This window comes from Oryctolagus cuniculus, chromosome 5, assembly GCF_051225735.1.
Source record: "Oryctolagus cuniculus isolate XC-2025 breed Fujian yellow rabbit chromosome 5, ASM5122573v1, whole genome shotgun sequence".
Taxonomy (NCBI): domain Eukaryota; kingdom Metazoa; phylum Chordata; class Mammalia; order Lagomorpha; family Leporidae; genus Oryctolagus; species Oryctolagus cuniculus.
This window is the reverse complement of record NC_142871.1, coordinates 40,596,459-41,438,277: the sequence shown is the minus strand read 5'-3', so window position 1 is coordinate 41,438,277 and position 841,819 is coordinate 40,596,459. Positions and strand designations below refer to the sequence as shown.

The following is an 841,819-nucleotide window of genomic DNA, read 5'->3' as shown; positions in this document are numbered from 1 at the left end:
GATATTTACTAAAAATACAAAAACTCAGTACGTTTATTACCAGTGGAACCACGCTGAAATAAATACTAAATATGATCTTCAGGCAAAAGTAAAATGACTCAGACATAAAATCAGAACTTCAGGAAACCATGAAGACAATGAATTTAATATATATTGACTGAACAGAACAATGCTTGTAGTTGTTTGTGGGGCTTAATACATTCATGTGAGCTATATAGTTCATGCAACACTGCAACATATAATGGTAATGCAGGACTCTAGCCTTCAAAGGAAGTTATAAGATCAAACATTAACACTAGACTGAGATAAGTAAGAATATATGTTGGGGCCAGCACTGTGGCATAGTGGGTAAAGTCACCACGTACAGTGTCTGCATCCCTTATGGGAGCCAGTTTGAATCCCGGTTGCTCCACTTCCAGTTCAGCTCTCTGCTATAGGCTGGGAAGGCAGTGGGTCCCTGTACGCATGAGGGAGACCCAAAGAAGTCCTGACTCCTGGCTTCAGATCTGCTCAGCTTTGAAGTGAACCAGCAGATGAAAGACCTCTCTCCCTCACTCTGCCTCTCTGTAACTTTGCCTTTCAAATAAATAAATAAATCTTTTAAAAAAGAAGAATATATGTTGTAATTTCTAGGAAAATTATTAAAAGATTAAATGAAATAATAAAATTAATTTATTAACCACAAAACAGGCAGTGAAAGTAAGTTAAAGAATTCCCAAATAGCAAATAGTAAACTAGTAGACATAAACGCAGTTATATTATTATGTGATTTAACTTAAATATACAAACATTAATTTAAAAGTCCAAATAATAAAAGAGATGTTTTAAAATATATATTTGTTGCTTAAAAATAGATGTTTTTGAAAGTTCACAAGAAGTCTAAAGTTGAAATAATGGGAAAAGATCTACAATGAAACATTAAATATAACAAAGCTCTTGAAATAATACAAATATCAAATAAAGTGTTCAAAAGCAAGAAGCGTTATTAGAGAAAACAGGGTGATTTAACAATGAAACAGTGATCAATACTCATGAAGAAAATTTTGCAGCTGCAAACAGCATAGCTTCAAAATAGCTAAGGAAAAACTAAACAAATGAAGAGAATCTACCATCACAGTAAGACATTGACACACTCGCTCAGCTGTTGGCAAAACAAGCAAATATTTAATTCATAAAATCCATACTGCTGAGGATGCAGGATTTAGTCACATAGATTGTAGCTGGTATGATCTGACTTAAAACAATTTGGTCTCACAATTTCATATTTAGACATAATCAGATATACACAAAGATTTATTTATATCAGTTGTAGCATTGATTACTTTAATGGCCAAAAGAGAAAACAGAAAAAAACTGTTCCATATTGTTCCATCAATTCAATCATGCTTGGAAAGTTCTTGCTGAAAAAAATCTTGTTAACACATTGGGCTTCCTCCTCAAGACTTCTACCACAAACATCTCATACAATTTCTCCTCAATACTTCTCAATACTTCCACCAAGGAGCAGAAATGGATGTGCCCATCAAACAGTGCATCAAGCAGTGGTGGAATATTGTTGAAGTCATCATTGCCAATGATTTCTACCCTGGGATGCATTTTTGGAAGAAAAAAATTAAAAGGGAACGCTTAAAACAAACTTTACACCAGGAGCCAGCTCCTTTGCTAAGTTCTCTGAAACTGCTTTCCTAAAAACTGAGTAAAACTGACTGAATTTCTTCAATCATCTCAGAGAACTAAATTACAAGTGGCAAGTGTTAGAACCAATATTATACTATCTGAATATGATAGAATAATCCTTTGAGTAAAGAATAAAATTTACAGATCATTCTAACTGATATCTAAATTGTTGTATTTTTTGAAACCTTCTCTCATTCTTTAATTCTAGAGAAGCAAAAATTAGCATTGCCTGGAAAGCATATTCATCTCCTGACTTCAGCTTAATAAAAGCATGGCAATTATTGGTTCAAGCCATAGAAGGTTTATGAAGCACTTCTAGCTACAGACTAAGCTGGTTCTGGGGAATGATACAACATCACCACGGCATCAGGTTCAGATTGCTTCTGTGTGGGTTGCATTTCAGGGAGATCATGCCCCTGTGGTGATTCCTGGCAGCTGAAGACGTATCCTCACAGATTCAGTGCAAGGGCAGAGACTACCTTCTCCTGGTTATACCAAGGAAAGTCCCAGGATAATCTCTCATTGGTCCAACTTAAACCACATGTCCAAGTCTCACCCAATCACTATCTCCAAGGAAATGCTCATGTCTAGGGTCAGGCTCATGTGTTCTACTTTGGCTTTTTTTAAACAGTTGCCTCAGTGGAATTACAAAAACAGAGTTAGGAGAAGAGAGGTCTCAAAGGAAAATTAGTAAGCTATAACCCCTCAAGAAAGAATCAGTATTTGATAAGCAAAATTATAGTGTACCTACTATAACTCTTGCCAGTTAAAACTTTATCACCATGCTTGTCTGTCTCCAAATGTATGTATAATAATTTATGATAATGAATATGGGGTGAGCATTTCACCTAATGGTTAAGATGACAGTGTCCCACATAGGAGTAGCTGGGTTTGATACTCAATTCCTGACTCCAGATGCCTGCTAATGCAGACTCTTATTGAAAGTGATGGGGGTTCTTCTCACTGGATCCTGCCACCCACATCAGAGGCTTGGATTGTGTTCCCAGCTGCTGGCTTTGGTGCCAGCCCAGCCCTGGTTACCTCCGGGTTTGGGGAGTAAGACCTTTCTCTTTCTCTATCTCCTTCTCTTTCTGCCTCTGTCTCTCGAATAAATAAATAATATTGAAAAAGAATGAACATGAGACTTTTAAGAATCCAAAAGGAGGCCAGCGCCGTGGCTCACTAGGCTAATCCTCCACCTGCAGCGCCAGCACCCCGGGCTCTAGTCCCGGTCGGGGTACCGGATGCTGTCCCGGTTGCTCCTCTTCCAGGCCAGCTCTCTGCTGTGACCCAGGAGTGCAGTGGAGGATGGCCCAACTGCTTGGGCCCTGCACCCCATGGGAGACCAGGAGAAGCACCTGGCTCCTGGCTTCGGATCAACACAGTGCGCCGGCCACAGTGCGCCAGCCTCAGCAGCCATTGGAGGGTGAACCAACATAAAGGAAGATTTTTCTCTTTGTCTCTCTCTCTCTCTTTCACTGTCCACTCTGCCTGTCAAAAAAAAAAAAAGAAAAGAAAAAAAGAATCCAAAAGGAAATACATACTTGTTGTAAAATGACTTACTCATCTTGGCAAAATTCAACATAGTTGCAAACAAGAGTATTTCATAAAGTTTGTGGGAAAATCAAATTAAAAGATGTTTATTTTTTGGGGCCAGCACCGTGGCTCATTTGGTTAATCCTCCGCCTCTGGTGCTGGCATCCCATATGGGCTCCAGATTCTAGTCCCGGCTGCTCCTCTTCCAGTCCAGCTCTCTGCTGTGGCCGAGGAAGGCAGTGGAGGATGGGCCAAGTGCTTGGGCCCTGCACCCACATGGGAGACCAGAAGAAAGCACCTGGCTCCTGGCTTCAGAGTGGCCCAGCGCTGGCTGTGGCGGCCATTTGGAGAGTGAACCAATGGAAGGAAGACCTTTCTCTCTGTCTCTCTCTCTCACTGTCTATAACTCTACCTGTCAAATAACTTTTAAAAAAGATGTTTATTTTGATGCAAAAAATCTGAAATTCATAATTTTTTCATAATTTGCATTAGATCTTTTGGAGGACCCCAAATCCTTAAAAGGAATGCTAAATCAAAACCTTTCACCATCCCCAGTGACTCTATGTATCTCACAACCTATGAGTACGCCCATTTATCATCTCATTTTTAAAGACACTTCTGCTTCCCTAAATTGCTTTTAGTCTCCCTTTGAATGAAACTCTATACAGGATTCATGTTTGTTCCTGAGTAGGTTTATTTTTCTGATCAACTTCTTTTCTAACAACAATGGAACCCTTCCGCCAACAACTGTTGTCTTAATGGCACTGGGAACATAAATCAATCTTGAGATCTCCTTTTCAGAGACCACACACAGAAGTTCAGCCACAACCCAATGTGCAGGTTCACTACAGAGATGAGTGAACTTGCCTACTTTATGAGAACATATCAAAAACATGGCCAACTCAAAAACAGTAAGAATCAGGAAGGGGCTTCCCTAGGAAGAGTGTTCCTGGGGTTAATCTTTTTGTTGTTGTTGGTGGTGGTGGTGGTAATTTTTATTAATCTGTTTCAGATGCGTAGAGACAGAAAGAAATACTCTTACCCACTGTTGCACTCCTAAAATGTGTGCAAAAGCCCCATCTTGAGCCAAAGCCAGAAGCCAAGAACCCAGTTAATTCAGGCCTCCCACAAGCGTAGCAGGAACCCAACCTTTGAAACATCACTGATGCCCCCCAGGATCTATCTGCATCAGTGAGAAGCTGGAGTGAGGAACGGAACCAGATATTGAATATACGCACTCCAACGAGGGATGAAAGCATCCTAACTAGTGTCTAAATCTCTTGGACAAACACCCACCCACAAAAGTTGATCTTACAGTTAATCAAGCAGTTAAATAGATAAGCCTGCCCACCTTGTAGTCACTTGATTTAGATGGATAGGTCTGTATGGGGAGCAGGGCCCGTCTCCTGTAACATGGCGGGGTGCCCGGGAGACAAATAAGTACTGAGACTATGGACAAATAAGTACTGAAACTACCGAGACTGGACTAGACCACTGAGATGATTGAGACTAACTCTATGCATCTGATCTCCCACCATATGGCGCTGAGAGGGAGTAAACAACTTCTACACAGCTGCCTCACCAATTCGACTAACAAGCTGCAGGAGCTGATCCTGCCCCTGATGGAGGAGAGCAGCGTTCAGCGCCTAGGGAGAGAACACCAGCAGAGTTGGGATTGGTGAAAGAGGACTATAAAGGAGGAGAGTGACAACATGCAGGAGGAACATCTGAGGAGCCCCTGAGAGAGCTGGCCGGCAGTGTGCCGCCCCTCTGCGGAGGTGGGGGAGGGAGCAGCAGCAAACCTGGGAAGGGCCAGGCAAAGAGAACAGTGCAGGGTCCTGTGTCATTCCTCCGCGAGTGGGGGAGCGACAGGTCTGTATGTTTTATCATGTGTGGAGCTCTGCCTATTACTGGATGCATCAGAACAGAACAGGTTGAAATGTTCCTCTTGGGACAGGCATGTGGCACAGTGATTAAGCCACGTCTTGAGCCTCCACATGCCATATCAGAGTGTCTTGTGTGAGTTCTGGCTGCTCTGCTTCCAATCCAGCTTCCCACTGATGGCACCCAAGGAGGCAGCAGATCATGGCCCAGGTAGTTGGGTCCCTGTCCCTGATGTAGAAGACTCAGACTGAGTTCTGGCTCCTGGCCTTGGCTTGATCTGTCCCTGACTGTTGTAGGCATTTGGTGTAAAGAACGATTCTCTCTCTCTCCCTTTCTCTCTCTCTCTCTCTCTCTCTCTCTGTCTCTCTTTTTCTTCCCCCACCCTGTCTTTCCTTTTGTTTCAAATAAAAATAAATAATTAAAAATAAAAACAAATGTGTATCTTGCAAAGCAGAATACAGAATAATGTGAATTCTCATGTTAACATATTTAGCTTGCCCCGATACTTTCCCTTGCCGAAGGACTCAAACCTTCCTCAGAACCATAATGACTTATCGAAAACAATGTCCCTTCACTCTCATTTCTCTCCCCCAAAGCTTGAGTCTCTGTGATAAAACTCTGATATTTTCCTCTTATTTTCATACAGAATTTTAAAAGTTTTTTGCCTTTAGAATGGAGATCCCCAGTTTAACAATTCTTATGTCTTTCTTACACATTTGTTTACCTTATATTGGAAAAAAAGTCAAGGATGTCATTTGCATTTAAGTGTGACATATCTTTTTTTTTAACTTTTATTTAATGAATATAAATTTCCAAAGTACAGTTTATGGATTACAATAGCTTCCCCCCCCATAACTTCCCTCCCACCCGCAACCCTCCCATTTCCCACTCCCTCTCCTCTTCCATTCACATCAAGATTCATTTTCAATTCTCTTTATATACAGAAGATCAATTTAGCATATATTAAGTAAAGATTTCAACAGTTTGCACCCACATAGAAACACAAAGTGAAAAATACTGTTTGAGTACTAGTTATAGCATTAAATCACAATGTACAGCACATTAAGGACCGAAGTCCTACATGAGGAGTCAGTGCACAGTGACTCCTGTTGTTGACTTAACAAATTGACATTCTTGTTTATGGCATCAGTAATCACCCTAGGCTCTTGTCATGAGTTGCCAAGGCTGTGGAAGTCTTTTGAGTTCACCAACTCTGATCATATTTCGAAAAGACCATAGTCAAAGTGGAAGTTCTCTCCTCCCTTCAGAGAAAGGTACCTCCTTCTTTGATGACCTGTTCTTTCCACTGGGATCTCACTCGCGGAGATCTTTCATTTAGGTTTTGTTTGTTTGTTTTGTTTTGTTTGTTTGTTTGTTTTGGCCAGAGTGTCTTGGCTTTCCATGCCTGAAATACTCTCATGGGCTTTTCAGCCCTATCCACATGCCTTAAGGGCTGATTCTGAGGCCAGAGTGCTGTTTAGGACATCTGCCATTCTGAGTCTGCTGTGTATCTCGCTTCCCATGTCATTTGCATTTCAGTGTGACATATCTTAAGACAAAACATTCAGCTCTAAGCATTACCAAAAATAGACTTCAGAACTTTAAAAATGATTTCCTATTGCAAACCAAACACTGATATGTCACCAAGCCCTTAAAAATTCAGAATTTCCTTTTATTCAGAGCTAAAAATAAAATAAGTACAAAATGTATTATGAAAATAAAATTTTTAAATGTATAATAAATATAAACTATTTCATTAGGTGAATTCAGCTGATGATATCTCTGTCTATCTAAGTCTGTTTATTAGGCCTTAGAACATTTGCTTAACCTGACAAATATATATATGAAACAGTTGATTGCAAGCAATTTTTCTCCAGCTGATGCCACCCAACTGAGTCAGACAGGGAGGTAGCTATCCGGTAACCAAAGCTCTGTACTATTAACAGCATTAATTAATATTCAACTGTGTTTGTTAAATTAATTATGGGGAAGATGATAGAGTTAGCAACAACCCCACACACACTAGCAGGAGAGTGGTAAATCAGGGAGACTTGGAAGAAACTCCTGGCTCCTGGCTTCAGATTGGCCCAGCTCTGGCTGTTGCAACCTCTGGGGAAGTGAACCAATGGATGGAAGATCTTGCTCTCACTCACTCTCTCTCTCTCTCTTTTTCCCTCCCTCTCTAACTCTGCCGCTCAAATACATAAATAAATAAATATTTTTTCTTAAAAAAAAAGCATCCCTGATGTGGCTGGTGTTGTGGTGCAACAAGTTAAGCTGCTGTCTACAATATTAGCACCCCATATAAGCACTGGTTCAAGCCCTGACTGCTCTGCTTCAGATTCTGTGCCCTGCTAACGTGTCTGGGAAAGCAGTGGATGATGGCCCAAGTATCTGGGCTGCTGCCACCCACACAGGAAACCCAGATGGAGTTCTTGGCTTTGGTCTTTGTGGGCATTTGGGGAGTGAACCAGCAGATAGATAATCTCTTTCTCTCCCTCCCTCTCTCTCTCTCTCTCTCCCTTTCTCTTTCCTCCTTCTCTTACTCTCTAACTCTGCCTTTCATATAAATAAATCTTTTTAAAAAGTGTTCCTGTTTTATAATCTAAGCACAGGACAAACAATTTGTGCAAATTTTCAAAGTTGAAAAAGCCATAAATCCCATGGCAAGAAACCTGGATGAGGAATTATTTAAAAAAAAAAAAAAAAAAAAGCTCAATCTATTGGGAAACTCCCCCTAAATAAAAAGTTCAAAGAAATGGAAAGCAATATGGGAGATTTACAGATTTACTTCATAGAAAGGAATGAGTTTAGATTTCATTAGTTTCTAGGTGTATCCAATTTTCTTTTTTTTTTTTGTATGCATGAAATAGCTAAAAATAAATGAAGTAAACAGCTTGCTATAGATGAAGTTTTTCACAAAGATTTATAGTCATAGTTCAAATTGTCATCTCAATGACTATGTTTTCCAATTAAACGTGGAGAATATTGCAACAAACCTCATCATTTTGAGAGCGCATTGTTTTAGAAGATGTATTTATTTCATTTTTAGGAATCATGAATTTATTTGCAAGAGTTTTTTTTTAATCAGGGAAGAAAATTCTTGATATAAACAATCATAATCACATTTAATTTAATTTAATATTTCAATCCATTTTCCACATATTATTTCCATAATAAGATTCCAAATAGAGGAAGGTACTGGGGAACTCACTCTTACCATCACCTTGCCTTGGGGAAGACAATTAGAGTTCACATTTCAAGTGGAGTTGTGTAGTAGAGCTGCCATCATTTTTAAAACTGCTTCAACAATTACCAAATTTTAGAATAAGCTGTGGATTCATAGAAAAATTACAGATATAGTGCAGAAATTTCCTATATGCTCATGTCCATATTTATTTCCCTTATTTTAACACATCCATTACTGTGATGCATTTGTCACAACTTAGAGAAATCAATATTGAAATATTATTTACAAAAAGCTATGCCTTGGAGTTTAATTAATTATTTCCCAAATGGCCTTTTTCTTTTTGAGGATTCTATCCAGGGCACCCCATCACATTTAGTCATCAAGGTTCCCTAGGCTCCTCTACTCTGTGACAGCTGTTCAGACACTCCTTGTTTTTGATGACCTTGACAATATAAGGCCAGGTATTTGGAGAATGCCCTACAGTTTGGATTTGTCTGATGTTTCTAGTGGTTAGAATGGAGTTACCCCAGAGGCGAAGTGATATGCTCATTCCATCATTATCAGGAGTTTATGCTGTCAGCATGACTGATCACTGATGATGTTAACTTTGATTATGTGACCGCTGAGGTCTGAACAGAATTCAGGATTTACGTGTAACCCCCAAGGGGTCATGTATTACAAACCTGGTCCCCAGAATGGCAACGCAGGTGGCGAGGAAACTTAAGAAATGGGTCCTACTGTGTGTTAATAAGGTCCTGGAATGGGAACTGCTCCCAGAAGACGTTAATGCTGGTTTTTCTCATGGAGTGAGCTAGCTCTCGAAAGAGCAAGTTATTCTAAAACGAGCAAGGCTGCCCCACCCACTGTTCCCTGGCTTCCAGTCTCATTAGATGCACATTTCCACCATGGTAGGACCACTCACAATGAGGCTTTCACCAGAGCCGAACAGCAGGCAGTGCCATGCCCTTGGGCCTTCAGAACTGGGAAGTAAACAAGCCTCTGTTTTATTAATTACCCAGATTTGGAGATTTTGTTACAGCAACAGCAAATGCACTAATGCACTGCCCAAGGTAGTGTTCGCCAGGTTTCTTCACAGTAGTGCTACTTTCCCCCTCTTTGTACCATTCTCTGTGGAAGCAAGTCATTCAGCACGCCCCACACACAAGGGGAGAGAATTCACAATCCAGCTTCTTGAGGGAGGAGTATTTGCATAAATAGCTTGGAGCTCTGGTTGAGACATTTATCTTTTCTCCACCATTTGCTGTTTACATCAGCATAGGTTCATAGATATTTATTTTATACTTCAGGTTATAATCTAATATTGTCTTTTTATTTTGCACCTCAAATCATTCCAGTGTTGACCCTGTATACTCACATAGCCATAAATATTTTATATGCATCCATCTGCATTTATATTATAAACTAAAAATAAATTCATATTGATATATCCTACTTTAGCCATTACTACATGCTTCATTCTAGCCTTCTTCCTTTCTTTGTTGCTAACCTTCCACTCTAGTGGTTCCCATCTCTACAATTCAATTTCAAATTTGTTTGGTACAGGCATACACATACAGATATTCAGAGGTGCTAAAAAGAAAAAAAAATCATGTGAGAAACATCACCAAGGAGAGGTTTTTTGGCTTATTCTGGTCCCTTTTATCTTTATTCTATAGTTTTTTCAGTCATTTCCAAATACGTTTAGATCAGCACTTTTTGAAGAAGGACTACCTCCTGCAAAAGGATTATGTCATATACTCTAACGCAAGTGCTAGTCTGAACTCCATGCTGAGATTCCTTAGAAGCCATCACTTTTACAAGTGCTGTGTCATTGAGTAGTGAGATTCTTAATTCTCATTTCTACAATACATAAGATAGACTGAGAAGGATATGTGAATATTAAATTCAAAGTGAAGAATTATGTTCTGCAGTATGGAAATATTTAAATGAAGGTTAAAATATGAATGTGTATGAAATCTTAAAAACTAAAGATAGGACAAATCAAGTGGAATATGGATTACTACTACTTTGGAATACTGTACAGAGTGAAAAATGAGTGGTATACAAGTATACACATGCAACATAAGAGCATTTCAAAAATAAGAATAAGAGATGTTGCAAAATAATACAGACAGCATGATTACATTTAGTAGCCAATTGGATTTCAATTTATATATAACATATATTATGATATATGAGATATATTAATATAATTTCAATTAATATAGAAATATATGCATTTCTATGGTAGAGCCTGGACATAACTGTATGATCCCTATGAAATTTATTCAAATGTTGTTTTAAACAAAGTAATGTTAATATATAATGTCAAGTACAATATTGTATATACATGATTTAATTATTAGAAGAGAAATCAGCTAGAAAGTTTGTCTTTAATATATATACTATCAGTTTACTAGAAAAGCTGCTACTTTTGTTGATATTGAATCACTTTTTAAATTAAATCCATATAACTTTTTATGTGCTTTATTTAAAAAAAAAAGATTTATTTATATTTATTTGAAAGTCAGAGTTACACAGAAGGAGAGGCAGAGAGAGAGAAAGGTCTTCCATCCGATGGTTCACTCCCCAATTGGCCACAGTGGCCGGAGCTGCGAAGATCCAAAGGCGGGAGCCAGGAGCTTCTTCTGGGTTTCCCATGTGGGTGCAGGGGCCCAGGGACTTGCGCCATCTTCTACTGCTTTCCCAAGCCCTAGCAGAGAGCTGGATCGGAAGAGAGAGATCAAAGTTCTGTCTGCTGGTTCACTCCCCGAAATGGCCACAATGGCCAGTGCTGAGCCAGACCAAAGCCAGGAAACTGGAACTCCATCCAGGGTCTCCACATGAGTGGCAGGGGCCCAAGTATTTGGGCCATGTTATGCTGCTTTCCCAGGCATATTAGAAGGAAGCTGGATCAGAAGTTGAGCAGCTGGGACTCCAACTGGCACTCCATTGATGCTGGTGTTGTTGGCAACAGCTTAACATGATGAGCCACAACACCAGGCTCCACACTATTAAATTGTAAATTTGATATCCATGTTCTAGTAGAGCTAATGAACTCTTCAATACTCATAAAATAGATTTCCATTTTGCTTAAACCAGTCAATTTCTGTTGTTGTGGCCAAAATCTCAAACAAAATAGTATTATTTTGGGTGAAACATCAGCAGAGAGAATATTATCACCTTGGTTTTTTGTCTCAGATGGAAGAAGAATTTCCAAGTGGACAAGCAAAGAGATTTAAAAGCAAGATTTATTAGCATCAAAGACCTCCAGCCAGAGCAGCATGGAGGGGGGCTTCCAAGAGAGGAGAAAACTCAAACTGCTAGTGGTAATGAAGGTTTTTAAGCACAGTCTTGGGGAAGAAACTGTCAATCAATATAAGGTGGGGACAAACCCAAAAAATGGCCTGGTTTACAATCCTGTATCCTGTCTGGCTTGCTCATGATAAAACAAAAAAGCCATCCAGAAGGTTGGGATAGGTAACTTGCTTTCAAAATCAACTGAGAGCTCAGGAGCATAGAACCACCACTCCCTTGCTATTCTGATGGTAAATTGGAAGATTCTTAAGAAAGGAGGGTGGGCATTTTGACCTTGCTAAAAATAAGCTTTTTGGGAAGAAGCAAGAACTCTATACCTCAAATTCCACTGGGACCACCCTGACTGCCTATTAACCCATCTGACTCCCCATATTACCAGGTAATTTTTTCAGATAGTCCCAAGTCATAGGACGAAATAGAGACCATTAAGTCAATGAACAGATCAGAATACCTAGGTTCAAGTGTACTGATAGAAATACAACTCCAGTCGCCAGTGTTGTGGTACAGCAGGTTAAACCACTGCCTGTGACAGCGGTGTTTCATAACAGCACCAGTCGGAGTCCTGGTTACTCTGCTTCTGAAGTAACTCCCTGCCAATGCACCTGGGAAGGCTGCATATGATGGCTTAAGTGCTTGAGCCTGGATGGTGTTCCAGACTCCTGGTTTCAGCCTCGTCCAGCCTTGGCCATCATGGCCAGTTGGGGAGTGAGGCAGCAGATGGAGGATCTCTCTCTCTCTCTCACTTTATGTCTCTCCCTGTCTCTTGGTTGCTATGCCTTGCAAATAAATAAAAGAAATAGAACTCCAAGACCAAGATTAGGAACTGGATTCTGCAAGAGTATTACTTTAAAAAAAAAAGATTTTTTTATTTTAAAGCCAGAGTTACACAGAGAGAGAAGGAGAGGCAGAGAGAGAGAGAGAGAGAGAGAGAGAGAGAGAGAAAGGTCTTCCATCCACTGGTTCACTCCCCCATTGACTGCAATGGCCAGAGCTGCACTGATCTGAAGCCAGGAGCCAGGAGCTTCTTCCGGGTCTCCCACATGGGTGCAGGGGCCCAAGGACTTGGGCCAACTTCTGCTGCTTTCCCAGGCCACAGCAGACAGCTGGATTGGAAGTAGAGCAGCCGGGCCTTGAACCGGCACCCATATGGGATGCCAGCACTGCAGACGGCAGCTTTGCCCACTACACCATAGCTCCGGCCCCAAGAGTATTACTTCTGAAATCTAGTCCACAGTGTCTAAGAAATAGAAATGGACAAAAGCAAACAAAAGAATTAAGAATCGTAATTTCAGAGTAAACAAAGCCTCTCAAAGAGAAAGTAGTAGATTATTCAACTTTTAAAGGAATCCCAAATCTCACAAACTGTAAGAGAAATGTTACAAAAATAGGGAGAATCTAAAGCACTCCAGATGTGGTCTGGAATTTAAAGTCAAGAGAGCAGAATGGAGTCAAGTCCTCCAACTATAGTTTGGTCATAGCATAGGAGAATGTTTCCTGTATCAATTTCTGTATTCATCTTCTCATTTGCAAGTATTGTGTCCTGGACCGCCAGATAGAAAGAACCAGCAAGACTCACCATAATGCAAAGAACAAAGGGACTTTATTATGGGACCAGCATGCTGGGGCCTGGCCTCCTGTGCAATGCAGTGCTGGGAAACCAGGACCCCCTTTCTTTGTCCCCGGGGTTTTTATAGTTCCTGGGCAAACAAGTATTACGCATTCCTTTTTTCCCCATATGGCCACATATCGAGCCCCCGCCCCACCTCATTGGTTGCCCCCACATGGCCCTGTGGGACCAAGGACAGCCCAGTGTCAGGTTTCGTCTTCCAGAAACAGGCCCATCCTGGGCCTAGTCAGTTCCTTTGTCTTGTGAGAAGCCTGTCATGGCATGGCTCTGGCCTCTCACACAAGGAACATCAACCAATGCTAATTATAGCAATACACAAGGCTTATTAGAAGGATAAATGCACACAGTTGCTATCATGCTGAAAATAGAACAGGAACTGGGACGCCCACATTGTTATATCTTAATGTTAGCCGTCGCAAAGCACACCGGACACCGGAGTAAGGGAAAGGGTTTATTGGGGAACACCCTACAGACCGGAGTGAAGGGGCAGCGAAGGAAAAAGAGAGAAGGAGACTGTAAGAGAGAGAGACAGAGGAGGGAGAAGAGAGATGAGAGGAGGAGAGAAGCCGAGAGTGCAGGAGAGAAGGACCAAGAGCCAAGAAACCAGAGGAGGAGGCTGGAGAGAGGAACCGAGAGAGAGAGCAGGAGAGAACGGGCAAGAGAGCAGGGAGCAGAGCTGAGAGAGAGCAGGAGAGAAGGGCCAAGAGAGCACGTGTTCAGGAACAGGCCCTTTTAAAACTTTGCCTGAGGGCGGGCAGGGAAGCAGGAGCAGCCAATCCCATTAGGATGGGGGTGGAGCCTGGCTCAGGTAGCTGGGCCATGCGGCCAACTGCGCCAGTTTCCTAACACACATCCCCTATCAGGTGCTGGGATTTGAGTCCCGCCTTCAGATCTGTTTTCCTGCTAATTCACATTCTGATAGGGAGCAGGTGGTAGCTCAGGTACTTAAGTCCCTGCCACCCAGGGGAGTCTCAGATTGAGTTCCAGGCTTCCAGATTCAGCCTGTGGGCATCTGGGAAATAAACTAGTAGATGGAAGATCTCCTCTCCCTCCTGTCCTCTCCCCCTCTTACCTCCCTCTCTCTCTCCTCTTCCTCTTCCCCTGCTCCCTTCCCCCTCCCCCTCCCTCTCCCCTTCTCTCTCTCTCCTCCTCTCCTCTCCTCCTCTCCCTCTCTTCTCTTTCCTCCTCTCCCTTTCCTGCCCCTCTGCCTTTCAAATAAATAAAAATGAATAAATGAAGAAATATTTAAAAATTGAGAAACCTTTTGAAGAACAAGCCACAAAGTCCCACTGAGTATTTCTTATTTCCCCACTCTAAACACTTAGTGGTTCAACATTTCATTGGATTCCATGAGATATTGTAATAGGTTTCATGTAAATCTCACCTCTCTACTTAAGGTGGCATGAGTCAGCTCATCTCACTGATATCTGAGAGAATCCTAAGCAGCACACTTTCTAGTCAAAGTCCTCATTGTAAGAATCAATGTTGATTTTCAGGAAATATGCATGGTTCAACTAACTTTGAAAGTTGTGCTTTTTTTAGCCATATTTTTAGACAGATTCTGATCTCACTAGCTGGAGGAACCCATCAATCACTCCAAACTGAGGACTTAAGATTCCCAATATTGGGGCCAGCACCGTGGCTCACTTGATTAATCCTCTACCTGCAGTGCAGGCATCCCATATGGGCACTGGGTTCTGTCCTGGTTGCTCCTCTTCCAGTCCAGCTCTCTGCTGTGGCCCAGGAAGGCAGTGCAGGATGGCCCAAGTGCTTGGGCCCCTGCACCTGCATGGGAGACCAGGAGGAAGCACCTAGCTCCTGGCTTCAGATCGGCACAGCTCTGACCATAGCACTCATTTGGGGGGTGAACCAACAGAAGGAAGACCTTTCTCTCTGTCTCTCTCTCTCACTGTCTATAACTCTGTCAAATAAAAAATAAACAAATAAACCCAGATATAACACATGTCCTATGAGTAGCATTTTAATAGTAATGAAAGAGAATTTAAGGATATTTCAGCCTCACTTTGCAAATAACACTAAGACTTTTAGAGAGTTTTTGCTAATCTACTAGGTCTCTGTAACTGAGAGTAGATATGTAACCAGTGATAACTATTGCCCATGAAGTCATACTGGAGAATTATTATCCCACAAAGAGCCATACTTACCTTTGATCAGAGAGGATGACATTAAGGATCATTATCTGCAAAGAACACTTGGGAGCAGCCCATATCTTCTCTTCCCCTGAAGAGAAAAAAAATGACCCAGGAAGGCCTCTCACCTCCGCCCACCAGCCAAAGGGACTGATAGAAATATAAACCTTGACCTGACTGTCGAGGGACAGTTTATCATTGCTACTTTTTATTTTGTATATCCTTTCTGGTTTTTTTTTTTTTTTTGCTCTTTCTTTTTCTTTTCTCTTCTTTATACTATATGCTGAACTCCTCATGTGACATAGAGTTAACCATATGTATTTTAAGTCAATTGGAAAAAGATCCCAGTTAAAAATAAGACAGGGAATAAGAGATGGAGGAGGTAGTCTGTAACCGTAAAGCAGCACAATTCTGCATACAGTCCTACAGACTGACCTCTAAGGGTACAGCCTAAAATCTTGTCACAGGACTCCAAACCCATAAAAATCAGTGGTTTAAATGCCATCTTAACTGCTAAAATGATCGTATTAAGTGTCAAAGTCAACATATAGATGGGTTTAAGTGTATAAGTGATCATATAAATAACATCAAGTGCCTGGTAATAAAACTAGAATTAAAAAGGAAGGAAAGTCCAACATGGGAAGCAGTCCATGCAGCAGACTCCTAGAATGACATTCATTGTAAATAACACTCTGACCTCAGAATCAGCCCTTGAGGCTTCCTGGTCTGGCTGAAAGGTCTGTGAGAGCATTTCAGGCATGGAAAGCCAAGACTGTGGCGAAAAAACATCCAACATGGAGGATCTCTGTGAGACCTCAATGGAAACAAAGGGCCATCAAAGAAGAAGGTACTCTTCTCTGAAGGGAAGAGAGAACATCCACTTTGCTTATGGCCATGTCCAAGTACCGTTGGAGTCTATGGTCACAAAAGGCTTCCATAGCCTTGGCAGCCCATGGCAAGAGCCTCGAGTGATCACTGACATCACAAATAAGAGTGTTAATTGTTAAAGGAACAACAGAAGTCACTGTGTACTTACTCCCCATATAGGACCTCCATACATAATGAGTTGTACAAAAAAAAAAAAAAAGAAGAAGAAAATATAAACCTTGATTTGTGAACCTGATGTCTACAAAGAGGGTGGAGATCTTAAATCTTGTGATTAAATCCAGCATGGGCCACACTAAGTGTTTCCTGCTATGTTACCTGGAAGTAATAGCAATCATTCAAATAAACCAAAATATTAAAATTATTATAAGTTTTCAGAATTCTTTAAAGAAATAAAAACTGAGACCACAACATAGATAGCATGTGGAATAGTGGGGTAGGCTACCACCTGCCAACATGGGCATCACATATAGTAGCCGATTTGAGTCCTGGCTGCTCCACTTCCAATCCAGCTCCCTGCTACTGGCCTGGGAAAGCAACAGAAGATGTCCCACATTTTTGGGCCCCTGCCACCCACATGGGAGACCCAGATGAAGCTCCTGGCTTTGGCCTGGCTCAGCCCTGGCCACTGTGGCCAGTTGGGGAGTGAACCAGCAACTGGAAGATACATCTGTCTCCCTACCTCTGTAACTGCTTTTCAAACATACAAATAAATCTAGAGGAAAAAAAAAAAAACAACAACAACAACAAAACCTGGGACCTCAAATTGAAACCTTTGTGGACCATAAGGTGTTCTCTCTGCATTTTTCCTTTTTTTTTTTTCCTCTGTATGCCGTGAAAGGTTCTAAATAGCATATCCACAGTCACTCAAGTCATTTATAGTAGAGGTAGAATCTAACCAAGCCTTTTAACTCTGGATTTGAGCAATTTTTATTCTACTTTACTCTCTGCCTTAAGAGCAACAAAATGAGCTATACAAACATAACTCCTTTCATGTTTTACCAAATAGTAAGTTGCACTAGAAGAAAAGGCATTAATTGAGGTTGATAAAGAGTTGCACAAAGCCTAGTCTATTTCTACATTCCCTCTCATCTGTTTCTTTTCCAGTGGTATAGTGGGTAAAGTCAGAGGCCAGGAAGTTGTATTTGTCCTGCTCTACACCCCATGGGCAAGACATAAAGAAAATCACTAATCTCTACCAACTCTTTCCTTTCTTATCTTTAATAAGAATATATAATTGTATCTCACACTAGGTATCTCTGTGACAGTTAAATGAACACACAAGGCACACATAGCGTGTCAGTACTTGGTAAATCTTTGGATGCTGCCAGCTCTTAGTACTGCTGTTTCCATGTCAATTCTCCAACTAGCTTTGCCATCTCATTTGTAATTTGAAACACAGCTACTGTTGCCTTGAGAATTCTTGAGGATGAGATATTCATAGTGATAAAGGCAATAAATAGTTCAGTGTTTTTGTAGTGGAGGAGGTGAGGTGAACAGCTGAATTGACACCCATTTGTGTCCTCGTCCAAGTGTTAAAGCGTGGTTTTCCAAAAAGAATGGCCAGTATTTCCGGACAAAACTGTCAAACCTCCCCAATTTACACAGACACAGCAGCACCTGCTGGATTAACCTGTGGCATTTACCAAAGTCAACCCCTGCCAAAAACAAATCTCTCTCCTCCTGGCATACTGAATAAGAGATAGCGATGCATTAAACATTCACTGAGACACTTCAAGATAGTCTCAGGTAACAGGAAGTGTTTTGAGATTGATTTGTCATACTTTAAGTGCACAGAAGACTACGAGAGACACATAGGGAATGTTCCTGCTTTTTTTTTTTTCTTTTCAATCAGCCTCATCTGTGACTTTTACACTGTAATTTATTTTTAAAGAGGGATCATAGTATTCTGAGTGCCATAACAAAATCTAAAATAAATGTTTTTTCCCAGATAAACACTATTAAAAGGAAAGGATGCTGAATTCATTTAAATACATTGCAAAAGATTGATTTTTCTAAGGGAGCGTACATGTCCTATTTCTTTAATTATTCTTGAAATTTTGCCTATCAACTGACAATTTCTTACAGAAGGGAAGCAAAACAATCTGGCTTTCCTGACAGCAAAGAGTTATAATAATACTAGAATGAAAACACGTTTGTCACTTTCCTTATCTCTTCTAATGTCTGACTTAAGGAGAGTCAGAAATGTAATATCTCCCACTCAAGTGAACACAGTTGCTCAGAATATATTAAACCAAAAGGTAAATTGAAAGTCAACTTTCTCTGGTTTTTAAAGAGCAAGGTACTCATTCCTCAGTATGGGTAACCAATACGGTGAGTTATACAAAATTAGAGTAAAATATGGTCATATCTGCTTTATTTTTCCAACTGATCCCATCATCGACTGTACAGCAGTCCATTTTCTTCCACCTGAGTTGCTACCCAGCAACAAACTGTTTCCTTAGCATTAGGAGGACTGATCTTTATACCAAGAAAGAACTGGCAAGTTCAAACAGCCTGCTGTCTTTATTGCTTTGGCCTCTGCTACAGACAGAGTGTTGCTGTGGAAAATTGTTCTCAGTCAGCTCAGCCAATGCTTTTCAACTGCGTAGGCATGGTCTTGCGATGTCATGCCATTGTGCCTGCTAACAGGGTTTCTCCACAATGCATAAGCACCAGCGTGTGCCCTCCCACAGCCTGTAATAAAAGTAGATCAGCGGTCTGAAATTTCCTTTCTATCTTATCCCAGTTCTTCTTTTGGAGCTGTGGTTTCTTTCTTGTCATTGATCATGATTCAGATCTTCCTAAACTTGATCTTCCCTAAAAGTAATTGTGTGTCTCTCTGCTGGAGAGTGGTAAGGGTTGTGCAGCATTTACACTTAAACATCATCGAATTGTATACTTAAAAATGATTAAAATGGTAAACTTTGTTATGTATATTAAATAACAAAAAGTAATTATCTCTAACTTGTATTCCAAGGTAGCAGAGATGATCCCTTCGCAGAAGCCCTGCAGCTTATCTTTTCAATAGATCTACCATCTTTGTATCTTTTCATACCAATGGCAAAGACTTCTTGTGCTAATGACAGATTGCATTATTTTCAGTATTACCACAAACACCTGACACAGGCTACTTAGAAAAGAATGCAGTTTATTTAATGATTTTGAGGGCTCACAGTTCAAGTTCAGATGGCCTCAATGGTCTGGTGCCTGATGATGACAGCAAATGGTAGAACAGGTGAAGAAGAAGGATCACATAGCAAGGACAGGAGGCAGAAAGAGAGAACAGCTGGGCTGACTCAGACTCATATAACCAAGCTTCCCATAAGTTCTACCTTCCAAGAGAATGCCTCTTATGACCTATGGATCTCCCACCAGTCCCACCTCCTCAACACCATAACTGGATCATGTCTCCACCCTATTAGGACTATCAATTCATGATGTTGGGACTTGACGTCTCTGCATAAGTTGGGTAGCCAAATTGTTTCAAAACAAGCTATGGCTATCATTTGATCCATAAATGTATTATGCAGCAATAGATAACTAGAAGCTAATTTGGTGTCTGAATGTGGAACACCTTAATATATCCCAATAACAAGAGTTATTTAGCGTCAAGTAGAAGCTGGAATAGTCTTGTGGAGACTGTTGAGAAAAGGACAAAGGCCTAAAGAAATTTTTAGCAGAATCATGAAAGATCTCAAGGAGATTGTCAGGAAAAACCCAGAGGAAAGTAAGTTTTTTAAGTAATTAATTTTAAGTTTAAATAAAAGATATCCTTTCACTCAGTAATAGAAAATTAAGCACAACCATCATCTGAGGTAGCATAGAAAATACAAAGTGTACCTAGTGAATTTGGTGATTTATCTAAGGAGATTTCCAGTCAGTGTTGAGAGTGCTGCTTGGTTTCTTTGAATTACCTATGATAAAATGAGAAGAAAGATATGAACTAAACAAAAAATCACTCAGAATTGTTCATTCAACTTGAACAATTTGCAAAGATCAACAGAATGGTATTTTCAGGTAGCAAATTCTTCTAAAATTGGAAAGTATCTTAGATCAAATATCAAATCCAAAATGTGACTATGAGGTTTCCAGAAAATCCTGTGGTGGAGCATCAGGGCACCTTTTAGACAGGCGGAAAGACCTCACAGCACCTCAAGGACATGCTGCATAGGTACTTTGAATTAGATAAGAGTTTCTAAGAATCTCAAGTGTATTGCCCTTCACCATTTCCACAGGTATACGCATATTAAAATACAGCTTATCCTCAAAGGATATATGTGTGTGAATTTTGTCTAATGAGGTAATTTATAAGTCAATACATAAAAAGTCTACAAAATTTTAAAAGCAGCTGTGTCAGAGGAAATTCAAGACTAAAAGAGATATCTGGACTCTAAAAAGCAGACAGCAGAATGAAATCAGTTAATTGCAAAAACATAAGAGACTTTTAGAAGGAGAAAAAGATGACTTAGAAGATAGAAACAGAGGTTCAAGTAGAGGAGCCAAGACAAATAGAGAACAACTCCCAGAAAGCAGGAATAAGAGAGTTAAACAAATTCCTGTGCCTGGGTAGATTTCAGAATTGCACTGAGCCTTGACAGTGTTGTGCCTTCCTGCCTCCCCTTTTTGAGTGGGTGTGCCTATTGCAGACACCGTATGCTGCTCTATCATTGTACATTGGGTATACATGGGGCAGATAAGATGCATCATCAGACAGAGAGCAAAATCCACCCAACCAACCACTAAGCTGAAGCTTGATGCTGTAATGATTTTGCTGGGCCTTTGGAGGGAATAAAACGTATTTTGCATGCAGGAAGGATATAAATAGAGGTCAGAGGACAGGCTGTGGCAGATTGTGTTTTTCAAAGGGACTGCAAAGATACCTTCTGTTAGTATTTCTGTTAGGCAGTCACAAAACATACCAAACACCGGAGTAACACAAAGGGTTTATTGAGGAAAACCCAGCAGACTGCAGGGAAGGGGCGAAGAGGGAAAAGGAGAGTAAGAGAGAAAGAGGAGAGAGGGGAGTGAGAGAGAAGAGGAGGCTAGAGAAGAGAGAAGCCAAGAGAAGAGAGACGAGAGGAGAGGAGAGCAAACGAGAGGAGCCAAGAGAGAGGAGAGAGCAGAGAGCAGAGAGAGTGAGCAGGAGAGAAGAGAGGAGAGAAGAGCCAAGAGAGCCTGTTCAGGAACAGGCCCTTTTAAAACTTTGCCAGAGGGTGGGCAGGGAAGCAGGAATAGCCAATCCCATTAGGTTGGGGGTGGAGCTTGGCACCAGTGGTTGGGCCATGTTGCTACCTGACTTTCAGCAATGGCAGCAGGAGCCAGGGCATAGGATGTAAACCAGGTGTAGATCGCGCCACAGATAAAACTGCGCCATTTTCCTAACACCTTCCATCTCCTTTGTTCCTCCACAATCCTGTCACTCTCCCGTCAAGATGCCTGATTTCCCTTCTCATGAACATAGGCAGGCTTGTGACTCACATACTAACAATAGACCAATGCAGGCATGACATTGAATGTCATTTGTGTGTAGACGTTACAAGTTGTGAGCTTGAACCTCGTTCTTGGAAGCCCATAAGATGCCATGTGAGCAGGTTTATGACAGAGGTTGCCATATCAAGAGCAAGCCCAAATTAGACCAGATGAGACTAGATCAGACCAGCCCAAACAGAGAGATCATATGTAGAACCCCTAAGATTACATAGGGCGGAGGTGGGAGAGGGAGGGAGGGGGAGAGTCTCCGTCAACACTCAACTACTTCAGTTCCAACCACCATTTGACTGCATGCAACCACATGAAAGATCCTGAGCCACAATAGCCCTATCAAGCCCTTTATAGTTTCTGTCCCACAGAAAGAGTGAGAAATAATAAAGCGATAGAACAAAGATACACTTTCGAGTGATTTGCTACACAGCAACAGATACTCAGACTGTCCAGTCTCCCTTATCTCAGTAACTTTTCAAACTAAAGACTCTGCATATGCAAAGTTTCAGAAAACACAGCCCATTCAACTTCTAAATATAAGCTGAATCACAGCGTTTCTCATTGTTCCTACTTCAGCAGACCAAATCTCTGATATCTTTTATCTGGCTACTCCAGGAACCTTCTGTCTTTCTCCAAACTTCCACCCCTACTTTCTTGAAATACATGCTTCATACAACAAAGTAAGCAGTTTACAACGTAAATTATATCACTTAATTTTCTGACATAAAACTTTCCATTTTTTTTTCCCCTCACAGCTAAAATAAAATATTCACCCTTCCTCATTGGCTAAAGGTTTTACCTGTCCTGGCTCTGCATACCACTGCTGCCTCATATCAAGTTGCTCCCTCCCTTCTCCCTTGTTCATTCTCATCTAGCCTCCCTCAACCACTTTCTGCTTTTGGGAAAAGCTAAGCTTTTCCCTAGCTAAGGGATTTTCATTCATCTTCACAGCACTTATGATAGTTTAAAATTATTGATTCCCACACTTGAATTTTAACTCCTAAATCAGAATGTATGTACCACAAAAGAACAATTCATTTTCTGTTATATCTATCACCTAGAATAGTGCCCACCATTGAGTCGGGACACGGTATTGATTCAGCAAAAGCACAAGTAAATGTCATCCTGTGACATCTACTTTTGTTAGAGTGAGTATAGCAGACACCACTGACTGACTGACCTTAAAATAATTAACAAAACTATGCCTATCTTTCAATGATTTCTTTACATATAGACATATGGCTCAGTTCTATGCAATGAGATGTAAATGGAAAATACTGGAGAGCAATTCTTAAAAATCTTTTTTAAATATCAAGCTTCTTTGACATGACCTTTTGATATCTTACCCTTACTTCTCCTTCTTGACAAAAATAACTAATATAAGACTGGAAAGTAGAACAACCATCTTGCAACCAAAAGGACAAACCTTCATGTTATGGATGGCAAAATTGGGTGATAGTTTAAAAAGTGTCAATGGGGGCCGGTGCCGTGGCACACTAGACCATGGCAGCCGGCATCCCATATGGGCACCAGTTTTAGTCCCAGTTGCTCCTATTCCAATCCAGCTCTACTATGGCCTCAGAAGGCAGTGGAGGATGGCCCAAGTGCTTGGGCCCCTGCACCCGCAAGGGAGACCGGGAGGAAGCATCTGACTCCTGGCTTCGGATCGGCGCAGCACCGGCCGTTGCGGCCATTTGGGGAGTAAACCAATGGAAGGAAGACGTTTCTCTCTGTCTCTTTCTCTTACTGTCTGTAACTCTACCTCTCAAATAAGTAAATAAAAAGATCTTTTAAAAAAAAGTATCAATGAAGTTGGAAAAGTACCAACAAGAAGTAATTTTAGAAATGAGTAGAATTTATAAGAGTACATTAATCAGCTTTTCATTTCCTTAATTAAAATATATGAGAGGAGCTTCTTAGTAAGGAAAAAGTTGATTTCACATTACAGTTTGGGAGCTCAGAGTTCAAGATCAGGGAGCCCCTTGAGTCTGGCTTTTGATCGAGGCTGGCAATGGCAGAGCAGGTGCAGACCTATATAACCAACCCTCTCATGAGAACTACTTTCCATGGGCACACCTCCCAATGACCTAAAGATAGCTCCTTGAGCCTCACCTTCTAGATACCATAATTAGATCAAATCTCCACCTTTGGGCCGGCGCCGTGGCTCAACAGGCTAATCCTCCGTCTAGCGGCGCTGGCACACCGGGTTCTAGTCCCGGTTGGGGCACCGGATTCTGTCCCGGTTGCCCCTCTTCCAGGCCAGCTCTCTGCTGTGGCCCGGGAGTGCAGTGGAGGATGGCCCAAGTCCTTGGGCCCTGCACCCCATGGGAGACCAGGAGAAGCACCTGGCTCCTGCCATCCGATCAGTGCGGTGCGCCGGCTGCAGCGCGCCAGCCGCGGCGGCCATTGGAGGGTGAACCAATGGCAAAGGAAGACCTTTCTCTCTGTCTCTGTCTCTCTCACTATCCACTCTGCCTGTCAAAAAAAATAAAAATTAAAAAAAATTTAAAAAAATCTCCACCTTAACCCATCAACTAATTTTTTTTAAGATTTATTTATTTGAAAGCTAGAATTACAGAGATAGAGGGAGAGACTTAGAGAAAGGTCTCCCATCCACTGGTTCACTACACAAATGGCTGCAATGGCTGGAGCTGAGCCAGGAGCTCAGAGCTTCTTCTGGTCTCCCATGTGGATGCTGGGGCACAAGCACTTGGGCCATCCTCTGCTGCTTTCCCAGGTACATTAGTAGGGAGCTGAATCAGAAGTGGAGCAGCCAAAACTGGAACTGGCACCCAAATGGGATGCTGCCACTGCAAGTGATGGCTTTACTGGCTACCCAACAATGCCAGCCCCTAATCCATTAATTATTAACAGAAGAGTTTGAGATCTAAATATCTGCCTGAGTTTGGGGAGTCAAATTCTGCTCAATTCATAACATGTCTCTGATTTCCCAAAACTTATTTTCATTATATCCCCTAAGGCCCCAAAGTCTTCATTCAGTCCGACATAAATTCAAAAGACCAAGTCTTACTTGAACCTCAAGATAAACTGCTCTACAATCAAAAAACAAGTGATAAAGTTCTAAGATAAAGTGGCAGTACAGGCACAGGGTAAACATTTCCATTTGAAAAGGGGACCTGATGAAATTGAAAGGATTAATAGGACCAAAGCAAATACAAAAACCAGCTGGGCAGACTTCAGTCCTACTGTTGCATGTCAGGCATCCTGGGCACATTATGTTGGGAGCTGAACCTCCAACAGTTTTGACAGCCCCATCCCTACAGAGGCAGGAGAAATAGACAGCTGGTTAAGTGAGACAAGGTAGACAAATAACTGTCCCAGGGTGGGCGACTTGCTATGTGCTAAACATTAAGGATGTTGCAACTATCTTTTGATAAGAAAGAGGCTCTGACCAATCATGATTAAGCAGCCAGATCCCAACTACCTCCTGGCACTGAGAAGATAAGCAAATACTAGATTTTACCAGAACAAGCAGCCATCTTAACCACTGACCAATTTTGCTTCATTAAAACAATAAAAAGCACACCCCTTAGAAGAGATGTAAGATGCCAACAGAACACACAATATATTTCACAGCATATTATCTCATTTTCACATGTGTGAACAAAGACCCTCCCTGAATATGGTGAAGGAACCTCCCATCAGTAAAGGGTGCTGGAGAAACCGGATCAGACAATCTACTGCAGCTCCTGGGCATGCCACGGCTCATTTGTTGAGCCTGCCCACACTCAACTTTTGCTCTTTCAATAAACCCCATATTCCTACTGATTTTGTTTGCGTCCTATCCTGAAAATTCTTTCCTGTCTCAGAGATAAGAACATGGAGCCCTCAGCCCTCCAACACTCTGACTTTGCTTGTTGCAGCCCTTGGTCTTTGCTACATTTGGACAGATGTTTGGAGTCTCATCTCTGCCACTCTACCAGGCATTGCCTTGGCAAGGACTCTCCCAGGAGCTCCAATCCCTGTGTTTCTGTTTGTCGTTGCTCTAGCGGAGATTCTTTGCAGTAACTTCACCCTGTGACTGATCCTCTCTGGACCCCCCACCCCCACTTTGTCTGAAACATCCTTGGGAGTACAGGTGTATGCTTCTGTGAGGAGTCAGATGGGTTAATAGGTAGTCAGGGTGGTGCCAATGGAAATTGGGGTGTAGAATATTAGAACAGACAGGTCACCCTCCTTCCTCTGGAATCTCCAAATTTACTATGAGAATAACAAGGGAGTGGTGATCACAGTTTATTGTAAAAACAAGTTACCTATCCCACCCTTCCATTTGGTTTCTTATTTTATCTCAGCAGGCCAGATAGGATAAAGAATTGCAAATCAGGTCTTTTGATGGTTTTTGTCCTCCCTGGTAACTGAATGCCAATTTGATTGTCAAGTTTTTTTTTTTTTTTTTTCCTTCAAAATTATACTTAAAAACCCCAGTCCCACGGGGCCATTTGGGTTTTTTTTCCTCTCTCAGAAGTCATCCTCCAGGTTGCTCTGGCTGGAGATCTTTGACTCTAACAAATCTTTTTAAATCTCTCTGCTTGTCTGCTTGGGAATTCTTCTTCCATGTGAGACAAAGAACCAAGGTAATAATAATTTCTCTGCCACTGTTTTCCTGTAACATTTCCATGGCTCTATTAGTCTCTGTCCATGTGGCTATTCTCTGAGGCTGCACCTTGGTCTCTGCAGCTTTCTCAGCCTTGAGTATCACACTGATTGCGGCTTTCTTCATCAGGTGTCTCAAGTTGCTGGCACCTCTATTTTTCTGGGGTCTCTTCTGAAGCTCCATTTTCAGAGCTTCACTACGCATTGCTCCACGCAAAGACTCCAACCCAGAAGCAAAGTCTGTCTGATCTCCCAAGCTTTTCTTTGAAATCTCAGAGGAAACCATCATGACCTCTTACCTGTTGCATTCTGCACACCTGTAAAACCAGCATCAGGATAATAATACCACCAGCAGGAGCCACTCCAGGACCAGGCAAGCCAGAATCCAGCAGTCCTCCTGGGCAAGCAGGGTGCCCTGGCCACATCCTGGAAAGAATTCTATCTTGGAAGAGCTTTGAAATAATGGGATTGTGATAGGAGGGTCTGTCTGGAAGATCTGTTAAATGTCTTTGAGGTCTTTCTTCCATTAGCACATGGCTCCCTTTCACTTGTGCTACCTTTTTAAGGAAGCCATTTCTTTATGATATTCTCCTGTCTCGACTATGCTTCTTTCTCTTTATTCCTTCCCTGTTCAAGCTGAAAATTTTAAAAACATTTCTTCTCTCTTACTTTTTGCTTCCAATTCTCACTGTATAACTTAGAGCAGCCGTTAACACCTATGCTGCAGTCTGAATACTTTGCTGCCTTAAAATCTCTTCTTCCAAACAAACTGCTATATTCAGTTTTCCACAAAATCTCTGGACATGGATACAAAACAACCAGATTTTTTGTCATCATGTAACATGGGTTGCTCTTAGTCTGGTTCCCAAAAAAACCTTCATTTCCACCTGAAAATGCATCAGCATGGCCTTTACCAACCAGATTTCTACCAGTATTCCAGTCTTCTTAAGCCCTCATTAAAATTACCCATAATGCTGAGTTTATAACATTTTAGGCTTTCTCTAGCCTGCTCCCCCAACATTTACCCATAAACCAATTCCAAAGACTTATATCTCTGTAGATATACTTAATGGCATTGTCCACACTCTTCTGGGACCAGTATTCTGTGTTGGTCTGCTTTTCATTACTTTAACTATGATACCTGAGAGGAGCTTCTCATAAAAGAGTTTATTTTGCTTACAGTTTGAAGATTAACAGTTCAAGATTGGATGGCTCCATTAGCCTGGTGTCTGATGAAAGCTGGCAATGGCAGAGCATATGTGTAGGAAAAAGTCACATGGAGGGCCATGAAGTGGAGAGACAGGGAGAATGCTGGACATACAACAAACTGTTTTATGGGAACTATTATCCAAAGGTACACACCCAATGACCTAAAGACCTCCTGCTAGTCCTGCCTCCCAGATACCATAGCTAGATCAAGTCCCTTTCCTTAATCCATTAACTGTTGATATTAAATCTCTCTGCTTGTCTGCTTGGAAATTCTTCTTCCATGTGAACAAAGAACCAAGGTCATAGTAATAACAATTTCTCTGCCACTATTTTCCCATAACACTACTAGACTGCCTCAAATCATGGAAGGAGTGCATTTGCATCTCAGTGTCCATGTGGTCTCTCTCCCTTTCCTTATAAAGCCACCAGGATTCAGTCTTGGGGATTCCACACTAATGACCTAATCTAATCTAATCACTTCCTAGGAGTCCCACCTCTAAGCACAATAGTTAGAGTAAGATTCCAAACTCTTGATATCATTAATTTACAACTCTCAGGTCTTAACTCCAGCAAGAGTTTGGGGTAATAAATTATATTCAAACCGTACTAGGCAGAAAATGTACAAGCTAAGCCTGGAGAATTTTGTAATGCCAAAAAAGAAATAAAGACATTTTCCCATTTATGATGATTCAATCTGTGAGTTTCAAAATTTTATGATGGTACAAAAGACTTGCATTCAATAGAAGCTATTCTTTGACTTTTTATCTTTTTCCAGATAGCAATATATAGTAGGATACTTGTGAAACTATGTAGCAACAGTGAGTCACAGCTCCCAGTCAGCCATGCAATCAAAAGGGCAAACAAAAGAGACTCCGCTGTGTACTGTGTTGCTAAACTAAGTTAGGTGCATTAAATGAAATTTCAGTTTCTGATGTTTTCAGTTTAGGAGCTTATTTGGCTGTAACTTCATCATAAATCAAGGAGTGTTTGTATTTGAAAGAAAAAACAGGGGGCCGGCACTGTGGCATAGTGAGTAAAGCCGCTGCCTGCAGTGCTGGCTTCCCATATGGGCACCGGTTCAAGTCCCAGCTGCTCCACTTCCAATCCAGCTCTCTGCTATGGCCTAGGAAGCAGTAGAAGATAGACCAAGTCCTTGGGCCACTGCACCCATGTGGGAGACTCCTGGCTTCAGATCGCATGAGCTCCGGCCCTTGCAGCCAGCCATCTGGGGAGTGAATTAGCGGATGGAAGACCTCTCTTTCTCTGCTTCTGCTTCTGCCTCTCTGTAACTCTGCCTTTCAAATAAATAAATTAATCTTTAAAAAAAAAAGAGAGAGAGAGAGAGAAAGAGAGAAAACAAATGAAATAAGATACAAAAGCACTCAATGATAGACTATGTCAGTGGGACACAGTACCTAATGTAAGACCCTCTATGGCTAAATATGAAAACCAATAGTATTGTATTATAAACCCAAGCACAAAATAAATATTCATGAGTTCATAGTGCTATTATAAGGAGCCAGATGGGTTAATAGGCAGTTAGGTTGGTTCTGGTGGAAATGAGGAAAGGGAAACCTCTTTGAGATGGCACAAAGTGCTTGTTTCTCCCTAAAAGTTTCTTTACCAAGATAAAGGTGCCAAATCCCACTGCATGTTTCTCCCCAAAAGTTTCCCATCCCACCCTTCTGAGTTTCTAGTTTTATCATAAGAATAGAAAGAAGTTAGCTATCCCACCCTTTGGATGGCTCATTTGTTTTATCATAAGCAAGCCAGTCAGGGCAAGTAAGATTACAAATCAGTCTTATGATTGCTTTTTCTCTGCCCTCTAACTGGTTGCTAGCTGATTGTTATTTTTGTCCCCAAAATTTTGCTTAAAAACCCCACTTCCACCAGCTTCTTTGGTCTGCCCCCCTCAGGACCCCGCTCCAGGGGGCTTCATCAGGAGGTTCCTGACTTAAATGAATCTTGCTTTTCTTTCTGCCTTGTCACAATTCTTATTTCATGTGAGACAAAGAACTGAGGTCGTTTTTTCTCCATCACCATTTCACCCATAAGAATTTGAACAAATGATTGAATAAATAAATAAATGGGAAAATGGACAAATATCCTCGGCAAAAATATTCCAAATGCTTTAGCTTCTGTTACTCTCCTGGAAGAGGTGAAGCCTAACTCTTCAAACTGCAAGTGTGGCATGAGCCTAGGGATTTCCCTCAAGAGGGTACAGTATGGAAAGTGGAGACAAGGTTGACTTTCCAGTTGATAAACTGGACAAAACTTACCTTAAGCAGGTAATCAAAATCAATGTCAAACAGTGATGTCATGTCAATAACACACATGTTTGCTTGAGATAATGTGATGTGAGTAACACTTGACCTCTGCATCTTCCTTTCCAAATTCCATAATTCCAGGCTAACAGTGAGAACAACAAACAAATCACTTCAGAAGCATTGTATAAAATTCCTAAGTAGTACTCCTCAAAAAAAAAAAAAAAAAAAACTGTCCACAGCATTTTGGTGTAGCAGGAAAGGCTGTAGCCTATGACACTGGCACCCCATATGTGTGCAAGTTTGACTCCCATCTGCTCCACCCCTGATCCAGCTCCCTGCTAATGGCCTGGAAAAAGCAGCAGAAGACAGCCCAAGTGTTTGTGCCCCTGCAACCCACATAGCACACCCAGATGAAGCTCCTGGCTCTAGGCTTTGTCCTGACCCAGCACTGGCCATTGAGGCCATTTAGAGAGTGAACTACTGGCTGGAAGACCTCTCTGTTCCTCTGTCTCTCTCTCTGTAACTCTGACTTTCTAATAAATAAATAAATCTAAAAAAAAAAAAAAAACTGTCAAGGTCCTAAAAAATAAAGCAAGTCTAAAAAAATGACTACAGCCGAGAGGAGCCAAATGAGATATAACAAGTAAATGTAATGTAGTATCTTGGATACTTGATACTTGATACTACCTTACTAATGTTATGTAGTATCTTGGATTATCCTTCTAAGAGACATCAGGTAGCACCTAAGAAAATCTGAATAAAATACAAAGGTTAGTTAATAATAATGTTTCAGGGGCCGGCACTGTGGCACAGCGGGTTAAAGCCCTGGCCTGAAGCGCCGGCATCCCTTGTGGGCACTGGTTCTAGTCCTGGCTGCTCCTCTTCTGATCCAGCTCTCTGCTATGGCCTGGGAAAGCAGTAGAAGATGGCCCAAGTCCTTGGGCCCCTGCACCCACATGGGAGATCCAGAAGAAGCTCATGGCTCCTGGCTTCGGATCAGTGTAGCTTCGGCTGTTGTGGCCATCTGGGGAGTGAACCAGCAGATGGACGACCTCTCTCTGTCTCTACCTCTCTCTGTAACTATGTCTTTCAAACAAATATAATAGATCTTTTTTTAAAAAAAATAATGTTTCAGTATTTGTTATTTGTGTGACAAAAGTGCATACTACGATGTTATTAATGGGAAATTAGGTATGAGGTATGTATGTATTCTCTGTATTTTTTTTGTAATTGATTTTTCTGTAAATCTAAACTTACTCTGAAATGAAAGGTTTATTTAAAGCAAAAGGAATTATGGAAGGAATTGGGTCTTAATGACATTACAGAGTTGCTATACCTAACCTTGGATTACCTCTCACTAGCCTCTGCAAACTTCTATGTTGTTAAATTACTCTCGATATAACTTTCTAATTCTGTCAGACCAAGCTAATGATAAGTGATCATTCTGGGTCTCACAGGTTTCAGAGAAAAATGGCAGCCTGACAAAAGGAGGCGGTATTCAAGAACTGAGTTCCCTCAGAAGCGGGGCCAGTATCCCACACACCCAGATTCTAATATCATAATCATGACTGAACTAGCCGCATCCCATCCCACAACCACCTTCTTTTTTTTAAAACTGAACTACTCACTTTCCACAGTTGGAAAAAAAAAACCTGTAATTGCTGTTGTGGGTTGTTAAAAAAAAAAAAAAAACACATTTTAAAAACATAGAGATTTGCAACCAGAGGGCCTCAGAGGCCTGAAACGGAGTCTGCTTGAGACAAGGGGAAGGAACCAAGCAGATAAAGCAATCAGGAAAAATGTTCCAGGTTTGGTATGGAAGGAGGATAATTGTAAGTAAAAATTCCTGTCACCATAATCAAGAATATGTGTGTTCCCTGTAATACTCTGAGAATTATCCTGTCTGCCAGGTTTGAAGCTCTGACTGTCTGCAAGACAAAGGAGGTGATAAACCTAAGTGTTCCTTGTTTGCCTTTGAGATGTCCCACATCTCTGAATAGGAGCCATAAAGGCCAAGTTCATGGGTGAATGTCTCATGAGAATCCTCAGGGGCCTTCTTGTTAACTGTTTAGATGGTTCAATCAAGGTCAAGGGTACCACATCCAATCCGTTAGTTAATGGGCCAGAGAATTGGATTGAGGTTAGAAACCCATACACCTGCATTTGAGGGAAGGTAAAATGAGCAAAAGAGAAATACAATGAGATCAGAAATAGAAAAGCAGAATGTGGTAACCAAGCAAAGCCCAAGGTAACCGTAGCTGAGAGGGTGAGCAGAGGTAGAGGGAAGATCATGCGATTCCTGGACTACAAAGGAGCACTCGAAAGCAGATCACAGAAGCAAGGAGTTAACATCTGTTTGCTTTCAGTTATGATTGCCCCCTAGGAGCCTGTGAAGGTCATACCCACATTTCCCACAGGGCTTTAATGGCGTAGATTGGAAGGGGAAATTGTGATCCCAAACTTTGGCACACTAGAACTGGAAAGGGTTTCGCAAACTTTGCATTTGACTCCTTTATCAGAAAGCTTCATGTCTTGTTTCATAAATTAAAAACTTGGCATGATATATTTAATTGTAATTTCTTCCTCGGCCTATGTAAAGTTCAATCTGAAACAATTTCAGAGCATTTCATTTTAATGACTGAAATGTGTATTCAATTCCTATAAAAATCCAAAGCTCCATTGCAAATGCAGCTGACATTCTCCAGCACATCATTTAAATTTCTCTTAGTAATTTTCTGCCTTCTGTGAGACAGTGATATTACATTGCCTCAAGGCATTTTGCATATTTTGTGGATTTTAACATTTAAAGTCCTGGTGGTTTTTACTCTCTCATTATGCCCCTGTTCAGGTCCCATATTTCCCAGCTATTCCTCTCCAGGAAAGAGTGAGAAAGTTTAAATAATTTGCATGATTTTAAAAGGCAATTTCTCTCAAACCTTCACATAAGGGTTTGAGACAGAAGCATTCATATACTTGTATATATTAGGAGCCACAAAAGCTTGCTCTAGTTAGTTTGGCTATGAGGGCAAAATAATAGAATTTTTCTACCTACTATGTGAAGTCCTTAAACTAAAATAGAAGTTGAGGACCAACATCACTTTAGGCATTCAGGGAAACAAAAAATGAAAAATATGTCAACTTATAAAACCACAGTATTATTTGAAATCTCTAAGTAAAAGAACAAGAAAAATACAGGGTGAAAATGATAAAGCTTTCTAAATCTCTGATTTTTTTAAGATAAATTCAATGAATGGAAAAGAAACACTTGAATAAAAACAGGAAAAGAATGAGGTAATATTATGAAAAAGCAGTGCCAAGAGCCACTATGCATATTAAGTTCCTCTTGAGAGCTCCATTCCAATGTACTAGAATGAAGAGGAACAGCCTGACTCATAGCTACTACTTATTATTATATATTATCTAGTTTGCTTATATAATTTATATCAAGTGTATAGATTATGACACACATTTTTAGATACTTTTAAACCTTAACTAGTAATATTCCCTAATTTTTCCACTTATAATGTTTACCCCTAATTTTCTCACATCTGTCTGCTTTCTTTGGCTTGGATATTTTTATTTATTCATCCTTCCATCCATCCAAAGCTTACTGAGAAATACTAATATGGTAGATTAAAAATGGCCACAATTTTTTACTTTTAAAGCTACAAATATAATTTTACTCCTCATCAATCTAGGTGAGCTTTACAGTTGTTCTAAACAATTAGAACAATTGACCAAGCAGAATTAATGTTTAATTTCTTGAGCCAGACTTTAAAAGCTTCTACTTCCTCTCTCTTGAAATGTTTGCTCCAGGGGAAGACAGCCACTGTACAATAAGTACAATGACCTTGGGTGTCTACCTAGGTGTGAGGAAGCTCTGGCTAGCCACATGCAGAGTCCCTGTGAAGAGAGGCCACCAACAAGCCTTGGAGATAGACATTTAAGAAGCCATTTGATGACTGCAATAACATGTCATTTGACTGCAGCCACTGGTGACCCTAAGAAAGAGCCAACCACTTAGCCTGTCAACAACCAGGAAAGATAAAAAAAATAAAAAAGTATTGTTTTTTAAGCAGCTAAGTTTTGAGGTAGACTGTTAGAAAGCAACAGAAAGAACAAGCACACTGAATGTAGAGTGCAGGAAGAATACATAGAAAATTAAAACAAGACTTCTCCCTGTCCCACCTCTAGCACCCACACTCCAAGAAATGCAGAAAAGAGATTTAACTAACATTGTGAAAAGCATTTAAAAACTGAGATGAACCAAGTATACACACATAGAAAGAAATATGGGATTATTTATTATTCAAGTCAGCCTTTAAACCACATCTAGCTGATTCCAAATCTCATTCCTTTTCTGCGGTGTCATTGTTTCTTCCAAAACAATAAAATGAAATTTAAACAGAAATGACACACATTCTGCTTTATTAGAATTGTCATTTTTAGCAAGTAAAAATGAAAATTATTTGAAATTCAAATTTAGCTGGGCATCTTATTTAATCGGGAAGACCTATATTTTATATCTTCTTAGATGTTAAACCTAATAGTAATTTTGTTTTAACTATTGAAAACCAGAGATCTTATCTTTTGACACGTATGCATCATTCATCAGAAGAAATTTAGTTAAGGAAGAGATCATATTCTTATTTTAGACATCTCCCACCCATAGACTTACAGAGTAATACCAATAGATTGAAAGTGCTCCTTTGAGAAACAGACTTTGTCTCATTCATGTTTATGTCTTCTGTTATACGGGCACTCAAAAATGCTTGTGGAATGAACTCCACAATGTAGTATTCTTTTTTTTTTTTCTTTTTAACAGGCAGAGCGGACAGTGAGAGAGAGAGAGAGACAGAGAGAAAGGTCTTCCTTTGCCGTTGGTTCACCCTCCAATGGCCGCCGCGGCCGGCGCGCTGCGGCCAGCGCACCGCGCTGATCCGATGGCAGGAGCCAGGAGCCAGGCGCTTTTCCTGGTCTCCCATGGGGTGCAGGGCCCAAGGACCTGGGCCATCCTCCACTGCACTCCCTGGCCACAGCAGAGAGCTGGCCTGGAAGAGGGGCAACCGGGACAGAATCCGGCGCCCCGACCGGGACTGGAACCTGGTGTGCTGGCGCTGCAGGCGGAGGATTAGCCTATTGAGCCTCGGCGCCAGCCACAATGTAGTATTCTTAAGAACCCTCCAGCAGAGAAGATTCCAGTTGCAAGAAAATGGTTAGTGAATGGTGTGTGCAGCAAGTAAGAAGCAGTAACGACTTCATGCAGCTCTTCATGAACTTCAAAATTAATCCTTTTCTTTCTTCTACAACTGGAAGAGACTTTAAATCCGCTCACCCAAGCCTCATTAAAGTTGACCTTTCCTTTATTCATAGTGAAGCTCTAAACTGACACAATTAGATTGATACGCGCTTATCTAAAATGTTAAATACTATGGTCCAAGGTCTCATACAAAGCTGCACTGTAACAGGAACAATTTCATCTTTGGCATCATTGTTTCTGTATTGTCATCATGTATGTCCCTTTGCACACTGCATCATCTTCAGAATTCATTCAATGAGAAAATCATAAAATTGAGGAAACTTTTTAGGGAGGACCCTGGAAGCCCTGTCTAAGGACTAATCACAGGGAAAAGCAATGGAGTCTATGAAATAAACTTTTCAAGAGAGAGGAGCACTGGGCTTTTGGCATAGAATAAAAGGAAGGAAAACAGCTATTGATCTTTGATCTGGAAATACTGGATGGAAAGCAGACCCAAAACTGATGAGCTCTTTGGGGAACCCAATTTATCTAAAGCGATATTTCTCTGAACGCCAGTTTTTGTCTGGGGCTCTCTTTAACAGAGTAGTAATCCTCTCAGTGCAGTGATCCTGACCACACCAGGAATGGGAAAAGAAAGTGAGTTAACCCAATCAAATGTCTGTGAACTTGAATATCTGTGATACCACTTCCTTTGGAGAAATCCTCTGTCTTGTGTGACCTTATGCCATTTATTTTACATCTCTACTGTCTTATTTTCTCCTCCGTGAAATGGGGTTGCTAATGGAAGTTATGTCATGTCTGTTGGACAAGCTAAGATATAAATAAATGTTTACTGTTGGTATTACCTATTTTTTACTGAAGACACTGTATTATGCAATAGGAATTTTTTATTATAATAAAAGAAACTTTAGTTTGGGGAACCCCAAACAGTTTTGACCTTGAACTTTCCTAACTCCATGCTAAGAGAGTGAAGATGGGTCCCTTCTTTGAAATCCCATGTGTCTTAAGCAATAGGAGGAAAGACACAATCCTTCAAACATTGCTTCCTATTTCTGATCCTAATTGTTAGGGTTGGTGGTCTAGCAGAGTGCCAAAGGGCCTCATAAAGCTGACAAGACAGGTGCAGCACATTCTCCAGTCTCACAGTGCACAGCTGTGGGATCAACACCAACTCTGAGATCCATGTGTGAACAGAACAGGCTACTCTGGCTGATGTTAAACTCCCAGAATTCTTGGACATGTAAAGGGATGAGGGAGTCCTTGATGGGGGCAGACACCTGTTTGACCTTTATACTTAGTCGAACCTCAAAATGTGATATTCCTCACCCAATGACACAGGCATGGGAAAAAAACAGTAGCATCAAGTTTGTTTGTTTGTTTTTCTGGATGAGAGGGAGCAAAAATTGAGCTTTGCTTGGGTAAAGAGGGAGAAAAATGGCCTACGTGAATAATCTCTGTGAGTGAGATCCCAGTGGAAAGAAGGTACTATCAAAGAAGGAGGTACCTTTCTCTGAAGGGAGGAAAGAACTTCCACTATATTTATGGCCTTGTCTAAATAATGTCAGAGTTTATGGACTCAAGAGGCTTCCATAGCCTTGGCAACTCATGATAAGAGCCTCGAGTGATGACTGACGTCATAAATAAGAGTGTCAATTGTTAAATCAACAACAGGAGTCACTGTGCACTTGCTCCCCATGTAGGACCTTTGTCCTTAATGAGTTGTACTATAAGAATTAATGGTAAAACTTGTCTTCAAACAGTACTTTATGCTTTGTGTGTCTGTGTGGGTGCAAGTGTTGTGATGTTTACTTAGTATAGAGTTGATCTTCTGTATATAAAGATAATTAAAAATGAATCTCAATGAAGAATAGGATGGGAGAGGGAGTAAGGAGATGGGTCAGGAGTGGGGTGGGAGGGCGGGTATGGAGGGAATACTGCTATGTTCCAAAAGCTGTACATATGAAATTTATACTTATTAAATAAAAGCTTTCTAAAAGAGAGAGAGAGAGAACAACACAGCACATATTACCATGTGGACCACTCATAACAAATGCCTCCCATGTTTTTCACTGTGATAAAGAAGAACACAACCACTGCATCTCTTTTCTAAGGCTAAATCTAGATTATTTTAGCTTTTCATTCATACAGGATAACATGTTTTAAATTTTCAACAACTCCTAGATATGATTGAAGGTAAGAATTTGATAACAGGGGCCAGCATTGTGGCACAGAGGGCAAAGCTGCTGTCTACAGTTCGGGCATGCCATATGGGCACTGGCTTGTGTCCTGGCTGCTCCACTTCTAGTCCAGTTCCCTGCTAATGGCCCAGGGAAAGCAGCAAAAGATGTCTTGGCGCCTGTCACCCAAATGGGAGACCTGGATAAAGCTCTTGGCTCCTGGTTCAGGCCTGGCTCAGCTTTGGCTCTTGTAGCCATCTGGGGAGTGAACTATCAAATAGAAAAGTTCTCCTTCTGTCTCTCCATCTTTCTGTAACTCTTTCAAATTAATAAATAAACCTTAAAAAAAGAATGTGATAATAGCAGTGTGTGACACATGATTGTAAAAAAATTACAGAATATTTCTTTACCATCTCAGTAGATTTTGTTTAAGTTCCAAAGAATTTATTTGGGAGAAAAGTGCAAAATCAGAACAGAAATAATTCTGTGTGCATTCTTCATCAGTGTCTTCCTTCTGGTGAGTCATCTTGTTTTTCATTTTGCTGACTCATGGTTTCTGTGAGTGTGGTGACCTAAGGCAACTAAATATTTGTTCTTTTTTTTTTTTTTTGGTAAGATGATAACCTCTGGGTTAAATCATACATACAGCTGTTTCTTTTCTTCTTTTCCTTCTTCAGTTCTCAATACAAAACAGTCGTTAAAATCCATAAAATGACAGTATGCGTTGCTCTTTTCAACACTTTAAAAATATATTTGTGGTATATTTCTGTGGATGGCAAAACGATGTCAACACTTTTATCCATCTGTTTTTCTACTAAACTGTAGATGAACTCAGAGTATTTGATGTATGCCGTGGATTATAAGTGCTGTCCTCAACACTTCTGAAAATGGGTTATACCAAAAGCTATAAACATCAATTCACGACACTTTATATAGAATGGGAAAACTACACATTTCAGAATCACTTAATTCTATATTGATTCTTATGTGCAAGAGAGATAATCTTTGAGGATTATTATAGCTAGAATTTTCTCTATATAAAAAAAGCAGGCTAGCAAATTATCAAAAAGTTTCAGAGAAATCTTTGCAAGTTTTCCTAGGGACAAATAATTAAGAGCTCATCAATTAATATTTCTATGCTCACTTCTGTGTATGCTAGTATAGGTTAGGGCAGACTAACCTTTCAAGGGAGGACAGTTAAAACAGACTAGACTGAACAAATAAATAACTAAAGGAAATATGCTTTTGAAGGTATTGGAGAACTGCTGAAGCACACACAACTTGAAGATCCAAAATACTAGAAGAGGGGGAAACAAATATTCCTTTCAGTGTGTTGGCCAAGTTTCAGAGCACAATAAGAAAACAACTGGAAAGAGGCAGAAAACCTACGGGCTCATAAATGTCAAGATGCTGGAGAGATAAAACTTGAAATTCAGGACTGCCAAGCATGCAATAGGTATAATTAATGATGAGTTTTGAATTTAATCAGCTGTTACTCCATCACCATGGCTAAATTGAAAAAGACTAACAGTACCAGGATGGACAAGCATATGGAGTGACTGAGAGTTTCATAGGCTGCTAAGGAGGATTTGAAGTGTTACGGCCACTTTGCAAATATGTCTGGTCTTCAGTGTATACTAATGGCTCATGTATATACTCTACTGTTAGTATACACTCAGTGACTGCTTAGCTAAATTGACGACACACGAGTCTGACGTTGTGTCACAGAGGTTACCCTAACTTACCTTGCTGCATGTGATGCTGTCATCCCAGATCAGAGTGCCAGTTCGAGTCCTGGCTGCTGCATTTCTGATCCAGCTTCCTGCTCATGTGACTGGGAGGGCAGAAGATGATGGTGCAAGTGAGAGACTCGGAAGTTGTTCCTGCCTCCTGGCTTCAGCCTGGCCCAACCTGGGCTATTGTGGCCACTGGGGGTAAACCAGCAGATGGAAGATCTCTCCCTTTCTGTGTCTTTCCCTCTCTACATACGCTCATGAAAATACATGTACTCTAGCGCATAGCAGCAGTTTTCCTAGTAGAGCAAAACAGGAAATACCCCAAATGTTCATCTTAGGAGAATGGATAAATTATGTTGGAATCATACAATGCTGTATCATGTTAATGAGGATGAATGAGCTACTTCTTCATGCCTTAGTGATCTTAATCTCAGAAACATTATTACATTGATTGGAAGAAATCAGATACAAAACTTACCCTCCCCTTCCCTCCCTCCCTCCCCACCCCCCACCCACTTAAGCTCAAAAACAGGTGAAAGTAGCCTGTGCTATTAGAAATGATGCAGTCACCTGGAAGATGCTAGTGGCTAGACTAGCCGTGAATAGAGGGGAGTTCTGGATTCTACCATTACCTATTTCTTCATTAGGTTGCTCATTACATGGGATTTTCTCTTTATGAAAAGTAATCAATCATCTCTGCATATAAGTTATATTTTAACTAATAATTATTTTAAAATTTAATCTTATCCAATACTTTCAGGATATCTCCCTAACTCCACCAGGTTTTCATAGTGAAATTCCAAGAAATAGCCTATCCTGATTCTAATGGGAGATGGCCAAAGTAACTATGTGAAATACATTAAGCATTCTCCAAAACAAATATGTACTTTCCAGAGCCTTATTCCAGCTCAGAGAATGGAAATTTACTCAACTCCAACTCACACTAGCCTTCCTATCTCATCTGAAAGCAAAGAACATAAAGAAATACCTGTGAAGGTCAAAGCCCAGAGACACAGGCTAGCTCAAGGACATTTAATCATAAGACTGCCTATTACTTTCCCTCCCCAACAGCTTACCGCCACACTAGCCGGGCTCCAGTAAAGTACCAATAGATTACAGCTTAAAAGAGCTGTGTAGTCTCTAAGGAAGAGTTTTCAGGGAAGCTGGAAACAGCAGGGGAATTTCAGGCCAAAGATTCTACTGGCAATAACAACCATTAAGCATAGCCCAGCTCCTAGCCAGATTAATACAAGCACAGGACTTCACACTAAAGGCCTGTTTAACTCAGTCCGTGTTACCTCATGTCAGCAACACCAAAAATCAAAGGGCATGGTAAAAGGCAAGGAGAAAGATCTGCAGGCTAGACCAATACAAAGTTTTATTATTTTATTTTATTTATTTATTTTTTTGACAGGCAGAGCTAGACAGTGAGAGAGAGAGACAGAGAGAAAGGTCTTCCTTTTGCCATTGGTTCACCCCCCAAATGGCCGCTATGGCCGGTGCTGCGCCGATCCAAAGCCAGGAGCCAGGTGCTTCTTCCTGGTCTCTCATGGGGTGCAGGGCCCAAACACTTGGGCCATCCTCCACTGCCTTCGCAGGCCACAGCAGAGAGCTGGACTGGAAGAGGAGCAACCGGGACAGAATCTGGCGCCCCAACCGGGACTAGAACCTGGGGTGCTGGTGCCGTAGGCGGAGGATTAGCCAAGTGGGCAGCGGTACTGGCCAAAGTTTTAATATTTAGTACAAACTGTCTTCTTAATTCAGAAAAGCTGAATTAATCTACCCAGTTTAATGTAACTTCTTCATTGAGTATAAGGCTTAGTTACCTGTTTGAGTTAAAAATAGGGAGATTATAATATGGAATTTAATTAATACATTTTCTGTCACGAGATGAAATTCTCCTATCTCTGCACTTAAAATAGCATGCACTGGGGCCGGCGCCGTGGCTCACTAGGCTAATCCTCCGCCTTGCGGTGCCGGCACACCGGGTTCTAGTCCCAGTCAGGGTGCTGGATTCTGTCCCGATTGCCCCTCTTCCAGGCCAGCTCTCTGCTGTGGCCAGGGAGTGCAGTGGAGGATGGCCCAAGTGCTTGGGCCCTGCAACCCAGGGGAGACCAGGAGAAGTACCTGGCTCCTGCCATCGGATCAGCGCGGTGTGCCGGCCGCAGCGCGCCAGCCGCGGCGGCCATTGGAGGGTGAACCAACGGCAAAGGAAGACCTTTCTCTCTCTCTCTCTCTCACTGTCCACTCTGCCTGTCAAAAAATAAAAAAATAATAAATTACAAAAAAATAGCATGCACTGGTTCACTCCCCAAATGCAGAGTTACAGAGGGAGAGAGATAAAGAGGGAAAAAGAGAGAGGGAAAGAGAGAAAGAGAGAGGGAAAGAGAGAGAGAGAAAGACAGATCTCCCATCCACTGGTTCATTTCCACAATGGTCCCAACAGCTGCACCTAGGTCAGACCAAATCCAGGAGCCTGGAAATCTAGTTAGGTCTCCCCTGTGGCTGCAGGGGACCCAGGACCTGGGCCAGCCTCTGCGTCTTTCTCAGGCACATTATCAGAGCTGAATCAGAAATAGAGCAGCTGGGACCCAAACTGGCACCCAGATGGGATGCAGATGTCAGCAACGCAGGAGGCAGTGTAACCTGCTTCAGCACTTGCCAGCCCGCGGATTGAATTCTTACTATGCACGGAGAACCGTGCTCATCACCCAGGGGTCACACATTGATTGCTGTAGTTAAGCTTCACAGCAGCTTTAGAGGTGAGTACTAGAATGTTTCACTCTTCTTGGAAATGAGAAAACTGAAGAACAAAGAGATGAAGCAAATTAGCGAGTATCTCTCACAGATAAATGAAACTTTTCTTGATCTCTTAGAATTCTGGAAAAATTATCCACATTATAAATAATTTTAGAACCAAATATTATTCTTGTTTTCTCCACATTATAAATTATACATGATCGAATTCTATTCAGTCTGAAGAAAGGCCAACCTACATATCTCTGCATATTTTTACAACATGTGTCACACAGAACTACCATCCTCAAACCATGATCTGTGTCCAATGTCTACAAAGGCCAGACTAGAAATTTAGAAGGTGTTGCTTGGAAATAAAGTCATTGTCATTTCATGTAGGTATTAGTAGATTGCTGGACAGAGCTATGGTGTTTTTTTTTTTTTTTTCCCACCCTCTCTCCTCTTTCTCAAATTCCTACAAGGTTTAAGCTGCCCAAGAGAATAATCTAAAGATGATCATCTCACACCCGTACCTGCTGAGCTCCACAAACTCACATATGCTCTCTAGCTCATTGCATCTAATTCAACTGATAGTTGAAGCAGCCTTGGAGGGCAGAGCCTGAAGATAAAACCAACATACGCAGCCACCACTCCCAGCAGTTTACACGACAGAGCCAGGGTTGTTCTGTAGTGAAGCTCCCCGTTTACGAAGGTGGATAGCAAGCCAGCAGAGGGTCAGCAGATAGGGATCATGGGATAAATCCACCAGAGGTAGGATCCAAGTTGGACATGGCCAGAAGCCAGGCAGAGAAGAAATCACCCAAATCAGAAAACTGTGGTAAAAGAGACCCCACATGTTCTCCAAGGCACCAAATACAATACAAGCTAGCATAAAAATAGTGATAGTATACCTTACCAGTAATATCAAAGAGAAAATAAAATTGTAGGATCAAAGAAGTAAAGGATAAATAAATAAAATGTTTACACTCTTGTCTCTAATCTCTTCTTTCCTTCATTACACTACTTCAGAATTCTGTTATACAGATACGATGGAAAAAAGTAAATGAATAGACCTGACTACCGGTGTAAGGCCACCAGTTTCACAGTGAGCATGAGCTCAGATAGGGATGTGAGGTTCTTTTAGTCAGAGTAAGATTTAAAGCATATTGTTATCTGTTCTGGAATTACATAATTATTTGTAAAATTGTTTCTCTTAATTGAAAGTTAACAGAAATCTTTGGGCTCTGTCTTCCTTTGATACCATTAAGGGATAAAGAAGGCAATATCAGATCAAATATATTCACATCAAAGGCAGAAAAAAATTAAGATGTCCTACCTATACAATACCAAGATTATATTTTTCTATAAGCAATTTATAATCATAATTTCCATTCTATATAAAGCCTTAAGATGTGAGAAATAAAAATTTAAGAAGGAATGTAAAATAATCAATGTGATTTCCAAACACACTGAAATACAGCAAAATCTAGGATGGGGATCCCAATTTTATAGTTTAATACCAAGGGTCTAGGTTTCTTATTTGTAGCATAAATAAGTTATTTTTGACACCAACTCCATACCCAATTTTAATTATCCATCTTGCACCTGTTCCAATGGCCATATGTGGAATCTGAAATACTCAGCAAAGAATAATTCAGCTAATACAATAGAAAAGACACAGTTAATGCCATGTTCATCTGCTAAGAGGTCATAGATTGTCAAGATTGTACATGAAGGGACAACAAAACATCTTTTTTAGATGACAGAATACACTCACCTATTAATAATTGAGTTTTGCAAGTCACTGTACAAATTACTTTCCTGGGTTCCTATAGTTCTCACAAACAACACTTGAGATATATTCATTATCATCCCTACCTTACAGATGAAGAAACTGAGGCACAGAAAGATTAGAAAATTTGTCACTCAGATAGTAGATGGCAATCAGGACTCCAGCTCAAGCAGTTTGGATTCCATCCATGCTTCCTCTGACATTTATGCTAAGGAAATGTCTCAAGCAGCAAAACAGAGCTAGTCAAGATTCTTCAAAAATAGTCGAGATGAAATTACTAGACTTGCTCCCCTGTGTTTTCTTAAGAACTCAGACCTCCTAATGCCAGAGGTGTCAGTTTTGAAAAATATCCTCTGCCCAAAGTTGATCATAGCTTTATTATAAAATTCTCAGTGTCTCTCTCTTCTTGGTCTTCAAACTCAGTATGGTGGGCAGGGATTTCTTTAAAGTCAAATTTAGCTGGAGGGGAAATATTAATCATTAAAGGTGGATGAGCCCCAAAGGCTTAATGTTTCTGTTCTTTTTATACTGGCACTTTTTTCTTGTAATACAAATATTACAAGATTATATATTTCTGCACATTTTTCTTTCTTTAAAAGCCTGAATATATATATTGGCTTCATACTTTTGGTTAACACCTTGGCTGAATAACTGTTAATTGTGCAGGACTAGTGAATTAGCTCCCTTGGCAGCTTAGAGTGTTACGCCCAGGCTCCCAGCTGAGTTTGATCTCTAGGATTTGTCCTTGGCTGGAGAAAGTTCCTGTGGTCACGATGAAGATGCTTTCTTGAAGGCTGCTGGAATTGAATGAACAGTCAAAGCTGTCGTACAAAAATATCAGTCTATGCACTCAAGTGAGTCAATCCTAAAGGGCTGAAACCCTAGTTACAGAAGCCTTCATAAGATCCGGTGAAGCCTCTGCTTCATCCTGGTTTAATTTCGCCCTTTTCCCTATTTTGCTTCCCTGATTCCTGTCTTGTAATGCCCCTAATAAAGGCACTCCCAGGGAGCTGCATAGAAATCCCAAGAGTCTTAGAGTCTGTTCTTTGGGGAATCCACCCTAAGAGAACTGGTAGTGGGAGTGTTGAGAACTGGTCTGTTCAGAAATGAGATTTTAAAACTAGATCTCCTACTAGCCATGTGGCAATAAGACATCATTAGCAGTGCTCAGTGAAACTCTCACTCCTAGTCCCTGGCATGTGGCACAAGTCTTGAAAATTTTACCACTGGTGAACTTAGATAGCAGTAAAAGGCAGTGCGACCGTAGGTGCATTATGTTAGGATCTGAGAAAGCTGAAGGAATTCATCATTATAAGGATATAATGGAAAGAGTGAAAAGCTCAGGTGCTCAATCTCCAACTCAAAATGGTAACGCCAGAGTCTCCTTGACAACATAGAGAGACTCTGGTTTTCAGCTGAACAGAAAAGGCTGAGGATCAGACCCAGGGTTTAATTATAAGAGAACCTGCTATGTAGTGAATTTCATTCTTGACCTTGGACTGTTGATATGCCAAGAACAAGGCACTAATTGAGGACGAGTGAGACCCTGAGATACAAAATGGGACAATGTACCCAAGGATTCTGAATCCCAAGAGTCCTCTGAAACCCTGGGCTACAGAAATATCTCATTCCTCACTCTTTTGTACTGAAATCATCTGTAGTGGGAACTGTGTCAAATGGCATTATAGATGCCTCCAAACAGAAGGGTCACAGCATGGGTTTGGGAGCAATGCTGTGCTATCAGCCGCAGACATCAAGCATCATTGTAAAAACAGCCCTTTGAATGCCACTGGTCCTGTAGAAATTGAGCATCTGATCACAGACATGAAATGACAAAGAGAATAGAACCACCCACCTTGATTAGAGATCTTATAACCAAGTTATAAGGTCAGGCAGCCCTAGCAGTGATCAGTCTATTGTAAGATGAATATGTCATCACCAGTAGAAAGCAAAAGCAGACAAGTAAACTACACAATTAGATGGTTCAGATCACCATGTCACCCACTAGTGCTGTGCCTTCTCTCATAAAGTAGCTTTGCCTAAATAAGATACCTTTTATAACCAGCTGACACAGGAAAGAAAAGGCCAAGCAAGGCTGTGTTGGTTCAGTATAGGAGACAAGTTGAAGATGGACTATTATTCTACTGCAGTTTCACCTGGTGGTGATCTTCAAAGACAGTGGCTACAGAACATCACACTTGGACATTTTGCATAAGGAAAGTTTCAGGCATTGCTGCTCATCATCTACTTTATGTTGGAAAGAAGTAGTCATGGATGAATAAATGGATTGTGACACGTGGTTTGGCTCTTGGTTTGGGATTCTAGAGTAAGAAAAATGGGGAAATTTCAGATAAGGAGATTTGGAGAAAATAAACATGGCTAATCTATAAGAGAATGTATGGAGTCTGCCAATCTTTGTATTGAGTATCAGTACTAGAGAATATCTACCACAAGCAAGTGGACAGAATTTCACAGCTAATTAATGATCACAGCCTCTGTCCTTAGTCACTGCCAAACATTCAGCCTGACAAGTCAAGCACATTGCATACTGTCTTTGCTGGAATAACCATTGATTTACCTTGATTGGAATAAAGAGTTATTATAGGCATTAGTTACTTTTTTTTCGCTCATAGAGCCTCAACCAGTAGCCAAAAATTTAGGGAGGATGGATCCACCAGCATGGGTTCCACATAAAAACAGAATGAAGGGAATCATTTTAGAGAAAAGGATGTTAGGTAGTGGGCACAATATCGTGGTGTCCACTGGTCATGCTACATTCAACACTATCCAGAAATTCCCTATTTGATGGGGTGAGGGAACAGCTTGTTGAATGAGCATATTAAGCACCAACCTGGATATTGAGACACAGTTCCTCATGATATGACACAGACTCCAAATCAATATCTATGATATTGTGAGTCTTAAAGTATAAATCCATGGCTAGAGGAAGCAACGGGTTGTGGTAAGAGGACCCCAATAATCATTAAGCTCAGTGACCTATTGTGGATTTTGCTTCCCATAATGTCAACTCTTGGCTTTGTGGCTCTAGGGATTCTGGTTCCCAGAAATGGTACATTTCCACCAGATACCATAGTGAAAAGCTTCTTAAATTGAAAGCCAAAGTTGACCACCGGTCAATTCAGATTCACATCTACATCTTAGCAGGCGAAGAATGGTGTCATCATCCTGTGTGATTATAATTGACCTTGATCTTTGGGAGAGGATAAGGCTGATGGGAGAGGCATCATGGCATCTCTTTGTCCTCCAATGGCCATTATTTACAGTAAACAGTCAAATATGGCAGCTATGATTTGGGAAACACATGAGGACTAAGGGCTCTCACTCCTCATGGATGAGGATCTTTATGCCAATGTAAGATAATCCTTTAAGACCAGCAGAGGAGCTAGCCAAGGGTGAAACGAATCTAGAATGGGTAGTAAAGCAAAAGATGATGCATATTCTTGAACATAGCCATAGCCCTATGGTCTGACCTTTGAGCATTAATCTTCCTCTTGAATGTTTCCTGGCAATAAATAGCAACCAGAACCCTGAGTCAAGTCAAAATGCAGTGACTTTATCATATGAAGTAAATGGATCCCAGATACACATGGGAGTGAATGACTTTGTGTACTGTAGTGTAGCACCCAGATCTCCGCAGGATCAATGCACCCATCACTCAGCTGCCAGACGTGTTGACTGTGGACAACCCACTTGAATGCCTTACCAGGTATCACCTTTGGTTTGTATAAGCTTCCTCCTCAAAGGGGATGGCCTTTGCCTCTAGATAGCCTGCTACCAGTGATTGGTCAATGCAGGGATACAAAGGCCAGGCATCTTTGCTTCATCTGGGACAAACCTGAAAGACCATCTCAGCTCTCATTACTCTTTTTCATGTGTGAACTTCTCCCTCTGCCCAAGCCTTTCCTTACCCTTCAAGTCTGTAGTTCTCAGAAGCAATCCCCACTACATTGTCTGCATGCTGATCTCCATTTCCTGGTCTCTTTTCATACAAAATTACCTGCAATATTTTCCATTTCTTAAGAATCATACTTTTTTCATACTTCCCCATTATAAATGTAAATATATTTATTTAGTTGTTCTTTCTAAGACAGAGAATAAACTTTTAAACTTAGATGCCAATGTACAGCATAGCTTCTGTTGGGATGTGGTATCTGATCACATAGCCCCCTTTCTCTTGCCTTCTTCATCTGGTAAGATTGCCAGAGCAGAGCAAACAGCATGCACAGCCTGGTAGATCTGGCTTTTACTTATCTACTGTTCAAAAGTGCCGTCATGCATTTCCCTCTATGGCTAGAGCAATGGTATACAGAAAAACCTTGCAACAGTTTCTCATAATATGAAACAACTTACTTTTACTTTACCAAGCCACCAATTTCCTGTAACTGTGAGCCTCTGTCTCACTTCAAGAACCACAAGACACTATAATTAACAAAAACCAACATTATTTCTCAACTTTAATTCAAATTCAGAGTTTTTAGTTATGTTGTACCACCAAGAAATCATCCAAAAATGCCTTATTGGCTTCCTGAATAATTTTGGACATCAAAATAAATTGCAAATTTCTACCATGTCAGGTCCTCCACACATTGTCTTTAAATTAATTTTCATTATGCTCCAGCTTAACTGATAAGAAAGTCACTAAGAATCTTTTCCATCTTTGTCATGCCTTCCTCCCTCAGAACTCTCCTACACACTGGGCAGGTCCCATTTCTTACATCATTAGTGGTAAAATTTTCATGACCAACAGAGGAAAAACACAGCAATGGTCTTCCATTGGTCATGGGAGAAAGACCACAATCTGTAACACAGCTCAGAAGGTCCTGCATTGTATAGCCTCTCCAGCTTTATCTAACAGTTTGCTTTTTGAGTTTCAGTTCCACTGGAATTTTTCTCTTTATAGTAATCATCTTAGTCAATTTTATACTGCTAAGGTTGGGAAGTTTGTAAAGAACAGAACTTTACAGTCCTTAAGTCTGGGAAGTCCAAGATCAAGGTTCTGGTACCTGGTGAGTCACACCCAGAGCGTGGCAGGCAGGGAATGGTCTCACCATCCTGTGTGGCTATAATTGATCCTGATCTTTGAGAAGAGACAAGGCTGATGATACACAATGGGCCAGGGAAGAATTCCTTCAGCATCTGGGCAATGCATCTTTTTATTCTCCAGTGGCCATTATGTACATAAACAGTCAAGTATAGCAGCTATGATTTGGGAAATACATGAGAACTAGAGACTTTTGCTCCTCATGGACCCTGCATTATCACACGGTGGAAAGAGAGAGAGCAGGAGGGAGAGAGGAGGAGAGGGAGCTGACTTCACCCTTTTCTAACGAACCCGCTCCCATGATAATAGCATTATCAGAAGGGCAGTGCCCTCATGAGCCCACTGCTTCTCAAAGATTCTACCTCCTAATGTTGTCTGTCTAGCAATCAAATTAAATATGAGTTTCAGAAGCTACACACATTTCAAACCACAGCGGATTTGTTCTTCCTACTGAACTAATTCTCAGTACTAATTCTTCTGCCCTGAAAGCTTCTTGCCTAGTTGCCTATAATTCTTTCGCATGAAGATCAGTTTCCATTTTCTCAGTGAAATGTTATCTTACTTCCAGGATAGGTAAGAGTTTCTTTAGCATATGCACTCATAGAACACAGAATTCTCCATGTCGCTGAAGCTGGGTAACTATGTACTAGTTACCCTGTTCGTTCTTATCAAGTCAATGCTTTTTTTATTGGCCCATTGAAGACTTGTGTAGAAAATCAGAAATACCCACTTTAGGTTTGTCCAGGAGGAAGCCCAGCAGCTGAGACACAGGTTTCCATATCAGGGTACCTGGCTTTGATTTCTGGCTTTGGCTCCTGATCTCAGCTTCCTGCTAATGTGGATCCTTGGAAGCAGCAGTTATTGCTCAAATAATTGGGCTCCTGCCACCCATGTGGGAAACCTAGACTACATTCTTGCCTCCTCACTTCAGCCCCATCTCAGCCCTGGCTGTTTGAGTGTTTGGGGAGTGAGCCAACAGATTGGTGCGCTCCCTCTCCCTCTCCCTCTCTCTCTCTCTCTCTCTCTGCTTCTCTCATTAATTAATTGATTTTAGAAAAATAATTCAGGAGATCATAATGTACAGGAGTCACTTGTGATCTGGACTGGGTCTATGTAGCTAATTCCCAAGAATATGCCTGGAGGTGCTGGCTCTGCAGTGTAGTGGGCTAAGCCTCCTCATGCAGCACTGGCATCCCATATGGGACCAGTTCATGTCCCCACTGCTCCTCTTCCAATCCAGCTCTTTGCTTACAGCCTGGGAAAGCAGTGGAAGTTGGCTCAAGCATTTGGGCCCCTGCACCCCTGTGGGAGACCCAGACAAAGCTCTTGGGTTTTGGCTTTAGATCGGCTCAGCCATTTGAGGAGTGAACCAGTGGATGGAAGACCTTTCTCTCTGTCTCTCCTCTCTCTGTCTGCAACTCTACCTCTGAAACAAATAAATAAAATCTTTTAAAAAATTTTTTAAAAATAATAATATGTCTGGAAACTGCTGGCAGAACCTCCTACCAGAGGTTTACCCAAGCCCATGTAGTTTCCTTCAGCCCTCTCAGGGGTACTGCCTTCTGCTTCTCTTCTTCCTTTTCAATCTGCTGCAAGCCACTTTCACTACTGTGATCTGATTTGCTGGCAGGAATCCTGGGCAACATAATCCCAGGCTTCTAGGTCAAGGTCAACACACAGTTTCTATAAAAAGTCAGAAAATTAATATTTTAGCCTTTGCCATTGAAACATGGAAAGCACCCACAGACACTGAAATTTGAATCTCAGATAATGTTGGCATGTTACAAACTCATTTTTCTTTTCACTTTTTCATCAACAATTTAAAAATGTAAAACCTGCTCTTAGCGCGAGCAATACAAAGCAGGTGGCAGATTGGATTGGGCCCACAGGCATTTGTTTGCCAATCCTTGTTCTAGAGCCTGCAAAACAAGAAGAGTGGAAGTAGCGCTGACATGCCCACTGACAATCTGGTCCCCAACTAGAAAAATCACAATTATTTTAGCAGCAACAGGCCATAGGTATGTGTTAGGGGAGAGGCAGGGAAGAGCAGGCCAGATGCCCGAGGAATCTGAGTCAGTATTATAGAAATTTCCTTGTGGTCTCTTGAACTGCTCAGTCTCAGCCATATATGTGTGGGCACTTCAATGAGATCATGGAGAAATGAAACTAAAACGTAAGTTTGAGGTTGGTGTTTGGCCTTAGCAATAAAGATGCCTGTATCTTATATCAAAGTGACTGAGTTTGAGGCCTGCTCCACTCCCAACCCCGACTTCCTGAAGTAGAGGTGATGGCTCAAGTACTTGGGTCCTTGCCTCCCACACTGGAGTTCTGGATTGTCTCCCTGGATCCTGGCTTCCCCTGCAGGCATTTGGGTAGTGAACAAGCAGACGGGCATGCTCTGTCTCTGTGTCTCTCTGTCTCTGCCTCTCAAGTAAAGAGGTTTTTGCTTTGTTTTGTTTTTAAAGATTTTATTTATTTTTTAAGATTAATTAATTTATTTTTAATTTGAAAGTCAGTTACAGGAAAGGCAGAGAGAGAGAGAGAGAGAGAGGTCTTCCATCCGATGGTTCACTCCCCAGTGGGCCGCAATGGCCAGAGCTGCACCAATCCGAAGCCAGGAGCCAGGAGCTTCTTCTGGGTCTCCCACAAGGGTGCAAGGGCCCAAGAACTTGGGCCATCTTCCACTGCCTTCCCAGGCCATAGCAGAGAGCTGGATCAGAAGTGGAGCAGCTAGGACTAGAACTGGTGTCCATATGGGATGCTGGCACTTCAGGCCAGGGCGTTAACCCGCTGCACCACAGCGTCGGTCTTCCTTTTTGCCTTTGGTTCACCCTCCAATGGCTGCCGCGGCTGGCACACTGTGGCCAGCGCACCGCGCTGATCCGAAGCCAGGAGCCAGGTGCTTCTCCCGGTCTCCCATGCGGGTGCAGGGCCCAAGCACTTGGGCCATCCTCCACTGCACTCCCTGGCCACAGCAGAGAGCTGGCCTGGAAGAGGGGCAACCGGGACAGAATCCGGAACCCCGACCAGGACTAGAACCCGATGTGCTGGCGCTGCAAGGTGGAGGATTAGCCTAGTGAGCCGCGGCACCGGACGCAAAATAAACTTTTTAAAAAACCTCTTTATGGCCGGCACCGCAGCTCACTAGCTAATCCTCTGCCTTGTGGTGCCGGCACACCGGGTTCTAGTCCCGGTCGAGGCGCCGGATTCTGTCCCGGTTGCCCCTCTTCCAGGCCAGCTCTATGCTGTGGCCAGGGAGTGCAGTGGAGGATGGCCCAAGTGCTTGGGCTCTGCATCCGCATGGGAGACCAGGAGAAGCACCTGGCTCCTGCCTTCGGATCAGCGCGGTGCGCCTGCCGCAGTGCACTGGCCGCGGCTGCCATTGGAGGGTGAACCAATGGCAAAGGAAGACCTTTCTCTCTCTCTCTCTCTCACTGTCCACTCTGCCTGTCAAAAAAAAATTTTATTTTGCTGCAAAAAATTTTTGAAATCCATGCAGTTTTTTAATAATACATTTTTCCATGAATATTTTGAAAATTCCTCATAATGCAGAAATTTCAACTTTTTTGCAACTAAATATACTTGTCTTTAAATCCCACTTTCCAAGCTTTTTGAAGTACTTTCATATGCCATTTACATTTAATAGTGAAACATTGTTGCAAAAATCCAATTTCATGTCAGTTCTTTATGGTGGCTCCAATTCTTACAGTCACTTAGTCTTCCACACCACAGTCAACCATTCTTTTTATAGAAGGGGTAAGTAGTTAACTAAAGCAGACTTATCAATGAAGAATAGTAATCAGAAGGTGAAGTTTATTGCAAAACCTCAGAGATCTGCATTATGCTATTACTGTTGTTGGCAACCAATTTTATCCTTTTCTGCAGTGTGTACTTCAAGTAACACAAAGACGTTAGGCTGTAGATCCAATCGTTGTACAAACCCCAGACCTGCCGAAGAACTTTCTTCTGCTCAAGACACCTCTTGGAGCAGATGTCCTTATGCATTGTCTGGTACATGGGACAGAAGAGCATAACCAAATAGCGTATTTGCTGCCTCCTGATTTCAATGAGATGCATTTAATTCTGTGGCTCTTTCTTCCATCAGCTGGGCAAAGTGAAGCAACTTGTAAGTCATCTGAGAATGAATAGCTCAACATTTTCATCTCACTGTTCCCCCAGGAACTTCACAATATCAAGTGCCTGTGAATTTGTTTCCCTACCTCTATCAAGAGTCTTCCTGAGGGATCTGGTTGTTTGCTTATTCATTATAACATGGTTGAATTAACATGCTCTGATACAGTATTCTGTTGGATATCCATATGATTAGAAAGGAACTATTCAAAGCACCTGTCTACTAAATGAAATAAGGAGTTTGTACCAGCACTGTACAAATCAATGTACAGAAACTTCATAAAAAAACTTTCTAGGGAAAAAATTTCAGCTGAAAAAATCTTCACCAGGCTTGGTGACATCATTCACATTCTGGCACAAACTTCCCAATTCATTGGGGACAAGTAAGAAACATGGACCAGAATCAGTTCACAGATGACACTTTGAGGATCACTGCTCTAGTCTCGACCTCAACATGACAGAGATCAGAAATAGCTTTGATAAAAGACAGCAAAGTTGCACTGCTGAACCTCTGGGCAAAGGTGAGGTGTTGTAGGTTACTTTTACTGGAAGAAACTAAAAAGAAAGCATTTGCTAGGTTAGTAGGTTCATATGGCATGCCAGAGGCAGAGGTGTTCAGCCAAGATACCAGCTATTGCCTGTCTCAGGTGACCAGGGCTCCATATTCCCCTGGCACACAGCCTGTCCAGGCAATCATCATATGTGTGCAAGACCTGACCCCACCATCAATCTGATGAACTGTGTCCCTGGGTTATTTTTGGAACCAACTGCAGGGTCTAATTCAATATTCTGGCAGGACAATGGTGGCATATTCAAAGAGTTAATTGAGGGATTTTTTTGTTTTGTTTTGGTTTGTTTTTAGGACTTTGAACAGTGGTTCTAGCTAGGTTAAGGAAACAAAGAGGTAATGTACAAAACATCCAGGAAGTGGAAAAAACTGGAAGTCATTGTCATCCCTGGACCTGAAGGGTAGAAGGATGAAGCAGTGTCCTGGAATCTGGGGATGTGAAGACACAAGGGGTTCTTCAACAAATTCACAGAGGATGCATATTAAAACATACACCTGGGGCCAGTGCTATGGCATAGTGAATGGGCTAAGCCTCCAACTGTGGTGCTGGCATCCCATATGGGCGCCGGTTCATGTCCCGGCTGCTCCACTTCCGATGCAGCTCTCTGCTATGGCCTGGGAAAGCAGTAGAAGATGGCCCAAGTCCTTGGGCCCCTGCACCTGCATGGGAGGCCTGGAATAAGCTCCTGGCTCCTGGACCCTTGTTCCCAGCTCCTGACTTCAGATAGGCCCAGCTGCAGACATTTTGGGCATTTGGGGAGTGAACCAGCAGATGGAAGACCTCGCTCTCTATTTTTCCCTGCCTGTGTCTGTAACGATACCTCTCAAATAAACAAATAAAATCTTTTTTTAAAAAATAAACCCATGCATGGATTTAAAAATATTTTTACTAAAATAATCTTTTTTAAAAGATTTATATGTTTATTTGAAAGACAGAGTAACAGAGAGAAAGGGAGAGGCAGAGAGTGGTCCTCCATTTGCTGGTTCACACTCCAAATGGTCCGCAACAGCTGGAACTGGGCTAATCTGAAGCCTGGAGTCAGGAACTTCTTCCAAGTATTCCACATGGGTGCAAGGGCCCAAGCACTTGAACGATCTTCTGCTGCTTTCCCAGGGACATTAGCAAGAAGCTAGATTGGAAGTGGAGCAGCCAGGAGTTGAACTGGTGCCCATATGGGATGCCAGAGTTACTATGCCACAACACCAGCCCCATAAACTTCTTTTCTTTTTATTTTTCCATCAACATTTTGAAGTCCTCTTGTGTAGGATGAATGGTTGCCTCCCAGAATGTTGAGAGAACAATTGAAGCGACTCTAAAAACCGTGGACCAGAAAGAAGAATGAACCCCTTCCCTCTCCTGCTAATATTTGATCTGCCGGTGCCATAGGTTGGCCAAGCCCTCATCTAAGTCAGAGCAAGGGAGCCAGGGCTGATGCAGTCCCAGTGGGTCAGCCTCCTGTGACACAAAAACAGGGAAATCAGGGCAGAGATTGCCTTAGGAAGAAAATAGGGGAAAATACGCACTCTTGATCAGCAAATTCATTCACAGGTGAAATGTCTGTATAACCAAATATAGCAATTAAAAAAAAAAACACTGAACTAACTTTCCAATGTAACTAAATCTCAAAAATATGATAAGTGCAAAACGGCAAGGAGCAGCAAGATACGGTATAACATCCATATAACATTTAAAACCTAGTAAAACCATATTTTACGGAAACATAAATATGTAGGAAAAAGATTTTATAATAGTAACTGCTGGGGATGATGTTCCTGCATACATGATTGCTATGGGTTGAATATGTCTGAAAATATCTTCATTCTACCCCCACACTTGAATAATTTGGCTGGGTATGTTAGTTACCTCTTGCTGTGGGTTGTGGTTCACTTGTTTCCTCCCAAAAGATGTGTTGAAGTTTTAATCCTCAGTACCTCAAAATGTGACCCAGTTTGGAAATGGGGTTTTTGGAGATAAAGTAGTTATGCTAAAATGAGGTCATACTGGTAGTGTGGGCCCTTAATCAAGTAGGACTAGTGCTCTAAGATCAGAAGAGACACGGTGAAATAACCACGTAAGGATGGAGGCAGACAGGAGTGGTGCAGGTGCAAGCCAGGAATGCCAAGAATTTCTGGCAAACCACCTGAAGCTAGGAAGAGGCAAGGAAGGTCTCTCCCACTGAAGGTTTTAGGGAGAAGTGTGACCATGCCAGCACCTTGATTTTAGATTTCCAGCCTCTAGAACTGGGAAAATTGATTCCCGTTGTTTTAAGCCACTCAGGCAATGGTACTTTGTGTGGCAGATCTAGGAATCTAAGTCTCTGGATGTTTAGCCAGGGCAGGTGACGGGTTTCAGGGCTCTTAGGCCCCATTAGTACAGGTGGGTGACGCCATCTTTCCACCAGTGGCATCTTTTCTTTCATGCCTGGAATGGGTCCGGTCCCAGCTTCACAGACAGCGTGGCTCTGGGTGCATCCATCTCCCCTGACACCTCAAGGTTACACGGCTTCAGTCCCACTCGCTGCTGTGGCTTTCTGTTTCATTTTTAGGAAAGCTTCTCTATTTCTGATGTATGAGGTTTCTCTTTCTAATGTTCACCCTGGAATCTATGTTTATAAAGTGTTTATATGTTGCTATCATTTATGAATTTGGACTGGAATGAATATTTTGTTTGTATTCAATCAGTATATTGAACTGGATGGATGCCATTGTCTCCTTAGACCCAGATTTATTTTTTTGTTTCTCATGGTCCTGAGTCAAATTGCTTACGAAAGAGCTCATTGAATCCATGAATACTATAAATGAAGTGCCAAAGTACTAAAAGGAATGAGCTGCCCAGTGTACTCAAATGATAGTCTTGGACAGAGCCCAGGAGCAGATGCCCTTGGGTTTCATTTGTTTGCTTTTTTATAAGCAGAGACACTGTTTGATGTAGTAGGGAAAACAGAGGAGAAGAAAGAAGCCTGGATTCCAGGTCTGTCTTAAATTATATCTAATAAACATTTAGTGAAATCTACTACGTGAAATGCAGCACATGAAGCTCTGGATCATGCAGTGTGAGAATGGAGAGAATGGAAGACAGCAATGAATGAATCAGATGTATTTAGATTCTCTCACTGTCCATAATTTGTCTGCACTCACTGGCCACTTCTTCTTGTCCACATCTGGTTTCTTTCTTTCTCAATTCTTATTTATCTTATTTATCTATTTATAGGGTGGGGAGAGAAATGGAGAGAGGGGACAGAGATCCCATTACAACAGTTGGGGCTGGGTAACACCAAAGGTGGGAACTGGAAACCCAACCCAGGTCCTGCACTTGGGTGGTGGGAACTGAACCATCTGAGCCGTCACAGCAGCCTTCCAGGGTGTGCGTCAGCAGGGAGCTGGAATTGGGAGCTGAAGCCAAGTCCAGGCACTCTGATATGGAATACAGACATCTTAATTGGTATTTTAACATCTAGGCCAAATATCCGTCTGTTAGGACCACTGCAGGGCTGTGGATTGAAAGGATCCTGTTTCTCATTATATTCAGCTATCCGGGTCACATGGCAGCACATAACCCTATTATAGTCATTCTGTATAGTACATACACAGGGCCTGCAACAACTTCCTGGGACTATGTATTATTTTAAAAAAAAAACTATGCATGGGTTGTAATATTTTTTTTGCAATAAAATAAATATGTATTTTAATTAGATTTTCAGTTAGTTTTTTGGAGATCCCTCATATCACTATTCAACATTTGCTTTGTTTATTTTCTCTATGTATTCGCTGGTCTTTCTGCCTTCCCCATATGGTCTCATTTCCTTGGACATCATTTTGGATAAACACAAGATTTTGATTAAAATCCTGTTCCATATTCCCTGTCTTTGGATGCTATCCCTCTAACAGTAAACAAAGGAATATGCTGCCAAAGGGTCTGTTTTTCATATGTAAAAGAGGTTATGGATTCAGGTGTTAATGATGGCATTATAATTTTTTTTCCTCTCAATTAATTAAAGGGGAAGGTAACTTTGGCTTATCTGCCAGCGTGGAGTAATTGAAGAATGTTCTAGTTGTATATCAAATATATTTGGATTATCTGATAGGTCATATATGTAGCAGGGCATATCTCTGGAAACACGTGAGAAACATGGGTGAGAATGCACATGTATATGTGCGTGTGCATCCCAGGCATGGTAGAAGTGGTGGCTTCCAGGATCCAGAGAGTTCCTTTATGTACTTGCCGCTGTGCTTCCTTTCCTGGTTGACGAGACCAGGTTTGGAGGCAACTGAACCAGGAAGTGAAAATAGAAACAAGTCTTCAAAATTTTACATGCAATAAAGCAATCACAATTCTCCAGATTCCATCCCTGAAACCCAGGTCTTTATAGTCTTATAAACCTAGAGGCCATAACAATGCTTTCCGTGAGCTGGAAGCTGAATCTGCTACTTGACCCCCTCGGCCTTTCAGGACTTCAATAATAAGGTGGTCCAAGAACACAGCTGAATATCCATCACCTGTTAAGAGGTCTTATTTGGGGAGGGTGAGGGGATCTTTGCAGATTTAATCTAGCTAAGGATCTTGAGGTAAGATCATCCTGGATTATCAGGGTGAGCGCTATCCAACGACAAGTGGCTGTACATGAAAAGAAGACAGAGAGAGAAGAGGAACTCACAGAGAAGGTCATGTGCAGATGGAAACAGTTGGAGTGATATGTTCACAAGTCAAGGAATGCTAAGGATCACTGCTGTTACCAAAAGCTTGGAGAGAGGCCTACATCGGATTTCCACCAGAGTGTCAAAGAAAAATCAACCCTGCTAACACCTTGATTTCAGACTTCTGCCCTCGAGAACTGTGAGTGGATGCATTTCTGTTGTTTGTAATCACAATGGTTGCAGTCACTTATTAATGTAGCTCTAGAAGAATCCCCATGTTCCCAAATTTGTATATATTAAATGCATGGAGTTTGTATTCCTTAAATAAAATTTAACAAAAAGATATCCCTGTAATAAAAAATTTAGAATACAAAAAAAGAAAACTAATACAAAATCCATACGCCTGTGTAATACAATACAATTCGTAGCAAATGAAAGCTACCCAATGAAATCAGTACAAACAAGGTTTCCGACATTCAGAAATTAAGATTTGGTTACTCTGCACTGAGGTGCACTGACTGAGAACAATAGAGCATGGAATAGGCTTCAATCCCATGAACAGGAAACCATGGCTTTATGAGTAATTATATAAATGAGGAGTGTAGTATTTATGAATATAAGCTTTCTTCTTTATTCATAATATATATGAGGGTACTTTAAAAATTGATGAAAAGTAGATTTACAAGATAAGTTTATTTTGGTTCAAAAATTTGTGAAATTCATATATATAAGGTATCCTCAAAAAGTTCACGAAAAATGCCTATTATGAACAAACTGTTCATGGATTTTAACATTTTGAACCAAAATAAGCTTATCTTTTAATAGTAATTCATGTAAACTTGTTGAAATGCCTTCATATATGAATATGCATTATATTTTGCTTTTCCTCCACTTACATTATATTTCTATGCAAATTCACCGAAGACACAACATAACATGCGTTTATTATCTCACAGCTTCCATGCACCAGACATTTGAGCATGACTTGAATGGAAGCTCTGTAAAGCTTCCCTTTTGGAACTTGAGGTCCTTTTCCAAACACATGTGGTTTTTGGATTAATCTAGTTCCTTGTGGTTGTAGGACTAAAGTCCCTCCTGAGGCTACTTTCAGCTCCTGGAGAACCTTGCAGACTTTGAAGATAAAAGCTGCCATTGTAAAATGCTTGCCTGGAAGCTTACTTCTTCAGGGAGCACAGGAATCTCTTGCTTTGAATCTCATCTTTCAGAGAAGCCTGGACTGCCTGACTCTCTCACTCTCTCTCTCCCTCTCATACAATCCATCACTACTGCACAGAATTACACAGCTGTACTTTTATTTATTTGTATGCATGTATAGTTCTACACATTGTTGTCACATGTGTTGGTCTGTTCATCAAACAGGACATTTAAGGTGTTTCTGTCATAACGGGGAGCCCTTGGGTTGTCTTTTTTAAACCACACCCACATCCTGTCTGTGCACTCCAGCCCCATTCTTCTGGCAATAAATTATTTTCTATTTTTTAGCATTTGTCATTTCAAAAGTGTTTTATAGAATGAAATCATACAGCAATACCCTTTTGAGATTAGGTTTTTCACTCAATCTAACTTCCCGGGGAGTTATCCAAGTTGTATATTCCTTTTTATTACTGGTAGTTTTTCATATTGTGGATGTATCATGGTTTGTTTAACTATTCACCCTTGGGCTGTTCTCAGTGTTTGGCTGTTATGAATAATGCTCCTATAAATATTAATATGCAAGTTTTCAAGTGAATAAAAATACCAGGATATTTCAAAATGTTCACTGAAAATCGAATTGAAAGATAATTTTATTTTGGTGCAAAAATTTAGGATATAGGAATACGAGATTATCAAAAAGTTCTTAGAAAATGCATAGTATGAGCAAGTAAGGCATGGTTTTCATTTTTTTGCATCCAAATACATTTACCTTTTAATTCTATTTTTATAGAAACGTTTTGAAGTACCCTTAGATGTGCAGAAGGTTCCCTTGCAGTGGGTCTAGAAGATGAGGTGACAGCCCCAGTGGCTCTGGAGAGGAAAGCATCACGCTGGAGGGAATTATTCTTCAGCCTTACGGTTATGAAGTAGCTCAGGGCCTCTCATTCCCTTCTTCTTTCCTATTTCTCCTTCTGGGTATGGGGATGTCGGTCCTGAGCCTGTCTCACTATTGTCTGACTTCACAGGCTACTGCTCAAGGGAAATTTGCCTCAGAATAAAGTGTACCTTAAGTCTCATCCACATCTGATTTAGATTTTATGTATATATAAATGCAGATTCTGGACTTGAGACTTCTGAGCTGACGTTGGTATATGGTAAGCCTTTTGGGCTGTTTGGATGGAATAAATGTGTTTTGCGTGTGAAAAGGAAATGAGTTCTGAAAGATTCGGAGGGAATGCAGTGGATTATTTATGTCCCCTCAAAAATTCATACATGGAAACCCTAACCTTTAAGGTCGCGGTCTTAGGAGGTGGGGCCTTTGGGTACTGAGTAGTTTGTGATGATGGAGCCCTGGTAGACGAATTGCATTAGCTCTTATGCTAGAGACCCCAGAGTGATCCCTCCACCCCTTCCAGTATGTGAGAACACGGTGAAAAGATGGTGTTGCAGGAACCAGGAAGTGGGCCCCCAGTCCCAAATCTATCTGTGCCTTGATCTTGTACTTCCCATCCCCAGAACTGTGAGAAATAAATCTCTGTTGTTTTACCTGCAACCTCGCCCATGATATTTGTTATAGAAGCTCAAGGTGATTAAGAGAGTAAATTTACATTTTTTTCCTGGGATAAATGTTCAGGAATGCAATAGCTGAGTTGAATGTTGTATGTGCAGTGAGAATCTGTCACACTGTTATTCAGAATGACTCTAACATTTTATATTCCCATCGGCACTATAAGCGTGATCCAGTCTATGTCACAAAATACTCAACTGTGTTTCCTCTACTCTTTCAACACAAAAATCAACACGGAAGACTCTGTGATCCCCAAATGTATGGAGATGTCTCTTCACCAGGAAGCAAGGAGGCAATCAATCATGCAGCAGTCAACACCTGATGAACAACCTCTGGTTTGAGTTCATTCTGACACTATCCACCTGGAAATAATGTTAGATGCCATGGCTGGGGACCAGCCCACCTCCTCCACAACTTCAGTTGACAATTGTAAGATGCAGGAAGTTTTAATCTGTGCTTCCAATTGCTTCTAATCAGTGTTTCCCAACTCCCTCATTGGGTTTCATTAATCGGCTCCAGTGGCTCACTGAACTCAAGCAGCATGTTTACCGGTTTATTACAATGGATATTACAGATGAAGAAGTGCATAGGAATAGGCACAGAAGGAACATGGAGCTTCCATTCCACTATTGGATGTGCGATGTCCAGGAACCCCCAGAGAGTGTTCGGCTACCTGTAAGCCCCTCAGACTGTTCATGGAGACTTCATTGCATAGGCACAACCGCTAACAGAATAGGTGTGGGAACCCAACAAGGTCTGACAAGTTTCTTCCACTGTGCTTCTCCAGCGTACCGGGCAGGGCCCCTCTTACCATGTAGTCTTTTGAGTTTCAATGGCCTGCTTTGGGAAAGGAGGTGAACCAAGGACCAATAAGAACCAAAGTATATGTAATATCACACGCTTTGCATTATTTACATCCTCAGAAGCACTTGGTGTTCGATGATGTCACTAGTTTTTATTTTAGCTCTTTTTTAATAGTACCTTATTGTCGTTTTAATTTGTGTTTCTGTAATGGATAAAAAGGTTGAACATTTTTCATGTGTGTATTTTGCATCCGTATATACTCTTCTTTGTGATATCTTTTTATGTCCTTCTTTCATTTTCTAATTGAAATTTTTAACAGTTGAGTTTAGAGAGTTCTTTATATGTCCTAGATACAACTCCTTTTATCAGATATTCAAGTTGCCAATATTATCTTCTAATCATATCCTTTATCCTATTCACATGGAATTTCTCAGGGTAAAAAGTTCTTAATTGTGGTGAGGTTCAGTTGATCAATTTTTTTTTTTTTTTTTTTTTGACAGGCAGAGTGGACAGTGAGAGAGAGAAAGAGGCAGAAAGGTCTTCCTTTTGCCGTTGGTTCACCCTGCAGCCGGCGCACCGCGCTGATCCGAAGCCAGGAGCCAGGTGCTTCTCCTGGTCTCCCATGCGGGTGCAGGGCCCAAGCACTTGGGCCATCCTCCACTGCACTCCCTGGCCACAGCAGAGAGCTGGCCTGGAAGAGGGGCAACCGGGACAGAATCCGGCGCCCCGACCGGGACTAGAACCTGGTGTGCCAGCGCCACAAGGCGGAGGATTAGCCTATTGAGCCACGGCGCCGGCCCAGTTGATCAATTTTTAATTTTAGAGATCATGCTTTAAGAGCCAAGTCGAAGAAATCTGCCTCACATTCATTCTAGAAAATTATCTACTTTTTTAGTTTTCTAAAATCAGTATCCCAGTGCCAGTTCTATGGTGTAGGTTAAGTCTCTGCCTGTGGTGCCAGCATCCCATATGGGCATTTGCTCAACTCCTGGCTGCTCCACTTCCGATCCAGCTCCTTGCTAACAGCCTGGGAGGGCAATGGAGGATGGCCCAAGTGCTTGGGCCCCTGTACACACGCAGAAGACCTGAAGGAAGCTCATGGCTCTTGGTTTCAGATTGAAAGGCGGAAATACAGAGAGACAGAGGCAGAGAGAGAAGGAGAGAGGTCTTCCATCCACTGGTTCACTCCCCAGATGGCCACAATGGCTGGAGCTGCGCCAGTCCTAAGCTAGGAGCGAGGAGCTTCTTCTGGGTCCCCATGTGGGTGCAGGGGCCCACACAGTTGGGCCATCTTCCACTGCTTTCTCAGGCCATAGCAGAGAGTTGGATCGGAAGTGGAGCAGCAGTGCCCATATAGGATGCTGGCGCTTCAGGCCAGGGCGTTAACCTGCTGCGCCACAGCACTGGCCCCCAGTATTATGTTGAATAAAGTGTTGAGAGAGGAGGGTATCTTTTACCTTATTCCCATTTTGGGAGGAAAAGTATTCAATCTTTCACCGTTAAATACGAAGTTACATGCATGCTTTTATAGATGTTCTTTATCTAGTTGAGAAAGCTCTGCTCTATTCTTGGTAACTTTTATAAGAATAGGTGTTGGGTTTATCAAATGTGGGTTTTCAGTCAATTAATATGTTCCTATGCTTTTTTTCTCCTTTAATTTGCTCATATATGGTGGATTACACGGGCTTATTTTCAAATGTTGGAAGTATCTCAGTTATGCACATACTTCTTTTTTAACCTTGTTCAATTTGATTTCTAATATTTCATTGAGGATTCTTATGTAAAATTCATGATATGTATTTATTTATTTAATAAACAGTTTCAATGTTTATGTGGTCTTTGTCTTGTAATAGTATATGTTAGCCTCATAAAATTCTTTCAAAATGGTGTTATGTATTTTCTGGAACAGATAAAATTGATATTAAAGAGTTTCAGCAACTTGTGGTTTTTCAGGATTTGGCCTGTTGTTTCTAGATTGTAACTTATTTTGCATTTTTTGCATTGTTCCTTTATTATCTTTTTAATGGCTACAGTATCTGTAGTGATACTATATATGTTTTGAATTTTATATTGCTGAAAGGTTTATCATTTTTACTGATTTTTTAAAAGTAGAGTTTTGTTTCACTGATGATCTGTTTTTTTTTCATTTCCATAGATTTCTGCTCATTTATAGTTTTTATATTCTCTGCTTTTGGTTTGTCTCTTCTATATTCCTGAGAGTTTTAATAACTGATTTGAAACCTTTTTATTTAGTGCTATAAATTTCCCTTCCATCACTGCTTTTGTTGTATCGCGCATATTGATGTTTTACTCATTGTCTTCTGAGTTCTCTAAAAAAATTTTGAACTTCTTCCCAGTCTCATTATGTAGTGGCATGTAGTTTAATTTCCATACATTTAGATATTCTTCCTGTTGTTTTCTGTTACTGAATTCTAGTTTGGTACTCTATGGTGTAAGAACATACTCCATAGAATTCTTTTAAATATTTTCACATCTATTGAGTCTTATCTTATGGATCAGGATGAAATCTATCTTGTTGAATGTTCCACTGGATCTTGAAAAAGTGTAGTCTGCTGCAACTGGGAAGATTGTCCTATGTGCTCCAATTAGGTCGTTTTGGTTGACTGTGGCTCACATCTTTCATCCTGGCTGATTTTCTGTCTAGTAGTGGCTGAGGGGAATGAGGTTTCCAAACATAATCATGGGTTTATCCTTATGTAGTGTCCATCTACCTCTCTAATAATTTCATTTGTTTAAATGTCTACTTTTGGGGTTGACACTGTGGCATAGCAGGTAAAGCCACCGCCTGTAGTGCTGGCATCCCATATGGGCGCTGATTCGAGTCCCGGCTGCTCCACTTTCCATCCGGCTCTTGGCTATGGCCTGGGAAAGCAGTGGAAGATGGCCCAAGTTCTTGGGCCCCTGCACCCGCTTGGGAGATCCAGAGGAGGCTCCTGGCTCCTGACTTCAAATAGGTGCAGCTCAGACCATCGTGGCCAATTGGGGAGTGAACCAGTGGATGGAAGACCTACCCTTTCTCTCTCTCTCTCTCTCTGCAACTCTTTCACATAAATAAATGAATCTTAAAAAAAAGTCTACTTTATAGGATGTTAATATGTTGATGTTAATATATGTTTGCATAGTATACATTTTTCAGCTCTTTCATTTTCATCCTACTCTCTTCACTGGATATGAGATTTATAAAAAATATTAATTTATTTTAAAATCAGAGTTAGAAAGAGAAGGAAAGACAGAAACAGAGAGGTTTTCCATCTACTGGTTCACTTCCCAGATGGCTACAATGGACACAGCTGAGCCTATCCGAAGCCAGGAGCCAGGAGCTTCTTCAATGTCCCCCATGTGGGTGGCAGGGGCCCAAACAACTGGGCAATCCTCTGCTGCTTTTCCCAGGCAGGGAGCTGGATTGGAAGTGAAGCAGACAGGACATGAGCCAGCTCCAGCGCTACCTACTATGCCACAATGCCAGCCCCAAAGTTAATTTCTTTTGCATACTCTATACATAGATGTGCCATTTTGAAAGCCAATTTTCCAATCCATGACTTTTTATTGGTATATTTAGACAATTTTAGGCAACTTTTTTTTTTTTTTATCCTTCTCATTCTTTTCCACTGTTCCTCTTTTCAATCTTCCTTTGGGTCTTGTAAGTAAGTTTCAGGATGCCATCTTGATTCACTTGTAGTATTTTTCAGTGTATATTTCATTAAACTTTTCTCTGATTTCTCTGAGCATTATAATACACAAGAATATTTCCAACTGTTCATAGAAAATGCACATTATCTTTTCATTCCATTTCCCTGTGAGCTGTTTGAAGTATCCTGGTATATAGGTCACATATTCCAAACTATTGGTATTAATATTTTACTACTTCAAGCAAAGTATAGAAATCTTTTTTCTTTTCTAGATTTAATATCTTGAGTAGCAGAGTGTGTTATAATTTTTGTTTCAATCATTAGGTATGAGGCCGGCGCCGCGGCTCACTAGGCTAATCCTCCGCCTAGCGGCGCCGGCACACCGGGTTCTAGTCCCGGTTGGGGCACCGGATTCTGTCCCGGTTGCCCCTCTTCCAGGCCAGCCCTCTGCTGTGGCCCGGGAGTGCAGTGGAGGATGGCCCAGGTGCTTGGGCCCTGCACCCCATGGGAGACCAGGAAAAGCACCTGGCTCCTGGCTCCTGCCATCGGATCAGCGCGGTGCGCCGGCCGCAGCGCGCTGGCCGCGGCGGCCATTGGAGGGTGAACCAACGGCAAAGGAAGACCTTTCTCTCTGTCTCTCTCTCTCACTGTCCACTCTGCCTGTCAAAAAAAAAAAAAAAAAAAAAAGAAACAGAAAATCATTAGGTATGATTTATAAAACAAATACACAAGACAAAGGATGTTTTATTGTACAGACCCATAATTCTGTTCTTTCCATTGCAGTTTCTTTCTTCCTAATGCTTGCAAATCCCTTCTTTTATCATCTCCTTTCCATTTAGAGAACCTCCTTTAGCCAGTTTTAAGGGGAGGTCTGTTAGCCATGTATTGGAGATCAGAGTAGGCAAACATTAAAATATATCTGGTCATTTACAGATAGATTTTAAAAACAAAGACACTGCACTGATACAATCTCAGGTTCTTCTAAGAGTCTACCATCTCATAGGAAATGTCCATCTTCTGATTTCCCATGTGAAAGTGGATTTCTCTTTCCTCAATGACCACCTCTGACCTCAGGCAATAAAAAAAATTTGACTTTGGAAAATTAGTAATTAACAAATATTCACTTTAAGATGCCAAGAATATAACATGACGGTGAAAAGAAACCAATCTAAGTCTGCTGACTGTGTTGTAGGTAATCAGGTTTATATACAGAATGAGAGTTCAGGTGTACATGGTGGGCTGGCATAAGCCCACACAGCGTTGCACCTGCCATGGTAGTCAGAAGGCACCACCACAATTCGCAAATGTGGCGGTTTCACAGATGCTGTTTTGCACTTGCGACTGAAACAGTTCAGGATCACAGAACACGTGCTCTCCTTCTGAATTCTCAGTACTATTATTTACAGAAGAATCACTTTCTAGCCAGCATTTTGGGGATGCTTACAAAGTGAAACGTATGAATTATTTTCTAAAAAAAATGTTTTTCTGAATTCAATCCAGGTACAAGAGAACAGAGAGAGAGTTTGGCCTTCTTTGTTTGCTCTTTTTTTTTTTTTTCCAAATCTTAAGAGCTGAGATTCATCTACACATATTTAAAAGTGAGAAAATAAGGTAGATCAGAAAAAGGAGTATTCAAATGCCAAATATTTGAGCCATCATCTACTCCTTCCCATGCATATCGCTATGAGGCTGGACTGGAAGCAGAGATGGGACTCGACCCCAGGCATTCCAATATGAGAGTGGCTGTATGATTTTCTCTGATTTTTAAATTTCATTGGTTGCAGCCTTCAAAAAAAAAACCTTTAAAATTAATCTAAAATTTTTGATTTTTTTACACTCTTTAGAAATGCAACACTTCTGGGAGCCATGTGCTATTCTCTTCAAGCATTCAATGTGCTTTTGAGTTCAAGTAGGACTCAGCCACCCCACATAATTCTCTGGGATCGCTGTGTCAAAGAGCTGTTGTCATTTACCATCACTCAGGCTTTTGTGCTTTTTATAATAGAGCTGAAGATGACAGAGTACTTACTATCTACTCTTCAATCATGAGAAAACGCCAGATGGACCAAGAGGAACATGTGTTTTAATGCAAATGGGAGGCAGAATATTTATTTGTAGATATTAAAAATATTCATAGAAGTGAAAACACAGAAGCTGAGGATGTTTGTTGCAATAATACAACTTGAGCTACCATTCTTCAACTTACAAGGGCCTGCTTCACTTATGCACAGTACCCGCTGGCCTACAAGCATAAGGATGTTGGTCTCTTCTCAAGAAATGACAAGTGGACAGCCTCACAACTGTATTTCTCTACTTTTCCTGTTTTGTTTCCAGGACCATGCAGCATTCTTTAAATGCACTGCCTTTGCCTGCCTGTTCATTCCAGGTTTTATTGAAGAAAAAACTTTTGGTGACATAAGACATTCCTGTTTGCCATATTCTATATCTGAATAGATTCCATAAATTGTGTCTGAAGGTCATCGTCATTTGTCCCTCACTGAATCAAGACTGAGAAAACTTAAACAACTAACAAGGCTGTGTTGAGACCAATACAACCACATTAGAATAAATCACTCAATTTTCTGTGTTAGATTTCAAGGGTGGAGGAGTATTTTCTACCACTGGCAAGTGTATCATAAGAGATGTTATCTGTCATAAAACTTCTCCCCTTCCCTCGGAAGATTTTCATATTAAAGAAAGAGCTTTCAGATATTCTATAGGGACCTTACGTTTGCTTCAGTGGTTTGGAAATCTCTCCATTGATTTATTTTGGGATTTGACAACAGTGTCTCTGTGGTGTTTGTTATCTTCCAGGTTAGCATTGCAATTCACTTTGGAGGAACTGGAAGTTGAGAAGTGTTATATATCTACCACATGTCCATTGATTTCTGGACAATTTATATTCTAGAAGCCACTAATGGCTTACTTAAAATAGATCCCAAGACAGTGCTTTTGCTTTTAGTTTTAGAGATAATATTCTAAAACTCTACAGACCATTTGAATAGACCAGAATTGTGAACTAATTCATATAGTATCACTCTGACTTTAAGCTTCCCTAAGCTGTGCACAGACTTAGTGAAATAATATATCTATAAGTAGAATTATTGAGGAAGGTAAAGGCAGCTGTCTCCTATCTTGCCTAAGTATAATGTTGAGTAAAACAGAATATTGACCCTACACAAAACAGGGTTGTTTACTAAAAACAAAACAAAAAACTGGAATGAGTCCAGGGTGGTTGTGGATTTCTATGTATGGAAACATTTTATAAGGTTAATATTCCATATTACACTGGAGCATATAATATTGATTTCTGGCTATTTTATTATGAGAAAAGGATGCTTACATAAGCTCACAGAAATTAAATATAAGCATACAATTTGTCATTCTTCTACAAAATTTAGGCAAATCTCAAAGGGGGGATTTCCAAAGAAATTAGACTACTTTGTATTTCCAGACAGTTATTGTTTTCATGCTTTCTAGCATTTATGAGTGTTCAGTTCAGTTTTCAGGGTGCTAGGAATCTCTTTACCACATTTTCTGAGGACATAGCAAATCTGAGTAGCTGCTGGTGTCTGACTCTTTATAAGCTGGAACCCGAGAAATTCTTGGTAAGATGCGTACTGAGTGAACACAGTGGCACAGCATTGCAGTGGCGAACGCGTCTGCTCCATGTCCAGGCAAAAACATCTTCCTGTTTGTTTCTCTCTCAAAAATAACCAGGGATTATTTGGTAGGAACATCTTTACCCAACGCCCTTTCCTCTCTCAGCCTTGCATAGCTCAGATATTTTCCTAGCGATAATAAATAGGAAGGGGGTCTACATAACTCATTTTTCATCGTAACCCCTTAAGGAATAAATGGAATAGGAAGCCCTTAACTATGAAAAGCATGGTCACCTTCTAGGGTGTTGCCAGGACATCTGCCTAGAGGAACATGGTTGGGTAAGACACGGCCATGCCCAGGCTACGCAGGGAGCTCCTCTAGGATATGAAGAGTGAGATTTTGAACGAGGTATTAGGAAAACATGTTTTAGGCCCCTTCTCCAGTTGTTTTTGGATGATTTGGCCTTCGTGGTAGCAAACAAAGCAAGCATGTTATTTTTATTTCCTAGTACTAAAAGGATTCTTTGTTCTTTGCTTGAAATTTGGAGGCCAATGGATGGCTTATCTTTGAGTTGATTTTGATGACTTATTTTGGGAAAGTGTTAGCTATTGGAGAAACCTTGTCTTTTTGTTTGTTTGTTTTTCTTTTTTGCAAGTGCCTCCTTGCACTTTCCATGTCAACCATGAGATACAGCAGCATGAAACCCAAACCAGAAGCTGAGCAGGTGGTCATGGACATTGCTTCCCACAGAACCACAAGACAAAATAAATTTTTCTTTATAAATTACCCAGCAACCAAAAACAAAGATAGACTACTTGTTTAATTGTTAACTGCCTTCATGTTGAAAAGGAAATCAGTCTTCCTAAGAAAAGAGAAGGCTGTTCTATCTGAATTTTCACTAGTGAAAGTCACCCATGTAATAACGTATAAAGCAAAAGAGAGCTTGAAGATGCCCACAATGATAATGCTTTATTAGAAAGGCAATTATTAAGAAGAAAAATGTGCCAATATTTCCCCCCTCCTTTGTAAACATCAGGGAGGCAGTGTGCCTGGTGTAAAAGAGAGAGCTGCTAAGTCAGACTCAGATTTGAATTTCTTGACAAATCATTCATCTTCTCACTAGCTTTAATTCCATCAAATGTAAAATAGGCATGATAAATACTATTTCTCAAGTTTGATTAAAGTAAGAAGAAAATGTGTATTACACAAATGGATAGTGACATATAAATATAGAAGCTAAAAAACAAAACAAAAAAGGTCAAACTGACATCAAATCCCTGGCTGTTTCTTCTCCACTCACCTGGACTTTTTGATTGTCAATTTAGAGAATAAAAATAAAAGAAACTACAGCTTGAACTTTGGTCTTGCTTTTCATAGAATTTTCGTGGCTTACTGGTGTCAGTGTAAGAATACATTATTTATTTGGGAGTGGAGGCATGAAAATTAAGCAGAAAAAATGATGTGCAAACAACAATTGCTGTAATTATAAAAACTTTATTTCACTCTTACTTTAATTAAATCTCTATAAGCACCATGTCATGAACTGGCAATCTAGAAAGAGGACACTGGAATGCTTCAGTCAATAACAAACTGCAAGCTGATGATGTGAAGGTACAGCTACATGGAGCATGTGAACAAGACTACATTTAGCAAGGTTCATTTGAGAGTCCCCTGACAATGCACAAAAACAGAAACCTGGCATTGATTTGTTCACACTTACTACGGTCAGAACCGAAAGTCTGTGCATGTAAACATCACAAGAAACATTCTATCACCTTGACTGTTTTACAGTTTGCTAAAACTTGACCCTGAAAGCATAAACGTTGCCACTTCGATTTCTTGACCAGTGCTTGGCCACAGGCTGAAAGGATCGATTCCTTTAAAATTTAAATGATGCTTAAAGGATATTTTCAAAACTCCGCAAGTCATCAGCAGGACCTTTTAGTATGTGCATTTCTCATAAATGATCACCAGAACCCTTGTTGGCCTCATGAAGTTGTGAAAAAGCTTACATTTTTCAACAAAATGTTTTCATTTGGTCCTATATTCGAAGACCCACTTGCCAAGATGTTTTACATAAATTTAATTCACAAGCATGTACACAAGAGAAATCACTCTAAAGAACATTGCTTCCTGGTTTATGAATAAAAAGATTATCCTCTACTTACACTAGAACATACAAAAAATAAACTACAAAATCGTTTACAATTGATTTTAGCTAAATTAAAAGCTTTCTTCAGAAAAAAAAAATGATTGTGTGGTGGTAGTATTTTAGCCATCAAAAAAAGGAATGTCAGTAACCAATAAATATAATGTGCTTTCTCCATATAGACATATTTACACTTGAGTCTTTGGCTTATGTTATTTTCTAAAAAGAATTTTAAATGATCCAGCCATCATTGCACATTAAAAGAAAATAAGCCAGTTATATATATTTATATATTTATATAGAGATCTGCTACACCTGAAACATATAAAAATGACTTTACTATGAATTTGCACAGCTTTGCTTTTCTTCCTTTAAAGATTCAACAGCTTTTATCTTAAAAAAAGGAGAGAAATTCGCCACATAGAAAGTATCAAGTCATGCAACACGTGGTGGCTGCTCTACTGAAACCAGGAGAGAAAAGGCTGCATATTCACTGTCCAAACACTCCTAAGTTCTCACCTGAATATGGTTCTTATTAAATATAATTTATGTGGCACGAAGTGTTGATGCTTTAATACAGTAATAGAAACTAATTCAGTCCTTTTTTAAATTTAGATACACAACTTCATAAGAAAAATACTTTTACCTCTCAAATGTAAAAGTCTCCCACCCCCCACATCAAAATCTTTCTGCGCAGGCGTAACAGGTACAACAGCTGCTGGCTCGACAGATGACGGCGTTTCTGTCTGGGCGTACTTTAGAGTCTCACCCGACTAAGACGATTCCAGATACTCCAGAGCTACGTCATAGCAGAAACGGTACTGCTCCTGAAAGGTGTTACAACAAAGGATTGAGGGAATTAAGGAAAAGACTAACAGAGAATAACAGCTACCAAACGAAGACTTGCCAATCCGTTTACCCAGGGACTCATACTTTTTTTCTATACACAAGATTAATGTCTGAGCACACACGTATTTTACACTTGAGTCTACTGATGCTTTTCCTTTAAGGAAAAGGAACTGGATGTTAAAAAGACAATTTATCTTTTCTCTATATCACTTATTGGACTTTTTTTAAGGCTCAGTTTTTAAATCTGATCATAATAGTAATATCCGATCATTATAGAAAAATTTCTCAACACAGAAAAATATAAAGAATCAGAAAAGGAGCTACAATTCTATGAAAACACTGCCGTAATTTGAAGCATCCCTTTTTCATGCATATTTGAAATAGTAATTATTTTAGAATATGATTGCATATATATGACAGTATAACCATTTTACTTTAAAAAATTTAACATTGTTATGAGTGTTTTTCCATGTTATTGAACATATCATTTAACACTACATAAAGTATAATACATGGATTACTTATTAGCTTATTTTTATTTTTTTCAGTATCTTAACATGCTACAGTAAACATATGCTAATATTTTTGTTGTGTTTAACATTATTTCCTTAGGAGTTAAAAAGTCCTATCATATTAAACTGTGTTTTGCAATTTAAAGTTGAATTATAAGCTGTCAAAAGTTAACAAACTAGGCAATAAAACCTTCCCCAAGAAGTTTTTATCATTCCTCTCCTAATTACCAAGTACGTATGATTTAAATTAGCCTACCAATGGGGAAAGCACACCCAAAGAACCAAACAGTGCTGGAAACAGTTCTCTCATGTAGTCTCTAGCAATTTCTTTATACTCTGAGTTTCCTTACCACACTTGCTAGCTCAACTCCATGGCACACTGAGCTCATTATTAACTCAGTCATGATTCGTGTGATATGAATGTAAAGGAAAACAGTCAAGGATTTTGAAGATTCTAAAATAGAAGACATTAACCATTAACTCATTTTTTTATAAGTGGATAATCAGAGTTCAAGTTGAAATTTTTTTTTTAAGATTTATTTTATTTATTTGAAAGAGTTACAGAGAGAGGTAGAGACAGAGAGAGATAGGTCTTCTATCTGCTGGTTCACTCCCCAATTGGCCGCAACAGCCAGAGTTGTGCCAATCCAAAGCCAGGAGTCTCTTCCAGACCTCCCACGCAGGTGCAGGGGCCCAAGGATTTGGGCCATCTTCCACTGCCTTCCCAGGCCACAGCAGAGAGCTGGATCAGAAGAGGAGCAGCCGGGACTAGACGCCGGTGCTTAAGGCCAGGGCGTTAAGCCGCTGCACCACAGCGCCGGCCCCTCAAGTTGAAATTTTAAGCCCACAATGATTCCACTGATGATTTTAAGATTTGATCTGAGAGATGGAGGCAGAGTTTATATCAAGGCATCTTCATACTTCAGATGCAAGAATTTAAAGATGTAACCCATCTATTTTGCAAGCAGATCTGAGAGTTCTACCTCAAAATTATCTCAAATCCATCCACCTTTTTCCATTTCCATTGCTAACACCAGTCACAACCAAAATCCGCTTATCTAAACAGCTGCAAAAAACCTAGTCAGAAGGCATGGACCAGATCGGGTTTGAGGACTTGTATAAAAGTCTGCTAGCACTTGTAAAAGTGAAACAGTAGAAACCCAACTGTTCAGATTTTGTCAGGAAGCAATGTACTTTGGTGTGAGCAATCCATGAGCAGGAAGTGGTGAAAATACTTCAAAGTTTACTGAATTTCTCATTTTAGTTATCTGATCATCTTGATACATATAGGGCAAGCAATGATGATGCCTTGGTTTCTATGGTTTACTTTTCTGTGAGTATAAACCATACAGTCTCTCACAGCCTAGAGCTTCCTCCAGATGAACCCCCCAGGCCGCACACTCACACCTAAAGGATCTTGTATTGCATGCTGTGTTCTGATTGTAGGAGCTTTGGAAACTCAGATGATATCATACTGTCATTTATATACAATCATATTTATTCTAAAATAAAATTGCCATCATGATAGTTTAACAATTTATAATCTGATCAGAAAATGAACACTAATGGATAATGCCTATGAAAAAATAAATTTCAGTTGCATTTTTAGAACATTGGATGTCTAAGGTACTGATGTACTAGGAAGTAAAACCTTCAGATGAATATTTTACTTTCAATGAAATCATTATGTTTTAAAAATAACCAAGAATACAGCCTGGGTAGCAAGATTTATTCTTACTATAGTAGCATTCACTATAGTTTACTGCAGAAAATAACTATTGGCTATAATAGAAAAAAATTTACACATTGCCCAAATTAAATGAAAATATGTTTTTTTCATTTTTAGCAATCTTTGTGATATGTGATTAAGCTTCTGTCAGTAGAGGAAGGTAATTAGCCAACTATCAACTGGGCAGGAAAGTCCCCAGAATGACTCATTTTACATCTGATTCCCTGTGTGCATAAAGTCAAATCAGTAAGTTTGTGTGAGACTACCCAATCTCTAAGACCCCTTTTAAGCCAAAGATTCCCTGACTCACCGGGGCTTCCACCATGTTGGGCTTGCTGTTCCTTAGTGTCTTCACTGCATGGAAGACATCAACAACATTTTGCCGTTTCACCATTTCAACCACGATGCCTATGGCACAGAACATGCCACTTCGTCCGCCACCATTTCTGAAAGCAAGCAAAGCAAAGGCATTGCAGATAGGAACTTTGAGAGTCACGGGTCACATCCACTTGTTCAGGGTAATGTTCGAAAGAATTTCCATCATATAAAAACGATCTGGTAATCTGTATTTACGAACAAATAAAAACTATGAGACAGAAAGATCTTTTTTTTTTTTTAAGATTTTTATTTATTTATTTGATAGAGTTATAGAGAGTGAGAGAGAGAGACAGAGAGAAAGGTCTTCCCTCCATTGGTTCACTCCCTAAATGGCCGCAACAGCCGGAGCTGTGCCAATCCAAAGCCAGGAGCCAGGTGCTTCTTCCTGGTCTCCCATGTGGTTGCAGGGTCCCAAGTACTTGGGCCATCCTCCACTGCTATCCCAGGCCACAGCAGAGAGCTGGACTGGAAGAGGAGCAACCAGGACTAGAACCCGGCGCCCATATGGGATGCCGGCTCCGCAGGTGGAGGATTAACCTAGTGCGCCACCGCGCCAGCCCCAGAAAGATCGTTTTAAAACAGCCTCTGCAGGAGGTCTCTAAGATGTGAGTCAGAAATTCTTTTAATAAAGAAAATGCAAAGGCCAATGAGAAGATAAGCACCAAGGCCGCGCGCAGGGCCGGGCCTGGCTGTTGGACTCACAGGCAGTGGATGATCGTCCGACCTTCCCCTTCCTCGCATTCCTCTTGCCACTTTTCCACCTGCAGTATCAGCTTCAAAAACGAACGTTTGGAGCCAGGCACTTCTCGATGAGAAGCCCACCCTAGATACTGAAACTGCTGCACCATCAGATAGCCTTCCTGGGGCTGTAGAGGAAAAAGGATTTTCGTGAACATCAGTTGGGACAGCACTTCGTACTCAAAAGTGCAACGTGCATGTCATTCACAATGCAAATAAAACTTGCAGTGGGTTGAGTGCAGCTGATGTACAAGGGGTCTTCATAAAGTTTGTGGGAAGTGCATATCATGGAGAAAGTATGCATGCACTTCAAAAATTGTTTGCACCAAAATAAACTTACCTTCTAATTCCATTTTTTCTATGAACTTTTTGAAGGGCCCTTGTACACGAGAAATATTCTAAGTTATGGCAGGAGAAATATGGAAACTATCCTTTGTACTTGCTTTTCCTTCTCATATCTACAGCAGTTAGTTCCTATGATTACACTTCCTAAATAACTCAAGTTCATCTCCTTCTCTCTACTGACACCACTGCTCTCCTAATCACGAGTTATGATAATTAATTTCCTGTTCGATTTCCCTGAATAAACTTCGGTCTGTTTGCAATGCATTCTTACTTCAGGCATCATGATTATTTTCAAATGCAAATTTGATCCTGTCATTCCTTGCTTTCATGGCTTTGAAATATCTTAGCAAAAACCCAAATCACAGTCATGACTTAAAAATCCTTACAAGATCTGGCTCCACCCCCTTCTTCAACTTCCCTTTTTCTTTAACACGCTCTTCAAGTTCTAGACACAGTGGCCTTATTAGTTCATTTTTCAAATCATTTCCTGCCTTGGGGAGTTTGCGTGTGGGGTCCTCTTGGCCTAGAAACTTTCTTGCCTGTGCTTCTCAATCCAAAAAATAGTAATCAGTTTGTCTTGAGTTTGCCTTGGACATTCTTGTTTTAGTACTGAAGTGCATGTGTTGTGGGAACAATTCTTCAAATTCTGACTTTAATACCAACATCTCAAACTCTCCTTTGATCACTCAGCTATCAGCTATGGCAGTCTGTATTCTGTACATCTTTTCTGAAAAAATGGATCATAGTTGTCATAAAGACTATACACTTGTTTGTTTAATGTTTTTTTTTCCTGATCAAATATAAGTATGTTAAGAAAAAGGGAAATCTCTCTGTCCCCTTCATCTCTGTTATCATTAGAAATTTGTACAATATTTTCCAAAGAGTAGAATTGTTCAAAGAATGACTCAAAATTTCAAACTCTGCAATAAAAATATGAGCAAGAATATGAATAAAATATAAAACAGGCATTAATTTGAAGTGCCAATTGCAAGGGTGTCTTCTGCCAGGCCATGGGCCCTACTTGGTACAACACCCAACTTGTCATCGATGTATACTCAACACTTGGTCAGTGATAATAAATGACATTGGAAATAGAAAAAAAAATCATGCACTAGTAAGGACCAGGATCATCAAATGTAGAGGAAGAAAAACTAACCAAGAAATAAATATGCTAACAAAAAATGTAATATAGACTTCAGTTCCTAGAATAATTTTCATGTAACCAGCTCAATTCACAGACAAGTCTTTGTTTGGTAGCAATGGTTTCTCAGCTAAAATATTACTGGAACCATAATGTAACAGATGTGCAGACATAATGAGATTCCATTTAAATTAACATCTAAGCTATGCATGAATATTATGACGTGACTGAAGTTATCTTTTTTCTCTTTACTGAAATGAACAGCAGAACTGAATATAACTTTATCCCTTACTCATATATATATATCATATATATATATAATATATATATATAGATTTATTAGGCCCACATATAGTCATTTTGATAGACAAAATAATGAAACATGAAAATCCTGATTTATAGTCAAAATAGCACATACACAAAAAGATGGTGTTTTGAGAAACAGAGCTATCTTTCCCTTTAAATGATGCATAATTCCATGGAAGCTATTAATGTGTTCCTTTCAAATTCTACTTGCTATCTGGTTACATGATCTCAACAGCTTTTATTAGTACTTGATTTCTTTTGAAGGAGAGAAAAGCCAAGTGTTAGTTATTTAGTACGTAGCACATGAAGAGTCAGGAAAAAGACTTCCCAGGGACCCAGCTGTTCACTTTGCTCCTAGGGAAAGGCATAGCAGTGGCAACACTGACTCTCCCTTTAGGTCTGGGCAGACCCAGAGGTTGGGAATTTAGAAAGATGAAACTGGGGAACAAAAGAGAGTCAATGTTGCCCTGATTGACCTCTCTTTCAGGAGGGGATTCCTCTCTTGTACACAGGACTTGCAAAAGCGATGCGGAACCCCCCTACAATGGCGGATCGATACTCCTGTCTGTCATTATGATGGTGCGCTTATTTTTCAATCAGAGGACTCTTCTGATTGGATGTCAGTTCTAACAAGACATCCTAAAAATGAGTCTACATATGCTCAGGGGCCAGGCTCAGACTATCAAACTTGACTGAACGAGTGCATCGGAATCTGCATTTCCAGATGGAATATGTTGTCTAGTAACTGACCAGAAAACCAAGCTTGCAGCATTTCTACTTTCCTGCATTTGGAATGCGTTTTTGTTCTACTACTAAGACAAAAGATGATCACGTGCTTTGAGATGGGTTATGCAGTGCTTATTAATTCCACTCTCCCTGTTGTCTGAATGGAATTATACCCCATCATAGTTACAATCTCCTGGTTTGGAATCAGTTCAGTTAGAAAGACCCCAAAATGACTTACTCTCGTTAAATTGCATATCCTAAAAATCCGGTTGATAACATCACAATCCATTGAACAAGACATACATTCCACTTGGATAGGGCCATATCGTAGCATCCCTTCTTCTGGCCAGTACTGAGGGCAGCCCTAGATGATGATCAATGTTTTTCAAGAAAAAGAAAACAAGCATTATTTTCTTTTTAATTAGGTACTATAAAGCAGATTTTAGCCTTTTATTATTACTTTATTTCGTTGTGTGCAAGAACACAAAAGCAAAAATCACAGTTATTAACCTGGGACAAGTCGACTTCATTTAACATCACAATGGAGGTACAGCCATAATCATACACTAATCTCCAGAAGTCTTTCACAGTGTTCGGCAGAGGGTATTGTGTGACGATGAAAGCAGCTGGTTGCCTGTAGCTCTGTGGAGAAGCCAAATAGATGGAGAGACATAAGAACTTCAATGCATGATCAGTTATACGAACAGATTTAATAACACTTCAGCAGAGGATCGGTAAGAGATGGAGCCAGAATGCTGCTTAGCCATGGAGTAATAGATTTTGAATGTGCTGGAATTAAAAATGAGTCAGATTGGTGGGGAGACTTAGATGCCACCAAAGCAATTTGAGGAAAGATTGAGTTTTTATCTTACTGAGAAAACACCGGGTAAACACAATAGAAGAAATGAAAGAATTTCTTGAGGTTAAGATCCACCACGAGGCGCCTGCTGGGCTGTTTCAATTTTCCAAAGGCAATGAATGAGCTCTGAGAGACTAAAGATAAAGTAAGCACAACATCCCCAGCACATCTGGCTCCTTGTTTACCAAGTGCCTCTTGATTGGGACACAATCAATGTATTATTTCTTTGCAGAGGGATGAGTGGTAAAAGCAAAGTTTATCTCACCTGGGCAATCTGTCATTTTGTTAACTGCTGGACTACTCTAAAATAGAACCATATAATTCTACACAGTGATTACAACTATTTGTAAAAATAAAAATAACTAGACAGTTGCCAGGGATAAGTTTCTCTATGCAGAGAAAAACTGTCAATGATATCCTAACTCATTTGTGTCATACTAATAACAGGTGTTTGGCCGGCGTCGCAGCTCACTAGGCTAATCCTCCACCTTGCGGCACCGGCACACAAGCTTCTGGTCCCGGTCGGGGCGCCAGATTCTGTCCCGGTTGCCCCTCTTCCAGGCCAGCTCTCTGCTGTGGCCCGGGAGTGCAGTGGAGGATGGCCCAAGTGCTTGGGCCCTGCACCCCAGGGGAGACCAGGAGAAGCACTTGGCTCCTGCCATCGGATCAGCACGGTGCGCCGGCCACAGCGAGCAGGCCGCGGTGGCCATTGGAGGGTGAACCAACGGCAAAGGAAGACCTCTCTGTCTCTCTCTCTCACTGTCCACTCTGCCCGTAAAACAAAACAAAACAAAACAAAACAAGTGTCTTCCCATTGTTAAGGAAACTGATCCTTGGACTTCACTGATGCTACCTCCACTGGAGAATGGCTATTAACCATGTCATTCCATTCCATGGAAGCCTGCAGGAAAAATATGAGTAGAAGGTAATTCACCTTCTACTTATAAATGACCTCCAAAACCTTACAAGTTACACCTGGGAATGGGATGAGTCTCTCCGAAGAAAGGTATGAAGGTTCATGAGAAATTATCAGAACAGTGTTTTTCTTCCATTTAGATAGCAGGGTAGGCTGACAGATATTGACTCAGTTTTGGAGTCACAGGGAGATGTATGGTGATGAGATGAGAAGGGAGGGCCCTCGAGTTTTCCTCTCTCCTCTGTAAATGCAAGAGCACATATAATGTTTTGCAATCACAGAATATTTGGCATTCTCTCCTAAAACATCACAGGCCTGCCTAACAGGTTTTTAACACGAATGCTGGGGGCAAGAGGCAAGGCGAAGTGTAGTGTTGAGCAATAGCCCTATTCTTGTACATCAAACCATTCTTACTTCTCCGAAGACTTAGTTACATTAACAAACCCACAACGCAGCTTCGGCTATGAAACCTGTCTCTGTGGAATCTTGGGGCATTAAGCAAACAGAGGGAAGGAGTAGAAAATAAGGTTTCAGTATTTATATGCAAAAGAAGACAAACTGGAAATTGAGAAACAAGTTGACCAAGATGATGAAGATGAAAAATTCAAACCTATCAATACTTTTTCCAATAATATTTTTTTTCTTTTTCTTTTTCACACATCCTTTTTCATTCCATATCCACACTCAGAAATGAAAGGGTGTCTGCCTCTCAAGACAACTAGCATGAGAAGGATAAAATTAGCATCCAGTGTGACTTCAGTGGCAGGGAGTAGTGGTCAGCAAGACTCCATCACAGCAAGGCCGGAAGCTGTTCATTTGAGCTTGCTTTGACACGCGTCTCTGCTCCACAGCACAAAAGAGAGCACAGTACCTGGCTAGGACCAGAAGTGAAATGTGGGCTCTTCTAAGTCTCCACTAGTAGCTTACAATTTACAGATGACAGTTCTATCAAACAGAACAGGAGCAACAGCCTAGCTTCATCACAGTAGGGAAGGAATGACCCCTGACTCCTCCTCTCACCCTGCTAAGCTTTTTTTTCCCCTCGGTAAGGGAAAAGGTAAAAGTGAGAAACGAAGGTGATATATTGTTTAAAAGAATTCTGAACAATAACAGCCTTCTTGTTTCTTCCCAAGGAAATCAAAGTCAGGAAGCTAAAGACTTAATTTAAAACCCTCTTTCCATGTTGTGCTGTCTGCAGCAGCTAACATCCTGAGTATATGTGGGGGCGTCTGTAGTTTATGAAGATTAGAATGGGGCTAAATAGTTCTTTCATTATGATAGGTGTGTTAACAAGATATCTTCCGTGCCTTCCCTAGTTACTTACAAATAGCCTTTGTTATAAAATACTTTGTAGTTGAAAACAAGTTAGCTGTGAATTCCTGGAACATTAAATGTCAGAGATAAAAGTTTCCAAAATTTACAACTTTGGTAGGACATGGCATTTTGTAATTTTTGAAAATTAATTGCTGACTACATCCAAAATAGGTAGGCTATAATTTTCTTTTCTGAAAGAAATTGATATGAGAAACATAACTTTAATCACTTCTTAAACAGGAACTGAAAGTCAAGCCCCACATCTATCCTAAAGCTATAAAAATAATTGTTCCTAAAATTCTTGTAGGGAAAATTGCAAATTCTTCTCCAGAAAAGTATATATTTCAAAAAAGAAAGTTCCCAATTTTCTCTTTTAGGCTATTTTAATTTCCTAGGAAAGAAAACTAGCTACTGTTCGGTTGCCTTAAGTAGATTTTCATGGCACTTTACGCTAACAAAGAGGGCAGTCTCTTACGTCCATAAGAGCAGCATTGATGTAGTTACTGCTCTCCCCATCAATTGTAATTAAAAAAGGCAGACATCTGTCAGGTGGCAGCATGTCCATGAAACGGTTCTTGTCATGGTTCCTTGGCAGGCACGCTATACTGCAGTCTTCAGCTTGTAGTCGAGGGGTGACTGAATTCAAAGTCTAAAAAGAAAAGAGACCCCAGGTTAAAAGACGGTGACCCATTTAATAGCATAACGTGGATCCATTAAGTATTCAGGAGGCCAAGTGGAAAGTGAAGGATCTGTGTAAGGCAAAGGGCATTTGCCCCTATGACAGACAGGCTGATAGCCCTTGTAGTTAAAGCTAATGAAGAAACAAGACACACAGTGCTCAGTGTGCCTCTTCTTAAAGGAAAGAGGAAGTCACATGACACAGCTACCTGCAGAATGCAATGCCTGACCAAACACAATACAATCTGGACCATGTACGATGAGGCTGGCACTTCCGGGTTGGACACTGTGTCACGTGTGCTCACGTTCTGCCATACCATGTTTGAAGACAGACTGTGGCATGCCAGAAAGAGCCCTAGACTGTGGCGTGTCAGAAAGAGCCCTACACCAAGAATCAAAACATTAGTTTTCTAAAGCTATCCTTGACTTCATTTTCGCCCTCCTTCAGGGATGTTTTAAGGCCAGTGAAAACATTTGGGGCTATTTAGAGACAAAATTAAATGCAAACTTCAGTTAATATTATTAATGTGCTTGATCTCTTCATATTGTGACTGACATGGAAGGTCAAAATCCATAAAGCTGCATGAAAAAAGGCTATAAATACACAGAAATCTCCACCAAATCTGACTTTTATGATATCTTTTCCCCATTCTCTTCCCTGAGCCTGAACTCATTTGCCCTTCAGGGTACAACAGATAAGAGCTCATTAATACAAAAGTGACTCCATAATACATATAATGAAAGAGACAGGCATTATATTATACTTAAAATAGGGTAAAAGGTTATAAATTTGACTTGAAAGCCCTTCCTTGAAAGAACTGTTAGTTCCTTGAAGAAATTATAGTAAGTCACAAAAGAGGCTTTAGAAATAGTCAATACCTGAAATTCATCTTTGAGATGTGAAGAGTTGGTCTGGGAGTCTATTCTAATCATATCAAAATATGCAGCTTTAAATTCACAGACAGGTATGGCAGTTTCTCCACATAAGCAGGCTTCCAAAATTGCATCATGAATAAAAATGTACTGTTCCTATTCAAAGAAAGAAAATGTCACGCTATTTTAACAAAACTTTTTTTCAAAGTTAGAGAAACAAATAATTGTCTTTTTTTAAAAATATTTATTTATTTGGCAGTTGGAGTTATACAGACCAAGAAAGAGAGGCAGAGAGAGAGAGAAAGAGAGAGAGAGAAAGAGAGAGAGAGGTCCTGCATCTGCTGGTTCACTCCCCAAATGGCCACAATGGCCAGAGCTGCGCTGATCCAAAGTCAGGAGCCAGGAGCTTCTTCTGGGTCAACTACATGGGTACAGGGGCCCAAGCACTTGGGCCATCTTCTACTGCTTTCCCAGGCCATAGCAGAGAGCTGGATTGGAAGTAGAGCAGGCAGGACTTGAACTGACGCCCATATGGGATGCCGGCACTCAAAGCGGCGGCTTTACCTACTATGCCACAGTGCTGGCCCCACAAATAATTTTATATCTATGAACTGTTAATTAAAATACATGGGCCGGGCATTCAGCCTAGCAGTTAAAATGCCACCCCCCGTATTGGGGGCACTGGATTCAACACCAGGTTCCAGTTCATGACTGCTGCTTTCTGCTAACGCAGTCTCTTGAGATGCAGCACTAGTGACTCAGGTCATTGGGTTCTTGCCTCCTCTGAGAATGTTCTGGAAAGCCTTCCCAGCTCCTGATTCCTGCCTCAACAAAGCCCTGACCCTTGCAGGCAGCTGAGTGAACCAATGGATGGGACCTTTCTGGCTGTTTGCTGTCTCTGACTCTGCACTCAAATAAATACAAATATTTTCCTACACAATTTAGTTGGCTAAAATTGATTATATATGAAAAACATCTACCCTTGTTTGATAAATGTTGGAAGTCCTCCCCCCACACCACCACCAAGAAAACAAAACAAAACAAAACAAAGTCGACTAGAGGTGAACTAGAGGTGAATCAACCTACCTCTGTCTGGACCATGTTGATGCGACGAGATCGTAAGGCTTTGACGCAGTTGTAGATGTCAACAACACCTTCTCTTTCAGCCATGTCCAACATGATGTCAATCACAATGTAACAGCCAGTTCGTCCAGCACCCGCACTGAAAAACAATGAAATTCAACAAACTTTAAGAAGTATATTTCTCTTTGTAACTTGAATTAAGATTTCTTCTATAGTCAGATAGGTGGACTCAACCGATTTTAACAACATGAAAACATGAAATTTGTCATGCTGTGTAAAAACACTGATTAAACAAAGGCTTTCACACAGAGCATCTGTTTTGTGTAAACTGAAGATAAGGAGGAAGGGTTTCAATCATTGCCACATGGAAAATGATACATAAATGTTATTCCAGTTCCACACCTCCTTCATAGACTCTTCATTTAATGTAAATTTAATACACATATTTTTGACTCTTAGAATTAAGGCAGACTCCTGCTTTTGCAACAGACATACAGAATGAAAAAACTGCCACCCTCCATGATGCAAAAATACCAGTGCATTCTCTTAGAAACCCTTGTAAGATGCTGAGGTGCAATAATTTTTAGAACCTTTAAGTTGGAAATCTGAAAAGCTGTAATTCAGAGGAAATGTGATGGTGTGGGTGGGAAAGAGAATGGTGATTATCAAAGGGAGGAGGGCTGATAGTAGAATGAATATTTGAATTGTCACCTGAAGGGAAAAATGAAAATGAGTTATTACATTCCTAACAGGTCACAAAGATAGCCACTGTCTCACTGCATTTAATTCACAATGCTGAACAATAACATACTTTGATAATAATTTTACTCTTTTAGAATGTTTATGCAATTTTATATACAGATGTCATTGAAGCAAACAAGATAATGTTTTTTGGAGAAGTCACTTTGTATTCAGCATCTTCTTTTCCAAAAATTTAGAGATTCCTCAGAGAAAAATGTCACTCCTGTTTCTAGAGAGTATCTGAGAAACCTGAAGCACTCCTGAAGCAAGAAATTCCTAAGAAAATAAGCTTGTATGATAAATTAAGAAATCCCTGAATTGAAAACCTATCTGTCTCATCTTCCAAGTTCACAGATGGGCTGCTAATGTTATTTCTTTGTTTTCCAGATTTGGTCACTTCCCTTACACTCACTGTTCTTTTAGAAATTTAAGCAAAAGATATTGTGGCTGTCTACGTTTTCCTCCTCACATCTTCTCAATCACTGTTCCCAGGCTTGGAGACAGGTAAAGTAATTGAAGAGAACATCAGATTTCTCGAGGAGGCTTGAAATGAGGATTTTTTTTAAGGTATATAGAATCTTGTCCTTCTGGGATGTCTTAAGTTTATTTCATTCTCTGCTATCTGCCTCCCTCCACCCCAGCTTTTCTTATACATGGTCATCTAAGTCCCACATAGGTTGGAAAAAATGCTTAAGTACAACTTATTATGGAGGAGATAATATTTGAGAAGAGTGTGCAGCCTTAAAAGAAACCTTTTCTGAATACTTACTTTTCTGGTCACATCTCAAAATGAGACCATGTAAATTGCTTTTAGTGTCTCTGAAAGTGTGTTTTAACAGAAGTTTCTAATCAGAGCAAAGTCTGGATGCAATGTTCATGTTTTCTGCTTATATTTGCTGAATCCCACTGATGCAGTTTTCAAGGTCTTCTAATGGATGGCATTTAAAATTTTTTTTTTAAATTAGCTGTGTTGCAGCACAAATTCTTGCATTTAAGCCATTTAGTAAGTCTGTATATCTCAAATTTAGATTTAAAAGCTGGGATTCTATTGAGAATTTACTAGATTGGCAAAAAATCTCTACTTTAACCATCTATTCCATACAATATGGGATTTGCAAGAGTGATAAAAACAAAAACAAAAAATACAAATATTGTCACTAAAAGGCAGAGTTTCTACACTTGCACTTGAATATATCATTATACCCATCAGGATGAATATGTGTATTTTGAACATTTCCATTTTATAACTTACTAACAGGTAAGTTTTATTTCTGTTTCACATGATCTAGTACGTGGAAAGTGGAATTTTATAAGTATACATTAATTTTTCTGCTTAAATACCTTGTCTTGATACGCTTAAAAAAAAAAAAAAGCAGCTGACAGCATATAGCCAACAACATTAACACATCTCACCTGCAATGCACAACAATAGGGCCAGCACTAGGAGGGTTGGACAGCTTGACCCGCCGGATGAAGGACAGCAGCCCTGTAGCGTGGTATGGCACCCCATGGTCAGGCCAGCCCGTGAAATGGAACTGCTTAACTTCCCGGATTTCACTGTACCCTCTCTGCACGGACGGAAAGAAGAGTTTTTAAAAGGATGAAAATAAAGCCATTAAACACAATTACTGGTATTAGACTCGAATTACAATAGCAAAAATGATAAAGTTACCAAAGATCACACCTTTTCTAAAAGAGGGTGCTGTCCTCACATGGCCTAAGAATTACCTTAATGGTGAGGCAACTGTCAAAGAAAGAAAATGTGAAGTCTTTCTACATTATATAAGTCTGAGTAAATTTTATTGACCTTGACAATCTGTTTCTAACTGGGAGTGACAAAATCATTAGGGGAAAAGGAGGAAATGGAAAAGCTACAATGCTGCCCTGTTGACCCAAGGCACTGAGTTCTTCAGTGGTGTATAAAAGCAGCCTTCCAGCATCTCACCTCACAAAGAGATTTTCATGCCTTGCTTATCCAGGTTGAAAATGGTTTTAAAGCACAGCGTGTAGGGATTTTCCGGGAGAGTGCTACTCTAGATTGGTTTGTGAAAATACACAGACAGCTAAACTGTTCTATAGGCAAACTATTTTTCTTAGCTCTGTGAAAGAATTCAGTACATAGAGTATTATTTGTAATAACAAAAACAGCAGAATGAAAGACGCAAGGCATCCACTGTGCTTCTCTCCTGCTGGGTTAGTTTAAGAGAATCCTTACCGCACAGGTTAAAGCTCTTTCCTTCCTTTTTGTTAAGTCTATAGATTGGGGTAGCTTGGAGAGCATACATGAAATACTGAAGAATTCATTTTTAAAAATTCACATTTGTTGCAAAAAAACCCACAACCTATATGATTTTTACTCTACTGTTAGCTATCTATGCTATCTCAATCTCACATGTTCGGTCAGAAAAGGAAAAAAGCATTACACAAAGTAAACTAAATTGAAAACTGAATTTAGATTCTATCTTATGCAGACCAATAACAGCAAAATCTTGGAAGAAGGAGTTATGTTTTATAATTCTTTTAAGGTCCAGTTCCTAGCTCAACAGCCTATACAAAGCAGGGCAACAAATAATTAGAGTAGTCACAATGATAAACATTATCATGAAATTATACAAATGAAAAAAAAATCACATTTGTTATTTTTCATGTCAACCTCAGTGAAAAGGATCATAAATTATTTTAAGACTTGATTTTACACTTCACCATCCCTGTTTCATGGACTTTATAGCCTTTTTCTTTCTCTTACATTACTGGTTTTGCTCTTTACACTAAATTTTCATATCAGGCAGTACATGTACAACTACCATTTTTAATTAAATTTTCCTGAGTAATTTTCTAATATGTGGTTCCTCAAAAAATTAAGAAAATAGAAATCAATATTGTTCTAATTAAGATTATGCTAATTCTTATAATGATAGTAACATCAGTACTCCCCATTTTCTAGCATACTGCATGTCTTCAATTTTGATCTCATTTTATGTTCTCAATACACTTTTTTGTTTTTATTCAAGTAGGACTTACATCTTTTCTATTAAAAATATTCCAGTCAAATTTAGAATGCTATTGTGAAGGATTTTAATGTTATTTCCATTTATTGCTATATAAGGAAAAGCTATGATTTATGAATTTTACAGTCATTTAAATGCAGTTTTATTAGTTCCATTTCAAAATATTTTCTCATTTTTTGGTATTAAAGCATTTCAAGTCAAATAATTTTGTGTTATCTAATGGTTCATACAGTTTCTTCCTTTGGCGGTGGTATTTCATTCTAAAACCTCCAAAAATGTTTAATACTTGTCGCTCCCCGTCTTCGTGGAGGAGCAACACTGAACCCTGCCTAGGCTTCATATCCGAGTCACGGCACCATTATGTCGCTCCCCGTCTTCGTGGAGGAATGACACAGGACCCTGCGCTGTTCTTTCGTCTGCTCGGCCCTTCCCGGGTTTGCTGCTGGTTCTTCCCGGGTTGGCTACTGTCCATTCCACCTCTGTGGAAGGGTGGTTCCCCCTGGCCACTTTCCCCACTTCCGCAGGGGAGTGGCACACCGCCGGCCGGCTCTCTCGGGGGCTGCACAGGTGTTCCCCTTAGATGTTCCCGTTTGATGTTCCTGGTGCATGCCGTCTCTCTCCTCCTTTATAGTCCTCCTCCGCCAATCCCAACTCGGCTGCCCACACGCTGAGTACGCTGCTCTCCTCCAATCAGGAGCAGGATCAGCTCCTGGAGGTCAGCACTCAAGTTGGCAAGAGGCAGCTGCGTAGAAGCTGTTTTCTCCTCTCCCAGCGCCATATTGTGGGAGAGCAGATGCATAGAATAAGTCTTAATTCCAGTAACTCAGTCCAGTCCGGGTTGCTCCTCACAATACTAGTTACTATGATTACCCACACCACATTACTGATTATAAAAATGACAATAGTCTATATTAGTTTATTGTAGTAAATTAATAATCTTTAGTTTTTCACTCCTTAACATGTGTGCTACCAGTTATTATTGAATCATATTCATCATGTTTGGGAAGTCTTCATTTTCCTAATTACAGGATGACCATAAATGTATTTAAATAAATAAATTTAACTGCATTAATCTATCAATAAAATAACAATGTTGCTACTTTGGTATACCAACATAAAATATCCTGTTAGAATTACCACTATAGTTGAAATATCTTCGCATTCTTAGAAAAAAAAACCCATGACTTATCATTTTGTCATTATTTCCTAAATTCATTGCAGGACTCAACTTACTCTTTCCAGGGTGAATGTCCTAACTACATATTCAGCAAGTGGTTCCATTTCTACACAAGTTACTTTGAAGTCACCATAAACTTCAGTATCATCAGGCCAATATTTATAGCATTTAACCTACATGAAAAAAGAATACAAAGGTAAACTGAATACATCATAACGCACATTAACCAAGATGATTTAATTCCGGGAATAACTCTTTTTTTTTTTTCTTTTTGACAGGCAGAGTGGACAGTGAGAGAGAGAGACAGAGAGAAAGGTGTTCCTTTTCCGTTGGTTCACCCCACAATGGCCGCTGTGGCCGGCGTGCTGCAGCCAGCGCACCGCACTGATCTGAAGCCAGGAGCCAGGTGCTTCTTCTGGTCTCCCATGCTGTTGCAGGGCCCAAGGACTTGGGCCATTCTCCACTGCACTCCGGGCCACAGCAGAGAGCTGGACTGGAAGAGGAGCAACCGGGACAGAACCCAGAGCCCCAACAGGGACTAGAACCCGGCGCCCCGATTGGGACTAGAACCCAGTGTGCCGGCGCCACAGGTGGAGGATTAACCTATTGAGCCGTGGCGCTGGCCCAGGAATAACTCTTTAAATTGCAGTTATAACACAGTTTTAACAAATGTATAAATAAGAAAAAAAATCGATTACATGATAAAGACTTCCATAGTCTCTTATACAACCCTAATCAATTAAATTTTAGTATAAAATCAAAGCTTATTTTATTACTCAATAAGAATCAAATAATTTCTCAGACATTAGATGTCCACTTAGAAACACACAATGGAAATACTGTATCTATAACAAATTTAAACAATTAGATAGCATTATATTTTAAGTGTACTACATGTTGCTTCCTGAATTTTCATGCATAGGACTATGTTGTATGTGTATATGTATGTGTGTGTTTGTATGTGTATTTTTTTTTCTCTTACCCGGCCAACTTCAACTAAATTTGTAACCATTACAATGCAGGCAGACTGTTCTTGCCATATCATTCTCCAGAAATCATACACAGTTTCATGAACTGGGCCTATAAAATATTAATTTTGATATTATGTTGTCAGAGAAATTTCATAGTTAGTAATAAGTTTAGATAAGATAAAAAGCAGAAAAAATGAAAAAATATAAATATAAATAATAGTCACTGAAAATACTTAAATTTTGTTCATATCTAAGTACACTTCACAGCATGAATATAGATATATAACATGATTTCTCTTTTTGTTTGTTTTTTCAATTTATGTCCTGTACTTTCCAATTTAGAAGAAGATATCACTTGTTTCTAGAGTTTTTTTTGTTAATAAGTCACATCAGTTCATCTTCAAAACATATGTGAAAAAAAACAACATAAATTATCAATTCGTCATCCATCATTATAAATCATGTGTTTAGCCATTATGAAGAAGCATCCTTACATCCAAGAAACATTCTTATCTTATCATAGAATTTCAACTCCATACAGCTAAAGTATGTACTGGGCCACACTTACTCAATATCATAAAATGAGTATGTTTGATACTATGGCTGCTCATCCTATCATTACTGAGTATACAATAAACTCAGTTACTAAAAGGATATGTGAAAACAAAAAATGACCTCTGTCAAAGGAGCAAATATAGTTTTTGTTTCACTTTTCTTTTGTAAAAAATAGATGTGCAAGTTTCTTTTCCAATGGCCAGTTGTCAGTTTGGAAAGACAACTAAGGAGTTTTGCTGTTGCTGTTGTTTATTTGGATACTTTTGTTCCCCAGACAATTACTGTAAGAAAACTCCCCTATTTTCTTCTTATTTTCCTTGAAGAATTAACCTGACTAAATTCCTTCCAGCTCTGTTTTGTCTTAGTCTTCATTTGTCAAAACAATGCTGGAAGACAGCATAACAACTCATATAACAATATTACATTCCAGGCTGATAAACTACCCTACAAGAAGACAGGTGGGGGGGCCAGCGCTGTGGCACAAAAGGTAAAGCCACCACCCGAGATGCTGGCATCCCATGTGGGTGCCAGTTCGTGTCCTGGCTTCTCCACTTCTGATTCACCTTCCTGCTAGTGGCCTGGGAAAAGCAATGGAAGATGGCCCAAGAGCTTGATCCTTTGCCACCTGCATGGGAGATCCAGATGAAGCTCCTGACCCTTGGTTTCTGCCTGGCCCAGCCACTGCCATTGCAGCCATCTGGGGAGTGAACCAGCAGATGGAAGACCTCTCTCTTTCATTCTCTCTCTCTCTCTGCATGTAATGCTGATGTTCAAATAAATACATAAATATTTAAAAAAAGACAAGCACCTTATATAGGAGGAGACCTCTCTTCTCTTTAATCAAAAATAGTATTTCCTCAGGAGAGGCATTTGGCAGGGTGTCTAAGATGCCTGTGTCCCACACTGGAGTGTGCGGGTTGGATTCCTGCTTCCAGTTCCTAACTCCAGCTTCCTGCCAAGTCAGGCCCTTGGAGGCAGCATGTTAACTGGGTTGCTGCTACTCACATAACAGACCTGGAACTGCCTTCTTTGTTCCTGTCTTCTACCTGGCCAGGGCCAGGTCCAACCTCGGTTAGTGTGGGCATTTTATGGATGAACCAGCTCCTGGGAGCTCTGTCTACCTCACAAATAACAAATACTTTCCAAAAGTTTACAAAACAAGTAATTTTTTTTTTGCTTAACACTATTCACTAGTGCTCTGAGACCTTGATTATCAGTACACAAATTTTTAGAAAAACTACCAGCAGCTTCTCTTTCACATTAATTAGAAAATAAATCAAGCTTAAATTTATGTCTTACATAGATTAAAAAATATGCTATATAAATGAGTTAAAAACACTATTAGAATAAACATTTTTCTTTTTTTAAATTAATTCAAATAAAATTACAAAAAGCTTGTCTGGATAAATACACAAGTTAATTTAATCTACAATATTTAAAATGACAAAGTTTTACCTTGAGTGGCAATATAGTGGCTTGGTCTTTGGTAGCCCTAAAATAGGGAGACAAATTTGTTATTATTTTACACCAGTATCAGAAATAAATGAATGAAGGCATAAAAAGATGAAGACAACCACCTGTTAAGGTTAAGTTATAGTAAAAATCCAGAAATGAGTAGAGAACAAATTGTTCACTACTCAAACCTATGTTATCTGCAAGGTAAACATAAAGCAAACATTAAATATTTTAAAAGCTCTGATTAGAATATATATTTTATAATTGAGTCTTGTTTGCTAATGAATAACCTTAAAGATTTTGTTTGGTTTCATTAAAACGTTTATGCCTTCATGTTAATCTTCAGTCATTCTTTCTTGGCAAAATTGTGTGTAAAATATCAATTCTCATTTTATCATTCAAAAGTACAACACACTGCATTACAAATGGACAAGGACATATTAGAACCATACAAAATAACAGAACATTCCAATGTTAGAGCTGGACAATGCATGTGTGCATCAAATCAAAGTCCTGCTGAGACTTTTTGTTGTTGTTCTAGAATATGCTCAGGAATCTACAACTATTTTGTGTGTGCTGACAATGTTAATGCACACAAACATAATTATAGGTACACACATATATAGGGAAAGAAGATTTTCTAAGACTGAATCTTATGCTGAACAAAAAGTTTAGTCCTTTTAATTTCAGTATGCCATAAGCTCTTTGTATTTAAACACTTAATGTTGTTTCAACAAGCATATTATTTCTAATAAGGGATGCATTCTTAGTTGATCTCAGTTGGTTTAATTACAACAGATTATGAGTTGCAAAAACGATGATGATACAATAGGATTCATTTTTGAATATGTTGTGCATTTATCAAACAGCTTTGATAAATGTCAGTGGTGAAATTCATACAGACTTTGGTGTGGACAATTTAACATACATGTAAATGCATGTCAACTTGGATCTTCAAACTAAAATTTAATACAATGAGCACTACACTGGTGCAAATTTGGGAGATTTCTGTTTCGTAATATACCAACATGCTGCTTAGTGCAATGTTATATGGAGATTTTTTTCCCAAGCTTTATAAGCATTTCATTTCCTGTTCTTTTTGACAAATGTACCAATTTCAGGAAGTGTCTTTTTAGTACAATAAGCTAATGGGAGAGGAAAAATTATGAAATTGTATAGTAACCAGCCAAAATACACAGGGGTCTTAATAGAAAGACTAGATAAAAAACCTAATTTAGAACATAGCCCTACTATAGGAACCATGGAATAGCATTACAATAAGACTCCAGTGAATCTGTCTTGGCAGGAAACTAACATAGGACAAAATAGGTAAGAAAAATGAAAAAACGTCTTTGTGAACAATTGATTTTTTTTTAATTATAAAGGATGGACCATTAGTTTCCATGACATGTCTGATAAATTTAAGTACTAAATAAGAATATGGTCACGATTATAAATATTGCCAATATGCTTATATTATAACTAATAAATATATTTCTTCAAATAATTATAATTCATGACATAAGTGTAAGATATGAACTTAATAAATGCAATTAAATGTGATAAAATTATTTCTTAGGCAATTAGAAAAAGTTGGGACCTAAACTTCATATTTTTAATGTATATAATTGTATTATATACTGCAATTCTGTACTTTGACCTTTTGTCATATGTTTATATATATTTTGAATCCATTACTTTCAGCACACTTAGATTTTAACTGTTAAAAACTGGCTGAAGTATAGTGATGCTAAACATGTCTGCACACTGTGCTAAATGCTCACCATGCATTACTTCATTTAATTCTCACAATAAAGTGATGGTGTTAGCACTAATACTAGTGTCCCACCATAAAGATGGGGAAACTGAGGCACAGGGGGAGAAGTGACATTTCTGAAATCTTCAATGTGATACATGACTCAAGAGCCTTATCCCATATATATGTAATGTAATAGATTGCCTCCTTAATAATATTTCTTATTTTATTTGATAACTAATTTCCTTCAAATTAAGAACTTGCAAGTAGATACGTATGTAACCATAACATTCAACAGTGGAATATATGACCAGAGCAAACTTTTTCATTTGTATGGTTCAATATATATGTGTGATATGCATATTTTACAATTGCAATTTAATAATTATTTTGCTTGAGTAATTTATCACTTTGTAAGCCAATCCCACACACCACAAAATAGTCTTATACTCATTTTTAATGTCAGAAGGCAAATATAAAGAGTAAAATTTCATAAAGCTAATACACATCATACTATCCAGCGTCTCACATATGTTGGGGGAAGGGTAAGAAGAAAAAAGCCAGAAACAGAAACCATTAACAAATAAAACTTGAGGACATAATACACTGTTGAAGCTAAAAATGCTCCTGTTTTTCTAGACAAGAAAAGGGAAGGAGGTCAAATACATCTTTACACATGTAAAAGAACTACAGAAAATGAACATAGAGATACTGTATGGAGCTAATTAGGTGAAGCATGCAGAGTTAACTAGTAGTAAGCATTAGTAATAACTGGAATTAAGAGTATTTATATTAAATATTTATAGTAGGTGCTGTTATTTACATATAGTGGTACTTACATCCCTGTACAGCCAAATCTACAGCCCAAACCAAAGTCAGGTGTGAAAGAAAGCACAACAGCGTCAGTAAGAACTAGGACGTAGAACAAGGAAAAGTGTACAGTTTGTTCTTTAAAAAGGCAGCAATCACTTAATATGTCATATCAAAAAGGTTCACATATATAAGTCAATAAAGTAGATCTGGGGAAATACAAAGAACTTACATCTATATAGTTGGCATTAATGTAATCTGAAGAAGGATCATCCTCAACAGGTTGCAAAATTACTCTGGAGTGATCATCTAAAATTTTAAGACAATAAAATTAAAGTTATGAAATTGCTTCTCTGTTCTGAGGCAGTGCCATTGTAGAGGCTTCATTCAGGGTTGCCAATATTCTATCCACAGTATACTGCTATCAAATCAGTCATCTGACAAAATAAAGAACTTTAATGAGCTCATTAATTATTGCAGTTATAATACTCTGTGATTAAGGCTTCAATGACTTGCATCTTCACAGTTAGGAAATACAATAATGTCTGATGAATCAATTGATTCATCCACTTGACTGAAGAGCCAAACTTGCTAACTTGGAATTTCATTTGTAGGCTTGATTTTCAATGGGTAGAATAATTTCCTGTTCACTTTACAGCAAATGGGCCACACAACTAGACAGTAAATTTTCAACCTTGCTTCAACTTATTACTTGAGATTCAAGGTTAAATTTTGATGTTTTAAGACACTTTTAACTTATTTAAATTCAGAAGTGAGTTGTCTAAGTAAATCAGTATCTAGTTCCAAGTTTAATGGCGGCTGCTTTCTTTGCTGCTCCTGTGGTTTCATATGATAATGACTTTATTTATTCAACATATATATCTTGAAAACTTAATCAGGAGGGAGTTCCTAATGATGAAAATTCAGAGCTACTAGAGTTTACATTCTAGTGTATAGGTCTGTGGAAAAAATAACACTCCAATCTTGAGTATTTGGTGGGGTTTTATAAGAATCTATAACTAAAAATACCTTTTTCATTATCCAGATATTCTTAGCTGTTTGAAAACACTGCATGCATTTATGCGCAAACATGACATCAAGCAGCTAGTTATCTCCACTGGGTAAGAATCAGAGTCAACTTAATTATTGAGGATGATGACAATTTCAGAATCACTGTTAACAACCAATGCTCTTTTAATATTAAATAGATTACTGTATAAACAGATATGCCACCATCAGGGATTTTCTTAAACTTTAAAAGCATATAAGGAGGATTTGCAACTCACTGTTTATCTTTGAACAAACAATATTTACATTCACCAAGAATTTTAAGGGCACTTACATGCAATAATGTTTCCATATCGGTTTTTTGCTCTATTTTGATCTTTTTTAGCTACATCCCAAGATGCTGACTGTCCTTCAAAGAAGCTCTGAAGGAAAAAAAAAATTAATAGACTGATTTTAATTCCTTTCTTTGAAACAGGTTTATCAGTTCTGAAGACTAAAATAGTAAAAGTTACTTTCTCAGCAAGGAAGAAATTCTTATAGTAGTAAACAAATTTTTCTCTCAGACCTGAAAGTGGATTTGTTGGACTTAAACTTGCTTACCTAGGACTAGACTGAGTTCAAATTAAGGACAAGAAATAATTTCAGAGGGAAAAAAAGGACTCTGAAAGAAGTTCAAATTTCAGATCACTATTAACTCTGAGATGGAAGCAGACAAAGCATCATTCTTTTCAAAATGTACTGAATAATAATGCACCAAAACCTGCAAAAATACTTTGGAGTACATTTCAAATATGCATCCTTTAGCATTTGTAACAGAAAAAAAAAATCCTGCTTCCTTCCATAATTACTCATTAAATCACATGCAACACACCCATCACATTTTGGCTTCTTTGAAGATCATGAAAAGGACTGACTCTCTACAACAAGGCATCATATTGAAATGGAAAAGAATCCCCTGCTCTAAGAATCTGGGAACAGATGAATTTGTTGACTGGTTTAATTACCATATGCAGCAATTTAAAATATGGATACAGATTTCTTTTTGCAGAAAAACTTCAACTTTGCTCAACACAGGAAGTGGGGTCTTCAAAGAGCCAATGGTTTTTGAAGCGAAGTACACAGGAATACACATGAAATGAACAAAAAGAACCAGCTCTGGCAGAAAGCGCCAATTCTTTGCACTTATTTTGTGTCTATAGCAGAGTGTTTCCGGCATAGACCTAAAACCAACTTTTAGTATTCAAAGATAATTTTATTCCCTCACAAGTTAAGGTATAACAGTAATCTGTAGGTACAATATGGAGTTTAAAAGATTTTTCATGACACGGGATGGATTTGGGATGATCTTTCAAAGCAAAACATGGACTGAATTCTTTCATTTTAAACATGTGTGTGAACTGTGGTATCTGAATGGGTGGCTGACAGGCTTCCTCCCATGTTCCAGGCTGACACTGCTCAGGAACCGAAGGGTAGCAAAGGAACTTTGTCCTTTTTGCTATGTTTACTGGAATGTTCAGTCTAAATAAGTCTCTTCGTAAGATGAGTTCTGGTATTTTGGTTAGAATTGGAAGGGGAAATAAGATTGGAAGAAGAATTTCCCGCATCCTTCTTTTGGCTTTTTAAATGTTGTTTACTGATTTCCAGGGCTCTGCTTTTTCCTCCCTTCCACTTTTAACAAATAATTCACAAGATTAAACAGACGGTGGCACTTACATCACAAAGTTTTCTCCTTTTGGATCAGAGGGTCAAGGAGCAAAGAGCAAAAAAAGTAACTGCTACTTTAGTCATTCAAATGCTAGAATTTAAAATGGGACTCAAAGTGTCTTGTCACTTGATTTTTGAGTTGGGAAACATGAAGTTCTAACAAAGTGTGCTTTAACTGCATTGTAGAATATATAAAGAAATACAACATTAAAAACTGTCATAATGAATTCAGACCCAGGTATGTCCCTGGGAAGTGCTCCTTTCCCTCAATTTTTCCAGTCACACTACTGGATTAGGGTACCTGTGGAGCACTGCTCTCCTTGTTACATTAAAGGCAGGCAAAAATGTTCAATTCCACTCACTGTCAGGTTAAAAATCATAGTGAATACAGTATTAAAGCTTTCACCTCATATTCCTCTTTGAACCCATAGCTGTCTGATGTCTTCATGAGATTAATGTGTTGCAGTAAGTCGGCTACCCTGATGGCTGGGTGAAGCTGTCCCGTCTGGTAAGGAGATTCTGTCCCTTCGCACAGGTAGCGAGGGACGTCCAGAAGGCGGCTGGATTCTGCTGTGGCGCTGTGGTTTTCGTCTGGCATTTTTTCAGATCCCATAAGATTAAAAAAAGACAAAGTTATCTTGTTTAATATGCATTTATTCAAAGAAGACTTCAGAGGTTAAGATCTTTCTGATGACAGGAGACAGGGAAAGAACTGTCAGACAGTAGAAGCCTAGGGCAGCATCCCTATAAGGACACAGCTTTAGCCTTTTAGTGCATCTTAAGATTTTGAGGCCAGAGTACATTGTGTGTATATCAGCAAGACCACAGATGCTGTGAGATGCAGGGAGACATTTGATTCATTTTTAAAAAGCACAAGTGGGAGATTTAGCTGAGCTTTTACTTTTTCTTGCATCTGCAGTCATAGCAATATAAAGGGAGATCTGAGGATCAAGGTGTCAATAGGAAAGGTGTTTTCATTGTGCATTAAGTTGAACAAAACTCTTTCCCATTCATATCCCAACCTCCCTCAGAGAAACCACGTAGGCAACCCATCCTCTCTTCTTCATGCCCTTGTGCACCTACAGTGCCCTAATACCTGGAGCTTTTTAGTACAACACACTCCAGACTAGGAAACGTGGATATTCTCATCACCCAAACCCCATGCTGTCTTCTAGCTAGGCCACAGGTGCACTCACATTCAATCTTTGCCATCTGAGTTTATTATTATTGTTGTTGTCTTTAATTGCTAACTTATTTTGATTCTCCTAGCATTTGTGTGAGAGAGATAAGGGTGTGCTTCTGGAGCAAAATATGAGTGCCTCCTTTGGAATTCTTCCTTCATTCAGGCTGAGTACAAAGTTCCTATTTGATGTTCCCATGGCTTCCTGTTATTTTATAGGTCATTTCACTTACCCTATATTTTCATCATTCATTTGTCTCTTTTCCTCTCTAAGTCCTGAATGGTTAGAGTATATAGACAGTCATATTTTTCTTTTTATTTCTAGCACCTGGTGCATGGCAGTCATTCAATAAACATTTCAATGAATCAATGAGTTAAAATCAATTGAATCCCTCACCACCCACATTTTAAGTGTAAGTCGCATCCCAGTTGTGTTATCAGCTTAAAATGAAGAGAGGCTTAATTCTCTTTCTCTCATAAGAAGGAAGAAAAGAACAAGAACATTTTGCCTATGAAGAATAAACAGGATTTTAATGACCGAAGTACTCATCATTACAATGAGAAGCATGCTCATATTTATCACATTAAAACTTACCACTTTAAAAAATAAAAACAAATGTTTTAGGGGTGGTACTTTGTAAAGCATTATACTGTCATACTCATTAACAGAAGAGAAAGTACACTCTTAGGGGAACTTTTGCTTTTAATGATAATGCATACTGTAAAGAACGATATTTAATTAACAGTTAAACATAGTTCAAGTGCTGGTACATTTGCCTGTTCTATCACCAACTCTACAAATAGGATATGGCAAAAAATGAATTGTTGTCCCCATGATAAACACTTTTTCTTCCTGGAGAAGGGAAAAAAAAGAACCCTACAATCAGATTTGTGTGCCTCTATAATTTAGCATGATTGCATTCATTTTTACCCCCTCCTACTAAGCTGAATGCCTTTTTTTTTTTTTTTTTTGATTCATTCCTAAAAATACCACATTGAACTGAAGAAAACTCCTGGTGGTTTCCGTGTGATTTAATCACCCAAGTGAATTACTGCTTTTTGCTCAGGTTTTGCCCACCCTTCTACATATAGACATGTGCTAGTAAACATGATTCAGGAGAGTTTCCTCCTCTTACTATGAGACTACCCTCAACTCATCTGTCTTTGCTAAAGTTTTATAATCAATAGACTGACATTAAGCATGCATACATGTCCCTAGTAAAATTAAGTTCAGAAGCAACTGATCTGGGTACTATCACAGAATACACAGTTTGGGACGAGAAGTTGAGAGAACATCTAAAGTCATGAGGCCAAATGCAATCACCCAAGCTAGTAAATAAGGCAGCCAGGGCTCCACAGAACAGCCCAAGGCTCACACTGCACCTGCTGGAGCAGCACAATATTTACAATGTAAGAGGTTCAGTGAGAAACACAGAATTCATCCATATTCCAAATCTTACAGATGATTGTGTTCCAATATGAAATACACAGTGCCTTTTGTTTTGCATTAAGCTTTAATACAGTAGTACAAAGAGTAGTACCATCTTTAAAATAATCACATATGAATTATTAATCTCAATACATTTCCACTTCATTAAACTACCTAATAGTGTGACTACTAGTGAGGGTACATATACTAATCAACTTCCTTATTACACATTTAAGAATAATAACTTCAAATCTATCCTTGATTGAAAGGTTTTTCTAGAGTTCATTGCAATACACTTACCAGTTATAGGGACTTAAACCCAATGAAGCAGTAAAATACAAAAAACAAAAAAAATATGAATCAATATGAAAAGTTTCTAAGCCTTTTTAAGACAATAAGTAGATCTTAATATTAAGCAATATTTGAGGTGATTTCAAAAATTGCCTATAAATACAAAATCAATTGGATGCAAAACTGTAAACAGCATGATTCCAAGAATGATGAAAAACACAACAAATCATTTCTAGATCTAATACGATTAATGAGAGATTTAACTTTTAAAGAATGCCAATATTGAAAAAAAATCAACCAGCTTGACTTCTGAAATGAAATAAAATGCATAATGAATGTTTATATGAACAGATTTTTATGACCTTTTCTGTTAAATCTAGGCTTTCTTAAACATAAATATCCCTTTTAACCAGGAAAATTACTACAATCATTGTTTAAATATTAGAAAACTAACAGGCATTATCTCATTTTTCTCTTACCAAAACTCTATGAAAAATGTATGCTGGAAATTATTATTTTAAAAATGGGGAAGCAAAGACATGAGGTGTTGCTATTAGTTCATAGTGGAAATCCACATGGGGACTGAGACTTGAACCTATTAGAAAACTACTGTAATGAAAAGGAAACTAATTTTTCCCGAAGAGTTTCTTACTATTTTAATTGAACTACATTTTATAATTTGATATGACAATCTGCAGTGCTCAACAGAAGATGATATGTTCAGAGGCATTTGGTGCCTCCTCAGTGATCCTTGGTTATGGCTCCTCCCTACAACATCAAGCCACTCCCTTAGGGAAAATGCCCAGTTCACGTCCTTGTCACAGTTGATGTGAACTTCAAAGGCAAAGGCAGTCAGAGATGGAGAACTCTAACTTTTGGATTATCTTAGAATACATTTTCCTTATATTAGTTATAAACTGTGTAATTTTAAATAATCAACTTCGTGTATAGCAGACGTATTTTTACTTAACTAATTGTACTGATCCAAAAATATTTTTACAATCAATGAAACTTAGAATATACAAATAACAAAATGCCTGCATAGGATGTAAGTGAACATTATATGTTCATAAGAAATATTAACTACACATAGCAAATATGACATTTGGGAATTTTTATGATACATTCAAAACATATGGTAAAACTGATATGAAACTTGTGAATACATGCAAGCTGGTCGTGAATCACTGGTGTATAGTTAGTAAAAAAAAATAGCCTACAACTTTAAGAGAAAACCATTCCACTCTGAAATATATAACTAGCTAAAAATATTAATTTAATTATACATCTGCAAAGACCTTATCATCACTAGCAATATCAGTTGTCTTGGGTGGTATATGAGGGCACTACAAAAACTTCCTGGAAAAATAGAATTAATAGGTAAGTTTATTTTGGTCAATTTTCCACGAACTTTTGAAGACCCTTCACTGAGTGATCAGCAAAGAGGCTTGTTCTAAATTTCTTGAAGGGGCAACCCTGAACTATTTATGTAAGGTTCACATGGAATGCCAAGTCTCACAGACCTAGCAAAGTTACCTCCATTTATAAACTCTTATTACAGACAAATCAAAAGCAAATTGTACACAGCCATAATGGTGATTTATAAATGCGTTCTTTTGTGCTATAAAATTAGGAGGATTTAGAAAATTCAGTTCCATCTGGTAGACACTACTTTTTTTTGCAGCACTGGCCCCTGAAATCTGTGCATTTGGATTCATCATACTAACGTGGGTATGTTAACATTGTTTATATATTAGGGGTCATACTAATTTGAAATCCACTAGGTCCAACTGGCTTGAAAAACTGCTCTCTTTGATAAGCCTATGGCTGTCTGTTTTCAAAATTAAGTTACTTCCTGCACTATAAATAATTATTGTGTAGAAAAAGATATAACCCATGCAAGGAAGCATGATCCATGCAAAAAAAAAATGATGATAAAGATTTAGAGCCTCACCTAACACAGCAGTCGGCACAAGTGGATCATTGGGCACTGTAGGAAAACAAAGCTCATGAGGGAATATGTTGCTCTAAAGTTGTATTCTAAAGTTGCTTCTTTAAAATAGATTTATGCTTTCCTAAGAAATACAATGATTAAGCCTGTTCTGATTGCTTTATTCTGAAAAGGTTTAAGTTCTTTCTTGCAGCTTAGGTTATCTCAGTACTTTGTTGAATTTAAAAAGAAATTGATGTGGGTATTATGAAGTTTATAAATTGGGGGTAAAGCAACCATTTATTAGCTCTATTATGTATAAGGTACTTAGAGAAATACTTATGTTTATTCCACATTCATTTGTTTCATTATATATAGGAAATAGATTTAATCCTTTCTCTAATTTCATAAGTGAACATTTAATAATTGAATTGAACTAAAACTTCTTACTAAGGTACTATGATAGGCAATATATAGAAAAATTTGGGGAACAGAAATGTTTGCAAGTCCTTAATCTACTAAACATTAAATCAAATGATTAGAGAGATGGTATATCTACATTTTTAGAAAAACCTACTTTCAGGAGTCATAGTATTTTATGTTTTACATTCATTTATTTTATCATGAAATAAAAACATATAGATCAGAAAGGCCCTATTTTGATTATATCTAAATTCCAAAATGATTCATTTATAATTACTAATTAGGTACAGGTATGTATCACAGAAAATGACGGCCCGCATTTGGGGCCAATAATTACTGAATAATTTCACCAAACTGAATGTTCCCAAAAAACTTCCTTCTGAAAAGACACATATAAACTATAAATACTGGGGCTAGTGCTGTGGCGTAGTGGGTAAAGCCACCACCTTCAGTACTGGCATCCCATATAAGCGCCGGTTCGAGTCCCGGCTGCTCCACATCCAATCCAGCTCTCTGCTATGGCCTAGGAAAGCAGTAGAAGATGGCCCAAATCCACGGGCCCCTGCGCCCACGTGGGAGACCTGGAAGAAACTCCTGTCTCCTGGTTTCAGATCAGCACAGCTCTGGCCATTGTGGCCAACTGAGGAGTGAACCAGTGGAAGAAGACCGCCACCCCCCTTCTCTCTCTGTGTAACTCTTTCAAATAAATAAATAAATATTTTTAAAAAACTATAAATATTTTACTTTCCACCTTCACATTATAGATATTTCTTACCAAATAAGAAATAATACTGTTTATTTCTTCCCTTGTACCTATGTTTTCCAAGCTGGGGTAAGCATATCATTTGCAAAATGCCTCTATGTCTACAAGGCCAAAGGTAGAACTGATTTGCCTAGATCAAGCATCAATTTTACTTGAGGATTTGAGTTAAAATAAATGTAAGTACTATAGAACAAAATATAAAATTTTGGGGAAGTTTGAAGATTAATAGTATTGTTCCTGAGATTATGGCTTGAACACCTGGCATTAGATAATATTTCAGTACAAATATTTTAAAAGAAGTTCCTTTAGAGACCAGTGCTGTGGTATAGCAGGTTAAGCTGCCATCTGCAGCACTGGAATCCCATATGGCCACCAGTTTGAAACCTGGCTGCTCCATTTCTGATCCAGCCCTCTCCTAATATGTACAGGCAATCAGCGGAAAATGCTCCGTGTCCTTGGGCCTTTGCACACATATGTGGGACCTGGAAGAAGCTCCAGGTTCCTGGCATTTGCTTTTCCCTGTCCAGGCCACTGCAGCCATTGTGGGAATGAACCAGTGGATAGAAGACCTTTCTCTCTCTGTCTTTCCCTCTCCTCTCTGCATCTCTTTCAAATAAATAATTTTTTTTTTAAAAAAGCAGTTCCTTTAGAGATTAGCATCATGAATTCTTAAGTTGGATGGGTGTGTAGATTTAACCTTAAATTCTTGCAAATCTGCCGGCGCCGTGGCTCAATAGGCTAATCCTCCACCTTGCGGCGCCGGCACACCGGGTTCTAGTCCCGGTTGGGGCGCCGGATTCTGTCCCGGTTGCCCCTCTTCCAGGCCAGCTCTCTGCTATGGCCAGGGAGTGCAGTGGAGGATGGCCCAGGTGCTTGGGCCCTGCACCCCATGGGAGACCAGGAAAAGCACCTGTCTCCTGGCTCCTGCCAGGATCAGCGCGGTGCGCCGGCTGCAGCGGCGGCCATTGGAGGGTGAACCAACGGCAAAGGAAGACCTTTCTCTCTGTCTCTCTCTCTCACTGTCCACTCTGCCTGTCAAAAAAAAAAAAAAAAAAAAAAAAAAAAAAAAAAAATTCTTGCAAATCTTCCAAATCAAGTACAGTCTTGGACTTCATGTTAGATACTTATTGCATGTAAGAGTCATCTTTTCTCTAGTTAACTTTTTAGTGTTGAAATTATCCAGGATTCCTTAGTAAGCTAAATAATTTTATCTATAACACCAATTTCCCAAAAGAATTACTGTTATATCTTAACCTAAAATTATCTTATATAAAAGAAGAAAGCAAATGGTAAAATAATAAATTTGAGATTGATTTTATATAGGCAATCGTTTATTTAATTTTTTTAAAAAAGTGCATTTTAAAAAGTTAATGAATTTACTGAAAGGCAGAGTTACAGAGAGGCAGAGGCAGAGATAGAGAATCTTCCACCCACTGGTTCAAACTGCAAATGGCTGCAGTGGCTGAGGCCAGGTTGATCCAAAGCCAGCGAGGAGCCAAGAGCTTCATCCTGGTCTCCCATGTGGGTGCAGGGGCCCAAGGACTTAGACAATCTTCTGCTATTTTCCCAGGTGCATTAGCAGGGAGCTGGATCAGAAGTGGAGCAGTGGGGATTCAAATCGGAGCCTACACAAGCTGTTGGCCGTGCAGGCATTTTTGGCCTTACCCACCATACCACAACGCTGGTCTTGGCAATCATTAGGTTATCTTACAGCATTGACACATGATATGGTCTTTGTGGTGTATGTTTGGAATGTTGCTATGATACAGTCATTAAATTCATATAGTTTAAACGAAATCCATGGTAAAGTCTGCACCTAAGTCATTTTTTAGATCCCATAATATTCTACTTATTTCTATTTCTGTTTCTTCCCTCTTTCTTAATCTCTCTGATTATTCAAAAGGTAATGTATAGACTTCAACGGTAACAATATGCTTCAACAAAATCACTTATTAAAATGTTAATGAAGAACTTACATCTTGGACTAAAATTATGTTGGTCCATGAAGGTGATGGAAAGAGGATCTTCCGCGTGCAGAGTGCTCTGATCTGCATAACTTCGATCCATAGCATTCACCATGTGAGTCATCTCCTGCCGGGTGTTCCCCATAGCATCCTTGCGTTTTTTAGCAAGTTTGCTGCCAAGGCAAACACAAAAGGGATCCCTTAGTGTGAAGCCTGAAGAACTGACATCAGCAACAAGTAGTTCAAGTAAGCTTGTAGGCAAAGTTAGAGATGTGGTTTAGAAAACCTAAGAACTGATCATAATTTCAGGAATTAAGTTTGACATTCAAATACATTTGTTGGTTGCTATAAACAATGTTATGTGTCACATTGATATGTCAATATTCAAGCTGTCAACCCAAACTTGTCTCATGGTTTCCTATATTTTATTCAGCAAAAAAATCCAAAGAATGCAGCTATATTTTATTTAAAGTATAAATAAATACTTCCTAATTAGAGTAGTTCAAGGAAACTAAGCTAAATGGTAAGTTTTGGTCTTCCTTCTGGGCGATGAATACTCAATCAACGTTTAGAAGTTCTTGTGAACAACTACACTTATTTTTTTTAAGTTTATTGTACTACAGCCACCCAACTAAAACACACAAGATCAGCTACACTCTTCATTCTCTGCACTATTACTAGGTAAAAATGCAACATCTATAGTATTAACATATTTAGCGACATAGTTGTATACAAACAATCATATCTAAACCATAGTCTTTTAGAATCAAGCGCATATAGATAAAATGCATATATACATATTTATGAATTAAATATAAATCATGTAAGAAACAAACAGAAAAGTTTGAAAAATTCTATGCAAAAGTATAATGTGACTTATCATCAATTTGCATTACGGAATGGTCAAATCCTAAAAACGTGATTTAGAAACTCATTGCAAAGACTCCTGCCTCAGAATCAACCCTTGGGACATTCGGATCTGGCTAAAAGGTGCATGAGAGTCTCACAGGCATGGGAAGCCATGACACGGTGGCAAAAACGATCTAAATGAAAGATCCTGGTGAACAAGACACCAGCAGAAGGAACAGGCCATCAAGGAGGAAGGCACCTTTCTCTGAAGGGAGGAAGGAACCCCCACTGTGATAAGGCTTTGACTAAACAAGTTCAGAGTTGGTGAACTCAAGGGGCTTCCATAGCCTAGACAGCTCATAGCAAGAGTCTCGGGTGATTGCTGATGTCATAAATAAGAGTGCCAATTGTTAAATCAACAACGGGAGTCACTGAGTACAAGCTCCCCACGTAGGATCTCTGTCCTTAATGTGTTTTACTATGAAACTTAAAAACAACACTACTAGTCGAACAATGCCCTATACCTTGTGCGGTTGTGTGAGTGCAGCCTGTTGAAATCCTTGCTTAGTGTATACTAAGTTGATCTTCTGTATATGAAGGTAATTGAAAATGAAACTCGATGAAGGGTGGGATGGGAGAGAGAGTGGGAGAGGGGAGGGCCACGGGAGGGAGGGAGGTTGGGGGGGGGAGCCACAACAATACAAAAGTTGCACTTTGTAAATTCACATTTATTAAATAAAAAAAATAAAAAATAAAAAATAAAACACACACACACAAAAATAAATTCTAAAAAAAAAAAAGAAACTCATTGCAAAGAAGTCACACTACAGAAATGTCTTTAATATAAATCAGGGTTAAGTGATTTGGGGTATTTGGAAACTACCAGAGTTTTAGAATTTTGAGTGAGTCAAATACTGATACCTTTATCATACACATCAAGGATATAACATACATTTTGGCTCTTTGTGAATGTTATATATGAAGCATTCAAGGAGAAGATGACTAAAAGTGTGTAAAGATTTAAATCAAATTAACAAGGCATTTTATATATGATACAAAACACTCTAAAAGGCTATACCAGAAAAATGATGCTACCAAGTTTATGGCAGCAGTTTAAGCTGCCTTGGAAATACTACGTAACTGTTTTTTTCTTCTGATTCTCATTAGTATCTGTATCAGAGTAAATGTATTTCAAACACTATAAAGTTTTTACTTTATAGATTGAATTTATGTACAAAGACTTTCCTTGACAAAGTTAATCTAGCAATTTGAGGGCTGCTATGGTGTGGAATTTTTTTCCTCTAAAATTACCGTATTTGTCCTTAGTAGGTATATACCCAACACATAAACACATTGACACAGCAGATTTGACACCGAAATAAGACAGCCATAAGCTAAGATTTGAGGATGGATATGTCCTTATTATAGAAATCACAATTATGATGATCATAGAGCTGGTAATAATAGTGACATAGGCATAAGAAGTACCATCACCACCACCACCATTACCACTGCTACTACCCCATCAATACTATCACCACCATCATTTTTAGAGATATTGGTTCCATTCATGGAATGAGCTATTGTCACATTTTTCTAGGCTTTGGGGAAAAGACCATGCACAAACGTATAGTTTTCAAGTAAATGACTCCAGTTGCCAATAGTAAGCATCATACGGCTGGGTGGATGACTTTGAAGAACCATGGAGCTGACTAGGGCAACTTACTTAAGTGACCACTAGCATTTTATACCATGTTGAAGTTCCAACTTCATTTCTTATTTGTTTTAAAGACAAGCCATACATCTGATTGTTTATATTCTTTTTATCATAGTTTGCAGATAGTCCAAGGGCCTAGTTAAACATATTCAGGTCATATCAGCCTACAGAATTCCCTCCCCAAACTTTCCTCTAGGCTAGCATATAGGATGCATGCTCTTTGACCCACAAGATTCTTTTGCCTCTAATATTTGGATAACTTCCATCAGTTCTGTCTGAACTTAAAAGACACTTTTCCATGGAAGCTTTCTAGTACTGATTCCATTACAACCGGTTTCAGGACAGGTTTCCCTGCTAGGTGTTTTTTTTATAGCACTGCGTTCTCAATCTGTGAACACATTCATCCCATCACATGCCATGTACCTTTTGACTGTTTCCCCCCGCTGTGTGTTCCATGATGAAAAGGATCATCTGTATCTCTTTGGCACTTGCAGCAGTACCTGGCACATAGCAGGCACTCAATATATACTTGCTGAATAGAAAAATTAGGCCTGTTCTGTGCTTGGCATTTCTCATTTGTTAACTCCATTAATTCTCAGATCAATCCACCGAATAGACATGGGGTTCTAATTGTATGGAGGACTTCACTGAGGCTCAGAGGAATTAAATAATTTGCCCTAGGTCGTTTATCTAATAAGCAATGAAGAATGACCAGATTCTAAGACCTAAGCGTTTATATTTTGTTGCTTATGTTTTGTTTATTGCCACATTACAGAGCGTATATGACACAAAACACTACTTATTCTAGGAATTAGGAACTGGTTGCTATACGTTTGTGAATAATAATATGAATACTGCCCAAATGTTTTGCCACTTATACATTTGAAAACACCAAGAAATAGCTTAAGAAATAATATCCTATATTTGTTTCTTGGGCAAGAAAAAAAGAATGAATTCCTTCTTCAAAAAATTTGGGAGACTAAATTGTATGAAAATAGTACAAGCTGAAATTTGGTTTCAGAACAATGTTAACATTTTGAAGATGGGCAGCTCAAAGAGAAAACAAGTTTAAGCTTTTAGGTTTTACTTTACAACATTCATAATTTATTTATATTTCATGATTAAGGAGAAATAAGAAGTAGCGAACTGTATCCAATGCATGACTGGTAAAATTTTCAGTCAATAAGGAACTTTTGCTGTTCACATTCACAAGCCTAGATTATTTGATAAATTACAGTGGAGATAACCCTTGTTAATATGCCAGAGCTGAATTGCTAGCTTGGTCCTAAAACTTGATCCTCACAACAACCCTGTGAGGTAGGCGCAGGTTATTACAAAATAAAGAAAACCTAACATCAATCTTTTGATCAAAAACTGACAATTATCATGACAATATCAATGGATATTGCTTACATATCATACTGGTTTTAAGTTTTACTCTAATTTATTTGTACTTTTATAAAAAAATCTCTAATTCAGACGAGCATCACTAGCTAAGTTTAAGTATCATTTCAAAGTATATTTTGGTGACATTCTTTATAGTTATTGCTAGAAATGTCAGGAGGGCTAAGTCATACAGTAAGTTTTGCATAACCTGCTATATTGTCTAGAACATAGAAAAGTCGCCTCTCCAACCAAAAGAAAATCCTATTCTAATATTTCAAATTCTTTACACTAGTGGCTAATGGTAAGCTTACTGACATTCTCATAATTAAATACTTATTGATTTCAGCATGCTTGATGCTTTGTCTCCCCCTGAGCAACCAGCAAATATAACGTGTACTTCAGGACAGTGAAGCAATTCATTTTTCAGCTACTTGAGTTTGACAGATGCGCAAACGACTTTCATTCTCAAAGCAGCCAACAGCATAAACTTCTGCAGGTGGATATACGGGTGGGCCATAAAGAGGAAAAGCGTTCCATCATTGTATGAAATGATACAGTTAATTACCTTTGGCTTCATCAAACATGATTTAACAAGGATATTATGATTTATCACAACAAGCTAGGAGCACTGTTACTTTACACCTGCTTGTTTTAGCAGGATTTTAGGATGCCAAATGTTTATAATATTTGAGATGTTGGCAGAAATGTGTGATAGTTATTGAATGTCATAAAATTTTGTTGTAATGCTAGCTTAAATTTAGCTGGTGATAACAATGCTATGGGATGTATGTCCCAAACATACTTCATCACAATCCTTAAGTCTTGAAAGCTGATGGATCAAACACTGCTCAAGCAGAGCCATGAATGCTCTGTTGTATCTTTCCTTTGGACCAGAGAATAACTACTCTGGCATGTAAGATGATAGATTGAAAATGTTACAGGAAATAGAATGGACAATGTTTTCAATCCTTATGCAACTGAGCATCCTATACCTAAACCTAGGATGAGTCATGGTCCATGGGGATAGAAAAGGAGATATGTGACTCCTGTGCTTGTTCTCAGGTCGGTTGGTAAGAGGTTCTTTTGATCTTAGTTGCACAAAATCTGTGTCCTATTTAAGGTATTAAAGAAAATTCAATTTTTTCTTCTCTAAAAAAGAATTTTTATTTATTTGTCCCTGCAGCATTATGATTTTACCCACTTATTTTTACAAGAGCATATTTATTGCCTTAATGGTCAGAGAAAAGGTGATCTGAAGTTATAACCCATCCTGGATTCCTGAAATGCGGAGAGATGTTATCACACGCAGACCTGCAAGCATTTCAGACTTTCTTTTAGGAATATTATTGACTCATTTACTCAAATATAACAGTTAATAAAAATAGAGATTAGTGAGTTACAACCACTATGTCTACTATACCAGATGAATAAAGTATCATCTTGCTCAGATAAGGTACAAGTTTGATGTAAGCAAGTAAATGATGATTTTTGGCTGTAGGCTTAAGCTACTTATGGAAAATTATAAAGAAAAATTAAAAGTAGCTGAACATACAAAAATACAATATCCCTTTTAAAAAAGATTAGCAAAATAGATAACAGATTAAAAGTTCATAGTTTTAGTGTCCAGGAAAACATGTTTGAAATATCATCAAAATTACATTCTGGTTTTTCTTTGTTTATTTTATTTATTTATTTATTTTTTTTGAAAAGGGATACTGCATCTTTAACACATGTAAAGTTGTACATCACCCGTTTTCTACTTACAGGTAGTAGGAGTAAGAATAGTAGCTCCTCCTGGCAAGCAAATCACAGACAGTGGAAAAAGAGAAGCAATGGTGAATGAAAAGCGTGACTCTGTCACATTCAATAAAGCAGAAAATGTGTGTTAAAAAAAGAAAATGAAACAAAATAAAATTCATGTTTTCTTTGCTTTGCATTTCAATTTGCTCATGCACTGTTAGATTTCCTTTGCCATGCAATTAAACAGACAGATATGCAATAGAAAAATAAAATTTAAAATACATAATTTGGAAAAAAATAACATGCTGACATTTCTTTTATTGCCAAAAATTTGAAAAATTAAATGGGTTGTGTATTTTCATCATGCAGTTAAGCGTAGAATCATCCATTACCATCTAAATGTCATGACAGATGGAACAGCTGTGTATAGAACTTGTGTACTAACAGACAATTTTTCTTTTGATATAAAACATAAAGAAAATCTATTATATAATATGTATGTATAATATAGAATAGTACCCACATTTCTACAGATGTCATTATATTTCAATGGTACATAGGCATATACACAGGTTATGTGAATATACATATATACCATGCAAGTATATATAAACATATTTCTATAGTGGATATAAGTGCAGTTAACACACAAAAACATTTGCTGCATTAACATAATTTCAAGTTTATGTTTGTTTGAAATTATTGATGTGTCCATGCTGTGCATTTAAAATATAATACAAAACTAATGAAAAAATGGCATACATTTGGAAATAATTCAACAGCGATTAAATTAAAAATGACATTGCGTTTTGAAAGATGCAATATCCCTTTTCTTAGCCTAAAACTTACTTTATAAATACTCTCAGCTGTAAAATTTTACTCAATTGAATTCCCAACCATTCCTTTACAAAACAACAAAACCACATGGAACTTATTTCAGTACGAGAAATATACCTACATATATTATTGCCAATGAGGGATAATGTCTGGAGAAAGTTAAAATTTCCCTTAAAGCTGCAGCTAAAATGAGGCTAAAACAGTTTGTATTTCCAATATTTTATTATACATTTATATATGTTAAAGGGGAAGCTACATTATATATTATTTTTAAGATTAATTTGAAAATATCCAATAGTATTATAATATCTATTCTTTTAAGATTAAGTCATACAAGATCCATGTGTGGCACACTATGAGTAAAAGTAATGACAAAGTTGCTTAGGTGAGGAAGTGAGTAAATTATGATACATATAGGAAGTTAATGTATGGAAATTTATAATGTTGTAACTTTTCCTAGTCAGAAGCACACTTTCTATCAAAAACAATCAATTAAAGCAGACTGATGAAAACTCATATCATACATTTTTATAGAGAAGCTGATTTATTCAACCATTTAAAATATGAACCAGAAAAGAACTTCTTCCATTATGCAAGTTTAGAGAGCTGTGAGAGCATTTTACTACCACTCCTCGCCCAAGTCTTGCTTAGTGACTGAGTGTATGCTAGTTAATTTTCAATATTTTAATGTTATTCTAAGAGAAAGAACCATGGGTAAGAAAGGGTAATTAAAAATAAATATTTACAAATAAGTAAGAAATACAAGTGATAACTTTCACCCAATAATAAATGAGTGACATAATAAGAAGCCATTTCTGTGACTAGAATTAATCTGAGTGAGCAGCATAATTTTAATGGTGTAACAAAGATTGGTCCAGTCTTTAACCTATACAGCTTATTTAAGTCTCCACACATATTAAATTTAAACTAAACAGAGACATAAGATCTGAAGGTTATAGTCAATGAACTTATTGATCTTTATTGGCAAATTTGTATTTCTTAAAATACTTAAATCTTCTTGCCTCATATATAGTTATTTTCCAACCACAGAGGTAGACAACAGCAAAAGGAGAAAAGCACTATTTTGGGAAAGCACGTATGTAGCTAATTTAACACAAAACACTATAATGCATACCTAATGTTTCTAATGCAGATGTGTCTTCTCCAACATATATATCTCCAGGGGATAATTGTAAAGAGGCAATATATTAAAATAAACTCTGATGGAATTGTTAAAACATGTAAGTATGAGTCTTATCTATAATGGTCATGCCTTATTTCAAGCATAAAATAATTATAATAGTACATATAGGATTTAATGTAATATAAGCAACATCATTTATTATGCTAGTCAATAGAATGCATAAAGTCCACACTCTTCTACACACAAAGTATTTTAGGATTGCATTATGCATGTAAATAGTTTCTAAAAGTTCTTCCAAACTGTAGCATTAACCAAAAATATGTTACTGAAAGGATTGGAGCATTGCATTTCTTTTTATGACAATGCTTTATGACATTTTAAATAATGGTCAGAAGCTCAAATTATAGAAACTTGACCTGAGGAAATGTTTTTCAGCAGAAGTATGCTTTATACTATAAGTATACTTAATAATAACTCAGAATAGAGCTCAGTTTAAGTTCCAGTAAATCTTATGTCTTCATATAATTCCAGAAGATGGCGATATTGGTTGATGTAGTATTAAGGACTAATCCCCAATTAAAAACAATTTATTCTTCATTTTAAAAGGTGGACATTTTTACCCCAGTGAATATTTAATATACGATTTCATGAAATAATGTTTATATTATTATCATATTTGCAGCAAGGTTTAGAAAAATGCAGAGTAAGAGCACAAAACTATTCAGAGGCCACAGCTCAGGTACCACAATAAACTCTTGATTTTGCCATTGTGGATAACATTGCAAATATAAAATAAGCTAACACCCGCCTCCTTAGCGCAGTAGGCAGTATGTCAGTCTCATAAAATAAGCTAACATCTCATGAATCTTTGCATTTCAGAAATTCAAATTCTAACATTAATTTCAAGGCTAACAATGCAAATGTTTATGTTTATACCCCAAATTAAACTGTAAATAACCAAATAAGAATTCAGCTAAAAAGTATAAGCAATACACTCAGGTGCTGGCCACACTTGATTTTTCTTGTTGTTTTTTTTCTGACTTTAAAACACCTGAGGAGAAAAACCAGTGTTTGAAAACAAGTGACATAAATGGTGAGTGGCACAAGGCTGTCTCAGTCTTACCTCTTTTTGACAACTAATACAACAACTAGGAGGAGGAGGATGAACACCAAAATTCCAGCACTAATTCCGGCTATTTTCACCACTCTGTCTGTCTGCTTGGCAGGGTCTGGTATTACTTCTGGCTCTTCTGTTGCTGCTGCTAAATGAATCAGAGAAATAAGTTACTAAATTAGCTGATTATCACAGAAAGAAAACGATCCCCAGACAATATGACCACACAAGACAACTGTGTTACTGCCTTTGAATAAAAATAACCTAAAAATATAAACAACAAAAAAAGCATCCTAAATTGCAGGATGAGAGACTCAGGGTCAAAATCAGGAAAAAGCTTTTTGACTACAAGTTTTGTTAACATAAAAATAAACAAAAATCCAGAAATAACCATTAAATGGGATGGTGAACTATTTTTTTCCTCCAAATGTCCTTAAAATTCAGAATGCAAGTTTTTAGCAAACACAACACAGGAAGGACAGTGGGGTCATATTTAGAGGTTCATTTATGTCAGTTCATTCAGCAAATGCCTGTTAACTCAAAGGCAAGGTACTGTGCTTGGTGCTTTTAGGTAGTGACTCTTTGCCGAGGAACCAGGGTTTGGATTGAATAAATGCCTACTTGAACTGCTAGGGCCATGAGTTCATCATTTAATATACAAGGTTTGGGATGAATAATTTGTTTGGCAGAAGAATAAACAAAGCACAACTGATACATGAAGGAATATTCTCACATTCATGTACCAAATAAAGTCCAGATAAAAAATATGGGACAGAGAATTTTCAAAAGATGGTTTTTAAAAACTTGTTTGAATACCCTCATTTCCTTTCTTAATCAAAATCACTCCACTCTCATACACACACAATTAAAATCATAACTTTAATCAATTTGCAAGCCCCAGTAACTCTGGGCATTTCCAATTTTCCTCATGTACCTTGAAAACTGGCAAAGAAAGTAATATCCACACCCACAGATAGAGAGAAAAAAACTGGAGCTTAGAGAGTTAAGGGTGGATTATATATTGCTCTAGGGCAGTGACAAAATCTTATATATCTTCTATCTTCCAATGCAGCATTTCTCAATGTTTCCTGATCTAGGGACCCTGTGGCTAAGAATCTGTGTGATAAGAGTACAAGTGATTCTTAGGATTTAGCATACTTGGGAACCTGCCTTATAGTATCCATTACAGTGCCTTGCAGGTGGCATCAAGAGATGGTAGCTGAATGGATACACACACAAACACATCTTTAAATCTAACCTCATCTTTCAATGGACTTCAAAGTTTTATTTATAAAATTATCTATTCTTCACTACATTTCAAGCTTATCTTTTTAGCTTCTCCTTTTGGCTTCCATACCCAAAATCCCAATTACTGATGACTTTGCACCAGCCAGTTTCTGTCAAAAGGGGACTGATACATTTACCTTTTAATTTGCCCATGAAATGTAAAACAACAAATATATCTAATATTAGTATCATTTCATACAATGCTAATTTAAAGTTAAACTAATGGGAAAGACATAGCTTGAAAAATGTTAAAAAGAACATCATTAACTAGGTAAAATAACTCACCACAACTGTTTTATTTCAATTGCATAAGATAAAATTTTCCCCATAGACCAGTATTTGGTAATCATTATTCTCCAGCAGGAATAGCAAGTGTTTAGCTTGTATATTCTGGTAAGCAAAGAGTGTTTTTCTCTGACATGACACTTTCCATATATCCTGGCTACAGGGAAATTTCCCCCCATTCATAATTATGAATAGATGTAGTTCAATGCTTTTCACATTACAAACTAATTTATGGTTCAATTCATCAAAACATGTAGCAAATATGTTGGCAATTTATTCCTTTCAAGGGACAAATTTAGACATGGCTCTATGTCTATTTATAGATATGGGAATAAACACTAAAAATAAGTGGGGTATATTCCTAAGTTGGCTATAAAATCTAAAAAGAAAATATTTATTGTTTGCAACTTTTAAATTGGATTGGCTTGATACAGGTCCTGCTCCAAAAAGGAAGAGAAAGAATGTTTGATGTTGAAATCCCTAGGAAAATAACCTTTAGTTCATGCAATAACTCTCATTAGTCACTAACTGAAGCCTACTAACTTCAGGTTCCATGAGCATATTACACTTTGTCTTTTAGACAGTAATCATAAGAATCCATTTGTGATTTTCTTAACATATCTGACTTACAGAATTAAATGCTTCTGAAAATTCTCTGTAAGATCAGTTCTTATATGAAGAGGTCAATATTTTTTCAAATGGCATTAACTCAGTAAAACATATGCTGCTATAGGATGATTGTTTAAGGACAGTACACATGAGTAGCATTGTTCTAGTCTGTAAGAATTTTCAGGAGTGCTGGCACTGTGATGTAGCCGGTAAAGCCACTGCCTGCAGTTCCGACATCTCATATGGGCACCAGTTCAAGTTGGTCCTCCATTTCTGATCCAGCTCCTTGCGAATGTGCCTGGGAAAGCAGCAGAAGATGGCCTAACTGCTTGGGCCCCTGCACCTGTGTGGGAGACCTGGAGAAAGCTCCTGGCTTCTGGTTCCCGGCTTCGGATCGGCTCAGCTCCAGCCTTTGTGACCATTTAGAGAGTGAACTAGTGGATGGAAGACCTCTCTCTCTCTCTCTCTCTCTGCCTCTACCTCTCTGTAACTCTGCCTTTCAAATAAACAAATGAATCTTAAAAAAAAAAATAACAACAGTGACACAAGGGTAATGGATCAAAACTTTCAAATCCATAGGAAGAATTTTTTATAGGTGTATTGAGACTGCAAAGAAGTGAGATTTTCATAATGTATTATGCAAATGAATGTTATGATTTTAAAGTAATAACTTTAATGCCTTTGTTAAAGATTGAACTTCAATCATATTTAAGTGGCTAAAAAAGAAAAAAAGCTACCAAATTAATTTATTTGAGTTGGGAAAGAGTGTCTGCCATAATTACAATTCTTTTTTTTTATTTTTATTTTTATTTTTTTTTTATTTTTTGACAGGCAGAGTGGACAGTGAGAGAGAGACAGAGAGAAAGGTATTCCTTTTGCCGTTGGTTCACCTTGGGCAAGGAGTTGTTGATCAGTCTTTAACATAATTATTGAACTTGAGCAGAGAAATCTAATCAAATTCTCCAAGTAGATGTGATTTGGAGATTGCTTCTTCTCAATTGTGAGGCCTTTTCAATTGTGACATTTATCATTACTACTATTACTGCCATCACTACTACTACTATTACTATTACTACTAGTACTACTGCCACCATCATCAACAGTACTGTTTACAAAATGTTGGTATACATTTATTACATTTGAAGCTTTAATCACATGCATTTCATTTGTGTAAGGTCTTGACCTACTAGAACCAATGAACAGAAATATCCTATTTAAAACCATTCAAGCTTAGAAGATTCATTGATGAGAATACATATACCAGTCCCTATGTGAGCATTTTCTATTTTCTACAACGAGAGCAAAAAGCTATTATAGCGGCTGCACCCCTGAGCCCTGTTTATAATTTATGCACATATACAAAGACAATGTGGAGCACCTTTTTAGAAATACTTCCCTTTGCCATAAATCTTTACAGTTTTTATCTGCCAAAGAACACTCAGTGAATCCCTAGTGTTCAGAAGCCAAGAGCAGCACAGCGAGGAAAAAAAAAAAAAAACACAAAACAACAACAACAACAAAAAAAAACACAAAAAACCAAAGGCAGTATTTCATTTTTATTCAGCAAATTTATGAGATGCATTTTGGGAGAAAAAAACAGCAAAAGTAACTTTATAAATTGTATCCTTGTTCCCACTACTGAAAAGTAAAACAATTTTAAAGTCATACAAACTTGTCTAAAATTAGAACTGATCTAATAGCTATGATCATTTAAAACCAATCTTCTACTTTCATGATGGATATTAGAGATGGGAGCCTCTAAGACAAAACGTATTAAGTGATTTTATAGCATCTTCAGAGACATTATTGTCACACAAATTCTACAAATCCTTCTGGCATTTCACTAGTGCTTTCCTCCTTTCTTGGTAATAGGTATGGAAAATTGTCCACATTAACATCTCAATCATTCCTTAGAATCTTACAATCAGGCATATGACCCCAGTCCCTCCATCCGACCCCCATCAATGTCTCCAATGACTTACTGTTTATTGGATTCTATGTGCACTTCCCTCATATTATTTTATATAACCTAATAGCATTTGACATTTCCTATCCTCTCTCTCCTTGCAACCTTCTTTGCATCATTTGGGCATCTCACAGTTTCCCTAAGACTCTGGCTCGTCCATTTTAGGTCTCCTTTGTGAGTTCCTCCTCTATTAAAAGCAGATACCCTTTAAGCATCTCCAAAACCTAGGCCTATTTTTTAAGATGTATTTTATTTATTTATTTGAAAGGCAGAGTGACAGAGAGAGATGGTGGGGGTAGGAACAGAAAGATCTGCCTGGTTCATTCCCCAAATGAGCACAAAATCAGGTCTGCGCCAAACCAAAATCAGAAGCCAGGAACTCCATCCTGGTTTCCCTCCTTCATGCCAGGGGTCCAAGCACTTGGGCTACCTTCCACTTCTTTCCCAGGCACATCAGCAGGAAGCAGGATAGGAAGCAAAGTACCCAGGACTTGAACCAGCACTCTGATACGGGCTGGGATTGCAAGTGGTGGCTTAGCCTGCTGCATCACAACACCAGCCTCAAATCTAAGCCTCTGATGCTATTTCTCACCTTTCTGGCTTGATATTCTTCTCCATTTCCATCACTTCAGTTACCATCCATGCTGATAACTCCCAAAAAAACATATTTCTAAACAAGAGCTCCTATCTGCACTACTGACCAATGGTCATCTGATTATTCTATGTTCACTTCAATGTATGACAGTTACCTTAAACAAACCATGTGCAAAGCTGAACTCATATTCTTATCTCATCCCAGCCCCTTTTCTATTTCTTTCTCTTTCATTAATGGTACAGCTGTCTACACAGACAGCAAGAACTATGTTAATTTTGCTTACTACTGTATTTCTACTAAGGCCTGAAAAGGAGCAAGAATGCAAAAAAGTGCCTGTTGAATAAATCAAAGCATGATAACAATTGTAGATTCACCACTACATAGAATATCAGTTGCCATCGTCATAAAGCTCAGATAGTTGATCAGATACAGATCTTGTTGTGGGGATGTTAGCAGAAGATGAACTTGGTACATACATTTCTTTTATTTCCTTAAAATTTATTTATTTATTTGAAAGGTAGAGTTACTGAGGGAGAGAGAGACTCCCCAAATGGCTGCAACAGCCAGGGCTGGTCCAGGCCACAGACAGAAACTTCATCTGGGTCTCCGGCCTGTGTGGCCAAGGACCAAACACTTGAGCCATATTTCGCTGCTTTCCCAGGCTCATGCTTAGCAGGAAGCTGGATGAGAAGTACAGCAGTTGAGACTTGAACCAGTGACCACTTGGGACGCTGGTGTTGTAGGCAGCGGCTTAACCTGCTGCACCACAATGGCAGCCCCAGTACATACATTTCTAAGTTGTCTATGGAAATATCAAATCCCTGTGCTAGCTGTTCCTACACAGGACTAACCATTTCTACCATCTGCCACAACCTATCCACAGACCACAGTGTTGGGACATACCAACATCATGGGAAAGCACATAGAATTTGTTATCACCAATACCTTGTTTTGATTTTTAGCACTTCCTTTTAGTTGTTGTGCCAGAATGAGCAAGAATTAATGCATTCATTGCTAAAATTTAAAAAATTGTTATCTATATTATGTATCCTTTAGGAAAATCAACTGAAATAATGATGTGAAAGTATTTTATAAACTGAAAACACTTGTGATAGTAGAAGCAGTAGTAGAATCTGCTGAGTAGATTATGACCTAGATGTTTGCCTTTTGGGTCCTTCACATAAAAATGAAAAACTATGAATAGGGGAACTGACATTACTGAAAAATAGCTTTAAAATCTTAGCAGAATATCATATAAATATATAATGATGGGTTTTGTAAAGTACATGTTATTAATTAAACAGTCTGCCACAGTGGACGTCTAAGCCTTATGGGCATCTTGAAATATGTATTATTTAACTCAATGATCCTTTGAAGTCATTTTGCTTCATCATCTAATATGATCTTATAAAACTTGTCTAGCCTTTTATAGTCTTGATAACTATAAAAATAGGGTCTATTGGGTTATTATTGGTGAAAAAAGGAAAGTTATATAATTCATATTTTGTTTTTAGCATACCTGAAAAAAATTCTTATTTAATAAAGACATGACTATTACCGGAACACTTCTGATGTGGAAAATAATGGTGTAGACCTTTATCACAATTTTACACAATTTTATGAACTAAAAGTATAGATTAATATTATAAATATTTGAATTAGTTTCACATTCTAAAACATTTTCTCCTAGTTTTCAATTCTTTATGTTGGTTTTAAAATGGCATTTCTTTTTTTTTTTAAGATTTATTTATTTATTTGAAAGTCAGAGTTACACAGAGAGGGGAGGAGAGGCAGAGACAGTGAGAGGGAGGTCTTCATCTGCTGGTTCACTCCCCAGTTGGCTATGCCGATCTAAAGCCAGGAGCCAGGAGCTTCCCGGGTCTCCCACACTTGTAAGGACTTGGGCCATCTTCTACTGCTTTCCCAGGCCACAGCAGAGAGCTGGATCAGAATTGGAGCAGTCGGGTCCCTAACTGGTGCCCATATGGGATGCCGGCACTGCAGGCGGCGGCTTTACCCACTATGCTACAGCACCAGCCTTAAAATGGCATTTCAAAATCATATACAAAATTATGAACAAAATGTCAGAATATTTCTTGGTAAAGCATTAAGTGGGATTGGCACTGTGGTATAGCAGGTTAATTCTCCACCTGCGACATCAGCAACCCATATGGGCTCCGGTTGGAGACTCAGGTGCTCCACTTCCAATGCAGCTCCCTGCTAATGTGCCTGCGAATGGATGATCTTTCTCTCTTTCTCTCTCTCCTTTTTTTCCTCTCTCTCTAACTCTGCCTTTCAAATAAATAAAAATAAATAAATCTTTAAGAAAAAAGCTATAAGTAACATATTTCAGGTAAACAATTTGTAATGCAGTATTTTACTTTATACTAACTTAAGGGAAAATACGTTATTGTACACATAAAGTTTTGAAGCTTCACATTTAAATTAATTCAATTGGGTAAAAGAGACAATTGAGTCTATTTATTAAGCTATCTTTGAACCTGTCCTAGATTTTCCATTCCAACTTTTACTGCCTCAAGACCCAATCATTTTCACTTTTCACTAATCCTGTTGCTTGCCATATTGGTCTCTTCAGATTTAGTCTCTATATTGCTACCAGGATGAACTTTCTAAAATGGAAACATGATTAAATTATTCTTAAACCTGCTTTAAATTCAAGAGGAAAGGCAAAAGTTATAACACACAAGGCCTTTGAAAACCAGGCTGCAATCAACATTTCCAACTTCATTTACTAACAATTCTTGAGGTTATTTTACACCTTATCATAGAAAAATAAACACCAATCTCTACATACTAAAAACTCTTCATGTAATTTCATTTCGAAAACTGTAGCCCATGTTGACTTTGGCTCACTTTTGACTGCAACAAAGATTACAGACATTTAACTTTATAAGACAATGATAAATTATTAGCATTTTACATATCTAACCACAATGTGTGTAAAATCCTTTTAAAATTACTTCTTAGCACTTGTATTCCCAAATTTCATAATTTTTGTCAATATGGTAGAAAATATCTAAGATGGACTTGATTACTAGCTAACTGATTTGTCTTGAGATACTTTGTTAAAATATTTATACCTAATTCTTAAAAATGTTCAGTATACAATGTTGTTTTTACTTGATTGTCTTTTTCTTGTCAGTTTGTAGAAATATTTCATACATGGATCCCAGTCCTTTGTCAGCTATGTCACAAACTCCTTCTCATACTGGATGGTATGTGGGAGGAATGACATTTTTTCCCTTTAACCCCTAAGTGAATGGCTAGGATCTCTACAACAAAAGTTTGATTAACAAGAAACAAAGCATACAAATTTATTTAACGTAAGTTTTATGAGACAAGGGAGCCTTCATAACATAATGAAGACCCAAAGTCTTAGGTAAACCACAGTGTTTTTCATTGCATGCTTGATGAAGGGCAGTCACAGAGAAGTATGACAGAGCAAAGAGAATGAGGTAAGTATGATAAATGGAGAAAAATGGCAAGGCCCATTTAAAACATCTTTCCTAGATTTTATAACCTGCTTTAGGAGAAAGGGATAGGAAAGGTCAGAGATACCCTTTCTGCCACTGTCATTTCCAAACTCTTTTCAGCTTAAAAACTTCAGTATGTTAAGGTGCCATTTTGGAGGTTATTTTTGCCTACTTTATTACAGTTTTTTCTTCTATTTTATTTATGGCATCTTGATAAAAGGCAGCTTTTCATTTTATTGAACATAATTTTGTCAATCATTTTTTGGTGGGCCAGCATTTATTAAGAAGTCTTTTCAATCTTAATTAAAAAAAAAAAAAAACTTTTTTTCTCTAAAAGTTTTAGCACTGTGTGTTTCTTGTTTAACCTTAGACTGACATGGATTTGCTTTCTCAGTATGAAGTATGGTAGGAAAATATTTCAAGACCCCCACCCTCACACAACTACCCAGTTGTTTGTGTACAGTTTTCAAATGATTTACTAACACACTTAATCAATTCTGTCATATATCAAAATTACATAAGCACATGAATCACTGCCTGGATTTTCTACTATTTTCTAAGAGGCAACAAGTTTATTCTGTGCAGATAGCATATGCTGTTACTTACTACAGCTCTATATAATATGTTTTAGCATATAAAGGGCATGCTCCATGCCTCCGTTCTTTTCTTCAAGAACGTCCTAGCCGTTCTTTGTAGTTTGCTTGACCTCTTCAGATCTAAATTCTAGCTAAAATTTTCCTAAATGTTTTTGTCAAACCAGCTATTAATTCCATTCAAACAACTATTTTAAAATTTGGACAATTATGCCCTTGCTCCTGACAAATTCCCTTTAGTTCTTAGCAAATGTTTCTTTTTTCAGTTGTTTCTGATAGCATCAAGCTAATGTGTATGATTTGCTCGTAATTTCTTTAAGTGTTTTACATATTGCTATTTTTTCTTTTGTACTTGACAATCCTGCTATGTGCAGTCTTTTGAGGATTTTGATCTGCTTCTTTTTTTTTTTTTTTTTCTGAGAACTCACAGTGAGTTCCTTTCAAGAATGCTTAGTGACCTTTGATGGTAAGTTAATTGCTTTATGTTAGTCTGTGGGAATCCTGCAGGCCTAAATTGATTATCTTTCATGGAAAACAGAATTTGCATATCTTTCTACCAATAGCCATGGGGCACTACAGGACTCAGATCACCTCTGTCAAATCTATACGGGGCTCCCAGGTTAAGCAACCCCATTATTTCCAGCTTGTCCAACCTGAAGATCAGTGTCTCCAGGAAAATAAAGTGTGAGCATTAGGGACTTCAGGCCCTCTTTCTGCCTGTTGCCCACTCTTCACAGCCTCAGTCACATGACATTTTGGATTCTAATTTAAAAAATATGAAATATAAAAATTGTTCATACTTATGTGATACCATATGATGTTTCAATACATTTACGCACTGTCCAATTAGGGTAAACCTATCTAGCTCTTCAAACATATACCATTTCTTCATTGCAGAAAGTTTTAAGTTTATTTTTTAGAGAAATATACAGTACATTGTCCTTATCTACAGTCACTATACCATGCAACAGACCACCAGAACTTTTTAGTCCTATCTAATTACAACATATTACCCATTAATTAACCTTTTTCCATCTCTTCATCAGTATCTGGTAAACACCTTTATATTGCTATCTTCCATGATGACAAACTTTTTTTAAAAAAAAGATTTATTTGTATTTATTTGAAAGGCAGAGTTACAGAGACACAGAGGCAGAGAGAGAGAGAGAGGGAGAGAGGGAGAGAGAGGGAGAGAGAGGGAGAGGGAGAGGGGGGAGAGAGAGGGAGAGAGAGGGAGAGAGGGAGAGAGGGAGAGAGGGAGAGAGGGAGAGAGGGAGAGAGGGAGAGAGAGAGGGAGAGGGAGAGGGAGAGGGAGAGGGAGAGGGAGAGGGAGAGGGAGAGGGAGAGGGAGAGGGAGAGGGAGAGGGGGGAGAGAGAGGGAGGGAGAGAGGTCTTCCATCTGCTGGTTTACTTCCTATATGACTACAATGGACAGAGCTGTGCTGATCTGAAGCCATGAGCCAGGAGCCTCCTCCAGGTCTCCCACACGGGTGCAGGGGCCCAAGGACATGGGCCATCTTTTACCACTTTCCCAGGCCATAGCAGAGAGCTGGATCAGAGTTCATATGGGATGCCGGCACTGCAGGCAGCGGCTTTACCCACTACACCACAGTACCAGCCACAGATGATCAACTTTGATTCCACACCTGTGATTAGATGGTACTCATCCTTCTGTGCTTCATTTATTTTATTTAACAATATGACCTTCAGTTCTATCCATTATTGCAAATGATAAGATTGCAACACTGTTATGGCTGAATAGTATTCCACTGTGTACATGTACTGCATTTTCTTGAATGACTGATGGATATTTTAGGTATCTCCCTTCCTCAGCTAATGTGAATAGAGCTGCAATAAACAGAACTATGGATGTGTCTTGGTAGACTGATTTCATTTCCCTTTGATATATGCACAGTAGTGGGACTGATGGATCATAAGATAATTTATGTTTAGTTTTTTGAGGAAACTAGGTACAATTTTCTACAAATGGCTACACTAATTTACATTCCACACCAACAGCGTTTAAGGGTTCCCCTTTCTCCACACCTTCTTGGACACTTGTTATATTTTGTCTTCTTGATAACAGCTAATTTAAATGGAATGATATGATATCCCACTATGCTTTTGATTTGCTTATTCTTGATGATTAGTGATTATAAGCATTTTTAAATGTAACTATTTGGCCATCTGTACATTTTCCATAAGGAAATTTTTGTTTATATCTATTTTCCATTTTTTAAAGATTTATTTATTTATTTGAGAGGCAGAGTTACAGATATAGAGAAGGAGAGACAGAGAAAGTGGTCTTCCATCTACTGGTTCACTTCCCAAATGGCGCAATGGCCAGAGCTGGGCTGATCCGAAGCCAGGAGCCAGGAGCCTTTTCTGGGTATCCTATAATAATGCAGGGGCCCAATCACTTGGATCATCTTATATTTCCAGGCCATTAGCAGAGAGCTGGATCTGAAGAGGAGCAGCTGGGACATGAATTGGTGTCCACATGGGATGCCAGTGACACAGGAGGAGTCTTAACCTATTATGCCACAACACCAGCCCCTCTACTATCCATTTTTAAATTAGATTGCTTGTTGTTTTGCTACTGAATTGTTTGGGTTCCTACTGTATTCTGATTATTAATCCACTGTCACATGTATAACTTGCAAATATTTTCTCCCACTCCATAGATTGTTTCTTCATCTGTTAATTGTTTCTTCTGCTTTGCAAAAACACTTGAGTTTGATGCATCCCACTTGTCTATATTTTTGTTGTTGTTGTTTATTTTTGCTTTCAGTTTCTGTACTTTTGGGATCTGACCTCCAAATCTTCACCCAATTCAATATCCTGACGCATTTTCCCCATGTTTTCTTCCTCATTTCAAAATTTTAAGTTGATTTTTATATACAGAGAGAGGTAGAGATCAAGTTTAATTCTGCAATCTCTACTTATTTCTTATAGCACTAATTATTAAAGAGACTAGACTTTTCCCAGTACATGTTCTTTTCATCTTTGTCAGAGACCAGTAGGCTGTAGATGTGCAGGTTACTTCTTTTTAAAAAATTTTTTAAATTTTAATTTGTAATGTTTTTAACAGATCCAATGTGCTTTGTAGACCCAATTCTAAGAACATAATGTTACTCCCTTCCTCCCTCCCTCTCTCCTTCTCTCTCACCCTGTTTTCTTAACCCTGTTTTTATAGTTTTTGAGATAACATATTTTAAATTTATATTACAGTAAAAAGGCTTAATGCTTCACAGAAGAAGAAGATTTAAAGAGTGAAAAGCAAAAAAGACCCTAGTTTAGTGGGAATGTAGACAACAGCTATAAACAATAATTGAATGAAAAAATTACCACTTCACCCACATACAGTAAATTTTAAAGTAATCACAGATCATTAAAACTATAGTAGTAGAACATTCTTAACCACCGAGTTTGTATTCTGTTGCATTGGTCTATGTGTTTTTATACCAAGAACACACTGATTTAATTACTTTAGCTTTTCAATAGATTTCAAAGTCAGGCAGTATAATGTCTCCTGCTTTTATCTTTATCTTTTTGCTCATGATTATTTTGGCTACTTGAGGTATTTTGTGATTCCATACAAATTTTAATAGTGTTTTTTCCAGTTCAGTAAAAAAGAAAAACAACATTGGTATATTCATAGGGTTACACTGAATCTGCAACTGCTTTAAGTAGCATAGACACTTTAATATTTATTATTTAAATCATGAACATGAGAGGTCTTTCTATTTCCATGTGTCCATCTCAACATCATTCATCAATGTATTATAGTTTTCATTGTAAGTATCTTTTGTTTTTTTGGTTAAATTTATTCTTAGATACTTTATTATATCTGTAGCATTTTATTCTTGATTTCTTTTCCATATCATTTGCTATTGGTGTACAACAGTGCTACTGATTTTTGTACGCTGACTTGGTATCTTACAACTTTTTTGAATATACTTCTTAGTTCTAATAGCATTTTTAGGTGCTGTCTTTTAAATTTTCTGTATGGATGATGATATGACTTCTCCAAACAGGAATAATTTGACTTCTTTCTTTCCAATTTGTTTATCCTTTATTTCTTCCTCTTGCCTAGCAGCTTTGGTTAGGACTTCCAGTAATATGCTGGATAGAAGTGGTGAAACTGGGTAACCTTGTCTTGCTCTCGATTTTACAGAGAAAGCCTTTAGCTTTTCTCTGTTCAGGACAATGTCAGGTGCTGACTTGTAATATGTGCCCTTTATTAGGTTGAGGTACATTCCTTCCATACTTAATTAGTTCAGAGTTTTTGTCATGAAGCATTGTGGGATTTTATTAAGCGCATTTTCTGTATCTACTGAGATTATCATACTTTTTTTTCATTCTGTTGATGTGGTGTATCATGTTTATCATTTTGCATATGTTGAACAATCCTGGCATCCCTGGGATGAATCCCACTTGATCATAGCGGATAATCTTTATAATGAGCTGTTGGATTCTGTTTGCTAATATTCCGCTGAGAGTTTCTGCATCTTATGCTTATCAAGGATACTGTCTTATAAAGATTTCTTTTCCCCTCCTCCTTTTTTTTTTATGTTGTATCATTGTCTGGTTTTGGTACCAAGGTAAAATCAGCCTTATGAAATGAGCTTGAAAAAACTCCTTTCTCTTCTAGTTTTTGGAATAATTTAAGAATTGCTACTTCTTTTAATGTTTGGTTGAATTCAGCAGTGAATTCACCTCATCAAAAATAAAAAAAAAAGTCAGAATACTGATCCCATAGAGATCGCCCCCAGCTGGGAGTCCAGCAACATATACACAGAGGTCTACAGTCCAGGACAGAATTGTTTTGGAGATGCCCTAAGAGAACCTAACCTGCCAGGATTCCAGAATTAGAAATCAGATGATACGATTTTATGTGAGAATGTGTGTGTTTATATATTTGAAGATTCATTTATTTACTTATTTGAAAAGCAGAGCAACACAGAGAGAGCAAGGGAGGGAGGGAAGGAAAGAGATTATCTTCCATTCACTGGCCCACTCCACAAATGACTGCAACAGCAGGTTTGGGGCAGGTTGAAACCAGGAGCCAGGAACTCCATCCTGGTCTCCTACACTGGTGGCCTGGGCCCAAGTACATGGGCCATGTTCCACTGCCTTCCCAGGCACATTAGCAGAAAGCTGGACTAGAAGAGGAGTAGATGTGGACTTGAACTGGCACGTTAATGTGGGCCACTAGTGTTGTAAGCTGTGGCATATATCTGTGCTATAATGCCTGCCTGATTATATGTTCTTTATTTTCCCCATACTTATCCTTTACTACCCTCTCATGTCTAAATAGCAGTTAATTATTGTCCCATAGCTTACACATACAATTGTGTTGTAAATATTTTGTAGTAACACTCAACATATAGTAGATTGAGAGCTAACTGAGGGCAAAGATATACTCTCATTCATTTTATTATATCTAATGATTTATGCAAGAAACAACACACTGTGAACAACTGGTCTATATCTGTCCAGTGAATAAATAACAAAGGAAAACTGCTCATAATTTTTCATGGTAAGTTTCTTATATAAAAGCATACATGAGCTACACTGTACTGTTTAAAGTTTTCAAATTTTTGAAATAAATTACTATTGAAGTTAACTGAACCATGAAGTAAATAAGATACAATTATTGAAATTAATAACTATTCTTTAAGAAAAATATTTTTTTACATATTACCAATTGTTAAAGAATGTCAATATATCTAGAAATACACTACTAAGGAATATTCCAATGAGGTGTCATTAAAATATTTTTCCTGAACAAAACCAAGGGTTTTGATATAAATTGCAGCTTTGCCACTTACTAGCTAGTTGACTTTGGATAAGTTATGTAACTAACTGTTCCTCATTATTCTCACCAATAAAACTGAGATGATAAAAATATACATCATCTAGGCTGATCTAAACAGAAAGATTTAATTTGTTAAAAAATAAAATGCTTAGGACAATAACACCTGCTACTTAATACAACCTCAGTAAAGGTTAGGCGATATGTAGGAATTAAAAGAAGATTATTTTTTCAAATTTAGATTTCTGAACCATAGAAGTTATCATTTCTTTTTTTTTTTTTTTTTGACAGGCAGAGTGGACAGTGAGCGAGAGAGACAGAGAGAAAGGTCTTCCTTTGCCGTTGGTTCACCCTCCAATGGCTGCCGTGGCCAGTGCGCTGCAGCCGGCGTACCACCCTGATCCCATGGCAGGAGCTAGGTGCTTCTCCTGGTCTCCCATGGGGTGCAGGGCCCAAGTACTTGGGCCATCCTCCACTGCACTCCCTGGCCACAGCAGAGAGCTGGCCTGGAAGAGGGGCAACCGGGACAGAATCCGGCACCCTGACCGGGACTAGAACCCGGTGTGCCGGCGCCACAAGGCGGAGGATTAGCCTAGTGAGCCGCAGCGCTGGCCTGAAGTTATCATTTCAAATAACAGCATTAAAGTCTAATTTCTTGGCCGGTGCCGCGGCTCACTTGGCTAATCCTCTGCCTGTGGTGCTGGCACCCCGGGTTCTAGTACCAGTCGGGGCGCCAGATTCTGTCCCGGTTGCTCCTCTTCCAGTTCAGCTCTCTGCTGTGGCCGGAAAGGGAGTGGAGGATGGCCCAAGTCCTTGGGCCCTGCACCCACATGGGAGACCAGGAGGAAGCACCTGGCTCCTGGCTTCGGATCAGCGCAGTGTGCCAGCCGTAGCGGCCATTTTGGGGGGTGAACCAATGGCAAAGGAAGACCTTTCTCTCTGTCTCTCTCTCTCTCTCTCACTGTCTAACTCTGCCTGTCAAAAAAAAAAAAAAGAGTCTAATTTCTTAAAGTACAGAGGTATGAATTTGTTTTTGTTCATCATTAAGCACAAATTTGTTCAATATCTGTTTCTAAGACAGAAAAAAAAAAACCCAGAAAGATTAATAAGTACTCTTCTATAAGACAGTGTGTAAACCTGAAGTGGAGATCTAAGTATTCAGATGACTATACTTGTTAGCAGAATATCGCCAAGTACTATCACAATACCTCTGTTTATCAGAGATACTATATCTCATTCATTGCATCCTAAAAGATTTGTTAGAACCATTCAACATAAAATTACAACTCTGATTTTCAGATAGAGAAAAAAAAGTCTCCAAGGAGGTAATTGGATTTTTCATATTCAAAGTATTAGTTTTTGATAATATTAAAAGTACTTCTGATGTTTCCTGACCACCATCTGTTCAATGGACTTGGGAGAAGTGTGATTAGTCACTTGTTCAAGTATTTTTTACTACTTTTTTTTTTTTTTTGACAGGTAGAATTATAGACAGTGAGAGAGAGAGAGACAGAGAGAAAGTCTTCCTTCCGTTGGTTCACTCCCCAAATGGCCGCCATGGCCGGTGCTGTGCCAATCCGAAACCAGGATCCAGTTGCTTCTTCCTGGCCTCCCATTTGGGTACAGGGCCCAAGCACTTGGGTCACCCTCCGCTGTCCTCCCAGGCCACAGCAGAGAGCTGGACTGGAAGAGGAGCAACTGGGACTAGAACTGGCACCCATTTGGGATGCCGGCGCCCCAGGCGGAGGATTAATCAAGCAAGCCATGGTGCCAGCCCCTACTACTTTCTTAAAAGCAGAATTAAAGAGGAAGTGGACAATAGAGATCTCATCCTCAACCACTACCCTCACTGGAAGAGGAAAAGTTGAAGACATAGTGATAAATTTAAACAGTCACATCAAATCTTTTCTGGTTAAAAAAAAAAAAAAGGAAAAGCAGACTTCGATGGTTGGATGGAAGAATGGATAGAATCTGGGAGCTTCCCACATCATAAGAAAGAAAGGAAGAAAGAGAGAAAGAGAGAGAGAGAGAGAGAGGGAGGGAGGGAGGGAGAGGGAGTGAGGGAGGGAGGGAGGGAGACAGACATATTCCATAGCCCATCTTCATTTAACCAAGGCTTCCTTTTTGTTTCTTTTGTGTCCTTAATTAAATCATTCATCTCTTCCTGGCCATCAAGAATCATCACCGACGATGACAAAGATCTCTGATCAATGCAGCTGACATCCCTGTTGTGTCTCTAATGATATGCAAGTAAAGATGCATCACCTGATAATGAGTTCTGAAGCAAGAATTAGAAATTAGGAACAAAGTAACACATTTCGGGGAGCATGTTCGAAGTGATGCCAAAGGACACCTTCCTGAAGAAGACATGGAGGTGGATTATTGGCTTTTTCTGTGACAAGGAAGAATGGATCATGTCAACAGCAAAAGCACTTTACAGTGCCCTACAGTACCAGGTAAAGGGAGTTTAGAGATTGTGGGGCCACTTAGTTAATAAAAAGATACAACCCCTACCTCCCTTCTCAAGTAATAAAGGAGATCAACCGATAAAGACAGAACAGCAGAACGACAAATTAATGCAACTTCTGTGTTTTGGGGAGGCCAAAAACATTGAAACCAAATAATATAATATTGTAGCCCTGGGTATTAATGAGCTAGTTCACATCTATCACAAAGGTAAAGAAAGGGGAAAGGGTAGTAAAAAGTTAAGAAACTACATCTCCCATGCACTGATTGTTTCAAAGAGAGAAATAGATTCAGCTGAACATTACTGGGAAAATAGTTAAATGATGCTGAATCACGTATCGGCACACAGAGTTTTTAGCAAAGCAGGCTAGGGAACAACTAAAGCTAAACCTTAAAGTGAAAAGTTTATAAAATGATAAATATGGGTATCTGGAGAAGGTAGGGCAAAACAGCTTTGTGCTAATGTCAGTGATATTTTTCCACCCACAAACCATAGGATATGAAGAGTCTCTTCTTCAGGGAAAAATTTGGAATATTAAAATCTAGGCACTGTGTGTAATTAAAAGGCAAATGCACTTGACATTTTTGTTGGCACAAATTCAGAATGCAAGATATGGGCCAGTCATCCAAACATGCCATTCAAAGCACAAATGGGAAAATGGCACATACGAATGCAATATAATTTGGACATTAGAGAAATAAATATAAATCTAATAGAACCTTTAAGATTGCTCAAATGATAAGCATGTGATCTAAGATGATGGGATGTCTTACCTTTTAACCTATTCTTACTGTTCTTATTTGTAAAGTGAAGGGTTAAGACTGGCTGCTTTTTTGGCTGCTTTTAGTTATGAATTCTACTTTCATTTTCAACAGGTCATTTTCCACCAAGGCTTGGATAATTCATTAATCTGGCATATCTCAAGAGAACACACAACATGGTTTAAATCATATTAATGGAGGTTGCACTGCAATTTTCACAGGTGTTTATTTACTAAATTAGAGGTTGTCTTAATATTGGATAGAGGAGCCAGATCAGAAAATGGTTTTATTTGAGTTCTAGCTTATCCAATATAATTTAGTATATAGGCTAAATTATGATTAAATGTTTTAGAATTTGAGCTTGGTTTTTAATCCTAGTATATCCTTTGGCTTCCAGTGAATAAATAGACAAGAACCACATTTTAAATGGCTCTTGAATGTCAAAAAATATCTAATGGCTGTATGTCACACACTCACACACACTAATTCTCCAAATATCTAACCAATATTTATATACAAGATAATTTTTTAAAGATTTATTTATTTATTTGTTTGAAAGAGTTACAGAGAGAGAGTGGGGGGAGAGAGAGAGAGAGCAATTTTTTTTAAATAATTGTTTATTTGAAAGGCAGAGTTACAAAGAGAGAGAGAGAAAGAGAGAGAGAGAGAGAGATAGCGAGAGAGAGAGAAAGTCTACCACCCACTGGTTCACTCCCCAGAAGGCCCCAACAGCTGGAGCTGCACTTATCCGAGGCCAGGAGCCAGGAGCTTTGTTGAAGTCTCCCATGTGTGTTCAGGAGCCCAGGGACTTGGGCCATCTTCCTCGGCTTTCCCTGGCCATAGCACAGAGCCGGATCAAAAATGGAGCAGCTGGGACTGGAACCAGTGCCTATGTGGAATGCCAGCACTGCAAGCAGCGGCTTTACCCACTTAAGCCACAGTGCCGGCACTGAGAGAGCAACCTTATTCCCCAGGTGGCCACAACAGCCAATCCTGGGCCAGGCCAGAGCCAGGAGCCAGGAGCTTCATCCAGGTCTTCCACTTGGGTGGCAGGGGCCCAAACACTTGGGTCACCTTCTGCTGCTTTCACCAGACCAATAGTGGGGAGCACGATGGGAAGCAGAACAGTTGGGACAGGAACTGGTGCCATTATGGGATGCCAGTGTCGCAGGTGGTAGCTTTATCCACTGCACCATAATATCCATCATACTTTAATGGACGGCATATTTCTGCTTCTAGAAAATAAACCTTCTCTTTTATTTAAGTTGCCTTCCCCCACCCTGGCCATGGTGGAAATAGGTGCCTTTCAATAAGAAAATTCCATCTTTCCCATGCAACTTTCTCAACCTTTCAGTCTCCCTGTGGTTTTTTAATTCCTAAGCACTGGTTGGCTCTATTTCTTTAACTTAAGGAAGAAAAAACAACAACTGTTATTTATTTGAGAGGCAGAGAGTTACACAGACAGGAAGACTCCATCTGTTGGTTTACTTCTGGAATACTCACAACAGTTCCTGATTAGGGGCTGAAGCTGGGAGATGAAAACTCAGCCCAGGTCCCCCACATGGTGGGCAGGAACCCAACTACTTGAGCCATGACCACTGCCTCCCAGGGAATGACTTAGCAGGAAGTTCGAGTCAAGAAGAGACCTTGATACTGAATTAATGCACTATGATATTGGATATAGACACTAACAACTACCTTAAATGCTAGGCCAATTGCCTGCCCCTTTTCATTCTGTTTCTTATTTGCACTCTAAATTATGGATTGATATAGGGTAGGGTAAAGTTTTAGAAGGAGCAAGGGTTTTCAAGTCACTATCTATTGTTACGTAGACTTGGTGATGTTACATAACTTCTCTGAATTTCTTTTCTTCACATATAAAGTAGGGCAATAATATTCTATTATTTGAATTGTCAGGATTAAGAAATAATGTTCAAGAAAGCTCCAAACAGCTTGTTCCTTGTATATGTCTAACATATCTTTGAACCAACATCCTCACAACATAGCAAAGAGTAGGGATTCAGGAAATAATTGATGACCAAATCCCTCACTTCCATTTGATACTTAACCATCGAACACAGTGTTTTACAGTGTAAATGCAAATAGGCTATTCACCTTTGGCCTACTGTTCCAAAAGTGAGGGTGTCTGGTACACATGAGTCTCAGGAGAATATAAATGCCTGTCAGGAAAACCTTCAACCCTCTCATGTTATGAGCAATATCCTTTTCTCCTGTCTCACTGCTTCAGAAAATGCAGTGAAAGTTTTTGTTTGGTCTTTTAACTTTTTTGCAATCCAATATTTTTGCTCTTGTACTTTTCTTCCCTTAAAATCTAGTTCCAGTAAGTCTTCAAACAAGAGACATCATTTTTGTTTGACTTTGGTATATGTTTTTGCTTTTCCAATTACTTTCTTTTTTTTTATTATTTATTTATTTATTTATTTTTTAAACTTTTATTTAATGCATATAAATTTCCAAAGTACGACTTATGGATTACAATGGCTTCCCCCCATACCGTCCCTCCCACCCACAACCCTCCCCTTTCCCACTCCCTCTCCCCTTCCATTCACATCAAGATTCATTTTCGATTATCTTAATATACAGAAGATCAGCTTAGTATACATTAAGTATGGATTTCAACAGTTTGCTCCCACACAGAAACATAAAGTGAAAAATAATAGATGATTTTTTTAAATGATGATGAAATCAGATCAGACCTATTGTCATGTTTAATCCCAGTGAGAGTCAAGTTGGGAATTGATAATTTCTTTTTTTTTTTTTTTCTTTTTTTTTTTTTAACAGAGGATCAGTTTAGTATGCATTAAGTAAGGATTTCAACAGTTTGCACCCCCATAGAAACACAAAGTGAAATATATTGTTTGAGTACTCGTTATAGCATTAAATCTCAATGTACAGCACATTAAGGATAGAGATCCTACATGAGGAGTAAGTGCACAGTGACTCCTGTTGTTGACTTTACCAATTGACACTCCTGTCTATGGCATCAGTAATCTCCCTATGCTCCAGTCATGAGTTTCCAAGGCTATGGAAGCCCTCTGAGTTCTCCGACTCTTATCTTGTTTAGACAAGGTCATAGTCAAAGTGGAGGTTCTCTCCTCCCTTCAGAGAAAGGTACCTCCTTCTTTGATGACCTGTTCTTTCCACTGGGATCTCACTCGCAGAGATCTTTTGCCAGAGTGTCTTGGCTTTCCATGCCTGAAATACTCTCATGAGCTTTTCAGCCAGCTCCGAATGCCTTTAGGGCTGATTCTGAGGCCAGAGTGCTATTTAGGACATCTGCCATTCTATGAGTCTGCTGAGTATCTCACTTCCCATGTTGGATCACTCTCCCCTTTATTTACTCCATCAGTTAGCGTTAGCAGGTACTAGACTTGTCTATGTGCTCCCTTTGACTCCCAGTCCCTTCACCATGACCAACTGTGAACTGAAATTGATCACCTGGAACAGTGAGATGGCATTGGTACATGCCACCTCGATGGCATTGAATTGGAATCCCCTGGTAGGCTTCCAACTCCACCACTTGGGGCAAGTCAGCCTGAGCATGTCCCAAATTATACATCTCTTCCCTCTCCCATTCCCACCACCATGTTCAACAGGGATCACATTTCAGTTAATTTTCAACACTTAAGAATAACTGTGCATCAATTACAGATCTAAACCAGTCATATTAAGTAGAACAGATAAAAAAACTACTAAGAGGGATAATGTATTTAGTTGTTCATTAACAGTCAGGGCTATGCTGATCAAGCCACCATTTTCAAACACACTGAATCCACTGATCACACACTTCTTCCACTTACTGGTTGAATTCTTACAGTCAGTTTCCAGGTATTCACTCCCTGTGCTACTGCTGACGATTCCTGCCTCAAGGAGAATAGGACACATCTGCCCTTCTTCTGAACATATCTCTGAGGCACTGATCATCAGATTAGATAGCTGGCTCAGAGTCCTCAGTACTCCCTGCAGAGTCTGCCATTCCTGGATCATGTTAATTGCTATTCTTCCATTACCCTAAGTGTGAATTTGTTCCTTTCCATGGACTGTATTCAACCATATATACATACATACATACATACACACACACACACACACATACACACACACACACACATATATATATATATATATATTTGGACAGGCAGAGTTAGACAGTGAGAGAGAAAGAGACAGAGAGAAAGGTCTTCCTTTTCCGTTGGTTCACCCCCCAAATGGCTGCTACGGCTGGCGCTGTGCTGATCCAAAGCCAGAAGCCAGGTGCTTCCTCCTGGTCTCCCATGCGGGTGCAGGGCCCAAGCACTTGGGCCCTCCTCCACTGCCTTCCCAGGCCACAGCAGAGAGCTGGACTGGAAGAGGAGCAACTGGGAAAGAATCCGGCACCCCAACCGGGGCTAGAACCTGGAGTACCAGTGCTGCAGGTGGAAGATTAGCCTAGTGAGCCACGGTGCTGGCCTCAACCTTATATTTTATGAGCATATTTGTATTGGTCTACAAAGCTTACCCGTACCTAATAGATTTGGCACAGGATTCTGCCTAACCTTAGTTACTTGGCATCACTGCCTAAACCCAAATGCTCTAACACCAAGATAACAAACTTAAATTATAAAACTTCATTCTCACTATGCTTTAAAAATGTAGAACTTCTCTGACCATTAGTGGTCTGAACAATGGGACTTGAAGAAGCAAGGAAATGGGTAAAAGAAGAGCTAAAGCAAAGGCTGAAATCTGAAAAAAATTATAAGTTGAGAGGCAAAAATCCATATACTTAAAATTATGACTAAAGTAAGATATGAATATCAACAATTATTTCAAAATTCTTAGCTGAAGACTGATTTCTAATTGCCTTGGCAAGAAACAAGATGAAGTTACAAGGGAAGAATTTGGTGAAATCATAGACTGTGTTTGTCTTGTTTTGAAGAAAATAACTTCTTTAGTTTTATAAAAATGAAGGTCTGTTTGTATTCTAATGTAATCATTTCCTCCTTTCACCTTCTTTTCCTTTTATTTTCTCTAGGGAGTATACAGTTGTTTGCTCTATAGTTCCTTCCTGAACCCTATCAGCTCCGCAAGATGTCAGCACAGAGTCTGGGGTCTGCAGAAAACAAGAGCAGTAGCGTGGAGAGGTGCCCCCTACAGACTCCCCTCTCTGATGTGCTCATCTATGAGCACTTGCTATTTCCACACTGCACCTATGGTAGGAGGAACTGGAAACATTCCCCATGCCTTGCTTCCATCAGAAGTAGCTCCAAAGTCAAGGGAATTCAATCCAAATTGGCACATGATAGCCGGCCCTGTCCATCCCTGATAGCAAAATGAATGAGCACTGATGGCCAGTGTGATTTCTCTTGTGAACAGGCAGGTCTCATACAGAGCAAACTGAGCTCAATGTTTCTTTGCATAATAGTGCGCACATTTACCTACCAATGAACAATGGGAACAGACAGATGAGTGAAGTGCTGAGGCCAAAATCATGCTAATAGGTGAAAGATCCTATGCTGGGTTTCCATCCTATTTTATTCCAAGAAAAAAATACCCTAATCTTTGCAAGATATCTGTCTCCACAGGCAATTTACTAAGGGGGACAAGTACACCACAACTGCTCCTGGGAAGTAAATTGTATGAACTAGGATTCCTTATCCTGAAGTTATGACTCACTTCAGCCTGTCTTTGTAACATGTCCTAACCTCGCCACCCCACCCCGGACCTGAGAAATGGAACATCTGGCCCGCATCCGAGAGCTCCAGGTTGCAGCATAAAACAAAGATCCAAAACGTGAAATACTGAGGAGATACTTGCTGTTTTCTACAAGAAGGCATGAGACTCTCCACAGCTTCAAGGTAGCCTAAGAAGGGAAGGATGGGTCCTAAAGGAAATCTCTTATGTAAGACTTAAGCATAGAAAGATAATGTTAAAGCAGTAAAAGTCATAGGACATACTTAAGTGAGCTCAAATTCCCATATTTGGTCTTTCTTCACTTTCATGTGCTTCTAGAGTCTTTCTTATAGACAGGATAGGACCTTACATAACTATGTTGCAGGTTGAACTGCTTGGTCTGGTCGAGGAAAATGGAGAGGGTCCACAGCTGGCAAGAGATGGGCCTGATCTTTTCTAAGAACTTCAAACCATGATCTTATGAATCCTTTTGTTTCTCATATACATTTTTACAGATAAAGAAAAGATTAATGCTTCTTTATTATATATTTGCTTTTACAATAAATTTATAAATTTCACTCAGATATAAAAGAAATAATTTCATATTTTATAGTATATGAAACTAGAACTACATTGTTAAACTAATTTATGAAAATGACTAGAATCTCCTAGTACATTTACGGACATTTCTGGGCAGTGCAATTCAAGTATAAAGGTCTCTGCTTATTCTGAAATGGAACTACTTCTGGATAGGAATAAAAGTGCCTAGACACATTAATGTTTCAACTGTGAGCTGAAAGGGAAATAGAGAACTTACTTTTGTCTGAGATCAGTGGACACCAACCTCTTGGGAATGTGTATGGCCGAAAAATCAACATTGAAACCAGCACTCACTCTGCATTGGAGAGTGGCCGACATCAGACACCCCCTGGTGTGGTTCGAATGTCCCCATGAAAACCCATGCTGAAATTTAATTCCTGTTCTGAGGTATTAAGAATGTGGAAAATTAATCTAACTATGATATTTGGAGGCGCAAATTTTGGGGAATAGTTAGGATTAGGTGAGTTCACAAGGGTTGGGCCCGCTGATTGCATTACTAGTTTTGTTAGAACAGGAACAGAGATGGGGCTGGCACTGTAGCGTAACTGAAAGCTGCCACCTGCAGTGCTAACATTCCATTTGGAGGCCAATGCAAGTCCTGGCTGCTCCACTTCTGACCCAGCTCTCTGCTATGGCCTGGTAAAGCAGTAAAAGATGGGCCTGCATCCACGTGGGAGACCCAGAAGAAGCTCCTGGCTCATGACTTCAGATTGGCCCAGCTCTGGCCGTTGTGGCCATCTGGGGAGTGAACCAATGGATGGAAGGCCTCTCTCTCTCTCTCTCTCTGCCTTTGCCTCTCTGTAACTCTGCCTTTCAAATTAATAAATAAATCTTAAAAAAACAAAAAGGAACAGGAATAGAGATCCAAATTATCAGGCTTGCTCTGCCTCATCATGTGATGCCTTCAGCTGCTGCTTTGGGGCGCTACAGAATCTCCACCAGCAAGAAGACCTTCATCACATGAAGCCCTTGGCCTAGAACCTTAAGAACTGTGAGCTGAATAAATCACCAATCTGTGCTGTTCAGATACAGGGATAGAAAACAGATTAAGATATCGCCCGCTTGTGTTTTTGATGTAAAGTCCTTCTCTACATGTACTAACTTCTGACCTTGAATTCACACTTTCATGAAGCCAAATATTGCTCATCAAGCCTATCTGGAAGCTGGATTCCTACTCTCAGTCCCTCCCAACTTTCTCCCTCCTTCAGCCATGGATCCTGGATTTACCCATCTCCTTCCACCATTCATTTTATTTTTCTAACCACTGAAATCCCCCCCAGCATATTTCTTACTTTGTGATGGCCTCTCAGTGAAACTCTGCTATGAAGAATCCTTTTCAAAAATACGGTAAAACTAATCACTTCTCATCTAATATATATATATATATATATATATTTGACAGGCAGAGTGGGCAGTGAGAGAGAGAGACAGAGAGAAAGGTCTTCCTTTTGCTGTTGGTTCACCTTCCAATGGCCGCTACGGCTGGCGCGCTGCGGCCGGCGCACCGCGCTGATCCGATGGCAGGAGCCAGGTGCTTCTCCTGGTCTTCCATGGGGTGCAGGGCCCAAGCACTTGGGCCATCCTCCACTGCCCACCCTGGCCACAGCAGAGAGCTGGCCTGGAAGAGGGGCAACCGGGACAGAATCCGGCACCCCGACCGGGACTAGAACCTGGTGTGCAGGCGCCACTAGGTGGAGGATTAGCCTATTGAGCCGCGGCACCGGCCCTCATCTAGTATATTTTAAAACAAAACTATGTGAGCTATGATTTTTACTTTAGATAGAAAACATCTCTAGGACGATGAGATAATTCACAGATTTTAGTCTGCCCATTCACATTATTTTTCCTTTCCAAATAAGTATTTAGTTACTTCTGGAGTTAAGAGCTACTTAAATATTCCTAGTCACAACAGTACTCAATCCTTTAAGCACATAACATTTCAACCCAAAAGAACGGACTGAAATAATTCCTTGTAAGAGCTGGGTAAACATCTGGACAAATCTTATCCTATATCATCACCATGTACTTTGGTAACTGCAAGCCTATTCTAAGTACACGACCATAACTACTTGCATTGTAACAGATGATGTTCCCAGTATAAGATTATGTTGCTATGGCATCAGCAAACCAATATTTTATGCATTCTCCTGTTTACCAGGAACATATTGGACAAAGAAAAGATTAATGGTTCCTTTTTATTTATAATAAATGTATATTTATAATAAATGTAAATTCAACATCAACCATGAAAACCAATAATTTAATATTTTCTTAGTGTATAAAACCAGTACTACATTTTAAGTAGTATCTGCTAATTTCCAGAAATTTTTACTAGACTGCAGAATCAGCACAATGGTTTTGTAATTCATCAACGTGTACCAACAGAATGAATATGAGAAGGAAAATGTACAATTAATACTTAATTTTTCAACTTTAGTCACACAGTGTTACTTTATTTTACAGTATAGTATCTGTAACACATGTGGAATAAAATGTACAAGGCTAGAAGAATTTGCTTGTTCTTTTAAATTAGATTATCTCAATCTATTTTTAATCTCCAAACAGTGAAACATAGTTTTGTATTCTGCATGTATGAACTTGGCTGACAACAAAGATTTGCATAAGATACTTTCTCCCTATGAGGCCAACTTTTGATATCCTTCATTAGTTTGTATGAATTCATATTGCAAAGTCTCTGATTCAGACATATTGTTTTCTCAAACTTTCATTCTATCAAAGTCATTTAAGTTGAACCTCAAAGGACAAAACAACACATTCTTAACAAATCTTTTGCTAAACTGCCTTACATTACAGAGGAAGATGCAGTGAACATATCTAAAGGAAGATGAAAATAAGTAGTTTGTTGGCTAGAAATCCCTGATTTATCCCAGCTCCATCGATAACATGCTGACTGAATAACTATTCCTGAGATAAAAGGTCATAAAGGAATTTTCTATGCATATATTTGTTTCTCACAGCCATTGCAAATAATTACCACAAGCTTGGAGGGTGAATACAACATACACTTACACTCTAACAGTTTAGAAACACAAAGTCCAAACACAGTATCACTAGGACAAAACCAAGGCAGGGCTGTGCTCCTTCCTGAAGCTCTGTGGGAGAATCACTTGCTTGCCTCCTGAAGCAACTGGAGGCCTTTGCATTCATTCATTCTTTTTTTTTTTAAGATTTATTTTATTTATTTGAAAGAGTTACAGAGAGATGTAGAGACAGAGAGGTCTTCCATCTGCTGGTTCACTCCCCAGATGGCCACAGATGCGCTGATCTGAAGCCAGGAGCCTGGAACTTCTTCCAGGTCTCCCATGTGGGTGCAGGGGACCAAGGACCTGGGCCATCTTCTACTTCTTTCCCAGGCCATAGCAGAGAGCTGGATTAGAAGTGGAGCAGCCGGGACATGAACTAGCGTCCATATGGGATGCAGCGCTTCAGGCCAGGGCTTTAACCCGCTGAGCCACAGCACTGGCCCCGGCATTCATTCTTTAACTTGGGGCCATATCACTCCAATCTGTGCTCCTGTAGTCACACTGTCCTTTTCCTCGTGTGTCAATCTTCCTCTGTTTCACTTTTTCTAAAAGACTTATTTATTTGAAAGTCAGAGAGAGAGAGAGAGAGAGAGAGAGAGAAAGAGAGAGAATATCTTCTATCTGCTGGTTCAGTCCCCTAGATGGCTGCAAAGGCCAGGGCTGGGCCAGGCCAAAGGCAGGAGGCAGGAGCTTCATCCAGATCTCCCATGTGGTTGGCAATGACCCAAGAACTGAAGCCATCTTCCACTGCTTTCCCAGGTGCATTGTCAGAGAGCTGGGTGATAAGTGGAGCAGCAGGAGCATGAACCAGTGCCCATATAGGATGCTGGCATTGCAGGTGGTAGCACCTGCTTCACTCTTACAGGAATAATGACAGGGACAATGTCCCTAGACAAAATCCTTCACTTAATTATATCTGCAAAGACCACTTTTTTAAGAAAGGTAATGTTTATGAGTTTGTGGCTTTAGGATCTGGTATCTTTGAGTAATCATTATTCTCCCTACTAAAACCTAAATGCTTTCCAACATGTTTTATTTTTTTTTTTATTATTATTTTTTTTTGGCGGTGATCATTGACTTTATTTTTTTTTATTTATTTATTTATTTATTTTTTTAATCTTTTATTTAATGAATATAAATTTCCAAAGTACGACTCATGTGTTACAATGGCTTCCCCCCCATACCGTCCCTCCCACCCACAACCCTCCCCTTTCCCACTCCCTCTCCCCTTCCATTCACATCAAGATTCATTTTCGATTATCTTAATATACAGAAGATCAGCTTAGTATACCTTAAGTAAGTATTTCAACAGTTTGCTCCCACACAGAAACATAAAGTAAAAAATAATAGATGATTTTTTTTAAATGATGATGAAATCAGATCAGACCTATTGTCATGTTTAATCCCAGTGAGAGTCAAGTTGGGAATTGATAATTTCTTTCTTTTTTTTTTTTTTTTTTTTTTTTTACAGAGGATCAGTTTAGTGTACATTAAGTAAAGATTTCAGTCGTTTGCACCCCCATAGAAACACAAAGTGAAATATACTGTTTGAGTACTCGTTATAGCATTAAGCCTCAGTGTACAGCACGTTAAGGACAGAGATCCTACATGAGGAGTAAGTGCACAGTGACTCCTGTTGTTGACTTTACCAATTGACACTCCTGTTTATGGCATCAGTAATCTCCCTATGCACCAGTTATGAGTTTCCAAGGCTATGGAAGCCCCTTGAGTTCTCCGACTCTTATCTTGTTTAGACACGGTCATAGTCAAAGTGGAGGTTCTCTCCTCCCTTCAGAGAAAGGCACCTCCCTCTTTGAAGACCTGTTCTTTCCACTGGGATCTCACTCACAGAGATCTTTTTGCCAGAGTGTCTTGGCTTTCCATGCCTGAAATACTCTCATGGGCTTTTCAGCCAGATCCGAGTGCCTTTAGGGCTGATTCTGAGGCCAGAGTGCTATTTAGGACATCCGCCATTCTATGAGTCTGCTGAGTATCTCACTTCCCATGTTGGATCACTCTCCCCTTTATTTATTCTATCGGTTGGTGTTAGCAGATACTAGACTTGTTTATGTGCTCCCTTTGACTCTTAGTCCTTTCATTATGATCAATTGTGAACTGAAATTGATCACTTGCAGTAGTGAGATGGCATTGGCACATGCCACCTTGATGGGATTGAATTGGAAACCCCTGGTATGTTTCCAACTCTACCAATTGGGGCAAGTCAGCCCGAGCATGCCCCAAATTATACATCTCTTCCCTCTCTTATTCCCACTCTTATGTTTAACAGGGATCACATTTCAGTTAATTTTCAACACTTAAGAATAACTGTGTGATAATTACAGAATTAAACCAGTCATATTAAGTAGAACAGACAAAAAAAAATACTATGAGGGATAATGTATTAAGTTGTCCATTAGCAGTCAGGGCTATGCTGATCAAGTCACCATTTCTCATAGTGTCCATTTCACTTCAGGAGGTTTCCTTTTTGGTGTTCAGTCAGTTGTCACCGATCAGGGAGAACATATGGTATTTGTCCCTTTGGGATTGGCTTACTTCACTCAGCATGATGTGTTCCAAATTCCTCCATTTTGTTGCAAATGACTGGATTTCGTTGTTTCTTACTGCGGTATAGTACTCTAAAGAATACATATCCCATAATTTCTTTATCCAGTCTACCGTTGATGGGCATTTAGGTTGGTTCCAGGTCTTGGCTATTGTGAATTGTGCTGCAATAAACATTAGGGTGCAGACCGCTTTTTTGTTTATCAATTTAAACTCCTTTGGGTAAATTCCAAGGAGTGGGATGGCTGGGTCGAACGGTAGGGTTATATTCAGGTTTCTGAGGAATCTCCAGACTGATTTCCATAGTGGCTTGACCAGTTTGCATTCCCACCAACAGTGGGTTAGTGTCCCTTTTTCCCCACATCCTCGCCAGCATCTGTTGTCCAACATGTTTTAAAGGGTACTTTACAAGATATATGTTTGCTATGGTTAGGACAGTTTGAATGCCCTCAAGAGTTCATATGTTGAAATTTAATCCTCACTGGGAGATATTAAGAAGGCAAAAATGTAATCCAACTATGGAGTTCAGAGGTGGGGCTTTTGGAAAGTGATAAGCATTAGGATAGAGCCCCATGATGGAATTCTGGTCCTTTATAAGCAGGAAGGGACAGAAAGACATGTAAACCATACATGGGCACGTCTTCTCTCTTGCCATGCAGCGTGCTGTGCACTGAATCCCTGCCGGCAATGAGACTAGCACCAGATGTGGCCCCTCTCCCTTGCACTGTCAGAACTGTGATTCAATAGACCTCTTGTCCTTACCTAGCCTCGGGCATTTTGTTACATTAATAAAAATGGATCACTGAATGTCTCAAGTATCAAGAATAATGCTATGAGGTCCAAGTGATGGAAAGAGTGGTGGAGGAGAGGAGGTTGGAAGAGAGGAAGGGAAGAAGGAGGGAAAGAGAAAAAGAGAGAGAGCAAGAGGGGGGTGCTGACTCTGGCACAGTAGGTTAGGCCTCTGCCTACAGTGCCAGCATCCCACATGAGCACCGATTTGAGTTCCAGCTGCTCCACTTCGATCCAACAACCTGGTGATAGCTGGGGAAAACTGCAAGATAACTCAGGGTGCTTGGGCTCCTACACTTTCATGGTAAACCTGGAAGAAGCTCCTGGCTCCTGGCTTCAGATCAGCCAAGCTCCAGCTGTTGTGGCCATTTGGGGGAGTGAACCAGCAGACGGAAGACCTTTCTCTCTGTCTCTCCCTCTCGCTGTCTGTAACTCATTGTCATTGCCTCTCAAATAAATAAAGAAATCTTTTTTAAAAGAGAGAGAGAGAGAGATAAAAAGAAAGACAAAGAGATCTAACTGATGGTACTGCATGGTATGAACAAGGAAAAACAAAGTGCACTGTGTCCTGTGTCACAGATCTTGGAAGAGTGGCCTAGGCTCTTTTCAAGTTTTACTGCTATTTCTTTTTACTGCTAACAGAATCCCTGGTCATTCTCTATGGACTCATACAAACAGTAGCTTTAGAGCACCTTGGAACTTGCTTTAAAAGTTTGCATTTCTCCTATTTTTATATGTGTCAGATGATCCTTCCTGTACATCAGGTAAAATAACACCGTCCAGATACACAAGCTGTTTCTCAATAGCTGAAAGGCTGTGTCTGGGAAAGGGATGAGAGTTCTCCCTGAGCCAGGGAAAATGTGAGCCAGGAAAAGCTCCCTGTGTGACCCGGGACAAGTTATTCTGCTCTTTTTGAGACTCATTTTTTTTTTTCAGCTTCAAAAGGAGATGAATAATTCCTACTTTCTAGGTATGTTTTGAAGATTAACGTGGAAGTGTTTGGCAGATAGCAGAAACTTAATATATAGTTATTAGTATTACATTAGGGAATAAGAAATTATTAGATGTAACACATCGCATTTTAAAAAGATTACAAACCTTTTTAAAATATAATGTCTTTGTACACTGTGTCTCAAGCAATAGTCCATTTTGTTTATTTGCTTTTAATGGAATAGGGTTTCAGTAGTAGAGTAGCGTATATTCATTTTATATCATTTTCCTTCCTACTGGAATAAGCACATTAAGCAGAACATGTCAACACTGTTATGTGGTTAACCCAACACACAAACCAATGTCCGATTTCACTTATATAGTATTTGTTTATTCATTTAACAAATATGTTTGGAGCAGCTGTTGAGAGAGGTTTAAGTCTGAACAAATCTTTCTCTCTTGGAGTCTGTAATCTAGAATGGGAGGTAGAGATTAAACAAACTATTATGATTAATTTCAATGCTTCATAGGTAAAAGACAATTTACCCATTTTTCAGACTTGACTCATATTTCACAATTTCCTAAGAATCTTCAAGATTCTTGATGGACCTCATAACTTATAATTTCTAACAATCATTTATTTGTATCTATCAATGTACACAAATAACACACTTTCACTGGCAAAAGAATCAAGCACCTGGGGCCAGTGCTGCGGCATAGCTTGTAAAGCCACCACCAGCAGCACTGACATCCCATATGGATGCTGGTTCAAGTCCTGGCTGCTCCACTTCCGATCCAGTTCTTGCTGCAGCCTGGGAAAGCAGTGGAGGATAGCCCAAGTCCTTGGGCCCCTGGACCTGCGTGGGAGACCCAGAGGAAGCTCCTGGCTCTTAGCTTTGGATTGGCCCAGCTCCAGCCACTGCAGCCATTTGGGGAGTGAACCAGCAGATAGAAGAACTCTCTCTCTCTCCCAGCCTCATTCTCTCTCTGTGTAACTCTGACTTTCAAATAAATAGAATGAATCTTTGGAAAAAAAAAAAATAAGCAAGTGCCTGTCACCTTGTGATCGCTGAAGTATTTTTACTTACTGATGATTTCTTGGAATAATGCATATATCAGCCCTATTAAAAGCAGATTCCACCAGTGTGTCTCCCATGGTTTGCCCATCTAACCAACAGGGTTTCATTGCCTGGCCACTCATTAGCTGAAATACGTGTCGGGCAATTAGGTTAAGTCTGGCAGTGGTAGTCATCACATAAAAAAAAATACAATAGTACCCACATTCCGAGAGCTCACAGTTTCTAGGCCTAAAAGTCAACGTGACCTTTTCAAAACTTTTTTTCATAGCTTCCTCTGTTGGATGAATGATCATTTAAGAATTTCATAAATGCCAAGTTCTTTTAATATATTATTTCAATTAACTTTCACAAGCACCTATGAGGCTTATTGTACCTCCTTTTATACATAGGGATGGGAGGTCAGCATGATCACCTCTTTCCAGACCTATGCTGGGGCAATTCTCTTATTGCATGTTCTGACTGCAAGCCCTACTCATCCCAATGTAACTGTGGCTTGAAAGTGCTGCTTTTCTAATACCCAAAATGATCCTATCACTGCCCTTTTTGATAGCTTGCAAAGCTTTCAGAGAAAATGAAAATAGGGAATCTAAATTATAGTAAACTATTTATGGAACTATTCAGCCATTAAAACACACAATAATGGGGGAAAAGCTCATGATAAAATAGTAATTATAAATAATTGCAAATCACAATCACTGCATTTATGAAACATATCCACATAACATTTAATAAAAGAAAGTGAATGAAAATAAAATAAATACTAATAGTTTTTAGGGTATTTTTATAGAACACTTGACTTCCTATATTGACTGAAGAATTTTTAAAGCAGAGACTAATCTCTAAACCATCATGATAGCTGTCTCTCAGATGTCAAGACAAAGTCAATGCTGAGTCTTACAGTCCTTTCCTAATTCTGTAACCACAAAACTTTAGCCTTAATTTCTTACCAACTCCTATATAAATTCTTCCTGAACACTCCACAGCTTGCATTTCCATAGACATTTGCTCATGCTGTTCCCTATATAGACAGGGCTTCTGGGCCTTTTCAACAACTCATCTTAAGTGCCTTTTTTATAAGGAATTTATGTTTCAAGGGTAAATACATGGCATGGCATTATTTGCTTACCTATCTGGTTCCCCCATGAGTCACAATTTCTTAAAAGCACAAACCACATATTGCATATTTTATATATTTTGTCCCTGCCCAGCAAGCACATGCTGACAGAGAGTAAGGTGCACAGAAAAATTATGCTAATTAAATATTCTCTTAAACTTTCACGAGAACTTTTTTGATATGATGCTTTGATGGTTTTTGATTTGCAGCTAGAATGTTAAATGGATTCCATTTTGACAGTACTCTAATTCTGCTCTCCGATTCCACCATGTTTCCAATTCTCAATGGGCCAAGAATTCAGATTCAAATAAGGCTAGGATTGCAGGAGAGTGCTTGGGATTTCAATTACGCATCCCCTACCTTTAGCACTTGGCCAAATGAAAGTCACATTTCTTACTTTGCCCTCTCTTCAAAATACTTGTGAGCACCGTATTCCAGATGTTGTGAAGGATGAGGATGAAAGACGAAAGAAGGTAGGAGCTATACTTTCACAATAATCACTGTTTTAGGGTAGTGCTGCTAGCAGCTGAGCCTGAGACAAGGATTAGGATGTACATGATTCATTGATGGAGCGCTCCACAGTATAAAGGACAGAAGGAAACAAGGTACAAGAGTGTTGGGAGCTAAGTAGGAATGTGATCTCTACTAGCGTCTAAATTCAGTTTGATCAACCTAGGAGCTCTGGAGCTAGACTTGCTCCAGAGTTGACCTCAACTTGAAACAACTGAACCGGCCTTTTGTACACCCTATGCCAGTTAGTCATTGGTTGTGGATGATAGGATTGGGAGGTAGGCACGGTAGCCCTAAACACAGCAAGTGCTCTTCAGCTGTGAGTGATTCCAAGAAGGGGAGACTGCGAGCCATGAACAGAAACTAGGGTTTACAAGCTGTGTAAAAGTGATCTAGCCAGAGCATCTAAAGCAACTAATGTCACCCAAAAGTACAATCCCCAAGTGACAACATAATTGGCTCTTTAAAAAGAATATAAAGCAGCAGGAAAGAGACACATTTTGAAAGATAAAAAAATCATAAATTTCTAACTTAACCAGCAGTGCTTCTAGCTCAACCAGCAGCTGTTCATATTTATCTGTATATACTGACACTATCTGAAGAACGTCCTTACAACCTGATTCTTCCATTAAGTGACTATCATGTGAGACATGGTTGTTTCTCAGTTTTTATTTCTAGCTGTGCATCTTGAAATTGCTTCCTCGGATTATTTTAATCTTATCAAAGCCTTCACATGTGTGACTTAAACTGAAAATGGAGAGCTTCTTCATTTCCAAAGAATCAGTCCTACATGGCTGATCAGATAGCAGATGGATTATTCTTTTTAAAAGTAGCTCATTTTCTGTACAAAGAAACATGCACATATCAGGTTTCAATTTTATTGTCCTAGATGAGAAATCAAGTTCAAGAAGAATTTTAAGCTGACATAAAAATAATTCTCCTCAAAAATCTAAAATGATATATCATATGGGCAACCTTGACCTTTTCACATGTAAACTGTGATGAACATGTGAAAATTCAATGATTGCATCATAGCATGCATTGACCCTGCCCCCAACACAAGTCCTATTAGCCACTGCTTCAAAGAAGTATGCAAATAATACAAGTGAAATGTTGGAATGAAATTAAACTAAGTTTGGAAGGCATGTTGGGCCAGTGCTACAGCTCAACAGGCTAATCCTCTGCCTGCGGCGGCGGCACACCAGGTTCTAGTCCCGGTTGGGGTGCCAGTTCTGTCCCAGTTGCCCCTCTTCCAGGCCAGCTCTCTGCTGTGGCCCGGGAGTGAAGTGGAGGATGGCCCAGGTCCTAGGGCCCTGCACCTGCATGGGAGACCAGGAAAAGCACCTGGCTCCTGGCTTTGGATCAGCACAGTGCACTGGCCGCAACGCCCAGCCATAGTGGCCACTTGGGGGGTGAACCAACGGAAGACCTTTCTCTCTGTCTCTCTCTAACCCTGCCTGTAAAAAAAAAAAAAAAAAAAAAAGAAAAGAAAAGAAAAGAAAAGAAAAAAAAAAGAAAGAAAAAGGAAGGCATATTGGACAACATCATCAATGAAAATACTAGCAGTGGAGATAAAAAACAAAAAGCCCAATATATGAAATAAGTGAGAGCACAGACATAGCAGGTCAAGCAGAGATAAGGAAATCATGTCTTCTGTGTTTTGACTTCATCTTGTACCACATCCTTGAGAAGTTTTCATTCAACTGGATTTATAGGCAGGCAATCTAAACTAAGACATGTGACTGGGCTAAGGTCATGCAACTTGTTTGTTGAACCCAGGTCATTTGATTTCAAGCCTGATCACTTTCTTCAAATGACAGCTAAAGATACGGTTTTTGCCGTTTGAAACTGCACTTTGTTGGGAAAGAAAATAAATGTACAATAATGTAGTTGTGTGACACTAATGCTATAAATTCTTCAGGGGAAATGTTAGGAATTCAAAATAGGGGCAGATGGGAAATGAAACTCGTTGAATCATTCTCAGAAATTGATGAAGAACAGGCACATCTCAGAGATATTGCAGGTTCAGTTCCAGACCATTGCAACAGAGCAAATATGAGCACTGCAATAGCCTAAGTCACATTAACATTTCGGTTTCTCAGTGCAGTGTTATGTTTATACTCTGTAGTCAATTAGGCATGCGATATTATTTCATCTAAAATTACAATGCACAGACCTTAATTAAAAATACCTTACTGCAGGGGCCAGCAATGTGGGGCAGTGGGTTAGGACACCATTCACAATGCCTGCATCCCACATTAGAGTACAAATTTAAGTCCTGGCTTCTCTGCTTCTGATCCAGCTTGCCACTAATGAACCTGGGAGGAAGCAGATGATGGCCTAAGGACTTGTGCCCCTGTTACCCGTGTGAGAGACCAGAATAGAGTTACTGGCTCCTGGTTTCAGATGGCCCAGATGTAGCTGCTGTGGCCACTTCGGGATTGAAACAGCAGTTGGAAGTGTTTTTGCTCTCTATCTCTCTCCTTTTCAAATCAATAAATAAATCTTGGTGTTTTTTTTTTGTTTTGTTTTTGTTTGTTTTTTTTTTTTGGAAGTGGAGTAGCCAGAATTCAAACTGGTAACTATATGGGATGCTGGTACTACAGGCAGAGGCTTTACCAACTCTGCCACAGTACAGGTCCCATTAAATAAATTTTTTTTTTTGACAGGCAGAGTGGACAGTGAGAGAGAGAGACAGAGAGAAAGGTCCTCCTTTTGCCGTTGGTTCACCCTCCAATGGCCGCCGCGGACAGCACGCTACGGCCGGCGTACCACGCTGATCCGATGGCAGGAGCCAGGAGCCAGGTGCTTTTCCTGGTCTCCCATGGGGTGCAGGGCCCAAGCACCTGGGCCATCCTCCACTGCACTCCCTGGCCACAGCAGAGAGCTGGCCTGGAAGAGGGGCAACCGGGACAGAATCCGGTGCCCCAACCGGGACTAGAACCTGGTGTGCAAGCGCCGCAAGGCGGAGGATTAGCCTAGTGAGCCACGGCGCCGGCTATAAATAAATATTTTAAAAAGCACTTAATTGCTAAAAATGCTAACAACCACATGAGCCTACAGAGTGTTAAAATCGTTTTGCTAGAGGAAGGTGTTGCCTCAATGATGACAACTGTTGACTGATCAGGCCAGTGGTTGCTGAAGGTTAGGTGGCTGTGGCAATTTATTAAAATAAGAACACAGGAGTGGGCGGTTAGCCTAGTGTTTGAGATGCACATGTCACACACCAATTCCAGACTACAGTGCCAGACCCCAACTTCCCACCAGTGTAGACCCTGGGAGGCAATGGTGGTACTTCCAATAACCATGTTCCTGCACCCAGGTGGGAGACCTGGATTGCATTCTCAGCTCCTGGCTGTGGCATCTGCCCCATTTCAGCCCCAGCCATTGTGGGTATGTGGGGAATGAACTAGTAAATGAGAGCAATCTCCAAATCAAAAACAGAAAATAACATAAAAATGAAGCTGACCACTTCAACTACTCTATAGCATGTGATGGTGTGGAAAGTATTTTACCCACATGAAAACTTATTTCAAAATTAGAGTCAATCTACTTAAACTCTGCTACTGATTATCAGTGCAATTTATGTATTATTACAAAACTTTTACTATCATTCAACACATTCTTAGCATCTTCACAAGGAGCAGAGTCCATCTCAAGAAATTACTTCTTTCCTCATCCAGAAGAAACAATTCCTATTCATTCGCATAGTTACCATGAGATTGCAGCAATCCAGTCCCATCTTCAGTCCTCATTGCTATTCTAGTTCTCATTCTGTTTCCACCAAATCTGCAGCTACTTCCACCAATGAAGTACTGGACCCAGCAAAGTCCTTAAGGTGGCTGGAATCAATCAACTTCTTATAACCTCTCTTTTTTTTTCATCTAGGAGAGCTTTCTATTTGTATGGAATGGTTTTAAAAATACAGAATAAAATAGCTTTATCTCTACTAATATTCACAACATCTGATCCAAATATTACATATCTTTAGAATACTTAAACATTTAATGAAGCAAAGAACTCCATAAAAGAATCACACATATCACACATCTCAAAAAACAACCCCACCCCAAATACCCTCGGTATACAAAATAAAAATAGAAAACAAATGAACAAATGCCCAGGAAGGTATGTGGCCAAAGTCAATCACAAAGCCTCAAGGAAAATGGAGGCAGCTCCACTTCTGCACAGGGAAGGGGTGGTCATCTGGGTGGTCAGTGGGTGGTGACGCTGGGGACGCGAGGACCCTGGATATAAGTGTCCAGGTGACAGGGTTCAGAGGCCCCTCCCCTCCTCGCCAGAAGCCTGGAGCCGTTAGGGACCTGCTAGCATGGTTGATGCTCCCATGGGTGGAAATGGACCACCCCGGGGGGGTATCTGTGGGGAGCAATCCGGACTGGACTGAGTTACTGGAATTAAGACTTATTCTATGCATCTGCTCTCCCACAATATGGCGCTGGGAGAGAAGTAAACAGCTTCCGCACAGCTGCCTCCAGTTCAACCAATAAACTGTAGGACTTGCTCCTGATTGGAGAGCAGCATACTCGGTGTGTGGGCAGCCGAGTTAGGATTGGCGGAGGAGGACTATAAAGGAGGAGAGAGACGGCATGCACCAGGAACATCTATGGGGAACATCTATGGGGAACATCTAAGGGGAACGCCTGTGCAGCCCCCGAGAAGAGCCGGCCGGCGGTGTGCCGCTCCCCTGCGGAAGTGGGGAATGTGGCCAGGGGGAACTGCCCTTCCACGGAGGTGGAAGGGATAGTAGCCAACCCGGGAAGAACCAGCAGCAAACCCGGGGAGGGCCGAGCAGACGAAAGAACAGCGCAGGGTCCTGTGTCGTTCCTCCACGAAGAGGGGGAGCGACATAATGGTGCCGTGACTCGGATAGGAAACCTAGGACGGATAGGAAACCTAGGACGGATATGAAACTTAGGAGGGAAGAAACGGGAAGAACTGGGAAAATATCGGAGAGAGAAACTAGCAAACAGCCTAGGGAAAATATCGGAGAGAGAGACTAGCAAACAGCCTAGGGAAAAGCCGGACGAAAGAGGTGCCGGAGGAAGCTGTTGAAAGCCTAGGCATAGACTCAGATACGGACTACGGGGGGAAGCTGGGAGAAATCTCTAAGGTCGAAAGCGAAAGTGAAAGCTAGAACAAACAGACTCGGACGCGGACTGTGGGGAGAGGCCAGGAGAAATGAGGGAGGAATATTGTTGGAGGAAAGCTTGGGGAAACATACCGGGTAGAGAAAAGTGTTAGGGAAATTGAAGCCGCGGGGGGCAGGCCGAGGCTGAAACGAAAGCCACTTTGGGATTCTCAAGTTAGCCCGGGAATAGGGGGCGAAAAGTTGAAACCAGAAGCTGAAACGTAAGCCAGGTTGGGATCCGTCTGATTAGCCCGGGGAGCAAAGGACGGGAAGCCAAACCGTGGGGCGGAGACGTATGCTGGGTTGAATTCGCCAGGCTAGCCCGGGGAACTTAGATTGAATGCTAGTGGCGGACACGTAAGCTACGCTGTGTGACTCGCGGAGGCTGCCGCGCGCAGACAGAGCGTGCGGGGCTCAAGTACATAGGGAACGGGGCTGGCGCAAGGCCGTGGTTCAGACGCGAAAGGGTTAAGTGTGAGACCGCGGAGTGTGTGCGCGCAAAGCCGAGCCGCGCAGATGAGGCGCGGGCTGAAGCGGCACAGAGCCGGGAACCCGCCGGCGGGGCGAGGCGCCGGAAAGCCGCAGGGATAAGAGAAACAGAAGTTTAGAAGTAAAAGAGAAATAGGAATGCTGGAAGATAGAAGTAAAATGGGAGAAATAGGAATGCCCGGAGATAGAGAAATAGAGAAATAGAAAGGCCTCCCTACAACACTGCAATGTGAGAGCTTGGATTCGGTCTGCCTGATTAAGTGAGGCGATGAGCACGATGAGCACCTGCGGCGGCTAGCAGCTTATGCGCCGCAGGTCACTGAAGACAGGCACGAATTAACATCAGTAAGGCCTCCCCACAAAAAGGCAATGAGAAGGCTTGGATTCGGTTTGCCTGATAGGGCTTGTAAGCCCCTGCAGGCAGAGCAGAGCATGTGCTGCAGGGCACCGAACACAGGCACGCATCAGCGCCTAAAAACCTCCTCACAACATGGCCAAGAGAGGACCCGGATTCGGTTTGCCTGATTGTTAGGGCTTGTAAGCCCCTGCAGGCAGAGCAGAGCATGCGCTGCAGGGCACCGAATACAGGCACGCATCAGCGCCTAAAAACCTCCTCACAACATGGCCAAGAGAGGACCCGGATTCGGTTTGCCTGATTGATAGGACTTGTAAGAGCCTGTGGCAACTCTAGCAAGTAGAGCAGAGTGTGTGCCGCGGGACACCGAAGACAGGCGCGTATCAACGCCAAAAAATAAAAAGAAAGGGGGATCTGTGGGGAGCAATCCGGACTGGACTGAGTTACTGGAATTAAGACTTATTCTATGCATCTGCTCTCCCACAATATGGCGCTGGGAGAGAAGTAAACAGCTTCCGCACAGCTGCCTCCAGTTCAACCAATAAACTGTAGGACTTGCTCCTGATTGGAGAGCAGCATACTCGGCGTGTGGGCAGCCGAGTTAGGATTGGCGGAGGAGGACTATAAAGGAGGAGAGAGACGGCATGCACCAGGAACATCTATGGGGAACATCTATGGGGAACATCTAAGGGGAACGCCTGTGCAGCCCCCGAGAAGAGCCGGCCGGCGGTGTGCCGCTCCCCTGCGGAAGTGGGGAATGTGGCCAGGGGGAACTGCCCTTCCACGGAGGTGGAAGGGATAGTAGCCAATCCGGGAAGAACCAGCAGCAAACCCGGGGAGGGCCGAGCAGACAGAAAGAACAGCGCAGGGTCCTGTGTCGTTCCTCCACGAAGAGGGGGAGCGACATAGTGGTGCCGTGACTCGGATAGGAAACCTAGCTCGGATAGGAAACCTAGGACGGATATGAAGCCTAGGCAGGGCTTAGTGTCGTTCCCCCACGAAGACGGGGAGCGACAGGTATCCTGGGACCAGCAGGGTTCTGACTGCAGGAGGGTGGTGGGTGGGTGCTGTCCTGTCCTCTATGTCCAAAGCATAAGGTGACAGAAGACAACATGCAGCACATAATACCCAAACCTGTCCCCTGAAAAGCCAGTCGGTGCCCTCCTGGAGAAGTGAGTTCAGTGGAGGCCCAGGCACGGGCCTGATATGGTGCACAGTTAGGACGGCTGAGTGCGCACAGTTGACGACCGGCGACAGCTGGGCGTGAAGGCCCTCAGGGCAGCCACATTGCCTGTGCCCAGGGTGCACGCCACGTGCACAGCCCCTTGCATTGGCTGCCTTTGTTGCAGCCACAGGAGTTCTACAATGAACTTCTGCCACATCTCTTTCTGCACCTTCCGTTTGACCTGAATAATCTCTTGTTAATTTTGATATTTTGATTTCCTCTCATGAATCAAAAATGTTCTTTATGGTATCTATATTGGTTTCTTTCCAGAAGATTTTCTATTTACTTGACCCAGATCCATGAGAGCTATCCATGGTAGCTCTAGCCTTAGCAAATGCCTTCCTTTTCTTAAATTTTAATTGATTTTATAAATTTTTAATTAACATGTAATATCTGTATATTTTTGGGGGGTACAGTGCAATATTTCAACACATGTATATAGCATTAGCCAATCAAATCAGGCAATTAGTACTTCCATTTTCTTTTCTTTATATTTGGGAACTACTAGTTCCTGTTCTACAATTCCATATAATCCATTATTGGGAACTACAGTCCACTCCACTGTGTTATGGAACACTAGAATCCATTATTTCTATTTAACTGTGTGTTTCATATCTGTTACCAGAAAATAACATTTCTTAAACAGCAAAACTGGAAGGTCAAAATTACTCCTGGACCCATGGGCTGTAGAATGGATGTTGTGTTAGCAGGCATGAAAACAACATTCATCTCCTTGTGCATCTCTATCAGCACTCTTGGGTGACCAGGCACATTATCACTGAACGGTAGTATTTTGAAGGAAATATTGTTTCCCTTTCTGAGTAGCAGGTTTCAACAGTGGGCTTAACATATTCAGTAAGCCATGTTGTAAACGGGTGTGCTGTCATCTAGGTTTGGTTGTTCCACTTACAGAGTGCAGAGTGGACTTAGTATAATTTCTATGGGCCTTAGGTATTTGGAATGGTAAATAAGCACTGGCTTCAACTTAAGGTCTTCATTTGAGTTAGTACCTTACAAGGAGAGTCAGCTCATCCTCTGAAGCTGTAAGGCCTGGCACTGATTTCTCCTCTCTAGCTATGAAAGTCTGAAATGGCATCTTCTTCCAAGAGAAGGCTATTTTGTCTACAGGAAATATTTTTTGTTTCATGTAGCCAACATCAATGACCTTAGCTAGACTTTCTGGATAACTTGCTATAGCTTCTACAGCAACTTCTGGTGTTTCACTTTGGACTTTCATTTTATGGGGAGACCTTTTTCCTTAAACCTTATTACTCAACCTATGACAGCATCAAACTTTTCTCATGAGCTTCTCCATCTCTCTCAGCTTTCATGGAATTGAGGAGAGTTGGGGCTTTGCTTTGGGTTAGCCTCTATTTTAAGGAAAATAGCTGCTTTGATCTTCGTAAACCACTAAAAATTTCTCCACATCAGCAGTGAGTTTGTTTTGCTTTCTTAGCATCTGTGTGTTCACTGTAGCAGCACTTTTAATTTCTTTCAGGAACTTTTCATTCACAATTTGGCCGAACGTTTAGTGCAACAGACCTGGCTTTTGGCCTAGCTTGACTTTCGACATGCCTTCCTCATTGAGTAAAATCACTTCTGGCTTTTGATTTAAAGTGAGAGTCATGTAATTCCTCCATTCTTTTGAGCACCTAAAGGTTACTACATGATTTTTAAAATTTTTTTTAAAGATTTGTTATTTATTTGTTTGACAGGCAGAGTTACAGACAGTGAAAGAGACAGAGAGAAAGGTCTTCCTTCAGTTGGTTCACTCCCCAAGTGGCCGCAATGCCAGAGCTGCGGCGATCTGAAGTCAGGAGCCAGGTGCTTCTCCTGGTCTCCCATGCGGGTGCAGGGGCCCAACCACTTGGGCCATCCTCCACTGCCTTCCAGGCCCTAGCAGAGAGCTGGCCTGGAAGAGGAGCAACGGGGACTAGAACCAGTGCCCATAAGGGATGCCAGCACCGCAGGTGGAGGATTAACCTAGTGCACCATGGCGCCGGCCCCAGTTACTACATTATTAATTGGCCTAAATTTAATATCCCTGTGTTTCAGGGAATAAGGAGTCCTTAGGAAAATGAAGTAAGATGGGACTACATTATATGAGTTAGTGGCACCTCAAACAATTACACTAATAACATCAAAGACCCCTGATCATAGATCACCTTAACAGATATTATAATGAAAAAGTCTAAAATACTGCAAGAATTATCAACATTTAATGAGGACACAAAGTGAACCCATACTGTTGAAAAAAGTGATACTGAAAAAATATGCTGAACCAAGGGTGATTACAATCCTATAAAACATGAAATATCTATGGAGCACAATAAAACAATGCATCCTTGTAATTTTGATATCTTTGTAAAATTTCTGAATGTTCTGTGTAAGAAAAGACTATGGTAATTGTCTTCTGTTGCTGTAGAGGGGCTCACAGCTAGTGAGAAAATGCAAGGTAACCAAAACTCCAATTTTATTTTTAAAAATTAACCCTGCCCCTGTCTTCCCTAACAGCTCCACCCACAAATGTTTCTGCAATCAAAACTGCTTGAAGTTGGACTGGTTTTCTCTTCCCAACATTTCAATTTGTAGATCTTACACCAACTTGAGACAGTTTAAAGGACACTAAATTTTAAACTGAAAAAGATGTACCACCTACTACTTTCTCTTCCCAAAGGGAAGGCATCAGAGTAGTTCAGAGTCCCGTCTGAATTAGCATCCGGGTCTCATGTCTTGTCTGCATCTATGCCCTCACACAGGTTCTCCAGGTGTGACTAATGACCAAGGTGCAAGCAGCATACACTGTAATAGGCCAGTGCAGTAGCAGTCACAACAAGGTCTTGCTGTGGAAGGCAGACATTATTTGGAAAGTTCAAGTATTTCTGGGTTGTTGGGCCTGCTCTTGTATCAGAAGCTTTTCTGACTTAAGACCTATGACCTGTTCCTAATTTCTGGCTCCTATATAATGCAGACAGCTGGGGCTTCTGCTGGCTGTTGCTTCAGTCCTCTAGGCTCCCTGTAAGCCCTGACTCCTGATTTTCCCTTTCCTTCTACTTCACTTCAGTTGGTTGCTTTTTATTTTTTTTAACTTTTATTTAATAAATATAAATTTCCAAAGTACAACTTTTGAATTATAGCAGCTTTTCCTCCCATAACCTCCCTCCCACCCGCAACCATCCCATCTCCCACTCCCTCTCCCACGCCATTCTTCATCATGATTCATTTTCAATTATCTTTATATACAGAAGATCAACTTAGTATATATTAAGTAAAGATTTCAACAGACTACACCCACAAAGACACACAAATTATAGAATACTGTTTGAGTACAGTTTTACTGTTAATTCGCATAGTACAATACATTAAGGACAGAGGTCCTACCTGGGGAGTAAGTGCACAGTGACTCCCGTTGTTGATTTAACAACTGACACTCTAATTTATGACATCAGTAATCACCTGAGGCTGTTGTCATGAGCTGCCAAGGCTATGGAAGCCTCTTGAGTTCACCAACTCTGATCTTGTTTAGACAAGGCCATATTCAAACAGGAAGTTCTCTCCTCCCTTCAGAGAAAGGTACTGACTTCTTTGATGGCCTGTTCTTTCCGCTGGGGTCTCACACACAGAGATCTTTCATTTAGGTTTTTTTTTTTTTTTTTTTTTTTGCCAGAGTGTCTTGGCTTTCCATGCCTGCGAACTCTCATGGACTTTTTAGCCAGATCCGAATGTCTAAAGGGCTGATTCTGAGGCCAGAGTGCTGTTCAGGGCATTTGCCATTCTATGATCCTGCTGTGTATCCTGCTTCCCATGTAGGATCATTCTCTCCTTTTTAATTCTATCAATTATTTTTTGCAGACACTGGTCTTATTTATGTAATCCCTTTGACACTTAATCCTATTTTTTTGATCAATTATGAACTTAAACTGATCACTTTAACAACTAAGATGGCATTGGTACATGCCACCTTGATGGGACTGAATTGTGCTCCAAGCACCCCTCCTACTCCTGGGCTCTATGCTTTGTTTCCAGCCGCCTGTGGTTTTCCTCCTTAAGGCTTCAGGTTTTGTGTGAAAGATCATGCTCTTTGGCTTCTACCCACTAGTTTAGCCTGTCCTAAAATTCAGATTAGTAACAGGGACTGGCTAGTTTATTAAAAGTTTATAAAGGCCACAACTCTAATAGCTCCCTCCAGTCACACTTCTAGGAGAGCAATTCTAAACTCTATTCACAGACAATCCAAGAAATTCTCAATAAATATATGGGTCGTTACTTATAATGTCTTTTTTTTTTTTTTTGACAGGGCAGAGTGGACAGTGAGAGAGAGAGACAGAGGAGACAGAGAGAAAGGTCTTCCTTTCCCGTTGGTTCACCCCTCAATGGCCGCTCCGGCCGGCACATTGTGGCCAGCACACTGTGCTGATCCGAAGCCAGGAGCCAGGAGCCAGGAGCCAGGAGCCAGGTGCTTCTCCTGGTCTCCCACGCGGGTGCAGGGCACAAGGACTTGGGCCATCCTCCACTGCACTCCTGGGCCACAGCAGAGAGCTGGACTGGAAGAGGAGCAACCGGGACAGAATCCGGCGCCCCGACTGGGACTAAAACCTGGGGTGCTGGCACCGCAGGCAGAGGATTAGCCTATTGAGCCACAGAGCTGGCCTATAATGTCTTAATAGCCTCTATATTGGTTGCAGGTAGATTTAAAAAGTGAAGTAAACATCAGAAATGAACAGTTATTTAACTATAAATGTGAAAATATTCCCCTTTTGAAGGATGAAAAATGCAATAATTCAACTTTCCAAAGGCTGAAAGATCTCCAAGGTTTGGTAGGTTCTACTTTTTTAATACTATTAATCAATACAATGAGTAAAGTAGTCAATTACTTCCATCACAGATATAGATTGGGTTCCTGAAGGAACAGAAGCACAGTATAGTGTATGTTAGTTAAGGATTATCAGTCATGTGAAGAGTTAAAGCATCCAAGACAGTATTTCTTGGATTGGGCTACAGATCTTATTCCTTTGTGTGATAAATGCAATTTTTTAAGGGTAGGCATCTGGCCTAGGAGGTAAGATGTCACTTGGGAGGCCAGAGTTCCTGGGTTTGAGTTCTAGGTCTGCTCCCTAATGAAGCGTTCTATGAATTCACACTCTGGGAGGCAGCAGGTCTTAGATAAAAGTTAGGTCACTTTCACCCATATGGCAGACCTGGATTGAGTTCCTGGCTCCTGGCTTCACACTGGCCTAGTCTTGGCTATTGTGAGCATTTGGGAAATGAACCAGCAAATGGGAGATATGTATGTGTATGTGTCCGTGTGCACCTCCCCAAAATAAATAAATTTATATACATATATATATGTGTATATATGTATGAATGTATGTGTATGTATACCTCTGAGTATACACACACACACATACACACACACATTTTAGGCCACTGTTGCAATACTCAGAGGTACACTCTGACCCAGTGCTACACTATGTCATTGTCCAAGGAAAAAAGCAGCTATTTCACTTTGGATAGCAGACAACAAGGTAAAGGAAGATAAAAGGGGGCTGTTTGGAATGGAGGGGGTGGTCGATGAGGAGAAACAAGGAAAGGAACACATTTTTAGTATTTGTAAGTGGCTCCTGTTGTCACATTCCCTAATGAATAACTTGAAAAAACACTACTGATTTTGGAATATAAGGGTAGCAACTTAGGCCTGGCATAGTTGCCAGAAGTATGCTTTTAATTTGACGGTGGATTTTGTTGGAGGAAAATCAGGAAATACTAAGGTAAAACTGATAAATTGTGGTAGAAGGTGGCAGTTATTGAAGTCAGATTTAGAGCGTGAAAAGCCAGCTGACAAAGCTCTCTTTCCAAACAGTTTAGGACTATGTCCAAATTTCATGAGATCATAGCTGTCTTCGGAGCTTTCACCTTGTTCAATTTCTGAGGAATTCAGTATAGCATATGACTGCTATTACTGCATGAAGATGCAGTTTTGCTTTATTTTATTGACACACAGATTTAGAATTTAAATGAAATGGCAATTTAAAGATAATGGAAAAATTTTACAATAAAAGGTAAAATTGATGATTAAGGGTTAATTTCATAAGTCAGGAATGCTTTAGTATACAGAACTGGATCTGACAAGGGGCATATGAATGCCAAAGATTCTTTGAACTTCGCAGAGACCTACCTTTATATAATAAAGCATACTCTTTATATGGATACTCATGGATTTGAAACATTTTGCACCCAAATTAGCATATCTTTGAATTTCATTTTCTAGGAACTTTGTGAGGTATCCTTTTACTTAGGACCAGTTCCTTGACTCCAAACTGGTCTGTAACATCTGTCACGGATATATATATATATATATATATATATATATATATATATATATCAGTGCATCTGGTCTTGGTCTGCAAACCTATGATATGCTTTTTATACAAAGGGAAGTGCATTTTTTAAAAATTGACAGAAAGATGATGCCTTACTATAGAAAAAGGCAGTTAATGCAGACCTAGTCAACATCTCTGTTATATTCAAAAATAATCTCACAACATGATAAAAAAGTTATGACATGCATTCAAACTGAAGATCAATTTTTGATCACCACCATTTCAACCATCAAAGCATTTAACAGAAGCTTCCTTTTGGTAAAAGGAGAGAATAATAAGATCTTCATTTAAGAAAAAAAATGTAGGTTTAAAATACAAGTTTGATTCACTCATGTAATTGTAAACTCACTCATTCATGTAGTCAGTACAGGATTATTAACATTTTAGAGTACTGTAAAATATATACTCAGATTTAGAGACTAATGAAAAGAAAAATGATAGTTCAACATTTGTGAAACTTAAAACTCTCATTAGATTTTATTCACTTATTTTATTTATTTTAAAGGCAGAGGTACAAGGAAAGTGATATGGAGAGAGGGAGAGGGAGAGGGAGAGGGAGAGGGAGAGGGAGAGGGAGAGGGAGAGAGAGAGAGAGAGATAATACATGCTTCCATTGCTGGTTTACTCCCAAATTGGTCGCAACAGCCAGGGCTGGAGCTAGAAGCTTTATCCACATCTAGCATGTTGGTACAGGGGCCCAAGTACTTGGGCCATCTTCCACGGTTTTCCCAGGTGCAACAGCAGGGAGCTGGATTGGAAGTGGAGCAGCCAGGACACGAAAAGGCATCCGTATGGGATGCTGGCATCATAGGTGGTGGCTTAACCCACTATGCCACAACACTGGCTCCTTCCTTTAGATTTTTGAATGCATCATGAGGAGGAAAAATAAAACCCTGAAAGTTTTAGAATTCACAGCTCCCCTCTGGAGAATGGAGTAGTTCTGCCAGACACTAATTTTGTTTCATTTTTAACTTGAAGAAAAAGGATTGACAATAATAATTAGATATGCAAAATCTGATTTGGAGTTATATAAAGTATGTTAAGTCCTTAATAAATACTTGTGGATTAACTGAATGAAATGTTTAAATCAAAGTGAGAAAAATTAAAGAAGTAAGTATCTGAGATAATATTAGGTATTTCATAGTGATGTCAGAAAAGCATATTAGTTAGGAGAAGGATGCAAGAGAAACAGATATGAAAATTTTGAAACGCCTATTTTTAAAGGTTGTTTCTGGTGGTTAAAATCTGAGCATGCTCATTTTCTACTGTTTGTAATGTTATTATTCTACTCAAAATATGTTGTCTTTTAAAAACAATTATATTAATTCTCTTTTTGTCAAAAGCATTACCAAATCCTTTCTGCAAATATCATCTGGACACAAGATAATAACATGGTAACCTTGTTCTAAAAACAGGGGCAAACATCAGTGTTACTTATCTTTCCTAGTGTGATTGTTCATTTAGGCAATAAGTATATATTACTTTATTTCCTTTTCTTCTTCTTTATATCAAAAAAAAAGGAAAGTTTGGTTTTCTTTTGAAGATATGTATGCTGAAGGATGGAATAGATATTGCTTCATGATATATAGAATGTTATAAAATGGTAGTTGTATTTTGGGTCTGGTCAAAGGTTGGGGAACGTCTGTTTTATAAGCATGGGTCAAAACATGAAGAGAGTCACATGTTGCCTAGGCCTGCCCAAGGGCTGTAAAAGCATGAGTCCATTAAAACCACAAGTTTTACAGCTCTAGGTGGCTACACTATGCTCCTGGGAGCAGCTACCCTCAGAAAATGCTTCAGGAACAAATACTCAGCCTCACAGATAAACTAAATGGAAGATGATTACTAGACACCAAGTTGAAAAAAGAATAGTAACTTTATAGGCAAGATGATAACAGAGATAGGCATTTGGCTAGCAATTAAGATCCCAGGCAGCACAGCCATGTCATAGATCAGAGTGCCTGAGTTTGAGTCCTGGCTCTGTTTCTGATTCCAGTTTTTTGCTAATGTGGTAACCTGGGAGGCATCAGGTGATGACTCAAGTAGTTGAGTCCCTGTCACTCATGTGGGAGACCTGGATTAAGTTGCCAGCTCCTGGCTTTGTCCTGGCTCAGCCCTAGCTATTGCAGACATTTGGGGGCATGGAGAGGTTTCTCTCTCTCTTTCTCTCCATAAACACATGATTTTCTTTTAAAGATTTTATTTATTTGAGTGGTAGAGTTACAGACAGTGAGAGGAAGAGACAGAGAGAAAGGTCTCCCATCCACTGGTTCATTCTCCAAATGGCCACAATGGCTGGAGCTATGCCGATCCAAAGCCAGGAGCCAGGTGCCTCCTCCTGGTCTCCCATGTGAGTGCAGGGGCCCAGGGAGTTGGGCCATCTTCTACTGCATTCCCAGGCCATAGCAGAGAGCTGGATTGGAAGAGGAGCAGCTGAGACTAGAACCGGTGCCCAAATGGGATGCCGACTAACCTACAGCGCCACGGCACTGGCACCACATGATTTTTAAAAAAGGGATTTGTTAAGACAAGTGAAATTTATTAGCCATGAACAAGAGAGAAGAGCCTTTTGTAGATGCAAAAGGCAAGAAGAGAAAGAATATCAAAAAGTAACAGGGATGTGAGAGTCTAAAATCCAATATGGATTACACATGTTTGTACTTTCATTCTCCTGAGCCTCTATACTCAATGCATGGCAATCCACATACTTAATAGAAGGGATACAGCAATATATAGAAACTAAAAACATGAATAAAGGTGGCCAAAAATTAGATATATAACAAAATTATGAAGAATCCTTGAAAAGGATTACCAATTATCCCTATTTTTTTGAAAGCAAATGACCTGATTTCTCTGTCTTCTCTGGAACTCATCTTTTCAGTCGTGCTTGGAAGGAAGACTGTTCACTGTTCACGGTGCTGCCTCTCACCTCTCTCTGCCCTTTCATTCTGGACTAATCAGATTTATCTGACTCTACTTAGTAAGTAGGCCTGTACATTTGATCTCTAGACCTAGGTCCCTGTCACTGTTAGATTCTCTTCGGGAGAGATATTATGTACTAAGTCATTTAAGTCTTCCCAGATTTAGACTGAATTAATTTATATCTCAAGGGAAATTTGAATCTGGAATATTCTATCCTGAGGTCCCTATACTTCCCACAGAAAAGTTAATTTAGGTCATTTTCTGATATCCTGCATGATGAGTTCCTGTGCATGGAACCAAACAAAAGCAGGATGCAAATGAGGGGCAGGCCAGTCCTCTGAGTTAGCCAAATAAACTCTCTTAGAGACTCTGAGAGCATTTGCTTATCAAGGTCTGAGAACGTGTATTTAAAATAACATTTAGAAAATTGAATTTAGGGTTTACTATTCATTTAGCACTAATATATTCAGGCAATAAGTCTAGCATAATTAGGATTTTGCTATATACTTATTTCAGTGAAGTCTTGAGCTGGGAAAGAAAAATATAGAGAATGTCAGTAAGATTTACAGATCTACAGAAAGCATTTTAGCATCATTTAGGTAAAGAAATACTTTGCTCATGGCAATAGATTAAGAAAATGCACACATTACTGGTTATGTGGTCAATTAAAAAACTGAAAATAAAAGCAATCAATACACAGTTTAGCAATGTGAAATATTTCTCTATTTCAGTAAAACTGAAATTTTGGCTTTACAAAGAAAATTTCCATGCAGTTTTAACAATGATTTTTTTTCAAAACCGTATGTTCTTCATCAACCAACAGGATATATAGCTTAGATATTTCATAGCAATTGGAGACCCAGACATCATTATATTGAACAGTGAAAAAGACTTCCATTAAAACATCTGGTAAACAGAAGTCAAACTGAACGTAGCTATTGATATACATATTTTTCCTTTTTTTTTTCTCCAACCTGGTTATATATCTTGAAAGAGATGCAGCTTTTTTAAAAGGGGAAATTTAAAAGCCATGTATTTTATGCATTTTTATTACTATTATGACATTCATTTTGTCATTCCTTAAAATACTGTACAAATTCTCAAATAGTGACTTTGAGGTAGATTTTTTTTGAAAGTTTATCTTTGTAGTGAATTAAAAAAATACTGTACCAACCACTGCCAGCTGGCCTATTTAATGAACCCAACTTATATGGGTGGCTACTCAGGCGTACTTCCACTTTGATTGGCTTTTTGGACACATTTTACATTTTTTTTTTTTTTAATTTGACAGGTAGAGTTATAGACAGTGAGAGAGAGAGACAGAGAAAGGTCTTCCTTCTATTGGTTCACTCCCCCAATTGCCACCACGGCCACTGCTGCACCAATCCGAAGCCAAGAGCTGGGTGCTTCCTCCCGGTCTCCCATGCGGGTGCAGGGACCCAAGCACTTGGGCCAACCTCCGCTGCCCTCCCGGGCCACAGCAGCGAGCTGGATTGGAAGAGAAGCAACTGGGACCAGAACCTGCGGTGCGGCACCGCAGGCGGAGGATTAGCCAAGTGAGCCAAGGCGCTGGCCACATTTTACATTTTTTAAAAAATAAAAATACAGTTCTCACAAGTTCTAGGGATTCTGAGACTGTCTGAAGAACCTGGAAATCACACACTGTCAATGAGTAATAACAGATAACACAAAATAAAGATGATTTAGAACCTACTGTAGCTCAGGAAATGTGATAGGACCACTATGCACTTGAAGATACTCCAGAGCGAACTGAGGTTAGAGGAGATACCAAAGTTTGTGGAAAAATGAATTAAAAGATAAATTTTTATGCAAAAAATTGTAAAATCTATGCATATTTTTCATACTAACCATTTTCTATGATCTTTTTGAAGGCTCTTTGTGTTTCCAAGCTTTCCCTATGGAGCAGCATTCAATAAAAGAACTTTGAATGCATATTGATTTTGTTTTCATTATCAACTTGAAACAAAATGCAACATATACAATGGATAGTTAACCCTGTTCATGTAATCATTTCTTTATTCTTTACGGGGAAGTCTAGAACAAATAGCGGTGTCATTACCTAATTATTTAACAATGAAACATCATAAAATGTTGGTCATATCTACTCATCAAAACAGCAAAATTTACCAGACCAGTAATAATTAGTATTGATAAGGATGTGGAGAAATAAGCATTTTAGACTGTTTGGATAGTAAACATAATTTTTGAGGGTAATTTGAGTGCAATTATTAAAATGATAGAAATATCATATGACTTAGTAGTTAGTGTCTAGGAATTTATCCTGTGACAGAGAATGTAAAGAAATCCACCAAGGATGTTTACTGTAATATTGCACATAATGGCAAGCAACATGAGTATCCTAAATGTCTGTCAGTATAGGAAGGATTAAACATACATTCATGTGATGAAACATCTATATTTTCCTACTTCAAAATTTTAGATTAAAAAATGCATGCTTCAGAACACCACGGTAATATGATAAAGACAACACACTGCATATTTTTCTGTTTACACATATATATGGGAATATACATAGGACTCTACAATCTTAAGTCTAACACAGAAAACATCAAGTGAATAGATAACATATGAATATATATTATGTGGAAATATGTAAAATTTTGTACTAATAACACAACATGGGATTGGTGGTTTGGTTTATAAAATTGGAACTGAAAGAGCCACTATGCATTCCAGACAAAAACAGATGTGATTATCAATGGTGATTATCAAATTCTGAAATCTAGGGAAGCACTAACATAACCTTTAAATATCCTACCAAAATGAAAAGAGAGACACTGGATTTCCAAGAACAGACCTTGATTGAGTTGCTTATAACTTTTTTTTTTTTTAAGCCAAATGCAGCCAATGTCTACTTTTAGCTCACTGCTGCTCTTCTACTTATTACTTACAGATGCCACGTCTCCTCTCCTACAACCATCTTCTTTTGAGCTCAGTACTTGGTTTAGTGCTTGGCAGACAGGAAGCACACAGTAAGTACTTTCTGAATGGATGACCAACTTCCTCATGTTTAGTGGCTAGTGGAATATTTAGGGGCAGGGAATTAAGCAGAATGTAATAAAAACAGTTACCACGATGATGTGAGGTTTAAATAAGAAATATGCACCACTTCTAAGACGTGATGCATTGGAAAAGCCTGAAGTCTGAGATACATACTTCTATGGCCTTCAATATTTTTCTTCCTTTTCCTTACCTTTCTGCTAAAATTTTATTTGCTCCAGTTTCTAGTATACCATTAAACTATCAAAATGACATAGTTACTTTAAACTATCTCCCCTAGTGGTTGAACTTGTCAGGAAAATATTAACTGGACAATACAAAGCCACTTTCTGTAGAGTCAGGACTGAGAAAATGGTTATCACGGTGAACAGAGAATAGTTGCACTGGTCCAGTAAAACTACTGCAAAAGTATGGCTCACTTGGGTTTTCATCTGGAAAATAAAATCAGTAAACAGTCCAAAAAAGCAGGAAGTATATAAGAAATGGGTGATTTCCTCACAAAAACCAAGACTGGAATCTTACGCGGCACAGATGCAAAGCTAGGTGTTGTGACTATCGAGAAATTAAAACGTCATCCTTTGGAGCTGACAATATAGAAAGCATGCCTGCAAACACAAATACCTAGCAGGAGGAGCAGCATCATGTTTGAAAAGGATAACTTATATTTTTACTGAAGGATCAGCAATACTCAAAATGTAGTTTCTTTCTGCCACTGCCAGAGACAGACAAAATATGAGGAGGATTACTTTATCACCTCAACCACTGAATTTGCAAACACCTGAATTTCTACATCTCCTTAAACGGCAAAGAATAAGTATACAGACTTTCTGCAGGAACCAAGCAGAAATGCCAACCTCTAACAGCAAATCCAGCAGGAGCTCTTAAATAACAGGTAAAAGAGCAAGTAGAGCAAGATTCCAAAATTTGAGGCTCGGTTGAGAACTATGTCAAAAGTAGGAGGCGATAAACATATAATAGGATGTTGGCAATAATACTAATTCTCTCTTTCAAACAAAACACACTAAACTTACATGTATTCCAGTATGCAGTGTTTCATATAGCACTTTCAAAATAATTACACAAATTTTATTTTAAAATTAATTAGAATTGCTCCGTAACTTCTGTAAGTGTAAGGGGATATATAGTATATTGGAGAAAATTAATCACACTAAATAATTTTCTAACGTCAATTAGTTTTAAACACATAAAATGAACTCAAAAATATATCATCTACTATCTTTTCCTTCCATCAATCACACACAGTGGTCACTGTTCATTCAAGAAAGATCCAATTAACTTTCTACTCTAAAGACACTTATTAAATCAGAGAGATAATCTTTAAAGTAATCCACATTTCATTAAAAACTGAATAGAATTCATAATTTCAGACACTAGACTGAGAGAGGATTAAAAATACTTTGTTTGTCTATAATAGAGCAATAATCATAAACCAATGCTCTATAACATTCTGCAAATGTGTTCCAATGAGGCCAAATGGGATTTTAATTTTTTCCTCTACAATAGGATAAATATAGAAAAAAGAGGCCGCCATATTATCATAACATAGCAATAAAACTAATGTAATCTTTTTGATATCAGGATTCACTCCTAAGACCTGTTTTCATTTGCTAAGAATCAAAAATACCTAAACTTCTCTGTAATTTAGCATTTGCCTTCTTCAAACTCAAAAGATTAAAATTGAAAATGTGAATTGCCACTATGTAAAGATAATAATATCAATAAATCATATGTGTATGTGGAAAGGCTGTACCTTTGACATTGTTTGAAAATCTCCACACCTCAAATCCAAGTTCATCCTTTATAAATTTTCTTCCCACAAACATAGCTCAGTGAGGCTGTGTTCAGCTAATGTCTGCCATGTAACAAAAGTGACCTTTCCTCCAGTTTTCAAGAACCCGTTCTTCAATTTTATGTGCGCCTTTGCCATGGAAGCTTTAACACTCACGTTTCTTCTAGCAGCCTGGTGAGGGTGATGCAGTCTTTTCCTATTATGTTCCTTGAAATTCTTCCAAGCTACTGCCTGTCACCCAATTCCAGTGATGCCTTATTTTTAGTAATTTATGAGAATAGGGTACTATTTCCAGGTGCCAAATTCTGCATTAGTTTTCTATTAGTGCTATACATTAGAGCTATGCCAGTTACTATGCATTTGTGGGCTACAGTAACAAAGTTATTATTTTCCAAAGCTGGAGGGCAGACGTCCTAAATGAATTTTATGGAATTGGAATCAAGGGGACGGCTGGGCTTTGTTTTGCTGGAGTCTGCAGAAGGAGAATCTGTTTCTTTGCCTTCCTCAGCTTGTGGAGCTTACCTGCATGCCTTGGCTCATGGCCTTGCTCTTCTAAGCACATCTCTCTAACCTTTGCTTCTATCATCACGTTTCTGACTTTAATCTTGTCACCTCCCTATTAAGAACTATTTTGATTACATGCAGTCCACTGGGGAAATTCAGGATACTTCTCACCTTGGAATATCCTTAATTTAATCACAACTGCAAAGCCCTTTGCCATGGTGGTGACATACAGGTAGGTATACACTACATCTGGGGACTAGAAAGTAGACAACTTGGGGGTAAGGGGTGTGGTCATTATTTGGTTACCACAGGGCCCAAATCAGGAACTCATGATTACAAATAATTTTTTTTTCTATTTAATACTATATGATTCCCTAGAAATGCTAACTGCCCCAGCTTTGATTAACAGCTTTAAAAAGGAGACTGGAGGAGAGGTATAATCCCATCACCAACAGTTTGCCATCTTTGCTCTGCCATAAATGTCTCTGAAAATGTTACGTGAGTAATGAAGCTATTTCAGTCTTGTTATTCACAGAAGGCAACATTTCTAGGATTAAAGGCAGTAAGTAATTTAGACTTTACTGTTGATATTATTTGAATGAAACTCTAAGTTGTAAAATTTTTGAAAAAAAAAATGGCATCCTCAATTTGGTGCTATCATACTATCCCTTACCAAATAAAAATCTCCAGATTGTTCTTTAATCACATTAGAGAAATGATTACTATAATGAACCGCTGGTAATTACACTGCTCTGGTTTACATGAAAATTAGGCTTGAACATATATTAGCATTTAAACTGGAGATACTAAATAGGCAGTGTGGAACCAATGTGGGACATTGTTAAAAGCATAGAGAATTGTTTCTGGTGCCATTGTGTCAATTGTGTGTTCTGTTTCCAAAATAAATCATTGGTGAATATCAGCATTATTATTCATAAGAAGAAGGCATTGACAGAAGGTCAAGGGTTCCAAACTTTTTACCACAGAATCATTTTGTAAAAGAAATACTACATGAAACCCAGGTATTTTTATTAATAAGTTTGTAAGTTCAAATTTTCTTATTATCACATACCAATCCCTTTTCTTTTATAAAGCCAATCTGTGAAACCATTAAGGGCTGTTAAATGGTAAATTTGAAATCAGGGGTAAGGGTGATAGCTGCAATATTACAGGGACTATGTAATTTAATATTTTATTTGGCTGTGCATTATCAATAAATTTAATTGCGAATGATACTATCAGTCCAGTAACTCACTTTGCAATTTCAAGATTTTCTTTCAAATAGACTTGGAAGGAAATAAAGAAACTCCTCAGAAATAAAAAAAAACTTTATGATAACCTTATGGGAAGATATTTGTTAATATTCTGTGTATAACAGATTTGTATATTTAAGCAGTGCTTTCAGTCTTAGAAACAGCTTATGACAAGTGCTCTTCAAATCCCTAAAATATCTGTAAAACAAACAAAGAAAATCTTTGGAATTTATAGTTGCTAAATAACTTTTCAGCTTGAAAATTCTGATTCTATTTTCCAATGATGACTGATTTTCTACTATATCAAATCCTGCATTTTCAATCCTCATCTGTCCAAACAGTACTGAAATTACCTATGAATTTCAATTTTAACTTTCTTGGATCTGAAAAAATGCACTTCTCTGCAATATCACACAACCAAATGAAATGGCGAACTCATCTGCTCAGTGACACAGCCAAAAACCCATCAATCACCCTTGATTTCACTTTCCTACATGTGTTACACTGAATCTATAAACAAGTCCTTTTGATTTACCTCTAAAATTAAATATGCCCATTTCTCTCATTTATATTTCCATGAGCTGGGAATACAATCCAGGTCTTCCATTTAGGTGACAAGAATTCTAAGTACTTGAGCTATACCTGCTGCCTCCCAAAGTCTGTGCTGATAGAAGTTGAAGTCAGGAACTGGGGCAGATATTGAACCCAGATACTCCTTGATGGGACACAGAAATCTTAATTGGCATCTTACTCATTAGGCTAAATGCTCACCCCCAACCCACTGATTTAAAATTTTATTAAAATTAAACTTGTCCCTGGCTTTGTTTCACTTATTCTTTCATTTCCTTTGGGCTGTAGTCCATTACTCTATTACTAATATTTTTTTTTTTTTTGTAATTTCCTTCCTTCTGTGTTCAAGAAAAATGAAACCCCAAAATCAGATTAATTTTTGAAAAAGCAGTGCACAGATCCAATAAGAAGGAAGTTGATGCACAAGTGTTCACTTGGAGGAGAAAAAAGCATGAGAACCAGCAAGAGCATGTAGGCATTCAGAGGAAAAAAATACAGTTATTTATATCAGTGATGACAAGTTTTCAGAAGAGCTGGCAGCCTTTTCAAAGTGAATCCCTTTTAGGGACCAGAAAAAGGCACACCCTTACCCAAAGTTTCTTAAAGCCAGGCAAATCTATCATACTTGACCAGAGTTTCCATCATTTTAAAAATGCAGTACCAAAAATAATCAAGAGATTTCTCCCTGATGTTTTCTTATTTTCTTTAACATGTAGCAGGCTAAGTATAGATCATCTTAGTATAATTTAGGAAGTCAAGGTTAGAGTTGTAGGCAACCAAGCCTACTTGAAAACATATTTTTTCTTTAGACAAATGCACTCAGCTTTTAAGCCACCCTCTCACTACTGTAAGCTTTGTAAATAAAAGTTGTATGTAAAAGCATACAACTGAATTTTAGGCCAGAGAATGTAGACTTGTACTCAGGTTGATGTTCAAGTTCACCCATGATAACTGTGGTAGAATGAAATCATCAGTTTCTATACACATGAAGCCACAACAAAAGGAAGCTTCCTTGTTTTAACTCTTAACTTCTTGGCAGATTAAGTGTTAGCTTTCTTCTCATCTCTGTCATTTTTGAATGTCTGTCACTTAAAAAGGCATTTTTATCCATCTGAACATTCAAGGAAAAGGGCATCAATGAAAGATTTGACAAAAGCAGCATGAGAAAAAATTAAGATTAAGAAGAAAAGGCTTTGAAAAAAATCTACTCTGTTTTAAGTAATTAGGGAATAGGCGGCAAAGGAGAGAAGTGTTGATACAGGAAATAAAATACTACCAACATTTGTATGTTTTATCATATATTTTTGTATAAAGTCTCCCATGCACACTACTTTTTAATGACAAGTGATTTTACTCTTATCTTGGAATATACAGTTAAATACGTGTTAGCACACAATTCAAGATTTTTTTGAGGAGGTGGGGAAGGACCTATATCGTCTTTGTTTAACACAAGCAAATTTCTTGAAAAACAACAATTGGACGCAAACCATTGCCAGGATGAGATATGCATAATGAAGAATTAAACTGCAATCAAAAGTCACCTTTGGTAATCTAATGTCCCTTTAGGCTATCAAAATATTTTTAAAAAAACCTGTTATTGAATGAATAAATGAATGAATGCTGATATATGTGCCTTAATTTTTTTACATGGCTTCCAAGGAAACTTTTGAGTCCTTGCTTTTCAGTCTTCACTGCAGCCCACTGACTACAAATCCCAGGTACATACCTATAGCAAGGCAGCAAATCTGTTTTTCCTATTCTATACTGACACCATCAAAGGGATTCCCTAATTTCTTTTTTTTAATTTTATTTATTTATTTATTTTGACAGGCAGAGTTAGTGAGAGAGAGAGAGACAGAGAGAAAGGTCTTCCTTCCATTGGTTCACCCCCCCAAATGGCCTCTACGGCCGGCGCTGCGCCAATCCAAAGCCAGGAGCCAGGTGCTTCCTCCTGGTCTCCCATGCGGGTGCAGGGCCCGAGCACCTGGGTCATCTTCCACTGCCTTCTCGGGCCACAGCAGAGAGCTGGACTGGAAGAGGGGCCACCAGGACAGAATCCAGAGCCCCAAACGGGACTAGAACCTGGTGTGTGGTGCCGCAAGGCGGAGGATTAGCCTAGTAAGCCGTGGCGCCAGCCATGATTCCCTGATTTCAAAAATGTCATTTACAGAGGGCCAGCATTGTGGCAGGGTGGGTTATACCACCACCTGCCACACCAGCATCCAACACCCAGCCGACTCCCTGCTAATGTGCCCAGTAAAGAAGAGAAAGATGGCACAAATACTTGTGCCTCTGCTACCTACATTGGAGACTGGATAGAGTTTCTGGCTCCTGGCTTCTGGCTGGCGCAGCCCTGGCCATTGTGGCCATTTGGGGAGTGAACTGGCAGATGGAAGTTCGACCTCTCTCTTTTCTTTCTCTCCCTCTGATTGTAACTCTGCCTTTCAAACAAATAAAATAAATATTTTTAAAAAGTCATTGATAGTGATTAGGTTGCCTGGACTTCAAATGCTTACAAATAATCATTTTGTGAAATACTTGGAACTTAATACTTCGTATGTTTTTACTATTATTCCCAGCAGAAAACAGAAACCTTTCATCAGTTCAGACATTTTGCAGTAGTTTATTTTATGGGGTCTTTATTATTTCAAACACAGACTCTGGAATTAAAGAGATCTAGCAATAGGTAGCTCAGAAGCTTACAGTCATTAGTGCTCTGAGTTGGCATATGTTTTGTTCTCCTGATGTTGTCCTCTATTTAGCCAACGTGGCTCAACTGTAAAATACCACATCATCATAAAACAATGGCCTGAGGTTAAAAAGGGGGGGGGGGGCTGTGTGTGGGATGTCCTTGCTATCTCTGTTTCTAAATCAGCAGGGAAAACATTTCCTACAAAATTTGATAGAGAATGTATCCCTAGATCTCCCTGGACAAAACTGAATCACACACAAGCCTAAACCAATCCTTGGTAGAGGTGAATGGGATTTGTTTATCCCATATACTCATACACTTCAGCACGTGTGGTCACCTGACCAGCATCATCAACAGTTAACTTATTAGAAATGTGAATTACTGGACCTCTCTGCAGGGCTGCAATTTAGGAACCGTGCAGTTGAGACCCAGCAACATACCTGAGAGAGACAACAAGCAATTCTGACTCAAGCCTAGCCTTGAGAACAGCTAATTAAGGCCAAATTCATTCTCCTGTCAAGGGTGTACTTTCCCTAGCACCTGAGGACATATTCTACTCAGTTTCTGAACTTTTCCCTCTGCTTGATTGCTCTGCCATCTCCCACATGGGGGACTCCTTCACTTCCTCCAGGTTGCTATTCAAACATCAACTTGGCAGAGTCTTTCTCAGATAACTGTATACAAATTGGTAATTCCCCAGACCAATTTGTCCTGCAACATTGCCTCTCAATTACTGCTTTAGTTACTTGCCCTCCTCACGGTCTTAGTTTTCTTCAAAGGCTTTATCACCATTTGAAATACTTACTTGTTTGTGTCTGGACAATTCCCTCTAACCTAAGTTCCAGGAGAGCGAAGAGTTTGTTGTATTTATTCACAACTGTATCCCCAGGCCCTTGATCATTGTCTGGAGTATAATGGGCTTGAATAAATATTCTCTAAATGAATGATTACAAAATTGATACCCAAATGAAACTGGAAGGCATTATAAGAATGGCTCATGGGTAGACAAACAATAGTCATTGCCAAAACAAACCATTTGCCAGTGGAGTACTGGAATGAAATCCATTCATGCCTTCACAAAATCAGGATGTGAGGGTAGTATAAAATATAGTCATAGTTCATTAACTTAAAAAAAAAAAACCTCTCTTTCACCTTAAGTGTTATGTTCAAATAAATTTATGTATATAATAAATTTTTTCATTTTATCAAATTTGATAGTTTTTATTGATGGAAATATCAGTTATGTTTTTATTTATTTTTGGTAAAATGAAGAGATTTGACCAACATAGAAACCCTGATGGAAACGAAGTGCTAGCGCTGGCATTCTGGCGTAGCAAGCAAAGCCACCACTTGTGATGCTGACATCCCATATGTGTGCGGTTTGTGTCCTGGCTGCTGTGCTTTCAATGCAGCTCCCTGCCAATGGCTTGGGAAAAACAGCAATAGGTGGCCCAAGTCTGTGGGTCCCTGCCACCCATGTGGGAGATCCTGATGGGCTCCCAGGCTCCCGAATTCTGCCTGGCCTGGCCAAGGCCGTTGCAGCCATTTGCAGAATGAACCAGCAATGGAAGATGCATGTCTCCCTCTGTCTCTCCCTCCCTTTGTCTAACTCTGTCTTTCAAATGAATGAATAGATCTTTAAAAAAACATTTTCAAAAGGATCATGATATTCTAGTATGTATGTTAATAGTTCTTGGCTTTTAAATTCTTTTGCATTCTGCCACAATAATTTTAGAACCTTTTTAATTTTCTTCCTCCCACATCCATATTCTCATTCTTTAAATTAATATCTAATCTCTATTTTAGTGTAACAGCTATAAAATTTTTATTTTTGAAAAAAAGCTTAACAATTTTGTAAAATCAATATGCAATATTTTTTCACTGTAAAATTTTTCACTCCCTGTGGGGAGCAACTCAGACTAGACTAAGTTACTCGAATTAAGACTTATTCTATGCATCTGCTCTCCCACAATATGGCGCTGGGAGAGGAGGAAACAGCTTCTACACAGCTGCCTCCAGTTCAACCAATAAACTGTAGGACCTGCTCCTGATTGGAGGAGAGCAGCGTACTCGGCGTGTGGGTAGCAGAGTTGGGATTGGTGGAAGAGGACTATAAAGGAGGAGAGACAACATGCACCAGGAACATCTATCTGAAGGAACACCTGAGCAGCCCCCGAGAGAGCCGGCCGGCGGTGTGCCGCTCCCCCGCGGAAGTGGGGAAAGTGGCAGGGGGAACCGCCCTTCCATGGAGGTGGAAGGGTCGGTAGCCAACCCGGGAAGAACCAGCAGCAAACCCGGGGAGGGCCGAGCAGACAAAAGAACAGTGCAGGGTCCTGTGTCGTTCCTCCACGAAGACGGGGAACGACAACTCCCTCCATTTTCCTTTTTACTTTCATGAATATTTCCCACTACAAACAACTACCAAACCGAATAAAATGCCACTGATACATCAAGATTGTTTAAACTTCAGAGCTCATTCAAGTTCTCAATTGTTAATGATGTGTTTTACATCAAAATGATTAGATTCAGACTGGTGGACTGTATTTGACATGTGCCTTTGGTATCTATAAGCCTGGAACAATTCAGTTCACTTTAATGGGCTTAATGCTTTTGAAGACTGTAGGTTTATTGTGATATAGAATTCCTCAATACGGATTTGTTTGGTGTTTCCTCGTGATTAGGTTAAAAGTTATGCATCTTTGGCAGGAATATTACAAGGTGATGTTGTGTCGTCACAGCACCCTGATGACGAACCATACTGACCTTTCCATTATTAGTGCTGTTCACTTTGATCATTTGGTTAAAGCATCTGCCATGCTTTTCCACTGCGAATTAACCTTGATGACTAATATGTCTCGTGGGGAGATATGTATAGAACCTATTTCTCATCTACTTTTCTATTTATATTTATTTCTGTCTATAAGAACTCATGATGTCCTATTTTTGTCAGCATTATAATCCATTATTATCATTTGCTGATTATGATCATTTTTTTTTCCACTGTTACCTCCTCCCAGGAAGGTTGTGTGCCTCATTCCACTGATTCTCAGGACACCTCTCACATGGCCAAACCCTTGTGTGGCAGTTCATCTGCCTGGACTGACTGGACTCTGACACCTGGCATAGCTTTCCTTCTTTGTTGACATTCTGTTCAGTCTCTCAGAAGTTGAGCCCCTCTCCCAGGATTTCAACCTTGTTTGAGCTGACATCACACACTTGGCTGATTTGTCCACATGGACCCTGTTTTCCCGATGTTTGAGCTCAGATTCCCCATGATGCAATGCCCACTGTGGCTCTTTCACTCACCCTGCATCAGCCATGTCGCCATGTTGATAATCTTACGAATCCACTGCTACCTTCCCTGCTCAGGCTCTGACTGGCTTTGAGGACCACAGCTGCTTCTCCCCTCTCCTGCTGGGGTGGAGACTGCCTTGCTCTGCTTTGCTTCCACAGTTTTAGAAGGAATTGTTCAGGAATTGAAAAGAATGAGAAAGAGGACGATAAAGAGGTGTACTAGGCTTTTATTTATTTTCTTTATTTCTTCAATATTATTACATTAATCTAACATACAAGCTGATAAAAATTTTTTTAAATTTAAATTTGAAATATTACATACAGATGGAATTCTCTTCTAAAGCTTCCAATGTTGTCTTTGCAATGAGTTTTGAAATCAAGGATGTGTTAATTATGAACATAAACTTTCTACCTTTTTTCCTCTGTATTCATACATATGAAGAATTAGTAAGTTATTATTCTTTTCATGTGAAATACATTTTCCGGTCTTATAGTTTTTATTCTATTTAATTACTTCTACCTTGATTTACCGTCCATCACATTTCTAACTTTCTAAATAATATCCGTCTTAAAAGTATAATTTAATATGTTCCCCCATGAAATTCTTAACTTTCCCAACCATAAATATGAATAATATTAATAATGACTATAACAGCAATGAATTATAAAAGACATTTGTTGAAAATGTTTTACATGAAATATTTTAATAGGAAATTCATGTCTATTATTGCAACTCTTACATCAACCCTTTTGCTCTCTCTTTTTTTTTTTTTTTTTTTGACAGGCAGAGTGGACAGTGAGAAAGAGAGACAGAGAGAAAGGTCTTCCTTTTGCCGTTGGTTCACCCTCCAATGGCTGCCACGGCCGGCGCACCGCGCTGATCCGATGGCAGGAGCCAGGTACTTGTCCTGGTCTCCCATGGGGTGCAGGGCCCAAGCACTTGGGCCATCCTCCACTGCACTCCCTGGCCACAGCAGAGAGCTGGCCTGGAAGAGGGGCAACCGGGACAGAATCCGGCACCCTGACCGGGACTAGAACTCGGTGTGCCGGCGCCGCAAGGTGAAGGATTAGGCTACTAGTGAGCTGCGGTGCCGGCTAACATCAACCCTTAAAATTATTTTCAATTCTACTTTGTTGAACACACACAAAAATTTAGGCACAGAAAGGTCTGGTTATCTGCTAAAGGCCTAACAACTATTAACTCACACAGTAAGTGTTTGAGTCTAGAACTGCCTGAATTTACAGCTAATGCTGTTTGCCCTGAGCTGCCAACATTGCTCGTTTCATGTGCTTTCAGCAAGCCTGCCTTTTTTGTTGAGCATGGTATATTTTGTGTTATATTTTATTTAAATTTCACACGTTACTCAGGAGAGTAAAAGTTCCTAGAAGACAAGGACCGTTTATTTTAATTTCTACCTCCACTACCAGATACTGGCCATTGAAGTACGAATGGAATAATAAAGTCTATATTCTTTTGTGTCTGGCTTCTAATATACAAATGATGTTAGTTTCATTCATGAATATGAGGGATCTTCAAAAAGTTCATGAAAAATACATATCATGATAAACCCAATAATTTCATACATTTTTTATTAACAGCTTTTAAAATTCTATTTCTACAAACTTTTTGAAGGCCCCTTCTATTATTATGTATACTGATGGACTGTATATATTCTTTACTTTAGAATATTGCATTATGTGACTACATATGATTTATTTATTCAGTTTACCACTTATTATGGTTGGACTTTTTCCTGTTTATGGTATTCACAGTGTCGCTATAAGCCCTGTAATATAGGTTACTTTTGCATCCATATCTTTTTATTTTTAAAAATTTATTTACTTGAAAGGGAGAGAGAGAAAATCGATTTTCCACCTAACCCAGGAACACCATCTGAATCTCCCACAAGGGTGGCGGGAACCCAAGTACTGGGTCATGATCTGCTGCCTACCAGGTACATTAGCAGGAAACTAGATAAGAAGAGGTGGGATTCAATTCTAGGCACTCTGATAAGAGATGTATACCTCCTAAGCGGTGGCTAACCAGCTGTGCCACAATGCCCACACCAACATACGTATTTCTTTTTGGAATGTTCCTAGGAATGGAATTTTTGGGCTTTAAGTTAGTACATCTTCAGTACATACAACAAGGTAAATTTTTTCTAAAGTGATTGCCTAAAATTTTAACCCTATAAGGAGGGTATTAAGCAGAGATACAAGTTTTCCCAACACCATTTGTTGTTCCACTTATACATATGTCTATTCTTGTGCCAGTACTAGCTCTCTTGATTATAACTGCCCTGTAGTATGTGTTGAAACTGGTATGTGATACCACCAGCATTATTTTTATTGTTTAGGATTGTTTAGCCATTTAGGGTTTCTTATGATTCCATATGAATTTCAAGGCCATTTTTTTCTAGATCTGAAAAGAATTTCTTTGGTATTTTGATTGTGATTCCCTGAATTTCTAAATTTTTAAATCTCTATATTTCTTTGGTGGTATGCACATTTGGATGACATTAATTCTTCCAATCCATGATCTTGAAAGATTTTTCCATTTTTTTTTTTTGTGACTTCTTCTCTTTCCTTAATGTTTTACAATCTTCATTGTAGAGATCTTTTACATCCTTGGTTAATTTATTCCAAGGTATTTAAATTGTTTTAAATAATTGTGAAAAGGACTGATAGCAGAAGTTATTTCTCAGCTATGGCATTATTTATACAAAAGCCACTGATTTTTTGTGTCTTAATTTTATATCCTGCAACTTTGCCAAACTCTCTTATGGGTTTCAGTCATCTCTTGGCTCTTTTATTTGGTTCACTTATGTAAAGGATAATCTCCTCTGTATACAGGGATAATTTGACATCTTCCTTTCCAATTTATATCCTTTTGATTTCTTTTTTATGTCTAATGGCTCTAAAACTTCCAGAACGATATTGAACAGCAATTGAGAATGTGGGCATCCTTGTCGGGTTCCAGATCTTAGCGGAAATGCATCCAGCGTTCCCCATTCAGTATAATGCTGTCAGTTTGTCATATATTGTCTTCATCGTGTTGAGGTATGATCCATCTATACCCAGTTTGCTTAAGGTTTTTATCACAAATCTTCTAATCCATGAATTTGATGTATTTCACTTGTTTATAATACTTTGTACTTTTCAATTTAGAGGAAATCAATATCAAGTAAACTCTGAGTCCACATTAACTCTATTTTCCTGATACCCTAGTTTCATCTGCTGTGTACTATGTGAACCATTCACTACTATTGTTTCCATTTATCCTTGTATCTTAGAATACTTGTCACTATCATTCTATCAGATATCCCATTCAGAAACAATAATTAACCTACCTAATTTTAAAGTAAACAAATACTTAATAGCTAGCTTTGAGTAGAAAGCATGCTTTTTTAAGGTTCTCAGCTCATTATCTTTTCTTTTCAATGACTTACATATTTTTCTGGAAATATGGTAGGAAATAAGTCTAGTTAGCACAGAAAAGGAGGTGGCAAATTATGAAGAAACTGATAGGTACAGGGTAATTCCAGATATGTAGAAATTATTGGAGAACTGCTAACAACTTTAAGAATTATTCAGGAAAGGGAAGATGTCAAAAATACCATATCCTTTTACAATTTCTAGTTCTAATCTTATGTTTGAGAGCCATAAAGAATACTTATTTTTACTTTGACTGTAAAATTTAAAGACATCTAATGAAGTCAAAGAGTTTCTCATTAGAAAAGTATGATGTACTCATGTGTCACTGAGTTATGTTCACACTAATGACATTTAATAGAATTTTAATCTCTTATCCTAATGGCCTACCATCCAGAAATCTAAGTAATAAGAGGTAATAGCTAGATTTCCTTTGGAACCTCTGCTCCAATACATCATATTATTTAATTCTGATTAAATCTCAAGAATTTCTTCTGCACATTAAAATGTGCACACTAGGAGAGCAAAGCAATGATAGAATAGCAGTGATTAAGTTGAGGGAGAACTTCAGCTAAGCCATATTTATTTATTTACTTTTTCTTATTTTGGGCCATCATTCTATTTACCCAAACATGTAGTCATCTTGAATGAAAAAACAATTGATTGTCACAGAATTTAGCATAGAGAAGGAACTGTTTTGAATAAAAGTGACACAGAGATAGAATAGAATTTAATCAATTCACAAAACTTTGGGTATTATTTGACTAACTGTACTCTAATAAAAATCAAATAGAGTATCAGTTTTTGGAAAAAGTACTTTAAATGTTAAAGTGAAAAATATATTGAAATAAAATATACATTTAAATAAACATCAAAGGAACAACTCTAGTTATATGCTAAATTGGTCTTAGGATGTAGGTGTTTGGCACAGTGGTTACACTGCTTCTTGGTATGCCCACATCCCATACTAGGGTGTCTGCTTTGACTTCCTGCTCCTCTGCCTCTGGTTGGGCATCCTGCTAATGTGTATTCTTTGAGGCAGCTGATGCTAGTTCAAGTACTTGGGTCCCTTGCTACCCACTTGGAAGAACTGAATTGAGTTCTATACTCCAGGTTTTGGCCTGGTTCTGTCCAGTTATTGCTGGAATTAGGGGAGTAACTAGCAGATGAAATATTTCTTTTTGCCTATCTCTCTACCTTTCAAATAAAATGAAAATTAATACATTTTAAATACATTTTAAAAAGTGTCTTCAACCCATGTATAAACTGCTCTTATACCTTTCAGAATTGCACACAATACTGTAACTAGTTTGAATAGTCAAGCTGAAATATCTACTTTAAATTTACTTTAAGTCCAATTAACAATTAAAATAAATACTTTATGTGCTTAATATGACTCTAGCTCTGAACTTCTTTCTGGCATATAATGATGCACAAGACTATTAAATCACAGCTGCAAACCTGGCTAAATATTAATTTTAAATAGAGGAGGCAGGGGGAGAGACAGAGAGAGAAAGAGAGAATAATACAAACACATGCCAAAGACTGTTACGTATGGCCTGAACAGAAAATATATGTGATAAAAACCACTGTAAACTGAACTCCAGGTGAACGCCAGGTTTTCCAGAGAATCTCATTCTTTTCAACAAAGTTGATCTGAAGAGGAAGGAGCTCAGACTGTGTTATTGGTGATCAGGGAGAGTCTGAGTGACAGGTGGATCACAGACTTGCCCGTGTGAGCTACCCATGTTCTTCTCAGATTGGTTCCATTCAGCCGAAAGATTCTTGGGTAGGATCATTCTGCTCACCAGAAGTGCTTTGTTGGGTGAAGATGCTGTGATGAAGCCAGCCTGGGCTGCCTTCCAAATCCATAACTCCCCTGTACACTCACTGTTATTCATACTCATGGTGATGCAAATTTTAATGTTTTATTCATCACTGCTTTTTAAATTGAGAAATACCTTACCTTCCTAGGTACTAACACACAAAAAAAATTAATAAAGTATACATCCAATGAAAAGATAACACATACTTCCCATGAACTTTTTGAAGCCCCCTCACGTAGTTTGACAGATTTTCTATGTATACATCTGTGAAATACTGAACCATTCCTTCACCAGAAAGTTCCTTCATGCCCCTTCCCAGTCAACACGTTTAGACCATTTTGCCTAGTATGTCTTCAAAACACGTTGTCAGAAATCTATGTTCTTCCTCGAAAACTTCATAGCAAAGCAAATCATACTTGTCAGGTGCTAAATTAAAATGTAGTCAGGCAGATGTTATATTAAGTGTGGTTTTTCATTTTTGGAAAAATGTTAAATGTCCAGAGGAGGAAATACACTAGATCTGGACAGAAATTTTTTGTAAACACACAAAACAAAATGAGTCAATCCCAGTCAATCTCTATCACGAAAATTTAGTTTTGTTTTTATATTCTTTCCTTTTGTAATTTAGTAATATCAATTATGCCCTTGTAGGGTAATATGAAAAATTATTACTGTAATTATGATGGTGATAAGACAGAGTCAACACTTAAGTAATATTTACAAGAAGCTAGGGCTGGTGTCGCGGTTCACTAGGCTAATCCTCTGCCTTGCGGCGCCGGCACACCGGGTTCTAGTCCCAGTCGGGGCGCCGGATTCTGTCCCGGTTGCCCCTCTTCCAGGCCAGCTCTCTGCTGTGGCCAGGGAGTGCAGTGGAGGATGGCCCAAGTGCTTGGGCCCTGCACCCGCATGGGAGACCAGGATAAGTACCTGGCTCCTGCCATCAGATCAGCGTGGTGCGCCAGCCACGACGGCCATTGGAGGGTGAACCAATGGCAAAAGGAAGACCTTTTTCTCTGTCTCTCTCTCTCTCACTGTCCACTCTGCCTGTCAAAAATAAAATAAAAAAAAGAAGCTAGGGACGATTCAAGCACTTCATATGTACAATAGTCTTCATTTGCTCAAGGAGTAGGTTGCAAGACCCCCAGTGGAGGTTGAAACTGAATAAAGCCAGTGCCTATTTATACTGTTTTTTCTTATACATAAGTACCTATAAGTAAATCTAATTCACATAAATTGGCATGGTAAGAGATGAATGATAAACACTGATAAAAAGGGGGTGGGCTTTTAAGGCAGTGGTTAAGGTGTCCACATTCTACCTCAATGTGGTTAGGTTTGATTCCTACTTCTGGCTCCTTACTACAGCTTCCTGTCAATGCAGACGCTGGGAGACAGTAGGGCTGAAGTAACCAGATCCCTGCTACTCACAGGTGAGACCTGGATTGTGGTTTCTAGCTCCAGCTTTGGCTCAGCCTTGGCCACTGCTGGTAGCTGTGGTATGAACCATAGGATGGAAGCACTCTCACTCTCTTCCCCACCTCCATTCTGACCTTCAAATAAATAAATAAAATTGTTTATAAAATGATTTTAAAATAATAAAAATTCGATAATTACAAGAATATACTGTAAGAAAATTGCCAGAATTACTACTGTTGTACTTCAAGGGTCATTATTAAGTAAATAAAGTTTATTTAAATAGTAAATACCATAATAGTAGAGCTTATGAGATAGCTGCTTAGTGACCCATGGGCGGCAGTGTATATAGCATGGAGACATTAAACAAAGAGAGGATTCAAATTCTGTGTAGGGCAGAGTGGGATGACACAAGATTTCATCACACTATTCAGAATAGCACATAACTTACTATTTACTTTTGGAATTTTCATTTAACATTTTTGGACAGCAGTTGACACAGGTAAATGAAACTGCATAAAGCAAAACCACAGATAAGGGGGAATTATTATATAAATATTTTACTCCTCACAATAATGAATAGGTTTTCTATTATTCTTATTTGGGGGTGAGAACTTAATTTTGCTGAAAAGTAAAGAATAAGTAAAAGTCAGGGTCTGAATCTAGATAGTGGAAAGCCAGAATCCTCTCCTATATGCTACCCGACGTGGGCAACAGGATGCAGAAGCACATGAGGGCTAGATTACTAGACTGCGAGGAACTACTACAAATGGGCTCATTCTCACTCTTTCTGAGTTTCTGGCAACTACTGCAAGCAATATACTAAGATCCATTTCCATGACCTCAATCCTCCTGTGATTTAGATAGCATAGATCTGACATCAGAATTTTATGTGTATTGAGGGAGGGACAAAATGACACAAAGTTCAGACAAGGACAAATAGCTAAGAAAGTCTTAAATGTTAGCATCATATAGCTGGCTTTTCTCAGTTATAGAAATGCAGCATGATCATATCTAAAGAGGCTTCTTAAAGGCTGCCCTGAAGAGTCTTTCACATTCCGAGCTCTATTTTAAATCTGGAAAAGCATAGGTGATATACACCTAAATGTCTCTGCAACCATCTTCTACAATTCCAAAACTAACTCCAAATGCGTGTAATCTTTTTAAAATAAAGTAAATGCTTATACATTGCATGCATCTGCATATATTTTCTCATTGTCTTCATTGGAATTGCTGTATTTTTCAACTACCACAGGAATGTTAATATTTGAATCGAACAAGCACGTTTCTTTTCTTCTGCAAAGATTATTACTCTCATGAGTCAAGGGAAAAGTCTTTATTGCCTTTACAAATCAAGAGTAAAACAAAAATGCTAATTGAGCAGATTGATGATTAGATGGAGGAAAATGATGAAAGGAAGGACGCCAGCACAATCACAATACGGCCATTCATTTTTAACCCAACAGAATCAACTACTTCTCATGAATGTGCACCTAACACTAATTCTAGCAGCCAATCAACCAGAGCGCCAACCCTCTGAGGAGGCCCCGTGTCTGCACACAGACAGATTTTTCTTGTTTCTTTTGCTAGAATGCACCACACAGCTAAAAGGAGGATTATTAACACAGACAATGAGGGCGATTCCCACCCACTATGAACTCTAAGTACTTACTCAAAGATGAAAATGTTTTCTCCTCTCAGCGAAATGAAGTAACTAAGCCATCATGCGAGCGGTCAGCAAGAGTCACCCTGGGTATTAGCTATTATGGATTTAACTTCTTGGCATTAGTAAAATTAAACAAAAAGAGTAAACTATATTCTATGAAATTACACTACTGATGATGATCTGGACCCATTTCCACATGTATCTTCTTAGAGAAACATGAGCTAGTTTGGTTTTTGGTGTGTTTGTCTACCAGGACAAGAAAACAGAAGGTTTTTAAACAAGCAACTTGCTACTGCTGAGCCTCTGCTAACACCCTAGCTGATCAGCAGCACAAACTTTCCAGACACTAAAAGGCAGAAATAAGACCTTCTATGGTTCTCTAAAACCTGCCTATTCTTATAACAATCTTCCTTCAGTCAAGTAGTAGAGGCTGGAAAGCAGCACCCTATTATGTGTTAAAGACACCCAAGTGAGTCCGAGAACTTGGCTTGCAGTTTAACTGGACCTTACTACAAATACTCTGTAATGGAAACTTTGCACTTAATTAGCCATGAAGAAGGGAACAAAGCTATTTCATTCCCCAAAAGGGGAAGCAGAATTTAAAAAAAAAATAAAAAAGCAAACCACTCACCTTTTGTGGCAATTCGTACACATTGTGTTTTAGTTTCCTGATGGGGGAGAAATGAAAGAAAACAGTAACTATATAGATAATACCTCCTGTTTTATACATTCTAACTACTATGAAGTTCAATCTGGGGTCATCAAATAGGATTATAAACATTAGAATGACAGTATTAAGTGTACCTTCTATATTTTAATAGGTATGCTCAGAGAAGTTATTTTAAAAATCAAAAGTAAAAACTTTAAAAAAAATCCTATTATTTCTAAAGATGTTGGTATCTGTTTTCACCTTGAAATGAAACAGGAAAGTTTGGGATGAGGAATGCAGCATTCTATGTGCATTTAATTTTATTTCTCAAACTATCAGTATGAAGAAATGTCCAAAGCTAATATAAATCAGATCCAAATTTGCATTTAATTTTCACCTGATAGCTGTAGACTCAGACAAACGCCAAACATTACATACTCTTACTTGGGCCTGAGGGTGAGTACAGAGCTAAATGACAGTCATTAGATCATCAAAACACAGCATTGCAGTGTCAGAGTACATGATGTGTTTTTTCTTTCCTTTAAGTTAGCTGGTAGGAGTGAAATGTTCTTAGCATTGACTATCTTCCTCTTTTTTGCTACACAGAGGGAACAGAGGAAGTAGAAGCAGAGATAGGAAAGGATAAGAAGTATTAGTGCTATTTTTCTTTAATGTTGTAGAATAGTAGTAGGCAACACATGTCCCTGCCAGCAACTGCTGGGCCCATGCCTTACTCTTGCAGGAATTAGTTCATTTACTGTGTATCCATGAATACCCAACAGATTGAAATGAGTCAAGGCCAATGAACAAAAATAGAGGCTATCTGTCATCAGGATTCATTTATAACTATCTTGCGTTGTTCTATATATTGATAGACTGGACTTCTTAATTTCCTCTGAAACATTTATCTTAAATTAAACAAAATAAAATGTAGTAAGGGAATAGTAAAAAAAAAAAAAAAACAAAAAAAAATTCTGCACTTCTGTTACTTATCTGCTTCAAGAGAGTATTTCACATTCTGTTAAAGGTCCAAAGGGATGTTAACTCCCTAAGTGTGATCACTGTTAACTATCTCTATACGCATAAGCAAGTTCTGCTGGTGCTGGTCGTGTAAGGTTTTAAGTCTTTGCTAAGAAAGCTGTGAAGCATATTGTTTTTTGAAACATTGAACTTTTATTAAGCCACAGTGTAGTTATATTAACAATCAGAACAGAAAATTCATATTAAGTCTTCTAAAAAGAGCCAAAGAAAATCCTTTATATGTAAGACCTTCAGTAACAACCCTTTCATTCAATTGACCAAATAACAAAAATTAATCTGGAAATCCTCACCTTTCTTGAGAAAAAAAGCCCAAACACAGAACTATGTTTTCTGCCTCTACGTCACTGTAAACCCAGAGCAGTTTAAGAACTCCAGTGTTCTCTTCCTTGAGCAGCCCAGTAGTACCAGTGTAATGGAAGAATGTGTAAGTAGGAAGTGGGCATTGGACTTTAGTGAGAACTACATACTCCAAGCTATGCAGAAACACTCCCAGCTATTTAGAAAGAAACTAGGAGAACAGCATCTTCAAACTTCAGCTCTGCAGTACACCTTAGAAGATGCTGTGCCATTTGTCTTTGCCATAGCCTGTGAGCCAACTGTACAGGTGAGCAGAAAGACAAAGCTGTCATTCAAAAGCAGCTAACCAATACCCAAGTTCTCATGGCCCCTGCAGAAATGCAAATAGATTGTTATGCTTTCCAATTAAATGACAGCAGGATATAATATAAGTGACACAATTATATATCACATATCTCACATCAGCTCCCCAGTGCCCACCTTAGGGACTCAATTACACAAACCCAGCAATTGCTTACATAGCTACACGTCCATAAACATGACATTATTCTATTGGATTTTAAATTGTGGAAGTTTGTTTGTTCAACATTTCTTTTTCCTGTCTCCCTCTGCCATTAAGTAAATAAATAAATAAGTTAGCTTTAGAAAACAAAATCTTTCAAAGAGAACAGCGTGAGGCACGGAAGGCCAGGTTGTTTCCCCACACACAGAACTCCTGGTAGTTTCCAATGTCCTGTTGTGTTTCCTCTTCAATATTCATCTGGGATCAGCAGCAGCGTTCAAGAACAACTGTGTCCAAAATGGGAAAAGGAGGGGCATCCAGGGAGATGGAAGGCAGACTTCTATAAAGGCACAGCAACCAGCCATGGCCCAGCAGACTTCTGCGCGGGTTCTGACAGGTATACCACAGGCGCCCTATTACTTCGTAATCAGAGGATTGGTCCTTGTTATTTACTATGTGGCTTGTACCCCCTGAAAAGTGTATAAGGGCTTACCAGCCTGCTGTGGAACACGCATTCTGTTTATCCTGTAGAAAATTTAATCTTCTGGAGCGTGCCACTACTGAGAAGGCAGAACGCAACAATGCCTGATATTTACTGGGGGTGGAGCTGGGCAGCAGCACGCACACCCTTTCAACTCATTGTACTCACAACTGTGTTGTGGACTTCCCTGAAGAAGGCTGGGCTTAGAGCAGTTACTAGGAAACAGGAATCCTGTGAAATGAAACTGGCACAGAGCATCAGCCCTACAAAAAGGCTCCCAGCCGCACACTGTTGGGAACAGAAACAATACTGCCTCCACACCCACTTTTTTAAAATTTCTTTTTTTCGGATTTTTCTTCACAAATGCTGCTATTATTTATACAATTTGACTCCTGTTTTTTCCTAAGGGCAATAGAAAAGGCAAATTGTGAAGGAAGAAGCTCACCTTCTCCACGCTGCTCATTGCCTGGAAATAGATGTTGTATCCTTTGCGGGGAGCCAGAGGAGGGTTCCAGAAGCCTTGATAGGTCCTGTTGTCCCCCACCGTGAAAGGCGCAGGCTCAGGAAGATTCCCAGGGAGGAGTTCCGCTGCAAAGTAGTAGGGCGCACCCCCGCTCATGGCACTCTGGTAGGTGACGGGAATCTGGTAGCACTCCATGGCCCCAGCTTCTCTCTTGGTTCGGTGTGGGTGCAGCTCCTCCACAACGATCTGATATGCACTTTTGGGCAAAAGAGGAAAAAAAAGGCACACACTTAGAGATCACGGACACTAAGACTTTAATGGGAAAAAAACAAAAAACAAAAAACAGGAACAAAGGGTTAAATGGGAACATGCTCCACACAAAAGTGTTTCAACTCAACCCACCACACTCTTGTTTGCAGCTATCTTGCAATAAAATAGAATTTCACAAGGATTCTGCTTCCTGTAACATCAACCAAGTCCCTGAGGAATTGGAACAAGGAAGAAAAATCCCCGCAGAACTCTTCTCATTTTCAAGCGTGGAGAAAGAAGCCACTGGAACATGGACCCTGACTTTAACCGGAGCCATGGCATGGATTACGTTCTTTGATATTTTAAAATGTTGAACCTGAACATTTCCCCCTGAAATGATAGGAGGGAAGGCCCCGCTCCAAGGCCCAGCAGAACGGCTGCCCCGGGGCAGTGCTGGAAGCCGGGTTTGCGGCTGTCACAGCCTTTGAGACAGAATGCACTGACAGGCGCCTCCACCTCTTGACCTTGCCACGGAGTCCGCGCTGGCTCCGAGCTGTGCAGATCTAAAGTACAAGTGACATGCGGCAACACGGGCACAGATGGACAGAAATCTGTCCTCGCCACGGAAATAGATCACTCTTTCTTCTGGAGTTGTTAATAATAAAATGTTACAAATTGCAGAAACAGATGGCATCGGCCTATTAAAGCTCTAACCTACACCATCTAGTACCTTCCTTAAAAGTCTGAAAACTTTTCTACAATAGCTATTATTCCTTTGTGGAAAAGAGGCAAGAAGAACAAAAGCCACTTTAAAACAAAGATTTCCCTGTCCCTTAGTAATTCTTTTTCTTACCAGTTCCTAAAATTGCTATATTAATAATATTCTTTGGAGGAAATGACAGATAAAAAAATTTATGTACAGCACACAAGTTGGTATTAATGTAGCTTATATATTATTGTATTTAAAAGGAATATGATTCAAATTTTCTGAAAACTATGAGAAAAATGCATTGTGGAAACATAGAAACTGAACACAAATAAGCTGTGTAGGGGCTGCATGTTGATTCTTGAGTCTTTAAGCAAATATGATCCTTTTATATGAAGAAAGCAGTCACTATTCAAAGGATTTCCAGCAGGAATTGAGTATTTTATTTAATAGATTTCCACAAAAATGGTTGTGGAGAGAGGGAGATGGGGTGGAAGAAACTGAACTTCCATCTAAGAAAATTAAATAGCTTGGTACAAAATTCCAACTTAATATAAATTCCTGCTATATCTACATATAAAAGACCTTCATGGGCTGAAAGGAAGGAGATTAAAAGAAAGAACAGATTCATTGGTGAAAAGATTACATTATAATTAATTTTTATAAGCTAAAGCTTCTTTTATTTCCCTCTAACTTTTCTGGTTCCAATTTTCCATAAACACATTGCTAAGAAACTAGTAAGTTGGTATTTGCCTTCTTTCCTCTAAACAGAGGAAAGAAATATTAGTTTTGGAAATAGCAATTTGAGCAGGAAGCTAAGGTAGAATTCTGCATTATTTCAAATTATGTACAGTACATCATTCCTCTATACCTCTGCCAAGGTGGGTCACTAAGCGTCTAAGAATGCTACTGACAAGATGCATAATCTCTGATACCCACAGAGCAGACACTTGTCAATTTTAAAATACTGAAAATATATAAGCAAAGCCCTAGAGAAAGAAGAAAAGAACGATCCTAGTTGCAAATGTCACGGTCAGTAAACATAGCCATTTCATGTTTTATTTTAATATAAAAATTTCTATTTTTATGTTAACCATTTCACTATCCTGTGGATACACCCACATATGCAATGAGTTCACACATGTTCTACAACAAACCAAATCTTATATTTTTTCCCCTAATGAAAAATGATAATTAAGCATCCTATTAACCAAATACTTAAAAGGAAGCTCCTTGTTAATTATCCCATTCCTCTAAATAAAAACTGGAAAACCCAGTGAACAGTCAGTGTTAACTAATCCTATTAAACTGACATGGATTCTGTACAAGTTAAGGGTACTTCAAGCAAGACCGCTTGACTCTGCAGATCTATTAGGAGCAAAGCAAACTGCTAGTGCTGGAGAGGAGTGAAGGAAGAAAAAAGGTGCTCTTTGAGAAAAGCTGAGTATGATTCCATAGAAGATAAAAATCAACACCTGGTATTGAGCTTTCAGATTTAGCACCATTCATAATGGAATGAACAATAAATGGTCTCAAGTTTATAATCTGAGGATGTTTTCATAAGGAATATAATTTTTAAGAAAAGAATTTCTGTATATATACAGAAAATTTATCCCCCTTCATTTTAATCATCTAAGACATCTTTGTTTTACTAATATTATTAATTTATCCTTTGGATGGGCATGGAAACTGATGTTTTATATTTTGGCTACAATTATTGAGAAACTGAGGTTAAGGCAAAGGGATCCCCTATGAGCCATGAGCCTCACTTTCTTCTATGTCTATTTTTATTATATTGTTATACACTAGCTGTCTGTTTCTCCCTAAGATACACATGTTAAAACTCTAACTCCAATGTGAAGATATTTGAAGATGTGGCCTTTGGAAAGTAAACAGATAAGAAGAGGGATCCTCACTAGGAACAAATCCTGCCAGCACTTTGACCTTGGACTTCTTTGCCTCTGTGAAATCTAAATGTTTGTTTAAGGCACCTAGTATTTTGTTTCAGCAGCCTGAGCAGACTAAAATACATGAATGCATATGAAGACTTCTGAAAACTGGCTTCCAGATGTGCTTTCTGGATTCTGGTCTGCAGTTAAGACATTGCTTGTGATGACTGCATCCCATTTTGCAGTGTGTGGTTTAAGCCCCAGTTCCTCACTCAGCTTCACATTTCTGCAGACACCAGCCACAAAGGGCAGCAGGTGATGGCTCAGGTGGTTAGGTCTTGTCACCCAATCCACAGGGGACTGGGATTGAGTTCCTGGCTCCTGGCTTTGGTCTGGCCCACCCTCAGTCATTGCAGACATTTGGGGAATGAATCAGTGGATGGGAAACTTCTCTGACATTTCAATAAATAAATAAACGTTAAAATAAAAATATAACATTGTTTCTGCAGTGACTGACATCAGATAGAAAGCTCGATGGAGACAGTGAGTGAAATCTCCACACTCCAGGCTCCTCATTCCACCACTACCTTCTGTCTGGAGGAGCCTCGTGATGTAATACTCATCCCAGTTTCTGGACATATTTCAACTCTTACTGATACAGCAGCCATCAGTTTTATCATCACGTGTGGTTTCAAATAACACAATGGGCATTTAAATAAGCATTTGTAGAATAAATAAAACAAAACACTGTCATTTCTACTGATGCTTTTGCTTAGTTAGGACACAAAAAGTATTCTTTTCCTTTATCCCCAAAGTACTGTTACAAACTAAAAAGTCCTGAACACTATTTGAAAAATGAGGATGTTCTCAATTAGCTTTGTTTCTGTTACTTTGAATCCATTCATTGACTCATTATCATTCAACAATTTTGCAATGAGTAGGTTCAGAGTGCAGGGAGATGAAGAGTTCCACCTCTCATGGGCCTTCCATTTACCTTTCATTTGTCAAATTTCCAGTGTTCTACTATTGTTAGAATGCTTTCTGTCCTTCTCACATTGGATCTAGTTTAATATAACAAGAAAAACCAAAATATCTCTTTACTCCGTTTATGGGCCTCCATTTATGGACCTGTGATTGTCTATGGCAAATGCTTAAAAGTGACAGGAACAGCCATCCAAAGGTAGATTTTCAGTTAATTAAAATTCTCTCTTACATTTCCTTTTGCCCTAACAGCCAAACCAAGCTCGAATTGTACTGTCACTCTTCCATGATATGTAAGCAGGGAAGTACCCTTTGCAGCTTAAAATCTTGACTCACACTTGCCTGCTCTTTTGCCATCTTTTATTTTAGGACCTCCTCAGCATGCTACCTTTCCAACTTACTGAAATAGAAACGTTATCTGTCCACATAATGATACCATTCAAAGTCCCAAACAGTGGCACTGCGCTGTCATTAGTTGGGCTCAGTCTTCAATCAGCACCTTTCAGGACACACCTCTCTGTGTATCTATTTCTACCTTTTTCATGTGCTTTGAGAAGGCCTGTGTATAATCTACACTGTGGTGAGTGAAAGCATGGCGAGCCCTCCTGAGGGTTTGCACTTAGTGAAAAGTGGCTACACAAATAACCAAATGTCAATTTAAGGAGAGATCTCAAACTAGAGTTGGAAATGCAATTATCTACAAAGTTCATGATTAAAAAAAAAAAATCTTTCCTACATAGTTCCATGTGAGAGTTTTCTCCAAACACATTTCCACTTCGAGCAGTCTGTCTTTATCCTTGTTACAGTCTTATTTATCAATGCAGATTTTAAAAAGGACAGAAAGCAAGAAATGAAAATTCAAATGAGGAATGATTTGCCTGGTTATATACAACGGGCCTGTGCTTTTCCATCCTTATGCTTGTCTAATTCTCTATTGGCACTTAACCCTACGAGACCTAGACCTTATTTGAGCTTAGTACTCCAACAATTAAAAAATTCGAAGCTACCTTAAGATTTTTTTTTATTGTAGAGCTATTTTATATTCCTTTTTCATTTTAATTAAATTAAAACATTTATACAATTAAGTTAAAACCAATACACTAACACACTGTCATCATGCATCTTCATTCAGTATTCAAAATATGATTCCTTAGGTGTTAAAAATTAAAAAGGGCATATTCCACTTACTATAATCTAACATCACTAAACAATGCTATGGGCTCACTTTGAGTTTTTTGGAAGTCAAATGATGACTCCTCATCCTACAATTTCCCCTCAACTATGACTATAAGAAAAACATTTAAGGGGATTATACCATTAGCTCAAAAAGGGATTATAAGGTTAAATTACATATATATATATATATATATATATATATATATATATATATATAGTCTTCCTGATTTGATGCTTACAAATGTTGAGGCTGAACCTAAAATTCCTCTCCAAGGATTTTTAAACCTGTTACTAAGTAAATCCTCTGAATCTGATTATAGTTTTAGCTTGCATGAGCTATTGGTGACAGCAAACTAACAAATTATACGATGGCATATAAACTTCCTCATATTTTAATTAAAATGTCTCCTTAACGGCTTTAGGAGGAATTCCCAAGCTAGCTCCATATTTAACTATTCCTCCCTTTGCACAGAAGTACAAGATCCCATAGCCACCGTTTCTAGTAACACCAGAAGATTCCAGTGGGGTCCATGTTGCATCAGAATCCCTGCTGTGTGCCTCTTTACTATTTAACCACAATAAAAAAAAATTCTCTCATGACTTTCCTATTTATTATAAGAGGAACTATCAGTTTCTGAATCAACATAGCTTAGTATCCTGGCATTAATTTTAACAAGGTCTATCTCCTTGTAATTTCTCATCATAATAAATTTTATAAACCATTTCTTTCTATTCCTATTGCTTCTCTTCCATCATTCTGTAAGTCAAACTCTATCCTATTTACAATGGGGTTACTATCGTACCATATCCCTTGACATATATGTGTCTCCATTCTAGCTCTCAGTACTTCCTGGTATCTATTATCCATATGAAAATGTTACAACCATTGTTATATAAACACATTATACATATACCTTTTCTCCCTACCCCTACTATAAAATCTATTCTGACTAGGATACCCTAACCATCTGACATAAATAATGAAAACACTGAAATGGAAGATAAAATAACTGCAAGTACATCTGAAGGGAAGGATAGGAGTCCAATCAAAGATTTAGATTCCAAACCATCCATCAGTAACATAAAAATGATTACATCAAATTAGGTCCTTCTTTAAAAAAAAATTATGGTACTGTATGATATAGCCTCAAGATAAGGCTCCAATTACTAGTAGAGAGATCAGAGTTAGGAAAGTAGTCAGAAGATGGGGGATAACACAACCCAGCATGGAATTCAAACAAAGGCCTGGTTCACCTGAGGCTAAGCCTCCTGACTAGACCAGTCTGGTTTTGCTGCCTGGTTTGCACAGGTGAGCCAGGAAAGTTATCACAGAATTCTGAAGATGGACTTGGTGAGATTAGAGTATCAGTCAGGAAACAGATATTTTTTTTTCCTGGTAGTGCTATCAATTTTTAAAAATTGTTTTTTAAATACTATAAATAAATTATTTCTCATAATAAATCAATAAATAACCAAATAAAATCAATAAATCGATAAGTATAAATAAATAAAACAAATCAATAAAAACTTTTTAAAAATATTATCAATAAATCATTTCTCTTATAGTATTCCAGGATTTAAATTTGAGATTTTGAGCACTAATTTCCTCTAGTGTGTAATTTGGAATCTTTAGCTACTGGGCTCAATTCTAAGGTCAAATGCATTGCCAAAGAATACAAATAGGTAGGTTTTTGTGTCAAAAAAGAGAATATAGTGCTATGATGGATTGCTTCTGCACAGACTACATGAATTCTTAATAAGTAGAAATTACATGGTACATAAAGGTGACAAAAATAGAAGAAAGGGTTTTTATTTTTTATTTTATTTTAATTTAATTTAATTTAATTTTTTTGGACACTCAGAGTGGACAGTGAGAGAGAGAGACAGAAAGAAAGGTCTTCCTTTGCTGTTGGTTCACCCCAATGGCCGCTGCGGCCCGTACACTGCAGCTGGTGCACCGCGCTGATCCGAAGCCAGGAGCCAGGTGCTTTTCCTTGTCTCCCATGCAGGTGCAGGGCCCAAGGACTTGGGCCATCCTCCACTGCACTCCCAGGACACAGAAGAGAGCTGGACTGGAAGAGGAGCAACCGGGACAGAATCTGGCGCCCCGACCGGGACTAGAACCCGGGTGCCGTTGCTGCAGGCGGAGGATTAGCCTATTGTGCCGCAGTGCAGGCCAGGGTTTTTATTGTTTTTCTTTTTTTTTTTTTAAAGTGTCATTGATGGCATGTTCACTATGTCAACAACGTTTCTGAAATCAGCTATGACATTATTTTCAAGGATGTGTGCACCTCTGATGGTCTTAGTACAATTTGGACATGGGCTCTCAGCTCTATGCTTGTGGTCATTTTCATCTCTGGTTGTAATGCCTAGAACAGTGTCCTTCTCTTTATAGACAGTCAAAATTTGTGGGAAAAGTTGATTAAATGAAGAAGGGTTTACTATAATTTATGCTACAGAGATATACAATAACAATAAAACACATAGTGTTTGCAACTTAGGTAAAGTAAAGCTGAATTCATTCAAATCTCTCTCTTAAAAGATAAACGTACGGGCCTGGTAGCTCATTTAAACAGGAGGAGCAGAACTGAACACCTACAGAGCAAATTTTATCACAGATAGGCACATGTGAATGACCCTGATTACCTGTCAATAGAAATAGATGTTGAGTGCAGGCGTTTTCTTCTTCTCCGCTGGATTAGCAATCAGATTCACTCACAGATCCCTGATTCATGAATAGCACTATATATACTTTGAATTTTCAAGTGGCCAGTGCCTCACAAGTGTTTATATTACAAGTACACTCAGCCATCTCTTCTTCTGTAGTGTAGTGCACCTCTAATTTATATTCAGAGGTCTCAACCACTTGCTTTATGACTGATGTTGTTCTATCAATATGTTCTTTTTAAATTAAGAAGAACATTTCTTGCTTTCTAGTGATATAGGACTCCCTAAGTGGTTAATTCATTTGCATAAGGTCAAATGTGTTCGCTTTACACACAAAGATCAATTTTTTTTGATAAACACATCAACAATTTGAGATGACTCAATCATTAAACACCTGCACTGATTTCTACACTTTAACTTACTTTCAGCAGAAGCTTGATATCAAAATTTCCACAAAATCTACAAATTTCAAATGAAAAATGTGCTTGAGTTTTGAACATTCATCTAATTGTAGATGTGATGAATTGATATGGTCGTAATAATTTGATTCAATCTATACACATATCATAGGTCAGAATTTTCTGAAAGATGAGGAATATTAGGTAATATAAGAGATTTTAAAATTGGAAAGATAAAGGAAATGACAAATTGACTTTTAATATTTATATGGAATTTCTGATAAAGACCAATTCAAGACTTAAAAGGCCACATAGGCTTCATTCATTATAACCATTCTGCTTTTATTTCCTTAAAGCCTCCTATTTTTTAATCACTCGTGAAATTATTCATAACTGACTTACTGCTTTGGACAGGAGTTATTTTCTCATCAAATTCATGACAAATATCTGCAAATCTTTTATACCCACAGATACCAACAGAGGATGTGAAATAAAAAGGGACTAAGGAAAAAAAAGCAAACCTCTAAAATCAAATAATACATAGGTGAATGGTTCAGTTCATGAATATCTCAAAGTTTTGTGTAATGCATTCAGGCTATAGGTCTACTTGTAGGCTTTCTCCAAATGACAAACACACAAAATTAAACCTTTTTGATGGTAACTGTCAAATGAATGTCTCAAAGAAATGAACCCCGTGTTTGGCTGCTAAGCAATCATGAGATAACAGTCCTTCTTTCAGCTGCTTTTTCCTTCACATACTATTTCCCTCATGCTTACCTGATGGGTGCACCTTTGGCTTGTGCTGGTCTCAACAATACAGTTATTGTGGTGGCAGTTTCATTGAGAGAGGCATCAACTCCTTCATAGTCAGGTAAAGTTGGAGCTGAAAAGAGATTAATGAGACCAAGAAGAAAGGTTCAATCAATTCATGGTAATATACCAAGGGTCAGGATGAACAAATGATTTTTACATAAGGAAAAATCAATTAAATATCTAGTTAGGTACAACGTACATTATTTTGTAGCCCATCTGCCATTGAACATTAACCCCAGGAATCTAAAATGTAAGACACTGTCAAGCTAAGATTTGTTGCTGAAATTTCAGTATTACAGCCATTTCTGACATATATCTCAGTTTTTGAAGATGTGCTTGTTTTTAGTTTCCTGAGACCTTTAAAAGAGCAATGATGGAAAGGGAGGAACGTGGTGCAGAGTAGAAGCTGGGGAGTATCAGTAATGGAGTCACCAAAAAATGGAAATCTGAAGCTATGGTTGGTACAAAGTGAGTTATGGGACTGCCGGATGAGTGCCTTTAATGATCTCAGGCTGTGAATAGGGATGAGAGCCTTAATTTTTATTCACCAAGAACTTTTCTTTCCTAAAAGAAAGAAAAGCATCCATTTCCACAATATTGGATGATGTCTGATTTGGGTGGGAAGGGGGAGAGCTTCTTCATCTGAAGCGACTTAAAAGGGTAAGCTCCTAGGACGTTTGATTACTTACATGCAGAAAGAAGTTTAAAGAGTATACACTCAGTGAACCATGTGCATTATCAACAAGTAACAAGGTAGATGACATGTAATAAATTTTTTAAGGATTTCATTCTTTTGTTCAACTTTTACTAGATATGGTAGTATGTGCCGAGTTTTGTAAGTCCTATAAATATAAAGACAAAGTACTGTCTCTAATGTTTTTAGAATTAAAAAGCAGGAATTCACCTTTAAGGAGAGCATCTTAAAAAAAAAAAAACACAAAAAAATGAAAAAAAAAGGTTAGGTGGCTAAAAGACAGTAAATTTGCCAAAACAATGGTGGTCAGGCTAGTAAAATCAGAAGCACCAGTAGGTATTCTTAAAATCAAGACTGATATCCCTCTTCCCTAGAGTCTCTGATTTAGTAGATCCAGAAAGGGACCTAATGGTGTGCATTTCTACCATGTTCCCAGATGCTGCTGTTAGCGTGGAGATCACAATTTTTAAATGTAGGGAGATGGGACAATGACTTGTTTCTAAAACTCTTGCAAATGTTTAAACTGTGATATCTTTTTTGTTATTATTATTTAATTTTATTTAAGGTATACAAGCTTCATGTATCCACATATATACAGATTTAGGAACATAGTGATACTTCCCACCTTACCCTTCCTTGTGCCCAGCTCCAACCCTTCCTTCTCCTCCCTCTCCTATTACCACTCTTAATTTTTAGGAAGATCTATTTTCAGTTTACTTAACACTCAGAAGGTTAACGCTATATTAAGTAAAGAGTTCAACAAATAGTATGAAGAAAAAACACTGTTCCTCAACAGTAGGGGCAGGGGTTGTAAATAATCATTGAATCTCAAAATGTCCATTTCACTGCAATACATTTTAAGTACTCTGGCAGTTACCACAGATCAGGGAAAACATATGGTATTTGTCTTTTGGGACTGGCTTATTTCACGAAGCATAATGGTTTCCAGTTAAACTCATTTTGTTTTAAAAGACAGGATTTTATTTATTTATTTATTTATGTATTTATTTGTTTTTATAGCTGAGTAGTACTCTATAGTGCATATATACTATAATTTAAACTGTACTATTGGCCGGCGCCGTGGCTCACCAGGCTAATCCTCCGCCTTGCGTCACCGGCACACCGGGTTCTAGTCCTGGTCGGGGCGCAGGATTCTGTCCCGGTTGCCCCTCTTCCAGGCCAGCTCTCTGCTGTGGCCTGAGAGTGCAGTGGAGGATGGCCCAAGTGCTTGGGCCCTGCACCCCATGGGAGACCAGGAGAAGCACCTGGCTCCTGCCTTCGGATCAGCGCGGTGCGCCGGCCGCAGCACACCAGCTGTGGCGGCCATTGGAGGGTGAACCAACGGCAAAGGAAGACCTTTCTCTCTGTCTCTCTCTTTCACTGTCCACTCTGCCTGTCAAAAAAATAAATTAATTAATCAAAAAAACTAAACTGTACTATTTAAAACGGTTGGTGAATTAAGGGTACAGACTTGATCTAATTATGACATCTGAAAGGTGGGTCTCGTGAGAGGTGTTTCGATCATCGGGGTGTATCCTCAGAGGGTAATTCTTGAAGAGTGCTAATTATTTGAATTCAAGTTTGGCCTAGCCTCTCTGCTTCATGAATCACTATGTGAACGGCCCTCCATACCTACCGTGACCAGCCTTATCAGATGCTGGGCCATGCAACTGGGCAATCCTGAACTGTACCCTCCAAACCATAAGCTGAAATAAACCTTGTTCACAAGCAGCTCCTCTCAAGTATTTTAGTGAAAGTAACAAAAAGCAGATTAACACAGCTGGAAGAATTCAATGCTTAGGCACTATTTGAACCAATTTTTTTTTAATAAAGTGAAAACATCATCAGCAAGAGAAAAGCAGGGACTAAAATTCCAGAGAGAGGAAATACAGTGTCTGAAGATAAGACAACATGAAAAAAGTGTGTTCTAACCACTACCAGCAACTTGCTGTTCCTACACCTTCAGGTTCACGTGGAGAAATGGAGGAAAGAGCCACACGAGGAAGGACCATGGATGCAAATCACGAGTGGGTGCTTGAACTTGATCCTACTGGCATATTATTTTTTTGACAATAAAAAAGGAAATATATGTTATATGAAGATGGATAGGAAATAAATTGCAGAAAAGTAAGTCTGAATGTAGATATACCATTTAGATATTTTAATGACCTGTCCAGATACAGAGAATGGAACTGTAATATTAAAAGCAGACAGACTGTTATATAGAGTTATTTAAGAAGCCCACTCAACAAATACTCAGCATGATACTTGCCTATGTGTATGTGTATTATGCGTATGTATATAAAAATGCCTCCAATCATTTCACCCTCAATAACCTGATCTTAGCTTTATTTAAATTGCTTTTAAAATGGTGCTAAGTATAATTATTGGGACTAAGGGAGAAAAAACAATAAATTATCTTAAATTTCAAGTCATGCTGAGAATCACCCTAAGTATAAATTTCATCAGCCTTAGCCATGATCACTAGTAGGTCCCAATGCATTTGAATTCAACTGAATTTATCAAGTATAATCAAGTACTCACCATACTTAGGTTGATACAAATGAAACTAAAAAATTCAAAGAAAATTCTATCTGTGTTCTGATCTTTAATTATAAATTTTTATTGTTCAACACAAATATGGTATCTCAGACTTAAGAAATTTACATATATGTATGTTCATGACTCTCAAGAATATACATTTGTTCAATTATTAAATTTTATATATTAACATTCACAGCTATACTTGTGAATGATTTCAGCTACGGCACTATTGAGAATTCTAGAGGGTAGGAAACACGTCTCAGATCGTAACGTTGCCAATATGTTATGATACAATAGATTTTAAATTTCCATATCAGCAGGAAGCTGGAATTGGGAGCAGAACCAGGGCTTGAACCCAGGGTGATGCAATGGGCTCCAGAACTGCTATTAATCTTTTTTTAAAAATAAGATTCATTTATTTATTTGAAAGGGAGAGTGACAGATAGAGGAAGTGATACACAGAGATCTTCTATCTGCTGGTTCACTGCCCAAATAGCTTCAACAGCTAGAACCAGTGCAGGCCAAAGCCAGGAGCCTGGAATTCCAGCTGGTTCTCCCACATGGGTGGCAGAGGCCCAAGTACTTGAGCTATTTTCTGTTGCTTTCCTAGGAGCACTGGCAGGGAGGGAGTTGGACTGGAAGAAGTGCAGTTGGAACTTAAACCAGAAGTCTGGTATGGAATGTGGAGCTTCTTGGCAGTGACTTAGACCTCTGTACCACATTGTCAGCCTTAACACGGGCAATTTTAATACACTATTATTTTCAAATGTAATAGATGATATTTTTAAAAACATAATTCAAATATTAAGGTAAATAAAACATTTTGCAAACTTCACATTGGAATAACTAATTTGTGACATAAATTTCTGAAGTTTGCATTATAATCAACATACTTCTGTAAGTAGCACGTGGCCTCATAGTTAAGATGCTTATTAGGCTGGTGCCATGGCTCAATAGGCTAATCCTCCACCTGTGGCACTGGCACCCTGGGTTCTAGTCCCGGTCGGGGTGCCAGATTCTGTCCCGGTTGCTCCTCTTCCAGTCCAGCTATCTTCTGTGGCCTGGGAGTGCAGTGGAGGATGGCCCAAGTCCTTGGTCCCTGCACCCACATGGGAGACGAGGAGAAGCACCTGGCTCCTGGCTTTGGATCAGCGCAGTACGCTGGCTGCAGTGCACCAGCCACAGTGGCCATTGTGGGGTGAACCAACGGAAAAAGGAAGACCTTTCTCTCTGTTTCTCTCTCACTGTCCAGTCTACCTGTCAAAAAAAAAAATGCTTATTAAGATGTCTATGTCTATACTGGATTACTGGTGAGCTTGCTGGCTCTGGCTTTCAATTGTAACTTCCCTTCAAAGCATACACTAGGAGACAGCAGAAACCTCAACAGTTGGGTTCCTGCTAACTCCATCCAGCTCCCAATTTCACTCCCTTGCCACTGTGGCTATTTGGGGAGTGAACCAGTAGATGGGAAGTGCTCTCCCTCTCTCTCCCTCTCTCTCTCTCTCTGCCTCTCAAGTAAAAAAAGAAAATTAAAAGATAAATAATTAGGACATTATATACCTTCCTTTTGATGGATATGTTATACATCATGACAGTGGTAGAAAAATTTAATGAGTATTATGATGAAACAGCAGCAAGATGGTAGAATAGGAAGGGAGCACACTGATAGCCCGGGAAGAGACAGTTTAATAAAAGTGGAGATACTGCAGGTTCAAGGAAGAGTAGGGGAGGAAACAGCAGAGAAAACTCTTCCGGAACTAGTGATTCACAGTGGACCTGCGTGGAAGGCATGGGAGCCCATGGCTCGGGACACCAGCTGCGGAATCTATGCACCAGCACTAGAACATGAGGTGAGTCGAACCTCAGTAGCCCGAGACACCGGCGGGAAAGTGGAAGGAGGAGCCTAGAGGGAACGAGGCTTGAAGCCCTGCTGGGGAAAGTTCACCAGGCTTACTAGAGGAGAGAGGAAAAAAAAAGGACCGGTACAGACACGAGTTTCTCTCCCTCCGTTCACCTCTCAAAGGCGAGCAAGACAAAGAGCAGGCGCCATTTTGGACATACGTAAAAGGTGCGCAACCTCAGGACTGCGCCTGCCCTCAGCCAACCAGAAAAACCTGACTCTGGGGACGGGGGTTGGGGGTGAAATGACAGGTGATTAGGACCTAGTGAATGTGTGGAGCTAATGAACTGAGACTATGAAAAAAGGGATGGTGGGTGAGAGAACTCATGGAGTTCATGTGAGTATTCTCCAGAGACACTACAATTTGGTAACCCTGGCAACCCAGTGGGAGACTGCAGGAGAATCTGAGCCCACAATGAGGGCAGAACAGATTCCCTGTGTGGTCCTTGGAAAAGAGCAGGCGAATGTTATACCCACAGGAGCCAGAGATCGGAAGCTGACTACCTTCAATTCTGCTCAGCGGTGCAGAATTACTTCCCTTCCGAATCAAAAAAAAAAAAAAAAAAAAAAAAAAAAAAAAAAAAAAAAAAAGAGAGAGAGAGAGAGAGAGAGAGAGAGATTTACTATGCCTAACCTGGGAGTGTCACCTTTGGCACACACTTAACCCTGAGGAACCAAACAAAGCTCTCTGGCCACACCCATCTAAAGTCTCTAAGGCTCCATCAAAAGCAGACAGTCCACTTAAAACAGTCATAGTATAACAAGAAAAAAACACCACAGCAAGGGAAGAAGAATCCAAAGAATATGTCCACAATGCCAAGCAAGAAACACAGAAACCGAGGAAACAAGAACAAGGAAGACATTATGACGCCCCCCAAATGAACAAGACACCCCAAGCCAAGATTATGAAGATGATGAGATGGAAGAAATGCAAGATATGGATTTCAAAAAATCTATGACAAGAACATTTAGAAGTTTTCAAAAACAAATGCTTGAGCTATGGAAATCCTTACTGGACAGGATAGAAAATCTCTCTCATGAAAATGAAATCTTAAGGAGGAATCAAAATGAAACACAGAAAATAGTAGAACAGGAAAGTGTGATAGTAAAGAGAAATCAAAATGAAATGAAGAACTCAATAGATCAAATGACAAACACATTAGAGAGCCTTAAAAACAGAGTCAATAAAGCAGAAGAGAGAATATCGGACTTAAAAGACAGACCACAGGAAAGTATACAGTCAAACCCAAGAAAAGAAGAGGAAATTAGAAATCAAAAAAATATTGTTGGGAATCTACAGAATACTACTAAAAAAACCAACATTCGGGTTCTAGGAGTTCCTGAAGGCATGGAGAGAGAGAGAAAGGATTAGAAGGCCTTTTTAGTGAGATATTAGCAGAGAACTTCCCAGGTTTGGAGAAGGACAGAGACATCTTAGTACAGGAAGCTCATAAAACCCCTAGTAAACATGACCAAAAGAGATCCTCACCAGGACACGTTGTAATCAAACTCACCACAGTGAAACATAAAGAAAAGATTCTAAAATGTGGAAGAGGGAAACGCCAGATTACTCTCAGAGGATCTCCAATTAGACTCACAGCAGACTTCTCATCAGAAACCCTATAGGCTAAGAGGGAATGGCGAGACATAGCCCAGGTACTAAGAGAGAAAAACTGCCAGCCCAGAATATTATATCCTGCAAAGCTCTCATTTGTGAATGAAGGTGAAATAAAGACCTTTCATAGTAAACAGAAATTGAAAGAATTTGTCGCCACTCTTCCAGCCCTGCAAAAGATGCTTAAAGATGTGTTACACACAGAAATACAGAAACATGGTCATCAATATGAAAGAAGGTAAAGGAAGGAAATCTCACAGCAAGATCACAGGAAGTTCAAAGTATATATTAGAAAATATCTTTGGGAAATGGCAGGGCAAAGTTACTACTTATCAATAGTCATATTGAACATTAATGGCCTCAACTCTCCAGTTAAAAGACATAGATCGAAGGCCGGTGCCGAGGCTCAATAGGCTAATCCTCCCCTGTGGCTCTGGCACACCAGTTGGGGCACTGGATTCTGTCCCGGTTTCCCCTCTTCCAGGCCAGCTCTCTGCTATGGCCCGGGAATGCAGTGGAGGATGGCCGAAGTCCTTGGGCCCTGCACCCGCATGGGAGACCAGGAGAATCACCTGGCTCCTGGCTTTGGATCAATGCGATGCGCGGAACTCAAAAGGCTTCCTTGGCAACTCATGACTAGAGCCTAGGGAGATTGCTGACGCCATAAACAAGAGTGTCAAATTGTTAAGTCAACAATAGGTGTCACTGTGTACTTACTCCTCATGTAGGATCTCTGTCCTTAATGTGTTGTTCAATGTGAATTAATGCTATAATTAGTACTGAAACAGTATTTTACACTTTGTGTTCTGTGTGGGTGCAACTGATGAGGTCCTTACTTAATATATAGTAAACTGATCTTCTGTATATAAAGAGAATTGAAAATGAATCTTGATGTGAATGGAATGGGAGAGGGAGCGGGAGAGGGGAGGGGTGCAGGTGGGAGGGAAGTTATGGGGGGGAAGAAGCCATTGTAATCCATAAACTGTACTTTGGAAGTTTATATTTACTAAATAAAAGTTTAAAAAAAAAGAAAAAAAGAAGATAAGATGTTATATAAACTGGCAGATTTATGGCACATCATAATGCCAATTTCTAGGAAGAATTTAATCAGGTTTCACTTGTGATTTGACTGAGGCTGAAATAACATCTGTAAACAATCTTGTCAAACAAACTATAAAATTCTGAACATAATAGAATGTGAAATTTAATTATATTTGTTTATCAACCTAAAATTATCCTGTATGTTCCCATTCTGAAATTTAGATTCATTTATATGAGATTTCTAAGAGACAGGAAAGCTCACATTTACATATAATTTTATCAGAACATCAAGGAAAATGGAGCAGAGTCCAAGTATCTTCTCCCATTCCTGTGGTAAAATCCATTTAATGTAAAGCTGATACTAAAATAATTACTAACTCCTTAAAAATATAATATGGTGTATTACCAGTTATAATGAACATGGAAAGATTTTTATTAAAGATGGAAATAATTTTCAGAAGACCACTGTAAATTAAAAGTGACTATTTGAGTTGCTTGGCTTTGGACAAATAACCAATAATAATTTGTATTTCATTAATTCATTAAGGTGCCTTCAATCACACTTAACTGTATTAAAGATCAATAAGCAAGGTATAGTCATTGTATACATGATTCTCCAGAATGGGGCTATTACAAACCTAGAGCATGAGCCATCTTATTTGCGCTTTATTCATTTCATACCTGAGATATTGGTGGTCACATTGATGGCTGTGGCTGGCCCAAAGCCTTTGACAGTGCTGGCTCTTATGAAAAACTGATAAGTGGTTCCAGGATGGAGATGCATGAAGACATGGTGGGTGCTGTTCCATAAATTTGAAACAGTCTGGGGAGGTCCTGCTACTAGAACTGCAGGATCAAATGATCTGATGCTGCTATAGCTGACCTGTTTGAAGAAATATATTTTCCATTATGCATCCGATATAAGTCACAATAAACTGTTAGTACAGCTCTAGTCCTGTCAAATAAGGTGATGTGCAAGGGCATTCTTGTGCAGTTGATCATAATTTTTTTTCCCACTGACTTTCCTTCTCTCTTTGATATGGTTATTTCTGTTATTCTGGCTTTGCCTATCTACCAACTATCTATGTGAAACTATCTATGTGTATCTAGAATTATGTATTTATGATACACTAGGATTATGTCTAAATACACAAAATACATTTTATTCAAAGAAACTAATATATGTACCTATGCATATATATAAAACCATATGGTTATATACTGTAATGTTCATGAGACAGAAAGTATTCACCATAAGTTTATAAGCTGTCCACATTACATAACAAATTTCATATAAATAGTATTCAAGCACCATGACATAATTACCAAATCAAAGATTCACTCATGGTTCTCACTTCCATGATTCATTCTGTAGCCACCAGAATTTAAACTTTTACGCTGTAGTCAACGCTGACTATGCAGAAATGGAACTGGGCATTTTTTGCCATTTGAATTATCTTTCATTTCTCTTTTTTCTTTCTTATGTCTAAGAAAGAAATTTCTTATATTTAAAAATATGATTCATATTAAAAGCTGACATGAATCTCTAAAATACTCAGACTTATAATCTATCTTATTTCTTGGGTATTAATTTCTTACTTTTAAATCACAGCACGATATGAGTTTCCTAATTTTATAAAAAAGGAAAGCAAGGGATTTCATGTTTGATTATTCATTACAACCATCAGTAAAACTGTCTGACAAGGACAATCCCTTTGTATCTACTTTAAATTCTACATGTTATCAATATTTGATATTCAATTTTAGAATCATAGAAAAATGAAAGCAAAGAATTCACACTGATTTTAATCCCATATTCCTCATGAACTTATTTTCCATTATTTCCCTTCAGTTGATTACTTTATTTATTTATTTTGCTCCTCTTAGTCCTTCAATTCAATTAACATTCTTTTCTCCCATTACCTCATACTGAGTGATGATTCCATTCGGTTCCAAAGGTTCTTTCCAGTTCAAGAAGATCTTATTTTCAAAGGATGTTCCTTGAAGAGATTTGACAGGTACAGGACCTGGCACTACAAATACATGAAATTTTGTTTATAAGCATCCTTACATTAAAAACATAAAATATCTAGCTTGTAAGTGAGGTAGACAAAATTAAAAATCAACATGAAGTAACAAAAATGTGTTTGTACGAAGAAAATAAGTTATCTAAGTTTAATATTTGGGAACTTAAAGTAAGTCTATAAGGTTCTAAAACAAATAAATGCAAAAATGTAAAATTATTTTAACTCAAAAGAATATTCATCACCTCAGAGAGTTGCATACATTATATAGTCTAGTTTTCTCTGTTGTTTTATCTATAATAATATGAAGTTCTTATTTGTAATTTGTTTCAAGAACAAGAGCTGTATTTCACTAAGAGATTTTTGAAAATTGGGATAATCCTCTAAAGAGTCTGTACAAACAAGTCCTTAAAACAATGATTTACTATAATAATTAACACTCCTTGGACTCACAAAGCCAAATCACATGGCACAGAATTGAAATGTTCATTAACAGTTAATCTATTATTGCTATATATACTAGATTTTGTATAATTTTAAAAACAGCATTATTACTTTTTTAAAAACTTGCTAAAGTTGAAAAGTTTAAGTATCACTGCTTCATTATTTTAAATAAAATTCAATCTTTAAAGCTATGACTCAAACACTTACAAATATCAGTGTTGTTTATAGCTCAACAATCTACAAACTACTTTGAAGTGACCCCAGATACGATCATTTTTGAGGTGCCTTTACTCCAGTCCTTACTTGATATCATTTAACTGTGATAATCCGTAGCAGCGTTTAATGATGGCTTACCTTCTGTTGGCAAAATATGATATTCCTGCTACCCTATATTTTCCTTCTATATATTTTATTTAAATATCTAACTGCTATTGCGTTACAAAAATCTAGCTTCAACTTCTGATGTTTTTAAAATATATACTATTTATCATACTTGGCTTAAAAATGTATTTCCTTTTGAAAATTTCAACCTAACATTAGGCAAGTATGGTTTTTAATTAATATTTTCCCTTAATCTCATGTTTCAGTGAACTTCACACATGACATTATCTAGAAATGTCATTTCAAAGTATAGAGCAATTTTGTGAGGATTGAAATAAATTAAAAATCACTGGATCAAAGGAATGCATTGCATTGTGGCTAGCAGCATCAAGAAATTCTGAATGATATGTCAAGAGTAAGATTTATTTCAATCTACAAGGAGACTATAAATGATATTATGACCTCTGAGACAGGCAACATGATTTGGCACATTAATTATAAATGTATAAAGGAAAGAAACCCATGGTAAACAGAAAAGAGGCCAGCACTAAACTTCAGAAGCCGTGTTCATGCATCCGTCAGCTGGAGGCTTAGGGAAAGGTTAACCAAAGGCATCCAGGCCCCTCTCCCACCTGCAATCCATCTACAAGCACAGGCAGCCTATCAAATCAAATGGCAGTGGCAGCCTGATTGCACAATCCATGGCAGTCCCTGAGGTTGCTATGGGCGTTGATTTGTTTTCCAAGGGAGTACCTGTTACTTCTATTCCACTGAGATGACTTACGTTGACTGTAATTAAGGAAAGCATACTATTATATCTGTCCGTACTTCCCACAGAAAGGGGTACGGGGGGCTGGTATGGTAGGGAGAGACTATTCAGTGAGTAAATGTTCAGTTCCCGGCATTAGAATTTTAAAAACTGCATATGATCATTCACCACAGTTTGGTCAACAAATACTATCAAATGTCAACTTTTCAAAAATAGGGATGGTATGAAATGTTTGCAAAATTCTGCACTGAAAATTGGGTAGAACTGGAAAGTAACTTCCCTGGAATTTTTGTATTTCTAGGCTCTTTGTACACATGTTCATTTTTTTCAAAAAAATTTACTTCAAATAGCTACAGTCACATTTATAAGAAGGAAGGTGTGTAGGGAAAAGCGTGTACAAGAGAATGTCATAGTACGACCTTGTAGTTGGGCTAGTATAGGGGCTGAGAAAAACTACAAATAGGTGAACTACAAAACACACACACATGAACAGGCCTGAGCATGATGAGGCACAGACCAAGTATATTCCATAATGTTCTGCATTAGAAGGAAGATGGTATCTACATAAATAGCATCTCTATGTACTTATGATTTGTGTAAATACAACATGAAGCTACTGAAGCTGTTTTCATGGCGGGCTGCAGGTCACAAGAAATGTCACATCACATTTCCACATCAACAACTTTTAATGGAGACAGAATGCTGACTTTTTCCCCTGCTTGTGATTTATATGAGAGCTGTTTCAGCTAATTTTTTGTGAGTACAGAAAGTACTTTACTATCCAAGTCTCAAAATCTAAAAGAGGAAAAATGATATGTGGGTGGGGCAGGATTATATTTTTAATAAGCATCATAGCCTTTAAAATATAATAGGTGTACTTTTAAAAATAGCTTTGTATTCTCCAAAAGTGTCCTTAAACCAGGTTTTTCTGCTGAGCTAACTCCATAATATTGATTTTCATGAATGCTGGAATAAAAAATGAAAACAAAACCTCATATAAAAATTCTGCCCATGCATTAAAAAATGTCTGCAATAAATTAAATATAAATTCTACCTTAGGGTTCTGGAGGGAAATCATTCCAGCTTTGCTCTCATGATTTATGGATGTCCCAAGAATTCTTTTCATAAAATTATGTCCTTTTATTAGATGGTTGATAATTCATTCTTTTTCTATGTATATAGGGTGGCAATAATTTAGTAAGACTGACTTAATCAGATCATCATATTCCATCGATCTTTTCAACAATAGATTATGATTTAGATATTCTTTCCCCCCTCAGGAGCACTAAGATACATCAAGTACTCTGTGTGGAAATAGAAGCTTACATGGACAGATCTGAAAACAGAGTTACCTGCAAATACTTCACAAAAGTTTGTATATCAATCCTTCTATGATATTTATAAAATAAAAACTAAAGGATACTCATAGCAGACTGGATTAGTTTGTGACTACACTGTTAAATAACTATAACTTAACATCAGTAAGAAAGTCTCTAAAACAGGCTCAACTAAAACTGAGACTGAATATAATGCTAAAATTAGAACAGATGTTTAATATCAATTTACTTTTATATGATGATTTGTGGACCAAATAAATTCTAAGTCATGAATTTTGTTTAACTTAGGACATAGTTTAAAATTCCACAGCCATTCATTCCCTCATCATTAATCTAATCATACAGACACAAAAATGCATTTAAAAATTTAATGCTAGATTATATAAGCCTGACCGCATTCTTTTGTTTGTGAGAAAGAAAGGCAATCTCACAAACTATCAAAAAATAATAGCATCAAATTTGATTTGTATTCTTGGATGGTGACTGATTAAAAAAAGTGCAAGCTCAACGAAATGAGTCTAACGTTACCAGTTAAGAAATCATGGCCTTTAAAATCTTAGATGCAAATAATAAAATATTGTGTATAGTTACTAATCAAAACATAGGTTGCATAATGTGTAATATGACACAGACATTGTAACATTTATCCCACTTTATAAAAATGAGATATAAATTTTTGAGTTTTTCAATCCATGCATAGATAGGCTCTCATTTCTATCATCTGCCTATGTAACAACTACTGCTAACCTCCTAGCATTAAAAATATTGAGTTTGTATATGCGTGCGTTTGTGTGTGTGTGTGTACATGGCAGAGTTGTTTAAATATTGTTGTCCTTTCAATTAGATCCAAGTACAATGATGATAGCTGAGGAAATCACATTTGATTACCTCAAACATGAACAAAGTAGACTGATCCTAAATAAACCTAAATCTGAGGTTTATTCTCTGGAGCTTTAGGGACTACATTTAATTGTAGGATTATAAAATTTGGCTTCTTCAACGCTGGACTGACACGAGGATACCTGAGCTCTCACTTCTCTTTATTACAACAATGCAACAGAGTAGGAAGGTATGCAGTGATAAGGAAGATCTCTAGAAAGCACAGAGCATTAACATACTACTCGGCAGTCTCGTAGTTGGTAGGCACCAAAAGATACATCTGAGACAAAAATTCAGAACTGAGGGAAGGTGGAAACATCTAGTTATAAAACAGTCCTGCAGTCCAACTGTGTAGTTACCCAAGAATTTTAGAAGGGAATGTAACCTTAGAGATCACCTAATATCAATCCCTCATTTAGAGATGAGAAATGGAGAGTTAGAGTGGTGAGGGAATTTGCTAAGGTTATGGTGGTACAAAAGCCGGATGCAGGGGCTGGTGCTGTGGCGTAGTGGGTAAAGCCACGGCCTGCAGTCTTGCATCCCACACAGGTGCTGCTTGGATCAAGCTCTCTGCTATGGCCTGGGAAAGCAGTGGAAGATGGCCTAAGTTCTTGGGTCCCTGCACTCATGTGGGAGGCCCAGAAGAAGCTCCTAACTCCTGGATTTGGATAGGCCGAACTCCAGCCATTGAGACCATCTGGGGAGTGAACCAGTGGATGAAAGGCCCCACTCCCCTACCCCACTCCCGCCTCTGCCTCTCTGTAACTCTAAAATAAATAAATCTTAAAAAAAATCCAGATGCAAAGCTGATGATTCCCAACTCCCATCTTAGCTTTGCCTCAGGTCGCTACACAGCACACTTTCTCCCTCACAGGCCTGTATTCAGGAAAACAAAATAATTCAGTTACTTGGATAATAATTTGATCTATCAAAGATGGTAGCTTGTTAAAATCATACAAGGATCAGAATTAAACATATGAACTATTAGCATCTTTTACATTTAGACTCACATAAAGTCATTTCAGAGTGAATACAAAGGATAAACAGCATTGTCTTCAAATGTTAGGAAAATAAAAGCAGCTAGTATTGGTACCTATATGATATAAAAATCTAAAATTAATATTCAAGTGTATTTAACTAATTGGTAAATTGAAATAAGTAACATGGGGAAATATTGAAAATTATTTTTGAATGCTTTACTCTAAAGAATTTAGTTAAGCTTTTAGTGTAATTGCCACTTTTATATCACTGTCTCAAAGAGAAGCCACTAGAGGTACATTTCATTTAGGATGTTTCTCTTTAAGTTTTGCTAAAGGTACACTCTTTGCAAAGTAAACATCATTAGGAAAACTGGCCAAGAATCAGGGTCCAGTTTGCTGCTTGGTAAGCTATGGAAAATTTTAAGGCATTATATTACTCTTGCTAACAAAAGAAGTAAGGGTTTCTGGGCATACCATCTTCATCAGTCTGAATAACTGTCTCCTCACTCTCCTTCCTTCCTTCTGGATTGGTTAGGATCATCTTGAGGCTGACGTTGGTGTAAGGCGGCAGATGGTTCACAACATGCTGAGGGGCTTTTGGGTCCATGTCCAAACAATCAGCCTTGCTCTCGTTGTGGCCACGAAAGTAATGGTAGCAGATCGTGACATTAAAAGTGTGGCAGCGAGTAATGTTGTAACCCAGGGACTCCCAGTCCACAGCAATGCGTCTTGCTTGTATTTCAGCGATTTTTAACGTCTTTGGGGTTCGCATGGGTTCTGAAAAATAAGACAGGGTTTCAGACAGCTGTTAACTTAACCATGAACCATCTTAGAAACACAGAGCATAATATAGAATAAGTAAATCCTGAAAAACGTGAAGTCATCTTTTTCTTTTCCTTTTATAATTGCTTATAATCTCTTTGAAAAGTATCAAAGACTATGCTTTACAAATAGAGAAAGAAATGAAATGAAAAATGTCAATGATCCATAGCATTGATGAATCTGGCAGAAAAATTAAAGCCTGGAATTGTGGCCACAATGCCTTCACAGTTGTTACTGCCCAATTCCCCATACCCCTTTTCTTTTGTCATTATTGAGCAGGTGAATTAGCTAATATATCATAATGGATAACAGTCAACATACTCTGCTCTATGATTTGTCATGTCACCAAGCTATGCTGTATACTAATTAGTCTAGCTGTAACACTGAACTACCATTTACAAAAAATGGTGCAGATATGAATTAACATTAATTACTTCAGTAATGATGCTGTTCATCAAAGCAAAAAAAAATCTGAGAAAAATTACAAGAACGCATGTGGATGTTCACAATGTCTTCTTTTCTTCTTGATCTCTGTTTTTTTCTAGAAAACATTCAGGTCTGACAATCCATTCACTGTCATCCAAACCAAACTGGGAAGGCAATTTCCATTCAACTGTAAAATGTTGGCAGAACTAAACGCTCCAAAGACTGGTATCCATCCATCACTACTTCCCAAGTGTATTCTTCCTCATGCGAGACTAACATTAATTGTCTAATTTAATCAACATAATTTCTTCATGAATGTCACGACCATCACAAAGTCTACACAGTAAAAAACTAACATAGAGCAAAACGTTAATACACTGATTTGACAAAAAGAAAAAGTCAAGAATTTGCTGGTGCCTCCTTTTATTCACTAAAGGTATGCAACACTCCTGTTAAGCACAAATCATTGAGGAAAAAGAAGAAAAATAAATTATACAAAAGTGTCCAACTTAGGTATAATTATAGATTTTTTATTTTTGAGATTAAAAACTCTTATTTGTAAAAATAATCAGCAAGTTAAACAGATGACAAACCCAAATTAAGATTCCAGTTTCATGCATTTAATGTGCAACTGGAAATAAACTATGGTGGCCATTCAATTTTCAACCTTGAAACTACAAAAAAAAAATCTATCTATGTATGTATCTATCTATATGAAAATAAATCTTTGGTGGAATCTAATGCTTAGTTAATAAATATTATTTGCCAATTTTATGGTTCTTTATATTATTGTACTCTCCTATTTTACCACTTTTGTTTTATGTTTCACCTTATGAACACAGATAGGCTAGAAGACAATTTTTTAATTATCTTTTTAAAAAGCTTTATTTGTTGAGCTCTATGCTAACATTTTACCACCCAGATATAACAATGAATTGATGATACTTCAATTCAGTCTCGTTATACTGAAAACAGTGTTGAACACAACCATTTTTGATGCCACCGCCTGCCAGCTGAGCAGGCACTTATTGCTAAGACACCTTAAAAATTCCCAGGTAATGGTGGACAACTGGCCTAGCACTAAAGATGCTGGTTAAGATATTCAGGTTCAAATGCAAATTCCAAATTCTGATTCCAGTCTCCTCCAAATGCAGACCCTGATAGCTCATGTAGTTGTGTTGCTGTCATCCATGTAAATAACTCAGACTGAGTTCCTTGCTTTTGGCTTTTGCTCTGGAGCCTTGATGGGCTATGGGGATGTGATCTAGCAGATGAGAGCTCACTCGCTCTCTCTTTTTTCCTGGCTCATTGTCTGTCTCTAGAATAAGTAAATTAAAAAAAAAAGATATTTTCTAAAAAATTCTGAGATAAACTGTGATTTTGCTTCCTGCTGGGCAGCTGCCAGATACTATTTAGGGGCCATGTTCAGATTAGTGTACACTTGGTTATAAAGGTATTCAAAGGACAGAATAAGATTTCCCATGAAAATATGTGGAGTATATGAATGAACAACTCTCATACAGCAATGAGAGAAAAAAAAATAAAAATTTACTCCTTTATTTTTTTTTAGGTCTAGCACGTGCATGTGTGCACACATACACGCACACACAGATGAAAGGAACTAGTAAGTTGCTTAAAGAAAAGTAGTAATAATTCAGGAGAGTTAAAATACTATTTGGTAGAATCCATTAACATGACATCTTCATTTTGTATGATAATTCTGAGCTAGAAAATAGACAATGGTTGTGGGGAGCAAACCGGACTAGACTGAGTTACTGGAATTAAGACTTATTCTATGCATCTGCTCTCCCACAATATGGCGCTGGGAGAGAAGTAAACAGCTTCCGCACAGCTGCCTCCAGTTCAACCAATAAACTGTAGGACTTGCTACTGATTGGAGGAGAGCAGCGTACTCGGCGTGTGGGCAGCCGAGTTAGGATTGGCGGAGGAGGACTATAAAGGAGGAGAGAGACGGCATGCACCAGGAACATCTATGGGGAACATCTAAGGGGAACGCCTGTGCAGCCCCCGAGAAGAGCCGGCCGGCGGTGTGCCGCTCCCCTGCGGAAGTGGGGAATGCGGCCAGGGGGAACTGCCCTTCCACGGAGGTGGAAGGGATAATAGCCAACCCGGGAAGAACCAGCAGCAAACCCGGGGAGGGCCGAGCAGACGAAAGAACAGCGCAGGGTCCTGTGTCGTTCCTCCACGAAGAGGGGGAGCGACAAATGGTAACTTCAGTTTGAAAATTAGTAAGTCAGGAATAGCCAGAAGTTAGGGTGATAGAAGAAACACCATGAAATCAAACTTCTAGAATCACTCATCCAAACCCTCCCCCTAAATCATCAATCAGCAACCAGGGGTTCAGACTAGGTATTATCCATGAAATAAGGACTGAGTAAGGGAATTAGGAAACCATAAGGTCACATGCATTTTAGTATACTATACTTGGAGAAAAGGGCGAGGTGACAGAAGAGCAGTAAGAATGATGTTAAACAATTCAAACAGTAAATAAAAATCCAGTTCTCTCCCCATTCTACACTTCAGTTGATAAATCTCAACTTCCTACTGTGTTCTCTGTGGGTAGATGCACAAACAAACCAGCATTAAGCTAACCTTCATTCTTACATTTTCAGTAAATCCTAGGAAATTATTACCTAATCAATTAAATATATACAAAAGTATTTTTGAATATTCATGGAAGTATGGAATTGAGAGATAAGTCTATTTTTGTTACAAAAGTTTTGACATCCATGCATAGTTTTTTCATGATAGCCACTTTTTAAAAACTGTAACGTGAGTGTGTATGTATTTATACAATGAGAATATCAGTATTAACTGATTAACTGCCTTTTTTTGGTCTGTTATTGTCTACCTATATCTTCACTGTTACAATGAGAAAGACCATGTGAAATCAAAATGAAATAAAAACAAATGGCAGAAAATTTACAGGTCAAATCTATGGCCAGTAAATTAGTAAATTAGCAGGTAAATAAGGAAGTATAATCATTGCCCTCATTTAAATTCTAAATAGCACTGAATGTATACCTGTAATAATTTATGTGTCAAATATTTAACCTAACTTCAAAGCACAGAATTCAGAACTACTTACTAATTCTCTAAAGGTTAATAAAAGTAAAGGGAACATGGACAGAGTCTGTTGATGTTGAGTCACCATTCAAAAGAAAGATGAATTAATAAGTGGTTCTAGGTAAGAGTTAAAAGGGAATTAAATTTTTGAAGCACTTGCTAAACGCCATGTGACATGGCAGGTCGATAACCGTGTCCTTTTGTAGTGATCATCTCTAGTTACTCTCAAAGAGTTGTGAAAACAAAAGCTTCAGCAGCTACAAGAGGATGCAAGGCAGGGATCGTATTTTCCTAGAACCAGTTTTTAATGATAAAACTTATTATCCAGCTGTCAGTCAGAGAAAAATAAAGGATGTCCCAAAGCTCATGCCAAGGAAAAAGGGAAGATCTTGTCAAAGATGTACACAAACTCAGAACACTGAAGCATGACAGGAGCTTCGTGCTCCTGGCTGTCTTTTCATCAGAAATGTTAGAAGCTGACTGCAAAACACAATTTCCATTCCATTTATTGAAGCAAATACAAGGAAAGCGCCTTTTCTGACTGCCAGAAAAAATATTGTTCATGTGAAACACGAAAGTATTAAGATGGAATTTCTGAACACAAGTGAATTAAAAATAAATAAGTAAAAGAGAAGAAAACAGTGCCACACCTCGGGGGAAGAAAATTTAAGAGCTTTTGGAAGATTATTGCCTTTACTCTGTTCTTTGTATTTTGATTCTTTCCCTCTGTAAGGATTGAGGATAATCAAGTTTTTACATTTCACATCTTTTCAATGTTAGGGCATCATTAGTCTTGCCAAAAAGATTTCATCTCTGCTCCTATGGGTCAAATTGAGTTAATGATAAGTTAGAGAGATGACTTGATTAGTACTGTAACATGAGGGAGCCTCAGGTCCAGGAATAATCACAAGCCAACTGTCAGTTCTTTTGGCTTTCTGGCTGTGTTGTTGCTGAAGTGACATGCTTGAGCTCCAGGGATCCGGAGTGACAGAGGGTGCAAGGCTCATTCAGCTCTCCTGCAGGGTCACAGTAATATTTACCCAGTGCCATCAGCACCATACTAAGAACTTCATCATATTAAACCAAAACAAGTCATCGCTACTGCTCTCCAGAGTCTTTCTTAAGCTTTTCAGACAATTCTAATAAAATTAACATTAAATCCTCTCTACAATCATACCAAAGAAGTAATTTGATTTCTAAAGAGCAGTACTACCACAAAACCTGGAAAAAAAGACAAAAATAATTCATTTTCCAATAGAATTCCCATTGAATATCTTGCAATGAGACCTAATTTTCACAATGTGGGTAGTTGAAATTTGGGAAACTTTTACTGCTTTTTTTACTTAATACTTTCATATTACCACATTAGACAGTGTTGGAATAAATATGCACAATCAATGAACCAAAACTTATTCATATCTGATACTGCATATCATACTTACGCATCATTTGAGTTTTTACTTTTCCTATAGGTAACTGTCTATACATGGAGCAAATAGAACAAAGAAGCCTTATAGGGTAAAATAAAATAATATCTATTTCATAAGTGATAAGTTTTACATTTCACGAAACCTTTTAACAACAGCATGAATCACAGACACAAAAAGACAGAGTGATTATAACCCTTAAAAATGTAATACGGAAAACATTGCTTCATAATATGCAGTGCAAAAATCAAGATGACTTTACAGAAGCGGTATTTAGCAATAGCAAAATTCTAAACAGGGTCTTCTTTCTGTCTTTTTTTTAAAGATTTATTTGAAAAGCAGTTACAGAAAGCCAGTGGCAGAGAGAGAGAGAGAGAGAGAGAGAGAGAGAGAGAGAGAGAAAGTCTTCCATCTGTTGATTCCCTCCCCAAACAGCTGCAGCCGCCAAAGCTGGGCCGATCTGAAGCCAGGAGCCAGGAGCTACTTCTGGGTCTTCACGTGGGTGCAGGGGCCCAAGGACTTGTGCCATCTTGTACTGTTTTTCTAGGCCATAGCAGGGAGCTGGATCGAAAGTGGAGTAGCTAGGCCTCGAACCAGTGCACACATGGGATAATGGCACTGCAGATGGTGGCTTTACCCACTACACCACAGTGCCGGCCCCTACCCAGAGTTTTCTATGCCTTCTTTACTCCTTAAAAGAAAAATAACCTACTTCTTAGACTCTTCTTCTGAGTGAGATAAATGTATAGTGTACCCAGCACAGTGGTTACCGCATAGTATATGCTTGGGACCTTTCATTTTTCTGAATAATAAAATGCATAACTTAAACATATTTAAGCTCAGGAGCTAAGGGAAAAAAAGTTCCCAGTTCTCCCTTGTGGTAGTTGCAATGATGATTGTAATTCTTCATACTTCCTTCTATTCACATTGATTGCCATGTTACTTTGTAATTCCTCACACCTAAGCAAATCCTTTGATGTTAGCCTCACCTTGGTCAAGAGGCAAACCTGTGGTTATCATGGTTTTCAGACTATGTCTCATTAAGCCTTATGTTTTAGGGGTGGGGAATGTCTGGCCTGTGGGCCCGAAAGGCTTGCAAAATCACTTGGGCTGGCCCTGCCAAGACAACCACAAACAGGTTAATTTTGAAGTTGTTGATTTTGCATGGCTTGTGAATGATGTTATGAACATCCAAGTGGCCCTTGGCAGGGCCATTTTCCACTGCTTTCCTTAGCACATTAGCAGGGAGCTGGATTGGAAGTGCAGCAGCCAGGACTTGAACTGGCGCTCTGATATGAGATGCCAGTGTCTGCAGGCAGTGGCTTCACCCACTGTGCCATGACAGTGGCAGCAAGACTTATCTTTTGTTTCCATTAAGGCATAGGAAGTCCCTTTGTATTAGCTAATGAAATACTAACACCACCCTATTTCTGTGAGGCTATCTAATGGCACTGAATATTCCTCCAAAATAATAAACCATAGGATTCACATATGATGATATCCCAAGTATTTACTATATATTTTGTTCTTTCTTTAATAAGATTATGATTCTAATATATCAACTTAGGTCCTTCTTTCATTCCTTCTAGAAACTTATTAAAGAGACTAATTTGTTATTGATCACATAAATGGAAAAAGAAGCAAAAACTCCTAAATTATAAGAGAAATGAGTTACAGTATACAAGTTTCAAAAGTAACCATAGCTACTGATACACTTTAATACGTCATTTGATTTTGTAAAATACAAGTGCATAGCAACACACTTGCTTTGGAGGCGGAATGGAAATACAGATAAGAATTGCAGTTTTGATGATTATTTGTCCATTTCCTTTTCTGAAGTCATCATTTATTCTATGCTTTCATGCATGATTAACAGCTTGCAGATCCTGCACATATAATCAATACTTGTGAAGTTTTATATTAGGTTTAGGGATTATACAGCCTTGATTATAAATTTTATCGATTTGTACAACTCAATTGCAGAAATCCCTGTACATTTTCAGAGATTAAATTAAAAGGAGATATATGGCCTGCACACACTAGAAATGCTAGTGTGATTATAAGGTGTGACCTCTTTATACTCATTCCTCTAGATGAATAAAACCTACCTAGTACACTAAAACATGAATCAGCATGTCAACAAGCATCAAGCTGAGATAGTAAACAGGGAAAATGTGACAAAAAGAATTACAAAACTGCAAGGAAACCTGTCTAAGACTATAATTAATACAGGCAACTTGCAAGGATTAATTGCTTCAGCTCATTTGTAAATTAGGAATTTGACACAGATAAGAATAATGAATTCCTTAACTTCTACCTAGAAAATCTGAACCCATATTGACACTGAAGATTCATGAATTCTTTTGAGATAATGGGATGGTGATTTATTTTTAATTACTAGAAACATAACTATGGCCATTCTGAAGCTAGTGAATAACCTAGTGACTATTAAATTTATGAACAAACATGCTTTATGAATAATCTCACCTTAAAAACTACTACCATGCTATTAAATATATGTGTCTACAATTTCACATCCTGAGGTTGTACAGAAACAGAATAATGAACCTCTATATACTCAATTACATGAGATTAATATTTTCCAACTTCAAAATCGTACTTTTCCTTTTTCATGTTCTATTAGAGCTTTCTGAACATTATTTTACCAATGTTTACTGTGAAATATTCAGCATTCTACCTGATTATATTTTTGACCTGTATATGTCCTTTATGTTGACACATAACGCAGAAATAAATTAAAGGCAATTCACTTTGATAGGTATCCTGAAAGATTCATTACCTTACTTTTGAGCAGGTACCAACAATAATGTCAAAAGCATGGACAGCCTCAAGCCGCTCTGCAGGCTCAGTCAAATGTTCTACTGCATTTTATAGTGGCTTTGAAAGTAAATAAAAATCCCTTTAAACTGTGTAAGTAAAAGTATAATTCATGCATCATTAAATATTTCATGCAAGATAGTTGGTGAAGATATTTTCTATTGGAATCTGCTAATATCTTCAAATGTTTCTACAGGAGGACATAAAATGCTGAAAACAGGTTGAAATGACCACCTAGAACACTGCTGCTTCTCTTTGTTTCCACAACTGAGTCCTGGTAAGTCTACATTTTGAAGTAGTATGTCAAAGTTCTTCATAAATATTCACAGAAGAATACCAAACAAAGAGGAAATTGCGTACAAGTGAAAAGCACTAGGGGACTATTTTATGTTTGTTCTATGCATATGCTTCTGTGGTGCTTTCCATATCCAAATCTACATCATCAACTCCAAACCAACTCTTGGATTTTGGCTCAGAATTTCCAACAGCTTGTATATTTCCATCTGGATGCTAACATACAACATTTAAAACAAAACCTACTATCATCCTTTCATGAATGCCTCTTACTAATCCCCCAGCTTTTATCAAAGGCTTTAGACTCCAGGCTAAAACCTTGAAGACATCATTGGATTCTCTGTTCTCCACATAGTCCCTTATCTGTTACCAAATCTTTTTAATATATCATTTCCTAAGATAGCTAGCCTTTCTCTGCCCTGTTCTTTAAATCAAGCCTAATTTTCTCTGAAGAAAACTATTACTAATTCTTTCTACTCCCCAAATTCCTAGTGCATTCTCATTCAAACCTTCCAAAGTGATTTCTGACTACCTAACAGAGCCATCTAACAAATATGTGTGGGTTCCCTGGGCTGAACAATCACAGTAAAACCCTCTTGTCTAAAAACTCACAGATTGCCGGCGCCACGGCTCATTAGGCTAATCCTCCGCCTTGCGGCACCGGCACACGGGGTGCTAGTCCCGGTCAGGGCGCCGGATTCTGTCCTGGTTGCCCCTCTTCCAGGCCAGCTCTCTGCTGTGGCCAGGGAGTGCAGTGGAGGATGGCCCAAGTCCTTGGGTCCTGCACCCCATGGGAGACCTGGATAAGTACCTGGCTCCTGCCATTGGATCAGCGCGGTGTGCCGGCCGCAGCGCGCAGGCCGCAGCGGCCACTGGAGGGTGAACCAACGGCAAAGGAAGACCTTTCTCTCTGTCTCTCTCTCTCTCACTGTCCACTCTGCCTGTCAAAAAATAAATAAATAAATAAATACTAACTCACAGATTTCCCAATATATACTGCAAACTTTGTTTCATGTACTCTTTTCTCAATGCCCTGCACACCTGCCAATCTCTTCATCAGATATCAAAGCTTATGTAGACTTGACCTATATTAACATGTAAAATTGAAATGAGAAACTAGGCCCTTTGCACCGATAAGTAAAGGTGGTAAGTGAAGTATTAAAATATTTTATTTGGGGTTGGCACTGTGGCATAGCAGGTAAAGCTGCCTCCTGCAGTGTCGACATCCCATATGAGTGCCGGTTCGAGTCCTGGCTGCTCCATTTCTTATCCAGCTCTCTGCTATGGCCTGGGAAAGCAGTAGATGGCCCAAGTCCTTGGGTCCCTGCACCCATGTGGGAGCCCAGGAAGAAACTCCTGGCCCCTGGCTTCAGATCAGCACAGCTCCTTCTGTCGTGGTCATCTGGAGAGTGAAACAGCGTATAGAAGACCTCTCTCTGCCTCTGCGTCTCTGTTATCTGCCTTTCAAATAAATAAATCAATCTTAAAAAAATTCTATAAGCAAATATATACTTGAAATATATACAGATTTTTAAGAGTCAGTATAAGCTCCAAGATCAGTTCCTACAAGATATTAAAATATCGAGGATAGTTATCTTTATCAAATAATTACCAAGTACAAGTGGGCCATTTGGTTAGGAATTCAAAAATGTATGAGATATGGCTCCTTTTCTTGCACCACTCACAAAGTGATGAAGGTACAGATATATGAACAGGTAAACAGTACTTCAATGTGGAAAGACCAAACCACTACTGGAACAAAGAGGTATGTGAACTTTAACATCTCTTGTGATGGAAAAATCAGACGTTTCACCATAGAAGAGTCAAGCTCTTTGCTAAAGAGTGACTTGCATTTGCACGGCTAAGATAATGTTTATAAAGGAATTTCCGAAATAGCATGGTTGCAGGGAATACTAACTGCCATATTAGACTGAGAAGGGTTTCCCCAGTAGCTATGTGTATACTCATTTGTTCTGGGTGCAACAAAGAATGTATGGTGAAAGTAAACATTTTTGGATATCAGTCTCTGGTTGGACCTTTCCCTGGACTCCCAAGCATCTTGGTTTGCTAGGTATCTCAAACGAAAAATCTCCACCTCTGAGCTAATGCTATTCTATAGCACCAGCATTCCATATAGGGGATGGTTCAAGTCTCAGCTGCTCCACTTCCAATTGAGTTTCCTGCTAATCTGCCTGAGAAATCAGCAGAAGATGGCCCAAATGCTTGGACCCCTGCACCCATGTGGAAGATGTTGATGAAGCTACTGGCTCCTGCCTGACCCAGCCCTGACTGTTGTAGCCATTTGGGGAGTGAACTAGCAGGATGGAAGATCTCTCGCTCTCTTTCTCACTCTGTAATTCTGACTTTCAAATAAACAAATAAAGATTTATTTATTTGAAAGTCAGAACTATGCGGGGGGAGGGGAGAGAAAGGAGAAAGGAGAGAAAGAGGGGAGAGAGGGGGGGGGGTTCTTTCGGATCTTTCATCTTCTGGTTCACTCTCCAGAGGGCTGCAATGGCCAGGGCTGGGCCAGGCAAAAGCCAGGAACCAGAAGCCTCCTATGGGTCTCCTATGCAGTGGCAGGGCCCAAGCACTTGGCCCATCTTCTGCTGCTTTTCTTGGGCCATTAGCGGGAACTGATCAGAAGTGGAGCAGCTGGGTTATGAACCTGGGTCCCTATGGGATGCTGGTATCTCAAGTGGTAGCTTATTGGCTATACCGCAATGTCAGCCCCTGGAAGTTACTCTTTAAAAACAGTAAAGCCACCAATTAAATTGTGTCTGAATTTCCTTATGAGATTTAAATAATTGACCTGATTCATCCACTAGAAAACCTCTGACATGATTTAATGCTTAAGAAGCAAAGTAAAATTTCAATTTGAATAACAAGAATGTCAAATTACCCTGTAAAATCAATTGAGAAGAGCAGAAAAAGCTATTTATTGCAGACCATTCAAAAACTAAGGGGAAAATCTTTGAGAGAAGTATACGTTTTAGGATGGAATCCTGAAGAGTACTTGAAAAATTTTCTTCAGCAGGCATAGCAGACTATTTTAACGATACTCATTTTGAACTGCCTTTTATTGTTTTTTGATTTTTCAGGAAGTTTTTTTTCTTTATTTTCTCAACTAGAGCAAGTTTCTCTAGGGCAAGGAACATATTTACCACTTCACTTATTTCTATAGTGCTAAGCATAGTGTAGAAAGCAGTGAATATAAAAACTTCAAGTAATTTTACCCTAAAGGAGGTGTTATGAAATCAAAGGGCTTTAAACATAAAATTTCAAAATAAATCTCATTAGGAGACAAAAAAAATCCTTGAAGTCAATGGATGCTATTTTCATAGCAATGGAAGAAAAGACCTATGGTGTCTTAATTATTTCATAGTCCAGCTAAAAAACCTAATGCTCTACATGAATTAAATTCATAAACAATTGATTTTGTTTTATGTTACACTGTATAAAGATGATATCATTACATACTCATTAAACTTCTTTTTCATTTACATAGAGACCCAAAAATTTAGTTCTTTAATTATTGCCTGAGTCACTACTGTTTACCAATAGTTTAATGTCAATCATGTTCTCTTGTTCCTGGAGTCAGGTCCTTTGTGCACTGCTTTTAATTTCTGACTGACTATTATGATGGTCCGTAACAGGCTTCCTGACCCCTGTATGTTTCTATATGTGATATATGTCTTAAATTACCCAGTATAGCCACAATGGGAGGCCTTACATGTTGAAGATGCTATATATGTGTGTGTGTGTGTGCGTGTGTGTGTGTGTGTGTGTGTGTGAGAGAGAGAGAGAGAGAGAGAGAGAAAGAGAGAGAAGAGAGAGACAGTTGGGATGAGATTGTGGGAAACTCAAGCTCAAGTTACTTAACATCCTTACACATCATTCCCAAATCCATAAAAATAAGTAAAATATAAGACCTGCCTCACAGAACTGTAGTATGGAAAAGTAAGATACCACATGAAATTCTTAGAACAGTCCTGGACCTTATGAATGCAATGTGGCTACTGACTCTACTGCAGTTAGATGGTAGTGTCTGGTAGTATCTTCTCTTCTGAGAATACAATCCTGTCAAGGTTTGGGAAAAGTTGTTTGCTATTTTCATTTTTCAAAGTCAATTAAGTCTCACCTGTGGGTATTTATCCATCTTCTACTTCCCTCATAGACAGTAAAAATGTCAGGATGTTATTCTAAGTAATTTTGTAAAAAAAAAAAATTGGTTTCCAGATTATTTGGCCCATTTCAAGTCCTTCAAGAAATGTGTATTAAGGAACTTGGGAGAAATCTGACTTGAAATAAAAACAGTATTAAACCTAACATAAATCTAACAAACAGAAAAACTTAACAAAAGAATAGATAAAGCAATAGAACACAAAGCTTTTCTATTAAACTAAATCCCATGGGCCTACCCACTCATTTTCATAGATGAGTGCAAACTGTCTTTTTCCCTACAAGTGAAGTTCTCAATATATCATTAAACACTAGCACTGAATGTTTCAAGAATTCTTGTTTGAAAGCTACAGGGAGAATTTCTAAAAAGGTTTTGCTGTTTATTTATCTTCTACATGGACAGGAGATCAAGGACATTTACAGACCCAAATGTTATGATCTAACTTAATCATTTTAAATTTTCCATATTCTCTAATGTCTAAGAATACTTCAGTATATTTTCTGCAAAAGAAAAAAATAATTTGCTGTTGCTAAACACAAATGAACTGAGTGCCTGCCAATAGGTACATTAAAATTATTTCTTCAAAATTGGATTTAACTAGAAGAAATACCCATGTAGTAAATTTTTTTATTTGGCTTGAATATTGGGTATTTGACCAATATAGTCTATGAAATAAACTAAACAACTCATGTAATATACTTTATACTTGAACAACTATAGTTATTAATAGTTCACTAGCAAGTAAATTATGTTTATTTAGTTTTAGAAAAATATATATATACACAAATATAAGGGCAGGCATTACTGACCTAGCAGTTAAGTAGCTGGTGGGGCCCTAGGCTCAAGTCCTAGCTCTGTTCCCATCTCAGGCTTCCTGTAACGCATACCTCTGGAACAGTCCATGATGGCTCAAGTACTTGGGTCCGCAACTGAGCTCTGGGTTTTGGCTTTGGCCCAGCCCTAGCAGTTTATGGAATTTGCGCTCTGACTCTCAAGTAAGTTTTAAAGAAAGATATTAAGAAACAGGAGAACTTGAAGAAAATCAGGAAAATGAAATTAGCAATTAGAGTAAGAGAGTTCCAGTTCCTTCCTCTATTTGTGTTAGGTAGTTTGAGAATGCACATTTTGTATTTATTTTGTATTTGTTTCCCCTCAAGGAACAGGCATTCTATTTTTACATTTTAGAATAGTTAAAAATTTACAAAACAAAAATTGTAAGATAGTAATACAAATTGTTAGAAAATGTATCCTTCACCCATTCCCCTGCAAACATGTCCTACCGATATCTTCATTACAGATAATGAACCACACCCAGTTCTCCTACTTTTGTTTCAGCTAGACTTCTTTCTCTTCATTTTCTAGGAAAAATGTGTAATTCATTTCCCTGGTAATGAAGCCAAATACCAGAAATACAGATCTGGAAAACATTTTTAAACATTACCCCTACAATAAAGGTTAAATTATATCTTCTTATCTCAGCGAGTGAGATCCCAGTGGAAAGAACGGGGCCATCAAAGAAAGAGGTACCTTTCTCTGAAGGGAGGAGAGAACTTCCACTTTGACTATGACCTTGTCTAAATATGATCAGAGTTGGTGAACTCAAAAGGCTTCCACAGCCTTGGCAACTCATGACTAGAGCCTAGGGAGATTACTGATGCCATAAACAAGAGTGTCAAATTGTTAAGTCAACAACAGGAGTCACTGTGTACTTACTTCTCATGTGGGATCTGTCCTTAGTGTGTTGTCCAATGTGAAGTAATGCTATAACTAATACTGAAACAGTATTTTACACTTTGTGTTTCTGTGTGGGTGCAAACTGATGAAATCTTTACTTAATATATACTGAATTGATCTTCTGTATATAAAGATAATTGACAATGAATCTTGATGTGAATGGAATGGGAGAGGGAGCGGGAGATGGGAGGGGTGCGGGTTGGAGGGAAATTATGGCGGGGGGAAGCCACTGTAATCCATTAACTGTACTTTGAAAATTTATATTTACTAAATAAAAAAAATTATATCTTCTTACCTCAAGTCTCTGTAATACAAAAAGTAATGGAAAAATAAATAGTATTGATTCCATATCTTCAAACATTATTTACATTCAAGCAAGACATATACATAACTTTAAATAATTTGTAGTTATTTTATCAAAAAATTGAAATGAAAATTTCTTAATAATATTATAGACTTAAAAAATTTCATCACATTTCTTTCAAAAGGTAGTAACAATATCTGCGTTGAAATCATAATACTTGTGTGGATGTGGGAAAGGGAGATTTTCCAGCTTCTGCCAGGGTCATCCTGACTCCCTCACTGTGAAGCTGCATCACTGGACGGGCCTCACACTGAGGGCACCATCAGTGTGGCAGCTACTGCTGAGCACGGCAGCAGTGCCTTCGCAAGCACATGACTGGCACAGGGCCGCAAGAGGCCTCTGCGTTCCTTTTCACACAATAATATTTCTGTCTATTTCTCAGACATTTCATTTTTGTGATCTTCTTGTAATTTTACACAGATCTGAAAACGATCGCTCCATTGCTTCCTTATATCATCAGGCCATGCCAAAGCCAACCAATGAAAGAAAAAAAAAAAAAAACACCATAGAAATGCCACAAAAACTTTACTCAAAATCATTTATTTCTGAGCACATCCTAAAGGGCCAATATTGTTCCAGCATCAATACTGACTGAGAGAAAACTGTATATCTAGTATATTTTCCATATGATGTTAATTTAGTCACTGTAGGGAATCCAAATAGCAAACTATTTAAACATTATCAATGAAAGTTCAATAAAATAAGAAAGACAAAATTACAACTTTCTGATGTGATTATCTATTTCAGAACACACAAAGAGTAATCTACATCATGTAGTATATACTATGGAAACAGCTTTAAGGGTCCTGCTCCATGTCTAGTTCCCTCTCAGAGATTCCACCACCAGATGGTATCACACTGATGTGAATTGGGGGTGGGGGCAGGGCACAAACAGTCAGCTCAAGACCACAGGATTAAGATTTACCAGAACAATAAAAATATCAAAATACTAATGTGTCAGTAGCGATATTTTATCTGTTTCATATCAGATATGAATGTGTGACAATATCAGAGTAACTGAATCCAAATGAGCAGCCACAGCATCCCTTCTAAATGAGCTCCATGCCTCCCATTCTTGCCCTTTTTCACATGTTTCAGATGTTTGATATGTAAGATTAACTGTGATGGTACATGTAACCCAGTAGTATTCTTAATAATGACATTATTAATGGCCTGCACCTGCCACAAGGATAATGCTGGTCCAGATGTCACATCTACCTCATTTCTAAGTTGTGTGTGTTGATGACATTTGTTGCTATATAACTATTTAAAAATGTGATCAATGCCTCAGAATTGGTTCATGAAACCCTAAACATAATGATGAACACAGCCAGGTCCTTAATAAAATGGTTGCACAGGACTCATAAGTCAAAAGATAATATGAATCTCTCTGTTTTAGGACAAGCTGTGATAAAAAGGAAACGAAAATGGAAGTACAACTTAAGTACTTGAAACTAGGATTTCCTTACAAAGACGATTCATTCATCTGTGGATCTCATTGTGCTATTATAAATCAAGCACATTCTCACAAAACAAGAGCAAAATAATGTTTTACATGATGAAATTAGTAACTGTAGATGCCAAAGACAAAAATAAGTGTATTCATACTGCTTCTCAGAGGTTTGTGATATCACTGAGAAAATTAATGGTAACTATTATGAACTTAAAAAAATCAGGAAAAGCTATTGGTAAAATTTCAGCATCAATGAACAATGTTCAACATTGCATAATGTCAACGCGGAGAAGCTACACAATGTTGAAATGCAATCCCTATCTCTTGGAAGTCGTCACAGATATTTCATCTGACACTTGAACAAACCACTGATGTGTATAGACTATCCTTTTGATACATGTATGGAATAAACATGTGAGAAAAGGACTTCCTAATTTAACTACCAGTCATTCCATAAAAACAGGACTACTCATTGCTGGAAAAAGATGTGGTGGATTCAACAGATATGTAAGCAGAAGTGAAAACTGGCACTATGAGAAAGAATTAAGTAAAACTTAAATGGTAATACACACATTTTATTCCCTTGAAAACAGCCAAGAATCCAGCACAATACCAACTGATCGTGATACAATGTTGAAGGAAATAATAAAAACCAAGTATAATCATTGTGTATTTTCAATATACAGAGTGAAGGAATGGCCAGTCAATACAAGACTGTCTTTTTGCTCTGAAGTATGCTGACTACCAAGGGAAAACAAGTTCACATGGGTTTTCAAAATGAGAGTTGAGATCACTGTATTTTTTGCTGACACTGATCATGCTATTAACGACCTTTTCAATGATGTCAAATGGTGTGCTCAAATAGTCTGATTTCAGCAATATATTCCATTTATTGAACACCCTAATTCTATCACATCAATACAAAAGCGTTACTGTATTTAATTTGGAGGATCAGAAAGATTTAAGATGACTGAATAGTGTACAAAGGATACAACTGCTAGAAGTTAAATATAGTTCAGCATAATGGTTTTCTGTATTTTAAAAAAATGAGTAGGCATATTTTAAAGCCAATTCAGTGAAACTACAAAACATAAAAAAATAATTTCTACTCTTGAGTGCAGAGTACATAGAAACTGATGTTCTGCTATGTCCTCGTTTAAAACATTTAACACTCTAACTTCTGAGTATTAGGACAAGCTTGCTTGCCAACTCAGATTCTAACAGTTCACAAAAAGTAATTTCTAGTAAAATATGTCATGACATTTTAAGTTTCATATGAGATACAGATATATACACTTGCCTGTCTCTCTCTGACCTATATTATGTGTTACTTCTTACTAAGTTAAAGGCTAGAAGAAAATACAGACTAGACCTAGAATTAAGCTATATTTCAGAATATTCATCTTAAATTTTCAAATGAAAATTGCTGTTAATGGCATCACTTTTCTGATGTCAAATATGGAAATTTGAAGTACTTTTACATATATTTTAAAATGTACTGTTTTTCAAGTTTCATTTTTAAGATTTGTTTGTTTGAAAGTTAGAGTTACAGAGAGAGAAAGAAAGAGATCAGAGAGAGAAAGGGAGATCTTCCATCTGCCGGTTCACTCCCCAGACGACCACAATGGCTAAGACTGTGCAAGCCAGGAGCCTGGAGTTTCATCCTGGTCTCCTACATAGGTAACAGGAGCCCAAACACTTGGGCCATCCTCTGCTGCTTTTCCCAGGCTTGTAGCAGGGAGCTGGATCAGAAGTGGAGCAGCTAGGACACGAACTGGAGCCCATGTGATGCCAGTGTTGAAGGCAGTGGCTTTACTCACTACGACACAATGACGCACTCCCCCTTCCCATTAAACTGTTTCATGTCATCAGCGGCTAAAAAAAATTGTGAAAAACACTGCCCTTCTGGGTACAGAATAAACACCTTAGCAAAGCACATCATAACCTCAGCAATCCAGCTCAATTTAGCTCTTCACTCAACTGTTCAACACTGCCTACCTCTTGTATCTGGAATACTACACTACCCATCGCTCTCCACATTAACATGTATTTTTTCTTTCCTTCATAATTGTTTTCTAGTCGTTTTCTCTGATATGAAACCCTTCCTTCCATGACAGCTCCTCCCTTACCTAACCATCTCATCTGGCTAATTCTTCCTAATCATTCTTTAATCGCACTTAGCTCAGATGTTCTGATCGCCCCATCTTCCCTTGCTCTGGCAGATGTCTTTATAATGCTTTGTGTTATCAGTATCAGAGATCTGATTTCAAAAATTAGCAGCTTATACGTATTTCTCTACTGCTGAAGTGTGAACATGTTTCACTTCTTTTTCACTGTTTTATTCCCAGAATCTAGCATAATAGCTAATGCACTTAAGAGGTATACCCATAAAGGACTTAAGAGTTGAAGGCCTCCTCGGTTTACCCGTGAAGATGGAGGGGAGAGTGTTGGTGAAGGTTTTACAGCATTAAAATGTGACCCTACTCTCACTGTGTCTCAGTGTGAATGGTAAACTAGCTGGCTGTGAGGGTAATTACGGATTTGCTCAACGAAGAAGTTACTTTTAGGACTTACTTTACTTTCCAAACTTTTAATATCATCATTAATGTGTATTCTATTTTTATGTCATGAGTACTTGCTATCAGAACTTAATTTGGTTCATACTGAAGAGAACCTTGATAAAGAGAATGGGAAATTATGGAAAAATTACTAGTACATATGATAGTTTGATTTTGTGATGGAGAGAAAGTATTGCAGTAAATCACAATGAATTCTTATCAGCTTAACAAAGGGGACATGTTTGTTGATGAGTACTGTGGTATACTCAGCACATGTGAGTCCATGTAAGAGGAAGTTCATCCCAAGTCCAGGGCTCTGTGAGAGTCTCCACAGGTCATCTGGGCTGGCAACTGCTGCGCCAAGGCAAGATCATTTTCAAATCACAGCAGACAACTGCTTCTGTGTGCTTAAAGTTCCCTCCTGGGAAGAGGAGGCATCAGCTCCCTTAATAATTCACTAGGCCTTTCCTAACACAGAAACTAAATTCAGTTTAGCACGTAGAGTTCAGAGGCCATTTTCTTTTGCCTTCGCTTTATTGGTAAACTGCAATAGCCTCATTCTCTAAGTGCAGTTTGATTCCTTAAAGGCAACTCCAACTCATGCCACTAACTGAATTCATCCTTTCTACCTCCCTTTTCAAACTGGTTCCTCCTTCTGGAGTCACCCACTCTTGCTGAGACCTTAGAGTCATGATGGGTATACCCATTGTTTCCCCCCCACCCCATTCCCATAAACTTACATCACATCTCAGTCCGAAGCATAATGTTTTTCACTCTGAAATCACCCTTCCCTAATCCCCCAGGGCCTCACTTAGAAGAGTGAAACAGCTTCCTCACCAGCCTCCTGCCCTCTACTTCCATCTGCCTTCACTTGATTTCTAATTACATGTAAAAATATTCTCAAAGTGTAGCAGTCATTCCAAGATCACCACAAAATTAAACTGCAAGCAGATACAAGGCACATTGGTCCACACAGACAGCAGGATAAAAATGGGAAAGAATTAGATCACGGTAAGAACTGGCCTGCTTTATATACATAAAATTGTGTGTGTGTGTTTGTGTGTGTGTATTCTCTTGCCTTAGCAAGGTCATTTTGAAATCCCAGTAGACAAATGCTTCTGTGTTCTGTGTACTTTAAAAAAAGAAACCTGCAGAGGAAAGAGTCTAATCTCCTGCATCTATGCATAAGCACATGTACACCTATAGTCATAAATGCACACACATGTACACATCATATCCATAACTTCTCTTAGCAGTGTCATATATGGATGGATTTACTCCTTGGATTATAACAACATTCATGGGAGCTGTGATGGAAAGCAAGGCTTCTCTGAAGAAATATCCTGTGAGTTACACTGTGAAGGATGATATGAGGCGCTGGTTTCTCAGAGGAGTTGGGGAGGATCCCATGTAGACAGCTCATTGTGAAGTCCCAGAGGCAGAGCAGAGGGTTGCCCAAAGGAGCCACTGAAACCAATGCAGGGGTGGCCAGAGCAGAGAGATAGGAATGTACACGCCGTGTCCATGTCAAGATGTATAAAACATGTAAGAGGGAACTTCAGAAAGATTGTGGAAAAATGGCATTTTTAGAAAGATAAGCTTATTCTGGTTAAGAATCTGAGCAGATTTTTTTCATAATGTGTATTTTTCACGAAGTTTTTGATGTTCTCTTATGTACATGGATTTCAAAAAAATTTAATACAAAACACTTATTCCTTAATTCCATTTTCTATGAACATTCTTTAGTATCCTTGTATAAGCATCACAGCCTTTTTGCCCATTAATCAGCCCTCCATTATGTGTGTCTCAATTTATTATTGAAATGATAGAATCCTCAGGAAGATATTCCTAAAATTCAATCCCGCAATGTCACTCTTCCGCTTGCTATCACATTTAGGGAGAAAAGTTAAAAACCCTGGGATGTGCACATTCTGGCCATTTTCTGGATACCGGTCTGCCCCTTGCATGATACACACATATTCATTCTAGGCACCAGTTTACTTGAATGGTTCAGTGTGCCTCAGTGGGCAGTTATTCTCGGGACCTAAGTCAGACACATTTGTGGATATGCTGGCTCAGGAGTGCACGGCATTCAGAAGTAAGGTCTGAGTTCCTACAGCAGGGCCTCCAGGCAAGATATATGCTGTGCTCATTTACAAAGCTAGCTATATCTACCCTGCTTCCACTTTTCCATGTGTGCTGGCTGGGTACACATGACACACACATGTAGGTAAGAATGTGAAGAATGGAAAAAAATACAGAAAAACATTGATGCCACACTTCATTGTATCACTGAACTTTCTTATAAAAATGACAAATTACCTACTATATAATAAAAGCTATTGAAGATGAATTAAAGGAGTGAAGACAAATTTCACAAAAATTTTTAAAGAAATCTTTTTCTGCCTATGAAATGGGGACTCTAATACCTAGTTTACAACAGCTCTTACACACACACGTGCACACACACATATAATAGCTATATATGTATATATATATTTTATATATAAATATTTTCTTACTATTTTTGAGTTTAGAATTTAAAATGTCAGTGTGGTGGGCATTTGGCTTAGCAGTTAAGATTATGGTCCAGTCTTCTGTATCCTATATGGCAGTGAGTAGGTTCAATACCCACCTCTGTCTCCTGACTGCAGCTTCCTGCTAATTCAGATGCTGTGAGGCAGTGGTGATGCCTCATGTAATTGGGTTCCTGCCACCCATACAGGAGATGTGGACTGAGTTCCTTACTGCCAGTTTTGGCCCTAGACCACTCTGGCTGTTCCAGGCTTTAGGCCTGCACCACCAAATAAAAATTCTCTTTTTCTGCCTCACAAATAAATAACTTAAAAATATAATTCATACTATTCATATGCTATTTTTTTGATCAAGTCTAATGATAAGATTTTACAGTTGGGAAGTGAGTGAATTTGCTATGCAAAATGCTTATCTTCTTTGAAAAAAACTGAGAAATATTTTTAAAAGTTCACGAAAAACAGAATTAACAGAAAACTTTAAGGGGGATATAAATTTTGAAATCCATGCATACACAGGGTCACCAAAACTTTATATGGAAGATATGTATTATGAAAAAATTATGAATGGATTTCAAACATTTTTCTGTACAAAATTGTTTTAAATCCATTTTTTCTAAAAAAATTTTGAAATCTCCTTACGTTTGAAGAGATAAAGTTGTTACAATTAAAATCTAATTCAAAGTCTCACATTTGTAATACTGACTTCATATTATAAACTGGAAGGGCAACCACTGAGGTGTAGTGGATTAAGCATGGCTTGCAATTCAAACATCCCATATTGCAATGCATTCGAGTACCAGCTACTGCATTTCTGAAACAGCTTCCTGCTAAGGCACTGGGAAGGCAGTCAAAGATGACCCAAGTATTTAGTTCTGTGCCATCCATGTTGGAGACCCAGACCAAATTCCTGGTTCAAGGCTTCTTCCTGGCCTGGCTCTGGGTTGTACCGACATTTGGGTAGAGAATCAGGGGCTGAAAAACTCTGTCTCTCCTTCCCTCTCCCTCTGTCACTCTTTCAAAAGTAACCTTGAATGTAAATGGCCTAAACTCTCCAGTTAAAAGATACAGACTGGCTTAATGGATTAAAAAACACGACTTCTCTAATTGCTGCCACAAGAAACACATCTCACCAACAAAAGTACAGACAGACTAAAAGTGAAAGGATGGAAAAAGATATCCCATGTTATCAGAAACCAAAAAAAAAAATAGACTTTAATCTAAAAAACTGTTAAAAGAGACAAAGGATTCTAGATGATGATTAAAGGATTAATTCAACACCAAATGTCACTACAATAAATGAATATGCAACCAATTACAGGGCTCCTGACTATTTAAAAAATGCTAATGGATCTAAAGGGAGATATAGACTATAATATAATGGTAACAGGGGACTTCAATACCCCACTTTCAATAACGGATAGAGCAACTAGACAGAAAATAAAAAAGAAACAACAGAGCCAAATGATACTATGAACTAAATGTAACTAACTGATATCTACAGAACTTTCCATTCCAAAGTTGCAGAATAAACATTCTTCTCATCAGTGCATGGAACTTTTTCTAGGATAGACTACATGCAAGCCAATAAAGCAAGTATCAGAAAATTCAATAAAATCAAAATCATATCATGCATATTCACTGAACACAATAAATTGAAGCTGGAAATCAACAGCTGAAGAATATCCTGATCACATGCAAACACATGGAGACTGAACAACATGCTCTTGAATGAACAATGGGTCATAGAAAAAAAAATCAAAGGAGAAATAAAAAAAATTGTGGAAACAAATGAAGACAACGATATATTATATCAAAACTTACAGGATACAGAAAAAGCAGTGTCAAGAGGGAAGTTTATAGCAATTGGTGACTACATGAATAAATTGGAAAGGCACCAAATAAATAAGCTATCAATGCATCTCACGGGCCTAGAAAAACAACAACAAATCAAGCCCCAAACAGTAAGAGGAAAGAAAAATAAAATTAGAGAAGAAATAAACAAAATTGAAAAAAAAAAAAACACAATCCAAAAGATCAGTGAAATGAAGAGCTGGTTTTTTGAAAAAAAAAAATAAATAAATAAACAAAATTGATACACCTTTGTCCCAATTAATCAAAAAAGCACACACACAAAAAAACAATAAACAAAAGAGGGACAAGACTCAAAACAATAAAACTAGAGATGAAAAATGAAATATAACATTGGATACAACACAGATAAAATTATTGCAAAGAGCTATATGCCAACAAATTGAAAAATCCAGAAGAAATAGGTAGATTCCTGGACACATGCAATCTACCAAAATTGAGTCATGAAGACATAGAAAACCTAAACCAAGAACCTAGATCAATAACCATGAAGAAGATTGAGTCAGTAACAAAGAACCTCCCAACAAAGAAAAGCTCAGAATTCAGATGGCTTCACTGCTGAATTCTACCAGATATTTAAACAATTATTTCCAATTCTTCTCAAGCTATTCGAAACAACTGAAAGGGTATGAATCTTCCCAAACTCCTTCTATGAAGGCAGCACCATCTTATTTCCTAAACCAGAAAAAGAAACAACAGAGAAAGAGAACTACTGACCAATATCCATGATGAACACAGATTCAAAAATCCTCAATAAAACACTAGCTAATTGAATCCAACATCAGAAAGATCATTCCCCAGACCAAGTGAAATTTATCCTTAGTGTGCAGGGATGGTTCAACATTTGCAAATAAAGGTGAAACATACATTAACAAACTGAAGAACAAAAACCATATGATTATCTCATTAGATGCAGAGAAAATATCTGATAAATACAACTTCCTTTCATGAGGAAAACTTCAAGCAAATTGGGTATCAATACAACGAAGGAAAATATATTAATCTCTCTCACTCTCACACACATACACACACATGCACACACATTAATAAATTAATGGGAACAGAAAACATTTTGATGAACAAGGACATCTGAATTTCAGGGTTATGGATGACAACATTTATGAGCCCCTAAGCCTCCTCCAGGGTGACATGCAACTCTGTAAAATGAAGTTGGAAAACCATTTTCCTACATGAAGATTCATGTGATTGTAACCTGGGATGCTAACTGAATAACAGTCGATCAAAACAAATTGATTGCATAATACTGCAACAGAGAGTGTTCTAGTTGCACAGACTTAAAATCTTTAGAACAATCTCTATTATACTGCATTGCTTACAGAAATCGATGTTTCTTATATTTAAATATGACATTTTAATTTGTTATATTTAAATTCTGCAGCATTTTTCAGAACTCCAGTCTAATTTATTTCTATCTATTGAGGTTGCTGCATGTTTAAAAATGTCTAGTTTTTATTTATAAATGCTCAAATTGTATTAAAGAATTTTATAATAAAGTTACAACTGATGACTTGTGGCAGGGCAAATAAAACCCAAGAGCTAGAGAGTGTACAAACTTCATGAGAAGGTAGTCTCAGTGTGAAAAGCAGAAGGAACCCACCCATAATCCATTGGTTTTTTGATTATAAAATGTTCATATTAAAATAATGATATCTATAAATAATAACCAGTGATCAGTGAATCAAATAATGCCACTTACTCTTCTATCCATCAGAATTTTCAGTAAAGGGATCTACAGGATGATATGCTTTTAATGAACAAATCTTGGAAACCAAGGACCTGCACTGTGTTGTGTTTCTATGACACAAATAACAGCATTAGCCTGCGTTCTCCAGTTGCAATTCTACTCATCAAATACTTCTGCTTGAAGTGAAACTTTGGTATATATACATCTAAGGGCATCTATTTTTTCTCTGTTATGGTGATTCTGTTTTATGAATATAGGATAAGAATTCAGAAATACAATAATGCTGTATTTCACACAACTCCCTGTTTGAAGTGAATAATAAATCTTCAATTATTTCTCCGTAACTATATTCACTGAACTATTATTATGTCAATATAGGATAACCAAAACTTTGGAAATGATTTGATTTTTTTGGGTATTATGACTTCTGAATGTACATTTTCTTTTATCTGTATCCCTAATTCTTCTGTTTTTACCATGATAATTAAAATGATGGCTTCAGCAAAATAAAGTGATGATAATATCTTATGTTTTAAATCACTAACAGATTTAGATCATATCTTCAGCACTAAAACTGGTCCTGGTAGCCTTAACATTTTCTCTACTTGATCAATTCACCACATATTTCTTAGTTGCTTTCTATTCATCGTACAGTTTTAAATATGAGAAGGAAATTTTCCGTAGTTCTTAGTAATGGGCTTTTCCTTAGCATTATTGTGTAAAAAACTTCCTCAGAAATTCTGAACCACAGTAGCATTTCCTTTCCCATATAACACCTGTAAATCCACCTCATTTACTAGATTTCTGTCAGGTAAGCCAGGGGAACAAATCAAGTGACATGTGTAAATTTAAAATTTCATAATCTGGTAGAACAATGCATAATACATTAATTAAATGAAATCTAAACCAGTAACGCATACTACAGGTTTGATTACATCAAGAACTAAAAACATACTTCACAAAATATTAGCATAAAAACATAACTATGGGGCCAGCCCTGTGGCATAGTGAGTAAAGCCGCTGCCTGTAGTGCTGGCATCCCATATGGGCATTGGTTCGAGTCCCAGCTCTCTGTTATGGCCTGGGAAAACAACAGAAGATGGCCCAAGTACTTCGGCCCCTGCAGCGGCATGGGAGATCCAGAAGAAGCTCCTGGCTCCTGGCTTTGGATCAGTGCAGCTCGGGCTGCTGCAACCATTTGGGGAGTGAACCAGCAGAAGGAAGACTCTTGCTCTCTCTCTGCCTCTGCCTCTCTGTAACTCTGCCTTTCAAATAAATAAATCTGTTTTTAAAAAAAACTAAGAATAGAAAAAATCATACATGCAATGAATGTGTTAAAAAATTACACTTCTTTGATTGCTATTCTCTTAAATTCAGTTTCAAAAACAAAATATCATTCTGTTACCAAAATCCGAAATGTAATCTCGAATGAAGAATGCAAACTCTCGTAAACGTAAAATGTTCTGAATATTAACCTTCTTGCTAAAAATATACTTCACAAACTTCCTTTGGAATAATGAAAAAATTCAGAACTATATAATAGAAGCTTGAAATATTTTCTCAAGGGATTTATTTCTAATACGGCTGCTGAGTTTGGCAGTTATTTCCTGAAGTACAGTAAAGCTGTCTATAAGAAAATAATAGCTAGAAAAGTAAATTTACTCAAGGACCAAATTGACTTTATCCCAAAAGAGAAAGATTGCAGTTTTATATAGTTCTCTGTCCTGGTTATTCCCTCTTCCACATTAATCCTGTGATATCATGATGGGGTTAAGTATAATGAAAAATCAGCAATGACAAAATGCCCATGAGAACAGCTTCCAAAGCACTTATGTGAAATACTCTGTTTTCAGTGGAGTTAATGGGCATGTATTGAAAATTAATTAATGACAGCATAAACAATGAATATAGATCAGACAATTATTTAGGTGTTTTTATGCTATTTCCTTTCTTAAAATAACCATACAAGATTGTTAAGAGAGCTGTTCCAAAGTCTCATGTTGTAGGAAGAAGTCTAATTTTTAATACAACGATTTAATGTCATTGGAAAAATTTTAAATGAAATACATCTTCTTAACTAATTTATGCATAACACTTCATTTTGATAATATTTTGTTCTCATAATATCATTTTAGACATTCCACAGTCTAAGTACACTCCACAGTTCAAGGAAGCAACTTTTTTTTTTCTTTTTTCGTTTTTTGGTAAAACAATTCTAGTCCTTTGCTTTACAAATATATTTTTATTATTATGGCTAAAAATTCTTATTACACTCCTAATAATGATGGTGGCTATTTTTTTCTATTAAGAAATATTTGAAAATATTATTCCTAAAAGTATTAATTGTAGAAAAGGAATATTTTTCTTTAAAAAATTCCATTTTATAAATTTCTAAGCTCTTTTAACTCTAAAACAAAATAATCAATGCACATGTATTTTTATTTCATTTTTAAACTTTTTATTTTGGATCCAGTATTCCCACTACTGAAGAACTATCAAAAAGACAATGCATAAATGTTGCCATGTGGCAATTTGAGACGAACATTCAAGACTCATGGATTATCAAACTCCTAATTTACAAATCAGGAAAGCAGGAAGGAGTAAACTGATGATTGTATTTTATATATGTAATGCTTGTGAGAAAGCTTATTTACTTTTTGAATATTCACCATGATCAGGGGATAAAAGTGTAATATTCTTAATTGCAGAATAAAAAGTCAATACTAACGCATCAGGTTTATTGGAGAATATCTTGAACATCAGAGGATATTTTGAGGTACCATTCAATAATTTAATAGTGACTTTGAAAAAAATAAATAAGATTATATTACAATAAATACGTTTTAACCTACTAAGCTAATCAATGGAACTGTCCCCCTAATCTTTTGAGGAAAAAAAAGTCAACTTCTTTTGCTTGTAAACAATTGGAATAGAAAAATATTTTAGGAAATTGTTATTTAGAATAGGTTCTCCTCAACCAATCAATAAAATATTTCAGCAATAAGTATTGTCCAGCCATAAATAAGATACTGAAGAAGAGTTATTATCAGTGTTTAAGAACTTTTCAAAATAGTTGTGAACCTATTATTTGACAAATCAATAAAGTTTATTTGGAAGCATAACACAGAAAAATGCAAGATAACAACATAAGTAAGCCTTAAATTATGGTGCATAACAGGGCTCAAACTCAAAGTTTCAGAATTGACTTGAAGGGAGGAAATCTCCGATTTTAACCTGACAATATCATTCCCAGGGAATGAGATATAGTTAATACCTCCTTGGACAGACAGCTGTAACATATGCAATTCTAAACAGAGGTATCAAATAGAGACTCTTCAGAGTACAAAAACAAACTTAAACAATGCCTGAATGACCTAGTTTGTGTCCTTGTGTGCATAACATATTTTTGCTCAAAATGATTAAAACAATAATAAAAATCACATTAAAAATTATAACTTCTCAATCTAGTATAATACTGTTTAAGGCAAACAAATTTCATGTGTTTCATATATGCAGGTTTAGGAACATAGTGATAATCCTCCCCACCTTCCATCCTGCCCACACTCCCACCCTTCCTTTTTCTTCATCTCCTATTTCTGCTCTTAATTTTTACAATGATCTACATTCAGCTTTCTTTATATTCATTAGATTAACCCTACACTAAGTAAAGAGTATCAAAAATGTAATGTATAGGAGCGAAACTGACATTTTGAGGTTCAATGATAATTTACAGCCCTTGTCTCTACTGTTGGCAGAACAGTGTTTTTCACTTGTTAGTATTTGCTGAACTCTGTTAGTGGTATAATACTTTTAAGGCTATAAAGAAGTAAGAAACTTATCTACATATTAACCTTTTTGATGTTTTTTGGAAAATAGCATGATAATACAATTTTGCATATGAAACTGATAATTTAAAGACACTCAAAGGAATAAGTCTCATCAGCTGCTTCCTTTTCCCTAAATGACTGCCTTTTTGGACTTTGTACCTTACAAACGTTGAGTGAATGCTAAATGTCTTTTAATGTGCAGGCTTTTCCCACCCCAGCAATCAACGTGAAGATTATACCACACCTGTTCTCCTATTTAAGTCTCACTTTTTCTGAACTTAGTACTCGACTTCATGAACTGAATTTAGCTTTCTGATTCATGTCTGAAAAATGAGCCAATAGAATTTTAGCTAATTTGTGACCATCAGTCATTTAATGGTGCCTCTCTAGTGTTTGGAGATGTCTCATTCCATGATAGAAGGGAAGTTAACACCTGTAAGGTAATTATATCTACCAAATGGTGTTGGCCACACTTATGAATATGTAATTGTTCCTGCCATCTGTTAATTGTTTTATTCGAATCACTTACTTCATCAGGTACATTTGCTTGGTTTCTACACATTTTTAATAGCCTCCAGAAATATTACATTTGCTTATAGCAGAGTCTGTAAGTCTTCATATTATTAAGAAGGAACTTTTAAGTCTTTGGAGGAAGGCAAACACTAAAGGATAAAAAAAAAAGCACCTGTATTCCTGTGCAGAGGTGTGGGTGAGGGTTATTTTACTGAGAGGAAAGTTGGAGAACACAGATCATTTTCAGAGGAAATCAGAAATTTAATAGAGGAAGTTAAGAGTAGATTGGAAAACAGAGGTGAAATCTTACATGAAATTCTATGACTTCAAAATGCAGTACTGATTTCTGTCACAAGGGTCCCCAGGCACAAAAGACTGATAAATATTCACACCAAGAAGTAGGGAACACATTCAATGCAAACATGATTCCCCATGGCTTTCACTCCTCCTCAAGTTCCATAGGATTCAGAACTTCTACAAACACTGGATACACCTTTTACTTGCTGTGTTTTAACTACAACACATATGAGTAACATTGGTTTGAGATTTACCAGTAAAGTGACATTAGGCAAGTTTCTTCCTTTTCACTGCTTTAATTTCAGGACCAACAAATCTAGGGTAATTGCAATGTGAAGATTAAAGAGATACAGGAATGACCCTCACTTACATAAACAGCATACATGAGATGTCAGTAACTATTACCTATTATTATTGTAATTATCAGTAAGGCAATTGTAACACTTGGTAGATCACAACTATGTTCACTGTCCTACAAACTAATTTATTTGTCTGCAGGTTTCTTTTATGATGCTTATGCTCATGTTTGAGTATATTGTGGAGACAGTTATGATGTTACGTAAGTTTACTGAATAATAAGTCTACATAACAGATTCTGACATCTTAAATTCAGAATGGGACTTTATTGGCAGTAAGGTTCTTTGTGATTGTGAATAAGATAAGGATCTTAAGATGTGATCTTCCTACATTAGTGTGTGCCCTGAATTCAAGAATGGATGCCCTTTTTAAAGACTAAAGAGAAAACAGAGAAAGACAGGGAAAGCAGCAATGTGAAGACAAGAGCCCAGATTAAAATTGTTGCCTCTGGAAGCAAAAAATTTCAAGAAAGGATAGGAATCATCAAATTCTAGAAGAGCCAAGGAAAGATTATCCCCTAGATGAGAGTTTTTGAGAGGGAGGCCAGAAAGGCAAAGTGTTATTTGCATCATATCATTCAAGGATCAATATCAACATGACTTAGTACTACTGGTGCTGTCATTAACTATCTAACACAGGGTTTCAGGTTCACCAAGACAATCCCAAATAGTCTCTCCATTGATCCTTAACCACCTGTCTGTAGTCCTCAATCACATCTGTTAAAAACTCTACTTCACACATCAGTTATCATATAAGGCAATACTCACTCTTTTGCAATCTAAGATACCATTTCTATGTCCTAGAGATTTAGAATGGGTACACATTTTTTTTTCTTTTTGGTTTGGGTGGGAGGAAGGAGTGTGGGGGATTTATATTGAACAGATTACATCACAACTACAGAATCATTGTTTAATTGCCCAAAAACGTATCGAGTTTGAATATGCAGCACATGTTCAAACTTCTTCCCCCAGCATTAAGAAATCCCTAATTTCCAGATGGCTAATGTTAGATGTCAATGGAGAGGGTGTTTGCAGATGAGATTAACATTGAAACTTTTGAGAAAGCATATTTCTCTGCCACATCTAATCAGTTGGAGACCTGAATAGACCAGAAAGACCAGTGGACTGCCTCCAGAATTCATATGCAGGATTGCCTCTTCAAACTTGAACTGCATCATAGGCTTCCCTGGAGACAAACTGGAGAAGCACCGCTGGCACTCCTGGTTCTCAGGACTGCGGGCTGAAAATGCAGATGTTGGACTTGGTAGCCACCATACTTCTGTGAGACAATTCTTTAAAATAAATCTCTATAAAAGCATACACTGCTGATTGTAATTTTCTATACAAACTTAATACACTCTCTCTATAATTTTAATCTGTATAGGATTTAGCCTTTTCAGACAGACTTCTTTCACCAAACAATATGTATTTAATATTTAGCCATGTCTAGCTGTGGCTTGAAACAGCTAATTCATTTTCACTGGAGAAGAGTATTCCAACACATACATACAGAGCAGTTTATTTATTTATTCAAGTATTCAAGAGCATCTTTTTGGTTTCAAATTTTTGGTAGTTATATAAAGCTGCTAAAATATTTTTATGAGGTAGTTTTATGCAGATGACATATGCAGGTTGTGTTTTGCAACACAACTGGGAAAGGGCACAATTGCAGAATGGTGTGTAAGACTGATTACTTTTGTAACAAATATCAAACTGTCTTCCAAAATAGCTATGTCGATATATATTATCACTGGCAATGAATGAAAATCTCTATTTGTGCTACATCCTTGCTAGCAGTGATCACTCACTCGCTTAAAAAGTATTAGGGGCCTGTACTGTGGTGTAGTGTGTAGAGTCCTGTTTGCAATGCCGGCCTCCCACGTGGACGTCGGTTCAAGTCCCAGCTGCTCCACCTCCTATCTAGCTCTCTGCAAAGGCTGGGGAATGCAGTATAAGATAGCCCAAGACCTTGGGCCCCTGTACCCATGTGGGAGACCCAGAAGAAGCTCCTGGTTCCTGGCTTTGGATCAGTGCAGCTCTGGCCATTGCAGTCAATTGGGGAGTGAACCAGCAAATGGAAGACTTCTCTCTCTCTTTGCCTCTCCTCTCTGAGTGTAACTCTGACTTTCAAATAAATAAACTCAAAATAAATAAATAAATAAATCTTTAAAAAAACTATTATTCATTTTAATACTTTCAGCTGTACAGAATCACATTGTACTGATTTGCAATGCTGAAGTCTATATTACTTCTCCATTGAACCATCTTGGACCGAGGTCAAAAGGCATAAATTTAATGTTTGGATGGGTTTATTCAGGATTCTCTAGCATATTCCTTGTGTGTGTGTGTGTGTGTGTGTGTGTGTATTAGCCAGCACAATGCTGAAGACGAACAGTGAGAGAAAGTATTATTTTTCTTATTCTCAATGTTAGGGTGTGATACCATTTATATATATTAAATGCACTCAGTTCAATTTCAAGCCAAGTTAAAGCAGATACTTTTGGCTGATGTTCTTATCTTGAAAATACTTTGCTTACCTTCTAGCTTAAAAATGGGCTTATTTATAATTGTTTCCTTTTTATAATTGTTTACTCTTTTATAATTGTTTTACAACTGTTTACTCTTTATTTCTTCATTTTGGCAATAAGCCACCAAAGAAAAAAATTATTCTTTTGTTCACCAATGGGTTCAAAGCACCATGAATCCCTGACTGATAAATATTAGGGATTCAATAAGTACTTGTAGAATGAATCAAATTATCAGATTCAATATTTACTGTATGTTGAAAATATTTCATTTAGATTTTAGCACTAAGATATTTCAAATGAGTTGAAAGAAATAATTTACTATTATCTGATGAAATTTAATGGAAGAGTAAAGTTAAGGACCAGTGGTAACAACCAGTAAAAATCATGTGGTTTTTCAGTCTGTGTAAACAATATTGACAAAAGCATGAAAGCAATATATCCAAAATTCTCTCTTCTAACATGGGAAATCTTACAATTGCCTCCTTCCATTTAGGTTCCTTATTTATGGCACTAAAGCATCTGGGACCTAGTTGTATAAAATGCTTTGAAAGCCTGAAAAATTATTTCTTGGAGAGATGAAATAACATGACCAACTAAAAAATAATGAACCTAAACACAAAATTCATATTTGCCTCAGAATATATTCAATAAGTTATTAATGCTATTAAAAACAAAAAAAGTCTAGCATTAAATGAGTACTTTGTTTCAATAAAAGCTCAGATAATATTACTATAATGTATTGATTTCTCATTGTATTACTTTCCCAATTGTAGAAGTCTAAAACGATGGTGTTGACAGGGCAGTTCTTTCTGGAGGCTCTCAGGGAGGAAATGCCCCTGTCTCTCTCCCAGCTTCTGAGGGTTTCTGCCAATCCTTTGAGTACCTTGGCTTGAAGTAAAATGACTTTATTCTCTGCCTCAGTTTCCACATCATTGCCTGGCATCTTATAAGTATATTTTTAATTGTATTTGAGATCTACCAAATCAAGTATGAAGTCATCTTAATTTTCATTAAAAAATATGTATTTTTCAAGACACACAGAGAGACAGAACGAGACAATGAGAAAGAAGAGACATGTAGACATGTATCTATCACCCACTGGTTCACCACACAAATACCCAAAGTCAAGGGTAGGTCAGCCAGAGCCAGGAGCCCAGAATTCAATCAGAGCCCTACATATGGGTGGCAGGGACTGAACTATTTGAGCAATCTCCTGCTACTTCCCAGCATTTACATCAGCTGGCATTGGAGGCCGAGCCAGGACTCAAACATAGGCACTCCAATATGGGATGCTGCATTCCCAAGTGGCATCCTAACCACTGCACCAAATGACCACCCTGAACATCTTAATTACAACTGCAAACATCTCACTTCCAAATAGGTCTCGTTTATAGGTACTGGGCCTTAAGATTTAAATCTAGCTTTTTGGAGACACAATTCAACCTATTACATTTATTACTATCCAAGCACTACGTTAAGCTGTTTAAAGGTATTTGCTCTTTTAATCTTCACTACACAACATCATTGTACAGGACTATATTTTTCCTATTATCAACTGATTAGCAAAATCTGAGGCACTGAAGGATACAATGGTGAAGTTTCTTGTGAGAGAAACACACTGCTATGGCAGTGGTGGGAGAAACTATAGTAGAATCTTACATCAAACTGAGGGCTGAAGTTTACTCCAGGAGCTGTTACATGCTGAAATACTAAGCACTTGTCAAATAGTAGGTACAAAGTCTTCTGAAATAGCATAAAATACTGTCTTGTAACTCTTTAAATTATAGAGGTTATTTTAGAATGTACTGTAACAAATTAAAATTCACTCTTGGTCTTGGGGAAAGTTGCTAATGCACTATTGGAAATAAGAACAATTACTTTTATACTTTTGCTGCTAAAGCAATCTTACATATAAATATCTCCACTAGAGTACAGATGCAATGACTTAGCTTGCTTATGAGCTAGGATTTTATTTAGCTGATCGAGTTCATCTTCTTATCTGAAGGCCACAAAGTTATCTGCAGGGACAGGACAATTTCTTTGATGAAAATAAAACTTGCTGTTTAGAGTCAACATTATAAAGTAAGGTAAAATGTGTGGGGAGCAATCCGGACTGGACTAAGTTACTGGAATTAAGACTTATTCTATGCATCTGCTCTCCCACAATATGGCGCTGGGAGAGAAGTAAACAGCTTCCGCACAGCTGCCTCCAGTTCAACCAATAAACTGTAGGACTTGCTACTGATTGGAGGAGAGCAGCGTACTCGGCGTGTGGGCAGCCGAGTTAGGATTGGCGGAGGAGGACTATAAAGGAGGAGAGAGACGGCATGCACCAGGAACATCTATGGGGAACATCTAAGGGAACCCGTGCAGCCCCCGAGAAAGCCGGCCGGCGGTGTGCCGCTCCCCTGCGGAAGTGGGGAATGCGGCCAGGGGGAACTGCCCTTCCACGGAGGTGGAAGGGACAGTAGCCAACCCGGGAAGAACCAGCAGCAAACCCGGGGAGGGCCGAGCAGACGAAAGAACAGCGCAGGGTCCTGTGTTGCTCCTCCACGAAGAGGGGGAGCGACAAAAATGAGTATTTATTCACTCTCAATATCTGACTAAGCAAAACATTGACATGTTTGTGATTATTTTCATATGGTATCATACAATAATTTAGCTTGCCCCACCAAAATTAAATGCTTAGTTAATAAGCATTTAGAAAAATAGTTAAATTCTTAGTGATTCAGAATTAAAATAGCAATTTCCAATTACTACTCATTCAAATTTATCAATCTAAGAGATTATCCTTGGGTTACTAATGAACAATTAATACACATTTTTATGACGCTATTAATACTCATTCTGTACAAATATCAGTATGGGGCCGGTGCCGTGGCTCACTTGTTTATTCCTCCGCCTGCGGTGCCGGCATCCCATATGGGCACTGGGTTCTAGTCCCGGTTGCTCCTCTTCCAGTCCAGCTCTCTGCTGTGGCCAGGGAAGGCTGTGGGGGATGGCCCAAGTGCTTGGGCCCCTGCACCTGCATGGGAGACCAGGAAGAAGCACCTGGCTTCTGGCTTTGGATCGGCATAGCTTTGGCTGTAGCGGCCATTTGGGGGGGTAAACCAACGGAAGGAAGACCTTTTTCTCTGTCTTTCTCTCTCACTGTCTAACTCTGTCAAATAAAATAAAACAAAAACAATATCAGTATGAATCAGGAGTTTCCTAATACTATGGAACCAAAATAAAATACAGAAATCTACTTCATCTTGAGGCCAATATAAGATGGCAGCTATCAACTCAAACCCATGAAGTTCATCTTGTCTATTTATCAAAATAAATACTTTTTTTTTTACTGGTTTGTCCACATAAAACTTTACAAAGGTCTGAAATTATTACTCATTCCCGGAATTATTTAATGGAATTTCACACAGATTTCCTTTAAAAAATGGCTTTCATTGCTAAAGCATCATGAATACATAACCTAAGGACCCAATCCTTAGCTAGCAGAGTAAGCCAAAAAAACTGCTTCTATTTCCATTTTTATCTTTAGACATCTTCACCCCAGTCTCTGACCACATTGGTTATGCAGGAAAAGATACCAGTCTTCCCACTGGAAGGTCCTCCTCCTCTCTTTTATTCAGTCTATTAAAAGAACTCCCACCTATCAAGTCTTAGCTGAAATTGTCCTTCACTAGGGACAAGGTACAGACATCAATTCCCCTCCTTTCACTCCTTTTGTAATCTGGGTGAACAACATTTTAACACCTCACAGTGAGATTCTTTGAGATCAACATCTGCAAGATCCTTGTTCCTCAAATGAGACTGGAGAAACCACTAGATCACTATGGCTAAGCTTTATGGTCACTAAGAATTTGGGGCAGAAACTACATTAAGATGCTAGAAAAAGAAGAATAAAATATTCACAGAATTTAAGAGGCAGCAAAACCTTTCAGAAATTGTCCTGCTGGAGATAAAGAAATTAGGCTATACCTTCGACTCTCCCAGAGGTAGTTGGTCATTTTCCTTTAATGCTAGAGTTATATGATTGGAAATTCTGTCAGATAAGTTGCTTTTGGGCGTTCCCAAGATATAAAATACACTGTGGAACAGACAACAAATGAGCACTAAGTGAGGCACAGAAATAACATGAATCAACAGAACAAGATGATGGTAGCACACTGAAAAGTGAAGCTTATAAGGGCCTTTTGGTTTGGTTAGGATATATTTCTACTAAGTGCACATATTGCTTTTATGAATCATAATTTATACCGAGATCTTGACTAGCTTTTTTTTCAAGATTTATTTATGTATTTTAAAGGCAGAGTTACAGAGAGGCACAGAGAGAGAGAGTGAGAGAGAGAGTGTGTGAGCCTTCCATCCACTGGTTCACTTCTCAAATGGCTGCAATGGCCAAAGCTATGTCAGTCCAAAGCCAGGAGCCATGTGCTTCTTTCAGGTCTCTCATGTGGGTGTAGGGGCCCAAGGACTTAGCCCATTTTCTACTGTTTTCCCAGGCTATAGCAGAGAGCTGAATCGGAAGTGAAGCAGCTGGTACCCAAACTGGCACCCATATGGGCTACTGGCACTGTAGGTGGCAGCTTTACATGTTATGCCACAGCACTGGCCCTTTGACTAACTCTTACAAGACTAAAGATTGGGTCTCCTCTCTTGTTTAGAACTTACAAAATTTGCCTTAATTTATTATTTTCTCTTTAAGTTGACTTGTAAATCTAATTACATATATTTCTTTTTATTCTGATTATTACCAATTTAAGGTCAATGTCTCTGCAAAAGATTTTTCCATACCTCTCAGGGTAAGCTATCTTATCATGGCTATTCAAGAAAGACTTATAGCCACCAATATTATTCACATATGATACGTTTTCATTAATAATTTGCCCAACTGAACCTAAATCAACCGCACTGTGATGCTTCTAGACTTTTTAAAAAGTTAATCACCAATTATCTTCAATCACCAGGAATTAAGTATTCAGCTAAACTGAACACATAACTTCTCTGTTAAATTCACATAAGAAACTTTTTGCACAGTACCTTAAACAGAGAAATTACTCAGTATACATTTGGAAAATGGAACTGAAAAAAAGAAGGAATATCATTCTTTTCTCAGACACTGAATTCAATGCGAAAGTGGGATGATCTATCACTTTGAACAAAAACAGTGTACACACATAAAAGTATAAACATAATGGCATATGCAACACATTTATAAGCTGAACATCATTACCTTCAGAATGATCTCAAATAGTATTTAGAAAAAAATTATGGTAGTGCATTTTATTAGGCATGTCCCTACCCCCATTTTTGTATATACTATATTATCATTTCATGGCTAGATGTGTCATTATGTCAGTTGAGAACATTAATCTTGCTTAGACTCAATGGAAAAAATGTCATCCAAGGAAAGCAATGAAGCATTTCTCTATATCTTTTATGTTTAAAGGCTTTCTGAGTGTCATCAGATAATGTCACATTCAGACAATCATCTTACCAGTCCTGAATGTACAACCCTCTCATGTTGCTTGGCAAGAAGATACATGGATATAATAAGAGTTATGATACGGTATATGTTTCACTAAATCACAGACTGTTTTCATATGACAATAATGGAAAAATTAAATAATTACTTAAGTCAAAAAGATTTAGGTAACCTTAGTGTGGGATGCAATTTGTTCTAATTATTCTGGTTATAATGCTTTTATCTCCTAATTTCAAGTTCTATTTCCTCACATAAATAGAATACTAAATCTATTTTTTGCAAGCATTACGCTTCCTCAAAGGATGTTTTCTCAATAATAAATCTTAAAGATTGGCCCAATTTTCCCCAAATCAAGAATACTGGCCACTTTTTATTGATCAGGCATAGAGTTGGTTCTGTTTATCTGTGGGTTCCACATCCATGAATGCAATCAATCTACATCAAAGATATCTGGGGGAAAAGTGCATCTGTTATAAACATGAACAGCCTTCTTTTCATGTTACTATTCCCTAAACAAATACAGTACAGCAACTATTTATATAGAATTTATGTTTCATTAAGCATTGTAAGTAAATCAGAGGTGATTTAAAGAGTATGAGGAGTGGGCATCTGGCCAAGTAGTTTAGCCCCTAGTAAAGATGCTCACATCTCATACTGGAGTGCCTGGATTAGAGTTCTGGCTCTGGTTCTTGACTTTAGCTTCCTGCTAATATACAGCACGGAAGACAGCAGGAGTGGCTCAAGCCTGCCTGCCTGCTTGTCTGTCTGTCTCTCTCCTTTTCTCTCTCTCTCTCTTTCAACAAAGAAATTCCCCCAAGATCCAATCACAGGTCAAACAATGCATTTGGTTTGTGATGGTTCTATTGGGCAAGTGATTGACAAAGTCATTAATACACCACTTAGGATATCCTATATCTAAGTGCTCAGGTATAAGCCCAGACTCTATCGCTGATTCCATTTTCCAATTAATGCATACCCTGAGAGGCAGCAGGTGATGGCTCAACAAGTTGGGTCCCTACCATCCACATTGAAAACCTGGATTGGGTCCCTTGCCCCTGATTCTGACTTGGCCTCGCCATATCTTTTGCAGGTATTTACAGAGGGAACCAGCTGATAGGAGATCTGTCTGTCTGTCTCTGTGTGTTTCTGCTTTTCATATAAATTCACTTTACAAGACTTTTTAAAGTATATGAAGAGTTTTAGTAGATTACATAGAAATAATATGCTAATTTATATAAGGGACTTCAACAATCATAGATTTTGCTATGGGGGTGGTGGTGGTCCAGGAACCAATCTTCTGTGAATACTAAGGGACAATGACATCAGAAAGTCATAATAAATCTAGTGTCCATCTAAGTGAATGGCTTATCAACCACTGAGACATAGATCAGAAACCTGGCAGCCCTACTCACCTTCACCACACTGCCTAACCTGCGTCTCATTAATTTTGTTAATCTCTCTTTTGAATCTGCATTTCTTTTATCTATACATTAAAGAAAGATAGCAAGATGAAGAGTTTTATTTAGGAAATGCTGTATTAAACTTACTGAACAAGTCTAATAGCATATACTTACAGAGGCCTGAACATGTTTATCTTCACTGTAACACTCCAAAGCACATTTTGAAAATTCACTTGGCAGTCGTATTAAATATCTCAGGACTATCTGTTCAGACAATCAAGAAAATTTCCACAAACAGAGGATGGTATCGGCGTGAGAAAGAAGAGATTTCACCTTCAATTTAGATGCTCAAGAGCAAAAATGGACACATTAAGGAATAAAGAAATTCCCGAGATGAAACATTTGAACACTGGAAAACTGCATTGCATTATAGGAATTTGCTTTGAAATTGGTAAAGTTCCTCCACTCCAAAATCATTTGGGTTTGGAAGAGTGAGTGATGGTTGTCTTCCATGTTATAATTTTCATCCATTTCACATCCTCGTGAGATTGTGAATGTTTCTACTTTTCGCTCTACTTTCCAAACACCTTTTGTTCACTGTTTGATTTTGTGGTTTTTCATTTGCCCTCCAATTTGAAGGGGAGAGAACTGAAGGAATGGTAGTATGCTACAAAGAACTATCAATGCCCAAAGACGCAATCAAAGGCATAACTGAAAAAATGTACTACAGATTGTGCAGGGACAGAGCTTAGAGCATTCAATTCATGTCATGGCTTTCTAATAAAAATCACTGGAAGAAAAAGAACAATTGTGACTTTGGCAATTTTCCAAATGTCAGTTGTGTGCTGCTTGAAAAACTACCTTCTTTGATGGCAAAACATAGGTGATCAGGAGTAGGGAATGGGATGGGAGAACCAAAGATGACTGACCTAATAAAAATCTATGGGAAATCACATCAGACAAGAAACTATCACCATGTATGTTCTACTCTGTATCTCTTTCTATACAGATGGCAGGTGTGCATATAGGCACAGGTAGCCTATTAACCACTGTTCAATGGTAAAATGAACTGTGTTTTGTTCCTACCCTTCTTGGCATCACAGTATCTAACAGAAATCCATCTCTCACTGTAGTACTGACTGAAAACCTTCCAGTAACCCTGCAGCCAGAAATACAATTTGGATCCCCACAGAATGAAATGCCTTCCCCTTCAAATCAGATAGAATTGAATAATAGTACCTTTTATGGAAAAAAAGAGACAGCTTTAAAGGGGATATGGCATAACCTACCAACTTCTTGTTTATTAAAATGCATGTGTAAGTTTTCAAAAATTATTTGTCACTGTATTTATATAATCTCAAATTTGAGAGAACTAATTCTGTGACAATGTTTTAGAACATAATCAAAAAGTTGGAAACTGAATCGTTAGTAGATTATTTTTAATTTCTTCTTCTTCTTTTTTTTTTTGACAGGCAGAGTTAGATAGTGAGAGAGAGAGAGAGAGAGAGAGAGAGAGAGAGAAAGGTCTTCCTTCCATTGGTTCACCCCCCAAATGGCCACTACAGCCTGCACGCTGTGGCCGGCGCGCTACACCAATGCGAAGCCAGGAGCCAGGTGCCTCCTCCTGGTCTCCCATGTGGGTGCAGGGTCCAAGGACTTGGGCCATCCTCCACTGCCCTCCCGGGCCACAGCAGAGAGCTGGACTGGAAGAAGAGCAACCGGGACAGAAGCCGGTGCCCCAACTGGGACTAGAACCTGGTGTGCCGGTGCCGCAGGTGGAGGATTAGCCAAGTGAGCCTTGGAGCCGGCCTATTTTTAACTCCCCCCGCCTCCATTTCTATATTTTTTTCTTTCTTTTCTTTTTGAGATAAAATAATTTTATTTACATTACAGTCAGGGGCTTAATGCTCCACTAAATAGGGTTCAGCAAGAAAAAGTAAGAAAACCCTAGTTCAGTAGGAACACATGCAAGGTCTACTAACAGTAATCAAATGCAAAGAGGACAATTTCACTAACATTCAGTAAATTTTAAAATAATCACAGATCATTAAATTACAGCAGTATAACATTCTGTCTTTTTTTTTTTTTTTTTTTTTTGGACAGGCAGAGTGGACAGTGAAGAGAGAGACAGAGAGAAAGGTCTTCCTTTTTCCATTGGTTCACCCCCCCAATGGCCGCTGTGGCCGGGGTGCTGTGGCCAGCGCACCACGCTGATCCAAAGCCAGGAGCCAGGTGCTTCTCCTGGTCTCCCATACGGGTGCAGGGTCCAAGGACTTGGGCCATCCTCCACTACCCTCCTGGGCCACAGCAGAGAGCTGGACTGGAAGAGGAGCAATTAGGACAGAATCTGGCGCCCCGATCGGGACTAGAACCTGGGGTGCCGGCGCTGCAGGCGGAGTATTAGCCTAGTGAGCTGCGGCGCGGGGCTGTCCAGTAGTATAACATTCTTAATCATTGGTTTGACAAAGAGATAAAACAAAGTTTGACATAACTATTTTTGCAGCAATACTGATATTTACAGGCATTTCTTTATTTCTTTGTTTTGGTTTTAGATTTTTAATTTTTTAAAATTTTATTTATTTATTTTTAAAAGCTGTATTTATTTGTTTGAAAGTCAGAGTTCCAGAGAGGTAGAGCTGTCACACACACACACACACACACACAAACACACACACACACACAGATCTTCCATTCACTTTTCACTCCCCAGAAGGCCTCAAGGACCTGGGCTAGGCCAGGCCAAAGCCAGGAGGCAGGAGCTGCTTCTGGGTCTCCCCCACAGGTAGCAGGGGCCCAAGTACTTGGGTCATATTCCACTGCTTTTCCCAGGGAGCTGGATGGCAAGTGGAGCAGTGGCTACTGGAACCTGTATCCACTGGGATGCTGATGAAGCAGGTGGCAGCTTTATCTCAGAAGAAGCAATGCTTGCTCCAAATGTGTAATATTTTAGCTTCCATATATAAGGTAGAGCATGTGGTAGTTGTCTTTCTGTGGCCAGCTTAGTTCACTCAACATGACGTCCTCCAGTTTCAACACTATGCTTGATACTGCACTGAAGTGTTGTATGCTTCATTATTTAAATTCAGAAATATTACATAGTCACTGGTGACAGTTAGTTTTACATGTCAACATGGCTAGGCTATGGTGTCCCATCTCTGGTCAATACCAGTCTAGATGTTGCTGTGAAGAAATTTATTAGATGTTATTAACATCTATTCAGTAGACTTTGAGGAAGGCAAATGAGATTGAGGTGGGGGAAGGAAAGGCACATTCAATCAATTTAAGGTCTTGAACGACTGACATTCTCCACCTCCATATATATTGTAATGGTTTTGTTCTGTTTTTCTGTGATGCCTAATATATCATCACCACATTTTGTTAACTTCTAAATTGAATCCTAGATGAGGCAAGATCTAACCATGACAGCTGTTTGTTCCCAAACCCAGCATGTGGAGTCTGCTCAATTCTGCTTCCTGTCATGATGGACGGTGCGTGGACGGAAAGAACTGGATTCAGTGCTGTGGCGCTCTTCCCTACTGGGTTGGAAAACCCACTGGGGCATCATTCATCTTTCAGTTTGGTTTGGCTTCCCTAGGTGTAAGGAGTTGCTGCCTCTAAGCAATATTTTGCTGTATCTTCAACCAAAAAAGACTTGTTGACTTTTTGCTTCTCATCAGATACATGTAAACCTTGAGGTTTTCTAGAGCTGCTTTCCCATGCCACCAATCTTCAACCTAGGAAGTGATCCTGAGTGGTGTGGTGCCTACCCGCCCTGCTGCATCCTCACTGGCTGTCAAAGGGAACACTGTCTGTGGGGGTGCAGTAGAGAAGCTGCATTTTCTCTATTTCAAGAGCAACACTCTCTTAGATAACGGCTATGGTCTCGATTTGTCCTGAAAATCCACATGTTGGAATATAAACCTAATGTAATGGGACTTTTAGGAGGACATTGAGTCATGATGGCAGAACCCTGATGTATGAGCGCACTTCAAAACACCAGTGGAAAAATGGGATTAAAAGATAAGTTTATGTTGGTACAAAATAAGTTTTGAAATGCATGCATAGCTCTTTCACAATACGAATTTTCATGAACTTTTGGAAGACCTCCTTGAACAAAATTAGCAGTCTTATAAAGGGGCGAGAGGGAACCAGCTGGGATCGTTTTGCCCTTCCATTTTTCTGTCCTCTGAGGACACAGTGTCTGTTACCTCTAGAGGACACAGCAACAAAGTGTCACCTGAGAAGAAGAGACAAGGCCCTTACCACACAATAAATCTTTGGGTGCTCAATCTTTTTTTTTATGATTATAAATCTCTTTAGTTAAATATATACACATAACATTAATTTTAAAAAAGAAGGGAAATGAATAACGTTTTTCAGGCAAATCTAATACACAAACACACCACCTTTCAGAGTAATATATATCAGTTTAACAATCTTTAACAGCTGTGTCAGACAATGGCTCTGCTTTGTGCAAAACATGATAAGCAAAATTAAGGAAAATTCAGCAAAATTATTTAGTTCCCCAAGAAAATTACTATAAAAGAAAATAGTGGAAAAAAAATGCTGTACAATCAAGTTTGATTGTATAGAGTGGCTAGAATGACCAGCACTGATGTGACCCCCATATTGACTAAATGAGTCATTGGTTAGCTTTAGTCTGAAGTAAAAAGTAGAAGTCCTAGCAATTGTGCTTTTATGCAGCAACATGGCCAATAAGGTAGATATTGTCATAAAGGTGCCCTACAAAATCCTCACTAATGTTTTGAGCAGCACGGTGTGTATTTCGAATAAATTCTTTTTGACATTTTATTCTTCACATGAGGGCTAGTGAGGTCAATGGAAAGTAGAATCAAAGAGTAGCAGAGTACTTGCTAGCCTCAAGAATTCTGAGAAAATTTAATTCCTGTTTTTTATAAATTAGTCAGCCTCAAAAATTTTATTAGAGCAGCACAAGCAGACTAAGGCACTGACTGCATGACTATATTCCTGTGTTTTGTGAGCCATTCATGCTGTTAGTTCCAAATAGTATTGATTTGAAACAGTGAGACCAAATCTAGACATGTGCTCTGGGTTGTCCTTCAGTGGTACAACCAGTGATCTTTGTTATCAAGCACTTCAAAAACAGCATCTGCTTGAGTTTTAAGAGGTCAGCAGACAGACCAATGAGTATGGGGTTATAGGCTGAATAGTATCCCTCCCAAATGCTGGATGAAACCCTAATCTTCAGCATCTCAAAATGAGATTGCATTTGGAGATAGGTTTTTCAAAGGGTTAATTACGTGAAAATGAGGCATTAGGGTGACTCCCAACCAAAGTAACTAGAATCATTATGAGGTGTGAATTTGGACACACAGAAAGATATGGGAGTTATTCCTGCACAAACAGAAGACCACGAGAAGGTCACAGAGAAAAGGTGTTCATCTTTAAGCCAAGGAGAAAGACTTCAGGCAAAATCAAACCTGCTGACACCTTGACGTTGGACCTCTAGTGTGCTGATCAGTGAGAGAAGACATTTCAGTCATTCAATCCATCCATTCAGATATATTTTATTATAAAGACTAATATACATGGTAGCAGAAATGAGAAAATAGTAGAATAACTGAGAAAAGCATTAAAGACAAGGCCTCAGGATCTTTTCCTGGCTATACAATCTACCTATCAAGCAATATCCCATCTATTTCCTTGAGCTCTGTTGACCTAAACATACAAGGGAAGATGCCTAACCCACTTATTAACATGGCCTCCTCAGGATCTTACTATAGATTCCTGAAGTGACAACTGAGTACACATACTAAAAACTCCAACTGAATAAAAATGCCTTTTTCGACATTGTCATGTGAAGACTAATTTTATCAGGTGTAAAGTTCTTGACTCAGTACTTTCCTCAAAAAAACATTTTTCTTAACACATTAGAAAATTCTGAAGTAATTTTCTTTTTAAATGCTCCTACATTATTTCCTTCATTTACATATTTTTGGACAAAGTTAGCACTCTAATGAATGTGGGGGGCAGCTACCAAAGGCAATGCATCATTCGCCCTACTCCACGTACTTTTTTTTTTTTTTTTTTTTTTTTTTTTTTAACAGGCAGAGTGGACAGTGAGAGAGAGACAGAGAGAAAGGTCTTCCTTTGCCGTTGGTTCACCCTCCAATGGCCACCACGGCTGGCGCGCTGCAGCCGGCGCACCGCGCTGATCCGATGGAAGGAGCCAGGTACTTATCCTGGTCTCCGGTGGGGTGCAGAGCCCAAGCACTTGGGCCATCCTCCACTGCACTCCCTGGCCACAGCAGAGAGCTGGCCTGAAAGGGGGCAACCGGGACAGAATCCGGCGCCCTGACCGGACTAGGACCCGTTGTGCTGGCGCCGCAAGGCGGAGGATTAGCCTAGTGAGCTGCGGCACCGGCCCTCCACGTACTCTTATGTAGTGAATGAACCAGTTTCTTAGGTGGAGAGCTCAATGGCTGGTTGACGTGCATGTTTCCTAGCATATTCCAGAAGCCAGCAGACTATACTGTCCAGTGAAGTTCCCGAGTTCAGGGGTGGGCCTTCATTCTTCTCCCACTGTCAGTGCTCTCAAGTTCAGAGTAAACAGACTATGTATAAAAGTAAAAGCTTCTGTATAAGTTGATGTCTCTTGGTATTCCACCAATGGGAATTACACTCTGCAGGGAACAATACAAAACTGTCTCCCCTGTCCCTGTTTTACATTGAGTTAATACATGAATGTATTTTGAAACAAATAGGAATGGGGAAAGAGGCAGAAAGTGGCCCAAAATACTTGGGCCTTGCACTCACGTGGGAGACCAGGAAGAAGCTCCTGTCTCCTGGCTTCAGACTGGCCCAGCTCCGGCCATTGTGGCCATTTGGGGAGTGAACCAGTGGACTGAAGGCCCTCTCTCTGTTTCTCCCTCTCTGTGTCTATAACTCTGCCTATTAAGTAAATAGATATATCTTTAAAAATTAAATAAATAAAACAAACAGGCACTTGCACAAGGAGTTTGCTTTGATAAACAAACTACATAATACATAAACTGTTGCCCAGTATTCAACATTTAAGACATCTTTTGAGTCATCTCCCATTTAGTTCTTCTTCTTGCTTTTTAAAAATATTTATTTACTTATTTATTTATTTTAAAGACAGAGTGACCCACATACAGAGAGCTGGTTCATTCCCCAAATGGTTGCAATGATTGAGGTGGGGGAAACCTAAGCCAGGAGCCAGGAATTCCATGCAGCTCTCCCATATGTGTGTCAGGGGCACAAGCACTTGGGCCATCATGGACTGTCTTCCCAGGCACATTGGCAAGGAGCTGGATCAGAAGTGGATCAGCCAGGACTTGAACTAGCACCATAATAGGGAATACCAGCATCGTAAACAGCCGCTTAACCCACTGAGCCACAATGCTGGTGCTTTACTTCTTACTTTAGGGAAAGCTTAGCTCTATTTCCAGTAGTATGGCAAAAGGAAGCCATCAGTTGCATTTTAAATTGGAGTTCCATTAATTAGAGAGATATTTGTATATACACACAAACACACATATATACAAATATGAGTAGAGCAAAATTATTATAGTAAAATCTAGGTGATAATTATATATGGTTCTGCTACTAGATTGTTTCAATTGCTGTTTTTATTAATTCTGTTATTAAATGCAGGAAAAACAATTCCAGAATAGCTTTCAAGTTCTGTTAGCAAGCTGCCCATCAGGACTTGTTTTCCATATTATAAATTAACATCTTCTTTCTGCATTTTTATAATGAATTTTTGGGAAATTTAGGTAAGCTGTTTCTAAGGGCAAAAAGCCTTTAAAATTGGAGTCTCAGTACTAATGATTATGAATACTCATTTACTGAACCCTCACAGCATCCAAAAATCTCCTAGAAGCAAAATCTAATGAACAGCTGGGTACTTATATTCAATGTTCCAACGAGCTAAGAGGACATACATAAGGTAATGCAAAATGTTGTGGATCATACGAAACTTTGTGAGTAGTAAATACAGAGATGGGGTTGGAGGGGGACAATGAAGACTCATGCGGTACTAACAACTTTTTGTTCTTAATTTGGGTGTTTCAGTGTGATTAAAGGACAAAAACTCATCTGTACACTGCTGTGCATTTCTTGGTATGTATAATGTATTTCAATAAAATGTTTTTAAAATGCAGATATTATATTTTATGAATTATTTCAAAGAATACCAAGAATTGATCCAGAAAAAAGGGAATCATTCCACAAATTTAGGGTCCCCAACTTCAGGTCTGTTTTTTGCTGATTTAAATTATAAACCCCTATGAAATATGTATAATTACACAGATATCTAGTTGTAAAAATATATAGCTTTATGAAAATAAAAGCTTATTGTTATCAAATAATGCGGGGGTCTTCAGAAAATTCATGGAAAATACATATTATGAAAAAAATAATGCCCCTAGATTTTAAATTTTTCTTTGCATCAAAATAAGCTTATCTTTCTTTTCCATTTCCCATGAACTTTTTGACATATCCTCATAAATCAAGTCCCCAAATGGAAGATGCAAATAATGAGTTCTTGTTTAGATATTACAAAACAAAAAATAGATGTTGAACATGTACTATAACTGTAAATGCCAGAGGGAGGTCAGAATAATTTTATCTTGTTCAGTAGAGATGTCCGTCTGCCTAGCCAGCCCCACATAAATGTGTACAAACCATAATTCGATTATATGTCTCACTCAGTTTCTTGATGACTTACCTACCTATCAATACATAAGAACAGATGTGCAATCGGGGTTAAGGAGCAGTTTCTGATGAGGATTTAGGTAGCCTCATGAAGTGTCATTTACCTGTGTGGCAATTCCATAATTTCATTCCTTATTCAAGAAACTTCAATGTTTCTGCTACCCTTAGAGATTATTCTCCTATTGATTTATCTCGAGTTTCCTCTTACATATTCCTTGATACTTGTAGCATGTTGATTTTTACTTTTTTTTTCTTCAAAAACAACTTTGGTTTGTCTTACCACTTTTCCTTCTATTAAGTGACTCATTCCCACTTTTAACAATTTCCATTTGAATTTACATTAACACAATAATTTTTTTCCACGCATCACTTGGGACTCCAGGGAACTAGATACCCTGTCTTTGGGGAATCAGCAATACTGAGCCTTTCAGAACCTCTGTTCAGTTTTTGGAGTGGCAGCATAATAGGAAATAAATAAGGGTCTTATGCTTGGGAGACTTAATGGACATATTCTATAATCACTTGAGTGCTTTCTCTACAGACAGCACTCCTCATCACACAAGGCATGTGGGAAATACAAAAGAAATGGCAAGGCCTCCTGCTCCCCAAGAGCCTTCAATTAAATGGGGTATGGGGTAGGCAGTTAAGCACCACCTGCAGGGCTATCTATCAATGAACACTCAGAGATGGGAGAGTAATGTCAGTTAGAGAAGCAGAAAGTAAATAGCAGGCAGTGGGGGAATAAAGAATAGGCACCTAGTAGAAGTTTAGGGTCTGGTCAGAGAATAATAGGAGGCAAAATGAGAACAAAGAATAGCCATACTACAGATGAAGAATTTGGACTTTTGCAAGCAGCAACAAGCCTTTTGCAGCTCTGAGCTCAGGAATCAAACATGTTAAAAGCAGTTTAAGAGGGGCTGGTGTTGTGATGTAGCGAGTGAAGATGCTGCTTGTGACACTGGCATCCTGTATTGGAGTAAGGGCACTGAGTCCAGGGTATCCCACATTCAATCTAGCTCCTTGCTAATGTGCCTGGCAAGGCAGAGGAAGATGGACCAAGCAATTGGGCCCCTGTCACCCACATAGGAGACTTGCATGGCATTTCTGGCTCTTAGCTTCAGGCTGGTGCAACCCTGACTCTTGAGGCCATCTGTGGAGTGAATCAATAGATGGTAAATCTCTCTCTCTCCTCTCTCTCTTCTTCCCTCCGTACCTCTATCCTTCCCTCTATTTCTCCCTCTGTCTCTGTCACTATGCCTTTCAAATAAATAAATATTTTAAAAGCAGTGCAGGAAAATTAATTCTGCTGGTATACAAAAATAGTTTTAAAGAGTTTACTCATTTATTTGAAAAGCAAGTGACAGAGACAGAGGGGGAGGGAGGAGGAGACAGGGAGAGCGAGAGCGAGAGAGAGGGAGTGCATTAGCAGGAAGCTGGGTCAGAAGCTGAGTTAGGACTCAATGGCAGGCCCCTGATATGGGTTGCAGGCATCCCCAGCAGTGGCTTAACTCACTGTACCGCATTACTTGCCCCAGAATAGCTGTCTGTTGTTGTTCCAGAAAAACTTGAAAAGAAAGGGTAACCTGGAAGCAGCAGCCACAGACTCACCTGTGAAATGACAGCCTGGTAGGTATAAAGCCATCTCACATTTCAAGGATAAACTGCACCACCCGCCATCACCCCCCAGTCACTAAAATGTATATGAATAGAATGTAATGAAACTATAGGTTAAAGGACTCCTGTGTTCTTTTTGCTAAATGTCTCCTACTAGATCATCATGAGGAACTCTGAAACATGAAATTCTGAGGTAAAGTCTTGAATGATTAGAGCTCCTTGCATTGAAAAATGATTTAATACATTTCTCTTCTCCCCCTCCTGTCTCGCTAACACCTTTCCTAATAAGCAAACATATCTAAATCTAAGTCACCCTTCTGTGATGGCTTATGATGAATGATCTAGACTTCAGAATCAATAGCTAGGAGTTCTGAGTAAAACAACAAGGTATTCAAGAGTTAATTACAGTGTATCTTCTATACATCCACAAATTCAACTGATGTCAAATGACAATGGCTTGATTTTCACTCATACTAGAGCACACTATTGTTTTTCTTTTATTTCTCTTGCAACAATATATTTAACTCAAATAAATTGGCATTGAATAATGAAAAGTAAATGTAATACCAGAAAACACAATGCCAAGGAAACTGTTAGAAATCCAGCCACTGTCATGCCATTCTTAACTGCAGAGAAAGAAGGCAAGTCATTGACTCCTGGATATAACACTGGAAATAACAATTTTGTCTTGCATTTAGAAGCACAAAGTGCAGCATTTCTCTCTGCCTCGTTAATGCTGGCAATATGTAGGACTCATTGTACCTGACAACACAGATGAGTAACATAATTGACATCTAGACATATGACTTCACACCACTTCGAAGAACGATCCTACATCCAAGGCATTGCTTATAGCTGGAAATAAAATTAGGGAGGTTTATTGAAATCTAATAGGGTTGAGATATAATTTGTATAAGTGGCTTTTGAGATTGGTAAAATAAGAAATACACAAGCAATGATATTTTCCTGTAATTTGAAACATTACCTTTGAAATAAGTACCTTAAAGTACCTGTTTCGCAGTAGTCAAACATTCTATAATGAATTTCAAGAGCTTGTCCAAGACATCTCTAATTTACCAGTCCCACATTCAACTGCAAATACTGTGATACTATCTTTTGGTTCCTTGATTCTTGTAATCAAACTGATTCAGAACATTGGCCACAGGGTTATATACTCCTACCTGTAATTTCTCAACAATTTGTAGGAAAAAAAAATGTCCCCCAGAAGTAAATTATTTATTTGAATTACTGGATAAGCTCTCAGAATTATTGATCATATCATCATCATCATCATTATTACAATGCCCATTTTTATACATAAGCATTTTCTGAAAAAGTGATCAGATTAAAATGAAGTAGGCAGATAAACAGAACTGGCTGTACAGATTTAATTTCTTACTTGGTTTCTATGCCAGAAAACACTTTTAATTTAACACAAAAGCTTACTTGTCATGTTAAAGAAATAGAGTTACATTGGTAGAAATGATTTTCTAGCCTTTAAGTATGGGGATTAGAAATTCAAAAACAAAGGAGGAACACAGCATTTTACTTTGACCAGAGAGGAGACTCTATTCAGAAGTAAGTGTGATAAAGGAGAACTGTTTCTATGGCTTCGGTTCTATCTCTATGTCTGTCTCTTTTACAGAGTTCCAATAAGCCTACATATTTGTACTTTTACACTTAAAACGTCTGATCACCTATTAAATACAACTTGATTTCTAGATTGGTGAGAAAAAATTAAACACATAAAAGGCTAACTCTTGATGAAATTAACTGCAAGAAAAGAATAAGTTATTTTATTTAATTTGATATTACATACTTCTCTTTCTTTTTTTTTTAATTTTTTTTACAGGCAGAGTGGACAGTGAGAGAGAGAGAGAGAGAGAGAGAGAGATCTTCCTTTGCTGTTGGTTCACCCTCCAATGGGTGCTGCAGCCAGCGCACCACGCTGATCCGAAGGCAGGAGCCAGGTGCTTTTCCTGGTCTCCCATGGGCTGCAGGGCTCAAGGACTTGGGCCATCCTCCACTGCACTCCTGGGCTACAGCAGAGAGCTGGCCTGGAAGAGGGGCAACCAGGACAGAATCTGGTACCCTGACCAGGACTAGAACCCGGTGTGCTGATGCCGCTAGGTGGAGGATTAGCGTATTGAGCCGTGGCACCGGCCCGATATTACATACTTTTCAAAATCATTGTATCATATGTGTAACTTTGATAAAGTATAACTATCATTTCACTGGTATCATAATAAAAATTTCCTTATAGCCTGAGGAAGAAATTTAAAATACCAAAATTACCTGTAAACATTGTCATATATCTGAAGTTAAAATAAAGTCTGTTTACATATATTTCAAAAGCAATAGGACATAAGTTAACATGGGACAGATCTTCACTTATACCTGCAATTACTTTCATAAAACTTGCAAATAACATAGTAAAATAAGCTCTTTCAAAAGAAATAAATGTGTGAGGATATTTTAATATATTTTTCTCATCCATACACATCTTAGAAAAAAAAACTAAAAGTATAAAAAAACAAAACTCTGTGAGTAGTATTCTGTGGAGATTTGGAGTTTGGAATCCTTTAACAGCAAAAGGAGTATCAAAACTATATTGATATGGGGCCAGCATTGTAGCATAGTAGGTTAAACCTCTGCCTGCAGAGTTGGCATCCCATATGGATGCTGGTTTGAGTCCTAGCTACTGCACTTCCAATACAGTTCCTGCTAATGGCCTGGGAAAACAGTGGAAAATGGCCCAAGAGCTTGGGTCCCTGCACCTGAAGTGGAAGACCTAGAAGAAGCTCCTGGCTCTTGGCTTTAGATTGGCTCAGCTCCAGCCATTAAGGCAATTTGAGGAGTGAACCAGCAGATGGAAGATATTTCTCTCTGTCTCTCCCTCTCTCTGTAATTTGCCTCTCAAATAAACAAATAAATCTTTAAAAAGAAGTATATTGACCCAAGTGCCAATCTGCTGTATAGCATTTTGACAACCTTTTAAACACTTTATTATTTGCTAAAGCCACTGTTTTACGTGGCTAGAGATGCATTAATCAATTCTGACTGCAAAAGCATTTTATATTTATTCACTTTGATTACAAAATTGGTCCATTTAATCTTGGCCTCGGGTGTCTGAACTCCAGTCTTTTGATGTGGTAGGATGACTTGTTAAAAATTAATACTTATTTCTTTTCCATTTTGTTTCTGATATTTTATTCCTCTTCAATTAAAGAGATAATCATATAAAGAGTTCCCATACACCTCACACCATGTTTCCCCCCATTAACATCTCATATTAGTATGTTTGTCACAATTAGTTAACCACAATCAGATTCCCCTATTTTTCAATCCAAAAACCTTTTATCCCTTCCAACCTTCCCAGCCTCCAGTAATCAACATTTTGTATTCTGAACAAGTTGTTATTGCTCTTTAGCTCCCACATATAAGGGAGAACTTGTGGTATTTTTCATTCTTAGTCTAGCTTATTTCACTCTAGTTTTAATTTTATTTGAAAGGCAGAGAGATAGAGAAAGACAGACAGGGAGAGAACTTTCATCTGCTGGTTCACTTCCCAAATGCCCCCAACAACTTGGGCTGGACCCAGGCTGAAGTCAAGAGCTGGGAAGTCCATCTGAGTCTCCCATGTGGGTGCCTACTACGATGCACATTAGCTAGAACCTGGATCAGAAGACGCGTCACACGCACTTAAACCAGGCACTTCAGTATCGGAAATGAACGTCTCATGCTGGGACTTAAGCCTCTATACCAAACCTCCACCTACAGGATCAGTCTCATAATGTTCAATCCTTATTTCATATAAAAGCCAGATGAAAAAAAAACTTTAAATGATTTTATAGTTTGACTTTCAATTCCATAATTTTAATAGCATATATAATATATTGCCCAATCAAATTAAAGTAAATCATTCTTCCTTTCCAAGATCAAATTCATTCTGAAATCAATAACTAGCTCTTCTCTTTTACACCCTCCACACACATAAACATTAAATATAAATGTGAACCTGTATAGTTATATAGTACAAATGTGTGTACCTACACACCTATGCATATACACACAAGTGTGCGTATATATCTGCGCCTATATTTAATTACATATATAAAGATGATATAGATATAATGCAGGCATTGTAAATGACAACCCATGAACTTGCTTTCCATTCTCTAGCTATCATCCCTGAACCAGAGAGAAGTCGTTCAGAACATGGGCTCCACATGCAACACAAATTCATTCATTTTTATTTTAAAATTCAAATTGAGAAGCCTGCAGAGAAGCTGATAAGCTGTCTAGGAGAGTATAAAGTCTATACAGGATATAAGATCCAGCACAGGTGGATTATGTGTAATGAAGTAAGAGGAATAAATATCATATAAAATGAACAAATCCATCGCAGCTCTCACCTTAGCAAGTCAAACACTGGGACCACATAGAAAATTATGTACATAACATTTCATTGGAAGTGAAGAGGATGAATATTGCACAATGAGTGCATACATAGACATGTGCATATATATTGCTTTCAAAGACATGTGTCTTCCAAATGCAAATACATTTATTATACATGAAATAGTGTATAAAGGAAAATTTTTAAGTATTTTATTTTTTATAAAAAGTAAATTCAGTAAAATTAGAGTGCATATGAGGGTACTTCAGAAAGTTAAGATAAGCTTATTGGGGTTTAAAATTCTGAATCCATTCGTATTTTTCTTAAGTATTTTCATAAATGTTTTGTAGAAATCATGAAACAAAAGGAAAAAATTAGCTTCAAAATCAAAAGTAATTTTAACAATCTGTGAATATAATGCTTTACCATGTGAGCATTCTAGTATCATGCATGTAAAATATATTATTTACATATGAAAGGAAAGCTACACTGTCATCTATAGGGCATGCTATATTTTAAGCCATAGCAAAATGGAGACAATTTGGAACACTGCTTAATATAATTAAACATTATTATAGTTATCCAAGATAATATAGATAATTCTGATCTAAGAAAATGACTTCTCAAGTAATTTTTAAAACATAACCTCATTGGAAAGGGTGTTGTGGTGTAACAGGTTAGGCTGCCACTTGGGATACCCGCACCCAGTAGGAGTGCCTGATTTGAGTCCTGGCTACTCCATGATTCCAATCCAGCTTTCTTCTAACATGCCTAAAAGGCCAAAGATGATTGCTCATGTTCTCGGATTCCTGCCACCCATATGGGAGATATGGATGGAATTTCTGGCTCCCAGCTTCGACTGGCCCAGCTCTGGCTGTTGCAGGAATTTGGGGAGTATTCCAGTAGATGGAAGCCCTTGTCACTCTGCCTTTCAAATAAATAAATAAATCTTTTAAAAAAAGAAACTCATGCACATTAAAGGAATCAGAATATTAAATAATGTTCCAAAGCTAATTGGTCCTGAAGTTTATTACATCCTCTCCTTTAACTCCTACAATGCAGATCTCTCCAGTATAAATGTTTCTCTTCCACCCTTAGACTCCTGAGCTAAATGGAACAAGAGAGTAATTTAGCCACATAATAGCAGACGGGTATAATAACTCAGCACTTCAGACTCTCATTCTTTCTACCAGTACTTCAACTCATCACCATGCATCCTCTGCAAATGGATTCATCTCTCACCGGATACAGAGACGATATTCAAGGCAACTGTCTATTTACTTAACAAAAGTATCTGATGAAGTCTTTTTAATTAACTGACTTGAAATGTTGAATGTCATCAATACAGATAAATGTTTTTTCAATGGTAACTGACTTCACCTAAAACATGATCTTTTAATGCCTCCCTGTCCTATACAAGTCTGAAAATGAGGCTCTTTATTAGTATGTGCGAATATTACCACAATGAGGTGACCTCTCTCCCACCTTAGTCATTATCAGTAATTGCTCTATTTCCAAAACACCCATTTGGGCATCCTTCTTATTGACTTACTGCCCTTACCTTACAGTTCATGGTCTCTAGTGCTCCCAATCTTTCACCTCACCGGCTCTTCCAGTCCATCGATTTTTCATTGCCCCCATCCCTTTTGCCCTCACAGTTCTGTTTACCTGGCTTAGAGTCCAAGCATATCATATAATCACATCCTTTCACAAGCTTTCAATTCTTTTTTCTCTTACTATTTGCCAGAGAAACCTCCATGCATCGTTAAACCTACCCTCTGCCTAATTAGCACCTTCAATAAAGTAGCTGAAAGTGGCTCAATAATAATAATTCTGATGACTAATTTCCCAGACCTGAGGTGGGTCTTCAGCACAGCCAAGCTGGTCTACTGCTTCCCTGATCTAGTTCTGCCGCTTTTGGCCAGTTTCACATCACTTCCTATCCTTGCATCACTGCTATTCGTGCTCTCACTCTGAGACTCTCAGCTGGGTTCTTTCTGCACTCAGAGATTCTATACCTCACAAGGCAACCATTTTTATTTTTAGGCAACAACAACCTTTGGAATTCTCCTGGCATAGCCAGTTACACAGCCTCTTGGGACACCTGCATCCCATATTGGAATGGCTGGATTCTTGGCTACTCTGCTTTTGAACCAGCTCCCTGCTAATGCATCCTGGGATGCAGCAAATGATAGCTCAAGTGTTTGGGCCACTACCACCCATGTGGGAGACCTGGATGGAGCCCTGGTCTCCTGGCTTTGGCCTGTAAAGCACAGCAGCTCTGGCTGTTGTGGGCATTTGGAAAAGGACAGAAGTCTCTTCTCCCCCTCACCCCCATTTCCAGTTGACAAAAATTAATGAATAGGATTTATATATCCTATTATATATATATATAAATTCTATTATATATATATATATATATATATATATATATATATATATAAAAAGAGAGACATAGAACATCGTTATTGTTTCAAACTTCAGCTAAGTGATTCAAGGAATTCTCTTCATGACCCCAGCCAGTGGCCCTGTTCTATTCCTGTAACACCATGCTTCTCAAACTTTGTGTGATGATGACCAATATACCCTAAAATCTAGGGTGAACAAATACTATTAAAGCATACGGTAAATAATGAAATGAAAAATAAAGACTTGCAACCCTTATCAACTATCAGCGCCAACACACACAAGGACTATGTCCAACTGCTATTAAAAGCTTACTGTCAATTTTGTCTTATTGCATGCTTATAATAAATAACCAGCTGAGCGGGCACATTTTGCACTGCTCCAAACACAGCAGGCAAAGCCGATTTCAGGTCCAGCTCTTGTCATTCACTCAGCTGGGACACTCCCTCCCAGAGAGTCACAGGGCTGGCTCTGGATCTGTTTCACCAATATAAATGTCACCACCTCAGAGAGGTCCCTGACCGTTTTATCTTATTTTAAAATAAGATCATGGCATCACTTTCCACTCCCTCATCCAGCATTATTTTTCCTCATACTACAGATAATTTACTTGGTTGGTATGCTTATATAATTATTTTTGTCCTCCCAATATAATTTGTTTCATAAAGATAATGATTTTATTCTTTTTTTCTATTGAGTTATCATGTACATACTGGCAAAACCCTGTTTATTCTTCTGTATTTTAAACTGAAAATAGGACATAAGAGACCATGGTAATGTATGTAATTAATACAGGCTCTTGAGAACTGAAGTGTGAACATTTCTCCTACCCCAAACTGCTTTGTTCATTTTTCCACCTCGTTTGCTCGCCTGTTTTAGTCGGAAGTACTGTCTTTATATAAAATGAAAACTATTTCCATTTTTAATTGTTTGCTAAAGCAGTATATATATTGTTCCTTAAATATATATAAATATGTATAAAATAAGACATTCATATAGGGTTTATATAAATGAATATGAGAATTTTTTTTTTTTTTTTTTTGACAGGGAGAGTGGACAGTGAGAGAGAGAGACAGAGAGAAAGGTCTTCCTTTGCCGCTGGTTCACCCTCCAATGGCCGCCGTACTGCGCTGATCCTATGGCAGGAGCCAGGTGCTTATCCTGGTCTCCCATGGGGTACGGGGCCCAAGCACTTGGGCCATCCTCCACTGCACTCCCTGGGCACAGCAAAGAGCTGGCCTGGAAGAGGGGCAACCGGGACAGAACCCGGCGCCCCAACCGGGACTAGAACCCGGTGTGCCGGCGCCGCAAGGCAGAGGATTAGCCTAGTGAGCCGCAGCTCCTGCCTATGAGAAATGTTCATGAATTATATTTAGCAATATTCAAACATTTTAGCAAGGTAATAATCTGTTTCAGATTAAATTGCCACAATAACTTTTTCTTTATGTTTTATATGTAAAACTGTACAAAATCGAGGCACTGTATGATTTCAAGGAATCTATTCATCAATGTTTGGTAATAAATAGAAAAACTTTGGCTTGCCTTCCAGTATGGACCTTCACATGTTGGTCATCTTAACACCTTCAACAATGTCTCTCTTTAATGAGAAAAGCCATTTCCAAGTCACCATGAATTTTGTTCAATATTAAGACTACATAATTTATAAAACATACTATGAGGAATAAAATAAAAATTTAAAAAGAAAATTGATCTGATATGTACTTAATAATTTCCAACACTCATACAAAGAAATATTTCTTTGAGCAACATGCTACTGACTGGTTTGATCACTGTTTGCTACACATGTATAAAGAATTCTCTCATACAATTAATTGTGTAGGTACCAGGACTCAATGATAGTTAAAAATAACACTGAATAAAAGAAAATGAAAGAAATCAATAAAACCTGAGAAGTGAGAAAGTGCCTTATATCTGTTGAATTCTTTATTTGGTGAAGGGTTTAGCTCGTGATTATAAAGAAAATTGAAAGTATGTCATTGCAAAAATTAAAAGAAAAATAAGAAAAGATGTATGGAGGATGGAGAGAGAGTGGGAATTGTCCGTATGCTTTTAAAACTTATATATAAAACAATGAAATTTATTTCTTTTTATAAATACAAAAAATTTAAAAATCTGATGCATTAAAAAATCATTACTATAAGATTACAGGTGCCTTCCTTCCTTCTCTCCACCTACCCACTAAAGCAAAGATTTTTTTCCTGCTTGCTCAATTTCCTTCATTTCCCTACTTTATTGTGAATATTCTTCTATTTAAGAAGGTTAAAAGGTCAATTTAGATAATAATAGCAATATTATGATGTGAGATAAACTAAAAGTAAAACAAAAACCCGTGACAATTTTAGTTTACTGTCTAATTCGAGCTGAGAAAAGGCTGCCAACGATTACACTAGAATCCTAATGACCAGAGAAAAAGAGTAGAAATCCCACTATATCCATATTGGTTGCCATTAGGAGTTCAGTTCTCCACAGGGACACTTGTTTGGTTGAGGGACCTCCATTGGGCCAGGGTGAAAGCAGAATTAGGGTTTCAATATTTAGTGCCTGGACGATGATGACAACACATTTTTCTCACACAAGTGGACACTCTAAAAATGAAAAGGGTTGCTTTGTGAGGTAGACAATGTCGGATTCCTGATATTTTAAAATATTCATTGGATATTTTTAAAGTATGTACTATATAAAAGGGAAGAATGAGAAATTATGAAATTATAAACACACTAATAATAATAATAATAATAATAATAATACAAAATTTTCTCTCAAAGAATTACCTCCACAGCCTAAGTCTAGAAGCTACCTGTGAATGTTGGTTGGAATTACTGTAGAAGGTGATCCTCCCTGGATGGGGGAGAGGACACATATGTTCCTCTACAATCCCTTCCAATTCAAGTGGGTAATGCATGGTATTATACCATTCCTGAAGACTCTTGATATTCCTTAAGAGGTTACAGATATATTATTAACATTTCATCAATGTACCAATCAGAGCAGAAAGTTAAGAATTGGCTGTTTGTGCAAAAGGAATATATTAGCCTTTCATTTCTTAACTTTGCAAATTTTCCCATTTAAGAGTTATGAAAAAATATAAAAAGTTCTACTTAAAAATAATGTGCCCAGCTACACTGATTTACTTAGAATAACCACTAGTGTGTGGTAAATTTATTTGTATACTAATTAACTTTGGGAGAATGAGATCTGGTTTACTTTAAGATTATATAATGTCTCTCCAGAAAAGAACAAAGCTAACATGTGGTAAAATGACAGAATTTAATGACTTGCTTCCACAATTTCAAGGGCAATTCAAGGATCATATCTTACATAAATGACTGATGCATTTTAATAAAAGGGAGCTACGAATTGAATGAGCCAGTTTATATGATGACGTAGACTGTCCCTGAAAATCAAACAAGATCTTTATGACATAACAAAATTAACGAGATGATAAGAATAATAACATTGATAATTTTAAAACAGCATAGACATACTAAACATTAAAGATGTTACAGTAGTATTTTAGATTTTTCTGATTTAAGAACAGTATTTTTACCTTTGACAGCTGCTATATTGCAGTAGCAATATATTGTTACATTCACACAAAGCAGATAACATTTGAATCAAAGAGACAAATATAATACAATTCCGAATAGTATTTTCGCTGTGATACTTCCCTAATGTAAGGTTTCTTCACTTATCTTAAAGAAAGTTAGTAAAACATACATGTTTGGGTACTTGTGAGAACTAAAATAGTTAAGACATGCACACAAAGTATTTGGTAAAGAACTCAGCCCTTGGTAAAGTCTCAATCAATGAAATCTGTATGTACCATTTATAGTATAATTCTCTATTTTGAGACACAGAAATCCATTTGTACTATTCTTATCACTCCTTTCTTCATTTTTATTCCTGCCAAACTAATTCAGCTTTAGATTTGTGTACATATATAAATCATAGGTAAGGGAAGAAGCTGTCAGTAGTGAAAACCTTTAAAACAGAGATCATATCTAACTCACTATGGGGTATGGTTTCCTGGGAGGCATGGCATGCCAGAACTTTATAAGAATTTGGGGAATTTGCTCAGCAACCATATGTAAATCTTATTTCACTGGATGGTGAAGACAGAATGTTTGCTCAGGAGCTAGATAGAAGCAGTACACAATCTTAAAACATTCAGAATCTTCAATTCAGTTTACATGTAATGATGCAAAAGTTCAGTGAATCTGAGGTTTTTTTTTTTTTTTTTTTTTTTTTGGCTATGATCAATATGGCATCAAGGCAAAAAATAAAAGCCCAAGGTTTGGGGTGGTGATGGTATAACAGATCTATAATTATTGCATTGGGCTTAGTATTGCTTCTCTAAGCTTTTATTATCACATGAAATCATTTCTGATTTTTTAAAATTATTTGACAGGTAGAGTTACAGACAGTGAGAGAGAGAGAGAAAGGTCTTCCTTCAGTTGGTTCACTCCCTAAATGGCCGCTACAGCCAGTGCTGTGCCAATCCAAAGCCAGGAGCCAGGTGTCTCTTCCTGGTCTCCCATGCGGGTGCAGGGGCTCAAGCACTTGGGCCATCCTCATTTCTGATTTTACACATTCTGACTTACACAAATACACATTGGATGTAGGGAATAAGCTATATTACATTGCAGCTGTTTATAAAATACATAATTAAAACCAAAACAATTTTCATGTTTTTCATAGTCCAGCTTCATGGGATACTGAAGGATCGGAACTTCATTGCTCCCTCTCTAGGGAATATGTCCCCTTTCCCTCCCCTGCTTGCTTACTACATCTTTCTGGAGGCTCTCCAAATGCTATCCCTTCTGTGTCATATTCCCTGCTTCACTGCAACTTTCAAACACTTGACTGATATGGATGCCTTGGAAATGTACCCTGTCATCCCATTACATAAGCATCTGTTTTATGTGTCCTTTTCTCCTGGGTGTCACATTTTCCGTAAGGAGTTACAAATACATAATGAATATACAAATATGCGGGGAGGGAATTGAAGGCTATGAAAAAAGAGAGATTCAAGATCAGTCCTGGATGTATCTATGACCTGGGGGAATTTCAACTTTCTATATTTACTCATCATTACATGAGAATGAAAACAAATATTTTAGGTGTATACTGAGAATAATACATAAGAAGCTAAGTGATTAATGCAGTATTCGGAAAAGAGAATTGCATTTGAAAATGCTGATTGTGAGAACTAACATGATTATTGTTATGACTATTGCCAATAACTCAAATCTGTATTTGAGTTATAATTTTTAGAAGAGTAGGAAAAAGGCTAAACCAATGGAGGGTAAGTAAGTAATTTTGGCTGATATGTAAGAAATATGAGGCCTGCCATTTAGGAAATCAAAGAATCCTTAAATGGACTTAAATGTCCACATCTATTGTGGGTATAATTGGGAGTTAGAAGAATGATAGAATTATCAATTCAAAATAGGGAGAACTTTTCCTATCTTGTGAATTTGAGCTTTCTTCCTATTCATTCGCAAGGTATTCTGTTAAAAAGAAACTCATGAAAATCTTATTGTCTGCTATATTTCATTTTCTTAATGAATAGAGTCATCAAAATATGCCAAGAGTACAAAGAGAACAAATTAAGGCATTCTTTAAAAAGACTTCCCTTTGGGGTCAGCGCTCTCTCTGCCTCTAGCTCTGTCTCTGTAACTCTGCCTTTCAAATAAGCAAACAAATCTTTAAAAAATAAATTAAAATTTTACTGATTTAAAAATAATTTTAAAAAGATACCCATTCATCCCAACATGTGTCTTTAACAATTCTTCAGTTTATTTCATTATATTAGATATGAGAAGGGTATATAATGCACAACCAATCCACAAAGATCAATACACAAGTAACGAGGTGATATCCAGTAACAAATAAGAACACTGGAAGTTCTTCACACTTGAAAACTTAGATGAAACAGCTTAAAGAAAAGCACACACAAACACACATGCACACATGCAGTATATATTCTATAAGTCTATGCTTACTGTGCTTTACACATAACTTCTGCAGTAAAGAGGGAGGTAAATAAGAATGAACTACAATTACAATTGTAATTACAATTACAATTGCTTTTTAAGTGTTGACAGATTACTGAAAGAAGGTTTACTCTAGTGAAGAAATAGAATAACAAGTAACTAAGAAATGAGTAAAAACTAAAATCAGAGAAAAAAGAGGGAAAACTGGGATCAAAATAAAAGTTACTTTTTTTGGATGAGGAGCTGTAAGAATCTGCATACTTGTGTGCTGATTTGACGAACTGGCATCATTTATGAAGAGAAACATGTGAGGTTAATTGATGGAGAGATGAGTAGCTAAGATTTACTTGATCTGAGTGGGTGGATATAGGACCACAGGATATACTTGCTAAAGAGCAAGGCACAAGGGAGTATATTCTGAAAAATGCTTTGTCGAGGAAAAACAGAAAGAGTCAATGCAAAAAAAGTAATTGTGGAGTTGAGTCAGATGGCTTTTGTTTTGCTTGCTGAAATCAAAGGTAAAAGTAATTAGCTGAGAAGAGAGAACTTGGGTGCATCAAAGAGAAGGGGATCTTAGGGGTCACTAGCTGCTCCCAGAACTGAGTTGACTACAGGCCAATCAGAACACTGATGATCAACTGGACCTGTGCTAGAGTCAACCAACACAACATTTTTTTCCTCACACACATGAAGCCATTCTGTGGGGTCTATTTGAAGATGAGGTCTGGCAGGAAGAGGGAGATGCAACCTACTCCAATGAGTACACTGGTCAGACAGTCAAGTACCATCATCCAACAGTGCGGTGACTGAAAATTTTGCTGAGCGTAGGGACATCATGACATGATGGGGCATCTATTTGATATGACCCACCAAGAAGGAGCAATTCAGAGAAGAGACCCAGTGGCACAAGTGTCAGGAGACATTGGCTATGTCCGAGGGTCACTTATATGGAGCGAAACACCAGGGACAGGTTAAAAGTCAAACTATTTACCAACAGAAAAGACCTTGTCACTCTACTGGCTCTTTCTGTAAATTACAGAACTCAAACTAGAATTTACCACTTTTCCTTCTTTCTAAAACTGAATACAGTATGGAAAACGATGAGGAAACCATAGGATAGTTTTGCCTTTAAAGAGAACAGAATGTGTTGGGGGAAAAGTAAAATAGATGGAGAAATTAGTTGCCTAACAAGACAAAATATAAGTATTGTGCTTTACATGTGAGATCAAAGTCAAAACAAGATCAAAGACATGAGAAAAACAGGATTTCAAAAATTTAAAGTGGTAATGTTGAAGACCACTTGACAGACAAATTTCTTGGTAAATATAAAACACTAACTTATAATCACTGGGACATAACTGAGAACATGGTAAAGGCAAATAACGTCTATTTAATCATGTTCATCATTCTCTAGCATATGGGTTTCCTGTTAAAACATATTATGTATTTGCTATCAGATAAAAGAAAATATATTTTCCAGGATTTGATTTCAACCACTTGGGTTTAAAAGTAAACTATCGAAAGGTAACTGCACAATTTTTCACCACAGAACCATAGTCTAAAATCCATCTTATATATTACAGTAAGAGAAAACATATTATTCTCCCATAATTTTTAAATCAACTAGTTTATAGAGAATTTAAGATAAAGGCATTATAATACTGTTCTGACAGACAATGCTGACATTTAAGATACAATACCTACTAAATAAAAAATATAAAATTCAGCAAAATCTTGTTAATCATTTCATTGGTGGAAATTTATTCATTCAATATTCCCACGGAAAAATGGCCTTTTCCTCTGAAATATTAAGATAGCTAAAAAGAATTTATGATATGCAGCATAAAGGTGTAGTTAGAGCCCCCATTTATCAAAATTAGCTCCATTCTCCGTGGTCCTGAGAGAAAAGTGAAATTCCACAAGTGCTATCAATAACGATGATGGAGACTTGCAAATTCATAAGCAGGTATTCTTTAGTGAAGAACTGACTTCTGATTGAAGCAGAGCATGAGTGAGATATAATTCCATAAAGGTAGAGAAAGTCTACTCAGGTTTACTTGCTAAGGTTTAATACAAGGGTCATATTTTTTATGTATAATTTAGTGCTCTCATTTGAATGGCACATCTAATGTAGGTAATTTCATAAATAATTGATATTAAAATGCATTTTGAGATATTAACAAGAGAAAATTCAATTCATAATGAAGGTATAATAACCATGAGTTTCTACTAGTGCATATAGCACCACAATGTAAAAAAGAAAAATATTAGAATAAAAAGGAGAAATTCAGCAAAATTTTTATTGGTCTATAATTAGCACCTCTAAAAGATCATTACAATCAAAAATGACCTAGCTGACAGTAATAATATAATGGCAAAAGAAGGTTTTTAGGGCCAGCGCGGTGGCGCACTAGGTTAATCCTCCACCTGCGGCACCGGCATCCCAAATGGGCACTGGGTTCTAGTCCCGGTTGCTCCTCTTCCAGTCCAGCTCTCTGCTATGGCCTGGGATAGCAGTAGAAGATGGCCCAAGTGCTTGGGCCCCTGTAACCACATGGGAGACCAGGAGGAGGCACCTGGCTCCTGGCTTCAGATCAGCGCAGCGCTGGCTGTAGCGGCCATTTGGGGAGTGAACCAACGGAAGGAAGACCTTTCTCTCTGTCTCTCTCTCTCTTTCACTGTCTGTAACTCTGCCTGTCAAATAAATAAATAAAAATCTTTAAAAAATGTTTATTGATGCTAAGTTAACCACACTTTAGAGTATTAACTCTTTCAGAGTTCACATACCTTTTTTTAAAAAAATCAAATTTACCTGGTAAATGAAGAAAAGTTTTTAAACTTCTACAAAGGCATAAATTGTACCACCTCATCTCGTAAGCACAATGTAATACAAATAATTAAAGCTAACTAAATATGTAAATAAATAAATGGTCCAACTAAGTGATTACTTCAACAAGGAGGAAATAAGAATGAAATTAGAGATAATTTCAAAAATAATGAAAATGATAACCCAATTTCCAGTTGTTTCAAATTCTCATAATTTGTTAATTACAGAGTGATACAAAATGAAAGTACAATCAATGCAGTAAATTATATGTCATTTTTATGTTGTTAAGGACTGATAAACATACACAGAAGAGTGAGTGGAATCATGAAATAAATTCTCATGCACTTAGCTTCAATATTAGGTTTGATTTGGATAGTTGATTTAGATAACATAGATCTGAACCAAGTCTATCTGCTCTTCGATTTTATTTATTTGAAAATCAGAGATAAGGGAGAGAGCCAAATAGAAGACATCATCTACTAGTTCAATCCCCCAAAAACCTGAAACAGCCAGGCATGGGGAGGGGCTGTCCAAAGTCATTTTCTGTTGCCCCTCCCAGGGTATGTACTAGCAGGAACTTGGAATTTTGAAGCAGAACTGGGCACTGCAATATGGGATACAGTGCCAAATGCAGTCCCTTAAGTTCCTTTTCATCTGTAATTCCTCTCTTTGTTTTCCCCATCTGTCACAATGCACTTCAGTCAATAAATACATAACATTTTTTTCCAACACATTTTCCTACATTCTAGGCTTTTCTACATCTCTACACATCACATTATTTATATATGTCTCAAGGATCAGAATTTCCTGTATACTGATGGTTAGCTATAGAAACTCAATCAGATTTAGACTTGAATTTTTTGGTTAGAACATTTCGTAGGTGTGGCAGACTTCTCTCAGGAGGCACAGAATATTCCTTAATTCAGTCCCCAGTCCCGCCCTCTGCTCGGCATTGCTGGATCCCATCTCCATTCTGTCTTTGGGGGTGTTAACAGATAGTAACACCAGTAAGACCATCCTTTTATTATGTTTTATAAAGTGGAAATATTGTAATTCTATTATTATCTTTATTCATTGGTTGAAATACCTCTATAAAGGCAGCTTTCCTTCTTCAGCTATTTAGTTACTTTGAATTATACTTAATTTAGGAAAGTAGGTTAAATGTCTGATTATTTCCCTAAAGGTTTTCAGAATACACTGGTTTTATAGCATTATTCAAAGATTATCAAGGATATAAATGGTGTACCTATTATGTATGTTTAACATATATATTTAACATATATGTTTAACATGTATGTATGTTCAACATTTTATGTTTTAATCCTTTTTTTTTTCATTTTCCTCTCTCCCATCCTTCCTTTTTCCTTTTTTTTTTTTTTTTAATCCAGGATATCCCATTTTTGGCTATTTAGAATAACTTCAGGCTGGCACTTAAATCCTTAAGAACCTTTGATACTTCCTTATTTTCTGGTGTTTCTGGATATTTCAGGAACCTGTGTGTCTCCCGCTACAGAAAGAATATTAGTTATTTCTTTAAAAATCAGCAAAACTTTTTGCAAAATTAAAACTTAGGGCAAGCATTTCGTTTAGCAATTTTGGGTGGGTGTTTGGCCTACAAGTTAAAATGCCCGTATGACATATTGGGGTGTGTGGGTTTAAGTCTTGGCTCTACTTCTGATTCCAGCTTTTGGCTATTGTGCTCCTGCAAGTAAACGCTCAAGCAGGTGGATTCCTGCCACTCATGTGGGAGACCCAGACTGAGTTCCTTGACTGCTGGCTTGGGCCTAGCCCAGACCTTGCTGTTGTGGGCATTTAGGCAATGAACCAGAGATGAGGATTTCTCGTCAGATTCTCCCTCCCTCTCTCTAAAAATAATCACTTTAAAAAAACGTTAATTTTCAAACCAGGTTATAAAAAAGTCTCACATCAGAGTACTAAGGTTGAAGAGCTAGCACAACTCCTGAATGTAGCTTCCTGTAGGGCAGATCCTAGAACATAGCAGTGACAGCAGAGGTGGTTGCGGTCCTGCCACCCATGAAGGAGATCCAGATTATGTTCCTGGCTCCCAGCTTTGGCTTAACCTTGGTAGATCCAGGCATTTTTGGAGTGAACCAGGATGGAAGGTCTGTCTAATTCTCTCTTACTCTCCTCTTTCTCTCTGCTTCTTGAGTAAATAAATGAATAAAGCTTTCTTAAAATGTCAAGATGAGTAGTTATCAGAAACCATATGAATAATAGCAAGCATTCTTACTGCTGAGGTTGACATCAGACAACAATTGTTTTATGAGTGTATATATCCCAGGGCCCCGATCCTAGGTTTAAGAACTGCATGTTCCATGCCTGGGTAGCAATTATTGGACATTTTCATAGTTTAATGCTTTGATATTTTTATAGTTTTGAGTATATTATTTCTTGTGATTTATCATGAATACTCGTGTTTGCTCATGGAAGTATTTTCTGTAATCAATCTGTCATGTAGATGTAATTCCTAATACAACCTTAATACTGTATAAATGAAGCAAAGTCATTATATATGGAATTCCTTTAAAAATCAAACAAATTAAGTATGAGATATATACAAACGTTGATAATAGAAAATTTGAAACATAGAAAACAACTAGTATATATGGGCAATAAAAAGGTAAACCTAATATAAAATTATGAGAGAATAATCTTTACTTAAAAAACCATGTGAATATACAGGATTTCCATATCATTTCTAAATGGTTCTTAGTTACGTGTTCATGAATGCAGGTGTCTGTAAGTGTGTATGCTTATGTGTATGTATGTTTGGCACAGTGGCAGTATGGCACCCTGTTAGGTAAGAACATAAAGGCGGGCTTCATGATCCTTGTTTTAATAACTACATGGTTCAAACAATTTACTTAACTCTTCCTTGTTTGATTTTCTATGCCTTTAAAATGGGCCTTATTAATAAGTCATCCTGTTATTGTGAGAATATAAATGAAATCCATAATCATTTATCCAAAAAAGAAAAAAGAGCCCTGGGCACCAGAAGTTTATTCAAATGCAGGACTCTGATGAGTCAGTTTATACACTTTAATTATCCTCTCTGTTTTGCCTGCAAAGGTTATAGTATGGCTGATCACAGGATGCTGCTGGTGACCTGGCTGGAGAATTATTATATGTTCATGCTGGAACACAGGCTATTGATTTTCACAAGGTCTCTTTAAGCTCCCAGAATATTAAAGCATCCTCTCAAACATACCTTCATTATCACTTATTTTTTTAATGTGAAAGATACTTCAAAACTTATCAAGATTATGTCATTTCTTAAAACACACAAGTGACACTTTTATTATCATTTATGGATATGCATCACATAAGTATATGAATGGTATATCACATTTGAATAGATAAACACAAGCATTATAGAGAATGACATTCCTCTAAGTGCTGAATGACCTGATACTTGTTTAGGATTACTATAGCAGCTTGTGAATGGGCAAAAACATTTTATAACCACATGATCTCTAATTTTACATCACTTTCAAAAGCATTAACTATAAATACTCAGAAAATCATTTTTTATGGTATTCATGACGAAATGACAACTCACTAAATGGATGGTCTCTCTCTGGTTGTACTGAGTGAGGTTTACTGCAGGAAGGGCACCAAGCATAACACAGTAGAGGAGCAAAAGCGATGCTGCATCCACACAGCATACATAGTTTAAAATAAGTTGGCAGAAGTTAAATTGATGTCGGTCTATTTACACTTCCTGGTTGCTATTTCCTATTCCCATTTTCTTCCCTTCATCGAAAGCTAAAGCTCCATAAAGCGTTATGGCTATCAAATAAGAAGACTCTTTAAGTCACTCAAAACACATTCATGGTGGCCACTTCAGGTTTTTCTTTTCCTCTTCCCAAAGCTTTATCAAATAGTTCATTATTAGAGTTTTCATTTTTCTCTTCATTTGAACTGGAGGCCTGTTAAACTCTTCCACTTCATTCAGTTAGATATATATTATCCTTTTGTACAGGTACCTGGAAAATGTAATAGGTGGCATATGACCTTCTCACAAGTAATAATTTTTGAAATTCCTCTTAATTCTTCAAGACTCAAATGCAGGAAAATAATTTTGGATGTAAAATGTCTGGCTCCAGCCAGCACTATGGTGTAGTGGGTAAATTCGCGGTCTCTGATGCCAGCACCTCATATGGATGCCAGTTTGAGTCCCAGCTGCCCCTCTTCAGATCCAGCTCCCTGCTAATGCCCTGAGAAAGCAGAAGAAGATAGTCCAAGTGCTTGGGCCCCTCCCACATCCATGGGTGACCCGAACAATGCTCCTGTCTCTTTGTCTTTAGAATGGCCCAACTCTAGCCATTGTTGGCTATTTGGGGAGTGAACCAGAGGATGGAAGGACTCTCTGTCTCTTCCTCTCTCTGTGTGTGTAACTCTGCCTTTCAAATAAATTAATAAACTTTTTAAAAGTCTGGCTCCTGTTTTACTTCATAGTACTCTCTTTTATTTGTGAGTGCATTCTCAGTAAACAATGAGGTCAGAATTAGTTTGAGTGACCAAAGACACTACTAAAACGCCTCTCTTGGATATAAAAGGTTATACAATTCAGGATAGAACATAACAATATTCTATAAAAAGTAAGAGGGAGCCACTATAGAAGAAAGAGATTCTAAAACATATGTCATCAGTTCCATCTATGTAAATAATTGAATATTGGGTATAATTCCAAAAAAGGTATGAAAATGTTTTTAGTTATAATTTATCATGTTTTGGATCCAAGGAAATAGATCAAAGCCCCAGACTAGGACCCTTCCACAGTCAATAGATAAAAACTCTCAATTTTCATCATTTTCTGGCTTTTTCATAGTATAGAACCTACCAATGAGGTTTACACTTAAGCGCTGTATTTTTTGAAGACATCACAGTACTGGACATGTTTAGCCACCACTGTTGCTAGGACACTGACTGCAAAGTAATTGTATACTTGAAGTATAAAATAAAAATCATGAAAAATCTACCACTTGAATTATTTATAGAGCATCATAATCCAATATGGTTTTTGAAAGAAATTACAAAACAGAAAGCAAAGTTTCAAAACGTATCAATTTGCAACTCTTGCATTTTAAAAATGGAGATGGCAGAATCAGCCCTCGGATCTGGCTGAAAAACCCATGACAGCATTTCAGGAATGGAAAGGCAAGACACTGTGGCAAAAAAATGCCTTACATGAAGATCTTTGTGAGTGAGAACCTAGTAGAAAGAAGTGGTCATCAAAGAAGGAGGTACTTTTCTCTGAAGGGAGGAGAGAATTTCCACTTTGATTATGGCCCTGTTTAAATATTGACAGAGTTTGTGGACTCAAAAGGCTTCCATAGCCTTGGCAGCTCATGACAAGAGCCTCAGGGGATAACTGACGTCATAAATAAGAGCGTCAACTGTTAAATCAACAGGAGTCACTGTGCACTTGTTCCCACTGTAGGATCTCTGTCCTTAAGGAGTTGTACTATGAGATATAACTGTAAAACTTGTCTTCAAACAGTACTTTATATTTTGTGTGCCTGTGTGGGTGCAAACTGATAAAATCTTTACTTAGTATAGAGTCGGTCTTCTGTATATAAAGTTAATTAAAAAAGGAATCTTAAGGAAGAATGAGATAGGAGAGGCAATAGGAGGTGGGACAGGAGTGGGGCTGGGATGGCAGGTCTGGAGGGAAGAACTGCTATATTCCTAAAGCTGTACCCATAAAATTTGTGCTCATTAAATAAAAACTTTCTTTAAAAAAAAACAGAGATGGACATAAAAACACATAAATTGTCTTTAAAAATCCACTAGTGCCAATAAAGTAATTTTTTTCTTGATAATACTTTTGAAACTGCTAAGAAGATATGAAGGTTATTAAGCATTTCCATGGCAACAGATTGTGATATCAAAGTAGGAATGCAGATTTATAATAAGAATGGGTTTTCTGGGGATGTAGAAAATTTGAAATAAAGTCTAAAGTATATCAAAAATAAGCTAGATAATGTTTACTTATATGTTGTTATTTTTCAAAATCTCAAACTATGTATTTTCTTTTAAGATTTTATTTATTTATTTGACAAGTAGAGTTATAGACAGTGAGAGGGAGAGACATAGAGAAAGGTCTTCTATCCGCTGGTTCACTCCCCAAACAGCTGCAACAGCTGGAGCTGGGCCAATTGAAAGTCAGAGCCAGGAGATTCCTCTGGCTCCCCAACACGGGTACAGGGTCTCAAGTGCTTAGGCCATCCTCCACTGCTTTCCCAGGCCATTGCAGGGAGCTGGAGAGGAAGAGGAACAGCTGGGGCTACAACTGGCACTCATGGGATGCCAGCGCTGCAGGCAGAGGATTAACCTAATGCACCACAGAGCTGGTCCCTGCATTGCTAAACAAGTATTAAAATTTACTCATAGCCTGATGTTTATATAGTTCTTCAAAATTATTCTTATTTAAGGGTATTAAGCTTGCAGAATTAAGAAAGTTGCTGATTATTCCTGACTTTTTAATATTCCTCATATCCTACTATATTAACATGCCATCCACACTATGCAATGGATGTGTTCTTATGTAACCAAAAGGTACAGTAGTAAGAGTCATGCCACAAGCATGGGGAGCATGCTTCAACAGTGGGAGCAACATTATCTCCCAATAAGAATGAGATTGGTTCTTTTTTACATGATACCTAATATATCTGTGGTATTAAAACTTCACCAAGAGAAATTAAAGGAATTCTAAAATGGTTTAGGGAGGTGATAATTAAAAAAAAAAATTGAGTACACAAGATACAACACCTTTAAGTGTGTAAAGAGGACTGTAAGATGATATAAAGTTAGGAAACTTAGAAGTCGTGGAAACTTGGCCCAAGAGGGAAGGAGTTTGGGCTCTACCCAACACTGAGAAGGTAGTTCAGTGGGAGAGCTGAGTTAGATAAATTTGGATTAATGTTGGAAGAACTCTTTTCACTGGTTATGTGAGGTGGCCACATTACTTATCTTTGCTGCACTGTGATTTCCTAACTGTATAATGGAGATAACAAAAGCTAAGCCCGATCTGGTTGTTGAACTGAAAGGAACAATGCAGCTGAATTCTTAGTGTAGCATCCAACGCACTGAACAGAATCAGTAGGTGACATGACATAAACATTATGAAGTACCTATGTTACTAATAAACTTTTACTGACCAATTGAAACTCTGAGGGTAGTCCTCAAAGGTGCCCCCAAAATGAGGGTAGAAGATGGATTTAAACAAAATAATGTGACGACAAAGTAGAACCCCTTAATAGAATAATCAAATAAATAAAAGTTACTGAATGGAGCTTTAGCTCTATTTCTATAAAATTTTAGGTGACTATATGTCCATCTGTTCAGCTTGATTTAAAGATTCATGAGCCTTAAGGAGAGGGGCTAGACCAGATGGTCTTAAATTCTCTTCCCCCTCTTTTAATTTAAAACCTCAAACAGTTTGTGCTAAACAAATATGTCTGCTCCAAATCACATATAATGGACATAATTGAAAGGTTAAGACTTGTAAAGTACACAATGGCTTACATTTGGAACGATTTGTTTATCATGTGAAATTCAGTCAAAAATAATAAATTATGGGTACATTTATAATTAGCAATTCCATGGCTTTCTTGAATATAAATTAGAAAGAAACAATATTTGATTAATGCATTTCTGAAAGTTCATGTTCTAGTAGCCCTATGTGAATTGCCAGAGTGTATTCCATAGCTCGTTATGATTTATCTTCATCAGCCATAGGCCAAAATTACCAGACTGCAATTACTTTGCTTCCCAGTTTCAAGAGAGAAAGAAAGAGAAATTATGTCAGTCCTACCACAGAAGATGGTTTAAAATGCCTGAGGTAAAGAAAGTAATCTACTGTTCTCTGACATTCCCTGCCTGAAAGTCATTCGCATTAGCAACCATTCAAACTTGTTTAGTGCAAGCCAATTGCTTCTGTTTCCCTCTTGTCAGTTACATTAGTTTCAATTCAAATTTAACTCTTATAAAATTAAAAAAAAATAGAACTGCCCCAAAACCTGACAAGATTATATATGGAACCTGACAGAATATAATGTTACTGAATTTACCAAAATTAACATAGTACTTTTCAAATTTTTATTTTGAAAAAGAACACTCTACCCTTAGGAGTGAATGTAGACTTGTTTTCCCTTTCCCTCCCGTCCTACAATGACTTGTAATGATGGGCAAAACAATATGTTTGTCCAAAGTTCAAGAAAAAAACAGGAATTCTTCACTTATCCTACAAACAGCAACCACAGAAAACAACGGATGTTCCTAATTGCAGCCAAGACTATATCATTATCCATGATTATGAGGTAGAGATCAAGTTACACTTCTAACCACATAACATAATCTAATATTCTTTCACTAAGAACTATTAAATTCATATAACAGACCATTAACTTCCAGACAATTTAGAGCTTACAAGGTTAGCATCAGCACTACAAAAAGGAAATAGGCATGACATTTAAATAACAGCAAGCACCAATATACCATCACACACTAATGAGGACAGAGTTTTGATGTTGATCTATGATGTTGGAGGGCAAGACGTTGATGTTTTACAAGCTGGTTAGCTGATTTTTTATTTCATCCCAGACATAAATCTTAAAAACATAGCTAAAAATGTATGATTTATAATACAACTACCAATGAACTGAATCTTACATTTTGCATATAATTCCACTGTATCTCATTTTAATCCTTTGTGTGTTTGAGTGTGTTTAAGAGCTTGCGTGTGAAAAACAGGAAAGACATGGGACTCTTTCTAGACTTTATCATGTCTGTATCTGGAGGGAAAGTCACAAAGTGGGCCCAGCTTATACATTCTCAACAACTGCCTGAACACTTTTCACATCTACAGAAAGAGCTAGAGGCAAAAGCAATATACCCACATATATTTAGAAACAATCAATTGTCAAATCCCTGGAAAGGCTGCATTTCAACTCAAATAATTCATGCACACAATTAATGAAAGAGTAGACCTATCCAGCTAACTCGATGGGAAAGTTCCATTAATGTTGAAAATTGAACAGTAAATTGCAGGAAGCTATAGGTGTTGACACAGTCTGCACAGAACCCTGCTCAGTAATGGTGCTCAAGCCCTCACTCAATGAAAATGGTAATGTGGACGTCAATGCTGACAAGCTACTTGGCCTTCTGCCTTCCTTCTCATGTGATAAACACAATTTTTCGTGCCACGTAATATGTTATTACTTGTATCAGTTATTCTCCTTAAAATTATTACAGATGATCAAAGCTAAACTTTTTCTATTGGAGAATATAATATGTAATGCTTCTGTAACATCACTGTGGAGGACAAAATACTTTTTTTTTCCTACTGAGGCATTTTTGGACATGTACTGACCATCCCACTTTGTCTTCATTATGACACTGGGAATGTCTTTGCTTAGAAAAATCTAAAAGAAGTATCTAATTTTTCTTTTTACCCACTACCTTGGGCATATTCATTCCAAAATAGCAAGAGAATAGCAAGATGAAACAGCATGGTAGAAATATATTTTCCATTTCACTTTTATCTTCAGCTGGATGGCAGATGGAATGGAGAGGGGTTACCACATTTTGGAATTGACTAGAAGGAAGGTTAAAAGCCAGCTGAATTAGCTGACCTCAGCAGAAGTACTTCCACACTGATATGCCATGGCTCCCTTTTACAGTCTACTGAAGCTTATTTCTCTTGTGAAACTAAGACTTGAAAATGCATAACATCGGGCGGAGCCAAGATGGCGGAATAGTGAGGGCGCGCACCGATAGTCCGGGAAAATTTAGTTTAATAAAAGGGGAGTTACGGTAGCCGCAGAAAAAAGAACCAGGAAAAAATTGCACAGGAATCGTGAATCGGAGGACCTACTGGGAGAACAAGGTCGCCCACCGCGCGGAAGCCAAGTTGCGGGACGGAGCTGCAGAAGCCCCAGTGCTCCAAGGGGAGTGCATGCCACACAGACAACAGCGGGGAGACTTGGGACGCTCAGGGCTCCGAGTCCACACATCAGCGCTGGAAGGGGAGGTGAGCTCAATAACCCGAGACATTGGTGGGGAAACGGGGGTCAGAATCTAGAGGGGGGCCGGAAAGTGCAGCAAACTCACTACCGGAAAGAAGGAAAAAAAAAAAGCTTCTGGGTTTCTCTTCCCCCTAACCTTGCAAAGGTTACAAGGCTGCAAGGCTAGATTTCCCAAGAGACAAAGAGCAGGCCTGCGCTCTGGATTTACATATCAATGGGGGAGAGCTAAGGAACTGAGTCACTACAATTCAGTAGCCTAGGCAACCCAGTGGGAGTCCAGAGGAGCCAAAGACTGGAAGCTAAATACCATCAATTCTGCACAGCCATGCCCTGCGGTGTTACTTACCCCCTGAATAAATAAAATAAATAAATAAATAAAAAGAGAGAGATTTACCACGCATAACCTGAGGGTGTCACCTTTGCACACCCTTAACCTGGAAGAACCAGGCAGAGCTCTCAGGCCGCACCCATCTCAAGCCTCCAAGGCTCCTCCAACAGCAGGCAGTCCACTTAACACGGACACAGTATAAATAAAAAAAAAAAAAAAAGAAAAAAAAAACGCACAGTGACGCAAGAAGAATTAACTATGCCGAGTAACAAACACAGAAATAGAGGGAGCAAGATCAACGATGACACTATGATGCCCCCAAATAAGCAAAACACCCCAAGCCAAGAGTATGAAGATGATGAGATAGAAGAAATGCAAGATACGGATTTCAAAAAATTTATGATAAGAACATTTAGAAGTTTTCAAAAGCAAATCCTTGAACTACAGAAATCCTTAATGGACAAGATTGAAAATCTCTCTCGTGAAAACGAAATTTTAAGGAAGAGTCAAAATGAAACTCAGAAACTAGTAGAACAGGAAAGTGTTATAGTGAAGAGAAATCAAAATGAAATGAAGAGCTCAATAGATCAAATGACAAACACATTAGAAAGCCTTAAAAACAGAATGGGTGAAGCAGAAGAGAGAATATCGGACTTAGAAGATAGAGCACAGGAAAACATACAGTCAAACCAAAGAAAAGAAGAGGAAATTAGAAACCTAAAAAATATTGTTGGGAATCTACAGGATACTATCAAAAAAACCAACATTCGAGTTCTAGGAGTTCCTGAAGGCATGGAGAGAGAGAAAGGATTGGAAGGCCTTTTTAGTGAGATACTAGCAGAGAACTTTCCAGGTTTGGAGAAGGACAGAGATATCCTAGTACAGGAAGCTCATAGAACCCCCAATAAACATGACCAAAAGAGATCCTCACCACGACACGTGGTAATTAAACTTACCACAGTGAAACATAAAGAAAAGATCCTAAAATGTGCAAGAGAGAAACGTCAGATTACTCTCAGAGGATCTCCAATCAGACTCACAGCTGACTTCTCATCAGAAACCCTACAAGCTAGGAGGGAATGGCGAGACATAGCACAGGTGCTAAGAGAGAAAAATTGCCAGCCCAGAATATTATATCCTGCCAAGCTCTCATTTGTGAATGAAGGTGAAATAAAGACCTTTCATAGCAAACAGAAATTGAAAGACTTTGTGGCCACTCGTCCGGCCCTGCAAAAGATACTTAAAGATGTGCTACACTCAGAAACACAGAAACACGGCCATCAATATGAAAGAAGGGAAAGGAAGAACACCTACCAGTAAAAGAGCATGGGAAGCTCAAAGCATATACTAGAAAATATTTCCGGGAAAATGGCAGGGCAAAGTCACTACGTATCAATAGTCACATTGAACATTAATGGTCTGAATTCTTCAGTTAAAAGACACCGTTTAGCTGACTGGCTCACAGAACACAACCCAACTATTTGTTGCCTACAAGAAACACATCTCTCTAACAAAGAGGCATGCAGACTGAAAGTGAAAGGTTGGAAAAAGATATTCCATGCCAACAGAAACCAAAAAAAAGCAGGTGTAGCCATATTAATATCAGACAAAATAAACTTTAATACAAAAACTGTTAAGAGAGACAAAGAGGGACACTATATAATGATTAAGGGTTCAATTCAACAGGAAGATGTAACTATTATAAATGTATATGCACCTAATTACAGGGCACCGGTCTATTTAAAAGATATGTTAAGGGACTTAAAGGGAGATTTAGATTCCAATACAATAGTACTGGGGGACTTCAATACTCCACTCTCAGAAATAGACAGATCATCCGGACAGAAGATCAACAAGGAAACAGCAGATTTAAATGACACTATAGCCCAAATGGATCTAACAGATATATACAGAACTTTCAACCCTACATCTACAGACTTCACATTCTTCTCAGCAGCGCATGGAACCTTCTCTAGGATTGACCACATACTAGGCCATAAAGCAAGTCTCAGCAAATTTAAAAGAATTAGAATCATACCATGCAGCTTCTCAGACCACAGCGGGATGAAGCTGGAAATTAGCAACTCAGGAAACCCCAGAAAGTATGCAAACACATGGAGAATGAACAACATGCTCCTGAATGAACACTGGGTCATTCAAGAAATCAAAAGAGAAATCAAAAACTTTCTGGAAGTAAATGAAGACAACAACACAACATATCAAAATTTATGGGATACAGCAAAAGCAGTATTGAGAGGCAAATTTATAGCAATAGGTGCCTATACCAAGAAATTGGAAAGGTACCAAATAAATGAGCTTTCAGCGCACCTCAAGGACCTAGAAAAACTGCAGCAAACCAAACCCAAATCTAGTAGGAGAAGAGAAATAATTAAAACCAGAGAAGAAATTAATAGGATTGAATCCAAAAAAACATTACAAAAAATCAGCCAAGCGAGAAGCTGGTTTTTTGAAAAAATAAACAAAATTGACACCCCATTGGCCCAACTAACTAAAAAAAGAAGAGAAAAGACCCAAATCAATAAAATCAGAGATGAAAAAGGAAACGTAACAACAGACACCACAGAAATAAAAAGAATCATCAGAAATTACTACAAGGACCTGTACGCCAGCAAACAGGAAAACCTATCAGAAATGGATAGATTCCTGGACACATGCAACCTACCTAAATTGAACCATGAAGACATCGAAAACCTAAATAGACCCATAACTGAAACAGAAATTGAAACAGTAATAAAGGCCCTCCCAACAAAGAAAAGCCCAGGACCAGATGGATTCACCGCTGAATTCTACCAGACATTTAAAGAAGAACTAATCCCATTTCTTCTCAAACTATTCAGAACAATCGAAAAAGAGGGAATCCTCCCAAATTCTTTCTATGAAGCCAGCATCACCTTAATCCCTAAGCCAGAGAAAGATGCAGCACTGAAAGAAAATTACAGACCAATATCCCTGATGAACATAGACGCAAAAATCCTCAATAAAATTCTGGCCAATAGAATACAACAACACATCAGGAAAATCATCCACCCAGACCAAGTGGGATTCATCCCTGGTATGCAGGGATGGTTCAACATTCGCAAATCAATCAATGTGATTCACCACATTAACAGACTGCAGAAGAAAAACCATATGATTATCTCAATTGATGCAGAGAAAGCATTTGATAAAATTCAACACCCTTTCATGATGAAAACTCTAAGCAAATTGGGTATAGAAGGAACATTCCTCAATATAATCAAAGCAATTTATAAAAAACCCACAGCGAGCATCCTATTGAATGGGGAAAAGTTGGAAGCATTTCCACTGAAATCTGGCACCAGGCAGGGATGCCCACTCTCACCACTGCTATTTAACATAGTTCTGGAAGTTTTAGCCAGAGCCATCAGACAAGAAAAAGAAATCAAAGGAATACAAATCAAGAAGGAAGAAGTCAAACTATCCCTCTTTGCAGACGATATGATTCTGTACTTAGAGGATCCAAAGAACTCTACTAAGAGACTATTGGAACTCATAGAGGAGTTTGGCAAAGTGGCAGGATATAAAATCAATGCACAAAAATCAACAGCCTTTGTATACACAAGCAATGCCATGACTGAGAAAGAGCTGCTAAGGTCAATTCCATTCACAATAGCTACAAAAACAATCAAATACCTTGGAATAAACTTAACCAAGGACGTTAAAGATCTCTACGATGAAAATTACAAAACCTTAAAGAAAGAAATAGAAGAGGATACCAAAAAATGGAAAAATCTTCCATGCTCATGGATTGGAAGAATCAACATCATCAAAATGTCCATTCTCCCAAAAGCAATTTATAGATTCAATGCAATCCCAATCAAGATACCAAAGACATTCTTCGCAGATCTAGAAAAAATGATGCTGAAATTCATATGGAGGCACAAGAGACCTCGAATAGCTAAAGCAATCTTGTACAACAAAAACAAAGCCGGAGGCATCACAATACCAGACTTCAGGACATACTACAGGGCAGTTGTAATCAAAACAGCATGGTACTGGTACAGAAACAGATGGATAGACCAATGGAACAGAATTGAAACACCAGAAATCAACCCAAACATCTACAGCCAACTTATATTTGATCAAGGATCTAAAACTAATTCCTGGAGCAAGGACAGTCTATTCAATAAATGGTGCTGGGAAAACTGGATTTCCACGTGCAGAATCATGAAGCAAGACCCCTACCTTACACCTTACACAAAAATCCACTCAACGTGGATTAAAGACCTAAATCTTCGTCCTGACACCATTAAGTTATTAGAGAACATTGGAGAAACCCTTCAAGATATTGGCACAGGCAAAGAATTTCTGGAAAAGACCCGGGAGGCACAGACAGTCAAAGCCAAAATCAACTATTGGGATTGCATCAAATTGAGAAGTTTCTGTACTGCAAAAGAAACAGTCAGGAGAGTGAAGAGACAACCGACAGAATGGGAAAAAATATTTGCAAACTATGCAACAGATAAAGGGTTAATAACCAGAATCTACAAAGAGATCAAGAAACTCCACAAAAACAAAACCAACAACCCACTTAAGAGATGGGCCAAGGACTTCAATAGACATTTTTCAAAAGAGGAAATCCAAATGGCCAACAGGCACATGAAAAAATGTTCAAGGTCACTAGCAATCAGGGAAATGCAAATCAAAACCACAATGAGGTTTCACCTCACCCCGGTTAGAATGGCTCACATACAGAAATCTACCAACAACAGATGCTGGCGAGGATGTGGGGAAAAAGGGACACTAACCCACTGTTGGTGGGAATGCAAACTGGTCAAGCCACTATGGAAATCAGTCTGGAGATTCCTCAGAAACCTGAATATAACCCTACCATTCGACCCAGCCATCCCACTCCTTGGAATTTACCCAAAGGAGTTTAAATTGATAAACAAAAAAGCGGTCTGCACCCTAATGTTTATTGCAGCACAATTCACAATAGCCAAGACCTGGAACCAACCTAAATGCCCATCAACGGTAGACTGGATAAAGAAATTATGGGATATGTATTCTTTAGAGTACTATACCGCAGTAAGAAACAACGAAATCCAGTCATTTGCAACAAAATGGAGGAATCTGGAACACATCATGCTGAGTGAAGTAAGCCAGTCCCAAAGGGACAAATACCATATGTTCTCCCTGATCGGTGACAACTGACTCAACACCAAAAAGGAAACCTCCTGAAGTGAAATGGACACTATGAGAAATGGTGACTTGATCAGCATAGCTCTGACTGCTAATGGACAACTTAATACATTATCCCTCATAGTATTTTTTTTGTCTGTTCTACTTAATACGACTGGTTTAATTCTGTAATTATCACACAGTTATTCTTAAGTGTTGAAAATTAACTGAAATGTGATCCCTGTTAAACGTAAGAGTGGGAATAAGAGAGGGAAGAGATGTATAATGTGGGACATGCTCGGGCTGACTTGCCCCAATTGGTAGAGTTGGAAACATACCAGGGGATTCCAATTCAATCCCATCAAGGTGGCATGTGCCAATGCCATCTCACTACTCCAAGTGATCAATTTCAGTTCACAATTGATCATAATGAAAGGACTAAGAGTCAAAGGGAGCACATAAACAAGTCTAGTATCTGCTAACACCAACCGATAGAATAAATAAAGGGGAGAGTGATCCAACATGGGAAGTGAGATACTCAGCAGACTCATAGAATGGCGGATGTCCTAAATAGCACTCTGGCCTCAGAATCAGCCCTAAAGGCACTCGGATCTGGCTGAAAAGCCCATGAGAGTATTTCAGGCATGGAAAGCCAAGACACTCTGGCAAAAGATCTCTGTGAGTGAGATCCCAGTGGAAAGAACAGGTCTTCAAAGAGGGAGGTGCCTTTCTCTGAAGGGAGGAGAGAACCTCCACTTTGACTATGACCGTGTCTGAACAAGATAAGAGTCGGAGAACTCAAGGGGCTTCCATAGCCTTGGAAACTCATAACTGGTGCATAGGGAGATTACTGATGCCATAAACAGGAGTGTCAATTGGTAAAGTCAACAACAGGAGTCACTGTGCACTTACTCCTCATGTAGGATCTCGGTCCTTAACGTGCTGTACACTGAGGCTTAATGCTATAACGAGTACTCAAACAGTATATTTCACTTTGTGTTTCTATGGGGGTGCAAACGACTGAAATCTTTACTTAATGTACACTAAACTGATCTTCTGTAAAAAAAAAAAAAAAAAGAAAGAAATTTTCAATTCCCAACTTGACTCTCACTGGGATTAAACATGACAATAGGTCTGATCTGATTTCATCATCATTTAAAAAAAAATCATCTATTATTTTTCACTTTATGTTTCTGTGTGGGAGCAAACTGTTGAAATACTTACTTAAGGTATACTAAGCTGATCTTCTGTATATTAAGATAATCGAAAATGAATCTTGATGTGAATGGAAGGGGAGAGGGAGTGGGAAAGGGGAGGGTTGTTGGTGGGAGGGACGGTATGGGGGGGGAAGCCATTGTAACCCATGAGTCATACTTTGGAAATTTATATTCATTAAATAAAATAAAAAAAAAAAAAAAAAAAGAAAATGCATAACATCAAACACTGAGAATTACACCACAAACTAATTATAGTGAAACACAATTACTAAAGTTTAACTTCAATAAGTGAGAAAGCAGCAAGTTTATTACTTTCCTAACCTGCTGCACAACACTACTCACCAGACTACATTGCATTACATAGAGGCAGGTGGGGCAGTGCTATGGAATAATAGGCTAAGCCTCCGTCTGTGCCACTGGCATCCCATAGGGCGCCAGTTCCTGTCCTGGCTGATCCTCTTTCAATCCAGCTCTCTGCTTAAGACCTGAGAAAGCATCCACATGGGAGACCAGGAAGAAGCTCCTGGCACCTGGCTTCAGATTGGTTCAGCTCCAACTACTGTGGCCATTTGGGGAATAAACCAACAGATAAAGACCTCTCTCTCTCTCTCTCTCTCTCTTTCTCTCTTTCTCTCTTCCTCTCTCCTCCCTGACTCCAAAGTAAAACAATAAATTCTATTAAAAACAAAACAGAAGCAGGCCCCAATTATTGAACTCTCACAGTAGTGGTAATAGGGGAGAATATATGACTCTGCAGTTAAGATGATGCTTGGGATGCCCCCATCCCATATCTCAATGTCTAGGTTTGAGCCCCAGCTCTGCTCTTTAATCCAGGTTCCTGATAATGCACACCCTAGGAAGCAGTAGATGGCTGGTCAAGTACTTGGGCCCCTGCCACCCAGAGACCAGGATTCAGTACTTGGCTCTTGATTTCTGCCAGGTATTGGAGGAGTGAACCAGCAGATGCAATTACTCTCTCATTCTCTCTCTGTCTCTCTCATACTCTCTCCTCCTCCCTCACAAGTATTTGTTAAAAATGTAGTGGGTAAGCATAAAGAATATTCCAAGATACATGCAACATTTATAATGTGATATGAAATTACATGTGATGATACTTGGAGAAAAAAGTCTTTGTACTACTAACAGTTGGCATAATTGTACTTTGCGGACTATTCATAATTAAAGGAAATGCTGATTCCGAGTTGGAGATGAAAGGAAATTGCACACCTTTTTTTTCAACTACAAGTTCTCCAATGTCCTAAATACATGGACACCCAGATAAAGAACCTGTTTTACAAAAGGGAAAGAAATGCCTGTGTGTATCAGTATTGCCGCAAATACAGTTTTGTCAAACTTTGTTTTATACCTTTGTCAAACAAATGGTTAAAAATATAATTTTAATGATCTGTTATCACTTTGAAACTTACTGTATAAGGGTAAAACAATCATGTTTCCATTTGATTATTATTCATATTCCTTGCTTATATTTCTCCTAGAGTCTTTTTGCTTATCACCTGTTACACTGTTTATTTATTGGAGCAGTAAGCCCTTGACCACTCTGTAACTTAAAGATATGATATCTCAAAAGTTAAGGAGAGAAGAGGGAGAGGGAGTAGGAGGAAGTGGGGAAGGGAATATCATTATATTCTCAGAACTATATCTATGAAATACATAAAGTCTGTTAGAAATTAAAAAAATAAAATAAAGAAAGACCTGTTTTAGAGGAGTACTTTCTAGCCCTTTCTATCATCTTCCCTTGACACACAAATCCCTCACTGCCTCTCATCTTCTTCTGAGGGACACCCCATAACCAACCCTATACATCATGCAGTAATGGCTTAATCTGAAGCGACTGTCTAATAATGTTTACATTTATGAGAACTATTCATATAAAAACAATAATATGTGAAAGGAACATTAGTGATGAACCAGAGAAGGCTACCACTCAAAAATGGAGAAAACTGGTTTTCTACTGATCTACTGGTTTTGAATAATGCTTGATACTAGAATTCCAGTTCACACAACTTATGAACCTATGTTGATTCCCAGTACCACATCCCTAACAGCTTCACATTTTCATTGGGTAGCATATATGTTATTACATGTGAGTTGGCTGCCAGCCCTCTTATAGTTTATTGTAGGAAGCTACAACATTTCTTTTTTTTAAAGTTTTCTTTTTCTTTTTAAAATTTTTATCTTTATTTGAGAGGTAGAGTTACAGACAGTAAGAGGGAAAGACAGAGAGAGAAAGGTCTTCCTTCCATTGGTTCACTCCCCAAATGACTGCAACAGCTAGAGCTATGCCGATCTGAAGCCAGGAGCCAGGTGTCTCTTCCCGATCTCCCACGCAGGTCCAGGGGCCCAAGCACCTGGGCCATCTTCCACTGCTTTCCCAGGCCACAGCAGAGAACCAGATTGGAAGAGGAGCTGCCAGGACTAGAACCAGTGTCCATATGGGATGCCAGCACCACAGGTGGAAGATTAACCCACTGCGCCATGGCGCTGGCCCCAGCTGCAACATTTCAATACTTCTAACAATAAAGACCTACACAATATGAGTGTGCTGCACGATCATTCTTAGAGCATGAGCAGCTTTACAAAATAAAGAACTAAATCTTAAGCTTATTTCTGCTTTATTTTCATCTTTAGTTGGAATGACCTGATTTGTTCATATGCATCTGATAAATTCTGTTTTCAGAAAGCATACAAAATATAAGTGAGGATGAAGGAAAACTAACAATGTTCATCAAATAGTTGAAGGTAGAGGAAAGCCAGAGGAAAGGAAAGTATGCAAAATGATAAAGAAAATACATGAAAATGACATTAGCTGCAGTAAAACAAGAAAATATTCGAGTATTTTGAAGTATATGTTTCAAAAACTTTTCAGCCAATACAAACTTTAAATAATCAGGGAGAAAGTTCAAGGAAAAGAGTATAAACAAAGGAAGGTAAAATTCACCAAGAAGGAAATGTAAACAACCAAAGAAAGATGTTCCCACTTTGAGTAACTGGTGTATAATTTAAATAAATATCAATAAAGAAGTTGTACATTCAGCTTCAGCATTACACTCAGTCTATCAAAAGTTAGTCTGACAACACTAAATACTAGTGAAGTATCCAAAGAGGTACTCTTGTTTTAAAAGACATTAAAAAGGATGTTCATTACAGCATTATTTATATTTTTAAAAAACTAGAATGAATTTAAATATACTTAAATGGTAAGTCACAAAGTAGGATAATTCTTCTGTAATAAAACTAATAAACTAATTGTACATATTTCCATATATACAAGCATACAAATAGTGAAAATAAAAGGGTAATTTAAGTAGTTTATGTCTTTTAAAAAAATGTTCTACACAATATATTCTTCAAAACAACTGGAACATCTCCAGTTAAAAGGGACATAAAAAATAACATCAAATCATCACAAAATGTATAATTTTAAATATTAGATGTGTTATTAGGATGAGAGAGCAGTTAGAACTATGGCTGTAAGGTAGAAGACAAATATAATATACTGATGTAAAATAACAAATATAAGACAGTATTAATTATTAATTAAATGGATGTAAACTAGGATGTTCTTCTTTCTACCAAAAAATCAAGTATTTCCATCCAAAGGAAAACCTGAATTTCAACACATAACAATTTTGAGTCATTAATATTTTTGTACAGCCCATTGTAAATGAGCTCACTGATTAAATTAGCTTCCCAATAGTATAACAAACATACGTAGTCCTTCATAAAAATGAGAGTCTCACTTTTACACATGTTTGTATGGACTCATGGGTACACACTGCCTATAAATTCCATGCCTGCAACTTGCAATGCTCAAATTGCTATCCAATCAGAGTGTTTTAGGACGTCACAAAAAGTTTAATTAATTAAGGAAAGAACGAAAGAATGAAATGAATAAAAATACTTGTGATATGAAATTTTTATCTGACAGTAATTTATTAGCATTATTTTAAATTCATATTTTGTGAAATGAAAAATATTTTGCATGTGTACATGAAAAAATTTTGCACATTTCTTTATCCATCCTAACTAGCCACCTGTTCCTGTTTTCCTGTTTACACACACAGACATGCACACTTGAAAAGACTTATTAAGGGGCCGGCGCTGTGGCACAGTGGGTTAAAACCCTGGCCTGAAGAGCCCACATCCCATATGGGCACTGGTTCTAGTCCCTGCTGCTCCTGTTCTGATCCAGCTCTGTGCTATGGCCTGGGAAAACAGTGGAAGATGGCCCAAGTCCTTGGGTCCCTGTGCCCACATGGGAGACCTGGAAGAAGCTCCTGGCTGTTGACTTTGGATTGGCTCAGCTCCAGCCATTGCAGCCAACTGGGGAGTGAACCAGTGGATGGAAGACCTCTCTTTCGGTCTCTACCTCTCTCTGTAACTCTGTCTTTCAAATAAATAAATGAAATGAATCTTAAAAAAGAAAAGACTTATTAAAAGGAATTTCTCCACAAGGTAATGGTAAGGGCATGCATTTCAATTTGCAGTTAAAATGACTGTATCTAGTATCGGAGTACTGGAGTTCAATATCTGACTTCAGTTCCTGATTCCAGCTTCCTGTTAACTCAGACTCTGGTTACAGTGGTGACAGCTCAAGTAGTTGAGTTCCTGTCACCCAAATGAGAGACCTGGATTGAGTTCCCAGCTCCTGGCTTTGGCCCCTGCCCAAACCAGAGTTTTGCTGGCATTTGTGGAATGAACCAGTCTGTCTCCTCTCTTTTCAAATTAAAACAAAGAAATTAATGGTAAGTTGTTGTTTTTTTTTTCAAGATAGGACTATTGATTTTTCTTTCTTTTGCTAGATAAGGAGAAGGGAAGCATTCTCTAGTACTATGATTACTTTTCATTCTTGGTTAGTCTGTGACTCGGGACTCCGAAGTTTATGGGGCTTCTCAGTCCAACTCTTAGCCCTCTCCGGTTTTAAAATAATTGCTTTCTTTTCTTTGTATGCTTGTTTTAAAAATTTTAAAATAATGACAGAAATGCAATAGAAAATTCACAGGTCCTGATAACAATTGTAGACATGAACTTTATTCTTAAGTACATTTGTAATATATAGAAGTAATGTAATGCAGAATCAAAATGGACACACATTTAGGAAAGTAAAATGAGTAACATTTTTTTTTGACAGGTAGAGTTATATACAGTGAGAGAGAGAGACAGAGAGAAAGGTCTTCTTTCCATTGGTTCACTTTCCAAATGGCTGCTACGGCCAGTGCTGCGCCAATCCGAAGCCAGAAGCCAGGTGCTTCTTCCTGGCCTCCCATGCTGGTGCAGGGGCCCAAGCACTTGGGCCATCCTCCACTGCCCTCCCGGGCTACAGCAAAGAGCTGGACTGGAAGAGGAGCAACTGGGACTAGAACCCGGTACCCATATGGGATGCCAGCACCACAAGGCGGAGGATTAACCAAGTGAGCCATGGTGCCGGCCCCCCATGAGTGACATTTTCATTACTTTAGAGATGCTTTTTCTCCTCATTGCCTTCATTAAGACAAATTTGCAAATATATCTCTACCTGAATACAATTAGTAATAAACTTTATTATAAATTCATAGGGTACTATAAATGAACATTTAACTATTTATGAAAATTTTCTGAAACTAAAACCTAGTGTCTCCTCATTGCAATATTTTGTATCTTTGAAAAACTGGCATTCCATAGTTAGGAAAAGATGAAAGGAAAGTAAAACACATGTGCAAAATACTTAAAATTATTTTAAAATAGCACAGAATATTTATCAAAATTCTGTCTGACAGATGAATCACCAGATTTATGTCTCAATTATACAGTGTTTTTTTTTAGATCTTGATGAAATAAGGACAAAGTTACTAAAACTCTGACCAACAAGTTTTCTCCTTGGCTTTAATATTAACTGTTCATAGGAGACACAGCTTTAAGAAAATCAATTTGCTCATAGCCTGAAGACTAAATAATTTGGTTCCAACAAAGACCAAAGAGATATTCATTCAAGGATTGCCTGCAGGATCTACATTGCACACTTTCTTCTGCACAGGCTTCCTTTTCTCCCTGAACCAAGTCTTAGCACCATGTGAGATCCTTATTTTCTTCTCTTCAGTATAAGACAAGGGATATTTTTCTAATTTACTTTAGAACTAACTCTACTTGCTGCCTCTGACCTAGCATTTTGCAAAGATCTGTCAAGGATGTAATGCTACCAACAATTTACATTTAAAAAGAAACTTAGGTTCTAGGCTGGGGCCACATATTTCCATTTTTGAAGAAATATAAAAATTTAAAACAATATTTTAATACCAGAGTAAAATATCTTCTCAATCTGAAAACAGGAAATGGCACTCGCAAGTTGAAATCTGTAATATAAGTCACTGGAATGACAATCATTCTAGATCAGCAGCAAATGCTAGAAATGTGTTCTCAGAACAAAAATTCTTAGGAAGTAAATCTTATGACATCTCCCAAATAAGTAACTGTTCATCTCCCTTTTGAATACTAACTTACTTAAAGTAAAAAAGATTGTGTTCAAAATAAAAACAGCCTCGTGTTGGCAAGGTTTTGGGCAAAAAAGAACCCTGGCACACTCTTGGTGGGCATGTTAATTGGCACAGCCAGTATACTACAGAAAACAGCCTTATGGATGTTCTTAAAAAAGATAAAAATTACCATATGACCCAGCAACCCCTAATCTGGGTTGATACCCAAAGATAAAGAAATTAGTACTTTGTGGAAATAGCTGTACTCCCAACTTCAATATAGCATTATTTGCAATCATATGTATGAAAGTTATTTTGATCTAAAGTAGGAGATTCTGCCACTTTTGATAATTTGGGTGAATATAGAGAACATTTTGCTAAATGAAACAAGCTAATCACAGAAAAATGTTGTATAGTCTCATTCATACACAGACCTTAGCAAAAAAGGTTTAAATAAATTAAAACAGAGAGTAGAATGGGAATAGCAAAACAGGGAGGGAGAGAAATAAAGAAAAGTTGATAGTGTGTCAATGGGTAAAAATTTACAGTAAGGTAAGATGATCAAGGCCAGCAATTTAAAAACTGATGACTCCAGCTAATAACATTGTATTGTGTAGTGAGAAATTGTTAGAATAGGTTTCAGGTGCTCTCACCTGTCAATAAAAGGGTAAATATGGAAGGTGATCAATGCTAATTTGCTTGACTCTGGTGATCACTTCACCATGTATTTGTGCTTCAAAACATGTTGAAATACCTTATATACAATAAAAAATAAATGTTACCTGAAGCTCAAGTTAGTCATGTAGTTTAAAGTATATGCTTTTATAAACCTCTCAATCATACTGATTAACCAAAAAGTATGTTCTGAACTCAGTGCTCAATATTGATATGTGATATCATTAGCACATTTTTTTCATAAATGGATCCTTACTGTACTATCATCAGCCTAATTCAAAAGAGAAAACAAGCCAGAAAGCTTCTGTGAATCACACTTCATTAAATTCAAGCCTACTGTTTTTATAGCCCTGCCTATATTCCTCTTGAATTATGGTGCTCTTTTTTTATTGAACTCTTTATTTACTGGAGTACTAAGCCTTTGACAATCATGTAAATTAAAAATGTAACCTCAGGGCCAACACAGTGAAATAGTGGGTAAAGGCATAGCCTGGTAGCACTGGCATCCCATATGGGGGCTGGTTTGAGTCCTGCCTGTTCAGCTTCTGATCCAACCCCCTGCTAATGCTTCGGGGACAGCAAAGGAGGACAGCTCAAGTGTTTGGAGCCCTGCACTCCCGTAGGAGACCAGGAAGACGCTCCTGGCTTCAGTCTGGCCCAGCTCTGACCATTGCAGCCATTTGGAGAGTAAACCAGTGGATGGAAGATCTGTCTCTCTCCCTCTCTAACTCTGCCTTTCAAATAAAATAATTAAATCTTTAAAAAAGTTACATCAAAAGTAATATACAGTATATTAAATTTAAAAATATGGATATGTATTACTTTAAGATGACACAATTGAGACAAATAATAAACATCGTAAATCTTCTAGAACAATGTGTAAAAATATACTTTACCTTCTATTTGAAAAGCAAAATATAAATTACTAGTGACAAAACAGATGTTTAAATTCTAGTGGGGCCGGCGCCGCGGCTCAATAGGCTAATCCTCTACCTAGCGTCACCGGCATACCGGCTTCTAGTCCCGGTCTGGGCGCCGGATTCTGTCCCGGTTGCCCCTCTTCCAGTCCAGCTCTCTGCTGTGGCCAGGGAGTGCAGTGGAGGATGGCCCAAGTGCTAGGGCCCTGCACCCCATGGGAGACCAGGAGAAGCACCTGGCCCCTGCCTTCGGATCAGCACGGTGTGCCCGCCGCAGCATGCCAGCCATGGCGGCCATTGGAGTGTGAACCAACGGCAAAAGGAAGACCTTTCTCTCTGTCTCTCTCTCTCACTATCCACTCTGCCTGTCAAAAAAAAAAAAAAAAAAAAAAAAATTCTAGTGGGAGGACATTTGCAAACTGCAATAAATGTTTTCTAATTTTTTATAACTTTTTTACTCAAATTTTATTAAAACTAGATTGTAAAGAAATCTTAATGATGGCACTATGAATGTCCTGAGCTGTCATAGTAAATTTTCAATTTGGAATAACACAAAGTTTAATATAATCTGAAACATTATAAAATAGGCCAAGGCAGATCATCAGTACTGCCTGTAGTGTGTGTGTGTGTGTGTGTGTGTGTGTGTGAATAATAGGAATGAGCTAAACTCCTTTAAAGACCACAGAGAAGTGAGTGGAAAAAAGTGAGTGGAAAGACATCGAAGTCTCTGTATCTATATGTACACTTAATTTACAGCTACCCATATCTATATAAATACAAAACGATTCCTATGTTTTTGCTAAGCATAGCCTACTGTACTAGGAGACAACAAACAATAGGAAAATATGGGTAATTCCTTTGCAACCTTATTTGGAGACTTAAAAGAACTAACAGTGTAGTTTGCATTTTCTAAAGAATATTTCTTAAGTATAGAAATACTTATTACCTGGCACATTAATTTACATGCAAAACCTCTCAAGAGTGTCATTTCAGAGTTTAACACTCAGAATTCACAAGCTATCTTTTAAAGTAATAATATTGTTACCTAACATCTCCTTCCAGATGAGATGCAGATGACGTTACTAAACAAAACAAAACAAAAAATAAAATTGCAACTATTTCTAAACCTTCGTGATTGCAAAGGAAATTTTAGTATAAAACATAATCATTTATTCATAAAAGCAAAAAAGCAGAATGTTCATATATCACACCAACTGACAGATGATGAATAAACTCAAGAGGCTGAGATTACAGACCATGTATAACTGATCTTTCTAGGAATTGAAACCTGGCAAAAAGTTAAAAAAAATTACACACCCTTTAGATTATGCATTGCTGTGTATGGACACACGAGTACACAATTGGGAAAATAAGAAAGGAACGAATTACATATTTCCATGGAACACCTCCTTGGGTTTCACTCTAAGACATAACAGAGGTGGGGAACCTTTTTTCTATCAATGGTCATTTGGATATGTAAAACATCATTCAAAAGTGTCTAGTTAAAAGTTAGTCCACTATAGATTTACTGGATTTTGAGTCCCACCTGGGTAGGGAAAGCCCATATGACTTTGTGAGCATTATATAGCCCATGGGCTGGATGTCGTCCACTACTGTAAAGAACAAGGATGTAGGATAATTTTGAATTTGGGAAAGGAGTGAGGGGAGGGTTGGAGAAGAAGAAAGAGAAATGAATGGAAAAGTAACAATCCAGGTAAAATTTTGTCTTCCTCAATAGAGTTAATCCCAAGTCATTACATCCAGTGTGTCACAACCTACTTACACATCAACTGGGTTTGAGTGACAAAAATTTGCTAAGCCAGAAATGATGCAGTATTTGTCAAAAAGATTGAATTGCACTTTCATATTAAGTACAAAACCTGACAGTGCATGATTATTGCCACAAGCATGAGGTTGTTTAGGGGATAATGTGTGCACCTTAACAGTAGGTAGTAATGGAAACGTCTTTATTTCCTTTCAAGCCAGTCACTTGTAATATTCCTTGTTATACTGCCAAACCATTTCTTACTCCAAAATCCTTAAATGCCACCTGTCCAAGCTGTGAATATATTTTAAGTGAAGACATATGCAATATTCCATGCTAAAAACTTCAATGTAATAAATGCTTTACTAGTCCTAGGAAAATTAAATTATTATGTGCTGTTCGTAATATTCGAGAGCAGGCCTGTTTCCCTGTTTTGCTGCATGCAGGTAGTCATTTGTTTCTCGATTATTCAAGACCTTTGATGATTTGTGTATTAAAATGCTATAACCTTCTTGTTTTACAGAAGAATATTTTAAATTCTGGAATAATTTCTTCATCAGATGAATTCTTGACCATAAATTTAAGATAAAAGTAACATTATCCCATTTTTATTTTATTGTTATAAGAGTATATACATGTACACATATATACAAGATTCTTTAAAAAACATATTTCCAGGAGGTCACTAGACTGTCAAATTTAACTTCTTTTAGAATCAGTTCCATAATAATGGTGACATTAATTTCTTTAAAATATAATAATGGGGGGCAGCATTGAGGCACAATGGGTTAAGCTGCTGCTTCCCACGCTAGCACACCAGATGGGCATCAGTTCAAGTCCTTGGCTGCTCAAATTCCAATCCTGCTCCCTGCTAATGTGATGTGCCTGCAAAAGGAGCAGAAGATGACCAAGTCCTTGTGTGCCTGAACCCACACTGGAACCCTAGATGGAACTGCAGGTTCCTGGCTTTGGCCTGCCCAGCCCAGGCCTTATGGCCACTTGGGTAGTGAACCGGATGATGGAACGTATCTGTCTCTGTCTCTCCCTCTCTCTCTGTAACCCTACCTTTCATATAAATAAATAAACAAACAAATCTTCAAAAATATAATAAAGGAATTAACCTTTGAATGCATTTTGAGAACCATTTCACTAAAATGGTGTGCAAATAGATGATCTGACTAGTCTTTAATAAAGACTTACTGATTATTTGTAAAACTCTAACTGTGTTACCACTGAGAGGAAGAGATCAACAACAAAAGTAGGATCAAATTAACCTATCCAATATAAATAATTTTATCTTGTAAGCCTGGAACAGCTTAAGAAATGAATCACTAAATATTTTCCCTACCTTTAAAAAAAAGGCAACTATGGAATCATTTTTTAATATGCTATTTGAACTGCTGTTCCTGTAATAAATAACTCAGTCTTGATGACCTACTTTTTAGTTTAGAAGAACATGTCACTAAAATATGACAGTAGAAATAATTATTTCTGCTCTTCATCGAAACATAAAAAGGTGATTTCCTTTGCTCTAGTGACAATCCTTATGGAAGTCTAAATATTTAGGTTTGCCTTACAAAAGCTTCTGATTTGAAGATTTAAATAATCAGGCTAATTATTTCAGTTCATTATCAAAGCACTCAAATGTAGAATATGATACAAACTTCAAAAAATAAGTTGCTATAACGGTCTATTTGTTCAATATTAGAATCACAAATGTGCACAGCAGTGATACTGTTAATCACTGGTTCATATGTTCATGCCCCTCTCCTTTCATCCTGTGGAGATAAGTAAAGAACATCTGTGTGGCATATGAGCACCATGAATCTTTGAGATGAGAAAGGCAGAATGTGCATATTTCAATAGGAGGTAAGACAGCAAAATGGGCAAGAAGATAGAAGTGAACCCAGCACACATCAGGTACCTTGCAGGTATGCCAAAGATTGACAAAGAGCTCAGTATTGAAAAAACAACACTAAATCCCATGTTGATTGTGTCCTTAGCATAGTAGTACTCTAAGCTGCACATTATAGGGAATACTTACAGTACACTTATAGGTGACAATTGAACAATACAATCTAATGAATCTACAGGAAGCATGATGCTGTAGTTTTGAATATGTTTTGCCTCCCGTCCATCCCTGCACTCAGGCAGGAGATTAATCCTTAAAGTCATTGTTAATAGCAATGCATGGAGACAAAACCCAACTGTGGTGTTCAGGAGTGGAGACACTGAAAAGTGCATAGGATTCGATCATATCATTAGAAGGGAACCTTTCTGATTGATTCGCAGTGGCTTTCTAAGAAGAGGCACTGTTATCTTCCTCTTGCCATGTGATGCCAGGGCCATCTCCGGACTTCATTGGCAAGAAGGCCATCATCAGAACTGAATGATTACCTGTGCCATGACCCTAAACCTCCAAAACTATGAGCTGAATAAACCTCTTTTCTTTAAGAATTTATCCTGCCTCACATAATCTGAACACTTTAAGTATTTTGTAAACATACAACAAACTACTGAGTATTTTCAAGTTATTTCTATATAAAATCATTAACATCTTCCCCTTGTAAGGAGGAAAGCTTCAGTAATCAGAATAGTTCATGCAATAAGATTCTCAAGTATACAATATAATTTCCTCTAAAGTAGAATATAATTTTGCAAAAAAATAAGCTTGAAAGCCACTTCAATTTTCAATTCAAAGTAATTATAACATACAAATGACCCGCACACCAGGAAAAAACAGCAATGACACTTACAATTGTCCATTCTGTTCTCTGCCCTCTCTATTGAAACACTGCCTACCCACACTCTCATGGATCAAAATAAACACTGAGACTCTTCTAAGACTTCCCAAGCGTCTTACCTCTCCGACTCAGAACCTGTCACTATACTTTAACTTTCCAAACCAGAATTCTCAGTGCGTCACCAAGTTTTCCTGACGGCATCTCTCAAATCCCTTTTAACCCTGCGTCCTCACGGAAATTTTTACTCCACTTACTCAGTTCAGGCACTGATCAATTTTTGTCTACACTGAAGTAACAGCCTTCTAATTTCCCTGAAATCTCCTTTCAATCATTTTCTTTTTTTTTCTTTTTTATTTTTTTGACAGCAGAGTGAATAGTGAGAGAGAGAGAGAGAGAGAGACAGACAGACAGACAGAGAAAGGTCTTCCTTTACCGTTGGTTCACCCTCCAATGGCCACCGTGGCCAGCGCGCTGCGGCCAGCACACCACGCTGATCCGAAGCCAGAAGCCAGGTGCTTCTCCTGGTCTCCCATGTGGGTGCAGGGCCCAAGGACTTGGGCCATCCTCCACTGCACTCCTGGGCCACAGCAGAGAGCTGGCCTGGAAGAGGAACAACCGGGACAGGACCGGCGCCCTGACCAGGACTAGAACCTGGTGTGCTGGCACTGCAGGCAGAGGATTAGCCTATTGAGCCATGGCGCCAGCCTAGTCATTTTCTTAAATGACCACTACAGATATATTTCTTTAAAATCATTTTAAGCTTACTAATAAAAATTTAAATTAATTCTTTAAAAAACTCTTCCTTTCATAAAACACTTTAATGTATGAATTTAAAATATGAAGAGAGACTGATAGGTGAATACAAATGTGATATTACAAATACAACAAACAGTAAATTGGAGCACTATGTGTTTACCTCACAATACCTTCAGATTTTCTGCATGTCTGTAATTGTTAAAGTATCAGAGAAATTATTTTTAATAAAATGACTTTTAATAATAAAATGACTTTTAATATAGCAACGGCTGATATTTACCAAGGGTATCTTATGTATCATGCACAGATCTAATATAAGCAGTTTGAAGCTATCTGTAGTGATATGCATGAAGTATTTAATATTTACACATTTTGGGCTCTGTAAAATAAAGAGTTGTAGGAGGTGAGAGAAATCCCTGACATGCAGGACTAGCTAACTTCAACACTGTGGCACTGCTATCATTTTAACTTCCCAAGGCAGAATTGGGAAGAGATAGGAACTAGAGTAACAAATAATTAGTCCCTAGGATATGGATAAAATAGATATAAACAGCCTCAAGAACATAGATAATGGGGCAATCTATTAAAATAGGAACATGAGTTCATATCCCTTTGTGTAACATATAATTAACATATTTATAAGTTTATGTCATTTATGTTTAAAAATCATTTTATGACCATCTGGCAAAAGAGCAGAAAATTTTACAATCTTAGTTTTAGCACTTCTCTGATTAGCTCTCAAATATCAAATTGGGCAGGTTCAATTACTGATTCTTACAGATGAAGAAATGCAACACTAGAGATCAATTTACTTCCCTGATAGTATTCAAGCCTGGTTTGAATGTTTTAACAGCTCCCAACTTTAACTCACAACCACTAAGTCTCATTTGCTCCTTGATGAAATTCTATTCTTACTTCAGGTTTCTGTTGAACAACTGCAGACTACAAGCTTATCTATCATACAACTTGTTGGAATAATTATTTATTTGTATGTTTATTATTTAACTTTTGTAGACAGTTAAAAAGGAAATATACTCATGGAGTCCCAATGTATTTTGAGGAATCTATATTAGTGCCTGGCATACAACAAGGACTCAGAGCACATGAGTGCCACGTTTATAAGTCACTAGACATCCAGTGACTACAAGCAATCTTTATCTTAGACTGTCTGGCACCTCAGACAGTGTCTAGTATACAGGAGGTACTCATGTGTAAATAGATAAGAAAATGCAACATGAAGAGTAGTCTTTGTTTTCTCAACAAGGGGCTGTTTGTTATGGATCAAATCACTTCACTATTGAGTCCAACTGCCCAGAAATGGTGATCAATAGGGGAAATGGTCTTGATTAATCATAAAGTACTTTCTCTGATTAAAACTGTATGACTACATTCATTGTTGTTGTTTTAAAATGCAATGATAATATACTTTGAGAAAGTAGTTGAGGCCGGCGCCGCAGCTCACTAGGCTAATCCTCCGCCTTGCGGCGCCGGCACACCGGGTTCTAGTCGCGGTCGGGGCGCCGGATTCTGTCCTGGTTGCCCCTCTTCCAGGCCAGCTCTCTGCTGTGGCCCGGGAGTGCAGTGGAGGATGGCCCAAGTCCTTGGGCCCTGCACCCCATGGGAGACCAGGATAAGTACCTGGCTCCTGCCATCGGATCAGCGTGGTGCATCGGCGACAGAGCGCCAGCCATGGCGGCCATTGGAGGGTGAACCAACGGCAAAGGAAGACCTTTCTCTCTGTCTCTCTCTCTCACTGTCCACTCTGCCTGTAGAAAGAAGAGAAGAGAAGAGAAGAGAAGAGAAGAGAAGAGAAGAGAAGAGAAGAGAAGAGAAGAGAGAAGAGAGGAGAGAGGAGAGAGGAGAGAGGAGAGAAGAGAGAAGAGAGAAGAGAGAAGAGAGAAGAGAGAAGAGAGAAGAGAGAAGAGAGAAGAGAGAAGAGAGAAGAGAGAAGAGAGAAGAGAGAAGAGAGAAGAGAAGAGAAGAGAAGAAAAGAAAAAAGAAAAAGAAAAAGAAAAGAAAGTAGTGTGTGTTTTAATGTGTAAAAAACAATGGGGGTCGGTGTTGTGACATAGTGGGTTAAGCTGCCCCCTGTGATACAAGCATCCCATATGAGCACTTGTTTATGACCCAGCTGATTCTCATGTGATCCAGTTCCCTCCTAATGTTGCTCCTGGGAAAGCAGTAGGTGATAGCCCAAATGTTGGGTCCCGACCACTCACACACTCACATGGAGATATGGATGGAGTTCCTGGTTCCTGACTTCAGTGAGGGTTGTAGCCAGCTAGGGAGTGAAACAGCAGACCAAAGATTTGCCCCTGTCCCCTTTCTCCCATAACTGTGACTTTCAACTATATAAAATAAATCTTTTTTTATTAAAGATTTTTATTTATTTATTTGACAGGTAGAGTTGCAGACAGTGAGAGAGACAGAGAGATAGGTCTTCCTTCTGTTGGTTCACTCTCCAAATGGCCACAATGGCTGGAGCTGCGCCAATCTGAAGCCAGGAGCCAGGTGCCTCTTCCTGGTCTCCCATGTGGATGCAAGGGCCCAAGCACCTAGGCCATCTTCCACCGCTATCCCAGGCCATAGCAGAGAGCTGGACTGGAAGAGCAGCAGCCGGGACTAGAATCAGCGCCCATATGGGATGCCGGCACCGCAGGCAGAGGATTAACCTAGTGCACCACAGCTCTGGCCCCACATAAAATAAATCTTTTTAAAAAATGTATGCATGTTCCTAACTGCAGCACTAAAAATAACTCAGTAATAGAAGATTTACAAAAATTCAAACATATACAGCCAATAGAACATCAAGCAGTCATTAAATGTAATAAAATATCCTGTAGAAACACACATACAAAAAAAAACCAGGTTGAAATGATGGCAGGTAAAATAAACAGAGCCTTAAAACGTGTGTGTGTGTGTGTATAAATATATATATACACATACTGCGTATGTATTATACTCAAAATCCACAGGTATGGAGAAAAATAAATATGATAATGTCTCAACAAAAATAAAAGTTATGTAAATATTGCAGCATTATGCATGTATTTTAAGTTTTGCTATATAGTTATAACTTTCTTTTCACTTAATTATATCCTTACATAATAATATAGCCTTCTTTCCTCATTTTATGATCTTTGTCATGAATCCTATCTTATATGTAATTACTATATACAGCCCTGCTCGTTAAAAATAGTGTGCATGTACATATGCACAATGTTTACAGATGAAGTGAACATGACAAATATTAGAAACTATTGATGCTAAGCAAAAATGCAAAAAAGCTCAATTTAAATAAAAGGCCTACCTGCAAAATTTGGTGTTTTTATTAAATAATTTGTAAAACAATTTGTGTATATGAATCCCATGCAATTTCATAAACTCTGAGACCTCCAATAACATCAAGCTTAAGAACAGGTATGTTACTCCTGTCGTATTTTCTCTATGTAAGGAGCATAGAGGTTGTTTTAGAGAGCTGCCACGTGTATAATGAACATATACATACTTACATATGGTGCAGGGATCACTAGAAGAGAAGAGATGTGGAAGTTTATAAAGGGATCTCTGTAACCATGATTATCCCATAAAAATTTTTTAGGCGATGTTCAAATTTGTAAAACTAATTTCCTTAACTGGAAAGTCAATTTTATAAACAAATACTTTGGCAACAAAGTATTAAAAGTTCACATGTAGCATTAGTTCAAACTCAAAACAATTTAATAAATAAAAATCACTGCTTTAGGAATCGCTTTTTCATTTTTTTTGTAGAAAAGGATTATGTAGTGGTGTAAAATCATAACATGGCAAAAAAATGAAAGATGAATTATTTAAACTCAACTTCATTGAAACTATTTAACTAACACAAATAAATGGACATGACTCGATGATTTCTAGGCCGTATCATATGTAGTGACAGCTGAATTTTCAGTGATTTTACTTACAGTGACATAAAAGGCAAACATATCTGCAATTTGAAGTTCATTTTCTATTGGGTTCATGATATATAACTTTCAAGAATCAAAATTAGAATTTAGTCACTATCTCTTTCCTTCAATTTTCCTTCAGTTCACATGAAGGTTTGTGGAGAGGAAAAAGGAAGGAAGAAGTAACCCTACAACAATTATTAGCTATAATAAGGCTGTAAATTGTATAAAGAATGGATGACCAGAAAGAGAGATCCTAAGCTCAAGATCTTAGGTTCAAATTTAGGTAAAATTCAAATTATGCAATGAAAATCATTAGACACAATCAAGCAATGTCATTTTTTTCCATCCAAAACTACACAGAATGACCAACAGTCTCCTAAGATCCTAATTATCACTAGGATGGATCTGGATAAGTGAATTCCAAAAATAAATGACAACTGAAAGCCGAGGCTGATTCTTTGAGTAGAGGTGAAGGACATCAGTATCAAGTCTGTTAATTATTGTGACTACACTGGCACCAGCAAGGGAATGTCTAAGCCCAGAGGCTGGGTCTCTTAATCTCATCTTCTTTTTAGAGGAAAAAAAAAAAAAAAGATTTTATTTATTTGAAAGAGTTATAGAGAGAGATAGAGACAGAGGGAGAGGTCTTCCATCCGCTGGTTCACTCCCCAGATGGCCACAACAGTTGGCGCTGAGCCAACCTGACGCCATGAGCCAGAAGCTTATTCCAGGTCTCCCACGTGGGTGCAGGGACCCAAGGACTTGGGCCATCTTCCACTGCTTTCCCAGGCCATAGCAGAGAGCTGGATTGGAAGAGGAATACCAGGACCAGAACTGGCGCCCATATGGGATGCCAGCACTTCAGGCCAGGGCTTTAACCATTGTGCCACAGTGCCGGCCCTAAACTCATCTTCATAAGGAATATATCCTTGAAGGATTGCTTTTGTGACCCAAGTTCTTCTAATTCTATCTAGGTCATTTGCTTTGCCAAGCCCTCCTGTGTCATTTCATTTCGATCATTTATTAACACATCATTTTATTTATAAAGCCTTTCCATTACTTGATAGCAAGTAAAAGTCATAGGACTTCAGGGGAAACCGAAGACACTTCATAAGACTAATACTGTTATTCAAATCATTTCCACCTGTCGGCTTTATTGTACTCTGCAAAATTCAATAAAAACAAATGAAGCCAATAAAAAGACTACTTAATGATACAGTTAACAGCTCAACATGTGGTAAAGTACTATGGAAGAATAAATATAGTGTCGTTTTCACTGGTTAGCAAATGCTTATCCACAGGAAAGTTAGTCAGATGAGGCCATTTTAAGCTGAAAACCAACCAATTCTATTTAGTAAAGTTAATTACATTGCAACCGATGATATAATATCACCTACAAGGAAATGTGCCCTGAACTGAGGTATGAGTAGCTCCTGAGGTAAAAATTTTAAAATGGTAGTGACTGAGATGGTTTCATATTTGTTTAACTTTCACAACTCTTATGCTGGGGAACTCCTAGCATTATAGATCATTTGTAGACTATACAGATATTGATTCCTTGATAAGTCTCTATCTCTCTCTCCCTCTCTCCATGGAATTTAGAATATATTTTATGATCCCTATATCACAGATATTAAGAAAACATGCAATTAGTTTGAAGACATAAATTAGGACATGAATTGTATCTTCTTTTTAATCTCTCCATCTGTCTGCACAGATTTCTGTAGTGTGGTTCAAAAGAAAGCAAGAAGGCAAATCAACCTGCAGTGACTACTGGCAGGAAAGTGTTTTATACAGGATTTCACAGGAATTAGGGATGAGGCCATAGGCTCTTTATTTATCACAGGAACTAATCCAGCTCTATCAAGAAAAGTCAACAATGAGTGAGAAACAATATTTTTTATCAGAAATTCTCCCTCACTTCTCAAGATTTCTGGGGTATTCTGTAGTTTTATAGTATCACTATATGTTAATTTTTATTGCAGTTCTAACACTGGACTGCCAGGTGCTTAAGTGTAGACTTAATTACACTGAAAATGGCAATGTGTACATCTCAGACCCTCCATAAAATTGTTAAATGAACAGATGTCCCTTCCAATACACACCACCTCCTGAACCTCCTTCCACTATTCTAAGATATTCCCCTGTAAAATAATGTATTATATGGCGAGGCCAAGGCAACTTCAGCTGGCTGACAAGGTCACAGCAGAAGGTGTCTCAGCAAGGCGTGAGAAGGACAGCTGAGGTCTATTGGTGGTTTTAGGTTTGTTGGGAACTAGACCCTGCATAAGAAAGCCGGAGCTTCCTGGTGGTCCCACTAATGATTGCTAATCATTATTCCTATTTTAGGAAGTACTCCTATTTCATTATCCCCCAAATGCCCATTGCTTTGTAAATTCTAATCAAATCAAATGCTAACATAGGAGAACGGTTAATGCTTTAAAAGTTGAGCTGTTTGTGGAAAAGAGTCAAAAGATATTTCCCACTAGAATAAAGATAAATGTTACTAAAGCTTTAATTCAATATGTACTACAAATATAGCAATGGTTAGGATGTCAAAACTATAGAATAGATCTAAGTGAACCTTCAAATAAGTGCAATAAAGAAATTAGAGTTATAGAAAGAACTGCAAAGAGGGGATGCATTTATAAAAGGCCTGCTTTGAACTTGGGGCTTCCTATAAAGATTAGATTAGGAAAGTAATATTCTAGCTTATGTAGCCAATTTCTGCATAGCTCGACAGCACTCCGGGCCTTGGCATATGTGGGCAGCCCATTATCTCGCACCTGTCTGTGACTGTAACCCATGCTCTGAATATGCCCTTGGAAATCAAAGAAATTGTAATTAGAAAAAAATGGACAACAGACTTGTTATTGTGAGAAAAAAGAATCATTATTTGACTTATGATATAAAAATAAAGTCTGGTGCTCGAGAGCCAGAGCCCTGCCATCAGCCTTGCTGTGAGTTTGTCGCTCATTTCTTTGAGCCCCAACACTTGTCACACATTGGGGCACCTGGACTGGCTGGAGCTGGTCTCAGGCAATTATAGCATGTGATTTGCATGAGAATTAATGATATAGGACAATGTACATATTTGGAAAGGAAAGTAATTCAAAAGCAATAAAGTAAGTTAGATCACTTACAATTAATAACATCTCTGTTGAAAAAAAACTTTCTTGATTACTAGGAATGATAGTATTTTCCAGGAACTTAATTAATTTCATAATACTAATCTATTCTTAGATCAGTAAAGAAGAGTGTAAACAACACATATTTATCTGTGTAGAGTTTTTGATAATACACATTCCACAAACTTTATGGAGGCCACTCATACATATATATTTCAATTTTTTTGCAACAAAATTAATTTATCCTTTAACTCCATTTTTCCAGGTAATTTTTGAAGTTCCCTCATGTGTGTGTGTATGTGTATGTATGTGTTTGTGTGTGTAGTGTGTGTATTATTAAAGGCATGTTTTCATGGTCTCTCTGCCTACAGTCCTTCCTTAACTCGAACTCCTCTTCCACAGAGAAGGGGTGATCTTTCTAAAAGCAAATCCATTAGTCTCAGGCTGCATCATAAAACCAGCTAGATAACAGCTGAATCATGTCAGAACTAACCATGGCTTATCTGCCAGCTTTTATCCTACCACAAGTCCAGAGTTAGCCAATGATTCACTGAACCCATCTATATTCAGAAGCCAAAAAACATCAGTAATGTTTACAACTGGGTTAAACATGCAGTCTCCTCTGTTTTTACTTCTATTCATTTTAGTTTTTATTTATATGTCTATCCCTCCTGAGGACCAGTGGCGTATTTGCAAAGCAATGCCTGTAGAGCTTTGAAGACCTAATCCAACACTGTAAACAAAAAAAGAAGTCAACAAAAGATTTTCTGAATAGATAAATATATTTAACACAAATATTCTCTGCACAATATGAAAAACTAAATCAGATAACTACTCAATAAAAAGAAAGGAATCTCAGTCAAGATTTTAGTCTTTTAGATCTCTAAGAAATTAAGAACTATTTTCCTGTACTTCTCTTATGACTTTTTACTATTAGTTTTCTTAACTTTAATTAGGATAGCATTGCCTAAATTTTGAAACATGTACTGATATAAGCCTTAGTTTGACATCAAATTGTAACTAATTCTTCTATGGTTAAACTAAACAATTCAGAAGAGATGTTTGTTTTAACCTCTAGGCTTAGTGTCAATGGCAGTAAGTCTTTGTGATTAATAACTATCTTGGACAAAAGTAACAGTATGTGTTACCATGTTGTTGATGAAGCTACAACATAAAAACCAAAATTTCATTTCTGACCAGTGGCTTTTCTGTTGTTGTTGTGTTGTTGTTGTTGTTCCAGTTTTGGATTTAGGACTGAAAAAAAAGCATTTTAAGTATTTGCTTACATGTAAAACTGCTACTTTCTTTTTCATTGCATTATAGTCCTGCATGTTCCACTGAAAACCGCCACTGCCAAGAGTGTTGAACTTCAGTGTAAGTGTGCAGAGTAGTTTCCCCAACTATGTAAATACATTACGTTCTGGACACTCTGAACTATTGACCCACCTTATGAGGGAGATGTTTCTAAAATGTCATTTAATCATAAAACTGCTCCACAATGGCTTACCCAGCAGCAGAAGGTAATGTAAAAGAGCAACGTTAACATGCAATTGTCAGAACATCCAATGCAGACGATTTCTGATGATGGCATATTTTATTTCCATTTAATAAGAGAAAGGGAAACTTTATTTTCTTAGCTTCTGTACCAGATGGCATACCCAGAGGAAATAGACACACAGAAAAAAAAAAAAAGCTCACTTTCTCTGATTGTTCAATAGAGTTTTTGAATTACTTCCCATTTAATATCCCTTTTTAAAAATTTGTAAAATACCATAAGAAACATTGTCTAAACAATAACATGTGTGAGATATAAACTAACAGGTGAAAATCATACCCCTCAGGTTCACAGAAGAGCATGAGGCAAGCGTAGGTGGCTTCACTCACCAGAGGCTGTAATTACTACCTCTCCTAACTTAAGAGTTCCTGAAGCAGGTAATTGCCTTACCAAATGGTTTTAATGTACTTTAGAAAGAAAACCAAACAACAACAACAACAAAAACATAGCTTTGGCAACCATGCAGGACATTTTTAGAAAATAATAAAGTAAGGCACTTTTTGACACTTCTTTAACTGTTTGAAGTATTTAAAACACAGCATATATTGGAGTGTTCAGAAGAATTTATCGTGTTTTCAAGAAAAGTAAAGTTGTAAACATTAAGGCATGCTTTCTCAGGGTCTCATTTAGCCACACAGACTCCATTTTTTAAATTGTACATGCCTCCCAGATTTTGCTGTTCTTTAATCTATTCATAATACACCATCGCAAAAGGCAGTGGATCACAATGGTAGCATTAAAATGGAAAAGATCCAAGGTTTTTAAAGTACTGGAAAAAATGGGGTTAGGCCCTTGCTACCTGGCATTCTTGCACTGGACAAGCCATTGATTATCATGTTTTTCTCCCCAAGTCTTAAATTCACAAGCTACAAAATTAGAATCATACTATTTCAAACTTACAGTTTGATGTGAATACAAGATATCATGATAGCTGCACTTCCAATGTTGGTTCTAGAATAGCATCAATTGATATTTAACTATAAAAATATTTTTTATTTTATTAAAATGAAAAAAATATATTTTTCATTTAAAAATAACAGATGTATTCATTTAAATACATAAATAAAATCAATGAATAAATTTTACAGAAAACTATTCACAAACTTCTCCAAGTAAACAATATTTGCTATTGGGACAGCGCTGTGGCACAGTGGGTTAATGCCCTGGCCTGGAGCACTGGCATCCCATAAGGGCGCTGGTTCTAGTCCCTGCTGCTCCTCTTCCAATCCAGCTTTCTGCTGTGGCCTGGGAAAGCAGTGGAAGACGGCCCAAGTGCTTGGGCCCCTGTGCCACGTGGGACACCCGGAAGAAGCTCCTGGCTTCAGATCGGTACAGCTCTGTCCATTGTGGCCATCTGGGGAGTGAACCAATGCACAGAAGACCTCTCTCTCTGCCTCTCCTCTCTCTGTGTAATTCTGATTTTCAAATAAATAAATAAATCTTAAAAAAAAATTTGCTATTGACATAAGTGTCAATCACTAAAATACATCAAAATGAAATTTTAAATATAGTAAACAGTAACTAATTCACTCTTTTATTAATACCTAGTAAAACTGTGACTTTGTGGTGTGAAATGAAATGAGAATTTCTGGAAGGTAGAAAATAATCATTGTTCCTTTATAACTGATACTTATGTGAAATGAGTATCTCACACAAACATGTGGTTACAAAGTATTTATAATTATTCTTAAGGTTCCATGTGGTCTCACAATTCAGAAAGATACAATGCAAAAGAGAAAAGAAAAAGCAAAGCTCATAGAAGGTTTTGCTTTCTTTTGCCAGTTTACATGAAAAATGAATTTTTCTAGATTAAAAAAATAGTTAAGTGTTACACTATAACTGTTAATTAGATGGACTTTGCTTTAATTGTAGATCAGCATTCTTAGTGACTAGCCTAACAGTATTACAAATTATGAACAGATGTTCAAAAACAAAAGCTATTTTACAGGTACTTATGTTAGCATAGATTCCCCCACAATTTTAATTTTCATTTTCATAAACTAACACATTAAGTATTCAAGAATAAACATGTACTCAATAAAAAGGAAGACATATAGGTCCATGTAAAGTGACAGATACTTCAATATAATGCTGGATAGATACACAATGCATCTTTAAACAACAAAAATATTTTCAATAATAAACAATGTAATAAAAAAGAAATCAACTTAGATGAAATTATTTAGTTACTTTTAATAAATAGCTAACCATTCTTTCCATTATAATAATATGGCATAGTAAATAGCTAGGATATATGACTATACATTACTTTTTATTTTAGTTTATCCTTTTGTGCTCTCCATATGCTTCTATTTTAATCATTTTGTGTCAGGCATAGGGAGGACAATGACAAATCTTAAAGATGAAAGGGAAAAAAAATGTAAGGAAAACTTCTCTGTTTTACAGCTGATGTCACTGAGCTAATCCTCAACAACAGGATTTACTAAATAGAATAGTAATATCATCAAGGTATTGTCCAGAGTAACTTTTCCTATCTATGTTATAAGGTCTGGCCTCTGACTGTAACAAAATTATTAAGGAATACAATTTCCACATAGTAAAAAGGCAATCAGTATTTGCTTTAACTCAAAAAGTCTTCTCTCTCAATCATACTTTCACCTACACCTGAGTTTCCAGGACCCAGCACGTTCATCAAAATTACAATATAAGAAAAGAATTTTGAGTCATAACTATACCAAAATAACAATACGGAAGCATTCACATTGCTCTGTAATATGTCAAATGACACAATCAAGATAATGACTTACCTAATTCAGGAATTCTTTCACAAGTATGACTATATCATACTTTAAATAAAGAGAACTTTTAATATTAGGCATCCTCTGTGAGGTTCTTCACATGTCAGGAGGGCCTGCCATTCAGTCTTACCTGCACATTTGGTTCTGGTGATCAGCGGAGGTCCCGGGAGCCCTGTCCCTCCTTCACCAGGTCTTGTAAGCAGGACACGGATTTCATACTCAGTATCTGGATCTAAATGCCATAATTTGTAAGTTGGAGCATTGACTGCATGGGTTTCTGTCCAGGATCCGGATGTCATTCGGTACTCCACTTCTTTCAGGATAATGGGACCATCGCCAATGATGGAGTTGGCATTTAGTTGAATCAGCAAATAGGTGGGCCCAACACCGAGCAGCTGGGGAGGAGCAATGGGTCTTGGTGGTTCTACAAGAGAAGAGTATGAACTCCAATTACTTAAAACTCTAAAGCCTCATAATATACCAATATATGAATATCTCCCAGAGTCTAAAGTCTTAATGACTGATTTATTTAGGATCACATGATAAATATTTGAAAGAATACCAGGACATGAGTGGTCTGGCAACTGCACTTTTAAAGAGAAGATAATGTGTGAGAGGTTGGTTTAAGAACATTTTAACTTAGCACAAGATTCATTTTATTAAAAACATTCCTCTCCAGGAGACAAACTTGTAAAGACACAGTGAACAAGGAAAATAAAGAAAAAATGTTTAGAGCTAGATAGCTCTGATTAGCAATCTGGACAGAATAGAGCTGATCTTTGATACTGATTTCATTCATGAAATACAGCCAACTGTTTATTTTGGTTTTGTTTTGTATTGCTCTTTAAAATTTTCCAGAGTTCAGAAAGGTGTATAAAAGAAGACAATATAGCAAAAGCTGAACTGGAAGCTGATGCTAGGTCCTGACTAGTTCCCACATACCCACCTCAGAGTGTAAAAAACAGAAATTCACACCTGGGCAAAATCACAAATCACCACACATCACTGGCCTTTGGGAATTGCACAGGGTAAGGCAATGCATAGGACATTCAACTCACATGTGGAAGGACTTAATTTTGGATAGCTTAAGATATTTTGTTTGGAAGATACTTTGGTAAACATTATTTTAGTGTTTCAAGGATGCCTCAGAGCATTTCTTTACCCATTCACAACAATGTACCCAAAGTAAGACACTTCATACAACTCACAGACCTAGCTCTGTGGGTAGGGTCTGTTCACCGGGAATGATATGCAATGAAGTTCTAATCAGTACATTGTGATCAAGTTAGGTTTTCTTTGAATTTCTAGAACATTTCTCACACTTCTCAGGGAAGTTAAAAGACTTTAAATGAAAATGTTAATAATGGTGTAATTGCTAAAAATTTATTTAAATACAATTTTAAGAGAGCACTGCACACTTATTAACTGCAACCACTCAATACTGCCTCACCCTGATCTACCATAGGTAGTGGGGACTGGAGAAAATGCACTCACAGGCAAGTTAGGAACACACAGTAACTTTCAAACTAGATTTTACATTTTAATAATAATACATTGAACAGAAAGATACAATGCAAAAGAGAAAAGAAAAAGCAAAGCTCATAGAAGGTTTTGCTTTCTTTTGCCAGTTTACATGAAAAACGAATTTTTCACTGAAGCCTCTAGTATGCTTTTTAAGTCTGGCTGATTACAACTCTAGTTTCCACCTAAAAAGCCTCTGAATTATAAGCATCCCTAGTAAGTGGTAAGACTAGCTGGTCTAGATTTCTGCAGGGTGCGGTCCTCTTCAAGAATATGGCCTCAAAGGTCACATGACAAATATTTATTGAGTACAAACTGCTAGAAAGTTCTACATACTGGCTACACATGCAATATTGTGAAGGAGACACAGTAACAGCATATCAATAAAATCCTTATTTTAAACTGAGAGTTATGGAAAAATCAAACAGAATATTATGATGAAGAATAACAGGTCAAGCTAACATTTTTTTTTTCTATCTCAAACCACTTGAATAATGTAAGGTACTCCCCTCAAATACAGCTCTTTATGGCAATAGCTTTCAAACGAGTTTACAGTAGAACCATATGATCTTGTGATTCTCCTGTGTAAAATCCAAATAAAACTCACATGTTCTATAAACTGTACTAGTATACATTTAAATTTTTTTTTACTTCTATAGAAAAGTAATTCTCCATAGGACCTTTGTAAAATGTAAACATAAAACTGTTTTCTACTTGCTGCTTTGTAATAAAGAGTCAAAATTGTGTAACCAGTCAACTATTTCAATTTCACAACTGAATTCAATACAGAATTATTCTCAAAGGAAAAAGTTTAAATAAAAACAATCTAAGCTTCGTTTTCACTTATCAGCAAAAATAGGATAGAACTAAGCATTTCACACCACAAATTCCACAAACTTATTTAATACTTATTTAATACCATTTAAATTGAGAATTTTTAAAAGTTTTGGTAGAAAAGGAAAATTAAACTAGTCCCTAAAACTAAGCTGAAATGCAACTGAAAAGAAAAATGAATGTAATAGGAAAAATGCAAATCTCTTTCCAGTCTATCTAAAAGTTACATATACTTTAAGAAGCATTCTGTGTGTTGTGGATAAACTGAGTTGCCACATTTGTCCAACATTTGTTCTCCTTCCAGACGGCTCATATATCAACTAATTTAAATGGGAAACAATCCTGAATTCCCAGCTCACTAAATTAGTCATCTGAGAGTAGCAATGCTTCACTCGTTTTTTTTAAAGATTTATTTTATTTATTTGAAAGACAGAGTGACAGAGAGAGAGAGAGACAGAGACAGAAACAAAGAGAGAGAGAGGGAACTTCCATCTGGTGGTTCACTCCCCAAATGGCTTCAATGGCCAGAGCAGAGCTGAGCTGATCTGAAGCCAAGAGCCAGGAGCTTCTTCCAGGTCTCCCACGTGGGTACAGGGGTCCAAGGACTTGGGCCTTCTTCCACTGCCTTCCCAGGTGCATTAGCAGGGAGCTAGATGGGAAGTGGAGCAGCTGGGATTTGAGACAACGCTCACATGGGACATTGGTGCTGTAGGCTGGGATTTTAACCTGCTGCACCACAGTGCTGGCCCTACTTTGCTTATTTTACAACACAACAATGACCTGAAGAGATCGGCTATTTGACATGAAGTACAAACAGAAATGATTTTCAAATAAAATATAAGTCACAAACCTTGGCTATAGGTATTCTGAAACCTTACTTTATATGTATGTGTTTCACATGTTAAATCCATTCTACCAAAACCCCACATACTCTTGCCATGAAAAATAAACAGGAAACAAGAGAGCAGAAGATGGAATGGAGAAAAATACCAGGAAAAGTCTATAACAATGCACAAGTATTAGAAATAAGAATATAATAAAGCATACTGTTTCTCCCATGATTTATATGTTCAAGGAAGCTACATATAAAAAATGAAATTTGGAATCAACAGGCCTAGTTTTCAAGCAAAAAATACACAGTAATATCGGAGTAAATCAGAATCTATAACTTAACTTTGCATTACAAATTCTTTGTTGGTTAACTATGCACTGTTTGAAGAATTTTAAAAGACTACAGTTCTAAATACATCAACGCCCTGTGATAGTATTTTTCTTTGTTTTCCAAGAGAACATACATATTTTAAAATCAGAAATTAATATTCAACACTAGTAGTATATGTAAGTGAAGAAAACAGTATGATATAACAGGTTCTTAGCATAAAGAAGGACAGCAATACACTCTAATCGCTTTCACATCTCACTCCCTGTGGTCACGCAAAAGAAGGGGTAAGAGACAGTCCAACAATCAAAGCAATAGCTCAATTTTGGAACTATGGCAATGTGAAGAGTGTCTTAGATGTATATACATTGATTAACAGCAAGTGTAAAAAGTAAAGCCTTGCACTGAGACTAATATACTGATACAGACTAAATGTTCTACACTGGAGGTAAAAAGTAGCCTTAGATTAGCATACATATTTTGTTTTCAGGCCCTTGAGAAATGGAGTCTTATTTACAAAAATCTCTATTCATTTCAATAAATTATGCATGAATTTTAATCAGGTAGCAAATGAACAAGTAATTGTTCTGCAGCAATATTAATATTTTCCATAACTTAATACATTTTCAGACCTAGAGCCACTATGCCAATAAATCCCAACTGCATACTCGGTATCAGCTGAAGCATGCAATCCTCAAAATACAAGATAAACGTTGCTGGTGTTACCAATTAATTTTCAATTAATGACTTACTTTCATTATTCTAGAACTGAACCTACTATAAAATTCCAATTATATATTCAAATTGCTTTATTTGTTTTTATTTTTCAAATAATTCTTAAAGGTGTCTTGAAATTAAGTGGATCATTATGGAAGTAGATTCTTATCCAATTTCTCCCATATTCACAAACATGTATGGCTTAGGAGATACAGTTAATCTACAAACACATGTGTCAGTTAGATGATCCAGTTAATTAATAAAATGCAAAATGAGAAAAAGAAGCCATAAAGACAGAAAAAGTCAGTAACAAAGTAAATGCAAGGCAAATAACATTTATTCATTTTTCCAAACAGATACTAAACAAGCTTCAGTCCTACTTCATCATGGCTGTTTTACTTATTGTCAATGAGGACTTGACATAAAGTATCATTAGTTTAACCCTCCTATTGCAGATGTAGGCAATGCTATTTCATTAGACTTTGATGGCTGCTGTGAAAAATAACACAAACTTGCAGCTCAACCCCACAGAAACTTAGTCTCTCACAGTCTAGGAAGCCAGAAATCTGAAGGCAGTAACACTGGATCATAGTGAAGGTGTCCGAAGGCCATCCTTGCCCCAAAGCTTCTAAGGAAATTCATTCTTTGCCTCTTCCACTCTCAGCAACTCCTGGTATTATTTGTCTTGTGGTCTTATTATTTTCTGCCTCATTACTCACTTTGCCTACTCTTCTGACTGGACTCAAATCTCTCTCCTTTCCATGTATTTTGATACTTATGGTTGCATTTAGGGCCCATATGAGAAATTCAGGACATATTATTTAAAATTATTTAATCACCTATATAAATATTTTTCCATATAAGGCAATACTCAGAAATTCCATAGAACAGTACATTTGGAACACATCACTTACGAACAGAAAGTAATTCACCTAAAACTCACAGCAGTGGAAATTACAAAAGAGCAAATAATTTATTTGCTGTAAAAAGAAATGAAAATAGAAATGATAAATTGACTACCAGAGAAACCATTCCTAGTTACCACGTCTAAATTCTCAAAAATATTCACCTTAGAATATTTACATGTTGGAAACAATTTTTAATTCTTATTTTGATGCCATTTGGGTAAAAGAATGGATCACTTCAAATTTTAATTTATTGTATTTCGTTATTATCCTTCTCACTGAAATACTAATCCAGTTCTGGCTCTTTGTTAAATAACAAATGCACTAACTTCATACTTCTCGCTTAAGTTTCATTGCTATAATCTGGTGGATGTTCCAATAAAGAGAATGGACATAAAAAAGACTGAGAGAAGGAAGTTTGAAACATTGTATGATACAGTTAACATATTTATGTGGCAAGCTACCCGGTAATAATTTTTAAATGATTGTAAATTATACTTCAATGGTATAACAAAGTAATTTAATGGCACTTGAGTGAGTCAAGAATCCTGAAACAATATCACTGATGAACATGAAAATAACCTTCGATCACATAAGAAATGGAGATCAGATTTTTCATGATTCATTTTCCATAGATATATATTGTCATATATGTGACAATATGAGTTACAATTTTCTTTAGATGTTAAAATACAAAATATGCATTTGAAAGTTTCAGATTTATTCAACAATGTTTCTCCAGCGGTTGCAGTTTATGAGCTGTAACCCAGACATATTTATAACAATGTTCTTTCATGATTTGCATTCTATTATCTTTTGATACTTAAATTTATATTCCTAACAAGTTCCTTAGGGAGCCAAATAGGTTTCTGTTCACTTTCATGGATATTGTGTCATGATTTTTGCTCATATCAATGATAAAGTCAGCAATTTCTAAAAATTTTGTTTAAATAGACTTTTTATATAAAATTTCTTTATAAGTTGGTATTGTTATATTTAATATCTATGCAATGACACAATTAAAACATAGTTTTTTTAATTGATACATACACAATAATTGTGATTTTAATATATTTTAGTCTAAAATTACAATAAAATTCCTATCAAAATCAATCAATCCGATTTTTTCCAATCATATCAGTCAGGTGACTCATCAGCTTACACTAATCAAAGTTATGGCTAAGACATTGGGTGAAAACTGTTCAAATCTTTACTTAGTATAGAGTTGACCTTCTGTATATAAAGATAATTAAAAATGAATTTTTTGACAGTCTGAGTTAGACAGTGAGAGAGAGAGAGAGAGAGAGAGAGAGACAGAGAGAAAGGTCTTCCTTTTCCTTTGGTTCACGCCTCAAATGGCCACTGTGGCTGGTGCGTGCGCTACACGCTGCACCTATCCAAAGCCAGGAGCCAGGTACTTCCTCCTGGTCTCCCATGTGAGTGCAGGGCCCAAGCATTTGGGCCATCCTCCACTGCCTTCCCGGGCCACAGCAGAGAGCTGGACTGGAAGAGGAGCAACCAGAAGAGAATCCGGCGCCCCAACCGGGACAAGAACCCGGGGTACCCCAGTGCTGCAGGTGGAAGACTAGACAAGTGAGCTGTGGCGCGGGCCTAAAAATGAATCTTAATGAAGAATGGGATGGGAGAGGGAGTAGGAGATGGGATGGTTTGCTGTTAGGAGGGTGATTATGGGGCGAAGAACTGCTATATCCAAAAGTTGTACTGTCAAAATTTATATTTATTAAATAAATAAAAGTTTTCTATAAAAAAGACATTGCAAAGTTTAGATGTTGTCAAACCTAAGGCCCCTATGTCAGTCCCTAGGAGATATTTTTATCTTTTATGTTTATTTTTAATCATCACTATAAAAATAAATGCTGCCAGGATGAGATTACAATGAATTGTAGAAAAAGTGGACGTGTTTCTCACTGCCTACACTCACACTATGTCACAACTTCTGAAAACCAGGACATAAGTAGAGGCACATGATTTCATAGGGGTAAGTAGGTAACCAGGTAGAAAATATTAAATCCACGGCCTATGCTTACTCATCATGTTATCATTCCTATTTCCATCAGTCAAACAGCAATGGCACAGATTGGTCAGCAAGAGAGTGTTACTCCTGTATAGGTGATCGTTTATTGAAACAGGTTTGACCAGTGTCCAGGAGTACACACTTTGTTCATAAGCAAGTGAACTTGTAACAATGACCTTTGCAAACAAAACATCAATATTTCCTAAGCAATAATAATGTGTACATTACTTTATATGTGTTCATAATAATTCCATTTCTAAGAATTTAGGGCAGAAACACAATAAAAACATTCAACAAGAAACTGGTGAAGCATGTAATGATATATCTATTAAATCTCATTCCAAAGAAGCTTTAAGAATGCAAATTATGAATATTAGTAATTTTCACTAAAAAAAGACAAATTATATACCCTTGTGGGGAGGATCAAAAACCACCACAAAAAGAAGAAAATACACAAAAAGCTAACAGTGGTGGAACTGTGAGTTCACGAACGAGTAAGCTTTTTCTTTTATATCTGTTTTCCAATAAAATTTGTAATGTAATATAACTGTGAACGTTTTTCACCATTACATTCCCAGTACTTCCTGCTGTGTCTGAAAATATCCAGTACTATGCTTATGGAATGAATGAACAGCTGAACAATGCATTGAAGAAAAAAGCTACTTGTGACACTATAGGAAAAAACTATCTACATACATTGAACCTGTTCTAACCAAGAAAATGTATGCTGCAACTTCAATGTGAGAATTATCATCTGAAGACGGCAACACTAAAATGTTGTGTATTTTTTATTTAACTTATTTTCAGATGCTGAAATTAACTACTCAAAAAAGATTTACTCTGGCATAGTTTGAACCAGAGAGCTAGCCAACTGCTGTGACATTGATACACAGTACCCACAAAATGTTACTATTTAATTAAAGGAGTTAGTTGAGTGGAACAAAAGAACACTTTCTAAGCAACTGCTTAGTGACCAAGTGACACGGAATGATTTATCTAGCTTCTAAAAGGGACACAGCTAAAAAACTAGCAATAATTCTTTTTTGTCTTTCAGCCAAATCAGGTCAATGAAAATATTTTCAAAAAGTATTTTACATGTAAAGAAAAAAAAATCTCCACAGTGAATTTTAAAGGGATTTAAATAAGTAATAATGATCAGGATTTATAAGAAAACATATACTTGTACATATACAAGAATGAATGAATATTTGTTAATCAATCTATATACACATTCATGACTATATGTGGGAGTTTTTCAAAAAGTTCATGGAAAATGAAATTAAAACTATTTTGGTACAAGAAAACTCTTTTTCAAACTTTTATTTAGTAAATATAATTTCCAAAGTACAGTTTATGGGTTACAATGGCTTCCCCCCAATAACTTCCCTCCAACTCACACCCCTCCCATCTCCCACTCCCTCTCCCATCCCATTCACATCAAGATTCATTTTCAATTGCATTTATATACAGAAGATCAATTTAGCATATATTAAGTAAAGATTTCATCAGTTTGCACCCACACAGATATACAAAGTGTAAAATACTGTTTCAGTACTAGTTATAGCATTACTTCACACTGGACAACACATTAAGGACAGAGATCCCACATGAACAGTAAGTACACAGTGACTCCTGTTGTTGACTTAACAATTTGACACTCTTGTTTATGGCGTCAGTAATCTCCCTAGGCTCTAGTCATGAGTTGCCAAGGCTATGGAAGCCTCTTGAGTTCGCTGACTTTGATCTTATTTAGACAAGGTCATAGTCAAAGTGGAAGTTCTCTCCTTCCTTCAGAGAAAGGTACCTCCTTCTTTGATGTCCCATTCTTTCCACTGGGATCTCACTCGCAGAGGTCTTTCATTTAGGTCATTTTTTTTTTTTCCCAGAGTGTCTTGACTTTACATGCCTAAAATACTCTCATGGGCTCTTCAGCCACATCCAAATGCCTTAAGGGCTGATTCTGAGGCCAGAGTGCTGTTTAGGACATCCACCATTCTATGAGTCTGCTGTGTATCCCGCTTCCCATGTTGGATCGTTCTCTCCCTTTTTTATTCTATCAGTTAGTATTCGCAGACACTAGTCTTGTTTGTGTGATCCCTTTGGCTCTTAGACCTATCAGTGTGATCAACTGTGAACTGAAATTGATCACTTGGACTAGTGAGATGGCATTGGTACATGCAATCTTGATGGGACTGCACTGGAATCCCCTGGCACATTTCTATCTCCACCATTTGGGGCAAGTCCAATTGAGCATGTCCCAAATTGTACATCTCCTCCCTCTCTTATTCCCACTCTTATATAGAACAGGGATCACTTTTCAGTTAAATTTCAACACCTAAGAATAAATGTGTGTTAATTATAGAGTTCAACCAATAGTATTAACTAGAACAAAAAGAAATACTAAAAGGGATAAAGTATTAAATTGTACATCAACAGTTAGGACAAGGGCTGATCAAGTCACTGTTTCTCATAGTGTCCCTTTTACTTCAACAGGTTTCCTTTTTTGTGGTTGGTTAGTTGTCACCAAGAAAATTTTGAAATTGTATATACAAGGGGTCTTCTGGAAGTTCATGGAAAACCGGGTACTTTGGAAAAAAAAGTACATTGATGTCTAAATAACTTTATACCAAAGTAAAAATTCTGTTTCTCCCAAACCTTCTGAGAAATCTTCATATTTCCAGAACAAAGTTTAATTCAAGAGAAAAATCTGATGCCAAATATGCAACGCCTCATGTTGCAAGAACTATTATTTTAATCTCATATCCCTGTATGATTCATCTGTTTTTCTAAACTTCAAGATAATGTGGAATCACAGAATTTTCTCTCTGTAATATTTTTATTTCTTACTGCCAAACATGTTGAAGTAAGGATAATAATTTCAGCAATGAAACTGCAAATTCTGCATACTGAATTTTACATCCCATGCATTATTGTGGCATTTTATTTACCTTGATTTGAAAACACTGCAGCAATAATTTTATCAATGGCTTGAAATAAAAAGGCAGAGCAGTAATGAACTATTTTAGTTTTGTCAGCAGAAATGAAAAACAAGGTCAGGGTCATATGAAGGATATATAAAAAGGTGGAGGGTTTTTAAAAGTATACTATATGATAATTATGAATCTGTATCTCATTTCCTCATTAGTATCTATGCAACAGATTGGTTACAAATTATGAATTAGTGCACTACTTTAACAATTTTAGAAAAGCTTCTCTAAGTAGTACAAACCACATATGATGAAAATTATGAATACCTGTGAATGAATCATAAGCTAATAAACACAGAAGAGTGTTTTTATGGTTGTTTAATCTCTCTTTCAGCTTTGTTAGAGCTCAAAGTGTTCAAAACATTTCAAAGAAAGAACATTCAGTTTATTCTAGAAATAACAATCAACTCTGTAGTAAAACTAAGAAAGTTCCAACTGTGTTCAGTTCTCTCAAGTCTAGAGTCATAAACTGAAAATCACATAACCACCGCATCAGTCACCTTTAGAGGAGAGGAGATAAAACATGGAGGGAGAAAAAAAAGAAATATGTTTACAAATGACAATATATGCCCATGTTCCAACATTTTTAAATATGTCTAAGTTATATAGTTTTGGCTTCTGTTCCATTCCAGTTTATAAGCAGGAAGATTTGAAAAGCTATAGCACCATTCATATGAATCACTCATATTAAGACACAAGGGAAAAATCCAGTGAACAAAGAAATACCAATTAAAAGATAAAAACTCTAGTAAGCAGTTTCTACAATGAGATTATAATCTCTCTCTCTCCATATATATAAACATACATTTACATATTTGTGTATGTTTAATAAGAAAAAAACATTAAAAATACACTAAGTATTTCACAGATAGAAAATAAGCAAATTTTAAGAATGCATGAGGCTAAATTCCAAATTTTAATGAATTTTAAAACCATGAAATTAGGAGAATTTCTAGCATTTAATTGTAACTAAATAAAATTGACCTTTGTTAGCTTGTCCTCTGGCCCAAACACTCCATTGTGTTGACTCCTTCTAATATGACACACGGTAAATATCTTTATTACAAATACTTTATGATCATTCCAAGCTCAGTATAATGAACTCATGAGAAACTAAATGCTCCCTCCACGCAGGGTCCTTGGTTTCCAGGCAGGTAAAATCCAGGATTTCATTGACTCCAAGGAAACCAGGTAAATGATTATTTACCTGTTATTTCTACAAGACTCTGGAGGAAACAGAGCTGTTGTTGTTTGACACAGCATATTCTTCTAGACACTAAGTAATACATTTACTTCTTTGTGAAAAAGAATTTATGATGGCTTAATACAACCAGTAGATAGAACCTCAGCCATATGCATAATTCCTCTACATAATAGGGTTTATGGGTGCACTACTAACTGGAGTGCAGTCATAATTTTAATTGTTTTCAGCTGAAAAATATCAATCTTCAGTGCCTCTAAAAATCTTCATAGCAGAGAAAATGCATCATTAGCTTATAAGGACCAAACAGTTTCATGGCATAAAGATTCCCAATATACATTAATTTAAGCAAATGATAAAATGAGCAATTACAGAATAGCTCCTGAATTCGATTATTAAACCAAAACAATAATGTATTCTGTTGGGTTAAATACCTTGTACTAAATCAGGAGACAGAGAACTTTTATTGACAAATGATTTCAGCAGATGCAGCCATTGCCTCCAGAAACCCTATTCATGATGGCAACAATATAAAAATCTAGAGATTTGAACCAATGAACCAGAGGACAGATTTCTGAGCACTCTAACTTAGTTCAAGTCCTTTAACTAAGAGGTTTTATGGGTAACTGGAGAGTGCATTGGTAGCACCATGAATAAAAGGGCAATGCCATAAAAATAGAGCCATCACTATGGTGCCCATAATGATAAGGACTTCTGCATAATTATTTTAATCATGCAGTTCTATTAGAATTCCTCTAGGGACCAAAAATACCCACAACTAATAGTCAAAGTGTCATCAAAAAGAAAATCACCACACCTAGTTTTATAATCAGATGGAAACTGATTTCAACTTCAAATTTCCCAGGAGGTGGACAAGAATAATTATAGGCCTATCTGAGAAAATAATAACTTACTGACATTTTAAAGATATTTAAGCATGTAAGCATGTATCTGCCCAGGACATTTTGTACTAGCGTGACAGTTCAACCAGCAAAAGACCTTTTATTTCCATTCTTTGTGAACAGTCCCACTTCTACACCAAAAAAAGGTAACCTATACACTGACAGCAGAAAATATCAAAATAAATCATATCACCTAAAACATAAAATATTGGAAAGCAATCCCAATTCTGTGATCCATCCGTACAAAGCAGTGGAAAGTCTCTCAGTAAGTTAGACAAAGGGTTTCTACATTGTAAGCAATGCAACTACACAGCTAAGGAGTTAGGCTCATCTTTTTACAGTTATTGCCCTTCCTGAATGTCAAAAACTTCCCTGTTCTACTTTTATAAATATCATGGTTTCTAAATGTAAGGGCACACAATGAATACCAACTTATATCATATATTCGTTTGTGTTAACTTCAAATTTCCTATCATCTTCCAACGTTATCCACATCAATTAAAAATTTGATAGGAAACCATAACAAAACAAAATGTATTAATATATGTATTTTCATGAAAGATCTAGTAAACAGCAGTTCAGTCATAAGTTTTATAAAGAATTGGGCAAGGAAGCCTAATTTTGCAAGTATTAAAAAGATGGAAAAACAAGTACTATGCATTTTGACATTGTTTTGGAAAATGACATACTTATATAAGTTGATACCTGATAGAATTCCTTATTGAAAGAAAAGGATAACACTTCTTCATCCAAAGCAATAGTTATCCACTTAATGTTTTTAAATGTGGACTTGTATGACTTTCTTCAGTTTTTTTTTTTAAAGATTTATTTATTTATTTGAAAGTCACAGTTACACAGAGAGAGAAGGAAAGGGAGAGAAAAAGGTTTTCCACCTGCTGGTTCACTCCCTATTGGCACAACGGCTAGAGCTGCACCGATCTGAAGCCAGAAGCCAGGAGCTTCCTCTGAATCTCCAACGTGAGTGCAGGAGCCCAAGCACTTGGGCCATTTTCCACTGCTTTCCCAGGCCATAGCAGAGAGCTGGATCGGAAGTGGAGCAGCTGGGACTTGAACTGGCACACATATGGGATGCCAGCACTTCAGGCGGTGGCTTTACCCGCTACACCACAGCACTGGCCCCTGTTCAAGTTTTTTTTTTTAACTTTTATTTAGTAAATATAATTTCCAAAGTACAGTTTATGGATTACAATGGCTCCCCCCCATAACTTCCTTCCAACTCGCACCCCTCCCATCTCCCACTCCCTCTCCCATCCCATTCACATCAAGATTCATTTTCAATTGTATTTATATACAGAAGATCAATTTAGTATATATTAAGTAAAGATTTCATCAGTTTGCACCCACACAGAAACACAAAGTGTAAAATACTGTTTCAGTACTAGTTATAGCCTTAAGGGCTGATTCTGAGGCCAGAGTGCTGTTTAGGACTTATTAAGAGTCTGACAGATGGAAAATGTTGACAGTAAGTTTAGAAATTAATCATAAATGTATACCATAAGTACAATTACTATAAAGCATATCAATTTGTTTAACATGTAAAGTCCTTAATTTGTAGCTCAATATTTTTAATCTTTTGGAAGTTATTTTATAGGGCTCATATTGCAGTAAAACTCATTAAGTTGATGACATAGGCATCCCATATCAGAGTGCCAATTCAAGTCCTGGTTGCTCCACTTCCAATCCAGCTCAGCTCCTTGCAATGTGCAGGGAAGCAGCCGATGGTAGCAGATGACAGCAGATGATAGTACTGGGCCCCTGCTACCCATGTGCAAGATCTGGATAGTGTTAATGGCTCCTGGATCTGGCCTGGCCCAGACCTGGCTGATTAGGTCATTTGGGGAGTGAATCAGTAGATGGAAGATATTTCTCTCTCTCTCTCTCTCTCTCTCTCTCTCTCTCTCTCTCTCTTTCTATCTCTCTAACTGCCTTTCAAATAGATCTTTAAAAAGTTATTTTATTTGAACATATGAATGTACACCATGTTATGTGGATAAACAAATATACTCATTGCAAACTTCTTTTTCCTCCTCATAAAACATGAAAATTAAATAGTAAAGAAGATATCAGTGACAAAGACTCAACACCATAAAGAGATTCAAATTACAGGCAAAATGGTAAGGAAAAAAAATGAAACCAGAATCTATGCTGGCTCAAGAGTATATGTGATTATTACAGCATTATACATAACACACATAAAATGAAACAATGTCATAAAACAACATAATCACTATTGTGGTCTAAAAACATGCTCACAAATTGTTTGATGTCTCTCCTATTGAGAGGTCAGGTCCATGATACTATCCCTTAAATGTGAGAGCCCTGATGCCTGCCTCAACAAGTAGAGCACAGAGGAAGGCAGGGAATGAGATTCCTGAGGCTAGATGATGAAGCTTTCCCACTTTTCCCTAGAACCTGGTTTGCCTGATCTTGGAGCCCAGAGTCAACATGTAAAATCTGCAGCAGGCTGGAGGAACTGATCCCAGACCAAGTGTCAGGTATAGGCATGAACAAGCAAGCCCTAAGAGGATCTGAGCCACCATCAAGCTGCTCAATTTAAAACTTCTTGCCTCAGGACCCAAAAGTCCTGTGACAGAGATAAACCATTCCTGGTATGTGTTTTCAAATTTCAACAAAATTGTGAACATTATAAGATGCTGATTGCTTTATGCCACTAAGTTGTATGCACACATTTATGTTATAACAGCAGAATCTAGGAAGATGTATGGTGGTCATACATAGTTTTAAAAATACTCAATACTTGATTACAGAGACATATTTCCTGCTACTCTATATAGGTCAGTGCTATAACATGGTAGATTACAACCATAATGTTTTTCATCGGGACAGGATACAGTTAGAAACAACAGTCAAGTGATTTAAAATAAACATAATATATCTAAAGTGATGGATGAGAATCTTAGTATCTGTAGTTGGAGTCATTAAATTTTAAGGGCAACATCTCATATCTATTTCCTATTCACATTTTAAAAATCTTGTCTTAAGTAGCATTTTTCTATAAATTTTGGTTTTGTGTAACCTGATGTTACCATGGCCAAGTATAAAGAATAAGAGCAATGGGGTGAGATTTGGGTTACAATGTGGAGCTAGTCCATCAGGGCCCTATGAATGGAATTCCTTTACCTATCAGACTCACATTCCCTGAAAGTAAAATGGAATATTCAGAATAGTTGCCTTCAAATTAGAGAAATGGTGTGAGTAAAGGACCTATAATACTCTCTTGAACACAACAATTTTTTTTCTAAAGCATTTGTTTTATGAAATGTACATTGCTGGAAAGAAGAATAAATGGCTAGATCAAGATCCTCACTGTGTTGTATCACTAAGTTTCTAAAGCAACCTTACCAATTGGAGCTAACATACCTTCATCACCAATGGATATGGAAGAAAAACAAAGTTCTAAGGACTTTCCCAATTTATTGACATATCTCACTCAAACTCCAATAATTTTTAAAGTCCAATAAATTTTAAAATTTTCATATATTTGTTGGTAACTAAATCTGGAATAGATTTTTTTTTTTTTTTGCAGTTGGACATAAAAAGTAGCAGGATTAAGAGATGTTTTATAAACTTATCAAATCTCACAAAAAGAAGCCATAGAGGAAAAAGGAAATCTGGAACAAGGTTTAAAAAGGATATTGGATTTTAAATTGAAAACTAGATACTCTGATAGCTACATTTGTAACAATAAGAGACTAAAGACTGTATCTGGGGTAGGGGTTTAGAGCAGCAGTTAAGTCACAGCTTGGGACATCTGCAGTCCATGTAGGAGTACCTGGTTCAAATCCCAGCTACTCGGCTTTCAAACCAGCTTCCTGGGAAGCAGCAGGGATTGGCTCATGTACTTAGTTCCTTGCCAAATGAATAACCAGTGCTAATTGCTCAAAAAGATTAACCAAATCAATCAATAAGTTGTTTCACGATTATACTAATTTTTTATTTAGAATCAATGAAAGAGAAGGGAAGGAGAATGACCAAAGTCTGAGAATATTTAAAACAAACTCTAAATGGAAAGATAAAAAAACTGTCTTATCCTAGCACTTCAGAAACATCCTCTTCTAAGAAACACCTTCAGCACACACATTCATCATTGCCAGAAAGATGTGTGCAGATAATGACAATGTATTCATAAAAACATTCTCATGGTATCTTGTACTCTTCCTACACCATTCCATTGTTAACAGCAAAACATTACATTTTCAGTATAAAAATAAGATTATTTGTATTAATTGCTTAGACTCATTATAGCTCAGCATGATACTCTAAAAATATGTGGGAGGATAAGGCAAGAAAACAAAATTTTAAGTATAGGAGAATTTTTTTATATTATGATAATGTTTTATAGTCATAGTAAGAGTGGTTTCTTACACCATAGGCTCCACATGATGAAAGGTCAGTGATAAATTGCCAAATGCATTTTTATGAGATAAATTCAATTATAATTGCTGTGACTATTCCAGCCACAATTTAGACATAGAATCCAATTATCCATTTCATTTTCATTTATACCTCATGGGCTAGATCATTTATCATGTTTCATGATAATGATCAGAAGACACATGGAAAGTGATTTCTGGAGGTAACAAATTACCTACCATATTAGCATAGCTTATAAGTTCCTGTCAACAACTACTATGCATAAATATGAGGTAATTAAATTTACAATGTGCAGGAGTGTTTGATATGCTACTTGCTTCCTTCACAGCTGCCAAAAATTTGGATTGCTAAATGCAGCAAACCCGTTTGGTTGCAAATCAGGAATCATTATGCCCCACAACTCCATCAGGTAGATGGTATGCTGTGGCTCAAGATGCTGAGATATATCTTTTATCATCTGATATTATTACTTCTTGCCACGAAACCATCCATCATTACTGTTGAGACAGCTTGGAATGATAGTCCTGGACCCTCACATTACTGCTCCTTGAACTCTGTCTCATCCATCTTTTGCATCATTCCTGATTCATGGCTAAGTACCCCCTCTCAGCTGCAAAACCAAGTGTGAACCTGTAATGCCTTTTACCCACAGTGACTCTCTAATAGTAATTGATTTCTCTTTACTGCAGAACTAGTGTTCAGAAAAGACTACCTACAGTTGCTGACACTGAACGATAATTTTTAAAAGATCTGATGTATAAGAGTCCAACAGTTGTAGGGAAATGCACTGTTTATAAGTAAAGCTTCAGAACTGCATTAGCATTTCTATGTGAATGTTAACTGTAAAACTCAAAAACACAAAGCTAGACATAGAGGACACAGATTCCTATGTGTACACAAGGACACACACAAAGATGTACAACACAAAGCATATGTAAATGTAATAGTTCAATGTGAAATTATCAATCAGAATTTCAAGCATGTTCAATATTAAAATTCAAAACTTTAAGGTACTTCACAAGTTCGAATTGCAAAACGTGTTTGTCTCTGACACAGTGCAAATAAAAAAAGAACTTAAAGCTGGATGCAAGAATATAAATGAAAACTGCCATTTAAAATAAGTGCTTCACACACCAGTTTTTTCCTCTTTACTGATTGCTAAGAGATCTTTCAAAAATGATACCAGTAACACAGTGGTTAGTGTACCATAAACTATCCAAGACTAAAGGTTTTAATTCAGCTCTGTCTGAATGCTGTTATAAAAGTTTAATAAATCAAAATGATCAAAATGTTCCCAGTGGCAGACTGGGATTCAGTTTCCAATTCAAATTCTCTTTAATATACGGCTTCTCTGACATCTTGCATTTCTACCATCCTTGCTGAATTCCAAACACCCTACTTTTCATCATTACCATGCATCAACCAGTCTGGTCATGGTAACTACTTTTTAGCAATCTTGCACAATGCACAAAAATGTCAAAGGAGTTTTAACATAGGAAAATTATGGCAAGTGCAGGTGGGACCTCCTTATCTCCCCTTAAATAAATATTTTCCAACCACCAGCAACAGTGAATGACATGGAGAAGTAAGATACGCCAAAAGTTCTAGAAAAGACCCCTACTCTGCCTCCACTCCCCCCATCCTTCAATCCATTTAACAAATTGCTGAGGGAGGAAGACAGGTCTCAGAGCATTCTTACCAGAAGCAATCAAATTCTGAAGAGCAGAGAAAATGGAGAAGACTTTATAGAGAGTTTGGTTCATTTCTGTGAGGTAAAATGTTTACAAAAAGGAGGAAAAAGATGATCACACAACCAGCTGCCCAAATCCAGCTAGAAGTCTATATAAACATCAAAGGAAAATATTTACACACATTGTGTATCATACATGTGTTTTAATATGCATATAATGTCAGCTATAAAGAAAAACAATGACATCGTATTTGATTATGTTGGGATTCTCTTTTTAAATTTTCCATTTAATTAAATACATTTGCTTTTATCCTAATTGTAACAACATGAAAGCTTCTAATAATACTGGCTAAAGGCTATGAAATGAAAGCTTGCAAAATAAAAAAATTTCTATGCACTAAGTATTTATTGCTCAATTCATCAGGCTTGAATCCTTACTTGATACCCTACAATTAGTATAAGACTTACCCATATACATTCAGCAGTGTTTCCTCTGCAGTGCAGAAGCTTCTCAGCTTGCTGTAATCCCATTTGTCAATTTTGGCTTTGATTGCCTGTGCTTCTGGGGTCTTTTCCAAGAACTCTCTGCCTATACCAATGTCTTGCAGGGTTTCCCCAATGTACTCTAATAGTTTGATGGTATTGGGTGATAGAATTAGGTTTTGATCCATTTTGAGTGGATTTTTGTGTAAAGTTTAAGATGGGCGTCTTGCTTGAGGCTTCTACATACCCAGCTCTACTCCCAATTTTAGCTTCCTGCTAGTGTGTACCTTGGGATGCAGCAGATGATGGCTCACGCACTTGGGTCCTTGTCACACCTGTGTGACATCTGGATTGCATTGGCTTGCTGCAACCATGACTGTTGCAGTCATTTAGAAAGTAAACCACCAGATGGAAGATCTCTGTCTATTTGTATAGGTCTGTCTCAATTTCTCTGACTTTCAAATGATGGGCAGTATTGGGTTACAATATGTTCAGTTGCCATTTGCTATGCTGGTATCCCATATTGGAGTGCTGATTTGAGTTCTGACTACTCTGATTCTGATCCAGCTTCCTGCTAATGCAATTGGGAATGCAAAAGATGGTAACTCACGGGCGCCGTGGCTCAATAGGCTAATCCTCCACCTAGCAGCGCCGGCACACTGGGTTCTAGTCCGGGTCGGGGCGCTGGATTCTGTCCCGGTTGCCCCCCTTCCAGGCCAGCTCTCTGCTATGGCCCGGGAATGCAGTGGAGGATGGCCCAAGTGCTTGGGCCCTGCACCCCATGGGAGACCAGGAGAAGCACCTGACTCCTGCCTTCGGATCAGCGCGGTGCACCAGCAGCAGCATGCCAGCAGCGGCGGCCATTGGAGGGTGAACCAACGGCAAAAGGAAGACCTTTCTCTCTCTGTCTCTCTCTCTCACTGTCCACTCTGCCTGTCAAAAAAAAAAAAAAAAAAGATGGTAGCTCAATACTTGGGTCGCTGTCACCATGTGGCAGACCAGGATGGTGTTTGTGGCTTCCTAACCTGTCCCATCAGATAGATGATTCCTCTCTATCTGATGTCCCTCTCAATGTCACTATGCCTTTCAAATAAATAAATATAAAAGTAAGTAGACTTTTTTTAAAAAAGAAAAAAGGAAAGACTGTAAAGCAGTAGAGAAAATGGTTCATTGGGGCATGTGAAAGACTGCCACAGTTGCTTGAATATGGTGAGCACGGGCAAATCACATGAGAGATTGAAGAAGATGGGTACTGCTAGATCAAACAGAGCCCCAGCAACTATGATGAGACTTCTGGTAATGACACTGCATGAGCTAGGGAGAGCATATTCTGACTTACTCTGTTTCAGGAAGGCACTCTGGCTGCTATGTGAAGACCGATTTGGAAGAGGTAAGTACAGATGGAGGGAGACAATTAAGGAGATTTTGATAAAAGTATGGGAAAAATAAGATGCTGCCATAGACAAACTGGTGGAAGTGAAGGTAAAGAAAGGGCTGGATGCCCAGAGCATATGTAATTACATACAGATAAATGAATAATAGAAACAGAAAGTTATTTCTATTTGTTGTAATCCAAGCAAAGTAAAAATATTGAGATAACTGTCCTATCCTGTTCATACTTAGAAAGGATAACATAAAGATTTTTTAAAAAACATAAAAATTAAATAATGTTAGGGAAAAATATGAAATAAAATCTGTACTATAAAATAACTGCCATTTGGCCTTAAGGTATTCTGAAAAGAACTGAGCAGAAACCTGACTATGCTAAAAAGACACCTAACTTATGAATAAGATATCCTATTGGAAACGCAAGAAAAAGAAAGAAACCTGGATGGAGGAAGACTGAAAGCTTGCATAATTTTGAGAAAAAGTAAGGAAAATGGAGAGAGAAGCAAGGCCTAAGAAAGGAGCATGTCTGTGTGAGTTAGTAAGTATGTTGCAGATTAATGAAGGAAGTGAGTGAAGATGTATCATTTAATGCCTTTGGACCAGAAAAATGACTGATTCTTATTTTTTCCTGTATGTGAAGGGAAGTGCTGGAGATAGTACCATGTTAAGAACAGTAGCAATAGCATCTACCATATGTTTAAGAAGATGAAAGACAATGCCAAAAGTAATCTAGAAAATATAAAGAATCATGTGTAGGATTTCTTTCTCACTAGGATAAAAGTAATTCTTAATTTGTTGTTTCTTTGTTGGAAAACAATGACAGATTCTACACCATTACAACTAAATTTAAGATTCTTAATTACACAAAACAGAAGAAAAACAAAATGTTTCCTTAGTTTAGAACTCAGAAAGAAGAAAGTGGAGAACAAAGGAAATATATGTTCTAAGCTTCTTACTAAAGTTTAAAAAGAGAGGCCAGTGTTGTGGCACAGAAGGTTCAGTTGCCCACTTTAATGCCAGCATTGCACATGAGCACCTGCTCTAGATCTGGTTGCTCCACTTCTGATCCAGCTCCTTGGTAATGTGTCAGGGAAAGCAGTGGCAGTTGGCCCAAGTGCTTGGGCCCCTGCCACTCATGTAGGAGACCTGGATGGTGATCAAGGCTCCTGGTTTTGGCTTCCCTAGTCCTGGCTATTGTGGCCACTTGGGGACTAAATCAGCAGATGGAAGATTCTCTCTCTCATTCTCATTCTTATTCTCTCTCTCTCTCTCTCCTCTCCCCCTCCCACATGAACCCACTCCCTCCCTCCCTGTAACTCTTTCAAATACATAAATTTTTTAAAAATAAAAATAAAATTTAAAAGAAATTTAAAAGAATCTCTGTCCCTGTAACTCCTACAGGATGAGAATGCATCAATGCAGCATAATTTCTCAAAAAAATCAAACATTACAACAAGGCAATTGTGCATAAGAGGTTGCTGTACTTTGATATGTTGTGAAATGCTTCCACATATTTTACTATATTATTTCATCTCTGACCAATATGTAGTCAACCAATTCCTCATTTTTAATACTGACATGATACAATGCTCCCTTTTTTTGTCCTAAAAACTACTTTCTGAACTAAACATAATCCATGCTAAGGACCACTTCATCTTCATTTGATTTCATTTATGTCTTAAGATATAAATGTTTATCTATCTGTACTCTGTTTGCTAATCTTATACTTGCTTTAAGTTTGTACTAAACTAAATGTTTCTTAGAAAATGAGAAAAAATAACATTTGTCTTAACCGAGATGGAAAGGAAAGTGCTTTCTGTGCTAAATTTTGAACAACTTCATTTTCACTGATTTTTTTCATGCAAAGTAAATACATTATTGGCCTCCTTCTTTTTAAGACTTCTACCTAACATTTCATGATTATTTTCTGATTTCTACATATTTCTATATACTATGAGTTTCAGATTCCTGACCTGAATGTCTATTAGCCAAATCTTTTTGAGATGTGAACAATTCAGTGGCAAACAATTTATGCTAACTGCAAAGCTAAATACAAACTCACTTGTAGGTCATATACTGAAGGGAACCTTGCTATCACTGACTCCCTTGAAGATGAACTGGAAAAGAGTGAAAGAGATTCCAGACTACAAACAATGCAGTAATGTTCCACCGTAACACTTACATCATCATTTTTACTCAATATACTACTGAACACTGAATTATCTCTCTGCCCTCACTCATTGATTCCAATCTGTGAGCAGCAGAGTTTCTGTTCAATTAACAGTTTATAACACTCCCCTGTATAACATTATCTACCACATTATAGCTGAATAAAGGATTTTAATGAAGAGTTGCTTTGGTAAGGTATTTTTTATTTGTTAGGGAATCCATTTTTCCTTGTCAGACTAAAAATGTGACCAAAATTTAAGTCAAAATTCAGTAACAAGACAGTCAATAATTTTATACTTTCCTATATGGTTAAATTATAAGCTGTTTGAAGGCTGAGACAAAGTATGATATCTCTTTAGTACTTTTTTTTTTCATTTTCAATTCTCTTTATATACAAAAGATCAATTTAGTATATATTAAGTAAAGATTCCATCAGTTTGCACCCACACAGATATACAAAGTGTAAAATACTGTTTCAGTACTAGTTATAGCATTACTTCACATTGGACAACACACTAAGGACAGATCCCACATGAGAAGTAAGTACACAGTGACTCCTGTTGTTGACTTAACAATTTGACACTCTTGTTTATGTCTTTAGTACTTTTTAGAGCTTATTCTTGTTTTGTTATTTTTTAGAGACTTATTTACTTATTTGAAAGAGTAATAGAGAAAGAAAGAGAGACCACACAGGGAGATAGTCCACTGCTCAATCACTCCCCAAATGACCCCTGGGGGTTGATCCAGGCTGAAACCATAAGCCATTTGGTTTGCTAGCCATGTGAGAGACCAGAATGGGGTTCTGTGTCTGGCTATCCATAAGGGAGGCCTGGCCTAGAGGTGCCATGCAGATTTTTGCGAAGCACCTGATACCATCACTCTTGAGGTCAAAACCAGTGACACCACTGAGAATGTCAAGGCATGGATCTAAGATAAGGAAGGTTGATCTCTGCTGACAACCAGCTGAAAGAAAGAAGCAGCTTGAGTACAAAATCCAGAAAGAATCCACTCTGAACTTGGTCCTGCACCTGAGGGGAGGTGTCCAAGTTCCCCCCACCCCCGCCCTCTCTCTCAAGCTTTCAACAGATTTCACTGTACTTTTCTCTCAATGAAGTTCTTGCATTCCCCGCCCCACCAAAACAAAAAACCAAAAAACCAAAAAACCAAAAACCAAAAAAAACAAACAAACAAAAAAAAAAACAGGGCCCATTCCAATGGCCCATGTGCTGGGGTCATCTTTTGCTGCCTTCCCAGGTGCATTTGCAGGGAGCTGGATCCAAATTGGACCAGCGCTAATATGGGATGTTGCTGTCCCATGAGGTAGCTGCTCCACAATGCCACTCCCCCTTGCTTGTTAACATTAAATACTCAACAAAGGCTGCTAGATGATTTTGCAATGAAGTTGCCAAGGAACCCAGAGAGAAGGAAATATCTTACCTCAAATTGACTCTGCTGTTTTGTTTGTTTGTTTGAAATAAGAAAACACAAAAATGTGAAAAGGGAGGTGAATATAAATTGCAAAGAAACTGTTGGTCTATGAAGTATATATAAGTCCCTAGGTAAAAGTGGGCACAAATTACATAAATTACATTGATCAGAAACTCCACCGGAAGAAGATTGAAAGGCTTGTTAGGACAGTATAGATCTACTATTAGTATTCTTGAGTTAAATTCCATCAGTCTCCCCAACAAGCATCATTTGGCATGCAAATGATTCAGCTTCCTCCTTGACAAGCAAATTCTTTAAAGAAAGCTCCAAGGAAAGCCAGTTTCCCAAAGATTCACTCTAAAGCATAGTGACCTCAACTGTTAAATATTATATTGACCTAAACATGTGAATAACCTCAGGAAACACACTCAGACATCCTTTGGAAAAGACTCTCACCACATTTTTACATTTACAGCAAACTGAGAAAAGAAAAAAATGAAATGAAAATAATTACTTAGGCAAAAACATGTACTACATTCTCCCACTTTGGTAGAGAGGCTATAAAGAAACTCAGAAGAAGAGAAAAATAATAAGGGAAACTGTTTAAAATAATGATCTCCAGAAGTAGTTAATTCAGGTCAGTAACAATACAGACCAGTCAATAGCAATACTAAATTTAAAAGGCATCATTTCTCTACTACTTTTAAATAAACATAAATATGACCATTATTTTTCATGTTTTTTCAACTTTGAAGAAGCATTCCTAAATGCATCATATGAACAATTCAATACTGTGTCTGGTTGTACATCAGCATACTATGAAACAAGAACAACTAGTATGCTTTTGCTACTTAGAATACGTAAAATGTGTGCCAGACATCTTAAACACTAACTCATCTGAATTCCAAGTAGGCACTATGAGTGAGAGGAGATTCCAAATGTTTCTTTTATCATACCCAAGGGGAGCAAAGGAAAAAATTTTAAACACAACACAATTTGCAGTCTCCTCCAAATTTGTGACATTCACTATCCACCAACTTAACTTCTGTCCTACTAAAGAAGTAGGGGGAGGGTGGGCAGCACTGTGGCGCAGTGGGTTAAAGCCCTGGCCTGAAGCACTGGCACCCCATTTGGGTGCCAGTTTGAGTCCTGGCTGCTCCACTTCCCATCTGCTAATGTGCCTGGCAAAACAGCTGAGAACGGCCCAAGTCCTTTGACCCCTTTACCCATGTGGGAGACCTGTAAGAAGCTCCTGGCTCCTGGCTTCAGATTGGCTTAGCTCCAGCCATTGCGGCTATTTGGGGAGTGAATCAGCAGCTGGAAGACCTCTCTCCCTGTCTCTACTTCACTCTGTAACTCTTTTTCACATAAATAAAATAAATCTTAAAAAAGGAAGTATCTGGAGACAATCAGTATGTGGATTATCAATATATTCTAAGACTTTAATTGTATACTGGATTTTATAAAACATGAGTGTTTAAATTGCATTTTCTCAACTTCAAACTTTTGTCAAGTTGAATACTTTCACAATAAAAACAAAGAAAATGAGGCTTCAAGTTACCTTAAGTTAAAAAAAAAAAAAACTGTACATTAAATCATGAGTCTGACAACTTGCTTAGAAAACTAATTTAAAAATAATACTAGAAGGTGTTAAGTGGACTCCTAAAGGTCTCAAGCCAGGAATTCTATCACCTTTACCCACCAACTTAGTAAAATTATTAGTAAAGTATTTCATGTATTCTGCTTTCCCTATGTCCTTGCTCTAATATAAAAATAATAAATATGCAGAAAATTTTAAACTGGCATGTACAAAAATACTATCACACTATACTAGAAAGTTGGTCAAATTACGAATACTTTTCAAGTGAAAAATATTTCATATAATTTAAATTCAACCTTACTAAGTAAGTGAGAAAGAAAAATGACTGATTCAGATACAATAAAATAAATTGGCATCACCACCTCTGTATGTCTGCAAACTTCACTGCATCCATCAGTGAAAGGGATATGTGGCTCATCACCCATGTTCTGTATCTTTCAGGGCCAAACTGCTTGGGCTTCAACAATTTTATTTCTTAGGTCTGAGAAAAAGCATTTTTATGTAAAAATCATGCTTTGTTCTGAAGCAAACAAACATGAACTACATAGGCTTCTTATATGAAACACAAAGTAATAACTGCTATAAAAAGAGCATCTGAAAAGTTCAAATGCAGTTCGTTTTGATTTCTTCCTTTCTACACGCACTTAGGAGTTACCTGGTAGTAAGCTAGTGATTCCATTAATGGCTCATCACTGACCAAATAAGCTGTGATCCCACTGATTACCTATGATCCACACTGATACTTACTAAGGTAACACCCTTCTCCAATATTATCATATTCCAAACTCTGTCTATTCCCCAAGATTAAGTTATACCTTCTCCTAACATGTTTCCTTAATTAGAATGAACTAAAAAAAATCTAGATCCTTGATCATGATCTCTTCGCCTTCCAATCACCAAAGTCAGTAAATACTAGTACTTTTTAACTAGCTTATACTCTCTTACCAAAGGAAGTATGAAGTATTGACATCAATCAGAATTTCTTAGGATTTTAAAAACCAAGCCTGAGTAAGGCTAAAAAGCTACTCGGAATTAAGAGAATAAATGCATTCATATTCACCCCAATTTTCAGCTATGAGTCTCTGTTTTTCACTGGAAATAGAGAATAGATTAACTGTTTACCTTGTATGTCTAGAGCATTTTGATAATGGCAAAATGTTGCTGACCCTAATTTTTAAAAAATACTGATTTATTTAAAAGGCAGAATTACAGAGAAACAAGGAGTGAGTGAGTGATGGGGGGAGGGGAGGGAGGAAGAGGGAGGGAGGGAGGGAGGGAGGGAGGGAGAGAGGATCTCTTATCCATTGGTTCATTCTCCAAATGACTGCAATGGCCTGGACCAGCACTCAGATGGGATGCCGTAACTCATTGCACTACAACACTGGTAGTCATAATAGTAATTTAAAAGCCTAAACATTAATGATGACAAACAAAAACTGTAATTTTAGATTTTCAAAAAAAAAAATAAAATACTACTGAAGTCACAGGTGATACAAAAACAATTTTGAAGGCCGGCGCCGCGGCTCACTAGGCTAATCCTCCGCCTAGCGGCGCCGGCACACCGGGTTCTAGTCCCGGTTGGGGCGCCGGATTCTGTCCCGGTTGCCCCTCTTCCAGGCCAGCTCTCTGCTGTGGCCAGGGAGTGCAGTGGAGGATGGCCCAGGTGCTTGGGCCCTGCACCCCATGGGAGACCAGGAAAAGCACCTGGCTCCTGGCTCCTGCCATCGGATCAGCGTGGTGCGCCGGCCGCAGCGCGCCGGCCGCGGCGGCCATTGGAGGGTGACCCAACGGCAAAGGAAGACCTTTCTCTCTGTCTCTCTCTCTCACTGTCCACTCTGCCTGTCAAAAAAAAAAAAAAAAAAAAAAATTAAAAAAAAAAAATCTTGAATAGAAATCATGCCTTAGTTGAGGCAACCAAAGAATTTTATAGAGTTTGTTGTGGGTCAGTTGATTAGAGATATAAGTGAGTCTTTGATTTGGACAGGAAGAGAAAGAAGAGAATCAGCAAAACAAATCTATAATATAATTAGACTAAAAAGTTAGTACTTCTCTGTTGGAAGCTATTTCAGATTTTTTCATACTTCAATTTTGTGGAATCATTGAACAAAAATATCTGGTATTCATCTCATCTCTATGAAAACTTCTTTGTCAATAAAGATTGTCTTTCAGAGGCTCCAGACTTTATCATTACTCAAAATGACCTGGAAGCAATGCTAAAGTCTTGACAAAGTAAATTCTGTTTCATAATATAATACTGTTCTTCTTCTGGCCGTGGGAACACATGGATCAATACTCTTCAGTACAAGAATTCTGCAGTGAAATTTTCATTTATAACAAACAGCAACATTAAAAAAAAAAAGCCTTAAGCATACCCTGTCACTTTTAGTTTGGAAGAAAATGCACTAATAAACTCTTACCCATGGGTCATCTTTGACAACAGGCAATAGTATGCCAGCTCTTATTAAAGACCATTCATATCACTGCCCCCAAAATTTCCTTTAAAATTACCATCTTTTCTATCCATGTAACAGGATGTCAGCTTTGAAAGTGCCAATGAGAGATAGGACCTGTCATCATAGTTAATTCACAGCACTATTTCAACACCAGGACAGCTGACACCCACGGGTATATTTTTGGTTAGCAGTATTTATTTCTTGGTTATCCAGATAAACGAGAAAATTTATTCTTCTAAATTGGTTTTGAAATAAAACAGTAAGCAAAGTAACACCTTTACATATGAGACACAGCACAAACTGAAGCATGTTGATAGCAGCAGCATTTAGCTACGCAGGTAAGATGCCTGCGTCCTAAACAGAGTATGTGGGTTTGAGTCTTGGCTCTGGTTTCTGACGTCAGCTTCCTGCTAACGTAGACCCTGGAAGACAGCAGTGATGGCTCAAGTAATTAGCTTCCTCCTACTCATGCGGAAGACCTGAACAGAGTTCATGGCTCTCAGCTTTGGCCCTAGCCCTGCCCCAGCCATCATGAATATCTGGGGAGTAAACAAGTAAACAGAGGTATTCTCTCTCTCTATCTCACTTGCTCTCACTCTCTTCCTGCCTTTCAGATGGATTTTTTAAATTAAAAACACAGTTGAAAAATATAAAGTTGACAAAACTATCAAAAATATATTTCCACAATATTAGCAACCTCAGGATAACATTTTCAAAGCACCACCATATTTTAACTAACTTTTCTATCACAAAATCAAAAATAAAACATAGATAAAATGGTAGAACTTAAAAAATAAAAAAAGAAGTCAAGAGGCCAGTGCTGTTGAATAATAGGCTAAGCCACTGCCTGCGGCATCCCATAGGGGTACTGGTTCCTGTTTCAGTTGTTCCACTTCGTATCCAGTTCCCTGCTATCAAGCTGGGAAAGCTGCGGAAGATGGTCTAATTGCTTGGATCCCTGCTCCTTCATGGAAAACCCAGCAGGAACTCATTGCTGCTGGCTTCAGACCAGCTTAGCTGCAGCCATGGCAACAGCCATTTGGGGAGTGAACCAGTGGATGGAAGACCTTTCTCTGAGTCTCCTTCTCTCCGTAACTCTACCTCTCCAATAAGTAAATGTAAAAAAAAAAAAAAAAAAAAGAAGAAGAAGTCAAAATTATTTTCAATGAAAATGAAAAATTCTCCCTTTATAAACTTCATGGAAATAGTTAACTATTTTACAAATAAAACTCCTAGAACAGCTGTAATGCAATTATCTCCAGATAAGCAAACCCAGACTGTGATAAACCGGTAAAATTTACTTACCTGTGATAATAAACAAGGTATATTTAACAATGACAAAATATTCTCTTTTTAAAAAAAAAAAACAGGCAGATAGTGACCATCTAAAATGAATAACCACATAGATATAAGAGCACATGTATATCAATTCTGTCATCTACAACCCATCCAATAAATATACTGTGGGGCCACTCCCTCACTCTTGAATGTAAACTACTACGAATACTTACGGTTATATTATGTATGCATATATTATTCCATATAACTGTAACTCTAGAGGCACTATTAAGATACCATTTCTTTCAGTGGTTGCATACTAACAATGTACAGACAGTACTAGAAGATACGGTCGGCATGGCATAATAGCATGATCATTTTCGTATATCCATAGCGTACTAATCACTCTGATGACTACACAAGGATAACTTCAGGCTTTCAAAATTAAGATCAGGTGACAGAAATACCAAACAGGGCTCCACAAGCATAAATACACATGTATATATGAACATGTGATAAATCACCTCTCTGCCTGAACATTAGAGACAAACACCACAATACTTTACTATGAAATGAAGAAAGGCTGTGATGGTAGGAATTTATTCAGGGGACATGCGCTCATACAGAAACACGAGAGACATTTTACTAAAAATATATTCAACATACAGAGATACTTTTTTTTCCTGATGGACTATAGTCTTTCTAGAAAAAAAAAGCATTCAATAGGCTAACTATATCAAGTAATGTGAATGTGAAAGAAACTTGTGATGGAAAAGATGAAGTCCACTGTTTGAATCAAAAACTTGAGGTATGCAGTGGGCATTTGGGCTTACTGGTTAACACCATCGGTTGCCATGCCCATTCCCCCCATCAAAGAACCTTGTCTGAGTCCTGGTTCCGGCTTGCTGACTCCAGCTTAGCTTCCTGCAAGTGCTAAGTCTGGCAAACACAGAAAAGTCTGGTTCAAGGAGTTGGGTCCCTGTGAGAGACCTAGATTACATTCTCATATCCCAGGTTGGTTAGGCCAACACAGGCATCTGGGGAGTGACCCAGTGGATCCTCTTTTTCCCACCCTCACCTCACTTCTTTCTCACTCTCAAATAGAAAGAAACATAGATAGAAGGGAGGAAGGGAGGGAGGGAGGGAGGGAGGAAGGAAATGAGGGAGAAAGAGAGGGAGAAAGCGTGGGTGAAAGAAAAACATGGAGTAATATTCTGTCTCAGTCAATCATTAGACTTTTGTGGACAAATTATCAATAGCCTGAATTTTAATTCGGCTTTCTCTAAAAACATGAAAGAGTAACATTCTAAAATCAAGTTAATCTTAAAAACTATTTTCTCTTAAGCATTAAAAATATATTGATGTGAATATGGAGGGATCTCACATCCTTCTAGCCATTGGGCATTGGCACAAATGCTCTTTCTACCCGCTGGTGCTTCTTCCTCTCACCACTACTCCTAAATCCACAGAATTCACCTGTCTCTCAACCTTAAGATCCTATCTTGAATAGGACTTACTCATCCATGCTTTCCCTGATACTTCTGACAAATCTCAGTCCACTTTAGTTGTTTGCAATGGGGTCTTTCAAATTTCTCCTTAAAAAAACTTCCAAGTTTTCATGACCAAATTTCTTTTTGTTAAGGTTTCAGCTTAATTTGTGTCTTCTCAAAGAGGCCTACTTTTCATTTTACTTCAAAACACACACCATGACTTGACACTACATTTTCAATACCTTTTTATATAGTATGTTCAACATACTTCAATGTTAAGCTCCATGTGGGCATGAATTTTGTGCTTTACTTACAATTATATATCTACAAACTCTAACAATGCCTGGAATATAACAGGGATTCAGTAAACTCTGCATGAATGGAATATGTATGTGTTGCACTTTTCCATATTTTTTCCAGAAATCCATGTATGTATGTAGTACCATGTCATAATCCCTTACATTCCTCTAGTAATACAGGAAATATTAACAAGGATCTTTTAGCAGTTCTAACTTCTAAAATTCCACCAGCAATAAGCATGTACTACCATGTTTTGATATTGGTAAAATTTACAGCTGTACATTGTAACAGAACCTTTGACCTTTACCTCATTTCTATAGGCTTAGAAGAATAAAAATATTATCTGCAGAGTTGTCTTAAACAGGAAGAACAGGTGTTAAGTGCAAACTAGATAAGAACAGTATGAAATAAAGCATTTTAATATCATTTGCCCTAATAGAGCATTATTTAATAGATTCCTTTTGCTAGAAAACACTTGTTGGAAAACTGATAGACTGACTTTACACTTTTAATTGTACCTTAAGAAATTATCCAACCTATAATGATGTGTTCTTTATAGTAACCTGAGATGAAGAACATTATGGTGTTAAAAATCAATCAAAATATCTATGCAGATGCTTTTGTTCAAATAAAGCCATGCAATTTCATGAAATGCAAACAATTTTACTTTACCTCTAACAATAAGTTGAGCAAAATTGGATACACCGGAACCTCGTTCTGACTGAGTTACACAGCGATACAAATCCTGGTCGGTTTTTGTCACTTCTTGCAATCTAAAGGAAGCAGCAAATCTTCTGTGATTAATGTTCTTAGTCTGGGCTACTGGTATATCTTCCCCATTTCGTCTCTGCAAACAGAAACCAATCTTTAAAAACAGGTTTTTAACCTTACCATAAATCTAAAGCATCTTAGCAAGCAATATCTGTGATAAATTATTCTTCTTGCAAAATAAGAAGCCAAATGTGTAGGTAGAACCACAAATTTTTACTAGTGTCATTTAATCAGGAACAGGATATGACATGGTATGGTATCCTTGGACGCAGGACCAACACTTAGTTTTTTGCTACTATATCAGAGTGCATTAATTAATAGGAGAGTTAACGATTCCAAGACAAATGACTCAGTACCCCATTCTCAACAAAGTATATAAAAAAACTTCATTGAGTGCTTATACTATACTGCATGTGCCATATATAATATATTTATCACCATCAGGAGAGCAAGCACATGACCTATGCGTCTGTGAATTCCCAGTGGATAGCATATGCATACGACCTAAGCTTCCATATTCCCAGTGGATATGCTTGCCATCAAAGGACAGTAAAATACTGAATAAGTTAGACTCTGTACCAAATCTGCACTATTTGTGAACCTCTATGTCTTTGGCAAGAATGACAACCAATTTATATGTTTTAGAATGAGTAATCTGAAAAGCCTACAAATTACAATCATACTTATCCATTTTCAAAATAAGAGATAACACATTTATGTTATCAGAGTCTCTCATGTAAGACCAATAGAAGTAACCTATAAAGGAAATGACTAAAAAAATACAACTATGATAAAATTTGTAACTTCTATAGGTTAAAATATATCATAGATAAAGTGACAAAAACAAGCCAGAAACCATGATAGGCTATTTGTCAAGGAAATGGCCATCACATGATAAACAGCTAGGATATGTAAAGATCTTTTACAGTTCAATAAGACAGAAGATAAACAACTCAATTAAAAAACAGACAGGCAATAAAAAGCAAAAAATATATATGTCTAATAACCATGAAAGCAAACTGTCAACCTAAAATTTAGAACTGTCAAGTGTAAAATAAGGCCATAAGCATAAAGGGTAACAGCAATTTCAGAAAATAGTTTGCTACTCTTCTGTAAAGTTGAGGATGCACAATCCACAGAGCCAAGCAATTCCACCTCCAAATTCCTGCATTTGAATCACTCTTGCATCAAGGAGGTATGGACAAACAGGTGGAACTCAGAATCACAATAGTGGATAATATAAATCATGAGGAGTAGACAATAATCTGTATTTTATGCACTCAGTAACTACAAGGTAACTGCTAAACTAAGCAAACTAGGTTGAAGAGTGCATGAGAAAACCTGAAACAGACATGTCCTCAACAAACACCTAACTGCTGATTTGCAGCATTTGTTAATGTCTATGGTGTAAATTACGTTATAATTTTCTATTACTTACAGGCTTCAGCCTTCTACTGACTAGTATTAAATGTAGACATGTATAAATCTTAAAAAAATTAATAAAAAGAAATCCTTTAAAAAAGTTAAAATCCCTAACATGAATTCAAAATATCAACATAAAATATATTAGGGTTGTGGCACATTCGTCGCTACTTTATTGTTTTATATTTTTAAATTTTTAAAATTTTAATTCTTAATTAGTTTTTAACAGATTCCATGTATCTGTATTTACAATTCTAAGAACATAATGATTAACTTTTCTATTTTTTGTGGATTTTAAAGGAGGCACTATACTGCTTTAACAATTGTCAGATCCTAAAATGAAGTCTTGACTCTACATCTGAAATGATATATAAATGTAGTATGCATCATACACATATATGTGTAGGTGTATCATACATACATATTTAAAGACACAAAGTCTCAACTACATTCTTTTCTGCTCACCAACCCATTCCATGATATTCACACCGAGAACTCTTGTCCATTCTCCTAACAATGAGGAGAAAAAACAGCTTACATTTAAAAGTAGCTTATCGATGAAATATAAATCCATAAAATCAGCTCAACTATCCATATAAATTTCAGCCTGTGTTTTCTCAATTCACACATCATTTCCAGACTATCTTTCTAACCTCAAGGAAGATCATGACTCACCACCACTCCCTAATGTACACAGCAGTACTCACAGTATTTGTCTTTTATATTTATATTTAAATATTTATATTTTTAAGTTCCTCTGAAGGATTATCCAGTTCCTCCTGCCTGTCTTGTTTTCTGGATTCTCTCACACCTTCACATACCCACCCCCATCTTTTAACAATATGCCTTTCAAAAAATCTTTCTCTTGTGAAGAGAGAATGACTAATGTTTGCCTTTGAATACATGATTCCATTTGTTCACCTTCACTGGCCCTTTTCTTAGAATGCAACTTAATCAAAAGAGAACACATTTTCCTCTACTACCTTAGAGACTCCTCAGGGAGATCTATCCACACCCAGTTCCTCAGTGGCAGACTACGCTTCTACTTTGCCACCCAACCATCTCTCAACTTCTAGAATTCCCATTATATCCAAATATTATCCCCAGTCACTGGGATTATGCATAGACCAACTTATCCTCACACCCTAGTTCTAACAACTGTCAGGATCCCCAAACTCAACCCGGAGTCAATGATGTCCCACACCCTCTTTTACTGAATTATAAAATCCAAATCCTTACGCTATGATAGTTCCCTCCAGAATAATTGCCCATGGGATGCTTTCCCCCAAAACATTATCAGTAAGGCCTCACTTTCTGATCCTTTAGTTTATAACCAGTCATTCCAAAGGGGTGTTCACTAATCTTAAAGAATTTTGGATTTTTGTAACTTTATGTAATATAATCATTGCCAAAATCGGATTTGCACCATTTCTTTACACCTATTTTAAAACTCCTTTTTCTGAAATCAGTCATTTGTTTGTATGAAAAATCTGTGTTAACTAAAAACAGAGACTAGGAGCTATTAACATTCTGCTGTGATTTTCACAATGACTTCACAGCATCTTCTTCCTTTTTGCCTTAACTTCAGATCCCTTCAGGTTATAGACGTTTCCCTTTCAACTCTTGCTGGCAGTGTCCTGAATGAAATCTCAAAAGGCCATGAAAAATTGAGATGGCATTTGGCTGAGTGCTTAAGATAATACTTGGAACTTCTTAATCCCAGGTTAGAGAGCCTGGTTTCAGTTCTGGCTCTTTTGCTTCCAATTTTGAGTCCTGTTAATGTGCACTCTGCTAGGAAACTGATGATGGATCAAATACTAGAGCCATCCATTTAGGATACCTGGATTGAGGTCCAGGTTCCCAGCAAATGGAAAATACCTCTCTCTTTCCCTACACCCCTCTTCTCTCCCCTGCTCTGTGTGTGTGTGTGTATGTGTGTCCCAACTTTCAAATTAAATAACGCATTCTTTAAACTCCATAAAATATTACTATAAAATATATTAGCCAAATTTTCTAATATCTATAACAGATACTATATCATCCAAAGAAATCATTCTGAAAGGGACTAGCATCATGGCATAGCAGGTAAAGCCACCACCTTTAATGCCGGCATCCCATGTGGGCGATGACTTGTGTCCTTGCTGCTCCACTTCTGATCCAGCTCCCTGCTAATGGCCTGGAAAAGTAGCAGAAGATGGCCAAATTGTTTGGGTCCCTGCTGCTCACATGTGAGACCCAGATGAAGCTCCAAGATTTTGGTTTGACCTAGCCATGGCCATTGTGGCCACTTGGGACCTGAACCAGTGGATGGATCTCTCTCCTCTCTCTCTCTCTCTCTCTCTCTCTCTCTCTCTCTCACCTTCTCTCTCTTGTAACTCTTTCAAAACAAATAAATAAATATATTTTTAAATAAATCATTTTGAAAGTAGGAGTTCATGTTTTACATATATATATTTATATTTTAAAGATTTATTTATTTATTTGAAAGGCAGAGTTACACAGAGAGAAGGAGAGGCAGAGAGAGAGAGAGAGAGAGGGAGGTCGGTCTTCCATCCAATGGTTCACTCCCTAATTGGCCGCAACAGCCGGAGCTGCACCGATCTGAAGCCAGGAGCCAGGAGCTTCTTCCGGGTCTCCCATATGGGTGCAGGGGCCCAAGGACTTGGGCCATCTTCTAATGCTTTCCCAGGCCACACCCAGTATATGGGTATTTGCTATTAAGCCGCAATAAATGCATTGTTACAATGAGAAAATGTAATTTATTGTACTAAACATAGTTTTGTTTACTCAAATTCTAGTAATAACCTACATTTAAATGTTGCAGTTCATAACATGTACATTACATAAGACAACAATAAATACTAGGTATTTATCTGACTGCAAGTTTTCAATTCATCACAGTAGGCAAGCCATAAACAAGGATATAAGAAATACACATAAATTCCTGTTATGTATCGTTGTTTGAATAAATGATGGTAATTCATAAAGCTGGAGGAAAATAGAATTAAGAGATTATGCCTCTTTTGTTGCAAAAATTGTTTGGAATCCAGGTATAGCTTTTTCATCATATATATTTCCATGAATTTTCTGAAGACTGTTCATATGCATAGTTTTCAAAAACATTTTACACCAAAATAAACATTTTAATTTCCATTTCCCACGAACTTTTGAAGTTTACCTCAGTTCTCTGTTATGTTTTTGTGTTTCTGCTTTGAGATTTGTTGTTTTTTTTTTAATATATGATTTCTCCATTGCAAAAAGTCCCCCCAAACCCCCAGCCCGAGAAGTCCTGACAATTGAATCTGAGAATTATATGGTCCAAGTATATTAACCTAGAACTTTGGTTCTTACTGCTCCTTTTTCACCTCCAGGTCCATCTTACACTTTCTTATTTACTTTGTCTCCAGCACAAGTAGCTAGAATTTGTCACTTAGCAGAGCAAGCCACTGAGAATCCTAAGAGTCATTACTCTTCTATTAAATTTGGAGAGCTTCATCACAAAGGGTGCTTGCAGTGTTCACTGGACAGGTTCATTCTGTGACATAAAGCAGTATTGTGGAAATACTGATTGATTCCCCAGTGTCTATTCCAACCATGTTATTAATCAAGTGCATTAAGAGTGACATGTTTAGAATGGGCATGTGCCCTGATTCCAGCAAGTATATATGACAGAAATAGGTCATTTTTGGCAACATGTCATCACTTCCAAGAAGGCACATGAGAATGTGGCTTCCCTTTTCTTTTTCTCTATGTCAGGGCAAAAATTGGAAGAGTTGACTTGTCACCATAAGGGGATGAATCCAAGGGAAATGCTGATGCACTAACAACAGCACATTAGGGAGGAAGAAGCAGGTTCTTGATCAAGTCTCTAAAATGGTGTCATCAACTCTCCAAGCCCCTTCTCTGAGCAATTACTGTTAAGTGAAATTGTATGTCTGGTTTTCTGTTACTTTCAGTCTCCGAATACCCTAAGTGGAAAGACTGGTAGAGTTAAAATATGGTATAGTTTATTCAGCTTCTCCTCTCAAAGCTTGAGGGATAAAACTAATCCAATTTACTTTTAAATTAAATAATGTGGCACTTAGAACACTTGCAGAGATTATTTCACTCTATTGACTTAAAGAAAATATTGAATTAAATTTATTGTTTTACTTATTTTTCACTGCCTCTTCTGAGAATATAATATGTAACTCCTCCATCTTCGTAAAATTGCAAGACCAGGGAAGAAACAATTTTCTTATGTTTGGTGTTTAACTCTCTGTTGAACGGCATCAAAAAAACTGCCTATGAGTGGTCAATGCTCATCACTGTTATTGTTGTTTTTTTTCCCAAAACTAACTCCAAAGTAAATGTGCACGACTACAGCTAACTAGAGTTGAAGTGAATGATGCAACAATCAGCTGAATCAATCCCCAAAACCTAAGTGTTGCTTACTAGGGTTTGCCTGTTATATGAGATCTGTATAATTTTTACTGTTTCATAGATATAATAACTATTCTCAAATTTTGTCACCATTATTATTACTGGAACATTAAATGTGAGTAATGGTTCAAATCCCAGCTGCTCTACTTCCAATCCAGCTCCCTGCTGATGTACCCGGGAAAGCAGCAGAAGAGGGCCCATGTGCTTGGACTCCTCCGCCCACGTTGGAGAACTGAATGAATCTCCTTGCTCCTGGCTTTGGCTTTGCCTAGCCCTGGCCACTGCAGCCATTTGGGGAGTAAACCAGCAGATGTACTGTCTCTGTGTCTCCCTGCCCTCTCTGTTAACTTTCAAATAAATGAATAAATCTTAAAAGCAAGATACTCATATCCCATATAAAATTATTATAAAATTAAATAAAAAGAAGAACAGAGTATGGTCCTCAGAGCCTCTGAAAGTAAGTCAGAAAAACATGCTCATGCAACAGATGAAAACTGCAGCCTAGTATCTTAGATAAGCTAAAAGAGGAATAGATATTGTCCTATTAAGTCAAGGCCCTTCTTGGGATACCCACAACCCCTACTGGAGTGTTTGGGATTGAGTTCCACCTCCATTTCTGATCCAACTTCCTGCTAAGCATCAGGGAGATAGTGGATGGTAACAAGTATATGGGTTCCTGCCACCCAAGTGGGAGACCTGAATGGAATACCTGGCCCAGCCCCAGTTATTGAAGGTACCTGGCGAGTCAACTACAGAATGGGATATATTGATCTCTGTCTCTCTTGTATATCTCTCTCTCTCTCTTTCAATTAATGGAAAAATGATATAAATTTCAATTAATAAAACTCAACAACAAAATGACAGAAAAAACTCAGAAAATATAAGGAATGAAAGAAAATCCCATTTAGTAATTATGAATAACTAAAGTAAATAAATTCAACAGATGGTTCCTTTATCAAAACAGAATATGAAAATATTTTAATCTAAAATTAAGCAGAATCAAAAGGATCTATAAGAAAATGAATATTAATGATGATCAACAGACAAAATAAAACGCAAATAACAAGTATACTTGAAGCAAGAGGACAGGAAAAGTATCAAAAATTATAATTTAAAAAATTCTGAAACTTGAAAAATATTTATAAACCATAGAATGAAAAAATGTACCATACACCTAACTCAGAATGATCTATAGTGACAGATACTCTAATGAAACTAGAGATTTTAAATAAATAGGAAAAATATTGTGTGAATATATAGAGAATATGGATACATGACCTATAAGGAAAAGAAAATGATTTTGTCATCAAAGGTTTACCGTGAGAAGAAAATGAAATAACACATTTTAGTTACTTAAGGAAAGAAAATGTGAATGAAAGATTTTACATCCTGTAAAACTGACTTTGAGAATCAAGGGCACAGAAAAACTATTATCAACATCTAAATACTCAGAGAATATTATTCCTATGAGCATTCCTGAGAAAGATGCTATCAATGACCTTCAGACATTCAAAATTACTAGAAAGATATGACATATACCCAGATATTGAACATTAAAAACTTAAGTTATATTCTGAACTAAGACTAATAAAAGAAATAATAATGAGAGTATGTACATATGCAAAAGCTAAATGCTGACAATGGTGCTATGGTAAAAAATACTCAAAATACCATTAAATAAAATAAATAAGTAATTATAACATACTCTAAACCTATCTTGAATTATGTCATTGACTACCAAAGTATCTGTGTGGGAAAAAATCATTGCAACTGAAAGCTGTAACAAAGAAAATATTAAGTGAAAATCTTTAACCTTGAATTTGAAACATCAATAATTCATTAGGCATTTTATTTTAGGTATAACTGTATATATTTCTTAACTCTATTCACTGAAGAAGTTAAGCAATGACTATCCCTCAGCACATATCATATGGAGTTACAGTACAATCTCTCACCAAACCAAACTGGTGCACTCTGAAAAATGACTCCATATTTTGGAAAAGAAAATGGAATATCTCATAACAGCAAGAATCAAGGAAGCTCTCCAAGACTGCTAAGGTCATGTCAAAAGGACTCAGGAGTCAAACTGAACAAAGGTTTCCACTGGCCAAAGATAGGTCAATTTGAGATTTATTAAAAGTAATAACTGTAATGAATTAAGTCTATTATATATGTTTAAGTCAATGAAATCATAATGACATAGAAAGAAAAAAAAATCAGTTTATGTATAGAGGATTTCAGCAACCAAATCATCACATGGAAACTAGTATACAAAGCACACATTGGAACATTTATCCTCCCTTACCATAGGGAACTGTACTATGGGAAAACTAAACTCTGTACAAGGCAAAGTGAAGATGTATCTTTTCATCAACTAAACAAATACAAAAGAAATAATTAAGAAGCAACAGAATATTACAAATTACAACTTCCAGAAAAGAATTTAGGCATTAATCATCAGCTGCTGCTGCCAAGATCACAAAAAGAAAGACCAGATATATTTTGTGCCCTCTGTAATTACACCAAGTGCCACCTATACTGCGGCTGAGAGACCAAACATGACCCTGAATCTGACTGCCAACTTGTAGGAAATACAAGATGTAGGAAATTCAACAGGAACTTCCTGAACTGAAGAGTGCATTACTATGCAACCAGCAAAATGTAGACTGTGGGAAGTTAAATGTCCCTTGACCTAGGTTTCTCAACAAACTGCAGAGACAAATGAGTATAAACTTATAGATCAGATGCAAATACAAAAGACCTATATTGTTTTAAATAGAAAAGACTAAACTATAGTGTATAGGGATGCATATGTGAATGAAGAAAAATTACAAGGGTTAAAGTTATGGTAGTGGTTATATTTAAAGGAAGAAGATAATTCCGTTGTATTTGGAATACAGCATATACACGGAAGAAGCCTCTGACCTCTGTAATTGTTTGTAAAGCTTTCTTTTTGACAAGTGTGGTGTTCAAAAAATTCTTTCAGTCATATTACATATGTGTGATTTTCTGTCAAGGACCCATGTTCTAAAACTGATCACAGGAGCTCAATGGGAAACTTGTACAGCACTTGATGTGACACATCTAGAAAATACACTTAAAAGACAGCTCTACAAATACCAGGAGAGTACATTATTCCTATACACAAAGAGCAGTAAATTGTTTATAGGTATCTATAAGAAGAAATCCTTGAGCTTCAAGGGCTGCCGAGATTTCACTCTTTCTCCAGGGATAGATAATGAGGGTATAGAAGATTCTGCACATTACTCATTTAAAATCAATTATGTAATCTATAGACATTAAAACTAGAATTTATAAATTATTAACGAAGAAAAGTAATACACTATATCCATAAATCACTGAAGTCTTCATGGTAGAAAGCCATATATACACAGACAAAATGACTTCAAGAATATTGAAGAATCCTAAAATTTGAGTATGATTAAACTTTCTGAAATCCACTGTTACATAAACACATTCTTCTCCAAATGCCAGTAGGTTGAATTTAAACCTGATAACCCATTATACATGGTCAACAATTTCATCCCAAGACCTATGAGCAGAATTCTTTATAAAAAGCCCTGCTGGGATAATATAATGCCAGCAACTAGAATAAATCAATGGTCCAAGGAAAAACAGAACTGACAAGAGTGATCGCTATTAGCTGCCAAATGGAGCACAGTCTCTTAAGTGGAGCAGAATTAATTGCAAACCAAGATATACACAGAAAAAAAATCGCAACTGCTTAAACAGAGGATAAACAGAGAAAATCAGAATTAACTAGAAGGCTAGTATTTCTTTGTCAATTCAGGTCCAGAGCAGTTTACAAGTAAAGCACAAGAGACATGGTTCACACCCCTTTTACTACTACTCTGTGAGCCACAGGTGACACAGGAAGCCCAGGCTAAAGGCATTCTCATAGATTAACTCCCTCTCTCTCATAGATTAACTCCCCCTCATGGATTCCAGGACCACCCAGAGGTTTAATTTGAACACAGGCTTCAAACTGTCTTAGTAAACTTTTATTAAGGCTAAAAAGAGTCAAAAGGAATTGAAAGACCTTCTCATCTTTCACTCTTAGGATCACTTATGTGTAATTACAGAGGTTGCAAGAGGTAAAAAGGCAAGCAATGATTTCTAATATATAGATTAGTTCCAAATAGAAAATGAGAAAACAAATTTTTTGACTGGCATTAAAAAAAATAAGGAAATTTAGAAAGGTGTCATTATTACTTCACTATTACATTTTCCCAAATTCTGTAATCTGGTACCAACCAAAACCAAAACCCTTTGTCTTATTTAACATGTCCCTTGTTCCCCTCACTTACTGATTCTCCAATTCTGCTGGCATGGTCCAATCTTAGGCAATCATGATGTGATGTCTGTACTAACAGTGGCTTCTTCCTCCCCAAGCTGTCTCCATCATGGTCCAGTCCCAACCCTGCCATTAACTATAGCTATCTCTTACCCCACTGTGAACCTTCTACTTGAGTAAATTTATTTGCCTTATGTTTCAATCCCACTTCAATCCATACACAGAGTGCTTTGTGCCTTCCAAAATTAATAGCCAAGCCCACCTAATCTTTTTAAGTCATATTCAAGGTCTGAATGATGCATTTTGTAATGATTTCACCAAATACTTGGGTCCACATCACTTGCTTTCCATCTCTAACTCAGCATAGTTCTTAGATTCTACATAGTGTCTCCTTAATCAGTTATTTTTGAGTCATTACTCAAACCTCAAAGGCTCTTAAAAAGTATGAATGGTCCAGTCCCAACCTTGCCATAAGTTTAAATGCCCTCTATATCTTACATGCTTGTCATGATTATGCTTGAGGACATTCACTGATTGTAATTTTACTACCTCCTAGAGTAATTCACTCTAGATTTCAACAAGTGCACAATTATACAACAAGTGCACAATTATAAGGGTCCTTCTTGTAATTTATGATCATAAAGCCTCAAACCGTAAGTTACTATTGTTTTTTAGGATCTATAAAGAACATATTAAACCCCTCTTGTATATTCCTGACATTCTAAGACTTTTAGAAACCTAACCAGTCATCAACAAATCTCAAGATACACTGTTGCCATTTCCCTTTAGTAATTCTGACATTTCTCCAGTTTACTCACTGTTCCTATAATTGTATAGTACCTATTCTTAGTCTCATATTTCAAAAGCATGTCAACCACTTTTGATGCCAATTATCTAGAAAATGTCAGAACTCTAAATCCAGGTATTAAACATCTTTTACAGTACTGAATTCCTTTTTACTTTTTTTCAGGATATTTAACATGAGCTGAACACATACTACATACATATTTAGTTAGATTAGCTATGAAAATTTCTACTTACATTAATTCCCCATGAATTCCCCACTATAAACTTCAGGCTAGTAATTTCCAGGCACATACTAATTTCTTCAGAGGACTTTCTCCCATTACAATACATGCAAAATTTTTCTGGATTTCTTTTCTCTAAAATAAATGGTGTCAAGGACAGTAACTCTTGGATATCATACTATGAGCCTCTGGGCTCTTCAATGACAGTATAAACAAGCATGGGAAAGTACAATAGCATGTGGGTATCAGAAAGTACATTTTGGACATTTTCTACATGGCATCTGAAACAGTGAAGTGATACATTTCATCAGTTTAAATATTTGCACTTTTAAATTACATTTATTACTTTAATGCTTCAATGGTTCCCCATAAATATGAAAAAATGTATGTGCCTGTCAAAAATTTGAAATAATAAATGTAAATTTTAAGAAATCATGTTTTCTATTTTGATGATGTTCACATAAATGACAGGAACAGGGCCATGGTATTTGCATAGTAGGTAAAAGCACCAGTATGTGTGGTCAAAAGTTTTTTCACCAGCTATTTTCAACAGTTCTCAGCTGACAACAGTTGGTACACCAAGAGGTCAGCCTCTCTCTGGTTGTTTTTTAGAGCAATTTGCATCTCATTTTACTAATTTCACTCTCCAATTATTACTCTCAAGCCATTGCTTAAATTATCTGTTGCTCCATAAGGAATGACATTTCCTTTGGCTGAGAAACTAGCTGTATCACACTACATTAGCAGCTATGAGACTCACCAAGGGCAAAGTGGTGGCTGACTTTTTCATTTTGGCAGGCCCAGGAAGAGGCACCTTGCCAGCACCTGCAGTGAATGCTGACAGATTGGCCCAACTGCCACAGCTTTGATGGCAATCAGCATAGGATTACCAGTTACACATCAAGCATCCTCATCACAATTCACCAAAACAAATGGTGCCACCAAATCTACCCACACAATCTGTATTCTCAATAATTCCACCTTTGAATTTCTTTGCCCAATTCAATGATGCATGTCCGCCAAGCTCTGTCATGATGGATGGAGTCATTAGCATTTTAGTTTCTACACTGAACCTGAAGCCAAAGCATATGGTCTGACAGATGTTCCACCAATGGGCTCTATTGGATTTGCCATGTAGGTGCTCACTTACACTGGACCTTCATGATAGAATACTAATTTTTAAGTTACAGTACAACCCCTGCTTCAACCTTTACACCTCTCCAATACATAAGATTTTCTTAAAATACTTAGGACACACTTTCTTCTACTGCAACCGAGACAAATGATTGCAAGTTACCTATGAGCTTAATCAAATCTCTTTAAATAGACAAGATGGGAAAAAAAGCATGCAATGCTTAAAGGCCACTGCCACCTATGGCTTGAATAATACAACCAGTGAGTTGGGTATTTAACAAAATGTATTTTATATTCACTTTTCCCTCATTTGTGTTTTTCAAATGAAATATATACTTTTATATTCAATGAATTGCACAGATGTAACCCACTGACAAATACATATATACACCCATAGACTTAACACCCCAATCAAGATGCTTACATAATCCCAATGATCCCATGGGCCTATTTCCAGTCAATCCTGGTACTCCCACCACCACCAGGGCAACCACTGTTCTGACTTCTATCTATCACCCAGATTAGCTTTTGCTTCTGGAAATTTAAATCAGTGGAATTACACAGTATGCTGTCTTTTGTTTCTGTCCTCTTACCAAAAATGTTGCTGAGATTCATCCATGATGCTACACATATCAGTTCCTTCTTTTGTATTGCTGATTGGATGGACCACAGATTATTTATTCCTCTATCATTACACATTTTAGATTCTTCACAATTATTGCTCATTATGAATAAAATGATATAAACATTATTGTACAAGTTTTTGTGAGCACTTCTTAATCCTTCTTGTGTAAATATTTAGTTATATTCTTATAAATACGCTTTTACTTGCTATCACTTAATGAGAGTACTGCAAAGAGTTCATGGAAAAGGAAACTAAAAATAAATTCTGGTTTAAATTTTTTAAAATCCATGCACAAATTTTTATACTTCATATTTCAATGTACTTTTTGAAAACTCTTAGTACCATTCATTTAGTAAGTTGCAATCAAAAAAACAAAACCAACATTTTTATTTGCCAACAAAGTATATAGCTTAATTTTTATTTTTCCTGTTAAAAATTATGACAATTTTCAGAAATATACCTAAATGTTTTTATTTTTTATTTCAGTATAAAGTATATATTAAAACTTCATTTATGATCTTATTTCCTACAACTTGAATATTAGCATAAGTTTTATCCACCACAAATTTCTCTTACTGGGGGTTCCTCAGAAACTGAATTAAAATGACTTAGTTCTCAAACTTATTTTAAGAATTCAAAATCATCTGTCCATATGGAAAACATTTACAAATTTTTTGACTAAAAAAAGATATATTTATATCTATTGTACATGTTCTCCTTCATAGAACTTTACAGTAGAAAGTGAATTTAGAATTTTCTAAGAGTAACTAAAGAATTTACTCCAAGTCCCCTTAACCAGAGAAATGTACCACATGACATACTTTTTATAAACTGTGCCCCAGAAAGACTTATGATTCACCATATTCTTAGCTTGTTCACACTTGAGAGATCTGAAAACATTCACACATGCTCTTTCTTGTATCATTAGTTCATTTACCATTCAGAAAATAGTTAATAGGAGTTATATATTTTGTCATTACTATCTTTATATCTAGAATGAATGACATACTTCAAATTTGATTCTTATAAAAAAGAACACTCCCTAGGAGCTACTTCTAAAACCATTGTGATATGTCACAAATTAGACTGTAATAGCTCAGTTAACTCGTTAAGCATTTGCTTCTTTTTTTCTTCAATATACCTAATTTTTAGATCGCTTCTACAATAAAATGACTGAAATATGAGTGATAAATAAAACATCAGACAAGATAATATATTCTCCAAATGTGTTCCAATACACATATTATTTTAGAATCCAAATACAATTAGTTATTAGGTTCAGTATCTTTCATAGAGTTGTAGAGTATAATTTTTCCTTTAAACAGAAAATTAGTAGCTTTTCCAGCTTTTGTTAGTTTCCCCCTTATTTAGAAAATGTGTTGCCAATTGAAGTAAAATATAACATTACATTACTTGGAAGACATAAAAATTTGATCAGAATTTATTTCATCTGACCATGGCAAGGGTAACAGCTACTTTCCAATTCCATTACTTCTTTGATAGAATGCAGTGGTCTTTCTTCGAGCTGCTTCAAGTACATTTGTTCTCAGTGCTCTCATCAGTTATTTTAAGCAGTGGTTGGCATAATGATATTTAATTTAAATGACTTCTTTCCATAAAAAACTAATAAAATACAAATTTATAGTCTTACATCGATCAAAAATGTTTCTCAGTGCCTTATTTTAGGCCTTCAAAAATAAAGACCTAATTTAGCAGAAGGATTTTAGTCTCTCTCCAACATCCTCTTTCACATATAAGGTTACCAAGGCCCGCTACAGTTTAATGAAACATCTAATCCAACTACAATTAACTGGGAAAGAAAGGCTAGAAGGGTTAGAATTAAAAAATGGGTCTCCTGAACTCTAAGTATTGTTCTACACAGAAGGAAAGTAACTTGACATCTACTTGTGTGGACTAGTGGTAATTCTTCTCATAATTTTTACGCTACTTGTATCAAAAGATGGTTAACTTTTTTTTTTTTAACTAGTAGCCAATTGCTGATAGATTCATGTACACATGGCCAGTCTTATTCCATTCATTGTTTGATGGTCTCACTATTTAGAAAATTCTTATTTTAATTTGAAACCATCCCTAAAACAAATGATTGATAAATTATGAAATTTCTTCAACATGGAGAAGAATGACTTCACAGAAGAAGTTCAGTTAATTTACGCAGTATTAATGCAAAAGGTAGAGATGCTATTGAAAACATAAGCTAAATATATACACTGCTGCAGAATTGAGCAGTTTCACTGTCAAAGTCAAGAAATACACAAAAATTCACCTTCTGTGGCAAATGCAAAGAGGAGGAAGGGGAGAGATAACAAAAGCAGAATAGGGGCCAGCACTGTGGAACAGCAGGTTAACGCCCTGGCCTGAAGCACTGGCATCCCATATGGGTACCGGTTTGAGACGTGGCTGCTCCACTTCCCAACCAGCTCTCTGCGGAGGCCTGGGAAAGCAGTAGAGAGAATGGCCCAAGTCCTTGGGCACCTGCACCCACGTGGGAGACCCAGAGGAAGCTCCTGGCTCCTGGCACCTGGTTCCTGGCTTTGGCTCAGCACAGCTCTGGCCATTGCAGCCAATTGGGGAGTGAACCATCGGATGGAGGACCTCTCTCTCTCTCCCTCTCTGCCTCTCCTCTCTCCTTATAACTCTTTCAAATAAATAAATAAATAATCTTTTAAAAAAAGGCAGAATAGAAATTTCACAGATTATTCTCCCATTTTTGTTTGAAAATCTACAATTTTAAGACACTACAATGAAATGAGCTAATTAACAAAAAAGAAAACAAACAAAATGAACGGTATTTTGACTGCAACCCACTCTGATAAGACCAGATCAGAATGTCTTTGTCACCATAAGGCAGCTGGTATCTGAGTATACAAAATCCTTTCTATTTCAATGTCTTATTAAATCCTGGGGCATAAAATCGGGGGCTGACTACAGAGCCATCGGCTCTCTAAGAAAAGACTAGATAGCTCACAACTAAAGCCAAATGCCAACTAATGTTCTCATCTATATTAAGAAAAAAGTAAGTAAAATAATTAGAAATTATGTATAAATCACTTTTAAGCATTTATTTAGACCAGAGAAAAAGAGATGATAAAAGTGATTTGCTATTTAGTTAAAAAGACAGACTGTATACTATATAATATGTTCTCCAGATGAAATTAACCTATATTTCAATATCTGTTGGGAAAAATCAGGCAATAACAAAAATAAAAGTCAGCCTCATTTCCTTCTCCCACATGACACAAAAGATGGTATTCTGATAACCGCAAATCAAACAAATTATAAAAGTAGTGATGGGATTAATAAGAAGTGTATCTGCTGTAACAACCAACTGATAGTTTGCAGAAATTAGATAAAACAACATATATATACATAAATATATATTTATATATATCATATAACATAATGTCAGGCATTGTAATAGGGATGGTTTCACTAATCATTTATTATTACCATTACCCAAAACACCTACAAACTAATGATTATCCCCAACACTAATTTCACTTCTCTAAAGGATACATTAAAATAAATCCTCATGTCTGTGTTCAAGACACGAAGCTAATCTTGCAATGATTTTTCTATCTGGTCTCTAATGGCACCCTTCGAAATTTACAATCCCAAACTAATTAAATCCATTTCTTCATACTGATGAAGTCCGAATCAAAATAATAATGATAATAAAAGTGCTCACAGAATATTATTACGTAAATATTATCTGGCTTTAAATATGTGGCTCAACAGCCATGTGTCATAGGTACAGCCTCCAGCGTTAGAACTTCTCTCAGCTCATTCTAGCCCACAGCACTCCAGGATTGACAGACTTGCTGTAAATTCTCTGAAGGCATAACATATTCCTCAGTTGACAGTTTTTTCTTGGGTTCTTTTTAAAACTATTTCTATGCACCACTTACATTTCTCCAACATATACATTACATTAAATTGCAATTAATTAAATACAGATCTATTAAGGACTAAATAAGAGCAAGGTCAATGTCTTAGACTTCAGATTTGTGATTAACTCTCATACACAAAAGCTCTGGAAAATTTAATTGGCTCCCTTCCAACTTACATTTCCTGAAATACTCCCAAGGGTTTATTAAAATACTTTAAAAAATTTATCAGCATATGCCAGTTCCTGTATAGGTACGATCTATATTCTTGTAAGTTCAGCTTTCAAAATATTAAATAAGAATAATTTTATTCTTATTTTCAACAGATCTGAAGAAATTTGTATTTATATATTGAACATAACATTAGAGAATCATTAGTTTTCACTAGATATCAATAGGAATACTTATTAATTATATATTCTCATATTTTCATTCATATTCCAAGAAAGCAAATGTCTGACATGAACCATCAACCAATTAAATACCAGCCATGTAGAGAAAGCCTGTCCCATCTGCACACACACAGAAAAGGATGAGACCAGAAACAGTGCAGTGGAGAATTATTTTTAAAATCAAGTGTTTAGCTCAGCACCAGCCTGCCCTTACCTGCAGCCATAACTTGTTATGGACAGCATCTCTCCCTGTAGCAATACACTGAAATGTAGCATTCTGCCCTGCATTGACCTCCACATCCCCAAGTCGGAGGAAATGAGGAGATTTATCTGTGGAGGTAGAGAAAAATTACTTTTTTCACAAGCAGAAAATATGCCATTTTACTTTTCCCCAACAGAATTCTGTTCATAATGTTTTTACCTTTGACCAAGTCTAATATTCAGAAGAAAATCGACTTTTCTTTTACTAGAAGTTACCATTTCCTCTCTCACTCTCACAGTGCTCTTTCCTTCAGGAGCTCTGCTACCTACTGCCCCATAACTACCAGAGCATTGTTCCATACAAAGCAAGCATTCAACAATTACTGCTGAATGGATGCCACAGAATGTGGCATTTGGAGGATAATAACAGTAATAAGTCAAAGCAAACAGAAGAGATAAAATACTCAGGAATCAGGACATAATATAAAAATATAATGTAAACATAAAATGATTTCTAAAATACTGACATTCTGTATTTTAGAAATTCTTCAATGTTGCCACTGAACAATTAAGCAGTTAGATCATCTTTTTTTCCCCACTTCAATAGTTATAATCATCTAGTACTTCAAAGAACAAAGGTATATTTTTGCCTCTTTCAAATACAGTATCAACTAAATGGCTATGGAATCCACTGTTTATTCCATCACAGCTGTAGTAGGAAAGAAATATAAGACCAACAAAAAGTGATGACTGCAATCAAAATATAGGTGAGTTCCATCACTGTCAATCCAGTATTCCCTGCAATTACCTTTTACAACTGAAGTCTCATCGATGTTTTCCACTGAAGGAAAACAAAAACAGCAAAAGCTAAGGCTCAATGAGTAAATAAAATGCTCGAGAAAGAACCTATGACACTGAAACTGCCACTGTTGTGCTCAACTCATAATTCTGTTTCTATTTCTCGTGAAAGCCTTTCTTTACCACCTGTCTTGCAAGGAGTGACAACGAACAGTAGATGGAAACACAATTCTCTTATACTACAGATTGAAAGAATTAGTAAACCAAAGCGAACTTTAAGTAAGGTGATTCTGTATTCCTTCTACTTAGATCCCATGAAATATAAATTTGACCGTTGTCAGACACGAGTTCTCTCTGGTGCCTCACCTCAGTAGGAACATGGGGGAAAGGAATGCCTAAACCAGAAGGGTGGTTCTCAGAGTATGAACTCTAGACCAGTAGCATCAATATCAGCTAGTGCTTGAGTAGAGATGCGAATTCTCCACTCCCACTATGGAGTGAAAGGGGCACAGCAATTCTTGATTTGCCATACCCTGTAAGGCTCTAAATGGTTAGACAAACATGCAGCAGGAGCACAAGCCTTGATCCTCTCACACGGCAGCCCCTGACTGCTCCTTACTACATGTAAAGACATGTTTCTATCAGGCATGTTCACTTCATGATAATCGGGATTCAGAAGCCCATAAACGAATGCCATTGCATAATGTAGGTAAATTGTAAAATTTTGCCTAGTTCTCTTAAATGTAATCAATACGTGTCTTTCAGTGAATGGAATTTAAATGCAAATGTAGGTACATTATCTGAAAACCAACCAATGTTAATCTAAGGGTGTAATAAAACTATGTAAAAATAAAGTTTATTTTTTAACTTCTATTTTTAATAAGGACTCACTAGATATGAATTATGACATCATAAAAATAGTCCTAAATTCAGAATATACAAATTTAAAATTTCTTAATTTTTTTAATTTCTTCACCCAGATCCTCAATTTAATGGACCAAATAACTGAGTGAACCTTCTTTCTTTCCTTCCATTGAGCGTTGATTTGTTATTCCTCTTGCTTTCCTAGACAATAATGCTAAAAAGAAGGAATAAGTCCTACCAACTAGAAACACTAAAAAGATGGGATAAGTTCTACAGAATTTCCTTTGCCCTTATATTTTCTTCTCAGTAGCTAAATAATTTTAAGGAATCCATTAATAGGTATACAATAAAAAATTAATTTAAAAGCTGGAAACATTTTGGCATTCTTTGAAAACTAAAAAGAAGGCTAGAAGTAACAAAAAACAGCAACAGCCAAGTGATAAACAATCAGCAGTCACTGGCAATATGAGACAGCTGTCAAAAGGACACAGAAAAATACAATTCTTAATCACAACCTACCACAAGGATAACTCAGTACTTGGATGTCATCAATGGCAATATAACCACTTCTCCCTCCTGAGACTTCAGCTTCAAATATTACCTATCGGAAAAAAAAAAAAAAATTTAGAACAATCGTTTTTAAGAAATGTCCACAGCAAAAGGAAAAGAGCCATAAGACACTTAAAATATAACTTTTATCCTATAAGAATTTAACATTTATCTTATAATGTAATTTCCCAAACTTTCCATGGGTCAAGTAAAACTGAATAAGAATAAAATTATTTAAGTAAAGCTGATCAAACCTTTAAGCAGCTACTATCAAGTTTTGAAAAATTTCCGAACAGGCAATATAGGGACAGAATAACTACACAGATGAAGTAAATCTGCTATCCTGAAATGTAATTTTCTTTATTGACTTTCTCTTTTTTGTTATTTACTTAAAATGTATTAAGTATACACTATGAGCAAAGCAGAATGCTAACCACAGAATATATCAAATAAAGAAACATTCTGAGTTTTTAACTATCTGAGTTTTCAAGGATGAAGACAAACAGATATAGATCGTTGGTATTCCAGACAAAATGAACATCATAAAATGAAACAGAAATAGGTTTGCATGTCTGGGGAATTAATGACTATAATCTGTGCAACTACGAAGGTTCAAAAGGGAAAACATACTGTTAGAGAGACAGCCATGTAAGTCATAAGATGTACTGAATATCAAAAAACAATAGTTCCACATTAACAAATGTCTGGGGTTGGGGAAAGTTTCTCTGTTCAAAGAAGTAAGGTATTGTTACAGGCAAAGAGCTACATTTTATGCAGTCTTTCTTTTAATAATGTTTGTTATGATGACTTTGGAAGAGAAAACAGATGGAACATTCAGTATTTGAATGTTAGATGTGAACTGACTCTTTTATTCATGGAGACACATATTATGTTGGGAGTATTATGCAAAGCATTTCAAGAAATGTAATAGAAGTTGATGCTTAGAGTAGGAACATACATTATCACTGAAGTGGCCTAATAGAAACATATTTGGAGGTCAGTGACATGATGCAGTAGGATAATCCTCCGCTTGCAGCGCTGGCATCCCATGTGGATGCCAATTCAAATCCTGGCTGCTCCTCTTCCAATCCAGCTCTGTGCTGGCCTGGGAAAGTGGTAGAAGATGGCTCAAGTCCTTGGGCCCTGCACTCACAAGGGAGACAAGGAAGAAGCACCTGGCTCCTGGCTTCAGATCAGCACAGCTCCTGCCACAATGGCCATTTGGGAAGTGAACCAACAGAAGGAAGACTTTTCTCTCTGTCTCTCCCTCTCTCTTTAACTTTATCTCTCAAAAAAATAAATAAATAAAATCTTTAAAAAAAGTAAAGAAATATATTTGGTGGCCGGCGCTGCGGCTCAATAGGCTAATCCTCCGCCTGCGGCGCCGGCACACCAGGTTCTAGTCCCTGTCGGGGCGCTGGATTCTGTCCTGGTTGCCCCTCTTCCAGGCCAGCGCTCTGCTGTGGCCCGGGAGTGCAGTGGAGGATGGACCAAATCCTTGGACCCTGCACCCGCATGGGATACCAGGATAAGTATCTGGCTCCTGGCTTTGGATCAGCGCAGTGTGCTGGTCGTAGCGGCCACTGGAGGGTGAACCAATGGTAATGGAAGACCTTCCTCTCTGTCTCTCTCTCACCGTCCACTCGTCAAAAAAAAAAAATAATTGGCTATAAGATAGAAGATGGTTTGAAAGACATAGGCAGTGTGCCAGAAGCACTGAAAATGAGAAAAAAAATTTTAAATGTTAAAAAAACATAGAAGACAGAATTTATTGATTCATCAGCTAGGGTTAAATACAGGACAACTGAGTAATCTATGGTTGGACTAAAAGGTGAATAATGCTACCAGATCACTAGCCAGAACAACTGATGGAGAAAAACTAGGACTTTGAAGGAAAAGATAACAAAGTACATTTCAACAATCCCACCAAAGGGACAGGAAAGTCCAGATGACTTACAATAACCATAACTTAAAGGCATTAAACATCTGTATAAGCAATGGTATCCAGATGACCACAAATTACAGGAAGAGAAAGCCTTTAAGTGTTATCCACTGATGGCCAGCTTTTCTCGCTTCCATGGGAATATTTTCCAGTTCTGGGATGGGCTGTGGCTCTGGCTCAGCACATACAGAGGACATCTAATCAGAAAGTGTGAAAACAGTGAAGCTTGTTGCAGTTGTACAAAAACAGAATGTAAACTTACAAATGCGGGAGGCAGAATTTAAAACTGATATATGCCATGGCAAATAATATCCAATGTAGGAGATGGGTCAAGACCAACTAAAAATTTAAAATTTATCAGTTAGGAATTCTTTGGTAACCTTCACCAGGAGAACTGTAATGTGGTAGAAGAAGTTTGATTTTTCTCGGCTGATAGGAATAATAGCATCTTTATGCACTTACTAAACAGACTGTCCCAAGATACAGCACAAATTTACACTTCCTTCTGTATTGTTAATGAACACACATATTTAAACTCATATAATTTTCATAACAGTTACATGAGGTCAGTGTTGTTTTCACTATTATTTTAAAGGAAAAAAACGAAGTCTCTCAACCAAGATTGGGCGAGTGACAAGTCAAAAAACTAGGAATGCGCCACCCAGCCTCCTCATGTTCATCAACTTCACTAAACTGCCTTTAATGATTGAGAAGTGGATGAGAGGCCAGCGCTGTGGCATGGCGGGTAAAGCCGCCACCTGCAGTGCCAGCATTTCATATTTACGCCAGTTCCTGTTCTGATACAGTGGTCTGCTATGGCCTAGGAAGGCAGTAGAAGATGGCCCAAGTCCTTGGGCTCCTGCACCCATATGGGAGACCCAGAAGAAGCTCCTGGCTCCTGGCTTCAGATTGGCCCAGCTCCGGCCTCTATGGCCATTTGGGGGAACAAATCAGCAGATGGAAGATCTCTCTCTCTCTCACTCTCACTCTCTCTCTCTCCCACTCTCTCTCTCTTCCTCTGCTTCTCTGTAACTCTACCTTTCAAATGAAAAAAGAAAATTAGATGTAGTGAGTGCATTTCATTGAAATAGACATTAGGTTTTACATTTTCTTTAAGTCTAAAATTTTAATTAAAATTAAAATTTAAAAAAGTCAATATTTTAGGGGCTGGAGTTGTGGCACAGCAGGTTAAGCTGCCACCTGCAATACTGGCATCCCATGTCCGTGACATTTCAAGTCCCACTGCTCGTCTTCCAATCCAGCTCCCTGCTAATCAGCCTGGGAAAGCAGAAGATGGATCAACTGCTTGGGATCCTGCACCCATGTGGGAGAGCTGGAGGAAGATTCTGGCTCCTGGCTTCAGTCTGGCCCAGCCCTGCCTCTTGTGGCCATCTGGGGAGTGAACTGGAAGATGGAAGACCTCTGACTTTCTCTGTCTCTCCTTCTCTTTCCATAACTCTGCCTTTCAAATAAATAAATAATTTTTTGAAAACATTAATATTTCAATAGCACTATGATTAGATTTTATATTAATTAAAAAGCAGTTTCATCTGCATTAAACTTATCCCATTCTCACAACAGACTCCTACAATCACTCACAAATCTCCTTCCCATCCGCTTTAACCATACATCCTTATGAACATTAAATGGTAGTAAATTTAAAAGTGTCCTATACCAAAAGATGTGATCACTGACATTGTTACTGTGAAATTTGAGTAAAACATATTAAGCAAATAAGTTTTATTTGCTTAGAGAGTGTTTCAGTGAAAGCAAAGCTACATTTAACACATTTTTGTTAATTCTTTAAATTTATTTTGTTAACTTAAGAGGCAAACAGAGATGCACGGAGAGCTTCCATCCACTGGTTTACACCCCCAAATGCCTACAACAGTCAGGATAGGGCCAAGCCAAAGCTAGGAGTCAAGAACCCAATCTAGGTCTTGAATGTCCTAACAGGGACCCATGTACTTGAGCGATTACCTGCTGTCTCCCACGGTTGACCTTAGCAGGAAGTTGGAATCAGAACCACATTAGTGACTTGAACATTCTGATATGTGATTCAAATATCACACGCAGTGTCTTAAACACTAGGCCCAACCCACACTCGAAGAACATGATTTTTTAAAGAATTATGTTCTAATGAATAAACTACAATACGTATACCTGAACATTTCAAATGATTTCTGTTTTGTTGTCAGCATTCATTAGATTATTTTAACTTGTATGTTTTACATTCTTGAATTGTTTAACTTTCTTTGCCTCTTATGGGTGATATGTTTAAAGAAGAATACTAAACTACTGAGAAAAATCTCATTTGTTCTTTGAAATTAATCTTTATTCCAGACAATACATTTAGGCCTAGATTTAAAAGGATGCAAAATGATTGGTTCTCTATTAAAGAGGAAAAAAAGTTTCTCTTCTTGGTGACCTCATTTTTTCCTTGCTAAGCATTGTCTTTGCTTCATTAACAACAGCTAGAGTAAATTTCTAAGATCAGACTCCTTTACTGCTAAAGATCTAATCAGCTTTATCACTTCAACAAAGCCCTCACCTTGTAAGGGCTCTTCAGTCCAGTCAGGAGAAACAAATTCCAATAGCTTAATTACACAAAGCTTGCTCAGGCTAATGCTCAGGTCAGATCTAATGCCTAGTGTCAAGTAGTCAACCAGGGCTTCCCAGAGGAGAGCAATGAGAGCCACAGCAGATGTCAGCGCTAACCCATCCAGGGGGCCAGGCTGGGAACAGAACGAATGGGCTACTGTTTTCACGCTGTTTTTACTCCATTACCTGAAATACTGAAGGTGATGATTCTAATCAAATTTTTGCTACTCCAGCAACATTCCTGGATTATTAACTAAATAATTGAAGTAAAGTTGAACTAAAGGGACAAGAAATGGCAAATCCTAAAGAACAAGGACAATTTTATCTTCTGGCAATCTGAATTAATGCGGAGGAAGTACCTCATATAATGGAGAGCTGAATACCTGGCAGGAAGCCATAGATTTAGGTGCTGGTCTACCATCAGGAGTACCTCAACCAACTTACTGGTGTTTTCACAGCATCATCCGGACAATACAGCCCTTCCCTAAGTTGGGACTAAATGGAAGACACAACATGATGAAAGGAAACAAGAAATACCATGTAACACAAGTTATCATGGCTACTAGAAAACTCCCGAAATGTTTTGTCCTTAATTTTCTTTTTCTTTTAAAGATTTATTTATTTATTTGAAAGAGTTACACAGAGGAGAGGAGAGGCAGAGAGACAGAGAGAGGTCCTCCATCCAATGGTTCACTCCCCAGATGGCCACAATGGCCACAGCTGCACCGATCCAAAGTCAGGAGCCAAGAGCCTCCTCTAGGCATCCCACACAGGTGCAGGGACCTGGACCATCCGCTACTGCTTTCCCAGGCCATAGCAGAGAGCTGGATCAGAAGAGGAGCAACCGGGACTAGAACTGGTGCCCATATGGGATGCCAGCGCTTCAGGCCAGGGCGTTAACCTGCTGAGCCACAGTGCTGGCCCCCTTAATTTTCTTTCACTATATCCTAGTAGTAACAGGAGTCCAAAGTCAGATATTTTGAGTTCATAGTCTTTAACTACAACTTAAACTGAGGTAGACAGTTATATAAAATAAACTTGTGTAATTTTAGCTTCTGCAAAATTTAAACCTGTTTCTTCTTCTGTAAAATAAATCGATATCCACTTAAAGACTGTAGGAGAGGGGCCAGTGCTGTGGCACAGTGGGTTAATGCCCTGACCTGAAGCGCCGGCATCCCATATGGACGCCGGTTCGAGACCCAGCTGCTCCACTTCCTGTCCAGCTCTCTGCTATGGCCTAGGAAAGCAGTAGAAGATGGCCCAAGTCCTTGGGCCCCTGCATCCACCTGGGAAACTAGGAAGAAGCTCCTGGTTCCTGGCTTTGGATCGGCACAGCTCCGGCCATTGCGGCCATCTGGGGAGTGAACCATCGGATGGAAGACCTCTCTCTCTCTTTCTGCCTCTCCTCTCTCTGTGTAACACTGACTTTCAAATAAATAAATAAATCTTAAAAAAAAAAAAAAGACTGTAGGAGGAATTAAATGAGAGCATCCATATAAAACATTTGGCACAGCTCTGGGTACCAGTAAATATTCTATGAAGTGACACCACTGCCATCATGGGATGAAACAATGCATAGAAGACACATGGACTAAAATTAAATCTTCCCATTCCTTTCTCTCATCAAAAACCTAGCCCTGGGACAGGAATGTGGCCTAGAAATTAAGATGTGGATGAGATGCCTACATTCCATATGGAAGTGCCTGTGTTTGATTCTTGGCTCTGCTTGGAAATTCCAGCTTCCTGCTAATGCAAACTCTGGGAACATTAAGTGATGGTTCAAGATGTTGGGTTCCTGTTACCCTTGTGGGACTCCTGGCTTTGGACCAGCCCAGCCCTGGCCATTACAGCATTTCAGGCACATGTGGAATGAACTAATGATGAGACGTCTCCCTCCTACCCTCCTCCCGTCCGTGTTCCTTCCTTTCCTCTTCCCCTTCCTTCCTTCTTTCCTAGAATTGATTAATACATTAGATTCTCAGGGTCACAGCAAGTGCATGGTAATTACTACAACACAATTCTCATATATTCTTATGTTAATATATTAATACAAAGAGAGTAGATTCAATGTAGCTCATAGATATAATTCTAAGAACATAATGATATTTCCCTTTCTTCTTCTCTCCATTCCCCTTTTACTTCCTTTCTTCCCCTCTAACTCTTGACTAAAAATAAAAATAAATCAAACTAAAACTTAACCCATCCCCCTTTCAAAACATAGAATAAACCAGTATTTTATCATTATACCTCCTTTGGTTTTTGTCTCTATGATTTTAATTTTTTTTTTAACAGGCAGAGTTAGACAGTGAGAGAGAGAGGAGAGAGACAGAGAGAAAGGTCTTCCTTCCATTGGTTCACCCCTCAAATGGCCGCTACAGCCAGCGCTGCACCGATCTGAAGCCAGGAGTCAGGTGCTTCCTCCTGGTTTCCCATGCGGGTGCAGGGTCCAAGCACTTGGGCCATCCTCCACTGCCTTCCCGGGCCACAGCAGAGAGCTGGACTGGAAGAGGAGCAACTGGGACAGAATCTGGCACCCCAACTGAGACTAGAACCTGGGGTGCCAGCGCTGCAGGCGGAGGATTAGCCTAGTGAGCCGCAGCGCCAGCCACTATGATTTTAATTTTAAAACATTAAATTTAGCTAATGTAAAGTACAGGTAAATTATATATTTGCCTTCACAAATAAATAAATCAAAATTAAAAGGGCCGGCACTGCAGCTCACTTGGCTAATCCTCCGCCTGCGGCACTGGCACCGGGGATTCACAGCGTGCGGGCCACAGCAGCCATTTGGGGGGTGAGCCAACGGAAGGAAGACCTTTCTCTGTTTCTCTTTCTCACTGTCTAACTCTGTCTGTGAAAAAAAATTAAAAGATTTCAAAATAATCATGCTCACATTTTGATAATGAATAAAATAGTCATTTGTAAAACACACAAAGATGACTAAGACTACAGGTCATATCACATGAGTACTAGTAAAACACATACATCTGTGTCTCTCACTACACATGTGACCTCAAAGACGGTGGTTGACTCGGTTCTGAGTACCTAAAGCTTAAATACTGCCCAAACATCACAGATGATAGTATAACAACAAACTCACACATATTTTATTAAATGCACATTGCATATATGTAAATATATAAACATACATATTGTATATTGTATTTAATGCATCTATATATAGTGTATTTAAACAATGTTAAAGTTCACAATATAGTTTATTTATTTATCTCATCTGTCTATCCCTAACATACATATATATTATTTAGCTCTATATTATGAACTTTAAACATTGTAGTATCTCAAGGACCTGTCCTAGGCCTTTCTCTTTTCCCAGTACTGAGCTTAACAGGGGCTCTGTTATTTCTACAATGAGGAAAGGACATGAATAAATATACAATTATATAGGATTGGTAGATAAAGGGATTTACATTATATGGCACCAATTTTCTCAGGTATGAGGAACAGGCTGCTGACAAGGAGGTATTGTTGAAATTTGGAGAGAGTGGAATCAATGGGATGGAGTGGGAGGAAGAATGGGAAGGAGGAATGAACAGAAAAATGTAGTAGCAGAAATTTCAATTCCATTATGAACCTGATTTAAGTTGATGATCATGACTTCACAGGAATCAAAATCTATCATATAGTGTGATTTTGAAACATTTGCTTTAAGCCAATAAAAAGAAGATAGAATAAAATTAAGCAAAAAATTTATGGAAATGGAAAGCATGTAACAAAAATCCTCATGATGAAATCAAATTTTGATATGGTAAGTTGATGAACTGGTAAAAAAGAGTTTTGTTTTGTTTTGTTTTTAAGATCTATTTATTTGTCTGAAATGCAGAGTTAAAGAAAGGACGAGACAGAGAGAAAGAGATGTTTCCATTGGTTCATTCTCCAAATGGTGGAAATGACCACGGCTGGCCCACGAAAAAGCCAGGAGACTGAACTCCCATCCAGATCCGCCCCCATGCATTGAAGGAGCCTAAGAACTTGGATCATTTTCTGTTGTGTTCCAAGACACACTGGCAGAAAGTTGGATGGAAAGCAGAGCAGCCAAGACTCAAATCAGTGTTGCCTTAACTCACTGCGCCATAATGCCAGCCACAAGACAAAGGGTTTAACAGAGCAATGCATGCGGTTGATGGATAATGTAAGTAAATGATTATAGTAGGAAGACAGCCGGCACTGTGGCTCACTAGGCTAATCCTCTGCCTGCGGCGCCGGCACCCCAGGTTCTAGTCCCGGTCGGGGCACCGGATTCTGTCCCGGTTGCCCCTCTTCCAGTCTAGCTCTCTGCTGTGGCCAGGGAGTGCAGTGGAGGATGGCCCAAGTGCTTGGGCCCTGCACCCGCATGGGAGCCCAGGAGAAGCACCTGGCTCCTGGCTTCGGATCAGCTCGGTGCGCCGGCCGCCGTGCGCTGGCCACAGCGGCCATTGCGAGGTGAACCAATGGTAAAAGGAAGAGCTTTCTCTCTGTCTCTCTCTCACTGTCCACTCTGCCTGTCAAAAAAATTCAATAAAATATAGTAGGAAGACAGTAGGTTTATAATTAGGAAATCAGGCGTGGACATGTGAAAGAACAGTTGTAGGACAGTGCGACTGCTATTGAAACCACAAAAGTTAAGTCGCTGAAGTAAAAACAAAAACTGTAAAAGAGGGTGTACTTTGGAGGTGACTGGTTAAAGAACTAAACAAGTGCTTTCCACAACATATTGACGTCATTGGCATAATGGCAAACCTTGAAAGTGGAAAGAACAACTCTAAATAATGCTCATAGCAAAGTTTAGGATGACTAGAAGAAAATGACTTGGGTTTACTGAAAGGTAAAAAGAAAACTGGAAAAAAATCTCAAAGGGATAAAGGTGTTGTCCATCTGATGACCTGGTCCTAAATTACATAAGACTTAATTATCTTCTCTTTAGAGACTATTTGGAAGAAGCACCCAAAGACAGGATGAAAATAAATGTTTGTGTCTAGCTCTGCAACAGAATTGCAAGCTTTCAGAGCATGTCTAGCTATGCCTCACACCACCAGGCAATGAGGACTCCATAATCACTGCTCGGAAGAGCCCCAGTATGTTACAAAATAGTCTGCCTCAAAGGGAAAACAGCAGTAGGTATTTAGCTCATTTTTATCTAACTCTTATAATTTTGTTGACATAATAAAATGATGCTCCCTTGAGAAAGTTCCAGATACTTCTCCCAAGCTAATTTACAAAACAGGAAAACATAATTACTTTTCCTGAACAGTTAAATAATGCTGCAAGGCATAAATTTCTGCTGATAGCCCCAGAAGGTCTTCGATAGAGTAAGTCAAGTAAGTATGCAAAAACTTAAAATCCTAGAATCTGATTCTTTTTCAAATGTGAATATACTATTTTTGTCATGAGATGAAGATACACATCACTGACAGGTGATACCAAACGTCCCACACACAAGCAACTACTGTCACCTAGTGAAGCTCCTCTCAGCAGCACCAGCAAGTTGAAATTCTGCTCTATCAGCAAAATATTAGCTGAAAGTGTTACAGAAAAGCTTGTCTGTACCACACAGCTGCACGCTAGGCTGGTTTGCCTACTGACTCACATAATAGCTATCTTTCAGGAGTTTGAAGTGTAAATATGCTTTTAGTAAAGACCTTGGAGCTCTTTGAAACTAAATTCTCAACAACACTTTCCTATTGGCTGATTACTTAGTTCATAAAGGAGATAGGTGCTTGTATTTGCAAAAAGTACTTTTGTAAGCAGCAAAACACAGCACATATTTTGGCTTTAAAGGCTACTTGTAAGAGTAACAAGGTTCCAATTGCATCCCAACCACAAATGAGGTGATAAAACATATAGCCAAGCCCAAATTATTCTCCATCTAAACTTCATATTTCAGACTTTGGCTATCCTTAGTACCTCTACGACTTGCAGATGCAGAGATATCCAAGGTCAGTTATCTTCCTTTAGATGTCCTACGATTAAACATGACTGGTTGCCTACAAGGACTAGCACTTCGAGGACTTCACATCAAGACTTTATAGTACCTCTCTCTCTACCTTTACCTCTGCCTCTGCCTCTGCCTCTCTGTAACTCTGCCTTTCAAATAAATAAATAAATATTTTTAAAAGGACTTCATAGTCTTCAAGAAGTCATTAGGGTTCAAAAAATTCTAGCATCAACATTCTCTTAGCTGGGCATTCTGCATGGTACACAGGATGTGCCATTCAGAAAGATTTGCCATATGGGCTTATTCCTTATCTTTTATAAACACATATACAAATTACATAATCCTATCTGTCTGTCTTAGCACTATAATATATGTGACTTAAGTAGATTAGGGAATGCAAATACTATATACTGCATCACCAAGTATTCTGGAATAAAATATTGATGCATTCAATTACAAGGGCTTTGAGCTACAAAAACATCCTGAGGTTTAGCATTACCAACTGCCTGCATGCTAAGGACTACCACATTATTTAACACAGATGACAATATTAAGTAAAACAAGACTATATTTGCATGAAAAGCAACTACCTCATCCATTCAACTGCAATGCTTTTCAGAATGACATTGCATACTGCCTGATAAACAACAGAATATCACCCAAAATACAGGCTAGTGTCCAAGAAACAGTAGAAACACAAGGTTACAAATCTAAAGAGGAAAATAAAGCCTGAACTACTTCACATCAAAGCAGACTGTATAGAAGAAAAGCCTAAAGAAGAAAAGTTTTTTTAGAAGGCTCCAGACTGAAATGAATATGCAACCACAGTGTTTTCCTATGTTTCAGATTCATCCAAGGAGGTGGTTATCATTAATGGATTCACTTAAAGATCACAATAAAGGAACTAATACTAATCATTTTTAGATCTTATGCTAAATGTTTAAGCTCATAATAATAATAAATTGAACTCTTCATTTGTCAAATTGATAAAAAAGTACTTTAATAGATATTGATGCAAGTTAATTTGTATTACTATTACATGACTTCTTCATGACAATTTCATGAAGAAAGAAAAAAACTTCCTTTCTGAGAAAATAAATCTGAGGACTCTGTACTCTGTACATTCTCTATGTCATTAAGATGCCTTTAGGGAAAAACATACACTGCTTTCTCAAAAAGTTTACTTTTCTTTTTTTCTTTTTTTTTTGACAGGCAGAGTGGACAGTGAGAGAGAGAGACAGAGAGAAAGGTCTTCCTTTGCCGTTGGTTCACACTCCAATGGCTGCCACGGCAAAAGTTTACTTTTAATGATTGATTTTATTTTTTTGAAAGGCAGAATTACAGAGAGGGAGGAGGAGATAAAAGAGAGAGAGAGAGAATCTTCCATCTGCTTCTTCACTCCCCCAAAATGGCTGCAAGAGCTGGGACTGGCTGTAGCCAGGAACCAGGAGCTTCATCCAGGTCACCCACATAGATAGATGCAAGGACCTTTAAAGGACTTGGGCCATCTTCACCTGCCTTCCCTGGTACATTAGAAGAAAGATGCATTGGAAGTGGAATAGCCAGGACTTGAACCGCACCTATAGGGAATGCAAGCATTGCAGGCGGTGGCTTAACCCACTACACCACATGTCAGGCCCCTTCAACCAGGTTTTGATGTAAGACATATAATACTATGGAAATACACACACACATAACACACACAAGTGTACACCACAGTTAGGCAGCGGACCCTCCACTCTGAGTTACACTTCTCACCTCAAATCCTGGATCTGCATTCATGGGATCCTTATGAGCATTAAAACAAACCATATAGGGGCCAAAACTGTGGCACAGCAGGTTAAAGCCCCGACCTGCAGTACCAGCATCCAATATGGGTGCCTGTTTGATTCCTAGCTGCTCCACTTAGGATCCAGCTCCCTGCTACTGTGCCTGGGAAAGCAGCAGAGGATGACTCAAGTCCCTGGAGACCCTGCACCCACATGGGAGACCCGAAAGAAGCTCCTGGCTCCTGGCTTTGGATCACCTCAGCTCCAGCCATGGCAGCCATTTAGGGTTCAGCAGCAGATGGAAGACCTCTCTCTCTCTCCCCTCCTCTCTCTCTCTCTCTTTTACCTCTCTCATTAACTCTTAAAAAATAAATAAAATAAAGCTTTAAAAAACCACATATAATCCAGGAAATTTTCCATAAATGTCATCCCCTTCCTCCATTTCCTGCCTTTTTCTTGGGAGTGCTTTCTCCCTAGGCAGTGACGTATGACCAAGGTAGTGGGAGACAAGGAGGTAAGAGAACAGCTCCAGATGACAGGATGTGGGGCACCATAGGGAATCATCTCTTAGCTCCTCGCTATTGCAAAAAAAACCTCAGCACCACAAATCAACTAACTTCCCTGTCTCTATTTTCTTGTTTCTCCTATCATAAAACTACCCTTAGGTGACTGGGTTTCCATTTCAATTCACAGCCTAAGTGTGACACTGCTGACTGAGGTTAGAGACCATAGTATAAGATGTACCAATTCCCTGCTCTCCTAGGAGGCTTTTCCAATTCCAGCAGAGGGAAGAAGAACATAATATATTCTAAATTCCTTTAAAATATGTATTGAGAAATAAAATTGAAATAGGACCCAGTATTCATAACACAGCATTATTTATGTTAGACTATGAGTTTAGCAAAAGAGAGTACAAACCAAAAAGGCAATTAGGAGTGGAAAACGAAAGCAAGGTTTACTAAAATAATTTGAGATCTAAAAATGCCATTAAACACATTTTTTAATTCTATAGATCTGTCCTTAGACACATAAGCAGGGAACATACACATAAAGCTTTGGTTTATAACTGAAACAGGGGGAGCAAAGGGTTGCAGAGAATTCATCAGCAAAATGTCATTTCTGTATCTTTACTATCATAGCTTCACCATCTGGGTTATATTTTATAGTTAGTTGTCTGAGCCAAAAATAAAAGATGACTGGTTAAGGTTTCTATTTCTATCAACATGACACTGAATTACAGTACTATTTTTCCTCGCTTCCAGAGATGTGCCATTTGTCTTCCTACAATCCAGAAGCAGAACCTTTTAAATTTTAGCACCAACAGTCCAATCTTACACATAGAAGTACATCACTTCACTTGCACAACTATATCTGAAAAAAAATGCTTTCAAACTAACACAGTAAAATCTGTTCCCTGCCAAATGTAAGCAGTTCTCAAGAACCTGAATTTACAGTTCAGGAACTCAATTACAAAATTAAAATTACCACTGTAACCTGTATGTATCATCACACAAAATATCTATTGACATATAAAATCCATTGACAGTATACACTTAAATAGAAAAATAAGCTTTAAGTAAACTAGGTGTTTAATCCTCACTGAACAGTAAAGATAAATGAATTAGTTTACATACAGGCAACTCAACCAGCTGCTAAACCTGATCTACAGTATCACAAATTCATGAATATTAATAACTATTTTGTCTTAAAAAGATATGTCTATTTTCATCATGATGGTTTAAGAATTACGCTTTCTGTTAAGTAGTGAACCATTCCACTTAAAAATTAGGTTAGGGTTGGGGTGGACAGAGACTTTTACAGAAAGTAACCAGTGTACTCTGTGTAATTTAGGGAGAGGAAGCCCATGCACCTTTTGCCTGTTTTATTTTGGAAATGGAATGGTAAGTACAGAGATATCTTTGGCTAGATGAGGAATAAAGACTGCAAGTATAAATACACATCACTGCATAATTTATGATGCCAGTGCATTTAGCTAACAAAGAGCCTAGCAAAAATTCAAAAATATTGACAAGGGGAAGTAAAGGTTAATAAATTTCACAGTCAACCTCCCCAGAAGAAATAGCAGAGAACTTTAAAAGGCATCATAGCACGACAATGGTGCTAGATATCCTGGTGGTACTAAAAACATGGGCGCACACAGGGCAGGTGCTGTGATGCAGTGTGTTAAGCCAATCTCCTGCAACGCTGGGATCCCACAGAACAACCGGCTCAAGCACCGCTGCTCTACTTCCTGTCTAACTCCCTGCTGATGCACTTGGGAAAGCAGTGAATAAGGCCAAAGTACTAGGGCCCCTGCACCTGCATGTGATACCCAGATGAAGCTCCTGGCTCCTGACTTCAGCCTGGCCCAACCCTGGCTGTTGCAGTCATCTGGTGGGTGAACCAGTAGAAGAAAGTCACTCTCTGTCTTTTCCTCTTTCTGGAACTCTACCTTTCAAATAAATAAATAAATAATTTAAAAATGGGTGCATACCCATTAATATACATATATATTTATGTTCTTCAAAGAAAGTCTGCTTGGGGCCAGTACTGCAGTAGAGTAGGCTACTGTGGCACTGGCATCCATGTGCTTGCTTCATGTGCTGGCTGCTCCTCTTCCAATCCAGCTCTCTGCCATGGCCTAGGAAAGCAGCAGAGAATAGCACAAGTCCTTGGGCCCCTGCATCCACGTGAGAGACCCAGAAGAAGCTGCTGGCTCCTAGCTTCAGATCAGCCCAGCTCTGGCTGTTGCAGCCACTTGGGGAGTGAACCAGAGGATGGAAGTTCTCTCCTTCTCTACCTATCTCTGTCTCTAACTCTACCTCTCAAATAAATAAATAAAATCTTGAAAAAAAAAAAGTCTACTTAAGATAAATAAACTAAGTATGTACAGTTCCATTAAATGCTTCATAGAATATCAATTCAAATATTTGTTGAAATACTTAATAAAATATCCATATGTCAGAAATCAGCAAAAGACTCTTTAAGAGTCTCCTTAAAAATATTTAAGGCAAATAGATTATTTTCTAGGATATCCAGAGAGTCAAAGGTAATCAACAACAACAACAACAAAAAACCACATCCTCTCCATATCACATTATACAAGTCAACGTTATTTTTGAAAAATACATGTACCCTCTATAGGTTTACTGGTAATCGGTAAAAATGAATAACTGGGAGTAGAGAATTTAAGAATTTAACACTAAGAAGAAAGAAATTTTAGGAACTCTTTGTATAATTATAAAAGCCTGAAACTATCTTTTCTGTTACCCTTATTTAACAAAGGAAATGAAATAAAATCATTAAAGACAGATAGGTAGGGATAAACTCTATATCCACGGAGAACAGAATATAGGGCTGGGAGAGTAAGAGGGAGAAAACCTTCATTTCATTGGCAATGCTTAGAGCATTTAGTCATAAGTGAGGGAAAGTGATAGACAATATAATTAATAACTAAATGCCACCTTTAGTGAAGAGCATAAAGAATAGAAACCAACAAAAGCGGTTTAGGTGGCCTGAAATGATTGTCACTCAAATGATTCTACACTTAGTCTTAATGAAAATAAAGGCCCCTGCCAGAAACTTCCAGAGACATTTAATCTACATAGCTTTGCACTGATTCTACATATTGGCATTAAAGTACCAGCAAATCACACAGATGCTAAAGGCTGAAAACTGACCAGATAAGGGGATTGGCATTTGTCGCACAGGTGTTAACCAGCCTACTATGTTGCCTGCATCACATACTGGAGTGCTGGTTTGATTCCAGGCTCCTCTGCTTCTGATCCAGCTCCCTGTTTGTTTTTTTTTTTTTTCTTAAGATTTATTTATTTATTTGAAAGGCAGAGTTATAAAGAGGCAGAGAGAGGTGTCTTCCATCCACTAGTTCACTTACTCCCCAGATGGCCACAACAGCCAGAGGTGTGTCTATGCAAAGCCAGGAGCTAGAAACTTCTTCCAGGTCTTCCACATGGGTGCAGGGTTCCAAGGTCGTGAACCATCTTCTACTGCCTTCCCAGGCTATAGCAGGAAGATGTATCGGAAGTAGTGTGGCTGGGACACAAACAGGTGCCCATATGGGATTTCGGCACTGCAGGTGGCTGCTTTACCTGCTATACCACAGCGCCAGTCCCTGTTAATATGTCTGGAAGGCAACGGAAGATGGTGAAAGTATGTGACCCCTTATCACCTACATGGGAGACCCAGATGGAGTTCTTAGCTCCTGGCTTCAGTCTTGGTCCAGCCCAGCTATTGTAGTCACTTGGGCGATGAACTAGAATATCAAAGATCTCTAATTGCCTTTCAAATAAATAAATCTCTGAGAGAGAGAGAGACAGGCAGACAGACATCAGGTCAAAAGTTCTTAAGATGTGGTCCTGGCACCTGTAGCATCAGCATCAGTTGAGAACATCTTGGAAAATCTGTGATAGGGGCCCAATGATTCACATTTTTACAGCCCCTCCAGTTGATAAAATGAAGGATAAGGAACCACTTAACTGGGTAGATCTCAACAGTTTACAGCTCACAGAAACTGAGCTAGAAGTTTACCGCCATTCTTAGCCCGAGAGTTACTAATGGGAGAACCACTTCGAAGCAGCAGTCTTGTTGCTCAGTGCCTTTTACTTTGCATGAAAGATCTATCCATAGGTGTATATGTGACCTTTCTCTATTAGATATCAAGCAAAAACGGTAATATGAGCTTTCCCCAAAAACTAATTTCAAAAGGTTTAAGCAATTGGTCATTCACTTATTCACCAACACATTTATAGAATGTCTAATATTTGATAGAGAGAAATACCTATTTTTCCCCTGTTCTCTTGAGAGTCACAAAGTGGCAGAAGATAAAGATGTGTCAGCAAATAACTATAGCACAGTTATTTGTGATAAAGCAGAGCTAGAGAGGTGAGAGAGAGTTCAGGGGAGGGAGAAAATTACTTCCCTAGGAGAAGAGGAAAAGACGACGGACAAAGTTCCATTTGCGAGATTCTCTGGTCAAAGGCAACATCCTTCATTCACCAAGCACTTAGTGAGCGCACACTAAATATTCTAGACAACAGGGACACAAGAATGGATAAAATACAAAGCCACAACTTCTAGGAGATAAAAATCTTTGACACATGTGCAGAGTAACACAGAAGGGAAAGAGTTAGAAAAACTATTTTCTACCCAGGGAAGCAGACAGTGATTCAAAATGAAACAAGTGCAGAGCAGAATTTTGAAACATGAGGCATATTCATGTATGTGCATGTTTGTATGTGTTTAGCATGAGCTGCTGGCCTAAGCAACTCACAGAACATCTAGTGATGTCTGGGAGAAACAACACGAAGGAGGTAATACCTGGCAGACGGCACCTGGAACCACATCCTACAGTCAGGAGCAGGAGCAGGCCCTTTTTTCTGTAGTTACTGGAATGATTTTTGCAAGAACTTACAAATAGGATAATACAATTGAAAAGGTCAGGGTGGTGGCAACCACGAGACTGAAGACTGAAATTACATGAGAAAAATCAAACTTCTAAGAGTACACCTAAACATGCTTGGATACTAGTCAGCCAGTCAAGTAAAACTTTATGCTGTATAATAACATAGGAAGATTTATATTTTATTGCTATAGACATATTTGCAGAGTGATCAAGCATGCATTATTATATATCCAAGAAGACATAAAACTTTAGTAATAAGGCTACAAACACTTAACACAAAAAACTGAAAGCCTCAGAGAAGCTTCAATTAAATTCAACTTGACTTTAAAAAACAATGTCATACAAACTGTTCTCACTTTAAGTCACAGAAAACAGTCATGAAGTTACTGTAATATAATGTTAACTATTTGCTTCCTTCACTTGAAGTCCAGTTTTCATGAAAAGGATACTGGTAAAAATTCATCTTTAATTTTCTCTACACTGTATATACCAGAAAACTAAATATAATTAACTGAACTCATCTAATTCAAATTTCCAACTTTCAAAACTACGAGAATTCTCTGATTTGTAAATAGATTTAAATTTCGATTATCAGAAGTTCATAACCAATCATAACAGAAAAAACTGCAGAATATATTTTATTCAGAAATCAAAATTTGGACCACCAACAGTTATCTAAATATGATAATCTTAGGAAACACACAAAGTGAGTAAATTATCTGTAAATAAAATAACTTCCTTTAAACTTACACTATAATTTTATTTTTTTAAATAACTTTTTTTTAAAAACTTGACTCTCGCTGGGATTAAACATGACAATAGGTCTGATCTGATTTCATCATCATTTAAAAAATCATCTATTATTTTTCACTTTATGTTTCTGTGTGGGAGCAAACTGTTGAAATCTTTACTTAATGTATGCTAAACTGATCTTCTGTATATAAAGAGAATCGAAAATGAATCTTGATGTGAATGGAAGGGGAGAGGGAGTGGGAAAGGGGAGGGTTGCGGGTGGGAGGGACGTTATGGGGGGGAAGCCATTGTAATCCATAAGCCGTACTTTGGAAATTTATATTCATTAAATAAAAGTTTAAAAAAAAAAAGTACTATAATGGCCAGCATTGTGGTATAGTGGTATAGCCACCAGCTGCAACACCAGCATTGCAAATGAGCTCTGGTTGAAGTCCTAGATGCTCCACTTCTGATCCAGCTCCATACTAATGGCTGGGAAAGCAGCAGAAGATGGTCCTAGTGCTTGAGCCCCTGCACCCACATGGGAGTCCAAGATGACTTGGGCCTGGCCCAGACCTGGCCTGGGGAGTGAACTAGCAGGTGGAAAATCTGTCTTTCTCTTTCTCTCTCTAACTCTGACTTTCAAATAAATAAATAAATCTTTTCTAAGATGCATTAAAACACTTGTACCTATTCATTGAGAAGAAGACAAATATGTGAAATTCCTTAAAATTTCTATAATAAAGACCCATAAATAATTTTAAATAAAGCAAGGAAATAATGTCTCCATTTGATTATATTAAAAAGACCAAAACATACAATCATTGACATGGCAGAGTAAATTGTGCATGACTTAGTTGGTTAGTATCTTTCCTTTAGTTCGCTACAAAATTCCCACGCTAACACTAGATACAATTGATCAAAAAAGTCTGAGGTATCAGGAAAAAGAAAGTAAAGGAGACAAAGATGGAATAAAAATATTAGTTGTATTGTCTACTGACTCTTGGCATAGATTATCTACTTGCTCATGAGACAAACATTTACTGAGCACCTAACTATGTCTTCCTGAAAACCATTCAAGTATGTAAGAAAGACACAATAAACTAAGAGAAGGTATGGTGGAACAGTGTTATGGAGGGAAGAAACTACAGAAGAGATGGGTAGACAAGACGACCACTCATGGCAGTCACTGAGAAGGTAAAATATGAGTGGGAAAAGAGGCAACTGCACAGCAGACAGAGAGGATAAACAGTACAAGGACTCAGAGACAGGAGCCACCTTGGAGCATTTGGTTCAACTTGGCACAGAGCTGCCAGGAGTCAGATCCCCCAGAAGGCACCTCAATTTTATTTTCTGCATTTGGTAAACAGCTGCTGAAGAATTTGGGGCAGAATTCTGTAATTCATAATATCTGACATGCATTTTTCAGACATCAGTTAACCTTAAGAAGAAGAGCCCAGCAGCAGCAAGAACAAAAGCTGGGAGAACCACGGGAGACCCTGGTGTGAGGGAAGGGATGGAGGGAGCTGGCTGTTGGCAGCACTTCCCAAATGCTTTCTTGTCACATGACAAACAGAAAATGGTAACAGCTGTATGGCATCCTGGAGTAGAGGGACAGATGTTCATTGCTTCAGACTTCAATTTATAGGCTATACTGTCCACAAAGCAAACTTTTTTTACACTTGTAGTAACTCTGCTGGGAAACATCACATGCCATGGCCTGCGGCTGGGATGCACTAACCCAGGAGAATAAATGTCAGTCAGATGGGACAGGTTGCTTACAAACAGGGTATAGAAATGAAAGCTCACTGCAATATGTTAATTAAAGAAACAAAAACATTAAGTATCACTATTCTGTAGATATACACACACATGGACATGAACACAACAATGCACATACACATAAACACAAGTATATTCCAGGAGAAATTCATCAAAATATTAATATTGGTCATCTCTGGAAAGGAGGTGGTGAAGTTAAATGCTACTTACACTTTCTGTTATCCTGCAATGATTCCATTATCTATAACTCAAGTTTCCACTGACACAGTAGGGTGTGAGTGTGTGCATGTGTGTGTGTATGTCTGTGTGTTATACAAGTTTGAATGGCCTTTCTCTCCCTTCAATTAAATACAGTATGACCTTTCAACTAAATCATCAGAAGCATAGGAAGAAAAAGTTAAAATATGTTTTAGAAAAATGATTCAGTGTGTTTTCAATTTTCATTATTTTATGTAAAAATCAGAAATCTTTAGGAAAGGGTCATAAAAATTCTAACTATAGTACTCTTCTAGCAGTTGAAGAGGTAACTTAAAAGTTATTGTTTCCTTTTACTTTGCAGAGTTAAAAAGAAAGCAAATGAAAGTGACTTCCCTCTGTAAAATATAAGAATTCTTCCACACGATCTCTTTGATTTTCCACACTGTAATATTTATATCGATATTTGAAGAAAATGTACAACATGGATGTGATTGTAGAGTAGAGAATATACACCCAACTAACAGTGGTTACTTTGAAAGGATTAGCTAGAAGGGGTGGAACAACATGAAGCGCAGGTTAATTTTTTACTTAATGATATCCATTTGAGTTTTTATAAATATTTATCAATATATCACTTGTGAAATTTAGAAAAAGGTTTCTTAGGTCTGTAGAGTATATTACTATTCTCTGGACTACACTTTTGATGACATGGCTTCCTCAAAAATATTTTTGAATTTCATTTTTTTAAGAAGAGATTGGATTTTACTCTAAATGTCAGAAACAGGCTTACAGCAGAGGAGTGACATAATCTGAATTATGATCTAAAGAAGCTTATTCTGATACTTAAGAGGAGAGGTGGTTTGTGGGAGAGCAAGAGCCTGAAGCAGAGACAATATTCAGGAGACCATTAAAGTTTCTCCGAGAAAAGACAATGCCTTTATGTTTGGGAAATGAAGCAGATGGCATTATCTTTGCGGCCACCAGCACCTAGTATAGCCAGTGGCAGGTAGTACACTTTCCATAAATAGGTTTTCAGATACAAAGAAAGAGAAGGAAGAAGGCCAGTCAACCAAAAGGCTGGGTTACAGAAGATAGCCTGCCTTTCTTTTCTTTTGAAAAATTTAATTATTTATTTGAGAGGCAGAGAGAGAAAGAGGTCTTTCAGCTGTTGGTTCACTCCCCCAAATGGTGGCAAAGGCCAGAGCTGGGCCAATCTGAAGCCAGGAGCCAGGATCTTCTTCTGGGTCTCCCACTCGGGTGCAGGGGCCCAAAGACTTCGGTCATCCTCTACTGTTTTCCCAGGCCACAGCAGAGAGCTGGACCGAGGTGGAGCAGGCAGAATGCAAACCAGCCCATTTGGGACACCAGCACTGCAGGTGTTGGCTTTACCCGCTACGCCATTGTGCCAGCACTGCCTGCCGGCTTTTCTAACCTAAGTTGTAGAGGGGCAGCACCCTTTTCAGAGACACTGATATAATGTCCATTTCTTTTTTTTTTTCTTTTTTTTTTGGCTTTTCTTTTTTTTTTTTTTTAAACTTTTATTTAATGAATATAAATTTCCAAAGTACGACTTATGGATTACAATGGCTTCCCCCCCATACCGTCCCTCCCACCCACAACCCTCCCCTTTCCCACTCCCTCTCCCCTTCCATTCACATCAAGATTCATTTTCGATTATCTTAATATACAGAAGATCAGCTTAGTATACATTAAGTATGGATTTCAACAGTTTGCTCTCACACAGAAACATAAAGTGAAAAATAATAGATGATTTTTTTAAATGATGATGAAATCAGAGCAGACCTATTGTCATGTTTAATCCCAGTGAGAGTCAAGTTGGGAATTGATAATTTCTTTTTTTTTTCTTTTTTTTCTTTTTTTTTTTTTTACAGAGGATCAGTTTAGTATGCATTAAGTAAGGATTTCTAAAAGCAGTTTCCTAGTCCCCTCAGATATTTAAGACTTAAAACCACTAATACAACAAATTAGGATACAAGTGAGTTGCAAATGATTCTAAAATAAACTCCTTGCTCATTTTGACTCTAGTATTAAGTCATGCTGTCACTGAAGATTTAAAGATGTTTAAAAAAGCTGCAAAAATTATGAAGTTACACTGAATTAAAGACACCTAAGAAACACCACTTTAATTGTTTACTTCCATAATGCATCTCTAAAATCTGGAAAATGTAACCTAAAATTTAAAACTGATTTGTATTCTCTTAACTTTTCCATCTTCCTCTTTGGTTACAGGCTGAGGTTCCTACTCAGTATTTCATCCCAAGCCTGGATAACAATAATCTTCTTTACACCCTTCTTGATCTGTCACTCTGTCAAGTCTCTGAAGTTCATTCTCTATTTTACCTACCTACATGTAAATTCCATCTGTCTTTATTTTTTTTTTAACTTTTATTTAATGAATATACGTTTCCAAAGTACGAATAATGGATTACTATGGCTTCCCCCCCATACCGTCCCTCCCACCCACAACCCTCCCCTTTCCCACTCCCTCTCCCCTTCCATTCACATCAAGATTCATTTTCGATTATCTTAATATACAGAAGATCAGCTTAGTATACATTAAGTAAGGATTTCAACAGTTTGCTCCCACACAGAAACATAAAGTGAAAAATAATAGATGATTTTTTTTTTAATGATGATGAAATCAGATCAGACCTATTGTCATGTTTAATCCCAGTGAGAGTCAAGTTGGGAGTTGATAGTTTCTTTTCTTTTCTTTTCTTTTTTTTTTTTTTTTTACAGAGGATCAGTTTAGTATGCATTAAGTAAAGATTTCAACAGTTTGCACCCCCATAGAAACACAACGTGAAATATATTATTTGAGTACTCGTTATAGCATTAAATCTCAATGCACAGCACATTAAGGACAGAGATCCTACATGAGGAGTAAGTGCACAGTGACTCCTGTTGTTGACTTTACCAATTGACACTCCTGTCTATGGCATCAGTAATCTCCCTATGCTCCAGTCATGAGTTTCCAAGGCTATGGAAGCCCCTTGAGTTCTCCGACTCTTATCTTGTTTAGACAAGGTCATAGTCAAAGTGGAGGTTCTCTCCTCCCTTCAGAGAAAGGTACCTCCTTCTTTGAAGACCTGTTCTTTCCACTGAGATCTCACTCACAGAGATCTTTTGCCAGAGTGTCTTGGCTTTCCATGCCTGAAATACTCTCATGGGCTTTTCAGCCAGATCTGAATGCCTTTAGGGCTGATTCTGAGGCCAGAGTGCTATTTAGGGCATCTGCCATTCTATGAGTCTGCTGAGTATCTCACTTCCCATGTTGGATCACTCTCCCCTTTATTTATTCTATCGGTTAGTGTTAGCAGGTACTAGACTTGCTTATGTGCTCCCTTTGACTCTTAGTCCTTTCATTATGATCAATTGCGAACTGAAATTGATCACTTGGACTAGTGAGATGGCATTGGTACATGCCACCTTGATGGGATTAAATTGGAGTCCCCTGGTATGTTTCTAACTCTACCATTTGGGGCAAGTCAGCTTGAGCATGTCCCAAATTATACATCTCTTCCCTCTCTTATTCCTACTCTTATGTTTAACAGGGATCACATTTCAGTTAAATTTCAACACTTAAGAATAACTGTGTATTAATTACAGAATTAAACCAGTCATATTAAGTAGAACAGACAAAAAAACTACTAAGAGGGATAATGTATTAAGTTGTTCATTAACAGTCAGGGCTATGCTGATCAAGTCACCGTTTCCCATAGTGTCCCTTTCACTTCAACAGGTTTCCTTTTTGGTGTTCAGTCAGTTGTCACCGATCAGGGAGAACATATGGTATTTGTCCCTTTGGGACTGGCTTATTTCACTCAGCATGATGTGTTCCAGATTCCTCCATTTTGTTGCAAATGACTGGATTTCGTTGTTTCTTACTGCGGTATAGTATTCTAAAGAGTACATATCCCATAATTTCTTTATCCAGTCTACCGTTGATGGGCATTTAGGTTGGTTCCAGGTCTTAGCTATTGTGAATTGTGCTGCAATAAACATTAGGCTGCAGACCACTTTTTTGTTTGCCAATTTAAATTCCTTTGGGTAAATTCCAAGGAGTGGGATGGCTGGGTCGAACGGTAGGGTTATCTTCAGGTTTCTGAGGAATCTCCAGACTGACTTCCACAGTGGCTTGACCAGTTTGCATTCCCACCAACAGTGGGTTAGTGTCCCTTTTTCCCCACATCCTCGCCAGCATCTGTTGTTGGTAGATTTCTGAATGTGAGCCATTCTAACCGGGGTGAGGTGGAACCTCATTGTGGTTTTGATTTGCATTTCCCTGATTGCTAATGACCTTGAACATTTTTTCATGTGCCTGTTGGCCATTTGGATTTCCTCTTTTGAAAAATGTCTATTGAGGTCCTTGGCCCATCTCTTAAGTGGGTTGTTGGTTTTGTTTTTGTGGAGTTTCTTGATCTCTTTGTAGATTCTGGTTATTAACCCTTTATCTGTTGCATAGTTTGCAAATATTTTTTCCCATTCTGACGGTTGTCTCTTCACTCTCCTGACTGTTTCTTTTGCAGTACAGAAACTTCTCAATTTGATGCAATCCCAATAGTTAATTTTGGCTTTGACTGCCTGTGCCTCCCGGGTCTTTTCCAGAAACTCTTTGCCTGTGCCAATATCTTGAAGGGTTTCTCCAATGTTCTCTAGTAACTTGATGGTGTCAGGTCGTAGATTTAGGTCTTTAATCCATGTTGAGTGGATTTTTGTGTAAGGTGTAAGGTAGGGGTCTTGCTTCATGATTCTGCACGTGGGAATCCAATTTTCCCAGCACCATTTATTGAATAGACTGTCCTTGCTCAAGGAATTAGTTTTAGATCCTTGATCAAATATAAGTTGGCTGTAGATGTTTGGGTTGATTTCTGGTATTTCAATTCTGTTCCATTGGTCTATCCTTCTGTTTCTGTACCAGTACCATGCTGTTTTGATTACAACTGCCCTGTAGTATGTCCTGAAATCTGGTATTGTGATGCCTCCGGCTTTGTTTTTGTTGTACAAGATTGCTTTAGCTATTCGAGGTCTCTTGTGCCTCCATATAAATTTCAGCACCAATTTTTCCAGATCTGAGAAGAAGGTCTTCGGTATCTTGATTGGTATTGCATTGAATCTATAAATTGCTTTTGGGAGAATGGACATTTTGATGATATTGATTCTTCCAATCCATGAGCATGGAAGATTTTTCCATTTCTTGGTATCCTCTTCTATTTCTTTCTTTAAGGTTTTGTAATTTTCATCGTAGAGATCTTTAACGTCCTTGGTTAAGTTTATTCCAAGGTATTTGATTGTTTTGGTAGCTATTGTGAATGGGATTGATCTTAGAAGTTCTTCCTCAGCCATGGCATTGTCTGTGTATACAAAGGCTGTTGATTTTTGTGCATTGATTTTATACCCTGCTACTTTGCCAAACTCTTCTATGAGTTCCAATAGTCTCTTGGTAGAACTTGGTAGGTTCTTTGGGTCCCCTAAATAAAGAATCATGTCATCTGCAAAGAGGGATAGTTTGAGTTCTTCCTTCCCAATTTGTATCCCTTTAATTTCTTTTTCTTGCCTAATAGCTCTGGCTAGAACCTCCAGAACTATATTGAATAGCAGTGGTGAGAGTGGACATCCCTGTCTGGTCCCAGATCTCAGTGGAAATGCTTCCAACTTTTCCCCTTTTATCTATATTAAACGCAATGCTTAAAAATTTCAAAGTGAACTTCAATTTCTGTTTGAACATATTAGATGACTCACTGTTTTATTTGACTCATAATTTAAAATGTTAAAACAGAAATCAATATTCATACAGATTTTCAATGAATTTTATGAATGTGTAATTTGAGACTAAAGTTAAAAATTATTTTTAGACAGTCCTTATGTTATCCATAATACAGGTGAAATACTAGATTAGACATTTCTAACACATTTAGTTTTATTATACTTTCGTCGCAAAATACATTTTCACTCATCATGAATTAGCAAAATGTCTTGGCCACATGTCTACAGTCATTGAAGTACAGGTACTGTGTGTGAAGATCTTCTCATGCCATATCAAACCTGTCCATCTAAAGTATCTGCCACAGGGAAACAGTCTATCTCCATCCCAAATGGCACCCACTACACAGCAACATGTGGGCACTGAGCACCTGAAATGGGACTTACACAACTAAACAAAGTCATGTTCATGATATTTAATTTTAATTAAATTTATATAATCACATCTGGTCAGTAGCTGTCTCACTGGACAGTGGAGCTTTCAAATGAGAATTACAAGAAATTCAGAGAAGAGCATTTAGGAGCTATGTTAACAACACAGAAATCAAAAGTGAAAAAGAAGCAAACTAGTGTTTTATAGCAACATTCTACGTTAGAGTGATATATATTCCATAAGATGCAGAATATCAGTTCTATTCTTCAGGACAGCTGCATGTTGGACCCTTACATGGAGAACTAACTATTTCATAACATCAACAAGCCAAAGAGACATGACTAAGTGTAGCAGCAGGGGTTACTCAGGCTGAGAGAAGTCTCTCTATGTTTGCAAGCAAAAGAACTGATCAAGTGAGCTTTACTGAGATCCAGCAATGCTGTGTGGCTTGCTATTACAGTCAACTATTACTTTCCAGGTTTGGATTTCATCCCAATTTTATGGATGACAAATTAAGCGGCAAAACTGTTGATACACCAATTTTATGTCCCATTTCCAACATGTTTTCCTCCTAGACTTAAATAGTATGAGGCAAATTCAAGATTAAATTATGATGATGGCAGTGGAATTAGATTATAAACAATATTCTCTTAAATGGTGATTTCTTTCTTAAGGGAATCAAATTAGAGTCTTAAAACACAAACATAGACCAGCTATATCTGTATCCTATAACAGAAGAATTTGGCTTTTAGTTTTTATATCTGCTTTGGAAGAGTGCTAGACTCTTTACATTCAGAGAGCACTAACTTCCCAAAAAGAACTCAGAGTATTTACTTAAATCATCTTAAATAAATTCTAAACTAGACCCAATTAGAGGGCTACTTAAGGGAGTAAGGGATTAGAAGAAGGAAAAAAACAGGTGGCAGAGAATGAGACATGCTACCCAAATCAACTCAGCTCTCAGTTGCTTTGAAAAATGAGTTTATCACGGAAGACATAAACAATAAGTTCCCTTTTGCTTTTGTTCACTTACAAGTCAATGTGAAGCATTTGTATAAAAAAGTCTATTTGATGAAATACATTTTTAAAATGAAGTACTCCCATAGACCTTTTTTAAAAAAAGATTTATTATTATTTATTTGAAAGAGTTACACAGAGAGGTAGAGACAGAGGTGTTCCATCTGCTGGTTCACTCCCCAAACGGCCGCAATAGCTGGAGTTGATCAGATCCAAAGGCAGGAGCCAGTAGTTTTTTCTGGGTCTCCCCTGTGGGTGCAGGGGCCCAAGGACTTGGGCAATCTCCCTCTGCTTTCTCAAGAGTATTGGCATAGAGCTGGATTGGAAGCAGAGCAGCTGGGACTTGAACTGGTGCCCTTAGGGGATTCTAGCACTGTAGGACTGGTCTTAACTCACTGCACCACAGAGCCAGACCCTCTCATAGACTTTTAAACCAGGAAGTAAACTGGCTTTTTTTTCTTCTAAGAATTTGGAGTGGGCCCAAACTAAGGAGACAGAACATCACAAGTACTTCATACTCCACATAATTCAGAAGCAGCTGGGCCGATGTTCATTCAGTGTCTGCTGAGAGGGGCAAACCCAGCCCTGCCCACATCTGACCATCTCCTGACATCCAGCTGATGGGAGCAGAGCTCTGGGGACCAGCAATAGCTGTGCAGTACTGATCGTGACAGCACTCCCGGCCTCCATAAACAAAAGGAAGTAAATCTTTACCCCAAAGGAATCCTTCTTAGGACTCTAAAGAAGGAAGATGCTAAAACAGTCACTTATCAAAATCGCTGTACTAGAGCAGGAGAAGCCGGCAGGGACTGGCAATACAGGCTTCATGAGAGTTCTTGGGAGAACATGGGAAAGAGCCCCTGAGAACAAAGAAGCAGTTCCTTTCTGCTTCTGCAGACTCTCCTGTTCCTTGCTGGTGAGGGAAGGGGAGAATGACAGGCCATGGGGTAGAGGACTTGTTGATTTCAGGGGTGGAAATGCACCCACCAAGGCATTTCAGTCTATTAGCCATTGCTGACTGAGTGTGGAGTGAGGAGACATGCAGAAACAAGCTGTGCTACCGTCATTTCAACTGCAATAATGTAACAGACGCAAAGCATCACCCAGAACCAGAGCCAATAATAAAATGTGGTAAGATAATTAGGAAGTGGTAAGTGTTAAGTATTTATGACTTTGTTTTTAATGTAATCTATTTGACTATTCTTGTATAATTAAATTAGTATTGGCTGTGTTAACAGCAAGACCATAAATACCTGAAAACTTAATAATTGGCTCTTGCAAGCCAGGACAAGCTGGCTCTTGCAGCTCACTGGTGGGCCTCGTGAGTGGATGGGAGTTTCTCTGAAGTCCTGAGAATACAGAGGAGCTTCAACTGTGTCCACAGAAAAGAGCCCCTTGTAGAGGAGGTGCTGAGGCTCAAGGTCTTCCCTCACATCATCTAATGAAAGGCCACCCATTCTGGAAAGGCCAGAGTAACTGATTTCTCTGGTGCAGAAGGGACAAAGCTGCCTCTTGCCAACGATGCCTTGCTAGAGTACAGAATGCCACACCAAGTAAACCATCCCGGCAGCTTTGAGAAAGATCCCACCATCCATGGAGCTTTGAAGCAAAGATCGAAAAAGAAAAGTCAGAGCAAGGTGAAGGGACCTCCCTACATCTGATGTAGATCCACTGAAGGAAGAAGATACCTGTGCCTCTGCTCTATTTCTAATCAATCCCGGGTAACAGAAGACACAAGAAACAGCTGATTTTATAGAGTTCTCCCTTTCAAACCAGGCTGCAAATTCAGGTAACAATGTCAGCAGATTGGCAGACATTAGCCTACATGTTTAAGAGAAGCTGAAAACAAAATGGGAATTTTTAAAGAAAATGGGAGTTTTTATGTGGTGGAATGAGGAAACAAGCCTTGAAAGCAGACCACAATTACAGATCTAAAATATTGCTCTTGCTCCATAACCTTGTTAGGTGGATCCCAGCCCTCTCCCTGGGAGCAGCCCAGGAGTACTGTCCCTGATGTGCACCAAAAAGGCTATTAGCTTCCACAACACGGTACTGGGTACCGATAAGGTCCTGGGAGGTGTGTGGGAATTCCACACCCAGAAAGCCCCCCCCCCCAACTAATTTCCCCAAAGAGGAAGGAAGAGAGGGAAAATGAGGCAGGGACTCACACCCATATCCATAAACACTCCAGTCTGAACATGAACTGTGCCGTTAGCTGTTTGCCGAAAGGCCTGCCTGGTTTATCAGGTGTATTCTCTTCAGTGAATTTTGCTACCTCCTTTATCACCACTCTCTGCCTCCATACGATATTATTGACAGTATTATGCTGTCTATACAACTGCTAACAAGAAAATTTAAAATAAAGTTTTTATTTAAAGAACAGCATCCTGTTTTTTCTTCAATTTTTTAAATTAATTGAAAGACAGAAAATAGAGAGAGCCCCCATTGCTGGTTCACTCCCCAAATGCCCTCAATGGCTATAGCATGCCAGGTTGAAGCCAGGAGCATAGAACTCAATCCAGGGCTCCCAAATTTGTAGCAAGGATCTAACTACTTAAGCCCTCACCTACTGCTTCTCAGGATGCACATTAACAGGAAGTTAATGGGGAGAAAAGCCAAGACCACTCCATTATGGCATGTGGGCATCCCAATCAGTGCCTTGACTGCCAGTCACCAGGCCCTCCCTGCCAGCTTTTAAAAAGCATACAAAAATATTGACATGAGCCCTGATTCTTTTATGTGTGCATTTTTCTATTATATATTTATTATTTATTTCATAGGTAAAGTGCAGTAAAGTGCTCTAAGTATGCAAGACACCACTTGGGAGGCTCACATCCCATACTGAAGTATGGGTTCAAGGCCCAGCTGCTCTGTGAGCCAACTCTCTGCTGGTGTGCCTGAGAGGCACTGAATGATGGCTCAAGGTACCTGAGTCCCTGCCACCCATGTGGAAGACCTGGATGGAGTTGCAGGTTCCTGCTTCAGCAGTTGTAGTCACTTGGGGAGTGAACCAATGGATGAAGATATTTCACTGTGTGTGTGTGTGTGTGTGTGTGTGAGAGAGAGAGAGAGAGAGAGAGAGAGAGGGAGAGAGAGAGAGACACTCTTTTCAAAGACATCTTTTTTTAAAAAGAAGAGCAACATTATACTTACTTTGGGTAGGTCTTTATAGTTTACAAAGTACTCTTAATGAACATTATTTAATTTGATGCTCAAAGAAGACTTGATATGTAGGTAGAACAGTCATTTAATAGACACATCTTGTAGATAATAAAAAGGAAGCTCAGAGAAATTAAGTGGCATGCTCACTTGAAAGTCAAATTTGACTGTGCTCAAAGGCCTACACAGTCAATTATCCAATATACCATGTTCCACACCATGTATCAATTATATCAACACAAACTGCATGCTTTTGGACTGGTTTGACAATTATAAACGCTGTGGCTAATTTGCACACATTATGCTAGCTGCTATTTGAAGCTTCAACTCAGTGTCCAATTTTCAGAAACTAATTGTAAATATAATCAATTAGGGTTTTTGTTATTCATAAATTAACAATCACATCAACAAGTTTCATATACTAGAAACTATTCTAATTGCTTTAAAATATTAATGCACTTGGCTGTTATCACAGCTCTGGAAGGTAGGGGCTATTATAACTAATAAAGAAAGCAAAGGAAAAGGTTAAATTTATCTTTCCTATCGTCACACAACAAGTAAGTGGAAACCCCAGGATTCAAATTTAAGACAAGCTAGTGCTACCATCGTTGCCCTAGAGTTCTATGCTCCTATGAAGCATCAAATGTAAGTAAACTCATCAATTGCAATTAACTGTCAAGATCAGGGTTTCAACTACAACTTTAAACTTGAAGCTATTTTTGTCTATAAGACAGTACAAAATTTTAATCAAGTCCTATTGTGGACACTTTAGAGACATCGATTTTTTTAAAAAATCAGAACATGCAAATTCTAACTGTTTGAGGACGCCCAAAATAACAAATGGTGAAATCTTAATTTTCAAAGTGAAGGTGTTGTTTAGGGGGAGCCTTAGGGAAGTCAGGAGGGCTCCAGTCTCACAAATGGGATCAGTGCTTTGATAAGAGAGGCCCCAGAGGGACCCTGGCCTCTTCTGTCATGTGTGATCAAGGTGACAATGCACTTGTCTAACAGGAAATAGACTGTAACAGACAGCAACTCCACCAGTTACTGGATGTTGGACTTCCCCTGGGTCAGGACTGTGAGAATCAGAATTCTGTTGTTTATAAACTTCTCCATTTATAATATTTTATTACAGGAGCCTGAAGGAATGAAACAGTGCACATATTTTCTTGTGAGAAAGGGCAGCAGTAATTTGTGGCAACAACAAGAATCAAATAAGGCTGAAAGACTTGCCAGAGAGAAGCAGGCTCTGGGGCTGGAAAGGCCCCAGAAGAAAGTGTGATTAGCTCAATTTCTGACAATATTAGTCAGTGCTGTACAATCCTTGACACATGCAGCAGTGCCTAACAAACATTTTCCCTTTTCAGTGGTCAGGCAGTCACTGAGGGCTCACAAACCGACGTTTACCAATGTGGAAAGTCTGAAAACATTGGATCAGGCAAGTTTTTAAAGGAAAAAAAAGGACATTAGCTTTAGAAGTGAGGCCTGAGTTCTATCTTGGTTATGCTGCTTGTCGTTGTGTGCTATTGGGCAAAACAATCTCTCCAAGCAATAACTCTTCTATGAAGTTTAACTACTGGACCACGATGTATAAGATCTTTTCTAGAACTGCGATTCTATTATCACCAACACAGAATGCATGTCTGGAAGACCAGGGTAATGGTTACACATCTAAGCACATACAATGCCAAAAAGAAGAATTCAGGTAAGGCTTACAGGATATGAGACAGAAAACAAACTTGTGCAAGACCAGATCTCAACTCAAACTGTCATGTGTTTCCTTAAAACAGTGTTTCAGAGCTAGGCCAACCAATACAGCATGCAGGTAGAAGCCAGCAAAAGCAAAAAGTCAAACAGGGACTGAAGAAATTTAGAGGGGAGTAATTTCTAGAAAACAAAAAACTGCTAAGCAATGTGCTTGAAAAAAGTATCTCTGCTCTAGAAAAGAAATAAATATCATCATGACATATTTTGTTTATTATGATTTGGGATATTGTGTTATAAATTTAATTTTAAAATCATATAAAATTAAATAATTTTTGATAATTTAAGTTTTAACAGACTAGCATAAACAAAAATATACACAATTAATACACACTCAGAAAATACTAAATCAGCATCAATGCTGAGTCAGGACAAAACAAATGGGAAAGGGAGGGTAAAGTCTAGAATTCACCCATCTGCCAGAAACACATCTCTGAATAGGCAAAAATGTAACTCACCTCTTCAAAGATTTATCAACAATAGAAATCACTAAGCAACTCAATAAAATAGGAATTTTTGTATGTTCTCTCCCTTCTGTCTTATTATTTCACCAAAACCTATGGACTACTCATGAAAAACACATGTTTTCTACGGGGCAGTGTGGTGGGAGGGGAGCAGGGATCTCTCCTTTATTTTTGCTTCTCATGTGACTTATGAAAATAGGAAATAAAAATACACGGACACCTACATAAGTAAAACACACAAACCAAAAATAGCCTAATCATGTAATTTAGTAAATATGAACTATTATCTCCTAATGTGATTAAACCTTCCTAACCCAAAAAGCAATCTTTCAGAAACGGACTTGAGTTTCCTGTTAAGTTTATAACACAGCATTGACCTGTCTGTACCTGGACCCTGATCACCAGGTCCTCTGTGACTCTGAGAACATACTTAAGTCTCCCAACGCCTCCCTCCCTTCTGTGGGAAGCAGCAGTATTTAGATAAAGTAATGTGTGGAATTGGCATTGAATAAATTCTTCATTTCTGTTGACACCAGTCACAGGTTCAGCGAGGGGGCTCCACACAGCACAACTCTCAGCAAGGCTTTCTGCCCATTGACAAGAAACAACCATATTGAGCTAACGCAGGAAGCCTGGGTCACTCAGATTATCCCAGGCTGAGAACCAATGCAAGCATCCTTATTCCTGTACTCATTCAAAATGGCTCATAACCAGCTTGTTCCCAGCCACCCAACATACGCTTCAACCAACCTTAGGAACCAGACCAAAGGGAAAAGGGAAAAACAAAAAACTACTATTTTTGAGTGCTTATCTGCAAGACAGTGCCTCAGCTACTTCTGAGGCTAAAACTGGAATTTTATTATAACTGGATTTCATCCTCAAGCCCATGCTCTTTATAACTCTGTAACTTCTTCCTCCAATATTTTAGCTACTATATTTTTATTTAGCTATTATTAATCATTCATAAAACAGCTTCCTTGGAAAAAGTTTATACAAAGTAATTAACAAAACCGTAAGACTATGTGGCAAATAGCATACGAGGGTCCTTCAAAAAGTTCCTGGAAAATGTGTATTATGAAAAATTACACATGGATTGTAAAAATGCTTGCACCAAAATAATTTTCTTTTAATTCTATTTTTGCACAAACTTTTGAAGTCTCCTCATACAAAACTCCTTGCCTCTCATTCTGTGACTATACAGTTCTTGAAACACTGTCTACAAAATTAAATCATTAGCTTAAAATATTCCAGTAGTAAAAGTCCAAAACCACAAGAATGTACATCTAACTTGTCAGTAGTAGCAACAGAATATAGATTCAAATTGGAGATTTCTGGGAAAAAAAAAAAAAAAAGATTTGTTAAGTCTTATTGGGAAAGTCATTAATAAAAGAGCACAAGAAAAATCTATTTTCCCTACTACATCAACTACCTGAGTGAATGAACCTTTTCTATTTCCTTGTGATTATAAGGAAATATAGAGTTCAACTAAAATATAGATTGTACCATCATAAAACTACCAGCATCATATTTTAGCACGTAAGAAAAATTCTATTATTCTCTAAGCCTAATAGAATATCAGGAAAAATGAGATAGTGGCAAGGAAGACTGGAATGGAAGCTCTCAGTTATTATGAAATGATCATTATGTCAAAGAAACAGATACATCTGTGTACTTTTTGCCTTCCTATGCCCAAGAGGTATGTGATTAACTTAAAAATCACTGGTGTTCCCCAGAGAAACACACTTTGCTCCATGACACAATTTTTTAAAAGTGAAAAACGTATTACCAGGGGATGCTTGTTAAATTGATGGTGATGACTTAAATTAACCCAAATTTGTCTCTCAACTCCAAGGGTCATCCATTATTGAACACGAAAAGACGTACTTTTCTACATGAGAGGAAGCATGAATGCAAAGAAACTGGGGGAACCATCAATTAAATTTTATATACCAGAAGACATAACTATAAGAAATGCGTATGATTTCAACCGTTTTTGGGGACCAGGGTCCACATTCAGAAAGCCAAATCATCAAAGATGGATAAAAAGAATTAAAAGGTTTACCTAAATGTGAGAATTTCAAAAAGTATTTGCCAACTGCATTACCAGTAGAAACTCAGTCATTATTCTGTAATAATCACTGTGCGCCAGTGAACAGTAAAATTATTTTTAACAAGTCATTTGTTTTACAATCTCTAAAACACTGTGCCTCTAATAAAATTACTGTACAATAACCTGATCACCTAACTTTAAATCAGTCCTCTATGTGGAGTACTAAGTACCCTCTAAATATAGCCATATAAAAATAAAGATTTTCAATATACTGAACTAATCCTTAGTCTATTTTATTCATTGCTACCTATACATTCTCCAAATTTAAAATAAAATAAAGTGTTTTTGGGTAAGTCTTCCAACAAAAGCAGTGGATTTAATATGCTCCATTGAGAGAGAGTTTTTCAATTTCTTTTCTCACCTTGGTATGAAATTGGGAACTGCATGGTTTACATTACTGAAGGGAATAATCATTCCTCCTATTATTTGCTTTCTACCAATAAAATCTAAATATGAATTCTTAATGAAGATGACTTGCAACTGTTCACCTATTATGTGGTTTTCTTCAATCATTTCCTATACTCTCACCCTCATCAAAAGGAACGATCCAGGTGAAATAATATGCAATAAGCTATTACTCTGATGTCACATTCATAAAGACAGACCACATCAATCAGTAATATCCTTGTCAAGTAAAAATCAGACAAGCAAGAACACCTGGTAATAAGGAGCTTGTATTTCCTGTGCTAAGGGCTAATTAGTTACAGCGAAGTCCCAGAGAGCAGGAATTTATTCTCTTCCATAAAATGAAGAGAGTTTAATGAAAATGACTTCCAAAATTCAACTCTAAAATTCCAGCATTTATTAAACTTATCAGAAAAAGGAACTGGGATCTAATTGTCCAGCAAAAACATTACTCATTTACTAAATTAATGTGATTAAACATCAACAACTACAAGCAAACACTATAAACTTGTGACTGAAACTTAAGAAGAGATACTAAACTTCAACAAGTAAGTGCATAAAAAGAATTATAGGATGTTTTAAGTAATAAAACTAACAATGTTCTACACAGAAAATACTGTGAAACAAAAACTATTCCATAATATTAATTTAAAAATGCACCAGTACTTAAATTTTGACAAGGGCTCAAGGAGCAAGTCTTAATTTCAGCACCTAATTTTGTGCCTAGCACCAGAGATGACAATATAGAGAACGGCAGTTGCAGTAGAATACATGGATCTTGTACTTAGTAGAAGAAAAATTCTTTTACAAAACATCTATCTGTAATATGTCATGCAGTGCTGCAGGGCACCGAGCTACAAAGCTGAAATAAAGACAGCACCAACAGTCAGGAAGCCAGAGGCCAGGCAGAAAAGAGAGGAGCAGGGTTCCAACTGGACATTACATGGACTATGACAGACATGCCCACATAAATCTGCTGAAATGTAGAGGACCCTTTAAGGGTCAGGGGAAGCTAAGGAAGCTCAAAAGATGGTTCCATTTAATCAACATGAGCACAGAAAAAGGTATGATAAAGGAGGCCTGAAAACCAGGCAAAATATTTTGATGTCCCAAAGTCAGGTATAACATTTAAAGGACATGCATTTAGTAGGAATTTGCAGAATCCAAACTTTGGATACTGCTTCCAGACAGGCCAATTCATCAGCAGAATGCCATATAGAAATCCCAGTGGCAGTGGCATCAGGGAAGGTTACCCAGATAGGGAACACAGTACAAAGATGACATAATTCATTAACTGATTTTAATTCAAACAAATGAGGGGAGTTCTGTATTATGATAAAAACTGAGTTAATTCTGAGAATGACTGTGTCATTCATGGAAATAGAGAGACGGGGCCAACACTGGAGTACATGCCTATGTAGATGGAAACAGTTCAATTGTAATGTATTGATAACTAAAAACATAAAACAGCAGCTATATTTACACACAATCTTTATTTATGTGCGTTTCAGTAACTACCTGTACAAGCCTTAGGGAAGAGACCTCACATGTGTGCAGGATAGTGTTAAATTCGGGGCAGTTATTTTCACATTTCCTAAAATTATTGATGTAGTACATCAAATGTAATATATTCTCCAAAAGCAACTTCCCTTGTATAATACACTGCAGTTTTTCTATGTATTAAAACAAAATCAATTTAGCATTCTCTGTGGCTGCAAGAAAGTCTTTACACCAATTAAATTAACTTTCCCTTCTGCTGATTGCGCCTGCTAGTCGATTATCCTTAGCCTGTAATAGGCAGCCCTTGCTTTGGGGCCATGAAGGTTTCCTGGAAACCACATCATAAAAACAGATAGCTGCAACGGGATTGTGCTTCCCCCTCGGAATGATGTTAGAATTCAGATAGAGTTTTAACAGCAGTAAATGGCAGCAATGCCAACCATGTATTATTTAAACAATGGATAAGTATAAATACGTAATCACACATACAAAATAACATTAAATAGTAAAATTGCTCCAGGTCATCTGTTAGGGTTTCTGTACTGAGGAAAGCTTAGATAGTATCTAGAAAGTAGTACCATTTTTTTTTTTTCAGATGAGAAAAGTGACAATAAATAGCTTAAATCAGATTCCAAGGGCTTCAGTATATTAGAGACAGAAATAGGACTTTAAACTGAGTGCTACTGATTCAAAGGTCGAGGTATTTCAGATTGTACCACATTTCACCACCTAACCTTACAAAACTGCATATAGTGATCATAAATAGTCAATACACATTGATTTTAAGAGGGGAGCTAAAAGGTACTAAAAGTAAACATATGAGGATGTCTCCATAGAGTTCATAGAAAATGGATATTGTGGAACAAATTAAGTTTTGTGGTTTTGTTGTTGTTGTCAATGTTCTTGTTTTCAGTTTGTATCCGGAGCTGGAGTTGTGGTGCAGCAGATTAAGACTTCACCTGCAACAAAGCATCCAATATCAAAATGCCCATTTGAGTCCCATCCAGCTTCCTGTTAATGTATCTGGGAATCAGCAGAAGTTGGCCCAAATAGTTGGGTCCCTGCCACCCATGTGGGAGACCAGAATGGGGTTCTTCACACCTGATTTAAACCTGTATAAGAGCTGGATGTTTTGGCCATTTGGGGAATAAACCAGTAGATGGAAAATCTCTTTCTCTTTGTGTCTCTCTACTTTTCAAATAAATACATAAATATTTTAAAAGATGTTTGTACCAAAATAAAACTCTATCTAATCCCACCTTTAATTCCATTTTTCCATAGACATTTTTATAAAGTACTTTCATATTCCATTTGAAAGCTACAATTCCACCATACTGAATTATTTGCATTTTCCATATACAGTACAAATGGAAGAAATTTTAGAAACATTACTATACAAGTGTTTTTATAAAATTTTGAATAGGCAGCATCCTGCAGTATCAATTTTTTAATTGTATTTTGAAGGTTTCTTAGTACCCATGTCATCAAAATATTATTCAAGAAAATGTTAATTTACTTCTCAGGCAAAGAGAAGAAATAAAACTATCTCAGGAATTATTACATTTAAATGTAACCAGAGTAGAAGCTTGTCATGGGGAAATCAGCATAGCAGTCAATCATCAAGAGACCAAGATTCTAACTCCTATTTTTTTAAAACTCCATATATGTTTAAAAAAAAAAAAAAAAAAAGGAAAAGGCAGGACTGGATAGCTGAAGTCTTTTTAATCTCAAAGTGCTGATTCTGATTTCAACTGTCAACTTCTGGCAAGTAAGATTTGCTTTATTCAGGTCCTGAACATCAAGAGGTGCCCGGAAGGAATAAAAAGGGCCAGACAAAAGGCTGCACGAGTTCTGTGGTCTATGGAGGGAGGGAATAGAAGCTGCAACTCTTTGCCTTGATAATAGTGGGAGAAACACAAACCTCAAACATCTTCTGTAGTCAAGCCAAGGTAACTGAGATGGCTGCAGAGGACCAGGTGCTGAAGAAACCGCAACAGCTGCCAAGTCAAAAGCAAAGGAAGCATGGTAGCTGACTGCCCAGAGCCCGAGCAGTGATTACTACTTAAGTGCTTTCTACTGCCAGGGATGGCAAGGGCACAGACCAGGTGTCCACACTGCAGACGTGGTCCTCCCAGGTTCTTGGGCAAATCAAGATGAAAGCACCCCAGGGAGGTTGAAAGCAGATGATTTTATTCACCCCCACCCTGTTATCAACACTATCAGAACTGTAGCTGGAAAATGGCTGATAAAACCAATGTACTAATCTCCCCTGCTATGCTTTGATCTGGTTTTCTGGCAGAAGTGGCTATTAAGTACTCAAAAAAAGAAAGGTCTGATCAGGTGCAAATCCCTATTGGCACCCTGGCCTGTACTCAGAGGCCCCCCTCCTTGATCAAAGTTTAAAAGCATTTTCTCAAAACACTAGCACACTAGCGTTCTTCACTTTGAAGGGATCCTTACTCAGGCCTGGCAAACTGTGATTATAAATACCTCTGGTTCTCTTCCAAGGCTACTAATGTTTATTCTCTGGCCCACGCTTTGTTTCCTTAGTATATCTTACTGGTTTATTCACTTTATTTGGAAGAGTTGAAACAAACACACTTCAAATTACTGTCATACTGAATTATTTAACCAAGTTTGTCAGGAAAATAAAAAGTATTATCATATTAATTGTACTCTTTAATATGTTAACAATTCAATTTCCTACAAGAACCCCAATATGAAATATATAATGAGGTTTTTCACATGCAGGTTGTAATGGGATTTATTCACGGATAAATTAGTAGTTAAAACAATAAACAATGGAATATTTTTAGTGTGAAGTTAAAGGAAATATCATTGTTTACAGAACGTAGTGGTACCTAATCTTTGTGAAGTTCCAGAACCTGTCCTGCAAAAACCATTCCTCTTTCCCTAACGGATTATGTATAATTGAGTTTACAAGCCTTTGAGGCTCAATTGTGTACAACCTACTGATCCATAGACCTCTGTTATGAACCTGAATCCATAAAACTCCTTCAAACTTACAGTTTAAATTGTTTTATCTTCTACTGTAATCAATTTAAGATTGAACTCTAGAGCAAACATGTTTACAGTGTGATGGGTCTGACCAACAGTCTTTCTATTTGAAACACAGGAATGTGTATGATCATCTCCCTTGAATATACTCATGACTTTCCATTAAGAAGTATTCTAGGGGACAGTGCTGTGATGAAGCAGGTAAAGCCGCCACCTACAGTGCCAGCATCCCAGATGGGCACCAGTTCCAAATCCTGCTGCTCCACTTTTTTTTTTTTTTTTTTTTTTGACAGGCAGAGTGGACAGTGAGAGAGACAGAGAGAAAGGTCTTCCTTTGCAGTTGGTTCACCCTCCAATGGCCGCCACGGCTGGCGCGCTGTGGCCGGCGCACCACGCTGATCCAATGGCAGGATCCTGGTCTCCCATGGGCTGCAGGGCCCAAGTACTTGGGCCATCCTCCACTGCACTCCCGGGCCACAGCAGAGAGCTGGCCTGGAAGAGGGGCAACCAGGACAGAATCCGGAGCCCCGACCCGGACTAGAACCGGTGTGCTGGTGCCGCAAGGCGGAGGATTAGCCTAGTGAGCTGTGGTGCCGGCTTATGCTGCTCCACTTTCAATCTCTGCTGTGGCCTGGGAAAGAAAGTAGACGATGGCCCAAGACCTCGGGGCCCTGCACCCGCACTGGAGCTCCTGGTTCCTGGCTTCAGATGTGCTCAGCTCCAGCTATTGTGGCCATTTGGGGAGAAATCCAGTGGACAGACGGAAGACCGACCTCTCTCACTCTCTCTCTCTGTAGCTCTGCCTTTCAAATAAATAAATCTTTAACCAAAAAAAAAAAAAAAAAAATTCTAGTAGAGGATACAAAGATGGCTAATCAATGCCGATGGTGCAACTTATCGCTGGAATAACTCAGAAGTCCCATAACAGAATGAATTTTACATGCTTTCATCACACTATCAATATAAAATAATTATTCACCAATAAAAAATTATAAAGTTAGGTACACTATATTCTCAAACACAGACACAGAGATAAGTCAGGCTTCCACTTGTATTACTGACAGATTTCCTTGAGTTCCTTAGAGCAAGAGTAGAAAAAAAATTACTATACCAACAACTCTAAATCATAAAATTTATTATGGAAGGTACAAATTTACTCTCAATAAATACTATTTTTACAATATGATAGCAATAAAAATATTGGTGCTGAGATAGAAAGTTTAAGTGATACCCAAGTACTTCAAAAAAAGAAGATGCTTACAAATCACAAGACTAAAATGTCATCATTTCGTTAGTGTTTTTAGTTTCCAGAATTTAAGTGCATTCCTATGACAGAATATAGGATTCATATCCTCTGTCTCGACTTTATCCCTAATGACATTTTCCAGCTCTTATAGACACTGGCGTTCTCCAAAATTCAGAAAACTATACACATTATCTAGTGTTTTAACATGGACCTACAAAGATAATTTACTAATCAATAATATCATTATTTTGAAAATGCTTTTAGAAGATTTTTAAATTTACTATGTATTTCATAATAAACTGTTTCCCAGGATTTCTAATTCTCTTAAATCAATTTAAAATATGAAATAATCCCATGAACAGATAGATGATCTGCAGAGGCCATCACTGGCATTCACATCCAAATAAAAAAATCTAGATTGTTCCATAGGTTACTTCATAAATCATCCTGAAAGCACTTTTATTCTGGATCCGAGCAGTGATTCAGTCTCACTATTAAACTTGTAGTCCATCTGACAGAAGAGTATATGCTGTATCAGCCCAGTGGTTAAAATGAATCTCTGTCTATCTGGACTGTGTTAGTTTACCAAGGAAAAAGTCGAAAGACAGATTTCTTGTTTAAGCTAACATATAAAATCAATATAAATGAATGTGGAATTTTTGGGGGGCTGGTAAGACCCAACAACTAATATTATTAAATATAATCATGTTTGAAAGCAAATTTTGAATTACTGGAAAAGCCCAGTCATGTTACTGCTCTAAAGTGAACAATATGTCAATTTGTATGATTGTGAAATACCCTACACTAATACGAACACTTCCCATACACACAGTACCTTGATCTTCACTAGTACTTCATTTTAATACTAGCCACTTTATACAGGTACTGTCATTATTCTAGAGATAAAGGCACAGAGCTTCACAGATGCAGATTCATTTAACCAAGCTCACAATAAACAGCAGAGAACTAAGATTTGAACTCAAATGACTCTGAATCCCATGCTCTTGAATGCAATGTTGCAAAAATTATTTCAATATGCATTGTTTTATTTCAGTATGAAACTTGAAATGGTTAATCTATTTATATTTGTTTGTTTTGGACTGTTTATAACCAACAGGCAAAGTCCATAATTTTTTCTGGACAGAAAGAATGAATTCCATGATCTCATTCATACGTGTAACCCAAAAAGAGTTGACTCACAGAAGCAAAGAGTGTAATGACACTTATTACAGTTTAGGAAAAGTACAAGAGAGGCATTGGAGGTGGGAATCTTTACCAACAGGTACTATGTTATAGTCAGAAAGGGGATAAAGTTCTGGTGTTCCATTGCACAGTAGGGTGACTATTCATAATGATATTGTATTAAGTCAGAAGATAGGCTTTTGAATGTTTTTGCCATAAGTAAATAATTGTTTGAGGAGAGTTGTTTACCTGGATTTGAACATCACACAAGGTATACATATGTCAAAACATCACGTGGTAGCCCACAAATAGGTATAATTTTTAGGTAAAAAAAATAAAATAAAATAAAAATTTGAAAAAAAAAAAGAATTAAGGGCATATGGCAGTTTTCACTTTCATGGAACCTATCATTGTAAGGAGAAAAGAGCTAATCAATTGACTAAATGGCAGCGGTACAATTTAATTTAAGAACAGTTACAATAAAGATCTGAAAGAGTAAAAACACGGAAACTTTACCCAGGGGTGAAAGATCTTAAGACCATCATCAGGATCAAGGACGCCACAACTCAACTCTGTTTGAAGTTACACAGAGGATAGTATTGCCCCAATGAACATGAGAATTAATATTCATTTGAGTACTCCAGAATTTGAATTGATTATTGCATTGGGAGACATGACAAAAAGAGAACTGTTTGCCACAAGTAATAACCATATATCTACTCTGTCAATAACTGTGTAGCATCACCTCTATGGAAAATTTTAGTGAACTCCAGTTATTCTCCTACATTAAATGAAAAGCCTGAACAAAATGCTTTCTGAGTCTATTTCAATATTTATATTTCATAAACTAAAAGATAATTTGTTGTACTTGGTGAACTATATGTAATTCTTAAGGTTCTTTCAACATTTAATCTTTTTTCTCACATGATATATTTTCTGTTTTATTTTTTGGCAAATCATAACCCAACTACATTTTGAAACTGAAGGTAATAAATAAAAATCATGCTACTTTGTAGAATTTTTTCATCAGTGGCATCACATATGTAAAACTTCTCTTAGACCAGAATAGCAAACAAAAAACCTTGAAGAATAAAAATAAAGCTTGAAGCATCACAATACCTGATTTCAAGACACATTACAGGGAAGTCATAATCAAAACAGCTTGGTACTGGCAAAAGAATAGACATGTATACCAATGGCACAGATAAAGCGTCCCCAGGAATTAATCCACCCATCTACAATGAACTAATCTTTGACAAAGGAGCTAAAATCAACCCCTGGAGAAAGGACAGTCTCTTCAACAAAGGTGTTGGGAAATAAGATCTAAGCATACCGAAGTATGAAACGACACCCTTATCTTATACCCTATACAAAAATCAGTACATAATGGATAAGGGATCTAAATAAAAGACCTGAAACCATCAGATTACCAAAGGGAAAACAATGTAAGACATTGGAAAAATGGGGCCAGCACAGTGGTAAAGCAGGTTAAAGCCCCGGCCTGAAGTGCAGTCACCCTAAATGGGTGCTGGTTAGAGTCCTGGCTGCTCCCCTTCTGATCCAGCTCCACACTGATGTGCCTAGGAGACCAGTGGAGGATGACCCAAGTGCTTGGATCCTTGCACACACGTGGGAGACCCAGAAGAATTTCCTGGCTCCTGAATGGGGCCTGGCCCAGCCTTGGTCATTGCAGCCATCTGGGGAAATGAACCAGCAGATGGAAGACCTCTCTCTGTACTTCTGCCTTTCAAATAAATAAAATAAATCTTTAAGAAAAAAAAGACATTGGCAAAAGGTAAAGACTTCTTGGAAAAGACTCAAGAAATACAGGCAATGAAGGCAAAACTAGACAAATGTGATTAAATCAAGCTAAGAAACTTCTGCACGGCAAAGCAAACACTCAACAAAGAGGCAAACAACAGAATGGTATCAAATATTTGCAAATTATACATCTGATAAATGATCAATATCCAGAATATAAAAGGAGCTCAAGAAATTCAACAACAAAACAAACCAACCAGTTAAGAATTGGGCTTAGGAGGAGCCAGTGCTGTGGCGTAGCTGGTTGGGCCACTGCCTGTTGGTGCAGTAGCCCATATGGGCGCTGGTTGGGGTCCCAACTGTACCACTTCTGATCTGGCTCTCTGCTGTGGCCTGAGAAGCCAGTGGAGGAAGGCCCAGGTCCTTGCTCCCCTGTACCCACATGGGAGACCCAGAGGAGGCTTCTTGCTCTTGGCTTCACATCAGCCCAGCTCTGCCCATTGCGGCCATTTGGGAAGTAAGTCAACTGGTGGAGGACCTCCTTCTCTCTCTCTCACTGCCTCTGCCTGTCTGTAACTCTGCCTTGAAAATAAATAATCTTTTTTAAAAAAAGTTTTGGGCTAAGGATATCAACAGGCATTTTTCAAAGGATGAAATACAAATGGAAAACAGACACATGAAAAGATGCTCAGAATCAAGCACCTTCAGGGAATTCCAAATAAAAACCACAATGAGAATCAATCACTTCACACAAGTTAGAATGGTTATTACACAAAAATCAAAAAATAACAAATGCTGGCTAGGATGTAGAGAAAAAGGTAACCAAACATACTATTGGTGGGAACGTAAACTAGTACAACTGTTATGGAAAACTGTACAATGATTCGTGAGAAGTCTGAAAATAGATCTACCATATGACCCAGATATTCCCCTCCTGGGGATCATATGAAGTCAGCATATGAAAGTGTTACCCCAACCACATGGTTATAGCAGCTGAATTCACAACAGCTAAGGCATGGAATCAACAGAGATGTTTCCGACAACTGATCACTAGATAAAGAAATTGTGATATATATACACAACAGAATACTACTCAGGCATAAAAAGAGAATGAAATCCTGTCTTTCACAACAAAATGGATGCAACTGGAGACCATTATTTGTGAAATAAGCCACTCCGAAAAAAGACAACTATCACGTTTTCCCTAATTTGTAGTTAACTAACATACAGAACACAAAAAATAACATATGAGTGAAATTAACATTTTCACATTTGATTATTGTTTATAACTCTTGTCTACACTCTTGAGGAACAGTGGGTTTTCTAATTACTTAAGAAAACTCTCCTAAATTGTAGCTATGCACATATAATATGAAATATATATTTAAACATCAAATGATTAAATATAAAAACCATTTGTTAATATGAAATAGAATCCATTAATTACAAGGTGCAATGTTCTAAGTTAATAAATAAGATCATAGGTTGTACGATACCTGCAATTAAAAAATGGATTTTTTTATATTTGCTAATTGCATTTATCAGGCCATCTTATTTAATTAACACTGCTGAAGTAATGTCTTCGACCACAGGAAAAAAGTTCAAAAAAGAAAAACAAAATTGTTTCTTTTCGAGTTCTGCTTTCCTGCTACAGATGTTTTGTATTTGTTTAGATTCTGTTTTCATGCCAGAAGACTAAAGACAGCTGAAAGAATATCTTAACAGAAAAAAAAATTCCATAAAAATAAAATCGGAGGGAAGAAATAAATAAAAATGAGAATGAGGACATCAACTAGAGCCAGGAGTAAAATGCAAAGTATGTTTATCATAAACATTTATAGACTTCTTATTAGAGAGTCTTAAATTGGCTTTAAACTTTCTACCAATAACTGTAGCAAACAATTATCAGTATAATTTGATTCAGTAAAACAATTCCAGTGGTCAAATTGATGTGTTCCTTATGCCAGATCTCTACAGATCCAGTTTGATTTGGGGACACTCACAGATTTTTAGGTAACATGGAAACAGAGGAAGAAGACAGGCTGCCTATATTTCAAACAATCTTTCCCAAATATCCTAATTCTAAGGTTCTGATACCAGTGAGTTTCAAACAGCTCCCTAAAATGGTGTATGGTATAAAACTATTACACAATGTTATTTAATTGCAGACCTATATTTTAACAAACCCTAATTTTTAAGAAAGTATGGATATGAGGTTCATGCACTTTTACAAGAATTGAGACTTCTATCCTAAAAAGGTTTGTCCAGGTGTCAAAGAGTATACACTAAATCCCCAGGCGCATCTCTCCTTTACAGAGCACAACCCCACAGAAGCTTATTTCCTACCAGAAGCTTCTCTAACCCTTCTCTAGCTGTGAGGCAATGAGTGACCTGCCACCTTTAGAGCCTTACTGCTTACAGACCAGCACGACAGCATCTGTCTGGGGGGAAAAAAGAGTTTCACTAATGTGAAGGTAGCTGTCTCTCACGTTCTTACAGAAAGTAACTCAATAAACATATACTGAACATTTAACTTGGAACTAAGCTTTACAAAAACTCTCTGGGACTTACATGGGCACTTCCAAAACACACGGAAAATGAAATTAAAAGATAGGTTTAGGGGTGTGCATGTGGTGTGGCATTAAGATGTTGACTTATGACATGCCATACTAGAGAGCTTGGTTTTAAGTTCCAGCTCTGCTCTCGATTCTAGTTTCTTGCTGATGTGCACACTGGGAGGCAGCAGGTGACAACTTAAGTGGTTGGGTGTCTGCCACCTGTATGAGAGAGCTGGATGGACTTCTGAGACCCTGGCTTTCATCCGGTCAAGCACTGGCTGCTGCTGCATTTGGAGAGTGAAACAACACATAAGAAAGCTCTATCTTTCTCCTGGCCTTTCAAATAAATAAAATATCTTTTCTTAAAAGATAACGTTTATTTTGATGCATTCAAAATCAGTAATGCATTCAATTGTGAGATCTTCAAAACATTCATGAAACATGCATATTATGAAAACACTATGCATTGATTTCAAAAAATTTTGCACCAAAATAAACTTATCTTTTAATCCCATTTTTTCATTAACTTTTTGATGTGTTCTCATACCAGCCAAAATATTGTTTTGGATAAGTCTTTTAAATAAAAGACTGAGAGTACACTGATCAAAAAATTGCATTTTAGTTGTAACAGTTGTCAATTTATGCTGCTTTTTGATAAACAGATTATGAAACTGTCATATAAGAGAATGATTATAGTTTGTCTTCTGTTAGAAAACAGACATGTAAGAGCTCTGTCAACTATTGAGAATCAAGTTAAAGAGAAGAGAGGTCAGAACACAATCTCATGTTACCCTAATGAAATGTATGACCTGCTCTCTCAAAACAATATCCCCGCTGACCTGGCCTCTAGAAATAGTAATACAGAGACAGATTCTGAAAGGAGATCAATACTTGGGGAGGAGACTCAATGTTGAGCTGGGGCAACCTAGCTCACAACTGACTCCAAACAAAGAAGTAAAGGTTGGGGAAAGGACACATATTCATTTCTGTGAGGTTAGGATAACATTCAAGCATGATTTACGGATTGATCCCAGTGAATAGCTTAGGCTTCCCCCCTTAATAGCTGTCTTGAATTAATTCCAGCCTCTTAGCCAAACAAATAATATCATAATGTATGGAAAAAATTTGCACAATGTTTGTCAAATGAATGGTTGAATGATTAGCTATTTGCTAATACTGAGAATATTATAAAAGGGCATGTGACAAAAACCTGGAGACAAACACAGTCCCAATATATTAAAACCAGAGTAAACTGTGCTTTAAAAAAATCTATAAACTAGCATTTCCAGATTATATGTGCAATTCTATTTCTATTTTCAAAGGAAATTTTCTCAGTATTTCCCCCATATAGCAAGAAATACTAGAGTAACAGAAAGAAGTAATGCAGTTCTTAATTTGTCCATATGCAATCAACCATTTGTCAAATCATTCTCTTTCCATTTATGGGCAAAAAAGCAGAAATGCCAAAGATAATAAGAGGGGCTGGTGCTGTGGCACAGCAAATTAAGCTACTGCTTGCAGCACTGGCATCCCACATGGGTGCCGGACCCTGTCCCAACTGCTCCACTTCTAGTCCAACTCCCTGATAATGCTTGTGAGAAAGCAGTAGAAGATGGCCTAAGTGCTTGGGCCCCTTCACCCATGTGGGAGTCCCAGATGAGGCTCCAAGCTTCTGACTTTGGCCTGGCCCAGCCCCGGACGTTACAGCCATTTTGGGAGTGAACCAGAGGATGGAAGCTCTCTCTCTAATATTGTTGGGGATAGTTCGTGGCGGCATTGCTAGGTGGAGGTTTTTACTTTCGGGTTTTGACCAGGGGCTTTCCAACGGGCGGGGCTCTCCAATGGCGGAGGGATCCAGGTCGTGGTAAACAACAAGATGGTGCCAGGACCCCCGGCAGTGAGTCTGCCTGCCTGCCTGCTGCGTGACACCTCACCTGATTGGCCGAAGGACGCGTGCCCTTCACGTGAACAGAGACTGGACTGGTGTGCCTGATGCATGGACTCTAGCTTGCTTCTGATTGGTCACACTTTGTATATAAGCCTCGAGTGTGAGGAGGAAACTCTCTCTCTCTCCTCTCCTTTCCTCTTTCCTTTCTACCTCTGCCACGTCTACTTTCTCTAATAAAAAGTCTACCGAAGCCCGATAAGCGTCGTTCGTTCTTTTCTAGCCCGAGAAACCGTTGTCGTGGGCCCTGGGTTGAGTCTGCTGGCCAGACTCCCTGAGACGCTCGCGGCATAATATCTTTTTTAAAATGATAATAACAGTACTGTCAGTGTTAAGGCTAGTCTGAGCTCTATACTAGAAAATATTTATTTAATGCACTGTACCCAACCAGGAAGAAGCTATCCTACATAGGCCCCAGGGCTTGATCTTTTGTCGCTCCCCGTCTTCATGGGGGAACGACACTAAACCCTGCCTAGGCTTCATATCCGAGTCACGGCACCATTATGTCGCTCCCCCTCTTCGTGGAGGAACGACACAGGACCCTGCGCTGTTCTTTCGTCTGCTCGGCCCTCCCCGGGTTTGCTGCTGGTTCTTCCCGGGTTGGCTACTATCCCTTCCACCTCCGTGGAAGGGCAGTTCCCCCTGGCCACATTCCCCACTTCCGCAGGGGAGCGGCACACCGCCGGCCGGCTTTCTCGGGGGCTGCACAGGTGTTCCCCTTAGATGTTCCCCTTAGATGTTCCTGGTGCATGCCGTCTCTCTCCTCCTTTATAGTCCTCCTCCGCCAATCCCAACTTGGCTGCCCACACGCCGAGTACGCTGCTCTCCTCCAATCAGAAGCAAGTCCTACAGTTTATTAGCTGAACTGGAGGCAGCTGTGTAGAAGCTGTTTACTTCTCTCCCAGCGCCATATTGTGGGAGCAGATGCATAGAATAAGTCTTAATTCCAGTAACTCAGTCTAGTCCGGATTGCTCCCCACAGATCCCCCTTTCTTTTTATTTTTGGCGTTGATACGCGCCTGTCTTCGGTGCCCCGTGGCACACACTCTGCTCTGCTTGCTAGAGTTGCCACAGGTTCTTACAAGTCCTATCAATCAGGCAAACCGAATCCGGGTCCTCTCTTCACCATGTTGTGAGGAGGTTTTTAGGCGCTGATGCGTGCCTGTACTCGGTGCCCTGCAGCGCATGCTCTGCTCTGCGTGCAGGGGCTTACAAGCCCTAACAATCAGGCAAACCGAATCCAAGCCTTCTCATTGCCGTATTGTGGGGGAGACTTATTAGTGTTGGTTCGTGCCTATCTTCGGTGACCTGCGGCGCATACTCTGGTCGAGCTGCTTGCTGGTGCTTACCGCCTTAATCAGGCAGACCGAATCCAAGCCTCCTAATTGCTGTATTGTGGGGAGGCCTTACTGATGTTAATTCGTGCCTGTCTTCGGTGACCTGCGGCGCATAAGCTGCTAGCCGCCGCAGGTGCTCATCGCCTCACTAATCGGGCAGACCGAATCCAAGCCTTCTCATTGCAATGTTGTAGGGAGGCCTTTCTATTTCTCTATTTCTCTATCTCCGGGCATTCCTATTTCTCCCATTTTACTTCTATCTTCCAGCATTCCTATTTCTCTCATCTTACTTCTAAACTTCTGTTTCTCTTATCCCCGCGGCTTTCCGGCGCCCGCCCCGAGGCTTGCTTCTCAGCGGCTTTCCGGCTCTGAGCCGCTTCAGCCCGCGCCTCTCTCATCTGCGCGGCTCGGCTTTGCGCACACTCCGCGGTTACTCACTAGCCCTTTCGCGTCTGAACCACGGCCTCGCGCCAGCCCCGTTCCCTATCTATTCACGCCCCGTGCTCTCTCTGCACGCGGCGGCTTCCACGAGTCACACAGCGTAGCTTGCGTCTCCACCACTAACATTCAATCCAAGTTCCCCGGGCTAGCCTGGCGAATTCAACCCAGCATACGTCTCCGCCCCACGGTTTGGCTTCCCGTCCTTTGCTCCCCGGGCTAATCAGACGGATCCCAATCTGGCTTACGTTTCAGCTTCTGGTTTCAACTTTTCGCCCCCTATTCCCGGGCTAACTTGAGAATCCCAAAGTGGCTTTCGTTTCCGCCTTGGCCTGCCCCCCGCGGCTTCAATTTCCCTAACATTTTTCTCTACCCGGTATGTTTCCCCAAACTTTCCTCCAACGATATTCCTCCCTCATTTCTCCTGGCCTCTCCCCACAGTCCGTATCCGAGTCTGTTTGTTCTAGCTTTCACTTTCGCTTTCGACCTTAGAGATTTCTCCCAGTTTCCCCCGTAGTCCGTAGTCCGTATCTGAGTCTATGCCTAGGCTTTCAATAGCTTCTTCCGGCACCTTTTTTGTCCGGCTTTTCCCTAGGCTGTTTGCTAGTCTCTCTCTCTGGTATTTTCCACTTCTTCCCGTTTCTTCCCTCCTAAGTTTGCTATCCGAGTTAGGTTTCCTATCTGACCTAGGTTTCCTATCCGTCCTAGGTTTCCTAATCCGAGTCACGGCACCATTATGTCGCTCCCCGTCTTCATGGGGGAACGACACTAAACCCTGCCTAGGCTTCATATCCGAGTCACGGCACCATTATGTCGCTCCCCCTCTTCGTGGAGGAACGACACAGGACCCTGCGCTGTTCTTTCGTCTGCTCGGCCCTCCCCGGGTTTGCTGCTGGTTCTTCCCGGGTTGGCTACTATCCCTTCCACCTCCGTGGAAGGGCAGTTCCCCCTGGCCACATTCCCCACTTCCGCAGGGGAGCGGCACACCGCCGGCCGGCTTTCTCGGGGGCTGCACAGGTGTTCCCCTTAGATGTTCCCCTTAGATGTTCCTGGTGCATGCCGTCTCTCTCCTCCTTTATAGTCCTCCTCCGCCAATCCCAACTTGGCTGCCCACACGCCGAGTATGCTGCTCTCCTCCAATCAGAAGCAAGTCCTACAGTTTATTAGCTGAACTGGAGGCAGCTGTGTAGAAGCTGTTTACTTCTCTCCCAGCGCCATATTGTGGGAGCAGATGCATAGAATAAGTCTTAATTCCAGTAACTCAGTCTAGTCCGGATTGCTCCCCACATCTTTAGCCTTAGTCTACTTACTATTATATTCAAACACTTGAAAGTAAACATAACTAGTAAATATTTACCAAATATATGCAAGATTGTAAAGAATACCTAATGCTATGGCTGACAATAATTGGACAAAAATCTTAAGTTGTGAATATGAGATACACCTAAGAAGGTAAAGATCATTAGGAATAATGTACAGCCAAGGTTTTAACACAAACCTACTGATTTCTCAGGTCAGAGCTCTCGTTGCACACACCCATATTCATACATTAAGAGTGGAAACATCTAATCAGTAATAAGAACTGTCCCATAAGGATCCTGAACAAGGTGGCCAGGGGCACAAGTCAAATCATTTAAACCAGTTTGATCTGGTCTTCAGTCCATGGAGTTCTGTTTGTTTAGCTTTCCTACTCATCATTCATCATCCCAAGACATGGTAAAAGCACATATTTAAACTAGAAGGAGCACACTTGATGAGCCATGGCAAGCTGGATGTAACAGAGCTGGACATCATACACATCCCAGAATGAACAATTATGCCAAATTTCTACTCAGAGTAAATTTAAATTAAGAGAAAGAGAAAGAAAGTTGAAAAAACTTTTTTGGACTTAAACTTATTTTTTCAATGTGTTACAGCCTAATTTTAATTAACAACAAAAATTAATATAAATTAGATCCTAGATTAAGACAAATAGAAAAGTATTGATTTGTGATGTTTGAGAAAATGGAAAAGCAACAGGCATGCCAACATTAGACATCTTTAATTAAAAACACAAAGTAAATAGACTCATTCCCCAATGAATGGCTTTCCTTTGCAGACTACAGAATTGCTTATCAGGTAGATCTGTTAGGGCAGAGAGCCACTTTGATGGGGATCAATGCAGTTGAAAGCCGATAGATATATACTCCAGTGGCAAACCAAAGAGCTACTTATTGTTTTCTTTTTAAATTGAAGCCCCAGAAAAAAAGTACTCTCAATAACTATCATTTGAAATATTTATTCAGTTAAAAATAAGGAAGAAAACAAAATCCAAAAATGTATCCCCGAAGTTTCCATTAAAATACTGATTTAATTTTGATAAGAATAGCTGTATAATTTCTGCTACACGTTTCCCCAAATTTTAGTATGATGAGTAGAGAGAAGTATTCAAAGATCATAGGCTTTTATTTATTAATGACACCTCAGATTCTATCTGCAACCATTTCCCATCATCCCTGATAGAGTATTTGTAAATAGCAGTTACCAGCAGTGTACAGAGTAAACATTTTGTTAATTACCAATTCTATAACAGACCCATTGAGTGTGTATGTGTGTTTGTTTAGTGAGAGCTTCTGATATTTTCCTTTTTAGTAGCAATACTTTTTAAAATTCACAAATATTAAGGTTTTGTTCAACATATCTCCATGTCATCAACCTGAAAATACAGCTTGTGTTAAATTGCATTTACTTATTATATTTAATATAAGTTTCCCTGGCTTTCAGTTCAAAACTCCCTAACAGCACCTTGTGAATGCCATGGAAACCAATGGTCCAACACCAATGTCTTCCCTGCACCAGGCATGTTAGGGCAGAGCTGGCACACTCACAAGGGGCACCTTGATTTAGCAAGCACAGTAGTAGCTTCTCCATGTCACTTAGTGAGTTTTCAAACACTACACAATCTCTAGCCTTTTCCTCTGTGTGAATACCCTCTCATGGAACTTTATCATAGAAACAAATACTATTATCCAATAAAACAGAAGCTTAAAAAGTCATTTATTGAGGCACAATACTTTCCAAAACCAATTTAATAATATAGCTCATGAGCCATCCTTGTCGATTTGCAAAGCCATCTTTGGGGAATGAAAGTAATCATTTATACATATTTTTTAAATACACATTGAAGCCACTGGGGTAGTGAAGCCCTAGATGGAAGATCACTCTCTCTCTCTCTTTCTATCTCTTCCCTTGCTCCCATCACTCTGCCTGTAAAATTAATAATAGAATAAGTATGAAAAAAAAATAAAGAAAACTGGGAGGAGTGCTTAGTGCCACAGTTAAAACACTGCCTGGGACTCCAAAATCCATTTCAGAATGCTGGCATTCAAATCCCAGTTACATTTCTTATTAAAGATTCCTGCTAATGTTCACCCTAGGAGGCAGCAAGTGATGGCTCAATTGGTTTGGACTGTGCCACCCACATGGGAGACCTAACAATTTTAGACACCTGGATCCACCTGGATCCAACCTAGCCAAGCTCTGAATGTTGCTGGCATTTGGGGAGCTATCCAGCAGATGGAAGATCTCTGTGTGCATGTGTGTGTGTGTGTGTCTGTCTGTCTTTCAAATGAAATAAACATACCATACATTAATAAAAACAAATCAATTTTCTATACTTTTTAGCATATTACTTGAATAATTGTTTTCACAAAATACTTTGTGAATTAACTAAATGAAACTTAGAAGATAAAAATCTGGGTGATACAGTGATTTCATCTTTGGCTCTTAAAGAGGATTATGGGAGGCAGAAAAAAAACATATTTGCAAACACAGGGCCATTATAGCACACAGCAGCAATTATTTCTCTACATCAATATAGAAAGACAGTTTGACATTGCGCTGACCCCAGTAACATGACCCACTCTGCTGAACCCTGCTGAGCTGGTCAGGGATCACAGGGCAGCCCAAGGCTCTGCAGACCCTGGGGGGTTGTGGGTGAACTGAGAACTGCACAAAGCCAGATGTGGACATCTCCAAACAAGTCTTTGGCAGGAGGTGCTGAGTGAGCATAAAGGATGGAAGTGTAAAGAAAAAAAAATTCTTCAGTCATTTATTAGTTCAAATATTATCCATTTCTTTAGCAATTTTTTATAAATGATACTTTTTTGCTCCATTTCCCCCCACGTCATGAAGCCAGAGTTGAAAGAAGGGAGTTGAAATGGAAAACCTCTGAGGCTAAGCTGTTGATAAATCAGCTTCCCCTCAGTTTCACTTTCATCACCATATGCTCCTTCTTACTAACACCAGAAATGTCCCTCGTCAGCCAGAGTCAGGGATGTCGGTGCTATTGGAATCTAATTCTCCACAAATTCTCCCCAGGAAGGCATAGTTTTCTTCAGTGATCAAAGAACGCATTTCATCCTCCTGAGCACTTGGGCTTACAAATAAAAACTCCCTATCTCTGAACTTTCCATAGCACCCAAGCCAACCTCAATACACATCCTCCTCTGTTGGAAGCCCAACAGATGCTGGAAAGCAGCCCTCTGGGACCCACTGATACACAACTAAGTTTTCCTAAGTCTCCAAACTCCTCTAGTACACTTGAGGATCCCTATCAGAACGAATGTGCTATCTTTGTGTGTGCTTAGATGGAAGAAGAACTCAAGAGTAGGGTATTTCCCTATGTGTTCAATTGCTACAGGTTAAAGGAAGGTAGAGAGAAAGACAACATGCACAGATTGAGAAAAAAAGATAAAGGAAGTGACAGCACAGACTGCCTCTCCACCCTTCTCTTTGCTTGCTCTAGTTTGGTTGCTCTTCTGCCATTGAATCCATATGCTGTTGTGGGGGAAATGCTAACACACCCTAGGACTACAAATTGCTTTCAGGTAAACATAGTGGAGCTTCCTCTCTTCAGAGGCAAAGTTTACAAGGTGTTTTGTTTCATTTGTTTGTTTTGTTTTGTAGAAAGGGTAATCCACATGATCCACATGGAAAAGCACAAAACATCAGGTTTCCATAAATATCACTATGTCTACATAAAAATGCTAATTGTAAGTCAATTAAGTAATTATACACATGCACATGAGTAACACACATGCCAGAGGAACTTGTAATTTTTAAATGTGCTATCAAGAATCTGAGTTTGTCATTGCTGAAATCCCCGAAGTTCAGTAGCTCAACTGCCCTCTGTGGCTCCCAAGGAGACATGATAAAGGAAACAAGCTCCAATAGAGGTTTAGCGTAGGGATCTGGAATAATTCTTTAAACACCAGATTATGATAAAACTTGCTTTACAATTGTAATTTAATGCCACAGGCATGTTCAGATTTTTGCCAAGGGATTGGTTTACATCAATCTCTACAAATTTATGTGCTCAGTGTATAAACATTTTAACATAATAATAATACTCTATCATAATAGAGAGACAGCATGGTCTAGTGAATTGTGTGCTGAATACCCCATCCAGCCCTTTCTACCTCTCAGGGATTCTGTAAAGATTAATTAGCAGATTCCTCCAGAAAGTAATGTGAGCTCTTCTGCAAAAAGAGTTTACTAACACCATGTATTTATTATGTAACACTTTGTGAGATAAAGGAGAAAAAAGGCACTGAGAGATGGAGAGTAAAATTAAGAATGGTAGTATAGATCAAAATGAATGAGGCGGCTGCTGAAAAGACATTAGAGGGTGGACAAATATATACAAAATATGAATGCACTGATTCTACAAAATACAACCAACAAGAAAATTAAAGCAACCAATCCCAGCACAAATGGTTAATCAGGCCAGGCTCATCCTCAGCTGAGTGCCCCATTTCCTCCTGGAAGGTGAGTACAGCCAGCACCCAGCTTCTCTCTCCGTGCTTCTCTCCCCCAAGGCTGGCTCTGTAGCTGCCCTGGGTACAGAGCCCTCTGTGTGCTCCTGTCCTTCACAGACCATTTCCTCCAGGGGTGCCCCAATCAATTTAAAAATGACAAGGTGACACGAAAACAAAAAGGAGACGCTCTGAAAGAGAGCCAATCTAGTCAACAAACAGGAGTCAGCAATATCTATTAACCGAGGAGCAAAAGTTATAGAGGAAAGCTAAAAATACAATTAGTACATTTTTGATTTATGAAAAGAGTTTTCCAGTTCGGAAGCCAACATACAAGATAGTTGTTCCCTCTCAGGATTCAAAAGTAACACTTTTTCCAAAGAAGAAAAACTACTTTTTTTAAAAAAAATGTACTTTTATATGCAAATTGTTATAACTGTGGATTCCTAAATATTGCCTGATAAATGATATAACTTGTGTTCTAATCCACAAAATGTAATCATAACTAAACTATTATTTTCAGACAAAGGAATGGAGAATGAAGCACAATATAATGCAACCAACACACATATTTATCCAAAAATTAAAATCAAAACATTCAGTAGACAAACAGAAGACTTAAGACATACTTAAACTGTCCTTGAAGAAACACACCAAACAGCATTTTCCAGTACTAAATCAGCAGTAGCTAATGTTTCCAGTCTCTGTCTTTCACTTACGTTTGCATTGTATTTCATTTTCTTAGGCCATTAGCACATTATACCTACACTACCAAAATGGTCCACTAATGATTCTGCCTGACTACACATGGCCAACATATAGCTAGTAAGTAAAATATGTGACATTTCCTGAAACAAGGCTCTAAAGATATTCATTACAGGTAAATCTTTACAATTGTGTGCACTTGCTCTCCCTACCTCTCTACTTCCCTCCCCTCCTCCCCCCCTCTAATTAGATACCAATCAAACTTGGCCTGGGCCTTCACTCCCAGCTTCTCACAATCTAGGTTCCTTTAGACATTTATGTTCACTATTACTGTTAGAAAAGTAATCCAAATTTCTACTTAGTTTAGACTTCTGTAATTCATTGAAAATATCCATCTCTCAATTCCCGAAGCATCTTTTAAAAAATGCCAATCCATATGCCTGTGATGTCACTCTTGCAATGTCACCAGAGTAAGTCCCAACAATACAAATGTGTTTTCATCCTCATCATCTTTTCCTCATCATGTTGATTAGATCCCTGTCCCATCCACCCTTCACCATCAGGGTACATTTCCTGGATTAATTGCACAATGCTTTTCATATAATGATTTCACAATGGATACTGATTCATGTGCATTTGTTCTAAGAGGACAGATACTCTGCCTTCTCATAGTAGCTTCTTCCTCCTTCAAATGTTCATTCAGTGGGAGGTGTTGAATGCAAGAATGCATATATCTCCCTTCAACAAAGTTTCCAAAGGTTACTCTTGATTTCACTATGACTTGGAAGGACAAAACCACAGTGACCTACTTTTAGGAAATTTGCATGATATTTATAGAAAAGATGCATTAACAGAACATTTATAAAGTACATGCAGTTTTATAATTACTGTTCATAATACACACAAAGTAGGTCACAACATCGTCTTCCTTTCAAAGCTTAAGAAACTGAATTGCAAGTAATACTTCTAGGGGGCTCTACCATACAATTACTAACAGAACTTCAGGTCATCGTTACCAAGCTTGACAAGGAAGTGTGTGGGGTTTGTTGCAGATTTTTTTTTCTTTTTGACAGGCAGAGTGGACAGTGAGAGAGAGAGACAGAGAGAAAGGTCTTCCTTTTCTGTTGGTTCACCCTCCAATGAACGCTGCAGCCGGCGTGCTGCAGCCAGTGCACTGCGCTGATCCGAAGCCAGGAGCCAGGTGCTTCTCCTGGTCTCCCATGCGGGTGCAGGGCCCAAGCACCCGGGCCATCCTCCACTGCACTCCAAGGCCACAGCAGAGAGCTGGCCTGGAAGAGGGGCAACCGGAACAGAATCCGGCGCCCCGACTGGGACTAGAACCCAGTGTGCCGGCGCTGCAAGGCGGAGGATTAGCCTATTGAGCCACGGCATTGGCCCTGTTGTAGATGTTTTTAAGTCTCATTTTTTTCTGGTATTAAATAACTGGTATAAATTAAGAGAAATGAAAAAGTTCATTGAATAATTTTCAAGTTAGGAGCCCCGTAAGAAGAACAAAAAGTTAAATGAAACATATATAGCCCTAGTTCATTCTGATATACCAGTACTCTCTACATGTAGATGTATAAAGAAACTTCAAAAAGCTTATGGAAAATGGAATTTAATTATAGGCTTTATTGATGCAACTGTTTTAAATCCATGCATAATTTTTTCATAATATGCATTTCCACAATATTTTCAAAGACTCCTCATATAGCAAGAGGAACATTTTTTCTTCTTACCACAATTTCACAACTACAGCTAAAAACTGATTGTTGTCATCCCTGTGCCAATGTAGTGAACTACACAGATGTTCTGAAGCCACCTTGGTCACTGTCCGAGAACCTCTGCCAGTACTAACATCGAAATGTCAGAAGCTGAAGTTAGGAGAATTGAGGTCATTCAGGATGATGATCCAAGTAATCGTCAGACACCAGAAAATCCCTCTCACTTATCAAAATTGTGCTCAATATCACTGTTCCCATAGCAGCCCTTCCTCCTTTTTCTCCCACTCAAACCAGATTCTCTGTGCCCCGTGGAAGATCACTTTCAGTGTTAAAGTCTCTTTGTACGTGTTTGTTATCTGTGGCACCCTATCCCAGGGTGAAAACTGGGGTCCTAGCCAGCTCCTATTACATACCTTCCTCCCCACAACACGGAATGATAACCATGCCTTTTTTTCTGACTGCTTAAACAATTTTCTCTTCTGGAGGCCAGCACTGAAGTGCAGCAGGTTAAGCCAGCCCCTACAACACCCTCATCTCATATGAGCCCCAGTTCATGTCTTTGACTGCTCCACTTCTGATCCAGCTCCCTGCTAATGTAGCTAGGAAAGTATCAGAAGATGGCCCAAGTGCTATGGGCCCTGCCACTCACGTGGGACACCTAGATGGAGCCCTTGGTTCCTGGTTTCAGTCTGGCCCAGCACTGGCCATTGCAGCCATCTGGGGAATGAACCAGCAGATGGCAGATTCTCTATCTCATTGCAGCCATCTCTTCCTCTTTCTCTCTCTCTCTTTTAAATAGGTAAATAAATTTTATCTTTAAAACAGTATTAAGCATCACAGTACAGTGTTCTTTACATTTTCTCTTCTTGGAATTCATTGTGCTCTTAAATATGCAGGTTCATGGTTTTCTTTTTTTATTCTTTTAAGATTTATTTATTTGAACAGCAGAGACAGACAGAGAGACACAGAGACAGAGACAGAGAGAGAGAGAGATCTTCTGTCCATTAGTGCACTTCCAAATGGACATAGCAGCTGTGGCTAGGCCAGGTCAAAGTCAGGAACCATAAATTCCTCCCAGGTCTACCACATGGGTGGCAGGAACTCAAGTATTTGAGCTATCATCTGCTGCTTCTCTAGTGCATTACCAAGGAGCTGGATCAGAGGCAGAGGAGCCAGGACTCAAAGTGGCACTCCAATATGGGAGGCAGCTGTCTGAAGAGGTAGCTTAACCCATGGACCACAGCATCTGTCCCTGGACTCATAGTTTTCATCAAATCTAAACAAAAACTTGACCATTATTTTTCAAAATATTTTTCTGTTATCTGAAAAATCCAGTCACATTTGTTACATTATTTTATAATAATCCACAGATAATTATCTTTTCTCATATTTTCTGTATTTCATTTTCTATTATTTCTATTGCCATGCATTCATAAAAATAAGAATTATCCTTATAAATTCCATTTGCTTCTTTTTGCACCTTCCACTTCTGTTTCATTACATTCACCTTTGCTCTATCTTTTGAGCATACAGTGCATGTGTGTATTTATAATAGTTATGTAACACCTCTTTGCTAATTCCATCTTCTCCAACTTTCCCAGGTATGCTTCCATTGATTATTGTTCCCCACTACTAGTTAAATTCATACTATTCTGCATCCTTGCATAGCATGTAATTCTTGTCTGGATGCTAAACACTGTGGATTTTACTTTGCTTGATGTGAGATTTTGTTGTCTTCCTTTAAAGAATGAGGTTTACTTTGGGGGACGGCACTGTTATGGCTGAGTGAACATGACACTCACAGGGTTGATAAGAAATTGTATGAGATGAGGTTAGAAGAAAGCTTTAGGGTAAAGCTCAGTTCCACTAAGCTGGGTACCCCAGCACATTATGAAGGCTCTCTATCCAGCTCTACATGAATTGAGAAGCTTGTCCTACTGCATTCCAGGGGATCCTGCCCCTGCATCCTGTAATTACTCCTCAACACACATCAGTGTTAAAGGACTCCACTGCAAACGTCTGGGGTTCTTCTATTCTGTGCATCTTCTTTCTCTCTAGTTGTCTACCCTACATGCTCTCACCCTTTCAACCTCCCCAACTCTGATCTCTTTTCCTAACCTCAGTGAACATGCTGAATTCTGTGATCCTGCTCTGCCTCCAATAAGGTTGGAACTCACCTCCAGCCTTTACACTGGGATAATCTTAGGGATCACATTTGTTCACCTTCTTTAGGAATGACATTACTGTGCAGTCTGTTCTCCCATGTCTGGAAACTTTTGCTCAGGAAGACAACTCCTGCAGCAGTGAATCCCACATGAGCAAAAGAAAGGTTTCTCCCACACATGATAATCTAAAAGTATTTTATTCTCTATCTGTTCACATAAGAGAGACTTCCAAAATTTTACCTACCTTAAATCTCATAGTAGATCATCAAAATTCCTCTTTCCTGTAATCTTGATTCCTACCTCCTGTACTTCAATCTCACATACTCTAGCAAACTGTATCTCAAACTTTACCAAGAAGGATCAAAGAAATCAGACATCCTTGTCCCAAAGCCAAAAATTCCTGTGCATCCTCACTACTTTTATTTTCATTCTTGGAAGACAAGCTGCCCTTAGCTTTTCTTGACCAACTCCCCGCGTTAGACTATGTGCTTTCTTAGAGGTCACTCCATCCACCACCAGTTTTCTCTGTACCTGCTAGTGTGTTCCTTCAGTTCGTTGTGTTTGTTTTTTTTTTTTTTTAATATATATATAAATACGCTCAAGTGGCTTCTTTCTTTTGTAGAAGCCTTCAATTAATCATGTTTCTTCTGGGGCTACCATTCAAATATTACGTTCTTATGCGAATTTCTGCTCTGTATAAATTTCAGCATCTTACCATCTACAACTGACTCTCTAATCCAGTGACAATGGCTTTTTAAATTAAAGATTCTACTGCACCATTCTCATGGAAGCAAATGGTCTAATGATTAAACTCAATGGTCACTTTTTAGCCCTCCATCTCTGTGAAATCTTTTTCATTGTCATTTGACTATACTGGCTTCCACAAAAATGGAAGGTTTTATTTCACAGCATGTTCAATGATGGTTCCCATTTTGTATTTATTTCATAACATGATATTACTCAAGATTCATTTCTTGGCATACAAGCACACTGCCATTACCACACTAAACACTAAATTTTGTACTACTCTATTAACAAGTTTTTGAAGCATACAACTCTGTAAGTATTGAATAACACAAAAATTAATCTAGGTTAATTCCCCAATTCACATGAAAAAGATCTTTTTCTGCATGTCCAATCTTGTTGTGAGAACTTTCTCAAGTGATAATTTTCTGCTTCTGTTCTAATGAATCCTAGTATTGCCATGGTGATTCTTTAGGAACTGTATAGTTCAGAAGAGTGTGAAGTAAATAAAAAGAGAAATAAAAGCACTTAGGATCCAGATCCTATGACAAATCTTACTGAAGGTTTTGTTTTGATTTTCAGGTTGGACTTACAACCGACATATCCATCAAGTAAAGACTGAAATCTGAACATTTAAAACCCATCTTGTTAAATTGGAAACACTTTGAGGGAAAGTACTTTTATGCTTTCTAATAACCCTTAGGTGCCCTCCTTCTCCATACTTAATAGTTGGTAATATTAAATATATAATTTAGTTGAGCCCATCCTTAAAAATGTAGAATTTCTTAAAAATGCAGAATTCCTTAAAAATTGGCACATGACCCTTCAGTACTTTTCAATTGAAAAGTGTGAAATCCCCTCACCTGGTATCATAACATCCTCAGACTTCTGACCTCCTTCTTTCCTGTTGCCAATATGTTGGCTTACTCCATTTTCTATCTGAATTGCATCTTCAGTGATCTGTTCCTCCTCCCACAAACCAGGGCCACTCTGTCTAGAACCTGGACCAGAGCTTCTCAAAGTGTGATACCTGATTCACTTCTAAAAGAACCACCTACAATATACACTATAAATCAACCTTTCTAAGTTCTACTAAACACTGAATTAAGTCATTTCTGGGTGGGAAGATCCCTGTTCTCACATTTTTGGAAATCACCATGTGATTATTGAACACCCTACCATTTACAAACCACTGGAGCAGGCGTAAGGTTCTAGAAATTCTTGTATGCACTAAAGTTCTGGAAGCTGTGTCTATTTCAGTGTACAGAAATCTTCAAAAATATTGTCTTACTGTGTTCTTTTACTTGCTATATTGTCTTCTTATATCATTTTACTACAGTCAACATTAACATCACACCAAATGAAATTCATTATATGTAACATTTTTCAAGGAAATAAGTCACAATCAACTTTATAAAATAAGTCCAGTCTGAGTATTAAAGTACTAAAACAGAATGTCTTAAATATAAACGACCCAAAGAACAACTTAAACAATGTATATTCTGATCTATTACTGTCCATTCAATGCAATGACATTAAGCTTCTTTAAAAGTCCCATAATTGACTTTTTTAACTTTTATTTAATGAATATAAATTTCCAAAGCACAGAATATGGATTACAATGGCTTCCCCCCCATAACGTCCCTCCAACCCGCAACCCTCCCCTTATCCACTCCCTCCCCGCTTCCATTCACATCAAGTTTCATTTTCGATTCTCTTTATATACAGAAGATCAGTTGAGCATACATTAAGTAAAGATTTCAACAGTTTGCTTTTAAATATAAACCAGCATTGTGATGTAGCAGGTAAAGCCGGTACCTGCAAAGCTGGTATCCCATATAGGTGCTGGTTCCTATCCCAACTGCTCCACTTCCAAACCAGCTCCCTGCTGATGCACCTGGGAAAGCAGTGGAGTACAGCCCAAGTGCCCAGGCCCCTGCACCAACATGGGAGACCTGGAAGAAGCTGCAGGCTATTGGCTTCAGCCTGGCACAGCCCTGCACAGTGTACCCATTTGGGGAGTAAACCAATGGATGGAAGCTCTCTCTGTAATTCTGCCTTCCAAATAAATAAAAAATAAATCAAAACAGCATGGTACTGGTACAGAAACAGATGGATAGACCAATGGAACAGAATTGAAACACCAGAAATCAACCCAAACATCTACAGCCAAATTTTATTTGATCAAAAAGATCTAAAACCAATTCCTGGAGCAAGGACAGTCTATTCAACAAATGATGCTGGGAAAACTGGAATTCAACATGGAGAAGCAGGAAGCAAGACCCCTACCTTACAACTTACACAAAAATCTACTCAACATGGATTAAAGACCTAAATCTATGACACGACACCAACAAATTATTAGAGAACATTGGAGAAACCCTGCAAGATATAGGCACAGGCAAATATTTCTTGGAAAAGACCCCAGAGGCACAGGCAGTCAAAGCCAAAATTAACAATTGGGATTACATCAAATTGAGAAGTTTCTGTACTGCAAAAGAAACAGGAGAGTGAAGAGACAACTGACAGAATGGGAAAAATATTTGCAAATTATGCAACAGATAAAGGAATCTACAAAGAGATCAAGAAACTCCACCAAAACAAAACAAATAATACTCTTAAGAGATGGGCCAAGGATCTCAATAGACATTTTTCAAAAGAGGAAATCCAAAGGGCCAACAGACACATGCAAAAATGTTCAAGATCACTAGCAATCAGGGAAATGCAAATCAAAACCACAATGAGGTTTCACCTCACCCCGGTTAGAATGGCTTACATAGAGAAATCAACCAACAACAGATGCTGGCGAGGATGTGGAGAAAAAGGGACACTAATTCACTGTTGGTGGGAATGTAAACTGGTCAAGCCACTATGGAAGTCAGTCTGGAGATTCCTCAGAAACCTGAATATAACCCTACCATACAACCCAGCCATCCCACTCCTTGGATTTACCCAAAGGATATCAAATTGGCAAACACAAAGCTGTCTGCACCTCAATGTTTATTGCAGCTCAATTCACAATAGCTAAGACATGGAATCAACCTAAATGCCCATCAACAGAAGACTAGATGAAGAAATTATGGGACATGTACTCTATAGAATACTATACAGCAGTCAAAAACAATGAAATCTGGTCGTTTGCAACAAAATGGTGGAATCTGGAAAACATCATGCTAAGTGAAATAAGCCAGTCCCAAAGGGACAATTATCATATGCTCTCTCTGATCGGTGACAACTAACTGAGCAACTAAAAGCAAACCTGTAGAAGTGAAATGGACACTATGAGAAAAAATGACTTGATTAGCCCTTGTCCTGACTGTTGAGGAACAACTTACAATTTTATTCCTTTTAGTATATTTTTTTTGTTCTACTTAATACCATTGGTTGAACTCTTTAATTAACACACAATTATTTTTAGGTGTTTAAATTTAACTGAAATGTGAACCCTGTTACATATGAGTGAGAATAAGAAAGGGAGGAAATGTACAGTCTGGCACAGGCTCACTCAGACTTACCCCTAATGGGAGAGTTAGAAACATGTCAGGAAATTCCAATTCAATCCCATCAAGATGGCATGTACCAATGCCATCTCACTAGGCCAAGTGATCAGTTTCAGTTCACAATTGATCATAATGATAGGATTAAGTGTCAAAGGGATCACATAAACAAGACTAGTGTCTGCTAATACTAACTGATAGAATTAAAAAGGAGAGAACGATCCAACATGGGAAGCGGGATACACAGCAGACTCATAGAAGGGCAAATGTCCTAAACAGCACTCTGACCTCAGAATCAGCCCTTAAGGCATTCACATCTGGCTAAAATGCCCATCAGAGTTTCTCAGACATGGAAAGCCAAGACACTCTGGCAAAAAAAAATGACCTAAATGAAAGATCTCTGAAGGAGGTACCTTTCTCTGAAGGGAGGAGAGAACTTCCACTGACTATGGCCTTGTCTAAATAAGATTGGAGTTGGCGAACTCAAGAGGCTTCCATAGCCTTGGCATATCATGACAAGAGCCTCAGGTGATTACTGACATCATAAATAAGAGTGTCATTTGTTAAATCAACAACAGGAGTCACTGTGCACTTACTCCCCATGTAGCATCTCTCCTTAATATGTTGTACTATGTGAATTAATGGTAAAACCACTACTAAAACAGTACTCTATACTTTGTGTGTCTGTGTGGGTGCTAACTGTTGAAATCTTTAGCTTAGTAAATACTAAGTAGATCTTCTGTATATAAAAATAATTGAAAATGAATCATGATGCAGAATGGGATGGGAGAGGGAGTGGGAGATAGGAGGGTTGCGGGTGGGAGGGAGGTTATGGGGGGGTAAAAGCCACTATAATCCAAAAGTTGTACTTTGGAAATTTATATTTATTAAATAAAAGTTAAAAATAAATCTTTCAAAATAAATGTCATATTTTTGTTATTAATTTTCATTTTTTAAAGGCAGAGAGACATGGAGAGAAAGAAATGGAGAGATACAGGCAGACAGAGATCTTCCATCTACTGTTTCAGTCCCCAAACACCCACAAAAGAACAGGCAGGGCTAGGCTGAAGCCAGGAAGCCACCAACTCCATACAAGTCGCCAACATGTTGGAAGAAATGCAAGTACTGAAGCCATAATCTTCTGCCTCCTATAGTACACATTAACATAAAGCTAGATAAGAAGGCAGCATGGCTGTGACTTGAATCAGGCACTCAGATTTGGGACATGGCCATTCCAAGAAACAACTCAACCACTGTGCCAAATGTCTGCCCCCAAAGTCATCTTTTCTTGAGAAAAAAAAAAGGTACTCTTTTAATAATACACTTAAAGATTTTAGTGAGATATCTCTGATGCCACTCCCCATCCTTTATCCTTCCTTTAAAATCAATCTTGAGCATATAAACACAGGACATCTCACCTGTGCCATCTTAATATTCTTTATGAAGATGAAATAAGTTCCAGAAACTTATTTTAGGTTCTTATATCAAAGCAATATGAGTCTAAGCATGAGACAAATTGTTAGGTATTTTATGATGCCATAATTCAAGGACAATTTCAAGGATATGTCAAACAACATTATTAATTTAACATTTTATTTTCATGCATTATATAACAATGAAGTATCTTTTGTACTGCATAAATGTCATGCTGCAAAATATGGTACAATGTTTAGTGACTTCAAGACAGTATTTTTAGGAGATACTTGATTTGTGAAGCAGTAACACAATCATATAGAGAACCATCCTATTTTACAATTTTCACAGTGGAAAAACACACCACTAAAGTGACTGCAAAAAGATGGGAAATAACCAAAATTTCCATTAGAAATCTGATCAGGTACTCTTCTGTGGCTGGAGAGACACAGATTTTTATGTCTACTATACCTATACCATTTTCTTTACTTCAATAATAATGCTGTTGTTAGTGCATACTGTTACAGTGGATTAAGCCACCCCATGCTACACCTGCATCTCACATTGTAGTGCCTGGTCACAGACTTGGCTACTCTACTTCCAAATCAGTTTCCTATTAATACATACTCAAGAAGCAGCAGATAACAGATCAAGTGCTTGGCTTCTGTCATCCACATGAGAGACCTGGGTGGTGTCCTTGGTTCCTGACTTCGATCTGGCCCAACCCCACCTATAAGTGGGCATTTGGAGAGTAAACCAACAGATGGAAGACCTCTCTCTCTCTCTCTCTCACTCAAATAAGTAAATCTTTTTAAAAGAAACAAATAACAATGCTTTTGAGGACAGACTTTCATTCTGAGATTTAAAAAAAAATGCTTATGCATTTCCAGTAAAAATTAAAACTTTCCACCATACTCAAATCTTTTCAGGATTTGGAGAGCTAGTAGCCAAAGAAAAACACAAAGATACATTTAACTACACATGGAAACACTACCAAAATAACCCCATTCTCTTCATAATTCTTGTATATTTCTACTGCAACATTCTCAAAATAACTGCCCAGACCAATGGCATCAATACCCTCTGGGAACTTATTATACACACAATTCATAATTCCTTGCCCAGTCCTAAGATGTCAGACACTCTGGATAAGGGGCCCAGAAATATAAGTCTATCAGGGCCTCCAGGTTCTGATATCCCCCCACCAGATTTGGAAAACACTACTACAAAATGTTAAAACAACAAGAATTAGTGTCTAGAGGACAGACTTCAATGAGGATATACTAAAGAACTCTACATATATGCAGTTCAATTTTATTAAGTTCTCACACATTCCAACTTATTTGAGAATATGTCTTACACATTTATTAGTATTAAAGCTAAACACTACAACCCATAATCACCAGAGAAAACCTCTGAAGATTGATTTTTAGATATACAGAGCACAAAAAGAAAGTAAGGTATGATAAGAAAGGCAATGCATAAAATACAAAATAACAGCACATGTCATTTACTGAATTCCCATTATATACCAGGTATTGATTAAGGCATTTCATACACTTCATCTTTTTTGCCCTTAATCCTTAATACAGCCTTATCTTACAAATACGGAAACCAACAATAAAAAAAATAAACATGGTAGGCAGCATCATGGCTCCATGACAATGCCGTCATATTAATCCTTACAATCCAGGACTGTTGTTCCATGGCACAGGGGAATGAAGGCTGATAATCAACTTACCTTGAAATGGGACACCAGCCCTGGAAAATGGAGGTGGGTTCTGTGTAATTATAAGAATCTTTCAAAGTAGAAGAAAGAGATGGAAATTGGAGTATTAACTATAGAGAAGGCCAGAGGGACATGATGTGAGGTGTTCAACCTGCTAGTGCTGGTTTTGAAGATGGAAGGAGCCAACAGCTAAGGAAGAGGAGCAGGTGGCCTCTGGAAGATGAGAAGGGCAAGGAAAACTGATTCTCTCTGGAGCTTCTGGAAAGCTCCCCCCTGCTAACACCTTGGTTTTTAGACCAACACGATTCATGTCAGAGCTCTGATTTATGACACTGTAAGATCAAAAGTAGATAGTTGTTTTTTGTTGTTGTTGTTTTGTTTTTTGTTTTTTGTTTTTTTTGTTTTTTTTTTTTTTTTTTGACAGGCAGAGTGGACAGTGAGAGAGAGAGAGACAGAGAGAAAGGTCTTCCTTTGCCGTTGGTTCACCCTCCAATGGCCGCCGCTGCTGGCATGCTGCTGCTGGTGCACCGCGCTGATCCGAAGGCAGGAGCCAGGTGCTTCTCCTGGTCTCCCATGGGGTGCAGGGCCCAAGCACTTGGGCCATCCTCCACTGCACTCCCTGGCCACAGCAGAGAGCTGGCCTGGAAGAGGGGCAACCGGGACAGAATCCGGCGCCCCAACCGGGACTAGAACCCGGTGTGCTGGCGCCGCAAGGCGGAGGATTAGCCTAGTGAGCCACGGTGCCGGCCAAAAGTGGATAGTTTTAAGTGACTAAATTTTAAATGATCTGTTAAGGCAGCAATTAAGAAACAAATACAGTAAGTATGTTCAGAGTCCCAACACTGATAAGGGCTGAGCTATAGTGTGAAGCTCCCTGTGTTTCCCAAGGGATTATATTGTTTACCAAACAATAACCACTGATACCCAATATTGAGCAGCTCTTTTAGCAAACAAGTATTCCTCTCATGCTTCTCAGGTCACAACAAGCAATTTCTTCAGAATACTATATCCTGTGCCAACTGAAATCACCTACAAGCAGTCCATCACCTGAATCAAATTTGCAGATGTATTTGGTTGTCATGATGTTCTCAAGGAACACCTCTGTTTTCCTGGCTCTGCTTTCTTCTATTTTCTTTTCTTAAATTATCTTTTATTTATAAAAAGGGGCAAAAAATATGTATTTTACATATATATACAAGTTCTAAGAGCATAATGATACGTCACAGACTACCTTCCCTCCCACACTTATTCTCAACTTCTCTCATTTTTCATTTCACTTTTACAATGAAATATTTTCCATTTTCATTATACTCACAAGCTTAACCTCCTACTAAATACAGAACTCAACAAGTAGTAAGTTGAAAAACCACTGTTTCTCAAGAGTATAAACAAGGTCTATAAACAACAATCAAATATCACAATGTCAATTTTGCTCATATAAACTACATTTTTGTACTCTGTATATTAACAGAAATCAGAGAAAACAGCAATATTTGTCTGTTGGGGACTGGCTTATTTCACTAAGTATAATGGTTTCCAGTTGCATCCATTTTGTTGTGAAAGGAGGGATTTCAACCTTTTTAATGGGTGAGTGTTTATATACCATAACTTCTTTATCGAGTCATCAGCTGATGGACATCTGGGTTGATTCTACATCTTAGCTATTTTGAGTTGAGCTGTAATAAATATTTGGGTATGGATAACTTTTTCAGAAGCTCATTTCATTTCCTTTGGGTAAATTCCCAGGAGTAGAATGGCTGAATCACATGGTGATCTATTTTCAGATTTCTGAGGAATCTGCATTCTGTCTTCCATAATGGTTCCAAACCACAGTGCATTAGAGTACATTTTCCCCATTAGGGTACATTTTTTTCTTAGTCTGCCCAGTTCACACATTCGTATTACTAGAGTAACCATGATGGCAGTTGTTTTTAACTAGTATTCTCACTAAGAGTGAAGATTTCGCATCGTAATTTTAAACTCCTTTGACCAAACTGGATATGCCAGTACAACATATCATGAAAGAGAAATAAAATACAGTTGGTGGTCAACATTCCTGGGTTATGTAGCCATGGATTCAATCAGACACAGATCAAATTTTTTAAAAAATTACATCTGTACTGAACATGTACAGAATTTTTGTCATTACTCCTAAAACAATAGAATGTAAAATTATTTATAAAGCAGTAACATTGCATTAGGTGTTATAAGTAATCTAAAAATTATTTACAGTATTTAGGCTGATGCGCAGAGGCTACATGCAAAAACTACATCATTTCATAAGGCACTTGAGTAGTGGCAAATGCTGGTATTTTCCCAGGGTCTTGTACCCAATCCACCAAGGATACTGAGGGAAGGCTATATACCCAAGTCAGAGAATTCAGATATGACATTCTTTGCAGAAGCTATCATTGGCTACTAATAAAATACTAAACTAACTATTTCAATTAAGTGGTTGGCTAATGTCCGTAAGTAGATTATTATTTATTTCATGGGCCTACAAAAAGTATTTGCAAATTTCGCTCACAGCAGAAAATGAAACCAATATATATAACACATATATCAAAAAGTTTTAGGTAGTTCAGTTGAATTTATGTTTTAATCCATATATTTCTCATGTAAATTATGCCATATATTCCAGTTCAATCTAGATTTCCCACATGAGAGACAGGGATTGAGGCACTTGAGCCAACAGCTGGCTGCCTCTCATGGTGTGCCTGCGCAGGAGGCTAGAACTGGGAGTGGAGCCAGCACTCTAATATGTGATGTGGACATAATGTAACGTTTGCACCAAATACCTGTGCCCCCTAATCACTTCTTAAAGACCTTTCTTGCAAATGCTATCATATTAGCAAAATGTGAATCTGAAAAGGGACACTTTCAAGCCACAGCAATAATGATCATGTATTCCAGATCTTCATAACCCTATACTGACTTATTTGCTTCCTTTGACTGGGATCTCTGAAATTTTTCCATACGTAACAAACATCATTTACCTACCTTTCTTGTGTCAGAAATAAAATGCTCAATAAATTATTAGGAAATGCAAAGCCTTCAAACCTTTCCAAAGCAATAAACCCGACAAAAACATTTTTCCATGGAATTATCTAAGTTACAGGTTGTTAGGTCCACTCTAATTGCACAATATATTAAATTATCTGAAGAAAGAGCAGGTACCCACACTGACTGAAGTAGAATTCAATTCATCGTAACAATCACTTTGCAACTGCCTATCAGAAATAACTCATGTGCAGGAAGCCCACAGCAGACACACAAAGCTAAGACAGATTTGGTTCCCTTCCTCCACACGGCGATCAGACAGACGCAAGCAGCCACTGATGCACCTGACAGAATGGGGGGACAGCCTGCTTGATATCCCCGAAATGGAGCCCTTGTGCTTAGAGCTGTTGATGATTTTGTGTTCCTTTTAACCCTTGCTCTTTTTAAATGGCTACACATTTCCTATAAGGACACCTACTTTTATTTGCTGTTGATACCTTAGTGTATTAAGTGTATTCCTTAAGGGTATTTTGGAATTTGAGATTATTTTATTAAATTTTATTTCATAAACAAATACTTACAAAGGGAGGAAAGCAATAAAGGACTCCCATTCCTGCAGTGGGCAGATGATTTTTTTATCCCTACCATGGTGCTAACAATCAATCTTTTAAAGGTGTCCATTACTGGAAAAATGCCAGCCTTCCCTCAAGACACATTTTTCTGCCACTTCTCTTGCTATCCTGTGCAAAGAAAGCACTCCCCCATTTTCATTCTCTCACGCCCCCTGAAGTAGAAATGCTGTTTGATGGCTGTTTTTCTTCTGTCACTTGAATTCCATCTTTGGGGTTCCCTTGGGTTTCACAGACTTCAGCTTCCTTTTTCTGTCTATAATTAGCAAATGTTCAAGCATCTGCCTATATTTTTAACAATTAATTTACCACATTAAAGTATGGGATAAGAGATAAAGTTTATTGCCATTCACCTCTGTAATTTCAGGAGACAGAAAATGTATCTGAAATTATCCTGAAATATATCTGCAGTTGCTAATAAAATGTTAAAATTTATCTAATGACCACATTAGCTAGTAGCCCAATTTTTGCCTGTCTACTATAATAGCTTTTACATGTTATTTGTAAAGTTTATATAATATCTGTACAATACTTGTGCTTTATCTGAAAATTCATTTTTATTATATAACATATGAATGTAGAAATAATTATAATTTTGTAAATGTGTATAAATGTCAGAGAGCTGAACAAGTCAAAAAGAAATCATAAACTTCTTGGAACAAAACCAAAGCCACTAAGACACATTTGAGTAGAACTATAAGATTAAATAGTAAATATATGTATATATATATATATAAAGTTTACACAAACAGGAACACAACTGTGCATGTGATTTCCCTATAATGTATAGAATCTTAAGTTAGTAATATCTGATTTTCTTTCACAAATCAAAAACATACTAGTTTGCATTTGACAAGACTGCAATAACTTCTATGGGCCGCATATAAATATTTTTAACTATTGTTCTTCAAGTTTAAAATAACTTTCTAAAAAAACTTTATAGTACCAGCTTGTGTTCATAACTTAAAAGTAACAAAGAAACTTTACTAGTCTAAGATAAATTGTTCACAAAATTGCAATGTGACCAATGTGGTGCTGTGGGAAAAAAAAAGAAAAAAAATTGCAATGCAGAAGATCATGAATGTAACTACCTGCCATTTATATAAAAGAGTTAGGAAGTTTCTACAGACATCTAAGTCACAGAATATCTGTAGCTCAAAGGACTCCAGTTTCTTTAACAAAGCCTAAATGCTGACTGTGCAACTGACTAACCAGACCTCTGTTTAACTTAACAGATAAGTAATGTTTGAGAACTCCAGAAACTGGCCTTGAGAGAGCCTGCTGCTGTTGCAAAGTCATCTGGCTCTGGTCACTGTGAAGGCAAACTCAAAATAGTCTCAGTCATTCCACCTGGTCTATTATCATGTAGCCAGATACCAAAGTGCAGCCAGCCCCATCCTCTGCCCCACTTGTGCCTGACCCCATCTTTCTCCCCCTTCTACTCCCTTCAAAAGCTCTACTGCTAACTGGACAAACTCAGGTGGTCTTTGGACAAGATGACCTAGTATCTCCTCAGGCTGCCAGTCTCTTGAATAGCTTTAGTGAGTCAGCCCCAGTCTTGTCTTAGGTAACAACCAACCAAAGAGGAGTCCTTACATAGGAAGGACAAAGGGGAAAGGGGGGAACGGATATGTTTATGTGAAAATACACTCAGATATATAGGCATACATTTCTAAGATCCAATATGCCAGGCCTAGGTTTGCTGCTGAGACTAATCTAAGTTTCATTCAAAACAACCCTTTAGAGATTTCTTTCCTCCAAAATTGGTTGACTACCATTAGACAGGGGAAGATAAACTAAGGTAGACATCAAGTTCAAGAAGGCCCTCTTTAGGCCAATGTCCAGTCTGCAGGCCGGGAATTTGTGGAAGTGCACAGTTTTGTGACTTGCCCTAGCAGGGTTGTGTGTGCTTCCTGGGGAGAGGAAGTGAGAGTGTCTGGGAGAGATATGCAGAAACACAGGCAAGGCTTCCAAACAGTTCATTTTACTGTAAACTTTGAGAAGCACTGCTGAGGCACAGGGGTTAGCCAACTTTTTCCTGAAGGACCTTACAGATAGTATTTAATGCTCCTGGGGTCACATGCTCACCATCATAAGGAATCAGTTCAGATATCATAGAGCACAGTAGCCAGGAGGTAGAGGGATGAGCATGGCCACGTGTCAGCAACTTTATTAATGCACATTCAAATGTGATTTTATGTAATTTTCATGTCATAAAATATTTTTTCTCCCTCAACCATTTTTAAAAAAATTAAAACTAGTAATGAATCATGGATGTACAAAACAGGCCACAGGCCACAGGCCACAGGCCACAGATTTAGCCTGTTAGTTGTAATTTACCAACTTCTGCTGTAGGCTATGGAAAGAACCTAGGGGGAAGAATGGATTACAATTCTTTCTTAAGGTGAATATAGAAAAGAATGTTTAAAAAGCTAGTCCTGAAGACAAAAAGATGATTGATTTCTAAATAGTAACTAAGGGGAAAGATCAAGTATTAAAGGCAATAATATATTCACATCTGGCCAGAAAAATTTTTTTAAATGTATAAAAAAATGGAGTGACGCAATTTACATGGGAGAAACTAGATTTAGATTGGAACAATACAAGTAAAGAAGTGCGTACAAATTGGTCACAGTAGGTACATTTTGGTTCTTTGTTGTCAAGTTTTAAATTCACAGTCAGGAATCCTAAATCCGAATCCTTGCTCAAGCACATCCATCTTGGTCATTTTAGGCAAGTTCGTTTCTGCACCTCCAGATGAATATGATTTTCTTAAATAACTCTTAGTTCTCCAAAATTCAATTTTTAGGATTCTGAAAAGAAGGTACATGTACACACAATTCCATATGGCCAGCAGGTCCTATTGTAACAATTATTTAAAGCTCACACTAAAAAGTATAAACTTATAACCACGTAGAGTATGCCCTACACAACAGGAGAATGTATTAACATGACTGAAATCAAGTAGTTACCCAATCTCTCCTCCACTCAGAAGCTTCCAAAGACTGCCCATGGGTCTGAGTAAAATCAAGTCCTTCCAAGCACTAGATGCATCCCATTTGCTTCCCCTACCACTTCCTCTCTTCCTTCCCTGCTCACTGCCTGCCAGCACCAGTGGCTCCCTACTACTCTTGGGATACTTGTGGCTTATAACTGCATCCAATACACCTTTGCTCAAGCTGCAACACAACAAAGCCCACCTGTACTATTCAATTTAAACTTACAACCTGCCCTCCCTCTCAATCACACCCTGACCATCATACTCCAATTTCTTTTCCACGGCTGTCATGTTAGCACCATCTTAGCCTCATGCTAGGAGCTGCTTCATGGACGCCTCCTGTGACCTCCCCTCGCCCTGCACAATAAAAAAGCTTCTTTAAAGTAGTAATTTCTCTTTTATTGAATGGTACTTAGCAAGCACTCAAATTAGTGCCCCACATGAATAAGACCTATGGAAAATATTTGTTTAATAAATAAATTAATGCTTACCTTAATGAATGGTGAATGACACCATTTCTTTTTTTCTCAACAAAAAGCCATGAAATACAGTAATTACCCAATTGCAAAAGTTTTAGCAGCATCACTTTAAAAACAACTCTGTTTTCCCCCAAACAACATTCTTAATTCACATTACTATTGTAGATCTTAAAATCAGAAATTTTCTACTTACTTTGCTTAAATGTCCTGATATTGGTGCTAACTGCACAAATCAAAATAACAGTTTTCATCACTGTCTTAATGTTTTAAAGATGATAGGTAAAAGTACATATCATATTAAACTGTAGGGAAGTTTTGCTTTTTAGGTGTTACTTTCTTTGAAACATAAGATAGTGAATAAAAAATTCAGAAAAGTGTTATATATATATAAATATAAAATGATTTCAGGCTTATATAGCATCTTCATTTTTAAATAATATGAATTTATAAAAATTATAAATGTAGAGTCTTTCTAGTTAGAAGAAAACACAATTATACAAATGCACATCTAATCATCATAACATCTGAATGGACATTTTTATTTGATTGAATATAGATATCCCTTGGGTCTAGAGCCAGAGAATCATCATTGCTGACACAACTTCATTGCTTGCTTCCACTAGTAAGAAATCTACATTACTCTATTATTTCTTTTGGTATAAAGGTATTGTCGCAATGTTTTATTTCCTAGACCTATCTAAGCTTACACAAATTGATTTACATTTACTGTTTTGTCTGCTACAAGTAGGCTAGAGTGCATTCAAAAATCTGGTCTTCTAAGGACACCAAAGAACACAAATACCTTCACTGAATGTTCCTACTTCTAAATCACAAATAAAGAAACAAAAACAACGCAAAAAGTCCCTAATTTTCAGAAAAAGGAAAGAACAAAATATCATTGTTCTTAAAACTATTTAACCTGCCACTGATCTATAAAAGGGGTCTTCCAGGCTGAAGGCAATAAATGCTTTTAAATAGATCTTCGAGATTTCTTCAGGACTTTATCCCCCCTCCCCACCCCCCCTGCCCTTGAAACATTCTTTCCCTTTACTTTTTTTTGTGACTCAATTTCCTGGTTTTACCTTAACTCTCTGAATCTGTGCTAATTCTCTTACTGGCCCTTTAGCAGGCTCATACCAGGTGCCTCTATGGATTATCATAAATGTTGGTGTTCAGGACACCTTTTTTTTATTCTTCTTATATTCCCCCTGGACAATGCTAGCCCCTGTCAGCATCTTCATGATACTGATTTCCAAATCTGTTTCTCTAGTTAGAATCTTACTACTGACTCTTGTATATTCAGACTATGAGTCAATTCCACATGGCTTGTCCATCATCATCTAAAGTAGTGTCTGCCACCCCCATAACTTACACACACACACACACACACACACACACACATATATCTGACTCCTTTCAAATAAGGCATTATATCTCAATAAACTCCAACACAGTTCAATATGCTTTAGAATTAGAAAACAAGGCATCAATTCTGACTTCTTCCCTTAAACCTACACACCAAACAATCCCCGAATCCCATCAGTTCCATCTTCAAGCCATTACTGAAACCAGCTGCCTTCTTTCAGTGGCGTCCATCAGGTCCTCCCTTCCTATCCAAGACCTGAACCACTTCAAGAGTCCCTTGAATGGGCAGGCTCACTCCCACTACTGCCTACTGGCTCTGCAACCTAACTAGATCTGCCACAACTGCCATACCCTTTTTGTCTACTCAGCTCTTTCCCTAGACTCACTGGGAATTTGCCATAAACATCATTACTGTCGATACTTTAAGAATTCATATTCTCTGTCAGTCCATGAGAAGATGCACCGTAAGAGAGGAATCACTGTAAGAAGGTATCCACGTGGCTGAGGAGCATGGCAGACAACAGGAAATCTGGAGATTGCATCCATTAGTGTATTAATCTTACTACATTTCTCAGTAATTCTCTTCTATGCCATTTCCTGGGCATTTTTGTAGTGAATTTTTTTTTCTTTTTTACTTATTTTTTTAATATTTTATTTTATTTAATGAACATAAATTTCCAAAGTACAGCTTATGGATTACAATAGCTTCCCCCCCCCATAACTTCCCTCCCACCCACAACACTCCCCTCTCCCACTCCCTCTCCCCTTCCATTGTAGTGAATGTTTTAATACAAGTTCACCTCATTCAATGTTAACACATTTTACTCTTATACATCATGTATTCTCTGAGTAGATATGACTCTTAACTACTCAAAGCACCACTGCTATAATTGATTATCGGAAGCTCAAAGACTTAAGTAAAAAGAGTAAAATGAAGATTCATTACATAATTTTATGCTATTAAAATAAATTGTTCAAGTAAATTTCTCCTTTGAAGATGAATTTTCAGTTAAGACATAGCATTTTACATAGAATTTCCAGAATAAAAGATTTCCTCAATAACTGTAGTTCTAAGAGCTGATTGTCTGAATTACAACATTATTTAACAATTATTTAAAGTCTAAGACCTGAAGAAATAAGAGGGGCAAAAACTTTAACAAGACAAGTTTTACTGTGGTCAGAATGAAAGCCAGCCATGGATGATCCTATCACAGATATATCTGATGCAATTCTGGAGCATTAAAAATACTTAGTATGTTAAACATTTTGCCTGTGGCTTTCTTAATGAAGAAAGCAGTGTCAGTGCCATATTCTCTTCACTGCTTACTAGGGGTGATATAATAGCTCTTTCCACTAAATCATGCCAAGCCAAACCAAAGTGCAGCACCAAGAATGAGGAACACAACTTCTTTTTGACAGATATTCTTTGAGGATATCCATCAAAGTCACAAGTCCTCTTTAACTAATGGTACTACTGATGATGGCAGCATCCAATATAAGGGAGGGGAAAAAATTTTATGAACTAGATCTTAAGTTACTTAACCCCTCATGATCCATCATATCATATAGAACAAGTTGATTTCAGTAGATACAAATAATAATACACAGAATGCTCCTTTACTCTGACTTTAAAGGAAATTTTTGTTTAGTTGTAAAATGCATAAAACTGTGATGTTATCTCAAAAGTTGAATGGAAAGGTGTCATTCAGAAACCTCTCTGTGAGTGACAGGCCCAAATCATGTGGGCTCGATGAGTCTCTAAAGTCAAGAGTTTAGAAAGAATAATCATTAGATCGTCAGATTAAAATATGTACAACTCCACCAAAAGCTAAGGTATTTTTTCCTCCATTATGAAACAACTGTTCAAAAATGAAAATCACCTCAAGATTTACCGTTCCATAGAACTGAGAAGAACATTCTGGAAACTGATTGGCATATCCAATCAGCATATGCTCACCTGTCCTGCTAAAAGGACAGCAACAGCCTGATAATCTAGGGAGGGAGAGACTAGAAGCATGTGATTTATGAAAGGGAACTTGGGAGACTCAAGTCCTTAGCTCACGATATCTCACGTACAAAGCCCCAAGAATGGACTGCTGCTCCCGAAGCTTTATCAATGGCAGATTTCCCAGACACCTATGTTGCTATTTCTGTATATCTTTTCTTAAATAAAATGGTTTTAGAAGATAAAACTCTTTCTTCATTCTACTTGTCTTCTAAGTATTCTCTTCTTGATTTCCATGGAAGAGATAGTAAGTTTGAGAAAGAAGACAAGAAACAAAGATAAACATTTTAGTAGATCTTGGAAGAAACTCTTTTCAAAGCCAGCATTCCATTCACTGTTATTTTACTACAGAACAATTAGTATCTGAAATAAATTTGATGAATGGAAAGTCTTGAGCCAGATTTTCATATTTGTTTCTTTTCTATTTTACACGAATAACTAAATGATAATAGACTCACCTTCTGCTTAATGATTCAAAGTTTCCTTTTCCCACAAAAGGCCATAAGAATACCTAAGAATTTTTACTATGACTTGGCTTACTTAAAGAAAATGGAAAGGGAAGAGATTCAGTTTAGAACCTACAGGTAACTCTACTATTGAGGTATTGCCTTCTCTGGCTAAGTAATTAAAGGTAGAGAAAAGAAAGGAAAAGAAATTTAGAAAACAAATAACCATTTATAGTTAACATTAAAAAAATAACTAATTTATGAAGAAGAAGAAACTGCATTCACATTGAAAATTGGATCTTTCAGAAAACTATAAAATCTATTATCTTAAATAAAAAACAGTGTTTCTTTTTGTCATAATAAAATCAATAGCATCTTTAAAAATGTAAGCCTTCAAATCATGTATTATTAAAAGAATTCACTCAGGAGAATCATAATACAAGAACTTTATCTTGAATTTGACTTAGAAGTAAATTTGCCAGGAAGTAGAATAACTGATACAACAAGAGAAGGTAATAACTGAAAATAAAGGTAAAATTTTAAAGAGAAATTAATTTATCTGAGATATATCAGAGGAAGAAATGGTTATAAAGCAGAATTGAGGCTAGACACAAAGAAATAGAGCTAAAAGGACTAGACACTTGAGCATGACAATAATGAGAAGTTAATAAAAGTGCACTAATTTGAGAATATAAAAGTCTTGTTTTGGAAAGATTAATACTAATTTGGTGAGGCCAGTGCTGTGGCATAGTCAAATAAGTCACCATTTAGAACTCCGTCATCCCATACTGAAACTTCCCAATTCAGCTTCCTGCTAATGCACCTAGGAGGTAGCAGCAGATGACACAAGGACTTGGTTCCCTGCACCCACATGAGAGACCCAGATGGAGTTCCTGGCTCCTGCCTTCAGCCTTGTCCAGCCCTGATGATGGGAGCATTTGGGGAATGGATCAGTGGATGAAAAATCGGTTTCCCCTTCCTCCCCCTTCCCTCTCTGTCACTAAGCCCTTCAATAAGTAAATCTTTGAAAAAACATAACAAAATATTTGTTTAATGTAATAAAGGGAAACGAAGAACTGATGAACACAAAATTCTGAACACTATGGAGATCAAAGGATTTTTTAATGTTCAGGGACTCTTGGTGGATTCTGGTGAGATTATTTAAGCTGATTTATGAATATATGCATGTTTCTTACTGTTCTTTAATCTTTAGTCAAAAATTTATAAGTTACAAATTTATATTTCATTAAAAATAAATATTTGTTAAACAAAGCTGACTAAACTGAATGTATTCATTTAGAGGAATTAGAAAGGAGAATCAATGGAGCATGGTGAAACTATGATCAGAGATGTTGTTTTTCAACAAAAAACAAGGGGGTAAGCAGGGGGCAGGTATTTATTCTAGCAGCTAAGACACCTGTTAATATGTCCACGTCCCATGCCAGTGTCTGGGTTTCACAACTGGACCCAGGTCCTAAGCAGCTCCCTACTATTAATGCAGCCCTGGGGAGGCACAGTGATGTGGGAGATCTGGAGGGAGTTCCCAGGTCTCACTCCCAGTCCTGGATCATCCCAGCCCTGGCCATTACAGGCATTTGGGGAATGAATCAATGGACAGAAGTCTGAATGTTCTGTCTGTCTCTGCCTCTCAAAAGAAGGTGGCTGAAGGAAGGTCCACTTATGCCAATGTTACTTGGAAGTCAAAGGAATAAGGACTGGGAAAACTTAGGGACATCTTCCTATCATGAGATAGTAATTGTCACATGCATGACAAGGATAACAACAAAGCAACAGACATAACAAAATAACTCAAAAAGAATTGTAGTCAGTAAGTAAAAAAAATCACCCTCTGAAGCAGCCTGGCTATGAACAATAGATGTACATATGCAGTGCAAATTTTTCTAAGCTGGAGACAAAAACCTTTAAACACTTGTAGAGACAGGTAGGCATCAGTAGGCACTAATAAATGATATTTATTAGACTAGGCCTGGAGAAATGAACCAAATGAAATAGGAAAAATCAGGTAATTTGCATAGGATGTTACTTTTAAATACAGAATATTATAAGGTTGAGCATTAAAACGTGATAGGACTGCCTGCCATTGCTTACATTAAATGTTTCATCACCCAACAGTCAGAAAATAAGTCAATAAGTTATATAACTCTGCATAGTTCAAAGAATAAACCTTTCTCATTGCTTTTACCACAAAATCTAGTATAACTGAATATTCCCTAGACCTTTTTTTAAAAAGCGAGTCTTACTGATGGATATGGTGAAGGCATCACTTCTACTCCCTAATCCTCCAATCCCTTGGTTCAAGGACAAGATTTTCTTCTATTAGGGGATCAGTTGCCCTTGGGACAGAGTGGTAAGGGAAGGTTAGAGTATTCATGATGGCTCTTGGATAAAGGCTAAAGGGAGAGAGGCATGGTAGAGTCTAGAGTTAAGGAGGAGCCAGATCAATCCAACCATTCAGAAGCCTCAGAGACCAGATGTAGTAGGCCCTGCCTTCAGATCCTACGCAGGGTGACAGCCATCCTGGAATATAGTAACTGCTGCATGAACAGTCTGGCTCTCCTCCCACTGGAGTTACTATCTCTAAAGTTTGTCACATCAGAAGCTGTAATTCTTCTCATTGGCCTGTTTTATATTCCTGAAGGAGAAAAAGTTTGTGTGTAATAAAAAGGCCAAATTTTATTCTAATTTGGATTTTCTAAACAATTTCCTCTAAAGAAAGATATTCATAAATCATTTTATTTCTCCTTCTTCTCAAGGTTAATAAATCATCACCCTTATTACAGTAAGTTTCCCATTCTGGCTGGTATCAGCTCACTCCTTTCAAAAAACACAATTACAAATAATGGTTAGTCTTCCTTATCCACTGTCTTTTCAATACTGGCAATAACATTGACAAAATAAAATAAAATAAAATAAATGTCTAGTCTCTGCTCCTATCACCCACAGCCATCTACTTATACCATACCTAATCAGAAATGCACAGGTACTGGGCAACAAAGATTCTTTTTCTTTTTGGTTTCTTTATCTGAGCTACTCAGTCTTAGCCTAACAACTACCACGGTTTAATTAGTCCTAGATGACAAGGCTTTTACTTGGAGACAAGTGGAAGCAGATCGTTCCTCTCTCTCTGATTTCCAATCACTCATAAAGTTGCTGAAAGATATACTTGGTCTCACTGGGTGCAGACATGACTTACTAAGAAGGCTGATGTGGCTGAGGTGAGAGGACTGTATCTGAAACATGAGCTCTCTGAACTGGCATGGGATTCAGGGCGGAAATTCAAGTCAGGGCATAACCTCTTGACAAGGCAGTCAACCCAATTTTAGTTAGTACAATGAAAACTAAGATGCAGTAGATCACTCTGCTTGATCTTCTGCCAAAAAAGAACCCTGACCATAAAAGATTAAAAAAAAAAAAAAAAACTCATTTAAAACTGCTGTAACTCACAACTCCAGATCCTGACAAAAAGAAGTCAATTGGATCCAAACTGGATGGCACTTGGCCGTGAGACAGGCAGAAAGGAACTTTTACTACACCACAAAGGCAGTGCAGCCAATTCTCAGAGGCTAGCAGTCCTGCACAAAGGAAGTCTCAACATGAACAACCAGCTTCCTGCTGCCAGTCAGTGGGGGCACTTCTGGTTGTGGAGTGAGTGAATGCCATTTACTAACTGGGCTGCATTACATCTGGCAGATCCATCTGGGAACAGCAATCCATTTTGTTTTCCAGGAGACTAGGGAGTAGAATGTCCTCTTATGACACAAGGCAACTCACTTGGCATATGCAAAAGAGAACTTGGAACCACTGGTACATAAAGCAAATAAAAGCTTAGGAGCCACCCAGGTGTGGGAGATTAAGGACGTCAAAGGCAGGAGGAGGATAAGAGCATCATCTGGACACCCTTCATCTCTTATAATAACAAAAAGTTCCCCAGAGACTCCCAGCAGAAAGAATGAACTTAAATAAAAAAAAATCTAGCAATTCTGTTGACAAAGGAAGAATCCTTGAAAGACATTTTTAAAATGTGAGCCTGTCTGCCAGAATTCTGATTACCTTTGATAACAAATAAATCTCTACCTAGCAGAGAGCAACAAAAAGAAAAAAAAAAAAAATGCCTTGCCCTCCACAGGTCATCAACCAAAAATGATGAAAGTCACAACTTTGAGAGCCTAATTTGAACAGATGGGGCTTGAATCACAGCGTGTGTGGATGGACAGCAAATGGCTGAGTTAAGGCCCACCTTGCATCTGCAGAGCGCAGTCACGAGAATGACTTAAAAATCACTAGTGTCATCATACTGCTCTGCTGATCAGCCTCTTCTGAGTGGGTCAGGAGCATTTAGGAATTAAAACAAACATCCTGATTTGTATTTGAAAAGTCCTCAGTAGTAGGGTCCGGCCCACTCAACATAATCTATCTTTCCTTTTCATTTCAAAATGCTTTATTTCCTTTTAAAAATTTTATTTATAAAAAGGGAACACATTTCATGTATTTCATATATACAGTTTTAAGAGCATAATGATATTTCGCACTCTAGCCTGCCACCCTCCCTCCTCCTTTTCTTATTTTTCTTTTATTTTTACAATGAATTTTTTTTATAATCACAAGCTTAAACACCCCGCTAAATAAATAATTCAACAAGTAGTAAAGAGAAAAATCACTGTTCTTCAAGAGTCAAGACAAGGGCTATAAACAATGATCAAATCTCAAAACATCAATTTCAGCCATTTCAACGGCACTGGAATAGTGCAGCTATCTGAGGCTGCTACTTATGGTACCTGAAAGCCTAAACTGTCTCCTACTCCTGACTGACTTCACATACCCACAAAAAGCACAATTTTTGCCAGACCAGAGAGTCCATGGTGATACACTTCTGAGCTCCTTTAATAGTATTGTTTTCCTCACTCTTTTGGATTTTAATTCAAGACTTAATACAAGACTTCCAGTATGGATATTTTAATTCCCTCAGAAAACTGTTTTCCCATTGTTTTATTAAGGAATTTTCAAACATATGTAGAAATAGAGATAATTGTATAGCCAAGCCTCATGTAATTATCAACCACCATCAGCAGTTATGAACACATGGCAGTTGCCGTAGTGGACTTTGTATTCCCTAAAGAAAAGCATGAAATTGTTTCCATTCTATTTTACTTGATTTATTTTTGAGCCCAGATTGGTGTGCTAAGCATGTAGTAACACTGAATACTTGGTTGTGGAACTGAATTAAAATTCAATTCTCCAAAGTTCTGAGGTATGCTGCAAGTATTCAGCTCACTTCACGCAATCAGTTTTGGGGTAGACAACGAGTAAAATTATTCAGTATTCTAAAAAAATTAACAAATAATATTCATGGTAATTCTTCGAAGAAACTACGGACATGAAATAATTACAACCTGTTCATGTACTGTCACTGACTATTTAATCAGCAAACCAAATTTTCCTTTGACACCAACAATAGAATGGATACATAAATAGTCTTCAGACCTCTAAAGTTGATCATTGTCCTCGGGGCTATTCTGGGTCCCATGTCTTCTTCAGGACTTGGTTATTCCGTTTTTGTTAAATCTTGTAAGAGAATCTCAAATCTGTTCAAAACACTCTATCTTCCTTTCCCCTCCCTCTGTCTCTTGCCCCCCCTTTTTATCAATTTATAGGAGACAAATAAAATTTCTTATATACAGATTTAGGAGCATGGTGATGCTTCCCATCCTACCTTCCCTCCTACTTACACTCCCACCCTCTCTCCTTCTTTTTTTAATCCTTCCTTTAATTTTACAGTGACATACTTTATTTTATAATCATACAATTAAACCTCTACTAAGCATTCAACAAATAGTAAGATAAAAACAGTATTCCTCAGTAGGAGAGACAAGGGCTAGCTTTAATTAGTGTCTGCTATTTGAGAGATGTTTAAATAGACTACTTGGCAGCTTTTATTATATCCTTCAAATCTCATAAAACATACATGTAATAAGAAGACTAGCTATCATTTTATACAGCAGAGATTGAAATTCAATGAGATTGGAGGTCTTGACCAAACGAATTTGATGCTGAACCCAGATCAAATGACATCCAGTTCACACCTTTACCCAATATATAAAGTGGCCTTAGTTGATTCCCTATCACTATAAAAAAAAAAAAAAGGTGAAAACTTCTAATTCTTATCCAGTAATCCCAATGACTACTATAACATACAGTCAATAATTACTTATTTGTTTATGTGTTCATTATCCTGCTCACAGTGCACTCTTCCTGAAAAACAAAACAGGAAGAGGGGAAAAAGGAAAGAAAAATAAAATAAATAATAATCAAAACCAGAAAAACCACCCTGGAAATTAAGGCTAAAAAAGCTTAATCCTTTTGTGAGCCTTCCATTATTATTAAAGTTCATAACCAAAACAGAGCAGTGCATTTTAAAAAACATAAGCCTAGAAAGCTCTGTATCTCCTTCCAAGACAAAATCTATGCTGTACAATCCCCCAGTATCTAAAGATATTTAAGTTTCAGCCAAACTCCATTCTCTAGATGCTAATAATTTTTCACTTTTTACTACCTTATTGAATTATTAGTTGGTATAAATTTATGACAATACCTTATTTTAAAATATGAAATGAGAATTAATCGACTCCTCCAGAAATCTGAAAAGGCTTACTTTTTAAAAAGTGTTCAGAGGGAAAGTGCTGTGGTACAGCGTGTTAAGCGTCCGCTTGGGACTCCAGCATCCATATCACAGCACTGAGTTCATTAAGATTATCACTACTATTACTACTTTACCCAAGAGACTCAGTCTCCTTCCATACTTTTGTTTCTGTCACTCTTAGTTTGTCAACCATCTCCTTCTTCACTGTTATGAGGATTGCAGTAGCACCAACTATCCTGTGCTCACGCAACAACATTCCCCTCTGTATTTTAACGAGAATAATCTCTTTGCCACAACTTCCCTGGAAGACGTTCCTTCAAAACTCACTGAGGGACCAGCACTGTAGTGTAGCAGGTAAAGCCCTGGCCTGCAGTGTCAGCATCCCATATGGGCACCAGTTTAAGTTCCAACTGTTCCACTTCCAATCCAGCTCTCTGCTTTGGCCTGGGAGAGCAGTGGAATATGGCACAGGTCCTTTGGCCCCTGCACCCATGTAGGAGACCTGAAAGAAACTCCTAGCTTCAGATCAGCTTAGCTCCAACCGTAATGGCCATTTGGGGAGTGAACCAGTGGATGAAAGACCTTTCTGTCTCTCCTTCTCTAACTCTATCTCTCAAATAAATTATAAAAATCTTGAAACAAACAAAAACCTGCATTGAACACCACCATGTCAGTTGGCCACCTTTAACCACAAAGGAAGTTGAGAAAGGACATAAGAGGGGAGGGAGTCCTGTCATCACAGAAGAAAGCAAAGACACTGACTGTTGAAGAGACAATAAGTGCAACAGGGTACATAGGATAATGAGCAAGAGTCACTTACAATGATTTAAGATGAAGAAGTTGCACTTACAAATTTATCATGAAAGAAAATGCTTGCCATCCTCCTTTGTGAATGGGGGCTCTATATGGATAAATGAAGAAGAGCAGAAAGCTGAGGCATTCCAAGAGCTATAACAGAAGAGTGGCATCCTCTCTTCCTCGATCTTTGCAGGCTGATCTCTAAAGATCAGTCTTCTAGAAGCTTCTATAAAAGTCCATCAGTCCTTTGGTCTATGTCTCAATCTTCTTAGAGCCAAAGCCAGCAGGATCTATGAAGTATAATGATCCTGCAAGTTAATGTAACCCTTTGAAAAGAGACCAAACCAGAAAAATGTCATGCTTGACCTGTTCTAACATTTTGGAAAACATTAAGAAGAAAGCAAACTGTTGAAGTTCAGTGTTTGTATTTCGGTGATTTCAGAGGGAAGAAAAGGCACATTCTGCTGCATTATCACTTTCCAATTTCTGGCCAAACCCCTGTAGTTTTCATCACGCACCATTTTTGTGATTAATGATGTGCACCCAGTTAATGGAAAACAGCAGATTAGGTTTCTACTAATAGTTTTGCAAGTTACACACATCGTCTGTCTGCCTCATTTAGTAGCAACCTCACTGTTAAGTAAGAAAGTAATGGATTTAATCCCAAAGCAGAACTTAATTTCATGTATACAAGACAGGTCACACTGCCAGAGTGGGGAAAATCACACTTCAGAGGTGTGCACATCAGTTCAAATGTAATAGTGAGATAATACTCCATTAAAGATTTTGTTTTCCCTCTTACTTCTGCTTAGTAATTAATTTAGGAATATACAGTACTGACTTAAGGTCTGTAAAAATCAATAAAATAGTATGTTTTAACCATGGCAAGTAAAACAAATGTAATATGATAATTTCTATAATTAGTATACTGAGTAGAGAAGCCATCTATCCTTCTGAAGCCAAAGATTAGTTCCTTACATACGAGTGTTAATGTATTACTGCAATTACTATGTCAAAAATAAAATTTACACATGCTTTTTCTGTTTGACTATAGAAAATGTTGGTTATAATTACATACGTACATATATTTTCAAGGGTATTCTGCTTAAAGGTGACTAGAATATAAATATAGTCTACCATTCCATATAGCCAGTATTCTCATCCATTCATGACTTAAAACAGCCTTGAAGAATAATAATTATTGTTAGAACAAACCAATTTTCATACATTATGTTAAAAGCAATGTTAAAGTATGAACTACAAAAGAAAATCCAATGTGTCAACTTATTTGTTAAGTTTTCCACAATTTGAAGCTCATTCAACTGGGTAAGTCCAATAAAATGTTCTATTGAAAATTAGATTTTTATAGTGCTCACAGATATATTCTTTAATGGTCAAAGCCATCACATGATACTTCTTTTACTAAGGACAAAGCTATTTTATTTTAAAATTATTTTTCACTTAAAGGTATCTTTAAAATATTTTGTATAAAATATTTCTGGAAGCTTAAGCAATTTCTCCAATATGTTTGATTAGAGAGAAAGAAACTTAAAGAATGAGGTTTTTTCAAGGTAAAGACAAGTCTGACACATGTTTCTGTATAGATATGAAGTGCTCCTTTTCTTTCACAAGAACAGAAAGAAGCCTCCAAATTTCCTAATGGAATTTCAAAACTGGCCTCTGACATTTCAATTTAAATTCCCTTTAAACATAGAGGCCCTCATCATACTATGTCATCTATAAAAAACTCTACCATATTTTGTTTGCAAACCAGTGCTTACTAAAAACTTCACAAGTATCAATTTTGAAAGCTATTAAAAACATAAGGGATATTTAACTCTTTTTCCATGCTATTTCCTAATAACAAAAATGAAATATAAAGTTTATGCTCTGCTGGCAGTTTTAATAATTATGTACAGGTATAACAGGTATCTAAATTATTAAACTGATAAAAATATCAGTCACATAATTTACTGAGCACTATATCACTCAAACTAAAAATACTCTGTTATTTGCTCTCATTGATTAAGTTTTGCTGGTTAGGAAAAAAAAGATGCTGCAGTGAAATAACCACATTACCTATAGCCCAAATATTAATTTTCAACAATAAGACATTTACTCATAAGTTCCATATGTTTAGCTATCTTTTTCTCTGAGAAAGACATTTACAAAAGCATCTCACTGGTCAGGCTGAAACACACATACACAATTTGCGTGTCTTCTTAAAAATACACCACAGGCATGCATAATCTAGGAAGCTCTGTCACACACAATGAAATTGAACAAAGAACCATTCATCCAGTTCAAGGTACTGTAACCCTACGTTACAATTCACATTAAAGTAGTGTGTGCCATAAGAAACTGTGATTAGCATCAATGACTCACAGAAAGAGTATAAAACATAAGGGTACAATAACTGTATGGGTGTCACATTTTAGTTATGAAGGAAAAGAAATATACCATAGATACATGGTTTACTGCATTTATCAAAATTTACTGCTATAATGTTGTTTTCCATTTCTCCCTGTTTTGTTTTTGACTTAGTTGAGAGGTAGAAACAAAGAGACAGTTCCAACTCACTATTCCTCAAATGCCCATAAAAGTCAGGGGCCAAAGCCAGAGCCAGGAACTCAATCCAGGTCTCCTAAACGGCTGGCAGAAACCTAACTATGTGAGCTATCATCTGCTGCCTCTCAGGGCCTGCTTTAGCAGAAAGCTGGAGTCATGAGCCATTGTTGGGAATCAAACCCAGGGACTTCAACAAGGGACACAAATGTCCTAACCAGCATCTTAATCACTAGGTCAAACACTAATCCCAAGATTCTGCATTTTTAATAAAGGTACCAGTTTGATCCTTAAAGAAATATCTTCTTAGGTAGAAAATGGCAAACAGGGTTAAATATAAATAATCTAAATCCAGAACCTATAATTTTAATGATTTTGCCAAATTATCTTCTTATTGGGGCTTTCATTTGTTGTATGGAGGCTGAATGTGTCATTATTGTGCTGAATCAGAGCTGTTCCTTTTCAGTGCTATACTGAGGTTCAATGACAGTTTGTCATGAAATCAGCATAATGATGACATGTTGTGAGGGTGACCTAGTGATGACAGCAATCAATCCACTACAGTTGGAGATGAGTCCACCAATCATGCAACCAGTTCTCTGTATCAGTTTTGCATAGCCCCACTCAGGCACCTATCACATATGCAGTCCTGCAAAGCTCTGTAACCAGAAAAGCACATGGCTGTCTCAGAAGGAGCAGCAATATCCTTCCATTCAGGAACAGTGGAAACAACTCAACACTGATGAACTCTCAATAGATAGAATCCTGAACTGAGACCCTTACCTATGCCCACAATGTAATAGGCTTTTAATAAAACAGAAAAAAAAATCAACCCTAAGCTACTGACACAACGCAGTGATATTTTTTTCTTCAAGTGGAAAAAAAAAGCCTAACCTGAAGAACCAGTTCAATTATTTTTAAATATTCATGTTATTTATTTGAAAGGCGGAGTGAGAGAGAGAGATGGGGAGAGGGAAAGAAAGAGATCATCCATCCACTTGTTCACCCCCCAGATGGCTGCAATACTTGTGGCTCGGCACAGCCAAAGCCAGGAGCCAGGAACTCCAACCAGGTCTGTCACATGGGTGCCGGGGGCCCAAATACTTGGGCCATCTTTCACTGCTTTTCAAGGTTCATTAGCACAGAGTTAGATAAGCAGCAGAACAGCAGGGACTTGTACTGGCAATCTGATGTCAGATGCTGGCAATACAGGCAGCAACTCAACCCACTGCACTATAACATAAACCCTGAGCAGCCCCGACCAGTTCATTTTTACAAAGCAAAAACAAGGAGCAGGCATTTGACATAGTAGTTAAGACACCCTCATCCCACGTCAGAATGCTTGAGTATGATTCCTGGCTCCAGCTCCAGATTCCAGCTTCCTCCCAATGCAGTCCCCTGAGAGGCACCAAGCCATGGCTCAACTAATTAGGTCTCCATCCCCCAGGCAAGAGACGTGGACTGAGTTTCAGGCTCCTGGTCCTGCTTTGCGCCACGGTCCAACCCCGATCCCTGCTATTGCTGGCACTTAGGGAGTGAACACCAACAGATGAGATATTCTCATTCTCCACCCCCCCCCCATATATATCTGCCCCTCAAAGAAAAGAGAAAAGGTAAAACTGCTATTCACTTATATATTACTCATGGATCACCACAAAATACACTTCCATATAAAAGCACTCTCAGAAGGCTCCATAATAAGCCACAAATAGGCAAGTCTTTTAAAAGTTTAAATTCCCAGACTAACACAAAAGTGAGCTTTTTAAAATATTACTTTTTGTTTTTGTTTGCAAGTCACAACCATCATCACTGGGGGTCTCTTCTCAACTCTCCCAACCTTCAGGTGGACTTTTTAGTTAACCATATAATCGTAGTTACATGATGTTAAGTAGGTATTGCTACTGCTCATTATCCTCTTCAATCATAACCAGATTAAGTATTTCTGGAAAATAATGAAAGCTATTTTGGATACTGTCTCTTTTTAAACAGAAATAAATTTTTAAAATGCCTCCCTTAAGATAGTATAGTTCATGAAATATACTTCATAGTTCATGAACAGTATTTCATGTTTATTTCTAAATTTTATTTTTCAAAATTCAATCAGCCAGTCCACTCTACACTCAAAAAGTTTATTTCTTTCTAAACAAAGCCACAGAAATGTATCTGTCAATAAGAAGCTCTCTCCCAAACAACTGACCAATTTTGTACCTAAACCCAGCTTTTTCTCTAACTGCACACATTTTCTCTACCTTGAAGGTCTTGTGTCACTGTATTCAAACACTTCCTCAAGAACAAGGATGGAAGGTGGGGGCTGGGGTGGAGAAACCACTCACACTATAGAGTGAGGACTTCTGCCTGAGTGAGATCCAATGACACCAAACACAAGCCACAAAGCACAAATGATTACCTGATATTCATTGGGCCAAAAGGTGCTCACTGCTAGCTCCGCCCGAAGCCAATCTCGACCAGTGAATCCAGTCACATTCCAAATTGGATTAGCAAGAGGTCCTTTATTTACTCTAACTAATATGTTCAAAGTGCCAGGATTCAACCCCTTCTGGCTATACAACAGGTAACTGAAATCGATGCAGTGAGTGTCGTTCTCCTTCATGGTGGGCAGCTGAAGTCTGGCTTTTTCTCCAGGGTCGTGATCTGCAGAGTCCACTATCATATAGGAACCTAAAACGACATTACAAATAGTAACGCTTAACAGATATATAAGCAAATAGGAATCTGTAGCAACAAAAGGATATCAATAGTTCCTGAAAACCTGAAAGATTGCATCTGCAAAACAGAGATGTGTAAGGATATCAATCAACTTAGCAGATGAATTAATCTAATGCTAATAGACATTGTTGGAAGTACACATGTGCCCTAATTTGTTTAGTCTCCACAACAACCTCTGATTTTACCAATTAGGATATTGAGGCACAATTAGCAGCTTATTCAGAGTCATAGAGTAGACTGGCAAGGGCCTGATGCAAATCCAAATTTCACTCTCCCCCACCCCCCAAAAAAACCCCTAGCACTACTAAACTGAAATCTTTTTTTTTTTTTTTTTTTTGGTGGTATGCTGTAGGAAGGGTGCATCAGTTTCCCTAATCCTCATTTTTTATTACAGGAAAACCATTCAATATGACCTGACATCTAACACTGAAAGGCCAGTTGAAAGCAAGTCGTTTATCTCTTTTTTTTTTTTTTTTTTGACAGACAGAGTGGACAGTGAGAGAGAGAGAGGCAGAGAGAAAGGTCTTCCTTTGCCGTTGGTTCACCCTTCAATGGCCGCCGCGGCCGGCGCACTGCACTGATCCGAAGCCAGGAGCCAGGTGCTTCTCCTGGTCTCCCATGCAGGTGCATGGCCCAAGCACTTGGGCCATCCTCCACTGCACTCCAGGGCCACAGCAGAGAGCTGGCCTGAAAGAGGGGCAACCAGGACAGAATCTGGTGCCCCGACCGGGACTAGAACCTGGGGCGCTGGCCTAAACTGAAATCTTTAATCTAAAATAAATAAAAATGGTAATTTATTGGCCTGGTTTACACAGAGGATGCACCTTTCTATCATTGCCAGGAGAGGAGCTTAGAGTACAGACAATGGAATAATTCCTGATTTCTAATTCTACTATCAATAAAGTTACAAGTTGTGTAACTTCACTATCCTTATTCATGGAATAAGGATGCGCTGCAAGTAATACCAGGGTGAGAGCTACCACTAAAAACTTTTAGAGCTCAAAATCACACACATGGTGGATTCCACTCATCCAGCTAATAACCGTTGCTATGAGTCCCTTCCCCATGCTTGTCTAGGGATGTTTGTCCAGTATGTAATCATCATCATGCTTCACTCCCTTGGATTTCACAAATATTCATTGTATAACTATGATGGGGAGACACAGGACACAAGGAGCCCCACACTCACAGTACTCACACAGACTTTGCACTGCAGGCAAAGGTGAATAGCCAGAAAAATGCTATATGAATATTGAGCTGCTGATATTAATCCAAGAACCTCTTCGAAAGAAGGAAAAAATACCTGTTGTTTTTAGGTGGCTTGATTTTAACAAAGTGATACCGTAAAAATACTTATTACACATGAGGCAGAACATAATTTTTTTGTAAAAATCATCTTTTACTTCCTAAACTGTAATAATATCCAAAATGTACGAGGTTTAGTATTACAGAATTCAGTGTTGGTCCTCTTTTCCTGACATACCAATCCTCTGTATTCCAAGCAGAAGCATAATATCTTGTACCGATGACACAAACATTCAATGTCCACTAGTGTGAGTAGTTCAATCAACCCCCAATGACAGGTTCAAATCATAAAAGACAGCAGGCTCCAACTACACAGAAAATCAAATTTCAGAATTGACCCATTTCCACATAGTGATATCTAGTAGTTGAGCTTTTGTTAAGACTGAATAAAACACTTTAGTACAGTTAATACAGAATCAGTCTACTACAATGATAGCGACTGATATTATTGTTCAATTCATTTTCCCAGTTCTCATCTTCTCTTGTGAGACAGAATTCTTTTTCCTTCCTGATTCTCACAGATAACACATTAGTAGAATATTCAAAAAATTAAATTTTTAAACAGGATATCCTGCATCCCATCTAAATTTATAGAGGCAGGATGTTTCTATTTTAGTTATGTTCATTTCTGAAGTCAATGGCTGATTTAGTAAGATGCCCTTCAGATTCACCATTGCACAGCAGTCTGGCTATTGCTCTTAACCAGGAGAAGGCTGGAGATCTTGGATGTTAGTTACTTAGTGGTACTGTGCCTCAGGTTTTTTACAAACCTGTGACCTATTTACCTGCTGTTGTCATGTCTTTTTGAGTGACACATAACAGCTGTAGTACATTTAAATTATTTTTCCAAGTCTGCACCAATTACAACTTCTGATTGTCAATTATAAAGCAGTGATCTTTAAATGACTCAATGGCTTTCTAATAGTCATTTTCTCCTGTTTAGAATAAACTTTGGAGTAAAATATGCTTTATGTTACATTTTAATTACATAGTATGATATTCACCATTAAGACCATTTAGTGATTTCCAGCCAGTTGCACTTTTAAGCTACAATAATTTCCTTATTAAACAAATGGGATGAACAAAATATATTCATTTGCAGGCATTACCCATTTGATCACTAGAAAGGCAAGAGTCACAAAATAAAGGCTTGTCCAAAGCGTTTCAGCATTTCAAGGACATTCAAGGGAAGTTAAATAATAAAGAAAATTAGTGTTGATTATTTATAACTACAGAATGTTATTGCTAAACTGTCTTCTTCTGATGCAGACTACTGCCACCTTCGCTGAGTGCTATGGGATAATAAAGGATTTATTGCACAGATCCAGAAAAGAAAAAGCAAGCACCAGTCCCAAAAACCTATCTAAATTCTTCTACCTACTGACTTGAGGTAATAGCAATTTACTCCCTAGGCTCCTGTTTCACACAAGATTCCCCTCCATCATCCCAAACACAGACAACACTGTATTATTCTTATCGACTTCTAAAAATAACTTCTATACTCTCCCAGAATAACTAGCTCTCAACCCTTACAGTTAAAAAATTCTACAATTTATAGTCTCCTCAACTTTTGTTTTACTATTTCTCATATTTGTTTCTTTGAAAGGCTGGGCAATAGAGATACCTTCCATCTGCTCTGCAGTTCTCTCCCCAAATAGCTGCAACAGCCAGGTCTGGGCTATGCCAATGGCAGAAGCTCCATCCTGGTCTCCCACATGGATGACAGGGTCATGAAAGTACTTGGGCCATCTTCCAATGCCTTTCTTCTGCACATTAACAGAAAGAAGGACTGGACAAGGAGCAAATGGGACTAGAACCAGGCACTCTGATATGGGATGCTGGTGTCCCAAGCAGCAGCTAACCCGCTGTGACACAATGCCAGCCCCCTTCAACCTTTATGTTCTAATGTAAACTTATTTATTCTGTTATGAGTAAAATAATACCAAGGATTTCTAGTAAAAGTTCAAAAGGATTTGTGATTTAGATATCTCACACACACATAATGTATAAGCTTTTAAATTAACATAAGTTTATTAATGTGGCCTTAAAAGTACTTCTTAAAAGTCTCTTGAGCAATAGAATTTGCAAATATAACATTCAAAACAAAGATAAAAAAAATTCACACATCCATACTATTTAAAAAAAATCCTTTCTGATAACAATTTGACAATAAAAATCGAAAACCTTAAGGAGATACATACACTCTGATCTGGCAATTCCAAATGTAGCAATGCATAGCAGACCAACAATCATGTATATATACAAAGATATGGCTCAAAAGATAGTTATGATTACACTCCCTAAATAAAGAAAAACAAAAGTATTCTAATCACTCAGTAGATAACTTGTAAAATTGTGCTTAATCAGTTTGATATGCAATTATGTAGTCATGAAGAATGATATTACTGGGAATGACACTGGCCTAGTGTTTAAGATACCGGTTAGAACACCCATACCCCATATTTGAGTATCTGGATTTGTGCCCTAGCTCCATTCCTGATTCCAGTTTCCTGTCAATGCAGACCCTGGGAGGCACGGGTGATGGTTGAAGTACTTGGGTCCCTGGTACCCTTGTGGGAGATCTGAATTGCATTCTGGCTACTAACTTTGGCCAAACCCAGTCCCATCCATTGCAGACATTTGGAAGTGAATCAACAAATGGGAACCCAGTCTATCTGCCTCTCCTCTCTCTCACTCTGCCTCAAATAATTTAAATTTCTTTTAAGAACTATAACATTAAAACCATTTCATTGAAGATACTTAGAATACACTGAGCAAAGCATACAGGGCATGAAATATTACACATATTTATAAAATATATTTATGATAAACAATTACATTTTTCTAAATCTGTGTTTATATTCACATATGTACTCAAATGTAATAGATGACTGGAAAAAACAAAGAATATAACATATAGCAAAATGTGAATTGTGTTATCAGGGGCTACATAATTGTCTTCTGTTTTCTTATTTTTGTGTACATTTTCTGAATATTCTACAATGAATATGCATTAGATGTGCTCTTTTTTATTAAACGAGACTACATGAATACTATCTTAAATGAGGAACATCAAATGAATAATGATAACTACATGGTAAGCAAATAGGTTTTTGGGCTTTTAAAAATAAATCCTCTTTTCATGCTCAAGATTAACAGCATCTCAGAGTTTAAAAAACAACTCGGTAGAAAAAATCGGCTGCTTCTTACTTCAGTGTATCATAAAAAGAAAGGCAGAGAATATTTAGATTAAATGGCAATTTTTACTAAAAAAAATGGGCACAGAAAACAAGTCCATTATTTACCAACACCATAGTCCAAACTATAAATGAGTAAGTATTGCCTTCCAGATTTTAAACATTAATGATTTTTTCATATTTAAGTATCAATATAAAAAGAAGACTAGTAATAGCAAATGAATGATAAATACTCTGAAACTCCTTTATTTATGTGTGCCATGTATTTGCACATTTTAATACACTAACATAATATTCTCAGCAAACTAGTTCTTACTAAAAAATTCACTGAATGTCCCCTATAATTTGAGAAATTTCATTCCTCTGTGTAGTATTGTCAGCATCTTCTGTGATCTCACTCCAAACTGTTTTATTCACTTTATCTCTCACTTCTCTTCACAAACTAACTTCTCCAATCTGAAAAGGTTTCCTTATTTTCTCCAAACACTCTACCAATCTTTTTCTTGCAGAACTGGATCACAGTTTTTGAATTTCAGACCCTTGCCCTTAATTATAAACAAACTTTGTGCAAATCTTAAGTAATCCATAAGTGGGATCGTTCATCTCCAACAGAATAATAATAAAGTTCTCCTGGAGAATGCCTGGTTTATGTGGAGTCCAAAAAAAGTTACACAGTAAATTGAGCAGTAAATGTGTAACATGAAGAATTACAATCTACTTGGTGGTAGAAATTGTACAGCTGTAATGAGAACCCAGGAACTGCCAGAGTATTAAAGGAAGAAAAAAGTGTGGAAAGAGGAGAGAAGTTTTGGAGAAAAAAAAAAGTTCTTAAAAAGGGTTTGGCTGCAGCCCACTGGGTCACTTGGGTCAAGCCACATAGCAGGGTTCCAGTAACCCCAGTGTGAGCTGGGCACAACAGTGAGGTGATCCCCAGATGGACAAATGTGAGACAGTCAACCAGTTCAAAGGTGGAGCTGAAAGCTCCTTGAGGAGACACCTGCACTGTATGCACAAGAACCAAAATCGGCAGCACAACTCAACCGGGCACACTTTCTCGAATGTCCCTTCAGCACCCTCTGCTGACAAAGCTTAACAATGTGCCCGGTATAAAGGAGAGATGCCAAGCTCCACCATTACAGGGCAGGTCATGTTGGATGAAATGGAGCTCCGAGTGAACTCAGCCAACACTTGTTAGTGGATTACTTGGATTATTGATTGAATAAGGAGACAAAGACACTAGATCTTGGGATACGACAACATGTAACAACTGGGGCGTACTAGGTCTACATCTATGTGACATAAACGATCAGAAAACATCAAGTCACCACAAAATAAAAGCAAGCAATTGAAATTGGTTTATGTTGCTTCATACATAATGACTTTCTCCAAGAATATGGTTTGAAAGTAAGCATTGAACATTTTTGCAAAAACTACTCTGTGTATATTAGAAACCCTTGATCTGAGTCATGGCTGTCCAGTATGTTAGGCTAAGGATCCCACTAGCATACTGAACATACTGGAAATTAAAACTTAGATATTTCAAAAATATTTGCTAATTTATCTAAAATTGACTATATTCATCACATTATATATTACCATAAAACATATTAAAAATAATCACATTTTCCAAAACAAAGACAAAATGGTAAGAGGATACTCAATGCTTTATTTTCTTGCTCATCTCTTTAATGTTTGACTTATTACAACAGCTAGATTATGATTTTTAATTCTTCATTCAATCTGCTGTGATAGCATCTGGGAAACTCAATCATTCATTCATGAGAAAATGAGAGAGAAAAATGGAAAACAACATCTCAGTGTTCATATCAAAATAATTTTGATGTCTTGGGTTCCCTGAAAAGGTCTTGAGAGCCCATAAGAGTTCCCAGACCACATGTGGAGAACCACTGTATTTTAATACACACATTTGTTTTATCTTCCCCTTTGATGAAGATGCTATTTATGCTTTTATTTATATTAAATTTCCTTCACTCACTCAGCCTCTGCAAAGCAGAAAGGTCTACCCTACAAAATCAGTTACGAAATAAAACTCTTCAATGGAGCATGGACATCTGGAGAATGAAAGTTGGAAAAGGTGAATTTTTCTATACTAGTATGAGGATGTGAGTTTTCTCCAAAGAAAAGCAAGTACAAATAATATATAGATAGATGAAGGTATGTATATATGAACATATACTATATATTTCTTACAAATCTCTTCATATATATTCTGCTAATTATTATGTGATATATCTCATAATACATACATAAATACATGTATATACATACTTATATATACACATATATATTCAAACACACACACAGATATGGAGTACGGCCATATGATTAGGAAGGCTAAAAAGGCCAAACCCAAGACAGTCAAAGGCATAAGCTCCATTCTGAGTCCAAGATGGAAGGCACAAGAAAACAAACGTCTCAGCTCCAGGACTGGCAGCCACAGAGCCAATTCCCTTTTTTTTTTCTTTTTTTTTTTTTGACAGGCAGAGTGGATAGTGAGAGAGAGAGACAGAGAGAAAGGTCTTCCTTTTGCCGTTGGTTCACCCTCCAATGGCCACTGCGGCCGGCGCGCTACACATCGCGCTGATCCGAAGCCAGGAGCCAGGTGCTTTTCCTGGTCTCCCATGCCGGTGCAGGGCCCAAGCACTTGGGCCATCCTCCACTGCCTTCCCGGGCCACAGCAGAGAGCTGGCCTGGAAGAGGGGCAACCGGGACAAAATCCGGCACCCTGACCAGGACTAGAACCAGTGTGCCGGCGCCGCAAGGCAGAGGATTAGCCTAGTGAGCCACGGCGCAGGCCCCAATTCCCTTTTTTCCCATCTTTGATGCTTTAGATCTTCAGTGCGTGAGATGAGGCCCACCAACTCCGCACTCCTCAGTCAGCCATTCAGACATACCCAGAAAGCATGTTTATTCTTATACCTGGGTACTATGTGACTAAGTCAAATTAACACAGAAAATCAACCATCAAAAGAACTTTGATTGTTGTCTCCCACCATCACAGAATAAGGTTATTAGGCATGAAAAGAAGAATAAAAAGCATAAGTAATACCCAGTCCAATAAAAAGCATTTTTTTGTTATTGTTGTTAAGACTGTCCTAATAGCTGCTAAAGCACCAATACACTGTGCAAAACAGCTTCTTGGTACTGTGTGAGATTTTCCAAGTAGACACAAAGAGCATGTCAGAAACTGTTGGTGTGAAAAAACTGAAGACACTACACAGTAATATAGTTTCATACCCAGGCAGCTTAGGAAGCAATAATCAGGATCTCTGGATAGGGAGAAGAGTTAACAAGTGAAATCAGGATATTAGGTCTCAACCCATATGGGATGACTTTCTTTATTATAAACTTACTGCCTCTAAGAATTTCTAATGCTATTACCTTTGTGCTAAAGGCAAAACCATTACCATTTTGAAAATCTTTCATCACTTCACCTCTTTTTGAGAGTGGCTTCCTCCTACCTCCATTTTTCTTCATCAGCTTATTTGGCTGCATAATATACGCAAAAACTAATACTCAGAACCAAGGAGTCTGTTTAATCTCCCCCTTTCTTTTATTTTCCTTTTATAATTCACCAGCAACTCCTCCCATCCTTATGTCCCTCCACTTCTCTTCCTAGTCACAGGCTTTATCAAACTGCTGTCATCTCTCAGGAGGACAACTAGAATAGACTGTTTCCAGATTCCGTGATTTGCATCCTAGCAGCACTATGACAGTTTTTGTAAGCAGCCAGATTAATTTTTTCAAATACATATAATTCATTTCTCTCATTCACACATTACAATGGGAATAAAATCCAAACTCCTCAGGTGAGCAGCTTCAATATGATCTGCGGACAGCCTTACTCTCCTACATTATTTCCTCTCTTCCCTTAGCTAACCTGCTCCAGCCGCAGTAAGCTCACTTCCACATTACAAAAAAGCTAAGTTTATGCCTGCCTTAGTCTCTTTAACTGGAATTTTCCCTCTGTGTAATGCTCTTTCCTCAGCTGACTTGTTTTTATCATCAGGTTTCAGTTCAAATATCACCCATGGGTGAAGGATTTTTTGGTCTGTTAGCCAAAGTACTTCCTTCTAGGATTCTAACATATCACTTTTTGTTGTATCCTTCATACAACTTGCCACTTATTGAATTTAACTTGCTTACTTGACTGAAAAAGTTGGGATTGCATCTATTTTGCTGAACCCAGTCTAGAAAAAAAGTTTGGAGCATTTACTCTGGAACTGAATTTTCTACTGCAAAATCTAACTGTCTATTTGTGTTTCCTGCTCTGCATTCTCATGGCACTTATGTAACATTCTCTTATATACCAAACCTACCATGTCTGTCTGTGTATTTCCCTACTCCAGTGTCAACCCTTCAAGACCAGAAGTCTCTTTTGCATCCCCAGAATCAAACAGAAGGACTGTACATCTGTAAACTCTCAGTGGACTCAAGAAAGACAAGAAAAAAATTAAGACTTTTTTAAAATGATAGAACAAAAGGGAAAAAATCATGGAATTTGTAATAACTTTAAACAATGTTCTCAATCTTGACAATTCCTCCAAAAGATTCCATTATTTTGGTTAAGACTGACATCAGGGCCCTCACTTTTTTTTAACATAGTTTGTTATTAGTACTTCATGTTTATACATTCTATTATTTATTTAGATAATGCTTGTCTTCTAATGGAGCTCACTACCCTACAACACACAGTTTGTTTCTAAAAGGCAGAATGAGGCACTCATTATAAAATGTCAGATTAGAAAAAGTAAACTTGTCCCCCAGGTCCAAACCAAAAGGACTGACCTTGCATCTTGGAAGATTATGCTTCCAACAACTTTGCTCTCCCTAAAATGCCTCCAGCACATTGCTTTGACAAATATAAAAATCTTCATTCACATTGTTCCGGGTAAGATTCCTCTGAATTCCCAAAAAGTTCTTTGCATCTGTCACAGGTAGCCAACTTAGATTGTTTGAAAATAAACATGTCTCCATTTCAGAGAACATCTTCTCAAATCTTCAGACGAAAACAAAACAAAAAACTACAAAGTTTACATTAAAATTGACGGATTTCTCTGTCTTGGGAGAATAGCTTGCTCCTGGAGTTTCCCTGCTATGTATTAAGATTTTGGAAGTGAGCCACCCATTGTTCTATAATTTAATCCCCTTTGCCTGCTACATCTTAGAAAGCAAAAGTAGATACTTAGCCTTTACTGTGACCACAAAAATTTCCAGTTTCATCTGGATGATGTGGAGATCCATGCAACACACAATTAGTAAAAAGATGAGCATGATTAGCTACGGGCTAATATCACACCTTGCTTTGCTTTCTCTTCAGGACCTTTCAGGACTTCAGTTTTCCCAACCTCCCACCTATCAATTCAGCTGTCTAGCTTAAGAAAACAATTAACATTTCTTTTTCTTATTTTCCTCATCTTGAAATTTCTATCTACCTAAGATCTGGACTGGTGTGAAGACTGAGACTGTCTATATGACATGCTGATTAGAAGAACAGAGAATTCCTCAATATTTGTTCCTTTGGACACATTCATTCCTTCCCCTACCAAATAGTTGAAAGAATCAAGCTAGGGAATGCATGAAAAGAACATTTTCAAATGTTAAAACCTGAGATGACAATGTTAGAACACATACATTTAAAAACGTACAATGCAGAGCCATCTGATCATCACAGCCTGTCTTAAGCCTTTGCTTCATAGGTCTGCCCTTTCATCCCTGTAAGTCAGCTCTCCTTCCCAGCTCCTTCCTGGTCCATTTTTCTTAACCCCTCCCTCTCATCCTTACTTTGAAATCTCACATACATTTAGAACACTTTGTTTCACTTCCACTTCCAGAAACACACACATATACACATACATGTACCACTAAGAACTCCTATTGTAAGATTTCTCTGATTTCTATAACGCTGACACTCCACTATGGTTAGTCAACTTGCACAGCTTTTATGACATGTAGTACTGAAATGTTTTGAAGCTACAAAAATGAAAAGAAATTTGAGAGAATAGTATCTGAGTTGCATTACCCTAACATGCAAGAAAGTCTTTGTCCTGTAGGCAGTTTTGTAATCATCACTTGCCTTTTCAAAAGTGCCAAGATGAGAATGAACAATGAAAGGGAAGAGAAGGTCGTGTAGCCTGTAATCTCTGGAAACTTCCCTAAGTCTATTATGCTAGAAATCCTAACCTGTTGTCTAGGTATACTTCAAACCTTAATAGCAGAAGGCCAGAAATGAAAATCACTAGAGAAGGGGCATATATTGCTTCTACACTTCATACAAAGAAATATTTTAAAAGGCAAAATATTCTAAGTAAGTCATATTATATTGGAAGAACATACTAGAAGAACAATTAAGCTTCACTTTTGACTCAAAACTAGCAAGAGTATAACCATGTGATTGTTAAATTATAACAATAGCAATTACTTCTAAGTATGTAAATCATATGTTATGATCATTTAGACCCCTGAATTTGAGTAATTTCTCAACTGAGTTCTCAAGTTCAAGAGCAATCAGGTAACAGGAGCAAATCAACTGGCAACCAAGGAAGTTTCTACACTTCCAAAATCGAAGGACCACTGAAGTTCACAATTACAGTAGCAGATACTTCATAAAATGTTCATAAGATATCCACCATCACCCAAGAGAATGTACACTGTGGTGTATAAAGCACTAAAATTCAGGCTTTGATATCAGATTTGAATTAACAACCATGGATGATCAGTCCTTTACTACCTACACGCAACAGGCCAATTCTACCATTTCACCAATGAAAATCCAAGGCTCAAAAAAGCTAAGTGCCAAAGACAAAACAAAAGTATGTTTGACAGGACTGTTAGGTACTATTAGGCAGGACTATTAAACTAAGAAAGAACTGTCTGAGAAAAACAGTTATTTACTTTTCTATTTACAAGGTTTTAGCTAAACCAAGAATTTGCTCCTTGTTTGGATAATAGTTATTGTCGCTCCCCCTCTTCGTGGAGGAACGACACAGGACCCTGCGCTGTTCTTTCGTCTGCTCGGCCCTCCCCGGGTTTGCTGCTGGTTCTTCCCGGGTTGGCTACTATCCCTTCCACCTCCGTGGAAGGGCAGTTCCCCCGGCCACATTCCCCACTTCCGCAGGGGAGCGGCACACCGCCGGCCGGCTCTCTCGGGGGCTGCACAGGTGTTCCTCAGGTAGATGTTCCCCTTAGATGTTCCTCTTAGATGTTCCTGGTGCATGCCGTCTCTCTCCTCCTTTATAGTCCTCCTCCGCCAATCCTAACTCGGCTGCCCACACGCCGAGTACGCTGCTCTCCAATCAGGAGCAAGTCCTACAGTTTATTGGTTGAACTGGAGGCAGCTGTGCGGAGGCTGTTTACTTCTCTCCCAACGCCATATTGTGGGAGAGCAGATGCATAGAATAAGTCTTAATTCCAGTAACTCAGTCCAGTCCGGGCTGCTCCCCACAAGTTATGTCTTGGAAGGTCAAAGCCAAAGGGAAAGAAAAGCAAGAGAGCAAAAAATATATGAGGAAAAAAATAAAAGACTGAATATAGGCAAATGAAGAAACAAAATAGGTGTTTACATTTTCAAATTTAAGATCTGAGAAGCTGGAAGGAAAGAGAACAGGTAAAGAAACTGGTTGTATATGTTTCCATCTCCTACATTTTCTTTACTAACTATCCAAATAAGATAAAAGAAACTGATGTCCTGGGAGGTTAAAAAGCAAAGATGGTATCATCATCCCACAGTTAAGACTGCTGACCACAAGATAATCTGCTATAATTCAAAGTTTTGTATAAAATATAGGGAGGAAAAGCCTAAGACACCTGATATCCCTATAGTTTATATTTTTTTAAGAAAGCTTTAGTGGAATTAGTGGTTCCTAATATTTGGCCAAAGTATAATACTAAATCACATCACTCTAATCTAGGATACGTAATTCTACTTCAAGAGATGCCAATCTACTAGTTATTTGCTTGGGGGGCGGGGGGTTGATGTAGCACATAAAGCCACCGTTTGCAGTGCCAGCATTCTATATGGGCTCTGGTTCAAGTCCCAGCTGCTCCTCTTCCAATCCAACTTTATGCTATACCTGGGAAACAGTAGAAGATGGCCCAAGTCCTTGGGCCCCTGCAGCTGCATGGGAAGACCTGCAGGAAGCTCCTGGCTCCTGGCTTTGGATTGGCTAGCTCTGGCCTTTGCAGCCAACTGGGGAGTAAACCAGTGGACGGAAGACCTCTCTCTCTTTCTCTTTCTCTTTCTCTCTCTGTGTGTGTATGTGTATATATATATATGTATATATAACTATTTCAAATAAATAAATAAATCTTAAAAAAAAGAAGAAAAAGAAAGGAGGAGGGAGAGGAAGCAGAGAATTGTCCTAGTGAACATGCTTGTTAGGAAATCTTTTTCCCACTCAAGAGTCCTGGGTTGGATTCCAAGCTCTGGTTCTAAATAGTGCAAACCCTGGGAGGCACAGTGATGGCCGCCATAATTGAGTTCCTGGCTTCCAGCTTTGGACCTGCACATTCTTGGCCATTACATGTATTTGGGGAATGAGCCAGCAGATGGAAGCTCAGTCTACATGAGTCTTCCTCTTTCCCCCTTTCTCTCTCCTCCTCGTCCTCCTCCTCCCTCCTCTTTATTTCTTCCCTCCCTTCTTCCCTCCTAAGCAAATAAAGAAAAATTTAAAAATCACCAAATAAACTTGGGTCAATTATGACCAACATTAAGAAAAGTAACGAATTTTTCTCTGAATTGTAGCAGGGAGTTAATTCAGCTTCCCTCAGTAAATACAATCACCAAGGATATTTCTTCAGTAAACATTCCTTCTAAACATAACCAGAAAAGCTGCATGATACAAGTGACCTCCACTCCAACTGTGCTCTTTTTTTTTTCCCTGAGAGCAACTGAGGACTGTTCATTTAATGTTTTTATAAATGTTAACTTAAGGCTCAATGGATGAACACAAACACTGAGAATTCGTAGAGTTTTAGTTCCCACACTAACTTTTTAAAGCTTCCCTCTGGAGTATACTACAGAAACAAAAATAGAAATTAGCTTCAGCCAAAACAAGTTAACTGCTTAATCTATGACCAAGTACAGGTGTCTCCTCACTGCCCACTCCCCCATGCAAAGCACCACTGAAAGGCAGAGTATGGTCTTTTATGGAAGGAAAGAGAAGGCTTTCAATAATTTGCTTTTGGTATCTTTCAAGTTACTATTGAGATGTACTTACAAGATTTAATTAATATTCTAAGGTAAAAGGAAACATCTCAGCACATGAAATAGGATCAAATTTCTCTTCCTTGAGAATACCCACAAACAAGGCTAATATCCTCTCCTAACAATATTATCAAGTGCCTCCATGAGACTATTTATGTAGCTTGTGTGTGTTTGGCAGGTGTGGGGGTGGGATTTAAAATGATCCACGAACAGTGACAAAACTCTGCAAGCACAATAAACTGGCAGTGATTATTCAGTCACTACTTCCATCAGAAACAGCAGAATCACATTGGTTGAAGCAATTAACTATATGCCCAGGCATAGAGAGAACCATCCATTCCATGTGTCACTCAAAATCTTCACAGACATGGTCCGTATAAACCCTGCAATATGTGTGTGCCACGAACCACTGGCAAAAATTCACAGTTCACAGTTCATAATTATACACACATTTTTGCCTTTATTTACACATCTTTTTGTGTTCATTCTACTTTTCTAACATAGGAAGCTCAATTTCTACATCCTCCATGAATCTTATGTTAGATTACACAACTTTTTAGGTAACTGCATTTACTACCACGTATTGTTATAACAAGTATGATTTTCCAAGTTCAATAGTAACCTTAAGGGTATCATCTCTCTTTATGACCTCCTGCACTATACAAGCAGCTGAAACGCCATCAAAAGAAGTGATGACAATAGCTTACCGGCACTTCTTAGTTAACAGAATGACTTAAGACAGTAACTATATTTTATTTATATTAATCTAACCATTTGGTGAAATGGGTACTGGGATATGATATATACATAAACAGAGACAGCTAGATGGGTATATATCTACAGATAAAATATACATATATACATCTATGTGTAAAAATGCACATATGTGTATATACAAAGCAGTTTTCATCTGCAGTTCTTGATTTATATCTCCCTTCCCCAGGCAGGCCACAGAAACTAGAATTCCTAAAATCCCCAATTAGTCCATACAAACTCTAATCTTCCCTCAACTTCCATCTTGGAGCTGTGCATAAAGAGGTTCTCAAACGATTCTTGTCCGAACCTTCTTTGAAATGAGGTTCTCCCCACACCCTGGGAAACAGAATGCTGCACAGAGGAAAAGAAGAATCTGATCAGAGAGACCTTGCTTGGTCTCCCCACTCAGACTGTTAGCATCAGATCATACCCTTTGTGTAAAATCACATTTCTACATGGCTGTCCATGATTTAGTCATACATATGCCTTGAAGTCTCCATAAAAACACAAAAGGTGGGGCTGGCACTGTGGCATAGTGGGTAAAGTCATTGCCTGCAGTGCCAGCATCTCCATACGGGCGCCAGCTCAACTCCCGGCTGCTCCACTTCCAACCCAGCTCTCTGCTATGGCCTGCGAAAGCAGTGGAATATGTCTCCAAGTCCTTGAGCTCCTGCACCCACAAGGGAGACCCAGAAGAAGCTCCTGGCTCCTGGCTCCTGGCTTCGGATGAGCATAGCTCCAGCCCTGTGGCCATTTGAGGAGTGAGCCAGCAGATGGAAGATCTCTCTCTCTGCCTCTCTCTCTCTCTGTAACTCTGCCTTTCAAATAAATAAATCTTTAAAACACACACACTCACACACATACACACACAAGGAAACGATTGAGAGAGCTAGACTCAAAGAGGTTTCTGGAGGGTGCTGCACCCAGAGAGAGCATGGAAGCTCAGTAGCACTTCTCATGTGACTTTCCCTGTGCATCTCTTTGTATATTTGGAGCATCCTTTACAATAAACTGTATTTATTTCCTTCAGTATTTCCTTCAGTTCTGTAGGCTGCTGAGAAATTTACTGAACCCAAGAAGGTGGTAGTAGGAACCCCAATCTACAGCTATCTGGTCATAAAGCCAGGAAAAACCACTTGAGGCTTGTGATTAACAACTAAAGTTGGGGTGCAAGAGGCTTAAGGATAGAGCCCTCAACCTATGAGATCAGATATTATCTTCAGGTAGGTAGTATCATGATAACTGGTAGTTCACAGCAAAAATCAATTGCTTGCATTATAGTAGGGAGAAAATATCACATCTTTTAGGTCACAGAAGTTATTTATCCTGTGAGTAAACAGCAGGAGAAATTGAGTCCATGCTAATTTTTTTTTTTTTTTTTTTTTTTTTTTTTTTTTTTTTTTTACAGGCAGAGTGGACAGTGAAAGAGAGAGACAGAGAGAGAAAGGTCTTCCTTTTGCCGTTGGTTCACCCTCCAATGGCCGCCGCTGCAGCCGGCGCACCGCGCTGATCCTGGCAGGAGCCAGGAGCCAGGTGCTTTTCCTGGTCTCCCATGGGGTGCAGGGCCCAAGCACCTGGGCCATCCTCCACTGCACTCCCTGGCCATAGCAGAGAGCTGGCCTGGAAGAGGGGCGCCCGGGACAGAATCCGGCGCCCCAACCGGGACTAGAACCCGGTGTGCCGGCGCCGCAAGGTGGAGGATTAGCCTATTGAGCCACGGCGCCGGCTTTGAGTCCATGCTAATTCTTGCTACTCAGGCTCTGACCAGGTAAATCTGCTGAATACTATATAATAGAAGGGGAGGTTAAGCAATGCAAATCTAATGCTAATGACATCTTATTTAACTATCTATATTATACTGCCTTATCAAGGCGGGCAATAAATTGAACTGATCAAGTAATAATATATGTTAAATATTTTAATTCCATGGGAAACCTAATGAACATTAATTTAAAGTTCTCTAACAAATACTACTTCACTATTTTACTTTCTGGGGACTTCTTCTACTAGGATGACGTGTCGCTCAATTGATAGAAGCATCAACAAATATATGTCAAAATTAAACTGTGGTAACATCTATAAAAGACGTTGACTATGAGATCATACAATGAGATATCACCTCTTCAAGAAAATGCGAAGATCTCTGAGAAAGTGATTTAGAGTTATGATCCAAAGAATGATAGTTGTTAGCTAAAGAGAAGAAAGACAATTTCAGGCACAAGAAATCATTTGTGCAAAGGACTAGGAGCAGGATCAACTGCAGTGAGTTAGAAAGATCAAAGCTGAATAGGAAAAAATGTAGATATGAAGACGGAAATACAGGAGATATCCAAGAATACTGACCAAGGAGAACTTGTAGGCAAAGAAAAGGTGTTTCTCTTTATCTTAAATATCATAGGAAGACACAGAATATATATAAACTTGGGAAGGTAAAGGCTACTGTCATAAACCAGATTAACACTTTGAGAAATTACTCTGGTTAAAATGTATAGAAAAGACAGGTGATGGGGTAGTGAGTACAATGGATATGGATTGTTACAATGGTAACAATCAGGTAGAAAATAATCATATTGGGGCTGGCACTGTGGCGTAGCGGGTAAAGCCACTGCCTTCAGTGTCAGCATCCCATATAGCCGCCGGTTTCAGACCCAGCTGCTCCACTTCCGATCCATCTCTCTGCTATGGCCTAGGAAAGCAGTAGAAGATGGCCCAAGTGCTTGGGCCCCTGCACCCACATGGGTGACCTGGAAGAAGCTCCTGGCTCCTGGCTTCAGATTGGCACAGCCCCAGCCACTGCGACCATCTGGGGAATGAATCAGCAGAAGGAAGACTCTCTCTCTCTCTCTCTCTCTCTCTCTCTCTCTCTGTGTGTGTGTGTGTAACTGTGACTTTCAAGTAAAATAAATAAATCCTTAAGAAAAAAAGTTATGTTTAATTATAGTAGTAGATGATGGAGGTGATGTGAAACAGTCATCCAAGACTTAATAGGAGGTAAAAACAGCAAAATTAGTGATATGAGAAATATTTATGTGAAGAGATAGGTTTCTAGAACATACAACTATATTATTCACTCATATATCAGAGGTGCCAAGGTGTATTAAATGCAGAACTGGTGTGGAGAAAGAAATTAGTTTTTGTTTTCATAGTAAATAACAGATCAACTGTACCATTTTAAGCAAACATTCATTTTATATATATGACATTTATATAGCATGTTATATAATTATATAACATATGTAATTATAAAACATAGAAATAAATGTTTCAAAATGCATTAGGAAATCAAATGATATAACAAAACCCAAAGAACGATCAAAACACAACCAAGCCTCCTCTACCAGAGATTCACTGCTGAGTAGGAAAAATACTCCTTATACAACACAGGCTGAGCCCTGTCTTTGCTGCTCACAGCTTCCATGCTTGCAACCCTGCAGGAGAGCCTCCAGATGATTCCCCCACACACAGCTGCTTCCTAATCTAAGTCCCGGGGGTAGTCGGAGTGATGGAGATGTAGTTACCTGTCAATATGCTACTTATAAAGATGGCCAAAAAGGTGAGATGGTTACTTATTTCTAAGGCCATAAGTACTCATAAAGCAAGAAATTCACCAACTATAGGAAAGCCAGGCAAAAAGAACAAAGACAGCCTAAGGAAGGAGAGGCATAAATTTTCTTGAGATGCTCCAGAGGAAGTATCAAGTAAGAGTTGAACATATGAATCTATTACTCAGAGAAAAGTTCTAGATTATATACACATTTGTAAATCATAGTTACATATTTTTTATATTTAACAATATTTATTTTACCTAATTACAAAACAATATATTTTCATTGTGGAATTTTTTTTAAACTTTTATTTAATGAATATAAATTACCAAAGTACAGCTTATGGATTACAATGGCTTCCCCCCAATAACATCCCTCCCACCCGCAACCCTCCCCTTTCGCACTCCCTCTCCCCTTCCATTCACATCAAGATTCATTCATATTTACATATATTTTACACACAGAAATTCCACAAGGCCATTACATGTTTAAAAACATTTCCAAAAACATCTTAAATATTTTAAAAATAAAGTTTAACAGGAATAACTTGATCCAAATTAACCCTGTTGTATATATTACAAAGTGCTATGTTACTATGAAACATGCATTAAACCAACCTGATCACAAGCCTTTACATCACTAAAGTGACAGAACCATTCTTACTACAGAGGGCAAGAGGGGCAACATTCATTCAAAACATCTAACTTCCAGGCTGGATTCTTAACGAAGAATTTTCTTATAATTTTTTTTATCAAAATGTTATTTCAATAGTGATTAACTATCTGTGTGACCTCCAAGACCCCACAACAAACTCAGTCTGAAGCTGGATGAAAGCCAGTCAACCCTGCTCTTACAGGACACATAACTATTTTGGGTATCTCAAGCATATTCACCTCCTGACCCTCACTAACTAAACACATCTTGAATCTGAACAGTCATCTACTGATTTATTTCTTTCAAAAACAAATCCAAAATTCCCTGTTGAGTGTGTTGTGTATTTATCCTGATCAGCTTTCAATTTAAAAGACAATGTGTTCTGGCTAAGAAAAAACAGAGGAGACTCTATGGAAGACAAATGTATCTTGAGAGACAAAAATCTGAACTAATTGTGACTGAAACACAATTGTGATTATCCTCTTCACAGTGGCTTTGGCTTAAAATTGCTTCCTGGATCACAGAAAAGAAACACAGGCAAAAAAATCCTTAAATACTTGAAAAATGAAAAAAAGCACATGAAGGAAAGTCTATCCTTAAATACTTGAAAAATGAAAAAAAGCACATGAAGGAAAGTCTAACAAACAAGCTCTAGGCGATGAACTGCTGCAGGTAAATTCTAGCTGGGTTTCCCAGGACTCCAGCTTAAGGACTTCTTTAGGTTTAGAAAAGGTCCCATAAGGGGCACACACACATCCCAGAGACCTGATTCTTCTTTTACAGGTAGAAAGGGACCCACAGTCAATTTTCTTAGGGTTAGTGGTGGAAACAGGCGTTTTATTCATCTTTATAGTTGTTTAGATCATTAGAATGAAATTCAAAGATCAAAATAACCAGCATTTGTGCTCAAAACAGAGAGAGAGAGAGAGAGAAGGAAAATGCTAGTGGGATAGGTGCAAGTAGCTAAGAAACTCAGCAAAATGAAATATAAGCGCCTAGGGAATCTAATTCTTAGACAAACGTAATAGATTTGTTTAGACGACCTCCAAGAAGGATCGATTTCTCCAGTGGCTAGGATTTCCTCCTAAAATAATTCATTTTATCTAAGTGTAAACTATTTCTTGGTTCTCTATCAAATTTGTAAAAAGAATACTGTAAAAATAGGTAAGAGTTCAGTGGTCTGAGCTGTCAGAGTAATCCCATGTGGCTCATAACGTAAACAATGGCAGTGGGATAGGGTTTCCAGACCTTCTCTATGGAGGAACATGTCTCTCAGGTACCAATCTCAGTACACTGCGTTCACACAGAATCCCCTCCGCCTCATTCCAGCAGAGCCAGCAACTGGATAAGCATTATTACTTTTACCTTAAAAACCTCCAAATGTGCAAGAAAGTAAGCTCAGTTAATTCCCTGTGGGCATGAAACAGTTTAAGACTAAACTCCTGATTCAGGGTTTCTCAAACATACAAAAAAACATCAATCTTTGATACAAAAAACTTTCTCACAGACCTCAGAATTCAAGTACACAGATAAACATCGGAGCATTAATTACCATGAAAAGAGTATACTTAAGCACACAAATGTATAAAAATCAATCAAATTTAACATTTAACATCTAAACCTGCCCTATTACATGATGTTTTGTGGAATCAAAATTTCAAATATTAGATTACATAATGAAAGGTATATGCTTTTTACCTTATATTTTATATTTCACTTTTAGGTTTTATTCTTTTGCTTTTGAACCACTCATGTCCTTACCATTTTGTTATTTTTTGTTCACAGTAATTTTTAGGCACTGATTCATGTTTTTTATAAGTCAATACATTTAACAATGCACCCCAAAATAAAGTAAGGGGAAAAATTTAAAACTCATTAACGAAAATGCTTCTGTGAGTAGTCAATGTGTTTAATGTTAATGAGCCTTCTTAAATTAATAGGAAAAATTTCAAGAACTGCATAATATCTACATTAAAAAAAAGAAAGCAGCATGATATCAATGAGTATTCCACAGTTTAATATACATTCTTCATGCTTATGTACTATCTGCTACATGGTTACTTTTCTCTATATGAATCACTGTGAAATCTTCATTTATATGCTCAACTCAGAAGCAATTTAAACTTTCACTTACCACAGATACAGTTTCAAATAATGTACCTAATTACATCTCAATCATCCAGATTGTAAGTACAGTATGTATATTAAATCTACATTCATAAAAATCAAAATAATTTTTAAAAAAATATTTCATAGAACTCAGGGAATTCTGAGTTCAAACAAAGTTTGAAAAGCATTGTGCCAGCTCATTAATAATAAATTCATTCTTAAAGAAAGCTTATTATAAGCAAATGAGATATGTGCAGAATCAGAAAAAGGTTAATACAGAAGTACATTAAAATAAAATTATGTTCATACAATTCTAAAGTCATTTTCTCAGAAGAAAATTTGTAATTTTCCTTAACATTACTGCAAACTTTTTTTTAAGATACCCAAAGGGATTCTACCTTTTTGTTTTTAAATTTAATGATTTATTTATTTATTTATTTATTTGAAAGCATGACAGAGAGGGAAGGAAAGACAGAGCGAAATTACATCCACTGGTTCACTCCCAAAATGGCCAAAACAAGAGCTGAGCTTCCTCCAGCTCTCCCACTTGGGTGCAGAGGCCCAAGCACTTCAGCCATCTTGCACTGCTTTCCCAGGCCATCAGCAGGGAGCTGGATCAGAAGTAGAGCAGCAGCAACAATAACTGGCACCCATACAGGATGCTGGAGCTGCAGGCAGAGCTTAACCTACTAAGCCATAGCACCAACCCCTGGACCTACCTTCTTAAACAAGTAATGAACGATCACTTTATTTTTTATGTCATTCTCTTTACATACATCTTTAGGACTCCAGAATAAGAAAATCTTTGTAGAGTAAAATTTTAGTACTTAATTATGTGTTTTCTTTCCAAGTTCATTGCCAAGAAACTTAGCATCTAATCTGAGGGGAAAGTGAAACAGCAAGATAAAACTTACTGAAGAATCTGTTAACCATGAATTTGATTTTACAATCGTATTTGCATTCTTATTGCTAAGGATTTTATTTTTCATTACTTCTCTTTGCTATTTGAATAATTATCTGAGAGGTAATTTCAATGTATTTGTATAACAGTGAAATATGTATAAAAGTAGTCCATTCAAATATTGAATGATCAGTAAGAAAACAGCCTCCACTTGCAACCAAAGATCAAGTTTCTTTTTGTGTGTTTACCCAATCTGGTGCAAAGCCAATTCTACATTAAAAATTGTGAACTGAGAAGATCAACTGTGATTGTCTATTAAGTTATATCCACGAACAATTAAAATCATTTACTGGTAATTTATGGCAAAACTGAAATTAAACAGTTATACAAAAAAAAAAAAAAAAAAAGGGCCATTATGTAGGTATGCATCTGTCCCAACAGCACCTCACATTCCTTGAGTCGCTATGCGCTGGCTCTCAATATTATAAACTGCAAAAAAAAAAATGTATTATAGATTATAAATTGAGCCCTTCTTTTAGAACAAAGTAAGAAATAAATATTTGTGGATGAAATTAAAACTGTAGAGTCAAAGGGAACAATACTGTTATGAATTCAAAGGATGCTTCTAAGAAATTGTCATTTTTTTAAACAAGTTCATTCTTGCAAATTTTCAAAGGAAGCATCTGAATAAAAGATATATTTCTTATTCTAAAAAGAAACATAGCTCCCAAGAGGTGTATCAATTATAACTATTCATGTTTTAAAAGTTCACAAATATTCCTTTTAAAAACAGTAATGAACAAAAGATGTCCACTATTTTTCCATTTAATGTCCTTCTGCATATCTTGGAGAACACAGTGAGACATTATATATATAAGTGTCTACAGAAAACAAAAGTAATGAATAGTTTGCTGTCACTAATAAAAGCAAAGCAAGGTTTTCTAGTATTTACAAATAAAAACAAGAAACAGAAGATGATCTAATAAAAAAAAGTTTCTTCTATAGATGGGATAACAGTACAGTATAATAAAATTTTATTTTAAAATTCCTTTAGGATAAAGAATTTCAAACAGAAACCCAGATGAAAAATGTGTGACCCAAAATCATCTCAAAAATTATGTGGGTGCTGTTTGTATTTTTAACTACTTGGCAAAATATACAAAGGCAAACAGTTTATTTCTCCCAATGCCAACAGAAATAAACAACATGGAATTTAAGCTAAGAAGCATATGCAATTCTGTCTTTTTCTAAGCATGTAGCTAAGAGAGTCAACTTTGGAGTCGCATCGACCATGGTTCAAATCTCAGGTCAATGATTTTCATATTATTTCTCTTTTTAGAAGACTTGGGCTCTTTATTTGTAAAAGAAAAAAAATTACAACCTGCCTTATAGGAACCTTGGAAGGCATACATGGTACATGCTTATTCTTTTAAATGTCCCCAAATGCTGCAGAAAATAACAATAATACATTCTGTGCTTTGTTTTCTGATGTCTCTACAATAGACTCACCCTTCTCACCCAAAAGAAGTCCAGCTGCCTCTCATGGGTCCTTTAATCCAAACAAGTAAACAACCATGTTCTGATCAATAGCCTATGAACTTCTTACCCCATCCTTTCTGCATTCACTACTACTTCCTCTCTCAGAAACTTTCCCACCACCACTTGGTCAAGGAAATGACATTCATCTCCTAGAGGCCAAGACATCATCAGAATTCTAAAGTTAGATCCACTGAGGATTGGATATCTATGTTTACCAAAAAGGTGTAAAACATGCCTACCCCACATGGTAGGCTACACGCAGCCAGATTCAATAAATTAAACTAGGATTATTCAGTCTTTTGTCCTCCCTCTCCATCACTTTGATTTCTTAGGAGGACTTTTGTCTGTATTGCTCAACTGCGTTATTCACCTGTGGACTGGGGAATAAACAGGGATGTTTTTGGAATAATCTAGAAAAACAAAACTTATTTATATATCAATTGTCAAAAAAGCATCCAAGGAAAAGAAACAAAAATCCTTAGTGTGAATGTAGGAGAATGGGGAAATGAACGACAAACAAAAGCACACACAAAAAAGTAAGTCTCTAGGCAAGTGAGATTTTTTGGTTTTGGTTTTGTTTTTCAGATACACAACACTAGCAACTACTATATGATGTGAAAGCTTCAGGAGTCAGATGAAAAGGATTTTTAAGGCCATTTTTTTCACTTATTGCAAAAGAGTAATAAACACATACACACATGTGAAAGTGAAAGCATGTTATTTTAAACACTGTTTTTTATTAAACATATTATGTTTTTTGGTTTGATAACAAAGAGAATTCAGCCTTTAAGCTTGGGCAATAAATGCAATTTTGATACTATTCCACTCATGAAACATTCAATTCTGACACTGGCTTAAAGTAAGCATTGAGTAAACAGTAGTTCATCTCATCTTGTTGCCTGTTGTTTAATAATTTCGTGTGGGTTCACCATCTCCTCAACAAGACAAGTCATCTTGCTAATGAAAATACCCTGTGCTACTTCAAACCACAGCTTCTCACACTGTCCTAAAGAAGTGGTCAGGAATCAATAAGTATCAGCTAACTGAATCGCTGACATTTGAGAAAATCCCATCATCTGGCAAATAATTAAGCTATGATGTGAAGCTCAGCTTCAGGAGAAGCAAGAATGTTTTCTAACTTATTTCTCCTTCAATACTGCTCATGATTACAATTCAGGACATAACTGGGGTTGGAGAGACAACGTACACCCTCATCACAATGGGAGGGAATAGCCATTAAATGTATTTGTGTCCTTTTTTTTTTTTTTGGACAGGCAGAGTGGACAGTGAGAGAGAGAGACAGAGAGACAGACAGAAAGGTCTTCCTTTGCCGTTGGTTCACCCTCCAAAGGCCGCTGCAGCCAGTGCGCTGCGGCTGGCGCACAGCGGTGATCCGGGGGCAGGAGCCAGGTGCTTCTCCTGGTCTCCCATGGGGTGCAGGGCCCAAGCACTTGGGCCATCCTCCACTGCACTCCTGGGCCACAGCAGAGAGCTGGACTGGAAGAGGGGCAACTGGGACAGAATCCGGCACCCCGACCGGGACTAGAACCCAGAGTGCCAGCGCTGCAGGCGGAGGATTAGCCTATTGAGCCGTGGCGCCAGCCCATTAAATGTATTTGTATCTCTTCTCATTGATATGTCATGAAATCAGGCCTGCTATACCAAAGTGGAATCTATGCGTAAATGCCTTAGATCCATTTGAAATATATGTATATATAAATTTTTCTAAAAATTGAAGCAATTTTCTTTAACTATAAAGGAGTTTTTAACAGTTTTAAAGCATATATTAAAAGAAGATATATTTCAGATATTAAATGTCTTACATGTCATACAAAAAAGATTCTGCTTCCACCGCAATACACATTTGCTCTCCGAAAATTTTTCTAATGAATAACAATCACAAGCAGGAAAGAAAATAGAGACACTAGGATGTTTTCTGGTCATGCTCTGAGTGTGGCTACAGTCACAATTCAGCTATTTTTAAGGGACATGGAAAATCATTTGGTTTTGCTGTATGTACATTTGATAGCTTAAAAAACACTGAATTTAAGTGACACGGCAAATATCGTAAATACTCTAGGAAGCAAGGTAAAAAAGAAAGCTAAAAACGGAGAAGTAGTCTTTGATTTTTGCCTATTTATGAGTAATCCTGCAATTAAAAGTAGTTGAAGTTTTTAGTCAATTTTCTGATACATCCTATAGTATAACAAAACTTTCACAAATATGATTTTAGTAATACATTACCGACATAAAGTTCTAATCTGAAACATCTGGTAAATAACATAAAACAGAAGTTTTCCTTTTCAGTTTCCTGAACAATTAATAAAATGCAAATTCTATTTCTCTCAGGAAACATTCAGGTCATAGGGAAAGACAAAACACTTTGAAAGACTGTAAGTATTCCCAATGGTTCCAATGGAATGAGACCATCCCAACTTGATTCCTGACACCATCCTTCTCAAGTGTATGATCTTGATCAACTTATTTCCTCATTCGGAAATACAGGTACAGGTACTTCATCTGTCCAAAGTCTGCTTCATAGGCCTGTCATTAGGAATATATTGGAAATCATGAACAAAGCCACGATATTTGGTTTTGCACATCCTAAGTTGACAATAAATGATAAGTTTAGGTATACTATCCCTTAAAAAAAAAAAAAAAAAAAAAGCACACAGTTCCACTCCCAATTCTAACTTCCTGCTTATGTACACCTTGGAGGTAGCAGGTGATGGTTCAAGTAACTGAGTCCTTGCTACCTAAATGGGAGGCCCTAACTGAAGTCCTTGGCTCCTGGCTTCATGTTGGTCAGCCTCAGCTGTTGTGGGTATTTGGAGAATGTATGTAAAATATCTGTCTCTCCCTCCTTTTGTCTCTCAATTTCTCTCTCTCACTCTCTCTCTCTCTTTTCTCTCTCGCTCTCCCTGTCTTTCAAATAAGTAAACTAAATAAATCATTTAAATTAATAAAAAATATTAATTTACATGCATCAAAAGTCTGACCTTAAATAATAATAGTAGACCCTCTAAAACACTAAAAACAGTAAATGAGGTTCCTCATGAGTAATTTAGCCTAAAGTGATCTCACTAGAAACAATCTTGGAACTTAACATTTTGATCTTTAACTGTGAAAATAATCTTAGCCATTCACCAGCAGACTTGATGGGACAGGTGCAAACAATAGAAAAGAGGTGAGAGAAAGGAGCACATGAGTCAGGCCTTCTGGGGCTATCCTCTAGAGACAAGTAAATGATATCATCTCAAAATGGTACCATAAAAACGTTGCTAATTCAGGCAGCTGAAAAGAGGGGACTAAATTCATTGCACAGCCAGTATCTCTCCTTTCAGGGTATTTCTAGACTTGCAAACTTAAGATAAATTTATAGTAAAGAAGAGTCAACATAGTATGTTGAGAATTCTGTCCTTTTTTGTTTATATTTTATGGAGAAACTCAACTCCATACTATAGATCATTAAATTTTTCATTTAATCTGTAACAGACTTATGTCTGAATACCTGTGTGAGGGGTACTGAGACAGCAGGTGCTTATCTCCTATCTCAAGTTTTTAAAGCTTACTGGTTTATCATAAAAAAAAACAATAGCTTTAGAAAAATAGAAATATATTAATATTTCATTATTATAATTAAGCTACTGAATTGTATACAGTATGTGAAAATAGATCCAATAAGAAAGCCAAAATTTTTCTACATTGTATTTCTTTATAACACTTTAACCTCCATGTTATAATTAAAATGTAGAAATACAACCCAGCCCTAAAAGAATATTCCATGACTTAGCAACATTTATAAGTTGATTTCATTTTTGCTTGGAACATTTATTTTAACTTATTGAAATTTTGCTTTATCAGAAATTCAGTATACCCAGGAATTGGAATATGCCAACAACTCAAGAATATGACAAAATATGTTAAGACGTGGTTCTCAAGTACAGATCATCTATTGTAGCTTTCACACAAACAAATGTACTTTGATAAAAAGCAAGAGGGAGTAACGGGCACTGTGGCATAGTGGGTTAAGCTGCAGCCTGTGACACATGCAACCCATGAGAGTCCTGGTTCATATCCAGGCTGCTCCACTTCCAATCCAGTTCCAATAATGGTCTGGGGAAAACATCAGAAAATGGTTCAACTGTTTGGGCCCCTGCCACCCATGTGGAAGACCCAGATGAAACTCCTGGCTCCTGGCTTCAGTCTGGCCCAGCCCTGGCAGATGCAGTAACGTAGGTTCTAAACATGCAGATGAAAGATCTCTCTCTCTGTGTATCTGTCTCTCTTTGTAACTCTTTCAAATAAATAAATAAACTTTTTTTAAGAAAAAGGTGCTGGTTCACTCTCCAAATGCGCACAAAGTGCATTATATTTTATGCATAGTGAATATTACAAAGTCAAAACAACTTACTTATGCACAATATTCACTATAAATTTCTATCCTTTAGTAAAGTGAAATATATACATTTGTTTTCTTAACAAATATGCAATCCATTTATTTATTCTCTATTTCTGTTATGGAAAGTTTTGACTAAATATATAATCCAAAGAGTCAAACTAAAGATAAATACTATTCAGTTAGCTATTAAGTATTTTTAGTGATGCCTTTAATAAGTCATATATGAAACTTGGAAGATCTATAATGATTTGTTGAACTTCTAATTGTAGGTAGAGCAAATCAAACTTTCTGCTGAACACCAATAAGAAAAAATCATCACTAATTTGGCTACTGATGAATAAAAAATATATGGACACCACAGTATAGGAATGACTGAATCCTTATTCAATCAGGAAGCAACTGAAAATCCACCTACATGAGAATGCTAGGAATTGCTATAAGCTTTTGCAAAGACAGATTTCAGTGTTATGCCCACCCTCCCTTAATCACATAAAAAGCCAATTATAAGTCCAGAAAGAAATGAAGGCAAATAAGAAATTATGAAAAGAAGTTTGAATAAGGCATAAGAGCAAATTTTCACCTGAGTCCCAAAGAACTCAAGTGTGAAGTACAGAAAAAGAAAACAAATTCATAGGCAAACAAGAGAAATGGGAAGTACAATAGCAAACTAAAAAAAAAAAGTGACATTGCCATTCCTTACATCCCTTCTGCTCATTCATTTAATCAAATATAAACAAGAAATAGAACACCAAAAAAATTGCCTGCAAATATCGCTTAGTAGACTTGTTCTAAAAAAATAAAACCCCTTGATAATGCTTTATAATTGAATGTACAATTGCAGATCTATGGTAGATTACAGCAACAGGAAAATGCAGAAATTCATTCCACTTTTATGTGTTCATAATCTCTGCCTTCTTAACTTTTCTATTACATTAAATATAACTAAGTGAATAAATGAAAAGTGAGATGAGAGGCCCACTGTAACAATTCAGGTGAACAGGTCCTGCTATTTTACTGACTCTGTAAACAACAAACTAGCTTATCTTCAGAAGCTAACTCTGTGGTGTGAGAAAGATTAAACAACTATATTCACACAGCTTTAAAAAATAATCAGTGCACCACATAGGTTTTATTTGTAAAACACATTTAAAAAAATTTCATAAGAACATATATTTTCAAAAGGTAGAGAGACAGAGAGAAATATCCTCCATCTGCTGGTTCACTCTCCAAATGCCCACAATAGCTAAGGCTGGACCAAACCAAAGCCAGGAGCCCGGAACTCCATACAGGTCTCCCACATGGGTGGCAGGACCAAAGTTCTTGGGGCATCATCTAATGCCTTTCCAGGTGTATGAGCAGAAAGCTGGATAGGAAGAAGAGTAACTAGTACTCAAACCAGCACTTCAGTATGCGATGCAGGCAGCCCAACAGGTGGCTTTACCCGCTATGCCACAATACCCACCCCGAAATACAAAGTTTTAAACAGAAGAAATGGGTGGTGTTAATAATTATTTCCAGGCAAAGCAAGCATTTAGCATAGCAGTTAAAAACATCCACATCCCTTACTGAAGTCCCTAGATTCTAAATCCACCTCCCTGATAATGCGCACCCTAGGAAGTAACAAGTGATGGGTCAAGTAACATAGTCCCTGATTCCCATATGGAAGATCTGGAATGAGTTCCTGGCTCCAAGCACCAGCCGATCCCTGGTTACTTCAGGCATTTGAGGAATGAAAAGAAAGAAGGGAAGGAAGGAATGGAGGGAGAGAGGGAAGAAGGGAGGGAGGGAGGGAGGGAGGGAGGGAAAATAGATATACAAAGGACATACTGAATATATATATATACACACATATATGTATAAAAAATAATAATTATGTCTAGGCAATGGGTTTGAACCAAGAATATCCCAGGAAAATCAGTGCATAAGGACAATTACCCACTAATTTCAGAGCACAAAGCAATGTTTTTCACTGTAGCCTCTATTAATAGACAATTATGCAGTAAGAACTATGTACCGGCCGGCGCCGCGGCTCAACAGGCTAATCCTCCACCTAGCAGCGCCAGCACACCGGGTTCTAGTCCCGGTCTGGGCGCCGGATTCTGTCCCGGTTGCCCCTCTTCCAGGCCAGCTCTCTGCTGTGGCCCAGGAGTGCAGTGGAGGATGGCCCAAGTGCTTGGGCCCTGCACCCCATGGGAGACCAGGAGAAGTACCTGGCTCCTGCCTTCGGATCAGCGCACCAGCCGTGGCAGCCATTGGAGGATGAACCAACAGCAAAAGGAAGACCTTTCTCTCTCTCTCTCTCTCTCTCTCTCTCTCTCTCTCTCACTATCCACTCTGCCTGTCAAAAAAAAAAAAAAAAAAAAAAAAAAAAAGAAAGAAAGAAAAGAAAAAAAGAAAAAGAAAAAAAGAAAAAAAAAACAGAAGCATGTACCAAGTGTATGCAGACAAGACTAACCACACATTCACAAGGTGGAGATGGCAGAGAGAATTAAAAACTCCAGGCAACAGGAGAGGAATCAGAAATAACAGGGCAGAGGAGGAGATAGACAATGAAGAATACTTCAGTTTTTAAAGAGTACCTAAGGACAAGCTCACACAGCAAAGCAGAAGGTACTAAAGGCATCCATCAGAGTTACAGACAAAAAATGTTCTGAAACTTCAAAGTGTTGATCTTTTCAACAAAGTAAATATAGAGATGCCATGTTTGTGTGTTGAAGAAGTAGAAGATACAGAGGAAACTAACTTTGTAAAAATAAGCCCAAGTAGGCTTATGAATTCTATCAAAATGCCCTAAAAATGATGATATAGGATAAAGATGAACACACAGAGAAAAGTATTCATCAATGCAGCAATTATTCAATATTTTACACTTTAAATGGAAAAAATTATCCCAAATCATTTTTCATCAACAACTGGCTAATCGAGCTTTAAATTCATAAACTACAAAGGGCCTAGCAGATAAAGCCTCAGCCTGCAGTGCTGCACACCAGTTCAAGTCCCGGCTGCTCCACTTCCAATCCAGCTCTCTGCGATGGCCTGGGAAAGCAGTGGAAGATGGCCCAAGTCCTTGGGCACCTGCTCCTGCATAGAAAGACCAGGAGGAAGCTCCTGGCTTCTGGCTTCGGATAGGCACAGCTCTGGCCATTGTGGCCAATTGGGAGTAAACCAGAGGATAGACGACCTCTCTCTCTGCCTCTCCATTTTCTCTGTGTAACTCTGACTTTCAAATAAATCAATAAATGCATCTTTTTAAAAAATTATAAATTATACTAACTCCTTTGGTGCCAGAAAGCTAATCTTTTATCTCCAGTTAAATGTCATATACTGCTTTGCCATCTAACCTACAAGAAATAGGGGAAGAGCAACAGAAAAGATGATTTCAGCTCTACTCCTACAGCTCTAAGCGCCTATATAAACAAGCACCTGTGTGATGCTATTGGGTGCTGCAACATACCGTGAGGTAAAACCAGAAATTTGCTAGGAATCTAAAGAAACATCTCTGAGTCTACAGTTGAAGTCTGACCCTTGAAATCTTGGAGTTTTAACTTTTACCATAATTCTATTCCTTGAAGTCTGAGGTTATACCATTCCTGAAGTGTGAGGAGGTTATGGATCAAGTCTTGACAATGTAAAGAAAATAAAACATTGCAACATGTGTCAAAATAAGTGCTGCTTTGTAAATTAATGCAGCCTGTGTGGAAACAATCTGGAGGTTTCTTTTTTTTTTAACTTTTTTTTAAAGATTTATTTGAAAGTCAGAGAGAGGAGAGACAGAGAGACAGAGAGACAGAGAGAGAGAAAGAGGTCTTCCAACCGATGATTCACTCCCCAATTGGCCACAACGGCTGGAGCTGTGCCGATCTGAAGGCAGGAGCTCGGAGCTTCTTCTGGGTCTCCCACAAGTATGCAGGGTCCCAGGACTTAGGCCATCTTCTACTGCTTTCCCAGGCTATGACAGAGAGCTGGATTGGAAGTGGAGCAGCCAGGAATCAAACAGGCTTCCAAATGGAATGCCGACACTTCAGGTCAGGACGTTAACTGGCTGTGCCACAGCACCGGCCCCTGGAGGTTTCTTAGTAATAAACTAAAAATGGAACTGCCACATGATCCGATAATCCCACTGCTGGGTATATACCCAACATAAACTCTGTATGAAAGAGATACTTGCATCACCATGTTTATATAAGCACTGCTCACAATAGCCAAGACACAGAATCAACCAAGGTGCCCAAACAGCATCAGATGAATGGAAAAGAAAAATGTGGTATGTTGTTTAGCTACAAAAAGTGAAATCCTGTCACTTGTAGTCCAATGAATAGAACTGGAGGACATCATGTTGAATGAAATTAGGCAGACACAGAAAGCCAAGAACATGTTCTCCCTTATATGTGGGAACTAAAATTAAAAAAAAAAAACAAAACTTAGTCTGAATATAGAATTTTGATTACTAGAGGAGGTGAAAGGTAGGATGGTTAAGAGAAGTTTGAATAAAACAAAACAGAGAAAGTTGAGCATGGCATATGTATTAACATGAGATGTTAACAGGTGAAATGGGATGAGTAGGATATGGGAACTCTTTGTATTACTACAATTTTTGCTTGTAAATTTAGAACTATTCTGAAATAAAATCCTAATGAGGTTGGTATATTTTATGTGGCAGAAAATGAACTGTGAATTTAACCAGAACATGTTCAGGCAGGTAGAATAGAGAGAAAGTCATCACTATAATTCCTTAAAGATCTGAATTGATAGATAAGTGTAAAGGACACGGGAATTTAAACTTCAAAAGTAAAGAAAAAATATCTCAAAGGATTGATCATCGGCTTCTCACATAATTTTCACAAGTCAAATTGATTAAATGAAAGTTCTCGGCAATTCATTTTCGCACCTCATTCTTACTAAAATTGTACCCCTGAGTTTAAAATTTTCCTTCTTTAAATTAGAATTTAATAACCTGAACTTCCAATACCAAGAGCAAAGACTTTCAAATGTTTTGTTCATGGAGAATCTTTGTAAAAATGAAATCATGCAATTAGACAAAACAAATAAAAGCTAAAATGTCTCGGCTGAACAGTAAGGGCCCTCTCTGCCAAGTGCTCAAAATACAAGGCTCATTGAATCTTGTGGTTGCAGAGATGGGGTCAAATTCTGGTTGGATGTTAAAAGATGAAATCAGGTCTCTGGGGTTTGTATCTTCCATCTCAACTTTTTGCAAAGTACCTCAACTATAATCAGTTTTACAATCTGATATTGGGCCTTTAAGGCCCATTGAATCTTGTGGTTGCAGAGATGGGGTCAAATTCTGGTTGAATGTTAAAGATGAAATCAGGTCTCTGGGGTTTGTACCTTCCATCTCAACTTTTTGCAAAGTAGCTCAACTTTAATCAGTTTTACAATTTGATATTAGGTCTTTATGTTATATAAACAGCTGAAAGATTCTGTTAATAATAACCCTAATATTTATTAGACATTGTTAATAAAAAAAACTAAACAAACATAAGCACTAACAAGTATGAATGTAAAATATACAGTACTTAAGTTGTACTATGCTACAATTTACTGTCTACTTCGCAGTCAGAGGAATGAGGACAAATTCTGTCTTTGATTGGATCTCTCCTCTTACCCTACTATACAGATCATGTGTTTTAACAGAGATAAGTTCTTTCTGACTCTGACTCTGCCTATCTCTACAACTTTGCTGCTGTTGTTCCAGTTCTATGCTCCCCCACACCAAAGTTCTTTTATTTCCAATAAAGCGCCACGATTTCTCACCCTTCTGATTGTTTCCATGTGTGATTCCTTCTTTGTGAAAAATCAACCTACCCTCTAACTCTGCCTGGATAACTGCTATTCATAGACAGGTCCCAAGTGAGACATCAAATTCTCAAAGCCTACATGCTTCCATAACATCCTGTCCAACCCTCTAACAAAGCACGTATCCCATGTTATACTAACTACAGACAGCGTTTGCTTTGCTCTATAGTGTAGGCTTGTGAAAGTATCCATGCTAGCTGGCATTCTGCAAATAAATTGTTGTAATGAATGAGAACAGCAATGAAAGAGTGAAATTAATAATTATTTACTATAATGAAAAATAAAACATTAGGAATGTTGAGAAAGCATATTAATATAAAAGACACCTAGGGCTGGCACTGTGGTGCAGCAGGTTAAGCTTACTTTACCACACCTGAATCCAATATAGGAGTGCTGACTCAAGTTCTGGATACTCTGCTTCTGATCTAGCTTCCAGCTAATTGCATTGGCTGCTGCCACCCACAAGGGAGACCCAAAGGGAGTCCCTAGCATCTGGCTTTGGCCTGACCCAGCTCGCTCACTCGCTCATTCGCTCGCTCGCTCGCTCTCTGCCTTTCAAGCCTTTCAAATATATATTATATATATATATATATTTACAAAAAGAACACTCAAACTCAAAACGTAGGAATAATAAAGTAGGAGTGGGCATTTTGTACAGCAGTAGAGTCTTAATTTGGGATGCCCAGGTTCAAGCTACTGCTCTCCACTCCAGCTTACTGCTAACCTGCACTCCGGGAAACAGCACATAGATTTGGGTCCCTATCACACATATGAGAGATCCAGATTGACTTCTGGTTCCTGGATTTGACCTGGCACAGCTTGCTGCAGGCATTTGGAGAGTAAATCACTGGACAGAAATCTCTTTCCCTTTCTCTCTCTGCCTTTCAAATAAAATGAAAACAAATAAAAAGTTTTTAAAAATAAACACATGAATAAAAGATAAGGGTTTTAATGTAAAATATTTTTAAATTAATGCAAATGAAAGATCTTCAGGGAAAATACACATTATAAGAAAATTCTGGGGGCTGGCACCGTGGCTCACTTGGCTAATCTTCCGCCTGCGGCGCCGGCATCCCATTTGGGCACCAGGTTCTAGTCCAGGTTGATCCTCTTCCAGTACAGCTCCTCTCTGCTGTGGCCCGGGAGGGCAGTGGAGGATGGCCCAAGTGCTTGAGCCCCTGCACCCACATGGGAGACCAGGAAGAAGCACTTGGCTCCTGGCTTCAGATGGCGCAGCGCCAGCCGTAGCAGCCATTAGGGGAGTGAACCAATGGAAGGAAGACCTTTCTCTCTGTCTCTCTCTCTTACTGTTTATAATTCTACCTGTCAAATAAAAAAATTTTAAAACAGAAAATTCTGCATGATTTTCAATATTTTTGGTACCAAAACAAATATAAGATTTGATTCCATATTTCACAAACATTTTCAAGTATTCTTGTATGTGTATAGATGCAAGGGAGCATCAAAAATTTGTAGAAAATTTGTGGAATTAAATATACTGCAAAATTTCCCTTGTGTGTATATGTGTGTATTATCTATCTTTTTTTTTTTTTTTTAAACTTAATGGACTGTTCTTCAATACTACAAAGAAACAAAGAAGTACTACACGTAACATCCTGAATGGATCCCAAGGGAATTAAGCAGTGTGAAAAAAGGGGACCCAAAGGATACATACTATATGTAGATATTCTTCAACCTAAGATAGATAGGTCTATGTTCCAAGAAATGCATCAGTGGTTCAAATATCGTAAGTCGGAAATGTATTTAACATGTCTAACCTACCTAACATCATTGCTTAGCAACCCAGTACACTGTAGACAATCTGTTGTCTTCCATTGTGTGGGACAATTCTTTTAGTTACTTACATTTTTATGCTGTCTTGTAGTCATACCACAGAGAAGATACATACAAATTCCCTGTCTGTGCTTCAATGGACAAGAGAAGGTCAGTGACCACTTATCAACAAACTGTAAGAAGAGATGTGACTGGTCATTGATCCTGATATACCTCTATTATGCACACAGTAATTCGTGAACTGAAGACTCATTAGCAAGGTTAGTATTTTATTTAATGCTTCAGAGTTAAAATGCCATGGTAACCAAAACCTGAATCCTATCTTCTATCTGATTCATACACAGACCAGATTACAATCCCCTGCTTCCCTAGGGGATCACAAACTAGCACATTCCATGTTCATACCAAAAATTCTTCAACATATCCTCCACCTCCTTATAAAAATATCTAGAGAGGTTTTGATGAGTTTTCCAATAAATTTACACACAAAAAACTAATATAAAAACTCAAGCCTGAAAAGAAATCACACCAAATCAAACTGTTAATAATGTGAAAACTGAACTCTAGTGAACACTGTACAAATCCTACACTCTAAAATCACCTCATGTTTGCCTGCTGTAAATAAAGGAAAAATACATATAACAACGAAAGCTACAGAAATAAATTTTACATATTTTGCTGGGGGGTTTTTTCTGGGTTTGGGGGGTACTCAGAAGTTTCCATGCCTAAAGATTTTCATTTCTTGAACAGACAACCACTGACAAAAGTATGGGGGGGGACAAAAGACTCACCCCAGGATGTACAGTCAGCTAAAATGGCCCATTTAATCAGAATGGTCACTGATTATATCCAAGAAGTTGCTTTGATTTCTTGAAAGGGAATTGCATCTCCAAAATAAGACTAATGCTGGGGGCTGGCATTGTGGTTTAGTGGGTACAGCCACGGCCTGCAGTATCAATATCCCATGTGGGTGCCAGTTTGAGCCCCAGCCACTCCATTTCCAATCTGGCAACGAGCTCATGACCTGGGAAAAGCAGCAGAAGATGGCCTAAGTCCTTGGGCCCCTATCACACCAGTAGGAGACACAGATAAAGCTTCTGGCTCCTGCCTACAGCGTGGCCCAGAACTGGCTGGTGTGGCCATCTGGGGTGTGAACCAGCAGATAGAAGATCTTTCTCTCTGCTTTTCCCTCTCTCTTGTAACTCTTTCAAATAAATAAATCTTTAAAAAAAAAAAAAAAGGCCAATGTTACATGCTAACTTTCTTCTAATGTACAAATATCTTATATTTGGAATGCTCTATATTATTGCATAACATTTTCTATATATGTATTTCATAAACATAATATTACTTGTACAAACTATGAAAATACAAAAAGAAAATTAAAAGCATTCACTCATATCCAGAAAGAGAATATATTAATGTTTCTATATGTGAAAACAATTTTCCCTCAAATGAAACTGTATTCCTTTGATACCGAGTCTTGTAAACTCAATTTATAAAAAATACTCTGAACTTGTTATACTTTTATTTAATTTTCTTTTATTCCCTGAGAATTCATTTAAATGGCAATAAGAATGGTTAACATCTTGAAAAGATAAGGCAGTGTGCCAAACATTTTAGAAGTATTAACACATCCAATGTTTATGATGATAGGACAGTACAATAATGTTACCTGCTTCATAAGGAACGAGGCCTAGGAATTTAAACTCACTTGCTTCAGAACACACAGCTAATATGTAATAGAGTTCAGATTTGAGCACAGGTCTCTTTTAAACCTGACCACCCATTTAACCACATGAGTTCAGCCTTAATGGTGAGCCTTGAGCCATCCAAGATGAGTCCGAACTAAGGGACAAATTCTAGCAGATATCAAAGTATACATAGTTATTTTGTTGGCAAATATTTTACAGAAGCCAAATATTTAACAGCACAGTGATGGTATTAATAAATTTAGTACTTGGGCCGGCACCATGGCTCACTAGGCCAATCATCCGCCTGTGGCACCGGAACCCCGGGGTTCTAGTCCCGGTCGGGGTGCCGGATTCTGTCCCAGTTGCTCCTCTTCCATTCCAGCTCTCTGCTGTGGCCTGGGAGTGCAGTGGAGGATGGCCCAGGTCCTTGGGCCCTGCACCTGCATGGAAGACCAGGAGAAAGCACCAGGCTCCTGGCTTCAGATCGGCACAGTGCGCCTGCCGTAGCAGCCACCTGGGGGATGAACCAATGGAAAAAGGAAGACCCCCCGCAACTCTGCCTGTCAAAAAAAAAAAAAAGACCCTAAAACAAAAAATAAATTTAGTACTTTACTGGAGAGTTACAAAGATTTTTACATGACCAAAGGAAAAAAATTTTAGCCAAAAAAAAAAAAAAAAAACAACTAACTAATTCTAAAATTCTTAAGGGGGGCTGGCATTGTGATATAGTGGGTAATGCTGTTGCCTACAGTGCTGGAATCCCAGATGGGTGCTGGTTCAAGTTCCAGCTACTCCACTTCCAATCTAGCTCTCTGCTGTGGCCTGGAAAAGCAGTGGAAGATGGCCCAAGTCCTTGGGCTCCTTCCCCTGCATGGGAGACCCAGAAGAAGCTCCTGGCTCATGGCTTCAAATCAGCACAGCTCGGTCAATTGCGGCCATCTGGGGAGTGACCAATAAATGCAAGACCTCTCTCTCTCTCTCTCTCTCTATCTCTCTCTTTCTCCCTCTTCCTCTGCCTCTCTGTAACTCTGCCTTCAAATAAATAAATGAATCTTGAAAAAAATTTTAAAAAAACTTTTAAGGCATGTAGACTTCATTATTTTATACGAGTTAAACATTTTCTGTTTAGTATTGTTTACAATCTGAATATTCTGATGCAAAAATAAAAGAATTTTCCTCATCTTACATTCAGAACAATTAAGTTCAGTAATAACAGTTCAAAAGTGGGTGCCTCCAGGCTAATGTTGCTTAGCAAATCAGTCATCAAGGATTACAGAAAAGTAAATCTATATCTATGATGTTCAAATTATGCTAATTTGTTCACACTTCCTTAGACAAGGCCAAACAACCCCAGGACCATGCCGAACAAGACTGCAATTTCTGGCCTAATGTCTGTTCCTGGAAATGCTGACTACTGCCCCTCCTTGGCCCTACAGCTCCTATATTCTTACTGCTTCTCTTTCTACCATATGTCTTTTTTTTTTTTTTTTTTTTTTTTTTTTTTTTTTTTTGACAGGCAGAGTGGATAGTGAGAGAGAGACAGAGAGAAAGGTCTTCCTTTGCCTTTGGTTCACCCTCCAATGGCCGCCACGGCTGTCGGGCTGGCGCGCTGCGACTGGCACACCGCGCTGATCCGAAGCCAGAAGCCAGGTGCTTCTCCTGGTCTCCCATCTGGTGCAGGGCCCAAGCACTTGGGCCATCCTCCACTGCATTCCTGGGCCACAGCAGAGAGCTGGCCTGGAAGAGGGGCAACCAGGACAGAATCCGGCGCCCCGACAGGGACTAGAACCCGGTGTGCCGGCGCTGCTAGGTGGAGGATTAGCCTATTGAGCCGCGGCATCGGCCTCTACCATATGTCTTTAAAGCCATCATTGATTTTGTCTCTAGAAGGTAAAAGTCACCCAATTCCACATGGTTGTGAGGCAGGATTTCCAGTCTAATCATTGAACAATATGACCAGTCCTCTGGAGGACACAAGACAATCTTTTCCAATGCCACCCTTAGAGAGCAAAAGAATACGCACAAAACACCTCTACACCCATATGTTAGCTAGAAGATACAGGAATTGAGATCTTCAACCAGTATGCCCCGTAAGATTATGGGTTACTTCTCCTGGAGGGGGAATGTAAAGGAAGCTAAGTAGATATTACCCTATGTATATAACAGGGGCCAAAGAAAATGCAGAAATTTTAAAGATTTATGTACAAAGGTATGAGGAAACAAGTCTTGGAAAGCAGGACCCAGTCTTGCATCTGTCTCTCCTAGCTCAGGATGTCCTTGTCTGCCTTTTTTCAAAGGAATTCACTGAATTGAGGGAACTGGCCTGACAAGGTTATAATCACTGGACTGAAGGAGTCATCTGCTTCTCCAATAGATAAGAAGCTTGATGGCTGGTACAGTCTGGAGGGGTATGCCTAGGCAAACTACACATCCAGAACTCCCCTACCCGCATTTTTCCAGAAGAGGGGAAAAGAAACTGGGGACCCATACTCATGTCCATAAGAACCCCAGTCTGAATACAGACTGGCCCTCTTCCTTTACCGAGACACCTGCTGGACCCATCAGGTGTAGGAATTTCTGTCTCTTCACTTTTTCCAATAAAAGCTTTGCTTACTGAGGGAAGGAAGGGAAGGAGGGAGGGAGGGAAAAGGTAAAAAAAAAAAAAAAAAGTACTTAAAAATCTGATCCTAAGTAGGTATTGTATTCTCCCTTTGGTTTTTTTTATCCAGAAAAAGGAGGTTTTTACTGCCTTTACTATGCAGTCAACAAGTATTTATAGAGGGCATAGTGTGTTGAGAGCAGTCTCTATCAAATAAATAACAATAATTATGCATTATTTTTTAATTTTTATTTACTTATTTAAAAGGCCTAGCAGCAGAAAGAAAGATGGATAGTCACAGAGACTTTCCATTTGCTTTGTCACTCCCCAAAGGCCTATAACTTATGGGGCTTGGTCAGGCTGAAGCCAGGAGCCCAGAACTCCATCCGGGTCTCGCACAAGAGTGAACCTAAGCACTTGAGCCATCATCTGCTGCCTCCTAGGATGTACATTAGCAGAGAGCTGGATTGGAGACAGAATGGGAACTGGAAACTAGTTACTCTGATATGGGACATGGCCATTCCAAGCAGCATCTTAACCACCGTGCCACACAGTTTCTCCTTGTTCATTTTTTAACTTTCTCTCTCTCACATACATACATACATACACACACACACACACACACAGAGAGAGAGAAAGAGAGAGAAAGAGAGAGATAGAGAGAGAGAGAGAGAGAGAGAGAGTGTGTGTGTGTGTGTGTGTGTGTATGTATTGGTCTTTATATTATTACCTGACATACAGCTCTGAAAAGCCCTGGTTTGTCCAGACTGCCCAGGGTATCTTTGGTATGCTACTGAGGTCACTAGTGGCTGACAGTCCCTAGGTAGCTTCAGGATAGGGGCTGTTCACCAGAAAGACCCCGGTGAGATTAGAGTGGTGGGACTTTCAGCCCCACCGAGGCAACCTCTGGGGACTGAAGAGAGGCTGAAAGTCAAGTTGATCACCAATGGGCAATGATTCACACCTACATAATGAAGCTTCCATGGAAACCAAACAGGACTGGATTGGAAGCTTCCAGATTGGCTGAACACATAAAAGTTCCTGGAGGGCAGTGTCCTTATCCCCATAAGCTTTGCCCTATGTATCTCTGCCATTGGGTTGTTCATCATTGGTTAAATTTTTTAAAATAAACCAGTAAAGTGAGTTCTGTGAGCCACTCTGGCAAATTAATCAAACCTGAAGAGGGGCTATTGGGAACCTCTGACTTGTAGCTACTATGTCAGAAATATATACTACAGGGCAAATGTTCAGCAGCAGGCTAAGCTACCACTTGCAATGCCAGCATACCACATAGGAGTGCTGGCTCAAGTTCTGGCTAGTCTACTTCAGATCCCACTTCCCGCTAATGTGCCTGGAAACTCCTGTTATCCACATGGGAGACCCAAATGTAGTTCCTTGCTCCTAGCTTCAGCTCTGCCCAAACTTGCCTGTTGCAGTCATCGGGGGAGTGAACCAGCAGATAAAAGATGTGTGTGTGTCTATGTGTGTGTGTGCCTGTGTGTCTATCACTCTATCTTTCAAATACATGAATAAATCTTTTTAAATAAAAGAACATGTGACAACCTACTCACTACTTGTGACTGGCATCAGAAATGAAGGGAACTGTCAATCTTGTGGAAGTGAACTGTCAAGCCAAATACATTGTCCGAAAGGGAATGAATCAGGGGACACTCAGCTGGTGCCCAATATAGAAGTGCTTGAATGGTATTTTGGGAAAAGCCCTTACACATTGGTCACGAAACAACAGAGTTGAATTTAATTTTTCCGTGTCGATACATGCTCACACATATATCATAGATATGGTAAAATGATTGCAAAAGAGAGAAAAGGCAAATATTCAAGTACTTTTTTTTAAAGATTTTATTTATTTATTTGAGAGGTAAAATTATAGACAGTGAGACAAAGACAGAGAGAAAGGTCTTCCTTCAGTTGGTTCATTCCCCAAATGGCCGCAACAGCCAGAGCTGCGCAGATTCGAAGCCAGGAGCCAGGTGCTTCCTCCTGATCTCCCATGTGGGTTAGTCAGAGTTACAAAGAGAGAGAGAGAGAGTGCAACATCCAGGCTGGGCCAAGCTAAAGCCAGGAACCAGGATTATCACTGGGGTCTCCCACATGGGTGGCAAACTTTGAAACTTGTGGGCCATCTTCCACTGCCTTTCCCAAGTCATCAACAAGGAGCTAGATTGGAAGCTAAGCAGCCAAGACATGGACCAGCACCCATATGGGATGCCAGCATCACTGGAAACAAATGTGCTATGCTAAAATGCCAGTCCCTTAAGTACATGTTTTTTAAAAAAACTATTCTTACCAAAGTTCCTACACACACACACACACACACACACACAAACACACACATATAGTTTCTATTAGAACTTCAAAATTTAAGAGTACTTAAGGTTACCAGTAAATCCATTAAGCATTTTTCAATTTTCATCCTACTCTATCTTTCCAAAGCAACAAGAACAATTTATCATTCAACTGCTTTCATAAAATTCACCCATCATCCACCCCCCATTCCGCAAACTCCATGACAACTACTGTTGTTTTTCCTATTACTCTATTGATGGCATTCTTCAATCTTCTCATGAACTCCTCTTTCTCTGAACATCTCTTAATGAAACATTTTCTTCCAGGTTTCTTTCCTCACATTATAAATTAGAACATTTCACAGACAAACTCCTTCAGCCAACAATTTTATGTTGATGATGTACCAATCTATTTCTCTACTTCAGGTCACTTCCCAAACTAGTATTAAACAGAGGCCTGGAAATACTTTGATTTTTTTCTATGTCACTCAGATAACCAAAATGAGCATTCAGTTGTAAATCATACCTCCTAACTCCCTTTAAACCCCGTATTTTTCAAATGCAGCACATAGATTTTCTAGTTCTACAACTGAGGAAATGCTGTTTCAAAGAAGCAGCAGATTTTAAAGACTTTTCAGAAAAGTAGTAGTTCATGGTGGAGTTGAGACTTGGATATTGAGAAGATTTAGGACAGATAGAAAACAAAATTTCTAGATGTGACGGTAAGAATGAGAATGGGGGGGGCTGGCGCCATGGCACACAAGTTAATCCTCCACCTGCGGTGTCAGTATCCCATATGGGCGCCGGGTTCTAGTCCCAGTTGCTCCTCTTCCAGTCCAGCTCTCTGCTGTGTCCTGGGAAAACAATGGAGGATGGCCCAAGTGCTTGGGCCCCTACACCTACATGGGAGACCAGGAAGAGGCTCCTGGCTTCGGATCGGCGTAGCTCTGGCCATTGCAGCCATTTGGGTAGTGAACCATCAGATGAGAGACCTTTCTCTCTGTCTCTCTCTCTCTCTCACTGTTTTTAAATCTACCTGTCAAATCAATAAAAAAAAATAAAAAATAAAAGAATGAGAATGGGCTTGTGAATGTGGGGAGGGGAGTTGGGGCTCAGGGACCCATCCTTCCTAAACCAAAAAAAAAAGGGGGGGGGCAGTTTTCATCTTTCACCTTTTCCTTTTGGTACATTTTCAATTACCTAATGAAACATTAAAGTTTGCTCCTTTCATGCTATTAAATCTGAGCTTTAAGCATGATAATTCTGTAGGTGTAACAGGAAACATTTAATCAGCAACGGATCAGAGTTCACCTTTTAATAGTCTTATATGATATCACAACATTAAACAGCAGGAAAGCAAAGATAGAGATCAGGGACCTCTATTATGAACTACCTTTTACAAGCTGTATAACATAATCTAGGAAGTAGTCACTTCCTTAGGGAACAAGAAAGGCATGAATAAGAGAGAAGTACAGGAAGGAGACAAATATTTCTAGGCTGGATGCTGCAGGTCCCAGATCCTTAGCTCTAACACATGGGTTAAAGATTCAACCTTGCTGGCAAAAGTCACAGTACACACTGTCCCTAGATTCAGTCTATTTATATTTATAAACTATCTAGCTCTCTGTAACCAGAAGACATTAACAACAAATTATTATGAATATTCAAATATTCAAGAGCAACTGTCTTTGTTTTTCAAAATGTTTCCATTTCTAATATCTTACTATACTTGTCATATTGCCCATCTTGTTATGCTGATACTGTCTTATTGTATTGTGTCTATGGCTTATGTGCATCTGTACAACTTAACTCAAAATATGACTTCCAGCAGTGTGTCATTTATAAGAAATTGAAGACATGGCCTCATCTTTACAATCAGATGTAGTGTTGATATTTGTTAAAATAACTAGTAGCAGGGATCACTCCATTTATTCACCCCTCTTTGCCTTCCCTATTCACACAGCAAATGTCCATGAAATACTAAAAAATTACACAACATATGCCTACAGAAACAATACCAATTATAATTTTATTTCAGGCCTGTGAACCCCCCCTTAAAGTTAAATCCAAAATATTTTAAATATTAATACCAATATACGCCAAAACTAGTTACTTCCTCCAAAAGTTAGACTGGTAAGGACAGATACATGAAATTCTAAGCAGTTTTGATAAAGCAGAACCCAAATCACATTTGACCCTTAATAACTGAGATTCAACTCTAATTGTCAGACTACAATCTCCAGTTCATTTCAGACACCATCAGCACTGGGAGCTGGCAGTGTTCTGTGCCACCTTTGTGCGCAAGCTGACCCATCCTCTCCCTTCACATCTCATGATGCCCTTGGTACTCAAAGAGGTCAACGCCTGCTACCTGTTTAGATCAACCCAGTGCTTTGCAGCTGAATGAAAATACTGCTTCAACCAGAGTGAAATATTAACTTAATATTAATTGAAGATTGGCCCTGCATCCTTAAAGTTTCAGCCATAGTAGAAGGATGAGAAAAAGATGAAAGGGAAAATCTTGAGTACAGCTCTGGGCTATTTTCCAAAGACTGTGGTGTTTAGTCTAGAAAAACTCTCACTGGACAGTGCAGTGATTCAGCGCTGTCTTCAGCAGCAGATAACCTAGAAGTGAGATGTCTATGACTGCTGCTTCAAAGCAAATAATTATCCTGATAAATCATGCAAATAGAACTCTTGTTCAGCTGAATGACAAAAATACCCAATGCATTATCTTAGCACATGGGTAGGCAGGAAAATAATATGAAATGAGGAGCTTGTTTTGATTTTTAAGTATCTGAAGGCAGCCGTTGGAAAACAGAAAAACAAGCAGCAATTACTAATCTCTGCTATGTATAAGGACAGAGTACTAAACCTTGACATATATTATTTCATTTAATTCTCATTAAATCTTTGCATTTTAGATAAGAAAACAATGTTCTTATGAGCCAGTATGCCACAAACAGGATTCCAACACTTGCTCCTGTTCAACACTATCCCCTTGCAATTCATCAGTTGGGGCCAAACAAGTAGGAAAAAAAGGCTGGGATATGATAACAGCTGTTATTAATAAGCTCAAGGTGAACCACTAATTAGTATCTGCGAAACATACAGAGTACTACTGGAAGTGTGGAGCTAGTAATTACCTTCCAAACTCATTCTTCCATGTCTTCCACTTCCCCTGGCAGAACCTGTGACTAACTCATTCTCCAACATGTTCATAATCCAGCACCCCATGTGATTCCTTGGTGTTGATTTCAGCATATGCAAATTTTAGTATGTTTTAGTAGGCACAGATGAAATTAAACAGCAAGGAAACGAAGTTTCACAATGCTATTTCACATGCTATACAACCAAGACTACTCTGAGTTTCTTTATAATGTAGCACAACTAACAGTAAAACTTTTTAGTTTCATATATGAAATCTTGTTAATCAGAGCTTCTGCACAACCATGAAATAACTTAATGTAGAATTCACCATAATTTCAATAAAATCAGAGAATGTTGATGGTCTAGATGCAATGAATAATTTTCCCATGGTAAATACAAAATAGCTCCTATATTACTTTTGAAATAATGAAAATGTGTCATAGGTCACCTATTGCCCCTACTACTGCTTTCTTAAGAATGTAGAGCAAATTAAGAGCCATTAACTACTTGAATATATATTAAGTGTTGAGTATCCAAAACTGTAAGGGCTTGCTTTTCCATCACTTAGAGTGTTTCATAATCAGAACTGTTTGTAAGGTTTTCAATTTTTTCTGTGAATAATTCAATTAACTCTGCATATGGGTACTCCACAAACAAAGCCATACACATAGAACTTCTGTTTCAAGAAACTAAAACATGTACCTATGTGCCAGCGTTTTCCTATGTGAAATTAAGTATGAATTTCTGTATTTAACAAAGTATTCAGTTACTTTGTGCTATTTTGCTTTATTTTTGTTTTTCAATATCACATGTATAACTGGGCACATGCCATTAAACATAATGGATAAGATTCAGTTGTGTAAATAATTAACTAAAAAATTTAAATAATTGAATATTAAATAATTTTAACATTGCTGAATTAATCTAGTCATTGTGTCAATTAAATAAATGCCATGCAATAGCACATTATTTAGTTGCCAGTTTATGTTCACCCACACACATATGTACTATTTCAACATTTTGAGTATGATACAAACCAGATTTCCATTCTTTCTTATCTTAAAGCCCAGAAGGAAATATTTCACATATGTATTTGTCCTCAAATCTATGACAAATCCACAGATACAATCAGATCATTTGTAAACATACTATTCCAGAGAAGACTTCTTTTTTTTTTTTTTTTTTTTTTTTTTGACAGGCAGAGTGGACAGTGAGAGAGAGAGACAGAGAGAAAGGTCTTCCTTTGCCGTTGGTTCACCCTCCAATGGCCGCCGCGGCCGGCGCACCGCGCTGATCCGATGGCAGGAGCCAGGAGCCAGGTGCCAGGTGCTTCTCCTGGTCTCCCATGGGGTGCAGGGCCCAAGCACCTGGGCCATCCTCCACTGCACTCCCTGGCCACAGCAGAGAGCTGGCCTGGAAGAGGGGCAACCGGGACAGAATCCGGCGCCCCGACCGGGACTAGAACCCGGTGTGCTGGCGCCGCTAGGCGGAGGATTAGCCTAGTGAGCCGCGGCGCCGGCCTCAGAGAAGACTTCTAAACACATATCTAATTTATATTCTTCAAGTGATTTATAAAATTAACTTTTTTAAAATTTGAGAGACAGAGATACACACACAAAGAGACAGGAAGAATGAGAGATAGAAAGAGCTCCCATCTCCTTATTCACTTCCCCAAATGCCAACAAGGGGCAGGACCAAAGCCAGGACCCAAAAAACAGCTTAGGATCCCACTTACTTGAGCCATCACCACTGCACTTAGGGTCTGAATGATCAGAAGAGAAATCAGGAACCAGAGCTGGAGCCTAGGTACTCTGACCTGAGATGTCAATGTCTTAATCACCAGGATAAATGCCCACTCCCTAAAAGCAACTTTTGACTCACCATTGTTCAACAAATTAAGGGAAAGAATGGCTGTGCAAGTTTTTGCTAAAGCCTAACAGAATTCTAGATTCTAGATTTAAAAAGAAAAATTAAGAACCTCCAAATATTCAGTTTTACTGAAATGAAATAAATGTCAGGTTAAATTTTTAAAAGGGTTCATATCAAAAAATACCATTGGAGGCCTGGCTCCTGCCATCGGATCAGCGCGGTGCGCAGACCACAGTGCACCAGCCGTGGAGGCCATTGGAGAGTGAACCAACGGCAAAGGAAGACCTTTTCTCTCTCTCTCACTGTCCACTCTGCCTTTCAAAAAAAAAAAAAAAAAAAAAAAAAACATTGGAGAATGGAGACAAAGTCCAAATTTTTTTTTTTAAATTCAATGTAACTTTGACTATTATTTACTATTTGAATAATAACTAATAGAACTACCACCAAAACAGAGAAACCAAGCTAGGGAGAAAAAGAATACAGTGTTATATGTCAAGTTCGTTTTAATTACTCTAACTCAGGGCATGCATTTGGCACAGTAAACATACCCCTTGAGCTGTCCACATCCCATATCAGAGTTCCTGCGTTCAAACAACAGCTTCACTTCTGATTCCAGTTCCCTGCTAATGCATAACCCCAGAGGCAGAAAATAATAGCTGAAGTAGATGGCTCCCTGCCACCCCCACGGGAGACCTGGGTTGAGTTCTGGGATTCTGGCTTTGGGTTGGCCCAGTCCTGGCTGTTAAGAGCATTTGGGGAGTAATAAACCAGTGTGTGAAAGATCTTCTCTGCCTTTCAAATAAAATGTAAAATAAAGAAAAACTGAAGTAGAAAAGAGATAGAAAATCCTGGTTCCGCAGCATTTCTTTTCTGTTAGACACAGTGATATGCTCCATACATTCCCTCTGCTGCCCACAGTTTCCACCCTGCTTGTAATTAAATGGTAGAAAGTGATTTGTGACCAGAGAGCCATCACAAGTGATACTACCTGCGTGAGGCTTCCCAGTGCCCATGAAATTTCTCCAGTCACTGTCTTCTCCTGCCACCGAGATACATTTCTGCATTACAAATGGTGCAAGGACAAAAACGCATAACCTCAGTCAGCAAGGGTCTCTTGAGTGACAAGTTAGTATAAATCCCCTAATGATCAGTTGTGGAAATGTAACATAAGTATGAAACACACTGTTATTGTCACTGAATGCTAAGTTCAAGTCCAGCTACAATATAAGCTGGTCTAGCTTGATGGAAAGACCTTCCAAAGTGAACCAGATGGTTCTGTCAATGACCTGATCTAAATTACCTGATAAAGCAATAGCTGCTTCCATTTCTATTTGCATGTCTCAAAGCTTCCTTCTTGCCTCTGTGCCTTAGTTCCTAAATTACATTCTCACTAGAAACAGACATAAACATCACATCCTTTTATCTGGGAATCAGTTTCGTGTTCACACATTTCTATCTACCATGTTTACCACTCATGATTGAGCAAATTATAGCGAAGTGAAAGCATTCACAAAGCTACTGAAACTGTTCCCCAGAAACAGCCTGCTTAGGAGAATCCATTTGGAGAATTCTCTGCATGTTTATTTTCAGGTGCAGAATTTTAATTTATAACTCTTTCTACATGCTGCTTTTGACAGAGCATGCCCTTCCAAGTGACATTTCCATACACACGGCCATGGTAACTTACCTCATCAAAGTCACAGTATTTCTTCTTCTTCTTCTTCTTCTTCTTCTTTGCCAGGCACAGTTAGACAGTGAGAGAGACAGAAAGAGAAAAAGGTCTTCCTTCTGTTGGTTCACTCCCCTAATGGCCGCTATGGCCGGTGCTGCACCGATCTGAAGCCAGGAGCCGGGTACTTCCTCCTGGTCTCCCATGCGGGTGCAGGGACCCAAGCACTTGGCCATCCTCCACTGCCCTCCTGGGCCACAGCAGAGAGCTGGACTGGAAGAGGAGCAACTGGGACTAGTACCTGGTGCCCCAACCGGGACTAGAGCCCAGGATGCCAGCGCCGCAGGCGGAGGATTAGCCTAGTGAGCCAGGGCGCTGGCCAAAGTCACGGTATTTCAAAAGGAGAAGGAACAGATTAGTTAGTTTCCCATCCATTTTCTGGATAAGGAAATCAAAGCCATGAGAATTAGTAATTGGCATGGCACTGCAGGTTGGACTGAAACACTGCCATCCCATATTAGAGTGCTGGATTGAGTCCTGTCTACATAGACTTCAATCCAGCTCCCTGACAATGCACCTGGAAAAGCAGAAGATGATAGCCTAAGTACTTGAGTTCCTGCCACTCATGTAGGTGACCCACTGGGAGTTATGGGCTCCCAGCTTTGGGCTGGCCCAGCCAGAGACATTGCAATCATTTTGGGAGTGAAACAGCAGATGGAAGATCTCGCTCTCTTCTCTCTTCCTGTCTCTCGCCCTCTGTCACTTTGCCTTTCAAACAAATGTGTAAATCTTTTTTAAAAGAAATACTTAGTAATTAAAAGAACCCAAAGGAATGTTTTTGTATTCTTGCAACATTCACACTGGATAGCCATTTTTCAAAAACAAAAATTTCTCAAAATTTACCCTCTCTATTATTATACAATCAAAGTACTCAAACTTGGAAACTTATTTTTTACTGTAATATATAACAAAATGCTAACATAACTGCGATCTGAGTCATGAAGAATTTCTTTATGATATATTTGTTCTTACACACACTCAATTTCAACTTTTAATTTCGATGTCTTTCTTAGAAGCAAATGGCACTCACACACTCACATTTTATCATGTCCTATTATGAGAACAAATAATCCATACATTCAATTGAATTTATTTACAGATTTTTGCCTTACATGGAGTGAGTTTTTAACATTTAAGAACATATAATTAAAATCCATAATTGATTTGTCAATTGATTTGTCATCTGAATGAGAAAGATGTAGCTTATTCTCATGAGTATCTCCCACATCTCAAGGAACTACTGGAAAATCCACAAAAGAAAGCAGAAAATCCGCAAAAGAAAGCAGAAAACCTGCAAAAGAAAGTTGTTATTTATCAACAATCAATCATGATCAATGATTTCTTCCAAATAAAAAATAATTTCCTAAGCAGCAATACTTGGATATTTTAGATTGCAACATATGGATAATTATTAGCTACCTCACTTGTTCATATCACCTATGTAAATACAACATAAATATAAATATTTAATTAACTTTAGTAATATATATTCATGTCCTGGGGTTGGCACATTGGCATAGTGGGGTAAGCCTCCACCTGCAGTGCTGCCATCCCATGAGGGCACTGGTTCTAGTACCAGCTGCTCCTCTTCCAATCCAGCTCTCTACTATGGACTAAGAAAGCAGTAGAAGATGGCCCCTGCACCCGCAGGGAAGACCTGAAAGAAGCTCTTGGCTCCTAATTTCAGATCAGCCCAGTTCCAGCTGTTGTGGCCATTTGCAGAATGAGCCAGCAGATGCAAGACCACTCTCTCTGTCTCTCACGCTCTGTCTATAACTCTACCTCTCAAATAAATAAATTAAATCTTAAATTAAAAAGAAAAAAATCATGTCCTTTCTCTGGTATATTGGTTTTCCTTAAAAAGTGACATACAAAAATATTCAGCCCTTCTTTTTCGGAATCAGTTTTGAAAAACTCTCCGTTACCACTCATCTATCTAAATCTGAGCTGATTAAACGGTACTATCGGACACCTGCAACAGAATCACGTTATCTTTTCCCAGTCATCATGTGATTGCAATAAGCTATATATAATACACACACACACACACACACACACACTATATTTGCATTTGCATTGTTTTTTGTTTGTTTCCTTTGTTTTTTTGTTTACTTTGTTTTGTTTTTTAAATGTATTTATTTATCTGAAAGGCAGAGCCACAGAGACAGAGAATGAGAGAGATCTCCCATCCACTGGTCCACCCCCCAAATGGCAGAAACAGCCTGAGCCTGGCCAGTCCGAAGCCAGAAGCCAGGAGCTTCTTCCAGGTCTCCCACATGGGTGCAGAAGCCCAAAGGACTTGGGTCATCATCCACTGCTTTCCTAGGCACATCAGCAGAAAGTTGGATTGGAAACTCAAACCTGCATCCTTATGGGATGCTGGCATCACAGGCAGTGGCTTAACTGCTACAGTACAACACTGGCCCCCAGGATATTTTTTTAAAGCGCCAATATATAATGTAAATTAGCTTATATTCTAATTTTATAAAGGGGTTCTACAGAATTTAACACACACTCACAAGGTAGACACAGACAGAAATAAAAGCTTGCAAGCATCATAGCCCAAATTCAACCTCTCATCAGGAATAAAATCCACAGGCTCAATTGCTGCTTTCCTAACTACCTTATCTACATTCCCACAGTCATGAAAAATTCAAAGATATTTAGTCAGTTAAAAGCCATTTCTGAGTTTGAAGTTTAAGTATGTATAATGTCATTTGAGGTTTAACTTCAATTGAATAAAGGTAGAAGTGAAAAGAACATTGTGGTCATATTTAACTAAAAATATAGTTATTGGAAAAAATGAAAATATTTCCAAATTATCAAAAATAAGGTTATAAAAGGCCTTGCAAAGTCTTCTACAATAGATTCAAGGTGGAAGTGGCATTTTTTCTAGTCAATGACCATTCAGTCATGTGTCAAAAAAAAAAACCTCAATGTTACATACTCAGCAGTCATCACGTGCCTTGCTTTAGCTCCAGAAAGCATAATGGGTTGAATTTATGAGTTTGGTGTACCAATTGATTTCAATATCAGCCTTGTCTGCACACTTTTTGAACACAGGAAAGTACCTCTCTTAGTTCAAGAGGTGGGTACTTTTGAAGTCAAAGATCTTATGCAATGTTGAAGTTCAATCAAGAACAAGGAAAACCTGATAAGACTGGTTTAAAACTTAATCTGGCTTGATATCCAAAGGCTAGGCAGTTCTACTCTCAGCAGAAACTCCCAGCAATGCTACTGATGTGGTTGGTACCTGTCACCCAACTATGAAATTACAAAGAGTAGTGTTTTACTAGTCTCTGAATAATTTTGCAAACATTGAGAAAGAACTGAGCCAAATTTCCTGAGTTCAGACCAGTCACAGAGAACAACTTACCTGAAGAGAAGGATAAAACTTTCGACAGCACACACCTCATGGACTAGCCCTTACATTGAGAAAAGTTTGTCAGTATAAAGGTCACATTGGTAAGAGGACCCTAAATGCTTCTATGAAAGTTGTACATTACTCGAACTAGCTCTTTAGGTACTAAACTGTAGGTGCTTAGGTAATACTTTTGAAAAAAGTCTTCAAAAATGAAAACTTAGATTACTTACATAAAAACTTTGTAGCTATCCAAGAAGGTATTCCAACTAATACAACAGATTTAATTAAAGTCTTTAAACTCTGCACAAAAAGATTTATTTTTTTAAAGATTTATTTTTGTTTGAAGGGGAGAGTTACAGAGAGAGAGGGAGAAACAAAGAGAGATCTTCCACCCACTGGTTCACTCCCCAAATGGCTGCAACAGTCAGGACAGTGCCATGGCCAAGGCCAGGCCAAGGCCATGTCTCCCACATGGGTGCAGGGGGCCAAGTAGTTAGGCCATCCTCCTCTGCTTCCCAAGCACATTAGTAAGGATCTGGATTGGAAGTAAAACAGCCAGGACCCGAACCTGCACACATATGGGATGCCAGTGTCGCAGGCGGTGGCTTTACCCACTATACAACAACAAATGGATTTATACAAACAAATCATGTGGCATTCTTCTTTTATTGTGGTATGATACCATTCTTAAAATTTTCACATTTCAACATTAATTATCAAAAAACTTGCTGTTCTTTCCATAGTACAAACAACTCTGCTTATTAAACATCCACACATACCAAATACAGACCTTTTTACCTATTTCAAACATGCACAAGATTCCTTAAAAGTGGCTATCATAGTATGCAGTTTATGGCTTAATAAATAACGGTTTAAAGAAGTTTAACATAATTTATTCACTACAGGAGACAGAGTTGAGAAATAAATCAGGTCTTGCTTAGTTCAGAGCCTGTGCTCACAATGCTTTGCAACTTTACAGAAACAATAAAACACAATAAGGACGTCCAAGTATCTCCTGCATGCAAGTAACATACAGAAAATCAACTCTGTGATTTGCATGAAACAGAAAAGAGTAAGTAAGAGTTATAGTGGGAGCTTTTCTTACTTTTAGTCTTAACAAGCATGAATGTCAAATAGCAAACACAGATCTGCTATTTCCTTCATCCTGTCACTTCCTTCCTCCCTTCTCATGGTATTAGCTCATTTAGACACAGACGATGACTGAAGTTGGAAGGTATGTGTCTGCATAGAACCAGGCTTCCAGCACCGAGCTAACTTCTCAGGGGATGCTCGACAGTTCTACCCCTTGTGGGATGGGCGGCTGCGCAGGACCTGATACATTAGAGGACCTCTATCTCCACATGGTACTTTCCTCAAGCATGCAGACTTCAAAATGGAAGAGTATTTTGTCATTTTGATCCTATGTATGCAGTAAATACCTGTAGATGTATGGTTAAATTAACTGTAATTATACTACATTCTTCATCCTTATTTTTTTTCCAACACTGGCAATAGGAAATTTTGAATTACCCAGGACTGTACTACAACCTACCCTTTTTATTTATATCCAACTAAATGGTTCTTACTAAAAAGAGATTACAATTACCACAGAATTTTAACATTTAAGAGATACAAGAAACCCTCATTGGAGCATCTGTGTGGGCCAAAAGTAGCAGAACCCTCAAATTCAACTCTTGCCAAGTTCAGTGGTTTTCCTATTATAGCCACTATTATTCCTATTGACATAACTCAAAGTTTTTTTTTTTTAATTTTATGTAAGGAATACAAACTCCATGCATTTCATATATACATATTTAAGAACATAGTGATTCTTCCCTCCCCGCCTCACAGAGTTTTTAAAAACCCCAATTCCCTAGCTCTATCCCCAGAGATTTTAACTTAAGTGGTCTCAGATGGAACCTGGGCAGAGGTATATTTTTAAGCTTCAAAAAAAATTCTAAGCAGTCAAGTTTAATGACCATTGCTCTTTGCTGTATATCTGAGTTGAATGTTGGCAGAAGGTCACATAAAAATAAAAGACAGTGTTAAGTAGAGCAACACAGAGAGTCTCTTTTTTTAAATTATTTCATATATAAATCAAACCCCCTAACTTTAGTTAACAGAAGGTCCCTACATCAAATACAGGTCTCTCAGCATATAATGTCAGTGCTGAAATGGAAACCATTAACTGATATAGATAAAAAAAAAAAAAAATGAAAAGCAATGCCCAAGAAGAGTTTGAGAGTCTCCAGGAAAAAATATTCTCATTTTAATGAGTCACAATGTTAGTTTAATTTCATAAAACAATTAAAACAAGCAAACCCATTGCCTAATTTTTGATTTTAAATTTGACTCTTCAATGTTCACATATAGCCTTCTTCACGTTCACAATAAAAAGCAACGCAAAATGCCAGCTGTCATCTCATTCTCAAATTGCTGAGCTTATTTAGTAAATCACTGGGTTTAAATCTACAGGTGTCAGGAAATTTTCTGGTCCCGATTTTACTGAAATTTAGACACGGGAAATGAAGGCTGTTGCAGACAGGCAGGGCCAAAAACAATCAGAGACTGAAGGGGAGAATAAATTTGGAGTGAAAGAGAGAAGAAGAAATAAATCAAATGAAGATATGGGATGAAATGAAAGGGACAAGGCCATGATCCACACTTAATCCAAGTAAACAAACAAAACAAAATCAATTAATGTAAAAGCGAGTCTAATAAATTAAGAAGTATCTTAATAATCAACTCATCTGTTAAGAAACAAAAAATGTCAAAATGCAGATAAATCTGTGACAAGGCCAATGAGCAAGATCCTGCTTTTACTAGCTGCTTCCTCTGACAAGTTTGTTTCCTTTGACTAATCCTAATTTTCCACCAATGTAGGAAGCTTTATCATTCTTTTGAAATTGCTTCCATTTATTTTTAACACAAAATAAATGCGACTGGCCCAAACTCGCAAATAACGCAATGAGAAGTATCTGAGTCCGAAGTCATCTTGCTTTTAACTCTTCAGTGCCTCAGAATCAGAATGGGGGATCAGGCACCCGGGAGTAACCCTAGGCAGTTCTGTGCAGTTCACTGAGCAAGCACGACTACCTCTCTGGGACTACATTTTCATATCTGTAAAGTAAGGAAGTCAGGCTATGCTTCTACAGGAATCTCCAGTTCCAAAGTACTTTAAGATTACAGACTAAAATTATGGTCTTCAAAATTCAGGTACCAGAAAAATCTTTCCATTATCCAAAGAATAGAGAAAAATCAAACTCCTCACTTTTTTCCAAAAAGACAAAAATCACCAAAAAGCTAAACTGCACAGTTGACTTAATTCACTTTCTTTTAAACAGCCTTGACTTTTCATGCAATTCACATTTCACCACCACCTCATAAGTCAAGCTTTTTGTCTTTTAGGATAGAGCAGGCATTACACTAAGGGAAAGAAGTTATCTTGAAAGTACATTTACATTATGATTTTCCTTCTGCCTGTCTCACCACTCTTTCACCAAAGATTTCCTACTTCTACACTCCTGAAAAGATGCCAAGTTCAGATACAGTCACTTTAGAGAATAGGCTATTTGCAAGTACAGTTTGTTAAAGAGTTTTAAAGAGAAAATCCAAATTTCCATATGTAAATAAGGTGTACAGGCTGAGCATTGTAGGTAAAGCCTCAGAGGAAAGCAGAACACAGATGGACATAACACTTCCAAAATATATGAGGACCTGGTCTGGTAAATCTGAGTTCAATTTGCCTTTCTCTCTGTTAAATACGGCGCTACAGATAGAAAATAAGTGTTCTTTATCCTTAAATGCAGGATACAGAGGAGAATATTTAAAAGAAGCTTAATTTATTCTATGTCCAAAGACATGTAGTATATAAAATGTTAATGAACTTACATAAAATACTTTTTTCCGAAGTCAATGTGCATTTATTGAAAAGCTGCTACATTATACAAACCAAGCAAATTTTTATAAGGCCTTTAGAATTTGAAAAACAGAGATGTGAATGCCATGTTTCTGAAAAGTATGCTTGTGAGAAAATTTATTTTGGAAATGAGCGATTTGTTTCAATGATGTTAGAAAAGAAAGTAGAGAACCCAAGTCTTTTTATTCTAAAACTAATGGTCATATAGAGAAACAAACTGTTTGAAATTTGAAATCATTCAAAATATTGAGTTATCCACTATTTACAGCAAAATCTGAAATAGGATACAATATTGAATTAAAAAATGGAAGCTGCATTTCAAAGGCTTGGCGCTGTCCAAAAAGGACATGTCATTTGGTACCTTGCTCATAACAGATCCCAAACAAGTTGTTTTTTTAATAAAAATAAGCATTTTTAAAAAACAAATGGTTCAATGATAACAGCTTGTGTTCATATTGCACTGCTTGCCTTCCCACCCACAGGGCTTAATACACTAAATAAACATTGTCATCCACGAGGGCATCCCTGTTATGGATGTAGCTGGAAAGTATTATTCATTCCCTACCCAAATGAGGAAAAGATTTCTGAAGGTTAAATTAGTTGCCAGCAGCTAGAGAATTTAGAGTAAAATAGGGAATAGAACTCGGGATTCCCTAAGCTATTGCACCAGACCATTTTTTTCATTTCCCAAATAAAATATTTCTCCCTCATGGATCTTAAGTATATTTTCATAGTAATATTATTTATGAAATACAGCATTTTAACTTCAAGATAATTCATCCTATCAAGCTCGTATTTTCTATTTGCAAATATATTTAAATGGACATATTTTTCAGAAGAAAAGTGACTCAATAAAACAGTTAAGTTTAAATTATTATGCAAACATTCTAAATTTTTACTTGAAAGTCCCAACAAAAAAAATCATCAGTTTCAAAATTAGGCTTAGGTTTTGCCATTACCATAAGAAAAAAGTCCATTTCCACTATTAAAAATCACCTTTAGTTTATTACTTTAAGGAAAAATATAGTATCTTCACTATTTGTTACAAAAATTCACTATTAAATTGAAGTCTACTTGCCTTGAAAATGATTTTAAATATTTTTTTCCAAAGCAACAGCACCAATACTAGTAAATACAAATCATGTTTTCCCTTTTTGCCCTATGTTAGCACTAGCAATAACTTTTTAATGTCTTGTGGCTATTGTTTTAGTATAATTGAATTCATTGAAGATTTCCTTTGCCTCAAAACATTTCAAGAGAACAATATTAACAACTCAATTACAATAAGAAAACTCAGTGAATTGAAACTAAACAAATACTAGGATTTGTCTATGAATTACAGCATGCTTTCTTACATGCTTCCACTTCCACCAACCCTATAAGCAAAATGCTCAGAAAAACACAGGCTTTGTCTTCGATTTTTTCCCTATACAATTATTGTCTCTTCAACTCATTTTATTAGTTACATCTGCATAATCAGTTTAGACTATCTTCACTATAATGTGGAGTTAGAAAAAACAAATGGCTAGTTCAATATCCTATGCGTCACATGAAATAACACATTAATTGCAAAGTATTTCCAATGCAAATTGATAACTTGTTGGCATATGTTTATTTTACATAATCTCATTAAACATTCTTTAGAGGTAATCTATTTAGATTTTGACTACAGTTCTATCTTCCTCATTCTTAAAGGTATGAACAAATCAGAATACTTCAAATATTACAAATATTAAAAATCACAATACTTCAAAATGTATCACAATCTGCTTTTATGCCTCTCACATCAGCATGTGTTCATCAGTTCAATCCCAGCTCAGTACTTTGTTAAACAGCCTCCTATCTCCTGGTGGTTATGTAGTCAAAATGAGTCACTGGAACCATCCTAATAACCCCTGAAAACCACCACCAACATTTCTTCCTGAAAAAAAAGGAAATATTCCACTCTCAAGAAACAGAAACCATCCTACATTTCATTATCCATTTCTAATGTCTTGACTTATTAATGACTTTTTAATTTAGTATGAGTTCAGTGGCATTTTGCTACATGGAAAGCTGCCTGGAGATTTGGTACTGTGAGGCATGGAACTGAATGGAAGAAATCCTGGACTAATTGTCCTAGAGGTGCCCCTGTTATCTTGTTATCCAGTTAGCACTCATTCCTTCCCAATAAATCAAGTGATTTTCCTATAACTTTTGTTTTATTTTAAATTACCAACTAAACTTTTCTAGAAACAGCTCTGCTATTAGCTGCCCATATCAAAAGAAGAGACTTCAGAGAGACTGGGGACAAAATAAATTAAAAGTGAAGACAAAGGGCCGGCTTTGTGGCATAGCAGATAAAGCTGCCTCCTGCAGTGCCAGCATCTCATATGGGAGCCGGTTCAAGTCCCAACTGCTCCACTTCAGATCCAGCTCGCTGTTATGGCCTGGGAAAACAGTAGAAGATGGCCCAAGTCCTTGGGTCCCTGTACCCACGTGGGAGACCTGGAAGAAGCTTCTGGATCCTGACTTTGGATGGGCACAGCTCCGGCCACTGTGGTCAATAGGGGAGTGAACCAACTGATGGAAGAGCTCTCTCTATCTCTCTTTCTCTCTCTCTTTCTCTCTCTGCCTCTCCTTCTCTCTGTGTGTAACTCTGACTTTTAAATAAATAAATAAATCTTTAAAAAAAAGTGAAGACAGTAATTTGAGGGAGGATCTAGAGAAAGAAATATTTTGTAATGCCATGTATATACTGGTTAAAATAAGAAACAAAAGGAACAAGCAAAAAATTAGATTCCAGTTCATTCAAGTATTCAGACTTGAAAAGTAGGCCAGAAACCTACTGGCAAATAAAGGCTTTCTGAAGTTACTCTTCCCTACTTGACTTTAAGTTACTGAGATAATAGTAATGAGGATAGACAACTTCAGATGGGCTATATTTTTAGAGCCCACACATGATTCTCTCATGAGCAGGAATGACTGGTCTGAATGTGCTCCATGGTACCTAAAACTAGATTCTTAAAAACTAGATTCTTACTAATTCTGAGAAAAGTGGCTTAACTTCTTGGTTAAGACATTAAGATTTGGTTAACTTCTTGGTTAACACAAAGATACTTCTAGTAATCTGGTGCTATATGGATATAGGACACATTGTAAATGCTGGAAAATAATAAGGAAAATAGTTTCAAGACAGGAAAGGGTGACGAAAACTAAAAAGTCTATATTTGTAAGTAAAAGCAAGGTAACCTTGACACCTAAAGCTTAACATCAAAGATTCTGTACTAAAACTGCTAATCAACTAGATTTACTCATGGTATTCAGAGATGATGCAATCTGATATATTTAAAAACAGTTATGAGACTGAGGCTCTGGACTGTAGGCCCTGCAAAGCAGTGTTAGTTCACATTTTGATATGCATCACGCAGACATCAATCAGGCAGTGAGACATATCTAATATATCTACAAACAGGATAACCTAATGTAACACAAAGGAGCATAAGTAATTTCATAACACACATAACACATATATACACAGTCTTTGCTTCCATTCCATTACCGTTTGTCATTATCTGTAGCTTAAAATTCCCTGGGGGACTTTAAATAATCCATGATCTGGCCCTAATGCAAATCAATTAAATAAAAGTTCTGAGAGTGTGGCATTGACCCATTATGTAGAATTCCCGGTTTTTTAAAATGCAACCAGCTTTGAGAAACAGTTTTCTATAATTTTTCTTCTACAATTTTGCTTAAATATAGTTCTCCTGGAATTATATTTGTCATTATTCTAATAACTTCAACACTATAAATTACTGAAGACTATTATACAATCATAGGTATTTCAAATTGAACCATTTCTAAAGTTTAATTCCAGTTCTTTCCCAAACATCCGCCTCTCCCAAATTCATTTGCACCTCAGTTCTTGATTATTGCACCCTTCAAATGCTCACCCTAACTCAATTTTCTGAATGCAATTGAGCTAACACTCAATAACCACTTTGATCATATTTCCATTCTAGGTAGTAATCTCTCAGTTGGGTCATCACAACAGGCTCTAACTGGTCTACCCGCAAAGTCTACATCCTGCAGTCAGTATAATTCTGGAGAAAGTCAAATCAGGTCACTCAACATTAAAAAAAAAAAAAAAAAAAAAAAAAAACTCTGCAAAGTTCTACTGATGGTCAAATATAATCAGTCCCCTATGGCTACCCTGACCTTGTCTCCTACTACAACATTTCCCATTTTTTCTTTAATGCTAGGTGGTCATCTTACTGTTCCCCAAATGTCAGGCAAGTGCCTTCTTCACGTTACAATAGCTGATCCCTCTGCTGAGAATAAATTTCCTCTACACACGCGTACACAGATAAGCCCTCACAGCCCTTGCTTTTAATTTTTCTCTATAACATGTATAAACATTCCATATTGTACTTCTGTTTTATGCTCTATTTCCCATCAAAATAAAAGCTAGTTGGGGCCAGCATTGTGGCATAACAGGTAAAGCAGCCGCCTGCAGTGCCGGCATCCCATATGGGTGCCGGTTCAAGTCCAAGCTGCTCCACTTCCAATATGGCTCTCTGCCATGGCCTGGGAGTGCAGTGGAAGATGGCCCTGCATCCGCGTGGCCCCTGCACCCGCGTGGCTCCTGTACCCATGTGGGAGACCTGGAAGAAGTTCCTGGCTCTTGGTTTCAGGTAGGTGCAGCTCCAGCCTGTGCAGCCAACTGGGGAGTGAACCAGCAAATGGAAGACCTCTCTCTCTTTCTGCCTCTCCTCATTCTGTGTAACTCTGAATTTCAAATAAATAAATAAATCTTCTTTCCATTAATAATGTATGAATGATCGAATGAATTGGGAATAGATAACTAAAACTCTAGAAATTCTCATCACTACTTTGTTATTCAAAATCTTAAGAAAAGTTCAAAGGATACAAAAGTGATCAGCTTCATCAAAGCAAGAAATACTAAAAAGAATCAAAGTTTACTAGACAAAGAAAATGTACTTAGCTCCAAAATAAATGAAAAAAATGTCCTAATTAACATGGAAGGTCAACTAAAATGAGAACTCCATGCAATTTCCATTCACTCTACAGACTTTAATCAACTTCAGAACAGTTACAAGCATATAAATTAGGTTGTGCTTTAAACATATTAAAACTCTTCCTTTCTTAATGTTGAGAAAGAACTCGTTTCTTTACTCAGCTTAACTCCAATGCAGTCAGAAATTATGTGTCAGATGCACTCTGTGAGTACAGTTTGCCTGTCTGGCTTTGTAGCTTAATAAATCTTTATGGAAATATCACAGACCAACACACATATTAAAATGAAAGTTATACTTCAATAAATATGTAATATAAATCACATTTATATTAAGAAATTACATTTTACTTACACTCTAGATAGTACATATGTTAAATTATATAACATGTAATGTAGGCCCTGATTCTAGACAAGACTGAGTTGTTCCTTTTGAACCAACCAATCCCAAAAATACAATAATGAATCAAAGCAGTTTTGGGGAGTGGGCATTTAGCCTAGTAGTTCAGATGTATGAATTCCATAAAGGAGTGCTGGGGTTCAATTCCTGGCTCTGACTCCTGACTCCAGCTTCCTGCCAATGCCAACCTTGGGAGGCACTAAAGATGGCTCAGATAATGATGCCCCTGATACCCATGGAGGAGGCTAGATTGAGTCCCAAAGACCCAGCTTCAGTGCACCTCCCCATGTTCACTGCACTGAACCAGGCCTGGAGCTCCTGTTGTCTCTCTGTCTCTATCTCTGTATCTGCATTGTTCTCTCTGCCTCTCCAATAAATAAAAATTTTCAAAATAAGTTATGAGTATTTCCTACAGTATGAATTAGGACAGAAAAAAATAAATAAATAAAAGAAATCGGCCGGCGTCACGGCTCAACAGGCTAATCCTCTGCCTGTGGCGCTGGCACCCCAGGTTCTAGTCCCAGTCGGGGCGCCGGATTCTGTCCTGGTTGCCCCTCTTCCAGGCCAGCTCTCTGCTGTGGCCTGGGAGTGCAGTGGAGGATGGCCCAAGTGCTTGGGCCCTGCACCCGCATGAGAGACCAGGAGAGGCACCTGGCTCCTGGCTTCGGATCAGCGCAGCACGCCAGCTGCAGCAGCCTTTGGGGGGGTGAACCAATGGAAAAGGAGGACCTTTTCTCTCTCTCGCTCTCTCACTGTCCACTCTGCCTGTCAAAAAAAAAAAAAAAAGAAAAGAAAAAAAAAAGAAAAGAAATCATAAGGAGGCTGGTGCTGTGGTGTAGTAGGCTAATTCTCTACCTGCAGTGCCAGCATCCCATATGGGCGCTGCTTTGTGTCTAGCTGCTACACTTCCGATCCAGCTCTCTGTTATCGCCTGGGAAAGCAGTAGAAGATGGCCCAAGTGTTTGGGCCCCTGTACCTGCCAGGGAGACTGGAAGAAGCTCCTGTCTCCTGGCTTCTGATGGGCTCAGCTCTGGACATCGTTTGCACTGGAGGAGTGAACCAATGGATGGAAGAAACTTCTCTCAAATAAATAAATAAATTTTTTCTTATAGATTAATTTATTTGAGAGGCAAAGTTAGAGAGAGACAGAGAGAGAGAGAAAAAGAAAAGGTCTTCCATTTGCTGCTGGTTCACTCCACCAAAGGCCACAACGGCCGGAGCTGGGCCAATCCAAAGCCAGGAGCCAAGAGTTTCCTCTAGGTCTCCCACGTGTGTGCAGGGGCCAAAGCACTTGGGTCATCTTCTATTGCTTTCCCAAGTCATAGCAGAGAGTTGGATCTGAAGCAGAGCAGCTGATTCTTGAACTGGCGCCCATATGGGATGCTAACATTGCAGCTAGCAGCTTTATCTACTACGCCACAGCACTGGCCCCATAAATCAATCTCAAAAAAAAAGAAAGAAATCATAAATGCAAAAAGAGCATAACTTAATACATAACCAAGCATATACATTTCTCTAGGTTTTGATACTTCTTTGTGATTTTTATGGTTTACTAAATCATTTGAGTTTTTTCACATTATACATGTACTTGTATTAAATAGTGAACTTAAAATTTTCCACAAAAATGTAAATGCAGAAGTTTAGAGCAAAAAGAATCCTTCAGAAATCAGTCTACAAAGATTATACTTCAAAATAATTAGTTAATATGTATTAGTTCTTCTCTTCAATGAGTCCAAAGAGTGTGATGTGAAATATTCCATGTAACTGGAAATATATGCATATCTCAGAGATGTTTTAACAGAGCAGAATTTTGCCTCTTCATGGCTTTTTTCTATTTTCTTTTTTAAAAAAAATATTTCTTTTTTATTTACTTGAAAGGCAAAGTAACCAGAGAGAGGGGGAGGAAGGGAGGGAGGGAGAGAGAAAATCTCCTATCTAGTGGTTCACTCCCAAATGGCGACAACAGCAACCCAGAAAGGTAAATACCACATGTTCTCCCTTATAAATGGAAGCAAAATTTTAAAAACAATTGAAAAGAAAGAAATGTCTATGGATATCACTATTGTTGCATGTTTAGTTTTGTAAAACTTTCAGTTACACTTTGTCAAACCACAGATTAAGAATGCTATACTGTAATAGCTTAATGATCTGTGATACTTTAAAATTAATTATGTATGGGTGAAATGGTTATTTTTGCATTCAATTACTGTTTGCAGTCATCGACAATATTCCCACTAAACTAGAGTCTTTTGGATTTTTACTTGTTAAACTTCTGATTTGGCTAAGTATTAAGTCTTTTGACTGTCATGTAAATTTAAAATATGCTCTCTCAAAAACAAAAACGAAAGACAGGGAGAAGAAAGAAAGTTAAAAGGGAGAGGGGGATAGAGGAAGGGAATCTCATTATGTTCCTAGACTTATATCTACAAATCATATTGATTCTGTTAAAAACTAATTTAAACGTTAAGATAAAAATTCAAAACAACAAAGAGAGTAGTGGGCCAGCATTGTGGTCTAGTGGGTTAGGCCACGGTTTGCAACGCCAGAATGCCATATCAGAGTGCCAGTTCCAGTCCTGGCAGCTCTGCTGCTGATCTAGCTTGTAGCTAGTGCTCCTGGTAAGGCAGCAGAAAGTTCTTGGGCCTCCTACCACCCAATGGAGTTCCGGGCTCCTGGACTAGCCCCAGCTATTACAGCCATTTGGAGAGTGAACCCACAGACGGAAGATCTTCTTCTACCTCTCCTTCTCCGCCCTCTCCCCCTCTCCTCGTATCCCTTCTCTTGCTCTTCTTCTTCCCCTGTCCTTCCCTCTGCCTGTCTGTCTTCCTCTGTCTGGCTTTCTGTTTCACTGCCTTTCAACAATAAATAAGTAAATGTTTTCTAACATGCTATTTTTACCAATGCATAATTATAATTTATATTATGCCTATTCCAGTACAAGTGTTACTCTATGAAAAGATTGAAAACAACAAAATAATATTATTTGTCATCATTAAAGTGACCTTAGAGATTAAACTTGAAGAGGCAATTTTAATATTGAATGTCTATCACAGTAAAATACTATTCTGGGCACTATCAGGAAAGAACCAACACAACATAGCACCTCTACTGGCTGCTTGCCTCAGTGCTAAAATTTTCCTGATACTCTCCTACCAGTGTACCTAGCTTCAGAGTAAAATTTCTACTCTGTTCCTTTTGGAATTTGATAACTCCTGCTGCAGCCACTTTATTACCGCATATTCCAGTTGATCTGGTTGTTGCTTCCTACTCTCGCTCTCTCTACATTCTGCCTTTACTGCCTATAGCAATGGGATAATACATCATGAATCAACTAAATGCTACATAACGCACTACTAAGAAGCATATAACTCAGTCCTGTCCTTTGAAGTTCTGGCTTGTAAAACAGGAGGAAGTAATTAAAGATCCAACGTCCAATCTAGTTATCTTACTAACATGGCACACTTGTTTCTCCTTGGGATTATGAAAACCAGTGTCCCCTATTATCAATGTTCACAATCATGCATCATTTTGGCCTTCATATCTACCTTCTAGGCAGGAAGGATAAATATTGATGACAAGATATTACCTTTAAACAAGGAGAGGATTATTTTGCTGAAGCCATGTGATATAAATGCCAGAGTCTGAGCCTTGCAAAATACAAGCTCCTAGGTAAAAATGCCTAAATTACTTCCTTTTCTTCATTAGATTCTTAAGGAAAGGAACATCCTCTGTATTCCTAAAAAAATAGGAAATCTTTGATGGGTAGTACATATGTGTAGACACTTGAGAAAGGCTTATTAGTAAGTCATTTCTCTAACGTCAGTTGGCTAGATCAGGGGAGAAGACCTTGATCTTTCAGGGTATTCACTACAGTGATAGGCAGCAAAATCTGTTGGTGCTTATTTTTCTATTTAGTAATTTTTGGGGGCCAGAGACTTAAGACCCTGATGGTGATGTTGTATATCATACTGGGGTACTGTTTCAATGCCCAGCTGCTTTGTTTCTGATCCAGTTTCCTGCTAATGCACCTGGGAAAGCAAAGGAAGATAACCCAAGTCCTTGAGCCTCTGCCACCCACTTATGAGACCAAGATGGAATTCTGGGCTCTTGGCTATGGCCTGGCCCAGTCCTATCCATTATGATCATTTGAGGAATGAACCAGCAGATGGAAGAACTCTCTCTAATAAATAGACTTTTTAAATGTTTGTTATGAAATATTTTGTGATTTAATGTTTCTGTTATGGAGGTGGGCATTAGGTACACCCATATCACATATCAGAGTGCCTGGGTCTGAGCTTGGCTCCTCAGCTCCCACTCTACCTTCTGCTACTGTGCACCAGGGAGGAAGCAGATGATGGCAAAGTATTTGGATCCCTGCCACCCACACTGGAAACCTGGATGCAGTTCCTGGCTACTGGCTTCAACCTTTTCTAAGCTCTGGCTGTTGCATTTGAGGGCTAAACCAACAGATGAAAGATCTCTCTCTCTCTCTCTCTCTCTCTCTCTCTCTCTCTCTCTGTGTGTGTGTGTGTGTGTGTGTCTGTCTCTCTCTCTGTCTTTGAAATAAAAAATAAGAAATTGGAAAAAATGTTTATGTGCTTGCTTATTTTTTTGTATTTCCTTATGGTTTAACTTGAAATAATCAATAGTGAGGTACAAGAACAAAGTTCAAAGCAGTTTATCTAAGATTTCTGGTGGACAATAGGTAATGATATGTAGTAAAAGAAGGGAGGGGGTTTCCTAACTCATATTTTGCATGGATGTAAACCTTTCAAATGGAACTTGAACCCCAGTAGTATAACAAGCAAGAGATCAAAAAAATGGGTTCATCTAATAAAACAGAAAAGCCTACTAATATTATTCTTGAACAAGAGAAAAACTGACAGAATAATCCTTTGAGAATTAATGATTCTAAATCCTTTAAACTCTGGATACAGCAAACTCCCTTTGAAGTAGTAAAAACGAAATTAAAATGACATAGAGGAGACTTTGTAGAAACACATTATCCTTAACTACATCAGCATAAGATAGTATACCAAGAGATGAGTAAAGTGTAAGTTTTGCTCCCCATTTTAAACCCAACCTTTCCCTAAGGGCTGTGCCTTAAAGAACTGTCCAGTTTTGTACTTTACAGAATTCAGAAACTATTTTGGGTATTTTCTGTGATATTCAGTGTCTAATATTTTCATGGAAAAATCATATACATACCTACATGGAGAAACATACAAAACATATTACAATTTTAAAAGACTCATGAACCCCCTAAAATATATATATGGGGATCCCCAGGCTAAAAAAAAAAATCAAGGACAAATGCTTGGTGCTGTGGTGAAGACATCACTTACAACACCCAGAATGCCAGCATCCTTTCAGAGTGCCTCGTTTCTAGTGCATACTCTGCGTCTCATTCAGCATCCTGATAATGTGCACCCTGGGAAGCAGTAGGTGATGGCTCGAGTACTTGAGTCCCTGCCACTCACATGGGACCCAGATAGAATGCCAAGCTTCTGCTTTTGGCTTGGCCAAGCTCCAGGTATTATGGGAATCTGGGAAGTGAACAAGCAGATGGAAGGACTCTCTCTCTCTCTCTCTCAACCCCCTACCATTCAGTCTTTAAAATAAAATAAAATAAAATAAAAATCTTTTTAAAATCTGCCTTTGATATAGAAAAAATATGTAGAAGAGATCTAAAAAAAGCAGAGAGAATTTAACTCAATCTTGCCCCACTCTTTGAAAAAAGTAACAAGGCATGGATAGAACAGCCAATATATTCTAATTTCTATATTCTATATTCTAATTTACAACTGAACAACCATCAACCTAGGTATATATAGCTCAAATTGTTAATCAACTATTAAAATGAAATTCCTCAAAATATCTAGAAAACAAACAAGTACCTGTACAGGTTCTACTTTAAGCTATAACATCAGAACCTGTTTGAATGAGACAATTTCCTGATGTAAAAAAAAAAAAAAAAGAAAAGAATGTAGGCTATACCAGTCAGATTCAGAACCTGGTTTTCAAAGGTACATATATACTGCTGCTTCTCCAGGATCATTTTGTATTAAAATCCAGTTTTTATAGTCTCAGACAGTTTTAATAATTTTTACCCTGTCTCATGCCTTAAATGTTTTATTCTTTCTTCCTCTGTCTTAATGATACTATAGGCTTTGGCTGCTGTCAATGGTACTTAAAATAATATATTTCACTACAAAAAAAAACAATGTTAGAAGAAGAATAATCACAAAACAGTTTTGGCAATCAAACAGGATAACTATATAAATACAGTCTTAAAAAATCAGGAAATAATAAACCCCTATCAATTTCTTACTATAAAAATTCTATCTTTGTTAAGAATAATTATTCAAAAGTTCAAATTGACCATGAACTCTTACGGAAATCATTTCTGGGTATCATCATGTGTCCCAGTGCAAAGTACCTGCACTCCGTGAACAATTATGTATGAAGGTAATTTTCTGAATTGAACATAAAATAATTCCTAATGAGCTACTGAAATATTATAATATGGAAATGCAAATTATGCCTTGCCACAGAAAAAAACTAAAAGGAATTCAAATCAATTTCTTAAAGATTAATTAAATTACTAACAAGCCATGTCACCTTGGGCCACAGGGGAGAAGGCAAATAACATTCATTAAGCAACAACTACATGCTAGCTACTACCAGATGCCACATAAACATTGCATTTTGTTTCACTGCTACAACAACACAGAGAGAAAGAAATATGATTATTCCTAATTTATGCATTAGAAAATGAAGTTCAAAAGGGTTATATGTCAGGAGCAAATGGCAAGTAACAGAACCAAGAATTAAGTCCTGGTTACTCTGGTTCTTGTATCAGTTTACCTACTTCTACACCAATTTCTTTACTATAGAAAGATTAAACCAAAGATAATATTCAAAGTCCCCTTAGATTTGGAAAAATCTCATTCTGATAACCTTAAGGGCATTAGTCTAATGCTATTACCAAAATAGGTTATAAAATATAATTAGATTTTAAATTTTGTATTGACACACAAGAAAAAATGATCATAAAAAAATGTCTTCTACTACCTTTTCATCTTTATATAATCAAGTTTTCATTAAAAAGTGGACAGTAGGGGAAGGGATTTGGCGTGGGGGTTAAAATCCTGTTTGGAATGCCTGCAACCCCATTTCAGAGTGCCTAGATTTATTTGAGTCTGAACTCTGCTCCCAACTTCAGCTGCCTGCAATACACACCCTGGGAGGCAGCAAGTGATAGATCAAGTGGTTGGGAATCTAGAACCCACAAGAGAAGCCTGGATTGAGCAATTAGCTCCCAGCTTTACTCTAGCTCCAAACTAGCTGCTCTAAGCATCTGAGGAGTAAAACAGCAGATGAAAGAATGTTCTCTCTTATCTTTTTATTTCTCTCTTTGCCCCTCAAGTAAGTAAATAAATGTCTGAAAAATTCATATTTAAAATAAACATTAACAAAATCTATACAGGGGCTGACACCATGGTGTAGCAGGTAAAGTCGCTGCCAGCAGTGCCAGCATGCCATATGGGTGCCAGTTTGAGTCCCAGCTGCTCCACTTCTGATCCAGTGCTCTGCAATAGCGTGGGAAAGCAGAAGATGGCCCAAGTCCTTGGGCCCCTGCCCCCATGTGGAAGACCTGAAAGAAGCTCCTGGCTCCTGGCTTTCGAACAGTGGAGCTCCAGCCATTGGGGCCATCTGGGAAGTGAAGTGGTGGGTGAAGACCTTTCTCTCTCTGCCTCTCTGTAAACTCTGCATTTCAAATAAAGAAATAAATCTTAAAAAAAAAAAAAAAGAAAATCCAAAGATTATACAAAGATTATAAATCATTTTTGTTGACCACTCATTTCTCTTCATTCATTGTATTCTAATGATTTCTTGGGATCTGTAGGTATCCAGTTCTTAAACACAGATATGGAACATTTAAAATTCTTTGAAACTCTGGACCACTGCCATTGGCCAGTAAAAAGTGATCAATTTCTGTTCACAATTGATCATAATGATAGGACTAAGAGTCAAAGGGATCACATAAACAAGACTAGTGTCTGCAAATACTAACCGATAGAATAAAAAAGGGAGAGAACGATCCAACATGGGCAGCGAGATACACAGCAGACTCATAGAATGGCAGATGTCCTAAAAAGCACTCGCCTCAGAATCAGCCCTTAAGGCATGCAGATCCACCTGAAATGCCCATGAGAGTATTTCAGGCATGGAAAGCCAAGACACTCTGGCCAAAAAAAAAAACCTAAATGAAAGATCTCCGCGGGTGAGATCCCAGTGGAAAGAACAGGTCATCAAAGAAGGAGGTACCTTTCTCTGAAGGGAGGAGAGAACTTCTACTCTGACTATGACCTTGTCTAAATATGATCAGAGTCGGTGAACTCAAAAGGCTTCCATAGCCTTGGCAGCTCATGACAAGAGCCTAGGGTGATTACTGAGGCCATAAACAAGAGTGTCAATTTGTTAAGTCAACAACAGGAGTCACTGTGCACTTACTCCTCATGTAGGATCTCTGTCCTTAATGTGCTGTGCATTGTGAATTAATGCTATAGCTAGTACTCAAACAGCATTTTTCACTTTGTGTTTCTATGTGGGTATAAACTGTTGAGATCTTTACTTAATATATGCAAACTGATCTTCTGTATATAAAGATAATTGAAAATGAATCTTGATGTGAATGGAAGGGGAGAAGGAGAGGGAAAGGGGAGGGTTGCAGGTGGGAGGGAAGTTATGGGGGGGGGGGAGCCATTGTAATCCATAAGCTGTACTTGGGAAATTTATATTCATTAAATAAAAGTTTAAAAAAAAAAACTGCTCAGCCTGCACAAACAAGGGAGCAACATGACTGTGTTAATTTTTTTAAATGGAATTCAGTACAAAGGGTTCATATAAACATTATGACTAGGGAGAAACTTGGACTCAACGATGAGGAATGTGACACATCACAGCAACAGTCAGCTCTTTCCACTGGTTTATTGTCTTCATTAAATTTAATTTTGAGTAAAAAAGAAGAAACTGGCACCTCTGCCAAGCTAAGGAGAACCTATTTCTATGTCGCACTATCAATGAATCTCCTGGAATAACTCAGTTAAAAAAATCCAACTCAGTGCCTATCATACAAAGGAAAGTTTATTGTCATAATTATATCCTCAGTGTTCCAAAAGATAAATATGAGACATAACATGAAAAATATAATCATCCAACACTGCTGAAAAGGTCAAAACTTCCAAAGATCCTACTCAGATGCAGAAAAAGCATAAACACAAACAATAGAAAGTTATTACAGTGTCACACCGAGGTGAAATTAAATCCACTTGGGAAATCCCTCTAACCAGAACCATCCATTCATCAATGTCAAAATGTTTAAAAAGCCAGTTTAGCAACAGCAGAAAACATTAACAATGTTAACTTCAAATTACTTTCTAAAATACTCCCTATTTTCTCTTGTTCCAACATTATAATCCATCTATTTAATCATTCAAAAGTAAAGTTTCAAGATAGTTAATGCAACTTCAAGAAAGAAGGTGAGGAAAAACTCATTCATATTTTTAAACATTTTAAGTTATTCTCTCAACAATTATTTACTGTAGCAAATCTGCATGTCAGACACCATGCTAATCTGAACAAAAGTGAATGGTGGTACTGCTTACCCTTATTCTTAATTTTAGGTATCAATTTCTTTACTCTATTGCAAAAAAGCTATTGTTTAATGAATAGTATATATCCTTTCAAATTGTTTCACCTATCATTGCTTTAAGATCCAAAAGTGACAAATCAAACTAATTGGCAGTTTACAGTCACAAAAGTCTTCTGACAGTTAAAAAAAAATTAGTTTTCTGCAAACCCTAGGTTAAATAATTACTTACAGCCTTGCATAGAGTAAAGCACTGGAACCAGGAGGAAAAAGTAACTGCTTTCTACAATTACTACTGAATTTATTTCCTAAACATCAGAGAGAAGGAAAATATGTTTTTTGTGATTCCTCTAATCTAGGAACTATATTCCCATACAATTATGCTTGCTCTTTACCAACAATTAAATCAAGAGGATAATTTCAATTAATTTTAAATAAAAATATTACTGCTTTCTCATTCAAGAATAACATTTTCTTGACAACTGTTTCAAGTGAAATTCTAATCCATGCATTCTATACACAAGCATATCACAGAAATGCTTCCTTTGCTAATATTTTTATCAACAGAACTTTTCTTACTTTAATACCTAAATTTGATAGGTATATTTCTCAACATATAACTTGATAAAGATATCCCTCAATGCAAAGGTCATTGGGCAATGTTTGGAAATTTTTCACTGAGAAAATATTTTTTCTTGAGACTCGGAAACTCAGTTTTGGGGCCAGTTTTGTGGTGCAATGGATTAAGCGCCGCCACCTGCAACCCTGGCATCACGTATGTGATCCAGTTCGAGTCTTGGCTGCTCCAGTTCCTGTCTAGCTCTCTGCTAATGCACCTGGGAAAGCAGCAAAAGATCACCCAATTCCTTGCATCCCTGTACCCACATGGAAGACTCATGAAACTCCTGGCTCTTGGCATGACCTGGCCCAGCAGATGGAAGATCTCTCTCTCTCTCTCTCTCCAAATCTGCTCATCAAATAAATCTTTTTTAAAAAAATGTTTACTGTTGGGGCTGGTGCCGTGGCTCACTTGGATAATCTTCTGCCTGCGCTGCCGGCATCCCATATGGGCACCGGTTCTAGTCCCGGTTGCTCCTCTTCCAGTCCAGCTCTCTGCTGTGGCCCGGGAGGGCAGTGGAGGATAACCCAGGTATTTGGGCCCCTGCACCCACATGGGAGACCAGGCAGAAGCACCTGGCTCCTGGCTTCGGATCGGCACAGCACCAGCCTTAGTGGCCATTTGGGGAGTGAACCAACGGAAGGAAGACCTTTCTCTCTGTCTCTCTCTCTCTCACTGTCTATAACTCTACCTGTCAAATAAATTTAAAAAAAAAAAAAGTTTACTATGAAAATAAAATCCGAAGTGGAAAGAGCTGTGTTATATTCAAATACAGTTAGAATACAAAAAAGAAGGTCTTGCCAGAACTTGTGTTATGCTGTTTGAAGTCTAAACTTATAAAACTATGAGCTAATTAAACTTCTTTTCATTATGAAGTTTAATACATTTTCCTACCCAGCATCCAGCCCACCCTTCTTCTAATTCAATCTGTCTGGCCATATGCATCAGGTGAAATGGTACAAGCCTCAGCCTTAGGATGGACCTAATAGTGTCAGGCAATCATGGGAATTATTACAGTCATCATTCACTGGTTTAGGCATGGGCATGTGACCTAATTTGACTAATTAGACAAGAAGAGGAATCTGTGGATAAGTACCTCAGAAAAGGTTTTTGTGCTGAGATGTACATAAGTGTCTCTCAAAATGTTCATGGACTATGCTGTCATAAAAAAAGCATAATATTCAAACAATATTATAAAAAACTGGAATTCAAAAATGTTTTTCACTAAAATGACATCTTTTAACTACTTTTTTCCAGGAATTCTCAGGAATATTTCTTCAGAATATTGTCAGGTCTGAATTTAAGACCTCAAATAGGAGAGCTATCCTGAGGGAAAATACCAGAATGGAGGTACAGGGAGGTGGCAAAAATTTGGATCCCTCATGACATAACCAAGCCACTAAATTTGCCCATCTTGGACATCTTGTTATATGAATGCAACTTTCCTTAAGGTTAAAAAAAACCTGGTGAGTTGTGTTTTCCATAACTTGCAGCTGAAGAAAGCATGAAAGAGAGAACTTCCACACTTCCAAATCAGCACTGAAGCTATTTGCCTGCTACAGACTCTAAGGAAGTATCTCTATTTACACTTGGTTACATAGAGCTCAAAAGGTCAACTTTATCATATATTTTTCTACAGACTTGAATTCTTGGCCTTGTCTTTCCCAAGACATAAAACCTCTGGCAATTTACTTAACTTCCCTTGAACTGCAGTACACTTATCAATAGAAGGATTTTATTATATACCCCAAAGGCCTTCCAGAGAATAATGTAAGGTGACATATAAAAGTGCTCACTGAAGTATTTTTAAGTATCCAGTAAGTCTGACCTAACAGGGATAAAAATCACAAATTCGAACCATAATTTTTAAATAGCTGAATTTGTCATGCTACTTCCCTATGTAAATCAGCAACTCATAAAGAACTTGGGAGTGGAGGAGTACTGAAATACATAACCAGCTTAATGAAGTGTGTCAAACTGTCCTGTTTCATCTTATTCCCAAAAACCTACAAAATGCACGTCAGTATCTTTCTAATCTACGTCAGTAGGTGAAGATTTCATGGCACTGCAGGCATTTCCAAGTTGTCATGTGCTCTAAATATCTAAAACATAACTTTTCTTTGAGAAATATTTCTCAGTCAAGAATCTTTTCCTGTGGAAAGTAAGAAGTGGCTTTTACAACATGTCATAGTACTTGGGCCAAAATTATGTTTGAAAACCAACAATCTTCCCAGACTTTAAAATAGATTTTACAAGCAATGTAATCTAATACATAAATATAGCTGTATGCTTTTCACAATATTAACTACATGAGATCATTAACATTTACATTTTCAATAATCTCTAATTACTTATCTTTTGTTACTTTTTTATTGCATATTCATTTCACTGGCATTCTTCTTGCTTCTGAAAGATAATAAGCACTTAATCTGAAACAGTCTCCAGCCATCAGGAGACAAGTTTATTTTTGGAAAGGAAAATGTATCAGGTCACAACTGTACATTCGGTCACACTCCTTCAAGGGAAAAGTCATTTGGATTCTGTGGAATATGTATTGATTTTAAGGTACATGTTAAAGGTGACTTCTGAAATTACTCGGTATTTTTATCTGCTAATTTATTTAGGAGGTTGAACGTTCTCTAGCACTGACAACACTACTATATTTTTTCATGTTCTTTTTTCATACTAGGCTGGTTCCCCCCACCACCATTAAGCATATCTAACTTAGATACATTATGTACCTGAAATATCAGGAAAAAAATTCCTGTCTCAGCATGCCGTTTCTGTGCACTGTAATTTAGACATTCTTCATGCTGCATTTATATCGATAAGGGTAATAGTCCTTACATTAAAAACCAGCCTTCATTAAGTGGCTCACCCTTCAAGTAGTCCATTATGGCCTATCACTCTCTCACCCAGCTCTGCCTTCAACTCTCACTGTTTTTAATAAGCAACTCAAATGGGAAAAACTATCTTCTCTGTGCTGAGGGCAAAAGCACCAACAGACACATGATAATATGGTTTGGCAGAGCACACTGAAATAAGCCCATAATTCTCATCCTAAAATACCCCACTGCAAACAAACTCTTAAAATTATTCCCAAGCCCTAGACTTTAGTCTGATTCCCTCAGTCCATGAATTTTTCTTCTGCCATCCTTGAACACGCTCTAATGAGACACCAGATAATATATGTGTTTCTGAAGGTTTGCTTAGACAGACATGCAGCAAGTGTTCATCAAGTAACTAAAAATAACATCCAGGTAAATCAAAGCAAGGGCCAAGCATCTCCCCAAGGGAGAAGACTATCAGAGCAGAAGCCCTGGGGCTGAGCAGCATTTCCAAACAGCAGTGAATTTCAGATTCCATTTCCTGTGAATTGTAAGGGGCAGTTATTTAAAGCTTTCAAATTCTGGAAAGCAAAAAAGTATTTTAAATGAAGTGGTGGAAAATCATGTGGATTAAGACAAATAAACCATATGCCTTATTATAGTGTAGATTTAAATGTCCATATCCAAAATAGGGGAAAATCTGTCAGCTCAAGGAAGGTGGTATGAGTAAATATGATCTTAGACTAAGTTCAAATTCCATCCCTGGGTCGACTGAAGCAAGTTATTTACTCCATTTGTCTCTAAAATACCACCAAGTTTGCACAGTTCTTGTGAGGATTAAAAAATCTATATTTTGTCCCAGTAGACTGCAAGCTCAGTAAGCTACCCATAAGTGGTAGCTCATAGTAGTAAGTACTTTCATCTCAGACATGCTTATCTGAAAGCGTTTCAGCCTGTAAAGTGTTATTTTCAAACTGCCCCTTGGAGCTTTACATTTTTAAGTGTTTTCACAGAAGCCCCTTGGTGAAGCTGAAAGATACAAAGCAGGTGGGTTGCAGGGCCTAAGTTCCTTGTTACCAATTACAAAATTGAGTAGTGGGAAATACTGTTCGGAAAAAAAAAAATTCCATTGCTTAAAAACAATCTGAAAATCAGTGAACTTGCCTGGTCTTCCAGTTGTACAGTCCTGTGGTTTTCTAGCCCTCAGAGCATAAGGTTTCCCAGCTGTGTGCATGAGGGATGCTGAGCCATTCTCTTCCTCTTCCTCCCTCCTCTCTCCTGCTTGCTCCCCTTGCCTTCTTCTCCCCACTACCAGCACTCGGGGAGGCCTCTGTCACTCATGTTCATGCAGGCACTCAATATTTGGGGTTGTGTTCACGTCAGTTCCCCTTAGGACAAATGCTCAAGTTCACGCAGGCACTATTTGGGGTTGTGTTCACAGACAATTCTAACTAGATGATGAAAAGAAAGTAAGCAAGCATTTTGGGGTGACTTTCTATATCCTCTAACACAAGCCACCCATAATATTCACAACTCAGTATCTCAAGACCCACATTTCATACATGTAGCTTAACTCTACAGCTTTCTGTCATGTTTTCTTTCTGGCAGATCTGCTATCTGATACTTGTGTTAATTCAGCTCAATGAGATTTTTGGCACTTATAACCTTGTAAAAACATACACCTTAGCATCAACTGTCTATAAAAAAGTGGTGAGATGCCTAGGCAATGTGATCAACTCATTCTAATAAGGGATGTTCATTCGCAGAGAAACCACAGGTTAGAAATGGAAGCCAACCCAAAAACTCCCTTGAAATTTCTTCTCAGATGTATGAACATGTGTCATGCAACATCTATTATTTAATACACTGTAACTATGTATTTTCCAATAAAACTAAGAGTATTATCAAGGGGCTGGCACTGTGGTACTGTGGCATAGCTGGTAAAACCGCTGCCTGCAGTGCCAGAATCCAACTGGTTCAAGACCCAGCTGCTCCACTTCTGATCCAGCTCTCTGCCATGGCCTTGGAAACCAGTAGAAGATGGCCCAAGTGCTTGGGCCCCTGCCCCCACGTGGGAGACCCAGAAGAAGCTGTTGGCTACTGGCTTCACATTGGCCCAGCTCTAGCTGTTGCAGCCATTTGGAGAGTGAACCAGCATGTAAGACCTCTCTCTCTCTGCCTCTGCCTCTGCCTCTCCTTCTCTCTCTGTGTAACTCTTTCAAGTAATCAAATAAATCTTTTTTAAAAAAATAGTAGTATCAAGACAGAAGAAGCTTAGTTGAAATTTGCCTTTTTATGCATCAAAAGATGGCATCACTGTTTGGTTTTCACTACATCTCACTATCAGAAGCAAGCAAGGTACAAGTCTTGAGACTCACACACACTCCATATGGAAGACACAAACACACTGAATGTCTCCAAATAATGCAAGAGAGGGTAAGCCTGATTTTGACAACCTGGATAAAAGCTGCTTTTTAAAATCTAAGACAAAAAAGGAAACACATTTCTGAGAGTAACAAGTTAATATAAAGGCAAATTTCTTAATAGCATTGTTCATTTCTCTTTCTTCTCCATGAAATCTCATTTACTCTCTAGATTTTAGCTTGGAGATTTGCCAGGGGGGCAGATTTGAGATCTACTAGGGCTTTAAACTACTGAATCACACCTCACTAAGTTTTATAAGAGAGGAGGAATGGTTTCTAACTTCAATCTTCAGAATAATTTAGTGATAGAGGTTTTTTTTTTTTTACTATATATACAGAGTATGCATTTTAAATAAGGAATCCTGTACAGTGATTTACATTATTATCAGTGAGAAGGACTAGACTGAAGGTAGGATACAAAGTAGCTGTAATTTTAAATACTGTCAAATGAGTACTCCAGAGACTCTAAACTAAAATTTAATTAGTCATTTTACAAAAACCTGTTAAAAAGAGAAAGCACTTATAATTACAGTGAAAGATAAATGTATTGAGATGTCAATCACAATCCCTATTCTTGCATATAGGATAAGACATAAAGTAAAGCAGGCAAATGAATTTGTTTCATAAGGTTATAAGAATAAAAGAGCATTTGACAAACAAGGTCATGGACATAGAGGTACTTGAGGTCAAAGACAATCTGTACTTCTGTACAACATTTCTCATTCTCTACAGATTATATAACAGATTTTTGAGAACCAGAAGACTGGGTTAATTTGACAAGCAAAGGGCATAAGAGAAATAGAGAAAAAGAAATGGGGAAACAGAGAAAAGAGAGAAGGAGACATGAAGAGGAAAACTCTTTCTTGGTAATAGCAGTAACATTAAACATATAGAAAATAAATGACACTTATAAAAGCAAAAGTCAAATATTAATAATTATAAGACAGTCTCTGAATTGATAAAATCTGAACTCAATATAATGCTTGGAAAACGGGGTATATTTTAATTAACTGATTTTCTAACAAAAGAAAAAAGTAACCTTTACTATTTAACCCTTGACCAAAATGTTTTAAGCCTTACATTTATAGAAGTTGGTGTTTCTGCATGTGAAATCAAATAGTGTCTTGGGAATTCAAAATATATGGTCTGTGCTCTTTATGACACTTGAGTGTAGAAAAGAGAAGGACATATAAAAATGATATTGTAATAATAGCTGCAATTGAAGTATGTACAAAATACAGTGAGGGACATAGTTGGATAGGAAAATAGACGATAAATACAAGTTCCAAGGCAGTCGGGAATCTCCTTCTAAATTGGATGGAATGTAGGTAGTCAAAGAATGGGTAGGAGTTTTGTGAATGGATAAACAGACATGAAAATATCTAAGCAGAAGTAGGAGAACATGTAAAGGACCAAGGTGTTAAAAAAACATAATATATGTTTAGTGTGGGCAGGAAATCAAGATGCTGGAAAATTTGAGGTCTTCTAGTATAATGCTAATCTGTATTAGTATTTTTACATGTTATTTTAGTTTTCCAACAGAATCTTTGTGAGGACTGATGTTTCTTTTTGTCAAGTTCCATTAATAAAGTTACACACAGAAAGCTACACGTCTCAGCCCTGTACAGCTCAGGGAGTGAGTTTTTACAGGTTGAGCCTAGCTGTGAAAACATCATCCAGATAAAAAAATCAGAACATTATCAGCATTCTAAGAGCCCCCTCACCCCACCTTTAAGGCAGTAACCACTGACTGCCTCTTACTTCCGACTGCAAGCAAGACCCTGTTTTGCCTGTTTTTAAAATTTATAAAAATGGAATATATGTAGATTGCATCTAGTTTTTTTTCCCTGAAGATTATGTTTGTAATTTTACTCACAGTGTGATGTACAGCAATTGTTTGTTTGCATTGCAATGTAATATTTCATTATATGAATACACTCTCACTTATATACATATTGCATTTTTGACAGACATTTGAGTCCTCTTCAGCTTGGACTACTACAAATGTTAATGCTATAAATATTCTCACACTTGTCTTTTAGTGATCCTGTGTACTCAGCTCTTCTTATCCTAGACTCAAGAATGAACTTGCTGGTGATTGGTGGTATAAAGAAGTTACACAGATTTCAACTCAGAAAGTAGAATATGAGGTTTTCGCTTGCTCCACGTTCTCAGTAATACTTAGGATTATGACTTTCACCTTTCCACTGAGTGTCTAGTAGTTTTGCAACATGACTTCAATTTAAATTTCCATGATGACTGTGCCAAGATGGTGTTTATTCTCACATGAGTTTTGGACACTAGGACTACTTCATGAAACCTTCATCCTTTTGCATGCTATTACATGTTCAGTAGGCCTTACAGGAATCTCGCTGTCACAGAATACGAGGGCAGAAAACATAGCAGACCATCTTACGCAATTATTGACAATGTCTTGTCTTTCCACGGGAGAACTAATGTCTTTCATTTCTCAATTCTCTTTTGCCTAACTGCATTCTTTATTTATAAATCTATTTAGTCATCTTGTTCTTCTTTTTCCTATCTTGATTCAAAAAAGTCAATAAACAGAAGCCAATTTACAACGTCCAAGTATTGGAAAGAGTTCAATAACAAGTTTGCAGGAGAGAGGCAGCTTTCCTAATTTGGATTTTTCAAACATTTGGCAGATTTTTGTTTGTTTATTAAGACATATTTTAAAAAGTAAGAATTTATTTGAAAATCAAAGGTTCATTCAAAAATGTTAATAAAATGAATCTAAATGTCTTCTTTTCACCAATTTTGAGCATATAATATTTAGTCAGCACTTCCAAGGAATATCAGAAGCAAGAATGGCAAAAAATAGTTATCTGTTTGTAAAAAGAGCAGAAGAATATAAATGAGTACATTCACTCACCTCTCTGAAGACTAAACACAGTTACATTAAGCAAAAATAAAGTGGCCATGACCTTTTTCCCTCCTCTGCATGATTAATTACTTATGTCCTATTAATTGGAAGCTGTGGCTGAATTTCAAACACTTTCCTTTTCTGTACATATCACCCTGTACTGTAACCGCAGATTAAGCTGTTTATCAAAGGTGAGCCCACAAGGTCATCTGAGCAGTATCTCTTCAGCTATTCATTATCCACTGTCAATGGTAATTAACAATGACAACATTTCCATAAATCAACATCTTTCTGATTATTCTCTGATGATAGTCAAAACATGTGCATTACAGTCCACCTCCATTAATTTATAAGAAAAATTCAGTCTAAATATACCACAGAGAAAATTCAGGTTTAAAAAAAAAAACTACTAGCTTCTTTAATTAAAATGATCCAAGAAAATAAGGTTACATACTTCGAAAGAAAAATACAAACCTATGCACAAAACTCAGAGTCTGCTAAGAACACAGGGGTCAACAATAAGAAGCAAATGGTGTCAACCACATATAGGACCAATTTATTCCTTGGCAGAGAAAATTATGGCTCAGTTCAGACACAGAAATAACCATCTGACTATTCATCAATGTACGGTGACAATACAGAATACAAAGAAGATTTAATTCATTCCGCTATGAAGGTGCATATTACAGGGTAGGCCAATAAAAATTGTTTTAAAGAATATATAATCACTATGTTCATTTACAAATCAAAATGTGGATAAGAGAACATTTAGGTTTTGTTTTCTTTGCTTGGTGTACTTATGGAAAATTGTTAATTATTTGTGATGTTCCTACTCCTTATATTTTTTAATCATATTAATTAGCCAGTTCAGCAATGCTACTGGTAAAATTGTCTCTCTTCAATCATCATAATTGACATTTTCCCCTCCAGGAATTATGTCTAAGGTTATTATATTGAAAGTTAACATTTAGTTTAGGAAGGACTTTCTGAATTTGTAGGAAAAGTTATTATAACCTATTTTTCAAAAATCACAATAAAAATAGTAATAGTATATATTTCAAAAATTAAATTATTGATAGGCAACCAGTTCATCAATTACATGATTATATAATAATACAATTATATTTTATATATAACCTGATAATACATGATTATATATGTAATTATATACTAATTATATACTATATATATTTCCTTCTTTCTTCCTCAACATTGGAAGGAAAGTAGTTTTTTCTCTTTAGTATTGTACTTTAAAATGCCTTTAAAAATTTCAGTTTTCATAATTTAATGTTACTGCTGAACACACATGCACAAAACTTGGAACTAGTTGTCAATGAACATGCAGAATTGAAACAAAAAAATTAGTATAAAATTGTAGGTACATATTGATACTCTATGTCAACGTGTTTTTGACGAGTGAGGAAAAACACCACTCAAACTGTCTTAAACAATTAGAAAATGTTTTCTCACAAAAATCAAAAGATGTCTAACTAAACAATGAAAACATCTCAGCCTTGCTTCTCTACAATTCACTCAGAAAAGTTCTTCTCCACTTGACAAGGTTGTATCAAGGCTATGTCCTTTCCAGAGCCCCTGGCATGTAAGTTCAAGGCCAGCGGGAGAATGAGAAGACCCCTCTCCCCACAGTGGGGTGTTAAGTCCTTCCTTCCCTTCGGTCTGGCTGAACTGAACCTGTGTAATTTCAATGAATAGGTGCCAGATGAGCTAATCCCATGTTCAAAGGTATTTTTAAATGGATTTTGGTTGTTCTGCCTTTTTGGTTTGACTTGTCATTTTTATTAAATAGTAAAAAGGAACACCAGTAATATATGTATATATATAATATGTATATGCACATTATGTATATTTTTTCTAAAAGAAAGAAAAGGGTCTAGTGTGTTCTTGAAGAACATGGGATTATAAAAATTTATTACTGTAAAGGCAAAGAGCATTTTGAGACTCTCAGATGTGGACAAGTAGTAAAATAAGTTAGCTTATTACTACAATTGAATGATGTGGTTATAGTTAAGAAAATATTAGAAATCACACCCTTCCTCTGCCAACACAGAGAAAGTAGACTGGTCTCACCTTGCGGCATCTCGGGGGGCAGATAGTGAGGCTCCTGAGCGCTAACATGCACCCACTCAAAGTCATCATACAGATCCTGATGGTAATCACAGGCCCCTGGACCATCATCAAAAGTACAGCCACCTAGAAGAAGAAAAGAGGACCACAGTTACATTCCAGGCACTCTGCAAGTGGAGAAACCGCTGTGTAATGAAATGCGGAACCTGGTAGCCATGATTTTAATAATAAATGATACTCCTGTTTATCACTGTTCTCTTCACATTTTCACATAAAAAGAAATTTCTATTAGTGTATTCTGTTTGAATAAGAAACCAGTTATAGCCTCAAAAGGCAGGCTGAGGCACAGATTTTGAAATATTAAAAATAATAGAAGATGCATGTATAGTGTAGCTTTTCTGAAATATACAAATCACCTAGAATTTAAACTGTTTTTAATAATCGAAATGGGGAGAAGGGAAGGAAGAGCGAAAAATCGCCCTTTTTAGTAATTTAAGTTCAATCTACTCATAAATCAGATGAAATATCTAACACTTCCTAGGGTAGAAGATGTGCGAGGTCTGTGACACATTCCTACATACATTTTTAGACTATTTTCATGAGAAATTGTGATGAGGGAGCAGAACAGCCTGGTTTTTGTTGTTGTTGTTGTTGTTTGTTTTTAAATAAAACTAGCCTTTCCCCTTTATATCAGGTTGTTGTTGTTGGTTTTTTTTTTTTTCTGCTTTTATTTTCAAGGATAATTGTATGGCACAAGTAGAATGATTATTTTTGCTTGTTAGCCTATATATGCAGGCACACACAAGTCAACACATTTAGTTTATTCAAATCATGAAAATAAGAACTGGCCTATATATCTAATCTTGAAAGAAAATAGATTAGAACTAATGAAAATCCAGCAGTGGCTCTAATGAGAAAAACCAATAACCTGTCTCTATTCAAATAGCTTATTTGTTAAATTTCCATGGGGATCTTTGTGAAGAAACTCAGCAAATTCTCTGATGAGCAACAGGCTACTGGATGGTAAACTTCAGACCTATAAATTCTTCTCTCTGGCTTTCCTTATCAAATATTCCTCAGTGTGAATATGCAAGACACTGCATTCCCCAACAAGGACAGTGACGAGCCAAGTGCAAGCCAGCAAAATAGGATATCAGAGATGTCCAGATGACAGTACAGCTCTAAATCCCTTTTTGAAAGCAGAATATGTGGTGTATAACCCTGACTCATTCTTAATTGCTAAAATGGCTAGGAACTGGAATTGAGCCTAGAGGTAAAGATGCTTGCCTTCCATACTAGGAATGTCAGAGTTCAATACACAACTATAGCTCTTGACTCCAGCTTCCTGCTAATGCAGACCCTAGGAGGCAGTGGTGATGCCTGAAGTAACAGGGTTCCTGTCACCCACATGATTAGACCTGGCTCCAGGGTCTGGCTGTGGCCTAGCACAGCTCAGGCCTTTGCAGGCACCTGGGGAATGAACCAGCTGATAGGAGTTCTCTGTGTCTCTCTCTGCCACTCAAACCAATTTTTAAAATAATAAAATAACCACAGTCTAACAGTTAAATGCTATCTATTAAATATACTTTAAAAGTCTTCTTTATATCCATACTCAAGAAAAATGATGTACTTTTTAATTTAAAACTAATCAATGGAAAAAAGTTGCTAGGAAATAAACTCACATAGCAAGGGGAAAGTTTATCTCAATTTATAATTTGTTATCGCAACCCTAAAATGATTTATTACTTTCCAACACATATCTTCAGAGCCCCCAATACCCTTTATAGGAGTGTGAGTGCCCTCTGGATATAAATCTAAACTACCAGTGGAGCCCACATTGACTCACTTGGAAGACAAATGTTCTTAATTGCTGTCCTTCATGGCTACTGTTAATTTTGGACTCCAGAATTGTGATTAAAAATAACAACTAGAAGTAGCTGTACAAAGTAAGTGGGTCAACCCCTGCTATTTGTTGCACATCACTGCCATTTCAGACACATCTCAAATGACTCTTGAAAACTGTTACTGGTTTACTTGACTTCAGGGATTAATTTATAGAATAAGTTCCAATCAAATAAGTCCCATATCTCTCTTTACCAGATGTATTGAATCTTAATAAATCTTTGTTTACTAGTGATTTTGTAAAGATCTTTGTGTTTAATAAAGTGTACTGGAGTAGATAAAAGAAATACACACAAAGAATCGTATACTGCTGAATAAGACCATGTTGATCATAGATAAGTAAACACAGTGTGTTCCATGGGCTAACAGTATGATCAGCATTCTACAGAATTGGCTACCTAGACCCAGGTTGGTAAGGAAATGTTCCAATGAACATGAGCAAACATGCGCCAGGCAGAGAAAAGCCAGAATGTGAAACATATTGAAATCAGAGGAAAAGCAAGAGTGAAGAAATGACAGTCTACAGGAATACTGACACACTGGGGAATCTCCAATAATTCTATATAATAGTCAAGAAATTACATAGGGGACAAGACAGAAACAAAACTAAATATGGGGACTGGCACTGTGCTGTACAAGGTTAAGCCTCCAACCTACAGTGGGGGCATCCCATACAGGTGCTGATTCGAATACCAGCTGCTCCACTTCCAATCCGGTTCCTTGCTATTGCACCTGGGATAGCAGTGGAAGATGGCCCAAGTGCTAGGGCCCCTGTACCCAAGTGGGTGACTGGGAAGAAGCTCCTGGCTCCGGGTTGGCTCAGTCCTGGCCACTGCAGCCATTTGGGGAGTGAACCGGCAGATGGAAAATTTGCCTCGCTCTCCTTCTCTCTCTGTATCTTTGTCTTTCACATAAATAAATAATCTTTTTAAAAAAATAGACAACATTCTCTTTAGAAAAAAAAATATAAAAAATTTTAAATGTCATTTAAAAAGGAGTTTAGACTTGTTTCTACGGTTGTATTGAAACTATGCAAAGGTCTTATCCAGGGGTCTTAAATAATTGAAGCCTCCAGCAGTTAACACAGAGTGTAAAGAGGAACAGGGAGAAATGGAAACAGACTATTTGATTCAACCCTACAATCAAAAACACATAATGTATCTTGAGCTAATTCCATCTTTCACATTGCCTACTGATCATGTAAGACTCACTAGAAAACCCTAAATGCAAAGTCTTCTAGATACACATCCTCTACACAAATGCCCTAAGTTTGAAACATCTTTTTTTATTTTAAAAAAATTTATTTATTTATTTGGAAGACAGTTACAGAGAATGGCAGAGGCAGAGAAAGAGGTTTTCCATCTGCTGGTTCACTCCCTACATGGTCACAACAGCCAGAGCTGAGCCAATCCAAAGCCAGGAGCCAGGAGCCAGGAGCCAGGAGCTTCTTCCGGGTCTCCCACATGGGTGCAGAGGCCCAAGCACTTGGGCCATCTTCCATTGCTTTCCCAGGCCATAGCAGAGAGCTGGATTGGGAAGAGGATCAGCTGGGACTAGAACCGGTGCCCATATGGGATGCCGGTGCTTCAGGCCAGGGCTTTAACCCGCTATGCCACAACACTGGCCCCTGAAACATCTTTATGTATGGCATCACAATCTATTTAAAAGAGAAATGCCACGGCAAGTTTCTAAACAGTTTATGAATTTAAATTTCACAGTGCTGGGTGGCAAAACAGAGGAAGCAAGACTGAATTGGTGTTCATGAAATTTGTTTAAAAAATGTAGAAAAAAAGTCGAGCAAGGAAGTATTTACAGTTGTATTTGCAACTTGTGATAAGGTTACAATGGGTAGCTGCAAATCATGCCAGAGAAATGGCCAACCAAAGTTCCTTGACCCTTGGAGGAAAATTACTTCTGAAGAACATTTCACAGATTGCTAATTCCTCAATGCCAATCAGCTAAGCGGCAGATCTATCACTCCAGTGGTCTCCTTCCACTAATGCAAGCCACTGAAGGGGCTTCGCTATATGTTCACCTGCAAATAAAAATCAAGAAAAGCAGATTTGGATGGGCCAGAATTTCTTTCCATTCCTAAACTGCTCACTGACAAATGCTCACTCACAAGAATTACCGCTCACTAAAAATCAAGCTGAATTGCACATGGCAGAATTTCCTTTCATTCCTAAATCACTCATTGAAAACCTTCACCTCAACTTCCAAAAAATGTACTGCTGGCCCAAAAACTGTACATGAGCACTTTCAAAAGTTTATAGAAAATATTATTTTTATAATTAAATATTTTGGTACCAAGAATTTTGAAGTGCATACATAACAAGGGTTCTTCAAAATTTTCATGGAAAATGCACATTATGAAAAGCCATTTATGAATTTCAAAATCCTTTTACATCAAAATAAATTTAGTCTTTGAATTCCATTTTTCCACAGACATTTTGAGGTACCTTCATATTTTCTAAACGTTCCTGAATGCCTATTTAAACACAGAGCAGTAGCTCTATTAGAATCTAGGAGAGTACATGGGGGGGGGGGGACCTTTTCTGTAGAATCAGGAATACTACACTCAACCTTTTATAAAGTCAAACTTTTCAATAAGTCTGGAGGTCAAGTTAATTTGGAGAAAGCTGAGCTAGAGAAAAGTACAAATATCAGTAAGTTACTGGACAGCTCTGAATATTTTGTGAAGGACATTCTTTTAAAAGATGCTTTAGACTACCTCTAAGGCCTTAATTTTCTGATTAAGTATAAAAGCAAAGAAAAAAAAAAAACAATTATCTTTCATGGTTCTTTACTGTTTGTATAAGTAATAGGAAATTCCTAGGCATAGTTGTAAGATAATACTCAAAAACAGACAAACTAACCTTCTCCAACTGCTAATTAAATTGTGATATATAAATATTTTCACTTAAGTGAGTATACGACTTGGGATGATATTTCTTCTATTTGACACACAAAGATAAACACAGGTCCCATCAGGACACATGCAATACTGAATGAAACTCACTTTGAATAGTTCATCTTTTTCTATGCTAATCAGAAGCCATAATACAAAGTCACTGGTATAACCTCCAAAATTCATTCCAAAGAAGCCAATTTCACACACACACAAAAAATAACAAACAAAAGGTAACTTCTCAGATTATAAATTGAACTACATTTCAGATATTCATTGAATAGTTTATTACCAGAAAACACTTTAATGGAAAAAGCATAGCAATTGATGTGTTTGAATACCATTCATATTTCCTCTGAAATATACAAGGATATCATAATATATTCTTTTTAACTCTTTGCTTCTGGGAATACTGAGCATATGAAACATTTTGAAACATTAAGTACTGAAATTAAAATAGAAAAACAAATAGTGGCACAGCACAAGTGCCTTTAAAGGTGCAAATATGAATCTTTTTAAGAATATCTTCCTCTGTTTCAGTACCACAGAGCACCTGCTGGGGAACAGCACTTAAAAGAAGAACTAACAAAATGTATAAGTAAGAGTTCTTTAAAAGATAACCACTTCATAACCAGAAAAAAAATTTTTCTCTACTTACAGTTACTTAGTAAGTAAAACTATTATTTGAGCCTTACTCCTGCATAAAAGAAAAGAAACTAGAGACACATTTGTAGAAATCCAGACCCATCATTTATTGACAGGTAAAAATAACTCCTAATGATAACAGAACTCATTTCAAACAAACGCATCAATTATCTAAGTGTTCATCCTCAGAGCTCCAGCTCTAGCCAGAAACATATGTTTAATATATATAATCCAAGAATATATAGGTGGTAACAGTGCTATTCAAATTGTTTCTACCTTGAAGCAAATGCTATGCACCAAGTGGATAACTGTCCTCTAGTAAGGCTGAGTTAACCAGAAGGAAGTAAGACCCATTCATTCCTCTCCACCTTGCAGAGAAGCAATATGAAAACCTCCAACACCTCAATTAATAATTGAGGACTTCAGGAATTTTAAGGAACTGGTACACACCTTCCACAAAGGTAACAGAGGAGAGAGACTGTATCTGGGACACAGCAAGGAGTGATGAGCCTCAATATCCTCCCGAGTAAAATAATCAGAGCCACAGTACAGCAGTGTGCGATTAGTCATAAGCACACAGAATTCTTCACATTCACCATGAATTTTTAAAAAAAAAAAAAGCATCATTTTTTAAAATTTTATTTATGTATTTATTTATTTTAAAGGTGTTGGGGCGGGGGGATGAGGGGCAGGGAGAGAGAGATCTTCCATCCTCTGGTTCACTCCCTCAAGTGGCCTGACTTGAGCCAGGCTGAAACCTAGAGCCAAGAACTCCACTTGGGCCACCCACATGGGTAGCAGGGACTCAAGTACTGAGTCATCATCTGCCATTTCCAGGGTCTGCTAGCAGGAAGCTGTTTACAAAGCAGAGTGGCCAGGACTGGAACCTGCATGCCAAAATGGAATGCCATGTGTCCTAAGCAGCAGTTTAACCTGCTGTGTCACAATACTGCTTCCCCACTCCCCATTACTTTCCATGTCTCATTTTTCACAGTTTATTTTGTAGTTGTGCCATTCAGATACAACCATACATACACATTTAACAGTTACAGCCCAAATGAAAGAGAAACATGGCTTCAGGACCTGTACTGCGGCATGGCAGGTTAAACCGTGGCCTATGACACCAGCACCCAATCTGAGCTCTGGTTTGAATCCTGGATGCTCCACAATCAATCCAGCTCCCTGGCTAATGTGCCTGGCAAACAGTGGAAGGTGATGCTAGTATGTAGGCCCCTGCCACCCACATGGGAGACCCTGATGGTGCTCCAGGTTCCTAGCTTCAGGCTGGCCACTGGGGCCATTTGGGGAGTGAACTAGCAGATGAAAGATATCTCTCTGTCTCTCTGTCTCTCTCTGTAACTCTTTCCTAGTCTCCACTTAGTAAACCCAGAAATACTAAGGAGATTTGAAGTAATGGGAATTTTACTTCATTGCCAAAATCAGCTTTCCCTAACAATCATCATACACCTTTCAAACAGTTAAGAAATACCTTCCTTTAGATCAGAAGGCAGTAAACTTGACAGGTAAAAAGACACTTAGTAAATATTTCAGGTTTTGCAGGCTACACCGTTTCTCTTGAAATTACACAAGTCTTGTCATTGTGGAAGAAAGCAACCAAACAGAATACTTAATTAGGGAGCACACTATACTCTAACAAAAATTTCATTTACAAAATAGACCCCAGGCAGGAACTTGGCCCTTAGGCCACAGTTCACCCACTGGAGGTTTATATCACTGATCTTCAGTACGCTTCAAACCTACAGGTAGAACAAGGTCGGATTAAAAACGTATAACTTACAATCTGATTTCTGCACCACCTTAAATGACTTGATTTTCTTTTCCATCTACCAGGACAAGCAGTAGTGAGCCACAGACAGGAAATATTATCAGAAATAGCACCTGAAACTGAATCAGTGTCTGGCCGGACAGGGGTAGAAGGTGGAGAGGGTGACTGAAAGAACTGGGGATATCCTCGAGGCCTAAGCCTAGTCCTAAGGCTTCCCATTTTAAGAACACAAAGAGAAATACATTTTTCCCTATGACCCAGTAAACATATGCACACAGGCATGCAAATTATCACCTGCACTATGTATCCTGTTATTTCTGTAAGTAAAAGAAAATGAGCATGATGTAGGCAGGCAGATAGGATAAAATTGACTAGGTCTGTGAGCTGGAAGACCACACCTTCACCACGCCCCCTGTGTGATCTCATGCCCCTACCTGACCACATTTTGATGCCCACCTGCCCATCAGACTATGAAACCCCGCTCCTTTGGAAGTGGATAAAAGGCCTGAAACATGGTGGGCCCAGCCCTTTTTCACCATTATGGACCTTTGTTGTCCTTGTTGGCTTGCGCCTTCGGGGCACATGGCCTTCCAGCCTCCTGTGCTCCCTCTGCCTTCACTTCCCTGCCCTTGGCTTACTCTCAGCTCTGTAAGGATCCAGAATCCCCCTTCTGCTTTAGATAGAGCCCTCACTCTCCTATGCATTCCTCTCACTGAATAAAAAACTTAAAAACTTAGCATGCTGCCTGGTCTACTTGAGCCAGTATTCAGAACTCTCTGAATTCATGGCAAGAACTCATAAGGATTATTAATATGAGAAATATTAATAAGCAAATCGGTATCAAGTAGTTACATGAATTAAGGAGGCAGACATTCAAAGAAGAAGGTCAGCAATCCTTTTGTGTCCACTATATGTGACCACATGGTCATTGTAGGAGGAGACCCAGAAGACAGGTGAGAGCGATCCCAATCTCTTTACCGGATGTTCAAGTCTCAGGCACAAGCTGAAATCCAAAAATAAGTCCGAGAGACCCACAGAGCCCAGACAGTATGTGTATGACTTCATCTAACCTCATTATGGAGTTAATAGGTGATTTCACATCAAATAGCCTTAAGGAATGATTTCACAGATGAAAAGAGGTTTATTAAAATATAAAAGGAGCAGATTAATGAAAAGCACTTCAGAGTACAAAAGAACTGAAATTGCCAAGGGCCAAGAGTCAAATTATCAGAGTTAGGATCTGAACCTCTGGGGCTATGGGTTCCTTCCTCTTAACCACTACACTAAATGGCTCTTCAAAATCAGGCAGATCAGACAGTTTCAGAATCCTCCAGTATAGCTTACCCTGCAATGAACTCAGCCTCAAGATAGCACCCAACACACAGGTCACTCCCCATACCATTCACACAATGAGGCACATGGCTGCGGAATCCTTAGAAGAAAACAATGTAGTAAACTTTAAACCACTCCACAGGTCAGTCTCTCAGGCAATCTCATGGCTCAGAGAAGTAAAGTAAAAATCTAGGTGATCAGTAATTTCAGCAAATAATTTTATTGAAATAGGCAGAATTAAAGGGAAATTGGTATGATCAGAACATCATCCTATCACTCTTGCTTGGTAACTTTTCACCTCATATTCCTCTTAACTTGCATACACAAGTAACTTTGATATTTTAAAACCGCAAACTAAAAAGCATTACACAAGTCAAAAACAAAAGTGTTCTGACAATTTTTGCAGCTGTCCCCTCCCCACCTGTAGGATAAGAAACCAGGTGCTTCCCCAAAGATCATTATTGAGTATTTTTACCCATACTTCCTTCCTATTTTTATCATTTTAAATAATCCAGTAAAATTTCATCTTTTTTCACTTAGCATGAGATACACAATCTATAGAAACTCACTGAACAAAGTAATTGAGAATAAATGTAGTGAAAAATAAAATCCCCAACTGAAGCCATATTTACATTTTGGTAAAATTGGAAACCACCCAAGCTCACATTTGAACTTTTCTTTGTTTTGTTTTATTTCTTATAGAGGGATTATTGGTGAGCTCTAGTTCACTCATGTCAGACACATTCTGGCTTATTTCAACAGTGGCTCCTGACTCAGCTCAAGCCTGATGCATGAGAGATCATTTTTCATTCATGAAGGGAGTGCTCTGAAAGGCTGAAGCCATGTAAAACAGAATTCCATGATACAACTTCCTGGAGGAGAACTAACAGCTGCTTCGAGGTTTTGAATTTAAAGTTTTATATGAGATTGGCCAAGAAATCTTAACTATACTTCAACTACTTTGTATATGTAGATTCAAAACTTTTGCTTCAAACTAAACCTATTTTTCAATTCCATTACTGACTCTACTCCCCAGTAGAACTCCTGCAGTAATTCAATACTCTGCAATAATTCAATAAAATAAACTGCAATAATTCAAATACTCTGAAATGATAAAAATAAGTATTTTAAAGAAGCTGGATGGGCCAGTGCTGTGTTGTGCTGGGTTAAGCTACCAACTGCAAAGCCTACATCCTAAAAGGTCACCAGTCACATTCTTGGTTGCTGCACTTCTGATCTAGCTCCCTGCTAATGCGCCTGGGAGGACAGCTGAGGATGGGCCAAGTGTTTGGGTCCCTGCACCCATGCGGGTGACCTAGAGGGAGCTCCTTGCTCCTGTCTTCAGCCTAGCTCAGCCCCAGTTATTGTAGCCATTTGTGGAGTAAACCAGCAGATGGAGGACTTCCCTCTCTCTGACTCACCCTCTCTGTAGCTCTGCCTTTAAAAAAAAAAAAAAGATGCCGGAGCCAGCGATGAGGTGTAGCAAGTTAAGCTGCTGCCTGCAATGCCATAATCCCACAGGAATGCTGGTTCAAATCCCAGCAACTCCACTTTCAATCCAACACCCTACTAATATACCTGGGAAAATAGAGGAAAATGGCCCAAGTACTTGGGCTCCTGACACCCACGTGGGTGACCCAGATGGAGTTCAGCTTCTGTCTGGTCCAACTCCAGCTCTTGTGAGCATTTGATGAGTGAACAAGGGAATGGAAGACTTGGCTCTCTCTCTTTCTCTCTGTAAACTCTGGTTTCAAATATCTAACAAACTTTATTAAAAACCTAATATGTGGACAAAGGAGGTATAGGACTAGAATGATAATATAATAAATATAAGAAACAATTTTAACGTATTTATTTGAAAGACAGAGATCTTCCATCTCCTGTCTCACTCGCCAGAGTGAAGACAGGTGCCAGGAACTCAATCCAGGTCTCCTACATTGATGGCACAGATAAACCCACTTGATCCATTACCGACCGCCTCCCAGGATGCACATTAACAAGAAGATGCAACCTAGAGTGGAGGCAGAACTCAAACACAATGTAATGGGATGTAGGCATCCCAAGTGGTAAATCAACCACCACACCAAATTCCCCTGCCGAGAAGCTATCTTTTTTGTTATAAACTGCAGCAGGTTGCAGGAAGGCACATGGGTACCAACAATAAGAGGTATGAAAATATCCACAGACTTGAAGTGCATTGGTCTCATCAAGTCAACCATCTGATTATCTTAAGTTTTATAATCTGTTCAACAGCCCTACTTAAATTTTTCCTCCAGTTCTGCTCTAACAAGTAATGCTCCCCTTTAAATCCACCAAACTATGAGGTTTACTCTAAACACACACACATATTTCCTCAGAATGAAACACAAAAACCTGGAGTTTTTGCATTTCAAGTAAGAGTAGAGAGAAGCTGGTAAAGATGATTTGAATAATAGATTAAAAGCAGTAGCACTATGAGGAGAGCATTTGAAGTCTGGTATCTCCCATGCAGGATGACAGCTTTCATGTCTCACTTCTCACCTGGAGCCACAGTTTATATTTTGGAATTTTTAAATCTTTCAAAATAGATAAGATGAAATACACTATCATAATGTGTTGTCAACAAGGCTATCCTGGCAAATAATTAGTAACCTCAAACTACCCATAATCAGTGTCCCAATAAACTTAAGAAAATTCTTGCATCTTGCTGTTCAAGAAAGGGCAAATTGCAATCAAAGATGAGGGCTCTGTCCTCAGCACTTACAAGAAATCAAAGGACTGATCACAACCAGTGTTGAGGAGAGATGGGGTAACAACAGGAGAACAATTGGCACCTTCTTTTTTTGACAGCAATTTCATATTATTTACCTAAATTGATAATGCATTTACCCTTTTATCCAGCACTTTCACCTCTAGAAATCTAGCCTTAATAAATGTTGGCTTACGGTCCTAAGTCCTACAAATACAAGTTAAAGCCACCAATCCCCACAAAACAAAAAAACAGCTATGAATCTTTTCAGTCACATCCAAACACAACAGGACTACCATCAAGCTTGAAGGATACTAACAGCAAAATATCTTGTAAACACACCCTCAAATTTCGTACTAATGAACATTAATAAGGTACTATAATAGTTAATTCAAATGGGAAATCTAAACATTCAATATTTTCAACTGATAACAACAAAGCATTAAGCATATTTGAACAAACACCACCAAATCTACCAATTATTTGGCAAAATACTAAAGGAATAAAATAGATCCAAAAATACTGTAGAGGTAAAGAAATGTTGAATCAAGTGCACAAATGGAAAGAAGAAAGTGTCATAGGAGATTGATGATATAAAAGCATTCCTCCCTAGCCACCAATTCTTTCAGCTAGCTATTTAGTAGACTGAAAAAACAAATATAGGAAAATTACTTATGAGAAGAAATGTTTTATTAGGAACTATTCAAGATAAGATTAATTATACCACTAGCCATTGTAAGTCAGCCAAAAATAAGATTATTTAAAAGAATGGCTGTTGAGTATAACTTCCTAGTATTCTCCTGACATCTTAGACATAACTTACCTACTTTGCACTCAACATTTTAGCAAATACAGGCCTTATCTTAAATTACAACAGGAATGCAAAATAGATTAAGGTATAAGAGAGTTAGGCATGTCAAAACCATTTCTAATGCTGCTTCATCTGGAAAGGATGGACATATGACAGAGAATGTATACAAACTTGTATTCAAAATTCCTGGGTCATGATTGAGACTATGCTGCCACAATTTGCTCCTAACATTTAATTCAATATTTTCACTAGTAAGCTGATATTAGTAAAATAAAATATATTCTTTGAAAAAGCATTTCAATGAGTACAATAAACAAAATCAACCAGTGAAATCCCATTTTAAATGTATTCAGTGAAATAAGAAAATATTATCCATTATCAAGTTCCTTTTTAATCGCTTATGTTTCATAGCATGCAACTTGGATGTTACCGTAAGTTTTATTGAGATCTAAACGATGGCTGGAGGAATAGGCCCAGAGGAAGTAAAACATGAAAATTATGGTAAAGAGTAAGCAATCAGCTGATACACCCAAGTGACTGTATTTGATGAAAATTCTCTTAACTTAACTGAAAGAAGGGCTGTTGGATTACAGAAAATGTGATAGGAAGCCAGTGGGGGGAGAAATATCTCTGGAAGAAGAACAAAAGGACTCCAGACATGGAAGGGAAAGTAGGGTGCTAAACCTTGACGGCCGGCGCTGTGCCGTAGCAGGTAAAGCTGCCACCTGTGGCACTGGCATCCCTTTTCAGCACATGGTTCATGTCCTGGCCACTCCACTTCCGATCCAGCTCCCTAATAATGTGCCTGGGAAAGCAGCAGGAAATGGCCCAAGTACTTGGGCCCCTGAACCCACGTGGGAGACCTAGAAAAAGCACCTGGCTCCTGACTTCAGATCAGCCCAGCTCAGGCTGTTGAGCCATTTGGGGAGTGAACCAATGGATGGAAAATCTCTCTCTGTTTCTGTCTCTCCCACCTTCTCTCTCTCTGTAACTCTACCTTTAAAAAAATAAATAAATAAATAAATAAATAACCTTGAAGAGACCAAGGAGGTACAAAGACCTTGAGATCTTGAGATGGGGCTTATCTATAACTGACAGTCTGAGACACTCAATCTAAGTGGCAAAGCTATCATTAAGTAATAATTGGCCAGATGTTCACGATAGCCATCACCTCTCTAAAGTCGTATCATGTATAGAACAACGCGCACATGCACAAAAGGCAGAAAAAAGGCATGTGCTGTGGAACAGCGGGTCAATCCGTGACCTGCAACTACAGTGTCCCCTCTCTAAGTGCCAGTTCAAGTCCTGGCTATTCCAGCTCCTGGTGATGCACCAAGGAAGGAGGCAGAAGATGGCCCATCTGATAACCATGTGGGAGACCCAGATGGAGTTCTTGGCTCCCAGCTGTGCTCAGCTTGGCCAACCCCTGGCTACTGCAGCCATTCAGGGATGGAGGATAGACCTCTCTTTCTCTCTTCCTCTCTCTCTCTCTAACTGCCTTTCAAATAAATAAATCTTTTTGGGGAAAAAAAGAAGAAAAAGGCAGAAAAGAGGTATTGAGATCATTGTTCAATGGGTTTTAAACTCAAACTGGAAAAGGTTTCCCACATGCAGAAGGAAATGTGTGAGCTAGAATCCACCCTCTCTCCGCACTCATCAGGTCTACAAGTAAATACGCCCAAAGATAAGCATTAGCCATTTATAGATTCTGCAGTCCACCCACACTCCCTCTGAGTAATCCACAAAAGAGATCAGCGGTTTCTCATGCACAGATTGATTTTGAATGTATTCTGAGCAACTTGAAAAATAGACCAAAATTTTTAAAAAATAAACAAAAACATTTCTTTTGCTGTGGAGATAAATCTTCAATAACCTGGTTATTTTTATAAATTGTTTAGTTCAAAGCATTTCTACCATATTTCTATCAAAGCATCAAAAGTGGCTTCTTACGTGGCCTGCACCAGGCAGGGGCGACCTCAACAATGATGTGGTCCTCAACTGAAATATTTGTGACTACTTTAAAAACCCGATGAGCTCAGTGAGCAACTGGCTATTGAATCTGACTCAGTGACATTAATTACACCTCCAAGGGTGAAGTGAGAACCATGGTGAGTCAAAGAGCAAAACTTTATAGTACTATAAAATACGGATCTCGAAGTCACAGGGAAGGAACTGTGGAGTAGTAATTGAGGGCAAGAGAGCTGACTTCCTGCCCAATCACCAGCCTGGCTGAGGCTGAGCCTTCAGTGGTAACACTTCCTTCCCAGGCTTAAATTTATAATCACAATCAAAACCACAGCCTCCAAAGAAAAACCAATGAATAGACTCCTCTGAAGCATTTCAGAGGCAGAGGCGAGCTCCCCACAGGCGCAGGGTGTCAGGCACATTGTATTCTTTCTAAATTTCCTTGTTACCTTGGAGAACAGTCAGATCTATATTAGTCAACACTCTTGTATACATAAAACCCAGAAAATATAAACATCTATTTTCACACAGAGAAAGGAGGAGGGGCTTTTAAAGTTTGACTCTTAAATTGAGAGCAGTTTTATTTCACTCCTCTGATCAAATCTATTCACACATACTGACAGCTTCAAGCTGATATAAGTAGCAGCAAATTACAATATGTGCCACTTGGAATGCAGTTTTACAATTACAATCTTTAGATGCATTAGAATTCGCAAACAAAACTCAGAAAGGCTTTATGGATCTCAAAGGGGATTAATGAAAATATTTGGAGAGAATACAAATGAAGTGTAAAGCCAACAGTTATTTTTAAGATGCCAAAAATATTAACACAGTTCACAGCACATGGTAAGTACTAAATAAAAATAGCCTTTTTAATTTAAAAGATCAGAAATTCCCACAACCAGAGATAACAAGTATTTTTGGTTTGTATGTCTTGCTAGTTTTTCCCCACAATATTTTCCTATTATTCATTTATTATATTTAGGAAAGTCACCACTTTTGAAATATTCAAGTATCCAATCATTTTGCTAATGATGTAATCTATTAATTTTACAGTTGTTGCCACTGGGACTTCTAAATGTAAATTCATAATGTCTGAATAATGCTGTTTGCTCTCCTTTGTTTGTGTATATAATCATCTGAATGTATAAGAATTTCTAAAATAATAATGATGATATTAAGCAGATGTTCTTTTATTGCCATTTTTCCTGACAGCAAGAATGTTAATTTATGGGTATATTAATATTTCTCTCCATTCATCTTCAATGCTATTTCCAGTAGCAGGGTATTCTTTAGATACAAAGTAAAGATAGTGGCACAAGCTATAATTGTGCCAATAGAAGTAACAAAAATAGACATCCCTTAGTACATTCCATCAGACTGGCCAGCAGCAATAGAATTCACAGTAGCCAATGATGCTAGAGCAGCTACAAAGAAACACTGTTCTAAGTATTCTACACGAAGTCATTAATTTTGTCCTCATACTATTATGACAATTTTATTAATGGAGAAATTAAGGTAGAAGATACCTTGAGTAATTAGTTCAAGGTCACATTTTTACCTTGTTGGTGAGGCATCAAGCCAGTGGTTGGAAATAAGCATTTCAAACGGAAGAATAACATCTAATTTGAGAAAAGCCAATAAGCAAGCCAGGTATTACCAAGTCAAAAATGCAAGCTAAATGGCAACCTCAAAATGTTGGCAAGAAACCATGGGCATTCCAACAAACACAGCAAGGATCTCTGGAGGAAAAAGACATACTTTTGCACAAACATTGGCCCACTACAAGAGTCCTCTTAGGGAAAGAGGATTTCACGCTCCAAACACTCCCACATCATGAAGTAACAGCTTCCTCTTGGCCCAAGAGTTTCAGACTTCTCAATCCAGTGAATTTTCAGTAAGCTATTGGCACTAGCTCTCTTTCACTCCTTTCTCCTTGCTTCTTCTCTTAGAGGGGGCAGGGGAAAAAGGCATGGTCTCTCAGCAGCTGTGACTCAGCTGTGTCCTCTACAAGCCAGGGCTAGGAATTTGGACAACTCTTTAGAGATGCCATTTTCAAGCAAGAAATTGTTGAGGGCACAAAGATACGTGTCTCTTTGAGTTAGCATCTCCTTTGTGTAATAAATATTTTTAACCCAGTTTATTTCAGCATCTACAACCCATATATTTCCTCAGTTGTAAAGGGCATTTAATTTACTGGAACCAGCTATTTGCGGATGGTAACTGTGTTTAAGCCCGCCTACATATTGCTAAAGCAGGACAAGGCAATGATATTCTACCCTGACTCCTGAGAGAGTTCAAAGCAATATCAGAAAGGAAGAGAAACAAAGTATGAAGGGCATCTATCAAGTGCCTATCCTGCACAGTGCTGTCTGAACCATGCATGTAAGAATATTCACTGGTCTCTTTCCTTTCCTCCACGAAGTCCACCTCTAGATTTACAGGAAAGCTCAGGTTCCACTTATTACAAATGTCTATTTGTGTAAAATGAGAAATTTTTAAAATGTGAAGAGTTGTAAAAGTTGTAAAATTTTTAAAATGTGAAGAGTTGTAAAAGATTCTCAAGCCAGTATACAATTCTCCACCCAGTATAGGAATGTCCTTGTGAGTCTCAGAACAGATGGCCTCTCTACATCTGCTTGGATATTTTTCACATCCTTCATCTTAAAAGAAGTCAGGACCTCTGTGACATCAATGGTATTCCTCCAGGATGTCTTTGAAATCACTTGATTATTGGCATGGAATGGTATGGCACTTGTGAGAAATTAGATCTTCCCAAGGCTACACCCTATTGCACATAGCACAACCATTAGACTCCAGAGTTGCAAAAGACATTAAGGTTCATTTGAGCACAGGTCATCTTTTATTTTAACTTAGACCACACTCTATGTAAGTTAAGTTGGAGGTCTACAGGTACGCTTGTATAAGTGAAGCTTACCAATTGAATAATCATTTCATGAGAATCAATTACTCTCCTATACAGAATCATCAAAACCAAATTGTCAAAACAAAGCATAAATTCTGTTGACTTTTTATTAGAGTAGTATAAACTTAATTTTTCTATTTTTACCCTATTATTTGAATTTAAAAACCCTACTTATAAAAAGAAAACAAACAAAGGCTAATAAGTCACTAAAAGGAAACAGAAACTACAGCACTGGGATGCTGACATCTCATGGGTCACAACTGGGAGAAATGTGAAAGTTCTTCAGCCATAACGAATGACCAAAGAGAGCAACAAATTCAACGTGCTATTCCCCAAACTCTAAGGCACAAGCTATGCTACATGTATTTGCAGTATTATGTAAGACAAATGCTCACAGAGAAAGTGCAAATTTTCTCCAACTCCTACTATGACGGTTTCAGCACTAGAAAGGTTGTTCTCATGGCTTAAATAGGATATGGCTCTCAAACTTGCAGACACTCCAACCTCAGAGTCATAAGTTGGTAATATTAAGAGAGTGGAAACTAATCCAACTATGTTGATTAGGAGATAGGGCTAGTAAGAGGTCCTTACATCACTCCAATTGGCCCTCAGTGGATAAATCTTGTGAGAGGATTGATGCTAATGGCCAGCCAGGACTACCCACTGTCTCTGCTAGGTTACCCTGTGATCCTTCCTCTGCTTGCCCTCAGCACTCCTTCCCGCCATGGGGTGCTGTGCACCACCTAAGAATTCCAGCAGCAAGATACCAAATCAATGGGGCCATGCTATCTTGGACTCTCAACCTCTAAAATCAAGAGCAAAAACAAATCTCCTTCTTTAATAAGTAACTTTCAGTAGGTATTTTGTTGTACTAATGAAAAGCTGACTACCACAGATTTCAAAATTTTTACCTGACTCAGCTACCTATCTCCAGGTAGGGGAGGTAACACAGGCCCCTTTCACACCAGGGCCTCTCTGGGGTTAACTGACTTGCCCAGACTCATAATAAATGATGAGGGCTTCCATCCTCAGATGCCTCTTCCATAGTACACGAATGCTTCCCTAATGCATGCTACTCTATAATGTTTTATGTTTAACTTGCCTCTGTCAGCCAATTCAATTTTTTAAATTTTTTTCCTAATGTGCACAAATGAAATTTCTTCAGAGTGAAAAAAAATTTTAAAGATAGTAGATATTATGTCACTCAGCTAATTTTTAGAAAATGAATCAAAAAGGTGAGAATTTGGATTGCTTTAAACTTTAAAACTCATCTTCTGAAGGAGATTAGTTCTTTTACTGCTCTGTCCAGTTGATCTAATGAAATGAAGTCATTTCTAAACTTTTCTAAATATGGTATATAGAATATGAGAAACCCAATACTTCAGGAAAAGATTAGATTTTTAAAAGGAACAAAAGTAACCAAAGTGATTTAGTGAAACCACACACTACATATCAGACATTGTAGACAGTACTTTGATTTAATGTTTATAAACATTTCATTTAATATTATAATATTTAATATTCGCAAATATTAAATTTCCCTTAATATGAAATTTTAATAGATCACTTAATATAAATATTTACTTTCATTTGACATTTACAAAAATGGTCAGTGAAAAGGTTCTCATTTTGTAGCTTACAAACTTACATGTAGACAACTGAGAGGCAGAACACGTTACTGCAGTGGCTGGGATCACACAGCTATTAGCTTACTGGTGGACTGAAACCTGCCCTCTTCTTAGGTCTTCTTCAATCCACCAAAAATGAGATCAACTGGGGTCCTGGGACATTGTGGAAGAATGAGGAAAAGACTGGACAGTTCATGAACACGTGGTCCAGAGTCAGCAAGTGTGACTCATCAGGTGGTCTTGATTCTCTCTGATGAACGTTCCTTAATTTATGCCCACTCGCTCCCATGATTCAGGATCTGGCACAACGTGGCAGCAAGCACAGACAAGCCAGAGCTACTCTCTGCATGTCACTGTCCAAACCTCCAAGCCAGGAGCCTGAGGCTTCTCTAATCACAAGGCTCCCACATGATAATTAAAGGAAAATAATTCTTTTCTCTATGAATTTTGGTTTCTATTCTTGAGAAAAACCTGGATGAAGCATCATTTAAATCTTAACTTGTTTTTCACGTCCAAGGCCACATGACAACTGCCACAGTCAAAAAAAAAAAAGCTTTCCCTTTTAATAACAGTTAACTATTGTACTAATAGACAAAGAAGACTCGTATTCATATTTCAGTGTGAAAAACGGCATCATTTGCGAAATACAGTGAGGAAAAAAGCCATTATTTCCACAAGTCACTCCCACAAAGTGATCTAGGTAATGTCCATTTGTCAAGTCACTTTCTCTTCTGAGAATGGAGCAAAGGGGTAGCACCTGAACCCAGAATGTGAAAAGTGAGCCTGGTTGAAGATACTGATGTGAAAACAAACTGTAATTCAACAAATATCCTCATTAAAATAACACTGTCTTCCCCCAACCAAAGTTCTCGGCATTTATTCACTCAGTCACTGCAACCCATGTGAATCCAGCAGGGTATGACACACACAGAAGGTTTTTTTTGTTTTGTTTTGTTTTTGACAGGCAGAGTTAGACAGTGAGAGAGAGAGACAGAGAGAGAGAAAGGTCTTCCTTCCATTGGTTCACCCCTCAAATGGCTGCTGCGGCCTGCGCGCAGCACTGATCCGAAGCCAGCAGCCAGGTGCTTCTTCCTTGTCTCCCATGTGGGTGCAGGGCCCAAGCACTTGGGCCATCCTCCACTGCACTCCCGGGTCAGGGTCACAGCACAGAGCTGGACTGGAAGAGGAGCAACCGGGACAGAACCAACGACCCAACTGGGACTAGAACCCGGGGTGCCGGCACCACAGGTGGAGGATTAGCCTAGTGAGCCGTGGCGCCGGCCACACACAAGTTTTAAACAAGTAACTATTCAAAGTAATTAAAAATATAACATGAAAAATTACATTCTTATCCATGATAAAACAAAGCCTTTCTTCTGCTACTGCTATATTTTGTGATGGTTGGGATTCTATGTTTCGGGCTGGTAAAATCTTTGTACATGACATCAAAGCTCACTGAACCTAATTAATAAAGAATCAAGTCCAATACACATTTAGTAAAGAATCCATACTATATTAGCTATTAGGAATACAGAGAGAGGAAAGTGCCTGTCATAAATGGGGCAACAAAAATATAATAAGTACCATAGGAGAAATACCATGCCAACAGGTAGCAAACTGGGTAAGGGATTAAAAAGGCTATACGTGGGTGTATGGCAAATAAAATCTTCATAGAAAATCTGATGTTTTAACCAAGTTTTGAGGGAACCATAGTCTGTCTGTGTCTGTCTTTCTCTATTACTTTATCTTTGCCTACAAAAGAAAAAAAAAGACAATGTTTGTACAATGGTCTCAAGACTTTTGGCTTAACAATATTTACTAGGTAATGATAAATCATATGTAATTTTATATATATACACACACAGGTACTTCAAAAAATCTCTCGGAAAATAGAAGTAAACATGAAGGCAGCAGGCAGTCAGCCTGGGGGTTAAGATGTCAGTGTCCCACAAGCAAGTACTTGGGGATTGATAACTGGCTCTGGTTCCTGACTCCAGCTTCCTGCCAATGCAGACCCTGAGTGGCATCAGTGATGGCTGAAGTAACTGGTTCCTGTCACCCTAATGGGATACCTGGATTGCATTTCTAGCTCCCAGCTGCAGCCCAGGCCCAGTTCTAGATCATGTTCATCATGTTCTACATAGGTGGCAGGAGCCCAAGTACATGGGCCATCTTCCACTGCCTTCCCTGGCACATGAGCAGGAAGCTGCATCAGAAGTGAAGTAGCTAGGACTTGAACCAGTACTCTGATGTGGAATGCTGGAGTGACAAGTGGTAGCTTAATTTGCTGTGCCACAATACCAATCACTTGATGAACTTTTTGAAGTACCTGTGTTTCTCTGTGTGTGCGTACCATGGAGTGGAAGATTTTACCTGAAACGATCTCTGATAAGCAATGGAAAAATAATCCCATTTTTTCTTAGTCTAATGTTCAAATTTTCAGAGGACAACCTAGTTAGATTTAAGCAGGCGTCAAAGATGAAAGTCATGTAGCATGCATGAGGGCTAATAGAGCCTAAGAGTTAAAATACAAGATGAGCCATTATAAAGGTCATAAAAAGGAAACAATAGAAAATTAATTATAATTTCAAAAATTGCTCTATGGACAATTCTACATACAACCTTACCCAAAGATAGAACATAAAATATCATTATTTCCAAAGAGAAATTTATATGTTGTTTATTCATAGAAAACGTAATGGTTAATAATGCAAATTCAAAAAAAATAATGTTACAGTGGAAAGCACGGGAGTCATTAAATAACACTAACAGGTACAGATCACCTTAACACAAGAAAACTAATTTGTTGGCAGATCATTAGATGGTTCTTTGTGTGTCTGTCAGCATAATAAATCATTCTGACTTTACTAGCCAACAAACATTTAATAATTAGGCAATAAAGCTGAGTTTTCTATCTTTATTTACTTAATAACAAGAAAACTTCTTTGATCATAATATTTGTGTCACTTAGTCCCTCTTTAATTTTCTCATTCCTAATAATGTTGCCATGAACCCAAAGTTCTTCTTTCATCCTTGAAGTACAGCAGGAAGCCAGAGCAAATCTTATTTACCTGGTAGGAAGAAAACGGAAGGAATGTAGCCCTGTCTGTCCCTCATCCGAGTGACATTCTGAGCAAGTCTTTGTGCTGGTGCACCTGGCTCTCTCCAGTCTGGCAGAATGCAGCATATTATTTCCCACCCATACACAAAGAAATGGAAGGAATAGTAAAAATTTCCAGGTACTAGTGAATTTCCTTAACATACTCATAATTTCTCCAAACTTCCTTTTCTCAAAATATCAAATTCTCCCAAAAAATTCTGTCCCTTAGGAGAACTGCAGTTTGAATCAGAGACCACAGTTCTTGCTTAATTAAAAAAATAAAATCATTCCTCATGTACTGAACCATGCACCACAAGCTTTGTCTGCTGAATCCACCTCAGGACAGAACTGAGCAGAGCGAATCTGCTGTCTGCCAAATTCTACAACTTTCATCAGTGTCTCTGACATTTAATCAAACCTGTATCAAACCCTTTGCCCATCCCTATCTTTGATGCCTGTCCCTACTCAGAAATACTTCACAGCAATGATCCCCTGTAGCTCTGCAAAGCACTTTATCATGTCACCAAGTCACACCACTCCCCAACACACTCAATCACAGAAGGGCTTTGTCATCCTTCTTTTCCAAAATTCTTCTCAGGACTTTATGGGGCAATCTCCAAGTATCAACAAATAACAGTATCCAAAAAGCCCAGATAAACTCTACAGGGTAGCACCAGGGTTCTGTATATATGTTTGCTTGAATTGTACTGTAAGAAACACAGAGAGTGGTGAGAAAAACCTTTGAGGACAGGGAGTCATTACATGAAACATATTCAGTCTATTCAATCTATGCGATGAAGGCTAAAAGGAGAGATGAACTTGGCTGCTTCTTCCAAATAGTGGAGGTGAAAACAGGAGTTCAACAGGAAGCCAATCTGAGAACTGCTGAAGATGGAGATTTCCAATGAACTTGCTGTTCTGGAAGCCTCTCACTGTCAGGTGGGAAGTCAGAGACTGGTTCTGGTTGGGGAGGACCACAGCTCCAGATTTCCAACCAAAAGCTGCAGAGCAAAAATACTGAGAATATCTGTTCCTCCAAAAACACGTTATCCGCAAAACAGAAGGGCAAAAGTGATCCAAAAGCTCTGTCTCTAAACTTCCCGAGAACACAGGAACTTGGTTTAGGTGGGTGTGAAATCTTCCATTACAGCAACCCAAACAGCCCCAGCAAACACACAATTATGCATAACACTGAGAATATATAAATCCTTCTGTGTTGGGTCAGGCGTTTGGCAGTGGTGAAGTCGTTGCTTGGGACACCCACGTTCAAGTCCTGGCTCCTCTACTTCCTATCCAATTTCCTGCTAATGCACAGCCTGGAAGGCAGCAGATGATGGCTCAGGTAACTGGGATCCTGTCACCCACATGGGAGATCTGGATGGAATTCTGAGACCCTGGCTTTGGCCTGGTCCAGCCCTCGCCATCACAGGCGTCTGGGGAACAAACCAGCTGGTAGAAGATCTTTCTCCCTCCCTCTATCTCTTCCTGTATCTCTATCTCTTGCCTTTTACATAAAATTAAAATGAACTTTTAAAAAATCTATTGTGCTGTGAGTTTTTACAATTATGTTTCTAAACTTTGTATGCATTCAGTCCACCTCACACTTTACATGAACTACAGCTACCTGTTCTCCCTGAGAAGGAAAACAAACACTGCCTTTGGCTATAAAGTTTACAGAGAAAAAACAGTTGTGTAAAGCATTAAAAATAAAATTGAGAAAAATTTATAAATTATTTGTCTCAAGGAGGTTGAAATTCTGGGAATGGTCTTTTTCCCTCCAGCTAGGGAAAATAGTAACTCAATGCTCTTAACTGAATTTATTTGCACAATTTTGGCAGAAAGTCTTACTAGCAAAAAGGTAAAACATATTTCTCAGTCTTTATGAATCAACTACTCATTTTCAACTAATAAATATCTAATTACTACCTCCTATTTCCAAGACCCTACATGACCTCTCTGGAACATGCTCCAGTGACAAAAACTATCATGGTCCTCAGAGAGCTTTGAGTCTGTGGAGAAGCCTGGATGTGAATACAAACAGCCACACGGAGACATCAGTGCTGATTACAACAAAAACCACAAGCAAAATTATGGGAGTGTTTAGAGAACAGCAGGGATGCAATCTGACACTTGCCATTTATGATCAGCAAGAACTGACAGAAATGACAGCACTGAAACTGAGCTGCAAAACTTTTGCCAACTGCAGCTGAAGGAAGACATTCGAGTTGTGCAAATAGCACAGGACAGAAAGCCACAGTGTTTATCAGGGGAACAGTGCACTGTGTAGCTGGAACTTGAACCAGAAAAATAATGGTAAAAAAAGATGGAAACTGGATGGCTGATCTACGTATAATCACACTCAACTTTGGGTAAAATGATACAATTCTATTTTTGCAGCTCAAACAGAACACCCTATAGCTTTCTGACACATCCTTCTGCCCACCCCTCTGGAACCTTAGCACCACCTTTCCTACATCAGTTGCTAGTTGTTCGTATAATACACAATCAGACATTTTTAGATTCTTTAAAATCAACATTTATAAAATCAGACAGATCTATTTTTGCTGTCATTTTTAAACAAATAAAAATTTGCTATATTTTTAGGACATCAGCTGCTTTTATAAAGCAACAAATGTGGGGGTAAAACCCATCTCACCACACAGAATGAAATTTGAAAATATAAACTGGGCATTTATGAGATTGAAAATATAGGAACCAAAGGGGGCGCAAAGGCAGAGAGGGGGGAATTGACAGTCAGAAGCAGTCCAATAAATATTTAAAAACAACATTGGTAATCATAGCAGAACATCTCAAATGATTTTTCAAACAAGTGGGAATAAGAATGAGAAAATAAGTGCTACTATTTGAGATTTTTTTTTTCTGTTTTGAAAAAATCTACTGGAAACACCTGACAAAGATTCAAAACTTGTCAAATAGAGAAGACTGCTTTAGAGCAATGCCTTTTTAAATTTTATTTATTTTTTTATTAATTAATTAATTTTGAAAGGCAGACAGAGCGACCTTCTCTCTGTTGGTTCATTCCCAAAATGCCTGTGATAGTCAGGATTGGGCCAGGCCAAAGTCAGGAGCACAAAACTCAATCTGGGTCTCCTATGTGGTTTTCAGGAATTCAAGTACTTGAGCCATCATCTGCTGCCTCCAAAAATGTGCCTTAGAAGGAAGCTGAATTGCAAGCAGAAGAGTCAGGACTCAAAGCAGGCACTCTGACACAATATTTGGGTATCCCAGGAGGCGGCTTAACCATTGAGCCAAATGCCCATCCCAAGAATAGGATTTTTACAAAGCATTCAAGATTACATTTTTACAATACTCATGCTTCCAGACTCATAATTCATTTCAAAGACTCAGCAACCACACGGGAAGATCCCTCTCCACTCCTCACACAGTAGACCCCAAATGTATTGCTCAATAGTACAATTAGTCCTGTTTTTATCTTTCTCACAGAATCACAAAGATCAGCATACAGAAAGCAGGCTGACTATAATGACAGAATTATCATCAAATCATATTTCATTCAGAACTCTGATAAAAATAGGAAGTTAAAATTCTTAAAAACTCTGTGGGATAAAAGGGGCCTAGGTTGGGTTACTCTTTTTTGGCCAGCTTATAAAAGTAACTTACTCCTGTAAACTAACGATTCACGATTCATGAGGCTAGGCCCATTCAAAGAGAACACACATTGCTAAGCAACATACAAAGGCCCTCCCACCTTAGCGCCCCAGCCAGTAACCAGGAGCCAACAGAGCAGCTTTGTACCTCACGGGAGAATTCCCCTGACTACCCCCCTTTTTGTGTTGTATATTCTGTAAGTGTGTTGATAAGAGGTTGGGTTTCATTTTTCATGATGTATTATTTCTTCCCTATGCATTCAGTTTTAATCTGTTACCTAAAGTACAAATTTACTGTAACCATATTTTATGTGTACAGATGCATGGGTATGTGTACATGGATTCCCATACCTTATAAATACTCCACAAGTATAATTCTACTTCCTTCCCTCCTTCCCTTAGAAACAGAACACATTTTCCACGGAAGATCTGAGGCCCTAGGACACTTCCACTGGTGACAGTGTTCACTAGAGAAAGGAAAAAGGAAGCCAACACACAAGGAGAGAGAGAATTGAGGCGGAGATGGTCCTGGGTCTCTGTCCCCGCTCCAGCACTGCCAAAGTACAACTGGCCTCCTCATTGTCTGCTGTGGATTAATCACTTCATCACGGGACTTCATTAGATTCCCAAGTATCTTTCTAAACCTCCATCTTCTCCAGTCAAATCTTTGCATATAATCAATAGATTCTTAACTAGAACATTATTGGTCCCATCTGCTAAAGCAGGGTCTTCTCAAAGAATTCTAAACAGGTTTTAATGTTTCACAGATGTCATTATTTAAAAAAAAAAGGGTATTTCCGTTCTTTAGCAGTATTTAAAAAGCATAGGATAAGACATGAAGTGACCTACCTAACAACATAGTCACTCAGTGATGGAATACTGTGTTAAAACTAAAATTTTTGAAATCTATCCTTTGTTTCCTAATCTAAGTGGTTCACACTCGAGAGTACTACATGGTCATCTTCAAGCAGGCTTAGTTTTCCCAGGTATTAGAAACTGTTTATGTGAGCAACCTGGTCTTTTCTGGTCACCTAAATTCAAATTAAGAGACAGAGAGGAAGGAAGGAAGGAAGGAAGGAAGGCAGGAAGGAAGGAAGGCAGGAAGGCAGGAAGGAAGGAAGGCAGGAAGGAAGGAAGGAAGGCAGGAAGGAAGGCAGGAAGGCAGGAAGGCAGGAAGGAAGGCAGGAAGGCAGGAAGGAAGGCAGGAAGGCAGGAAGGCAGGAAGGCAGGAAGGCAGGAAGGCAGGAAGGAAGGAAGGAAATCCAGCTTTTCTGCTTTCAAAGAGGAAGTGAATTCTGACTTCTTCCTCTTGCTCTTCGGGCAGCATCTGAACTACAGGTCAGTAATGCAGGAGCTGTGATTAACAATGTAGATAAATTATTTTGAGGCTCTTCCCTAGTGATACTGTCAACCTTCAATTAAGAAAGCTTAACATCTTATAAAGTGACTAAGCTCTATCAAATAACTTCAGAAGGGTTTCTAGGCACTATTTTAGTAAAAAATATTTTGAAAAAAAATTTTTTAATTTGACAAAAATATAGACAGAGACAGACAGAGGCAGCTCTCATTCACTGACTCACTCTCCAAATGCTGGCAACTGCTTAGACCAAAGTCAGGAGGAAGAGATACAACACAGGACTCCCAGCTGAATGGCAGGAACCCAGTAACTTGAGACATTTACTGCTGCCTCCCAGGGCCTGCATAGTCAGAAAACTAGTCAGAAGCCAGCGATGGAGCTGAGAAATGAACCCAAGTCCTCCCATGTGAGTTATTAGCAACTTAACCACTAGGGTAAACACCCACTCCTCTAGGACTTATTTTTATAAGAAAAAAATAAGATCACTAGTTTCAGGATGACATTTATATCGGTATATGGGATCCAACCATTTATTTCAGAGCAATTTCAGAATTATAGGATGAAAAAACCTATGCCTTTTCACAATTATTTGTGTTATCACTATTTCTATTTTTAGAACTTTTGTGGGGTTTTTTTTTTTTTTTTTGCATTCTCCACTTAAAAACTATTTGTTTAATTATTTAGCCCATAAGATCAGGAAGTATAATAGTAAGCCCATATTTTCAATTGATTTAAATCTTTAAAAAGTAACAGGTGAAATTACTCTAATAAGAATCGTAGTCAGTAAAACACTATGATGCAAAGTGTTTAACACACACAGCTAAGGGGCAAAGATCTATTGCAGGCAATGAGTGACAGCCACTGAAAAGTCACTTAGAGACAGGAAGTTTACATCTGCTTATCCTGTCAAGTTAATGTCACGGAGAGTGAGGCTAAGGCCCATATCTTTCAACAAAGCAGCATTCTATTTAAAGCTGGATAAAAATCGGGCTAGTAAGTAAATAACTGATTTGGTAGAAGTTCAGAGGGATCCCCTCCCCTTCAAGGATAGGTTCAAAGAACGTAAGGACACCAGCAAAAGTCAAAGGAAACACTGGCTCGAACAGTCAGTCCCTCTTTAACTCTGAAATCAAATCAGTTTCTCCTTTGGCCCAAAATGCCGGGAGCAAATTCTATCAGTGTCACTTCTCTTCCAGAAAACAGTACAGATCATGCTGTTAAACCATTAAGCACCAGTTTCTCTCAGACTACTCAATTCCTTTATCTCAAAAGCATCCTTGATATCAGTGATATTTCTACATATCTAATTTTATGGACCACTAAAGAATGAAAGACAATTAAATAATGATTAAATGCTAAGCTACTGGGGCCAGTGCTGTGGCATAGCGGGTTAACGCCCTGGCCTAAAGAGCCAGCATCCCATATGGGCACCGGTTCTAGTCCCAGCTGCTCCACTTTCGATCCAGTTCTCCACTAAGGCATGGGAAAGCAGTAGAAGATGGCCCAGGTCCTTAGGTTCCTGGACCCATGTGGGAGACCTGGAAGAAGGTCCTGGCTCCTGGCTCCGGATCAGCGCAGCTCCAGCCGCTGCGGCCAACTGGGGAGTGAACCATCAGATGGAAGACCTCTCTCTCTCTCTCTCTGCTTCTCTCTTTGTGTAACTCTGACTTTCAAATAAGTAAATTAATCTTTAAAAAAAAATGGTAAGCTATTTCCTGATTTCAATGATGCTAACATGTGGGGGGGAAAAAGTGCATGTGTCTTAGAATCAAATAACCTCATATTCACTGCATACAGCTGACATCAAAGAACTGTTGGCTCTATTCTTGTAAGATCCTTTTCTTTCAAATCTTCACTCCTGTAATTACCAGAACCACTTCAGGTTAATTCTACATTACCTCATGCTCTACTGGCTGTAACAGGGCTCATTACAGGATGGATGCCACTCAGAAATCTCTTCCTAGTCTCCAATCCATCCCAGCTCATCAGGAGTTTCTACAACACTACTTAGAATGACAGCTCACCCACATCTGAAAGCTTCTAAGAATCTTGAATATGGTGTTGAGGTCTTCCACCACCTTGCCACTTACAGATAAACACTGTAAAATAAGCATCTCCAACAAAGCGTTTTATAAGATATTTGTACATTTTCCTGAAATAGAGGTTTTCATAGTGTGTGTTTTGCAGCACTGCAGTTAAACCACTGCTTGGGACACCTCTTTCCATACTGGAAATCTTGAGTTCAAGTCCTGCTTTCGCATCTCATCGAGCTTCCTGCTAACATGCACCCTAGAGAGTAGCAGGTACAATTCCAACAGCTGAGTCCCTGTTACCCACATTTAAGGTATGAACGGAGCTCCAGCTTCCTGGTTCCTAACTTCGGTCTAACCCAGCCCCAGCTGTTGAGGGCATGTGGGGAATAAGTCAGTGGATGGAAGGTCGCTGTGTGTGTGTGTGTGTGTGTGTGTATGTCACTCTTTCCAAATAATTAAAAATAATTTTTTAAAAATAATTTCAGAATTAAATAAGCCACTTTAAATAATATTAAAATGATTTTACTGGAAGACTTCTAAAGATATGTGTTTGAAATTCTGCAGGTGGCAAATATATATATATGTATGTATGTATGATATGTATATATATATTTATATAGCATCCAACGTTTAGAAAATGAATTTTATCACAGATACCCTTTTTGTGCATGTCATCTCTTGGTACTAACATTCTTGAGGAAATAACTATGACTTAATGCTTCCCATAAGTATTGCTCTGATTTCTACCTCCAGTCCTTGAATATTCTAGAACCTTTGTTGAGGATGCACTTGCCACACATGGCCTCCAACGCATATCAGTATCCACACTAATCAGTTTGACCTTTTTGTCTAAAGCCCACTTCAAATAACAATTCATTTAAAAATTACCATTGAGATCCATAGGCCCCAGGCTAGAAAGAACATCTCCCAAAGAACACAGACTCCAGCTTCCTTTTAGTCAACTACTTTCAATTGAAACTATTTTCTACTATTTTATTCAATCTCTGTAACCCTGTTGAAAGTAGGGTCTGGGCCTTGCTCATCTCTTTTTTCTTCTCAGCAACCACAATGGCCTTGGATTATTTCTTGAAAGAAAATTCAAATGTAGCTTGATCCTTACAACTTCTTATAACTCCCTATGACCCCGATCACACACCAAGCTCCTTCAAATGTTCTCTGCTTTGGGAAAAAAATGAATAAAAAGAGTCAGCATTTCCAAAACTCACCATATCTTTAAAATCATACAAGAACAAAACCTAACAATTTCAGAAGGTTGTAGTTTAAAGTTTTCCTGAGTATTTTGTCATTTCATCTTGTCATTTTTAACTAAAAACGTTTTATAACCCATGCTTCAAGGGAGGAGGTGAACATAAAAGAACATTTGTTCCTGCATAAAATAACCTTATAAAGTCATTTTTTTCTTGATTTACCTAAAATTAAATACATAATGTTTCTATTGCATGTAAGAACTGTCAAGGAAACATTTTTTTTTCTTTTTTTAACAAACTGGTATACACTGGTGATTCCAGAGCCTTCACTTTTCCTGGTACTCATGAATTTCAACCTTTCCATCAAGGAATCTTCCAAGATTGCAGTACCAGCTCTTCTTTTAAAACAAAAACACCAAAACAGTTGAAAGATTATGACTTTTGAATATTTTTCCCTACCACATGTTCCAAGGCAAATTAGTACAGAATAGGCATGTATTAGAGGTGTCAACTAGCATTGATCATATTAACAGTAATGTCAATAATGGATAACACTGATAAGATGCCTGACAGCACTTATGTCCTTTATGTTGCTTAACTCATTTTTTCTATATAACAATGCTTTAAACATTGCGTTATTATTACCTCCAAAAGTAACAAAAACTGGGGAAGTGTGATGTGATTTATCTAAGTTCACACAGCTAGTAATGACAGGTTCAGGTTATTAACCTAGGCAGTCTCTCTAGAGCTTTAAACTCTTAGCTCTCCTGCTCACCTTATATAAAGGTACACAAGAGATACTATGCAGTTGCATTCATGGTTGGAGGGCCACTTCTATCAGCTAGCATACTTTTTGTCATTGCTGACAGTCTGAAGACATGTCAAAATGCTGTAGAGCATCAATGTCTATTCCCATTCTGGTACAAGTGAAATGTGTGCAATAAGCAAAAGACAATATAAAATACGAATACAACTTAAGGACTCTATTAATTACTTTTGTGTTTCTCCAAGTAGTAACTTTCTTCAACGCCTAGATGGTTGATACGCAGAATCATTCCCTTTTCCTATTCCTTCCCTCCCTCCAGTCTCCCCACAGCCAACAGCAAGCATCACCATCAGCCAGTAGGATAATATGAAACAAAATGTTTGGTATTGTTGTATTTATTACAGAGAACAAGCAACCATATTAAAATCTGTGGACACTCTTAAAGGACAAATTCCTTTTCTGAAGAATTTGACAGATTCATTGGCTCAGGGATAAGACCGAGTCTATTCAACTGTAGATTACTTTCTCAAAGTTCTAGACTAGCACCAACCCATCACTAAGCATTGTATTTCTAGCCTAAGAGAAAGGAATTATAACAATATAAAAATGCATACTAATGGAATGCTAAGATCTTAAACCTTCCATTATCTGCAGAAAACATTTATTACATGTGGGCAAAGCTCTAAGCATAATGATATCAAGAAAGAAAATGCAATCATCATGGATTCTGCATTCCACAAGCAATGGAAGACAGATCTAGTAAAGTACTACAGAATGACAGAAGGGACTGCCTTTGAGGGCGAGAAAGAAAGGTGCACTGTGTGAAGATCAGTGGTTAGAAGATATTCCAGGAAAGTAAACAAGTACAGAGTACAAAATGTAGAAGAAACATTTAAGGAACCAAGAAGAATGAGACAATTGAGGATTTATGTTTTAATACCATAATGAATATTTATCCTCAAAATTTGCCAATATAAATTGACTTCAAGACAAATACCTAGGGGCTGGCACTCTCATGCAGCAGGTTAAAGGCCTAGCCTGCAGCACCAGCATCCCATAAGGGCGCTGGTTCAAGTCCCAGCTGCTTCTCTTCTGATCCAGCTCTCTGTTATGGCCTGGGAAAGCAGAAGCTGGCTCAAGTCCTTGGGCCCCTACTCCTGCATGGGAGACCCAAAAGAAGCTCCTGGCTCCTGGCTTCAGATCAGCTCAGCTCTTGCTGTTGCAGTCATTTGGGGAGTGAACCAGCAGATGGAAGACCTCTCTCTCTCTCTCTCTCTCTGGCTCTCCCTTTCTCTGTAACTCTGTCTTTCAAATAAATAAATAAAATAAATCTTTTTTAAAGAAGACAAACACCTTGGGGAAATTTACATCAATAACAAATTAATATACCTAAAATAAGTAAGACACCCAGAACGAATTTCAGTTACCTAATCTGATGAGAGTACATTCTTTAACAGAATCCGGGAGTTAAAATCCAGGTTGTGCTGCTAGCAAGATGTAATCTGGGGCAGGTCACTTAGCTTCTGTCTATGCAAAAAAATTTCCTCATCTACAAAAAGATGGTGAGAAACAGATGATCCTAAGGTTTCTTGTAACTCAGAATTGCTACAATTCTAAGGCCATGCAATCTGCCCTTTGAGCTGCTTTGTCAAAGTGGCTAACTGATTTGTACTATTCACCACTTATAGCACCATCCCACCTGCCTGATTAAAAAAAAAGCTGACAGAAGCTGTATCAAAGATGTGCCCAATGTTGAGGCATAACGGGTCAGACCACTGGCTGCAACATCAGTATTCCACATGGGCACAGCTGAGAGTTCCAGCTGATCCACTTCCAAAGCAACTCCCTGTTAATGTGGCTGGGAAAGCAGGAGCAAATGGCCCAAGTGCTTGGGCCCCTGCCACCCACGTGGCAGACCCAGATGATGCTGCTGGATCCTGGCTTTGATACGGCACAGCTCTGCAGCCATTTGGGGAGTGAACCAGCGGATGGAGTATCTCTCTTCTTCCCTCTCCCTTTCTCTCTCTAACTCTGCCTTTCAAAAAGAAAGTATCCAGGTCCAGCGCTGTGGCACAGCAGGTAAAGCTGCCGCCTGCATCCCACATGGGTGGTGGTTCATGACCTGGCTGCTCCACTTCCGATCCAGCTCTCTGCTATGGCCTGGGAAAGCAGTGGAAGATGGCCCAAGTCCTTCGGCCCCTGCAACTGCATGGGAGACACGGAAGAAGTTCCTGGCTCCCAGATATTGATCACTGTTGCAGCTATTTGGGGAGTAACCAGGGGATAGAAGACCTTTGTCTCTCTATACCTCTGTAACTGTGCCTTTCAAATAAATAAAAAAACTTTAAAAAAAGATTCAAATATAACTACTTGTTTACAAAAAAAAAAAAAAAAAAAAAAAAAAAACAAACAGCCAGAACTGGGACACAGCAGGTTAAAGCCCGGGCCTACAGCACCAGCATTCCGTACAGTTGCCAGTTCAAGTCCCGGCTGCCCACTTCTTTTGTTTGTTTGTTTGTTTGACAGGCAGAGTGGACAGTGAGAGAGAGAGACAGAGAGAAAGGTCTTCCTTTGCCGTTGGTTCACCTTCCAATGGCCGCCGCAGCCAGTGCAATGTGGCCGACGCACTGCACTGATCCAAAGCCAGGAGCCAGGTACTTATCCTGGTCTCCCATGCGGGTGCAGGGCCCAAGCACTTGAGCCATCCTCCACTGCACTCCCGGGCCACAGCAGAGAGCTGGACTGGAAGAGGGGCAACCGACAGAATCTGGTGCCCCGACGGAGACTAGAACCCAGAATGCCGGCGCCGCAGGCAGAGGATTAGCCTACTGAGCTGCAGTGCCAGCCAATGCCCCACTTCTGATCCAGCTCCCTATTAATGTGTCTGGGAAAGCAGCTGAGGATGGCCCAACTCCTTGGGCTCCTGTACCCGTGTGGGAGATCCAGAAGAAGCTACAGGCTCTTGGCTTCTGATCAGCTTAGCTCCAGCCATTGCGGCCATTTGGGGAGTGAACCAGCAGATGGAAGACCTCTCTCTGTAACTCTGTCTTTCAAATAAATAAAATTTTTTAAAAAGAGCTTTATTTAAGAAAAACATATTTAAAGCACTATAAAGCACTATAATCTCTTAAGCTACCTCATTTGAAAATAAATTAGTATAAATTATTTCACTTCAAGAAAGTTATTTAAATATTCCTCATATGTAAGGCTCCCCACTCTGCTATCTTTGTAATAAAAATCAAAAAAATCTATATTTGAGATTCTCCCTCATAGGTTCTACAGTTATTTAAACAATTTCAAAATTTTAATTTTTTATTTTTTATTTTTTTTTTTTTTACAGGCAGAGTGGACAGCGAGAGAGAGAGACAGAGAGAAAGGTCTTCCTTTGCCGTTGGTTCACCCTCCAATGGCTGCCGCGGCCGGCGCGCTGCAGCCAGCGCACCGCGCTGATCCGATGGCAGGAGCCAGGTACTTATCCTGGTCTCCCATGGGGTGCAGTGCCCACGTACTTGGGCCATCCTCCACTGCACTCCCGGGCCACAGCAGAGAGCTGGCCTGGAAGAGGGGCAACCGGGACAGAATCCGGCGCCCCGACCGGGACTAGAACCCGGTGTGCCGGCGCTGCAAGGCGGAGGATTAGCCTAGTGAGCCGCGGCACCGGCCAAAATTTTAAATTTCTAAAAGATTGTCTTATCATGAGCACTATGACAGGGTCTAGTATTATAAGCCACAAAAATGTGTCATAAATCAGATGCCCCTAAATTAAATGGCCTTTGGAAGATGCAATGGCTTGACCTAAGGCATACTGTACATCAATTAATAATAATGTGATTTTTTCATTTTATTTTCATTTTATATCACAGGCAGATAAACATACCAACAGAGATCTTCCATCTGCTAGTTCAGTACTCCAATGCCTGCAGCAACCAGGCCAAAGTCAGGAGCCCAGAACTCAATCCAGATCTCTAACATGGGTGGTAGCTATGCAAGCACTTGAGTCATCACCTGCTGCCTCCGGGGGTACACATTAGCAGGAAGCTGGTCACAAGATGAGTCAGGACTTGAACCCAGGCATTTTGATATGGGTTGCAAATGTCCCACGGGCAACTTAATCACTGAGGTAAATGCCTACCCCTTAAATACATTTTAAATTACCTTTTTCATTGATCTCAACATAACCAGCCAGTGGCTTACATCTGAACTTACTATGGCACCCAGGGAGAAGCTAGGCAAAGGCCAAGAGTAGTCCAAGCCAATCTAGGTTAGCTGTTGAAAATAATGAGAAACAGTAATAGCCAGGAGCCAGGCACTTCTTCCAGGTCTCCCACGTAGGTGCAGGGGCCCAGGGACTTGGGCCATCTTCAGCTGCTTTTCCTGGTTCATTAGCAGGGAGCTGGATGAAAAGTGGCACAGCTGGGATTCCTTTTTTTTTTTTTTTTTTTAAGATAGATTTATTTATTTGAAAAGCCAAGTAACAGAGAGAGAAGCAGAGACAGAATTGATAGAGAGATTCCATTTGCTGGTACACTCTGCCACTGAATGCCCCAATAGCTGGGGCTTAGCCAGGCTGAAGCCAGGATGACAGGGAACCTGATCTGGGTCTCCCACATGCATGGCAGCAATCCAAGTACTTGGACCATCATCTGTTGCCTCCTCGGCCCATCCTCAGGAAGAAGGACTGGAAGTGGAGGAACTGGTGCTAAGATTGATACTCCAATATGAGATGTGGGCTTCCCAAGCAATGGCTTAACCTGCTTTACCACAACACCCACATCTAGATATTTCTTTAAAAACTAAAAATAGAGGCTAGGGCTGTGGGATAACGGGTAAAGCGGCTGCCTGCAGTGCCAGCATCCCATATGGGTGCCAGTTCAAGACCCGGCTGCTCCACTTCCAATCCAGCTATCTGCTATGGCCTAGGAAAGCAATGAAAGGTGGTCCAAGTCCTTGGGCCCCTGCACCCACTTGGGAGACCTAGAAGTAGCTCCTGCCTCCTGGCTTTGGATCAGTGCAGCTACGACCATCGTGGCCAACTGGGAAGTGAACCAGCGGATGGAAGACCTCTCTCTCTCTCTCTCTCTGCCTCTCCTTCTCTCTCTGTGTAACTCTGATTTTCAAACAAATAAATAAATCTTTAAAAAAAAAAAAAAAACTAAAAATAGGGGCCTGCATTGTGGCACAGTGGGTTCAGTAGCCACCTGCAGTTCTGGCATCCCATACAGGCACCAGGTGAGTCCTATCTGCTTACTTCCATTCGAGCTCCCTGTTAAGGCACCTGGGAAAGCAGCAGAAGACGGTTCAAGTGCTTGGACCCTTGCATCCATTTGGGAGACCCAGAAGAAGCTCATTGCTTCAGCTTGACCCAGCTCAGGCCATTGTGGCCATTTGGGGAGTGAAGCAGCAGATGGAAGGCCTCTCTGTCTTTCTTGTGTTCTAAATCTGCCTTTTAAGTAAATAAAATAAATCTTTTCAAAAAAAATACAGAGAAAAGCATAAAAAAACTACAAACAGAACTGTGATATGACCCAGCAATCCCATTACTGAATAAATATATCCAAGACATGAACTCACTGTATCAAGGAGATACCTGCCTCACTGTTTTTAGTGAAAGACTGCTCATAGTAGCCAAGATATTGAATCAACCAAGAAGTCCATCATCAGATGAATGGATAAAAAAAGTGCAATATATATATATTTACACACACATACTGTGTGCATATATATGTATATACATATACATACACACAATGGGATATTATTCAGTCATAAAAAATAATGAAATTCTGTCATTTGCAGCAGAATGGATGGAACTAGAAAACATGTTAAATAAAGTAATTCAGACACAGAAAGATAAATTCCTCATGCGTGTTGTCCTTCATTACGGAAGCTAAAAAAAATTTTTTTAAATTAAAAAAAAACTCAATCTGAACACAGAATCATGATTACCAGAGGCTGTGAAGGGTAGGGAAGAGAGGGAGTTTGGATAATGAGTCCCAAGTCAGAGTCAGGAAACAGAGAAACTTGCTAGTGGGAAGACTACAGCTCACAACGACATAATAGGCTGGCGCCATGGCTCACTTGGCTAATCCTCGGCCTTCGGCACCAGCACCCCGGGTTCTAGTCCCGGTTGGGGCGCTGCATACTAGTCCCAGTTGCTCCTTTTCCAGTCCAGCTCTCTGCTGTGGCCCTGGAAGGCAGCGGAGGATGGCCCAAGTGCTTGGGTCCCTGCACCTGCATGGGAGACCGGGAGGAAGCACCCAGCTCCTGGCTTCAGACCGGCACAGTGCCGGCCATAGCGGCAATTAGGGGAGTGAACCAACAGAAGGAAGACCTTTCTCTCTCACTGTCTAACTCTGCCTGGAAAAAAAAAAAGACATAATAGACATTACATGAAAAACCAGAAGAAAGAATCATGCAGCCTCCAATCATAAAGGAAAGTCAAAGAAGGGGTAATGCTGATTACTCAGCTTCCATCTGTACACATTACAAACAGGTACTGAAATGACACACGGTAGCCCATAAGTACTACACACATTCTTAACTTTAGAGAAAAAAGAACAGCTAGGCCATTGTGTGAAAAAAAAAAAATGCTGTCCAAAAAAGTACTCAAATTATAATGAAAGCAAGTTGATATACGCTTTCCAGTTCTCAAAAATGTTCTAATAAAGAATGAGCTCTCAAATAAACCACATGGAAATAAACATCTGGCATCATGACAGGATGCTATTTAAGAAGACAGGCCAAGCAATTGGCCAAATTCTCTAGTCAACTGGCAAAACTGAAAGAAAAATAACATAAGAGGCAGGAAGTTCTAAAGAGTCATAGGTAAAGTGGCAAAGGACATGAAAAAGAAACCTTCCTTCCTTAATTCAAAAAGAATGTATAAGCTGCTCAACCATTCTTCCACAGCTCTGTTCTCAACAATGACGAGTTTCCAAGGACAGCTCCCCAAAAATTAGGTGGTTTCTACCTAGTTTAAAAATATTTAAAATTGCTGTACTGAAAGTGGGAAATAGGAGCTGGCACTGTGGTGCAGTGAATTAAGCTGCTGCCTGTGAAAAAGGCATCCCATATGAGTGCCCATTTGAGTTTTGGCTGCTCCTCTGATCCAGCTCCCTGCTACTACTCCTGGGAACACAGTGGAAGATGGCCCTGAACCCATGTGGGAGACCCAGAAGAAGCTCCTGGCTCCTGGCTTCGGACCAGCCCAGCCCTAGCTGTTGCCACAACTGAGGAAGATGGAAGATCTCTGTCTCTCCCCACTTCTCTCTCAGTAACTCTGGCTTTCAAATAAACAAATCTTAAAAAAAGAACTGGAAGCCGGCACCGTGGCTCACTTGGCTAATCCTCGGCCTGTGGCGCCGGCACCCAGGGTTCTAGTTCCAGTTGGGGTGCTGGATTCTGTCCCAGTTGCTCCTCTTCCAGTTCAGCTCTCTGCTGTGGCCTGGGAAGGCAGTGGAGGATGGAGGAAGGCATGTGGGCCCTGCACCCACATGGGAGACCAGGAGGAAGCACCTGGCTCCTGGCTTCCGACCAGCGCAGTGCGCCAGCCTTAACGGCCATTTAGGGGGTGAACCAATGGAAGGAAGACCTTTCTCTCTGTCTCTCTCTCTCACTGTCTAACTCTGCCTGTCAAAAAAAAAAAAAAAGAAGAAGAAGAACTGGAAAGTAGGTAAAAAATAATAAAGTAGCAATACCAAAAATTAAAAAAGAGTAAAATTAACCAAATGAAAAAAATCTTTCAAAATATATTCACCTTCTGGAGCTTAAAGCAAAGCAGCTTTGAATACTTTGTGGAGGAGGAATATTTAAAGATATATAAAGTTTCTGAAGACAACTTCCAACATTTTCACTTACTTTAGACTTCGGTGTAAAGCTACTTTCTCTAAAACGAGTGTTCTTTTCCATGCCTTGAGTATACAGTGACACTAATTTCATCAAGTGAGATTATTTATGGCACCTAAATGAAAAGGTGCAGTGGCAGCCAAATAATAAAAGCTAACAATCATTGAGTAACTTCTTTCACATAAAATAGTATGCTGAGAACTTGACATGCATTATTTTATTTTAATCTCTATTTTATAGGAAAAAAATGCCAGAGTACAAGGTGGTACCTTGCCAGGGGATTCCAATTCAATCCCATCAAGGTGGCATGTACCAATGCCATCTCACTAGTCCTAGTGATCAATTTCTGTTCACAATTGATCATAATGATAGGTCTAAGAGTCAAAGGGATCACACAAACAAGACTAGTGCCTGCTAATACTAACCGATAGAATAAATAAAGGGGAGAGCAATCCAACATGGGAAGTGAGATACACAGCAGACTCATAGAATGGCAAATGTTCTAAACAGCACTCTGGCCTCAGAATCAGCCCTAAAGGCATTCTGATCTGGCTGAAAAGCCCATGAGAGTATTTCAGGCATGGAAAGCCAAAAAAAATGACCTAAATGAAAGATCTCTGTGAGTGAGATCCCAGTGAAAAGAACCGGCCACCAAAGGAAGAGGTACCTTTCTCTGAAGGGAGGAGAGAACTTCCACTTTGACTATGACCTTGTCTAAATAAGATCAGAGTTGGAGAACTCAAGAGGCTTCCATAGCCTTGGAAACTCATGACTGGAGCATAGGGAGATTACTGATGCCATAAACAGGAGTGTCAATTTGTAAAGTCAACAACAGGAGTCACTGTGCACTTATTCCTCATGTAGGGTCTCTGTCCTTAATGTGCTGTACATTGAGATTTTTTTAATGCTATAACGAGTACTCAAACAGTATTTTTCACTTTGTGTTTCTGTGGGGGTGCAAACTGTTGAAATCTTTACTTAATGCATACTAAACTGATGTTCTGTATACAAAGAAAATTGAAAATGAATCCTAATAAGAATAGAAGGGGAGAGAGAGCAGGAAAGGGGAGAGTTGCGGGTGGGAGGGAAGTCATTGTGGGTGGGGGGAGCCAATGTAATCCATAAGCTGTACTTTGGAAATCTATATTCATTAAATAAAAGTTAAAAAAAAAAAAACAAGGTGGTACCTTGTCCAGATCACAAGGTAGGAAGAAGACTGCATTTGCCTTTTTCAGCCAGCATGATTCTACTTACGAGATGTACAGCCAAGTTCACAGAAATAGAAAACAGAATGGGGGTTTTCGGGGCCTGGGAAGAGATGGGTAATGGGAGTTACTGTTCAACAGGTATCAAGTTTCAGCTAACCAAGATGACTAAGTTCTAATAATCTACTGTGCAATATTCTGCTCATAGTTAGTACTATATTGTTCACTTAAAAATTTTGTTCATTGAGTAATATGCTCACTACAATAAACAAAAGTTAATTGTTAAAAAACAAAACAAACAAGGCAGACTCCAGACCTTCTAATCCATTAGTTTGGCTATAATTAAGCTAACCAAAAATCAGAAAGAGAGATAATGAAGATAAGGATGTTCTTGCTAGAGAGAATAAACTGAGATTAAATGAGCAACAAACAGAATAACAAAGGCACATCAAAATTAATAGTATGTACAATGCCATTCTGTATCAGGTGACATTAGGGTGGTAAAGGGGTATCATTTAGCATAGGGGCCTAAGAGTAAGTCACTGGAACTTGGAATAGACCCCTCCCACTCTTTTGGCAGAGGTGTTGCTCTCCTAAAAGGCCAGGGTCCCTGTTAAAGCTGATTTGCTGAATCCAACCACCTGGCATCTGAAAGACTGACTTAACTGTGCATAACCCCAACAAATGAAAATTCAGCCATTTCTGAATGAATGCCAACCTCTGGCTCTTCAATCTACCTACTGGACTCAAACACATATCAACATTCTCAACCATAATAATTCTTCCACTCTAAGTATCTTCTTCTTTGCACTGGCAATTGCACCAGGGATCTCTCTAAGAATAATTTACTTGATCACAGCCAGAGCCCACAGAAGCTGGAATTAAGGAAACAGTTGGCTGCTTGCCACAGGCAGGGAAGGGAGAAGAGACAGCCAGTCAGCATTCATCTCTCTCTACTTCTGCACAGCTAACTATTTCTAGCTCTCTTCATCTGCCTTCATCCTCCCTCCTCCTCTGATTTAGGGAACAAATCAAAGAGACATTATGCACCTCCGGTGCAATTCAACATCAAGTCCCTAACAGTGAAGCAGGGCTGCTCCAGATGCCAAGTTGGCTTGAGTAAGCATAAAGAAAAAAGACTCCAAGACTAAACTTGAACACATTACCAAACATAAATGCCACCACTGAAGCTCTTATTGATGAATTGCTTCTGAATGAATGCACAAATACTGGCTGGCGTTTACACAGAACTCTCAGTGTGTACCACGCACACAAGAGAGACCTCGCACCCCTTTGTACCAAGTCTGGGAGGTAATAACTTTCACTTTCCCATTGAAATTAAATTTCAAAGGGAAAATAACCTAACTATGACCATCAATTAATAAATAAAGGATCGATATTCCACTCAGAACCCAAAAGGTATGTGTTTTCTATTACATAATACTGAATTTTAACACCAGGGACACATTGTGATTTGCTTACAAAGTACTTTGCAGTAATCAGGACATCACCTTTTTTTCTTTTTAAAGATTTATTTTATTTATTTGAAAGAGTTACAGAGAGAGAGAGAGAGAGAGAGAGAGAGAGAGAGAGAGAGAAGTCTTCCATCTGCTGGTTCACTCCCCAGATGGCTGCATTGGCCAGAGATGCACCAATCCGAACCCAGGAGCCAGAAGCTTCCTCCAGGTCTTCCACGAGGGTGCAGGGGCCCAAGGACTTGGCCCATTTTCTGCTGCTTTCCCAGGCCATAGCAGAGAACTGGATTGGAAGTGGAGCAGCTGGGACTAGAACCAGTGCCCATATGGGATGCCCGCGCTTCAAGCCAGGGCTTTAACCCACTGCGCCACAGCACAGGCCCCAAGAGATCACCTTTTAAAAATCAGAAAATTTCTTAGGAGATTAAGATATTAATAAATGGTCATAAAGTTTGTTACTAAAAAGAAATTGCATATTTGGGATAGAAATAGGGATCAAAAAACTACACATTTTCCCTCCCCCTCCTCCTTCATGATATTTCACATGTGAATTATTGGGGATATAGATAACATTTATATTATCTGTAAGACTATAAATGCAATGAAGGCAGAAACCACCTAACACAGCAATAAATGCCCAAAGCCAAGAATGGAGTTTGACACATGGCAAGTGGTCAATATATTTTTAATGAATAATTAATTAAAGAAAATAGAAAACTATTCCCGCTGATATAATTTGAAATTATAATCCTTAGTACACACAAGCATAATTCAACCATGAAAGAATTACATTTGCAATAATAGAAATCTCCTTCAAAATGCTTTATTCATGATTTCTGCTCTGTGCTTTAGGGTAATGAAAAAGTATCAAGAAAACAGGCCAAACACCAAAGAGTAAACTCCATGGATCATAACAAAGTACAGTATCTGTGACCTTGGAAATGATTACATACCATCCCAACAGTGTGACAACTGGTCTACTGCACGTTAAATGCACACTTACAAAGACTCATACTTCTAAACTTAGTAAGGTCAACAGAGTAGACAGTTACACATACTTGGTTTATAGCATACCTGAACCTTGAACAACCAAAGCACTTCTTCACATTCTGATTCTGACTCAAAGTCTGATGCATATAAGCAGGAGAATAGATAAGCCAGAAGAACATTCCATCCTATTTTTTGCTTTTCTTGGACTTAGTAGGCTTTAGGCAAAATTCCAAACTACCTTGAATTAGCCTTTGACATCTTTCACTTCCATCCTCTAGCAAAGTGGCTACTACTACCTAACTTCCCACCCCAGGATGGCTCAGAGCTGTCCCGGCGGTAGGGGGGATCCTGCCTCACAGGAGAGTTGAATGTTCTGTAATTACTTAGTCCTTGCCCTTCTCCTCTCCTCTCATAATCAAAACTCTCTCCTGAGTTCAGATCCCTGGTAAAAAGGAAACAATGTAACTAATTATATTAATATAATTAAACAATCTAATTTAGTGAACACTTTAATTTTAATTTTTAAGTTCAATTTTAAGAGATAATATTTTAAAAGAATTGAAACATATTAACAACAAAATACTGCAAATCCTCTCTTCTGAGATAACTGCTACCATTAGTCTCTTCTGGAACCTTTCTAAATTTCTTTATACACTATATATGTCTGCATGTACATATGCGTTTATGTCTGTATACAAGCAAACAAGAATGCATCTTATATTCTCTCTTACTTAAAAGAAGGTGGTACCTATAAATGCTGTCAGATATCTTTTTTTAAAAAATCTTTAATAAATGCCTTGACCTTTCCATATGGATACAGAAAAGAAAGACCTCATTATTTAAAATTTTTTAACAGCTGGAGACTGTTGCACTGTATGAATGGACTATAATTGATTTAAATAGTTTCATACTGATAACTATTTAGTTGGTTTTCAATTATAATAATAGTACAACGATTATTTTCTATGTAGATATTTTACCCATTTGTATTTGATGGACATTGCTAAACTACCCTCTACAGTGTATGTTCCAACTTGCACATCAAACAACAGCATGTAAGAATGCCTGCTTCCAAAACCTTTCCTATCAGAGAGTATTTTCAAATTTAGGCATACTTATCAAATTCATGGTAGAAAAAATGGTCATTCTAACTTTAATTCGCATTTTTCTATAATAAGGGTAATTCTTCTTCATCATTTTAAAAGTTGGGGGGACAGGTGTGTAGCCTAGCATTTAAGAGCCTGTCTCCTACCTGAGAGTGCCTGGAGTCAACTCCATTCTAGTTCCTAACTCCAACTTCTTGACACAGAATGCTCAGGGAGGCAGCAGTGACAGCTCAAGTAATTGGATTCCTGACATTCTCGTGGGAGACCCTAAGTTTCCCAGCTCCTGGCTCCAGCCCCAAGCTCAGCCCTGTCCATTATAGGCATTTTGGGGTGAAACGGGATGGATAGTATCTCTCTCCCTCTCTCTTTCCCAAATTAAAAAAAAAAAAGTCATATTTCTTATTCTGTAAATAGTCTGCTCACATCTTACCAACAGTACAAATTTGGGGTAGCCACTTAAATCTGTGAAAAGCATTTGATGACTTTTAAAAAGACATAATCACTCAAATGAAATTTTAAGTGGTGCTACTTCAGACATATGAAAACGTGAAATCCAAACTTCAGGCAGAACATATTGCTTGGCAAAAGTAATCAACCAAGAGCTAGGTCAGCCTGGCCTAGGTATTCTGCAGTGTTCTTTTATGAATAAGAAAATCAAATGTTAAAGAATTAAACTAACTGACAAGCAGCATTTTCGTGTGTGTGTCACCAAAGACCAGAGGTCACACTCAAAGTTGCTCTCACGAAGGTCAGTCCTCCATCCATCTCACGGCCAGACAGCCAAGAAAAAAGCTAATGTATACATGCTCGGGCCACACAAAAAAACAAAGGTATAACACAATCAGCTCCAAAAAGGGATAAAGGAGGCGAATTTACTAAAATTGATGTTCTTACAATCACCAAATTAGTAATTTAAGCAGATATGCAGGTGCTTCAAAAGTATGTGGGAAAATGGAATTAAAAGGCAAATTTATTTTGATGCAAAAGAGTTTTGAAATCCATGCATAATTTGTTCATAATATGCATTTTCATGAACTTTTTGAAGACCTCTTATATCTACAGGTGGTTACAGCTGAAAGCTAGGCAGCTGGTTCTGTTCATCACTACAATAATAAGCAAAGCACAAATGGTCTGTACTATCACCAGAACTGAAGTGAAGCATCAGAAAAGAAATCCCAGGAAAACTGTTCAGCAGAGTTCACTCTTGCCATCAACACCCAGCATATTCAGGTATCAGCATCATAACTAAGCCTCGGGGTGGTATTTGGCATTGGCAAGGGTGCCACTTGGGATGCCTGCATGCTGTATCAGAGTGCCTCTTTGAAATCTGAGTACCAGCTCCTCAGTTTCCAATGCAGCACAGTGAGAGGCAGCAGATAGTGGCTCACATACTGAAGTCACTGCCACTCACTCAGGAGTCCCAAACTGAGTTACAGGTTCCTGGCTTCAGCCTGGGCCAACCCTGGCCATTGCAGGCATTTAGAGAGTGAACCAGCAGATGTAAAATCGCTTTCTGCATCTGTCTCTATCTCTCTGTGTCTCTCTGCCTTTCCAGTAAAATGAAAAACAAATAAAAACTAAACCTTACAGACCTCAGATTCCAAACAAAGGCCAAGAAAGGAGTTATTAAAAATCAAATCTAAGGTATTGAATCCATATTTTAATAAATATTAGGAAGGCCAGGCAAAGATGAATTATCAGAGGACATATCCCCCAGGTCTTTCATAATAAGCTTTACAATTCTGAATCGAAATGTAGATTCAAAAAAGTTGAAACATGCTAAAAGCAGTCCTCAGTCCATAAGTTAAGCAGGAGGTTGTTCCTTGCTACAAGGTTAAATGCTTATAGCACTACCCCCGTATCTGTACCTTGCCTGCCTCCTTCTGTACTCCACTCCCTCGGAAGTTCCCTCTGTCATTGTTTGGTCTCTGTCCACACTCTTTTCCTTTCCTTCCACACAGGCTGGATCAGAGTAGATGAGAGATACACAGTTCAACAACCTACCGACCACCTCAGATCCCCTCAAGTAACTATCCAATCAGAGAAATGTACATTTATTTAATTAATGTATTTAATTTATAAAATAAATGTATTTGCTTAATGTAGGTTTAAAACAAGTCCCAGACCCTCCCACCTACAAAGACAAGGTCATCCAGATGTTTTTCTCCTATGCAGAAAACAGGTAGACAGTGCCATAAAACACACCTAATTGTTCCTTACACTGGATACTTGTACTTTACCAGTTATTTATTTCTCCCACACAGTGGCAACATTCCACACAAGAGGATATCCTCCTCAGACCTGGCAAAAAAAAAATCTTCAAACGAAAATTGTGCAAAAATACGAAGACATTCTCCAGTAGCTCCTGAGCAAAACAGCTGAGAATAGTCACAGGCACATAAAGGCTTACAGGAAAACGTCTAATTTATTCATTGATTGCCTTGTATTTTCATGGCTCTAATTAGTGTAGCCAGGACATTAATACAGTATCAGTTAAGTAATGATTAGGAACTTCAATGACTAATTGAGAAGAAGAATGGAATTTACTGTAAAAGGAATTCAAATTCTGACAGCATTGGTGAAGAATAAATAAATATGTATTGTAATATAAGGTTCAGAACTAGTAGTAGTTATCTGCAATTTTAACAGCTGACTAATGAAGCTATAAAAATATAACATAAATGTTCACTTTTAACAAAAAAATAAAAAACATTAATTTCTTTAAAATGATGGCAGAGAAAAACACTCAGGTTATTCTAAAGAAGCACAGATGAATTCCTCAGAATTTTAAATGATTGTCAAGATGTTATCTGTAAATAAAATCAGTCTAAAAATTATTAATAAGCACCACAATTCACCAAAACATGTAAGTCTTTACCATTCCATCTACCAAGTAGCTGGAGAAGGAAGAAGTGAGGAGATGAGGGAGGAGAGGCAAGGATGAGAATGGAGAATCACTCCTGCTTTATCTGGAAGGTGGGGACCAGGGAGGAGCAGAGTGGAGGAAGAAAGGAGAAGAAAGGACAGTGTGGGGGAGACAAGGAAGCAAAAACCAAAGCAAGAATATCACAGCACAATACGAAACACAAGCTTTCCATACGATGGGTTTGAGGGAACACTAAGTAGATTAGGGAGCAAATTCTACAGCCCAGGTAGCACAGAGTAAATGGGTAGTTGGGGTGACATGTAATAATACAGAAATATCTGATAACAGACTAAAGAAATGCTTGAAGGAGAAGCATAAGAGGTAGAAATTATGGCTCCCAGATTTCTGATATTAATCACTGCATCAAGGCTTACCAGGCAAGGCTGGAGGGAGAAACTTCAGATTTGAACAGGAATATGATTATCCCAATATACTCACAAAATAGCCACATGGAGATAAGGGTAAGGAAAGGTCCTAGAGCTTGACAGAGACTTTTGTCTACTCTGCTAAGCCTTTTATACTATTAGGCCCCAAGTTAGCAAGACTGGTGTAGCCCAATTTTGGGGAAAACCCAGTTGATAGGTTTAGTAAGAAACCCCCCCAACTCTGTATATATTATCAAACTCATAATCCACCACCACTTTCCCAGGATACCTGATCACCCTGGCCCTAATGCAACAAGAATCCTATTAAGTTTGCTTAACCACAATCAGCTCTGCCCCTACACCTTTATTCCTGGTGTTTCCTCTGAATAACTTTCTATGCATTGATCTCCACCCTGCCCCTGGGCTATGCAGAACTCAAAACCAAGTGTAGTTCTATACTGAGGCCTCTTCCCCTACTGCAATGGCCCTGAAAAAAATCTGTTTTTACCACTTCAACTACTCTCTGGCCCTGGTTTCCCTAAAAGGCTCAGAAGAGAAGTCAGCACTCGAATTATAATTTAGAAGCATAAATGAGTTTATAGATGGAGTGAGTTCCTATGAGATCATGGAACTAAGTAGAATAAACAGAACAAAGCCACAGTGCAACACCAAGACTTATCAAGCTAAAATGCAGAAAGGTTTAAGTAAAAGATGCAGACAACTTGAGCTAATCAGAGGGCCCTGAAAAATAGAAGAAAACACAGAAAGTGAGATTAGGAAAAGCAAGGGAAGTAGTTTTCTAAGGCACTTGTTACCAAGAGTATTTACTATGGGGGACTTGTACTGAGGCTTAGTAAGCTAAGTCTCCAACTGCAGCGCCGGCATCCCATAAGGGCGCCAGTTCATGTACCTGCTGCTCTTCTTCTGATCCAGCTCTCTGCTAATGGCCTGGGAAAGCAGTGGAAGATGGCCCAAATGCTTGGGCCCCTGCACCTGCGTGGGAGACCCAGAAGAAACTCCCAGCTCATGGCTTCAGATCAGCCCAGCTCCAGCTGTTGTGGGCATTTGGGCAGTGAACCAGCAGATGGAAGACCAACCTATCTCTTTCTCCCTCTTATCTCTCTCTATCTCTCTATCTCTTTCTGTAGCTCTGCCTCTTAAATAAGTAAAATCTTTAAAAAAAAAAAAAAAGAGGGAGGGGAATATTTATTGACCATTCAAAGAACAACAAAATTTCTACCAAAGTCAGGATTTTCACACTTACTTATAGGGGAAGGTAAAATTATTGAGGGAAAGGAGAATTTGAACCTCAACTCTTCATGTGTTAAAAAATGCTTCACTGAACTTCTAGAAAAAATAATGTTTATATGCTATACATTTAATATTATACCATAACTATACATGTATTAATATGTTATACTTTGTTATAAAACATATATAATTATACATCTAGGAAACAAATGTGCAGCACGGGCATTCGGTCGGCACTTAAGAACCTGTGTCACATCAGAATGCCTGGACTAGATACCCAGCTTTGCCACCTGACTCTGGTCTCCTGCTAACGCAGACTCTGGGAGGCAGCAGTGACAGCTCACTTCAGTTCCTGTCACCACATGGGAAATCTAGACTTAGTTCCCGGATCCTGGCTCTGGCTATGGCCCAATCTTGGCCGTTGTAGTCACTGGGTGACTGAACCAGTAGATGAGAACTCTCCTACTGCTCTTCCTCTCTCTCTCCCTCTGCCTCTTAAATAAATAAATTTAAAAAAAATTTAAATGTATATGAACATATAATGTATATGTATTTTGTGGCATATACTAATGCTCAAAAAATGAGAATCTCTTTCTTCTCTTTCTATTACAAAGTTGAGAGTAAGAAATGCATGAAATGTATTCATTTTTGCTTCTAAACATTTCACCAACTTTTATAAACAAAATATGTATGAACAAGTATGTATCTTTTTTAATGTTTTGAATTTTTTAGTTTTGCCTTGAGAATGTATACTGTCATTAAGTTGTACGGCCTAAGATAATCTACATTAATTAGGTTGCTAATTCTAATGTAAAAGAGTCTCACAAATAATGACTTCGGGATGAGTAATACACTACTCACAATGCTGAATTCTTTGCCTCCCTTCTTCCCTGTTTTTGAAACTGAGCAACAATTAACGTTGGAAACCTTCACAGGTAGATAGTCTAAACAAGATGGAACGTGTCAGGCTTAAGACAGGGCCGGTTTTCTTTACTGAGAATCTTACACGGCTCTCTCACCAAAAGACATGGGAACTGATAGACCCCCAAAAAACCTCGAGTTCTCCAAATAACGGTGCTGTGCATCCCACAACTTCTCACGAATGTTCTGAGATGACTCGCTCGTAAAGCAACTTCCAGATACTCAAGAGAAAGGGTAAAACCTGGTGCAGAAAACTCCCTCAATTAGCAATCACCTTCATTTAGCAACAGCACCTCTACAATGCCAGCTGCAGGGGAAATTAATTAAATTTAATAGAAGCCACGAGGGGGAAGTAATTAAATTTAATAGAAGGCATGGATCCCAAATGAAGATAAAGTGTATTTGTAATCGGACCTACTGTGTTACCGACTCACTGCCGGGTCTGTAAAACCCTGAGCCAAGTACACACAGCCCTCCACAAGAACACCGACAGAGTCACCCGAAATCCCTCCCTCCTTCTCACTTCTGAATACAAAACGACTGATACTGTATGAGACTAAAAGCATTCCCCATTTTTTTAAATTAAAAAAAATCTGTAAACTGTTACATGTCAATTACATGTAAAGGAGCAGTCTAAATAGCAAGGAAGCCAGAGCACAGACAAGAAGTAATGGAAGGTTGGCATGTTTGCTTTGGGAAGCAAAACTAGCAGCCCATTCATCTAAATGCAGTTATGTTTCAATTTAACTAAATTACAAGGTTTGAAATTAGCAATGCTTCAGGCGCCCCTGGCTACTGCTCCCACCAGAACACTTCATCTGTAATACCTGCTCCAGCTTGCAAATAAAAGTAACAAAAACAGTAGGGGAAAATACTCAAAACCACATTTTTAACAAAGGCCTTTTCTAACAACTGCAATGTTATGATTTTTACCTCTCAGAATATCTAAAGCGTAAATGAGACAAAGGTAAGTAATACTCGTCCTTTTGTTTTTAATTATATACTCTGCTGCACTGCTACTTAAATATTTATTTCCCAGGTTAAAGTGGAAGCTTCTGAAGGACAGGGTCATTTCAAGTTTTGTTTCTTACCTAGAATACTTAACACACTGCTTTGTACAGGGTGAGAGGTCAGAACATATTGGAAAAAGGAATCACATCACTGTCTACAAAACTATTATCAATACTAAAGGCAGGGCCAGCACTGTGGCACATTAGGTTAATCTTGCGCCTGCGGCACCAGCATCCCATATGGGCGCCAGCTCTAGTCCCGGCTGCTCCTCTTCCCATACAGCTCTCTGTTATGGCCTGGGAAAGCAGTACAAGATAGCCCAAGTCCTTGGGCCCCTGCACCCGCATGGGAAACCCAGAAGCTGCTGGCTCCTGGCTTCAGATCAGCACAGCTTCGGCCGTTGCGGCCATTTGGGGAGTGAACCAGCAGATGGCAGACCCTTCTCTGTCTCTGCCTCTCACTGTCTGTAGCTCCACCTCTCAAATAAATAAATAAAAAATACTAAAAGTGGCCGGCACCCCGGGTTCTAAGCCCCGTCGGGGCGCCAGATTCTGTCCCAGTTGCGCCTCTTCCAGTCCAGCTCTGTGCTGTGGCCCGGGAGTGCAGTGGAGGATGGCCCAGGTCCTTGGGGCCCTGCACCTGATGGGAGACCAGGAGGAAGCACCTGACTCCTGGCTTCGGATCTGCACAGCTCTGGCCGTAGTGGCCACTTGGGGGTTGAACCAACAGAAAAAGGAAGACCTTTCTCTCTGTCTCTCTCTCTCTCACTGTCTAACTCTGCCTGTCAAAAAATAAAAAAATAAAAAATAAAACTAAAGGTAGCTTGTAGTTTTAGCAAGCAAGATTGTTCTCTTGGTTGGTAGTGCAGAGCCATCTGAGAATACCAAGATTTCTACCTTACTTTTGATCAAAGGAAATACAAATTCTACTTCACAGTTACTTTGAGGATTAATGCTTTGCAATTTATTAAAGTGCTTTAATAATAATAGTTAACATATAACAAGCATCTATCATAAACCAGGCATCACTTTACATAAATTATCTCATTCATTAAATGCTCACAAAAACCTAGGAATTTGCTTCTATTGTCATTTCTAATCTACAATAGAAGAAATTAAGGTGTAGAGATGTTACATAACTGATCCAAGAATCCAATAGCTAATTAGTGGTGGGACCAGGATTTGAACCAGCTTTGACATATTATGAGTGCTGAAGGTAGTGGGAAAATCTTGGCCATTTTTTCTACTGAGCAGATTCAAGACAATGCTCCTGACAGATATGAAATATGTAAAGAAAGTCCTTTTTGCCTTTAGAAATATCAGTACCAAGCAAGCATTGGAAAACAGTCCATGATTTGGAAGCATGTTTCTGCACTGTAACAAACATACATAACCTGTTGACATGGCCAACTCAGGCATGCTGCATGTCCCTTTCTCCACTTCCCCTCCAGGAAAGATACCATACCACACTGAAACTATGTGACTGACTTGCTACACTGTGGTTCACTATCCACATCAGCATCCCGAGGGCCTGTCACGTATCAGCTACTTCATACATGTTTCTGGACAAAGTGAGGGCTATTAAGTTTTCATAAGCTTCATTCTAGAGAGCCAATAAGTGACTGCTACTTATAATTATTAAGTCATCTGAGTACATATAATTCTAATTGATCACCTCTCCTGTAAAGATTTTTCTGGTCTTTTCATTTCTCTCACACATACACCATTCAATAGACGTGAACTCTCACTGAGGCCACTGTACACATTACAGATATCAAAACACTTTTCTCTCCTACTTACATTCTCCTCTGCTCAACTTATTTCTCTTTTATTGTCAGCATTTAATACAGCATGACATGTATTAGAAACTAAATAATTACTGAAAAGAAATGATTTATGTATGTAGCTCCTTGCCATCAGCAATCAAAAATTTTCTACTCTATGTGTTTGCAGTGAGATAGGAACAAGAAATTAACAAGATCATTTACAATTTAAATTTTAATAACTAACCCAATGCAAAAAGTACAGCCAAGGATATGAAAGGCTGTCCCCTAAGGAAATATTTTGCCTTCTCTAAGTAGCAAATATCACAACAATTTCATATGTGGTTCTGTCCTTTGCCCTCCAAGTTTTATAAAATGTGTTCAAATGTACTTGTGACTTAAAAATAATACACACTGTGGGGAGCAATCCGGACTGGACTGAGTTACTGGAATTAAGACTTATTCTATGCATCTGCTCTCCCACAATATGGCGCTGGGAGAGAAGTAAACAGCTTCCGCACAGCTGCCTCCAGTTCAACTAATAAACTGTAGGACTTGCTCCTGATTGGAGGAGAGCAGCGTACTCGGCGTGTGGGCAGCTGAGTTGGGATTGGCAGAGGAGGACTATAAAGGAGGAGAGAGACGGCATGCACCGGGAACATCTAAGGGGAACATCTGAGGGAACACCTGTGCAGCCCCCCGAGAAAGCCGGCCGGCGGTGTGCCGCTCCCCTGCGGAAGTGGGGAATGTGGCCAGGGGGAACTGCCCTTCCACGGAGGTGGAAGGGATAGTAGCCAACCCGGGAAGAACCAGCAGCAAACCTGGGGAGGGCCGAGCAGACAGAAGAACAGCGCAGGGTCCTGTGTCGTTCCTCCACGAAGAGGGGGAGCGACACACACATGCATCTCAAACTGTATATAGTCATACAAATCTTATACTGTACAAACACTTGAAAAGATACTCTTTTAAAACCTTTTAATATTTTCTTCCTTTGTCTATATCATTTGATTTTACTTAAAACGGTAATAACTATACTTGAGGTATCATTTTGTTTGGATTTACTTCGTACTCATTCATGGTGTTTGACATCAATTTATACACTGCTGTTAACATATGTATAGAATTTAAAAGGAAATAGCCTATAGGAATTACTACTGTTAGAGGGCCACTTCTCTTGTGGCTCTACCTTATACTTTAATATTGCCTTTTTTTTTCCTCACAAGGGAAATCTGCATTAAAAGGAAGAGAAGAACAGAAGATACTAGAAAGACTTCATCTAATCTCTGCTTCCCTGGTAAAAACTATGATTTTTTTTTCCCACAGTGTAATTTTTTAAATTGATTGTTAAGCAAAGAACATACATTTAAGTGCTTAGAATAGGCTCTATGTGAACTTAGTAATGAGAAGTCAAAAACATTCACACTTAAGTCATTTTTGCCCATATGCCCACTGCATGAGATTGAATTATAGTGGCATTAAAAATCAAACCAAGAATGTCACAGGAGCTGGCATGTAGCATAGCAGGTAAACCACTACCTGCGATGCTGGCATCCTATATGGGTGCCAGTTCATGTCCCAGCTGCTCTACTTCCCATCCAGATCCCTGCTAATGACTTGGAAAAGTAGGGGAAGATGGCTCAAGTGTTTGGAGTCCCCATCACCCACATGAGAGACCCGGATGAAGCTCCTGGCTTCTGGCTTCAGCCTGGCCCAGTCCTGGCCATTGTGGCCATCTGGGGAGTAAACCAACAGATGAAGATCTCTTTGTCTCTGAAGCTAAATCTTTGGGGGGGAAAAAAGTGCTGTAAGCAGAGAAATGATTAATGCTTTCAACACAGAAAAGTATGTCACCTTCTCAAGTCATATTTGCTAAGGAAGTATTCACAGTTCTAATGATGAGCATGATCACTATTAAGACATTCACTGGGATGCATTATTGTACTTAATTTATCTGAAAATTAAAAACAAATTATCCTCTTCTCAGTAATAGCAATTTAATTTTCCCAAGCTGTTAATGAAGCAATTAAACAAAACCATTTCTTCAAATGCACAGCAGAAATTCTACTCTTAGACAAGCATTTGTGTCAAGAGAAATTTATTTTAGCTACAAGAATAATTTCCTTACTGTACAGGACAACTACCTCTAAAGCAAGACCATTTAGCAGTGCGCCTTCCTCAGAACCCTTCTAGGAATCTGTGAGGTCACAACTCGTCTCATGCCACTAACACACTGTTTGTCATTACAGTTGACAGTGCAATGAAACTGTGTGTGGGTAAAACTGTTGATTCCACCAGCAGGAATCAAGGCAGGGGCACCAGATTTTACTGTAGTCATTTTACTCTTCACCAACATTCAATCACAGCAAAGAAAATATGGTTTTACTTGAGAATGCCTTTGATGAACCTACAAAGTTATTTAAAATTTTTAGAATCACAATCCTTTTTAATATTCTGTGTGATGAAGAGAAATATACCTAAACCATGTCTGCTAAATATCAAAGGGGGGGGGGGGTGCTGCTGTTGCATAGCATGTAAAGCCACCGCCTGCAGTGCCAGTATCCCATATGGGTGCCAATTCAAGTCCAGGCTGTTCCACTTCTGATCCAGCTCTCTGCAATGACCTGGCTTCAGTCTGGCCCAGACAGCTTTACCTGCTATCCCACAGCACTGGGCCATACTGCATTCTCTTTAGAATCTTTTAAATATTGAAGGCTTTAATAAGGTAAAAATAGATACCTACAAAACAAGCTTTAATCATTGAATAAATATACATGCTTACTTTTCTTAAATTCTAAAATTATAATGAAGCAAACCACATAAGAATATGATAGAGTCAGATCTCTCATTAAAGAGCTCATTTCCAAATAATGAACAATACCTCTTGAAAACTCACAGCAAAATTCTAAGCTGGTTGTGAATAGTCAGCCCCCTTCCTTTACTGACCAACACTAGGGAATAAATGAAAAATGAAAGCAACCAGACTACAGAGATATGGCCAACTTCTAACATCTAAAATTCATACTGTTCACTGCTACACAGGTCTCCTGTTCTGGCTGGAAACAACCTTCAGTGGACTCTTTGAGAAGGCTCCTCTCCAATGCATGCTTTGTTCTGATTAACTAACTCTTCTGCTTCATCAGCATCACTTGGTTAGGAATACAGAGCTATGTCCTCAGAGGAGCACTGGTTCCAAGTTCACTGGGTCTCACTGGTTCTTCAGACATAAAAACAGAGCTAATAACAATTAACCTAACTCAATGATTAAATAGTACCGTGATGATAAGTAAACAGAAAAGTGTCTATCACATTGTAACCATGTGGAAAACGCTAGCTATAATGATCTAATCAAAATGCAATCATTGGCCGGCGCCGCGGCTCACTAGGCTAATCCTCCGCCTAGCGGCGCCGGCACACCGGGTTCTAGTCCCGGTCAGGGCGCCGGATTCTGTCCCGGTTGCCCCTCTTCCAGGCCAGCCCTCTGCTGTGGCCAGGGAGTGCAGTGGAGGATGGCCTAGGTGCTTGGGCCCTGCACCCCATGGGAGACCAGGAAAAGCACCTGGCTCCTGGCTCCTGCCATCGGATCAGCGCGGTGCGCCGGCCGCAGCGCGCCGGCCGCGGCGGCCATTGGAGGGTGAACCAACGGCAAAGGAAGACCTTTCTCTCTGTCTCTCTCTCTCACTGTCCACTCTGCCTGTCAAAAAAAAAAAATAATAATAAAAAAAAAAAAAATGCAATCATTGTATGCAACTATACACACACCTATTTTCCTACGACAGAATTTGAAGATGAAAAACAAAGCCATTCCATTTTCTTACCCCCTAGAATCGAAATAGGACAAATCCACACAAGGGATGGGATTAGACAGGTGAAAAACTCCAGTTTCCGAGAAGCAGAGGACTGGAATCCAGCTCTGAGTCTCCCCAACCCCACTTGCTGATCCCCTATTTTCTAAATAAATTTTAGCTTCTGGTTCCTTCCACCTTGGTTGCATGAGGAATTAGACTGTCTACCTCACGGGGTGGTACTAGGCTCAAAGGAGCTAATGGTTGTAAAAGGCTAATCTCAATGCTGGACATAGAATAAGCCCTGAACAAATGTTAGCTATTGCATTATTATTTTCAGGTTGCCCTCAGAGTATTTCTTCTACGGTTCATTTACTTCGGTTTGTATATGAACAAATACAAGCATGCAACTCCCAAAACACTCCTACAGAAATTGCTTTGAACGAAATCCATATACTGCAATAAAGATTGGCAAAAGAATATATCATGTGGTAAAAACAATAGCTATCTTGTAAATTTGCTTTTATAATAAGTAATAAAACGTTGGGATTTGGGATGCATCCAAGCTCTAGATTAGTGTTTCTCAACCCTGGCTGTACCAAAGAATCACCTGGAGAGACTTTTTAAAATACAATGCATGCTGGGGCATCAACTTAGTATGCTGAAAACTGATGCATAAGGAAGAGAATTGTCCCACCTTGCCATTATAAACTATATTTCAAGGTAACCAAATAGCCTTAGCTGATAAAACTATTTCTTCTATATAAAATTACTCTAGATAATATATGGATAAGGAAGAATATAGTAAGCAAATCTTCATTTTTCCAACCCTCAATGGAATAAAGCCACAGTCTGCAATGAATTACAAAACCATTAGGTGTAAGGTTGATGATGAATCTTATAATAAAAATAATTGGGCTTTCAGGACTTGAAATCACTGCTCAGTCTTACCAACACTAAATGTAAGGTAATGCATTTTTATAACACTTGAGATATGATGCAATAGAAAGTACTTACAGTAGAAGGCATAATATAGGAGAGAAGGGGGGATTCAGGAAGCGGAAGACAGGGAAGACAGCATAAAGGGAGAAGGGAGAGCAGATAAAAGAAGTAGAAGATGCAGGCATTGGATGCAGTGATTAAGATGCTGCTTGGGATGCCCTAATCCCACATCAGAGAGCCCGGGTTTGAGTCCTGGCTCCACCTCCAATTCCAGCTTCCTGCTAACACACACCTTGGGAAGCGGCAGGAGAGACAGCTCAAATACTTGGGTCCCTGCCATTATCGTGAAAGACAAGTTTGAGTTCTTGGTCCTGGGTTAGACCTGGCCCATCCCTGGCTCTTGCAGACATGTTGGAGAGTGAAGTAGCAGGAAAAAGCTCTTGCTCGTTCGCTCGCTCTATCTCTCTTTCCATCTCATTTTCAATTTTTTTTTTTTAATTTTAACAAGTAGGAAAAATCATGCAAAGAAAGATTAGGAGAAGTGGGGGGGAGAAGGATGAAACCACTATGAAGGGGGAATAGGAGATCAGGAAAGAGGAAGTTAGGAGTAGAGGATGGGAAGGGCAAGTAGGGAGGTGACAGAAAAGGTGGAAAATTGAAGAAACAACTGAAGCCGAGGGGTCAGAGGGCTGAACAGTCTTGCGAAAGTTCACGCTCCTGATTCTACTTGATCCTGACACTCAACACAGCCGGAGGTGCTGAACACACCTCATTTTGTCCTGTAATAACTAGGCACCCAATTTCCTGATATTGATGTTTTGTTCGCTCAAGGTAGTCAGTGTCAGTCCATCTTACAATCCTCAGAGTTCTAATAAAAGTAGATTTCAGAGAACATAATAGAGAACCGCTTAATTCCTAACCCAAGCACTCTGATAGTAAACCACAGGGACCTTTTCAGATGGACTATTCATAAATGCTGCATATGACAAGACATTAGAAAACTAACATAATCCATAAATTAACCCCATTTTTGAAATGACTAAATCCAGTAAGTTTATATTTGAATTGTAACAAGAACCGAAGGAAAATTTCCATGACCAATACAAAAATTAAAAATCAGAAAACCTAGTAGGACAAACACATTCTGCATGTTTCAGATTTAAACTCTGGGTTGATGGACGCATAGATGAATGGATGGATGCAAAGAAGGAAGGAAAAAAAGAGTCAACAAAGAAAGCATAGGGAAAAGGGGAAGTGAGAAAAACCAGTTCACTTCGCACCACAGACTGAAGATCTACGTTCCCACAAACTTTCTATGTTGAAACCTAATTGAGTGGAGACCTTTGGGAAGCGGTTAGAGTATGAGGTAGAGCACTCATAAATGGCGCTAGTGACCTGATCAAACAGAGACCCTAGTGTGGATGTTGTGCAGCTGCTGTTTGAGACACTCACCTTCCCTACCAGAGTGCTGGTCCAAGTCCTGGCTTCCAATCCAGCTTCCTGCTAATGCATCTGGGGAGGCAGCAGATGATGGCCCCCGGCTTCAGTCCCTATCATCCTTTTGTGAAACCCACAGGTAACACCATGCTTCTGGCTTGGACCTTGGCCAACACAGTTATTGCAAGTATTTAGGGAGTGAACCAGTGATTAGAAGATTTCTCTCTCTGCATCTCAATCCTCTCTCTCTCTCTCTCTCTCTCTTCCTTGTGGGGAGCAACTGAGACTAGACTAAGTTACTGGAATTAAGACTTATTCTATGCATCTGCTCTCCCACAATATGGCGCTGAGAGGGAGCAAACAACCTCTAGGCAGCTGCCTCATCAGTTTGACTGATAAACTGCAGGAGCTGATCCTGCCCCTGGAGGAGAGAAGCGTGCTCAGCGTGTGGGCAGCAGAGTTGAGATTGGTGGAAGAGGACTATAAAGGAGGAGAGAGACAACATGCACCAGCAACATCTGAGGAACATCTGAGCAGCCCCCGAGAGAGCCGGCCGGAGGTGTGCCGCTCCTCTGCGGAGGCGGGGGGGGGGGGGGGGGGGGGGGCAGCTAACCCGGGACGGCGTCATTACTCCGCGAGTGAGGGAACAGCAGCTAACCCGGGAAAGAGCCGAGCAGATAAAAGAACAGCGCAGGGTCCAGTGTCATTCCTCCGCGAATAGGGGAGCGACACTTCCTCTCTCTCTCTCTCTCTCTCTGTCACTCAGACTTTGAAATACACACATACATACATCTTTAACAAGAGAGAGAAAGGCACATCTTATCAATGTGAGCTGGGATTTTCCCCATTCCCGTCAGCCATGTGAGGACACGGCCAGAGTCAGGAGGAGTGCCTTCACCAGACACCGAGTCGAGTGGAACCTTGCCCATGGACCTCCCAGTCTCGAGAAACGTGAACAATAAATTCCTGTTGTTTATAAACCACTCAGTCAAATGCACTCTTGCACAGAAGCCAAGGCACATCTAGATAGCTCAGATACTGGTAAACAAACTTTAACTGCAACTCAGAAAGGTTTGTGTAAACAGATGTCTGTGTAGTGACAAAGCAGCTCCAAAGACTCAGGTCCTAGGCTAGGCAATGGCTAACCAGCATCTCATCCTGAATACATCATTTTACTATACCCTGTTCACACCAAGAGGACTCATCTGAAAAATAGAGGTGCTTGTGGGGGGTTAAACATAGTGCTGTATATGAAAGTCTTTTTCAAATATCCAATGTCTATGTAGAAAATATTAAAATATTTTAAAAGGCAATTAGTAGCATAAATAAGATTGAAGGTGGAATGCTTATATAAAAGAAACTCAAAGTAAGTAACTCAGGAGCCTAGTTTTTCCAGTTCCTAAATGATAGGCTAATTATATATACATCTATCAGAAAAATAATAAAGTTTAATTTCTGTAAGATTATTCTGTGACTCAGATTTTCAGTTAATTCAGACAGGTGTTGCCCACAACTCATCTAAATTAGCAAGTTTTTACTGCAGTGCTATTAAGCTGCACAGGAAAAAATTAAATGAACCTAAAATGGGTATATTTGCTCATTTGAAATCTCATTATAAGTTCTTATCATTAAGCACACTCATTTTCTTAGCATCATGCTAATTATTTGCTTCTCTGACCTTGAAAGCAGGGGATGCTGCAGGTAAAAAAGCTACCACTCCCTTTCAGGAGCTACAGTGTGGAAGTCTACAAATTGGGTAAGAAGGTGACTTTGTAATATTGAAAAGAATAAAAATTAAAAGCATTATCCACATATCCTACTTTAAATGACCTATCGATTTGTGTATGAGTCCAATAGCAATGCTCTGATTACAGAATCCAACTGAAATCCCAGCTGCTCCACTGTATCTGCATTTCTCTACCTCTCCTTCCCCCTGTTATGTCTGGAAGAACAACAGTAGACTCCCCTAGAAATGTTAAAGGAAATGAGATGATGCACGTATATCACTTTGGTAGAATGTCAGGTGCAAAGTAATCCCCTGACTTACATGGGCAATCATCTTCACAGGGAACATGCACAGGAATATCAAGCTGTGTGTAAATAAGCAAACTATTAGGAGTTTATTCACATCCTATCATCTCAAGTAATAATTAACAGAAGGGAACACATGCAAGTTATTTTGAAGGAAGGAAGAACATAATCATTGGTGGTGTTTGTCCTGTACAATAAAGAGAAAATACTTTCATCCTGAAGATACCTATATCGTAACTTGTCCAGAGACACTTATATAGCAACCACATTACTTTTGAACACCTAATTTCCCAAGTTCCAGGACAGGTTCACCCAGTAGCCACCTAACGTATAACACAATCCATTGTGTGAACTCAGTTATCAAAAGAAGTTCATAGAGAAACAGCAACAGGATTATCACCAATTATGTATCATAAGCCAGCTCTTTTCAGTTTGCTTTTCATGAAGCCTCCAAACAGATAAAGTAAAAAAAAAAAAAAAAAAAAAAAAACAGTGGAATGGGAGGAAGCCATAAATACTCTTAGGTTGCCAATTTATAAGAAAACAACTAATTTTCAATGAACAGATTTAAAATATCCACTAGGTACCAGATGATAGGAGTGTAAAGAAGACACAATTCCTGCCCTCACAATCAAGCCAGGTATTCAGAAGCCAAGTGAACCTAAACACGAGAACAACCTTTGACAAGTTACCTACCAAGGGCTACAGAATAGGAAAACATCAGAAATAGTTTTACATTCAACAAAATTTGTTACTTGAAATTAAATCTAATTGTTTACTCTGAGTGTCAACAATAAATGAGTAGAGTTATATGTGAAATAAATAACAGAATACAAGATACTTTTTATTATAACACAAAATAACTTAAGAAAGGAAAAATACCCCTGTCGCTCCCCCTCTTCGCGGAGGAACGACACAGGACCCTGCGCTGTTCTTTTGTCTGCTCGGCCCTCCCCGGGTTTGCTGCTGGTTCTTCCTGGGTTGGCTACCGACCCTTCCACCTCCGTGGAAGGGCGGTTCCCCCTGCCACTTTCCCCACTTCCGCGGGGGAGCGGCACACCGCCGGCCGGCTCTCTCGGGGGCTGCTCAGATGTTCCTCAGGTGTTCCTTGTGCATGCCATCTCTCTCCTCCTTTATAGTCCTCTTCCGCCAATCCCAACTCTGCTACCCACACGCCGAGCACGCTGCTCTCCTCCAATCAGGAGCAGGATCAACTCCTGCAGGTCATCACTCAAGTTGGCGAGAGACAGCTGCGTAGAAGCTGTTTACTCCTCTCCCAGCGCCATATTGTGGGAGAGCAGATGCATAGAATAAGTCTTAATTCCAGTAACAGTCTAGTCTGAGTTGCTCCCCACATACCCCAATGCCTCTGAAGCTATACTCCCAGAGTTCATTCAATAATTGTGGTGTCCCAAACAACAGACAGAGAGGTTACGTAGTTTAAAGCTGAAGAATCATACACATGTATAGGTATGTTACTTAACTACATATATAATGGTTCTGAACTCCTCCTGTTGTGTAATACTGACAATTGTTTAAGTTTTACCCATTTAGGTTTTTTGGTGAAATTAGATTCAGGGTTTCATTTGGAGCTGTTTCATATCAAGCAAATGGTCTTCATTTTGTCTTTGTATATTTAGAAAGAAAAACGTTTATTCACATACTTTATGTACAATTTTATATTTTTCTCTATAAAAGTAATCATAAATTTAAAAAATAATACACAAAATTATTTTCCCAAAGATATTCCTATTTTTCTTTCTGAAAGACACTGCTTCAATAAGAACTCCCAGCCCACCCCTGTAATCCAAATCCTATTTGGTCCTGCAGTGAAGTCAAATGTGGGATCCTGACATCAATTTGTTGCCATGGAAATAATGGAGATGTCAATGCTTCTGCATTATGACTGTACCATAGGAGCAGATGGGCTGACAAGGGGAAAAAAATCCCTGCAAATATCTAATAATTACCAAAGTGTGAGGTATTATTCTAAATTTACATTATTATAAAAATTTGAGTAAGATCTATCTAAACAACACAGAATACAACCAATTTCAACTTCCATATTACAAGGAAAATATTTTCAATTTATACAAACAGAAAGGCTCATCAAACTCTTTATTCATTTGATTATTTTCTTGCTTGCTGCATCACTTTTCGTGCTGCATAAAAGTATACAACTAAGTTTAGAACAAATCAAATTTGACAAAAGCAAACCTCATTCCACATAGACAGGGAAGAAATAATGTTGAGCAAGTTGAAGGAGCAGATTCAGTTCTTTAAATTCTTTCCACTGTCTTACTGAAAATAGTTTCCTTGTGAAGAATACTGAACTCAGCTAAGTAGTCATATAGTTAATGATCACAATATATTTTCCCACAAAAATGTTTCTTAGATCATGTACTAGCCACTGTCCTATAAATTTGTCCCAGAATATTAACTACTTGAATATAAAGACTAAATTATTTTCTATATCCTCCACAGTATTTAACTATGTCTCCTGGGCTAAGCTGAATTAATAGTCATTTGTACATCAGTTAAAGAGAATTTTCCCCTAAAAATAAGATTACATTAAAATAGGTTTGGATAGTATGTATATGTGCAGGTACCCATAAATAAATGCCTAAATCATGAGCTATAAAATTGTCACTCTCCCAATCTTCCTAAGGTACTGTCACTTGGAACCACTTACTCTACCACCCACAGTGAGCCCTTTTCATCCAAACATGAAAACGTTGTTCTTCCCCATTGTGGGCTAATTACACCATCTGTTTAGCCAGGGCACTATTAATGTTAACTCCTTAACACTCCCACGTGTACTGCCCTCAAACACCAGTTTACTGTCAAATGTACAAGCAGTAGAGAAAGCAGGGAAATGAGGAAATGAGCCTCCCAGTTTGTATCCTCAACTTTCTCTACTGAGGCAACACTATGGTCTCCATAGAGACAAGCATTCTACTTCTAATACTACAGACTGTAAAGATAAACAACAGCAACTTCGATTTAAAAAAAAAAAATCAAGCAATAAGTGCTCTTCCCTCCTCAAAAATGAAAATTCGGTCAACATATTTTAGAAAAAGAAAGGAACAAATCAAGGAAAGGGAACATAGATAAAGAATTAATCAACTGACAAACACTTCTTATCAATGAAACTGAGCAGCCCAGTTCATTTTATTACAAAGTATAGTTTATAAAAAGATAGAACTCTCCTCACAGAGTATACGTTACCTAGCCATATACCCACAACATATGGTAGGTGACTACATACTAAGATATTAAAAATTAATACCAGAAAAGACCTTAAGTCAGATAGCTTGATGTTTACAAGAAACAAATGCCTACCACATTTAAACTGTTCATATTAAAAATGCATGCCATTTGAAGTAGATCTTAAATGTGCTTACCATGCTCACATACACACACACACACACACACACAAATAAGGTTAACTATGTGCAATGAAGGAAATGTTAGTTAATTTGCATGTGGTAATCATTATCCATTGTATCCATGTATCAAATCACCACCTGGTACATAAATATATATAACTTGCATTAGTCACTTATACTTCAACAAAACTAGAGGAACAAAAAGAATCACCCAATTTAAGAAAACCACAGAGTAACTCCATTATGCTCATCTCTTTATTGTCCCCTATACCCATTGCTACTACCAATAAAAAGGGACATACAGAATGATTAGCACCTTTTTGATAACATTAGATTGCTAAAGCCCACAGAATTTTGGAAATGCATGAATTTATGCTAAAATTACATGCATATAAAAAGCCATTCTCACAGCTTGAATGTTGGAATAAAGATGAGTACTGTGAGTTAAAATGACCAGGAATTTACTATGAAGCAGGTAATGGATAAATGATGAGTGTTTGGGGATCCCTGGCAAACTCCCCACCTAGAAAAGAAAAAAGAATTTCATTATCTCTCTGTTTCTCCAAGCTCTTAAAGAAAAGATTTTATTTATTTATTTAAATGGCATAGTTAGAGAAAGGGAGCAATCTTCCATCTACTAGTTCATCCCCCAGATGGCTACAATGGCCAAGATGAAGCCAGGAGCTTCATCCGGGTCTCCCATGTGGGTGTCAGGGGCCCAAACACTTGAGCCATCTTCCACTGCTTTTCCCAGGCCATTAGCGGGGAGCTAGACTGGAAGTAGACCAGCCAGAACATGAACTAGCACTCATATGCTGGCATCACAAGTGGTGGATTCTCTTTTTGTTAAAGACTTACTTATGGGGCCAGCGCTATGACACAGCTGGTTAAAGCACTGGTTTAAAGCGCCGGCATCCCATATGGGTGCCAGTTCTAGTCCCAGCTGTTCCACTTCCGATCCAGCTCTCTGCTATGACCTGGGAAAGCAGTAGAAGATGGCCCAAGTCCTTGGGCCCCTGCACCCATATGAGAGACCCAAAAGAAGCTCCTGCCTCCTGGCTCCCGGCTTTAGATTGGTGCAGCTCCAGCCATTGCGGCCATTTGGGGAGTGAACCAGTGGATGGAAGACCTCTCTCTCTCTGTGTCTCTACCTCTCTCTGTAACTCTTTCAAATAAGTAAATAAATCTTTTTTAAAAAGACATATTTATTTGAAGGTGGGGGGACTGCAGGGAGATCTGCCATCCACTAGTTCACTCCCCAAATGACCACAATGGCAGTACCAGGGCCAATCTGAAGCCAAGAACCAGGAGCTTCTTCTGGGTCTCCCACATTAGTTCAGGGGCCCAAACACTTGGGCCAGCTTCCACTGCTCTCCCAGGCACATTAACAGGAAGCTAGATCAGAAGTGGAGCAGCTGGAACAAACTAGAGCCCAAATGGGATGCCAGCACTGCAAGCAGTGGCTTTATCCACTGCATCACATCACCAGCCCCTGTGCAAATTCTAAAGGGCCAATAAATCCATACGTCCTTTCATTTAGATTAGCACACTAATTACTATACCTAGCTTCATTGTAGATCAGGGTGTAGTAACAAAACTTCCCCAAATTCCTCATATGCCACAGTTTTTATGCCCACTACTAACAATGGACAAAAGAAAACAGGAAGGCAAGTGGGAGACCCACAGTCGCCAATACACACTGTTCTACCTTACCAAGTTACACCTTGGAGCTCCATTCTCTCACTTCTGGGTTCTTTCTATGGAACCTGAAATGATGACATTAAAGCGTCTCTACTCAAAGCCACAACGATTATACAAACTGATACCCACAGCTACCACAGGCAGAGTCATCTGGATCAGTGAAACAGGGTAGGACTAAAGGCTGGCTGCAACCTCTCGGACTGCAAGAAGCCACTAACCTCCTTCATTTCTCCAAGTGATAAACCTTGATAGATTGTTAATTCGAATAAGCAACACAACAGTGGTGCTTATCTATTAAAATAACAACATTACACTATAGACAAAAGTCAATAATTAATGAGAAAAGATGCAAAGTTCTGGACCATCACAAAGTATTACTGACTATTAAATTCATCACATGGCCCAAGTACAGTGAGAAAATCATCAAGCACATTATTTTCCTTCCTAAAGAAGTAAACATTAAAGACAAGGGGCAGGTTTTGGCACAGAGGTTGAGTCGCCACTTGGGACTCCCACATCCCATAACAGAGTGCTGGCTGGAGTCCCAATTCTCCCACTACCAATCCAGCTTCCAGCTAACGTACATCCTGGGAGACAATTCCCTTACTTGGGTGACCAGAACTGAGTTACTGAATTCCTGGCTCCTGGCTTCAACTTGGCCCAGCCCTGGCTGTTGCAGGCATTTACAGAGTGAACTAGAGTAGAAGACATTCTCTCTCTCTGTCTCTCTCTCTCTCTCAAATAAAATAAAATAAACAAACATAGATATACAAATGTCATCACAAATTCAAGGGATTTGCTACTAAGTCACTGACCCAATTCAATTGACTATAAAATTTCTTCACTTTGAAGAGGCAACGCAAACCTAATTGAACAGAGAAAACTGCTTTCCTAGTGTAGCTACTACAGAAGATGCCAGAAAAACATTTCCCCAATTGAAGTCACTGAACTACTGTTAAGAAAGATAAAAAACGAAACTTCCATCAAACTTTCATTCCTTCACTTTTTTTTAGCTCAAATGAATCAAAGTTCATACTAGTTTTATTGCTGTTTAATTATGTATTTTTTAAATATTTATTTGTTTGAAAGGCAGAGATAGAGAGAGGCAGAAAAAGAAGAGAGAAGTCTTCCATCTACTGGTTCACTCATCCAAATGGTGCTGATCCGAAGCCAAGAGCCAGAAGCTTCCTCCAGGTCTCCCACACGGGTGCAGGGGCCCAAGCACTTGGGCTATCTATCTTCTACTGCTTTCCCAGGCCATACCAGAGAGCTGGATTAGAAGTGGAGCAGCCGGGTCTCGAACTGGCACCCATATGAGATGCCAGTACTGCAGGCAGTGGCTTTACTTACTATGCCTCAGTGCCAGCCCCATGTATTTATTTTAAAGGTTAGAAAAGTAAACTATCTCAAAACCAGAGGAAAGATAGGAACTCATGAACATTTAGAGGCATAAACATAAAAATATTAACTTAAAATACTGTAGTTTACAGCAAACTTTAAAGGAAAGTAGTGAAAGAAAAAATGCAGCTTAAAAAAATCTTTAAAAATTACTTTCACACTCATCTTTTTTCATTTCTTATAATGGAACAATTTATTCAAAATGTTTCTTTTCAGCACAAAGACCCTGTATTATCAAGATATTGGGGAAAATACATATTTATACATTTGTAGTATAGACATTTGTAACCACCTTGTAAAACAGGTTTTTCTCTTTTGTTACATTTTTATGTGTCTGAAATCCAGATGTCCTAATGTAAAGTCACAATTCATCAACAATGATGTTGAGGAACATCACTGAGGATTAAAGGATAAATAAAGCTATAAAAATGCATTAGAAACACATTCAAAGGTGAGGGTGTGCAGCCTAGCAGGTAAGATGCTGGTTAAGATGACCACATTCCCTGTTGGAGTACCTGGCTTCTACACACAGCTCTGGCTCATGACTCCAGCTTCCTAGTCATGCAGACCTGGAGACACAATGGTGACAGCTCAAGTAGTTGAATCTTTGTCACCCACTTAGAAGCTGGATTGAGCTCCCAGCTCTTCATTTTGGACCTCTCCCAGCTGCAGGCATTTGGGGAGCAAACCAGCAGATAAGAGTTCAGTCTCTTAGATAGATAGATAGATAGGCATACATATAGATATACACATATACACATACTTCAATATATTTAATATATACATTAAAAGCATTGGTTACCAAGTTTCCTTAAGAAGAAACCTTGTATGGAAATATTTTTTCTGCACATATTGGAAGTCTTTTATAAGTTTGTAGAAATATTTATTACAGGAAAACTGTTCATGAATTTCAAAATATTTGGCACCAAAATAAACTTTTGATTTTACTGTACCAAGAGCCTGTGATATACCCTTAGCCGCTAATTTTAAGAAGATATTGTACCTGTTTATAGAAGTTGCAACACACATTGACATGTATTTATCAGTTTTATAACATGAAAGCACCTGATGAGTATCGCTATTAACAAGGACTTATACTTAATTTCTAGGAAATCTAAATTAATTCATAAAGGGTAAGACCATTTGTCCTAAGGAGTAGGAAAAATGGGAGCACAGCATCAAACAAGACGAACAGCAGACCCTTTAGTGTCATAAGCATGATACAATACTTAACAGTTCTTGAAAAATAATTTGCATACAATAAAATTCAAAGTACAATTCAATGTTTTTTAATAGATAAGGAATTGTGCAATAATTGTCACTGTCTAATGGTACATTTGTCTCCCCTAAAAGAAAGCTATACCTATTAGTAGTCATTCTTCACTTCTCCCATCCCCACTCATTTCCTTTTGGTCCCTAAAAATTTGTCTGCTCTAGACATTTCACATATAATGAAAATCATATAATATGTGTCTATTGTGTTTTGTTTCTTTTAGTTAGCATAATTCTTTGAGGTTCATCTATATGGGAGCAAGCAATAAACTACTTCATGGCTTATTAGCACTGAGCAATATTCCATCTAATGTTTTTAAAGATGGTTTTAGGAAACCTTTCAGTTTTCTAATTTCAGGACCCCATGAAAATATTTTTTAAGAACTAAGAATGAATAGGAAGCTATCCTAAGAGAATTAGTAGAAAAATCAATAAAAGAATCTACAGCAGCATTCTCCAATAGAAATATATTAGGTCCATGTATAGAATTTTCTAGTAGCTAGATTTTAGAAAGCAAAAGGTACATGAATTTAATAGTATTTCATGTAACAGAATACATACAAGGTATTACCATTTTGATATGTAAGTATAGAAATTAGATACTGATACTATTTTCATATCATATCTACCATGTATTTATTAAGATTTCAATTTAGAGAAGAAATATCATAAGAGCTCAAAAGGCACATGCAGCTGGTTGCAACCACTTGGACAAGTATAGGTGGAGTAATGGGAGAGAGACAGCAGAAAAAAATGAGATTGGTTAGAATGCATGAGGAAGAAGGAACACAAAATAAATGGAGTGGAAAATGGAACACTGTCCGGGAAAATACAAGTAAATTTTAATTTCTACCTTAAACATTTTTTGAGTCCTTCATCTCTAACACCTATCACAGAGCATGACACATGGTAAATTTATTGAGTAACTGGGTTCTCAAAGGTACTATAAAGAAAGCAACAATATATACCTGTCCTCAATAAACACATCAAGAAGGGAGATATAAGGCATTTTAAAAATTCTTAGAAGGTAATGCCCCCAATATGACAAATGCAGATAATCAGATACAGAAAGGGTCGAGAGGTGGTACAATGGATGCACATCTGGGAGAATCCAGCACTGCCTTTTCCAGTGTATCCTATACTCTTTCTTTTCTTTGATACTAACCACTGTCTCTATTACAATAGTTAAAATTAAGTCTGAAGCCAGTGCTCTGATCACCTGGCAACCTACAACATGCTACTCCTAAGGCTATTTTAAGATTTCTATCTCTGCTTACATATGTTGAATGTCTTTTGTGTATATTCATTTCTTCAAACTATCAAGGCTTCACTGAACTAATCTATGAACTGCAATTTAATACTATTCCTATACAAGGAATAATAAATAGAGCACATTTATTCTGTGAAGTTAAATAGGGGTGGGTGTTCAGTTAGGACTCTGCTTGGTATGCCAGCATCCCATATCAAAGGAACCACCTCAAGACCCAGCTCCACTTCCAACTCCACCTTCCTACTAATGTGCACCCTTGGCGGCAGCAGGTGAGGGGTCAAGTAGTTAAGACCCTGCCACCATGTAGAAGACCTAGATGGAGTTCCATTTAGGCTCCTACTTTTGGCCTGGTTCAGCATTGGCTGTTATAAGCCTTTGGGGAGTGAACTAAAAAATATATTTCGCTTCTTCTCCCTTTCTCCTCTCCCCTCTCCCCTTTCTTCTTTCTCCTCTCCCCTCTCCTCTCTGTCTCTCCTCTCCTCCTCATTCCTTCCCTCCCTCTCTCCAACCATCTCCCTCTGTGTATGTATGTATGCCTATGAAATAAAAATTAATTAAAATTTTAAAGAATAAAGTAATGTGCCCATCTAGATGACAATATAAATTTAAGGTGACAACATAAATTTAAGGTAGCTATTAGAAAGTGAGAAAACAGAAGCATTTTCATTCAAATTTCATTTAGCTTTTATATAATAATTCAGCTGTTTCTATGAAAATCAGACTTCCCTTTTAGATAAATGATGCCACTCATAAATTTCATGACAAGCTGAGAGATAAACTAAATTATGTTTGGAATGCAAATCCCTTATCTATTATTGTACACTATTTTAGGCACTAGGCCAAATTACAGTAAATAAAATGCTATATATGTATTTACATAGTTCAGCAGCTGCTTCAACTATAAAATCATTAAAAATTCCCCAAACTCAACTATTACATCAGAGGAGCAGTCTAACCTCTACAGAAAATGCAGGGTCATAAACTACGTAAATGGTGGCATGGACACCAAAGTAAATTCCTTAAGCTTCCTAGGACGGTTGAGAAGGAAAACGATGCAATAATAACCAGTGCCATTCATTTACATGCTCTGGCTTAGGAGATATCAAAGGAAGCACAAAGCCAACTTGGATGAAATCAAAAGGGCAGATCTCTGACATCCATGTACTGATATGACTATAAATAAAAATTCATAAACTCACAAATTTTAACATCTCATTAGTGTGTATTTCACAAGATCTTTCAAAGCTTTTAAGTCAAAAAAACAATAACAGATGGCCACACAATGGCTCTAGTACATTCCCTAGAGAGTACCTGTAGTACAAGCATGATTAACTCTTGCCACTCAAGACAAGTAAGAGTAATACTATCTCTATTTTTATTCAGAAGAAAATAAGATTACTGCAGCTAAAGTTAAAAAGATGACGACAACAACACAACATAAGCATTTTAGATTTACAGGCATGGGCTTAACACAGGTCACAAAAGTTACAGATTGAAAGGTTAAAGCCAATTTACTCTTTTTCATGAGTTTCCTGTGTTTAAAAATAGGCCTGAGCTTTTGCCATGGGCAGCTAAACAGCACTCTGCTATATTAAGAGTCCCTGTGCAAAGCAAATATGATCTTCAATAAAGCAATCATACAAAATTTATAATTCTCAACAAAGGCAGCTCAGAAACTTAAGACAATGAAAGGTAAAGGAAAAGTTCATGAAGAGCAGAGGGCAGAGAGAGGAGGCAGTGACGGTGTAGAAAAGTTAGAATGGGGAAAAAAAAAAAAACTCCAGATATAAAGTCATGAAATGAATCCATTTTTTTTTTTTTATTTTTTTGACAGGCAGAGTGGACAGTGAGAGAGAGAGACAGAGAGAAAGGTCTTCCTTTGCCGTTGGTTCACCCTCCAATGGCCACCGCGGCCAGCGCGCTGCGGCCGGCGCACCGCGCTGATCCGATGGCAGGAGCCAGGAGCCAGGTGCTTTTCCTGGTCTCCCATGCGGGTGCAGGGCCCAAGCACCTGGGCCATCCTCCACTGCACTCCCTGGCCACAGCAGAGAGCTGGCCTGGAAGAGGGGCAACCGGGACAGAATCCGGCGCCCCGACCGGGACTAGAACCTGGTGTGCCGGCGCCGCTAGGCGGAGGATTAGCCTAGTGAGCCACGGCGCCGGCCGAAATGAATCCATTTCAACAGATCATGGCGGAGAATTTTTGGGAAAGGCCAGTGTTCTGGCACGGTGGGTTAGGCCACCACTTGCAACTCCTACATCCCATATCACAGTACCAGTTCGAGTCCTGGCTGTGACAATTCCAATCCAGCTTCCTGCTAATGCATCTAGGAAGGCAGCAGAAGATGCCTCAAGTACTTGGGCCCCTGCCACCCACCTAGGAGATTAAAATGAAGTTCCCTGCTCTGGCTTCAGCTTGGCCCAAGGCTGCAGTTGAGGCCATTTTCGCTCTCTCTCTCTCTCTCTCTTTTCTCCCTCCCTCCCTCCCTCCCTTCCTCTCTCCCTCTCTGCCTTTCAAACAATTTTTTAACTAATCTTCAGTGAGCAAATACTTTACTTTTTCAGTCAAGTCAGGGTAAAAATAGTTGTCCAGGAGCCAGCACTGTGGCATAATGGGTAGAACTGCCACCTACAATGCCAGCATCCCCTATGAGTAAAAGTTCGAATCCCAGCAGCTCCACTTCCAATCCAACTTCCTGTTTATGCACCTGGGAAAGCAGCAGAAGATGCCCCAAGTACTTGGATCTCTGCACCCATGCAGGGAGACCTGGATGAGGCTTCCTGGCTCCTGACTTCGGCCTAGCCCAGCCTGGGCTTTTGCAGCCATTTGGGGAGTAAACCAGCAAATGGAAAAATCTCTCCTTTTCTCTCTTTCTCTCTGTAACTCTGCCTTTCAAATAAATAAATTTAAAAAAAATAGTTCACAAAGTTTGTATTGATTTTATAAATCCATATTTTTTAATTCAAATTTCTTATACTATGAGAATAGCTCAACTTGAAACAAAAATTTTAATGAAACATAAATTTAAAGACTTAACAGCTTGATCTATAGAAAGATAATTATTACGATAAGATATCTGGGAATTCTTTAGGGTTCTAAATAGAAAGATCTGCCCATAAATTATTTTAAAAAAACCTGTAAAATCTTGCTGAAAGCTTTTTATTTCTAATAATACAGTCAGTAAGTCATAAAGGTGAAGTATATCTCTAGGCACCCACTCATTATTAACAATTGCCAAAGCCAACTACTTAACTTGCCCAAAACAAAATGAAAATGTGGCCCTCTTGCTGAAAAATTAGGAAAAAATATTTTACCTTTCTTCTGAAGTGTCTCTCTTGAGCTGTCATGGTATTTATTTTTTATTTGCTATTGAATGTCAGCTTCTCTTGAGCATGGAAATGCGCATGGGGTGATCACAGTTCCTCACAGGTGCCTGCTGCCCTATATAATAATCACTAAGCAGTAGGCACTTGCCCAACACAACCATCCCCACACCTGCACACCAAGTATCCTCCAGGGGCAAACAGCAGAAAGTCTGGGATGGAAGGAGAAAAACCATCAGGAAGCCAAGGCAGGAAGTCACACAAGGCACTCCACCATGTGAGCAGAGTGTCCAAGCCACCAATTCTTGTTCCACAGTATCACTGGGTTTCCCATTTACAAAACCTGTATCTAATATAAATAAGGATCTTAAGGCAGCAATCACAGAATGTTAAATATCAAGTATAAACTTTCTTCTGAATTTGGGTCCCTAGGCGGCTGCACTGCTTATCTTTACATGAAGCAAGTCCTCACAGGATCAGTCAGGCAAAAGGAAAAAACTACCATGTGGTGTTTTGTAGCCAGTTTACGTAGTTGAATCTGTAGACACAATATCTACTGGCAAGGCTTTGTCAATGCCCCAGTTACAAGCAGGAGAAATGCAACAGGAGGAAAACATACTGCATATAGCATCTAACCTATGAATTCACTTGTCAGACTATGCATACCAGCACAAAGCAAATCAGCATGGGCAAGAATGGCAAAGATGAATATGTCAACAGATAGACTTTTTAATCTAAACATAAAGTAATTATAGATGAAACACTGCCTACAAATAATGGACAGAGGCCTCCTGCTCTCCCCAGGAGATCAACTTTATGTGGATACACTTCAGGCCTTTGAAATGTCAGAGTAAAGGAAAAACAGGGAGCAATGCAGATCCTTATATGTAGGGAGTGGAAGAGTAGACATGGTCACATATGTACACTTTTTTAATCAACTATTTTCTAAATGGATATGGGGGAGGGAACTATGATTTCAAGAGTACAGAGGAAAAGAATATGGTTGTCCTAGTGAAAAACTGTATATGCAGTTTGAATGAATTGAAAGGGTTGCGGGTGCAGGTAAAAAAAAAAACAAGTATTGTCTTTCAGTAAGACACATAATATATGCAAAACTTCAATAAAACTTAAAGAGAATAACAACATATAAATAAAATATACCCTGCCAGATACTATAAATTATAAAAGAAGCTTTTACTATTTTATTTTGGGCAAGAGTAATAAATAAAAATATGCTCATATCAAGAAAACGGTATGCTATTAACAGCAAATCCTATTTTGCTAATTTCATTCAGTTCAGTTTTTGAGAAGGTAAAATAAATATCATACAAGAAAAGAAATAAATCCTGCAAATGGATGAGAATTCTATACACTATCAAATGAGCACTTGCATAAGTTTACATATCCACCCCCAGAAGAATCACATCCCACCATAAGAAAATTTGCAAGGTTGAGTCATTGAAAATCACTTTGTCTAAGGTCCCGTTGGGCAATGTCCACTTTCAGCCCTTAGTATTCCTGCTGCTTCAGTAGAATTCAACACTGGTGATGCCTTCCCTTCACTTTACATTCTTGGTTTCTATAACGCATACCTACTAGTGTCTTCCAAATTTTCTGGCCACTCCTAGATTTCCTTTGCAGATCCATAGTCCTTTCATTAGCAACTAGAATTTCTCATTTTTGTCAACAGCTTCTACTACAAGCTAAAGTAGTCTTTTCCTTAAAGTTTTTAAATTCTCTAAACCAGAAGTTCCCTCTGTCCTCCAGATCTATGTAAGTACCCAATCAACTAACTGATCTCTACATGTGTGTTAGGAAGGTATTTCAAACATATGCGCATCCATACTTAGAATCTGCACCCCCATTCTCACGCCCAAATGTGATCCTCTTCAGGTCTCCCTGTCCCAGTAATAAAATGTCATTCATATTTGGAAGCCAAGGAAAACCCAAGATTGAGTCTTAATTCTCCCTCTCCCTCCTCCCCACATCCACTCCATCCTCAAGTCTCGAGATCCGAGCTTCTCTCTCAGATACAACCTCTTCTCTCCAAATCCTACAGTACTAACCAACTCCTCTCACCTGGATTACTCATGTCCCCATGGCCACTCCTACAACCTCCCCTCTGCTCTCTATATTGCAGCCCAAATCATCTTTTGAAACTAAAATCTAATTTTATAAACACCACCCCCTTATTACACCCCTTTCATGATCTCCCACAGTCCCTACGTACACTGGGTTCCACCTCATCTCCTTCAAAACCTTCTCCTCCTTTCTACTCTGGGAGCTCCAACTCTGGCGAGCTACTAGGGTGTTCCACATGCTGTTCCATGAAACAGGAAGCTTTGCCCTCTCCCCAACTTCTCTTCATCAATTTCTAGGGATCCCTCGTATCACATATCACACTATTGAAGATCTTCCAGAGTCACCATATCAGCATACACCTGTCTTTCACACTGCACACTGAATGTTGTACAAGGGGATTTCAAAAAGTACATGAAAAAGTAGAAGTAAAAGGATGTTTATTTTGGTGCATAAAAAATTGAAGTCCACACATAATTTTTACATACTATACATTTCCTATTCCATTTCTAAAGGTCCTCATATACCTAACTAATTAATACATATCTTCACTTTAAGACTATAAAGTCCATGAAGTCAGGTATCAAATTTGCTTATATTCAATATCCTCCACCTACCATCTGCCATCTATAATGTATACTCTACCTACATCTACCAAGTATAACCCCTGGCAATTATCAAACACTCATGTTCTTATAAAATAAGGAAAAAAAATTCTTTCTTGTGAAATATTAGTTGACAATGGAGAGGAAAATATATTTTTACTGAGGACTGAGTCATCAGGACAAACTAATAAAAGACTCACAATTTCTAGAAAGACTAACAGGTTGTTACGTCGATGTTACCAAATAAATATATATATGAATAATAATACACAACCTTATACAAAATTCCAATTTCAATGGAAATTTATGAGTGCCTGCCAATACTTTAAGTGGACATTTCTTGTCATTTAATGTCTGTTTCCAAGTAGTCTAATTTGGCTCTAGGCAGACTCTTTATGCTGTGTTCAAGTTTATGCAACTGCTAAGTCTATTTCTTTGATGTAAAGCCTTATGAATAGAAAATTGCTCTGGAATAGATTTACAGAAAAGAATCTCCTACCAAAACCATCAACAAGTCCATGAATTCTGTGAACAGCCCCTAAACCTCCTTACTGGTAATTCATTTCCAGATATGCCTACTCAAAAAACAGATTTCCACTAGTCCCACAGTTTTCTCTTAATCACCTCCCAAACTAGCTTTTGGCACTTTCTTTCAGTAAGATTTTTGCCAACCCTTTGAAAGTCGCAGTGTTTCTATTTCAAGCAGAAATAATTTCCTAAAATCTTTGTTCCAAACAGAAACACCACTCCAGGCCAAGAGATTTCAATATACACATTAAACACCTTTTTGAAAAAAAGTCTTAATGTATCTGATTTCACCAAGATAAGTTTGTTTCCCACATAAGTTTCTTTTGATAAGTTTCACAACTTTGAAACAAGGTATTTGGTGACTGGAAATGATAAATGTACTTTTCACATTTGTAGAAATGTAAGATCACAATATCTATTGCAAGATTAACAAGACCAGGCCAGTATCTAACCTTGAAAAAAAAAGAAATGACCACTACAAATGAGTGCTTCCTTCCATTTATTTTATCTAGCGGGAAAGCATATATTAAGCCATCTATCAAGAAACAAAAGGTTATCTTACATACTTAGTTATTGATATATACCCAGGGAAGGTACTACTACAAATTAATAAAGTAAGACTGTGCACAAGGAGAGCATGCTTGATTCACTCAAATTCTGATAACCCAAAACTCCCTCCAACATAATTTATATTCCGACCTGAGAAGCCACTTCAAATCCGGTAAAACTGAATGTTAGCCATTTCCTATACCGTTGATATTTAGTAACACCCTAGAGTAGCTTTAAGGGGATGTTCAAACACAAGGGTTAGCGACAGGGGAAGAAACAGGAAATTAAAACAGTCAAATAACTCTACCTGTGCCTCCAAACAACTAAACATTTAGTTGCTTTGAGTCATGTTTTAACATGAGTACTTAGGTGACTACTTCTTGTGGTGGTCGGATAACGACGCCATCCCCTGTAACCTGTAAATAGGAGGGGTTACAAGTCAAACAGTTTGCAGATGGAATGAAGACTGCTCATCAGCTGGTTCTGAGATCAGGAGACTATCCTAAATTACTCAAGCAAACCCAATGTCATCCTAAGATTCTGAGATGTGGAAACAGGAGACAGAGAAGGAACAACAGGCAGCAAGGTGAGAAAGGCTTGGCCTTGCATTGCTGGCTAAAAATACAGAAAAGACTTGATGAACCAAGGGCACTAGTTACCACTGGAAGCGGAAAAGGGCAAAACACAGATCCTCCCCAAGGCGTCCAGCCCTACAGACACCCTAACAGAACCACTAAGTCCCATCTGATGACCTCTGACCTCCAAAATGCAAGTTAATAGCTCAGTGTGGCTGGAAACCCTTAAGTTTCTTGCAATTCTTTGCAGCGGTCATAGAAAACTATAATAATAAATACTTCATAATTTATAAAAAATTATAATGCCCTCAGTTTTTCCTAAGCATGATAATAAACATATAATTAGTAGTTGCAAAAAAACAAAACAAAATCTATGCCAAATTCCACTAAAACAATCAATTCACTTCTCCTTTCAGTGCCTGTATTTTTAATAAAACAGAGTTCACTGAAATAGTCTAGGGCTCCTTCAAGCTTTAGAGTTCTTTGTCTCCAGAATGCTAATCACAGAGTGTTGTTTGAGCTTAGACATTTTCTATGAAACTATTGTGCTAATCTCTAATAAGATTTGTTAACAAAAGTAGTCATATTGAAAGGAGTTTGATGTAAGTTTACAAAATTATTCATAATAAGCCAACTCCTCTCAGTGCAGGTCTCTAGCAACTTTGCTTTGATATGCCATCTCTGTCATCTGTGGAAAAGATCAAGTTCAAGTAGAGGATGCTTCAGTTATTTCTTGCATGAAGCATTTCCCATTCCAGAAAAGGCAAGACAAAAACCAGGGAGGGGGAAAGTCAGCACATCAACACAATACAGAATTTTTACCTTTACATAATTGCTGACACACAGATCTTTACAAGTTCAACAAGGTATTTTTGAGAATTAAGAGAAAAAAAACTGTCTCTTTTTTTAATGGCTAAAGTGTTTGCCTATTATCTTTATTGTTTAACACCTATGGTTTTAAAAAAATTCAATTTCACTGCATTTAACCATACAGTAAATTTCTTTCCTTAAACAGGGGAGGGGCAAGAGAAAAGAGACCTGACAAAGGTTCAATTCACACTAAATTAAGGGCCAGCTTATCTCTTCTAAGTTGGATCCTTAGAATCTGTGACAATGTCTTCAATAAATACAACTGACAGACATCATTTAAAAGTAAATTTATGCTACAATGTTCCCTTGGCTTTTAATTAATTTAGTATTCCTGGGAATAACCCAGAGTCAAGGCCAATAGTTGAAAATAGTACATTTATGTAACATCTTCCCAACTGTCATAAATATCCCAGATAAAGTTGTTTTTGCAGAATGTTTAGTTATCTCTTTTTTTAAGATTTACTTATTTATTTATTTATTTCAAAGTCAGAGTTACAGACTGAGAGGCAGAGACATAGATCTTACATCCACTGGTTCACTCTCCAGATAGCCACAATGGCCTTTGCCCGGCCAAGCTGAAGCCAGGAGCTTTTACCAGGTCAAACACTTGAGCCATTTCCTGCTGCTTTTCCCAGGCCATTAGTGGAAAACTAGACCAAAAGTGGAGCAGCCAGCAGCCGGGACCTGAACCAATATCCACATGAGATGCCAGCACTGCAGGTGGTAGTTTAACCCGCTGTGCCACAATGCTGGCCCCCAGGATGTCTAGTTTTCCGATATAAGAACTCTGATATATTTGTTGTATGGTTTAAAATTTTATTAAACGAAATAAAATGTCTGATTTTTGATACATTTAGATGTAGAAAGTGGGACAGGAAATGAATAAGAAGAAAAATGGATAAAGTAGAGGATTCTAGGTATTTTGGAAAACAAGCAGAAAACGTTCTGCTAGCATGTTCCAGAAGAGAAATGAAGATGATGGAAAGTTATGGGGAAGAGTTTTGGACAAGATGCTAATGGTGCAATAGAAATAGGCAAGAACTACATCACAGTTCTGGAAAAAAATGAGAGGTCTTAAGGAAAACAGTTATACATTCATGGAAAATGGAAGTCAGAAATGCATTGCATAGGTACAAAACCACCTCGAAATGAATTCTACAAGGAAAGTAAGCCAATCAATAAGGAACAAACGGCCTACCGGCAAAACCGACCAGGAAAATGCAAGCCTGGTGAAGGACATATCTTCCTGTTTTCAAATGCCAGCTAGAGACCCAGCAGGTGTATGTGACAGTAGGTGAGGTTACCACAGGGCGTCTTCTCGCTACAGTTTGGAGCTGGGTTTCAAACCACTTGAACATAGTCCTGATGATTATGATAATTTCTTTTCAATGCTTTTAATGGAGCTAATGTACAATAAGAATATCAGAAGTAAGTTAAGTCCATGTGCCAGGGAAGCTGAGGAAGAATGGGACAAAAGTGAAAAAGACAACTACAGAGAAAAAAAAAGAGGGAGGGAGAGGGGCTAAGAAGGCAGGAGTGGAGGAGAGGGTAAGAGAAAAGGCCACTAAGGAAATAAAAGAGCAGCTGACAGCAAGGAGCCATACCTTGCTTACCCCCAATTCCCGTGGTGTATTCCCTCAAGGGAGGATAAAATCAGGGCCAGTCAAGCCATTAGGCTGACCTTTGCTCCTTATTGCATTCTTTATTTCTGTTTTCCTCTCATGTATTCTGCCTTATTTTTAACAGTCCCCCAAGAAGCCTGGTATTGGTGCTTCTGTTTGTTCACGTGGTTGAGTGTATCAGAAGCAGTACAACACAGATAAATGCAACAAACATGTATGTGTGCACGTATGTGCTGTTTACGGCTAAATGTACCAAATGGGTGTGTATGTGTGACTCAGAGCCAAATGCAGTGAGTGTACAAGTGTGCATGTGTGTCATTCAGGGCTCAATGTACCAAGCAAGTGAATGTGCACACGTGTGTCACCCAAGGCTAAATGCCGAGTGGGTGAACATGAATGTCGTGTGACACTCACAGCTAGACGCACCACGTGGGTGACTGTGCAGATGTGTGTTCCTCGGTGCTAAAGGCAACAAGTGGGTGTGTAGGCACCTGTGTGCTGCTCATGGCTAGATGAGAATGGGCATGTGTGCACATGTGTGTTTCTCACCTGGCTAAATTCACCAAGTAGGTGTATGTGACATGAGTGCTGCTCACAACTCAATGCAACAAGGGAGAGCATGTGCACATGGGTCATGTGGAAACATGTGCCAGAGGGAGCCATCACAGGGGAGACAGGACACAAGAGAGCAGGGAAAGCCCAGCCTTGCTCTCCTGTAATAGCCCATCCCTTGAGAACTAATCAGTGTCCCACAAGAATGACATTAATTTCTCCTGAGAGTAGCAACCCTAATGACCTGATTACCTCCCATTACACTCTGTCTCCCACAGGTCCCAGCAACTGCCTACATGTCCACTTCCAGGATCAAGCTTTCAATGCATGAACCCTTGGCAGACACACTCAAACCTTATCTAAGCCACAAAACCCACAAATACCAATTCAACAAGCTCTGGGCTTCCTTGTGTAAGAGCTGCCCATAAAAAATTCTGCGGCCCACTTGGTTGATTGGTTGATTACAGCTCACAAGACTTCCCCCACCTCCACCCCATTCCAGAAAAGGTCCTGTTCCAACCCCAGAAGAAAGGAATGCTGCATGGAGAGAGCAGGAACAGTCTGACAAGTTCTGCTGAGTTCCTCCTCTCAGGCTATTACTGCTCGATCAATCATATTTCTACATGACTAGCTATAAAAATGGACAGTTCACCTTGGATCTGAGTCCTCAATTTGAGAAGGTTCCCATGTCAATTAAACCGTGATCAAATAAATGTGCTTGCTTCCGTCTTGTTTACCTTTTAGTTTCAGAGGTGTCATCCAGGATGCTGCTATGATGGGTAGAGAAGGGAGCATGTCTTGTGTAAGAACACAAAATTGCTTTAGCTGCATAATCACAAAGAACACATTACTAGTTCAAGCATTCTGCACAGTCTAAGAAACTCTGGCTCATTGAAATCAGGAGTTTTACAAGTTTTCTGTTCCTACACCGATCCGAAGCCAGGACTCAGGAGCTTATTCCAGGTCTCCCACACAGGTGCAGGGATCCAACCACTTGGGCCATCTTCCCCTGCTTTCCCAAACCATGAACAGAGAGCAGGACTGGAAGTGGAGCAGCTGGGACATGAATAGGCATCCAGGTGAGATACCAGCACCACAGGCAGAGGCTCAGCCTACATCACAGTACTGGCCCCTGACTTTTTTTTTTTTTTCTTAATTCTCACATATTTGAAAGGCAAAGAGAGAAAGAGAGACAGATATATTCCATCCATTGGTTCACTTCTAAAATGCCTACAACACTCAGGGCTAGGATAGGCCAAAGCCAGGAGCCTGACCTTCTGCAACTGCAGAAACTCACAATGGCCTTAGGCAAAAGCATAAAGAAAATAACTGCTCACCAAGACCTAGTGTCATTCTATTTTTCTCTATAGTAAAGTGTATGCCCCAACCTGTCAACAGTACAGGACAGAAAAAACACTGCTAAAAGGAAAAGATTACATATTAGTGTTGGGAATACATTTAAGATTATCCAGTGTCTCAACTAAAACTGAAACCATCCAATCCAACAAGTAGCTTAAGGACCAGTAGTACTATTCCAACTCACACACAGGTCAAGAACCACTGTTTTTCAGTGTTAGTTCTAGATTGTAAAATTCCAAACATTCCCTTTTACAGAAAGTGGTGAGGCAGCAAACATTCAAAGGCCTGTGTTGATAAAATGGGCCTACTCTCTTCTGTACTCTGCCTTTACAGGAAGCTGAGATTAGAAACATCACAGCATAATGTTTACAAACAGGGTGTCTAGCATCAGACTGCCTGGGCCAAACCCTGGCCTTCTTAATTATCAACTATGTGACCTTGGGCTGAGTTCTTAATTTCTCTGTAACTGTTTCCTGATTTGTAAAATGGAGATGATAAGGGTTAGTACCTCATTCAGTTGCTATGCGGATTACACAATATTTAAACAGCGCCTTGTACACAGAAAATGTTGAAGAGGTAAAGCTGTATTCTTTTGGCAGTAGGCAAGCAATGAACATTTAAGACCGCACTAACACAATCAGGATTTTGTTTCATATAAATCACTGCGAAAGAGAGAAAGGACTGGTTAGAGGAAGCTATCTGTGCAAACAAAGGTAGGAGACAAAAGGCTCTTTTAACAGGCTAGGAGTGCTGAAGGTCTAAGCTTCAGAAGTAATGGAATAAGCACAGATTTTCAGGAGTCAGCAAAATTAAGGAGCTACACAAAATTAAGTGTAAAGGAGTAGGCATTTGGCCTAGCAAGTTAGACACTGTTTAGATTCCCATGTCAGAGTTTCAGACCAGCTCCTCTCCCAGTTCCAGCTTCCTCCTGTGCGCACTCTGGGAGGCAGCAGCTGACAGTTCCAAGTAATTAGTTCCTGATGTCCAGGTGGAAGACTCAGATTGAGTTCCCAGCTCTTGGCTTTGGCTTGGCCCAGATGTTGTAGGCTTTTGTGGCATGAATCAGCATGTGGGAAATATCTCTCTCTCTCCCTCTCTCTCAACTCCCTCTCCTCTCTCTCATGCTCTCTTTTTTCTTCAACTGAATAAAATAACTGATGAAGTAAAACAACAAAAAGAATGAGTATAAGGAAGGTAAGAAAAAAATCAAGCCTAACTCTATAGTTCCTTCCCACACATGATTCCTTATGCTATTTTTTTTCTGCTAGAATACCAGCAAATACACAGGACCTCCTACTTTCTACCTCTTGACTAGATACAGTCCAGAACTAGCAGCCAGATGTGGTTCCAATGAGGTGCACCTGCCTGCACCCAAGAACTTTTATTTACATACTCTTACTGGGACTTCTTTGACCTGAATTTAGTCATCTGTCTCTGCTGGATAGTAGAGTATGTGTATCCAGGGAGCCTCAAGGTGACCTTTATCCTAACAAAAGCAAACAGAATCACACTGCAAAGCAAGATTATAGAGGGTACTTTGCATTTTTATGCTACTTTTGCACATTCTAAGAGGCAAAAGATCTCATAGACATGTGAAGCTATTGTTTGCTTGCTAAATTAACACAGGAGTGTCTGTTATTTAGCATTATATTTTTCACCTTCTCACATCAAAGAAAATCACCATTATGGCCAGGAAAAATTAAATCAATGAAATATTTTTAAAGTTAGGCTAATACGCAGGCAAACTGAGAAGTGTCTCCAGTTGTAGCTACAAAATATTACTAGGAATCTTGGAAATTCATGCCAGAACTGTAAGCAGTTTGTCCCTGCATACAAAGAGTTTAGTAAAAATAAACAAAAGCTTTCTATGAGAATCAATTTGATCCAAGCAATTTATAATAAATAGTATTATATATGGTGTTATTATTTATTATTTGTGTACTACATATATTTTATATTAGGAAAGTTTAAGATAAACTTAAATACCTGTATATACCAAAAAAAAAAAAATCTTAACTCCTAAGAAGCAATATTCTTCCTCCTGAACAGGTGAGTGGGGCTTTCAGCTCCACAAAGACCTCCCTTTAGCCATCCACAAGGCTGAATCGGTTGCACCCAATATAGTTGGTTTCCCGCTCCATCGGGGGTAGATTTGAGGCTACAGTAAAGAGGAATATGTAAGAATGTTGCTGAGCACCATGGTTGAGTAGGTTAATCCTCGTGGGCACCACTTCTAGTCCCGGTTGCTCCTCTTCCAGTCCAGTTCTCTGCTGTGGCCCGGGAGGGCAGTGGAGGATGGTCCAAGTGCTTGGGCCCTTGCACCCGCATGGGAGACCAGGAAGAAGCACCAGGCTCCTGGCTTTGGATCTGTGAAGCTCTGGCTGTTGCAGCCATTTGGGGAGTGAACCAACGAAGGAAGACCTTTCTCTCTGTCTCTGCCTCTCACTGTCTGTAACTCTACCTCTCAAACAAATAAATAAAATCTTTAAAAAAAAAAAAAAAAGAATGTGGCTGATACCTTTCTAATTGGGGAAAAAAGCTACATAGTGACTACCTTGCACCCTAAGATCCAGAGGATTTCCAGTCCTGCCACAATCTCTATTGCTTGTTCAGTGATTAGAAATCCACTAGGACTTCACTCCCCTAATGTCAATAAAACTGTATGGTTCGAGTGTAAACTTACAACTAAGTAGATGCCTCAGATGGGAAGAAATACATTTTATTTCTGAAACTATTATGAAACTGAAAATTGGAGAGTGGAAAAAAAAATAGTAATCTTAGCTACCCCCACGTAAAACACTAGGAGTTTCAACTCCAGTTCTTATTTACAAACCAAACAGAGTCATAAAGTCCCATATTGACTCAATCCCAATCAGCATCCCAAATTCCCTTGTAACAAAATCCATCTTAATCCAGATACAGCATTTGCAGATGGTGATGATGAAACAAAGCTGGCCCAGGGCCTCAGTGTAGCAAAAAGCTTATTTTTGGAGGGGGAGGGGGGTGTTTAATCTCAATTGCTGAGAAACAGGAGATCTGATGCATAGATTTGCTTTCCTGCAATATATGCTCCATTTGGGTAGATAATAGTATAGTTCAGCTAGAATCTGAAACAGGGATGATTAATTGTTAATTGTCCACTGAAGGTAGAATTAAAAAGTGAAAAAAAAAAAAACATTTTGTTCTCTTAGCACACAATTAAACTGCCTTGAATCATACTTAACACTATTTATTTTCCTACTTAGTAGAACTTCCATATACTGTTTTTGATTAAAATATAAACTCTGTTCTTTCCTCCATAACATTCTTTCCCTTCTTCAACATTCAAGTCAAGAAGTAGTGCAAGCCAATTGCCCAGAGGCCACCTCCTATCTCACATGCACACTCTGTAGCTTTCCTGACCTCTCAGGCACCCTGGCCGCCTCCTACTTCTCTACCTGATTTTTATCCTTGACTTCCACACTGTTGGTTCTGAATTACATAAAGTATTTCTCCCCACTCCATTGTCAAACCTCAGGCCAATAACCTATTTTTCCTTCCCATTCCTTCCTCAATGAGTTCATTCACTTTTTGTTCTAAAGACAGCCTGACTGTGGCTGACACCCAGGAGCCATCACCAGGCTTGACCTCTCTCATTCCCCTTTCAAGCTTGTTCTTCCAGATGCCTGCAGGACATCTCACTCAGATGTCAACTGAAATTGAGCATGTGAAAACCTGAGCTCATCTTCTTCCCCCAACAATAAGCAACTGTTCATGTTTTCCTGTAACTGTCAATGTTACCTCTGTCCTGCCAATCCCCTAGGCTCATGAAGTTATTTTTACTCTCTTCTTCATACTTAACATGCAACCTGTCTACCAACTGTCATTTTCACCTGTACCACATCTCCCTAATCTATCCTTTCCTCTACAACTTTAAATCCTGTTCCATCCCAAACACCTATTCATCATATAAGAATATGTCCCTAGCTAATCTGCACACCTACAGTTTCTTCTCAATTGTTGAGCTGCCAGAATAACATTCACAATCAGTCTAACATTCACAAGATCAGTCTAACACTCTAATGTCCTGATAAAACCTAAGGCTCATGGGGTGGCTCACTTGGTTAATCCTCCGCCTGCAGCGCCGGCATCCCATATGGGCACCGGGTTCTAGTCCCAGTTGCTCTTCTTCCAGTCCAGCTCTCTGCTGTAGCCCAGGAGTGCAGTGGAGGATGGCCCAAGTGCTTGAGCCCCTGCACCCGCATGGGAGACCAGGAGAAGCATCTGGCTCCTAGCTTCGGATTGGCACGGCGCCGGCCGTAGCGGCCATTTGGGTAGTGAACCAACGAAAGGAAGACCTTTCTCTCTGTCTCTCTCTCTTACTGTTTATAACTCTACCTGTCCAAAAAAAAAAAAAAAAAAAAGCAGCTAAGGCTCAAAGAGGTAAGGTATGTTACCCAGGGTTACTTATCTAACTGAAGGTAGAACCACGCCTGAAAAACCTAGAGTTCATGACTTCCACCCTAGTGTTCTACCCACTGTATGAGGATACTTCCCAGTCCTTTTAACCATTCATTTCCCAGGCCAATTGAGTCTTCATGCATCAAAATACAAGAAGCCTAAAATCTAGCTGAATCTTTATTCACATTGTTAAAAATACTTTCACTGCTTCTCCACATTCACTTCTCATTACTCATCACTAAAACCTCTCTTCTTTAAGTCATTCTCTTTGCCACACCCATACCAATAAAACTTTTAAGGCTACTGCTGGTCAGTGTACATACCACACCCTGGCAAGTTCTCCAGAGAACAAGCTGTAAAACAGAATACTAAATAGGTAGGTTTGCACTTCTAATTCCAATTTTAGGGAGTAAAAAAGTTGCTTAAAAGTCCAAATTATACCTTGCATTTTCAAGTAATTTTTAAAATGTATTTTCATCATTTCATATGCATTATTTAATTTTGTTCTGTTGTTGAAACTAAACACACAGCCAGTGAAGTTCAACTGCTAACTGGACATCTTATTTTACTGGCAAGACTCAGAACATAAAATCCTTTATCTTTTGTAAAATTGCAATTTTGCATACCAAATGACTGGTATTTTAATTGCTTTGTGTTACCAGATGCTTACAATTTTGCAGTACTCCCCAGTAGACTAACCAACCCAGATCTTGGGAGCCACTTTTTAAGTGGTCGATTACTCCATCATTTTCCTATCATGAGGACTCCAGTTTCTCTAGCAACATCCTCAAACATTACAAGGCAGGGATTTTAGAGATAAGGGTCTGTCCCACATATTTCATTCCTCCAGTTCTAAATCTAGAACTCTGCTTGATCTCATTCAACCCTCCTGCTTGATCTCATTCAATAACATTCCTCAGTTATCTTTTCAGATGACTTGTTTTGAATTGTAGTATGATTAACTTGTTGAGAGTTTAACTTCCACAAAGAATTTTCAAGAGGATGGGCATCATGATGTGTGGTCTCATAATGGAGAAGAGGTGGGAACATAAATGGATTAACATGCCCACGACCCATACCAGAGTGCCAGGGTTCAATTCCTGGCTTTGTTGCAGATTCTAGCCTCCCACCAAGGCAGACCATGGGAAGGCAGTGGTGATGGCTCAAGTAGTTGGTCCCTGCTACTCTGTAGGCCACCTGGATTGAGTTCCAAGCACCTACCTGAGACTCAGACTCAGCACCCTAATGGTTGCAGGCATCTGGGGAGTGAACAGATATGAGCTCTCTCACATGCTTTCATTCTCCTGCTCTTGCTCAATTTTTCTCTCTCAAATAATTTTTTGAAATTCAATGTATTTGAAAGACTGAGTAACAGAAAGAGAAAGAAAAGGGGGAGGGAGAGGAGAGACAGACTATCTTCTATCCACTGATTCGTTGCCCGAATTGCCACAACTGCCAAGGCTGGACAAAGCCAGGAGCCTGGAACTCAAATCAGGTCTCTCAAGCTGGGGGCCAGGGTCCAGATTCTTAGGCTATATCTTTAGCTGCTTTCCTAGGTGCATTAGCAGGGAGCCAGATAAGAACCAGAGGAGCCAGGACTCAAAACAGCCTTCAGACATGGGAGGTCAGTGACGCAATGGGCAGCTTAACCCAAGCCCCAAAGAAAAATTAAAAAAAATAATAATTTTGCTGAATATACACTTCAAGTTTCCAATAAGATTTACTTAAAAGAACTGGGTCTTATAGGTCTTTTATATTTTATCTTTTTAAGTATTACACTTTATAGTATTGTCCAAAAAAGTATACAATAAAGACTCAACTAATAAAAAAGAGGGGTTCTAAGATGCACCATCTGGCTGGCTGCTGTGCATTCTCTTCTCAGAATTTAATTTTATTCTAGCACAACATGTTGTCCCCAAAATAAATAAGAATACATGAATCAATCCTGCTTGCACGGATTTCAGGTACTGGTAGAAATTAGCAACTTACATAATTTCTGTTGTTTTTCACCCTTGCCCTAGCAGTTCAAACAACAGAACAGACTGGTGAACCCTAATGAGACATAGACCTGTCCTGAGTGACACTGGAAACCATACCCAGCACCTTGAAGAAGTGAAGTATCAAGGAAGATAGCCAAGCCTGCCTACAAGTGAAACTGCAAATACATTCCAATGTCCATCGTTGTCTACCTTTTCTCATATTTCTTGGGACAGTGCCATAGAGTTGATTTTAGTCACAATGTATTGCTTAAGCCACTCCAAAATGGGAAGGAACTTAAAGGTAATTCTGAGTGTAAATGATGTGTGGTCTCATGATGGAAAATAGGCGAAGAGGTGGGAACATAAATGGAAGACTAAAGAAAGAACTGTCTAAATTAAAATATACCTACATTATCAAAAAAGACTGAAACACTTAGGAGACAAGGCTCAATACAAATGCTACAAGTGACCAAGTGACGCTGTAATGTGGACATCTTTGATGTAACTGCCACATCAAAGCCACAAACACCAGCAAATCACAGAAAAGCAGGATACTCGCTCAAGCCATCCATGTGCCACTTCAGCTTGTGTGAGTCAGTGAACAGTTCTGCTCCTGATGAGCATGCAGGAACAGAGAAATCAAGGTGTCAGAGGACACAGAGAATTCCCTCTTCTGCTGTTTGCAATCAACAAGACACCAATTGTTCTTGGTTGAATGGCTTATTCTGGGAATTCTTCTGACAGAAGGGATCCGATAGCATCTGTCTCTTAGAAGAGAAGGCATTAAGCCAATGAACAGTTCTCATTATTCCAGACAACAACAAATGAAATCAGAGCAAGGAGGAACCAGGTGGTATCCTGCTCATAAAACCAATGGATGCATCAACATCATGCTCTTTTCTTACTTGAGCCAAGCTAAGGATGAGCTTTCTTAGAAGCATGATTCTCACTAAAATAAAATTTTCCTAATCTGATGTCCATTAAGCATTTATACATGAGTTAGTGTAGCAAACTCATCAACACTGACCTTAGCAATTTCTCTAATTTTCATTTTTAAAAATTTGAGCAATGTGTTACATTATTTTATATTATTACATTATCATTATATTATCAAGGCTCACAAGAGTTATGTTTTCCTACTTTCTTATTAAAATCCTATTGACTTGTATCATTTTTTTCATCACTCAGAATCTCTAAAAGCAAAGAGCAGCAGGCCTTTCATAAAAATTCAAAAACAATGTAATTTTGATTTTCACTTCCTACAAGAGCAGTAATTTTTATCTAGCAATTTTTTATCCAGTTAACTCATTTACATCTGCTACTTTGAGAGTTTAACATCAAAAAGCAGCATAATTCTTATACAAAATAATACAATTTAAGAATAATATAATTCTGACTTTTCACATCCTTTTGCTTTTTCTCACCTTTCCCCATTGTAATACAAACATAGTGGTTACATGTGATAATGTTGTACCTGACCTTCTTTAAAAAATGAGTATTCTTAAAGAGAAACATGGAAGCAGAAAAACATGCTAAAGGAAAGCTAATGGACTAAAGAAATTCACGTATTTCTGCCATGCTCAGGTCACGGACTTTTTGCTGTGACTTCAAATGCCAGTTTGCATACAGGCATGGCTCGCACCGGATGGAAAAGCCAGCCCTAAATACAATCTCTGCATGGCCCCATCAGACAGTGCCTGCAACTAGTTTGGAATTAAACTGTAATTAAAGTGAAACTCTAATTAAATGTACAAGGCTACTGTGATAGGAGATGTCCACAGGCCAATTATGTCTGTTTGCCATTGTCCTCTGGTGCGTATAGATGTTATCTTTTTATAAAAATAACAGAACAGAGATTTGGTAATGACATCCTGGTCAGGATGTCCTAATAATTTCCAGGGCCAGTCATTTCCTTTTCAATTCATTTTCCTCTCTTTGTGGTTCTATTATATGTCCCAGTTCCCCTTGACTCCTCAGAAACATATCCTAATTAGGAACCAAAGTGCCCTTTACATAAAGTCACAGAGCAATCCTAGATATGTTTATCAAATAAAGCAAAGAAAGAAAAACGCTTTTTTTTTTGGTTCATGTCCATCTCAATGGGCTTATCCATCAGTCTTGGTCCTAAATTATATTCAAGACAAACTAAAGCAGATTTAATGACCAGTGATCTCAGCAAATCTATATTTTCCTAAGAATACTGGGTTACAGTAATACTAGCCCTTTTTTCTACTTCCTTCTCTAAAAAAGCCTTAACAATAAATGTTGAGCAACATTTTAAACAGGAAAATTACTTTGGAAGAGTAATACTTTTTACAGATTATTTTCAATCCTGTCTAATCTTAGCTAAATTTTCAAGTGAATTATTAACCTTCAATAAACTTCGGCTTAGCCTTAACAAGTCAAACAATCAAACACTAGCTTCAACAAATTTGAATAAGATTTGAATCTGTGGTGCTAATTTCACTGTTGCATTAGTTATCAAGTTATACTACTAACATATATTGGTTTGCATGGTCAGAAGTAAACGAAGGAAGAAACTACTCCCTGGCAAATCTTTTATAAAACACACTTAGTAAAGTATTTTGTTAATGTCCTATTTGCAAAATTCAGTGCTGAGAAAATACTGAGTTATGCTTCTGAAATGCAAAAAGAAGCAAGTGAATACCTCATTCCTATTTTTTCTTATAATTGTGTCCTCAAATAATAAATTCATTTAGCATAGCTTGTTAAAGTCAAATCACATTTTAAAACGCAACAGTTTCCTTCCTTTCAGAAAATACAAATCAAATTCATAACCATAAGTACTGTAATTTTAATTTGCATCAAAACCCATATAAACCTCATAAAAATTAAATTTCCATTTTAACAAGCAGACAATCTCAACAGGAGACTCTCAGGATCAAAGGCATTAATGTGGGATCTCTGAACCCAAAATGCAAGGAAGAATGATGTACAAATAGCAAACATAAATTATCTGAAGTTTTATTGCTACCCACAAATAAACACAAGCTACATAATTAAAATTCAACCATATGATTATGAAAATCATCAAAAATACTTAGTAGTCTATAAAAATGTTAACCTATGGCTTTGTTGCAATCAATCTACATCCACTTTTTCAAATCACTTAAGTGTTGATATTCTAAATTTCGAACAGTGGTTTACAATTGCACACATTACTCATTTATCATCAAGTTTTACACAACTAACCAGCTATCAACCTATTCAGTTTTCACTCAGTTCACCAGATTTCCAACTACTTCCTTCATTGAGGGGAAAAAAAAATAGAGGGAAGAGGGAGAACTCTCCTGGCATGTGATATTAATGTAACCGTATAAAGATCACTATCATTAGTTTCTTATCTAGTAAATCATTCGATGCAAGCACAGGCATAGAGAGAGATAATGCCCACTATATAGCAATCGCTGTTACTACAAAGGCAAGGTTCCAGCTACACAGAAAAGACACAGAGATAACTCATATGCTGCTATGAAAATAAAATGAAGAAAAAGGAAAGAAAACAAAGGTCTCATGGAGAAACTATGAAGTGGCTCTTCCCGGGGAACCACGATGAGAGTAAATCACCACCACCCAAAGGTCATAGAAGCAGAAGAGGAAGCTGACAGGGTTCAAGAAGAAAGCAAAGGGTGCTCCTGCTGAAAATTTGTTCTGACAGAATAAATTAACAGTAGAAGGCAACTAATGGAAAATGCTTTCTAGGAATGAAAAATAATCAGCAGTTTTCCTTGTGGCGTGAAGTCTTTTTTTTTAAAGACTACTCAATTTTTCCATTTCTTTATAATGAAGTCAAAAGACAGGTATTATTATTCTCATTTTGATCAAGAAGAAGTTAATTGTTTAATATCACCAAGATGGATGCTGACAGAGTTTTTCATCTATGTACAGTATTACCTGGGTTCCAAAACTCATGCTAATTCATTAAATTGTCTCATATTTTTTTCTCAATAACCTACCTTTTAGAAAATAACCCAGGAAGTACCATAAAAAATTCACAGTTCTTTTTTGTTGTTGTTGTTGTTGTTTTGACAGGTAGAGTTAGTGAGAGAGAGAGACAGAGAGAAAGGTCTTCCCTTCGTTGGTTCACCCCCCAAATGTCCGCTACGGCCTAGCTACGCCGATCCGAAGCCAGGAGCCAAGTGCTTCTCCTGGTCTCCCATGTGGGTGCAGGGCCCAAGCACCTGGGCCATTCTCCACTGCCTTCCCGGGCCACAGCAGAGAGCTGGACTGGAAGAGGAGCAACCAGGACTAGAACCTGGCACCCATATGGGATGCCGGCAGTACAGGCGGAGGATTAACCAAGTGAGCCATCGCACCAGCCCCTGTTTTGTTTTCTTAATTTAAAAATAAAAACAAGGGCAGGCATTTGGCCTAGCAGGTAAGACCACGGTAAGAAGCCAGAGTCCCATACCACAGTGCCTAGGTTTAACTCCAGCTTCCTGCTAGTGCAGACCCTAGGAGATAGCAGCCATGGACCAAGTAACTGGGCTCCTGCCACCAATGTGGGAGACTTGGATTGAATTACCAGCTCCCGGGTTTGGCCTAGCCCAGCCTCAGCTATCACAAGCATTTGAGAATTAACCAGAAAATGGGAGATCAATCTCTCTCTCCTCTCCATCTCTCTCTCATTTTCTATCTTTGCCTTTCTATCTCTTCCTCCCAAATAATAAATGCATGCTAATGAAAAGGAAGCAAAAAGAAACCTAAGAATTTAATACAAGAGAAATGGGAAAACTGAACTATGATACAAATTCAGAACCAGGGCTTTTATGACAGCTATAAAGAAAAGCTTTAGGGAAAGAAGCATGTGTTTACTAGATGTATTAATTGGGGGGAAAAATCTCAAAACAAGATTTTATCTGCACTGTGATTATAATTATTGAAAAGAATGTGGGGCCAGCACTGTGGCATGGTGAGTTAAGCCGCCACCTGCAGTGCCAGCATCCCATACGGGCGCTGGTTCAAGACCCAGTTGCTCCACTTCTGATCCAGTTCTCTGCTATGGCCTGGGAAAGCAGTAGAAGATGGTCCAAGGCTTTGGGAGACTTTAAGAAGCTCCTGGCTCCTGGCTTTGGATCAGCACAGCTCCAACTGTTTGCAGCCAACTGGGAAGTGAACCAGCAGATAGAAGACTTTCTCTCTCTCCCTCTGCCTTTCCTTCTCTCTGTGTAACTCTTTCAAATAAATAAATAAATCTTTAAAAAAAAAAAAAAAGAAAAGAAAAGAATGTATGCATTTAGAAGAGAAAATATGAATACAGGGAAAAAACTGATTCAAGTGACTATCATTTTGGTTGTGACAAAAACAGAATTCAAAGCAGCAAAGGCAAAATGTAGGGGAATCTAAGGCAATGTTGAAGAGCTGAAGCACTGGCTATGCAGGGAAGAAGTGAGTTTTCAAACACCTGGAACCAGGACCAAGACATGTGGTGGAGCCTCCCCAGTGGCTCTCTGCAATATTCCCACACAGCGTTCTGCACAGGGCAGGAATGTTGGGTGCCACGAGCTCTCTCTCAATTTTCAATCTTCCTGTTTTCACCATCTGAGACAAACTGACTGTCTCAGGCCCAATTTAAGAAATCCTGGTGTGGAATTTCTATTTTCCAGGTCTGGCTCAGCTTCCCACCCCTGGATAAAGGAAGGTGGGACACCCTGACTGAAACTAGCCAAGACTGCATACAGGGAAGAGATGGGCATTTTCCAAAGCAAAATCTGGATGCTGCTCTCAGAATGGGGCATAGAGAGTGGATATGCACCAACCACAGCTGCCTACTCCAGGATACAACAGAATATGCTGTTTGTAACAAACAAAAGCAGGTAATTATCTTTAAAATTGGGGTTCCATCTCATCTTTCATGGTAAGTATGCTGGATAATTACACACTAAAATTGCTTATTCAAGTGCTCAGAGCAAAACCTCCATATTCCTATTCGGTTGTGCCAATGGGTAGCCCAGACTTAGCATTTCTGGGAGGGCTCATGGAGGGGATACTTTTCAAGATGAAAATCATTATACCTATATTGCTATAATGATTTTGAAGTTGATCAATAAATATTTATTTAATTATCTAAAAATCTGAAAGAGAATGCTTAAAATAAATTGCAGCTCTGATGAAAAATACTAATAACTATTGTCAGGTTTCACCAACAAATGGAATGGCTTAAAACTAGAAGAAGTCTCCTAACATAAACAATTACAGTAAGATAAAAAAGCATTTTTATTGGGGAAGAAAAACTCTGATGTATATTAAAATAAACTTTTTCTCATAATTTAAATACTTTTATTTTTATTGTGAACAGGAATGAGAAAAGAGTCTACTTAAAGAAAATAAATAACCATTCATGTGATTCTCTGGTACATTTTCCACAAATCATAAGCCTTGAGTTTTGAAAATATTTCCACAGCAACCAATTTCAGTGCCATAAACAGAGGAGTGCCCCTTCAGGAATTAAATAAGGTAAATAAAAAGACAAATGTTTTCTTTGGAAAATGGAATATCTTTTCTACTGAAATTAAATGCAGAAATACAAAGATAGCAAAATGGTTCCATGATGGAAAAAATTTCATAAAAATCTTTCCTAAGGCAGTTTGTGTTCAGAGTTTTCCACTTAGAGCTTAAAGCTCAATACATTCTCCTGTGTCTTCTAAGCCTGGTAAGAGGCCTGTACACAGACCAGAAGATGGGTTGGTCCATGAGTTTGGAGAAAACTTCACTTGGAAATGATGCATATGTTCAGGCCCCTATCATAATTACAACAAAAATGATACTTAGTTTTGAAAATAAAACTGTGCTTACATATAACTCTTAATTTAGTAAAATATGAAATCAAATATATTACTCAATAAAATCCAATTTTCTTTTTATCTGTGCCCTAATATCTATATCAAATTATATAACAGTACACAGCAAAACAAAAATAAGCGGTCTGCAGTCAATTATATCACTTTGTAAAGCTTTGTTCGTTTATATATTTATTTATTTATTTATTTAAAAGGCAGAGCAATAGAGAGAGAGCAAGAGAGAGGGATCTTCCATGCTTCCATGCATTGGTTCATTCATTCCCCAAAATGCCTACAACAGCCAGGGTTGTGTCAGCTGACACCAGGAGCTAGAACTCCATACGGGTTTCCCACATGGGTGGCAGAGGCCCAAGTACTTGGATCATCTTTCAATGCCTTCCCAGATGCAATAGCAGGAAGCTGGATCAGAAGAGGAATCGCCAAGATTCAAGTGGCTGGGATACCTGTGTTGCAAATGGCAGTTTAACACATTGTACCACAACGCAGACCCCTAATTGCATCATCAAACAGAATTAGGAAGGGTCTCAGTATTCCTATACATTCAATACAATCTTGAATTTGTTGGAAGTGTTCAATAACCTCAAATATTTTTTATTAGTTCCCTGAGATTGGTCAGGTTTGTGTATAGTCGATTCTGGATGTGCATTTTCAAGAGAGTCCATGACTCAAGCCCCTCAAGGATCACTGCATTGCATTTTTATGAGTGGACCATTTCTTTAGGCTTACTAAGGATTAAGTATCTACCAAAAATATTTTTTCTGGACTATTTTAAAAGATAAAGCAGTTAAGCAAGTTTTCAAATAATTAAAAATTGTTCAATTCTTCAGTTAGGCCAGTTTTGGATGTTAGCATGGCCACTTTATTAAAATAACTTCTCTTTGTCCCTTCATTTTCCTTCTTCCTGTACTTTCATGAAAATCCTTTGCTAAAAGAAAGCGGCCAGGGATACACACTACAAAAGCAGTCTAAGAAATAATGAGACTAATGCTGGGGGAAAAAAAAATGAAGGTGAGCTTTGCTATTATTTGAAAAGTTAATGCATGACAAGAAAAATTTAACAGTGTTTGCTGACCCTGCTCATTCTGAAGCATGAAATTGCTTGAGCTAGGGCAAATTACCAACCATGACAAGAGTAAGGGATTCTGCGGATGCATCATTCCTACACTGTACAGCCCACGGTGAACAGTCCACACATCCGATGTAGAAGGCAGAGTGCTGGACAGAGGAAAGAAGAGGAGGGGAAATGCCAGCAATGTGCAGTCCCACCACCCCAGCCAATTTTGGGAAGCTCTGTCTTCAGAAGATGTAGGACAGCATATTGGTTAACAGCATTGATTGCATAATCAGACTCCCAATGTGTGAATCCTGACCTGACCCTGGCATTTTCTATCTGTGTGACACTGGGCCAGTTGTTTAACCCCTCTTACGCCTCCACTGAGGTAAAAAGTGGTAAAATGTGCATCTGGGGGCCGGTGCTGTGGTACACTAGGTTAATCCTCCGCCTGCAGCGCTGACATACCATATGGGCACCAGGTTCTAGTCCCAGTTGCTCCTCTTCCAGTCCAGCTCTCTGCTGTGGCCCGGGAGGGCAGTGGAGGACCAAGTGCTTGGGCACCTGGCTCCCGGCTTCAGATTGGCACAGCATGCCGGCCGTAGCGACCATTTAGGGAGTGAACCAACAGAAGGAAGACCTTTCTCTCTGTGTCTCTCTCTCTAACTCTGCCTGTCAAAAAAATAATAATAATAAGGACACCAATATAGTGCTCCCCCTTATGCCCTCTTATGTTACCTCTTCAAAGGCCAATCTCCAAGCATAGTCATATTGGGGAACAGTATTCCATCTGTAGTTATAACACCTGCCTTAGGATAAGCTCCATCAAATTTACATACCTAGCAAGTAGCCATGAATCACAACATCAGGTGCATGAAAACAGACATTTTTCATTTGCCTTTAAGATATCCTGTATTGGAATGCTGTTATCTTTGGGGGAAAATGTAGGACACATCTTGTTTTTAGTATTTATCTCAATTCAAAACCTGGGTAGTTAATAGAGAAATGTTAGTGGCTCCTAACCAGGAACAAACCCAATAGACAGGTTTGATTTTCTCACATGCCCAGTGGGACACAAAGGCTTTTTGTGTCTCAGGATTATGTGCTGATAAAGAATGCGGAAAGAATGTTTATGAGGAAGCAGACAAAAGCAGCCCGGCTCCCGTGTATCCATATTTGGCAGCTGTAATGCAGTTTGGGCTACACCAGTAATTTCCAATTATTTCACCTGCATTCAAGTCCTGAGCTGAAAAACTGTGGTGAGAACACAGGATTAACTTAAATGGTTCCTCCAGTGAAAAGAAAACCAAAACCTACCACCAAAATAAACACTAGGCTTCTGTTAATTTATCGTCTTTTGTCCTCATTTTGCTTTTTCAATCTCCCTTCTCGATCTGGCCAGGGTTTGGTGCACCACAAATAGGACAGATGGGTAATGGAACGGTAGAGAGTAGCAAAGACAACGGTAACAAAAATGACAGCAAGCACAGAACACTAAATGCTTAGGCTGCTAGGCAAGTAACAGCCTGAGCTTCAAGACAGGAAGAGTAGTTGCAATGAAGCTTTCTCTGGGAAACCATTCACTAGTGCTCACATTGAGTGAATTCCAAATCACCTTCTAACTATGGGAGTTGTCACTCTCCTACCTAAAGATCGCTAATGCCATCACGTTCTCTGCAAGGTCAAGTCAACACTCTCTTGTACAGGACCCAAGGGTTTCAGGATCTAGCCCCAACAAAGTGCCACCCTCATCTCTGGCATCTTCAGTGACACGGGTTTTCTTTGAACACTGGTTTCTCTCTGCACCCCTCACAGGTTGCTCTCACTGCAGAAAACGCTGCTCAATGGCTCTCTCCTGCCCTTCCAACCCCTGTGTACATCTTTAATTCTGAACGCCTGCATAAGTTTCTAAGCAAACATCACCCACCCACTCCCAACCAAGCAGTCTGCCCCTTCAGCATATTCCCCCAATAGCTAAACACTAGCACTGTATATATTTCAGAACTCCTCTACTCAAACCTTCTACAGTATCTTGGGCCTAGCAATACAAATGATAAAATTATAATACATTATGAGAGCTGAAATCCTACATTTCTTGGTCAGACTGACCTTGGTTTGAAATCTCTATCACACTCTACTCATTTAGAAGCAAAGAAGCTGCAACACAGAGATATAAGAATTTTATAGAGTTTTTTGAGATTTTTAATAAATATACTTGTCACAATACCTACCTGATGACACAATAACCTCTGTCATTATTTACATGCTCTGGCCCTAAATTTTCTCCTACAGCTCTATGTCATATAAGCCACTTGTCTGATTGGACCATTTGGGCTGGAATGACTCTAATGCTTCCCTTCATCTGAAATGCTCTGTCTCCCAATCTTTGCTTGTGGAAACCCTGACTTTCAAAACACTCCTGCAGTGCCACACTTCACATGCCTTTCTTGTGCTGTGTTCTGCTCCCTCCTTCTCTATGGACAGCTCCCATAAGCATTTTTGGAAGAGCACAGGAGAGACTAATGTTTCTTTTGCAGCAACCCCTTCATCCCTCCTATATATTCGCCCTGAATCCAGAGAGTGGCAATCAGTGTGCCACCAGATGTAAGTACTTTAGGGCCTAGAATGTCGTTTTTATTGTTCCCTGACAATACTGGTGCATACTAGACACTCAACAACATACACTGGATGAACCGATAACTTCCTCTGAAAAAATAAAAAAAAAAAAAAACTAAAAGCTAAGGATTAAGCCCCCCTTCATGTTTCCCCAGAGCAAGTTCTATTTACCCAGACCACTAAAAGCTGGGACTTGGAACTAGAATTTTTTTTTATTTGCTAAACATGAATGTCTCGAGCCTAGTTTAAACACATGCACACTCAACTATACTATACTGTTATCTATTCAGAACTAGAAGACAGCTCACAGAAATCTAAAAAAAAATCAACAAATCCAAACGCTCTATTTTTACAAAAGTGGGTACGTGGTATCTGAGCACTCTGCCTCGGTATCTCTTATGTGGAAACTCCAAGGTTTTTCCAAGACTTAACAGAACTGCCCCCAATCTATGATGTTGGTTCCAACTTCTCCAAGCACAATCAACTCCTCTCACCCTTCTTCTCCCAGCACACCACTCTTAAGTGAGCTGTAACATTAATCAACATATGAATTTCTCAAAAAGGTACTGGAACTCCCAGAGGCTAAAGCCTAGACAGAGATTAACACAGCACCAGGTACAGGCTGGTGGGTGGCTTACCACATTTGTGACTTTCAATATTGAACGAATAGTGTAGTTACCAGAACCTGTGAGCTGATGAATCTCCTTCATTTTTTGCAAGACTAAGCTTTCTACTGAAGTTCCCCATAACCAATTTCTAAGAATATAATGAATTCATGAAATTATATTAAGGAAAGAAGAAATCAAAAAGCTGTACTCTTTTTGACAAAGACTTCCCTTCAAGATATATTCCCTAAGCTTGGTATACTGTGCTTCAGATAAATCTTAGGAAGCTTTCTGATCAGCCAGAATTACAGTGTGTAAATAAAGAACAACTTTGAAACTGTGGCCCAACAGCTGGAGCACCCAGCAGGAGCACTGGAGTAAAAAAACACTTTTGTTTCCCAGGGGCAAAAGGTTAGAGCCAAACACAATAGTACAACAGAAACAACAAAATGAGAAAAAATGTTTACAGGATTTATCTTGACTCTTTGGGAAAGAAAATAAAATATTACAAGCCTTCAATAGAAGTGGCACCATGCCGTCATGCAATCCAAAAGCATTTTAAAATCTGCCCATGATGTTTTTCCTAGTAAACATTTCCGAAAGAGCCTGAAACTTGATTTATGTGCGTGAAAGGGAATTAGAGTATACCTCCCAACATTTTACAATTCACATTAAAACTGTCATAATGCCCTGAAAGTATGTGTGGAAAAGAAGACTTGGATTCCTATTTTTCTGACTTTCATAAACAAACTGTGAAACCTCTGCTATTCATACATACACACACACACACAATTCAGTTCTCAACTTTCTATTATGTGTCCATTTTCTAAGACAACCATTAAAGAAAATTTAACAGCCTTTAAAATTTTTCATCCTCTCTCCATAAAATTGGGTGCAGTCTAAAAGAAATTATATGGGTGAGAAGAGCTACAGATTTATGGAGATAAACATACACACACAGACACACACACATGTATTCATACAAAGTCTAGAGAGGAGAAGGAGATGAGCAGTTGGTGCAGTCGTTAAGGTGTCACTTGGGATGTCTACATCCCACATCAGAGTACCTGGGTTCAAATCTCAGCTCTGCTTCCGATTCCAGCTTCCTGATAATGCAGACCCTGGGAGTCAACACTTTATGGCTCAAGTGGATGGGTTCCTGGCACCCATGGGGGAGACCTAGAGTGGGTTCCAAAGCTCCTGGCTTTAGCCTGGATCAGTCAGGCTGTTACAGGCATTTGTGGGGTGAACTAGTGGAAGTAACGTGTCTCTTGGGGCTGGCACTATGGTGGAGTGGGTAAAGCTGCTGCCTGCAGTGCCAGCATACAATGTGGACACCAGTTCGAATCCTGGCTGCTTCTCTTCTGATCCAGCTCTCTGCTATGATCTGGGAAAGCAGAGATGGCCCAACTCCTTGGGCCCCTGCACTAGTGTGGGAGACCGGGAGGAAGCTTCGGATAGGCGGAGCTCCAGCTGTTGTGGTCAGTTGGGGAGTGAACCAGCTGATGGAAGCGCACCCTCTCTCTCTCTCTCTCTCCCTCCCTCTCTTTCTCTCTCTCTGCCTCTCTGCCTCTCCTGCTCTCTCTCTCTAACTCCTTCAAATAAATCTTAAAAAAAAAAAAAACCTTCTCTCTTTCTTCCTAATAAATAAAAGAAGAAGTTGACAGAACAACTTAAGGAAGCTAAAGAACAAAAGGAGAAACAATCAATAAGAGTGACTGGGATAAGAACTCAGTTGTTTAGAACTGAAATGGATAAATTTGGGGCCAGCACCGTGGCATAGTAGGCTAAGCCTCCACCTGCGGCACTGGTATCTCATATGGGCACAGGTTCGTGTCCCAGTTGCTCCTCTTCTGATCCAGCTCTCTGCTTATGGCCTGGGAAAGCAGTGCCTGGTTCCTTGCACCTGTATTAAGGGACAAGGGGAAGCTTCTGGCTCCTGGCTTCAGATCGCTCCAGCTCTGGCTGTTGTGGCCATTTGGGGAGTGAACCAGTAAATGGAAGACCTATCTCTCTGTCTCTCCCTTTCTCTGTCTGTAACTCTGCCTCTCAAATAATCGCTTTTAAAAAAAGAAATGGGTAAATTTAAATGACAAAGCTTTAAACAGATGCACATGCACATATATTTGAACATATAATTTAAACCAAAATATAAAAAGAAGTAACTTTGAAAAATAAGGATATTCAGCCATGCTGCCTAAGACATCCATATATAAAACACAGTGGAAAAGTAACATGCAAATTTCTTTTCAAAGCCTCATGAATGCAAGGCTCAAAAATCCCAAATTTAATATTCTCTATCTACTCAAGTGGCATCTCTCATCTTTCCCTTCTAAACCCCCAGAAATTATCAGCAAGGCCTATTATGACCACCATCAAAATTCCTCCTCTAAGCATTTCCCGCTAACTGATCTCAGCAAAATCCTCCAAACCACGGGTCACAACGTGCTTGGAGCAATCCTTACAAAACGAAAATCTTTCTCATCTTTCTTCTGCCTTAGCTCCACCTCTTCCTTAAAAAAGTCTTCACACTGACTAATAGGAGTTCTGCAAGGTCTGGCTTCTGCCTGACGCCTTGGCCACTCTCAACCAAATTCCCCTCCACCTCCTCTCTGGCCACGTGGTTTCACTTCTCACAGCTGCTCCAACACGCTCCAGAGTGTAAGTGTTCACACAGGCTGTGTTGTTTGCCTAGAACCTTCTGCCTGGCTTTCTTCACATCAAGAATTCCTGTTCACTCTTTGGGCACCTAGCAACCACAAGGCAAGTGCAATCTCCCTGAGAGACATTCTCCTAACTTCCTATATTTATTTACAGTGCTTGACAAACTTACAATTACTTACTTACAAGGATCTGTCCAGCATCCATCTACCTTAGACGTGAGAAGCCCACGAGGAAAAGAACAAGGTTCTCAGTCCGCAAAGCACGTATTATGCACACACTTCAGAGAATTGATAGATATTTAAAGACTGGTTGAGAAAGTCCTTCAAAGTCTAGGAGGAGCACACCTAATGAGGAAGCTCCATCTTCAATTCCAGCAATGTGATTTGTTGTAAAACATTTTTCTAAATCTTAAGGTAGAAAAGTAGGGCAGACAGAGAAGAGAGTTAGTCCTAAAACCATGATCCCTAGTAAAACAGAAAGCAGAAAATTTTAATTATAAAGTTCCACCCCTGGTTATTATACACCTCATCCAGGGAATTTATCATGTACATATTTCCTAGCATATTTCCTAGCAAAATCCACACATACAGTTAGCACCTAAATTTTTAGTGAAAATAGTGACCAAGGAAACAACAAGTTTAATTTTAGGATCTTGGGATTTGAAACCAAATCCAGATTTTACCCTTAAATGGTCCCCGGACCTACAGATTCACAGCAGAACAGCAACTGTTGGAATATTCAATTTGCTTCAGTTTAATCACTTGCAAAAATCATACAACCTTTAAAATCATACCCATCATAAATGTATTATCTTCTAAATAAATATAACACAGGCCAATTACAACTCTCTTGAGATATATAACATTCATAAGAATTCTACAAGTTATAATGAATTATCAATGATTGTAATATGACAATTTTCAGTGTGGCTTCTAGAATTACTATATTCTTGATTTTATAATGCAATTCTTTATAAATAAAGATGACTTTGTTCCCCTCACAAAATCTCGAAATTGGGGCTGGCGGTGTGGCCTAGCGGGTAAGGCCGCAGCCTGCAGTGCCAGCATCTCCATTTGGGAGATGGTTTGAGTCCCTGCTGCTCCACTTCCAATCCAGCTCTCTGCTATGGCCTGGGAAAGCAGTAGAAGATGGCCCAAGTCCTTGGGCATCTGCACCAGCGTGGGAGACACAGAAGAATTTCCTGGCTCCTGGCTTCGGATCAGCGCACTCCAGCCCTTGTGGCCATCTGGGGAGCGAACCAGCAGATGAAAGATTCTCTTTCTCTCTGCCTCTCTCTAACTCTGCCTTTCAAATAAATAAATAAATCTTTAAAAAAATCTAAAAATTTGTTTGCAGTCTTTAGCATCACAGTAAACCAAAGGCTGACTAAGTAGCTCTTGATAGGTAATGTCAGGATTTAGAAAACAATTCCCCAGGCATTTCTGGCATGCTGAGTACTTTGAACTAAAGAATACTGAAGGTCTCAGAAGTGGCCTCAGGACCACAAAGGTCTCTCATCCCTCAATCTCCCCCTAAGAGTCACAGCAATCAGAATTCCTTTTTTACAATACAGGTAATAGCAAATAGGACCACCAGCAATCCATGGTGACTCCAACCTCCTCCCACATTTCTGTGCCATATCTAATCTACCCTGTCTGGTGTAGATTATAAGATCCTTTTTCCAGTTGGGTTGGGATCCCGCCATACATGAGGGAAGGAGAAATGGTACACAGAGAAGGCAAGAAAAATCTGCACAGATCTTCCTGAGTTTCCCACCCTCAGTAGATGACACTGGATCAGACCTTTTCAGTTCAATCACCTTTCTACATAGCCATCTGCTCTTTATCAAATCTAAGCAGAAAAATGGAGTTCTCCCTGAATCTTTAGATCTTCATTCTAGATGAATGAATTTATTTCCGTTGAGGGATTAAATATTATACTTTCTCTTATCTGTGTTTTGTTATAGGGATATAAACCATGATACCTATAAGAACTAAGTTAAAAAGGGGGCTTGCTTCCTGACTCAGCAGACTAAGCTGCAACACTGGCATCACATGTTGGTGTGCTGGTTCTGACCCCAGCTGTTCCACTTCTAATCCAGCTCCCTATTCCAGTGCCTAGAAAACAGCAGAGGATGCCTTTGGGTCCCCACCACCCATGTGGGAGACTCCAGTGAAGTTCCAAGCGGCTGGCTTTGGCTTTTGCCAGCCCAAGCCATTGCAACCTTTTGGGGAGTGAACTCTATCACTTTGCCCTGCAAATAAATAAGTAAATCTTAAAAAAAAAAAAAAAAAGTAAGAAAATGTATCACTTTTCTGCTCCTTCCATAACACAAAAAAGTTAGAGATTAAATGGGTAACATCCACAAAGGATAACCAAAAATCTCTATGCTAAATCCCTCCCACATACACAGTGGTATTGATATCTGAGATATCTTATATCAACTACCGAAATTAGAGAGGGTTATATCCTATACTACCAGCAGGTAAGTAAAATTTAACTTCAGAGATACAAAATACCATTCAGCATTTTATTAATTTTAATGTTAACAACAATATGATTCCAGTGTGTTTATAATCCAAAATACCAAAGTAAAATCAATAATATTTTTACATTTAATTATTCCTGGCTGTATACACTGAAAAAATGATGACTTTAACACAATCTGGACTGAAAACTGTCCCAAATACTTGAGATTTTTACCTTGTATAAACAACTAAATATAAAATTTTGACATTTCATCTCACATACATATCAAAATATGAGTCATACTCGGCCGGCACCACAGCTCACTAGGCTAATCCTCCACCTGCGGCACCGGCACCCAGGGTTCTAGTCCCGGTTGGGGCGCCAGATTCTGTCCCGGTTGCTCCTCTTCCAGTCCAGCTCTCTGCTGTGGCCCAGGAAGGCAGTGGAGGATGGCCCAAGTGCTTGGATCCCTGCAACCCGCATGGGAGACCAGGAGGAAGCACCTGGCTCCTGGCTTCGGATCGGCGCAGCGCGCTGGCCATAGCAGCCATTTGGGGTGTGAACCAATGGAAGGAAGACCTTTCTCTCTGTCTCTCTCTCACTGTCTGACTCTGCCTGTCCAATAATATATATATATACATATATGAGTCACACTCTTTGGCTTTCTTGTGTTTTGATTGAATTTATCCTATTTCTCCTCCTTTATTTCTCATTCCAACATTCTTATACTTTCTCTCCCAATATTAATATATCCATATGTTGATGTTCTCTTTGTGAGAATACAAAGTTGAAGGGATTTTCATCACTTATCAAAAAGGCTGTGTTGCTCATCCTTTCTATTAACACACAAACAACAAAACCTCATTAACTGAAAGTAAAGTGATTCTGAGTCACTTTAAAATCTGAATTTCAGAATATTTTAGAAGAATGTGGTTTTCATTCTTTGAAGTACTTCCTTCTAACAATAAGTGTTTTACAAAACATGTTGACTAACATAAGTCCTTTAAAGCATTTTTCTCATGAATAGGTATGGATGCTTTGGTATTAGCATAGGGTTTAGATTTGAAATGTGAAAAACTAAAACAATTAACACTCCTAGGAACTGTTAAATAAATCCTCTGAAACTGTAGTCTCTTATTCCTTAACACCCTCTGTCAAGACGTTAGAAAGACAAATCACAGCGTAAGTTCCTTTCTAAGCATCCTTACTTCCAAACTATGAGCAGTTTCTAGTTTCAAACTGGTAGCCTTCCCAAGCGGGGCTCCTGGAAGCTAGGGGGCCTTTCTACCAGCCCCTCCCGGAAGGGGCCAAGGAAATCTCCATTTGGGCTCTTTATTTGAGGAAGCGCAGCATTTGGAAGTATGTGGGCTTTTCCTGCCCACTTAAACTAACCAGCTCCCGTCAATCCATGGGGGAGTATTTACTCAGTTCAATAAACAACAGTTGGCAGAGAGCCTCTCCTCCACCTAATTTGCATCCAAATATCCTCCCTGCTCTTACCAGGCAAGGCTAAGGGGAGGACAGAGGATCAATGCTCCTCTGTCTAGATAACGGTCTATTTCTAAGGGATGAGAAACATGTCTACGTATGATAATGTTCATTCCTCTAATCTTCCAGGTTATGATAAACCTGCCACACAAATGCAAAACATGTATTTGTTATCATTATTTTATGCATATCTTACCATTATTATTTATTAGACCACAGAAAAAATAAAGGGAAAAAAAAGACACCTATCTTGACAAAAAGTTTAGCTATGTAGAGGCTTCCTGATCCCCAACAACAGAGTGAATGGTAGAAAAAGGAGGCTGGCAACAGACAGGTATTCTGATTTACTGAGAGACCCACTCACTGGTTTTATAGTTCACAGGCTTTGCTTTTTTTCCTTTGCTGTTTTTCTTTAAATCGTGCCTTTTTATTTTTCAGAACCTTTTAGATATTCCAATGAGTGCTACCATGGGTATGTTAAAGCAATTTTAAGCAAGTTTTTATTTAATTAATGTTATTTTCTTTTAAAATCAAGGTGCAAGTTAATGACAAACAGGATGACCAAAGTACATCTGTCTTCTGTTAATTTTGTCAAGAGCAACACCAAATTAGGAAAAGTAAATATAAAAAAAAATAGCTTCTTTATTCATGACAACATCCTGTCATAAAGAAGAAACAAGACTATTAAAACTACTCAACACACACTGGATTGTAATTTTTAAATCTGAAAAAAAATACTTTAAAAGACACATAATCCACTTTATCCTTTCTCTTGTCTAACCACTTAGCCCATTAGGATGTGAAGGGCCAAGGAGGCAGTCATTGTAATGAGAATACCTTGCATTTGTCTAGCTTTTCCAGGCTGCAAGAGTAAATTCACATAAATTACCTCATTTCACCCTCACAATACTGGGAACAGGAATCTCCTGTTTCCATATCCTCAATTTGGGGATAATGTCATTTATTTTCAGGGTTGTGAGGATCACATCAAGTATTTTATGCGGATATGCTTTCCTAGTCTTGAAGAGCTCCACAAATGAAAGGCAGTATTATTACAGTGACCTGCTCTTTGATTTATCACATAATAATGGGCTATTAGGTTTAATACAGAAGGTTGTACTACACCCCCTTAAAGTTTTTCTTTCCGCAACCCTAAAATTTAATCAGCAAATGAAGCAAAACACTGTACAGTCTACGGGAAGTGTCACAATGTAATGGTTAAGAGAATGACCTTGGAGTTAATCAGCTGTCTGACCTTGGACAAGTAACTTCATAGGATTATTTCGACAATTGTATCAAAGAGTATAGGGGCTTTCCCACTTTTTTGGCCACGTACACAGTTAGAGATTCATTTCCCTTTATGACTCAGTACACAAACACATGAAGATCTGCTACTGGGGACCGCTGATCAGAGGGTTCCTGTTCAATCAAGAAAGAATTGAGATGTGAGAGGAGGAGGAGGAGCGGTGAGTGAAGGACCTGACAGAGAGAAGGCAGGCATCCCAGGGAAGAACTGAGCACCCAGTCTGTACTCAGACTGTCACTTTTATGGATAGGAGTATGGGCCCTCCTCTCCTCCCCTCCTTCCCTCTTCTAAGATACTGCTGGGTAGAGGGTTTTCTGAGCTTGGAACTCCTCCCAGGATATCAGCAAGGTGTTCCTGGACCTAACAGCCCCGATGGTGCAGGGTGGCGAAGGTTCCCCTAAGCTGCCCCCAAGAGAGAGCTGGACCCCACCCAAGAAGGCTTTGGAACAAGGACAAGACTTTAGAACTGTAATTGCTGGTCTGCTTCCAAGGCTTGCTGCTATATTTGTTTCCTTATTCAACTAGACACAAATTCCCATTTCCTTCAGCCCCTCTTACACACATAGGCTAATGTCCATCTTGTTACCTAACAAATGCAGAAATCTATTCAACTAGAAGCAAAATTTTATGAAACAATACTTCCCCCTTTCTCTATGAGATGCAGGACTATTTTGTTTTTGTTATATTCTCTTCACTTTGTAGGGTTTTTTTTTCTTCTTTTTTTTTAAGAATTTAAACAAATATCAATTCTATTTATTAAAACTTGGTAATTTGTTTTAGAATTAGACAAACTGTTTTTGCTGTTAATTCAGATACAGAATGTTTGTTCTAAATCTTTTTTTTTTGAAACTTTTATTTAATGAATATAAATTTCCAAAGTACGACTTATGGATTACAATGGCTTCCCCCCCATAACATCCCTCCCACCCGCAACCCTCCCCTCTCCCACTCTCTCTCCCCTTCCATTCACATCAAGATTCATTTTCGATTATCTTAATATACAGAAGATCAGTTTAGTATACATTAAGTAACATTTCAACAGTTTGCTCCCACATAGAAACATAAAGTGAAAAATAATAGATGATTTTTTAAATGATGATGAAATCAGATCAGACCTATTGTCATGTTTAATCCCAGTGAGAGTCAAGTTGGGAATTGATAATTTCTTTTCTTTTTTTGTTTTTACAGAAGATCAGTTTAATATATATTAAGTAAAGATTTCAACAGTTTGCTCCCACACAGAAACATAAAGTGAAAAATACTGTTTGAGTACTAGTTATAGCATTAAATCTCAATGTACAGCACACTAAGGACAAAGATCCTACATGAGGAGTAAGATCTTTTTTTTCTTCTTTAAGCTGGTTACTACTTCCTGAATTGAAATTCTTATCCACATACTGAGTGGAGAGATATACTTTTAAAATACTGAGCTAATAGGGCCGGTATTGTGGCGCAGTGGGTTAAGCAACCACCTGGAACACAGGCATCTATCCATATGAGTGCAGGTTCAAGTCCTGGCAGCTCAACTTGTGATCCAGCTCCCTGCTTAAGTACCTGGGAAAGTACTGGATGGTGGCACAAGTGCTTGGGCCTCTGGCACCCAAATGGAGCTACAGGCCATTTGAGGAGTGAACCAACAGATAGAAGTTCTCTAACTAGCCTCACCAAATAAAGAAATAAAGCTGCAGAAAAAAAATTATTTAGCTAATGTCGATTATAGCACAGTGCTAGGCTAAATAAGCACAGAAAAATCAGCTATTAAAAATAATACTTTTGAAAGTTCTATTACTAATGTTTACTAAAAAAAAAAAAAAAGGACATAATGCTTGCCCTTGAAATGAGAGCCTAGGCAAGCCATGTAAATACTCCAGTGAAATGCAACAATGGCATCAGTTGCTAATGCAAAAGTAGGTAAAACCCTGATGCCCTCAAAGAAGGAGACACTCTTCTCTGAAGGGAGAAGAGAACATTCACTTTGCTTATGGCCATGTCCAAGTACTGTTGGAGTCTATGGTCACAAAAGGCTTCCATAGCCTTGGCAGCCCATGGCAAGAGCCTCGGGTGATCCATGACATCATAAAAAAAAGTGTTAATTGTTAAAGGAACAACAGTAGCCACTGTGCACTTGCTCCCCATGTAGGACCTCTGACCCTATTGAATTATAATATGAGAATCGACTGTAAATTCTCTCCCCAAACTGTACTCTATATGATATGTGTGGGCATGGGTGCAAATTGCTGAAGTCTATGATTAGCACAGAGTTGGTCCTCTGTAGATAAAGTCATACTAAAAATGAACCATAATGAAGAAGGAGATGGGAGAGGGAATGGAAGTGGGACGGCAGTTGGGGGGGGGGGGGCAGGTAATGAGGGAAAGAACCACTATATTCCTAAAATTGTATCTATGTAAAAATGTATTCATTAAGTAAAAATTAAAGAAAATAACCCTGATGGCCATGAACTGTTGTCATCAGGCTTCAGTGAAGAAATGACTATTTGGTGAGAAATAACTACTGATCTTTATCAGACCCTGCTGAATAAAGAGAGCATCAAGTTATAAAATAACACAAATGAGAAGTTGCCTGCCAAAACCATGCTCTAGGGTGGGAAGCCCACATCCCATATCACAGTGTGTGGATTCAAGTTCCAGCTCCTCTGCTCCTAATTCCAGCTACCCACTAATGCTCATTCTGGGGGGCAGCAGGTGATGCTCCAAGTAGTTGGGTCCCTGCCACTCGCCTGGGAGGCCTGAGCTGAATTCCTGCCTCCTGTCTTTGACCAGGCAGCCCTAACTGCTGCTGGCATTTGAGAAGTAAACCAGCAGATCAAAGTTCTCTGAGTCTAAATTTAAAAAGTCAGATGCTCTAAAATAGGCCATTCTGGTTAATGAAATCACATCATTATGAGAATGGGAGCTGTCTCATTTCGATCACGGTGGCCACTTTGGTAAGCTTCTCAGCTTTGTGTATTACAATCTAGCTAGCTTAATTACATCTGTGATTATGTTCAGCTAACTTAGCCAATATTCTGAATATCAATTAATGGTTATAGTATTATAGGTATAAAGGTGACAGATTGAGTTTAAAGTGTACTGATGCCAGGGAATACAATAAAAATTGATTTTTAAAATAAATCTGAGAGTTTATATTAACATATGTCTCTTTCCTGTAATCACGTAAGAGAAAAGAATATTTTCAGTCAAATTAGTACTACAGCCTTATTAATCTGAGATATTTGCCTCTTCTCACTGGTTTTCCTCAAGGAGAGAGACCACCAGCTGCATAGAGTTTAAAATACATATTTTGATTTGTATTTTGTTGTGGAATATAGTTTGAAATTATAAAGTTTAGAATGCTTATAAACTCTGGAAATGGGCCATACTCATACATATAAGGAAAGTAGATTTGTTTCCACCTAGGAGATAAAAGATTTTTATATACAGTGAGAAATGATAGACAGAAGTCCATTTTGTCAAAATAAATCCCTAGGGGACTGTTAGCACTTTGTCATATACAGATGCTTCTTGACTTACACTGTAATTATGCCTCAATAAAATCACTGCAAATTGAAACTATCATAAAATGGGAATGCATTCAATGCATTTCTTGTACAGACCATCACAGCCTATGCACAGAGCACAATGAAGAGTAGTAGCCATTTACACCCGTGATTGCATGGCTGACTGAGAGCCACTACCCAGTATGGGGAGAGAGCACTGTACTGGTGTCACAGATTGCTAGCCCAGGAAAACATCAAAATCCAAAATTCAAAGTTTCTACTAAATGTCCATCACTTTTGCCCCATCATAAACTCGAACCATCAGGTTGGGGATCTTCTGTAGTCCTCAATATACACATACAAAAAAACTGCTCATACCAAATGAAAACCCATACACAGCACATCCACAAGCTACCAATTTCAAGAAAAATATTACAGTACATTCTAAAGTATGAGGAAGGAAGATCCTACTTTGAGATACCAACTTCTTTGTGGACACAGCCCAACAATGGCATGTGGAACACAGGCATTTCCACGTAGCCCTACATTAATCCCACAGAATATTTTTGGGGGACATGGAATATTATTGTTTTACACAAATAAAAGTACTATAAGAGCATGAGTTAAAACAGCATTCCACTTTCGTCTGTAAGATTAGAAGAGATTAAACAAAGAAAAAATTTCTGAAATAAAGGATAAGAATCAGGAGTAACTTTAATACTATTAGCTAATAATTCAGTGAATGATAATAAAAGATCATTAAACCAAAAGCTAAATTATGAATAATGCATTCAGACAAGAAACATGCTTTATATTAAAAAATGCACTGTGTCTACCTCTCAAATAAAAAAAAAAGAGTAATCAATTATATTTTTCTTAAAGGGGGCAGGTATTTAGCAGAGTAGCTAATAAGCTGGTTAAAAATACCCAACTCAGGGTATCTGGATTCAACACCCACCTCCAGCCCCTAACTCCGGCTTCCTGCTAACACAGACCTGGGAGACAGTGGTGATGGCTCAAGTAATTGGGTTCCTGCCACCCACATGAGAGACTTGAATGGAGCCCCCAGCTCCAGTCAAGCAGTTGGGCAATTGGGGGTGAACTAGAGGAAAGGCAATCTCTCTCTCTCTCTCTATCTTTGTGTTTTCAAATAAATACATTTCTTTTAAAATGAAATATAGGTTTTGTAGATGTTAAAAATGTCATATATACACATCCCAAAAAGGCCTATTAAAGTGACAATGTAGCAGAATTGGATGCAAATCCATTCACAATTATAGACAGTTATTCCAATATTTCTGAACTACTTAAATAGCAAGTACTCTTATGGGCCACAAGATATGTATTAGTGCACAGATTATATAATAATTTTCAAGCTATATTTGCTAAAAATCCAGTTCCTACTGTGTCATATTTCTAAGATGGTGCTTAGTGTGAAAAATATCCATAATTCAAAGGCATTTAAAAGCTTACCTTTATGCAGGCATAGGGGGGCTCTAAATTCATGGCCCTTAAGGAGAGCTTGAATAGTCAAATGTACACATGAGGTGAAAGATAGTCACCTGTGCATTGGGAACCTTGAATTAAGAAGAAAATCAATCTTCTCAGGACTTTTAATTTTTTTTTAAGATTTATTTATTTATTTATTTGAAAGGCAGATTTACAGAGAAGCAGATGCAGAGAGAGAAAGGTGTCTTTCATCCATTGGAGCTGGGTCCATCCAAAGCCAGGAGCTTCTTCTGGGTCTCCCACACAGGTACAGGGGTCCAAACACAGAGAGCTGGATCAGAAGTGGAGCAGCCAGGACTTGAAGGATGCTGGAACTGCAGACAGCAGCTTTACCCACTATGCCACAGTGCTGGCCCCTAGGACTTTTCTTGAGATTTGATTCCATGCTCAAGAGCTTTCTAACAACAAGGTTTTATAGAAATGGATCTCACCTGGTTGACAGTCAAATCCCTGCCAACAGGATTCAGCTGGACCACCCTTTCTAATACTGACCTCTATTCACTTGGGATAGTGATATAGAAAAACCCATTCTTAAAACGGTTGAATCACTGAATCCCTATCTGTGTCCAGAATCAAGAAGTGTGCTGAAACCAGCCCATCCCAACTGCTAAAAGTTTCAGGAATTTTGTGAGCCAGTTGTTGATCACAGCCATTATTCAAAAATCAAATTATTTTAACTTATAATTAAGTAAACTACTGTAAAAACAGGCCATCAAAACTCATCACTTCCTAATTATTTTTCCATGAGGTTCTTTACCCTTTCTTGTATCTGTGTGGTAGAAACATCATAATGTGTCACTATGCACTTCTTTTCAATTCTGTTCAGTGGTGTCACTTGCGTATTCTGATATCTGCCAGGTATTGACACCATGGACATTAGCAAATGCTAAAGCCTCAAAGTTTTTTTTTTTGTTTTGTTTTGTTTTGCGAGTTTATATTGTAGAACAGAATATTAAATATTTACCACCCTCAACCTTACTTCCTCATTTTACCACGTGCATTATGCATCCATTCATAGGAATTTTGTTGGCCAGTGGGCTTCCAAACCAACAAAGCCTAACTACTCACACAAGGGGTGGGTGACTATCTTTTCTCCATATATTGATGGCACCTCTCATTGTACCTCCCACCCTGAATAAACACTCTTTAAAGTTCTAGATGCTCTAAATTGCTGTGAGGCCTTAAGTGCAGGAACTCAGTTAATGTTTTCATCTTTCAGCCCTCTGCCTGGCACAGAATGGACATGCATTTAATATTTGTTGACCTTAATGAAATTGAGGTGAAGGATATGCGACCAGCTCTGCCATGCACATTTTGTTAAAGGAAGAGGCCTCGAGCTCACCGGCCTCTCTAACTCTAATAGCCATCCTAATCAATCACATGAATGCACAAATCAATGATTCCTGCCCCTACAAGGTGTTGCTAACAAGAAAGTGCTAATAATTCAGACGGGCTTCACCTGTTTTAACAAGCGCTGAAGGATATTATCTTTGACATGCTGTCATAAGTTCAAGTCTTTTGTCACAACGTACAGAAAAGATATATTCTTTCTGTCATTGCTTACATAAAGACATGACTTGAGATAGCTGCTATTCCAACAACAATACATGGGCAACAACAACAATAAGATCTCTACCTAAAAGGAAAATTCTTGCTGTTTTCCAGGTATGAGTGTCTGAAAAGGAAGATGTGGATCTAATACCCCACTCTCCTCTCTAGCCTACCCTTTACTTGACTACATTTGAGAGCAATAAGAGCACCATTAACAAAATTACATGCTTTTCTAAACTGTGTTGGCAGCCGGGGAAGTTTATGGAATAATAGTGAACGAGGGATGGGGGTGGACAAAGTACTCATATCCAAAAGTGTATGGACTGCAAACCATGGGCAAACTGCTAAGAGACTAGAAATGATTTCAAATGGATATTCTGCTGGTAACTGAGAAAGCCAAAAGACCGCTCTATTGATTTTCTACACCAAAACTAAAGGGATAAACAATAACCCTCAAAGCATTCCCTAGGCTTCACCTGTGGTTAAGATTCAGTCAAGAAAGGACACAATCTGCCTTGGAGATTCGGAGAGACCTGGCCTAAGGAGCATGCCATGCCACACAGCACCTGGGCTCTGCTGGCGCTATCTGCTCTCACCTTTCCTGGTTGTGGATTTCTCCAATTCCCTTGTGGAGACAGACAGCCTAAACCAGACTGGTTAGAATTTGTAGTTTCTCATGTATGTTATTATATGTAACTGTGCTGTCTGTTATATGGTAGCCTCTGTCCTTGCACAGGCCATTCGTTCTCAGGTAGTCATTTTCTGGCGCAGTATCCTTTAGGCATTGTTGTGAAAAACAATACGGTCCAGTCTACTCTGAATAACCTGGTGATGATTCTGGAGCCCAGCACAAACAGGGGTGCATCTTCTCTTTTGAAACAACTCTATATTTAAGTTTAGATTGTCACAGAAGTTCGGTGGTTTTATAAATGCTTCTTTGATTAAGACTGTGAAGCTGGTTAGACAGTGTCCCAAAATGACATCCTTGGAAGCTTACTTCTTCAGTGGAGAGGGGCTTATGAAAACACCTGCTGTCACCACAATCACAAAGGCCCCCTTGTTAGTAGTTGGGACACCAGTTGCATTGTTATGGTAAATTAAATATTACAAGAGCATTATATCAGCCAGCAGTACAGAAAGATTCTCTGGTAAAAAAGTCAACAAATTTTAAGTATCTAAAGAGCAGATATTCTCATAAGGAAAAGGGAACTTTGTTCCAATGAAAACCAGGAAAGATACCATAAAAAGCTAACAGAGTCTGAGAAGTTGGAAGATTGAGTCGAACATAAAATCCTGTGGTCGCTCAGACAGACTTTCCTCTACACTGACTGGCCAAAGTGCAACTCTACAAATCAACTAATCATTGTCAAATGTTTAGCCAGAGACCTTTCCATCATGTGCCAGACTAAAAATGGCTTTCCCCAGCGGACAGTGGCTTGAAAAAGTCTTGGGGCTTGAAACATTCTCATTACTTTGTGAATCTCTGAAAGAGTAAATATCTTGGTAACCCTAAAAAAGAAAATCAAAATTGTTACCCAGAATTTGTAGGTTAATGGGTACTCTAAACACACATGCTGGGCATAGGCATCTAATGCAGACTGAACCAATACAGATACCCCTTTCTCATTCTGTAACCTTTAGTAAAACAGTATTTTTTAAGAGTTAAAGAAATCTCTTTTGTATTTTTGCTTAATTCTAATTTTCTAATTTCTGCATCTGCTGCTCCTACACACATTTGTTTCACTGGAATTTCTTGAAGTAACAGAGATTTCACTCCTAAACTTTATCAATTTCCACATTAATCTCATCCCCAATTTAGAGTTTTCCTATTTTATCTGAGATTAAATCTCTCCATGGGTAAGTAGTTTCATACGTATCAAAAACCTCCCACATCTCCCAACTGAAGAAATTTTAAATGCATTTTCCAAAGACGTTGGGGGTATTTTATACCTAAAACTCAATACTTCTCTCACAGTCACTTAAGCTCCTCTACCCATCATTTTTACTGTTTTATTGTCATTCACTGTAAGATTCTAATTCTTAGGAATCAGTGTAAATTTGCCTCTTGTTTTCATAAACATTGAATTATATTCTTTGTGGTGCTGCCTGTGGTCTTTGTTAATCAGCATATTGAGCTGATTTATTTTAGGCAGCCTATTATCTCCTCTCAGCTGGTTTTATTTTAAAGTAAAAGACAATGCATTTAGAAAATTTAAAAGATAACAGCATGGGACTGCATACTCTGCAAACATTGGTTAATTTAGTCCAGTTATAATGATGATAACAATAATGGCTGAAGTCAATGAATTTTATTAGTGTGCCAAGCACTCTTTTAAGATATTTAACTCAATATTCCTCAAAACAAATCTCTGGACAAGGCACTTCTATCCCATTTTGCAGATGTAAAAATTGAAAAAAAAATGTGGGAAGAAAATGATGGAAACTGTACTCATATGAAGGGGATCAGGCTCCAATGTTTGTGCTCTTAAACATTATACTTTATGCACTGAGTGGAGATCAGCATTGAATGTGTTTTTTCTTAATATTTTAAAATATTAGTGACCTTATTAAAACAGTCTTCTATTTGTGAGGCTTGTGACTAATTTGACAACAAATTTTTCTTAGGAAAAAAAAAGTACACATCTCCAAGATTACTTCTTTTCTTAAGTCACACGCTGAAGGTCATGTGGGCCTCCTTCAAGACAGAAGTTAGGGGACCAGAGCTGTGGTGTAGCAGGTAAAGCTGCCGCCTGCGGTGCCAGCATCCCATGTGGGCACCAGTTTCATGTCCCAGCTGCTCCTCTTCTGACCCAACTCCCTGCTAATGGCCTGAGAAAGCAGTGGAAGATGGCCTAAGTGCTTGAGTCCCTGCACCCGTGTGGGAGACCTCAAAGAAGCTTCTGGCCCCTGGTTTGGGGAGTAAACCAGTAGATTAAAGATTTTCTCTCTCTCTTTCAAATAAATAAATAAATCTTTAAACAAAAAATACAGAAGTTAAAAACCTCCATTTCCTGGTAAAACAACAATGCTGAGATTTAAAAGTCAATATTGGAGCAGGCGTTTCGCCCAACAATTAAGACTCCCATTGCTTAGGATATTGCATCCCATATCAGAGTGCCTGGTTCAAGTCTTGGCTCTGCGTCCTACTCCAGCTAGTCCACACTATGGGAGGCAGTAGTAGGTGATAATACTGAAGTAAGCAGGCGTACAGGTTAAAATTGATCAGATTTGTGAAGTGGAAGACCACGCCTTTGCCATGCCCCGGTGTGGCCTCATTCCCCTAACTGGCCACACCTGGGTGCCCACCAGCCAATCAGGTTAATTAACCACTCCCCTTTGGAAGTGGGTTAAAAGCCAAACACGGTGTGGCCCGGCCTGCTCTTCTTCCCTTCCCTGGCCTCTTGTCAGGAGGGGGCTTGCTGTAGCCCCGGGCCTCCAGGGCACATGGCCTTCGGGTCTTGTGCTCTAGGCTTCCAGGACTAGATGCTCTTCCACGTGGCTGGTTCCTAGTGCTCGGTATGAACCCTTATTTACCTCTCCTAAATAAAGCTCTCGCTCTCCTATGCATCTTTCCCACTAAATAAATGAGGCAGCATGGTACGTTTTAAGCTTTTATCTGTGCCGGTATTTAGAATTCTTCTCTAAATATTAGGCAAGAACCCTCTTGGGCTTAATAATATTGGGGATTTAGTAATAAGCCCGTGGTGAAATCGTAAGGCACCCCAAATTCCGGTAGCACATGTGGCACCCTGGATAGCATTTCTAGGGAACTTTAAGGGGCCACATTTCAGTGTAAATTTTAGGGGGTCTTGTCCGATTTCAATACTAGTACTTGGGTCTCCGCCATTCATGTGGGAGACGTGGGTTGAGTTCTGGGCTCCCAGCTTTGGACTGACTCACCTGTGGCTACTGTGCACTTTTGGAGAGTAAGCCAAGGGAAGACAGATATTCTCACTCTTTCTCTCTTTCTCTCTCTCTCCTTCTTTCTCTCCCTCCCTCCCTCTCCCTTTTCAAACAAAATTAAAAGAAATGGAAAAACACTCAAGAATGCTGTCCCTATTATAATGAATAACCAAAACACCAAACAGTGAATTTGTTCTGCTACTGGGATGGCCTCTCTGCTGGCCTCTGGCTTCCTTCCCTGGGGACTGCCCCCTAGGCAGGACAATGGGTTCCACAGCAACAGCAGTAGACAAAAGGCTGATCAAAGTCCAGGCAACAGAGGCAGCCTAAGGGCAGCTGTAAATCACAGCAAACATGAATCTGCAGTCCAACACCCATGGTCCAGGTGGTAAATGCTCACTTATACAGACTATAATGGAAGAGGCAGCCCACCAACCTCCCTGAGTTAGCCATCCAGAAAATCCATGTGTTCCCTCCTCCACTCAACTGTTTACACTCTGGATTACACAACTTTTGAGAAAGTTCACTTGGTGGAATTTTACTACTTTTGTGGCAATTTTTGTTTAATTCTTCTCTGGCAGCATTTTGTCCTGGTATTTTTTTTTCTTCTATTTATAGCTTCAAGGACATGGAAAGACTGCTGATGGACTGGAATTATCCTAGGTAAGGTGAACCAGGAAACTGAGACAGATTGAGCTTGGAGACTTGCAAAGCCACAGGGGTATGAACAGTTACAAGACAGCTCCAGGCTTCACTCCGGAATCACTGGCTGTGGAACTATGCTAAGATTACCACTCCTTCACTCATAAAACTTAGATATGCTTCGCAAACACAGTAGCAATGTCTGCCTTAGCTGCTATCATCCACAGGACCCCGCACAACGTTGACACATACTATATGCTCAAAGATACGTGCAACAGAAAAAGGAATGGATCTGAAACTCATCAGAATTATGTTCTGACAAATGAGGCAAACCAATTCAGATGGCAAGAGCATGTTCTTCCTCTTCATGAGAATATTCAAAAGGGGGAAAAAAAGGATACACATGGATGGCATTTGATGTGGCAGTTAAGATGTTGCTTGGGATGCCCACATCGAATATCGGAGTGCCTGGGAGTACCTGGCTGAGAGTCCTAATTCTCCAGATTTCAACTTCTTACTGTTGTTCACACAGAGAGGCACAGGTGATGGCTCAAGTAGTTGGCTCCCCGACACCCATAAGGATTGAGTGCCCAGCTCCTAGCTTTCCAGCTACAGCACACATTTGAGGAGTGAACTAACAGAGAGGAGTGCTCTCTCTGTCTCTCCCTCTCTCTTCTGTCTCATTACTTAATTAATTTTTAAATCAATATATAGGTGAGTAACTGAAGACGACATTAAAATCATCTTTCATTGTAATACTCCCATTTTACTGATAAGGAAAGAAACGATCAAGTAGAAAGTGACAGGGCCATTACTGAGATACCTATCCTCCCATGGCAAGAATGGTGCTTGTACACTCTGATGTGGATAATCAAAGCATCTGGTTCTCTCTGAAGCAGGTGGCTGCCATCCCTTGCACCTCATATATTTGCAAAGTATTTAAATTTGAGTTTTTGCAAAAGGGCAACAATAAATCAACACTACATAGCAATCTGTTCCAATCTAGCCAGGTTGTTAAGGCAAATTATGACCAACTACATCATTCAAGAGTCACAACTGAACATATATAAATAAAATAGAAGAAAGAGTGATACAGAAAGCCAGCAATACACAGGGAAGAAATGCCAATTTGGTAAGTTCTTTAAGAAAACATGCAGACATCTGGGAAAACAAGATTCTAGTGACAGAAGGAAGCAGGATAAACTCAATAAACCTTCCTCTGTCACCACGGCCTCACCAGTACGTGCCAGGCCAGCTGCTCTGGCCATAGAAGGGCCAGTGTGGACCACAAAAGTGCCTGAGGATGCCCCCATGGTCTAAACTGTCACAGCCATAGTCCTCAGTCAAACCCAGTTTTAGGCCACTAGCACCAACGTGTGTCCAAGACAGGGTGGGTAAATCTCTCATTACAAGAGAAAGTAGCTGGAAAACAGCTGCTACTTCTCTGCATATTATTCATTATTCAGGATCCCAGGATACACCTTACAGCAACTCTTCTTAGTATCCCGTGGTGCTAAGGTGTGCATTATAGAGCTACACAGCAAAGAGGGGAAGATCAAAATTATATGCAAATTCAGTTACCTCTTATGTCTTTCAAAACTAGTTTCCAAAGAGTAAACAGTAGGTTCTGTCAATTAGCATCATTTACCATAGCTGAGTTTATCTACCCTTTGCTGTGGGGAGCAACTCGGACTAGACTGTTACTCGAATTAAGACTTATTCTATGCATCTGCTCTCCCACAATATGGCGCTGAGAAGGGAGTACCAACTTCTACGCAGCTGCCTCTCGCCAACTTGAGTGATGACCTGCAGGAGCTGATCCTGCTCCTGATTGGAGGAGAGCAGCGTACTCGGCATGTGGGTAGCAGAGTTGGGATTGGTGGAAGAGGACTATAAAGGAGGAGAGAGACAACATGCACAAGGAACATCTATCTGAAGGAACACCTGTGCAGCCCCCGAGAGAGCCGGCCGGCGGTGTGCTGCTCCCCCGCGGAAGTGGGGAAAGTGGCAGGGGGAACCGCCCTTCCACGGAGGTGGAAGGGTCGGTAGCCAACCCGGGAAGAACCAGCAGCAAACCCGGGGAGGGCCGAGCAGACAAAAGAACAGCGCAGGGTCCTCCACGAAGAGGGGGAGCGACATAATGGTGCCGTGACTCGGATATGAAGCCTAGGCAGGGCTTAGTGTCGTTCCTCCATGAAGAGGGGGAGCGACACTTTGCCTTCTTTAAAAAGAAACAGATGCAAACATGCAAATACCCATACATGCACATATACAAGTCTAAACAAATTTTGTCAAAATACCTGAAGACCAAGCAGTTATCTAACATGACCTCTTCATTCAAAAGTATATTATAGTTACCTTGCACTGGGATTAATCATCCAATCAAAACCAATCATTAAGTCAGGTTTATATTTGCAAACACTATTTTAGAAATTCTGAATACAAACCAAAATAATTATAGAAGATGATAAGTAATAATTATCTCTATAAATTACTGTTAAGCAAAATGACATATATATGGTAACAACAATGACCTATAAATTAAAATCTTGAGTTTGCATTCAAGTTCTGCCAAGCTGTATGACTTGGACAAATTATGTAAGATAAGGGATCATCAATTTAATGTTGGACTTATTCCTTACTGAGTCAAATAAAATAATGAAAATAATAAAATTCACACTTTAATGCAGAACTTAAAGAGAAAACAAAAAATAAGCATTCACTGGATCTGCAACATATACAAACCTACCTGATACAAACCTGCCTCTTTCCTCTCTTCCCTTTCTCCCCTTCCCCGCTTCGACTAAGGTTCAGACCATACCATGTTGACCTGGTGTTAGGACCTAGTGGTCCAGGACGAGAACCATCTGACCGAACTCTCTTTTCCCCATCTCCTCCTTTCTTCTCCTTCAGAAACATTACAAACACAAAAGCATTCCCCCACTCTTGCCGTTTTTGTGCATACATTATGTAATTCCATCTCTAGCAATTACACTACAATTTGCTTGTCTTTCTAGAACTCATTTCCGTGTGTGTTGACAATGGATGATGGGTCTGGGGATCCACAGGTGTGCTGATTCATCCACGTAACCAGGGTGGGAGTTTGGGTCTGAGTCCAGAATCCTGGATACCAATCTGTAACATCTTTCCCTCAGCCAGTCTTAGCTTAAGGAGCTGGAAACATGATCCACTGGCTCCAATCACAGTGAGCCTCAGTCCTTTTCAGGTAATTCACATTTCAATAATGGATTTCAACGTAGGATCTTGTGAGGTAGAACTGTCTCTGTATGAAATCTTAGAACCCCCATGCTTATCACCAGGCTAAACTGAGTAGGCAATTTAGATCATTCCCCATTGGGAGGATGTGTATTTCTAAATCAGGATCCTTCCGAAGTGTCAAATTACAAGAGATGATAAATTCCTATTTTGTTGTCACCCATCTGGGCTGAATTTTCCACCAATACAGCCTCCCCTCCCCCCCCCCCACAAATATCCAATCACTTCATGTATGTGTATACATCTAAAAATGTCACACAGTCACTTAAGGCAAGTTATTCCTCAACTTCTCTAGGCCTCACTTTGTAAAGTGAAGATGATTCCCATCTTGAAAGATTAAAAATTACATTAAGCACTGTTTATATGGCCTCGCAGGTCAAAAGTTCTCAATAAATAGCAGTACCTATCATCATTTATGCCACTACTTTGGGAAAAATCTCTCCTCTCCAACATGCAGGAGAATAAATTAATCTGATGATTGCTGGTAAGAACAAAAGTGGAGCTAGTCACCAAGAAAGGTTGTGGAATTTGGAGTAAAATTAAAACAAGTAATGAGACACAAAATTCCAAGTCCACAGCTCTCGAAGATGGTGCAGGTAAGCACCTATCAGGGTTTCTCCATCGCAAGAGCTCCTCTTCAATTAAACCACATTGTTTAAGAACTAGTCTCTAAATTAAGTAAATATGGAAACATTCTGATTGTAATTATTCATCCCACAACTATATATTTTTTGTATTTCAAACTTCACAGGTTAAGCAGACTTGCATTTACAGTAGCTAAAATGCAGAGAATGCCACTTTTTCTATTATTCCCAAACTCCAGCTACTGATATCACAATATGACCAACTATTCTAGCTCAACATTAATTTATAATTGTTTTTTATTAGTCTCTGCGATAACCACACCATTATGCCAGCATTTTCTGAATCACTACTGAATGGCAAAAACAAATATAGCAGTTGTGATCTAATCAGAGACTTCACTGTTGAAACAGCTAGCACAAGTAGACACATTTAGAATAGTAAATGGATAACAAAAAACACAGGCTCATTAATAAGAAGGCAATTAGGTCTTCTGGGGAAATTCATTTTTGAAAAGAATCTGAAAGCAAGCTATAAAATGCAAGTTAAATTGTGTTTTGACATGAATAGTGTACACTGTCTATTACATCATAATTTTGCTCCTGAGAAAACTGACAAGAATATCTGTTCTTAAATATGAGCACAAAAAATAGTAAAAGAATACTAGTGATATTGAATGGATTCTACCTACTAACTCCCATTCATTGAATTTGTCCTACAAATGAGCTTCTTATTACCAAGACCTTAAATTACACTTAGAAGAAAAAGAGCCGAATAAAACAAGAGACTGCCAGAGTAATGTCAGAGGGAACAGGATTTCCTGTGCCAACATAAAGCATGCTAAATAAAAAAGATTCGCATCTAGCAAATAAATGGTACGTTTACCTTTAAACATTCTTACACACACACACACACACACAAAAATTACCTAGCCTGATTTTACTTTCCTATGACATGTCTTTTTTCAAAATTGCTCGAGTGTTCTTTTCTTTTAAAGATTCATTTTTTATTTTGAAAGAGTTACTGAGAGAGAGGGAAGGGAGGGGAAAGAGAGAAAGAGAGAGAGAGAGAAAGAGGGAGAATCTCCCATTAGTTAGTTCACTCTCCAGATGGCCGCAATGGCCAGAGCTGGGCCACACTGAAACCAGGAGCAAGGAGCTTCATCTGGGTCTCCCATATGGGTGGCAGGGGCCCAAACATTTGGGCCATGTTCCTCTGCTTTTTTCAAGCCATTATCAGGGAGCTGGATTGGCAGCAGAGCAGCCAGGACACGAACCAGTGCCCATAGGTGATGTCAGCATTGCAGGCGACAGCTCTACCTCCCACACCACCATGTTGGCCTCTTGAGTATTCTTTTTAAAACCTGTAGGACATTGTTGTTTTGATGTGTCTATGATATTAAGTCATAATCAAATAAATATTGATAAGAAATACAAATCCAGGGAAATGTTTCATGTTATAATTAATCCTTCCACAATAGTCTTGTATTTCTACAGCAAGGTGCACTTAGCCATCTTTTAAAGCTGAGCTGTCTTTGTTCCACAGCAGTTGTTTCTCAACATTAAATATTCAAGCAAATCACATAACGCTTTTATTAAAATACATATTTTGATTCAGGAGGTCTAGAGTAGACTCTGACCACAGATCATCACCAACTTCCCAGGGGTATGGAAGCCACTGGTACACAGGCCACAAACCAAAGAGCGGACTTCTATAGCACTCTGCGGTGGAGGAAGCCAAAGACCCTGGAGATACCAGCCATCAACCGCTGGGTGGGACACGAAAACCTTAGACAGGCGGCCTCTCTACTCAGGAATTTGCTGAGTGGTCTAAGGCACATCACATCAAGGAACTGTTCCATTTAAGCAGCTGCTGGATCACCCCACTGCTCTACAAAGATTAGGGGAATTTCTGGAGCTGGTCAGCTGCTGCCTTGGACAGAGTTTGGCGAATCAAACTATGAGCAGCTGGTTAAGGAACAGACTGCACCAGGAAGGGCTTATATAAATAGACACCAATCTAGAGGAAGACTTATCACTTTCTTGTTAAAAGTATAGTAAAGAACAAGTACAGTATAGACTATGTAGTTCATTTATGTTCCATGTCTGTTTGCTACTCCATCTATGAAACAGGAAAAATAATGATCTGTTTTCAATACTCTTTCAAAAAATACAAAAATGGATTTTTTTTTTTCCCATCTCCAGATATCATCTCCTTCCTTGAAACCTGAATCTTTGGAGGATGAAGTACCATCACTGTTAAGGTCTGAAAGTGCAGGTGTGCACATGTGTATTCATACATACACATACACAAATCCAGCTTCCAGGATTCCCAACAAAGTCAATGCAAACAAGCCCAACTAGAGACTACTCTGTTTGGCTTTATTTCCGAATTCCTCTATTAAAACGCCCTAGAATGTCACTAGCAGGAGCTTTCAGGCAGCATTGCCCCATTCATCATTGTTATTAACATGACTCTACAGCCATACCAAGTTGAAACAGAATATTTCATTTAAGACTAGCTAATTTGCTCTTAAAACAACTGTGAGTAGCAAAATAAGCCACTTGTAATTGCTAGGGATTATCCACACACACATAGCATGGCGCCCAACACTCCACCCGAGCGGAGTGGGAAATGGCCGTGTTCCACAGTAGATTCAATGGGGTCTTCACATCCCCAGAACTTCACCATTCCGAGAAGCCTCACAGGGTGATGTAAATTGGTTTTATTACCAAAATACTAACTACAAATCACAAGAATTCCCACAAGAATAAAAAAGGAAAATGAATAGCTCTCAACTGAATCTTCATGAAACTTAGAAAACATCCTAGCCCCAACAAAGATTCTTCAAGAATATTTTCACAAACCACATTTGCACTATGATGGAATTGAAGCTTACAAGCTAGCCACCTCACAGTTCTCACTGATAACAAACATTTAAACACAACTAGTTTTTTAAAGTTTTCCAAAGGATATTTGTATGTATTTTATCTCACTTATTTCAAAAAATAAGGAACTCAAATCTCCTATCCCCATTTCACAAAAAGGGACTTAAAGTCGTTCTTTTATTCCGTGACAGATAAGTACAACAAATAAATATTCTACAACATTAAAAGATCATCTCATAGATAAACAAGTTTGTTTCTGGCTTCAATTGAAATAAAAATTAGCTTGATTGATGTATTATTCACTTACTTTATTATCAAATACCATTTTAAAATACAATCATGGTTTGATATGTCTTGTACTGTTTTTCAGTAACCATGACAAACAGCATGAGTTTTGATGAAAAAACAAGTCATGTTCAAAAGCAATTACAACCTTTTTAGGAAAAGAGAAACACCATTTGATAAAGGAACACCGACCAGAGAAATATGATCAAAGGGTAAAGTCTGAGAGGCATACACAGAGGGAAATTTTTGCATCGACAGAATAAGAAATGAGTGTATTTGGACAAAAGCAAAGGCTGATTCCAATAAACAAGTTAAAAATAGGACACTTTTTCCTCTTCTGAAAATTAAAAGATCAAACACACACACACACTCACGCGCATGCACACACAGAATCCTTGTGTGCTTTGTTTTGTCTTTAAGAACAATCTGTAAACGCTCTTGATGTTTCCTGCTCTCAATCTTCCAGTGTTCTTCCTCCAGCTTCCATGAAAAGCAAAGAGGGAAAATGGGAACAGCACAGACCCATATGGAGCCTGCTTTACCCTGTCTTAAATAGCACCTTGGGTAGATCAAGTACATTGTACTTCAAAAATATTAGGAGGCAACAAAACACATTCACCACATGGAATCATATCACATGAATTAAATATCCCTTCAAAGATCATCACAACATATAGTACGCTATCCTTGCCAGAAACATAAGATCTGGTGAGAGAACTGGCATTAGCTTGGAGCAGTACATGATTCATATTTCCAGTTTTTAAGAACACATCCAGCACCAAAGAAAAACAAGGTGGCTGTGAGTTTGTGTATATGTTTGTGGGGCTTTGTTTTTCCTGCAGAGGCATGTGGGAGAGAGGCAGTGTGGCAGAGGGGTTGATTTATTTTTCAAATTCACACTCGTGAACACAGAGTTGTCAGCAGCACACATGCCAGTGCCCAAATAGCATCCAGACTTCCCTCTTCCCACTTAGGCAGGCCAGACATAAAATCACCTCTCGCAATCTGGGAACATCAACAGTCAGTTGCCAAGGGGCTAGTGAGAGAAAAGCAGTCATGGATGTGGCCAGTTGCATATCATTATTAGTGAACAGAATGCAGAGTTTGAATAAGCACACCAAAGGATCCTGGCCAATCAACACCACAAAACTAAATGGCAAGACTTAAAATAAGCCTAGCCCCAATGTATCTCCCTAGCAGGTATTCAGTACAAGCAAATTTATTTCCAAATGCAGAGGCAGCAGGGAGTGAGTTGCAAGGAAAGTGGCACTGCTTAGCTGGGGTGCAAGGTCCTAAGGGATCAACAGTGTGACTTGCCCGGTGCACACGCAAGGCAGGACCCGAAGCTGTGTTGCCAGGCTCACGTCACACTAAAGAGACAATAGTCCCTCTCTAGGTCGTGGATAAGACTGCATCTCAAAGCTACATATTGTTCTCTACACGGAGATGAAAGGGCTGAACAAACAGCTAAAGAAACTGAAAATACAGCTTTTCTCCAGTTAGGATGCTAGGAATGCTAATAGTGAGTCTCCCACAGGTTTAACTCAAGTCAGAATCTACATGCAGTAGGTAAAAACAACATTTTTAAAGGAGGACTTCTCTAGTTATGCTGATAAAACTGTGGTCTTGCTAATCTAGGATATTTATGTTTACCAATGATTAAAATGAATGACTGCCAGTGTGAAACACACCCCCCACACACACACACACACAAACCCTGACCAGCCTATCCTCCTAGCAAGAGCTCGGGCAGTCCAGAAAGGAGCCACAAATAACACAGGTTGATTACACCCTAGATCGCTGCACCATGCTTTATAATAACTTACAGTGCTGGGACACATAAATTACTTCATTAGATCCTCATAAAAAAACATGTGGAAAAGTCAGGACAGGTATTATTATCCCCACTTTCCAGATGAGAAAGCTGAGTTCCCTCACCTCTGCCAGGTTTTTGTCAGTCAAAAAGAAAACTTTCTTACATTATGATACCAAGAGCTGACAGCTACGCAGCCCAGAGAACTGACTTCAGTACCTGTCTGTGAACCTGTGTTGCAGCTTCTGCCAATACAAAACAGATGTGACATAGGTGTCATTGAAGTGACAGATTAAACTGAAAGAACATAAATAGGAAATTTACAGGAAGTTTTGGTTTTAAAGAGGCTTCCCATGCAGCAGTTTTACACTCTAATTCCGAAACCTAAAGGAAAAAGTCACAACAATGAAAAACTCTTAAACTGGTGTTTTTTTTTTTTTTAAAGTGGATTGAATAAGTATATGACATTCAAGCATCTAACAATCTGTATTTTTTTCAAATTTGCTTTTGAAAATTACTTCATTAGGAACCACGTGATAATATCTAAAAGTGGTGAACTGGACTTAAGGTGTGTGATGTACATACATTTAACAGGAGGTGTTATTTTAAAATTCTGTGTTTTAGACTTTTAAAGCATATTTAAATTTCTCAAAACAAATAAAAGTTATTCATTTAATGTAGTAAAAAAGGAAGAGCAACAAGAATGCACCAGCAATCTCCAATGTCTTTACAACACACCTGACTGCTGTAGAATTCATTAACAGTAGATTATAAACTAATCTGACAGCTAGAGAAGTAGTTACAAACTTAATTTATGGCGAAAGGCAGATTCACAATCTGACTTTTTAACCTAGGAGTAAAAGATGTTCATTTGGGGGCATAAATGTGAATCCTAAATGACAAAAGTCTTGAAATACAATCCTATGAGAATTGCATTTATTAGGACTGCACATTCTGTTAATCAAATATACCACAGCATCAAACGTTTTACTTTGCCACTCAAGAAAAGCTAGGTATGTTTATTTAAATTACTTACAACTGGAAGTCTAAAGCACATGCATTCAAGACACCTAAACTCCAGGTATCAGAAAAGCACATCTGTAACATTGTGCTGGAGGAAATTTAATATTTACTTATTCATTCAAGGGTAAATAACACTTAAAAAGAGAAAAAGAAAAGTTTCCTTACTGCCGAAATATATTCATCGACTACTGAGGCATTAATTGCCACTGCTCTTGAATGCATGTAAGTTTAATCATGCAACTGGTAGAGTTCAAACTTTCAATTAACAAACTACATGGCTTTTCAAGCGTAGGCTCTCAGTGCAGTGACAAACACTGCAGAAATCAATACTCACTCCAACCTGCCTGCATATAATGAGCTACATCAAGCACGGTTCCAATCCTAGCGGGCATTGTATGTCACAGATGCACGCAGCAACGCTCACTCCAGAGAGAATTAAATTAAACCGTGGGATCACTCATTGCATAGAGCTGCGGCCCTCTGCATACATCACCCATATACATGGCTTTTCTGTGCGCGCTCTCATTTCTGCCTGCGTGTACAACACAAGCTGCCACCTGAATCTGTTGTCTAACTCTTTTTATAGAGTCCCAACGGGGGAGGGGTGGCGGAAGGCAACTAAAGGATTACTCCGGAAAACCAATGTGAGTTTATTTCCAAGGAAACAGGACAGCCACAACAACGCTACAAAACTGTCGAGTCCAAAGTTAGTTTTTTCTCCACGTCCCGAGGTCTCGGCCAGGAGCGCGAACGTCGCTTTTCCCGTCTTCTCCATTGCCCCCGTGCCACCTCTGCGTCTCCATCTGCTCTGCGAACCACAATGGCAGATGCGCTCGCCAGCCACGCCGCGTGGGGTGGGGTGGCCAGAAAAGTTGTCAGGACCGCCGGGAGGCAGAAGAGCGCCCGGGAGCCCGCTCCCCAGCGTCCACCTGGCGAAACTTCAGAGAGAACGCCCAAGGCAATCAACCTACGGCGGGGATCGCAGAACTGGAAGGGAACCGAAGACCGCGCTGGAGAGCCGCGGTTCGCCGGCTTCTCCCAGTGGCTTGACCTGGAAGCCCCAGAGGCACCTGCGAGCCGGCTCCCCGGCCGTCGCTAGGGGTTCTCCTGGCGGGCGGCGGCCGTTAGCAGCCCGGCTGCTGGCCAGCTTCGCCGCGACTCCGCCAGACGAGCTGGCTCTCCGGCGCGGGCAGGGCTTTCCCGACCCGGCGCCCAGACCTGGCTGGGTGCGGATCCTTAGGATCTCATTTCAAAACACCGCGCTCCGCTCTGCCGACTCACACGGGAACAGACTCCAAGCGGGGACCCAGCCCACGGGGCGAACCCGGGCTGGGGGAGGAGACGGGGGACCCGGGGAGGGACTGGGAAGGAGTTGGACAATAGTCCGGGGAGGTTATTCCCGGGACAAAAAGCACCTGGCAAAGCGCGCCCAGGGGTCAGCCGCGTCGCGCGTCCACACAGTCGACAATGGCTTCCCGGGGAATTCTCGTGAGCACTCTGGGGGCTGACAGCAACAAGCCCGCCCGCCAGCTACAGAGTAGCGGGGCCCGGGGTCCCAACTACTTTTTCTTTCTGTCTCCCACGAAGCCGCTCCGGGCTGTGCCGGACGCCGAGGCCACCGGCTCCCCCGCCCCGAGAAGCCGCGTCTCCACACAGCCTGCGCCCCCAGCGCGCCGCGCAGCGAAACAATGGGTGGCGAAGACCAAAGTTACCTGCGCCAAGTGGCGCCGGTCCGCCGCCCCGCGTCGCACCTGGCACAAACTCAGGGGCACCCCTCCCTCGACCCTCTGTCCCTCTCCCCGCCCCTCGGGTCGCCAAAGCTGCCCCTCAGATCCTTGCTCCCGGCCCAGGCGAGGACCCAGCTCCACTCCTCGCCAGTCTCGGGCTGGGGGCACCCGTCGAGGCTTCGCGACGCCACCCCCGCCCCGGTCACTCACCTGCAGAGAACTGGCCTTGGGCCGACCCCAGGAAAGGCCAAGGCGAGAGGAGCAAGAGCGCCACAAGCGCGGGCAGCGCCGCCGCCGCCGCCGTTTCCATGTCGAGTTTGGGAGAAGTTTCAGGCAGCTTTGCAAAAGCGGTGCTGGGGGCAATCGCGGCGAAACCCACGCCTGAGGTGCACGCCGGGCGGCCTCACGGGCTGCCGGCGGGAGTCCCCGGCCGCCCGCCCGCACTTTTTCCTCCTTCGCGGTCGCCAAACTACCTCGGGGGCAAGAGAGTCGCCCGCGTCGCCCGCCGGCCGCGGCGGCTGCTCTCCATGCTCCGCCGAGGCTGCTCCTGTTAGTCAAGAGTTACTTTGCACGGGGAGGGACGGGGGCGGAGCCGGGGGTGACGTCGCCCCGCGGGCTCCAGGCGCTTCTGAGGAATGCGGGCTCGGGCTCGGCGCCGCCGCCGCCGCCGCCTCCTGCCGGAGAGACGCGCGCCAGCCCCGGCCGCGCGCCCCGCGCCGCCTTTGTTCGCGGTGCGGACCCCGCCGCCCGCGGCCGCTCGGGGGCAGCGGGCGGGAAAGAGGATCCGGCGCCGCTCGCTGCCCTGTTCCAGAAATCGGAGTTTGCGAGGCGAGTAGGGTAAGCAGGGTGGCCGGACCCGCAAGGGCGAGCGCGGAGCACAGCCGCCGCCGGAGGAGAGGCGTCCTGGGAGCTGGGTCCCCCGAGGTGCAGGTCCCCAGAGCGGTTGTCGGTGGGAAGAAAGGGGGAGTGTCGAAGCGCCCTAAGGAAACACTCCCCTGCCTGCCTTGTTGGAGCAATAAGGAATCAGACACCTCAACCCCGTAGGAAACGCATTGTTCCTTACGCTTGTCATGCGTAAAACTTGAACCCAAATAAACGTTTGGTAACTTTCCAGTGTGAACAGCTGGCGTGACTCCTGTCTGGTTTATTTGTCGTTCGGCGAAGAGTTGAATTGACTCTGTGCTTCACTGACTTTGCTTGTTGTTCTGAAACCTGGCCTCTTTCCGCTCCTTCGCTCACCTAGGCATTGCATCGGCCCTAATGATCCTTTCGGTTTGCTTAGGGCTGGTGGAGTAGACGAGGGTTTTGGTTTTGGTTTTGGTTTTCACAGCTAGCAGCTATTTAAAACATCCTTATTTAACAAAGGGACACCGACAGTGAAGACAGCCACGAATGATTCATCGGGAGCTCTGTTATGACAGGGGAGGGCTCTACAGTTGGCCACTTCCGTGGCAGCTTGGAGTGGTTTCACCATATGCCACGCCAACTTGCGCCTATGGTAAGACTGCACAGGGCATACTTTATTCGTTTTGTGAATAACAGCACAAAAAGTGTGGTGGCAGTGAAATAGACACATGACTTTTATTCCGAATTGTAATGTCATTGGTTCAGTTCCTAAAGCAATAGTCTGTGGATTGACATCTGTCAGTTATTCAGACATCTTCTCTTTAGCCTTTGTAAAATCAAGACAATGTGAAATTCAGTTAAATGTAACAGTCACATAATTGACCACGCTCCCTATTCCTTCCATAAAATATCTGCTCTCAGTGGCCAGGCTTAGCACAGAAGCTGGAAATATAAAGGAAAGTGCACACACATCTTATGAACAAATACACACGCACACACACACACACTGCCAAGAAAGAAAAGACTTTTTTAATTGAATAACAATAGAAGCTTGATTAAACAGAATTTGAAGTCTCAGACTTTGCCCATTAATTCACTGACAAGCCCAACACTTGTCAACTCAATTCAGCATACTTCAGTTCATCCTTCCTTAGGGAGCAATGTCGTTTTTTGGTTGTTGTTGTTAACTCACTAACCTATAACTTCTAGCACACCATCACCATTGCTATTTCGTTTTTTTTTTTTAATTTTCTTTTTAAATTTTATTTAAGTCATACATGTTTCATGTATTTGATATATATATATAGATTTAAGAACATAGTGTCACTTCTGCCCCCTACCCTCCCTGCCACCCACACTGGATTACAGGTTCAAAAAAACTTAAGGACATATTTTTTTCTTTGTAAGAACTTTTCAGAACTTTGTAAAATTTAGCAGCATTTTGGCCCAGTAAGAACAAACAAAACCCCACCATTTACATACCAATCCATGGGTTATTCCATTATTGTAGAAAGGTAAAGAGAGTTCATGACTTGGTGATTTGTTTGTCTAAACACACAGACAAAATGCCTCTTTACAGTGCTGGGAAAAAGTGCACACAATTCTCATCTCACCCATTCTTTGGGCTAACTAATAGAAGATTTAATTCACCTTCTGTGTTAGAATGTGTTAGGTATGGTCTACAATGTTGCATTGAGACATTGAAATATAAAATATCTTACTGAATTTGCCAGCAATCCTATGATGTTGTACCATTATTATTCACATTTCACAAATGAATAAACAAGATTAGAAATTAAGTGGTTGGTCCGGTAGCACATATTTGAGTGAGACAAGGGGAAAAGCAAACAAAGGAGGAGGGACATTTCTTAAAGGAATCAGCAAACCAACAAGATGTTTTCTTACAGATAACAAAGAAATGCAATGAACTTTTTGACAAGTAAACCAGTCCTTTTGATTTCAGAGACTGTAACTAGTGCTGGCCAGTGCGAATTGAAATCATTCGAGACCAGGTATGTCTTCCGCATAGCTAAATGTTGACAAGTATTAGAAACTTATTTGATCTTTGTTTGAAAGAATGAATATATCAATCCACCAACAAATTACAAATGTGGCCTAACTTTCAGAAAAATAAACTGACAACTTACATTTAGAAATCCCTAAAATGTTCATATACTCTATTGGCTATTCTAAAGAAATAATCTAAAATGTGAAGAATGTTATGTGCACTTATTTACCATTTACAAAAGAGAAAAGTAGAAATGATCGATTCATGAGCATTATATTGTGGAATATCTCTAAATCACTAGAAATGAAGATTATGAAAAAAAAACAAGTTATTATATGAAAGCATGCTTATGATAAAGTGATTTTAAAAAGACAATACAGAGGCCAGCACCGCGGCTCACTAGGCAAATCCTCCGCCTTGCAGCGCCGGCACACCTGGTTCTAGTCCCAGTAAACCGGGTTCTAGTCCCAGTCAGGGCGCCGGAATCTGTCCCGGTTGCCCCTCTTTCAGGCCAGCTCTCTGCTGTGGCCAGGGAGTGCAGTGGAGGATGGCCCAAGTGCTTGGGCCCTGCACCCCATGGGAGACCAGGAGAAGTACCTGGCTCCTGCCATCGGAACAGCGCGGTGCGCCGGCCACAGCAGCCATTGGAGGGTGAACCAACGGCAAAGGAAGACCTTTCTCTCTGTCCCTCTCTCTCTCACTGTCCACTCTGCCTGTCAAAAAAAAAAAAAAAAAAAAAAGACAATACAGAGTTTCCACTTAAGAAGATCAAAACTTCCAGACAAGGATGGTGATAATGAGTTGTACAACATGGTAAATGTATTTAATGCCACCAAACCACACTACTAAAAATGGCTAAAAAGTGGGGCCAGTGACATAGCAGAGCAGGTTAAGCCACAACCTGCAGTGCTGGCATCCCATATGGCCGCTTATTCATGTCCCGGCGGCTCCACTTCTGACCCAGCTCCCTGCTAGCGTACCTGGGGAGGCAGCGGAGAATGCCCAGGTGCTTGGGCCCCTGCACCCATGTGGGAGACCAAGAAGAAGCACCTGGCTCCTGGCTTGGGTCTGGCCCAGCTCCAGCGGTTGCAGCCATCTGAGAGTAAAAAAAGCAGATAGAAGATTCTCTCTCTCTCTCTCTCTCTAATTCTGCCTTCCAAGTAAAATTAGTATTTTTTAAAAAGGTTACAAAGGTGAAGTATATCTTACAACCATAAAGAAATCAGAAGACAGAAGTTAACAACCAAGAAAAAAAGTCAAAAATAAAAACCACCCAAAAACAATATTAATTGGCAGTAGATGTAGAGTAACAGCGTTTCATAGCTGCCCTTCTCTAATTTCCTGCAGTCTTTGGTAAATGGTTATAGTATATCGTTGAAAAGAGCATGTATTGTGGTGCAGCAGGTTGAGCCCTGCCTGGGACACCGGCATTACATGGCAGTCCTGGTTTGCTCTCTACTAATGCACTTAGGAAGTCAGAGATGATGGCTCAAGAGCTTGGGTCCCTGACACCCATGTGAGAGGCCCAGATGGAGTCCCTGACTCCTGGCTTCAACATGCCCACCCTGGGCACTGCAGACATTTGAGGGGTAAACTAGTAGGTGGAGGATCTCTCTTCTCTCCCCTCTCCCCTCCCTCCCCTCCCCTCTCCACACACACACACACACCTTTCAAATACATAAATAAATCTATTTTAAAAATCAAATAAGCTTACAGAACTTTGAATTGACCAAAGTCAAACAGGTTTCTTCACATTGGGATTTTTCCATGATTCCCAATATGGTATTGGGCACTATGAATCAGTTTTGGGAGAGACAGGGAATAAAACAGTGTTTTTCCACGTTTTAGAATGTGTAACTCTTTAATGGAGAACGGCTCAGGTTTAAAGTTCTAGTGAAACCTTTTATATCTAAACTTCCTTCCTATGAAAATGAATTTCATATGCTTTTCAGAGAATTAAAGGAAATACAGACTTAATTATAGGTAGACTTTTTTATAAGTATAGATATGAAAGGGCCTGGATGATGGTAGTTGCTGAGTAAATGTCATTTTCCTTCTCTTAATCACTGAAGGATTATGCACAAACCTGTAGCCAGCAGAAACAAGGTTTTATTTATCCGGTGACAGAGCATGAGTTTACACACAGCATGTATTTATAAGCAATTAGAAAATATTCTCGGCTGCTTAATAGGAACTAATTGGTTATATCACGCTTTTCAATTTGTAAAGCCTATTCGTCCGCATGATCTCAATCTATCCTCCTTCCAACTCCATGAAGTAAGCAAATCAGGTAATAGTCATGTGAGGAAAGCCACAGCTTAGGGTGATTAAAATTCTTGCCCAGGGTTACGCAGCTGGTAAATAGCAAGGCTGTATCTCAGACCTGGGTCTTCTGATTCTACATTTCATTTTCCATTTTCCTCTCCAATCCTTGTGTACTTAATTCTTGACTCTAAAGGCATTCATTCGATAGAGGTGTCAAAATCCTCAATGACAGCTCATCAAGCAAAGCCTCCTGGTCTGGTAAGTGGAAATAAGCTTCTATTTTCTCTTTGTACGAAGAAAAACAAGCAAACTAAAAGTGTTTGCTTACAGTCCATTTTTTACATGGGTATATATGTTTTCAATAGAATCCCTGGAGAATAGGGGGACAGGAATTTCTGGCAATAAAACCCTTGGGTAGAGCAGAGACTTTGGGGGTGGAGGTGGGGGGAGTCTAAGTTATGTCCTGAAAGCGTTGTTATGGATGGACTTCTAAAAGCAAAGTTCAACCGCTTCCTCCTGTTGTGCTGTCACCTGGCCACTTGGTGCTTTGATCTGGACACAAAAGTATCCAGGAACAAGGGGACAGATTGCATATCAAGGTCTCCAAGGAAATTTTCCTCCCTACATGTTCTTAGGCAGTGTTGGATCAGATGAGGGAAGGTATACTGATTTCAAAACCAGAATTATTTTGTGAGTCCCTTGAACCTTTAAAAATATCCATAACTGGGGATTAGTTCAGAAACACTAGTCAAGAAAATGCATGCTCCAAAGGTTTTATCAAGGGAAGCAAAAAAAAATGTGAGCAGCTTGAGAGCTCCGTGTTGCCAATTTGGAAGAGCAATTTGCCTACAGCTGGATATAATTAACAAGCATGGGTCAGAAAGGAAGCCAATCAGAAAAGCGGGAATTGGATTGAGGTAGAGAGATGGGACAGGGGCAGTCACTGCCAGGGCGGATACATCCTCACTTGAGAGCCTCTCCCCATTTTCGAAAAGCCTGGTCTGATGATGCTAGTCAAAGATGAAACTCAGAGGGAAACAAAAATGCTTGGTTTTCACAGTAACCTAGTATGTGGCTGACAAATTATCTTTCCCGGCACAGTCTATGATGCCTTATTCTATCTTTATACTAGTGAATATGTTTCATGCCCTCAAAAATGTACTTTACTTTTTTGTGGCTCACTATAGAGGAAAAATGTAAAGGACACTAGCTACATGGTATCCCATTGAATCCTGATTGAATTATTTTGGTGTGCATGCATACATTATTCCGAGATTCTTTGTATATAATATTTTACTCAAAACTAGAAAAAAAGGATCACTTAAAACTTATTAACTACATCAGGCATTCATTAATACATTTTTGCAGGGTCAAGAGCTAATATGCAAAATTGCAGCCCAATGAGAATTAACACAGCTAAATAAGGCAATGATTATGCTCTTCCACCCTCCCACATGCTGCTGAAGGGGCTGGCGGCTGGCTCCACATATGGAACCCTGTGGACCTTGCCCTCGTTTTTCTCTGCTTATTGTGGTCTTGGACAGAATGAAGAAGTCTGAACACAAAATGTGGGGCTTCCAAAGAACTGGAGATTTTTCTAATCCTGTAAATGTTCTCCAATAAATTCCTCCCTTAACACTGTTGGTGCTGCCACAGCATTCATAACCAGGGGAAGTCTGACAAGAAAATGAACCACTGAAACCTACACACAAGCATAGGGGCTCATTTCCAGCCTGAAGTCCTCTTTACCCAAAGCAAAGAATTCATTTTGTCATTTGCAAGTATTTATTAAGTGTACAACACAGTGCTCGTTACTCTATGGGGGATACAGGAGAAACAGTAGTTTGCATTTGAGTTTAACAGGCAAGAAAAAAAAAAAGAAGAGACAACAAACAAGTTGAGAGACGAGGAAGGAAATGAAATAAAGAAATATATCTATTATGTGTGTATGTATATGGGGGTAAATCATTGTTTGGAGCTTGACCTTTTAACTTGAACAGCCTTTTGCAGATGTCGCGGGCTCTTGATAATTGACCAAAGGGTGTCTCCCATTGACTGTGGTACTTTTCCGGGGAATGAGTTCTTATTTTACTGATATATTTCTCAAATCACCTGAGAAAGCTTGTTGGGCAATGTACACCATACATAACAGGTTTCCCATGACATCAGTTCCTATTCTTTTAAAGCTTCACAAGTGTCTAAATTCATTAATCCCAGGGAAGAATTCATAAAGAGATAGCCACAAGAGCACAGTGGAGCATTAAAATCACATGCAATTTCTTTGGGGCCATATTGAAATAGTCAATTAACTTTTTCACTTGTTGACAACAACAGCTGATAGAAACTAATGGTCCACTGATCCCTGCAGAAAGTCAAAGAACAACAATGCAAACAGTCTGGGGAAACAATCAGAGGCTGCCTAGGTCAGAACCTACTGTTGCTTATTTCTGTGTGATACAAAAAAAAAAAAAACACATGACATTACACTCATGTATTAATACTGGTTAATTAAAAAAACATTTCACATGGTGTTGTAGGCAGACTAATAATTCCCCCCCGCCCCAGTTAAAAAAATACACACACACACAAAAAGGAAAACACACAACCCCATGACCCAATTCCTACAAACTATGAATCTGTACTGACCTTGTAGAACAAAGGAATTTTGCAGATGTGATTAAAGATCTTGCAATGGCAATATTATGCTGGGCTTATCTCTGTGGATTCAAGAATATCTTCAAGGGTCCCTCTAAGTACTAGGCAGTAGAGTTAGAATTAGAGAAGCAACATGTAAGGATAGAAGCAGAGGTCATACAGGAGAGAAAATAAGACACTATTGGCTGAAAATAGAGAAACGGTTCAGGAGTCAAAAGGCAAGTGGCTCTTGAAGCTGGGCAAGTCAAGAGAACAGATGAACCCCTAGTGCCTCGGCACAGAATACAGCACTGCTGCTGACTCCTTGATTGCTGTCCACTGCAACCCTTTTCAGACCTGTGACATCCAGAACTGAAAGATAATATATTTGTGTCATTTTCAACAGCAAGTTTATTGTAACTTGTTACAACAGCACTAGGAAGCTGGTGAACACATGCATCAGCTCATTAGATCCTTTCAATCGTATATCCATTTCACAGGAAGAAAACTGATGCTCAAATAGGTTAAGCAGTTTGTTTAAACGGCAGGCTAAAATGCAAATCCATTCTGACTTAGGGGTCAGCCCCCTTAAGAAATACACTGTTTGAAAACACTATCTTAGAATGGCTATATATATATATATATATAGGATAACAACACATAGGTAGATTGCAATAGGAAATTAATGAAGTTTTATTGAACATATTTATAATTTTCTCTGGATTCACAATAAATACAATTATTTACATACTGCTACAACTCCTTTGCTATAAATGCTACCAATCATATAGTCTGGTACCATATTTAGTCAGAAGAATACATACACTGGGAGATAACTTTTGACATTAGTTGTCTTAGACTAACCATCATATATATTTCATATATTTCCCATGGCTAGCATTATTATTTATTCTGTAGATTGTATATCATTGAAAAGCTATGTTCTGTAATGCACATAGTCCATATAATCTGATTCACTTGTTTCCATCTATAGTTTTTTTTTTTTAACTTTTATTTAATGAATATAAATTTCCAAAGTACGACTTATGGATTACAATGGCTTCCCCCCCATACCGTCCTTCCCACCCACAACCCTCCCCTTTCCCACTCCCTCTCCCCTTCCATTCACATCAAGATTCATTTTCGATTATCTTAATATACAGAAGATCAGCTTAGTATACATTAAGTATGGATTTCAACAGTTTGCTCCCACACAGAAACATAAAGTGAAAAATAATAGATGATTTTTTTAAATGATGATGAAATCAGAGCAGACCTATTGTCATGTTTAATCCCAGTGAGAGTCAAGTTGGGAATTGATAATTTCTTTTTTTTTTTTTTTTTTTTTTTACAGAGGATCAGTTTAGTATGCATTAAGTAAGGATTTCAACAGTTTGCACCCCAATAGAAACACAAAGTGAAATATATTGTTTGAGTACTCGTTATAGCATTAAATCTCAATGTACAGCACATTAAGGATAGAGATCCTACATGAGGAGTAAGTGCACAGTGACTCCTGTTGTTCTTTACCAACTGACACTCCTGTCTATGGCATCAGTAATCTCCCTATGCTCCAGTCATGAGTTTCCAAGGCTATAGAAGCCCTCTGAGTTCTCTGACTCTTATCTTGTTTAGACAAGGTCATAGTCAAAGTGGAGGTTCTCTCCTCCCTTCAGAGAAAGGTACCTCCTTCTTTGATGACCTGTTCTTTCCACTGGGATCTCACTCGCAGAGATCTTTTGCCAGAGTGTCTTGGCTTTCCATGCCTGAAATACTCTCATGAGCTTTTCAGCCAGCTCCGAATGCCTTTAGGGCTGATTCTGAGGCCAGAGTGCTATTTAGGACATCTGCCATTCTATGAGTCTGCTGAGTATCTCACTTCCCATGTTGGATCACTCTCCCCTTTATTTACTCCATCGGTCAGCGTTAGCAGGTACTAGACTTGTCTATGTGCTCCCTTTGACTCCCAGTCCCTCCACCATGACCAACTGTGAACTGAAATTGATCACCTGGAACAGTGAGATGGCATTGGTACATGCCACCTCGATGGGATTGAATTGGAATCCCTTGGTATGCTTCCAACTCCACCACTTGGGGCAAGTCAGCCTGGAGGCCGGCGCCGCGGCTCACTAGGCTAATCCTCCACCTTGCGGCGCCGGCACACCCGGTTCTAGTCCCGGTCGGGGCGCCGGATTCTGTCCCGGTTGCCCCTCTTCCAGGCCAGCTCTCTGCTGTGGCCCGGGAGTGCAGTGGAGGATGGCCCAAGTGCTTGGGCCCTGCACCCCATGGGAGTGGCCGCAGCGGCCATTCGAAGGTGAACCAATGGCAAAAGAAGACCTTTCTCTCTGTCTCTCTCTCACTGTCCACTCTGCCTGTAAAAAAAAAAAAAAAAAAAGAACCTCTATAGTTTTTTTTTAAAAGATTTATTTTGTTCATTTGAAAGACAGAGTTACTAAGTGAGGTAGAGAGAGAGAGAGAGAGAGAGAGAGAGAGGTCTTCCATCAGATATTTCACTTCCCAGATTGCTGCAATGGCCAGAGCTGCACCTATCCGAAGCCAGGAGCTTCTTCCAGGTCTCCCATGCAGTTGCAGGGGCCCAAGGACTTGGGCCATCTTCTACTGCTTTCCCAGGCCACAGCAGAGAGCTGGATCTGAAGAGGAGCAGCTGGGACTAGGATTGGTGCCCATTTGGGATGCCAGCACTTGAGGTGTCAGCTTTACCCGCTATGCCACATTGACAGCCCTTAATACACATTTTCTGTGAACCTTTTGAAGACCCCTTGGATGCATGGACTTAAAAAAATCTTTCATTAAAATGAATCCCTTTAGTTACATTTTCCAAAAACTTCTAAAAATGCCTTTGTGTTGTTCATTATTGCAACTTTGTTGGTTACTCCCACATGGTTATTCACTTATTTGTAGTAGAGAAACAAACAATGAATGAACAGTTCCTAAAACCAAGTGGTATATAGTATATAGTGTATAGTCTGTAGTACATAGTATATATATATGGTATATATATATATATATATAGTATGTAGTATATTGTATATATAGTATATAACATATAGTATATAGTATATAATCTGGCAGGAGAAGATGTAAAATTCTAAGGTAGTGGAAGAACAATCCCCAAAAAGAAGGTTTAGGGATAACAAAACAGAGAAAGAAAAACTTAATACCTATGGACATTTGAATGCTTAGAAGTGACATCCTGAGGCAACACACTGAAGACCATCTCCTCCTTTATTTTATTTCCAATGCTTTTCTTATTTATAGCTTTAGCACTGATCAAGAATGCAGTCTTACCAGTTTATTTCTTTTTTCATTCTTACTGCTGTCTGATCAATTTTCTTTTGTGGATAGTAAACTGGTATTGATCATAATCCAGAAAGACAAATTCTGAATGCCATAATCTCAAATATTGAAATCTCAAAGTATCAAAATACCTAAAATCCAACTCCCTTATAATTGCCTGGGAAAAGCAACAGAAGATGGCCCAAGTGCTTGGGCACTGCCACCCACGTAGGAGACCCAGATGAAGCTCCTGGATCCTGGCTTCAGCCTAGCTTAGCCCTGGCCATTGTGGCCATCTGGGGAGTGAACCAACAGATGATAGATCTCTCTGTCTCTCTCTTTGTAACTCTATCAAATTAATTAATTATTAATTAATCAATAATTAATTAATAATTTACGTAAAAAGCCAAACTCAGGGAAGACATTGGTTAAGTGATACAGCAACAACAAAAACTTCAGTTTAAGAATGTGCCAGGAAGAGGCCTTTGGCCTAGTGCCTAAGAATCTGCATCCCACACTGGAGTGCTTGGGTTCCATTCCCTGAGCTGGCACTTGATTCCACCTTCCTGCCCAGGAACACCTTAGGTGGCAGCAATTATGGCTCAGGTAGCTGGATCCTCCCACCAGTGTGGGATCCCTGGATTGTGTTCCCAATAGTGGATGTTTGGGGAGTGAACTGGTGGACGGAAGCACTCTCTCTGAATTTCTGTGTGTCTCTCACTGTCTCTCAAATAAATAAACAAATAAATACATTTTAGAAGTCTTATTTTTCTGTATTGGCATCCCTTCCATATGATGAAATTCTGTGAGCTTTTAATGAAGTTACCTGAGGAAGCCAGGACGTTACTGACTGGTTTGAAACATTACATACACTGAAGAGAGGACAATAATGCTGCTGTTGGCTTGCCAGGATCTATTCTGCCGAACTTGTAGTGTGTATGTAAGTACATCCAGAACAGATTCCCACAAACCTAAAACAACATGGAAACAAGGCACAGAAGATGGAAATACTTAATAACAAATGCTCATGGCTATGTATATTAAATCATAGGATCATTTCAAACAGAGCAATACCAAAGCAGAAAATGAATGTGAACATTTTCCCTGAGAGTCATGTCCTACAAAAAGAGAAAATGTGGGCCACTGCCCTATGATCGCCCATAATCTATCCCTATAACACACCTCTTCATATGCTAAATTATCATTTTATTTTTTCCTTCTTTCTTTTCATATTTTTATTACTACTTAAAATTGTCAGCATTATTTTTTTGCAACTCACTTTGCTGTTTATTTCATCTTTACATCTTTTTTTAAAAGATTTTTATTTATTTATTTGAGAGGCTGAGTTACAGATAGAGAGAGGGAGAGACAGAGAAAGGTTTTTCATCCACTGGTTCACTCCCTAAATGGCTTAGCCAATCTGAAGCCAGGAGTCAGGATCCAGGAGCTTCTTTCTGGTCTCCCACATGGGAACAGGGGCCCACGAACTTGGGCCATCTTCCACTGCTTTTCCAGGCACATTAACAGGGAGCTGGATCAGAAGTGCAGCCGTCAGGATCTGAACCGGCACCCATGTGGGATGCCAATATCACATCACAGCACCTACCCTCACGTTTCACTTCTCAACCTATTTCTTTATGACTACAGTTCATCTACTCACCACTGTTATGCCCATGGACAAACAGTATATTTGAGTACCTATGTTTCCCAAAATATGTATAACATTCCCTGTTTTGCTGTCTAAAGTGGCCTATGTACTCTTTATGTTTCTCAAATAAGTCTCATTTTAAAAAATGTAAATATATTTTAAAGAATTTTTAAAATTATTTTTTTCCAGAATTATATTTCATGATTTTGATCTTCAGGGAATTTATACTTCAGGACTTTTGATCTTTTGGCATTTCAACACTCAGGATTGTACACTTGGAGTTGTCCCTAATAGGATTATGGTCCCAAACCATAACAAACAGCTGGTAACATCAGTTATTTACACCCAGAGAGACTCATTGTGTGGTACTCAGAACTCAGTCCCTACCAGAACGATGGGAACTGTGAGCCTAAACTCAAGGCACCGTGAGTAAAGTGCGAGTGCACATTGAATTTAGGATGGCTCAAGTCACCTCCAGCCTCAGTATCCGAGGTTCACCCTTCCTAGATAGCTTCCAGGGGGGAAAAGCTAGGTTCAGACCTCTCTTTCATTGGTACAATGCCTTAGTGTACAAATCACGGTCAGGGTGATGGCCCTCGGATCCAATCAGCAGTCACGCTTCCTGCATTCATGGTGTTTTCACTAAGGTATCTCTCCTGCCAACCTTCCTTATACAACCTTTCTTCCGTCATCATTTGGTCATTATTCACTGTGTGTCTCATAAATGCCAGGTATTCTTCTAGGGATTGTTTAGCAGGCACTAAGTGAAATGGCAGTGGTGTGCTTTCTACATTACCAAGGCTATTGGCTAACATGTAATCTAAGATACTCACCTCGAGATCATAGGCTTCTGTTAGCTTTTACATGTCTATCTCCTCTGTGTGGCATTCTGCAGTTATCTCTAAGTGTTGGTGAAATAAAGAGATTAGGATGATATACTAGCCCTACAGATTCCCACCAGAATTGTGAAGAAGAATAAATCTTGGTGTAGAATCTGTAAGTCATCACAAATGGCCCATATTTGAAGAGATTAAGTAAGAGATAGAAGTGTTTTTAAGTTCCTGCAAACTTCCCCTGCATTAAAACACAATTATATGATTCAGATGCAGAAGTGTTATTTCTCAAAGAAGAAGGATGACACTTATGTTGGTAAGTGACAAGGCCTGTCCCAATGCTATTTTGTCCTGTAGTAATACGGCTGCTAATCACTTTACTAAAAAACCCATGGGGCAGATTAATTATTTAACAGTGTAATAAAGTGAAAAGTTGGTCCTACCTACTTCAGTAAATTGAAACATCAGACTCTGAAAAACTCTTACAGAAATGTGAGTGAATTGAAACCAGGTTTTGAAAATGATTTAACATCATCATCGTCTTTTTCTTCTCCTTAAACCGTATCTCCATTTTCCCTCTTCCAACTCACCTGAATAACGAGGCTTCCTCACACGTCCGTCCACTTCATACTAACCCAAGCCATCCTAACGCGGCAATTTCTGAATCTTTTCTCCTTCTTCTCCCTCCCTTCCTATACATAACGGTCTGTATTGCACATGGAGGAGTACAGAGAAATGACACGGAGTGACATAGCTCCAAGAGAATAAGTTACCATCTCATGGTGAATGTAGGGGCCAAGGAGAATGACAAATGAAAGCAGAACGCAGAATAAAGCAAAACTGAAAGCCACAATTGAGGTACAAACAACCTGCTGTGCAAACACAGATGAAGAGGCAATTAATTTCTGTCATTTTCTAGTAGGGGAGGGTGACAAATATCTTCACTCTGCTTATTCCCCTTCCATCTGTTTCTCTCACTTCTAATGGGGACAATTTGGGATCTGGGTTGTCAGTTTCTGCTACTAAAATGTGAAGCTGGAGGATGAAATTTATTCTGATGCCAACCACTGAAGATGCTGAATTTAGCTGATTGCAGTTGAAGAGCAGTTTAGTGACCAAATCTCCATAAAGAAACAGGTCTTCTAGGTCCCTGTTGCCACTTTCTGGATGATGACTCGCATTACTGTTTGCTTCCAGCTGTATTTTCTCATTCTCCCTCTCCTCTCTGACTCCCCAATCTCTTCCCAGGATTTCCTAGTGTTTTATTTTTGCTTCCTCATTAGTGCAATGTACCAGGCTCCTCTGACTTCCTTACACTTCAAGTTTCCAGGAGTCTGTGTACCAGGATGATCTGGCTGCCTACGTATTACAAAATGAGATGCACTCCCTGGAGTCACTTTATCCAAAATGCCACCCCTGTATGTGTCTTATCAGACATCCAAAGGTCACTGTGAGGGCAGAGGAGAAAGTCTCTCAGTCTTTTATCACTTGGCTAAAATTATTTCATCATATCTCATTTCTTTAAACATCCATCAGAGATGAACTACCCAGGAAGTCACACACATTCCACTATCCGTTAAATTGTTACAAAAATGAATGACCTCCACTTAGATGTAGGCTCAAAGGAAAGAAATACAATTGCAATTTTGGGAGTGATAGCTTTGTGGAAGAACAACCAACACAGCTTAGAGCCTTGGGTAAAGGCTTCTGAGATAGAACCAGAGATTTGAGATAAATCTTGAAGTTTATGTTTGAGTTAGCCAGAGCTACAGAAGGAGGAAAATAATGCAATTCTGAACACTCTGTGATGGGAAGGATTGGAATGAAGGCTGGGACAGAGACGTCAAGTGCCGGCAATGGAATGAAGACAGTATCGGTAGATGGGAGAGAAGAGGTAGATGCAATATTTGGGAGAAAATGCCCAACATGAGAAAGAGATATAGGCGAATTATAAAACAGTCTGCAACAATTTAAACTTAAAATGGAGAGCTCATTTAAAGAGGTAAAGAAATAAAGCAGTTAGGATGAGGTTAATGGGATAAGTTGAAAGGAATTAGGACATGAATAATGGAACAGACCGTGCAGGAATCATCAACAATCCTTTTAATCAATTCTTCTCCCAGTCTCCTAGGGCTTGCTTCTCCCAGTCCCTCCGGTCTTTGTTATTTGCTACACATAAACATATGGCAAAACACAGGAGTCCTGGTTCTATCATTAACTCACTGCCTGCAAGTACCCTAAACACCCGGGGATCCAATTTTTCTTATTCTTCCAGAAACTGTGGTAAAAAAGTGATCCTTAAGATTTCTTTTAGTTCTAAAGACTCTGATTATTTTTATGTCTTAGAATAATTATGCTGTGTATAGCACTGTCTACAGAGACACAGTCTCCTCCTACCAAGGAGCATTACCAGAATTTTGGCTTTAAGATTTCAGGAGTGTATTATTTTAAATTTTAAAAATAACTTTTTCTCTCATTACAAAAATAATACATGTTTATTACAGGAAAAAGCAGGCAGAAGAAAAATGTAAAACATCACAATTCTTCCTAAAGCATTACCACAGGAAATACTTAGCATACAAAATTACTAAGGAAAGTAATATTTCTATTTAAAAAAAGATTTATTTATTTATTTGAAAGGCAGAATCAGAGAGAGAGAGAGGGAGAAGGAGAGGGAGAAGGGGAGAGAGAGAGAAAGAGAGAGAGAGAGAGAGAGAGAGAAACAAGCTCTTCCATCCACTGTTTCACTTCCCAGATGGCTACAATTGCCAGGACAGGGACAGGCCGGTTACAGAAGCTTCATTTGGGACTCCCATGTGGGTAGTAGGAACCCAAGCACTTGGGCCATCTTCCATTGCTTTTCCAGGTGCATTAGCAAGGAGCTGGATCAGAAGTGGAACAGCTGGGACTTGAACTGGTATCCAATGGAATGCTGGCATTGCAGGTGGTGGCTCTACCCACTGAAAATTAATGTTTCTTAATGATTATATTGTTTATGGTAAATTATTCTCCACTAGATAAAGCTGGTTTACTTGTTTCTCCTAAAGCCAAGAGATTTTCACACAAATAACTACTGAGCAATTCAGAGTCCAAACAATACTCACAGATTTTATTCTCCCTACAAAGTCAATCAACATACATTAAGTACAATCTAATACAATTACAAGGCAATATAATATCCTCCCTGTGACTTCAGATTGATGTTTCCTTAAAGTATTGTGAAAGAACACACCAAACATTAAGAGGACAGGTGATGTATGGTGCATAGCCCAGTCACTGTACAGGACACATTCTATATGCCAACAGTAAACCTCTTAACACTACTGCAGAGCAGGTATTTTGATCCCATTTTTTTGTTTTATTTTTTGTTTTTAAAGATTTATTTTATTAATTTGAAAGGCAGAGTTACAGGGAAAGAGATAGAGAGATAGAGATCTTCTATCTGCAGGTTCACTCCTCAAATGGCTGTAGCCAGCAGCTTCTTCTGAGTCTCCCATGTGGGTGCAGGGGCCTAAGGACTTGAGCCATCTTCCTCTGCCTTCCCAGGCACATTAACAGGGAGCTGGATCATAAGTGGAGCCAGTCAGTACTCAAACTGGTGTCCATATAGGATGCCAGTGTCACAGACGGTGGCTTAACTCTTATGCCACAATTCCGGCCCCTGATACCATTTTATAGATAAAATTTCAGAGGCTTGGAGGGATTCATGGACTTTATAACAGCTACTTTGCTAATATAGATCTTAGCCAAAATTTAAATCCTTAATTGCCTGGTGACAAACTTGATATTCTTACCACTATACCAACATTCACCAAACTGTTTTCTATATAAGTAGTATCCAACAACATAATGGTCCATTGGGGGGAAAAAAAAAAGCTTCATTGTCAAGTACTTTGGGAAACATCATACTGCAGGAGAGAAACATGTTCAACTCAGTCTAGTGCTTAGTTCTTTGATCTTACTTAGTGAAATCTATGTAAAAAAGAACTCCTTTTTTGAGAAGCACATGTTAACTTACACAGGTTATTATATTCTCTTTTTTTCCCTAGAAGATGAGGCATTGAAAATCTTCTCCAAATCCCATCAAGAATGCAGAAACAATGGAAAACACAGAATCATTTGAATATCTAGATCTTTTCCAGATTTCCTTCCATGGTTTGAACTTGGCGTTCCTAGAGGAACATACTATCTATTTTTACCTTCCAACTCTATTACAAATTCTGAGCTAGAATGAAGTCTCTAAAACTTTTCCATGGAGATTTTTTCCCCCAACTGAGTGGGACTCAGTTTCCCTGTCCATAAGATGGGCATAATTATCCTAGCACATAATTAATAATCATAATGGGAGAAAGGTAAGAGATGGTGGGAGGACCTGAACTGATTTAAACTGCAAGATAAAACAGAGATGTAGCTTTTACACAATAAGGAGTCACCAAACTGTTTTATAGCAGGCTAGTTTTAAACTAATTAGCTTGATGATAGTGTATAGCAGGAATTACGAAAGGTTGTTATATCCTTTATTGTAATTTGGGGAGGCTAGCACTGTACCAAGCTGCCTTTCTGTAGTCCAATGTGGCTTACAGCCACTGGCTAGTAGGTCACAGTGTACTGTGAAGCTCTAAACGTCCATCTCAAGGATTTAGTTCATTGAATGAAATCTTAAATTTTCAAGCTTAATTTGAAAAGGAAACTTCTGGCAGCAGAGGTCTTGAACTTTGACAAAGTGGAGATGGGCATTTTTTAGCTGTCTCTAAAAGTAGAAAAAGTACTTGCTTCGAAGAGGAAACTGGAAGTGAATACATTTTTGAATAACAAGATTTGTCAGTCTTAAAGAGCTGGAGGAGAAAGAATCACTTTTGGTGTTTGGGCATGACACCAATGTGACTTTTTTAAAAACATTTATTTATTTATTTGAAAGAGTTAAACAGAGACAGAAGGAGAGGCAGAGACAGAGAGAGAGAGAGAGAAGTCCTCCATATGCTGGTTTACTCCCCAACTAGTCGCAACGGCCAGAGCTGAGCCAATCCGAAGCCAGGAGCCAGGAGCTTCTTTTGGGTCTCCCATGTGGGTGCAGGGGCCCAACGATTTGGGCCATCTTCTGCTGTTTTCCCAGGCCATAAAAGAGAGCTGGATCGGAAGTGGAGCTGCTGGGTCTTGAACCAACACCCATATGGGATGTCGGCACTGCAGACAGCAGCTTTACCCTCTACGCCACAGCACTGGCCCCATACAAATGTGACTTTCAGGCATACCACCCTAGTGATGGAAGGGAGCAATACTAAGTAAGGAAACCAAGAACTATTTATTGAGGAACGTTCTTCTGTATTTACTAGAAAAATTCATTGATTTTATTTATTTTTGCCTGAATGGCAGAGAGACAAGGAGAGATGGAGATACATAGTCGGAAAAAAAAAAAAAAAAAAAAAAAAGAAAAGAAAAGAAAAGATCTTCCACTAGCTGGTTCACTCGTCACATTCCTGTAACAGCCAGAGTTGTGCCAGATCAAAGCCAAGAGGCTAGAACTTAATCCAGCTCTCCCGGTGAGTGGCAGGAATCCAAGTAGTTGAACCATTAACTGGGTGCATATTAGCAGGAAGCTACAGTAGCTATCAGAGCCGGGATGAGAAACCAGGGCCACTAATGAGGAATGCAGGTTACCAAGTGGCATTTTCACCACTGCACCAAACCTGCCCTATAGATAGAGTACAATTTAAATAGCCACTGCCTACTGGAAACATCTTATAATTCAGAGAATCCTTGAATATCAGAACACAAAACAACTCAAGTAAAAGCAGAAACCTACTTATTGTTAAACCAGATTGTTGGAGTTTAATCTATGGGCCTCTGGCATTGGATGTCTTTCAAAACTCTCAGAGGGCCCTAACAATCTCCTGATATGATGATAAGCTATTTAGAAAACCTATAAATAAAGATACTGTTTAAAACTCAGTCTCTTTTCTCTTCACTTTGCCCGGAGTCTTATTTTGGTCTTGGAGTAGTATTGGACTGTTTTTGATAGTTAATTAAGTAAATGAGTTGGGATGCAATTAGATGTGACTGGTACAGTAGTTTTCAACTGGGTGTGAATTTGCCACTCCCAGGTGATGTTTGGCAATATCTAGACATTTTTTGGGTGTCACAGCTGGGGCAGGGTCTTGAGATGCTGCTGGCATGTAAGGTAAGGGGCAGAGAACAGGGAGGCTGCCAAACATCCTGAAACTCACAGAATGAATGCACCTGCAATAAATTTTTTTCCAGCCCAAAATGTCAGTAGTGGCAAGAGTTGAGAAATCTCAGTTGAGTGGAATGCATTGTTGTGGTTTTCAGACACTTACACGTATACTTAACTAATTCCTGGCTGTGTGGGTGTAGAAATGGCTTCCAGGAATACTCTGTGCTGACTTGCCCAGTGTCAGGATTTCAGGATTTGAAGATAGAAGGCCAGAGATCATATTACTATATGGACTTGCTCCACAGTGACTGATGCTTGATGGATATAGATGGCAGAAGAGAAAGATTTGAAATAAGCCAGAGCTGGTGTGAGATCATTTGTCCAAATACTGGACACATAAAATTAAAGGGAAGATGACTATACCACATTGGAGTCTTCTGTCAGGAACATCATAATGCAACACACACAATCGTAAATGCCTATAATTTTTTTCTTTTTGATGAGAATTGTCCAAAATGGACTTTATAGAACTCCTGTGATTGTAGGATACAAACCTGCTACAGTTCTAAGAACACTATGAATCTATGTTTGCTATACTCTCTTTATATATATTTACTTTCACAAATAAGACAAAACATGATATTTGTCATTCCAGGTCTGGTTTATTTTGAATGCTTATTTATTTATTTAAAATGGCCTCATGTTCAACATGAAAGGCTGTCTAGCTATTTTTTAAAAAAAGATTTATTTATTTATTTGAAAGAGTTACACAGAGAGAGAAGGATAGGCAGAGAGAGAGAGAGAGAGAGTGAGCGAGAAAGGTCTTCCATCCACTGGTTCATTCCCCAACTGACCAAAATGGCTGGAGCTGGGCCAGTCCAAAGCCAGGAGTCAGGAGCTGGGTTTCCCACACAGGTGCAGGAGGCCAAGGACTTGGGCTATCTTCTGCTGCTTTCCCAGGCCATAGCAGAGAGCTGGATCTCAAACTGGTGCCCATTTGGGATGCTGGCACTGCGGGCCACACCACAGTGTCAGCCCTTTGAATGTTTATTTTTAATGTCAGTTGCTTTATGCATCCCCACACATAGGAGAGTCTTGTGAAGATGACAAAATGTTTTACTAAACTTTAAAACAAGTTTTGACCAAATATGCCTGAAGAGAAACTGAATTATCTGTCCATTCTAAATGCAGAGAATTTAGGAGTTGTACTATTAAAGAGGTGATCAAAGGTATGCCACCAAAATTGTGAGGAAAAAGTCTTATAAAAATATGTCAGATAATTAATTAAAGTGGTATATTTTTCTTGAATTTTGTGATATTTTTACTTGTATAGTTTTCTGTTTTTTTATCGTTTGAAATATTGACTTACAAAGCTAATTTTGAGTTTGTAGTTTTAGTTTATTTTTCTGTAAAAGGGTCAGCAAAGTTGGATAACCTTCAAGTCCCATAGAATCAGTTTCCTCTATATACACATTTTATTTTTCAGTAAAATACTGAATGGATATGTCATTTCTTTCCTTAAAAACAATGTTTTTACTTCCTGATCAGGACTCATTTCATAAAGCAGCCCCACTAAGAAGTCCATTCCCTACTCCCTCCCCTCTGTCTTTCTAGGATGAAAATATTCTCTTCCATTTCCTTTACTTAATGGAAAATGAAGATACAAGGGAAAAAAAATCCTATTACCTCTGTGAAACCTGCTGCCCTAAAGTCACAAACACAATTTATAGATTCTATCCATGCTTGCGTTCCTTGCCATGCCAATAAAATTTATTGAAATTGAAATTGGATTTAAAATGCTTAAACCAAAAGAACCAGTCTAGGGGTCGAGAAAAATTACATATGTAGGCTGTGTCCAAGTAAGACTATTGTTCTAGCTCTAGCCACACTATAATGCAAATTAGCAGGAAGTAGTACTATTTTTTTTTTTAATTTTATTTAAGGTATACAAGTTTAATGCATTTCATGTATACAGATTTGGGAACACAGTGATATTTCTCTCCCTACTCTCCCCCTGCCCATGCACCCACTCTTCTTCCTCCTTGCTTTCCTATTCATTCTCATAATTTTTACAAGATCTACTTTCAGTTTATTGTATATTCATAGAATTAACCCTATACCATGTAAAGAGTTGAACAAATAGTACGAAGGAAAAAATACATTGTTCCTCAACAGGAGAGACAAGGACTATAAACAATCATTGAAGCTCAGATGTCAATTTCACTCCCATACATTACATTTTTTTGTACTCTCTTAGTTACTACAGATTGGGGAAAACATGATATTTGTTTCATTGGGACTAGCTTATTTCACTAAGTATAATGGTTACCAGCTGCATCCGTTTTGTTGCAAGAAACAGGATTTCATTCTTTTTTATGGCTCAGTAATATTCCATGATGTATGTATATGATATTTTCTTTATTCATTCATCCATTTACAGGCATCTTGGGCTGATCCCATATCTTAGCTATTGTGAATTGAACAGCAATAAACATGGGGGTACAGATAAGTCTTTCATATGCTGATTTCATTTCTCTTGGGTAAAATGCCAGGAGCAGGATTGCTGGGTCATATGGTATATCTATTTTCAGCTTTCTGAGGTATCTCATACTTTTTCCTTAATGTCTGTACTAGTTTACATTTCCACCAACAGTGATTTAGGGTACCTTTTTGCCCCACATTCTTGCTGGCATTTATTATTTGTTGATTTCTGTTTGAGAGCCATTCTAAAAGGAGTGAGGTAAAACCTCATTGTGGTTTTGATTTGCAATTCCCTGATGGCTAATGATCGTGAGTAGTAGTATTTTTAAAGTAGTTTATTTGTAAGGCCAATCTAATCATATCAACATCAAAGATAATTTTTATTTTTATTTAATATTTTGTGATCTAAGACTTGTCATTTCCTATTGAAACAGTTGTTTAAGAAAAAGAGAACTTTTTGCCGTAAGGCTCAATGTTCCAGGGCTTTAAGATTTTGAGGGAAAATGACAAAAAATATCTCCAGTAAGGCTAAAATTACTAGTCAGGATGAACATTATAAAAATGTAAGTAAAAATGAATTTAAAAGTGATATGAGTACATAGATTGGTTGAAACATAAAATCCCACAGAGAAGTATTTGTGGATTGCTGCAGGAAATCTACATTAAAGTACATTATTTCATGCAGAGAGAATCTTACTGAAATTATAAAGCACTCCTATGGTAAAAAGAAAGAACAACCCACAGCTTTACAGCAGCAGTCAGGGTAACAGTACACATCTCAAAATAAAACCCTCACACTTGCAGACGGAGAACTCCTGCTAATCAAGTGTCTCAAAACATCTGGGTGCCTTTGATGCTAACCAAACTTTCTGGGCAAAGAAATAGAAATTTAGATTGCAACTGGACAGTGCCTGTGAAGCCCTTCTGATGCTATTCATTCTCTGAATGCCCCAGACTTAGAGTAAGACCCAGAGATGATGGCTGGCAACAGCTCTAGATTGCAAATCAGGGAACTTGTGAAGCTAAATGTAATTAGTAGCCTGGACTAGTGGGAAGAATCATAGCTCAAATGAAGCCCTTGAGCTCTGGATTCCACTCCCAGTGGTGTAGCTCTGGGGTAATCAGATAGACTTGTTGCCAAAAACTTTTAGGGAGTATACATACAATTTGAGCTCTTGGTTGGAAGGTTAGTTAAGAATTCTACCAATCACCTGCCAGTAAGGAAAATATTTAGATGACTCTTCAGATGTAATCTTTTACACAACAAGGAAAATAGGATGTAGTCTGATAAAGGACAACAAACCTTTCATGACCTACTGGACACATTTCTTAAGTTTATTTGCAAACCATATCATAGTAGCTATCTAAGGGAATAGTGATGAAGATTAAACAACAATGATATACATAAAATAACTGCACATGGAGTCTGGAACAGATGTTGTTATTAATAATTATATTTTAATTGTTACCATAGCCATTTTGTTTCTTGGTATTGATGAGCATTGTGAAATTTGAGGGAGAGGCTGTTAACATAATGAAGAGAAAAATTTAGTCATAGGTAATTCACAGAATAACATCATATACATCATTTACTCAGGAGCGGGAGTAGGCCACCACACTCTCAGAATATCTACCTGCATAAGTAGCAAAATGCTTTATGCACTCAGAATTTTCTCTCTTTGTACCAAAAAAAGCTCAAGCTGATCTGAAAAAGAAATCCAGTTTTTGAAAATTATTTCATTTGAAAACCACGCTGAAATTAATTCAAAGTAAAAATCTTATTGAAAAGTAGGTGACTATTTTAATTTAATGCAGGAAACTTGGGTTAAGTGTCATACACAAAAATATATCACACATTATTTACAAGAATGAAATATATTTAGATTTCTTTATTTTAATGAGAAGTTTTAGGTGAAATAGAAGTTAGTTAGTCCTAAGTCTCAGTATGTCAAGTTTTTGGTTTTTTTAAAGATTCACTTATTTGAAAGGCGGAACTACAGAGAAGGAAGATGTATGTGTGTAATGGAAAGAGAGAGAGAGGATGAGAGAAAGAGAGAGAGAGACAGCGAGTGAGCTAGCTTTCATTTTCTGGTTCATTCTCCAAATGGCTGCAAAGGTCAGATCTGAGCCAGTTCCTGGCCAGGCCAAATCCAGGAGCCAGGAACTCCATCGGAGTCTCCCACAGGAGTGTCAGAAGCGCAAGTTCTTGGCCCATCTTCTCCTGCTTTTCCAGGTGCATTAGTAGGGAGCTGGATCAGAAGCAGAGCAGCCAGGGCTGGAACCATTGAGAGCTATGGCTTAACCCGCTGAGGTACAATACAGGTCCTACTCTTCCAAGCTTTTAGTAGAGGAATTTTTCAAATTGCAGTGCTAGGAACCTCTTCCTCTTCCCTAATGTGCTTCCTGGCTACCACTTAACCTGTAGTTTTCTCTCTACTGTCATGCGCAACAACAAAGATATCTTTTTCAATTTTCTCTATTTGGGAGAAATTTTGGAATATCTGTTAGCATGTATACCTATGAGATAGCCACACTCTGTATATATCTGGTACACATTGGCATATTTAATCAACAGGTATGGGAGAACATGGCTTATCAGCCTATGGTTACCACAGTGGCAGCTAGCTACCAGGTATGTATTGCTCTTAATTTCCAAAGCCTCAAGGTACTAAGTGTTAGCGGTCTGCACCCTAATGTTTATTGCAGCTCAATTCACAATAGCTAAGACCTGGAACCAACCTAAATGCCCATCAACGGTAGACTGGATAAAGAAATTATGGGACATGTACTCTTTAGAATACTATGCCGCAGTAAGAAACAACGAAATCCAGTCATTTGCAACAAGATGGAGGAATCTGGAACACATCATGCTGAGTGAAATAAGCCAGTCCCAAAGGGACAAATACCATATGTTCTCCCTAATCGGTGACAACTGACTGAACACCAAAAAGGAAACCTGTTGAAGTGAAATGGACACTATGGGAAACGGTGACTTGATCAGCATAGCTCTGACTGTTAATGAACAACTTAATACATTATCCCTCTTAGTAGTTTTTTGTCTGTTCTACTTAATATGACTGGTCTAATTCTGTAATTAATACACAGTTATTCTTAAGTGTTGAAAATTAACTGAAATGTGATCCCTGTTAAACATAAGAGTGGGAATAAGAGAGGGAAGAGATGTATAATTTGGGACATGCTCAAGCTGACTTGCCCCAAATGGTAGAGTTAGAAACATACCAGGGGATTCCAATTCAATCCCATCAAGGTGGCATGTACCAATGCCATCTCACTAGTCCAAGTGATCAATTTCAGTTCACAATTGAGCATAATGAAAGGACTAAGAGTCAAAGGGAGCACATAAACAAGTCTAGTACCTGCTAACACTAACCGATAGAATAAATAAAGGGGAGAGTGATCCAACATGGGAAGTGAGATACTCAGCAGACCCATAGAATGGCAGATGTTCTAAACAGCACTCTGGCCTCAGAATCTGCCCTAAAGGCATTTGGATCTGGCTGAAAAGCCCATGAGAGTATTTCAGGCATGGAAAGCCAAGACACTCTGGCAAAAGATCTCTGTGAGTGAGATCCCAGTGGAAAGAACAGGTCATCAAAGAAGGAGGTACCTTTCTCTGAAGGGAGGAGAGAACCTCCACTTTGACTATGACCTTGTCTAAACAAGATAAGAGTCGGAGAACTCAGAGGGCTTCCATAGCCTTGGAAACTCATGACTGGAGCATAGGGAGATTACTGATGCCATAGACAGGAGTGTCAGTTGGTAAAGTCAACAACAGGAGTCACTGTGCACTTACTCCTCATGTAGGATCTCAGTCCTTAATGTGCTGTGCATTGAGATTTAATGCTATAACGAGTACTCAAACAATATATTTCACTTTGTGTTTCTATGGGGGTGCAAACTGTTGAAATCTTTACTTAATGCATACTAAACTGATCTTCTGTAAAAAAAAAAAAAAGAAATTATCAATTCCCAACTTGACTCTCATTGAGATTAAACATGACAATAGGTCTGATCTGATTTCATCATCATTTAAAAAAATCATCTATTATTTTTCACTTTATGTTTCTGTGTGGGAGCAAACTGTTGAAATCCTTACTTAATGTATACTAAGCTGATCTTCTGTATATTAAGATAATCGAGCCGGCGCCGTGGCTCAATAGGCTAATCCTCCACCTTGCGGCGCCGGCACACCGGGTTCTAGTCCCGGTCGGGGCGCCGGATTCTGTCCCGGTTGCCCCTCTTCCAGGCCAGCTCTCTGCTATGGCCAGGGAGTGCAGTGGAGGATGGCCCAGGTGCTTGGGCCCTGCACCCCATGGGAGACCAGGAAAAGCACCTGGCTCCTGGCTCCTGCCATCGGATCAGCACGGTGCGCCGGCTGCAGCGGCGGCCATTGGAGGGTGAACCAACGGCAAAGGAAGACCTTTCTCTCTCTGTCTCTCTCTCTCACTGTCCACTCTGCCTGTCAAAAAAAAAAAAAAAAAAAGATAATCGAATATGAATCTTGATGTGAATGGAAGGGGAGAGGGAGTGGGAAAGGGGAGGGTTGTGGGTGGGAGGGATGGTATGGGGGGGAAGCCATTGTAATCCATAAGTCGTACTTTGGAAATTTATATTCATTAAATAAAAGTTAAAAATAAAAAAAATTTCACTGGAATAATCTTTTTTAAAAAACATTTAGTTTATTTATTTGAAAGGCAGAGTTATTTAAAGAGAGGGTGAGAGAAAGAGAGATCTTTCACTCACTTTTTCACATCCTAAATGGTTGCAATAGCTGGGGCTAGGCCAGGCTGATGCCAGGAGCCAGGAACTTCATCTGAGTCTCCCATGTGGGTACAGGGGCCCAAGCACTTGGGCCATCTTCTGCTGTTTTTGCTGGTGCATTAGCAGGGAGCTGACTCAGAAGTGGAGCAGCAGGAAGTCAAACAGGCACCCATATGAGATGCTAGCGCTGCAGGCAGTGACTTAACCCAATATGCCACAATGCTGGACCCAATGTAAAAGTCTTACCTATGAGGTTTTCCTGCTTGGACTCTTACAACAGCATCACAAGGAGTTTCTAATGTATTAGGAGTATGACATTTTATCTTTAACATACTATAGAAACTAAATGTAAAAGTATATCTTAACTATACAATCTGAAAAATGTTATATTACCATTCATAAATTTTGTTGATCCCAGCATTGAATTTTTTTTTTTCTAACAGTAGCAATATGGATAGACACTAATCCATCTGTATTCTTTGTTACCTTGTTCTCCTTCAATCCACTAACTTGGCCAACTGTTGTTTGATTAGCATTGTAAATAAAAAATGCACACATTGTAAACATTGAGTCCATGAACCTATGGATACACATTTCACAAACTCTGTAGCCATTCTGTAAAAATTTAGAGCAGCAAAGGTACATTGAAATCTTACACTAGACATAATTCTGTATTATCAGCATTGTGATAATTAAAGGTATCTGCTAAAATGTGTGTACATTTTTATACTTAAACTTCTCTAATTTCATGCCACAACTTTCTTCTCTTCTTTTCAAGGTACTGAAATTATATACTTCCAATACCTTATCTGCAAATTTGAAATCCCAAGCAATCTGAATATCAAAATGTTTTCTGAAATTCATTTGATTAGAAAACTGCCATGGGTAAAAATGTCATTATTTACGATCCCAATTTTTCCCTGAAAAAAATTAGCCATATCTTTGATAGCATTGCATGGCTGTAATACATGTTCTGTGTACCACATCACAGTTCTAAAATCCTAGAAGTTCTTATTTCCATATATATATCTAACCTTAAAGAGCTCAGGAAAGAAATAGTAGACCTGGGATTCTTTCCTGCTCATATCTCAACTATTAAAGTTTTTCTTTATTTCTATTTTTAAAAATTCAGTTAATTTGGATGACATTTAAAGACAGCTATTTTTAGGAATTGATCACAGGTTAATAATTGAGGACTTCTTGTGAAATTGAAGTTATGTTCTGTTGGAGGGGGGAAACAGTAGATATCAATGGAGATTATCCATTTGAAAACAAAGAAATGTGATCATCCTTATCACTGAGGGAAATAGAATGTACCTTTATGTAAATGTAATTTTATTTTAGCAACATATCTCAAAAAGCAGATGCCTGGCAGTGTGTACAAACTATTAAGAGTCCTATGATTTTCTACTATAATCCAGCTGTTTTCAAAGTTTTTGATAGACATTTCTTACTGCTCTGCCACCCTGCTCTGTGAGTCATGTAATTGTTTACTGTCCTGGTCCATTTAACTCCCATCTAGGACCATATCTCATACATATCCAGAATATTTATATTTTTATTTGATTACAAAAGAAAACTTTATTTTGTATACATATGGGATTTCACATGTCAAGTTATTAATATAGTAAAATAATTTTGGGGGACTATATTAACCCATTCTTCCTCCTTTCTCCCCCACCCTTCCTCCCTCCCTCCCTCCCTTCTTTCCTTCCTTTCTAAGGAACTTCCTTCCTTCCTTCCTTCCTTCCTTCCTTCCTTCCTTCCTTCCTTCCTTCCTTCCTCCTTCCCTTTGTTTACTCCCCTTTATAATCCTTCTCACACCTCCCCCACCCTATTCTACTTTTTTTCCTGGATGTGAACATTATTTTCATGGAAATTTAATACATGTGGAGTCCTTCTCTTGAAATACAAGGCATTTTTGCTACCTGAAAGTTAAACTTCATAATTCTTACCCTATCTAAAATAGTTATGATGACCTTTGTCTTTATTATGAAAATGCTGAGATAGCACTTAATCAAGTGATACTGTGATTGCATCAATTAAGCAAACATAGACCATAAGTTAGTGACATTTGATCTGGATAGAAAAGTAGGAATTAGAGAGTAAATTTCTCAAATGTGCTGATATTTCCAAGTTAATTCCAGAGGAGGATAAAATATCTTTCAATAAACTGCAACAAATGTACCATTTGGTAATTTTTGAAATATATGTGCACCTATGAGAGTATCATCACAGTCAAGACCATGAACATGGGGCCGGCACCATGGCTCACTTGGTTAATCCTCTGCCTGCGGTGCCAGCATCCCATATGGGTGCTGGGTTCTAGTCCTGGTTGCTCCTCTTCCAGGCCAGCTCTGTGCTGTGGCCTGGGAAGGCTGTAGAGGATGGCCCAAGTGCTTGGGCCCCTGCACCCATGTGGGAGACCAGGAGGAAGCACCTGGCTCCTGGTTTCAGATCGGCACAGTGCCGGCCGTGGTGGCCATTTGGGGAGTGAGCCAATGGAAGGAAGACCTTTCTCTCTGTCTCTCTCTCTCACTGTATATAACTCTACCTGTCAAATAATAAAAAAATCATGAACAGTTCTATCATCCCCAAAAGCTTCTTCAGGAAACACTATCATCCTTTCCTCGCATCCTGGCTTTTTCTCCTACTTCTTGTCTGCAGATAACTGCTAATCTGCTTTCTGTCACTATGCAATAATTTGCATTTTCCAGAATTTTATATAAACAGAATCATGTTTTTACAAAATGATCTCCTTCACTCAGCATAATTATTTTTAGACCGATGTATGCTGCTGGGTAGATTAACAACTTATTCATATTTAATGCTGGGTGGTGTTATGTATGGATATGCCACAATTTGTTTATCCATATACTTGTTAATGAATCAACTTGGTTATACTATTATTTGGTTATATTCCAGTTTCTGGTATTACCAAGAAAGCTGCTGTAATTATTTCTATAAAAGGACATGTGTTTCCATTTTTCTTTTTTAAAAAGAATTCTTTAAATTATGCAAAAAATAGAGACAGACAAGGACAGATCTTTCATCTGCTGGTTCACCCCGCTACCACCCAACTCCAAGTCCTGAACAACTAGAGCTGAGCTAGTCTAAAGCCGAATCTCCCACATGGATGGCAAGGACCCAGGTACTTGAGCCATCACCTGCTGCCCCCCAGGGTATGTGTTAACAGGAAGCTAGAACTGGAAGTTGAGTGGTCACTCAACTTCTCAGAAATGGGATGTGTTCGTTCTTAACAGCTGTGCCAGATGCTCATCCCTATTTTCATTTTTCTTGAGTAAACATTGATAAATAAAAGAGACAGACTTCATGGTTATTGTATATTTGACATTTTTTTTTTTTTTTTTTGACAGGCAGAGTGGACAGTGAGAGAGAGAGACAGAGAAAGGTCTTCCTTTTGCCGTTGGTTCACCTTCCAATGGCTGCCGCAGCTGGCGCGTGGCGGCCAGCGCACCGCGCTGATCCGATGGCAGGAGCCAGGTACTTCTCCTGGTCTCCCATGGGGTGCAGGGCCCAAGGACTTGGGCCATCCTCCACTGCACTCCCTGGCCACAGCAGAGAGCTGGCCTGGAAGAGGGGCAACCGGGACAGAATCTGGCACCCCGACTGGGACTAGAACCTGGTGTGCTGGCGCCGCAAGGCGGAGGATTAGCCTAGTGAGCCGCAGTGCTGGCCTGTATATTTGACATTTTGAAAAAGATTTATTTTTTATTTATTTCAAAGGTACAGTTAGAGAGAAAGAGATTTTGCTCCCAAACGGCAGCAGCTGTGCGATGCCAAAGTCAAAGTCAGGAGCCCTGGGCTTTTTCCAGGTACTGGGGCCCAGAATCTGGACCATCTTTTTGTTTTGTTTTTAAATAATTTTACTCTCTCAGTTCTGGTTCAACAGTATTTTCAAAGTGTACACGTAATGTCCACTTCTTTTTTATTTATTTATTTTTTAAAGATTTTATTTACTTGAAACAGAGTTACACAGAGAGGAGGGAGAGGCAGAGAGAGAGAGAGAGAGAGAGAGAGAGCGCGTGAGGTCTTCCATCTGCTGGTTCACTCCCCAGATGGCTGCAATGACCAGAGCTGCGCCCATCCAAAGCCAGGAGCCAGGAGCTTCTTCAGGATCTCCCATGTGGGTGCAGGGGCCCAAGGACTCCACTGCTTTCCCAGACCACAGCAGAGAGCTGCATAAGAAGTGGAGCAGCCAGGTCTCGAACCGGCTCCCATATGGGATGCTGGCACTGCAGGCGGCAGCTTTACCTGCTACACCACAGCGCTGGCTCCTTAGACCATCTTCTGCTACTTTCCCAGGCATGTAAACAGGGAGCTGGATCAGAAGTGGAACAGCTAGCCCTCAATTCTATATGAGCAGCCAGCGCCCATATTGGGATGCTGGCATTGAAAGCAGTGGCTTATCCGCTACGCCACTGTGCTGTTCCCAATATATTTGACTTTTTAAGAACCTGCTACATCGTTTTTCACAACAGTTCCACAATTGTACGTTCTTATCAGGAATGTATGAGAGCTCCAATCAGCTAAACATGAATGTACATGTTCATCAACATTTGGTTGGTCTGTCCTTTAGTTTGAGACTTCAAACAAAAGTGCTGCTATCTAATTATGGCTATGACTTATGTTTCCTAATGACTAATGTTGACAATCTTCTTATGGTTATTTTTCAACTGTACCTTTTTTTGGTGAAGTGTCTACCCACATCTTAAAAAGAAACTTTATTTTTTAGAACAGTTTTAAATTTCCAGAAAAACTGAGAGGACAGTGCAGAGAATTCTCACGGATCATGCACCCATTTAGATCATGCACCCAGTTTTCCCTAATGTCTTCCACCATTGTGTACGCCTGCTTCAGTTAATGAAGGAATATTGATATCTTATCATTAACTGCAATCTAGACCCAAACTTCCTTAGTTTTTACATAATGTCCTATACTTGTTCTAGGAGACCACATTACATTTAATCATTTCTCCTCAGGCTCTTCTTGTTTGCGACAGTTCCTGCTCTCTTTGTTTTTGCTGGCCCTGACAGGTTTGGACAGTACAGATCAGGTGTTTCACAGAATGCTTCTCTGATAGAATCTGTCTGATATTTTTCTGGTGGTTTTACTAGGATAATAGTTTTTTGGAGAATAAGACCACAGTGGCTAACTTCCATTTTAATCGTATCTTTTAAGGCTTAAAGGAGTTCTTACAATCAGCTTGTCACTGTTAACACTAACCTGGATCACTTAATTAAAGTCAAGCCTCCACTGTGAAGTTACTCTTCTTCTCTAGTAAAGGAGTCCTTGTGTGCTGCTCACACTCACTGGGAAATTATGGTCCCTTTATTGACGGTGAAGCATTCACACACTTGTACACTGGATACCTACCCTGAAACTTACTTAATCATTTATTTATATCAGTATGATCTGATCTATGGAAATCTAAAATCTATTTTATACTCTGACTTGCTTTTCTTTAAGTAATCTAAGAATTACTTTGTTCTTGCTCCTGTTGCTAAAATTGTTCCAGCTTTGACCACTGGGAGCTCTGTCAGTTGGCTCCAGTTTCCCTCTGATGCACCTCCATGCCTGGAGGGTTGCTGGTTGTTTTGACTTGGTTTTGAGCACCTCCTTACTTCCTGTAACAAAAGATGATCCAGCTTTATCTTGATTACTCTAATTTTTTAAATTAGTTTGTTCTCTTCTTATTTATGTGATTTTGCAGTTTGAAATATACTTTTGATATAAACTTTTTACCATGCATAGTATATGGACCCATTCTCTCCAGGTTTGTGGCCTGTCCTTTTGGTCTATGAACGATGCCTTTTGAAAATGAAAAGTTTTCAATCTGATGAATTTTTTACTTTATTTTATTTAATTTGATACTTTAAGCTTTAATCTAAGAAACGTTTGCCTATCCTATTGTAACAAATTTTCCATTTTGTCTCTTCTAGAATTTTTATGGTTTTTGAGTTTGCTCTTGGGTTTATGATCCATCTTGATTTTCCTTGTCTACATGGAATGAAGTTTGGATTGAGTTTCGCTTACTTTAGAAAGTGGGTATCCAATTATTTTAGTTCCATCTGAAGAGGGTAGGATTTCATCAGTGAATTCCCTTTGTACTTCGTCAAACACAAGTGGCCTAATTTATTTATTTTTTAATTTTTTAAAAATGTATTTATTTATTTTTTGACAGGCAGAGTTAGACCGTGAGAGAGAGAGAGACAGAAAGGTCTTTCTTTTTATTTTATTTTTTAACTTTTATTTAATGAATATAAATTTCCAAAGTACAGCTTATGGATTACAATGGCTCCCCCCACCCCCCATAACTTCCCTCCCACCCGCAACCCTCCCCTTTCCCTCTCCCTCCCCCCTTCCATTCGCATCAAGATTCATTTTCAATTCTCTTTATATACAGAAGATCAGTTTAGCATATATTAAGTAGAGATTTCAACAGTTTGCACCCACATAGAAACATAAAGTGAAAAATACTGTTTGAGTACTAGTTATAGCATTAAATCACAATGTACAGCACATTAAGGACAGAGATCCTACATGAGGAGTAAGTGCACAGTGACTCCTGTTGTTGACTTAACAAATTGACACTCTTGTTTATGGCCTCAGTAATCACCCTAGGCTCTTGTCATGCGTTGCCAAGGCTATGGAAGCCTTTTGAGTTCACCAACTCTGATCATATTTAGACAAGGCCATAGTCAAAGTGGAAGTTCTCTCCTCCCTTCAGAGAAAGGTACCTCCTTCTTCTTTCCACTGGGATCTCACAGAGATCTTTCATGTAGGGTGGTTTTGTTTTTTGTTTTTTTTTTTTTTTTGTTTTGTTTTTTTGTTTTTTTTTTTGCCAGAGTGTCTTGGCTTTCCATGCCTGAAATATTCTCATGGGCTTTTCAGCCAGATCCACATGCCTTAAGGGCTGATTCTGAGGCCAGAGTGCTGTTTAGGACATCTGCCATTCTATGGGTCTGCTGCGTATCTCGCTTCCCATGTTGGATTGTGAGAGAAAGGTCTTTCTTTTTCCATTGGTTCACCCCGCAAATGGCTGCTATGACCAGCGTGTTGCGGCCTGTGCACTTCCCCAATCTGAAGCCAGGAGCCTGGTGTTTTCTCCTGGTCTCCCATGCAGGTGCAGGGCCCAAGGACCTGGGCCATCTTCCAATGCCTTCCTGGGCTACAGCAGAGAGCTGGACTGGAAGAGTAGCAACCGGGACAGAACCGGCACCCCATCTGGGACTAGAACTCGGAATGCTGGCACTGCAGGTGGAGGCTTAGCCTAGTGAGCCATGGCACCAGCCTTAAAATTTAATTTTTAAAGAATACAAAGTTCATAAGTACAACTTTAGGAATATAGTTATTCTTCCCATCTTATCAGCCCTCCCACCCACACTCCCACCCTTCCTCCTCCTAAAGTAACTGGATTCCTGACACCCATGAGGGAGACCCAGATTGAGTTCTAGGCTCCTGTCTTTGCCCTGGCCAAGCCCCAGCTGTTGTGGGCATTTGGGGGAATGAACCAACTCATAGGAGATCTGTCCCTGTGTCTGCCTCTCTTTGCCTTTCAAATAAATGAAAATGAATACATAAATATTTAAACCTCAGGACTTCTGCTTGTGTGGTCACTGAGTTCCAAGACACACCTCTGCCTGCAGCTGTGCAGGAGGCCCCATGTCCTCAGCCTAGGAGGCTGAAGGGGGAATCAGGCAGCTACTCTTTAACAGACTTCTTGATTTTCAGTTGTTGGATTGCATCGTGCTCTGCCAGTTGTGTCACAGCTCCTCTGTGTCCTTGTCTCCTTCCAAAACTTTGCTCACTTCCCTTACTATTATCTTTTATTTTTCTTTCCTTCCAGGTTTATTCTTTTATTAGCATTACTTTTTTTTCTAGAGGGAGTAGAAATAAGGTACAGTTCAATCTACTGTGCTTAAGTGAAACCTGTTTCTCAAAATTACAAGACATACGGTTTAATTTCATATTTTAAAAAGTTGCTTTAAAAGGAAGGCTGAATTTGACAGGTGAGAGCACTTTCATCCCCCATTTCTATAATCTTATAATTAATCATGCCTCAGAGTAAATTGATTGTTTTATAATGCCCACAACCCATATAAGCCCCAGAGCACCATTAAGCATGATATTTTTATAGTTCCTTTTCTGATTTTAGATTGAGGCTTGATTTTGTTAATCAGAGTACAGATTTTTTTTTTACTACGCTGTAATATTTGTACTTTTTTTCTGTGGCTGCAGTGCAAAATTTTAGCACATGTATACAGAATAAACTGATCAGATCAGGTAATTAGCATTTTCATCTCCTTATCTGTTATGTCTGGAGACAACAAGTCTTCCAGTTCTTCCTGGAGTAGACAATTGAATATATTATTGTGAACCGTGGCTGTCTTACAGTGCTGTAAATCACTAGAGCTTATTACCTTCATCTGTGTTTTAGTACCTGTTACTCCAGCTTCCTCTCTGCCCCTCCCCTTCTTCTTTTCAGCCTCTGGTAAGCACTAGTCTAAGTTCACACAGTAGAATATTATTTAGCCATTTAAAAACATAAAAACCTGATGTTTGCAGCAAAACGCATGGAACTGGAGTATATTGTGTTTAGTAAAATTAGTCAGATGCAGAACAATAGCGCATGTTCTCTGGCATATGCGGAAGTTTTCAGGAATCAGGCTGGGGCATGATTCTTCATCGGCTGTTTTGCTGCTTTCGAAGGGGGAGGAGTTGCTTATTGAAGCACTTGTCAGCACCTGGTGACGGCCATCTTCCCGGCTAGGTTTAGGCAGCATTTGTATGTTCTAAAGTTCAAATTATGGGACATTAATGAAAGAAACAACTTGTTGCCAACAGAAATGTTAAAAAGTCAGATAACAATTACTAATTCTAGAAAAACATCCATTAGAATAATGATACATTTTTAAAATCTCTTGGCCTATGTAAGAATGTAGCTCGTTTATTGTGGCTTAACTTTCGCAGATCTTGTTTATGATAGTTGAAAACACAGAATAACTTGAGTGTCTTCTGGTGTGTAAATACCTACCTTGTATATGTATCTGCCAGTTCTCTCCTCACTGACTGTAATACGCTACTCTTGATGAGAAGCTTTATCTGTTCTGCTCTATAATTGTTTTCATTTCCATTAAAAGAGAAAGGCACAAATAATGGAATGAAAGCATGCAATCTATGTTATGTCAGTGAATCCTTGATGTCCATTAACACCCACCTACACTTGCAATTCCCTTGGCAGAGCACGTAGGAAGGTCTTCCTCCAGCTGCTGCTGTTTTTGCTGATGAGATGCCAAATGTCTTTACAGATACATCTTCAGACAGACAGAGAGAGAGAGAGAGAAATGCAATTATAGGAACTCTGCTTTAAAAGAAATGGTTCAGAAAAGGTGAGTGGCTTTATACTTATTAGATCATCATAAAAGGCTAATTTCAAATGATGTTCATTAAGATTTTATCTGATTTTTTCAATATTGTTGTGTATCTAATAATTGCTGTATGACATTTCCATCAGCTGTCAGCCAAAACGCTGGAGCTTTAGGCTATCATCATTTTCACATTTAAAAATCTTTAAAGTTTTAGTTTGTACTTTCCTTTAATTTACCTGGAACCTATTTATTTTCAAATGTTGATGCTCATGCTACACCCTGAACACCCGTTATAGTACAATGAACACAGGGGTACTCATTTATTTTTATGTATACCATATTTTTATGTACAATAATATAACAAAGAACCAATACTAGGGTTGTAACTATAAAATCTGTGGTATTATACAAAAATTTCAAGAATTTTGTTTGCCATTAAAAATAATTTTCATCACTCTTTTCCTATGGTCCACCGTCTGAAGAACTTGTTCCTCAGATATGGCGATGCTGGTGTGGGCCTATATTCATATTTTTGACCATATTATTGGCATCAATAGTCTTTGATGAAGATCATAAAACTTTCTAAATTCAAGTGCAGGCATTTGGAGCCTTGGGTCCACTTGGGTAGCCCAGCAACCCATATTGAGTGCCTGGTTCAAAGTTTTGGCTCATCTACTTCTGACCCAGTTTCCTGCTAAGGTGCACCATGGGAGGCAGTGGGTTAAGTACTTGGGTTCCTGCCACCCATGAGGGAGACCTAGCTGGAGTTCCAGGCTCCTCGCTACAGCCCTGGCCAGCCCTGACTGTTGTGGGCATTTGGGGAATGAACCAGCAAAGGGAAGATCTCTTTGTCTCTCTGCCTGTATTTTAAAAAAAGTATAAAATAGCTTTTTAGCTTCAAACTTGAGATTTTTGAAGTATTAATGTTTTGTTTATTGCTATATTCCGTATTGTGATCAGGTTTATAAGTTGGTGTAGTTAAAAATCTTCAAAGATAACAAAAAGCAAATCAAAATAATAATGTTGCCCTTTAACTCTTTTTTTTTTTTTTTTTTTTGACAGGCAGAGTGGACAGTGAGAGAGAGAGACAGACAGACAGAAAGGTCTTCCTTTGCCGTTGGTTCACCCTCCAATGGCCGCCGCGGCCGGCGCGCTGCAGCCGGCGCACTGCACTGATCCAATGGCAGGAGCCAGGTGCTTCTCCTGGTCTCCCATGGGGTGCAGGGCCCAAGTACCTGGGCCATCCTCCACTGCACTCCCTGGCCACAGCAGAGAGCTGGCCTAGAAGAGGGGCAACCGGGACAGAATCCGGCGCCCTGACCGGGACTACAATCCAGTGTGCTGGCACCACAAGGCGGAGGATTAGCCTAGTGAGCCACGGCTCCGGCCCCCCCTTAACTCTTGTTTTATTTTTTAAAAATTTTAAAGATTTATTTATTTATTTGAAAGGCAAAATTACAGAGAGGCAGAGAGAGAGAGAGAGAGAGAGAGAGAGAAAGTTCTTCCATCTGCTGGTTCACTCCCCAGATGGCCGCAACAGCCAGAGCTGAGCTGATCCGAAGCCAGGAATCAGGAGGTTCTTCTGGGTCTCCCACATGGGTGCAGGGGCCCAAGGACTTGGGCCATCTTTTACTGCTTTCCCAGGCCGTACCAGAGGGCCGGATTGGAAGTGGAGCAGCTGGGCCTTGAACCCAAGCCCAAATGGTTTGACAGCACTGCAGGTGCTTTGCCCTGTGCCACAGCGCCAGCCCTTTAACTCTTCTTCCCTCTGTTCACTCCCTCTTTTCTCACTTTTTCCTCCCTCCCTCCCAGCCTCCTTCTTCTCTCATCTTTTTCATAATAGCAAACAGTGAATTGAGTTCACAGCTACTTGTGTTTGGACCATATTTCTCATTCATCTCTTTCTAAGTTAGATTGCGCATCTCTTCTTCAAAGCATCCAATTGTTATGAAAGTGTGTAGGAAAAATAACACTGCTTTGAGGTCGGGTGATACATTTTTTTGTGTTCTTGAGTATAGGTGTAAACTGAAGTGGAGTAAAACAAGAAGAGCAAACAGGATAAGAATTAAAAACATTTTGTCTTTGTTCTCTCATTTCCTCTGCTGGAATATAATCAATACTTTACACCAGGGTTAATGTGCTATCTTCAAACATGCTGTTATCTGCTCACAAGAGCACACTAACTTTATTAGTTATGCTGCCTGAAATCTTCCCCACGTGTCAAGGCTGTGTGGGTGTGTGGATCACAAACAAGTCTTGATGCTCTCTTCAGAGCATTTTCTGAGTACACCAACAATAGTAACAAGAACCATACAGCTGCTAGTAATTTTAATGGAGAGAATTTTAATTTTAATTAGTATAATGAACTGAAATGAGAAGTAAGAGTTGTACTCTTTCTCTTCACTAGCTTTTGAATTTTCAGATCTTAACACCTGGTCACCATTCATGGAAAGCTTGAGTTTCATTACGTTTTTCAAAGTATGCTTACTTTGATTTATAGGAATATGGTAAGTTGCTCCTGAACTTTTTTGCAGAAGTCAATGTACTATTTATAATTAACATTCATATATTGGGGTTTATTTTTTTTTTAACTTTTATTTAATGCATATAAATTTCCAAAGTACGACTTATGGATTACAATGGCTTCCCCCCCCATACCATCCCTCCCACCCACAACCCTCCCTTTTCCCACTCCCTCTCCCCTTCCATTCACATAAAGATTCATTTTCGATTATCTTAATATACAGAAGATCAGCTTAGTATACATCAAGTATGGATTTCAACAGTTTGCTCCCACACAGAAACATAAAGTGAAAAATAATAGATGATTTTTTTAAATGATGATGAAATCAGAGCAGACCTATTGTCATGTTTAATCCCAGTGAGAGTCAAGTTGGGAATTGAAAATTTCTTTTTTTTTTTTTTTTTTTTAACAGAGGATCAGTTTAGTATGCATTAAGTAAGGATTTCAACAGTTTGCACCCCCATAGAAACACAAAGTGAAATATATTGTTTGAGTACTTGTTATAGCATTAAATCTCAATGTACAGCACATTAAGGATAGAGATCCTACATGAGGAGTAAGTGCACAGTGACTCCTGTTGTTGACTTTACCAATTGACACTCCTGTCTATGGCATCAGTAATCTCCCTATGCTCCAGTCATGAGTTTCCAAGGCTATGGAAGCCCTCTGAGTTCTCCGACTCTTATCTTGTTTAGACAAGGTCATAGTCAAAGTGGAGGTTCTCTCCTCCCTTCAGAGAAAGGTACCTCCTTCTTTGATGACCTGTTCTTTCCACTGGGATCTCACTCACAGAGATCTTTTGCCAGAGTGTCTTGGCTTTCCATGCCTGAAATACTCTCATGAGCTTTTCAGCCAGCTCCGAATGCCTTTAGGGCTGATTCTGAGGCCAGAGTGCTATTTAGGACATCTGCCATTCTATGAGTCTGCTGAGTATCTCACTTCCCATGTTGGATCACTCTCCCCTTTATTTAGTCTATCGGTTAGTGTTAGCAGGTACTAGACTTGTCTATGTGCTCCCTTTGACTCCCAGTCCCTTCACCATGACCAACTGTGAACTGAAACTGATCACCTGGAACAGTGAGATGGCATTGGTACATGCCACCTCGATGGGATTGAATTGGAATCCCCTGGTATGCTTCCAACTCCACCACTTGGGGCAAGTCAGCCTGAGCATGTCCCAAATTATACATCTCTTCCCTCTCCCATTCCCACCACCATGTTCAACATTAAAGATACTATTTGACCATCATATCAGGGTTTTTTTAAATCAGAATTTGCATTTCCATCTGTTTAAAGCAGAATATCCTTTCTCTCTGACAGTTATTAATGCTACTACAATAAACATCGCTAGTATTAAAAAGCATTAGAAGTAGAGAAATCAAAATCAAATAATGTGAATTAAACATCTACAGTGTATATAACATCACATTTAGATACACCATCACTATGATTAAATTTTTTTAAGAAAGGAAAGGAATCTGTTAGGGGTTGAATTTTGTTATCAAAAAAGATTTGCTCAATACTAACCCTTTTACCTATAAATATAACTTTATTTGGAAATAAGCCTTTTGCAGAAATAATCAAGTTAGATGATAATCAAGTGAGTCATATGTGATTGCAGAAGACCAGTGCCGGGGTACTTATGAGAAAAAAGACATGGAGACCCAGACACACAAGAAGGCTCTGGAAGAGGCTGGAGTTATTTTGCCACAAGCAAGAAGCCTCAAGGTTTTCCAGCTGCCATCAAAATCTTGGAAGAGTTAATGAAGGATCCTCCCCTAGAGCTTTCCAGTAGACCATTGCCTGGCAACATCTTGATTTGAGACTTCTTCATTCCAAAAGCGTTAGAGAAGCTTCTGTCACTTTAAGCCACACAATTTGCAGCATTTGTTACAGCAGCCATGAGATTACCCCTCATCAAGGACATCCTGTTGTTTATTAAGGTTCTTAAAGCCCTGCTTTGTGGCTGGGAGCAAGCACAAGCAATGCTAAAAAAAATGTTTGGGGGACCAGCGTTCATTTTGAAGGAGTGCTGTTTTGAGCCTTGGCAGCTCTTCAGATCCAGCTCTCTGCTGTGTCCTGGGAAAGCAGTAGAAGATGGCCCAAGTTATCGGGCCCCACCACCCACATGGGAGGCCAGGGTGAAGCTCCTGGCTCCCGGCTTTGGTCTGGCACAACCCCAGCACTTGTGCTCATCTGGCGAGTAAGCCAGCAGATGAAAGACCTCTCTCTCTCTCTTTCTTCCTCTCTCAGTAGCTCTGCCTTTCAAATAGCTATTTTTTAAAAATATTTATTTATTTACTTGAAAGAGTTACACAGAGAGAGAAGGAGAGGCAGAGAGAGAGAGAGAGAGAGAGAGAGAGAGAGAGAGAGAGAGGTCTTCCATCCATTGGTTCACTCTCCAGATCAATGGCTGGAGCTTCACCGATCTGAAGCCAGGAGCCAGGAGCCTCCTTCAGGTCTCCCATGCTGGTGCAGGGGCCAGGACTGGGCCATCTTCTACTGATTTCCTAGGCCATAGCAGAGAGCTGGATCGGAAGTAGAGCAGCCGGGACTTGAACAGGCACTCATGGGATGTCGGCACTGCAGGAGGAAGCTTTACCTGCTACACCATAGTGCAGGCCCCAACATATAACTATTTAAAAAAAATATTTTGCACTAGGCTAAGACACAAGTGCTTTTTTAAACTATCACAAGAGGACAATTAAGCAACACTCAATGCCTAATGCCAATAAGTGATACTATACAATAATGGGATTTATTCTAATTTTTCTTCAATACTGAGGTTCTGAAACAGAAAAATACAATGTGTATCATGACCTTATCAAATACTTAACACAGCTGATATTTTCTTTAAAAACTATTCTTTGAGTATTTATTCAAGTAGGGAATAATCAAATCTAAAGTAGACAGTTGAGTGAAAGTTTTGAATAATTTTTTGGGTGTAAGTCTTAATTACAATCTTGTTAAATTTTTACCCTGTTTGGCATTTTTCCCTGGTCATTGCTCTTACGGCATTGATCCTGGCTTATTAGAAGGTTGTGTCAGCTTGCAATATTACTTCTAAATACTATGAAACCCCTAATACTGAGAGAGCAGCATATAGATGATCCAGAGACAGTCATGCATTAGATTGAGAGTTAGAAAACAAAGGAATACGATGAAAGCAGAACTGCAACAGATGGACTGGACATAAAATAATTAAAAGATGGCACATGTCATCAAGGAAAGGAATAAACATTGGAAAAGAAGCAGAAAAAAAGTATTAGAAACAGTCCTCTGGAAAGATTAAGAGAAATGAAACAACATTAGAAGCAGAAAAAAAATCAACCTGAATTTCACTGGGGAGCAGTAAATAACCACAAAGATCTTTATGACGCAATAATTATTTAAAAGAGCTATTAGATAGCTATTACATGTGACTTATTTTTAAAAGAAATATGAGTGAGGATTATAAAAGGCTTAAGTGAATAGATATTTAAGGTCACAACATTTTTCTGAAATTAGCATTCTCCCCACCTCTAGAATAATCTCAGAACTTGTGGGTATATCGTGTTGTTTCCCTTTAGATGTTGTTGATAGGAGTTTCTGTGATATTTGGTTAATTTATATTTATGAAATAATAATTTTGACAAGATGTGATACAAACCGTCATAAACTATTATCAGAAATTTGTGTGTGCAATGTGTGCGTGATGATCTCAACCCATTAGCAACACCACACCTTTTTTTTTTTTTAAGAAAGCCTTTTCTGTTCAAATAAGGTTCATACCCAATTATTCATTCCTGTGATGGGAACACACTCATCCGCTGCTGTGAGTAAATAAGAGGCTCAAAGTACTCAAGAAGAGGATGGAGAGGAAGAAACATTTAACAATTTATCAAGATCTGCTGCCAGTAAATTATTAAAAAGCATAAACATTATAATTACAAGGCTGTTTATCCCTGTTTACTTTTCTAATGTCTCTGCTATTTTCCTTTTTGTTCCAATTATTTTCTATTTTCTACATTTTGGCTATTATAGTATCCCTTGAAATCACTAAGTTTATAAAATGCTATTAGCCTAGAAATGTATATTCTCATCACCCACATGGATTATATTTTTCCTTAATTCAATCATTTTTATCTATTGCTTTTGCCTGTAAAACAGTCCTTCATGTCAAAATTCTTGTTCCTATTCATAATATCATTTTTAAAAGATTTATTTATTTATTTTAAAGGCAGAGTTGCAGAGAGGTAGAAGCAGAGGCAGAGAAAGAGATCTTCCTTCTACTGGCTTACTTCCTAAATTGCCACAATGGCTGGAGCTGGGCTGATCTGAAGCCAGGAGCTAGGAGCCTCCTCTCGGTCTCCCATGCAGGTGCCAAGGGCCCAAGGACTTGGGCCATCTTCCATTGTTTTCCCAGGCCGTAGCAGAGCTGGATTGGAAGTAGAGCAGCCAAGTGTCAAACTGGTGCCCATATGTGATGCTGGCACTGTAGGCGGTGGCTTTACCTTATGCCACAGCACTGGCCCCTGCTTTTATATTGAATAAATGAGAAATAATGAGGGATAATGACTGTTAATTCAAATCTCCTCAAGTTCCTTTAGATTATGGAAAGAGACAATATTCCCTTGGGAAGGTAAGACATATATGTATTTCTTTCTAGAAAACATATTAAAATAATAAAAAAATAATATGTGTATCTAAGGGCCCAGTGGAGACAAGCACCTTGGACATCTCTAACTTTTCCCAGTTGTTTCTTTTTTATTTCCTTTGTAATTGACCAACAGTAACTATATGTGTTTATGGGGTAGAGTGTGATAATGCAATATGTGTACCACATGGGATGACCAAATTAGGATAACCAGTATCTTCATCACTTTATCAATCTTATGGGTTCATAGGCCTTCTGTGAATTCCTTGCCGCTAGTTCTTCATTTACATGTCAAGTACTAGATGCCTTTTCTAGTTTTTAAGAGGATTTGTACAAGCATTTTCTGTATATATATATATATATATATATATTTAGTTATTTGTGTGAGAGGGAGAGACAATGAGAGAATTTTTCATCTGCTAGTTCACCCCCAAATGCCCTAGACTGGGTGAAGCCAAGCTGGGAGCCTGGAGCTTCCTCTGGAGATCTCACCCAGGGGGCAGGTATTCACTGGAGCATCACCTGCTGCCTCCAAGGACCACATTCGCCAGGCGCTGCAGTTAGGTGCCCTATCAGGAATTGAACACAGACACTCTGGGGTGAAATGGAAGCATCTCAAACAGTATTTTGATTGCCTGTCCCATTACCCAACATTTTAATAGATATTATCCATGAGGATCTCTCTAAGGATGGGCTTTGGGGAAATGTGCTAGAGCCCTAACAATGCAGAGAGTCTAGGTGAACAGAAGGGCTCAAGGGAAGGTAGGTAAGGTAGGAGGAGATAAGAACAAACTGCCCCATTTTTATGGCCCAGCCAACCGGTTGTGCTATGAATGTCCCACTGCCCTAATTTTTGCCACAGTTTCTTTATTATTTAATATTTAATTCTTCTCTGTTGCTCTCATTTAGAGTTCCTGTGCAATTGATTTGAGAACATGGGTAGGTTATCCTGTTCAGTATCTTCCCAGATGTTTTGTTCTGACCTCATGGAAATCCTATATGAGGGTATTTCAAAAGGCTCATGGAAAATGGAATTCAAAGATAAAGCACCTTTTCCTTGAAATGTTGAGGACCCCTCATAATTGTTATGGGTTCAGATGTATTAAATAAGTTTGCTAGTTGGAACTGTGATATAAAAAACTTGTCATGAACATTTGTGTCTTCCTTTCTCTACAAAATTGGTTTTCTGTTTCTGAGTTTAGTTGTAAGGTCTAAAGCACCACCCTCCATTCTACTGCTATACTGCATACCTTCCACATAATGACTTTAATATTACTGGCATATCTCTTGGTTACTTTTTAAAAAATTACTTTAATATTTGGATGGTAGAATTATAGGTACAGGAGAGGGGGCAGTGTCTTGCATCCATTGGTTCACTTGCCAAATGACCACAACGGCTGGTGTTGGGCCAGGCTAAAGCGAGGAGCAAGGAGCCAGGAACCCTACCTAGTTCTCCCATGTAGGTGGCAGGAGCACAAGCATTTTGGCTACCTTCTGCTATTTTCCCAGGTGCATTAGTAGGAAGATAGACTGGACGTAGACGCAAATGGTACTCAAATGGGATGCTGGTATAAGCAGCTTACCCTGCTACTAAGTCTTCATTTCTGCAGTGCTTTGTCTGCTCCTAATACAATTCAGTTTATTTTTCATCTCTGACATTGTAGTTTTTATCCCTAGTTGTATTTGCTTCTGCTTCTCATATATCTTTCAATTCTCTCAATATTGTATTCAGTCTTTACGCTCTTCTAGTGTATACAACAGTTGTAAGCATATTAATGTCCTTTTTTGCTAGTTATACCATCTTTGTTAGTTCTGATTGATTGCTTATGATTAACTGATGTTTTCCTCTTTGTTATGGTTGTGCTTTTCTCACTCATTTTATGCCTAGTAATTTTTAATTAGATGCCAGGCATTTTTAATTTTACCTTATTGGATACTGAGTATTTTATATTCTAAAAAATTTTTAGCTTTTTCTAAGATACTTCTAGACTATAATTCCCTAATCTTAGGCTGTGAAAAGAACTAGTTTAGAATTACCAGGCCATACTCTAAGTCATTTACATTAGAAAGAGTTAGGGTATTTCCTAATGTTCTTAACATTTGTATTTCCTTAAGTTCCATTGATAATTCCACTGTGCAGTATGAGAACATCCAATACAAGAATCTGGAGAATGAGGGATGTTGACCCCCATTGCCTGAGATCAGATATTTCACCCTATTTTTCTTTCCTCCTCATAATTAAAGAACTGTTCTACTGGATCCAGTGTTCTGAGTAGGGATTTGGAACTGGCTCTACTTGTTACAAGGTAATGGGACAAGAGGCAAGAAGAGGACTTCAGCTGCACTCTTTTTTATCCTCCATCTTCCCTATCCCAACCAAAATCACCTGCTCCCTCTCTCTCCATATATATTTCTCTCTCTCTCTCTCTCTCTCTCTCTCTCTCTCTCTCACACACACACACACACACACACATTGCCAAGAGGGCTACCTGAGCATCTTTGTTGAAATGACCATCAAAATAAGTGTATATTAAAATCATTCCCCCAAGTTAAATAAAGTAAGAGCTTTTGCATTCTGAAAAACAGAATTTGACAACGGGCTCCCATGAAATTTCATCTATTTGAATATTTGTGGGGTGTTCAAAAGCCATGCAAGGTGTAGTTCAGTTCTTTTTAATGTAGTTGTGTAGTACTGCTCTGAACATGGAAGTTCCATCATCCCATCCCCTGCCCCTCCTCAACATAATAATATGTTTCATCAAAATATGAAAGGTCTTGGAAGACCTTATCCTAAAAGTCACTGGAAGGTGTTAAAAGTTTATACGAAGGAAAATGCAAGGTTTAACCAGACAGTAATGAACTATAGTAGGCTGTCATTTCCCTAACAGATGCAAAATCTTGAAATAAGCACATTACCAGAACTTACCTTAGTGAAGAATGTAGCAAATAGTGCATAATAAATTGATAGGTGCACAGATGAATAGATGGAGGGAGGAGAAGAAGGAGGAGGAGGAGGAGAAGGGAGACAGAGGAAGAGAAGAGCAGACCTCACAGTTAGACATATAATTATTTACCTAATTGTTTAAGATGGTCCAAAGTACAAGAAATCCAAAGATAATGCAACTAATGAATAATTTTTCAAACATATGCCTATTTTTAATGTTATATAGGAACATACTCAGGTACATTACATGATTTAATGAATATCTGTTGAATTTATACAAATAAAGACGGTTTTATATATCTCATTCACATAATCAAGTGATTCAAATCCCCAACAATTGCAAATTCAACAATGACTCTATCTGGTATTAGCTGTTATTGAATGAACATTTTTATATTTGTAATATTTGTAACCATTTTCAATTGTTTCCCCACTTTCACACTTAACTATTACAAATTCTTCCCATTCTCATTGAACTGATCATGTTTAAAAAACAAGCACTCAAGAGAGTGAGCATTTGGCCACTAGATTACATTGCCAATGTGGATGCCAGCATCCCATATCTGAGTGCAGGATTTGTGTACTAGCTCCTCTGTTTCCATCCAGCTTCTTGCTAATGAATAGGAAGGTGACAAATGATGGCTCAAGTACTTGGGTCTTGGTCACCCATGTGGGAGACCCAAATGGGTTCTGGGATCCTGACTTTAGCCTAGCCCAGTGCTGGCTATTATAGCCATTTGGGGAGTGAATGAGCATGTGGAATGTCTATCTTTGTTTCTCTTTCAGATAAAATTTAAATAAATGAATAAAAATTAAGAAAAATAAGCACTCACACACATCAGTAAGTTCCAAAACCAATAATAACTGAGACGTACATTTCAAGACAGAGCTTAGAATTTAACAAAGGGCTTTGGAGGATCTTAAATACAGAGGATATTTCCTGATAATGCAGCAGTGAATTAAACAAAATGCAGCCATTTATGAAAGAAGAAAATCATTTACAGAGTGAGAAATAAAGTGGATTATGGAAAAACAAAAAAAATCAAGAAAATTAAAGACAAGGAGATCATAGCTTTCGTGCAAACTGGGGATTCTTAGCAATCAGAGAGGCCAGGGCTGAGTTTAAAGGCAGTATGTGGAGAAAGGCAGGGTAAGTGTTTCAGGGAGCTTGAAAAAAGCAAATACGAACAAGAACAAAAAAAAGCCCTGGTCATTGATGGGGGTTAACTTTGCACATCCAAGGCAAGGATGTAAAAATACGGATTTACTAAGGAAAAGAAAAAAAAATTACTTTGCCAATATAGATAAAAGAAAAAAACTTAACTGAGACTGACACTGTGGCAGGTGTTAGAATTTCCAGAAATGAGCTGTATTTTCTCTGGAGAGACCACTGCTTAATTGCACACTATAATTTAAGTAGTTGTTTTGACTCTATTCTCATATTTACAAAACTCAATTCATTTGTGAAGCTATCATGGTTCCCCATTTTCCTCTATGGATGATTGTAATTTGTCTTGACTTGTCATTGTTACTTTGATTAAAGTCATGTCTCTCATTGTCGTATCTTACAAGACTATTCTACTTACTTGCCTTGATTTTCTACCACTGATGTAACAATTCATCACAAATTTACAGCAAGAAAACAACAAAAATTGGATCTCTTACAATTCTGTAGGTTAGAAGTCTAACAGGTCTCACTGGGCTAAAATCAAGGATTGCCCAGGACATGTTCCTCTCTGGCAGCTCTAGAGGTGAACCTTTGACTTTTTCAGCTTCTGGAGGCTTCCAGCTTTCCTAAGCACGTGGTCTCCTCCACCTTCAAGGCTAGCAAATGTGAGCTGTGTGCTCCTCACGTCCGCACCTCTCTGACCTGGCTTCTGTCTCTATATCTCTTTCTGACTCTTCTACTTTTAAGAACCCTCACCCATACATGATATGCACATACACAATCCAGGATAATGTCCCTTGGAAGGTTAGCTGATTACCAATCTTATTTTCATTGGCACATCCTTCATTTCTTTGCTCTGTAATTTCATACAGTCACATGTTTCAGGGATCAGGTCATAAGCATCTTTGGAGGAAGGAATTATTCTGCCTACATTTTTTCCCCTCACATCAGATTTTGTTCTTGCTTTTATGTATACTTCTATTATTTGCTTTTGATGTACATAGAAAATAAGTTCACTCCATCCTACTTGCCACAAATCATATCTTATTCATTTCATGTAAGTAAAAGCATCTGACAATTTCATATACTTCTTGGTGTACTTGTGCCCAAGTTCTTACATGTTGGAATAGAAATTGTTGCAAGTTTTTTCAGATTCTGGCTCTACAATTTTATAGTTAGGATATTCATTCTCATTCCCTGCCTCCTTCCTTTCCTCCTTCCCTTTTTTCTTTTCTTCTTCTTTTTCTTTCTTGAAATCATATGTTGATAGCTTGTATTATATATGAATTTTATTTTGGGGTCATAAATGCAGTATAGCAAAATAATTAAAATAAAAAAGATCTATTGGAGCTGTCATTATAACAGCAGGTAAAGCTGCTTCCTGTGATGCTGGCATCCCATATGGGTACTGGTTCACATCCCTGCTGCTCTGCTTCCGATCCAGATTCCTGCTAATGTCCTGGGAAAAGCAACGGAAGATGGCCAAAGTGTTTGGGCCCCTGCCACCCACATGGGAGACCCAGATGAAGCCCCTAGCTCCTGGCTTCAGCCTGGCTCATCGATGGCCACTGTTGCTATCGGAGAAATGAATGTAGATGGAAGTTCTCTGTCTCTGTCTCTCCCTCTAACTCTGACTTTCAAATAAATTGATAAACATTTAAAATAAAGGGACATATTAAGATTGAGAGCTTCTCTGATTGAGCATATCCCAAATTGTACATCTCCTCCTTCTCTTATTCCCAATTTTATATTTAAAAGGGATCACTTTTCAGTTAAATTTAAACACCTAAGAATAATTGTGTGTTAATTAAATAGTTCAACCAATAGTATGAAGTAGAACAAAAAAATACTAAAAGGGATAAAGTATTAAATTGTACATCAACAGTTAGGACAAGGGCTGATCAAATCACTGTTTCTCGTAGTATCCATTTTACTTCAACAGGTTTCCTTTTTGGTGCCTGGTTAATTGTCACCAATCAGGGAGAACATATGATATTTGTCCCTTTGGGATGGGCTTAATTCACTCAGCATGATGTTTTCCAGATTCCTCCATTTTGTTGCAAATGACGGGATTTCATTGTTTTTTACTGTTGTATAGTATTCTATAGAGTACATGTCCCATAATTTCTTTATCCAGTCTACTGTTGATGGGCATTTGGGTTGATTCCAGGTTTAGTTATTGTGAATTGAGCCGCAATAAACATTGAGGTACAGACAGCTCTTTTATTTGCCAATTTAATTTACTTTGGGTAAATTCCCAAAGGAAAATTGCCCCAAATGGTGAAGTTAGAAATGTGCCAGGGGATTCCAATACAATCCCATCAAGGTGGCATGTACCAATGCCATCTCACTAGTCCAAGTGATCAATTTCAATTCACAATTGATCATACTGATAGGATTAAGAGTCAAAGGGATGACATAAACAAGACTAGTGTCTGCTAATACTAACTGATAGAATAAAAAAGGGAGAGAACTATCCAACATGGGAAGTGGGATACACAGCAGACTCAAAGAATGACAGATGTCCTAAACAGCACTCTGGCCTCAGAATCAGCCCTTAAGGCATTCACATCTGGCTGAAGAGCCAGTGAGAGTATTTTAGGCATGGAAAGCCAAGACACTCTGGCAAAAACAAACAAACAAACAAAACAAACAAACAAAAATCCTAAATGAAAGATCTCTGTGAGTGAGATCCTAGTGGAAGGAATGGGCTATCAAAGAAGGTGATACCTTTCTCTGAAGGGAGGAGAGAACTTCCACTTTGACTATGGCCTTGTCTAAATAAGATCAGAGTTGGAGAACTCAAGAGGCTTCCATAGCCTTGGCAACCCATCACTAGAGTCTAGGGAGATTATTGACACCATAAATAAGAGTTTCCATTGTTAAATCAACAAGAGGAGTCACTGTGCACTTACTCCCCATATAGGATCTCTGTCCTTAATGTGTTGTACAATGTAAATTAATGCTATAACTAGTACTCAAGCAGTACTTTATACTTTGTGTTTCTGTGTGGGTGCAAACTGATGAAATCTTTACTAAATATATATTAAATTGATCTTCTGTATATAAAGAAAATTGAAAATGAATCTTGATGCGAATGGAATGGGAGAGGGAGCAGGAGATGGGAGGCTTGTGGGTGGGAGGGAAGTTATGGGGGGGGGAAGCCATTGTAATCCATAAACTGTACTTTGGAAATTTATATTTACTAAATAAAAAAAAAAAAAAACGATTGAGAGCTTCTAGTTTAGAAACAGGAAGTTGACTTCTTGGACCATAAGCAGAAACGTCTTCAGGGCTAATTTGAATGAAATGATTCTTTTTTTTTTTACTTTTATTTAATGAATATAAATTTCCAAAGTACAACTTTCGGATTATAGTGGTTTTTTACCCCCATAACTCCCCTCCCACCCACAACCATCCCATCTCCCATTCCTACTCCAATCCCATTCACATCAAGATTCATTTTCAATTAATCTTTATATACAGAGAATCAATTTAGTATATACTAAGTAAAGATTTCAACAGTTTGAAAATATTATGGGATATGTACTCTATAGAATACTATACAGCAGTGAAAAAGAATGAAACCCAGTCATTTGCAACAAGATGGAGGAATCTGGAAAACATGCTGAGTAAATTAAGCCAGTCCCAAAGGGACAAATATCATATGTTCTCCCTGATCGGTGACAAGTAACCAACCACCAGAAAGGAAACCTGTTAAAGTGAAATGAACACTATGAGAAATGGTGACTTGATCAGCCCTTGTCCTGACTGTTGATGAACAACTTAATACGTTATCCCTCTTAGTATTTTTGTTTGTTTGTTCTACTTAATACTTTTTTTGCTTATGTGATTTGTAATGGAACTCATCCCCAAAAGATTCCTTAAATATTTTATATTTATAAATATATATTAAATTAGAAAGTTTTAGATTCATTTTTAAAAAATTCTCTACATTTTCCAAAAGAATGTCTAATTTCCTGATATTATAAGTCAAATGCACATAACCATTCAAATTCCTTCAGCTCATTTCCTAAAGAGAAGAGATCAACTCAATAGTTTGGTTCAGTTTCTCTTCCAGCATTTTCCCTTCTCTAATGGGTAGTAGCGGTGGGGGAAGGAGGTATTGGTGGCAGTGGTAGGATAGGGTTTGACACCATGTCCTTAAAATCCAGTTTGTTTCATGACTTTTTTATAGTTGGATCTTTCTGGGAGAATGCTTTTGCAAGGAGACAGCATCGAACTCGGAAAGAGTTGAATGAAGATAGTTTATGGAAACCTTGTCCTTTGAATGTCTCCAGAGAGAAGAATGCCTACCAATTTCCTTCTTCTTTAGGCCTGTGCATAGCTTCTAATCAAATTGGAGGCTGGGTAGAAGGCAGCCTTTCATCCCTAAGATACTCCAATCAGCCACTCTCACAGCCTTCATTTTCCATGAAGAAGGTCCAGTGAGTACCTGCATGGTTTCATTTATCCACCTTATCTCTCTACCCTGTTTCCTGGCTTAGGCAATGATAGTTACAAGAGAAAATGTTGCAATTCTTTGTTTGTTAGACATGGTGCTCTTTGCTCACATTTTTTCATGCAATGCAGCATCTCTCTATGGTTAAAACTACTATTACAGTGAAAGAAATCAAAAGGCATTTTGGAAGGTAAGTAGTTCTCTCAAGATTATGTAATTAATAAATGGTAAAATCCATAAGTGACTTATAGTTTATTTAGCACTGGCTTGTATTATTCATTCATTCATTCAACAAAACAATTCAGTACTTAATATACATGAATCAGTAAGTTAGATGTTGAGACTATAGTGATCAACAACACGGGGAAGTTACCTGCACCTTGGAGATTAAATTTTACTGAGAGAAGTGGATGAAAGCAAAGCAATAGATTAAATAACCATAATTTATAATAATTTTGATGAAGAAACCATAAAAGAGGCCCATAGGGAAGAGAGTTACAAATGTCAGGGAAAGTCTCTTTAAGTAAGGACCATTTAAGCTAATCAGTTAAGAGGAAAATGGGTGGAGATGGAAGAGACTGTAGGACAAAAAAGAACATTCCAGGCATGCATACAAACAGCATGGAGGAAGATGGATTCCATGGAGTTTGGGAAAGGCAGGAGAGGTCACAGAAGTAAAACATTTTTTGTGTGTTGTTTGGCATTTTTCCTCCTTATCTTCAATGCATTTTAATATGATTGGATGCAGCACTTTTTTTTTTCTTGTTGGCTTAAAAAAAACAAACTTGTGCATGTGAGCAAAGCTACCCTTAATCAGGTAAATCTTTCCCTTTTTCTAACGGTCAGGAGGATTTGGGAACCCAGGTTGTTGCTGCTGTTTTTTCTTTTCTTTTGCTGTCCCCTGGGCTATAAGTTATAATGTTCCACTTTAGATTTTTTTTTTTTCATACTCTGCAGGCAGTTCCTGATAGAGATCTTTCCTGGAATAGTAATAGGAAAATAATGCACAGTGAAGCTGACACACCACATGCTGAGCTGTACTGAAGGTACAATCATCATAACTTTTAATTAAAAAAAGTTTATTGTGGTAAAAATCCTATCTTCCCAGCTGCCCTAACAGGTACCAATGAGACATATCCTCTCAGGACAGTACATCCCTGCTTCCCAAGGGCTTTGCCGGCTCATACAGTCTCTAACAGGAAGATTGTAGCTCTACCAGTAAAACCTGCTCTGTAGGACTGCACCAGGCTAGAGTTTTATTTGTTCTTTTGTTTCCCTGTAAATCACTTCTGAATTTCTGTTTCTCAAATCTGGAAGCAGCAGGCATGTAATTTGGCAGAACCTTTCCCAGTGAGTTCCTAGTCATTTTATTGCTTAGAGTGTGGGGGTGGGTAATAACAAAGAGATTGGTATCATAAGTTTAAGACCAGGCAAATTTCTATTTACAGCTCTGCCAGATCTCCACATTGTAGGCAAAATGGAAGGTTAAGCCAATTATGCAGGTAGTTGAGGCAAACCAGTAAGAACAAAGGGAGTATAATTGGGTGATCTCCCCACGCCCTGCTCATGTTGTTGAGATAACACTTACAATGCTCAGCTTTGGTTATAGAAGCTTGAGCTCTGACTGTGACTTTTGACAGGGGAGTAGATTTGTCCACTCAGATGTTCTGATTCTCTCTGTGTGACAGAAGGAATGTATGAGGTTAACTAGGGCATGCAGGTAAATGTGATCTAATGCTTAGTTCCTTATTGCTTTGTTTCTTTCCCTTTTATGCACTCTTAAATCTCCAGCATCATTTGTCGTCCATATGCTTGTTCTATTCAAATTTTCCTGATTGAGATCGTGTGGTCATTTTGGTTGCATAGACTGTAACACATAGCCACACAGATTTTACCCCCTCCTACCTTCCCTCTGTTTTCCTTGCTACCTCCCTTCTACATTTATTTAGTGTCCATAATATCCAGGTGCTGTGTTACATATTAGAAAAATAAAGTCAAAGTATAATATGTATTCCAGTAAACCCATAGTGTAATTGTTGTTTAAAAAGATAAAAAAACAGTTACCACATTTCTATATATATATATATATATCTAGAGAGAGAGAGAGAGAGAGAGAGAGAGTCTTGTACTATGTATATGATACTTGTGTTCAGAGATATAAAGAAATTATATTTTTTCCTGTTTTATTATATATGCACAGAATCAAGCACTGGAAGATGCTGGAAAAATAATAAATGGTATTACTGGAGTAACCTAACTCATACATTCCTACACAGAAAAAATACACAAAAATCAAACACACCAAATGAAAAAACATTAGTAAACAGCAAAGCTACCCAGAGAAGAAAATCTAGAATATCAACCCAGATGCACATTAACATAACAAAACTGTTTTTAGTTTTATAGATAATAAAACTGATAGACAATTATTGTTGACCTAGGAGTACAGATGGACTGAGTAAAAGAATATTTTTTAAAAAAGAAAAGTAATCTCTCTTTCTCATTGAATTGTAAATCCATTGCAGTATGGTGCATGTTTATTTCTTCTTTGAATTAGCTACATTTCCTGACGTACGATAAATGTTTAATTAAAATGTTTAGAAAAAAAGGAGAAGCATGTACTACAACTTAAAATCTAATCATGTTATTACAGAGAATATTTATAAAATGTATTGCATACCTCTCCATATTAGTAGTAAGGGCAACATTAAATGTAAGTAAATATTTCATTGAGAACTCAAAGAGTCATCTATCCAGAGCAATAATTACTTCATTGACTAGAAGTATACCTGCAGATGAAGACACATCATATTAGAACCAAAGGGGTATCAATATGGGGAGGGATACCACAATTTCTTTCTTGGAAAGATCTTCAAATTGCTGAATGCTTGCTTCTAATTTATTTTCATTGGTTTGTTTTCTTTCTCACACCTGTGGAAGGATATCCATGTAATGCTTGGCCCCAAGGGGTGTGTGATATGACCATTCTTTCCCAATGTACATCATGGAATAAAAATACACAGTCTTCTCTTAAATTATTTTCTTTCTCACCAGAAAATTCTTCCCTCACATTTCCAGTTGATTTCTCATGAGCATTCGGATCTTAATCTCTTTTTTGGACCTGTCACTATTAACCTATTAACATCAGTAAGGTTTTTGGTATTTTCATGCAATTATTTATTAAACAAATATTTATGAAACACCTGCTATATTTAGAGCATTGTTCCAAGTTCAGGGTACACCAATGGATAAAACAGTCACAATCCTTAACATCATGGAGTTTATAATCTAGGACATATAATTGAAATGTCTCTGTCACAAAGTTAAACGTTTGTATTGGTATGATCAGGGCTTTTGTAAGGTGATATTTTCTAATGACAAAAATACCTATTTGTTAAGGATTGTATAACAGTTTGTAGTTCACAATACTTTTAGATAACATAATTTCATTAGAATTTCACAGTTACTTGCAAAATAAGTGTTATTATTTTTTTTGTAATGCACAGGTGCAGAACTTGGGCTTAAACAAGTAAATTATTTTTCAAGTATATTCTCAGGTATATTATACACAGGTTGAAATAGCATAGTGGATGCTTGAATCTACAATACTTAAAAATTCTAAAACTGCCTCAGTAATTTTTAATTTAAAAATATTTGTATATTCATTAATTTGTTCTTTATAGTAAACTGTTTGATACTCTCTGATTTCTCTCTAATTTTTGACCTGAGAGTATAGAATTATTGGGATAGCTGCCCAATCTCATCTCCTCAATAATGGTAGAACTGGGAGTCCCATTATGTTTACTGAAAAAAAAAATGAACTGTGTACACTAAATGCCAGACCAATATTTAAAAAAAAACTCTCTGTATTCTTAAAGGCAAATGGAATTTTTACATTTCATTATAAATATGATAGTAATGTTTGAATGCTTTTGAATTAATTTCCCATGAGATCAATTTTTCATGTTATATATTCTGAATGATACTCAGGTACACAATTTGAATAATGCAGTGCCAGTGACAGGCAGCAAAATCACAAAACCTTTACATGTCATATTCTGCTTTTTCAGAATATATTCCATAAGTTTCCTAGGTCTTATCCTCAGACAATGCTTTTACAAAAGTACATAGCAGGTACCAAAATAAGGTTAAAACAACCAGAGAGACAATTACAAACAAAACTCTAGCAATCCAGTTGCTAACACATACCTTTTAAATATAGAGATAGATAAATGCTATATTTTGATGAATGAAATTTCCAATATTGGAGATTTTATTATATAAAATATAGCATAAACAGTATATGCAAAAACTTTTGGCAAATAAGAGTAAACTGGATCACAGGTCAGCGTTGTGGACAGATGCCCCCTAAAAAGCCATGCGATTTTCCTGAAGCTTCATTGTTTCATGATTTACTTTCCATGGACACACTCTAGGCTTGGGTTTCATATTCTACTGCCAAATTAGAAAGCTGCTTGTCAGGAATCAATTGACTAAAGCAGCACATAAAGACCTTCTGTTGTTGATAGGAAACATTTTGTATAGTCATCTGTTTGCTATAGAACTCATTTTACCTTCAGAATTTATCTGAACGTTGCCCTGGATCTTATTATGGCTTCCTTTGCCAGGATTTCCCAGTGAAGGGTCCTTTGTTTATTTCTTCTTCTTTCTTTTTCTTTTTTTCTTTTTTATTCTCCCCATAACTTCCCTCCCACCCACAACCCTCCCATCTCCCGCTCCCTCTCCCATTCCATTCACATCAAGATTCATTTTCAATTTTCTTTATATACAGAAGATCAATTTAGTATATATTAAGTAAAGATTTCAACAGTTTACACCCACACAGATACACAAAGTGTAAAGTACTGCTTGAGTACTAGTTATAGCATTAATTCACATTGTATAACACATTAAGGACAGAGATCCTACATGGGGAGTAAGTACACAGTGACTCCTATTGTTGATTTAACAATTGACACTCTTGTTTATGGCGTCAGTAATCTCCCTAGGCTCTTGTCATGAGCTGCCAAGGCTATGGAAGCCTCTTGAGTTCTCCAACTCCAATCTTATTTAGACAAGGCTATAGTCAAAGTGGAAGTTCTCTCCTCCCTTCAGGGAAAGATACCTCTTCCTTTGGGGGCCGGTTCTTTCCACTGGGATCTCACTCACAGAGATGTTTCTTTTAGGTTGTTGTTGTTTTGTTTGTTGTTGTTGTTGTTTTTTTTTTTTTGTTTTTTTTTTTTTTTTGCCAGAGTATCTTGGCTTTCCATGCCTGAAATACTCTCATGGCCTTTTTAGCCAAATCTGAATGCCTTAAGGGCTGATTCTGAGGCCAGAGTGCTGTTTAGGAAATCTGTCATTCTATGAGTGTGCTGTATATCCCGCTTCCCATGTTGGATTGTTCTCTCCTTTTTAATTCTATTAGTTAGTATTAGCAGACACTAGTCTTGTTTGTGTGATCCCTCTGACTCTTAGACCTATCATTATGATCAATTGTGAGCTTAACCTGATCACTTGGACTAGTGAGATGCATTGGTACATGCCACCTTGATGGGATTGAATTGGAATCCCCTGGCACCTTTCTAACTCTACTGTTTGGGGCAAGTCCAATTGAGCATGACCCAAACTTGTATTACTAGTCTTAATTTTCCCTAAAACCAACCAATAGTGAAATAATTTCTCTTCTAACAATCAGATTTATTTTTCATGAAGGGACTTTTACTTTCCATGGATCTATTCTTTGTTTCTTTTCTGTTGGTAAATATAGAGTACATCCCGTCAACAGTAAATGTAATTAAGATGGAATCTTGAATGTAGTATGGTGATGCATCTGCCTGATTGGTTTTATCCATGTTTGGATTTACACCTCTATAGTGATGGGTGGGGTCTATGCAGTCTAGCTGTCTGTTATGGGACAATTGGTTAGAGAGATTCTTTTACTTCAGACTTTATGAAGCTGATCAAAGGATATGCTAAGAATGAATAACTGCATTCAGGAATGGGGCTACATTCATTCTCTGTGTAGATAACTGAGGTCCACTTAGAATGGGCATAGGAATAACTTCTACCTGTAATTATTTTATCCTCAGAGTATTGCATCCTTTGATCCTCCTGTTAGTTTATTCAAGACTTGCTACCTGGAATTGTTGATGTTTCATTTCAGAATACTTTTTAACAAGATCTTGGTCCTTACATCTACAAATTGTCAAAGTTCACTTTCTGTTAAATGTTTATCTATAGATTTCTTTTTTTTAAATATTTATTTCTTTATTTGAAAGTCAGAGTTACACAGAGAGAGGAGAGGCAGAGAGAGAGAGGCCTTCCATCCACTGGATCACTCCCCAAATGGCCGCAATGGCCGGAGCTGGACTGATCCAAAGCAGGAGCCAGGAGCTTCCTCTGCATCTCCCTCGTGGGTGCAGGGGCCCAAGGACTTGGGCCATCTTCTACTGCTTTTCCAGGCCACAGCACAGAACTGGATCTGCAGTGGAGCAGCCGGGATTCGAACTGGTGCCCATATGGATACTGGCTCTGCAGGTGGCGGCTTTACCAGCTACGCCACAGTGCCAGCCCTTATAAGCAGATTACTATGGAGACTTTTTGTCTCTCCAAGAGTGCTTCCTATATGGTTTACTTATTAACTCTGATTTCTTCTTGGCTTTGCCTGTCCTATTTAGGTAGGACTTATGTTTGTTTGTTTTATTTTTTGTTAAAGTAATGGAGAATCCACCTGAAAATGGCTTAAATAGTAAAAATGCTTAATGCCCTCATGTAAATGAAAGTGTTCATGGTAATGTGGCCTTCAGATTCCAATCACTGAAGAATCTGGCTCAAATTCTCTGCTATTCTCTTGGCTCTGGTGTCTTACAATTTTAGCTTTGCCCTCAGTTTAGCTTGCCTTATGGTTACAAAAATGGCTGCCAAGAACTTCTGAAGTGACCTGTTTCTCTGTCCAGGTTTACAGAAAAGAAAGAGAGCATTGCTTCCTAATGGACAGAAGTTCTAAATTTTTCTCTAAATGAACCACTAAAGGATGCCAAAGGTGAAGAGATTAACTTAGCAGATTTATTTTAATCAAGGTGCATCCCTGGAGAAGGTCATCTGCAACACAAATGCATGGTTTCTGTACCATTGAGCATGAGAAGTACTTGTTGGGAGATCATCAAAAATGCCATTGCATTGTGCTGAATCTAACATTAAATTTGTCTTCACTTTCTTTGTTATGTTTTGCCATAAGCCCTGGGGCAAAGAAAACTGGAGGAAGGTGATTAGTATCTTTTTGATAAGAAACTCAGTTTCCTTTTTTTTAAGTAATATTTATTTTTTTTTTCATTTCTTTGAAAGGGGGAGAGAGAGAGAGCATAAGACAGAGAGATCGCCCATCCACTGGTTCACTCCCCAAATGTTTACAACAACTTGGACTGAGTGTGGGGCTCCATGGGATGCGCAGCCATGGATCCCCCACATCAAGGTCGGTCTGATAGCTGTTGCTGTGTCTTTATCACGAGGCGGATGTTGCTAGTTTCGGTTAGGGCAATGCTTTCCCATGGTCGGGACTTTCCAGAGGAGTTGAGAATGTTGTAAACAACAAGATGGCACTGAGGACCGTGTGGTAAGCCTGCCTGCTGCGTGACACCTCATCTGATTGGCCTGAGGATGCGTGCACACTGTGTGAACAGACAGCGGATTGGAGTGTTCCGTGCATGGACTTGAGCCCGCTTGTAATTGGCTGGATTTTGTATATAAGCTGTGTGCTGAGGAAGGAGGGGGCTTTTTCTTTCCACTCTCCTCCCTTCATTCTTTCTCTGTCGCTGTTATTTTCTTATTAAAAGTCTACTGAAGACCGATAAGCTGCGAACAGTGTCGTTCCTTTGCGGGCAAGGGAGCGACACTGAGCCAAACCGAAGCCAGGAGCGGGAACTTCATCTGGATTTCTCACATGGGTGGCAGGGACCCAGGTAGTGAAGCCATCAACTGCTGCCTCACAGGGTGTCCATTAGCAGGAAGCTGGAATCAGAAGCAGAACCAGGACTCCATCAAAGGCACTCAAATATGGTATATGGACATCCCAAATGCCATCTTAACCCCTGCACCAAATAGTGGGCCAGAAAGTCACATTCTTCCTGGTGACTGTGACAATACGTATTCTCTCTTGCATGGTGTGAAGTCCCAGTATCATATATGCTTTTGGGAGTGTTGACTATGGTGTACACTTGATCTTAGCCAAAAGGTGGAGGAGGAATACTATGGTCTAACCAATTGGTTTTCAGTTGGAAGCATCAGCATTTCCTGGGAAGATTTAAAAATGCAAACACTGAAACAGAAACTCTGGGAGTAGGGAAAATCTGAATTTTTGTAAACATTGCAATTGTTCTTAATCACTCTAAAGTTTGGGATTCAGTAGTCTCACAATTTTTCCACTCTCTGCTGTGGTTTGCATGTATTCATGGCCAGGTTCATTTACTTTTGTTTAATTGCTATTTGAGATTGTGTGTGGCCAGACAATGGAGCTCCTGATAAATAATTTTCTTTTTTATTCTGGCACATACCAGTAAAATTTGGAATTCAACCAACGTTGCACAATCAACTCTGTTGCTTAGATTGTTTTTTAATGCAATTTTGTTTCAATGCAATTGATACATTGGAAAACAAGTTTAATATCAGGGAAAATTTACATTTGTTTATGTACTCTGTCTCTGATAGGCAAGCTAGTAAAATGCTGAATTGTATCTTGTAGGAATAAAACACACACACACACTTCACAAGGATAAGCAGTGGTCCACACACATTCACATATGGTCTTAAAACTTCCCGTTGATTTCAGAAAACTTTCCTTCCACAACTTCAAAATAAAGCACAAGCTACAACTCTCCACAAATAAACTAAATATATTGCATCCATTTTTTATTTCTGTGGTTTTTTTTGTATTTATGTATTTATTAATGAATTAACATTTGTAAAACAGTGCTACCATTTTATTAGCTATTTTTTTAATTTTCCACTGACATCCCATCACCTATGATTTTTCCTATGGATTTTGTATAGCAGAAAGATTTTTAGAAAATCCTATGTTGCATTGAAACAGTACTGAGAGTAACTTGAGGAAAACTTATTAACTTAATACTGTTAAATCCTTATTCCAGAACATTTTTTTAAATTTTATATTTAAAATTATTTTGTTTCCTCATAGGTAGCACAAAAAAGAGCTGAATTCAATGTGTTCACTGAAAGGAAGTGTACCCCTTTTAAATATATGCAAGTTTTCCTATTGCTATTCTATCTAACATTCAGGCTTTAGTTATCCATGCATTATCATTTGTAAGTCAATAGTTTTTATCAAAAATTCTTTTTATTTATTTGAAAGGCTCAGAAAGAGAAAGAGATATTTCTTCCAAGCAATATTTCACTTCCCAAATGCGCACAACAGGTGGAAATGAGCAAGATTGAAGGCAGAATCTGGGAACCCAGTTGGAGTCCCCAATGTGGGTGGCAGGGACCCAAGTACTCAAATCCTCACCTGCTGCATCCTGAGAAGTTGTATTCAGAGGTGTAGCCAGGACATCAACCCAGGCACTCTGATATGGGATGCAGGGGTTCCAAACAGCATATTAACTGCTGCACCAAACACCTGCCCTCACCTCATCTTCAGATACTAAAACATATCAGCCTCCATTAGAGAAAACATTGCAAGAAAAATTACATTTTTTTAAAAAAAAATGGTTTATTTATTTATTTATTTGACAGGCAGAGTTACAGAGAGGCAGAGGCAGAGAAAGAGAGTGAGGTCTGCCATCCGCTGGTTCACTACCCAGGGGGCCACAACAGGCAGAGCTCAGTTATCCAAAGCCAAAAGCCATGAGCTTCTTCTGGGTCTCCCACGTGGGTGCAAGTGACAGGGGCCCAGGATTTGAGCCATCCTCTACTGCTTTCCCAGGCCATAGCAGAGAGCTGGATAGGAAGTAGAGCTTCTGGGACTCGAACTGGCACCCGTAAGGGATGTCAGTGCTGCAGGCTGGAATTTTAAGCCACTGCACAACAGCCCCACAATGCCAGTCCCTACATTTATTCAGAGTTTCTTCTCTATTTGATTATCAATTATACTAATATACAAATACTTGCTTCTCTTCTCTGTTCTTGGAACAGATTGATTGACAAAAGCCAACACATTTTTATAGAAATGTGAGGAGATTGACATTATAATAAGATTTAGAAGCAAAGCCTGGTGATTATCATCATTATTGTTATAATTTCCTTGAATATATATTTGTTAATCCTACTTACTGTTTTCTAAAAGAATTTTGGAGGCCTGCACTATAGCACAGTGTGTTAAGCTGCTGTCTGCACAGCCCACATCCCACATGGATGCTGGTTCCTGTCCCATTTGCTTCACTTCCAATCCAGCTTCCTGCTTATGCACCTTGGAAAGAAGTGGACAATGGCCCAAGTACTTGGGCGCCTGTCACGCAGCTGGGAGACCTGGATGAAGTTCCAGGCTCCTGGTTTTGGAGAGGTCATCTATAGAGTGAACCAGAGGACAGCAGATCTCTTTCCCGGCTGGTGCTGTGGTGCAGCGGGTTAAAGCCCTGGTCTGCAGGGTCAGCATCCCATAAGGGCGCCGGTCACTTCCAATCTAGCTCTCTGTTGTGGCCTGGGAAAGCAGTAGAAGATGGCTCAAGTCCTTGGGCCCCTGCACCCATGTGGGAGACCCAGAAGAAGCACCTAGCTCCTGGCTTCGGATAGGCATAGCTCCGGCCATTGCGGCCCTCTGGGGCGTGAACCAGTGGATGGAAGACTTTCTCTCTCTCTCTCTCTCTCTCTCTCTCTCTCTCTGCCTCTGCTTCTCTGTAACTCTGCCTTTCAAATAAATGAATATATCTAAAAAAAGAAAGATCTTTCTCTCCCTTTCTCACTGTACTCTGCCTTTCAAATAATTAAATATATCTTAAAAAAGAATCTGTCTCTCCCTTTCTCTGTACCTTTGCCTTTCAAATAAATATATTTTTTCATAAAAACACTTTTTGTTCTTATGTTATATTAGCTCTTTAATGCAAAAATGCTTGTCAATTATATTCACCTTTATTGTATGAAAGGGGAAATGTTTTTGATAATTGGCTACAAGAAAGTACTTCAAAATTCCATTTTCCATGACCTTTTTGAAGAGCCCTTGTATGTGCATTAAAACATTTGGCTTGACTGATGTGCAGAAATGACTTTTTGGACCTACTTATTTTTCGCTGCTTTCCCCATTCCCACACCCCTGTGCCTAACGATGCAGAGCTGGACAAGCATGATCCCTGGAGTGAGGAAAGCTCAGAGAGGACGTAATAGCAGCGGATGGCCTTCTGAAGCATTTACCGATCATGGGTTATTGCCCAAAATACAAACCCTGATCAAAAATACAGTGATACTGTAAAGGTTGGTCTTTGCAATCATTCATTGTTAATTATCTTATTTGCATACTCTCTGGGTTTTGCACATCAGTGTGACCCATCTCAGATTATGATCTGTCTTGGCTTAGACTCTGTTTTCTCTATTGCTCTGTGCAATTAAATGCTTTGGGCTCATGACAAAAAGCATCATTATAGCTGTTAGGCTGGAGGTCTACATACAAAGCTATATCGCATGGAGAGCCTACCATGCAGCTACTCACTGGACCTTCTTCATGGAAAATGAAGGCAGTGAGAGTGGCTGATTGGAGTATCTTAGAGATGAAAGGCTGCCTTCTACCCAGCCTCCAATTTTTTTTTTTTTTTTTTTGGACAGGCAGAGTTAGAGAGAGAGAGAGATAGAGAGAGAAAAGTCTTCCTTTTCCATTGGTTCACCCCCCAAATGGCCGCTACCGCCGGCGTGCTGCTCCAATCCGAAGCCAGGAGCCAGGTGCTTCTTCCTGGTCTCCCATGTGGGTGCAGGGCTCAAGCACTTGGGCCATCCTCCACTGCACTCCCGGGCCACAGCAGAGAGCTGGACTGGAAGAGGAGCAACCAGGGCAGAATCCGGTGCCTCAACCGGGACTAGAACTTGGGGTGCCAGTGCCGCAGGCAGAGGATTAGCCAAGTGAGCCGCAGCGCTGGCCCGGTATAACTTTTTTTTTTTTTTTAATTGAAAAAGCCTTGAAGTTTGCAAATAGAAACTTCAATTTCTGAGAGAGCCAGTGAAGAAATAAGCTTTTAAAGACTACTGGTCTAAACATAACCGCTAAGAAAAAAAATAAAAAAAATTAAAAGACAATAAAAACATTCTGACATCTTAATAGGATCCGGGGCTGATAAATATATCTCATGCTGGAAGTCTTTGTTTTCTAGTTTTGGTTCCTTTATAAACTCAAGTTTTCACCTTGGGCAGGTCATTTAGTCTCCCAGGGCCTTGATTCTCATGTTAGAATAAATTTGTGAAATCTTTAAAATTCTTCTTTTTCTAAAATATTATGAAACTGTCATTCAGATAGCATGGTATGACTTTTAAAAAAGTATTGAAATGTTTACAGAAAAACATTTTGAATGCACTCAGCTGTTATGTTGAAAAATCCCAGGGGTGTCACTTAAATGTACTATTTATTGCTCAGTGATGGGCTACTATGGAGAAAGCTGTAATTTCTTTCTTAAAACTTGTGTTTTTGCCTCAAATACTGATGGAAAAAAAAACATGAATATCTACAGTAACAACACAGGCAATTAGATACAATTTATTATAATAGGTCTGTGGATATCATGGGCCATTGGCTACATATTGCTTGTTAAATTTAATGCTCTCTGTCTCTCAACTAATTGTGTTGAACTCTTCATTTGTGTATGAGTGTTTATATTGAGCAAAGTTTATTTCAAAGATCAGTACCCCAGAGTTAGACAGGAAAAGGTCAAAACTTTTAAATCAGTTTGATGTTTGTGAACTAAAGTCCTCAGAATTAGCAGTATTTCTTGTTAAACTCTTTCAATTACATGGTAGAGACAGAGGGGAATCATAAGACAGATATTTTTCTATAATGGCTTGGATTTTGGACTAGTAAACCATTAACTGAATATAAAACAAATATGTATTGCAAATATATGTTTTTCAAGTTGTCTACCACATCACAATAAGGGAAAATAACATCCATGTAGAAATAGTAATCGTTGCATCTCTGAATTTCCTGGGTTTGAAATAATTCGCATCACGAATCTGAAATGCAGACCCAGAGAGTCAATCTTGGCTTTTCATGTTTTTATCTTGGTGCATTTTTTTTCATGATATCAAATATTACCTTGGTGCCAAAAAATCAAGAAGGGGAAATGCACGAAGAAAAATGAGGGGAATCAACTCATTACTTCTCTCCTGTGTGTGATTGGGCTCAGGTGACTGGTGTGTGAGGCTTTGTAGTGTCATTTCACTTCCTTCTCTGTAAACATCAATACTAGCAAGTAAAAAGAAAAATCCTGAAGTCTCAAGATAAGCAGCAATTATTATGTGTGCACATAGTTTGCCTGGGTTCCTAACTATTGATCTGCTGGTAACTGTTTAGGCTGAGGTAGATTGAAATGTGTAAGTGTTTGTGCTGTTTTGTTTCATTTATTGTAAATAATATCTGGGAAAGCCTGAAGGTACAGACAAATTGTCACTCTTGTTAGTGTTGCCGTTTGTCTCTACAAAAGTAGGAGAGGGAAGAATTTCTGTCTACCTGAAACAGACATTTAAACTATAGTCAATTCAAAAATATTGAGGCATTTTCCTCCAACTTTCTTTCAGTAAAAATTGATATGAATCAAAATTTTTATTAAAAATATGGCAAGGCCACTGAACCTGGCAGTGTTATCTGAATGCTTTGCTAGGTCAAGCGATCTCTCTACTATTTTCCTCTAGATCTTAGGATTAGTATATCAGGCTAGATTCTTATCCACAGTAGCATGGAGCAAAGTTATTTTTGGAATCTGACCATGTCTGATTTGACATTCTTAATGGAGACTTTCTAAGACTTCATTTTCAAAAACTGAGTGGGTATTATAGTAAAATATAATTCCTATACTGAAATACAGCTGTAAAATCTAAAATGCAGTTTGAATACACTCACAGTGAGTCTTTAGTGCTTTCTCCATTAACTAAAAAGATTGCAAATTAAAAGTACTCAAAAATTGCAGTTGACATTCAGAAACTCATTAGCTTCATTCTTTCCCAAAAATCACCATAGCAATTAGCCTAAACTTTAATTGGTCAAAATTGTTCTCATTAAAACACTGATTTTTAAAACTATTTTTTTCCTCTGCCTTGGACTTCGGATTTTTAGAATTTTAAATGTTTCCTCTATCACTTCTGAAAGTGATCATGCATATTTGAATTTTTTTTTTTTTTTTTTGACAGGCAGAGTGGACAGTGAGAGAGAGAGAGACAGAGAGAAAGGTCTTCCTTTTGCCGTTGGTTCACCCTTCAATGGCCGCATCACGCTGATCCGAAGCCAGGAGCCAGGTGCTTCTCCTGGTCTCCCATGCGGGTGCAGGGCCCAAGGACTTGGGCCATCCTCCACTGCACTCCCGGGCCACAGCAGAGAGCTGGCCTGGAAGAGGGGCAACCGGGACAGAATACGGCACCCCGACCGGGACTAGAACCTGGTGTGCCGGCACCGCAAGGTGAAGGATTAGCCTATTGAGCCACGGCGCCGGCCCACATTTGAATTTAATCTGTCCAGAGAAAATACACCTTCCCTCAAACTTTATTATTCTGGACTTTTCTGCTCGTTCAAATGTCTGTATGAAGCCTGGGCTGATCAACTAACTATTTAATGCCAATCTACAATTCTTAAAAAAAAAAAAAAGAAGATATATAAACAGGATCTGATTTATATTCAGAAATTTGTTAGAATCTTTTGTCAATTCTTACTGTACCTTTATGGTATAATCTTAAATTTTGTCCAAATTTAACTTAGTCAATTTAAGATATTACTTCCTTATTAAAATATCTACCATCTTAAAATTAGTTACTACAATATAATATGGTGTATACAATTTTTTATATTCCTTCAATCCTTTCTTCATTTATTCATGCAATTAGTCATCTGTCCATTCAATAGCTTCTAGTGCTCACACTATGCTAGAAACTTGGAATAAGAAGAAGAAAGAGATACATTTTGTGATCTAAAAATGGGTATGAAGATCTGGTAAACAAAGAAGTACATCTGAATGTTAAGAGAAGCAAGACAGTAGGTTGTGTTGGTGGCCCAAGAGAAGGTAGTATTTTGCCATCTAGGAGGCTGATGGTTAAAGAGAAGGCTTAGAAACACAGATGACACTTGAGCTAACTGTTCAAAGGTGTGATTTTCCAGATGGCCAGTGGATGAGGATACTTCGCTATAGAAGGGGGACCAGAAGAAAAGCCCAAGTCTAGAAACTGTAGAATGAATTTAGTGAAAATAACAAGTAACAATCAGGTTAGGGCAGAATGAGAAGGCACGAGACTGAGGCATAAATCAAATAATGGATAATAAGAGAGTTTTGATTTCAAATAATAATATATGAGACCCTGGGAAGAATTATAAAGTTAAGCAAGAAAAATTATATATATATATTATATGATATATGAAATCTATATATCTATCAACTGTCTACATTTGCTTTAGCCTGGCCTGACCCTGGTTGTTGCAGGAATTTGACAAGTAAACCAGAGGATGGAACATCTTTCTCTGCTTGTCTATGTCTCTCTGCCTTTCAAAGAAAAATTACTAAATAAGTAAAAGATAATACACATCTCTCCATGAATCCTCTGAAGTGCTATCATGTATAATTGTCATATTTCCTTAGTGAAGCAATAATTTATCATTATATATCATTCAATATCTGATAATGTACTTTATGTGAAAATCTATTTTGTCTGATATTAAAATAAATGTGTCTTTAATATAAAATATTTATTATATATTACATGTAATATTATACATAATGTATACATAATGTCCTCTTTTAAAGAGAACATTCTAGGTAATTGAACAAATAGAATAAGATATTTTAGAATGTAGGTTTTGCTCTTTATTAGCAAATTCTCCAGTGAGGTGAAATAAAATCATAGCATGGTGCAGATGGAGAGATGTACTTGTCTTCATGGAATGACAAGAAAGGTGGACTTACAGAACCCTGGAAATATAAGAACCTAAGCTCAGGTTCTAAATTCTATCTCTTTCACCAATGTTTGATAAGGATGTGGGCAGATATAAAATTGTATTCAATTAATTTCCTTAAAAGTAATAAGATGAAAAGCAACCTTACAAACCACATTATTGAGAAAATATTTGTAGGAATTATACAACAGCAAAAAGGACATGTTCTCAACACTTTTATTTTGCAAAGTTAGGATATTTTATTTGATATGTTACTTTATTAACTCTAACTAGATTCTCATAGCTATAATCCTTATAACATTCACTGAAAATGAGATAAGATGTGTACATGTGTTTAGAAAAGCAATAGAAGAATTCAGAGAAATATTTTGAAAAATTCAGTTAACCTCTAAAAAGGCAAGAAAAGAAGAAGATAGAAAAAAATACAGATGATACAAACAGGAAACAAATAACGAATTATGATTGGGTCCTGCCTTTGTAATCAGACTAAGAATTTGTACCTTTTTGTAGGAGGAAGTAATCCATTTATACCAAATGTAATTATCAAGTAAATTGAGCTTAAGTCCTTATAAGGGACAATATTCTTAGCCTGGATAACAATGTGAGGTCCAACATCCTACATGTAAGTGAAAAATTTCTCGTTGAAAAATACAGGTTTATTGGAGGGAAATTCTGTTAACTGTTAAACCTGGAGTCAGAGAGCACAGAAAAGTTAGAGCGACCATTTTAATATCAGACAAAAGGAACTTCAACAAGCAAGATTATCAGGCATAAAAAATAATATTATGCAATGATAAAGCACTGCCTCAACAAGGAAATATGAGATGACTTCAGAAAGTTTCTGGAAAATGTGCATTATCTATTATCTTTTTTTTTTTTAAGATTTATTTATTTATTTTAAAGTCAGAGTTACAGAGAGAGGGAGAGGCAGAGAGGTCTTCCATCTGCTGGTTCAATCCTCAGTTGACTGCAATGGCCAGAGCTGTGCGGATCCAGAGCCAGGAGCCAGGAGCTTCCTCTGAGTCTTCCCACAATGGTGCAAGGGCCCAAGGACTTGGGCCATTTTCTTACTGCTTTCCCAGGCCATAGCAGAGAGCTGGATTGGAAGTGGAGCAGCTGGGACTTGAACCGGCACCCATAAGGGATGCCGGCACTTCAGATGGCGGCTTTTACTTGCTATGCCACAGTACCGGCCCCTGCATTATCTTTTACTTATTTATTTTATTTGAAAGGTAGAGAGACATGGACAGCAAGAGAGAGATCTCTCATCTTCTGGTTTTTTCAGCAAATGCCCACAAACAGCCAGGACTGGACAAAAGCAAGGACCTAGAGACTCAGTCTGGGTCTCCCTTGTGGATGGCAAGGACCTAAGTACTTTTGCCATCACTTGTTAGCTCCCATGGTATGCTTTATCAGGTAGGTAGCAGGAGTCTTAAGCTAAGCTGAGATTTGAACCCAGGCTTTCTGATATGGGATGCAGGTTACATAAGCTGTATGTTAACTGTTGTGTTAAGCGCATACCCCATGCATTATCTTTCAATTTCATCTCCACAATTTTTTTGAAACCCCCCCCCCCGTGTGTGTGTGTGTGTGTGTGTGTGTATGTATGCTCGATAACAGAACCTCCTAGTAATGGGATAAAGAAAAAACAACAGGACCCCAAAGAGACAACTCTAATTAATGTAATCAGAAAGGATTACAATAGAATAGAACAACTAGACACAAGTTTCAGTATGTATTTAGTGTACTAGAAATATTAGTTACCTTGAGCTAACTGAAATAGAACACACCCAACAACTGTGGAATACACATTCTTTTGAAATGCATTTAGAACATTCCCCAATAACACTGATATTCCAAGCCCCTAAACCTGTCTAAATAAATTTCAGAAGATTGCAGCACTGTTGAATATATGCTCTGAATACAATGAATGTAAATTAGAAATGCATAAGATGTCTAAAAAAGTTTTAAACATTTAGAAATTAAATAACTGACTCTACATAATATGTGAGTCAAAGGTAAATATTAGAAAATATTTTAAGCTGAATAATAATGAAAATACAACACATAAACATTTGTGGGATAAGATGGCAAATTCCATTTACTTCCATGAGGGAGTAAAATATGAGAATAAAATTCCTATAAATTCTTTTTATTTTGAATAAGGAGTAACATGTAGGAATTGTCATTTCTCTATAAAGAATTAGAAAACTGGACCAACTGTATGAAATCATTGTTTTCAGATGATTGACCTATCAAGAGCAAACAACTGTTCCTTCCTTAACACAGGAGTTATGCCCTACCAGCCAGAAGGCACAAAGGCACAGGAGAATGATCACAGACTCCACTTCAAAAACAATGTCAGTAAAAAGCTATGAAACAATATTTTTAAACTACCGAAAGAAAAAATAACTGTCAGTATTTTCCAACAAAATATTTTCAAAAGGACAGGCAAATAGTCTTTTTTAGACAAAATAAAAACTGGAAGAATTTCTTGCTAGCAGATTTTAACTAAAAATACTAAATAAAGTCTTTTAGGTTGAAGGAAAATTTTAAAAGCTAGAATCCTGGATGTTTGCAAGGATTGAAGACCCCCCCTAAATGATAAATATGATTTCTAACTTGGCACTGATTTAACACTTGCATGCTTTCTACCAGTGTGTTTCACTCTATCAAAATAAGGGAATAAAAAAAATATCCATTGGTGATGAGAAATATTAAAAGGAAAGAGTTCAGATAACTTAAGGAGTCAAAAGAGGGACCCAAGGATTGCAGAATGGAAGAGTGGGCAGAGGTACGTTTGAAAATTATTATTTGGGGGTAGATTTTAAAAGTAATAGTGTGCATTATTTTTTTAACTTTTATTTAATAAATATAAATTTCCAAAGTACAACTTCTAGATTATAGCAGTTTTTTCCCCCATAACCTCCCTCCCATCTGCAACCATCCCATCTCCCACTCCCTCTCCCATCCCATTCACATCAAGATTCATTTTTAATTATCTTTATATACAGAAGATCAATTTAATATATACTAAGTAAAGATTTCAACAGTTTGCACCCACACAGATACACAAAATATAAAGTACTGTTTGAGTACCAGTTATACTGTTAATTCACATGGTACAACACATTAAGGACAGAGATCCTATATGGGGAGTAAGTGTACAGTGACTCCTGTTGTTGATTTAACAATTGACACTCTTGTTTATGGCGTCAGTAATCACCCAAGGCTCTTGTCATGAGCTGCCAAGGCTATGGAAGCCTCTTGAGTTCTCCAACTCTGATCTTATCTAGACAAGGTCGTAGTCAAAGTGGAAGTTCTCTCCTCCCTTCAGAGAAAGGTACCTCCTTCTTTGATGGCCCGTTCTTTCCGCTGGGATCTCACTCGCAGAGATCTTTCATTTAGGTTTGTGTTTGTTTTTTTTTTTTTTTTTTTTTTTTTTTTTTTTTTTTTTTTTGCCAGAGTGTCTTGGCTTTCCATGCCTGAAATACTCTCATGGGCTTTTCAGCCAGATCCGCATGCCTTAAGGGCTGATTCTGAGGTCAGAATGCTGTTTAGGGCATCTGCCATTCTATGAGTCTGCTGTGTATCCTGCTTCCCATGTTGGATCATTCTCTCCTTTTTATTCTATCAGTTAGTATCAGCAGGCACTAGTCTTGTTTATGTGATCCCTTTGACTCTTAATCCTATCATTATGATCAACTGTGAACTGAAACTGATCACTTTGACTAGTGAGATGACATTGGGACATGTGCATTATTTTAATGATGATATTAAAGAAATTACACTTAGAATGATTAAAATATGAGGAAGTGAATGAAGAAGCAAATTTAGTAAGTGAAAACTATTCTTAACAATGGAAGAGGAAAGTGAGAAGGTTGTAAGAAAGGAATATGTTTATTTTATTTTAACTTTAAATATTTATTTATTTATTAGAATTTCAGAGTGACAGAGAGAAGGAAAGACACATAGAGAGATCTTCCATACTCTGGTTCATTTCCAAGGTGGTCCCATGGGCCTGGGCTGGGCCTGGCCAAAGCCAGGAGCTTCCTCCAGATCTCCCATATGCAGGGGCCCAAGCATGTTGGGCTATCTTCCACTGTTTTCCCAGGCCACTAGCAGAGAGCTGGATTGGAAGAGGAGCAGCCGGGACTCGAACTGTGCCTGCATGGGATGCCAGCACCAGCATTGCAGGTGGACGCTTTACCCACTACGCCACAGTGATGGCCCAGGGAACATAAGTGTTGAAAGACTTTTTTCCCTCTAAAGTAGAAGATCATTGGCATGTTTTATGTTTGTAAATGGAGGGAAAGCAAGAGAGTGAGTGCTTTTTCATTGAGGCTGGCAGAAAGCCAGTGCTGTCCCATGCAGGCAGATTCTGTGCCACAGAGAGCCTCACTTTTTTTTATTTTCATACAAATGCACATGATAAGAAAAAATATAACACAGAATAAAGAGGTTTTTGACATTTGCAGAAGAATTAGTAACATTTGTGTCTCTTCATTGAGGGAGCACAAAGAGAGAAGTGTAGAAGAAGCCCCAAGGAAAAGGATGGCACAGCCAAGAAGGGGGACATGGTTTCTTGGTAGCTGGAGACTACATTTGTAGGTTGTTTGTTTTCCTGTTTCAGATATTTTCAACAGCCTGGGTGTTGATATTAAATTTAGATTTGAGATTTGCCCACTGGATGCACATAGGTCACTAGTCAGAGTGTGGTCCAACCTGAAGGGAAAAGGAAGAGAAAAATGGCCAGGAGGCCAGACCAAGATGAAGAGGAAGGGTTCACAAACTGGAAATCACTCAGAGACAGTGGTAAAGGTGGGAGGAAAGGAGCGAAATGATGGGAAGAGGTGAAGTTGTGGTCCCAGAAAGAATGAGAGGAGGCAAAACCAGGGCTCAGATTTGAGAATGACTGTTCAAAGGAAGCACTGGTGGGCAACGCTAACAGATAACCAGGGAGAAGGAAGGCGGTATGGACCATGGAGTCCTCCAGCTCTTAGACTGATATGGAGCTTCTTGATGGATCTCTGTGTTCTTGGGTATGGCATACCTTGGATGAATCCAACTGCCACTGTGTCAGATTATCTGAGGGTGGTAAACCACCTACCATGAAGTTAGCCATTTCCAAATTCATATGTTGGCACCAATTTAACACCTGAGCCTTTTCTAGTGAGATGGTTTTTTATTTATGCTTTTCACTTCCTCTGCATTTCAGTGATGGTTGTCTTGGCACACCATCCCAGCTGCACACCGCTTTTATTTTTAGGTTTCCCTATTCAGAAAGAGTAGTCCCTGTTTAGGGATTTCACTGTCATCCTAAGCTTTGCACTGAGCTATGACCCTGCAGCTTCCTTCAAATTCAAGTCACTGGGGAGGCCTTTTGAAATGCTGAAAAGACAAGACAACATTTTGTACAAAGGGGAAAAAGCAACCAAAAAGAGATTCCAGAACCAAGTAGATACCCTGGGAAAAAAAAAAAAAAACAACAACAAAAACTGAAGATAGTGACAGGAACCAGAAGGACAAAAGACAACACATCACATCCTTAGTAAGCCAGCTGAAGCACCAAGGCCAAGGGCGGTGACTTGTAGTTAAAGGTTTGCACAAACGGAAGGAAAGAAATGGTTGCTTTAGAATTCCCAAAAGCACCACGCAAGTTACTACAGGTAAGACATTTACTTCCTCTTATTCAAATAAGGAAGCTACTTAGGAGCTCACATTATCAGTGAGCTGAATAGTTTTTGAGAGCAGTTCCTGAAACTCATTCAGGCATAGATTTTCAAAGGGTTAAGTACATTATTTGAGTGAAAAAGCCTTATGTTGAACTTACATGTTAAAAATGAGTGGCATAATTATGTAGATTTGTGCCTGGAATAGAAAATATATTTATTTAACCTTTGCCATCTTTTTTATGAAAGATGTTAGTATCCTTTTCTCCAATATTTAACAGTCTTAGCTGTGATGCATGATAGACTATTCAGCTTGCCCCAAAGTAACTATGGTCAAATATGAAGGTATAATTCAAGGCACACACAACTTGCCTTTAAACACTGGTGACTGAAGTAATATAAGCTTCCCATGGTGCCCACAAGTGCCACATTTTGATTCGTTTGCAGAGTATGCAGTTGGTGATAGCCAGGGGAGGATGCAGAAAGCACGTCCCAGGGCAGTGGCAAAGCTGCAGGAGGGAAGTCCTAGAAAGTTTTAAAGTTCTGTGGCTCACAAATGAGAATCTTTTCACCTCAAAATACTTAAGAGCACTTTTTCAGTCCTATAGTTCCTTAAAATAAATGTTATTTTCAACTAGAATGCTTCATCCTGCTAAGGTAGACTTGTTAGAAACCCAAGACCCCAGACCTTATTAATTAATTAATTAATTAATTTATTCATTCATTCTGGAATAAAGTACTTTAAATTTTATTTAGCTAAAGCTTAACTTTAGCTTTAAAATTTTAAAGCTTATTTGAGAGAGAGAGAATCTTCCATCTGTTCGTTCACTCCCCAAATGCCTGCAACAGTCAGGGCTGGGCCAGTCCAAAACTGAGAGTCTGGAACTCCATCCGCGTCTTCCACGTGGGCGGCAGGTGCTCAAGTACTAGAGCCATCACCTGCCTCTCAGGGTGTGCATTGGCAGGAAGCAGAGGTGGAATGCGAACCTAGGAACCTTGAGGGATGTGGTAGTCCTTCGGGGTGTCTTAACCACTGTACGAAATGCCCATCTCAGGACCCCTTTTATACTCTGACCAGTACTTTAGGTCAACTCCCTGGTAGCCTCTCCTGCCCCTACCCCTAGCTCCACTCCTGGTCACTCCCCGCCCCCACCCCGCCCTTAGCACGTGTGCCGCCGCCCTGCTGGAGCTTATTCATTCTCATCAGGGAAAGAAGGAACTGACACATCAGGGACAGGAGAACAGGCTGCAGGTCACACTAGTTTACTTTGCCTCCTCTGTGCTTTATCTACATTTCTGTTGCTCATCTGACAGTCTCATGCTGCCTCCTTGATCACACATTTTGCCTGTCCCCCTGCATCACTGTTGATCATTCAGAAGCTGCGGTGGGGCTTCTCAAACTCCTGACTTGCAGTATTTACTCACATGTCTGCCTTCTTGAGTCTTCTGTTTACCCACTTCACTGACATTTTAAAATGTGTTTCTCCCCAGTTTTTAGCTCTTTTGCTGGTGGCCCCTTTTGCCCTGTCGCTGGATATCTTGGCATAATTCATGTTGAAGGAAAGAAGCTAATCAATCAATACTTGTAATTCATATATACTCTGAAGGGAGAAAAACATCTTGTATTTTGTTCTCAATGTGTGCCCACAGATTTGATTATCTCCCCTTGCTCAGTGGCATAAGTTGCATTGAGTGTGACAAATTAATTCAGCGATTATATGATGATCCTTGGTCAAGTTCTCCACTCAGATCCTTTGTGTCCCTAGTTCTTGGATCCTCCTTGTGAACTGATAATGAACTTTGCCTCATTTGCAATCACCAGCAAGAATTTGGGATCCAAACTATAGTTACTATAACAACTGGCTTTGGAACAAGTAAGGCTTAGGATCCCATCCCAGCTCTTTCATGTCATGACTTGGGTCAGAACAACAATGGTGGGGCTTGAAAATGATACTTGAAAATGAAGCACTCAGGGCCAAGTTTCCATCTGATTTTCCTCTGTTTTCCTGTTCTTTTACCCCAGATTTTCCCCAGAGGGAAGCCATAGAAACTAGAATTCTCCTTCCCTAGGACAGATCATAGCAATCAGAAATCCTTTTCCCCAAAGCCATCACAAACTGAAATATATTACTCCAAATTTCCCTGTCTTTCTGTGAAAGAGGGCTATAAACAAATTCTCTGGCCTATTTTGTTGGATTGTATGTCATAAAGCATTGCATTCCAGAAAGGTTCCTGCTCCATCTGGAATGGAGAGGATGGGGTGCAGAAAATTCAAGAAGAATCTGAACAGACTGGCCTTGCTGAGTTTCCCTTCAGGCTGTTACCATTAGCTCATTCCCTGTGTGTCTGATCATGTTTCTCCATTGCTATCCATGCTTCATTGAAGCAAAGTATAAAAATGGATAATTCACCCTGGGTCTCAGAGTTCTAAATCTGAAGACTCCTGTGTCACACAAAACTATGCTCACGAGTGTCTGTTGTGGCTTTTCCCTGGTAATCTGTTGCCAGTTCATTTCAGTGGACTCAAATATCAAGTCTTGAAGGAAACTTGGAGTTTCCAGACATCATAGTAAAAATACTTGTTTTTCTCTACTAGTCTTAGAGCTTGGTACATAAAAAGTTCTTAATATGTATTCACTATTACTTTATAAGCAAAGATATTTAATGAATGTTACTTAATGAGTGTCCAAGATTTCGAATGACTTTGAGAGGGACTCACTCCCCAAAGTTTCTCATCTCCATGGCATGCTCTGTAACCCAGGCAGAGCTTGTCCAGTATCTGCTATCAGCTCTGCTATCCTCTGAAATGTCCACCCCTACACTTCAGCCTTCAGGGAAACACCATCCCATGTCACAACACCACCATCAATGTCAAGAGTTTCAACAGTTTCTGTGTGGTGTGATAGTCCCTGTCTTGTCTAATGTTAGCTTCATTCCTTGGGACACACCTCCAAAAGGGATGTCTCTCAAAGTTCAGTGATCTTAGGAAGCATTTGGAAAACTTCCGTCCTGAAAGCGATTCAACATTTAGATCTCATCAGTAAAGGCTACTAGGTAATGAAGTCACCAGGAAAATGGCACTCACCTCTTTCACGTTCTGGGTCTTTTCTGAATGATGACTAGGTTGGGGTAATTTGCACTGACTTGTTCTTTGGCTCTTATACCACTTGCCACTTGTGATTGTAGTTGGCTGTGTTTGGCATCTGTCCTCTTGAAACTCTCAGCTTTATGAAAACAAAGAAGTACGTACCCCTTGATTATTGTTATATCCCTAACTCCTAGCCCAGGGTTGGCATTACCACATAGTTCTTAAGAGCTTGTGATCTGGAGCCAGACTGCTCGGTTCAACTTCCAACTCCACCTCCTATTGTCAAGGTGAATTTAGGCAAGTTACTTAAATTGCTTCTACTTCAGCTTACTTGCCTGAAAGATAGGCATTTTAATAATAGTGTTTAGAGGAGATTAAATAAGTTAATATGCATAAACATTTAGGACAGTGTTTGGCACAGAGCAAATAGCTATTAAAGTTGGTGCTCAATAAATATTGGATGGATTAATAAATGGCACGGTGGGTCCAGCCATCAGCATTCTGTAGCCATTATTTAATCAATCTGAATGGTCCAGCTGCCTGGAGAGTCTCTTGATTATTTTCCACGCAGTTTTTTCGTTTACTGCCTCTCAGGCATTATTGTATTTGTGTCAAATCCACTTGTCGAGGCATTTAAAAAAGCAAAGCAGTGTTACACAGTTTTAAAAACCACTATAATTTGACTCTATAGATTTCTAAACCCTCATATACAAGTGCTTAATTGCCTCATTCGAGCTTTTTATATTGCTGATCAAATCCACTCATTTAATCACAATGTAGTAATGTGGTGGTGTGTACAGCAGGATGCTAGATCTGTGTCTCTGTGTGTGGAGGTACGTTTGTGTGCCTGTGGATGGTGATATACGTGTGTGCTGGGGGTGGAGCTGGCAATGCCAGCGAAGGATAAGATGAGGGTTCTGCTCCACGGAACACTGAAATTTAATAAAGGAGATAACCATGCAAACAACTAACTCCATCGCACAGCACAGTCCTCTGTGAGTCTGAGAGCATCTGTACCCTGCTCTGGGACTGTGGTTTGCCCGGATCAGCTTCTGAGTTAGACTGTAGGCTCCTAATGTTTCATTTTGTCAGTGTGTGCAATGTCTGCCTCTCCATCCACTGAAATGAAATGTTGCTATTAGCACATGTGAAAAGAATGTTTTTTCCCTGAAGGGACAAAAGTGGTGACATGAAGCTGCAGAAAAAGAGTAGCTTCTCAGTAAAGACTTTTCCTGAAAGGTTTTCCTAGGGAACATTTGATGGCATTTAAATATACCACCACCACCAACAACAACAAAATAAGACAACTGAGTGGAGTCGAGTCCTGTGCACCTTCCAGGATGTCCGTCCCCTCCCGGTTCTTTTGACCTCCAGTGAGTCACTTCTTTGGGTTATTTATTTCTACCCCATCCCATGTCACAATACCAAGAGAATTCCCAGAGGGGACACTATACAAGCCTGTCAGTACTAGGTTCTATTCTGGCAGGAAAGCTATTCTATAAAAGAAAGAAGAAATGGATTTTCTCTCCCTGTAGCTCAATATTTTCTTCCTCTGCGCATTGGCTAGATTCCTGCAACCTACTTCTTCATAAATGTCAGGTTGGGTATCCCCACTCTCAGCTCTCTTCATTATGATTATCAGTTTTAATGCCCTGTCATTAATCCTCACGGGCATCAGGAGGCTTCCCACTGAATGAATGGGGAAGGTCACCATGGAAACATTTGTCTCCATAGCTGACTCACTGCAACCCCTTAACTGCTAAACCACATCCTGTCTCCTAGTTGCAGGGGAGGAAGCCACAAATGTGCCATCTCCTGTAGGACCCTATTCTTTTGAGAAGCTAGTAAAAATCTAGGCCGGGGAAACATTCCTCAGATTCATAATATTTGCGATGGGTTTAAGTGGGTGATGCCATGCAATTAGCTATCAACACCTTTTAATAAATGTGCACTGTAAACATTAGCTGTGGTTTTCCAGTTCCTGGGTTCTGCACTGTGTTGTCGTCTCTGGAGAAAAGCATTGGAAAGGAAAAAGTGTCCATGTAGAAAAGAAGCAAAACACCTGCACTCTTGCATTTCGGAAATGATCCTCCTTAGGGGTTATTGTAGTCTATCAACCTGCATCACCTCGAAGTGGAAGGGAATAAAATGATCGTGGCTGAATTCTTTTTTTCTTGATGGCTTCAATGAAAAAAGCAAGCAAGATAATCCATGCAGAAAAATTATATTTGAGGACTGCAGACTTCTCACTTAGCCTTATCACGAGGAAGGCAGGATATCAGTATTTCCTAGATGGAAAATTAGGTCTATGTTGGGAGATACCAGGCTCAAACAAAATCAGGCTCACACAAGAACCCCAGTGTACATCCCCCTCATCTTGGCACAGCTCAGCCAAGCAATCTGTCTAGGGCTGCTATGTTCAGGGTTGGCCTTAACGTACACACTCAAGCCCAGTAGGAGAAGCAAGCATCGGAGCAAAAACCAGAACGGATTATTTCCCCAGCTATGTGTTAACTGGGTCTTCACAGAGAGGCAGATCCTCATTTGTTGTTTATTCTTTGGATGCCAGATGGGAGTCTTAAACATGAGTGATAATAATAGTAGACATTTATAGAGTACTTGCCTAAACATGTGCCAGGTTTTACATAGATTATTAGCTCGTATGATTGTGCAAATGATCATACGATGTAGGTACTATGTTTTTACTTCTTTTGATGATCACCGTAATGGCTGACATTCCTAATATGTTTATTCTGTCCAACTAATTTTGGTAATTTTGTGAATCCCACTTTTTAGAAGAGGAAACTGAGCAATAGGAAGGGTAGCTGATGTCAGTCAATAAGAGGAGGCGACTGGCATCATAATTTAGGACCTGCACTCGAGTATATTTAAAATACTGTAACTTCATTAAAGTAAATTGGTTTCTCCCTGGGAAAAAGAATGTTTCTAAATGATGCTAATATGTTATTTTTATTTTATGCCTTTCACATTAGGATATAGTGTGAGGAGAAGAATAAATAAAATAAAATAAAATACAAATTTTAATGAGCTGTTAGGATATCCCACCAAAGTATAGCCTGCCACTTAAAGTTATGTAAATGTACTGTTTCAATATACCTTGTATACATATACATATATGTAATATATGCATATATAATATTTTACACATTTTTAAAGGGAGGACTGGTTATGTCATACACAGTAACAACTCTAAACTGCAGTGAGCTTAAACAACTTAGGCTTATATCTTTCTCAAACTGCCTGTGTTTTGTGAGCTTGATGAACTGCTGCTCTGTGTCATTTTGTGTCTGGAATCCCACCCAAAACATTATCCCCTGGAAGTGAAAAATATCTCTTATGTTCACAATCCCATTAGTCACCACAAGTCACATGGCTTTGCCTAATCAATAGTTGCCACAAAATATAAATACACCATGTAGGAAAAAGGAAGAGAGCTACAAGGTACTTTGAAACTAGCACTGGAATTGCTGTACATTTTTTCGAGTTTCACAACTAAAAAACGGCAATGCTTTATTTTGCATTTATATTATAAGAGAAGCTGATCAATTTCTCTCTTTGGTGAATGTTTTGCTCATGCCCCTTATGTCTTACATATTAAGTTGAATATGTTAGTCAAACTAACATATTCAGTGGAAAAGCTGGATGAAGAATTTAAGTCAAATTCAAGTAATCAGCACAGGTTATCCCCACGTCTCCTTTTCCTCTTCTCCTGTCAAGAAGCCCCAAATCGGGAAATGTTGTAAAGGGTTGTGGGTACCTTGTCTGCAACACACTGTAAGCAACGTGTCTTAGGACGATCTCAAGAGGGCCTGTGACTAATACCAGTGTTTGGGAACCTATGATGGATTCATTTGGAAAGCAATACAATGTAATTCCATCTATCTGATGTACTCCACTAAAGATACCTATTTTTCCAAAGCATATTTGGCAGGCCTCTCCAAGTTGGAAGTGACAGAATTCCAATCTTAACTAGTTTAACAAAAGCAAAAATACATGGCCTCAAGTAAAAATTACAGGAGTTTCCAGGTTTAGGCATGGCTGGAAACTTAAGTCCAAATAATACTAGAAATCTCTTTCCTTCTCTCTCTCTCTCTCTCTCTCTCTCTCTCTCTCTCTCTCATATCTGTTTTCTTTGTGTTAACTTTGATCCTTCACACATTTTGTCTACGTGGCCATGAAGACATCCTTGGTAGTTTGTAGGTAAGCTTCAAACCTGTATTCTTCTTCTTTTTTTTTTTAAGATTTATTTTATTTATTTGAAAGACAGAGTTACAGAGCGAGGTAGAGCCAGAGAGAGAGAGAGAGGTCTTCCATCCACTGGTTCACTCCCCAAATGACCGCAATGGCCAGAGCTGAGCTGATCCAAAGCCAGGAGCCAGGAACTTTTTCTGGGTCTCCCACGTGGGTGCAGGGGTCCAAGGACTTGGGCCATCTTCTACTGCTTTCCCAGGCCATAGCAGAGAGCTGGATCAGAAGTGGAGCAGCTGGTACTTGAACCAGTGCCCATATGGGATGCCGGTACTGGAGGCTGTGGCTTTAACCTGCTGTGCTACAGCACCAGCACCAACCTGTATCATTCTTATAGCTAGAAATCTCCACAAATAGGGTATGATCTTTTCCTACTTTTGTCAACCTTTGCTTTTAATTGCCAATAATAATTGTATATATTTATGTGATACAGTTTAATATATTTTTAAAAGTTATTTATTTTTAAAGTCAGAGTTTCAGAGATAGAGGGGTAGGGGAGAGAGAGAAAGAGAGAGAGAGAAAGAGAGAGAGGGAGAGAGAATATCTCATCTGTGGTTCATTCCCCAGATGGCTACAGTGACCAGGGGTGAACTAGGCTGAAGCCAGCAGCCAGGAGCTTTTTTCTGGTCTCCCGCATGGATAGTAGGGACCAAAACACTTTGGGCCATCCTCTGCTGCTTTTCATAGGCCATTAGCCAGGAGCTGGGTCAGAAGTGGAGAAGCCAGGATAGGAAATGGTACATATGGGATGCTGGCATCCCAGGAGGCAGCTTTACCTGCTATGCTACAATGCCAGCCCCTATATTATGTACTGATTAAATCAAGCTAATTAGCATATCCATCACATCACATATCTGTCTTTTTTATTTTGTGGTATAAGAACATTTAAAATCTGCACTTAGCAGTTTTATAGTCTATATTATATAATTATTAATTGTGATCCCCATTCTGGGCAATGCATTTCAGAAACCGAATCCTCTTGTCTAATCAAGCCTTTGTATCCTTTGACCAGCATGCCTCCATTCTCCTTCCACCAACCCCAGACTCTGGTAATCACTCTTCTATTCTGTGTGGAGTGGCTGGGTACAGGTTCTGGTTCCCAGTGCAAGAGAAGAATTTGAGGACAAGATGTCTGCAAGAATCAGTAGAAAAGTGAGATATTTATATGCAAAGTGAAAGCACAGAGGAAGGAGTGCAGGTATGCTCAAGAGAGCTGCTCTTGCAAGGTTTAGGTCCATCCCTTCACATGAATGGAAAGCGTAGGAGGTAGAGTCTGGGGCATGTATTAATTAAATATTCAAAAGTGGCAGAATTTTGGAGCAAGTTTTGAATTCCATCCATTTCCTTGCCCTTTTTGGAAAACTCAGAAATCCCATGACATCAGGTGCATGATGAAAGTAGGTGTGTGAGGGGCTGGTGCTGTGGCATAGCAGGTAAAGCTGCCACCTGCAATGCTGGCATCCCATATGGGTGCTGGTTCAAGACCCGGCTGCTCCACTTCCGATCTAGCTCTCAACTATGGCCTGGGAGAGCAGTAGAAGATGGCCAAAGTCCTTGGGCCCCTGCACCCATGCGGCAGATCCAGAAGAATCTCCTGGCTCCTGGCTTCTGCTCTGCACATCTCCGGCTATTGCGGCCAATTAGGGAGTGAAACAACAGATGGAAGACCTTTCTCTCTCTTTCTCTCTCTGCCTCTTCTCTCTGTGTAGCTCTGACTTTCAAATACATAAATAAAAATAAAGAAAGAAAGTAGGTGTGTGAGCCATGGTAATTTTATTATAATACCCTTAATATGAGCTAGTGGCAGCCATATTAGTTGCTTTTATCCAGCACCAGATGTTAAGTGGGGAAACCACAGAAATGGCAGCTTTCTGATGCATGGGAAGTGAGACTAGGGGCCCCAGTTTCAGCAGCACAGGTGAGGCTGAAGGGAGGGACTGGCAGATCAGTTTTTCCTTGCTGGTTACCTCTCTGCCAATATCAATTCTCCTCTCAGCAAACCAGCCAACTAGCTAATCAACACACATGCCTGCAATGTGGTTACATGTATATTCTGTCCTGGGATAGGTGTGGCCCTTTGATTAGGCTCCTAATCGCAAGCCCTGGAATGGGAGACAGGCAGCTCTTCTAGGCAAGGAGAGGTTCCATCACTTGAGGAAAGGGGGAGTGATGCTGGACACATGTGTTACAGATGTTCCGAGAGCCAGAGAGGAACCAGCCTGTGTCCAAAAGCTCATGATTTCACTGGACCGTTCTAGAAGGGAATTTGGTATTTGTGATACATTTCTCTTTAATGATGTTCAAAGCATTTTCAACCTCAGCTTCAACAACCACAATTTGCGTTAGGTTGGAAGGACAGCAGAGCACAGTTTCACAAAGGTCTTGATTCAGTCAGGTCTTGTGTCCTAAACCCATGTATTTTCTATGAAGTAATTTGAGTCTACTTTTCCTCATGTGTAAGTTGGAGATAATGATAGCACTTTTCTATTGTGAACATTCTTTAAGTTCATTAATGTAAAATTTTTAACACAGTGCTTAATGCAGTAATAAAAATAGTAGATATCTTCTAATATTGTTCTTACTACATCTACTCTCAGTGTTATTGTTGTTATATATGGATTGTTTAATGCAGTGGAATGACCTAATTGCATATAAGCCATTCAGAGATCTGAATTTAGCTTTTTATATTTAGGCTTTCTCATTAAAATGTAAATAAAGATGATTGATAGAAAATATCTCATATATGTCCTCCAGCAGATTTAGGATGCGACTAGAAACTGAATTAACCATATTCCATGTATCTCAATGTTGAGTATGTTGAACGTGAGGTGCCTGTGTGATAATAAAGCAGATATCCAGGTCATAGCTGGAACTCAGGTTCTGTATCTAAGGACAGAGATCCTGACAATAGACATTAATTGAAGAGTCATTTCTGTCAGAGAGGAAAACTAGCAAATTAGAGTTGTGCACTTCTTTCTTCCTAGGCATATTTTAATTAAAAATGGACTACTAGCATCATATCACATAAAAATAAAATAAAATATTTTTAGCTTCTCTTGTTAAATAGGTGACTTAGACAAAATTCTCGACATTGTCACATGAAAAATATCAAATGACATGGAGGAGTAGCTTTGTATATGATTACAATTCTTTATTCAGGATATATGTATCTGTTCACCATCCATTTGAGCTACCTTATTTCCCTTCGGAGGCATTTGAGCACTGAGTAAAATCAAGGGCAACTGAATCCCTTGATGAAGTTCATAGTTAAGGCTACAGGTGTAGCTATGAGGAAACATACATTTTCAGGTTTGGATCATAAATTCCTCCCAGTTGTGATCATCCAAACCACTTTTCACTTTCCAATGGCTGGTGTTAAGGATTCTCTTAGAGGAGCTGACATTGTGGGTAGCAGATAAAATTGCTGCCTGCCCTTATGGGTGCCAGTTTGTGTTCTGGCTACTTTACTTACAATCCAGCTCCCTACTACTCACCTGGGAAAGCAGTAGAGGTTGGCCCAAGTGCCTGGGGCTCTGCCACTCACATGGGAGACCAGGATGAAGCTTTGGCCTGGCCTAGCCCTAGCCGTTGCGGCCATCTAGGGAGTGAACCAGCAGATGGAAAATATCTCTCCCCATCTCTTCCTCTCTTGGTAACTCTGCCTTTCAAATAAATAAATTCTCAAACAGAGAAAGGGAGAGATGGAGAGAAAGACCTTCCATCCATTGGTTTACTCCCTAGATGGCCTCAATGGCTGGAGCTGCACTGATCCAAAGCCAGGAGATAGGAGCTTCTTCCAAATCTCCCATGCAGGTGCAGGTGCCCAAGCACCTGGCTCATCTTCTACTGCTTTCCCAGGCCATAGTGGAGAGGCATATTGGAAGAGGAGCAGATGGGACAAGAACTGGCATCCATATGGGATGCATGTGCTGCAGGTGGAGGCTTAGCCTACTACACCACAGTGCTGGCCCCAATAAATAAATGTTTTTTTTTTTTTAAATAATTTATTTATTTTAAAGGTAGAGTTACAGACAGTGAGAGGGAGAGACAGACAGAAAAGTCTTCCTTCCGTTGGTTCACTCTCCAAATGGCTGCCATGGCCGGCGCTACACTGGTCCGAAGCCAGGAGCTAGGTGCTTCCTCCTGGTCTCCCATGTGGGTGCAGGGGCCCAAGCATCTGGGCCATCCTCCACTGCCCTCCTGGGCCACAGCAGAGAGCTGGACTGGAAGAGGAGCAGCCGGGACTAGAACCTGGTGCCCATATGGGATGCCGGTGCTGCAGGCAGAGGATTAACCAAGTGAGCCACGGTGCTGGCCCCAAATAAATGTTTTTTTTTTTTTTTAAAGTGATCAATTTCAGTTCACAATTGATCATAATGAAAGGACTAAGAGTCAAAGGAAGCACATAAACAAGTCTAGTACCTGCTAATACTAACTGATAGAATAAATCAAGGGGAGAGTGATCCAACATGGGAAGCGAGATACTCAGCAGACTCATAGAATGGCGGATGTCCTAAACAGCACTCTGGCCTCAGAATCTGCCCTAAAGGCATTCGGATCTGGCTGAAAAGCCCATGAGAGTATTTCAGGCATGGAAAGCCAAGACACTCTGGCAAAAAAAAAAAAAAAAAAAAAAAAAAAAAAAAAAAAAAAAAACAACAACCAACAAAAAAAACCCACAAAACCCTAAATGAAAGATCTCTGTGAGTGAGATCCCAGTGGAAAGAACAGGTCTTCAAAGAAGGAGGTACCTTTCTCTGAAGGGAGGAGAGAACCTCCACTTTGACTATGACCTTGTCTAAACAAGATAAGAGTTGGAGAACTCAGAGGGCTTCCATAGCCTTGGAAACTCATGACTGGTGCATAGGGAGATTACTGATGCCATAAACAGGAATGTCAATTTGTAAAGTCAACAACAGGAGTCACTGTGCACTTATTCCTCATGTAGGATCTCTGTCCTTAATGTGCTGTACATTGAGACTTAATGCTATAATGAGTACTCAAACAGTATATTTCGCTTTGTGTTTCTATGGGGGTGCAAACTGTTGAAATCTTTACTTAATGTACACTAAACTGATCTTCTGTAAAAAAAAAAAAAGAAGAAATTATCAATTCCCAACTTGACTCTCACTGGGATTAAACATGACAATAGGTCTGATCTGATTTCATCATCATTTAAAAAATCATCTATTATTTTTCAGTTTATGTTTGTGTGGGAGCAAACTGTTGAAATCTTTACTTAATGTATGCTAAACTGATCTTCTGTATATAAAGAGAATCGAAAATGAGTCCTCATGTGAATGGAAGGGGAGAGGGAGTGGGAAAGGGGAGGGTTGCGGGTGGGAGGGACATTATGGGGGGGAAGCCATTGTAATCCATAAGCCGTACTTTGGAAATTTATATTCATTAAATAAAAGTTAAAAAGAAAAAGAAATGCAAATGTTGAGATCTTAAAAAAAAAAAATTCTGGGGCTAGTGTCATGGCATAGTGGGTAAAGCTTCTGTCTGCAATACCGGTATCCCAAATGGGTGCTGATTCATGTTCCAGCTGCTCCAATTCTGATCCAGCTCCCTGCTAATGGCCTGGGAAATCAGCAGAAATTGGTATGAGTGCTTGGGCCCCTGCGACCCATGTGGGAGACCTGGAAGAAACTCCTGGCTCCTAGCTTTGGCCTGGCCCAGCCCTGGCCAAGCCTTGGCCATTGTGGCCATCTGGGGAGTGAACCAATGCCTGGAAGATGTCTCTTTCTCTGTTTTTCTCTTGCTATCTCTCTGTAACCCTGACTTTCAAGTAAACAAATATTAAAAAAAAAAAAAACAAAAAAAAAAAACACAAAAAAACAAATTCCCTTAGGGAGATCTCAGAAGCTTTGTGTTGAAGATAGTAGAGCTATTGGGAAAAGCGAGTCCCAGTCTTCACTTCTTGGAAGTGAGCTGCCAAATTAGCAACTCCAGCCTGCGACCACTGAGAGTAAGAAAGAAGTGTTCATTATTTTAAACCACAGAAACTTTGGATTTCTTTCATTATAGGCCCTTGTGTAATCTTATTTAATGTAGCTGTCATCACATCATGAGTATACCTCCTTTATAACACATCATATCAGACTGCAGTAGTCTATGGATAAATCTGTTCCTCCACTGAACTTTGCCTGTCCTGTAGACCTAATGAGTTTCAATATCCCCTGTATCTGGTGCAAAATAGGTATTGTTCTTCAAATATAAAATGGGAGCATGACTATCTACTACTTATTTTTTTCTTAAGTCTTTTTTTGGAACTTGCGATAAAATGAACCTAATGTAAAATTTGCATTCTTAACCATTTAAAAGTATATAGCTCAGTAGTATTAAACACATTCGTTATGTTGGGCTATTATCACCACCATGTGCCTCCCTAAGTCTTCATCTTGTAAAACTGACATTACCCATTGATAAATCATACCCCTTCCGTCCTCTCCCAGACTCTGAAATCACCATTCTCTCCATCTCTATGGTTTTGACTATTCTTTCTGCACTCATATTTAACAGCACCTTCCCTCTGTCCTTCAAAGTTCCTGATGAGAAATCTGCTTATGACCGTACTACAGATCCTATGGGAATGAGTCACTCCTCTCTTGCGCCTTTCAAGTTTCTGTCTTTGTCTTTGTTTGTAACAAGGTTGGTCTTACCTCACTGTGGATATTTTTGAGGAGGGTTTTAGCTATTTCATCACATATCCTCCCTTCTCTTTCCCTTTTTCTTCTCTTTATACTTCCGCAAAGAAAACATTGGTCTGCTGGGTGGTGTCCCACAGCTCCCTTGGCCTGTGTTCCTGTGTTTATTTTCATTCAATAACTTTCTATTCCTCATACTCAATAATTTTTATTCTTCTGTCTTCAAGTTTGCAACTCAGATCTGCCTTTGAATCTCTCTAGTAAATTTTTCTTTCAACTACTGTAATTTTTTTGGAACTCCAGAATTTCCTTTTGGGTTCTTTTCAAGTTTTCAATTTGCATGTATATATGTATGTGTGTGTGTGTGTGTGTGTGTGTGTATATATATATATATATTTAAGGATATATTTACTTGCTTAAAAGACAGAATACACAGAGAGAGAGAGACAGAGAGAGAGAATCTTCCATCCATGGATTCTCCCCAAATGGCCGCAACTGCTGGAGCTAGGCCCATTGGAAGCCAGGAGTCAGGAGCTTCCTCCAGGTCTCCCATGTGGGTGCAGGGGCCCAAGCACCTGGGCCATCCTCCTCTGCCTTCCCAGGCACATTAACAGAAAGCTGGATTGGAAATGGATCAGCCGGGACTTGAACTAATGCCAGAAAGGGATGCTGGTGCCACAGATGGTGGCTTTACCTGTTACGCAACAATGCTGATGCTATATATTTCTATATGCACACAACACACACATATATTTTACTTTGCTAGCATTGTAAGTTCTTAGGAAATATTTAAGACAGTTGTTTTAAACTCGTTCAATTGATCTGCCTTCGGTTCATTGGAAAGACAGTTCCTATTTGTTAATTTTTTTCTTTTAATGGGTCATAATTTCCCATTTCTTTTTATGTCATGCAGTGTTTTTGTTTAAAAACTTATATCTGAATCTAATAATGTGATAAACCAGGGTATGAGATAACTTTTTTTTGCTGTGCTTGGTTTTTTTAGTGACTGTTTTTGAATTTTTTTTTTTTTTTGAGTGTTGTAGATGGTCTGTGCCAATGATCTGTCTGCAGTATAAACTCAAGGTCTTCTTCGGTTTTTTCTGAACCTGTGCTATTCTCCAGACATGTGTGGGACATATTTTCCCATTTGCTTTTGAATGCACACTCTTTAATGGGTAGCTCCCAATGATAGAAAATGAGAAAAGTGAATGAAGAAAAGGAGTATTGGCCCTTTAATCCACTGGGAGTCACTTCAGTTGGTGCTTTCAGCAATAGGGGAATTTCAGCTACAGTGACTGACTGCTTCTTTGCACCTCTGAGGTCAGGGTCAGCAATCAGAACATACATCTTGGGATTTGGGCAAGGTCTTTTATGCCCATCCTGTTTCTTGAGAGCTGCATTCAAATTGCTCTGGGAACAAATGCGTATCTGCCTACCATGGAGCTGGGTATAGGGGATGGGTAACTGCTCCTGTGCTAAGAGGTAAAATTGACCAAAACTAAGAATATTTTACTCAGGAGTCTTCTAGAATTTGTAAGACTAGTTGCATCAAGAGATACTGCCAGAGTACTAGTTTGCTAGCTGGGGAGATATATCCCTAACTTCCTACTTGATCATCATCCCAGAATCCTCCTTAAATTATTTTTTAAGAAGCAGGATTCACACATGTACAATGTTCTCATAATTATAGCTAACTAGCCTGTTTGCACATAAAGTTCCCTGTTTAGAAAATGTATTAGGTATAAACAGTCATATTTTTAAGTAGTAACCACAGGTATAGTTTATCCTACATAGAGTAAAGAGTGATACTGGACATATTTTCAAATTCAAATCTGGTTTTCCAAGGTATAATTTATTATTTGTGTTTTCAGCAGTGCCAAGGACAATGGTAGTTTGTCCAAATTAACACTCACAGTTAGAGTATTTTAGTACCATCAAATAATAATACTGTATAATTTGAAAGGTAATTCAATTATGGCCAGCTTTCTGAGGAAGACAAGTGGCCTGGCTGTTATACAGTGTGGAATCATTGCTAGAAATTACAAATTTTTTGAATTATAAATACAGTTGTCATTTGGCCTTTAAAAGTGAAATTTTGAATTGATGGTAAAAAGAGGTAGTTTCCCAGAATTCCTTTCATTGCTTGTCTTTTTCCCAAATTATCAAACCTTGCTTTGGAAGTTAGAGCAAGTTGTGAAGGGAGCAAAAGGGTAATTGTTTTCCAAGTCAAAATAATAACACTTTTAGTTCTTTCTAAGCATTTTTCCTCTGTTCCAGGGCAAATAATGTATTTTAAAGCCACTTTAATTATAGTGAGTGATTATTAAAATCATAGGGAACAGAAAATGCCTTTGTTATTCAGGATTATTCTAAAATAATTAGCATAAGTAGATCTAGGAAAGAAAGGCTACTAAAATCCAATATGTGTATATGTGGATATTATTGTATCATAGAGCTATTTTTTTTAGAATAAAATCTCATTAATTTGAATTGACACTTATTTAGAAGTTCTAAGTCAAACACTTTAATTGACCTTTCATTTATTTGTTTGTTTTAAAAAATGGTGGTGAAAATGAAATTTTAGAAGCCTTGTTTAATGTGTTCACCAACTTTAAAGAAAGAAAAACTGTATAGGTTCTGTACCTGGAGTTAATGTCAATTACATTGAAATCATAGCTATTCACTAAAGTAAATATAATCGAATCTTTTTAAGAACTATTATCTATCTATCTATCTATCTATCTATTTATTTATCTGAAAGGCAGAGTGACAGAGAGAGAGGGAGTGATAGAGAGAGAAATAAATCTTCCATTTGCCTTTTTACTCTTTAAATGGCTACTACTGCTGGGACTGACCCAGACTGAAGCCAGGAGCCTAGAGCTCCATCAAGGTCTCTCACATGGGTACCAGGGGTCCAAGTGCTTGGGGCATCTTCCAGTGCCTGTCCAGGTACATTAACAGGGAGCTGGATTGGAAGCGGAGCAGATAGGTCTTCAACAGGCATATTGTTTATATTAGTGCTCATACTTGTGGTGGATGAAACTACTTTATTTATTTTTTTAAACTTTTATTTATTTAATTGAAAGGCAGAATGACAAAGAGGGAGAAATTGAAGCAGATCTTCCATACACTGATTCATTCCCTACCGCCTGTGAAATCTGAGGATGAGTGAAGCTGAATCTAGGAACTAGCAGCTGCGCTTGGGTCTCCCACAGAAGTGTCAGGAACTCAGACTCTTGGGTATTCATCTGCTGTTTCCCAAATGCTTTAACAGGAAGCTGGATGGAAAGCGGAGTTGGGATTCCATCACAGGCACTCTGAAACGGGATGATGAGCCAAAGCGCCTATCCCATCCATTTCTTTTGACATACAGATTCTTTTGTTTCTTAGTTTTGTTCATTTATTTTTTTATTAAACAATAAGAGAGAGACAGACATAGTGTAAAAGATTAACACTGAAGCTTTTCTGCTGGGGAAAAATGTGTAGATTCAGAACAGGAGAATCTAAGAAAACAGTAGCCTAAAGTAGATGCTCTTCCCTTCCACTACCCTCTCCATCCTGTCCTGAGACAAATGGCTGCTGGGATTGAGGCAGGGAAGGAATGGAAAGGAGGACTTGGTTTCTCCCCTTCTAGTGAGATTAGTGTGCGAGACCACCACAGGAGTCTTGGGCTAGCTTGTCACTGGGTCCCTTGTGTCCAGTGTCCAGTGAAAGCCCAATGGAAGACTCACATGTTATGTGGACCTTGGTTTCATTGGTTTCCAAAGAGGAAAAGAAAAAAAATTAACAAAAGAAAGGGGATGTTACCATTCTCAGACTTCCTCCATCTATCCAAGCCTTGCTGAGACTGACAATTTTTTTTTTTTTAATTTTATTTTGTAGGCAGAGAAACACACAGAAAGGCCCTCTCCAATTCCCGACACGCACAGAGAAAGCTCCCATCTGCTACTGTACTCCCCAAATGCCCACAATGGCTGGGGTGGACCAGGGCTGAAGTTAGGGGCCATGAACTCCCACATAGGTGGCAGAATTGCAGCCATAACCACTGCCTCCCAGGGTTTACATTAGCAGGAAGCTGGAGTCAGGAGTTGGAGAAGGGAATTGAACCCATGTACCCTGATGTGTGTGGTTGTCTTAACTATAACGCTTAATACCAGCTCCCTTGTCGCTCCTCCTCTTCATGGAGGAACGACACAGGACCCTGCGCTGTTCTTTCTGTCTGCTCGGCCCTCCCCGGGTTTGCTGCTGGTTCTTCCCGGGTTGGCTACTATCCCTTCCACCTCCGTGGAAGGGCAGTTCCCCCTGGCCACATTCCCCACTTCCGCAGGGGAGCGGCACACCGCCGGCCGGTTCTCTGGGGGGCTGCACAGGTGTTCCTTCAGCTAGATGTTCCCCTTAGATGTTCCCGGTGCATGCCGTTTCTCTCCTCCTTTATAGTCCTCCTCCGCCAATCCCAACTCGGCTGCCCACACGCCGAGTACGCTGCTCTCCTCCAATCAGGAGCAAGTCCTACAGTTAATTGGTTGAACTGGAGGCAGCTGTGCGGAAGCTGTTTACTTCTCTCCCAGCGCCATATTGTGGGAGAGCAGATGCATAGAATAAGTCTTAATTCCAGTAACAGTCTAGTCCGGTTTGCTCCCCACACTCCCTGACATGTATTTTAGCAAGGATTTCTATACCACTTGTAGACCAAAAGAAAAGTCTCCTTGTCTTCCAGTGTTCATGCTACTTTCATTACTTTGGTACTTTGCAGCTATCCCTGAGGTCCACTGAGCAGATAACTGAAATGAAAACAAGAACATACCAAAGGATCCAAGTAGCCAGGAGATGAAAATTAGTCAGAACACATAAAACATATGCCAATCAAAACTGAGTTCCTGAGGAGACAGAATGTAATTTGAAATAAACAGAAGCCTCAAGGAGATTCAAGTACTTCTTAGGAAGTCTTTTTGAAGGTAAAAAAAAAAAAATCAACCATCAGATAAATTCTACGATGCCCCTAAACAAAGAAAATAACAAAAGAAAAATATAATTTGATAGCCAAAAAAATTAACTGAAAGAAGGAAGGAGTGCTTCACACACACCCCCCTTTTTTGAGCACATAGGTAGATTACATCCCCCGACATCCTTGCCAGTTATGAATCCTTATGCCATTGCGTGTTTGCTAATGGAATGTGAATAAATGGAATTCCAGAACTAATTAATAGATTTCCAATGGTGATCCTTCATTTTCTGTCCTCTATCAGCTAGAAATAGGTGTTCAGGGTTATCTGAGAAGCAGACCCATGTTGAAGGTGACAGATCTATATAAAAAATGATTATTGAATAACACAGATTCTCTCTAGCCTTTACTAGTTACATGTTATGTAATCAAGAAAGATACTGAAGGGTGGGCATTTGATGTAGTGGTGAAGGCTCTGCTTGGGAAGCCCATATTCCCTTATCAAAGTGCTTGAGGTAGAGTCCTGGCTCTGATCCCCTTTCCAGCATCCTGCTAATGGACATGCTGGGAGGCATCAAGGGATGGACCCTTCAGTTGGATCCCTGCTACCCATGTAAGTGATCTAAGTTGAGTTCTGAACTCCTGACTTTAGCCTGACCCCCCTCCAGCTGTTGTGGTCATTTGGTGGAGGGAACCAGTTGATGGAAGATCTCTCTCTCTCTCTCTCTCTCTCTCTCTCTCTTCTCTGTCTCTCTCTCTCTCTGTATCTGTGTGTCTGCCTTTCAAGTAAATAAGCTTTAAAAAACTTTAAAAAATAAAATAAACTTAAATTGTGTCAAACAACTAGTTTATCTTTTATATCTTAATTAAGCATATCTTAGTCAATACAATAGGCTGATGATTAGTGGCTGGAAGGTCAAATGAAAGAAATATCTCAATGAGCACATTTTATGAATAGCTATATGACAATTACCAGAACTTGGGAGGTAACTACTATGTGAATAAATGGTATTGTAGAAGGAGAAAAAAGAACAGAGAAGAGACAATAATTAAAGTGATCACAGAAAATTTTCTTAAGATGAAGAGACCTAAGAGAACTTAATAATGTTCAAGTATGATTGATGTGTAAATGCATATACCTAAGAATCTCATGATAAAATGTTAAAGAGAGGTTCTATAAGCACTCAGACTGAAAGAAGAAAAATGTGTAGCAAAGGAAATGCAATCTGAGTGTCCACAGACTTTTCTTTTGTTAAAGGTTAATATAGAAGAGAAGGGGTAGCATCTTGAAAGCAAAAGGCCTGCAAACCATGAATCTTATGTCCACTCCTAAAAGATATTCTTTCACAGTAAGAAAAAGCTGTGTTTACGTATAATCCTGAACCATATTCTACATTGGAAAAAGTTTAATGGTTGAAAAAAAATAGAGCCTACCATAGAGGATATGAATAAATCACCATACAGCTACGTCTTTATGAATAATGGTATCTCACTGCCTTGAACTATAAACATAAATGTTAAATATGGAGTCTTGAAGCAAAGAAATATGTTGGGATTGAATACTAGATACAACCAAAAGTACGCATGTTGTTCAACTTATGATGGGTCCATTTCCATACATACTTATCATAAGTTGAAAATATTGCAAGTCACAAAGGAGTTTAATAAACTTTAATCTACCAAATATCAGCATTTAGCAACATAACATACTGTGCGATGTCAGCTGTTCACCCTCATTATAGGAATGGTGAAGGAACCTATCACTGCTGACACTCCCCAGTATTATGAAAACATGCTGTAGCATATATTATTAGCCAAGAAAGGCCAAAATTCAAAACTCAAAGTAGCGTCTCTATTGAATGCACTGTTTTTGCACTGTTATAAAGTTAAAAAATGATTAGTTGAAACATGGTGAGTTGGATACTATCCACAGAACTAAAAATCATTTGAGCAAAAATTGAGTTTAGTGTAGATTGAGGAGGAGAAAGGGGAAGTGTTTAAAAAGTTTTATCTGGGGCTTATGGAAGACAGGTAAAGCAAGCACAACTCATTGGTATGTTTAATGTGTTGTGTTTGTGCGTGTGTGTGTGTTTGTCTTTAGAAGGGGGAAAGGAGAAATCAAGATGGAATTAGAATACCTTGGTTGGGCAAAGAGCTAGCATCTGATTTTTATTTTTATTTTTTTAAAAAAAACATTTATCTATCTATTCCAAAGGCAAAGCTATGGAGAGGGTGAAGCAGAGGCAGAGAGAGAGAAGTCTTCCATCTCATAGTTCACTCCCCACATGGCTGCAATGGCAAAGGCTAGGCCAGACTGAAACAAGGAGCCAGGAGATTCATCTGGGTCTCCCAAGTGTGTGCAAGGACCCAAGCACTTGGACCATCCTCTGCTGCTTTTCCAGGTGCATCAGCAGGGAGCTGGCTCAGAAGTGGAGCAGCTGGGACTCAAACCAGGGTCCATATGGGATGGCAATGCTGCAGACAGTGGCATAACCAGTTTTGCCACAGTGCAGGCCCCATCATCTGATTTTTAAATAGTAATAGACAGATAAGAAAGATAATACATCAAAAAAAAGGAAAGCTAACATGTCTGATTTAAATCTCATAAAGGGGCTGGTATGGTGGCACAGAGGGTTAAACCGTGTCCTGTGAAGTTGGCATCCCATAAGGGTGCCGGTTTGGTCTCAGATGCTACTGTTCTGATCCAGATCCCTGCTCATGAATTTGGGAAAGCAGCAGAAGATGGCCCCAGTCCTCATGTCCCTACACTCACGTGGCAGACCTGGATGAAATTCAAGGCTCTTGGCTTGGCCATTGTGGCCACTCTCAGTAGCGAACAAACAGATGGAAGATCTCTCTTTCTCTTTGTCTCTTTCTCTATCTGCAAATTTGCCTGTCAAACAAATAAATAAACCTTTAAAATAAAATAAAGTAAAATAAAATCTCATTAGAGGTGGGTGATGATGGCATGGTAGATGCAGGCATCCCATATGTGGGGGTTTGGGTAGTAAACCAGCTGATTGGAAATTTCTCTTTGTCTGCATGGTTGTCTCTCTCTTTCAAACAAAATAAAATAATCAATTCTTATAAGAATCTCTTTATTGTAACTATCAAATATAGAATATACCAAATAACATGAGAAAAAAATGGAATGAATTATAATAATCAATCTATGAAAGACAACAGGAAGGAAAAAAGATGATATAGTGTGCATTTCATTTATCATCACTCAGCATTACCATTCCTAAAATGACTAGCCTCTGCAAAATCATACCACTGAAAGGTGGTGTTGTCTGTAGGGAAGAAGGAACAGACATACAACATTTAAAAATGTTGTCAGTGACATATTGAAGAAAAACTAGAACCTGATAAAATAATAGGACATTTTATATATATTAAATGGTTTAAATATGGAAATATGGCTATTTACTTTGTAAAGGACTGTTCGATACTTCTCAAAGTGGGAGGTGGAAGGATTGCTGCTTGTGGATTACCATGAAGTGGTAGAATGAGAGTTATCAAAGTTTGTGATCTTCTGCAGCCTTAGATCATGTTTTTTTGTTCTTTGCGCCTTGAGATGCATGACCTCAGAAGTATGTGCTTATAATAGATTCCATTTCATAAATATTTAAAATTTGATCCAGTGCATACCCTCTCTTTCAATTAACTTTAGTAGCACATTTGGCAATGCTCTGTGATGTTTTCATCTGTTCTCATAGCTTAAGCGCCCTGAAGGCTTGGGGAAATTCAGTGATGTTTGAAACCAACAAAGAAGCCATTAGTAGTACTAGGAGGAGCCAATAATTCAGGGTCTGGTGTTCCTGGTTTGTACACAGGTGGTGCTTTTTTTTTGTGAGAACGGTTGTTCCTGATCTTCGCAGAATTTAATCTTTAATTCATATCCTCAACAAAATTTAAATTCCGTGTATGTCTTTTGAACACATTCTTAGTGACTTCACAGCACTTGAGGTTGTTCCAGACGTGGAGGTTTACTTTTGCAGAGCTTTCTCTGATGGTCCACATTGTAAATTCCTTTATTATTAGTGCTCTGAAAATGTCACATTTTCTCATTTCTTTCGAAGAACTTAGTTGAAGATTCTCATCAATGCATAAGATTTTCTTTTACATGCACTGCTTGCCATTTTTGAACCTAGACACTTAGATATCTTTGGGATGCTAATTGAAAGGGTGTTTTTTGTTGTTGTTGTTGTTCATATAGAAAAGTTTACAAATTGAAAAGAACAGAAAACAGACTCGTATAGAATAGCATATACTGTGGACAGAAGTAGCTAGGTACGACTCAGGTGTGGGAGCATTGAGTTTTGTGTATGAATTATGATGTTGCTATGTTCAGCCAATAGAGTTTTTCCCCCTTTACTAAGTGTTTCTCAAAATGACATGATTCATAAGCAGACACAAGCATTATTTTATGCTCAAATTGTTTTATGATATGTCAGTCTTATCAGACAAGTGTTACAGATGAAGTGACTATATGTAATTAAAATGTAGTGAAAATTATGTTATAGCTATCCTTACAATAAGTATTAATTGACTGAAATCTTTCTTCACAAAATAGATACCATCAGATTGAAGTTTTAAAAAGCACAGTTGTAAGCTATCTTTATAGGAAACTCACAGAGAAGAGCAGAGACATATACGGTATAAACAAACAAGATAACATAAGTGTTATTATTAAGTATCAGAGAAGTAGAAATTTAAATATAACAGCACTAATCAGGATTAAGAATTATCTTAAAATTACTATTTATGAAAGAAATATACTGATTAATATAAACTTCTATGAAACAAATGTAGCAACTAAATATATAAACAAAAGTCCACCGAAAAAGCGCTGGCCATAGTAGTGGCCACTTGGGGGGTGAACCAACGGAAGGAAGACCTTTCTCTCTGTCTCTCTCTCTCTCACTGTCTAACTCTGCCTGTCAAAAAAAAAAATAAATAAAGTCTACTGGAATTTATATTTGTAATGAAAGGTTAGAATACCACTTTTAATTTTGAATATGTCTGAAAAATGTATTTTGAATAAAATAATATTTATATAACCGGAAATTGTTAAAATAATAAGTATGAGAAGAAGAATCTATAGTTTATTAAAATGAGAAAGGATAGAAACAGGATCTCTAGATTAAACCCCTCTCAACCTGACATGTATCCAGCTCCAAATCAATCAGAAGCAGGGAGCTTCCAAATGCTAACCACAAAGACCCCCTCGGGCCTTACTGGAGATTACCCAACCTGTATGAATACCCAGAATAGGCCAATGTGCTGGTCTACATGGCCTTCTTGGGGTGACGGTAGTGAGCAACACCACCATTCTGAGTGCGTCATGTGCAAAAAGGAAGACTGGAGCCTGAGCAGAGCACCGAACCGGTGCAAACCAATGTGCTGTGTACGGAGGGGGACAAAACAGCACTCCTGGCTGGTCTGTACCAAAGATAACTGCCATGCTTCCCCACCTGATGGAAACTTCTACCCAGCTCTTCTCACGGAGCTGACTGGGGAACCTCTTCCCACTTTGGTGTCTCCCTTGTGCTCTAGCGTAATTCCCAGGCAAACATTGTCTGGGTTGCATGGTGGCTGTTTGTCAATTTCTGCTTGTAAGTGAACCACAGAACCTGGGGTGGGTCATGAAAGAATGAATAAACTATGATGAAGACTTTGTTTCAGAAATGAATGGTGATTCATTATCAGGAAGTTTGCCACTAGAATTTAAAATGAGGTCTAATACAGACAGCAGATGATGAGATGGCATTTAAAAATTAATCAGTGATTTCTAAAATTTGAAGTTAGAAGAAACAAAAACAATTAAAATCAAAAAGTCTACTTGTCAAATGCAAAACTGAAGTATTTTTTGGCCTCCTTAAGTTGTGAAATACTAAAAATCTCTTAAAAAAATCTTTGAGGAGAGGCTGGCATTGTGCCATAGCAAGTCTAGTCCTTTTTGGGCTTCCCACATCACATATTGAATGTGTAGGATTAAGTCAAACCACTTCTTCCAATCTAGCTTCCTGAAATGCACACCTCTAGAGGCAAGTGATGAGATGGGCCCCTCTCATCCACGTAGACAACCTGAACTGAGTTCCTAGCTTCTGTTTTAGGCTGACCCAGTTCCAGCTATTGTGGGTATTTTGGTAGAATCTCTCTGTGTCTCTCTTTTTCTTTGTTACTCTGACTTATCAAATAAATAAAAATAAATAAAAAACTTAAAAAAATTGAGGGCAAATATTTTCAACTGAAAAAATGAACGAAGGACAAAAATGGGCAATTAAAAAGACAGAAAATCAAAAAGGTTGATGAATACATACAATGACCAAACTCACTAAGTCATAGAAATGCAAATAAAATTTAAAAATGACATGAAAATGTGCCTGATTAGATAGACTAGGATAAAAAAGGATCCACTTTCTATTACTGCTAATAGTGGTTTAGAGAAAAGATTACTAGTGGACCAAAAAAATTGCTAGTGAATATGCAATTATTACTTTTGTAGACAGGAAACATAGCAACGACTACTAAAATTAAAAAAAGAAAAAATATCTCCTAAACACGTTGATCTAGCATTCCTTACTGAGTTGTTAGGCCATAGGGATCAAAGCACCAATATTTAAGCGCCTTTAAGGATGTTTAATTAAGCACTGTTCATAATAGAAATAAATGGGGGGGTAAATGAATATCTATAGCAATGGTTACTTGCATATAATAAATTATTTACCAGCTATTAAAAATAAATTACAGCTATATTAATGTCCAGAATTTTCATGATGTGTTATTGGATGAGAAGGAAAAGAAATAAAGTGTAGAGATAAAATATTCTATTTTTGTGTAGCAAATAATAAAAATATCTGTATGTACTTATTCCTATTTGTACTGAGAAAATGATATAATGATTTTTCTGTGGTTTTCCAAGGGAGGAAAGGTGTAACAAATATTTATAGTGGTGAGTTGGGGAAGGTACAATCAAGAATAAAGAAAGGCAAAGACAAGCAAGTCATAACAGACTTGAAAAACAACACGTCCAATACACATTGCATTTTTGTAAATGACTTATCTTTATGTAAATCACTATTCTATCAGTTTTATACATTTTTTTTTGCTTTCAAACTTTTATTTCATGAATATAAATTTCCAAAGTACAGCTTATGGATTACAATGGCTTCCCCCCCATAATGTCCCTCCCACCCACAACCCTCCCCTTTCTCACTCCCTCTCCCCTTCCATTCACATCAAGATTCATTTTCTATTCTCTTTATATACAGAAGAGCAGTTTAGCACACATTAAGTAAAGATTTCAACAGTTTGCTCCCACACAGAAACATAAAGTGAAAAATACTGTTTGAGTACTCATTATAGCATTAAATCTCAATGTACAGCACACTAAGGACAAAGATCCTACATGAGGAGTAAGTGCACAGTGACTCCTGTTGTTGACTTAACAAATTGACACTCTTGTTTATGGCCTCAGTAATCACCCTAGGCTCTTGTCATGAGCTGCCAAGGCTATGGAAGCCCCCTGAGTTCACTGACTCTGATCATATTTAGACAAGGTCGTAGTCAAAGTGGAAGTTATCTCCTCCCTTCAGAGAAAGGTACCTCCTTCTTTTTTTTTTTTTGGCCTTTTTTTTTTTTTGAAAATTTTTTAACTTTTATTTAATGAATATAAATTTCCAAAGTACAGAATATTGATTACAATGACTTCCCCCCCATAACGTCCCTCCCACCCGCAACCCTCCCCTTTCCCACTCCCTCTCCCCTTCCATTCATGTCAAGATTCATTTTCTATTCTCTTTATATACAGAAGATCAGTTTAGCATACATTAAGTAAAGATTTCAACAGTTTGCTCCCACACAGAAACATAAAGTGAAAAATACTGTTTGAGTACTAGTTATAGCATTAAATCTCAATGTACAGCACACTAAGGACAAAGATCCTACATGAGGAGTAAGTGCACAGTGACTCCTGTTGTTGACCTAACAAATTGACACTCTTGTTTATGGCAGCAGTAATCAACCTAGGCTCTTGCCATGAGCTGCCAAGGCTATGGAAGCTCCCTGGGTTCACTGACTCTGATAATATTTAGACAAGGCCATGGTCAAAGTGGAAGTTCTCTCCTCCCTTCAGAGAAAGGTACCTCCTTCTTTGATGACCCGTTCTTTCCACTGGGATCTCACTCGCAGAGATCTTTCATTTAGGTTTTTTTTTTTTTTTTTTTCCCCAGAGTGTCTTGGCTTTCCATGCCTGAAATAGTCTCATGGGCTTTTCAGCGGGATCTGCATGCCTTAAGGGCTGATTCTGAGGCCAGAGTGCTATTTAGGACATCTGCCATTCTATGGGTCTGCTGTGTATCTCACTTCCCATGTTGGATCATTCTCTCCCTTTTTTATTCTATCAGCTAGTATTGGCAGACACTATTTTTGTTTATGTGATCCCTTTGGTTACAAGAAAAGAAATTTGGTATTGAACAATTAGTTGACTTAATTATAAATGCAATCAAAGCACTGCAAATAACCTCAATTTATCAGAAAATAAATTCCAAAAATGTGTACTTACATGGATTACAACAAAGAATTTTCCCAAATAATTTACTCCTGAAATATGCTTTTTACATACCAAACATTATTGACTTTGAAGAAAGCTTGAAATAATCTTTAATTTCTTTTTTTTAAAGATTTATTTATTTATTTGAAAGTCAGAGTTACACAGAGAGAGAAGAAGGAGAGGCAGAGAGAGAGAGGAGAGAGTTCTTCCATCTGCTGATTCACTCCTCAACTGGCCACAATGGCTGGAGCTGCGCCAATCCAAGCCAGGAGCTTTTTCCAGGTCTCCCACGTGGGTGCAGGGGCCCAAGGACTTGGGCCATCTTCTACTGCTTCCCCAGGCCATAGCAGAGAGCTGGATCGGAATAGGAGCAGCCGGGACTTGGATCGGTGCCGATATGGGATGCTGGCATTGCAGGCAGCAGCTTCATCCGCTGCGCCACAGTGCCGGCCCCAATCTTTAATTTCTTTAATTGTGCCCTTTATTGTATTGTTCTAATCATAGTTTCCTTTTAGTTGTAAAATATCTTGAAAAAGTTTTAAAAGATTTATTTGAAATGTTGCTGTAAGAATGATGATGCCTTGCTATTATTGCCTAAAGACTTTAAAAATATTTATTTATTATTTATTTGAGAGGGAGAGAGTGATTTAGAGATAGTTGCTATTCCTTAAAAAATAAAACAAGCAGGGGTGTGTGTTCAGCTTAAGTGATTACATACAATGCCCACATCCATATTGGAATGTTGATTCAATCCTGGCTACTCTGCTTCTGATCCAGCTTCCTTGTAATTCATCTTGGGAGGCAACTGATGATAACCCAACTGCCCTCCACGTGGGAGATCCAGATAGAGTTCCAAGCTTCAGCCTGGGCCAGCCATGCCTGACTGTTGTGGGCATTTGGGAAGTGAGCTTGTAGGTAGAAGTTCTGTCTCTGTCTCTCTCCCTATCACTCTGCCTTTTAAGTAGCTGAAAATAAATTAAAGCACACACACATACACAAACACAAGCACACATACACACACACAAACAATAAAACAAGCAACAGAAAGCAGCTGAGAATGTAAGAGTCAATCTTGCCTAGGTTCACACATATAAGCTGGTAGAGAGTTAAAAACTGGTGCGAATTCTCTCTTTGTCTATTACTTTCCAGTCTGATTCTAAAGTAGTGATTTCTGTTTATTCTCTCTTACTGAAATTTCAGAATCCTGGCAGAATGGAAGGAATATTTAAAAAATGGCTCAGTGCTTCCTCTGATATCCACTTTATCTTGTGAGAATTTATGGTAGGTAGTGCTTGAGAACAGTGCATGCATGGCAAATTCCTGCAACGTCCCTGCTGTTGTATATCATCCCATTTTCTTACTTGCCATATTGTAAATCCGTGTTGCAAAATAGCTACTCACCCAGAGAAGGAACACTTGAGGCTGGATTTGGTATAGTACTTTCCAATCTTGCATATGCTTTGGTAACCTATGTCTCCTAAATATGCCACATTAAAAAACTCACTGTTATTTCCAAACCACAATTAATATTAACTGACAAGTGCTGATGAAGGTAATAGGCTCAAAACTCTTCTGCAAAAAAAATGATGCAAATGCTACACACAACTTTATGAGGCAGGATGTAGGAGGATATTTCATCATTTCAGGATATCTCAATAGCTCTGAGGGGTTGAGGTAGGAAAATCTTTAAAAAGGAAAGACGATGAGGTGTAGTAAAATGCTGCTGAAATGTAAACTTGGCAAAAAGCAGAACAGGCAGAAAGTTCTTACTTGGAGCTTTTTTTCCAGGAAAAATTCTGAGCTGACCCAACTGAGTATAAAGTGGAGCTGCATGCTGAAAGTGCACCTCTGCAGAAAGCATTGGCTGCGAATTTGTTCATGGTGTGGAAAACTGCAACTAGCTACTGTGCTCATGGCTTTGACATCCACCGGTGTGTGGGAGCTAGCCTGAGTCTTCAAGGGAGTGTTCGATTAGCCAGAGGCACCCCATATCTAGCCAAAGAGCTGACATATCCTCTTCTCTGGGACTCAGAAGCTGCAGTTAGCCTAGACAAAGTGCTATGGAAGGAGGAAGCAGGTGGTTTGGTCTGTAAGACTTGAACTGGCATGAGGTCAAGTAGGCCAGGCAGGTGGGGCCGACGCAGGTGTAGTAAGGGTTCTATGAACCTGTGGCTCTTGGAGTAGATGCCTGGTCTTTGTTCTATTTTGCTTAGGGATGGTTTGTTTATCTCTGACTTTTCTGCTTCCCCATGGGGTAAAATTTGTAGCCCTAAAGATTCAGAAAGTTGGAAAAATCCCTGTTACCTGGAAATCATAGCATATGTTCAGTTCTTTGTGTTCTAAGTTAGAACTTGCTAATAATCTTTGACCTTTCTGGTAAATGCATTCCTGGGTGCTTGCAAATGGGGAAAGTTTGCTTGGGTAGGGGAGTCTCAAAGTTAAGAAGAGTATACCTATATTTAAGCAATGAAATCCCAGCCTTAGAGTTTCCTAAAATCTGCAGCCATCCTTACTTTGCCCTTGACTTTGTCAGCTCCCTTCCTTAACAAAACATGTGGGTCGGAGTGATAAGATGGATTCCCTGGAGTATATCCACCCCCTCTTCAACCTGCCTGTGCACTGACAGTTTATGTAACACTAACTCTGAGTATATGGAGCTGACAGTTGTCAAATTAATATTTATATAGAACTTGCTCTGTATGCAAAATCAACAGGCTCAAGTTACAGAGTGGACATTGGTTTTACAATTTCTGAGTCTTAAAATACCATCTGAGTATGACTGATTCTTCCCTTGGCATATAAGTGTGGTGGTGTGAATGCCAGGGCACTGTCAGCACACAGTAATTAACTCCCACAAGAAAACTTTATTATTATGCCTCTAGATATCCAAGGGACTCCTAAAACTTTTCTTCCTTTTCTCTCCTCTCTAGCTCTGGTCACAAATCCTCACCTAAAGGAGTCTTAACAAAATTTTCACTTCCCCAAAATTACCCTCCCCAATAACTCTATTAGGACTTCAACATTTACAAAAAAATTTTTGATCAGTGATAGTTTTAAAAGGAGCCTTTTTTCTTACCTTGAAAAGATGAGCAACAAGTTCATGGTATAATTAATCAATTGTACGCCTTGAAAACAAATACATAATTTATATATAAATATATTTAAAAACATTGAGACATATCAGAGCACTGTCTCTGTCACTGTAGTCAGCTTTATAGAAGAGAGTTATAGATGTTTGAGAAACAAGTTTGGTCAGTGGGCAACTTGTGGACAATTTAATAAAATGAAGAAGGAACCCTTTCTTGTTTCCTTATCAGCCTTCACCTTTCTGTGTTTTTTCCTTTTGACACTTGGTTAGTTTAGAATTATATGTAGTATAATTAGTCTTTGAATAAACCTGTATTTCCAAATGAGGTGTAAAATGTACAAGCACATTGCTCACTTTCTTCATCCTGAGTCCCCCATATTCTGTGCACGATGCAGAGACTGCACAAGGTGGGTTCTACACATACTTTTGCAGAAGAATAATTGAATAAGTGGAAGAATGAATGAGGGTAGAATAGTATATTCAGTCAAGGAAGTTCAAGGATGCCATACAGAATCAGAAGAGTTGGCATCGAACAATACACTAAGGGTTCTGTGCTCTGTGCTTTTTGGTAGCTTGCTGGATATCAGTAGCCATGAGCTGTTGACCATGGCCAGGGAAATGGACAGGTCCAAAGGTGACTCTTATCTGTGTCAGTGGCTGTGAGCTATTATCCTACCCTGGATTCTGATTACATACTCTGTATACAGTAATTGCGCAACATACCAAGTGAGCATTATACAAAAGATATTTTCATTTCTTAGCAACATGTGAAATTCATTTGCATAAAAATGATACACAATTCTGTCTGATAGTCAAATGTATAAATGTGTTTAATGGGTAATCACGAATACATCATTATTGTAACTCCTCAAAGTTCATGGTAATTTTTAATTGTCCAGTAGGAACAAATCCAAGCTGACTGTCCAACTAGTTGGCTGTATAATAATAAATAAACATGGGAAAGACATTGAAGAAACATTTTAACTAATAATAGCAAATTTATCTTTGGCAACTAGGCTATTTTTTCAAAATAATTTGCATTTTAATTTATTTGGGCAAGTTTGCATTCACCAAATTTCTTTACACACTGCCTAGTAGAAGCACTTCGTCTTCTTTTTTAGAAAGGCTTACTATTTTGAATTTTAAAGTCAGTGAAAGAAAAAACATGCAAATGAACTGAGCCCAATTTATTTAAATAACTGCTTTTATAGAAAAAGTATGGAATTTCCTATCTTATTTTGTACTAATGACTTACATAATCATATGTTAGATTTCAGTGCCCATGTTATGTAATCTTTAGAATGGAGTTAATGATTTAATGGTTGTCTTATAAATATTACAGAGGTATAACATTATACACTATAAGCTGCATTAAAGAATAACTATGAAATGTTTAAAATCAGTTGGATTAAGAACTTTGCCTTTTCTCTTACTTACTAAAATATTTTTCCAAAGATAAATGTCTCAATAGCTTGAGAAAGAATTTATTCAGGGGCTGGCATTGTGGTGCAATGGGTTAAGACACTGCCTGAAATGCCAGCATCCAATATGGGCACCGGTTTTGGTCTTGACTGTGCTACCTCCTATCTAGCTCCCTGCTAATGTGCCTTCCGAATGTAATGGAAGATGTTCTCACCAACCTGGGAGACCCTGATGGACTTCCAGACTACTGGCTTTGGCCTGGCCTGGCCCAAGCCATTGTTGCCATTTGGGGAGTGAACCAGTGGATGGAAGATCTCTTTGTCTCTCACTCTCACTCTCTTCATAACTCTGTCATGCAAGTAAATAAATATTTACAAAATAAAATATTTAAAAAAATAAATAAAATAAAATATTTTTAAAATAAAGCATCTGTTCAAATACAATGCTGTCGCTCCCCGTCTTCGTGGAGGAACGACACAGGACCCTGCGCTGTTCTTTTGTCTGCTCGGCCCTCCCCGGGTTTGCTGCTGGTTCTTCCCGGGTTGGCTACCGATCCTTCCACCTCCGTGGAAGGGCGGTTCCCCCTGCCACATTCCCCACTTCCGCGGGGGAGCAGCACACCGCCGGCCGGCTCTCTCGGGGGCTGCACAGGTGTTCCTTCAGATGTTCCCCTTAGATGTTCCTGGTGCATGCTGTCTCTCTCCTCCTTTATAGTCCTCCTCCGCCAATCCCAACTCGGCTGCCCACATGCCGAGTACGCTGCTCTCCTCCAATCAGGAGCAGGATCAGCTCCTGGAGGTCAGCACTCAAGTTAGCAAGAGGCAGCTGCGTAGAAGCTGTTTTCTCCTCTCCCAGCGCCATATTGTGGGAGAGCAGATGCATAGAATAAGTCTTAATTCCAGTAACTCAGTCCAGTCCGGGTTGCTCCCCACACAATGCTATGTATTAGAAATATGAATATGAAAAAATGTGACATTTGTTCTCAAGAAGTTTTCTCTAAATTGGGATGGTAGATAAGGAAACCAAATATTTCATTACAATGTGACAAGTAATACAATAGTAGAATTCACAGAATATTTAAAGACGAGAGCGGAGAATTAAGGCATGTTTTCTAACCTCAGATTTTACTTTGTTGTCAAAGAATATTTTCTAAAGGTAGTTGTACTCCGTGGGTTTCTTGAAGGTGAAGAAGATACCAGCTGGAAGGAAATGAGTGTGTGTTGGGAGGGGGAGGTTGTGGAGGAGGCTGCCATAGCTTGGGTCTTTCTGGTGTACACTAAGTATATGCAAAGACATTAAATTATCAAATAGCACTTTCTCATTAAAATTCTATATAATATGCATTTTTCATAATCATTGATGAAAATTGAGGAAGATAAATAGGAACTATATCAGCATTGCACTGATCCGAACCAGGAGCCAGGTGCTTCTCCTGGTCTCCCATGTGGGTGCAGGGCCCAAGCACTTGGGCCATCCTCCACTGTACACCCGGGCCACAGCAGAAAGCTGGACTAGAAGAGGAGCAGCCGGGACAGAATCTGGTGCCCTGACAGGGACTAGAACCTGGTGTGCCTGCGCCGCAGGTGGAGGATTAGCCTATTAAGCCACAGCACTGGCCTGATCTGTCCATTCTGAAAATGGAGTATTGAATTCCCCCAATACTATTTTATTGTAGTCTAAATCTCCCTTTAAGTTTCTTTTTTCTTCTTTTTTTATTATTATTTGACAGGTAGAGTTATAGACAGTGAGAGAGAGAGACAGAGAGAAAGGTCTTCCTTGCTTTGGTTCACTCTCCAAATGGCCGCTACAGCTGGTGCTGTGCCAGTCTAAAGCCATGAGCTAGGTGCTTTTCTTGGTCTCCCATGTGGGTGCAGGGGACCAAGCACTTGGGCCACCCCCACTGCCCTCTCGGGCCACAGCAGTGAGCTGGACTGGAAGAGGAGCAGGACTAGAATCTGGTGCCAATATGGGATGCCGGTGCCACAGGTGGAGTATTAACCGAGTGAGCCAAGGCGCCAGCCCCCTCTTTAAGTTTCTTAACATATCTTTTAAATTGCCTGGTGCCCTGTGATTAGATGCATATACGTTTATAAAAGTTACATCTTCCTGTTGAATTAATCCCTTAATCATTATATAGTGCCCCTCTTTGTCTCTCTTAACTGTTTTTGTGTTAAAGTTTATTTTGTCTGATATTAAGATGGCTACATCAGCTCCAGCTCTTTTTTGTTTCTGTTGGCATGGGATTCTTTTTCCAATCTTTCACTTTCTGTCTGCATGCTTCTTTGTTGGAAAGATGTGTTTCTTGTAAGCAGGAAATAGACAGGTTTTGTTTTTTAATCCATTCAGCTATTCTGTGTCTTTTAACTGGAGAGTTGAGGCCTTTTACATTCAATGTGAATATTGATAAGTAGTGACATTGCCCTGCCATTTTCCAAAGTTATTTCTAATATATACTTTGAACTTCCTGTGATCTTTTACTGGGAGATTTTCTTCCTTTACCTTCTTTCGTATTGATGACCGTGTTTCTGTGTGTAACACATCTTTAAGCATCTTTTGCAGAGCTGGAGGAGTGGTGACAAATTCTTTCAATTTCTGTTTGCAATGAAAAGTCTTTATCACTTTAATTCATGAATGAGAGTTTTGCAGGCTATAGTAATCTGGGCTGGCAGTTTTTTTCTCTTAGTACTTGGGCTATATCTCGCTATTCCCTCCTAGCCTGTAGGGTTTCTGATGAGAAGTCTGCTGTGAGTCTGATTAGAGATCACCTGAGAGTAATCTGACGTATCTCTCTTGCACATTTTAGAATCTTTTCTTTATGTTTCACTGTGGTGAGTTTAATTACAAAGTGTAGTTGTGAGCATCTTTTATGGTCATGTTTATTGGGAGTTCTGTGTGCTTTCTGTACTTGGATATATCTTTCTTTCTCCAAACTGGGAAGTTTTCTGCTAGTATCTCACTAAAAAGGCCTTCTAATCCTTTCTTTCTCTCCATGCCTTCAGGAACTCCTAGAACCTGAATGTTGGTTTTTTTAATAGTATCCTGTAGATTCCCAACAATATTTTTTAGATTTCTAATTTCTTCTTCTTGTCTTTGGTTTGACTGTATACTTTCCTGTGCTCTGTATTCTAAGTCTGATATTCTCTTTTCTGCTTCACTGATTCTGTTTTTAAGGCTCTCAACTGCGTTTTTTATTTGTTCTATTGAATTCTTCATTTCATTTTGATTTCTCTTCAATATCTCAATTTCATGTTCTATTAAATTTCTCATTTCATTTGGATTCTTCCTTTAGATTTCATTTTCATGAGAGTGATTTTCTTGCATGTCCTGCATGGATTTCAGGTGTTCATGCAAATGTTTTTGATTACTTCTAAATATTCTTTTCATCAATTTTTTGAGGTCCATTTTTGTATTTCTTCTATCTCATCATCTTCATAATCTTGTATTGAAGTGTTATGTTCCTTTGGGAGCATCATATTGTCTTCCTTGTTCTTGTTTCCTCAGTTGTTATGTTTATTATTTGGCATTTGTGGAGATACTCCTTGGTTTCTTCTTCTTTTTTTTTTCCCCCGCTGTGTCGGCCTTTCTCGTTGTACTGTGACTCTGTGGATAAGTGGACTTTATGCTTTCAGTGAATTTCTAGAGGCGTGTGGTGGGTATGGCCAGAGAGCTCTCTTCAGTTTTTCAGGATAATGGTGTCCCTAAGGTGACACACCCACTTTTGGTATGGTAAATCTCTCTCTCTCAATCAGAAGAGAAGTACTTCCGCTTAGCTGAGCTCTTTTTGATGGCGATCAGTGCGTGAGCACTAGCCCCAGTGGGTATAATATTGTCTGCTCTGTGCCAAGGACCACACAAAGGATCTGCGCAGTCCTCAGTGTCTGCTCAGATTCCCTTGCAATGTCTCTCACCAGGTAACCAGTGCCATTTGAGCTTGTGGTGTCTCCCACTGAGACTACTCAAGTCTCAGCCATACCATGAGTCCATGAGTTCTCCCACACACTCTCAGGTTTTTTTTTTTTTCCACAGTCCCAGTTCATAACCTCCACACAATTACTAGGTTATTACTCCCCACCAGAGAAAGGTTTTTCTGCTCTGCTGATTGCTGTGCGCAGCCTAAGCTGGCGCAGCTGTTATATATGTTCAAAATGGCACCTGCTCTGTCAGTTCGTATGCCTTTGTAATGTGATTGGAGAGAGAGAATTGTGTCTGTACCTTCCCTTTTATTTTTTCTCTGCTCTAGTTAGGCTAGTATACTTTCCCCCACGGGCTTCAAGCCTCGTTCCCTCTAGGCTGTTCTTGCTGTTTTTCCACCACTGTCTCAGGCTACTGTGGGTTCATCTCACCTCACTTTCCAGTGCTGATGTGGAGGCTCTCGGCAACTGGGGTCCTGAGTCATGGTGCCCATGCCCTCCACATAGATCCACTGTGTCCCTCTAATTGTGGAAGAGTTTCCTCTGCCATTTTTCCCCTAAATCTTCCCTGAGACTATACTATCTCCAATTTATTATATTCAACCATCTTGTCCTGGACTATCAGTAAGCTCCCTTCCTATTCCTCCATCTTGGAACCCCCTCTAGATCATTCTCTTTCTCTCTCATCTTTCTCTCTCTCTCCTTTCAACAATCTTGAAACTCATTTCTAAGTTCAAGCAATCATAATCTCCATTGAGCTTTCCCAATTAATGTACTGTGGACATGATTAAAGAAGTCTCCCTTCTTTCACCCTACTTCTTCTCCAGCACTTGGGTGAGTTCACTGTGTGATTTCTTTTCAGGCATCCAGCTGAGAAGAACAAGATTTAGGATACAGAAATATAAGACGTAACTTAGGAAATGTGTTAGGTCTGAAGTAGCAGTGATGGTAACTGAGGGAATGGAATTGATGTGAGAGATTCTAAGGAAGGTGGATTAATAGGACTGGGTGTTGGAAAAATGGGTGATGGAAAAGTTGTAATGAGTGGTTAAGGTCAACTGCCTAGATTCTGGCTCAGCCTACTGGGAAGATAGTGACCCACATCACAGTGTTATGAAAGGATGAATATAGAAAATAGGTAGAAAAGATAGTGAGTTCAATTGGGAATGCATTGATTTTGAAATGCATGATGTACATTTTGAAATGATATGCACATTCAAATATGAATGGGAGCTCAGGAGTGATATAATAGGAAAATATAGATACAAAACTCAATACTGAACAGATAACAGTTGAATCTACAGGTGTAGCCACATGTTCCAGGGCAGAAAGTTAAGGGAATTCTAAGAAAAGAAGAAATTCTAGGGACCCGTATGGGTGCCGATTTCTGACCTGGCTGTTCCACTTCTGATCCATCTCAGCTAATGGCCTGGAAAATGCAGCAGAAGATGGCCCAAATGCTTGGGCCCCTGCCATCATGTGGGAGACCTGTAAGAAGCTCCTGGCTTTGGTCTGGCCCAGCCCTGGCTGTTGTGGCCATCAGGGGAGTGAACCAGCAAATGGAAGACCTCTCTCTCTTTCTTTCTGTCTCTCCCTCTCTCTGTATAACTCTGATATTCAAATAAATAAATATGTCTTAAAAAAGAATAATAAACTTTGAGAGAAACTCCTCTTTACAGGGATGAGGAAAAGATAAAATTTAGAAGAAATAGAAAAAAAGCAAAGTAGAAATTTAAGTAGGAGTTAAATGAAGACATAGAATATTGAAAGATGGTGGAGGAAATAATTTCAAGGCAAAATAAATATTCATGGTGTTATCAGTGACCAAGAAGTCAAGTAATATGAGGACCTACAAGTGTATTCAATTGCAGAGTTAAAAAGGCACTGATGGCCAGACTGCCTCATGTGTGAAAGTACAGATGGTATGTTAATAATTTTTGTTAAGCAAAATTATTACTCTAGGAGAGATAAGACCAAACCAAAGCAAAAATACTATCATAGAAGATGTTTTTTAATTAATTTCATTTTTTTTACAGGCAGAATGGACAGTGAGAGAGAGAGACAGAGAGAAAGGTCTTCCTTTGCTGTTGGTTGGTTCACCCTCCAATGGCCGCCGCAGCCGGTGTGCTGTGGCCGGCGTACCACGCTGATCCGATGGCAGGAGCCAGGTACTTATCCTAGTCTCCCATGGGGTGCAGGGCCCAAGCACTTGGGCCATCCTCCACTGCACTCCCTGGCCACAGCAGAGAGCTGGCCTGGAAGAGGGGCAACCAGGACAGAATCCGGCGCCCCGACCAGGACTAGAACCCGGTGTGCCAGCGCTGCAAGGCGGAGGATTAGCCTAGTGAGCCACGGTGCCGACAATTAATTTCATATTTTAAATGTGAAAAAATTCTTTGGAAATTTGGTTGTGAAAAAGGATAGGGCCTGTTATTCAACCTTCCCCTATCCCCACTCGCTTTTCCTTTCCAGTAATCACTACTACAAGTTTAAATTCATTTTTTTTGTTTAACCTGCACCTATGAGATAGAATATCTAGTATTTGTGTGTCTGGCTTATTTCAGTTAACAATAAAATAACTTCTAATTATAAACATTTGCTGCAAATGACAGGATTCAATTTTTATGGCTGAGTTAATATTTCATTATGTATATACACCATATTTTCTTTATTCATCATCTATCAATTCATACCTAGATTGATTCCATTAGTACTAGAAGTAGTTACTTCTATTTTTCTGCAACATAGGGGGGCATATATAATTGCCAATAATATATCATATTATACAAATATCTAGAGGGGCTTATAGGGTTCAAACATAAAGCTTAACGAAATGGAATTGTTAATTACCTGATTTGATCCATGTATGTTGTACACATGTGTTGAAATGCTATACTCTACCCCATAAAAATATACAAATATTTACATGTTGATCAAAACCAAAAACAAAAAAGAGGAAGGGAGAGGAAGCATTATAGTTGCTATATCAACATCTTTATTATTTCATCCAATTGTTGGTTTAAAATATATATTTGTTTATTTCAAAGTAAGAGGGAGAAACGAGAGAGAGAGAGAGAGAGAGAGAGAGGCTTCCATCTTCTGGTTCACTGCCCCAATGGCTGCAATGGCCAGGGCTGTGCCTGGCTAAAGGCAGAAGCTTCAATCAGGTCTTCCATGTGGGTGGCAAGTGCTGATTTTCCCAGGCCATTAGCACAGTGCTGGGTTGGAACTGGAGCACCTTGGGCTTGAACTGACACCCATATGGGACGCCGGTGTTGAAGGTGGCAGCACCATCCACTAAGCGGGTTTCAGTAAATTTTTAAGCTCAAGATGACATAATTGGCCAGTTAGATCCAGATCTCTTTCTTTTTATATGGCATTACTTGTATTTCTTTTCTTAATTAAAATGCTAATTTTGATGCCATTTACTAGTGTATCATCTATACTTCTAGATTCATAATATGGAAATTACAATGTGAAATTTAGTTCCATTTTGAAAGAAGCTGAGAGAGAATTCGACTTTTTATTCTTTCTAAAATCCCTAATATCACATATGAAGAAGAGCTGTGGACTTCCCCAAGTAAGTTAAAATCATGAAGGAAGTCATTCCCAAAGGAAAATGTTCTCTCCCTCAAGTTTCCCAGTTTAACCCCTAAGTATGGAAAAGAGTATACATGGAGTTTGAGTCTTTTGACAACAATGCCTGGAAAGCAGAGGTAGTTATAAAAATTTACTTGCATTACCTAACAATATTATTGCAGACATCTGGCCAACTTCTATTTCAAAGTAAAGTGATCACAAAAGCTCAAAAGTGCCTTGGGCCATACACGAGCACAGAGACATCACAGAACTTGATGCCAAAGATGAGCCTGATGAGAGAGAACAGGTGAACAATGGAAGCAAGAGTAAAATTTGGGGCCTTGGAGATAAAGGATCATTCCAAGGGTCTATACACTGTCTGAGAAACAAGATAGTGTGGATTTTGTTTCTTAGAAGTCTAGCAATTGCTAGAAATTTTAGAGAAGTTAAATTAATTATTTCATCCCTGGTCAATGCAGACATATTGTAATACATAAAACATCTTTACAATTAACAAAATAAAGTTCCAGAAAATGTAACACTTCTTAAGTCAGGGTCTCCTTGTTAATAGGTAGATATATTCTAATTTTCTTGATCTGTTGTCACCCAAAGGGTAGAAACAAGACTGAAGAAGAAGATTCATATTTCTTAACACATTTAGCACAGCTGGTTGAGAACAATGATGTCCTCTAGTCCAGATTGTGAGGGACAGACACTTCTGTCACTCCAGAGTCACAGAGACACTTTTGACACACGTTTATATGCACAAGATCTTTCCAGAAATCCCTCTTCCACTGTATCTGGAAACAGTAGTTTCCCTTCTAATTAAGAAATTTCTCAGTTTTGAAACCAACCAGAAATTTTACTTAACTATTTCAATAATCTAAGACTATGCACTTGATTTATGACGCCTTTGAAATTGACTATGTCTGTGTGAGCACATGGCGAAACTTGTATTGGTTTTGGTATAGGTTTTAGAAGTAAAAAAACTAGAGTAGAAAAAACCTACACCAAACATGAGAAGGTAAATTATACATTTGAAAAACTACTAAATATGTGTTAAGATGATGTATTTAATTTATTTTAAAATTTGAATAACTGAAATAACATTTAATTTTGAAATTGCTTTATAACTTCTAAATTTGATAGCCCTATTTTTATAAATTAATTTCTTTTCAAAATGTTTATTTTCTTTGAAAAGCAGAGTGTGACAGGAGACAGAGAAAGAGATCCTCAACCTACTGGTTTACTCCCCAAATGCCCCCAGTGGCCAGGACTGGGCCAGGCCAAGGGCAGAGCCCTGAACACCATCTTGGTTTCCCCCATAGGTAGCAAGGACCCAAGCATTTGGGCCATTTTCCACTGCCTTCCTAAGTGCAGTAGCAAAAAGCTGTATCAGAAGCAGAGCAGCTGGAACTCAAATCAGCACTCCCATATGAGATGCTGGCATTGTAGGTAGTGGCTTAACCCACTGTGCACAAAACATAGGCCTCAATAAATTAATTCTAAAGTTAATTGTGTACTAAATCAAAAGTTTTGTTTTCTCTGCACGTACCATACTATAATCTCACAATTTCAGATTCAGATTTATTTAACTTACTTTCATTCCTTCTAATGATATGAAAGGCAATTTGTCATTATGTATTTATGCAAAGTACCAGTGTTTCTTGGACATTTACTTAATACTTATATGTTATTTCTAGTCCTGGTTAATTTCTCTTTAGAAATATATGGGAGACAATGAAATCTCAAGTTAAGAAAGAAAAAGAGAATCTAATCTTTATTCAAAGCCTATTACATAGTACTGCTGTGTCAAATACTTTAGCCTCACTGTTACCCTTTGAGGTTGCTAATTTGTTTGAACTTTATTATTGAAGAAGAAAAATATCAAGATGTAACTTTGAAATAAACTGAATGACCCAAAGCTAATTGATTGAACAAATAGTACATTCATGTTTTACAACACAAAAAACCGATGAAAAAGTATTAATTATACTATTTGATGACATGATACCTATTAGATATTGGTAAACTTAAAAAATACATAACAAAGCCATCATTAGGTATGTGAATGTGTATATATTTACATGTTTTTAGAAAATAAACTGAAGACACATGTGTAACATAAAGACTCACAGAAGCACGGGAAATCAGATAATCATATAAAAACAGAATAACCTGCTAAAATTGGCTTTTGTACATAGTTAAGGTTAGTGGATTACAGGTGACCTTAATTCTTTTGTTTCTGAACTTTAAAAGTTGAAAGAAGAGTGGTTTCCAGAGGCTGGGGGGATCTCCAGCAGGGGAGAGGGAGCGATAGGAAAGGTTATCAGGCAGTAGTAGCAAGTTCTGGCGCTCTATCGCACACCTGGGTGACAACAGCTAACTATGAAACACTGCATGTTCTCTCAAGCCTATGAGAAATTATTTTGAATGTTCTCACCATAAAGAAATGGTAAATGTTTAAGGAAACAGACAAATTTGCCTTGATTTGAACATTACATAATGTATAACCATACCAAAAGATTACATGGGACCCCATAAACTTGTCTAATTTTTGTGTGTAAGTTTTGACAAATTAAAAACACATACACCAATGTCATAGAATTGAAAATATTAGAGTACAGGCCGGCGCCGCAGCTCAATAGGCTAATCCTCCGCCTTGCGGTGCTGGCACACCGGGTTCAAGTCCTGGTTGGGGCGCTGGATTCTGTCCCGGTTGCCCCTCTTCCAGGCCAGCTCTCTGCTGTGGCCCGGGAAGGCAGTGGAGGATGGCCCGAGTACTTGGGCCCTGCACCCCATGGGAGACCAGGAGAAGCACCTGGCTCCTGCCATTGGATCAGCGCGGTGCACTGGCCGCAGTGCACTGGCCACAGTGGCCATTGGAGGGTGAACCAAAGGCAAAGGAAGACCTTTCTCTCTGTCTCTCTCTCTCTCACTGTCCACTCTGCCTGTCAAAAAAAAGATTAGAGTACAGATTAGAAATATAAGATTATATTCTCTCCGTTATTAAGAACAGACATTGTGAGGTTGGCATTGTGGTGTAGTGGGTAAAGCTGATGCATACAAGGCTGGCATCCCATATGGATACCGGTTTGAGACCCAGCATCTCCACTTCGGATCCAGGTCCCTGCTATTGCACCTGGGATAGCAGTCAAAGATGGCCCAAGTGCTTAGGCCCCTGCACCCACATGGGAGACCCAGAAGAAGATCATGGCTCCTGGCCTCAAATCGGCCAAGCTCTGGCCATTGTGGCTGTTTAGGGAATGAAACAGCGAATGGAAGATTTCTCTTTCTTACCCCCTTTCCTCCCTCTCTCTCTCTGTAACTCTGACTTTCCAATAAATAAAATAAATCTTTTTAAAAAATAGACGTTATGATGGTCCATTTAAACTGCCAACATAATGAAGAAATTTATAGGTACTAGAAAAGTGTTATTTTGGGTAAACAAGTTTTGCCTGTGAGTCTGAGAGGTCGAGGTGGGAAGACCTGGCCTCAGGGTGGGTAAGCACCATGAATTGGCTGCAGGTGTAGAGAGAATGCGTCCAGAATCAAATCGGCCTCTGGTCTTGTGCTCTGATAGTTGGGATGTGTTTGACCTGCTGAACTCTGGCCTAGCGTGTCGTTCCTGCAGGCTTGCAGGTCTTGCAGCAGTGGCCCTTTGCTGTGCTCGGGCATGTGGCCTCACACTGAGAGTTACAACTACAGCTTCCCTTATTCTGAGGCCTCTAGACTTGGACTGAGCCATGCCACCTGTACCCCGGAGACTTCAGCCTTCAGACAGAATTTTCAGCTGCCGTAATTGGGTCAGTCAATTCCTCTTTCTTATCCATATTGTATTGACTTTGTCTATAAAATCCTAATACCACGGCTAAGGAAAATTCAAACTGGAGTGTGTGTGTGTTGAGGGGAGAAAAAAAAGAGGGACAGAGACTACCAGAGAGCATAGATTTGAGTCTGGCTCTTCTTCCTGTTTGACTACCTTCATGCTAACTATTCTTTGTGTGGATATAAAAGGTCATTTAAAATTGCACAAAAATAGTTTTTGAATTCTACATTCTCCTGTTGAAGTCATAAAGATATTTATAATTACTTTTTTTTTTTTTTTTTTTTTTACAGGCAGAGTGGACAGTGAGAGAGAGAGACAGAGAGAAAGGTCTTCCTTTGCTGTTGGTTGGTTCACCCTCCAATGGCCGGTGGGGCCGGCGCGCTGTGGCCGGCGCACCGTGCTGATCCGATGGCAGGAGCCAGGTACTTATCCTGGTCTCCCATGCGGGTGCAGGGCCCAACACTTGGGCCATCCTCCACTGCACTCCCTGGCCAAAGCTGCCTGGAAGAGGGGCAACCGGGACAGAATCCGGCACCCCGACCGGGACTAGAACCTGGTGTGCAGGTGCCGCAAGGTGGAGGATTAGCCTAGTGAGCCATGGCGCCGGCCTTATAATTACTTTCAGAGCAGTTAAAAATTGAGAGTTCCACAGAAGCTTCAATATAAATTTTTTTAAAGGGCCAGCTGAAATTATTCTGAGGTTAATATGCAACATGTGGGAATTTGGCACTTACGGTTAAAAGGACAGATTTAACCAAGATGCATGTTAGAAAACACGGAGCGAAATCACTGGTACATAGAGAATAACTTAGAACAAGGAGTGAAATCTTTCTGAGCTGCAGACTGGGCATGGTAATTGAACCAGGAGATTATAGGCCAAACAACTAGAAAGGTTGTATTATAAAGCCAATCAATACTAAAAGGAAATGAAGCTAAGTGACTCAGTCAAGGTTAGATGTGACATTCATCAAGAACCAGCACAAGTAAATTCAGCACCAAAGTTTAAAAGACAGATTCAGCCAGAAGCAGAAAGGTAGGAGACGCCTGTAAGTGGTTGCATTGGTGTTATTCTGATTTTCCTCTCATCCTTCTGCTGTCCTTTCGTGTTTTCCCCATCTTTCCTTCCGTATCCCTCTTCCTTTCCTCCATTTCTTCCCTTTCCTTAATTTCTTTTCCTTGCATGTTGGGATCGTAGATTAATATTAGTCTTTGCTTAGTATATCTTGAGTACTTACTTGTGGTTTTATACTCATTCACAATCCAAAGTCTGAATGTAATGCTGAACACATAACTTGTGCTATAGATAGTTCTTTAGATAGATAGGGATTTGGATAGAACCGCCACCTCTGAATTTCAAATTGAAATGAATGTTCTAATTGAAGTAATTAAACCTAATGGTGTTATACAACAGAATTCACTTGTAACAGCGATGCCGAGAGACTTGGGTAATGGCCCTCATGTAGACTTAATGATAAAATGAGAGGAACTTATGATGGATGTAAGAGGACATGATTTTTCTCACAGTACAACTGAATCCTTGCTATTACAAGAAACAGGTGAAATTTTGTAGAATTACGCAGAACATGTTGAGCTTCTGTTGTAATAGCGAGTATGATATCAAGCCTAGATTTGGGTAGAATACAAGTGTAGCCTTAAAATATATTGTATTTCAAATTGAACTTTGTGATAGCTGAATAAGAGGTATGATATTGCCTTTTAATGAGCTAATTTCTTCCCAATTTTAAGAGTGACCAAAGGTCAGCTCTTTTAGATTGCACAGCGCACACTTGTAAGTAACCCTTATAAATCATCCTTATGTTCAGGTACAGAGCAAGTATTACCCAAGTCCACGGTGTTAAATGGAAAGTGCCTTTCAAAATATGGGAAGGATAGCAAATGTTCACTATAACAATATGCTGAGTGCTTTATGAAATATAAAATTAACCTTGGTAGTTTCTCAGCAGACAGTACTATATAACATAAAAAGTTATATCTTAAAGGGTACAACGCCTGGAGGAACAGTTCTCATTTTGATGTGGTATAGGTGTTGTGTGTTCATTTCTTGATATCAGTCCTTGTGCATTATCCTTACATTTAGAAGAATATAAACTATGTACAGCATGGCCTTAATGGGTCAGGATAAAGAAAGGGTGTAAAAACATTGGAATATTTCTTTTTTTTTTTTTTTTTTTTTTTTTTTTTGACAGGCAGAGTGGACAGTGAGAGAGAGAGACAGAGAGAAAGGTCTTCCTTTGCCGTTGGTTCACCCTCCAATGGCCGCCGCTGCAGCCGGCGCACCGCGCTGATCCTGGCAGGAGCCAGGAGCCAGGTGCTTTTCCTGGTCTCCCGTGGGGTGCAGGGCCCAAGCACCTGGGCCATCCTCCACTGCACTCCCTGGCCATAGCAGAGAGCTGGCCTGGAAGAGGGGCAACCGGGACAGAATCCGGCGCCCCAACCGGGACTAGAACCCGGTGTGCCGGCGCCGCAAGGTGGAGGATTAGCCTATTGAGCCACGGCGCCGGCTTGGAATATTTCTGAATATTCAGTTCAGACATACTATAATATAGCAAGTGTTATTATCTAAAACCAGTACAAAACCTGGGGGTAGGAAGTTGATGTTTGTGGGGAATCTGAACTTGTGAACTGGGGCTGCCATTGTTGCATAGTGGGCTAAGCCACTTCTCTGACACCAGCATCCCATGTGGGTGCTGGTTTGTGTCCTGGCTGCTCCACTCCAGAACCAGCTACCTGTTAATGTGCCTGGGAAAGCAGCGGAAGACAGCCCAAGTGCTTTGACCCCAGAATCCACATGAGAGACTCAGAGGAAGCTCTAGGCTCCTGGCTTCAGCCTGGCCCAGGCTCCCACCCTCCCTCTGTTAAGGCCATTTGGGGAGTGAACCAGGAGTTAGAAGATCTCTCTATGTGTCTCCCTCTCTGGCTATGTACCACTGCCTTTCAAATAAATAAATAGAATCTTAAAAAAAAAAAAAAGAACTTGGAACTGAAACTCAAACTTTGAAGAGGACTTGGAGAAATGTTTCTAATAAGATTGTAGTAAAATAAATATGGCATGGTAATATCAACTGGTATAGTATTTTTGAATGGCAATTTCTGATTAGCATTAATTTAGTACTTCTATACCAGGAATTATTCCTATTTACATATAATTTAATAGCTGAACTAAAAGAAGATTTATTTTATGTATTTGAGAGCAGACTGACAAAAAGGCAGACAGTGGGGGAAAGGGATCTCCTTTGTGTTGGTTCATTCCCCAAATGTCCGTAACATCTAGGGTTGGGCTGGGTCAAAGACAGGAGCTTGTAACTCCATCTGGATCTACCACATGGGTAGTATGGGGCCAGGTACTTGTGCTATCAACTGTTACTTTCTCAGGGGCATTAGCAAGGACCTAGATTGGAAGTGGAGCAGCCAGGACTTGAATTAGTGCTCCAGTATGGGATGTCGGTATTGCAGGCTGGGCAGATTAACCCTGTGCACCACAACATCAATCCCAATAACTGAATTATTTACAGTGTGTCAGGAATCTTAAAGCTGGTAATTTTCTTGACCTAGTATTTCTAGATTTAGAAATTTATGGCATACTAATAATAATTATCCATACATAGACTTATGTGCTAAGATATTTTTTACAGCACTATTTATGTAGCATAGTCTCAAACTAATGTCTCAAAATGAAGACTGCTTAGTCCAGTTACAAAATAGGATATTATGCACTCAGGGAAATCATGTTTGTGAAGACTGCCTGATAAAATGACAAAATTATTTCTATACAATGTTAAACAAAAAATAAATCCTATGCAAAATAGCATATATAAAATAACTTCAAAATTATAATAAACACACATACTTTTATTAATGTTTATTATGATTTTACTCAGGAAATGGGAATATTCTGGATTTTAAAATGCATTTCTGTACTTTGCAAATTTTCTATAATAAATATACATTAATTTTATAGTTAGAAAAGTCAGCTGAAAAACTGTTCTAGCTTCATGTAATGCCATACTTCTCCACAGGAAGACTGCCTTCACATGGCTCCCTGCCCGGCAACCTAGTCAGTGGGATACCTGCTCATCTCAAAATTTCTTCTTGCTAGTTTTTGGATTTCAAGATGAGGGTAATTTTCTCTGGGACTTGTGAGCATTTAGTTCTCTCCCTCTTAAGAAGCCATTCCCGATAGCCACTGAAATATTGTGGCGCTTCCCTGGGTGAAGCATCCCTCCGTGGAGATGATAAACCATTGCATTCCAACTTTAGTTTCTCACTGCTGCCTGGCTGGCTTCATGCTGAAGGCACTCCAGTGAGACCTCCTGACATATACTGAGTGTGCCAAGGGGTACATGAAATTTTGGTATACCAGAAGGGAAATGTGTAGTGGTCCTCAGCCTCTCTAACATCTGCCTGCCTGCCTGCCTGCCTTAAGGTCTTTACTGGCGTGACAGCTGACAGGAATGTTTTTATGAAAGTCCCTAGGATTCTGAGTTAACCAAGGCTAAAGGATTTTGAAGTAAAAAGTCAGTCATAGAGGCCGGCGCTGTGGTGCAGCGGGTTAACGTCCTGACCTGAAGTGCCAGCCTTCCATATGGGTGCTGGTTCTAGTCCTGGCTGTTCCTCTTCCAATCCAGCTCTCTGCTATGGTCTGGGATAGCAGTGGAGGATGGCCTGAGTCCTTGAGCCCCTGCGCCTGCGTGGGAGACCCAGATGGAACCCTGGCTCCTAGCTTTGATTAGGTGTAGCTCTGGCCATTGAGGCCATCTGGGGGAGTGAACCAGCAGATGGAAGACCTCTTTCTCTCTCTCTCTGCCTCACTCTGTAACTCTGTCTTTCAAATAAAATAAAATAAAATAAATAAATAAATAAATAAAGTAATTCCCACAGAGCTTAGACTATTATAGGGATCCGAGAAATATTTGGTGAAGAAAAAGATACTATGGGAGATAAAAGTAGTTTTCATTATAATAATTCCTTGTGTTTTAAAGATTCATTTATTTACTTGAAAGGCAGAACAAGAGACAGAGGGAGAGAGAGAAAGATGTTTCATCTGCTGTCTCCTTTCCTAAATGACCTCATTAGCCAGGTCTGGGCAGGCAGAAGCCATGGTGCCAGGAGTTTCATCCTGGTCTCCCGCATGGGTGGCAGGGGCCCAGGTACATGGGCCATCTTCTACTGCTTCCCCAGGTGCTTCAGCAGGAAGCTGGATTGGGAGCAGAGCAGCTGGGATTTGAAATGCAGCTCTGATATGGGATGCTGGCAACACAAGTAGCTTAACCCATTGAGCCACAATGTCAGCCCATAACAATATTTTTTACATCAAAAGAATAAATAATTACTGTTTTCATATAATTGCTAGCAAGTAAGAAAGACATATGAAGGAGTGAAATCATCCTGAGATATGGAAATAAGTGCTCCAATGGGGGACGTATCTTTTTAGGATTGATAAGGGAATTTATGAGAACAGTTTAGGATGATATAAATAGATGCTTTTTAAAAAAATCTTTTTTTTTTTTTTTGAGAAGTAGACTTACAGAGAGAGAGAGAGACTCAAAGATAAAGGTCTTCCTTCCACGGGTTCACTTCCCAAATGGCTGCAACAGCTGGGGCTGGGCCAGGCCAAACCCAACAGCCAGGAGCTTCTTCCAGATCTCCCATGTGGGTACAGGGACCCAAGTACTTGGGTCATCTTTGGCTGCTTTCCCAGGCAGATTAACAGAGAGCTGGATGGGAAGTGGAGCAACTGAGACATGAACCAGCCCCCATATGAGTTGCCAGCATTGCAGGCGGCAACTTAACCTGCTATGCCACAACGCTGACCCCGACATAGAGATTCTTTATCAACTCTTTACAAAGGAAATTGTGCATTGTTTCTTCTAAAGGTGCAGGAATGAAAAAATTCTATGGCCTAGATTTTCTTTGGCTGACTATAGTAGGTTGGGTAGTGGTCAACCAAAAACATCAAGTGTTAATATCTGGAGTTTCTAAATGTTACAGATTCCAAAAAGAGAAGGAACACACACACACACACACACACAGAGATACTCCATCTGCTGGTTCACTCTTCACATGGCTGCAAAAACCAGGGCTGGACCAGGATGAAGTCAAGAGTCAGGAACTCTACCCACATGTATGGGAGGGGTCCAACCCCTTGGAACATCATCCATTCATTGCCTTTGCAGTGCGTTAGTAGGGAAATAGATTAGAAGTGGAGCAGCCAGGACTTGAACCAGTACTCCAATATTGGATATTGGCATGGCAGGTGGCAGCTTAGCCTACTGCACCACAATGCTGGCACCTAAATTAAGAATGTTGAGATGAAGAGACTACCTTGGCCTACCTGGGTGGCCCCTAAATGCCATCACAAGTGTCCTTATACAATAGAAGCAAAGGCAGGGTCCACACAGACACTTTGTGGAAAAGACAAAGGGAAGAGGAGGAGGTAATGTCACCATGCAGGTGAAGCGCAAATGGATGCAGCCATACGCCAAAGAATGTTTGGTGTTACCAGAAGGAAGAGGAGGAGAGGCAAAGGAGGACATGCCCCTGGAGGCTTTGCAGTGAGTGCATCTTGATTCCAGACTTGTGGCCTTCAGAACTATTGGGGAATAATTCCTATTGTCTTAGATGATTAACTTTGTGGTTATTTGTTGCGGAAGACTTAGGAAACCAATAGAGTCATTAACTTAACTCTTATGTTGGAAAGCGACCTCATTCTGATTAGTTGAGGAGAAAGTGATTCCAAATGGAGCTCTTGTCTGGTGGTGAAAGGTAAAGTCAGTTATGAGGGGTTGGTGTTGTGGTCTAGTGGGTTAAGCTACCACCTGTGACCCTAGCATCGCATATATGCTCCAGTTCGAGTCCTGGCTGCTTCAAGTGTTTGGGTGCCTGCACCAATGTGTGAGACCTGCAAGAAGCTCCTGGCTCCTAGCATTGACCTGGTCCATCCCTGGCTGTTGCGACCATCTGGGGAATGAAACGTGTATTCTCTCTCTCTCTCTTTCTCTTTATAACTCAGCCTTTCAAATAAATAAATCTTTTTAAAATATCAGTTTTGAAGAGCAGGGAGGTTGTGGTAGACAGTATTTAGGGATACATTGGAAACTAACATTTTCTATTGTAAAATCATTGGGGAGTTGGGGGGCACATTGGAAAGGTAAAGTCCCCCAATCCGTCTTCCACTTGATATATCAGACCTACTCACTCATATGAGATGAAGTTGTGGTTACAACACAGCAGGGGACTGGAGCCACATACTCTGTGGTGTCATTTACCAAAAACTCTGGATTAGTATTCAAAATCACATGGATGGGGCAGTAGGGTTTATGTTACAGTTTATCCACATGGAAGCAAATAGAAGGCAAATTGCTTGACTAATTTTTCTGGATCTACATTAGCAGTACATTTTTTTTCTTTTCTTTCTTTCTTTTTTTTTTTAAAAGGAATAGCTTAAATGATTGGTTTCAAAAAACAATACACAAACAACAACAACAAAAAACTCTACAGTGTCAAAACTCAAACTGACCACCCCCAAAAAACTTCTCTTCTCAAAACTCACTTGTGGATGCCAGACTCAGTGAATTTACATTTGATAGAAAAATAGGAAACTTCTGTATGTCACACAAAGGCAACATTGTGATGTAGCTATCAGGCCTGTGGCTCCCAGGATGCCCGGAGATGTGGGCCAGATGAAGGTATGTCAGGGAATCCAGCTGCAGCCACTGTCTCAGGGATCCCTCCCTCAGTTAGTTGAAATCCCAACCGCTTATCACAAAAGCAAGAGAAATTTGATAACGACTTGGCAGTGGTGGCCAGACTAATTCTTGCTGGAACAAGAAAGTGATATTCAGAGATTGACAGAGTCTTAAAACGATCAAAAGGGACACGCAGGGGCTTTCTTTTCAGAGGTTCCAGTCTCACTGAGTTTGGTCAGATAGTGTGAGGGGCCCAGGCAAGTCATTTGTTAGAGGATGTAAAATAAAGCGGGGAAAGAAAGGGAAAGATTGAAAAAGAATGAGGTATTTACTTACGAAAAGCACCAATGAAATCAATCCCTACTGAGGGTAAAAGAAAGAAAGGAAGACACTGCTGGCATTGAAAATGCTTGCACACAGGGGTAGTTCTAAAGGACCCCTAGTAGACAGTCACGGTGTGGTGTGCACTCGGGGTAACCCAACTCTCTTATGTCAGTTATCGCAAGATAATGGATTTGAAAACTTGATATTGATGTTTCTGTTCGCAAAAATAATATGCCGTCATTATTAAAACACAATAAGCAAGAGACACAATAAAAGCATATAGCCTGGGGAGCAGGGCGATGTTCTCCTGGATGTTGACTCCTTGGAGCCAGCCGCAGTTAACAGCTTTGTACACAAAATAACAGAAGGAAGAGCTGATCAATTTGGACACAACAGCTCACCCAAATGCCTTTATTTCACAGCGAGGGGAAAAGAGGCGCAAATAAAGCTGAGTGGTTGAAGTCTGTGCAACTAATTAGAAAAAAAAATCTTGCTTGATTTGCTCTTAGGTTGCCTATCTAAAGACAGATTCTTCTGTTGGTTGGTATTGTCTCTTGAGCTACCAGGGAAACACATCCTAGATGTACGGCCCCTCATCCTAGCATCACTAAAACAGAGTAAAGAAGCTTTAAAAAAAGAGCTCTTTAAAGTGAGCAAATGAAGAGATAGTTTATGATTGAAATATCCGCCTCCATAAATTGCACAGAGCAACATTCTTATTTTCAAATTTGAAGTTGAGAGATAATACTAATAGAGTACCTGCTAATCTGCAGAACGTTCTTGGTTGTATACAGGAGTATATGGGGGTACTTTTACAATTTCAAGGAAAATTTAATGAAAGAATGTTTATTGATATAATATTTTTTAAAATCCTTGCATATTATCATAATATATTTTTTGAACTTTTTAAAGACACCTTGTATACATGGATTTCAAAATTTTTTGCCCCAAACTAAACTTGTTTTTGAATAATTTTCATGAATATTTGGAAATAAATTCATATTTTTAGCCCTTTTTCTATGAAATCAACCTCCAGTTTCTGAATCTTGTGGCCAGTTTCTACATGCTTCCAAAGTGTCCTTTGTAGTATACCTCAGTGCTATTTATTTTGTGGCAAATGACAGCGAGAACTTTTGACTTTTCTCTTTAATGTCCAGAATTTCGCTGAATGCCGATGCTTTTCACTCTGGAAAAATCCCATGAACATCCCCTTCTTTAATTCTCTGTCATATAAAACCACATTTCCTATCTCAGAAAGTGACTAGAATCATTTTATATATTTGAGAGCTGTCCTAATGCCATTTCTCTCCTAAATATGCCTCTGTTTATTTTTTTTATGATTTCATGCTGCCTTAGTTTTTCAAATTAGTAAGCTAAGCAGAGAAATGGACAATACAGCTTCCCTCACACTGCCACAATGTTGCACAGTTATCAAAGAGCCCTAATAGGTGGGTATGAATGATGCCTCAAGGACATGCATGTGAATAATCTGTGCACATGTGTACTTACATATGCACACATACATTTAGGATTTGTGAAGTCTTGAATAGGAAATGAACTTGGATTTTGGGCCATATTACTTTTGGTTTGAATTTACTCTGCTGGCTGTGTAATCTTGGACAAGTCACTTAGCTTCCGAGCCTTAGTTCCCTCATTTCTAAAATGAGGGCAATGGTGACTATCTTAAAGTATTATCACAGGGGTTAAAGGAGGTGATGAAATAGTAGGTGTAATATAGGCCTGGCATATGATAGGTGTCAAAAAATGGCAGTTGATATCATTGTTTTGTCATTTAACCATGTTTCTTTTCAAAAGACTGAACAATGTCTGAGAGTATTCAATATTTATCCCCCCCTCCACTCTCCATGAATTCTTTTTAAGAAATGTCTATTTATTATTTTTATCTACTTGAATGGTAGAGTAAGGGGGGACGGGAGGGAGGGGAGAGAGAGAGAGAGAGCATGAGAACAAATCTTCCATCTGCTGGTTCTCTCCCTAAATGCCTGCAATAGCCAGGGCTGGGCCAGGAACTCTATGCAGGTCTCTCGTGTGGGTGGCAGGGGCCCAAGTTCTTGAGCCATTATCTGGTGCATTTGAAGGAAGCTGGATTGGAAGCAGAGGAGCTAGGAGTTGAACCGTGCTGTCAGATATGGGATGTGGGCATCCCAAACAGTGGTTTATCTCATGCCATGACTCCCACGCCCCAGAATCTATTGTTTTTTTTTCTTCCCTATTCCTTTCCATTAGAAGATACTATTTCTTTAAGATAATTTGTAGTCTACTGCTTTATCCAGTCTTTGTCATATGTACATTTTCTTCCCTGCTCCATCTCTGACACAATACTGTCTGCTATTATCACTTTCTGGCTCTTCTCCTTACGTAGGCGTTGCTTCAGACTGCATTTGTGTTCTGGGTCCATTTCAGGCATTCTGTGCCCTGTGCAATTACCACAGGATCAGCTTCTCCCACAATTGGTTGTCACTGGTTACATTTTTATCAGTTGACCGAAATGCTTAGTTGAACATAGATTAGGTTGTCATGCCTCTGTAGTGCCTGTAGTTGAAAACTTTTTACTGGACACTTTCTCGTGTCACTTGATGCTAAGAGGAACATGTCAACAGTGAAACTTATCTAGACGCTAAATATGATGTAACTGATAGATTTAGGTGTCACATTATACAGTGGTGTTGCTTGATAGAACATTGTTTGGCTCTGTGCCAAAAGACACATTGGGTTCACTATAGCTGTCTAGCTGTTGCCATATCAGCATGTCATTTGCTAGCATGCTAAAAATGGAGCAAGAGGACAGGATTATTTTTAGTTGGAAAAGCTTCATTTACTTCTTATAGGCTAAATCGACCTTTAATGAATAACTTCTTTAGTCTTTTTTAACATATAAAGAGGGAATAAATCTTCAGTGATTTGAATGATGGGTCCTCTGTAACAGTGACATAGTTCAGTGCTCTTACTAGGAACATTAATTGACCGTAACATTTATTTTTGACACTTATACAGCGGGAGAAATCTTTTAAAAACTAAACACCAAATCACAAGCATACAGTTTTCCTTTTGAACTTTTGATTTTTACAAGTGAGCTTCTACTTAGGCGTCTCAAGGAGGCATTCTCCTTGATTGTTGCATGCGGAAAAGCCTTACAAGTCATTATTAAGTTTATAAATGATTTTTGAAACAAAAATGTAAACTTTAGTCATAGGCATGAAATATTTCTTGAAGGAGGAAACTGGTATTTGTTTTCCTTTCCCCCTAACTCAGTCAGCATTTAATGCCATCTGATATTAAATATCATATTTTCAAATCTCTGAAGTGATGCATATATTATAAAGTATTTGAAATTTGTAATAATATTAAATATGGTAGGCTATATAGGGAGCAAGACAAGCTCATCAATAATGAGTTTTCTGAGATTAACTGTGCTGTCTGGGTGGCAGATAGGCTCATGGAGGATGGTCATGCCTTGAGAGTAAAAACCATCAAGAGTGCTCACTGATTTGACAAATGTTTTGAGTTTGTATTACTCTAGCAGACTACTTTTCCTCCCTTCTCAATAAAAAATGAGTAATCAGAGAAAAATTATAATTTTGAATAATTTCTTACAGTAAATGACAGTAGCCATTTTTGGTACACATAGCCATTGGGGTGAACCATCATGTAGCAAAAAGTCTTTTTCTTGGACTTTACTAGGACTCATTGAACTATAGTTTGATTGCTATTTATTTTTAAATTGGCTAATGAACTATTTATAAATGAGTTTTTGGCCATTTCACATTTGTGGTATTTTTCTTTATTGGTAGTTTTTGATCAGGGAATCAAAAGCCACGCTATATATTCAAATAGGATAGGCTTTGATAGAACAATCACAGATATAACCATTGGTAGGGCTGGGAACTCAAGTCTGGGGAAGACCACCTGCCCATTTCAGTAGCCTGTAGACCTAGAGTGGAGTCTCAGGAGTTCTTTGAAAAGCTGCTGTGAATCTCAAGAATCTTTGAGAAATGGCTGCTAAATTTCTTGTTATCTGAAGTGGCTCATTTGGAAGCCCTCATTCACAGTATGTCATTCACAGTATGAGGGCTTCCAAATCTGTCTGTGAATAGTTTTTTTTTTTTTAAATTGCTACCAGAAAAGAATGCTTTTTTCCCTCTTTGTTACTTTCTGTGTCTTAATGCTTGCTTTAAGCAAGCATTTTTTGCAGACTAATCTGCATGCATCAAGTTAAAGCAGTGCTGGGAAATGGAGTTTCAGGTTCCTTCCCTTTTGAAGTAGACAAAAAGATATGACAGAGACAGTAAAAACGTCAAGTTGGACACAGATCTGACATAGTCTACACTTTTGTCAACTTAGCATCAATGGCCAGTATTTTATCCACATTTCAACTTCAAAAACGACCACCACCAAACTTCAGGCTTTGGCATGACAGAGCTATGCCAGATGTAGCAATATAAACATAGGACCATAAATGAGTATAGTTCACCTGCTTCTTAGGGTAGACATAAATTTCTATGAATTGCACTGTCTGTTTCTAGATAATGCACATTCTATATCTTCTTTGATACTCACTCTAATTCTCCTTTGCCCATCTCCATAATTTATAGAGTGAATAATAAGTTTAATCTGTATAAATATACACTTCTCATTAGAAGGGGAAGACTGGCAAAAACAAAAATAAACAAAAAACCCAAACTCTGATAAACACAAACATGCATATCATAAAACAGAAAACAAATAAGTTTAGTTTCTCATGACTCATTTCTACAAGTGCATAAGGAGACATCATTGGTATATTTGATTTCCTCCTCTCACTACTCACCCTATTTCTCTCTGTAAGCATCTTATCGGGTCATGGTTCTTGACTTGAAGGGATGATGCAAACTTCCATTTTGAATGGCTGGGGTTATTAGTCCACTTGCCTTTACTGGGTTGCTTTACTCTTTTATTAAACTTTTACGCTGGACACAAGTACTAGAGACAGCCTAGAGAACCCTGTGAATCCCCTTCGCCTTTATATAAAGCACAGCTGCATTTCACCTGGCTAATCCGTATGATTCACTCCAGTTAGTACAGCAAACCATTTACCTGTTAGCTTAGTGGGATGAAGAATTCAGATTGACAGGGTATAGTTTAAAATCCAAAGTCGGCGGATTCATTGTTAGATCTACTAGTGGAAGGATTTATTTTTCAGTAATTAAGTATGTAGACAAGCAGAGCCAAAAGGTATAAACAAGAAGCACAGCATTGGTGACTGTGTCCTCAAGGATAACTTCTAGCAGGGGAAAAGGTAGTAAGCATCATTATTGGTTGCTGTATCAGAACATACACAAAACCTTGTAGGATAGCATATAGTCAGATAAGGTGTTATTACTTAGTGAGCCCCCTAAAGGATCTTTAATAAGTATTATGTTATCTCAGGCAAGCCGACTTAAGGTGATAGGGCACACAATAAGGGCAATTATTCCATGAGTGTGAACCTTTCTCTCACTTTTTCCTATAGTAAATGTATTCTTTAGCCAGAAGCAAAATTGTGTGAATATCATTATAGAGAATCAGGCATTGCATTAACCTATTGGTAATGATACTTAGAAAAGCAGAGTGGACAGGGAACACACACTCTTATCTACAGATTTATTCTGGTAAAAAATTTTACTCCTTTTTTCAGGATGGAAGTCTGCCTATGGCTAGCAGATCCCCTTGGGAATGGTGCCACAGGAGGGAATCTGCATTGCTGATGACATTAGATATTTAACAATAGCGGTAGGTAGACCAGGTTCCTTGAAGGGAAGACCATTTCCCTCCCTCCCTCCCTCCCTCTCTCCCTCTCTCCCTCCCTCTCTCCCTCCCTCCCTCTTTCCCTCCCTCCTTCCCTCCCTCCTTGATATGCATAGCCTCTATGCCTAATGCTTTCACCATTTTTATTCCCAATCTTATCTATTAAGCTGGAGTGGTTGGGGAAGTATGATTGGAAGCCACAAAAGTGCCATGATTTCTACTTTATTACTGGGAAAATACTCTGGATTTGATGTCTGCTTATGAGTAAAAATGTGGGGGAAAGTAATTTTTAACTCTTGCCCTTTCCCAGTAGTTTACCACTTCTTACCCTGATCCTTTTGTTGCCAATTCCTTATTTTGTTTTTGCAATATCCTGAGAAATTGAAAAATCAGTATCCATTACCCATTGTGTGGATGTGCCATCTCTTTGAAGCAGAAGAGAGAGAGTCAATGCAGTTCTACCCTAGGAACACTTCCTCTCTCACTATCCTTAAGGGCCATTATATAGTGGGATTGGAATGCTATAACTTAGTGTAAGATGATTATGTGGACTCATCTGTGAATACAGAATTGATTTCTTTTACCCCAGTCACTTGATCGTGAAATTCTCCTGAGGTTCAAAATGCAGTTTGTGATTTGGTTGTCAATGCAAACTTTTGGTATCAAAAGATTAAAATCTAATGTCAGTTAAATTTCTACCCATGATTTATTTTCTGCTCTGGCTGATGAGAAGGAGAACTATGCTCAATTGTTTCCTGTAACACAACTCGGGTGTGCTTTTAGGATTAATTTAGCTGATTTTCACCTATGCTGCTTGAGTTTGATAGTACAATGCTGCTGTGTACCCTTAAAAATTAAATTACTTTATCAAATTATAATTTACACACAGAAATGCATCCATTTCACATGTACAATTTGATGAGTTTTGACAAATATTCATCATATAAGACCTTCACAAAAAAGTATATAGAGCATTTTCTTCATTCAAAAAGTGCTGTGCATCACTATGCAGTCAATACTCACCGAACTCATGTTCCAAACACTGATCTTCCTTCTGTTCCTATAGATTTGTTTTATCTACTCTAGAATTTCATATAAATGGAAGCATATAGTACATCATTGTGTGTCTGGCTCCATTTCATTGTTCAAGATTTCTGAGATTGGCCCCTGTTATGTAATGTATAAATAGTTGGTTGTTTCACTGCTGATGTTCCATTGTGTAAAAATACAGCAATTTTGATGACCCATCACCAAATTTGATATACTTGTACAAAGGGCTGGCACTATGGCATAGAAGGTTAGCCCTCTACTTGCAGTACTGGTGTCCCATATGGGCACCAGTTTGAGTCCCAGCTGCTCCACTTCCAATCTGGCTCCCTGCTAATGTGCTTGGAAAAGCGCAGAAGATGGCCCAAGTCCTCGACCCCTGCACCCACATGGGTGACCCAGATGAAGCTCCTGGCTTCTGTTTTTGGCCTGGCCCAACCCTGGCCATTGCGGCCATTTGAGGAATGAATCAGAGAAAGGAAGACCTCTCTCTCTCTCGCTCTCTCTCTCTCTCCTTCTTTCTCTGTATTTCTGCCTTTCAAATAAATAAATCTTTTAAAAAAGATATATTTGTACAAGTATTTCTTTAAATATGTTAATTCTCCTAGGTAAATGTTTAGGATTGGGATTACTGGTTCAAATATAAATTCCATGTTTTGTTGTATAAAAGACTCCCAAAATGTTTTCCAAATGATAGTGGCATTTTCTATTCCCACCAGCAATATATGAGTGCCTATTGTTTCATTTTCTTGCCAAGATTTTGTATTATCAGACTTTTAAAATTTTAGCATTTTCTAATGGGTACTTGGTGACTTTAATTTGCACTTTATTTTCGACTAATGATGTTTTATGTGTTTATTGGCAATTTATATCGTTTGTTGGTGGGCCTATCAGTTCAAGTCTTTTGTCAATTTAAAGTTTTATTGCTTTTCTCATTATTGATTTGGAAGAGGTCTTAATGTATTCTAGAGATGAGTTCTTTGTCAGATACGTGTGTTATGAATATTCCCTCCTAGTCTTTGTCTTGCCTATTCATTTTTGTGACATAAGGGCAGTTGGTTTTCATCTCGATGAAGTAAAACTACCAAGTTTTTCTTCTATGTTCATGCTTCCTAGTCTGTACTTGAAAATAAAACACAAACAATAAAAATATTGTCATGTTCACAAAGACTTTTTCTTGTGTTTTATTCTAGAGGTTTTATGGTTTTAAACTTTTTACTTAGGCCATGAATTAACTTATTTTTTAAAAAAGATTTCTTTATTTGAAAGGTAGAGTGACATGGAGCAGAGTATGGGGGTGGGGTAGAGAGTATTCTTCCCAATGGCTCTAACAGCTTGCACTGGGCCAGGCTGGAGCCAGGAGCCATGAACTCCATCTTAATCTGCCATGAGCCATCTTCTGCTGGCTTCCCGTATACATTAGCAGGAAGCTGTGTCAGAAGTTGAGTAGCCAGAATTTGAATGAGAACTCTGATGTGGGATACCAGTATGATTTATGATATACACACGGCTAGTCCCTAACTTTTATGATTTGAAGTAAGCATTGAGGCTTATTTTCATACTATTGTCCTTAATTGATTTAGGCCTTTTTCATATCATCTCTTTATTGGTTTAAAATGCTTTATCTTTCCTCTAGCTTCCTGAAGTCTTGGACACACTGGTAATGTTAGGTAGGAAGTTAGAATTTAGCCTATGTGTGTGAGAGAAAGGCCTGAGGAAACTGGGATCTGCAGAGCCCAGCATCTACACTTCAAAGTCCTGCCCAGACCTGGTAATCTTCCAGGTGGTCCCCGCCCTTCCCCTCATGTTAAGCTCCCAGGAGAATTCTCTCTCCCCAGAACCAAATGGGTTACCTGGCCTGATAACCCTGAGCAGTAAAACCTTTGTGAAGCTCCTTTGCCTAGTGCCAGGGCTCCCCAAATCTGGCAAGGAATTTCCTAATTTGCACTCAGTAAACCCTTTGTCCTAGAGGAAGAGGAGGAGGGGGAGGGGAAGGAGAAACCTGTACCCCTTTTCCCTTATAAGCCTCCCTCTAAACAAAGTCTGCTTGCTCACCTCTCTGCTCTCTGCTGAGCTGCCCGCCTGGCCTGCCAGGTGTATTCTCTCCATTCAGCCATGAAACCTTGCTTTCCCCCAGTCTGAGTGACTGGGCACTCTCTCTCTGTCCCTTTTGTTGTAATGGAGGGCTTGTCCCCAATAAAACCTGCTCTGTCTCACACCTGAATTCTCTCTTGCACGAGGACAAGAACCCCACGACAGTAATAACCATTTTCATGTCCTTGGTACATATCCTAGCATCGTCATAATTTCTGGGTCAGTTTTGATTGGTTGGTTTTCTCCTCGTTAGGAATTTTATTTTCTCCTCTGTTCACGTTTGTATGGGAGACAGTGAAATACACCTTGTTTGGTACTAGACAGGCTTTTATTACTACCAAAGCTTTTGAGCTTTGTTCTTGGATTTAGTAAGTTACTTGGAAGCAGATTGGTTCTTTCAGGTCTTGAATTTAATCTTTGTGAGGTGGGAACAGAACAGCTAATTTTGTCTCACTACTCAGGAAAAACCATTTTGCATATTCTACTAATTCTCTGTTTTCTGTCGTGACTAGTGAGCAGAGAAATTGTCCGTGGGTCTCTGAGAACTTTGCCAATTTTCCCTTCTAATCCTTTTGGGCTGTGATTTTTTTTTTTTTTCATCCTCAGAGTTTCCTCACAGAAATGCTCTCATCAATGCTCAGCCAAAGGCTGAATCCTCTCTGTGCACAGTTCTCTTCTCTCTAGTCCTGACCAACACAGTGTAGCCTTCCCCAAAGAGACTGGACAAACTGTAAGGGATTAGCATCCGTTGGCTCTGCAGTGATGTTCACTGAAGTGTTGTGGTGATCTAATTTTAGGGCACCATTTCCTCATCCTTGGAAATCTCTCTTATGCAGGCGGGAAAGCTGATGTCAGCTGACTAGAAATCCTCTCTCTTGGGTGTTTTTAGGGGCTTGCCATGAATCTGGAGTGCTTGGTGTCTTTTTCCTCTGCTTCATGCTGTGGTGCCTTTGCTGGATTAACATGCTTTCCTTAGTGAGAGCTTTGTGGCTCCTTAAGTCCCAGTAACCTTACAGTCTTTGCTAATTAGTCATGTGACTTGAGGTTTCTAGAACCCTTTATTTGCAAATACTGATAATTTCAAGAGCTATTTACATGATTGAGTAATTCAATAATTACGTTTGACTTTTACCAGTTTTACTTTCATAGATCAATTCCACTATAACAGTGCTAACTACAATTATTGTGAATTAAGAATCTTTGGACACATTCTTCTTTTTAGAAAAATATCTTTACTGGGAACGTCTCTTATTTTATGAGTTGCTTTATAGCATAGATTTTTACAAAATTTTATTTAAGTTACATAAGTTTTATGTATTTCATATATACAGATTTAGGAACATAGAGTGCATACCCACTGCACACACTGTGACACTGAACTACCCACTGCACCACCCTACCCTCCCTACAATCTGCTGTCCAACCATTCTTCTTCCTCCCTCTCCTAACCCCACTCTTAATTTTTCAAAGATCTACTTTCAGTTTACTTAATGATCATAAAGCTAACCCTACTGTAAGTAATAGAGTTCAAACAAATAGTATGAAGAAAAATAAACACTGTTCCTCAATGGAAGAGACAGAGACAAAGGCTGTATACAATCATTGAATCTTGAAATGTATATTTCACTCCAAAACATTATATTCTGGGTACTCTATTTGTTACCTCGGGTCAGGGAAAACATATGGTACCTATACTGGCTTATTTCACTAAGTATAATGGTTTCCAGTTGCATCCATTTTGTTGCAAAAGACAGTATTTTCTTTTCTCTTTTTTTTAACAGCTCAGTAGTACTCCATAGTGTATATAAACCATAATTTCTCTATCCAGTCAACAGTTGATGGACATCTGAGTTGATTCCTTATCTTAGCTATTGTGAATTGAGCTGTAATGAACATGGGGGTATAGATCTATAACATAGATTATATTAAATATTTATTTATTTATTTGTAAGGCAGAGTTATCGGGGGACAGATTGAGGAAATGAAATCAAGTATTTCTGTATATGTTTTCTAGGCCAGATGTTTAAAGTGGTAGACTTTCTATAGTAGGCATGTGGATTTTTAAAATGTCACTTTGTAATTGTGACAAAAAAGTAGGTGAAATGTAAAAGTATATGGGCCTGATTTCCTGCATTTCTGAGTTTTTAGAATGCCTTTGACATTAATTTTCTTAGAATAAGTGGTAGTCTTGTGACTTAAAATGCAGAGAGCAGTACACATTGTCTAGCTTTGTCAGAAGAATGCAGTGAATGTAGAGTTGTCCTGCCTAAGAAATCTGCTATTGCAAGAAAAGAGGCTTTAAGTGTCAGATAAACTTACACATATTTCTTCAGACTAGTTCAGTTAAGCTTTTTTTTTATACTTCTGCTATGCAAGTCACATTGCTCAGTGTTTTCTCCCAGTCTTCAGGCCCTGGAAGGAGAAGAAGGTTGGAGAACTAAACAGGGTTTTACCCAGTAGAAAGTGGCCACTTCTGGTTATTTCCTTATCCTGACAAATCCCTTCTTTCTGTACTGATCTACTCGTATCTAATTCTCCAACAGAACAGAGCTTTATCACCAAGCCACCCATAAACCTTTGCAGTTATCACAAGAGCTGCAGGGGGTCAGTGAGAGCATAGAAATTACATGTGCGTTAAGGGGATGAAGTTGTAGAGAGAACTGTCTTCTCAATGCTTACTAGCTTCAAGGAAAAAGAGTGAGTTAGAGTTGCTAGATAGCCCTGTCACAATTCCTGATTTGCCTGGAAGCTCCAGCCATAGTTGAGTAGTTTGCTCTGGAAGGAGTTCTGAATGACTTCGTGTACCTAAACATGAACTTGCGCACCTGCAACTTAGGGGTTTGAGAAATGGATGTCTTCTCTTAGGGATCAGACAAGTTATCCCTAGACGCATTTGCTCATTTATTACTATTATTTTTAAAAATTGTTTTATTTACTTGAAAGGCAGAGGAGTGATTACTGACATCATAAATAAGAGTGTGAATTGTTAAATCAACAACGGAAGTCACTGTGCACTTACTCCTTATGTAGGATCTCGGTCCTTAATGTGTTGTACTATGTGAACTAATGGTAAAACTACTACTCAAACAGTACTTTATATTTTGTGTTTCTGTATGGGTGCAAACTGTTGAAATCTTTACTTAGTATCTGCTAAATTGATTTTCTGTATATAAAGATACTTGAAAATGAATCTTGATGAAGAATGGGATTGGAGTGGGAGATGGGATGGTTGTGGGTGGGAGGGTGGTTATGGGGGGAAAAGCCACTATAATCCAAAAGTTGTACTTTGGAAATTTATATTTATTAAATAAAAGTTTAAAAAAAAAAAAAGAAAGGCAGAGGAATAGTGACAAACAGGGAAAGCTCACACTGACGGATTCACTCCACAAATACCTGCAACCGTCAGTACTGGACTGGGCCAAAGCTGGGATCTGGAAACTCAATCCAGCTCTCCCATGTGGGTGACAGGGACACAACCACTTGAGCCATAACCTGCTTTCTCATCAGTGTCCACATTCTCAGGATGCTGGAATTCAGGCATCAAACCCTTGCACTCCAATTTGAGATGCAGCCATTTTAACTGCTAGGCCAAATGCTTGTCCCTTTTGTGCCTCTTGTATCTAGTGTTTAGCACTGGGATTTAATCTTAAAACATAATGGATGGCCGGCACTGTGGCTCAATAAGCTAATCCTCCATTCTGTCCCGGTTGCTCCTCTTCCAGTCCAGCTCTCTGCTGTGGTCCTGGAGTGCAGTGGAGGATGGCCCCAAGTGCTTGGGCCCTGCACCCGCATGGGAGACCAGCAGAAGCACCTGGCTCCTGGCTTCGGATCACCACAGTGCACTGGCCACAGCGTGCCGGCTGCAGTGGCCATTGGAGGGTGAACCAACGGTAAAGGAAGACCTTTCTCTCTGTTTCTCTCTCTCTCACTGTCCACTCTGCCTGTCAAAAAAATAATGGAATAATTCTTTGAACAGATAATATAAATAATTTCTCCTTAATATCATTAAATTAAATTTTTAATTTAATATGCAATGATTTCTACATCTCTATAATTTGCAATTGCACTTGAATTTTGCCCACAAGAATGGTTTATTTGTAAAAATAACACTGAAAATATGTTTGGCTTAAGGTACAACTCATATATATTTAGTTCATTTTGTTATTACTTAATGTTATTGCCTATGTTGGAATCTTGAGAGGGGCTGGCACTGTGGCATAGTGGGTAAAGTCGCCACCTGCAGCACCAGCATCCCCTATGGGCACTGGTTTGAGTCCTGGCTGCTCCACTTTTGATCCAGCTCTCTTCTGTGGCCTGGGAAAGCAATAGAAGATGGACCAAGTCTTGCATCTCTGCACACATGTGGGACACCTGCAAGAGGCTCCAGGCTTCTGGCTTTGATCGCCCCAGCTCTGGCCATTGAAGCCATGTGGGGAGTGAACCAACAAGCAGATCTCTTTCTGGCTCTACCTCTCTGTAACTCTGCCTTTCAAATAAATATATTTTCTTAAAAGTTAGAGTTAGTAGTCATATAATATTATCTACTGATTGTGTGTTAGAATAATATCCCTCCAAAGACATCCATCTTCTTAACCCTAAATCTGTGAATAGGACATACAGGTGTAAATTCATGGCAAGAGGAATGAGGTTGCAGGTAGAGTTATGGTTGCTAATCAACTAACCTTATTGAGGTGGGTCCAATGCCAACCAAAGGCCCTCAGATACGGAAGCAGAAGGTGGAAAGCAGAGTGATTCTCAATGTGAGAAAGACTCCTTAGTCTACTACCAGCTGAGAAGGTGTCAGGAGGTCTCACGCAAATAGCCTCTAGCCCCTGGCAAAGTCAATAAATCAGATGCGCTAGGAAGGTGTACACTTTGTGGTCACCTTGATTCTAGCTTACTGAGGCTCATTTTACATTTCTTCCCTTAGTAAGATAAGTTTGTGTGGTTTTACATCACTGAATTTGTAGTAATTTGTTATAGCAGCAAAAGGAAACGTAATAGAAACCACCAGGTAGGAACATTGGATTATTTTTACTGTCTGCACACTCTGAGTAAAGTAATTAGTTAAATAATTTACACACACACACACACACACGTGTGTGCGCACTCCCATGTTTTTTTTTTTTTTCTTAAAGTTTTTCAGACTCCAGAATCTATAGCCTTAACCACTGTACTTCACAACCTCTTGTTTATCAATCATTGAGTAAATGGCTGAAATAGGTACCACCAAACAATGCACATAAGGAATGCTTTTAAGTATTTAGCGATGTTTATTAGTGATTCCTTTTTGTTATTAATTCAATTTTCTGTTAGAACTCAATTGTTAATATCCTAAAGAGCAGCATTTCTGCTCAATAACAGTATGCAGGATTTCAGAGATACTCTGCTCTCTGAGTAAAGGTGTCATTGCTTGAGCAATTTTGAACTTAGCTACTTACATTTCAGCTCTTCATTACATTCATCATTTTCGAGATCCTCAAGCCTTTGAGAGTTCATTTCTTATGATTCTGAGAATAGGAAGATATATGAACCTCCTAGCATACCCTGGTGAATCATCTTAATCAGCGAGTTTCTCTCAAGGCTCTCCAAACAGGCATTTTATAGTATGAGAAAGTAAAAGCACATTGAACCCAAAGCCAAGTTATGGATTCTCTAAAGATAAGCATCCTATAAAACAACCAGTCCATTTTTTTCTTCAACTTTCCAAACTTGTTTTTATCCTTTTACTTGAAATGTTTTCTCTCTTGCTCTATGAGTGTGTACTGTGTCGTGCCTGATCCTCCCCATGGTATTTGATTTCCATTAACTTCCTATTGATTTTCAGTTATGGGTACACAGTAATACAGGAACATAAACTACAAACACCAGACTTAAAGGACTTCTGAACTATGATTATTTTATCCTGGTGACAGAGTCCTACAATATGAATATTATCAGTGACCTCTCCTTAAAAATGTATTTAGTAGTAGTTGTGACAAGTAGGGTAGAGTCTAACTGAGTGATGTTGTGTATATATATTATAGCAGGATGATATCTGCTGTCTGGGCTTGAAGGATATTCATGTGGAAATGACAGATAGGAATGGATAAAGATGAGATTTTAAAAATATGGTATTACTGAAGGTAAAGCAAAGTGTAAATCATTATAAAAAAAAGCAAAAGGTAAGAGGGGAAGATCAGTACAGATGTAATGCACATCAAATTTGATGACACCAAAATGGAGATGCAGTTTCTGAAACAAGTGAAATCTAAAGTTATTTTAACTTATTATGTATAATGCCTCCCACATTTAAAAATAATTCACGTTTTACTGTTCTGTTTTATAATTTAAAACACAGTAGCAACATTTTGAAATCAGAAACTTGGATATATATTCACCAAAAATACTGAAGTTCATTAGTCTGTTACATCATCAGTAAGACAGAGATAAAAATTAACTCACAAAGTTACTTAATGGCTCAAGTATATGTAGAAGAAACATTAAGGGTCCATGCAACTTTAATTATTTTTAGAGGTAAGAGAAATAATCAATAATCACATTTATATTGAATCCAACTGAAATGAAAAATGGTAAATGTTATCAAGATTAGCCATAAATAAAATGAATTGAAACAATCAAGTCATAAGCACACATGTCTTCATTTCTTTCAGCTATTTTATAGGTTTTTACTGAAGTACAAAGTGCCGATTAGATAAACATATCTATTAATAGACATTAATAATACAGAAGAAATAAACAAGTTAAAGAGCCTGATGGAAGAAATAGTATATTAATCTGTCTTCTGTTGCTGTAACAGAATACCTGAGGCTGGGTACTTTGAAAGAAAAGGAGTTTGTTTATCTCACAGTTTTTGAGACTGAAAGTCCAAGATCATGTGGCCCTTCTATCAGCCTCTGGTGAGGACCCCCTGGCTGTGTCACAAGGAGGCAGAGAAGAGTGAAAGGAAATATACACCTGCAGAAGAGAGTAATCATGTGGAGTGGACTTGCTTTGTAACAGCTGTCTTGCTCAAGAACTTAGATCCTACAAAATTTATACTAATCTCTTCTGAAGGCAAAGCCCAGATGATCTTATCACATCCTATTAGTCTTACTCCTTTAAGTTCTACCACTTCCAAACTCCACCACACTGGGCACCAAGCTTCTAGCGCATGAACCTTTGGGGAACACAGTCTAATCATATCTAAATCATAGCAAATAGTACCATTTTAAGCTGATGGTTTTGTAAAAGTTGTCAAGTTTGTAGTAAGATTCCTTTGCAATATGATCTCACATTTCATGAGTATGCCACCACAAAACACATGAAACACTGGAGTAAGGAAAAAGGTTTATCATTGGTTGGGAGAGACCTCTCCATGGCTGCCTTTCTATGCACAAGAGAAACAGCACCCTGTACTGGGAGAACAGGTCTTATATAGCTTTGCAAAGGTAAGGAAGTAGGAACAGAGAATCCTGTTAGGGTGGGGGTGGAGCTGACGCTTGTGGTTAGGCCATATGGTCACCTGACTTCTAGTAAGGCAGCTTGGTCTTAGGATCAAAGCTTAATGTACAACATGCGATGGGGCCAGAGCCCAAGATGGCGTCCGGGGCTTAGATGGCACCATCAATAAGATAGCACCATTTTACTAACTGTGTGAAGGTAGGAGTGCATTGAACTAGAATGAAATTGAAGGTTGTTTTCTATACCAAATCAATAACAAGTAATTTTCTAGAATTTCAAGATTGTGTTCTACTTTCATGTAGTATATTTAGAAATGGAGCTAGATTATAAATATAGAACAATTTTATCATGTTACTGAAAAATGGTTCCATAAAAAGACTGCTGTTGCATGAAGAAACTTTTAAACAATGTTCATCTACATGAACATTTTGTAAAAATTTCTTTCTTTTTAGAGCAAGAAAATAAAGCAAGATGGGTTTTTGGATTAAAGATAATGTGCCTGATTTCTTAGCTTGATGCCTTTTTTCTTACATATCTTTTGTACAAATAAGAGGTTTCTGTTTACTTTTGATCAGTTAATTGTTTGAAACATGGTTTGTTATTTTTACTATGCAAATATTTTGTTGAACAGATCAAGATTCTAATAATATAAGAAGTTTAGTTGTGAATATTTCATATTGATATGGTTTCTTTTTATCAAAAAGTTCTACAAATATTTCAAGTGAAGGAAGTAACACTTTGATGTTTTTCTCCTTTGACTTAGCTGAGTTGGAGTTGAATGAATTTCTCAAATATTATCAATAAAATGAATTTTTCTTTGCAGATTTCTTAGACTCTGAACTAATTTAGAAAAACTTAAATTTTCCCCAGCCTAAGTGCAAGCCACCACCAAATTAAGTACTCCTTACACAAATTATTAAATAAAGTTAAGAGTATCTATTTATTCAGTGAGTGCTTTCCCATTTCCACACTCGGCTAGGAACACTCTCCTGGTTGGGATCACAATAGCTTCTCTTGATAGACAGCTTGATCTGCTATAGCATTCAAGGCTCCTTCTGGACCATGATTCAATATTGGAGGTCACCTTTCTTTTCCTGAGTAGAGAAGAGGAAGGCTAAGTTTTCAAAGATCTTGGAAGATAATAAGTATGCCACTGACTTGGAAGATAATGAGTTCTGTTACATGATCAGAGCTCAGATCATTTAAAGGGATTTCCTCTAAGAACTACCTATCTTAATAAGTTTCTCCTAATGATTGGTTCACCTTCCCCAACACTATTAGATCAAAGAGGAGCTTGGAGAATTGTAGTGGGTTTTGAGTGTGTGTGTGTGTGTGTGTATGAATAATTCTTATTGGTTTATTTCTTCCTGATTCAGCTAAAGGCTCTAACTTCTATTTATTTATCTACATTATCATTTGGGGAAACAAGATCAAGAAATCAGAACATTCAATTGAGTTCTATTTACAAAAGTTAACTTTGAATCATCCTAACTTGGAGTCAAAACATAGTTATTCTTTGAACACTGCAATTTTATATATTTTAGCTTTATTTTTCAAGGCAAGGTAAAGCATAGAGGAAAATTCCCACCTGCAGCCTATCTCATTTGTCAACTGAACATTCAAGGCTGGAACATCGAACTCAAGTTTAAGAAATATACCCTATGTTGGCAGAAAATACTTCCAATCCAGTTTTTCCTAGGTTTTTGGTTCAGACTGGAAAAAAAATACAAGTGTAGCAATAGAATCTACTCCCTTTCCAACACAATATTCTCTTTCTCTTCAGTAAAGCGAGGCTCTTTCATTTTGTTCATAATGTCGGCATTTTCTGTTGGAGATTTAAGAAATTAGTGCAGACATTTACAATACAGTCTACATTTTTTAAGAGTATTTGTTTATTGGAAAGACAAAAAGAGCCCCGGTTTGCTGGTTTACTAGGCAGATTACTGCAATGGGCGGAGACTGAAACTGGGAACTAGAAACTCAATTCAAGTGTGCCATGTAGGTGACTGGCACCCAATTACTTGAGTCATTACTTTATAATAGAAGCTGAAGTTAGGAGCCGGAGCGGTTTTGAGCCCAGGTACTCTGATACCGTATGTAGGTATCCTAACTAGTGTCTTAATTACTAAACATTGATGCATCTCCTATATTTAATACTTTTATTTTAGCATCTCCTATGTGGAAAGATGTTGACCTGTGTAGCTGCACTGAGTATAGTGCTGGAGCAGGAACAGAGCAAACAATACAGTTGTTGGTTCTTCGGAGTTTATTTCTATTTGTTACTTTGGCACTTTTTCTGTGTCAGGCAGATAACTAATGATTGTAGGGTAGGAGAAAGAAAGAATTGGAGATGAACCAAAAATATTGAGAAACTTAATTGTTGAATCAATGTTTGATTGCTATGTGGGATGATGACTGTAAAATCTTCATTAGCAGTGTCAGTAGATTCCTTATATTCATGTTATAAATATGAGCAATCCAAGAAGACACAGACTTGTGCTTGCAGAAAGATGTCTTGCAGGATGTTGACCAGAGGGCAGCAGTTCCCTCAATGCACTCATTACCGTTCAGGTCTAACATCATGCATCCTTTCCAGCATGGACACCTTACTCATTATACAGTGAGAGCAAAAGAACCTCAAATAATGACCTACCTCATTCTAGTCAAACATGGCAAATGCACATAAAGTTAGATTCCTCAAGGCCACCTCTGATCAGAGAACTCATTATTGAAGTCTGGAAATTTAACAGTGATCACTTTTCAGTTAAGTTTCAGCACTTAGGAATAATTGTGTATTGATTATAGTATTCAACCAAAAGTATTAAGTAGAACAAACAAACAAAAATACTAAGTGGGATAACATATTAAATTGCTCATCAACAGTCAGGGTGACGGCTGATCAAGTCACTGTTAAATATAAGAGTGGGAAAGAAAGGGAAGAGATGTGCAATTTGGGACATGCTCAAGCTGACTTACCTCAAAGGGTAGAGTTAGAAACATACCAGGGGATTCCAATTCAATCCCATCAAGGTGGCATGTACCAATGCCATCTCACTAGTCCCAGTGATCAATTTCTCTTCACAATTGATCATAATGATAGGACTAAGAACCAAAAGGATCACATAAACAAGAATAGTGTCTGCAAATACTAGCTGATAGAATCATAAAGGGAGAGAATGATCCAACATGGGAAGTGAGATACACAGCAAACCCATAGAATGGCAGATGTCCTAAACAGCATTCTGGCCTCAAAATCAGCCCTTAAGGCATGCGGATCCAGCTGAAAAGCCCATGAGAGTATTTCAGGCATGGAAAGCCAAGACACTCTGGGGGAAAAAAAAAAAAACCTAAATGAAAGATCTCCGTGAGTGAGATCCCAGTGGAAAGAACGGGTCATTAAAGAAGGAGGTACCTTTCTCTCTGAAGGGAGGAGAGAACTTCCACTTTGACCATGGCCCTGTCTAAATATGATCAGAGTCGGTGAACTCAGGGGGCTTCCATAGTCTTGGCAGCTCATGACAAGAGCCTAGGGTGATTACTGATGCCATAAACAAGAGTGTCAATTTGTTAAGTCAACAACAGGAGTCACTGTGCATTTACTCCTCATGTAGGATCTTTGTCCTTAGTGTGCTGTACATTGAGATTTAATGCTATAACTAGTACTCAAACAGTACTTTCACTTTATGTTTCTGTGTGGGAGCAAACTGTTGAAATCTTTACTTAATGTATGCTAAACTGATCTTCTGTATATAAAGAGAATCAAAACTGTATCTTGATGTGAATGGAAGGGGAGAGGGAGAGGGAAAGGGGAGGATTGTGGGTGGGAGGGAAGTTATGGGGGGGAAGCCATTGTAATCCATAAGCTGTACTTTGGAAATTTATATTCATTAAATAAAAGTTAAAAAAAAATAAATTTTAACTGAAAAGTGATCCCTGTTAAATATAAGAGTGGGAATAAGAGAGGGAGGAGATGTACAATTTGGGACATGCTCAATCAGACTTGCCCCAAATGGTGGAGTTAGAATAATGCCAGGGGATCCCAATACAATCCCATCAAGGTGGCATGTGCCAATGCCATTTCACTAGTGCAAGTGATCAATTTCAGTTCACAATTGATCACACTGATAGGTCTAAGAGTCAAAGGGATCACACAAACAAGACTAGTTTCTGCTAATACTAGCTGATAGAATCAAAAAGGGAGAGAATGATCCAACATGGGAAGCGGGACACACAGTAGACTCATAGAATGGCAGATATCCTAAATAGCACTCTGGCCTCAGTATCAGCCCTTAAGGCATTCGGATATTGCTGAAGAGCCCATGAGAGTATTTTAGGCATGGAAAGCCAAGACACCCTGGGGGGGGGGGAAGGAAGACCTAAATGGAAGATCTCTGCGAGTGAGATCACAGTGGAAAGAACGGGGCCATCAAAGAAGGAGGTACCTTTCTCTGAAGGGAGGAGAGAACTTCCACTTTGACTATGACCCTGTCGGAAAAAGATCGAAGTCGGCGAACTCAAAAGGCTTCCACAGCCTTGGCAACTCATGACTAGAGCCTGGGGAGATTACTGATGCCATAAACAAGTGTGCCAAATTGTTAAGTAAACACAGGAGTCACTGTGTACTTACTTCTCATGTGGGATCTGTCCTTAATGTGTTGTTCAATGTGAAGTAATGCTATACTAGTACTCAAACAGTATTTTACACTTTGTGTTTTTGTGTGGGTGCCAACTGATGAAATCTTTACTTAATATATACTGAATAGATCTTCTGTACATAAAGATAATTGAAAATGAATTTTGATGCAAATGGAATGGGAGAGGGAGAGGGAGCGGGAGATGGGAGGGATGTGAGTGGGAGGGAAATTATGGGGGGGGGGAGCCATTGTAATCCACTAAGTGTACTTTGAAAGTTTATATTTACTAAATAAAAAATAAATAAAAAAATTTAAAACAAAACAACAAAAAAAGAAAAGTCTGGAAATTGTGGTGTGGCTGCCTTCTTAGTGCTCTTTGCTTCCTATCTGAAGCTGCAGGCACCATTTGAAAAGTGGCTGTGTTCCCCACCTGAGGGTGTTCCCCAGATGCTCTCCTTTCAACCCTCCCGATTTCTTCCCTGGACCTGTTGTCTCTCTCTTCTGGTTCTACTCTTTTCATCTTTCACCTCTTCCCTAGTTCCCCCTTTACGTCTAATCATTTATATCCGTGATTTAGCCAGAAGTCAGTTAGCTCCTTCTTTTCAATTTCTACCTGGACTATTGCTTTGCAAATGATTCATTTTATTTTCAAAAACTGCAACTTGATCCTTTCAGCTGTCTGGAGCTCTCCAGCTCAATCCCTGTGCCCATATCCTAGATGACACCAGACACTCAGGAATTTATTTGACTCAACAGTAGAATTAGTTATGTTACATGATGTTTAATGATGGTTTATATGCAGTGCCTGTTAAAATCAACAGCACAATAGAGATCAATGTGCTATTATAATAGGTTGTATCTTTGAGACATGACCTCACTAGACCTGGATGAATAGTCTCAGCATTATCTCTGATATGCTTCATCTGAGGTTACATCCCTAACTGCCCTCACCCCGATATAGACCTTTTTTGGGGAGAATGGCATATGTTAATACCTTCAATAGCCCAATTGCCCAAACTATCCATATTTAGAGTTAATCTTTTTGTTCCTCATTTTGATTTGCATGAATCAGTTATGTGTTGGCCTATGGTTTTCTCAAGTGACATTTTTCCCCCTCATTTTCAAAATTCTGATGAGGAACCTCATTACTATCCTCATATATTACCTACAATATTTATATATTATAATGATGGTAGGGGAATATGGGTTCCATACTTAGCACATACCTTTCTACATTCATTTAGCAAGCAATTTTTTAAAGATATCACTCTATGTCAAGCACTAAATCATTTGTTCATTCATTAATTTATTAATTTATTAATTTTTTACAAAATCTTTGTTGAGCATGTACTATTATATGTTGGGCAGTATCTTAGAACTTCATTCTACCGTAATGAGCAAATTAGATACAGTCTTTATTAGAGCAGTTGAGAAATCAGGTGAATGATAATGACAACACTGTTTGTTAAAGATAACATAGAAGAAGTAATAGGGTTTTACAGTAATAATATAAAAATAAGTGGCTTTTATAATATAAAATTTAGTGGCAGCATAATGTAAATAAAACCTACAAGATGAGCCAAATAGATAAAGTAGAAAATTAAAATATTAGTAGAAAATGATATTTTCTGTGTAGAAATTTTGCCAGGTCTTTTCAAGCAGAAGAGGGAAAAAAAATGACCTAAATTTGTTCTATACCAAACCAAAAGGAAAATCAAAATCCAATAACAATCTTAGGAACAAGAAGTCCTTCAAAAATAAGACTAAAAATTATGTTGTACCTTTGAAGAGGGAAAAGTGGAAAATGTGGAAATCAACAGAAGTTTGGCAGAAAGAACATGTATAAAAATTGTAATCCTCAAGAGAACAAAGAAAGTCTAGGTTCATGAAACAAAGCTTTAAAAGAGAAAAGTCAATGTTGGAAAACCACACAAGAGTCTAAGAGCTTAGAATGTTCAGCTCCCTAAAGAAATAAGGATACCATCAAACAGATTTTATGGGGTTTTTATTTTCACAATAGTTGATACAGAAAGTTTTCTTTTCTTCCAGGAGGATCTACCATATAACAACTAGTAAAATAGTAGAAACAATTGGTAAAATTGGATAAAGACTCCATCTTCCAGCAGTCCAGGTGTTTACCCTGTAATTTGTCTTCATTTTTTGACTCAGCCCACCCCGACTGTTTCCTGGAACACTTGATTTGGCGATTACCCCATCGCTGAGTGCTTTGACTGCCCTGAATCATAGGCCAGGGAAGCTTTTGGACAATCTCTTTCTCTGACTCCAGGCCCAACAGAATCCAAACTAAGCTCAAAACATCACTCTTCTGATCTGTAAAAAATCTTTCACGAAGGAGAGACTGCAATCTTCCCTTTAAAAGCTGTGTGAAAGTATCTTATTGGTAGGCTATTTTTAGCTACATTACCAAAAATTCTACTTTTCCTAGGTCTCTTCTTAATATAGTGGTAGCACTTGATGTCAACAGCCCATTATTATCATGTCGTCCTTGTACTTTTAACTAATAGACCCCTGGGAAGAGGAGAATGAATTTATTCCTTTGAAAAGATATAAAGATTGCTTTTTCTTAATTTTATCTACAGTGTAAACTTATATCCAGATCATGTCTTTTATTTCTTTTGTATCCCACATAGTATTCTCTCTGCCTGTAGACAGGCTTAGCAGAAACAATGAGGAAGGGTCGTTAAGGAGATGGTAGAATGAAAGTTGAATTTTAGTTTAGGGCTGGTTGAAAAGTCTTGTGGAGGTAGCTGCTGAGACAAAGGGGAAAGATAGGACTTTGCCTTCAGAGGATGTTTCTTAGGAAAGCAGGTGTTTTTGTCGCAGTACATTCTGGGCCAAGTGACTTGGAAATAGTGATCTAGACTGACACAGAACTTGAACATAGCTGTGATTACCCAACATTTGAAATAGTATATTGGCCAGTGCTGCAGCTCACTAGGCTAACCCTCTGCCTGCGGCGCCGGCATCCCAGGTTCTAGTCTCTGTTGGGGCGCCGCATTCTGGCCCGGTTGCTCCTCTTCCAGTCCAGCTCTCTGCTGTGGCCCAGGAGTGCAGTGGAGGATGGCCCAGGTCCTTGGGCCCTGCACCCCATGGGAGACCAGGAGAAGCACCTGACTCCTGGCTTTGGATCGACGCAGCGCGCCAGCCATAGCAGCCACTTGGGGGGTGAACCAACGGAAAAGGAAGACCTTTCTCTCTGTCTCTCTCTCTCTCACTGTCTAACTCTGCCTGTCCAAAAAAAAGGTACATTGATGTTTTCTCCACCAAATGTGGCGAGTTAACATTCCATTATAAAATGCTCATCTGAATGTGTCTGTGACTGGGTATCTGTTACTTTGGCCCACCAAAACCCAGCACCTTTTTTGTCAGTGCTGTTCTCCTGTCTGCCTCTTTTGGGGAATAATCCTGCTGCACTTTGGGGGCTTATGCTTTCGAAGGGCAGACCACCAATGTGGCGCAGGCCTACCCTGTGAATTTATGCACTTCTTGTAGTGACAAAGCATGTGGAGAGGACATAATAACCCCACTTCTCAGAGGCAGTCGCAGAGTTGAACTTCTGAAACGGCGGAACTCTTCTTGCCACGTGGCTGCTGAAGGTAGTGGCCGCCACCGGGAGCTGCCAGCAGCCTTCTGGCCACTGTCTGTACAAGACAGCCTAACCGAAGTCTGCACGGAGAGACCAAGTCTTTGTTAATGAAATTTGAGTCACCCAGTGCACTGCCTCCTGGGCACTTACTCAATTTCTTGCACCCATAGATTGTCCTATTCCTCCTCCCTCCCTTATTTCCTGCAGGACTCTATGACTTCCTTGGGTCTGGTACTCCCAATCAAAGCAGTCATGGGTTAAAAAAATGTTTCTTTTGCTTCCACACCCATTAAATTTCAAAGGCTGAGAATTCTGAATGGAATCTACTTTTTTTCCATCTTGCTTTACTCTCTGAGGAGAGGACCACGAACATGGAATGAGTGGCCAACCATCCAGGCACACAGCACTGCACAGCTGGTTGACACGATCTTCTCTTTTATGTTGATAGCATAATAATAGTCTCTTCCCTTTCTAGGGAGCAAAGTAGATTTACTTTATGTTAGAATTTGTTCAGTAGTGGACAGAAATGAAAAACTGATATTTTAAAACAGAGATTGCTGACAACACCTTTGTAGTAGAGCCCCGGAGGCAGCAAGTGAAAAAGAACAAAAGGAAAATTCTACTCTCTAAGCCACCCAAGTGGAAACTTATTTTGGAAATTTTTTCCTTATAATCTTCTTCCTGTCCAGCAAGATGAGTTATAGAGGATCACAGGTGCTAGTTGTTTGGTCATGCTAATCCTTGAAGAAGTAGATAAAAGAAATAAACATCTCCCAGTGAAAAGACATGATCTATGACATCTGAAGTTAACTTCTTTGGGGTTTTGTGATATTATGACACTAGTTTATGATAATAGTGTTCTGGTAGCTTAAAGAAAAGCTATAGAACACCTCAAATTAATTCTATGAGGGGATGTTCATCATTGGACTATTAGGAAAGGAAGCAATTGTTGAGTTTCAAGGTATTGCAGTATTTTTTCCTTCTCAGTATCAGCATGAAGGCCATTTATGTGCTGAATGTCATGTGAAACCTCAAGCCGAGAAAGCTCTAAGTCACTTGGCTGTAGAGAAAGTGCGAGGTTCTGAATTGGCAGCAGATTTTATTTTAGTATTTTTAGAATATGTTTAGAAATATTTATTTGAAAGGCAGAGTTACAGAGATAGAGAAATGAGAGAGAAAGAGAGAGGTCTTCCATCCTCTGGTTCACTCCCCAGATGGCTGCAATGGCTAGGGCTGGGCCAGACTGAAGCTAGGAGCCAGGATCTCCTTCTGGGTCTTGCACATGGGTGTAGGGGCCCAAACGCTTGGGCCATCTTCTACTGCTTTCTCAGGTACAATAGCAGGGAGCAGTATCCGAAGTGGAGCAGCGGGGACACGAACCAGCCCCCATGGGATGCTGGCACTGTAGGAGGCAGCTTTACCTGCTATGCCACAGCTCTGGCATAGAATACTTTAAAAATATATGTACCATAGCACTGAAAATTGTAGAGATCTTAAGTGGACAGCTTGATAAATTTTCCCAAAGAGCACACAATGTAATTAACACACAAATCAAGAAACACCACAGGATTAGCTCCTCTGAATCCTCTATTTGGTTATTTTCATCTACTTCCTCACCAAGGGTAACTACCAGCCTGAATTCTAACTCTATAGAAGAGTTATTGGCAGAGATTCTGAAAGGCAGAATGTCCTACTGAAATGCTTGAAAGGGTCTAAGTCTAAAACTTTGACTATCTTATTACAATACCTACTTTTCCTCTAGCCCATGTAAAAATCCACCCACGTCTACCCCACATTTCCTCAGGAGTATTTTTTACAATTCAAACAGTGTGTGGGAAAATGGGAATTAAAAGGTAAGTTTATTTTGGTGCAAAAAATTTTGAAATCCATACATATAAGGGTTCTTCAAAAAAGTTAATGGAAAATACACATTCTGAGAACAGTGTGTATGATTTCAAATGCATTTTGTAGCAAGGTAACCTTGTATTTTGATTCCATTTTCACAGAGACTGTTTGAAATAACCTCATATTGAGTTTCATGTCTTGCAGTTTGATTGTATAAGAGGCTTTGGCAATGACAGACAGCTGATTCTGTAACACGGACTAAGGATGCCCTGGGGGCTTCTGGGCCAAGTAGGTGTCCAGTAGTTGTTGGGAGATGTGGCTGAGAGGATGGCAGCCCTGTCCTATCCTCTTCCCTTGTGTCCTGCTCAATAACTAATATCGTTTGCTCTTTAAATAAAAGAAAAAGAGAAAGAAATAAAAGTGTTATTTAAAGGATTTTATTTTAAGTCTCTTGCTTCATTCTTAAAGCCTGCTTAATCTTTCCCGATTTCTACCTGAAGGAATACAAATCTCTTTCAGTGTACTCTACTTTCCTGCTGAGAAACTGAAAGTGAACACAAGCCAACAGATTAAAAGATAGTTTAGGAACACTGGCCAGTGTGTGCCCTTGTGGCTGGGTTAAATGGTGTGAACAGGTGCCTTGCTTTGGAAAACAATCATGATTATTCCAATTTACTTCTGGATGTTTTGAGGGCATTGCAGTGTGATATTCTGCATCAAGCCAAAGTAATCTCTTGTGCATTTATCACAGAGAATACCACTTGGTTAACAGAAACTAGTAAAAATGACGACATAACATCCCCAATCTGATGAGTATAACTCATCATGCTGGGATATTTGGGGAGTTTTGACTTTTAGAAGCAGAGAGAAATGATTTGGTTTAAAACTAGAAACTGTGAATTACATGACTACTCATAGTATTAAGCAAACTTGGAATTAAAAGATTGTGTCTTAGATCATATTTTGTTATTTTCATTGAAGAGTAATTTCAGTAACACGATAAGAATCTATGGATTTAGCAATTACAAGAGCAATCATTTTAATTGCATTTAAAGGGACTATTTTATAGAATGAAACCCTCCAAGTATAACTTTACAGTTGTGCCATGGCTTATTTGTGAAGGTCATTGAACCACACACGTGTTACTTATTGCACTAGCTCCCTACCCCTTTGCAGACTTCTTCAAGGTAGAGATTCTGAATTGGCATTTTGGTTCTGTGTCCCTCTTGCATAAAATAATGTGCAAAAAAATCACAATAACAGAAATGAGCAGAATGTATTTCAGGAAGGAGTAGATAGATCAGTCCAACTGGATGCTGTGTGTGTGTGCATTTATGTACCACATGAGTGAAAAAATAAAGTAGGATTCATAATATTGAATGTATTACAGATATTCCTGCATAATAGCAGACACAATTGCAATCAATAAATGCAGAATGAATAAATAAAGGAACAAATAGCTTTAAATACCTAAAGAGGATTAGCATCTTTATCTTGAAGGTGAAAAGAAGACATCAATTATTTCTCTCTTTGTGATCAGCACAGCAAGAATTCCTTTGATGAAGCAAAGTTGCAAGTTCTCAGAAAAATGGGAGCTGAAACAACTTTTCAGTTGAAAGAGAAAATCCTACCTAGCTCTGTGCATATTTAAGTTTGTGTCAAGTTGCCCACAGGCAGTGGAATGAGGTAGTCAAACAAATGATAAAGAAGGTACAAAATAGGGGCCAGTGATGTGGTGAAGTGGGTTAAAGCCCCAGTCTGCAGCGCCGACATCCTATATGGGCACTGGTTCAAGTACCAGCTCCTCCACTTCTGATCCAGCTCTCTGCTATGGCCTGGGAAAGCAGTAGAAGATGGCCCAAGTCCTTGGGCACCTGTACCGGTGTGGGAGAGCTGGAAGAAGCTCCTGGCTCCTGTCTTTGGATCAGCTTAGCTCTGGCCATTGCAGTCTTTTGGGAAGTGAACCAGTGGAATGGAAGACCTCTCTCTGGCTCTACCTCTCTCTGTAACTCTGTCTTTCAAATAAATGAAATAATTCTTTAAAAAAAAGGTACAAAATATCTTCTTGTACATAAATTTGATGATTCAATGTCCTGTAAAGTATGACTGATCAATCTTGCCCAAATACTAACAGAACTTTTTTCTGTGACATTAAAGATTTTAAATTATACCAGAAATATTTATGACAATATGAAATAATATGAAATGCAAGGCCAATAAAAACCAACCTGATATATATATATATATGTGTGTGTGTGTGTGTGTGTGTGTATGTATACATGCATATATTAAAATGGTGCCTATATACATGTATAATGTATATACACATTAATGCTATACATATACATGATTATTAGCTATATTTTATACCTTCCATGTGATAAGATTTTAAAAATATTACTTAACTAGAATTTCTGATAGGAACCCAAATTTTATGTCTTTCTTTTAAGTCAGATCTGTAAGTTAAGATACAAACTATTTTGTTTTGATTTGCTTTATTTTGATCTTATTCTTAGGAATTAATTCTTTTTTTTTTTTTTTTTTTTGACAGGCAAAGTTAGACAGTGAGAGAGAGAGAGAGACAAAGAGAAAGGTCTTCCTTTTCCATTGGTTCACCCCCCAAATGGCCGCTACGGCTGGCGCTGTGCTGATCCGAAGCCAGGAGCCATGTGCTTCCTCCTGGTCTGGTCCAAGCACTTGGGCCATCCTCCAGTGCCTTCCTGGGCCACAGCAGAGAGCTGGACTGGAAGAGGATCAACCAGGACAGAATCTGGTGCCCCAACCGGGACTAGAACCTGGGGTGCCAGCACTGCAGGCAGAGGATTAGTCAAGTGAGCTATGGTGCTGGCCAGGTATTAATTCTAACAAAATGGTCTATTTGGTTGTAACCATTTGCATAGCCGTTATTAGCACATTGCTTGCCAGATGTAGATGACACAGCTTGATCCCTGGTTCCATTGCTATACTGTCACTATCAACACTGTAACCAAAAATTAGATGGATGATAATAGTCAGTTACTTTTTGATTCTTAAACTCTATGTCTTAGTTGTTCCTGTATACAATCTCCATAAGTAGTATTGGGCTCTAGAAACCAAAATGGACAAGTGGCATAAAGGGAAATACTCACCAGTCTTACCCCAGTAAATAGCAGATCCAAGTATAAAATAAAGTGGGCTTAGATGTTTCTTGTGGTCACCATGACATTTTACTAACAATTTTTCAACATAATTTGAAATTAAATACAAAAGAGGTGAGGAAAATAAGGCTTTGGGAGTGTTTTCAGCCTGCTATTTTGGGGGAACAGATGAGAGGATCTGGTCTTCATTCCATTTAGCATCTTTGGATTATTAATGGATTATGTTCCAGCTGGATATTAGCATATTGGTAGTGCATGGGAAGCTAAGTGGTCAAATTTTAAAAAAGCAACAGCTCCTGGATTGGCTTGAACTGTTTTCTTAAAATGTCAGATTAGTTTTACGAGTAGTGTTTCCAATACAGCTTCACAGCAAAGCAGATTTGTGTAATTTGGCTACCTGCCATCAACATCAATTTTAATCAATCACATATATCGTTGCCAGTATAGTTTATCAGTGGTAAATCTATGAAGATTGTTGAAATAAATTTCATGATAAAATTAAGCAGCCATCTGGAATTATAATACAGGTTTTCTCTAAGTGGGTTGTAGGTCATAAATTTGAAACACTCTATAGAGAGAATCTGCAAATATAAGTGGGTATCCATTCTGTCCCTGTTTACAATATTGTTTGTGATGATATTTTACTGTAAATAGCATAAAATTGTTACCTACTGAACTGGTTCTATTAACAGATATGGCAGAAAGACACTGAGCTCTGTTTGTGTATGACTTTGTGTTTAGTTAATGGATTCAGCTCATCTGGCTTGGGCCTCTTAGTGATTATGATCCAATCTCTGTAGCTTTCAGTCAGCGTAAAATTATTGTAAAATACAAAATCGGCCTTCTGATGTTTATTTTGAGTGATATTGCCTTAATAATATGTTCCAAATCCAAATATAATTTATGGAAGAAATGATGTATTTAGCCTGCTCATGCAAGTTAGATTTCCTTCCCCATCAGAATAGTGACTTCCCAAACTGCTTATGAAATACACATTCCAATAATTTGTGTAAAGATTATGTTACAATCTGGATATTTCAAACCAAAGGTCTTGAATATCTAAATCAGTAGTAATCTCTGCATGTCACCCCACAGCCCAATTATTTCAAGGACATGGCTTATTTTAGGGTCACTTTTTCTCAGGCTGATTAGGGATTTATTGACTTATCCATCACGGGTAGTAGGAAAAGTGGGGGTTGGCTTTTATATACTCCATTTTATCTCCCCTTTTAATACTTACTTTTTTGTTCTTTTTAACATGCCTCTTGTGTGGGCTTCTCCTCAAAATAACTAGTTTTCTTCCAGCTAGTAACATATTTTATTAGTTTTATAGCTTATCCTGCCCTTTATTAAAAAAACACACATCTTGAAAAGATTGGATGCAAAATTAAAAACGTAAAATGTAAAAATAATGTTAAAAATACTGCCTATCAAATCTCATGATTAGCACTGTAAGTTACTTTAAGCCATTAGGATGGTGTGTTCAGCTTTTAATTTCTATGGCAATATTGACAATAACAATCCCTGTGTTATGGAGATTAATATATAAACAAACCCAAATTCAAATAGCCAGTCTTAAGCATTTTTATTTCATTTAGAATTAAAATATTTTATAGTTTTGAAGTATATCCTTAGGTTATCATCTCATATAGGGACACATGGAAGTCTTTAACACTTGTTCGTTTAACAAACTATGTACAGCAGGTTGGGCACTTATCCATATCATATGATATAAAAGCCCTTTGAGTTAACAAGCTGAATGCAGTTGGCAAACTATTATCACTTCTCATGTAATCGTTAGTTTTGATTGAACTTCAGGCATGACATAATACTTGTGGATAAACGTCTGTCTGGAAAACAGAGAATAAAGCAATTTGCTCTTCCATGAATAGTAAGTAACGCTTTAACAGAGGAAGTGATATTCATGCTATGCCTGAGAGATGCATAGGAAGTTACCAGGAGCAGGATAGAGGTGAAGAGCATTCCAACAGAAAGAAGAGTGTCAACGAGAGTTTGTGAAGGGAAGACAGAGAAATTGACATCCACAGGGTTGGGACAGTGAACAAGGTGTAGGAGAAGCAGGGTGAGCAGTTTAGAATGCATTTAAGGTCAGGTTATCAAGTGCACTTGCCACGATAAGGAGTTATTTGTAGGTGTGGGGAGCCAGCCAGTATTTTAAATCAGCAGAGTGACATGAGTTATGAATTGATGGGCCTCTGTAAACAGATTATAAAGTGATATTGTGGTGGTTGTGCCAAACAGGAAAAGACTAACAGCAGAGCTCATTATACAGAAATTATACTGAACTAAGATTTTTTCAGCAGAAAATGAAACTGAATTTTTTTTAATATCTCTCGTGTGTATGTCCTTTGCTAGTGTTGGTTTTACTTTTATATTTTAATAGTATATATAAAGAATACTGAGAAAATTTAGCATTTTAATTTCTTTGTTTTTTAAGAAAAAGGTTTATCATCCTATGATAACTTTAGTACATCTTCATACTAATTTTTAAGACTCACAATTTTTTTTTCATGTGTCTAACTTACTGTTATCCATTTTGCTGAGATAGGTCTGGATATTGATAGATTAAGTCATTGAATCCCAAACACTCTCTCTCTCTTTCTCTCTCTCTCTCTCTCTCTCTTTTTTTTTTTTTTTTTTTTTGCCAGGCAGAGTTAGACAGTGAGAGAGAGAGGCACAGAGAGAGTTATAGACAGTGAGAAAGAGACAGAGAGAAAGGTCTGCCTTCCCTTGGTTCACCCCCTAAATGGCCGCCATGGCTGGCGCTGCGCCGATCCAAATCCAGGAGCCGGGTACTTCCAGTCTCCCATGCAGGTGCAGGCACCCAAGCACTTGGTGTGGGGCCCCATGGGCTGGCCAGCCATGGGGTCCCCATGTCAGGGTTTGGTCTGATAGCTGTCGTTGTGTCTTTATTGCAAGGCGGATGTTGCTAGTTTTGGTTAGGGCAATGCTTTCCAGTGGTCAGGACTTTCCAGAGAAGTTGAGCCTGTCTCGTAAACAACAATATGGCACCGAGGACTGTGCAGTAAGCCTGCCTGCTGCGTGACACTTCATCTGATAGGCCCGAGGACGCGTGCACACCGCATGAACAAGCAGCGGATTGGAGTGTTCTGTGCATGGACTAGAGCCCGCTTGTGATTGGTTGAATTTCGTATATAAGTTGTGTGCCCAGGAAGGAGGGTTTTTTTTTCTCTCTCCTCTCTTCCTCCTTTCCTGCTTTCTCTGTCGCTGTTGTTTTCTCAATAAAAGTCTACTGAAGACTGATAAGCTGCGAGCAATGTCGTTCCTTTGCGGGCAAGGGAACGGCGACTTGGGCCATCCTCCGCTGCCCTCCCGGGCCACAGCGGAGAGCTGGAGTAGAAGAGGAGCCACCAGGGTTAGAACCGGGTGCCCCAATCGGGACTAGAACCCGGGGTGCTGGCACTGCAGGCGGAGGATTAGCCAAGTGAGCCATGTCGCGGCCCCAAATACTCTTTTTAAAAATAAAAATACATCTCTTCTACAAACATTTTCCGGATATCCAGAAGCAAAAGTGATTGATCTGAGTTTTAGTATCTTTACTGATTTTTCCTCAAAACCAGACACAATGTAAAGTACTAGACAAAGATCCAAAAGGCCATTGGCTAATGAGGAAAAAAAAAAAAACAACAACTGAAAACAGTATACACATAAGGAATACAACAAAAGATAATTTAATTATTATAAAACTGAAAGTTGAAAAGATAAAAGGCTGTTAGCCTCAGAGAGTAGGCAGTCTCGGTGGGAAGAGTATTATTATAACTGGTATATATAATGTCTTATTGTCGATAGCTTTTACTCTGGGGTCTTGTTTACACTGCTCAGAATCCCTGCTGTAATGGGTTGTGGAACAGGGTATTCTCATGCTTGGGTTTGCTTGTTCATATCAAACATTATCTGATGGCTTTGACTTGACTTGGCAGGTCTGGTCTATCAAAACAATCAAACAAGTTTCTATACCATAGCCGGTCTAATTAAACTGTCAAAGTGTAGATGCTTTGTAACAATAAAGCATATTAATCGTTTGCTGCAAGGAGCTTAAGTCCTTAGCTGCCCTTCTACATGCAAAATGTTGTTCACTTTAGTGAATATGTAAAGGAATTGTTGGATTAGATTTTGAGCAAAGCAATTTATTTCCTTACTTAATGCAAGACTAGTACTAATGATTCTTGTAACAATTGTCATAAAGATGATTCATATTTTGCTATGTGGCTTTACAAATGTACCATCTAGCACAAGATAGAATATTCTAGTTTAATTGCTCACATTCATCTTTTTGGGTCTCACTTTCCCCCTGGAGTAACATTTCTAGAAATGATAAAAAAAATCATTACTTAAAAAATTGGACTTTAAAAATGAAAGGCTATTAGATAAAAGTTTTCATGGAGGGGGAAGCACTTGTATTTTCCTAGTTGGTATACCATTTTGTCTGTTAGATCATAGATATAATTAAACAGTTAATAGTAATTGTCTTTCAGGGGATCAATACGGATAATGTATAAGAAACTGAAATGTGCTGCATTTCACATGTAAGAGGAATATAAATTTGCTTTAAATTTATTCTTTTAAATCATTCCTTTTAGGAGTAAGCCAATTTTGAGTCTTCTGCTTCTCTTGCCCTCTTTCCTCACTCTCCATTATACCTCCTTGCCTCTTTTATTTCTTCAACTATTTATTGAGAGATTACTGAATTAATATAAAATGTGTTAATGTAACGACAAGTAGGTTGCTATACAAACAATTGCAAAGATTTTCTACATAAAAGATACTGTTAAGATTAGTCTTGAGCAATATTTTCAAAAGGAAAGAGCCACACTTGGAGAGAAGATATCATGAGTGGGCAGTGACTGCATAGCAGTAAACTTGACTATTTAGGACCAAACCCAACAATCTGGTTAGAAGAAGGCATCTTACAGGCATGGGAGGTCTGGCGGCCAAGAGGTCATGTTTCAACCAGCAGAGAGGGAGGTTCTGTCAGATGGTGATTCAAGTTAGGGAAGTAATTAACAAATTCCAGTTCTGCATGGCCTTCCAGCAGGCCTTATAAGGGAAAAGTGGATGGTGTAGAAAGAACCACGGCCAAAAAGGAGGGAGAGAGATGCATACAGTGGCTTGGGTTTTCAAACAGGAGAAATCTATTGGTGAGCTGTTGTTTTATTCTTTTATTGAGGGGGAAGATTTGGTTATCACAGGATCAAAATGGTATCTAAGAGACAATATCAAAGTGCAGAGTGGTTAAGAGCACACATTGTCAAGATTCAAATTCTATCTTCACATACTTAATATGGGACTGTGGATAAACTATAAAGTAATTTCTGTGCCTCACTGTTCTTATCTTTACAATGGTACACACCTCATAGAATTGCCATAAGGATTATTTGAATAATGTTTATAAAGCAGTTAGAATGATATATGGGCAATAATGAAAGGTTGATAAATATATTTTAAAAATAAATAAAAATTGGATGCATGACTAGCTCATGATAGAAGTGGTAAATACCACCATTGTAGGAAAAGAGAGGGAAAATGTGAGGTAGCTAAAATTTGCACTAGAAGACTGGCCTGTGGTTGTAGAGGGAGGAGTGGCGCTATAATAGATTTCCTCTAGTTTTAACAAAGCCAATTTCATTCTTGCCCAAACTTGTGAAGTAGCCTGGATTCATTGTGAGCTCACTTCTGTAAGTACTAAAAGAATCTAAGATTTCCAATCCTCACTTGACGCACACAAAAGCTGTTGATTTTCCAAATCTACTCTAGAGTTAACATAATGGACCACACTTCTGTTTCCAGGGGATTAAGAATATGCTAGGCTGGAAACCTCAGGGTTTTTGAAAAAAAATATAATTGTACACATTCACAAGGGTCTAAGACTCCAAAAACAATAGCATAAAAGAATTATAAAGCTCATTCAGAGGCAGTTGCCTGTGTTTGGCTTATTAACAAAGAGCTGGCCCTTGTGAGTTGTTCATTCTCCTGTGGTGGCACCAGGGACTTTTAGATATTTGAGAGTTCCTATCAATCTCTGAATTCATGATGTATTCATTTGGAGAGTTCTAAGAATGCAAAATGTAATTTTGTAGAAATTATAGATTGAGGCAGATTACAAACTGGTTAATAGTCCTGTTGAGAGGTGGAGTCCTATTTTCTTTTATCCTGGAGGAAAAGTTCTATTGATGGAAAAAAAATTGTGAATTTTGCTCTCTGTCACGTTCTTCAGTTTTTGGGGAGTAGCAAAGAATTATTCTTACAGTATGTTTTCTAATGATTTGTCCAAACTAATTTTGTATTCAAGAGTCATATATTGCTCTTGGGTTTTTCTCCCCACATTTCCCCCAGTGGATTATTTATACTTTTAACAAAATGATGAATGGTGCTTTGTATATTCTGAATGTGTTTATTTCCTCTGGAGAATCAGAGTGTAACAAGTACATTCTTGTAGAAGAAGCCTAACATGGTTACCTATTCCTTTGAAATTGGCTTTATCTTTGGTTCTAAGAATTGAATGCTTCTCTACAAATTGAAAGCTATATATTAAAAAGACATCATATTTCATATTTCTAATAGTAGAGATAAAATTGTAGAAACAAGTTAAAATAGAGAAGGGATTTTTGTTTCTTCTGGAGGGGAGTATTTCATAACACAAAATAAATCCACTTAGATATTTTAAAAAGTGTTTTCTCTATATGTCACTATGAAACTTTTGAAGATGACTTATTTTTCTTATTTTTTTTTAAAACATTTATTTGAGAGGTAGAGTTATAGGAGAGAGAGAGAGAGAGAGGGAGAGAGAAAGAGAGAAAGGTCTTTCATATGCTGCTCTAGCAATGGCCTGAGCAGGGCTGATCTGAAGCCAGGAGCCAGGAGCTTCTTCTAGGTCTCCCAAGCACTTGGGCCATCTTCTACTGCTTTCTCAGGCCACAGAAGAGAGCTGGGTTGGAATAGGAGCAGCTGGTAATAGAATATATTATCCCATATGGGATACAGGTGCCACAGAAGGAGGCTTAGCCCACTAGACCACAGCACTGGCTCCTTTTTTATTTTGAGGTATATTGTCTCTGTCTCTCTCACTCCCTTCTCCACTGCCTTATTGTACTTTGGCCTTCACTACAGTTTTGATCTAAAAGATATACCTGTTTCTATACAGTAACATATAATATTTGATCGAATATATGTAACATACACTCATAAACATGATAGTTGACTTGGGAAAAGAATGAATAAGACAAGAATGAATGAGACAAAGATGTTGGACAATTAAGGCACAAAATTCTCCTGTGAACTGCTTCATTTTTTGCCTTCTTACATAAAATATGATCAAAAATTAAATTATATGAATTTCTGAAGTTGGGATGATAAGTATCATCTGGAAAGCTTCTAAAAGTAGTTATGAACAAAAGCCTAAGTAATTGTGCAGAAGTTATCATAAGTAGAATATATGTATAAGCTAACGGTAATCTATTGAAAATTGTTTGTAAGATGAACTTTAATAAACTGCAGAATTTTAAAAAGATTTGTTTATTTATTTGGAGGGCAGCATGACAGAGAGTCTTTCCAAATACCCCTAACAGCCTAGCACTAGGCCGGGTTGAAGCCAGGAGATGGGAACTCCATTCCAGGTCTCTCATGTGGGTGGCAGCAACTTGAGTTCTTGAGCCGTCATCCATTGCTTCCCAAGTGTATTAGCAGGGAGCTAGATTGGAAGCAGAGTAGCTGGGATTCAAATAAAGCACTCTCATATGGGATGTGGGCATCCCAAGGGGCAGTTTAACCCAGTGTACTATAACACCTGCCATTAAACGGCAGATTTTTAAACTTTGAAAATACTTAAGCTCTGATTAAGGCATTGCAGCACTCATAGGGGGATGGATACACGTGCATGACATACTTCCCAGGGATTTTTAGTTTAGTAGAAAGAGAAGTAGATATTATAAAGAGAGTTTGTTTGTAGATGACACAAATTAAGGGCATTTTTGACTCCTTAGGAGGATGATGGGAAGATGTAAAAATGCATAGTTCTCTGAAGAAAGGACTTATATATTCCATTAATTTCTTTTCAAACTTTAAAGACATAATTACCCTTATTTTTTAGAGAGCTATTATGAAAATCAAGAAGGTTCTCTTGGAAGAAGATAAGTCTGGAACCTAAAAGTTGTTTTAGGGACACATTCAGAGAAAAGAGATCTCTCTAAGAGGTGCAGCATATGAATGGGTAATATAAGACAGAAAAATGTAAAGTGAATTTTTTTCAGAAAATGAGTTGCCAGCCATATTGAATTAGAGCTGAATTATGTTTTTCCAAATTATAGAAGGCTTTGGATTCCAATTAAAACATAATCAGAGTATCAGTCTTTAAATGATTAGAAAGTTGAAATTGTAGTGTGTAAAACAGATTCGGAATTGTTGTGATGTGTGTTTTGCTGTGCTGTGATTCTTGTGAATCTAAGTAAATTGGTGTTTTAATGATAATTAATATGACCATGCTTTGACAGCCCTAACTCCCTTTTGAGCTTTTTCTTGTAACACAAGCTGTAACTGACCCAAACGTCTGGCTGACAGCAGGGAGGCTTATTTAGCTCTTGCTGATGGATAGCCACTTTGACAACTGTACACCCGTAAGCAAATGAGATAGTTTAGATCCAGGACTTCTCCCTCCCAGGGTGACATCTGGAAGCTAAGATAATACACCTTCTAGGGTAATAAATTCAAACGCTTTCAAGCCGCCACTTGAGAAACATCTCGTTGTGACTCCATTTCCCCTGCGAGAATTCGCTCTGAGAAAGCAGCAGCTCCTGGAAGCTGCTGAAGTGCGCAGCCTTTCACTGCAAGCTGGTGTCTTGACGACATCTGGAACAATTACACTTCACTGTGGAAGGGCGTGTCTGCCTGCAGCATCTGGAAAAGTTGCTCTGTGAATTCACGGTGATTGGTTTCTTCCTATCACACTGTGCTTGAGTTATTTTCTCTTTCCTGTTTCCCTGTATCTTTTGATATAATCCCTTTGCTTACTTTTGCTCTTTCTGCTTGCCGTGTGCCTTGTAAGCGACCGATTCATTCGGGAACTATCTTTGCCTCACTTGGTTTGTCATTTGATTAAAGGATAAAGGATCTGTTCCTCTTGGAAAAATTGTAATCCCTGAGGCTGAAATTGTCACTGAGTACTGTGGAAGTTGGGCCACCGTGGCTGAATTAGTGTGACAAAAGTGGGAAGTGATGTTGTTGGTGTAAATTGTTGTCACTATTTTTACAAAACTTGTTAAGTACATGTATGATTAAATAGGGAGAAGAAAAATAAGAAATGAGTATGAGGCCAGCGCTGCAGCTCACTTGGCTAATCCTCCGCCTGTGGCGCCAGCACCCCAGGTTCTAGTCCCGGTTGGGGTGCTGGGTTCTGTCCTGGTTGCTCCTCTTCCAGTCCATCTCTCTACTGTGGCCCAGGAAGGCAGTGGAGGATGGCCCAAGTGCTTGGGCCCTGCACCCGCATGGGAGACTGGGAGGAAGCACCTGGCTCCTGGCCATTTGGGGGGTGAACCAATGGAAGGAAGATCTTTCTCTCTGTCTCTCTCTCTCACTGTCTAACTGCCTGTCAAAAAAAAAAAAAAGAAAGAGAAAAGAAAAGAAAGAAATGAGTATGAAACAGGATAAGAGAAGAAAAATAAGTTTTTCAATTGGATGTGCAACGATAGGAGCTATTAATGTACTCATTGACTCCAACAAAAATGGGTTGAGTATCTATAGTATGAGCCAGGAACTGTTCTGTGGGCCTGAAATAAATCAGGGAAGCCAACAAGGTAGCTGTTTTTGAGGTACTTTTACTTTGAGAGAATGATACAGAAATCCTTGGTAAATGGGACAATTACTGTAGATGAAGTGTTGGATGTGAAAGGGAAAAGTGTTGGGCCAGTGCTGTGGCATACTGGATAAAGCTGACCTCTAGGATGCTGGCATCCCATATGGGCAGTGGTTCAGGTCCTGGCTGTACCACTTTCAATCCAGCTACCTATAAACGGCCTGGGAAAAGCAGTGGAGGATGGCTCAAACGTTTGAAGCCCTACCATTCACATCAGAGACCTGCAAGAAGCTCCTGGCTCCTGGTTTTGGCCTGGCCATTGTGGCCATTTGGGGGTGAAACAGTGGATGGATCTCTCTTTCTCTCTCTTCCTCTGACTTTCAAAATACATAATTCTAAAAAAAGGAAAGAGAAAACTGTTACAAAGTAATGGAATTATTTCTACATTTTTATAGCAAAACAGTAAGAAATATGCTCTTTGGAGTTTGTAAAAGATTTATTATTTATAATTAATACTCCATTTGGATTAATGAGTAAAGTAATTCAAGAGTATTTATATTAACAATTATCTCAGAATAATTTTACATTTCATAAGTCTGAATGTTCTAAAATGGTCTAATACGAAAACAAGGGGGGAGGAGGAAAGAAGAAAAAGAGATAGAAATGAAAGCAGGGCCAACTTATGTGGTGTAGCTGTTAAAGCCATTGCTTGGGAAGCCCTCACCCGTATCAAAGTGTCTCATTGCAGTATTAGCTTAGCTTTTATCCAGCTTCCTGTTAATGTACATCCCAGCATGAAGAAGCAGCTGGGTCTCTGTCATCTGTGTGAGAGACTCGATGGAATTTCAGGCTCCTGACTTCCAGCTGGCCTGGACCTGGTTGTCATCAGTGCTTTGGGAATAAAACAGTGTATGGAACCTCTCTCTCTCTCTTTCTCTCTCTCTCTCTCTCTCTCTCTCTTTCTCTCTCTCTGTGTTTCTCTGTTTTGCTTTCAAATAAATAGTGAAATAAATAAGTGAAAATAAATATTTAAAAAAAAAGACAAACAGAAGAAAATTGGAATCTTTTGCAAAGCCAGATAACAACACTGAACTGATTGGGTATTACACATCAGTTAAAACAAAAGGTGTTCAATATATGGAAGCTTCTAATCATGTTTGTAAGTTGGAGATTTAACTCTCAGAAATCCACTTTATTCTGCAATGTTTCTGTCAATGAAACTGATGAGTTAGTCTTACTAGACGTTGAGACTGGTTTGAAATTTAAGGTGCCACAATTCACACAGGACACCAGCCCTAAAATTATATTAGAAATGTTCTCTGCTTCCTAAAGAATTGCATGCAGTTCGGAATTTTGATTTAGCAAATATTTATTGAGTACTTCCTATATTCAAGAGATTGTAAAAGGTACTGGAAATATTTTTTAAAAAAAGAATAAAATCTTAATAAAAGAATAAAATTTCTTGTTTCCAAGAAATTCATCATCCAAATAGGGATACAAACATGTTAAAAAGCCAAGTCAAACCAAACCAAAGCAACAACAAAACATCATTAAAATAATTTAGAAAATGCAGTCTGATTCTGCTCATAGCTTTCTGAAAAACTATGAACAGAAGAATAAACCTCAAATAACTGTACTTGCAGCAGCATTGAAGTAGTGTAAAGGAGAGGAATGCTAAGGAAATTGGAAACTGAGTAGTAGGATGTGAGTGGGGTTATCCAAAGGCCTGACCCCAGTGTGTAGCAGAACCAACTCATAAAAAGCCTTGCACATTAGCCCGTCCCGGTGCTTAGCAAAGCCAGCTCATGAAAGCTCTTGAGCATTAGCCTGTGTAGAACATTTTGAAATGGAGTTTATTGAATGCTGTGATGTTGGAAGAAGTAACACTGTCATCATAATCATCAACCCCAATATGACAAGCAAAACACAACTGTATGAAGTGTTATGAAATCGGATGCTACAGTCTCAGGGAAGACAGTGGTCATTTTCGCAGAATGAATCTAGATTCCCTGGGGTAAAGGAAAGTGCAATCATAGATAGAAACAGAAGGTTTAATGAGCTTCCCAAAGGCATTCCTCATGTAGTCAGTGTAGATGAGAGTCACAAAAAGAATAATGGAAGTTTATGAACTTATCCAATCAATATTTATTAACTCTCCATAACGTAGGCCTGTGGGAGATGAGGGCCTTGCTCTTGAGTTGACAAGGAATCACAAACTTCACAATCTCTGAATCTGAAGAAGTAAGGTAATAGAAGTGACTGGGCAGGGTTGTGGCCATTTCCTGCCCCCAGGTATCTTGAGTGAATTATAATGCTGATCTTCAAAGAGTAGGAAGGTTAACGGATGATTGAATCTCTTAATGTGCTGCTAAGTGCTGCTTTTGTGAGCTGGATGTTAGCTTATTTATAAGACATGCCACAAAGTGGTCTAGTGGGAACTCAAAGCTTGTGCAACAAACTTTGAGTTGTGAAGAATAAAACAAGTAAGTCCACTTCTTCAGTATGTAATGAAAGGACAGCAGACTGGTGTTTGTGGCTTCTACACAAACACTCATTGATTTTGTTCATGCTCTGTTAAGGGGCTTTGAGCTTCAGGAGAATTTGGCTTCCTCCCCAACTCCAGGGGTGAAACTTGATTAGTCAAGGCCAATTATGGTAATTCCATAACCCTGCCAAGTGATTCACTCTGGCATGGGCCTCTGACAGAAGTTTGGCAAGTGAGATATGAAGGAAAATCAGCTGGAAAACTTCTGGGACAGTTTTAGCCATTCTTATTTAGGGATACAAGGGAGAGTATCAATCAATCAATCTTCCTCTCTCTCTCAGATTTTGTTTATTTCTTTGAGAGAGGTATAGTTGTAGAAAGAGAGACAGAGAGAAAGGTCTTCCATCCACTAGTTCACTCCCCAGATGGCTGCAATGGCTGGAGCTGTGCCAGTCCAAAGCCAGGAGCCAGGATCTTTTTCTGGGTGTCCCAGGAGTCTAAGCACTTGGGCCAACCTCCACTGCTTTCCCAGGCCATAAGCAGAGAGCTGGATCAGAAGAAGAGCAGCCGGTACACGAACTGGCACCCAGTTGGCATGCAGGCACCACAAGCAAAGGCTTAGCCTACTAAGCCACAGCACTGGCCCCAGGGAATAAGCCTGTCTTCATGCACACATTTGGATATTATTCAGTGAGGACGTGATACTTGAAGCTCTTGTCATCGTGAGCAAACAAGTACAAGGACACATTTGTTTATACTCTGATGATGGCAGTGTTGAAGAGATGGAAAGAACCGAGTCATTCAAAGTAAAATGGATCTGATGAATTAACCAACTAACTATTCCTAGCTACTGCAGCTCTAAACTGTCAGGGACACAGAAATCATCTTTACTGAAATGGCTGCAAGTTGAAGCTTGGTCCTTCCCAAATCCATGTTTTTTTCCTTAGATGTGAAGAAAGCAATGGCTACATCACCAAGGCAGACAGGAGGGAATTTTCCAAAGGCAAATAGGCCTTGGCAGCTGCTGGTACAATGCACAGGCTCCCCCAGGGAGGTGACTAAACACGATGATGTTATTGGCAAGGCTGGAGCAATGGTTGGTCCTTGTCTCCCCATAAGAAAAGAATTCCAATGAGCACACAGGTCAGCAGTAAGCAGGCTGATGAAGTTTAATGAGGGAATATACCTGACAGAACAGGTGGGTAGTTA

General features: G+C 38.7%; 1 protein-coding gene and 1 long non-coding RNA gene across 18 annotated transcripts; one reads left to right on the top strand and one right to left on the bottom strand.

The window, feature by feature from the left end:
- Window positions 1–70,191: 70,191 nt before the first annotated feature.
- Window positions 70,192–674,525, bottom strand: PTPRK (protein tyrosine phosphatase receptor type K). 17 transcript variants are annotated; one of them, XM_089332697.1, is made up of 34 exons: window positions 673,715–674,525; window positions 544,507–544,629; window positions 462,404–462,675; window positions 370,810–370,891; window positions 368,642–368,757; window positions 351,086–351,260; window positions 319,587–319,880; window positions 212,792–213,094; window positions 207,487–207,596; window positions 206,245–206,446; window positions 197,734–197,839; window positions 188,873–189,146; window positions 186,089–186,125; window positions 113,275–113,413; window positions 112,143–112,184; window positions 110,195–110,224; window positions 104,491–104,651; window positions 101,353–101,388; window positions 96,905–97,089; window positions 95,129–95,216; window positions 94,019–94,095; window positions 93,816–93,833; window positions 91,221–91,257; window positions 89,222–89,319; window positions 88,296–88,412; window positions 85,468–85,622; window positions 83,317–83,452; window positions 82,237–82,386; window positions 81,155–81,328; window positions 78,101–78,232; window positions 77,829–77,954; window positions 75,037–75,200; window positions 74,267–74,402; window positions 70,192–71,693 (listed from the first exon to the last, which is right to left on the bottom strand). In XM_089332697.1, the coding sequence occupies exons 1-34, from the start codon at window positions 673,812–673,814 to the stop codon at window positions 71,640–71,642; spliced, it is 4,449 nt and encodes a 1,482-aa protein (XP_089188823.1). In that variant the 5' UTR covers window positions 673,815–674,525; the 3' UTR covers window positions 70,192–71,639. The 17 variants fall into 17 exon arrangements, with proteins under 17 accessions (XP_089188823.1, XP_089188824.1, XP_089188825.1 ...); XM_089332698.1 differs by having other exon boundaries at window positions 113,275–113,410; XM_089332699.1 differs by lacking the exon at window positions 93,816–93,833.
- Window positions 674,526–790,365: 115,840 nt separating this feature from the next.
- On the top strand, window positions 790,366–812,115 carry LOC149126476 (uncharacterized). The gene is made up of 3 exons (XR_016233407.1): window positions 790,366–790,655; window positions 811,356–811,523; window positions 811,934–812,115. It is a non-coding gene; the product is annotated as an uncharacterized LOC149126476 (long non-coding RNA).
- Window positions 812,116–841,819: the final 29,704 nt, after the last annotated feature.

Coding starts and splice junctions, on each gene's coding strand:
- PTPRK (XM_089332697.1), bottom strand. CDS start 673,814: ATGGAAACGGCGGCGGCGGCGGCGCTGCCCGCGCTTGTGGCGCTCTTG. Junction 462,676..544,506: donor GCCCCCCGAGATGCCGCAAG/GTGAGACCAGTC, acceptor ATGTCGTTTTAG/GTTCCTATATGATAGTGGAC. Junction 368,758..370,809: donor AGTACTGAGTTATCCTTGTG/GTAGGTTGTGAT, acceptor CTACCTCCACAG/ATAAATCTCCTCATTTCCTC.